General features: G+C 44.2%; 8 protein-coding genes across 21 annotated transcripts; 5 read left to right on the forward strand and 3 right to left on the reverse strand.

Moving 5' to 3' along the window:
• The first annotated feature begins 49,212 nt into the window (after nucleotides 1–49,212).
• On the forward strand, nucleotides 49,213–631,078 carry Frmd4a (FERM domain containing 4A). 7 transcript variants are annotated; one of them, XM_057787201.1, is made up of 24 exons: nucleotides 49,213–49,486; nucleotides 49,911–50,042; nucleotides 450,559–450,624; nucleotides 490,663–490,757; nucleotides 501,176–501,268; nucleotides 515,966–516,050; nucleotides 531,545–531,601; nucleotides 532,666–532,688; nucleotides 547,726–547,809; nucleotides 551,757–551,822; nucleotides 552,451–552,508; nucleotides 554,949–555,035; nucleotides 578,901–578,977; nucleotides 583,711–583,849; nucleotides 590,704–590,845; nucleotides 604,679–604,812; nucleotides 609,035–609,157; nucleotides 613,040–613,268; nucleotides 614,668–614,724; nucleotides 617,841–618,081; nucleotides 618,774–618,938; nucleotides 619,996–620,870; nucleotides 622,543–622,639; nucleotides 628,009–631,078. In XM_057787201.1, the coding sequence occupies exons 2-24, from the start codon at nucleotides 49,998–50,000 to the stop codon at nucleotides 628,109–628,111; spliced, it is 3,141 nt and encodes a 1,046-aa protein (XP_057643184.1). In that variant the 5' UTR covers nucleotides 49,213–49,486; nucleotides 49,911–49,997; the 3' UTR covers nucleotides 628,112–631,078. The 7 variants fall into 7 exon arrangements, with proteins under 7 accessions (XP_057643184.1, XP_057643186.1, XP_057643185.1 ...); XM_057787202.1 differs by lacking the exons at nucleotides 49,213–49,486; nucleotides 49,911–50,042 and adding exons at nucleotides 309,056–309,157; nucleotides 624,700–624,771; XM_057787203.1 differs by lacking the exons at nucleotides 49,213–49,486; nucleotides 49,911–50,042 and adding an exon at nucleotides 190,862–190,907.
• Nucleotides 631,079–637,521: 6,443 nt separating this feature from the next.
• Nucleotides 637,522–667,003, reverse strand: Prpf18 (pre-mRNA processing factor 18). Of its 2 annotated transcripts, XM_057787907.1 has the most exons (11): nucleotides 666,815–667,003; nucleotides 664,097–664,174; nucleotides 663,961–663,987; nucleotides 660,937–661,041; nucleotides 659,980–660,093; nucleotides 656,173–656,319; nucleotides 654,477–654,545; nucleotides 652,157–652,297; nucleotides 651,788–651,859; nucleotides 649,464–649,619; nucleotides 637,522–639,702 (listed from the first exon to the last, which is right to left on the reverse strand). In XM_057787907.1, exons 1-11 carry the CDS (start codon nucleotides 666,878–666,880, stop codon nucleotides 639,622–639,624), a joined length of 1,056 nt encoding a protein of 351 aa, XP_057643890.1. In that variant the 5' UTR covers nucleotides 666,881–667,003; the 3' UTR covers nucleotides 637,522–639,621. The 2 variants fall into 2 exon arrangements, with proteins under 2 accessions (XP_057643890.1, XP_057643891.1); XM_057787908.1 differs by lacking the exon at nucleotides 663,961–663,987.
• A 47,840-nt stretch (nucleotides 667,004–714,843) lies between these two features.
• Nucleotides 714,844–799,429, forward strand: Bend7 (BEN domain containing 7). 3 transcript variants are annotated; one of them, XM_057787455.1, is made up of 9 exons: nucleotides 714,844–715,116; nucleotides 717,332–717,415; nucleotides 740,519–740,821; nucleotides 744,628–744,750; nucleotides 747,870–748,138; nucleotides 759,033–759,258; nucleotides 787,811–787,930; nucleotides 794,206–794,259; nucleotides 797,341–799,429. In XM_057787455.1, exons 3-9 carry the CDS (start codon nucleotides 740,530–740,532, stop codon nucleotides 797,400–797,402), a joined length of 1,146 nt encoding a protein of 381 aa, XP_057643438.1. In that variant the 5' UTR covers nucleotides 714,844–715,116; nucleotides 717,332–717,415; nucleotides 740,519–740,529; the 3' UTR covers nucleotides 797,403–799,429. The 3 variants fall into 3 exon arrangements, with proteins under 3 accessions (XP_057643438.1, XP_057643436.1, XP_057643437.1); XM_057787453.1 differs by having other exon boundaries at nucleotides 714,951–715,126; XM_057787454.1 differs by lacking the exon at nucleotides 717,332–717,415 and having other exon boundaries at nucleotides 714,951–715,126.
• An 82,924-nt stretch (nucleotides 799,430–882,353) lies between these two features.
• Nucleotides 882,354–909,062, forward strand: Sephs1 (selenophosphate synthetase 1). 3 transcript variants are annotated; one of them, XM_057787875.1, is made up of 9 exons: nucleotides 882,354–882,680; nucleotides 885,233–885,506; nucleotides 890,129–890,232; nucleotides 892,399–892,506; nucleotides 893,632–893,786; nucleotides 896,633–896,723; nucleotides 898,568–898,667; nucleotides 902,751–902,963; nucleotides 905,841–909,062. In XM_057787875.1, the coding sequence occupies exons 2-9, from the start codon at nucleotides 885,314–885,316 to the stop codon at nucleotides 906,053–906,055; spliced, it is 1,179 nt and encodes a 392-aa protein (XP_057643858.1). In that variant the 5' UTR covers nucleotides 882,354–882,680; nucleotides 885,233–885,313; the 3' UTR covers nucleotides 906,056–909,062. The 3 variants fall into 3 exon arrangements, with proteins under 3 accessions (XP_057643858.1, XP_057643859.1, XP_057643860.1); XM_057787876.1 differs by lacking the exon at nucleotides 882,354–882,680 and adding an exon at nucleotides 883,022–883,374; XM_057787877.1 differs by lacking the exons at nucleotides 882,354–882,680; nucleotides 890,129–890,232 and having other exon boundaries at nucleotides 885,420–885,506.
• A 7,075-nt stretch (nucleotides 909,063–916,137) lies between these two features.
• On the forward strand, nucleotides 916,138–937,594 carry Phyh (phytanoyl-CoA 2-hydroxylase). The gene is made up of 9 exons (XM_057787592.1): nucleotides 916,138–916,292; nucleotides 920,307–920,365; nucleotides 922,285–922,395; nucleotides 923,827–923,995; nucleotides 924,900–924,981; nucleotides 927,152–927,333; nucleotides 932,415–932,564; nucleotides 934,678–934,812; nucleotides 937,159–937,594. The coding sequence occupies exons 1-9, from the start codon at nucleotides 916,218–916,220 to the stop codon at nucleotides 937,210–937,212; spliced, it is 1,017 nt and encodes a 338-aa protein (XP_057643575.1). The 5' UTR covers nucleotides 916,138–916,217; the 3' UTR covers nucleotides 937,213–937,594.
• Nucleotides 937,595–960,834: 23,240 nt separating this feature from the next.
• On the forward strand, nucleotides 960,835–969,765 carry Ucma (upper zone of growth plate and cartilage matrix associated). The gene is made up of 5 exons (XM_057788036.1): nucleotides 960,835–960,971; nucleotides 961,314–961,379; nucleotides 961,470–961,565; nucleotides 965,376–965,474; nucleotides 969,379–969,765. Exons 1-5 carry the CDS (start codon nucleotides 960,914–960,916, stop codon nucleotides 969,474–969,476), a joined length of 417 nt encoding a protein of 138 aa, XP_057644019.1. The 5' UTR covers nucleotides 960,835–960,913; the 3' UTR covers nucleotides 969,477–969,765.
• A 6,734-nt stretch (nucleotides 969,766–976,499) lies between these two features.
• Mcm10 (minichromosome maintenance 10 replication initiation factor) lies at nucleotides 976,500–1,000,317 on the reverse strand. Its single transcript, XM_057787662.1, has 19 exons — nucleotides 1,000,265–1,000,317; nucleotides 998,453–998,788; nucleotides 996,883–996,987; nucleotides 996,623–996,760; nucleotides 995,959–996,193; nucleotides 994,810–994,975; nucleotides 993,881–994,048; nucleotides 991,008–991,124; nucleotides 990,649–990,845; nucleotides 989,119–989,219; nucleotides 988,209–988,316; nucleotides 988,003–988,120; nucleotides 985,489–985,717; nucleotides 983,505–983,649; nucleotides 982,622–982,737; nucleotides 980,748–980,861; nucleotides 979,630–979,775; nucleotides 978,371–978,413; nucleotides 976,500–978,056 (listed from the first exon to the last, which is right to left on the reverse strand). Exons 1-19 carry the CDS (start codon nucleotides 1,000,269–1,000,271, stop codon nucleotides 977,973–977,975), a joined length of 2,673 nt encoding a protein of 890 aa, XP_057643645.1. The 5' UTR covers nucleotides 1,000,272–1,000,317; the 3' UTR covers nucleotides 976,500–977,972.
• Nucleotides 1,000,318–1,009,232: 8,915 nt separating this feature from the next.
• Optn (optineurin) lies at nucleotides 1,009,233–1,049,359 on the reverse strand. Of its 3 annotated transcripts, XM_057787669.1 has the most exons (15): nucleotides 1,049,178–1,049,359; nucleotides 1,040,834–1,041,023; nucleotides 1,038,534–1,038,710; nucleotides 1,037,326–1,037,528; nucleotides 1,033,135–1,033,317; nucleotides 1,029,553–1,029,626; nucleotides 1,027,410–1,027,544; nucleotides 1,023,033–1,023,132; nucleotides 1,021,225–1,021,340; nucleotides 1,019,765–1,019,914; nucleotides 1,019,544–1,019,637; nucleotides 1,018,288–1,018,446; nucleotides 1,016,426–1,016,556; nucleotides 1,013,680–1,013,762; nucleotides 1,009,233–1,010,604 (listed from the first exon to the last, which is right to left on the reverse strand). In XM_057787669.1, the coding sequence occupies exons 3-15, from the start codon at nucleotides 1,038,697–1,038,699 to the stop codon at nucleotides 1,010,477–1,010,479; spliced, it is 1,722 nt and encodes a 573-aa protein (XP_057643652.1). In that variant the 5' UTR covers nucleotides 1,038,700–1,038,710; nucleotides 1,040,834–1,041,023; nucleotides 1,049,178–1,049,359; the 3' UTR covers nucleotides 1,009,233–1,010,476. The 3 variants fall into 3 exon arrangements, with proteins under 3 accessions (XP_057643652.1, XP_057643653.1, XP_057643651.1); XM_057787670.1 differs by lacking the exon at nucleotides 1,040,834–1,041,023 and having other exon boundaries at nucleotides 1,013,680–1,013,759; XM_057787668.1 differs by lacking the exon at nucleotides 1,040,834–1,041,023.
• Between the last annotated feature and the right edge of the window lie 64,390 nt (nucleotides 1,049,360–1,113,749).

Below are 1,113,749 nucleotides of genomic sequence, written 5' to 3' on the forward strand. Positions count from 1 at the left end.
AATTTGCCAAATGTAAATAGTCTAAATATTGTAACTATAATTGTTGCTTGATAACATTTTATTATATTTAGACAGAAAAGGGAAGATGATGTGAGAAGTCCTTCTATATATGTGTTGCTTTATTGGTTAATGAATAAAACTCCTTTGACCTATGGCAGGGCTGGAAGAGGTACATAAAGAGAGTAGGCAGAGTCAAGGAGATGCCACGTAGCTGCCAAAGGAGAAAGATGTCAGAACTCGGTAAGCCACAACCTTGTGGTGATACATAGAATAGAAATGGGTTAATTTAAGATATGAGTTAGTTAATAAGAAGCCTGAACTAATAGGCCAAACAATGTTGTAATTAGTATAGTTTCTGTGTGATTATTTGGATCTGGGTAAGTGGAAAACAAAAGAACAGTCTCTGGTAACACACCCTATGGCTTACTTAGTCTGCTTTCTTATAGGACCCAGGACTAACAGCCCAAGGATGGCACCACCCTCAATGGGCTGTGCTCTCCCTCATCAGTTCTAATTAAGAAAATGGCCTAAGCCAGATCGTATGGAGGCATTTTCTCAATTGAGGTGCCCTCCTTTCAGATAACTCTAGCTTGTGTCAAGTTGACATAAAGCTAACCAGCACGCTGATGATGGCGGTCCTGGTAGTGGAGAAGGAAGGGTAGTAGAGATGTCAGAAAGTGACCAAGCCGTTTTGATTTCATCCTCTCTCAGCACAGCTAGCTGTTAGCTCCATATTGCTGCTTTCACGGACTGGAGTCCCCATGCATAACCATTGTCCTCTAGGCTGCACATCATGAAGGCTCCATCTCCACACCATCCAGTGGCCATTAAGATTCCAACACGTGATGCTGGGATAGGGAGCGCATTCATAGTAACCCTGAGCATAGTACGGCTCAGCATAGCTCTCATGCTCCTTTACCCATTGGGTGATCACAAGCTTTGCAAATTCAATAATGTCAGAAGCCAGTGAGTTCTACTTTGTTCTCTGTGGCCAGACTCCCATCAGCACTCCACTTGGAGACTCTCGAGTAATGGCCCTTCAAGCTCTGTCAACTCAACAAACAAAACATTAATCAATACCACTGTAGTCAAGGATAAGGAATAGAAAGGAAACTGACATTTGTTTAAGGCTACTGATTGGTGGTGACTGGGCCTAGGCACCTCCCACCAACACCAGCACCAGCACCACCAGTACCACTACCACCACCACCACCACCACCACCATCACCAGCACCAGTACCACCGCCACCACCATCAGCACCACCACCAGCATCACCACCAGCACCAGCACTACCAGCACCACTACCACCACCACTACTATCATCACCACCACTACCACCATCACCAGCACCAGCACCACTGCCACCACCATCAGCACCACCACCAGCATCACCACCAGCACCAGCACCACCACCATCACAAAGATGCATATTCTTCTTTTAGTCTTCATACTCCAAACTTTATGCAAGATGGGTATAATTAGCTCAGGTTCTGCAAAAGAGTAAATGAGTCCAGAGAGGTCAAGAAACCTACCTGAGGTCACACAGATGTAAAACAGTAGGGAAAGGATTTGAACTTAGGTTTGCCGGTGCTGTGACGTTTCTGCTCTGAAATGCTGCAGGGCCCAAGGGAAATAGTTATTGTCACATCAAATCTGTCTGGGTGTGTGGCTTCAGTGGGAGACAATGTACCTTTCATGACTGATTGACCTGGTATAGGTAGTGCCCACCACTAGCTGAATGCCATTTGGTTGGGGGAGATCAGCTGTTGACTATAGATAATAAACCAGGAAATATTTCAATAATAAGGAATGCAAGTTTTGGCAGGGAATGGCTTGATGACTTAATGATGAGCACCAGAGGCTAATTTGAAGGCAGCAGATATCTCCATCTGTACTGAAAATAGGCTGAGCTATTAAAATGAATGGTAGACAACACCGGAGACAGCATTATTTAAATTAGATGGAATGCAGGATGCTCAGAGTCAGGTAATGACTTTTATTCCCCTTTAGGGTTAGTGATGTGCTTCTGAACCTGTTCAGGGCCACAGACTGGTTGTGGGGTGTCTCTTCCTACAGGATCCACAGACTGGTGTGGAGGACAGATAGTACTGCCAGAGTGCCGTGACACCCCTTTTAGTGAGAGCCTGCTCTAGTGAGAGTCTGGTTTTGGCCAACTCTCAGTTACCCGAATTGCCCAATCTGCAGAAAAGTCAGTCTTTGAACCAGCACCACGGATGTATGGAGCTGGCCTTGGTGCCTGGTAAAAGAGAAGCGGGTGCATAGGGAGTATCTTAGTAACCTGGGACTCCTCCCAGGTTGGGCTGTGCACACGACCCTCTTCAAACAATGCGAACTGTTAGCAATGTAGGACTCTCGATGCATAGAACTGAACAAATATCTGATTTCAATAACAGAAACAAGTTAGTCCCCTCTGGAGTCTTTGACAATGCCCCTTTTCTATTCAAACCCATCCTGGAACATGTATGGGGACTGGGACTTGGAATTCTTTCTGTCAGTGATGATATATTATGCAAGATATGTGTGTACAGGACTTGGGGGGTGGTGCTGGGGTCAAACCTAGGGCTTTGTGCTTAGTGCATGCTAAGCAAGCACTCTACCAGTGAGCCACATCCCTAGCATATATAAGGATATTAAGTTTGATAATCTTAACAGTGACCACCTAATGAATACTTATTATGGCTAATAATACAGTGCCCTTAGCAGTTACAGAACTGCTTAGTTTTGCAAAGCGCCTTAGAGTTAGGAATTATTGCCCACCATTGGCAAAGAAGAAAATTAAAAAACCAACAAGTCAGCTCTCTGCAGGGATGCAGCCATGTCTATTTCCCAACCCTGAACACTTAACCTGCTTCTCATGTGACTTCTGGAGTAGTAAGGGTCTTAGACTAAAACCTCTGCTGGCAGTGTGAACGGTGAACTTAAAATGCCCAGACTGGAAGAGTTGACACCTGAGTCTTGTGCTGGGCATAGTGTGGACACAAGAAAGAAGCCTTCAGCTAGTCTCAAGTGTCAAGAAAGTTTGTATGTGTGTGGTATGTGTGTGGGGTGTGCGTGTATGTGTGTCTGGATGTATATAGGGGTGTGTGTATACATGGATGTATATGCATGTGTGTGGTGTGCATGCACACATTTGTGAGTGTGCATGTGTGAACAGATGACATTATCAGGAGTTGGTCTCCTCCTTCTACCTTGGTTTAGACAGGGTCTCTGTTTTTTGCCCCATCCCCAATACATATGTCAGGCTCTCTAGCATACAGGCTTCTGGGAATTCTCCTGTCTCTACTTCTTATCTCCCCATAGAGGCTCTGTGGTTACAGACGCTTGAGCTCTGAGACTTTTTGGAGAGTTCTGGTGATTTGAACTCAATTTCTCATGGTTGTGTAGCAAGTACTTTCACCTACTGAGATATCTCCTCCGTTCATTTGACAGTGAAAACCATTAAGAGGTGACATTGTCAAGCTTTGGCAAGAAGCAGATATGAGAGGCCTTAGTCACAACCAGACGTCTATTCCATCTAAGAGGAGACATGACGCAGGTGTCGGGTACCTGTAGCTGAAGTTGGCAGGAAGGTTGCAGCTCCACTGAGAGACCTGGAGTTGTCAGATGCTCTGTGTGTCCAAGAGAGGACCTTGACAGGAAGGCCAGTGGGAGGGGGTGCCAAGAGCGCTCCAGGGGACACTGGGAAGAGCAGTGCCTCCAGGTTTGCGAGAGAAGGCCTCTGATTGCTGTCATCACAGTGTGTACTCTGTGCTGAGCCCTGCATGGCCTCCGGAGCTTCTGGCCGCCCCCGAGACGCTGGAGGAAGAACAAATATGTACAGAAACATGCGTAACTGATTTCTTCTGTGTCTCGTTGGTAAGGCAAACAAGAATCAATCTGCTGTCTCTAGGGCTCCCTGGGACTCATCTGCCACATCTGAAAGTGGTGTGAATGTATATTTCATAGTCTGAGCATCCTAAGCTTGAAGTGGATACTAACTTGCAGGGAGGGGTGTGGATCTCGGAGTGTAACGTCAGTGCATTCAGCCTGCCCTAGTTCCACTTGCAAGGTGCTAGTCATTTTGGCTTCCACACCGTGGTCTCTAGATAGGATCCCATCACACTTACATTTTCTTGTTTTCGTATTTGTACTACTAGGTGGAGAAAGCGCCGGAAGTGAATGGTCACCTGCATTATGTCTGTGGTTAACACTTGTTTTCAGATCTGATGCGTTAGTGCAATCCCAGCATTCAGAAGGCAGAGGTTTACCCTTCAATGCCCACTGCTAGGCACCTAGCAACATTAGGCCCCGTGTCACTAATGTTCCTTAATTTCTCAAAACAGTATCATCATCTGGCAACCAAACATTCAAACACACGACCTTGGGCATCTCATGTTCAAGTTATTGCATCATTCACAAGAGCCTAGTTCTGATCTAATTACCTCCCAAAGGCAGTCATATCAAGGTTAGGAGTACACATATCTGCAAAGGACACACACACACACACATAGTCCATATGTCTTAATGCCTGGTTCACAGCAGATTTTTAGTACCCATTTACTGATCAAAATAATGAGTAAAGATCTTGAGGTAGAGAAGCGCAGAGTGGTAATGGGTCTGCTGAGCCAGGGCTGCGTGGTACTGGAGCAGAGTTCTCAACTGCTGCAACTATAGCCATAACCACTGCATTTACACTGTCCACTGTCACACTGCAGTCATAACCAATGCATCTACACTATCCACTGCCACACTGTAGTCATAGCCACTGCGTCTACACTGTCCATTGCCACACTGAAGTCATAACCACTGCATCTGCACTGTCCACTGCCACACTGCAGCCATAACCACTGCATCTGCACTGTCCATTGCCACACTAGTCATAACCACTGCATCTGCACTGTCCATTGCCACACTAGTCATAACCACTGCATCTGAACTGTCCATTGCCACACTGCAGTCATAACCACTGCATCTGCACTGTCCACTGCCACACTGCAGCCATAACCACTGCATCTGCACTATCCATTGCCACACTAGTCATAACCACACATCTGTACTGCCTGTCCTCAAGGGATCTTCAGGGTCAAAGCTATTCTGAACAACAATACTAAGGATACGCTGGCCTTTTTCATTTCCATTGTCCCATACGTTTTTGGTGGAATTTTCCAGAGACTACAGAATATGAGAAATTTCAAATAAGTTGAATACAGGAGTAATTGTGAGAATCTAGATGTTTTTAGCAGAGATTTTGCAAAAATGTAAAAGCATTTCATATTTTTTACTTGCTTACCTGTGTTTGGATACTGTTCGGTAGTCTAAGTGTCTTGTTCCATGTTAGATAAATTAGTAACTATTTTAAATTTCATAATTTTGATATTTCTGAGAATTTTCATCTTGAGACTGAAGTGTGTGAAAGGTGGCTTGAGACCGTAAGGTGCAAACACAGCATGTCTGTGCTGTGATCTCCCTTGTGTAAGATGTGATGGTATATGAATGGCCACTCTCCAGCTGTGGAGTGGAGCAAACACCAGCAGCAGCAGCAGCAGTGTGATGGTTACCACGCTAGGGAGACTGCCTTTGTTCAGCCCATATTTTAAACAACCCAAGTCTATGTGGGATTAAATGGAAAACCCACAGAGAACCAGCCAATGGCTGAAAGTGAGACAGTTGTGGCCTTTACTGGTGCCATGCCGGTTTTCATCATTTCACCCCCTACTTGGGACTGTGGGAACAGCAGCATGACAGAAGAAAGAGAAGCCATACTCCCTGACCACAGAAGTTTGGCTAAGCTTCATGATGTTTGGGATTTAAAAAAAAAAAAAGAATTTTTTTTTCTCACATACTCAGACAATGCATGTTCCCTCAACAGCCCAAGCATCTTGACATTGAAGAAGATATTCATGGGACAGGGTTGATGGAATTCTGAGGTATTTTGACATGAATGAAGATTTATGATGTATTGTAGCAAATGCAGACTGGACAGAAAATAGTGAGCTTCTTCAGAAACACACAGCGGATGATATTGACCTCTGCCAGAACTCAGGGTCTACCTGGAGTCGTTAGACTCTGTGCAATCCAGATACTTCAAACCTGTGCCACAGGGGATGGGTGTAGCTGGTGCAGAAGCCCAGTGCTGCTCTTCAAATAGGGCTGACCATCCTTTGAAATAAACAAGTTGTCTGGAAATGTATTGTAGCTAAAGTTGTGGAGGGAAGTCAAATGGCACCTGAGTGATTGTGGTGAACCACACTCTAAGACAAGCAACATTCTTGGGATTTCCAGTCTAATCCCATCTCTTACTATCCTAGTTCACAGCAACTGCATTGTTTTTTTTTTTTATTCTTTTTTAATTAAAATTTCCACCTGCTCCCCGTTTCCCATTTCCCTCCCCTCCTCCCAAATAATGCCCCCTCCCCCCACTTCCCTCCCCCTCCCCCACTCCTCTTCTCCTCCGCCCACACCATTCCCCCTCCCTCTCGATACTGAAGAGCAGTCCAAATTCTCTGCCCTGCAGGAAGACGAAGGTCTTCTATCTACTTCCAGGAAGGTGAGCGTCTAAACAGGCTAAGCTCCCACAAAGCCGGTTCATGTATTAGGATCGAAACCTAGTGCCATTGTCCTTGGCTTCTCATCTGCCTTCATTGTCCGCCATGCTCAGAGAGTCCAGAATCAACCCATGCTTATTCAGTCCCAGACCAGCTGGCCTTGGTGGGCTCCCAATAAATCAGTTCCACTGTCACAGTGGGTGGGTGCATCCCTCGTGGTCCTGATTTTTTGCTCATGTTCTCCCTCCTTCTGCTCCTCATTTGGACCTTAGGAGCTCAGACCGTTGCTCCAAATTGAGACTCTGTCTCTACCTCGATCCATCGCCAGATGAAGGTTCTAAGGTGATATGCAAGATATTCATCAGTATAGGATAGGGTCATTTCAGGTTCCCTCTCCTTAGTTGCCCAAGGTACCAGCTGGGGACATATTCCTGGACACCTGCGAACCCCTCAAGAGTCAAGTCTCTTGCCAACCCTAAGATGGCTCCCTTAGATAGGATATATACTTCGCTGCTCCTGTATCCACCCTTCCTATATCCCAACCATCCCAATCCCCCGAGCTCCTCCCATCCTCCCCTTCTCATGTTTCTCATCCCATTTCCCCTTTGCCCCATGCCACCTCACCCGCAAGTTCCCAGTTTTTGCCCTGCAATCTTGTCTACTTCCCCCTCTCCATGCGGATGACTATATGATTTTCTTTGGGTTCACTTTCATATTTAACTTCTCTAGGATCACAAATTATATGCTTAATGTCTTTTATTTATGGCTAGAAACCGATTATGAGTGAGTACATCCCATGTTCCTCTTTTTGGGTCTGGGATACCTCACTCAGGATAGTGTTTTCTATTTCCATCCATTTGCACGCAAAATTCGAGAAGTCATTGTTTTTTACTGCTGAGTAGTACTCTAATATGTATATATTCCACACTTTCTTCATCCATTCCTCCATTGAAGGGCATCTAGGTTGTTTCCAGGTTCTGGCTATTACAAACAATGCTGCTATGAACATAGTTGAACAGATACTTTTGTCATTTGATGTGGCTTCTCTTGGGTATATTCCCAAGAGTGGTATTACTGGATCTTGGGGTAGGTTGATCCCAAATTTCCTGAGAAATCGCCACACTGATTTCCAAAGTGGTTGCACAAGTTTGCATTCCCACCAGCAATGAATGAGTGTGCCCCTTTCTCCACAACCTCGCCAGCAAAGGCTATCATTGGTGTTTTTGATTTTAGCCATTCTGACAGGTGTAAGATGGTATCTCAAAGTTGTTTTAATTTGCATTTCCCTTATCGCTAAGGAGATTGAGCATGACCTTAAGTGTCTTTTGGCCATTTGAATTTCTTCTGTTGAGAATTCTCTGTTCAGATCAGTGCCCCATTTTTTTATTGGGTTCATTAGCATTTTAGAGTTTAGTTTCTTGAGTTCTTTATATATTTTGGTGATCAGACCTTTGTCTGTTGCAGGGTTGGTGAAGATCTTCTCCCAGTCAGTGGGTTGCCTTTTTGTCTTAGTGACAGTCCTTTGCTTTACAGAAGCTACTCAGTTTCAGGAGGTCCCATTTATTCAATGTTGTCCTTAATGTCTGTGCTGCTGGGGATAAACGTAGGAAGTGATCTCCTGTACCCATATGTTGTAGAGTACTTCCAACTTTTTCTTCTATCAGGTTCAGTGTGTTCAGACTAATATTGAGGTCTTTAATCCATTTGGACTTGAGTTTTGTGCATGGTGATAGATATGGATCTATTTTCATTCTTCTACACGTTGACAACCAGTTCTGCCAGCACCATTTGTTGAAGATGCTCTCTTTTTTCCATTGAATACTTTTAGCTCCTTTATCAAAAATTAGGTGTTCATAAGTTTGTGGGTTAAAATCAGGGTCTTCTACTCGGTTCCATTGATCGACTTCTCTGTTTTTATGCCAATACCAAGCTGTTTTCAATACTGAGGCTCTGTAATAGAGTTTGAGGTCAGGGATGGTAATGCCTCCAGACGATCCTCTATTATATAAGATTGTTTTGGCTATCCTGGGTTTTTTGTTTCTCCATATAAAGTTGATTATTGTCCTCTCAAGATCTGTGAAGAATTTTGATGGGATTTTAATGGGGATTGCATTGAATCTATAAATTGCCCTTGGTAGAATTGCCATTTTTACTATGTTGATCCTCCCTATCCAAGAGCAAGGGAGATCCTTCCATTTTCTGGTATCCTCCTCAATTTCTTTCTTCATTGACTTAAAGTTCTTGTCAAATAGATCCTTTACTTCCTTGGTTAGGGTTACCCCAAGATATTTTATGCTATTTGTGGCTATCGTGAAGGGTGATGCTTCTCTGATTTCCATCTCTGCTTCCTTATCCTTTGTGTATAGGAGGGCAACTGATTTTTTGGAATTGATCTTGTATCCTGCAACGCTACTAAAGGTGTTTATCAGCTGAAGGAGTTTTTTGCTGGAGTTTTTGGGGTTGCTTATGTACACTATCATATCGTCTGCAAATAATGAAAGTTTAACTTCTTCCTTTCCGATTTGAATCCCTTTGATCCCCTTATGTTGTCTTATTGCTATTGCTAGAATTTCAAGCACTATATTAAAGAGGTATGGAGAGAGTGGACAACCTTGTCGTGTTCCTGATTTTAGTGGAATAGCTTTGAGTTTCTCTCCATTTAATTTGATGTTAGCTGACGGCTTGCTATAAATAGCTTTTATTATAGTTAGGAACAACCCTTGTATTCCTAATCTCTCTATGACCTTTATCATAAAGGGATGTTGAATTTTGTCAAATGCTTTTTCAGCATCTAATGAAATGATCATATGGTTTTTGACTTTCAGTTTATTTATATGATGGATTACATTGATAGATTTTCGTATGTTGAACCAGCCCTGCATCTCTGGGATGAAGCCTACTTGATCATAATGGATAATTTTTCTAATGTGTTCTTGGATTCGGTTTGCCAGTATTTTATTGAGTATTTTTGCGTCGATGTTCATGAGTGAGATTGGCCTGTAGTTCTCTTTCTTGGTTGTGTCTTTGTGTGGTTTTGGTATCAGAGTAACTTCAGCTTCATAAAAGGAATTTGGCAATGACTTCTCTGTTTCAATATTGTGAAATACATTAAGGAGTATAGGTATTAGGTCTTCTTGGAAGTTCTGGTAGAATTCTGCATTGAAGCCGTCTGGACCTGGGCTTTTTTTGGTGGGGAGGTTTTTTATAACAACTTCTAATTCTTCGCGACTAACAGGTCTATTTAGATTGTTCACCTGGTCCTGGTTTAACTTTGGTATATGGTACTTATCTAAAAAAGTGTCCATTTCTATAACATTTTCCAATTTTGTGGCATACAGGTTTTTGTAGTAAGATCTAATGATTCTCTGAATTTCCTCTGAGTCTGTGGTTATGTCTCCCTTTTCGTTTCTGATTTTGTTAATTTGCGTATTCTCTCTCCGCCGTTTGATTAGTTTGGATAGGGGTTTATCAATCTTATTGATTTTCTCCATGAACCAGCTTTTTGTTTCATTGATTCTTTGGATTGTTTTCTGTGTTTCTATTTTGTTGATTTCAGCCCTCAATTTGATTATTTCCAGTCTTCTACTTCTCCTAGGTGAGTCTGCTTCTTTTTTTTCTAAAGCTTTCAGGTGGACTATTAAGTCTCCAATGTGTGCTTTCTTTGTTTTCTTTAAGTGGGCACTTAATGCTATGAACTTTCCTCTTAGCACTGCTTTCATAGTGTCCCATAGGTTTGAGTATGTTGAGTCTTCGTTTTCATTGAATTTAAGAAAGACTTTAATTTCTTTCTTTATTTCTTCCTTGATCCAGGTGTGGTTCAGTAGTTGACTGTTCAGTTTCCATGAGTTCATAGGCTTTCTGGGGATAGCATTGTTGTTGAATTCTAACTTTAATCCATGGTGATCTGATAAGACACAGGTGGTTACCGATATTTTTTTGTAACTGTGTAAGTTTGCTTTGTTACCGAGTATGTGGTCTATTTTCGAGAAGGTTCCATGAGCTGCAGAGAAGAAGGTATATTCTTTCCTATTTGGGTGGAATGTTCTATAGATGTCTGTTAAGTCCATTTGATTCATTACCTCCCTTAATCCTCTTATTTCTCTGTTAGGTTTCTGTCTGATTGACCTGTCCATTGGTGAGAGAGGAGTGTTGAAATCTCCTACTATTAGTGTGTGTGGTTTGATGACTGCCTTGAGTTTTAGTAACGTTTCTTTTACATAAGTGGGTGCTTTTATATTAGGGGCATATATATTCAGGATTGAGATTTCATCCTGGTGAATTGTTCCTGTTATGAGTAAAAAATGTCCATCTCGATCTCTTTTGATTGATTTTAGTTTGAAGTCAACTTTCTTAGAAATTAGTATGGCCACACCTGCTTGTTTCTTAGGTCCGTTTGCTTGATAAACCTTTTCCCAGCCCTTTACTCTGAGTAGATGTCTGTCTTTGTGGTTGAGGTGTGTTTCTTGTAAGCAGCAGAATGTTGGATCCTGTTTTCGTATCCAATCTCTTAGCCTGTGCCTCTTTATAGGTGAGTTGAGTCCATTGATATTAAGTGATATTAATGACCAGTGGTTGTTAACTCCGGTCATTTTTCCTTTCTTTCTTTCTTTCTTTCTTTCTTTCCTTTGGTAGTAGAGTTTGTGTGTTTCCCTTCTTCAAGTTGTGCTGGTGAAGGGTCTTTAGATGTCTGAGTTATTGTGGGCATTGTTGGACTCCTTGGTTTGTGATTTTCCTTCAATTACTTTCTGAAGGGCTGGATTTGTGGCTACGTATTGTTTAAATTTGTTTTTATTTTTCTCCATTTATAGTGAACGAAAGCTTGGCTGGGTATAGTAGTCTGGGCTTGCATCCATGGTCTCGTAGTTTCTGCAGTATATCTATCCAGGACCTTCTGGCTTTCATGGTTTCCATAGAGAAATCAGGTGTAAGTCTGATAGGTTTACCTTTATAGGTAACTTGACCTTTTTCCTTTGCAGCTCTTAATATTCTTTCTTTATTCTGTATGTTTTGTGTTTTGATTATTATATGACGAGGAGATGTTTTTTTTTGATCCAGTCGATTTGGTGTTCTGTATGCTACTTGGACCTTGAAAGGAATATCTTTCTTTAGGTTGGGAAAGTTTCGGGGGTTGCTGAGGCCTGCCCGCTAGGCAGGCACTCACTGCTCTGGTTGGGTAGCCTTAGTGTAGGGGCGTTTGTGCTCTCTACCGGGGCCGTCCGCCCCAGGATAGTACACACTCACCCGTCCCAATGAAACTTCTCGGCACCTACACAGGAACTCCTGGATGCCCCAATGAGCCAGGGACTAAGGGAAGTAGGGCGCAGGCAGAGCAGGTCCAGCTGATCACAGCAGAGACTGCAGCCCCAGCAGCGGGGGCCCGCTTTCCCTGGAGGGGACCTTGAGGCCTGCCCTCTAGTCAGGGACTCACTGCTCTGGGTTGGTAGCTTTAGTGAAATGGCAGGAAACTGTTCCACAGCTAAGGACCTTGCAGACAAGGCAGGCTTGGGGGTTGGGGTGGGGGCGGGTGTGTGGGAGAGAAAGCCCTGCAGCAGGAGCTGGGGGAGGGGCGTTTGTGCTCTCTACCGGGACAGTCCGCCCCAGGGTAGCACACACTCACCCGTCCGATGAAACTTCTCGGCACCTACACAGGAACTCCTGGATGCCCCAATCAGCAACTGCATTGTTGAGAAAGAGTTTTTACCTTGCATGTAACTTTAGGACCCCCCTTTTTTTTTTGGTCATTGTTTTTTGTTTTGTTTTGTTTTCAGGGTTACTCTGTGTAATAGCCCTGACTGTCCTGGAACTCACTTGGTAGGTCAGGCTGGCCTCAGACTCACAGAGATCTGATTGCCTGCTGGAATTAAAGGTGTGTGCCACCACCACCTGGTGACACTTTTTTGTTTGTTCATTTTGTTTTTTGATGTTTTTTAAACACATGCTCTAAGCTGCAGGAGAATAAGCCAGTTGGGACCAGCACATTGGAATATGTTGATTTTCTCTGCTTCTGATAACCTGTGGTAATGTGGAGAATGAAGAGAAGTCCAGTTAGCCTGACCTGTTTCCCTGGTGGAGACAGACAGGCTCAGTGTGAGCTCAGACCATTTTCCATGCTCTTGTAACTGCTGGGCAAGGACATTCTCCCAAGAAACCTGCCCAGTGTTCCAGATTCCAGATGACAGTCCTCTGTGGGCCACCCAGTCTCTGTGACACTCCAGGGAAAGTCTATTCCTGCCTTTTGTTGTTGGCTCTGTTTCTAGTTATCCCAGAAAGATGGGAAGAAGAGACAGTTCTGGTCTGTGAATCTCAAACTGGGGCTCCCAGTACTATCGCTATGTGGAAAATTTTCTGTCTTGTGTGCACAGGAGAGGTTAGGTCAGTGATCAAAAGATGTGGATGAAGTTGGAGATCATCTGCTCTGATGGGATAAAAGAAAACATTAGCAGCCAAGAACCCTCTAAAACTGCAATCAAGCTCTCAAATAAATGATTTCTTTCATAAGAGTTTCCTTGGCCCTGATGTCTCTTCACAGCAATAGAACAGTAACTAAGACAGTTCTGTCACTTCCTCTACCCTTCCCCATTCCTCTCTCCTTCCATATTTCCCTCCCTCCATCCATCATTGCTGAAGGAGGCCACTAGCTTTTTCCCAGCTGCTCAGCCCTGAAATAATCACACAGAAACTGTATTATTTAAATCACTGCTCGACCCATTAGCTCTAGCTTCTTATTTGCTAACTCTTACATCTTAATTTAACCCATCTCCATTAATATGTGCATCACTATGAGGTCGTGGCCTACCAGCAAAGTTTCAGCGAGTCTATCTTCGGCAGCAACACCATGGTTTCTCTCTGACTCCACCCTTCTTTCTCCCAGCATTCACTTTAGTTTTCCCCACCTAGCTAAGTTCTGCTCTGCTATAGGTCCAAGCAGTTCCTTTATTCATTAATGGTAATCACAGGACATAGAGGGAAATCCCACACCACCAGTTTAGCAGACAAAGAGATCATGTTCCTTGTAATGATAACTTGCACTGATTATCACACAAAGTTAGGACTGTTATTTCACAATGGGGTAAGGAAGATATCTTGGTCTATGTGTAATCCAGTTATAAAGCACTTGAGTATAGATAATTCATAAACTATGAAAATTTATTCCCCAAGTTTTGAAGTCTGGACAATCAAAGTATTGGCATTTCCTGTCTAGTGAGATCCATCTTGACTGTGTCCTCAATATAGCAAGAGAGCAGAAGAAAGAAAACTTGCTTTGATGAGCTCTTATGTTAAAATTCCTAATCCATTCATCAGTGTCCATGGCTTAATCACACCTTAAAGGGCCTTACTTAATACCCTCACAATAAATATTAAGCTTTAATGTGATTTTTAGAGAATTCAAATTGTCATTTGAACCGTAGTAGAGAAGCATGTCTGGAGCCCTGGGGATCCATCAGGAGCTTATTGGTACTTTCGAACCATTGGCTGCAAAAAACCAACAATGATGGCATTCATAGCTAACAAGGGCTCAGAAGCCCCTAGGGAGACTATCTGGGTTATCCACAATACAAAACTGAAACAAACGGCAAGAAAAATCCTAACCGTTGTCGTTACCAGTTTTAGCAACAAAGCTGTAAAGTGACAATGCTTTGCACTGCTATGTGATGGTTTTCTGGTTATTGTCTCCTGGCAGACGGTTCCAGTGCAGGTACTTTTTTATCACTTTAGGTTGTGATCAGCTCCTACCTGGAAAGACAGGTGATCATAGCAAGCATGGATTTGAGTTGATACCACATTTACATCGTTTGCTATTCCTCTGTCCACCAAAGACTGTTCACCTTGAGTCTGAAGATTTCTCTAGAGCCTGGAGAACATGCTTCACCTGCTTTCTGGGCAAGCTAGAAGTGATGGAGGCTTAAGAGTCCATGAAGTCACTCTGGATACATGATAGAAAATTGATGGGGAAACAGTCTATTTTGCCTCTCACTGTCTCTCAGGGGACCATCACCTTCAGTTGTCCTTAGTGGTACTGCCTTGATCATTGATGTCTGGTTTTGCCTGAGGCAGAATGAGTAAGCATGTATTCAGTGTTCATCCTAGCTATATCACCAACACCATGCCAAAAATACAATTCACCCAAGTCTGGCTTAGTGAACTGGTAGGTTTATTGGAGTTACTTATAGGATCATGGGTGCCTCAAGGACAGCTTCAGCACCCAAAATTCCACCCCAGCATGGGTGGTGACTCACAGATTTGCAGGCAGTTCAGCCGCTAAGAGACTCTCTTCTCCCTTGCAGTTTTGCTTACATCGCATGGAGGAGGGGCTTGTAAGTTTCAGAAGCTTCCTAACGTATGTAAGTTTTATTGACTTCACAGTTGCTGTAAATAATGGTCATAAATAATAATCCTCGTACAGGGGGACACACAGTTCCAGAACAGTGAAGTGAATGCCTGAATAATGGTGTAAAGCATAGCTTCCATTCTAAGAGCATTTTCAGATGTCAGCTTTAGTGAATATTAGAGAAGGGTTTCCCAAAGTCATTAACAATTATTCTCCCCAGCACCATGTAAGTGATTGGCTTGCTCCAAACTCCTACCAATACTTGATAGTTACACCTCTCTCTTTTTCTGTTTTCCCCATTCTAGTGGGTACGCAGTGACGTCAATCTGTAGCTTTAATTTGCATTTCTCTGATGACAGGGATGAGGGGCATATTCTTTGTATTTAATGCCATGTGGAAGTCTTTTGTGAAATGTCAGTTCCAGGTTTGTTTGTCAGTTTTTCTATCAGCTAATTTGCTGTTCACTTTTTGATTAGTCAAATTGCTAATGGAACTGAAGGAGTCATTTGCCAGCTGTCTCTGAGACCACACCTTCTTCCATTCTGTCCGTTGTCCATCCACTCTAAAGAGCAACTTTCAGTGAACAGGGTTTCTTAACTTTAACAATGCAGTTTGTTTATCTTTCCCCTTTTAAGTATTTTTGCATCCTGTTTAAGAGCCTAATACAAATGAGGGGCAGGGAGGGCATTTTGATTCATAAAGTGCTTGCCTTGCAAATAGGGGCCTGAGCTCGACACCAGTATTCACATGAAGAGTCTGACATAGTGGCACCTGAATAGAATCCCAACCCTTGAAAGGTGGAGATGAACAGATTCCAGTGGTTACTAGCCAGCTACTTGAGGCTAAGCTAATCAGTAAGCCCCAGGCCCCAGTGAGAGACCCTGTCTTAGAACATCAAGGGGACTAGTTCCTGAATAGCCCTACCTGAGGTTGACCTCTGACCTCTACCTGCATGTGCATACCTGCACATATGTGCACCCTCTGACCAGAACATGCAGATAAATACAAAGGAAAAAAGAAGAAGAAAAACACCAAAGTAATGAGGGTATTCTCACGTGAATCTCTCTGGACCTTCTTTCTGTTCCATCAGTCAGTTTGGTTGTTCTGTGTCTATGCTGTCCTTATACTGGCAATGCAGAGTGCATGCTACCATGAATTTACAATAAGACTTGATGCCTGGAGATGGAAGTTTCCAACTTTGTCCATTTATGCAAAACAATGGTTATGGTTATGGTGAAAGACTCTAAATGCATTTGTAAGCCCCCTCAACCCTAAGAAAATGTAAAACTTTAAGAAAAATCTAAAGCCATTTCTGATGACTCTCAGTACTTCCCCACCTCCCCTGGGAACCAAGGACATAACAGCTATGCATGCACGTACTGAGATGTTGGAAACTTTCCATCTCCCTGAATAGGCGCATGATAACCCTTAGGTTATGACTCAGTTACTGATGTTTTGACTTAGTCCCTGGGAAGGGGCAAAGTGACCTTCAGAAGTTTCCCTTTACCTCATCTGATCTGGCAATCACTCTCCAGCTAATTATTGGTAATAGCCTTTTTGAATAAGCCAATCCAATAAGTTACAGGTCTTACAGGTCCCCCCCCCCCCCCCCGTCTCTGTGGTTTTTTGCTTTAAAAGATGGGCTGTAAGAGCTGTGGATGTCCTTCATATCCCGAACCTGAGGGACCCTGTCATGACAGAATAAAAAATCCTCTTGCTGTTTGCATCCGCATGAGTGGTCTCGACTGATCCTTGGGTAGGGGGTCTCTCCAGAAGAAAGACATCCTTTGCGGGGGTCTTTCATTTGGTGCGTTGGCCGGGAAACCGAGGCCCCCACTCAGGGACCACCGACCCACCTTCGGGAGGTAAGCTGGCCAGCCGTCTTTGTGTGTTTTGTGTGCTTGTGTGCTTGTGTTCTTGTCTGTTTGTCTGTTTGAATTGTTGCGCTGCGAATCTGTATTCTGTCTGTGCAATTCAGCTGAGTCAGTCTGTATCTGGCAGGTCTTAGAAGGAGCTGACGAGCTCGGACTTCTTCCCCGCAGCCCTGGAAGACGTTCCACGGGTGTCTGGAGCCCGATTTTTCGGGTCTCATCTGTCTGATCCCACGACCAGAGTAGGACTTTTTGGGGCTCCGCCCGTGTCCGAGGGGTACGTGGTTTTTCTGGGAGACGAGGAATCCGGACCCTCCTCATGATCTCCGTCTGAATTTTTGCTTTCGGTTTTGCGCCGAAGCCGCGCAGCGCGTCTGAATGTTCAGTGTCTTGTTTGTTATTGAAAAAAAAAAAAAATCAACATAAAAAAACCATTTTTGTTACAGAGCACAGTGCAGGCACCAAGGCCGGCTTCCCTCTGACTTTGATAACAGCAGTCTGACCTTCCCCCGTCTCTTTTCCCAAACAGAAGGATCCAAGCTGGTGCTAATTCCTCCCCCACAGGACCCAGTAAGCCTGGGAAGCAGCAGTAGGCTGTTTCTCTGGGCTCAGATACCCTATTAGAAAGCACATGTTCCGTAAAGAACCTGGATCTCTTCATTTTGGCAGCCAGGACTGGGTATGACAGCAGATAGAGAGATTGCAAGTAAGTATCCCTGTGGCTTTTGGTAAAAGGCAAATGTGGATTCAGGAGCAACAGGTAGTACCGCAAGCCAACATCAGAAGGGCATCGCAGCCCTGATAGCATCTCTCTCCTAGGGATGCCCTGTTCTAGTCATCACGTGCCGTGTTCAGGGTAAAGCTTCTGGTTTAAAAATGGGGAAAAAGTTAAGCTGAGTCACTTTGAAAGAATGTGCTTATAAAAACCTACAGATTGTTGGTTTCTATATTTCTTACTATGCAGTGTGCCCATAAAAAAATTAAATTCCCAACTCTGTTTAGATGGATACAGGAATACGCTGTCTTCAAGAACTATTGCTGTAAAAGCCCTGTGACCCCGGGCCAGGGCCATGTGAACAGCCCAGCTGAGCTTCTAAGCCAGCCCATGTTTAGATCTAAATTTGATACCTGACTGCTTGCAATGTTTGTGATGAGGTAGGGGCCCTGAGTTGCCCCACATGGTGAAGATCTGCTGAAGCCTCTCACCCCACTACAATGGCAAAGAGGGTGTTACTGAGTGATGAGGTTGAGTTAAAATGGCCCTTTTGACTCTTTATAATGTTTATGGCTATTTAAAAACATGGCAAAGATTCTCATTTATTATTGATATAAAAGAGGTACATTTTGGGTTGTTTTCAGATTCTGTCTATGATGAAATAATTCTGCTATGTAAAGTAGGCCCAAAAGGGATATTGCTAAGTTTTAAGGTAATATGTTACCTAATTCTGAAAATTCATCATACTAATGTTCAAAATAGCTGTATCAGTGTGTATTTGTACCAAAAACGAAGGATTTTTATTTCACATTCTCTTAAGCATAAATTGTCAAACAATATTTTTAATCTTGGTCATTTTTACAGGGATAAGATAAAATCTCAGAGTTGTTTGAATTGCATTTCCTCAATGATTAAGGATGTTATTTTTAAGCAAATTTTAAATATCTTTCAGTCATTTTAAGTTCATCTGTTGGAGTTTACAGTTTAGGTCTGTAACATAATTTCACTAGATGAGGAATAAGTTCCTAAGTTCCTTATATGTTTTTATGTTTTGTTGATTATATCCTTTGCTATACAAAAAGCTTCTCGGTTCTGGAGATCCTGTTTATTGATTGTTTCTCTCAATGTCTATGCCACTGAGGCCATGTTTAAAAATATATTTATGAGGTTCAATATTGTTGGTTTTATGTTAAGGTCTTTGATTTGTTTGGATTTCAGTTTTGTGCATAGAGATAAATATGGATCTATTTTCATTCTTCTATGTCTAATTAATTCTGTAAAGGGAGAAACTGACAGTCAAAATGCCGGGCTCATGGCAAATTTCAGGGGCAAGGCACCCCACTGATTCGGCCAAGGTAAAAGAGGTTCTCCAGGGGCCAGTTAAAATCTGTGTTTCTTAGATGTTTAATGGAGGTTTATAGGCATTTTACACAACCTCTGAAGGTCAGCAGGCAGCAATAGCCATGGCCGTCGTAGGATAATAAGGAGAAAGTTACAGCAAGTAGATAGGCTGCAAGATGATAGCTTGCAGAATAAGGAGAGACAGAGAAAGTGTTAAATGAGAGACAGAGAAAGTGTTAAATGAGAGACAGAGAAAGTGTTAAGAGAAAGAGAGAGAGGCGGGAAGCGAAAGAAAGAGAGAGGCGGGAAGCGAAAGAAAGAGAAAGGCGGGAGGCAGAGGAAAGAAAAAACCAGAGGGATCATAAACAAGGACTCAGACAGATAGGGAACCTGGGCAACAGAAGATCAAAGACAAATGAAGATGGACAGAGGCACTCCTTGGACAAAGGCCAATGTGCTTACAGCAAGACAAAGGACATTAGATATCTCTATAGATTTTCTAAGGGACACAGGAACTGAGTACTCTGTGTTAAAACAACCATTGAACAAACTGGACACCTTACGAACTATAAATTTGGGAAAAGGACAAATAAATGACTTGTTCCTCCCTGGTCACCCCTGAATGTATGATCAAAGCCGTTTGTTGACCAAATGAGGGACTTTGCTTTCCCTGCAGTTCTCAGTTCTGCAGGAGACGCAGGCTGCTTGTCTGCCGATGCCTCTGCCATGCCCTCCTCACTAGGATGACCACCTCCCCCTGCCTTCACCACCAGAGAAATCCTTGCCTCCTAGCAACTGCCTTGGTGCCACGCTTTCTCTAAAGCCTGCATGAGCCCTGGCTGCTCACCCTGCAGTCTCGCTCCCCTCACACATGTCAGACTGTGATAGAGCGCTCATAATGCTACCACAGGTGCCCTCCTGCACTGGGCTGCTGCTCCTGTGCCCTGCTCACGTCGATGGACTACGGATCCTACCAGCATCTGCAAAAAGGACAGGCAGCTGGCAGAATGGCAGGCTGAGCTGTGCCAGGAAGAGCTGGAAATGATGGCGAAGCTTGCCTGGGGCACAAGGCTGGGGGTCCGAGCTGAGCAGGTACACAAGACTGAAGGTAAGCAGAAGGCGGGGGCAACATTGGTGGACAGGAAGCAAATGATCTGGGCCAGTAGCCTCCCTTCAGGGACATCGGCCCTACCAGAAAGCTGAACTTGTGGCTTTGATACAAGCTGTACAGATGGCAGAGGGAACGTCTATACTGACAGCAGGTATGCTTTTACCACCACCCATATACACAGAACAATATACAGACAAAGAGGACTGTTGACATCTGTGAAAATTTTGAGCCTCCAGGAGGCCACACATTTGCCAAAAAAGATAGCCATCATACATCGACCAGGACTGAGACACCCAATGTAATGGCTAAGAAGATCATAAAGGAAATCATCCTAAGGTTTGGGATGCCCAAGATAATTGTGTCTCATAATAGACCTGCCTTTGTTGCCCAGGTAAGTTAGTGCATGGCCAATTAAAGATTAAATTGTGCTTACCAACCCTAAAGCTCAGGTCAGATAGATAGGATAAATAAAATTCTAAAAGAAAATTTTTACAAATTAACAAAATTGGCCCTAGAGACCGGCAAAATGACTGGATAGACCTCCCTCCCTCTGTCCTGTTTTGGGTTCGAAACACCTTGGGGCGATTTAAACTCACTTCTTATAAGATCCTATGTGAGAGCTGCCACTGCTCACTAAGGCAAATGAGGTATATAATCCTGATGCTGTTCTTCCCAGACTGTTATAATCCTGATGACACCCACCGCTCTCAAAGTAGACAACATTGCAGCCTGGATCCATGCATCTCATGTAAAGCCAGCACCTCTACAGGACGACTCAGGACCCTCCAGATAAAAGCTTCAGCACACGGAGAGCTAAACAAAGGACTCTTAAAAAAAATTACCAAACAAACTCTCCGGGACTCTTATCCTGCATGTAGACATTGTGACTGATATATTTGTCTACGGTGTGTGTATGTGTGTATGTAAGCAAACCCGACAAGTTGGGGGGGCGCTGAACTAGCCCCCTCCTGCAGGGGCCTAAGCACCACATTAAACCCTAAGGCCCTGCCATTTTCGAGCTCCCTCCCTAAACTCAGTATTACCCAAGTTTTAGTACTGACACACAAGTATCAGGCTCTCAAGAGAGACATCAGAAAATCCCAAGATTGGGATTTGACAAAACAAGAGGAGGGAATGAAAGACTCTAAATGCATTTGTAAGCCCCCTCAACCCTAAGAAAATGTAAAACTTTAAGAAAAATCTAAAGCCATTTCTGATGACTCTCAGTACTTCCCCACCTCCCCTGGGAACCAAGGACATAACAGCTATGCATGCACGTACTGAGATGTTGGAAACTTTCCATCTCCCTGAATAGGGGCATGATAACCCTTAGGTTATGACTCAGTTACTGATGTTTTGACTTAGTCCCTGGGAAGGGGCAAAGTGACCTTCAGAAGTTTCCCTTTACCTCATCTGATCTGGCAATCACTCTCCAGCTAATTATTGGTAATAGCCTTTTTGAATAAGCCAATCCAATAAGTTACAGGTCTTACAGGTCCCCCCCCCCCGTCTCTGTGGTTTTTTGCTTTAAAAGATGGGCTGTAAGAGCTGTGGATGTCCTTCATATCCCGAACCTGAGGGACCCTGTCATGACAGAATAAAAAATCCTCTTGCTGTTTGCATCCGCACGAGTGGTCTCGACTGATCCTTGGGTAGGGGGTCTCCCCAGAAGAAAGACATCCTTTGCGGGGGTCTTTCAATGGTTGTCTGAAGTACTCTTTACAGGCCCATGCATTGATGCCTGGGTCCCCAGGTGATGGACTTATTTGGGGCCTTTCTGGAGGAAGTGAGACACTGGGGGCATGTCCCTGAGGTGACATGCACAGAGGTGCTTCTCCATGTCCTCTTCACTGTGATGTTCTTCCTCACCTAGAAGTTACAAAGTCAACCAGTATGAGCGAACTGAAACTTCTGAGACCATGAGCCAAAGTAAATCCTTTCTCCTTTAAGTCTTTTACGTCCGGCGTTTGTTAAGTAACACAAGTCTGACCTATGCAACTAGTTTTGTTTTTGTAGACTTTAGATTTCTGTGAGAATTTTATAATTTTCTTAATCTATTTCTAAAGTAAAAATAAGCTGATTCTCCTGAATTTACAGTAAACTTCTAAGTTCACAATGGGTAAAATGGATATGTTTATAAGATTTGTACCTCACCATTGGTGAATATGTTTTTTTTTTTAATCTATCTTGATTCATCTAATTTACCTTTATTTCAGGTGTTCTCAACCTTTGGGGGCTCAGATGACCCTGTCACAGGGGTCACCTATCAGCTATCCCACATATCAGATGTTTACATTATGGTTCATAACAGTAGGAAAATCACAGTTCTGAAGTAGCAATGAAATAATTTTATGGTTGGGGGGTCTTTACAGCATGAGGAACTGTATTACAGGGTCACAGCGCTACAAAGGTTGAGAACCACTGCTTTATTTTCTTACAGTGGTGTGTTTTTCATTATTCAGAATACCCTGTATACCAGGAGACTCCTGGAATTGGTTGTTTCAAAGACAAGAAAAGGATTGGCTATGAGGAGGGTGTAGTCTCTTGAGTGAAGCTGAGCTCATTTTTATTAACTTGTAATGAACTAATAATATATAGAGGCTGAACAACAGAATGACTCTAGAGTGGGTGTCAATCTTTTTCCCCAAAGAGAAAATTATATTCCTTCAAAGATATAGTAAAGTCTGGATCTAATTTCCCACTAGAAGAAGTCCAGGTGGAGTACTAGAGGAGAGTAGGCTCTCCATCACTGTATTTAGTACCTGCTTATGAAGAGAACACAGAGACCCTCCCATAGAGAAAGTGCCAGGTCATAGTGCACCTAGAGACTGGTGTCATGATGCTATAGGCCAGGGAGCACAAAGGCTTCCTGGCCACCATCAGGGATTAGGAGAGAGTCGAGCGTGAAATGATTCCTGTTTCAGTGCCATCAGAGGGTAAACGGGCCAGCCCGTCAACCCCAGACTTCCAAACTCTAAGCTTCAGGTGAATTGATTTCAACTGTCACAAGGTGTGGTATTGGGTTATATAGCCACAAGGAAAAGACACAAGGCACACGCCTGTCCACATGGCACTCAGCTCTTGGGTTTCACCTCATCTCTTCTTTCTCTTTGGCTCCGCACTGCTTCCCACGCCATCCAGTCAGAACACATGGCCTCGTGGCTCAGGCAGATGCCCTCAAATGGAGAAAAGTCTCCATTTCTTTGTTCCTAATTTGCTTGAAGAGTTTTAAAGTATGTAAGTGTTCATCTTCAAGGCTTTTGAATTTCCTGAATATATGAACACGTTTCTTTTTTAGTAAGAAAATGTGGTAAATATAAAAAAAAATGTGCAGAAGTCTTTTCTGGCTCATTCTTCATCTGGCCAGTTTTTTACCTTTCTCTGCCAACACTTTTCATGTGATGAGGGAATGTGAGGATTTCCCTCTTGCTCACCCCAGGCTCTTCACACATCTTAAAGATATTCTCTCTCTCTCTCTCTCTCTCTCTCTCTCTCTCTCTCTCCTCCTTCCCCGTCTGTCTCTGCCTTTATCTCTGTCTGTCTTTCTGTCTCTCTGTCTGTCTCTCAGTCTGTGTGTGTGTGCGCGCGCACACGTGTGCACGCATTGTGTCTTCTCCTTTTTCATAAAAAATGGGGTGAAATGAGGATGGATTGAATAGTGTGTTAGGACTCAGTTACAAAAAAAAAAAAAAAAGCAATCATTCTGATGAGCTAAAGCAGAAAGGGATTTGATCCATGTCTGACCACCACCACCACCAACAACAACAAAATAAAAACCCCACTGGGCAGGGCTTGAGCAGCACCAGGGAAGCCCTGGGAGTCACACTGCCTCTGCAGAGTGTGGGTAGGTGGCTGCTTCTGATGCAGACATTGAAGGCAGGAAGCCTGCTTAGAGAGTCATCCTGTCTGTGTGGTGGTTTGTGCCAGCAAAATGGAAGCTGGCCACCTGCCCGTCTCTCTTCATCATAATTCTCTATATCCTGCAGAAATTGCTTGAACCTAAATCACACCCAAGACCCCAGATGCAGGAAAGTCGCAGAAATAAGGTTGTTTTTTGACATTTGAGCCTCTGCAGCACAGACAGGCACGTGGAAAGGCTGGAATGGATGCAGTAAACTAGACTGCAGTGTCTGCCAGAGATCCAAGGCTGTTTCTTTGCTGCCATGGCCCCTTTCAGGAGGGTGGGTTCAGAAAGCTACCCCGGGTTTGTACAGCTTCTTCACCATTCCTTTCTGGGTGTACTGTAACATTCTGCCTGCTCTCTCCCTGCTGTCTGGCAGCTCTGGATTTGAGATCTAAGTCTGTTCGCTGTGATGGTTATGCTAACACTAGGGACCTGAATGCACCAGGAAATCAGAGCAGCCATTCCCCCGTCCATGGGGAAAGACTACCAGGCTTCCTGGATGGTATGTCTTGCCAATGTGTTTCAGACAAGAGGTAACTCTCTAGCCCTGTAAGCACTGTGTCCCTCTGCCATGGCTTGTGCTCTTGCAGCCCTGTTCCTGGGATGGCTGCAGCTCTCTCTAACAATAGCACCACATGGCGCTCTGCCTCTAAATTACCTCTGATCTGCTTTCTGTCCTTCTCTCCTGTGATGCCGCTGTCGGGTACTTCTGAAATAGGATCAACAACACATGCTGCTAATTGGCACTAGCACATGATCACACATATGTAACGTGTGCCGTAGCCTCCCTGTTCCACTGTGGCTCAAACCTTGAAAGACAGCCATGGACCAGCCCCCGGCAGTCAATGGGATAAAGATGTACTCTGGCAATGGCACCACCTGGTCAGACAGGAAAGAGGGTGAGGCTGTGATGTTTCCCAAACCTGGCAGCCATCTCGTGCCTTCTAGTCAAGTGTGACAGTGACAGGTAAGCCAAACTGACCTGCCTTTGTGAGGCTCTGGTGTGAGGTAAGGATCTGGGGATTTTATGAACCCCTGTGACAGTTGGCTCCAGGCTCTGTTGAAGAAGAAACTGCTCCCTGGCCCTCCTGAGCTCCTAATTCTCGGACTCATTGTAGCAGTAGATTGGCTCACACTGAATCTTAGACGCAATAATGGGCCCAGGGCATAAGCATTAGATAGTAATATGTGAAGAGTCAAAGTGTTCTGGTTTCATTTCCTGAGTCTGCAACCTGAATGTGTTTTTATGCCATGTATTTATCAGCAGCCTGGCAGAGAGCAGTGAGATAGTGAATGAGTTAATTAAAGGAACCTGATTTTTTTTTAAGAAGGTAAGAAAGGCTTTTACTCATCAAAGGACATGTGTGTGTCTGTGTGTGTGTGTGTGTATATTTTATAATGGGCTTTTGTCAGAGAAAAGAAAAGTCTAATTTAACTCCCAAGTACAAGGACAAATGAGGTTGGAAGTCAAAAAGCAAGGGGGGGGCTATGATGAAAAATAATCAAAAGGAAACAGCAAACCTAGGGGTATGTGTTTTAAAATAGATCTACTTTCATCAGGGAAGCATCTTTCAGTGTTAACACACAGACCCACAACTGAACAAAGTGTAGAGGTCGAGAGACTTTGGAGCACCCAGTCCTCAGTGAGATGTCTTCAGCAGAGCCTTCCCTCAGGGCTCAGGGGTCTATGTAGAAGCGTAGAAAGGGTCTGAGAGCCAGAGGTGGTGACGACTCCAAGGAAACAGCATCTTCCAGACAAAATGACAGCAAAAAAATTTAAAAAAGCAAGAAACGTTCACTAAACTATTACAGTGGATTTTTTTTCTTTTCTTTTCTTTTTTTTTTTGCTAAAACTGGGCAAAGGATGCCAAGGACAGAGCCCAAGTTTTGGGACCTCGAGAGCTTCAAAGAGTCAGTCAAGAGGGGTATCTGTGTTAGGTCTCTGTCCTGTTCAGTGGAAACATTATTCTTTCTTTAAAAGAATCTGAAGTCCAATCTTTCACTGGATTACTTGGTTCACATTAAGGATCTCGGGACTCTCAGATAGGTGCTGACCCTTGGATGTTTGAGGAGGGGAATGCTGTACTCCAGCTGAATGCCATCAAGAGCACCGGCTCAGGAGTCAGCCTCAATTCCAGATGTGATGTAGGAAGGTCATCTGTCTATGTATTACTTTCATTGGTTAATAAAGAAACTGCCTTGGCCTTTTCATAGGCCAGTTCTTAGGTGGGTAGAGTAGACAGAACAGAATGCTGGGAGAAAGAAGCAGAGTCAGGCAGACGCCATGAAGCTCCGGCCTGGGACGGGCGTAGGCTAGAATCTTCCCGTTAAGCCACAACCCCGTGGTGATACAGAGATTACTAGATATGAGTTAATCAAGATGTGAGAGTTAGCCAGTAAGAGGCTAGAACTCATGGGCCAGGCAGTGTTTAAATGAATACAGTTTCTGTGTAATTATTCCGGGGCTAAGCTAGCCGTGCGGGAGCTGGGCGGGATGAAAAGCAGGCCTGCTCTCCTCATCACTACTAATGAGTTACTAACTACTGCTGAGTTACATCAGTTACTAACACAAGGACTTCAAAGGTCATACACACTTGTGATTCTGTGGACATGAGGACGAAGCAACCTTATACACATGCAGTGGTTACCCTTTTCTAAAAAAATGTATCACACCTGTTATATAGTCAAGACATCCATATACAAGGGGGGGGCTACTACAGTGGGGTTCCATACAGGAGAAGAGAGATGGGACTTTTTTGGAGAGAGGAAAGGATTACCAAGTGGTGGCTGTGAAGCAGAGCCAGTGGTTGATGCTGTTAACTTCTGTTGGAGGGACACTACCTGCATGTGCATAAACATGTCAATAAAGTGTAGGAAGCAGCTACAGAGACAACATTAGAAAAGTTTAGCATCCAGGGTAGGAATGAATTTATCTTTCTATCCCTGAGCATGAGTACTGCCTTTATTTTTCTGAATTTATTTTCATAGTAGATCACAAAATGAATGACTGTCATTGGGAGACCATAAAAAAAAATCTCTGCCTGCCTCTGCCTCCCAAGTGCTGGGATTAAAGCTGTGTGCCACCACTGCCCAGCTGATTTCTTACTTTCGAAGGCCCAGTTTTCAGTACTCCTTAATTCTATGCAATGCTCCTTCTCCTTTTGTTGGTGGCCAGGGTTGTTTTTCCTGCTTTCAAGTTAAGTGTCCAACAGGTGCTTCATCATCATTGCTGTAGCCCCATCTGCTCAAGCCTATCGTGGCCATGACTTCTAGGTGGCTGCAGTGGTTATAATGAATTCTTCATAGAGAGAGAGTACCATGACCACTGGCTTTGGTCAGATAGGACCCTTCTGTGGCTTTAGTGCCCACCCTTCCTGCAATTCTCTTATCAGGGAGGCTGGGGTGTGGTTGGTCAGATCATGAGTCCTTATCACTTGTGGGGCAATCTCCAATTGTCCCACCCCCATGTGTGTGTATTCGTCTAAGTGTGGGCATGTGTGTGCCACAGCATACGTGTCAGAGAACAACCCTGAGTGTCACTCCTGGCTTTTCCCCTTGTTTGACACCAGGTCTTTTGCTCATTGTTGCATGTCTGAAGGTAGCTGGCCTATGTGTCTCTGGGGATCTCTCATCTTCCCTCCCATCTTGCTTTAGGAGCACGGGGATTAGCGTTCTGGGGATCACAACCCAGGTACTTATGCTTGTACAGCAAGGAGCACCTAGCACTCTTGTGTTGAGGAACTCTATTGTCAAGCTTGTGAACTCTCCTCTTTCTAGGCCAATTGTCTCTTTTCTCTTGGTAGCTTATATTTAACAAACAAAAATCTGCCATTCCCTCTGAGCATGGAAAGTCATGGTGCATAGGGTTTAAAGGACTTATGCTGTTTTCTTAAATGTGCAGCACTGGGAAAACATGCCATCAATTAATAGAAACTTTAATATAAGAAGAAAAGCAAACAAACCCAAATATAGCTAATTTCTTAAATTATCTTTAGCATGGGGCCTGGTGATGGTTCAGGGGTTAAGAGCACTGACTGCTCTTCCAGAAGTCATTAGTTCAATTCCCAGCAACGACATGGTGGCTCACAACCATCTGTAATGGGATCTAATACCCTGTTCTGGCCTGCAGATGTACATGCAGACAGAATACTCATACATAAAAAAATAAATTTAAAAATTTATCTTTAACAATTTTCTGTTCTTTGACTGAAAAGCCAATTCATAAAACACATAGGGTTTTCCTTCCCTCATCTTTCTCTCCCTCTCTCCCTCTCTTGGTATTTTATTTGTGATATTTATGTATCCATATCTATGTCATGAATGTGATTTACTAGGCTGTAGGGATTCCTATGTGTGCAAATATTTTCTATTTGTCCATAATTGAATATATATATACATCAGTGTTTCTCTCGGAAGTGCTGACAAATGAATGAAATCTTGCCTGCAATAAATGAATCCCTAATAACTCACTGACATTGATCTTTAATAGTCGTAATCAACATAATTGAGTCAAAATAATTGGGTTTGTTTGCCTTGCCTTCCCCCATTGTGTCCATCTGCCATCACTGGCTCACCTGGCTATGGCTCTCATCTCTGTCCTTCCTCCATTCTTACTATGAGCTCTCTTTGCCTGGGTGGTCTCCATCTGCTCGGTCTTGTGCCTTTCAATTCTTTTATGTCTCAGTTATATCTCAGCACTTCTAAGACATTTTCCATGATTGGATGGAATTTTGTATTTATATAAATATACACTAAAAATACCAAGACACAATCTACTCATGTGTATTTACATTTCTGTGTATGTATGTATGTGTGCACATATGCATCTTCTATATACCTATTTATATATGATATAATCTTTCATTTCTGTACTTATAAATTTGTTGATGTTCTAAAACCTAATTATGACTAAGGATCCACATATATTTAAGCGTATGAGTCTATTCAACAAAAGAAATTGGAGCTATTGTCTTCATATATCAACTTACATTCATAAATAAATAATTTTTAAAAATTTGCCTTTTGGGAACAAGGGTAGGAAGCCATTTGTGATCATGTAAAGTAGCAGGTTAGTGCTCATATGTTCACAGAGAAATCACTAGGGTACAGAAGGACAGAATGTCAAAGGCAAAGTTGCCTGAAAAAAACTAAGAGTGATTGTAGCAGCTTGGGTGTTTGGGGAAATTCTTAGGCTGCTGACAGTTCCAACTAGCATTAGGAGAAAACAAAGGGGGCTGTATTGTTATCTATGGTTACTGATCAGAGCATGTCAATTTCAGTATGAAAGGTGAGAAGTCAGCTATGGTTATTTTTATGTCCCAGGAAGCCCATAGTGGTTTGTTTTTTTACTTCCCTCAACTTCTTTCCAAAAAGTCTTTATAAATTGGCACAATGTCCAGAAGCTAACAGGACACAGAAGAAAAAAAAACCTTCTAGATCAGTGGTTCTCAGCCTGGGGTCACAATCACTTGGGATCAAATGACCCTTTCACAGGGTTTACCCATAACTATCAGAAAACACAGATATTTACATGATGATGATTCATAACTGTAGCAAAGTTATGTAGGAGCAACAAAAATAACAACATGAAGGACTGTATTAAAAGGTCCTAGCATTAGGAAGGTTAGAACCACTGTTCTGGGTAGAAATATTATATCCTCCTTAGCCATAGAAACTGCAGCCCTCTTAGATATGTGTAAGCAGAGACATATCACCCAGACCCAAATAATCACACAGAAGCTTTATTAATTCCAGTTCTGCTTGGTCTTTTAGTTCAAGCTTCTTATTAACTAACTCTTGCATCTTAACCAGTTTCTATTATTTTATATTTTACCACAAGGTTCGTGGTTTATTATCTCTTGCTTCTTGGGCAGCTACATGGCATCTGCCTCCTTCGGCAGCTATGGGGTGTCTCTCTGACTCTGCCTACTCTCACTCCGTCTCTGTTCTGATTTCCTATCTGACTTGACTCTGCTAAGCCATTGGCCAAAATAGCTTCTTTATTAACCAATGGTAATAAAACATATTCATAGCATACAAAGGGGAATCCCATATCAGATATGGTTCTCTTAGGTTCTGTGTTTCATGCTTATTACATGAGTAGTATTATATTCAGGGTACTTCAGAAGAATATGAAAATGCAAGGCTTAATTCTGTGGAAGGGCCATAGCTACATGAACTGAGCTGGCAGGTAAACAAGTAACTCTGTGTAAAATATTGGGTGTGTTCTTTGGGGGAATACAGCACAGCCCTGAAGGTGGGACCTGGGGGAAGGGTGACTCACTTCCATGGGAAGAACAGCTTGAGTGGTCCTGACGCCTCTTGAAAATTCGTGAGCACCAAGAGTCATTGAGTACACCTTGTTCTGAGTGTAGCTCTAAAGATTAGTGTATTAGTGGAGGTTCTCCAGAGAAACAGAAACTAATGGATGGGTGGACAGACAGACAGAAATAGTGTAAATACAGATAACCCTCAAAGAGCACTGCTTTTGAATACCAAGGTTTTCTTTTTTTTTTTATTGAAAAAAAATTTCCGCCGCCTCCCAGCCTCCCATTTCCCTCCCCCTCCTCTCTCTCCTCTCTCTCTCCCTCCACTCCTCTCCCCCTCCCTCTCCAGTCCGAAGAGCAGTCAGGGTTCCCTGCCCTGTGGAAAGTCCAAGGTCCTCCCCCCTCCATCCAGGTCTAGGAAGGTGAGCATCCAAACTGGCTAGGCTCCCACAAAGCCAGAACATGAAGTAGGATCAAAACCCAGTGCCGTTGTCCTTGGCTTCTCATCAGCCCTCATTGTCTGCCATGTTCAGAGTCCGGTTTTATCCCATTCTTTTTCAGTCACAATCCAGCTGGTCTTGGTGGGCTCCCAATAGATCAGCTCCACTGTCTCAGTGGGTGGGTGCGCCCCTCACGGTCCTGACTTCCTTGCTCATGTTCTCCCTCTTTCTGCTCCTCATTGGGACCTTGGGAGCTCGTTCCGGTGCTCCAATGTGGGACTCTTTCTCTATCTCCATCCATCGCCAGATGAAGGTTCCTGTGATGGCTCTCCTGGTGCCGAGATCAGATCTCCGTGCTGGTTGGGTAGCTCATAAACAAAGCGCCTACCTTGCTTGCTGCAGGCAGGCTATTGAGACAAAGGAACTCCCGCCCGCCCGGTTGCCCCGGTTCCAAGGTTTTCTTAAAGAAGGACCTGTTTTGTGATTTTTTAAGACAACTTGAAATATCATATAGCCTAGACATATTGAAGAAATAAAGAAAATGGCATATTATATTATCAATTTGTGATATGCATAGAAAAGTCTATTCTTAAAATTAGAAAACACAGAAACCTACATAAACTTTATTAAACCTTACACACAACTAACATACATGCTGTCAGTTGTAGTTGGGAGAAATACAGGTAAGTTGTTGTCGCCTCAGTACACCCTGGAGTGCTGTATTGACTTCCCATTGAGCACATTCCTGGTCCTCCTTGAGTTCACCACAGGAAATCTCAGATGGCATTAGCCATCTCCTTGTAAGTAGATTACCTTCCCAGTAACACTGTCTTACAGTAAATAGCAGATTCACTTCTCCCAGTCCCCAAGTCTAATGTATTTTCATCATATTTAATGCATATGGCATAATAATTATACATTAGTTGACTTTAATGTTATTTGAAGGATTTTGGTTAGTAGCAGGGTATTAGCAGTTAAGTTGTTGCGTGAGTCCAAAGTTGTATGTGCCATGTACCTGTGTGTGGCTTTCCATATGTGTGCCTGTGCATGTGGAGGGCAGGGATCAATGTTAGGTGGTTCTCTATTTATTAATTAATGATGGGCATTTCTATGTAGCCTTGACTGACTTGGCATTTGTTATGTGGATCAGGCTGGCCTTTAACTCAGAGATTCACCAGCCTCTGCCTCTTAAGGGCTAAGTTTAAAGGTGTGTGCCATGATGCCTAGCCTTCCACATAATTTTTTGAACCCAGGGTTCTCGATTGGTGAGACTGGCTTGCCTGCAGGCCTCAGGTATCCTCCTGTCTAGGCATTCTCAGTACTACCAGGGGTTCTGGGGTTTGAATTCAGAGCTGCATGCTTACTTGGCAAACACTTAACTGGCTGAGCCACCTCTCTCGCCCTACATGTGAATTTTTGACTATATAGATGTCACATCCCTAAACTACTGCTCCAAAAAGTTATTCATAAACCGGTTGCATAAATATACAAAAAAGGGGGAGATGTCCTCAAAAATGTGTTGCTAGGCAAAATCATTGGTTCTGGGCATATTATAGAGTATATTTACATAACTCTAGACTATGTAGCTCTGAAATAGTAGCTCGTACATATGTGTGGTATAATTTATTGCTCCTGGACCCATGAAGAACCAAAGAGTATGAGCTAAATCAAGTGCTAGAGAGAATATTGCAACCAGGAGACTCAGTAACTATGCCTGGTGTGGAATTGCTGCTGGCAGACATGGCATTCTGCAGTAAATGCTCCACTACAGAAAACAATCCATTACAGAGCACACCCTACATTGCAAATAAGACCTATATATGCTAACCATACCAGAGACACACTCACGCTTTATCAAATGTTGTATGTGCCTTCTACTTTTACATGACCAGCAGTGCAGTAGGTGTGTGTGTTTATATGGCAGTTGCTTAAACGGTAGGTCATTAACCCACATGCGAGAGCTTAATTCAGTGTGGGGGTTGTGGCAAATTCAGCAACAGCAGATAATCTTTGAATGCACAGTAGTCATAACTTGGTTCAAGCTTGAGTGTGTGGCAAATCTGAGGAGTTTCTGGCAGAACTCGTGTTGTATTACATGACACCACACAGACAACATGTGTGTTCATGCTGCCACTCCACACACTGCCAACAAACACTGCCTGACATGCCTCAGCTCAGATTAGAGAATGCTGTGTGTTTATGAGCTGTGTTTGCCTTGTACGTGCAATGGTGTTTGCTCTTCTAGAAAGTTAATGTCTAACATCCTTCAGTATGGATCAAATGCATATCCTTCTACTGTAATGTGTTAGACTGTGATTTTTAAAAAATATCTCCGTGAGTTGCCCACTTAAGTTTCATAAAAGTGGTAAATTTGGGCTTGGGTTTAGGTCAGAATTTCTACTCATTTCTGAAATGGCCCTAAATTTCTGCCACTATGTGTTTATATGAAATGATATTCTCATCATTGACAGTTGTAAAATTAAATAGTCAACTCTGAAAAGCATTGAAGATGTTCCATGTCTGGCAGTATCAAATATTCATTCAGTAGTCTTCATATGACAAGAAGTGAATCCATGGCGTTACTGTGGATATTTGCTTTTGTGTTTAAGAAGTGATGCAATTGTATAGAGACCAAAAACCTGTTTTAATGTTGTTGTATTATCAGTAAATATTTGTTTTGTGTTTCTATTTTATATACTTGTTTTCCTAGGGTTATGAAAAGATTTCTTGAGCAAAAAGGGGTCAGGCGTAGAGAAGTTTTAAGAAGCCCGTCTTACACCAGTGTCACCTGAACATGTGTGCTGCACATGTGTCATGATATTTTAAAGGCTACAAAGTCTCTAGGTGGCAGGATCTTTCAACTCCATTTTACCCGCTCTCGCACCAGGATGTGAGGTCCCTCACTGACTGAGGAACTGTCATGCCGTGCATGGCTGAGGCAGGGCAGGTAGGAAGGGGACGAGGGAGGAAAGGAGGAAGAAAAGAGAGGGGGGAGGTTTATTATGATAATTACCTCAATACATTACAGAGGTTGCAAAATCCCACATCTGCTGCTGGCCAGCTGGAGAAGAAGAAAAGCCAGTCAGAGAAGCTTCTGTTTGCAATGGGAAGTGAGTGGTTAGTGCAGAGACTCATAACTGGTCAAACTATGGGATATAAGTAAGACTAATGCCAAGGTGTGAATGGGTCATCTATATCAGGAAACTGAGGAAAAGTGGGCTGAAAGACTTGAAGAGTGGGCTGATGGGAAGGAGAGCTGTGAAATGCCGGGTCCTGGACATGACATGGCTGTGACTCAGCAACTCACAGGGGTGTGGTTACCGGCCCAACACCAAACCACACCAAACTCCAGCATGAACAGGCAAGAGATCCCAGGTCTTGCCCTTGGTCGAGGCATTATTTGCAGTGGATGAGTGCTGAGGAGTGGAGACTCACTCTCCTTGTGGATATAGCCCTCAGGTTACTCATGCCACTGTGGATGGCCACACACCCATGTGTATATGCAGTACTAATTGGATTCAAGGGGTATTACTAACAAAAGCCTAAAAATAAAAAAGAAGACATAAAGCAAGGAGGGAGATGGGGTGGGAGCGGAGAGCTGGTGTGGAGCAGCAGTAGGTGGGTGTGGTCACTACACACTGTAGAAATGTGTAGGACTTTCAAAGACCAAAAGTATTTTTTTTAAAGAAACAGATTTTACTTGAAATAATTATGACCTTAATACTAATTTCAGGTAACAAGAGATGGCATTGAAATAAAACATTTCAGAAGCAGCTAAAATTGCCACAGAATTTGAATTTCTGTCAATGCTAAAATTTTAATTTTTAAAAATACTAAGTACTAAAAACTGCACCAAAGTTGACTTTCTAAGTGGTAGGAATCTTATACTCTAACGAACCCCATACACTCTCTACTAAAAGACAAAGGCTAAGGTAGTCACTAAAATATGAGAATAATTTTTTCTTGTAGGACCCCTAGATAAATGAGTTAGCATGAAAACCTACATGGTGGCTTTACTTTATTTCTTTATTGTCAGAAAACAGGAAAACTGCCAAATGTTGGTGAAACAGGTTGCTCAAAAAGAGTAAAGGAACACTGGGGGTGTGTGACAGTGTGAAGCATGATTAAATAAAAACTCAGAAATAGATACTGGGGTTCAACCTGAAGACCAGAAAATCAAAGCAGCCAGCCACTGGCTCTTACCTCGACCTCAGTCTGAGAATAGTGATCCTGCCTCCAGGAATCCTTAGAATGGGACTAAGACTGAGAGCTGTCTCCTCCTGTTTTAAAATCCTCTCTAGTTCTTGAATTAAGGGTGTGACTAGATAGTGTGGCTACTGGGATTAAAGGTGTGTGTCATTGCTGCCTGGTCTGTAAGGTTGGCCAGTGTAACTGTTTTACTTTTCTGACTCTCAGGCAAACTGTATTTATTAAAATACAAATGAAATGCCACTACAACAGTGCTATGAAAGAATATCTACAGAAAAGTAACTTTTAGTAGCTGGGGCTCCCATCGACAAATTCATAGTGGCCTGCATATATGAAAGATAAATGAAGTTTGTTCCCATGGGTCATTTTGAAATTTAATAATAATTTTCTTCTCAACATGCTTATTTTTCATGCAAGCTAAATTATTCAAACATCTTCCTCATTCTCTGTTGTACCAGCAATTTGTTTATATCTATGAGAAGTCAATAAGCAAGAGGAACAATTTATCTAATAATATTAAAGGGATATGCCTGGTGATTAACTATACTTAATCATTCCAAGGAGAATTTATTGCAGGAAGCATTTTAACCCTCTAAAGGATGATATAATACCTGACATTACAACTGCTTGATGAAGTGCTATAGCACTTAACCATGACTGTGAGAATTAGGAATAAAAATATTCCTCCTGAATGTGAAAAAACATTCCCTGGCGGAGCTGGCAGAGCACAGAGGACTTTGCAAAGGAATATAAGGATTATAAGGACTATAAGGATTTCAGAGAACATCAAGGTTTGAGATCTGACCAAGTTCTGAAAGGTCGGTAACTCTGATAACCTTCTGGGTTGTGGTTCGGAGGTCATCCTGGTGACCCTGTGAGGGTGGATGGCAACCTTCTGGGTTGTGGTTGGGAGGTCATCCCAGTGACCCTGTGAGGGCAGATGGCAGCAGAGAGCAGGGCAGAGCTGGTACGATTCTGGAGGCATTGTGATGGTGGAACCCTGAAGGGACAAGGGGTGTGAGTCAGAGCGGAGCTGGTATGATTCTAGAGGCACTGTGATGGTGGAACCCTGAAGGGACAAGGGGCGTGAGTCAGCTTCTCATTGTGCAACAAAATACACAAGAAAGGGAACTTAAAGGAAGAAAGATTCATTTGGACCTATGTATGGACAGGTGTCAGTCTGTGGTCAGTAGGTTCAAGTGCTTTGTCCATGCTAATGCAGAGCATCACAGCAGAGAGGACATGGTGAACCAAGGCTGCTCACCTCATGATGCCCAGGGAGAAGAGAAGGAGGAGAGAGAGAAAAGAGGGAAGGGAGGAAAAGAGGAAGATGTGAGAAATAAGAGGAGGGGCAAGATTTAGTCTTCACTGGAACACTCCAAAGGACCTCCTCCTTTCAGCTAAGCCCCACCTCCTAAATTTCCAACGTCTCCCATAATCATCAGATTATGAACTCATGGACCAGTCCGTCTATGCGGTCAGACCCAGTCACTTTCCCAAAGCCCAATCTCTGAACACAGATGCTCTGTGGACCAAAGCTTCAGCATAAAAAGTCTCTGGGCTACATTTCAGATCCAAGTCATAACGTGGGGGAGGGGATTTCACACAACTATTTTATAACTATTTCTATTGCTGTACATGCACAACAATCTACAGAAAATAAACGAGACTTTACAAAGATTGCTGTTGGAAGACTATGAGGATATACTAGAAGAGATCAAGCACGCAGCCTCAAAGCTACTAAGATAATAAACCAGTAAAGAGAAACTGTGGCCAAGAGATACAACAGCAGAAATTAGCCTGATACGCGGTTACATTTATTAGGCAGCTAAAAATGTAGCAAAACACTTCCAATTTACAATAGCCACAAAATTGAATTACATGTTAATTAAACATGTAGAGGTATATAATACATATCCAAAAATTGCACTTTTTTATATTGGATATATACAGAAATATGTCTTACTCTAGGACAGGAAGATAAATTGAGAAAGGCACTTGTGTGTGCGGTTTAATAGGTATTTTTAATATAAGCAGTTAAAATACCTACGGTGGCATTTATGAAATTTACAATATTTAATTCTACAATGTACTTAGAAAGATAGACAAGAATATTTGAGGGCTAATGAAAATAATGGTAATTATTCCACAAAATAGAGTGGTTTTTATAACAACAATAATTGAACTAGTATAACACTGCATTAGGAGAAACATTGACTACTGAAATAAAATGGGCAATGAATTACTTATTTTAAGGATATAAGAAAAGATATATACATATATATAACAAATATAAGCAATACAATTATAAAGAATGTAATTGTTTTCTGCGTGCTGTTGGTAATAACTTAATTTTATTATGATAAAAGGAAAATTTACATGAATAAACTATAATAAAAATTAAATTAAAATTAAATTATAAACACAGAGGTAGTGTGGTTCTTTAACTGAAGATGGAACTGGCTTAGGTTGTTGAAGTTAAAAAGAAAAGGTAGCCCAAGAAAATGTGTTGGATAATCCTGATTGTCCTCGAGACAGGATTTGGAATTGCCTAGGGGACACATTTTTGGGCGTGCCTATGAGAGTGTTTCCAAAGGTTTAACTGAAGAGGGAAACCCCACTCTAAATGTGGCTGGCATCTTCTCACGGGCCAGTGTCCTGGATATAGAGGAAAAAGTGAGCTGAGCACAGCACTCCTCTCTCCTGACTTCTTGGCTGCAGATGCAGTGTGGCTGGCTTCCTCGCACTGCAGCTGCTCCTGATGGGGCTTGCCATGCACCGCCACATGGTTCCTGCCACGGTGGACCATATTCCCCACCCCACCCCACCCCCGTACAGATCTTTCTTCCTCTTCACCTTACTTCTGCAGTGTACTATAAAGTATGCCTTGGACTCTTTCTAACAGCCATTTCCAGAACAAACCCTTCCAGAAGTTGCTTTTATCACTTGCTTTGTAGTAGCAATGAGAAAGGAACTAAAGCAGATTTTCAAACACTTTTGAAATGTCTATGCAATTGTTATAAAGATAAAATAGAAGCAGATAAACAAAACGTGGTAAGCAGAGTTTCCCTGTCCCTGCAGTACTTCCAAATTACCACACAGGCTAAATATTACTTATAAATGCTCAGGCCTGTTACTAGTTAACTCTTACACTTAAGTGAGCCCATATTTCTATTCATGCTTTGCCATGTGGCTGCTACCTTTTCTCAGCATCGTGTGCTCCTCTTGCTCTCTCTGCCTCTGCTGGTGACTCTCTGACTCCACTCTCCTTCTTCCCATCTTTCTCAGTTTGGCTTTTCCATCTAACTTCCCGTCTGGCTACTGGCCTGTCAACTTTTTATTATCCAATGAGAATAATACATATTCACAGAGCATAGAAGGATTATTCCACAGCAAAACACCCTTTTTTTCAGTAATTGCAGAAAGTTCAGGCGTCATACTGACAGTGTTTCTTAGGGTCTCTGATAGTTTTCAAATCTATTACTATAGTAGAAAGAGGTTTATTGTAAAAATGGCATAAAGAACTCATAAAAGCTCTAAAATTACCAAGTTTCCAGTAGACAAATATGCATTCATGCCTATAAATCACACAAAAAAGAAAGAAAATACCTAGCATCATTTATAAAGAAATGTATGAAATTGATTTCTGCAGCAAATAGCATGTCTATAAACAAGTCCCAATGAGAAGTTGACACAGCTTTTAAAAAAGGTGCATCATGGGAGAGAGATGCCACTATGAGAGAATTTAATTCTTTAGTGGGAAAATACTATAGGTACCATTAAAATGTTTTAGCTTCATTCTGGGAGACTGGAAAGGAAAGGAAAGGAAAGGAAAGGAAGAGAAGTCAGGAAAGGTCTAGTTCACACAGCATACTCCAAGGTCTAACCTCCTAAGTGTCCATCACTACAACAGTCTATCAGATTAGGAGCTCATGGACCAGCCCCTTGATGCAGTCAGACCCAGTCAGACCCAAAGCCCAAACTTTAAACATTGATGTAAAATTCACATTTTAATATAAAAATACATGCAGTTTATAAAAAGAAGGAAATACATGCAATTATAGAAAGACAAGTACCTGAAATAGAAAATGACTAAGCCTTATACATAAATGTTCAGCCATTGGAAAATTCTCAATTAGTGTATAGTTTAACAAAATCTTATGTATGTATGAGATCCATATTTTCTATAAACCTGAAGTAGGAAACTCATGTATTTATTACATAAGGATTATGAGGAAAGACTGCAGAACATGAAATTTTCATCTGGACCCAAATATAGAAAATGTCTACCTAGAGTTAAAGATAGATGGTGTCATTAAGAAAAGCAGTTGAGTCTAAGTGGAGGAATCAGAATGTAATTGGTACAGAAGTTCTAGAGATAAAATTAAAAAATTCATGTAGAACCTGGGAAAATGGCTCAATTGGCCAAATGCTTGCTGTTCTGTGCAAACACAAGGGCTCCTCTGGAGGAGGCTTGGCATGTGAGTTTAGGCTCATCTGGAGTAAGACAGGGCCAGATTCAGAGCCAGGACCTCAGAGGCAGTAGTAGAATGTCCAGGAAGACCTGGCCAAAACTCAGGCCTTGTATGAGATACCTGGTCTTCCCTGATCAGCCTCCCTTGGGCCTCCAGGGCTCTGGGTATGTAAGGAAGACTCTGGGCTACTTCTTGGTGGCTGCTTCTACATCCACACTGGAACTCTACATTCCTTCCAGGCAGCAACTCTCGACCAATAGTCTGACATGGTAAAGTTGACAGGAGGGTCTGGGCCATCATTCTGGGTTGTGGTTACCATTCCCATTCTGAAATGTCCCCTACAGCCTTTTTTGAAGCCCAGTTCTCAGCCTATGGTGCTATATTGAAGGCATTCAAGAAAAGTGGCTTTGGGGACATTTCAGAATTACACATAACTAAGCAGAAGAGATGGTACAGAAACTTGCAGAGGACTCTACCAAGATCCAGTCTTTGAAGGAAGGTCCCTCCACGTCGCTCCTTAAAAGATGAGAATACCTTGACTGACAGCCCTCCATATTTGTATTCCCTTGACTGTCATGGGGATGGGCACCCTCTTCCCTAGGAAAAATAACCCTTCTCTTTGGAATTTCTTTCTCTTGGCTTCCTTTGGGACTTACAGTTTTTTTTAAAAAAAAATCACTTAACCATAGATCTCTTCTTCCTCCAACAGCCAGGGCAGTGATGGTACCTCCTCTGGTCTCTACAAATGGAGGCGTCTTCCTTATTCACACAATTACTACTTTTAAAATTAAAACCTAAAGATGTGGTTATTTTGTTACTGATTATGTGTTTCCGAGTTTAAAAAGTTAAATGAAAAAACATTATTGTTTTTTAACATGTGTATATATGTGATTTGCATGTGTCTATATACATGTTCATATGCATATGAGTATTCGTGTGTATATGTGTGTGTGTGAGAGAGAGAGGGAGAGAGGGAGGGAGGGAAGGGGAGAGGAAGAGAGAGAGAGAGAGAGAGAGAGAGAGAGAGAGAGAGAGAGAGAGAGAGAATATGTGTGGAGCAGCGGCCAGAGAGTCACCATCAGGTGTCTTATTCAGTTACTCTCCACTTTATTTACTGAGACAGGATCTCTCCATTAAACCCAGAACTTGACAGTTTGGTTAATGTAGCTAGGCATCTTGCCCAAGGATGTTCTGTCTCCATCTCCTGGGGGATCTGAACTCTAGTCCATGCTTGGAGAGCAAGCACTTTCTCGGCAGCACCATCTCCCCAGACCCTCCCTTGTGTTCTCATCTTCAGGCATTATGGTGTTTAACGATTAGAACTGTAATACACATTGAGCTGAATTTCTGTTTCAAAGTATAGCTTGAAGTTCAGGTCTTTGTCTATGGATATCCTGCTTTTCCAGAACCAGTTGTTAGATTGCCCGTTCTCTACTGCATTGCCTTGGCATTCTAGTTATTAATGGCCTGTTTCCATCTGCACGGGTCTCTGTCTGGACCCAGGTCATGTTTGTTGAGTTGTTTGTCTGTCTCCAGAGTAATATTACTATAATAACTCTTGAAATTAAATATCATTCCCAAGTCTTTCTTATCCAGCTGTTTTGAGTATTCTATGTCCCTTTCTGTTCCGTGTGAACCTAGAATCCATTCGGCAGTGTTTCAAATGACCAGGTGAGAGACTGACTGGCACTCTTGTCAGTTCCAGAGATCAATTTGGTGAATATTGACCAGTGATTCTTAGTGGGTTTTAGTCTTAAGTGTTCATTCGAGTCTTTGCTTTCACTAGGAAGGTGTTTTACCAGAGCTCAAATCCTGCTTTCTTCAACGATCTCTAAGAATGAATGTAAAATTAGCCCTATTGCTTCCTAAGTTGAATTCACCACTGAAGCCATGGAGACTGGAGATTTTTTTTTTCTAATTTGCTTTGCCTTTGGCTAACTACATTTGTCTGAAATAGTAGTCTGCTTTCATTCTTGAATGCATTTTGTAGGGCACAGATGCCCACATTGATAGCCTTTGTTCAGTTTTGTGGATAATATTCCTCCGTGTTCTTACCTCATTTTCAACAAGCAGTCTATAGGAGCGTGCTGTTATCCTTGTCCATGTTCCTCTGTGTGGGGATGTCTGTGACTCTGTGACTGCTCTCACTGGTGCTGATAGGTTTCCTTGTGGTGTACCTTAGTGTAATTTTTTTCATGTTTATTATGCCTAGATTTTGTTTAGCATACATGTAATTTGGAGAAATTTTAGGGCCTTGTTTCATCTATATTTTCTGTGTCTCTCTTTTCTCAGGCATACAAATTATGTATTGATTAGATTTTTTTTATTGTCTTGTGACACACTAATTCTAGTTTTGTGTAGTCTTTAATATTTTTTGGTGTTAGGGCCAAAGAGAATGCCCAGTGCTTAGGAACACTGTTTATTCTTCCGGAGGACCTGGGTTCAGTTCTCAGCACCCATATCCAGCAGCTCACAACTGCCTGTAATTCCAGCTCTGGGGGATCAGGTGTCGTCATCTGGCTCCATGAACAACTGCACACTTGTGGCACACATTCACATAAATATACACATAAAAATAATAATAAATCTGTTTTTTTAAAATGTGCTTGTTGCCGGGTCGTGGTGCTGCACACCTTTAATCACAGCCTTTAGGAAGCAGAGGCATGCAGATCTCTGAGTTTGAGTCCAACTTTGTCTACAAGTCTACAAAGTGAGTTCCAGCACAGCCGGGGCTATGCAGAGAAATCTTGTCTCAACAAACAAACAAACAAACAAACAAACAAACAAATGTACACATGTTTCATATGTCCAAAATGAGTTAGTTATGAGCACTTTGATGCAATTTTCTGTGCTGGCCATTGGTGATCCTGGTTATTTTCTATTTAGGGATCAAGTCTTTCTACTGCTTTTCAATAATAGTGGTTTTGAATAAACGTGAGACATTGTAATTTTTACCTTGTTAGCTTCTGTCCATTTTTTTGTGTTTTTACAGATAGTCTTTTAAGATTGTTTAAGTATGTAGCTTGGTTGTGTGGAGATGGTTTATTCCTTTGAGATCTTGCTTCTCAGAAGTGTTAGGCAGATTCAGGTTAGCGATCAATCTATAGCTAATTATTCCTCACGGTTGAAGTAAACGCCTTCTGAGGATTCTGCTAATGTTCCATGATTTATGAGGGTTTCCAGGCTGACTTCTGTAAGCTCACACTATTCCGGCTCCCTGTGAGCACTGACCACTGTTCTTCTTGTGATTTCACTCAGTTCTTCCCTAGCTGTGTTAGCCGGCTTTCCGTTGTTAGAATAAAACACCTAACACAGGTTCCCTGTGGAGTAAAAAAGAGTCACACTTTTTCCATACTCAAGATTAGGCATGGTATCAAGGTGATGGCTCATCATGGTGGAATCACGGTGTGGAAAATAGTCCCAAACAGAGTTAGAGCAGAAAACAGCAGAGTTCCACAATCCCTTTCGAGAGCACATCTCTAATTTCCTATGGACCTCCAAATAGTCCCCATCTTAAAAAATATTTTTAAGATTATTTTATGTGTGTGTCTGGAGGGATGGGGGTGGTGCATGCATTTTATGAGCATGTGTGGAAATCAGGAGATAACTTGTAGGAGTCAGTTATCCCCTTCCATCTTGTGGGTCCCAGGCCCTGACTTCTGGTCCTCGGGTATGACAATAGATACCTTTACCTGTTAACTCATCTCCCTGGCCCCAGGCCTTACCTTTACAGTTTCTTCTAACTCTGTTACCCTTGTACATACAGATCCTTGGTGGTTAGTGAGTTTCCCAGTCATAGGACTATCCATGAATAAAGGTTTCTTCACATATGTGAGGGTATCATCTTTCAACTGAATGCTTGCTGTGTGATGCTCTCTGAAGGTCCCCAAAGGGTCCTCTTTGTACCTTCTTCCTCTTCAGGGCCCTGTCTTCTGAACTCTGTCATCTATCTGCGTGGGGTAGAGGACCACTTGCTCCTCTTGGTTACCCCATCTCTCTGTGGCCTTGGAACAGTCTTAATTCAAGTCTGTGATAATTATAAGATGTATCTCATTTGCTTCTTATTGCTTGTGAATCACTACCCATTTTTTTCTTGTATCCTTTATCTTGGAACAGCTTTGTGTGTTTTGTACAATTTTTGTCTGTTTCATTTGGGAGAATAAATCTGCCCTGTTACATTTGTCTCAAATGGTGGATGTTCCTTCCCTAATATAATAGAAATATATCCAATAAAATTAGATGCATCGTTTGTTGATTAAATAAACATTATTTTAGAGTCGACTTATTTCTAAATATTATTGTAATTGCTATTATCTGTTATTAGCTGAAAATAATTGCACAGTGTGACAAATTTATGAGTGCAGAGTATAGATCAAGAATGATTTGTGGTCACCTATATCTTTTCATAGAAGAATCTCAGTTGGCTTCTTGACACCAAGACAAGCTAGACATTAGTAAGACAGGGTAAGGATTAAAGGGGAAACTAAGGAAGTAATGATGGTAGCTTAGATATTTGCTGTAATTAAAAGTAAAATTAGGTTTGGGCATTCTGGCCAAGCAATATGCCAACGTTGTTTGGCTTCCCTATTTTCATTATCAAAATGAATAGGGGATCATTAACATTAACAGCTGATGAACGTCCACTATATGTAGGCCAAAGAAAGGCCTGATAGGTAACAACAAGATGATTCAGTGAGGAAGTTCTTACTGAGAAAGCCTGATAGTCACTCTAATCCCTGGAACCCATGAAAGGCAGAAAGAGAGTGCTAACTCTACAAGGTTGTCCTCTGACTGCCACATGCACATCAAGGCACATCTGACAACCCCAAACACACACACACACACACACTTACTTCTATCATGTGGCTTCCTGGAATTGAATTCATCTTGTTAGGATGGGCAGAAAACACATGTACCTGCTGAACCGTCTCATTGGCCCAATGGCTAATTTTTGTAATGGCTTTTGATGAATGTGACATTGATTTATCTTTTTTTATTAAAAGACTTTTTTAATTCATTAATTTTTTTGTGTATGTTTGCCTGTGTGTGTATGTCTGTGTGTATTTTGTATGTGTATGTGTGTGTTCGCATGTGCGTGAATCTGTCTACACGTGTGTCTGTGTATATGTATGCTTTTGTATGTGTTCATATGTGTATCTTGTATGTGTGTGTGCATGTATGTATTTTTGTGAATAGATCTGTATATGTGTAGAGGTCAGAGGACAACTTCTCAGTCAGTTCCTGCCTTCCACTTTGGTGAGTCAAGGACTCTCTTGTTTTCTGCTATTGCTCAGCCTACTTCAGATTAAGTGGCCCTAGAGCTCCAGGGGGATTCTCCGGTCTCAGCCACTGTAAAAGTGCTGAGACTGCTGTTGTACACCACCACATCTGGCTGTTCACATGGGTTCCAGGTTCAAGCCCAATTATCAGGCTTGTGTGGATAGAGCTTTTAACTGCTGATCTATCTCTCCTGTGGTAGAATATTATTTTAAGATTACTTTTGTTTATGCTGGGGAACATTTCTTTAATGCTGTAAAGATGTGCTGCTTTTGTTTATGCTCCATTTGTTTAATGCTGTGAAGCTGTGATTCTTTGCCTGTGATTCTTTGCTGGTCTGATAAAGCACTGAATGGCCAATAGGGAGACAGGAGAAAGGATTGGCGGGACTAGAAGGCAGAGAGAATATATAGAAGGAGAAATCTGGGAAGGAGGAGCAAGATAGAACAAGGAGAGGAGGACATCAGGGGCCACTCAGCCAACCACAGAGTTAAAGAAAGGTAAAAGCCCAGAGGCAAAAGATGGATGGGATAACTTAAGAAAAGCTGGCAAGAAAAAGCCAGGCTAAGGCTGGAGTTTTATAATAAAGAATGAGTTTCTCTGTGTAGATTTATTTGGGGGCTAATGATAGCAACCCCCAAAGAATAAAGAGTAATAACCAACAACACTCTCCAGCTCTACACACATATATATATAAAATGTACTTAGATTGCACTTGCCCCCTCACCTCTTCCCCTCCCCAAATAATCTCCCTTCTATTGCCTTGTCTTTAAAAAAAAAAACCAGATTCTGCATATGAGAGAAATTATAATGCTTGTCTTTTAGAGTGTGTCTTGTTTTACTTAGTGCAGTGATTCCTGTTCCACTAACTACAACCAACAGGGTTTCATCTTCCTTAGCCCAAAAATCACTCCAGTGTGTGTGACATCCCATGTGTTGATTGCTACTTTTATTTTTGTTTGTTTGTTTCTTGTGTAGTCCTGGCTGTTCTGGAACTCAGTCTGTAGACCAGGCTGATCTTGAACTCACAGAGACCCACCTACTTCTGCTGGGATTAAAGGCTCCTGCCACCACTATCTGACTGATCACTGTTGTTTATTGTTTGTTGGTTGGTTGGTTTGGTTGGTTGGTTGGTTTTGAAGACAGGGTTTCTCTGCGTGCACTGACTAGCATGGAACTCACTCTGTGGACCAGGCTGGCCTTGAACTCACAAGAGATCCACCTGCCTCTGGGAATAAATGCCTGCCCTGCCACCACCCCCCCCCCCAGCTGATCACTGCTTTTGTGATAAAGGTCTATTTAATATAAATGAATTCTCCATTCCCTCATCTGCTCCACAGTTGCTTAGATGTTTTATGTCCCCATCTCCACTCACTTGAGGGTACTCTTCCCCAGCCTCTGACGGCTTCTCCACTCTCTTTATTACTTTTATTCACCCACTCTCCTTATTCTACTCTCTTCTAAGTGATGTCCTTACTCCTGACTCTTCTTACTTAATGTTTTGACACCTCTATCATTTCTCAAGTTAATATCACAGGCCACATCTGCTGCTATTCATGCTTGATGTTTTGAGATGTGAGACTACACAAAGATAAAGATTATCTAATTGTGACATTGGATTGTTTCTCTCCAGTTAGGAGATCAGAGTGAGTGACTGGTCACAGTGCATTGTATATATGTATAAAACTGGCAAAAATAAATTTAAAAAGGTAAAAAGAAGTATTAATAACTTAAAGCACCTATAAATGTCCACACGGAGAAGTCAAGAACTATTTTATTACCATGTGTGAAAAATCTGACATTGAAAGCAATATGCAATACATATACTGTTAGCGAATTTGATTTGCTTACTTCTGGGATTTTCTTGGGACCCTGTTCTCTCTAAAATTCAATCACAGTCTAATCATGGGGCCCTAGCTCTGTCAAGGTCATTTCAACTTCTAGTGCTGTTTGCTGTCCCCGCCCCCTTCATGGTGCAGTCAGGCTTTGGGACTGGTTGATCATACACACTGGGCTGGGTAGAGGGAAATTTACCTTTTGACATCTTTCGCTCCTCTCTTGCCTTACCTTCTCTGCTCATCCCCACAGCCCTGAGATTTTCCCTTCCTTTCAGTGGGGTCAACACAAGAGACTTGTTGCATTCCTTCACTTGTTGAGGGACTCTGGGTTTCAAGCGACAGTTTCCTTTCCAAACAAAAGGAAACCATAAACGAAGGCAGATGTGCCAAAGAAGCTCATCCATGACAGAGACTTCATCTCTCAGACCCACCTCCCCAACCTTTCTACCATGACAGAGACTCCATCTCTCAGACCCACCTCCCCAACCTTTCTACCATGACAGAGACTCCATCTCTCAGACCCACCTCCCCAACCTTTCTACCATGACAGAGACTCCATCTCTCAGACCCACCTCCCCAACCTTTCTACCATGACAGAGACTCCATCTCTCAGACCCACCTCCCCAACCTTTCTATCAGCCTGGATTTCTCCACTCCTGAAGCCACCCTGTCTGTCTCTGTGGAATAAGTGCACCCTGCCCACATGTACCACTTGAGGTAGCTTCTACTGTTATACTTTCTACGTTGTACAAGAGCGTGGTCCACACAGAACTCAGCAGGGCAGAAATATTTAAAATGATACCTTGTTATTCCTTGGGACTCATCTCAGAATCTAGCCAGAAAGAATTTGTTGTCTCACCGCTACCTGAAGACTTGTTTTGAGGCCACCTGATAGCATTTTCCATATCTTAACATCTATAAGTAACTCCCGTGCACACCTCACCTCCTCGAAGATGGAAAGTTCTTTGAAGGTGGAAGGGCAAAGCAGGCACTGGACCAGGATGAGCTGAACATTCAGGAGGCTGTGGGTGGGGGTGGGCCAGAGTGAGGGTCCCCAAGCCAATACCCAAGATGTGCTTCTTACGTCATCATTTCTTGACTACTGATACTAAGTTTTAGGCATATTGGAACACTTGAGCATGTCCAGAATGTCCTCACAGTTCTATGCAAGGCTGTGCTCATACACCTTTCCTTTGAACCTTTCAGTCCTTGGTGGCAGGAAGCGATTCATTCATTCTTTTATGACTCCCAACCATAAAATTATTTTCATTGCTACTTCATAACTGTAATTTTGGCACTGTTATCAATTGTAATGTAAATACCTGATGGAGGAGAGTCTTCTGTTTTGTGTTAATTTCATTGGTTAAATAAAGAGACTGCCTTAGCCCTTTAATAGGACAGAAAATTAGGTAGGCGGAGTAGACTGAACAGAATGCTGGGAGAAAGAAGCCCAGTCAGGCAGTCGCTATGATTCTCCCACTCCAGACAGACGCAGCAGGTTAAGATCTTTCCTGGTAAGCCAGCTCGTAGTGCTACACAGAATATTAGAAATGGGTTAGATCAATATGTAAGAGCTAGCCAATAAGAGGCTGGAACTAATGGGCCAGGCAGTGTTTAAAAGAATATAGTTTCCGTGTAATTATTTTGGGTAAAGCTAACCATGTGGGCGTCCGGGTGCTGGGAACGCAGCCCACCACAGCTCCTTACTACAGAGTGGCCCCAATTATTTCGGGGCATAAGCTAGCCAGGCGGTCGGGAGCTGGGGCGGCAGGGAAGCGGCTTGCCGCTCCACACTACAAATACCTGGTAGCAGGATATCTGACATGTAGATATGAAGGGGTTATGACCCACAGTTTGAGAACCACTGCCTTAGCATTTGGAAGGCTGGGAGATGATTCTGTCTCTAACATGTTTGTTGTGCAAGCATGAGGCACGCATGAGGAGCCAAGTTGCACCCCCAGATCTTGCATATACAAGTCTGGGCACGGTGGCACAGACTTAGGATTCCCATCCTGGGAATTGAGACGCCCCACTATCTAGTCTAACTTACTTAGAGAGAAAACCAAAATCCATGAAACAAAACCAAGGTGAACAGAACCTAAGCAATGACATCTGAGGCTATCCTCCAGCTTCCACATGCATGTGCACACATCTGCACGTGTGTTTGTGAACATACACACAAGCACACACATGTAAAGTATACGGGGACAACAGCTGTGCTTATTCACAGGAATAGGTAAGAGCCGCTCCTTCACCCAGGTTCTAATATATAGTATCAGTTTCCTTGACCCAGGATTCCACACCGTCCTGTTAATTTCCGGATATTTTATGGGTCATTATAGTAGGTGAGTAAAAGCAGGGATCAGAAAAGGACATTAAAAACTGCTGCCAGAAGTGTAAGCAATTGACACTTTTAATTGAAAGAGAATCCAGGCTATGAATTTCACCATGCTCCTGTAAAGACACTTTGATTTGTTTCATTTGGAGGAAGACTACAGAGACACTGAACACAGGTCTATATGGTATGTAACAGAACCTGGTGGCAGCCTCCTGCTTTTCTTTTGGCATCTTCGGGAGAAAGTACACCGAGTGATATGACTTTCCAAGGCTCATTTGCCTTTTTTGTCTTATACAGTGTCCTTTCTTATAATTTAGCCTCCTCTGCCCTCCCTCTCCTGCACTAGGGAGGATCCTTCAAAATTCCTAACAGGCAGCCCTGTGGAGAGATGGGAGGGAAAAGAAGGGAGGGAGGGAGGAAGGGAGAGAGAGAGAAGAGAGAGAGAGAGAGAGAGAGAGAGAGAGAGAGAGAGAGAGAGAGAGAGAGAGAGAGAGAGAGAGAAGTAGAGGGTGTCTGGCTGCGTACATGTGGTAGAGGCAGGGATCAGAACGCTCACGGAACAGACTGCATAATTGCATGTTCTCCCTAAGTCTCAGCCCTGCATGGAGCTGTGCCTGCAGTCTGCTCGGAGGGGAAAAGTAGAAGGTGGAAGGGGTCAATTCCTATGTGAGTGGGTCCTCATTTATCATGGGGGCATCTGCTGATCTCCAGTGACTGCCCACTGCCTCCTGGTCACGCTCAGCCCTCTCTCTCCTAGATACTTGCTTTAGCAGAAGAGACACACCTTTCTGCAGCAGGGAGACGCAACTGACCAGATTGCAAGCCGGTAGGTTGTGACATTCAGCATGTTTATGCAGCAGAATTTGCTGAGAGATGCAGGGAGGCGGGGTGTTGGTCGGTCTGACTGATTTATCTGCAATGGGGAAACATTTTTATTTTAATTGTCAGTTCAAAGCAGAATTGTTGCCTAGGCTAAGGTAACAGCTAGAATTGCTGCGTTCCAGGCTCCCGTGTTCCATTTGTATTTGATGCGGTTTCTACATGCAGCTTAGAGAAGCTAGGGAGAGCTCACCTTTAAATAACCTGCAGCTTGCTATGCGCCTTCTGCTCCATATATATTTTTTGCTCTTCCTAAGCACGGTTCCTAACCCCCCACCCCTGCCTTCTTCCCCACTCCATGGGAAATGTGGCCTAGCTTCACCCTGAGCCCTTGGCTCCCTAAGTCTGTATGTCCGGCTGCTTTGCTCTAGGTGCTGGCGGATGCTCTGCAGCTGCCCTGGGCCCAGGCAGACTGATTCAGCAGAAGCATCTGTGCATGGGAATCGCAATCAGGGACCATGGCAGTGCAGCTGGTGCCGGACTCTGCGCTCAGCCTGCTGATGGTGAGTGTGCTGGGGAGGAGGTGGGGCCCAGGAGTGCCCACTCCAGCCTTCCTCCGCCTCAGGGACTGCTGCTAGCTGCTGCGGCTGCTGCCATGGCTGCAGACACGGGCGAGCAAGGCTCTGCTTCAGCCAGCAGGCTCCCGTGAAAGGATTTCTTGGGTCAGAGGATTAGCGTGACTAAGCACTCTCAGGGAAAAAGCAGTCGTAGATTTGCCATTTTAGAAACTTGTTGCTGGATGCTATTTCGAGATCTGGGCTTACGAACAGGTGCCAAGGGCGGCTCCAGATAGATCTCAAGATGCCTCCCCTCCTCTGTGCTCAGCATCCTTCGCTCCGGGTCTTTTGAATATAAATTCAGAGTTGTGCTTGTTTGTTTGATTTCCTTTCATGGCAGCCGTGGGATTTATTAAAAAAAATTATTTTAATTTTTTGTCGCCAGATTGATTGAAGGTTATCTTCCTGGGTTTCTCTAGAGAAGCCAGGGAAGCTCTCAGTGGCCCTTGTGACAGTTCAGCTGCCGAGTTAGTGGACACTCCTCTCCCATCTAAGGTTGGCCGGAAGACACTGGTATTTATATGTCTGTGAACTGCTGCCCTACTTTAGGCCCCAATGATTTTTACGATGTTAAGAAAGCTGTTGCTCTTAGGGCTTTGAAGCAGTCCAGGACAGCAGCAGCACCTTGCAACCCAGCTAGCTTTTGGCTTGTCTCTGGGTTCAGTTCGCTTTGCTGTCTTGGTGCCCCATCCTTCCTCCTCTCAAGCCCAGGCCTTGGCATCGCTGCCTCCGGAAGAAGGCTGCGTCAGCTTGGCGTGGGAAGGTACCTAACATTTACTCAGGAGAGTTTATGAGCAGCGCCTGAGTGCTCTGCTGTGTGTATATTGATCTGTTTCCTGACAGAGATGGGAAAGTGCAGCTTGCTAAGGGCTGATGAGTTTATTACGGTGACTTGGAGGAGTGGCTAGGGCGAGCTTGCTGCCTGGGTGGGGAGCCACATCAAATTAAGAGGAACACGCCTCCCTGTGCTCCATTAGCTGAAAATAAAAGTAAAGGTGGCATTTGGTCCACAGAGTCACTTGAATTGCTAGAAATTGCATGGGCCTCTCCGACTTCTGGTCTACTGGGAATTAGGAAAGAGTGAAAAGACATTGCTATAGCTACTACTCTTTAACATGGCTTCCCTGTTTACTAATGCTACTGTGAGATATTACTACAAGTGTCACTGTCTTCAGTGGGTCAAATAAATGTCTGGCCAAAGTTCTGAGTATTTGCGACGGTTGCAAACCTTGCCCTCCATTATCTGTGAGGAGTCGGATGATTAGAGGAGCACTGGAATAAGAGTGTGTGCAAAAAATGCAACCCCATGTGCTTCTGTGCATACTCGCACATATATGCTGAATAATATTACTTAGTAGATATAAATCCTGCAGTATATTCATAGAGAGGAGGTTTGTCACGCCTGCCTCTCTTTCTCTGCCTCTGTAATGAATGCTCATTGCTGCTTACATATATGTCTATTTTACTGCAAGATGCCAAGAAGTTCTTGGTACTCAAGCAAAAAGAAACTTGGCATTCTACCCCATTGGGCTGTCCCTGGCACACACAACCACTTGGACTTCTAATATTAATATTGTCTTGGCTCTCTTCAGTTCTGAGTTTATCCTCTCCTTGTCGGTGCCCATTGCCTAAGCTCTTCGCCTAGCACTCCCCTCCTGCCTGGATTAAAGGATTGGGATCTCTCTCTCTGGGAAGCTAGGAAAATAGCTCTTGACACAGTGATGGACTCTTAGATTAGAGTCCCCAGGAGCTCCGTATGTAATCCGCGTCACTGCACATTTTCCAGTTCGTGTTTGGTTCAGGGAAAATTTCCCCTGTGGACTTCGGTGCCTTTTGCCTTTTTAAAGGGTAAATTCCAAAGCAATTGCTTCCTTGACATGTTCCATGATGATTCTCAAAATCTCTAAGCAAGCAAGAGGGGAAAGAAATAGGACGAAGAGGCCATTTAATGGAGCTGCCTAGGCTGTGAGTTCAGGAAGGAACTGTGTCCTTTATTATGTATTCGCCCATTAATCAGCCAATCAGCTCTCAGTGTTTATCCAGCTTCTGTTCACTGGGGAGAGTAGCATGGTATAACAGCAAAAGCCAGAGCTGTGAAAGCACTGTTTCAGGGGCGGTCAGTACCGTGTGGGTTGAGTGTAGTTGTGGTTTACGGCTATCAAGTCCTGGGGCTGCGGGAGTGACAGTCAGTTCAAATGTTTATTTGGTTCTGGAAGCAATAGTCTGGAGAGTTACAGAGTTCTGTATTCTGTCTCCAGGCTTTGCCACTTACTGGCTGTGTTCAGTCTGTCCCTTGCTCTGTGTGTGTGCTGGTTATGTCATCTGCCAACTGAGGTCTCTTTCTTTCTGCTGGGTGAATGTAAAGTCTGTAAATATGCCACCTAGGAGGGAGCTCCTGAGTAGGCAGCTTGGCTACTTTATTCAGTGTTGCCACTTTTTTCCAAACAAGTACACAAACTGCACTGTTGTTTGAAAAAGTAGGGATTTGTTCCCACCCATTTGACTCTTCCACCAGAGAAAGTTTGTTTCAGATCACACTCTACTGTAAGATCCCAACCCCACAGAGGTCTGATTAATTCCCCTGGACAAAACCCGCTGACCTCAGGACAGTGACTAAGGTACCTTTATCAGGGGATGTGGGTCATTTGGGAGGACTCCAACACCGTGTGCTTGCGCTGTGGGAGGACGACACTGATTCTCTCAGTAGAGGGTGGGGAGTGACAGATGACGGTGAAAGTTGGAGCAGCCCAAATAAGGAGGGCAGGGTGGAGTCAAAGCAGATGGCTCCAGTGGAGAAGACAGCCTCATGTACACCAGAGGCTCACCTCCCAATCAGCGTAGAAAGCCCAAGAGTAGAAGGGAGGTACCGCTTAGTTCCCCACACTGCCGCATATGACAAACTGTAGAGCAGGCTATTTGTCATTTGTTGAGGTCACATGAGTTCAGGAAAGCTGCAAAGACTGGAGCATGCTGGCATCCAGGGATTTGTAGATTGGTTAATCGATTGATGTATGTTGAGATAGGGTCTTGATAGGTAGCTCAAGCTTTCCTGAAATACTTAATCCTCTTGCCTCTTTCTACTTCTTGGGCGTCAGACTCACAAACATGTGACATCACACCTACCTAGGAGCTCATTCATTATCTTCATCTAGAGCACAGAGGGATGACTAAGAGGCTACCAAGGTCGTGGCGTACCATTTTGTTCCTTAGACTGTGAAGGCTCAAGGCTCAAATATTTAGAATAGGAAGATTAAAATATTTTTAAAACCTGTTTGTTACATTTACTTCTCTCTCTCTCTCCTCTCTCTCTCTCTCTCTCTCTCTCTCTCTCTCTCTGTGCGTGTGTGTGTTTCTGTCTGTCTACATGTGTGCGGAAGGAAGCCTGAGGACAAATTTTAAGAGTCAGTTCTGTCTTTCTACTATGTGGGTCCTATGAATAAACTAAGATCACAAGGTTTGGAGGCGAGAGCATTCCTACTCTGAACCATCATCTCCCAGCCTTACATTAGTTTTTATATTAAGTGGCTAGGCAATAAAGGCCAAGAACACGTTTTTCTATAAACAAATGCCTTTGCATATATTACCTAACTATTTTCAAGACTTTTTAGACAAGAAAACACCTGGTAATCAGGCAGTGAGAAGCCTGTCAGTGTTCCCACACCTGAAACTGACAGCCCAGAGTCTCAAAAGCAAGGTTCTCCGCTGCAGTATTTAAACTAAGGATTTGACACCCAGGAGCACCTAACACTTTAGAAGAGTACCTAATTGACCTAGACTCAACCAGTCTTTTTTTTTTCTTTTAAAATTTATTTATTTATTTATTTATTAAAGATTTCTGCCTTCTCCCCGCCACCACCTCCCATTTCCCTCCCCCTCCCCCATCAAGTCCCCCTCCCTCATCATCCCTAAGAGTAATCTGGGTTCCCTGCCCTGTGGGAAGTCCAAGGACCACCCACCTCCATCCAGGTCTAGTAAGGTGAGCATCCAAACTGCCTAGGCTCCCACAAAGCCAGTACGTGCAGTAGGATCAAAAACCCATTGCCATTGTTCTTGAGTTCTCAGTAGTCCTCATTGTCCGTTATGTTCAGCAAGTCCGGTTTTATCCCATGCTTTTTCAGACCCAGGCCAGCTGGCCTTGGTGAGTTCCTGATAGAACATCCCCATTGTCTCAGTGTGTGGGTGCACCCCTCGCGGTCCTGAGTTCCTTGCTCGTGCTCTGTCTCCTGCTCTTGATTTGGACCTTGAGATTTCAGTCCGGTGCTCCAATGTGGGTCTTTGTCTCTGTCTCCTTTCATCGCCTAAATGTTTTCCTTTGGGTTCACCTTCTTAATTAGCTTCTCTAGGATCACGCATAATAGGCTCAACGTCCCCTATTCATGGCTAGAAACCAAATATGAGTGAGTACATCCCATGTTCCTCTTTTTGGGTCTGGCTCATCTCACTCAGGATAGTGTTTTCTATTTTCGTCCATTTGCCTGCAAAATTCAGGAAGTCATTGTTTTTTACGGCTGAGTAGTACTCTAATATGTATATATTCCATACTTTCTTCATCCATTCTTCCATTGAAGGGCATCTAGAGAATTCTCAACAGAAGAAGTTCGAATGGCCAAAAGACATTTAAGGTCATGCTCAACTTCCCTAGCGATCAGGGAAATGCAAATCAAGACAACTTTAAGATACCATCTTACACCTGTCAGAATGGCTAAAATAAAAAACACCAATGATAGCCTTTGCTGAAGACGTTGTGGCGAAAGGGGTACACTCATCCATTGCTAGTGGGAATGCAAACTTGTGCAACCACTTTGGAAAAACAGTGTGGCAGTTTCTCAGGAATTTCGGGATCCACCTACCCCTGGACCTAGCAATACCACTCTTGGGAATATACCCAAGAAATGCCCTATCATACAACAGAAGTATATGCTCAACTATGTTCATAGCAGCATTGTTTGTAATAGCCAGAACCTGGAAACAACCTAGATGCCCTTCAATCAACCAGTCTTTACTTCTAGTGTTTCTAGTCTGAAAGTCTTGTCCTCTTGTCTCATACTTATTTGAATATTTATCATTTTCTATGCTAATTTACAATATTAAAAAGGTTAATATACAAAATTAAAAAATGTCTCCAAGATGCCTGTGTTAACATTAATAGGCAGAAGAACATTTATATCCATAAGCATCTTATCATGTTGTCAACATTCCATCTCTTGAACTGTATTTTTAAGAATTTACCAAGGTCATATTTAACAGCAGAGAGATTTAATATGTGGAAAAACCCAGTCAGAGAAATCAGTGAGTGATTCTTTATAATGAAGGAAGTGAATTAGATGAGTTAGTTTCAGATGGCTGAGCTTCTTTCGGAATATACTGGCTCCCTTAAATTCTTTTTGTCCACCATTTTTCTCGTTTAGACATCTTCCTTTTTAACTATTAGGTGCCGAGTACATATTCCATACAAGAAACATGGAGCTGTCACTGGCTTTATCAAACTTACAAGTGAGTTAAGAGGCAGGGTAGTTCCGAGGGAATGATAGGACAGTGTATCTAAATGAGAAATGTGAAAGACAACTTGAAAGAATCACGTGAGAACTAGATGAGCTCTCACAGAAGGCATCACCAGGATCAAAGACCTGGGTTGAGGCACTGGGGTACATCCAGAGTGAAGATGTGGGGTTCCTGAAGCTTAGATAAAAGCCTAATGTGGGGTCCAAAAGAGGGAATTTGAGGTGGAGGGAGGGTGTGGATTTTAATGGAGTCTGGATTGTTTTGGTGCCTGAGGAGTTAATGGCTTTGGATGGATTTCTTTGGGGAACAAAGGGCTGCAAGGTCAGGAGGGCAGGTGGGGGTGGTCTTGGAAGAGTCCCAGTCTTCCTTCTATCTTAAGGTAGTTAGCATCCCTCTCCCTCTGACCTGTGACGGGTTTATTCGGGGTTTATAAGGAACTTTCACTACATCCCAAATGGCAAAAAGCAAGTAGAAACTGAATTCTGCCCGAAGAAGTCTTGCTTCTGAGTTACTAGGTTTCAATGTTTTCCAAAGTGCGTTTGTGCCTGTTGTTTTACTAAATGTTCTCCGTGATCCAAGAAAGTCAAGAACTGTATCTCCCCGTGTTGCGATGAAGCCAAGGTCTACAGAAGATAAATGGCTTGCCCAGGGTGCTTCAGCTAGTGTGTGGTGGTGCTGAATTACTGTCCTGACTTCAGTAACCATTGTCAGAAATGTGAAGAATCAATACTGATAAACTGTATAGAAAGTTAGAGACTACTAATGATACACTGATACAGGGCATGCACTTGTAAATGTCTTTTCAAGTCTGATCACCAACCAAATGTCCTGAGTGTTGGGTATACAGTGAAGCCGATGGTTAATGTCCTTTATCGTCCTCTTTTCCTTAAAATAGGGGCTGCTCCCAAATGTCTGTGGGAAATGGTCAGGCCATATCATCGTTACATCTAAGTCAGTAGCTAACAAACTACTTAAGTTCAGTTATTTATCTTCTGAGGTTTGATTTCTCGATGCACACCTACCGTCTTGATGTTAGTGCATGGTAGCTAGTATTTAATGTACAAATGTATCCCTTTCAAAGGGAGAGATTTGAGGTCAAAGACAATAACGCTAACTCAGATTAATTTTTGCTATAATTTGTAAAATTTCATTTATTGGTCTGTTTTATGATGTTTAAATAACAGAAACACTCAAACTTCAGCATTTGTTAAAAAAAAAAAAAACAGGGACTAAAAATGAATTTATTGAACTATGTAGCTAAGGGTTCTTCCCTGAGAAGCAGCTCTGGGATTACCTGTCCCAAGCGTCAGTGAACACAGATAAATATGCAAGCTTTTCCTCGTCTGGTCATGGCTTACACATTCTCACTGGCTCTTTGGATACCAGGCTGTCCCTGGGCCAATAGCAGGGTCTGACAGTGGGGAGTTCTGACCAGGTGGGTTCTGGGATTTAGACCTTAGAGGACATAAGAGGAATATCAACTGGCTGGTAATTCTACCCAGTCATGTGGAGTAGAGAAAACATCTTCCAAATAGAGAACTGCTGTATCCAGAAGGGAGAAGGGGAGTCTGGCAAGGAAGATACAAAAGGTGCCACTGACGGTGGTCTTGGTACCTTAGACTTTGTAATAGAGTTCCAATGAGATTCGCAAGGGAGATGAAGCCTCTATGGATCCTAAACCACAGGTCAACTTTCCTTCAAAACAAATTGTCTGACTTTTCCCCCTAAATTGAAAATGTCTCACCATCTGTAAAATGAGACAGTAATTATCACATAAGACGAGATAATTCACTAAACTACCCAAACAAAACATTTAGCTCTATGCTTGGCCCAAAGAAAACACAGGCTCGGTAGTTGTAAGTTGCTTGCTTTATCTTAAACTAACATAAAATGACTATCTGTCTATCTAAACTTATCTCCTTGGATTCCTGGATGAATGAGCCAAACTCAATAAAAAAAAATAGTTGCTCAATTCTGTCTTAGTACCCGAGTCTCTAGGCAACAAATGACCACTTTTGTATGAGTGGCCAACGCCTTTGGGAGAAAGATGTTCCCAGGATCATGAAAATCATTCCAGCCACACACATATTGAAATTTACATTCCTGTTTTAAATAACCAACTAAACTTTCTTACCCTCTGAAGATAAATGACTGGAGTATGGGCAGCAATATGTTCTCTCTGGCAAATGTCAGATGCATGCCTTTCAGAACTGACACGCATGACGGGGCGGCTGTAAGAGCATCCCTGAGAAAGATTAATTGCATGGCTGCTTTGCAAAAGCTTAATAGCAGTTTGGAGAACATATGTTGCAAATATAGGTAGCAGTTTCTCATTGCATCCCGCACCAGGATGTGTGATGTCTGACGGAACATACGGTGTTTAACCTGGTCATAATCAAAGGTTCTGGAAGCCGGCGTAACTAAGTCCGTGTGGTGAGTATCGAACGAGGAGAACTGAATTTCACTGTCAAGGTGACTTTGGCTGGTCACTCATGCTGTATTAATATGAGGAGTGCTCGGTACAACCCTGGGTATTGAAATCTTGGTCGCACAGTCTAGACCTGGAGGAGTAATTCCTGAGTGGTCGATCCAATTCCTCTCCCCAAGCAATGTCACATATACCCACGATATTAACTATCATCTGTACATTAGTGGTTTCCAAATCATATCTTTGGCACAGACCTGGCTCCCAGACTCTGACAACTACAAATCCAAACTTATCAGATTTATCCCCTAGTTTACCCTACGGGCGCCTCACACTCAGCCCCCCACCCCCTGCGAAGAAGATCCTGGCCTTTCCTCTGGCCTATATACCTTTACTTCGTTAGTGTGAGGCCATCTTGCCCATTGTCCAGGACCCACTTCTGACTCCTGCTGTCTCGCATCCACCTGACCTAGTTAGTCTCAGCGTGAGGTGCTCCAGCTTTCTCGGGCTTTGTCTAATCTGGTTCTTCCCTTCCCCTCCTTACTGCAAGTCCACATCCTGCCTGGGCCACCTGTACCAGCTCTTGTCTGGCACTTGCTTCTAGTCTCTCTGTACTGTTGTCTGTCCTTGAGACTTTTGCCAAAGGGAGATTTAAAAAAATCAAGGCTGTTGTTTTCTGCTGAAAATTTCCACTGATACTTGATTGTACCTGAGATGAGCCTCAAGCTTCTAACAGTCCACATTAGTCATTCAAAGGCCAGGCCTCTGCCCCAGCAATATCACCCCCCCCCCCATTCTGACCTTGACATTGCTTCACAATGGCGATACAGTCTGACACCAGAGTGTCAGGTGACTGTGTGACTTTGAAGTGGGCTTATATAAGATGTGATGGAGTAATGAACTAAATATGAAATCTCTCAGGCTGCTTCCGTGTAACACAGATTGCTGCATTATAGCCAGTTTTCAAATAAGTGGGGAGATACTGGAAAGACTGCAAGTATAATAGAGCAAATGCCCAAGCCAGTAACATCGCTGCAGCTGTTATTGTCAAGTAGAATGCATTGTGCCCAACTGTATGTGCTTTACTTCTATACAGCTGCCAGCACAGGAAGGTATTCATACTGCCATCACCACAAACCTCAGTGATGCGTCACCCTTCCACACCAGGGTGGCTGTATGTCACTCGCAGTAGGAAGTTCCAGCTCTGCTGGAATCTTAAGGGACCACTGGCTTTTGAGCAGTTCTTTGTTAACCAAAATTTTGCACTGTACACAATTGCATTTCTGTTCGCCAATAACGCACTTACTCAAGACTGAGACTTTCAAACAGACGTGTCCCTGTGATTTCTTTTATTGCTGTGGTATTTAGCATGCATATCTGCTTTATTAATAGGTTATGTCTCACATACAGAGTGTCTCATCCACTCACCCAACACCTTCTTATCGAGCAGGTATTCTCTTCCTGACACTGGAGTTTTCTTTCTGGTATCTGGGATTGAACCTAGGGTCTGGAGCATGCTAGTCAAGCACCCCGCCACTCATCTCTGTGTTTTTAACCTTGACATTCTTTAATGCAAAGAAGACAAATGAGGCTTCTGTGATCACCAAGTTTACAGTGTCTTTGGGAAAAGCAAAAATGAAACAAATTGGGTACAAACAGGTGAGCCATCGGGAAAAAGTGCCCTGTATCTAGTTAAAATGGTGAGCTTTAGACAGTGTGCAGGTGCAGCTTAGGATGAGCGGCGGGAGCCTTCTTGTGGAGGGAGGGGGCATGCAGCTGAAGAGGGAGAAGCAAAAGAAAGACCATGGTAAAGCATATTGGCTGGAGCATCCCAACCAGGGCAGAAGCTCGGGAACAGGAAGGTGTTTCACAGGCTCTAGAACCCTACAATATAGGAAATATATTTCAGAAATTCAATAACTGATTTATCATTTCCTTCACCAAACTTTAGGAGGAATTTCAGGTCCCTGCAGAACATGTCTCTTTCCCTAGAGCCTGTGATTCTTCAGACAAATTAGAATCACAGAAAATGTTTGGTAAAAGGGAGCCCCATATCAAAGACGGGGTGCTAGTGATGGATCAGAAGGAATTTAGAGAGGTAAGCTGTAAAAACCTCATCAAAATAGAATTTATGGAAGAGTAAGGTATTCCAGGCCCATTCTGAAGAGTGGGCACAGTTAAGAATGCAGAGGGAAGAGAAAGAATGCCTTCCCAGAGGAAGACCACAGGGCGGTGCTGGTGAAGGGAGATTTGGGCCGTAGGCAGGGAAGATTCTGGCCTAACTGAAGCTGAAGATTCACACCATGGGGAGGAAGAAAACTGGCTGAGAGGGACCATGTTCCAAATCCTCCGGGCTGGACCTGGGTTTGAGCTATCTGCCCTTGGGGGACTCTGGGTTTCCAGAAGAGACCAGCTGAATGTGTGTTGTGAGGCTTCTGACGTTTGCTAGTTAAGGTAGCATACAGTAGGAGGCTGGAGAGAGAAGCCAGTGTCGCGTCAATGGCTGGAATTTGGGGGTGGAGTTGGGATGAGATGAATACCAATAACTGGGCAATCTGGGGAGGGGCTGTTGCGTGATGGACTCCAGTTTAAATTCCAGAATGCCACTGGTGGGGCTGCAGCGAACATCATGACCTCCATGCGCCACACTGGGCTGGGGAATAGAGTCTGAAGAATTATAGATTGCAATTCACTTAGGACCACCAAATTGAACGTGCTGTTTGTAATGGAATTTTCTGGCAGCGAGAGCTGGTGGGCAGGTGGCAGTCCAGGCTACAGCGGGCCAGCGATTAGATTCGGGTTGAGAGCAGGACTGGGGTGACGCTGAAATCCCGAAGAGAGTGAAGAACAAGCCAAGCCGAGAGAGGGCATTGGCACAGCTGGGATTGAAGTGAATTCATATTGGCCCACGATGAAAGGCAGCACCGGAGTGAGCTCAGCGTTACCTTGACTTTTCAATTAGCATTCCTGGTGTGGGGGATCCGGCCTGGCCTGGATGAAGCAGGCTTGGAGATTTTCTGCCAGGTATTCAGTGCTGTTTCATTGTATGATGGCACTTTCCACAGGGCAGCTAAGAATATGCATAAGAAACTAAAATAAACTTCTCAAATCAGTTGTGGCTGTCTCTCTGTGTGTATGTGTGGGAAGACCCTGCATTTCTGCCACCAGCTAGCTATACACTTTGTGACTTCAAATAATCACAGTCGTCTGCTCCCCAATTCAGTGTAAAGAGTTCCTGTGGGGTACAGTGGACTTGCCTGTGCTCTACACTAGAGGCTTGACTGGTAAGACTTAACTACTGGAGTCTGTCATCTGAAAGTTGTCTTCACTCACATGTTGGGCAGTGGGTGCCCCTGTCACCAAAGCTCAGTGGTCTGCTGACAACAGCATCGAGGAGGCTCTCTACACATTGTCTGGATTGCCTATAACATGGCTGCTTCTAAATGATTGGGGTACACACTGTCCCTGGGTCCCAAACTGTGCCTGAGGTGACAACTGCGTAAACCTCTGCTAAGGTCTCTTCAGGAAGTCATGCAGACTTACCCGGGCTGCACTTTCTGGGTCACAGGGGTGTCCTTAAGGTGATATTTAAGTGAAGGGCTGTTGAGAATCTATGAATGAAGGGGGTTGAAGCCCGATTAATAAAAAAGCTCAGGGTCAGAAATTGGGGTTCAACCTGAAGACTCAAAAGCAAAACAGCCAGTCACTGGCTCTTACTCAATCTCAATCTGAAATGGCCATCCTACCTCCAGGAATCTCAGAATGAGATTGTGCCTAAGAGCTGTCTCCCGCCCCACCCCCATTTTATATTCCTCTTTAGGGCTAGGCTTAAAGTCGTGCACCACTGGGATTAAAGGAATGCACCACCCTATTTCTATGGCAACTAGTGTTATGTTACCATAACCGGGTCTGTAAGGCTGACCAGTGGGGCTACTTTACTCTCAGATTTTCAGGCAGGCTTTATTTATTAAAATACAGTTGAAATGCCACTACAGGGGTTTAGAAGGAGTTTTAGCCACTGAAGTGCATGCTCATGACCTGTAACATGATCTCATGTTGCATACAAAGGACAAGTTTTAGCCATTGTAGCACACGCTCACGGCCTGTAACTTGATCTCATGTTTCTTGAAGGTCTTTGACTTTTTGATTGGCCACCTATCCATGTGGCTTTACTCAGAGGACACAGTCCATAACTGATTGGTTGAACAATAGGCTGATCTCTGAAGAAGCCAAGACTATGGGGGTGGGCACAGAGTTGCATGTGCATAGGTCTGTGTGCACATGTGTGCCGGACTCTGCCTGAGTTAATGGTTCATCAAAAGCCGTCCATCCACCTTGATTATGAGGGAGGGTCTCTCACTGGGACATGGAGCTCACTGGGATAGGCTGGTTTGAGAGCAAGCACTAGAGATGTTCTGGTCTCTGCTTCCCAAGACCTGGATTATAAGCCCTCGATGTGAGGGTGAATCGGGATGGCTGCCAGCAGCATCTAATTGAAAAGAGAGTACGTCTTTTATATTTTATAGTTGCACATAAGATTAAACAGGACAAAAGGGGGCATGTGAGCTGGGGTGTGGCATGAGATCAGGGGTTGAAGAATCTAGTATTGATCTCAACAATAGGTGCCAGTCCACAAACCCTCTTTGGGGCCTGAACCCCTCCAAAGCAGGTCTTTGGAGAGTTTAATTTTTTCCTACTGCAAAGACTTTGCCCTTTGAATTTTTAGATTTTGCTCCAAGCTATGTATCTGGGAGTCACATGGTTAGTGCAATGCTGTGCTGCAGAGAACACCCAGGGTGTGAATACGTCACTAGAAAAGTCCCATTTGCTTGCTTGGTGACCTCTAAGGTCACTGAGTTTAGTTCTCATTGATTGTGGAAGCAGATAAAGCAATAGTTGTGCTTCTTTTACATGCTTGGTATTTAGACTAATAACTTGTTTTGTGTCTTTATTGCCCATGTGTCAAGGTAAAAGAGGGATGTAGTTTGGTGCTACGTCTCAAATGTTTTTCTCCTTGTGTGGAGCTTGAGTGTAATTGAGCTGTAATGAACATGGCTAAGGTCATTTCCCAAGAATTAATGAACAGGAGGATGTGTTCTTGGCCAGAGGCTGAGTCTTTGGTCATTAACCTAGTTGGTCATTAATATTGTCCCGGAATGCTTTACGCTAGGTTATTACAGCCCGTGCCATATGCTGCGACCACAGGGAAACAAGAACATTACCTGTGTCAATAACTATTTGTTTTCTTTCTGTTCTCATGGCTACTGATGGAGGCAGCCCTTTTAGTGTTTTTTCCAAAGGCCCAAAGCACCAAGGTCGTGAAGGAGAGAAAGGGAAGGGAAATCAGTAATTTGGGCTTCGCAGAGAGAACTCTCTGGTTATAGACTGTGTGACTGTGTTCGTTCTCCCCAAGCAGCAGGCATGTGGCCTCTTCCTTTCCCTTTCCTGACTTATTCTTTTTCTCTTCCTCTCTCTTTTCCCCTCTTTACATTCCCCTTCTTAAATGATTTGTGGAGAAAGTTAGAGACATTGTGGTCAGTGCTGAGGATATCTGCATAAATCCCACTCGGCCCCTGCTGTCAGGAAGTTTAGAGTTTGGGTAGAAAGGCTAATAAACAACTAATTTCAATGCAGTCAGGTTAATGTTATGGCAGAGAAATATCCATGTATGAGAGAGCAAGGAAACATTATACAAGGAGCTCCACAGTGGCTCCAAAGGGTCTGGTGGGGTTTTGTTTTGTGGCAAGGTCTCGTTATAGCCCAGGCTTGTCTGGGATTCACTATGTAGTTGAAATTGCCCTTAAAGTCACATTATTTCCCTCTCTCTCCCAGTGGAATGAGAGAATTGTGGTGTACACTCCCACATCCAGCTTCTGGGGAGATTTGAAGGTTTTGGTGAGTTTATAGAAGTCATTGGTAATAGTGGGGCAGGATCCAGGTAAAAAGAATAGCAATCACTCATCAATGCAAAGGAAAGAGTCCCAAGTCCCAGCAACTGTGTCAAAGAAAAAGCCAAGATTTCCGGAAGCAGACATCAAATACCCTCTGAATACACGGCGAGGAGTTTGAACAGTATCTGGAGTTCCATAAACAATCGGTCATAATTTAAGTATGTAAAGACGTAAGGGGAGCTGAGCTATAGAAATGTTACTTCTGGGGGCTGGAGAGATGGCTCAGGGGTTAAGAGCACTGACTGCTCCTCCAGAAGACCTGAGTTCAGTTCCCAGCAACCACATGGTGACTCACAACCATCTGTAATGAGATCTGACGCCCTCTTCTGGCCTGTAGGCATACATGCAGGAAGAATACTGTATATATACTAAATAAATAAAGCTTTAAAAAAAAACCTAATTGTTTTTTAAAAAAGAAATTTTACTCCAGAAATTTGACTTGAATGAAAAATGTCTCAAGAGGCAATGTTTGTATACTTGGTACTCCACACAGTGAGGTCTGTGAGATGGACCCCGTCTGGGGAAAGTGGGTGGGCTTGGAGATTTCTTAGCATGGCTCTTCTTCCTCTACTCTCTCTGATTCCTTGATGTAGATGTGGTGTGACCAGTACCTCTTCACACTCTGGCTTTCCCCATCACGACAGACTGTATCTCTTAAAACCGTAAGCCAGAAGAAAATCTCTCCTCCCTTAAGTTGCATCTTGTCAGATGATTGGTCGCAGCAACAAGAGACATACTTAATACAGGGAGGTCACATGGAAACTGGGTTGAAAGAAGAAGTGGGACCCAAGGCCAGGGGCTCTGAGTTAAAGGGCACTGAAGGCACACGATTGAGCAGCAAACTGGGTGCACTTGCAAGGAGACAGGATGCGTTTTCATGAGCTGCATGTCGGAGGGGGCACAGTGGGATGAAGCACAATTAATAAAAGCTCAGAGAGAGAAATTGGGGTTCAACCTGAAGGTCAGGAAAGTGAAACAGTCAGCCACTGGCTCATCTCTACCTCTGTCTGAAATGGCGATCCTGCCTCCAGGAATCGCAGGATGAGACTGAGAGCCGTTTCCTCCTACCTTATAGTTCTCTCTAGGGCTGGAATTAAAGGCATGCACTACAGGGATTAAAGGCGTGTGTTACCACTGCCTGGTCTGTAAGGCCGACTAGTGGGCTGTTTTACTCTCTGATCTTCAAACAAGCTTTATTTATTAAAATACAAATGAAATATCACTACAGTGGGAGGCAGAGAGAGATGGTTCATAGTGGCTCCCATTAATACAAAAGATAAAATGAACACATGTTTTTAAAATTGTGTGTGTGTGTGTGTGTATGTATGTGTGTATACACTCATACACATGTGCCACGGTGCCCATGTAAAGGCCAGAGGACAACTTTTGGGAATCAATTTTCCCCTTCAGCCCTGTTGAAGAAGGTTCTTCTTGTTTCTGTCACTGCACAGGATACTATAAGCCATCTGGCCTGAGAGCCGATAATTTTGTCACTGTCCGCTGTCCCCCTCATAGGAGCGCTAGGATTCCAGATATGTATCCCTACATTTAGCTTTGTTGTGACCTCTAGAGACTTGGGGTCCTCAGGCCTGCACAGTAAGCACTTTACCCATTTAGCCACATCTCTATCCCTAAAATAGGACAGTCCTTTGATTCACATGTTAGGCCACAAGGTGAGACTGTGCCCAGGCTCTGGGTCTGGGTCCATCCTTGTCCATTGGAACAAAGTTTAGAGTTTTGGGAGCAGAATTCCAAGGTAGAGAGAGAGGCCAAGGGAAAGGTTATAGATATGCGGATATAGATATGATGGTGTGCGGAGCCTATAAATGGTATAAAAAATTGAAAAGCTTGAGGAAAAAGAATAAAGCAGTCATATTGTATTTTGTCTAAGTTAGTCTGCCAATGATGTGTAGAAAGCTACTGAAGGAATCAAGTTGGGGAATAAGCAGCCAAGTCAGAAGTGCTTTGTGTTTCATTTTATACATGAGGCAGGGGAATGTTCAGGCTCACATATCATACACACACACACACACACAAACAGATGCATTTGTTTCTTTGTGTTGGATAAGGAAGTAGATCCCAAGAAGAACTGGTTTCAAAGGTCTAATGCTTCCTGTGTTTGGCATGTGTTCTTTTCAGGAATCTTGGGTCCTAGTTGAGATGCTCATTTTTAGGTGGACGTTCCTGTGGGAAGCAGGAGAAGACTTCTGGGCGGGGCAAACAGGGTCTGTTCAGGATCTTCAGTATCCAGGGGATGGTTAGAGGAGCATGAAGAGCTGAAAACAAACTGAAGAGGGTAAAATGGAGCATCTGAGGTCAGGGATGAGGCACAGGAGGGAAGGACACTGAGAGGGGCCGTACAAGAGGGGAAAGAGAAGAACGAGGGAGATCCAGCAGAGTATGCCATATTAAATGAAAGGAGAGTAGAAGAAGTTTAAGAATGAAGACAGACTGATCAGTCCTTAAGTGCAGCAGTCAGATTAAAGAAATTGAAAACAAAAAACTGCTTAGCAGATTTGTCAATCTGGATGGCAGTGAAGACCTTATATTGAGAAGCCATGGGAGTGAGATAGTTTGGGGAGCCATGTTTGAAGTGGCTATTGCAGTGGAATTACAAGGTAAGCAAACACCCAGAGAAGGCCTTTCTAAGAGATGGAAAGGGAAGGTGTTGGATAGTTGCATGAGGACTGGAAGGAAACAAGGGAAGGATTTCCGAGTTGGAGAAGTTGTGAGAATGACTGACTTAAGAAGGGAGACTCAGGGAGATTAAAGATGAAAAATATAAGTGGAAGAATGCTGACAGTTTATGGCTCTCAGCAGACGCGAGTGGCTTCAAATGTCATACCCATTATTCCCGTGCTCGAGAGCAGAAAGAATAGCACTAAGAGCTTTTCCGCGGCCACCTCCTTTTATCACAAAACAAAATGTCTCCCCAAAATTTCTCAGACTACTTCTTACTTTTCTTGGGCCAAACCAGAACACGGTATGTGATGAAAAATAGGTTTCTCATTCACTTATGTTGCCACAATTCTCTCTCCAAAATTATTTGCAAAGTGAGAGAGGCCAGGGATCTAAAAATGCATTTCCTAGATACTCTTGTAGCTAAGGTCCAATACTTGACCTGGTTTCCACTAGGCCAGCTCACTGGTTTCAGACTTAGCAGAAGAAAGTGGGGCAACCTGAAGCAACAGTTACAGGGTAGATTTCTTGAAAACAAGCTGGAAAAAAATAGTTTATTTTGTAGATAAGCTCTTACAGAAGTGTCAGTAACTGGCTTTTAGTGACAAAGGTAGCAATTGCATATCGAGGGTGGTTTATGTTCTCTGAGAGTCTCGAGGTATGTTGGGTATTATTCTTAGTTATCTAATTCCCTAATGTCTTAGTTTATTTTCTTGTTATGATCAAGTGCCTCGACAAAATAAGCTTGAAAGAGAAAGGGTTTGTTTTTGACTGACAATTCTAAGTTAGTGGAGGGTAAATCCAGGCAGCAGTAGCTTAAAGCAACTGGTCACCATGCATTCAAAGTCAAGAAGAAGTGAGAAATACACGCACACATGCTCAGTTTCTTCTCTACTTATACAATGTAGACTTTCTGCCCAGGGAAATAAGCCACCCGCACTTATGATAGATTTTCCCATATCAATTATTATAATCAGATCATCCCTAACACCCATGTTCACAGACCCATCTCCCAGGCAATTCTAGATTCTGTCAAGTTGGCAACACTATCACACCTATATATTCTCTTCCTCCTTGTGTGTGTGTGTGTGTGTGTGTATGCACATGTGTGCATGTGCACCTGTATTGGTATGTTTGTATGCAGGTGTACATAGCAATGATGACACATGTAGAGGACAGAGGTCACCATTAATTTCCTTCTCTATTTCTTCTCCACATTAGATTTTGAGATGGGGGGTGTGTCTCACTAAACCTAAAGCTTGCTTACTTTGGCTAGACTGGCTAGCCAGCCATCCCTGGAATCTATGTGTTTTAAATCCCATTACCATCCCCAGGGTTACAGGTTTGTGCCAGCTATTCCCAGCTTTTTATGTAGGTCCTGGGGATCCAAACTCATGTTCTTGTATTTGTATAGTAATCACTTTACCATTGAGCCACCTCTCCAGCTGACTTGTGTATTCTTATCTTTCTAGAACCTGGTCATAAATGTCTCTCTGCTTAAATGAATTAGAACTGGTTTTGTTGACTTCAGCTAAGAACTCTAAACAAAGGCCTCCACAGTTTTCTTGGAGGTGACAGAAGAGGTGGCTGATAGTTTTAGTCTTTCCTGGTTGCAAATGAGAAAGATACTAAGAGCTACTACATAGGGAACCAAAAGTGTCATCTGTTGGTTAGTGTGGGCATAGCGGAGCTGCAAGGAAATAGGACAGACTAGACAGGTGTTGCCTTTATTTAGGACATGCACTTTTCCAGCAGAAGCCCCAAACACTCAAAATGTAATTTTTATTCTGTGAAAATGGCTTACATAAAGAGTATAGAACCTAGCCTAGTTTAATCTCTTGCCACTTCAGGTTTCACGCCAGTGATGTATCCTGTCTATAACTGAGCATAGGGGTAATGAAATAGTTAGAATTTGATGAAGAAAGAAAGAAAGACACAACACTTTTTAAAACTGAGTACTATTATTTCTATTGTGATCATATAGACATAAAATACTATCATAAAGATTTTGAAACTCCCTAGATCCTCAGCCATATACATCTTCAGTCTAAACCATTTGAAGTGTGAATATCATTATTTAAAAATCCCTTCTGCAATTTTTAAAATAAAAACAATTTTATGGTTCAAATGTTCTTAAATATAAAGGACTATAAAATTAAAGCGAGCTTACATCCCATCCCAGCTCTTAGTTTCTTGTGTATCTTACAGAAATCCCCTGTACACATATGACCTCTTTCCTTGTCGGTCCCTACAACTCAATCACATTCTTTATAAAGGCTGTCCTGCTTTTGTTACATGAATGACTCATAATATATTTAATAGACCCTTATTGATGGGCATTTAAGCTATTCTAATATATTATAATTGCAAACTACCCTACAGTGAACATTCATGTGCAGACATCTTTGTGCAAATGGTTGGAACATGGCATGGGACAAAATTCTAGGTGGCAAATGATAGAGCAAGACTTTACCTACTTAAATTTTTATAAATATTATCCAATTACTATCTTCAAATAGGGCACCATGCCAAATTTTTAAAATTTTCTACTTTGAAAGTTCCAGTTTGGAAAGACCAGCTTGTATGCGCTGGTTGGGAGGAGACAGAGTGAGAGAAGTGAGCTAGTCTCTAAAGGGTATTTATAATCTTACTGTATAAACAATTACAGCATTAAATGTCTGCAAAATTCAAGTGGCAAATGAGCTGAGAATATCAATTGCACATCTGCCGCTTCTCAAAGGCAGATGGCCTTTTAATTTTATATCCCAAGAATTGTACCGAAATTTCATTCCCTTCGTCGGATCACTCCCTCAGTCTTTTTACTTCCACTGAGAAAATGGATTGTCACACTTTTCAAATATCAAGTCGATTTTAACATAAATTGCCAGGAAACTATCGTTCATCTCTTACTAAGCAGATACCAAGAACTGATTGACATTTAACCCATGAACCCATAAAGAAGACACTAAAAGACACTATCCCTGTTGTCAGGGGCCTTGCCATCTAGGTTGAGACATCAACATTTAAAACCAAGTGGTGACATGCCAGATGAAGAGGAATGAGGGCTCTGCTGTATAATTTAGCTACCCACACTTGGACAGACAAAGCAGAGAGAGATTGTTTTTCATAGGAGCGGCTGTCAGAGGCTCTTAGGAGACAGATGGGTGTTGGCTTGGACTGGGACACAAGAAAAAGGCAGAAAAGCAGGGAGAAGGAAGGGTGAGCAAATGGAGTTGTGTGGTGTGTAGGATGGAGGGAGGTGTGTGAGATTATGCAAATACGGGAGGAGAGAGCGGGACCACGGAACAGAAGACCCTGCCTGCTTGGAGTAAGTAAAGGGAGCAGTGTGACACTAACACAGGCGACCGACAAGGGCGTTGATGAAAGAAGGTACGTACCGCGTGCAGGATGTTGCAGCAGAATCAGACAGGCTCAGGTCTGTCTCTCTCACACAGCAACAGGCGTTACAGTTGGCATGTTAGTGTCACATACATGTAATGTGGCCCTTATGTTCAAAGCTTTCTGAATTCATCTAAATGTGTTGAGTTCACAGAGGTTGACATAGCTGTTTCCTGAATATCTGCCCAACAAATGTTGTTTCAAGGAAGACTTGGGTGATGGTAGAGTCAAAGGGATGAATGGGAAGGCCAGTGCAGGATCACAGGTGTGCGGCCACAAAGGGCTGTGTTTGTAGAGACTGGTAGGGAGGGGCACCGCTGGTGACACTCAGGCTTGGAGATGAATAAAGAAGGTAAATCTGCCAAGTAACCCAAGTGGTGCTCGTAGCACCCAGCCTCCCTCCTGAGTACTAAAGAGCCGTGAGACACCATCCAGGACAGCTCCACCAGGGATTTCAGTGTGAACAGGCTGAGAGCATAAAGCAGGGAGCAGCAAGGTCAAATAATGGGGGAGTCAGAGAGGCAGAGAGAGATGCTGCGGAGATTCACAGAAGAGGTCTCAGGTGACTGAGAGGTCAGGGTAACACACAAAGTGTGGGACCTCGAGGAGGTGTTAAAGCCCAGTGTTGGACAAGAGTGGCTGAGAGAGTGATGCCCCAGGATGGAAGCGAGCAAGAACAAAGGAAAGTGCAAGTCCCTTGGATTGCAGCCGGTTTGCTGGGCATTTAGGTGAAGTACAAGGACAGTCAAAGGAAGCTGTTTGAAATCAGAGCGTAAGGGGTTGTCTTTTAGTCCTTTCTTTCATTCTAGTATGAAGCAGGGGATCAGAACTCATACACATCCCCATTCTTGTTTGTACATCTGTGAATATGTGGTGTCGGGGGGATGGTACATGCGGAGGCCCAAGGTTAACAGGATCTTCAATCATTCTTCACTTCAGTGTTTTATACAGTATTTCCCTGGATCTGGAACTCGCTGATTCAAATAGGTTTACTAGGTAATGAGCCACGGAACTCTTCCTATCCCTATTTCCACAGAGCTGAGATTGTGGGCATATACCCAACACCACCCACCCACATGGCGTCCAGGGGGTCTGTCCGGCTTGGGTTCTCATATACGCATGACAAGTAGTTTACTGACCGAGCCGTCTCCCAAGCCCCAGAACAGCTTCTTAGTAAGCAGGCAATGGCCATGGACACACTTCCAATCAATGCCTCCAGGTCTTTGAAGAAGGCATCCGTTGTTAAACCTGAGACTTGAAAGCAGTGCAATAACTACTCTTGAGATGAAAGACATGTACGGAGGGAGAGGCATCTTTGAATTGAAAAAAAAATTAAAGAGTTCACTATTTCATATGAAAGCAGAACTGTCTTTCCCCCTCAATCTGCTTCTGCATAATTTTAGACTATTTTTCTAATTATGGTAACTGAACAAGAAAAGTTCCAACGGGTGTTCGCATTCTCACTACTTCTCAAGGAAAAAAAATAATAACTTGGAAGTCCGTATCTATGCCAGAAAAAAAATGAAACAAAGACAGGGTGTTAATTTTCTTTGTGCAAGTTGTCTTTGGCACATTTCTTTCCTTTCTCTGCCCAAGTAATTTCAAAAGAGTATCATTCAGGACCAATTAAAGGGATCTGAGTTTGTAGTTGGTATCAATCAATTGTGCAATTTGGCCATCAATAACACTTCCAAAATGGCTGCATTTAACTGTAGCTGAAGGATTAGAAAGGAAACTGCAGTGAGAGAGCCCTCCTTTGTCTGAAAAAGTGAGCTTCAAAGTACTAAAAAATTTTGGGGCTTTTATTCACTGTTTGAATCAAAGGTTGTCTATTTGGCGAGGAGAAAATGTGGCTGATGTTCCTTGGATACTTGGCCAGTGAATTTTGGCCACCTACTCTCAACAGCAAAGCCACAATGAATCTAGCGGCGTGGAAGAAAGGACAGTGGGGCGGAAGTAGGGCACTGCAGTCAGGACTGTGGGGGAGGATTGTCAATGAGGACTGCTTCCTTCAGTGTGGATGGAGCACCATCCCTGCGGAGACCAATTCCCTTGTGTTTTCTAGAGCTTGCTGAGAAAGGATGCCGAGGAGCGCAATGAATGCTACCGCACTACACTGCCGATGGAGGCTCCCTAATCCCTGCTCCTTATTTCTGAAAGTCCCACAGTGCAGCTGACCGCCTGTCTTTCACATCATCACTCTTCTCTCCCCTTTTCTTTTGTGGTTAGCAAATAAAAGAGGTGTTCAAGTGAGAGGCAGGGTTCTTCCTCAGGATAGATTTAAAGCATTGTTCAGGGGTGTCTGCAAGGCAAGACAGAGATTATGTTCATGTTTATTCTTTTTCTAGTTTCTTTTTGGAGCATGTGATCCCTGGCTGTGTACATTCATGCTGACTCGCTGATAGACCTTCCTGCAAGGTTCTGCCCCTTTATGAGATGTTCATTTCTTCCCTGAATATTTTCTCTGATTCATCCTTGGGCTCAAATAGGAGCTTTCTGATGTCTATTGTGCTCCTGATGATGGTGGAGTCCCCCCAAAATGCAGTAATATGAGAAGTTAGACATCAAGAATCCAAAGAAAGAAGGAAAGAAAGAAAAAAGGAAGGCAGGAAGGCAGGAAGCAAGGAAGAAAGAGAGAAAGAAAGAAAGGAAGGAAGGAAGGAAGGAAGGAAGGAAGGAAGGAAGGAAGGAAGGAAAGAAGGAAGGAAGGCAGGCTGCCATTGAAGCCCAGTTAAAAGGATTCTGGGCAGGAGGCCCTGAGTTTGCAGTTTGTATTAATCAATAGTGCAATTTGATCATCAATAGATTCTGAAAGGCTCTTCCAAAATGGCTGCATTTAACTATAGCTGAAGGGTGAGAAACGAACCTCTGATGAAAAGTCCTGTTTTGTTTAAAAGACTGAGTTTCAGCAGCTGGGGAGATGGTTTTTCCTTCATTGTTTGAACCAATGATTGCCAACCAGCAGTGTATACTAACATCAGCAAAGAGTAAAAACCTCTGCCTTCGAGCAATATGGCCTGGTTTCAAGTATTTTCCATTTTCTTGGGTCCTGTGTCAGAAGCGGAGCAGACTCTTCCTGGAGCCCAAAATAAATACCTTTCTACAGTTGTGAGTTTCCTAAATTCTCTTCTTAACCGTTCTCCTAGGTTCTCCCTCCCTTCATACTTGAGTCCCTTCCCACCACATATACATTCCTATAGGTTGAGAGTTTCTGATATATAAAATAAACTATAGTTTTTGGTCAATAGATAAATCATGTCACATTTTCAAGAACTAGAGATGCAAGATGAAGAATATAAACCCTTCAGCTCAAGCAAAGCCTCAGCAAGTGTTTACTGAGTCACGATCCTTCTCTTTATCCTTTCTTGTAACAACTACAGTCTCCTCATACCAGCACTGGGTTGACTTGTGGGTTTAAATGTCAGACCAGACCTCTTTAGCACCTTTCCATGTAGAAAATGCTCAGTGTATTAATACAGAAGGCCCCTGTCTGAATTACCTAGTATCCATGGTTGCTTAGGCATTGCTTACTACCTGTTGTTAGAAAGTCTGTAGACCCAGTATTGGACACATCGGCCCAATGTCTTGGTCTGCAGTTTGTGATATTATGAGATTTACCTGATTTCTGTGTTTGGGTCCTGTGCATATCAATCTATGGGTTTCTTCTTAGTAAACACATTTTCTCGCAAGGATAGAGCTGGCAGCCTGTGTATGTTGGAGAAACACATTTTTTACTTCCTTCTCTTCTTTTTCTGTTTGATCTTGATTGATGGTACATGTTCTTGGGTCAATCATTGCTTCAGTGAACACCCAGAATGGCTCAGCTAACAACATGAGAGGATGGAAAACATGGTTGTAGATAATGAGATGAAGGAATGCTACCCATAGATGCCAAGAATTAAATTATACATTTTGTCAATACTATTTCCCCTAAGATCATAATCATTAGGGAAGTGATAACCAGTCAAAGCCAGTGGGTACCACTGATCCTCCAATGGTGGGAGTGCCCATGGAACACAACCCTACAGAGAACAGCCAGGGTCTGGAGACGGTATGGGACAGCTGGGGCTGTTGTGCCCTGATGTAATACCCGTCAATTTGCCTGGAATTGAAAGTGGATCTTAGGAGCTTCTTGTACACCATCTTTTAACAACATTTCAACAACAGTTAAAAGCTGGAAGCCATCCAAGCTTCCACCAGTGGTGAGAGGGTAAGCCTGTGGCATGTACATACAGTGAAATATTGTAGAGCCTAAAAAAGGAAAGAAAGGTGACATATACCATGATATGAGGAGACCCTGAGACATTATACTATGTGAAATGAACCACTCACAAAGTATGCAAATCTTATGTGGTTCTACTTATGCAAGGTACACATGATAGTACAATTTAGAGAGAAGTGGAATGGTGGCTGTAGGGGTTAGAAGTTATTGGGATTAGAAAAGGAAGAAGCTGTTGGAAACCCATCCCTCCACTTCTTATTTGTAAATCTTAAATCACCTTATCTCAGCTACAGTAGATGTCTGTGTCATTCTGTTGAACACAGGAGATAAGGGGCCTTTAGAGGAACCTTCTGAAAATCTTACCAATACCACTTTTGCTACTGAGTGGCCCTGTGGTTGGGCACAGACATTGCCACTTCACAAGGGCTCTTGGAAGGATTCAGTGGTGACTCATTTGGGTAAATTTGGGCACTTTGGATTTGGCTCCATTTGAAGAATAGAATTACTCTTGGAGAGACCTTCATTTACAGCATCTAGTTCCCCTATTTCTTCAAGCTCAAAGCCATTTTTTTCTGAAAGATCTTTTTAAGTGTTACTCTTGAAAGTCCCTATATTTGGATTCAAAGCTTAACTGTAAGGCTTACTGCTGACCCTGTTCTGTTCCATGAAGGTACTTAAAAAGGACTTCCTGATGCTATCTACTATCTGTCTATCTATCTATCTAAATATCTATCGGATGATAGATATTTAGATAGATATAGACAGATCAATAGAGAGAGACAGAGACAGAGAAGAGACAGAGACAGATGAGAGACGGAAGGAAGAAGGAAGTGAGGAAGGGAGGGAGGGAGACACAGAGAGAGAGATCTGAAAAACTTTTTTTTTTAATTGAAAAAAAATTTTCCGCTTCCTCCCCGCCTCCCATTTCCCTCCCCCTCCTCCCGCCCCTCTCCCCCTCCCCCCACTCCTCTTTTCCTCCCTCTCCAGTTCCAAGAGCAGTCAGGGTTCCCTGCCCTGTGGAAAGTCCAAGGTCCTCCCCCCTCCATCCAGGTCTAGGAAGGTGAACATCCAAACTGTCTAGGCTCCCACAAAGCCAGAACATGAAGTAGGATCAAAACCCAGTGCCATTGTCCTTGGCCTCTCATCAGCTCTCATTGTCCGCCATGTTCAGAGAGTCCGGTTTTATCCTATGCTTCTGAAAAACTTTTATATTGTGATTAGATCTCAACACTGTCCTGTTTGGATGTCGACCCAAGCATGGTCAGTTAGGATTTATGTGTTTATATGCAACTTCTTAACTTAGCATATCTTAGCATATTCTATCTTTTTTTTTTGTTTGTTTGTTTTTTTGTTTTGTTTTGTTTTGTTTGTTTTTCGAGACAGGTTTCTCTGTGGCTTTGGAGCCTGTCCTGGAACTAGCTCTTGTAGACCAGGCTGGTCTCGAACTCACAGAGATCCGCCTACCTCTGCCTCCTGAGTGCTGGGATTAAAGGTGTGCGCCACCACTGCCCGGCTAGCATATTCTATCTTATCTGGTCACTGGGATGACTTCAACTTTTAACTTTAGAGACTGAATAGCCAAGAGTACCTTTATCTCAGCACTCTCTGTGGAAGATGATGATGATACTTTGTAAGAAAAGATTATTGCTAGGCATTCTTGGACGTTCATATGTATAAATGAGTTAAAGCTCCTAAAATCTGGTGAAAAATAGGCCCTGTTATTGTCTCATGTTTTGCACTGGAGGAAACTGAAGCTTTGAGAAGTTCAGCAGAAGTAGAATTCAGGGTCTGACTGCAAGAGCCCAGGCTCATAACTTCCATGCTGTGTGGGGACAACGTTCCTTTGGCCCAGAGTGTAAAGACCTCAGTCAGTACGTCATACGGTGACAATAGCCTTTCCTTGTAGCTCTCCTCTGATCCATAGGAATTCTCTAGAATGTATGAGTTTGGACTTCCACTTGTACTTTTCCATAAACCAACTGATTTTAGGATCTGTCAATATTTGCAGTACCATCTAGGGAAGCTCAATGCCAACATTGGTGCGGTTTTATTGGGTGTTTGCCTACTTACTCCATACATGTCTGGCCTTTGGATTCCTGCTTTTCTCCCAGTTTGAGAACTAACAGGACATGGCCCAAAACTCCACTAATAATCACATTCTTGATCCAGTTGCTGGGCAATGCCCTTGGTAAAGAAAGCATTCTAATGAAACCTGTCATGCCTAGAGATCATCTCTCCATCACCCAGAGATGTTACTCTCTCCCACCTACCATGGGCTTTAGCTTTACCGTCTTCTCCTTAAGGAGACCATTCTGCCCCTTGCGTTGAGCTAGCCTTTCGTTTCATAGCATGATTAACACTGCATTCCTCTCCTTCATGGTAATTCACAATAGTTTACATTGATGGCCCCTGTGGACGTCATTGAAATGCCGATCTGCATTACTGGATTACACAGCTCAGTGAGGACAGGGGCTGAGCCTGTCCTGGTCACCACAGCAGGCTGACAATTAGCCTAGTGTCTGGCTTGTAGAACGATCACAGGAAATCAATATGTATAGAGTGGATCTTGGGATTAAAAAGAAAACAAGACTGTGCAGAGTACCTATTCGTGTGTATGGGGCAGGATGTTTGTGTGGTGCATAGAGTAGAACCCAGAAAAGTGTTAGTCCGTCTTAGCTCTCAGCTGGCTCTCTTGTGTAATCGAAAACCGACTGGAATGCTGAAGTCATTCATTCTCACATATGAGTTACCTGGACAAACCTGGCTGTTGAAGAGACCTAGCAATACTTGAGGTTACCTTGAATTCAGTACTTTATGCTAAGGAAATGCAGTCTGCTTGGAAAGGAGAAAATAGAACAACTGGGGTTTTATTCATTCACTTAGTGTGTATAGACAGTGTTCTTCCGTGGGTTCCGGGGCAAGTGTGTTCCTTGGGAAATTATCCTTCAGGTTTGCTTTGGTGTATTCTCTTTTTCATGTCTTTTTGTCATCTGTACCTCTTTGTGCCGCATGTAAAGCCAGCAGAAAGCCCACCTATTCTGTGATGGCTTTGTTCCCTTGCTCCTCAACACCCGCTCCCCACTTCCTCCTCCCTTGTCTTAGCTTAGGCAAAGTACACTTTATTGAATTCTTCTAATCTTTCCTGACAGATCAATTCTTCTGGGCTCTTAATTATTCATGTGGCTCTCCCTTGAATTTCCTTCAGGCTACTGGCTCTTTTGAGGCAGCCGGCTAGCTCGACTGAGGCAGCTCATTTATTTCCCAGGAGGTGGGCATCTGTACTCAGGGCCAGAACCCTAAGAGGGCAGATGGGGAGGGTGGCTGAGGAGGCGGGGAGGTAAGGTCTCCGGCGGGGAGATGAGTTATAAGTCTTGTTTTAAAATTTGGCTCTCCCACTTATTGGTCTTCAGACTGCGGCGAAGTTAGTCAGCTACTTTAGCCATCTCAGTTGTAAAGGGTGTTACTGAAAAGGGGAGGTTCATTCATGCTCAGGCCATCACAAATATTAAATAGTGCAGCGTCACAAGTGGCCACTCCTTGGGAACCTTTAGCAGTGTTGTAAGCAGCAAGCTTTCCTTCTCTAGCATGTAGCCTTCCACACAATAGTTTCTCCATGGCTGTATGCCTGTATTCATGCCACTGAGTCAGCACAGTCCCGTGAGATAAGGGTTTACAGCTAGAACACACTCACAGTGACACAAAGTCTCCATGGAAATTCAGAGAGAAGTCATCCACTGGAAGATAACAGGACGAAGACCTTTCAGAGCAAGAAGCTTGCTGTCTTGTTTCTAAACTGTAAATTCAGCCTCCTAGAAATTCACGTCTCTCATCAAATAATCATTCTCCCAGACTGTCCCAGCCAGAACACTGGATATTTTGTGACCAAGAAAAGGACTCAATCCTGGGTAGTGTGGGACCTTTGATACCTTGCATTGAATTGCCTTTCCCTAGTTCTGTAAGTAACTCCACCATAAAACTAAACCACAGACACCATTTTATTCTGGGATAATGCCATGCTCACCTTTTTTTTTTTAAATCTGGAATCTGAAGCTGTGCCCTAGATGGTTTCACTTCACTGACCCTGCCTCATCTACATGTCCTCTTCCCATATATGTGGCTCCTAACATCAGCTCCCTGTCCTCTGGTATGTTCTTCCACACATAGGCCATTGTTCTACTGCTTCCTACCTTCCACCTCGTCTTCAGGTGTACTGTGACCTATAAAATCTATTAGCACAAATTCAGCTCTCCACCAAATAGCTAGCCAACCATCAGAGTGGAATCCTCAAGGCACAGGTGCCTTGCAGACAGATTTATTGGTTGCTAGGCTGAAAAATTGTGTCTTAATGATACTATGTGAAAATCTACATGTGAAGCTGGGACTACAGCCCTGTGCTGGAGTGTCTGCCTACCATGTATGAGGCTCTGCGTTCTTTCCCTATCACCGAGTGGGGATGAAGCTACATGAAGAGTTGGCAATGGTGCACTTATATTCTCCTGTGGTCAAATGCTGCTTCCAGCACAGAGAGCATTGGGTACCCCATTCAGCAGAGAATTCACCCATACAGATACTGAAGGCCAGTTGCAAGTTTTTTTTCGTGTGTGTGTCTTTCTTTCTGTGGAGAAAATAGCTCTCTTTATCAAAGTCTGTCAAAACTGAGAAGATAAAAGCTGAACCAAGAAGATCCAGTGGCAGTCCTTATGCCTGTGCCCCTAATGTCTGTCACTTGTCTGATTCATTTAGGCTTCTGAACATGGGGGTAGTGGCATATTACGTGAGTTGACAATCTCTTTCTGTAAAGCGTTAGATAGTAAATATGTAGCATATTGGATTTTCTTTGCAACTGCACAAACAACCTCAGATAATGAGTGAGCAGAAGTTCCAATAAAACTTTGTACATATAGTAAGGTGTTAGGCCATTGAGCTGCATTCAGGACATCTCAAATCCCTGTATAGCCCATGCCTTTCATTTTACAGATGCTAAAATGCAGACAGTGCACCAGCTGCTAATTTGTTACAGAAGTGATGCTATGATCTCAACCTGTCAGGGGCACAGAGAAGGCTCAGTGGTTAAGAGGGGCTGCTCTTCTAGGGAACTTGGATTCAATTCATAGCACTCATACGATGGCTCACACCATCTGTAACTTCATTCTGAGAGGACCTAATGCCCTCTTCTGGCCTCTACAGGCACTGCATGAATGTGGTGTACAGACATACATGCAGGTAGAATGCCCATCCCCATAAAATAAATATTACCAATAATGTATTTAAAAGTTTATCAATTCACAAAAGCCCTGTATAAATACCAGTACTTCGTGTTCCTATTCGTCTTCACCTCAGGCTCTACAAGCCCTTTTCCCTCAACTCCCAGGAACTCCACCTTCATCCACGTACCTGGTGCTCACTCAGTTATACATAGAATTGTATATCTTACCTCTACTGCCAGATTTAAAGTCCTTACTTTGTGTGTTTTTTAACAATACCCCGACAACATTTCAAAAAAGTATTTTACATAAAGTAGGTACTTTTAGCCTATGCAAATATTTAGAAATAGATGGGATCTAGTGTGGGGAACACAAGCTGCTTAGATTAAGTACTTTTAGTGGACATGGGATGGATAGAAGGCACTGAGGACAGTCTTTCTCCACCTCCCAACTTAGTTTTTCTGTGCTAACTCTAGGAGTGTGTCAGTCATGACTCCTGGCATGATTATGTCTCTTATTCTTATAACTCAGAGATCATGTCATCATGTTTTGACTTCACTACTAGACCAGACTCCTGCAACTTTTGTTCCTGCCCTACCAAATACAGGGGTGGCATTAAAATGCGAGGAATAAGGAAATGGCAGAGTAGAGAAGATGCTTGCTCCCTCTTTCATTTTAATAGTCATGTGTTTTAGGATTACTTTATCCATCACTTTTGATACAGTTATTATTTTCTAAATTGGAAGGCTGAATTATATAGATGTTCTTCTTTTATGTACTATTGACCTTTTTAAAGAAAAAAAGATTTTTTTAAAAGACAACCGAAAAGATCTTATGGAGATCTGTTATTTTCTGGTTACATCGGAGATGTGGTTGGTGGGAGATTAGAAAACAGGTTTTGTCACAGGGTGGTGGTAACGCACGCCTTTAATCCCAGCACTCATGAGGCAGAGGCAGGTGGATCTCTGTGAGTTCCAGGCCAGCCTGATATACAAGAGCTAGTTCCAGGACAGGCTCCAAAACTACAAACAAACCCGTCTCAAAAAAAAACCACACCTTAGCACCTTATGCTCCTCCTTAGCACCATAATGAAGACAGAGAAGGGAAGAGGGAGGAGCTATGGTGAAGATGTCCAACAGTGGACTGGGAATGGAGTGGAGCTGTGCGTACTTACAATGTGAACGAGGAGGTAGACAGTCACTCGGGGAGGAGTCAGCTTTGGGCATAAACGCTCATTTACCCAGGTACTGCTGCCTTTCACTGGTATGCCTGAGATCTTCTGGGTGTTGTCTATATCATCCTCAATGCACTTGATCTCTGAGTGTTGCCTGTATTGTAAGGAGATAAAGTTGGCTGATACTTGGGGCAATTTAGAATTAGGTAACAAAGATATATTGCTATCACATAATGGCACTGACTGCTAATCCATGAAGAAAAATAATTTATTTCTTCTAGTTCTGGTGAGAAGTTCAAGACTGAGAGGCTACACCTGATGTGTTTTTTTTTCTCTTGCTGCACCCCAGAGTAGGACTAAGCAAGAATGCCAGTACATAAGCACACTGTCAGATGAGCATATTTCCTGTGACCACCTTTGGCCAAGGCAATATATTCATAGCTGACTGAACAAGGCTAATCACAGGTAAGACCCTGTAGACAAAGGCACAAATATGGGCTAGTACTTGGTAGAAGATGACTGTCAGGCAGGCTTCGTGCTCTAGGAGATGAAATGCATGGTCCTCTGGCCACAGAGGGCACTCTCCACTCACTCTTCTGTCTTCTTGGGAAGGCTATTCTATCCTTGCCTCTGCCAGGCTCCCTGGGCTCTGTTTTCCTTCTGGAGGAAGTTGAGTTATGACCAGAGTTGAATCCTCTGCAAGGCCCAGCACTTCTCTCTGTATTTTTTTTTTCTTATAGCCAAGAAGATACTTCTGGAAGAGCTATTATAAAGATCAAAGCAGTGATAGGGAGAAAATGAAAGCAAACATTCTTCTTTTAAAAAATTATTCTTAGGCAAGGAGAGCTCAAAGATGTCCCTACCTTTCCCAGGAGATCCCTTTGTCATCAGCCAGCTTCACACTGCTGAACCCCTCTTCTGCAGGTACATTCAGGAAGATTAGGCTATTTTGGAAGCTTACCATATTCAGTTTCGGCGTGTCTTAGAATATATTTGCAGATCTTTTCTCATTAAGTGTTATCTCTCTCTCTCCTTCCCTCCCTTCTTCATTCTCTCTCCCTCCTCCCTCCCTCCTTCTGTCCCTCCCTCCTCTTCTCCCTCTCTAAACCTGGAGTACATGATTTTTCAGCTCTACCAGAAGCCAGCAATCCATCAACCTTCCTCTCCATAACCCCTCTACCTCAAATGGGTGGGGTGACGGCACACACAGCTAAGTCTGATGCTATGTTAGGTTGAAGATCTGAACTCAGATCCTCAGGCTTACCCAGCCCTCTTACCCACTGACCCATCTCCTCAGCTCTTTACTCTTTTTATTCTGTGGAATGGAAATGAGGAAAAGCTGCATGATGGAACGAACATGCCTAGGATGTGCAAGAATCTGTGTTTGACTTTGCACGTTACACCCCCAAAAGCTGAAAGAAGCAAGAATTCTGTATTTCTCTCTGTCCCTCTCAATGTACTCTTTCCAGAAGAACATTGGCATCCACTGCCCCTGCCATAGCCGGATTTTGTAGACTGTGTCCGTTCCTATCTCCTAGTACCTGACACCACTGGATAAAGGCTAATTCGAGGATTGGACAGTGCCTTTGTGTCTGATGAGGAAACTCCTGCACTGGGAAGTGAGCTAAGTAAAGTGAGTTCCTTAGTATCCTGGAGACTGGAGCACTGAACTGAAGGCAGATGCTGAAATGGAAAGTTCAGAAAATACAAGGACCAGAATGAGCACAATAGGCTTCTTGTTGAATACAAAAGAGCAAAACAAAGCAAAAAAATCAACCTATATCTTCTCTTGATTTTTCTGTTCCTTAATCACTCTTTATTAAATTAGAGTAGATTAGATCTTTACTGTAAGTTAAATATTTTAACTTATAGTTTTAGGGGAAAAATTCCTCCTTATAAATCAGGATTCCACAGTGACATGATGGTAGAATCATGGGAAACTCCCCCACCTTCCTGCATGCCAAAGAAAAATTACAAAGTGCCAACCCCAAGCTGGTGTTGGATTCCCTCATTTTTTCTCCTTTATGAAAACCCACTCAAAGACCAAAGTTTGTAGCACTCCATCTCCTCCTTGGCATCAGTATTTTAGGAAGGGAGGTAATCTCATCACTAAAAACACTAAATCTCTATCAAACTTGTTTTTGCATCTGAAAAAAAAAAAAAAGCCAGGAATCCTAGCTTAGTACCTCAGGGAAGTCACCAGCCTGGATTGCAGATCCTCAGGAAACCTGCTGAGTGATGCAGAGGGAATCATGCAAATGGAGGAGCCAATCATAGCCACCCTCAGCACACCTGAGCCCACTGTAACCTTCCAGTGGCCTTTCTGGGAATCAGATGAGAGCTGTTATTTAATAAAGCTTGTGGCGCTAGAAAGAGCATAGCAGCGAATCTTACTGGGTGGATTGAGGCTGTGGTGACTTTTCTATGCCGTTATGAACAGTGTCAGCAGGCTAAGGAGATGCGAAAATGCACTTGCTCTTGTGGAGAAAAAGCTTCACGTCTTTGTAGAGCTCTTTGTTGTTGTTATAAACAGTACAAACCTCCATTTTCACTGGTTCGCTCCTTTGGATCTGGTTGAATTGGGGTCCGTTTCTGTTGCAATCACGATGCCAATATGAGGGGTCAGTGAACGATGGGTTGTAATACTGTGTAGAAATACTGCACTCAGCGTAAATCCACAGGCCTGGCCTTATTACTTAATCTGCCTCCAGCCATGAGACACGGAGGACATTTAATGTTTGTTAGCTTGTCTATTTTATTAGTCCACGTGAGGCCATGAGGACCTCTGGCCTGAGGAACCCTGACATCCAGCACCACTAATGGCTTCAAGCAAAGATATAACAATTTCTTTTATTAAAAAGTGGAAAATATACACTGGCCACAAAAGAATATATCAAATATATGTGCAGCTTAAGGAAAAAGTACAGTAAATATTGTAGTTTCCAGTCTGCCGAGGACCAGTACTAGTAGCCTACAATGGTTCTCTCTGCTTACACCACCTCCTTTGTCCTACCAGAAGCTAAAACAGCTTCCTAAGGAGTGGGATGTTAGCCTGTGTCTTGTGTTAACTGCACCTTTACTTTTTTCTTATATTTTATAAACTTTATTATAAGAAAACATCACACACCAAAATTAGCTAGACCTAAAGACGTCTCAATGAATGTCTCTACAGTTAGAGACAGCCATTCTGAAGCAATGGAGCTCCACCTTGGATTCCATGCTTTCATTATCAAATATATTTCCACATACTTACTCACCACTAAAAGCAAAAACTCAGTGACAGACTTAGAACTGGGAAATAGTTAGCTTTACATCTCTTTTATTAGCCATGCCCATTTTCTCCATTCAGTCCTTGCTCATTCCCCAGTAGTCTATCTTGCTCTCTCTTCTACATATTAAACTGAACTGGGGTAGTTGTACTATGTGTGTAGCCATCTCCCAATAAAGTACTTGATATTGCCTAGTTGTGGAAGTGTGTGTTTGTGTGTGTGTGTGTGCATGTGCACACCCTTCCTTTTCTTCTGTATCTCTGTGTTTGTGTGCATAACATGTGTACATTTCATGTAAAGGACAGAGGTCAACCTTGGTGTCATTTCTCAGGCACTGTCTACCTTAGTTTTAGTTTCTTTGAGATAGGTTCTCTCATTGACTTGGAACTCACCAAATAGTCTATATCGCTGGGTGTGAGCTTTAGGTAATCACGTCTCTGAATCCCTAGCCTGGAATTACAAGTGTGCACAACCAAACTCAATTCTTTCTAATGCGGGCTTTGGGGATCAAATGCAGGTCCTCCGACTTCCAAGGCAAGCACTTTACTGACTGAAAAATCTCCTTTCTTCTTCACCTTAACTTTGAGTTTCCTTTGTATTGACAGCAATGTTCAGTTATGAATATGCCATAATTTATTCGCTCTGCTGTAAATGCACATCTAGACTATTTCCAGAATTCTATCAGAAGGAACATGATGTTTGAATATTCTTAATGTGTTTCTTGGTAGCTATGAGTTTCTGTAGGGTTCACACTAAGGAGTAGGATTGTCTGACCTTAGTCACTAAGACATGCTACTGTGTTAACAGACATTGTAGTTTAACCAGTAGTGGGCAGGCAGTACTTGTTGTTTTTGTTCGTATTTTAATTTATTTCTTTTATTATTATTATTATTATTATTTTTTTTTTTTTTTTTTTTTTTTTTTTTTTTTTTTTGGTTTTTCGAGACAAGGTTTCTCTGTGGTTTTGGAGCCTGTCCTGGAACTAGCTCTTGTAGACCAGGCTGGTCTCGAACTCACAGAGATCCGCCTGCCTCTGCCTCCCGAGTGCTGGGATTAAAGGCGTGCGCCACCACCGCCTGGCTAATTTATTTCTTATATCTTTATCCAAACTTGGAATTGCCACCCTGATAACGTGGAAGGATTATCTAACTTTAAGGGTAAGATGTTTTTCATCATTTGCCTAATTGTCAGTAGGCGGGGTGTTTGGGTCATAGGATTATTTTCACATAATCCAGTTCTTATCTTGTGCATGGTTTCCTACCTCTTGTCTTTCTTATTAATTTTATTAGTTTCTTGCATACTTGTGATTCTTATAGTTTGTTAATTAAAAATATAACACTTAGTAGCTTGTATTTTGACTCTATTGAACACAAAGTCTTGATCTAGCTAGAGTCAAATTTACACATCTTTTCTTCATGGATTAGATTGCTAAGTGTTATTTAATGTATTCAACATAATGATGAGATTCTTCTTCTTCTAACGGTTTCTTCACTTCCCCTGTTGGATTTGATGAAACCTGCCTGACTTATTTTTACATATGGGTCTGGTAGGGAGGCTACTTAATTTCCTTCCTGTGGAAAATCCACATCATGAGTGAATAGTCTCTCATCCCACTCCCTCTGTCTCCTCTGAGATCAATCAAAACTTTATATATCATGCAAGTACTTTGGAGGACTCTGTTCCACTAGCCCATGTCCTGTACCTGTGCTAATACAGCCTAAATCTGTAAAGTATGATGTCTGCAGGACACTTCTCCCTCCATGTTGCTCCTTAGGAATATTTTAATTGTCACTGGACCTTTATTTTTCCAAATAACTTATTTGGAATCTCTAATTTAAATATATATCAGGTTTGAAAAGATGACATTTTCACTATTGGACTTTCATTTATGAACTATTTAGCTAACTGAAGTCTTCTATTGATGTCCTTCGACTTTCGCCATTAAGTCCCTACATGTATTTTGATTTGTTCCTGTGACCTATGTGTGCGCCAGTGTCTGCCAGTTTAGTGGTATAGGTGATTTTCCTTTATAACAGATTGAATGTTATAAGTTATTTAAATTAATCCTTTAAAATGTCTATTACTAGTTCACAAGTTCTTTTTGGCTCATGTTACTAACCTTGTTCTTTGTCCTTGTTTTTTGGGGAAAACTGTTTATTTTCTTTGACAGTGCATATGGTGTTAACTGTGGACTCTCCTTATATAAACTTTATTATACTGAGACAAGTTCCTTTTTCACCCAGTGTTGTCAAGGGCAGCCCAGAGAACTAGAAGAAAAATTGAAAACTATGTAGATGACAAGTGATTAATATCCAAAATAGGTAAGAAACTCTCCTACAAATAGCAGTCATAAAACTAAGAGTAGTCCAGTTGAAAATGGACAGAGGATATAGAAAGGAACTTCTCTAAGAATAATGTCTTCTGTCCAGTGGGTATTTAAAAAAGATGCTCAGCATCACTTACCACCAGAAATGTAAGCCAGACTGCACCCAGCCATCACTTCATAGCTATGTGGATGATATTTAAGATGCAGAAACAAAACAGATGTGAGGCTGGAGGGATGGCTCAGTAGGTGAAGTGCTTGCTGCCCAGTGAGAGGACCTGAGTTCAGATCTCCAGCACCTACATAAATAACCGTGCCTAGTGGCCCATGCCTGTCACCCCAGCACTGTGTAGGGTAGCAGAGATGGGCAGTTTCTAGGGGCTCCTAGATCAAACAGTTAAGAGCAGGATTAGTGAGAGAATCTGTTTCAAAAAAGAATGTAGGAAACGGTAAAGGATAATGCCTGAAGGTGACCTCTGGCTTCAATAGGCATATGCACAGGTAAGTACGTCCACACAGGTGTGTACATCAACACACACACACATACACACACACACACACACACACACACACCTCCACAAAAGTAAATAAGTAAGTAGAATTTAAAATACCGTGCACCAAGCATAATGGCATATGCCTGTATTCTCAATTCATGGAAGGCTGAGGCAAGAGAATTGTAAGTTCAATGCTAGCCTGGGCATAAAGTAAAAATACGTCTTAACAAAGTAAAACAAAATGGAAACTTCAAATTTTGTTGATAGTGTCAATTTCATGTTGTTTTCTTTTTTTTCTTTTTTCTTTCTTTCTTTTTTTTTTTTTTTGCTTTTTTGAGACAGGGTTTCTCTGTGGTTTTTTGGAACCTGTCCTGGAACTAGCTCTTGTAGACCAGGCTGGCCTCGAACTCACAGAGATCCGCCTGCCTCTGCCTCCCAAGTGCTGGGATTAAAGGCGTGCGCCACCACCGCCCGGCTTCATGTTGTTTTCTTAAATAAATAAATAGATCTGTAATGTAAAAAACTAAGTAGGTGGCCAGATGGAAACTCCTGCGAGAAGCTGTTCCACAGCACGGCTTCTCCGGTCTCTCAGGGGTAGGCTAATACATGAGGTATTGAACTTTGGGAAATCTAACCACTACACAGAGAATATGGCATACTTTCTGTTGTTTGTTAAGTTGTGATTGATTGGAACATATCTGTTTCCCTTTCTCCCTTTGTTTCAGTTTCTTTCAAGACACACCTGTGCACTCAGGGAGGCCTGAGGACTCACACAATATTGGCTCATACGGCTTCCTTATGATGAAGTTGGGCTGCAAGCTTCCTCATGCTAGATTATTATCTACCACTTTCAACAGGCCAGGTCTTTCTCACGTTTCCCAGAAAAGATAATGACAATAACAGTGCTGGTGAGAGGGGATGTGTTTCTCTTCTCAGGCCCAGATCTTTCCATCACCCTGTCTTCAGTGTAGAAAATCATTTCATTTAGAGAATCCATTTCTCCTGAAAATTGATTTGAAAATGAAGGATACATACCTCAGTTCTCCATGGTGGTCTAGGTTGCGGTTAGTTTAGGGGACACTTTGAGCTTCTTGGATAGGTGCTATTTTGTCATTTTTTGACATTACAGAATTATTGTCTTAACACCTGATGTCTCTCAAACTTAGAATTTACCTATTTCCCAGGTCTTTGCAAAAATGAGCCCAGGAATGGGCAGAGGCTGATCTTAAGAAGGTTAAGAATGCTGCTTCAGTCTGGGGAGGCGTCAGTAGCAAGCAGGGACACAAGGCAAGGCAGGAGAGGGACCAATTTGACAAGTATCTTGAGAAGAGGAACAGTAATATAGAGTTGATGGTGGCTACCTCTATTTCTGGGTTTGAGAATCAGGTAGTGCCACTGCTTGAATCCTAAAAGGCTATATGGATCATCATCTTTTAAGATACTGATAGGTCTTTAGAACTAAAAACAGGCTGAAGACACTGTCAACAAATAATCTATCAGACATGCTATTGGTGACTTGTATATGCCAAACAAGGGCTGAGGACCAGGCTATAAACAGGAAGGAAACAGAGAATCTCTCTCATAGTAGGTCAACATCAATGACCTTTGAGAACATGAATGAGTCATAGGGAGTATACAGGGTGTATACAGGACATGAATGAAGACCTTTTTCTCTTTTGAAACGCTGACTTCCCATCAGCCTGTGCCTGTTCAGGTGGCTCATGGCCAGTGGGGCCTGGCTGCCATCTGCTATCTGCACCAATACGTTCTTGTTGGACAAGATCTTCCCCCAATGTATGTCACCACAGATGGAGAGAAGAATAAAGAGGCTTTAGAGGGTGACTCTTTCAGGGTTCAGGTGATTGACCAGCAGGATGGAATCCCCAGCACCAGCCAGACCTAGGATGGCAATTCGGACAGCTGTGGTTTTAGTTGCTGCACATAGAATAGCCAAAGGGGCCAGCTCTCTGTGGATGTTGGGAACAGAAAGGCAGAAGGCCACAACCATGGTTAGGTCCAGGATCCCTAGCCATCTCCAGACAGCAGGCCAGGGTTTTAGTCATTGCCCTTGACCTTGCAGCCGGTGATCTTGGAGAAGCAGCTGTGCATCATGCAGCAGGCTTTGTGGGTGTTCTGGCCATCCGTTGACAGGTCAGCATGCTGCAGCAGCTCCTGGAAGGATCTTAAGGATGGTGCTGAATTTAGAGAAAACCTGGTACAGCGCACCCAGGGTCACTGGGTAGAACAGATTTTCCATGATGACACTGAGCAAAAAGCTCAGGCCTGCACCATGGCTGTTTCCACATCCTCAGCCTCAGCAGAGATAGTCAAGGTCAGGTTTTCCAATGGCATGGAGTTCATGGCCTGCAGACCCTCCTAAGCATCCGCCTGGTTGACTGAGCTGTCAGTTCTGAGCTCTTTGAAATTGGAGACCTGGATATACATGGGCTGTCCACACAGCTTGGAGTCCCGTGGACTGAAGTAGAGAGTGGTGTTGACAACTTCCTCTTTATAAGTCTTGATGAAGGACCAGTTCTTTCCCCCTAGCATGAGGAGGCTGTTGACCTTCCCTGGAGAAGGGCAGCCCTAGAGAGAAGGCCTCTCCCTCAGTGATGTCACATGTGAGTGACTCTGGAAGAGACTCCTGCACAGCTGTCTCCTTCAGCTCCTTGCTATTTCTTCCAATGGCTGTGGCAGCTGAACTGCTGTTCTCGATGGCAGGGCTGTTGCGTGCACACAGAAAGAGCTGTGGTATCCTGGCTTTGGCTTTGTACTTACAGCTACATCTGGGAAGATGTGCACAGAGAAGATGGGGGTGGGGGGTGGTGGAATGGAGCTGCAGTAATCCCAAGTAGAATTTTTAAAAGATGACTTTTAGGTTTGCTTCACATAGAGGATATGAAAGGTTTTCCATGTTCTTCATTCTATGGAAGGTTGAGGCTTTCAAAGGACCCATTTTCAACAATTCTGGACAGCAGTTCTGGGGTGCTTCCAGCCTCATGCTGGAAGACACAGGGGCTGAACTTCTGCATGGCGTGAGCTCCAGAGTTACTAAAGAAAAAAGAGTTACTGGTTCTCTGTCTTTTGTGCTGCTCTTTCACCATTTTTATCATTGTGCTTTTCCAGGTATATTATCTATCTATCTATCTATCTATCTATCTATCTATCTATCTATCTATCTATCTACCTACCTACCTACCTACCTACCTATCTATCTATCTATCTATCTATCTATCTATCTATCTATCTATCTATCTATTTTTTGTTGAAAAAATTTCCGCCTCCTCCTCCCCGCCTCCCATTTCCCTCCCCCTCCTCCCACTCCTCTGCCCCTCTCCCCACTCCTCTCCCCCTCCCCCCACTCCATTCCCCCTCCCTCTTGAGTCTGAAGAGCAGTCCAGATTCCCTGCCCTGTGGGAAGTCCAAGGTCCTCCCCGGGGTATATTATTTTCCATGCCAGTAATTAAGAGAGAGAAACCTGCAAATGAACTAAAGCTAGTTTTAAAAAATTACACTTTTTGATAAGAAATTATGCTTATGATTTTCAAATTTTCAAATGATCAAATTTGAAATTATCAAAAATTCAGTTAATGCTAGCTCAAGAAATTGTAAAGACTGGGGTTAAGCTGCAAGACTCGCTTGGTATAGAGCTTGGTAATATTTTTCAGGAACATGGGAGCACATTATCATTCCTGTGGTTTGAATTTCAGAGAAAATCTGAAAGATTGTGTACTACATCAAAACTGAAATATCCATGTTTCCTCTTTTTGATGGGATTGAGGGTCTGAGCAAACAAAGTTTCGATGAATAGTTGTGTTCTATTTTTCCCCACAAATCCACTTACCAAGTAGAGGAAGAGGGGACACTCCAGTGAGAATTGTAATGCTTTGTGAAAACCACGAGAGTGGGTAATTCCTGGTTTTAAATCAGCCTGGGAGAGTCTTGACAGTCCTCGTACCACGCTGCTCAGTGATCATATTTGAGAACACAGGTGCGGCGAACTCCCTGACCAGCAGGAAAGGACGACCACCAGACGAGGATTCTTCCCAAATCACACTTTATTGGAGCCTCTTGGTTGAAGGGAGAGCGGAAGCAAGGGGCCCCGAGCGCCAAGCGGCTGCTTATATAGGGGGTAAGGGAACGAGTCGTGCCTGGATTGGCTGATGCGCGCCTGCCGATGCTCCTGGCCACGGGATTGGCCCTAAGCACATCATCGTCACTGCACATGCGAGAGGCACGGTTCCACTGCATTGCCTAATATGGAGTTGTTCACAAGCGAGGCCAGGACCAAGTGCCATCTTGTAATGGCGGCCACTCGAATCGGCTCCCAGCACACAGGTTTTCTCATGGTTATGCTATCATATTATTTTTTAAGATTTGTTTTTATTTTTTGTATATAGGTGTCTATGTGAGTGTCTGGCACCTATGTACGGGTGCCCACAGGTGCCAGAAGAGGGCAGCAGAACCCTGGGAGATAGAGTTACATGCTGTTGTAAGCCCCTGTCGTGGGTGCTGGAAACTGAACTCTGGTCCTCTGGAAGAAGAGCTGTGGACATTCTTAACCTTAACTGCTGAGCCATCTCTCCAGCCTCCCCAGTGTTTTTCACTAGATATGGCCTAGTCATGCCTGTTCAGTCCCAAACCACTGAGGCAAATTCAAAATCTAATCCATAGGCTTCTAAGTAGCTGGCTTTGATCTTGAACCCCAAACTAGATGGCTTCAGAAGGAAAGCTGGTTTGGAGGAAAGGCAAGAACAAGGGAATTAATATGTGATAAGTAAGTTCAGTGCTTGGCCCTAGAAACGTTTAACACCCTGTAGTAGGGAGCTGCGGGCCTCTTCCCACAGTCCGGCTCATGGCTGCCTGGCTAGCTTATGCCCCAAAATAACGACACACAAACTCTATTCTTTTAAATACTGCTTGGCCCATTTCTGTTCATGTATGTAGCACCCCAAGGTGCGCTTACCGGGAAGATTCTAGCCTACGTCCATCCTGGGTCAGAGCTTCATCATGTCTGCTCTGGAGAGGAGAGCATGGCGTCTGCTCCAGAGAGCAGAGCTGTCGAGTCTGAGCTCACTTCCTCTTCCTCCCAGCATTCTATTCTGTTTACTCCACCCACCTAAAGGCTGGCCAATCAAATGGGCCAAGGCAGTTTCTTTATTAGCCAATGACCTTCCTCCATCATTTCCCCTTTTTCTGTTTAAACAAAAAAGGAAGACTTTAACCTTAACATAGCAAAATTACATATAGCAAAACAGTTATCAAGTAAGAATTACAGTTACAATATTTACATCTATTTTATATTTATCATAACTAAGGAAAACTATAACTATAACTAACCATTCTTCAACTCCATCAAAGTCTCCAGAAGAATATATTACCTAAGTAAACAAGAAGTAAGAAACTTCCAAAACTCTAGAAGTCACAGAGACATCTTGCTGCCTGGACAGTCACCCAAAGTTCCTCTGTACCGTTGGGGCATCCATCTTTGGCCTACAGGTCCATAGTATCCAAAGACATTTCCACGAAGCAGGAAATTTCAAAGGCAGTTCAGTCACTATCTGCTGTGTCCTGCAGAATGTCTCGCAGACTCCTTCATGAATCAGGAACCCCGAAAGATCATCTCACCTTTAGGCAAGTTCAGTAGTCCTCTCTCTGTGGGTTCTTTGTGTCCAGTTTATACAATAGTCCAGGCAAGAGCAGTTTCTTGCCCAAATGGCTATCAAACTCCATAAGGTGCCTCTTCGATGCCCATCTTCTTTCTTCTTGAAGTAGATTGGTGCTGCCAGGAGCAGACGTGTCTCATTGTCATGAAAAACCTTAAGTTATTAAAACACTTAAAATGCCATATTTTATAATCTTTGAAAGATATGAAGAATGCCTATCTAAAATATATCTATGTACATCTAGAAAATCTAACTAACATGACTACAAGCTTGACTATTATTGATAATTATCCATTAGCAACTTATATACATTACATTTTTAAATGAACTACACAATCACAATACCTTAATCAAGGTCAGAAATACACATAACAAAATTGACCTTAAAATCTATAGCAATGCAAATTATTCATACCTATATCATCTCTCCCTTTAAATGTAAAAGAACATTTATAAACAATATTTGGGAATATGGACGTAGTTATTTCTCTCCAAACTGCTTCCTGCTGAATGGGGGCGCTGTTATTCGGGTCTTTTATGGGATAACCTGTCTGCTAGGTTCATCTCAGTTGGCAGTTGAGCGAAGCAATTTTTTAAGGGTGTTCACAGCAACCCTTCAGGAGGGCGTGGTCTATCATACCATATTGGGATCGAAGAAGCAATCCATAGAGTCTCATTCTCTGTGAAAACAAAAGAAGAATCTCTTTTCCAAAGTATCATATCCTTAGATCCAAATTCTGAAGTCAAGGTATTTTGAAAATATCTATCTTGGATTAGTTCAGCAGCATTTATAAACAAATATCTTTTAGCATCTGTTGCTCTTTCCTCAGCATTCAAACAATTCAAAGAGAGCATAATAGCATACAGTATCAAGATTCTCTGTGTATTTTCCATCTTTGTGCAGCTTTATTTTAACTCTATTTTGTTTACTTTTACTTTTATTTTATATTTTCTGTATATCTTCGTCCTGGAATAACTCTTTAGACCAGGCTGACCTTGAACACACAGAGATCTGTCTGTCTCTGCCTCCCAGGCAGTGGGATTAAAGGCGTGTGCTACCACAGTTTGAAGTCTCAGAGGTCAATCTCCCTCTGCCTTCCAAGTGTTGGGGATTAAAGGTGTGTACTACCACACCCAACTACTCTCTTTCTTCCTTATTTTACTTTTAAGAACTTTAACTTTCAGCCTGCATATATTTTTAAACACACTGTAAATCATTTAAACATTTTCTTTGACTTTGAATCTTTCTTTTACTGTATATCTCTCTTTTTCTGACCACATGAGTCTTTAATTTACCAAGCAATATCAGTAGGATGAAAGCCGTGGCTTTGACGGCTGGATCCAGCCATTCCTTAGCTTTCCAGCTTCATGGCTGAGGTACCGGCTGTAGCCATGTTTATCACAACAACTCTGTGGCGTTTCAAGGTCCTTGCCAGCAAACAAGCTACAACACTCAAATGCTCTCTCTGTAGCTGATCTCCTGCCTCAAAGAGTCAGAGTTTGCCCTGGCAGGATGGCCCACAAAGCCGGCATTTTAAAACAGCACAACTTTTTTCCTGCTACAGCTGAAAACCGAAAAGCATGCCTTCAGCTTTTCACCAACACCGTTTTAAGTGTTTCGTGGCAGGACCTCTTAAATGAGCTGCAAGGTTTCACAGCTGAAGCTGAGTCAGGAAGCCTCTCTTAGATGAGAGCACTTGCTTGTCTCTAGCAAGCAGAGCAGACCCGAGAAATTGTTGCTACCAAGAAAACATGCTTTACTCTATTCTTTCCCAAGCTTTCTCAAGCTTTCTGTAGATTCAGTGCCCCATGTCTGGGCGCCAACACCCAGAACTTTGTATAGTTCCTACCCCAACCTTAATGTGTGTTATACCTATTTTACAGACAGTCTGGTGAGTTGACTTGCTTTCTCAAGGTTTCATAGATAGTGAAATGGGGGAGAAAATGGGATTCTTGAGTGTAACAGAGGCTTTCTAGCCTCCAGTGATCTCAACACACAAGTTAGGATACCCAAACTCACAGTCACACAAAACTTCCACTGAGTCGATGGCACCAGGTTCTTGTGCTGCTAATTAGAATGGGTTTCACGGAGCACAGGGAGGGTGAGGGTTTAGAGAGGGGCTCATTATGGGTGTGTAGATGGAGGCTTATGATAAAGCAAGCACAGCTCCTGTGTGGCAAGAGTGGGGGGACCATTGAGCTGCTAGTCTAATGGCTTTTTTTTTTTACAGGACTTATGACCAAACGTGGGTAGAGGCATGTTGGGGGAGCTGGTCACTCCAGTTGACCCACACTACAGGTGTCTGTGTGCCTCTCTACCACAGCTGTCTTAATTGGAATTTTGGCCATAGCGTCACATAGCTGTGTGGAAGGAGGAGAAAGATAATAAGAAACCAGACTGGGACTAGAGTCTCTTAGTATTTATGGCATTTCTAGTCCGTGGCCTGGATGGAACCAAACCTTTCTGGACAAGGACGAGAAGAGAGGACCCTGTCCCTAAACTGCATAACCAGTTTCTATCCTGCTCTCATCACTAGAACACTGTAGACATGGCAACCATCTAGTATCCCTCTGACTTTGTCTCTGTAATACCAAGGGCTGCAAGTTGTCTTGGATACGAAATCCTGTACAACTCCACTGAGTTAGAGGGAAAGCCCACCCTAAAGCCTACCGTGGTGCAGTGGTATCCCCCTTTGAGATAGCTCTGTTTGCTGGTGTTTCCCATCTGTACCACTTCTTTTGAATAGCACTGACAGCCATTGGCATGTACTGCTTGGAGTCCTAGAGAGATCGAATCCAAGGGAGGGCTTTGTGCAGACAGAGCGGAACCTGGACCCAAGACGAGCAGGCAAGGGAAGACAAGGTCCTGCTGACACATTCATCTTGGAGGATCTGTGATAGTCTCAGCTAGATGTTCTATATCTGACCCCCACTTTAGCTGCAATATTTAGCCTCAAATATTTACCTTATGAGCAATTCAAAATCAACACATCCAAAGCTTTCTTCCATTAAAGAGACAGTTAATTGTTTACCTTCTGTAGTTCAGGCTCTGTGCTGAGTACAGGTATTAGTTTCCTAGAATATGGTTTCCACTCTTGGCTACCACCTAGTGCTATATTGCTGCATTACAGAGGAAGGGTTTCTGTCCCCTTTTCTTCTGGGTATAAGAATGAGTTCCCAGGAAGGGAGCACTGGGGAGGGACGTATAGTAGGATGAATAGGAGTTTTCTAGGAAGGGAGGGGCAAATGATGATGAAGGCTCTATTTCTACCTCATAAGCATATAGTATTACTTCTCCATGAAGGCATTTAGTATCCCACTATTTGTGGGGGCTCATCTTGTGACCCCTGTTCCTGGGAGGCTGAAGTAGGAAGATTGCCATGGGTTCAAGGTCATTTTAGGTTACACAGTGTGTTTCAGACCAGTATGTGTTACAACAAGAGACCCTGTCTCAAAACAACAAAATGACCATCACTACTCATAGATATTTTTGCTGAAAATTCTAACGTATTTAGTCAATAACAAGACTTGGTAATTGGTTTCTTTAGTTGTTGTTGCTACAAATTCAAGTTTAAAGTGTTACTTGGCTTTAAGTTTACACAAGGATGATCCATTTAGTGGTAGTAGTAACTGTCACAGTACTTGTCACCTTAGCAACCTCAAGTGGGTAGCTATTGTGCCCAGCCTCTTTGGTGTTGGTGATGTATGCAACCATTTAAATTTTACAACAGTCCTGTGAGTTGAATCTTCCTGCCCATACTTTTCACTAGAGGAAACTGAGAGGGTAAATACAGTGGCACATTTGGGGCTTGCCTTTACTTCCCAGTTATTCATTTGACCAACAGCAAGTCACTTAACTAGCCCAATGTCAGTCTCCTCTTCAGCAAAGTGGGAAATGATTCTAATACTGTACTTACCCATGATGTGTCGGAAGGTGAAGCAAGGCCTTCTGTGTTCATCCCTTGGCTCAGTGCTTAACTCCTCATGGAGTCCCCATTGAAGGAGAGATATGTTTAATTTTTACCATTATCATAGGGGTTAACTTGCCCAGCATTAGTGTTGTTTTATCTGACTCCAAAATATACTTACTTGGTATAAAAGCAGAATCAGTGCCTGGGCAAATTTACAGAATCAACCAAGTTATTGAAACACTGCAAGTTATAAATAAACAAATGAAGGTCAACATGACACACAATCAAAGGAATTCTTGTCATTATGAGCAGTGAGAAAATAGGGTAGAACATGATGAAATATGTTCATTATGAAAATATTCAAGTGTTGAATACAAATACATGAAGTCAACTTACAAAGTTCCCTTGCTTTGGATTTTTTAATTGTCTATTTCCTCTGGTATTTGCTCCACCACTCCTGTTCAGCTTTATGTGGAATACAATGTTTACATATATGTGGAAAAGAGATTAAAATAAGCTTGTAATTAAATTGTTGTGTAATTTTTTTCTTTTTCCATTTTCATGTATATATACATGCCTTTTTTAGCATGTGTATGCATATGCATGAGAACGTATGTATGAGCCTGGGTTTGACATTGGGAAACATCCATGATCATTCTTATTCAATAAGGCAGAGTCTCACAATCAAACTCAGAGCTTTCCCGTATGACTAGTCTGGTAGACAATTTACTGTTAGAATATCTTGTCTTTGCCTTTCAAGGCTGGAATTAGGAGTGAGTTTGCTCATCTACCCAGCATTTATGTGGTTTTCTCAACTCAGGTCCTGGATAGACTGGTTTTATGTCAACTTGAGACAAGCTAGAATCATCAGAGAGAAAGGTGCTTCATCTGAGAAAATGTCTCCATAAGATCCAGCTGTGGGGCATTTTCTTAATTAGTGATCAATGAGAGAGGGCCCAGTCCACTGTGGGTGGTGTCATCACTAGACTGATGGTCCTGGGTTCTATAAAAAAAAAAGGTGAAGCAAGCCCTGGGAAGCAAGCCAGTAAGCAGTACTCCTCCATGGCCTCTGCGTCAGTTCCTGCCTCCAGGTTCCTGCCCTACTGTCCTGACTTCCTTCAACAGGAATATGGAAGTATAAGCCCCCCAAAACCTTTCCTTCCCAACTTGCTTTTTGGTCATAGTATTCCCAGCGACGAGCTTTGCTATTTACAATGTTGTTTTAACAACTGCAGTGCTTGCTGGATATCGTTTTGATCTGAAGCCATTTGGACCCAATATCTTTGTCAATTAAAGGTAGCTTTTATTACAAATCCAAATCCAAGGATAGAGGTAACTGAGAGTTACGCTTCAAGAAGATGCTGAGTGAATGACATTTTAGCAAGTGCTGCCTCTGCAGATGCTGCTGTGTGATAATCCCTTTGGATTTGATGAATTTGCACTTTTGACTCAAACTGAAAGTCATGAGAGACACCAGTATCCTTTGCAGACAAAGCTCTTATCTCTCCAGCAACAATGTCTGGACTTCAGCTTTTGTAGGCCTCTCTGGAGGATATATGTTAATGCTATTTCAAACTTCAAGACATCACATCTTCTGGTGCCTTAAACAGTGTCCCCAGGATGAGAAATCTGAGCAAAGGGCCATGTCCATTACCATGTGGGTAATAGCCAGTCTGAGAGCAGCCAAACAAGGAAGGTGGCTCCTCTTGTTGATTTTGTCCAGTGGCTCTTCATTTGAATTTTGAATTCTGGTAATGGTGAATGTTCTATCAGAGAGTGAAGAAATTTGTCCCTGCTGTCTCCTGCCTGCTCTCGTCGACCCTGCCGTACCTGCTGCGCTCATCAATCCTGTCTCACATGCTCTTCTCAACCCTATCCAAACTGCACTCATCAACCCTGCCCCACCTGCACTCATCATCAACCCTGTCCCACCTGCACTCATTGACCCTGTCCCACCTGCACTCATCATCAACCCTGTCCCACCTGCACTCATCGACCCTGTCCCACCTGCACTCATCATCAACCCTGTCCCACCTGCACTCATCATCAACCCTGTTCCACCTGCGCTCCTCATCCCTGTCCCACCTGCATTCATCATCAACCCTGTCCCACCTGCATTCCTCATCCCTGTCCCACCTGCACTCCTCATCCCTGTCCCACCTGCACTCATCATCAACCCTGCCCCACCTGCACTCATCATCATCCCTGTCCCACCTGCACTCCTCATCCCTGTCCCACCTGCACTCATCATCAACCCTGTCCCACCTGCATTCCTCACCCCTGTCCCACCTGCACTCATCATCAACCCTGTCCCACCTGCACTCATCGACCCTGTCCCACCTGCATTCCTCATCCCTGTCCCGCCTGCACTCCTCAACCCTGTCCCACCTGCACTCATCATCAACCCTGTCCCACCTGCATTCCTCAACCCTGTCCCACCTGCACTCATCATCAACCCTGTCCCACCTGCCCTCCTCAACCCTGTCCCACCTGCCCTCCTCAACCCTGTCCCACCTGCACTCATCATCAACCCTGTCCCGTCCCACTTCCAACTCTCTTCAATCCGGTCTTTCCAGTTGCAAGGATCCCCTCTGACCTGTGGTCTGAGCTCTGTTGATCTGTCAGTGTGTCATTTGTGCTTTGTTTTTATCTTTTTGTCCTAGAAGTTTCCCAAAATATTTTTGGGGACTCTGGTTTACCAGTTAGCCTTGGGACTAGTAAGCAAAGACATTCTCCTCAGTGCTGGTTCCTGGACTGTTAGAATTCTTCTCTGCTCCTCCCATCTTTGCTTAATCTACAGCTTATCCATGGCTTTAGTGGGACAATTACTCATTTTATTAGAGGACTTGCCTGGAGAGTTTGGGAAGGATGGATTAATCATAACTGCTGGTTAATCTTGGCTGCCAACAAGAGAGTGATCTAAGTAGGCGGTAAGCTTCACCTGAAACAGTCTGCTCAGTGAGTCCAACCTGAACTGCCCTTCCCCAGCCTGTACAGTCCTGTTGAATGCTTCTAGAGTTAGATTACAAAACTGCTCTTTACCACAACTTTCATTCCCCAGCACATCCCTCATTGTATATAGTGGAATAGGAATGAAATCAGAAGTCAGGAGCCCAGGGTAGATAAACTTATTCTACCACTGATTTATTCTGGTGTGGTGAACAGTCTTTATTCTGTGGAATTCAGTGTCCTCCCATTCAAGATGTGACATGGATAAGATAGAAAGGGTATAAGTGGTTACAAACATAGGACTGAGCCAGACTCGAAGACAGTGGCATCTTTAATAAGTTCTTCTGTTTTTGACCTTCGGTTTCTTTAAAGCAGGAAAATTCATAGGCCCTCTCTGAAAGTTGTTTGCGAGGATTGAGATCAGATTGAGAACAGACTGAGCATAAAGTAAGGACTCACCATCGAGAATCTACCCAATGCCTACCTACACTCTAAACTCAGAAATCCTGCCTCTAGGATTCATGGGGGGTGTGGAAAGCAGATATTATGAGCAGTCAGTACAGACTCCGCTTATGTTTCACTAAAGCTGAGAAGCACCATGGCTTTCAGGAAATCATTTGCTTTGTATGTGAGCTTGGACAGTTCCCCTCAATTCCCAGGTGAGGAACAAACCCCAGTGAAGCAGGGTTGAGGGGTGGGATCCATGGAGAATAATGCCGAGGGCAGAAGCCTTTAGGAGCAATGCCGTTGTTGCGGGGATGGATTATAGGTGGCAATAGTGGCCTGTTCTCTCAGCACATTCTCTTGTTTGACTCATGTGCAGCTTTCACTGTCAGCTGTGATACGATGTGATCTGCTGGATGCAGGTGCGTGCTCTTGGGCTTGCCAGCCTCCAGAGGTGTGAGCTACATCAATATATCAATACATTCTCTCTCTCTCTCCCCCCCTCTCTGTGTGTGTACATATGTATACATGTGTGTGGTATATAAAAGTAATGTATGTGTATTGCCCATGCTTGTTTGTGCTCATGTGTGTGTGTGTGTGTAGATCAAAGGTCAACCTCAGCTGTCATTCCTTAAACAATATAGTCATCTTGTTTTCTGAGACAGGTTTTCTCACTGGGACTCATTCATTAGGTTACGCTAAGGTGACATTAGGTGACAAATAAGTCCCAGGTGTCCACCTGTCTGTACCACTCCAGTATGGTGTGCTTCATTATCCCCAGCTTTTTATTTTATTTTATTTTTTACATAAGTCCCAGAGATGCCAGCTCAGATGTTCATGTTGCATATCAGATACTTTACCACCTCAGTTATCTCTCCAGCCCTGAATCTTTTCTTCATAAAGAAGCCAGTCTGTGGGATTCTGTTATAGCAACAGCAAACAGACTAAGACAATGGGCTTAGGTCGAATCTGCCTCACACTCTCTGAATACCCACGGATCAGTGTGAGCAAGGATATTGCAATGGAGGCTAGGCCAGGTGGTGGGCACACCCTAAAATTGCCCGTGGCTCAGCTAGCTATGTTAGAAAACAAATACCCATGTTTTCCTTGAGTGATGAACCAAGGGAACGCAATACTAGAGACAAAAGGAAGAGGGACAGACATGAAGCCACAATTAAGTAGGAGAAAGAAAGCCATATATTTCTTCCTAAGAACACAAGATTAAAAGGCGAAATAGCAAAGGTAAAAAGACCGCACTCCTGCTCTCCCAGCTCTGGTCTCTTTGTAACTTTTGTCAGACAAGAAGAAGCTGATTGCTTCATTAGATCAGGCTGAGCTCTGGGAGGGAAAGGATGTGCTGCCTACTTTACATGATCAACTGCAAAACGTAAGCGTTCATTCAAACTCCAGCCAGGGGCCAGCCAGAGTCTTTCCCAGTGTTAGCTATAGATCCACTGAACCCATGATACTTCTTGGGGCTTTTGCTTTAGTTAAAAAAATAAAATAAAATATTTTTTTTAAAAACCTAGCCTTGTGTATTCCAAGAAAGGATTCTGAAAGACAAGCTTCTAGCAGGGTGGGGTACATGGCTTAGCTGGTAAAATGCCTGCTGAACAACACAAGTTCAGTTTGGTTCCCAAAACCATCACAAAAACGCCAGCTGTGGTAGCATGCACTTGTAATGTGAGTGCTAAGGACTGGACACAGGTGGTCCTGTGGTTTGTGGTTTATGGTTTGGATGTGAAGTATCTCCTATTGGATTATGGTGTTTGGAGTTTTGCTCTTCAGTTGATTGTGCTGTCTGGGGAAGCAGGCAGCAATAAGACTGTAGCGGTGGCTCTTGAGGGTGAAAGATTTGATCCGGCTCTGGTTCCAGCCTGAGCTTTCTGCACCCTGATCTGCCCAGATCTAACCAAGCTTTGTGACACACGCTTCCCCAGTCGCCACGTCTTCCCACCATGATGGACCACATTCCCTTAAGTCTCACACCAGAACAAATCCTTCCTCTCTTAGCTTGCCTCTCTCTGTCTGGAGCTTTGCCACTCCAGTGAGAAAAGTAACCAATAGTTACTGTACTACTGGTCACTTGCTAAATTCCTACAAAGGCAGTTTTAAGTAAAGGCGACTACTCCTTGGATTTAGTTCCCGAGAGACCTAAAAATTAGAACCCCACATGGCCAATGCATACCTTTGGGATGGGGGGAGGGAGGGCTTATTTCAAACTGACTTGAAATGTGGAGCACCAATTTATCATAAGTTCAGTGTCGTAGGTAGCATGCTAGGCCCTTGGCAGCAGAGAGGAAAGGCTAGGAGGGATAGAAGGGCGAGGGTAGAGAAGCTGGGGGGGGGGGGGCTTGCCTCCTTATTGTCATCATTTGCTGAGGGGTTTCTCCTCACTGTCTTTCCTTTCTCTCTCTGTCTCTGCCTCTGTGTATCTCTCTGTCTGTGTATCTGCCTCTGTCTCTCTCCATGTACGTCCCTCTTTCCCTCCCCCCTGCCCCTTCAAACTGACTTCCTTGTGTTAGGGTGCTTAGGCCATGTGTTCACCATGGTTATCTAGAATCCACAATTGGGATGTTTTCAAACTTGGCTCATTCAGCTGGGAGTTAGGAGGGTTTCAATGGGTAGACTCGTGGGTTGGGAGAAGTACACATTCTGTCCAAGCATCCTCCATCTCTCCGAGACAAACATCAATAGCTGTCTGCAGGCTGCAGAGCCAGAGACAGGGATCTGGGACTTAGTCTAAAAAGCTGGATGCCTCAGAGCAAGGGAGCACAACAATACAGCTATCATCCAAAGCGGAAGGCGTGGGGTCCATCTGGATCCACGGGTGTGTGTCAGGTTGAGGGGCTGAAGAAACCGGTAGTGCACTGTAGACAATGGCTGCAACAGCAGTACGTGCGTTTACTTGTGAAGGGTGGGGCTTGTGTGGTTCACCAACTGGCTTCCTCCTTCTACACTTGTATTCAACTCAGCCTACAGCCCAGTGGACCATGTTACTCACAGTCAAGACAGGTTTTTATGTTTTTAATTCCACTCAAACACATCAGTCTTCCTTGCAAATGCCCCCATAGACACACCTAGCAGGTGTCCTATTAATTATAGACATCTCCCCGTTATACAAGTTGACAATCAAGATTAACCATCACAGGCTTTGTAACAAGATGCTGCAAATGGGATGGCTTAAGTAATGTGTTTATTCCTCATAGTTCTCGAAGTTGGTAAGTACAAAAGCAAATCACTGTAAGATTCTGGTTAGAGCTCACTTCCTCACACATGGTGTAAAAGACAAGGAAGCTCTCTGAGGACCCCTCTTTTGGGGGGGGTGTCATAATCCAAAGCCCCATCTTCAAATACAGTACTCTTGGGAGGTAAGATTTCAACATAGAATTGGGAGTTTGGCAAGGAGTGCATGCAGTCCAAAGCATCCTCATTTCTCCCAGACAACCCTGGATGTTGCTTAGCCTTCCTGCCTTTTGCATCCCACAGAGATGGGAACTAGAGGAGGAAAGAGTAGGGCAAGCAGCCTCAGAAAGGTCAAGGATTCGCCCTTCAGAGAAGCAGGTGGTGGCCAAGGACCCCTGTAGTCCCTTTCTGGCCTTTTCCCTCCTGTCTCAAGGATGAGAATGCTCATGACACCAAGGCTAGGCTGTTCCTGCAGTTTTATCCCACTTTGAACTTGCCAGGGCAGGGACAGAAGCCAGAGGCTGAGGGCCAAAGGGATAAGTTTGTACTCCGAAATGAGGGCATTGAGTTTCTGCATTGCATGGCCTCTGGAGTAGGGCCTCTCTCATTACGACACTCTGAAGAGATTCTTCCCTCTGAATAGCTCTTCCCAGAAGCCATCAGAAAGCAAATGCTGGGTGACAGGATTTGCGCCAAGTGGCTTTTGTGGAAGTCTCAGGGAGACTCCCTAGAGGAAGTGTCCATATTGGGTCACAACTCTGCCTGCTTGTCAAACTGGTCACATTAGCTTCTCAGCTGTTTGTATCTCTCATGAGCTGTCAGCGTCCTGGGATGGCCAGTGTGCTAAAGCCGATGGCCATGAAACTTAGCAATTCTGGCATTAATTTTAGAGCCGAGACTTCACAAATTAACTAAAATGGTATATTCTTTCTTAGCAGGAAAGAACAGTCCCTAAAAGTCATGTGATTTGACCAAGGTCAAACACTGCAAAGTCAATGCAAGAGCTAGGTCTCCTCATCTCTGTTCTTTTGGAGTTTTAAAGACCAGGAATGGGCTGGGGAGCTAGCTCAGTGATAGAACATTTACCTGGTATGCACAATGGCCTAGGATAGACTGCCCTGAACCCCCAGATAATAACTACAATAGTAATGATAATGACAATATGACCAGAAGTGGAATCCTGATAGGAAAAAATAATTTTACCTAAATTCATAAATATTTACATTTATCCATCAATTCATTGCATTGCGGTCTGGTTAAACTTCAAAACAAATTGAAGTAACTTCAGCAATGTTAAGTGAAATGCCCCATGGCCTTATTCTCTGCTCTTGGGAACATTTTGTTCCCCTTTCTTCGACTCCCTTTCTTTATAGTGTCTGATGTATTTGCAGAGACTTATTCAAATGGCCACTGTTATGGTATAGTTGCAAAGAGTCCCCCACATGTTTGTGTGTTCCGACACTTGGTCCCCAGCTGGCGGTGCTATTTTAGGAGGTGAAACCTTTAGGAGATGGGATTTAGATTTAGGAAGTGGGTCACTAAGGGGGTGGAGCCGTGACAGGCTTGTCCTAGTGCAGTCTAGCCCCAGTTCTAGCCCTGCTCCAAGCTCTGTTGTTTCTGGTCCACTGCAGCCATAGCCTCTTGTAAGGAGTCAAGCTTACGGCAACACTGAGCCCAAATTAACTGCTCCTCCATTATATCACTTCTTGCCATGTATTCAGTCACAGTGACAAAATATATGATTATCAGGACATCAACCACACGGTTGTTCACAGAGATGCACAGTGTCTGAAGTGTCAGGTTAAAAGCCAGGATTCACATGGAAACACAAAATAGGAGAAGGGAGGGCCTTGGAGAAGTGTCCAGTCGCCCCTGGGAACAGCTCTGTGTACCCTGACCTGCCTGCCTGGCCAATCCAGGGATGCTACAGGTGCATACTGGGCTTGGAGTTGAGCTGGACAAGATCCCACTGATGCAAACGTGTGCTAATTATCAGGTTTCTAAAATGAGATCCTCATTGGCCCTTCCTTTCTCCAACTCCTCCTTGGTTGAGGTTTGGAACTTGTGGTTCCAATCATAGAAAAAGACATTAGGGGGTTCCCAATTCCCAGTCTTGGCTCCATTCCTAAGCTGTGCATTGAAGTCATACCATGCTGGCAACTGTAGCCGCTTTCAAAGGTCATGATTTCCTTTATCCATTCTCCGTGGTTTCAGGTCTTCCACAGCCTCCCCACTTCTCATAGTGAACCATGCCTCATTTAGGGCAAAATAATGTAGTCGAAAAAAAAAAAACCAAGCGTAGATCAACTACAGTGTGACCTGAAGAGAATGACCTTTTTCTCTGTGTTCCAGGGTGTTTAGTTTTGAACTGTAAAATAGATTCATGCATACCACCCTGGAAGCGCATCATTAGTAAACAATAATAATCATAACCATTAACAAGAAAGAAGGACGGACCTCTAAATTCTCCTCCCCAAACCTATAGGTTTTCTTCTGCTCTAGTCAAACTTTCAAAATTAGTAAGAGTTCAAAAGGTTTTTTGTTTGTTTGTTTGTTTGTTTGTTGTTGTTGCTGTTTTTGAGACAAGATCTCACTGTGTAGATCAGGCTGGCTTTGAACTCACAGAGATCCACCTGACTCTACCTCTCACATGCTGGGATTAAAGACATATACCACCACACTCAGCTCAAAGGTATTGTTGAATGTCTGGACCATCACAGTTTCTCTATGACAAGTCATAATCTTGAGAAAGTTTCCTCAATGGCAATTTCATGGCTCTTATTCCAAAGGCATATGCTTAGCAGACAACTGTCTTTAGTAGTCAATTAAAATGTAGTGATATTTTTAACACTCTTGAAATGTGACTATAAACAGAGGCCACCACAGGATAGGTAGAAACTGAAAAACTGCCTCAGCTTCCTTTGGGCCTCTGTATGTATGTACACATGCATGCATTAACACACAAAAAGCATGCGTACACACAGCATAAGCATACATATGCAAAAATCTTTAATAATAAATCACTAAAATAATTTTTAATATGTCAGATTCTTGTACTTCAATTACCTGCCCTTTCTCAGTTCAGCTGTGGATTTTATTTGCAGATTTCCAGTGATGACATCATCTTTGCATTCTTTTGTTCTGCTAACTGCATCTGTCTGCCTGCTCCAGGCACTGAGTCACTCAGATAAGAAGGGTCTTGTCACACGCAGCTATAGCAAGGCTCCAACTCAGATGTGCCCTAGTAATTCCAAAGAAGAAAATTTGCTCTTGATTATTTCACCGACTCAGTGTGAAAATTTGTATTTATGCCACCTTGATGATGTAAATCATTTATTAACTTCAAAATGTATTTTTATACACATTCACTCATCCTCAAATTCCTGGTGTTCCCCAGGGAGTGGTAAAAGGATATAATTTATAATAGTGTAATTAACTTTTTGACTATATTTGCAATTACATTTCTTGAAGTCTCTTCAAGATTAGAAAAAATATTAAGGTTGGTTAAATGAATGTGCACTCTGAAGTATAAAAATATGAATTTTTCCTTCATTTATTTTTCTCTCATGAGTGTACTGGATTTCTATCATTAATCATTGGGAAAACATTTTTCACACAGATTTTTCTGCTCTGTGCTTTTCCAAGTGTTAGTACACATGCAGAACACAGCACCCACCAGGAGTTCTCAGCATCAAATGAAACAGAAATAAAATTCTTTTGTTCGCTGGTTCAATCATATGTTACCCAAAACGACTACTAATAAACTTCAGGCACCTTTCCAAATTCTTCCTGACTTTAACAAAAAGTCCTTTGAGGTATAAACAGTGATTCGTAGTTGAGGACTATTTGATTTACCCCTCTTTCCCATCTGGAGAGATGTGGGGTCGCCAAAAGCGACCTCTAGTCAGTACAGATGAAGCGTATGACTCAACATCCTGCAGCAGGGCAGGGAGGTGGCTCAGCTGAGAAAGGGCTTGCCCTGCAAGCATCAGGACCTGTGTCTGATCCCAGGGCCCACGTAGAGCCAGCTATGGTGATGCTCACCTGTGATCCCGGGATTGGGAGAGTAGACAGGAGACTCGCTGGACTCACTGGCCACCCAGTTGGTGAACTCCAGGCCAGTGAGAGACCTTATCTCAAAGGTAGATGAACAACACAGGCTTTCCCCTACAAGAACACACACACACACACACACACACACACACACACACACACACACACACACACTTGATTTCATTCTGGAAGTAATGGGTTTCCTCGGTATAACATGAATCCTAGGATATTTGCCAAATCTCTGTAGAGACCTACAGGGTAAGAAACCAAATCAACAAATACTTTCTCACTTTTCCCTGATACATGCAGCCCTGCATCACACACTATTCCCCTTAATTAGATATTATCTTACACTAAGGGCACTGAATGAGAGAGTTTAAAATAATCATGATAATGAAAAGAACACCTTTTAAAATACTATGCTGCCATTTGAAACTCTAAGATCCAGGCAGCACTAGGTTCTTTTTTTTTTTCAGTAGTAGTATGGCAAACTTTATTGACAAGTGTACTTGGCTCTAGAAACACCCATAAAGCCATAACTGAATATATTGTGATCAGAACTTTGAAATTTAGAAGCAGCAGCAGTAAGAGCTTTGATCAGGGATATAACATATCTTATGTGGATTATTTCCTCTGGTTTTTGCCATCAGCTCAGGAAAAACTACCGTTTTTTGTTCTCTTTTAGAGATGAAGATATTGGTGGCCTAGAAACATTAAAGGCCTCATCCGAGGACTAAGTAATGGGTGGGGTCTGGAGTCAGACAGCTGATTAAGAGCCCTGGTTGTTCTTCCAGAGGACCTGGGTTCAGTTCCCAGCAATCACAAAACAGTTCAAAACTGTCTGTAGACACCCCCACACAGATATACACGCAGACAAAACAATAATACACACAAAATAAGAATAAATAGATAGTTTAAATGAATCATTTTAACTGTTTTTGAAGAACACTACTGGATATTTTTTATTGATTTTATTGAGCTCTACATTAATTAATTATTTTAACGTTTATCTCCAAAGTCTTTGACAAGAGAGGCACCCTTAGTTGTACTATGGTTCTTTTACCACCAGAGTTCCAAGAGTGACATTCCACTAAGGGATGTCTGCTCTCTTCAGGTACCAAGTGCTGAGAGACTAATTGATTCAACAGTCCCAGAAATGGCCACAGAAAAAGTTTACAGACTGCAATGGGCAAAGGGCTCTCTTCCAGGGCTCGGGATGATTTTGATGGATCACAGCATTAAATGACCAGTTACTTCTGGAGTCTGATGAGGGCAAAGTTGAAGTGAAAAGGAATATAGAATTACAGTGTTTATTTAAATGGTTTCTAGAAAATCCTGATACACAGGTAAAATAACATTATAACCAATTCAAAGTGGTTTCACTTTGAATTGGTTATAATGTATCAACCTACTACTACTAAAAGTAGTAGGTTGACTAGTTCATGATATAATCTTGGAAATATGGAAAGCAGGGGCTAAATATCTGCTGATTGAATTAGTTTATTGTTTTGGATAAGTGTGCCATGCACTTATACCTGGTCCAGGTATACATCATTCATAACACATGCACTTTCCACAGTAATGATTGCTTTAGAGGGAAATAACCAGTAATCACATGGCATCTTCAGCCTACCAATGTCCTGCCCTGCTTCAGGGATGCTGGTTTCCATGTGGATCTGGGATCAAAGGAAAGGCAGAATTACACAGCTCAGCTACCCGTGCTCTGTTCTATGGAGCAGAAAGGGTTGAGATGTGCCCAGGGATCCCGGGCAGTTCCTTCTTCTCTGCTCACTGGCTCCATCTTTGAACTGGGCATAACAATAATTAGCAGCTTCACATGAGGGCCGAGTGGATTAATGAGCTAACCTGGTAAAGCGCTTGGCAGGTGAGACGGTCTTGAGCGATGCTATGATTGTGCTCATTAGTTTTCCTTGACACTCTGGGAGTTAGTCTTCACAAGGAGACATGTAATTAATGTCGCTACTCTCCGTGCTTAGCTCACTGCTTGCTCACAGGGGGGAAGAGCCTGGCACTTCTTCAGCCCATTCCTTTCTTTGATGCTCACTGAATGTGGGTTCCCCAACATCAGCACACCCCAAATGCCTTACTTTCAGTTGTCCTTACTGACAATGAAGCAGGCTACGGGAATCTCTTTAATTAGGTTTGCCATTGGCATACAGAGGACATGCATGGTTCAAAGTGGAATCGAATTGCTTCATAGCTTTTCTGAATTCCTCTTTGAAAATTACCCCCCTCCACTTACACCGTACCTTCACAGCACCAAGAAGCTTGTGGACCCCAAACCTTGAGATTCTGTTATGGGTAGCACCCCATTAGGCATCTTCCTGAGTCAACAAGTAACTGTTCATGAGGGGAAAACAGGTCTGAGGAACCCAGAGGAAATTGTGGGGTCCACTGACTTCCGATGATGGGTGAAGGTGATTTCCAAGGAATAGCCCTAATATTCTAAAACACATATGATGGGTGCACCTGCTTAAATTAAAATAGCAACAACAAAACCAGTTCACACAACAAAGGACAACAATGGCAATTTGGGCTGGTTCTTAGCAGCAAGCCTGCCCGACAGCTTTGTAAGTGATCTAGATGGCCTCCCTCCCACCTCTTGCACTATGCAAATAGGTTGGCCGTATGTACGCCCCGTTTACATGTATGGGCTCTGATTCCACCAAACAGCAGCTTCATCAGGATTCATCAAGAGCAGCACAGGTCATCAGGAGAATGTCATCTCCTGAGAATAGGCATTGGTTTCTTGCTTCCTAGAACCAAGTCAGACCTGAATGTCAGTCTCTGTCTTCTTTAGTGCTGCCATTGAGAAGTATCACACAATATCCCTTCTGCGGTCCTCTTGTTGTGGAAGCATATTTCCACGTTAGGATGGCGAAGGCGCACAGATAGAGGAGCAACTGTGCTGGTCTATTTACACCCCCGTGCCTGCCCTGATGAACAGAATGGGAGCAAAACTGACCGGGATTGCTCTTTGCTGCTTTCCTGCCGTAACCTCCCATGTCCCTGATGAACTGGCGAGCTATTCAGTATGCTTACATGTTTAATTTGCTTGTAAAAGAAATGGTTCTGCTAAGACGGACATGCCTTCTCATTGCAATGCAGGGCTCACCCGAGTTTCTATGCAACCAGCACGCACCATCATCTGAGGCCACCGCTGGCCACCCTGAGGTCTGTGATACTCTATATTTTCTCCCATCACTGAACTCATCCCGAACTCTTCAAATAAAGTCAACAGACTCATTTCAAATTTCTCCTGCTTTTCACCACCCAAGAGCCTTTTGTGTGCCTTTAAATTATAAACTCTGGCAAGAATCGGAGCAGGGAGAGCGTGATGTGGTCCGTGAGGAAGAGCACAGCTCCTGCTTCAGCCTTGCTGCTGTTGACAACAACCCTGAGCATAACATCGAGCTCTGAATGTCTTTTACATAAATTTGTACAAAATTTCATTTGCTTCTTTATTTTGTTTATGAGAACACATGTTCTGTGGTATATGCCTGTGCGGAGGTCAGAGGCCAATGTTGGGAAAGTACCTTTACCCGCTGAGCCATTTTGCTTGCCATCGGCATGGAATTTTTAGTGTTGCACATTAATGACCTCTTAAATATCTGTTGTGCGTATGTGTGTGGTGCATGTGCACATGTGCTCACACACACGAGAAAGCCAGAGGAGATTGTTGGGTGTCCGACTCTACTGCTCTCTCCTGCATTCCTCTGAGATGGGCTCTGCCACCAAATCTGGATGCCCAGGTGACTCTGCTGCCATCTTCTGCCCTTCACAGTACTGTGATTACTGACACTGGGTTTTACCCAGCTTTTCACGTGGCTGGTAGGATCCAAACTTGGATCCTCATGCCTGCACAGCAATTTATCTTATGGATGTTTCAAGGAACTAAGTTTCAGAGAATATGGGTAGCTTAACCCTGTCCCAGAGTTTGCATTTGAGTCTGGGTCAGGCAAAGCTATATGGCAATCCAGGTTACACAGAGAAATCTGAAGAAAGATGCAGACTGGCAGATGCTATTGTCTGCACTTTATGCTGTTGACTGTTAAATGTTAACCTTCTCCCAAGTCTTCATACTTAGGAATCAAGGATTAGTCCTCAAATGTTGGAATTGATTTAAGGAAGAGGAACTGGGTAGAAGGGAGATAAAAAGGGATGGAGGGGATAGAAGTGGTGGCTCAGTTGATAAATGTTTGCCTATAAGCATGAGGATCTCTCGGAATCTGTTGGCGTCCGATGCCCCAACACAAAACTACTTTTCCCGAACTGGACTGGTGCGGAGGCGTGGGAAAAAACTGAGACACAGTTCACACAGCGATATCAGAAGGGAGTCTCAAGCTTCCTCCATTCCTAAAGATCACCGGCGTTTATTATTCAAACACCTTTTATTCCCCCAGGTAAACCAAGGTGGAAGCTCATTAATATTCTCTTTCCAGGGGGTGGGAGTACAGTCACACCTGCAACATGCACACCTCTTCCCAGGTGATCTACACAATAACAAAAGAGAAGGAGCAGCCCCTCCTGAGCCTTTTGTTAGGTAGCCACAGGTTGTCTGTCTGAAATAGCTGCCTTGGAAAATGACCATGGCCTGAGAACTTGGCTGTCTCACCACGTAGAAAATATAGGCCTACAGGAATCCAACTTTTTTAAAAAAAAAAATCCAGGCATAGTGGCATGTGGTGCAATCCTCTGCTGAGAAGAATCCTGGGGGTTCACTGGCCCTGTCTCAAAAAAAAAAAAAAAAAAAAAAAAAAAAAAAAAAAAAAAAAGCTGATGTAGGCAGTACCTGAGGAAGGGCACCCAAGGTCATCTTGTGACTCCCATATGCACATGCACAGACATAAGCACACCACATGTAAGCAAACATTCTCACATGCAGTTAGAGATGAGAGAAGTAGAGAACAGAAAAATGGAAATGGGGAAGAGTAGGAGGCATAGTGTCACTTTCTTCTTTCCAGCAGCCACTTTGGGACCTGTGGCAAGGTGTGTGTGTGTGTGTGTGTGTCGTTGGATAAAAATATGGCCCCAAATTCTAGACTATTAAAAGACCTTTACTTACTATACCTCGACGACATTGGGGAAGCAAATATGTCCCTCCTGTCTGTAACTGGTGGATTATAGATGAAGAGGACACATCCATAAAAGTTGCCCAAGGTCACACAACCAGGTCTTCCAGACTAACTGTTGCCTTTTGTAGGGCACCGAGGGCTGAAGTGTGCCAGGTCACAGTGGGGCAGGGCATCAGTGAGACCGCCTGTTCTTTGGGAGGGTGTTCCTTTGAGCACAGCAACACAAGAGGGGCACTGACGGTTCATTCTCTGACACAGGTGGCAGTTTTGATTTGAATCACTGTGTTGGGACTATAGGTTGGCAGGTCAGTTTCAGTTCAGGGCTACCTGGATGAGGACATAAAGGGACATAGTCTAATAACCATGCTTATGCGAGATTGATTCTGAGAACATACCATAATAGCATCGTCTAATTGCTTTCCAGGCCAGTGATAAGAAAAAAGTAATCACTACAAAAAGATTTGCTATAATGACTGCAGAAATTCAAAATGTCAGGAGTGGACTTCATGGTACCTGAAGACAGCTGCTCAGTTTGAGCTTGAAGCCACTTGTGAGCCTTTTCATTTCCCTTCTTCCTCTAAAAAATGCATAGGGTTTGGTCCCCTGAACCACGAGGGAAGGAAAGAGGGAAATGAGAGAAGGAGAAAGGAAGGGAGGGATGAAAAAAGAAAGATAAAGTGTTGGTGAAATATTTCAATAGTTTTTGGTGCTCTATGCCAAGCCTGACGACCTAGGTTTGATCCCTGGAACCCATGGAGTGGAAGAAAAGAGCCTAATTCTGACATTTATACTGTGGCATGTGCACGTACAAATGCACACATACATACATACATACACATACATACATATATGCATATGTAAATAAATTCAAGGGGGGGGGCTTAGAGAGAAAAACACAAAAAGAAATAAAATCCCACAGAAGTACATGTTGTCATGGTTAAAAAAGAAGGACTTTGAGTCCAGAGTGCTCAGTTGGAATCCCTGCTGTAACTGGTGTAACCTAAATTTAGTCTTGATTTCACTACTTTATCTCACTTTCTTCATTTGTACAATGGGCCTTGTAATGGGACCTGTCTCATTACATCTCATTAATGAAGATGGATTAATATCATACAGTCTTTAAAGCTATACCTGGTACATTGTACCTCTTACAATTGTATTTGCACTTACTAATATATTTTTCATTAAGATTGCAAACTAATTTGAAACACAGCGGTGTTACACACTTCAAATGTGGGTAAGAGAACGCAGTTAGGATTCTTGATTCTCCTAAATTTATTGATCACGCCCTGTGTTTTCGCCAGCAAGCCACACCATGAAGGTGCATTCACTACTTTGCAAGTGTGAATGAGTAATTCAATAGCATAGCCTTAGTTTTCACAGTTCAACTACCAGAACTCCTTAATTCAGTGATTAAGTAGGAATTCCAGTAGGAATCCTCCTCTACTTCCTAATTTGATGTAAGCATTTACTGGGGTGAGTTGAGGCAGAGAACTTAGTTGTCCAACTAGCCAGCAAAGTGATTCATTTTTCGCTGATTTGCATTATGAAAAAAGCACAAAGTGATGATTTAAGTGAGAGCCCCTGTTCCCGGGACCCAGAATCATGTGAACACTGCTTACACATGGTCCCTAAATACCCCACACAAGTTGGGGATCTGGGTGGGTGGATAAAGTGTTTGCTGCATTAGCCTGATGCCCTGAATCCAGACTCCTAGAATCCAGGTAGAAAGTGGGGGGCACAGTGCATGTGTCTGCCACCCCAATGCCTCCTACTGGGAGATAGCAGGGCTAGACAGGAACTGCAGGGAGCTCTGCCCAGGGGCTGGGATATGCAGGAGTCAACAGCAGAGACCTTTTCTCAAAGAAAGTGGAAGCTGAGGACTAGCACCCGAGCTTGTCCTCTGACTTCCACTGATGTTGATGTGGTATATGAGTCTCACACACACCTGCGCGCGCGCGCGCGCACACACACACACACACACACAATCTTGCTATACTCATTCAGTAATGGTGTTGCAATTCAAAACTCTCTCTGCTTCCTGTGTGCAGCTGAGATGTGATCTCTTAGCTTTCTGTTACAGACATTGTTCCTTCTTCACTATCACAGATTCTAACCCTCTGGAACCCTAAGCCAAATAAACCCTTTCGTCCTTAAGCTGCTTTTGGTGATGGTGTTTATCACATCGTGATTTAAATCCCCTTAAATCACGATGCTGTGCAGCCTCTTCCTCTAAGACTTTGGGGAGGGGGACTTTGTCCACATCTTGTCAACAGTTGTTGTCTTTAGTCTTTTTTGATCATAGCCGCTCTAGTTCAAAGGGGGCAATAGTTTATGCGGTTGTAATTTGTAAGAAATAATTTGCTTTTGTAAAAGCCCAAGTCTGTTTCCTAATTTCTGAGTGTTCCTCTTGAAATCAAAGGTGAACATTGTAAGCAGGGCTGGGAATGTTTGCATCACACTGATGAAAGAGGGGGGAGGGGTTGGCGGCCCAAGTATTAAGATCAGAACGTGCCTCGCATGGTCAACACTCTCGCCTAAGTTCTCATCTTAAACATGAGTGCAGAGTCTTTGAGGTGTCTGCCTATGAAAGAAAACACTCTTAACTTGTGACTTAATAGGTATTCGGGACAGCTGGCAGCCATCTGATTGAATCAGCACGTGACCCCTGAGCCCAGGAGGACATATCGGTTTTTCCCGTGTTTTTGCAGCTGTTCCCATGACTTGACCTGTTGACACAGTCACCATTTGGTGTCAATATTTGCGAAATGGATAACCACTCTTTTTCTTGATGGTTTGCTTGGGAGGATGAAAATTTATCAGTGTTGTCTATTCAAAGATAAAGAGGTCCTGGTGTAGAATTCTGATTACCCTGACAGTAAAGGTGTAGTGGGAGCTGCGGGCTGTGTTCCTGCCGCCCCAGCTCCTGGTCGCCTGGCTAACTTATGCCCCGAAATAACAACACACAAATTGTATTCTTTTAAACACTGCTTGGCCCATTAGCTCTAGCCCTTACTGGCTGCTTCTCATATCCCGATCAACCCATCTCTAATAATCTGTGTGGCACCAGTCTTACCGGGAAAGATTCAGCATGTCTGACCTGGCAGCTAGCTGCATCGCGTCTGCTCTGGAGCACAGCGGCATGGCGTCTGGCTCTGAGAGGAGCTGCCCTGCATCTAAGCTCACTTCCTCTTCCTCCCAGCATTCTGTTCTGTTCACTCCACCCACCTATGTTCTAACCTATGAGGGCCAAGCAGTTTCTTTATTATTTAACCAATGACCTTCCTCCATCATAAAGGAGGGTTCACGTGGTAAGGGAGAGAGAAAGAAAGTCTGAGTGGATATTGAATTGTGGTGTATTTGTTCGGGGCCACCCTCAACCCACTGAGGGAAATCCTACACACCGCTCCCCTTCATTATTCTCTGCCCCCATTTGGTTGGTATTAGGCAATGACCTTCTATTTAGGACTGGGAATGAGAGCTTGAATGGGGATCATGTGACTAAGAAGTGCTAATGGCCTAACCTGGTGCTTCTGAGGCCCTATGCATGAAGCAGAGAAGACTCTGTGCCCTGACCCCCTCCAACCGTGGGAAAGCAGTGGGTAATTGGGGGTGGGGGAGGAATGCAACCTAGTGTTCCTTTATGGAATTTTGCAAAATGAAGTCAGTTCAAACTTTTCCTCTCCGAGAATATTTTTCTCTGTTTTAAAAAATAGTATAAATAGAGAAAATTATTAAAGAGAATATTAAAGTGCCTCCGGGACCAAGAAATAAAAAGACTTGAGGTTATCAGGAAATGAATTCCATGGAAGGTTTTCCAATCATGTCATCCTTGCAGAAATGCAAATGCCAGTCTCACTGTGCCCGTACCCGAACTGGCTATGAACAACTGAAAAGAATGGGCCAATTTTATAAGTGCAGATTAACAGACAAATCATTCTTTTATTAATATGGTTGTCAATACATATGATTTAAGCTATAAAGTTGGTTAATACTTTTAACGTTTTTGAAAAGTTTGTGGAGTTTTATTGATTATTAAAAGCATGTTAACTATTTATTGTTCTTGTTGTATAAAGCTTTTGCCTTGTTATCTTTTATATTTTTATGATTGCAGTCTTTTTACAGGTTTATTGGAGTACAATTAAGATAAACAACTGAACATATTTCAAATGCACAGCATTCGATAAGCTTCATATTTGCATACAGTTTTTAAACTATCACCATTAATATGGTGATAATAATAATATGTTTATTAATAAACTTATTCATTACTCCCTCTCACATAACTTACTTCTGCTTCCAGCAATTGCTATTCTCAATTCTGCCAATAGACGTTTATTTGAAATACCTAGAAGTATTTATAAGTGGATTCATACAGTTTTTAATCCTCTAGGGTTTCTTTCACTCAGTATAATTATTATGAAATGCTTGGGATGCATTTCCACTCTCCTAACTGGGCCCCAGCCCCAGCCCACCCCCAGCCTGCCAGAGCACCTCTCAACCCTCATTTTCTTCATAAAGGGTATAAAGTGGCATTTCAGTAGACATGCTCAGTGGGTTAGGGGCCACCTTCACCAGTGCTCAGAGTAAAGGTTCTCAGAGGTGGCCTCATCACCAGCTCAGAGTGAAGACCCTCAGAGGTGGCCTCATCACCAGCTCAGAGTGAAGACCCTCAGAGGTGGCCTCATCACCAGCTCAGAGTGAAGGTCCTGAGAAGTGGCCCCATCACCAGCTCAGAGTGAAGGTCCCCAGAAGTGGCCCCATCTCCAGCATGCAGCTTCTGACTTCATTCTCTGCAGACTCAGGATCACTTCCGCATGGCCCTAACTCCAATGATGATGGGACAAAACGGCAAACCTGAACTGAGGACAAGCTTCACAAATAGTGATATCTGGAACTCTTTAAAAACTACCAGATTAAAAAAAAATAAGAAGAAGCCAGGAATGTTTAGAGATTAAAGAGACTAGAAAGACAGAAAAACTGAGTGCAGCAGGTGATTGAGTTCACATTTGTGAAAGGACATGGTTAGGGCAGGTGACAAAAATCTCAAGATGTGCAGAATACATAATAATTTATTACATTGATTTATTCTATGTGTGTATGTGCATGTATGTGTGTGTGTGTGTGTGTCAGAGAGAGAGAGAGAGAGAGAGAGAGAGAGAGAGAGAGAAATTGGGTCTTTTCTTCCACCATGTAGGGGTGTAGGCCTGGTACTGAACTTAGGTCAGGCTTGGTAGAAAGCACCTTTACCCACCGAGCCATTTTACCAGCCCCGTTTTCATGATTCGTTTTCATTACATAAGAAAACTTTATTTGAGGAAATTTTCTGAACATATTTAGCTTTAAAGTGGTCTGAAAAGGAAACGGGGACAAAGATGGAGAAGCTGAAGCAGCTGTGCCCAAGCACAGTGCTAGAGGGGTCAGGATGAAAGCACCGAGAGCACTTTGGTTCTTGAAACTGTCACAAGTTTGAAGCTCTTCAAAGAAGATTGAGAAGTTAGGGGCTGGGGAGAGGGCTCAGCAGCTAAGCACACTTGCTTCTCTCACAGAGAGCCAGGGTTTAGTTTACAGCACTCATAACCATCTGTAATTCTAGTTCCAGAGGGTCAGGTGTTTTCTTTTGACATTTGAGGGCACCAGGAACAAACATGGTGCACAGACATACATGCAGGCAGGATATTCATACATGTGGTATAAAGCAAACTGAATAATTAGAAAACACAAAGGTCCATGGCACACTCCTTTCCATTATCCTAGTGTAAGCATAATCAGGTGGTTAAGTTTTCACTCCTTGCTAGGCACACAAATAAACATATGTACATATGTGTGCTTGTACACACACACACACACACACACACATTTTGATCTTCATTTTATATGCTTGGATACTTTTCAAACCCAAAACAGCAGTTCGGAGACTGAAAACCTGCCTCTATTGTCACACTAGTCCATTTTGGAGCTGGGATGTGGACTCCCAGAAGCGACCTGGAGCTCCTTTGAGAGAGTTTTAATTCACTGTCTTTCTTATAATACATTATTCACTGTTTCTGTATAACGTGTCACTCCAAACTTAGTATCTTAAGACAAGGAGCCTCTAATACCAATGACTCTGTGTGTCAAAATTCGGATGCAGCTGAGCTCAGGTTCTCTCATGAGGTTGCAGTGAAGCTGGTGGCTGGGGCCAATGTCTCACGTGCAGGGCTTGCTCTAGGATGTTTGCTGACAAATTCATTCACACGATTGCTGACAGATGACCTCGCATGGAGCTGCGTTAAGACCTAGGAATTGGCTTCCCCTAGCAGCCTCTCTGTGAGATGGAAAGATCATGCCTAGATAGAAGCCTCATCTTTTGTAACTGGGGCTCTGAATTGACACCCCATCTCCATAGCTGCTTTCTTCTTGCTAAGACAAAATATCTGTCAGTAACAACTTAAGGAAGAGGGATCTATTTGGCTCATAGTTTAAGGGTACAGTCCGTCATGGCAGAGTCCATGGTGGTAGGAGTGTGAGACTGTTGGCCGCATCGCGTCCACAGCTGGGAAGCAGAGGGAATGAACGCTATTTCTGCTCATTTTCTCCCCAACCGCATGCATCCTAGGATTCCAGCCCTTGGAATATTGCTGCTCACTTTTAGGGAGGCTCTTCCCACCTTAGTTAACCAAATTTAGACACTCCCTCACAGATATGCCTAGATGCTTGTTTCCTTGACGATCCTAAAGCCCATCAAAATGGACCGTCATACCATCCGTTTTGCTCTATTCATTAGAAACAAATCAGCCTCTCCACCCACTCTGGAAGAGGGGGACTGTGTGTGGACCAAATGCAGGACGTTGTGACCATCTTAGAAGCTGCCTGTCAGAGATCTGAAGGCTTACCGGTCCCTGGAATTACTTCCAATTTTCATTTGGACACAACAACCTCTCAAAAAGGCCAGTTCTTAAGTACAATTTAAAATCACCTGATCAGTATATGTAGCTGGGACTTTCTAAGAGGCATCTTTGCTTCTCCTTCGTCATAAATACAAGTAGACTCAGTGTCTTCTAGGGTCCATTATGATGAGCACTGTGGGTGTTGACATTGTTGACAAAGACCTGCAGGTGATCCCTGTGACATCTGGGCCTTTCCTAATGAATGTCATTCCCTTCCTGCTCATTGGGTCATGTCTTTATCAACCAACCTCTGATGGACTTGGGGACACCCAGAGGGTAGAGAATGTGTCATTTTTCTAAGTCCATTACTTCCCACCTAGCACAATCTTGAGGCCAGGGACTAGATTAAAGACACCTGGCAAATGTCTAGGAGAGCTTGCTAGATTTTTTGGCCCTGGCAGTGGTCTGACATATGGCCGAGAGGCTTACACAGTTAGCTGGTTCTACAGGATAAACGGTCATACCCGGGCGGCTGTAATAGAGCACACAAGCAGATTGTGGACTCGATAACTTCCCAGGATTACAACCACAATCTTTCTCCTTAACTGGAAAATACCTTCATAGGATGATGCTTTTGTAGAAAGTAGAAGGGTAACAGTTTAGAAAAGAAGACCCATTTCCTGCCAGGCACTACCTTTTCATTTCTGGTTATTTCTTTGCCCCCGAATTGTTGGAGGACTACTTGAATAGACCACCCCCTCACTCTCAGCTGAAGCAGCAGAAAGGAAAACAATCATATTTAATTCTATGTCCAGAAATTAATCAAATCAATAAGTCGTGGTGTTTCCCACTAGCCTTTTGAATGTATGTATAGAGTTTAAATAAAATTAAAGCCAGGAAGATGTCTCAGTTGGTGAAGTACCAGCTGTACCAGCATAAGGATCTGAGTTTGAATCTTGAACATCTGTGTGAAATCCAGGAACGGTGGTGCATATCTGTAACCCTGGCACTGTTGAGAAAGAGGATACAGGAGGATTTCTAGAGCTCTCCGGCAGTCAGGCCAGCCAAATCATTTAGCTCTAGGTTCAGTGAGAGACCCTGTCTCCAAAGATAAGGTAGAAAGTCATTGTGGAAGATGCCCAGTATTTACTTCTGCCTCCATGAACACACATACACACACACACACACACACACACACACACACCACGTATGCACATAAAAATGCCATACTATACAACATCTTATTTCTCCAGCTTTAGCATCATGAATACTCCGCAGAGTTTCTGAGCATTCTAGTGTATGCAGGTATCTTAGGTTGAGACCAGGCAACCATTATGGTTGCTGAGTGTGTTCTTAAGATTTTAATCCCTGTGAAATGAAGATGTGATTACCTATGTGTTAAATCATTTTGACCATGTTTGGTGACTTCCCTCAGAGACATCCCTGTAAGTGAATTTTCTGGGTCCGATATTGATGTGAACATCATAATCAGTGCTGAGACTAGCCAGAATGTTCTGGAAAAGGATTTGGCTGTACAGTGATTATGAACTGGGGCCACACTGGGAGATATTGGCAGTATGGGTTGTGGTTCATTATTTAAGATGTCCTAGCTGCTAATCCCAATCATTACTCTCTAGCTCTTTTATCTTAGGAGAGTCACCTCAACTGTGAGTGTTGTCTACATGATATGTAAATGACTTGACAGTCTCTCCTAAGTTGGGGCTGTAGATCCACTTAGTCCTGCCAAGATCATGCCTTACAAAAGAAATCTTTAGCAAATGTGGGAGTCCTCACACGTACCTCAAGATGTGTGGAAGCTGTTTCAATTACCTTACTCTGAAAACGTATGGTGTGATGTTTAATCTTAATTGGCAGCCTGAATGGATCTGGAATCAATTAAGAGGCATACTTTAGGGTAGATCTGTAAGGGTATTTCTGGGAAGGATTAGCTGAGCAGGAAAATCCTCCCCCAGAGTGGATGGGACCTCCCGGTGGCAGTCAGATATGAGGAGGCCCATGAGAAAAGCTATTGCCCTCGCCTGCTTGTTTTGACTTTGTTGTTGTTGTTGTTGTTGTAATTGTATTTTTTATTCTTTTTTAATTAAAATTTCCACCTGCTCCCCGTTTCCCATTTCCCTCCCCCTCCCCCCACTCCCCTCCCCCTATCCCCACTCTTCTTCTCCCCCCACTCCATTCCCCCTTCCTCTCGATACTGAAGAGCAGTCCAAATTCCCTGCCCTGCGGGAAGACCAAGGTCCTCTCACTTCTATCTAGTTCCAGGAAGGTGAGCATCCAAACAGGCTAAGTTCCCACAAAGCCAGTTCATGTATTAGTATCGAAACCTAGTGCCATTGTCCTTGGCTTCTCATCAGCCTTCATTGTCCGCCATGTTCAGAGAGTCCAGTTTCAACCCATGCTTATTCAGTCCCAGTCCAGCTGGCCTTGGTGGGCTCCCAATAGATCAGTTCCACTGTCACAGTGGGTGGGTGCACCCCTCGTGGTCCTGACTTCCTTGCTCATGTTCTCCCTCCTTCTGCTCCTCATTTGGACCTTAAGAGCTCAGACCGTTGCTCCAAATTGGGTCTCTGTCTCTATCTCGATCCATCGCCAGATGAAGGTTCTAAGGTGATATGCAAGATATTCATCAGTATAGGATAGGGTCATTTCAGGTTCCCTCTCCTCAGTTGCCCAAGGTACCAGCTGGGGACATCTCCCTGGACACCTGCGAGCCCCTCTAGAGTCAAGTCTCTTGCCAACCCTAAGATGTCTCCCTTAGTTAGGATATATACTTCGCTGCTCCCATATCCACCCTTCCTATATCCCAACCGTCCCATTCCCCCAAGCTCCTCCCATCCTCCCCTTCTCACGTTTCTCACCCCATTTCCCCTTAGCCCCATGCCACCTCACCCGCAAGTTCCCAGTTTTTGCCCGGCAATCTTGTCTACTTCCCCTATCCAGGCGGATGACTATACATTTTTCTTTGGGTTCACTTTCTTTTTTAGCTTCTCTAGGATCACAAATTATATGCTCAATGTTCTTTATTTATGGCTAGAAACCCATTATGAGTGAGTATATCCCATGTTCCTCTTTTTGGGTCTGGGATACCTCACTGAGGATAGTGTTTTCTATTTCCATCCATTTGCATGCAAAATTCGAGAAGTCATTGTTTTTTACCGCTGAGTAGTACTCTAATATGTATATATTCCACACTTTCTTCATCCATTCCTCCATTGAAGGGCATCTAGGTTGTTTCCAGGTTCTGGCTATTACAAACAATGCTGCTATGAACATAGTTGAACAGATACTTTTATCATTTGATAGGGCATCTCTTGGGTATATTCCCAAGAGTGGTATTACTGGATCTTGGGGTAGGTTGATCCCAAACTTCCTGAGAAATTGCCACACTGATTTCCAAAGTGGTTGCACAAGTTTGCATTCCCACCAGCAATGGATGAGTGTGCCCCTTACTCCACAACCTCTCCAGCAAAGGCTATCATTGGTGTTTTTGATTTTAGCCATTCTGACAGGTGTAAGATGGTATCTCAAAACAAACTTTCCCAACCTAGTTTTGACTTCTTACTTGGGAGTGAATCGATTTTGCTGCTACTTCTGCTGCTACTGCTGCTGTCATTTGCTGACCACAGAACTGTAGAACCCATTTCTTTAGCCTATGAACTTGGACCAAGGACTTGTGACTCTTCAGGAATCCTCCAGGCCTTCAGCATTAGACAGGGACTGTGAGGCACTCAGCTTCATGGACAGAGCAGCTACCAGGATCTCAGCCTTTCTGGTGTGAAGACAGCCATTGTTGGAATATCCAGACTGTACCATGAAAGGCAATCTAATGAATTTTCTTTTAAATATTTATTTATTTATTATGTATACAATATTCTGTCTGTGTGTATGCCTGAAGGCCAGAAGATAGCTAGTCATTCTATCAGCTGTGGTCCTTTAGAGAACCTTGACTAATGTCCATGGCATTGCCTAAGGGAAACACATCCACCAAAAGAGGCTTCAATCAATGCATGTTTGGCATTCTTTCCAAGGTTTCCTGAAAGAATCAGTAAATGCATAGGAGAAAAATCAGGCAAACACAGTTTATGGCTGTTATGTCTAGGACTGTGCCTATGTGAGAACATGCATCAGACACTACAGCAAACAAGCCTCCTGGAGATTCCTTTAAAGGGCAGTATGACAGCCAGATGTAGTGGCTTTGGCCTGGAGTCAGAATACCAGGAAGACAGAGGCAGAAGGATTGTAAGTTTGAGGTCAACCTGGTTTAGATAGGAAGACTCTGTTTCAGAATATCAAACCAATCCAAACCAACATCCAAATAAATCAAAGGCAATAAGGTCAATGGTTATATTGACAAGCTCATAAATATACAATATGTCTCAAATAAACCAGACAACTGTCCTGATGCCGTATAAATGAATATTTACTCACCTCTTGGCATACAATTTCCAGTGACAGACTGTCATATCTCCAACAATTGAGATGGAAATGAAGATAATGTGTCCTGGGAAAATGGAACTGAATGACTCAAAAATTGGCCCTAGAGATAATTCACACAATTTATGAATAAAATTATGAAATGATATGTAAGACTGGAAAGGCAATATCTCTACTTGAATGTATTATTTAGAGTATGTGATTTTAAATATGCATGTGCAACTGAACTGATAAAATGAATTTCTAAGTCATATTTATTGTATCTACATCCCTTAGGTATTTATAAATCAGCTAGATAAAAGTTTTATTGAGGGATCTTCTCATTGGGTATGACGGCTCTCCCCATATGGGTAGATTTATGAGTTCCCTAACTCATGATGTGTGAAAATAAAAAGGGCTGTTTACATGGTGCTTTGTACTCTATATAGCACACGGCCGGTACTAGATTAGCATTAAATCCTGTTGTATGGGCAACTGGACAGCAGTTGGAAAATAGCAGATGATAGCCACTAAAGTCCAAAGGGTAGAGACAGTTTGGAGGTGTCAGGAGAGGGGGCAGAAACAAAACAAACTGAGGGTTTGGCTCACTTGGTGAATTCCTTGCCTAGCACACATGAGCCCTTCCTTTAATCCCCAGCCCCATATAAACTGTGCAGGGTGGTGCATGCCTGTGATCTCAGCACTCAAAAGTGGGGACAGAGGACCAGGACTTCAGGGTCATCCTCTGCAACATAGAAATTTTGAGGTCAGCCTGGACTACATGATCTCTTGTCTCAAAAAGAAAGAAAAACAGAACCAAGATATTTTATTTCTTTAGAACGAATATAAGTAAGGAGTGGAAGCTGAGAGCCACCCAAGGCTGAGACTGCCCACATGTGTGCCAGGTCCCGTACCCCAGGAGGGTAAGACTCACTCCTCCTTCCCTGGAACTTAGCTATATGGAGCTAAGGTACCAGGCTGAAGACGTGTGTCTTTCATACCTACTCTCTCCTCCAGGTTGTACCATATGAATCTTTGCTCTACAGTCTATAGAGCTGACTTGGGAGTGAGGGTAAGGGGCAGAGAGAGGAAGGGAGGGAGAGAGGGAAGAAGGGAAGATGGAGGGCCAGAGAGAGACAAATGAGTAGGGAGAGGATAACCCCATATCCTTGTTAGCTACCTACTTCAGCAGAAAAAGGAAATGTCCAGAATTTAACATCATCCTATTTCCTTGGACAGATGCCAGGAGCTGTGTTTTCTATTTGTCACGGTTCTAGAAACTGTGTTAATGCCTGCATCCCAGGGCCTGAGACCTGAGTCCAGTTGTTCAGTTGTGCAGCTTACAAGAGACCATGTGAAACAGAGCTGAGCAGAGTCCAGCTCCCTCCAGCCATGCAAAGGAGTAATTGAATCCTCCAGGAAGAAAGTGGGGTGACTGCATCCCCCCCCCCCGCTTCCCTGGTCTTTGGTTAACCCTCTGTGTGGCCAGTTTATGTATGTGTTCCAAAGTGGGTGGGGTTGATCTGATGCTCAGCCTGGATAGTAAACACACTAGCATAACTGAGCCTATGGATTATATACATGCAGAGTGGAGCAATCCTCCTTGAGGAATCCCTTCTCTTGAAGAAGACCCACCTGGAGTCTGACTGTTCTAAGGGCCACCCAGAGCCTCTAGCAGGGATCTGCCCATTTACCTACACAGCTGTACCTGCACAGCTGTACCCATACAGTTGTACCCACTCTCTGGAAGCTTTACAGACTTACAACAGCCTCCTCTTTCTTCTGCCTCTGTACCTGACACCCTTCTCCTCTTGCTGTCTGCATATTCTAATAACCACTCAGAACAAAACCACTCCTCTCTAAGGTTTTAGTTCTTTAAAGGCAGTCCTTGCTTCCCTCTCTGGTTGACAGTACCATGGTGACTAATAAACATGGTAGCAAACACATTTGTCTAGTGCACTTTGTGTTTGGCCAAGTAATTTAGTTACTTATAGCTCATTGAATCAAGCACATGAAGGGTGTGCGTGTGTTAGCACATGTCGACAGGTATATGTGTACATGGGTATACATAGGTATATTTTCTTAGTTGATTTTAACTGCACATCTTGGTCCCATGATAGCTTTCAAATATTACTCCCATGTGGTTAGAAAATTGGGCTTTGTATTTAGTTATGATGAGAAGTTACACCCTGATGAACTGGTTTGCCCCTAGTTCTGTAACACTCTTGGAAGACCCAGCCCTTTCATTGGGCCTGAGAAGACTTAGGTGATTCAGGAAGTCAGATGTTGATAAGGACTTCCTCTCGAGGTTTATGCTGGCCCTGGAACCACCTGAGACTTCAGGCAGCATCTTCTGATAGCAGATCAAGTAGCCCCGGGTCTACTCTGGTTCTAGGGACAAGATGCTATAACTAAAGTCTGTCAGGGATGTCTCTGGCCTCCTTTAATCTCATGTCAACCATGGGACTGGGTATTAATTTGCTCACGCTGCCATAGCAAAGCACCTCAGACTGGTGGCTTAGAAATGTACTCTCTCATAGTGCTGGACACCAGAAGCCCAAGGCCAGGGGTCATCAGGGTTGTTCCTTCCTCCCTCAGTGGCTCATGGTCGTCCTGTGTTTGTGTCTTGACTTCTTGATTTTATAGACTTCAGTCCTATTGCATTATTGGGCCTCCAGTGGTTTTATTTTATTCAGTTACCCCTTTAGAGACCTCATCTCCTGAGACAGTCGTCCTCTGGAGTACCAGGAGTTGGGACTTTAGCATGTCAGTTCTCGGGATACCGTAGTTCAGGCCATCCTAAGGCTCAAGCTTCTGGGAGGTTCTCATTTATTAATATTTTTGTTTGGTTTTTCTTTTGTTGAAAATAATTTTTTTCCTCACATAATATAAGCTGATCATGGTTTCTCCTGCCTCAAATCCTCCCAATTCCCTCTCACCTCCCTTCCCATGTGAGTCCTTTTCCTTTCTGCCTTTCATTAGAAAACAAATGGGCTTCTATGGGATAATAATAAAATATTATAAGATAAAACAAGAACTAACATATCAGAGTTGAACAAAAATAAATAAACAGAAGAAAAAGAGCCTGAAAGAAGGTGTAATATTAGAGAGCCAGTCATTTCCACACAGAGAATCCTGCAAAAACAAACCTTGCAGCTATAATATATACACGGAGGACTTGGTGCAGACCAGTGCAGGCCCTGTGAATACTGCTTCCATTCTGTGAGCTCATATGAGCTCTGATCGTATTGGTTTAGAGGGTCTTGTTTCTTTGGTGTCTTCAGTCTCCTCTGGCTCTTATGTTCTTTCATCTTTGGGGTTCCCTGATCCCTGAGAGGAGCGATTTCATGGAGACATTCCATTTAGGGCTTAGCGTTCCAACGTCTCTCACTCTCTGCGTAATGTCTGGGCATAGGTCTCCTTTCCATCTGCTTCCGCAGGAAGCTTCTCAGATGGTGGTTGGGTTCTAATTTTTTTAAATGCCAGAATACTGAATATACCAGACATACATCCTGTGTATTATAGGTATAAACTCATTTCTTCCACACAGGCATCCCTTGAGGTAGACATTATCACCACTTCACTTATGAGGAGACTAAAGTATATGGAAGATCTCCTGTTCTGTCTCAGAGGTGTTCCTTTCTGATGAACCCAGGGACCTATCTCCAGCACCCGTGCCTTTTCCCTGTGCTCACCTGCAACTGGGCCTCACCTGACTGAACTGAGATCTACCACTCCAGATACCCCAGATACCACACCGGATTCTCAGTCTGAACAGGAGCTCATAGATGCTCTGTCCTCAGGCTCTCCCTGGGCAGCACTTGTGAGCAATATTGTGTCAAGGATGTGGGTTAGGGTGCCAGGCTCGTACTGCAAGGGTGCCTTCAGGCAGATTCTGTTCTCAAGGGCTGCCTGCACTCTGAAGATCTCTGCACTCAAGAAAAATGTTCTTCTGTAAAGACTGTGTATCTAGAGGTGAATAGAGAGAGATGGAGCCTCCATCTTCTCTTCCCTGGAGAGGAAACTCAGATGCGATAGACAGTGACTCAAAACAGGTGTTCATGCTCAGACTAAACACAAATATTAAAGGGACTTCTGTATCATATGAATGTAGGTTTTGAAATCTGGATTATTGGCATTTTCCCATAAGTGCTGTTCTTCTGAGTGATTATTTTTAACGTTGTCTGGGGTATGAGTGTATGAAGGTATGCCTACCCAGGTTGACGGGTAAGGAGGCAAGAGAGCAGCATCAAATATCTCATTGATCGTTGCCTACCTTCTTCCTTGAGACCCAGTCTCTCACAGAACCTGGAGCTCACAGACTGGCTTGCTGTGAGCCCCTGGGGTCTGCTCATCTTCTGCCCCCCCCCTTAGCTGCTGGGTTTATGTGCATGTGTCATCATGCCTGAATTTGTGTGTGTGTGCTCTAGTTTCATCTCTGTTTCTGTGATGAAAACATCTGAACAAAAAGCCTACTAGGGAAGGGAAAGTTTTATTTGACTTACCATTCCATGCTATGGTTCATTATTGTGGGGAAGTCAAGGCAGGAGTGTAAAATATCACATCCACAGGCAAGGGCAGAAAGCGAATATCTGTATGGAGCTACGTTTGCTCTCAGCTGCCTTTCTCCTCCCATAGAATTCAAGATAGAGCCCTACATATATTCCCACAGGCTAACCTGACCTAGACAATTCTTCTTAAGGACCATCTTCCCAGGTGGTTTTAGGTTGTGTCAAGTTGTCAGCTAAAAATAACCAGCACAATATGGGAGCTGGGTGTCAAAACTCGACCATCGCACTTGCAAGGCAAGTACCCTACCCACTCAGCCATCTCTCTCTCCCCTTGAGTAATTTTTAGGATGTAATTGCTCCACCTTAAGAAAAATGGCATATTCTGTCGCTTTACAGGGTCATGACAAGATTACAGATTAGGTCCATAAGGTGCCTCAGTGTACAGTTTTGTTTTGTTTTATAGTAGAAATAGGCTAGGGTACATTGTAATAACAAGTGACTCTCTCAGTATTGGTGAGATGGTGCAATTATTTACATCTTGTGTCATAAGTCTACTCATGGCTCCTCGCTCTCGTAGAAGAGCCACCATCTCAAGCACAGACTTAATAAATGGAGGGTTTATCTTGCTTCACAGTTCTTAGGGATACATCATAGTGGAGAAGGCATGGTGACCTTATTGTGTTCACAGCCAAGAAGCAGAAAAGGATGAACAATGGCATCTCTCTTCTTTCTACTTTCAATTCAACTTGTTGGATGATACTGCCTACATTAAGGGGGGTTTTTCCTTCTTCAGTTAAACCTTTCTAGAAACATCCTCATATATACCCAGAGGTACGTTTCCATGGTGATTCTCAATCCATGAAAATAAAGGTTAGCCATCTGATAGATCGTGTGGTCATTCTGTCTAATCTTTTGAGGGGCTTCTGTGCTGTTTTCCATAGTGGATGCTTCGCTCTCCAGCTGACCAGCTATATCCCTTAGAGGTTTATCTCCTTGCCTGCATTGTCCAGGAAGAGCTGGGGCACACTTGTGGCTGTTTCACATTATTTGAGCAAAGGACAAAGCCTCTCTTGTGTTTCATTGATCATGACTTAATTTGGCATTTATTGCTTCCTCCTCTGTGTTTTAATTTGTAATTTTCTCCAGAGGTCATGGTTAGAGGCATGGCTTATACTTTAGATCCTTTAAAAGAACATGCAGAAGTTATCCCTTATATACCTTTATTGGGCTTTTGTCATTTTTTATTACCACTAATACATTACCTATGCCTACAGGCTATCTATCATTGAACTTCTCCCAGATCCTTAGCAATGGCAAGTAAGTTATGTCTGCAAGATCTAATACAGAGATGTGATTCCCTAGAGAATTATAAGAATAAAATTAATTTGAGGAAATCTTTTAATTTCAGTTAGCATCTGACTGTGGGTGTGCTAGGTGTTTCTGACTTCATGCTTCTGGGGGACAGAACACAGGGGGGAAGCTTAGAACCTAATGTTTAAAAGCCAACCCACCCCTGTCCACCCTCCAGGGTTACTGGCTGGCAACAAGCATCTTATCCTTGGAATTTGTATCTATTCCCACTGTTGTCTATCTCTTTCACTTTTGAAATGGGAATATTTTCTACCTCTTTTGATTCTCAAGTTTGAGAAGGTTCTGGTCTCCGGTGTTTGTGTACTCAGCCTGTGGCACCAGGTGCAGACACTTCGAGGACTGAGTGTGGCTATAACAGCAGTGATAACCACTAAAGCAGGCAGACTGTCCTTCGTACTCAGTGTTATCTGAGAAAATCACAACAACAACATGCCAGGTCACTCCTACCTGTGTGCTTAGCACTCCAAACTTGGTAGCCCCATGCAATCAATGCTTAGGGAAACAAAAGATGCCCTAAGGATGAAATGGTCTATCACTTCCAAACCCCGGTAACTTTGACTACATTAGTTCCTCTTTGCCGTTATCAAATACCTGATGGGATGGGCTTAAGGGAATGTGTGCTTTATTTGGGCTCAGAAAGTTAGCAAGCATCAAACCAGAGGTAAGCATGGCATAAGGCTTAGAACACCATGGGAATGTATGGCAATTTCTTTTTCAAGGGAGCCCAAAAGGAAGCAGAAAGCTTAGGCAGGAAGTGAAGTCAGTTGACCTATAACCTTAAAATGCTGGTCCTAGGATTCTATATCTGCATTTCAAGATCCATGTCCAAAAGTTTTCACAATGTTGTCAAACAGTCTCACCAGCTGAGGATCATGTGTCCAAACACATGAGCCTATATGGGACACTTGACATCCAAACCATAACACCTCCCAAGTGTGGTCTTGGGTGCTCTGAAGGCCACACTTCTGTCCTTCTGGGAAGAGATGAATGATTAATACCTTTTTGTTTATTTTTGACATTTTTTTCCTTATTATATTGTCACCAGAATTCAAGGAACCTCTTCTTGAGGTTCTTAATCTCATTAATAAAATAATTTAAGAATTAACTCAAATGGAAGCTCTAGGATGTAATTTAAATAAAATTTAAAATTCTATTAAATTACCTCCAGGGCAGACAGCCTGTAAATCTCAGCAGCTACCTAAAAGGAGGGAAAAAGGGGGGAAATTATGCTATTTGAATGCCAACAGGAGGTCCGTCACATGTCAGGGAGGGAGGCTTTGGGGAAAGCACAAGGAAGCCCTAGTACCAGAGAAAGCACACTTAGGTCAGCATATTAAAGAAAGATATGAACAAAAGACAGAAACCAAATATTATACCAACTCAGTTCACATATGAGCTTCTGTCTTTCTTGGGGTTTCCATTGCTGTGAAGAGACACTGTGACCACAGCGATTCTTATAAAGGAAAACATTTCACTGGGGCTGGCTTACAAGTCCAGAGGTTCAAGTCCATTATCATCATGGCGGGAAGCATGGCAGCATGCAGGCAGACAGTGCTGGAGAAGGAGCTGGAGTTCTACATCTGGATTCCTTGGTCGACAGACAGCAGTTGCTGAGAGAGTGGGCCCCTGGGTCTGACTTAATTTTCTGAAACCTCAAAACTCACCCCCAATGACTCACTCCAACAAGGCTACACATACTCCAGCAAGGCCACACCTCCTAATAATGCCATTTCCTATGACCCTATGGGGGCCATTTTCATTCAAACCACCACAGGAACTATGCTGGTGGGTGGGAATTCTGAAAAGAAAAAGTACAGTATCTTGTTAAAGGAATAATTATTCCATCTGCATTTTTAGCACAACTTAAGGTGAGCCTATCTCTCTAGGGATGGTCCCTTGGTCAGGTGATTGACTTGGCCCAGTTGGAGCACTAGTCCTCCGCTACAGCCTTTCTGTTCTGTTCTGTTCTATTCTATTCTATTCTATTCTATTCTATTCTATTCTATTCTATTCTATTCTATTCTATTCTATTCTATTCTATTCTATTCTATTCTATTCTCTTGAGCAGATGTTTTCCCTTAATAGACCTTTATCGTTACTCTTACAATATTTCTGTTCAGTTCTCATTTAGGTTTTTTGTTTTGTTTTTGTTTTTAAGGAAACTAAAACCTTTTCCAAACAGCAGTAGAAGGAGATTAGAATCCCTATGAAATTCTGTATCGGCTAATAAAGCAACTTGAGTGTAAGTTACATACATTTTGAAGACACTGACCTGAATCTTCTGATGTCTTCAAACCATGAATTGACTTCTAAAAACTGAAGATTTGGGACTTTTTGGTTTTGTTCATTTTTGTTGTTATTTTGCTACAAGGATCTCATCCTGACCTTCCCTCAGTTTTGTAGTTCTTTGGTGTCTGTTGAGAGAGTTCCAACATGACACACAGAGAATGCTATAGACAAATACATGGCATTTACCCCAGGGTAACGTGGGGCATCCCCAAGAGTGAGAATGGGTAATGAGCAAAGGGACCAGTGCAGAGAACACTCTCAGGAATGAGAGTGGACAGGAGCCAGGAAGGGTGCTGTATAGAGTCCACTCTTGAGGAGAGGAAGTGGACAAGGTCCAAACAGACCGTCTTGTAGAACACTTTCAAGAGATGACAATGGCCACAGAGACCATTATGTAGAACATACCCTTGAGAAGTGAGCGTGGATGGTGGCCAAAGACAATATGTAGAGCTCATTTTCAAGGGATGAGAGTAGACAATGGCCAAAAAGGGACCATTTCTCAACCTACATTTTAGGTAAGTTTTATAATATTTTGTATGTGTACCTGTGCACATATGTGTGGAGCAGAGGTCATTGTTCCTTTGGAGCAATATGTACACCGTGTTTTTGGCCTGAAACTCACTGATTAGGTTAGGCTGACTGGCCAGTGAGTTCTGCATGTCTCCATTGCTCCAGAGCTGGGATTACAACTATGCACCTCTACACCTGACTCTTACCGAGCTACATCCCCAGCTCCGATACGATTCCAAAGGAGTGTTTTCATGTGTAGGTGATTGACAGGCTCATTTTGGTTGACTCTTGAGAGAGGGCTAATGCTATGTCTTTCCTCCTAGAAAGCCTCTGGCTAGATAGTAATCTTATGATCTTTTGGGCTACTCACGATTATGTGTCTCTACCCTGGGCTAGAAGTACAAGTCAGATTCCATTATTTTACACAGTAATCAAAGTCCTTCTGTTTCGGTCCCTGGTTTTATGAGCTACTGATTGTGAGAACGGAGTACAACCTTGATGACTCTCAAGCCTGGGAGTATTTGACTAGCAGTTCAAGGCAGAGTCTCCCTATGGTGCCCAGGCTGCTCTTGAATTCATGAGCCCCCACCTCAGCTTCTCAGGTAACTGAGACTAAAATATGGTAGAAAACGACTAGATTTTCCACCAAGAGTTGAAGGTAAACTTGTGATGAAATCTATCTTATACCAAAGGGGGGGAATCTTAATTATTGTTGAGTAATTAGCTTTGCCAGAAAATAATATAAGGTTGTCTGAAAAAAAAATGCCGACTTTAGCAGGAAGATTCGAGCAGCTACTTCTCAGATAGTTCTCTAACCAGGTTGAAGTCCTGGCAGGAGAGAAGAAATTCTAGCAAGAGACACTTGTCTCCTTCCTTCAGCTCTCAAGACTTTTCGCACTCGCGTTTAATGGGCTTGCAGGTCTTGAAATTTAAAACTGACTTCCAAAGGAAAAGCAGAGAAGGTTCAGCTCTCCACCTACCAAAGGCGTGAACCTGGGGATCAAGCGCTCTGACAGTGCCCCATCAGGGGGGATCGCACATCCCACAGCCCCATTTTTCTCTAAAGGGCTTGAAAATAAAACAGACATGTCCACTGGCCCATAGGGAGGACAAATTGTCTCACAGGGAAACCTGCGTGTGTTCTGGCTTTGCCTCACAACTTCCTATGAAGTATAAGTGACCATGCTACCATAGGGAAGGAATTAGATTTTTCTCTCCCCATTTGGCAAGACTACATATAAATCTATTTCCGTTTACCGATTTCTATTTCTTTGGCATACAGAGAAACTAAGGCAGTGCATATCAGGACCTAAGTGTCACAGGACAGTTCCAGCCAAGTTGATATTGTGGGTTTTTTGTTTGTTTGTTTTTGTTTTTTTGTTTTTTTGAAAGATCTTGGGTCAAAGCTGCTTTCTGTTTGGCCTTCACTCTATTCCCTTTCTTCTGTTAATGGGGACTGAGTGGCTATTTTATAATTATGGTGACATGAAATGAATTTTCACATTAGCTGGGTTGTTATCTTCTGGGTCATTTTTAATGTGGGTTATTTTATTGAACTGTGATTCCATGTAGCTTGAAAGCACTGGATTTTGGTGGGAGATACTCCGTTCTCATTACACCAATGGGGAGGTATGGAGGCTGAATTAATAGCTAACCCAACAGAGGTAACTGCTGTCTTTGCACAATGTGGAGCCATTAAGAGGATCAATCAGTAGGGGGTGGTGTAATCCGCCAACACAGGCATTTTTCACGCAGCCCTGTTGATGCATCTAATGCAAAATGGTCCAGGATTTTTTTTCAAGTTCATTAAAGAGGAAAGTATCCCAGCAGGGGTTTAATAAGGGATTTTTCCCTTCATGCCTCTCCCCCCCCCACCCCCACCCCCACCCCTGGCCTGTTTGACTTTTTGTTCTTGCAACAAGCTTTATAGTTTATTCATTTTTGAAGTGTTGTGAATATTAAGCAGAGAAGGGAATGAAGCCAAGGTGTTACCTAGTAATAAAAATCAGATGTGAACCCTTTCCCACTGTCTGTGTAGACAGTGGGATCATTTCAGGAGCTGGCATTTTGCTCTTACTCAGGAAGCAGTATTTAATAGTAACAGTTAAACCTTAAGCAGGTTGTAGTCACATTATAACCTCTATGGTTTGTGATGGGGCTCCTGTTCTCTAGGGCATAAACTTGAATCGTCTTCAGGAGACCAAAGATGTTGCCAGTGAATTAAACTAAACACGCTAGTGTTGCCCATAACAACAGTTGCTAGGCGACCTTTGCCAGCATGCGGCGGGATGGGAAACATTGTGGATCATGGCTCTATTTATCATCATACACCAGCAGTCTTATTGAGGGAAGGGCCAGACATAGGCATTGTATTGTCGTGGGACAGAAATGTCATATGCACACTAGACGAGGAACATGTGCCGGGACAGCCTGAGAAATCATGAATAGTAGTCACACCTTTGCCTGTGTAACTTCTGACTGGAACTTTCGTTGTGACTATAGCTGAATGCTGGCACTAGATTTATAGTGTGGCCACCCCACCTCTTCCAGGCGAGGATAGGAGGGGAAGGAAGTGCAGGGGAGACGGCTAATAAAGAAGATGCCATTCCTGTGTCAGTAGTAGGACCATGGCTCTAACAACAAATGACTTAACTCCACTCATGTTCGACACTCACCCCAGACAGGCGCTAGTTTAGAACATTAGTCAGGTATGGTGGCAGGGGACTGAGGCAGAAGAATTGCTGTGAGTCGTGTGCCAGCCTGGGATATGTATAAGAGACTGGCTTTAGTCTATCTTCTGACATTGTCTTTGTTAAATTTCATGGTATGGTTTCCTTTCCGAGATATGAAGGATGCCACTATAGACTGTTTATTGTGCATATGGGGGAGGGTTACATTTGTGTGAGAGGGCATGCATTAGTATGTGTTTGCATGCACACATATGTGGAGGCCAGAGGACCACATCTGGAGTCTTTCTTTAGGTGTCCACCTTGTCCTTTGAGGCATTGTCTCTCATTGATCTGATACCTACCCAGGTGGGCTAGGCTGGCTGACCAGCAAGATCCAGGGCTCTTCTTTCTTGCCTCCTTCCTCCCAGCTCTGGGATTATCAATGCATGCCACCACACCCAGATTTTAGGGCGATTATTGTTAAAAATATGTTATACTTGCTCCTCAATTTTGTGTTCCTGCTGTTGATTGAGCTGATTGGCTGAACATCATTGAAACCTAGACATGTATTTCCAAAAGTCAAACCCCTATTTGAGAAGGGCACATACTCACTGAATCCCCTTTTCCATCTGTTCTCTTTTACTCTAGGTCAGATCATGCAGCCTCAGTAGCCGGCCTGAGATTTGCACAATTTAGGAATTTAGATTGTAGATGGATTGAATCCTACCCTGACTCCGCCAACCTATATTTGCAACACTTAATGGAACAGTTCTCAACAAGCCTTAAAAAAAAGTTATATAAAGCCATCTTTAACTAAAGCAAATTAAGAAGCTATATATGTATTAGTCCCTATAGAATTGCACAATGTAAACTGTCAGTGTTTCAAACCTTCTGGCTTATTGTCACAAAAGAAGAAAAAAAAAGGAAGTCATCTCTAAGACATTTTGAGTGAAGCACCAGATGGTTAAAATGCCAGCATCTTTAGGGTGACGTGTATTCGAGTCACCCATAGATGGTACTTCTCCATGTTACAGGGAAGGAAGAATAGAATGGTTCAACAGGGGAAGAGAGCATCTTTTTGTAAAAAAACAAAAGCGGGGAAGGAAAGAGCTATGTAAATGGGTCTTTAGAGAAACGATGGGGCCAGGTAAGAAGGAAGAAAGGAAATGAGTGATGATCCAATTAGCTGGCAGAACCGCACACAGTGGTAGGTGCCTGGCTCTGGGACCAGGTCTGAGCTCACCTGTTGTTTTCCTGCCTATTGCCGAGCCGCATCAGGACCGATATTTCATCTAGAAAAGCCTCTGCTTCTCCTGTAAATATGGGGCATAATTATTTTTAGCTCCCTGGCAGAGCGAGTGTGAAAATCAGCTGACAGAAAAATAGAAGGGGCTTGCGCTATGCTCGGCACACGGGAGGCGGCAGCAGATGCCGGTGCCCTATGGCTGATGTCTTATTGTTACCATCAAATGGCTGGGGAAGTTCTTGGACACAAGTCCAAGAGGGAGCAACAGGGAGTGGACTTGACCACCAAGAGAGCAGCCATTGCTGCTCCGCCCATTTTGGGAGTGGGGGTGGGCACTATACAGAGAGGTGGGACGAAAGAACTGAGTCAACACAGCAGAGCTGTTCCAGAACCCTGGAAGGTCAGGGATGGAGTGAGTGCAAATGCTACCCAGGCCGGTGTGATTTTGCCACTAGAGGTTGTCAGAGGAAGACCTCAGCCAGCACCATCTGCAGGCTCAGCACTCAATGCTTCAGCCAACCCAGAGAAAATAACAGATTCCCAGAAGGGACATAAAGCGGTCAACATAATGAATAGCACTTGACTCCCTCTTGGGAGCATCTCACATTATCCTATTAGGTCCTGGCCACAGCCAAAGAGCATACACTAGCCTGGGGTCTTTTTTTCTTTTTACTCTTTTGGTTTCTAACAAAGAGGAAATCTGTCACTCATGTAACTTGTCCCTGGTGAAGTGGGTCAGCCAAAGAAGTAAAGGAAGCATGACCTACTATGTGGCAACTGACCCTCAAACCGCGCCTTCTGGAATTGTGACTTACTATGCTGATGCTGACTGTGCATAGGTCTTCACTGAGCTTCAGGACAACTGTGAGACAGCAAGAACCCTGTGTGTGCCCAGAAGCTCGCCTGAGCAGTACCTTGGTGTGCTCTGCATTCCTCACAGCCTGCGAACTCTGTACCAGAACTGATTCTTAGGAACAGTTTCAACCCAGTGGGGTAGGATTAGGGGAAACAAGAGGCAATTTTGAGAAACTTTCTACCAAACTTCTTAGGGATCTCCAGTGAACCCAAATCCACCCTGACCTGTCTCAGTACTAAGCCTGGTCATGACTTTACGTGGCAACTTTCCTTCTTGTTTGCCTGCCTTCTATCAAGTCCTCAGATTTCCTCATGGATCAAATACTCATGCCCTGCCCTGAAGGGATCCAAACTGTCTTAGACAGTTTTGTGACCATTCAGCAAAGATGGTCTTATCTATTCTTTTCGCAGAAGTAGACTAAGATCCAGAGTCCAAGGTCACACATGAGGGTGTTGAATTTTCCTTAAAAACCTTCATTGCCTTCTGCTGAATTACCTCCATTCTCATATTGGCCTGTTGGATTGACCATCCATTTATTTCTTGGCTGACCACCTTCTGAACCTCTTGCTGACTTAGGAGAATCTTCCATGTACTGTGAATTGCAGACTCCTATTTCCAAGGCTGGACTGAATACATGTTTGTGGCTAGGGCCCAGTCAGTTAGATGTTCCTGCCTGGGGCACAGCCTTGGCACAAGGGCAAGCCACATATATAGTAGTTAGAGAGTAGAAGGAGCCATCGCGTTTCAGTGATAGCGTTAGTTATTCAGTGCCATGGGGCCAGCACCCCACTGCCACCTGGACCTCAGCCCTCACTCGTCGCCTGACTCTTGTACTCTAGTGTCCTCCTCATTTCAGTAATCTCCACAGAACTTCCCAGCAGGATTTCTTTCGCTTGTATCAGCCAGAATCACTTGCTTGTTTTACAACCTAAAGCCTTTATCCATGCCGCTACAAGACCAAGCCAGCAGTTCATGAATGGGTGTCATATTTGGGAAGATATGTTCCTCTTAAAGATGTAGGGTAAGACTGGAACGGGCCTTTGCCTTTGTACTCTGTTTGCCATCATATTGAAGACATAGGTACCAAGACCACCATTTCTTGTAGAAAGTCTTCAAAACTAAGAATGAAGGCTCAGGGGAACTCCACCATCATCACGTAGGAGACTGGATGAGGTTCCTCCTGTTTTCATATCCTTCCTGCCAAATGCTTGTTACGGGGTTTGGTAAGAGTCTTTCATCTTGGGAAGTTACATTTCTCTCTCTCTCTCTCTCTCTCTCTCTCTCTCTCTCTCTCTCTCTCTCTCTCTCTCTCTCTCTCTCTCTCTCTCTCCCTCCCTCCCTCCCTCCCTCCCTCCCTCTCTCCCTTCCTTCCTTCCTATCTTTCTTTTCTTACCTTCCTCCCTCTGCTCCCTCTCTCTTTCCCTCCCTCCCTTGCTCCCTCGCTCTCTCTTTCTATTTATGTCACTGCTAAGGGAGGAAGTAGCACTTCATGCACACAGAACATGTGCTCTTCTACTGTACTACATTGTAGCCCTTCAAGAGAGTTTTTGCTTGTTTGTAAAGTGACAAAAACTCAACTCAAAGCTTGTGTGTCTTAGGTAGGTACTCTACCACTGATCTATGGCCCTAATGCTCTTGCATCTTTGTTGTTGTTGTTGTTGGTTTTGTTTTGTTTTGTGTGTGTGTGTGTGTTTTGTTTTCTGAGATAGGGTTTCTCTGTAGCTTTGGAGCCTATCTTGAAACTAGCTCTTGTAGACCACGTTGGTCTCGAACTCAGAGTTCTGCCTGCCTCTACCACCCAAGTCCTGGGATTAAAGGCATGCACCACCACTGCCTGACTGCTCTTGCATCCTTAAACATCAAAGGTTGGATTCTTGTATATAAGTATGTGCATGCTTACATGGGTACTCATGCATATGTGTGCATGTAGAGGTCAGAGGGTAGTCCTAGGTGTTGTTCCTTGATGTCATTCACCTTGGTGTTTTAAGACAGGGTTCTTGCTGACCTGGAATTTGTCGGGTAGTCTAGGCTCATTGGCCAGCAACCCCCAGAGATCTCCCTGTTTCTGCCTTCCATACTCTGGGATTGCACATGTATGCCCATGGATTTGGGGATTTTGAGAACTCGGGTTCTCATGGTAACATGGCAAGCCCTTTTCCTACCGAGCTATCTCTTCAGTCCCCTCACAGATTGGAATCTTAGAAAAATCATGGCAAATATTTGGAATGGGGATTATGGTGTGTATTTATTCCGTGTATTTAGGAACTCATGGCAGCTCAATGCTAATGACTTCCTCTGCCTGCCAGATGGCAATATAAGCAAGTATTCCCAGGGACAGAAGACACTCTGCTGTACTGTGGGACTCTCGGTCCTTCCGTTAATGCTGCAACAGCACAGCTGTCTGGTGCTGATGGAGGGACCGTGGTGGGGGAATCAGCAATGGAACACATGGTTGGGGCTGCTCCTGTAATACTCGTGTTGACAGGTGTAGCAAATGCTCAGTAACAGCACCACTGAAAAACTGGACATGGTTTACACTGGTATGATAGTTGTATTTCAGATAGATAGATGGATCGATATAGATGGATAGATAGATAGATAGATTTATGATGGTTTTTTATTCAAAAATTTTATACATGTATAACCATAAAACTCTTCCTAGAAATTCAGTGGTAAGTGCTGTGGAAAGGAAGAAGGGGTGTGATACCCAAGTGACAGGATAGGCTGCCCCTCCCCTTCCCCAGCAGTGCAGCTCAGACTGAGAAGATATGGATTTCAGTGCAGGTTATAGGTGGACTAATTACAGATTCCAAAGTGAGCTGGTCATACTGTAACCCCAATACACAAGCAGCCTGGATTCTTGTGTTTTGTCTTGAAGGAGCTAGAGGACAGGTGTCTCTTCTACCACCGACATGTATTAATGTCGCAGCAAACTAGAAACGGTCGTTATGAAAATGCAGGGCACATTTATGCCTTAAAATCTGAGCTTTGAGCCATTTTTGTGTGATGTGGTTCTCTGTAATCTGTGGATTGTGAATGATATGACACAGGAGTGACTGGTCTACTGTGCAGCCACAGGGTTGTTATTCGATTTAGGTCTAGGAAGGGTCTGAATGCCCAGGATAGAAACATCCCCAGCTTGCCTCAGAGTTTCAGCCATCTTAATACAAAGGACTTGGCCTTTAGCAGGAAGCTTATGCAGGAATGTCAAGCTCTCTTTCCAGAACAAGACCAGGGCTCTTCCAACTGAATGTGGCCCATATTACAAAATCACAAGATCTGCCTTGTCAATAGATACGCTTTTAGGATCCAATCCGCCACCCCCCATGGCTGCATTTTAGGCCAACCACTCAGAGCACCCCATGTATTTGGTGTGTTGATTGCCAATTGTGAAGGACTCCAAAGTGCCTGATTTCCTATCAGCCTGGGAATCCCTCTGAGGAATCCAGGAGGCAGTAGGGGAGAGCAAGCTGCAGATAAGAGAGTGGCCGATAAGTGCTTTGTGTGATGTTTTTAGTTGTGCTATGGGTTGCCTCAGGCGTTTATAGAGTCACTGTGCACTGACACCATCAGATCCAGAGCACAGGGTGGTAGTGGCTGACCCACACAGCCTGGACGTTTCCCCCATTCCCTGAAGTCCTAGGAAACAGGGAATCAATATCAACAGTTTCAGAAATGTGATGTCAAGCATTCAGACATGAACTGTGTGTTCCATTTATCTGCTTCTCTGGGGCTGAGCACAGCAAGAGCACGCTGCATTCTGGATGAGCTAGGGAGAAAAGAGCCCATTTCTTAAACCATCAACTCAGGAGATATTTATTTCTAAGCTGCCTTATCTCCAGACAGCATCCAAGCAAAGATGTGTGCGTTGTCATCAGTGGCAAAACATTGTGCCTTAGAATCTCTTCCCTAGGCACCTTGATGGATAGTTGAAGAACGACTTTCAAAAACATCTCTGACCTTTTCAATTCTGGGTTAAAACAATCATGAAGAAGTTGGGGAGAGGGCTCAGAGGGACAAGTGTTTGCTGTGCAAGCATGACGGTTGGAGTTTGGAACCCCAGCACCCATGAAATGGCAGGCCTAGCAGAATACATCTTTAAACCAGACCTAGGGATGCAGAGACAGGTGGATTTGTTTGTTTTGTTTTTTGAGACTGGGTTTCTCTGTAGCTTTGGAACCTGTCCTGGAAGTAGCTCTTGTAGACCAGGCTGGCCTCAAACTCACAGGGACAGAAAGAAATATGAGTTTAGAAAACATCTTTGCTTTTCTTCATATCTATCATACTTTTCATTGAATATATCTATCATGCATTTCATTGAATATATATATGTCTATATGATTAATGTTTAAGTTTTTCACAATGAACAATGAGTTTTTCCTGAAGTGACATTTGAAGTTTCCAGGAAGAAGATGGGGCCCCATAACAACAACTCCACCTGGTTGATATGACGTCATGTTACTGATAGCGCTACTACAAGACCTGTTTTGGGTACCATCTGCACAAGACAGTTCCAACTTGGTTAGCTGAAACGGTGCACATCTTATACAACATTCTGGCCAGACCTGCACAAAATACTCAGAGACTATTTGCAATTTTAAAAGACATTGATCTTGAAATTTAACCATCATTTTACTTTCACAGGATCCCCCAGAAAGAACGTCGCCCCCATGACAGCTGGAAGTAACTCTAGAGGACGATGTCCCCTCTCCCAGTAAAGTTTGCCCTTGGGTTTAGGGACATCATTTAGGGGTTGATTATAATTGGTATACGGTTGAGGGTTGGGGAAGGAATTTTATAAGCCCAGGGATCATTTGAAAAAAAAAAAAAGAGGGATAATGGGATGATGGGATAATAGATTGGTACTTGTTGGTACTGGTAAGTTATTGTTTTGAGACAAATATATTGGTACCGATTCTTATATATTGATACAAAGTGATATTATATTGACTATTGTATGCATGCATGTTTCTACCTCTGTTTAAAAACATTTTTTATGTATTGACATATATTGTATTGATATATATATTATATATATTTACCATATTGCAGTGTACATTTCTACCTCTGATTAAGATACTTACATATTGTTTGTGTATTGATATATATTTACCATACTGCAATGTATATTTGTACATTGTTTATATTTGGAGGTCATTGTCCTCATTTGTTTCACAGTCGTTTATTGTCTTAGTCTTTAAGTTAGATAGGTATTGAGAATTATATAGATCAATAGTATTCTAAGTTTGTCATTTATAATTAGACTAATCAGGTTCTTTAGATACACAGAGATTATACTCAGTATAGATAGATAATCTTCAACCTCTTCAAAGAGCTGTAGAAAATGGCCTTTAATCTAACTCAGAGTTTTGTGGTAGTGAGACACAATTGCTCCTGGCAACACCGCTCTATTCCCGAGAGAATGTTGAGCACCAAAGACACTCCACCTGGAGCCTTTCTTGTTGGCTGAACTGGCCTTTGGGCAAAGAAATGCCCATACCTCAACCACTGACAGAGATACAGAGCGTGCATCAATGGATAAAACAGGACTGTCATATCCTGCCAAGACAGGGTAAGATAGTTTTGACAAGTTTCTTGCCTTTGAAAATGGTATGTCAGTTATGTTAGGCCTTAGCCAAAGTTGGTTGCTTCAACGCTGCAAACATGACCTTGGGTGATTGCCCAGGTAGCTAGTTGTCTCTGTGATTTGTTGCATGTTTTGGAAGTTGTTTGATTGCACTTCCTAATTACTCAGGTAACATTATTTCCCTTCTCAGATCTTCGATGGGGTTGAAGACTATATAAATGTAGTTACTTTTCACTCATGACTTGGCCAAGCTATTTATTATACAAGACCTAAGCTAGTTAGAATAGATACTTATTGTATATAATTTCATAGTAGGTTTAGAACTCTCTTACTTAAACAAAAGGGGGAGGTGTTGTGGGAGGTCCTTCCGCTCCTCCAGCCAATAGCCACTGAGATACCAACCCATTGGGGCGTGGTCTCTCTCCCTTTAAAAAAGTGGCTACTTCCCTCCTCGCTCTTTCTTACTTCCTGCTCCACTTCCGGCGACTAGACTCCCTTCCTGATTGTGCAGAGGGCTGTTGTCTGGGACGGTGATCTGTAAGTTTTTTCCCCTTTAAATAAATAACCATTATATTAATCATAATTCCAAACTAGCATGGGATTGTTTGTGACTTACGCCTTCGCCTTCATCTGGCGCCCACCTCTGCCTTTAATCCTGTGCTGGGATTAAAGGTGTGCACCACCACTGCCCAGCTGACAGGTAGATTCTTGAAGCTGATTGGGCAGCCAGTTTATCTGGATTAGCAAGCTCCAGCTTCAGTGAGAGACTGTTTAAAAAAATAAGGTGGAAAGCAGCTGAGGAAGACATCCAAAATCATCCTCGCCCCTACATGCATGTGTACGCACATGCACTTGAACATAGATACACGTGAGCACACACATAAAACCTTGTCTTCTGTCTGTCTAGGGGCACTCTTGTAGAGAAACCAAGATCAATTAGCCTTCTGACCCACCCGCTTCTGTTCTCCTCTAGTCTGTTCCTATTCCTGTGGATTTGCAAAGCTCTTACATCTTACACTGACTCGGGCCACCAGAAAGTCCCAGATGATTGATTTTGTGTGAAGGAGAATCCCGTGGAGTCAGGCGGTTCTCAGGGTATATATTTTTGGTCCTTACTGGAGGTAGTGGAGTGAACACTATTCACAGTTTAGTTATTGCTGACTCTGCCCTAGGTTTCTCTGTGAGCATTGCTTGTGACCAGAATGATCCTGTAGTATAGATAGTATTCCCACTTAGAGACAGGGAAACCGAGTCTTGAATGGGTTTAGAAGGTGCCTGAGAATCATGCAACTGGTGTGTGCCAGGACTGAGCTGGGAAACAGAGCTGTCGACTCATAAATTTGCGTCTGGATGTGAGGAGTTGCCTTAGTGGGTAGAGTGTTTGCCTGGCATGTGAAAGTCCTGGACTCAGTCACCAACAATACAGATGAAAATAATAAAGACTATTTTTTCCTCCTACACAACCTGTCAGTACAATGAAAGTTATTGTACCGGCACTCTGGGTGTTCTATTTTTATAACACTCATAATAACTTTGTGGTTTAGAGACCTTTTGTTCCCATTTGACAGGCGGGGAAGCTGAGGACTACACTAGTTAAGAAAATGGGCTTATGACACACCGCTGATAATGAATAGAGGTGAGCTTTAGACCATTTCTGTGGTGTCCAGACTCAACATCTGAACCATTCCATTAGAGAACACAACAAGTAAAAACTTGCCTAACTTCAGTGCCTTTGACCCATAATGCCTGCGGAACTAGGGCGGTATGTTCTGACGTAGGAAGTCAGCCATACCAGTGAACCCTGTGGTCTGTGAGGAGGTGCAACACCATGGGCTGTGGGGAAAATGCTGTCATTAAAAGGAAGGGCGGGGACTGTATTTACACGAAGTTCTGCACTGTCGAGATTAGAAACCTGACAGTTAAATCAGCTCGCCTCTATAGGCGCGGATAGAATGGAGCAAATTGGATTTTCCACTGATCCTCAGAGGGCACAATCTCAACTTGTAGAGTTCAGAGGTCAATTCAAGTTTTGATGTGGGGTAGAATGACCCCAGAGAGAGAGCGCAGGCTGGCTGATTGAGAAAGCCTTCAGCTGTGTTTCAGTGTTGTGACTCCAGGGAGTCCGTTTCCTTTTTATGCTTTGTATAGAATTTATAGACTTTAAAATGCTTGCTTTTTTTTTTTAAATAAAAATTTCTCTCTCTCCTGCGTGTGTGTGTGTGTGTTCTATTAGGACAGTTTGAAACAAAAATGAAAACCAACAGGAGAGCCAAGGGCATATGTAGTACAGTGGTACAGTGTTCATCTTGTTCATGTGAGTCTCTAGCTTAAGTCCTCAGTGCTGCGAGAGACAGGAGAGAGAGAGATTCAAATGTATTTCATATAAGAGGTGTGTGTGCATGTACGTGTGTGTGTGTGTGTGTTGTGTGTGTGTGTGTGTGTTCCTCTTTGGTTCTATTTCCATACGTGATTTTAGTTTGAAAGGGGCAGCTACCTAAAGAAGTTACAATGGCAAGGGAAATCTGTGTGAAGAGGTAATCCCAGATGTGCTTGTGTTAGACTCGTGGGTGTAGTTTCATGCTTATACCCTGGTTAAAATGGTACTGAGGGAGCATTTAGCATGGAAACCACTGAAGTAGCCTAGAACAGGCTTATAGAGAGAGGCTAGAAGCTAAATTGCCCCCCCACACACACCCACTCACTTTGCTTTTGAACAGTGAATGCGTGGTCATGATTTTTTTTAATTAATTGGGTATATTTTTCAATTACTAAAAAAATAAACAAGAGGAAATTGGTGATTTGTTTTCATCCAGAACTTAATCTGCATTAACTCAATTACTCCAAATACATGAATTTCCCTGTTGGGTTGATTACAAGTTGGCTCAAATTCATTTTTATTGTTTGCTCTGTGTTAAAAAATGAACATCTTGTCTTAAGGGCACTTGCTGCCCTTCTAGAGGAATAAAGTTCAGTCCCCAGCACTTATGTCAGGCCACATACGACTTCTTGTTTCTCTAGCTTCCAGGGATGTGATGTCTTCCTCTGGAGTTTTTGGGTAATGCACTAACATGGACACACACAACCATACACACAATTTAAAATAATCCTTAAAAAATACATCTTTCAAACCTTCACGATTGTCACTTTCTTGGTTCTAAATGGCACTTTCCCAGATGAACTTCATTGTGCACTTCAGACCAGAGCTCTAACTTCCCTTAAGACGTCAAGGCAAACAAAGTGTTATTTTCTTCTGGAAAGTTAAACATTTGCAAACTGGCTTTTGAAAAGGTGTACACACAATTAATGATGCCGAGTACTTGTAAGAGTCGATAGGAGCATCAGTAACGATTACACTCAACAATAGTCTTAAATAAGATGGACCCAGTCAAATAGGCACTATGGTCACTGTGCCCTTGTGAAAATGTTGTCACCGTATACTGTCTGTGAGCAAAAAATATTGAATTCTAGATCAGCAGTTTTGCCACAAAACAATGGTTGTTTCCTAATGTCATTAACAGCTTTAAGTATAAATCAGTTTGACTAAAATGTGATTTTATTAAGATTTTGGTCAGAAAGCATTGTGAGATAAGTGATTATGATGTCACTTTTTTCCACAAATACTTAGCAAGGCTGCCCATTGCCACCTGTGAGTCAGGACCTATGTGAGGTACGAGAGAGGTGAACATACCCTGTCTAACCCAGCGTAAAGTCTCTAGTGAAGAGAGTGTATGTATGGTGGACCAGGTTGGTGTTTTATGGCAAGCACAGAAGAGATACCATGTGACAATTAGAAGAGGCCACGTCCCCCAGTCTTGGTGTCCTGCTCTGTTGAGTGTTTTTACAATGGCTGGAACACGAAGGGGAAAGACCAGAACTGAGGTATTCCAAGCTGAGGAGAAGCATGCTTGAAGTTCTGGGTTTAACAGAAAGCCTGCCTCCTCGGAAGGGATGGGCACAGTAGATCAATCTGTCTGAATGTGTAGCCATACCAGGAGGGCGGTAAAGCAATGAAGTCCAGGAAGTGAGCACCTGTGTCTGCAAGGACTCTGCAAGGGCTCAGAACCTGTGCTCACGAGTTTTTAGTTTGTACCGACCATCTTAGTCACGACTGTGGATCATTAAAGGCAACAAATGCTTCAGAGGGAGCTCTCTGGGTCTGCATTTGAAGAAACAACTGGGGGCTTGGGAAGGGAGAAGAGAGGAGAAGAGGAAAGAAAACTACCAGGAGACAAAAAGAAGAGCCAAGTCATGGGTACTAGCAGTGATAGGGGAATACTTGGGAAATAGAATCAGTGGGGTTATTGAAGGCTTTGATTTAGTGTGTAATGGAGGGCAGGGGTTAACGATAGTACTGGGGGTTGATTTGGATTTCCCCAATATTCCTGTGCTGAGATCCTAGCCCCCAGTGTCTTTATAACAAGATGACATTTGGACACAAACATGGGGGAGAAATGAGAAGACACAGAGAAAATTTGTTCATCTCTAACACCAAGTGGAGAGACATAGAACAGTTCTCCCCTTGTGGCTTAGGAAAATCAACCCTGATGACAACTGGTGCTTGAGTGCCAAGCCTCCAGAAGTATGAAAGGGTGGATTTTTGTGATTTAAGCCTCCAAGTTTAAGGATCTGGAGCAAAGAACACCCTGCTATGGGTGGTAGGAACACAGCTTACAGCTCTGGGGTGGATGGTCAGGCTCAAAAGAGAAAGGTGTCTGTGTGGTTAGTCATTGAGAGAGTCTCTGGTGTGTAAGCAGTAACTAACATAGCAGAGATGACTTTGAAGAGAATATTGTGTGGAAAGTGACATGAAGAGTTGGAGCCCTGCTACAGCTTTGAGACTGGCTTTTTTGCTCACATGGGAAATAAATAAGAAAGGGCTGTGTTATATACTGTCTTGGTATATTTGCCATAGGAACCAGAAATAGAGTAGCATATAGCAAGACCACCCAGAGGCTGTCCTCGGATACCACGTGGGTTAGAAATTGACCCTTAAGATCACACAGTGAAAGATTCTGATCCACACCAGCTTGCAAAAGACAATAGCTAGAAAACCCAGACGCTTACAAATCACTAATTTCTGATGAGAAATAGAAGCAGCAGGTAGGACATATATGTCTATCTGTCTAGCCAGATTCTTTTGCAAATGGCAGAAGAGATATGGAAGAAACACATTGGTAGATATCAGAGAGTTGTTTGGTGTGTGTGAGTGGATAAATGTTATAATTAGAATTTTATCCATGTAGGCTGGCTCACAGGATGCTGGCTTCTGAAAACTCTTCACGGGGAAAATTATTCATAATTTAAACTACTTCTCAGGCAAATATATTTACCTGTCTTTTGGATTTTTAACATTTTTAGACATGGTCTCATATAGCTCAGAATGACCTTATTATCTATCTGTGGATGGTCTTGAATCTTCCTGCCTAACTTCCCAAGTACCGTGATTATTGTTGTGTTCCACCTTTGAGATTCTTTTGCTTGTTTGAGACAAACTAGCCATATCCCAGGCTAGTCTGGAACTCGTTATGGAGCCAACCCTGGTCTCAAACTGGTGGCAGGCCTGCCAAGTGCTGGCAATAGAAGTATATAACATCAGGTCCAGCTATTAATCAGTCTTTTAAATAGCTGGAAACATTCTCTTTCTCTTTAGGAGTGAAGTTGAAGGAAGAAGACAAAAGAAAATAACATTCAGCCAGGGCTCTCCTAGGACCCCTATCTTATGGGAAGATTGGCACAGGGCAAGTAGCATCCACGCAATGTCAGGTGTCCTAAGGAGAGTTGCAGAAGGTCCCAGGAGCCCGCCACGTGCTCAGAAGGGGTCCATCTGGAGGTAGATGCTGCATGCTTAGAAACAAAGAACTTCAATCTGAAGACATTCTTTAGAAACAGGGCTGTTTTTTCTGGAGTTGACTTTCTAATACATCGTATTTTTGTTCTGTTTTTAGGTGAGGGAGGCACAGATTTGGGTCTTTTCCCAGGGAGCAGATAATCCCTAGCCTCTATGTTAATGGTAAACTTCTCATGCCCACAGACCTATGGGCTCTGAGGGTCCCCTGACACCAATTTATCTTATCACACAGGGGGATTTGAGGGAACACTGAGCAAAACCGTTTTCTGCAGATGATTGATTGCAGCTAGCCTTTTAGCAGGGAAGAATTAATAGAAGTGCAGAGGTGTCGAGGGGAAGCCCATGCTCAGGTTATCTGTGCAATCATGGAGGAGAGTTCAAGAGCAGGGAGGAGGAGGGATTGCCAGCCTGTTCCCTCTAGTTACAATTGCTTCTTTCCAGAGGATATATATGACTACTGCAAGCCAAGAACTCTAAAGATTGTGTCTAAGCTCCAACAGTACAGGAATCCATTGCCTTCCATAGAACAACTCTTTCTAGAAATAAGGATCACGTGGACTCAGTATAAGGGAAGAAAGGGTGAAAATTCTTGACTACCATGGAGAGAAAGCTGGTGTTTGGGAAGTACGAGATCCTTTACCAATGGTTCTCAATATTTTATTAATTTCAGAGCACACTGAGTCACCAGCAGCCAGTAGTATCACAAGAAAACGTAAGCAATATTGATCTTTGCAAAGATTTGACTCAGTCATATCTTGTACTCACCTTATTTAAGTTCATGGGAGGAAGGCTGTGGTACCAGCAAATGTCTTAGAGGTATCTTGTGCTTCTTTATGCTGATAATTCATATTGTCTGCTGTCCCTGAGAGTTTAGTTTCTCTCTGTGTCCTCACTGTCCCTTCTTCCCTCTCTTGCTCTCTTTTTCTTATTGTCTTCCAAAGAAGGTCTGAGTATAAGGTCCCAAAGAACCATCATTACCTTTTGTAGGCTTGCTCATTTGAGCTCGTTCTTAGCTATGCTTGCTGTCATCTCTGCTTCCAAGTTCTAAGCTGTGCTCACAAGGAATAATAAAACCTTTTGCTGAGACAGGCTGACTGGAATTTGTTGATGATTATTCTCCACTGCCAATAATGAGCACAAACACACAGGAGTTTCTAATGACTTCACAGTTAATTTATATGCACAAAATAATTAGTATCGGGTAATTTTGCTTACCAGACTGAGTCTTACTTGAATATCAAAAGATATGTCATTTTGAAATAATTTCATAGTTCACTGATGAACTAAAATTGAGACATTGGATGCACATGGCATGTAGGGGCTGGTGAGCAAGTGAAAGATGATCCTTGTAAGAATACAGGGATGCCCAAACCCACCAGAGGCACTTACCTTCCTCCAAGAGAAGCACAGTCATAAGGCTGCTATCTAAAAAAATAGATAAATAGCTAAAGTCCCACTAGTCCATCAACACAGAACTTTGGTAGCACTGATGGGTTCAAACATAAAATTACTGACATGGGAACTCCTTAAATTAGCAAATACAGATATGATTGGAAATTTCTCTAACATTAAGTGATGATAGAGATATAAGACTACCAATCCAGTTTTAAAGAAAAAAGATGTAAATTAGTTTAGTTACAATAGAAAATAGTATAGACTGTCCTCAGAACACTAGACATAGAACTGTTGTATGATTCAGCTGTTCTACTTCTGAGTATGTTTCTGTGAATAATCACACATATGAATGGATACAGAATGCATCTCTCCCTCTCCTCCTCCTCCTCCTCCTCCTCCTCTCTCTCTCTCTCTCTCTCTCTCTCTCTCTCTCTGTCTGTCTGTCTGTCTGTCTGTCTGTCTTTCACACACACACACACACACATGGGGGGGGGGAGTAATATTACTCATCCATAAAGAGGAAGGCTATCCTATCACTGGATGGAACCAGAGAATTTTATGTAAGTAAAATAAGCCAGAAAAGTAAAGGTAAGTGTTGCATAATCACTCTTATCTATGAAGTTACAACAAGCTGGCATGCAAAGAGAATACTGATTACTAAGGACCAGGAAGGGTGCAGAAAAAGGATGGGCGTGATCAATACATATAATATGCATGAATGAAAGTACCACATAACATCCCATTAATATGTATTGGTAAAACATTAATACTTATATTCATGGATCTGCCTAGAAAGAGGGAAAAAGACAAGATCTCCTGAGTAAATTGGGAGCATGGAGGGCAGGGGTGAGGGTGGAAGGATGGAGGGGAAGAGGGAAAGGGAGTGGGAAAAATGTACAGCACATGCCTATCCAAACAATTAAAATGAGAAGGATATAAAATATTAATACACTAATAAAACACAAGAGGAAGCAGTGTGCTCCAGATCACACCATGGAGGGTTAGTGCTAACAAGCTGTGGTAAGAGTGTTTGTCCTTGGTATCTGTTCCAGTCAGGGCCTGCCTTGAGTTATCCCATCTGACCCCCCAGGTCTTCCTTCTCCACTCTCCTTGAAACAATGAAACTAGGTCTCCATTTTCACCAAAACCCAGGTTTGGCTCTGCTCCTCACAACCTCTGGACGCTTATAGATGGAGCTGTCATCCCACACCTATTTAGGACAAGCCTTGAATCTAGCTCTCTCCATGGTCCTGATGTGGTCCAGAAGAGGACCTTCCCCTTCCATCAAAAGGATAGCTCATTTGGTGACATGTCAACCTCACTTCTATGCTTCCTAGCAAGTGACCTACGCATGCACCTGTTTCTTCTGTGCTCAAGCCTTACACCATTTGCTGGGTGGTTCCACACAGAGGGAAGCCTTTTCTGGATCTACCTGCTGGTGGACACTCTGGTAGGCATCAGTCTCACGTGGTGCCCAGTGTCTTAACGAGGGTAATAATGCATTTCCCAGTAGGCTTCGATTGTTCTGTTTCCTGACTGGCTGGTTAATACCTACCTTCATATGTTTGCAGTATTCTTTTAAGCTTTCTCAAGATCTGCAAATAGAAGATCTAAGAAAAGTTTCCCACATGAGTGGGAGACACCTCTGCACACCTTGCCTTTGTACCCTGCGGGGAATTGTGTGATTACTCTTAGCTGTACTGTATGTGCATTTAATCGCCCACCAGCTTCATGCTCTTTCTGTCTCAGAGTCTCCGGACTATAAAATCATGTTCTTACTTATGAAGTTAAAAAAAAAATTCACAAAAGAGAGAGAGAGAGAGAGAGAGAGAGAGAGAGAGAGAGAGAGAGAAAGAGTGAGAGAGAGGGGCTGGAGAGATGGCTCAGTGGTTAAGAGCATTGCCTGCTCTTCCAAAGGTCCTGAGTTCAATTCCCGGCAACCACATGGGCAACCCTCTTCTGGCCTGCAGACGTACACACAGACAGAATATTGTATACATAATAAATAAATAAATAAATTTAAAAAAAAAGAGTGAGAGAGAGAGTCATTCTTCAATGCTTTGGCAAAGATTCAGCAGTCTGTGGTCCTAATAATTATATTCTGGTGTTAGATTAACTTTTTAACAATACCCTGCAATGGTGGCAGACAGCACAGAAATTCTGAGTCCTTTCAACCCTGAACAGTGCATAATGATGATTTTAATTATTGAAGGCCTGGCTTGTTTTCCACTAAAGTGTACACCTGGAATTTAAAGTAACTTTAGAGCCTCTGGGGAAACATTTATTTTCTACGACTTTTCCATTCACGTCAAGAGTTGATGGGATCTACCTTTCTGTTTAACTGGTTATTGTTATAACATTTCAACAGGACAACTTTGTTGTGTGTGTGTGTGTGTGTGTGTGTGTGTGTGTGATGCATGCACATGTGTGCAGGTGCACACACACCTGAAGGAAGTCAGAGGAGGATTCAGGTGTCCTGCTCCATCACTCTTGGCTTCTTCCTTTGAGGCAGGATGTCTCACTGAACCCAGAGCTAGCCTGGCAGCCAGTAAGTCCCAGCTATCCTCCTGTCTTCATGCTCAACAGTGCTGGGGTTACAGGCATAAACAGCCATTCCAAACATTTTATGGGAGTGCTGGGGATTTGAACTTAGATCCTCAGGCTTGCTGGGCAAGCGCTCTTAATTAGTGAGACATCTCCTCAGTTCCCCAGCTTTACTATCTTAAAATTTCACATTTTGTTTGAGATCTAAACTAAGTGGCCCAGTTCATTGTGCTTGCTCTAAGTTTTTGGCACTAATAAGTTAGAAAATGGGATGGTGTGGTTTTTTTTCATATGACTATTATCTTTATTTATATAACTCATTTTTTTTTTTTTTTGGTTTTTCGAGACAGGGTTTCTCTATAGCTTTGGAGCCTGTCCTGGAACTCCCTTTGTAGACCAGGCTGGCCTCAAACTCACAGAGATCCGCCTGCCTCTGCCTCCCGAGTGCTGGGATTAAAAGCGTGCGCCACCACCACCCGACTTATATAACTCATTTTTATATACTATTGTATTCAAGAATATCTTAGCAGAAGTGCTATTACTTGTGTAGGCTTTGTTTATGATTAGGTATAGCACAAAACACATTTTAAAAATCCCAGTTGGTTTCCTTCCTCCTGTTTTCAGAATGTTAACGGTTTTTGTTCTGTATATGTGATACTATGATGGCATGCCACATACGGGTACTGTAGTTCAAATGTGGTTGAAGAGTGGCCCACGATGCTCTGATTTGTAAGCTTGATCATCCATATGGTAAGACTAAAAAGTAGTGGGACCTTCAGGAGATGGCCTAGGGAGAGGCCTCCAGGCCATTGTGGTGATTTCCCCTGAAAAAATGCCTGTACTTCACATAGAATACCCAGCTCTTAGGGAAGAGACTGCTGTAAAAAAGTTCCTGCGTTCTCTGTGGCCCCGTGTTCATGTGTGATTGCTCTCACTCACATTCCCACTGAGATGTCATTGCCATGGTGTGATATACCCAGAGGGCAGCCAAGCTGTTGGACTTCCAGTCTCCAAAAGAGCATGCTAAACAAACGTCATTTTCTTTATAAGTACCTTTGCTTTGGGTATTTTGTTATAGCAACCTTAAAGAAATACAATATACAAGTGAATGGCAGGACTCTGTACATTAAAATAAAGTCAGTAATTATTGATTGGGGATCTTGAACTCTTGTTTGGAAAAGATTCCTGAATTTTTAGAGAAATGTGATAGATATAAATAGAGATATATGAGAATAATATAAAAATAACATAGCATTAAGGAATGGTGGATCCATCCATTCTCTGGGTTCAAATGATTTGCTGTGGAGTCTTAGAGGCTGCAAGTACCTTATGAATAGCCTTGTTCCACTCTTTTATTTTCCAAAGAGAATGCAGAGGCCAGAAATATTAGGTGATTTGTCCGAATTCATTCAATTTGTACACAAAGGAGCCTCAGCCAAGCTGGCACTGTGTGGTCCATTGCTACCTAGATGTGCGATTTGAGAAGGACTTTGGAGGACCACATTCAGGGCCTCCTTGTTGAGCATGCAAGTTGGGCACTGTATGTCTTTAGGAGGTGACACTCCCGTGGACTCTGATGGCCATCACCTAGGGAGGAAGACACGTTAGCCGAGAGGAGGATTTATATAGATGAAACAGTAGGGCACTTCCACTCTCTCTGGCGCTCTTCATCCCAGAGGATGGCTTTGTCTGTAAGGAGCACCTTAGGCCAGAGTATCCCCCCAAGAAGTTATGTCTTTGTATCTTATAGACCTGATATCGCTTTATAAAAAAAAAAAAAAAAAAAAAAAAAAGGATTTGAAAACTGGATCCACAGTTCATCGCTATGAGTGTGATCTTGGCCAAGCTACTTGCCCTCTCTAGGCTCAAAAGTAGTCATAGCACCTGCTCTTCTAGATCATTACACAAAGTAAAATGAGACCAGGGGCTTGAGGGATGACTGTGTCTGTAAAGTATTGTTGTGCAAATATGAGGACCCGAGTTTGAGCACCCAAACCCACATTAACAAATCCGAAGTGATGGCGTGCACTGGTAGTCCTGGTACAGAGGCAAGCAGATTCCCAAAATGTGGGCTGGCCAGCCAGTGCAACCTAACTTGCCACAAAGGTGAGCTCCAAGCCTACAAGAGACCCTTTTCTCAATTTAAAAAGCAAAAATGTGGGTAGTATCTAAGGCCCAGCACCCTTTGGCTTCCATATCGCACACATACGTGTATGTGAGCTCCTGCACACATACTTGTATGTGAGCTCCTGCACACACACACACACACATGCACACACACACTGTAAAAATAAGATTATGAAAATATTTTCAAAGCATCTACTTACTTGTATCTCTGACGTAAATTCACTATAATAACCAAAAATTTTCTGATATATGTTCCTGAACCTAACCCTTGGTTTACCTTGAGTGAATCTTCTGAGAACCTGCTGACTTCAAGCAAGACTTTCTGTGGCAATTTCAATAAGAATGACCCCCCCACACACACACACACACACCACATATATGCTCATATATTTGAGTGCTTTTTCATCAGGAGTGGCACTCCCTGAGAAGGATTAGGCCTGTGGCCTTGTTGGAGGAAGTGTGTCACTGGGGGTGGACTTGGAGGTTTCAAAACCCAAACCAGACCCAGTGCCAGTCAATCTCTGCCTACAGATCAGGTTGTAGCCCTCAGCTATGACTCCAGTGTCGCCTGCACACCTCTGTGTTCGCTGTCATAATGATAATGGACTAAACCTCTGGAACTGTAAGCAAGCTCCAACTAAATGAGTTGCCTTGGTCATGTGTGAGAGCAATAGAGCAGTGACTAAGACCTTTCCTGTCTTCATGGCAGTGGAGTTGAAGCAGAGAAAGAAGACACAATAAACACACACCTGAACTGCAGTGAAAACCACACGCATGAACACAGCCCTCTCGCAGCTACGCCTGGGTGGTGACGAGCCACTCAGTGTTCCCACTCAGTGTTCCAATCAGCAGCTCTAAGGCATGGTTTTGAAATTTCCTCTTTTGAAACAGCACATCATCTTTTCCTTATCAAGTATAGTCTCAGATTCACCTGCAGGGCTTTCTCTCAGCCACCCGTGCAGGCTTTGAGACATCTTTGTATACTTTAAGGGTAATAATACACAAAGAGTCTCTGATACACAATTGTTCCATGCATGGTTTTGCAGCTTCCTGATTGTGGGAAACTGCATTTAGTGAGAATCATACTCTGAATTCTGAATTTCGGTCTCCTTTTGCTTAGCCATATGTGATGTAGCCACATCATTTTCTCCTGCTGCTTGGTGGTGGTGGCATCCGGCTGCCCTTCCTGTGCAATCAAGAGGGAATGCAGCTGGCACCCTCTGTGGTCTCTTGTTAAGCTCTAATGTTGCATAGGTCAGGTGCATTAGATGTATTTTCTGCTTGCATTATTTTTAGTTTTCAATGGGTTATTAAGACATAATGCCATGGTAAGTGAAATTGTGTGTGTGTGTGTGTGTGTGTGTGTGTACATGTGCACGCATGCACCTTCCCTAGCATTCTTTCTGTAGAGTAACAACTGAGCTTATGACCAATGTTTCAGAAGCAAAATGACTTTTACTATCAGGAGCATGGATCTGTTTCCCCACTGAGTGGAAATAAGATCACTAGGTGTCAGGAGCCCAGGGAAAACATTTGATACAGCTGAGTAGGGATGGATGTCATTTACATGAAGTTGGCTGGAGCCATCCTATCTCTTGCTAGACATAAAATGTCCAAAGAGGCAAAAGGATAATGGTGTACCATCTCTAATAATTAATATTCTTCCCAGGCTCTCTCCTGGCACTGGTAATACTACAGCTTTGGTGATGCTGTGGACATTACTGAGTGGCACATTGTTATGGAGGATCCCATAGGGAGGAGGGACTGTGGTGCTCAGAAGCCTCCATTCCTTCTTCCCCTGGGAGAGGAGGGCCAATTTGGAAGTGTCCTGGGGCACATTTTCTTCAGCCCAGACAAAGACACAACTGTTCTTGAATTTCAAAGGCTATGTCTAGTCATACCCCAGGCCTCGTTTTATAGCTTGACACCACCTCATTATGTCATGGTTTCTCAGTAAAGAGACAAGAAGCATCAGCCTTTTCCCTGTGCTAAAGCATCAGTGAGGGGAACTCCAGGCTTTTAAGCCCTTTAGATGTAAATCTCTCTCTGGCAGCCCCTCTCCAACTTCCATTAGGAAATTGGTTTATAATGTGTTATAATGGGTGACAGTTTTCCAAGTCACTTAATTGGAATCCTTCTTGTGATTTTTACTTAACTCTTAGAACCCAGTCCTAAATACTTCCTGATCTTTAGAACTTTACAAAGTCCAGGCTGGGGAGATGGCTCAGCGGGGGTAGGGCAGCTTGTAATGTAAGCTTGTACTTGGGTTTAAATCTCAAGAACCCACGTAAAGCTGGACACAGTAGTGCAAGTGTCTATATTCTCAGCATACCTTTGGAGACGTGGGAGGTGGAGATAGGAGAATTTCCCAAAGTCCTGCCAGCTAGCCTGAAATTTGTCTTTAGGATGAGACTCTGTCTCTAAGATAAGGTAGGAGGTGTTGACCAGCATGGCTCATGTTTTGGCATGTAAACACACATATGATGGGGGTGGTTGACTAATTCAAAAAGAAATGAATTTTGGAATTCCCTAGCTTGCTCCAGGTAGATGGCTGTCATTTGCTATGCTAGAGATAGAGATAAAGCAACCCAAAAGAATGAATTCTAACCTTTACCGCTAAGGCACTGTCAGCAAGGAGGAGAGGAAGGGAGGGACTTAAGAGAAATGGTAATTGGCTCTTTCCAAACATGTACACTTGTGTTTAATTCCAGACATAATGCTGTAGACATGTCTGACCCTTCTGTCTCTTTACTCACTAAAAGAATGATGTTTTCAATGTGAGATGGTCCCTGTAGACTCGTGTCTGTCATCCATGCTTTTGTCCAGACAGAGTGCTTTCAGGTTCTTGGCTGAAGACACAAACACAAATAGAAAATCAGCAAGTCATTTTATTCAAAGGCAAAACAAAAGTATAAGTTAGATATGTGGCAAAAGAGCTGCAGGCTGAATGAGACCTACTCAAGAACATTGGGATATTGTTGTGGCCTCCCCTATGTGTTAGAGTAAGGCAGATTGTTAGTTCCCAGCTGCTCAGCCCCAAAATAATCACACAGAAACTATATTATTTAAATCACTGCTTGGCCCATTAGCTCTAGCTTCTTATTGGCTAACTCTTACATCTTAATTTAACCTGTTTCTAGTAATCTGTGTATTGCCACGTGGTCATGGCTTACTGGCTAAAGTTCCAGTGTCTGTCTCCAGAGGGAATACATGACTTCTCTCTGACTCCGCCCTTCTTTCTCCCAGCATTCAGTTTAGTTTTCCTCACCTAGCTCTGTTCCCCTATAGCTCTGCTATAGGCCCAAAGCAGTTCCTTTATTAACTCATGATATTCACAGCATACAGAGGGGAATCCCACATTACCTATGAGTCCAGTGGAAGAATTGTTTGCTATGGGTGGTTTATGAGTTTGTCCTGTTTTGATTGACAGGCATGCATTATGCAAAGCCTTGTTCACTGAGCACATCCTTTGTCATGTGTCATCTGATTTTAGTCATACGCATACCGAAGCATGCATAGGCATAAGACAGTAAAGAGGATATTCATCCTAAAAATTCTGTTAGAGAAAATGGTTTGCCTTAATGAAAACTTAACACTTAAAACTAGTTTAGGCCGGATCAGCCCACTGCCCCTAGTTTCAGGATGTTTCAGGCTGTGTTTGACTGCAAAGAGGGGGAGTGAGTTCCTAAGGATTGCTAATGAGCAATATAGTAAAGAAGCCCAGTTGCTTTGTTTGTGTGTTTGTATCTGTTTGAGGATTGTGCGTAGCTCCATGTAACTGGGGTCATGGTTGCTAAGTGCTTTGTTGGAAAACAAGGGGACATGGCTGGTGCCATCTGTGGTCCTGGGTTGCCAGGCTATCTGCACTAACCATGCCTCATTTGAACACTTGGTTCCCACTCAGTGCTATTGTTCAGGGAGGTTGTTGAACCTAGCTGGCTGATGAGGTCAGGACTTGTAGATTATAGCATACCCACAGCTGACTCGTATATTTAAATTTGAGCTCTGTGTTTCCTATATCCCTCCATGAAGTAAACAGATATGACAGGTCTCACTGCCATGAACAAGTCAGCCCCAGCCCCCATTCCTTCTCTGCCACGATGGACTGCGAGCCAGAATAAACAATTCATCCCTTCAGGAATAGTCTATCACAGCAATGGATAAAGCACACATCTTTAATGGGCTATGATAAAGCACAGAGATCAAGAGTTTAGTAATCAAAAGCCCACATTGGCCGACTCAGGACAGGTCAGGGTCTGCTCCTTGCTGGCCCTAAGGCCCCGAGCAGGTTGTCTGACTGTCCAAGCTTCAGTTTTCCCACTTGACACTTGGGATTGGGATCTGTTGCTGCCCCTCAGCGTTGGTAGAGGATAGAATGAGCACAAAGTTAGGTGTCCATAAGAATGAGCAACTGATAGTTCTGAAATGTTATCAATTAATCAATTAATCCTGGTGAGAACCTCTCAAAAAGGGAGGGAGAGCATTCAGATGTTGGGAAAAGAATTCCACAGAGACTCTCCCTGCTTTACATTTAAACAGAACAGTCAAACAAGGGCACAAGGAGGAACCCAAGGCTCACCCACAGTCCTAGAAAAATACAATAGCTTCAGAGACATCTGATAGCCACAGGGTCTAGAAGAGGGACTGAGACAGGAACTGAGACCACTCTGGGGAAAACCTTTTCCATCCACCCTGGAAGTGTAAAATTATTTTAATAACTTGAAGTCTCATTCTGCACAAGCAAAAGAGCAACCCCTCTGTGGTACTCAGTTTATCTCCTTATAAATGGAAGACTCTGGAATCAGGAATGACTCAGGAATCATCTCAAGATCAGAGATCATTCTGAATTTGACATCTCAAGTCTATAGGAAGAGGTGACTTGTCCTCATAAGAACACAGAAGGCCAGGGTTGGGATCCCTGGATAGGGAGTTTGCAGGGTTTTCTCTTCCTCTCACAGATGGAGCTGCTGCAATGAGCTTTGGCCCGCCGGGCTCTGGGGACTGCATAGAAAAGATCTTGACCTTCCCCACAGTGTCCACCTGGTACATAAAAGGATGTGTGATTGTGAGGACAACTGAAGAGGGCTGTTGAAATCCTGTTGTGTGGTGGTATGCCTTACCAAGGACCTGAGCTAACACAAACAGTAGGCAGCATGGGCACAGGTTACTCCTTTAGTAGCCATAACCTCAGTCCCAAATTCCGAACTCTGTGAGACAGCATGGGGTGTGTTTTCATTATCTTCAGGTGAACTTACACTGGCTTTTTATAATTTGCAAATGTAGCTCACTGTGCTCACTGTGTAGAATAAGCACCTCTCATCCCAAACCATCACTGTTTCCAATTTTGGAACATTTGTATGCACACATGGTGAGATTCCTGGGGGATGGTGCTCAAGCCTTAACACACTCATCACTTATATTTCATTCATCCTTTATGTTCAGACAGTGCAGTTAATTTTATGCAATATTTAGCACGTCTATTTAATTTATCATGAGATCACTTGGGAAATTGACCATTTGTGACTTCACATTGCAATCAAATGTGGCATATGTTAGCGAATTTTGGACTTTGCATCTGTGGCCTAGGGTGAATCACATTATACAGCAATGAAAATCCAAACAGTATAAAGAAGGAAATTCAGAGCTGGAGAGATGAGCCAATAGTTAAGAGAGCATACTACTCTCACAGAGGACCAAAGATCAGTTCTCAGACCACAAGTGGGGCAGCTCACAACCACCTGCAACTCCAGCTCCAGGGATTCTCCATCTTCTGGCCTCCCTGGGCACCTGCTCACATAGAGTACACATAAACCCAAATGAGCGTATGCGTACACATACATTTAAATGAAAATAACTACCTTCAAAAAGAAGGAAATGCAAGTCACTAGCAATCTCCCTGTTTGGATTCCTTCTGTTACTACCTTGCCTGTATTCTGTGTGTGTTCACATTGGTAAGCTTCCATGTATCTATATGTATGCATGTATCTATATGTATGCATGTATCTGTATGTATCCATGTATCTATATGTGTATTTTATCACATAAGCTGTCACAATAGCTGACATTTATGAGTCTCTTACCTGTGTTCTGCATTGCGTTAAACAATTTATGAAGTCTATTTCATTTAACCTTTACAGAAAACCTAAAGTGGGGAAAGGACAGTGTAGTAAACATTATTTATAGATGGAGAGATTGAGGTCCATGTTGAAGTCACATTTTATATGTCAGGAATGTTTTCTGCTGTTAGCTATTCTCTAGAAGCATGGCTCCTGATGGTTACATCCCTTGTCAGAGAAGAAATACATTGTTTATCAACCATTTCCTTCTTCTGAACATTTTGGGTCTCCTGTCTAGATTTTTATCATTATAAGTAATAGAATAACAAATACTGGGGTGACTTGTGCATAACACTTGATAGAAATACAGGTATTCAGCCTAATATTATGAATTATTTTTTAAAGTCATTGGTTTGATCTGGAAGCAATAACTTCATAGACAAATTAAATCCATTTTGTATTATTACCAATGGCATGTGAATCTGTTGATATCACCCTCCAGTCTGGTTTGTGATTAAAATCAAGCATTGGGGTTGGATTTTGTTTTTAGGTAGAGTGTTTGCCAAGTGAGCAGGAGACCCTGAGTTTGAATGCCAGACCCTAAAATAAAAACAAAGACAGACAAGCAAAACAAAACAAAAAATAGTTCATTTGCTTTCCTTGTTAAAGTTTGAATCTTTAGGTAGGTGATTAACAAGAGGTCTTGCGTATGCTAGTAAGAGATAGGGGAAAGAAAGGAGCAAGCAGCACAACAGAGCAGGAATTAGATGATATGTGTTAGAATTCAAGTCACAGGCTCCTAGTATGAAGTTAGTTGCAGTGGTGAGATTTCTCTTTACCTGCAAGTTCCCACAAGTTAAGTGCTGGCTGCTTGTCAGTTTGTTGGTGGGGTGGAGGGAAGCAATGTGAACTTGTGTGTTGAGAAGTTTATGAGTGCCCTGTGCCTCTTCGCTGTTATGTGAACATCCATTAGATTATCTGGATGTCGAGCTTTCAAAGGAACCTAACAACCAATCAGCTTCTGGGCTTATGTCACTGGTAGCAGGCCACACTGTACATCAAGTGGACAGGAGAACCAGCCTCTGGGAAAGCTAGCAAGGAGCCAGCCTTTCTGTCCGAATCCATTTACCAGAACAGATAGTAAATTGTAAGAAGAATGGGAATCTGGCAGAGTGATAGGTTCTGAGGTTAGCCATTGTGCTTGTGTAATGAGCACACAGCAGATTCAACAAGCCTGTACCAGAGCAGGTAGAGGGCCCTCTTCCTCTCCCACCAAGCTGTTCACCTTCATTCTACTTCTCCTTGGCATGGACCTTGTTGCATTTAAAAGACTGGAATCGTGGGCCCCCACCTGCGTGCAAGGTTTCAAGTGGTCCCTGTGCCAGGAGAAGGCTTTTGCTGGAGTAAGAGTGAGAGGATCCACAAATGCACCATAAGCAGGGAGTTCACAAAATGCAGGAAGGGTCAATCAGATTATGGATGCACTTTCCCTATGCGTTTTCCAGTGAAGTGGGAAAGCAAGAAGGGGTCTTAGGAAATCCCTTCAGGGTCAGGAAAAGAAGTCGTATTTTGCATCATCCAGGAAACAGAGGCTGGTTACTCTGCAAGCCTGAACTTACTTTCCAAATAGCCAGAATCACATGGGTTCTGTGGAATCTTTATTTTCTTAGTCCCCACTTCTAATGATGTCTGCTCATCTAGGAAGGCACGCCATTGGAGCACCAGAAAGCTTCTGGGAATACAAACATACGTATGTACTGCAAGTTGAATTCTAAAACATTTGTGACCTTTCTGTGTATGGGGTGTATTTAGTGTGTGCGTGTGCGTGTGTCTGTCTGTCTGTCTGTCTGTCTGTGTGTCTGTGTGTCTGTGTGTCTTTGTGTGCATGTGTATGGGGAAGGATGAGTGGTATATACTATATGTATATTACGTGTTTATGTGTATGCAGACCAGAGGTTGGTGTAGAATAACTACCTTACTTTCTCTTCACCTTTTTGCTGGGAGAAGGGCTCTCTCATCGAACTTACTGATTTAGCAAGTGGAGCTGGGCAACAAGCTCCAAATATCCTCTTGTCTCTGTCTTCCAAAGTTGAGATTGCAAATACACACTGTGCTACCACTTCCAGCTTTTCACATTGGCGCTGGACCTCAAACTCAGGTCTTCATACTTATAAGGCAAGCATTTACAGACCGCCCCATCTTCCCAGCCCTCTTTTCATGGTCTTGCTGTGGCAAGGGAAATATTCTAAGTCAGCATTGGCCAGTACAATAGCCATAGTCACACGGAGTCCCTGAGTAGCTGACCTATTGCCAGTGTAACAGAGCAACGGAATTTTCAATTTATTTGAATTGATTTTTATTTGAAACGGATTGTGGCATTGCATGGCCCAGAGATGAAAAGAAAAGCTTTCTCATTCCAAAAGCTAATGTTACTTTAAAAATATTTTATATAAAAATTTAATCCTTGTAGGCTGAAGAAGTCAAATATTACATTTACTCCAAAAAGAACAAACAGAATCTTGCTCAGGAAGGTTGCAGCAGAGGTGGCTAATTTAAGGTGGGGCCCAAGGCAAGGGATTTGCTTGAGGGCATCTGCCTTTGTGTGGCTCTCTGCTCTACTGGAGGCTTCTCCTTCCTGGATGAAGCGGTTATTTTAGAACCTCGGCATTTTCATACTCAATAGGCTTGATGTTTCATAAGCTGGGCTATCTTGGGTATGAAAAGCCTCTCCTTCAGCTTCAGGTTCCCCCGTTTCTTCCAGCTGCACAGATGTGAACATGAAGCCTTAGGCGCTCTCTCTCCTAGTGCTGATCCGGCAATGACTGCTGACATACGGAAATAAATAAGTTGCTACTTTATGGAGGGAAGACAAAGTGATACCCCATAAAAGGCACCTGACCATCTCAGATACAGTTCTTTGTCCAGGTGGGTCCTGCTCGCTTTCTTTTGCAGTTAGAAAGAGGACCTGAGCTGTGCTTGGGAGCACGGGCCTGTGGTTCCCAGTGCCAGGAAAGCTGAGGCAGGACGATTGAAAGCTCAGTGCCTGCTTGACTCCAGAGCCCAGCCTGAAAAACTCAATGAGTCCCTGTCCCCAAATAAAAGGTAGGAAGAGGGCTGGGGCTATAATTCCGTGGTAGAGTACTTTCCTATTATATAATTATGTGTGAGGCCCCGGATTCAAACCCCAGGAACACACAATAAAGGAATTAACTCCAGATATGGCAGTTAGCAATTACTTGAGATGATTTAGTACATGATGAACTTCCTTCCACTCTTTCAAAACCCTCCTAACAAATACTTATTTTTGAGTGGGTAGAGTGTCATTGACTCTCTCCTCTCACTTCCAGTATGTTTTTAAAGCAACTGGTACCCACTTCAACAAGAAAGTCAGATAGCTTTCCTAAGGCTCATTAAAGATGGAAGAAGTCTTTAGACGACTTCTGTGACCCTTCAAATGCTGCTGAGCAGCCCCTATGACTGACACGTGTGTGTAGACACTTTAGGAGAGCTATGGCAGGTAAATGGCCCTCCACCTTCCCAACGCTGTGGCCCTTTAATACAGTTTCTCATGCTGTGGTGGTCCCAACCATAAAATTATTTTCATTGTTACTTCATGACTGCAATTTCACTACTGTTATGAACACTAATGTAAATATTTTTTAGAGATAGAGATTTGTCAAGGGGGTTGAAATCCACAAGGTTGAGAACCACTGCAGGAAAATGCCCGTGCAGCACTGCAATCATTTTGAACAAAATCATAAATTCTCCTAAAAGAGGAACATCTTTAAATCAAGGGAAACTTCAACCCAATGACAAGCAAAGGCAGGTTGGGTGTCCCGGCCTGTAACTGGATTCCACTAAATTCAGAAGTAGGAGTGGGGGAGGCAGTTCTGTCCTGATGAAGCATTCAAGTGGCCGGGGGATAAACAAGGTGACTCCAAGACTCAGTGATGGAGACAAGAACATAGAGAACACTCAGCTGAGCTACCCTTGTTCCATATGTGAGAGCAGTGAAACGGAGCGATAGTGTTGATGAAGTTACATCACTCTACCTATTTCCAAATGCCCAAATATGTTCTGAAGTCTAGTATTGTCTTCAGTCTAACAATCCTGGCCACCCCTTCCTGTATCTCCCTACCCGCAAGCCCACATCATCCAGGTCACAATACAGAAGTATCCTGCATGGATTACAGGAAGACAGCCTGGACAACTGTTAGGCCGCCAGAGTTAAATGTCCTGGCAGGTCCTGCCGCTATGTTGTCTTGAAGGGGACAGGAATGGGAGAAACTAGGGGTCACCAGGAACAATAGGCTTCCTGACTCCCCATCTCCCTCCAGTATCTCCATGCCTCAAGGCGGAGAGTAAAAGAGACACGATAGCTAGTCTGGAAGTACATGACTTCAGTTTATGATGGGTTCATGCTATGTTTAATCCATCCTACATTGAAACTATCGGCAGTCAAGAACATACTTAACATACCAAAGATTCTAAATATTCTAACTCGGCCTAGATGACTTTAACTATGCTCAAAACAGTTATTTTAGACTACAGTTGAACAAAATCATCTAACTGTAGTCTTTCCTATAATAATGTTGAATACTTCGTATAATATAAATAAATAAAAATGGAAATAAATAATGAAAATTAGGATATTAGGCAGGTATACTTTTTCGACATCATATGTTGAAAATCTTTGGTTGAAATGGTGATAACAGATGTGCTAGGGAGATAGCTGGGTTGGTAAACTGATTGCTACGCAAGCATGAGGACCCAAATTAGATCCCCAGAACCCAAATAAAATAGTGGGGCGTGAGATGCATGCATCTATAATCCCAGTGCTCTGGAGGTAGAGACAGGAGGATGCTTGCTTGGTGGCCAGCCAGTCCAACCGAATCAGCAAACTCCAGGTGGAGTGAGACACCCTGCCTGTCTCAAAATATAAAGTGGCAAATGATTGAGGAAGACATGCAGTGACATCCGGCCTTCAGGCACATACATGCTCATACACACACATGGGCATACACACAGATGTATACATATACACACAAAGAAGTGATAAAGAACAGCATTATGCATATTCTTAGTCTGTGTGAGCTTAGAGTGGGCGTGGGAACCTCTGACAGTTGATGCAAGGCCAGCGACCTTGTCAATGACCTTCGCTGGACACTCTGCATGGAGGTGTCTCTGATTTGCCTAATCCACTCAGTTACTACTACTTAACTTTATCATAGAATACATCCTCCAAAAAAGAACTAGTGTTGCTCTGGGCGATGTAGTCATGAATATTGCCCCCTTCCCGCTGGCAATCATGTAGGAACTGATTGGACCCAGCGTGGCTTCTCCTGCTACAGTGCACACCTGGAGATCTCGCTGCATGAAGAGTCAGACTGAATGTTCAAAAACGAGCAAGTTTATTTATTATCTGAAGAGAGAGCTGGATAAATGGGGAACCTTGGGGAAATAATTTTTGCAGGTAGTATTCAGCTTCAAACGGCTGTGGAATCCCTCTGCTATTTCCTGATAGCAGCTGATTTTTTTATGCAAAGAAGCACGGGAAAATATTTTATTTTATTTTTTCAAAAAGATTTACTATCTTGTGTCAATGATTCTTTCACAGGTATGGTTTTCTTGTTAAATTTCACTGACATCCTGGGCCAGATTCTTGAAAAGTGATTTCTTGGTTGGGTTTTTTTTTTCTACGTTTCTAATTTACTGAATTATAATAGGCATTGCATTTAACCCCTTCTGGACCTGTCTCCACAAAGGCAAAATTAAAAACAGGGACATCTAGCCTACATTAAAAAGGAATTGTCAAGGGAACAGGGAAGTTTATTTTTGATGATATGGAAGAAGGAAATAGCACGCTGTAGTACTAACAATCTTCATTATTCTCTTTAAGCCTGCCCAGACAATAAGACTCGTGGCCTCCCTTCTAAAGTAAAAGGAAAACGTGAGGAAAGAGGTGATCTCTCCTTCAGTCAGCTGAAGGAGAGCAGGCCCTTCCCCACCGTCCTTGTGCAGGTCATGGTTTTCAGCCCCTGGTATCTGAGCAGTGAGAGGCAGTATTGTACTAAGGGCATCTGAAGCACAGGTAGAATGTCGTTACACCAAAAGGAAGCTTCAGCCTTTCCTTTAGGAAGACACGAGAGAATTCTGACTTGAGATCTCAGAAACTCTATCTCTTGACTTCCCAGATGGTAAAAGTCCCCAAAGTAGGAGTTATTATTTATGACACCTTCTTCTCATAATGTCTTGTGTAGTCTACTGGAAGAAAGGGGTTCGATATATGGCTGATGAATAAGGATATCATGTAACAGTGGATGAGTTAATCAGTAAACAACATGGTGTTGCCCGTTCGGATTTTGCTTGTTGTTGTCAATAGTAGTTCACTGTAAATTTATAAAATAACCATAACCATGAAAATAAGAAATAATTATTTCTCATTGTAAATATTATAACTGATTTATTTCTGTGTGTTCATAAACATAGACACACATGCATGCACACACATATGTGAAGGGTCTGTATATATGTCTAAAAAAAGTTTTGCCACTTAGAAAATAGTTACAATTAGCTACTTCAATTAATATTCTACTGTGGATATTTTTTCAGGTAGCATGGTGACATAATAATATTGTCCAATAGAGTGTGAACATTTAAATATTAATTAAGATATAGCTATGATGATTTCCTTGTTTTTGGCTGTCTCCAGCCTACAGCCCGTGGACTGCATTCAGATGCATGAGGTCAAAGATAGCTCTCAATATAGCCCTACACACAATTATAAGCTTTCTTAAAATATTATGAGAGTTCTCTTTTTTATACAATTATTTTTTTGGAGCTCTTTTTTTATTTATTTTTTTGTGTCACCTATTGAATATTTATTTTTTTATTATTATTTATTTATTTTTATTCTTTTTTAATTAAAATTTCCACCTGCTCCCCGTTTCCCATTTCCCTCCCCCTCCTCCCACATATTGCCCCCTCCCCCCACTCCCCTCCCCCTATCCCCACTCCTCTTCTCCTCCCCCCACTCCATTCCCCCCCCTCTCGATACTGAAGAGCAGTCCAAATTCCCTGCCCTGCGGGAAGACCAAGGTCCTCCCACTTCTATCTAGGTCCAGGAAGGTGAGCATCCAAACAGGCTAAGCTCCCACAAAGCCAGTTCATGTATTAGGATCGAAACCTAGTGCCATTGTCCTTGGCTTCTCATCAGACTTCATTGTCCGCCATGTTCAGAGAGTCCAGTTTCAACCCATGCTTATTTAGTCCCAGTCCAGCTGGCCTTGGTGGGCTCCCAATGGATCGAGATAGAGACAGAGACTCAATTTGGAGCTCACTTTCATCCTTTTAGATGAAGACTTTGTAGATGGCAATGTGGTGTACAATGTCAAAAGACTAGATGTACCTGCATGGGAGAGTTTAGACTGCCTAAGCTGATTTCCCATCCACGACAAGAAAGGGCTGCTCTTGGCTTCTTGGTTCCTTCCCTTTGCCACTTGGTCATCAATCTCTCACATTTTTTTAATTTTATGTATGTATTCCCCTGGTCTGTGAGTGTTTGCTTTATTGTAGGAAAGTAAGTTTACCTGTTCTTTGAAGGAAGTACAAACAGTTCTCTCTCCTACTCATCAGAATGGTAACAGGTAGAGAGAGGAACCTCCAGGAAGTTTTGCATGAGAATTAGAATGTCTCCTGGCCGGGTGGTGGGTCATACCTTTAATCTCAGCACTAGGGAGGCAGAGGCAGAGGAACCTCTGATTTCGGTATCCAGGACTGTTACACAGAGAAACCCTATCAAAAAAAAAAAAAAAAACCAGAGAGAGAGAGAGAGAATGAGAATCAACATATCAACATGTCCCCCCAACAAAGAGAAGAACCCCAGAGTAAGATGGCTTCACTGATGAAATTTTACCCAGCTTTTACAGAACTAAAGAAGTCATTCTCAAAATATTACCCAAAAAAAGAAGGAAGGAAGGAAGGAAGGAAGGAAGGAAGGAAGGAAGGAAGGAAGAGGAGGAGGAAAGAAAGACAAGAACTTTCACCTTGTAAGCTCTCCCTAGGAGACCAGTATTAGCCTTTTACCAAAACCAAATGAGTATATAAACACAGCAACGATAGAAAAAGGACTGTAGAGTAATATTCCTGATGAACAAAGTTTCAAAAGTGTTCAACAAAAGGTCACAAACCAATTCTGACTACACACCAAAAGGACTACACTGTGACCGAATAGGTATTATCCCAAAACTGTGTGAATGGCTTGGCATGCATAAATTATCAAAGGTAATGACTCAAACCAACAGAATTAGGAATAGAAAGCATGCAATTACATAGACAGTTGCACACACACACACACACACACAAATCATTCAATAAAATTCAAGATTAACAATAGTAACAGCAGCAGCATGGTCACCATCACCACCACCACCATCACCACAACCATCATCATTCGCAGCCAGATCTCATGGCACAGTTCTCTAGTCCCGACAATGTGGGAAGATGGGGAAGGAAGGTGGCAATGTCCATGGCTCCTTGGGCTACGAAGTAAGGCCAAGGCCAGGATAGGCAGTGTGGTGAGATCCTGTTTAAATTTTTGTTAGTAGGAAAATGGTTTTGTATATAGGTCACAGTAGAGCATTTGCCTAGCGTGTGATGGGCCCTGTGTCTAATCCCTAGCACAGGGGAAGTTGCTGTATATGACAACCCACAGCCAGCACCGTACTGAATAAGGATATACCGTGATCCCTTATTCAAAAATCAGAAACAAGGTAAAGGATGCCTTCCTCACACTGTCAGTCAACACAGTATTCCAAGTCTGAGCCAGAGCAGCAAGTAAAGAGAGAAAAATAAAGAGCACCTTAATCGGAGGGCAGGAAGTCAAATTATCCCTATTTGCAACAGCATGATCCTGTGTGAAAACAAATCTAGCCTGCACCAAAAACGTTCAAACTGACTGGCCAATTCAGAAAGTTCCCACAATATGGAATCAGTTTTAAGAATTGGTGGTATCTGTATATATCAATAGCAAAATTGCTGGAAAACAACTTTAATGATAGCTGTAACAGCAACAAAAAAGCCATAAAAATAAATTTTAGCTAAGGAAGTGAACTATATTGACAATGAACACCAATGAAACTAAAGATAACATACAAAATGGAAACACATTCCATTTTATAGACTAATTAATATTGTTAAACATGCCCACAGTATCCCAAGTGATCTACAGAGGCAGTGCAGTTCTTATCAAATGCTAATGACATTGTTCACAGAAATAGGAACAGCAAAATAGAAGCTCCTAGAATTTATGTAAAACCACTAAAGGCTCTGAATAGCCAGAGCATTCCTGAACAAAACAAAGAAAGCTGGGGACAGTATAACATCTCAGCCCAAAGCACACCGCAGAGGACATGCACATGGACCAGGGGAGAAGAGTAGTGAATGCAGAATAAAGTCCACATAATTATGACCAATCTGTTTCCAACAACAATGGCAAACCAGCAAGAAGATGCCTCAATAAAGATTACAAGGAAGACCGACTATCAATACGCAGAAGAGAAAAGCTAGAGCCCATTCGCCCGTGTTTTCCAGAAGCACATTTAAGCAAAACACTCTGGGACATTGTCCCTGCAAAGAATTTTCTTTCAGCCACGACCACTGAGAGTACCAGCTTCACATCACTAATCATCAGGGAATACAGTACAAGTATGAGAATGCTCTTCACATCACTAATCATCAGGGAATACAAAGTAAAACCAGGATGAGATACCATACCCCTCTCTATGTGTGTGCACACGCTTGTGTAGGTGCATGTGCATGTGAATGGGTGTACAGGTGTACACATGTGTGCACACAGAGCTAGAGTTCAACCTTAGGTGTCACTCTTCAGGAAATGGTGTCTCTCTGATCTGGGAATTGCTGAGTAAGCTAGCCTGCCTGGTCAGGGAGCCCCAGGGTTCTGACTGTCTCTGTCTCCCGGTTCTGTGATTAGAAATATGTTGTCTTTCCATCACTTTGTATACTGAATAAATAAATAACCAACAAAAGCATGTCACCATGCTCACCTTCTTAAATATGGCTTCTGATGTTGAATTTGGGTCCTTGTGCTTGCATAAGAAGTGCTTTAACCAACTGAGCTATTCCCCCAGGCCTAAGATATCATCTAATTTGATAGCTACTATCAAAAACACAGAAAAAATGTTTCAATACTGGCAAGGATGAAAAGAAAGGGGACTCTCCTAAGTGTAGGAATGTTAATAGGATTGCAAATTAGTCCAACCATTATGGAAAACAGCGTGGAGTTTCCTCAAAACATTAAAAATAGAGCTGCCATATGATCTGGCAATCCCACTCCTGGGTGCATATCCAAAGCAGAGAAACCCAGCATGTCAGAGAAGTATCTGCACTCACGTGTTAATGTAGCGCTGGTCACACTAACCAACCTGTCACAGCAGCCTAGAGCTCTGCAGGTGGAGGTGTCAGTAAAGGAGAGGGATCTTATTCGCCATAAAAAGAATAAAATTCTGCCATCTACTGCAACACGGATGAAACTCAAGGATTTTGTGTTCAGTGACATGTCAGACCTGAAAGACAAACAGTGCGCATTCTCCTCAATGAGGAAGCTAAAAGTTGATCTCAAGTCAAGAATAGTGATGTCTAGTGGAGGGAGCAGGAGGAGGAGAGACAGTGGGAACTGGATTTGGCATGGAAAATGAGAAAAGATAGTTTTTAAAAGAATAAATAAATAAATGAAAAAATAGTGATTTCTAGACTAAGAAAGGAGGTGTAGACAGAGGTGCTGGAGAGGCAGACTATGGATTCGGGGGCATGATTTGATGAGAGGAATGGCATCTGTAGAACAGTAGCTTAACTACGGCTGGAAATAGTTAGCAGGCATGAGACATCCATCAAAATAGCTCATAAATTTAGAATGTTCCCAACACAAAGCCCTGATAGCTCTCTGAGGTTCTTAATGGTGTCAGGGTTTTGTTGGGGTGATGAAAATATTTAGAGCTAGATAAAAGATCTTAGTTGTACTAGTAGTGCATGAAATGGCTAATGTGAGCGACATTATTTTCACTTCAGCTAAAAAGGAGGAAAGTCCAGATGTACATCGGAAACTCAGATTCATCTGATGAGAATCAAGGTACCTTGTTTGGTGTATGGTATGCACCCCTGGCATAGCAGGAGAGCTAAGGTACCCATGTGGTATGGTATCAGCATGAGGAATAAGGTACCAACGTGGCATAGAGTACATACCCAAAGTATCAGTGCAAGGGCGCAGTAGGCTTAGGGCAGCTGAGGGTGGGGTGGAGGTGAAGCCCAGAGAATGGAGAAAGAGACAAGAGAATGCAAAAACTATCAGTACCCTTGTGAACAATGGAGGTGGGTGTTATGCGAAGGTCCATGCCCTGGATTCATTCTCTGGCAGAGTTTTCAAGCCTCCCCTCCCTCCCTCCCCCTCCCTCCCTCCCTCCTTCCGTCCCTCCCTCCCCCTCCCTCCTTCCTTCCGTCCCTCCCTCCCCCTCTTTCTCTCTCTCCTTGTCAGAAATGTTCAGAGTCAGTCCCGAGTATCCATGGCAGCACCTCCAGTAGGCAACTTTACAAAACCACCAGAATCAGAGCAAGTGGGGAACTCCCCAGGATCTTCATCAAAAGGTTTCTGGATTCCCCAACATGTATAGTTAGCTACACACACACACACACACACACACACACACACACACCAAGCCCTGAAATTTCAATATCTTAAAACCCCATCTTTAAGGAACTACAGAGTAGGAGTTGTATCAGCCTTAAATAGCACAAGACACAGGTGGTAAGAAGTCACCACTCACAACAGAATCAAGAAAAAGAAGCATGAAGTCTTAGAAAGGGAATAATGCTTTTCCCTCCTGTTAACCTGGATTGACCCAAAATATCACAGTAAGATCTCTAAGCATATGCTGTTGAAAAAGAAATACCACCCCCCCTCAAAAACAACAACAAAGGCATTGCAAATAAAATATCAGTCTGTGAATATGTGGGGTTCACGGGTCATAATCGTTTCTTGCTAATATGCCTGTTTTCCATAACTGATTAAGAAGGTTTTTATTGCTCATTCAAATGGTGTTTGGTTTCTTTCTTTTGAGTTCTCCATCCTTTATAAAAGCTCAGGTGTGAAGAATCCCATTAGCTATGATAGAAGAGGCAAAGCAGAAGAATAAAGAAGAGGCTACGTGACAGTATGGGACAAGCCACACCTCTCTGTACTGGAGTCTGGGTCTAGCTGCATTATTCTTGCCTGTGTGGCACTAGCATTCAGTGCCATCTTTACCAATCCTTCATTATTCTGTCTACCCCAAGCTACAGGTTCTACCCACTTTCACAAGTGCATATCACATGTTGGAACCCATAAAGTCTTTCTTAGTGATTCCTTTTCTACCCAGCTGTCCACTGCCTGCAGCCTGTGCAATCTTTATCCTGACATCACCTCACCCAACTCCACAAGTCAACTCTTATCAGTTCAGAATGGCTTCTGTCTCTTCTTTACCTACGAAGTCCCAAGCCCCCAGAAACCTGGCCCCTGCCATGATCTAGGTTAGTTACCCCAGTTCTTCATTCATTTCCCAAGCTTTATTGCGCCCTCATGTATGATAAGATGATGTAAGGGTTAAAGAGCAGCATAGTCCAATTGTGGTTTTTGGAGTTATGATTTGCTTGATGTAACGAGGTCTCCAAACATAAAACCACACAGTGCAAGTGTTTGGAGCCTCTGCAGCAGAGTTTCCATGTGAGGCCCATCATTTGGTACATTATTCTTGATTGATGGATAGATTAATTAAGAAGCAGCCTATCAGAGAAAAAGCAAAGTATTGTTTTCATCGGCTTACAGTCTGTATGTGTTGACAAGCACCGCAGTAGGCGCATGCTCTTCATGTTCTTCCCCGGATCTTATTAGAACAACAACAGCAATTTAGTCGTGGTTGGCCCGGAGTGAAATTTTCTGAAAACAGTTTTTAACTGACCTAGATATTGACAAGGATAAGTGTAGTCGTTGATGACGAAGTCAGCAAATACAAGTTTTTCTTCTTTATGTCTTTGTGTGGCCTTCCGGCTGTGCTGACAATTGTGGCCCATTGTGGTGATTATAACTGCAATATGAATAAGTCATCCTTTTCTGACCCTGGAAGAAGAATGCAATGCAGAAAGGCTTCAAATCTTTCGAGTAACTGTGTTTTCAAATTGAGTAACCTGGATGAGAGACACACAGGGCTTCCTGGAAACACGTAAGTAAGATTCACATGTTGGTAATGACAACTTGATCCACTTGAACTTTTTCCTAGTACTGTGGAGAGAGCATGAAGGCTCTTCTCTGGAGAGCTTTATAGGGAAGAGAATAAGTGTGAGGGATTCCAGAGCTCTCTCAAGGAGAGGGGTTCAAAGAAAGCTCTTTGATACACCAGGTTGAAGATTGGTAAATAAAGCAGTGTGGAGGTGTTGATCACGAAGCAGCAGACAAGCTTAACGGGTTTCTTTTAGCAGTAATTTCTTATGTGGATTTTAAGAAGCTAATAAATATCTTTTGAGTAAGTTAGACAATATGTTTGGTATTTGCGAGTATGCATTAAATGTGTAATATGATATATAGTTTCATAGTGTGCAAAGATAGGAATGTAGTTTGATGGTAGAGCCTTTACTTACCCAGCATGGACAGGGCCATGAGTTCTCTCCCCAGCATGGAGGAAAAAAAAAAAAAAAAAACAGTTAACTAGGTGAAGTCACTGTTGAGGCTGCAGCTCAGTGATAGAGTGTTTGCCTTACATGTATAAAGCCTTGGGTTCTAACCCTAACACAGAAAAAAGAAAACAAAATCAGAACCCTCCCTGTGTACGTGTGTGTGTGTGTGTTACACAGAGGTAAAGATGATCCTGTTAGCAGATTTCACAAACATGGAGAATGAAATACCTCTTACTCCAAATCTAGAAGAGTAGTTTTATGCAAAGCTTGGAGAAGTCAGTAAATTGGAATCGTCTTGGTTGACAGAGGACGGCAACTTCCGAGAAATAAAACACAGGAGGGAAGTAACTGCACCATCCACTGAGATGCTGAGCTGGGCGCGAGCACCCGACTACTGAGCTTAAAGTGTGGTCGGTCAACTTAAGAGCATCAGAGACTAAGACCTGGATGCAGTTATAGCCACAGCGGTCAGGGAGAGTCTGGGAGAAGTGGACACAAGACAGCACAGTGAGAAAATGATTTTAATTATGGAATAGGAGGAAACAGGACGCAAGAATGAAGCAGCATGAAGGAAGAAAGGAAAGCATAGAAAAAAGTTATCATCGCTCGTTACCAGCTTTTACCAGAGAGGGAGGGAAAGGGGGATCCACCAGTTGAGCCTAAAAACTCCGTCTAAATGTGAAAGACGAGTGTACTGGAGCTGGGAGTACTCACCAATGTGTTAAATGTCACACCTTCTAAAAATATGAGATAGATTCCAACAGCTTACAAAGACCGATGATGGGAATCTTGCTTCTATGATGCTATAGCAATTCAGATGATTCTTAAGTCTCCCTGGCAACAGCCGACACTACCTTTTGTTCTTCTTTGAAGTCACATGACACCTGATGTAACACTTAGAGAGCAGACAGAAGCAGTCAATTACAGTTCCTAATTGGTGACACAGGCACAAAGGGCTGCTGTGGAAGACTTTCATTGGCCCCTGTGGATTAGCGCTGTCAGAGCCAGTGAGGTGGCTTAGCAGATAAACACACACCTGCCTCCAAACCTGAAGGACTGAGTTCAGTCTCTCAGACCCACATGGTGGAAGGAGAGAACCAGTTCCTGCAAGCTATCCCTCTGACCTCAGCACGCATACTTTGGTGTGTGTGTGTGTGTGTGTGTGTGTAAAATAAATAAAAATGTAAAATGAGTTTCAGAAATGAAGCTACAAGTGGTTGGTATGAACTGGCACTGACTTGGGTGTCAACCTTGGTCTTCATTAGCTACCACTCTATATGAATGGTGGTGGTGTGGTTTATGAATTGCATATTCATTTAAGTAAGATCCCTCAAGCTTCTACTTGTAATGTGTAATTGTCTTAGTTGTACCATCAATATAGTGGGTTAGCCATGTACAGTCTGCCATTTGCACCTCAAGATGAGCAAGAGACTCATCTGCTACTTAAGGACATACTGTTATATCATGATACAAGGGACAAGCCACTGAAATTGCCTGTCTCTTGGTTTTCCATCTATGGAATAGAAACAATCACCAGTACCCCCTTCTCTTTCTTCTCAGGGAGAAAAAGTCTATAAAGCATTAAGACAAGTTTTGTCAAATGCTTTTGGGGAGTGTCTGAAAGAAACAAAAATCTTAGGCTTGCGTGAGGATGTACCAAGATGAAGTCAGGTGAGCATCCAGAAGCTTGCATGCATAAGTCAGAGAGAGATCTGTGGGTGTTTATTACAAAGGATTCAGTTTGCAAAGCTTTTTACCATTATCAGGCTGAGAGAGTTAAGATCTATAAACCCACCATGACTCTGTTTGTTTTTCAGTGGAATCACGAGTTCACAGGCACTTAAATGGTGATGCTGACATATGTCACTGCCTGGACACTTGTTACTGTCCCTCCTTATCTTCTTCTTTAATAAGAGAGAGTTTCTAGAGAAGAGCAAAAGTGGCCAACACATATTTCTCCTCTGCTTTCTTCACCTCACATGCTTGCATTCTGTACTTTGCCTTGGGGTTTAAAAGGTGAGACAGTGATACAGGTGTTCTTGGAGCTAAGAACATTGTAGCGGTGCTATAGCAACAGCATTGATGGAAGTTATTAAGCTCTTATCTTCAGGTCACTGGATAGAGAAACAGAAAATACAGGGCTGAGAGACCTTGTGCTTAAAGGTTGAAATGCAGTTGAAGGTTAAAAGATAATAAGGACACAATGTAACCTGAACTAAATGCCACCTATGCAGGATAGATGAGCAAATGGGAGCTGGTTACTTAGAGAATGTTCCTGGAAGCCAATTGATATGCACTTGGAGGAGACCTACTGTTTACTGAGTGCTTATGAAGTAATGGACATTGGGCCCTTTGCCTGCTGTTTCTCGTGGATCGAAGAGTAGATTCTTGATAAGATAATGCACCTTTAAAGCAATGATCGGGAGCACAGAATCTGGTTGTATAATGCATTGTCAGGAGGGTGGAAATCAGGAAGAAGATGCCAGAGGGCTCTCAAAGCCCAAATAAGGACTTCAGGTGTAAGGAGAAGCCACAATCCATTTTTGGTAGGGAATTCTTTGTCCCTAGCCATGGGATGTAAGAGAGAGGTATCAAAGACTGGGGAAAGCAATGTGATTGCTGAAATAATCCAGGCATTAAGATATGGACTCCAGTCTAGAAGAGGCATCAATCACAGGTCGAGTGCAGGGTGAGCTAGAAGAATAATTGCCTTGGAGAAGCATTTGAACGATATAAAGATGAAGCTCATTAGAACAGTGGATCTCAACTTCTGGGAACTGAACAACATTTTCATGTGTCATAGATCAGATGCCTACATATCAGATATTTACATTATATTTCATAACAGTAACAAAATTACAGTTATGAAGTAGCAACTAAAATAATTTCATGGTTGGGGGTCACCACAACATGAGGAACTGTATTAAAGGGTTGCAGCGCTATGGAAAGGTTGAGAAAGAAAGTTGGATTTGAGTTTTGCTTGTATTATTTGAAAAGACTGTCAGGCAAAGATTTTTCTAAAGAATATTGGCAATCTGAGAATGCCTATTGGGGTCTGCTGGGATGTATCCTCATTGCATTCTTCCCAGGGGAAACTGGCAAACATACAAAGTTAGCAGATATAAGCCAATTACTTTTCTCATCGCTGTGACCAGATAGCTGACAGGAAGGGAGGAAGGTTGATTTGGGTTTGCAGCTTGAAGCAATATAGTCCATCATGGTGGGAAAGTCATGGTGACAGGAAATGAGGTATCTGGTCACACTTTATCTGCAGTCAGAAAGCAGCGAGTGGGCAGGAAGTGAACTGGGCCGTCACTTCAGGACACAGTCCAATTACTCTCTTTATCTAACAAGGTTCCACCTCTTGATAGTTCTACAATCTTCCCAAACAGCTGAGAACCACCTTCAAACACATGAACCTATGGGGGACATCTCACATTTGAATCACGACTACAGGGTTCACTTCCCCCACACATATTGTTTCCACTCCCCTAATGGATCGTGAAAGAAATGTAAACTCAAATGCCCACATCTGCTAACATCCAAATCAATCCTTAAGTATTTGCTGAGTCTCTTCTCTACCTCTTGCAGCCGTGGCATGAGGACAGAAATCCGTTAGCCGTAGGACAATACAATGGTTTGGGGGATAGTTCTCTAAATAATCCCACTATAATAACTTTGTTCTTCTTTTTTCATATACACCAGATAGAATGTTGAGGGAGATGTAGTCTTAACCTTCTGTAATCTTGGAAAAGATAGCAAGATTTCTGGGACTTAAATGTAACATGAGTGAGTGGATTAAACTCTAACACCCTGTGGATTTACATCATGCAGTTAGGCTTAGTGATGTCTTTGGAGTGAGACTGACTATAAGGCTACCAAGGTCCTGGCACTGTGGTGTCTCCTTTACTACACTGGCTCTAGCCTACTTTGCTGATCTTCAGTGTTTTGCTCACTCTGGGCCAGGAGAACTGACCCCACATTTGCTCTTTTTGTTGCCTTTGATGCAAATGGCTCTGCTCTTGCTGCACTCTGGCCAAGCCATCTTCTGTGGAGAGGTACCAAACCTGCCTCTGCCTCATTGTCACCAGCGCTCTGTCCTGCTCTCTGTGGAGCCTGGCCACTGTTTTTCCTGCAGGATCCTATCCACACCTCAAATAGTCTGGACTCTACACCCCTACTGGCTAGGTAGGTGCTAGTCCTCTCTACTCTTGCTATCATGACTCTATAGAACTGCCATAGACGCCCTTCCCAAATGTGGCTCCTGATATCAGCTGTTCTGCCATGGATGCCAACTCATTTCCATTCTGTTCACTTAGCACCCTCTCTTAGAGCGCCTCATTGGTAGACACTAAGCCATCACTGTCACCTGTAACACTAACATTTGTCCCCAGTGCTCTTACTCATGCAGTATACCCCCTCTTCCAAATACTGTGCTTACTTTTCCACCGGGAAACATCTTTGCATTTTTAATGACCTGCTTTTATTCTTCCATGGGTTTAGAGAAATATACAGAAGCTGATGTGCATTAGAAAACACGCATAGTTCGACAGAGTTTGCCAGGGTGCTTGGGGTCTGTCTTTGTCGCAGTATCCTGATCTTAATTCCTTTGATTCTGTTTCCTGAGACCAATCTCCAAGTATAACCCGGGCTGGCCTCAAACTCACAGTGATCTTTCTATTGCTGCCTCCTGAGTGTTGTCTTACATGCATGTGCTATCACCCAACACAGAAGAGTACGTCATGGTTATTGTTCCATGTCTGTATATACGGTGTATGTGTGCATGCGTATGTAAGTTCACATATGTGTAGATGTATGTGGATGTATGGGTCCTTGGGCATGTAGAAGCCCAAGGTTGACATAGGAAAATTTCCCTCAGTTACTCTGTATAAGTAACTTCCTCAGTTACTTATGCATTGAGTCAGGGTCTCTTAACTGAAACCAGAGCTCACTAACATAGGTTAGTCTAGCTAGAAGCTTGCTTCTAGGATCATTTCTCTCAACCTTCTGAGCGCTGGAATTATAGGTGCGCTGCTATGCCTTCTTGGCTTTTCCCTGGGTTTTGGGGGGTCCAAACTCTAGGACTCATGTATGTACAGCAAATGCTTTATCCACTGAGTCATGCCCTAAGCCTGGGAGTGGAGATCTTCATTTCCTAAAGCCATGCTCTAGATGTTGAGATTTGGTGTCTCATCTGTCACTGGCGAATGATGGGGGCTAAAGGAAAGAATAAAAGGCATCCATTGCTAAATCCTTTTTCTGGGGTCCCTCAGGAGCAAAAGTCCTAGGCAAATGGGTCTTCCTGAATTCTTGAAATAAGCGTGCAATTAGACTGTCACAATGGCATTGCACTACACTGTATCGTGCACACAATAGCAAAGCAGGATAAAATGCAAATTCTCAGCTCTGTGCTTAGGAAAAACCTGTCCAGACAAGGGCTTGGGCCAAGGATAATCAACACGTGGAATAGCCTTGAGTTTTAACAAAGAAATAGCTAAGTCAAAGCCCCTGGGAACCAGATCCAAAGCATTCATTTCTTCTGGGCATTGCGTTCTTTTATTCCAAGCTCTCTGGTTGCATAACTGTCTAAACACATTGTGACATGAAAGAGAAATGCCCTGAACTCCCTCAGTGTTAGTGTTTGTTTATGCTCCACTGTTGGCTTGCACCTGCGCAGTTGCTTCCTGGCAGTCCCTGTCTGAGGCACTCTTACAGAACCCAGCACTTCCGTTATAAACAGAAAAAAGACAAGAAGGGCTTTTATTCCCCAAACCTCTTCTCCTTCACTTCTGACATATAGTTCCTGTGTAGTGCACCTGGGCTCCTTGGAAGGGAAGTGTCTGGAGAATTCCTTCACTAAAAGGCGAAAGAAAAGCCGAGCTTGGGCATGCCTTGCTGCCAGCGTACCCCTCACAAGACGGGCACAGTGCCTCGCACAAAATACTTCAGACTTAATTAAGCAAATGAATTATCTTAAGTTTAAAATGTTATCCTTTTCACCTTTAAGTGGTAACTTTCCAAGTTTCAAATTTAATAGAGTCGAAAGTTGGCTAAGAAAATCTTGGCATAATCATAGCCACTTAAAAAAGTCAAATATTTTAAAAAGTAGGTCCAGGCCTTAGAGTTTTGGTTATCTGCCTTTTAAAGGCCCAGTGCCTTTCTCCAAATTATGTCCAGGTAAACTATGCTTGGAAATCATACAAAGTTTTAAAATAGAGGGATTTGCCCCATGGCTACCATCACACTAATAATTTCTCTTGGTTTATGATTAATTACCAACATATTTAAAATCAATACAATTCTCATCTAATGTTTGATTCCTTAGGTTAAGGCTGAGGTTCTGAGAGAGGAAAATCTTTTCCTATTAGAAAGGAGGCATAAACATTTATTTCCCATGGCTGATGAAAATCCATTCGGCTCAGGAGCTCCAGGCACTGGGGCCTTTTCATCTCTTCATAGGAAACGACAGGGTTGTAGTTTCCCTTTTAAGGGACACATTTCAATATCAAGGTAAAGGTGTTTTTCGCTTAAGCAGAATTCATTCCAAGTTCTTGGATAAAAGATGCCGTGATAGTTGATATTCATTGACAACTACAATCGAGTTAGAATCATATCTCCTCATTTGTCTTTGAAGATGTTCTGTGGGGCAGGGTGTAACTAAGACATTCAGGTATAACCCTGTAGTGGTATCATACTATGAGCTGGGATCCTTTTTAAAGAAAAAGGGGGAAAGGAGAAAGCCTTCAAAGCATGAGAATCTCCTGCGTCAGCTTCCCGATCTACATAGATGTGAGCAAGCATCCTTACGCTTCTGTCTCCACTGCCAAGAGCAGCTCAAAATACCCCACCTCCCTCGCTATGACAGACTGCAGCCTGAAACTGCAAGCCCAAATAAGCCTTTACTACTTGAGGTGCAGAAAAGCAGTTCATACCAATACTCACAATTAATTTCATTTCCTTGACTCAGCAAAAAATCCAATTGCACAATTACTTCCTTTTGTGTCTTCAGTTGAAACTGACCAAAATTTTAAGATTCATCAGGAGGGGGCTAAGGAGATGACTCAACACCTGCTGTGCCTGCAGAGGATCTTGGTTCGGTTCCCAGCATCTACCTGGCAGCCCACAACCTTCTGTAGCTCTAGTTCTAGGGAGTCCAGTGCCCTCTCCTGACCAGTGTGCATGTGCTCTACATAAAACTTATGTAGGCCCATATACCTACACTAAGTAAATAAATTCTGCTTTAAAAGATTCAGAATTGGTTTGAAAAATTAATCAGATCTTATTAATAGTCCACAGATAGATATATTTATTGTGTGGAAATATTTAAACCAAATTCCACTAGGTAATCCCCGTAGTATAATTTAAGGCCTTACCAAATATAATACAGGATTTTTATTTTATTTTAACTTCTAAAATTAAATAACTTAAAAAATTAGCTTTTAATAGAAAAGAATTTCCCTCAGATTTTTAATAAATTAGTGCTCAATATTCAAGAGACTTCTAATGATGGCAAGGGAACACTATTATTTCCTTCCTAAATGGCATAAAGTGTTTTCACGTATTCAATGCAAGGCATGAATTGAGTTTTAAATTAAGAAAAGTAGAGTGTGAAACTATATGACCAGGAGGTCTCTCATAAATCAGCACTCCTAAATCTTAACTGCTTTCTATTGTCTTCAAATAAGATACTTTCTGCCAGGGCTGGAGAGCTGGTAGTTAGAAGCACTTGTTGCTCTAACAGACAGCCCAGCTACAATTCTCAGAATGTACATGGCAGTTCACAGCTGCCTGGAACTCCAGGGAATCTGATACCCTCTTCTAGCCATCCTGGACACCAGGTATACACATGGTGGACATACATCCATGCAGAACAAACATCCATAACCAAATGCCCTTGTATAAAAATAAAATAATAATAAAATAAAAATAACTACAGATACTTTCTGCCTCTCAACTTTTTTCATAGAAGTTGCCCTTAAAAATCCTCTCTCAGCACTATGGCTCCATCCCTACATCATGGCAGCCCTACAACCTTTCTGAGTTAAGCCAGCTTCACGGATAGGAGCACAGTGTGGCTGCAGCTTAGTGGAAGAGGGTGTGTGCTAAGCATCCATGGGGACCTGTATTCAATCTTCAGAACTGTGTATCACACAAGACTAGTGCTCTGTGTGAAGCATTCATTTCAGGGGGAATTAATACCCATTCCCACCTTTGGTTCTACGGTCATTGTTGAACTGTCTTGTTAGTTTCTGCCTGGCATAATTTGAATCATTTGTCTAAGCCCCTGGCAGCTCCAATCCTAGGAATTCTTCAAACACTGCAATCCCTATCCTCCACTGTAGTGGCCTCAGAACCTGTGACTGAGGCTGGCAGACAATAGTAGGCTCTCTACTCATGCGTGTGGCTTGAGGTCAGCTTACAACATCTCAGAACCAAACTTAGCTGAGTCTGGTGATTAATGGGTTGTTTTACACATCCCAAGTCAGGATAGGTTCACTGGAGAACAAAACTCTTGTTCTGTTTATACAGCCTGAGGATTTTGAGAAGTCTCAGAAATCCCAAGTGTGTGGATTCTTATCGTCTTCATATCACTACCACTTTTCTGCCATCCTGGGAGTGTTTGGATAAAGATGGGGGCGATTTGGCTGTAGTGTTTGGATTGCCTCTTAGCAGAAAAAGAAACCCAGGTTTTAAAAAAACGGAGCTTCAAAGTGATTTATGTAAGGCCTGGCCATTCCTAAATATTTTGAAAGTTTTATCAAGAAAAAAAATTCTACAGTAATCTTTTAACAATATGTACATGTACTGTTGGAATAGCTCATCTATATCCCTCTCTTAATTAGCCTTTATTGTCACTAGTACAGACTAGTTGAGAATTGAAGGAAAGAAGGAGTTATTTTGGTCTGTAATTGGAGAGGACATGAGAAGAGCAGGGCAATGCAGGCAGTGGGAGTGCATGACAGAGGCCCTTCCCATCTTAGCTGACGAGGAAACAGACTTCAGGCGGGAACACAAAGCAAATGTCACTTTCAAGTACAGTTCCCAGGAACTGCTTTCTGCTAGTGAAGCGAGACTTTCAGTTCATATGCACAAACCTTTGGAGGACGAACTTTGCATTCAAAGCATAACCACCATCCACTGTTCTCTCTCTCTCTCTCTCTCTCTCTCTCTCTCTCTCTCTCTCTCTCTCTAATTATCTATGTACAGATTTTCATTTAGCCAAAAAGAAAATGTTTTCTTACCTAATGTCCTTCAATGCAAATTCTTATTTGGGAATTTTGTGACATCTGCCCCAAAAGAAACAAAAGGACTCAAACAATGCTCTCTCCCATCTTTCTCTGGAGCTGGGTGGAGAAGGCTAAGGAGGCATGCCAGCTTCTGGTATACCAGATGTCTTCTCTCAGTTTCCTCTTCCATCAGTGCTTTCCAAATGTCTTCTGGGGAATCCCCGGAGCAATGTTCTGGGAGGCAACAATTTCTGGGTTTCTCTGTCCTAACAAAGGCACTTAAATGAAAAAAATAAAATAAAAAGGCAAATATCTCTTTTCAAATGCTTCAGAAAAATTACTCTGTCCTTTATGTATTTTCAACAAACACAAGACCTATTTCCAGCTCAAGTTTTTATGATAACAAAAAAAAAGCATTTCTATTTTCTCCACCGCGTGGCACTTTTTCAGAGACAGGAAGCACGGAAGGAAGAAGTCTCCCAGGGCTAGATTCCAATTAACTTCTGTACCAAGTGCTGATAACTGCAGGCAATCACTGTTCTTCAGAAAATGGGGCAGAGAATCCAAAAGATCATAAAGAGAAGATGACTGATCAACCAAGACCCTGCACTGTCTGGCTGTTTTCCCCAGCTGGGCACAGCTATAGAGTATAGCAAACCAACACACCAAGTCCTGTCCCGCAGTCAGTAACGTGAGGAGTGGGATGTGTGTCTAGGAGCACAGACTTGGGTATGGGAATTCAGAATACTTTCATAGTCACATAGTCCATCTTTCTATACTGTGAGCTTTCCCAGATCTGGGAGAATAGAAAGAACTTGAGATCTAAAGTTGAAGACCTACTACATTTAGGGTTTCTATTCTGGATCCACTCTGAATGTGCCCATGTATATATGCAAATTCTTCATCTTAGTGTTTTGATGCAAGCTCTCTTACTGAACCTGGGCTGATTCAGCTAGATTGTCTGGCCAGCAAACCCAGGGAACTTTCTGACTCTGCCCTACCAAAGTTAGAGGTACATAGCAACACACACAGCTTTTTATGTGGGATCTAGGGATCCAAACGCAGGACTTCATACTTACTCAGTGAGCATTTGATCCATTGAGCTGTATCCCGAGGTATACTTTAGAATCTCTGCCGTCTTGAGGTAGCCATTGAGTCTATGAGCTGCATAACAAACACAGTGCCCAGTGCTAGATCATAGAGGCTGGGATCAGCTGCTATGGCTAGCCTTGCTCATTTGTGAGCTGCTGGCTTGCTCACTAGGCTGTGGGTTGACTCTCCCTTCATGTTCCTCATGGGATCAGAAGGCTAGGCTGGCTGTTTCCTCCCCATGGACATTCCTAAGATTTCACCATATCAGTTACGCTACTGTGCATCCCACAGAGTCAAACACACAGAAGTCAAAAGAGTGTGGCAGAGTCACGTGGCAAATATCATGGGTTAAAAAAAATACATGGACAGCCGAGACCACGTGATGTTAACTTAACGCCATCATCTCGGGTCATCATCAGTTAAGTGGGGAGGGACGAGGTATTTGTGAACAGAAAACTAGATGCAACTTAAAGGAACCCAGTGTACGCCCTAGAAAAATAGTTACGATTCAGTAACTACCGCTTTCTTTCACCTCTCCTCTCCACCCTTGTGAAAAAGGGAAATTGATACCTGCCATACTGAATTGGTTTATTTATTGTAGTGTTCTTTAAAGGTAACATGTGAAAGCCCTTCAAAAGAACCTCAAATACTCTATAATTTTCATAGCATAACAACTGACAGAATGTTTATCCTTATTCAGACACAAGTCAATTCAAGTACTTGATTTTAGTCCTGCTTTCACTGGGTCCTTTAGCAGGTGGTCAGTGGCGGCCTCCTCGTGACACAGTGCAGTTTGAATTATAAGCCTAAGCACATGCACGTGGCTTAGGATGAAAGTCGGGGTTCCCAGGAAGGTGATTTGGACCATCTTAGTAAGTAGCTCATTCAGTGTTACCCAAGGTATCTAGAACTCATCTGGGAGCTTTCCTCAATCCTTGATTGCCCTAAAGCCGAAGTGTTGAGGATGTTCGTAAATAAGAAGTAAGGGCAGGGATAAAACCTGAATGGTTGTCAGCTTGCAATCCTCTTCCCTTAATGAATGCAAAACTGTTTATAAAGCAGGGCATTGTAGGCCCCTCATAATGAACCTCAATTGTTCAGTGAGCTGTGATCCCCAGAGACTCCAAGAGACTTAAAGAAATTAACCCCAAAGATGGCATGGATGCTAAGAACAAAGGGTCAGTGTTTTAGTGCGGCAGAGACTGGAGGCCTGATCTTTTGAGCATGACATACCTAATGGCCTTCATGACATTTACAAGTGTTTCTAGTATGAAGAAGTTTACTTTGAAGTTAGTACCCGCCCCTCTGTGTGTGTGTGTGTTCAATATCCAAATGGAAACAAAGATTGACTCAAAAGCCAAGGCTACTGCCTAAAGGCTCCTGCACAGGGAAGTTGCCTCCCCTGCGTGGGTTAACAAGCCCTCATCACACAGTGGAAAGCCCTTTCAGCCAAGTTCTCTTTCAAAGCAGCGCCCATTTAATTCCGATTTTGCCACTTTCCACAGGTTTAGCATGCATTCCCCGTCTCTCCTGAGACTGGATCCACCTCGGGTCACAAATACTCCCCTTCTGGAGGGTAGAGGGTGTTTTGAAATGTGAGGCTGCGAGCAGAGAGCCCTCCCAGCTAAAAAAAGAAAAAAAGAAAAAACTCTGACATGGAACTGGACAAGTTGTTACTCCATAGCTAAATATTTTTGAAACATTGATGATTATCTAGATCATTGGGGTGCCCAAAGATCTTTGGAATATGAGTCATTGACTATGTATACTTATTGCCAGATCGAAGTACTTCATAAGTCTATCACAAACACTTCTACCTCCCTGGGTGTCCTTCCCTCTTCAAAATATTTAGTCACTTAATACATGACACAATGGCCATTGAGATATGAAGGGCTTGGGACTGATAGGCAATAATTTGACATTGCATTTTATCAGTAACTGCCTCTTTCGGAGAGAAGCCAGACCTTTTGCCTGATAAGTTCCCTGGCTTGAGGTAGATTGCTGATGAATATTGGTTTTATGAATAAATAAGTGGCTGAGATACTGAATATTAATGCAGCAGCCTAAAATAAGAGTGTCTCATGTCTACTTTGCAGCCTCCCACTACTAAAGAACAGAAAGTAAATATGCTTTTAACACTTTGGATGTCTTAAATTGGTACAGAAGGTTATTTTTAATGCAATGGAACCAGTGTACCAGGCTTAGCCTCACTGTGCAGAATGTACTTCCACTAGGTGGATGTGTCACCTCGCTAAAGCATCTTCAAAGTGTGGCTAGGAAGAATATCTCCCTTAAGAGGACAAAGTCAGAGATTCAGGTGGATATTCTCATAATGGAAGATACTCAGTGCAGCGTCTGGCACAAAGTTAGTGCTTAGTTGCCACATGGCAGCAACAGACAGCACCAGTGGGCTCTCGAGCACTAAAAAACAGGTTCTGGGATCCTCACATCCCTCGAGTTTGGTGGTCTCTGGCACCTCACAGACTACAAGGAAAACATGATAAATAGAAGCTAAAGGGATCAGCTCAGTGAATAAATGCTTTCTGTGCCAGTATGAAGGACCCAAGTCCCCAACACCTATGTAAAAAATATAAAAAATCTAGATACTAGTGGGTGAGATTCTAAGTCCACTGCTAGAGAGGTAGCCTGGGACTTGCTGGCCACCAACTAGCCAAACAGATGAGCTCAGGTTAAGGGAGAGAACATGTCTCATAAACTAAGGTGGGGAAGGATGGAAAAAGATGGGACATTCCTCAGACCTTCACACACATGTAAACATATACACATGAAAGAGCATAAAGGACAACATGGCGGACAACCCAGCTTCCAGGGATCCAGATGAGAAGTGGAGTAAAGACAACCAGAAGAGTGGTATGCCTCTCAGAGGTGCTATATATGGGATTTTCAAAATTCCTTCCCAGAGTCCCTTCCTCTGGCTCTGGAAGGCTGTTCTGGCTCCAAAATCCATGCTTAGAGTCTGTCAGACACCAAGCAGCCTTAAACAGGATCAGCCTAACTTTTCCTTAAACCTGACACAGTTCCACTATGTCTACCTGTTTAGAACCCTTAGGGAAGTCCAAACAGTAGCAGGAAGCAGTTGTGCCAAAGCTAAAAGATCAATGAGAGAACTTTGTGCATGACTGGAAATGCTGGTGAGGGGGTTCAAAGATTAGGAAGGGAGGTGAAACAAAGCAGAATATTCTAGAACAAATTTTTAGTGCTTAGAGGCAAGTAATAGATGTAGCTTGTTCTCGTCATGGAGAAATCAACCACAGTGGAGGAACAGTATCGCACACTGAGGGAGGGGTGGCATCTCCACAGGAAACTCCAGTAAGGCCATGCCAATGTTCTGGAGAAGCTGGGTGTAGTGGGAGCTGCGGGCCTCTTCCCATAGCCCGGCTAATGGCTGCCTGGCTAGCTTATGCCTCAAAATAATGATACACAAACTGTATTCTTTTAAACACTGCTTGGCCCATTTCTATTCATGTGTGTAGCACCTTGAGGTGCGCTTACCAGGAAGATTCTAGCCTACGTCCATCCTGGGTCTGAGCTTCATCGCATCTGCTCTGGAGAGCATGGCGTCTGTCTCTCAGAGGAGCTGCCCTGCATCTGAGCTCACTTCCTCTTCCTCCCAGCATTCTATTCTGTTTACTCCACCCACCTAAAGGCTGGCCAATCAAATGGGCCAAGGCAGTAGGAGCTGCGGGCCTGCTTTTCATCCTGCCCGGCTCCTGCACGGCTAGCTTTATACCCGAAATAACAACACACAGATTGTATTCATTTAAACACTGCTTGGCCCATTTCTATTCATGTGTGTAGCACCTTGAGGTGCACTTACCAGGAAGATTCTAGCCTACGTCCATCCTGGGTCGGAGCTTCATCGCGTCTGGCAGGGAGAGGGGAGCATGGTGTCTGTCTCTCAGAGGAGCTGCCCTGCATCTGAGCTCACTTCCTCTTCCTCTCAGCATTCTATTCTGTTTACTCCACCCACCTAAAGGCTGGCCAATCAAATGGGCCAAGGCAGTTTCTTTATTAGCCAATGACCTTCCTCCATCAGCTGGGGAAGTGAAGAATGGATCTTCTTGAATAAAGGAGAGTTAGTTTCCCCCGACAGCCACAAAGTAAAGCCTACAAGAATGGAGAAGAGAATGGAAATAGAATTAAGACTGGAGGTAAGGGGGTAAAACTCTTGTGCAGACAACACAGTTTTGTTTCCTTAAAGAATGTTGACTGTGAGTCTCCAGAAAACAGAAATGTACTTTAAATCAGTGGCGATCACGTGAGCACAGTCACATGGGCAGAAGTTTATATACAAAATGAGGTCACAGGTGGGAGGGTTTATTGGATTGTGGAGGTTTGTGTCACATCAGCCACGGGGTTGTGGGGGCTAGGCCATAGGCCACCTTGCTCCCACCTTATATTTAAGAACTAGAAGAGGTCTGACCCAGCGCACAGCCGGTGAATTGCAGCTGTTTGATGAGTGGCTGAAAAGAATCTTTAGGAAACTCCAAATACCGGGATGCGGAATAAGACTTAAGAGACAACTTAGGTAGTCACAAAAGGCAGGACTCTTTTATGGCAGAGCAGGCTCTAATACGTAGTATATATTGATGATTCGTTAGGATGTTGAGAGTCTGGACAAAGAAGTGACGCTTGGCTAAGTGATGATGCGGTTTCATCCTGGTACGTAAAGTTGAATAGCGATGTACCGAGCATAAAGAGCTCCAGTGCAGACAAAGAGGTCAATCAAAACTCAAGAGAGTTGGTATGGATTCTGAAAGTTCTAACATGGCTTTGAGGACTGGTGGAGAAAAGGTGTGTGAATCAAGGGCTAATGGTGTCAATGAAGGGAGAGACAGAGTATCAGGGTTCATCTACGTCTTTCTGCACAGAAATATGTGGATTGGTTCATCTTGAAGATGTATTGGGAGTTGGGTATAAGAGCAGCTGGTAAAGAGAAGGACAAGTTCCATTCTAGGGGCAAGTTACAGGCGACAATAAAAATACCATAGGTGAGTTCACACCTGCTGCATGTATCAAATGTATATATGAACATGCCCTCAAGCTCTGGCAAAGACATAAATGCCCTTGGGTGCAATGAGGCACTCACCCATTGAGAGACAGGTGCTGAACTCTTATCACACAGGTAATTCTTCAAGACAAAGGTATACGTCTTTTCTAGTTCATTACATTCTAGTCTTTGGTATGTTTCTTTCACAGTCTGCTTTTTCTAAGAGACAGACAATGCTAAATGAGGCAGTCTTAGACAGTACATCACACACGCACACACACACACACACACACACATGCACAGCACAGGCATGCACACCAAACCCCCACCATACCATACTGCGATGCACACATGCATACACACACATTTACACATATGTACAAACACAGACATGTACACACAATCCCCACTACAACATACATATTGCACATACATACTATCCATACCATGCACCAAATATCACACACACACAAAGCACCTCATAACAAACACATATACTCATAACTCCTATTACAAAACACACTATATACACACTATGCACACTCTGCACATAAACATACACCACACACACAACTCTTTATAGCACACACCCACACATATATCACTCCCAAACAACACAGAAAACACACACACTATATGTACATGAACATATACATGCATACACACACATACACAGTTTAATGCTCAGTTCTTCTGGAAATACACACACACACACACACACACATTTGATTCTGAAACTTTCCTGGAGAATATGTGTCCAATCATCTTGTCAAACAGCAAAAATTCCAGTTCACTGTCCAGATGTTGTGTCTAACTGGGTTTAACAAATAGTTATTTTGAAATAAGTGACATGATTTCTTTCTTTGTTTTCTGAATATGGACCAGAAAACCATCTGAAAATGGTGTCAGCTGGTTCCATTACTGTCAGGATCCCCCTTCCTAAAAAGAGAGATGGATGGATGGGTGGGTGGGTAGATGGATGGATGAGTACAGCAATACTCTCACTCCCAAAAGAGCACACTGCCTGCGAAGCTGGAAGGCTGACTATCAGGCGCTTGGTTGCATTCGCCTCCTCTGGTTTGGGTGAGCTGCCCTACATGTAGTTTGTTCAGACCACTTTTCTTGGCTCAAATACGATACCTAAGACCGAGATCATTTGTCAAGTGAGCATGGTACACGGAGAGCTGTAGGGAGATTATGGAAAGAGAAAGGGAGGAGAGAGAGGGAGGAGAGAGCACCAGAAAGAAGAAAGAGAGGGGGAAGAGGGCTAGGAGTGGAGCCGACTTCTCCGCGCGCAGCGCTTCTCTGGCACCGGGGATTCAAGTTAGACTGCTCAGGGTGCAGCAGCGACACCCGGGAGAGGGGAGCCACTGGCGGCCCCGGGCATGGCTCTTTTCGTGTGGGATGCTTAAGGACGGCACACAGACAGAGTAACTTGCAGAAGAGAGAGACTGGCATGAGGATTCCGCCAAAATGGAAGGGCTCCTATCTCCAATGAGGACCAAGGTAAGGGGGACCAAACCCCGTTTTCTCTGCATGCTCCTTGGCGCTTCAGAAAAGGCTCAGTGAAAGGGGAGATTGTGCAAGCTTTTGTCTCATGTCAGAACTAGGCTGACGAATTCAACTGGACCTCTCAAGAATAGCTTTGCCTCCAAGGCAGGGAGATTGCGATCGGTAGAAAGGGAAGAGCAGGGGAGAAGAGAGCCATCTGTCAGCGTGGACAATGGGAATCATAGTAAATGAGTTTTGACTCTCGGTTGATTAGACAGCCATATTTTAGCAGGATTTCCAATGATTCTTGGTTTGGGACGGGAGCTGCCCTCTCAGCTGTTAGTGTGCTTGCAGGAAGTGCTAATTTCTCTGGCTGCGCTGGATGTTTCACAGAATGGGTCCTGCATTTAAGGCAAAGAGCATGCCTAGCTCACATTGGAACATCCTCTCAGCTCCTCCTCTGTTTCAGAGCCGGAGGATGGGAAAGGCACGCTATTGAAAGTAGGTTAATGCATTCTGGAAGCCCTTGTATTCTCAGACAACTCTCCGACCTGCACAAGAGATTTCAGAGTAGCACTAATCAAACACACCTTGAACTTGTTCCGGAAGCATGTAGAAAAAAAAGCTCCTGAGACTGATCCCAGCCTGGAGACGCCTAGCGATTTTTCTCCTTGGCTGGAGTTTGCTTTTTACTTGAGAAAGGGCTGCCTTGATCGTGGAATTTCCCACAGAAAGCTCAGATGAAGAAAGGACGGCACGACACCTACTAAATCCATGCATAACTTTGAATGGATGTTAAAAGTTTGAAATAATGCTAGCAATATTACTTTTCTTAATTAATTAACTTAGAATTTTAGCATGCAAATAGTTCTTTAAACATGTAGCAGCGGTGAAACCAATGGGATCCGGGTTTGAGTAAACTTATTTCTTTGGATGTTTGGCTAGCGATTTAAACATAAATAGACCCTATTGTCAACAAAGTATTTTTTGGTTGTTTTTGTTGTTGTTTTTTCTTCTAGTTAATGAGCGTGACTGTTACATTTTGATAGAACACTGGAGTGTTAGAACAGGGGTCTTACTGCCTGAAAGCACGACATCATTGGAGGGGGGGTTATTCTGAATCTCTGCTGGGTTCGTCCATCCGTTGATAATCATCCTTATTAGAAGGACAGCCCCAAGTGACAGTTGGTTACAAAGATTCTAATTCCAGCCCTTTGGCTGACTGGCTGGCAGATCTCCTCAGAGACCCCTGTGGTGGCTGTTGTTCTTCCCTCCCTAGGTGAGGGCAGGTTGCTTGCAGGCAACTCATTCCAAATGCTCACCTCTGGATGAGGCATGCAGAGATCATATAGTTTTCATGGCTACAGAGAAAATGGCAACTGCAGTTGGCTTCTTATTTCTCTTTGCTGACAAGCTGAGATCTGGATAGTTTGTGGAATGACTGTGCAATCTCTTCATTTGACCAGCTTTTTGGAATTACTCCCTCAAACAAACTACTCAGATTGCTGCTCTTGCTGGGGCTGAACACACCTCTGAATCTGAGCATGTATAACCAGCCCCACGGCAGTTCAGCTTTGGCAGACTTCAAGGGGAGATCCCCATGTAAATGAGACAGCACTCAGGCACTCCACAGATCATGCAGTGGGCCCATTAAAAATGGCATGGGGTGAAATGGGGGAGGGGGATGTCTGTGGATCTGACTGTAGCTGAATTCACACTATGACTTCTTCGTTGACAGTCATATTATCTAGTGAGCATTGAAACTAGAGGCTTGGGTCCTTCCAAAGTTCAAACCTAATATTACTACTTACCAAAGTTACTCTAGTTCAGATCATTCAGTTTCCAGGTTACAAGGGCTTTGCATGTGTGCTTCAACGGCTTCTGGAAATTGCCTTTTTATTTCTCTGTTTTCTGACTCTGTAAATTGTTGTCTTCCTATTGAAAATCAACTTACATTTGAATTTGGTAACCTTCAGTAAGACCTGACAACTCAGGGAACAGGTTCTGACTGTGGAAGTCTCAAGAACAAGATCCCACTCCCGAGTCTCAGCTTCCTGGATTACTGAGTCATGTGCTGTCGAACTGACCCAGTAATTTTGTTTTGAATTTACCAAGACTTAGAACATTGACAGTGTGCTGCCCTTCTTAAACTTTGGTCACCTATTCCCCATTAAGTCTATTGTGAAATGTTTGCCCTCACTGATGAGGATTTAGCGGGAAGTTTCTGATTTCCTGGGATCATGGTGGAGCAGACAAAGGATGCCTCCTCAGCAAAATTTTGGTGTGTTGTGGTTGCTTAATAACTTACTGACAATGTGAAGCAAGTGTTGAGATAAACTGGACATCATGCAGTAATTTCATTATGCCATGATTTAGACTTAACCAGTCTAAATCATGGGTGCTTAATGCATTTTTATCATGGGATTTGCATAATTGGCACATAAATATGCATGAGATTCCCTGGAAGTGGCAAAACAGAATGGGCAAAAATGGTCATGTGTGCTGAAATTAAGGCCGTTTCCAAAGGACACCTGAGCTTCCTCTGTCTCCTGGGTGGATGGTTACACTTGACGGACCTAGAAACAGACAGGGTGGCAGCTGTTGTCCCCTAATCACGGTGTATTGCCAGCCACACAGGTCTCAAGTACAGCTCTGGCCTTTGGCTGTGTTCACTGGGGTCCACCACTCAGTCTTCCTTTTGTATCCTGTAAAGCAATCCAGGAGAGTCATTGGACTGTTGGGTGTACTTCTGACAGCTTCCTTGCAGGTGATGGCACAGACATGGGATGCAGGAATGTGGCAAATGATGCTTGCAGAGGCAAAGTGGGGAGGAGGAAGGGAAACAAACTGATTGGATCTGTCCTATGAGGAAAAATGGAAGTAATGTTACATTTTATCACCCTTGTGTACCTTGTAAATGCCTCTCTTCAGTTCCATTCTTAACTTTTCAACCCCCCTTCTCCCCTTCCTCTTCAGCCTTCTGAGCACTGCCTCCAGTGAATGAGGCAGGGAAACAGCCTCGTGTTTTAGTTTCTTGGGGTTCCTCTTTGCCTGCTGCAAAATTTGTGGTTAAGGCAAGGAAATCCAGCCAAGCCTGATGTTTATGAACGCAAGACCACATTGTAGCATGGAAGGGAGATGAAGAAGGGGTGACTGGAGAAGAGGGTAGGCGTGGAGAGGGGAGGGTAAAGGAGGTGAAGCTAGGAGAGGGGAGGGGGAGGGGAAAGAGAAGAATGCAAAAGAGGGTAAGAAAGAGGTGGGAGAGGAAAATGGAAATAGTAAGGGAAGGGACAGGGAAGGACGAAAGGGAGAAATGAAAAGAATAAGGATGTAGGAAGGAAAGGGGGCTGGAGGAGGAAGGGTAGTGAGGGAAAGCAGAATGATTGGCTGAATTCCACTCCAGCTGTGTTTTGTTAAATTCTTATGCAATAAAGAGAAAGTAGGTCCGTGTTAACCCTCCAGAAAAGATGAATATTAACTTTTAAAGCCTCACAACTATTTCAAGTGCTAATTGAAGTTTTTAAGAATACTCACAACACTGCTGCCTTTGATATCTGTTCCGGTTCACAATTCCCTACCTCCCCAGGGACAGTACATTTTGATGTGTCTGGACCTGTCTTCTGCCTCCAAGACATAAAGACATGGCGTCATTTTCTGAATTAAAGTCACTTCTTATATTTTTAAAGGAATGACTTCTGACTTGTGCCGTAAAATAACTTTCTAAATAATAACCTCTGGGAAGGGTGGTCCTTTCGATGAGAAGGATATTTAAAGGGATATGAAAGCTGAGTTTGTAATGGAAACATGTCTAAGGGGCAGACGATATGAAGATATAACTTGGTGGTAGAGAGAGCTTGTGTGGAATGATCAGGAGACTAGGCTCAATCCCTGTACACACACACACACACACACACACACACACACACTGAAACTATTATAAGGATTGTGTCTCGATAGCCCAATACTCATTCTTCCAAGGATAAATGCTGCATGTGAGCTGAAGTTAGCTCCATAAACTGTCCTCCACAACTCATATTGCAATTTTGGAAATGCATTAAGGATATAGATGTAAGATGGTAAGAATCCTAAAATTACAGACAATATAGACATCAAAAAGTGTACAGTCACTCTGTGGCTTTTTAGACTAATTTTCATAGATTGTCTAAAATACTTAAAGTTACTTCAAATTATGCTAAACCAGGCCCCCATGGAGAATAATTCCTTAAATGATCCATTGTATTCCTCACACTTGATGCGACAATTCAGATAAAACATTGGACCCTCTCCTCTGAAGAATCCTATGAATCAGAAAACACAAAGAGCTCGGGCATGGCGTAGCTTGTGCAGAGTACAAGTATGAAGATCCTGACGGGCACTTTCAGGTCTGCTCACCACCAATAAGCATATGATTATGTGCAAGCTAATGACAGCCTGTGTTTCATCTTAATGAGGGCTTGAATTAAAGAGGGCTTGCTGGAGCTAAAGGACGACAGGCTTGGGTGGAGTTTAAGGAAGTGCTTGTTAATAGCAAAATATTACCCTAAGAAAGGTTGAAACATTCTTGGAAATCGAGATCTCTTTGGCCAGTCAGGAATAATCCTACCCAAGAGTGTGTAATCTTGTGTGACAACCCAGGAGGAGCTGATGCAGGTGTTCTGTGCGTCTATGGTGCTTTACATTTTTACCATAAGCCAGAAATGGGTATATATGAAGTGTGCATCAGGCTTCCTCACCCAGGGCTATTGTACATTATACATTGAACTACTGAACTCAATTCAAGTTCAAGAGAAACAACCCTGTTCTTCCCTGGAATGGCCCAGTTAAAGACTCTGTGAGCCGTAGGAAAGAAATTGGGGCCATAGAACTACTCATTTGGTTAAATTTTCCTGTGGTAGTCAGACTTCTGTTACCATGACCAAGACCTGAGATGCTGAACTTGTCAAGCGCAAAGGTTCATGTTGTCTCATAGTTTTGGGGATTCTGGGATCTCCTGAACCTACTTCTCTTGAGACTGGAGCAAGTCAGCTTCTCATGGTATGGGTACCAAAAAGCTGGCCACATCATTGCTAGGATAAAAACAGAAAAAGAACAGGATCCCACAATACCTTTGAGGGCCTCCCCCAAAGTGAACTAAAATCTCCCATTAGACCTGCCTCTTAAAGGTTCTACCACATCCCACTAGAATCAAGCCTGTGACATGGGCCTTTTAGGGATACCCCAGAGCCACACTAATAGAACTTACTACAGAGGTTTTGATCATGGTGCTATATCCTTCCCAGTTAGACTACCTGGGCTCAGATTCTAGCTGTCACCTCCTACAGTATGCCATTTCTGAGTCTCAGTTTCCTTATGTATAAAATAAATACGTTAATAGGATATATTTTTATTTATTTTTGTGCATGCACCTAAGTGAGTTTATGTGTGCCACGTGCATGTAGGTGCCAGCAGAGGCCAGAAGAGGCCACCAGATCCCGTGGAGCTGGAGTTAGAGGTAGTTGGGCAGCACCCGTTGTGCATGCTAGGAATTGAACCTAGATCTCTGTATTGGCAATAAGTTTTCTTAACTACGGAGCCATCTCTCCAGCTCCAGACACTAGGACCGATATCACAGATCATCGTGAGAAGCAAGTCCATTCATAAGCAATAGGTCTCAGCATACTATAATAAATGTAAGTATTAAAAGTAAGAATGCATGAAAAAATAGATAAGTAACTATGCACAGAAGCTGACCGAGTTGTCCTCGTGAGAACAAGTAGGCCAAGCAGGTGATCTGTCTTCTGTATGATGTAACTGAAATGCAGAGGGAAAGCCTCACTACCTGCTCGCTCCCTGCCAGGCGGGATCTTCACTTGGCACCTGTCAAGGCTCAGTCAGTTCCAGGGCCTCAGAGAAAAGCAGTTGCCCTTGCAGCGTAAACCAGAGCTCATTACAATAAACTCTTTCTCAACAAATGATTACGGTGACTGGAATGTTTAAACACTGGCAGCGTCCGCGATCAATTAAAGAATAGCAGGTTTTCCCTTTCAGGGTTTCAGTCTTAAAACGGGAGACATGGGTTATCATGCAATCTCCCCTAGAATAGATACGATCCAGAAGTCTGCACCCTGGAAATGAACTCCCCACCCCCACCCCTGGGCCATCTGTTCAGCATTTACTAGCACTCGGTGGAATCCTCCTGAGAGTCCGTAGCTCTCCTGGATTTCCAGGTTCCCGGGCCCTGAGACCTGCTTTGCTTACTGGGTCCTGTTCTACTTCATTCTCCCCTTGACATCCGACAAGAGCAGTTCAGGCATCACTTAGCCCTACATATCACCCAAGGGTGTTTTACAGTTTCCAGGCCTCACTTCCAGAGGTACTGGTTCAGTAAGTCCGAGGAAGTGGAGCGAAGGAATCTGTATTTGTCCAGAGGTTTGAGGGTCCTGGTGCCCTTTCACAGCACACTGAAAGCTTTTGCCCTCTGGACACTAGAGGTCGCTGTTCTCTCCCTTCCTGTCCAACCAGAAGACTCAAATTCTTCCAGGTGTCGGTCACAAATTACTTCCACCTTGTGTATCCCTGAAGCATGCTCTGTTTGCCTTCTTCCCAGCCTTCCGCTTGCTCTGCCTAAGATCGTGTTCATTTGCTGCCCTCTGCAATGCGTCATGAGCCTCTGGGTTGCCACCTTTGCCGTATATCCTCACTGCCTTATACACAGCACACAGTGTAGTGCACCGGAACTGTAAACCCTTGGTGCATACTTGTTGACAAGTGAGTGATCACAGAGCTTTGTAGGTCCTCTAAGGGCCCCCAGGGTTTCCATAGATTCCTTTGAGCAGATCTTGTGCCTCCAAAATAACAGGTTAGATCAGTCTAGAACAATCTCCTGCTAAGGTGGGCAGATTCCACAGTGTGGGGTCACAGACACAGAATTTGCTGGGACAGGTTATGCATTGTTCCTTTCCTATCCTTTCCTTTCAGGTTAGTAAATTGTTAAGAGGTATTGAGTGGTTTAATAATTGCCTAGGTTATGAGACTGGGTGCTGGAAAAACAGCTAGACACCAATAGTCACCTTAGGGTGGGGGCGGGGTCACCATCTGGACGTACATTCAGAACGTTGCATTCCAAAATGTTGGAAGGTTTTACTTTTGCTTGTTAAAGCTACGGGATATTTTCTTGATAAAGCACAGCTGTACTTACTCTAGGCAAATGGACAAAATTACAGCCTTTCCCCACAGCTTCCAGTGTATCTCTATAAAGTACAGCTAAAAACAGGAAAGCATGTCAATTCATGTCAGTCTCGTGTGTGTGTGTGTGTGTGTGTTATATCTTTGTATAATTAAAATGTTTTTTCACTGCTGAGGCTGAGCCTGGGGCTCATACATACTGAACAAACACTGGTACATTGGCATACATACTCAGCACTCTAAGACAGTATTAACCAAAATTTTAAACATAGAAAAACTGTATATGCATGATATAACAGCATATAAATGATTATTATACTCACACTAATACATTAATATATAATATTATAGTATATTAACAATATAATATATATCAATGTCTCAAAGCCCATGGCTTTGAGAACTGATGGAGAAAAAAATGGATTAACCAAGGGTTCAGGATGTCAATGAAGGAACAGACGAGTTAGACTGGTGTTCCAAATACAGGATGGATGGCCTGGACCACTCCAGAAGAGAGATGAAAAGTCAGGCGGCATGAAAGCTACTGGGCTTTCATAACCACAGTTAGTTGAAAGCTATGACAGGCTAATGAAACTCTGTTGGTTCAAGAAATATCATGGACTCTCTGGGGGATTTCTAGATAGCCGCATGGCCATAGGCTTCCTCAAGAGGGGCTACGAGACCCTGGGGACCACTTCCAGGAACTACCAGACCAAGCAACAAACAACTTGGGAAAAGAAGGCAGGAGAGGTTCCAAGACATGGGCCTCCTACTTACTGTGTAAACTGGAATATGGACATGGCTCAGCATGGAACCCATCAAAATAGAGAGCGGGAGAAAGGAGACTTTGTGATTTACTAAAAGTTGAAGAGCTGATTTATTTGTAGTAGTTGCATTTGTCTTTAGGAAAGCCCTGTTTGCTGTATCCCAAGCAAGGAAAGAGGCAGCAAAGCTGGCGAGTAAGAGAAGGGAAGTGGGCCGTTCTTGCAGCTCACTTACTTATCCATTCAGCAAGGACTTAATAGGTGTTCCTCTTGAGTGACAGGCAATAAAATAAACATGCTTCCTCTGTCAAGATGGCACAAACCACAGGGAACGTGTGAACAAAGAGACCACAGCAAAACAAAGCGATAGCCCCTGGAAAACAAAGGGGGACATATGTTCTAGAAGCTGGAAGCTGGAGACAAGAGCTTGTTTCGGAGAACAAGTTCCTTCTCAGGAAGCGTGACAGCTTTAATACAAGTGGATGATAGCAACTGGGAAAATTCACCCCCACGCTGATAGTCAAGAGGAGTTATGGTAATGGCGGTAACTCTGTGCCTTCAAAGGAACAAATATGGCTTCAAAAAATTCTATTTGTTTCTCAGGGTCTCCTTTATCTTACAAAATGAGCATGAACTCAGATCTAGCTCAAAAACGGGCAAACTGGAATGCGGTCATTTCTCCATTTCTCCAAAGAGTTCAAAGCAGCATACTGTAGGTAATGCTAGCTTAGAGAACACAGGGCAAGGTGCTGTGGGACCTGACCAATATCAAAGTTCTTTCTTGAAAAAAATCCCTTGAGAATAGAATAATGCTCTACTATATTCATAGGCATTCTGCTATTCCTTAGTCTCTGCAGATTTTTAATTGGTGATACTTATTTATAGTGTGTGTGTGTATCTGTACCTCTCTGTATGGTTGTGTATACCTGTGTACCTCTCTGTGTGGTTGTATATACCTGTGTCTCTCTTGCTACCTCTCCCTCTCTCTCCCTGTTTCTCTTTCTCTCTCTCTTTGCATGTGTGTATGTGTGTGTGTGTATGTGTGCACGTGTGCATGTGTGTGTATGTGTGTGTGCGCCTGTGTTAATTTGTTTTTTGAGTCAGGGATCTTGCTATGTTGCCTAAACTGGCCTTGAAGTCATGAACTCAAGTGATTTTCCTGCCTCAGCCTCCTGAGTGATAAGATGACAGGAATGCACCATTAAAACTGGCAAAACCACTTTTAACTTGTGTAAGAGAGTTCCCCACTACCCACAGTTTCACTTTCCAGAATCATTTTTCAAATATTTTTCAAACATGCTCTAAGGACATGAAATAAAAATGATCTATTATTTAAATTAAAATTAAAATAATTAATTTTAAGACATAAGGATAGTTGAATTAGTGCACCATCCTACTCTGTGCCATCCAGGACATGAGTTGTGCCTTTGACCAGAATGTCCACACAGTATATATCACCCACTTACTAGGCATTCCGGTTATCAGAGCGGCTGTAGCTATATTAGAATACCTGTGTGTAGGGCTAGGGATTGTAAAAGTTTCTGGTTCCATCGTGTGTCTTGGAGCACATCCCCACACACATGTACCTTTCAGATTGAGCATGTAGCTCTTTAGTATGGACCTTGGCATATCTCTTGGGTAGATTTTAAAGATTTTCACATTTAGCCTAAGCTAAGCATATTTCTACCTTGTACCCTCATACTTATCGCTACCAGGAAGTGTAGTTCAGCAAAATGAGAAGTTTCAAATCGTCATTTGTAATGGAGTGGGGGAGCACATATATTATACAAAGGTTATGTTCAGTTTTATGAACTGTATCCCAGGAACATCTGAGGGTTCTGGCAAACAGCAAGGTCCTACTAAAATATTTTCTAAGCAGAAATACTTTTCATATAAAGTTTGATTAAATATTTTATTTACCATGTTTCTAGTATGTAAAACCATATAAAGAATATAGGCTTATATAGGTATTCCCAGGATATGAAATAAAACATTGCTGATAGGTAAAGGGACCTCTCCCTTTCCTCCCAGATGGAACTGCTCTCCTTAATCTGATGTTTATCATCTCTTACTTTTATAGATATTTTATTATAAATGTTTGCAATAAAAATAGTATTATATATATTTTAGTGCTTTCAAGAAATGACAGCCTAAGTGTGTATGTGTGCGTGTGTGTCCAGTGCATAAATCTTCTGCAACGTATTCATCTCACTCAATACTCTGTGCAACAGTCACTGGTATAGATATCCATGCAGCTGAAATCTATTTGTTTTCCCTACTGAACAAATTGTTTGAGTACAATATTCCCTCAAATCGTAGATTCATTCCCTACTGGGCAGACGTTTCTATTAAAAACAATCACACACAATACTCCTCTGGCCGTGCTTAGACACATTCCCTGGAGCACATGAACAAGTGTGTGTGTGTGCACTTCGGAGAGGAATTGCTGGGTGGTGAGGCATAGGCACCCTAACACTAAATTGGCTCTCCAAACGTGTCAATGCTTAAGATGTGTTCTTTGGGGGTTGGAGAGATGGCTCAGTAGTTAAGAGCACCGGCTGCTCTTCCAGAGGTCCCGAGTTCAATTCCCAGCAACCACATGGTGGCTCACAACCATCTGTAATGAGTTCTGGTGGGGTGTGCGGGAATACATGGAGGCAGGATGTTGTATATATAATAAATTTATAAATAAATCTTTAAAAAAATGTGTTCTTTGGTCTCCACATTGACCTCTCTGCTCACTATTCTATGGCAGGTCCCTCTGTGCACAACTCGGATGATAGCAAAAAAGGGAAACGTGGGGCTGAGGAGGCAGCTCCACGCCTGCTTCACAAGCATAGAACCGTGAGTTCAGGTTTCCAGGACCCACATAAAAGCTGAGCAAAGCAGCATATGAGTGCAACCCCAGTACTGGGGGTCAAAGATAAAGATGGGTCCAGAGGCTTCACTGGTCAGATAGTCTAGGCAGTTGTCGTACTCCTTGTTCAGTAAGAAACCATGACTCTAAATAAATAAGTAAATAAATGAATAAGGTAGACACTGATAGAGGAAGAGCCTGACATCGGTGTAGACAGCTCACCCTGATACACGCGTGCACACAGAAAGTATAAGTACTTCTGCTTATATACAACATATATGTATATGCAATATACGTGCTTGCTTTATTGGATCCTGAAAACGGAGGGAATGGCATGGATTTGTTACCTCCCTCCACAGCTCCACTCATCTCCACTCCTCTGTAACGGTTGCTGCCTGTCTTCTCTCCCACACCCACTAGTGTGCATGGCATTGTATGCAGCATCACCTAGCAGGACCTGATCAGAGGTCACTCGAGTTCATTTCCTGTATATGAAACTCAGAACTATGTAAAGAAACATGATAGATTCCATAACCCAAACCAAGCCCACATTCCTTCAGGTTGTCAGGAGATACTCCATCCAGGAAGACACCGTGACCTGTTCTCAGCCCTCTGATTCTTTCTTCTTGAGGGTGAGGTCCCCCAAGATTGTTCATTATTTATGGGCACCCCTGCCTGCCTAGGCTCAGGGGTATTACTAAAGTATGATTTCTCAAGGTGCCTTGAAAATATAGGTATTTTATATTTTCAATACAATAGTCTTAAAAATAAAAAGAGAACTGGCAACACAATTTGGTGGGTAAGGGCACTTGCTACCAAGTCTGACAAATTGAGTTCAATTCTTGGCACATACGGTGGAGAGAAAGGACTATCTCCACTCTTGTTCCCTGACATACATGCACACAACAGACCCCAAGTAAAATTTTTAGTTAAAAATTTAAAAATATAAAGACTATGGGAGGATTTTGAATCATCTAAGGGCCATTTCATAGGTCAATATGGTCAATACTAGTCTTCTATTGTCTGATCCGCCATACTTATTTCATGCCAATGAAGAAAGGCCAGAGGTTTATCTAATACAAATGATGTTCTTCTGCCAAATGCAGAGCAAGAGAACCACACTGCATTATTCAAGAATTTTCAAGTTTGGTTAGAGAAAAAAAAATTATGGAAGAATTCGTCCTCTACTGAAACATGATGACGTAGGCATACTACATCCAAATGATTCACCAAATAGAAGCCAGGAACAGATCCACTCAAGTAGTGGTACCATCCCATCGCCGCTGGTCTACATCAGTGCTATTAGCCTGAATTGTATTCATTTTATATATTTTTGTATTTGGACTTCATTGAACTGTATAGTTTTATAAGAACTTTAAGTTATAAGATTATTTTTAAGGGTTATGAACTTTACCCAATTCCAGGAAAGGCAAATGACATTCCTGTTTTGTATCAGTGTGGATTGGCTGTTTTTTCTGCCTGGGGACTGTGTGTGTATAGTTGGAAGATTGACTGACTAACAGTACCTGTCATGAGTTGGAGTTTCCACCCTTATGTTTGATATCTACCACTCCATCTTCTGCTCCACCCGAAGAATCACCTTGAAGGGAACACCTAGAAACTAGCGTCTCTGTGGAACAGACGTAAACTTTACCTATAAACCCGGTGTGTAAGAATGTCCATTTCTTTTTTTTTTTTTTTTTGGTTTTTCGAGACAGGGTTTCTCTGTGGCTTTGGAGCCTGTCCTGGAACTAGCTCTTGTAGACCAGGCTGATCTCGAACTCACAGAGATCCGCCTGCCTCTGCTTCCCGAGTGCTGGGATTAAAGGCGTGCGCCACCATCGCCTGGCTCCATTTCTTTATCATTTTAAAATTAATTAATGTTCATCTTGGTCTTCAACTCAGCCTGAAAAAGTAATTCAGTGAACCCACTCTTCTCATAGGGTGCATGGAAAATAAGAAAAATAATCTTGGTCTTAGGGTTACTATTGCTGTGATGAAACACCATGACCAAAAACAACTTGAGAAGGAAAGGATTTATTTCTTTTATAGTTCCCTGTAACAGTTCATCATCAAAATCTGTGAGGACAGAACTCACACAGGGCAGGAACCTGGAGGCAGAAGCTGATGCAGAGGCCATGAAGCCGTGCTGTTTACTGTCTTGCTTCCCATGGCTTTGCTCAGCCTGCTTTCTTGTAGAATCCAGGACCACCAGCCCAGGGGTGGCACCACCCACCATGGACTGAGCCCTCCCCCAATAATCCACTAAATAAGAAAATGCCCTCCAGGCTTCCCTAGAACACAGTCCTATGGAGGCATTTTCTTAGCTGAGCTTCCTCCTCTCAGATGACTTTAGCTTGTGTCAAGTCGACATAAAACTCTCTGGCACAATCTTATGCCACAGTCCTCCATGGTCACCGGTGATTTTAAAGACTTGTTTATCTGGCTAGCCAGATTTTTCCAAAGATGCAAAGATTCCCTGTCTCTGCCTTCAACATGCTGGAATTGCAGGTGGCCCACCATACACGCACACCATTGAATGGACTGAGAATCCCAAACTTCTGCGGTCTTTACACCTGCATGGCAAGCACATCACCACTAGCACCCCCTCTTCCCTCAGCCTGCTATTTTTTTTTTATTTAATATTCTGCGTGATCCTTAAACTTTTCCAAAGGAAGTATGTGCCTGTGTCCTGGTTTGGCCTCATAGTATCTTGTCCAGTGAATTCTAGCTTCCTGTGAGAAACAGGGCAAGGGTGCTCCACAGCTGTCCCTTCTAACTTCTCTGCGTCCCACATCTGTTTGGTGCTCTGCTCGGGAAGCCAGTTGTTACAAACAACCCCTGCCTTTGGGCAACAGTGAAAACATCCTTCAGTTGCGGAGAACAGGGTCCTGAACTTTTTCTTAAGGCAGAGAAAAGATAAGGAAGAAAAAAGGGAGTAAAGCATCTCCAGAATTGAGGCTTAAGGGCTTCCTAAGAACCATGTCCTGGGGGCTGTGGGTAGAGAGGGAGGGCTGTTCTCAGTCCAGAGCCCTCTTCCCACCTGAACTTTCTTCCTCTGCAGCAAGCAGAGACCCATTTGTGTGAGTCCCTTTTCTATTGTTACCAATTTACCCAACAGAACAAATTAAGGAAGTGTGGGAAGGATTAGAAGGGATTAGTTATGGCTGCCTTGCCAGTTCCCCCAGTAAGGGTCCTGATGGGGTCACATAGTCCTAGGTGAGCAGGAACACAAGACTGAGCAGCTGTTCACCTGGTGCCAGCCAGGAAGCAGAGACAGGGGTGGGGGGTGGGGGTAGGGTGGGGGGGTAGGGTGGGGGGGTTGACCTTCAAAGGATAGTCCAAACAGTCTACTTTCCGCGCTACCAGAATCTTTCTCCTGAAGGCTCCACAGCGTTCAAAATTATACCACAAGCTGGGGCCAAATCGTTCAAATCATGAGCCAGAGAGGACATTTCGGATTCAAACCATAACACCAGGCAGGCTCGAAAGGCACCAGTAAATAGAAATAACCACAACTTCTGTATGACACTTAAAAACTGGGCAGTCAGGAGATTACCCGATCTGGGCCATGTGACAAGTCCGACACGTAGCCTGGCAGCTACAATTCTAAACTGTGATTTCTCTAGATAAAAGCCCGGAGTCTGCAGATTACACGGTCGTTTCGTGAATGAAGACGGAATCGGTAACCTGCCTTTGCGGAGTAATTTCCGAAGGTGCTGATGCGTCTCTACCTTGTTTCATTAGCCAGCGCTTATTGGAAGAGGAGGTGGGGAGGGAGATGGAAATGTGCAGTTTGGGGGTCCTGCCTGTGAGTGGGTTTCCTAGGAAACCACCTGCAATCGAGTGCAGCGGGCTCTCTGAGACACGGAGGAGGGAGAAATATGAAAGTGAAGGTATATGGAGAAAGCAAAAAATAAATCACCGCCTGGACCCCCTGGGTCTTTAATTAATGAAGAACATACACTGTTTTCAGGAAAATCCCTTACAACTGCTGATGAGATCAAGCCAGGGATGGTAGGGGACATACAAAAGGGTGCTTTGACTGCATATGGAAATCATCTAGCACAATTTGGTTCCATCGATATGCAAAAACAAGCGATACATAAGTGAAACAAAAGCATCAGCCCCGTTTCAGCTCGGCACACACCGGTGTGCCTCTGAGAATGGAGACTCGCTGACTCTCGGCAGGCTGTGGTTTGTTTTACCATGGGGGCTGGTTTTACCCAGGGTAGTTTCATCATCACCGTTCAGCATTCAAGAGTGTGAACTTGGGGCCTGGAGGAAAGACAGCTGACTGGGGCCCGGTGTCACTTAAGGATGTGATGAGCATTCCTTTTACTGTCGCCCTGCACCTGTGATCCTCACAGCGCCTCCGCCTCCTTTCTGAGGGTGGGAAATGAAATGCCCATTGAAGTGTGGGTTTAGTTTCATCTGCTATGATAAGATGCCCTGACAAGAGCGGCTTGGAGAAGAAAGGGATCCTTTTCACTAAAGGTCAAGGCCATAATCCACATAGTAGGGATGTCAAGGCAGGAACTTGAAGCAGGTCCTCTGATACATACAATCAAAAGAAGAGAGAAATGACTGCCCCCATTTCTTTATTCTTTCCCAGTTCAGGTTCTAGCCTAGGGGATAGTACTGCTCACAATGGGCTGACTCTCCCTATATCAGTCATGATTAAGACAATCCTCCTCAGGTCAACCTCAACTAGATAACTCTCTTCTTGGGTGATTCTATGTTGTATCAAATCGAGGACTAAAACTAACCAGCAAAGGGAGGCTTTAAAAGATTTATTTCTTTGCTTCTAATATAGCTAATGTATAAATACAGTGCTCAGCACATTACAGGCAATACAGTCACTTGATAGATCTGTAACTTATTTATTTTATTAAAATCCATATGCTTCCATGGCATGAGCACTTGGTGCAAGCAGAAGCCCTTGCAAGTGTATGCTTGGACTATGAATAGGTAAAGCTCAATGAATGTTAAGCATTTAATGTGTAGGGCTTAGGTGTAGCTTAGTGGTATAGCACTTTCCAGGAATGTAAGAGGCTCTGGACTCAATCCCTAGTCCTGCAAATAAACAAATAGAATGTGGCTTTTGATTTCTCATGTTGTTTGTGAGTTCCTGGAAACATCTTCATGAGGATTTGTTGCTTCTGTGCTCTGGTGTGTAAATTAGGTTTGTTTTCACTTGTATGTATATAATCACACATTGTGACTCCTTTGTAGAGCCATCTTACATGTCTGGGTATGTCTGGAGGAAGGAAAATCTTAAGACCAACCTAATAATTTATAAACTGCATTAACACCCTAAGGTCTTATCATTTGTTTCAAAGCTAAGTGTTTCTGGGTCAGGAAGTCTTCATAAGTATTGAAATACAATGAATAAGGTCGGGAAACATAACCCAGTGATGGAGTGTTCACATAGTAGGTACAAGGGATTGTGATTGATCCCCACCATTGCAAAATGGTGATGGTGGTTGTGGTGCTGATGGTGGTGATGGTGGTGGTGGTGCTGGTGCTGATGGTGGTGATGGTGGTGGTGGTGGTGATGGTGGTGGTGGTGATGGTGGTGGTGGTGATGGTGGTGGTGGTGATGGTGGTGGTGGTGCTGGTGCTGATGGTGGTGATGGTGGTGGTGGTGCTGGTGCTGATGGTGGTGGTGGTGGTGGTGATGGTGGTGATGGTGGTGGTGCTGATGGTGCTGGTGGTGGTGGTGATGGTGGTGGTGGTGCTGATGGTGGTGATGGTGGTAGTGGTGGTGATGGTGGTGATGGTGGTGGTGCTGATGGTGCTGGTGGTGGTGGTGCTGGTGGTGGTGGTGGTGCTGATGGTGCTGGTGGTGGTGCTGATGGTGGTGATGGTGGTGGTGCTGATAGTGGTGATGGTGGTGATGGTGGTGGCGCTGATAGTAGTGATGGTGGTGGTGGTGCTGATGGTGGTGATTGTGATGATGGTGATGGTGGCGCTGATGGTGGTGATGGTGGTGGTGATGGTGATGATGATAATGTGAAAACTTCATAATGCTACTAGTTTTAAGAACAAAGTGATCACCCATCTGGCATAGCTTTGGACTGCCTGACCCATACCTGACCTTCAGCATCTTGCTCAACTTAACTCATCTATTATTCTCCACTATAGGTTGGCAGTTCTAGAAGACAGCACTTCCTTGGCCTCCAAATTCTATAAAATCAGATCATATTTCAAAGTACCCCTCTGACCCTGACATTTGTTTATTTCTCATAATACATTTTGTCCTGAAAGGAATTCAAATAACTACAATAAAAGCATGCATATCTATGCTTATTAAAGCAAAATGAAATATCGCAAATGGGAACCGGAAATGAAGCAAATAGATGATTGCATATTTGCTGTAATTAAGCATTACATTTGGTTATTCCTCTGCCATTTGCCTGTATGGATTATGTACAGCCCTGCCTGTTTGTTGTTTTTTTCCCTCACATGCCTGGCACATACTATGTAACTTGGGCAGGACAGAGGTTTTAAGATGAAGCTGTGAATGTGTCTGTCACCAAGGGTAATGCCTTTCCTTAGGGAACAGGCTGACGGGCATGAGTCAGAAACTGATAGCTACACTATCAGAACTGTGTTAGGTTGCTAATGTTGTAAATACAGATCCTGGAAGGTAAAATTCCAGGCAGTTCTGGGAGTACAAATCTCTGTATTGCCAAGATTCTAAAATGCCTTGGTGACATCTTTATTGTCATGGTCAGGAAGGAGGGGTTAGGGAGAGGTCAGAAGAAGGTCATAAGAAGATCAACAGCTGCCAAATGAACAGAAAGTTGGTCAGAAAGCTCAATATTTGGAGCAGGAGAGACGACTCAGTCATTAAAGTGATCACTGTACAAACTTGAAGACTTGAATTCAACCCCAAACATCCATTTCAAAATCAGGCCTTGCAACACTTCCTGTTATCCAGCACTGAGGAGGCAGAGACAGGAAGATCCCTGGGGATCTCTGGCTAGTTAATTTTACCTAGTCAGGGAGCTCTAGGCTGAGTGAGAGACCCTGCTTCAAAATATAAGGTGGAGAGGTAAAGTTTAAACATCTCCAGGGTCATAAGTTGATGACTGACTGGACTTCAATTTGAACCTTCTACTTTGCTTAGCCCTGTGATATTGGGCAAATTATTGTACATCTCTGTACCTCCATTTTCTCATTGCTGTAATGAGGACGGCAACAGGATCCCCCTAGCAGAGTTACTTAGACTCACCTAATAGAAGGAGGAAGACACCGAGTATTAGCTCTAGCCTACCTATTTATGCACACACACACACACCTTCAGCTAGATATTGTTTTATTGGGTATCATATCCTACTGTGGCTGCCACTTTTACTACAGAAGGTGACTGGTGACAGATTCTGAAGCTAATATCCACTGGGTATCAGCTTTCTTCTAGGTTGTTCTCACACATCAGCTCACATATCCTACCTAACGTTCACAGATGCAAGAGCTGAGTTCCATTTGTAATTATTGGGACACACTCTCTCAGATCTGCTTTTGAATGCTGACCTTTAAGAGGGTCCTAGACAATGACCAATGAGAACACATATTCAGAAGGTGGCCCAGGAAGGGTCAGAAAAATGGCACCCCTATTTGCCTAGTCCCATGCTGTATTTCATAGACATGAGCTTTTTACTTTAAGACAGAGTCATATTTTGCACACCTGGTTGATCTTAATACAGAGCAGAGAATGGGTTATTTGATAAAAGGAAGGTTAATGAAGCGACTCTACCTAAGTTACTCTAAGCCAGCAATGGAATGGATATGAATTCTCCTTTCTGTGGCTTTCTTGCTTACGTAGCAGTTTTAACTTTGTGACTGACACCCCCGTGTGAGTGTCATTGATACTTTCTCTCTCTGCCCTTCTATGCCTGTATGTCTATATGTATGTATGTGTATATATGTGTGTGTGTATGTGTGTGTGTGTGTGTGTGTATATATTCAAGACAGGCTTTCTTTGTGTAGCTTTGGTGCCTGTCCTAGAACTAGCTCTTGTAGACCAGGCTAACCTCGAACTCACAGAGATCCACCTCCACCTGTGTCTGCCTCCCAAGTGCTGGGATTAAAGGCGTGTGCCACCACAGCCCAACTTTTTTTCTTAAAGTTATTTCTCTATATTTTATATATGCCCATGACAACCTTTCTCCACATCAGTCAGAAGTAAGCTTTGAAGTGACTTTCATTTATTCCTTTGCTCTGCTGATTGACCACCAACAGTTCCTGAAGGTCTCAGTTAAATGATTGAGGATGTAGCTTAGTGGTACAGCACTTGATTGATGTGCACAGAGCCCTGGGTTCAACCTTCCACTACTGAAATTCAAATATACGTCATCAGTTATTTTTTAGAGAAAAAAAAACAGTTGAGGTTTAGTAATTTTTAATTTGCGGAATGACAACTATCTATGATGAAAAGCAAAGATAATTACCCACGCTGTTTAAAAGACTTGCTTGACCGTAATATAGATTGCAACAGAAACTAAGAGGCGTGAGGGAATTAGGAAGGAGTTCTTTGGGTTAAGTGGACGTTGGATTTCACCTTCATTCTTTTCCCTTCTCTTCTCTCCTCCCTTTTGGAAACAGTTTTCAGAGGAGGCCTCCAAAGACAAGTAACTGGTGGGATTGTGCTGTACTTCCAAGAAGAAATGACTTACATGTTATAAAATTAATTTTTATGTCATTGTTGTTTCGCCTGCATGCATTTTATGCACCTTCTGTGTGCAGTGTCTATAGAGACCAGGAGAGGGTGTTGGGCCCTCTAAGACTGGAATTACAGACCTTGTGACTCACCACATGGGTGCTGGGGATGGAACCTGGATCCTCTGGAAGGGTAGCCAGTAATCTTGACCACCTAACGTCTTTTTTTTTTTTTTTTAAATATTTATTTATTTATTTATTTATTATATATACAATATTCTGTCTGTGTATATGCCTGCTGGCCAGAAGAGAGCACCAGACCCCATTACAGATGGTTATGAGCCACCATGTGGTTGCTGGGAATTGAACTCAGGACCTTTGGAAGAGCAGGCAATGCTCTTAACCTCTGAGCCATCTCTCCAGCCCACCTAACGTCTTTCTAGTCCTTACAATTTGCATTTTAATGCAACTTTGTATCAAAAAATTGAAATCCTAAGGATGAGATTTTGGCTATAGCCAATCTATGATGAGAAAATTGGGGAACCGTGGTTACCCTTAAGAGCAGAGGTAATACCTCCCTCCCCCTAACTTGTATTGCATTGCTCTTCTCTTTAGCAACTCTTTGACCAAGCATTTTATTCCAGATCTTCTAAAGCCCCACCCCTTTGTCCCATGTCACAAAGAAGATGGCAATCTATTAGTAACTTGTCATTATTGTGACAAAAACATACTGCCAAAGGTAATTAAGAAGGAAGACTTTATTTTGTCTCAAGTATAAGGGGACACAGTCAGTATTGTTGAGGATGGGATGGGAGCAGGAGTATAGAGCAACAGGTCACATTGCATCCACAGCCAGGAATCAGAGACAGATGAACACCGGTGCTCAGCTAACTCTCTCTTCTGCTCCTTTTTATTCAGTATGTAGGGCCCAGTCCACATTCAAAACAGGTCCTCCTACTTATCTCAGTTGAATCTCTGGAAACACCTCAGTAGAATTACCTCATAGAATACCTCAATACCCCAATACCTCAATAGAACACGCAGAGATTTGTCTCCTACATGATTATAAATTCACTCAACTTGACAGTCAAGATTAATGGCTATGTCTATACCTGGGTTCTAGTTAATTTTTTTATTTTAATTGGAGTAAAAACTAGTTAGCCTACAATCTCTTATCTTAGTCATTGTAAGTGTGGATGTAGTGGCATTAAGGTCAGTTGCATTGAGTGTGACCATCACCCTCATCCATCTAGTTAGAAAAACTCAAGTCTTTGTACTTTGTACAATATCCCATGCTGAGGCCATCCTCTACTTATGCCTTCCTACTTGCTACATTTCTGAATTTGACTTCTTCGGGCACTTCCTGTAAATGGGATCACACAATATTTGGTATGTGTCAATTTATGTATGGTTTATCTCACTTAATGTCGTGTCTTCAAGAGTTATGGACCTGGTAGTATATGCCAGAATCTCCTCCACTGTCAAGTGTAAATAGCACTCTACATATGTGTATGGTGTCTTGGTTTTGCTTATCCTTCATGGAGGAATAATTTGGCTGCTTCTGTCCTTTGGCCGTAGAAACAATGCTGCTATGAACATACACGTACAAAAATCTCTGTGAACCCCTGTTTTCAGTTTGGGGAGTGCATGCCTAGTAGTAAAATTGCAAAATTGTATGGAAATTCTATTTTAGATTTCTTTGCGGGGAGAACCACCATTTATTCTCTACAACATTTTATATTCCCCCTAACAATGCACACATATTCCAATTTCTCTACATCCTTGTAACATGGTGTTTTATTTTTATTTTTTCATTTTTGGCATAGCCGTCCTAACGACTGTAAGGCTGTATCTCATTGTGTTTTTGGTCTGCATCTCTCCAGTGATTTGTGGTGCTGTGTATCTTTTCATGTTTATTGTCCACTTGCATATCTTCTTTAGCTAAGTGTCTGCTCAAGTTTTGTGTCCCTTTTAAAATGAGCTTTGGCTTTTTAAAACGTGTCTATGTGTGTCTTTGTATGTATGGTATATGTGCCTATATGGCTCTGTGTAAACATGTACACACCCATGTGTGTGCAAATGTGCATATATAGGTGTGTAGTGGCTGGAAGTCCACACTGAGTGTCTTCAATCACTCTCTAACTGGAGCTCACCAGCTTGTCCTGCGTTGATCCATAGTGCAGAGGTTTTAGATGCATGCCACTGTGTGTTTTTTTTTACATGAGAGCTGGGGGTCTGAACTCAGAGCCTCATGATTGTACAGTAAGCACATTACTGACCAACCAATCTCCCCAGGCCTAGGCTCCATTTGTATTGTAGAAATGATGTCCTGGCAGCCAACTGGAGGAAAAGACAGGAGTCTATATATTTTAGAAGGCATGGCTTATAAAAACTAGTTATAAAATCCCACCTGACTATGTTTGTCTTTGCCAACCTGAACTTAATCTGCCTTTGTTGATAAATGAGGACATTAGATTAATGTTCTCGAGATTTCTTCTACAGGCATATGAATTTTAGGGAAATCCTTTAAATCTACACCCCAGGCAGATTTCTAGATATGAACATAGGGCTTGGTGCTTAGATTTCTCTCAATTTTTCTAGGTGTGTGATAGAGTTTTGACAGTTCTCAAACCCTAATGGCAGTCACCAAGAGACTGTACCTTCTGCATGGCCAGCATTTCATGCAGATTTTTACTTAAGTCACTTGGCAGTTTCCCTTAACAGCAGAACAGCCCGCTCTGCTCGGAAAACCTGTGCTCAACAGTTTACAGCCGATCACCAGCCCGTGTACGTAAATGATGCACACGTCTTGAATAACCATTACTGCTGACGGAGAGGAAGCACACTCGAGGGATTTCAAGACAATAAGGCTGGAAAATTCCAGCTTAAAAAAAAAAAAGAAGTTCCTGTTTGTAGCACTTTTGTTTTAAAACAAAGTATTCTTCGTTGCTTGTAAGACTTGCACTTGTAACACAGCCTTTATCATGCAGTACTGATTGTAATAAAAACTGGTCACCCCAGTCTTTTTCATCAACCATCCCTTTTTACAACATGGGGTATTAGAACAAATACAAATTTTGTTACATTTAAGGGGAAATGAGTTTTGTTGTTTGTTTGTTTGGTTGGTTGGTTGGTTGGTTGGATTTTTTTGTCATTCAACCTTTATTGAATTTAGTTTCTATGGCAGGATCCAAAGATATAAGTAACTAGTAGTATATGTAAAACACACACACACATACATACTTTTTAACCTTAACAGACCACATGCTGAAAAGCATTGTAGAGAGGAAAGGGGAAGCAGCTATAATAAATTTTGGAGAGGAAGGAAGCAATTATGGCGACCTGTGGTTACAGTCACCTGTGAGTAGGAGAGTGAAGGAGAAGGACTGGACTGGTCACCAAAGAAGGCTCCACAGGGTAGGTGTCCCAGGAGGCAAGGCATAGCTTCAGGGAGAAGAAGCCTCTCATAAGTGGAGGGACTGGATGGAGGTATGAGGAAGGCAGAGCTGATGAGACTGTTCAGCATGCTTCAAGGGGTGTCTCCTGGGGCCAGACTGTCATTTAATGAGCAGGTAGCAGCAGGGACCCGCAGTGCAGAGGAGCTGCTGGGGCAGGGGTTGCACAGAGCTTCTGCCTCACTTCCTTATGATGTAATGGTACTAGCAGCTCCTGCAGCCCCCTCTCCTTCTCCTCCTGTACTTACTCCTGTTCCTCCTCTCCCTACTTCCTCAGCTGCTGTAGAATCTAGATGCCACATACAGTTTGGGCACATACAGATGACTCGGGACATCTCTCTCCTCTCATCTTCTGGGTGGAGACTTTTCAAGGAATGTTCTCCACCTGTCTTCAGGGCCATGGACACCCAGTAAAATCATCACTGTCTCTTAAGCCCAGAAATCTTGTCTAATCCCTGTCTCCTGGATCCACTTTGAATCTCTTTCTCCTTGGCAGGTGCCTTTATAGCAGGGTTTGTCCTCTCACTCCAAACAGAGTCCTCAGACTGTGCAGTCATCGCCTCTCCCATTGCCCTGGGAGGCTGAATCTGTGCCATCCAGTGGCAAGGACTGGCTACTCACCTGCCACGTGACCTGACTCAGGCTTCTGGCCAGACCTCAGCACTCCTGGGTCCTTTTTGTATCTGAGAAGGATGATGACAAATTCTTTGTTCCTTTAGAAGTCCAGTCTTGATTTTATATCCACATACAGACATACATACATATACATACATATATGCACACACATATATATGCATATACATATGCAAGTATTGAGAGAAGCAAAAGAAAATAAAGTTATGAAAGAGTTAAGAAAGATGATGCAATGGTCTTTCCTTCCCTTGTATGGACAAGGAGAGGGAAACTAAACCTTAGAAGTACAGGTATAAGAAAGATGAAGGAAATCAACTCAGGATAATTAATGCTAGCACCAAGAAGAGAAATGAAGGGAATCTCAAGGAGAAGGGTTGATGCTTAGCATCAGATATTAAGAATAAAAGACATGTAAAATTCGACATATCAGATCTTCAAGAAACTCGCCGGTATTAAGGACACCAATGACATCTCTTTTTTTCTTTTTACATATCAGCCACAGTTTCCCCTCTTTCTTCTCCTCCTGTTCTCTCCCCCCACCTCCCTTCCACTCACTTCTCAATCCATTCCCCTTCTGTCTCCATTCAGAAAGGAGCAGGCTTCTCATGGGTGTCAACAAAACATGGTTTATCAATTTGAGGCAGGACCAAGCTCCTCCCCCTTGCATCAAGGTTGGACAAGGCATCCCACCATAGGGAATAGGTTCCAAAGAGCCAGCTCATATTCAGGGACAGGTCCTGGTCCCACTGCTAGGGTTCCACAAAAGACAAAGCTACACAACTGTCCCCCACATGCAGAAGGACTAGGTTGGTCCCATGCTGACTTCGTAGATGTTGGTCCAGAGTTTGTGAGCTCCCACAAGCTCAGGTCAGCTGTCTCTGTGGGTTTCCCTGGATGACATCCATCTTAGTATGTTGTAATGAGTAACACATAATAATGACATAAATAAGCTGGGCAGTGGCACACGCCTTTAATCCCAGCACTCAGCAGACAGAGGCAGGTGGAGCTCTGTGAGTTCGAGGCCAGCTTGGTCTACAGAGTGAGTTCCAAGACAGCAAGGGTTGTTACACAAAGAAACCATCTAAAGAAAAGCAAAAACAAACAAACAAAAAAACAAACTACTAATACTCCCTGATGGATGGCAGATTCCTCATCTTTGGTTAAAATAGATTCCTCTCATACCGGCTATGTGTTCTGGAGTCTGACATTTAGATATTCTCCAGAATAGACAATTTAACATGAATAATGTGGGAAGCAATTCATTTTGCTTGAAGCTCTCTTCAGAGGACATTATTTCTAGATTGTTTGGTAGAACATGAACACACGTAAGAAGTCAACGCAAAGGATTACAGCATGCGTACAAAAATCACGGAAATGAGCATGTCAGGGCTTTCTAGGAGAGTTGAGCAATCCTGCTGACTAGGAAGCTGAGAGTAACAAACTCCTGTAAGAAACACTATTTGATAGAATTTTTTAGTTTCCATGATCAACTGGGAAAAAACAAACAAACAAACAAAAACACACGACTCAGTCCACAGTTCAGCCATTTTTAACAGAACTGTGTCAGAGGTGGGATGATGTTATTTACTTCACAACAAGCCCATCTCTGACTTCCGACCACAGTCATACCTATGCTTTGACTACCAAATTTTAAATTTCCTTTGGCTTTGTCAGTTTCCTCCTGTTCCTGCTGTTTTTATGTAATAGCAATACCAACAAGGTAGTAACAAAAATGTTAACAGACAAAAAGCTGAAAATCCTCACTACTCAATGGTGAGTAGGTTAAAATTTCTTGATCTTCATTGTTTTATTGGTCCCCTGGCAGCATTAGAAAGAGAATAATGTAGATTGAATTAACTTATTTTGCTAGCCTGGCCATCAGACCTTACTACCTAACTAGAAAAAGATCTTTATATTTGCAGGAAGTTGGATTCAGCTGCCCACCATGCTGTGCAATCCTTTGCTGAACACTTTGTTATTAACTTATGACCATGGACTGGCCACAGTGAAAGTGGCCGATGCTCCTAAATGAATGAACAGGTTTATCTGCTGGGTTGCTGAGGTGGCCTTTGTATCTAACAACTGACTTTCCTCCTTTCTTATCTCTTCTTCTTCCCCTCTTCTTCCTCCTCCTCCCCCGACAGGTGTGTGTGTATTTTCATACGGCAGGTACATGCATATGCATGTGCACATGAAAGCAGAGGTCACCCTCAGCTGTCATTTCACAGGACACTGTCCACCTTGTTTTTTAACACAAGGCCTCTCACTAGCCTGAAGGTCACCAATTCAGCTGGGCTGACTGACCAGCAAGCCCCAGGGACCCACTTGTCTGTCTCCCCAGTGCTAGGATTACCAATGAGGGCCACCGTCCTTCCTTCCTTCCTTCCTTCCTCCCTCCCTCCCTCCCTCCCTCCCTCCCTCCCTCCCTCCCTCCCTCCCTTCCTTTCTTTATGTTGTAGTAGTATGTAAGTTACAGCTCGCCTGGCAAACACTTAGCTTCTGAGGTATCTAGAAAAGCACAAGAGTGCACAGGGTCTCTTATGGAGTAACTCTGACCAGAGTATTTTGGGATGCCCAGCAACAAAATGCTTCCTAGAGAAAAAGACACTTAGGGCTTAAATCCATCTTGTGAAATTGAAAGAAAGACGGAGGGGAAAAGACAAGAATGAGCAAGATATTTTCAGATAGAAATAAAATTAGAGACTCAAGAAGGAAAGAAGCCGGCATCTTTGTGGACTGAGAAGTGGCAATTATACATCTGTGGTTGACGGCTACTGAAGAGAGATCAAGGCGATGACTGGGAGAGGTGTTCACACAGGGAGGAGCTGGGGAGGGAGGCATCTGTGGGGTGTCTCTATTCCACGAGAGCAGGTTTTCCTGGACCTCATAGTGTGGATTTTTATCATACCTCTCTATCCAACTTCAATCACCTTAAAATTCATATTAAGCAAACAATTTCTTGATGTTGAAATCAGTATGTGCTGATAGCTTTTGAGCTGCAAAGTAAATTCAACATGTCGGACTCTCAGTGGGAAAGGAAGAAAGGAAAATAGAAAGGAAGAAAGAGAGAAAGATGCCAAATGAACGCGAAGCCTCAGTGCAGACAAGTGCAACACCATCTTGCCTCTCTTCATGACTAAAAACCACACATGTTCCATGGCAGAATTAAAAATCCAGTTCAAATAGGTTGTGTGCCCATGTGTAGACTGTGTATCTCAGTGCAGAGCTGCACTGCATCCTCCACAGAAAGCAGGGAAGTTACACCTGCAGAGATAATGGTTCTTAAAGGATAAAGATCCAGATACACTCCGTCCTTCCCCGTTGAAGTGAGACAAAGCCAGAAAAGTGTCTTTAAGAAACTGTGTTCTGTTGTGGTGGCTTAGGGCGGTCAGAGCAGCAGATCTTGGTGACCTCACTTAGTGTCTAGCCATTGTTGAGTGGGAACAATCAGTAGGTGACAGTCACTGAAAAGAGACATGTGAATATGCGCCTCTATAAGATGTGTGAGTAATCTTGGTAGCCATTCAAGACTGCTCCACACATTCTCACACATGTGTTCTAATTAATCATGAGCATTTGAAACATACCAGCTTCCAAAGATTATTTTAAAAATTTCAGAAAACTTTGGACAACCAGAGGAATGAGAGGTTCAAGGCCAGCCTTGGTGAAAGTAAGTGGCCAGTATCTACAGTTCATCTCTGCCAACACATCCTTGATAGTTTGAAATGTATCAAAAATCTGAATTTTCAATGCTGATGAAGACAGAATGGTATTTTTTTATTATTTTAAAAATAGTTTTCCGGGGCTGGAGAGATAGCTCAGAGGTTAAGAGCATTGCTTGCTCTTCCAAAGGTCCTGAGTTCAATTCCCAGCAACCACATGGTGGCTCACAACCATCTGTAATGGGGTCTGGTGCCCTCTTCTGGCCTGCAGGCATACAGACAGAATATTGTATACATAATAAATAAATAAATATTTTTAAAAAATAGTTTCCCTTGAAAATTGTATGAAAAGTGAACAGTTGTATATAATATCTGTCTCTGAATTTTTTAATTAGTCTTTTTTTGATTCCCTCTTTTTGAGGTGTATTTATTTCTATGTGTGTGAGAGTTTTACCTGTACATATGTCTATGTACCACAGTGCTCTATGGAGGACAGAAGAAGGTGTTGGACTCTCTTGGAACTAGAGTTCTAGAGGTGTTGTTAGGTGCCATATGGGTATTGGGAGTCAAACCCAGGTCCTCTGGAAGAGCAGTCTATTCTCTTAACTGTTGAGCCATCTCTCCAGCACCTAGAAAGAGGCTAGTAAAAGTCTGAGGTGCCTGTTTCTCTGTGTGAGAGCTAGCATGCCACACCAGACAGCCATGAATAGACAGACAATAGCTGTCCTTCCTCCTCCAGCCAGAGAGAGAGAGCAGTATGTTACCCAGTCAGACCCTTGCAGACATGACGAAAGTGTTGGTATTTTGTTGGCTCAGGCTGCCCTCTAGCAAGGCCATTAGATTCTCTCAAGGTGGGTCAGCTAGATACAACCGTGTTCCTTAGAGAGTCACCCAGTGTTAATAGATATCTGGCCAGGCATAAGGAATCCATGTGTGAGTTTTACCTATTCTCAAACTCCAGTCTCACTATTATATTCTTGGTCGTTGTCTTGGTTGATGCATTCTTTATTCAGTTTTCAGATGGCAGCTTTCTATTTAAAGTCCATGGGTTTAAAAATAAAGTGATGTTTGCTTGGATGCTTCCAGCCCCAAGTAAAATGTCTGAAAGACCCCTTAACAAGATGCCATATTTTCCTGTCACTTCAGCCTCAACCCACCCCACCATCTGCTCCACTGTTGTCAAGCAAGGACATTGTTTCACCTCTATATCTTGAAACAAATCTTCTGAAGTTTGATAAGAACTCACTAACTCAACTGTGCTGATTTTTCTCCTAATCCCAGACTTACTGATGAAGGCCAGAGGGTACAATAGGAGAAAATCTTCATAGAGAACCAGACAGCTTGGGCATCTAATGCTAAAAGAATAGATTGTTCCTGGGTTACCCCCAAACCATGACAGAGCTTGGCTCCTGTTGGTCAGACTGCCGTGGGGCAAGGCAGAACATGACTTAAAGGGCGGGTCTGAGGTTTGGAGGTGAAAGGTCATTGTAGGCTTCCCTAGAGAAGGTCCTCACACAGCTGGTTGTGTGTCTGACACTCACTCCAATCATAATGTACCGGCTTCTAGCTTTCCAGGCATCCACAAGCCTTCTGGCCTATGTTTATATGTAAATGTCCCACCACCTAGAAGCATTCAGAGGAGAGGACTAGGGAACTCTGGGAAAGATGGCAAGCCTGCTGTTTCTATTGTATTCTCTTTTGTTTTCCCTGAAAAGTACCTTGCAAATTTTCCAGCTGTTCAGAGAGCCCACCAAGATGGTACACTCGACTCTTCAGGACCGAAAAAGTATTAAGAAGTGAGCTCAGCCGCCCGTACATCCCTATCTCCGACTTCCAGGTCACTTCCTCTGCTCCCATTTGCCCCCGGCATTTCCAGTCTGCTTGGCGAGTGACATGGAAAGGACTGCGAGGTGCTTGGGGAGCTCCCACGTTGATTGTGTGTTTGAGTTTTGTGCCCCACTAGTCAGGTAAATTGACTGTGTGCCTGCAGGCTAAAGGGTACCCAGCAGCCAAGCAGAGGTCTTCAGCTGGGGCTGTGGAGGAGGGGGTGTTTGGAGCAAGAGTGAATAGATTATTATTACGGTTGAAACAAAAGGCAGAGGTGTGTGATTTCAACAGCCCAGTTCCCAAAAAGGGCAGCATCTTGCAGGGCCTAGTGTCTTAGGTCAGAGGACTGCAGAAATTGGCTTCATGTAGCCAGCGGTGCAGTGTCTTCCTTCTGTCTCCTGAGCAAAGATGTTTAATTGCACATTCCTTCAAGCCCAAATTTCTCAAAGCCAACTGACAGATGGGTCAGGGTTTTGGTCACGAGCCCCAAATATCCATTAGGTGAGGTGGAGCGAGTACAGCCACAACCCTCAACGAAGCTGCATGTGCACCCTTTGGATCTGGGTCATAAAGTTGCTCTTAGCTGAATTTCGTCATTAAGGCTGTATTGAGTATTGAGTCAAGGTGACTCGGGGGAGCCTCTGCATAGAGGAGATGGCAGAGTGGTTGTGTAGTGGTTTAAGCAAAACTGGTAAAAGTCCCCAGAAGGTTCCCTGTCCCACCTTCTGTGGTTATTGCTGTTCTCTCCTTTTCCCATCCTTCTGGGGTTATTGCTCATCTTGGTATTTTAGATGCAATGATCACAGGGAAGTTTGTGAACTCTATAACTAACCATTTCCTTTCTCCTAGCAAAAGTTTAAGTTTAAGGGGATTTTGTGGTTGGACTGTGTAACACATGCCACTGGGAGTGAATGACATATCAGGACCAACTGTAGAGGAACATAGAGAAATAATAGGATGAACACTCCCTGCTCTTGCTCTTTCTGAAAGAAAAGATCCCACCCTCCCCTCTACATGGCCAGGCATATAAACCAAGGGTGATTTGATTTTTTTTTTTTTTATTTTACCTTGGTGCATCAAATTCAGACTGAAGGTGGCATTCTACCTTAGAAAGACTAGATCTCATATTGGAAGATTGGTACCCAGTTTAACAGTTTTCAAAGCCAACGGGAGCCAGTATTAGAGTATTGAGGTGTATGCTGTCTTATTTCTTATGTCACATAAATATAAACATGTTTATGAATTTATGTTTTCAGGTAGGCACCAATGCTTAGTGGTAGATTTAGCTATTACAATATCACTGTTTTATATTACTATGATCAAAGTACCTGGTAGTACCTACTAAAACCAGGAAAGAATTATTTTCACTCACGGTTATATAGGGTTCAGTCTATGATTGACAGGCTGCTTGCACTTGAGCAGGACATCACAGTTGCAGAAATGTGTGGAGGGAACAGCTGTTCACCTCACAGCAGACAAGAAGCAGAAATGTAGCTACAGGAAGCATCTGGGGCAAAGGAACAAGCCACAGTGATCAGCATTCTCCTGCTAAACTCCACCCCTGCCTGCCGGACCTCCCAGATCGTGCCACCAACAGTGTACCAAGAGTTCAAAGCAGGAGCCTTTGGGAATCATTTCAGAGTCAAATAAGCAAAAACAAAACTCTGAAGAAGAAGAAGAAACAATAATAATCCTAGTGATGCAGGCCTGGAATCTCAGCTGTTGCTGAGGCTGAGGCAGAGGCAGGAGGATCACAAGTATAACGCCTGCCTGGACTGAAGACTGAGTTCGAGGTCATCCTGGGCAACTTGGTGAAACCCCGTCTCAAGATCAAGACTGCAAGAAGGGCTGGAGATAGAGCCCAGAGGTAGAGCGTTTGCTTAGCATGCACAAAGCCCTGGGTGCAAGCCTCGGTTCAAAGATCGAATCATAGAAAAGAGTAGGATTGGATATGGTAGGGTATAGTAGGGTAAGATAGGGTAGGATAGGATAGGGTAAGGTAGGGTAGAATCAGAGTACGATTATCTATGGCAATAACAAGAATGGGAGGTTTCTCAGGGCAGGCAGTAGAGAAGAAGTACCAGTCACAACAAAGCAAGTATGTTCCCTCCACCTGTGTGCATGGCCGGGGGTGGGGGGAAAAAGCGGTCTGTAGAGATGGGAATCCAGGAACCAGGTGACTAGATAGCTGGAATCCAGTGGTAAGACCACAGCGTACAGCATGAGAGAGTCAGGACCGCCTGTGAGCAAAGGCAGCCAGGGGGCCATAGCAAGAGAACAAGGCGTAGGCTCTCCCGTGGAAGGAGCTGAAAGAGTGTTTCCACAGCTTCAGCCATGAGAAGCCAGCTGCCAGGTGCCCACAAGATGGAAAATTTGGCAGCATGTAGGCAGTGAGGTTCGCCAACTTCAGATATCAAAGACTGGCTTCTTTCTGTTGAGTGTTAATGGAAGCTATTAATATCCAGAGGCCATAGTTCCTCTTTGAAACTCTGGATACCTCCCAGAATCACTGAAAGGAGAAGAGAACGGAAATGTGTTCACCCAGCTATAGGACACAGAGCCAGTGACCCCAATAGCACCCTTGAGAGTCCGTTGGCATAGACCAGGGTGACTCTTATGCCCAGTAGAGAGCCATCTATCTAATGCTTGTTTCCAGGGGCCACCTCCTGCCCAGGATATAGGCCACCATGGACTTTTCTTTCCTAGTGGAGCATTGCATAAAGTCAAATATCTGCCCTGGGAGTTAATTCTCCTCTGCTATTGTCCCAATTTCAAAATGATCAAGCGTAAGCTGTGCTCTACAGTTTCTGAAATAATAATACTGCTCTTGATATAAATTATTTGTCATTTTAAAGCAGTAAGCGTCTCCTGAGACTCTCAGAGGGCTCCTTGCTTCTATTTTGTTTTACTGATTTAAATCAAGTGATTAGAGGAAAAACAATGCCTGCTTGCTTTGGTTCATGTTGTTAACTAGATTCACAGTAATGAAGCAATTTTCTACAGTTCACACTGGTAGAAAAAGAAAGAAAAGAACACAGGCCATGGGGCTGACCCAATGGGTTGAGTTCTTGTTACACAAGTCCTGGATTCAGGGAAGCCAAGAGAGGGAGAAGAAACATGGCCTTGGTGGGAAGACACCCCCTCTGTGGCTGGATACAGTTGTCAGGAGGCTTTTTCTCAATTAGAAAACAGAACGCAATACACAGCATTAGGTCTCTCCAGGACCAGCTGACTGTCTCTGCCGGCACCCAACAGCTTTTCAAGGTCTTGATCTCATCTGATCTCCTGACCCAGTGGTGAGGAATGAAGCGTACACAAAGTGAAATGAGGGTACAGGAGGACAGTAGACAGTGTCGTCTGTGACAGCAATGGTGGTGACAGTGATGGTGATATGACCAGAATGGAAGTGATTATTATGCTTGCAGTGCTTTGTGTCCCGCAAATCAAAAGCATGCATGTTTCTCTCTTTGTACCAGTAGCAGACATATCTGCAGTAGTTAGTGTACAGGCCACAGTGTTCAAAGACCAAAAACCTTCTATTGTATATTTGCTAGGCAACAATGTGCTGTGCAAAGCCTTGTGCAAACAAGCAAATTTATTTTACTGTCACAAGACAAACACACTGAAATTTGCATTAGATTTGAGAACTCTGGACTCTTAAGATATGAAGCCAAATGAGACTTGCTCTCAGGAACGTCATCTTAAAATAGAAAGAAGAAACCAAGCCTATCTCTAGCCATGCATAATGAAATAGCAAAGTGTAAGACATGATAGGAAAAATGCTCAAAGTACAACAGTTGGAGGTAATTGAAGAAGGCTTTTAAAACATTTTTTAATTTGTTTATTTATATGTGTGTGTGCATGGATGAGTTTATGTGCATCATATGTATGCAGATACTCATGTAGGCCAGAAAGAGGGTGTTGGAGCCCCTAGAACTGAAGCTACACATGGTTATGAGTGACCCAAGTAGGTGCTAAGAACTAAACTCTGGTCTTCTACAAAAGCAATAAGTGCTCTTGACTTCTGGGTCATTCTTCAAGCCCGAAAGAAGACATTTTAGAGAAGAGTTTGAATTGGGTATTGGAGGTTGTGTTTGATTTCAATCAGAGGAGCAGAGTGTTATCTTTAAGAGGAAAATGTCTTAGATAGAAATATGAAGAGAAAACTGGGACCATTGGAATAACAATGATCGGTGCTATCGGATTGTTGCAAGGGTGGGAGAAGAGGGTTCTAAGTAAAAATGCTAAAAGGTAATGGATCCAAGAGTGAAGGACCATGGAGGAAGAGACAGTCACTCTCTCGTGCTGGTTTCCAGATGGGAAAATCGAGGCACATGGAAGCTAAGATCCACAACCAAGAAATAAGTCTGAGTGCTTGGCTTCAGAATTCTCCTCTGCCTTTGTCGGGATGGCACTGCTGGTGCAGAGGCCACGGTGCACCAGGAGAGCTATGAATGGAACAGAACCCAAAATCACAAACTTAAAACACTGTATGTTTGCTGCAGGGTCCTTTATTTGCTTGCTTCCTTCCTTGCTCACTTGCACAGTTTTGAAGCCCCAACTTTGCAGGCGACAGCATTGACTTGCAAGGTTAAAAGTTTGGACATTCCTGTTGGTACTAGAGCCTCTCATACTGACCCTCTACAACCCCTTTTCCATGTAGCTTCCCCAGAGCAGGAAAGAGCTGCTCCGTACTGCAGGGCTTGGAAGGACTTAGAAACAGCCATCCTGCTTTTGGGTGAAACAAGCCCCAACTGTAAGACTGTCTACATAGCTAACGTATGAATGTATAAGAGAATGACAAAAGATGTGTGTGACATGGCAAGACTGGAAACGTGGAGGTCTGTTGAGAGTCAGGGCTGGGTAACTCCACAGCCCAACAGTAACCCCAAAGCAAAGTTCCCTCCATCTCCCCAGTCTGAGGCTCCCCTAGGGCAACTTCCACCTGCAGCTGAAGTCAGTTCCTTGACCTGATCACCTTCCCCATTCAGCTCTAATGGTGCTTCTCAAGAGCAGCCTTCCCTGTCCACCTCACCCACCAAGTCAAATTCACCCTGAGGCTCTTCAGTACTGGAGGCTGGCTGCTGGTGGCATGACACAGGCTCAGCTTCTATAATCAGTGCCATATCCTGAGAGGGACTGAATCCTGCATGTTGCACTCACTATGAGAGCCCAGAAGCTCAAAACTGCATCCAAAAAAAAGTTCTATGAGAGACCCATAAACCCCCAAACCATAACAAATATGCAATATGACAGATTTATGCTGGTGTCTTACTCTCTCTAGAGACTTTCTTCAAGGTAATAGATGTAGCTTTCTTTCCCACCCCTTTGTTGTCCTTCCTGTAATATACACATTTTTACTGGTTTTTATAGTCCCCAATTCCAGGAGATTGTGAAGACTCACCTACCTTGAAGCATTTTTCTGGCAACAGCTGTTCGTCCAAGAATGGCTCATGCATGATCTAACCATGGTTCAGTTAGACTGAAGAGGGACATAGTCTGTGCATTGAAGAGGATTTTCTGGGGCAGGTGGGGCAAATAAGACTAGTGGAGGTCCCTGTGTAGTGAAGACATGGGTGGACAGATGGACAAAGTGGAGAGACTCCCGAGAAAGTAGAAAAAGGCCAACAGGCCTTGGTGATGGTGGGCATTATATGCAGAAGGCAGAAGACAATTGTCTCAAGATGAAGGTTTTCTATCCCAACCACAGGAACATCCATCCGTCTACACGCTTATATAAAGGTTCTACATAAATCTACACATTATGGCGGTTCCTGTGGTTGGGTTAGGAAACACTGGAAGAAACTAGACATTTTGATCAAATCTTTCATGGACTGTTCCACCTTCCCGATTCTATAAATTAAAGTGAGCGAGGGCTCACTCTGCCTCGTGCTAGCCTCTGTGGCACTGTGTCGAACACTGCCTGTTTGTCCTGCTTATCACAGTTCTGCTCACGGCAGACTTATTTACTGCTGTTCTCCCTTCCTCTCCCCGGTCTGCAAGCTCTGAGACAGCTGGAGCTGTGCTGTGCCCTTGCAGGTGTGTATGTGTGTGTGTGTGTGTGTGCCCTGTGGTAAATTGTTGTTTTGCTGCAGCACCTAATGGATAAATATTTGCTTGATTTGTTGGGGCTGTAGCATTGTGAAGGTCAGATAGCCACATTTGGCAGAAAAGATGCATTTGAACCTTGAAGCAGGCAAAATGTTCACTCATCAACTCTCTTTATTCTGATGATGCCTTTGTTCAGTGATTGCATGCTTAAAGAGTTCATCCCATAAGCTTACTATATAATTGTGTTTGAGTGTGTGTGTGTGTTGGTACTCAGGAAGCAAGGACTTTTATATCCTGAGCCATCTTGCTACCTCCCAGTGAGATTCTGGGGATAAGAAATTGGGCCTGTGCAAGCCTCAGACACGTACTTGAACTTCCTAAAGGAGGCTCCTTACCTTTTGTCCTTGGGTGAATACACTGTCCCTTCTTCCTTGTTAAGAGGTAAGCAATTATTCTGGAAAATCTAAAATAGCATTTCCAAAACAGTATAGAAGCAGTGGGTGGGCGCTACTCGTAATTGTTTAATATTGTTATCATATTTGCTTACACGAAAAGAGAGACAACTAGTCATCAATCAGAAAGGAACTACTCATAGATGGAAGGCATGGTGCATGCTTTGCAATGTCATGGCAACCATCCCCTAGCCCCGGGCTTGATTACTTCCATTGCATTCCTGGTCATAGCTGAGCTGCCTCATTAACTGCACTTCCTTCAACCTCATTTGTAAAGGGGAAGCTGGGAAACGGCCCTACAGATGGCTTCATGTTCCTTGCTCTGCAAGATGCACAGGAACAGAAGAAGCTCTGCATCTCCTCTCCCTGTCCTCTTCCAAATTGTAGTGATAGGATTCAGAGTCTCCTGGATCTCACTGTACACAACAAGGAGAATTACACACAACTGAAACAAGGAATCCAGGAAGAAGCAGGTACTCCTGGTAGAGAGAGTGCTGTTGGGAGATCGGGCTCTCTGTATTCACATCCTGGTTCCATTACCTACTACCTATTAAGCCTTAGTTTGCTCTTTTCCAAAGCGGGGATACACAGTGGTTTTGCAGAGCAATTACAGCTCAGGCAGTATTCGTGGTACCTGGCACTAAGAAAAGATATTCAATAACCAGTACTGAAATTATTGTGTCTAAAATCACAAAAGAGGGTCAGTGAGATAGCTAAGTGGGTAAAGGTACTTGCCACCAAATCTAATACGCTGAGCTTTATACCTAGGATACACATTTTGGAAGAATGAAAGGCCATTAGAATCAATCTAAAAGGTTCTAATTGTCACATGGGGTTTCTAGTATAGGTACCACTGAAGAAGGGCTCTGTGTAGAGTGGACTATAAAAGGGCAATCTTCCCAGGCCTTGTCAAGAAACAAATTAGGAAAAGCCCAAAGGAGTGTCTCCAGTGATCTACCAGGAACCTACCCCTACTGATGAAGTTTCCAGGGTCAAGAGAGGTTACGAGTCTCCAGATTCAGGGATTTGGCTTTTCTTTCCTTCATGAAGCCATCCTTCCCAGCTGGTAAGAGAGATGGAACTGGATGATGATGTTCAATCCACAGATGCTGATAGCAGAGAAAACCACGTGGTAGAGCCAAATTTATGGGACAAGTCTGGGCTTGCAGGGGTGTCCTAGAAACACAGCCAGCTTGACCCTCTCTCCCATGAAGACTCAAAATGCCACATCAGGGTATTCCTGCTATCTTCCTGCCTTGGTGACTTCTGAAGGTCTTGCAACCTTGGTGCTGTTTCATAATGGCAAAAACCATAAAGAAATCTGCCTGAAGACAGGTTTGCTGTTACTGTTTTTCAGTTGCTGCCTTTGCAGTTGTGTGGTGTATGGTGCTCTCTGTGGATTTCCTTGTTTAATCTCTGGAGCTAGGACCTTGACTTACATGCAACAGGTAGAGACAACGGAGTTAAAAGACACTAAGTGACTGAGGCAGAGGCAAAGCTGTGTCTTGGGTTCAGTGCTGATCTCTCTCCTAATGCGAACCACACTCACACGCTGCTATAGTACAGTGTTTATGGATGATGCAACAGAACTATTCTATGGCAGCAGTGATAGTATATACATTAGCTTCATCCTTGCAGCCATCCTCTAAGGGGACAGTGCATCCTTCTCCATTTAACTGATGAAGAAACTGAGGACCCGGTGGGTTCAGTGGCTTTTTAAAGATGATACATTTTAAGTGACAAGCTAGACTTGCATGGCTCCCAAGTGCACACCCTGGTTCTCAGCATGTGGCCTCTGCATGGAAGCGTTATTTGAGATCTGTTAGATGTGGGTTCTTGGGACCCAACTAGAACAATAAAACTGAGCCTGTGTTTGAATGAGATCCACGAGTACGTTATACATCTAGTACACAGATAGACATGTAGACAGAACATCCATACCATCAATTTTTAATTTAAAGGAACCCCAGGGGTTCTGTAAAGGCTGAGACCCACTAATCTATATTCTTACAGAGCACAATGATAGCAAGCCAACTGTCCTTTTGTCCCAGATGGACTAGGAAGGAGAAATGCCCAGTGTGTGCACTGTGCCCTATCCTCAGAGAGGAGCTATAGCCCAGAAGCATATGCCTCAGCTAGAAGGGCTGTGCACGAGCCAAACCAATGGCAGTTACTGTAATAAACAAACCCTCTATCGTACTGAGTTCACTAAATTGATTTTCTCTTGTTCATATAAAATCAATCAACAAAGAAAACTCTGTTCCCCATCAAACTAGACATAGTATCCAGGACTCTTTTCATGCTCCACAGCCACCACTAACCAAAGGGAAGGCGGGAAATGCGTGCTCAGGGAGGGTTCCTGTAGAGTCAGCAGTCACTGCTACAGTTGGTGGGAAATCATTAGCACTCAATTTTTCATTTATCCATTCAATGAATTAATAATTTAGTGAATAATGAATAAGATCCACTTATCCAGCTATGCATTCGTGTATTCATTCAACAAATATTTATTAATGGTTGATAGAGGGAGAATCTTAGACTAAGAAAAAGTGCTAATCTGGAGGGATGTACAGAGAGGACGTACAGAGAGGATGTACAGAGAGGACATACAGAGAGGATGTACAGAGAGGACGTACAGAGAGGATGTACAGAGAGGACGTACAGAGAGGACGTACAGAGAGGACGTACAGAGAGGACGTACAGAGAGGATGTACAGAGAGGACGTACAGAGAGAATTACAGAGATGTACAGAGAGGACGTACAGAGAGGATGTACAGAGAGGACGTACAGAGAGGACGTACAGAGAGGACGTACAGAGAGGATGTACAGAGAGGACGTACAGAGAGGATGTTAATATGCATGAGCGCTCTGCAAATAGAAAGAGAGGGAGGGAGGGGGGGATGGATATAAATACATGACTGTATCAGCAGGGAGGGAGAGAGCTCAGGGAAGACTTCCTGGAAGAGATGATAATGAATCAAGCTTCAATATAGGAATGGAACAGTCTACTTCAAAAGAGAGTGGATGTGAAGATTCCAAACTTAAGACAATGCAGAATGTAGAAATCATGGAAGAACTCGGGTCAAGTAGCAGAAATGTCGATAGGCTAGATGGTGGAGAGACAGAAGGATGGGGACATAAAAGAATACAATTTAAACTCTGCTGATTTGCCTGTCTCCTGGGAGGGGAGCCGAATGGAGCCAGGATCTGCTCATCCTGGGGAAAAGATGCAAATGGCTGTGTTCCTGTCACTTTCTTGGTCAGAAAAAAAAATGACACCGTGCTTCCTTTCTTAAATGCCCTTTGTAATCTGTGGGAAAGGAGGCGGACGCTGTTTGAAATTCACTCATATTTTACCATCCCGGAGCAGCTGTCACTGCCGTGCCCTGGGGAACTCATTGCTTACGGAGGGACATGCAGATTCCACACATTCCCTCGGTCATGCTTGGCCCCGGGCATCCCGAAAAACAGAGCCTGTGTCTTCACAAAACTGTCACACAACGCCCCCGCCTCTGAGTGTGTCCTTTGTAGGGTCTGTGGGACAGGATACAAAAATCTGTCCTTCGTAATTATGGAGTGATTAATTATTTAATTAGAGTGGATAACAGCTCAGGCAGTGTCACCTCCTCTCATTTGTTGGGCTCTGAGCCCCCATTCATCACCAGATGCTCTGAACTTGAAAGGGATGGGCCGATGCAAAGCGTGCATCGTGATGATCTTGCCAGTACCCATGATCTGCTTCAAAAACACCACCAATACATCACAGCCAGCATCGCCGTCAGCAGCCTGGGCTTTTATCCCCCTGTGAGCATCTTAGGGAGGAGATTCTGTGTGTGTACATCAAGGAAACGTGCTTCAGTCACTGAAAGAATTCTGTTTTCCTAATAAGTAGTGGCTCTGTTGGCTGCCTACCGGACAGTTTCTTCTACGAGCTTTGTTGGAAAGGATGATGCTCTCTTGTAGCTCTGTCTTCCTCTGTTCATGATGCTCCTGGCAGATACGTTTTCCGCAGTTTTGTTCTCTGACATTTGCAGCCTGGGTATCAGCGGGACATGAGTCACACACGGGTGTCTGGCTCCCTCTGAACTTGGGAGCTCACCTGACCTGACCTGACTGTTGACTGGTAGGTTCTAGATCCCTTCACCCTGCCATGCACACTCAGTTGTGAATGTTTATCCTCCAACAAAGAACTCCTTCTTGTGAAACATCTTGGTACCTCACTGCAGAGACATACCTGGTTCGTTATGGGGAAACAAATTGTGTTGCAAGGGAAATGACTCAGGAGACACTGAATATTTAAGAGAGCTAACATTTATTGGGATTCAGGATTATATGGCCAGAGAATATGTGATTCCAAATCCTAACGCTGAGTGGGGCCCATGAGGATACCAACACTTCTACAGCCAGCCAAGATGCTGAGGCTCATGTCACTGCGCTAACCTTGACCACACCTGTCACCTTCACCATTATGACCCTGCTACTATCCAGAGCCATGTGGTACCCAGTGCCTTATTTGTGCCAGAAAACACTACTATAACCACTTTACCCTTTGGCCAGATTCCCAGCCCTGTTGGTTTTTGATATAGGATTTTAGGATTGAACTAACTCTCAAACTAATGGCCTTCTTGCCTGTGCCTCATGAGTGCTGAGATCATGCCAGACTCCACAGGGCTTCATCTTGGACTCCAGACCTGATACCCACACCAAGAAGGAGGAATGTAGAAAAAGCAAGGGAGAACCTAGTAACACTAGCCTCTGTGATGGGGGCAATTGACCCATCAGGACTCATACAGCAGGGAGTTCTCAGTTGAAAAGGAGGTTGCTGCTGTGTGACTTCTTTGACTTCCCTCTGTGGAATACAGTGGTTTAGATAGATCAGCACTGGATGCCTGGGAGCTTCATCCACATTTATGAGACAGCACTTCTGTCCCTGACAATGGGCAATCTATTCTTCCAGCTGCTGCCTTAGCTTCTAAACATGACTTCCCTAGCACTAGCTGCTGGCGGGAACTAGAGGCTCTGACTCTGAGAACTCAAGGGAAATGACTTTGGGAGTTGTTTCCATTTGGTCACTATTGAAGCCTTTCTGTTGTTTCTGTTGCAGTCTTGTTATTTTACCTTTCATTTTGCTGCCAAGAATGGCCCTATTCTTCCTAAAATTGCCAAGAGCGCTGTTCTGAACCCTCACCACATAAACTGGAGCTAAGATCAAAATCCCTGCAATGCTCCTTAAAAACTAAGATTCCAAGATCTCAGAGCCAGAGCTTCTAGACTGGTATGTATTTGATTTAAAACAAACAAACTACAAGTTTGGAGTGTTAATTATTTGGCAATTTCAGTCTCTCCAAATATTGCCATTTGACAGGTACTGTACAGTGAGTGGGGAGTTGGCTATTTAGGACACCTATTCCTCACTTTAGGCCCCAGGTAGAATCATACTTCCAGAGTCAAAGAAAGACATTCTAGATATACTTGGATTCCAGCTTATCCTGAGTGTTCTCCCACAAGAACAAGGGTGCACTCTGAGTCCAAACCCAGCTGTTTTGGGGTGCCCACATCATTCCTGTTGAGTACAAGCCGGCTCTTTCGTCCCCACTTCCAATCTCTCCTACTACCTGCTCATCACTTGATGTAGGTAGGTCTTCTTTCTATGTGTTACTTTCATTGGTTAATTAATAAAGAAACTGCTTGGCCTGGTAGGTCAGAACATAGGTAGGCAGGGAATACAGAACAGAATGCTGGGAAGAAGGGAAGTGAGGCAGTCGCCATGATTCTCCAACCTGAGACGGATGTAGGCTAGAATCTTTCCCGGTAAGGCACCATCTCATGGTGCTACACACATTAATAGAAATGGGTTAATCAAGATGTGAGAATTAGCCAATAAAAGGCTAGAACTAATGGGCCAAGCAGTGTTTAAAAGAATACAGTTTCCATGTAAGTATTTGGGGTAAAGCTAGCTGTGCAGGAGCCGGGCAGCGGGAAGTGGCCCGCAGCTCCTTCTACAATCACTAAAGTAACAAAGCTCTCTCACTTCTCTAACTTCTGTCTTTCTATGAAAATGGGGCCATCTAGATGGAGCCTTCTTCCTTTGGCTCTACCAGGTAATATGAAGGAAGTAGTTGCCTGATACCCCTGAGCTCGAGGAAGGAGGTAGGCTGCTAAGTTAGAATCACAGAGACAGCAGTGGATAAGAAAAACTTCCAGAAAATAGGACTCCTGTTTGCTCAGGAATAAAGGGAGGATACTGGCTCTAAGGATGAGAAAGCCAGGAGAAGGTTACTCCAGGATTTTATGGAATATTTTTCTCCACAGCTCGGGCTACCTCCTCACTAGCAGCTTAAGGGTCTTGCACTCATTGCCTGGTTTGTTCAGCAGCTGCTACTTGAGTGCCCACTCCCTACTGGACTCTGTTCAGGTTCACCTTATGATAGACCCTCACCTTTACCTGAGTCCTGAGAAAGGAATCCGTGGGAATCTGTGTCCTTCAAAATGTGCAAGGGTTTCCCCAGAAGAACGAGTGCATGGATGAGTGCCGAGTACCTGGGAGATGTGGGCGAGTGCTCAGGAGGCTGTGCCGTTGCGCCTCAGGTGAGGTGGTGGGGAGGTTGAAGGAGGAGTCTTAGAGTACCATGAAGTCACAAGCATGCACCAAACATTGGGGAGTATACGGGTATAACTCAGCCAACAGGATTAAGGCAGCCTCTTTCAGAAAAGGACTACCTTTTGTGTCTCTGTTGTCCTCTGTCACTGTGGGGAATAGTCTACAAAGGAAAGGCCTCGGTGCAAGCACAGGGTGGGTTTTGACCAATAGCATCTGACCCTCAACTGATAATGTTCTGTGTCACAGGAGCTCTGTCCTAGGGCATTCCCTCTTAGCCACAGACCCATGCTTTCATCCCAAGTCAGACCAAGAAAGGGAATTCCAGGAGATTTCCCACAAAGCCAACACCAACATAAGACGATATTACATGCATCTCCCAGGAGCCCTATAGATTGCTTGGTCCCTGACCATTTCCTCTCTTACAAAGGCAAGGAAGGATTGATGGTGGGTGATGGTAAATTATGCCAGGTGCTGGTGCACATCTGCTCTTTTATTTATAGAGGGCCAGTAAGCTGGGCATGTATTTTTATGAGGTGACACGTGTTTACTGTCTGGCTTCAACACAGCTATAAATCGAGTACCTACGTAATCAGGAAGCTGAGTTCCACGGCCCACTGCACCTCTTCTTTCTCACGTGACCCTGGGTCAAAGACCTTCCTTCAGCCCTTTCATGATCTTGGATGCCAGAACGCCATGATGTGTGCAGCCATCTCAGTGCATGCCAGTACAAGCAAGTGCTGGGCTTGTCCTCACTGTCTGCTTGCAGGCCTGGTAGGCAATATAGGAATTCTAACACTGGATTAGGTCTGCTCATCCAGCCCATCTGACAGGTCCAATTTGATTTTAACAAAAGGATGGACTTGCAAACAGCCCCCTTGCCCTGCAAGGTACGCACTTTTCAATTAAATCCGAGGTGCACAATCAGCGATGGTCTCAGTTCTCAGGTGTCCCTAGCATGCTGCACACGTTTTCAGGGTGAAACATGTCTCTTTTTCCTGTCAGCTCTGGTTCTTAATAGAACAGTGCAATGGGGCAGGACATGAAATTTTTATAACCAACTCTTTCATTTACATACACAAAAGCCAAGCTAGCTGGAGGAGAAAAACAACTAAGGCACAGGAGATCTGAAGTGGTTCTGAATATCACTGCTGTTTGTCTGGTGCTTTGAAATTGAGGTGTGTGGATGGCGTGTGCAAACTGTTTCTTCAACCATTCAGTCAAAGCAATTTATCGAGCGCCCATTATAGGCAATGTTTTTCTTAGAGAATGTCGTACATTGAGAGATGCTGAAGGCGAAAGGCGGGGTATATTTCATATATATATATATATATATATATATGAAATTTTAAAATATTAATAGTGGTGAAATGAAAATTGATACCCTACCCAGAATTATTTGAGCTGGACTCTATCTAAAGTATATTCTCTAGTTTGTTGTCTGTTGCTGTGCTAAACACCATGACAGAAAGCAACTCAGGAAGGAAAGGTTCGTTTCACCTTGCATGTTAACGCTTATCATCAAGAGTTCAAGGCAGGAATGTGAGGAAGGAACCGAGGAGGAATGTTGCATGCTGGCTTGTTCTCTAGCTCCCTCAGCTACCCTTCTTATATGGCCCAGGACCACCAGCCTCAAGGATGGCATTGCCCACAGTGGGCTGTGTCCTTGCACCTCATGGGCATGGTCTAGCCTGATCCAGACAGTGCTTCAGATGAGGTTCCCTCTTCTCAGATGACTCTAAGTTTGATTCCAATCGACAGCTGAAGCTAATAATGACAGTATGCCACAGATACATCTGCCGTTAAAAGGGACTGGAGAATCCAGACATGGAACATTTAACTGTAATCCCAGCACAGGGAAAGTGGGAAGGGGGATGACATGTTTAAGGCCCATCTGAGATTTATCACAATGCCCTGCCTCAGAAAGGGCAATGGAATAAATTTCAAATACACACTAGATTTGCTAGCTGCTCCCCGACGGAGCATGGTCACTGGGGGCCACGTTCTCTGTGAGTATTTCACAGTTAGCACATTCTTAGCCAGGATTAGTTTTACAGCCTCTGTCTGTCTCCATAATTATAACAGTTATACTCAGTGAACAAAGAAGAAGATGGAAGCATCAGCAAGCCTTTATTTTGAATTAGGAAAATAATTAGTTCGGAGATTTGCTTCCAATAAGCCAAGGCTAACGTGAATGAAGATGGTGCGGCCTCAGTGGGTCTATTCTCTCTCAAAAGCTCTCTCCTTCCTTTGAAATTATCTTAAAGTGTGGATGTGGCCACACTGAACCACCACATCCTCCACTCCCCCATCTGTGTGCTGACCAATTGCACACACCTGCCAGATTCGCTCTCCTAAAATGCCGCATTAATCACGTTTTCTCCAGCTCGCTGATCCTCATAGCTCCTAATTACTTAGCAGATTTCATTCCAGCAGACTGGACTGCCCCAGGCTCTCCCTGCTGCACTTTCACAGCTGACCTTCCTGTGGGGCCTTCCCTCCAGTCCTGTCCCTCGGACAGGCCAGTCTTCTCACCTGTTCTGCACTTGCTCAGAAACTTCCCAACACCTAGGATCTGTTGTTCCGGGGGCTAGAAATCTCTCTCTGCTTTCTCTGCCCTCCACTATTCCAGAATCACAGAGCACCTGCCATGGCTGATCCGCTTTCCTCTTCCTGCCCCGCAGATGTCTTTCCTCTTCAAAGCTCATACAGTTTAATTTATTGTCGTGTATTTGCCCATTAGTTGTGGATTCCTGTGACCACTGTGCCGTCCACATTGCGTTTTCTTGGGGCTTTCGGAGGCAGGGTCTCACTATGTAATCTAACCTGGCCCAGAACTTTATATGTAGTCCAAGCTGACCGCCAACCCGTGAGCTTCTTGCCCACACCTCGTGAGTGCTGGGTTGCAGAAATGTGCCACTGTGATCAGTCGAAATATTTATCTCAAAGAGATTTAAAATTTCTTAGCACTACGACCAACACAATTGCTTTTTTTCCCCTCCACACTTGACGTATTTTGCCTGCGGTAGATATGCTCAATAAACATGTCTTGTACTGTGAATGTTCCTTGCAAGGATGAATTGATTAATCCATAATTAAATAATGGATTGATTTTTGTTAAAAACTCAGTGTCAAAAACTTCTGTATGCTGCAGAACAGAGCTAGTCAGAATGATACAGACTTAGCTATCCCTCCAGAGTGGCTGGCTGTATAAGGGAGAGGAACCCTATACCCATGGTATCTCATTGCTGAGATGGAACACACAACAGACGCACCATCCAGGAGGGAATGCATATTTCAGTTTCAGGGGGATCTCAGTTCTCTGTGGTGGTTCATGTGGAGGCATGGCAAAAGAAGCATGCCTGTCATCAGTGGTGTTGGTGTGTGGCTCCTTCACACAGTACAGACCAGGAAACGGGGTGGGGATGTGTGTGACTGGACAGGAAGGTGGAGGAAAGAGGACTTTGGTGTCCTTCCCTGTCACCATCACTCTGGGCTCCACTTGACTGTCAACTTGACTCTCCTAGGATAAGGAGCCTCAACAGATGAATTACCTCCATCAGATTGGCCTGGGGTGTGTGTATAGGTCAGTTTTGGTGGCTAATTGATTTAGGAGGGCCCGGCCCACTGTGCTGCTGCTATTGCTGGGCAGACAGTCCTGGCTGTATTAGAATGCAGGCTAAGCAGAAGCTCACCAACAAGCTGGTGAACAACATTCCTCTAAGTTCTCTGCTTGACTTTCTTCTGCCCCCAGGTTCCCTCCTTGAGTTCCTGCTCTGACTTCTGTCAATAGTAGATTGTGACCCGGAAGTGTAACAGAAAATAAACCCTTTCCTGCCCAACTAGCTTTCAGTCAGCATGTTTTATTACAGCAAGAGAGATCAAACTAGATCAACAGGGATCACACTCTCTGCCCTATTTTTTTGAGGCAGGGTCTCTCAGAGAAGCTGGAGCTAGGCCGGTAGCCAGAAAGTCCCAGCAGTCTTCTTATCTCTGCTGCTCCACAGTTCTGGGTTACAAGAGTGTATGGTATGACCATATTTTTCAATGGGTGCTGGGATCTGATTTTGAGTCCCCATGTGTAAATGGAGACTGTGCTCTCATTTCCTGGCCACCCAGACCCCAATAACAACACAAAAACTATATGAACTACAACACTGTTTGGGCAGCAGCTCAGGCGTATTCCTAGTTAGCTCTTATAACTTAAATTAACCCATTTTCTTTATTTTATATTTTACCACAAGGCTCATGGTTTGTTAACTTACATCTTGTTTCTTGGGCAGTTACATGGCGTCTGTCTGACTCTGCCCTCTTTCCCCTGAATTCAGTTTGGTTTTCCCACCTAGCTATATTCTGTCCTGCCATAGACCAAAGCAGATTCTTTATTAACCAATGGTAATAAAACATATTCATAGCATACAGAGGGGAATCCCAAATCACTCATGATTAACAGCAAAAGGTCTGACCTACTGGCACATGTCTCCTGAGTCACAATTTGCCTTTTTGAAAAAATAGCAATACCCTTTCTCAACACACACACACACACACACAAACACACACACTGCTGCTGCCACTGCCAACAAGAACAAAATAGATACACAGTTCCGTTGTCCAAAATCTTTATTTCTACATTCTCACTTTGAGTTGTAAAAAATAAAGAGCTTTGCAAGTCACGTTATGATATTTTAGAGACAGTATCGTGCAGGCATCGCTGGGGATGTCCTTAAATTTCTGAGCATCCTATTTTCAACTTCTCAATCCTAGGATTATGGGTGTCTGGGAATGGATCCTGAGGCTTCCCACTTCCTGGGCAAGCTCTCTACCAACTGAGCTTCATCCCAGCCCTCTTTACAGTCTGCGAAGTCTCAGATTTGCCGTTTTCAAAGACAGGACCATTTTCAACTCTCCATTTTCATGTTTAAGTATAGGCAACAAAGAATTTTTTTTCTTTTTAGTGAATTTTTCCCTTCTTTTTGATGAACCAGTTACTTTTAAATTAAAAGTAGTCTTTTCTTACAGTCCTCCTAAAGTCAATGCTTACGCCTACTTAATGTTTTCCCCACATACATTTCTGATAGTATTTTCAATGGCTCACAAAAAACAAACAAAAGTAACACTTATAGGTAGGAAAAGGATATTAATAAGACAGAAATTGTGAAAAATTTGGGTACTTTACATTGAATAAACTTATGCCAATTATGGATGAATGTTTCTGGCATATAAACTAAAAGAAGCAAATGTACGTGTGAGGTTTTCTAGCAGCAGTACAGGTCATACACATGCTTGAGGACAGTAACTGTAACACATTCAACTTGACTTTCTTTAAAAGAAACAAATAGTTAGTTGGCAATGATGGCCCCGGCTCTTTGCCATCTCTAAACTCAGGAGACTAAGGCAGAAAAATAGTGAACTCAAGGATAAATCTGGATGAGACAGCAAGTTCAGTGCCACCTGAGCAACCGTTTATGATCTCCAAGAAGCAGCTGTATTTCGGTTCTCTTTCTTTGTAACATTAGTATTTTTCCCTTCTTTGCAACACTGTCATTGTCTTTGCAGTTTTCATGATACCACGAAGCACAGCAGAGGTGATGCTAGGCTGGGCAGACGCCAGTGGAAAAGAGCAGACGAATGGTCCCCTCTTGGCTTCTCTAAGATGCGCAATCTCCACATTGCCTCTTGTGGAGCATCTTTGTCTTCTGAAATGCTTTCATCCAATGGCACCTCCTGATTCCATATTTGCTACTCAATGTAGAAATTGTATGCACATTCATAGGCTGAGAACCTCGGTTGTTCAAACATGGAGGAGCCTTCTCATCGCAATGGAGGCAGTGAGCTCGGGGTGCAACTCAATGGTAGAACTGTTGCTGCCATGCACAAAGTTCTTTCTCCCTGAGAGAGGAGGGCACAGGGCAGGGATGAATAGCAGCAGTCTCATACAGGTAAAGCAAGGAGAGAGGGTAGAAGATTGCTTATAAACATAAGCAGTAAGCTGCTAAAGTGGGCACGATGGGCAAAGGGCCAAAGGAGTCCACACTTTCAGAAAGGCAGAATGTGAGCAAATTCGCACGACCCACAAAAGATCCCACGGCAGCTAGGGACTTTGGATGCACAGAGGTCTATAGGAATTTTGCTCTGTCCCTTTTTCTTTGGTGGGAACAGAGGGAGGAAAATGCTGGGGGCAAAACCCAGGGTCATGTATCTGCTCAGCAGATGCTCTGTCCTTTGACCTCAGCCTCCTGCCTTCCTGCTGGGTTTGTTTCCTCACCTCCAGCACTGTCTTCTGTGACCAGGCCATCTTCATTTTCTTACTGCTCTTTAGGAATTTTTTGTATTTAATTTTTCAGTCAACTCAGGGGTCATAATTGTGGTCCTTTGTTTCTCTTCCCCCATTGTTCCCTGTAGGGAGACAGAGACTATGAATGAATGCACTGCTTTTACACCATGCATTTCTCCTCTCTCCTTCTTGCTAAGCAGGGTGCTCTGACTTGACTATGCTTCTTGAGGAAAAGGTTTACGTTGGGACAAATTCTTATTAGAATAGATAATGGGCATCTTCTTGGGTGTATCCAGGCACTGTTCCCATTCAGATGGGTTTCCAGTTTCAGGGGCTATACTCAACTAAATGTCTGAACCTCAGACCACACAGCACCTCTCAAGGGTACTGCCCTAGAAGGTACCTAGGACTTCTGGAAAATTGAACAGATTTTATAGGCAGTATTCACAGATCTCTGGCTCGCCAGCTCAGGGTATACTTCATACTACTAAACACTCTCTAAAAGTTGTTACTGATTTATGATGTATAACCTAACTCTGCAGACCTACTTGAAATCTAAGAAAAATGTTCATTTTCCCCAAATAAGAAAAATATAGAGTTCATCTACACTGGGGAAAAAATGCTTTTCACTACCAGAATCATAAAAATCAGAAGCCTGGCAATGACCTCTGTTGGGAGCATGGAAAGGTTAAATCCTTTACAGTTGCTGGTAGAAATGCAAAAGGATATAGTCCCTAGGAAGGAGCACTTGATAACAGTAATTAATCGCAAATGACATCTGTATTCACTCTTGAGCCCAATTCTAAAAGGTCTGTCTTTAAAATAGACTGGTAGATATATATCCATAAACAACAATAGTAAACATAAAATTAAAATATTTTCCCATTGACAAGTGTCTGAGTAGATAAACTGCAGTCCAGCCATGCAAAGGAATGTATTATGTCTCTAAAAAGGAATGTAGGGGTTAGCTCAGTTAGAGCCTGAGCTCTCCAGGTCTCATATAAAAAGAAATGGGCATGTGCTTATAAACCTAGTACCAGGGGAACCTGAGACGGGAGACGGGCAGAACCCTGGGACTCACAGCAGCCAGTCTCGCCTACTCGGCAAGTTCTAGACCACAGTGAAAGACGTGAAAGACCCTGTCTCAAAAGACAAGGTGGACAGCACCAGAGGAGTTACAGCCAAGGCAGACTCTGGCCTCCATATGCACATGTACACATAAGCATGCCTACCGCGTGTGTGTGCGCGCACATACACACACGGGGTAAACAGTTTCTCTTGGTATATCTGGAAGTAGGATAGTTTTCTGAAAATAGAAGTTATGAGGAACCCCCCACCCCCGAAACAAGTAATAGAATAATAATCACTATTCTTGATCCATAGATTATGGCATCTGCATATCATTTCCAATAAAAGAATCAACTTCCTTAAAGAAATGCTCATGCCAAAATCAAGGAGCCCCTACATAACTTCAAACGGACCCTGAGGCCAGCTGACTGATCACTGCCAGGGTTAGACATAGATCACAATTAGGATAATAAGGAAGTGAATTGTCTAATTCCCACAATTTATAATTGGAGTAAGCTCATAGATCTTCTACAGGTGATGATAAGGAAACTATTTTGCAACGTTTGCAAATATGAGGGAATTCCCTGTGATAACTGCAGTTTCAACAAATAGATGTAGAAAAATTGATGAAATAGTAATGACATTTCCAACTCTTAGAGAGCGAATGGAGCCAGGCAAAATTTACTAACTTAGTGGTATCACCCAAGTGGGAGAATCAGACTTACATAATGCTAAGTAGAAGGGAACACCCCAGTTAGAGAATAGTCTCACCCAGGATGGACAGGGACAGAGGGGCACGTCAAACAAACCCCACCAGGGAGCCCTGAAGTGTGTGAAGTTGTGGTAGCAAGTGACCTAGTCTGTTCAGCAAGCCTGAAGAGAAAAGGGAAGGGCAAAATGGGCTCCCTGGACTAAAAGGGGACTGAGACATACTAGCTGATGATTGTTTATGGACCGTATTTGAATCTTGCTTAAACAAAAAGCTTTTAAAAGAAACACACTCAATTTAGTCAGTTTAAGCTCTATTTGATAGCATTAAGAAAATAGTGTCTAATCTCATGAAAAGTGTTATGGGTGTTCTCTTTAAGATCCTATCTTTTAGAGTTATAAACTCCATTATGATATATGGTAATATATTATTACTTTATATAATACTATTAAATTACCTATTTCTGGTAAGTTACTGTTTAGCCAGATTAACCTACACTAGGAGTTTCAGGTGACTCAATAAACAAGGTGAATCCTATCTGAAAAAACAAGGTGGTCAGTGCCTGTGAGACAGAACAGCAGACAAGGCCGTCAATATTTATATCACTATGGGGATTGAACATAGACCCTTCACACGATAGGCAAGTATTCTTCCTCTAGGCTATATCCCCAGCCTCCATCATATATGATGGAAATGCAATGGAAGATGATGGAAATGCAGGTCTAAGCTGGGCAGTGGTGGCACACACCTTTAATTTTAGCACTTGGAAGGCAGAGGCAGGTGGATCTCTGTGTGTTCAAGGCCAGCCTGGTCTACAAGAGCTAGTTCCAGGACAGGCACCAAAACTACACAGAGAAACCTTGTCTCGAAAAACTAAAGAAAAGAAGGAAGGAAGAAATGTAGATCTAATATTTTATGAACTTTAACATATGGAGCTCCCCATGTGAAGATCTGGGATGATCAAAGCCACTCAACGAATGCCGTGCTGTGTGGAGCCCTGTGAAGTCAGCAGGGGAGGGTCAACAGTGGCTGACTCCTGAGCGATTTCCATGTTCAGTCTCAGCACTCTGAGTAGTTGGCCTGGCCAGGAGGAGCAAGAATACTCAGAGAAGTCTGGACAGTTTGTCTTTCTCATTTTTTCTCCCTGGTAGGCTGGGTTTATAGCAATTGGAATCAAGGGACCCCAAGCACAGTCACTGTGGATCCTCTGAAGGAGGGAAGAATGGAGAGTTCTCTAGGGCTTCGCTGTGTTAAAGAGTTTCCATTCATTATCACAATACCCAAGGTAGTCTACTCCAGAGGAGGAAATGGTTTGCTTTGATTGATGGTTTTGGAGGCTTCAGTCCATGGTCACTTGACTCTGTTGCTTTGGGCCTATTGTGGTAGCACAGCTTCTTGTAGCGGGAACTCATGTCAGCCAGGTGTTTTCTCCAGCTCACAACAAGGGACAGCCAAAAGTCTATGACCCTCCCCTATATTTGCTTGTTGGTAGCTTAACAGGAATTGTTAGCTATCCATAATTCTTATAGGTTTCCTTGGTATTTATTTGAAATTTATCATTTCAATGTAGTCTTATGAAAATTGGAGTGGAAAACAAAAACACCTTCTAGTTATTATTGTAGCAGTGCTGGTGGGGAACAGATGTAGGGACTGGGGAGGGGGGAAACAAGGAGGAGAAGAAACCCTCAAATGGCACAATCCACCTTAGCTTCCCTCTGCTCTATAGCATCAAGAGAAGCTATGAGTCTGAAAAGCTGCTGACCTCAGCAGTTATGTTCTGGTTAGAATCTGATTCTGGAAAGATGCTACACAGGTCAGCTTGGCTTGCATATGACAAGCTAAAGCTTAGTAGCATCATTAATCAGGGCTCGATGAAGACTTCCTTTTGTACAGTGCATAAGCCATGGGTAGGTTACCACGGGTTCCCTTGGATGATCTGTAGTCATCAGAGACTAGACCTCGAAGAAACACTGCTCTACCACCTTTAGTAGATCTCTTCATATCTCCATTGCAACCGGGGATTCAAGCATCACATCTGGATTCCCAGCTGTGGTAAGAAAGACAGGGAAAAACACCTCTTCTGCTGCAAGATACTTCTAGTAGCACAGCAGTGAACCAGGCTTAGTTAGAGAACACATATGAACGAGGCTGAGTGCACACAATCTTTTTGATGAAAATAATACTTGTTGATATGACTCTAACACGTGTTTGGGTACATGTAGATCACAAGGGCATTGGGGTTGATGTGGAAGGGCTCAGTCACGTTAACCTCTGTATATCTGTGTTGACCAACAGAGGTCATGCTATGAAACCAGTCTGGAATGATACCCAGATAAAACAAACAAAACAAAGTGTATTTTCATGTTCCTCCCTCAAGGTATCTTTTTATTTTTTGTGCAGTTGATTTCCTGTGGGCTAGGTTCTGAATTCTAGAAAGTAAAGCTTCAGGAAGTAGCTGTGACAAGTTGCCCCATTTCAATCCTCCTGCGTACATAATCACTGTAGCGGATATAATTGGAGCTAATTTCATATTTCCTGCATATCATATTGGAAAATTGAGCTGTCATATCTATTTAAAGGCTACATGCCCAAATGAGAACACCCAAGCCTTGCTCTTTTCTGCATTAGGATTTCTTTTCTGGTGAACTTCAAGACTAGTACTAGAAGCCAAATTCATCTAATTGGGTAAGCTTTGAAATTCACACATACTGTGGATAAGTTTGAGAGAACTGATGGGGACAGGCTAAGCAAGGGGAAATCACTTGTGAGCTTTCCTTGCCCATTAAAAACCCCTGCACTTCCAGAACATTCTAAATAGTGGGTTATAATAAGGCCAGTGTCTTATGATTGTGGGTTCAACTAGGTTTTGCTCCTCTGCTTTCTGTGTGCCCTCTCATACCTGTGTAATCAAAGCGTGGTTAATAAGAAATTATTGGGGACTTGTCAGTCTGTCCCTGGAGAGAAATCAAGCTACATGCTATGAATGCATATCCCGGAAGATGGGAGTGTTTGCTGTGGCACACATCAATCATCTAACTTTTCAACTTCCACATTTGCCTTCTTTCCCTATGGCTTTATCGGAGCTATTTTGAACCTTGTATGTTTTCACACTGGGAAGAAGCCTCTCCTCCCTCCCCCGCCCCGTGTATGTACATATATACAGGCATGTAGGCTACAGGACAACCTTGGATGTTCCTTTGAAATGCCACTCACCTTATTTTTGATATTATTTTCTATTATTGTATTGATAAACTAGGCTTGACTAGCTGATCAGTCAGCTCCAGGAATCTGCCTGTCTCCATCACCCCGGCCCTGGGATTGCAAGTATTCATCATTATAGAGAGCTTTTTTATGTGAATTGTGGGGTTGAATTCAGAACCCCATGCTTACAAGTCAAGCTTTTAATGAATAGAACCATCTTCCAGGCCTGAGATGTTCACCTTATAGTCCCTCAATGCATGGCAGTCAGTGGTTGAGACTTAATCAAGCCAGCTTGCTTTTCTCACTGAAACTCTACAAATGGCTGAGAGGTTGAGACTCCTCAGACATCAGATGGGAAATTAGTGGAGGCCTCAGTAAGCAATATCACAATGGAAAGGAAGAGAGTAATGACAGATCATACATCTTTGACTTCCCCTAAGAAGGGCATATGGCATTTCTCCTAAGAAGAAATGTTATCATCCCTGGAGTTATTCCTAAGGAGAGGTGTGTTGTGTTGAGAGAGAGACCAGACCTAGGGAAGGCAGAAGTCCTTAAGTTTTGGGATGCTGATTGTAGGAACAGGTGCGTTGGGAACAAAGTGGAGGGAAGGTCCCATGGACCTCCTCTTCATCTTTCCTTACAACTTTACTTTCCCTCCAATGTTCTTTGCTTCTGTTTCCCAGTCCCATTTAAAGCCCTCCTCTTATCTGGAAAGGATTTATTGAAAGTAACCCATCTGTAAGTTGAAATAGAACATAAATGAGTACCATTGGGGTTTCATTTGAAGGTAAGAATTTGAGGAAGGACCTTTGAGGGACAGATTGCATAGGCCTAGTTTACCTTCTCATCCGACTAGGCCTGCAGCAAGTATCTCTACCTTAGCACAGTTAACTGCTGTGGACCCACGAGGCTATTTTCATTGGCTCTGAGGACAGCAGTAGGAACTTCTGGGCGATTCCACAGGCTCTGTGAGAGGGAATAATCACATGTCGCTAATGATGTGTCTTGAGAAACGTCATCATTTTGTGAACATTATAGACTGGATTTATACCAACAAACATAGAAAGTGGAAGTCAATCATCCAATGAGGGCATCTTACTGCAGAACCAGAGACAAAGCTGACATATCCAAGGCTGTTGACAGTATAACACAGTGTTACAGTCATTGTTTATTGGTTAAAAGATATGCTTTAAATCCACGATTCAGCGTAAGCCAACTGCATAGCCATTTCTTATATACTGCACACATTTGGAGGTGCTGTACACAATCCACATGCACACCTGTGGATGATGTGTCACAATAGTAACACCAGACTGACCCAATACCACCATCAATAAGAAATCTTCATCTTCAACAAAATTTTCTGGGCCATGACTGATCTATCCTTACACAGAGCATGGCTGTGTTAACGAATGGAGGTGGATGCCAAGTGAAAAGCTGTCTAGCTATTGCTTAGCCTGGAGGTTTTCATACTCTTTGCTATTATTGGAATATTTTAAAATAGCAAAGGCATGGGGGTTCCTGAAATAATGCACATAGCAGATGAAGCTATTTCTGCAGAAACCTGTTTAAAGGGCTGGAAGGAAGGGTGCAGAGGTCTTACAAGAGCTGCTGAAATTTGGGTTAAAGTATAGGCATTATGATACCAGCCCACCCCCACACACGGATGATTGAGAAACATGGGCTTGAACTGCTAAAACATGTGTGTGAATTTACCCAGTCAGGAAGGGCAGGGAGAAATCACGTCTGACAGTCCTCTAGTTCAGAAGGTTTCCACTAAGTAAACAAATAATCCATATTCCCAAAGACATTTTTTTTCTGACTATTAAAAAATACTAGAAAAGGACGTGCTGATGAGAGGTGGGATAAAATATACCTAAATTCTAATCAATCGAAAATAAATATAGGTTCCATTTCCAGCATCCAGTAGTCTGCAGTAGGCCTACCTTCAACTATCTCAGACTGATTTGGCTTTTCTTATGTTTTCAAATGTCTGGTTTATCCTGAGATCGATACATATAGGAAATCAAGTATCTTAGATGCAATTTTTTTCTGCATTGGTGCAAATCCTCTTTCATTTATGCAATTTAAGAAAAGCTAAATATATGGTTGTCTTCTCTGAAACAAACCTTCCTGAAAGTTCTCTAATCCTAGAACCAACACCTAGCCAGTCCTCATAGACTGTGAGATTGTAATGGACTTTTTCCAGGCATTCCCTCTGGTGTATCCAGATCTTACACTCTGGCTCCAGTTGAATGTCTCTAATGAGTTTTTTTAAACCAACAGCATGGATGCTTTTTCAAATCAAAAAAACGACTGAGAAGGGAGATGCTTCTTTTCTCAATACAGTGACTTTAAATTGCTATCTCTGTGTGAATTGAAAGGACTGTGGGAAATGAACTTGACATAAACAATAGGACGAAATGACTTTACAGGAAAAGTGTAAAGCAGGAAGTGGGCAAGCCACCATGGCTGGGCACGCTAAGGTGAGCCTCGGGCGTGACGCTTTACTTGGAAGTCTGCATAAATGAAAAGAAAAGGAATCCAGGGGACAGTGGGGGAGTAGGTGGAAGTAGAAGGTCTTAGCTTACCAGGTTGCTCTGGTTCCAGTCAAGCTGTCACAATTAAGAATCGTCATATGTACTAGTTACTCTTCTTGTCGCTGTGATCAAGTGTGTGACGGGACCAGCTTAAGGAAGGCTCACAGTTCAAAATCTGAGTTTCCTACACACCAGCGAGTGGAGAGCCTATGCTACCTAGCATAGTGTCTTCCCCAAAATGGCACTTTCTGTTCCTCAGTGTGGGAAGAATGCAGAACTGGGAAAGGAGCTGAGCTGCTAATGCCCTCAGCAGGACACCTGGGGAATAACTGCTGTGTACTGCCAGCTCCCGGTTCCCTCTCCTGCCTCACCCAGTGCTCTCCGAGAAGTCCAGGGCATCCTCACGCTTTGCAGGGCCAAGAGTGCTGCGCTCCATGGAAACTGGTTGCTTCAAACTTACCATAAGTTCCCTTTGATAACTTTGGGGGAAAATCGCTAATATTAAAAGTGCTTATTTGTAGAATTAGAGTAAGAAGTTTGATGCCTGGTAGGATAGCTCGGTGGGCGAAGTGCTTGCAGCATAAGTGTGAGGGCCCCAGGAGCCATGTAAACAATAGAGGCATCGGTGCTGTGCATTTGATATGTGTGTCCTACTAAATCCAATTAGTGTGGCCCTATATATGTGTTTGTAGCTGAGCAGTTAAGACTGGGGCTCCCATCACAGTGGAAACAAATAAACAACAGAAATTGGTTCTTCCTTCTTAGCAGCCTTTGCTGTCTTTAGTTCTTCATCAAGGGGGTGGGGCCCTGTGTTGTCCTGTCAGCTGACGTGGTCTTTACAGGTCCTGTGTAGGTCACAACGTTCTGTCCCGCTCAGAACACACTGTCACACAACAGTTCACAGTCCCCAGGCTCTTACAGTCTTTTGGCCCCCTCTTCCGCAATGTCCCCTGAGCCTTAAGTGCAGGAGTTGTGCTATAGATATTCCATTTGGGGTGAAGCGCCTCACCTATTTTCTACCATTTTGACCATTCGTGGATCAAATATTGCTTTAAAAACCTTTCTCGGTCTAAATCTGAATCATGGTTTTAGTGATTTAGTTTTCCCCTTTAATTCACTGTTCACCATAGAAGCACTATGTAGAAATGAAGCCAGGAAGCCACACTGGCCCACAAAATGGGAAGTACTTAGCTTGAGAGTACATTGAAAAGTGCCATATAAAATAATCCACAATGGTCCTCTGTGGTCTCCTTAGGCACCTGTGTACTACTCTATTAATAGCTCATGTCCCCATGGATAATTCAAGCATTCCAATTCAATTGACAACTATAAATTACAATACAAATGCCATCAAATCGGTGGATGGCCCAGTGCCAAAATAAACCACCCTGTCTGTAATGGGGCAGATCTGTTCCCGGTGTGAAGTAATGTCTAGCAGGAAGTATTCAGTCCGCCCCAGAAGATGCTCTTCAAACTTGAGCTGGCTCCTAGAAAGAGACATACACTCTGGGTCGGAAGCCAGGGGCAGGAGATGTCATGACGAGCTAAATGGCCAGTACCGTCCTGAGTGAAAGAATATATCAGTTTCCTTTTTGAGCTCTCTCTCCTTCTCTCTCTCCTTTTCTCTCTCCCTCTCCCTCTCCTTCTTGCTCTCCCTCACTGAGACAGTGTCTTATAGCCTAGTCTGATCTCAAACTACGCAAGGAAGAAGGAAGTCTTGAACTTCTGGTCCTCCTGGCACCACCTCCCAAGTTTTGGGGTTACAGAGTATAACACCATGGCCCAGTTTATGCTGTACTGTGAATCAAACCCAAATCTACCAAGTGAACTAAATCTCCAGCTCTCATTAAATTATTGAAGTTATGGAATTCTTTGACTGTTTCTTTTTTTTTGAACCAAAGCTGCCTTATCAAACCTTTTAATTTCAAGTCATTAAAACTCACCCATTAAAAGCCATGCACATCAATGAGAGACTGAATGTCATCTCTCTCTTATTGTTCACACACATATTGTACACACATACACACATGTATGCGTATGCATATTTATGGATATTCAGCCATGTGTACACACATACAAGCAAACAAATGTCTGAATGCTAGCATGCACAGCACACTTAAAAACACAGCCAGGCATGCATGAGTGCATGCAACCATGCATGCACACTTCACGACAGCAGTCATTGCATATCTTCGGCTTTTCTTGCTGTGGGGTAAACTGTACGGATGCCGAGCAATTCCTACCAGAGGTGCAGGGTGGGTGTTGACACACAGCCAAGCTGAGCCCTGCAGACAATGGAACTAAGTCTGTCCCCTGCCCACAGAGTGTTTCACAGTTTCATTGGGAAGGGGGCAGTGTTTCCTTGGAGCACCAAGTGGCCCTGGGTGTAGGTTGGCACTCTGTTTAGGAGGAGCTCTGCCTGTTTGTTCACACTGAGGGTGGACTAGCCCAGGACAAACCTGGGGGTGAGGAAGAATTGCAGAAGGTTACATTTCCATTCTAATTAGTACTGTCTTCACTTCAGGAGCTCTTCGCCCCAGGGAGCCTCATTAGCAGCTTCATGTCTCGTGTGTACACAGGAACTTCTACAGTGGTCTCCTCATTCCACACACCCTTACTCTCTAACCCTTAAATCCACAAGGCACACACATTCTACCATAACCCCCTGTGTTTGGTTCAATCTGTGGAGCCTGCATGTCATGCTAGAAGCCCTGGACAGTCTCTCATCAACTGCTCATCATGAGAACTCTCTCCAGAACCCTCCACTGGATTATGGCTTTGTTTACCTGTCTTCCCTGCTTGGGTGGGTCTGCACTGTCTCATTGGGATTCTGTTGCCAAGAGCCCCTACCCACCCTGCTTCGTTACAATTTGACACCGAAGAACATCACTGGTTAAAGCTGTGGCCTGTGAAAAGAATTTCCTTCTGAGCTAGCCTTTCTCTCCCACATAAATTCACTAGGTGGCAGTGAATGGTGAGGGAAAGAGGGCTGCTTGTCAAAGGCAAGGGGAGCTAGGCGTATCTAATCTCGAATTTTAAAGAATCCTTTCAGAGCCACAGGCTCTGACAGACATTGCTAATGGAAGCAGCTAATCTTCATTAAATGATAAAATGCTGAGATATAATGTCAAGTCTCTTCTCAGCTCACTGCCGATCATTTCTAGGCCAGTTGTCTTCACATATTAAAGGTCAAACATATTTATCTATTGCCTATGAACATATTTTATTTACAGAATATGGGGTGTACAAATAGATCCTACTCATTTTGGCTTCTTCCATTATATAGGATTATGCAAGTGTATGAGAGTGTGTGTGTGCGTGTCTGTGGTTATGTGATACTTTCCTCAGAAGACAGAGAAGCCTCGTTATCACATTAGGAATTTTGGTATGATTGTTTCACAGTTAATTCCTCCAGGTGACCATCATTTCAACTAACAGCCCACCTTTCCTCCTGCTGAACTTTGCATCACCGGGTCCTCAGCAGGTAAAGCTTGGCATGGTAAGTGCTTCCTGCATGGAGAAGACTCACCTCCTAAGACACTGACACCTTACTACGTGCATTTTCATACATTTCCTGGGCTTTAACCGGTGGGCACTTTGTTTGGTGGGGAAGGAACTAAATGTAAATCAGGTAAGACCGTTTCCTGATGGTCTAAGTTTCGTCTGTGTTCTGAGAGCTTGCTTGTACCAGGTGCATTCGGGATGCTGCCCCTGTCAACCCACAGCCTCCTCTTTCCTATGGTTTCCCTCCACTAGCTGGTTCCGACCTGAGATTCAGCAGATGTCATGCACGGAATGGTCTTTCCTGCTAGGCATTTCTGCCTATGTGGCATCTTTGTGTGGGTCCTATTGTCACCAGGACCCTGACCTTAGGCAGCAGTTCTCAGCACCATGCTTCTTTCTGCAGCTGGCTCTTTCTCCATACCCAGGCATTGTCTTTGCAATTCCTATGACCCCAGTTCTGTCTTGGTGAGAAACTCTCCCACCCACCCCTATTTTGCTCTTGTCACATAACCTCTGTGACACTTGGTCTTTGTTAACAGCTTGACAGGATTTAGAATTTCATAGGAGATTGAGGAATACCTCCTCCTTGTGGAGGCCTTTCCAGAAATGGTTAACTGAGAGGCTGAGCCAACCCAAATGTAGGCAGCATAGATACACTGGCAGAAGGGGAAGGAGTTCAAACGGGAAAAGGAGAAGATGAGCACTGCCAAGCGCCAGAGTTCCCTTTTCTCTTCCTCATATCTACCAAGCCGTGAAAACAGTCTCTACCCCACGCTGCTATCTCCACAATGCTTTCACCAAGGGCATGGCCTCACATGTAGGTTAGACCCTTTGAGAACGTGAGCCAAAATAACCTTTTCCTTCTGTAAACTGCTTCTGTCACGTAGGTTGTCACAGTGACAAGAGAAAATAACTATGGCATACCCTGTAGGGTCTGAAGTTCTTTTATTGTATACCAGGCTGGCCCTAAAATATCTCTATCTGATGGCAGCCTCCCTCCCCCAGCACCAACCACAATCATGTAGATTGTTGGGTATTATAAATCTCGAAATCCTCAATAGTGTCCAATTCATGTGGACCACACACGAGTCCATGTGGAAGCCATCCAATGAGAATCACCACTGAAAACTCATTTTTCCCGATGTCTGGCTCACTGAGAACTTATAGAGGTATACTGTACACCAAGCTCAGTGGTAGCTGTAGTCACAGGCTTACAGCCTTCTTACAGATCTGAGCTCTGCCTTGGCATCTTTCCAATGCCAGAAGCAGCGCCCTTCACAGTCATGTCACCTCAGATAGGTTGGCCCAGTTCTGTTGTAGCAAAGCCCTTTGCCTAGCTGTGCCAAAGGAATCCAAGTGTCCAGCTCCATCATGACGATTACTCCTCCCAAAGAAATCAGGTATGTGTGACATTTATTCAACAGAGAAAGTGAATCTAAGTGCTGAATGGCCATGGACTCACTTTATTGAGGGTCTACGTGGTCAAGGGTCAACAGCAGAAGAAACACAGGGACCCAGCCTGGCTTGGGGTGTGAGCCACTGAGCCCCTCAAACTCCACCTGGTTTACTCACTAGAACACAAATTAATATATCTGAAACATAGAAGGAAATGGATTCAGCCTAGCTCAGGTGATAGAGGTGACAAGGTAATCTTGAAGTGGGGTTGATGAGAATATAAGCTATGCCTTAATAAGCAGATGAGCTCAGCCAATATCATTTCTCTCTATTGAGTGCAAAGTTGAATTTTCCAGAAAAATCTGTGCTCCAGATGCCATGTTAATTATCTTATAAAGGACGAGCCTGGATTGTTAAAACTGCTGGTGGTTCCTCTTGGGAACTTAATACACACATAATAAATCTTGCTAATGTAGCCAGACAGCAAATGAGAAAGGCCAAACTTCTAAGGATAATGAAGACTCAACAAATCCGCTCAGGAAATACGTGCTAATGTAGACAATGGGATATTACTTATATAGCTACTATTTTTAAGTAGTTGAAGTATTTTGACAGTTATCCTAATGTTGTATGGAAGGTATTTTCTACGGTAAACATACATACATATGTACACACACACACACACGCACACTTTACTCTTTTTCTTTAAATCTTGTTCACACCTGGAAGTTAAAGCAAGTTTGGTGCCATTAGCTACCTTGCTGGTCTATGCATTCAGAGCGTCAGGACTGCCACAATGTTAACTTCAGTGGGTACTTAATTTGGGTACTTCTCTAATGAAATGTGAAACTGGTATGGTTTGCCCGTGAAATGCTCCAGGAGGTTCCTGTGTTTGAACTCATAGCTAACAGTGCTGCTTAAGGAGCCTGTGGAGCCTTTAGGTGGTGTACTTAGTTGGAGAAATCAGCTCGGTGGAGGAGGCAGTAGGTTTTGAAGGGTTATAGACAGTGGACTCACTTCTGAACTAGGCTCTCTGCTTCCTAGTTTGTTGAGATATAACAAACCTTAATGTCTTGAACACAGTCCTGTGGAGACCCACAGAGGTCCAGTTATCTTGCCTTTCCCACAATAATGGACTGTGTCCTCCTTAACTGGGAGCTCAATCAGCCCTCAAGTTCTGTCTTGCCTGCGATTCAGTCCCAGCAAATAGGAAAAGTAATAAGAAATCTTAGGAATTCACACCAACCAAAGAAAGCATCACAAAGACTGTGGGCTATACTAGACACAGTTCATAAAATTAAAAGATACCTTATTGGCAGGGTGGTTCCCATGCGAACAAATAGCCCTTGCTCCCTAGGCCATTGCTGAAGCTTCAGGCGATGCCCTCAACCCTAACCTCATCCCATTTTCCTAGGCCAGGTTCTACAGTTCCTGTCCGAGTCCTTCTCGGGCCCCTGCAAAGCTGCACCTTCACCATGCCACCTGCACATCCCCAATTGCAGACAGTGGTGTCCTCAAGTTCTTAGCCAGCCCCCACTCGGGAGTGTGTGGCCCTTCCTCCTGGGATTCTGCCACAGCAATGACAAATGTATCCGACAAGCTCCTGAACACCTTACTCTGCCATCTTCTTCTCACCGCCTACCTTTTCCATTCGTGCGAGACTGCGCTCTAGGAAGTGGGACTTGCACATGACCTGTGACTCTCACAAATGTCCTTTCTTGGCGAGCCTGCAACTTCCAGGCCTCAGGCAGGGACAAGACCAGCCACCTTGAAGCCACCCCATGACTACTTGGAAGGCTTTTCCTCCATAGTCATCCCTGGGTCTCTGCTATAAATATTCCCCGTAGCCAGCAAAACATTGCTATTTTCTGCTTACTGGCTGTCACATAGTCACCGTACCACGACCCATTCCAGAGACATTTGTACTGTTCCCTCTCTCCCTTGCTCTCTTAGGATAAAACTAGACTTATTTATATGGAAGAGTCTATGTCTTACAAAGCAATTAGGAACTTGTGGGTGCAGGAACTGAATCCATGATCTTAGGAACACAACACAAAACGAGTTCTAGAAAATACCTGGGTATCTAAACTATGCGTCCTGGCTCCCTGAAGTAGGCTGATCCCATCCAATCAATTCACACGGTGACCAATGGCACACCCCAGAGGGCAAAGGAGATATTTTCCCAGGAGTGAAAACATTCCAGTAAAACTATGCCTTTTTTTTTTGTAATGGTTGAAAGGGTGAACTTTTTTTCATCCACAATAAATCAGGTGTCTTGAGGCCAAGGCTGTAGTGAGACAATCACCATAAAAGCTGCCACCGAAACTAGCATGTTTGAAAACACAGAATGAAGCTGGCCCGATTCCCAGCATTCTGGGAAAGAAGAAGAGAGAGGGGGACTTTGTTCTCCTGCAGCAGGTGACAGTACAACCCTGGACTAGCCAGTTCTGTGTGGGAAATGGTGCTGATAAGTGACCTCATCCTGTGCACACATGGGGCTGGCTGCCCGGCCCCATGAGAAACAGTGGACAATGAATGGGAAGCGGGCCAGCAGCGAGCACATTAGACGCCCTTCCCTCTCCCATGGAAATACCCTCCAGAGAGTCAGTATCAGAGCCTATGGGAAATAGGTGACCCTGGAAGCAAACTGTGACAGCAAGATCAGCTGTGAGAGAGAGCAGATTCCAAGTGCTAGGGGTTTTCCAAGAAAGGGGCTTTGATGCAGCGTTGACAAGACTGTGGCCATAGAACGAGCCGCCACTGCCTTCTTCCTCGCTTAGGATTTCCTTCCAGGTCTGTGGTAAGACCACAGGTTCACCTTGCCTTTGATGTCACTGCATAGGGTTAGTGTAACAATGACAGGAGCCCCACCCTCAGCCACCCCTGCTTTGTGTCTTGACCTTGCTATGTGAGCCATGCGAGCTGGGATAGTGATCTTTCCTAGAAGACTCTTCTCCCCACTCCCTTTCCCATGTCAAAATTTGTACCTTTTGGAAACCTCCTAAAAGCAGACCCTGACAACAGAGTAGAAGGATGTGCTCAGAGGAAGGCATCAACAAAGGAGGAGGTCTGGGGCAGCTATGTGAGGTATGAGGTCAGGTGAAGCCCTGGAGAGCCACTGAAGGTGAACTGAAACCCAAAATAAGGGAAACCCAAGACTGCACACTCCAAACAGGAAAGGAACGGTGAGGATGGTGGAATAGAAGGAAGCCCACATATAGCTGGATCCTTGTGAGTCAAATAGCCCTTAGGAGAGATGTGAGCACAGCCAAAGAGAAACTGGAGGTGGGCTTGCTGAACGAGGGGAGCAAGGAGGGGTGCATACTGAGATCTCTGCCATGTGAGGATAGTGCCTACTTCATAGCCCTGTACAGGTGTGGCAAGTCCTTTTGTATATGTGCTGCTTTTATTGATTAAAGAATAAAGAATCTGCATTGGCCTGTGGTAGGGAAGGAAAAAGAGTAGAGCTAGGTGGGGAAAACTAAACTGAATGATGGGAGAAAGAAGGCAGAGTCAGAGACGCCATGAAGCCACCAGAGGGAAAAGACACCAGCTGTCAGGTGGAACCTTGCCGGTAGGCCACGACCCTCATGGCAAGATATAAAATAATAAAAATGGGTTGATTCTAGATGTAAGGGCTAGCTAGAAATACTCTTAGGTGATTGGCCCAGCAGTGATTTCATTAATATAGTTTCTGTGTGGTTATTTTGAGTCTTGACAGTCAGGAATGAACAAGTGGGCTCCTACAACAGCACTGGGAAAATAGAAACCTACAAAATACCTACCTAGGGCCATGCACACAGGGAGTTCAGCAGATTTCCGGGTAAGCCCAATGACCATCATGCTCACTGCCACTATCTTCTCCCCTAGCTGGCCTCCTCCTCCATCTTCAGGGTCCTTTCAAATGTACTAGTTTCAGAAGTAGTGGTCAGAGTGACCATCTCATGGGATCACTTCCCTGTCCGGTGACATTATCACGCAGAGGACACAAATCAGACAGAATAGGTAATCTGCTAGTGACAGAATGAACCTCTAGAAGGAACTACCGCAGGCTGGAGGGCAGAATGAGCACAAGAGATGTGTATGTGGTCAGCAGCTAGGGAGCACGGAAGACTTCACTGACGGTAAGCCATGCGGTGTCCACACACAGCTGAAACCATTAAAAAAAAAAAACAATGCTCTCTAGCTCCCTGCAAGCCATCAGTTTATAAAGATGGCAGAAGAAGGTCTTATCAGAGTCACATGGCTGAGCTGGGAGATGGCTCAGCAAAGTGCTTGCCATGGGAGCATGAGGACCCGAGTTCAGTCCAATGCCCATGGTAAAGACGGAGTGTACATGTGCCTGTAATCCCAGATCTGGGGAGACATATGAGGGGGTCACGGGGGCTTGATAAAAGCCAGTTCAGCCGTTCAGTGAGACCTCTAGATTCTTTGAGAAACCCCAAAAGTATAGGTAGAGAATGATACAGGCGAGCACTCAGAGATAAACTCTGGCTTCCACGTGCCTGTTTACACACGTGCATTTGCATCCACCCAGATGTGTATGTACACAAGTGCACACACAAAGAAATGAGAAAGGGTAACATGCCTCTCGTCACTGTACTCAGGGGTAACATTAGCAACTTGGAACATTGTGTTTAAAGGAGAAAATTTGATTTTTATTAGGATGGAACTGGAGATATTTATCCAGGACAAAAGACAAGAAAGATGGTCACAACAACTATCTTCAGCTATGCAAAGAATTCTCATAAGAGAATGTGGGGAGGCTGATGAGGGAAGGTCTGCAGGGAGGAAACTGCATTCAAGTTTTTGCTGTGCTCTATGATCAAAATGTTCCAAGGATGACTTGTTATCCTCAAAGTCTGGAAGGATGTGACTTTCCCTAACACCCACGGTGCTGATGCAAGATCTGGCAACTGTAGAGGGGACTCAAACATCCATCAGAACACCATTCCTTCCTCTCGGTGCCAAGAGATGTGGTGTACATCACAAGGCAACCTAGGATGGATACATAGATGATAGTCAGGCAGGCAGGTAGGTGGCAGGTAGATGGTGTCTTCATCTGTTTCTTCTTGCTATAGGAGACTACTGGAAGCTGGGTAATTTACAAAGAAAAGAGGTTTGTTTACTAGGGCTCATAGTTCTGGGAGCTTGGAAACCCAAGAGCACAAGACCTGTGTTTGATTCATAGTGGACAGCTGAAAGGAAGTAGGCATGTGTTACAGTAGAGTTACAGAAAGGCAGGCCAGGGAGAGCCCAGGAAACCAAGCTTACATTTGTAACAGCCCATTCCAGAGATAACTGACCCCACCCCAAGAGAAAGACATTCAGCCAATCACAAGGCTCCAGCCCTATAACCCAAACACCTACCATTAGGTCTGCCTCTCAGCCTGCCTTCCTAGCAGGTGTCGGGGCAAGTTTCAGAAGAGAAGAAGGGATGGAGTGATGTGTGGATAAATGGACATGGGGTTTGATAGAAATAAACTTACTAAAGTCGACAAGATGGCTCAGTGGCTAGAAGCACTTGATTGCAGGCCTAAAGACCTGGCCTGGAACCCACGTTCATTCTCTCTCTCTCTCTCTCTCTCTCTCTCTCTCTCTCTCTCTCTCTCTCTCTCTCTTTCTCTCTCTCTCTCTCTTTCTCACACACACACACACACACACACACACACACACACACTGGATAAATAAATGAATTTATTATGATTACTCTATTATGATTACCCTAGGAAGATAAGTGAATGGGTCTTAGCTATAGGTTGCATAGGGTCTAGGGCTAACCAAGGCGCACTTCCTCCTGACAGAATGGACAGAGAGGGGCCCTGAGCAGACTTGTACACTTATGTAATGTGACTTCCCGAACACCCAACTGAGATTGGTTTGCCCAGTCTTTGATTTTCCTTTTCAATCATCTCAGCAAATCTTTTCACAGGGACCAAATTACTTTCCCCTTTTCATAGACGAGGTCATTAGTGTAAGGAAAAGTCAGATGAATTTGCATCCCAGACGGTAGCCTCCATAGCTTCTGTTGTCCTTCCAGACACCAAGGGGACTCTATAAACATAGAGGAATCCTATTTCTCCCTTGTAAATGGCTAACAACCCCCACCTCCCCTTTCACTATCCAACAGAAACTATGGGAGCAGAGGCATTCAAAAGAAATTCTTAGTCTTGGTTTCCTCTTCCACTTTTCTAATGTGGCCTATGGAGTACTGTTGCTTAGATTAGCTATTGTGGGCAAGTGACTGACATCTATGTGGTGTGTAAACAAATTATGGTCATCTCTGAGTGAAAAAGGCTTTCTGATTTTATGCTTATTTCCAGCAGAGGTAAACTGAGGTCAATGAGTCATGGCGGGTGTTTGCCCCAGTCCTTCAGGCCAGCAGACTTACTGAACATTCTGGATCCCATAAAGAACCAGTTTACTGAGTACATCATTTAAGAGTTTCCGTCCACGCAAAATTGCTACCAATACAAAGAAAACCAAGGAAGCTCAAGAGGAAAACAGTAGCAATTAGCTTGCATTGCTTTGCACTGGTGTGCCGGATTGTGTGCAAAATGCTTTACTGGTCTGCAGTATCTTTGCTTTCGTTACACCAACATCTTGAGCCCCATAGGAGTAAAACACATTGTACAGTTCAGAATGTCTCTCACCCCAAAACTGCCTGACCACTCCAAACCAACTGCTCCCAGTTCGCCTTGAATTTCCTCGGGGTTAGCTAAAATTCCCAAGACCCAAGGAGCTGTCTCAATTCCAGGCAAACAGAAATGGTTTATTACCAGCATTCACATATACGCCATAACCATCTGGAGTCATACAGTCACGTCATCCTGAGGCTAGTAGTTGTCAGGGACCTCCAAGACCCACCTAAGAAATCAAGAAACTGAACACAAAATAGAGGAGCCCTTTGTAACATCCTGGCTTCTCTCTGGTGAAGACAGGCCTGTGGCTCTCCCACACTCAGACAGACTAACAGCGACATTTGTTTCTTGGTTTTGTTTTGGTTTTAGAGATGGGGATCTTGCTACATAGCCCAGGCTGGCCTTCAACTCTCTGTTCTCCTGCCTCAGTCTCCTACATGCTGGGATCACAGGAGTGCACCAACACCTCAGGCTATAGGCGCTTGTCTCTCTGGGTGCTCACTCGTGGTTTTAAAGACATATAAATGAGCTCTCAAAGGGGATCCCAGAGTAATGGGTTTTGAAGATATGCTTTCTTTCCTGTGTTACGCCATATCCTGGTTAAGAAAAACTGAAAAACTTTTCTCAAAAAAATATAGACCTGAAAATAAACATCAACCCATTAACTCACTGAAAAAAAATCTCTCTAACTGCAAATTCTGCCAAATGGTATTCATTTGAGATAACCCCTTTTTCCTGTTATGAAGTATAAAATATAAGTCTGTATTACTGTAGTTGAGCCTAGGTCCTTGTGCATGCTGGTACCCACTCTGGCATGTTTGTCTCCATCCCTTTTGGTGGTTGCTATTTTAGAGACAGGATATTGTTCTGTAAGTTGCTTAGGCAGGCAGGTTTTCAATCTGATATCGTCCTCCTCAGCCCCCACGTAGCTTGGATTACAGGCCTTGCAAAGTTGCAAATCACTAAAAACTGATTTCTTTTAAGAAGTTTTTCCATAACGTGTGTTGAAAATGCATAAAAATTTAATCAAATCGTTCATGTCAAAAGACTTGATATTCATATGAACAAATTTTGAGGCACCCTAAGCAACTGAATTATCACAACTGACCACATGTTCTCTCTACTAAGGAAAATGTGAGCCAGTACAGTGCAAAGATACTTTTGTTTCCAGGATTCAAAACCACAATGAGCTTTGTATTTGGCCCTCGGCTAAACAAATAATTAAATTAATCAGCATTCCCATTCCCCTGTTTACCTAATTAGGTTTTCTTTCTTTGCAAATAGATAGAATAGCATGCCATTTTGATTTATTTTCATGTCTACCAATGTAAAATACAAATGTGCTACAACACAGCCCACAGAGGAAGAAGGCTTTTGATTTGAAATAGGACAGAGAGCTTCAGGAAGACCGAGGCACAACGAATTTGCTGCTGATTATATTAAGGTCGAAGGCAATGGATTTGGAAAGAATAAAACAAAATAAAATAAAAGGGGCCGCGCCACTAATGGAAAGGTCTGACACCCTTCATGCAGGCTGTGGTCCAGAAAAAGTACAAAACCTCAGAGCTGTAGAATGAATGAATTCCTCTTGCTGCAATGAACAGTTCATGCAAATTCCTCCAAGTTCATGAATTCCATTTGGGACCAGGCAGATGAACAGTTAATGTAATGAACAGTTCATGCAAATTCCTCCAAGTTCATGAATTCCATTTGGGACCAGGCAGATGGTCCATCCCCAAAATCATGACTCCACCAATTTCACAGAGAGCAGGTTTTCACAGGACAGTGAGCACAAATGAATAGATGGAGAGAGAAAGCGATAGCTACCCACAGCTCACTCTGTCCCACTGGCTGCTATGTTTTCCGTGCCATTGTGTGAGGCAGTCTGTTTTCCCAGCATACCCAGGGGCACTGAGTTGCAAGGCAAGCTCTCAAAGGGTGAGCTTCTGAGCCCTGTTAAATCTCTCTGCCTTTGCCTTTCTAAGGCTTTCTGACGAGGGAGCCTGGTCCCCACAAAGTGTCAGAGCCTCGTGCAGAGGGTGTTGAATGATGGCATGAGGCTTTGGTTGGACAGAAAGCGCAACTGCCCCAAGCTACCCTTGGTGCCCTGCGAAGTGTGTGCTGGGCTCTTTCTACATGCCATCTGCTTTGGGGTATGGTGGCATGAAGAAGGGTCAGCAGCACGCCAGCAAGCACAGCAGGAACAAGCATTCAGCTGCTTCTCTGACACAGCACCAATCTAATTCATCCTATTGTGATAAAAGTGTTCTCTCAGTGAATTTTTTAGAGAATGTTTGGGAAATCCTTGATTTACACACAAGTGGAGGGATGACTAATAAAATTTAGGAGAATCGGGTACTTGGTAAGAAACTCTTTTACAGTGTTCCCGGAAGTTTTTCTGTCATGCAGGTATGGGGAGGACAATAGAGCAGAAATTAAACTGCCTTTGAAAGGATGGGTTGTACCAGACATGGTGACTGTGTCTGTAACTTCAGCACTCTACGACTTAGGGCAGGAAGCACCCAAGTTCCAGGCCAGCCTAGGCTATATAGTGAGATCCTATTAGGACAGAAAAAAAAATGGAAGGAAAAAAGAAAAGGAAAGAAGGGAGTGGGGAGGAAGGGAGGAGATAGCAAAGGAAGGAAAAGATGTTTCGTTAGTTATCAAGAGGAGGCAGCGTGCCACACTGTAGGGTTACCTGGGAACAGTAGGTTAGGAAGAGTAAGGGTAAAGAGGCTGAAGGAAGGAGTATCAAGTGGGAACCAAAGTCTTCATGGTCATTTTCATAGGAAATAATGAAAAGTGGTATAGATGGCTATCCTAGCCCTGCAGGCGACTGCCCTAGCCCAGAACTAGACACTTTCAGAATTTGGTAGGCTCTGGACTACAGGGTGGGTCGTTGTTCTCTGATACTCAGCCCTGAGGTTATTTGCAGTAGAGGTATCTCAGACTACAGGAGCTGATAAAGAAGCCAGGTAGAAGAACTGAGTCTTGATTGATTGGTTGGCACATCAAAGCCGTTCAAGGTCCACTGTCTGCAGTGAGAATCAGTGACCACTGTAGCAGACCATATCTCTCCTAGTTCTCAAGACTGATATTCCGGGTACCTGAAATACAGACAATAACAGATATGATCAGGATAGGAGGATGTAAAATTCCTCTGCAAATAAACCTAGGGTTGGGATGACTGGATAAAGATGTTGACCTCTGTCAAGATCTCTGGAACAACATTTCCCCCAAGTGTGACCTGTGGTCCACCTGCACTAAAATTATTGAAGGTGCTTGACACAAGGGTACTCCAAAATCTGTGTTTCTGGGGAATGTTCCAGAATTCTGAGTCTCTCTCTCTCTCTCTCTCTCTCTCTCTCTCTCTCTCTCTCTCTCTCTCTCTCTCTCTCTCTCTCTCTGTGTGTGTGTGTGCGCGCGTGCATACACACACACACACACGTGCACACTTGTGGAAGAGAGGAATTATTTCCCAGTGCATCCATGGAGGTCAGAGGACATCTCTGGTTTTCAAACCTTCCCCCTGTTTGAAACATGATCTCTCCATGGATTGTTGCTGCCTACAACAGGCTAGCTGGCCTGTGTGCTTCTATGGATGCTCTTATTCCTGGGTCTGTTCTCATTATGATAGGGACACTGGGATTATAGGCAGGCTTCCTTGAATTCTGGGGATCTAAATTTAGATTTTCATACATTTGCAGAAAGTATGTTACCCGCTGAGTCATCTCCCCAAGACCCCAGCTTCTTCTCATACATGATTTGTGAAAGCTTTATATTAGAACATAGGGTTACATCTGATTCTGGTTGGAGGAGGGGCTTTGCAGGCAGGTGAACCTAGCTTCGGACCTCACCTTTACCTCTAGGTGAAATCTGTATGATGGACAAAACTACTGAATTTGGAATCTAGGAATCTTTGTTTCAGTAGATTGAGATACTGTCTGTCTTGTTCAGCATGTTTACTGGTGCATGCTGTGTATAAGGCACTCTGCTAGTTACTGGCTTTGTGCCAGATCACGTTCCTTACTATCTTTGGTGGTATGTGGCTCATGGTCACAGACTGGATACGCTGGCATTTATTTGTTTAGATGGGGCTCTCACTATGTAGCCCAGACTGGCCTTTTGCTTCAGCCTCCTGAGTACTGGGATTGCAATGCTCATTTAGATCTTTCTCAGCCCTTTTCTGGGCACTGGAGCTTCTAATGGATGCCTGTCACCATCGTCAGGAGCTTTGAAAATGTCACGGAGGGGTGGTTGATAGAGTCAACTTCCAGGCTTCCAGGCATTCTCTCTACATTCAGGAGCATCATGAAGTCCCTAGTTCAGATGTACTTTAGTTTCCAAGAATTTCTCCTCAACCGACTTTAGCCCTGAAGTCTCAGTTCCACATTGCTACAGCTGGGATTTCACTGAAACAGAGACAAAGGCCATGGGTTGCGAAATGTAGCCTACATGATGGCATGGAGGAAGTGCTATCAAGCATGCCTCCCAATTATGTACCGCCCATTCTCCACTGTCCAGGGTACGACTCGTAGCTAGTCTCAGGAGAAGAAGGTCAAGTCTCATAAAGCAGCTAATGCTTCAACTGCTGTCTCATATCCTTTGCAGAGCCTCCACCTGGCATAGTAGCAGAAACGTCCTAGGGGCTATCTGTGTTTTTAGCAATTATGGTCTGAATGAAGACAGATATAAACATCACATGTTGACCAGTTTAAGGCAGTGGAAGACTAGAGCTTGAAGCCAATACCAGAAGACTATTTTCTGCCCCAGAAGTGTTGTTGTGTCCCATCAGGCAGGTCCCCATCCTCTCTGAGCCTGTGGAGCCCGAGACTTGCCTTGTAGGAGTACTTGAGTAAGAGAAAGCTGTATTGAATAACTAGTCTTATGTAGTAGGTGCTGTTTGTTAGTTTGTAGTTCCTATCTGTTTTTATTGTTGCTGTATAATTACGCGTTGACATGAAATGTAATTGAACTTGCTGCTGAATTCTCACTTATCCCCAACACCTCCTGTGAAGATGCATAGCTGGCATTTTAGATGCAGTTAAGATCTTCACTGGGTCAGCCATGGTACTACCCAATGCTGTCACTCTCTGTATAGTGTCACCCATCAAAGAATCTCCGTCAGTGGTGGCTCTCCTGCCTGCATTTCTCTGTCTATCCAGAGAGATGTCTGCAAAACCCCAAGACCCCGGACAATGCATTGACTTTAATCCAGACAAGACAAGAAATAAAACGTCTCCTGACCTCATATTTGCTTCTTGTTGTCCTTTTGCCTTCACTGCAGGCCTGGGCTGAAGGAAGACAGCATCAGGAACTGCTTCATCACAGACCCAACTGATACCACACTTTCAAAGGTCACAGAGAGGTTGTTGAAAATAAAATCGATAGCTCAAAGGGTCTCTGACTGGGAGAAGCCCTATAAACTTAATGGCACTTATGAATTTATGTCCCATTGTTACCAGATGAGACATCTTTATGCAGAAGCAGCATGGAGCTGGGTTTTCATTAGGATGATCGTGGCTGTCTCTGTTTACAGAGATGCTGACGGCCTGCAAGATGGAGAGACTTCAGTCCCCAGACATTAGCTTCTTCTACAAAGCCAGGTGTCTTTCTTTTCTCAAAATATCTGTCTCGTTAACTCAGCACCTTTATCTCATTGGGATCAGCTCTGCACTGTGATAGTATGAACCTGGCCTGGCAAACAGGTAGGAAGACAGCTCCGTGGGTTAGGAAGACCCTTGTCCAGCATTGGCCCGCAGTTTCCTCTAGCAATTCACCCTTTCCCAATCACGTGTCTCACACTGAAGCTGAGTACCCTGCCCCCTCAGCTGCAGAATTAAGGGGCTGGGATTAGTGTACAATGCCCTCTGTGGAATTGTCCCTTTGCCCGGGATTTGAAAGTCCATCTGGTCAGTAAATGGTTGGCAAAAAGCTCCTTGCCCAGAAGAGCTAGTCAGCTTAACCCCATGGAGTCACTTGTCCTCAGGAAAGAGCAAAGTGCCAGCAAAAGATGGTTCTCTGGTTGTCAAATTGCTGCTCCCTGGGAAGTGGGTAAAAGAGAGTGTGTAGGTGCTAGAGGGCTTTGGCCATCACAGGTAGGGCTCCTTTTATTAATTAACCTCTAGTTCCCTTTATTGATTAACCTCTAGTTTTGGAGCCTATTTTTATAGTGTGTGTACATGTATGTGTGCGTGTGCATGCGTGCGTGTGTGTGCGTGCGCTTACCTGTGGGACACATAAGAGGGGAAGGAGGTGTGCAGCTCTGGTGTTTTCTCAGATAGGAAGTGAAGTCTCTTGGTGGGTAAGCTATGCCATCATCACAGACAATAACGTCACAGTCATCTCTTCCAGACCCAGGCCAGGCTGGCCCAGAGCCAGGCTCCCTGAGTTCTCCCACAAAGCAGAGGGAGTTACTGATAGGAGGGAATTCGGTCTCTTCCTCCTACTTGAAGCAGCCATGCTGTGTTCTAAACCAAGCCAGAAGGACCTAGGAATGATTGTGTTGCATGCTTCACCTGTTTTGTTTTGTTTTGTTGTTTTTTTTTTGGTTTTTCGAGACAGGGTTTCTCTGTGGTTTTGGAGCCTGTCCTGGAACTAGCTCTTGTAGACCAGGCTGGTCTCGAACTTCACAGAGATCCGTCTGCCTCTGCCTCCCAAGTGCTGGGATTAAAGGCGTGCGCCACCACGAGATATACCCCTCACTCTAGAACCTAGGCCTAGGGCCTCCTTCTTTTTCTTTTTACACAAATAAGTTTCTCTACTCTGTTCCCTTCCCACATCCATGTCTGTTCTCCACATAAAGGGAGCCAAGTATGACAGGTGACATACAGTATGGTACCTGTAGTATGGACTGGTTAGAACTTCTCTTGGACTTTGGCAAACTTACATAACTTCTTATAAAGACGGATTTCTTCATCTGTCTTACAGATGTCACAGCACCACCATGCCTGGTGTGAAAATTGGCAAATGTCCAACTGGCTTTGTGTTTGAGCACTTGTTCTCTGACTAAGGGGCATTGCTTGGAAGGCTTTAGGAGGTAGGAAGAGGCAGGTCACAGGAGACAGGCTCTTAGAGGCACATTATCCCTGGTCCAGTCCTGTCACGTTCTTTGTTGCTTGGTCTGCCACGATGAGACTAGCCTGCTCACACGCCGGCCAACAGTGTCGCTCCACCACCATGCCTTCCCTGTCGCTGTGGACTAAAATCAATTGGAAGCAGGAACCGAAGTCAGTTTTTCCCTCTGAAGTTGTTTGTGTTAGCTATTTTTTCATGACAACAATAAATAGCAAATAAAATATCTTAGCAGGTAAAGTTGTGGGAGCAAATGTAAAAACAGATGTCGTGTGCTCTGTGCAGGAGAGCACCTGTTACACAATAGCTGTCTGATAAGGTGTTATTGAAAGAGATTTTCACCCTGGCAATAGATCATGTGAAACAGGATCCAAGGACCTTCTGGGAGTGATTCCCACCATCTCTTTTATCTCGGAGATAACCATGTCTTTGTTTGGATCCTCGAAACACTGAAGATGAATGTTAGATTTGATACCAGGGTAGACGACTTCAGGATAGCCTTGAGTATGTTCCCTATTGGAAGATTAATATGGTCTCTACCCCTATTCGTCTTACCCTGAAGACCGAACAGTATGACCCTTTAGGTCCTTCTCACTATTAGAATACCACATGAAAGGCTCTGAGAACGTTACAGCCTGAGCTGTACTCAGCTTTCAGCTGAGCAGACAGTAGAAGCTGATTGCATGGCCAGTATCTTGTGTATATTGCAAGTATTATTTATGAAACTGGTCTCTTGAGAAGAGTTGCTGTCTGCCTCAGACACGTCACAGTGGAGTCTTGACTTCTCGATGCCACAATACTCATCACGTGGACTGATGCCGGAATTATTCAGTATGGGTAATATTATTCACAATTGGAGTCATTTCAGAAAGCCTTTCCACCTTCTTTCCCCGCCAGTCCCTGATCACGTGTGAGTGAGTGCCCCAGAGTAGACTCATGCCGTATAACACACGTACCCTCCAATGTGAAGCGGGGACACCATGCAAGAAGGACAGAGACTATTTGAGAATGAGGCTCTTTATCAGTATTTCAGAAGGCTCAGTTTAGCATTTATGGTTCAATTATGTATTCCTCTGGGAAATACACATAAAACCTCAATTCAGTCTGTTTCTCTCTCCTTTTGTCTGCCTCTAAAAACTAATGCATTCATCAAGCCGTAACAAGAGGCTGCTCCACATGAGGCTTGCCTCATAAGATGTAATGTCAAATCACCGTGTGGTGAGATGGACCTCTCTGTACTGACCTGCAGATAGCAGAGTGCAGGGTAACCCACCCAGAGTAACAGGGGGCAGAAATCGGCACTTTGCTGATTGTGATAATTATGGCTGCAAACAGGTGCAGTGCACAGTCAGAATGTATATTATTCTGCATGTATATTATTCTCTATGAGGCTCATGATAACCCTGAGAGGTGAGCGAGGTAGGTGTTTATTGCTGTTCATATTAGTTATTATTTCTTGATTGTTAACTTGACTGAACTTAGAATCGCCTAGATTAATAAAGCTTGCCTCTGGGTGTGTCTATGGACGTGTTTCCAGATTCGATTAACTAAGGATTAACAGCTCGGCTCTACCTGTGGATGGCTTATCCTAGGGGATGGTAATAGAAGGTGTGGGGAGAAAGCCAGGTGGCTCAGCAGTCTATCTGCTTCCTGGCTGTTGCGAGGTGAACTGTTTTGCTCCAGTCATGATGACTTGAAGCCTCTGAAAGTGTGAGTGCAGATGAATCTATCCCTTCCTTAAGTTGATCATGTCAGGTATCTAGTCCCGGTGATGAGACATCAGCCTGGTACAACTGTAATTAACAGTCCTCCCTTGAGAAATGAGAGAGCCACACTTCCCTGTAGCTGATCTCCTCTCAGAGGTTCCATTAGCACTGAGGGAGTCAAAAAGAAGCTGAACTCCAGCTACCTAAACTCGGTGCCAATCACAACCCACCCCTAACCCCACAATCCCAGTGTTAGAACCCTGAAGGGTCAAAACTCTGAAGTTTAAAAGTCCCCCAAATCACAGTCCCCAAAAAGTCAAGTGTTGAAATCTCAGAAGCTGTAACCATGAAGACTGTAGTTTGTGTTGTGTGAGTCGGGCGGGGAGGCAAATCCTGGAGGAGGCACTGGTGTGTTGCACTTTGGGGGGCTGAATTACATCTTGTTAGGGGACACAAATATCCAGAAAGCTGGAAAAACAAGCACTTTCAGAGTACTCATTCATTTCATCCTTTTTTTTCAAATTTGATTCTGACACAAAGTTCATCACACAGTGACTACTGTGTCTTTTTGTGTATAAGCAGTGTCCATGTACAGAAAGACACTGCTCCTCAGTAGAGGAGGAGAAGATGCCATTGGTCCATTTTTTTATGTTTGCGTTTATGAAAGATAAAATTTCTTTAGCTCTGGGGCTTGGGAGATGACTCAGTGATTATGTTCTTCCAGAGAACCCAAGTTCAGTACACAATACCATGTTGAGCAGCTCACAACTTCCTATTTTCTCTGGCTCCAGGGGATCCAGTGGTTTCTGTGCACTCATATGCATACACACACATATATGCACACTCACACACACACACACACATTATTTAAGAAATAAAGCCAACACAGTGGCCCAGACCTTTAATCCCAGCACTAAGGAGGCAGAGGCAGGTTGATCTCTGTGAATCTGAGGCCAGCCTGATGTACAAAGTGAGTTCCAGGGCATTCAGGATTGTTATCCAGAGAAACTGGGTCTCAAAAAAACAAAACCAAAATAAGAAAAATCTATTAAAAAAGAAAAACTACTTAAGATCTCAGCTCTTGGCACCTCTGAATGCTGTAGCCACCCTTAGACAGGAGGAATCCATTCTAGTGATGTGCTGCCTCCTGGAGTGGATACAATGTTAATAATATGTTTTTTTTATTTTTTAAGATTTATTTATTTTATGTATGTGAGTGTTTTTTGGCATGTATGTGTGTGTGCCATATGTGTTCCTGGTACCCTCAGAGGTCAGAAGTGGGTGTCAGATCTCCTGGAACTGAAATTTCAGACAGCTGTGAGCTGTCATGTGGGTGCTGGGAACCAAAACCAGATCCTCTGCAGGAACAGCCAATATCTTCATGGCTGAGCCGTCTCTCCAGCCTCTGTTGTAGTTTCAAATGAATCAAAGAGAGGCTCTTTAATGCTTCACCAGAGAGACACAAGAAATAGATAATCATTGCCTTGAATAGATCATTATATAATAAGACATGTCACAGGGTGCCGCACACATTTATTCAACTATTTTCTACCATTAAAAATAAAATTTTCAATACTTCAAAAAATAATTTAACTTTTAAAAAATAAAATTATGACTCTGAGGACTAGGCTCAATGTTGGAGCATTTGCCTACATGCCTGAGGTTTTGGGTTCTATCCACAGTGCTACATGAAAATTCAATTAAACTTTTAAAAAGGAATAAATAGCATATAATATTGTTTTTATGATTAAATACAGTCTTGGAAGTAAAGTATCTGACATGTTCCAGTACTGAGGTTCTAAGGAACTCTTTCTTCATCAAACAGTAAAATAATCAGGTAAGCAGGATTCTATCAGACACAGAAAGGTTTATAGAAGAGAAAATCAGTTTTAAAGAAGTTGGCTGTTTTCCTATGCTTATGTAATTGCAATTATAATTTGTAACAAGCCTCATCTAGTCTTTGGTGAAGCAAAGCCTTGCCATTCAGTGCTGTGTTAGCATCAGAAACTGACCCAGGTTTTGGAAGATTTGAAATTATGGAGGACATCTTTCTTTCACCCTATCATAGAATTTGTGGACTGTCAACTAGCTTGGGTCAATTTGCTCTCCTTGCCTACAGTATTTGATGTTGTATAAACTTCTGTAATATCCCTCTTAAGCCATGAATAAGAAGGGTTGGGACTTTTCTCCAAATGCAGCATCCCATTACCCAGTCCCTTGTGGTCCATTGTGATGAAATCATTATCTAATTAACTACCACCACATTCCAGCTATCACTTAATTCCTGGAGTCTCTCTAGAGCTATGGACACTCAAAAAAAAAAAAAAAAAAAAAAAAAAAAAAAAAAAAAAAAAAAAAAACCAAGGCAGAGGGCCTTGGGCTAGACATTCCATATTCCTTGCATGCACTGGACATGAACTCTGAATGCATTAATCCCCAAGGGTGATATGTCAGAGCACAGAGATCCTGCTGCTCTGCCCAGCAGTTTACAGAATTCATACCAGCTCAGATGCCTTTCAACTGATGGTTTTGATCAGGGTTGCTTTGATCGCCTGCATAAATCCAACATCCAGCCATTAGCCAGTTGAGAATTCAACCCCAAAGCATGGATAGAATTGCTGGGGACGTGGAGGGCCACAGCTCAGAGCCTGTTCAGGGAAATTTGCTGCATCTTTGTAGCATGTGGTTCTCCACTGCTGTGTAATTCACTCCATCAACAGAATCCCTTTTCTAGAATTTTCACCTTTATAACCTGCCTTGCCCACCCTTGTAATTCCCTTATAAGAACATTATCGGCCCCTCACCCACTTCTCATGGTAGCATCTGTTGAGTGTATCTTGGCCAAGGTACTGTCCACTTCATCAGCCTGATCTTTTTCCTATCAGGCACATCATTTAGGTAATGACTTCATCCCCCAGTTATACTTTGGTTTTAGAGACTTTATCCCAGATCCTTTGTGCCTGGGTCCAACCACAAAGCCAAACACACAAAGACTGTGGTTGGGGCCAAACAGAATTAATCACTGAGGAACTTGAAGACTTACATTTGTTATACAGCCCAACAGCTCTAGGGTTGCATAGGCTAGAATGTCTTCTTTCATACCCAAGAAGCTTCCAAGCATCGATAGATTCAACTGTCCATCAGCTCTCCCTTAGCACCTATAGCATCCTCACTCCCCAAGTCCTTTCCCAGCTAAAGGGACTTCAGGAAGTCAGCTATCAGCAAAAGCCCCAGGAAGGGGTATATGAGTAAAAGCCATTGCTTGGCACCAACGTCTAAGCGAGGCATCCTGAGTTGCTTGGGCAGCTGGGAAGGACGCGGTTTGCAGAGTACCCTCATAGAGCAAGTATTGTTCTTGTTGGTTTTCATTTTTCAGTTCCATGTAATTACTGTTTCTTTTATCTCCTTTCTTTTCCTTTGCATATATTGTAAACATATGTATGCATTTTTTCTAGAAATCTGCAGCCCTCACCATATTTTACTAAGGCTTTCATTGGAGAAACAAACTTCCTGACTGAGGTGCCGGCCTGAGGGTTGGGGGAAGTGAAAGCTCCTTTCCAGAGTATGTTTTATTACTCATGCGACCCATGTGTCTCCATCTCACCTCATTTGCCTTTAAAACTAAATATGAAACAAACTGAGCCATACAGATCCGGAATCTCGGTGGGGAATGAGTGCAGACAAAAAGCTTATTACTTTGGTTTCCTCTTCTCTTTAAAAAAAATCCCTTTCCCAAAATAACTGATAAATGGTCCTTTGTGGGGATGCTGTGCCCCGCTGATGAGCACCCATTTGAGAGTTTAATGAGGGTGAGGGTTGCATCCCAGTTCTAAACTGCAAGCCTGGATGCGCAGGGTCTCAGAAGGTGAGAAGCTGGAGAAGACAAGCTAATCCCAATGGGAAATGTTTCTTTTACAATATTCTAGATTTCCAATCTTCCAAATTAAAATGCTCAGAAGTCAGAGAGTGAAGGGTCTGTGAAAAATGCATTGTACCCTCATTGCATAACCACAGGTGCTGCTTTGGTTGATTTTATTCAAGCTCCCGTTTACTTGGAATTTTGTGGATATTATTCATAGACGTTACAAACTTCTCAGTTCCTGAGACACCCCCTTCCCCCCCTTGTGCCTGAACTCAGCCCTGTGACCCTAAATTGCCTCGTGTCACTAATCGACTTGACTGTCAACCTCTCATTGTTGGGCTGATCTCTACTAGGCATCCAGAAGAAAGCAGCCTTATTATACATTCATCATAAAGGATGAATGGCTGATTGATTGAATTTTCCCAAGAGAAAACAGAGTTGTTCACATAAACCAATGTTCACTGGGTAGAAATTCTGGTACTAACATCAACATTTATTGACAGTTTATTAAAAGTTGTTCATAGTCCTTGGTGCTTTGTAACAAAGTTCATAGAATTGAATGAGTAATTTCTCTTTCCTAGCACGTCATTCTTTCATTGCCCCTCTCATCCCAGCCTCCAGCTCCCACTGCATCCAGGTAGTCACTTACGTATACACATTGCCCAGTCTTCTCTCCAAATCTTGTTCTCATGTGTTCCAAACTTGGAGAAGATGCCAATGAAGTAAAGCATTTTGTACTCAGGTATGGTCTTCTCTGTTCTATTGCCACCATATCCTAAACCAAGGGCACCCGAATCCCACTCTACCACCTCCAAAGAAGCAAGCTCAAGGGCAAGAATTATTTGATGTCTATGGTTTCTTCCTTCTCATCCCCATCTCCTCATTTCCTAATTCAAAAATGTTTTTTAGCCCAGAGTAGACATTCCTTCCACACTCGGGTTTCCCTGTGAAGTGTTCCCATATGGTGGAAATTACCATATTACTTGGAATGTATGGAGAAAAATGTTTCCATTTTCATTTGTTTTAGAATAAATTCATCTTTTTGTTGTGTTTCAAGACAGGGTTTCTCTGTGTAGTCCTGGCTGTCTTGAAACTCACTGTATAGTACAGGCTGACCTTGAATTCAGAGATCCACCTGCCTCTGCTTCCCAAATGCTGGAACTAAAGGTATGTGCCATCATGCCCAGTTAGAATAATCCATCTTATGCTAAAGGTTTTCTTCTATATTCTGTGGATAATCAGGTTTTATGCAGGGCTCCTTTTAAAGTGAACTATGTTCTTGTTTTGTTTAGTTTAATGCTTTATATGTCTTTAACTTGAAATTGTATTGGTTATTTTATCTTCCACTTTCTATGTTTAAGGCAGTGTTCTCTTTCAAGTGGTCTATATCTTTGTAAAAAATGAAGACTTATTATTTGAGAATTCTAACACGTATACTATGTTGTTTGATTATATCCACCACCATTCTTCTACAATCCTTCTCCGACTCCTCACCAAGTCTCTCTCCCAACTTCAGGTCCTTTTTTAAAAATAATTGTCACTGAGTTTAATTGACGCATTGGCGCTTCGCATGTGTGCATATATGCAGAGCATAGGTGGCCTTCTAGGAACCACAATCCTTGAAGCAAACTCACTCTCTCTGAGAAGTCATCAACTACTATTTGCTCCTCAGCTGGAAGTGGGGCTTCACAGGCTCCTCCCCCATCCTGGCTGGAATTCTGTTGGCTTGATCTTGTCCAGATCCTTGGCTGGGAGCTAGAGGTGCTGTAGGTTAATGAGTGCGATGGTCCTGTCACGTCCAGAACTCACTGTTTGGCAGCAATCCCTCCAGAACCTCTGGTTCTTACAGTCCTTTCACCCCCTCCTTGACAATATTCCCGAGTCTGGGAGGAAGAAGATGTGATACTGATGTCCACCTAGGACTGTGCTCTCAGTCGTCACTTATTCTTTGTCCCTTAGCCAGTTATGAGTCTCCGTAGTAACCTCATCCACCACATAAAAAGGCTTCTCTGATGAGGACTTTAAAGTGTACTGATCTTTGGGCATAGAGATAAATATCTAGAAGACAGGTAGATGTTATTATACCCATTTAGCAAAGAATGGTAAAAGGTTCTCCCCAGGGTCCATGACTTTCCCAGCCACAGAGTTCTTGAACAGGTTTATCACACCAGGCATGACTTCCATTTCATTTCTGGTTTATTTGTCTAATTAGCTTAGAAGCTGCATGTTTCCTTGTGGGTTCTCAGACATATTTAACTTGGGTTGATCCTCTCCTGCCTATTTTTCTCATCTCCTTGTCTCTCATACCTCCTTGTGCCCTCTATCCCTTCCGACCATGTAGATTCAGGACAGACTATCCTCCTTGAGTTTGCATGTGACTGACCTTTGAGAAACTGAGCTCTGAAGGCCTTCTTGGCAAATGGCCATGTGTGGGAGTGGCAGGTCAAGCCATAAACATGGGGATGCAAATATACAAGGACATGAGCTCTTTCCCTAGCAGGAGGTATCTATAGTCATCTGTGAGAAAATACCAGAGAGCATCAATGTCATGAAGTAAAGAATTCCTTTGGTTCATGGTTTCAGAGGTTTTTACCATGGTGCTCTCCAGCTGTTGCATCTGGACCTGCAGTGAGACAGGAGGACATCATGGCAGGAAGTATGCAGCAGAGTAAAGCAGCTTACCTCCCAGAGGATGACAGGCAAAGAAAGAGGGCAAGATACAGTCCCTAAGGACACACCCCCTTCAACTAAGCACCACCTCCTGCATTTCTATTACCTCACGGTAGACCATCAGATTAGGATGTGGGGTAATCTATTGGTAAGGCCCCAGCCTTCATGATCTAGTCCCTTCTTTTTTTTCATTTAAAAAAATTTTAATTTTACATACTAGCCCCTGTAGCATGAGGGCCGGGCTTGTTGGGGTTTATGTCCTGCCCAGTTCCCACAGTCGTTAGGCCCCAAAGAAAGTCACACAGAGAGTCTACATTAATGATATACTGTTTGGCCCATAGCTCAGGCTTCTTGTTAACTCTTGTAATATTAACCCATTATTCTTATCTATGTTAGCCATATGGTTCAGTACATTTTTCAGTGGGGCAGGTCACATCCTGTTTTTTTGGTGATCTGGGCAGGACTGGGGAGAGAGCTTCCTTCTTCCCAGAATTCTCCTGTTCTCATTGCTCCACCTCTACTTCCTGTCTGGTTTTCCCGCCTATACTTCCTGCTTGGCTATCGACCAATCAGCATTTATTTAAAACATAATTAACAGAATACAGTCAATTCTCCCGTACCACTTCCCCTCTTTTTTTTTTTTTTTTTTATAAATAAAGGAAAATATCCATAGTCCATTTTTTGGGAATGTAGGCATAGTGTTCCACACACACAGAAGAGTCTACATTAGATATAAACTGATTGGCCCATTAGTTCAGGCTTCTTATTAGCTCTTATCACTTATATTAACCCATTATTCTTATCTATATTAGCCACATGGCCCGGTACCTTTCTCAGCGGGGCAGGTCACATCTTGCTTCTTCCATGATCTGAACAGGACTGGGAGGAATGGGCTTCCTCCTTCCTAGAATCCTCCTGTTCTCATCACCCCACCTCTCCTTCCTGTCTGGTTGACCTACCTATATTTCCTGTCTGGCCAATCAGCATTTATTTAAAACATGATTGACAGAATACAGACAATTATCCTGCACCAAGCCCCAGCTCCCCCTCCGTCCATTTCTCCTTCCCCTTCGCCTCCCCCAAACCTACCCCCCATCCATTCCTCAAGAGGTAAGGGGAGTAAACAAAGTCTGGTGTATCAAGTTGAGGCAGGACCAAGGCCCTCCCTCCTGTATCAAGTTTGCGCAAGGTATCCCACCACAGGGAATGGGCTTTCAAAAGCCAGTTCATATACCAGGATAAGTCCAGGTCTCACTGCCAGGGTCCACCCCACAACAGATCAAGTCACATAACTGTCACCCCCAGCTCTCACTCCGGAGTCTGTGCTTGGGTCAGCAGTTGTTTCTTAAAAGCCCCACTTAGAAATATAACTGAACTGGGGACAAATCCTTTAGCCTTTGGAAGACTTTCTGGATCGAAACCATAACATTAACCTTGGTTAATCAATGACATCAGATTTAGATTTGACTTAAATGACTGAATAATGACTGTCATTTACACCAGCATCAAATTTTGGGGGAAATTTTTTGAAACAGACATAAATTTTGTAAGAGAATGATCTGGGGTGAGGAAGGGAGAATGTCACTGACATTGCTGTCATACCATGTTAGTAAATTTAAACACAGAGAATTAAAATTGTATGTGTGTGTAACCTTTAGAGGGTTACTTTAACTTTGTGTAAAACTCTTTGTAATTGTCTATTTTTCACATGTCAGGGACTAATACAAAACTCCTCCATGGGACCCCAGTGTGGTATGAGAATCACTGTGCCTGAAGTTAGAGAGTTCAGTCTATTCAGGGCTCTGGTATAACCTGAAAACATCTTCCAAAGAAACAGACATTAAGATTCCAGCTGCTGTGAAGACTCTTACGGTATCCCTGGCTAGGGGACATCTGTGTGGCAGATCGGTTGCATTGATGGAGATTGACCAATGAATTTGGTAGACCATGCCATTGAGTTATATCAGCTGTCTATACTCGGTGCAGAACTTATCACCCCTCCTGCCGTGAATTAGTGGTAGAACTCAACTTTCAATTGGTATGACCTAAATTCATCACTTAGTCTAAGTACTGAATGCCCTGAGCGTATCACAGAGTGGCCAGATGATACTTTCCCAGAAGTGCAGAAACACAAATCTCTGTACAGCAGACAGAGGGTGGGGTGGGAGTAGGACTGGGGTGGAAGCCCTGGAGACAGAGAGGCTCTGCAGAGAAAGAACAATGGCAATGCTCTTTGACATTGAGGAGAATAAGCCCACAAATCATTTAAAATGTTTCGAATAGACAGGACTGACTAAATGAGACAATGTCCTCCCCTCTACTACTTAGCCTGGGGTGAGGACAAAACCAATTAACCCTAATAAAGTTAATTCCCTAATATGTGAATGAGCACGATGCTACATAGCATTTCATGATACGAAAGCCTGAGAAGTCTGAGTTAATATACATATAAACAATAGTAAATAGAAGGTATCTTTGTTGCTGTACAGTTTAATTCCTATGAGAAAGGATAAAATAGATTTATCACAACCCCTCAAAACTTTTTCAGATTCCCAAAGGCTAAGAGTTCTGCATACAGTTACTTTTAACCCATTTAACTATGGTTGGGTTAAAATGCAAGTGTAATGAAGAATATAGGGAAAGTGATAACATTTATTGAATACTAAATAATTAAAGCTTTACTGAATTGCAAAATTGTTTTCTACACACTACTTATATGGGGAAGTACATAATTAATAAGGAAAAAAATAAATCTTAGGGATCTGATATGTATGATCTTTCTTTAAAAATGCTTTATTATTTTCAGTTGTGTGTATGTGTGTGTCTGTGTGGAGGGTATGTGCACAAGGATAGGTGTCAGATGGTGCGAGAGGTACTGCATCCCTCTGGAGTTGGAATTACTGGACTTGTGAGCCACCTCACATGGGTGTTGGAGACCAAACTTATATCCTCTGTAAGAATAGTGTTTGCTTTAACCACTGAACCATTTCCCCATCCCCATGTCATCATTTTTGTTCATAACTGGGTTATTCTTTCACACATTCCCCTTAGATAAATGGTATAATCTCTCAGAAAGCCATCAGAGAAATGGCACATAGCCCTGTCTCCTAACAGCAGCCCGAGCCTCTGCTTTTCACTGGGAATCAAATCGGAAAGCTTGATGTCATAACATCATCCTCCTTTCCTGTGAAGGCGTTAGTGCTTACCGGCATCACTCTTCTCTGGCACAGTGATACTCTAAAAGAGGAGCCTAGAAAGCACACCATTGGTTTGATTAAACTAAACTTTGAATGGCAGGGTGACATATGGAAAACATTGTGATAGCAAAGCTGTTTGAAATGGAAGAAAGCCTTTCCTAATGCACAGTGAATGAGACTTGCTGGGATCGTCTGCCTGTTTCTCCACAAATACCGATAGCCTATGTGAGCCTCATTCTGCCAGATCTGTGGTCTTAGGGCTCTGAAACTGATCAGGGCACATCCTCCCAACTCAGGTGCTCCCAGTTGCCGGCTACCCCGGTCCACTGTTAGGAAAGGCAGGCATATAGCTTCCCACCAAAACCTAGAGCAGTCAGTCCCTCCCTGCTAAAGTGAGTCTCCTCCTCCTCAGATGCCCAGAGTCAGGCAAGTCTGATTCGGTTGAAGTTATCTGAAAGCATTCTTGATTCTGTGTTGCCTCCAATGCCTGCTGTTACTGTGCACACGCAAAAGAGGTACCTGCCAGGAGCCATGGGGCTACCATCATTCTCTGCCACACACACGCACGCACATGTGCACACACACACCACTCACACATTCTTCTGGTGATGTCAGAGAGGAGAACTGGGGGCTAGAACTATGGTCACCTCTAAAGCCTCCATGATAAGAAAAGATTATGACTGCCTCCCCTCATGTATTTAGACTCTAGGACTGTCTTTTTTGCTAGTTTAGTTGAAGGACTCAAGTGGATGCCTACCGCTTTCTCCGTCTTGTCAATCTCAGTGGAAAATTTCAAAAGCCTATACTGAGGCCATTGCCCTCCAAGTCCCAACACTGGAGGAAGGCAACTACCTTCCATCTAGAACTCCTGATACTTGGAAAAACAGTCATAAGGACAGGTGTAAGAAAACACAGCACCCAGGAGCCCACTGGGTGCAGGTGGTATTCCCACTCCTACAAACTAGGCAAGACAAATGCAAGTGCTTACAAGCAAGATAGCAGTCCCTGTGTGCGTGTCATTACATTGCCCCCGATGCCTGCTTATGCCAGAGACGATGATGCTAATAAGCACCCATTAACATAGGCGATCCTGACCTCTGCAGCTTTGCATTTGAACTTTCCTTTGCTGTCACTTCACTGAATGAACTATCTCCACAGTGTCCAAAATGAGCACCCAGCACTCTGTGTCCCAAAGTTCACCAGGCACTGGCATCAATAAAGTGCCCTTAAGACTCATGTAAAAAGATTATGCTTGTTGTAATTTTGCTAGAATAAGCTTTTAATGTTTTTCAAAGCCTGTTCAGGTGGATATAGCAGTGTAGGTGGAGGAGTTGGAGGTAGCACTCACAGGACAGTTTCACAGGGAGAAATATTTCAGATAGCACAGGAAGTGGCCAAACAACAAGTCATTTAAACAGCTCCGTAGTCGGGAAAGTGGAGCTGGGGACACACATTCTTTCAGGGAGGCTGTAGTTAGGGAAGATGCCAATATAAAAACAGCCTATTTTTAGGGGCTCAATATCTCATCTGTAAATGCTTGTGAGTCATATTTTACAAGGGCGACACACTCAGCCGCTGTTGTACTGCAGCTCCCAGCCACCTTAGGGGTGGCAAAGTGGAATTCAGTCAATGAGCACTTCCTGGCAAAATTGCTTGTGAGCTTTTGATTGCAAAATCGTTATGCTTGGCACTGAGTTGAGTAGGAGGAAGAACCTGACTTGGTTTTTGCAAATCCCTTGGCTGGTACAATGCTGCTCTTAAGCTTTTAAACCGCTCAGCTGGGTTCCAAAGTCTCAAGGAAGCTGTAAATTTTCTGTTTCAGATTCTTAGTGTTTAGTTTGCTTCGCAGTCCTCAGGCAGGATTTTAATGGCATAGATGTAACCGGAGACTCCATTCTCATATTTGGGCTGCGGTGTCTTCTTCACTGAGGCAGATAATCCTAAAGTCGGGAGAACACATGCCAGATGGGAAAACCACAACCAGGATGGCGCAGTGTAAAGCCAGCCCTGTGTGGCTGGATGATATTCAGAGGGTGACAGCAGAGCGCTGTGACCTGTATTCCGCTGAACCCTGCTGGCTTTCCACAGAACTACAGGGGAGTGTCGTTAAATGAAGTTTATGTGATTCAAGTATCAGACATAATATTTCTGTTTTAGCTGTCATTGTTTTATTACTTTTTTTTCTCTTAGGTTGGGAAGCAAAATAATGGACTTCAATACAAGCCCCTTCCTTATCCTTACTTTTTTTCGTTGATTCTCTTTCACCATTTCCCTTCTTCCAGGCCCTGCCTACTGCTTCTTTTCTCAAACTACATAAACGGTGTTACACTTTTTTCCCACCTCCCCAACTCTCCCTAAAAACATCCAGTTCCCCTCCAGCTTCACGACACTGTCCCCCTCCACAATATGCAATCTATATAGGAAAGAAAGCATACGGCATTCTTTTTAGGTCTGAGATATTTTGCTCAAGATAATGGTTTCTAGTTTCATCCATTTTCCTACAGATGTTATCATCTCATTTTTTCCAATGCCTTAACAAAATCCCGTTGTGTCTATGTAGTTTATGCTCTTTTACCCCTCCACCTGTTGGTTGGCATTCCTTGACCACAGTGCAGCAGTGAGCGAGGCTGTGCAGGTGTCGCTGTGGTAAAACATAGCAGCCTGTGGCTAACGCCCAGCAGCAGCACAGCCGTGTCACTGTGGGGTTGCATGGTTAGGTTTTTGGGAGTTCTATGCTGATCTTTGTAGTAGTTCAATTAGTTTGCAATTCTACCGGTGGTCAGTCAGAGGTCCGCTCTCCCGACATCCTCTCCAGCCTTTGTGGTCTTTTGTGGTGCCGTAGAAAAAACATTAGCATCGCTAGTGTTGAGAACTCTTGGATTCGAGGTATGTTCTTTATACTTCCTAAGCTTTGATTTCCATATCTGTGAAATATTCAGAGATAATAAGATCAACCCAATATCATCCCCGAGACACTGATAACCTAATAAACATAAACGGCATGGAAAACCTCTGCCTTCTCTTGATGAGGCAAGCCAGGGCTGTTTAGATTCGGGATCTTGGTTTGTAGCCCAGGTTCACCTCGAACCCACAATCCTCCTGCCACAGCCTCACCAGTGCTGAGATTACAGGCTAGAGCCACAACTCCTGACTCTTGACTCTGTGTGAGAAATTGACTCTCATCAATGTCTAGGAGTCACTGAAGCACAACACGTACTCAGCATAGCACCCAGGAGACAGCTAGGAACAACGTGCTGCTAATATTAAAATGAAAAGAACAGGTTTATTTAGAGGAATGGAAATACTCATTGACTGCAAAATGCATCTCCCTTTCCTATGCACAAAGCATCCTCTCTGCCTGTGCTACCGCAAAGAATACTGTCAGAGGAAACAGGAAACACGCCTCTCCTCTCTCTGCAGCGTCTGGGTACATCAGCCACCTAGCTTCTGCAGGCTTCTTACCACTAACCTGAGGATACAGCCCACACTGAGGAGGCCACTGTGGAAACATGAGTCTTTGGTGATGAGCTCAGTCAACCAACCCTGAGTCAGCCATAGTTGAGCCCCAACTCTGGACTGTAGTTTTGTGAGATGATGGTTTACTCATTGTTTGATGTTAGGGATTCCGAAGCTGGCATCTAAAAGCATCCAGTAGTATCAAATGACACCTGTTTACATGCACTTAGTTGCTCTTGCAGAGCTGTGGCAAAATACTTAACAGAACCACGCTAAAGGAGGGATGATTTGTTTTTCCTCAAGGATCAGCGAGTTCAGTTCATGATCTCTGGCTCCATGTTTTTGGAGCTCAGCCTTGCAGTCCTTTAATTTTTCACTATGCCACTTTAGAGCATAATAGTAGTCTAAACCTGCCTACTTCATGAGTTTTATGTGCTAAGTAGTTTAACTTAGGAAAAAATGCTCAGAGTCTAGCCACAAAGGGATAGTGTCATCGGCGTCAGCTAGTGATCAAGCCTGGAGGTAGGTTATACAATGGTTAAAGGCACAGATTCTGGGGCCAATCCTCAAGGGTTAGAGTCCTTCCCTACACTTCTACTAATGAGTAATCTCAAGTCACTTTGTAATCTACCACATCTTTATCTCCTCATCTCCAAAATAGAGTCAGCAATAGTAGCACCTGCTTCACTGAGCTATAATTATTAAGTCAATTGACAGAGAAGAGTGTCTGATGTGGTAACACATAAAAATAAATATATTCACTATTTTTTTGTTAGCCAAGATATAACATCATTTGATTTCAGACAATCTCCAAGTTCAGCTACAGGATATGGTGGAGGATGGGGAGAACAATGATGAGGCGTTCTTGGGAACTTCCCATGAGTGAACTGCTTGGTTGAATAGGCAGAGCCATGGTGTCTTAGCCTGCTCAAGATACCGCCCCAAACCACCATTAACTGACTGAATAAACCGAAATGTATGTGGTTCATTTCTAGAGACTGGAGGGGGGCGGTTCAAGTCAAGTCAACCTGACTTCTGCTTAGGTTTCCCATTTTAGCTTAAAGATAGTAAGTGGCTTGCTCTGTGCTTATATGATCTGGCTACATGGGGGAGGAGAAAGAGAAAAGAACACCCAATAATTCCCCCTTCTGTAGAGCATGTCTGAGTTAGGGTTTCTGTTCTGCACTTCAAATACCATGAGCAAAAACAATGTCAAGGGTGATGTTTCACTTGTATTTTCGTATCACAGTCTAGCATGAAAGGAAATCATTGTTGTGACTCAAGCACGAGTGGAGACCTGAAAGCAGGAACTGAAGCAGAAGTTATGGAGGGGTGCTACTTACTGGCTTGCTCCTTGTGGCTTGCCCAGCTTACTTTCTCACAGCACCCAAGACCACCAGCCCAGGGTGGCATCAATCACAGTGGTATGGGCCCTCCCGCATCAGTCACTAGTTAAGAAAATGCACCACAGACTGGCTCGCGGTCAAATCTGGTTGAAGCAATTCTCTTAACTGTGGTTCCTTCTTCCTGGCTGACTCTAGCTCATATTAACTTGACTTAAAACTAACCAGCGCAGGGCACTCATCCCATTAGGGCAGAATCCCACTCTTCGAGCTGTTTAACTTTCACTGTTTTCTTAGAAGTTCTGTCTCCAAATGCAACCACCCCGGGGGATTGGAATTTCAAAATATGAGTCTTAGGAGGAGTGTTCAGTCTATACCAGATGCTTTCCGAGGCATTCTGCCACTAGTCTTTGTGCCCTGTATTGTTTACGGGGTAACTGGTGAAGAGAGGAGCAGGATGTCTACCTAGTCCCTAGAGAGAGGACCATGAGAACCTCATTTTCTTCTCTAGCTCTCACCATACTATACAAAGTGCAAAGTTACACAAACAGGAACAGATTTCTTTGGAAAAGATAAACTTTTAAAAAAACATTATTGAGGCCATGCAGTGGTGGCACACACTTTTAATCCTAGCACTTGGGAGACAAAGGCAGACAGGCTACGTGAGTTTAAGGCCAACCTGGTCTACAGAGCGAGCTATAGGAAAGCCAGAGCTGTTACATAGAGAAATCCTGTCTCGATCAACAAAAACAAAGAAACAGAAAAATATTATTGAGATACAATTCGCTTATACAATTCATTTGTTTACAGGGTTGAACACCAGCCCTTGTTGGTGTGCTCAGAGTTGTGCGGACATCACTACAATTTTAGAACACCTTCATTACAGAAAACAGAAATTTCACATCTTTGGATGGTCACTCCCCACTTCTCCATCACTGACTGATACCCTTCCCCCTCTGGGCCCTCATACATGACTTTTTCTCTTTCTCCCTTTATATATTTACCTATTTTAGACATGTAATAAGTAAAAAAAAAATGTCATGTTTCTTTTAAAATACCTCTTATTAATGCTTTAGATTCTCAATTTTTACCAATAATTTATTAACCTTGGCCATGTACCTCAAAAATAAGTATAGAAGAGAGTCTATAATAATAATAACATCTTGAATTTTGCAGGAAAATGGATGGAGCTAGAAAACATTATTTTGAGTGAGGTAACCCAGACACAGAAAGCTAATTATCACATGTACTCACTCATAGGTGGTTTTTAAACATAAAGCAAAGAAAACCAGCCCACAAACCACAATTCCAGAGAACTTAGACAACAATGAGAACACTAAGAGAAACTTCCATAGATCTAATCTACATGGGAAATAGAAAGTAGAAAAGACAAGATCTCCTGAGTAAATTGGGAGCATGGGGACCTTGCGGGAGGATTGAAGTGGGGAGGGGAGAGACAGGGAGGTGAGCAGAGAAAAATGTAGAGCTCAATTAAAAAACTAAGAACAGATCATAAAGAAAAGAAATAAAGATTTTGAAATGAAAAGTGTACTCTTAAGCTAGATGACAAAGGATGGTTTATCCTTCAAAAAAGCAAAGGGTGGGTAGGCTCACACATCAAACGAACCCTGCACAGTGAATTCTGTGTAAAAATGAAATAACGAAAGTCCCCTCAGTTGCTCATCCATATGGATTTGGAAGGGTAACGATCACAGAAACCAGCACTTGAGGAGTTATTATCTTTGAGAAGAAGAATTCCTTCCTAGCATTGTGCTACTACTTCCTTCTAACAATCCTGGACTTTTCTAATCACCCACCCCATAAGTCCTACCCCTGGGAAGAACCAGAAAATGTACATATTGATGCCAGACTCCGCACACGGCCAGATGGGAGTGAACAGAGGGTTTGATTCATGTGTAAGTATTCATTATATCCCTGACCAAAGCTAGTCTGTTATTTCTGGGTGAAATTAATTGATTGATTGACTGAAATCAAATCTACCATTTATTCAAGCAAACTGAATTTGGCTGCAAAAGAAATTGAAATCTCATATGAGAGTCAAGTGTATAGACGCACAGTCCCTGGAAGGAAGGCTTTGTCTTCAATGGTCACACCACCCCTTGACTTTAACATTTTATTATCTCTTATTTTATTATGGATTAATTTATTTGTATGTGTATGTGCATCCCTATGTAGAGGTCAGAGAGCAACTTTTGGGAGTCAGTTCTTTCCTATCCCGTAGGTCTTGAGGTGATACTCAGGTAGTCAGGTTCGGTGTCACATTCATTAACCACTGAGCCATCCCATAAGCCTCTACTCATTGACTTTTGTATTTCTAGATTCCTGTCTTCTTTGCCTTAAAAATTCTTGAGTTATTACAACAGTGCAAGCTAGCTATAGAGCATGGTGTTTGTTATTATTTTTATTTGTTGATATGGCATATTCTCATAAATCTAGCTCTAGGGCAAAGAAACTGAGAAGCAACCAAATTCAGATGGGCTAAGGAAAGGAAAATAAAAATCTTTGTCTGCTGCTCTCATTTAATTAAGAATGTCTCTGTGTTTGTTGGCATTTGAAAGTCAAGTAGCTGTCTGTTATCTATTTATGTTGCCACAACAACCAAGACACAAATAATTGCAAGTCTAGGAATACATCGTGATAATATGCATTCCATAACTTCGTCTGACCCAGAAGCAAATACCTTAATTGCAAGGCTCTTTGAGGTGCCGTCTCCTGAGCCTGACTGAAGACAGCTTGCAGTTTCTATCTGATTCTAGCTATGACAAGCGAAAGGAGATGTAGAACATGTCAATCTCTTGACTAGGCTTCAAGGTTTAGTAAACAGCATAGTCTGCCAGATAGTAATGTCAAATAGAACCATAAAAATGAACTTGCTATTTGGGGAGATGCCTGCAACAACAGTCCTCAAAATATCCCATCAGCAATATCTTTTTAAAAATGTATTCCTTTCTTGTGTGTGTGTATCTCTATATATGTGTGTGTGTGTGCGCGCGTGCATGCATGTGTAAGAGAGAGAGATGTGAATCTTTATGCAGGTGTATGCTCATGTGGTCAATACTAAGTATCTTCTTGATCACTCTCTACCTTATTTTTTGAGACAGAGTCTCTCATCGAGCCTAGAGCTCAATGATCCAGCTATGCTGACAAGCCAACACGTTCCAGGAATCTGCTGGTGCCCATCTTCCCCAGCACAAACGTACAGCTCTGCCCTGCTGTGCTTGGTTTTTTACGTGGGTACTAGGGATCCAAACTCAGTTCTGATGCTTGCATAGCCGACCCTTTGCTGTCTAAATCCAGCTCTCCCTTCAGCATCTTTTAATTTTTTAATAGGCAGATAGCAAAGTGTCTATTGAGATTTTTTTTCACTTGAAGACATGGAGAACCAGTGAAGAGCTTAGTGATGCCTTTAAAATATCTGCTTATTTGTAAATGAACCATAGCACATGGCCAGAAGGTTCCCCTGGTTCCATGGGCTTTGGGTTTGGGCAGAGTGAAAATGAATTAATACTTTAGAACTTGATATTTAGAACTGAATAAGACAAAAATGTCTTTAAATATAAGCAGTTTCTCATTGCTGCAACAAATACCTCTGAAAAATAACCTTTTAAAAAGGAAGAATTGGACTTGGAGAAATGGCTCAGTGGGCGGGGGTGGTTATGGTCCAAGCATTAGGGTGTGATTTTGGATCTCAGCACCTATATACAATGTCAGGTGTGGCTCTACAAGTGTAACCACTACAGTGTGGGGGCCCAAAAAGATCTCTGGGGTTTGCTCGTCATCAACACAGTTCCAGGCTCAGTGAGAGCCCCTGTTTTAAAGGAGTAGGACAGAAAGTGATCGACCACCTGAAATCCTCCTCTGCCATCACGTCTGAACCTGCAGAGGGATCAGCACCTTGCTCATTTTCAGTGTAGACAATGTCGGGACAAAGTGGGGTGCAGGATCTGTAGCAGAATAGATTGCTACTTAAAGAGAAAGTTTAGCTTATCTTTGCACAAAGGAGGAATCTTCAGAAAGGGTTTGCTAAATGCTTCAGCTTGGTGGTTTAAGAAACTAGAGTATCTGCGTCCATTCTTAGAAGAGAATTAGAGGAAGGATAATTAATATCTTCCTGAATCCAGAGCTGAGTCAGAGCAATGACTATTAACAGGAGAGATGATCTCGCCAGGGCTGCCAGCAACAGAGGAGAGGCAGCAAAGCCAGGGAAATGAAGAAACACAGTAAGGGCCCAAGGACCTGGGTGTTCTGCTGCAGACAGAGATTTGTGATGCTTTAACCACCTGGCTATTCAAAACAAGTGTCCCCTTGCTCTCAAGACCCTGATAGGTGACTCCTAGGCCATGGGGGTAGTAAGATAACTAAAAACAAGCCCTCCAAGAAAGTAGAAAGAAAAAAAGAAAGGATTTGTCTAAATTAAAAGAAGATAGGGAGGCAAAGGATTATGGGAAGTGTTCTAAAGAAATAGTGGCATGAAAACGAAGATCATTCTGACTTCGAGTTGGGGAAAATGTTCAGCACTCAGCTCTGCTAACACAACCGTATGACTGGCGTGGCTATGGCTGTACATGGCACTTTCAACACATCTCTGCCTCCTGAGCTCACATTTGAAAGGATCTGACTCAGGCGGAAGTAATTGCTCACTGGGATGTGACCTCCCTTTGGCACAGCTAATCAGCCGTGCTCTGCCATTATGGGTCAGCAGCTTTGGCTCTCAGCTAATACGGTGCTGTGCATATACACTCCGCTCTCTGACCTCTTCCCTCATAACTGCTACTAGCCTGAGAGAAAACAGCGAGGACAAACTACAGGGCAGCATTTACCCTGGCCCCACACTCTCTACAGGAACCCTTCAAGAAAATGGACCCACAAAGTCTGCAAACTCTTAGGAAGATGTTCTGACTGGGTAGAAGGCATTGGTTCTTACACCCACACCTGTTTTGTTGATTGGCCAGCATGGACCAGAGACTCTAGAAAAACACTGACTACATTTAACAGTTTGCTGTAAATATCCCAACAGAGAAGATACCCAAGGCAGACAGAGAAATAGGGCAACAACATCCATGGCTTTTCTGCATGGTATGCCCCGCCCTGCCCCATCCCACTTCTTGGGGTTTTGAAAATGATTCACCAACCCAAAAGTTCAGAGAACGCTGCTCTGTAGAGGTTTTGTCAAGGCTACATTAAATATCAGGTTTGAGTAAACCACTGGCCATAGTAATGGACCTGATACCCTGTCTTCTCCCTGACTCTAATGACCTGCTCTTTCTAGTGGCCAGTCCCCATCCTGATGATACCTGGATCCCTCTTTTGTCTCCTAGGAGACAATTTTGTCAGCATATGACCAAAAGTAAATCCCAAAGGTATTTAGAAGCTCTATATCAGGAACAGAATTCAGGAACAAGCATGTGGCACATGAGTGTACCAACAGTGCCATACAGGCCATAGAGGTCTCATCAGACCCTAATGGTTCTGGCCCTGCCTTCTATAAAGTATATTTCAAGTATGTACTGGTCTGGTATGGTGATGTATAGTTGTAATCCCAGCATTCAGGAGGCTGAGGCAGGAATGTCCCACGATCCATTTTTAGCATGTATCATACACTGGTAAACAATAACGTAAACATTTTTATACCTTATTTTTATTGAACCATTTCTATGTTTAGATGTAGTTTGGGTTTTAATGCAGGATCCATTGTAGTAAAGGCTGACCTCAGACTTGCTTTACAGATAAGAATGCCCTTGAACTTCTGGTCCTCTGCTTCTACCTTCAGGATACTGGCATTATAGATGTGTACCCCAGCATATGATTTATCCAGTGCTGGAATCAAATGAGGGACTTCACACATTAGGCAAGCACTCCACCAACCTAGCTACACCCCAGCCCTTGATATGTTCAGTTGCACCAGTACCTATGTGTTATAGTAACCATTGGTACTCAGTACAGCAATGTACCATACAGACTTGTAGCCAAGAGCCATAGGCTTATCCCATACACAAACACACATACACACACACATCAATATAACCTCAATATGCAGTAGGCTCAATGCCTAGATTTGTCTAAGTACATGGTATCATAGTCACAGTGTTATCTCCTAACATGACCTTTTCAGAAAGGACAGGTAATTTATGTCATATTACATCCCAATGCTAATTGGCATTTTCTTATGTTATCAGTTACTCTTTTCTCACCTTTCCGAACCTTTATATTATAAACCACAGCATCCCTTCATTTCTCTAAGCCTCAGGCTGACCATCTGTAAAGTGGCCGTGATATCTAGGGCTTACCTCCCAACCCCTGTGGGAGCTAAGAGAGTCTGCAAAGCTCTCTGGGGACAGGAGCTCCCATGGCAGGACAGTGGTTCACTGAGTGGTAGCGGTCATTGCTGAAAGTGAACTCTGTGCTGTGTCGGGCACTGTTTTTTTGTTTTTTTTTTTTTGGTTTTTTGAGACAGAGTTTCTCTGTGGTTTTGGAGCCTGTCCTGGAACTAGCTCTTGTAGACCAGGCTGGTCTCGAACTCACAGAGATCCGCCTGCCTCTGCCTCCCAAGTGCTGGGATTAAAGGCATGCGCCACCACCGCCCGGCTCGGGCACTGTTTTAAGTGATGTGTGTGTTATCAATTTATTTAATCTTAGCAACTCTATTAGACAAATGCTATTAGATCAACTTAGTGAGTGGAAAAAAAAGGCCTAGAGAACTTAGAGCACCACCTGACATTGTGCGATTAGAATTAGTAAGTAAACAAGCCAAGCCAAGGCTCCAAAACCTCCTTCTTTGCCTCCACATCATTGGAATTCAGTAAAAACTTGTTACTGGGAAGATTTCCTAGATAAAAGTGTCAGCTCTGCTGGATAAGAAAACAGTGGAAAGTTAATCAGTGCATAAAAACAGAAACTCCCTGGAGTTCTAGTAATATATTTCTACAGCTTAGCTCAACTGAGAGAAAAGATAGATGGGGAAAGCCCCAAAGGATATTAGGAAGGAAGGAAAGATTTCCTTCAAAATGTTCTAACTTGTTAGGCACCGGAGGACAGTCCCCCCTGCGCTGTAAAAAGCACCGATAACTCTCCTGGGGGTGGGGGGATTCCAGTTTTAGGTTGGAGCCCACTTTTGGTCCCTAAGCTTCTTGAATGCTTGCCAACTCATTGCTCCAACTTCCTGCTCTCCTTTTGGGAAGATACCAGCCGTGTGAAACCCTGCACCCCATCCCCCCATCACCTCTGCTTGCTAGAGCCCCTCACCCCCAAGCCCCACTGCACATGCATTATTTTGCTCTAATTGCTCTCTCTACCATCTTTTAACTTCTTTAATATGAGGAAAATAAGCTTCAGAAAGACTATCATCTCTTTTTTCCTTACAGATAACCAAACAAAGCTATCTGTTATGTGTTGAATGACTAGATGCTCAGGTTTGTAACACATGCCTTAAACATTTTCATCAGATAATGAAAACAGCTCTATGAGGTAGGTTCCATTGTCCACCCTGAGTAGGGAAGGAAGCTGAGAACTCACTTCAAAACTCTGTTCCAGGCGTCTGGGTAGATGGTGCAGAGGAAATGGCTCAGTCGGTAAAGTACATATGCTCAAGCAGTAGGATCTGAGTTCAGTCCCTAGTACCCATGTTTTTAAAAAACCAGCCCATCAGTGCATGCCTGTAATCCAAACACTGGCAAACAGAGGCAGGGGATTCCCTGGGGCTTGCTAGCTGCCCAGTCTAGTTGAGTTAAGTGAGTTCTAGGTTCAGTGACTCTGTCTAAAACTGGAAGATGAAAAGTAATTGAAGAAGATAATTAATGTCAATCCTTAGCCTTCATAGGTACAGGCATACACCCATACCTACCACATCTCCCAATGTACACACACTCTGCCCGAGGCTTTTCATGTCAAGGCAACGAACGATGCAAAATCCCAGCTCGCTTTTGCCAAACCCAGAGCCCCTCTCTTCCCTTACACTCACTGTTTTGATGCCAGTGAATGTTGGCCAGAGGATAGAATAGGTAGGTAGTGGGGAGCCAGGGATAAACCAGCTTAAAGGAAATAGAGAAATTAACACCAGCATGAATAAGTCCTAGGGTGAGAGGATGGGAGAGGTAAGAGACTGAGTCATGGGAAACAGGTTAATCATATGTCAGGTAGATGAGAAGGGCAGAGGAAACACTCAGCAGGAAGCCAGTGGACAGGAAATAAAAGTGCTGGGTGGAAGAAAGATGAGTTCTACAGATAAATGATACAATGTGATCCTCTTACTAAATATGAACATATGCTCAGATATTTTCAAGTGCCACCTTTATATCTGCACAACACACATCAAATTTTATAATTTCTTTAAAAATAATATGGAGCATAAGACTAACATTTTCATTTTAAAAAGTCCTTCAAAAATGTGTTTACATTCAGTCCTCGAGCAAGTTCACTGGCAGGCTGTTGTAATTTTGGTGAAGAAAAGTTTTTTATTTCTATCTAAGCAGGCAACATAGTTGGATGCCATGTATAAAAACATGATTTCATATTTTTCCACATCTAACCTACCTCTGTATCTGGAAGACTTCAACAGTTCTCAAGGGTCTGATGAGCATCCAATTGTTCTTCCATACAGCTGGGGGAATGAGTTCTATGATCCTCTTGGATGGCTATCATCTGCCTGGATTTACATCATGGCTAGTCGGCACAGAAAACTTGATCCAATGTGTGTGGACAGTTGCTCTCCCACTGTCTTATTTAAGTGAGACAAGGTGGGAACGTTGGCACATATTTGATACAGATACAACCATTGTAGATGAACTAGTTTGTTTGGTCTGTGATTGGATAAATCCATGGCTGTATAATCCACAGATATGAAGGCAAACTATATATAGATTATATTATGGGATTCTAGAGTCTGATTTCTTCACTACACAAGAGAGCATTCTGGGTTTTATCTGGTTTTCCAGTGAATTCATTATAAAACTATCTAGTTTGTGTTCAGGAAAGAGCACCAAACCCACACAATAAATCTCTACCAAGTGAACAATGAAAGTGGTATCCAATGTCGAAAGAATTCAGGACACTCAAAAAAAAATCCCCTGTCACCATCTCCCTCCCTCTGTAAATACAGACCTGTTCTTCTTTCCAACTGAATACCAATTGCTGGTTTTGGACTTTATGTAAATATGAACATATAACGCATACTTTTTATGGCTGGCCTCTCTCACTCAGAAGTACACTTCTAGGGGGGTCTGATACTGAGTTCCACTGAGAATCATTCACTTTCCTTGTTGGAGTTTGTCCCAGTAATGACCATATAACTGGAGTATGCAGGCATGCATATCTATATATAGACGTCTGTATCTATCCACTCTCTGGTGGGTATTTGGGTGGTTTGTGGAAAACGCTGCTCTGAAATACTAGTTTGCTACCCACATGGACTTGTTTCCTTTGGACGTGCGCCCAGAACTGAATTAGTGTTTCCTAACACTCCCTCTCCCTCTCTCTGTATGTGTGTGTGGCACCCATGAATGTGTGTGTATGTGCATTTCATATGTAAGGTCACACATGTATGTGAACATGCATGTTAGCAACTATATACGTGTGCATGAGGAGGCCTGAAGTTGATATCAGGTGTCTCTATCTTTACTTATTGAAGGGGTTCTCTAGATGAATCCAGAGCTAACCAGCTCTGACTAGTCTAGCTAGTCAGCTTGCCTCTACCTTCTGCTCACTGGGATCACAGGCGGCAGCCATGCCTGCCTGACTTTTTACATGGGCTCCGGGGATCCAAACTGATCCTCACATTTGCAGAGCAAGTGCTTTACCCACTGAGATGCCCGTCCCCCAGCCATATTGTTAACTCCTGTTAAAAAGTGCAGAGCAGTGCAGGTAGAAAGAGCAGACTGGGTTTCCATTTTGCTGCAGAAAACAAGTGAGTTTATAAGTGACGTAAGATAGTCAGCCAGGACTTTCACAACGAAGTTGATGCGTGAAGGGAAATGAGGAAAAACTGGAATGGGCAACAAAGCCAGGTTTTTGGAGACCGTCCTAAGTAATGCTTTGTGGGAAAAAGTGAGAAGGAGGCGGGGTAGGCAGCCTCAGAAGCTGCTGGGGGGCGGGGAGGGAAGGACAGATGGAGCTCTGCTTCACTGGAGAAAGCACAAGAGGCCTGAGTGCCCAGTTTCAGCACAAAGATGGAACGAAAAAAGGAAGCAGAAGAAAACCTGATGTGAGTTGGTCTATCCTGGGCCTTTTCAGTGAGCACCATGTCACTGTTTTCAGAGTTTCCTTACGCTGGATCTACTCATCCAGCCTTCCTAAGATGGGCCCAGACAGTTCTTCCAATGAAGAAGTGGAACCTTCTCCAACTACAAAGACCTGGCACCTGCTACTTTACAAGCCAGAGAAATCCATTCTGTCTGCGAGTAACAGACCCCTTCCTTCTCCTGTGTGCTGTATCTTTCTCCATCAACACCTCGTTAGTAGGAACACCTATGCACCTGAAGCTGCAACCCCCACATCCACTGTGGGACTAAGCTCAGGCTCCATGGGACCTTGTTGGCTCTGAGGAATCATTTGCAGCCTTGGGAAACACAACCTGAGCTAGTCTGGGTATCCCAGGAATTTAGTCATATTACCAGGGAGTGACTATGAGTGAACCCTCCACCTGGGCATCCAAGTCTTTATTCTTGTCACCAGCCTCATGTGTGGCCTTTTGCCAACAGACCAAATGCAGCCAAATTTCCGCCAGGGCCCTGTTCCCTGTCAACAAAATACAGCCAGTCTCTTATCCCTGTTGCCCTCCTCCCAGCTTTAAGCATTGCATCACGCTGTGTTCTTGTTCTCCAACATTCACTTCAGCTAAATTCCTCTTGTCCCATTCTCGAAGCTCTCCATTGCACAATGGGCATGCTATTAAGATTATCGAAGAGATGAATACCACATATTTTCCAGCGCTCCTCCCTCTTGGCCCTGCCACACACTCTTTTCAAGCAGCTTTGCCACCCCACAAGAACTCTCTGTTTCGTTCTATGGAAGAATGGTCTCCCCTCAGTGGCAGGGAGCAAGTGACAGCTCACAACACTACAGTGAGTATCACGTGAGCCCAGTGTAGTGGATGTACCGCAGATTTCAGGATTGCTTGAGTTCCTACTCAGACTGCACAGATTTGATTGACTGGGTGACTATAAGAAAGTTCACCTGTTTGCATCTGAGTTTATCCCTCTGGGGCAGGAATGGTAACCTAAACCAGATGGTGGCAGTACAGGCCTTTAATCCCAGCACTTGGGAAGCAGAGGCGGGTGGATCTCTGTGAGTTGGAGCAAGTTTCAGAGCAACCAGGGCTACAGAGAGAGCCTGTCTCAAAAAATAAATAAATAAAAGATAGATAGATAGATAGATAGATAGATAGATAGATAGATAGATAGATAGATAGATAGATAGATAGATAGTAGATAAAAAGAAATGGTAAGCTTTGAGGGCTACGGTGAGTCCAGTGAGGGTTAACTAAATTCATATTTTGGGAGGCTGGGCAGGATGAAGACCTGAATTCAATCCCCAGAACTCATTAAAAAAAAAAAAAAAAGGAATGAGCTGGGGCTACAGTCCAGTGGTTCGAGCAGTTACCTCTCACTCATGAGGGCCTAGGTTCAATCCCCAGTACCAGGAAAAGAAGCTGCAGGTGTGATGATGTTGCTTGGAATAGTACTGGAAAAACAGAAGCAGGCGGGCAGCAGCCTAGCCTGCATGACAAGTTCCAGGCCAGTGAGAGACTGTCTCAAAAACAGGTGGACGGTGTCTGTGAAATGACAACCAACTTGTTTTCTAGGATTTTGTGCATATTAGGTAAGCACTCCACCAACTGCTTCCAAATGTATGTGCACACACATACACACACACACATCCACTTCCCACACACATTATATATTATATATAATATATATAATGTGTAAATTTATAAACAATGGCTAAAGATTAGATAGAAGTTAGGTAGGTGGATGGATAGATGGACGGACAGAGAGAGAGACGTACATTTATACATAGATGATAGCTGGTACCCGAATAGATACAGGTCATGGATAGAACAACATATAAGATTTAATTAGAAATTAGAAATACAAACTTAAAGATGTGAAAGTCCTACTTTCCCTCTAGCCTATTCGACACTATATGGCATACAAACTATATAACACCTTCCTCATGTGAGCAAAAAGAATATTATGAAACAATATGAATAAGCAATCTAAATACAGCTTGCTTTTCTCAGAAGAGTCTTCCAGAAATCCATGACCCTAAACATTTGCAGCTGCAGGATTAATATCCTGGTGCTTGCAGAACATGGTAAAAATCACTAAAACCTCAACGCAAATTCAAATCACTAAAACCTCACTGCAAATTCAATAGAAAACAGCAAGTTGTGTAAATATTTAATATGTTTAATTATATTACATTAATTAAATCAATTATTTAGTGTCCTGGCTGCAGTTCTGTAATGATTTTTTGCATGTCCAGAAAATTAATGATGACCATACTGTCCCTTGTAAAAAAAAAAAGTTCCAGTAATGTCCTGCTGGTTGGTGCTATTGTTTGTCCAAACACTACTGTGACCTTGAGGATAAAAGGAAGCGGACACAATTTACAGGAGAAATAAAAAGACTCTGATAATAAATTTAATGAGGCTCCAGGGTCAGCCTGACTGATAATATTCATTAGTGGTTTAGAGTTTCCATTCAACCTGGTCCTAGAGAAATCTGCAGACTTCGGAGTCGTGGGATTTCTCACATATCTCAGTAGACTGTGCAAAGTCTGAGGATCTTCGTTAGCTACAGTCCTACCACTTATTAGACAGGTTTCCAGTTTGGTGAGTTAAGCTTGGATAACTGACGAAAGTTATCAATTCCAGACAGTCCACATCTGATCAGGCGTAATGGTCCCAAGTCACCCAGGATTCAACCCTTCCACGTGTTGGTTATGTCTCCTCCAGCCTAAGGGGAAATTTTACTAAGGGGGTGAGATATTTGAATGACTCACCCTTTGGGCTTGCTTAGTGTGGTTCTAGTTTTTCATTCACCCTACCAGGTGTGCATTGAGTAGATAACACAGAAAAGCATACGGGGACTATTAATGTGGGTTTTATTAAGTTGCTTTTAAACGTGCACTTTGCTGTGTAGAAGGCTTTAGCATCCTTGTGTTAACCACTCACTTATGCCCATTATTGCCATATTTATGGGGCACAGCTGGATCTATTTGACTCATGGAAATTTTGGTTTAGAAAAGAGAATTTGTGGGCTGGGATGTAGCCCACTTGGTAGCGCATTTGCCTGGCTTACACAGAGTGCTGAGTTTACTCTCCAGTACAGCCTACAGCCAGTCATGGTGATACACTACCATAATCCCAACGCTCAGCGGATGGAGCAGGGAGACTGAGGTTTTCATAGCCAGTCTGGGAGTTTACATCCAACCTCTGCCACCTTTGTATAAGGGAAAGTTATTTAAGAACCAGCATTTTAATTAATGAAAGGATAATTTTTTTTATTGAAAAAAAAATTTTCCACCTCCTCCCCGCCTCCCATTTCCCTCCCCCTCCTCCCGCCCCTCTCCCCCTCCCCCCACTCCTCTTCTCCTCCCTCTCCAGTCCCAGGAGCAGTCAGGGTTCCCTGCCCTGTGGAAAGTCCAAGGTCCTCCCCCCTCCATCCAGATCTAGGAAGTTGAACATCCAAACTGTCTAGGCTCCCACAAAGCCAGAACCTGAAGTATGATCAAAACCCCGTGCCATTGTCCTTGGCCTCTTGTCAGCTCTCATTGTCTGCCATGTTCAGAGAGTCCGGTTTTATCCCATGCTTTTTCAGTCACAGTCCAGCTGGCCTTGGTGAGCTCCCAATAGATCGGCCCCACTGTCTCAGTGGGTGGGTACACCCCTCGTGGTCCTGACTTCGTTGTACATGTTCTCCCTCCTTCTGCTCCTCATTAGGACCTTGGGAGCTCAGTCCGGTGCTCCAGTGTGGGTCTCTGTCTCTATCTCCATCTATCGCTAGATGAAGGTTCTATGGTGATATGCAAGATATTCATCAGTATGGCTATAGGATAGGTTCATTTCAGGTTCCCTATCCTCAGGTGCCCAAGGAACTAACCGGGGACATTGCCCTGGGCATCTGGTAGCCACCCCAAGTTCAAGTCTCTTGCCAACCCTTAGGTGGTTTCCTTAACTAAGATATGAGTTTCTCTGCTCCCCTATCCAACATTCCTATATCCCCAATCATCCCGTTTCCCCAAGTTCCCCTCATCCTCTCCTTCACACTTTTCTCTCTCCATCTCCCCTTACCCCCATCCCACCCTACCCCCAAGATTCCAATTTTTTGCCCGGCAATCTTGTCTATTTCCCATAGCCAGGAGGATAACTATATGTTTTTCCTTGGGTTTGCCCTCTCGTTTAGCTTCTTTAGGACCACAAATTATAGACTCAGTGGCCCCCTATCCATGGCTAGAAACCAATTATAGTGAGTACATCCCATGATCTTCTTTTTGGGTCTGGGTTACCTCACTCAGGATAGTATTTTCTATTTCCATCCATTTGCATGCAAAATTTGAGAAGTCATTGTTTTTTACTGCAGAGTAGTACTCTAATGTGTATATATTCCACACTTTCTTCATCCATTCTTCCATTGAAGGACACCTAGGATGCTTCCAGGTTCTGGCTATTACAAATAATGCTGCTATGAACATAGTTGAACAAATGCTTTTGTCATGTGATAAGGAATCTCTTGGGTATATTCCCAAGAGTGGTATTGCTGGGTCCAGGGGTAGGTTGATCCCAATTTTTCTGAGAAACCGCCACACTGATTTCCAAAGTGGTTTTAGTGATTTGAATTTGCGTTGAGGTTTTAGTGATTTTTACCATGTTCTGCAAGCACCAGGATATTAATCCTGCAGCTGCAAATGTTTAGGGTCATGGATTTCTGGAAGACTCTTCTGAGAAAGGCAAGCTGTATTTAGATTGCTTATTCATATTGTTTCATAATATTCTTTTTGCTCACATGAGGAAGGTGTTATATAGTTTGTATGCCATATAGTGTCGAATAGGCTAGAGGGAAAGTAGGACTTTCACATCTTTAAGTTTGTATTTCTAATTTCTAATTAAATCTTATAGGTTGTTCTATCCACGACCTGTATCTATTCGGGTACCAGCTATCATCTATGTATAAATGTACGTCTCTCTCTCTCTGTCCGTCCATCTATCCATCCACCTACCTAACTTCTATCTAATCTTTAGCCATTGTTTAGATTCAATGCAATCCCCATCAAGGTCCCATCAAAATTCTTCACAGATCTTGAGAGGACAATAATCAACTTTATATGGAAAAACAAAAAAACCCAGGATAGCCAAAACAATCTTATACAATAAAGGAACTTCTGGAGGCATTACCATCCCTGACTTCAAACTCTATTACAGAGCTACAGTAATGAAAACAGCGTGGTACTGGCATAAAAACCGAGAAGTCGACCAATGGAATCGTATAGAAGACCCGGATTTTAACCCACAAACCTATGAACACCTCATTTTCGATAAAGGAGCTAAAAGTGTACAATGGAAGAAAGAAAGCATCTTCAACAAATGGTGCTGGCACAACTGGATGTCAACCTGTAGAAGAATGAAAATAGACCCATATCTATCACCATGCACAAAACTCAAGACCAAATGGATCAAAGACCTCAATATCAATCTGAACACACTCAACCTGATAGAAGAGAAAATGGGAAGTACCCTACAACATATGGGCACAGGAGATCGCTTCCTATGTATAACCCCAGCAGCACAGACATTAAGGGCAACATTGAATAAATGGGACCTCCTGAAACTGAGAAGCTTCTGTAAAGCAAAGGACACTGTCACTAAGACAGAAAGGCACCCTACTGACTGGGAGAAGATCTTCACCAACCCCGCAACAGACAAAGGTCTGATCTCCAAAATATATAAAGAACTCAAGAATCTAGACGTTAAAATGATAATTAACCCAATTAAAAAATGGGGCACTGAACTGAACAGAGAATTCTCAACAGAAGAAGTTCAAATGGCCAAAAGATACTTAAGGTCATGCTCAACCTCCTTAGCGATCAGAGAAATGCAAATCAAAACAACTTTGAGATGTCATCTTACACCTGTCAGAATGGCTAAAATCAAAAACACCAAGGATAGCCTTTGCTGGAGAGGTTGTGGAGAAAGGAGGTTGTGCTGGTGGGAATGCAAACTTGTGAAAGGATAATTTTTATCCATACTGCCCAAGATTGAAAAGTTGCCATTAGGCTGAGAGACTGGCTTGAGAGTATTAAGAGCCAATACTGTGAGTGTGTACATTGGCATGATCTCCAGAGGGAGCCAGGTTGAAATTTATTTCTTTTTAACATGCCCATGACTTTGGAGTTGGTAGTTCCATTTTGAGACAACCACCTCAAAGATACATTTGTGCATATGCAAATTTCATTTTCTTTATTATTTTTGAATAAATGCACATGCTTCTATATCCACATATGTAATTTTTTTTCATTTTTATTTATCGTTGTGTCTTTCATACCATGCCTCCCAATTCCACTCATCTCCCCCCCCAAAATAAAATAAAATTTAAGAGAAAAAGAGGAGGAGAAAGGAGAAAATCTCATCATGGCGGCTGCAGTGAGACACAATGAGTCATGCACTAAACCCTTTTATTCACATGTTTTTCCAGGCAGTCCTGGCTCTACAGGACTAGACACCCCACCCTCATGTCCCCGTGCTCCAGCAGATCACAAATGGGGTGGATGTGGGGACACCGGTTCTGGGCCCGGGTACTTGCAGATTTCGTTAGCCTCCCAGCTGTCCCCTATCTTTGCCACCAGGTTGAGCTCTCCAGCGTTGCCCTGGCTACTTCTCCCTTGCAGCAATGTCAAGGGGTGAGACCATTACTCCTCAGGGTCCAGCTCCACCGTGCTGCCCAGGCGAGGTGTGAGGGCCACTCTCCGGAGTGCTGCAGCCAGTAGAAGGCAAGGCCATTTCTCCCGCCTGCCCCAGGCACCGATGGGGAGGCATGTCTCTTCTACCCATGCTGCCCCAAGACAGATGGGTAATGGGGACAGCTCTCCCCACATATGTAATTTTAGAAAACATGCATTGTTTGTCTTTCTATAGCTGGTTTATTTTATGTAATACAATGATTTCCATTTCTGTTCATTTCCTTGCAAAGGTCACCAGTTTATTTTCTTTTATGATTGCACAGTCAAGCATCCCCTTGCTTTCTGATCTCAGACACCTGTCCCTCACCTGCCTGTTATCAGAGTCCTCACCATCATGTTTGTTGCCGAAGACAAAAATATTAACAACCGTTTCCATGGAGATGAATTTACCCCCACTTTTCTAATCCTGAGCTCGGTGTTTTCGTTAGACTGGCTTGCCAATCAGCCCTTGGTACCTACCTGTTTCTACCATCTACCCACCTGCTTGTGCTAAGACATGTGCCGCCATGCCTGGTCTTTGTGTAGGTTCTGGTGATCCAAACTCACGCCCTCATTCTTTTGCAACAAGCACTTTATCTACTGAGCCATCTACCCAACTCTCTTAACAACTATTTTTAAATACCTTCTCCTGTCCTCAATTAAAATTAATGAATAATAGGCACTGAAGTTATAGGTCAGTGGCAGAACACGTGTCTAGCATATTGGCCTGTCCAAGACCCTAGGCAGGATCACTAACATTTAAAAATCATGGCTATTCTAGCATGTTCACAACATATTGTTAAGCTATTGACACAATTCTGCCATGTAAACACAAAGAAAAATGGCGTTAACCTGTCCCCAAATAACATTTATTATAATGTGTAGACATGTAACCAGCAGTACTAGAGGTCATGGAGAGCGGTGAATCGGTTAATCACCATGAAAACCAGAACAACAAAAGTTAGCAGGGACTCGGCTCATGCTGGAACATTGTCGTTGGTATACTGCTCTTCCTACAACATAACTCACCCCTAGGGATATCTCAGTAGAGCACAGTGTGGCCACTCCTTGATCTTCAGGCCAGCTGCCTTCCCGGGAAAGTCAGGAAGTAGTGAAAAACTGCAGGGACCACAGTCCACACCCTCCCTCTTGCTGCCAGGGAACCCTGCCCATCATTTTCCCTCAGATGCCTGTCTGCTATCAGCCTCACCTCATCTCATGTTGGGAGGGTAGCATTCTTGGACAGGTCTAGTGATGAAATGTGAGGAAGGATTCAGGATGGGAAGAAGTATGGCTTGGGGTGTGTGTGTGTGTGTGTGTGCACGTGCGTGTGTGCGCATATGCACATTTGCCATGGAGAAGGGGTGGTGGGAATCTCACTTGTTCTTTTCAGCCCTTGGAACGTTGCCTCTTATTTCAGGACAAACCTTGCATGCGGGAGGCCTTAATAACAAGCATGTGCATCTGTAATAGAGATGCGTATCCGCCCTTTTCCACTGTGTTTCTGGGAAGCCTTGGCCTTCCATGGCAAGAGCTCCCTGTTATCATTTGAGCGTTCTTTTCATTTGGCCCCTAGGATCTCGCACTGAAGACAGTCTGGGAAGCCATATACTGTGTACCTTTCTTTGCCAGATATGGCAGAACATCTCTGTCATACTGTGTGCATTCTGGTCCCACTACCCTTGCTAAGAGACCCTGACTGGGCACAGCAGTCACCTAGGCAGGTTGGCCACACATGGATTCAGAATGCAGGTGGGCTCTCGCTGCTTCTGCATTTCTGAGCTGGTCAGGCCCCTTGCTTCTCACACCTGATCTTCACAATTGGGAGAGTGTATGGCCAGCTAAAGAATAGCTGTGGGGGCTGTGGAGATGACTTAGGAAGAAAGGGCTTGATGATCCAATGTTCAGATCTCCAGAGCACACATAAAGTCCAGGAAGACACACAGGCTACCGACAATCCCAGAATTTGGGATGCAGAGACGGGATTCCTGAGGCAAGCTGGCTAGATAGAATTCTTCAGCAGGTGCACTCAAGGTTTAGTGAGAGGTCCTGCCTTGTTAAATAAAGTGGAGAGTGATTGAGGAAGACACTGACGTCTACCCTTGGTCTCTCCTTAGACAGGCAAGAGCATCTGAACAAACATATGCACACACATACAGCGTACACACACACACTACCCACCCACACTGTCAAACAATGCAATGGCTGCGGAAGCATTAAGAAAAGTTGCTCATTGTATGTAAATCACCACATAAAATAGATACATAATAGAAAGACACATGTCTAAGTCTAGATCATTCGAAATGGATGGTGGTTATTTGGGGGTGCTCCCTTACCACCAGAAGGTTAAGGTTAGGATTTGGATTGGGTTGGGGTTAGGGTTACAGGTTCATTTTGGCAAGAACCTAGCAAGCCACCCAGGTCACTCAGACATATGCAAAGCCGAGAACATGTAGCCAGAGAAGCCACTCCATACCTCCGGCACCCACAGCTTCTCACTTGAGATTAGCAAGGAGTTCTCTACCCAGAATACCACATTCAGTCTGAAACCACCCAGAAGGCATGGAAACCTTAACTCCCCGTGTCTGTAGAAGAGTCAGAATGTGTCCATAGAAGAATCTATGTTGCCATCATGGCATTTGAATTCCAGAAAGCAAGTGCCTTCCTTTAGAAAGTCCACGCAAATCTGTAACAATTGTTCTTCGTGCCTTCCAAAGGAGCCTTTCTTGCAGTGAACTCAGAAGCAATCCAGGCATCTGCCAGCCTAGTGATGGGCACGTGATAGGTGACAAGCCCAAAAGAAGACCAGATGGGTTATTGTACATTCCTCTCCATCAGCACCCAGGGTACCAGAGCCAGTGCCTGATACTAATATCACTGCTGGTTTTCAGAGTCTTGACATTCATACTTGTGAGGGAACAGAGACTTGTGGGTACAGAAGATGAGGCAGCAAGCAGAGTCAGGGGACATGTAGAGGAATGGCCCCTTTGTGCTTGTTAGAGAAGCCATCGAAATCAAAACTACAGTGTGAATGGGGAAGACAGGGTTGACTGTGTAAGTCAGCTGATAGCCACAGTTGGGGCACAAGGACAGGCACCAAGAGATCCCTACAGCCTGGTGTCCAGCCAGTGCCAGCCTGCAGAGTCCTATGGACACAAGCCTTTAAATTGACATGCTTGTCCTCACAGAAAAGGCCAGAGCAGACAGGCTAGCCTTTATAACCCTATTCGGACAGGCAGCTGTGTGTATGACTATGAGAACAGAGCTGTTTTGCTAGTACATAACACATAGAATTCTAGATAGAAGGTGAGAGGGAAGTTGGGCTGCCAAGCCATTAACAGGCCTTTAAATTAGTCACCTTTACATGTGTCATGGAGGGCTTTCCCATCCTACCACAATTATAGAGGGATAAATATAGATATTTAAAATATGAGATTTGCCAGGGGCTTTGTGTGTATGTGTGTATATATTATCACACAAGGTAGTTAATCAACTATCGTTTCATTTTGTGAATCATTTTATTTTATTTTATTTAGATAGGATTGTGTAGTCCCAGACTTCCAACTTGTCATGTAATCAAGGTTGGCCTTCAGCTCTTGATTCTTCTGTCTTCTTCCAAAGTATTGGGGATTGCAATATGCTACCATGCTGAGCTTGCTCTCTCAAGGTCTCTCTCTCTCAAGGTCTCTCTCTCTCTCAAGGTCTCTCTCTCTCTCTCTCTCTCTCTCTCTCCTCTCTGTTGTGGAATATTAATTTAAGATTTGTTGTATGTATTTATGCTGCGGAACATTTGTTTGTTTTTTGTTTTTTGTTTTTTTTTTTGGTTTTTCGAGACAGGGTTTCTCTGTGGCTTTGGAGCCTGTCCTGGAACTAGCTCTTGTAGACAAGGCTGGTCTCGAACTCACAGAGATCCGCCTACCTCTGCCTCCCAAGTGCTGGGATTAAAGGCGTGCGCCACCACCGCCCGGCTTGGAACATTTGTTTGATAATGCAAAGATCTGCTGCATCCTTTTATGATGCCTTTGTTTAACTCTGTAAAACTCTGTCGCTTTGCCTGTGTAAACACATGACTGGTCTAATAAAGGGCTGAACAGCCAGTAGATAGGCAGGAGAAAGGATGGAGCTGTCAGGCAGAGAAATTTAAAAAATAGGAGATATCTGGGAAGAGAAAAAGGAAAAACAAGAAAAAGAGGAGAGGGGGACAGTCGGGGCCAGCCACCCAGCCATGGAGTAAGAGTGGAAGTAAGAAAGGGGAAAAGTCCAGGGGCAAAGGTAGATGGGATAATTTAAATTAGAAAGCTGGCTAGAAACAAGCCAAGCTAGGCTGGGCATTTATAAGTAAGAATGAGCCTCTATGTGGTATGTGTGCTTATTTGGTAGCTGGGTAGCGGGTCCCCCAAAAGAGTAAAAATACAACTCTCTCTCTCTCTCTCTCTCTCTCTCTCTCTCTCTCTCTCTCTCTCTCTCTCTCGTGTGTGTGTGTGTGTGCGCGTGTGCATGCAAGTGTGTACACACACGCACGCTCGTGCTCTTCAAAGAGAGAGAAGGAGACTTTATGTTGATCCTCTCAGCCCGCTTCAAGCACACAGTACTGCATTGTTAATTGTGGTCACACTGCTGACTTTAGGTCCTCGGAACTGCATCTCACATGGTCAATACTTTATCCCTCTGACCATCACCTCTCCACAACCCCCTCCCCAATCCCCAAAATCCACCATTCTACTCTCCCCTTCTATGAGTTTGACTGTTTGAGATTCCTCATATAAATGAGCCCATACTGGGCTTGTCTTTATGCATCTGTTTTGTTTCAGTCAGCCTAATGTCCTCCAGATTTGGGGAAAGGATGGTTTCTTCTATAAATAGTGCTGGGAATTGGGTGTCCTCGTGCAAAAAGAATGAAATCTCACACCATATGCAAAAATCTGCTCAAACTGGATTAAAGGCTCCACTGTTGAGGGTTACTACTGCGGTATATTCCAGGTGTACGAGTCAAATTTGAGTGATAGAGATAAAAAAAAAAAGTTTACTTTTTAAACATCTTAGGCTTTGCTCAACAATTGAATTTAGTGACTACTTACATTCACTGGTACAAGCAAAAAGTGGTTTACTAGATTGCTTTTGGACCAGTTTTGCTCAGTCCTACAGGAATCTGACCCACTGTTTTCTACTTGGTCTTCAAATAAGTGAGCTTGAATAGAAAATTACTGCTCTTGAGTGGACGGAAAGATGTTTCCAGTTAAATACATTTTTCTATTCTGCTGACAGGTGTCTAGAACATGCACACAGCTGTCCTTAATGGAGATGACTTGCTAGGAGTTTAACTGTGGGCTGATGTTGAGTGAGAGAACTTCCTCCTCATAGAACAGTTAAAGTGGGTGCTTGTTTCCAGGAGTAAAAACAAACAAACAAAAACCAGAGCTTTGTAGAAGAGAAATTGTCTTTCAGTCCTAGGAAGAAGGACCGAGAGCAGCATTATGTCTAAATAGAGAAGGTAGCTGATTCTGCACTCCCAAGATTGACATTTTGTTTGTCCAAGCAGCAAAATATTAAGCCTTGGGGAGGAGTTTCATAACACAGACAGAACTATGTGTTTGAAAGTCAAACAGAATCAAAATTTTCAGGGTCAGAGAAATAACTCATCCACTGATATACTTTGTTGGAAGGAGGGTACTTGTTGGTTCCTGGCCACCCAGCTAGTTTTGACCAGAAATAATCACACAGAAACTGTATTCATTAAATCACTGCTTGGCCCATTAGCTCTAGCTTCTTACTGGCTAACTCTTATATTAATTTAACCCATTTCTATTCATCTGTATATCACCACGTGGTAGTGGCTTACCGGCAAAGATTCGACATGTCTGACTCTTTCAGTCCCGTGGCGTCTCTCTGACTCTGCCCTTCTTTCTCCCAGCATTTAGTCCAGTCCTCCTCACCTACCTAAGTTCTGCCCTATCAACAGGCCAAGGCAGTTTCTTTATTCATTAATAGTAATCACAGCACAGAGGAGACTCTCATATCAATACTTTGCCACCACAGAAACATAAGGCCCTCTGCTCAGCCCTCAGCATCTGCCTGAGAAGTCAGGCATGGTGGTGTGTGCTTGTGATCCCAGAACTGCAGAGGTGGACAGAGGTAGCCAACTAGGGTGGTCAACCACCTGCCTTGGTATCCAGTGACTACTTTTTGTCTACAACATTCCCTTGAGTAATATCTATAACCCATTACCTACTTCCTATCTGCACACCAGGCTAACTCGCTTCTGACCAATTTCTCCCTTCTAGAAATTATTGCAGAGACAGCCTCACTAGAATCAGAGGCATGGATCAGAGGGTGAAGTCACCTGCTTCCAAGCGTGATAACCTAAATTCAATCCCAGAAATCCACACGGTAGAAGGAAAGAACCAAGTCTGGCCGGGCGGTGGTGGCGCACGCCTTTAATCCCAGCACTCGGGAGGCAGAGGCAGGCGGATCTCTGTGAGTTCGAGACCAGCCTGGTCTACAAGAGCTAGTTCCAGGACAGGCTCCAAAACCACAGAGAAACCCTGTCTCGAAAAACCAAAAAAAAAAAAAAAAAAAAAAAAAAAAAAAAAAGAACCAAGTCTGGCAAGTTGTCCTCTGACCTTCATGCATGTATGTGTGCCATGTGCCATGGCCTGGATGCACCTACTCACATAACATATATGCCCTTGAGACATGGTCCTTAGGTCCTGCTCTAGAATACTTGCCACTTGCATGCCTAGACTGTACAGAGTTGCTTACCACTGATGTCTGCTGCTTCTTCCAAGTTCAAACAATTGTAGAAAATGGCCATGAAAAGCCATTTGCTAAGATGGGAAGCTGACTCCTTAAATGAGGAATATTAAAGATAATTGGTTCCCTTTAACCAATCATTCTCCATCAGGTAACCACTGCTCTACCCCAGAAAGAGGACAGATGAAATAAACTAGGATGTCTTTTGTGAATAAAAAAATACTTTGGCGGGGCAGAGGGATGGTTCATTTAACAAAGGGTTTGCCGTGCAACATGAGAGCCTGAATTCCATCTCTAGAACCCACATAAAAGTGCTGGGCATGGAGGCAAGTGCTTGTAATCACAGAATTGAAGAGAGGCAGGAGCCCCGTGGCTGGCTAGCCGCCCAGGTAGCCTGGTTGGTGATTTCAAGTCCACTGAGAAATCCTGCCTTAAAAAGTAGACAAGAAGAGTGAATAACTTCTGAGGAATAATACTTGAGATTCAAGATTGACTCCTGGCTTCTATACACACATCTGAGTACATATGTTACCACAGCACTCCAGTCATGGATACATGGACACACAAAACTAGGTAAATACCTCTTTGTAATTTAATTCACAGAAGAACGGGCAGATGTAGACTTGATTTGAACACTCCTGAGATTTCTGGGAGACGAGAATAATATTGCATTGGCATACATGCCTGTCTTCCCTAACAGTCTTTTCGTGGCATGGCCGGCGCTACCCACATCATTGCCTTGCTTGGTGAGAGACGCCTGGCTCCTTGAGTGCCTTCCAGGCAGCCTTTTTAACAAAAGCCTTGGGAACTCTATGAGGAGGGGTAGAGCTAGAGTCAACAAAAGATGGCCGCAAGGCATGCGACTATAGTTTAAACACAAGATGGCAGCTGTGTGGCAGGAAGTCGTCTGTATGGAGTCTTGGTTGCTGAAGTGGCTCTAGTACAGAATCAGTGTCAGAGGCTGCCAGCACACTAGCCGGTAGGAAGGCCTGGGAAGTCGCTCCCCTGTCAGGGAAATATGTTTTCTGTACAGTCTCAGCTATTGAAGCTGTCCATCACGGCATCGCCCCCACTCCTCCTCTGACGCCACCGCTTAACAAGACACACCTGTTGTGGCACTCACTCTCCCCCCCCCCCCCGCCCACTAGGGGCTCAAAAACAGATTCCAAACTGTAACACGCCAGACCATTGAGTGTAACTGATGACAGACTGTCAAACTAAGCAAGTTTGACAGCCCTTCAAACTGCTTTTAAAACAATGTTAAGCTTTTTATCAAGGTTTTCTCTCTAGTGGGGGAGTGACTTTATTTCATGGTGGCTCTGTTTAAATTACACATACTGAATCTGTCTTCCTTGATCTTTGAGAAAATGAGCATTTGTGTGGGAACTAAACCGAGAACTTCTGCTACCCTCCTTTTAGAGAACTGGGGTAGATGTGAAAGTACTCGTGGAATGTGAGCCTCTCAGACTTCTGTTCCCTCCTTGACTTCACATGGGTTACCTTCTCTGACGTGGGTATTAACTAGTAAGGGCTTCCCCTGTTTGGAATCAAGAGATTGGACATTTGAGTTAGGACTAGTGTGGGAACTAGGAGGCTGCCTGGTCTTTCTACACCGGGGCTGTGTTTGCTAGTACACCACCCCACAAATGTCTATTGTGGTCTTGACAACCAAGTGTTCCTGGAGGTTTTCTCAGTTCTGAAAACTTTCCCAAAGTGATGTTATTTCTTTGGATATATGATTTCAGCCTTAAAAAAGAAAAGAAATTCTGGGCTGGGGAGATGACCTTCCTCCATCAGCTCAGTGTCTAAAGCACTTGCTCCACAAGGGTGACAACCAGAGTTCAGATCCCCAAAAGCCACATAAAAGTGTGTGTGGTCTGCCCACAATCCTGGTGCAGAGGAAACAAAAGCAAGGACTTCCCAGAGCAAGTTAGCTTGTTAGAGTAGCCAGAACAGCAAACAGTGAAAGGCCCTACCTCAATAAAAAAATGAACAGCAATCAAGAAAAACACCCAACATCAGCATTGGGCCTTCACATACATGTGCAACTATACACACACATACAGACACACATCATATGTGCACACCACAAATGCATGCATAGGCAAAAGAAAAGAAAATTCGAACACATGCTTGGGGATGTTATGGTAAATGAATAAGCCAGTCATCAGAAGTCAAATACAGTATGTCCCTTATAGAGCATCCCTAGACAAGTAAGATGCAAAACAATAAACAAACAGAAAAAAAAAAAGAATGTAGGATTGTGGATGAGAAGGCTGGGAGAAAAAGGTGGAGAGACATGAAGAGTTAGTGTTTCATGGTATTGGGGTTCAGTTTTACAAAATCCAAGTTTCCAGAGTTGCATGATAGCAACACGTCAACACACAACTGTACAACACGTAACTAGACAGTGATGTGAACAGCATGATAAAACATCACTGATTCCACACTTGATGCGGCTGAGGTGAAACGGGAGCCATGGTTCAGAGAGTAAGAGAGCTTCCTGAGAAAGCATGAGGACCTGAATTCAGCTCCCCAGCAACCTCAAGAAAAAAAGAAAAAAGAAAAAGAAATGCTTGAACCCAGCAAGTGAGTGGGGGTGGGGGCAGAGACGGAAAGATCACTGGGATTTGCTAATCATCAACCCAGCAGGAAAAAAAAAAAGTAACAATCTTCAGGTTCAGTTTTATCTCAAGAGTTTAACATGGGACATGACCAATAGGGGAAGATACCCAACATAGCCCTCTAGCCTCCACACACAAGCATACCAGTGCGTGTGCATGCACGTGCGTGCGCGCACACACACACCACTACAAAAAGAAGTTGAAGCAGCACATTTTGTGCCGTGTGTATTTTGCTGCAATTGTTTAAAATGCTTGCACGAATAGAAGGAAGTCAAACTGTAGAAGCAGAAAAGGATTTCAAAGGTTTCATGAATATTCTACCTGGCAGGTGCTGGAAGAGCTGACACAGAGATGAAGTCTATTTCCGAGATGTTTATCTATCATTGCATGGTGTGGGTGTGGAAGGAGTGGGGGGGCGATCGTATGGGATCTAATAATATTCTGGGGAAAAATTTAGTACCCTCCAACTTTCATTTCCTTGTTTTCCACAAGACTGTGTTTCTCTGTCGTGGTGCACAGAACAAGGCTTGATGCGTCCTTCACAAAGAAGCATTGATGGCGTGTCTGTGTGAATTGCCCTGGCATTGGTCACAGCCAAGTTCTGCAGGACCCACTGCCCCCATTCGACAATACACTCCACTGTGTGTAGCCATTTATGAAAGGTCAGAAATGAACTGAGAAATGGCTGGAGTCAAAAACATGTGGCCCTATAAATATCAGAGTCAGACGGCTCATGCATTTTCCCAGTCTCGTTTCTGCCCCCATCTAGCTGTCCTCGTCTTCATCCGCCGCTGAGATTCCTTGCATTTAGTGGGCACTCCACGTTGTGAAGTTCCACAAGCGAGGCTGCCTTCTTCACCTGGTGACCTTTGTGCCCAGTCTGGCAGCACAGAATCATTAATGGAGTCTGGGTTTTTCTAAACCCTCTATGAGTTCTTCTAGCGAGCCCGGGCAGCCCGTTCTGCAATGCTCTGTTTTATTTTAAGAATTTCCACTTCTCACTAGTGGCAACTTTGCCTGGTAACTGATTGCGACACCAAGGGTGTTCTGTGAGTGGAAGGGTTGGCAGCTTGCTTGTGGAGCCGTAGAGCGAAGTGGGACATTGACCATGACTTTAGCTGCCAGACTGGATGGCTTTGAGACGACCCTGGAGCACCTGTTCATGGATGTATTTGTAAGTAAAAGTTTTTTATTCCCATGTGCAAAGATTGTCCCTGCCATTCTGAATAACCTAGGAATCATGTCCCCATAGTAGCCGAGGCTTCTAGCTTGTAATTGTCCCATTTCCAGGCAACGTCGTTATGTCTTACTAATGTGCTATGGGAGAGCTGGGGGGTGGAGTATTGTTCCTAGTGACACAGAACTGTCCATATGGATTAACTGACGGAGGTGTGGCATTTTGAATCAAGTGAGTTGCACAAGTCTGAATGAATGGCCTGAAGAAACAGGAGAGATCAAAACCCCGTTGGTATGGTATGCATTCCCTGGGAGAGCCAGATTTATTTGTGAAAAGATCATTCCAGGGGCCTGTGTGTGTGTTGGGGCAAAGGGAAGGTGGGGAGAGGGGAGTTGAGGAATTTATAGTGTTCCAAACACTGATCATTCCCTGTAGAGAAATGCAGATGGCTGGATAGCGTCGCTGATCCCACTGTCTACGGGCGGTTTTCAGGATTGATTTGATAAGATGAAGCTGGTTTGGTTTGATTTATTTTCCTTTAAGGCAGCTGACAGGTCACCCCCTCCCCCCTTCCTGCAATGATTTTAGCAATGCAATTCTGAAAAGCCCCTTCAACGGAGTCGCCACCCCAGACCAACCACGGGGGGCTCCTTACACTTGGTTTGGGCTTGTGCTCTCTGAGTTACTGCTGGTGTGCAGGGGACTGCAGAAGCAGACTTCCAGGTGGCAATGCAGCTGGAAGGGGTTGGTGGTGTGGTCTTTCCAAGAGCAACACTTGTTCTGCCAGGGAAGGCGGCTGCAGCGCCTGCTGTGAGGGCACACTAGTCTGTGTTTAGAATGAGGAAAAGGTTGGCACTTTTTGGCTATACATCACTAGGGCCCTTTCGCGGACTTTACAATGAATGGTGTATTTTGGCAGGCAGGAGAGTCTGGAGCATTTTTCTTATTATTAATTTATAATTTATCTTCAGATGGAGGCAACTTTATGTTGGCAGAATTCCCAGAGGGGGCTTTCTCTTTTAGGAGGGTGTGGGGAGCTGAATGGCTGGAGTTCATCTGAACATAGTCATGCATTAGGAAGGAGGCCTGAAGGGAGAGTGTGTATGTGGTAGACAGTGGACAGAGTCTCCTGCATGTCTAGTCCAGGGTCATCAGTTCATAGACTGTACAGTAGAGAAGAGAATGAGACGGAAACTAGCTTTGATGGCCAACCCTCTCTGCAGAGTCGAGGTATCGGGTGGTCTCCGACATAGTCAAGAGCTTGAGTATCTCAGAGGGAAAAAAATTAATCAGAAAATTGCTTTTCTTTAAGGACCCCAAGGACGTTACTGCATCCCCCTTGTTGCCTTGACTCCCTAATTTCATTTCTATTCCCTCTGCATTCCCACGGTCTTGTTTCCAAGCCTGGCAATGTTCTTCCTCTTCGGGGGGGGGGGGACTCTCATACGCCTCATCCCTTTTAATAATAATCATTTTAATTCAATAACTACTTCTCGCTTAATTATTCTACTTTCCTGGGTCCCAGTTAGAGGGTTTGTTCACCCATTCTCCCAGGAAGGCCAGAGGAGAACAATGGATATCCTGCTCTCTCTGCCTCTGTCCCTTGGCACAGGGTTTCCTACTGAACCTGGAGCTAGGCTGCTGGTCAACAGACCCCATTAGAGCAACCTTCTTCCCTACCCCTACAGCTCCAGGGTTGCATGAGTGCAGTGACCAAATATGGCTTTTTACATGGGTGCAGGGAATCAAGACTCATGTTTTCAAAGGTGTGTACAGCCTTCTTAGCATAGAATATGCTGTGTTGACACCATTGGATAGACATTAATTACTTGTTTTTAAATGCATATTATTCATTTTCATTGACAAATTGATTTGGGTGAGAACATCAACATGCAAAAGAGAATTCTATGCTCTCTGTACTTTTCTCCACTTTCATTTTAAAATGTATTCATTTATCAGAGCATGCACATGCCACAGTACATGTGTGGAGGTATGAGGACTACATGTGGGAGTCAGTTCTCTCCATCTGCCATGTGGGTTCTAGCTATCAACCTGAGATTGCCAGGATTAGCAGCAAGCACCCATACCTACAGAGCCATCTTGCCTGTCCTCTGTATTTCTTACCAAATTATAAAACCTCTTCTTGACACATTCATGACAGAGGCCATCTTAGTTATCAAAACTAAAGAAGTCGGTGGATGGGGTGTGAGGAGTAGGAGCTCTTTGCTCTAACTTTATTATAAGAAAGGTGAGTCACACCTGGTGGTGCAGGCCTATAGTCCTAACTACGTGGTTGGCTAAAGTAGGAGGTTTGCAAGTTCGAGGTGAACCTGGCCTAGAGTAAGTTAAAGGCAAGCCCGAGCAACTTAGTGAGATCCTGTCCCAAAATGAAAACTACAAAAAAAAATCAAGGATGAGCTTACAGTAGAAGGGTCCTTGCTTAGTGTGTACGCAACTTGGAGCTCAATCCCTAATACCATAAAAAAGCTAACAGCAACAAAACACACCACCACAGTATATGGTATGTAGTGTGTGTGTGTGTGTGTGTGTGTGTGTGTGTGTGTGTGTGTGAAATGCAGAAGATGTCCTAAAGCAAAGACTTATTTGCAGAGCAGACTCCCCGTGTGGCCTGCACCTGGATGACAAAGGATGCAACTGGTACTGTAGGTGCTTCATGTGCCTCTTCCAGATAATTCTCCCATTCCCCTGCTAGGTCTCCCTAACCCGAACTTTGGTGACAAGCATTTCCTTGATATTTGGTATAGCTTTTCCCATCAGCATGTAACAATCCTAGAGAGGATTAGCTGTGGACTTTGAAGCCACAGATGCAGCTGAGTCCCCACCCTTGCCGTAAAAGTATTGTCTCAAATGTTTCATCTTTCAGAGAATCTCTGTTCTCATCAGTAAACGTGCAGCTCAGACTATTCAGCGTCCACCACTACAGCAAAGATTTAAAGCCAGTGATGCAACCCAGGGCTGCTGGGTGCAGAGAGGCAGCTAGGGTTAGGGGTGCAGAGAAGGCACTGGGCATGCTCATTTTCTTCTTTTCTCTCTTCTTCCTTGCTTGGACCCCTAGAATGGAAACCCATTTTAGGTATTTTACTGTAAAATCATCTCTCCTCCTTCCACTCCTAGCTCTCCAGTTGTTACCACCTTAAAGTGAACACACATGCGTGCATGCACACACACATTATAATTACACGGCATTTGAGTGCTTTCCAAGCACAGCAGCCACTCTCTGTATGAACTTGTCAACCTGTGGCTGAATCTAAATCTATCCTTAGTTCTGTTGCTGATGGGGATTCAACCCCCAGAAACACTCCACTGCCATCCCCTTAGGGAGAGTGCTCTGAGCCAGATGACCTGTGGCTCAGAAAAAAAAGAATATATATATATATATATATATATATATATATATATATATATATATATATATTATATTTCATTATATGTGCATGGGTATTTCGCCTACATGTATGTCTGTATACCACATGTGTGCCTGTTGCATAAGGAGGCCAGAAGAGGGCATCAGATCCCCTAAAACTGGAGTTATAGATGGTTGATAGCTACTAAGAGGGTGCTAGGAATTGAATCCAGTTCCTCTGAAAGAGCAAAATGTTCTTAGCTGCTCCAGCTCCTGGTTGCCCTTTCAGATCCATTTCCCAGGAAGAACGGGGAAGAATGTCTGCAACCCGTAGGGATTGATATTGATATCCTAAAAAAACAAAGAGGTGACTTGAAATCTATAAGCTGGCATTTTCTCTTCCAACCTTGCTAGGAACCGCAGGCTTTCCCAAGCGAATCAAAAAAAAAAAAAAAAAAAAAAACGGGCATTTGCACCAGTGTCCTGTTACTCTCGCCTTTCCTGTATAGCTTTGAGCATGCTCACTGGGATGTCATCCACTACCTCCAGAGCAGCTGTTTCTATGTCGACTGCTGCTGTCCAGGATTACCAAGGGACATTTGGGGTGGGTGTGTGTGCTCTGTAGAAATGCAAGGTTTCTATAAGATTCAATAAGGGGACCTGGCACATCTTTTGTTTCACTATACCTTGTCGCACTTGGGGCTTCTGTAGCTGCAGCTGTGCGGCTGGGTTCCAGAGAGAAAATGGCCCTCATATGCATGGGTTCAAGCTTCCTCACACAAATACATTACAACCAGCTATACGTCCAGTTCCATGGGCTCTGATGCCCTCCTCTGGCCTCCAAGGGTAACTGCACCCCCATATGCATACATGTAATTTTTTTCTTAAAAATCAATATTTTAAAAGAATGGTTAGTAAAGCATTGTTGTGTTGTCCTGCTTCCAACTGTCAGCCTCTGTACCTCTTGTCTCAGAAAATGAGAGTCATATCACTCAGCTCTTACTTCTCTAGACATATAGTTAAGAGGCTCTGCCTTCCACGGACATTCCAAGACTTCCCTATAAGCCAAGGGCACCCAATACAAATTGAAGAAATGGATAACTGGAAACCAAGCAGATGTCTTGAAACATTCTTTGTTGTATTACGTAGCCTGATTATCTACACTTGACTCTCCTTTCAAAAGGAGGCAGAGCCTCCGGCTCTCCCCTCTTGGGTCTGGCTTCTGCCACCAGCATTTCATGTGCGCCTTCTCATGGCCATCCAGGACCTTCTGATTATTATCCTATTGTGCTGAATCCTTATTTGGCTCAAGCTTCCTATAACATCGCTCCTTCTGCTTGCAATTTCATTTTGGTTTTTATCAACATATGTGCATGGCAATGTTCATGAACATAAACATTAAAGAACACTAGAAGGCTCATAAAGAAATACTCCAGGTTCCAGTCCCTTCCTTCCAATCTCTGAGTCCCTCTCCCGAGGGGAAACTGTGTTCTTCTAAATGTTGCATGTAATCTACTGGTTAGCTGTAGTTTTTTGAATAATATGCTGTCTTAGTTCCTGTTCTATTTCTGTGAAGAGACACCATGACCAAAGCAACTCTTAGAAAGAAAACATTTAACCGAAGGCTTGCCCACAGTTCCAAAGGTTGGCCCATCACCATCATGGCAGGGAACATGGCAGCACACGTAGTGCTGGGGAAGTACTTATGTCTCGGTCTGCAGGCAGGCAGGCAGGCAAAGAGAGAGTTTGGACCTGGCATGGGCTTTCGAAACCTCAAATTCAACTCCCAGTGAGATACTCCTCCAACAAGACCACACCTACTCCATCAAGGCCACACCTCCTAATCCTTCTAATCCTTTTAAGCAATTCCACTTCCCAGTAACTAATCACTCAAATATATATGAACCTGTGGGGAGGCACACTTATTCAACCCACCTTATGTGTTTACATAGTAACTTTTTAAATACTTAATTTTGAGATTTTATGTTGCTACCCTGAGATATGATGGTTTAATTATTTGTGTATGTGTATGTTCATGTGTATGGAGGTGCTCACATATGTGTGAATGCACATTTAGGAGAATATGCATGTACAGGCTAGAGGATAGGTATTAGTCTCTCACTGGTCTAGAGTTCATGGAATAGGTTAGGCTGGCTGACCAGTGAGTCCTAATATTGAACCTGTATCCATATCCCCAGTTCTTTTAAAAACAAAATGTAACATGGGTTGTTTCCTGAGACTGAACTCAGATCCTCATGCTGACAAGATAAACAATTATTTTACTTACTGAGGCCATCTCCTCAAGCTGAGGTTTCTTTTTTAAAGATTTATTTATTTTATGTATGTGAGTGCTCTATTTGCATATATGATTTTATGCCAGAAGAGGGCATCAGATTCCACTATAGATGGTTGTGAGCCACCATGTGATTGCTGGGAATTGAACTCAGGACCTCTGGAAGAACAGTCAGTGCTCTGTAATGTTCCAATTTTAATATATGTGCTGCTGAAGCATGCAAAACCTGAGGGTTTTAGCTCTTGTTATATTTCTACACACACAGACATATTTCTCTCTTCCCCTATGTCTTCTTGACATATTGATGTTGTAGTCTAATGTAAAAACTAATTTTATTAATTTTACAAAATATTGTTTATACCTGAGTGTAACATGAGGACCTGCTTTTCACTCCAGCCGCCCTGCTAGCTTAGCCCTGAAATAATCACACAGAAACTGTATTCATCAAAACACTGCTTGGCCCATTAGCTCAGGTTTTGTATTAGCTCTTATAACTTGTATTAGCCCATAATTCTAGTATATGTTAGTCACATGGCTCGGTACCTTTTTCAGCGGAGCAGGTCACATCTTCCTTCTTCGGTGTCTGGACAGGACTGTGGAGGGAGTGTCCCTCTTCCCAGAATTCTCCTGTTCTCATTGACCCACCTCTACTTCCTGTCTGGTTGTCCCGCCTATACTCCTGCCTGGCTACTGGCCAATTCGCATTTATTTAAAACATAATTGACAGAATACAGAATTGTCCCGCACCATCTGAGAAATAGTGTATATTATAGTTATATATCCTGGTGACCTTTACAAGTTTGTTTTTCCTGGAGTTAATTGCTTTTTTTCTAATGTTTGTTTAATATCCTATTCCTCTCAGATCTTCATGCTCGAGTTATATGCTTCTTTTCAGAACTCTCCATTCTTCATCAATTAGATGAGTTTAGATGAGCTCCTTTCTTTCTGTAGACCAGACTGGCCTCCAACTCACAGAGATCCTCCTGCCTCTGCTTCCCGAGTACTGGGATTAAAGGTGTGCACCACCACCGCCCAGCTAGATAAGCTCCTTTCTTGGTCTCCTGCATAGCTGCCCTCTTGCTATTTCTCTTGCCCATCATCTTACAAGCCCCTTTATAATCTCTCCTGCAAGCAGTTCTTTTCTGGGAACTTGTGTTGTCCTCTTTCTAGGCTCAGTGTTCAATGGACATGTTGAAGAGCATCATTTCCAATGTTCACATGAAGTACTGCTGTCCATTACTAAATGGCCATCCCATGGTTCTAATGATAGAACTTGTCTGGTGGTTGCTTGAATGTCGTGGAAAACCAGAGCTACATTTTAAGGCTTGACTCTTCTCTTAAATGCCATCTCAAAACATGCAGACACCAGAAACTCAGCATTCCCAGCCGTTCCCCTCCTCCCACGCATCTATCATGAAGGTTAGGACCATCCTTCCCCTGGTCTCTTCAGATAGAAGCTATAGAGGAATAAATAATATTAAGATTCTAGACTTCACCTTTTCCCATTTGAACTATGCAATAACCCTGTCACTATCTGGTTGACCTCCATTCTACCATTCACCCTTTGTCAATTAGCCCCTCAGAACTAATTATTGCTTCCTTGCTAAAGGTAAGTCGGAATGACTTCCCTTTGGTCACAAAATGAGGTTGCTTAATTGCTGTTTCTATTGCTATGATAAAACACTATGACTAAAAGCAACTTGGGGACAAGAAGGTCATTTCACCTAACAACTTATAAGAGAAGCCAGCATAAGAACTCAGGGCAGGAACTGAAGCAGAAGGCATGCAGGAATGTTGCTTACTGACTTGCTCCTTGGGGTATGCACAGCCTGATTTCTTATTCAACTCAAAACCACCTGCCCAGAGCTGGCACCACCCACTGTGAGCTGGGCCTTCTCATATCATTCATCAATCAAGAAAATACCCTACAGGGTTGCTCAGAGGCCAATCTGGTATAGGTGATTTCTCAGTCAAGGTTCCGTCTTTCCAAACAACTCTAACTGGTGTTCAGTTGACATAAAACTAGCCAGCACAGAAGGCCAATATATACTGTTCTATAGTATGCAGGTGATAATCTTGTCTTAGGGGCGTGTGTGTGTGTGTGTGTGTGTGTGTGTGTGTGTGTGTGTGTGTGTGTTATGTATGCGAATACAGTACCACACATGCCATAGCAAATACATAGAAGTCAGAGGTCGACAACACCTCTGACAATAAGTGTCGATACTTACCTTCCACATTGTTTTAAAACAGATCTCTTTGTTGGTTTTTACTGTGTGTTCCAGGCTATCTGTCTAGAGAGCCCCAAGAGATTCTCTCCTGTCCCCACTTCTTTACATGGGTTCTGGAGATATGAACTCATCTCCTCACACTTGTACACCAAGTGCTTTTCCCACTAAGCCATCTGTCCATCCCCTTGCTATCATTGTTTACCACCCTTGTATTCACACATGTTACTCATATCTCATACAGTTTTCACAACTTGTCTTTATGTTATAGAGACTTCAAATGCAAACATAGTGGCATAGGCCAAAGAGTTACAGAGTCCTCCATTCATCCTCATTTGCCTCTAAGAATTGCTCCATTGAAAGCATTTCACCCATTCTGGCCATGAACTTGTACTGAGAAGCCCTTTGACATTTTGACATCTGGGTTAGTGGGTGTACGGGGCACACTCAAGATAAACCATATTCCCACGGCGTGAGGTTCAGAGATGCCAGTCTTTCTAACAAGCCCATGTTGCTCTCTCCCCTTAGACTCATAGGGAAGTGGGCAATAATCACCCTTGGCAGTAATGTATTTCCTGGACATGGGAGAGAGAGGAATCACACACCATCAAGAAAAGATCCCACTCTCCTTTGCAACCCTGGGAGGTTTATTTCAACTATGGGGATCTATTCTGTGGATGAAAATTACATGTTTGGGGGCTGGTGAGATGGCTCAATGGTTTAGAGTTCAGACTGCTATCATAGGAGACCCAGGTTCAATTCCCAGCCCCCATATGGCAGCTCACAACTGTCTATAACTCCAGTTCCAGGGGATCCGACAGCCTCACACAGACATACATTCAGGCAAAACACCAATGCACATCAAATAAATAAATAAATAAATCGTTTTTTAAAAAAGAAAGATTACATGTTCAAGTTCTCTGCCTGGAAAAAGGAAGCATACAAATGAGAAACAGGTTTAAAAGTTGACCATTTGCCACCTAGCACTTAGCTAAGTATCTTATATGCCTGACACAAGGGAGTCAAGACTATTGAAAATCAAAAATCCACATGTACCGGCTCAGCTCAGAAGTGCCCCATATATATCCAGCTAATTCTGTGAAGTCAATACCATAGATAAGGGCATTATTTATTTTGCCATTCCAGGTGTAATTACACAGTTTACCCTGTGCAAAGTGCACTTCATAAACACAGCAGATCAATGCTAGTTATCAAAATCCATCCATAGCTGACAGAACATGAAAAAGGGCTTTGCAAAGTGATCTGGAAAGCCCATCTGCAGAGCCAGCCCCACAGGTCAGCTTATTACCTGCTTAATCACACAGGCGTCCTGGCAATAGTATCGATTCCCCAGGACTAGGACATGACATCACTCTTAACGGCATGTGCAATAAGCTAGTCCCGAACCATGCAGAAGAGCCATCAGCTCAGGCTGCTGCCTCTGAGTGGCGTATAGCCGGCAAGGGAAAGTAGGGTGCTGGTGGGGACCAATCAAATCAAGGCAAGGTGTGAAGAGCGTCCATATAGAAGAATGAAATCCTCCTGCCTGGGCTAGAGACAGCTCAGTCGATAAAGTATTTGCTTTGCACGCATGAAGACCTGAGTTCCATCCTGAGAACTCGTGTAAACAAAAGCCAAGTGTGGTGATGTGCACTTGTAATCCAAGCACTAGGGATAGTGGGAGAGGGTGAAAACAGAAAATTGCCTGGAGCACACTTGCCTGCCAGCCTAACTCATTGCAATTTCCAGGTTAATGAAAGACAATAAACAAACAAACAAACAAACAAAAAGCAAGGTGGATGGCATCTGAGAAGTGATAGGTGAGCTTGTCTCCTGGCCTCTTCATGCATGCACACACATGTGCTGACATACACACACATGCACTTTCATATAACACACATATACCTTCGCATAAACATAAACAAGTCACACACAGAGAGATACACACACACACACTTTGCTGCTTGTGAGCAAGGCCTCTGTTTGTTCTTTGTCCTTGAGCAAAAACTTAAACCATGCTGCCAGCAGACCAACAGCCTTATGCTTGTATTCAAGGCACTCAGACAGAATATTGGTGACTGTCCTATAATAGGCATTAAGATTTTCCACAATCTATACAGCTTAACTATTGCTTCAAAGCTCTCAGGAGACTCCAGGTCACCTGATTATCTGGAGGTCTCTTTGTGACACAGACCACATCTTCCCCTGTGGTCTGGAAGAAGGTGAGGTCTGTTTCCACTGTGATAGGAGGGACGTCTTGAGTTGATGGAATCAGGGGCCTTGTTATGGGTGAACTCACTCTCTTCTCCCATCACTGAACTGAAACCCACCAAACACCAAGTTTTCGAAAGGCTAAGAAGGCAGGTAGCTCAGTGGTGCAGCCTTTGAGGACCTCCCATGAATGAAGCTTGAATCTAGAGCCAACCACACACAGGGAAACAGAAAGATTGAAGTGAGGTTCACAAAGGCTATTATGGTTCCTGGGGCCACAGGACGATGTAGCCAGCTGTGATACATTGCAGTGACACGGGGAGTAAGGTGGCTAATCATTTACAGTGTGACCATGGGCAAGGGACTGCCCTTCTCTGTGCCTTCATGGCTCCATCTTCACGCAGGGAAAGAAGAGCCCCTATTACAATGATAAGACATTGTAATCAAGTACAACATTTAAAGTGGTCCCTGCAGGAGAGCGTGCCACTAAGGGGGCTGTGTCATCTCATCAGACACTCAGTAGGTGCCTGAGGACTGGATAAAGAAATATAGGCAATGAAAGGAAAGAATAAGTTCAGTTTGGTCAGGGCCAAGGCCCATGTCAGAGAGTGTGGTATGGTATGCAAGATGATCACAGAGCCATCTCAGATGCAAGTTCACCCTTGACCTTGAGCACCACACTTTGTCCCAGCTGTGACAGAGGAGCCAATCTGGGCAGGCCTACCCCAGATCCTTTATCTTCTTTGTCTCAACGAAGGGTTAAATGCCAACTAGTGAAAGAGAAGGCAGGAGGGTGAGAGGGGAGGGGAAGACAGAGAGAGAAAGGAGAAAGAGAGAGAAGAGTGAAGGGGAGGAGAAGGGAGGTGGGAAAGAGGAAAATTTATCTCCTCACCCAAACCCACTACATTTCTTCCTGCAGCATCGTAGGATGCTCCCTTTTCAACCCTGGCAGCCCCTCCAGGGAAATAAACAAGAAGGTGGTAATAGTGGCTAGTTATTGTCCTAAGAGCTCAAAACACTGAGAAACGCTCTTTTTAATATTGTACAAAATGTCCCAAGGAATAGCCACAGCTGAGGATGTAAGTCTCTACTCTCAGCTTGGTCTCCCATCAGCTTTGTCATGACCTCGTCCCTCAGGTTAGGATCTTTCCACTTTGTAGAAGAGCAAGCAGCATTAGGGCTTGTGTGAGAAAGCAGGCTTATGCTTGAGAACACTTGCTCCCCAGCTGGGGGTGCTGTCCTGGGAGGCATTGAACCTTTAAGGGGTGGGACCTCGCTGGAGAAAGTGGCTTGCTGGCAGCAGACCTTGAGGATTATGACCAGGCTCCACTTCCTGTCCTGTCTGTTTCCTAAGTGGTGGGGGAGAAGGGGTGATCCCAGCCACCATGCTTTCCCACAGTGAAGGACTGGATTCCCAGACCCATGAGCCAAAGTCAGTTTCTCTCCCTTGTCTCTTGTAATATAGTAAGAAACACAAACCTAAGAAGGATCCCATATTCCGATTGTGAAATTGTCACTCAGAAGGGCCCTTCAACTCACCTCTCCAGCTCCTTCCTCAGCTCAGGGCCCTTTGTCCCTCCTCTCAGCACGCCCTCAACCTCCAGAGCTTCCATTTGGCATCCCATCTGCACAGTGTCCTCCAGCGCCTTCCTCCCACAGGAAGCCACCCTGCCTGTTGACCTGCTTCCTCACTGTTCCATCAGGGGCACGAAACATAGAAGGGACAGTTCACCGAGAGCCAGCCACTTAATGCTCTAAGTGAGAGTGAGGATGTGTAGACCGGCAGGGAACTGCCAGTGTCTCATTGGCTCCAGTGTAGCTTGTAACATGTACCAGTATGCTCATTGCTCTGGTTTGGGGGCTGTTTTTATGCAACTGTGGGTGTGTGACAAGCACACACAAACATAGACAAATACATACACTATCATACACACAGAGACATGTACTTACTCAAACAGACACATACAATACAAACTCCTAAATTCATACTTATACACAAACACATGCATACAGTCATACACAGAGAGAGAGAGAGAGAGAGAGAGAGAGAGAGAGAGAGAGAGAGATATTCACAGACATACATCAGATGATCTCTTCCTTCCTGTCTCTTCCCACCAAAGGTGGTGTCATAAACTGCTTTCGGTCCCCCAAGCCGTTACCCCCCATCTCCTCTTTTACACCCAACTGTCAGTGACCTGGAACTTTGATTTGATGTGCCTTGCTTTGGAGCATGGAGAACATTGATTTTCTTACAATGCAGTTCACTTCATCCCCGAACGGCTTCAGTCCAGACTTTCATGTAAATGTTCTCCTCGAGACTGGAAGGAAATGTTCCAAGTAAACAAACAAAACCCTCCATCAGCCGGATGCATTGGCTCCTTGAGCTGTCAAGGGCAGCAGCGTGGGGGAACTGAATGGCTGAGCATGGCTGCCCCAGCACTCCAGCCCCACACCACTCATTCTTGACACCTAGCCCACGGCATCCTGCCTAGCTTGCCAGGAGCCCTCTAGACTGTTGCCGATACACATGGCCTGGGACCATCCTCTCCTAATGAAGACATGCGCTCTCCAAGATAAAGTTGTTCCAACCCCTTTCACACCATCCTGTTCATTCTCTTTCCTAATGTCAGTTCTTTGGGCCATTGTATCTGGACCCATTGATTCATAGAGCCTCATCCTTGCCTGTGTGACTGTTGTCTTCTTCCTGTCACTTGGCAGGCAGAGGACAGTGAAAACCTGGAGGCTGCCACTCCTCTTCCTCTTCCCCCTTGGCTCCATGGGGACCCAAGTGACCTTGGCATCCATGAAGTCCAGTCCTACCATAGGTGACCCCATCTCTGAGCTCTTCTTACTCAGCTCCATTTCGAGCCACTGAGGCGGGGCCCTACTGTCCCTTCCTTAGCATTTTGGGGGTTGTCTATGACCTGGACTCAAGCCTGGATGTCGTGATGGCAGCAGATCGAGAGACTTTGAAGCTGCTCATGTCACTAGTCCTCTGAGCTTGAAGCTCCAGCGCTCCTGCAAGCCCATTAGGAGGCTTTATTTTCTAGGTTGTGAAACTGCCACAAGCTAAGAAAGTGACCTATGGCAGTTGGCAGTAGAATAAGCCAAGTTAGACCCTGCAGTTACACAAAGTTACTTCGGTCTACATCTGACTTCTTACCTGTCCATCAGTGTACTCTGCTGGTCACCTTATATGTATGTCTCCGTTCCTTCACCTGTGAAACACAAACAATGGAAATCACTTCCTTCATTGAGAATGGAACCCTCCCGGATGGTTGTCTGGCAACTCAGCAAGCATCCATCCCTCTCCTTCCCAAAAGTGGTCACATCAGGTAGAGTATGTGTGCCTGTCTCCTCCTGAGAAACATACTTGTGTTCTAATAGTGAAAATGAATAACGAATATAAATGTTGCAAATTCAGCAAGGAGACTGAAATGTGCAGATCTCAAATTCTATGGACAGACCAACAGATATTTCTGGGCAAGCTGACTACTCAGCCTTGAGGTCAAAGGAGGAGGCGGGCATTTGCTCCACAGGGACTGGGGAAGGGGGGCTCCGTTGGTGGGAAGAGACACTTCTCCTTATAGAAAGCATGACCGTGTCCCCGCCACATTGGGGAGGGGGTGGAATGTGCTGGGCTGCAGTGTATAGGGGGCGGGGGAGTCTGGCCCAGAGTTATTTTGATTTCCATTAACATTCTCTTCTATACGGATTTAACCATAATTGAACACATGTGCTTCTGTTTTATTTGCACTTAGTTCATCAAAGTGTCCCTTACTGTCTGAACTGCACCGCCAAAGCCTTGAGTTCTTCAGTGAATCCTCCATTAATACCCCTGGGAAACAGGAAGTTGCATTTACTGAAATATAAATAAATTCAGCTCTCAGGGGCTTTGCTGGGGCCGGGGTCACAGGAGAGGCAACCATCCACTGTGTCCTCTCAGAATAAGCTGGAAGGACACAATCTCCTAGCTCTGGACAGATGACTGTTTGGAAAACACATCCGTCCTTTGTTCAAACCTGTGACACCTTCAAGTGCCATTTTGGAAAAGCCTGCAGGTTCGGGTGGATAACTGAGTATCGGTGCAGATTTATTCTCTGCTCCTGTCTACTTTGAATCTGGGCAGTGCAGGCAGGAATAGAGGAGGAGGACAAATGACATGTAACCTAAAACCCCTCTCCAAAGATATCCCTGGGACTCCTTTTCTCCCTCCTCTCCCCTCTCGCTCACCCTCTTGCTCACTACAACCGCACACATGGAGCCAATTACAGACAAAGCCTGATTGTTGTACGGTTGGACTTTCCCACGTGGGCTCGCTGCTTTAACTGCCTCTCACTGTGTGTCTGCGTGGGAGGACCCTGCCCACGGGTCCAGCCCAGCTCCCTGCATCCCCGTGCCCCTCTCCTCCGAGGCTCTCTGCTCTAATTCATTCTCTAGCAGCAGAAAACCCTTCTTCCCTTCACACCCCCCCCCCCATTTCCTATTAGGTTTGTCTGAATAAACAGAACTTTCTTTTTCATCACTCTCAATAAACCGAGCTCTGGTGTGTGGGGAACAGAGAAAAGCTGGTTCCCAACGTGCCAGTGGCGTCAGGCTAAGCCCGAGGTCTCCACAGAGGGAGCGAGCATTGCTTTCATGAGAACGAGGGCAGAGAATGTGTGTTCGTCTGTGGAACTGTGTTCGAGAGAAGCAAACAGAATTCCTTACATCCTGGAAAGCTGTTACTTGTGATTTTTCTCTGCTGTGGAAGGGAGCTGGTTCCAGGGGATGAAGTGATGAGGAGTGGGGGCGGGTAAGCTGGTGCCACAGAAAGTTAAAACATTAGCCCACTTGGACCATTTGTTGGAATTACACCTCATTTGGAAAAGAATCGGCAGATGTGGATGAAGCAGAGCTTGAATCGTTTTAACACTTTGTAAAACCACACATGACTTAGTCGTGCTCACTGCAGACGTAAACCTGACCGTCCTAGGGTCTGTGAGGTGTCTTGGTGGGTAAAGGCACTCTCCACGAAGCCTGAAGACGTGAGTTTGATCCTTGGGACCAAAAGGTGGAAGGAGAAAACGATTCCTGAATGTTGTCCTCTGACCCCTACTGTGGCATTCCTCAAACCAACATGACCTCTCCCCTGCCCCCGGTATACAGTGGCACACAAAATAAACAAATAATGTTGAAGTTTTAAACAAAACAATGTTCTAGGCACATTTGCACAAGGCGGTGGCACAGGTAACTCCTTTGGCTTTGGTCTGATTCATCTGAACCACGGATGCAAGGATCGCAGAGATTTCTACCACCCCTCCTACCCCTCCCCCACCTTGTGTTCCTGCGGCCTGTATTCACATAATTAATTTGATGCATACATTTTCTGTTGGAAGCAGCGGTGGGAAAAACATATTCCTGTCTTATGTTCAGTTTCATAGAGGTAATTTATGAATCCAAAGAGACCCCCAACTCCCACATGCACTGTTGCTAGTCTTCAAATATTTCTCTAATGTTAGGAAGAGAATGAAATCAGAATGCAGGATTTTGAATTAATCTCTGCTCCAGATGTGGGGGAGATTCCTCTTAGTCCTTTTAAGGTAAGCATGTGACCCACTGTACAGCCAGGGGGCTTGGGCGTCACGTGGCAGCACAGATAACGTGTCTGATACAGCCTTGATGAGACAACTGACCTGGTTGCCATCCGCTGCCCAGAGAAGCAAAGTTGACATTTCTGGATCGCTCTCCCTACAAGCACCCACTCCTGGGACAGCAGGTCTCTGAGCCAGCCAGCGCTGCGCTGCGGGGACAGCCAGAAAGAAGCTGAAGGTGCCGCTCTACACAGCTGAAGTTGGAGAACTTGGGCTGTTTTCCTGTCTCCCCATCCCCCACCTCTTAACCAGCCACATCTTGACTCACAGGGTCTAAAGGAAAACTCTTTCAGCTTTTTGATATTTGGGAAACCTCCCGAAGACCACAGCTTAGCACGAATCTAGCTCATCTCCCTCTTTGCTAGCGACACACCACACACACACACACACATTTGCTCACTCCCAGTTCCACACCATGGTAGTTCAGACAGCAGTGACTCCAAACAGACCTCAGAGTCTTCTGAAAATACCGTATGGATCTCTGAGAAGGCGCAGCGTGGAGAGGGTAAGCAATGTGGCCACGGCCAGCCGGCTGTTTGCTTTCATTGAGCAGTTGTTACAGACATGGAGATGTTGACTTCATTGTTCTCGGAATTACTGCTGCTACTGATGTTTTCCTGAGCAATTCGAGTTTCCTGGGGCTGCAGATTGTGATTCTCTCTGTGTCTCTGTCTCTCTCTCCGTGTCTCTGTCTCTCTCTCTGTGTCTCTGTCTCTCTCTGTCTCTCTCTGTCTCTCTCTCTGTCTCTCTCTGTCTCTCTCTCTCTGTCTCTCTCTCTGTTTCTCTCTCTGTGTCTCTGTCTCTCTCTCTGTTTCTCTCTCTGTGTCTCTGTCTCTCTCTCTGTCTCTCTCTCTCTCTGTCTCTCTCTCTGTTTCTCTCTCTGTGTCTCTGTCTCTCTCTCTGTCTCTCTCTGTCTCTGTCTCTCTCTGTCTCTCTCTCTGTCTCTGTCTCTCTCTCTCTCTCTCTCCTGAACAGATAGGGATGAGAATTCTGACTGAAATGGTAATGTCTGTCAGTTGCAGATGCCAGAGGGGAGATGAAATGTGACGGGGGACCTGTGCCCCTCCCACCGGAGCTGGTTGAGAAGTGTCAGGGCTCGGAGCCGGACTGCTCCAGGGCTCGCTGAACTATTCAGTGCAGTAGCGTCTCAGATTCCCTCTGCTGAGGGAAAAGGGGGTGAAGGTGTTGTCAAGGGGCTTTGGAGCCTTGCTGATGTCAGTTATGAAGCTGGTTGGCTAAAAGCCCCTACTCATCCTTATCCGTGTTGTTATTTTATTGTTGCTTTTTCAAACCTAATGCTGTCCTGTGGGTCTGTTTGTTCAAAATACCACTGATTTTGGCTGGAGTGATTGATAATTTCCTGAAAGCATGTGCTCTTCATGGTAGTCCCTGGCAGAGAAGAACCTATAAAACTAATAAGGGTTTGTCTTTCTTTATAATAAGAAATACGGTTTTGAGGGTGGCTGTCGTGAATGCAAAACAAGCTGGTTGTCTGAAAGAGGTCATCTCAACGTGTGGGGATTAGGACCTACACCACCATGGGGAAGGGTTATGCTGTGTGGCTTAGAAGCCCCCAGACTCCCCTGTTGGGACCCTGACAAGCCGTTCCATGAACTGGATGTCTACATCCATGTGTTAGGTTAAATATAAGCCAAAACCAACTCAAAAAGTGAGGTAGATAAGCTATCTGGCCCCGCTCATGAAAGGGAGCAGACCTTAATTCAAATGGCTTTTTCTGGCTGGACTGCTTAGTAGTTAAGGGTTTTTTTTTTTTTTTTTAATTTAAAGAAAACCTAATTAAAGGTTCAGCATATGGGGGACTGTCTAGAATATCCAGGCAGGATTGCGTTTCTGGCTCTGGTAAGTTATAATTTTTTTTCTATTTAATTTTTTGAAAGGGTATTACCCATTTTGGTTGTGTGTGTGTCTTCAGTTCAGTTTGAAATACATTTCTGTGCTCAGTATCAGTTCCACCAATGAATGTGTAGTAAGCACCTACTATATGCTTCATTTTATAGCTCTGGAGCATGGGAATAAAAACACACGAATTTATCCATCGTCTTTGTTGGCTTGTTGGCCTGTTTCTTTGTTTTGAAATGCTGCATTACTCTGTAGAACTCACTGTGTCATCCAAGCTTCCTTCCAACTCATAGCAATCCTCCTGTGTCAGCCTCCCAAGTGCTGGGATCACATGTGAAGCCAGACATCCCAGCCCCCATGCATGGGGAATGTGGTTTTCAGTTACAATGAAAACCCTTGCCTCTGTGATAACTAAGCCTGTGTAACATGTTTTATTATTGAAATATTTATTCATAACTTCCCAAATATAAATCATGTTTCTCAGGGCTGGGCAATATGGCAATATAAAAGAGAGTATTATGCTGCTTCTTAAAGAAACAAACAAACAAAAAAATCTAGTTACAGGGCTGGAGAGATGGCTCAGCAGTTAAGAGCACTGGCTACTCTTCCAGGTTCAATCCCCAGAACCACAGGGCAGCTCACAACTGTCTGTCTGTAGCCCAAGTTCTGGGGAATATGACACCTCACATCAATGCACATAAAATAAAATTATTATTTTTTAAAAAAATTTAGTTACCTTGAAGCCTCTCTTTGTATCATTGAAACTTCCAGATGGGCACTTAATATTTAATATAAATTTGCATAAATGCAGGGGTGTGCACTTACCACTTAGTTTTTCACTGTTCACCATTTAAAACAAATCACCAATACAGGAATCCAAATATGACCCATCACATACCTGTTGACATGTGTGTTTACAAGTAAGGAATTACATTTGAATTACACACAACTTATTTCTTCCCTTGAGTAGCCACCAAGTTCATGGCCTTAAGAGATGGGTCAAAGGGCTCTGGACCCTTTAAAGCAGCCTGTACTTCTTTGAAGCTTGGGTGCTGCAGATGGTCCTACCCACCCACTTCCTGGACAGTGGGATAGAAGCTAATCAGAATGTATGGTAGCTTGTCAGGTCCAATTGGGCATTTAACACTTCAGGGCTTCTGTGACACTTCTCAAAATGGAAGCCATATAGTTTTACAAAAGGAGGGCAGTTAGGTGATTAACAGCTCTAGACCATGAAGGCTGGCCTGCTTTCCCTGGGAGTCTAGCACCTAGTCCTTGAAACAGTGGAGAGATCACCAGACATTTGGGCAACTATTATTGTCTGGTAAGGCTCAAAGACTTCAAATTTTCAGAAGGCCTTTACTGCAGGCCCTCGGGACCTATTTCCTGTCTTTACCGTCCTGAGCTGCTAATGAAGCATGGACCATGGGGCCTCTTCCCCTCATGCTGTGTGAACAGGCAAACTAGGTACAACAGGCATTGGCTTCCATTCAGACACATCAGTCTGTGACAGAAGAAGACCTCAGTCCTGGAAACTAGTGTTGTCTGTCCTTGCCATTACAGAATGCCTTGTGACCTTTGCTCTCTGGTGGCCATGTGGTATGGCAGCCTGGCTCTGAAAAGAATTATCAACAATGCATCATCAGAACCTTACACAAAAGACACTCTTAAAACCGAGACTTGAGGACCAGACACATTGCATGATTTCAAAGCAATGAGAATACACACGTGTACATGTCTCTCTCCATGTGTGTATGACATGGAAGTCAGAGACCAACTTCATATGCCATTTCTCATGTTCTGTCTCCTTGTTTTTATTGTTTGGTATTGTTTGGTATTGCTGCTTGGAGCTTGTCTATGAAGTTGACCTCAGGGATTACCTGTACCCTCCTATCTAGCACTAGGCTTATAAGTGTATGCTGCCAGGCTTGACTTTTTTTCATGGATTCCGGGGATCAAACTTGGACCCTTGTGCTTTCACAGTGCGTTACTGCCTCAGACCCTTTGCTCATACTTTTTCTCAGAATCCCGTCAATACATTAGGGAGTTAAACAGAATGAGGAAAAAAGCAGGAGAAACCTAAGGTAATGTAATTGGCATACTGGGTGAGATTAGGCCTGCAAGATGGAATCCTCTCCCCAGTCCACCCCGGTGCTAGGCTTTCAGACTTGTGCTGCAGCATCCAGCTCTTACTCAGATGCTGGGCTCTAAACTCAGTTCCTTATACTCAAGTAGTGACCACTGAGTAATGCCCCCAGCCCCTTAGCTTGCTGGCATCTAATACCGTTAACTTCACCTCATAATTGCCGAGAGATCCTGAGAAAGACAAAACAAGTTTGTTTTTTCTTTCTGGTGATAACTTCCCTTGGATTCCTAACTTCCTGTATCATTCATGGAAAACAAGGTGTTCTAGGTTTCAGGAACACAGATGCCAAGTCGCTCATCCTCCCTGAGCCAGGAGCACCTTCATGCTCTCTTCCTCCTAAAGCAGGTGTTTTACTGCAGTGGCCAAGGAAAAATGAAGTAAGAAAACCTTTTATGTAGCACAATTCGGGTGGCTGAAGTTTGTGATTTGAAACTGAGGTGGAGATAGGTCCTGTAGCTATTACCACCTCAATTCTCTGCTTTTGTGACAGAAACTGAGTAACGTGTATGTCTCCCACCCTGAGATTTGATCTTTGATGCCTCTGAACTCTTCCTTTCAAGGATTTCTTAAGTTATAGCCTGTCAGATTTCATGCTCTGATTTCCCAACTGAGAGGGACCCAGTGCTTGATCCTCTAGTGGTTTACCCTCTAACACATAGACCCATAGACCCAGAATGCCCTGGGTATCTCCGTTCTCTTGACAGCCTTCACACCTTGAATCTAATGCGTCCAAAGTGGAACTCAGGACACCCCAGCACCACAAGCCTGCGCCTAAGCCATCAGGAGCTAACGAAGTATAATCAAAAATCGGTGACCATGGATACAATACACAGCCAAGTCCTTCATTGTTGTGCCAACATCATGGAGTGTACTCACACAAGCCTAGATAGGATGGCCCACTGTGTGCCTGAATTATGTACATACAAGCATACACACTGCAGCCTCTTACAGCGAAAATCCTAATGTTAATATTCCTAATAATGCAATATTAAATCAAACACAATACAGTACAATGAACTGGAGGAAAGAGATGAACATGAGTCATAGGAGGCTGCTGCTGGCCTATCACGAGACCTCATTTTCTGTCAATGATGGTGCTTTAATAACTAGAATGGCTCTAAGATAGTGATAAAGGGTAGTGATAAGCCAGTAGGGTAGTCATCCATGGTCGCTTTCAAGTGCCACATAATGTGTAATTGTCAGTGCTATACTTTGATATGATTGGCCGTGAGCTAGGATTTTTGCAGGAGGAGCAAATGAATAGGGCAATTCAATCAATATGATATTTGAGACATGGTTTCTCTGTGTAGCCCTGGCTGTCCTGTAACTCACTCTGTAAAATAGACTGGCCTCGAACTCAGAGATCCACCTGCCTCTGCCTCTTGAGTGCTGAGATTAAAGGTGTGTGTCACCACCGCCTGGCAAGATCCCTCATAATCTTATGGAATATTTTGTAATAGACAGAAATGATGGTATGGGGCATGTACCCAAACTACAACCCAGGTATCTTCCTGTCCTTTCCATTTCCTCTGTCTCCCTCGAACAGCTACTGTGTGTGCTGTCATTTCTGATTTTGATCTCTCTCTCATCTCGCAACTCCTCCCAACAGCCAGATTAAGACCGCCGTCATCTTTTGGCCGCATGCTGTCTTCTCATGGTTGCTAGCCTTGCACCTCCTTCTGTAGTCTTTTCAATTAGATTAGGGACAGTTATACCACTATGTACATACAGCGTTTCAGTGGTTCTGTGCCTCAGGCCAGGTACCAATGCCAGATTATAATCGGACCCTGCTAAGATTGTTGTCTCCCTTCTTCCCCTCCTTACTCTTGGGCTATACTCCAACCACACGTGCACGACTTTTAGAGTAACATTCTCTCTGTTGCATCAAGGCCTTTGAACATATTTCATTAACCTGGACTTGCTGCTTCCTCCTCCCACTCCTTAGCTTCCTATTCCCATCCTTTTGTATGAAGTTCATATTTTATTGGAAGCCTTCCCAGGTGCCCCATCTCTAACCCAAGTCTACAAAAGTGCACTTCCTGCAAGATGCCATAATGTTCTATGCTTCTCCCGCAGTAACACAGATCACCTGCATTGAAGCTGCCATGGATAATAAACTACTTGAGAATAAGTCACTTGAGAATAAGTTACTATTCATAACAAGAATAGTAGCAATATCTGATCTCAGACTTTCCATCCATTTTTTACATCAGTAGGGGGACTCTAGATGAAATCAGTCAAGGCAGCCAGCCATGCCCAACACAGATCTAAGAGACCATCCTATTCTTCCTGAAATAGGGAGTCATGAATGACCTAATCTAGCTCAGTCTGTTATAAGACATAAAATTAGGGCAGGGGAGACTGCTCAGTGGTCAAAGTGCTTGCTTATCTTGCAAGCAAAGGACCCGAGTTCAATCCTCAGAACCCATGTTTTTGCTTTGTTCTGTTATTTACAAAAGAGCTAGCATGTGCAGGGGACACTTGCAATCTCGGTGTTGGGGATTAAACAAATAGAGAGGATATAATAGAGGAATAAACTATTCTGTGGATATGAGAGTCAGTGAAATCTGGAAGTCCCTCATTCTTCTGCCTTAGAGATAAGACATAAATAGAAATAGCCTCAGTTCCCAAGCTGACTTCCTGGAAGTCTCATTGTTGCTGGTGGCAATCGTGTTCACTCTCACGTGTTAACACAAACCAAGGAAATGAAATGTTCTTTCTTATTCATTCTGGACTCTAAGATCACACACCTCTAAGTGGAACAAGGGGGAAGCTACTAGACTAACTCAAGCTAAACATCTTCCACAAAGTCGTATAAATTTGATCATTTAATTGAGAGGAGGGAATTCTCTTTCCCTACAATTATTTGACTAGTTTAGGTGAAAAGGTCTTTGTTTTTTTTTTCCTCTTGGAAACACTGAGATGGTGTGATATTTCTGGAGTGGTATTTTTAACACAGCATAAATTAAACCTCGTGCCACCCGCAACATTCATTACTCGATGTGTTATTCCAGGTTGACATATTGCCAGTCTATTATTTTGCAAACCATTACATTATCCCAGCTGCTAAGCTGCATAACTTAAGGATCCAGAATACAACAGCATCTCTGTGCTCGTGTGTGTGGTGCTTACATTTTGAATGTATTCATGCAGGGAAGTGTGAGACACTACCCAAAACACATCCAGCAGACAGCTCTTAGTGGGTATTTATTACCATTGAAAGCAGACAGCCAAGAACTATTCAGACAGACCAGCGTATTCACATGTATTATTATCCAGCCCCCTCATCCAAGAACACTCTGATTCTTTCCATAAATATATGCCTTTCTGTAGAAAAAGATCGTGGACTCTCAGGGACTCCAATTCTCTGGTTCACAGAAGGCATGAAAGGTCATTTTCCCCTTGTTGTTAGTGATTAGGTTTAAATGGAAAATAAAAGTCGTGTGTGTGTGTGTGTGTGTGTGTGTGTGTGTGTGTGTGTGTTTGTATATGGGGGTGTCTGAGAAGGCCACAACAGGGCATTGAATCCTTAATTCTGGAGGTATAGGTAGTTATAAGCTGCCCTACATGAATGCTAGGAACTGAGCTCCAGGCCTTTGCAAGGGAAGTACACACTTAACCACTGAACAATCTCTTTAGGCAGGGTCTATTACTGGCTGGGAACTTATCAAGTAGACTAGATTGGCAGGGAGGCTTAGGGGAGCCCCAGGAATGCATCCGTCTCTAGCTCATCAGCTTTACATTGGAAAGCTCTAAGAAGTTTTGCAGGTTCCCCATGCCTACACTGTGCCCAGACCAGAGTGCATCTCAGTGAAAGGAATCCAGGCATCGGTATTTAAATCTTCCAAGTGATGCCACTGAGCAGCCAACTTAAGAACACTGCTTCAAAGTATATGGTGACAAAGATGTATCACCTGTGCCAGCTTAAGGAACTGAGATGGTTCTTGTGTTTTATGGTGCTTCCACCTGAAAGAGGACTGGATGGGTGGATTGGGGTGGGTTTTTTGCTTTGTTGTGGTAAGATGGTCCAATGCATGGTTCTTGATAATAGAAAATTCAATTTGATCTTCTTGGGAGTTGAGTCTTTATTCCTGGGCCATCCTTGGCTATCCTAGGCTATCCTCAGCAGTGCAGTTTCTTACCAGTTAGACCACGCCTTTTGTAGTCAGGGAGTGTGGAACAAGCAGGGTTTCTTTCTAGACAAGTCAAGATCCCAAACATCGATCTGGTTATTCCTACCTGCTGGTCTTCTCCAGTGAAGAGCTGTCTGTGCTTATTTCAGTCCTCTGTAATGAAGACATATTCACAGAATCAGCCAGCTATTCTTAGAGCCTATCTTGTAAGTGCTTTGAAACAGAGCTCTTAGGTCGTAAGAGCTCAGGACATGTTCAAGCAGCATGAGTTTCTTAGATCATACAGTTGAAATAAGTCCATTGTGTATATGTTTGTGTGTGATGAATGCAAACATATGTATGCAGATGTGTGCACACATGTGGAGGAGAGAAGAGGCCACTGGATTTCCTGTTGTATCACTTTTTATTTAGTCCATTGAGGCATGACATCTCACTAAACCTAGAGTTAGTTTGGAAGCCAATTAGCCTCAGTGATCCTCCTGTTTCCACCTCCATGGCACTGGGGTTACAGACACATGTGTAATCACGCCAAGCTTTTTACATAGAAACTGATGACTCAAACCCAGGTCCTCATGTTAGGCCAGAAAATCCTCTTGCCTACTGAGCCATCTACCTGGGCCCAGAAATCCACTTTTATTTGTATTGATTCATCAATAGGCTTCAGAGAACAATGTTGTTTTGTGTATATAAAACAGTATGGAAGAATCTATGCCATGAACATTTGTTCTCAAATCTAGGAGTAGATGAGCCACATCTGTGGAATACTTCTCCACTGCCTTCCATCTCTTCCACTTCCTCTCCCTTCTGGTCTACCTTTACTGGTCAATTTTAACTGTATTAGCTATTTTTCTCTCTGCTGTGACAAAATAAGTGACTAAGTTAAGGAAGAAGGACTTCTATTGCATCACAAAAGAAGGGCTTCTATTGGATCACATAAGAAGGGCTGCTATTGGGTCACATAAGAAGGGCTTCTATTGGATCACAGTTCAGAGGAACTGAATGTCATCATGATGAGGAAGGCATGGTGGTGAGTGCATGAGACAGCTGGTCAGACTACATCAGCACAGGAGTAGAGAGAGATTAAAGCTATCAGCTTGCATGTCTAGAGGTGTGTCTCCCAAATGATTCTCTTTCCCATCAGGCTGATGATCAAGATTCATCTTTGAAGTCCTGATACATGGGCATCTTGAAATGGTCCATGGAGAGAGAATTTATAACAGTGAATCGGCAAACATAAAAGTTAGAGCTTTTGCTCTCTCGGAAAGTCCCTACCTAAACATTTACTGGCACACCCTTGGCAGATGGTTATAAGACATTGAGAAACTGCCTGAAGAATGTGTGTGGACAGATACAAAGGCATATCAGAGGACTTGGCCTTCCAAAGTTTAGAGGCCAATACAATAATGATAAACTAGAAGAAAAGGGGAAAACAAACAGCAGGGATCAGCCAATGAGATAGAAGGGAATTAAAGAGGAAGTCTGTCCTGTCCATATGGACCGATAGGATTCTTTCTCAGAGCCGTGGGATGCAGCCTACCACCTGAGAGGTAGGACAGCAATAGACAGTTATCAGGAAAAGCTGTCAGGGGGATGCTGGGAAGAGGGAGTAGAGCAGGTAAAAGAGGGAGACTCACAAAACAAGCTTTATTTTCCCCAAGGGCAGTCCTGGACAGAGTAACTGGAGACCATGGCGGGGTCTGAAGGGGTCAAGGTATGACAACTAAGATAGTCAAGAACCTTTTCCCTGTGGCACAACAGAAGCGCAGCACAGTAGCTGATATTTTTATTTGGAGAGGAAGTATATATATACATATATATATATATATATATATATATATATATGTTCAATGTGGCGCACGTGTCTGAGCGTGAAGGCCAGAGGTCAGCAGCAGGTGTCTCCCTCAATTAGTCTGCAATTTGGAGACAGGGTCTCTCACTGAACTAATGACTCACTGATGCAGCTAGACTGGCTGTGCAGAAGCTCCAGGGATTCTCCCGTCTCCTCCTTCCCAGTGCTGTGATTAGAGGCACATGTTGCTGCTCCTTATTTATTTATTTATTTATTTATTTATTTATTCATTCATTCATTCATTCATTCATTCATTCATTTGTTCATTTATTCACTTTTCTTTTTTGGGGGGGGGGTTTGAGACAGGGTTTCTCTGTGTAACAGTCCTGGCTGTCCTAGAACTCACTTTGTATACCAGCCTGACCTTGAACTTATAGAATTTACAGAACTTACCTGCCTCTGCCTCACAAGAGCTGAGCGCCACCACTGCCTGGCTATTCTTCTTTCTTTCTTTCTTTCTTTTTTTTTTTTTTTTTTTTTTTTTGTTAAGGTGGGTTCTGGAGAACAGGAGTCTTCATGCTTGTGGAGCAAGAATTTTCCAACTAAGCTGTTGCCCCAGCCCACAGAGGTCAGCTAATAGCACCTCCCCCACCTTAAGTCACTGCATCCAAGCTTGTCCGCCTTTGCCTGTGTTACTTTCAGAGAGTAGTCAAAGAAAGGATGGATGAAAGATTTCAATATCTTATGGGGTCACCTGTACCAAGCCACTGTTCCTCTGTCTTGTCTCAGCATACTTGACCTATATCCTAAGGAAAAGCTCTTTCATTTGGTTTTGGTTTTGCCTATAAGAAAATAGGTTTTAAAATGTCTTGATATAATCATGTGTCAGGGCTTCAAAAGCCAGCTGAATCCCAGAATATATTTAGAAAGTATAATTTAGGGCCAAACCAGCTATACAATGTCCAAAACGAGTGAGTCCTAGTTTGAACTCTGAATTTGGGCATTTAGACACAGTCTGTAAAAGAAAATAAATTTGAATCAAATGGGAACAGAATCCAGTCTTTGACATGAGAATCTGTGTTACTGGACATTCATGGACCTTGTAGAAGAAAATGTTCTTCTTCTCTGTCCCCTGAGCTGAGAGAAAGCCAGCATCCATGTGTAGATCCCACCCATAAGAAGTTTCTCTCGGAGCCGGGCGGTGGTGGCACATGCCTTTAATCCCAGCACTTGGGAGGTAGAGGCAGGAGGATCTCTGTGAGTTCGAGACCAGCCTGGTCTACAAGAGCTAGTTCCAGGACAGGCTCCAAAACCACAGAGAAACCCTGTCTCGAAAAACCAAAAAAAAGAAAAAAAAAGAAGTTTCTCTCGGGGATGACGGAGGCCTCTAATGACAACACACGTATTCAAGACAGTTAAGATAAGTTTAAAGACAGACAGAGAAGTGAGCCCCACCCCCATCTGGGGTTGGTTTTGTGAATTGGTCTATTGCACACCCATTGCACACCCGTTGCACATCCATTGCATATCCTAGATCTCAGTGCAGCTGAGTCACCAGAGCTGTTTTCACACTGCTGCCTTGCAGGGACAGGATCATTTACATGGGCAGCTATGTGGGCGCTGGGTTCTGACTCATTGCTAACCCAATATGCTATGATTTAGGTGTTTACATCTCTTCCCCTTTGTGTATGTTAAAATCCCAACCCCCATGATGCTGGTATCAGGGGCAGAATGCTTGCCCTCAAGACTGAAATTAGTACCTTATTAAATAAAAGAACTTAGAGGAGGGGGATGTAGCTCAGTTCTTCTGAGTGTTTGTCAAAACTCTTCTGAGTGTTTGTCTAATAAGTGTGAAGTCAATCCCCAGGACCACATAAACCAGGTGTGGTCTAGAACTCCAGGAGAATTAGGATAAAACAGCATCAGAAATGTAAGGCCACCCTTGTCTGCGTAGGGAATCTGAGAGCAGCTTGGGATGCCCAAGACTCGACCTCAAAAAATAAAATAAGATAAACAAACTAAAGGGGGTGTGGAAACAACAATATAAACTCATGTATAAAATCTCAAAAACAAAGATATTCAAATTTTAAAAAATTAGGGCCCCAGGGAGCTAGTCATTTTCTTCCACATCATGGAGTCACAATGAAATGTGCTGTCTATGAACAATGAGTAACGCCTTTCCAGATGCCAAATCTGCTCCGAAGCAATGGGGCCTTACTTATTTTTCCCACCTTCTCTCTGGAGACGAGGTCTCTCACTGAACCTGGACCTTGGTTCTCTAGCCTGGCTGACTGTCAGCCCCCCAGGAATCTCTGCCCCCCATCCCAGTACTGGAGCTCTAGATGTATGTTCTAGATGTATGCTCTAGATGTATGGGTGCTGGGAACCCAGGTCTCCTGCTTACACTGGAGCACTTTACCCACTTAGCCATTTCCAGGCCTTACCCTTCACTCTGTGACGGTCTCTCAACTTGTACTCTGGATTTTTTACTATACAGTATTGGACCAGCATTCCCCAAAACTAATGTAGCCTTTTTCTTCCCATCGCATGGCTGTAAGATGAATGAAGAACACAGTTACTGTCTCTTAGCAAAGGACCCTGCAGAATAAGAAAGCTCTATCTGTGGAGTTCCAGTCATGAGAAACGGGCCATCAGCGAGTTTATTTCACCTTGTATTGTATCCATGGGGCCCAATTCTTCATCATAACCCTGTCCATGCCACTCATTCTATAAACTAGGGTCCCATACAGGAATTATAGAATCAGACTGCCATTGCTGCTCATGTAGAGCAGTAAGGAGGGACACAGGAATTGAGGCATCTTCCGTTCAACGTTGCCACAGGGCGCTGAGCCTGGTGTTCCTGTTTTCAAGCTTTTCAAAGGGAAATCTTGTGGGGCTTTTAATATATATATATGGGAGCAGTATAGGAACATGCTTCACGAGTCTGAGCACACGGGCATGTAGACACATGTGTGTGCACGGGCATGTAGAGGCCAGAGGTCAACACCAGGTGTCTTTCTTCATGGCTGCCACCTAATTCTTCTGAGACAAGGCCTCTCACTTAACTTACAACTCACTCATTCAGCTAAGCTGGCTGGCTAGTGAGTTCCAAGAATCTGCCTGTCTCTGCCTCCCCCGAGCTGGGATTGCAGATGCTTGCCAGCACACCTGGCTTTTCCTATGGGATCCAAACTCAGAACCTCTTGTTTGCATGGCAAGGGATTTGCCAACTGATGGATGGCCTCAGATCCTGTAATTCATTTATTTATTTTACATTTTATGTATGTGGGTGCTTTGCTTCCAGGAATATCTGTGTACTGTGAATCTGCAATGACCACAAAGTCCAGAAGAAAGTGTCAGATCCTCTGGAACTGGAGTTGTAGATGGTTGTTACCAACACTGTGGATGCTGGGAACTGGATGTGCGTCGTCTTGAGGAGCAGCCAATGCTCTAAACCACTAATCTATTTCACCAACCTAGACCCACTTTCTAAAGGCTCTATCGTGCCTTATAGTCTAGGCTGGCCTGGATTATTCACCTTTTCTTTCTTTGTTCAAGCACTAGGGTTGGAATCCAGGGCTTTGCAAATACCAGGCAAGTGCTCTACCTCTGAGCTATCTCCAGCCTGAATTTTCTTGATTTAGGAAACATGTATGTACATGTGCATGACGATGAAACAAGAGAGAACTGCTATATACCATCTTTTGTTGCATGCAAAACATAACCATGGCCCACAAGATGCCCACTCTCTCCACAAGAAAATAAATACCAACTCACCTTCAGTGGCTTGCCCTCTCTCCATCCCCATAGCTTTGGGGATCTCAGTACAAGTAAACTAGCCTGGGAATAGATCTTTGGGCCTTCCACTGGAATTATATCATCTTACTGTTAAACTGGAATATTATTAGCTGTATGAAAATTCTTTTGACAAGTCAAATGCAAATTTCTAAACACATTTGCATAAATTGAATCATGCCCTTCAGTTCTAGGGAGTGGGAAGGCTGCAGAGAGCAGCATTATAACCAGCAGGAGGATGAGGAGGATGAAAACTTGAGCAGCTGAACATGAACACCAGGTCTGATTATCGTCTGATGGGACCGGGTTGGTACCAGCCACATCCTTCTTTTGTTTGAGCCAGGTGTTTCCCCAGTATCTCAGACACTAGTCCAAAACAAACCATCCTGTCCAATAAAGCAGTCATTTTGCAGCTAAAATGATCCGGTCAAGAGTATGCAGGGCCAGCAGCCCAGAGGCCACACCACAACCAAGCTGACGTTTGTTTACGGTCCATGTGGTTGACTGATAACAACCATATGGAAACCTCTCTAAGTCGTCTGCTTTCTGCTAGATGGAGCGGAATTCTGGGGGTCAGCCAAGTCCTTGAGCGAGGACTTGAGCAATTTACACCTCCTTTGGCCGATGACAACATTGGCTCTAGCCTCTGGAGCTCTTCATCCTTCCATGGTGTTGAAGAGGAACACTCTGAGGGAGAGGAGAAGTCAGGCTGCTCAAACGGGCCTTTTGAGTGTCCGCTCTTGTTTGTCATACCCAGAGCCGAGATTGATCCCTTTCATTTTAATCCCAGAACATCCCCCCTTCTGCCTGCTGCCAGATAAAGCGATGGGTGATTAAGTACCTTGCAACAGTAGACCCGTAGCTTCCTGGGGACACCTGATACCCGACAGAAGCCCAGCAAGGACAGTGCCAGCCATTTATTACTTTAACGCCTTCACACTGTATCCTTATTAAATTAAACAATAAATATCAGTAGACCTGAGCCATATTTTCTCAGTTCGCTGTTGAAAACTTTTTTGGTGTTAAGATTTAATTCATCTTTATTGGGGGAGGCTGGTAGGTGATCTCTTCTTGAAGATATGAGACAACAAATCCTGGGCCACCGAGTAACCCGGGACAGCACACAGATATGAGTGGGCATCATGGAGAGGCTATAATAAAAAAAAAAATAAAAAAAAAAATAAAAAAAAAAAAAAGGAAAGCTCCAGAAATGGCTGCTGGTCTTGATCTCTTGAGCAAACCCCACAGACAGGCTAAGTCGCAAGTCTTACAGTTGCTGCTGAAGAAATTGAAGCTAAAACAGGCAGGTAGCGGTCAGAGGATTTGAGGAGAAAGAGGCAGGTTCAGAGGAAGAGGAGGAGGAGAGTCTGGAGTGTGGGCACACACTGGAAAAGTTGCAGGAATTCTGGGAACAGCCTAAAGGTACGTATGGATAAGGAAGGGATGGACCAGATGCCCCCTGTTCAGAAAGGGGGCTGGGAACACAGCTAAGGCAAAAAGGCGCTCACACAGAAGCATGAAGACCTGAGGTAGACCCCTGGCACCCACTTAGAAAGCTGGGCAGGGTGGCACGCAGTCGCCATCACAGAACTAGGAGGGTAGACAGGCAGATCCCTGGGACTCCCTGGCCAAAGAGTCTAACCTAATCAGTGAGCCCCAGGTCCCGGTGAGAGACTCAGTCTCAAAAACCAAAATGACCAGTTTCTGAGGAACAATACCCAAGGATAATTTCTGGACTCTACACAATGTACATACACACACACACATGTGCAAACATGCACACACATGCACAGACACATGCACATATACACACACTTGAAATCTTTTCAACTGACCGTTAAAGATAGTTCTCTTCATGCCACTTGGAGTTCATTCACTCCATCTTATCATTTCCTTGCAGAAAGTGTGTGACTCTGTATGTTCATCCTTTTTACCTTCGCTGACAGAAACGTTGAGGCTTAAGTCAAGGCCGAGCTCTATAACGCCTTTTCATATTCATGTCATACATTTAAATCGCTCGTCCCTCTGCCTTACGTTATCCTTACTTTCTGTTTAACACTTAGTTTTGTATGCACGGTTATATGAATCTGTTGACACTCCTTTCCATGTGTCATGGGATCCACTACTTTTCCTTTTCTGTGTGTGTGTTTCTATTGAAAAAATTGACACAAAGAAAACCCAGTCCATTGAGAAGAGGGAAAAGTAGAACAAAGTCTGCAACTTCCTTTCTCTTGGCAGAAGGAATTGTCTCAGCAGGTGTATCGAAAACGCTCCTGGGTAAGCTGAGACATGGGAACACCATGGTCCAAACAAGGCTGTTCTTCTTCCCAGGGTGGGATGAATTCATCTGGAATGCTAAGCCCATTGTGTGCCGGAGGGACCTGGAGTCTCAGCATACCCTGAGTTGAAAGGGTTCTCTAGGGATCACACGGTAGACGAGGTCCCCATTGCACAGTGACATGCTCTCATAAAGCGTCTCCCAGCGCCCTGCTCCCAGGACAAGCTACTGTTCTTGCACCATGTCTTCTCTTCATACCCTTGCTGGCCTGAAGGCTGGAAAGTCAGAGGATTTTGGCTTTTCCTTTCCCCTCAGGATGCAGGCAGCCTCCTGCGGGTCCTTTTCACTCGACACCTCTGTTCTTTTCTTTTGGAATTTTAGCTGTCCTTGTAATCTGCTGCCCCCAACTATCAGATGCACAAACAACAGCACTTCCCTGGGAAAAACTTACTGCCTTGCCATGTGAGCTGGGGCCGAGAACTAGGAGGAAGTCACATTTACCGTTCCAGGAGAATTGCTGTGTGCATTTCTGTTTGGGTGAAATCTGTTCATTCCATTATGGGTGCTCGGTCTTAACCCTTCCCCACCAGAGAAGCTACCTCACTGTCCAGAGGAGCAAGGAGTCGTTAGCCTTGTACCCCTTCCAGACAGATACTTGGCTTTCATTTTGCTTACCATCCATGAACCACCCATTCCCGGAACCTAGCATCTCATGTTGGTTTTCATGGGGAAATATAAGAGGGGGACGAAGGGTAAAAAGCTAAGAGACTTCAGTCACAAGACAGGATTACTCAGAAAGGAAGAAAGAGCTCAACCCTGAGGGTGGATTCTATTACCCGCAAGTGTCTAAAAGTCCCTGACTTTAAGATGTGAGCTGTGACCATTTCTCCATCTTGCCTAGCTATTGGGACACTCCCAGTCCACTGCTCAGTAGAATATACAGGAAGCTCCCTGTACAAGGCTCCCTGATGACTGCCACGTGGCCAAGACACTCTGACCAAGGATGAAGACAGAGAAGACTCTCTGACTTCTACCCTGGAGGGGCGTCACAGGGTGAACAAGGGTCAAGGACCAAATATCCAGTTATGCATTTTCTGCCCTGCTTCTCTAGGCCACCCCCCAGATTGTACCACAGGGGCGGGTGAATGAGCAGGGAAATGCATTCACTGGGTAGCGGCCCTTCAGGGTAGGAGCAGTCTGACCCTGGCGGCTTTCACTCACAGTTTCTCAGTCTCACACCTCCTTCTGCCCCAGGTTCCCCTCTAGACTGATCAGTCCCATGCCTTCAGGAACATGGCCAGCAGTAAATTCATACACACCTAAAGTTATGAAGGCTCCAGAGACCTTGTCTAGATAGGAAAAACTAGAAAGAACATGCTCTAATTGACCTGTTACTGTGGGGATAGGGGCATTGTGTGTCCTGTATGGGTGTATCTGATCCCCACACAGCCCCTGGAAGGTTAGCTGTGTTGACACCCCCCACTTTTAGAAGAAGACACAGAGTACAGAGAGATGAAATCATTTTCCAGGATTACTCTGGCCAGATTCTAGGTTCAAGTTCAGGCAATCTGAACCCCAAGAGCTTTTCGGGAGGGAACTGGGAGTAGCTGACACTGGAATGAGATCGTTGGTGCTGAAACTACCAAGAAAGTGTCCTTTAGGGTGGAGTGGTGGGTACAAGTAAACAGATCGTTAGCTGGGCAGTGGTGGCAAACACCTTTAATCCCAGCACTCGCAAGGCAGAGGCAGGCAGATTTCTGTGAGTTTGAGGCCAGCCTGGTTTATAAGGACTAGTTCCAGGACAAGCTCCAAAGCTACAGAGAAACCCTGTCTCAAAAAAGAAAAAAAAAAGTAACTAAATCTTTAAATGACAGTGGTGACGCAGTCTAAAGATGCAGGCTTATGATCTATCTACTCTAGAGGCTGAGGCAGGAGAATCACCTGGGTTACATTCAGTTCAAGATTAGCCTGGGAAACTTAATGAGACCCTGTTTCCAAATTTAAAAGGCAGAAGAGGATTGGGGAAGCAGTTGAGCACTCAGTCCCAGTACCATGTACACACAGAGTCTGAATTATGCTGAACGAGGAGTGTTGGCATGTATCTGGTGGTGGCTAGCTAAAATTCCCGTGGTACTGCTGTCCTTGTCTTCTCTGTGATGCTATGGGGCCACTTCCATCTCTCCCTTTGTCTTATATTTCCTATATGTTAAATACCCCACATCCCTGTCTGTCTTCTTACCCAGTCCCATGTCCATTCCTGGAATCTGAGCTTGAACTCTTTGTTTTGTTTGCCTGATTGGTCGGCTCTATTTATTTATATATTTATGTGCTCATATTTTTTATCTTTTAAGTACGGGGATGGAAATCTATATTTTAATACCGGGATGTGGGTCATTGATAGAGTGCTTGCCTAGAATACTTGAGTCCATGTGTTCTATCCCCTACATGACAAGAAGGGGGGATGGAGAATGGGAGGGAGGGAGGGAAGGACTCACAGTGGTGACCTCTGTCCACTGGGTGTTGGGGTCCCTGACACTCTCATGGAAACCTAGGCCACTGTAACCAAGTGGTAGAGGTAGGGTGTGCCACTAGGGGGCAGGAAAGACTCAGACCCCTGGCCTCTGTGTTTGTAAGATCTGTCTCTACTGGAGATACTTTCCTGAGGGCAGAGACCCGGGAGATTGTCATAGCTAAAAGCAAAGTCACTGAAGATCTTTACACTAGGCTGCTATGGTGAGCAGTGTTTCCATGTGCAAAGGAGTCACTCGGGATCTTGTCAAAAGCAGGTTTCTCATAGGTTCCCAAGTATCAGCTGATGCTAGGGACCAGGGAGGATACTTCTAAGTAGTGGTCAAGGTCGTCCATGTCTGCATCTATTCACAGATTATTGTTCTCTGTCTGTCTGTCTGTCTGTCTGTCTGTCTGTCTGTCTGTCTCACACATACACAAACAGCCTATGCACAGACCCACATGCATGTGTGTACCTATACATGTGAAGGCCAGAAGACAATCTCAGGTGTCAGTCTCAAGATCTACCTTTTTGTCTTTTTCCTTTTTTGGAACAGGTACCATCATGGGCCTGGAAGCCACCACTTAGGCTAGGTTGACAACAAACCCCAGGGATCTATTTGTTCCCCAGTTCTGGGATTACAAGCATTTTAAGTACATGCCACCACTCCTGGCTATTTCACTTGGATTTGGGGGCTCAGACTTGGATCATCAGCTTGCAGAGCAAGCATTTGCTTGACTGAGCTAGCTCCCCAGCCTGATTAGTGTGCTTTTCCACTTTGTTCCAGAGCGGGGAGAAGATGGGTATTGCCCTGTGACCTCTCTGTCATTTACCTGTAGCAGTCTGCCTACTCTCTCTCTCCCTTTTCCCTCTTTATCATCTATCAATTTACTGTCTTTACCATGGTCATCTTCTCTGAACATTCAGGCAAGGTTAGCGGTGACTGTGTGACCCACTCCATGAAGAGTGACATCCATGATGCTGGTGGTCATAGGTGAGAAAGAAAGGGACTCAGCACACTAAGAGAGCCCTTTCTGGAATGCATTCCTCCTTGGATGCTGTGGGTACTTAAGACTATTCTTCCCTTTGCAAAGCTCTCTTCTCCCCTGGTGCCTATCAAGGTCTAGGAGGTGTTTGCATGTGCCAGGGCAGGAAATCATACAGACCTAAACCATCCGAAGCCCTGAAAACTCTGGAGCCCTTGACAGCAAACCTAGATCTTTCTGGATTCTGTCTAATCCTGCAGAAGTTCTCTGCACAGACTGGAAGCAAACTGTGCCTGTATGTCCAAAGATTATCTTCATTTCCTCTATATTTTGAACAAATATTAAATAAATAGGCTTGAGACTATACATTAGCAGGCTGTTAGTTAACCTCCTCCACCGCCCCCACCGTGTGTGTGTGTGTGTAATGTCTATGTGTGTGTGCAGGCCTATTTCTTAGCAAGTGCATACAGAACTCAAAGAAGGACTTAGGTGTCCTGCTCTGTGATGTTCTACCCAGTCCCTTGAGATGGTCTCTACCTGAACTGAAGCTCTTTACTGCAGCTGGGCTGGCTGGCCAGAGATCTCCTGGCCTTTGTCCTCCAGTGCTGAGGTTATAGACACGCACATCCCAGCTCTTATGTGGACGCTGGGGATTTGTTCGAACTCAGGTTCCCCTGCTTACACAGCTAGCACTCTTACATTCCCATTTCCACAGCCTTTCTACGATATTTTCTCTCCCATCTCCAATATACTTGTTTTTGTTGCACTGAGAGCAGAGAAGGGGAGGGCTCGCACAAAGTGTTTGTTTTTCAACCACAGAGGAGGGTAAGTCCTCCTGCCTTAGGGTGTAATTCTTTTCTCTTCCCTTACAGCTGTGACCTAGTTAATGGTAGGTGGGAAGCAAAGTCTGAAATCATCAGACTTTTGGCTTGGCTTAGGAGCCTGCTCTGTTAAGTGGTAGGATGTCCTACTTAATGACAGGAAGTTGGGTCCCATGATCAGCAGCAATCATGTTCTTTTTGTTCAGAGATAAAGAACTGAGGGTCTAAGGCTGCGGTTTCCTTGTGGTCAGGGAGGAGAGGCAAGAGATAGCTGAGTCCATGACCCGTGGATGAATCACTTCTGTCTAAACAGTTGAAACACTTCTCTGCGTTCTCTGGCTTGGCCTTCTCAAGTCCATGGGGACAAAGAAGAGAGTGATTCAGGGGTTTTGTTTTGTTTTTTATGGCTTCATTCCTAAGGTTGAGGAGCCTATGGACCAAATATCGTATCATTAAGAAGCACGTTCAGGGCTAGGGATGTTGTTCAGTCAGCTCTGGGTTCAGTCCTAGCATTGCATAAGCTACATGAAGAGTTTGAGGTCAGCCCTGGGCAACATGAGAGCCTGTCTCAAACAAAACAAAAGCAAACAAATAAACAAAGGAGGAACTAGGAAATAGCTCAGTTGGTAAGCATTTGTCATGCAAACATGAAGATCTGAATTTGGTCCCCAGAGCCCATGTAAAAACAATTAAGCATCGTGGTATTCTCTTATAATCCAATCACTGGTTAGGTGGTAACAGGCAGATCCCGAGGGCTTATAGGCTAGCCAGCCTACCTACTTGCTGAGCTTTATCTAAAAAAAATAAAAAAACCAGGGTGAGCAGCTCTGGAGGAGGGCAGCTCCTCTAGAACACTTCCTGAGATTTTCCTCTACCCTACACACACACACACACACACACACACACACACAGGATCACACATATACACACAAATGAGAGAGAAATGAGATTCCTAGCCGGAATCTATTGAGTCTCAAACAAGAAGGCTCAGAGTTGTTTTACCGCAGCTTCCAGGTAATTCTGATTCTGGCCATGTCTGGCAAAGAACTTCAGCAACACCAGAGTAAGAGGAAAAGAGGAACTCACGTGCCATACAGTGACCTTGAGGCCTATCAGGGAGTGATTCTCTTCCTCAGCTCTGCGACAGAAACCCTAGGGTGCTGCCTATAAGCAATTCCAAGTTCTTCCCCCAAGACACTAAGATCAGACTCCCTAGGGAAAGGGCCCAAGTAGAAGGCTTCCAGGTGGTTCTTATGTAGAGCTGACCACCAAGAGGCTATTGGAAAGGCATTATGGGGTAGGGTGGGGTTGCTGACTCTGCTGAACTGCTGGTCCCTGAAGAAGGCAGCTGTGGTTCAGTGAGGGTCTGCCATCTTGTTCATTCAGGCAGTGGAGATTTCCAGAGCTGTTGGGACTTTGGCTGAATTGACAATCTCCCACAACAGCCGTGCCAGCACCGGATGTGAAAACCAAGACATTAGCAGACTGTCAGTCACTCATGAGTGACTTAAGCGGGCAGCAATGGCCTACTCCACAGCTTTGTAGTCGCTAGCTTGGGGTGTGCCGGAGACCCTCATGAATTCAGGTAACTCTGGTTACTTTGCTTCCTGCTTTCCAACAGAAATGAAGTCTGCCAGGGTCACAGACTCTGTTCCCCTGTCCACCCCAAATAAAACTCAGCTCTACTTCCTGAAGTCCACCTATGTTTAAGGCCATTTTGATGGAGTTACAACCTAAATCAGCCTGTAATCTGACTCTCAGGCCGCTGTGATGCGCTCTGTGGGTCTTGTACATTGAACTTGCCCTTGAGGAACAGAACCCACACTAACACGGCCTTGGTCACAATGAACAGAATGGGCAGATCTGAAACTTCAGACCTCCCCGTCCTTGGTGATTAATATATGGGAAGCACAGTCCCAAGGCACAGTGAGGTCACTGATTCTGCCGTATTAAGAGACATTTACTGAAGGTACTTAGTTCCTGCATACCTCTGGGGTCTCTGAATCTGAAACCATTGCTTTTAGTTCTTCACTGAGGGAAAATAATACCACCTCCAACTCCTTTCTGCTTCTGTGGAAGTTCGCCTCCATTGTTCACACAAAGACTTTTTTTTTTTTTAAGGAAAACATGTCATTCTTTTATATATGCTATATACATACAGCTAATCAAGCAAGGCGGTTTACAGTGTTCCTTATAGATATTCACATATTTTCGTGGACTGGGAGGCTGTAATTACATTTCCCCTCGAATCAAAGACCATTCCATTTCCATTTCTTTCCATCCTTATATACCTGACCCTTAGTTCCCTACTTGTGGAGGTGCCTCAGCTGGGGCAGAAGACGAGCTTTGCTTTATTTATTCCACGTGGGGGGAAAGGGCCTCTTGGAAATTCAAGGATATATCAGGCCTTAGGTTAAGTAAATATACCACTTATAGAAATTGGCAAGACATAGGAGAGACACAGAAATAGGAAGTTGTAGACAGCCAATAGAAGACAGAGGCAGGGGACGAGACTTTACTTCCCTCTCACCTGCCACTCACCCACTTCCATCTGTAGGTCCTGGATGTCACACAAAGAACTTGACCACTATCCTAATCCAGAGGGTGGGAAGTCCCCTGGTGTCAGCAGAAACAACAAGGTCCGATCTGTTTGAATGCATGCTCACATAGAAGCGAGTCAACGGCTGCTAGTGGCGTTCCTCAGGTGATGTCCACTTTTAATTCTGAGACATGGTCTCTTCACCAGCTGTTTGCACCCTCTGCCCCCAGTACTGGGATTATCAGCGTGTGCTCCACACCTGGCTTCTTAAGTGGGCGGGAAAGAGCACACCCAAGACTTCATTTTTGCAAGGCAGATACTTTACCAAGCCCCGAATGGTGTATCCCAGCCTGGCCCCATCTGTGGTGTTCCTGCCTGTCCTCTTCAGTATGTGCACCACCGTGACCCACTGCATCCATTTTTAAAAGTATATTTGCTATTGATTCATCTAATTTTTGTTCTTCTGCATTCATTATTCAAGATACTTTGCTTGACTGCTTTGAACTCACTAACCTTGACCTTTGAGTTATGAATGATGTCTATGCCACTGTCCCAATATCTTTAGTTTGCCTAGATGTCCAGCCCCTAGATAATTGGTTCTTCATTTGCAGTCTCTGTTACTAACTCCCAGCCCATAGGTGTCATCCTCAATTAGCCATGGATTCCAAATATATCATATCATCTATGGCTAGCTAATTTAAATGGTCCCAAAAGGCAGAAACCTAAATAAATATTTTAATCTGTAAGAATTCTTAATGAGGAAATTCAACTTGAATTCTTCAACAGAAGTCTAAACAGCTATTACAGTAATAACTCCAGTCTAAAACAGACCTGATTCTATACACAGCAAAGAATTCTGGTCCTGTCTCACTTGAATGTACCATACAAAGTTTTCATTCATTGATAATCCAGATCCCGGACTCAGTACAGATAATTCATGGTTGTTGCTTGGGTTGTTTTGTTGTAGTGATTGTCATTGTTATAGTGAGAGAAAATTTGTTAAAATGATTAGCAATGCAATCTAGTATCTATAAATTTCCATCCTGAGATTTTCCTATCAAGAACAATGATCTCTCTATAGCCATGGGGGATTTGTTCCTAGACCCCTGCAGAAGCCAACATCTATTGATGCTCAAGTCCACTGATATATAACAGAATGCTCTTTGCATAGAGCCTATGTATATCTCTCTACGCACTTTAAGAACATCTCTGAATCACTTACGCCACGCCATCAGGGCACACATGCAAATCCTGTGTAAATAGCTATCGTACTACATTAGCAAGGAATAATGATGAGGAAAGTCAATACATATTCAGGACCAGTAAAATCTTTTAAAATATTTTGATTCTACAATTGGTTACAATATGTAAAGCCCATTAGTGGAGGGGGGCAGCTGAACAGACAGTGTAGTGAACAAGAACAAAGATGTTTGGCACAGCCATGTTAGAATGTAGCCCTTGAGAACCAGACATGTCTCAGAGCTTCTAGGAGTCGAGAGTTGAGCACTCAATGACACTTTGACACAATGCCTGGGCTTGAGACCGCTTCACAATGCATATTCTGAACTGAGGATGTATAGCACAGTACATTGCCTGATACACTCAAGGCCCTTGGTGCCATACAACAGACACACACACACACAAACACACACACATACACACACAAAATCATCCAGTGATAATTACATTCCTGTTAAGTTCAAGATACTAAATATAGAAAACTTCACTGCTTTCAGTTTTAAAGACAAAAGAGACTACTAGAAAACTTCATTATTTAAAAACAAAAACACCCTCCTAACTGTCTCACTATAAATGACAGACTACCCCCAGTCTGGCCAACGATTCAAAAGAATTGAAACTATAGGGAAGAACTAAGTGGGTGTTTTTTGTTTTGTTTTTTGAGACAGGGTTTCTCTGTGTTGCTTTGTTGCCTGCCCTGGAACCAGTTCTTGTAGACCAGGCTGGCCTCGAACTCACAGAGATCCTCCTGCCTCTGTCTCCTGAGTGCTGGGATTACAGGCGTGCGCCACCACTGCCCGGCTAGAACTAAGTATTTTTATCTCTTCTAGCATCTACCTGCTTCTCACTAACAGAACTTTCCCTCACTGCTGTCCCTGACCCTCTTCCCAGCATCCAGACAAATCTCGAAGTCTCTCTGGCTCCTTTCCAGAGGGAGAGTGTTTGATGACCCTCTAGGTGACTCTCCCATGAGCTCAGTGCTTCTTTGTGGAAAGGAAGTGGATCTGGGGCCGTCAAGACAGTCTCTGGAGCCAACAACCCATCTCTCTGTCAATGAGGAGCCTCCCCTTAGAACTTTACTATTGACAAACCCCAGACCCGTTGCTCCTGTGAGTGTTTGTAGCTCCTAAACAAAACAAGGCCTGTGGGGTTTGTTTGGCTTTGTTTTTTGTTTTGCTTCAATTTAAGGCTGTGATTACATAAACATATGCTTGGAAAATATATTATACTCAAAAGCCATCTTTATTCACTGAGTTCCATGGAAACTAACCAAGAAGAGATTAAAGCATTTAATTTCTGGTTCAGGCCTGAACTGATTTAATCTAGGGAGCCCTGATGGCTGTTTCTGTGGAGGCCTGGGGTGGCTGCTTTCCTAACAGGGGGTAATGGGTACATGACATCATTTTTTCAGCTATAGGATCGCTCTCCAATGATGGTTCTGAGAGCTTGGGGGAAATATTTCTAAAGATAGCTCTTGGCTCACTGCTCCTGATTACTTAAGCCAGAGGGCAGCTCCTGCATCTCTCATATTTTCCCAGAGACCCGAAATATTTTTATAGACATGTCCAAGCATTTTTGAAAGTTATTCTCCTACGTCTCACCCTGAGGACATATAAGTTTGTAACATTGACCTAAGTGGGTCTTTGGGGTTCTGAGGATCAGAAACAGTGACGCCATGGTGAGTCCTTGTCAAAGCTGGGACATTTTCCAGACCCAAATATGGGATTACATGTGCTAATGAGCAAGCCTGAGATTCCTCTGGGTTCCCAAAGCTTGTTTGGGTTTGGGTTTTGCAGTTCGCCCACTCACTTAACCAGGCAAGTGCTACTTCTAAATATCCCTTTCCCAGAGAATTACAGCAAGGTTTATAAAGTGATGAACAGTAACTTTCATAAGTGTTTGGATTCTGTCCTCAGACGGTGGGTGTGAGACTCTCAGAAGCAGAAGTGAGTGGCAGGGAGCTGTTGAGGCAGGAGAGGAAGGCTGGCCTCCTCTGTTTTAGCCTCACCTCCCCATCATGCCAGACACTGAGTCAGGAGCGAGAACAGCAGCCCTCCCTGCCTCCACCAACCCCCAATCATAAAATTTACTTAGGAAAGAGAGAAGCCGTGTCGTGAACTCTATTTAGGAAAGCCGGAATCCTACCACTTCACGTGTGCCAGGGTGCCTAGAACCAACAAGAAGAACAAACAAGACGGATGAGATGTGGAGAGAATAGAAGCATTGGTGAGCATGCGTCATGATGCCACTGCTTTGGAGCACCGCAGTCTGGCAGGTCCTTGGAAGGAGATGGTCCCCGCATGGCCAGTGGATATAAACCTTCTAGGTCCGTATCACCCCAGAGAAAGGCAAGGTGTGCACCCACACAAAAACATGTGCACAGGTGCTCCGAGCAGCATCATTCGGCATAGCCAAGAACAACCTAACAGTCCATGAACGGAAAAGTAAACATGGTGAAATCACACAAGCAACATCATTTAGCAAGGAAAAGCAATTTTGGTAGGGCTCGAGAGATGGCTCAGTAGCTAAGCGTGCTTACTCCTTTGGGTCAAGCACTGGGGAGACAGAGGCAGTGAATTTCTATGAGTTTGAGGGCAACCTGGTCTATCTACATAGAAAGATTCAGGTCAACCAGGGTTACACAATGAGATCCTCTCTCAAAAGCGAAGGTCCTCTTGCAGAAGAGTGGCAAGCACCTGTAACTCCGACTGGATTATCTGACAACTTCCTTTGGCTCCAAGGATGACCCCACACACGCATGCATACACACATAAATAAAAAAAGATAAATCTTTTTTTTGAAAAGATTTGTGAGTGCTACAACACAGGTGTACCCGGGAAATCATCACGCCCAGTAAATCAAGGCAGACACAGACATTCCATTGTAGATGTCCAAGATAGGTGAGTGCATAGAAACAGAAAGTGTCTTACTGGTTGCCAGTGACATAAGGAGAGAACGAGAAAGGGTGAATGTGACAATTAATGGGTATGGGGATTAGGGATGGGAGAGATGAAAATGTCCTAAAATATGTTATGGTGCTGTATATACAGATCCTATGTGTATACTGAGAAGCGCTGAGTATGCTTGGTTTTCCAAGACAGATTTTTTCTGTGTAGCCTTGGCTGTCCTGGAATTGCTTTGTAACCCAGGCTAGCCTCCAACTCAAGGATTTCCCTACCACTACATCCCAAGCGCTGGGATTAAAGGTGTGTGCCACCATGCCCAGCAACTAGCAGCACATTTTTAACAGATTAACTGTCTTGTGTGTGAATTACGGTTCAACAAAGTGTGTGTGCATGCATGCGTGTGTGTGTCTGTGTGTGCGTGAGTGTGTGTGTGTGTGTGGAACACCATCAAATAATTATAGCCCACCTTCATTTCTAATACAAAGCAAAACTGCACTTGCCCAGTATGTACAAGTCCTGCCCTGGGCTCAACCCCAACAGGAAAGAAGGAAGGAAGGGAGAGAGAGAGGAGGAGGAGGAACTTCTAACTTTGTCCTATCCAGCATTTTATTGCATTTAGAGAGTTCATAGCAAAAATACTTGATGGATATACAAAAGGAGTTGTGCAATAATTTCTACCTCAGTGTCCAGAAGATGCCCTGTAGCCTGTAGACCTAAGTATGATTCCCAGAACTCATGTAAAAAAAAGTCAAGTGTGGTGATACATATATGTAATCCCAGCATGGGGCATGTGGAGGCAAAAGGATCCCTGAGGGCTGCTGAGCAGCTAAACTAGCCAAATCAGCTAGTTCTAAGTCATTAAAGACGCTGTCTCAGAAAAAGGGTTGATGGCATAATGAGAAATGACATAGAAGGTTGCCCTCTGGCCTCCATACACACATGTACACACACGCACACAAGTACACATGCACATATGTGCACATGCACACACACATACTACAAGAACGCACAAAAAATCAATAAGTAAATTTAAATTTCAATCTGAGTCCTTTGTCAGGAAGTAGAAAGAAAATACAGAATTATTTTCCGTATTTCAGTAGCTCAGAACCGTGGCACATAAGCAACACACAAATGGGATATATCTGTCAAGTGCACACAAACCCAAAGGGAACCTGCTTTCTGCAGCACAGGCTTCTGGAAGCTTTGCGGGTGGGCGTGTCTGCAGTCTTTTGTGGAGTCGCTGGCTTTCTGTGGCTGTCTCAGCCTCTATTGGGACGACAGAGTGCCAACCCCTTCAGTCCTAAGAGGATGTATCTGACAAGTACTTGGATTCCTGATGAAAGTCTCTAGGAGTAGCAGCTGGAGTGGGCTTTGATGTCCAGCCCACCCTTTGCCTCCAGGTCTTATCACTGCAAAGATAACAGCAGGCAGCCCGTCTTTGAACACTGCCATTTGTGCCTCCTGGTGACCCTCTTGACATCGAGGAGTTCTCCAGTCAATCTTGTGACTGACATTTTCTTTGATAAAGTGGCAGTCATCATCACTAAATGACTTAGATGGGTTATATTAGATTGATTTGGGGAATATGTTTCTTTGGTTGCTATAAATACACTTCTCCCTGCCGGCGCTGTTTCCTGTATATTTATATATCTACATATTTATATATCTGCAAGTTTTGCTCCTAATCATCCTCCACATGACTTTCAACATATTTTTTTTCTGAGTTTTTTTTTTTCTTCAAAACAGCAATGATATCGTAGAGTATCCACAGCATCAGGAAAAGACACTTAATTAGTTTTAAATTTTTTAAAGTTAATGCTAATGGGGAAGCCGTGTTAAACAGAAGCTGTAAGGGCCAGAAGGAATGCTGGGAAATGCTATGAGAGGGGGTAAGAGGAACTAGAGAGTTGGGCCCATCTGTGTGCAACTGTGAGGACTTGAGTTCGAATTCCTGGTACTCTCTAAATGTCTGGTGAATCCCACAACTCAGAGGGCAAAGACAGGGGTATCCCCAAGCCAGGCTGGCTGGGTAGACTAGCTAGACTGGTAAACTCTGCATTCAAGTAAGAGATCCTGCCTCCGCCTCTGAGGTGGCAAGCAATCAGGGAAGACACCAGCAGCAACCTCTGGCTTTGGCATATCCAAACAGATGTGCACACACAGGTACACCCTCATGTGAATGTGCACACCTACAAATGGCATGTTACACAACATACAGAGGGAGGGCAGAGTGGCTAGTTTAACAGGACAACTGGATAGAGGGTCTGGGCTGTGGCATATTCCGGCTGGTCACCACCCTGTGCGCCATCTAGGTGCCCCCTGCTTTGTCCCCAGGTGGGAGGTTTAGCATTTCTCCATGCATCAGGTAGCCATGGATTTAGGGTCTCCAGCCATGGAGTCTCCCCAAATGTAGAACCTGAGGGTCAATATTCATCTCTTTCTTATTCTGTTCCCCAAGGTGTACAACAGGCCATCATTTGGCACCTAGCCCAGGAGGGCTCTTAAAAGTGCAGAGGAGTAGGGTGGGGGACGTAGCTCAGTCGGAGACCAGTTGTCTAGCATGTGCAAAGCCCCAGGTTCCATCCCTAGAACCTCCAATAAAAGGGACCCCACAGGCATGGTTGGTGACAGCTGTGGTGTTTGCTTGTGCATCGGTTAGATGGCAGGTAGGAAGCTTCCCTCTGGTGTTTTGATTGTGCAACCTAAAGACCAAAACAAACTCAGGAAGGCCATCTGAGCCTGGGTAGGGAATCCAGCGAGACCTAGCAGCATTAGACACAGCAAGCAGCCTGCCACCCTGAGCTCCAGTGAGCTCAGAGACAAGCACTGTGACCAACTGCAAGCCTCCATGGAGATGTCCACTCATCCTCACAGGGCTGAAATCTTCAGACCCATTTGAGTGCACCTTGTTTCTCTCAGAAATTCATGTTTATGTTCAGGCATTTAAAAAATATTATGACACCTTTACATTCTAAAAATTCCCAGACCATATGCTAAATATATATTTAAGTTTTCTTGTGTGGTTTTTTTTTTCTTTTAAAGGCAATTATTTAGCAATAGTATAAAACAGTGCCTTTGGAACTTCCCTCTCTGTTCCATAATTATATGCTTGGGATAAGCACCTGGTTCGTGGCCAAATTCCCCAGAGGATAGAGAGCATCAGGGCACACATGCAGAAGTAACCATCAGATAGCGAGCACCTGTTTTCTCTGGGAGATGCCGAAGCAGTTAGCTAACATGTGTTATGGAGACACTTCCTGCCCACCACGTCCCAACTCATTCCTTTCTCCTTCTCCCATCTTTTCCTTCTCTCTATCCTTTCTTCTTGAATCCCTTCTCTTGCCCCTCCCCTTTTCTTTTCTTTCCCCAGTTAGGTAAAACAATGTCTACTGACGGAGTATAGCAAAGCATGCTTCTCTAGCACGCCCCACCTTTTACTACAAAAAATGTCAGACGATGAATTGTACGTAAGCTAAAATCAAGCATGATGACTTACCCGAGAGCCATTATTCATGGGGAGATGCTAAGACTCACTGGGAAGGAGTATGTGTGAAAGTCATCTTCTTATGCTAATTAAACTAACGCATGGACCGTAACAAAAGGAGAAAAGTGATCAGGCAAACGTGACTTGAGAACCACAAATATTGAAATAATCTTGAGTTTGTCAATAACAAAAATTCCCCGAGGACCAGACCACAGTGAGGGCTGAACCCACCTCCTATGCCCCTTGTTATTGGTTGTAAGCCTGTCACTCTTTTAGTCCTTGTGCTAGCCCAGTGAGGCACATAGTGTTTCCATTCAGCAGTTGAATAAGTCCGTGAAGACATTCACTTTATCCTGATTCCTGCAGGAAACAGTAGGGCGAGCTTCAACCTTATCTAACCCCAGGATACTCCAGTAGGTTAGCAAGCGATAATAAAGGAGAGTTGAGGAAATAAATAATAATGAATAACATGTGCAGAAGAAAAATGCACCTAAATATCAACCAAGGGATATATTTGATTGCTTGCTTGCTTGCTTTACGGAGTTTTTTGTGTTTGTTGGGGTTTGGGGTGGGTTTCAAGACAGGGTTTCTCTGTGTAACAGCCCTGGTTATCCTGTCCTGGAACTCGCTCTGTAGACCAAACTGGTCTCAAGCTCACAAGATCCACCTGTCTCTGGTCTCTCAAGTGGTGGGATGAAAGGCGTACACCACTGCCATCTGGCTTTGTCCCATCTCTTAATCATAAAGATTATATGGTAACTATACTCCCATGTCCCTTTCAGCTTTGGAATCTCATCTTTTGGCATAGAGTCTATTGAATTTAAAAACAGGAATATTTCTGAAACCTGGTTAAATATAATTACCCATCAGCCAGATATGGTGTTGTCTACTTGTAATAACAGTATTCGGGAGGTAGAGGCATAAGGATCACAAAGTCAAGGTTAGCCTGGAACATATAGCAAGTTTTAAGCCAGCCTGAGCTAAAAGCAAGCCACGTATTCAAAGAAACAAAACAGCAATAAAAATAGCCAGGGAAATTAACAGACAGTTGCAACACATTTACGTGGTTGCCTTTCCTTGAGTTAAATTTTATGTATGGTTTATCCATAAAACAGCCAGCATTTTTATAGATCTTGAGGGAGAAAAAAAAAATGGTACAAGCTGCCTTGACCTCTTTCCTCCATTTTCCTCTATAATTGTGGATGTAGCTATTAAATCCATCAGATAATCTTTCTGGCTTCTTATCCCAACCTAAATTTAGCAAGATTCCAAGGAAAACGCCTGGTGCCTTACAAGTAGCCCAGAAAAATAGCTCCAGTGTTGATTGAACTCTTGGCTTCACCATGCAGAAACTCTTCGGTTCTCCAAGTTTTAAAGTTGAGAAGAATAGATGGAATGCCATGGGAATGCTGGCAGGGGAGGCTGGAGTTCTCTCCCTCCACTTTCTCACCCTGGAATGTCTCTGCCTTGTACTCCTCTCTCAACTTTTGTCTGGACCTGCCAAAAGAGCAGCAACAGTGTGCAGGGCGGTGGAAGGAAAGGAAAGGATGTGCAGTTAACTGCAGGCTGGCTTTTATTCTTCCCTGGTGCCTGCAGGGGCCCCAGAGACAGGGAGCCTTGTGCTAACCCTTGAGGGAAAACAGTCTCTCAAGCTTAGTGAGGGTATTGCAGAGTAGGTAGGGAAAGAGGAGAGGGCAAGAGGAAGCGGAATTATTTTGACTGCTTTATTTTTGACTTGTCTGATTAAATCTCAGTGACTTTGGGACTTTGCATTACTAAAAGAACATAGCTCTGTATGTAGGCCTGGGAACAGAGGGGCCAGGTCAGGACGCGGAGCGGACATGGCTGCAGGGCTGCTGGACTCCGAGGACGCGCCATGTAGCTGGGACTTTGCTTGCCGGGTACTAAGGACTTGCCGAGAGGGAAACCTGCAACTTTTGCAGCTGATGTTAAAACCATGGTGCATCCCCAGGACTGTCTACCAGGTAGGACCAAACCTCACCACTCTCTGCTTTGCTGTGTGAGGTAGCGGTGGGGAGTAGTGGAGAAGGATCATAAATGATCAGTATTTATGCTTGAGACCAGTAGCATCTTGAAATCATCTAGGGTCTGGGTAACTTTAACGGAACATCTTTTCTAAGGTGCCTGGACCCACGGGAGGTACTTTAAGTTCAGTGTGTAAGGTGACCCTATGAAAGAGGTATGTGTAACCAGTTGAAGGATGGGGTTATCGAAAGTTGTAGGTTACTTAAAAATCTTCTGTCAAGCAAATGACAGAGGCCAGTATTTAAACTGCAAGTGTTTCTGGCTACATAAACTAAGAATGTTCTTTGTATGGGTTTCAGATTCCAAAGCAAGGTCTGATGTTTTCTGAGTATGTGTGCACAAGTTAGGTGTGATGACAGGCTTGGGTAAAGGACAGGATGTGGCTGTAAGGACCGAAGGCATGGAGGCAAGAGCATCGAGCAGGAACACTGGGTCCTTCCTCGGCTACTTCTCCTTTCTTTGGCTAACACTGAAGTCTCATCCAAACCCGAGAGAAGAAAACGCTTTGCTATGGGGTTTTGGTGTGGTATATTTTTGTCGGGTGGATGGGACGCATGTTTGTTTGGGTGCACTTGTGTGTGTGGATGCATGTGAGCGTAGAGGCCAGAGGGACAGCCTTGGGTGTCCTTCCTCAAGAGTTTGTCACCTGCTTTTCAAAAGAGGTTCTTTTATCCTGAGGCTAATAGATTCAGACAGGATGCATGGCCAGAGAGCCCCAGAGATCTATCTTTACCACCACCACCTCCAGACTTGGGGTTACAAGCATGCTATCACACCTGACCTTTTACCTTGATTCTGAGGCTCAAACTCGGGTCTCAGCAAGCCCCTTACTGACAGAGCTATCTCCTCAATCCTTTGGTTTCCTCTTTTCAACAATGGGGATGAAACACAAGGTCTCACACAGGCTAGGCAAGCATTCTGTCATGGAGAACACCCCTCCCCACAGAGGACACTAAGCATGATGGTCAGCTGTTTGAAAATGCAGAACACTTCCCAGAGAGAGCTGAGAGGATCTGTTTCCTCTGGCCACCAACAGTCCAGATTGGTGCCATTAATTCACATTCCCGCTTGCCAGAGAGGTGTCAGTCCTGAGATCTCCAGCCCACCCTGAAAGGGACCAACCTGCTGGAGCTGAGGGAGGGAGACAAAAGAACACACAAAAGAGTAGAGTTCCTCTGGCTTCCTCTTCAAAGGGCAGTTCCTGGCTTCTCTTTGGCTGACAGTTTTTTGTAACCCAGTTTATTTCATTAAGTCAACTCAGGCAGGCTTGGCCCTCTCTCCGTGTTCGCTGGCTCACCACGCGATTTGGCATGGGGCAGGCACAGCTGGACTTGTATTTTCTAGGTGTGATTTGGCGGGGTATAATCCTCTAACGAACCATGACGTTTAAACAACTCTGGGCTTCGTGCTCCTAGCCCCATATACAATGTCTGAGAGAGCTTGCATCAAAGGTCTGTTCCTTAGAAGCCAGGCCCCAAGTGCTGGGTTACTTTCAAATGTACGCCACTTCCACCATTCTGGTTCCTTCTCTGCGTGTAGGCAGATAGTTTCTGGAGATGGCGTTCTCTAGAATTCTTGTCCTTGAGAGGGTCATTCCTGCAACGTTACTAGAAACAGCACTAGCAAATCACATATAAAATAAACCTGAGGGAAATCCCCCCCCCCCCAATTAGCAACCATCAGAAGAAAACTTACTTAATATTTCCAATGATGAGTTTTGAATCTGAAAGAGATCAGGGGGAGGGCCGGGGGAAAGCACAGAACTTGCTGGGAGATTCAAGAGGAAGAAGGAGCATGGGCAGTTTGAAGCTTTTCTGAAATGTTCCTTTGCAGGCCAGTGTTTCCCCTCCCCCACCCTGGTATTTGGAGTGATTGCTTGGTCTAGTAATTCTGTCTCTGCAGACATTGCTGAGTTTGGGGACCTGGCTCCTACCCACCCCAACCCCCCAACCCCCACCACCATCTTCTTTCACCCTCTCTCTGCTCCTCTTTCTCCTCAGGTTATATAATCCTGAACTTGAAAGGACTGGGGGGATAACTCATCTGGTGAAGTATTTGTCCCATGAGTGTGAGGACCTGGGTTCAGTTCCAGGAACCCAAATACAAAGCCTATTGGAGTAGCATGAGATTTTAACCTCAATGTTGGGGAAGCAGAGGCAGGTCTCAGTGTTGGGGAAGTAGAGACAGGCTGCGTATGCCTGGGCTCACAGGCCAGCTAGCCTCAGCTACTCTGGGAGTTCCAGGTCCTAGCAAGAATCTCGGTCTCAAACTCTAACATGGGGAGCTCTTGAGGAACAACCTAATGTTGACTTCTGGCCTCCACATGTGGATGCATACATGTGCACACGCAGCCACACACATGTACTCTCGCATACCCAAACACAATTAAAAATAAAGGCAAAATCGAACTTCAAAATCAAGGGAGCTGGGTAGCCAATCCCTTCCCTCCCAAGAGGCTTTTTCAGGACTCTCATTAAAAGCTGAAGTATGCTGAAGAGAATATTGACTTCTTAGCCACCAGTCCCAGGAAAACGTTCCTATGCAACCACAATTCAATCCCATCCAATTCAGTCCAGCAGCACTGGCTGAGCAGCAGTTATGTATGTGGGCTACTTGGACTGGAGGGCTGGCTTTCTTCTTTGCCCCGGTCCCTCCCTGTCCAAGCTGAGCTGGGTGGCGCAAGGAGAGGAGTTGTTTTTGATGCACGCAGCCTTGTTTACAGCCTGCAGGTGATTCCCAGGAGTGGGTCTGGAAAGCAGTTGCTAGGAGAAAGGTTGGGAGGGCAAGCCTAAACTAGTTCACCAAACCCCAGGTTAGGATAACAAGGGCCTGGTTAGTGCGCTCCAGAGCCAAGCTGAGGGGGCTGAAAGAAGGAAGGGAAGCCAGAAAACTTAAAGCCTGCTCTGGACCATGGGTGGTCCAAATGCCTTCTAGACAAGACTTATCAAGTCCTGGCAACTTCTACCTGCCCCAAGACCTTCATGTCCACTGGCCAGCCGAGCTGGCTTAAAGAGATACAGAAACTATATAGTGATCATCTTCAGTGACTCAAAAACCTCTTGGGGAACTGTCAAGAACACGGTAATTTCATTTCAACAAAAAGCATTGAGAGACTTTCAAAGAATTACTAACTTTACTCAAAGAAAACACTGCCAAAAATAGTCTTTTTATCTCTCCTGGTCTTTGTTTTCTCCATTACAGAACCAGGACAATAGCTTCATGGTGTTGCAATGATGAAATAAAGGAATATATGTGTATGTATATATAAAGTGTGTAACAAATAATGAAAACTATAACAAAGTGACGTATTGTTGATTTTTAATATACTGTGTTGGTAGTGTTATTTACCTTGGGAAAATTTATCGTGAGTGCATTCATTTATTTGAGTGTTGTAGTATTTCATGGGCCATTTTGTGTGATGGTCTCTCCCTAGGCTAACGTGATACATTCCAGATTCACTGGCCTGTCCCTAAAGCACCCATACAGGCTTGGAGGAGAGCTCAATAAAGTGTCTACATAGCAGGCACCTGAGTCTGAGCTCGAGAACCCACATAAAAGAAACGGGGTGTGGTGGCGCTACTTAGATCCCACTGCTGAGGAGGCTGGGACAGACGGACAGGGGCTTGCTGGCCTAGCCTACTGGGCAAGCCCCAGGCCAGCAAAGGGCCTGTCTCAAGACAAGGGTAGACAGTATCTGAGGAATGCTATTTGAGATTGCCCCCTAAACTCATAAGCGCAGACACACACATTTATGCCCACGTAAACTCACACAACTCCTATCTGTTCTGACTCCCAGGGGTTCTGGCTTAATTGGTAGGGGCCTAGGTGTTGAGATGTTTGAAAGGCTCTCCAGAAGATTCTGTTGTACAGTCAGTCCGAACAGCCAGGGCTCAGGAGCCTCGTCCCACCGCCAGGCGGCAAGAAGATGCTTACAAAACACAAATGGTTAGAGTAGCACCAGCAGCAGGGCTGCACCTCAGATGTCCTTGGCTTGTTTAGTAAACACTGTATAGGTGATTATACTGAAACTTGTAAAAATTTATTATTAAAATTGTAATTTTTAAAAATTAATATAAACTTTGATGCTTATATCTATATAAATAATTAATCAGAGAAATAATTAAAATTATGCAGATTAAAAAGGAAAATTACAAATACAAGAAAGCTGGCAAATGTCAGAAATATTTACTTCAAATTATACAGTCATGTATGTACATGTGTGTAGGTGCACATGGATACAAGCATTATATATACATATGCACGTTATATGTGTGTATCTATACATATTACATATATATGCAAGTGTATATATATTGCTATGTTCATGAATAGCTGTGTGAGGGTTAGGGCTGGCAATGTGGCATTTTTAACTATTGATGGGTTAGTCTTTATCGTGGAGTCCATAAATAAGACGATAAGTGACAGCTGAAAAATGAAGGCTAGGTGCTAGGGTGTGGCTCAGTGCTAGAGCGCTTGCCTACCATGTCTAAGGCCCTGGGTTCCAGCCCCGGTACACACACACGCATACAAACATACGAGAGAGAGAGAGAGAGAGAGAGAGAGAGAGAGAGAGAGAGAGAGAGAGAGAGAGAGCGCAGCACACAAATCTCTAAACAGAGAGGATTAACTCAGATCATTCCAATGAAGCCCAGGCCCTGGCATATGGGAAGCGCTCAAGGGGCACTGGCTGCCTTTATTACCACGAGAATAAATGGGAACACCTGTGGTCACATCCAGGAAGAGGGCAAACCTGGTTTGTTCTTTGCCATAACAGTGATTGCTTCCAAAGTGGGCTCTCTCACCTCTACAATGTCAGCCTTGCTCCCCAAACTGGGGCGATGTCACAGCTGTGGAGATGAGAAGTTTCATTTCTCTCAAGTGTCTCTTGCACAATCCTTCATCACGTTGCCCTCGAGCAGGGGTTAGTTATGGGGATTGCAATGGAGTGTGGAACTTTGGAAGGAAAATGATTATGAATTATAGGTTTACAGGCATGTCACAAAATCTAGAAAAAAATAATGTAAATTTATCAATTAACTGACTTACACAACCCTTTATACGCCATCTTTTAATAAAAGATTTCCTTATTTTTAATTTATGTGTCTGAGTATTTATCTGCCTTCACATGACATGTACCCCCAGAGACCAGAAGAGGGTGTCAGGTCACCTGGAACTGGAGCCATCGACGGCTGCGGACTGGTATACTATTGTTGAGGAATGAACCCAGGACCTCTGCAAGAGCAGCCACTACTCTCAACCACTGAGCCATCTCTCCAGCCCCTACACATATGCCCACATATTTTGCCTGTCTGCTCTTTGATCTCTTTTCATAAGATCGTGATTCGGTAGTGTATCCACCTAGAAAAGAGAAGGATAAGTCAGTTCTTCCTTCAGCAAGGCAGATCAGCATTTGTCCTTTCATTCCCGTGGGTTTAGGTGAGCATCTTCCAGACTCACGGTTTCTTACTGGAAAGCTGTGCACAGTTTGAAATTACAGGATTTGAGAATCTCCCTCTGGACTTTTTATATGCTAGTTGTCTAGAATCAGGTTGAGAGGTATGCGGCCTCTAGACACGGGCTTTGTGGAAAAATCCAATTAGATTCTACTGCCTTTGGTTAAAAAAAATTCAATGATACTTTATAATTGCAGGTGTTGTCTGTTACAGACGGTTCTGGTGGGAGAAACTGGGCTGGGGGTCGTGAGTTTTGAACTCTGTAGTTTTGAAGCAATTGCTCCACAGACTGGCTTCTGACTTTCAGCATTTGAAACATTATTTCTCTTCCACAGCCAGGGCGATAAGATGGAAGAATTACGACCCTCCATGGGCATTGCAGAGACTTGGCACTGGGGACCCAGCTCTGTTGCTGGCAGTCACTCCTCTGCTGGTGCAATTCTCGGTGTCTTGGGTGGGTGTGGAATTTCCTGTGAACCTTAGGCATCCAGCCTCCCAAACCAAACCCAATGCGTCCTGGTTCAGGTTCCTCACTGCATTCCAGAAATACCCATGGACATTCCTTAGCTGCTTGATCCAGGGAGGGCATCTCAGAGAGGGAAGTCAGAGTAGAGTCAAAAATAGAAAGGGAAATTAGTCATAACCCATGACGATTAAAATGTTTCACTCTTGAAATAATGACTTTATGAACACATGGCTAGAGACCGGTCTAAAGATGCCAAGTAATGAGGATTTATAAAACTTAAGCTTCCAGGTGGATTTTCCTCTGCCCCCTCCACTTCCCTCTCTCTCTTCCTGTGTAGTTCAAACTCTTTTTAAAAAATTAAATAAATGAGATGAACAGTCTGAATTATTGGACCACCATAAATTGCTTCTAGCCTCAAAGACATGGAACACACATGTATGGCATATGTATATCTGTTTTAGATTATTACTAAGGACTAATTTTTAGATGGATGTCATTGGATTGGGTTATTTCTCCCCCAACCCTCTATTTGGAGAAACTGCTCCCTACATAAGGCTTTTAAAAAGTGATGCATTTTTTTCTAGTTCCTGCTGAAAAAACACCCCAGAGGCTAAATGCCTAGTCCTCTTGTCTCTGTAGTCCTAGGGCATAGATCTATTGGCAGTCACAGGGCCCATCTCCCCATATGGACGTATTATTTGAAAGCATACTTTGGTATATGAAGGTTGTACTTCTAGAAGGAACTTTCGGCTAGTAGCTGTAGTAACCATCCCACTGTTCGGATTTGGGAGAGTCCTTAGTCTTTTTTTAAAAGTCTGGACAGTCGTTTTTACCCAAGGCTAACATTGGCTCTTTCTGGACTTCATAGCCAATCTGACAATTACCTACAAATCTGTAGTCCCACAGATTTTAAGAAAAGTCGGCTAAGACGAACTTGTGTTAGCCACCTGAGTTGGGGTTTGTTGTCACAGAGACCAGCTTTGTGTTCTTGGAAGAGGAAACAAGTTTCTGGAGCACAGAGTTCCTAGAAACTGGAGTTTGTAAATTCAGGCCTCACAGCTACTGCGTGATTAGTTCGGATGCAGTCATTCTCCTAATGACAGACAGTTTCTCTCCAGTATGATGGGATTTCAGCCCCCATCTGTATCTTCTGAAAGGACTAACATAAGCAATCTGGACCGAGGGAGCAGGCTGTGCTTCACCCAAACGTTTCCACATGTGCAAAGTTCAGCTTTGATTCTCAATTTGCTATTTTTGCTGTTTCCCCTTTCATCATTTGGTTCTGGCAATGTTGGCTTTCAGAAGGCGCTGTCTTGTGTGTTATTTAATGCCTACATTTGGCTTGAACCTACCCTTCTCGCCACTGATCTATAACAGCTGCTGTTCATGAAGGGAGTAGGGGGGCAAAAGGCTTGCACCAAGGAAAAACTATCCGCAAGTTGATTTGGTTTCTTGGTCAAATCTGCACGTTGTGCCTTTTCAGCTACTCCTTATGCCTGTTGGAAGCTGTGGGTACTGTGGGTGTGCTCAGACATCACACCCCCTTGTCCTATCTCTTGAAACAGTATTTTATAATGTCAGTACGCATTCATGACCATATGGGGACTAAAAGCAGAACTGTCATCCTTTGATTTTAGAATCGATCTTCCTTCATGTCAACGATATACACTCTAATAGCTTCATTTTTACTTTTAGCATAAATGTATTTTTTAATATAACAGGAGAGTGTTTTCATCTCCTTGCATGCACTTTTCTTTGTTCTCCGTGAGAAAATTACACTTCTTTTGGAGGTTTAATATTGGCTTCCAGTCATGATATCAGCCACTCCTCATTTGGGGGCCCATTCCTCCAACAGTCCCCAATCTGCTGCCAAAGCCTGTGGGAACAAACTCAGAACCTTAGCTTTTGGTCAGCCTCTACCTACCTCTGCAGGGGTGGTGGTGGGTGTCTAAGGTGGCTAGTCACCTGTAGGGAAGGAACCTGGCAACTGCTTGTAGACACTTGTTCCAGGGCCTCTGTCAGTCATATAAGCTCTCATTATTTGGCGTATTCTTTCAATAAAGTAATTTTGGAGAAGATGGCTAGCCGCCAGATGAAGTCAAGTACCCTACATTCTATTTCTAGCTTTTCACTGAACCCAAGAATGGCGTATTCAGCTTTCTCTGCTGGGCTTCCCACTCATTAGATTTATTTATTGGCTTGCTCATTCATTTATTCATTATGAGTTTGTTCATTCATCTGACAAATAAGGAACACCTGTCATGTACCAGGCATCGTGCTAGGTTCTGGAGATACAGTGGTGAACAAATATGATTACGTGTTCCTGCAGAGTTTACATCAGTGGAGAAAAGACAGTCACTGATCACAACAGTATCATCTTGTAGACTCATGTAAAAGTAGCATTGGGGGCCAGCACTTTAGGGACAAAGAGCCTGATAGCCTGAGGTGGGGGGAATAACAGGGAGCAGAGGTCTTCAAAGTAGGTCTTAACTAGGCAGGCGAGGCAGACAGAGAAGAGTAACACTACATACCAGCCCAAAGCCTCTATGACAGGCTATAAGACAAGCCTAAACTTGGTGGCCTGTACTGGGTTTTAATCATTTGTGTCACTATTGACTTAGTATTCGACACTGGTCACTCTCCTAAATGCTGTCCTAACCTGATGCTTTACCTTCAGGAAGCCAGCTGGCCAGGTTTGGAAGCCACCCTCCAGCCTCGGATGGAAATTTCCTTCATTCTCAAGGGTATGAGCTCATTGCCATGCCAGATGGGTTTCCAGTGAATGATTATTGTGCAGTCTGATTATTTTTATGTCAGGTTAATTCCCTTTGAAAAATGGAAACAGGATATGTAAGATAGGAGAGAATTTTCTAGTGACAGCCCCCCAAGAGACTGAGAGAAGGCATACAGTTTAGACTGGAGCAACTACTGTGGCATAAGGAATAAATTGCTAGTAATAACTTTTTACTACGCACAATTGATTTTTATTATTTGGTACAACTTTTTTCGTATAAGTTAACATTGTGTGTCTCTAGTTGGCCTGGAATTTGATATGTAGACTAGGCTGGCCTGGAGCTCACAGAGATCCACTTAGCTCTGCCTCAAAGTGCTAGGTTAAAAGTGTGCACCACCACACCCAGCTTAGAGTAACTTCAGATCTGCAGCAGACAACATAGAATCAGTGGTCATACAACAGAAACTGGTGCTCTGTTGGCACCATCATCATCAGGGTCCTCTGGTGACTATGTCCTCTTCTGGAATCTTAGGCGTCTTCTTCCTTCTGCTGACAAAGGAGGACAAAACACAAAAGCACCCCAAGGAGAGATTTTAAGGGGTCAGCCCTCCACATGGGGCTCATACCTTCTTCTCACATCTTATTGGCCAGAACTCAGCCACATGACCACACCCAACACTATACAGGCTGGGAAAATAGGTGGGTGACCAACTACTCAAATCACCCCAAAAGTCAATTAACACTGTGGCTGAGAGGAAGGGATTAAAGGTAGTGAGTAGGGTACACACTAATATCCTCACATTGCAGGAAGCGTGTTCCAGGATCTCCAGTTGACGAAGTATGGGATTCTTCAAATCACAGATAGTACCAAGCTTTGTTTGCTATGTTTATCTTATACATTCGTACATGCATGCATACATACATACATACATACATACATACCTGTGATAAGTCTTGATTTATAACTAGGCAAAGTAAAAGATGAGTAACAACAGCTAATATTTTTATTAATCTCTGAGAATTTTGTACATGCAGACAATGTATTTTACTGTATTTCTCCCCTCCCCTCCCCCTAACTTCTCCCAGATTTACCCCCCCTCCTTCTCAGCTTCATGCCCTGTCTCTAGGTTTGGTGCTAACCCACTAAGTCCATTTTGCACTATCCATATACTGATGAGTGTGGGACCATCCACATGAGCATGGTGGCCCTTCCAGGGCCACAGCCTTACAGAAAATGGATTCTTCATCTGCTAGAAGCTATCAACTGTCAATAGTTCTTTATCCAAGGGTAGGGACTTGTGAGTCGCCCTCTGATGTGGGAGGTTCTTCTGTCTATGTGTTGCTTTTATTGGTTAATGAATAAATAAACTGGCCTGACCTGATAAAGCAGAGTAGAGCTGGGAGGGGAACTGAACTGATTGTGGGGAGAGAAAAGGCAGAGTCAGGGAGAAGCCATGTAGCCCCGCCAGAGACAGAAACTGCGACTTTACCCAGTAAGCCACAGCCTCATGGCGACACACACAGATTAATGGAGATGGGTTAATTTAAGATATGAGTTACACAGAAATACTGTTAAGCAATTGACTAAACAGTATTGCAAATAATATGGTTTCTATGTGATGATTTTGGGGCTGAGCAGCCGGGAACTAACTAGTGACCTCCTACTACACCCCTCCTCAGGCTGGAATGCTGACTGGCTTGATCCTCTGCAGATCTCGTGTGGGCAACCAGGGCTGCTCTGAGGCCTTCAACAACCCTAGCGCGTCCAGAGACATTGTTTCTCTCAGGGTTCCCACCTCATCTTTCTCAATGATCCCTGAGTCTTAGGGGAGGAGACATGATATTGATGTCCAATTTGTGACTGGAGCTCGCTCTTAATCCTCTATGTTCAGCAAGTGTAGAAAACATTGATTTGTACAGTGTGGCATTAAGCATTTCCAATCAGGACTTACTTCTGTTTCCCCAGCCAGTGAACAAAAGCTCTCCCTGCCTCAACCTGGCAAGTTTCTGATCTGTGGGGGCAGTGATATATTTAGTAATCCTTAAAATATAATCAGCTGTTACTCTCCTCTGTCTTGGACAACTATCTACACTTTTCTTGTTTCTTTGCTTCGTGAAATACCAAAGGGCATGAGCAGTGTCCTTCCTACTAAAATGAGTGAAAACTTGAGCTTTTCAGTCAAGTTTCTAGTGCTCTGCTCTAGATTAGACCCCTCCCCCTCTGTGTGTGTGTGTGTGTGTGTGTGTGTGGCGTGGTGTGTTCTACTTCTGTGTATCTTTGGTTGATGTCAGATATCTTCCTCAATTGGTCTTTGCCTTATTTTTTAAGAGAGTCTCTCCCTGAATCTGGAGATCACCAATTCAGCTAGATTGGCTAGCCAGCAAACCCCAGGGAACCTCTACTTCTCCAACCCTGGGGTTACAGACATGGGTTGCCATGCCTGGCTTTGTATATAGGTGCTGGGAGCTGAATTTAGGTCCTTATACTTGTGCAGCAAGCTCTCTACTGAGAGCATCAACCCTGTTAGCCCTAAGCTAGACACACTTGGTAACCACAGGTGACATTTATTTAATGTTTAATCTATGTGTTTCACAAGTACCAAGGTGACCTAATGAAGGGGATATCTCACTGCTCCAATTTTATGCTTGAGACAATCAAGTCCTAGAGTGCTTTGAATCACAGGGCCAACGTCACAATGATCTGTGAGTGTTAGAGCTGGTCTAAAAGCCAGTAAACTCAGTAGAGGTCAGGCCCAAAGTCTTAGATAAAGGCCTGGTCATAGGCAGTTTGCACCAAAAGTTTGCTGACTGTAACCTTAGACCCCTGCAGCCAATGCCCTATTTCCTTCCTCTTCCAGCATTGTCTGCCAGTCTGTGTCCACGGTCGTGTTCATCCCAACTCCACACATCCTTGCTTCCTTTTGCTGTCCCTTAGCTCTCCTATGAAATCTGCCAGTGTACTCAGATTGCAGCAGAGGGTGTGGTAGTGAGAGCCAAATCTCTGGGACAAAGCTCAGTTTCAGTACTTAGTTAAGTAACCATTGTCCTGTAACTTTACCTCACTTTCTTCCATTGTGACACGGGGTGAGGGGGGATATTTTGGTTTTTTGTTTGCTTGCTTGTTATAGCATCTTATAGTAATGAGATCTCGTATGCAAAGTTCTTCCCCTTGTCCTGATAAGTCTTCCAGAGCAAGTAGCCATTCCTGTAAAGGTCAACGCTCTACAGTCAACATTTTCTGTTTTACCTGCTAGTGTGGTGCTGAGAGAGACAGGGGAGAGTAAGTTGTGCCTTCGCTACAACTTTCAAAGTAGCTGGGTAGAGTAACTAGCAAGTCGGGGAAACATAGAGCCTAGCACATGGCACCAGCTGATAGAGGCCCAGAGGAAAGATGGCAATGACTACAGCTGGATTTCAGAGGAAGGAGGAACCAGTGCTCAGCTGGGGTTCAGAGAGGAAGTTGGAGGAAGACAAGATGTATATAGGCTATGGGGGAGGGGAGGATTTCTAAACAGGAAACGTGGTGAATGCAAGGGAAAGCGGGGATTAAAATCAGTGTTCTTGGTTACACTGTACAACCAAACTTCTAAAGGGCTTACAGAGAGATGGGGGAATATTTGGGGTGCAAAGAAGATGCAAAGGCACAAAAGAAAATGAAGACAATGAGGAGAGAAGGGTGCTAAGGCTATGGTTCACTGGAGAAACAATGCTTAGCCTGCGTGAGCCTCCGGACTGCAACCCCAGCACAATAAAGAAAAATAAACCAAAGCAACAGCAAGTGTAACTGCGAAATGAAGGCAGAAAAGGGCGGAATTCTCCCAACTCTATGAATTACTATTGCAAGCAGACATAACACCAAGCGTTCTCAGTTCCCAGCTAGGTTCTCAATCCGAGACACTGCTTTCCCCAGGGAACCAGTGTTTGCTCTTTACTCGTTTTTCTTGGACGCTGTGTATGGTGACATTTTAGTCAAAACGAGAGGGCTGATTCACAAGATACCGGCAGGGAAGAAGCATGGCCTCTTAAAGGTGTCTGCCTACTTGTTTAATTTTTTGGCTTGAAGACAGACATCCTCACCCAACACACACACACCTGTATTGTCCTAAAAGTCATCTGCTAGGGTAAGAAAGGGCTGTTCTTGCCCTTAACCAACTTTTGCATGACCCAGTGTTTCAGAGGCCAGTGATGCCTCTCAAGACTCCCTAAGCAAGTAGTTTAACAAGAATGTTCTAGACAAGCAAGGACTCAGGAAATACCCATATAGGGAACCGGGGGAGGACTAGAATTGAATGTAGAACACATTGTGAATGAATCTCAGTTTCTGGAAGTGTTCAAACCTCATTTCCAACCCCTCCCAGGCACTTAGTGTTTTGTTTCTCATCCCACCTCCTGCTGTTCCACAAACTCTTAATCCTGCTCAAAAATTCAAGCCTGTTCTTTGGATCTTAAACCTCACCAGGAGAACCTTCTAGTCAGTTAATGATGTGTTATACCGCTGGGGTAAATAGACAACCATGGAACACAGTTATGTTCTTTTCCTATCATGAAGTCCTGGAAACAATCTCTGGTGACTTTAATGTCAGGTTCATGACTATAAGGGGACTTGTAGGGCAAAAGCCTGAGCTTCTATAGCCCTTATAGGCCAAGTTTAGCCACTATCCCAATTCAAAGAGACATAATAATGAAAAGCAGAAGCGGGAAATTTTATCAGTTTTCAGAATAGGAACAGATAAAGATGGCTCCAGTGACTCCAAGTTCATTTTTAAGTTACTGATGTGAGATTTAGGTTTAACTGCAAGAATTGGGGCAAAGAGCAAAGGAATACATAATTTAACAGCCCTGGTCAAGGGGTGAGCAAAGACCATTGTCTCAGCTCTGCTCTAGTTAAGAAGTTACTATAGCTATCAGTGGGAGAGGGGACCACCCTGGTTCCTGCAAGGCGACCTGCTCCCAGTACAGCCTCGCCACTGTAGATAATTATCAGCAGAACTGGGCTCTGTCCTTGGAGGTTTTGCTGTTCCTGGAAACTGAGATTACTGCAGGTTTAGGACAATGACTTATCTCTGCCTCCTCCTTTGGAGGAGGATAAGCTAGGTTAGCTAGATAGACACTGATTAGATAATGCAGAGTCAAGCAAGGGTCTGTGACAGAGACAGATGCACGCTAAAGGCAGGGATGTCAGACCTCCACCTTGTTTCTTGGTACCTTGTGTGCCCTCACAAGGATTCAGAGGTGGCTTCTAAATAATATGGGTTCAAATCCCAACCCCACCATTTACCCAGCAAGCTGATTGGTTGTGTTGAGCTTTGGTTATACTCCGTAAAATGGGGTTACAATCAAATTCATATAGGATTGTTCTGAGTACAATTCTGAAGAGTAAATGTACTTTACATGCGCTACCTATGCAAAGTGCTCGGTGCATCGTGTAACTCTCCCAGTCTGCTCAATAAAGGCAGTTGTTTCCTTACTGACCCTGTATCCACCATGGAAGCACCCCCGGGAATCCTGCCTTCTTCCCAAGGCTCTTTGGCAGCAGGCTTCAAGATGAATTTGAAAGGGTTTAAAATAAAAAGCACCTGGACACTTTTTACTTGCAACACCAACTTTGAAGCATGTGTACAAAAACAGGAAGACAGGCACGCTCGTCAAGAGTACTGCTTTGTGTAGAACCCTGACATCCTCCTCCCAGCACAGACTGCTCCACTTTCTTACACTGTGTCTTTCTGGGAGGGTGGGTATCTCTACATATGGAAAACAGTTTCTCTGTGGAGCTTGCAATAAGCTAGAAATTCCAAAACAGAAAGCACCCCAGCAGGACACTGACTCCACACTGCCAAATAAGCCTACCATCCGGCGCCATGCATGGTACTGCAGTGTGCTTTTAATTATGGAGTCCGGACTTCAAGGAATAGCTTCTCGCCCTCTGCAGAAGGCCTGCAGGGCATGTCATGGTTCATCTGCTGAATGAAGGTGCCTGTAGTCAAAGGGAACCGTCTCTGTCTGGGTGACATGGTCAACCCCAGCAACCACCAGTTCCCCCTTGGTACATCTATACTTTAGTAACTTGGGTCAGGAGGACAGTGGGTCACCTAGCCAACAAGCACTCAAGGGTAGAATTAGGAAAGTCAAGTCAGCTGATAACCTTCCTTTATGCAATTGAGAATGATGCATGAATTGCTAAGTTCTTGTGACATTTGAGAAATGGCACCTGTCCGGGAAAGAAAATTGCACCCGTGGCTAAAAGAATTGAAATAAGAGTCCTTTATTAGAAGGGAATGTACATTGCTTTTAAAGATGATGTCCTTCGCTTTTAGCCTGTCCATGATCTAAAGCATCAGCAGCTAAAGGCATAAGAAGAGCTTTAATTGGGTTGAGATGAAGACCCAGACACCAACACGGACATTCAGAAAAGACTGAGGTATTCCTCTAGCCAGGGTGTCTGTGGCAATATTCCAGGGGCTCCATCGGTTGAGCTTTGCTGATGATCCCAAAAGTCGCAAATACGGCCAATACAGGGGACTTAAAATATTTGATCACTGGGGCTGGGCAAATGGCTCATCCACACAGTACTGAACATTCACAGGGGCCTGAATTTGGGTGTCTTGCATCTGTGTAAAAGCTAGATGCATTTCTGTAATCTTTGTGCTAGAGAAATAAAAACAGGATGAACCATGGGGCTTGCTAGTGAGTCAGTCTAGTCAATCAGTGAGTCCTAGGTTCCAGAAGAGACCCTGCCTCCAAAAAATAAAGTGGAGAGCATTTGAGAAAGATGCTTGACATCAACTTCTGTCCTATACACGCACGCACACAGACACATATAAATACACAAATTAAATAAATATATTGCTGTAGACTGTGGAATGGGCTGCACTGGTTTGATTGTCCTGGAGGCTTCTTGTCTTGTGTCTCTCTCTTACCCAGCACTTTGACAAAAGGAGTCTCTGGGCATGATGGGAAATGGTTTAATTTCTGGTCTGTGCCTTCTCTGTCTAACATCATGAAACAGTGCTGTATCGTTCACATCTGCTTCTGATCTGTGTGTTATGGAGAGACTAAGGACTGGTGTGTGTGTGTCTGTGTCTCTCTGTGTGTATACGTGTGTATGTCTATGTGTGTCTATATGTATCTGTGTGTGTCTATGTTTCCATTTTATTTATTTATGTTTGATCATGGGACTTGCAAACTTAAAAAAATGACATAAAAGGGAGATTGAAAACACATTGTCATAGGAAAAAAAGTCACACTTGCCTCATCTTGGAGATGTTAAATTATACCAGATTTATGTAGCTCTAAAACAAGTCACGTCTTAATTTAAGACACATTTCTTTCTTTAAAAAAAATTATTTCTATACTTATTTGTGAATCCCACTTCATTCATTTATCCATTCATTTGCTCACTTATTGAACAAATTTATTCAAACTTACTATTTGAATCTCAGAGCTTTATGTAGGTGAAGTGATCATTCTGGCACTGAGCTATGCCTTTAAGATAAATATATTAGTATTTTAAAAACTTTAGAACTCAGAGAAGCAAAGAGAACTGATGCTCCCAGCTGCCAATAAACTTTTGGGCCACAAATCCTGATCACTCTTAGCATTTTCCTCATTGATTAGGATGCCCCCCGACCTAGAAAACTTGGCTGGACGACCTCATTCATGTGTACCCCCAGCCCCCAGTCTCCCCCTGTTTCAGGAGCTTTCTCTGTTATCCTGTCCTTTCATCTTCAGAGCCTCTGAGTCTGTATTCAAACTCACATCTTTTCACGGGGTCTGAATCAAGCATCCTCTTAAAATTGCTGCGTTCTCCAAGATGAGACGCTGTTCAGGTTTGGATATGAGATGTCCCTGGCCAGCTCCTATGGTTCCCCAGCTGGGGGTGCTATTCTGGGAGGTTATGGAGCCTTTAGGAGGTGGCACCTAGTTGGAAGATGTGGGTTACTGCTCTCTCTGTGTGTGTGTGTGCTCGTGCACGCGCACACACACGTAACAGTTAGTAAGGTTCCAGCACCACCCACCAGGTTCCAGCTTCACTTCTGAGCCTCCTGATCCTATGACATGTGACAGTTCCCAAAACCATAAACAGAGGGGGCTCAGCTGCCGCAACCCACCCAAGCCATGAAACAGTGAGCTAAGATAAATTATAATTTCCCATAAATTGTTTACGTCCGGTGTTTCGTAGCAGGGATGAGAAATGCAAGTGTAATATGCACACTCCTTCTCTTCCTGTTAGACATCAGTGGTTTCCTTGCCAGGGCCCCACATGCTCACCACCCGCTCCTCACACCCTCATACACTTGGCCTCTGTCCCTGCTTCCCTCGGTTCACCAAGATCCATTCAGTTATCACAGTCAGGCTGATTTGCCCACATCAGTGTTTCTGAGCTTCGAGCACCTTGAGTAAGTAGAAGCTCCCCCCACCCACCACACCACACCACACCCCCAGTGCCCAGCCTCCTGTGTCATTCCTCCTCCTCCTTCTCTGAGCCCCTTTGAGTTCCAGTCTCGGTTGGTCCCTTTGGCTCTCCACTCCACCCAAGATTAAATGCAGAGATCGCTTCTCATCTTATTCTCTCCTCTCTCTGCTTTCTTGGATTCTCAGTGTTTGAGTACCATGATATTTTGGGTCTAGTTTGTCCATGATTGACAGATACAAGGAAGGCTTACATTCTGTTTGGCAAACAGGATGCGAAGTAAACAAATCAGCATGGTAAAGCTGTCAGGAAGGGACTTTTCTGACATAGCGACATCATTGCTGAAAACCAGAGGCTGAAAAATATAACAACCCATGTTCTGTGTATATGGGTATGCATGTATGTGTTTGCACATGTGTGTAGCAGCCAGAAGACAACTTTGACTGTTCTCCTCAGGTGCCATTGATCTTTCTGTGAAAGTTCACAAGAACTCTAGGCTGACTTGGCAGTGAATCCCAGGGATTTGCCTGTCTCTGTCTCCTCAAGAGTAGGATTCCAAGGCTGTGCCGCCATGTCCACCTCTTCTAAACATGGATTTCAGGATCAGATTCAGACCGCCACGCCTGCTACTTTACTGACGAAGCTCTTTCCCCAGCCCCCAAGAAAAGTTCTAAGGGTAAAAAAAGGCATGGCACAAAGAAAGGGTGGGGGTAAAATAAAAGAAAAAGAAAAGAAAAACAAGTACAGAAGCCCTAAGGCAAAAACAAATGAGGCCTGCTACAAGGAGAAAGAGAAGACCCTTGGCTGGAGTGCTCGAAGCAAAGGGGAAAGGAAGGGTCAGAAAGACAGACCCTCCAGGATGGGGTGAGCCCCTGACCCCATCGCCTGACACCTTCTGCCTATGGTAGCATTATTCTTATTACATCTTACTCCTCCTCTACTACAGATTCCCTGAATGAGAACGACTCAGGCCTGCTTTGTTTTCTAGCCTGTGATGCACCGAATCAACACCACAGTCAATGTGTTACACATTTCAGTGAAAGGGACAGAATCAAGCAGAAACACTGTGTGTGAAGATGGAAATTTTCCCAAGTTAAAGCCAGCCTTGGAGTCACTTAAACAATGCCAGAAACAACAGCACAAAGAATGATCAGTAACATTTGGTCACAATAACTAAGGCAAGTGTCCCATATTTTCCTGCCCCCACATCAGTCTGGGAGTTTGGTATCTTCTAAAGCCAGTCATCTGGGACAGGATTTTAGGGTGTGTGCATGCTTGTTATCTCCCCGGGGCCAGCTGTGACTGGAGGAGAATTCTTAACATCAACTAAGGTCAGACTGAATTAACTTGAAGACTTTCTTGGGGACATAGTCTCCATGTTGCAAGTCAGTAACACCACTAATTAAAGAAATGTTTCTCTGAGCTGCTGTGATCTGTCACAAGAAGCGTTGAGTCTTGATGATATCCACATGACTAGCATCTTATTTCGTGCATTCCAAAGAGGGAAATTCACAGATGTGAGGGGCTGCTTCTCATACCCGTCGCTTCTAAGACAAGATGCTGAGAGTTCCCTGCAGGTTAGGGTGCAGTCTGGAGCTAGAGAGCCTGGGCTCAGGCATCAGCTTGGTAGCTTTTGCAGCCTCGATGGCATGGGATGCCACCTACACACACTGAGCCTTGGCAGCTATGCTAGTCATAGCCTTGGCACTATAGCAAATGCTGGAGATAATTCAACTTACAAAGCAGAAAGGTTTATTTGTGATCACAGTTTGGGATAGTCTGTCCATGATGGCTGACCCTATTGCTTCAGGGTGGCAGCAAAGCAAAGCATCATGGGGAAATCTTCTGATAAAGCAGTAGTAGTCATATCATGACCAGGAAGCCAAAGAGCAAAAGGACTATTAGGGCATCACAGTCCCCTTCAAGGGCATCTCCTTCCCACTGTGACCTAAAGATTTCCCAGGAGGCTTTATCTTTTGAAAGTTCTGCCATTCCCCCAGCAGCACCGTGCTGGTTACCGTGTCTTTATCACGTAGGCCTTGAGGGTACTCCTCAGATCCAAACAGAATGGGATCCTTATCACATAAGATTGATTTATAAGACCCGGTGCAGGCCTTTAAACCTAGCACGTAGGAAGCACGTAGAGGCAGGCAGATCGCTGTGAATTCGAGGCCAGCCTGATCTCCAAGAGCTAGTTCCAGGACAGGCTCCAAAACTACAGAGAAACCCTGTCTTTAAAAACTAAAAAAAAGTAAAATAAAATAAAAAAAGATTGATTTATAAGCAATAATGTTGGTGTCGAATTGTTTTGTAAGCCACTAAGTCTGACAAACTTACTTACTTAGTAAGTACAAAGCTTTGAAAAAATCTCAATATTAGTTTGAACTGCAAAAGCAAAATATTCCCAGAGTTTCTTTTGATTAAATCTGGCTCTAGACATGAGCTCCTGGGGCTTGTGCCATATTTCTCAACAGGGTGGGTGGGAGGGGCATGAAAACACAGTGGGAGACTCAACTTGACGTCACGGACTAATTCCCATGTGAACTCAATTGCTGGGTAGTAAGCCACACTTACAAAGTGAGGTTTGAACAAATGCAAGCAGAAAAATCTCCCATTTTTCCTGTCTCATTTTCTCCCTAGAACATGGCAATAGTTTCTCAAATTTTCCCAGGCCAAGGTCAGTGTCTGGGCATCCACAGCAGACCTTGCTTTATTGTGTTCATCAATTGGAAAAGCCAAATTAGATTTGAAAAGTGATTGTATCTGCATCCAAGACTATTCTGTGGCGTGTTTTGAATGGTATTCATTTTATAAAGAAACGTCAACAAGTGCTGAGCATGAAGACATTTCCATTCCTACGAGTCAACAACCGGCCACGCTTCAGGGGAGTGTGAATATCTATTGCAAATGTCATCCTGACATTTCAATAATCATATCCATCGTTTATCTTCTCACTCTCTTTCCTTGCCCTCTTCAGCCTGGCTGGCACCTTCCCCGTGGCTCCACCGTCTGCTCTCTTCACATCCCTTTTGCCCATCTCAGAACTTTGAGCAGCCTGACCTCTGGTCTTTATGCCTCCTAGCTTCATCTCCTTCTTCTCATCTTCAGTCTTTTGCCACGCTAGATATGTCCTTTGTCTTCTAAGATACAGAAACCTTCAGTGACTGCTGATGACCCGTGTCAGGACCAAATGCCTGAACAGAAAAACCTTTATTAATAGGATCATATGCTCAAAGAAGTTGGAAAATAGATTTGAAAATTATGCTTTTTAAATTTGCATGTCTTCGTTTACTATGGATATGCCTGTGTATTTGCATACAAACATCCCTCTGCACATAACACAGCACCCGTATGGAGGTCAGAGGATAACTTAGAGGAGCTAGTTCTCCCCTTCCACTATATGGGTCTCAGGGACTGAACTCAAGTCCCTCATGATGGAGAGCAAGTCTCTTTACCCTTTCAGCCATCTCACCTGTCTGAGAGTAGGATTTCAACAGCATAAGTGTACACATTTATCTATTGCAAGGTCATGATGTGGGAACAATATTTGGTTACACAGTAGCAAGAAAATCCTGGAACTCTTTTCTGACATTGCTGCCATTCTGTGAGGATGGACAGGAAAAGGCCTGAATATTTCCAAAGGCCAATGTAGTTTTTCATGTTGCTGTAGATAACAAATTACCAAAGAGATGTGTACAAAAACCTCTCAGGGACCCAGGAGATAACAGAAGGAACTCTGTATCAAGATACGCCAAGATCAGCAATGCAGGATTCAACACTGAGTGCTGCTACCGCCCTGTGGCGTGTGTCTGTGTGGAGATGAAACATACAGCATCCTCCATGGTTTTAACCCTCCCTCACGGTGTGCTGGGAGAGAGGTTAATGAAGGCTAAATCCATTCTTTCCAGAATCCCCTAGGCCTACCATAAACCACAGGTATTAATCTGCTCCAATCTTCCCAACTCATTCTGGTACACTGGTTTCTAGTAGGTAGACGCTGGAATCCACCTCCCCCAGTTTAGACTCAGGCTGACAAGTTCAGGCATGTGATATGTGGGCCCTTAGGAGACCTCTGCATCCTCTGTTTAGTTGGGGACAGTGACAGTATGGAGCAGGTACACAGAAGAGCACAAGGCCAGTGCCGTTATTTCCAGAATCATCACTTCCTTCTGGCACAAACAAGACTTCACTTCCATCCTCTGTTCATTGTTCTCCAAGCCCTTGGCACACTCTCACATCTGCTTTTTAGCCTGAAGTTGCCAAAGCCTGGCACGCTAGGGGCTAATGCAATCCTTCCTTTCCAATGACTGGCGATTTCCTATCTATCCTTAGAGACTTAATCGTGATTTAAGGGCAGTTAGTGAGGTCTTCCACAGCCCAGAGTGATCTCTGAGGTCCTGAGGCTCATAGGCGTTTCTGAAACCAAGAACACATACAGTATAGAGAAACAGGATGAGCGAGCGAGCGAGTAAATGAATGGGTGAATGAATGAATGACTGTCTGGATAACTTGGTTGACTGTCTCCCCTCATTTAGCACAAGCCCTACTTTGTCAGCTCTCCTCATAGGGACAAATGCAGGGGTCCACACTGATTTTTAATTAATAACAGTTTACTGCCTGGTGAGATAGCAGTACAGGGACAGAGTTAGAGAAATAATAAGTGAAAGAAGAGACACAGCCAAATCAGAACTGGATTGTGTCCCCATGGTAAAATACCACTGTAAAGTCATCGGGAGTCACCAGAGCTTGCAGGGGACTGGCCTAAGAGGAAGGAACTTCTCCAATGACTGAAAGTTATATCACATGACTTGGGGAACCAAATTAAGTAAATAAAGCTGAGGCAATTGCACAGGAGAACCCGAAATGCTTTCTAGGGTAAGAAAACTTTCTTCTCTCCCAGGACTTTCCAACAGCCCCTGCCTCGCTGACAAGATGGTGGAGGTAGAGATAAGGATTCTGGGAAAATATCAAATCTCAGCTCACTGGTCGCAACTCAGCTTTCTGCCCATCAGCAAGGATCCTTGGACTCAGAGTGGGGCCTAGAAAGTCCCACTGAGTGTGTTCTTCCGGTTCTTGAGTCTCAGAGATGTGTGCTTCTTAATTTGCTTACTTTTCTGCTTGTCCCCAGGCATACTGAGTCAGGGCCAAGTTGCAAGCAAGCAGGCTCACATTCTTTATTCTTTTTGACCGCGTCATAGTTATGAGGTAGGTCCCAAAGTTACTATTCATCCACCATTCATCCACCTCATCGTTTGGTGTGTGCCCATGGCTCAGACAGAGAAGGCAAGTGCTAAGGGTTGTGTGTGTATATAACGCTCGGGCTGTTTTATGGCCTTGTTTTCAGCCAGATGAAGGTAGGAAGTGACTTCTGACCCTGGCCAGGCCTGGCTTCTTCCTGGAAGTCTGGAATAATAAATAAGGAAATGAAGAATCAGTTGCTGACTTTAACCGGATAAGAAGAAAGCAACAACCAAATACACCACCCCCCCAGGGGAGGTGGCAAGATTTCCTGCAATGACCCATGCTGCATAATCAAGTGAGCTGCACTGGCTGCTTTGTCTGAGAGAACATGTGAAATCTCCCAGCCCAACTCATAGAACAAACTGTGCTAAGGCAGGAAGCAGTTCAAATGCAAACCTCTGCAGAACCCTGCCTGGCCTGGCAGATCTGTAGACAGTGGTGCCCAGGAGACACCTTAAACTTTATAACTACATATTTAAGCATTTATGAGACTTGAACTGTGTTGCATTAAAATGGAGAAAAAGGGGGCACATCCCAAGACTTGCAGCAAGAGTCATTAGCCCCCAAAGTTTCATAAAGGGTTTGATAGCATTCTGGTTGATGCTCCTTTCCTGGGGCCATTAGAGAGAATGAGAAGGAAGGAATGCATTCAAACGTCACTCTAGCTTTTTGAAAAATTACAGGACCAAACCAAGCAGCTGGACTCAGTTTATAAGGAGACTCAGTCTCAGTGTAAGGTAACAGATAAAAATTTTACTGGAGAGAAAATATTCAAGACATGAGCTTGACTGTTTTCATCATACCCATCAAAGACATTCCTTTCCTCTCTCCTGGTGTTCGTTATCCTGGTGCTAGGGTTGGCATTACTCTGATTGGCTTAGTACCTCCCTAGCCTCCCTCCAGGCACCAGTCTGTTTCCTAGTTACACCTCAGGTACCCTTGGTGGTACAAGCCATGGCGCCAACGTAACAGACAAGATGTCGGGGTCAAACCCGTGTTAATTCTGCTCTATGTAAGCCTGGTTCAGTTTAACCATATGAACCTCTCCAGGACAAAGGCCAGACCAACAGCATCGCCAGTATTTGACTTCTGATGAAAACTATTTGCTCTAAAGTTACAAATAGAACATATTTGATTTGGGCTTATTTTTTTCAGCAAAAGTTATATCTGTATTTTATGTTGTGTCCTAATCCTTTGCTATATGAGACAGCACAAAGATAATACGCACAAGTCCTGCTTTTAGATGATGAAATAACAGTTTAACTCACTATGCATATGTATATGTATACATATATGTATATATATTCATTCCATGCATTCTTACAGAATCAGAAATTTTATTATATAAACAGCCACACATCTTGTTTCTCTTAAAGAAAAAGAAAACAAAAATATGCCTTTTTAAAGTTTTGGGGGGTTCACATGTGTGCAGAAGCCAGAGGAGGATGCCAAGTGTCTTTCTCTATCACCTGCCATATTCTTTTGAGACAGGGTTTCACTGAACCTGGAACTCACTGGTTTCTCCTGAGGCTGGTGATCCAACACACCCCAGTAATCCCCTTGACTCCACATCACCTCAACTCTGGGGATACAGAGACTTTGCAACCATGCCCTGCTGTTTATATGGGTGCTGGAGATCCAAATCTAGGTCCTTATGCTGTGTGGTGAATGTTCCTATTCACAGAACTGTCGCCGCAGCTACCGCATGTCCTTGCCACCCAGGAGGAAGACTTTCTGAGTTTCCATGACATTTAGATTATTAAGAAGTGTTAAATGGCTAGTTTATAGTTTATGCCTTTCCCGGGCATCGTGATCAAAGAACACACAAGCCACAATGTGCTGTCCCTGTTCTGATCCAGGCAGCCTCTGAGCCACTGAGGCTTCTTCCCTGATGAAGCTGTAGTTGGTGGTCCCTGGTAGGTACCTTCAAGGTGAACTCTCAGGAGAAGGCTTCCTTTGCTCCTCATGTTCATCTTCAGTGGTGCCACTTCCGGCTCCCCCTGAAAAGCACAGGAGCCTCCACGGCGGGAGGTGGACTAGAGAAGCCAAGACATTTCAGGCATGAAGGGACAGCTCCTTATGGCCTCTAATGAGCTTTCCCCGGTTTCATTTGCAGCTGGATCAGAAACTTTCTGACTCATTTACCCTGTCACATGGCCATCCTCAGAGTGAGTGGCGGACAGCAGGACAGGCTTCTCTGTGACAGAAAGGCTGCCAGGAACACACACTGCCTGGAGGAGCAGTCGTGGGGTGCCTGCTGGGGTCTGGGCACCAACCTGTGCCTCTGCAAGCTCCTCAGATTCACCTAGACAAAGAGTCCATGGTACTCCCATCCTTCCCTCTCTGATGAGCCTCTGGTCTGTTCTGTCAGGCACATTTAGACCTTCAGCTGCCCATGATCCCTACAGAGGTCACCCAAGCCAGAGAGCAGATCTACCCCAAGTGTCGCTGCCATGGTCTTGTGTGCACCACGTGTGCCATTCAAACAGGCACCTTCTGGAGACAGAGCTATTTCAGGACTGGGGAAACTGATCCTGTTATACAGCAAAAGAGGGTGTCCACTCCTCCCCAGAGATTCTTAGGAGACTCTGGCCACCTTCTTCCTAAGCACCACAAATCTTAATTATGATTCTAGATACTTGAGCTCGTGAAGAGCAGAAGAGCTCCGCTGGTGAGCCTGCCCAGTATCTTCCACCTGCCATGCCTCCCCCACCTTTTTTTCAGTTTGCTTATCTTCCTTCCCATCTGTCTCAGGAGTCTCTTAGGATCCTCCCGCCTTGCTTCCTTTCTTTATCATGGAGTAGATGATTGATCCCCACCTGGCCTTTGAGCAGCTGTGCATTGACTGGCATGCTCAGCTACCTTGGTCTGAGAACACTTACAGGAGAAAACTATAAAAGGCACTGGCAAGCTGTAAGCCTCCAAAGATTGAGGACAATGCAGTAGGTTGGTGTGGTGGTCAGATTCTTCGTGCTGTGACGAATGTCTGTGAGAAACCATTTCAAAAGAGGAGAGGTTTCTTCACGCTCATGCCTTCAGAGATATCAGTGCGTAGTTGGCTGGCTTCGTTATTTCTGGAGCACAGGTGAAGCAGAACATCATGGTGGAGGGTGTGAGAGCGGAACTTCTCTCTTCACAGTGACCAGGAAACAGGGAGAGTGAGGGGGCATGATTCTTGAGTCCTCCTTCCTCCAAGGCAGTGCCACCCACTTCCAGGGAAAATGTTCCCGTCTTCGTTATTGGTGTCTGGAAATGCCAAGGATGCATACTGTGGCGCTACCTCTCCTCTCTCTCCACCCAGCCAAGCTAACGGTGAAGAACATCCATCACAATTATCTGGTAAAGGATCCAGATGAGTAAGACCAACCACATGACACTGCTGTTCTCTTGAGGTACCAACCAGATCCCTCCCCTCCTCAGCATCTTTGCCTCATCATGACCTAGGTCATCCTCTCTCTCACCCCCAGCTGTTTTAAAATCCCCCAGGTAGAGTGTGAAGAATCAAAGATGGGGCTGTTACTGTTCTGGACTCACATCATGTATGTTGGCAAAGGAAAATACTTCCAAGCCAACAAGTGGACAAGATGCAGAAATCGAATTTTAACACAAGCTCATTCATTTCTTCGAATACAACAAAAACGGTGACTTACATGGTATCAAATTAAATTCAAGGATTCCTAGGTTTTGAATATGAAATCAATACCTCTCATGGAAGTGAGGGAAGAGCCCACATTCTTGCCCATTCCCACCACAGCACAGGTCATGTTCTCAAATAAAAGGAGAGAGGGCTGGAGAGGTGGCTCAGCAGCCAACAGTGCTTGTTGCTTTCACCGAGACTTAAGTTGATTCCCAGCATACATTTCAGGTAGTTCATGACCTCCTATAAAGTCAGCTGTGGGGAATCTGACACCATACCCTTTTCTGACTTCTCCAGACACCTGCACAGATGTGACAGACAGACCAACACACACACACACACACACACACACACACACACTTAGTCAAAAAAGAAAGAAAAAAATGAAAGGAAGACATGGAGGAGGGAGGAAGGGAAGGAGAGAAGAAGGGAAGGGTGGAAGACAAAGAGGGCAGTCTGAGAGGAGTCAGCCCATGACCCTGGCCTCATTTGACACTATTCTGAGTCCCCCAGGGAAGAAAGGACACAAGATGAACTTCGCTTCCTCCAAACACACATGGACCGGTGTAGCAGTCCTCACTCGCTAACTCATAAGCCCAAACGGCTCTAAGCGGACAGGATCTCAAGGCATGTTTATTCATCTTCTCGTTTCTTTTCCTCCAAGAACTGTGCTATTTGAAACTAGTACTTTGACAAGTTTCCCAAGTGTGTATATCGCCTCACCATTTACAGAATCTTTAACTGTCAGGGTGTAGAACCCTGTTTGTTAACTGAAGTGATGATCTGGGAAAACCTTTTGGCTGCCAGAAATCAAATTTAACTCGAACTGTATATTGACTGTCTTTACGGCAAGTTTCAGAGTTGTTAGGGAGGAGGGTCTCGGGACAGAGGCATCGATAGCTCTTGTTGTTGTTGGCTCCACAGTGCGATTCCAGGGTTTTCTTCCATTCTATATTTAGTCATGCTTGCTGTTAAGAATACTTTCATAGCCTTGACCCTTGACATGTGGACTTTTTTTTTTCTGGGGTGGGTGGCAGAAATAAAACATTTCAAACTTTCACATTAACGTTGGGAAAGTACAACCCTCAAAAATGTGGCAGTTTCTAAAGTCCGAGCCAGGAACTAACCAGCCAGAAGTTTATATTACAAATAAAGCCCGCTCGTTATGCCAGGGAAGTATGTCAAAGGTCGATAGTTAGGCTGGCCAAGTGAGAATGTTTCCTGGAGAATTAGAATTCTCAGCTAATGCACTCCAGCTGTTACCTTCCTTCGGCAACATGGAGGCAAACCGGGTTGGTTAATCTCAGGAGGAAATAAGGCAGAGCTCCAAAATATAACTGAAATCATGTGGTGAACGGTGTTCCAAGCCTCAAATGATCTCCAGACTGGTTCCTCTCCTAATCTCCCCCTACATTGATTAATCCCACGAGACTCTGAACTATTCGAACCGCACGATTTGTACCCAGGTCGAATTCTCTACAGATGTTTCACCAGCTCGCCTTTCCACGTAGCGGCCACTTCCTCCTAACCTGGAGTTTCTCAGTTTTGGTCTTGTTGACACTTGAGGACACCCAGTTCATTGCTGGTGGGGAGAGAGGCTGTTTGCTGTACTCTGGAATGTTCCACAGCCTCCCTAACCTCTGCCCATGACTTGCCAGGCGTACCCTTCAGTTGGTGGCAGACAAAAACATCTCCAGATGTGTTCTCATGTCCCCCTTATCTCCCATTTTAGCACCTCTGTTAACCTCCCCATGCCCAATTCAAATCTTCACCAGGACTCAAAAGAGCATTTGCTGGGTATATTGATGCTGATGTGACCTGTGCTGGATGTCTGGTCTGTGTGTGTGGACAACACAAAAAGTAACAAGTTAGAGCCAGCAGAGTTTTCTGAACACCTCTATCATTGAGGTGTCTTAATAACAGCATATACTCAGTACCATTCACCGAAGCTTGAAAGTTAGGAGCCTATCTGTAGTGGGTGGTTTTAGTGGCAAGTACGTAATGTAGCATCCTCCCCAAGTCCCCCTTTTCAGAGTTTGATTTTCTGACTTGACAGGAAGGATGAACAGAAAGGCATGTGAATACCCATGAATACAAAGGAGCGTAAATCATTTCATTATCACAGAAAAAGTGTTTCTCCCTTTTATGACGAGCTAGGCATAGAGGGGGAAATGCAAGAATATGCTTAAACAAGAAACAGTAAGGGATGGAGAGATTAGCGGCTCACTCACCCCGTATTGTGACAGTTACGATGAAGTCATTTGCCTCCTGATAAATGCTTCTGAAAGCACGTGGTGCTAACTGCTCTCCCATCCTTTAGCTGGAAATGGAATTACACATTGAAGGTCTTTTTAAATTTTAATTTTAAGTCCTTTTATAAATTTCAATTTTATTAATCTCCACTATAAATCATAATTTATGAGCTCCGATGCTCCGAGGGCCTCAGGGTTCTCACTCACACAGGATAATGAATGTCACCCGGTACTTCACTAGAGGCAGCGTGAGTGTAGAAGGGCCTGATGCCATGTCACTCAACTGGATGGGAGTCTAAGCCTACGAGACAACCCTTTCTCTGTTCCCACATTATAAGGAATAACACAGGGCCTAGGAGAACTCAGTCAGTAACGTGCATTGCAAGGAAAACCTGAGTTTGGTCCTTAGAACCCACATAAAAGACAGCTTGGTGTAATGGCACACATTTAAGATCCCAGGGATGGAAAGATGGAGGTGGGGGAGAGCAGAGACAGCCAGATCCCTGGAAAGCTAACTGACCTATTAACCTAGCCTGCTTGGTGAAGCTTCCGGCCAATGAGAAACTCTGTCTCTAACAAAAGGCTGACACTGCCTGACAACTAACACCTGAGGCTGTCCTCTGACCTCCACATACATGCACACATCATCCAAGTGCACATGCACACACATATTGGTGTGTACCTCACACAATTGGGAACAGCACAGACCGAGAGACAGATGTCAGTAGTAAAGTCCTTGCCAAGCGTTTGTCAGGACCTGGGGTCCACCCCTAGCACTATAAAAATCAATAGTAAAATGACACCTTAACTAGAAGTAGAATTTCCAAAGGTGGGACATTGGGTTGGAGAGAGGAACTGTAGATTTGACCTTGTCAACATAGAAACTCTTAGCTGTCTCCACACAAGCCTAGACATCCCCCCATCCCACCTCACCCCTACTCCTGTACCTCCATTTGTCTCTTGTTTTCCACCTTCCCTTTCTGCTCCCTGGGGCAGTGATTGCAAGTCCCTTGGGTGACTCTGCAATCACCTGGGAAGCTGCCTGGCTTCCCATGTTTGTGTTGCCCTTCCTCTTCACCACAGATGTGCAGCCTCTGAAACCACAAGTGTTTGGTGCTTTCCAGAGATAAAGAAGCCACCCTCCAGAAGGTTGACAGAAATGTGACCCCCAAATGATGTTCTGTTCCTACCGCTTGCCACCATGAGTCTTTCTGTCACACTGAAGACCCACTGTTCCTTTGACAAATCGCTCTCAAAAGCACCACGGGTTCCTACCTAACTGTTCACAGCAAAGACCTCCATGGTATGTGTTCAGTGGACCAGCACAAAGAGATGCCAGAAACAATTCCATGGATGGAAAAGGCTTGGTTAATATGAGTGCGCTCCTGAAAACAAGAGAAAATGTAAAAGGTTCCTTTGTCAACACAGACCCAGAATCTTAGGTCTTCGGGACATGGAGCAAACTCAAGCATCCTTGTCTCCTGTTTCATTCATGTTAAACAGTGTCTCAGCCCATGCTTCCTACTGCAGCAGAAAGAACGTCATAGACCAGGAAGCTAAGAAAAAGCTGAAATAATTGTTCTTATTCTGAAAGGAGGGGTTCAAGGTGAAGGTACCTCAGAGTCTATGAAGACAGCTTCCTGGTTTACAGATGGTCAGCTGTGTCATCGCATGGCAGAATTGATAAGAGCTTTCCCCAGAGTCTCTTCTATGAGGGCATTAATCTCATAATTGGTCCACTGCCATGGCCCATCTCCCAAATGCTTTACCTTCTAATACCTTTGGGGGTTAGAATTCCAACAGGAATTTGAAGAGGATGCAAGTGTTCAGTCTAGAGCAAAGAACCGTTCCTCTTCCTCCTCCTCCTCCTCCTCCTCCTCCTCCTGCTCCTCCTCCTCCTCCTCTTCTTCTTCGTCGTCTTCTTCTTCTTCTTCTTCTTCTTCTTCTTCTTCTTCTTCTTCTTCTTCTTCTTCTTCTTCTTCTTCTTCTTCTCCTTCTCCTCCTCCTCCTCCTCCTCCTCCTTCTCCTTCTCCTTCTCCTTCTCCTTCTTCTTGATTTTATTGAGCTCTACATTTTTTCTATGCTCCCCTCCCTTTCTCTCCCCTTCCCTTCTACCCTCTCCCATGGTCCCCATGCTCCCAATTTACTCAGGAGTTTTTGTCTTTTTCCACTTCCCATGTAGATTAGATCCATGTATGTCTCCCCTGGGGGTCCTCATTGTTGTCTAGGTTCTCTGGTATTGTGATTTATAGGCTGGTTTTCTTTGCTTTATGTCTAAAAGCCACTTATGAGTGAGTACATATTATATTTGTCTTTCTGGGTCTGGGTTACCTCACTCAATATGATGTTTTCTAGATCTATCCATTTGCCTGCAGATTTCAAAATGTCATTTTTTTCTGCTATGTAGTACTCCATTGTGTAAATGTACCACATTTTCCTTATCCATTCTTCAGTCGAGGGGCATTTAGATTGTTTCCAGGTTCTGGCTATGACAAGCAATGCTGTTATGAACATGGTTGAGCACATATCCTTGTGATACAATTGAGCATTCTTTGGATATATACCCAAAAGTGATATTGCTGGGTCTTGAGGAAGGTTGTTTCCTAATTATCTGAGAAATTGCCATACTGTTATCCAAAGGGGCTGTACCAGCTTGCACTCCCACCAGCAATGCAAAAGTGTTCCCTTTACCCCACATCCTCTCCAGCATAAGTTGTCATCAGTTTTGTTTTTGTTTTTTGTTTTTTGTTTGTTTTGTTTTGTTTTGATTTTGGCCATTCTTTCAGGTGTAAGATGGAATCTCAAAGTTGTTTTGATTTGTGTTTCTCTGCTGACTAAGGTTGTTGAGCATTTCCTTCAGTATCCTTCAGTCACTTTAGATTCCTCTGTTGAGAGTTCTCTGTTTAGGTCTGTGCTCCATATTTTTTATTGGATTATTTGTTCTTTTGATGACCGATTTCTTGAGTTCTTCATATATTTTGGAGATCAGCCCTCTGTCTGATGTGGAGTTGGTGAAGATCTTTTCCCATTCTGTAGGCTGTCGTTTTGTCTTGTTGATCATGTTCTTTGCTTTACAGAAGCTTTTCAGTTTCAGGAGGTCCCATTTATTAATTGTTTCTCTCAGTGTCTGTGCTACTGGAGTTATATTTAGTAAGTGCTCTCCTGTACCAATGTGTTCAAGTGTACTTCCCAACTTTCTCTTCTATGAGGAGCCATTCTTCTTGACCCATCCCAAGTAAGAAGTGAATTAACAGACCGATCAAGGACCCCAACTGGCTGGTAGAACTGCATCCCCAGACAATGGCACTGAGACATTTGTCTCTCCGCTACCTCTTGGTGACCTAAAAGAATGATTACTTTCCTTGCATAGAACAGGAGACTCAAGTGGAAGATCTCCTAAGCTCATATACTGTCTGTCCATAGTTTTTCTGGATCGTACACAATTTTTCAAGGGTTGCTTCTAGGCCAACACCTTCTGAGAAGAAATCATATTCATTCCCTGATCCATGTTCAATATAAGACCTAACGTGTTGTTTGACACAACCTGCTCCATGTGCTACATGCTGGTTTGAGTAAAGGGGGACCTGAGAAATAGTTCTTCTGTCAAAGCCATGTAGGAGCAGAGAGACAGAGGGGGTGAGAAACCTACATGGACCACAAAGAGACAGTCCTTGGGGATGCCAGATCCTTTCCCTCCATGTTAGGGCCATTAGAGAAAATGCTGTGAGCAAGAGGCAGCCATTTTGACTATGATTAACCAAATGTCAACAAAGAATATTAAAATTTGTCCTTATAGCCAACCTTCAAGAAAAATGTTAATGTAGGAATATCCAACTGAAAAAAAAATCTAATCACCCCCCTCCTCCACCTCTCATTGAGATGGTGTGTGTTAGTGATGTGCCATCATAGAGAGGCTCCTGGCATCCACATTGCTTTGAAACCCTCTTAAATACAGTAGGAATAGGTTTGAAGTACAATGCATCAAATCAATTACTTCCTTGAACATTCACTTGCGCGGCATGGGGAGTAGCTGCTGCTGCTTTGTATATAATGCCCTTATTTGCCTCTGATAGACTGTAAGTCACTTGAGAGTCTTCCTTCCTAAGAACACATGGTAGGGACTTGAGTGTGACTCAATGGCAGAGCACTAGGCATGAAGCCTTGGGTTCCATCCTCAACACTCTAAATACGTGTGTATACATATATAAGTGCACATAAATTAAACCTGCATGGTGAATCATGGCAGCGCATGCCTGTGATCCCAGGCTTTGGGAGAGTTGAGGCAAGAGGCTTATGAATTTGGGACTGGTAGAAAGAGAGAGAGAAATAGAGAAAGATAATGAAAGGGAGAGAGAGAGGAAAAAGAAAAGGGGAAGAAGAAGAACAAAGAGAAAACAGAAAAGGCAACCATGATAGAAGCTCATCAGCAGCCAAGAAAGTGGCGCAGCTGCCACAGGTACAGAGCCAATGGGATCCTGAGGGATGCTTGGGGAAATGGGGGCCCTGCTCCCAGGAGACATGAAGTCAGGCTGCCTGGCCTTTTCCAAGTGTCGCCCAGTATAGCGTCTGCAGAGTCACTGGCTAAGTAGAATGTTCAGGACCTATAGACTGTCCTTAGAAGAGGTCATCGGGAAATGGAGTCAGTAGGGGTTTTGTGTCATATGGTAAGGGGCTGAAAGGAAAAACTAGAGACATTTAGTTTGAAAAAGAAACAGCGACAGGACATGAACAGCTCTGTATTCGGCAGTGACAGATACTTCCGAGCGTCATGTGCTGTACTAAGTGCCAGGGGAACGGGAGCAAAGGTGAGGACCAAGCTGCCACAGAATTTAGATAGTCTGTGGATCCCAAGAAAAGGATTCCCTAAACTGTAATGGAACTCACAGTAGAAGCTAACTTTTTCTCAATTGTAGCAATAAAAAGAGGCTATTTGCCTGGCTGTTTCCTAGTTCTTCATCTCCATGCTACTCTGTCACTGGCTTTTATTCTTACTCCCCCAGGAAGAAGCCGTCACACTCCCATTGGGGACAGGCAGTGATCTAAGACAGGAAGGCAGAGGTGCAGGGAAGAATTGGGAATGGTTGACGGTTCAATACTAGGCACAGCCATGCAGAAGGCGTCACCAGATCAGGAGACCAGGGATATTGGTATAGAGCAAGGCCCTTTGGGAATGTTCAAGTGAGAATGGATAGTAATTCCGGCTCACACTGGCTAGAGCTAGCTGCCCAACACAACATGGGAAATGGCATGGAGCCAGAGGTCAGGTGACCTAGATTCGATTCCTACCTTAGCCACCATCTGTCTCTGGGTCCCGAACAACTCATTAATCTCTGGAGAACCAACTTCTTGTGCTGGCGATGTATTTTCAGACTGAATCACCTCCAGGCTTCCTCTTCTCCAGCAACTACCTGGTTCCAATACAACTTGAGTCTTAAGTTAACATTTCAGAAGAGTTCTACAGTATAGTATAACTTAGGTTGAGATCGTGCATGGGATCTGTGCCCACTGAAGCCCCATTTGCTGTCCTGCTTGTAATTCTGCATCGTGATATTGCTGTTCAAGTGTTTGTTCCCTGTAAGGACATCTCCTGAAACTGGGATCCATTTTCCCGGTCTCTTTGGAATTTTCTAGTGTGGTCCTCTTTGCATGGGACTGGTATAGATTAGTGCAAACCATCTTCTACTAGACAAATCATGCCTGGGAGAAAAACAATCCCAGGGCCTTGCTGCCAAGCCTCGTAGGTATTGCTGGGTGTGTGGAGGTGACATCCTCCTCCTGGTTCTTTAGAAGGCTCACACAGAAAAAAAAATCATTAATGTGGTTATCTAGGGTAGACCAGAATTATCAAACACTTAGCAGAGGAGAGAGATTGTGGCGGGAGTCTGCTCTGTCACTCAGCACTCTTCCTAGTGCTGAGCCAGAACCACAGAAGCCGCCAAGGCCCAGAACTGCCTGTGATTGAGCAGGGAGTGGGTGATAAGCGAGCTGCTGAGGTCAGCGCAGGCTCGGCTTGGCTTTGCCGAGGGGTTTAAGCTGGAAGCACTCCACAAGCACAGCAGAATCCCCTCTGCCTCCTCAGTAACTCCCAATACTGCGCAGACTTTGCATTGCTCTTCTTTCCAGAAACGCCCAGCATTTGGGGAAAGACAATGCACATTATATATCCTGATGCCAACCAGTTAGAATCATCACAGCTAACACCTGCCTCCTGCTTGTTATGGGCTGGTCTCGGGGACTAGCCCAATGAGAGAGACATTGTGACCATTTCATAGATGAGAAAGCTGAGGCGCTGAGAATTTAACTTCCTTTCCCCAAACATTGAGCTAGTGAGCAGGATTCAGACCTACAGAGAGGCTGAGCCCAGCCCCATCCCTGTGTGTGTGTGGTGTGTTAGAGTAGGAGTGTACACGTGTGTGTGCATGCGGGGACATGGTGTTGACATCGGCTGTCTTTGTTATACACCACCTTAGGGTTTGACAGTGTCTCTCTCTGAACCCAGAGCTCACCAGCTGGCTAGTGAATCCTGGGGGTTCATCTTTCGTCACCCACCCCTGCCTTAGCATTGGGACGCATGTGAGCGCGCCTAGCTTTTATGTGGGGGCTGGGGAATCTGAAGTCAGTGCATGTACGCACAGTAGGCGCCTTATTGACTGTACTGTCTCCACAGCACACTTCCTCTGTACCTCCATCTGCCTACTGAGCATTAAATGTGAACAGTTATTAAATATCTACCTATGATCTCAACTGAAAACAGCTTAGAGCCAGTATTGGAAATAAGGCTGTTGTCCTTGGGAGGTTGGTCACTTCACCCATATTTTTTTTCATGTAGGTCAGTGAGGGTAAGTCCCAGGGAGACTGGATTGTTCCAATGCCCCCAGCAAAGGAGGGGAGGGGCTTCAATTTTCTTCTTTGTGCACTCGTTCATCCTGGAGGTGACAAATACTATTCCATACCAGACTCCACTGTTGAAAACCTTAAAGGTACATCACTCCTGGAGCAGGGCAGCCATGGTGCAGGCAGCCTTAATATCAAGGCAACATGAAAGGTCTGCATTGGCAAGCTGTACATGTACTTCAGGGTACTTGTCATTGAGAACTCAACCTGGAGAACAAGTAGGACCCTTCCAGACTGCCTGCCAATTATTTTGCAGAGAAAGAGGAGGAAATGGACAAATGGAAATGAGTGAGACTGTCACTCGGGTGATATGATTATGGAAATTTTACATTCTGTATGTCAAATGGTAACTTAATTCAAAAATAGAAAATTGCCATAGGCTGCCATCCGTCCCCCAGTCATCTGAAGCATGCTGGGCAGACCAGCACGCCTACAAATAATAGTGAAGTAAAATGTGAGACTTGCAGAATGGCTTGGCATAGGAAGGGAAGGGTCCCAAGCATGTCCCTAGACTTTCAGGTCAGTTTCTGATATGCCATCAAATGCTCGATTTAGTTTAGAGGAGACGAGGGGCTCAACTAAATTAAAAATTTCCTAAGACATTACTGCAAGTAAGAGTTCCGTTTCCTGTTATCTTGTTACACATCTATGAACTGCAGGAAGAGAGTCCTTTGTTTTGTTATTTTTATTTACTCTCTCTCTCTCTCTCTCTCTCTCTCTCTCTCTCTCTCTCTCTCTGTGTGTGTGTGTGTGTGTGGTGCAGGTTTGCATGCAAGTGCACATGTATGTGGCCACCAGAGGTGATTATCTCTCACTAATCCTGAAGCTCACCAATTCAACTACCCTGGCTGGCCAGCAAGCCCCGGATCCTGTCTCTACCTCCTCGATGCTGAGGTTGCAGGCATGTACTACCTTGCCCAGCTTTTCACATGGGTGAAATGGAGATAGAACCTGGGTTCTCTTGCTTATACTTCAAGCACTTGACTGAACAAGCCGTCCCCTCCCCCAAGCCCAAGTGCACTTTTTGCTGGGCAAAGTCCCCTATAAGTTGTACCCACCAGACCATCTGCACTGGCTGGGTGGTCCTGTTGGCCCATAACATTGAAACAGATGGGAGAGTGGTTAAAGCATAGTCCCCAGGAGTGTCCTGTCTGGTACCCAACTATAGCTCCCTTTTCCTCACAGCTGCCACCAGCCAGAACTGTAAAATGGGGAAGGGCGTGCTTGGAGACCATATAGTCCTTACTCAACTCGGTGTGCTGAAGGAAATGAGGAAGAGCCACTAAAATAAAAAGGCAACTGCGCATCTCCTAAAACAGCCTTTATATTTTAATTCCTTGATTTAAAAGAGAGAGAGAGAGAGCATTAGGTTCATTTGCCAGGATGTAAATGCCAACCCAAATACTCAACGGAAATTTTGATTTTCCTTGATTAGAGTACAGAGTTCAAGATTATTTTGAAGTGGAAGAGAAAGAAAAACAGTTGTGAAATCAGCTAATGATATGTCAAGTGTAATCACCCGTCTCCTTCCAGCTAAACTTCTACTTTTTAAAATAGATTACTGAGTTATAACTTTAAAGTCTGAATGCAATCCGGTAGGATTGTAGAGATGGACTCCACACACGATACCAGGAGAAAATCAGTTATGGCTCAGCAACACCTCCAGCTTAATCTAAATGTTCCAAAGGAATTTAAATCTCTTGACCTTTCAACACTGCCAACCCCTTTAGAATCTAAAGAGCAAATTGCGCTCACTTTCATCGGTCGCTATGAAGTGACATCTTCCTGCTCTGTATGAGCAGCCTCTGCAAGGTCTATGGAGGCTTGGCGTTGTTCATGCGAGCTTCACTTGTAAAAGAAGACAGCCGTGTGGGTTCGAGAGAGGGCGCAGTCACTAAAGTGCTTGCTGCACAAATAAGGACCTGAGTTCAGATCCCCAGCACCCTTATAAAGGCTGGACACCGTGGTTCTGGGCTACATGGTGAAAGCCTGTCTTAAAAATTAATTTAAAAGAAATTAAATTGAAAAGGAATATAGGGATTCACTTACTGGCTTAGAAAAGTAGGAAATACATACCTCTTGCTCCTTTGCTCTCTAGGCCTGAGACCATGGCATCGATTTTACAGAAGGAACTTGGTATCTTGACTTCCAGCCATAGTCCAACACACTTTCCCCTCCTCGCTCAATAAAATAGGAAATGGCTTCAACAATTGTTTGTTTGTTTGTTTGTTTGTTTAAAGTAAATATATGCATCAATATGGAACATGCAAAGTTTTCCCCACTTTTCTTCAAGCAATACAGTGTTAAGTGCTTAGATGTTGTCAGTAGCCCACAGTGATTTAAACCCAGGCTCTGAAACTGTGAGTTGTAAGCCTGTGGTCACAGCTATCAGAGATCACCAGGGTAGTAGCAAGCACCACTCAGCCATATCCTATTGTTGGTTTTTAACTCTTTGGGGGCCCATCAACCAGCTCCCAAATAAATACACAGAGACTTACTTATGAACCCCCAGCCTTAGCTTGACTTGTTTCTAGCCAGCTTTTCTAAATTCAATTAACCTGTTTTCCTTTACTCTGGGCTTTTTACCTTTCTTTAGTCTATATGTCCTTTTCTTCCTCTTACTCCATGGCTAGCCGGGGTGGCTGAGGGGCTGGATTTCTCTTCCAGTTTATTCTCTTTGCCTGGCAGCCCTGCCTATCCCTCTCTCCTGCCTAGCTGTTGGCCATTCAGCTCTTTATGAGACCAATCTGGTGTTTTAGACAGGCAAAGTCACACAGCTTCACAGAGTTTTAAAAATGCAACGCTAAGCCGGGCGGTGGTGGCGCACGCCTTTAATCCCAGCACTTGGGAGGCAGAGGCAGGCGGATCTCTGTGAGTTCAAGACCAGCCTGGTCTACAAGAGCTAGTTCCAGGACAGGCTCCAAAACCACAGAGAAACCCTGTCTCGAAAAACCAAAAAAAAAAAAAAAAAAAAAAAAAAAAAGCAACGCTAAAGAATGCAACACATCTTTGCATCATTAAACTAACATTCTCCGACAATATCCTTGACTCCTTTAAAAGGTTTTGGGGTTGTTGTTTGATACGTAGCCTCAGGTAATCTAAACTGGGCTCCAAACTCGATATTTGCTGACGAGTATAATCTTGAACACTTGATCCTCCTGCCTCTACCTCACACATGCTTGAACTATGGTCATGTGACAACAAACCCAACTAATCCACACGATTTGTGCCAGCACTCACCTGCATTACGTTGCTGTGAACACCATATGAACAGGCTGTGTTGCACACCATCATCACACCACACAACACCTGCTGCATTGTGAATTGCTATCACACCACAGGACACCAACAAACCCTCCTTGAAACTCCTTGGCTCAGATTTGAGACCATTGCTTATTATATGTTGTCACATTTTACAGTACAAAGGTTTTGCTCTTTCAGAAACATGATGGTTTAATATGTGCCTAACATATCACTCTTCAGCATGTGACTATCTAAGTAGCACATCTTTCTTCTGGGTGATGTTAGTATATTTGATTTTTAAAATTGTTGTTTTAATGGCCAACTTGAGTTTTATAGAAGAGGATTATTAAAGAAACTAGACTTGAACTTAGTAAAGAATCTTCAACCATTCCCAAGATGCCCTTACATACAGTTCTGCCATTTTTGTACCACATATTTTTATGAAGTGGCATTATCAACATAGATGATTATAAAATCCAAATATTGATCAGCTCTGAAAATTATAGATGTTCTGCATCCTGCAGTATCGAACACCCCATCAAGATGTCAGTATTTATATAAAAATAAACATGCATACATATCTCATTAATATTCATATTTGCTTTATAGTTCATAAGTGACAAAATTAAAATATATATCCAAGAATTATCTTAAAATAAGTTTCTTGCCAGTAAATGTTTCATTTAGATACCTGTTTTGTGTGCCTACAGATCTAGGGTTATGTAGAAGTTTATCCAGGTGAAGTGAAAGAAAGAGCCCTAATTGAAACTGTATGTGAAGGGTTGAGAGAAGTCTCAGAAGGTAAAGTTAGATGACCTGGGTTCAATCTCCTCGGGCCTCATATGGTAGAAGGGGAGAACCAACTTCCAAAATTTGTGTCCTTAACTCCACACATATGCCTCGACACATGCAAACCTACATACACAAAAGAAATACAAAGTGTATACAAAACACATTTTAAACTCTGTATAAGTGGGTGTTCATGCTGTGTACAAACACAGCACCGACTACCACAAGGAGCTTCAGCATTCACAGGTTCTGGACGGGGAGATGATTCCTGCCATGGTTACTAAGGAAAACCTGTAAGTGTGGTGAACGGTCCCAGTGAAGACGTTTCTCTGAAGCTTGAGGAATCCGTGTTCAGGGCCTGCCATAGCCAGCCCAGGGGCATCTCCTGGTTCCCAGCTTCCCTCGCTCCTCTGAACTGATTCTTCATGTCACTTCTGGTTGACATGTAACATGTGAAAGCAGACGTGGGACATATTTGGGGTGAACGTATCTCCCTTCACTGTAGTTTTCAAATCTTTGAAGTCAAAAATTTCTTCTCAGAACCCCACATAATGAGCAGACATGTGGAAGCAGTAACTAAAAGTAGATTTCCTTGAGCGTCGCGTTTAAACTCATAACATTTACATAATTATTTGTGTGTTATGTACATGTGCGTGCTTGTGGATGTCAGAGGACAACTCATGGGAACCAGCTTCCTCCCTCTGCCATGTGGGTTCCAGGGATTGAACTTAGAGTCTCTGGTTTGGCAGCAACACCTTTGCCCACTGAGCCATCTCACAAGCCCGAGCAGCATAAATTTAACCACGCATCCTATTCATTCAGTCAGGTAAATGTACTTATTGGTCATGTAAGACCACACGCGGTAAAGGGAATCTTTATTTAAAACCAACAAAAATCCAACCTTTGGCTATGACACAGTCAGTGCTTCAGTAGGCATATCATCCTTCACTGAAAATGGGGTTTAATGGAGAGAGAGGAGCTGAAACCAAAGGGCATTAGCATTCTGCATCTTACCTCGAAAAGACGTTGCTGGTTTATGATTTATTAAATGTTTAGACTGATTAACTCTTTACATAATCATAACCAACAACAGAATGTGGGAAGTAGCCAGACTAGTAAGGTGGGATTTTTGTACACGCAAGTGAACTTTTGATTGATGGTAAACTTTGGCATTGGGGGAATTCTGCACAAGCTGACTGTGTTCTCTTCTGACTGAGTGGTCAAAGTTCAAGTCATCATGAGCTCTTGCTTTCCAGAAAAGATGATGGGATCCAGTGGAAGACACTGAGTGCAGAACCAAAAACAAACTCAGGCAAGACATTTTTAAAAATTGGAGAAATTTTTATTATCTTCAGCAGCTAAAGAGGGCTTTTCTCCTGAAAACCTACACATGTTCTGGCAGACACATTAGGTGTGTGTGCATTCCTGAGCATGCTCGTTCCAAGATCATAGTTCAAGAAGAAAAGGTAGAGACATTTGATGGCGTGCTTAGCTCAAGGTCATGGGGTGCATATTTGGAATAATAAAATGGTGGACATGAACATCTCTGGGCATGCTCAGCTTTCTCCAAAAAGCTTTACCTGAACAAAAGGAAAGGCCCCTGAAAATGTGCCTTGATCTAGGAATCAGCCAGTAATGCTGCCTGCCTCACTTCACGGTTAAAGGAAGAACCTGTGCAGTCTTGCCAGCCGTACCCTTGGGCAGACATGCAGGCTGTGCTAACGCAGAGACGGCCTGCCTGCACAAATTGTTAAACCATCTTTCAAAATGTCTGCCAAGCTCCTGCACTATGCCAGGCTCCTCCTCTAACCTGGAGCAGAAGATAAAACATGTCCATGTCCAGTCTCCCGGAAACCTCATTTTGAAGGGACACAAATACGCAGAGACAAAAACAGAAATCCATACCGTGGGAGCTGATGGGCAATGCAGCAAAGAAAGGAAAACAATCATGGAGACTGGACAGACTTGGCATGAGAAAGGACACTGTTTATAGTGGGTAGCCAGGGAGGACTTTCTTTTGAGAAGTATCTTAATACACCAGGAGATGCTATCGGGGAAGAATTCCAGGGAGAAGTACAGTCTGTGCAGTAACCTGGAAGTGGGACCATCGCTCGTCTAGTGACTTCAGTAACGGAAAAGAAAGAGGGAAAAAGTGGGAGGGGATGAGTTGGAGTAAGGAGGAACGTATGGGATAGTGGTGTTTTCAGGCTGCTGTGTGTACTTTCAATCTTAATCTCATTTTTCTGTAGGTGCTTCCCCCCCACTGTGTGTGTATGTGTTTGTGTATGAGTGTGTGTGTGTACATGTGTGCATTTACATGCACATATGTGCACTTACATATGGAGGCCAGAGGATAACTTCTTGTATCACTCTTTGAACCATCCTAGAAGACTAGCTGTTAACTTACAAATAATGACTAATATCCAAGATAGAGCAAGACTACCTTTATTTTAGAATCTAAGTAAAAAAAAAAATCTAATGTTTATCATACTTGAGCTCAAGCGTGTGCCAACCCACACACATATAAAATGAGATTAATTCTAAAGTACACACAGCAGTGTGTGGCATAGCTATTTTTTTGTTTGAGAGGTGCTGTGTGTGTGTGTGTGTGTGGTGTACGAATATATATGTGGGTGTATGCGACTGCCTTTCTCTTCACTCTCCATATTCTTTTTTGAGACAGGACCTCTTGCTGAACCTAGAGTTCTATTTCAGCTAGACTGCCTGACCCAGGAAGCTTTAGGGGTCCTCCTACTTCTGTCCCTCAAAACTGGGATCCTTGATATGTTCTGCTGAGTCAGCTTTTACATGAATCCTGGGCATTGAAACTCAGGTCTTCCTGTTTGCTTTGCTAACTGAGCCATCATCCCATCCCCTGTTTTGTTTTTTTTAACTGCTTGTTTGAGACAGGATCGTGTATAGCTAAAGATAGCTTTAAATTCCTGATCCTTCTGTCTCCACGTTTCACGTCCTGAGATTATAGCCATGTACCACCAAGCCTGGATGACATAGCTATTAATATTAATATTATGGTCTGCCCAGCTTTGGGCAATTTGCTGGTTAGAACAAGGAGTGTATGATAAACATGAGGTTATACTGACGTAGACATTGAACTCACCCCTGGTTTGGAGATGTGAGTGTATGTGTGCGTGCTCTTGTATGTACACATGTGTGCATGTGTGTGCACATGTGTGTGTGCGTGTGTGAACAGAAATGTCACCTTCCATTCATGAGAAGGAAGACTGGCCAGTAGAGCTCAAATATGAAGTGTGACATCAGCAGTTGGAAAAGCAAGTGTCACCATCAGGAGCCCCTGAATGGAGGCTGAGCTATGTCCTTTAGCGGCGTGTCTGAGCCTTGGGTTTTGTTGACATCAGAAAAACTGAGCCATTTATCTACACATTACCTGGCTGTTCTCTTGAGTTAAGACTTAGCTAAATATCTTCAAGGAAGCATATATGTATGGCCTTTAAAATTCACACATGCAGAGAAGCCAAGGAAATAAACTTATCCCTGGGAAGTCTCAGTTGATGTAAGCCCTCCATGCCATACTCCCCCTACCATGCTGTTTACTGTGTGTCCAGGAGTTGTGGTCCTTATCATTCTCTTTCAGAGAATGTGCGTGCTGACCCAGGGTTATCTGTGTGGATCAAGTGCATTTTTACATCCCATCTTTCTCACTTTTTATGATCCCAGTTTCAATAAAGAATGAGCTACTCATGGTGGATTATAATGTTGACAAATCAATCCTGCTGTTTGAATACAGTCTACTTATTACTGATGATTACTGCAGGCTGAAGAAGTCATTAATAGGCCAGGCATGGCAGAAAGAGATGAGGTTTCTGTCATGTGCCTCATCGTAATGATTCCATTCTCTTAGCTGTGTCCTAGCGAGAGGAGAAAAATTACAGACTGCTGAAATTGTTGCTTCCTAAATAATTTTTAACTGGTGCCGTACAGTGCTGATTTTATGTCCTACTTGGGCTTTTACTAGTTGGAAGCGGTATGATCTAGTTATTAAAGTGGTAAATCTGGCACTTTACCCTCGGCTTCTGGTGCTGACGTGAGGCCGACGAGGAATTTTGCTCTTAAAGCAGAGTTCGCTTGGCTGATGGATGGAAACCACTTTCTCTAGTTCCATAAAATAAGCGACCATCTGCCTGTGGCCGGCGCTCAATTTGGGGCACCCTTGAACAGTAATTGGCTTTCTTAAAGAATGAAGGGATTGCACTAGAGATGTGTCCTGACTCTATAAAACGTTGTGGTCCTTGTCGAGGTCCGTGCAGCCTTTGGGCTGACAGAACGCAACTGCTCTGTTGCCATCAGACCTTCCCTCTTTCTGTCCACTCCATCCTCACTGGGGAGGGCAGCTAAGGTATCCCTATCTTGTTTAGCCTGAGTTGTTAAAATAAAGGCCTGAGTAACTTGAACAGCACTTGAGGGTCCAAAATCAAGGTGCCAGCAGATCTGATTCCTAACAAGGGTTTTCTCCTGGTTTATAGATGGCTGGTTTTGCCTAGTCCTCATTTAGTGCAGCGAGTGAGCTCTGTTCTCCTTATTTTAATCCCCCCATATACTCTCTCTGTATATGGTGTATGTTTGTCTGTCCGTGCGTATTTATGTATAGTCATGTCTATGCATATACATGTATATATGGACCTACCTGAATGTATGGGTGGCTGTATGTTTTCATGTGTGCACACTCATAACAGTGTGTAGTTATGTGGAGACCAGAAGACAATCTTGGCTCATTCATCAAGTCAACAAATCATGTACCTTGTTTATTGAGCACAGGTCTCTCACTGGCCTGGGACTCCCTAAGGATAAGAATACAAGCACATACCACCAAGTCAGCAGGTTCTTTTCACATGGGTTCTAGGCATGGGACTCAGGTCTCATGCTCCCAAAACAAGCACTCTACCAACTGAACCCAAGCACCAGGATCTGTTCTCTGAAAAAGGCACAAATCACACCTTAGGGGTTCCATCCTTATGAACCAAATATAAATGTAACCACTTCCCAAGTACCTATCCCTCATTGCCACCACACAGAGGGTGATATTTCAGCATACGAATTTGGGGTGACATCAACATCCAGGACATAGCAACAGACCAGGGACAGAGAGACAGAGCCAACCATCTATGGAGTGTGCTGTAGAGTGCTTATTCTTTCTGTTGTGTTGCTTATGGCCTCCTTAGGTGTTAAAAATGTAGCGACTTTTACATGATGACTGCTATGTACTAAATATGCCCCCTCCAAAGTCAAGTCAAGGCTCTACTCCCTCATCAATAGGCTCAGAACCCTTATAAAAGACCCCGTCCCTCCAAAGGTCCCTTTTCTCTACTTCCATGTTTTTCTCTTCCTCCACAGCAGGAAGGCAGCTGCCTACAAGTGGAGGGGCCTTATTAGAACCTGGGCGAGCTGGCACCCTAAGCTCAAATTTTCACCCTCTATAACTATTATAAGAAAAGACAGTTATTTAAAAATTTTTATTGTATCTTATTTTTCTACTTGTGGGGTATGTGTGCCTTGTGCACATTCAGAAGTCAGAGGACAACTTGTAGGAATTGACTTCCTTCTCCCCCCCCACCCCGTGTGGGTCCTGGGGACTGAATACAGGTGACTGGGCTTGGCAGAAAGCACCTGTATTCGCTGAGTCACCTTGCCAGCCCTAAATGGCTTTTACGAACTACCCAGCCAATGGCATCTTATTATTGTAGCCCAAAGAGCCTAGCTCTGTAAAATGGGACATGTCACCAGACACGCTCTTGAGCATTTGTTAGGTACCAGGTGCCCCTCTAATACTGACACAGCTATGCAGAACTGGTCATTTTAGGCCTGCAGCAGAGTTCAGAAGACAAAAATAATAGTAACACTCTGAACAGAGAAGGTGACTCCTGGACCCAAACAAACATGATATGTCTGAGAGAGATGAACGCGTTTCTATTATACAAGCTAGATTGAACCTGCTGGGGCATAGATTCAATATAATTGTTTTAGTGGTTAAGATTTTGAAAGAGATTTTTTTTCTTAATTGCTACATTATATTGAAACAGTATGTAGAATGCATAAAATTGGTCATTTTAGGTATTTATTTTCTAAGCTCTAAGTCTAGTGATATGCTCTCCGACATAGCTGTGTTCTAGCTGCCCTTCTGAAGGTCCTGAGACGTTCCTCTGTGTTTTCCTCTCCTGGACCCTTCCTTTCTGTTACTACCCAGAGATAAAGTGGGGCACATAGCTGGAAAATGCGGGCGTCTAGTTACTCATTAACTCATTAGCGGGGTGATGGGTGAGCAGCTCTCCACGCGGAACAATGCCCAACTGGAGTGTAAACAAAGTCACAGACAGCTGGCTCGTGGATAGCCCGCCACGCTGTGACAGGGCTGTTCTTTCTGTCTATTCTGCTAAGGGAACTCGCCCATCCCTTGAATACCATACTGGATGCCATCTTTGAAACTCAGTCTATGGAAATCATAACTGGTTGAGAAACACATGGGGGGAGGGTGGTGGTGACGTAGTGGCTTGCCCTCGGTAGACGTCAGTTTGGAAGTCAAGAACCACTCTGAAGCAGTGGTTCTCAACCTTCCTAATGCTGTGACCCTTTACTACAGCTCCTCATGTTGTGGTGGCTCCCAGCCATAAAATTATTTTATTGCTACTTCATAACTAAGTTTTTCTACTGTTATGAATTGTAATGTAAATATCTGATAGGAAGCCTCATGGGGGTCCTGACCCACAGGTTGAGAACCACTGCTCTAAAGCCTCTAAAAGCAAAGACATCTAGAATGGACTATATGCTGTCATAGAAAATGATCTAGGGATAAAAGAAGAATTAGGAAATATTTAAATATTTGAAATTCTATCCAGTCTATGGTCCCTCTGCTTCCTGGCTGTTCCCCAACCTCTGCTTTCCCCATTATTCCTTTCCTGTCATGGTGGATTTTATCTCCTGAAACTCTGAGCCCACAAACCTGTCTCCCGTGAGTTCTTCTTTACAGGTATTTGATCACAACAATAAGAAAAGTAACCACTACAGTGCCCTAGCTAGCCTTGAATTCTGCTTTCCAATCTCAGCCCCCCAAGTTCTGAGACTATGCACCGTGCCTGGATCATTTTCTACTATTTGACTGATATTCGTGACATATTGACAGTCCATGGCTTTGAGCATACATAATAAACATCATATATAAATGGGAGAAATCTCAAATCTTGTTTCCAAAGCTCAGGCTTCAGAATTTCTCAATGCTGTGTTAGTGTTGGAGGCCAGGGTGGGCTGTATAGACCATGGATGCCAGGTGCCATTCTTTCCTGCACCAAGGATTGACTGACCTCAGTCTGTGCCTGGTACTAGTATTGTTCACAGATCTGGGGATGAGCAGGGGACAAAACAGATGAAAGCCATCCCTCTGTGGACATCAGTGTCTGTTACAGAGAAAGTACAATATGGAGATAAGTAAAACTGAGTGTTGGGGGACAAAAATGAAGCCAAAAATACAGCTAGGGTTAGAGAGCTTTGTAACTCACAGTGTATCTGCACTCTCTGCCCTGTTTAGCTGCAGCATCAGTGGCAAAAATGAATTGGATTCAACAGCCCAGCTAAGGCCACCTACCCAACAACCACCGCTGCCTGCTTATGGCCCAGATTTTCCATTTTCTCTGTCAAGCCGTGTGGAGAGACTTTGTCTGTATCAACCCTGCCAGCAGCAGAGTAACTGTCTCAGAGTTTGATGTTTATGGGCAGTGGTTGGTGACTCTGGTTCCTCCCAAGGGATGTATAAACGTATCGTTAGTAAACAGAATCTGTAGCTAGCATACAATGCGAGAAAGAACTGTGCTGCTGGTGAGTCTCCACCACGCCAGCGTCTTCACCCTGTCTTAACAACTAACAAACACACACAAAGAAGCAATCAACAACCATCTACTGAAAATCTGGTATTATTTCTGGAGTCAGACACACTACCATTGTGCTCTGAGGTCACCTGGCATTATTTCTGTATGGTGCTAGGCAACAAAAACAAGGGTAGATCAACAATGAGCAACATTGAGCAAGGGACCAAGCCTCGGGTTCCCATTCTCTAAAGAGGGCATAAGACATACTCTGAAAGGTAGGGATTGTATAAAATTTAGAATAAGTGTTTATATGTTTGGAATGGGCATGTTCCTGAGGCAATGAATAGCAGTTAATTTACCCAATGGATTCCCTTTAGAGCAATACAGGCAATGATCCCCAAAATCTAGATAGGAAATAGGCAAGGCTGGGACCCACCAGCAAAGGAAGAGTAAAACCTAGGATCCCAGGAGCCTCTGGCAGAAAGGCCTGACCAATACAGATTAGGGAGACAGAAAGTATGCCCAATGTACACGGTCTAAAGTGGGTACCAAACAGACTGGGGTAAGTGATCCCCGTGACAGAGCTAAAGGACTTGAGACACAGCCACCGGGGAGGAGACATAGAAGATCTTCCAACACCCTTCATACCAAACCCACGGGTGACCGCACTGAGTCATGAAATCATAGAACACACAGGCTGACTTCCATTTTAGAGAGAATTTCTCATCTCCAGTTGACCTGAAGTCCACGCCTCAGAAGTGGTGAGATTCAGACAATGCTGGGTTTGTTCTCGGAGTACAAATTACTAGTGTTGGGAAACCACAGTGCCCAACTGGAACTTTTTGTTTACAGCATCTGCTCTCTGACCTGAGGATCAGAAGGGACCTCTGAGGCCAGGGGGGCAGGGGCCTACAAGAAATCAGGGTTCTCACTGCAGCAGGATCACAGGTGACAAGGGGTTTGGATGGGAACTTTCCAGAAATGAAGGTAGTTTCCCATAGGAAGATATTCACCTGTGGCACCTCAGAACTGTAAAGAACCCTCCCTCTCTAAATTCCACTCCCAGGTACCTGTTCACCTACCTGGGCTGGTACTCCAGTCTCCGTCCAATAGTGAAGAACAGCTTTATAGGTAGCTTGTGTTGATTTTATCTCTGTTGGGTCCAGGCTTTGGGAGACTAAACACTCCAGTCCCACCAACCATCAGAGTTGGACCTGAGTATACCCTAACCCTAACTGCTGCCACCTTGATATAACTGGATTTACAACCCCCTTCCCCCTACACACACACCAAATGTAATCCAGGAAACTCAGCTCAGTGTAGTGCCTTGGATGCATTATGAATATCAACATATTATTAACAGATGAAATTATTATCTCATTAACATAATGTGGCTTATTCCATATTCTAACAGTGTATTTGGGTGTTGATCATATCACATTTTAGGCTCCTAGATTTTGAGCAATAAAATTCAAGTTATTTAAAAAGTAATAACTGCTTTTTCATCCTACATATGTGTGGTTGATATCGTCAAACTTTCATATCATGTTGTCAGAAATAATCCTTTTCTCTCTCTTAGTTGCCTGGCTCTTTTCCTAGCGCTCTTCTTTTTTGCCACATGAACAATTTGATTTGTAAATTTGGCCAATGACTTAAAGCAAATATTTGTCAGTATGTAAATAGGCACAGTCCTGTGGCACATAGTTAGAGACTGGTGAGCCTCTCTTTAAATGAGAGCTGTTGCTATGGTTAATATTATCAAACTCCACAGATTGGCCTTGATAATCAATAGTATTAAATCACTACGCTGTTGCTCTTGGGAACATTATTCACCAGTTATTTTACACTATTTTGTTGATTTACTCTTTTGGCCATTTTTGAGACACTATCTCACTACATAGCTCAGGCTAGCCTAAACTCATTATATAGCCCAGGTTAACCTCAAAATTACAATCCTCTTGAGTACTAGAAATATTGGAGTGTGCCACCATGCCCATCTTAGTGAGCATTCTTTAGGTGTGGCTGTACTGCCAGATACAACTCCCTTTTTGGTAAGGACATAGTTACGTTTGGTTCTCAAATACTTCATGAGAAATTTTATAAAACTCTCTTACTGAAACTAAAATATTTTTTCTACATAGTCCTACAAAGAGAAAGAGAGGTCAGTGTGTACTCCAGCTTCAAACAACAGAGTTTGGGATATTTACCATCATGAAAAAACAAAAAAAAAATGAGGGCACGCACTTGCGTCCATGCCTTTTTTAAAAAATAAAAACAACTGCATTGATTTCCGTTAGCCCCTGCAGCTATCGGTTTCATGCCCAGAGAGTTGCACTCTGTCCCGCAGTAATTTGGAGACCCTTGAGCTGACTTCATCGACACAGATTCCCTGGGACGCTGTCACATGGCGACTCACCTCTATTTAGATTTCTGCAGGTGAGAATATCAAAATGTGGGTTTGACTTTTAATGCCACATAAAGTTGTGTAGCTGAGGGTTTTTTTTTTTTTAAGGCAACATTAAAAGGTTTCTGAAGGTACAGTCACCAAAACTCAATTAAAAGTGAAGAGCCTAATGAATGTGCTGTGCGCGTTAGTCTGCCTAGACTCAGTCATGTAATACTCTGTGACTTCACTGAAGGCTTGGTTCTGCTTGTTGTTCTTGTTCTTGCTGCTAAGGTTTGATTGGACAGATCTTGTGTAGTGCAGGATAGCCTTAAACTTGCTATTGTAGCCAAGATAACCTTAAACTCCTAACCCTCCTGCATCTAACTCTAATCCCTGGGTTTACAGACAGGGGCCACCACACCCAGTCACGGCCTTGGTTCTGCACACCTTGCCTTGCGTACACACTTACTGCTGTGCTCGCTGCCTCTGGACAACACCAAAAACGCTGCCTGAGCTACCTCAGCTCATTCAAGACGGCTGCACCTTAGGAACCATGGTGTTTTCGCTGTGTACACAAAGGTGTCTGCTCTTATAGAAATAAAGTTGTTTGAGACCAGGTGTGGTGGCAGACGCCTTTAATCCATGCATGGGAGGGGGGTAGAAGCAGGCAGATCTCTGTGAGTTCAAGACCAGCCTGGTCTCTATAGTAGGTTTTCCAAAAAAGGAAAGAAGAAAGGAAAGGAGAGAGGGAGGGAGGGAGGGAGGGAGGGAGGGAGGGAGGGAGGGAGGGAGGGAGGGAGGGAGGGAGGGAATAACAGAACAGAAAAGAAAGTAGTTTATTATGGGAAAGGAAGATTTTTATTATTTTCTTACCATCATTCCTCACGTGACAGAGAAAGCATCTATAGCTTTGTTTTGTACTGGTGCACGGAGAAGGTTTGACAATACTTCTGAGACACTTTGTATTTTTATCTATGTTTTTCCAGATTTTGTATGGGTTCTTGGGTTTTTGCACTTATTCGACCTGAAGGAAATTAACAGTTCGTCTCTGCATTTACAAACTCCAGCTGGAAAAAGATGTGCTCAGAATGGTAATTTTCTTTAGGTCACATTTCAGAAGACGTTTTTGTTTTCTTACATATTTCCTGAAAAAAGATAAGGGCAACATCCTTGCACATAAAGGATTGGTAAATGGTTGATAAGATGAAGACAATAGAAGAAAAGAACAGCAAACGGCAGAAAGGAGGTTAAAACTTTACATAGGGCATCTCAGGCAGACTCACTGAAACATGCTTGAAATTATAGACTTAGGGTGGAATAGTTGGCCCCACAGATAAGAATGCATGCTATTCTAACACAAGACCCAGGTTCTGTTCCCAGCACCCATGTTGGGCGCCTCACAACAGCCTCCAGCTCCGCAGGCACCTGCACTTGTGTGCACATACCCACATACGGATATGATAGCATGTGAGGGTAGATCATTGAATCTACCTTGGAAAGAAAAGGGATATAGAAATGGATTTAGAAGAATATGAGCAACACCCACACACATTACACACAATTAAAAATGGTAGAGTTGCAGATTTAGCAAAGGAACATATTAAACTCAAATTCTGAACATGAAGTGAACCTGTGTGAGTAAGTTCCATATGATATGTGGGGCATACTTATGCAAGTCATTTTATTTCTGCTTTCCTGAAATCCAATCCAGAGGTACCGTCAATTTCAGTGTCAAACGAATGGAAAGTCAGAGAAGTAACGGAAAAGATTAAATCCATGCTGAGAAGGTTGCTGGACAAATGACTAAGTGGCAGGCAAGGCAGGCAAGTGTGCCAGGCAGAGGAGACACTCAACACAAGGCAGCTTACAAGAACTTGACCATCTATTTTTTAAAAAGCAACATAAAGAACCATGTTCCACTCATTTGCTGACATCTGTATATGCCAGTATTGATGACTCTCAAGAATACTGTGTTAAATTAAAACAGTTACTGAGGAGGACAGTATATGCTGGCAGATGTTTTTGAAAGGTTTATAAACACGAAAGATTGTGTACTATTTATGGCTGTACATTTATATGGCCAAAGGATAAAAAATAAATATGATATTCACCACGTTAGAGGATAATCAGCTTCTGGGAAGGGAGATAGAAAGGATGAGGGGTGTGGAGTTAATCTTCTTCCTCCTCCTCTTCCTCCTGCTCTTCCTGCTCTTCCTCCTCTTCCTCCTCCTCTTCCTCCTGCTCTTCCTGCTCTTCCTCCTCTTCCTCTAAAGCCTGAAGCAAATAAGGGCAGATGTCGAGCCATAACAGTGGTTTCATAGGCATCCAATAAATCTTCTGTGCTTATCTGAATGCTTGTAATATCATTTAAAAGATGTTTTTGATATAAAGAGTGACATGGAAATTAAAGAAAAGACAAAGCATGGTGGTATACACCTGGAATCCCAGCACTTGGGAGAGGCTGAGTGAGGTAGGAAGACCCTGAGTTTGAATACAACTTGGGCTATAAAATGAGATACCCTTCTTAAAGGAGAAAGGGAGGGAGGAAAGGAGAGAGAGAGTTTCAGAACTTTGGGTGCTTTTTGTATTATAAGGAACTTGGCCCAGCAGGAAGTAGCCTCTGAGTGTACTTGTGCTATCTGTAAGAATCCCGTGCAGTCTGAGCAGGTGACAGCTGTGGAGGACCAGGGCGCGTGGCTTCAACAGGCAAGATGTCTGTTCTCATTCTGAGCGTCCCACGGGTTTACCAGGAGGCAAGCCAGTCTCGGCACTCCTCTCTGCCTGTTTCCTCCTCTGGCAGGTGGGAAGAAATGGCATGTGCCTACAACTGTCAGAATGCTTCTGGGCAGGGAAGAGGGAACAGTCCCTCAATCCTGAGAGTGTCCGTTGGGTTTCATTTTGTATGATCTGGTTGTATGATCTGGAATCTACCAGAAATGAAGACTGAAAAGTTAAAGAGTAAGGCCACTTTCTGTTCTTCTCTGTGGGCTTTTCCGATGGTAACCTGAGCTTAGTTCCAGCACCACTAACACACTGGGGGTCCCTGGGACTTTCAGTTCGCTTGCTTGTTTGTTTAGTGACTTTGGACTGCAGGAGTCTTAGCCGGTAGACGAAACCAGCAGGTCACGTGTGGGGATGTATATGCTACTGCACAACACACCTCCCCCGAGAAGCAGTGACACTTTTGGGGTGGATGGCATTCAAAGCAAGTGTCCTTACGTGTGTGACCCCCACTTCTTGGGCATTCTTAGAAAGACAGCCTTGTTCCCTGACTGTTGGACGCTCAGAGGTCACTTAAGGGGACCTGAATTCTCTCACAAGCTAGTGACAGACAGTCTCACAGAACATTCTAGACCAGGAGAGAGCACAGCATACTCTGAGGAAAGAAGGGAATATAGGACATAATTATTTAAGCCTCCTTTGATTTATTTACAGGCCTGAACTCACCTGGGGTCTCGTTAAAGCTCACAGCACTTGCATATAGGGACGAAATGAAGCATTAATAGCTACTTGGTAGACGTCAGGGCACTGGATAAGGACAAGACGCCGGATTCCTTGCCCCCAAGTTGACACACAAATGTAAATAAGAATACTAATAGCAGGTCTTTTACACAGTACACGCTTTGTTCCAAGCTCTCTATGTACTTTATGCGATATAATACCTACAGCCTACTCAGGAAGCTGAGACTAAGAGCTCTAGCACTCTTAGCATAAAGGTACCTGATTAATAGGGCATCAGTTTCCGGCTCAAACTCCAGCTTCCATTACCACAGTCTGCTCTCCACAACCTTGGTCTAGAAGGTCCTCAACCTTCCTGATGTTGCAACTGTTTAATATAGTTCCTCCTGCTGTGGTGATCTCTAACCATGAAATTATTTTTGTTGCAATCTCGTAACTGTAATTTTCCGACTGTTACAAATTCATAACCCAAATATCTGCATTTTTCTGATGGTCTTCAGCAACGCCTGCGAAAGGGTCATTTGACCCCAAAGGGACTGTGACTCACAGGTCGAGAACAGCTGGCCGGGTGGTGGTGGCGCACGCCTTTAATCCCAGCACTTGGGAGGCAGAGGCAGGCAGATCTCTGTGAGTTTGAAACCAGCCTGGTCTACAAGAGCTAGTTCCAGGATAGGCTCCAAAACCATAGAGAAACCCTGTCTCGAAAAACCAAAAAAAACAAAAACAAAAACAAAAAAAAACCAGCTGGTCTAAAAAACAGCTGATGACACCAGTTTCAGTCTGCTCTGTAGACTGGTGAGGGGAGCCAGCAGGAAGAGTTCAGTGGACCTGTCCAAATCCTCCGAGGGAAGGGGCACAGAATCGGGATGACAGATGTTAAAGTTGGGTCAAAAATCAAAACAAGCTGTAAGCAGCTGTATTTAAAACCTCTGACTGTATAGACAGAGCTCATTGAGGTGTACAGACTTTGAGTCTGGTTAATTTGGGTGTGTGATGTTTATATTATTTGCGAGTTCCTTTATAACAACTTTTTTTAAAAAATTAATATACACCCAAAATGATGCTGTGCCACGATTAACTCACAAGGTGCGGGCTCAGCCCGTCCACGTGTTAGTCATCTTTTTATTACTATCACCAAATACTGGGTAGAAACAGCTGGAAGGAAACTGGTCTCACAGGAAGCCTCTCACAGTCTGAGAGGCTTCAGCCACATAAGCTGGCGTCATCAGCCTTAAACTGGTGGTAAGGCAGACATTGTGGAGGAAAAGGAGCAGCAAAACAAAGCTGATCAGCTCCTGGCAGCCAGGAAAAGAGACACAGACAAGATAGATCTTTCTAGGACACTCCCTCTAGCCACCCACCTCCTCTAGCTGGGCCTCGCCTCCTAATTTCTGCCATGTCCCAATAAGACCATCAGTTTGTGAATCCATCAGTGAATGAAGGGCCCGACCTCTGATCCAGTCTCCCCTCATTTTTTTACAACTAAATCCTAACACCTGAGCCTTCGGGGGACAACCATAACACTGTCACTGACCTTGTCACTGTCTGTCCATGTCACTGTGACGGAGTGACTCCAGGCTTAAAGGGAGAAAGGACTTCTTTGGCTCATGCTTTCCGGAGGTCTCAGGCCATCATGGTTGGGAAGATGGCTGTAGAAACACTTCCGCAGCTGGAGGAAGGAGCCTGCAACAATGGCTTGTTCTCATTGGTGCAGTTCAGAAGCACAGAAAGTGGGCAGAAACCAGAAGGAGTTATGTTCTTCAAATGTCCACCTCTAGTAACCTGGATCTGTTGGCCAGACTCCACCTTCTAAGGTCCCACAGCCTTCAAGATAGCACCACAAGCTAGAAACCAGGTGTTCAAATCAGGAACCTCCAAGGGAAATTTCAAGTTCAAGCCATAACACTCTAGGACACTTCCCGGACTCTGCAGTGCTTCCCTGGGGTGCGAGTGATTCTGAATCCTAGGCTGGCTGTCATCCAGCCCTATGCTCAGGCTTCTAGGTTCCCATCCTTTCCCAAGGCTCCACTTCCACACACCAGGGAGGGTCCCCGCTGCATCCTCTTGGCTGGCCCACGTCTCTTATAGACATGACATACAATACATACAATACTAAGAGCATGCTTGGAGAAGGGGTTCCAAGAGACACTCGTAGGTCAAACCCACCTTCTTGTAGGTATAGAATTTTGGCCCATTGCTTAGTCTTGTTGTTGTTGCTGTTGTTGTTTTGTTTTGTGTTTGTTTGTTTTTCAAGACATGGTTTTTCTGTGTTGCTTTGGAGCCTGTCCTGGAACTAGCTCTTGTAGACCAGGCTGGCCTCAAACTCACAGAGATCCGCCTGCCTCTGCCTCCTAAGTGCTGGGATTAAAGGTGTGCACTACTACCACCTGGCTTATTGCTTAGTCTTTTAGGTCTTCTGTTCCTGGTTCTATGCAATAGAAAGTGGTAACCCCGCATGGGGCTGAAGTTAAGACTATAAATATTGTGTAGAGTGTGCCTTGGGTCACTTGGCACATAATAGATATCATCACACCAGTATTGAAAGTTGCTCTCAGTTCAAGCTTCACCATCTCCAAGTAAGTTTTTTTCTTTCTTTCTTTCCTTTTTTCTTTCTTTCTTTCTTTCTTTCTTTCTTTCTTTCTTTCTTTCCTCCCTTCCTTTCTTCCTTCCTTCCTTCCTTCCTTTCTTCCTTCCTTTCTTTCCTCTCTCCTTCCTCCCATTTGTTTCTTTCTTTCCTTTAGAAATTTTCACCACAATTTAAAAATGTTTACATTTACACAAACACATATCAAACACCGGGTAAACCCACCCCCATGCCCTACCTTCTCTTTTCTCACTCAGTCCCTGCTGTCCCCTCAGATGGTTTCTCTCCCATCTTCGTGTCACATCTACCATATAAAAATCTAAGAACCATAAATGACAGGAAACATGAAATAGTTGTCTTTCTGAGATGAGGTTAATCCATCTCAGAAATTTAGTATGATTATCTCCAGTTGTATCCATTTTCCTTAAAAAGAAAAAAAACAGAATTTTATTCTTCTTAATGGCTGGAAAGAATCCCAGTGTATATATACACCACATTTTCTTTATCCGCCCCCTGTTCATGGACACCAAGGCTGTTTCCATAACTTAGCTATTGTGAACAGGGCTACACAAATGCTGACGGGCAGGTGTGTCTGTGGCATGTTTATTTTAAAGGCCTTTACGTAGATACCCAAGAGTAGCATAGCTGAGCCATATGGTAGATTTTTGTTTTTAATGTTTCGAGTCTAATTGTGTATTTACTGTAGTATGGCCATGGGCGTGCACCACGGTGCACATGTGGAGGCCAGAGAACAACTTCAGGAAGAGGTTCTGTTCTTCTACCATGTGGGTCCCAGGGACTAAACTCAGACATTCAAGCTTGGATGTGAGTGCCTTTACCTCTGGGACATTTCATCACCCCACTCCTCTGGGACATCTCATCACCCCACTCCTCCACCATAACGTCCATAGTACCTGGACCAATTTATATTCCAGAAGCAATCTGTGAGTGTTCCCTTTGCCCACACCCCTGCCAGCATAATGACTGTTCATGCCCACTGTGAAGAGGTGGGATCTCAGCATACTTTGACTTTGCATTTCCCTGATGACTAGTGAGGCTGAGCATTTCTTCATGGCTTTTGTCATTTGTATTTCGTCTGCAGAGAAGTAGCTGTTCCCTTCATTGTCCCATTCACTGGTTGAGCTATTAGATTTCTTGTTGCTGGACTTATTTTAGTTCTTTATATATTCTCGATAGTAATCCTCTTATATATTCTAGATAGTATAGCTAGCAATCTCTTTTCCTCCAAGGGAATTTTTTTTTGTAAAGAGCACAGAAGTTCTTCTTTGATGACCCATCTCCAAGGGACTCCCCTTTCCTCACTGTCTATTTCCTCCTCCACTGAGAACCCAACCTCCTTTCTTTTTTGAGAAATGTCCTGTAAAGACTTCCAAAAACACCAATAAGTAAATAAGCACATGCAAGAAAAACTTAGTCTTCCAAAAACAGATACTAAATAATTTAGAGTGCTCAGGGGAGATGGGAGGATGTGTTTCAAAACAGAAGCAGGCATTCTCCATTAGGAAGGCTGTTGGACAGATTTGTTTTTATTTTTAATTGTTCATATGTATGTGTGTTTCTCTGTGCAGTTGTGTTCATGTGCTCACAGTGGTCACAGATGCAGGAAGAGGGTGCAGAGACTCTGGAGCTGGAGTCACCAGTGGTTGCCAGCAACGTGACATGGGTGCTGGGAACTGAACTCTGCCCTGTGCAACAGCAGTCTGCACTCTTAACCACTGAGCCCCAGAAAGAGTTTTTGTTGAGCCCATACAAACTGCACTGCAGGGATCCCAGAGAAAGATAACCTCTGGGATCAGCCTGTAGCTGTCCCAGTTCACATATGGAAGTGGGACTACAGTTTCTTACAACAGTTATATGGAATTTCATGTAAACACTGGTCAAGATTATTTCCTGCCACCCAGACAGTCCTCTTTATTGTTGTTGTTGTTATTAATACTATTATCATTATTATTATCTGGATGGATTTAATTATAAAAATCTATTGGGTCTAATTATTAAAAATGATTACAACTTTTGGCCTAAAGAAAGCAATAAAAAATTAAACATACCATGTACAAAGCTACATATTTTAATGTCTGTGGATATAATAAAATTGCTAAAACAAAAACAGTGTTATGGAGGTTCCTACCCATAAGGAATCCCCAACAGGGTGCAGAACTCAGATGCCTAAGGAGATGTTTATGTTAGAGGAGAGGGGGTGGGGAGCACCCAAAGGAGGCTTCCTGGAGCAAGGAGAATTTGGTTAAGTCTGAGCAATGAGTGGGATTCCACACAGTATGGAGAGAAAGAGAAGAGCTCCAGCCACATGCCCACACACAGAATGTGGCATAGAAAAGGAAGAAGTAAGGGGGACCTCAACAGAGTCTCATTTCCTCAGAGGGAAGACAGAGTGTGATGTGTGTGTACTCATATATTTGTGAATGCCTGTGAGGTATATGGCTGTGCCCATATGTATGTGTTGGCCAGAAGGCAACATTAAATGTCTTCTTTAATTACTCTCAACTTTTTGTTTAACTTATTCTTTGCCAGTTTAATACATGTATTTACTGTATCTTGGTCATATTCAACATAATCGCCCCACCTCCCCCAGTACCCTCAATATTTCCACCTTCACCTCTCTCTCTCCCTGCCTTCCTCCCTCCTTCCAAGTTGAGTTAGTGTTGAACATTGTACATGAAGTCATACCTCAAAAAGAACATGACTCTCCTTTCCCCAGCAGTGCTCAGCTGGGACACAGGGTCTCTCTCACACTGAAGCCTAGCCTATCCACTTATCTAAAGTAGCTGAGTAGCAAGTCCTGGGAGTTCTGTCTCTATTCCCAGGGCCTTGATTACAGGCAGGCACCTCCACTCCCAACTTTTTTGGTGGGTACAAGGGATCCAAGCTCAGATTAGATGCTCACACTGTGGGACAAGTGTACTTGATTGACTGAGTCATCTCCCAAGCATCTCAATACAATGTCATTGCTTGCTTAAGATTTGGTTTGATTAGTCCATCATCTCTGCAGTGTTAGAAACTGCAGCTGAATAAGGAATATTTGCTGACAATCTTTTCCACTTAGTTCCACGAATATCTCTACCTCCATTGCCTGTTGTAATAAGGTAATCAATAACAATAGTAATTTCTATTCGGTGGTCACTAGGCCAGACACTAGAAAGGAGACAACGCTTCCAAATATGTAGTCATGGAAAGGGGACATAGCTGAGGGATAGGAGCTCTGGCAGCAGATTGCCTTAGTGTATTGTCACGAAGTAGCTGACCAAACCTCTACATATGACTCAGCCCTATCACCTGTAAGTGGTGGTAATAATGGTTTCCCATCCCAAAGGGCTATTGAGACTATTAAATGAGTTATTATATGTAATGAGTTGGTATACTGAAAGCACATAATCAGTACCTGGTACTGGGCAAGCATTAACTATGCACGTTAATATATATTTCAGAGTAAGTAAACAGAGAGATTGTCCTAAAAGCCAAGCTTAGCTACTTGAATACACTTCTCGTAGGAGCTAATTTCATACTGTGGTACTCACTGTAATACAGTTGTTCCCTGGGGGCTCAACCTTACATTAATTAGCTTGTGATATTTTGATTGATTCTTGTGTTTCTGAAAGACTTGCCTTGGATTTATGCTGTCTTGGATGGAGACTGTCGAAATCATGATTCCCACCCAGGAAAATGCTAAGTAACTGTCTATTGTCCTGTGTAGTGGGGAGCTGCAGGCTGTGTTCCTGCCGCCCCAGCTCTTGGTCACCTGGCTAGCTTATGCCCCGAAATAACAACACACAAACTGTATTCTTTTAAACACTGCTTGGCCCATTATATCTAACCTCTTCTCGGCTAACTCTCGCACCTGGACTAGCCCATTTCTAATAATGTGTGTAGCACCCCAAGGTGCGCTTACCGGGAAGATTCTAGCCTACGTCCATCCTGGGTTGGAGCTTCATGGCATCTGCCCCAGAGAGGAGAGCTATCGAGTCTGAGCTCACTTCCTCTTCCTCCCAGCATTCTGTTCTGTTTACTCCACCCACCTATGTTCTAACCTATGAGGGCCAAGCAGTTTCTTTATTTTTTAACCAATGACCTTCCTCCATCAGTCCTGAGAATGGGGTTTATAAAAACATCACAGTTGGGATGAAGAGAGGAGAGTGGATAAAGTGCTTGCCACACAGGCATGAGGACCTGAATTCAGATACCCAACACCCACATTAAAAGCTGGGTGTGGTGGTAATGCACATATGTAGTCTTAGCACAGTGAATGGCTAAAGAGAGGCTTGGAGACCAGCCTATCTAGCCAATCGCTTAGCCCCAAATTCAGTGATACCCCGTCTCAAAACACACAAACAAACAAAACAAAAACAACAAAAAACAACAAAAAAGTGGGTTTGTGGCAGCCACCTAACATTATTCAAACCCTGCATTCCACACAAACATGCTCTCTTGCTCATGCTCATTCTGTCTCTCTCTCTCTCTCTCTCTCTCTCTCTCTCTCTCTCTCTCTCTCTCTCTCACACACACACACACACACACACATACACACACACACACATACATACAAACATGTACATACACCATACATGCATACATATAAAACATAATTATGACAAAATTACATAGTCATTTTATAATCTAATGGGATAAAATACAGCTGTATGATTACATCATATGTACACCAGGGACCAGGGTTTTAAGGGCTTTATCCCAGGGTATGAAAGAAGATGGAATTATTTTTTAATGATTTATTTATTTTTTAATTTTATGTGCACTGGTGTTTGACTTGCATGTATATCTGTGTGAGGGTGTCAGATTCCCTGGAACGGGAGTTATAGAGAGTTGTAAGATGCCATGTAGTTGCTAAGAATTGAACCCAGGTCCTCTGGAAGAGCAGCTAGTGTTTTTAACTACAGAGCCATCTCTCCAGCCCTGAGATGAAATTCTTAATGTTTTATACCAATGACTCATAATTGTCCTTTAGTTGGTTTTGAAATGAGGAAAAGCAAGGACTGGGTATAAAAATAATAATAAAGTTAATTCAAAATCTGCCCCTCACTTTAATCTGCTCCTGGGAAGACTCTCTCCTTCCTTACAACCTGGTTGAAATATACTGATGTTTTGGTACCCGAGCAAACCTGGGAGGAGGATTTGCCAATAGGACAGTCCATGGCATTGGAAACTCCAGATGCCAATGGGACAAAGTGGCAGGGTCTCCTCTAAGAATGGCAACAAAGTGTGTAAGAGAAATGCTACAGGCTTGAACATCAGCTCGGTTTTGCAGTCAAAACATGTTGGAATTGGAAATAAACTGCTTGCTTACAACTCAGTATTCACCCTAGCATGGGTCTTGAGTTCAGTTCCCAGCACAAAAAAAAAAAAAAATGGGGCACGGGGCAAAGAAGAAAAAAAATTAAAATTGCCTCTAACAGTCCCAGGAAGAGAGGAGATGGTGTCAGGCACTTGTAAAAGAGTTGGACCTTGTGTTAGGACAATCCCTGAGGTCACCAAAAGTCCTGAAACAAAATATGATTCAAATCCAGTTTCCCATTCCTTAGATTTAGATTCTCATGGCAAGACCCCTGGGCTCTTGATCCTATCAGCCTGAAACGAGACTGCTGGCCCTTAATGTGGATCCCCCACTCCCCCGCCTGCCAACAGTACTTGAAAAGGGTTCTCTTCCGTTGAGTGCGAGACCTCCTGAACTGTCAGAAATTCTCGCCAGTGATCCTAAAAGGAGACCGTGGATGTAGTGTGGGAGAGACAACAGGATGTGAGCTGGGTGTGGGACCCAGTGGTGGAGCTTTTGCCTCGCGTGGACATGCCTAGGTTCCACCCTCCACATAGATGCAAGGATTTGTTCTCTTGGTAAAGTTTATGAGTCTTCAGTGCCTGGGGCAGCCTGACAATAATGGTGCAGGCGATGGAACAGTGTCCTTGCACTGGGGTGGGATGAAATCTCACCTCTGGCCTGGAGGGTAAATGGACGTATCCTGAGAACCAAAGAAGTGGGTAGGTTCTGAACAAAGATTGAAACAAGCAGTGTTTTGCTAAGTGGGTGCTTGTGCCCGGTTCTTTTATTTTATAAACTGTGTTGTGACAATTAGTGGGGGGGAAATGTGTCTCAAGCAATTTGAGCTCGTCAGGCAGTAAACATTTAGACAGACAATGTGAATTGAGTTATTGTTCTTGTGAGTTTCTTTTCTTTCCTTTTTTTGAAAGGGAGCCGAGCAGGCTCCTTTGCCTCCCCCAGGTCTCTGGAAATGGAAGTCTCCCTCTCCTAGGGACAGAGCGAATCCTTAACAATAGCCCTATGACTAGGTTATCTTATAGCCACCTCCATTCCCAAAGAGTTAAGGAGAGATTAACATTCAAGACAATTGGACTAGATCGAGGGGGGAGAGCTACGCCTCCAGCCATCGGATCTGTGTTCTCTGGCTCGCAGGGTAGGAGACGGTCTCGCGTTATGGGGTGGGTCTGGGTGGGTTTGGGTGTCTTGTAAAGAAGTGGGGGTCCTCCAGCTCACAATCACCCTCCTCAGCATCTCCGCGCGCGCTTCTGATGCGCGCAACCTCTCTGGTCTGCGAGCTAACTTTGCATCGCTTGCGGGTGCGGCTAGGAGCAGTGGGAAAGAAACCAGAGGCAGTTCAGCGGGTGACTTGGGGTGTCCTTGGCTGGCCCGAGCCCCGGGGAAGCAGAAGATCTCATTGTCCTGGGATCCGGTGGCGAAAGGAGGCCCCGCCAGCGGGCGCGCGCTCAGTCCCTGCTTTGCCAAGGATTGAACGGCCACCCCAGCAGACTCCAGTGCCGGGCACCATGCGGCGGACTGGTCGCCGCGGGCCGCGGGTTCCCGCGCGGGAGAGGGGCGGGCTGGTGGCCGTGCGCCCTGGCGCTGGGCCAGGCTCGGCGTGAGCTGCGGCGCGAGCGGGCGATGGGCTGACGGAGCCCCGTGGCGGGCGCGGCGGGGACTGGGGTGGCGGCGGGGGCGGGGACGGGGACGGGCGCGCCAGCACCGGCAAGGCGGCTACGGGCGCCGCGGAGGAGGCGGAGGCGGCGCCGGGCTCCCAGGCCGCCTGGTAGGCCAAGGGCCTGCGCCCGGGACGAATGGGAAGCTGGTTTCCGTGGACTAGCCTCTTACAACCCGAAGTTCCTGGGCTCCCTTAGAAGAGCAAAAAAATAAAAGGTAACGTGTCTTTGTTTCCCGGTCGCGGTGGCAGGGGGGCGATTGATGATGCTGTACTTTTGAACCCATTTTCCAGTACTGTACTGGGCAGCAGGGACCTGCCACTTCTTTTCTAGGGCCTTAGAGGCTTTTATTTCGCGTCTGTTACATTTTTAAAATGCAAACCCCACGTGGGGCAAATACGATGCTATCTTTTACCAGCCCTTCCCCCTACACACGCGCGCGCACACACTACACACACACACGCACACACACGTTCCTTTGGCATCACAACCCACACTCTGAATTTCCCATGGAGAAAGGAAAAGAGGTTTCTATAATAGATGGGGGGCTAAGCCTTTTTTTTTTCTGGAAGTGACAGGGGTGTCTGGTCCTTTGGAGAAGGTGGCAGGAGGCCAGGTAACCTCAGCTGCTGAAGCCTGATGAGATGAACCGGCCTTTCCTTCCCAGATGGCTGCAGAGATTAATGCAGAGAAAATGGGAGCCGAGGAAGGGAGGACAGGAAGGAACCCCCATTAGTACCTGCTTCTTTAAAAATAGCTAAATGCACAGCGTTTGTACTGCAGGCAGCTGCCCAGATGTTGGTGCACATTTGATTTAGAAAGGTCTCCCCAGCGCGCTGCTCTTTGAGACGTGTGGGGGCTGCCTGTGTGTAACCAGCAACGCACTATCTTTCTCTGGTCCCTTGCTTGTTAGCAGAGTAACAGCTCAGTCAATTCAGACAAATTTTGCTGAATTTCCAAGGGACGGCTGTTCTAATAATAGCTGTAACCGGGGCTCCTTAATAGACATCCTCATTTTGAACGATGCAGCCGTGCCAGCTCTCTGGAAAGCGCAGCTTGCTGGGAGCTGAGATCCAATGCCGGGAAAGAACTCCCTGACCCCACCATGAATGGACCAGGCGCTGTCTCCCCTATGAATGGAACATCCCAACAGAGGCTGCCACTGCTGCTCCTGGCTCATTTCAGTTGGATTCCTCCCCGAATCTGATGAGAGAGATGCTCAGAAAACCTAGACAGGCACATTTCTAAATATAGGATGGTCCCTATTCAATTTTGGATTGATGGGTGCACTTAACTGCAGGATGGTTGGGCTGCCTCTACCCCCACCTCGGCACCGGTTAAGCTAACTCATCTTTCCCCAAACGTTTTTGATGAAGGTGTGGGAAAGCACCGGTCAGAAAACCCAGGACAAACTGCTGAGTTCATGCAAGGCAGCCACCACTGACTCTGAGGAAAGTACCTTTGGAGCTGGCTACAAACCTGTGTCCTTTAGACTTTGTGAACCGGCATAAAGCATGCAACAGCGTACAGGGGCCCAGACTTGTGTGAAGGAGAACACATTTCATTGTTTCGTTTCTGGTCTTTAAATGGCATCAAGCTCATTCATAAGCTCTGGGTCCCTGAAAATCAGAGCCTCAGATCAGCAGAAATCTGGTTTTAATTCTCTTAAGTGTTCCTTGTCTCTTACAAACTCGAGGATCAGGATGTGGGCCAACTTGTACGTAGTCTTCTGCCAGCTGCGTGGTCCATTCTGGTGCCTGTGAAGTTTCTTCGTAGCACAAAAGGAATGATCATCCTATTGTAATTAGACTAGACTGAATCTAATTCCTAGAAGTCACATAGCTTCCATGTACTTTAATTGGCGGTCATATTTGAACATGGCTTGAATTCAACAGTGTATGGGTGTATGCAGCCGAGGACTATAAAGTTGCCTCCAGAGCAGTGGCAAAGAAGTGAGAAGCTGTGTGTGGAGGTGATATTCTATTTACTTATTTTTAAGTTCAGTTCTTCTTGTACTAAAGGTGAATGGTGTTAGTAGACATGAGGATCAGCAAGATTCACCCCCTTTTGTGTTAACCAACTACAAGCTGCCACTGATGATGCTGTATTCTTTTTAGTATTTGTCTTAAACTAATTTGATTAATAAGACTCCTTTTTATGGCCCTGGGCCTCTTTGTAATTTTAGACATTGTTGACAAGTCCCCTGGTAGCCCAGCAGGTGGCTAGTGCCATTAGTATAATTTTGCCATTGGGGAAACTGAGTCCCCTTGAGGTTCAGCAAGTTTCTGGTTTCTTAATCCATGAGATTTATATGCCAGCTGTGTATAGTAGTGATTTAATTGTCCCAGCAAAGTTAGAGCCCAAGGCCAAAGAAAAGATAGGAGAGGAGGCCTTGTCTGGGTCCTGGAGCTTAGGGAAAGGCTTTCTAGAATAGTAGGTAGGTAAATGTCAGGGAAAGTCTCTTGAGTCAGTCTTGGCTTGTGGGTGAAAGCATTGTCATTGTTTTGTGATGGGAAAGAGAAGAACAGGAAATTTCAAGAAATCTGAGGGACTTGGCCAGGTGGCTTTTGTCTTTAAGTAGCTGTGGGCTGGAGGTGAGTCCTCCCCAAAGACCATGACTAACTTTGCTTCCTAAATACCGAACTTGTGCCCACATTGTTTATGCGGGCACCTTTGTTAATGCAGGGAGGGACATCTTTTCCCAGGGATCCTGAAAGCCATATTCTCCTCATTTCCAAGTGGCCTCAGACCCTTTCTGCATTTAAGCTAATGCACACAGGGTGACGGAGACCAGAAATTTCCACTTCAGACATTACAGTGCACCAGCTTTGCTCTTAGATTGGTTTTGTTTTGCTTTGCTTTACCCTTTACAAATAAAGGAACAATACAACTTCAGGAGAAAATTCTAGTTCTGTAAGTGGGACTGAGAAATAGGCCTCCTAACAGTTAACTAGTTTAGGAAGTTCTCTTAAAACATGCTATACACAGCATCAAAAAGTCAAAGTCTGGGTTCATCGCAACTTTTAAAGTGTCTCTGTCTCTCTGTCCATCTGTCTGCTTGTCTGTCTCTCTTCTTAACTTGTTCCCTCCGTCCTCCTCTCCTTCCTTCACTTCTACTCCATCCCTTCTCTCCCTTTAATATCAGGGATTAAATCCAGGACCTCTTGCATGCTAGGCAACACCACAGAGTCTTAGGGATCCTGGGGAAATAGCTCCTAAAATCCAGCTCCTTTCAGCTTTTTGTTTCAAAGTAAGGTCTCACCAAGTTACCGGAGTTACTTTGAACTCACTCTGTTTAAGGCAAACAGGCCTTGAACTAGTGATCCTCCTGCCTCAGCTGCCAGAGTAGCTGGGATTGTAGGCCTTCACTGCTAGTCTGGACAATCCTTTTCTTTTCTCATTCTTCTTTCCTTTCTTTTTTTTTCTTCATCTTCATTTTCTCCTCCTCCTCCTCCTCCTCCTCCTCCTCCTCCTCCTCCTCCTCCTCCTCCTCCTCCTCCTCCTCCTCCTCCTCTTCTTCTTCTTCTTCTTCTTCTTCTTCTTCTTCTTCTTCTTCTTCATCAGATTATTAGTCAAACCTGTGCTAGAAACTCGAAACTCTCACTTTGGGTTTCCTTGGGAACTCTCCCAGAATCTCAATTGGAGATGATTTCTGGTACCCCATGGAAGGACAGAAGATGATGCTCTCCCAGCACCTGTTCATCCTATATCCCAGAAGTTCTGTTCTACTTGTAGTAAAGGAAAAAGAGGAACTAGCTTCCCTAACTTGCCAGGCTCATAGATAACTCAGGCCTACATTTCAAGGGGCATCCTTGGGATTCAGTTCATCCATCTCTCTCCCTTGCCCATGGCTGATTCTATGCTGTGCACTGTTCTCAGAAGATACAGCTCTGTAAGGGGAGTACTGCAGCAAGAAAGCAAGAGGAGGAATCAATTGTAAAGCACTCTATAAACTTCTCTACTCTGGGTGACATCATAGAGTCCTAGAGAACCTGAAGAAAGTGGCTATTAAAAACCCAGCTTGCTGAGGAAGGAAGAGATTGAGCAGTTTTTGTTCTGTTTGTTTTGTTTTGTTTGTTTTTCGAGACAAAGTTTCTCTGTAGCTTTGGAGCCTGTCCTGGAACTAGCTCTTGGAGACCAGGCTGGCCTCGAACTCACAGAGATCCACCGGCCTCTGCCTCCCAAGTGCTAGGATTAAAGACATGTGCCGCCACTGCCCAATTTATTTGAGTGTTTTTCTCTCTAGTGCTCATTATAATCACAATTAGAATGAAGCACATTGAGAATGTTATCCATTTCTGTCTTGATTTTCCCAAGATCAGTTTACTTTAAGAGCCTGTACGGTGTCTCTGGGAGCTGTGGGCTGCAGCGTCACTATTGCCCAGAAAGGCCAGGTGGCTCCATTGCTCTCTTGGACAAGAAGTTTTCTTAATCAGCATAAATCAGATTGTCGAAACGCCTTTGAGTTCCTTAATTCATCCACCACCACCCCTTTCTCTGTCCCCAGACTTAGTGTGTCTGTCTTTGACAAGGACTAATTCAGATGTTCCCTGATCTTGAAGGAAGCCAGCTCCACTCCCAGAAGCATTGTTCTAGAACTACTGATAATAGGGCCTCTTTTGCAGAAAATAAGCCGAGCTGTTCGTTAACTGTTTATCAAAGGACATGATTCTGGGTGCCCATGTCTGTCTTTTTAATTCTATTTATTTATTTATTTATTTATTTATTTATTTATTTATTTTGTATACAATATTCTGTCTACCTGTATGCCTGCAGGCCAGAAGAGGGCACTAGACCTCATTACAGACGGTTGTGAGCCACCATGTGGTTGCTGGGAATTGGACTCAGGACCAGTTGATAATAAGTCGTAGGGGGGTGTGGGGACCTGCTTCAGTCAGTGGCCTTATCAGCACCAAATAATCAAATAAAAAAGATGAGCTAGTGGTCACAGTTCGAACTAAGTGAGAAATCTCCCCATGGGAGCTGATTGTGCCTCAGAGACGTCTGGCACAGGAGCTACCTGTAAGGAAGTGCCATTTCCCTCCTAGGTAGTATTTTCTGGATTTTTGCTGAACATAGTACCCCAGGTAGGTGTTCATGATGCAGCAGGAATAGAAATTTGTTAGCCATGGTCGAGAGCACCGGCAGGTTTACACTCTATGCTCTGGGTTTAGCTCGAACACAGCTGCGTGCTCCTTGTTTTGGTTCCTATGCTTTAGTATGTATTGGCTGATGCATGGCTCTCGCATACTCTGTGAGGCAGAGGGTGTAGGTGCAGGTGCCTGTGTAGGTCATTCCTCTGGTGTCATTCACTTTCTTTTTGATACAAGATATTTCTGTGCTCTGGAACTCACTAAGCAGGCTAAGTTAGGGCTGGTTAGTGAGCCTCAGAACTCTGTGTTTCTGTCTTCCCAGCCCTGGAACTATACGTGCATGCCATCATCTTGCGATTGGATTTTGAAACATAGAATTGGGGGGATTAAACTCACGTCTGTTATCAAACAGGGATAACCCCTCCTGCATACCTTTTGTTCATGTAACATTGGGTCCTGGTTGAATAAGCAGAGCACGAAACCATGATTTGTTGAGGACTTCATTTGAGATGAACCATTCAGTGGGTGAAGTAAAATACAGCTTGTCAGGCCATCCTGGGTCTAATCTCCTCTTAGTCTACGCTGTGGGATGGACCTTCTTTCTCAATTAGTAATATATCACCCATCTCAGATTCAGGGAGTCATTATTATGATGCAAGATACTAAGCCTTCAAACAATATGTTTTTGTTTGGGGAACAGGGTCTCATTCTGTAGCCCAGATTGGCCTTGGACCTGCTGTGTGGCCTGGAGTGACCTCAAACTTGTAACGCACTGCCTGCCACAGCTTCCTAAGCGCTAAGGTTTCAGGCGTGGGCCACTGCATGTTTTTGTTTGTTTTGTTGTTTTGTTTTTACCTCCCAATCATCGTCTCCCCTCCCTCCTCTCTTCTCAGTTCCTCCCCCACCCCATCCTCTCCACTCCTCCCCCGCTGTTTCTCTTTAGACACAGGCAGGCCTCCCATGCATATTGTGTCTCGTGCACTTTTTCGAACACTGTTTCCCCCTTTGAATCAGGTAGTTTTCCCCTGTAACCTCCTGTTACTCCACTATTTCCTTCAGAATTTGTCTGTTCTTTGATGCCCTTGCCTCTCTTTGTCCTTTCTGAATGAGACATGCATGAAAAAATGGTGTGTAATGGGGAGTTGGATTGATGTCGTCTGGTGGCACATGGGAATAAGAGTGGGAGCATCTCCAGGCTGTGCCATTCATGGCCATAAAATGCGCAATTACGCCCCCCCCCCCACCCCGCACGCCTGTAAAGTGACGAACCCAAACTGGGAACCCAAATAGTGCTGAGCCATCTGGATCTGCGTGACACACCTACAAATCGCTGGGGAACATGGGCTTGCCTTGCCCACTTCCTGGCTCCCTCTGACGACCCCCAGTAAATATCCAATATTTATTTCTGTGTTGCTCAGAGAGAGAAAGCAGAAAGGGGGGAGGTGGCAAGGACATGAAGCAGACTCCAAGCCGAGCACAATGTGAGGCAGTGTTCCCCTTCTCAATCCCCTTTTATTGGATCTGTTGAGTGTTTGGTAACAGAAGAACTATAGAGTGACCAGTGGCACAGATGTAGCCTGCAAGGCTTGGCAAGAGGGAGGAGACGTGCAGAAGGTGGCATAAGTGAGAGCTCAGGGTGGGGGGTGAGGGCTGCTGGGTGCACCCAGGGCTCAGTGCACCCTGTGAAGAGGCTCTGCACGTGATATGGAGAATTATTAAACATTCTCTCAAGGGGGCATTTTAGCCATGAAACAAGTATAGAGATCATTTTTACCCGTGAGAAGAATTTCACAGCTGTCGAGGGGCCTCCCTAGGGTCTCGTCCGCTGCACCAAGGCATCCCTGCCTTGTGACAGGTATTCACATGACGCGACATGGTGTCACAAACACGCCGTGCGCTGTGACATCCTCTTCTCTGGGTTTGGCTACCCAGCCACTCTTCCACCTTTTAGCAGTGAGACCCGTGATGAGTTACTCACTCAATCTCTCTGAGCTTCAGTAAGTGAAGTCGTTCAGAGAATCACGTGAGCTAATGTCCTTGAGGCACCAAAGATGCAAAAGGAATGCAAGACTTCTAGAACAAGAAATGTAGGGGCTGGTGAGATGGGTAGCGGGTAGAGGTGCTTGCCATCAATCCCGATAGCTGAGTTCCATTCCTGGGACTCCAACTGACAAGAGAACAGTAACTCCCATGAGTCTGCTGACCCTCACATGTGTGCTGTGGCAGAGTGTGTGCCCTTCCCCGCATGCTTAAAACAAAAAGATAAAGAAAGAAAGAAAGAAAGAAAGAAAGAAAGAAAGAAAACATTCAATTTTTAAATAAAATATTTTGTCTATGATCTACCTTCTTAACCTTGGAAGGCTCAAAAACACTAACTTTGGGGAAATTTAGAACACACTGGGGTCAAAGAAGAAATATAGACAGAAATAAGTCATCCATTTTCTCTTATGGTGCTGAAATGTCATAGAAAGTAGTGTAGTAAGAACAAGCATTAGCTGAGATATTTGTAAAGTCGCCCCCACCTTCCAGAAAGAGTCCCTACAGGAAGACACAAGACCCTAGCCATCAATGTTACTGGGAACAGGGAAAGGTTTATAAAGAGAGGTAGTTAGTGGGACCCAGTGACGTGGTGGGGCATGAGGGTGAATAACCAGAAGATAATGAGGGAGCCTGAGGCGGTGTCTGGCTCTCAGTGCTTTAGGAAGCATTACCATGAAGGAGGAAGGGAGAGAAGAATGACCGGGGCTTTGGGTTAGCGCGTTGATGCTCCTCACCTTTATAAAATTCTTCAGTTCTCAAAAATGGTCAGAAAGCTCACAGACCTTTTATCTTGGAAAAAAATGTAGAGTAAAATTGAAAATGCTGAAGATTATATCAGCTAGTAGTGTTGCCTATTACGTAGCATTAAAAGTGAAAACTCCAATTACTGACCTGCAGGATGAATCAGTGGGTGAGGGCGCTTGCAGCCAAGACTGGAGGACTGAGTTTGATCCACTGAGCCCAGACGTTGTAAAGGACAAGAACAAACTCTGATCTCCACATGTGTGATTGGCACATGTGCACCCACACTCAAAATAAATAGATAAACAAAATACTTCGACATTTAATAAGTAAACAGTTAATGTGTTGAGTTAATGGCAAAAACCACCTTTCAGCCTGAGAACCCTGGATGCTTTTTGGAGCCCCAACCCCCGAATTGCCAAAAGCACTCAATCACACTGAAGATCCTAGGATAGTATCTCTGCAGTGAAAGAATTCAGTGAGCCAATTTACCTAATATTTAACAAGGTCATCTGCGCACTTAGCCTTCTGGGTAAAGTTGAAGTAAAATGAGTCAGAGTGAGCAGTGCCCCGCTTTCTGGTGACCAGTTAGCTAGATACACACGGACAGCAGGCTGAATGTGCTAAATACTGTACAAATTGGAAGTATTTATAGAACATTCTATCTGCTGGCTTCCGAGACTAGGCTATATTTGAGGGACAACTTATGGCTATCTTTTAGCGTTGACAGGGTGGAACATGTCTGTTATTTCATGGAGAAATTATAAGCTGGCATTTATGTGTAGTTCCTTTCTTTATTGTGGAAAATACGGTTTTTGTAGTACACAACAATTTGGTTTGTCTCTCTTCCTGTTCCCAAGGCTGTAGCTTAGTCAATAGAGATCCCAAACTATTTTAATGCCAAGTTCTACAACTCCCAGCTTGGAAAGATGGCCAGATATTCAGACAATAATACCCCAAACACAGTGCTTTGTTTCTCGTGTAGCTGGAGTCTTTTCTTCCTGCCAATAGGAGTGACCACACTCCAAGAGGAGGAACAAAATCTCGGCTGGAAAATTCTGAGTTGTAGATTTTAGGCTGTGATGGCTTTGGGTTTTATATTTAATCATAGGGGGAAAATGGCTACATGTGAGCTGCTTATTTGTAGGAAAAGTAGGATGGGTGTGCCAAAGGCACTGTGATCTGCAGGGATAGCTGGGCGGTGAAGATGCCACCAGCCAGGCCTTCTCTGCTGATCCTCATATATGGGGTCGTTTGTCTGTTGTGCCAGCTCTCTTCTGGCCGCTTCTGGGTGTTGCAGCTTGTCGATTTCCCCCATGTTCTCTTCCCCCACCTCCCTTGGATGGTGAGCCAGAGTTCAACAGATCTCAGCTGCTGTTCTCTTTGTTACTGGAGCCCCACCTGTGGTTTTCTGATTACTCGTCTTCCTCTTCCTCCTGAGGCTTTCAAATCATTGTCCTGTGATGGCTGACTCACCGGTCTGCCTCCCCACTTCCTCCTGGTTGCAGGGTCTGGACTCAGCTGCTCTCCACTGAGCCTCTGACATTTATTGTTCCCAACACCCTGGTCCACTATTGGTCAGCCCGACCTCTTCAAACAGGGTGTCTGCTCCCCCAGTCTTGTCCCAGGACCCCCTCTCTCCTGAGTCATTATAAAACCGTCACTGTCTGTCCAGTCACCATTTCCCATTCCAGTCCCACTCACTCACACTCACACACACACACACACACACAAACACGCACGCGCGCACACGCACTCTCCTCTGCTCCTTGACCCCCCCTTCCCATCTGCAGTCCCTGTTGACCCAGCCCCTTAGCACAGAACAAAAGGCCCTTCACACAGTCTAGCAGCTTCTTATTTCTTAAACTTCCTTCCTCTCATTGTCTTACACACACACACACACACACACACACACACACAGCCTTGCTTCTGACCTTGTACCTAACCCAGTACCTGAAACATACCTCTCACTCTTTGGCTGGAGTTTCCCGTAGTACCTCTTCCTGGTCCTCTAAGTCACAGCTTCTTTTGTGTGTACAGGTGTGATGTATATGTGTGTGTGCGTGTGTGCATGTGTGTGTATGGGTACATGCACACATGCACATGTAAACATTGTGTGTGTGAAGACCAGAGTGTCACTCTCAGAAGCCATCCATCTTATTTTCTGAGACAGCCGGGCTGGCTGGGAAGCACAGGGACCCTCCTCTTTCCATCCCTTCTTCCCAGTCCTGGAATTGCAAGCCTGCACCACCATGCCCAGCTTTTTACATGGGTGCTGTGGCTCCATCTCAGGTCTCCACGCTTGTATGCCACAGGCTTTAGCTACTGTGCTGTCTCCTCAGCTCCCACAGTTTCTTGAAGGCATGTGTCAATGTAGTGTTGCATAAATTCTGACGACAATGATAAGAGGTTTCAGAACGCTGTACAACCAAAGATGAAATGGGAATCGAATGCCTGGTGAGGAGGTGTTTGTGGTAGTGCACATCATGTTACATCATTCAGTTTCCCACAGCTTTGGCCCCAGACTCACAGGAGCACTCTGAACTGTGTGTGCCGTTACACTCCACACTACCAACCAAGGCTGCCAAAATACCTTAGCTCCGCTGCAAGACTGTTACAGGAATAGGGGGTGGGGATAAGAATAGAGTGTCCAACAGCTTCTGAAATGACCCTAAACATGCCCTCTGATATTTTGTGTAGGGGTATTCTCTGCATTGACAGTTGTAAGTTCAAAATATCTACCAACTCTAGGAACTCCAAGGATGCTCTGTCCGTACAGCATCAAATAGTCAGCTGGAATTTAACTGTTTCCATATGGATTTAACTAATACATGAAAATAAACAAGCACATCCCTCTCATTAGTATGCAAATGCTGTTATGTGTGATAAATGGTAAAATTATACGTATACCACAGAATTGTTTAAAAATAAATTTTAAATTTAATATCAGTAAATACTTGTGTATGTTTGTGTATGTGCATGCATGTGTGTGCGAATGTCCAGGACCATGTAAAATTTTCTCAGGCAAAAAATGAGTCCTGAGTGGAAAGGGTTTAAGATGCCCTGCTCTAAACAGTCATGTCCCCTCCCTTTCTCTACTACAACATTGCCCTGGAACATGGTGGCTCCAGCAGAATCTAAGTTTCAATGGCCAGGTTGCCTGTGTCACCCACCTATGGCTTTTGCTTTTCTACACCTTAATTTGTTTTGTTGGCAGAGGGTGGTACCCATATGCCACTGCACTTCGGTGAGGGTCAGCTTGCCTGAGTCTGTCCTCTCCTTCCACCACGTGGGTTCTGAGGACCCCATTCATGCTGGCAAGTGCCTTCACCCTCTGAGCCATATTGCCAGTGCTTCGCCATGGGTTCTTAAGGCAGGAATCGTGTCTGTCTTATTGTTGATTCTTCAGCACCCACTGCTATTCTTGGCATTTGCTAAGTGCTCGAGGGTAAATAAGACTTCACGATAGGAATTCCCATTTCTTTACTTATTTGTTTTAAATCTTCATTTACTTTTCCCTCCCCAGGCTCAGTGTCTGACATGACGGTCAGCTCCCCCCCACATGTCACACCCTTCTCGTGCCGCTCTGTCAGAGGGTTGTGCCTTGGGTTGCTGTGGTAGCTGTAACTCTTTCAGTGAAAGGAGTAGCCTGGTACTCGTGGAAAAATGTCAGAAAGCCACTGAGCCCCACAAAGGCATGCACCCTTGGAATCAGCCAGCCACCCATTATAGACCTGGTACACTTCAGTAGGGTGTTGAGAAGAACACATTTACCCTGGGGGAGCTTGTGACTAAAGAGGAGGAAGAGGCAGGCAGTAGACATAATAAATGAACAAATTCTATAGAATGCTGAGGGTAGCAAGCACCATAGATATGGATAAAGATATTGAAATGTGACTAGAGTATCCTTTTTTATCTTTTTTTTTAAATATTTATTTATTTATTTATTTATTATGTATACAATATTCTGTCTGTGTGTATGTCTGCAGGCCAGAAGAGGGCACCAGACCTCATTACAGATGATTGTGAGCCACCATATGGTTGCTGGGAATTGAACTCAGGACCTTTGGAAGAGCAAGCAATGCTCTTAACCACTAAGCCATCTCTCCAGACCCCCTTTTTTTATCTTATATGTGTAGTGTACACATGTGGATATGTGGATATGCACACTTTGGCGGGGGTGAGCTGTACTGTAAATGAAGACTGCTTGTTCATTTCCAGGCCGCCCAGAACCGAATAATCACACAGAAACTATAGTAATTTCAACATTGTTTGGCCAATAGTTTATGCATATTTCTAGCTAGCTCTTACATCTTAAATTAATCCATCTCTATTAATCGTGTATCACCACAAGTCTGTGGCCTACTAGTGAGATTCCAGTATCTGTCTCATTTGGCAGTTACATGGTATCTCCCTGACTCCACCTACTCTCTCTATAGATCTCTTCCAGCCTGTCTATATTCTGCCCTGCCGTAGGTCAAAGTAGCTTCTTTATTAACCAGTGGTAATAAAACATATTCATAGCATACAGAGGGGAATCCCACATCACTGTAAACTGTACATGTATGCATGTTTCTGTGGAAGCCTGAGGTCATCATCAGATCAACACAATTGATCTATCTTCCAAATCTTTACATTGCAATTAACAAAAGGATTGGGACTGGGAGGTGGTAGAGCTCTTTCCTAGTGTGGGGAGGCCCTGGGTTTAATGGGAGCAGAAGTGTGACCTCAGAGAACTGCAGGGGTCTGAGTGTGGCAGGGGAGAGCAAATGAAGGGCAGTGGAAGTCACACAGGCGTGGAAAGCTTCTGCAGTAGAAGACAGTGCAGAGCTAGGGAACTCCTTGTCCCACAGGGATGGGAGGCTGCACAGGGATGGTTTGTGTATTCCTAGACTGAGACTGCAGCAGAAGACTAGAAACGAGCAAGCATGCAGCCGGACAGCTATTACAAAAACCCAGGTGACTGATAGATGGCCAATAGCGCCCAGGTCCTGACTGGGAGAAACAAGTGAGTCCAAGACTTGGGAGCTGAAGAACAGAAAACAGATGTGGAAGACGGAGTTGTTACCTGTGAGGAAAAGCGTGGGTTAGGGAGGCCCTAGACCCAGGTTTCCACTTGGAACCTGCAAAGCTAACACCATTTAACAAGCTGAGAAAGTGGTTTTATGTGTGTTTCTATGATGCCTGGGTCAAGGGACGACCCAGTGAGACATGCTAAGCTGGGATCTGTCCATGTTTAGATAATGTTAAAGCATGGTAGTGATCACACACACACACACACACACACACACAAAATCACCAACCAGCATTTGGGAAATGGAGGGAGGCAGGGGCTCGTGAGTCCAGCCTGGGCTACATTAAAGAGTTATAAGCTGTTCTGGCCTACATAGCAAAATCTTATCTAAAGAAGGGGGTGCGCACTACTTAACCTAACAGCTCAGTTCTCCTGAATATGACAGTGTTTGGGAGGAAAGTATATTGTTTGAAAAACAAGTTAATTTTCCAAAGGGCATGGCACCCTGTTGAAATGTGCTATTGTGTAAATTAAACCCACTTTCCTGTAGGTCTCTTTGATATGCAGAAGAGCTGTCTCTAACTCTCAAGACTTCTGGATTTGTTGCCATAGCATTGATTTATATACTGTGTAAATTTAAAGTATACTGTTGGAAGTTAGGCACATACTTTTTTTTTTTCAGACCAGGTGTCACTGTGTAGTGCGGGTTGCACTTGAACTCACTATGGTATGCTTTGGCATGTGCCCATGAAACCATTATCACCACCAAGAACTGCAGCTTCAGGACCACAGAGATTGCTTAGTGGGTAAAGGTGCTTGCTGCCAAGCCTGACAAAGCTAAGTTAAATCCCTGGGAGAAAACTGACTCACACCAGAAGTTCTCTGACATCCACAAATGCACCATGGCAGGTGCATGTATAAGACACACACACACACACACACACACACACAAAGAAAACCTTAGCTTCATACTTCTAATCAGCTTGAATTTTCCTCTTTTTATCCATTGTTTTTTATTAGCATACAAACTAATGGGTTTCCCTCTGGCATCTTGATCCATATGTATTATTGCGCCATTGATATTATATCCATCCATCCATTACCTTCTCTTGTCTCGTCTCCCCCTTCCTGCTGTCCCTTTAACCAGTCATCTTAGCTGAGGATCTTTTGTGTTTTAAGCTCCATGGGAGGCACTAGGAAATATGTAAGACTGGTTACTATCCTGCCACCTATGTTTGCCCTGGCCGAAAATTCCGGCCCTCCTGATATCACTGTCAAATTCCAGCCTCTCATCCAGGGCTTTTCCAAGAACACAGTGTGTTTGGGTATCCAATGGCTCTAAGTGATATACATGGTAAACTAATTAAAGTCAAAAGGCAGCAAAGAAACCCTGTCATGTTTTAAAGAGCTCTGATCTGGGGGAAAACTCTATCTCTTGTGTCTCCTTGCACAGAAAGGGTCCAAACAGTAGGTAACTCTCAGGCTCTTTTTCTGCATGTCATCAACATCATAATTACCTCCTGCCGGGAGCTTTGAAAAACCATTCAGTGTCCAATTAGAATCTTTGATTTGAGCAACAGATACAATGTAATGTCTTTATTTCTGTAACTGCACCCTGATGCTATATGCCCTGCATAGTTTTAGCATGTTTGGTGTGGCAATTGCTGTTGAAGGCCCTGAATTAATTCCAGCAATATCAGGTCCACTTGGAGCCGGTGGACCTTGGAGTGAGAACTAATGGGCCCCTTTCCTCTCCCCTCTCCATTTCTCTCTCTTTCTCTCTCTCTCTCTCTCTCTCTCTCTCTCTCTCTCTCTCTCTCTCTCTCTCTCTCTCTCATCACTCCCACTGCTAAATGATGATCACTGACCGTGGGGCATCTCTGCAACTTTCTTCTCCTTAGAGCTGTTGAGACTCAATCAGAAGCCCAGAAACAGGTCTAGGGTAGGGTGCTACACAGGGCAAGCAGCCAGTGTGGAAACCTCCCTGAAGATGAATGAAGGGGGCAATCTGCCAACACAGCTCAGTGAAAGCAAGAAGCCCCTGCCAATGGCTTTCTGGTGGAATCTGTTCCAAAGAACTCAGTTATGTAAACACCCAGGCAGCGGGCCCCAGTCCAGATGGACTGCCCCGCACAGATGTCAGAGTAGCTGTTAAAACTTCTCTTGATGTAAGCACCGTGCCTTCCCAAATACTCCTTGGACTTTTTACTGATGTCTGGGGGCTAACTTTCTAACTTCTGGAGCTGGAGCCCTGGGACCACCCTACAGGAGGGGTACTTTGGGGTTCTGGAACACTGGAAATATAATCCTGTCAAGTGTTGCTGAGGCTACACATGAGGGTAGCATGTCTCATGCCATGTACAGTAGGACTTGGCACCTAAGTTCTCAGAGCCCCTGAATCAAGCCTCCTGAGATATATGGCTGTAGTGCCATATGCTTCCAGAGTGGGTTCTGCCAAAGCAGGTGGCCTGGTGACTCATGGCAAGTCTTTGGTATTTTTCCTGTGTGCTTTAAGAGCCACTGAGGCCCCAAGTAAAATTTACAGAGCGTACAGAGAGTCCAGAGTACTATTACCTGCCCCACACATTGAGGTGGGCAATGAAGGATATAATGTATAAAGAAAACCATTCTTAAAACCTTGCCCATTTGGCAAGCTGTACCAACAGCCACAAATGGCAGTCAATACTGATTCTGGTTGATGTTCAGTGTTAGGTTCTTCCTCATTGGTGTCATGGATACCTGGCATGGACAACTGAAGGGACTGTCACCTAGGAGATACAGTCCATCATGGCAGATGGAGGTACAGCCATGGCACAGATGGCTTGTTCTTCTTAGTATGTGTTGTGAGAGTTCATTTGTATTTTAATAAATAAATCTTGCCTGAAGTTCAGAGAGTGAGACAGCTGCACTGATCAGCCTTGGAGACCAGGCAGTGGTGACACACACCTTTAATCCCAGTAGCCACACTAGTTTGCCATCGAAACCAGGTGATAATGGTACACACATTTAATCCCAGCACTAGAGAGAACTATAAAATGGGAGGAGACAGCTCTCACACACAGTCTCATTCTGAGATTGCTGGAGGCAGGATCACCATTTTGGATTGAGGTAGAGGTAAGAGCCAGTACCTGACTGTTTTGCTTCTCTAACCTTCAGTTTGAATCCCAATGTCTGTCTCTGGGTTTGTTTTTTTTTTTGGGGGGGGGGTTCATTAATCGTGCTACAAGTGTGGACCAGGAAACAGAAGTAGGAAAGCTATAGCCACTTCACCTTCCCCCCCATCCATACGCATCAGTGGCTTGCTTCCTCTAGCTAGGTCCTACTTCCTAAAGGCTCCGCAATCCCCCTAAATGAGCACCATGAGCTGGGATCAATTAGTCCAAGACAGAAGCTTGTGAGAGGTATTTTCATTGCAGACCTTAATGTGAAATCATGTGGGCATAGGGACTACAGAGAATATACATGTTCCCAAACCTGAGTTCAGGGACGTTTCCTCAGAAAAGAGAAATGCAAACCTCTCAACAAATGCAGATTCCAACCTATAAATCCTCTTCTGCAAAAATATGTACTGAGTGCCTATAATGGCAGTTAAATTTTTATTTCAGGCACACACATATTGTCATCTTAATGTCAATAAAATATTTGGAATACAACTGTGAAAACTTGTTGTTTTATGAGACCCACATTGCAAATAGTGCAGTGTGGTTTCCATAGATCGCAATACAGCCAAAAATAAGCGTAAATGCAAACAAGATGGAAGATTGACTTAAGTATTGGATAAAGTCTTATGACCAAGAAGATGTCCTTAGTTTCTGAGCACACAACTGCTCCACCCAAACAGCAGCAATACATGTAAATGTTTAACACATAATAAAACAATGGCTTTTCTTTTTCTTTTTTACTTTTGGCGCTGGGCACTCTAACTGGGCTCTTTGCGTGTTAGCAGGTGTACTACTATCTAGCTACACTCCCAGTCACAGCATGATTTTTCATTTGGTGAGATAAGGTCTTAGGTAGCCTAGATGAGCCCTATCTTCTGTTTGGTCTGTCCCCAGTCCTCACAGGCCCGGATTGTGGGCATTGTGGGCATGCACCAGCATGGCCAGCGTGTGCACAGTGCTGCAGTTGTGTATGTTAGGCCAGCACTTCGCTCAGACCCGTCAACGTTACATTTTAAATAGAGGATATTTGATTACACACGTGTACACAGGAAACTGGAAATTTTTTTTAAAAAATGGATGAGGTATTGCCTATTAGTCTGGTGTGTCACGTTCTTAAAAAAAAATTCATGTGTAGTAAATAAATGTTATGTCTCACCCAACTGGGTGTACTATTAGAGGAAACAACAGGTTCAGATATCACCTATTAAAATGAATACATTTTCTAGAAAAACCTTGCTTACACCTGTGCACAAGTGTTCACGTCTTGTCCATCACGGCTTATAAAGAGGAGGGAGGGTGATCTTAGAGATCTTGTGCGGCACCTTCCCTGAGCTCAGCAATCCATTCTACAACCTCCTGCCTTCTGTCCCTCCTCGTCTCTGTGACCACAGGATAACCCACTCCATTTTGAACAGTGATGTCTGTTTAGCAAATGTCCTTTTATTGAAACTGTCTTCTGGGGCTTCTACCCACTGACTACATTTCTTGGCCACCAGAGAAACAGTTTTTCTCCTCTCTCCTGCATATCAAAGTAGGAAAATCTCTCCTTCGTGCTCAGGACATCTCTGTTTCATATCTGTTGTCTCCCTGCAATGGACAGAGCCTCCCTGTGAACACAGGAATGCAGACAGGAAGATGACCCGTGCTGGTCATCCTACACTATAGTTTTTGATACAGAGGCTGTGAGTATATTTTCCCTGCCAGTCCTGGGAAGGTTAAGTTTCTGGACTCGTTACTCTTTCTTGGACTAACCCCAGTTTATTTTCTGTTTCTATCTCTTTTTTTTTCTTGCATAAAATATTGTACCTGTAATTAGACAGAGAGTTGAGAAATGTTTTGACTCTACTGGAGTGTGAAAATGCTTCCTAATTCCCTTTTCCCAGATGTACTGGTTTTGACCCCCAAACAGAAAAAAAAAGTAGCTCCCAACTTCTACACGCTAAAGCTGCATTGAGCCCTCTTTGCTATTTGCAGATTTGATGAGCCCGCCTTCTGTGCTTCTTTACAAATGGCCGAGGAGAGACAGCCAGATGAAGAAAGATGGCCTATGTTTTAGTACCGCTTTCTCATTTATTTTCAAGTGTGTTTGTGGTTAGATCCTGACCTCAAGCGTTTCCCATCCCCCTTCCAGGCTGTGCTAATTTCTACATCGGTTAGGATAAAACTGATCCGGAAACAGTGTTCTGTGGCTCCGTGCAGTTCTGCAGGACTTTCGCCACCCTTCCGTTCTCCAGCTCCTGGCTGTCGCTCTTTCTGCTCATCCCGAGCTGCCCTCTTCCTCCGGCGCATTGCGCGGCAGATGTTTCTGGAGTATGTCGTGTTCGTTCCCATTCTGGGCTTCTTAACATCCTGCCGCCTCTGCCAGAGTTCTAGCTCTGTGGATATTACTTACTCACCAGGGGTCGGTCAGCTCACCAGGTGTGAGTTAGGGTCTCTGCAAAGGTCATAGTCTGCTCGACTGAATTTGGGTGTGTTTCCAGAGAGGTAGGGCTGGGAAGTCAAACTCACTCTGACCACACGGCCACCATCCCATGGCTGGGGTCCTGGACTGAATAAAAAGGGGGGAGACAGCTGAGTGTCGGAATTCTTCCTTCTGCCATCTGACCTGTCAAGCTGTGAGCGAGCAAGCTCCCGCAGCCACAGCCGCCCGCGAGTCACCCTGCCACTGTGCTTTCCTTGTGATGGAGGGCACCCTCACATCGTGAGCCCGGAGAAGCCCTTCTTAGGTTCCTTTTGTCCCGCACCTTGTCACAGAAGGACAGACACTAGCGCAGTCCCCTCTCCTCACCCCCAAAGCATCTTCCCACCCTTGCTGTCGCCGTGACTGCCTGTTTATGTGGGCTTTCCTCTACCCATAGAAACATGGGATTTTTCGAGACCAGCCTGGTCTACAGAGCTAGTTCCAGGACAGGCTCCAAAACCACAGAGAAACCCTGTCTCGAAAAACCAAAAAAAAAAAAAAAAAAAAAAAAAGAAACATGGGATTTTTTTAGGTATAGTGACAAAATTGGGTTTGTCGTTATGTAGTAATGACATGCCTGAACCATGATAAAGCTACCACAAGCACTTGAGTGAACACGTAGCGTGGTAAACATTATTGCGTGTGATCCTTCAACTCCTTTTCTCTTATTACAATAAATTCCTCAAGAAGAAATGAATTAGTCCAAGGAGACAAACCTCTTTTAGCCATTGGTGTTATAGTTTTATTTCATGTAGACTGTTAGTGGTCTTTTAATTAAACTGTAATTATGTGCTAATTAAAGAATTTTATCTTGAAAATATTAACCCTTGCCGGGCGGTGGTGGCACACACCTTTAATCCCAGCACTTGGGAGGCAGAGGCAGGCAGATCTCTGTGAGTTCGAGACCAGCCTGGTCTACAAGAGCTAGTTCCAGGACAGGCTCCAAAACCACAGAGAAACCCTGTCTCGAAAAACCAAAAAAAAAAAAAAAAAAAAAAAAAATTAACCCTTCATTATTACCTTCGATTGCTTTTATTTCGTTTTTCTCTTTTAGATGTATTTTATGTTTTATGTGTATGAGTGTTTTGCTCACATGTATGTATGTGTTCCATATACATGCCTCCTGCCCATGGGGATCAGAAGAGGGCATCACATCCCCTGACACTGGACTCTATGGATGGTGTTGTGAGCCACCTTTGGTCACAAACCCTGGTCCTCTGCAAGAGCAATAAGTGCTCTTAAACCACTGAGCCATCTGTCCGGCTGCACATTTATCTTATCTTTTTGTGGAATGAAATTGGTTTTTAAGATTATTTTTAATGTATTCAAATCATAACTTGGCTCATTACTTTTGTGCTTAGAGAAACTTAAATAATCTGATATGTAAGTTTTGATTTCATTACGTAGTGTCTTACTTTTTTTGTTTATAATAGGGTTAGGGTTTCACATTGTAGCAATACTGTCCTGGAATTCACAGAAATTCTCCTACCTTAGCCTCCCAAATGCTGGGATTATAGGCACGAGCCAAGATGCCTGGCTTTTTAAATTTTTAACGTAACCATCTGGGACTTCCCCTCGGGGACAGTGGCGTGGTCTGCTTATTATGTTCTTTTCACACTCCCCTTTCTTGATGAGAAGACAGAAACAAATCAGAAACTGAACTGTTCTGAGTTCCTCTGTGAGCCAATGTCTGCTCGTTGCAGATGGGAACAGTGGGGACTCCATCCATATTCCGCCTTGCCTTGCTTTGATCACGCCTTGAGGAGCTCCCACTGTCCTTTGAGTCCTCGTTTTAAATATCTCCATCCCCATAAAAATGTGTGCTGAGCTGTAACTCTTCCCCAGAGACTGTGTGCTGCTGTTGCTCGTCCAAGTCATACCCCACCTTTGGGAGTTCTCCATGCAGATTCCCTGTGTTTTGAGTGCAGAGGTCTCTGCTTTCTCATTGAATTCTCTTCCTCCTGTCACCCGCCACCTTTTGACTTTTGAAATCTGCATCCTTTGTAAATGATGTCTTTTTAGATCCATAGACTCAGCCTTATCTCCTTTTATTCAACCTTATCTTTCTCCTGGCTAGTTAAGACTGTCTTTCTGAAGCCTGGGGTCCTGGACTGATTCCCCTTTCAACTCTAAACAGTCGTCTAAACAAAAGCTAGACACTTCTGTTTTCCTTTGGGGGGGACCCCTTTTTCTAAACAGTCGTCTAAACAAAAGGAAAAGTAGATACTTGTGCTTTCCTTTGGAAAGATGGGGAACTCCCTCTTCATCCTGAAAGAAAGAAAAACCAAAAATAAATAAATAAAATAAAACAACAACAACACACTCCTCTGCTAAGATCTTGAAGCCAAGATTGAACTTGTATGTCAATGGTGAGGTATTAATTTCTCCCTTCTTGTTTTAAGGCAAGCAGGGGGCATTAGGAGCATATAAACATTCTTTGTGTGTTCTGTATTTTTAAGGTTTATACCCCATTGAGGCACCCTTGCACATCTATAAAGGCTTGTGTACTGTAAGATGCGCATGTATGCACATGTATGTGGATGCTATCATTAGTAACTATGTGGGTTTGTTTGCATGTGTGTAAGAGTAGCACTTGAGCATTTCCAGCACCCTCGGTCTTAGTGTCCCTAAGCAGCTTGTCTTCAGCCAACTCTAATATTACTTTTCCTTGTGTGAGTATTTTGTGTGTATGTGTGTGTGTGTTCACGTATATGCAGGTATATATGCATGCACGGGTTGCTCCTGAAAATAGACACACATGCACGCGGAGGTCAGAGAACCACAGTCCTGATTGCAGAAGGTACAGGAGCCATGTCAGAACCCAAACGGGACAGCCTAGTTGGGATCCTGGGGGTGTCCAGCTGGTCAGAGTGGAAGGTTAAAAAAAATACTGCTCCCCACTAGGAGCTTGGAGACCTTCCTTGTGTCTGTCCACCACTCTGCAGATGACACCTTTGCTCTAAAATCGAAGTCAGGATCCAGGTGCTTAGCATCACTCCCAGCTCATGCATCTGGATCTTCCGGCGTCTGCTTCTTCCTGACATTCATAGGGTGTTGGGATGACAGATGTAAGGATTGCACTCTCCACCTTGGTCCTTGGCTTGATATGGACTGTGCAGACGTGACCTTCCACACCTGAGGTACACCTTCACGACATCCATGCTACCAGCCTGGCCTCCCTCACTGTGCTCTTTGGTTAGGAAGTGAAGCATGCCCTTTCTTCCCCACATCCTAAAATGTCAGGTCAGAGAATCTTGTAGAATGTTGTCCTCCAAGCTTTATAGCCATTATCGTCTTAGTCAGAACCACCTTGACCACCTGGAAGATACCTTCAAGGTTGGGCTTGTTGACTTCTGTTAGAAGCGGGTGAGGAGGGTCTAATTAGACCCTAATCTGAGACCTCAGAGGTTCCCTCCTGCACTGCCATGCCAACAGTGTGATTCTACCCAGCTGCAAGTGCTCTAGTGATCTCCTAGACTCAGGGAGTACCAGAGGATGTGTGGGAGCTTAACCGAGTAGGCAATGCTGTCTCCACATCTCTGAAGAAGTCGTCATCCATGCTGAAGAAAGACTTATCAGCGGGGCAGTTGTTTGGGGGTCACTCATACTCCTGCAAGTAACCCTCACTCGTGCCGTGTAAGTAGGCTGAATAAACTCATTGATTCGCCGAGGTGACTTTTGGGAGAATCATATTTTTGCTCCATCCTGGTTTAGTATTTGTATCTTGGTTGAGTAGGCATTTGGTCCACCTGCCCAGAAAACATCACACAACAGGTATACTTATCTGTAAGATCCCTGCAGAACCATTTTTAGGTTGGTTGTACTCACCTCTTCCTTGTCTGGATCCATGTGTCATCTTCTAAACATTAGGCCTAGACACTGAGTTTACGTGTTTCTAATCCGACTCTGATGCAAAGCTTAAGATGCCTGGGTTCTTAGGCCTAAAAGGAGCATGTCTTTAAGTGTTTGCACTTTGGGCACCACGGTGGGTTAAAGTACAGACTGGCTATTAGTAGTTCAGATCCCAGCAGGATCATGTGCACAGGATTACATGTCAGGAGTTGAGGCTTCAACTCACACAGGCCTCTAAAAAATTGTTCTCACCTCAAACATAGCAACCCCAAGCTGTCCCATGGCATGAATGTGGCCCAAGACCCTAGGTCTCCTTTCTGCATTATCAGGAAAAAGAAAAAATAAAACCTCAATTTCTCTTTTTGCTTTAGACAAATAAAAACCCAGGGGCAGGGATGTCCTTAGAATATGCTTGCTGCCCGGGCGGTGGTGGCGCACGCCTTTAATCCCAGCACTTGGGAGGCAGAGGCAGGCGGATCTCTGTGAGTTCGAGACCAGCCTGGTCTACAAGAGCTAGTTCCAGGACAGGCTCCAAAACCACAGAGAAACCCTGTCTCAAAAAACCAAAAAAAAAAAAAAAAAAAAAAAAAAAAGAATATGTTTGCTGGAGAGCCTCAGGGACACCCCATCCATACCTATAATCGTCCCCCCATGCGAGTGTGCAGAAGATTTGCGATCGCTGATTCAACTTGGACATCACACTGCTTTGTCATGTGAATTCCCTTCTAATAGAGCCCCTCGGGAACTTCCCTCTGTCCTGGATGAACTGCAGCTGTGTTCTTCTGCCAAGGGCCTCCATGGCACGCCTGTGTGTGCTCTTCTTGATCCAGAAGCATTACATAAAGACAGAGACAGCGCAGCCTGAGAGAGGCCAGAGCAAACGAGGGACAATGTCAGTCTCTCCAAATGAGTCTTCTGGTGGGCAGCACTTGTGTTATCTGTCTTTCCTCTGTCTCCCTTTAATATGCTAATTATTTTATTATGCGTGTGCATGTGTGTGTACCTGTGCATGCAGGTACACATGTCATGGATAGGTGTATACGCCCCTTTCTGATGTCCTTTAAAACCCCACCTTACGCCCTCCCACTCCCCATTGCATGCTGTTTGGCTCTAAGGCTGCTGTCCTTCAGCTAGCAGTAAGAATAAATTCATTTAATCTCAATCTGAGTTGGGACTAGGTCTTTAGTCTTTCCCAGTGGATTTGAACACCCCAACACATTAATGCTAGAGGTCGGTATTGGACATTTTTGTCTATCACTTCATCTCTAACATCTCTAGTTTACTGATTCCGATAGGCTAGCTGGTCAATGAGCTGCAGGGGTCCATCCGTCTCTACTCCCATAGCACTTGGGTGACAGGAGCTCACCACTTGCTGGGCTTTGGACATAGGCTCTGTGGATCTGAACTCAGCATCCTGGTGCTTATACAATAGATGCTTTATCAACTATGCTGACTCCTCAGATCCAGTATGCTAATGCTTTTTAAAAGTGGGCTTAAACTTAGATAAGGGACAGTCCTAATCAAAATGGACATTGTTTCTTCTTTTACCTTTAGACACTGAGCAAAGGGGGCTTTCTGCCCACTGCTGTTAGGTCAGTTATGTCTGTGTGCATGCTTAACAGTGGGAGGACTATTCTTTCTTTCTTTTTTTTTGATAGAATATTATTCATGTTGTAATTATAAGCAGAAAGCTTTTGGAGTTGAGACAGGATAGTACCAAGTCAGACTCAGTCATTGGGGACTTGCTCCTTGGTGGTTAAATCACATTATTTCCCAGCAGTTCAACATCCATGTTTAGAGCAATGAATGCTGGGAAAGGCAGCCCCTAGGAATAGTCCCTCGGTTTGCTGAATTGGTAACTGGAGCATAGTGATTGCTTAATCTTCACCAAATGAGGCCAGGGTCAAATTTTCTTTCTTCTCCCCCCACCTCTCGGAGACAGAGTTTCTCTGTAGCTTTGGAGTCTGTCCTGAAACTCGCTTTGTAGACCAGGCTGGCCTCGAACTCAGAGATCCACCTGCCTCTGCCTTCCAAGAGCTGGGATTAAAGGCGTGTGCTACCACTGCCTGGCCCTTCAGCTTAATGTTACTTTTGTGTAAATTAATGATTTCCAAGTACGCTCACTGGTCTGTATGACCTCAGTTATGAATTCATTCCTTCAGCCATGTCCTCGTCTCTCAGGTCGGCCACGTCCTCGTCCCTCAGGTCGGCCACGTCCTCGTCCCTCGGGTCGGCCATGTCCTCGTCCTTCAGGTCGGCTGTGTCCTCGTCCTTCAGGTTGGCTGTGTCCTCGTCCTTCAGGTCGGCCGTGTCCTCATCCCTTGGGTCGGCCGTGTCCTCGTCCCTCGGGTTGGCCGTGTCCTTGTCCCTCGGGTCTGCACAGCAAGTCTGCAGCACCTCACTCCAGCTGTTTCTTCTGTTCTTCTGCTTCGCCATCTCTTCCTTGTATTTCTTCTTCTTTTCACGAAACCAAAGGTAGACCTGCTTGTCTGTCAAGCTAAATTCAAATGACAGAGAAAAATAGTCTTGCACTGTGGGACTTTTTCTTAATTTAAATTTTACCCACAGAGTGTCCAGGAGCTGCTTGCTGACTGGCTTCTTGGGACCCATGCCTTCGTTTTCCTGCTGGGCTTGTTTTTTTGGTCTCACTTTCAGCTTCTTTCTCTGTTCTCTGTCCCACTTTGTTCTCCTCTGTCCTTTCGCTTTGCTCCCGCAGAATCCTTCCCATTGCTGTCGCAGGAGGTGTGTGATTTGTTGGCTTCTTTTCACGAGATTCCAACTTTTCGGTTTTGTGATCTTGATGGCCAGACTTTTGCTCATGATGTGAGTACGCTTTCAGATCAGATCCTCTAGGCTCTGAATGGTTCTGGAAGGAAAGATCAGAAGGCTCCCAAAGGACGTCCTTGTCTCTGGAGAGTACCGAAGCCTTGTGTGACTGGACTGTCACGGTCGGGAGGACTATTCTTAACCCGTTAAACTGCCCAAGTCCCTTGTCATCTGGGTGTTTGCTGTCAGCTGACCCTGCAGGAGTTACTCTGTTGCAGGCGTTGATCTCCTCGTGCCTGGGAGATGCTCTACGGTTATCGAGACTTTTGTAGCCTTGCAACCTTTGCATTTCCATTTCAGTCTTTGGTCCTTTCGTTCTCCAAGGAGGACACTGGAGTAGAGAGAGTGACGTGAGGTGATGCTTTGAGATGACTCAGAAGGTTGGAATTCCAACAGAGACTCATGTTGGGAAGTTGTAGTCATGTCCTTGGAATTTCCTTCAGAGCCAGCACACAGCCTGGGTCAAAGGTCAGATTGTGAGATGCTGCTGGAATGCATCCGGCATCCTTACAGCTAGTGGTTTGAGGGACCCTGTGAGCAGGAAAGATGTACATTTTTATTTCTAGTCTCAGCCTCACGCTGTTGGGACTCCAACTTCCCCATTTGGTGGTAGAGGTCTCAGGGACCGTGTTTAAGGTTAACTGATTCTTATTTTATGCAATTCTCACAAGTCATTAATATTTCTCATATTAGTGTCCCATCAACTGATCTCAAATATGCAAATGAATCAAACCGTGGTACCTCTCTTTGGTTTTAGTAGACTTAGACAGACAGTAATGTAGTCACTAGGTTAACATGATTTGCAGGCCTGTGCCTGTACCCTGAGCACCTGGCCTCTCCTCGCACATCCTCTTCCTCTCCCCCCAGACTCCATAATTCTTTCAGTGTAAGCTAGTTTCAGAAAACTGAGAAACTATAATGACATGTATTATTAGTTGAATTTTTCTTAAGAGAAAGAGAAATAGAAGGTATAAGCCGGGCTGACCTCAAACTTGCTATGTAGCCAAGGATGACAATAACATCCGATCTTCTGCCTCTGCTTCCCACATATTGGGATTAGAAGTAGTGTTCACAACCGTGCCCATCCCCTTTTAGTGCTGGAACTTGAACCCAGGGCTGCTGCGTATTGGGCAGGAGGCACTCTATCAGCTGAGCTAAATCTGCAGCCCCTGGTTGACTGGTTTTTTAGTTTTTGTTTTAAACCAGAGACCTTTCTTCCTAAGTTCAGGATGTGCTGAGTTCTCCAGGTTGAGTTACTGTAGGCAAAAGTGCATCGCACATAGCATGGAAGGAACCGTGAGATGGCACCATTTCCTTAGAGCTGTCCTGGACGCGTGCATCCAGTACCATAGGGGTCATTAGTTGGAAGACAAGAAAGTGGGAAAAGAGGGCAGTAGATAGGGTGACTAAAGCAAAAGGGAGGGGATGGTGAGATGATGGCTCAGCAGGTAAAGGTACCTGCCTCGAAGCTTGACACCCCGAGTTCAATCCCTGGAAGGTTTGTTCTTCCCCGTTGGTTAATTTTGTTATCTGCCCATTTCATACATGCCTAGAATGAATTCTGATGACTTTTCACCCCTTTATCTCCTCCCATCCCTATCAACCCACCCACCATCCTCCCAATCCCTTTCCCAGATTTATAACCTTGGGTTTTGTTTTGTGACCCATTTAATCGGGGTCATCTGTGTGACTATTGGGTGAGAACTATCCCCTAGGTCCTGGAAGGTCATCGGAAGGGCTTTTTAATGGCATCTTTCCCATGGGTTCTGGGGATGAAACTCAGTCTCTTATATTTGCAAGGCAAGCACTTTATAAACAGCCATCTCCCCAGCCCTCTAAAGTACTTGGTTTTGTGTTAAAATAGGCACTATTAAACTGATTGGCTGAGGAGCAGTCTTGTCTGCCCTATTCGGTGTGGCTAATCTCTAACAACACCTTCACCTTTTTGAGCCACCTTTTAACTGTTTTTTTTTTTTTTTTTATTGATACTTTCAGGTTAGCATACAAAGTAATGAGTTTCATTGTGTCATTGTTTTGCTGTTGTTTTTTTTTTTAAACAATTTGTTAAATGTGTACAGTACACAGCTCAGGCAGGTAGAGAGAACCCACCCCTAAGCCAGAAGCTTTCCACCTCCTATGTCCTCATATATCATCCGCTATTCTCCTGATCCCTGTCCCTGTACAGGATGGTTTTATTGGCAACTTTATCATACACAAATCATTTCATATCTGACTATATTACCTTTTCCTGTTCATGAGTCTTGTCTTCATGAGTTCACGTGTGTCCTAACAGCAACGTCAGACACCTCACTTTCAAAATAACAGTTCTTCAAGTATGCCTAAAAATGACAGAGTACTTGGCATGCCCACGTTACTATAGAAGGTGTAGGCAGCAAAGTGATTTATGGTTAGAACCAGAGCCAGCTGACGTCTATGCTCAGCCTCGCTCTCTGGAGGGTTTCCTTGAGGGTGATTGCCAGGGCTCCCATTGTGCCTGTGCAGCTGTAAGCAGGGTTGGGGGGGGGGGCAGTATTATTTTACAATTGTGAGGGCTGAGAAAAAATTCTGGGTGCCTAGCAAGCCAAACAATACTACATATGTCTGCTCTTTGTGTGCACCCACAAGGGTGAGCCTGCTTTGAACTGATGATGAAAACTGGGTGCTCCGATCTTACTGAGAAGGAGACAATGAACAGGTGTCCTTTTGAGACATGAACCACAGTGGTGCTCTCAGAGGAGAGCTGTGCCTTCCATCGTGACTCAAAGGGCTCTTTTCCGACTCCTCTCCACGCCAACTTTGGTGGGGTTATGTTGCTTTTTGCAAGGGAGGCGTGGAGCACACTTGCAATAAATAATACATCAACATCTCAATACATAGTTACTCAACATAGCAAGAAGATAAAACAATGTTATTTAATTTTAGTGGTAATTTTATTTTTCAGATGAAGACATCTGAGAGGTAAACTTTTAAGTCTGAAACTTATGTACAATGGTATATTTTGATAAAGTGAGAGCCTTCTTCCTTTTTATAACTGGGTGGCACATGCCTTTAATCCAAATTCTGCAGAGGCAGAGGCAGACTCTCTTTGAGTTATAGGCCAGCCTGATCTATGTAACGAGTTTCATGCCAGCTTGGGCTACACAGTGAGACTCTTTCTCAAAATAAAAGCCAACCATATTTGCTACAGCGATGTCTGTCAGGTATCAATTTGTTTTCATAAAAATTATTAGGATGTGATTAAATACCCGAAATCTTGTGTATATGTCTAGACTTTTACCATGGAATAAAGCTAAACTTAATGTTGGAGAGTTGGAAAGGCCAAACAGCATTTCCTCTGCAAAGCTTCTCTTGCCCTCTTCACTCTTGAGATAGGCTGTTATATACTACAGGCTGGCCAAGAACTTGATAGAGGGCCAAAGATGACTTTAAACTTCCTGATCTATTGATTTTTATTTGTTCTGTTTTGCTTCTTTATTTTTGTTTGAGAGTGGGTCTCATGTACCCTAGGCTGGCCTCGGTATCATTACGTATCACTATGTAGCACAGAATGGCCTTAAACTCCTGATTTACTTCCCTCCACCATTGAACTGCTGGAATTATGGGCATAGGTCACCTTCTCAGGCCTGTGATGAATGTTTTCTTTGTTTTGAACGAACTTCAAAATAGCATGCATGATGGTTGTACCACATTCCTTCCTAGGACACACTTATACACAATGATGCTAATGAGAGCTGGATGGCTATAGTTCTAAAATCATATCCAAAGTCACTATGTCGTGACTTAAGGTCCTGTTATTACTAGAAGTTAGCATTTCTGATGTGACTTTTTTGGATGAAAGAATCAATTCTAAATGTTGGCATAACAGCATAGATTTCAATCTAATTTAAAGTTGTAATGACTTTCATTCAACTCAAAAAGGGAGTGATTGAAATAAAGATAGGGTTTTTGTTGTTTTAAATAACTTCAGCCTAGGATGTCTCTATGATCAAGGCTAATGGGGTTGCTGGAGTCGTATAGGACTCAAAGGTCAGAAGAAGACCTCATAGAGTCATATTATGCCTGAGGCCACCTCACTGAGCTTGTATTTGCAAAATAGCAAGCCCAGAGGCTGAAGTTTCCCCCCTACTTTAAATCTGTTTTAATCCCTTTGTTGGTATCTGGGTTATGTAAAACTTGTCTGCTGAGTCATTGATAGCACTCAGAATGAAGAGCCCTTTGGGATTAGGCATCCGAACAGCAGTCTGACTTAGCGTCTCAACTGGAGAGCTCTGAATGATGGAAGGAAGAAAGAGAAAAAGAGGGTATTTTCTCATGGGATTCCAGGACACCTTTGGACTTGTTGATGGAATAATTCACGGGAATAAGATGTGGTGTCTTTTCTGTCTTCCCTGAACAAGGACTTTGATGAAGAGTGATGGGGCTAGGGTCTACTTGAGTGCATCCTTCCACGTGTTTAACGTAACTGTAGCTGGTCACTGGGGTAAAGAGCGGTCCTTAGAGAGTCTGGAGAGCAGTGGTTCTCCACCCTCCTGATCTACAGCTCCTGATTTCATACCCTCCTCATGCTGTGCTGAGCCCGAACCATAAAGTTGTTTTTGATATCATTTCATAACTGTAATATTGCTACTGTTATGAATCATATCATAAATATCTGATATGTATTATATCTTATATGTGACATGTGTGAAAGGGTTATTCTATCCCCCAAAGGGGTCATAACCCACAGGTTTAGAACCGCTGCTGTAGAGTCGTGTAAGATACCGAGCTGGAAGGGGCCTACAGATCACTGAACCTCAGCAGCGGTACTGGATCCAGCTAGTAAAATCCAACTGCCTTTTTTTTTTTTTTTTTTTTTTTTGTACAGAATTTTGGGATACTATGTGCAAAATCTAGCCATTATCAAAATTAAAATTTGGCAGTTAAATTAAACTGATTATTATCTTAAAAATAAAGGTAATAATCAAAGTCTACAAATCCTAACTCTTACTCTACCTTACCATTATCCATGCTTTGTGTGTGTATGTGGATATGGATGTATTTGTGTTATACAAGTGTGTGCAAGTACAATCTATACATATATACACATGTGGAGGCCAAAGGTCGACCTCAGGTGGTATTCCTTAACATCTTGTTTCTTGAGACAGTCTCTCTGGCCTAGGGTTTGCCAGTTAGGCTAGGCCTCAAGGAAGACGATGAATTGAAGACAGGATCCTGAGCTTTGCCTTTTGTTCATGGTGACAGATGTTAAGGAGTGGATGGAGGCTGAGTCACACCACCATCCAGCAGTATGTTACAGATGTGCTGCTGATTCATTTCACATTCTGCTCCATGGGTTAGAAACACCTGAAGGCCCAGATACCACCTGTGTGCCATTGTCTAACAAGTTCCATCAAACCAGTTGGTACACAGAAAGGGCTCCATAAATGTTTTCTGGAATGACCGACAGTTCAGCCAGGTCTTGGCTTTACATGGCCAATTCCCAGTGAGGGAAGCCTCAGCCACGGGATGGTGCCGGGTGGAATTCAGCCCACAGACCTTCGAGAACGTCATCTGACTCCTAGATTCCCCATGACCACTGTTTGTCTTCTCCCACAGATGACGGAGGGCCGTCGATGTCAAGTACATCTCCTTGATGACAGGAAGCTGGAGCTCCTGGTACAGGTACGTCCCTCTGGGCCCACTTTCCTGTTTCTTCTGTGATTATTGAACGTGCTGCAGAGGCAGATTTGGTAATGGACAAAAGGGGTTGTCTGCTGTTTTATGTCTCTGTCTAGCCAGACCTGTGTAACAATGGCTGGGACATGCCAAGGCATTTTGTGTGTATGCTATTTTTGCTCGTTCTATTTCTATGTACATCATGCCTCTGGTGTTCAAGGCCAGATGTATATATAACCTATTGTTAAGAACTTATAGAAAAGGCACTTCCGCAGCTACCATTAACTATTCTCTCTGCTTGGAAGGAGCTAACAGCATTGTAACCTAAATAACTCCTGTGTCACTAAAACCCATGCAGTCTCCCTCAGAGAGGAAAGAGTTCCTTCTTTACAAATTAAGCTTTTGTTGTGCCTAAAGAAAGGAAAAACAGCTCTGTTCTTTGGCTGTCCCCTGAGGGCTAACAGCCTCCCTTTCACCCCGTGGCTTGGGTTGCTGTCTCCATCAATGGCAAACATTTTGAGAAACTGAGATGAGAAATGTATATATATACACACACACAATCAGAAGGTCACAAAAGCTTTCAGAATCCCGGGTCCCAGCTGTGCTCACCTGGCTCTTGAGAAGGTCATTGCTTTACCCAGAACCTCAAGAATGATGGGATAATTCCATGGCTTAAATACTGTTGAAATCTGGTTCAAGTTCAACTTTAATGACTCTTTTGATTTTATATTCTCTGTTATCGTTCTCAGGCTAGTCTACTTTTTTCTCTCTCTCTCTCTCTCTCTCTCTCTCTCTCACACACACACACACACACACACACACACACTTACATTTTCACGTGTGTATTGGGATTACAAACAAAACACCAAGTCCAGAGGCTGCCGGACATCTTGCCATGAAGATGGTTCAGTTCATCATAGGGATGGAATGCTGCCTGTGTGTTCATTGTCAGGGCACACAGGACACAAATGATTCATATGCAGACTTGTCTCTGTAGCCTTGGACTTGCTGCTTGCACTTGAAAAATGACCCAATTACCAACTTTAAGAGTTCATGCTTTCAACAGGATTCCAATAACAAAGCTGTTATAAATGTGTTACAGAAAATTGGGAACTCATAATCGCATCACACACACAGCAGTTATTGTTCTTGTGCTGATGGGATTTCTCTCCGGCACTGTCTTATTTATATATGTTAAAGAGTTGCAATTTTAATATACACACAATGCTATGTACTTTACTTTCCCACGATCTGTGTCCTTCCTCATGTTTCCTATGTCATGGTGAATTGTTATCTTTGCTAAGAGCTGAATAAATTCCAGAAACGGATATATCACTGTTATCTAATCACTCACCCATTTAGGTGCATTTAAGGTTGCTGTTTTTCTGCCTTACAATTTTCCCACTATTACAAATAAGTGCTACGATTACCTTATCGTCATGTGTAGCTTGCCCGCGTTTTAGATTGTGCCCTTATTAGGCTGGACTCCATGGCCTACAGCCTGTGAGCTGATTTGGCTGAGTGAGACATTACAGGGGAAATGTACCTTGAACTGCAATTTTTCAAGTCGAGGAGCCTTCCACTTGCTGACATTTGGCCCTTGAGGTTGCTAGGAATCTGTGGAGGAGTTTATAGCGAAGTGGTCTGTGGGGTGTGTTTCGCATGCCTTTCTGAAATCCAAGCTTGGGGGCTTAGAAGCCACCCTTCTGGAACAGGAAATGAGATCACGAATAGCAGCTCGGTTACTGCTCACTGGCAAGCCGCTCTTGGGAGAGTATGAATGGAGACAGCTGAGATGACTTGTCCAAGAAAATTTAATTACTGATACATAATTTGAGAACAATTAGTTTGAACCCTCTAAAGTCAAAAGAGTATTGCATTCGGCAATCAGAAAGCTCATGCTCCCCCCACCCTGTGTGGGAAACGCTTTCCCATTTTGTAGTCTGTCTTCCTAGAACTCCCGCCTTCCTGTATCTTGTCCCATGAGCATGGCTAATTTCTGTTCTGTCTACAAACAGTTCACAGCGTGGACGGCCTTCCCCATGCTCCCCCCCACACCCAGTGGCTTTCATAGACCCTCCCTCTGTTCCTCGGGAGACTACACTTAGCTGCTCCTGATTGGAGATCCTCCCTTACAACCCAAGTCACACCTCATTAGCATGGCTTGTGTGGTAACCACTGTGTCCTTGGTACCCAGGCTGATGTCCGGCATGTGGTGTCACCAGAGGCATCTTCTTGCTTCCTTGAGGGACGTCTTGTCATAGTACCAACTTAGGATACACTTCAATACTGACAGTGTACACACGTGTACATGTGTGCACACACACATATAGAAAGATTCGAAACGCCATGGCAGAGTGCGCCTCAGTGTAACGGGGAGAAACTAGACTAAAACTATTGGACAAAAGCCAAATTTAACATTAGCATTTTTCTTCCTTCTCGCAAAGTTCTTTTGTTCAGCATTACAGTCCTGTTCTCCACCCCATGCGGAACAAGCTCTGGGCTTTAAATGGCACAGACATCTCAACTCCATACCTTTGTGTGGTCATTTTATCAATATTTCAGTTAGTTTACAAATACTGGGTGTCATTATGGAAATGTTGTATATATTCATTGCACTTGGCTTATATTTGTGCCCCACTGCCCCCTTTTACTCTCTTCCTCACTCATGCTGGTCTCCTTGCTCCCCCAAGCATTCTGCCTTGCGTGTGCCTGCAAGCTTGTGCACACAGACTTCGTCCTTAAATTCATATTCTACATATGAAATAAAATGTACAATTTTTCCTGTCTGTCTCTATTACCCTTTTACCCTCCCTCTTTAGACTGTTTCCTCCCCCATCCCATAGTCTCCATTCTACTTTTTTGTCGTATATATTCAAATCTAGATTCTACATATGAGAGAAAACCTAGTATTTGCCTTTCAGGCTAATAAGGATTGTTTTACTTAACATCTGCATAGCCTTAGATGCAACATCTGCTTTCTGGCAAAGGACGTAGCATGGTGAACTCTACATCAGCATGAGCCTTAGATGCAACATATGCTTTCCGGCAAAGGACGTAGCATGGTGAACTCTACATCTGCATAGCCTTAGATGCAACATCTACTTACCTGCAAAGGGTGTAGTTTTGTTTTTTCTTTTATGGCTGACTAAGACCACATTTTACATATTTACCACATTTTCCTTATCCATTCCTCTGTTGTGGCATCTCCTGGGCTCCAAACCCTGGCCATTGTGAGTCGTGCTGAAACAAACACCGATGTGCAGGTGTGGTACTTTGGTCTGGACTCCCCTGTCATACTCTTGGTTTTGAGATTTTATGTTCACAGAATAATAAGGTTAGACACTAAAATATAGAAATATTGAAAGTGTTTTCGTCACTTTTGTTAAGAATAATTCTGGAATATTTGTCATAATTCTTGGACTAAGTACTTTTTAGAACATTTTGCCCGGAGTCCCAGATCTGAAGCGGGAAGGATAAGAGCATTTTCCAGGCCACATTTACCTGGCAAAGTTTGTAAGCACAGGAATCAAGTTTGGAGGGATCATTTGTTTCTCGCAGAGAAGCAAACAGGTTGGTGCAAGTTGGCCAACCGAGAGACATTCTTGAGAAGTGGCCGAGGGGCCACTGCAAGTCGGCAGCTATTTGAGATGATTTCAGGAGCCTTCCCCTCAGACTCCCAGAAGCACGCAAAGCTGTAGCACAAATGTCACAGAAGTTAGCTGAATTGACTTCAGTTGCTCACTGCCTCTTGCTGAGCGATGCCTCAGGGTGCTGGGAACAAGACAGGCACATAAATAATTTCATGTAGTCACGTAAACTTGAGCACTATTAGCATAGCACTTCTAGAAAAGAAGGATGTGGCCACAGTTCTGTCATCAGACACTTAACCTGTAAAGTAGCTTGGTATCACTGAAGGAAATCTGCTTCCAGATCCCAGTTGCCCTAGTAAATGAGCCTGACCCCTATGAGGGAGGACAGGAATCAACAGAGCACCTGGACCACCTGCCGGGAGGCTAGCCTAAATCCCCAGGCAACTTTTTTGATACTGTAGAGCTCCTTATGTCCTTAAGTTTCCCTCGGGACAGCCGGAGAGGTGACATGAGTGTTCACCCCACATCCTAAATGTGTCCAGGTCACCCTCCAACCCATAGTGCCTTGCTCTGTCATCCAAAACTTCCTAATACTGACATATTGACTTAAAAAAAAAATCAAAGCAAAAGAGAAACCTTCGTCAGAGTAAGAGGCCACCCTCATCTGTTTCTGAGTCAGTGTCTTCCTGAGGCCTTGGTAGCCAAAGCTGGGACATCGGGAATGTTTGTGTTCAGCTCAACTTCTCAAGTCTTGTCTTCCTATGGTTGCGCCTTTAAAATCAGCTTTTTCTGATTGGAATGTGTATTTGCAGGAGCATATAGAAAGAGACAGAAAGGGTAAAGGGTGGGGCAGGGGAGCTGGGGAAAGCGGTGCATGCCTATAATCTCCACATTCATAAGGAAGATACGGGAACATGGCTCCTATAATCTCCGCGTTCAGAAGGCTTGAGACCAGCCTAGTTTACAGTGGCCAGACAGGCTCCTTAGCCAGATCGTAACTCAAAACAAAGCAATGTGTTTAGTGCTGCTGAGAAGAACTTAAGAAGGACTTAGAAGGATTTCCGTACACTGCAGGCCTATCGGCAAAGCCCTAGAAGCTGTTCCCAGGGAAGGCTCTGGACCTCTCCTCCTGGGTGTCAAAAATAGACTGCCTTCGTTTTCAGTAGAACCGAATGGTGGAGGGGCGGCTCCTCCTACCATCGGTCTCTGGAGGCCTGGGATACTGGACCATTTCCCGCCTGACAGGAAGACAAGCTAGTGCAAGAAAGCAGACGCTCGCCTTCTTAGCCCAGACCGCCCTGCGCGTCCCTGCTGTTCTCATCACTTTTCATGATTAGAGATTTTTCTCTGCCAATTCTCTCACCTCACATAATAAAGCTTTGCACACTTGAGGCCTATCTGCCTGCGTAGAGGGCCACCGCGGCCTTTGATTCCCGCTGTGTCTGGAAAGATGCGATGGGACGTGAGACAGCATTCTGAGTTTCATTTGCCTGAAGACGGCCATGCCTGTCCCCTCCAACCCAGTCTCTTGGTGGCTGGTGGCAGAAAATTCCAAACTGTCCATTTCTTGTAATAAGGGAACCAAGAACACCCACAATTCTGAGAAGTGGGGGAGACTCTAAGGAGTGGGTGTTTTGGAGCAGATGTTAGGAAGATAAACTAGACGGCGCCACCATTTCTTGTGCCTCTAATCCTGGAAAGGTTTGTAGGGCAGAAGCTTCTAGTGTCCCTATGCTTGTAAGGCAAGCACGTTAGTTACTGACTAACCTCTCTATCCCCTCAGCCCTTTCGTTTCCCTTGAACTCAGTTTCTAATGAAGGCATGCCCAACCTTTTGACATCACAACATATAGTGTCATCCATAATGTTCACATCTGAGAACCTCAGAGCAGGGTCCCAGAAAAGAAAAACCACAAACTCGTCAAGTCTCACAGCTATCCAGAGATGCATTTGATGGCAGTGGACCAAGGGCTTTCGTCCTGTGAGCCGTCTGGTGTAGACACAGGACAGTAGGTGAGGGGATGGTTCCCATCCATGCTTCTCTCCAACAGAGACCCTGGTCTTTATTAGTCTTTTTTTTTTTTTTTTTTTTGGTTTTTCGAGTCAGGGTTTCTCTGTGGTTTTGGAGCCTGTCCTGGAACTAGCTCTTGTGGACCAGGCTGGACTTGAACTCACAGAGATTCGCCTGCCTCTGCCTCCCGAGTGCTGGGATTAAAGGCGTGAGCCACCAACGCCCAGCGTCTTTATTAGTCTTAAAGGTTAAAGAAGTTAGTGTGGGCTTTAAAGAAAGTAGTATTTGGAGACAACATTGACACACTGCCTACTATGAACTAGAAAAACAGGCGTGTACTTATTTTTTAAAAAAATGTCTAGACTCCAGGGGCTGGAGAAGTGGCTCAGCAGTTAAGAACAGTGCCTGTTCTTCCAGGGGACCTGGATTTGATTCTCATCTCCTGCATGGCAGCTCACATCTGTCTGTAACCTCAGTTTCAGGGGACCCGATACCCTCATAAGGACATACATGCAGGCCAAACGCCAATGTTCATAAAAAATAATTGATTAATAAAAAATGTCTAGACTCTAATAGTGCCACATAGAGTAAATGATCAGACTTCGTGGGTGCGTGCCTACATGCTCACTGTCACAATCTCTCCTTCATACCCACGCTTAACCTCATGGTCCCCACTACATACGCATGCTTACCCTCACAGTCCCTGTACATACACACGCTTATCCTCACAGTCCCTGCTACATACGCATGCTAACCCTCACAGTCCCTGCTACATACGCATGCTAACCCTCACAGTCCCTGCTACATACACACACGCTTAACCTCACAGTCCCTGTACATACATATACACGCTTACCCTCACAGTCCCTCCTACATACACACGCTTACCCTCACAGTCCCTCCAACATACACACGCTTACCCTCACAGTCCCTCCAACATACACACGCTTATCCTCACAGTCCCTGCTACATACACACGCTTACCCTCACAGTCCCCGCTACATACACATAGACGCTTACTCTCACAGTCCCTGTACATACGCACGCTTATCCTCACAGTCCCTCCTACATACACATGCTTACCCACAGAGTCCCTGTACATACACACGCTTACCCTCACAGTCCCCGCTACATATATACACGCTTACCCTCACAGTCCCTCCTACATACACACGCTAACCCTCACAGTCCCTGCTACATGCACACACGCTTATCCTCACAGTCCCTGCTACATACACACACACTTAACCTCACAGTCCCTGTACATACACAGGCTTATCCTCACAGTCCCTGCTACATGCACATACGCTAACCCTCACAGTCCCTGCTACATACACACGCTTATCCTCACAGTCCCTGCTACATGCACACACGCTAACCCTCACAGTCCCTGCTACATACACACGCTTATCCTCACAGTCCCTGCTACATACACACACGCTTACCCTCACAGTCCCTGTACATATACATGCTTACCCTCACAGTCCCTGTACATACACACGCTAACCCTCACAGTCCTTCCCCTGCCACTTCATGTTTAACATTCTCAAAAATACGGTGAAAGGATTGGTTTCTCCTAAACAAACCAGGAATTCCCCGAAAGCACATGTTGCCAAGAAAAAAGAAAAAAAGCTGATTCCATGTCTTCTCAGCTGAGCAGTGTGGGCAGATGGTGTCTTCCGATTGGCTGGCTGGTCCGTCTGCTGAAGCCTGGTCCATATCTGCCATCTGCTTCCGTCTGTGCTCCATTCACCAGGAGTTCCTGCCTCAGCCAAGGGCTAGAGATGCATGCAGAGGCCAGGAGCAGACAAAAGGACTGAGCATCATACACCTTCTGTCCTGGACCTCCCAGGCCACCTCATCAAGAAGAGCCAGAGGGGTGTGGGACAGCACCGCAGTGAGCTGACCTCTGCCTTCCGTGGGATTGCCAGCTTCATTTATTAGGGTCTGTTCTGTGAAACAGGCACACTACCAAATGAGCAAAACAGATGTCTCTCCAGTCCCTGGGGGTGGCCAATAATATTTAACATCTTAAAGGCACATGGGAAAGCAAACAAATGTGACGATAGCGTATAGACAGATGACGTGATGGTAATTCCATATGCCATCAAAAGTTCATTTACCAGCGTGGAAGGATAAGAAACAGTTCATGAAGTATGCACGTGTGGATGAGTAGTGTCCCCTTTGGGGAGTAGCAGGGCGATGTCAAACCTTCTTCTCTCCAGCAAGGACTTTAAACATAATTTAGGGGGTGGTGGTAGTTAGCGAGCACCTCTTTCTGTGCTGGATGAAAACAAAGGCAAAGGCCAGTCCTCCCTGGGGGTTGTGAGAGGGAGCAGAGTAGCAGGGCAAATCAGATTGATGCTACCAGCTCAGCCAAGCACAAGAAAGGGCGAGGGTGGAGAGCAGGCCATTTCAGCACCTCCAACCCCAGGGCTAACTAGTCCAGGATTTTGGTTGCCTAGCAACACCTCTACCGAGCTCCCATTCCCCCAAGCCCTCCTGCTTCCCCTCGTACTGCTCCTCTGTGCCCCGTTTCTCCCTTGACGTCAATTTTCGTGTGGTTTACAAATGTACTCATTGAAAATTGCCAATATTTGGCTCAAAGCAGAAACTGAAAGGAGACTTAGCAAAGCAAAGGAAGATATAGTAAAGTTCCCTTCCTTGGGAGCGCCCTCAAGTTGCTTTCTATCATTTGATTTTGGCTTGGGTTTTCCTGCGGGGTCCTTTGCAGAACCATTTCCACATGTCCTCTTGGATAGTGCTATAAGAGGAGACAAAAGGACCCTCGCGAGAGGCCTGTGAACTGTGTTCCTGGGTAAGGAGAAAGGAAAAGGAAGTTGATGAGCGAGACAAGCTAAGCCCACAGCCCCACAGCACAGGTCAGTAGAATGTGAATAACCTTGCTGATAGAAGAAACAAATGAAACACACACACACACCTGTGCACACCTTCAAGGAAGGTTTGGAAATGGAGAGGAGAAGCCGGTCTTCATGGAGAGAATGAGTGACAGAAAGGAACCCAGAGGTTAGCACAACCAGCGTTGGTGCTGGCTGGTATCTTAACTCTCAGACTGGTTTTGGTGCATTGCCCCATTGAGATACTAGCTCACCAGGTTGGTGTCTGTCCTGCATGTTATGTTATGGCGATCCAGCTTCCCTTCCCTTTGGGGTAAGAGTCCATGTCTAGGCTTGAAAAATGATTGTTTAGACCATGTCTTGCCATCTTAGTTGCTGCTCTATTGCTCTGAAGAAACACCATGACCAAGGCAACTTTTATAAAGCATTTAATTGAGGGGTTGTTTATCATCTTAGGGGGTTAGTCCATGATCATCATGACAGGAAGCAGACAGGCATGGCACTGGAATAGTAGCTGATAGCCTTATTTCCTGACCCACAGGCAGCAAACAGAGGAGGGGGCACACCTGGTATGGATTTTTGGAACTTCAAAGCCCAGCCCCAGTGACACAACTCCTCCAACAAGGTCACACCCACTACAACAGGCCTTGCCTACTAATCCTTCACAAACAGCTTCACCAGCTGGGGACTAAGCATTCAAATATATGAGCCTGTGGGGCCATTCTCATTCAGAATTACAAGTCTAGGCACTGCTTCTTGTTCCACAAATGGGCTGATTCGTCTCTGCATACTCCAGGGTGGTGGGGACAGCTCTCCTTTTTCCTGCATTTCTCCCCATGAATCCTATCCTCTCTGGTAAGGAAGGACCTGGAGCATGTGGAGGCAGATGTGCTCACTTCACTGGGGCTCATCACGTACACCCAGCACAAGGTGAGATGGAAGTCTGATGAGGGGGCAGCATCCTCACCTGTGAGAGGTGACAGAGGACAGGACAGGAAGTGGATCTCAGCACTCTCTTTTGTGCAATAACTCCTCAACCCTTAACCCACTGCTTTCCCACTTCACACTCAGCACAGAGCTGAGGACTAAACCATCCCAGCTGTATGGATGGACTTCACATCCTACCTAGCCCCCATCACACACCTCTAGACACTTGCAGATCTCCATGACAGCTCGTATGTGTGGTGTGTCCAACGGCACACTCAATCCCAGTACCTACACCCTCCTCGTCAGATCTAGGTGGCATCTCCTACATCTGCTCTGAGTATGAGCTTCTGAGTCTGTAGTCAACCACGTGCCTACACCCATGGTTCACTGATTAAATACATCCCTCATCCCTACACCTTACAGTATATCCCCTTCATAAAGGCTCGGCCTTCCTGCTCCTCAGCAGAGAACACCCCATTGTAGACACAGTGCTTCTCACAGGCTTACTGTGACAAGCATGCATGGAGTTCTGAAGTAGCACTTGCGTCCCACCCTGTGTTGCCACCAGTGTGTCTTACACAGCATTTTCCAGAAGCTCTGTGACCCGTCTCTGCTCCAAAGCTACTCAATAGCTCATCTTATTTGAATTTCTCTTTTGCTTCTCAAGTCCCTCCAAAATCTAGCCCATTCCATGTTGACAAGAGGTGGGACATCAAGCAGGTGAAACGAGGGCTGTGCTGTGGTATCACAGTTGTTGCTGAAGATTTCTAACTGCAATGAATTGAGTCTGTAATTATGAGCAAAGATAACCACAGGCCTTTTCCAGAGTCTTAGGCCAGTGCTTCTAAAATTTCTTTCAGCTACAAAGTCCTTTGCCAAATATTCCATAGAGGTTTTACCCCACAAATTTGTCTGTTGTCACTAGTAGACTCCTAACAGAGACTAACCCATGAATTAGAAATTATTATTCTACATAGATACAAGGTAATAGAAAATTCAAGTGTCCTTTATGCAAATATATGCATTCATACTTAGTTAATGCAAATTGATTTTTAATTGCATAAGAAATTTTTCAAATGTTTTGGGAAATGGTATGTCATTGACTTATCATTATATTGGCTAATTTAGTTAGCTAACATTTATTTCTGTACCTGGTTCTAGTCTATGAGCTCAGTATTTTGCTGGAGCATCCAATCAGCCCCTTCACTCTACAACACAGGTGATTGTTAGTGTTCCCATGTATCAGTTAAGAAAATCAGGACACAGAGAGCTCGTATAACTTATCCAGAGTTTCACATCTGGCAATGGTGGAGAGCCAACTTAAAGCCATGCCTTCTGGCTGCAGAGTTAGAAAAAGGCTCCAGAACGCTGAGACCGTGAGTGTTTAAACCCCAGTCTGGCACTTAGTAACTCAATGACATTGACCAGTTGAGTGGCCTCTTTGAGCTTCAGTATCTTCCTTTGTAAACTGGAACAATAGCTTCTAGCTCCTTTAGTTCTATTAGTAACTCAGTGCTAATTTGTGTTTCGTACACTTCTGACTATGTGTGAATGAATCTGAGCATGTGCCATGCCCCGGAGAACCCCTGGCACCTGGCAAACATCTCTCAGCTGGAACCCAAAGCTTATATTGAGCCACCTGGTAGCTATGACAACCTTGGCAATCATTTGCCTTTGCTGCCTCATCTGTAAAATGGGAATATTAGCCTTGGCTTGGGGGAAGGGTATGTAGAAGACAATGGACTGTTACATCGTTTGTAGGAGTGTTATTTCTAATTAATTTGTCTTCCATGTGACTGTGCTCAAAACTTCAAGCCATATTTGTAGCATTCAGCTATGGTCACTGAACAAGTAACGGACTAACGGTCCATCAAAATACACTTTAATTGCCTGACATCATCACCTGATCTGTTTACAGGCACTGGTCACTACTGCTCGTCTTCCCAATGTCACATATAACTCACACAACAAGGTCATAAGATGGTGAGGGAAATGTATGTGCATGTGTTTGTGCAGGATCTAGATAACCATCTAGAGGACTGGATTAGGTTTTGTGTTCCAATGATGTCAAACCTGATCGCTCATTCTTCTCGAGGATAAAACAGGGGGAAATAAGCTTGACAGTTGCCATGACATGCTTTATAAATGACCCATCCTTAGTACTTCATGTTAACTGATGGTGAAGAACAAGCCTATATGCCTGGATCATACTGGCTAGGATCTGTGGGAAAGTTAAAAACGGAAGGCACATTCTCTTCCTTATAAGCAAGGCCGTGATTGAATTTCTCGGCCTGTGACTCAGACTCAGGTTACCACAAGTTCAAGGCCCTGTATTAAGTGCTATTTCCCAGGAGGCCTGTGTACCTTTCATAAAGGTTGCAGTCCCCTGACCCACATTTTACAGTGCACAGTGGGACTGGTGTGGGACTGGTGTCTTGGGGCATTCAAGCACATTCTGCTCCGCTGCAAGGCTCAGAGTCCTGTGTGACAGAGAAGGCTGCTGGAATGATAGCAACCTCCCAGAATTCCCTGGAGAACTCTATTCCCCTAAAGAATGCTTCGGGGCCAGTACACACTGATTAGGGATTTTTTTTTTTTCCTTTTAGGGAAAGCAGTTTTAAAATTCCATGTGGAGTCCTTTGAGCGTGGTAATAGACCAGTATCGTGATCGTTCACTTTTAAATTGCTGATGGATTGTAAGATATATTGCTGTAATAAACAGGGCCATATGTTGGGTTTATCAAAAATCTGTATAAGCATTCCTCCACTCTGACCTTCCTTCTGCTCAACAGTGTCAGTGGTTTAGAGAATGGCCAAAAGACTAATATCTCCATATTTCATGCTGGGGCCATTGAGAACTGCAGTGACCCTCGAGAACACCTGGGAACCTCATTCCATTGCACCACATGTTACCACACGTGACTTGCAGAGTCACACAGCATGGGGGAAACTGCTGCTCTTCACTCCCCTCTAGATATGAATCGATTGACCCATAAATTAACGCATATCTTGATACTGAAATGCCTTCAGTATTATTGATTGGGTCTATCAAATGCACACACTCATCTAAACACTTATGCAGACCAATAACACACATACACACATGTACTCACATCCATGTGTTCTTATACCCACATAAACACATTGATACTATCACAGTACTCACATGTATACACAAGTACACATGCATAGAGCACACATATATATATATATATATATACCTAGACATAAATACACATACATATATACATACATGAAGTAAAGCAGTGATAGCCTATGTACCCTTAGTTCACCAACACTTATCTCTCTAAACTATACTCTTCTTAAAACTTTTATTTGTATTTTAGCTGCATGTGTGTCTGTATCTGTGCAACTGTGTGTGGGTATGTGCACAGGGCACGGGGAAGTGAGAGGTTTCAGATGCCCCTGGGGTGAGAGTTATGGGAGGTTGTGAGCTACTTGCTGTGGATGCTGGGAACCAAACGCAGGTCCTCTAGAGGAACAACAAATATTCTTAGCCACAGAGTCATCCCTCCAGATCCCAAACTGCACTCTTGAATAAGATAAAAATGGTTGTTCTCCTCCTCAGTTTGACTTTTGACTCAGTGATAGTGGGTGAAGTTGATTCTAGGTACACCCTGTGGTCCTTAGCCTATGTCCTTGCCAACAGGAATGAGTATATTGTCACAAGGTGGCCAGCCCCAGCTATCCCACATATCATCTCTTGCAACGGCAAGAAAAGGACTCTTCATCGATGGAGAAGCTTCCCAGATGGTCCCCAAGCCTGTTCCATCTTCCTACCCAGACCATAGTGGCTCATGTCTTCATGTCCACAGGGAAGTGGAATGAATGCATTTGTTTGAAACAAGCAGTTCTCAAAGTATGTTTCTAAAGGAACAACACTAGCATTGCTCAGTCAACGTGGGAATTGGCTCAAGCCAACCAGAACCTAACCCACGAAGGCCCAGAGCGTCAGGATTAGAGGCGTACTTGGCCTGTAAGAGTCCCATACAGGAGACTGCAAGCTGACTGCTTTTCTGGAACTTGTTTGCATGACTTAGAGGTAGAGGCAATGCAGGGGAGTGGGTCACAGACTGTTGGGTTAAAAGGATTAAAAATTGTAAAGCTACATGGTTGGCAAGTTCTGTTCCAGCAAGCACCCCTGATGTCTCCTCCCCATCATTTTATTATCTTCCTCTTCTTCCTTCCTCTTCCTCCTCCTTCCTTCTTCCTCTTCTTCCTTTTTCCTCTTCCTTCTTTCTCCCTCTTCTTTCTTCTTCCTCTTCCTTCTCCCTTCTTCCTCTTCCTTCTTCCTCTTCCTTCTTCCTCTTCTTCCTTCTTCCTCTTCCTCCTCCTTCCTTCTTCCTTCTCCCTTCTTCTTTCTCCTTCCTTCTTCTCCCTTCTTCTACTTTTTCCTTTTTCTTCCTTCTCCTCCTTCTTTCTTTTGGACACTGATCCTATTGGATGAGGACTCCACCCCTATAATCTCATTTAAGTACCTCTTAAAGGTAATTTCAAAATTTAGTTACTTTCTAAGGAACCATGATTGGGATGTTAACTGTGAATTTGAGATGACTCAAATTAAGAGCACATAGAAGAGGATCCAAGTTCAGTTCCCAGCACCCATATGGGGCACTTACAATCACCTGTGACTGCAGCTCCAAGGGGTACCGTGACATCTTATGGCCTCCTTAGGTCCCTGCACTTGCATGTACATACTCACACAGAGATACACACACGTAATTTTAAAATGAAAGTATTTTTAAGAGACAGTAAGTCTTAGGATCTATTTTATTTTTTAACATGTAAGGAAAAGAATAAACAATAATCTCATATTGGAAAACAGCTGGGAGCCCAGAGCACAGCAGTCCTGAAGATACCTACCAGCATGTCCTTGGCAGAGCTACAGCTCCTTCCCATCGTTTTTATAAGGACACAGTGGTTTGCTCTCTGGAATGAGCCATCGACTTCTCTGTGTGGAAGCAGCATTTCCCAGGGATGGGTTTCTCCATTCTGGCGCGGAAGGCTGCAGTTGCCTTCACACCCCATGTATCCAGAGCAAGCAAAACCTCAGCTGGGTTCAGCCCTTGCCTACTCAGACCTGAGTCATCAACCCCTCCAGCATTCTGTCACACCCACTGTAAGAGGCAGCTGATGACTCTCAAGTCTCTCTCCTCCTCTGTGGCCACACACAGCAAGCCTGTATGCCTGGGACTCAAAGAACCTTGAGTTAGTGTGGACTGGCTTTCTTTGACATAACCACGTGGAAATCCAGAAACCCCATATGCCTAAGCCATCAGGCTCTGAGAGCTCACAAAGCACAGGGACCAGACTGCTAACTTCATCCAAGGCCAAATTGACTGTGCCACCACCAAAACCCAAGAACTTTACAGCTACACCAGGAATTCCTTTTGGCAGCACTCTGTGTGTGGCAGGAATCCCGTTGGCTGAGCTTTGACACAGAAGAGGCTCATTCAAAAGTTATTTCCTTACAAACAGCTTAGTCTTACATCCACATGAGTTACTAAATAAGTGGTAGCCTCCCCAAAATGCCTCCGGAAATGGCGATTCTTCCCGCCCAGCCCAGCCCAGCCCTAAAGCTATGTTAATCATCAGATGCCTTTTCTTCAATGTCATGGTTATGGTCAGTGCTCAGTGTGTTAGACCCTGTACTAAAGGGAAACAGTCATTGTCCCCATGTCCCGGGAGCCTGCAGTCTAGAGAGTGAAATGTCAGTCAAGTCATATATAGAGAGAACCATTTAGAATGGAAACAGCACTGTGAACCAAGAGGTGGAATAGCAAAGATAAGATTATTAAATCGGTCACCCATACACGGTGTGTGATAGCTCGGAGCCTTTCCCAAGTGAGAGTAGAAAAGGGCTGCCCTGTGTTTCCCAGAATCTCTCGGCCTGCTGTATCTCTCCATCATTTTTAAAACGTTCCCTGAGCAGGTTTCCATGGAGACCCCCAGATTTTCAATAGCCATGATGTTCTAAGAACAGGAAATAGAAAGAAGAACATGAGGAGTGGGGTAGAAGGCACAGAGGACCCTCTGTGGTCCTGTAAAGGGAGGAATGTATGTTTCTCAAGAGGAGCACAATTCAGATTGTGAGATAGGATTTTACCATGTAGTTCAAGATGGTCACAAACTCAGAATTCTCCTGTTTTGTCCTCCTTAAGGCTGGAATTACAGGTGTGTAAAACTATCTGTCCTCTCTCTGTCAATCTGTCTCCCCTTCTCCGTGTGTGTGTGTGTGTGTGTGTGTGTGTGTGTGTGTGTGTGTGCATGCGCACATCGGAAAACCTTAAATATCATTGCTCGGTTGCTGTCCATCTTGTATTTTTGAGACAGGGTCTCTGGCTGGCCTAGGATTCACCAAGTAAGCTAGACTGGCTGCTCAGTAAGAGCCAGAGATCCTCTTGTCTCTGCTTTCCCGGGACCAGGATTGCAATGATATACCACCTTCCCTTTCCTTATTGAGATTCAAGATTGACTGTCAGAGGTGGAGCATCTGGGGACCTCTTGGTGAGAGTGGAGAGGTGAGTTGGACCTTGGGTGAAGCATTGTTCCAGTGGATAAGAACCTGGAAGGTTCCCATTCAGACTGACAGGTTATCCTACATAAGGTGGCTAAAAACTTGGCCCTGTGACTCTTTGTACCTGTTACACACTGTCACCTGCTGACTCCGGGTACTGGAAAGTTAGAATCAGGGTCAGTAAACATGGTCAGAGGCTTGGTTGAAATCCTTGACTTCTTGGTCACAGAGGAAACTGTGACTCTGAGCTTAGCCGGTGTTGTGCATTGTGAGAAATTTCCTTCCAGATTTGTGACCATATCAAAGAAGGGAGAAGGGGGGCAATTAATTGGTTTTAACTTGCGCTTGTGATTTTGGGTGGTCCTCTCAAATATAAACTCCCTGTGGAAGCATTTTCCCTAAACTTTCATTCCCCTCCTCCCAAAAAAATGCCCTGCAGTGATGATCTGCATCAAGATGTGAAATACGCTTTATACTTTTTTCCCATCTAAGACGTGGTACCTTTACCCTGTAAGACGCTACCAGGGAGACCTACAGTAAAAATCTCCAGGTGCCTGCATGCCTCCACATACTCTGAACCATTTAAAACCCTCCTTACTGCAGACCCAGAATTCCTTCGGGGACCCACAACTTCTTAAGGCCCCTAGGAATAGGACTTGATGTACTAACACTCCAGGAAATGGCAGTCTGGCTCCAGGGAGACATATATCCTCCCTCAGTTCTCGTAAGAGTCACCTGGGTGGCTCTGAGCAGGCCACTTTGCTTTTTTGTGTTTTGCCACCCCAAAATGCTGTTTTTACCAGGTATAATTTCAGCACTCAGGAGGTGGAGGCAGGAAGATCGCAAGTTCAAAGCCAGCCTACTCTAAATAGTAATGCCTTGTCTCAAATGGAGGAGATAGGAGGGAAGGGGTGCAGGGAGAAAGGGGTATTATATACCTCTGGCCTCCACATGTATGCACAAGCATGTAGACATGTGCATCTATACCCTCACACACATATGTTTGTGTGCATGTGTGTATGTGTGAGTGGTGTGTGTGTGTGTGTATGTGTGTGTGTGATCTAAATGATTCCTTTCCAGCACTTCCTGATGGTCTCCATCTTGGGCTCTGATGATACCCTAGTGACTGTGTGCATGCCATCACAGGGAAGTACTGACTGTCTGCAGGTCCGTCAATTTCCAGAGGGAAAGTCAGAGAAAAAGAAAACAGGGAAGAGCTAAGAGCGGATCTTAAACAGTTCAGAGAGGGATGAGGGGTTGTCAACTTCTTCGTTTGAAATGTCAGTTCACTGTGTCTCCCATGCATTTAAATCACTCACTTTTAATGGTCTTCCTGGACACAGTCCTGCATCCACATGGCCTGTCTGGGTGCCCATCCCTTTTCTCGGGATGCCTTTCGTGATCCTCAAGACTGCCCACTGGACCGGAAATTTCAGGCTCATCAATCTAGCTTTCCTAGTGCCCCGGGAGATGAAATTAGTCTCTTAAAACTTTCCTTTCCGTGCAGGCTCTCGAGCTCTGATGCCCTTTGACTATTCAGAAATGATCACTCAGAGGAGCTCAAAGGAGCCCCAGGGGTAAGGGGTCTGATTTCACCCATTCTTCTTCCTCTTGGAGTAGGGGACCTGAAGCTGAGCTCATGTCTGAAAGCAGGGCTATATTTTAGGAAAGACTGAACTAATTTGTGTCCAGAGATTGGCTGCAAGCTCTTTTTTTTTCCCCCCGCCTTTCTCTCTTACATTAGCAGTGCTGTGGATAAAACCCAGGGTCTCCTGGTTGACAAGCATCCTCCTGCTCAGCCACATCCTGCAGCCTCCAGAGACCAACTGGCCAGCTTTGCTACCTAGATATTTGGTCTTTTTAGAACTAACTCACATATTCTCAGCAATGAGAACCTCTTTCTGTAGGTCCAGTTAGACACTGGCACTATATGTGATAGAGAACATCTAACTTAAAGTCCCCGTAAGTGATAACAAGGGCTGACAGGCTTACTATAGATTCCTTTCAAAAACTCTTAATCTGGGGAGAGGGGAGACAGACATCGCGTGTACCTTAGGCCGGACTCAAACTCCCTATGTAACTGAGGATGACTTTGAACTGTGATCCTCCTGCCTGTACTGGGATTTCATGTGTGTACCACCACAACCGGTTCTATAAGATACAGGAGATGGAGCCCAGGTTTTCATGCATCCTAGGCAAATAACCAAATGAGCTACTTATGTAGCCCTTTGTTTGGCCTTTGAATTTTTAACACAATCACATACCACCTTTTTGTTTCAAAACATCTTTTAACAGTCGTTTTGAGATGTAATTGAGCTTTATAAAATTATTTGTGCTTTGCTTTATTTTGTTTAAAATATGGCTTTGTGATACAGCCCAGGTTGTCTGTGGTACTCAGTTTGCAGTCCACTGTGACCTGAGATTCACAGTTCTCCTTTCTCAACCTTCTGAGGTCAGGGGGTATAGATGTTCACCACCACAGATGACCTGAACTGCAAGCATTTAAGGCTTACAATATGCATGTCTGGACATGTGTGTTTACCTGTCAGCACAGAAAGGCCTCTAGCGAGTTCTGCAATTACAGCAACCACAAATTCCACCCCCCACACGAGCCCACAAGACCCTGCCCTCCCCAAGACACCGTGTCTTTGAGTGGAAGCCACTAGTTTTTGCCACAAGGTAACCCCATATAGCTGAGCAAGCAGTTTGAGTGTTTGAAGGATCCAGGGAAGTTTGGGGGAGCATTTGGAGAAAAGTCAGGTGATTTTGTTTCCTTGTTTAGCTTTCCATGCCTTTACTCACATTACAAGTCTGAGTGTATTGAGCCAGGAATGCACCATGGGACATTGTACAGCCCTGAAGGGCTCTTAGGAATAGTGAGAAGCCAGACCCAGCTCACTGTTCCTGGAAAGTTGTGCTTCTTCTTGGCACTGATCCAGAAGACTGAATAGGAAGAACCTTGGGACCTGGTTTTTTTCTTGTTGTTGTTTTGTTTTGTTTTCTCCAAAGCTAAACCTCAACACAATACTGAAGAAGGGCAATGACTATGAGGGATGGGAGGCAGGTTCATGGGTAGCAACAGGGCAGGTGCCCATGCAGGAGTGGGAGCTGCTGACCTTCCAGGAGAACCTGTGGATCCTCCATGATCTCTCTTTGTCTTGGGTTTTTGGCAAAGACTTCACAATCAGGCTTTGAACCCCTGAGAAAGTTCCTTGTTGATCTCCCAGGTGTGTAGACAAGAAAACCAGAATAAGCAGAAGTTACCAGGGGTCTGTTCTTTCTCAGATGCCGAGTTATAAAAGTTTCCTTTCAAATACATCTACCTTGTTGACTTTTATGCAGAGGCAATTATCTGAAATCAAAGAACAAAAGATAGCGCCACACACGGAAAAGACCAGACATCTCTCTTGTGGCTCCAACCCAGTAATGAACAGTCCATGTGTCTTTCTTTATGTGGACAGCTATGTAAACACATAGAACCCACATCATGTCTCTCTTGTAAGTGCCATTGCACCAGGTGCCCACTCTGCATTGCATCCAGGGAAACAGTCACTCCATGACTGTGATCTGTGGCTTACTGTTCAATATCATGGAGTGACTTACTCAGAATGACACCGGTAAAGGCAAATCTAAGAGTCAGATATTTTGCAATGTTCTGTGCCCCTTAAAACAGAAGAAAAAAAGAATTAGTGTCTTATATTCATGAAAATCGAGACATGACATTGACTCCCAATTTAAGCCAAGAAGAAATGATCCACATCTCAAATCACTGAGATGTTCTTCCTCAACTGATTTTGAAGGGAAGAATAAAGATTAATTTAAAAATTAAAAAAACCCTGAAGTTCTAAGTTGCATAAAATGTGTGGATTTATCTTCCCTGATGGGGATATTTCCCAAATGCCAAAGGTTCATATTGCACGTGAATGACTGTGTTTTTGTTACATCGCTAGATATTTGTTTTTATTCCTTATGTTTTAATATGTTCTATTCATGAGACATTAGAGTGAAGGACTGGGCAATAAAAGTGAGAAAAAATTGTAGTATTATCAATTAATAGTATTGGGAAAGGCCTGCACAATAGACATGTTTAAATCCCTTGCTCAAACATGTTTTCATGTTTCAAAAGTTTGAAAACATCACTGATTTTAATTTTTTTTCTTCTATCATATTTAATGGGATCAAGTGTCACTTTTATGTAAAAAAAACTATTTCTGAATATTGGCTTCTCAGTCATGAAACATGTCCTGGGTCACCTACTTGAAAACAAGACTATAAATTTAGGTTATATGTTAGAAGGCAGTTGTTTTTTTTTTTAATACAACTTGTGTAAAATACACCTAGTGTCTTGAGTCTGCCTCGAAAGCCTTTGGGTATCCAACACCTCATTAGTAAGGAAATTGGGTTGGTTTGGTTTTGGCATTGCTGAGAATGGAACATGGGACCTGGTCCTGGTAGACCAGCCTTCTACCACTGAGATGCCCCCCTGACTATATTAATAATTCTACTCAAGAATTTCATATTATTTTTCCCTCTTTAGAGGGAAAAGTAAAGAAGTACTTCATGTGCCCATAGACTCTGCGTTCACAAAGAGACTTGAACAGTAATTCACTTAGCGTGTTTCTGACTTCATTATCCAGAAGAGAACAGGAATGAAGTGTTGCCTCAAGGTACTGAAAACCCAGTCTTTCTTCTAGGCCAGCCCCTACCTTAAGGTACTCCCTCAGCAGCAGAAACCCAGATCTGAGACCCAGATGTAAACACCACCCTCCTGTGCTTGGCTAGTTACCAGGGCTGAAGCAGAGCCAAGCAGGATCTCCCACAGAGAGGAGTTAACAAACCCTGGGACAGAAGCTACTGCTTGATCTACCCCTTCTCTCCCACATTCATTCTTCCCCGAGAAAGCAGGGAAGATTTCTGGTATACCTAAGACTGTATACTGGCTTTCTGGAATGTTCTGTTCCTTCTGAAAACTCATACACTGGTGGTGAGATTCCAGGTCGGAACATGATAGCTATTTTTGACCTCTCTCTGAGATAGGAAGTGCTATCACACAGTGGTTAAATCAGACTCTGAAAACAGTCGGCCTGGATTTGTCTTTGAAATCCTCTACATCTCCACCTGCAGTCACTTCAGCTTCCCAAACATTGGGATTACAGGCATGCATCACAGGGTCCAGATTTGAAAAACTCAAAATTTAGACAGGTGTGGTGGTGCACGCCTTTAATCCCAGTACTGAGAAGGCAGAGGCAGGCAGATCTCTGAGTTTGAGGTCAACCAGGTCTACAAAGCAAGTTCCAGGACAGCCAGGGCTATTACACAGAGAAACCCTTGAAAAAAACAAAACAAAACCCCTCAAAACTTGTGATACTGACTGTAAACATATACATATGCACAAACACACACAGTATGATATTAGACTTGAATGTACATGGTAAAGCTTACGTTTCTTTCATCATCTTGCTTTGGTTTCTCTGGGAAGCAGGCAAAGGCCCCTCAGATTAGATGACTGTGCTGGGATTGCAATGACCGAGGGCAAAAGCTGGTTCTGCTGGGGTGATACTGGGTTAAATGAAGTTCATGGTGGTAGCTGTAGATCCCAACTGTGCTGTACTTAGAAATGAAAAATTCTGAAGTTAGTTGTCTTAGTTAGGGTTTTTATCGCTGTGAAGAGACACCATGACCACAGAAGCTCTTATAAAGAAAAGATTTAACTGGGGTGGCTCACTTACAGTTTCATAGATTCAGTCTATTATCGTCATGACAGGGAGTATGGTGGCTGCAGGCAGATGCGGTGCTGGAATGGTACCTGAAAGTCCTACATCTTGCAGGCAACAGGAAGTCGACTGAGATACTGGGCAGTATCCTGAGCATGGGAACCTCAAAGCCTGCCCCACAGTGACACACTTCCTCCAACAAGACCACACCCACCCCAGCCTTGCCACACCTCCTAATAGTATCACTCCCTATGAGATTTTAGGGGCCAATTACATTCAAACATCCACATTAGTAAAGTTGGGATAAGAATCTTGATCGCTGCTCCTGTATGAGGACTCTTTGTTGATGTAGGGGATAAAACCCAGAACCTTGCACATGGTAGGCAGATGCACTACCACTGAGCTACATCCCCCATGTCCTTATGGCTTTGGAGGAACATGCGCCTTCATTGTTTTTTCATCTTTTCCTTTGAACCCATCCTTGACTTCTTGGACTGTCGAGAGAGGCTGTGAGGCTGGGACAGACAGCTGTACAGATAACGACATCCCCTTTGTGCCTGTGGCTTGGGCCATAGTCTGACCTTTCCTCCTTCAGATGAAGAGAAGGGGTGAGAGGTGACAGCTCTATGCCCAGTGGACACTCAGCCTGGCAGCTGATGACACTGGCTGCCCCAGGGTCATAGCCTGTGATGATTTCCCTCTTACAGGCTGACACACTATTATGAATGTGAAGCCTATTAACTCTGTTCCAGAAAGGAGAATGTGAGGCCTCAAGAGAGCAAATAAGGCCAGCTGAGGAAACTCACAATGCAACTGCAGATGAGGTCATGGCTAGGCTCCAGTGCTGGTGACAAGGAGGGGTCAGAGGGTCTGAGGCATTGCATGGGAACCATCTCATTAAGAGTCCTCCAGTTAAATGAAATGCTTGGGACAAGAAGAAACGGGGAGGAGGAGAAAAAGGCAGAATGGAATGCCTGTCTTTATCCTGCACAGTGGTGCAGCTTCCTCGGTTTCACTAATGCATGGAATGCTGAGGGAATCATATGTGGACAAGATGGTGTTGGTTCTCAGTGCCAGATTCATAACTAAGGAATCTCAATTAGCAAGCGGAAATTCCCAATGGTTGAAGAGACTTCTGTGAATCAGCTATGGGACACAGCCCCGTAACCTCAGGACTTAATAGTCTGAGTCAGAGGACTGTGATTCCAAGGCTAACCTGGGCTACATAGCAGGATTATATCTATTAAAAAGAAGTCAGTGAGTGGAAATATAAGATGCAGCTGAGTATAAGATAATAATATAAGATGCTTGCCTAGGATGTGCAAGGCCCTCGGTTCCATCCCAAGCACTAGAGAAAGGAAAGAAAGAACTGGCTGAAGTAAGGGAAGAAGGGAGGGGAGGGAAGGTTGGAAGTGAGAGGGGAGAATAAAGAAAAAGATGCTTCCCTGGGCCATGCTAAGTAAGAGATCATCAAGAGGCTTTGGGAGATTCTGGACTTGTCAGGAGTTGGAACTGAAAGGTGAATTGGCCAATGGCTTACAAGAGGGCTGGGGAAAGAGAGCCCAGGCTAATGTGAGATTTTAACAGTCTGAAATCTCTCGTCTCTGTTTCACCGTCCATCCGATCATCATGTAGTCTTTCATTAGTCCACCCCTGCAGTCAGCCTGCACTGCCCAGCCAGCTTTGTGAGAATGAGGAGCTGGGTTTGGCACTTATCTAATGGCTGTAACAAAAACAGAGGGGTCTATTGGGCTTACTCTCAAAGGTACAGTTTAGTATAGGAGAGCATTTGTGGAGGAAGGAGCTTGAGGTAGCAAGCCACTATGTATCTACAGTCAGGAAGCAAGGAGAGCTGAAGGCAGGTCTCAGATCACTCCTTTTCCTTTTTGTGCAATCCTCTGGGACCTTATCCCCTGGAATGGTGCCACCCATATTTAGAGTGGGTCTTTCCACCTCTATTAGCCTAGAATTCCCTCGCAGAACTTCCCAGAGGCTAGTCTCCCTTATTCTAGATCATATCAAGTTGACACACAACATTAACCATCACAGGTATACACAAATCAACTCAAGAATAAAGTCAAAAACATGTTGGGGCAGATGCCCCTGGCTGACTTAAGTAACTCTCTGAAGGCTCTGTGAGCCCAGCCGTATAGCTGCTGGGTCAGTTGGACCAGGTACCCAACAGTTGTGTGCAAACCAGCATTACTCTCCCTGGCATGGCTGCCAAGCAAGGTCAAGAGTTAAGTAGATGTTCGGAATAGAGAAAGGAAGGGACAGTGTATTAAAAGAAAGAGCTCTAGAGAGGCTGAGAGCCTTGTGTAAGAGCAGGGCCATCAGAAGCAGAGAGCAGAGAGACTCCTTTGCCCTCTACCCCCACCCCTACCCTCACCGTGTGCTTCTCTTTCCCACACCGCTGGTATGCTTGCCGAACTGCCAAAGAAGAAAGAGTGCAAAGCCATCCCCGTTTTCCTGCCAACCACACAAGCTCTTCCAATCCATCTTCAGGTCCAAGAATGCAGGGCTCCATTCATCTGCTTTTGCTTTTCTGAACATGACTTTTTGCAAATTCCACCTCTCTTCTTATTAGACTGCAGGGGCTGGTTCACGTTGCCCAAATTGGGACTGACTTCATGTTTCTTGTGTAGTTTGGTTTCAGGATCAAGACAAAATCCCAGTGCCAAACAGCTTAATAGTGACTGACAGAAGCACATGTTTGACCCCTGACTAAACTCTGCCTTCAGATCTGCCCCAGGTTGCGAGGACTGTACACAGAGAGCATGCGTGCTGGACTGTCTATACAATTAGACTAGACATCATTTGATTCAGCTGCAGTTCTGTTTATCCCATAAACCATGCTGAAGACATACTCTCTAGAGACCCTGGTGTGCACTTCTTGGGTCTACTTGCGGGAAGAGGCTTGCCTGGCTTTGCCAGCAAGCCTGAGAGGTCCGCCTGTCTCTGTCTCCTCGGGACTGGAATTACTGGTACACACACCATGCCTGGCATTTTTATGTGGATTCTGGGAATCAAGCACAGGTCCTCACACTAAGAGGGCAAGCACTTTACTGATTTGCTATCTGCCCAGATTTCTTCCATTTGCTCTTGAAGCCCATCTTTCTCTCTACACATTCGAACTCAGTGTCCAGCAGTCAGAATTACAGTATTATAACATGAACACCTTACAAAAACTCCGGGATATTCTTAAAGCTATCAACGGTACCAGACTCTGTATACACCATGTTTTGTCCTATGCATGCACATCTATATTGTTGTATTGATAAATTAGACACAGTCAGAGATTAACATCAAATAATGAAATAGAAGACTAATAACAATGTACTGCTATGAAAATGATGGGATATCTTGAAAGGGTTGCGGCAATCAGGTATGGTAGCACACACCTGCCATTCCAGCACTTGGGTTTCTAAGGCAAGAGGATTATGAATTCAAGGCCAGTATATGATACCTGTCCTCCCAAAAAGAAAAGAAAATTTGAGGGAAAATGCTAATATTCTATTATTATTGACAGTAGTATTTATCAATGTAATTCATACTTACATTAGTGTCATAAACGTTAATATTTTATCAACATAATTTGCATTGGTATCAATGTTTTTAGCCCATTGTCGGCAGTATAATTGGAGACACAGCAAACAGAACTACGGAAAATGAGAAACGACAGTAATTTGTCTGACGTTAACCATGTTGGTCTCAATCTCCCTGTTTTAAAATTCTGTAAGTCTCTTGTAAATTTCTAGCGTATAGGAAAGTAACTATTTTTTGCATATTTATGTGTGAATGTGTGTCCACATGTGTGGGGACAGACATATGCAGAGGTATACAAGCACATCCGAAGGCCCAGTACTGACATCTGTTTTTGTTCTGTTGTTTTTCTCTGTTGCACTCTACCTTGTACATGGAAGCAAATTCTCCCACTCAAGAAAAAAATGTTCGGATTAGTCTGGCTAGCCAGTTTGCTCCTGGCCATTCCATCTTGGCCTCTTGCACTCTGGGATTATAGGTATGATGGCACACCTACCCAGCTTTTAAGTAGGTTCTAGGCATCCAAACTGTGGTCCTCACACTTGCAAAGCAAGTGCTTGACCCACTGAATCCTAAAATAATAGATTTTATTCAAGCACAAGATCACCAAAATCTGGCCAAAGCCACGAATGTAAACATCTGACACCAGGTCTCACCCTGAAAACCATCAGTGTTGAGCTGACTGTTTATAAACCTGCTTCAGAATATGGCATACAGTCTTCCAGCGTCTTCTAGTGTCCCTTTAATTAGCATATCAGAAGGCAGTGGGAAGGCCGTGTTATCTTTGCATAGTTGCCCAGCCCATTCTCGTGAAACTGTTCTTTTTTTTTTTTTTTAAATATTTATTTTATTTTATTTATTATGTATACAATATTCTGTCTGCGTGTATGTCTGCAGGCCAGAAGAGGGCACCAGACCTCATTACAGATGGTTGTGAGCCACCATGTGGTTGCCGGGAATTGAACTCAGGACCTTTGGAAGAGCAGGCAATGCTCTTAACCACTGAGCCATCTCTCCAGCCCCCTCGTGAAACTGTTCTTGAGGAATAAATGTTGTTCAGCCTTAAATTGGTCTTCCCAGCCAAGCCTCCTGGGGATCCAGTACTTGTGCACTTTTTCATTATTCTCCTGCCCTGGTGAGAGTGCATTCATAATTGTATTGAAAATGACATCAGCAGCAGAGCAAAACGCATCTCTCCAGCGCATGCAGCATGTACCTGCCAGCAAGCTGCAAGAGCTATCAACGGGGAAGATCCATGGGGAGAGCACTTGGGGATCTTTCAAATTAAAATGCTGATAAACATTGAAAAGCCATGCAAAGTCTCCAGGCATATTGCTGGAGTCTCTCTCTCTCTCTCTCTCTCTCTCTCTCTCTCTCTCTCTCTCTCTCTCCCTCTCTCTCTCTCTCTCTCTCTCTCTCTCTCTCTCTCTCTCTCTGTCCCTCTCTCTCTCTGTCTCCCAGCCTACAAAACTTTACAGAGGCATAGGCTGGGCATATGTGATAGGTGTTTCCAGTGGAAGGGGCGGGTATTCTGCAGATAATGATAGTCAAGGGTGCTATTTAGAGCCAGGCTACAGGAGGAAGCTCAAGTCCAAGGGAAGTTGTCTGCTTTCTGTTCTCCTTACTGTCAGGACTTATTCATGGTTTCCAAGACAGAGGATAACAGTTCATGAAAAAAAAGGACTTAGATTTTAACAGCTAAGTTTCTTGTTAAAGCAGTAAGGGACTGAGTGATTCTTGTGAGGACTCAGTCTGGTTGAAGAAGAAAGATGAGCCACTTTTACTGAGCTCCTGCTGGACACCAGGAACTTTGTAAGTTATCATTTGCTGAATCAACAGCAAAACTTTAAGAGGTGGGTATCACTGTTCCAGCTTTAGTGGCTTATCAGCGTAGACTTCACGATTGAGTTTCAGAGCCCCCTAGTCTGGATCACAGATTCATAGCCCAGGTTTGGTAAAAGGGGTGGTTTTTTAAGAGGACCCACTCCTATATTGTTTTTAGCCGCCTCCAAACTTCCACTTCTCCCCAGCAGCATCCTACAAGGCAGGTGTCTCTTATCACAATGGCAACAGTGATGCCACATTCTCCGAGTACTCGCCATACCCTAGGAGAAAGACACTAGGCGCACAGAGACCCTTCCGTTTGTTGCTAGAACCTTTATTCTTCATCTCACCCGTTTGCTGTACTCCTGGGCACCCTTAGCCACCATTAAGTATGACCAGGACCATAAAAATACCTTGACCTTGTCTAAGACATCATGACCTCCACACATGCCATGGAGAGCCAATTTCGAGGCTCCAATTTCAGTGGCTGTTCCCCAGTGCCAGGACAATGCCTTCTTCTGCATTTCCCTGAGAATACAGCAGATGGAATAATCTTCAGAGCTTCGGGGTAAAAACCCCAGGCTGGACAGCCCCAAGAGACTAGACGTGGCCTCCCAGCCCCAATATGCCAATTAAAAAGATTAGTGATGGTAAAAATCAGAGAAAAGAGGTTTGATCGATCCCATACTGTCTCTCTTTAAAGACGGCAGAAAGGAACAGACAAAAGGGTTCAATGACCCTGCGTCTATCTTTGGGGTACTGACATGAGCTTTAGGTTCAAACAGAGGGAGAAATGGGGTAGGGGCAAGGGAAATGCATAATGAAGCAGTCCTGGTCAAGGTGTGGCTTAGGTAATCACAGCCTTGGTTCTGGTCTCACAAGGTGGCCTCATGCTGCTTCTCAGGAGTTGTACACTCACGCTCCCTGGCACAGGGAGCCTTGTCAACATGAACAATTACCCTCATTGCTGTGGTGGGTCGCTCCTGAGAGGCCTGGATGTTCCTAGAACCTAAGGTGACTGCAGATATTTAAGTCCTTCATAGAGATCGTGAACAGACCGTCCTAAAATTCTGACAGTAAGATTTCTTTTATACTGTGATATTTGTCATCAGCCTCGGTGAGAAAAAGATAGGCTAGGGATGCTCAGTGGTTAGCAAACCCATGTGCAGAGGTATGCAGGTGGCCCAAAGTAAAGGAGACCCGCAAAACGAAGGGGAAGAGTCCAGGCTTTCATCCTCCTTTTTAGTTCTTTTGTGGCAAGGAAGGAGTGAGCTTGTAGCAAATGCCCTAGTGCCCGTTACTCGTAATTCAGCGTGCAACATCATAAAGGTCTGAATGGACGCTAGAGCCCGATGTTTGGGGACAGTGCAACAATCCTTTAATGTGTTCTTTGATCTTAGACGACTTAATGTTATTTCTCAGGGAATGCATGGATGTTTACATCCAAAGAAATCTTTTATACTCCCCATAGCACAGAATAAGAGTCACATCAAGTATGCGGGTAGTGTGTGTGTGAGTGTGTGTGTGTTCACACCTGGTGTATGTGCACATGTGTAAATTCCACGGATCTTTTTTTTTTTATCCAGTACTAGGATCAACAGATACATACCATCATGCCCTTTTGTGTGGGTGCTAAGAACCCAAACTAATGTTTTCATACTTGTTTAACCAACATTTTACCAATGGAGCCATCTCCCAAGCCCAAGCATCTTTTTTTAAGCTACTTATTGTATGTGTTCATTGCAGTGCCCACAGAGGCTAGGGAGTAACAGATCTCCTGGAATTGGAGTTACAGGCCATTGAGAGTCACCTGATATGGATGCTGGGAACCAAATCAGGTCTTCAGCAGAAGCAGTGGGGTCTCCTCACCACTGAGCCATCTTTCTAGCCCCCGGGAATCTTTTTAAAAAGAAAAATTGGAAAGAGTAGATAAAGTAATGGCAAAAGCTGAAGCTTGTAATCCCAGGATTCCACTCAGTTCAGCATCTCCATATTCACTAGAAATAGCCCCATAATTTAGGCCGTGACTTGAGAGCCGTTTCTGGCATAGGCAAGCTGAGGACTGTGAATGCGGAGGCAGGAAGGACACCCTAAAGAACACCCGCAGGCCTTCCTGAGTCCCTGGAGGGTTCCTGTGGAAAGCAGGCTCCTCAGCCAGTCAGGGAAGCTCTCTGCATTATAGAGGAGTAATTATCATATCTGCCTGTCAAAACCTTCATAGGGTATCATTCAAGTCCAGGAGTAAGAAAGACCCCCTCCCAAACTCTGATCAGCCCCCAGCTTCCCTGATGCCTGACTCAGACCACCCTGTATTTGAGAACAACATGGATAAAACTGTACGGGAATAAAAGGAAAGGATCAAGGGAGCAAACCATGAAAGGCACGGGGCGGGGCAGCTGAGAGCTTTAAAGGCTTCCCAGAGAGACCTTCTCATCCCCAAGGTGAGTCTCTCGGAAGATTTGCAGAGAAATGTTGAAAGGAACCTGCCACGATTGTAGCTGACTTGCAGAGAAGTGGTGGGGAGGGTCCATACTCTGCTATGAGGTTAGGAAAAGGGACCCAGCACATCCTTCCTTGGGCACGCAAGCGACATTGCAGTGTGTCTCTGGAGGTGCACGATCTGTCTGAAAACCAGCAATGTTCATTCATTAACTTATTTATTGGAAATGTGGCTTGTACCACAGCATGCATGGGAGGTCAGATGACAACTCAGGGCAGTCTGGCTTCTCCTTCCAGCACGTGAATCCCAGGGTTCCGACTCAGGTCGGCAGGTTTGATGCAAGCATCTTTACCCACTCAGCTACCTTAGTAGCCCCCCTGGAAACTCTTTTCTGGCACTGCATCTGGCCCTGTGTAGCTGTGGGGGAGGGGGACACCACTGCCTAGCAGCTCTCTGCTTCCTGGCTGCCTCTAAAGCGTGTCTGCACAACCTTCTATGCCTGTGGTCTGCTGGGCTGACACTAAATACTCCACCCTTTCATCCGTCTCACTCTGCCAATAAAAACCTTTATTAAATGGACGAGGGAGATAGCTCAATTTGTGAAGTGCTTGCCTACAAACATGAGGGCCTCCCTCATGTTGGATCTCCCCTCATCCCCATGGTTTTGTTTTATTGTTGTTGGCAGTGGGGTGTGTGTGTGTGTGTGTGTGTGTGTGTGTGTGTGTGTGTGTGTGTTAATTGGAGCATGGTAGCACACACATGTGTCTCATGGCTGGGGAGACAGAGATGGTTAGGTATCCCCCATGGAAAAAGACCTCTCCTACATATTGGAGAAGGGGCCTGGCCCTATTGTTCTCAGCAGTCTGCATGAAGCAAGGGACTTTTGGCGAGTCCCCTGCCACAGAATACAGGGCTGGCTCAGTTAGAGAGGTTAATAATCAGAGCCCCTAGGGTAGCAGGGGAGGGGCTGCTGCCATAACCTTCTGTGCAGAATCCACAAAAGATGATGTCATGCACTACCCCTCCCCTCCCCCAGGAATCCGAACAGCCAATGAGCCTCTGTTGGCCTTAGTGAGGGACAAGGACAAGCCCTTGCTCACCCACCCACTCAAAGTTGCCTTCCTTTCAGGCTCCCCAGGGCGAGAATCCCAGTCCCTCCTGGCCATAAAGAAGGTGCTGATATGACATGACTTCTACCCACTCCTGGAAATGACTTTTTCTGCCACCTCACTGCTGTGACCACCCCTGGAGAGCAGGAATGACCCACTCACTAGGTTTTGGAATCCCCAGTCCCCCGGCAGGCAGGGTAGGTAGGCAGGTTAGCAGGCAAAGTTGGACACTGTGCCTGTAGCTGTGCCATGAGGGTGGGCAAGTTCCCCATCAGCTCAACAGATAATGTGCACCTTGTAGTAATGAGACAAGAAAAACAAGAAGCCCCTGGCAATCAGGCATGTTGGCATATATCTATAATCCTAGTGTTTCTTGGGGAGACCCCTAGTATCCTTCTGGTGGGGGAGGGCTCTTAGTCTCATTAATAAAAGATTTTCAAAACAGACTCTCGAGGAAGTTCAGGAATGGTTTTATGGAAATGTGAGAGAGAAACAACAGAGCAGGTATGCTGGAAGCCTCAGCAGCTGCTGGGATATGGGACATGGGGTAGGGGGAGGCAGTCATGCCTTTTAAGTCAGACATGGAAATTAGAGAGTCGGTGAGGAAGTCCAGCGTCAGGGAAAGCATCTCAGGCTGAGGGCCAGTGTTTGGAAGGAAAGGGATAGACAGGCTTAGTGTGAGACTGTGGGTCTGTGTGGCAGGGGCTCCTGCTTCCAGGTTGTTGTGTCCCAGACTGCTCCTGGGATACATGGCTAGGAATAGAAAGACAGCTTATTAAGAAAGGAAAAGCACTCCCAAGAGCAGGAGCAGCTTATGCACTAGGGAGGAGCCAGAGCCACTGGGCCTGGGGGCGCTGAGTCTTCACAGCGCATCTACATAGCGCCCACTTCTCCGTGTGTTTTGTACATGGCTCTGTTAGTGGCATGACCCCCGGTGGGAAAGGGTTTCCAGTGTTCCTCTTCGAACTGGCTTTTTTCTTATGCTAATCTCAATATCTCTGCTCTCCAGTTACCCAGAGTTTGGAGGGAGTAAAATAAGGGGATTCCAAGTTCAGGGTCATTCTGGCTGGGGTGGGGGCTACAAAGTGAGAACCCTGTCTCAAAAAGACATAAATAAGTAAAAATAAATAAAATACCCTAGACAGAGAATGGCTGACTTGACGCCAGGCTGAAGACGCCAGGCTGATTTCTCCTAAAACACAAGGAAGAGCCTGGTTACTGTTTGATAATTTTGTTAATACAATTAACTCAGACATGACAATTCCTTTGCTTTTTAATGGTGCCCCGTGGGGATAATGGCTTGAAGAGAAGAGTCCATTGCTGGGTTGAAGCCACTTTGCTGCTAACAACTAACCCAGGCTTGGCTCACCTGCCCTATCCAGTGTGACATCAGAACCGGTTTCCAGAGGGGCTCAGGCCCCAGATTATCCCTAAAGCAGATAGCCTCCAGATCCTGTACTTCCTACACGCATGTATTCCAGGATCCGAAGTGCATAGCGGATCTCTGGGATCCCTGTCAGGGGAGAGGTGCTTCCTGTGCTGCCAAAACAAATAACAGCAAAGCTGGGAACCTGAAAGTGACTGGCAGGACCATGTCTCTTAAAATTTCAGCGGCGGGGGGTGTTGGTTGTGGCCCCTCCCAGCTTGTGGTGGCTGTTAGCATTGCTTGACCTCTGTGTCTCCAGCCTGCCGGCCTCAGCTTCTGTGTTCATGCCTTGATCTGTGTGGTTAAAGTCCAGCAGGGAGATACATGATGGAACTCAAGCTCCTCTCTCTCTCTCTCTCTCTCTCTCTCTCTCTCTCTCTCTCTCTCTCTCTCTCTCTCTCTCTCCTCCCCCTGTAGGTCTGGAGAGATGACTTTGGGTGGATAAAGTACTTCCCTCCAAGCCATTACAGGATACAATAAGTTATGTCACCTATAATCCCCACATAGAGAAGCATCCATGCAAAGGGAGAAGGAGACACATGTAGAAAGTTCCACAGGAACTGGTGAGATGGTCAGGCGGTCAGGGAAGGCTTCCTTGAGTACGTGGATTTTGGGCAGGAATGAAGATTTTGAAAGGGAACTAGACAAAGGTGAGGTGAATATGAAAACCGGGATTACTGTCAAAGTATGGTCTCAGTTATCGAGACAGCATATAAGCCTGGGTTCTATATACATATGCACATATGAATAGAAATATATAGTATGGTGTGTGCATTTTATAGGTACAGTCATGAAGAACTGAAAGAACAATGGACGTGTGATATTCACTTTATGCCACATCAGTCATTATTCATTAACCCTCTGACAGCCGTATGACATGGGTCTAGTCGTTGTTACCACCTGGCAGATGAGGAAAACAAGGTGCGGTGAGGTTAAGCAACTTGCTCCAGATTGTATAAGGAAATGAGGTGTGTTCATAGATAAGATTTACTAACCAGGGAGGGTGCCAGGGCTGTGATTGCTTTGAGTGAGCGTGCACAACCTTTGGGGAGCAGGGAGGGAGGGCTGAGTAGCTTATAGGGGAGGAACCATAAGATTTGCTAAGAGCGTGAAGAATATTCTAGAATCTTTCATGTCATTAAATCCAGCTCATCATTTGACAGAGGAGAAGACAGGGGGCAGAGGTTTTCTTTTTTTTTTTAAGATTTATTTATTATGTATACAACATTCTGCCTCCATGTATGCCAACACGCCATAAGAGGGTGCCAGATATCATTACAGACGGTTGTGAGCCACCATGTGGTTGCTGGGAATTGAACTCAGGACCTCTGGAAGATAAGCTAGTGCTCTTAACCTCTGAGCCATCTCTCCAGCCCTAGACAGAGGTTTTCTCACTTGTTCAAGGTCATCCGTCCGGAGTTAGTGCCTGTCAAGTCCAAAGTGGGTGCCGCCAACAACGGTAGCATTTCCAGAAGGACCATGGTTACGTGAACAGTGTCTAGAGCTCCTTACAGCTTACAGATGTGCTGTGCATGCATGCGTGTGTGTGTGTGTGTGTCTCTGTGTGTGTGTGTGCATGCTCACATGTGCACATGTGGAGATGCCCATACATATGTGTAGGCATACATGCAGAGCCAGAAGTTGACACTGAGTGTAGTAGGAGCTGCGGGCTGTGTTCCTGCCACCCCAGCTCCTGGTCGCCTGGCTAGTTTATGCCCCGAAATAACAACACACAAACTGTATTCTTTTAAACACTGCTTGGCCCATTATATCTAGCCTCTCCTCGGCTAACTCTCGCACCTGGACTAGCCCATTTCTAATAATGTGTGTAGCACCCCAAGGTGCGCTTACCGGGAAGATTCTAGCCTACATCCATCCTGGGTCGAAGCTTCATCGCATCTTCCCCACAGAGGAGAGCTATCGAGTCTGAGCTCACTTCCTCTTCCTCCCAGCATTCTGTTCTGTTTACTCCACCCACCTATGTTCTAACCTATGAGGGCCAAGCAGTTTCTTTATTTTTTAACCAATGACCTTCCTCCATCAACTGAGTATCTTCCTCAGTTGCTTTCCACCATAATTTTGGCCCAGGGCTTCTCGCTGAATCTGGAGCTCCCCAGTCAGGCTGAACTGACTGAAGACAAGCCTGGGTGTATCCACCTCCCCACCACTGGGGTTAGAGGTACCTGCTGCCATCTCCCGTTTTACACAGGTGCCAGGGATCCAGACTCAGGTTCTCATGCTTCTGTGGTAAGCTCTGTACGTACTAAGCCATCTTTCCCTCTCCGAGTGCAGCTCTGAGCAAGGCATCACTCACATGACCTGGAAGAAGTAGGGACGTGCTGAAATTACACGGGACATAAACTGATACTTTAGACTAAATATGTCAAATGTGCCCATGGGCGGCAGCCCCTGCAGGACCTCACCTTAGTTTTGGAAGGTGGTGTTCTTAGCCTCAAGGTGGCCCCACGGTGGCTCCAGTGTGCAGAGCATGCTGTGGGGGAGGGCATTCGCAAGGAAAGTTGTTATCCAGGTATAAGGAGGGATTCAATCTTACAATAAAGGCAGGAAAATAATTTGAGTTAAAATGGGAAAGAGAGAAGACAGTGAATGAAGACAATTACAGGCTGAGAGGAAACCCATCTTAAGTGCATTGACTTCCCCACCATCATGGCCAGTGACCCTAAGAAATTGGCGTAGCTCACCAGGGACACCCGGGGCTTGCTTTGCCCATGATGCCTTCAGGTCCCTACCCTCTTTATCCCATCAAACTCCATGGGGCTACAGAGCTCTTTGCTGGCCTCTCTCCCAGCCAGATCCCTACAAGGAGCCACAAATGTTTACAGCATCAGGGACTGGCAAATTATAATCAGCAGGATTCTGTAAACATCCCTTCCAAGGACATAACAGCCAAGAGCTCTCTGCTTTACCAGACAGCTCACACCAAAGGAGTTTAAGGAACTTTCAGAATGCTGTAGTTTCTCAATCGTCAAGGTAAACTATCATCTTCCTCTGCAAGACTGGGGGAATCCAGACATTGATTCCATCTGTGGCCCAAACCGTATGGAGACACAGTGCTGGAGTCAAGCAGGATGCACCTCTGCTGTGCTAACAGACGACCCCACCGTCTCAGCACTATAGACAGGGAGGGGTACCGGACTTCAGCTCAGCTGCTGGGTTCTGCTCTGACTCTTAAGGATGAACACGGTCAGAAGCTGGGCTGTTGCTGGGTGCTTTGACAATTGAAAGAGATGTGTGTGGTTTTATGAGGTTTTAAAATAAGAGTTGCAACCTCCATGTCTTCTAGAATCTCCTGGCATCTCCCCCATCACTGACTTGATTCCTCTATTTGTATTTTTTATTGTAGTCTGTATATGTGCTTGTGTGCATAGATGCTTGTGTATGCACATAGGTGCGTGTGCGAGAAGCCTGGAGTCAACTTCCCATGTCATTTCTTGGGCGCCTTTCACTTTTTTTTGTTTGTTTGTTTGTTTGTTTTGTTTTTTTTTTGTTTTTTTTTTTGAGACATAGTATCTCACAGGGAATTAGAGTAGTCTGGCCTGGAGCCCCAGAGGTCCGCCTCACTCTGCATCCTCAGTCCTGGATTACAAGCATGCACTGCCAACCCTACTTTTCCCCTCCACTCTCTAATGTCTGTTTTCTATTCTAACAGGAGAGAAATCAGCTCATTATACATAGTGTAATCTCAAGGTGCCAGGGTCTGTTTTCCTTGCTGGACTCCCATTGGTTAGTGTGTTTTTGCCTTTTATTAAGTTAGTTATATGACAGTTTCCTACGTGTATAGAATACATTCTGGTTACTCTCCACACACTTCTTAACTTGCCTTCTGGAGACTGAGCTCAGAGCCTCTCTGTGTGAGTCTCCCCCAGCCATAGTTCCTCTGCTTTTAAATTGTGGGTGCCCTGAGGTAGATTTTCTTCCCTTTGGTCTATCATATTGTTCATGAAAAGGGGTTGATGTTTCTCCGTGTTTCAGCAATCATTTGTCAACAAGGATATGAACAGAGTTCACCAGAAAGGGTTAGGTTTGTCGCCTCCCCCCCCTACCCCCCCCCCCCCCCCGCCAAGCTGTGGCTGCCTGAGCTGTTTAGTTATTCGGTGTAAATTTTCCAATATAAAAAGGGTTTGGGGAGGGGGCTGGAGAGATGGCTCAGAGGTTAAGATCACTGACTGTTCTTCCCAAGGTCCTGAGTTCAGTTCCCAGCAACCACATGGTGGCTCACAACCATCTGTAATGAGATGTGATGCCCTCTTCTGGCCTGCAGGAGTGCATGCAGACAAAATACTGTATACATAATAAATAATAAAGAAAACATTTTAAAAAATAAAATACAAGAAATAAAAAAGGGTTTGGGGAGACAGGTGAAATTACAGGAGTGTGTCATCTTAGAGGGGCCAAAAGTCAGCCCCTACACATGTCTCAAAGAGCAGCCATTGTTCAGTGCATCAAGTCATCTCCAAAGCCTTGAGACTTGAAAATCAGTGGAAGACTCACATTAACTAAGTGCACAGCGCTGCTGTGTAAGTCTGTGATGCCAGTGTACGGGTTTAGCCGCAGCACTATAGCCCTAAGCAGGTCCTTCGAGACAAACGATACTGGACCTCTTACCCAGGAAGTGGTAAACTCGGGCAGAGTGCGGAGGAAGAACACCACTTTGAGACAAGCCAGGACTTGTATTCTGTTTCTTTTTATTTTTAAACTGGGCTAAATATGCACAACATTAATTTACCATTTTAAACATTTTGTATACATACAACTCAGGGGCACTAACTACATGCACCGTGTTGTCGAAGATTCACTACCATTTCCAAAGTTTTATCAGAATCTGAAGCAGAAATTCTGCAACCATTAAGCCATAACTCCTGGTCCTCTCCCCACACACACACCCCCTGTGAAATCACATGATCTTGGTCTTCACAAGTGAGAGGACAAAAGGCTTCTTTCAGTTAGCTGTCTTCAGGGTTCACTCATGTAGCCTGTATCTGCATTTTGTTCCTCTTTGAGTCTGAAGAATGTTCCATTGTGTGTGTCCAGACTTTGTTTCCAATTCTGGCTTTGCTGAGACCGAGCAGAGCCTATCTGCTGACTCTAAGTCTTGACTGGCAGGGGGATGGTCCTCTGTTGTTTAGATAATGATGTCTTATGCGGAAGCTCTCAGAATTGTGTCTGGGACAGAGGAGAATGCCTCAGAGAATCCTTTGTAAGACATGGCTGTATAAAGTAGATGTGAATGTTACGTGGTCAGTTGAAGTTGCTCCATGTGTCCCTTTCTGTCGTTTCAAAGGGCTTCACTGGCGAAGGGCACAAGTGCCCAACACCTGTTAATCATGTCCCTTGCCCTCCACACATCCCTGACGACTTGCATTTTCTCCCAACCATTTCTGTGACTAGTAAGCGCCCTCCTCCTCCCGGGTAAATGTCTGCCTCTCCAACTGTATTTGTTACTTTCCATTGCTGTGATAAAATGCTCTGACCAAAAACAATAACAACAACAACAACAAAAAACCAAAAAGCCAATTTAGAGAAGAAAGAGTTAATTTGGGATCACAGGAGGTACAGTACATCGTGATGGAGAAGACGTGGTGGTGGGAGCATGAGGCTGGCCTGGCAGTCATGAAGCAGAGACATCACATTTTATACACACACAGGAAGTGGCTACAAAACCTCAAAGTCTACTTCCAATGATGTGTGCCCCCAGCAAGATTCCATTTTCTCAAAGTACTATAACCTTCCCAACAGTGCTGCCAACCAGTCTCTGGGCAACATCCCCCATTCAAATTGCCACACCAAGCAAGGGTGTTCAAATAGCCTTAATACGTCATTCCCAAAGAGAGAGAAATCTCAGTGCTGTCCTTTTTAAGAATGGGTTAGTCACCTCACCATAGTTCACAAGAACCCACAGCAACTGCTTTTTAGTTACACTTCATTTTCTAATGCCAGACTGACCCAGTGAGCCCACCCACTCCTAGTCTCTTTCCACTCACCAGACTTGACCTCAAGTGACTTTCTACCCACTAGACTTGACCTCAAGTGACTTTTGAAAAATTCTAAATCCATTTCGAGTGCTGGAAGAGTTCTTGCTGGCAAGGATGCTGAATCTAAAACATACTTCTAGGGCAAGTCAAAAAGATAATCCTAAATTGAAGAAAAAAATGATATTAAGATATGGTCTTGTTGTGTAGCACAGGCTAGCCTCAAATCCCCATTCCTCCTACCCTAGCCTTCCAAGTATTGGAGTTACAGGTATGTACTACAGTGCCCAGCTCAAAATACTTGCAGAAACAGCAAACATCTCAAATAGACCATGGATACTTTGAAAGAGATGGCAGTCATTCTGATGGACAAATTATGATCCGCTACATTTTAAAAGCAGTTGGCCCACTGCCTCATTACAACTCATAAATTTCATGCAGCCCAGCATCTTCTGGGACAAACAGTAGCATGGGCAGCAGAGCCCGCAGCATCCCCCAGCATGTGTTCAAGCTCAGAACTCAATCTTGCAGCATCTTTCCTAATTCATTTGCAAAATTCTGAGACATGCCACGTGCATCCCTCTGCATTCCCAGGGAAGATTTCTTCCTATTAATGAAGGAAGGTTTGACTTCCAATCTTGAATATCCTGCTAGTTTAGCCTCAGCTTGTACAGTGTGATGGAAATGGAATTGGGGAGCATTAGATACCATTGGTTCATCCAGGTTGGCTTTCCCACTGATCTCTAATTAGCAGGGGAGGGAGTGCTATATCACTTCAAAACCATGTGCATCTAGGAGATTTTCACTGTGGAACTGTTGGTCCTAGAGTCTGGAGGAGGCAGAAACAGCTGCCTGATCTCTGGGCTGGTTTGTTTCTGCCTTGTACGATAGACAACTTCATGGTTAGGGTAAAAGATGTATTAAAAATGCTTACAACAGTGCCTACCACACAGCAAATAGACATAGTTCTGACTCACTATGGTTCAGCCTACGGATGTTAGACTTGACGATGGTACAAAAGCGATGTGCGTTCAGTACTGTGAATGTTGCATCTGGACCTTTTCCTGGATCAGGCTATGTGCTACCTTCTCCTCTAATGATGCTGAAGGCGGAAGCTGCCCAGTTATCCCTGTGATCACTGTGGCAGGTGTGTTCAGCCTTTCCCTGCAGAAAGGCAAGGTCATCCTCTACCAAGCCCATACTTAGAAACTTGCAACTTAGTTGTAAAATAAATCTCATGGCGTTAAGTTTACCTTTTCCTCTTGAGTTCACACCTGTAGCACTGTGTTGCTAAACTCTGGTACTCACATTAAATACATTTGGATGTAACAGCATCTTCAGATTGCAATGGGTGTATCAGAGAATAACCTTATCCTAAGAATAGGAGGGTCTGCCTGCCTGTGTTTGCTAAACACGTCCATTAAAAAAGGACATCTTCCTGTCCAGCATGAGGTGGGGAAGGAAAGCCCCAGGCTAGACAGCCCCACTAAAGACCAAGAGTGCTGTTTGTTGACAGAATCAACCTTACAGAGCTGCCATCTGTGACCTGGGACTATTGGCTTGGCTGTTTTATACAGCAGTACCTTAGTGTCTCTCAGTCGTTTTCTTTCTCTATTCTCTTGTTCTCCCCCCCTCACTCCCTCTGTCTCTCTCCTTTCCCTTTCCCCTTTCTCTGTCTGTCTGTCTGTCTGTCTGTCTGTCTGTCTATGTATATGTGTGTCTGTGTGTGTGTCATGTAGTCCAGGCTAGCCTCAAGCTTGCTATGTAGCTGAAGATGATCTTGAACTCCTGATCCTCCTACCTCCACTTCCTGTGGGATTGCAGCCGTTCCCTGTCAAACCAATTTTACCCTGCACCAAGAGTCAAACAGGGCTTTACTCGTGCCAGGCAAGAACTCTACCAACCGAACTACATCCAAGCCCCTCTTTGGATTTCACAATAGGCATTTGTGTTTATGGAGTGTGCCTACGTGTTCAGATATTACACTGGGAACCTTGCTAGGAGCCCAAGTTGAGGGCGTGCTTTAGTGAACTTCTCTCGTGACTTAATTTTTTCCCTTTGTCTTCTTCCAGCCCAAGCTTTTGGCCAAGGAGCTTCTTGACCTCGTGGCATCTCATTTTAACCTGAAGGAAAAGGAATACTTTGGAATAGCATTCACGGACGAGACGTAAGTGCTGTCCAGAGCCCACACAAAAGAGCATGATGGGAAACTGCCCTCCCTCAGCTGTGACAGCAAAATCAGATGCAGGTCACTCGGGTCCCGTGGGGGCTAGGGGTTAGTCCAAGTTCACCATCTGAGTTTCAAAAGCCGGTGATCATGCCTGGAGCAGCCAAAGGATATAATTAGACAGATGCTAATATTATGAAATTATTAGGTCAGCGTTCTTATAATCAAGTAGATTCGTGTTCAGACTGAAATGTTTATTTTTTTTAAGTAGATCTATGTGGGTTTGGTTTTCATTAAGGCTAAATGAAAACTTCTGGAAAGTAAATGTTTCTCTCCAATATTGGAGAAACAATAACAGGAAGTGGAGTTGATGATAAATTCAGGGTGAAAAATGATAGCTGGGCAGTTTCACATTCTAAGCTGAAATAGAGAATACAAAATCAAAGTTCATATCCCCCATCTGATGTAAAGTTTGCTTTCAGCAGTTTGGGTCATGTTTTATAATAAAAGAAGGGATAGGCTCGTTGAATTATTTTCTTTCCTCTTAGTATATTGTTTCCAAAAGACTTCGGTGAAGATCAGCTCCTGCTTAGATAAGAATAAGCTAAGGCCTGGGGATGAAATCGAGAGGAGAAGCACTTTCCTGGACGTGCACGGCCCTTGGTTCTGCTGTCATAGGGGTGTCTGTGATGGCCTATGGATGCCGACAGTTCCGTGACACAAACAGTTGAAATGAGTGGGGCCAGGAAAGACAGAAGACCAAACCACAGGGAAAGGGAAAGCAACAGCTGTGTACATTCAGGTCGGGAGAAGCCCAAGGATGGAGGCCTATTAAACAGAGGCCACTTCCTGGGCCCTCCCTTCCCCCACCATTGGACCTGTCTAGGTACCCACCCCTATGTCTTCTCACAAGTTTCTCCTCTGAATGTTCTCTGGGAACAAGAAGTAGCTGTCTCAGAGAGCCTGCCCTCACTTTCCCTGTCCGCCCATGTTCTTCAAACTCTGCTTCTGTATCCCCTGCACCAGGAAACAAAACAAAACAAAATAATGACCTACTTTTAACAAATGTTCCCCAAGAAGTCTCCTCTGTGTGTGTATTCATGTCCACACACCCCTCCAGGTCTTTGGAATATAGATATGTTTTCCTAAAATGCTCAAAAGTCAGGGTGAGGTCAGTGGCTGGGTAGGACAGTAGAGTTCAACCCAGACCCCAGGAGTGAGGTGGGACCGTCAAGGTAAGATGGGTTCTAAAACAAGACTAGACAACTTCTGTGCTGGTCAGTGGGAGAGTGAACATATGTATCTATATGGCTGGACAAGGTGTCCACACACAAGCATGAGGGCCTAACTTCAATCCACAGAACTTGGGTTTAGGGGACACAACTGTAACCCCAGCATGGTGAAGGTGCAGATGTTACGGATGCTCTCGGCCAAGAATCAGCTGTGCACTCAGAGAGACAAGTGAACTCTTCTTTGTTTGGGAGGAGGCAGGATTCCAGGCTAATGCTTTGGAACAGCCTAGCAGCCTCCACAGTTTCTTGCAGCTTTTGTAGGAATGGCATGGCCACCTGAGGATGGTCTCCAGTCTCATACCCACCAAAAGGAACTTCTGTCACAGTTAGCAAGCCCACAGCAATAGAAATGGCAGGCGTGAACATTTTACAGATAGAAGTTTTGCACACAAACATTTGAAATGGCAATTTAAAAATGGCCTTTCTTGCTAGGTATACTGGCACATGCCTTTAATCCCAGCACTTGGGAGGCAGAGACAGGCGGATCTCTGAGTTCCAGGACAGTCAGTGCTACCTAGAGAGACCCTGTCTCAAAAACAAAAAACCTAACAACCAACATCTGCTTTAGCAAACAGGAGCCACAGCATTACCTTTGGCCAGATAACTGTGCCAGTTACTCCTTAAGGTCTTCTAGCAGGTGTTTGCCTTCCTATGATAAAGAATATGGACAGTTGGCAGAAACCAACACACTTTAATCAAATTTTAACTCATTTTATTTTACTTCTGCACAACCCTATAGTTTTTAAGCAAAGACTTCTATTAGGCTGTCATAAAATAAAGTAATAATTTGATTTTGTTAGCTGTATATACAAGCACACAAAATATATATTCATATCATCTCTTCTTCAGAGACAGACTGGCCCTTACTGTCAGGTAGATTCACTGTCTTACCAGCCTACATATCCTGTGCAGCAGCGAGAGATGTGGTCTCAAGAGCTATGGGGGGGGGGGGGGGGACTGGAGAGATAGCTCAGCGGTTAAGAGTACACGTTGTTCTTCCAGAGGACCCGAGTTTGGCTCCCAGTATACACAGGGGGTGGCTGACAGTCACCTGTAACTCCAGCTCCGGGCATTCTGACCAATACAGACATCCACAGACACATGCACATGAAAATAATAAATCAATAAACTTTCCGAAAGAAAGGGAAAAGTGAACAGTAACTGAGTAGGAAAACACCATGTTATTCTCTGATCTCACACACGCACACACGCAGCACACCTGTGCACACACACACATGCACCCCACACACAAGTGACATCGGGGCGGGGGTGTACAGAAGCAGTGGAAAGGGCAAAGCGTCGGCTTCCTTGTATGGGAATGAGGTCAGCTCTGGGAATGGAGCCCACAGGGCACTGAGGTGTGAGGTAGGCGGGCGGCCTTCTCTGATCTAGAATCACCTCCACTAGCAGGTTGGGAGGTGCAGGCAAGAAAGCCTCTGGCGGGTAATAAAGGAGAATCGCTTCAACAACTGCACATCTAGACAAACTGACTCTCACAAGCACCGACGTTCTCTACCCTCTCTGTTGAGAAGCCCCATTCACCCCCTAATTACTCTCCATGCTGTCCCCACTGATTAGAAGGAAACCGTAAGCCTCAATTAATCATAGGCTCATTGTTCCCATTTCCCAAGTAAGTTTACTCAATTCAAAGAGTCCGTGAACTCTGGACGGTCCCAATTAGACCTCCCTTCAGAGTCAACAAGAGTCAAAGAATGAACATTTTATCTTAGACCAGAGAGGAAGAAGTTGTCTGTGTGCTGAGGGTTACAGACCACAGCCCTGATGGCCCTAGCCAAGAGCAATGATTGGAAGGATGAAAGGATAGAAAGCCAGTCTTTCCCCGAGGGAAGAGGAGGATGCGAAAGCCACACATCAAAGGCAGGAGGTGCACACCCTTAAGTCTAATGGGCAGTCTTATAGGCCTATGCAGTTGGGAGCTGAGCTCTCCTGTTTCTCTGGATTATCTGATTATCTGGGCCTCTGTGATAATCAGAACATTTCTCCTTTTCCTTTTGAGAAAGGGAAGAACAAAGGTTGCCCTTTGAACCTTGTGCCTGGAGGTTTGACCTGCTCTGGGGTTGGTGATTCCTATGTCCGAAAGCATGAAACAGCTTTTCCTCTGCCTCTGCATGCCGAGTAACACTAACATGGCATCTCCCACCGTGTGTGTGTGTGTGTGTGTGTGTGTGTGTGCGCGCGCGTGGGTGCGTGGGTGTGTGTGTTGCTGGAAATCAAACTCAGCACCTTGTGCACAAGTACTGTAACAGCTGAGCTACATCCTCATCTCAACATGAAATTTTTTAATAACTATATTCACATCGAACATATGTGCCCCCAGGGTGTTTGTACATATGTGAGTGTGCACATACTATACTTTGTTTTACACACACACATACACAAAGCTACAGTAGTATTGTCATTGGTCTGTAACAGCTTGTGGTAAAATATGTGAATCTACCTATTACCTAACTCAATTCCAGCAAGATTCAGACCTGCAAAGTGGGTGCAAGCTGCAAGCCACTCTGTGTTAGGTGTCACTTGGTGTGGAGAGACAGGAGAAGCTGAGTTAGTGCTTCAGGGCAAAGGAATCACCAGCCCAGAGCAGATCATATCCCCATGCATAAGTTCAAGGGGCAGCACTGACCCTCCCTGGAGCAGCGGGGGTGTCTAGTAGAATATATGATTCCTAGGGAGAAGTTGTCTGCCATCCTTCAGTGTTAATTCTGACATCTTGTGGGGCCTAGATGGAACCCTGAGGAAAGGCAGGGAGGGAGGGAGGAAGGGAGGGAGGGAGGAAGGGAGGGAGGGAGGAAGGGAGGGAGGGAGGGAGGGAGGGAGGGAGGGAGGGAGGGAGAAAGAAAATAAGTAAGTAAATAAATAAATGCAGGCAGGAAATGGGAAGTTTCCCTAGCCTTCTGTCCCCACATCATTGGTATTTATTGACAAAGTCTGAGTCAACAATATAAAACTTATGCCCACGAACACTGAATGTTGCTGGCAACCAGTTTTTACAGCGTTGATACTTTGTTTGAAGCTTTTTATTTGGAAATAATTATAAAGAGTCACGAAGATAGAACAGACCACCTTCACCTTCCATGCAGCTTTGCCCCAAGTCAGCGTCCTGTGAATCGATGATGCCACACCACTGCTAGATGAACTAAGCCATGGGGGCTCCTCGAATATCACTGGCTTGCCTAGGAGGTATTTGCCCTACTCTAGAATTCAATTGCACTTAGTAACTTTTGATTTGCACCAACTCTGTCCAAATAAAGAGAGCTGCAGGTGGTGTTCAGCTTTCAGTGTTCCCGGTTGTGATGAACTTGGCAAGTGAGGGCAGTTTGGACAGCTTTAGATTTTCTGAAGCAAAAGCCCTGGGAGAAATTTGATCTTTAAATAGTGCTGTAAAAATTAGACATATTTGTGTCTGTGTGTGAGTGTTCATGTGTGTGCGTGTGTGTGTGTGTGAATGAATATTTTCCTGCATTTGTGTATGTGTGCCACATGCCTCAAAGAACTGGAGTTACAAATAATTATGAGCAAACGTGTGTGTGTGTGCTGAAAACGAAACCTGGGCCTCTGGAAGAGCGACACGTGTTCTTAGCCACTTTCCCACCTCTCCAGCCTAGAAAACTTACTGACGCGTGGCTGGAGCCAGGACTCCTTTCCACATGGGGGATATTGTGGAAGGACTCAGGCACTTTAAATTGAGTTGTTCTTTTCTTCAAAGATCTCCAGTCTGTTCTGATGTACACAGCCAAGTTCAAAAGTCCTGTTCCAGGACCTCGAATATCAGAATTTTTCATCCTGTCCCCTTGACCCAGATCCAAGAATGACCAGTTCCACTTGGTCTTAGACTATCAGGTACCAGTATCGACTGACATATGCCAGGGGTCTAAGACCTTGAAGAAGGGCTACCTTCCAGGAACTGTTTCGAACAGTTTGAGAATCAACTCCTGAGTTCAGATTTAGTATTCCCGTATGTATAGAGACTGTAAATTGAAGACATGAAGGCCAGCGGTTTAGCGTGAGTACTTTCCCCGCATGTTGAAGGCTGTGGGCTTATAGAGCACCACAAAGAAGAAACTAGACAGACAAGCAGCATGACTGAGATTTGCATTCATCCAACATGGCCTCCGCTTAGAGAGAGTAGTTTTTACATTTTATTTTTGAAATACTTGCATTACTATTTTAATTCCCAAATTTTAATATTTTTTAAATTGTTTTGATTGAGCAATATATTTTTCTCCATTCCCTTCCTTTCCTCTCCCTTCTCCTTCTACCCTCTTCCATGATCCCCATGCTCCCAATATACTCAGGAGATCTTGTCTTTTTCTGTTTCCCATGTAAATTAGATCCACGTATGTCTCCCTTTGTTGTCTAGATTCTCTGGGATTATGAACTGTAGGCTGGTTTTTCTTTACTTTATGTCTAAAAGCCACTTATGAATGAGTACATATGATATTTGTCTTTCTGGGTCTGGGTTACCTCACTCAATATGATGTTTTCTAGATCCACCCATTTGCCTGCAAATTTTAAGATGTCATTTTTCTTTTCCACTCTGCAGTACTCCATTGTGTAAAGGTACCACATTTTCCTTATCCATTCTTCATCGAGGGGCATTTAGGTTGTTTCCAGGTTCTGGCTATTACAAATAATGCTGCTATGAAGACAGTTGAACACATGTCCTTGTGGTATGATTGAGCATACTTTGGTTATATACCCAAAAGTGGTATTGCTGGGTCTTGAAGTAGGTTGTTTCCTAATTTTCTAAAAAATCGCCATAATGAAATCCAAAGCTACTGTACAAGTTCGCACTCCCACCAGCAATGCAGAAGTGTCCCCTTTACCCCACAACCTCTCCAGCATAAGTTTTCATCAGTATTTTTGATCTTGGCCATTCGTACAGGTGTAAAATGGAATCTCAGAGCTGTTTTGATTTGCATTTCTCTGATGACTAAGGATGCTGAGCATTTCTTTAAGCGTCTTTCAGCCATTTTAGATTCTTCTGTTGAGAGTTCTCTGTTTAGGTCTGTACCCTATTTTTTACTGGATTATTTGTTCTTTTGATGAGCAGTTTCTTGAGTTCTTTGTATATTCTGGAGATGAGCCCTCTGTCTGATGTGGGGTTGGTGAAGTCCCATTTTGTAGGCTGCTGTTTTGTCTTGGTGACTGTGTTCTTTGCTTTATGGAAGCTTCTCAGTTAGTTTCAGAAGGTCCCATTTATTAATTTATTTCTCTCGGTGTCTGTGATACTGGGGCTATATTTTGGAAGTGGTTTCCTGTGCCAATGCGTTCAAGCGTCCTTCCAACTTTCTCTTCTATGAAGTTCAGTGTGGTTGGTTTTAAGTTAATAACTGAGAGAAGACAAAGGATCCCCCCCCAAAAGCCAAACACTAAATAACTTCAGTCAAAATAAGCAGTTAAACATACCTCAAATTGAAGTGATGATTGTCACTGCAATTAAGTTTCTGTCTCCTGTCCCCAATCTTGTGACTCGCTCATCAAATGGTATAATTGAATATCCATGTATTCAGGAAAAGAAAAACTTTTAAGGAGTGTTTAGACATTTGAGGGACAAAGCAGGTTATCCATTATTGTGCAAGCACAATTAGAATGTCCTTTCCCATGCCTGTTAAGAAAATGAGGGGCTCTCGTCCTGTTTTCATCGGAGACTTACATTTCTTCTCTTCCACAAATGCTTGCGTAGAAAAGTTTGCTTACGCTTTAGAGGGGCCGCGGGCACCACGAGGCTACAGTCCTAGTTTGAGAACATAAAAGGTCAACTAAGGAGTATCACTTTCCACTTCCTGTATCAGAGTTTCTTCTGTATGTGTGTGCACAGGTGTATCTGTGTGTGCATATGTGTGTCTGTGTAAGCCAGGAGACGATCTCAGGAACATTATCCCCCTGCTTTGAGGCAAGTGTCATTGGCCTGAAGCTTACCAATTAGGCAAGAATAAATATCCAGCAATCCTCAGGGACCCTGCAGTCTCTGCCTCCCCACAAAAGTTGGGGTTCCAAGAGCACCCCATCACACCCGCCTTTTTCTGAGGGTGCTATGGGTCAGACTTGGCCCTCATGTGTGTGTAGCAAGCATTTTATCAACTAAGCCGTGTCCGAGTGCCTGTGCCACATTTAACTGAACTGCTTCATTGGTGCAGGTCCAGGAGTCAGATTTAGCTCAACAATGAATGTCTTGTTGGCAGCACACCTGTGACCCATTGCCAGGCATGCTGGGTCCTAAAGTGTTCCCTAGTCTGCAGTGCTCTGTGTCATGTCCCTCCTCACACAGGACGCATGGCATTGGCTGAGGCATCTGCAGAGAACCTAGCAGAAGTCACATGTATATCTACTACTATTTAAAAACAAAGTTCCAAAGCAGTTTCTTATCTTGGGAACAAGAAGCAGCAGGAGCAGCTCTGGGAACATAATTTACTTAGAACTGGGCTTGGGGTTTCCACTTATGAACTACCAGGCGGCAGGACAGCTAAAGTCAGTGGCTCCAGCCTGCCGTGCCTGGGCTGTCATAGCTGCTTCTGGGAGCTTGACATTTAGTGCTCACGACAGCCTCTGAGATGAGCACACCACTGTCACACATCACAGCAGACAACAGCACCTTATGTCAAGGGACCAGAGAAGCACTGGAGCGTGACTTTCTATGTGTGGTGCTAAGATAAATAGAAAAGAACGGTGCTGTTCCAGAAGGGGCTAGGCACTTCGGTCATCCTTGCTGCACCCCTGCCCCCACCCCACCACAGTACAAATGATACTGCAGAGCCTGGGTCTCAGACTGGGTAAGCAGAAGGAATTCCTCATACCTGGGGCAGAAGCATTGGCTGTACCTAGTGATAGTCACTGAATCTTTAAGAAAATGGATTTCGGGGCTGAGGAGACAGTTCAGTGGATAAAGTGCTCATTCCACAAGCATGAGGACCAAAACTGAAATCCCTCAGAGCCCAAGTAAAAATTGGGCAAGCAAGGAGACTTTCTTTATGCTCAGCCCTTGGGAGGCAGGGATAGGGAAACCCTGGGGCAAGGTGGCTCACTAGACTAGCTGGAATCAGCAAGCTCTGAGTTCAGCTGGAAATCCTGTCTCAATAAAGTGGGAGGTCTTAAGGAAGACATCTGACATCAGCTTTGGACATGCATATGCACACATCCATGCATGTGTACACACACACAAGTGAGCTCACATATATGCATGAGAACACATATGCATAGAGAATATGGCTCTCTGGGACACATTTGTAAAATTGATGCATTTGTCTTCTTTTCTAAAAAAGATGTATGTGTTATGTATGTAGTGTTCTGCCTGCATGTATGCCTGCACACCAGAAGAGGGCACCAGATCTCATTATAGATGGTTGTGAGCCATCATGTTGTTGCCTGTAATTGAACTCAGGACCTCTGAACAAAGCAGCCATTGCTCTTAACCTCTGAGCCATCTCTCCAGCCCTGCATTTGTTTCCTTAACAGCAACAAGGAAATTATTTAGCATCTACTATTGGCACTGGGAGATGCAGAGACAACTGGCCTTTGGCTCCTGTCAGTCCCTCACTTGTATTTAGGAGCTATCATAAACTGTGGCTGCGTAAATGAATGCAGACAGATTATATAGATATATACAGCTTTAATAAGGAAATAGACTTACAGGACCACAGGTTCCCGCGGAGAACAGGAAAAGCGGAGCAAAAGAAAAGGCTGCTGGGATCACGCCCGGCAGATTTATCCGTAAACATTAGCCCGAGGCAAACACGCCCCCAATGGGTGGGGCTATATCCCTACATCAAACCAAATCTAAGAGGCTGCAGAGGTGGCTCATGGGAATGCAAATATGAAGGCCAGAGTTCAGCTGTGAATGCTGGGCAGCCATCAAGGTTCACCGATAATCCAAGGGCTCAAGAAGAGAAGCTAGGATCCTTGAAGCAAGCTAACTAGCTAAACTAGGCCAAGTATTGAGCTCTGGATGCAAGTGAGAGACCCTGTTGCAATATAAAAAGGGGATTTAAGGAAGACACCTAACATCACCCACACATGAGCATGCATTTGTACTGCACACGTGTGTAGTACACACACACACACACTCTTGTACATACACCCTACACACATACATACACAAAAGGAGAAATTTTGGAAGAATCTTAAAACAACATATTGGAGCAAACAATTTTGTACTTTTTTAAACCTTTCATTTAAAAGTTCCTCCGTTCAGCTTCATTATGCTAAGACTCATCTACATCACTGCTTACAGCGGCAGCATTTTCTCTTCATCGCTGTATAGTATTCCATTTGGGCGCTATACCGTCATTCACTCATTCTTCTGTTGGTAAAACCCTGGGATGGGTTTGGGCCATGCTAGAGTCTTTTCATATACAGTACCTGTGAACTCACAGGGAAGAGACGTGTCGACAAATGCCTCCTCTTGTAGAGAGGAAGGGTGAACCCTAGAAATGGAATAATGGCTTGATCCTGTGTAGGTTACGTTTAAGAAAGTGTGGTTCAGGGGCTGGAGAGATGGCTCAGAGGTTAAGAGCATTGCCTACTCTTCCAAAGGTCCTGAGTTCCCAGCAACCACATGGTGGCTCACAACCACCTGTAATGGGGTCTGGTGCCCTCTTTTGACCTGCAGACATACACACCGACAGAATATTGTATACATAATAAACAAACAAACAAATAAATAAATAAATAAATAAATAGAAGTTTATATAAAAAAAGTTTGTTATAAAAAAAAAGTGTGGTTCATATGGCATCCCAACTGCTTCCAGTAGGACGATGTGAGGATTGTTAGCATGTTATTAAGGCATGTTCTGAATTCTATAGAAAAAGTACATACCCCAAGGAGTGGGGAGGGAACTGAGGCCAAGAGGGAGAGAGAGCTGTGGTTATAGGAAACAGGCATCACCTCTCATCTTGGCTTCATGGTTTACATCCCCACCATACAGCAGTTCTCTCAAGCACTCTTTCCCCCTGAGAATCCCTGAGTGTTCATCCATTACTGAAATACCAGGAAGGACTCAGGATCCCCTGCATGCCTACAGCCCAATGGGTTCTGCTCTGCAGAGACCTCATCTCCGAAGACCTGCCCAGTCCAACAACCTAACCAGCTGCCTCTCTTTTCTCCAGGGGACACTTGAACTGGCTTCAACTAGATCGAAGAGTCCTGGAGCATGACTTCCCCAAAAAGTCTGGACCCGTTGTTCTGTACTTCTGTGTCAGGTAGGCACTCCTGGAACCTCTGCTTTGACGTCTTGGTTCTTTATCAGAAAAGTCTGGAAGGATGAAGAGACTCAAAGGAAAAGGGAGATCAAGTATCTCTTGGTCTGTGGTTAGGGACAAAAGCCATAGCACATCTACATTCCGAGATGAAGACTCAGGTATGACTTCGCTGGGCCATCAGTGTGTGCAGTGGTTACAGGTTTGCATGTTTGTGTAAGGATACATGTGGAGTGAAGATAAACTTTATTTGGGGGGAGCAGAGAGAGAGAGTCACACGTATCAAAGTAAACTGAGTCTCGTATCGTGTCACAAGTCTTGGGATTTGTTCTGGTGCCACGTGAAGCTCCATAAGAAGTTTCTGTGACTGTTGCTTCGGTCCTAAGTGCCACTGTGGTCCCTTGAAATGTATGGATTTACCTCAGATAGGACTGATTGAAATGTCCTTCTGGCAAGGATGGGTAAAGTGATCAAAAAATGTCAGAGGGCTGAGGAGAGAGATCAGTGGATGAAGCACTTGCAGCTTAAGCTTGAGGACCAGAGTTCAAATCCCCAGTGTGTGTGTGTGTGTGTGACTTGCCTATAGTACAAGTGCTCAAGAGGCCAAGGCAGGGAGTCCCTGAGCCAAGCTGGCTAGTTAGACTTGTTGAAGTAGTGAATTCTGAGATCAACACAGTAAATAAAGAGGAGAGCAATCAAGGAAGATACCCAAGGTCAACCTCTGGCCTCCACCTTCTCATGGAAACATGCAAACATGCATGCACATACGCAAAAGGAAAAATACAGTGTGCACTTCCCTATTTGAACAGATTTTACTTAACGTAACGTGGGAATTGTATTTGTGATGTAGTGACGTGATTTGTGTGTGTGTGTTTACATGTATGCATGTGCACGTAGAAACCAGAAAACAACCTCATGCATCATTCCTTGGGCACTATTAAGCTTACAATCTCTCAGTGGCTGGGATTTGCAAAGCAGGCCAGGCTGACTAGCCGGCAAGCCCCAGGGAACCACCTGTCTCTGCTTCCCAGTGTTGAGTTACAAAAATGTGCCACTATGCCTGGATTTTTTAAAATGTGAGTTTTGGAATTCACACTTAGGTCTTCCTGCTTACAAAGCCAGCACCTTGCTGATTGCATTCTCTTCCCAGCCCCATGTAACACTTTTTTTTTTTTTTACTTTATCATTGTTGCTGTATGTGTGATCTTGATGTGTATGTGTGGACACATACACGCCACCGCGTGCATGTGGAGGTTAGAGGACAACTTTTTGGAATTGATTCTCTTCTTCCACCTTTATGTTGTTTCCAGGGAGCAAGCTTGACAAGTGTTTTGAACAGGCTCCTCCCTGCCCCTAATAAAGGGCTTTTTAAGTTTAACCATTGCCCTGTCCTCTGAAGACCCTAGGACTGGTCACATCGGTTAGCAAAGGGGTGTGGCAGGCCACAGGAGAGTTAAAACGCAAAGGAGCAGCACAGTCAGGAGCTAGAGCTCCCAGGCACACGACCCTGAGAACCCAACTTAGAGCCACTAGGATCATGCTTTCTCAAGCAATCGACATTCCTGCAGAGGTAGGAAGGGCTGGGTTTGTTTTAATTTCTTCTTATGGTACTGCAGGTTGAACCCAGGACCTTGAGCTTGCTAACACAACTACACTACATTCTCAGTTTTCACATGCAAAATAGCCACTCTGTGAAGTCTCCAGGCCCTGCTCCTCTTAAACACACTCACGGAAATCAGGAGTGGGATGCAAGGGGCTTGAACTCATCTCTCCCTGAAGAGTGCAGGGCTACAGTTCTAGACTTGGCGGTCCTGACTCACAACCAGCATTCAGCAAGTCTCAAGCAAAAGCACTAAAGGGTCCATTTAACAGGCTGGAGTGTGTGTCTTTACCTCAGCTGGTGGAGTAAATTTCAACTTGCGGTTAATGCCTTTTTGATTTGCTTAACAGCTGCAGGGATATCAGAGCTAATCTCAGCTATTTCCATTACTGATGGGAATGATTTCAATGCCATATTCTCTCTAATGGTGTCTCAGATGAATGGGAAATGACCTTATAAAACAAAGACTAACAATTCCAGTGAGGGGGAAGATAGGCGTAGGCAAGAGTTGGTTCATTAACCTATAATCGTAGGTAGAGGCATATTCTTAGCCACATGTTGGGCGCCCCCTCCTTCCCACAGTTTTGTTTTTTTTTTTTGCCATAATTGAGATTTTATCATTTGTGCTGAGAGTTGGTACAAAGACATTTCAATTTATACACCGCTTATTATTTTGTTGTTATTATCAATATGCATGTGTGTGTGTGTGTGTGTGTGTTTGCATGTCACAGTGCATATATGGTCAGAGGACAGCTTTGTGGAGTCACTTCTCCCAGGGCTCAGTCTCAGGTTGCCTTACGTGTTCAGCATAGCACTTTCTTTGTCAAGCCATTTGGCCAGCCCAATCTGTGTACAATTGCTAACATATGTCCTAGAAATTTGTGTATTGTGATTCATTTTGAAATAATTATTCCAGCTCCCAATCTGGAGGAAAAATTTCCCAAAGCAGCTCTTCTAGTAAAAAAGGTCTTCAGACATTGATAAGTTGTATGTAAGTCTGACCAACCTACAGCTTAATGCTACACAATATGTATTTAAATTGTCAGTCTTTCAAGAACCTTACCAGTATTAAAAGCCTAACTGACATATGGGGAGCCCAAGGTCTTCATAGAAGCCGCACAGTTCTGACATGGCAACAATCACAGACCACTGTAGAAAAAGGATTTAAAGTGTTCAAGCCCTATCGGATGCACAACCAGGACTCCAAATTGCCATTTGATATGCTTGAGATTACACGCTTTGAAACTGGGCCCCATCCCTAGAATGATAAACTCACCCCAATATAGCATTATTTCTATTGTACCAAGATATAAGCAGTTAGTAAATTACTTCATTTCTTAAAAAAAAAAAAAAAAGAAAAGAAAATATTTATGATGGGTCATGCATTTAATCCCAGTACTAGGAGTGCAGAGGGCAGAGGCAAGTAAGTCTCTTTGGATTCAAGGCCAACCTGGTCTACACAAGTTTCTAGGCTAGCCAAGGTTACATATGCTCTGTCTCAAAGGGAGAGAAATGTGTATGGTTAAGGAGATAGCTCAGTCAATAAAGCTTATAGGACCTACCCAAGTTAGATTCCCAGACTCTTCTAAAAAAAAAAAGGCATGATAGCACATGCCTGTAAGCCTAGCACTACAGAGGAAGACACGGGGAACCCCTGGGATCTCCAACCAGTCAGACAGCCTACTTGATGATTTCCAGACCAGTTTCAAAAAATCAGGTGGGCAGCTCCCGAGGAATGACACTGGAAGGTGACCTCTGGCCCCCAAACACACATGCATGTGCACCCACACATATGAACAGTCACACTAACATACACAACAAGTCATGTACACTTTAAAACTGGGGTGAGGTGAGGCTTCCTTGTTCTTTAAGCAGTCTTTCTTTTCCTGGTTCTTTTTGTCAACATTATTAAGGAGGAAAAAGCATCATGCAATGGCATTTTCCAAGTCCCCAGTCGTCTGTAGGCTTGGGGACTCAAACCCCGGTAGCAAAGCATTGAGTTTTGAGGTCCCTTAGGGTGTCCTACATTTTCAGGTTACCCCCAAGCTGTTTTCTCTGCCTAAACCCAGTGACAAGAAAGCTCGAAACATTGAGTAGGTGCTAGCAGCAGAAAGAACTGGAAATCAGACTGGCGAAAGGCTCCCCCGTATCCACTCGGGATCTACAGCTGGAAATGACGCTCCTGCCAACGGTACTTTCAGTTGGCCTTGGCAAGAATCTCAGGGAATACTTCTTAGACAGAAAATCCCAAAGAGAGTTTGGTGGTTCATACCTGTAATCCTAGCACTTGGGAAGCTAAGGCAGGAGGATTGTTTTGAGATCAAGGCCGTCCTGAGCTACAATGTGAGACTGGGTCTCAGAAAAATAATTCAGACTGGTTCGGGTGGTTCAGTGGGTAAACAGCTCTCTGGGCAAACATGGAAACTGAGTTCAGACCCCAGCATCCATTGACAAGGCCTGTATGACTTAGCTCCGGGAGAGGGGCAGACACAGGTGTCTCCGGGACTCAGGTGAAATGGTAAGTATCAGGTTCAGTGAGAGACTCTGTCCAAAAATAAAATAGAAAAAGTGATTGAGGAAGATACTTGGAGGTGACTGCTGGCCTGCATGAGTGCTCACATGGGTAAACACACACATGTGGGCTTCACATATGTGCACATATGAACCCACATGCAAAGAATTATTTTCATCTCCAAATTCCACTTAGGATCAACCCTTCTCTCTCTCTCTCTCTCTCTCTCTCTCTCTCTCTCTCTCTCTCTCTCTGTAGTGTGTGTATGTGTGTGTGGTGGGAGGGGGAGGGGGTGTCTGTCCACATTCAGGCAGTGCTCCCAGGGGCAGGAAGAAGGCTTTGGATCCCTTGGATCTGGAGTCACAGGCAGTTGTGAGCTACCTGGTATTGGTACTAAGAACCAAAGCTGGGTTCTCTGTAAAAGCAAATGCTCTCAACCACAGAGCCATCCTGTCAATCCTTCACCACTAGTCCTGTATACGGGCCAGACAGCAGAAGATTCCTTTCCTTCCAGTTCCTATGGAAATGAATTTCTGAAAGATTCCATGTTTTTTTTTTTTTTTTTTGGTTTTTCGAGACAGGGTTTCTCTGTGGCTTTGGAGCCTGTCCTGGAACTAGTTCTGTAGACCAGGCTGGTCTCGAACTCACAGAGATCCGCCTGCCTCTGCCTCCCAAGTGCTGGGATTAAAGGCGTGCGCCACCATCGCCCGGCAAGATTCCATGTTTCTATATTTAGTTTCCTCCTAGTGCTTTGAACTCATCAGGTCCAAAGAATATATAATTCTCCCACTCCTCCTCTTTTCTCCCCTAAGCTCCAGTGGTCCCACGGAGTCTGTGATGCCATTATTCATCCTCTTGCATGGACTGTAAGTCCTGAGCTCCCCCACTCCCCTCCTGGCTTTACGTACATGGGTTATCTACTGCGAAACCTCTTGACACCCTTCCCTCTCCTCCGTCCTCCCTGAACTCAGGCCCTGTCTACTGTCACATCAGCTCTTGCATCAGTGTCTCCAAGTGGCTGTCACCTTGGCACTGGCCATAGGAGTCCACACACATGCTGTGATCTGAGCTCCCACTTTTCAGCCCTGCCCACACAGCACCCTAACAAATCCAGCCATTTATGCTCCCTGAGAGAGAAGGCAGATTCTCCCCGAAGTGAGCTGCACGTAAGAACTTCTTTGTGCTTTAGTGCTTTCCTAACGATGTCCCCTTCGCTGGAAGAAGACGCTGTCACTTAGGATTTGTCAGAGAAAACAAAAGCTAACGTGAGTGCACTCCATCAGTCTACTTCTTTTTCACAGACTCGATTATATCAGCTTCAACTTTGTAGATTCCTCTAGCCTCTGCTGTACACACATAAACGTGCACATGTACAATGGATACACAAAAACAAAAACATACACACATGCAAAACACACATATAGATAGACAGACAGATGCATATACCCACATTTACACCTACATATCTACAGACATACAAATACATATGCATACAGATACATTATATATATACATATATGTGTGTGTGCGGACACATGCATTACATAGATGTACACACACATACACACATCCCTCAGAAGAAGATTGACTCTTACTTCATCATCCAGTAATACAGAAGCCATGCGTGCTTAGGTCCCAGCCCTTCCCCCACCTCAGAGATCTTTACCTCTCAGCTACTTCTCCCCAGCTTCTTCCTCTTCAAGACCACATGCTACCTCAGTACCTGAGGAAATACTCTCGTGTGGTGCACCCACCTTTGCTCACTCTCTACTTGGCTCATATGACTGCTCAGCAAGATGGGTCTCTGCTTTCTCCCCTTCCCGTTTGTAGCCATCCATCCCTGCTTCCAGTACACCCCGAGGTCCCTGGAGGACTCTACCTACATATTCGAGATGCTCACTCTTTGGTGTCCCTCTGGAGTGGCACTCTGTGGCACTGGCTGCCAGTGACGATTCCCTTGCTGAGTGTTCAGGTCCGCGGTGCTCTGAGGCTCTGACCCCGATCTGTCCCTCTGTGCCTGGCTCTACTGTCATAATTTCATGCTGGTGTTTGCCTCGCTTGTCTTCTCCCCCTCTGCTCTGCCAGCATGTGGGTTCATGCTCACTCATGGCTGCCGATCCCCTCCCTTCACTGACAGCTCCGATCTCTGTCACCAGGCCTGAACTCTATTCCCACGTCCTTTCTGCGACTACAGATATGCACCCAAATGCAGCCTGAACCCACTGACGTCATGTTTCTGCCCCTAACACACATGTCATTTAATGGCAACTCGTTATCCCTGTAAATGACCAACACTCAGGTACCTCCCCAACTCTCAAGCCGGATCCCTAAGAGTCAACCAACAACACCTCCCCTTTCCCACCTGTGCCTTTCTTTCTCTTTGCTACTTGTACGTTTTCTGCATCTCAGATTTACTCCTTACCTACCAAGCACACTCCACTGGCTGAATTCAGGCCTCCACAAGCTCCTCCCAGACCTTCAGTCTCTCTAAGCTCTGCCTTTGATCTTCGCCCTTCTCTTTTCTCCCCTGTGTGTTGCCATGAGCGCCTCTCTAGCGTGCTCAATGCTAATGGTCCCCCATTTTCAGTAGTGTGTTTCTCATGGTCTGCCCGCCTCTGCCTACCTGTTTGGCTTCACTTCTGCCTGCTCCCCTGACTACATGCTAATCACTATGTGACCAGCCATTGTTGACTGTTGTAAGCCAAGTTCAAGCAGCTTGAGACTGAACCTAATAAGTGGGTCAAGAAAAAAAAATTGGAGGAAAATATAGTTATATGCCCAAGGAAGTCTATGCATTTTGCTGGCCCAGGTTTGTGCTTGGAATAATTCCTGCAGCACTGTTCCTTGAATGGTATATTCAGCTAAATAACCCCACTTAGCCACTGTGTTTGTAAGAAAATAAATAGATTAGATCCACTGTGTTTGTAAGAGAATAAATAGATTAGATTCTTCTCTTGAAACCTCCAGTTCTATAAACAACAAGCTGAAATAAATGAATAATAGAAAAAAAAAACCAAGGGCCCACAGGAAACTATTATCTAGACAATGATCCTTTGGCCCTCAGGATGTCTCTTTACCTGATTGAAACAATGGTTGCTGCTTCCTTGTCCCTCAAGAGAACAATGGTGGCATGGATCTTAAATGAGGCGCCCAGCTACCCAGACCTTGCCTTAATTCAGCTGGGTTCCCAGTTAAGACTTAAAGCCTCTGAAATTGTAAGCATCGGAGGTGCTTGGCTGTGGAAATCCACCGCATATTCTCGTTATTATCGCCCCCGTTTTCCCATAAAAGTCAGTGTCCAAATGTGACGTTTGTGTTCATTACGGAATGAAACCACTGGCCCGTTTAATTAACACTTGCTGTAAATCTTCAGTGAGTCCCAAGTGCCAAGAGGTGGCTGCGAGAGAGGCAGAGGAGCAGGGACCTGGCAGAGACCCGACTCATGTCGTCTGACCAAACAGCCCATGTGTTGCCCTCAGAAGCTTGCATGAGCTATAAAGAAGGGGTGTGACTCCCCAAGGCTGCAGGTCCTGATGCACAGTCTTCCAACCGATGAACATGGGGCCCAGACCCCTACCTAGACTGAGATAAAATACTCCGAGCAGGGGCTCCTTTGAGCAACTGTGAGTGTGGCATGGCTCTTACAGACATCTTGGCTGGCTTTGACCTCAGCCTGGAGAACTGTTGCTTCCAGCTGAGAAAGAAGCACTGAGATTTATTTCAGTTAAATGTGGCAGGTAACTTATTTGAAGATATACACTTAGTGGGCTGAAGAGATGGCTTGGGGGTGAGGCTGCTGTATAAACTGATGAGACAGCCACTCCAAGGTGTGGTTGGTTGAGGAGGAGGTGTTAGGGAGAAAAGAGCCAGAGGCATCTGGGAGAGTCCAGAGCAGAGAGCAAAAGTGAGTGGTATGTTGAACATGGCCAGCAGACTGGACTTGACCATGAGGGATGGGGAAGAGTAAACAATAAAGAGAAAAAGAAGGGAGAGAGAGAGGGAGAGAGAGAGGGAGAGAGAGAGAGAGAGAGAGAGAGAGAGAGAGAGAGAGAGAGAGAGAGAGGGAGGGAGGCTGAAATAAGAGGAATATAAGGAGAGATGAGTAGCCATGGGAAGGAAGGCAATGAGTTGAAGTATTTTTGTTTTGTTGTGTATTTTGGGTTTTTTGGTAGGTTTTTGTTGGGGGAGGGTGGGGAGCTGAGAAGAGTCAGGATGCCAGCAAGGACTCTGAACTGTGTAACAGGTACTTGTGATACTGAGAGAGCCTGGAGGCCAGCATGTGCTTTGGAATGCTAATGGGTACCACTGATGGCCACTTGTCCCTTCTAGAGCCAGTGATAAGGGAGTTGCTCCTTTGGTAGAGGGAACCAGCTTCTCAAGCCCCTGAGGAATGCTGGCTTTTGTCTGACCACCAGAATTTGGGGAAATGGGGTTTCCTTTGGACCTGAAGATGTGAGTTCTAGCCCTGCAGCCCACGTGACAGAAGGAGAGAAACAACTGCATCAAGTTTCCCTCTGGCTCCACACATGTGGCACACATATGCATTTACACACAGCTGTTCATTTTGTTATCCAAGTATGATAAAGCCAACAGATCAAGCACTGAAAAATAATGTGTGACAGCCCCCAAGAGAAGGTGTGATGCCACTTGGAGCTATGTAGGCAGGGACACCTAGGAGGGTAAGGGGGCAAAGTGGGGAGGGAAAATATACGCAATATCCTCTATTATGGTTTCTAGGGAATGCAACTGATGAGCTGGGTAAGCAGGCTTGGGATTGACTAATTTGAATGATTCTGATTCTGATGGATTTTCAAACCAATGGACTTTCTCATGTCATCTTGAATATATCTCTGGGCAGAAGAGCAGGGGACGTGAGAGGAGAGATGGTGGCAGCCTGTCTGTGAGAGTCAACAGAGGTGGTGGAGGCGTGGCTTTGGGCCTGTCAGTCACGATTGCCATGAATCACTAGCTCTGACTAACTATGAATTGGCTGTCTTTGGAGCCAGACACTTATGCATTGTAAAGATGCGGTTAGAACAGAACAGATTTCGGGTTTGACTCACAGACCCTTGCAATGGAGGATCCATCTTTCATTTCCCTGGGATCCCCTAGGAACCCAGAATGTTCTTTGTAAACTGTTTGGGGAAGTGGTCCCTTCCTTATAAGGGCAGTTAAAAAGAAGCAACAGCGCCACCTACTGCCACAGAGGACCACAAACCAGATGCTCATAAAAGCAAGGAACCAAACCAATTTTTTTTTTAGAAGAAAAAGAAAATAATCTCAACTTTTCAAGCAAACCATCAACTGTTCCCATTTCCCCAGGAATCTCCTCGGCCTGCTGCCTGCCCAGGGTGTGGATGGAGATGTCTCAGGTCTGTTTTTATCCAAGCATGTCACTTTAGCACAGATAGAAAGTTCAGGATGAATTAAATGTCCAAGGTTATGAACAAAAGCATGACAGGCCCAGAGCTTCCAGGATCTTCCGGGCTGTTGTCTTGGTGATAAAGGTCAACAGGAGACTGCTTTCCAATTTCTGTCAAAAGGAGGATTTTTCCCCCTTCCATCCCAGAATATGCTTGTTATTTCTGCAGCCTCCTCGGACTCTCCTGCCAGATAGTAGGATCTATAAAAACGATGTAGGTGCCAGATTCAGCAATGTTGCCGCCTCATTTACTACAGCACGGGAGGCAGAAGTAGGGTGTTGGAGTCTCGTACAATATTCTTCTGGAGAAAACGGGGGGGCTGAGGGTGAGGAGCATAAAGAGCACCCCAGAAGAGCGGCTGGGGGGGGTGTAAGCAGGAGCTATGGAAATGGTCTCTGTAGGGTACTCTGAAGCTGAGTGATGAAGGAACAGGTGTCTTGAGGGGGCGGGGGGACTCTCTGTGGAATGGCTCGAACAGAGTCACAGAAGCAGGCTGACCCAAAAGGCCACATGTACACCTTGCCAAGGGGTTTCTCAGCTAACATAAACTTTCAGGAGTGGAGTCTTATATTTGCAAATCCAGTCATTACCCCACTGTCATCATGTGTCATGTTAAAACAGGACACAGTTAGTCACTGTCTAGTTTGGACCCTAAGGATCCGAAAAACAACAGAACCCTCCAAACAGTGACCTTTCCACTAACCCTCCTAAGGCTAACAGTGACCTTTCCACTATGGAATAATTTGGAGTCTAAATGTGTAGAGTCTGAGATAGCTTACTTCTCCAAGCATCTCCGTATCTTTAGCATGTTTATTCTCCTCCTTACCCCCCAGTTTCCCTCTTCCCTTCTTCCCACTCACTGTTATTCTCACTGCCTTTGCCAAGGAGTCTTTGGAAATGATGAGACTTTGGTGACCACCTCCCATGGGTGTCCTCCGACTTCCAAGTGTGCACCATGTCAGGTGTGCATGCACAAACACACACACACATCAGACAGAATGGTTTTTGGAGGGAAGGGAGGGTTTCGAGACAGGGTTTCTTGGTCTAACAGTTCTGACTGTCCTGGAACTCACTCTTTAGACCAGGCTGGCCTCAAACTCACTGAGATCCACCTGTCTCTGCGTCCCAAGTGCTGGGATTAAAAGCATGCACCACCACCACCTGGCTCACATATAATTTTTAATTAAAAAGTAATAAGCTCGAAGAGATGGCTCAGTGGGCCATCTGCTGCCAAGCATGGAGACCTGAGTTCAATCTCAGGACCTACACAGTAGGAGAAAATCAACTGTGGAAGTACTTTGAGTTCCACATGCATGCCCCTAAGCACGCGCACACACACACACAAAGCATGAATATTCAGACTTTAAAATTAAATCATTTAACATAATTTCAAGATGTAAAATCTGCCACTGTGTTTCAGGTTTCTATTCCTGAAGTACTACACATTCTCCTAAGACCATTGCACAACCTACAACCTCAGGGCCCCACTATCTAAAACACCTGCTCCCAAAGCTGCAGGCAGGTGCTATGGGGACAGGGCAGCTAGAGATCCACCACCCCCCTCTCATATGCTTTGCAAGTGAGGACCAGTTTTTAATCCTTTGGAATTTCGCAGCTCTGACTTGTGGCAAACTGTCGTTGTCTATTGACAGAGGCAACCTGCACATCTCTGCGTGACACGTGACACCAGGGTCACTAGCACATGTCCCTGAATCTGCACCGCAGTCACCACAGCAGGCTCTTCATGCATTTGATGACATCATTCACTTAGTGTCTGGGCAAGAAGGCTATGAGCCTGGCCTGCCTAGCCTGGGTTCATCGCTCGTGAGGAGGGATTTTTGCTGTTTTGTTTCTTGAGACAATGTTTTGCATAGCCTCAAACTCTTGCTATGTAGCTAAGGATGGCTGTGAACTCCCATTCCTTCTGCTTGGACCTCCCATAGCTGGGGTTACAGGTGTGTATACTAAATCCAGTTTGGGATTGCTGCTGCTGCTGCTGCTGCTGCTGTTGCTGCTGCTGCTGTTGCTGCTGCTGCTGCTGCTTCTGTTGCTGCTGCTGCTGCTGTTGCTGCAGTGGAGGAGGCAGTGGTAGGGGGTGGTGCATGTTTTAAAATTTAATCCCAGTATCTAAACATAAAAAGACTTCTTACATGGAGAACCATTGAGTCCTACTCTGCTCCTCCTCTTTCTCCTCCTTCTGTTCCTTCCCCTCCTCTCAGTCCCACCCCCATCTTTATAATTGAAGAAAGAGAATCTCAGTACAGTTATGTGACATGTCCTAAGTCACACAGAGCTGAGATTAAATCCCTGGTCCTTGACTTCCTCCCCAGAGTCCCTATCAGAGTGAGTCATGGTGCTGAATGGCCATAGCACTTACTTCTTCTTTTGTCCACTTCACCCTCTGCATCCTCCTGTCTGCTTATTTCCTAAGATCCACACAGCCCGTGCCTTCCTAGTCTAGTCTGGGTTTTACTCCAACACCCTGCATTTCAGTCATTTGTCATCCAAAATTCCTCTACCCTCAATGCACTGGTCCTTAGACTGAATAGGCACATCATCTGATTAAAGAATTTAATAAACTCTGAGTTGATGTGTAAAGGCATGTTTAATGTAAACTTAAATACTGTCAGTAGGCTTCATCTTGAGAGAAATCCCTTCGCTTCGTCTGATAGGAATTCAGTTCTCATTTGGCTGAATGTCACAGCCTTAAGATCCCCAGCCATGGGATGTGCTGAAATGAGGTCACACTTCATGACCCTCAGGGAAGCACCATAGGAAGTGCTTGGAAGAGCCACGTGACCACCGCCTGCTGCTCCCTTGAGCAGAACAACGTCTCTGTTAAAAGTCTAGCTCAAGAGTGGTGAGGATTAAAAAGTAACATGAAGAAAGTAGCAGAATCAAAAATTGGAAACTGGGTAAGGGAAAAGAAAGTAGATGGTCAGAGGAGTCTGAGAATCCGTCTGCCGTACCCACGTCTGCGGTACCCACATCTGCGGTACCCAGGTCTGCGGTACCCACGTCTGCGGTACCCACGTTTGCCGTACCCACGTCTGCGGTACCCACATCTGCGGTACCCATGTCTGAGGTACCCACGTCTGCGGTACCCACGTCTGCCGTACCCAAGTCTGCGGTACCCTCATCTGCGGTACCCACGTCTGCCGTACCCATGTCTGAGGTACCTACGTCTGCAGTACCCACGTCTGCGGTACCCATGTCTGCAGTACCCACATCTGCCGTACCCACGTCTGCAGTACCCACGTCTGCCGTACCCATGTCTGAGGTACCTACGTCTGCGGTACCCAGGTCTGCGGTACCAAAGTCTGTGGTACCCACGTCTGCAGTACCCATGTCTGTGGTACCCAGGTCTTCGGTACCCATGTATGCAGTACCCATGTCTGTGGTACCCAGGTCATCAGTACCCATGTATGTGTACCCATGTCTGCGGACCCACGTCTGTGGTACTCACGTCTGCGGTACCCATGTCTGCAGTACCCACGTCTTCAGTACCCAGGTCTGCGGTACTCACGTCTGCGGTACCCAGGTCTGCGGTACCCAGGTCTGTGGTACCCACGTCTGCAGTACCCAGGTCATCGGTACCCATGTATGCGGTACCCATGTCTGTGGTACCCACGTCTGCCGTACCCACGTCTGCCGTGCCCACGTCTGCGGACCCACATCTGCGGTACTCACGTCTGCGGTACACACGTCTGCAGTACCCATGCTCCAGGTGTCTGTGGAGACTTGGTTCCAGAAAGCTTGGAGAGAAGAATGGGATGGAAGGACCTGAAGTCCTTCTGCATAGGTTTTCCTTTTATAGCTGGAGAGATCTGGTCTGGCCCAGCTCTAAGGCTGTCTATTGACCCATCCTCATTTTCATATGCCTATGGATCATTCTTTTTTGCCACGATGATTTGGGGTTTATTTCCATGAAAACTTTCTGTAGGTGTTCCATGTGCCATTATTAGAAAAACCGAAACCATGAAAACCCAAAATCTATAGTACTTGTTTGTTAGTACTTGTTAGGCTCACACACACACACACACACACACACACACTTTTTTCTCTTGGGTGTGTATTTTAAAGATTTTTGCTTTGAGTTTTAAATCAATGCTCAGAGTTGGTGACACAGTACAGTCAACGAAGTGCTGCCACCCAAAACACGAGGATCTGAGTTTGATCCCCAGAACCCACGTGAAGCAAGGCACAGGTGCACATGCTCGTAAGCCCATCACTGGGGCTGGAGGGGCAGAAGGAGATTCTTGGGGCTCACTGTCTGGCCACCATAGCCTATGTGGTGAGCTCCAGGCCAGTGAGAGACCTTGTTTTTAAATGTAGACAGTTCCTAAGAAACTACACTCTTTTCTCCTTTGACCTCCATATGCATGTAGACACATGTGTACATGTATGTACACTGTGAATATATGTAGTAATACATAGGCTACAGTCAATGATAAAAAGGGCATTGTAATTTATGAATTCAATATGCTCTGTATCTTATTATTATAATAACTTAATCGTTAGAATTGCTTTGTTCTTTGAGGTAGAACTGTCGTTACACTGCAGTAGCTCCTATATGTGTTATAAGACTATGTTCTCAGATTGATTATGTGTATGCATGTGCATCTCCATGAATTTGTGTGCACCGCATATATCCAGGTGCCCACAGAGACCAGAGGGCACTGGGCTTTCTGGAAATGGAGTAAGAGGCAGCTGTGAGCCATCTGATATGGGTGCTGGGAACTGAACCCAGGACGTCTAGCAAGAAGAGTAAACACTCTTCACTTGTGAGCTCTCTCTCCAATCCCAATTCTATATCTGTAATATAATGAAGATGACTTCACTATATAGCAAAACAGGAATCATAGAATCTTAGAATTGTGTATGTTCTATCCCATTTGGCTTTTGATTTGCGTTTTCCAAGTGCCTAGTGATAGCTAGAATGTACTCTCATATGCTTGTTGGCCTTGAATGTATGTTCAGAAAAATGCCTGTACACATGGGTATAAAAATGGCACACCCTCAAAGAAGGTAGCAGCGGAAAGACTGGCAGCCCCTTTGTCTCTTCTTCATTCAGCATGGGAACTGCAATCCTCTGAAACTACGCAGCTCAAAGCAGTGGTTCTTCTCCTCTCCCCTGCGCCTCACACATGGTGTTTCTCTTGCAGATTCTATATAGAAAGCATCTCCTACCTGAAGGACAACGCCACCATCGAGCTCTTCTTCCTAAACGCCAAGTCCTGCATCTACAAGGTAGGAATGTGCTCTTCCTGTCCAGTTTCCTGATGGAATCAAAAATATCAAAATGTTGCCCATAAGGCAGTTCTGTTGATTGGGGAAAGTCATTTGTAAATTCATTGCTATAATAACTAAGAAATCGCACGTAAGGAAAACCACCAGCTAAACAGCGTGACTTCCTCCATCCTGCCACTGTTTGGCTTTACAGAACTGTTCCTCCTGGGAGACAGGTCAAAGCAGCAGAAAAGCAAGCAACTAGTCACATCATAGCCACAGTCTAGAGCAGAGAGGAGGGAATGTGTGCTTGCTTGCTTGTGCTTGGCTCCGTATCTGCACTCTGATACAGTTCAGTCCTCCCTGCCTAGGGAATGACACCACCAGCAGCGAGTGAGCCTTCCCATGTCAGTCAGCTTAACTAAGACAATCATCCAGAGACCAACCTGACCTAGACAGTCTGTCCCTCACTGAGACCCTTCCCAGGTGACTCTGGGTGGGTCAAGTTGTCAACGCTAACCATCATACAGTTATCCTCTGCAGCTCACATGAAGCACAGGCTTGGAGTTTAGTGGGACTTGCCTGGATCCCCCGCCCCCCATCTCTCTTCTGTGGGGAAGAGGAGTCAAGGGGAGACTGACATATCTACTGAACAGCAGAGTCACTCTTTGGGTTCAGGGGAACCTCATACCAGTCACAGAGTTCAGCCGTGGCCATGCTATGTTCATGAAGGGCACACTCTTTGTACAGTGTATCCAGAGAACTTCAAATGTGAGTCCCCTGGTTAAGGGGCCCCTGGATGCTTTCTGAAGATTCCAAGGAGAACTCGTGGCATGTGGCTTTCTGGTTTAGATCTCTGGTTTGGAGCACAGTAGTAACTTACCACAGTTGAAAGCAGCAGGGCAGATATCGAGTAGTCGCTGTGGTTTTCCCTCGGGGGAACTCTTTACCTGAACTGCCAGAGATAATGCCATCATTCATAAGGGTGCAGGGCCTAGCGGAAACCAGGTTCAGCTCGCAGAGAGACCTCATTGGGCGGTAGCTGATGAACTAGGACATATACCGGGCTGAAACCCAGAGCCTGCAGATGAGAAAACTTTGATTTTGTTGACTGCTGGGGAAAAAAAGAAAGCGTTAATTTAATTCCAGGTGCTTTCAAATTCCTTCCTCCCTCTAATCCCTAATTTTCTCATTATGAGGTGGAAAGAATAATACTATCCAGATACCTTACAAACCAAAGGGGTTTCTTAAGTGAATGGGCAAGCGCTATTTTTAAAAAGTTGAGAAATAATAATTTTTTAAAAAAATCTGAGCACTGTCCACAAGGGGGCAGACTCGAGCTAAAATAAACGGTATCACTGAGCTTTTTGAAAGGACGCTCAGACCAATTAAATTAGTGCTTGGTGCACACGTGCGTAAAGGGGAAGGCAGCTGTTTCCTGGAGTTTGTTCCATTTGGTCCCACGTACGTGCTGAGCCAGCGGTAATCAAGGAGATTAAGTCCTCAGAAGTAAATATTACAAATTTCCCAAGAGGAGGTGTAGGTGGCTGTGCCTCCAGTACTGGCCACATTAAAGTCCAGGTGACCCCAGCATCAGCTTGCTTGCCAAACAGAAAGTGGGACACATTTCAGAGGCCAAGCTCTCTCTTCTTAAAATCCTTTCTGGAACATGGTCACAAAAGTGACCACAAAGGATCAAGGATGAGTCCTCTAAAGCTCGGGTAGACAGAATCTATCTCTACCCTGTTTAGCTCAGTCATCTAAATATTTTCTTTTGCAAACACTGACAGGGTTTTACTGTCAGGTTTGTTTGGATTCATTCTGAGTCTTGTAAACTTCTGAGGACGGTGAAACTTTGCCAAGGAGGAAGCTGTTCTTCAGAAGAACCGGAAGTGACCAGGCAGCAGTGTGCCCCAGTAGCCATTCAACCGCATGTAACAGTAACAGAAGTCCAAATGGTTGTAGATATTTAGGTTCTGCTGCAACAGACTTGGTTCCTACCAGAAAAATCTGAGTGTCTTCCACAAAATATCTCCAAGCTTTATCTTCCTTTTTGACTAAACAAAGATATTGCAAGAGCCGACCCACACCTTCTGAGAAATACTCCCCAGAGAGGCATGGAAAGGACTTAGCACTGTGCCATACACTAGATCAAGCCACTTGGATTCTGATACATTTTTCTTGGCTACAATTTTCTGGGCCACCTGCATGGCCCCAGGTGTATACTGAGACAGAAGGCAGGGTGACTTAGTAACTTGTCACATTGTTGCTGCCCCAAACATTGATCCACCCAGCAGTTTGATATCAGACCCCTTGCTATTTCTTGGAGGCGACTCTTCCAGGGTTTTCTTTCCCCTTGCTTGCTTGCATTTTGTAGACTCCAGGTTGAGCACAGGACTTTACATATGTTAGGCACGCACTCTGCCACTGGGCTGTATCCAGGCTCTTTCTACTTTTCATTGTGACAAAATGTCTCACTCCCTTATCCAGGCTAGCTCTAAATGCACTGTGTAGTTCAAGCTATCCTTGAACTTCAATTCTGCTGTCTTGGCCCCCTGAATAGCCGGAATTACAGGCCTGCACCACCAAACTCAACTCCTACCTTGTTTTAGAGCTAAGCTGTCCAGGTGAAGTGAGCTACTTACCCCTGCTTTTTTACAGACCTATTTCCATTCACATTTCAAAATATTAAGATCTGTTTTTGACAAGGAGCAGAGAGCTGGCTTAGCAATTAAGAGTTTGATTCCCAGCACCCACATAGTGACTCACAACTGTTTGTAACTTCAGTTTCAGAAGATCTCATGCCCTCTTCTGACCACCCTGGGCACCACGTATGCACATGGTACACATACATACCATGTGTGTGAGGCAAAACACTCATGCATACAAAATTTAAAAACAACAATATTTTAAAACATTTTTTTAAAAATCAGGCCTTGATTTAATCGGAGTGTAACTCAGTCAGGAATGTCTGAGAGACCCTGGGCTCAATCCCCAACCCAGCACAGAGTGGAGGGGGGTGTATTATTACTATTTTAGTAACAAGAGACAACTTAAAAGGGAAATGGGGGTGAGGGCAGTGAGATGGCTCAGTCAAGGTGTTTGTGGCCAAGACTGGTGGCCTGAGTTTGACCCTCAGGACACGGATTGGAAGCAGAAAGCCCGTGAGTTGTCCTCCGACCTCCACACCTGCTCACACGTGTACACATACCGTAATCAGACAGCTGAAGTTAAACGGTTCTCAGAGGCTTATCATGCAAACACACCCATCTCTTCTGCTATGCAAGCCCTACCCTTCGGGGTCACTTTGTTCTTCTTTCTACTGCTTGCCTTTTTAATTCTAAATACATGGTCCAGTTCTTCCTTGGTTTGACACCTCTCAGTTTATTAAACTCTCCATAAGATAGATGGAATCGGGGTGTCCTCTGTAGCACCCACACACTCCCTTCCCTAGTTTTCTCAGGGTAATATCGTACTTCTGGGTGGAAGCCATAATAGTCATCGGCATGACAGGACTAATCCGGGCATTGTCCCATGGCTCTGATTCCTTTTTTTAAACAATGGGTTGTTTTACCTAAAGGGACTTGTTACCTTGTTTTCCTTTGTTTAGTTTCTATGTATCCTTGTTTTTTTACTCAGAGCTTCCACTGATTCCCAGATATATTCTAGTATTGGGTTCCAATGTGATAGCAATTAGTCAGCTCTCTGTGGTTTGAGTTGGTGGCTGCTGCTGCTATTGGTTTTCCTGAGACTCCCCCCCTTGGAACTCTCTGTCCCCCTGGTCCATGAACTTGGCCAGCTTTGCCACTCTCTTCCTAGGAGGCTGCTCTCTTGTCTGGCTCTTTCCCCACCTCCGCCCTGTATTGGATCATCTGTCTTCTGGGTCCTGTTTTGTTTGTTTGGTTGGTTGGTTTTACACCATTGGGAGGGGATTTTTTTTCTTGTGGGGAGTGCTGTTTTCCTGGACAACATCCCCAAGTAAATCTAGAGAAAGGACACCCTAGAGTAAAATGTTTGGAACCTTGTGTGTCTGAAATGTCATTATCCCCCCGTCATATCTTCTTAGAAGCTGGATTAGATATAGGCATGCAGAATGACAGCTTCTTTATCCGGTGCTGTTCTAGAAATGCCCACTGTTCTGTCCGTTGTTTGTGCAACCCCTGTGCCATCTCCCAGCAGCTGGGTCTTTGGGGCTTTCCTCTGCGTCCTCTTGAGCTAACATTTCAGGAGTGCTGATCTCTGTAGATCCGCTCTGCTGAGGACATCTAGGTGGATGCTTCTGTTCTGGAGACTCATAAATAAATTCTTTCTGAATTATTTCTGTGTTATCTTCTCCTCTTTTATCTCCATCCTCTCTTCTTGGGAGTACTGGAAATTGGAAGCGAAGGCAGGTTTGTGTCCCTTTTCCATTTCTGGCTTCTTATTCTACTTTCTGGGAAGTTTTTGTCAGCATTGCCTTTCATCACTTCTTTTGATTTTTAACCTTAACACACACACACATACATACACACACACATACATACACACACATGCACACACATTGCTTCCAAGAATACCTTTGCATTTCTGAACTATTTCTTTTAAAATATCATATTTTAGGGTTTGGAAAGATGGCTCAGCAGTTAAAAGTGCTTTTTGTTCATGGAAAGGACTCCGTTTGGTTCCCATCAACCATATCAGGCAGCTCATAACTGCCTGTAACCCCAGCTCCAGGGGATTCAGTGACTTCTACTGACCTCCATGGGCACATAAACATGCATGGGATACACACATATACATAAATAGAAACAAATATTTGATATTGAAAGACTCCTAGTGTCCACATTTACACTCGTAATTTTTAATTAAAAGATTGTGCCTTAGGAATATACTATCTCTTATAATTTTGATTACAATAATTATAGTGCATACTCAACCTCCTTCCTGCTCCTTCTTGGTTCATCCTTTTTCTACCTCTGCCTTTTTTGTAGGATACAACCCCACCTCCACCCCCAGCCTCTCAACCAACCCCCACCCTGGTCTCTCTTGCTGTGTGTGTATGTGTGTATTGTGCATGTGTGCATGTGTGTACGTCTGTGGGGGGCCAAGGGTGGAGGCCAGAGGTCAGCTCCCATTGTCATCCTCAGCTGCCTTGCCTGTTGCAGGGGATCCTGGTCTGTCCATTCCCGAGTACAGGGAGCCAGGAAAAGCGAATGGGATGTTCTGAATACATGGGTCAAAATAGTGTCTCAGTGGCACTGAGGAAGGGCCCAACAACAAGCCACTATGTGTCCATGGGGACCTGAATGTCCACGTTTGGGTGAGGGACATAAATTCCCATTTCTACCTGGGACATTCCAATTTCTAGGGCTTAGGAGAAAAAGTGGCCTCGTTTGGAGTACAAACTTGTTTTTGTTGCAACTTCCGTCCATCCAGAGAAAGCTGCTTCTCAGCTCTCCTTCAGCAGACAAGCTTCAGACACAGTTTTCTTTCCTCCCTCCCTCCCTTCCTCCCTCCCTCTCTCCCTCTCTCCCTCCCTCCCTCTCTTCCTTCCTCCCTCCCTTTCTTCCTCCCTCCCTCCCTTTCTTCCTTCTTTCCCCAGGAGTGAGAAGGCACAAGTACAGTAAATTTCTCCCTACACCCTTGTAATTTCAGGGGAAAACAGTCACAGTCTCCCCCGACGTGCAGAAGGTTAGCTGTATGCGAGCGAGCAGGGCTGTGAGTGCACACTTGCAGTGAGACAGGAAGAACTGTGGTATGAACTTGCTGACAGCCCATGTGGTCCAACAGCACTTACGTTTTAGCTGCCTCAGGTGACAGGGGGACAGTGGGGGGAAATTATGTGCAGGAGATGAAGAAACATGTTTTAGGATTGTATGTCCAGTTCCAAGGCAGTTCCATTGAGATGCTATGTCCCCTGAGTGAAGACTTGCAAGCCAGCAGACTTGTCCTGCCAACCCTTGCCCCTGTGCTCTCCTCCCGCTTTGAATGACAGCTGGAGAGGTCACCCAGTCACCCTGCTGGGGGCAGCCCACCTGTTACACACTACAGACAGGAGAGATTTGATAAACATGGACTCTTGCGATCTTCCACATCCAGGCTGTGAGGTGAATCCTGCCTTCCTCTGAGTTCTGCATTGACAACTGAAATCACTGTCAAAAATAAGTTTGAACCACCAGACATGGTGGCACATGCATTTAATCCCAGCACTCAAAGGCAGAGGCATGTGGATCTCTGTGAGTTCGAGGCTAGCCTGGTCTACAAAGTGAGTTCCAGGAAGCTAGGGCTGTTAAACAGATGAAACCTGTCTCAAAACTTACACACACACAGACACACACAGACACACACACAATAGTTGGCACAGCAACCAGTATAGTGATACATGCTTAGAATTTCAGCACTAGGGAGGCTGAGGTAGGAGGATCATTCTGACTATATAATGATTCTCTATCTGGAAAGAGTACAGGCATCTAGGGTACAGTGTTGACTTAGTATGACTAAAATCTGAGGGTCACATTCCCAGTGTCACATAAACCAATACAGTGCTATACACCTGCAGTTTCAGTATTCAGGAGTTAGAGACTGGAGGATCAGAAGAAGCTCGAGGGGCCATCCTCTGCTACTAGCAAATCTGAAGCCAGAAAGAGGAGAGAAGGGGAAGGGAGAGAGGGATGGAGGGAGAAAAGGAGGGAGGGAGGGGGGAGGGAGGGAGGGAGGGAGGGAGGGAGGGAAGGAAGGAAGGAAGGAAGGAAGGAAGGAAGGAAGGAAGGAAGGAAGGAAGGAAGGAGAGAGAGAGACAGGGAGAGAGAATAAAAGTTTAAAAACTAGTCATGGAGAGCTGGCTTAGCAGTTAAGAGCCCTAACTGCTCTTGCAGAGGAGCTGGTTTTGGTTCCAGCACCCACTTGGCAATTGACCACTGCCTATAACTCCAGTTCCAGGTGAGCCAGTGCCCTTTGCTGACCTCTATGGGCTCCTGAACACATGTGGTGCACATTCAGGCAAACACATACACATCAAATACATAATATTTTTTCTTGTGTAGCCTTGAACCTTGGTTGTCTTGGAACTAGCTCTGTTACCACTCTGGCTTCAAACTCACAGAGATCCACCTGTGTCTGCCTCCCGAGTGCTGGGATTAAAGGCGTGCACCACCACTGCCTGGCAAAATAAATGATTTTTAAGAAAGAGTCATCTCATTAACCTCCCTACAAAAGTTAGATTATAAATTGATGTCTTTTTAAGTTTTATTTTTAATTTAGGTATCCAATGCTATATTTATCTAGTATATTTAATGTTATTTTAAATTTCAGTGTTTGGAAAGAATGATTCCCACAAATTTACAGATCCTAAAGGTACAAAGAAAATTAGAAAGTTTTTATTTAACTTTACTTTTAATGAGCTCCTAAGGAACTTCTGTTTCACTACTCAGAAGAGTTGCTGGTATTTATTTGCTGTGGGTGGGAGAACCTAAGTGTTACCGCTCAGAAGGGCTGCTGTGTCGTTGTAAATCTCACAATCAAAGCGTATAACTTTCCACCCTTTGTAATCCCACAATTAAATTGTACTTAGCCCCAGTGTTTATCACACACTATCTCACTGAGCCCCCAGCCCCAAGGTCTCCATCTACAGATGAAGTGAACTATGCTTCCTTGGACAAGAGGGAAGTGGCAAGCCCATTTCTCAGAGGGGATTCTATGATGACTTTCCATTAGCGACTGACTGGACCCATGACTGAGGAACGGAAAATTGCCTTTTGTTGGTGGCTTTCCGATCCCACCGAGTCTGATGCTTGTGTGTGTGTGGCCAGAGCTGATGGTGACAGAAAAGGACAGCTGGAGCCAGGTGTGCTGGTGCACTCCTGTAGTCTCAGAACTGACAGCTGAAGGCTGGAGGATCAGGAGTTCAAGGTCACCCTCAGCTCAGTAGTAAGTTGAGGCCATTGTGGACTACAGGAGATCTTGTTTCAAAAGCCGAAGAAGAAAGGAGGGGAAAGGTGAGAGAGGGGGAAGATTGGAAATAGAAAACCCCCTGTTGTATGTGTGTTGAAAGGTCTCGTCTAGCTTTCTTTCTGGGACATCTGCCTTGATCCAGGGCTTCACATAGCATAGTTTAATTATTCTTGGACCTCATTGGCCTCGTAGGTCCAAATGCTATCACTCTTGTTGATACTGAAATAAATTGTCTATATTAATGAGCTTCAAGGAGCTTTGTTAATGAACCTGTGATGTCATTTTATCTGTAGGTGGGAGGAACAAAAGGCAGAATCCAGTGCCACAAGATGAGAACCCAACATAAATATTAGCCTCAGACTCACGGAATTCCCTTCCTTATCTCTCATTTTGGTTGCTGAAGATGTAATGCGTGTGCTCGCATGACCAAGAGCATTAAAATAGGGACAAGGGAGGACTATCTCTCTCAACCTTTCAGAAACATGCATAGACTTATCATCTGGCAGTGTGTAGCAGACTTTGGCAAGAACGGTTCCGTAGGACTGTGATGTATGCCGTCGATGGTGCATACATAGCACGAGGAACCCCAGTGCCGCAAAGCCACAGTGAGAGTACCATGGGAACGGCAATGTACTTGTGTGGATCATGAGGCTGGCATGACTTGACTTGACTGCTGAAGACCTGGCAAAGGGCTGGCAGAGAGGAGCTCTCCAAGTCTTCAGGTCTTACCGTGCCCAGACACAACTCCTTATAGTCATTATGAGTTGTGCAATGGAGCCTGGCAGCCATGCAACCACAAGAAGGTAGGCAGGGAGGTCACCTACACACGACCTCGTGCCCCAGTTTGGTGCTATGCGCCGTATCAGTCAGGGTTCTCCGCAGAGAAACATAACCGGACGCTTCTCTGTGTCGGGCTGGCCTGTGTGACTGAAGGCTGAGAAGTCTGTGATATGTCTCCTCCAAGCTAGAGCCCAGAAAAGTTGGGTTGTGGCTCGGTCTAGAGGCCTGAGGGCCAGGGAGGCTAGTATTGGAAATCTCATCCCGAGGGAAGGAGAAAGGGAGATGGAACATGCTAACTCAGACAGTGAGTCCTGAAGCTGGGTGTGGTGGTGCGCCCCTAGTCTCAGGACATGTGCGGCTGAGGCGGAAGAATCATGAGTTCAAAGCTGCTCTGAGCTACGTAATAAATGCTAGGCGAGCCTCAGCGACCCTATCTGGGCATCCTTCTCCAAAAGTGCGGGAGGAGAAATAGCGGGAAATTTGCTTTTCCTCCACTTCTGATTTTCTTCATGCTCTTAAGGAATTAGGTGACAGCCACTGTTTTTTAGGAGGGCTAAGTCCAGTGAAGACACCCCTGAAGACATGTCTGTACATAGTATTTAAGCTGGACACTGAGACAAAGCCAAGTAAGAGGTCTAAATTCCTATTACAATGGTAATAAATGACAACCATTATCTGCCTGTGACAATAGACACAGTACTGCTCTTCAAGAAAGCTCACTCAATACTAAAATACTAATGCCATCAATACTAAAATACACCAAAGAACAGAGGCAAAACCCTGTGGTTGGGACTGTCTCTAGATACCAGTGAGGAGAAATAAAGAATACCGAGATAGCATTGCCAGTGTGTTTGCAGGTGCTGAATCGCCTCTCCATTTGTGTATCACCAAATTCGGCAAGAGAATCAGAAAGCTTGTTCTTCATGTTCAGCGATGAAGTAATTGAAACACAAAGAGAACGATGATGTTGGGTGTTTCTGGGCTGTTGGGAGCCAGGGACAAGACTAGAACTCACTTGCAGGTGAGATTAGTGGTGACGTCAGGAAGACCGCCAGACATGATCTTCCCGTGTGTGTGGTAACAGTAAAGTTGGTGACTGGGTAAGGGTCGTTAGGAAATCCCTTGGGTGACCAGCTGAGGGATTCTGACTGGAGTTTGCCCATGTCATCCTCCCTTGTCTATAGTTGTCCTTGTGGTTTCTGTCCTGATTGTCTTAACTTCTGCTCCTGTTGATGTGATAACATAATCCATCTGACAAAGATGACTTTAGGGTTTATTCTGGCTTATGGTTCAAAGGTTTGGTCCATCATTGGGAAGTCTAACTGGCCAAACCTTGATAGAGTTGATCATATCACATCCATAGTCAAGAAACAGAGGGATGGATGCTGCCCCTTGGCTCCCTTTCTCTGTGCATCCAGCCCAGGATCCCAGCCATGGAAAGGTGCCACCAACAGAGCTGACCTTCCAGTCTTAGTTAATGTAGTCAAGCTAATCCCCCACAGACATGCCTAGAGGAGGCCTGTCTCCAGGGCTGGTGTGCACTCCGTCAAGAGGACACTCAACATTAGCTATTGCAATCATCTCATTTGTTATATGGAAAAGTTGGACTTTCTCATCCCAACCACAGAGGAATGCTTTCCGTTGAGATTCTCAGTATGACGTGAAAAGTACCAGCAAACCCTTCTGAACCACGGGTCAGGAAGAACCAACTAAGCATTATGGGAAAGTACCCATAAGCCCCCTTGCATGGGGGTATTTGTTTTGAACGTGCCACGATCCTCTGTTGGAAATCTTCCCTAGATAGTTGATAGCCACCATGAAGCTGCTCATGAATGCCATCAATCCTCATCACTTCAGATAAAGCAGAACAATGGGAAATGCTCCATCTCCATCTACACTCTGAGAATACGCACATGCATGCCTGCACACTGCAGCAGACAACCACATTCTGTCATTCAATACCATTTCCCAAGGAGCCAAAAAAAGGACACCAATCATTCAGTAGTAAGGGAAACAGGGGCTCAAAATACATATGTCATGGCCCAGTAGCCAAAAGAGGCAGCATTCCCCCTTGATGTAAAATCACCCACGTGTCCTCCACCACCCTAGGTTTCCAGGCAGTATTCTAGCTCAAAAAATGACCCAGCAGAACCCCCTCCTCAGATGGCTCTGGAGACCATGGGGCTCCAGCACAGAGCTATGGATGGAATAAGTCTGCAGGAATGTCACAGAACCAGCCTTTGCAGATGACCTGGTGGAAGCCATTCAGATCTTTCTTTTCTTTTCTTTTCTTTTCTTTTCTTTTTTTTTTTTATTTTCCGAGACAGGTTATCTCCGTAGCTTTTGGTTCTTGTCCTGGAACTAGCTCTTCTAGACCAGGCTGGCCTCGAACTCACAGAGATCCGCCTGCCTCTGCCTCCCGAGTGCTGGGATTAAGGGCGTGCACCACCACCGCCAGGCTCAGATCTTTCTTGAAGAGCCTCCTGCCTCCCCTCACACATCCCCATTTTGTCTTCTGTCAAGAGCAAGCCCGGAGCTCCAGGAAAGCCTGGGGTTGTACACTGTTTGTTCTCCCGGTCCGTCTGTTTCCTCTGCTGGAAAAGCACATGAAGCGGGCCACCTCTGGCTCACCGGGGAAGCCAGCCGAGGGAAAGCTAGAGTCATATTTGATGTCACGTGGCAGCAGGGACCTGAGGGTAAGATCTCTGGGACCCCTGCTAACTCCTCTATAGCAAACTCAGTTTTCATGGAAAACTCGGGGAGTGAACAGAAAATCAAAGGTTTTGTTTATACAGGAAAATCTTAGAGATGCAATCCCCTAGGAGAAAGAAATGCAAAGGAGATTGTTAATTGTGATAAAGAAATAACAAGGATATTAAAACAAAAGGTAGAGAAAGTGCTTTGTAGAGAGGGGGCTGAGGGAATGGGCAAAGCTTTTCTCAACAATCGAGAACTTGTGTTCCCACTGTTCAAGTTTGGTTCTCATATACGCTGTCTAGATTGACTCCTCTGGGGACATCCAGGGATTGTTAAATTCAATAATTTATTAACTAGGAATCCTAAGAAGTAACAACACAGCCTTCCAAATCACGCACAGCTTTGGAGTGTGTGCAGGCTCTGAGGCATCTCCTCCTGCCTCCCTTTCCTCGATTGCTGGATACATTCTAACTCTGGGTGTTTTATCGTCTCTTCACCTGGAGGGAATAGGAGAATTTGCCCTAGTTAAAGACATTTGTTTCCATTCACCGCAAGGACAGCTACAGTGAAGAACTTGCCTAAACCAAGCCAGGCTTTTAAGACCGTGTTGTTGGAGGCTTCACTGTCGCCAGTTGGCACTGTGGTTAAAATTCTTCTACAGGACCTCCTGGGACCGCATAATGGGCTGTGCGAAAGAAAAGGCCTTCCTTCCTTTCCCAGACCTCGGCTTCCCAACACAGACACTTCGATCTCGCAAAGGACTCAGATTATCAGTCACACTGTATGCTCCTGCGCAGGGCTGTCTGCCAGCGGTTGATTTTGAGTTACACATGAGATAAGCCTCCCAGATGGTGTTAACCATTAGCCCAGTGTTGACCATTCGCGGCTTCGTAGGTGTAAATGTTTAACAGAAGGGCTCACACATGCAGACACACACACACACACACAGCAATATGGTCTCAAGTACTGTGCACTCTTTAGCGAGCTGATTGGTGGGAAGAGAAATGAATAAAGAGAGAGCAGAAATGATCTATGGTGGAGACGGGACAGTTTCTGTGGAAGCGTCTGTTGCGCACTGTTGTATAACTTACATTTTGATGGGAGCTAGTAATCCCACAACTGCCATTGCAAACATTCTCCCACATCCCAGCTCTGACAGTGCCGATGAATTATGGAGGCCCTTAAGCTCCCGTGGCTAGTGGAGCATAAAGAACGACTGTCCCCCATTCTTCCATATGGTGGTTCGATGTTGTCGCGTCTCTTGAGCTACACTTCTGAGAAGGCTCAGTAGCAACTATCTTGATCTATTTTTGGAATTCCTTGGCCTGAGAGACCATGAGTAAATCCCTTCTTCAAAAGGTTCAATACTGCTCGAATATATTGTCATGAATTACGGTGGATAATTTTGGACGCCCCCCCAACTAATTTTTTTTTTTTTAAATCCATATATTTCAGAGTTTGGCTGGTAGTTCAAATAGCTCTTAATTTAAATCACTTTTTCGTGCTAACTTCAGTCATAAATATTGTTCCAAGAGTGTGCTGGCTGGAACTAAGACCTTCTTAACTTGGGAGGGGGCGTGTCCTAAGTGAGGTCATATATTAGAGAAGTTGTGGTTCCCAGTACAATGACAGACAGCCATTGTAGTCCTCGTGACTTGAGGCAAGCCACATTATATTTTTGGATTCCCGTCCTCAGTCAAAAGCATGGTGCTGAGCTAACTGGTCTCTAGGTCTCTCCTAGCTTGTCCTCTTGTCTAGACCCTCACTCTCAGATCTGGTGATGATTTGGAATGAAAAATGAAGATGTGCTAGGCATGGTGGCTCATGCCTTAATCACAGGACTTGGAAGGCTGAGGCAGGAGGATGACCATCAGTTTAAAGTGAGCCGGAGCTATTGAGTGAGACCCTATTTGAAATAAGAAAAGGAGAAAGAAGTGGTGAGAGAGGAAAGAGGAAGACAGGAATTTCTCATCGATCTTAACAATAGAAACATGACATCGGTTAGCCTCTTGTTGCATGCTAACAGACCTGAGCTTGTCTCTAACAGGTTACATATAATATGGCATCCTTCACTTAAAAGTTCATTAAGAGGGAGGACCATGTCAAGTGTTTATCACAAAAATAGATCTTTTGGGGGCTAATGGGCAGATGTATTGTGGTGATGGTGTCTCAGTGGGTGGGCCTGCCTCCAAAGCTGTCAAGTTGATATGATAAACGCACAGACTTTTGCACATGTTTGAATTAGTACCTCAGTGGTGCTGTTCTTACAGACATAGGAACCCAGGTCCGTGCTGCTTTGTGGCAGGGAGGACTCTGATAGATGTGGGACCATGTCACTTCGTGGCAGGGAGGACTCTGATAGAGGTGGGAAGTTACAGACATAGGAACCCAGGCCCATGCTGCTTCATGGCAGGGAGGACTCTGATAGATGTGGGACCATGTCACTTCGTGGCAGGGAGGACTCTGATAGAGGTGGGAAGTTACACACATAGGAACCCAGGCCCATGCTGCTTCATGGCAGGGAGGACTCTGATAGATGTGCACTTTGTGGCAGGGAGGACTCTGATAGATGTGGGACCATGTCGCTTCGTGGCAGGGAGGACTCTGATAGATGTGGGAAGTAGTTTTATTGTTGTGCGGGCATCAAGTACATTTATACAAACTACAGTGACTGTGACATCACTAGATGATGTCATCTTGGACCACTGGAGTGAACACAGCTGGCATTGATGGAAATGCTCCTACGTAGAGTCTAATTATGTCTGTGTTTTGATAAAAACATACTTGGATTTTGTTTTTCAAAAACAAAGAAGTTTTTGTTTTTTTAAGGCCACACTCCTAGATTGCAACTATTTGATGAAGACCTCAAAGAACAGAAGAATATTCAAATTAAACACTGGACTAGCAATGACTGATAGAACCTTCATTAAGATAGAAACGTTATAGGTCGGGCTGGAGAGATGGCTCAGTGGTTAAGAGCACCGCTTGTTCTTCCAGAGGTCCTGAGTTCAATTCCCAGCCACCACATGGTGGCTCACAACCATCTGTAGTGAGATCTGGCGCCCTCTCCTGACCTGTAGGCATACATGGAGACAAAACACTATATGCACAATAAATAAATCTTTAAAAAAAAAAAAAAGAAAAAAAGATATGTTATAGATCTATATTAACGTGACAGCCACTAACCACTCTGAGCTCTGAGCACCTGAGAGAGCATGCTGGGTGCCCCTGAAGAGCTGCACTTTTAGTCTTGCCTTGTTTGACTCCCAGCCGAGTTATGATCCCTTTGTAACGTTTCTTTCAGTGAAGCCTCACTACCAGTGCTAAGGCAGAAACTGCAAAGAAACTGTAATGGGGCTGGACATGGTTGTGAACCCTTGAGTCACAGCGCTTGGGAGGCAGAGGCAGGTCTGAGCTCTGGGCCACCCAGGGCTACATGTGAGACCCTATCTCAGAGAGAAGTTAAAAATGTAATTTTGGCTACTGAGCAGCTGTATTCCTGTGATGAATAAGATGAGCAGGTTTGTGACTGGAGAGATGGTACGGTGGCTAGGAGTACTGGCTACTCTCTCACTATCCTCCCCTTCTCCCTTCCGCCCTCTCTCCCTACACACACACACTCTCCTTCTGCATGCATGTGATACACATGCAGGTAAAACACCCATATGTATACATGAAGTAAAAATAAAATAAAGATGAGCAGGTGTCTGCAAAGCTGGGCATGGTCCATCGCTACTGCCTCATCGAGATTTGAAGATGATGCATAGGCTTCCTTGAAAAGATTTTGGGGAGTGTTCAGGATGGAGTCACTTGGAGGAATTGTCTAAAGCACCAAAGACACTCTAAAAGTTTTCAGATTCTGGAGAACTCCCAAAAAGACCAGGTCCCCTCCATGGGAGCTGCTGTAAGGAAGCTGTTTAGTGCCAAATTACAGAGTTCAATGGCACGTGTCTAGAACCTGCGCACTGGGGAGGCAGACACGGCAAGGTTGTGAGTTTGAGGCCAGCCTGGACTGTACTGCAAGATCTGTATTTTTTAAAGATATTAATTAATTGTTCAAAACTAAGTAGATAAAACAAAAGACTCACCGTGATTTTTTTCCCTTTCAGGAGCTTATTGATGTTGATAGTGAAGTGGTGTTTGAACTGGCTTCCTATATTTTACAGGTGAGTTGCTTCACATACACCCAAAGGCAGTGCGGCTGCTGGGCCCACACAGCAGCCACGTCCCCTGTTTGGCTTTCTGACATTTTCTAGGCACAGGTGACGGAGGTATTAGGAAGGCTGATGCCATGACCATAATTAGAGGTTTGCACTATCTCAGAATTTCAAGACTATATCATGCGACCTTAGGGACAGTTACGTGTTTAATCTGCAATCATTTGATTCTCCAGTCCCTACTTTAAGTTTGGTACCCTCTTTTGCCTTGAGAAAAACCAAATGTTCACATGGCCTCTGACTCCCAATCTTTTGGTGCAGTTAGGAAAGAACTCACACTCAAAGGGGACAGGAGAAGTAGACTGTCCTAGCCCGGCACAGTGGCGTAAACCTGTAATCCTGGCTGCTCTGGAGGTTGGGCCAGGAAGGCAGACTGCAGCTGTCTCAAGGAAAAGGAAGGGAGGATGGAAGAGACTGGAGGAAAAAGGGGAGGAAAGAGATGGGACGTTTTAAAAGAGGAAGGGGGAACTGAAGAGAGGGTGAGGGAGGAGGGAAAGAAAGGGGGAGAGAGATAATTGTGTATGTATGAGGGAAGGAGAGAGAGGGAGGGATAGAGGGAGGGAAAGGGAAAGAGGGAAGGAGAGAGAAAGAAAAAGTTTTATTCAGATATATGCTCAGTTTAGAACTCTTAATCCTAATTTAGTTAGAGCAGGGCCATGAAATATAAACTTACAAATAACTTTGTAGAGTTTGCATTGTGTCTCTCAGTCAGGGGATGCATGTACATATTCTCCCTGGCTCTGGCCCATCAGACAGAGTCTCACTATGCAACCAAGGCTAATTTCAAACTCAGGATCCTCCTGCCTGAGCATCCCAAGTGCTGGGAATTACAGTTATGAGAATGTTCTCCCACTGCTGGCTTAGCATCCCTCGTCGTTGAATTCCAGAGGGAGCAGGGTGGCCACAGTAGGAAGCTGTTCTTACTCAGCAGGGAAGTAGCCCTGATCACAGGACGTAAGTTTTCACTCTTAACGATCTATCTATGTTTCATTCCTTTTTTTTTTCTTCCACAGGAAGCAAAAGGTGATTTCTCTAGGTGAGTCCCCAGGGGTTGTTCTCTTATTGGCTTAAAAATATATTTGTTGCTTTTTTATTTAAAGAAACTTCCTTGCGTGTACCTTGTAGGAGGATGGTGTATTAATTAGTGAGATCCGGCTGTGGTACTGCCAACAGGCAGCCTGGCAGGGGACACACAGTGGTAGTGAGGACAGTATTCTTACCAAATGAACCTCCTTTGAGTTACTGAAAAGCTGAACTTAGAGCCCAGTGTCTCTGGGGAGCCGGAAATCACTCCTTGGGGGTAAACTTGGGTGCCTATAACCTGGCAGTTCTAATATAGACTCACATCTTTTTTCCTCCCAGTTTAGTCTCTGACTTTCAAGGGAGAAATTCCAATCATACGGGGAGATGTGTTTGAGCGAACTATTAGCATAGAAATACCACTCTTGTCTGCCTTCCATGGAAAGATGCTATCTATGTTGAGGGGGAAAAAACGGGCTTAACCGCTGAGGGCAGCTCGAGCAGTCCTGCGGAGCTGTTAGCGTGAATCCCGCCATTCGTTCATTAAGCTGTACACAGGCAGAACGGCTGAAATTGTCCCTGGTCTCTCATGATCTACATGGAGCCCTCACAGCACAGGGGATTGTAGCTAGCTCTCAGCAGAACTAACTGTTCACAGACAGACATTTTCCAGGATTTTGTTTTATCAATATCTACTTGGAAAAGTTCAGGATAGCCCATTCTTCAGGATCAAGGTTTGTCTGTAAAAGAAATGACTATGTGGCCAAGAAGGCAAATCATCAAGTTGTGTGGATCCAAGATCTGGTGCTTATAGCTTAGTGACGAGACATCTTTCCGACATGCATGAGGACAGTTACAGCCCCTACCCGCCCACCCCCAGCCAGTGGAAAAAGAAAGAAGAAAAGAAAAAGGCACAATGTTCTGACCTAACAGGATAAAGGTAGAAAGTTAACATCCACAAGAAATAGACATCCGATCTGGGGAAATGGGGCAAGTGATAAAAGCATTTACTGTGTAAGCGTGGGACTTGAGTTCAAAGTCCCAGCATCTGTTTAAAAAGCACAGTACCAACTGCGTGTCCGTACAGCCAGAGTTGGGGCAGAAACGGGCAGAGACAAGAGGATCCCTAGGACTTGCCTGTCAGCCAGCCTGGTGAGCTCCAGGTTCAGTGAGAGTCCCTGTCTCAAAAAGAAGTAAAGGCAGTGGATAAAGAAGGCACCCGAGTCAGCTTCTGCTTCCTACACTCTTCTGTGCAGGAGGGTGTTTCTACTCACACACAAACACACCATATTTCTTCCCAGTGCAGTGCATGCATCTTGCTATGTTTAAAGGTTTTTAAATCTATAAATGTGCCCTAACCAAACCTGAGGTGTGTGTTCTCAGTCAACTATCTCAGCTGAACAGAAAGAAATACTTTAAAATCTAAAATGATAGTTGGCACACTTTTTCTGTAAAGGTCACATATCTGGCTCCCCCAGGTCACACGGTCTCCACTACAGGAACTGCACCTTTTCCAGATATCAAGGGAGCCTCATGTGGAAAAAACAAAACAAAAAAAAAAAAAAAAACTAAGAAACATGGCTGTTTTTCAGTAAAACTTGGTTGAGGAAAACAAACGACGTTTGAATATTACATAAATCTTCATGTATTATGAAATGTTCTTCCTTTCCTTCCTTTTCTTTTGTTCCTCCTTCCCTCTCCTCTTCTTCACCTTCCTTATTTAAAAATGTTAACTTCTCTCCATTCACGGGCCATACAAAAGCAAGAGCGATGTATAATTTGAGCCTATGAGCTAGAGTCAGCTGACTCCTTGTTGGTCTAAATCGTAGCCTCTTTTCTCAGTTTGACTGTTTCTGTAAAGAGAGCAACATGTTTCCTTTATTTAGGTTTCCACGTCTTTGGCAGGAAGCAGAGAGTCGGATTTTCTCACTGTGTGACAGGTGTGAGAGGACCTAGCTGGAGACCTTGAACTTGGCATATGACCAGTCCTCGTTTGTGTGTTGTTGAATGCGATTCATTTGTTGAATGAAGCTTGTTCAGTTTGTAGACACTATAGCTTGTAATCTGTTCTTTGCTCCTTTCTTAGGATCTGAGTTTGAGATAAGAGTTAAGGGTTTCAGCAAGTGTATGTCAGAAATCTTAAAAGATTTCTGCAGATCTGTGAAAACGGGCTGAAAGGCCATCGATCCAATGGAGTCCAGTGTCTGCTGTACTTACTCTGAAGACACTTTTCCATTGGCTAGCTCAGAACCCACAAATAGTATTTCTTTTCTTTTTTAGAGCACCCTAACTGGAGTGTGTGTGTGTGTGTGTGTATATACTGGAAACAACCTCTTCTGTCCCACCTAAGGCAGCCACACAGGCTAACTACCAAGGAGGAAGAAAAAAGCAGGCTTGGCCCGGTAGTTCTTCATGGCCCCTTTGTCAGTTCCAGCGTGCCAGTGTGTTAGCTGAAAAGCAGATATGCAAAGGCTGTTCCATTGGTCAGAGCTGTCTAGTGGCTTGTTTGTCACTACAGCTGTCTAGAGGAGAAGGGAAGGTCAGACAGTTCATGCGAGGTCAGTTTTCCCCATCCCATAAAATTCACCCCACCGGATGCAGAGGTGAGCTGTGGCATGCACGTCCCTGATAACACACCGTTTTCTAAAGCCGGCTCAAGATCGATAACTCTGCAGAATTCTCAGGGTCACTGTGTAAACACAAGGATCGTAGTTCAGCAGACAAGAAGCTGAAAGCAGCATTGTATGTGCGTAGCCCCAGCACTGTGCGTCAGTGTGCGGACAAAGGCAACAGGACTCCCCAGTGCTCAATGACCAGCCAGCCAGGCAGAAATGAGCTACAGGCTCAGAGACTGTCTCATAGAGCAATCAGGGAAGACCCCGGATGCCAACCTCTGGTTTCCAAATACCTGCAAGTACATGTATTTCCACCCATGGGAACACATCAGTTAACTACACATATAAAAAAGAAATAAATAGGGGCTGGAGAGATGGCTCAGCGGTTAAGAGCATTGCGTGCTCTTCCAAAGGACCCGAGTTCGATTCCCAGCAACCACATGGTGGCTCACAACCATCTGTAAAGAGGTCTGGTGTCCTCTTCTAGCAGGCATATATGCAAACAGAATATTGTATCCATAATAAATAAATAAATATTTTTAAAAAAGAAATAAATAATAAAATATTAAGAAAAATAGTCCTAAGAAAGTAGTATATGCTTGAATTTGGGACTAAGACATACCATTTCTTTCTTCCTCTATCTATCTATCTATCTATCTATCTATCTATCTATCTATCTATCTACCTATCTATCTATTTATTTTGGTTTTTCAAGACAGTTTCTCTGTGTAGCTCTGGCATCCTGGAACTGCCTGGCTGGCCTTGAACTCACAGAGATCCACCCGCCTCTGCTTCCCAAGTGCTGGGATTAAAGGTGTGTGCCACCTCTGCCCATTTTTGATGCTTCATTTCTTATGTGTGCCTCTTAAGGGTCACTTCCTAGAAGATTCTCCAAACCAGGAGTTGGCCTTATTAGTTTGGTAGCTGAACAACAGGCATCTTAGGTTTGCCGTTTGCATATTTTTGTTTTATAGAAACTAGATTTTGTTACCAGTCATTAATGCATAGTTCTTTTGCCTTAGTTCTGTGGGAACTGAATAATTTTAATTTGTAAACATTACCTGTCATAAATATATTTTCCTCAACAACATCAATAAAAATAAGCTTAGAAATACAGACTTTAGAGAAAGCTTTTATAAAATGTGTAACATGGATTCCAAGGCTTAATTCTAAGATACCATTGAGACTAGAGGGTCATATAGCCCTTTAAATTAATGACGTCACACAAGTCAAAGTAATTCTGGGGCTGGAGAAATGCCTCAGTGGTTAAGATTGCTGGTTTCTCTTCCAGAGGACCTAGGTTGGATTCCCACCATCCACATAGCAGCAACTCACAACCATTTATAGCCCCAGTCGCAGGGGTTTAGTCGCCCCCTCCTGGCTCCCAGGGGCACTGCATTAACGTGGTTTACAGACATGCAGGCAAAACACCCATGCTTATTAAAATAAACCTTTAAAAAGACACAGTAAGTCTTCCGACAGTCTGAGGGTCTGGAATCGGTGCCTCTCTAAAAGCCTGTCTTGCCCTAGTGGTGCATTTCTCCAATAACGGTTCATCAAGTGTGGTCTGACCGTAAGAACATCCTTGCTGAGGCACAAGGGAAAAGAGGTTATGTTGGCAACTGAGAGAGGTTGGCAATGCTGACCCAGCGTTCCTAGGAAGAGGCTGATAGGGAGACAGCCCTGAACAAGAGCCGCTCTGCTGTGCCACTCACGAGAATCATTCTGATTCTTCTTTGAGCATCTGTTCTTGCTTAGCACATTCCTAAAGGATTTTCTTACCTATTTCTTCTCCTAGTCAATAGAAATGCTCACAACCTCTCCTTGTAGTTTTTTGAGGCAGGACCTCTCTACATAGCCCTGGCTATTCTGAAACTCACTATGTACACCAAGCTGGCCTTGAACTCAAAGAGATAGGCTTGCTCTGCCTCCCAAATGCTGGGACTAAAGGTATATCCTACACAACCAGCATTTTTGTTTTGTTTATTTGTTTTGTTTTGTTTTCGAGACAGGGTTTGGAGCCTGTCCTGGAACTAACACTTTTAGACCAGGCTGGCCTCGAACTCACAGAGATCCACCTGCCTCTGCCTCCTGAGTTCAGGGATTAAAGGCGTGCGCCACCACCGCCCAGCTCACAACCAGCATGTTTAATGTGATGATGAGATATTGGGTTAGCAATGCTGAAAGCCAATGGCTGAGCTATAGACAGTCAAGTGAATAGTGCCCGTGATAGTGAGGAATATGAACCATGCGTGTTGATATTCTGACACAGGGCAGACAGATTTGTATGTTCTCATTAAAGACTTAGGAAACAGTCTTATCTAAAAATAATGTTTTCTCACTTGTATGATTTTCCGCAGCACAGCCCAAATAATCTTGTTTCGTTTCCTGATGTGCATTCGCGTTTAAAAACAAATCGCATGTGTCACTAGTCAGGAAGTGAGCGGAGTTGGCATTTCTGTCTGAAACAACTGAATAGCCTCCGAGCTATCAATCAAGGCAGCTATAGGGGCTAATGTCAGGGGGAGCAAGCCCAATACAAAGTAAAACCAGGAAGTCCTCGTGTAATCCTCACGGATCAACATTGGTCAACCAGCAGCTATAGCCTGCTATATAGACAAGCCTTATCCATTCCGATGTCCCAGCTTCTTGGCTGCTCAGCCCTTTTGTATCTGGAGTGTGTGTGTGTGTGTGTGTGTGTGTGTGTGTTTGTGTGTGTGTGTGTGAAGGCACATGTGTACATGTGCATATACGCCAGGGATCTATGTCAAGTGTTACCTTTTATGTTCTGCTCCTTAGCTTTTGAGACAGTCTCTCCCTGATTAGCTAGAGGGACTGACCCCTGAACCCCTGCCTAGACACAGACCACCATGCCTGACTCTGCGTGGGTGGTGGGGATCTGAACTCAGGTCTTACTCATGCACAGCAAGTGGTTTAATTACTGAGTCATCTCCTAAGCCCCACCTAGGATGTTTTCATTTAATACCTTTTTTTAAAAGATTTATTTATTTATTGTGTATACTGTACTCTGCCTACATGCGTGCCTGCAGGCCAGAAGAGGGCACTAGGTCTCATTACAGATGGTTGTAAACCACTATGTGGTTGCTGGGAATTGAACTCAGGACCTTTAGACAAGCAGGCAGTGCTCTTAACCACTGAGCTATCTCTCCAGCCCTCATTTAATGCCTTTTTAAAAAAATTCTTGAACTACTGTAGAAAAGTAATATCCATTTCTTGCTAAATCATTGAAAAAAGAAAAAAAAAACACCCATTGAATCAACCTACTGGAAATCTAAACTTTCAAGTGAGGGTCTGATTTGACTTAACAGAAGATATCACAGTACTTCCCTAAACAAGCTGTTAGAGACAATAACTCATTTTTAGTTTTGTTTGAGGACATTTTTTCATTAGGAAAAATTATTTAACATCCCCCCCACTGACTCATCTCTTCATACTAATCTTGAGAATTACCACATCATTACCTTTGATTAACTCTTTGGAACTTTCTGGAAATGTGATAGAAACATTTAAATAATTATTGTCTTACTGCTCATGGAAGCTCATGTGTGTAACCCTAGCATCAGGGAAGGCTGGAGATGAAGGACTACACTGGAGCTTGCCTGGACTATACACAGTGCTCCAGGCCAGCCTGGGCTCCAGAGTGTAGTACTCTGTCTCAGAACAAAAATTATGATAATAATTAGAAACACTTTCGAAGTTGAATTAATCATTAATGTCAAAAACCACACCCCCTCTGACATATAGACTCGTCAGTACAACACAGGAAGAAAGGGCCCATGACTCACGAAAGAGGCTTCAAGGTTAAAACTTCCTGTTCTTCTCTAATTTCAATTCTGTTCTAGTTTTTTTTTTCTTTTCTTTTTCATGATAGATAAGTGAATAAAATGTAGTTGATTGTGAAATTGAAAAGCATGACGCTGGGCGCCATCGCTTCAGAATGGCCGTTAGAACGGTATGGAGTGAAATGTTCTGAGATCCACCCAAATAGATAGCTGCTTGAGTGGTTTCCTTACTAGCTGTAGGGTGTTTTGTTTGTCATCTAATTAGAGTGAACTGGTTTTATTTGGGGCCCAGGGAAGAGTCATCTGGGACAAGTGAAAACATCTGTTCTATAGAATTTTTTGGTAACAAGCTTTATTAAAATGGAACCACTGGCACTGCTGCCCTGGGCTGTCTGCTGGGACCTGGAAATCCTGTTACAGAAGTAGAAGCACTGATGTTAGTCATTAAAGCAGGTTTCTGCAACACTTAGGGCCCGTAAGTCAACCGAAAGAGACTCACAATAAAGAAACCCCATCTAAAGGTCCGTGGGCCTCACTGTGTCTATCTGGTGGACTCTCATTTACCACACTGCAGAGGTAGAGAAATGTGGGAAGCACTAACAGGTTCAGCAGTCCAGAAAGACACAGTCCAGCAAGGAAAAGAAGGGAGATTTTGATTGACTCTCTGGGAGTTAGTTTATATGACGCTGGTTCTTGTGCTGCTGGACCCCAAATACCTGGAAGAAAGAACTGAACAGGGGAAGGACTCATTTGGATTCACACCTTCAGAAGGCCCCATCCACAACTGTTTGGCCTTATGTACAGGTACAAAACATCATGGTAGTGGATGCGTGTGGTGGGAGGAAGTATCCACATATGACTTAAAGGAAGCAGAACATAAGAAGTAGCCTGAGTAACTTACCTCCTAGAACCCTCCCCCAATAGACAACCTACTTCCTTCAGCCAGACCCCACTTCCCAAAGTTTCCAGACATCCAAAATAGCACCACCACCACCCCCCCCCCAACTAGAGACCCAGCATTCAAAACAAGAGCCTGTAGGGGACATTTCAAAGTCAAACCTTAATAACATCTGTACACAATTAAATGCTGGTCTGCGTGAGAGAGTCTGAGCTTACAGGGGCGGGGATTAGTGGTCGGGAAGAAATCTTGCTGTATCCCTGAGATAGCATCTGTAGGGTTCTACTTGTATTTCTTTTAAAAAAGGAAAGTCTGCTTTTGGAGCTAGAGCAATGCATTGCTCAGTCGGTAGAGACAGCCGCCCTCATTAACAGAAGTGGCCGACTTTCAAATGAGGAGCTGCAGTATTTATTTATGCTGAAACATTCCCATTAACTCCAGAAGCCACGTGTTCTTAGGTCCCTGGGAGAGCAATTAAAAGCAAAGAGCATAATGACCTTTTAATATTTTATCTTCCATAAACCATGGTTTCTAGAACTGTACGGTCACTAGTCTAGAGAGAAAGAAACTTTGGTGGGAAAAAAAAGTGTTCTCTTGATTTTTTTTTTTCTTTCCACTTTTGAAATCTGGTCTGCCCCCTTGGAAAGAGTATTATAGTTAATATAAACTGAAATGGACTTACTAATCTCTAAAAATTCTAGGTTTTAAAGTCTTTCTAGTCAAGCCAGAAAATGTAAGTCATAAGCTTGAGCAAGAATTTTAGAAATTACTAAAAAAAGCAAGAAAGATCTCATTTTCTTATACACATCCTTAAAGCATGTTGTGTGCATTCGTATCGACGGCTGTCTTTACAAAGATGAGAGCATTATCCTCTGTCCGGTTTGCAGGCTGGAGTGCTGGGAACTCTAAAACAACACTAATACATTGCTTCCTCTTCATTGCTGTGGTAAAATGCCATGACCAAAACCGACTTAAATAGTAGTTTGTTTTTGGTTTATGGTTCCAGAGAGGTAGAGTCTGTCATGGCAGGAAGGTGTGGCCTGGTGACAGGATCAGGAAGCTGCTGTTCCCACTTTCATCCACAGGCGGGAAGCAGAAAAAGAGAACAGGAAGTGGATCCATCAAGGCTAGAAACCCTTAAAGCCCGCCCCACAGTGATGAATTTCTCCCAGCAAAGCTGTGCCTCCCCCAAACAGGGCCACCAACTGAAAACCAATCATACAACGTGAGCCTATAGGAGGCATTTCTCATTCAAACCACAACTGCGAATCAAAGACTGTAGATTGCTTGAGCCATACATAGCTTTCCTTTTACACAAACGATTCACTTCTAACTCAGCAAGTTCACTTATTATAAGCCATTCTTAGACCTCCCGATCATCTGGTGTCTATTTTCACACAAATGGATATTTGGGGGAGGGCCGGAGGAAATGTTTATGTGGCCTCACTCTGTAGCCCAGGCTAGCCTAGAATTCAGGATTCTCCTGCCTCAGCCTCCTGAGGGCTAGTATTACAAACAGGCATTATCATACCTAACTCCTTCAATTTCTGAATTGCCGTTGAAAAGAAAACAGATGTCACTGTCCTCTGGAGAAAGATTTGCTGGGACTTTGGAGGCGAGACGTGAAAACAAAAACACAGGCATTTGTGTTAGTAATGGCTCACATTTAGGATGTAGCCTCCATAACCCAACCAGCTCTGTCACACTTAAACATGTCAGTTCTGAGTACAGTTTCCGTGGGGCAGGGGGGGGGGGATATTAAACTTGAAGCACACTTCTCATCTCAATGAATTGAAATTAATATGAGTCTCATATATCCGCTTGTGTTAAAAGAAGGAGGGTGGAGTGTGGAGTTTTCCATGACTTGAAAATGACCTGGAGAGCCTGGGTAATGGGGAAGCAGCCAGACTCTGTCAGGCCAGCGGCGGCTCTCAAGGGGAACAGAATCTGAGTGTTTGGAGGGAAATGCTGACACAGAAAAGTTATGCACATTTCCAGAAAGCTTTGTTTTGTGTGCGGAAGTTCATGTGAGCTTTTGGGTGTGTGATTTACATGTCAAAGTGTAAAACCACATTTATTTGTTTGTTTGTTTGTTTGCAAGTTGATGCCATTCAAATCCTATGGAAATTGTTCAGCTATAAAGTAAGGAGGAAACTTCATGTTGGTGCTCGTTTGTTAAATATAAACTTAATCTCAGTATCACATTTTGAGTGAACTCTGAACTGCACGGAGGTCATGGTCATGACCCTGTGTCAATTTTTCAGAGCTGAGATCCCCAAGTTAAAAGCTGACATTGTGGGGGGTAATCGGTTGTTTTTTCCTCTCCGCTTGAGTAGATTGTGTTTGCCTGAAATCACAGGCTAAGGAAAGAAATCTCAACTTGTTTTACATTTTATGCCTTTACAACTAAATGAGGAGTTCACAGGAATTTCCTTGAAGCCTAGGAAAATTAGATTCGCTAAGAAGTAAACACTCATATAATTGAGCGGTTAGCATCAGAAATGAAGGATAAATTATTCATGAAGGTATTACTGTTAGTGTTAGTCCATGGGACATGTCCAAAATCCAGAATCCCTTGGAGGAAAATAATCTCTGAGTCCCCAGATGTTTTCCTTGGTCTGCAGATGTTCAAAGTAACGACAAAACTTTCACATATACATGAGCCCCGAGTGGAAGATGTCTGTCACATCTTCCAAACCCTCAGCGTCCCTGAGCCTCCACACCTGGGCAAAGCATGCACTGGGAAGGAAATGAGCTGCTGCTGTCCTGTTCTTTCTTTCATTTATTATGATCTCAGCGTTGCCTTGTCTTCACCACCAGAAAGCAAAGGGGGTTGAAGAGAGGAAAAAGAAAGAACTAACGATAAGCGTTGTTTCTTGCACACTTCTGGGCCATCAGCAGAGACTCCATCTGTAATTTCACTTCCTAGCATAATGGAGTTCACTGGGTGTGTTGTGCTAATGAAGAAAGGAATGCTGACTAGCAGGGTATATCTGAAACTTGAGGGTCCCAGGGCTTCCAGGCTCAAAACCTCTCAATTCAGGATTTCTCAGATTTCAGACACGTGATTAAGTACTGGTCCCAGGTGGGAATTAACACCCTGACCAGGCAGGGCTGGCATCAAAGAGATCACTCTCTCTGAGCAAAACCACAGATGTTGCCTGAAGTGGTGGTGTGTGTCTGTAATGTCAGCTTTGGGGTGGGGGGATATGGGGAAGAAGATCAAGAATTCAAGGTCAGGGACTGGAGAGATGGCCCAGCAGTTAAGAACAGTTGCTCTTGCAGAGGACCCAGATTCAGTTTCCAGGACCCACATGGCAGTTACAGATGGTGGTCGCCATGGTAACTCCAGTTCTAGAAGTTCCGGTGCCTTCTTTGTCCTCCATGGGCACCAGGCACACATGTGGTACACAGACATACATGCAGACAAAGTCTCTATACATATAAAATAAAAGATTTATTTTTTAAATCAAGATCAACGTTGGCAACATAGGGCATTTGAGGCCAACCTCAGCTAGATGAGACTGACCCTGTCAGTTGGGAGAAAGAAGAGTGAGGAAGGGGAAGAAGGAAAAGGAGGGGGAGGAGGAGGAAGGAGGAGAAGAAAGAAAAAGGAAGATAAATGTTCTTTCCGGGTGGAAGAAGTAGTAAAACATACCCTTGAGTTAAAAGACTGGCTTGCCACCAAATAGGTTAAGAACAGTTTGTTTGCTGGAGCTTTGTGGGTTTTAGAAGTGTGAGCAAAGGATTGTATACTCCTACTTTACTCAAGGATATTCTTGGGCTGGAGAGATGGCTCAGAGGTTAAGAGCGCTGACTACTCTTTCAGAGGTCCTGAGTTCAATTCCCAGCATCCACATGGTGACTTACAACCATCTGTTGCCATGAGATCTGGTGCCCTCTTCTAGATGGCAAATATACATGTAGACAGAATACTGTATACATAATTTTTAAAAATATCCCCCCCCCCAAAAAAGAATATTCTTTCCCTGGAGAACCATAGCTTCATGATATGCCCATCTAATATGGAGGGTTTAGCTGGTGCACACAGAGCATTCTAATCTCACTGCTTCTGAGTTTCTGATTATTCTCTTAGGCTACACTAGTTTTGCTTTTGAAACAGTGGGTTCAGGACGGGTTCTTCTGCCCTAAGTACACCCTGGAGACCCCAGGCTTCTCCGCCAATGTGTGGACATCTCATTTGACCCAACGGAAATTTCCTGAAAATGTTATTTCCCAGATTTGGGGGAAGAAAAAGATTTTGTTTTATTTACAATGTGTGTGCACTTGAGAGCAGTGCCCATGAAGGCCAGAAAAGGGCATCAGATTTGCCGCAGCTGGAGTTGCAGGTGATTCTGAGCTGCCTGGTGTAAGTGCTTAGGAGCCAAACTCTGGTCCTCCGTAAAAGCAGTGTTCACTCTTAGCTCTGAACCTCTGAGCCATCTCTCCAGCCCCTCTAAGACCTCTTTTTTTCTCTAAGGAAAGCACAGGGTAGATTTTATCAACCCTTTTCTGGTGCTTAACTTTGTCCTTGTTCATTTTATGGTGTCTTGGCTAAACATGTTGTTCTTTGATGTGGCAAATTCTCTACTGGTCATGTGGTTAGAAATCTTTGTTTCTCCTGTAGATCACCCTCAGTTCCAGTGTTTTAGGTAGTCAGATGTAATCACATCATCTTAACCCATCACCCCAAGAAAAACCAGCACATCACTGAAATACCATTTCTATCCTGGCAACAGTAACAGCTACTTAAACTTTGTAAATATAACCTAGTTGATATTAGAAATAAGACTGGGGATTTAAAAAACAAAAACAATCGTTGTCTAAGATTTTATAAAAATTTGTTTTCTAAAAATAGAGTATGACCGTGAGCTGTTTTACAGTGTGTTTTAAGCTAGTGTTCACCAGTCATGAATTCTGGAATAACGAAAATGTGGCAGTCCCTGGACAAGAAAGCTGGAACTTTTAGCTCATTCATTAGGCTACAGCCTTGTGGAGTAGCAGCCTCTCCCCTTGGGGTGACTTTCTCCCACCCCAGTACTTAACCAGGCCCATCCTTCTTGCCTGCTACGGTCAGAGGCACAACCTGACTCTAGAGCATTAGAGCGATTTTCTTATTTCTAGTTGTGCATGTTGGCCATTTCTAAGTGACTGCAGGTGTTTATAAACAGAAAAAAGGCAAACAGAGCATGTCTGCAGACTCATCCTCTGGGGAGGCCTGGGAGTCCTGGATCCCTTCCAGAGTATAATGGATTTGGACAGGCTTCATGCCCTGGTGACTTCCCTGCATGCTTTTTGTGTAACCCTGCCCTGGAGGAGAGTAAGAGAATCCATGCAAGCCTCAGCAAGGAAGTGAAGCCTGTGGCTGTCATCAGGGATGTTTGTTTACCAACAGACCCGTGGTTGGTAGGGAAAAGGAGCTCTTCCTCCTTCGGTCCCTTCCCCAAATATACTTTAGACACAATGAGAGGAAGGAGCTGGAGCTCGGGTTTCAGCTCCATGAACACAGCTCACTGCTTTTCACAGTTCCAACAGAGAAAACCTTAGCAGCAAAAGTGCCTTGTCGTGTTTAAGGAGTCACCCTGGGCACTGACGAGCACTGAGTCAAATCTCCATGTTCAAGTGTCCATAGTTAAGGAGACAGGAAAGACCCTCTGTCCACCACTGTGGCTTCTCAAGTGTTTGGTCAACTGAATGTTGGCTTAAATTGTGCCTCCCTGGCATGTAATTCTAAGTCATAGTTGGTAATCTCATTTTCCTAAACTCCAGGGGTTTCCTCTGTGAAAGTCTCCCGTGGCTTTGCCATTGTCTGCTGGAGCACCTTGGCCCTTTCTCGGCCATCTTTTAAGGTCCTCAGAATGCTGTTCCCAAACTCTTTTCAGCCACATTGTCCTTTAATATGAATCTCTCTAATTGATCTCTCCCAACCAAGTTACGTGACTGCTTTGACAGTAAATATGAGCTCTGTACCGTTTTCACACAAGGTCATCCCCAAAGCCCACTTTTACACCACACCCAAAAACGGCCTGCATTTCCTCGGAACTCTCGTATTGCTTGCTTAAGTTATTGTGTCCTATCCCACATACATCTCCCCCAGTGCTTTCTTTATAACACTGAGGGCTCCAGCTTACTGGCCAGTAGGCGGCAAACCCTTTTTTGACTAAGCACTTGGATACGTTGAACCAAACAATTCAAAGTTGAGCATGTCCTTCTGATTGGCTGCTTGAAGATGACTATGTGAACATTCCTGTTTTTATTCTTAGTAAATCTGGAAAAATGCCAGCAATTCTAATGTTACTAAATATCTAGATGCTCGGAGATGCCACTGAAATGAACTTGAATGACCGGCGTGGTTTTCCCCAATCTCATTTGATGATGGAGCTGCCAAGGCCATTGCTGTTGGTGTTGTTGTCCACTTGGAGACAAAGATCCTTAAGTTGACAGCATAGGTTTAAGGGTGACTGCTTTCCAGTCACCCCAGAATGTTTCCACCTGTGCCTGCACCCTTCCCATCCCATGTCCCTTGCCTCCTCCTAACTTTTTCCTTTTTTCCTATTTACTTATTGATCTCCTGGTCGTTGCTTTTATGTGGTAAAGTCCAAGCTCCTGGTGGCCAGTGTTTACCTAGCTTTATATGAACAACACAAAAAGCTGCCAACATCTTAGGTTAGTGCTATGGATCTAATGCAAGTCTCCACAAGAGGAGTCCTGGCAAGCCCAGCTGATAAACTCAAGGCTTGGGGGTGGGCCAGTTTAAGGAAACACTATTCAGATACCAGAACCATGGCCACGTTTACACTGTTAACAACTCTAGAAACTGGGTGTAGATATAGACAGCAGGAACCCCTAGCATAAAGGGGGTGCAGAACTGCCAAGTGACTGGACATGTGTATGACCCTTCGACTACAGGTCACACAGCAGTAAGACTAGCCCAGCACAGAAGAGTAAACTCAGAACAGTAAGGGATTTGTCGGGACTTTATTTCTGTAACTCTGGTTGTGTGGGTCGAGTGTGAACTTGTAGACGATAAAGTCATTGTTCCTCAGTGCCAAGGTTGATCTTGCCAGGACTCTACAGGATAGTCAGGCATCTGAAGAAGGTCGGTTGATCTGGGGCAGTTTAAACTGTCTTCAGTCCCGAGCATGTGGGAGTTTATGGGAGATGACGCTCGGACTCCGGCACCAGCTCCATCAGCCCTCCCGATAGTACCGGCTAATCCGCCTCACGCTTGCTAAGTAGTCTCCAAGCTTGTCCCAAGGAGAGGCTGGTTCTGTAGCGCACCGATAAAACAGTTTCCAACAGGAGGTGAACCTAGAGAAGCAAAAGCTACTTCAGGAATGGGAGACAGTCTGCCCTTCTTGGAATCTGTGCGCCCAACTGCAGGGTCCCGGAAGCTTCTCCTGGGATCCCCGCCCCCGCCCCCGCCCTGAGATCCTTTTCTTCCCACATTCATGCCCAGTGCTGCTCGGGACCCAGAACACAATCGGTATCTCTGTGAGGGCCGAGTTCGTGAGGCTGTCCGCGTGTGTATCCCTGGCCCTGCGCTGGAAAAGGAGACCCCTCACCTTATGTGTCCTGTATTCTTTCCCTTCTAGATCACATAAATGAAAACAACCCCCTCCTGTCACTTGCGGTTATAAGGGAGCAGATGTGGGGCTCTCAGTCAGTTAGGTCGTATGAAGCAGGGTGGTTATTTTCTCAGAAGGTGATGTGATGTTTTTTGACTTTCTCTTTCAGCAATGAGGTGGTGAGGAGTGACCTAAAAAAGCTGCCAGCCCTTCCTACCCAAGCCCTGAAGGAGCACCCTTCCCTGGCCTACTGGTAAGACCCTCTGTCCCAGAACCTTCTCACAGACAGGTCTCCTGACTTCAAGAAGGGCACAAACTTCAGACCACTGAGCCTGACTCTATCAGCTCCCACATCCCTCCTCCTCTTCCCTCTGTGTCAGGCAACTTAGATTTTCAGAACTGTTTTCAGAGTTAGATGTAGTGGTTTATGCCTATAATACCAGAACTGGGGGAGAATGAGACAGAAGGATTGTAGGTTCGAGGCCAGCATAAGCTACACAGCAAGTTCCAAGATAACTTGGGCTAGGGTAAACCCTGTCTAAAAAAAGAGAAAAAAGAAAAAAAAAGAAAGAAAGAAAGGAAAAGAGAAAGTCAGAGACCATAATCTACATTTATATACAGTATGTTAACTCTCTCCCTTAATAATAATATTTTTATGATTTCATCTTTGAAATGGCACCTCCTTAAGAAGGCTTTCCTGTGCTGGTCCAGTTTCATGTTGGTCTATGGATGGATGGACAGGATGTGGGATGCCAAGAGGGGTGGGAGAAGCAGGGACATCGTTTCCTTGGCAACAAAAGAAGCAGGTTGTTTGCTTTGTCCTTGGTGTTCCCTATATCCCGATTTAGCCAGTTGTAACATTATGTTGTAGTTCATTCCACGTGATTTAGTCATTTGCAGTTGGGTCACGGTGAAGCAGGGCTCACATTCCTGAGGAGTGTGTTGGACTCCTGCTGGGTACGTATACACTGACCACTGCCCTCTGACAAGGACAGGACTGTGTCCTTGGTGTCCCTCCGGACCTTTCTCAGAAAGTAGTGTGGCTACTCATCATCTAAGACACAGTCATGGCAGGAAACCTGGTGTTATAGGCCTGATACCCCAACTTCTCAGAGGGCTGAGGCAGGAGGATTGCAAATTGAAGACCTCCCTGAGCTACAGAATAAACTCAAAGTCTGAAACTTAATGAGACCTTGTCTCAAAAGAAAATTATTTAGGGGTTGGAGTATAATTTAGTGGTGTGATGTTTGCTTAGCATGTGTGAGACCCTCGGTACAAGAAAAAGAGAGGGGAGGGGAGAGTAGAGGAAGGAGGCCGGGGAGGGGAGAGGGAAGGGGGAATGGGAGGGGAGAGGAGACAGGGAGGGGGGAAAGGAGAAAAAGAGAGAAGAGAGAAGAAGTGGGGAGTGGAGGAGAGAGAGAAAGAGGGTGGGGGAGGGGACAGGAAGGGGGAAAGGGAGGGGAGAGGAGAGGGAAGGAAAACAAAAAGCACTGAACAAGTTGGTCCTAGTAACTACAACACACAGCTCCCCAAGCCCTTGTAGATACAGCCTAAAATTTTTGAACTAATATTCTACCTGTTTAGACACTAAGCGTTCAGTTATTCAAGTAGTCTTCAGGATGCCGTCAGATTGGGTGGCTCATAATGCAGAGTTCTTTAGTGAGATGAAACCCACACTCCGAACTCACTTTTCTCAGAGAAGCCCCACTCCTGAAGAGCTGGACTCAAAACTGTGAGCGCCTGACAGCAGATTCCCATCTCTCACTCCACCTCAGACCTGACCTACTATCCTTCTTCCTTTGGCAGTGTATCTATAAATAAAGAACAGGTTCATGCCAAGGACGCCAAATTCAAACCCTGTCTGGGTGATATTTGTGAGACGAAGGCCAGCCTGGGCTATGTGGGGAGACATTGCCTCATTAAAGAAGATTGATGATAATAACTCGAGAGGCCAACAGTTCTCACATGCAGGGATGAATTACACTTGAGACCTGTAATGTGGTAGACAGTCTGGAGTCAGGCTTGCCTTTGACCTAATTCATCCCTCAATCATGTCTTTATTTATTGTCGAACGTGGTTAAACCAACCCCCAATGCCAATTGCGGAGCTCCCGTTCTTTCCCTCTCTCCCATTCTGGATCTGTCTTGCACTGTCCCCACCAGATCCTCTGTGTTTGTTATTAGTAATATAGAAAGCCTTCTTTTTGGCCCTGCTCTCTGCCTTTTATCAGCGTCAATATCTCTCTCCTGGATAGCTTACCCTCGGCCATCTTAACAGTGTATCCTTTAGGCACATGACCAGGTCAGTCCTTTCCTCAGGCCTCAGCCAGACCCATGAGTGTACAGTCAGCTGTCTAATGGACTGGGAGAGTGGCAGGATAGGGAAGCCAGTGTCACACCCAACTGTGAATGAATCAGCAGCCGGACCATCCCAATGCTAAAGAACCCATGGCCCTTTCCCTGCCTTGTTGCTTTGTACTCAGTTGCTTGTGGCTGGCTCTGATTTTTCAGCCTATTTACACAGATTTCCAAAAAGCAAAGAGTGTTCAATTCTCTGTAGCTTGTGAGTTTCTCATTGTTATTCTGTCCAGTTCTTAAACCAATCTGAGGTGTTATGGCCACAGTCTGCAGAGCTGGGAGCACCTAACCTTTCTGTAGGTTCCAGAGACAGGTGGAGTGGAGTGGGACAGGCTAGAGAGTCCCCAGCTGGCACTGAGTATGTCATCACATGTCGGGCCCCTGTTGACTTAATGGGAAGAAAGAACTGGGAAAAGCGGAGGCGCAAGGAGGTCACCACTGTGGCTTGCCAGGTGGCTTTAGATAGCAGGCAGCCAGACAAGATTGGAGGGGGCAGCAATTTTTGCAGCTATCAGGTCCCATGAGACCTTGTAGTCAGGCCAGTAGAACAGCTGCCTGTCAGCATTTGGGACTTTGGGCTGTTGATGTTTCTTAAACCTTGCTTTATGTTCGTGGCATCAGAGTGACTTTCAGTCCCCACCCCTACTTTAAGTATGCTTTCTCCCAGAGCTAGAAAAAGAAAATAGGTGTGAGTCTCCACTGGTTAGCTTGACCACAGATCTAGAAGTTGACCTCACCAAATCACAGTTATGTGGTAGAGAACATGCCATCAAGGGTCACGAACTTATAAAACAGAGGCCCTCGAAAAGAGGGAGAACAGAAAAAAAGAAGAGAAGGTTCCACTAAATTCTGGGGTGATGAATTAATAATGGGTGGTCAAGATCTTGAGGGTACAACCCTTGTATCACACATACTCCCCATCATGACATTCTTATACAAAGCTAAAGGCGTCCCCTTGTCGAAGAAATGGCAGATGAGTCAGTGGGAATCTAAGTCAAGGCTATAGGGCAGGGTATGGAGGATGGAGCTTTAAGGGCTGTCCTTAGTAGATGGGCTGGCATTGTAACCCCTGCACCTATAGTGGGAGCTGCCATTGTTCCCACCTTTCTTGGTAGCAGTTACTTTCCCCAGGAAAGCTGTGCCATTACCTCAACCACACTCCATTCTGTCAAAGAAAATTTTGGCTAGCCATCGTCACCAAGGAGCCATTTAACTTCCTGTTCATTTTAGAAGGAAAACCTCAAAAAGATAAATAAGCCGTAATCTCATTCTGTTAGCTAGTCTGTTGTTTTCCCAGAGTGGCCCTGGAACTTTTATTAACCAGGCCCAAATTCCAGAATTTTCTCTCTTCCTTGGAAGTTCTGAGACCTTAACTACTCAGAACGGTTTGGCCTAGAGTCCTGGATAAGAACAATATTACCCACTGCCCCAGATCCCATGTGGACTGGACCTGGAAAGGAGAAGGATCAGAGGGGAAAGCTGAGCAAGTTCAGCCGCAGCACCCTCTGTGACTGGTGCCCACTGCTTCTTCTTGCTTTCCTATTCCATGGTATCTTGCAAAGAACAGCCCCCCAAACCTGCATGCTAATCTTATCCAATTGATTAGCAGTCAGAGGTAATGGTAATGTAAGTCCTCTGAGGAGAAAACAGGCTTTTCTATCCCCACCATTGCTAAGAGACTTAGCTCGAGAGCAGCGTTGAGACATGTCATTTCAGGACACGGTTATTTTCCAGCTGCAGCTTCCTCAGAGGTTCTCAGGAGGATGGAGGGTGACGTCTTAGTGCTTTCGGGGTGGCAGGATGCTCAATCTCTAATGCCAGAATCCTTTCCTTCTGATTCTAGCGAAGACAGAGTCATTGAGTACTACAAGAAGCTGAATGGCCAGACGAGGGGTCAAGCAATTGTGAAGTAAGTGGTCCTTCTGAGTATGCACTAAGATTGTGTTTAGGAGCTGGAAAGACAGCTCAGTTAATAAGGTGCTTGCCCTGTAGCAGAGGGACCCCAATTTAGAACTCCAGAACCCACATTAAAACAAACAAACAAACAAACAATAAATAAATAAATAAATAGGCATGGCGGTGCGTATATAATGCCAGCACTGGGAAGACAGAGGCAAGCAGATTCCTAGACTTCACTGACCAGCCAGCCTAGATGAATCAGTGAGCTCCATGCCACTGAGGCCAAGTTTCAAAATAATATGGAGAGTAGTAGAGGAAGGCATGCAACATCAACTTACACATACTCACAATTGTATTTGCAGATATGCACACACATGAGTACATACACACATACACATATACACAACACACATGCGCAAAGGCTGTGTGTTAATAGGCCAGCTATCAAGGTAGTTGATTTCTCCTTGGAAAGATATGTAGGGGTAGGGGTGTTTCTACTAATTTCCAAGTTAATAAGCACTCCAGAACTTCATTACGCACATCAAAAGAACGTGTGTGTGTGTGTGTGTGTGTGTATGACACCACTTCTGACTAATAACCCTTATTGTGTTGCCGTGTGTTGTGTGTTATCTTCACAGCTACATGAGTATCGTGGAGTCTCTACCAACCTACGGTGTCCACTATTATGCAGTGAAGGTAAGTGAACTCTTTGGCTGAAGTCTTCCCACACTGTCCTGGAAAAGCAAGCAAGCAAACAGAAAATTTTCTTGTCTTTTAGTCTGAAGATTTGGAGGGGAATGGGAGTTGATGGAGGTTGGCTTGGTCAAAAGATTGCTTGCCAGGGGAAATTGAGCAACTGAATTTTATCCCTAGGGTATTAACACTTGATAGAGTAACTCTCCAATACTCTTTTTTTTTTCTTTTGTGAAGTAATGTAATAAAACTCTACTTCCTTTTGGTCTCAGAGGAATCCTGGGAAATTGGGGTTTTGGAGCCTCTCACTAGAAAGGCTCCATCAAATACAAGGAACTAGAAAAACCAAAAACTTGTGGCAGAATGTCGTATTATCTCTTGGGGTCTGATGCCACATGGTCTACTTTCCAAGGAGAACTGGGCCCATTAAAAGGATCTGAGACTGTCTTCTTGAATGTGGCATTGTCAAATCCAATGTGGCACTAGCTTCCGTCTAAACTTATTAAGCTCCACCCACTCTGTGCCACACTGCGATCTCTTTCTGACAGGATAGATAAAGATGCCCCTTTTCTCAAGCCCAAGTTACAGTGTCGAGAGCAGGGCGGCCCGGCCTCTGGGCACTTCTTCTGTTCCAGATGAAGAAGGTGAATCTCCTCAGAGGTCCAGCCCCCTTGGTAATGTTGTGTAGGAGGATGTGGCCACTGACCCCCAAATAAAGTACAAGTGTTCACGGAAAGTGGTTCAGAATCCCTCTGTGCCGGGGTTTAACACTCTGACTCCACAGTGTCACGGAATTTCCTCGTTTTATTCAGCAAAATCAGTGCCATGCATGGGCATCTCCCAGAGACAGTAGCAAATGATAAATATATGGTCTTATACAACATGTACATGTCTGTCTGTCTGTCCATCTGTCCACCCATATATCATATATCTTCCTAACATGCACAAGACTCTGAGTGCAACCCTCCATGCTGTAAATAAACAAATAAACAAACAAACAAATAAATAAATGATTTTTTTAAGTGGAGTGGGGTAGTTCAGTGGTAGAGTCTACATTTAACACCCATGAGGCCATGAGTTCAATCCCCAACACCAACAGAAAAACTTGTAAAGAAATCATATACTCCTGGAGCTTTACATGATCCTTTTCCCCCCACGTTCATTTCTTTGGTCTTTAATATGTTTGCTTACCTTGAAATAATTCATTCCTGCAAACGTTTACAGACCACCATACTGATTTTGAGTCTCCAGGACTCTTGTGATGAAAACATCAATTAGGTCATTCACACACGTGGACATTAGTACAAATCCTGTGGAAAGACTGCTTGCTGCGCCCAGCATAAAGTCCTAGCCTTTGAGAGCTTGTGGGAACTCCTCAGAATTGTCCTCAAAGGAGCCCCACTTTCACTCAGGTGATAAGGAGTCTTATAAACAGAGGGGCCCAGGGTTTGTAATCCAGTCCTAATGATGTTCTGGGTTCAGTTTTACTACACGAGTCCTAAAAGTCCTCATCTAGCTGCCCTCCTGGGCGAGTAGGGTATCACGGTGGCACCTCTTAGTCTGTGCTGCCATCGGCTCCGTGTGGCTGAGAAGGTTTAACTTCTGTTAAAGTTTGAGCCCTTGGATTCAATATCTTTGCCCTTCAAAGGAAAGAAGTCCCTCCATGATCTCCTGGGTTCTCTCTGGGTCTGACAGTCAGTGGCATTTCTTTGATCAGAAAGTCGTTCATTTTCTTTAAAATACTATATATTTCTCATGTTTTTCTGTAGCCTGGCTTTGGGGGTCAGGGGGCAGGGGACTTACACTTGTTCATTAAGGGTTAAAGATTGAGGCTGGGGAGATGCTCGGTTTGCAAAGTGTTACGTAAGCCTTACGACCTGAGTTCAGATCCCCAGCACTCAACTAAAATTTCCAGTGCTAGTAAGGCAGAAATGGGGGGCCAGGGGGGTGCTAGAGCTCTCAGAGCAAGCAGTGCAAGCTACTCAGTAAGCTCCAGATTCAGTGAAAGAACTTATATCAAAAAAAAAAAAAAAAAAAGGCAAGGTGGAAAGAGAGTGGGGGTGGGGATGGGAGAGATAACTGATGTCAGCCTATGGTCTTCCCACGTAAGCCCATGTATGTGTATGCACACCTGCGCACACAGGAACAGGTATGCATGCTTACACAAGCAAGTAAATAAGTAAGACAGGGAGCAATACAGGTGTCCTGGTTGTGGTTCTGCTTGGAAACAGAGCCAATTGCCCAACTCAGGCATGGTCCCCAGCGCTGTTCACATAACTGAGCAGACATCCACGATGGGCACATCTGGTAAGATATAAAGTAGAGAGGGGTTCCTTCCACTCCAGAGACACTGCCTTCTCCCTTGTCGTCAGCTGAGAAATCTCCTGGTCTGTTTTTATCTTCTCCAGCCCCTTGTTGACCTCTCTTCCCTTTGACATCCTAGGATAAGCAGGGGATACCGTGGTGGCTGGGACTAAGCTATAAAGGAATCTTCCAGTATGACTACCATGATAAAGTAAAGCCAAGGAAGGTAAGGGTGCCCTCTTCTGTGGGCTTGAGGACTTTCTTTTGAGAGAGGAGTGGGGTGGATGCGAAGGAACATTGCAGAGCCTGAGGGTTCACCAATCCCATGCTCGTGTGTGTGTGTGTGTGTGTGTGCGTGTGTGTGTGTGTGTGACTTGTCTTGAGTGATCTTGTCTGAGTTTCCTGGGTAAATATTTCCTCTCCCAGTCTCTAAGAAAACAAAGTGCTATAATTACTTAAGGTAGGATGTTTGGCTCCATCCTCCGAAAGCAGATGGGCAAACAGGCTCTGAAGAACAGTCATGTATGTTCCTTTTCTTGGGGGCGGGGCTACATGTTTTGACAAAATGAAGGAACATTGTCTCCTGAGACCAATCTGAGTTCTCCATGATGTTCTTTTAGAATAAGGCCGTAGGTCAAGGAGAGCCAAAAAATATAAAGAGTTAGAAAAAGTTCTGAAAGTCTGGCAAATACCTTTATGGCATCATAGGAGTGAACAGAGACTAGAGTCATCTGTCCCAGAGAAAGGGAGTCCAGTCACTGAAAACACAAATGTGTTTGTTTTCGCTTGCAAAATGTTTTTCGAACAAGAACAAATTGAAAAGTTAAATGGAAAAATACTTTTAGGGTGAGAATGTACTGTTGGCCCATTATGCCCTCACAGACTGCTGTGCAAGCTGTTATATCCATGACTAGGATAGAAACCCACCAATTACATCTGAACTGGCCATACTCTGTGCACATCTGGGTTGACCACACTCTATGCACATCTGGGTTGACCACACTTTATGCACATCTGGACTGGTCACACTCTAAGCACACCTGGCCTGACCATACTCTATTCACACCTGGGCTGACCATACTCTATGCACACCTGGTGTGATCATACTCAATGAACACCTGGTGTGATCATACTCAATGAACACCTGGTCTGATCATACTCAATGAACACCTGGTGTGATCATACTCAATGAACACCTGGTCTGATCATACTCTATGTACACCTGGGCTGACTACACTTTATGCATATCTGGACTGACCACACTCTATGCATATCTGGACTGACCATACTCTATGCACACCTGGGCTGACCACACTCTATGTACACTTGGGCTGACCACACTCTGTGCACACCTGGCCTGACCACACTCTATGTACACCTGGGCTGACCACACTGTGCACACCTGGGCTGACCACTCTCTATGTACACCTGGGCTGAAAATCTATGAAGTAAACACCTGTTCTCTTAGTCCCCTTCTTCATTAAGTTGGTAGTGGGAAAATGGCCCTGTGGTAGGAAGAATTTTCACTCAATTGATCAGGAAATCACCTCATTTCTAAATAAATATCATAAACAAATGATGGAGGCGTAGTCCTCTGGGAACGATGCAGCAAGAACCTGGGGGAGTGTGTTGCTTTGTGTGGCAAGCTTCAAAATTTCCCTGTTTCCCATTTGCACAGAAGAAGTGAACAATGCCCCCCATGCTTTAACCCTCTTAATTGTATGGCTGCAGACCTACACATCCTTTCCTGGCTGTGTCTGTTTCCCCTAGTACTTTTCTCCATCTGGCCTTTCTATTTCTTTAGTTCCCTCTTCACTTCCTTCATCTCTTTTACATCACCACTTGTCTCTTCCCAACCAGCCCAACTGAGTTTTTGTCCTTGCAAATGGCAAACACACTCCTATCACCTTTCACAAAGTCCTGGTCGCAATGTGTGCAGCTCTACCTTGCCCTCCTCGGAAGGGGAAAGCTGGGGGGCAACATAGCTTAGGACACCAGGGAGCTGTAGGGAGAGCAGGTACTTAGGTATTCAGTTGGAGCTTCAGAGTGTCAAGAATTTCCAAAGCAAAAATGAACCAAGGTCAGTGTGGCTAACTGGGGCCACAGCAGGGTTCAGTCTTTCCTTCTAAGCTTTGTGAAAGGCTTTCCAACAGTATTGAAACTTCTGTCCACTGTATTCCTATGTAGGTGTTTTTTTCTTGATTTCTCTTAATGAAATTTCTCTAATGAAAGTATATTTGTTTTCGCTTGCAAAATGTTTTTTGAACAAGAACAAATGGAAAAATACTTTTGGGGTGAGAATGTACTGTTAGTCCATTATGCCCTCACAGACTGCTGCCCAAGCTGTTATATCTGAAAACAATAATATAGCACTTGATATATGTAAAACACAAGAGAGCCACATAACATAAATTAATCACTCTTAGTTAGACCTGAGTTTGGCTTCTAGTGCTCACAGAAAGACCATTTAAAAAAAGAAAAGGAAATAGTATCAACAGAGAAGGACGGACAGCAGTTGGATCCCCAGTAAAGTCACCAGCATTCATGAGTGAAATTTTTCAGTTCTTGGTCATAGAAATCCCTGGGAGACAGCCAGATGCTGCCTGTATGGGCTCGTGTAGAGTTTGAGGGTCCTTGGGAAATGAATGCACCAGCTGAATATAAAGTTAGGAACAATCCTTCTAAACCCCCATCAGGCCAAGTGATGCTTCTGCTTCATTAGCTTTGAGGGGTCTATGTGTCAATCAAGATGCTAATGGGGTTTTAGGGCAAAACTGAAGAGTGAAAGGAAGCTACAGTTATGAAGTCCCGGCTGCTGGAAGACTTGGGGAGGAGTCCTTTATCTCATATCATTAGCATCACAAACCCCTGTTTTGTCGCGTGTTGGAGCCAGGAGAGGCTCTGGGCAGCTTAAGTACAGGAACATGTGTGAAGGAGGCACACACTCCTGACTGCGAGTTATCCCCGCAGGTTTGCATATGAGGCACCCCAAGTCCCTCCTTGGTACCTCCAGACCAAGATCTTAACCTCCTCTGTGTGTCAGAAACTCCCAGGAAGAGGTTGGAACCCACAGCTTTTTTCTAGGGTCCATCATGTCTCTCTGACTCGCTGCTATGCATGTAGGAAGTATCACAAGGCTATCCACATGGGTCTGGAGATTGGCATTGTCCCTCATGCACTCAGACTTGGGAAAAGTTGGCCAGGTAGAGCGGGCATGGCTGCATGGTCCTGGGTACTGAGAGCCGGAGGGTTCCCAAGCACAGAGGATGAGCGAGTTGCACGCGAGGGATGTCCTCCAGGTGGTAGCATGCCCTCCTGGCACTGAGACCGGGTACATCTCCAGCAACTTAAGCCTCTACGGATGCTCAGGAGATGATCCATGCCCAGATCTAAGTCCCTGGAGGCATCTGTGGCAACAGCTGCCTCTCGTGCCCAGGCAGCTCTTCCCACCAGCAGCAAGCAGAGGCCTTCCCTGACACTCTGACCCACTTACAGCAGCTCTGGCACATGGCACCATAGTCCTAAGAACCAACCTTCAGGCTGAGGCTGTGGCAAGGCTGAGCGTTCCCCCTTCCTCTGAAGGACTAAGGCTTGTCCTCTGTTATGCCACCAAGTGTTCCCATCGGGCTTGTCAAAAATGTCTCCCCAGGTCCCTAAGTGTCCAGAGCTGGTGACTATCTCAAACCAGAAAAGACAGTAGCTTGGTCCTAGCTCTCTGGATGAGATGCCACTTGCTACTCTAGTTTTGGGATCTTCCGTCTATCACCGAGTCCCGCTCTGAATGGCTCTGGAAAGGTGGAGTGTAAAGTGAGGTGCCTCTGAGCTTGAGTAGGAGGAAGAATAACGCTTCCTGCTAATAACACCACATAGTGCACTACCTGGGTCTCTCCAGCAAGTGCAGCTCTCCATACAAGCTATGAACTTCATTTCAAACTTCATTTCTGAAAAGTCCCGTGCTAGGAAGAAGCCTGTAACTCCAGGTTGCTGTGCTATAGACAATTACAGGTCATCCGGGGCCATATAGTAAGATCCTGTCTCAAAAAGACATGGAAAACAGACCAAAGGAGAGGCAGGTGTATCTTTGTGAGTATGAGGCCAGTCTGGTCTACAGGGAAAGTTCCAGGACAGTCAAGGCTGTTACACAAAGAAACCTTGTCTAGGAAAAAAAAAAAAAAAAAAAAGGATAAATAGTAAATTTAAAGCAAACCAAAAACTTAGGTTTCTTTTCTTGCTTTTTTCCTCCCCTCAGAGCTTGTTTTGTCAGAGAGAATAAGACATGTGGGGACTTTTTTAAAACTTTGTTTCTATCTTTTGAGTGTGTTCAAAAGAATTCAGACTTTCTAAGTGAAAAGACCCAGGGGCTGGAGCCTGGAGGCAGGAACGGAAGAGGAGGCCATGGGTGAACATTGCTGACTTGCTCTCCACAGCTTGCTCACCCTGCTTTCTTACACAGCCCAGGACCACCCACCCAAGACGGCACGGCCCGCCATGTGCTGGGGCCTCCTATATGCTCATTTATCAACAAGATGCCCTACAATCTTGCCTATAGGCAGTCTGATGGAGGCCTTTTCTCCTTGGAACTCCCATCTTCCCAAATAAGCCTAGTTTAACCAGCACAGATGCCAGGACAGAAGGCTATTCCTCCAAATGCCCCAAAGTAGCAACAACCAGGGTTTGTAAATGAATGAGATCTGTCATGGGTGTATATTCCCACTGCAATGCTCCTTATTTGTATTCACGATAGCTTCTGAGAGTTTATCATAACATGTTGTATGAGCCGTTATAGAACCCTCCATCCACTCTCAGGAAATAAATGCTTGCATCCTTCATCCAGTGAAGTTTTCCCTCTTACCCCCAGCCTACCTCCCAGATTCTCAGCTCCTGTGAATTCTCACAGACCACACACCGCTTAGAATCATCCCTTTGGCTATTGTTACACTCTTCTTTTCTTGCCAATGGGCAGTAATTCTGTTAATCTTTATGTATCTTAATATAGAATCAGAGGAGGGAATCTCTCTCTCTCTCCCTCTCTCTCTCTCTCTCTCTCTCTCTCTCTCTCTCTCTCTCTCTCTCTCACACACACACACACACACACACACATTCACATACTTTTGTCTTGGTTTAGCAATGAATAATGAATGAGAAGATCATGGTGGCCAAGGAAGAAAACTTCTGCCTCTCCATAGGTTATTGTCTCCTGCTTCATACCAGTTGTCAGCCTTTAACATGTGTGCACACATGTGTGTAGAAATAACTCACTGCCTAGATGCTCGTTTCCTAAATTAGAGTCTTCTTGGACTCTGGGATTAATGATGGGTGTTTGGGTCCTTGGAGTCAACCTCAGGTTACCTCTTAGTTTGCATTTGTGATCTGCCACTGAGACTTAGGACAAAACCCAAAAACTGCCCCGCAGCAGTGACATTGGCTGTCCTAACCATTGATTCAGCCTGACAGAACCAGGGTCTCGCGGCGCATAAGGAGGGCTCCCTCTACAGGGAGGTCCTCACATTCCTTAGATCAAAGCCTGAGGAAATAACAGCTGCTTTAATCTCTGTGACCATCAGCCCTTTCTCATCACCCCAGTCATGGGAGTGTGGGTGGCCACACTAATGGCTCAACTTCATGACCCATCCCAGGATTCTGTGTGAAATTCTTCTGGTCTTCAACCTTCATTCAGACCTGTGGGCAGAGTGACCAGTCTCACTTCTGGTCATCAGAAGGCACGATAAAGAAAACAGGAAATGCTGACTCAGTGGGCCTTTGAGAAAGTTAGACCAGCTTGAAACCTGTGACTCACAAGGACCTCCCTACAGAAGTAGTGTAGTGTAGTATTCAATATCCATAAATCGGCACTCATTCTCCTCCCAAACTAGTCTGTATTGAAGGAAAGCTATCCTTTGGGAAGCACTGTCCTGTCGGGCCTGGTTACATATGCAGCAGGCAGCATTTACTTATTTATTTGATGTGCACTTAGGGGGGCTTTTATGTGTGCTTAGATACACAATTAGGAGCACTTCAGGGTCCCTTCTGAGGCATTAGGAAAAAGAACCACAGTAATTGGCCGGCCTGTGAGCAGCGAGTGTGGCTTCCTGATTCCTGAGAGGATTTCAGAGACAGGGGCAGTGGCTCCAGAATTTGATGCATTCCTGTCACATCCCCCAGATGAGTAAAGACTTTTTTTTTAATTCTATGAGATGAGGAGACAGGAAGGGAAAATAATATTTACAGGAACTATTCCATTAACTATGAGCTAACTCCCAGCGGCATGGCCCCGCTCAATTACTCAGTGCGATAAGAACGCTATGCCTTGCTGACTTGGTCCAGCTTCTGTTTGGGCACCTTTGACTCATTTGCTGGAGAGCCCTCTGACTTGCCTGCCTCTGGCTGGGTGCCTTGCTTCTTCCAGCTTGTCTGTTCTGCTTGGAAACCACGCCCTCTGTACATGCCAGAGGAAAGGCTACTTAATGTGCTTAGCATTCTTAGCATTTTGCAGTCTTTGTTCCTTCGCTGTACAGGATCAAAGAGCCACCTCTTAGCAGTCCTTCAGAGCAGTGTGGGATGAGTGGACCTGCAGAGGTTCAGGGCCTGAGGGTGACAGGGCCTTGCAGTGGGTCAGCAAAGAGACCTAGCCTTAAAGCTGGGGAACAGATCCTTAAGGGGGGATATTGGGAAGAAACATAAGAAGTTACCAGGATGACTCCCCAATCCAAGCATGATGGATTATGCCTGTAACCCCAGCATTTGGGAAGCTGAAACCTGGAGTTCCAGGCCAGCCTTAGCTGTATAGCAAGACCATGCCTCAATCAAGGACTGAAATATAGCTCAGCAGTTGTGTGCTTGGCTGGCATGGCCCCCATACACACACACACACACAAGTACTTTGTAAACCAGTGACTTTCATATCCACTCAGAGCTCCAAAGTAAACGGTGGGAATTTGGATGCTGCTTGTTCACTTCTGGTATGGGGCTGCAGGACTATAACACTTCTAGCCCCTCTGCATCTCTTTCTGTCTGCGAGGAGACCGAGAGGCACAGACAGAATGGCTGTAACTTAGTTTTCTCCCCTTTGAGTAAGTTCACTCCTCCAGGAGTTTCGCTCTGTCAGGATGAGAGAGCATCTGCCCTGATGTAGCAAATATCATTACCGTCTCTTTTATACTGGGCGAGAGAGGCAGACCGAAGTGCAAACAATGTCCCTTTGTTAGGAGGAGCTTTCTTCCTTGGTTATTGAGTCTGGGAACCCAGGGTCCCTCTGTTCCCACAAGTTCCTGGGGAGACCATTCTGAGCATGCCAGACTTCCAAGGGCACCAGTTCATATTCCAGTCTTTTCTGGGAATCTCATATTCCTATCAGACAGCCACCTTTGATGAAAAGCTCATTTGTCTTTGAATAGGGGGAAAAATTAACATTGTGTCACATAGGTGGATGGTTCTGTTTTGTGTTTGTTTGTTTGTTTGTAGATAACATCTCACTAGATATCCCAGGCTGGACTTCAACTCACTATGTAGATCAGGTTAGCCTCAAATTCTGAATCATCCAGTCTCACCCTCCCAATTAGCTGTGATTACATGCTTATGCCTCCACATCTAGATGTGTGTGTGTGAGTGCGTGTGTACGTGCATGTATCTGTGTGTGTGCTCTGTGTGCACACATGTCAGAGGACATGCCTTGGTGTCACTCCTTAGGTTCTTATTCTTTTGAGACAGAGTCCCCTACTGGCCCAGAATTCCCCACACAAGCTAAAGCCTGACTGCTTTGACTCCACAGTGCCGACATAAGTGTGCACTACACTGCCACACCTTGATGTTTTTCCCCACATGGGTTTTGGGGACCAGACTCAGGCCCTCATGTTTGCAAGGCAAGCACTTTGGCAACTGAGCTATCTCCCCAAACTGAGAACGCCAGCTTCTAGACAGAACGATCCCATGTCTATCTTTAACTCTTCTCCACGTGAACCAGTGCCCAAGCCAGATCTGATCAGACAGCCAGGGCAGTTTCTCTCCTGGGCTTCATTATCTTCCAAGTCCAATGTCTAGTCTCCTGGACATCTTTTCCTCCCTGACCCTATACAGTGCATGCACCAACCCTGAGAAAGGCCACATAAATAGCCACATTGGTGGTGTGGACAGTAGCAGTCAAATGGGACATCGGGTATTTATAACATTCAAATAAACACCCAGCCAGACAGCATAGCAACGCCCTTGAGACTGACGGGCTTCTGAGGAACTCTGCAGACAGATCCCCACTACTCTCGGAGCTCCATTGACCCTGGATGCAATTTGAAGGAGCAAATCAAAGCCAAATGTTGTAGTCGGATCCCAGATCGTTGCAGGGGAGCATTCAGTAGCCCCACTCATGCCAAAAGAACCACAAACCAGTAGTAGCTTCTGAACTGACTTTGTCTTTCTGGCTTCAAAACCAGTGACTTTTCATGGAGCAACAAGGACATCACACCCACAAGGGCACAGCTCTTTTATCTCACACCTTTGCTTTGTGTGTCTTTCCTTGCCCCTTGACAAAGCCACAGGCCATCTCAGGCTCTTCTGACCATCCCCACACAGTCAAAGTCTCTTGGCCCCTTTAAACAGCAAAGCAAGCTTCTATTAAGACAGTGGGACTGGAGAGATGGCCCTGTGGTTAAGAGTGCTTGCTGCTCTTGCCGAGGACCAAAGTTCAGTTCCCAGAACCTATGTCAGGTGCCTCACAACCACCTGTAACTTTAGTACCGGGGAATCTGACACCCTTTTCTGACTTCCCCAAGTACCCACACACATTTGCACACACACACAAATACAAGTAAAATTGGTATTTTTTTAAAGAAATTATCATGTTCAGTCCTATGAGACAATAAAAAAATTCTGTGTTTATTAGTTTGGGGGAATTGAACTCAGGTCCTTGTGCTTTCAAGGCGAGCACTTTATCAACTGGGCCATCATTCTAGCCCCTACGGTTTTAAAAATTCTAACAAAATTTGTATAACACAAGTGACTGTGTTAGAGCTTTCACTGCACGGCTCAGTGCGAGCCATCTCCAGAACTCTTTCTGTATTCCAGACTTAGAACTCTAGACCGTTTCACCGCAGTGCCCTGTTTCCTCTCCCGTGGCCTCTAGCTGCCATCTAACTGCTTCCAGTAGTTTGGCTCCAAGTTGGCTGCCTGTATTTGTCTTTGGGCGAGCATACCCAACTCCATAACACATTTCAGAGTGAGAAGGGGCTCTGGGTAGGTAATAATTATACCATGTCAGAACCAAGGCCCATGCCACTCTATTGAGCCCACTGGTGAACTTCCTGCCCTGCTTGTGGCCTCTCCTGCCTGATGATCAAATCACACGTCTCCTATGTAGGACTGCTCACCCTGAAGTCTCACTAGGGATTTTCATTTTACTTATCCTTAGCTCTAGGGTCCAGTGGCCAAGGCAACTAAAATCTATTACAAGCCTATGTGGACTTTTTTTAAAAAAAATATTTATTTATTTATTATGTATACAATGTTCTGTTTGTGTTGTATGCCTGCAGGCCAGAAGAGGGCACCAGATCTCATTACAGATGGTTGTGAGCCACCATGTGGTTGCTGGGAATTGAACTCAGGACCTCTGGAAGAGCAGGCAATGCTCTTAACCGCTGAGCCATCTCTCCAGCCCAAGCCTATGTGGACTTAATGACTGTAGATTTCTAAGGGTTCTGTCAAGTGAAACGGACCAGTTAACAGCCTGAGAATTTTCTCCAGCATTGCTGGCAGGTGTTTCTGCTACCTAAACCTCTCTACCAGTCCTCTTGATCATTCAGGAAGGTTTATACTGGCATCTTACTAGCCCATGTGTGCCTATGCCCGCTGGCATGTACCCAGCCTGGTTGCGATGACTTTTTATGATCTGGCCTTTTAATGAGAGGGCAAAGCACCATGAGGGATCAGGGCTCCAGGCTCCATGGTCCTCCCTCTTGTTGGACTGGAAAACGAACACCAGCCCTACCTTAGAAGGCTCTCTGGGTCACAGCTGAGTGAGTTTCCTGTGCGCCTGTGTGTTTCTAATCACATAACTGACTTTATGTTTGACATTTGGAAACCCATTTAAAAACAAAAAACAAAACAAAAACTGGTCGCTGGCCAGATTTCTTGCTGGCAGAGTAACAGTCTTGAGCTGCAGAAAACTGCAAGCACCCAGGGGTGCTACTGCCCTGGTTTTTCATGTGTTCAAGGGCTTGGGAAGGTGAGTCTTCCATAAATTCCCCCAGCAATTGAGAGAAAGGGTCCCCACCACAGAAAGGGAAGATTGTATTGGAAAAGGGGTGCTGCTGAGAGTAAGGGGGCTTCTAGTTTATCCTGAGCTGCTAGATCCTTTTATGCAATTAGCCTTATTGAGGTTCCCCCCCCACCCCCAATTACAGAGCATTAGACCCAGGGCTTCCTCCATGCTAGACAAGTACTCTACTCTGACTGAGCCTATGAGCTACATTTCCAACTTTCTCTCTCTCTTTCCTCTCTGTCCCTCTTTCTTTCTCCCTCCCTTCCTCCTTCTCTTTCTTCCAGCTTTTAATATTGGCGCTGGTTCTCTGCTTTCCCAGGAAACACTCTACATTACCAAATGAACCATCTCTCCACCCAGGAGTCTATTCCTTTTTATGTTACAGATGTTAGTATCTGCTCAGTCCCTCATAGAGCTCAGAGCTGGTCACTTTTGTAACAATGTCAACCCTTCTCCTGCCCAGCCTGCTTGGGTTACATTTGTCCTTGGGACCTGTTCTCCTTTGACTGACTGTGCCCCGTGGTTTATGTGTTGATTTCTTATTTACCTCTTGCCTCGTAAAAATGCACAGGTCACTTAATACAAGGAAATAAATTTCAAAATCGCTTCTATCTGGATTTGCCTTTGATTTAAGTACCCGATGGACAACAGATACTCAACAAATAAAAGATATTGAGCACCGGGCTGGAGAGATGGCTCAGTGGTTAAGAGCATTGCCTGCTCTTCCAAAGGTCCTGACTTCAATTCCCAGCATCCACATGGTGGCTCACAACCATCTGTAATGAGGTCTGGTGCCCTCTACTGGCCTACAGGCATACAAACAGACAGCATATTGTATGCATAATAAATAAATATTAAAAAAAAAAAAGATATTGAGCACCATGCTTGATAGCACATCTATAATACCAGAACTTAGGAGGCTGATGCAGGAGGATTGCTGTGGCTTTAAAAGTCAACTTGAGTGACATGGTACCAGGCCAGCCAGTGCTGAATAACAAGACCCTATCTAGGCAACAACAACAAAAAGAAGTACTTGCTGGGTGGTGGTGGCACACGCCTTTAATCCCAGCACTGGGGAGGCAGAGGCAGTGGATCTCTGGGAGTTCGAGGGCAGCCTGGTCTACAAGAGCTAGTTCCAGGACGGGCACCCTGTCTCGAAAAACCAGAAAAAAAAAAAAAAAAAAAAAAAAAGTACTTGAAGTAAAGTATCTAATAGTGTGTTGCAATCCACTGCTAATTTTGAAGACATCCTAGCATGCATGTGTACAATAGCGTGATGGAGTTAAGTATAAATAGGGTAACTCTCAAGGAACAGTTCAAGTACTCATTCCACGTAAGCAGTAGGACATTTACAAGGGACAGGAGTGAGCCTGTGGCTTTTCACCACTTCTATTTGTAGGTAGAAGAAAGAAGGAAATAAATTTAAAAATTGCTTCTATCTGGATTTGCCTTTGATTTAATTGTTGTCTGTTGGACCAAAAAGAAATTTAGAGGTGGTAGCAGTTGGCTCTCAAGATTGCACTGCTGGGCTCATTCTGACCGTCAGACCCTTCGGTTCCTCGAACTCTTTCTTTTTCACAGAAGTGGATGTGTTAGACTGAGGAACCCCAGTGTTGAGTCCTGGTGACCTTGTCATAATGGGGGAATGCAGCAGGTTCCTTTTGCTAACCTGTGCACTACCAGGAAGATTTTCCCTAATCAGCGTGGTTCACAGGGGAAATCCTGGGTGCTCTGATCTTTCTAAAAACTGCTAAACCCGTTTAACACCCAACTCCAGCACAGACAGATCCTGATAGGCACAATTCTGCCCACCAGACAGGGAAAGAGCAATGGCACCTGCTGATGGGCCAGTGAACTCTACTGCAGGGTCCATCCTGCTAGGCTGTACTGACAAAGAACCTTGAGTAGACAGAGGCAGTTTCCACAGAGGATGAGCTGTTCAGTCCAGGAGGGGATTAGAACTGCAGGCTTCCTGGGTTGATAGATGCCCCTAGTTCTTTTTGGAATCATGCTGAGTTTAAATAGAGCTGCTCAGGAATCTGAGTTCTTGATTGGGTTCCACCATTCTCCTTCCTTCATCTTGCTCTCACGGCTACTTCCTTATGGTCACGAATAGTTTAGCAATGCACTCGGGTTGGGAGAGGGATGGTCATGTGAGTGCATTTGTGTGCATATGGTACATGTGCTTGTGGAGGCTGGAATCCAGAAGTCAACCTCGAAGGGTGTTCCTCAGGTCTCTTCCTCCTTGTTTTTGGAAAACAATGGCCCGAGGCTAGCACATTCAGCTAGACTGGCTGGCTAGCAAGTCCCAGAGCCTTCCCAACTCTAGAATGCTACATTCATGCCACCAAATAGAGGTTCTACAGATCAAGCTTGGTCCTCATTCTTTCTCGTCACTTTCCTCACTGTTTATCTTCCTACCTTTAAAGAAGCAGCCACCATAACCAGTGCAGGCTCTTTACTCTGTGGAGGTAGCCGAATTCGAGCTCAAATGCATGCCCCTGTAGGACCAGGTGTGTCTCATTTCTTCACATTCTTCCTTCCTTCGCTCACTCGGTCCACAGCTACTGAGCAACAGGTAAGTAATGCCTCAGGCCTTGTGCTCCAGGATAGAAAGAAAAGAATGCAGGACATTCCAGAAGCTTGAATGTGGTGAGGTCATCTGAGTAAAAAGATGGCTACAGCACAGGCTTTGGTAGAGGGATGGCTTTGGTAGAGGGATGGGCAGAGACGCCTGGGAGAGCTACCCAGGTTGACACTGGGAAGCCTGTGGCACTGGGAACAGAGCTGAGGAGAGGATGTGGCTTGGGCAGGAAGTAGGATGCTGTGCAATCTCAGTTGTTTTCCTGTCTCCCTCCTCCTCCTGTAAGCTCAGGAATCTTCAAACTGACCTGAACACTTTAGAATTCCTCCAGGCGAAAAGTAGAAACCAGAGCTTGAAAAGTAGGACCAGCCTTTCTGGAAAGACGGGGTTATGGGAGTTGAAGTCTTCACCTCTAGAACTCATTCCCCTTCTATCTGGAGAAGGCATCGCTCCAGCAGGGAGATTCATAAGGGAGGAGCAGCCAGGACCTCTACTGTAGAGAGGGTGGCTCAGCCCGGCCCATTGCATGCTTCGGAAAAGCTGGGCAGTCAGATCTCCTAGCAAAACAAAACAAACAAACAAACAAAAACCAGGCCAAGCTATGGCAACAGCTTGCATGGCACAAAGGCTTCAGCCATGGCTAGCTTGAAAGAAAGCTGGAGCTCTTCTGTCCTGCCACCTGCAAACCAGCCTCCAACCAGGCTCCCTGGCCAAGTAGAGAGGTCTAGGGCTCTCTCCTGAATTCTCAGCAGCACGCAAAGCGCAAGGCGTCTCCCTCCCAGGCCCAGCCCACCTCAACCAGGTCTGCAAGAGCTGTGGATGTAGCTCTCAGTTGGTACAGTCACAGTTGGTAGAGAACTCACCTAGCGCTGCGTAAAGCTGGGCATGGTAGTGCACCTGTAATCCCAGTGCTTGGAAGGAAGAGGCAAGAGGATCAGCAGGTCAAACCCATCCTGGACTACACGAGATCCAGTCTCAAAACAATAAAATAAAATCGTGCTCACTAGAGTAGTGCAGGCCTTTAATCCCAGCACTTGAGAAGGAAGCAGAGACAGGTGGGTCTCTGAGTTCAAGGCCAGCCTGGTCTAGAGAGTAAATTCCAGAGCAACCAGGGTTAGGAGGAGAAACCCTGTCTCCAAAGACAGACAGACACAAAAGGAAGGAAGGAAGGAAGGAAGGAAGGAAGGAAGGAAGGAAGGAAGGAAGGAAGGAAGGAAGGAAGGAAGGAAGGAAGGAGAGTCAACTAAACCAGTTTTATGAAGGACCAGTTCCTCATCAGCAGAAGGGCCCATTACAAGTTTCTCTGTACATGTGCTACATACTTACTCTCCTACTATATACTGTATCCTCCTTATACATACCCATTCCCACTCTTTTCTTATCCGAGCATTAGTTACTTTACTCATTGTGTGACAGGGGCAGCTTGAAGAAGGAAGGGTTGGTTTTGGCTCACGGTTTGAGCCTGTCAGCAGAAGCATGTGGAAATAATCACATTGTGATTAACTTCTCTTCTTTCCCATGTTATTGATGTGACCCCAGCCCAGGGAATGATGGTGCCCACAGTCAGGGTGGGTCAGCTCAGTTAAACTCCCCTAGAAACATCCTAGCTGGCATGCAGGGAGGTGTGTCTCCTAGGTGACTCACAGTAGTGATTAACCATCATACCTACCAAAAGAAGTCTTTTTTTAAAATATTTTTGATTTTTTTTGTAGGTTTCACATCACACATTCCAATCCTACTTATTTCTGTGTCCCCTCGCATCTGCCTCTACCTTTGCAACTTCCCCCAAAACAAAACCAAATTTAATAAAAAATAGAAAAAAACAAAACAAAGAACTGAAACAAAGAAACAAGAATCTTGTGGAAGCTGTAGTGTGGTCCGGTGAGTCACATAGTTTACCCTTTAGTAGATACATCTGTACTTGTAAGTGTGCAGTGCTATGAGTCATTGGTCTGCTTCAAGGGTAATGGGCTCTCCCTGGACTCCCCTTGGATATCCTGTTGTTTTCCTGTGTCCTGGAGATCCTGCTGTTTCATCCCCTTCACCTTCTCCAGCAGTTCGTAGATGCTGTGGATGTTGGGCTGGGCCGACTCAAAGCCCTGGTTCTGGACCTGGGTGGTAGCTGGGTTGACCAGCTCTCTAGCTTTCTCTTGTGGTCATTACCCAGATGAGCTCTCCAGAACTACCCTGGCCAGCTCATCCAACGCAGCCTACAGCAAGGAGCAGAGCCAGTTCTACGGCTCTGGGGCCCTCAGATCTGGGTTCCCCCTACACACTCATATTATCAGGGTCAGTTCTACTGTTTCGCCCAGGCGAGGGGCAGGACCCTCTCTCCCAACTGCTGTAGGGGGCGTACAAGGAGGGGGGAGGCAGGGTCAGCGCTCTTGCTCTCACACCCTCAGGGCTAACTCATATGCAATCCCAACAACAGGGTCAGCTCTACTGTGCTGCCCAGAAGGGAAGCATAAGCTGTTTTCTTGGAGATTGCAGCTGGTGAGGTCGGGCCTAGCTCTCCTATTCCTGTGACCCCAGGGCCAGCTCTCTCACCTGCTACAGGTGGTGTGGAGGAAGTCTTTGTAAAAAACTGGTGTGCAGAGAGGTTAAGCCACGCAGCAGTGGGGCAAAGTGCTCACTGCAGGAAAATCCAGTTAGACCCGGATGTTTCGCATCCCCAGGCGATGACACCCCACCACCACCACTACCACCCCCACCCCCACCACTACCCCCCCACCCCCCCCACCCCCGCTCATCACTCACTCCCCTTGATTCACAGAGGCTCACTCTGTTGGGGAGGGGGATTATGTCTGGAAGAGAAAGGAAAGGACTGCCATTGCCTCCTTAAAGTGCTCATATTTGCCAAAGGTCCATGATAAACCTTTCTGCAAGAAAAAGCTGAAGCAGAGAGGAGAAAATCATAGAGACAGGTCCTCGGCGAAAAGGGATAAAAGGAAATCAAATCCAGTGGGAGGAGGGGGAATCAAATGGCCTGTTTCTCTCTCCGGGCTCTGTTAAGGACTCATTAACCTCCTTCTCTCTTTTCCTAATGATTCTTAAGCCAAATGAAACTAAAAGGTTTTTGATGGGTTAAGAAGAGGCCATCCATTAAAGGGTCAGTGCTTGGTTCTCTGGGCATCTATTACTGGATTAACCATATTAGTTTGGAGTTCCTGATGTCTGACAGTGAGAGGGGGCAACCAAGCCAGAGAAACATGTTGAGCCCATTAGATTTGGCCGTGGAGAAAAATTAGCCATTGTGTTAGTTGCTGGGCATGCAAGCATTCCCAAGAGGAAAGAGCCTGTGCATGCTCAACAAACTGTGGAGGACATGTGCCCTCTCCTCGCTGCCTAAGGGCATGGTGTTTACAATTTGAAGGGCCCAATTTGGTACCTATGGTGTCTGAATTAACTGATTAATACTAAGTCCTGTTATAGGAGGACATTGATTTTTTTTTTTAGGATCAATGTTCTGACATTAGAAGTCATAGCAGGGAAACAGACTCTGGTCAAACTGGACTCTGGTCAAATGGACTCTGGTCAAACTGCAGTGGGATTGGAGATGTAGCTCAATAGAATGCTTGCCTCACATGCTCAAAGCCTGGGCTGCATCCCTGACATCGCATGTTAGGTGTAAATGGTGAGTGACATACGTGGTAGAGATGATGCAGAGATGCGGTTAGACATCAGCAGGTGAGGGGCTTGGCTAGAAATGACCAGGCACAAACAAGCCCACAGAGAACAGCTTGAACTCTGCCCAAATAGAATGAAGGTTAGGCTCATGCTCACAGTCTGAAAAAGTCAGTTAAAGAGATAACATTTGGGCAATGGTAAGATGTCTTAGTGGGGAAAGACACTTGTCACCAAGTCCCGTAACCTGAGTTCAGTCTCTGGAACCCACATGGAGAAGAGGAGAACCAACTCCTGCAAGTTGTCCTCTGACCCCTATGCATGCATTGTGGTGTGCACACGTGCACGCTAGCGTGCCCGCGCATACGCATGCACACACATGCACACACATGCACAAATAACCATAAAACATGTAAGGAAAATATTTTTAGTGCCCTTGGTACCATATTCATCATCTCTCAAAGAAAATGGTGCAAGCCTGAACTGAGACTAATATATGATCAAACCCTCAAGACTTTTATGTTTTACATTAAGAAGAATAGTAGCATGAAATCAGTGGAGAGTAATGGACATGAGAGTAGCTAGCGCTTACTGAATGCTGACTGGGTAGCAGGCAGCAAGCTAAAGCACTCTGTGTGTGCTGATACATTAATTCAGTAGCCCAATAGGAAAATGTTGTCTTTATAGCATTATTTCTAAAATGAATAAACTACACAAAGAAATTAGATCACGAAAGATACGTAGCTATTAAATATGTGGTAGATGGTATGACTTTGGAACCATGCTTTAATGAGTATTGTTTAATCAATCTTAACCATTAGTAGGAAATATTTAGAACAAGATACTTGATTTTAAAGTTCAAGGGAATGGCATTGGATTTCTTTGGAGCTGAATGCCAGCTCTGACCTATGTTGGGACAGGGTATATACATATCTCATCTTGGAGACTCAGATTTAGAAGGCCAGAGGGAGATCCCCTGACCTCCAAGCCAGAATTATCATTCCTTTGTTGGTTGGTTTTTTGTCAACTTGAAAGAAGCTAGAGTCTTCTGAGAATAAGGAACCTCATTCAAGTAAATGCCTCTATACCTGTGGGCATTTTCTTGATGTTTGATGCAGTGAGGGTCCAGCCCAATGTGGGTGGTGCCAGTCCTGGCAACAAGTGGTCCTGGTTGTATAAGAGCGCAAACTGAGCAAGCACAAGGGAGAGGGGCAGTAGGCAGCATTCTTCTATGGCATCTGCTTCAGTTCCTGCCTCAAGATTCTCGCTTTGAGTTCCTGCCTTGATTTCCCTTGGTGATGGAGTTTGGTCTGAGTGTTGAAATGAGAGCCGGCCCTCATTGTCCACGGGAAATTAGTTAGCTCCAGAACCTTGGGTTGGTAAACCCCATACATTTCTTAATGCCTCAATTTCTTAAGTACTAGGGTCATGCCCAACTTCTCATGTACTTTAACTCATGCCTGTGAGATCCGCAGTACCTAGCACAGTGGAAAGGCTATGGGAGTAGTTAGGACATTGTGTAGATTTGGGAATCATGACAAGATAAAAACAATCTGTATGCTTGTGTGCAGGACAGACTTCTTTTTTTTTTTTCAAGTGTTTTCAACTCCTGAGTGGAGGGATAAGTAGACGCACATTCTGTGGGGTGGAGGATAGTTGTAGAAAAACACGGGAGACATCACACTCTTCCTCCTGCCTATTAGCATGGCCATCCATATATCATAGACATCCACTAACGTGATTGGATGAAAGAGACTGCATTAGATGGGGATTAGAGCTCAACCTAAAACACAATACATTTGCTTCTCTTTTCTTTATAAATAAAGTAAAATGTATTGAATGTCTACAGAACTGTTTAAAGTGGACACATGGCCCCAACTGTTTCTTCTCCATTTGTGTACCTCCTTCTGTTGTCCCCTAGACTCTCCCTAGGATGCCCTGGACCAATCCCCCAAATGCACAGCGCTGGGCATCTTCTGTTGTACCTCCATTTGCCATCTCATCTTTATGTGCTGATGTGAAGATAAACCCAGGGAGTTCTGAGTGGTAGTGTTTCAGGAAAGGGGAAAGAGCAGAAGTGAAATTAGGAAGTGGATTTTTTTTTTTTTTTTGTCTGTTTTATTCTGGGCTTGAAGAGTCTTCCTCTCTGTGAGTGTCATTCTCCTCGAGAACTCCTCGCCAGTGTCTGGGACATGCACAGCACAATTCAGGTTGCCAAAGCTAGTCTGAAGCATCACTGTTCTGGCTCTTCACTGTGGCTTTGAGGCAGAATAGAAAGAGCACAGGACAAGAAGTCACAAGGCCGGAGTCCCAACATCAATCACGTACTTGACCTCTGGCAGCTCTTAGTCTCTGTCCACCGGAGCAGCTTTGTCTGTGTAAAGAGGAGGAGGACCAGATGGCTGATGGGATTCTGTATAATGGTCCCTCTGGATGAAGCAGGAAGTTACTCATAAGGAGGTCATTCAGGGGCTCTATGACTCAGCCTCAGGGACAAGAGGAAGACAAGGCTCCCAAAAGTCCTTGTCAAGAATCAGAGCCACAAAGCCTAGCTTCCTCTCAAGTCTTTATTCTTACACCATCCTGACAGCCTGCTTGTTACTCTATTTGGCTATCCCACAGTGCTTCAGAAATGCTGGCTGGAGAGGAAGTGGAGCCGAGGTCCCTTCCTCTGCCACAGCCTCAGCCACGCACAGGATATAGGGATCTAGTAGACCGGCTAATAGGAGCCAAGGGCCCCCCTGCTCATTAAGGATTTACAGAACACCCTGTCACATTCAGGGCTCAAGAACAATAGTTATTGGCCACTTTTGTTTGGTCCCTGTGGATAAATGATTCCCATCTCGGTTTTATACATGAGGACGCTTGGGTCGAGAATGGGAAAGTAGCAAACCTATGGCCATAGGAAGGCTGAGTCAAAGACTGAGAACTCATATTGGGACTATTGGGGTTCAGTGGATGGTGACAAACACCATACCTTCCTGATGGTTTCTCTAAGTTTTTTTTGGGGGGGGGTGGTCTCTTAACTCATTACTATTACTATGATTCTTACTATCAGAGGATACACACACACACACACATGATCCTCCTGCCTCAGCCTTCTGAGTGATGGGCTCACAAGCAAGAGCCACCATGCCAGTCCTCTTAAGCTTCTATTTCCTATCCCATGCAAACCCAGTCATCGGGCTGTTCTTAATCATAGTCATTGTTGTCTCTGAGTCTTTGACTAAAGCTGCTGATTATTGAGGCATTTACTTTGGAGAAGGCTGGACGAAGCTAGGTCTCCAAGAAGAAAAAAGGAACACATGTTGTCATTTGCATTGTGAACGAAAAGCAAAGCGATCGTGTAGGGGAGAGAAACCCCTGGTCTGATGCTGCCCTTCTCACAGCCACGCGGTCGCTCATTTGTGAGAAAGTGCTCCACTCGTAAAGTTAACCACCATTAGTGAGCGAGAGCTCTTGGCACTAATTGGTGGACTCCTGGGGAAAGCTGCATAGTTAGTGGTTGGAGTAATGAACCAGGTGCCCTTGACTCCTATTTCTGGTTCCTTCAGAAACTTGTTGTGTGGCCCTAGGCAGTTTCCCCTCATTTCTTTTTTTTTTTTTTTTTTTTTTTTTGGTTTTTTTTTTTTTGAGACAGGGTTTCTCTGTGGCTTTGGAGCCTGTCCTGGAACTAGCTCTGTAGACCAGGCTGGTCTCGAACTCACAGAGATCGCCTGCCTCTGCCTCCCGAGTGCTGGGATTAAAGGCGTGCGCCACCACTTGTTTCTTCTCCTCCACCCTCCAAAAAACTTCCACTTTTTTTCCTTGGGGGAGGGGCTGCAAAATGAGCAAAGAAACTGTGGAACTGTGGAGATGCCTAGTTGCAGTCCCTTGAGGGTATTAATCAGTAGAACCCCTGATTATTGATAGAACTGCATAGCTATGCTTATAATTAGCTCCTTTGGCATATAATGGCCATCGGAAGTAGCTGGAGTCCATGGGCGCTAGCCCAGTGTTCGCCACAATTGCCAACTGTCTGGTGAGTCTCTGTGTGGAGTCTCAAATCACACTGATGACCTTGCAGGGATAGTTTGGATCTCTGAGAACCAGGTCATGGAGGCTCTTCTGGAGTGGCCCCAAGGATAGTAATAGCTCATCCCTCCCATTTACAGGGGACCATGAAACCAGTCATCTTCCCTTTGCTTATTTCCTTATTGCTCTCTCGCTCTGCCAGCCTGAGAGCTGAGTGTTGAGCAGCCAGGGGCTCTAAGTGGGGTGCAGCAACACATGAACAGAAATGCCCTAGACCCCCATGAAGAGCCTTCAGATTAAATGACATCCAGCCCTGCTGCCAGCAACAGCTGTCCCTGCCCTCCCCACCCCTGTAGCCTTCCAACTCCTCCCACTGCAACCACCAGCAGCTTGGCTCCCTAGCTCCAGCCTCTCTCAAGTGAGGAGAAGGAGCAGCAGCCGGTGTAGCTGCAGGTCCTCATCCATTCCTTTGGGATTCTTCTTATGGCCCCAAGCCGCTATCAGATCTAGAAAAAATATCCACTCATTTTTTTCTACTCCCAACCTTTCCTTCCCAGTATTTAATTTGCAAAATAAAGTTGTGCTAAAACAGCTATCAGGGAATCCACTGTTCTGCCCCTGCTACAAAAATTTCTACAGATAATACATCATCCCAGGGGCACACCCTGGGGATCAGGACTCCAGGGTTCACCCTCTAGAGCAGCAGCAAGGCAGAAGCCCTTCCCCTTTCCCTGGGCAGCCACCCTGGCTAAGATGAGGGGCGGCAGTAAGCCCAGATGGTTTTGTTTGGGCCCTTTGGCAGCCACACAGATCTCCACACAGCTCAGCATCAGGGACCACTTAGAGGAGAGGCATGGTGTGGGTTTTATATTTTTGCAAAGAGCTGGGGAAGAAGAAGTTGCCAGGAAACCGACCCTCCAAGCATTGTGCTCCGGGATTCTTTATCAGGCCTGAAGGCACTGCCAAAAGAAGGCACAAGTGGGGTTTACTCCCGAGCGCTCACACCAGGTGTGGCTTCTTCCTGGGAAGGGGTCTACCTTCTGTGGTCTATACATCCAACGAAGATGTGACTCCCAACTCCCACCCCCACTCCACGCTGCTGAGACAAGGACCAACTATATCGCTGGTAGGATCCAGGCAAATAGAGGAAAACACATTGGGAATGTCACCATGGCAACAGCAGGTGCATGAGCCTCTTAAGTCACACATCCAGGAAGTCTGTCCTGTGCAAGGATCCACTGTGCTTGGTTAGGGTGGATACAGGCAGGGTCTGAGAAGCACATCTTTAGAGGGAGGGGGAGGGAGGAGAGGAAGGAAGAGAGAGAGAGAGAGAGAGAGAGAGAGAGGCCTTTATACTTATTATAAGATTTCCAGCACACGCATAATCTAATTTAATTCTTTAGCTCCAAGTCAAGACGAGAAATTTATGGAAAGCATTCTGGTGGCTCTGCAGTTACTCCCTCTCATTTGGTAGAATCTGGGAGTACAAAGAGCACAAGGAAAACACAGTGAGCTCCATGTTTGTTGACTACTTATTTATACCACTGCCGAGTTCAGGATCTGCTGCTGTTAAGATCCATCTTACGGGGGCTATTCTTAACATTTTACAAATGGGGAAACCTATGCTAAGATAATTGCTGCAAGTTAAAGGCCAGTGAGTTGAAAGGTGGGGAATCCGGATGTAAACAAAGGCTCAGACTCTAAAGCCATGCATGACATTCTATAGTACGGCAGGTTAGAGTTCTTGTTTTTTTTAGACAGGGTTTCTCTGTATAACAGACCTGACTGTCCTAGAACTCGCTTTGTAGACCATGTTGACCCTGAACTCACTGAGAACCCTTGCCTCTGCCTCCCAAGTACTGAGATGAAAGGCATGTGCCACCACCGCCTAGCAAGTTTGGCAGGTTCTGTGTAAGGCCAAGGTCATAGAGTGAGCAGCTCTAGTGTTTCCAATAGGCAAGATGTCTAAACCCAACCAGTGGGTATCAGAGACTGGAAGTGTCTCCATTGAGAGATTCGTGGAGGCAGAGCACCCACCGCCTGTGACTGAGTTCTGTGTATTTAAGTGACTAAGGCGGGATGGACACAGAGCATCTGAGCCAGGACAGGACTTTGGATCATTTGCTTTCCTTGCAATGTCTCTACACTCACTTGAAACTGGTTCCAGGGAGACAGAAAAGTCTCCGCTCTCTGGCTTCAGAGTCAAATGCCCTGTGGGTGAAGAGGTGGCTCCTTGGTAAGCACCAATATTTGCCCCTCGCCCCTCCAGTTACCCATGCAGACAAAATCATTTTAGAACTCCGCCCCGCCCAGGAGAGTGTGAGATGAGAGAGAATGCAGCCACTCTAGAAACCGGTTTTAACTGCAGCCCAGTTTGACTTGGGTGGTAAATTCACTGGCCAAGTATTGACTAACTGCGTTCTGGGCCTGGGGAAAACAGGGCTTATGGAACACAGGGAAATGACCTTCCTCTCTGAAAGGTGCATGTCTGTAATGAGCTGGGGACTCAGTGTGGAACTAAACCTAAAATGCTATGCCCCCATATGGAGTAGACAAACAGGCCTGCCGGGAAGAACCAGCCATTCTCTCCGGGAAAGACAAGATCAGGCACCCTGGTTTATTCTTGATCAAAACAAACTCACTTCTAAGTATATAGAAGGAAACGGAAGCTCCGTGGACATAATGAATGCAAACCCGCTTGCACAAAGCTTTAGCCTCTGGTGACATCCCTAGATGGCTCAGTAACTTTCACTTTCATCCAGAAAAAGTCACCTCACTCCTAAAGCAATCCAAAGCGCCCTAATTGCCTCCCAACCTCAAGAACAGCTTTTTTTCACTCCTGGAGTTCCATGAACCTTCTGTTGCTGGCAAGGCAAGACAGCAGTATCCCTATAGCGGCAGAACTCTTGTCCGTCGCCCCCGCACCCTCCCCCGCTCCCCCCCCCCCCCCCCGCTTTGTGCTGAGGGGGAAAAAAGCAGCATGACAAGCACACACTGTGATCCTGAGTCGCCTGCCCCCAACTATGGTCGCAACAGCCTCCGCCCTCCAGCCAGTGAGGATGTCTGAGGCTCTTGCACATTAGCGGCAGGAAGTGGAGTCCCGAAGGGAGGCTGGGAATTTGAACGCCTTCCCATTTCAGCACTCGAGGGGAGGAAGCGCGGCTCAGCCCTCAGCGTGCGCAGATGGCTACCGCTCCCTCCTGAGCGCCGCCGTGTTCCCGGGCTCCGGTCCTCTCCTCCCTCCTCTCATCTCCCCGCCCCCACCCCCCTCTCCCTCTCCTTGGAGGGAAAAGTCTGCGAGCTGGGAACTGTCTTGGAGAATTCAACAAAGGCAGGAGCCAAAGGAGAACAAACTTGAAAAAGAACTTGTTTTGTTCCTGTTAAGGAACCTGCAGGAAAAATCCACACCCACCGGTGTGTGTGTGTGTGGTGTGGTGTGTGTGTGTGTGTGTTTGTTTCAAGGACTAGTAGTAGGCAGGCTACCCGGAGGAGGCACCAACAACTGTAAGGTCTCTGCTTTGATAAGAAAACTCTCAGCTGTTGAAAAAGTTACTCAGCGAAGAAGGGAAGGAGACCAGGGAACTCACTACTTCTGAATTTAAACTCCGTTGTTTTCCGTCCAGATATTCCAATGGAGACAGTTGGAGAATCTGTATTTCAGGGAAAAGAAGTTTTCCGTGGAAGTTCATGACCCCCGCAGGTAAGTCTAAAAGCCCCCCCCTTTTTTTTGAGTGTGGCATGCTATTTGTCTATCAGTTCTGTGTTGTCATCACGGTCATCATGGTTAGTGTTCATGGCCAGTTTGGGGTGAGGATGGTGAATGTGGAGAGCAGAGTTCACATCAGACAGTAAAGCTTGTGTTGATAAATGCAGTGTGTGTGTGTGTAGCAATTTTGTGATAGTTCATCTGGCTACATGTTGTTCTTGTGTGTGTGTGGTTTGCAATTCTGTAATATTTCATCTGGCTACATATTGTTGTTCGTGTGTGTGTGTGTGTGTGTGTGTGTGTGTGTGTGTGTGTGTGATGCTGGAGGAAGCACTGTGGCCCTTTGGGACAACACTGAGTTACATGGGGGTAGTGCCCTTGTCACAGACAGGAGACCAAAGGTGTGCTTGCTACAGGTGCTGAGCCTACGTGAGACAGGACGGTGACCACTGAAAGGCATCTGTCACCAGAGTAGTTCTGCTCTTTATTTCCATCTGGGTGCTGTGATTTTTGGATGTTAGCATTGTGGGTGGACGTGAAATAACCGCGAATCTTTTTCCTTCCTCCCACATTGTGCCCCTGAGAACACCAGCCTTATAAACCTGTGTTCCAAGTTGGATGCCAAACAATAGGGTCCCAATCTGGAATGTAGAGACCCCTGCAGGGAGGGAGGCTGGGCACCATCTCCTGTCTGCTGGCAGTCTTCTTTGTCTCTGGCAGTCCTGGATAGCCAGCAGTAGCATTCCCTACACCATGCCTGACCCCAAAGAACAAATTGCTGTCTGTAGGTCCAGATGCATACTGACAAGAAGGCACGCCTGGGAAGACACTAAATAGATCAGATGCGTTCAAGAAGCCACAGTGGGTTTCAGGTGCTGTTGATACTTAGCCCTGGACTTAGGAGGAAGTGCTGGCAAGCACCCGCCTCGCACAAGGAATTGAGCATACAGACATCTGCACATACAGACAAGCAGCTGGGCCCTCCAGGGAGCCGGGGACTCAGGATAAGATATTGCCTCCAAGGAGAAGGCCGAGGTTTGTGCAGAAGCCTTCGTGCCTGCTGCTGCCGCCGATAACCCGCCTGTGTTGTGTACCTCCTTGTAATCTATGTGGAACAGCCTCCCTCCTTTAGGCAAGGGTTTATCCCGGCCCCTCTGTCACTATTACACTAGCAACTAGAGGACAGAAGGTTCTAGAGTTTCGGAGTCTCTGCATTCGGGTGCAGAGGTCACTGTTAAACAGAAGGATGGCTTGTTTGGTGGTTCTCGGGACCTTGGGATGCATTTCATGGTCTACGCACCCTCCTCCACAGAATACAGTCCATCTGCACAGGCCAAGAAGGGGCGGGCAGGTGGATGCCAAAAATAATAATCTAGACAAGGAGAAACTCGCTGCTATTTTTCCAGGTGAACTTATGTCAGCCTAAGATTAATAGACATATAAGAGAAAAGGAAACTTGAGTGCAGAAAGGGTGAAATGAATTCTAAACCGTGGTCATCTACAGAAAAGGGGATGCTTGGCAGAGCAGAAGTTAAATAAAAAGATGGGCCACCTGTGGGCATGGGCACAGGGAATAGACATTCTCCATGCCGTGGCTCTGCTTGTACATGGGGTAAATCCTTCCACGGTGTGTGTGTGTGTGTGTGTGTGTGTGTGTGTGTGTGTGTGTGTGTGTGATATACACATATGTATGTCCCTTCTGTGTCTGCAATCTCATTAGTGATATAATTACTCTAGGGATATGGGAAACGGATCTAACATCACGTATTACCATGCAGTGGGCTGTTGGCTTATTTAGCAAAAGTGATCCATCTCATACACATTTCGAGAACTTCTGTGTTCTTCTATGTTAGATGTGGTGGTTACAAAAGAGAAGCTGAGTCAGTATCCTCTTCCATTAGGAGCTATTAGCAGATCTGGAGACACCGGCAAAAGAAGTAATTGATGGGACTTGCAAGTATAGGCGCTGTTTTGATACTGACACACATTTGATCCCCGGGTCCTCACTATGACCTGAGATATAAGTCGAGGTACAGATATGGACTGTGGATAACTAGTATGTGGTACAGGCTAGGTTTGAACCCTAGAAGTCCAAGACCAGAGCTCATGAACCTCAGTGCTATCCACTGTATGCCAGGCAAGCTGTGCTGTGCCAAGAAGTACAAACCAAACTACTGAATGATGTGGACACCAAAGGCCCAGCTGGTCAAGTGCAGCTTCAGGAGGAGATCTGAGCTGATTCCCATTGGGGTTACTAGGAGGTGGGCCCTCGGGGTAAACTGAGGTAATGAGAGGAGGGAGGGTTTGTGTGTACATAATAGCCCAAAGATGGCAGTCTGAGCTCAGAGTTTGACCATCTTCCCTGGGGAAAAGCAGCCTTGAGTCCACCATGACAGGGACATTTCTTGGAGCCAAGACTGTTTTCTGGGTGGAATGGGACAGCTATAACCCCCACCTTTCTTTCCCTGGTGCACCTTTTCCAGGGGACACAGCGTCTGTGGTGGCCTCTGCTCCCCTCTGTCCCCAGCTGTTACCTTTTCTTCTGTCATTCTCTGGGTTTAGCAAACACTGCTAAGGTTTAGGTGAGGCAGAAGGTGAGGCGCGGAGAGCTGAGGAGAAAGATGAGCAGAGGAGATAAGTTCCTAATGGAGCAGGAGAAAACCCCAAGAGTATCTGATGTAGATGTTCCCATGAAACTGACTTCCCAGACCCGATGAACCACTTATGCCTTCCTTGCTTATGTTACCTGGAAAGTTCGAGCGCCTGGAATTTTACAACTCCCCCTACCTTTACAAACGTACATTTCAAGTTACTTTTTCTACCTACTTTATCTTTTCTGGGGCAAAAAAATTACTCCAAGTCAAACTAGGAGTTCAGATAACAGCTACTGTGTCTCCCCAGAGGCCTGGGGGGAGGGGGAGCGCCTCACTCTCTTGCTGCCCCTGGCTCCCTAGAAGCCTGGGGGTCTCCTTACTCTCTTGCTGCCCCTGGCTCCCCAGAGACCTTGGGGGGGTCTCCTCACTCTCTTGCTGACCCCTTTTCAGTTTCTCCCCACAGAGATGTTTTACACACTGATTTTCTTTTTTATCCCTTAACTTTTGTTTGAACCAAATGGGGGGGGGCACCCAACCTGCCTAGCATCGGGTTTCTAACCACCAGATTTGAATTTCCTCTTAAATGTGGGCATGAAGAAGCCTCCTGTTAAATCTTTAGCTTAAAGAGTAAGACATTAAAACCAGCTTTAAATTTTAAAGGAAAACGGGGTTTGGAAAAAATGCTATTATTCATAAGTCCAGATGACTCTACAGTTCTTTGAAATTAGATATTTTCTTTTTAAAATTATTGATATTTCTTCTGACACTCAGATCAAGTGCCCTAGTTACACCCCAACCTGCCATCACCGCCCCCCTTACCAAAAATTCTTCTTTGGCATGTCTGATGTGTTTGTGCATGGGGACCACAGCACACATGTGGAGGTCGGAGGCCCCCATCTTCCCCCTTGCTTGAGACAGGTCTTGTGTTCTTTGCTTCTCATGCTAGGCTAGCTGCACGGAAGCTTTCAGGGGTCATTGTCCTGTCTCTCTGCTTCCCACCTCACCCCAAGAGCACTGGGGTGCACATGTACATGCCAGGCATCCAACTCAGTGGGGCTTCTGGGGAGCCATACTCAAGTCCCCAGATTTTGTAGGTTCAGTGCTTTGTCCACTGAGTCATCTTCCCAGCCCCACTCATCTCTCCCCTCCCTCCCTCCATCCCTTCTTCCATTCCTCTCTCCCTGCTCCCACACAAATACTTCCATTTACTCTCAGATTCTAAACCATTTTAAAATATCTAATTACATTTATTTGTGTATCTGTGCACATGTGTTGCCTTTGTGCACATGTGTATATATACATGTGCGTGTGTGTATGTGTGTGGGGGGCAGAAGTCAGAGGACAACTTGTAGGAGTCGTTTCTCTCCTAATATCACGTGGTTCCAAAGGATCAAACTCAGGTTGTCAGGTTCGGCCTGTTCTCAAATTTAATCTGTGTATCCTGTAGAATATACTTTACTGAGACTGTGGCCCTATAAATCTTTTATTCCCCAACCCAGACACCATGAACATGTTGAGACTGATGCTTCCCATTTTTATTTTTAATCTCCACTTGCCTCTCTCTACTCCATGTATATTCTAATTAGAATTGCACACACAAAGTTTAGGGAAGTGCCTGGCTCCGCTTTCTCTGCCTTCCCTCTCTTGATTCTTAAGTACCTTTGCGCTTTGGGAATGCATCTGTACTGAATAATCAGACCTTTCGGGGAACATCTTTCTAGTTAGCGCAATGCAGAAAGTTCTATGATGTAGGACGCATTCCGGCCTGTGAAGAGGAGGAAAGAATATGCCCATCTTCACCATAGGCAGCATTGCCTGGTTAGCGAAGAGCATTGTCAAAGGCTTTTCCTGGCTCTGAGATTTGTCTTGACTCCATGCAAGGAGCTGAAGACCAAAAAGGACCATCAAGTGACCTAGAGTGACCCAGCTTGTCCTGGAGCGAAAGCTTGAAGACTCAGTTCCTATACAGGGCATGGCCATGTGACTCCGTCGGTGTGTGCGGACCTGTATGCTTGTTTCTGTGTAAGCTCCTCTGTCCCCTTCATGCCGCTGGACTCTCGCTTACAGCTGTTTGATGAATGGCCTCTCCCCATTGCAGAGACTAAATGAAGCTTGTGATTCTTCTTCTTCCAGGGCTTCGGTGACCAGGAGGACTTTTGGACACAGTGGCATTGCTGTGCACACGTGGTACGCATGTCCGGCATTGATCAAGTCCATTTGGGCGATGGCGATTAGCCAACATCAGTTCTACCTGGACAGAAAGCAAAGTAAGGTAGGTGACCTCCCACCAGGCAGCAGTTTAGGGATGGGAATTAGATGGGTGTCCTTGGCCTGAGACCTACCTAGGTAAGGACTTGCGCTCTGAGGGCTGCAGGTAGGAGGAAGGCCATCAAATCATTAAGAGGCCATACTGGGTGCTACTTGTCAGGGGCTCTGGCCCAGCCACCAGCAGAGGTGCTCAAGCCTCGGGTACAGCCATGTAGGGTCCTTAGGAATTCTGAACATACTTTTCGAGGCTCTCAGGCTCTCTTAGGAGTGAGCTCTCTCTCAAACTCTTGCTGATGTTTAAACTGCAGTATATTGTTTTCTTGGGGGGGGGGGGACGCAGAGATAACCGTCCTCAGCCAACACACAAGACTAACCCAACCGTCTAGGGAGACTGCTGTGAAAAGCCCTTCAGGCTTTTCCAACTGCCAACTCTGTTTTTAAAATGTAAAACTGGAAAAGTGAAAAGGAAAACAAAACAAAGGCAGCAGCAGCCCTGGTTCCCTCAGGTAGACCTGGAGCCTGGGGCGTTGGGAAATTGCCACGTCCGGGCCTAAGAGGTGCATCCACCCCCAGCCCAGACAGCCAGCTGGGCCTTCTGGTGGGCGGGAGAGTGACGTCCTCTTGGTTCACACACAGCTCAGAGCAACACTCCGGCCTCTCCTCCCTCCACCTGTCTTCCTTCCTCCTCTTCCGGGGACTGCACAGGCCACTCCCTTCAGTGTAGCACAGAAGGGCCCCTGCGGGGTGGAGGGGGGGAGATGACTCTAAGTTTGTGTTGGGACTCTCAGGTGATGCCCTCCTGGTCCTTCCAGTGGGTTCCCCCATCCACAGGAAGTTGTCTCCCCTTGTATATGTATTCTTAGGAGCTAGTGGCATTTAAATGAATGGAGGTCATTGGATTGGTACCCTCTTGGTTTTTCCCTTTATTGTGGGTTTTTCCTCACCTCTGGAGGAGAAAGTGGGAGCTGGCAGTGAGCTAAGCACAAGATGGCGAAAGGAAACTGTCAGGGATGAAGCCACTCCCCTGCTCCAGTTCAGTCCCAAATCAGGGCCTGCCTCATGTCACAGCCACTGCCAGCTTTGGAAAGCACTGATTCTTTTTCTGAGTCTTCCTAGCCTCTTTATTTAGTCACTTTTGGGGTGACAGAGTCTGGGGGGCAGGGTGGTGCTCTTGTGGCTGGAAATCATGAGAGTGTTCCATACTCCTTTAGTGATGATGGGTCTTGGCACAGGCCTTTGAAGCTTGATTAGATCAAAAGAAGCAGGGCCACAGGGGTGTGACTCACATTAGATGCTGAGACCCGTGGGTGGGGGCTGGTGCCCTGCTCTGCAGTGGAGGAGCTGGAGGTCAACACCCACAGACATTAACTCCATCCTGTGTTGCTTGCTGGTGGGTAGTAATGGTCAAAAGGCTGGAGAGGGCAGAACCCTCCCCTCCCCCATACTCTAATACCATAGTCTGCAGTGGGGAGAGGAAGTAGCCTTTGCACCCCAGGACCATGCAGTGTCAGCGGCTTGAGGCCCTCCTCCCCATGCTGGTTTTTTCTTTTTCTTTTTTGCAGTTTCCTGGTATGTCAAGTAGCCTATTCTTGGGGTTCTTTGAAAAAAAAAATGCCCACATTGCCTGTGAGAAGCCTTTTTCAACAGACTTCCAACGGGTCAAGGATACATTAAATGAAGCTTAGGAAAAAAAAATGATCACCAATCACTTTTTAGCAGGAAGCACTATTTAAGAAACAAACTCAGGGCTAGAAAGATGGCTCAGTGGTGAAGTGCACTGGCTGCTCCCCAGAAGACCCAGGTTCAATTCCCAGCAACCACATGCTTATAACTGTCTCTAACTCTATTTCCAGGGGAATCTGATACCCTCACACAGACATACATGCAGGCAACACACCAATGCATATAACAATAAATATTTTTTTAAAAAAGGAGAGAGACAAACCCAGCTATAGGTAGCTCACACCTGTAATTCTAGTTCTCGAAGGGCAAAGACAGGGAGATTGCTGCTTTAGGGCTAGCATAATCTATAGAGTGTTCTAGGCTAGCCAAGACAGCTTATGTAGTGAGACTCTGCCTCAAAAAAAGGAAAGGAAGGAAGGAAGGAAGGAAGGAAGGAAGGAAGGAAGGAAGGAAGGAAGGAAGGAAGGAAGGAAGGAAAATAGAAAGAGACAAATCCAAACGGCCATAAGTATGAGGAAGCTCTTAACTGTCTGTCCTTCTTAGTTACTTTGAAGGACAAAAGAAAATAACCAAATTCCCAAGGGGAATAGAATTTTACCCAGGAGTCTTTACATGACTGCAAATGTCCCAGAGGCCTAGACATGTGTCGAACAAAAAAAATTAAAAAATTAAATTTAATTTTAAAAAAATAAAAAAAGGGTTTGCTTTCTTGCAGTAGTGGGAATTAAATATAGGACCCTATTTCTAAGCAGGTGTCCTACTACTGAACTTGTCCTCAGACCCACATGTATCCTAAGAGTCAGTTCGTGAACCTTACAGGCAGTGAAGACCAAGTTCCTCTGTCTGGCTGTTAGACAACTATTTCGCAGCTCTGTGACCTTGGGAAGACCTCTTATCACACGCCTTTTGCTTTCCCCAGTTAGAGAACAGAAAAGGAACTTCCTGACCCAGATTTGTAGCTGGTGAGATGACATGGTATTTGTGAATCTGCTTTAGGAAATAAGTGCTTTATTTCAGGGAATTTGTGTTTTACTAATGTCATAGCTAAGCTGACACGTTCCCTTGTCCAGTGCTGCATCAAGTTTAAACTATCTGAGAAGACCCCACATTAAGTCCGAGATGGTAAAACACTCAGGAGAAGTTACATTACAACACAGTTCGCTTCTGGGATGTCATGTGACCCATCTTTGGTGGGCAGCATGGATTCTGTGAGTGATTGTCAACAGGCCTGGGATAGAAAGCTTCACATATTTCTGGACAGCTAGTGTGGGCTGGCATCCTGGCAGAGCTTCACATTCTGCTGTACGGGGCCATGCCAGCCGTTCCTTTCTCTGAAGGGCTCCCAGCACAGTTCAGGCCTCCCAAGTGATGTTTATCAAGCTCGAGAAACAAGTACAGTCTAGTGGTTTGAGTCAGTGAGAGCACTAGCCAAGACAGATCACATACCTCCTCTCTGACACCCAGAGTACCTCCGGGTCATTGTGTGAGCCATTTAAGAAAGCCTCCCAGTGTTGGTACACACCTTTGGTACCAGCACTTGAGAGGCAGAGACAGGTGGATCTCTGAGTTCAAGGCCAACCTGATTTTTGAGTGAGTTCTGGGATAGCTAGGGCTACACAGAGAAACCTTGTGAGGAAGAAAGAAAGGAAGGAAGGAGGAGAGGTAGGGAGGGAAGAAGTAAGGAAGGAATGGAAGGAAGGAAAGGAGAAAGAAGGAAAGAGAGAAAGAGGAAGGAAGGAAGGAAGGAAGGAAGGAAGGAAGGAAGGAAGGAAGGAAAGAGCAAGCATCCCCTGTTCTCTCTCTCCCCATTTGCCCATCTCCCTTCTTCCCACTTCCTCTTCCTCCATCAACTCCTCAAACATGTACATGAAGGAAACCCTCCACCATCAAAAACAGAGTGGAGGGAAGTTGATTCCCTGCAGTTTATTGAATATGTGAGGCTCTGCGGACATCTATTATAACTGATAATTTATATCTGCTGTTACTAAAGTTCAGAAGTGCTGTCAAAAGTATCCAGCGGCCACTGCATTCAGGAGCCAAAGGACTGACTTTCAGACTTCAGGGCAAAACTCACATTGTCTAGAGGAACTAATGGTTGCTTTTCCTCTGACCTTAGAGTGGTGCTTGCTGGACTTGGGCCCCAGTGCAGACATATTCCTTTTTTCTCCCTTCCTCATTCAATCTATTTATTCCTCCTAAAATCAACAGCCTGATAGAGCAAGTTAAGGCTTGCTTGCTCACAGAACATCTGTGCCGACACTGAGCGGTCACTGAGGGTGTGTAGGGACTCTGGGGCTGGACCAGAGACCTCACATAGCAAGAAGGGAATCAATCTCCTGGGACTGTTCATTATATTTCTTCTTAGTTACAAGCAATCTGTTGGGCCATTGTGATAGGCCCATTCCAGAAAAGTCTTAAAGTCACCAGAATCTAGACCCCATTAGAAAAAGGCTAGCTGCTACTCCTGCTCTTGTATTTGGTTTTTTGCCTCTGGGGTTAATGTCTAAGCAGGAGAGGAGAGGGCTTATTTGAAAACAGGTTTTCCCATGTGATTAATGAGATCTTTAAAATGTCAAGTAGAGCCATCAATCTAACCTTATTCACAAATTACATCCAGGTCCTAATTTATATCCCACTCTTATGGCCGTGACCTTGACATACAGTATCCACTGTGGTCCTTATCCCAATTCTGTGACGTGGGCTTTAAGATCCCGATGTTATAAACAGGCATCTGAGGATCAGAGGGGTCAAGGATCAAAGTCTGACAGTGACCGAGCAGGAGAAGCTCTGGTCCCTCGCCACTGTGCTATATGGATTCAATGAGTTGCTGTTCTGAAGCCATTTAAGTGTGAGCTTCTTCTGTGAGCACACCACTCTTGGTAAAGCGCAGTGCAGAAAGAGGGGAAGTCATGGATTGTGTGTGCACTCCGCTTGCCTGAAGGATAAAGCACAGCCAGATGGGTGCTGAAGATATGCGGAGTCCCCATGAAATAGAAAGCCCATCCTGCTTCCTCCTGCAGCCAAGGGCTGCCAGGCCTGGCAGCTGGGCTTGTTTATGTACCAGAGAGCCCTCACCTGAGGAAGTTGGCCTGGTTCTGTTCGTAAGGAAGAAAGTGGAGGTGGGGAAGGGGATCCAAGTCAAAGTACCAGTGGTGGGGAAGGAGGAGAGAAGGAGGATGGTTCACATCAGGTGAACAAAACAAAAACAAAAGTCTCGGTGTTTCTTCTGGCCAAAGACGCTCATTTGTTAAGAGGAAGAAAGCACACTGGGGCCGGAAGTCACTGTCATTCATCAGCAGAGGCAACAACGTCTGAGGCCAGAGGAAGGGCAAGGCCTTAAGGGCCCACATAGCCTTTGTGGGACAAATAACAGCCCCTGGGCAAAGGAGGAAGCCTGTAAATCAGGAAGAGGGGACTGTGTACGCAGGCCTCGCCAAAGCTTTCAGATGTGTCTGGAGCCTGGTGGGTGCGGAAAGCCTTGCTGTCCTGCAGCAGCTACACTTTCGACTCACCCAACTCCACCACAGAGCCAGTGTGTGCTTTGACTGTCAGCTGCAGTGGTTTGCATGATGTTGATGCTATCATTAAAAAAATGATTTATAAAATAATAGCAACATATTGCAAAATGCCAAATCGGGATGTCAATAGGCAGAAAATCCAGCACATTTCCACTTTACCAACAGTGTGGCAAAGTAAAGCAGACAGAAGAAACGATCACTTTTAGGGATGTAAACACAGAACAAAACCGGTCTGAGATTCTCCTCGCCTCTGTGGCTGTATGTCCAGTGGGGTCAGCTGATCTGCATTCAAAGTGGAGTGAAGTTTGAACCCCAATATGAAGACTTTGGAACCTTCACAGATTTAATCAATGAGAATTAAAGTGAATCTCGACATAGATGCTGTTGGAGGGACCTGAATATTCCAGAGGTTTCTGTCTGTGTATAGTCTTTACAGATACCAGTAATCTAGCACCTAAACTTTCCCTGTTCACATGGGTAATAACTGAAGATATTTAATAGCTTCTAAATTTATTGATATTTCATGACTTTGCTTTGCAAATCTCATCTGTCATTTATAAAGCTAAAAAGTTATTTTCTCCTCATTTAAGCATAAAATAAGTATAGTCACAACTGTGTGTGTACCTGTGCATATATGTACATGTGTGAGTGCATGTGTGCATGTGTGTGTGTGTATGTGTGTGTGTGTGCTGTTAAGGCTTGAACCTAGGATCTTGTACATATTAGAGAAGTTCTCTACCATTGAGCTGTAACATGAGGGCCTGCTTGTTGGGGTTTCTGTCCCACCCGGTACCCACAACCAGCAAGCCCCAAAGAAAATCACACAGAGATCTCCCTAAGATTATAAACTGATTGGCCCATTAGCTCAGTCTTCTTATTAGCTCTTGTAGCTTATATTAACCCATTATTCTTAACTATGTTAGCCACATGGCTCTTGGTACCTTTCAGCAGGGCAGGTTACATCTTGTTTCTCAGTGGTCTGGGCTGGAATTGGAGGAATGGGCTTCCTCCTTCGTAGCATTCTCCTGTTCTCATCGCCCCGCCTCTACTTCCTGTCTGGCTGACCCGCCTATATTTCCTGCCTGGCCAATCAGCATTTTATTAAAATACATGATTGATAGAATACAGACAATTCTTCCGCACAATTGAGCTATGCCTACTTATTTTATTTTTTATCTTAAGAATGGGTCCCCCAGTAAATTGTCCAATCAGACTTTAAACTTGCTCTTTGGCCCAGGAAGTCTATGAATTTATAATCCCCCTGCCTCAACCCTCCACCCCCACTCCCAGTAGCTAAGATTACTGACCTGGTACAATTTTCTATTTGTTTCTCTGTCAAGGAGAAAGGAGAAGCGGGGAGGACTAGAGGGAGGGAAGAGAGTGTCCCACACAGCTTGTCCCTTTGACTCCAGCTCACCCCTCTGTGGTCGGTGGTAACTCCCCTGGTTTATATTTGGGAATAATAAGACTCAAGGAGATTAAATACTTTCCCCAGAATATAGACTGCAAAGACCACACTCTTCACACTGTGCTCTGACGCCTGGGGAATCCTGCGCTGTGAATTCCGGTTTGTAGCTTATGAGCCACCTGACTTCAGGACTCCAAGTGAGTGAGTGTTCTCTGCCCCTTTCATAACCATTTCACCTTTCCTTTCCAGTCCAAGATCCATGCAGCACGGAGTCTGAGTGAGATCGCCATTGACCTAACAGAAACAGGGACGCTGAAGACCTCGAAGTTGGCCAACATGGGCAGCAAAGGGAAGATCATCAGCGGCAGCAGTGGGAGCCTGCTGTCCTCAGGTAGAGCCTGCGCCCGCGACACCTTCCACCCGATGGCTTCTCTCCAGGGAGGTAGGGGACACCGTGCACAGCAGACCACTGGGCAGGCCGGCCAGACGCAGGCTTTAATTCCAAGACTAAACTCTGGAGTCACATGTGGGTCTAAGAAGTTTCCCCAGGTATCCAAAGGGACAGAGGGAGATTAGAGTAACTTCACAGTGTGGGGCAAACTGTAGACGTCTCTTCAGGTACCTCACGGGGCTCTGTAGAATGCCGACTGGCGTAATCGGTAACTATCATCCGGAGTATCGACTCCAAAGGCAGAGAGTGGGGTTTAATTGTGTGCTCTTAAGTGATGGGCCTATACTGGGTAAGGACAGAGGTCAGGATCAAACTGCTACATTCTGCTTCCAATGATACATCTGAGGCTTTAAACGTTCAGTGTGAAAAGGGAGCCTTGCTGTCACAAGAGGGTGGCTAAATGACATTGAGTCGCTACCTGGTTCTACTGTCTGTTTATGTGAGCATCAGGCAGGCCATTTTACCTTTAAAGATTAGGGGAGCCAGATCAAAATTATCTTGGCTTCAAGAGTGGAGATAAAGGAATTGGTTCATTGGCAGAGTGCTTCCTTAGCTCACCCAAGGCTCAGGGTTCAACCCCTGGTTCCTAAATTAATTACAGACGAAGAATGCTGTTTGCTTAAAAGACAAGAAGAGGCACGGGTTTTCAGAGGGCCGAGGGAGAAAAGGACAACAGTTGCTTGGAAATGTGAGCTCAGTGTGACGAGTCAACGCCTCTTTCAAAGCTGCCTGTTTAAAGTCTGATTAATTTAGGCGGCTGTGTTCGTTTGCTTTCTGTTGCTGTGATCAACACCATGACCTAAAGCAACCTAGGGGGACAGGGTTTATTTCATCTCACATCTCCAGCTGACAGTCCATTACTGAGGGAAGTCAGAAGAAGAACTCAAGGCAGGAATCGAAACAGAAACCACAGAGAAACACTGCTTCCTGGTTTGCTCTCCCAGGCTCTTATTCAGCCAGCTTTCTTCTGCAACCCAGGCTAGGGATGAGAGCATCCACAGTGCACTGAGCTCTCCTGCACCCATCATCAGTCAGGACAGTCCTGCACCAACCTGACCACAGGCCAGTCGGACCTGGGCGATCCTGTACTTGAGACTCAGACAGATGACTCTGGGTTGTGTCAAGCTGATAGATAAAGCTAGGACAGTAGCCACATCACCTGGCCCCTGAGATAGGAAAATAAAAGAAGTCTCTACCTCCTGTCATTGTCGAGGACCAGTTCTAAGCCTGTGCATGGTGACTGCAAATGACAGTAACCACCAAAAAGGGAAAGGCGGACAAAGATGAGCTGATACATGCTAGCTTCTGGACTGGTATTGTCTGTTCACAGTCAGAGAAGTTCACACTGAAATAGCTGAGGATAAGAGCGTGTACCTGGGCCTGGAGTGAGAAGTGGGTTTGCCATGGGGCTGACGGAGTGTGAACTCAGGTCTCCATGTCGAACAGGCTATGACGCTGCTTCTCAGAGACCTAGTAATACGTTCGTCACATGCTTGTGAGCTCTATACAATATGCTGTATATTGTTTGTCCTAAATGAACTGTCAAAATTATGTAAGTTTTGGGCTCCTAAAAACTGGATCCATCTCTGCCAGACCTCCATGGGGCTGACTGTAACTCTAGCTCTGCCCCTGCCTGGAGTTCTTCGAAGCTGTTTCATACAAAAGGTGTGCCAACTGGGTACTACTTCTGAGGCTTAGAAGTTTGGGAGGAAGACTGTGAAAATGTTGTCTTCTTGTATCAAGGCAAGACCATTCAAAACCTGCGGTTCTCTGTGGAGTTACAGCCTCTCCCAGCCTCCCACTGAATGTTTGTCTTTTAGATACAACATGCACTGATTGTTAAATAGTTTCAGATAAGAGTCTGGATCTGTCCAACCCACCTCCTTATCTATTTACTGAGAATCAGGTCTTGCTCCACTCTGGACTCTTCCAGCTCAGGGTTGTAGGAGTGAAATATGACCACTGGTTCTCCCCTCGTCCCACAAGATTCTGCAAGTCTGTGTGAGCCTGGGAATGAGTTTATATTTCTACCAAGTTCCCGGATCCCTCTGTGGCTGTTGGTCCAGGGATTATGCTTTGAAGGGCACCTCTTCTTGCTCAAGATAAACCCAGGCTTCTGCACTGTCAGTCTATGACCTGGTCCATCTTCCTGGGCCCCTCATATTCTGGGCAACCTCTAAAGGGCACCAAGACAGAGCAGGTGTAGATGAAGTTCCTAAGGGGAGACTGACCCCACATAACCATCAGGAATGGCATTTAAGCATCTTGAAAGCCAGAATGTAATACATTTCTATACCACCATCAGATTGACGTTAGCCACCAATCTAGTGGGTAAAAGATAAATCACAAGAAGATCTTCCTGCTGAACGCATGCCTACATATAATGTGCAAGCATTGTCCTCTCAAGATGTTGAAGTGACTTTAAACGGTTATAGTGGCACAGGGTGAGATGTCAACTTCTCTCAGGCCATGCAAGTTTGAGCCTGAAAAATGTTTGTGAATGCCAGTTGAAGCTCGTTGGGGATCCCTCACACCCACCATCATGACTAGGAAAAACAGCTGGGACAATGGAGGGAGGGACCAGAACAGGATGCATGCCATCAGCACACAAAGGGAATTTCTAGGATATATAAATCTGGTCATCCCTCCCACGGAGGCTACTGCCTACTGCCCCTCGTGAGTGCTTGCTGTGGGAGGAGGCAGTCCTCACTTGGGGAAAGCCATCGGTAGCCCTACCTATGACAGACCAGGTTAGTATCCCACTGTAAAGAAATTTAGCCCCTAGTCTAAAAATTGGGGCATCTAGCTAGTCTCCTTCTGTCCTCTTGCTAGTAACGTGTTCTTGCATGCTTGCTGTTACAGGACAGCTCTGTCTTTTTGTTAACACTTGCCAGACCTTCCCAGCTAGTGTTCACTCACAAATGAGACAACGCAGCATCCAATTGCACAAACTGTCTCCCCCTCCCCCCTTTTCATGTGGTATCTAATAGATGTTTCTTAAAAGCATATTGAAAGCCTCGTTAGCACAAGAAAATCCCACGTCCATTGTCCAGCACCCGGTAGCTACTCAGTAAAGTTGTTGGTAAGGAATGTTAGAGAATTGCAGTGAGACCCATGGTGCATGGTAAGAGCCTCCATGTTTCTGAAATGTGTGGTGTTTCTGGCCTCACACAGAGTTCTCCTGGGACTTCCCACCAATGTTCTTCCTCACAGAAGCCCCAAGCCTCTAAGGTAGAAGTGATACCACACTGATGACTAGGACTGACATCCAAGCGTCTTTCAAACCAGACAGAACATCTCTACCCTGCTGTCAGGTTGACATTCTTGGTCATACTGGTATTAGACCTTTTGAGGTCACCTGTATGGGTCCCTCAGCCCTTTCCAATACTGCCCCTGGGGCAATGGCGGCCAACCCTTATTGTTTCCATTTGTTTCCTTCTCCCTGTACCGCAACATCATGCATAAGCGAACCATATAACAATGCTGTCACGTTGCCCTGGTAGAAACATTCATCTTAACTCCTAAGAGATGCTAGATCATGCTTTGATTTTGATCACAGCTTTGGGTCTGCTGTTGGACACAGCCCTCCCCCAGACCTCAGGCATTACCAAAGGAGTCGGTCGGTGCTGCCAGGGTTTGTTTATACTGGACTGTAGAACCTTGAGTGCTGCAAGGACCGCCTTCTGCTGAATGGATGTTTCTGAACTCAATTGTGCAGGACTGGCCTGAGTCACAACTAGGAAAGGAGGTAAAATACACAGCATTTAAAGACACATGGGCGTCTCTGAAAAGAGCTTGAGTATTGTCTGTGGATACAAAATAAAATAGTTCCAGGTCTTAGTAACCTTAAAGGCCGTTTTCCTACGTAAGGATGTGCAAGTGCCTTCGAAATTGCTAGGAAGTCCAGCTCTTGGTATCTGAGGCCTCTAATGCTAAATAAATAAAGGAATGCCATTGTTAGCCATTACAAAAGTCATAAAATTCATGCCCACCAATGCCCTGAGTCATTAATGTGAGTGGGGCAGGAGGGGTGGTGACTAGCATTTCCAAATGAAGAGGACACGTGGTTCTGTGAGTAATTAAGTTTGGGGTCAAGACATTTTACATAGGAGCTGCCATGAGGAAACCGTAGGCTCATATCCTGGTGGAGACCCACAAGGTGGTGCCCTCCATCCAGGTCAGAGCTACAGGTTTGTGTTGTATAAACTCTACGTGTGTAGGGGTTCAGGAAATCTGCTGATGATCACCAGACCAGGAGAGAATGGGGGGCACTTAGTCACAATGACCTGTAAGAGCCTAGCTCTTTCCTCCAAATTTGGAGATGGCTCTGGCTATGGCATTTTGTTCACATGGGGCTTCAAGTAACAAACTGTTAAGATGTTCAAATACAGTTTGAGGGAACAGCTATAAATTCAAACCATCCATTAAGTTGAGCTGTTTTTAGAGCTTGTTCTTTCCCTCTCCCCAGCCCGCCTTCTCTCATTCGATATGAGCTAGGGGATAGCTCAGTGGGTGGAACCCTTGCCTAACGCCCTCATTCTAATCCCCAGCCCTGAACAAGAAAGAAAAACAAAAGGCCCATCCCAAATCTTTTGCAGGCTCTTCAAAGGGGTCTTTTCCCCCTTCCCTTCCCCTATTACTTGAAATGTTAGTGGGAAGGGGATGAGGAGGAGGCAAACAAAACGAAAACAACTGTATTTGTGTCATTGTCGCTGGAGACACATGGCCTTTTCATAGCTTGTGTGGAAGTGAGAGTCTAAGGTTTGTGTTAGCATTGTTTTAGGGATCTGTCTTTCCAGAATAGTCAGGACTTCAGTGGAAGTGTAGGGATTGTTGGAGAGTATTTTGCTCTCGGGCTATTTAAAATGAATGACACAGACCCACTTAGGAAATAGCCAGTGTTGTGCAGGGCCCTGTGACTTGCTGTATTAGCCACCAATAGTCCACTCTGTGTATGTGTGTGTGTGTTGGGAGGGCAGAGGAAGAGAAAGAGACTTGGCATTCCTTCTTAAATGAAAATACAGGACACTGATTTTGTTTTAATAAAATAAAGAGGCCTGAAGTATCCCTTTACCACCAAACGAAATTGTATAATGAGTTAATGGGTAAGAATTTGGCTGTGTGGTTAATTCGGTGGCAGCTGAGTCTTCTTCTGTTTGATCAAACAAGAACATGACAACTATGATGATGGAACCGAGGTTTTAAAGCCCCACCCAACCCCACATTCTGCTATCATGCCTCAGCTCAGACACTTTTTATTCTAGGAAAAACATGTTGTGTTCAATCCTGACCCTTGCCTTGCCAGGAACCAGTCCACCTTCATAATTAAACAATTCCCACATTCTCCTTCTCTGAATGCAACCACTTCCTTCCATTGTAAGAAGGTTTATTAATAACTAGTATAAAATGACAATGCCAGCTATTTGACATCTCTCTCCACAGAGAGACAATCTAGGCGCCTGCCGGCTGTGTGCTTGTAGCTGTATCCAGCTCACACTGCATGTGCCGGTATAAATCAAGCAGTGCATTTTGTCGAGTATTTTTCTTTTGGTCTCCATCATTTCTTTTTTGTCTGTCTCCTTCCTGGATCTTTCTCTGGCCTTTTAGAGTTTTCTATTAGCTGCGTGGTGCCTCTCCTTTTAGGTCCAAGATGAACTGCATTCCAGAGGCCTTAAATTTGGTCATAACCTCGGCTCTGCTGTTGGGTACAAAACCCAGGCACTGCCAAAGAAGTTGTTTATGCTGGACTGTGAAACTGGGCAGGCTTCAAGAGTACTGTCTTTAGAATGGATGTTTCTGGGCTCAGCCGAGCAGGTCTGGCCCGAGAGGAAAATGGAGTGGTGGCCCCTTTCACTTCTATTTGGTGGAGGGTGGGGGTAACAAAATCACTTTTGTGGTCATGTTTCTTGCCTTTGAGTGTTACTAGTAATGGAATACTTGCCTGATAGAGAGAACTCAGGTTGACACAGTCTTAGTGCACGGTTTTCAAGTGGTAAGGTTTTTAAACGTTGGAAGAGCGATCTCCCCGCAACATCTCAGACACAGCACTCTGTTTCTGCTTAGCCAAACTCCGTGCTCAACTTCCCCATCTCTGGTGAGAGCCCAGAATAAGGGTCATTGAGATTTGCAATTAATCTCCAAACCTCCATGTTACAATAGACAACAGCCCTAGAGCCAGCAAGATCAGTTCCCTGGGGTCTTGAGCTGGCAATGGAAGTCATATGCATTACTCCCAAGTTATGCTTTCAATTAGATATTTTACCAGATGCATTAACTATTTATTATTTTTTATTTATTTTGGTTTTTTTGAGACAAGGTTTCTCTGTAGCTTTGGAGACTGTCCTAGAACTAGCTCTTGTAGACAAGGCTGGCTTTGAACTCTCAGAGATCTGCCTGCCTCTGCCTCCCGAGTGCTGGGATTAAAGGCGTGCGCCACCACCGCCCAATTTGCATTAACTTTTAAAAACTGACTGTCTCTCTGTTTACCTCCTTCCCTTCCTACCCCAGAACACACCCCCCTTTTAAATGGCATTTATATTCTTCCCTTTTGGCAAAAAGTGCCTCTGAATCTGCACAGAGAGCAAAATCATCCCAAAGCCCAGCCTCCATCAAAAGATGCTTGCTTTGTAAAGAGCTCTGGTCTCACCACTGAACTGTAAACTCTGAACTAAGCTATGCCATTTGTAAAATATCCAAGACTGATGAAAAGTTCTCCCAGCATACATTGTTCATGTTGGGAAAGACGCTGAATTCACAGAGCTGGTCTGTCGAGAAAACACGTTGTTCCTGCCATCTGCCGTGTGGCATTATATCACAGGGTCTCCTAGGACATCTTTGATGCAAGGAATTCATCCCTGAGGATTTGTCTGGGAAATAAATATCTCTTCATCATAAAGGGGAGCCTAACCCCTTTCCCCATATTTATTCCTGGGTACCTGCCAAAACTTTTCCTCACAGCTTCTACAGATCTGCTGGGACTTGGCTGGCTTCATTCTTTTTTTTTTTTTTTTTAACTTTTCATTTTCTCCCAAAAGTCCAAAACAGGCAGTCATTTCCTTCCCTTGCTTTTACGACAACAGATTTCTTGGGAGGGGGTAGGTACTATTTGTGTTAAATGTCCCCCTCCTTTCAAAGAGGAAAGCACCCCTTCCGCCTTCTGGATTCAGGGAGGCCGGTCATCAGCATTTGTGTGTGAAAACAGATGCACAGTTCCCTGTGTCTCCTCAGCAGGATGCGAACTCATATCCGGTGCCGACTGGCTGGGGATCTTTGGAATGACTGCCACAAAGTCTCCATCACAGTTTAGTGGGGTGATCCTTCCATATGTTCACCAAGAAAGAGCCGCTGCTTGCTCTGCTGCCCCTCCCCCTGTGGTCTTCCCATACACAGATGCCACCATTCTGAAGTCTAGATTCCCCAGCTGAAAAGTGGAAAATCAGTCCCATGTCTGCAGTAATGTCTATGATGTCAGCTGGCTTCCTCTGAAGATCCCCAAATGCCCACTGAAAATGACTTTCTTTGAACAACAGTTTTTGTCTTGCCCTGTCTGTACAAGAGTTATCTTCCTGGGGTTGGGGAATGCAGCTCACTGGCTAGAGCTCTTATCTAGCGGGCATAAAGCCCACAATCCTGTCCAGCACCTTATAAACCAAGTGTGTTAAAGTTCATCTCTCTCATGTCAGAAATCAGGAGGCAGAGGCGGGAGGATCAAGGTCATAGTTGCAAACTCAGAGTTCAAGGCCAGCTTGAGCGAGAGACCCAGTCTTTAAATGTATTCATATAAATAATTGTCTTCTTGGTGATGATCAGCTCTTTGTCCCACCAGTGACCTATCTCAGTCAAATCTGTCGTGTTAGGGGATCGTGATCATAAATATGATCATCAAAGTGCCAAATTTCACTCTTCTCTCATCCAAGTAGAGACTTGCTGAGCTCTGACTCAGGAAAGAATTGCTAGGGAACTTACCTGACAGTTGGTTTCCTCAGCAGTCAATCAGACGGAGGCTGAACCTCCTCAGAGAAGTGATCATCTGGTAGTGACTAGGGGTGCCTCCCAGCACTAGGGAGGCAGGTGGATCTCTCTGAGTTCGAGGCCAGCCTGGTCTACAAAGAGCATTCCAGAGCAGCCAGGGCCACACAGAGAAACCCTGTCTCAAAAATTCAAACCGGGGGAGGGTGGTCATCAAGAAACCAAGTCAGTCCCCTAGCTCCCTGTGCTGTGGGTGCCTTCTCTGGCTACCACAGTATCTCCCATCCTTGTTGATTTGATTGTCTCCAACTCCTCTAGTGGGCAGCACTGAGGACTGTTCTTGAACTGGGAGACCTGAAGACCCCCATTGGCTTCCTTTCCTTCTACCTTCTCTTCCATTCCGAGACCAGAGTGTACAGGACAGCGGAAGGAGCTTGCTGGGGAGATGGATGGAAGCTCGGGGTGGTACCTCCCACCCTCACAGAGTTTTCCAGTCAAGCAACCAAAGAGGCCACACAGAGCAAAGCTTGAATCCAGCCTCTGCTTCCCTAGGCCACCATGGGGAGATGCTTCTCTGAAGAGACAATGAAATGTAGCTGTAAGAAATCCCCACTTTCCCTCCCTTTTGCCCCAAGCTTCCTGAACTAAGAAGGCTGCATCTGCCGTCGTTCTTCATTTCTTTGTTGGTCTGCTCCGTGCTCTCTCTTTCTTACAGTATGGAACATTCTGAAATGGAGATGCCAACCCATAATAAAAGCCAGAAAGCCTTTTTAATAAAAGAAAATAACTAATATTCATGTGACTCTTAGTATATTCTGGATTTCCTTCTAGAATCTTCCAGGCATCATCTCTTTTCATCTTCACAATATTTGAAGAGCTTGTTTTCATGGCCCAGTTCATAGGGGAGGAAACTGAGACTCAGAGAAGTTCTAGAACCTGCTCCCCATCATCCCAGAGCCAGTGAGTAGCTGAAACACACAGTTCTGGGAAGCCCCTAGACACGCAGACTGTAGGCTCTTGCTCTGTTGTCCAAAGACTATTCTGAATACCCTTTCCTGTAAGTCAGAGTGTTGCTTGGTACCCTCCACCCCGAAAATGGTATTCATGCATTATCCTTATCTTTCAGAAATGCTCATCTCACCTCTGTTCTCATTGGCCTTCAACGCCAACTCACTATTTCCCTTCATCCCTTCCCAGGCAGCCCTTGGCTACTGGGTTGTTGGTTTTTTCAGTGTATAAATTCTGACATTTTACTCTTCTGGGTACAGTAGAGATGCTTCGCCCATCTTGTTCATCTTACAAACAGCTCCATTTAAGTCTATTTAGCACCCACAGTCACAGACACTTGCTTTGGCCCATTTGGCCCTTTAGGCATGCCTGGTAATTAAGCATGCCCCCTCCAACAAAGAGGCAGCAGCAGCAACAGCAGCCAGGAAATGATCAGAGACGGCGGAGTGTTCGTCCTTGGTGGTAAAGGAAGGAAGAAGAAGGCTGTACTGGATATAAAGTATCGTTGAGAAAATTTGCAGAAGGGAAGGCTAATGGCTGAGAAGGAATCACGTGAATTAGTTGTTTATTAGATAATCGGTGCTTCAGGTTTGGAGGCATTTTCGAAGATTGGTGAAGTGGTCACTTTACAGAGAGGCCCATGATGGCTCTCAGAAGGTTGAAACTCCAAAGCTTTATATTGTTTAATAGTGACTATGGGATGACAATTTCGATGTCTCTCTCGGTCACTGTCCTTTTCAAAGACAGATTTATGTGTTTTTGTCAGTTTTGTGGGCTTAACATAATAACCTTGAAGAGGTCTTGAATGTATAATATGTATGGGTTCAAATAATTGATAATGGACAAATCGTAGTGTCAGACTTCCCCAAGGCCAAAAACAGACTTGAAATTATTTTTGTCAGCTGGGTGTGGTAGTACACGTCTTTAATCCCAGCACCCTTGAAGCAGAGGCAGGTGATCACTGTGAGTGCAAGGCCAGCCTGGTCTACATAGTGAGACCTTGTCTACAAACAAACAAAACTAGATGGACAGGGTAAAGCATCGTTGGTGTGTCTTTAACTTTTAGTTTGAGAAACTCCCATTGGCCTGAGCTCCAAGATTTTTCTGATTCTGTTTCTACTGTTGTGGTGGCCAAGCCAAAGAGCATCTCTGCTTCTTGTTTCTGCCTGGTTTGCTGGCTTCCTTTCTTTATCCCTTTTAAGAGGCAAGAGCCTAATTCAGGGGATACCTAAAGGTCATTTGTGGAGGCTGCTCAGCATCACAGAGAACTATGGGCCCCTTCTCCCAGTGCTCTTTGAGAGGCTTTCAGTGGGCTTATTCCAAGGCACTTGGCCAGTTGTCCTCTTGGTGGCCATATATCCTAGCTACTGGTCCCAGCCACAGGCTTAGATCGTGTAAGCTCTTACACAGAGAAGCCGTCAGGTCTCCTGCCTCCAGTTAGTAGATTTCCCTCCAAGGCAGGACAGCAGTGGAGTCTTTTCAGATGCGACAGGCTCACATGGAGCCACCCTAAGCTTGCGGAATATGGGATGGAGGCCAACGGAGACCACCAAGTGTCCTCAGCCACATTCCCACATCACCTGCAGCAGCCCCAGAGGCAGACCTGCAGACCTGGTGCTTAGAAACATGGTTTTAGATACATCCTCCATCTGCCATTGCATTTTTCTATAGGTGGAGCATTGGAGTCCTTGCCCTATGCCAAACTGTCGAGAGACGTTCTTACCTTTGATGGGTACTTGATGGAAGGGGGGGATAATTTCAATGATTTCTCTAACTCCACACCACTGTGGTAGATCGACCCCTATGCGAGGAATTTACCTAATTCAGGCACAGTGCTAAGTATTTTTGAGCATTATCTTATTCATTCTTGACCTCAGAGATAGAAGAGCAAGTGACTTATTCAAGAGCTACCCATCTAACAAATGGCTTAGACTTTATCAAATCCAGATGTTTTCCATCTACCTGGTTGTCCAGTTACCATGAAAATGGAAACCCGTGTGTCCAAAATTGCCTGGTTCAGTTACTGACAGAGGGGGTAGCCTGGTTTCCAGGCACTGTATTCCTCCTGAAGGAATTTCCAGACTCAAGGTGTGCAGCGGAGCCAGTCAGCATTTGGGGTGCCAGCTACACTCAGAAAGACTTAGGAGCCACCAAGCCTGCCAAGGCTCTCTAGTGCATCTTATGTGGGTTGAGATTTAAGTTAATTATTAGAAATAATAATTTGGGCAGCAGTAATGAATCCTGCTACTCAAAGCCAGATCTTTACTAATCCTATAACAGCAGACCAGTCATCCACAAATTATATGCTTGCTTCCCCAAATTTAACGTTGTGGTGTGTTCTGCCGTTCCTGAACATCACGGGCTCTTCGATTTGACTCAATAAATCACCATTTCCTACCGAAAGGTTAGGCAGGGGTGAAGGGAAAATGATGAATTTTTCACTCGTGCTAGAAATTCTTTAATCTTTTTGGACCCAAGTTTTCCCCAGGCCTGTTTTTAAAGCCTGACTTCCTTCCAGTATCATTTTACATTCTTATTAATTTTTTAGAGGATGGAGCAGAGAATGCCTCATTAAATTTTCCTGTCTTCAAATGGGATTGGTGGCGAGTACTAAGAGGCCCAATTAAGATTCATAATGATTTTTCCAGGTTGCATTAGATGTACACAGCCTGGGGAGGGTTTAGCGTTGATAAGCACCAAGTAGTGGGCCCAGGGATATGAGAAATCTGAACCACTGGCGAAAGCGGGGAGCCTGCAATAAGATCCAGTGATGCGATACCTGAGAAAGGCACATCTGGATTTAGTCTGTGAGAACCATGAGGTAATGGCGTCTCAGCAAGGACCAAGCGTTTGCTGTAGCTTGCTCTTGAATTTGGACACCTGCAACGAAAGCATGTCAAAAACTCGGGAAAGAGTTACAGCATGACTCAAAGCTTGGAAGGTAGCGTCTGTAACGGAATAATATATAGGCCGTGGATTTTTTTTTTTTTTTTTACTAAAATGAGATACAATTTAATTATAGTACCCAAGTACACAGCTGACAGTATTTCTTTGCTCCTGGGGATGCTCAAAGATGATTTGTTCCTACGGTGATAGATGTCTTCAATTTCAAGCTCAAATGGGTCAGAAAAGGAAGAGAGCAAAGGCTGAGCCAGAGTCGCATTGTGCTTAGATGCTGATAATTCTTCATTATTCGGATTATAGGGATCATTTGAAAGAATGGGGATTAAGAGAATATGGGCTCCCTGCTCGGAGATCTCAAAGAATAGGACAGCATGTTTATAGCTGCTCAGTGCAAAGGCATAGAAGTCTTCTAATGTCTTGGGATTCTGAGACGTCTTTACCAATCGAGCCAGCCTCCAGTACCTGGTCACTGAACCATCCAAGGTTGCCTGTCATGGGAAGGCAGTTCCTAACCCCACTCCACCGCCACAAAGTCCTGCTGGGATTTTTATTAGGATTGCGTTTCTTATATTGCTTAATTTATGGTAAATTGGCATCTTCAAAACTTTAACGTCTGGATCCAGGTCCACAGTAGTCATCTCCATCTGTTTACCGCTCTGCTTGTTCCAGGCAAGGCGTCACACCTTTCGCTGGAGAGATGTTCACGTTTAACTGTGTTAATGGAAGTCTCTGAGCTGACTTTCTGTAGCCCAGGCTGGTCTTGAACTTGTGTTCCCCCTGCCTCAGCATCCTGAGACACCGAGGTCACAGGCATACACCCAGCTTTTTAGGCGTGTGAGATGATTGGATGCTGCTGGTGGTGTATGCTGAGCCCCTCGATGCATGTTCAGTAATACCTCTTCGTATCTAACAGTTCTGGTGTGGTGTGAGAAGGCTGTTTCTGGGACATCATGCTTTCCATACCCCCAACCAGGTAGGAAGGGTCACTAGCCTCACTACAAGAAACCTGTGCCAGGAGCCAGACAATGCAGCCCAGAAACTATTCTTCTGATCTAAGCTAAATTCCTCCAGTTGGCATTTTCGGTTCACTTTTCCTTTGTTTGGTTCACGATGTTGCCCTTCTAAAAGTTTTCCTACCTAGCAGCCTGCTGTTTGAATGAATCGTCATGCAAATATTCTAGACAGGAGAGCATGGAAAATGTGTATGTCTTTTGAAGTGTATGCATCCCTCTATACTATATTCCATCCGTTAGGAGAGAATTTTCTCAGGATACAACACTGAGATAAAATAGTGGACAGAATTCTAATTCTAATGTGCGTGTGTGTGTCCCTTTTGGCAGAAAGACCAAAAGAAATACATAACCTGATAGTTATCTCTGGGTGCCTAGTTTATCGGTTATTTATCCACCGAGCCGTCCACACAGCATAATGAATTTATACCTGTCTATGTTTTCAGATATTTTACTGTAAACAGATATTATCTTTGCACTAAGCAAAAATCAGCATCTTCCAGTAGACAAAAGGAAATTTAAACCTGTATTGAGATTGCTAACATCTACTTGAACTTAACTTTCCCCCTTTCTCGTGTAAATTGTATTAAAATTGGCTGGTGTGAGCAAAACAGGTACGCGGTGTGTCTTGAGATAATCCAAATTGACAGCATTCTTGTTCAGGAGTGTCAGCTTTCCCGCCAGCCCTCCAAGTAGCTATATATTCCATGTGGTATTGGAATTCACCCCTCATGCTTGGAACACTGCACACCTGTCTCACTTCACGCTCCTTGATTCCCGGGGTAAATCCCATATCCGCAGTGTGAGCGCCAGTGAAACTCATTAGTGGTCCAGATGTATGTCCCCTGTCAGTTGGCCTAGTAACCCTGCTGTTTATTGACAGGTTCTCAGGAATCAGATAGCTCACAGTCGGCCAAGAAAGACATGCTGGCTGCCTTGAAATCCAGGCAGGAAGCTCTGGAGGAGACGCTGCGCCAGAGGCTGGAGGAACTGAAGAGATTGTGTCTCCGGGAAGCTGTAAGCAATTAAGTCTGTGTTGTTTATCATGTCATACATCTTCGGGAGGGACAAAGACAGGGTGGAGACAATACAGACTGTCTTTCAGGAAAACAAGCACTCTCCCTCCCCAGTGTTGGGAACACAGGCACCTACAGTGATATACTTTGTTAGAAGCAAGGTACTGAGGGAACACCAGTGTCAGTGAAAACAGTCACCAGCTGAATCTTATGAATGATACACACACACCCCGAGGCTAAATGACAAGTTACTTTAACAGTCCCCAAACCATGCATGGCATACCACAGTGCACAGGACATGTCCTCACAGGACACTGCCTACCACGGTCTTCCTTCACAGGAGCTTATGCCTCCGTTTATTGCTGGGATAGCTTTGCTTCTTCAGAGTTTGTCTTTTTGGATGTGATGTAACATCACTGGAGATCAATAAAGGCAAGAGATACACAGTAATCACTTTAAACATGGTGATCTACTGTTTCTGTAGCTCTTTCTTGATGAAAAATGACTCTTTTCCTAGTTTGGTGGGGGGGAGGTGGCTTGTTGGTTTTTTCGGTTTTTGTTTTTTTGTTTTTATTTTTGTTTTTGTGCTACTGGAATTGAGTTTATGGCCTCACGCATGCTAGGCTAGTGTCCTTCCACTGAACCATAGACCTAACATAGTGATTCATTTAACTTTTATGTAAAGCAATATTGCGTTGGGCTAGAGAGATGGTTTAATGGATACAGCACTTGCTTTGCAACTATGAGGACATCAGTTCAATCCCAAGAACCTAGATAAAAGCCTGGCAGAGGGGCTGGAGAGATGGCTCAGTGGTTAAGAGCATTGCCTGCTCTTCCAAAGGTCCTGAGTTCAATTCCCAGCAACCACATGGTGGCTCACAACCATCTGTAAAGAGGTCTGGTGCCCTCTTCTGGCCTGCAGACATGCACACAGACAGAATATTGTATACATAATAAATAAATAAATATTAAAAAAAAAAAAAAGCCTGGCAGAGTAGAACACGCCTGTAATCTCTATGGCGAAAGGGGAGGCAGTTGGCCCAGCATACTCAGTAACGAGCCACAAAAGAGACCTTGTCTCAAATAAGCTGGAAGAGGAGAGCTGACACCTAAGGGTTGTCTTGTGACCGTCACATGTGACCTATGGCAAGTGTATGCACCCCATTCCCCACACAAAATGTCTCCTTCAGCCTTATGTGGGGCAGGTCCCAATTTCAATCAGCTTGTAGAGGCTCCCACAATTCATTTCGACATTTATTGAAATGTCCATCCCTCCCCTCTAATGTTTATTCCATAACGCTTTGTTAGCAGTGCTTGTAGGCTTCATTCTTAGCGTAACACATACGGTCATGCATGTGTGTGTTGTGTGTGTGCGCACACACATGTACATGTGCCTCATGTGAGCACAGCGTGGGGCTTCTCTCCTGGGAGTGGTTGTGCTCCACAGACCGTGACCGAAAGCTCCGTGGGTAAACAGTTCTGAATGGCAAGTCTAAAGAGGGTCCCTAACTAAATCCAGGAGGCGGATTCTCCTCCCCCCAGATAATAATGCTTTGCAGCAGGAAGAACGAAACAGTGGGCCGGAGAGTGAGATCACATTACATTTCAACTTGGCTTAATTATGTCTAGATTGATTTAAACCGGAGCTCGCTCAAGGCAGGACCACATTAGCACGAATCCATTGCAAATCAGGAAAGCCGTGGGCCTGGCTGGGGGAATGAGCCATGTGATACTGTGAATATTAGCAACATTTTTACAAAGACTATACTTGAAGGAGAGAGAAAAAAAAAGTCTGGGCTTTGGTGTCTGCCTTTCATAATTTGTAAAGCCTTGTTTTGTGTTTAATAAAAGAAGTCCCTAAAGCAAGGAAGGAATATACATTACAGCATGTAAGAAACATGTCAAGGCAAGACCAGCACGTACAATAAAATTTGCACAAATGCATTATAAGGATAACAAAAGCTCCCACTTCCTATAGCTTTGAGAACAGAAAATATAACTTAGGTAGCAGTAACCCAAAGCCTTGTGCACGTATGCTTATTTTCACTCTTGACCCATGTGAGATAAAGGGGCCTCGTGCCCTCCCCCCCACACCCCCACGACCATCACCTCTCTGCTTGAAGATCCTCCAGGCTCAGGGAACAGGAAATGCTGTTTGGCCCCTTGGGAAAAGAGCAGCCAGAATGAGGCTGTGTGGGAGCCCCGGGTGTCCTACAGCAAGAGGGCCCACTGCCATGCATTAAATTACTCCCCCACCATGCGGCTCTCATTACCTATGAAATCAGATTAAATATCTGGAGAATTGAGACCTTGACCTGGGTCCTGCCAAGCAGATGGTGGAAAATCAGTAGCCCCATTTTAAAAATATAGACAAAAACCACAAACACTTTAGAGTTACAACTCCACGGCAGTGTTAACAACCTCTCTTTCCTTTTCCTAAGTTTCCGAACAGGAAGTCCTGACAGTTTGTTATTTATATATATTAAAACAACAATATTAACGGGTTCTTATTTGTAGACGGTCTAAGCAGGGAGCAGGTAAGAAGTCACAGAATAAACATATGATTATCTGAGAAACACTTGAACCTTTTTAAATTTTTTTCAAGGCCGAATATTGCAGAGGCAGTCATCCAAACAGGGAACCATCCTGCTGTAAGATTCTAAAATGCCTCCATAAGGAAAGAAGGTGCAAGGAGCCATATTCAGTGCTGTGAACACAGGAGAGGCCCAGGAAGGGGGTGCTTGGGCACACACATACCACATAGACATGTGTAGCCGTGTAGTCAGCCTGCCATATCATGAGAAGGGCTTCGGGGCGCCTCCTGCGATTTGACTTTTCCTGTTGTGGGCACTCAGGCCTGGGCTGCCAAACACAGCCGCTCTCTGTGGATGACGAGTTGCAGAAGGACACTTCTGAGCTCTTCCTCATCACAGCCACGCGCTGTGGCATCCTGTAGCATTTGATTTGGGGTCAGAGAGCCAGAGCTGGTGCTTGCCCAGATGTGCCTGGTGAATGCACAAAGTGGCATCTCCATCCTCTCCCGGTGCTGGAGAGTGACTTCTCGCCTTCCTATCTGGCTTCCACAGTGTGGTTTAGCTGCAGACTGAACCCAATCTGTATGGGACTCAGATGTAGTATACTAATGCTCAGCCTTCTAATTCCGAGTTATTCTTCAAGCAGCCTATGCTGGCCCAGGGTCACTGTTGAAACTGTCACCTACTCACTATCATTGTGCCCACAACAGTTAGAGTTCCAGAATTTCTTGGATATGTATATATAATAAATCGTCTGTTCATGTTTAGTTTTTACTAAAACTCTCACACAAAAGTTAGGGGTTTTGTTTTGCTTTTGTTTGAGACAAGGTCTTGCTGTGTAGCCAAGACTGGCCTTGAACTTGTAGTCCTGCTTGGACTATTGGGGGATATTGGAGTATTGGGGGATATAGGTTTGCAACATCACACTTGGACAGGTCACTGTCTTTAAGTTCAGCCTGCTGCTGTATATGGGGCCAGTGTCAAACGGTAGTCAGCATATTCAGTCTTGATAATGCAGTTTCCTGGCATCTGCCAAACAGTACTCTCCATAAGAAAACCCATTTGGGGAGAGAGAAAAACAAAAAACAAAGCAAAACAACAATGAAAGAAAACGTTATATGCAAAGCACAAGTGTTGATTGCTGCTCACCGGCTGTGTGGCCGTTGTCACATGTGGTAGGTTTACAGGAGACACTCACTAGATCAGCAAATGAATGACAATGGACTACTATAAAGTCCAAGTGAAGTTTGTTTTGGGGAGAAGGGGAGCCCAAAGCATATCTGTTCTGAGAGAGAGGAGTGTCATTTGCCCTCATTTGCTCATTCATTTTTTGCAGAGGTTACATTTCGTAACGTGAACTCTTCCTCCTGCCCCTCCCCAGCACTGGGGATTGAACTCAGGGCTTCAGGCATATTGGACAAGGTCGATTCCACTGAACTATATCTGCAAATCTTTTTTAGTGGGGCTGTTTTGTTTTGGAGGGGTTTCAGGAGTTGGCCAGCTTGGTCTTGAGTTTGTGATCCTCCTGCCTCAGACTCCTGAGTAACTGATCTCTACTGCCAGGTCCAGCTACATCATGAATTCTTATTTAGGCTTAGTGCTCAATGCTAAGGGGCCTTACCTGTGCATCAGATTGGTGATGGATGTGTGTCCTAGCCAAGCTCTCTGAATGCTCTTCTGCACGCGCAGGAGCTCACAGGCAAACTGCCTGTCGAATATCCCCTGGATCCAGGAGAGGAACCACCTATTGTTCGGAGAAGAATTGGAACAGCCTTCAAGCTTGACGAACAGAAAATTCTGCCTAAAGGAGAGGTAGGTTCCTCTGGCATTCCATCACCCCTTTTGCGTTACCCTTATTCGCCCCAGTTGTTGCAGCTACTAGGTTCTGTGTAATCTCTTCATTGTTTCCAAATGCCTGTGTTTTCCCTTTCACCCTTTCTTGGGTGAACTTGCTAGTTGCTATATGGCTTCTCTTTATAAATGACTTTGATTGCCTTAGTGTTACACAGTGGATCTCTGTTGACGTTGTTTATCTAATACTGAAGATCAGGTGCAAGTTGTCCGTTAAGATTGGGGAGAATATTTCAATAACACACAAATAGACCTGTCTTTGTAATGACCTCCCAGTCCTTTGTTACACTTGGTCTTGCCTGATGCCTGACCTGTGGAAGAAAACACAGAAGAAGCGAATCTCCAGGCACAGTTCTCATTGTCTGGGGAAAGGCAAAAGGGTCTGCCCTCCATCTTAAGTCACGTGGCTGCTAGAATCACTGCCTGGACGCTGCATCCTGTGTTTGCTCTGCCAGGGCTTGTCATCTGTAACTGGAAAAGCCCTATTTCAACATGATTTTTATTGTCTTTGGGTGGTACACTGGTGAGGGCTGGGACTAGAGAATTCAGATTTGGGGGTAATCAAAGCTCAGCTGGGTGTGGTGGCTCACGCCTTTAATCCCAGCATTCGGGAGTCAAAGGCAGGCGGATCTTTGTGACTTCCCTGGCAAGCCTGGTCTAGAGAGTGAGTTCCAGGATGGTCAGAACTACACAGTAAGACACTATCTTGAAAAAAATAAATAAACACACGAAGTATCCGGCCCTTGTTGAAGAGAAACAAAAAGCCAGGTTTACATTCAGGTCTTGGGTCTTCCCAAATTTCTTCCGACTAGAGTTACTGATTAATGAGCTAGCAAACGGAAGACTCAAGACAACTTACCGACGCAAAGCCTGGCTAGCACATTAGCTACATTTCTTGTTGCTGGGATAAAATGGCCTGAGGAAAGCGGGGGGCGGGGGGGGGGGGGCAGATCAGCTTACTTTGGCTCACAGTTGAGGATACAGTCATAACTGGGAAGGCTTGGGCAGAGTGAGAGGCAGCTGGTCGCACAGTTAGGAAGCAGAGAGCCTTAAGCACCCATGCTCCGCTCACTTCCTCCGTCTCATGGAATGGTGTCACCTACATTGAGGGAGCTTCTTCCCACTCCAGTTAACTTAGTCTAGGAAGTCGCTCATAGATACTCAACAACTAAAGTAGCCGTCATGAAGGGAAAGAAAAGTAAAGAAGTACTTTTAGTTTTTTGAGGAACTTGGAGAAGGACATACTCCTAAAATAAGGTCAGCGTGCAGGTGGAGGGCCTGCTGGGCACACCAGAGTGTTTCATACAAAGTGACGCCTAGTCAGGCCGCTTCCTCTTCCCTACTGTCAAGTTCCTGGTGCTGATGTCTCTGGGTTATCACTCGGATTAAATGGGCTAGAAGAACATTTCTCTGGATACTTAACACATGCCTGAAGCTCAGCAAACAGCTGCTGCAAAGAGAGATGAGATGCCAAAGAGGGGAGTGACTTCGAGCGCCATGTGGTGGGACGTCTCCCAAAGCTGGATCGTCATCTCAGCTTGAGCTTTAAAAAAAAAGCACCCCGTGTTTGACGAGTGTCCTTCTGCGCCTGAATTTCCCATTGCTGTGTTGTAGTATTTTCTACTTTTCAAGAAAGCTGGCTCCAGGGCTCTGAGAACTCCTTGCTGGCCCTTGTGCATCTTTCTGAAATTCCGCAGAGGAAGCAGGCAGAGTTCTGCAGAGCTTCCTCCCTACGGGAAGGGGCTCGCTCTCACTCTGCGCTGTAGCTTTTCTGCATCCCCTTGGCTTTCCTTGCCGTATGACCCCTTCCTCAGACAAGGCTTTCAGTCCTGTCCTTGACTCAGTTGGAATCTCAAGACTTGTTTGGCCTACAAATCTCAGGGTCAGTGTCTTGGACCAGAGCTATCATAACCGCCCAGAAACAGCTGCTTCAGGGAGCCCAACTCATAGGCTGGGTTTGTCCCTGTCCCAAGGCTCTGGGCCGGAGCCCATGTTGATATCCTGCTTCCTCTGAGAGAACAAGTGTGTCCAGCACTGGAAGGATTTGGAAGGAGTTTATTGTCTCTCTAAGTGGTTCCGTTCAGCCCTTACTTTCCCTCCCACTCCTGGTTCCTGCCTCTTCTAGACTTGAAGTGCTCAAAAGTCATTGAAATCAGGCAAAGAGTATTTTCCTTAGTAGACCCTCCCGCACACCCAGCCTGGTCGGTTGTGCTCAGAGGCACATTGTCGGGCCGCCACCATAGAAGACGTGGGGTCCAGGAGACATGGCAGACTCCTCTCCCTTAGTCTGGTCGGTCCCTGCCAGACGTCAGTGTCACCCCAAATCGCCCAGGACAAGACATGTACTCTTCAGTGGTCATGTGTGGTCCCGGGAAAAGGGAAGCCACTGCGTGCTCATCACAGGTTTGTGCAGTATGGCTTTATTGGAGCCCATATCTCCTAGGAGTTTCCAGAACACGCCCAGGCTGCTAGTACCCTTGCACCCACCGGACACTCCAAACTCCAGAGTAACTCTTGCTCCTTAGAGCCAGCTTTGATGAAACCGGTCCACGAGTCAGTCAGTTAACTTCCTCGTTACCTTGACACAATGTCTGACAGAGGCAACATAAAAGAGGAAGAAGGTTCTATTCTGGCTTGTGCTTTCAAGGACTAGCCTTTCAGTGTGAAGGAGAGCCTGGAGGCTGGAGCCTGTGGTGTGAGCCTTGCTGTATCTTCACGTCAGACCGGAAACCAGGCCCTAGAGCAGGAGGCGGAGTTATCAGCCCCAACCCCTCCTGGCCTGCCACATTCCTAGCCCTCTACCTCTTCCAGCTGGAAGTCGCCACTAAAGGCTACGAAACTCTCTAGAGCAGTGCCAACAGCTGGTAGCCAAGCTCAAGGGAGAGTTTACGTGCAAAGCCCCAAAACCAGGGAAGAGAAGAAATAGAGAACTGAACTGTGCGGTACTTAAGGGGCTTCTGCATCCACCCACAGATGCTAACAACAGGCAGATTCTGCCTTCGTCTCTAGCATCGCCTGGTGTGCATCCATCTGCAGAGGACACACCCAAACAGTAGGCCAGCTGCACATGCTCCATGTGGGGTACCATCTTTTGGGTCTCCCAGCCATATCTGGCATCCATAGCCTCGTTTCTCCTAGGCCCAGAAACAAGGGAGACTCGTCTTGATAAAAGGGCCAGGGCGGGGTTGGGGATTTAGCTCAGTGGTAGAGCGCTTGCCTAGCAAGCGCAAGGCCCTGGGTTCGGTCCTCAGCTTCAGAAAAAAAAAAAAAAGCCAGGGAGAGAGAGAGAGAGAGAGAAAGAGAGAGAGAGAGAGAGAGGAGGGAGTTGCACAAGAAGGCAGGAAGGGAGAGAGTCCAAAACCTACCCAAGGAGCAGGGGGAAAACTGGTTCCACTACCCACCCCCACATCACTTACCCTCCTAGAGGGCCCGGAAGGGCTTTTATGAACACACAAGTGTGAAAAGAAGGGTTAGGGCTTACAGAAGGAGCGTCCAGAAGTCATCCAGGTGAGTGGGGATGCGTCCTAACGTGAGACACACAAAGATGCATGACAGGGCATACGTGGGAGGATCAGATGTCCACGCATGAACAAACCCCAGAGGACAGTAGCAGAAGGCTGTTCCAGAAGTCATGCTGCATCTTATGCTCCAAGGAGAAAGAAAATGGTAGCAATGGATTCTGAATTTTCTCTAAGGCTGGGTCTTCAGCAGTCACTGGTAGAGGTGGGAGAAAGGAAGATCAGAAAAAAGGGGGCAGAGGTCTGGCCCAGAGGCGGGCAAGGTAGGGTCTCCTTGAGCAGCAGGATCTATGGAAGCTGTAAGCATTGGTTTTCCCTCCCACAGGAAGCTGAGCTGGAACGCCTGGAACGAGAGTTTGCAATTCAGTCCCAGATCACCGAGGCTGCCCGCCGCCTTGCCAGTGACCCCAATGTCAGCAAAAAACTGAAGAAGCAAAGAAAAACCTCTTATCTGAATGCACTGAAGAAGCTGCAGGAGATTGAAAATGCAATCAACGAGAACCGTATCAAGTCAGGGAAGAAACCCACCCAGAGGGCGTCACTGGTCATAGACGGTCAGTGCCACCCACAAGCTCCTGCCCTGCTCCCCGACAACCAGGTCCTGTTAGGTCCTAATCCAGATCCTGGCAGGATCTAAATAGTCTCTTCCCCGAGTACCTGATCGTCCATCCATAAAAGGGAATGGGTAATCCTGATGCTCCATCCTAATAATCAGTTGCATGTGGAGGCACAGATGAAAGAGACCATACATAGAACCTCAGTATCACTTTTGACACTTGTCTGGGCCCTGAAGGGATGAGCCATTTGCTCTAGGAACTCAGAAGTGCCCATCTTTTATATCTTATTCTGTCATCCTTTGCCATGAAAATGGAACTTTCCCCCACTTTGTAACAGGGCCACAGTGAGTCAGCTCTTCTTTGTCATTGCCTTCTTTGGGGCCTCCTCAAAGGCATTTGAACTTCCCTGCTCTGTAGAAACATCTAGAAGACCCATCGGAGCTATGTCTGGGAAGAGCACCTGTGGGAGCCTGTCTTACCAGGTGGCCTCGGGAGCCCATTGAAGGCTATTCTCTTGGGTCTGCGGCAGCACTGGCTCCTGATTCCTTCCGTGTGAGCCTCCAGCCATTTCTTGTTAAGCTCAAGAATCTGCCTTCCCTGCATTGCTGCCACCATGGAGTAATGTTTTCATTACAGAGGCAGGCCCATCTGTTTGGGAATGTGCAATCTCCTTAGATCCCTGGCAAATGTTTCATCTTAAGAGCAGAACGCTAAGCCCAGAATCCAAAGACTTTGGATGGACCTTTGCTGACATTTCCCAGAGAGTAGTCACTTCAGACAAACCTGCTTTCCTGAGGGTACCTCAGTTTCCCCAGTGGGAGGGAGATCATTTTACTGTTTCCCTCTCAGGCGCGTTCCTAATTGAATGGTGACTGTGAAAATAATCGAGAGAGATGGAGTCTGTATTTAGCAAGCTTGTTTTCTCTGCTAATGACTTAAGTTCATTGAGAAACCATTTATTGCCATGTGAGCAAAACTAAGTGTCCTCCCCTAGTTTCGTGTCTGTTGAATAACAGCTGCTGGTTTCTTTGGTTCAGCTGGTACTTGCCCCGAGTTTGTTCTAGGACAATGATGTGGCTTCACCAGGCCCCACCACTTTTCTATGACATGTTTAGCCACAGTATCTGATGAACAAGGGCATAAGTACACAAAGACTAGGGCCATTGCGTAGCTGGGTGGGAAGGGTGTGCTCATGACCCACCATATGGACTGTCAAGGGAAACACCCAACAACATCTTTGTTTCATGGCTTCTTTCCTTGCTGATGCAAAAAAAAAAAAAAAAAAGATGGGTGAGTGTTGCCAGGGTGGGGGAGGGCAGACTGCTCTTTCCTACACACAGGCTTGGTTTCCAGAGTGTATTAACAACCCTGTGGACGTCCACTTTTTGTCTTCTAGATGGAAATATCGCCAGTGAAGACAGCTCCCTCTCCGATGCCCTTGTTCTTGAAGATGGTAGGTTTGTCCGTTCGCTGCTCTTAAAAGTGAAATCCAGGTTAAACCCAGATTTTTCTGTATGCAGCCTGGGAATGGCCTGATAGACAAGAAGAGGCAGGCAGAGACAATGACTGAAGTCTTTACAGGCTCTTCCCTTCCCCAGGAGTCACTGCTGGGCTCAGAGTGAGTGCTACCTTGACACTTGTCTTCTAGGTTTATCCAGTCTGCAGTCTGTGGACCACATGCAGCCCCTGTGTTCCAATAGCATAGAAAATACACGTATTGTATACTGATAACCTGTGGGCCATGGGCTGGACACTTCTGCAATGTATGGCCTAAGAGAATTACTCTTGGTCCAATATGGCCCAGATAAGCCAGAAGGTTGGACACCCCAAGTGATATTCATGAAATGGTATTTTGTTTTTGTAATAACCAAAGAATTTTTTTTTTTTTTGACTGGCATGGTACCTTTAATCCTGTAACCCCGGCACACGAGGGATGGAAACAGAGGCAGGAGGATCAAAAGTTCAAGGCCAACCTGAGCAATATAGCAAGTTGACCTTGAGTCAAAAACAAACAAGGGTTTGGGAGTATAGTTCACAGTTAGAGTACTTACCTATATGCAAGGACCTGAGTTCTATCCTCAGGACAAAAAAAAAAAAAAAAAAAAAAAAAAAAAAAAAACATGCACAAGAGCCTTCATCGTGTGTATCTTCCTTTGGGCAGTGCTGACATACAAGGAAAGAGAGAGACATTGATTTGGGCTGCGTAACAAAGATTGGGACCGACTGGGAGTCTGAGCTCCAGGAAGGAGTTGGCCTATCTGCTCTCTTCTCTGAGACAGAAATGGGAATGTCCCTTTTGTGACATGGACAACCTTGGAAACTGTTGTTTTATTTCCTGCTGAATTCTCAAATCTGGCAACTGCCAGGATATTTTCTTGGTCAGGTCTTAGGAAATCAGAGTTGAAAACCCCTCCTGCCCCCACAGCAGAAACAAGCCTTCCAGACTTAGAACCATTTCCAAGCTATTCCTGTGGTTGTTAAACCAAAACATTGGGCAGTGAGGGCACGAATTATATGGAAATCTATTAACTGGTAGTTCATTTTTTTGCCCGCTAGGAAAACCTCAGGCAGCCAGTGGCGAGTGGCTATTGAGTCAAGAAACACAAAAGACCTACCCAAGTCACAGTAATAATGAAACATTGGTCTGGATGTGGGGAAAGCCTGGGGGTTTTGCCCAGTTGTCTTGGCCTTGCTGTTAGAAACTGATGGTTAAATTTTACTGTCTGCTGCATTAGTGGATGGAGAAGACATGGTTTCCATGAGAACACAGAAGCCTGTTTGGAACATGAGACCCCCTGGTCCTACCACTGCTCCCTGCCACCCTAGTCTGCCGAGGAAGAAGCGAGCTGAAGTTCCATTTTGCTAATAGTTTGCAGGGCTGTACTTGGTCATTAGCTGAGACATCATGATTACAGCTTTGCCCCCATGTCCTAGGCCCCTGACCTCCTGAGAATGGTAATCGCCTCCTCTTGTGTCCTGTGTTCCCAGTTCAGGCTCTCGCTCACTCGCTAGGGACTCCTCCTGTCTGACTTGAGGGGCAAAGCCAGAGCCTTTGAATTATGGGGACTGAGGATTAGACCATGAAAGAATCAAGAGTTGCAAATGGATATAGGCTCCTGTGAATGATTGGTGGAGTCCCCTCCCCCTTCCCTGTACGCATTCCCTTCTACTCCTGAAGCCACTGCACCTCGGGTTCTCATCATCGTCTCTTCATAAACCCTCCCTTGTCTCTCCTGTTGCTTTTCCCAGGGTGAAAATTGCCAGAACGATGGTTCTTAAACAGGATTTCCACCCTGACACAGCTATGTTTAAGTTATCAAAGTTTTCTTGTAGCTTTTGGGTCAACCAACTCCTTGTCTGGAATTCAAGGTCTCTTGCTATCTGGGCTCACTCAGAATTCCTCCCTCCTGGGCTCTGCCCTCTCTGCCAGCTGAGTGGCTCCTCCTGCTTATATCCCCTCCCCTCCCCTCCTTTCCCCCCTCCCCTCCCCTCCCCCACTCCTCCCCTCCACATTCCTACCCAGTTTCCTTCCTTCTCTGCCTGCCCAGAGCTCATTTCCTTCCAGACCGGCACTTTTGGTTGGGGATTATTGTTTGGTTTCTAATGGGACCAGGTCCTAGATAGCTCCGAATGACATTGAACTACTCACTGTGTAACTGAGGCTGGCCTTGAACTGCTGATCTGCCTACCTCTATCTACCAAGGGCTGGAATTACAGGCCAGAGTCACCATGCTTGGTGAAACACCTCTTTCTTTGACTAAATGGCTTTGCTTCCTTTGGAAGTCATCCAGCATACAGATGTGCTGGGTTGCACCCCAGAGATGGCAGGGCTAGGGTGCTGTTGGGACTGAGACCTTTTTTCCCCAAAACAACTTGATCAGCGCTGAGCATATAGCTCAGTGGAGAGCACTTGCCTAGCACGGATGAGGCCCTGGGCTCCATCCCGACATCACACAACCAAATATGCCAGAAAAGACTGTAAAGAATTTAAGTAGCTTGTGGGGCCCGACCATGGCTTGGAGAGAACCAGTTTTGCCTGCACTAAATTACACTTGACAGATACACTTTCGATTCATTTTGTTTCCTCCAACAAATATTTATTGAGTACCTACTGGGTGCCAGCTGTCATTCAAACCCTGAGGACACGCTGATTAACAGAGTAGATAAAATCTTCAGGAAGGTTAACTCCCCCCCCCAAAGCAAACAAGATATGTCTAGTGTCTCTTCAAACATGTATCATGGCACAGCTCCATGCTGGGGCATTTGCTTAGCACATCTGAGGCCCTGGGTTCATTCCTTAGCACCAATTAAAAAAAATTAGGCCATTAAATACTACATTTGCCTGTTTAGTATGAAGTGATCACTTCTTGGGGGCACTGAATCCAATTCAGACTTTCTTCATACTCAACTAAAAGTGATACTTACTGCCCTGTATTGACCAGTAGTCGAGGCAGGGTCAGCAGGGTCCTTGGGCATATTTTGATGTGTAGCTCCCAAGGCACAGATGTGGTGGGTTGGATTTGTGGGACCAGTGACACTGATCCTTCCCTCCTCTTCCTGTCTTGACAGAAGACTCTCAGGTTACCAGCACACTATCCCCCCTACAGTCTCCGCACAAGGGACTTCCTCCTCGGCCACCATCATCGCACAACAGGCCTCCTCCCCCGCAGTCCCTGGAGGGGCTCAGGCAGATGCACTATCACCGCACCGACTATGACAAGTCACCCTTAAAGCCCAAAATGTGGAGCGAGTCCTCCTTAGACGAGCCTTATGAGAAGGTGAAGAAACGCTCCTCCCACAGTCATTCCAGGTGAGCTGGGTCGGAGCACCCAAGTGGGGTGTCTGGCAGAGTTCGAGGGTGGCCCTACACAACACCCACAGCGTCTATTCCCAGAGGATACTCTTTTCCTTCCTTTGCTCACAAAGTCCTCTGCTGTCGGCCTCAGAGAAGTACAGATTTCTCATCCAAAGGGGAAAAACCAAAGGTTTGGCTCACAATCAACCTGTTGGCAGATGGCTTTAATGCCGTTAAATTCCACAGGAATTAATTAGGAAATTGTAGCCAGCAGTATTCCAGAATGGCAAAGGAGAGTCCCCTTTGCCAAAATCAGAGGATCCCCAAGGTGGTGCAGAACCTAAACCATCTACCAGCCGGTGTCGGGAGCCAAGCTGCTGTAATGAAAGGCACACATTAGCAGCTCATTGCTAGGTTGATACCAACACCGTAGAGATGACTACTTGGAAGTTGTTTTAGGTCTGCTTCTGCCGTCCTCATTTTCTTTAATTACACAGCCCCAAGAGGGTGCCCGAACAGGAACAATGCCCTGGACTGATTGCAGGGGCGGAGGGGACAAAGCCCCCTCCAGTGGGACAGTGAGAGCTGGCATCCTGGGCAAGCTCTCCCTCCAGTTAGACCCACTGTCCCACGCTGGTCAGCCCCTGCCACTGGGGACAGTGCCACATTATATTACCGTGACCAGCTTGGCTTTTCTCTGCTTGCAGCAGCCACAAGCGCTTCCCCAGCACAGGAAGCTGTACTGAGGCAGGAGTAAGCAGCTCCTTGCAGAACAGTCCCATCCGAGGCCTCCCGCACTGGAATTCCCAGTCTAGCATGCCGTCCACTCCAGACCTGCGCGTTCGGAGTCCTCACTACGTCCATTCCACAAGGTGAGTCTGCAGGGCCTTCAGACTACCCGCCTTTCTGGTTCAGACCTTTCAGCTCCAGTAACAGGTAATCTAATCAGACTGGATTCTGCCCACTTTACCCTGGACACTCAATACAGATGCTGTTCCTATCTGGGGACTTGTGAAACCAGAGAATCCCAGTCTCCTGGAGAGAACCAAACAAGGATCCTAGTAGGAGTGGAAGCAGAAAAACTAGCCCAGTTAATGTGGGAAGTACAGCGGCCTTATACACCCCTGGCTAACCTTTGCTCCCCATTCCTCATAGACCGTTCTCATAAGGCCTATGTCTATTCTGGACTCTACATTCATAACACTCAAAAGAATGAACAGAAAATGGGCTTCACTGAATCACATTCCTTTTCAAAGTAGTTGTAAAGCCAGATCATGGACGGCCACTGGTTAGGGCTTTGTACTTCTGTGTGTAGAGCCTAGAGTCCCTGTGAATTTGTATATGTAGTTCTAGCATTCAGTACCATTGGTGGATAGGCAGAGCGGATCAGAGGCAAGGTCTTGGTACTACCAGCAGGCATTTGTATCCTTCCTGTTTAGAGTTCCATGTTCCACCAACCCTCCGTCTTAGAATCCTTATAGGAAACAGCCATTGGCATTCATTCCAGAGCAGTATTTGGTTCAGAGAGTGACTCTGTTAGAGGTTTTATTGTTACTGATTTGGGTTTTGGTTTGGGGGGGATGATGGGGGGGTTGTTTGCTTTACCTACAATCAGCATTTTAAAGGAGTTAACATATTACTTAGAACGTAGTAATTCTTAGGTTCCCTAAAAAGCAAAAGCCCTATTTTGGATTTTGGTCAACACCTTTTAGCAGAAACCCTGTGTAAATCCTAGATGTAAATCTACTTCCCTGGCTCCGGCCTCCAGGGACCCTTTCTCACCTGGGACCTAGGGAAGTACCTGGCTTTCCAGGACAACCCATTGGCTAGAAGCCCCGAGTCCCCTTAGGCTTTTACACTCCAGCCCTGTGGCTTTCATGGGACCTTTTGATCCAGAACCCCAAGACCAACCCTGAGGTCTCCCCACAGGTCGGTAGACATCAGTCCCACGAGACTGCACAGCCTGGCACTGCACTTTAGGCATCGGAGCTCCAGCTTGGAGTCCCAGGGCAAGCTCCTGGGCTCAGAGAATGACACCGGGAGCCCCGACTTCTACACTCCGAGGACTCGTAGCAGCAATGGCTCGGACCCCATGGATGACTGCTCGTCGTGCACCAGTCACTCGAGCTCAGAGCACTACTACCCGGCGCAGATGAACGCCAACTACTCAACGCTGGCTGAGGACTCGCCATCCAAGGCGCGCCAGCGCCAGCGGCAGAGGCAGCGGGCAGCAGGCGCCCTGGGCTCAGCGAGCTCCGGCAGCATGCCCAACCTGGCAGCGCGCAGCGGGCCTGCAGGTGCCGGTGGCGGCGTGTACCTGCACAGCCAGAGCCAGCCAAGCTCGCAGTATCGCATCAAGGAGTACCCGTTGTATATTGAGGGCAGTGCCACACCCGTGGTAGTGCGCAGCCTGGAGAGTGACCAGGAGGGCCACTACAGCGTCAAGGCACAGTTCAAGACCTCTAACTCCTACACGGCTGGCGGCCTGTTCAAAGAGAGCTGGCGTGGGGGTGGCGATGAGGGTGATGCAGGCCGCCTTACACCATCGCGCTCCCAGATCCTGCGGACTCCTTCGTTGGGGCGGGAGGGCGCCCATGACAAAGGCTCTGGCCGTGCTGCAGTGTCAGATGAGCTGCGCCAGTGGTACCAGCGTTCCACAGCCTCGCACAAGGAGCACAGCCGCTTGTCGCATACCAGCTCCACCTCCTCAGACAGCGGCTCTCAGTACAGCACCTCTTCCCAGAGCACCTTCGTGGCGCACAGCAGGGTCACCAGGATGCCCCAGATGTGCAAGGCCACATCAGGTGAGCAGAGTGGAGGGGCTGCGATGACCTGGGTAGCCGTAGCAGCCAAGAAAGGGAGACATTTATTACGGAAGCCTTGCTGAGGAACGTGGGAAGCCCGTGGCTCTTACCCCAACACTACTGTCTCCTCCTTCCTTATCTGGAGCACAAAAGGAGCTTTCCATTAGCCCTACTAGTTAAGGACAGAAAGCCATGTGATGTCAGGTCTCAGGGTTTATCCTGCTAAAGGTGCACCTTTTTCCTGGTGAAGAAAAATTCTAGTAGGTTAGAAACCCAAGTTATAACCTTGCCAAGAACGGTTGGGATCTTGAAGCCCTGGGGAAAGAAGTGATTACTCTCTGAGCCTGACAGCTGCCCTGAATAAGTAGCCTGGCTGCTCCTGGCTTTGCTATTCCAATGAGGTTATGATACAATCACAAAGTAACTTCATTTTCACAGAAATCACAACAGCGCTTTCAGTATCCTTGATACTGTGTCACCGAGGTTTGAACCCACTGCACAGTACCAAGTCGAGTAAAAGATGGGAGGACTGTCCTTTCCGTTAAGAAGTTTCTCTGTGAAATAATCTAATAACCCGCCTTAGCTGAGCGCTTGCCTTTGCTACACAGGTGATGCTCATCTGTATACTCTTACCACTCACACTGTGGTTAAAAAAAAAAAATACTCCAACCCTTGACTCTAGTAGGCAGAAAACGAGGGAGGACTCCCAGACAAATAGTAAGCAGTACAAGAATAAAACCAAGGACTGGGGACGAGTGTCACCTGGAAGGAAGAAGTGCATTCTGCTTCCATATCCCCACCGTCCTTTGCCTTAGGGCACACACACCACAAGCTCCAGAGACTAGACCACAAATGAGCTAGCGGCCCTGGGACACCGTGGACAACACCGACACCTTCTTCCTCTGCTTCTTTACCTTCCCAGAAAGATTCTGAGAATGGATACACTCAGTGTGCCACCTGAAGGTCATGATCACGTCTGGTCCTCTTAGATCCCACGGCCAAAGGACAGGAGGGTTTCATTCTTTCAAAACTGCTGTGCTTGTGTGGCTAGGCTTTACTAAATGATAGCGGGCAGATATTATTACTAAGATTTTAGTAAGTTGTATCTGAGGTTGACAGACAGAAGAAGAGGATTCCAACCCCCTACCCCAACCAATGCAAAGGATGCATTTAAGTAGGATTTACTTGGTGCTGAATTCTCCTAATGAGATTTCTGTGTTCCACCATCAGTAAACTCCTATGTTTAGGTGAGCTGTTAAAAGCTCTGTTCATTTGAAGGGTTACTAAAGTAGCAACTGGTAAGTCTGAGACAGCAGAGGACTTTGCAGAGGCCCTTCCTACAGTAAAGCATGACCCTCGCTTAGGGGCCACATCTAAAATGCCACGAGGCAGCCCTCCAAGCTCAGGTCTCCACCACAGAAATACAGGGGCTTCCCATTCTGGGCAGTTGAAGAAGCCATCCTGTGGCCTCAGTCAGAATGGAGAAACGTAGTTAGGAGGAGAAAATGTAATTGGGGGTACAAAGGTATTTCCCCACTGTGACTATGGCATGAGGTCACTGAGACCCTGCCTACAAGGTCATGTCTGGCAATGGTTGAAGGTCTGCCATTGTGTTATAAGCTCCTTTGTCTTACCTGTCTCTCCCTGCCTTTCCCACACCAACTACATATAGCTGCCTTACCTCAAAGCCAGAGAAGCTCAACGCCGTCAAGTGAAATTGGAGCCACCCCACCAAGCAGTCCCCACCACATCCTGACCTGGCAGACTGGGTGAGTTGTCCCTTGAAGCTGGTGACTTGGTTCTTCTGGGCTCTGAACTATATTAGCTAGGAAGAACACTGTCAGCATTGAGCTCATAGTGCTGGAAGGCTGCACCAGTGAGTGCCGCGGCGGCTCACACGACCTTCTAAAAGAATCTCCCTGTATGGCTGTCACCTTCTCTCCAGCTGGCCTACTGTCTTTGATGGGGATGAATTCTACGTGTTTCTATTTAAAATTCTATGTGGTTTTCTACTTAAAAGTAGGTTGTGATTCCTGGGATGTAGGAAGGCAAACAAAGAAGTGGATCCAATTCCAGAAAGCATTTGATTTGACTTGAAATGCCAAGCAAAACTGTCAGGGGTGGGAGAGAGTACCCTGAGCCAGATATTCCACATGCTTCTCAGTGCGGTCACTGTCTTACTACCGGGATGCACCCCGAGAAAAAGGCTTCTGTCTAGGCTAAGCAGTGTTCTTCATCAGCAAAGGGGATACTGTACCCTGAGACCTCTCAGTAGAGGCTGCGCACAGGGACTGAAGATTCAGCCTATGACTATAAGTCAGCTCTCATTTGTAGCTTTAAGTGTGGACTTATGGCCGAAGGAGCTGCGGCCAGTGAGTACACTCTGCTGTCAGAAGGTCAAGCAGACACGAGTTTCCTGCCTTGTTCTTATCACACGCTGTCACTTTCTACCCCACTCCTCTCTTCTGTTGCGGCCTCTTAGAAGTTAGTCTGTCAACACCTGTTGGTTACCGGAAATGGGCCCCTTCTCCGGCCCAATCCACAGCTTTTGCTTTGTTGGGCACTTGTCTGGGAAAATCTGACAGCCGTGAGCTGAATTAGAAGAAAGCAAAGACTCCGCAGTTGGTTCCACTGAGCGCCCAGGCTTCCCATGCTGGGCACCTTTACTCCCCACATTTATCTGCAGTGAGCTGACACCAGGCCTCTTCTGCAGCCTTCACTGTTGGTGAGGACAGGACAGCTAACACTGAGTACTTACACGAACACAGAGGCTACAGCTTCTTCGAACATAGATGAGTTTCATGGAATCCTTCTGCTCTCCTGGCAAGGGGAAGTATCTAGATCTTTTGGGTTCATCAGTGAGACAGAGAAAAATGGCATACACCTTATGTTTCTCTGGTAGGTCCTCAAATGTGGACTGTAGACCAGCAGTTTGGGCTTCACCTGGGATCTTCTTGGGTCGACCCAAAACTCTAGGGTGGGCCCCCTGGGTGTATTTAAATGAGCCCTCAGGTCATTTGGGGTTCAATGACTGGACACCTACTGAACCATTTCATGTGGCCTCTTTACCCTTTTCAAATTAAGAAAACATATAGTCTACAACTACCCATCGTGTCTCTCATGTCCACTCCTCAGTGTGGCTTCTGCCAGTAGCTACCTCCGTTTTTATTACAAATCGCTGATACTTGTTCATACCGTCCTCTACAACCGTAGCCTCTGAATCCAGACAGCTTCTTGGCACAGGGTGGAAGAGTCCCCCAGGACTGATTCATACAAGAGTGACGCATCTGTGTACCGTTAGTGGCTAAACCACACCATCCAAATAGGACCCTTGGAATCCTCTGGGGACCCTCTCAAGTTCCTGGGTCATGCCCAGTTTTATCTGATTCAACTATATGACTGCATCACCTGACTAATAATAGGTTCTGAGTTACAAGCATCCGTCCCACGCCCACTCACTCAAGTGAGCCCTTGGACTTGCCTTCTTTGTCACATGTAGCCAGTAAGGGCACAAGACAAACTGGAAACAAAAAGATACTGTTCTTGAAGTCCGGTGTTTTGCCAGATTGTGAATTATTCAAGAATAATGTGATAAGAAAACGAGACGATGGGTAAAAATTGCCACCGCTTGCCTTCCTAACATAACTAATGAGGTCTTGTCACTAAGCGATGGAGACTCAAGGTTCTGTGTGACTCTTCCTGTGTCGGACTCATGGGCATATGGGCATTGGGTCTCTCCAGTGTGTTAATAAGCTACTAATCATGTGTGCCAGTTCTTCTGTGTAACATGAACTCTCTTCTCTTCCTCCTTTCGCTTTCCTTTGTTCAGAGAAGCAACAGAAAACTCTCCCATCATGGATGGGTCTGAGTCTCCAACTCACCAAAGTACTGATGAATAGAGGTATTGTAAGGGAACGTTTTGTTCTTACTGCCCACGAGTGTGTGATCCAGATGTCCTGCATATGTGTGGCTTCTGCCCATGTCAGAGTTTCCAGTAGGAAATGTCTGGATGGTGTGGAAGCTATTATTTTTATGTTTTATTTCTAGATACATGTGGAGCTATATGTTTGGATGTGTGTTTTTACATCAGATGTAGGATGGTCCCCATTCTTCCCACAAGAACTCCCCCATAGTATATTTAGACTTTCTAGGCTTTAAATACTAGGTTTGTTGTTTACCAGGTTTGTAAGTCGTAGCCATAAAAACAGCACCACTGTCGTTTAAAATACCCAAACTACTGTAACTGCATCCTACCATTTTTCAGTGACTGTTGTATGCTGCAACAAATGTCATAGAGTCCTGTTTTTCAAAATGTGGTTTGTAAGTCACCACTACCAGCTGGGAGATCAGAAGGACTCCCAGACACCACCGCGGCTGCTGAACCAACCACTGAAATCCGTAAGGCTCTATTATCACAAGCACAATGCAGTGGTCCTGAAAGTCTAAGTAACTAACCGTGTAGCACTGAAATTAAAAAGCACACCGCGGACACCAAAATGATAAGGGTGCCAGGCAGAAGTAGGGGAAAAGTCCCAGCAAAACAAAACAGACAAAATTGAGCCCTGAGAAGGAAATGCCACATAAAAGTACTGAGTGCTCTACAAATTAAAATCAAAATGCTGAAAAGATTCAGCCAAGAGATGCCTTTTCGTTCTCATACACGCTTCGTGAGCCTGGCTTTAAAGAACTGCAGCGGAGCGGGGAGGTAGAGAGAAGCCAAGATAAAAAGCCACGGTGTGGATTCAGGCAGGGCTCTTGGGGGTGGGGGGATTGATGTCGTACAGGAGTGAAGAGCAGGGATTTGGCTTGGAATGTAGGCTAGGACAAGACCAGGAACAATTTCTACAGTTGGCCAACTGTGGATGAGGAAAGCAGAGGAGGAAGAGGGACAGCTCATGCTCTGGTGACAGTGAAGGGACTGAGAGTGATGTCACCAGAACACTTGAATTCGAGTCACTCTTCCCCTCCAATAAGAAGGGACCAAGATGTGCAGAGTGATGCGTGGCAGCGGCAGCAGCGGAGTCCTGAGACGCGCACTTCAAGAGCTCCCATGAGAGTGTGGTCGTCAGTTCAAAATGGGTAGCAGCTCACACCCTGGCCAGCAGAGCCATGCTGACAGAGGTCTTATCACCCTGGCTTTATGGCCACCGATCTGCAGCGCTATTCACCAACCCCACAGTGTCCAGTTGGCTCGGTGACTTAAATCCCACTTCTCAAGTCTCAGTGGGTATGGAGATAAGGCATCATTCAGTATTTAGTGATTACTCACTTTTTAAAAAAGTGATTTAACCCCAGACTATTCAGAATCCAAGATACAAGAGACTCAAACATTGAGCTGTGTGGGAGAGAAATGGTGTTGTTTCCAGCGTGTGTTCTGTAGGCGTGACTAGGTGGTACCCCGTGTGAGATATCCCACAAAGCAATGCATGACTTTGCAGAGCCTGTGGCGTGTGCTCAGTGTTCGCTGTGGTGTTCCAAAAGGCCGGGTCCTTTCGCTTCCTCAGAGCCCGTCCCAGGTGTCCCTTCAGAAACGCTGGTTAGCATGACTCCTGTATCCAGTGCTGCAGTCAGCAAAATGACGTCCCTAGTAGGCCCACATCGCGACTTTAGCAGAAACAAACTTCTAGAAGAATCTAAGAAGCTGTGCCAGTATTCGCTGCATAGGAAAGGGGGACCAACTCGATAAGCTTAAGCAGATGAGCACGTGCAAGCGGCTAAGCTGAGTAGAGCTCACTAGTGCTTCCAGCCGCGGGGAGGAAATAAATCCCCTCCTGCTCTCAAAGCTACTTAGCCCTCTCTGAGCCAGTGAGTGTGGCTGGAAATCGGCAAACCTAGGTCGCATGTCCCCTCTGGCAGGTGCAAAGGTACGATGAAGAGACTGTTTCCCCGGAGCACTGTGTGCTTCCAACCGCCTTTTCCCATTACAAATTCTTGGTTCCTTTGACACAGTTTACAAAAAGCCAGTGTTTGCAGCACGGGTATAAAGGCATCCACTCGTTTACCCCCAAATACAGACACACACAAAGACCCCCATGACCAGTGTCGTAACTAAGGCCTTGCCTTTGCTTCTAACGCTGCATTTAATCAGAATTAACCTCATGCACGTCCAGGGCTCTGAGCACAGGGCTGTCACAGATGCCTTGGGGTTTTTCTAGCTTTTGTGGACTTTGCTGGGTCAGATGAGGGATATTTACCAAGTATTAAATCCTCAGTGTATCCCTGGAGAAGTGAGCAAATGAGACAGTAGTGAGGGTGGCTGGTGATCTTCAGATTAGCTGACTTGGGAGGTTTTGAGATACTCTTTAGAGTGGCTCAGCATCTGCCCCTGGTACCAGGCATGGGAACTAAAGGGCAGTTTAGAAGGAGCTGGAATCTCTTTGAGTGAGTAGGGCTTCAGCCACTCATCTGTGTGAGCTACTGTTGATACCTAGGAATCGCTCCCATTTAATCTACTAACAATACTTACCAAAGAACTTTCTCTTTTCTCCTATGTACATTTTTCTATGTAGAGGGAAGTTTATTTTGATTTTATACCATTTTTGGGGCTGAGCATCAAGGGCAGGACTGTTACATGCTAAGCACGCTGTCTACCACTGAGCTACAGGCCCAGTCCCTGTATGATTTTAAAAATCCATTCATAAAATCACAACATTATTGATTTAAAAAGCATAGCTGGGTGGTGGGGACATACACCTTTAATCCTAGCACTGAGGAGGCAGAGGCAGGCGGATCTCTGTGAATTCAAGGCCAGGCTGGTCTATCTACAAGAGCTAGTTCCAGTACAGCCAGGACTACACAGAGAAACCCTGTGTCAAAGAACCAAAAAAAAAAAAAAAAAAAAAAAAGGCACATTTTGAATGTTGTTCCAGGACAGAAAGTGCAGACCCTTGGGTCCGATGTAAGGCAAGTCACTAACTGTCATGTAAGAAGTTGTCCTGAGGAATAATATAGTCCCGGGGCTCCTCAGCCCTGGCTGCACCTGAGAATCATGTACGGAACTCTGAAAGGTCCCCACAGTTGTACGCTCCCCAGGCCAGCAGCAGCACAGCCAGACTCAGGCCTGCCCCTCGGCCAGCACCCTGAACGCGGCCCGTCTGTGCTCTCTCCTCTAACTCATCATGTCTTCTTGGGCCCACAGGAGCTACAGTGATAGCTGCTTCCTGGATTCCTCCCTCTATCCAGAGCTAGCTGATGTCCAATGGTACGGGCAGGAAAAAGCCAAGCCCGGGACCCTCGTGTGAGCCAGCCCGGCCTGTTCTGACCGCCGCACGCCATTCTGAGTCACCTCACTGCCTCTCAGTTGCCTTACCCAGACACACTGTCACCTGCACCAGCTTTGGCCCTTGGCACTTTTTTTCTCCTGTCTCCACATCCCCTTTACCCTCAAAAACCTGACTGAGGAGACATTCTGGAAGGTTCCGATCCCACTGTGTGTCCCCTGGCTCTCTTACCCAGACAGCCAGACAACAATCCTCAATGGCACCTTGGTGGTTTCCCCCTGCCATGACAGCCCAGGCCAGGAACTGTCAGGGAAGCCAACATATGCAATTCCTGTGGAAGAGAAGCGTTGGTAGAGAAGAGAAAAAAAGAAAGACCTATCTGTGCAGAGACTGTGAAGCTGCATCAGCTGCCACCACAGGCCACTGCTTCCAGAGAGGCTGCCTCGTGGGGACATTCAGTTTACACCTGAGATAGTCTCTGTTCTGTAGTGAGACAGCCTGCAAGAGAACCTAAGGAGGACCAGCGCTTCAGAGAAGCATTGGAGGATCACGAGCGGTTCTATGCTGCCAAAGATTAGACACATTCAACAATAAACAGATAGGAGGGGCCAAGAGGAACACACCTTCTCTGCAGTGAAACTCCTTCTCAGTTCCAAACTGCTTCTATGCAGCACAAGTGAAAGTCAACCATTTGTAAATCGTGTCCTGTCGTGAGCCATCTGCTGTCCCGTCCACTTCTCCCGACCCGAGAGCCTGGAAATGCACCCAATGGGACAGTGAAGATGGAGGAGGCTTGGCTGGCCTGGCAGACGCAGAATCTGTCTGTCTGGGCGTGAAGCGTTTGCAGGACCTCAGCCTGCACCTCCCAAGCTGCTTTCCTTTTCGGATTGGTCGGAAGCTAAAGGTGATCATTGCCAAAAGCAGGTCTCACTCGTTAAAACAGCCAGTAAAAATGTAACCTTTCTTTTTTGTACAAGGCGTTTCATTTTCTTTTTTATGGGAAACCAAGGGAAAAAGCACATTGCGGTCTATTCAAGTGTTTTACTGTTGTGGCTCATTTTGTTTGTTAGCACTTGTGTGACAAAGAACTCAGATGGACCTCTCCTGTGTGTCACTTAGTAAGAACCCAAGTATGCCCTTAGGTAGGAAGATTTTTATGTGTCTACCAGCCGGCAGGCAGAGCAGAGTTGAAGCAACTCAGCTCCTAATGGGCCCATTCACCTCCAGCAGTATCCATGACTTTGATTTACCACCTCTGTCCACAGATACCAAGAGGATAAAAGAAGGCAAAAAAAAAAAAAAAAAAAAAGCATGCGTGCAAGCTGCTCGTTTACATGTGTTTTGAGCTATGCTTAACACACAACCAAAAGCCATCAATCTTCAAAGGCCTCGAAATTTTATAATGACTAACCAGTGAACAGTCTTAGATGGCACCAGAGTTTTCATAGAGGTAGTACATGTGAATGTAAGCGGGGCTTGCGGGGTCGCCTTTGTGATGACTTCCTGTGGGAAAGGCATCCAGGAACAGGAGCCAGGGTGGGAGTACTTTTGTGGGAAAGCAGCTCTAAAGTTAGCTGTGGCATCAAAAGAAAGACCTGTTGTTCATGTATGTGAATACAAGAGCAACAGTAGACTCCACCAGCCCAGGAGGGGAAGGACCAACCCTGTGGCTCACTCTGCCGTGGCTTGGAAAGTTCTGGAAGTCAAGTGGGAGTGTTTCCACAGTCAAAGGCATTCATACCATGCGGTCTGAGGCCCACTCAAGGCCAGATACCCCAGCGCTGGGCATGGCTGGCTTGATGATCCCAGCTTTCAGAAGCAGTACTCTTCTGGACACTTGTAGGCATAACCCTGTAGGATTGGTAGGAACTGATAATGGTACAAATGAACCCAGGGCTCGACGGAGATGGGGGCTACCTTTTTTGTTCCTAGTATGATGATCAGAGCTACAAAAGGCAGATTTATTTGGGGATTTTTTTCCCCCTTCCTTCCCTAATAGGAAATGTGATACATTGGGTCAATTTTTTTACTTCCAAAAAGAGATGCCTGAATAATTAGATTGAACTATGGTGCAGCAGGAAAAGTCCAAAGGGAAACAAAGAATAAGACAAGGTTACATGGTTACAGGTTATAACATAGACAGCAGTTTAAAAATCAGTTCTGAATTCAGTTGGATCAACGAGAGAGGCAGAAAGAATCTAAAATATAATACATTTGGGGAGCAGAGAGGAATGGTATGGGAGCTGTGAACACCATCAGGAGAGTCTGGTAGTAAGGACCGAGATTAAGTAAAACAGGTTTTACTGTTTAGCTGTGTTCAGTTAATACAATGTACATAATAAGCCTAAGTCCTTTGAGACGGACATACATGGTCAGTGTGGTGGGGAACTCTGGGTGTTGTACTCAAGCACCTGCAAACTTTACAGATCCTATTTCTTTAAAGGAAGATGAGATATGAAGCCCCCAGTCTAGTCTAACGCCCCTACTGGATTCTTTGGGTACATGTAAGAAATTGCCTGTTTCAGCCAGAAGACTCTGTTGTGAGCCAGGTTGGTTTATTTTGTTATATGCAGGTGAGTGTTGAAACTGTTAAAAGCCCAATTTGTTTTCATTCAGTATTAGTTTAGTTCTAAATATAGCAAACCTCATCCAGGTGCTATCAGATGACCAATTACTGCTTAGTTAACTAGGTGTAAAGTTTTACATATCCATTCATGTCAATAGTTTATTACAAGTTGTGTAAAATGGACTCTAGTTTAATAATGGGGAAAGATTAGGTTGCTCCTGAAACTGACTGTAGAGCATGTAAAATGATTTTACTGGATTCTGTTCAACGGTAATCAATGAAAAAGATGTATGTTGTAGACAAAGTTGCAGAATTAAAAGAGAAATCTGCTTTTAATTTATTCTTTTTGTATTAAGAATTTGTATAGTACCTTTACATTTTGCAGAACAGTGTTGTCAACACTTATTAAAGCATTTTCAAAATGAAAACACCCCAGCTGCCTCTTGGACACTGTTTGTTTCTAAATGACAAATGCATAGCCATGCTCCAGAATCTGTGTCAGGTGCACTGGGCTCTTTTTTAAAAACAAATATCATCAGTCTACCCATGGTATTTCCCAAATATATGTGTAAGAGATGTGTGTGACACCCATCCCCCACCCCAACACACAGACTCACTCTGCAGTCCCTGCCAGCCTGGAACTTACTGTATAGCCCAGGGTGGCTTTAAATTCACACTCATTTTGCCTGCAGCTTGAGTGCTGTTATGCACCACACCCAGTTATGCAGGGTATTGTTGGCTTCCAGAAAGAAAGACAAGCTTGCTGACTTGGTAGAGGCTAGTTTTCTGTTAAATTATCTACCTCTAAATCATACCACTGAAGCAACAGCCCACTGCATTTACAGAAGTCCCCCAATTAAGGCATACGGCTACTGTCTTGCTTTAGCAGACAGATACAACTGTATCCCTGACCCCTAACCTGACAGACACCTCTTTCCTAGCAGGAAACTAGAAGTCTAGCCTCCAGGAACACCCTGGATGGAAAGCCCTTCCTGATCACCAGAGTAAGGCTAAAGCTTGCCAGCAAGAATAACAATGCACTAGATGCTGGCCCTGTCTGAAAGCGAGTTAAAGGGACAGTGTTGACAACTTCCTCAACTCTGGCAACTGCCTCGGAGGCTTCTTAGGAAAGTATCAGAGCATCCCAAAATAATCTACACTTGAAAAGAAAAAGCTCTCTTGTAAACATGTTATGCATAAAGATGTCAGAAATGAGCCTATGCCCTAAGCTCCATCACATGAAAACAACTGAAACCCAGGAAGATGGCACCGTCTCATGTTTCCTGTTCCTTTACGTGTGTGTGCGCGCGTGCACACAATCCCTCTTCCTCTCTCCTTACATAATGTCAACAAGATAATTCAGGTTTCTATTTTGATTCCTAGAGAACACAAACACCCTAATCCTGTAGAAATACTAAAAATATCCAGCCCTTGCCATCCCAGAATATATATTTAAAAAAACACGTACACAAAACTATCCAAAGAGGAGTATGCAAGACCCACTTGAGGACTGGTGAGTGACAGTGGCCTCCATCAAGGCATTGCACACTGGCACTGAACCCGTGTCCTCTAAAGCTTGGGTGCTTGTGGATAAGGCCAAGTAGCATGCGATTGGTATCTCAAGAGCAAGGGACCTCTACTAGCATGAAGCCAGGAGGAGTCTAAGGCAATTCCCAAAGACACTAGACAGGAGCTCTCATTCAGACCCTGTTCAAGGAGTTGGCCTCTGTGAGGGCAGGAAAAGGTAGAAGAGGTATATAACCTGCCTGGTTTACACAAAGCCAAGCTCCCAGCAGAGTCACTTCTACTCAGGCAAGATCAGAAAGGTCTATGCTGTAATACTGTCGACAGGTTCAATAAGGACTAGAGGTGCACAAACACACACACACACACACACACACACACACACACACACACACCCGAGATGACTCGTCATGATGCCAAATGCATAGTTAATTCTCTTTTGTCATCGTATGCAACTTACCAGCAGGCGCTAAATGTAGACAGTGTCCCTTGCTTGACTTGCTTGGTCCCCATGCTGACCATACTCTCCCTATCTTCATCCCCCTGACCCTGAAGTGTCCTACAGCTCTGTTCTTGGACTCCCTTCCTCCTGACAATTACTTTTTGGGGGGCTTCCTGTATTTTCTCATCATTATTATAAAATATCTGAGAGAAACAACCTGAGGGAAGAAGGCTTTATTTGCCTCAGTTTTCGAGACTTCAGTCCCTCATCGCAGGTTAGGTATGGTGGCAAGTCCTTGCGAGTAAAAGCATCTCGCTTCTTGGCTGACCAGGACATAAAAGGCAATACTGGAACAAGAGGCAGATCTAAACGTCAAAGACCACCTCTAGTGAGCTACTTACACCACCAAGGCCCCACATCCCACAAGCTGCACAACCTCCCAACAGAGCACAACTATCTGGGGACCAAGCATTCAGACACAAGCCTGCTGGGAACACTTCAGATTCAAACCGTTAACACTCACATCTGACCTCATGGTTGCTATGCCGACGACACTAGTCTTCTCCACCCATCCTGGACCTCTTCCCTCAATCTGTGCCTCCTACTGCCGCCTCAGCAGCTAGGTGTTTAATGTGATCATGTACAGAACTGGACTCTTGCCCGTCCCCTCCAAATGTGCTCCACCAACGGCCTTCCTTCTCGACTTAGAGCAGATCCATCCTCCTAGCAGTCATCCCTGACTGCTCTTTTTCTTCCCACATCTGCAGTAAAGAAAACAGATATGAATGCTCATCCTGGGAGATTTATATTTCATTGTGGGAGACGGGGAGAAAATACAAACTCATTCATTTACCAAAGAGTGACAGGAAAACAGGGACAAAGATTCAGCCAGGACAGAAAGGGCAGCACCATTTCCTCCAGGTCTGGTGAGAAGAAATTCCAGGAAGCTTGCAGATGCTGTTCTTAAGACTGCTTCCAAATTCAACTGGTGTGAGAAAAAGGTGAGGCCACACCGGCAAGAGGGAGTCAGGATACAGTGATCTCAAAAGCACTTGAGGAAACCTGTGAGCCCCAGAATCAGAGAGATTTGGCTCAAAGGGATAGGAGACCCTCTTCTGCCTCCACAAACAAGGGTGTGCATTTTCCCACACACGTGCGCTTATACTCAGACACATACAAATAAACCAATAACAAAACACTAGAATTTTACAGCAAGTACAAACATTCCCAGTTCCCTCTTCTCTCAAATTCTATGCTCTTAGGAATGCCACTATAATGATTCTATTAAATAAGAGAAAAAAGTGACATTCAAACTGATGTACCAGGCTGGAGATGGCTCAGTGGCTAAGAGCACTTGCTGCTCTTGCACAGGGCCCAGATTCAGTTCCCAGCACCATCTGTAACTCCACTTCTGTGGGAGCAGACACTGTTCTGACTTCCAGAGGCGCAACCCAAATGTGGCATGCCTGTATATGTGCTGGCAAAATAGGAACATAAAACCAAATCTTTTATAAATTTTTTTTTTAAAAAAATGATATGTGACTTGATTTTTATGGGATCTATCACATAAAGATAGCTGAAAAGGTTATAGCAATATCCAAGCTGGTCAGTCACAAGATTAGGTCTCTTCCATTAACCATTATTTAGCATAACAATCAGTCTGGGAGACATACAATACCCATGTTTAAGAGGATGTATACAGAAAAAAATGCAAGAAAATGGACAGAGCTCAACAGTAAACAACAGACATGAAGTCCGTCTTGATTAGGGTTGTCATAAAGGGCTTTGAAGGCAGGAGAGGTAGGTACTCAGCTGGGTTGGTCATCAAGCAAACACGAGTTAAATTCACAGTGGAACACTAAGTTAAAATGAAGGTGACAGAAGACACTTGAGATGTGATCAGATGTAGAGAAACCAAACTCTCAAATCCCCAAAGCAGGTATGTGCACTAGTATGAGCTCCATGGGACTCCTGAATGTTTAAGTATCTTACACTTACCTTGGTATAGTCTCTACAGAAATTTATATTCAACTAGAAATGCATACAAATCATACAACTCCCACAAATCACAACTACATCAAAGAGTAAATACTAGAAACCTAAACTTGCACTGAACAAGTCAAACATAGGAAGTCAAGCAAAGGATATGATCTCCAAATTGGGAAAACACATAAACACAGAACCAAGCAAATCTAGCTTATCTGGACTGACTTAACAAAGTACTCAACACTTTATAGCTGTTAAGTTTCATACCAACCGTAAGAGTCAGGTGTTATCTGTGCATTAAAGAGGACTAAACTCTTGTTCTACATCACCAAACAAGCGGTCTCCCTCCTTAGTCAGCGGGTGATTCCTTGTATCAGTAGCTTTCACAATCAATGTATTAGTAAGCCGTCAACTGAGAGCCCACAACCAGAACGTGTTTTTAAAGAAACACAAGGACTGGAGATGCTCAGTTGGTAAAAGCACCTGATGTACAATCATGAGGACCAGGGTCTGAATTCCTAAAATCCACACAGAAGCTGGACACACACACCGTAATGAACCTGTAACTACAGCGCTCCTACAAAAGGATGGGAGGTGGAGAAGAACCCCAGAGCCTGTGTGCCAGCTAGCCCGGAGCACGGAGAGGCAAACATGAGATCCTACTGTTTCAAACAAAGTGGAAGATGAGGACTGCCTGAGGTTGTCTTCTGAGATCTTCACGTGTTGCACATGCGTGCACACACCCACCCACCACCAACCACCACTACCACCACCCAAACACCAAAAAAAAAAAAAATCAACAAAATCCAGACTAGAAACACATCCAACATGGCCAGGCAGTGCTTGTTCCTGTCCTATGCATGTGTGTCTATATGATACTGGGCCTTGAAGCATTCATTGTTTGCTGTGAGTGTCAGAAACACTCTGATCTACAACTTCAACTCCTTCACAGGACAAAAAGTCTCCGCCAAGCCTAGGCAGCAACACCCGTAGGTCATAACGTTTTCTGAGTCTTCAAAGGAGAGCACTCCCAGGGCAAAGGCAATTTGGTTTGGACAGATTGTAAAACTGCAGCTGCAAGCCTGTGGGAATGACTTAGCTGCCATGCAGAAAGCCTAGTGAATGAAGCTGAGATCACTAAGTAACACCCAAAAAGAAAATGGAAACTCTGGAGCCAGAGCCGCCGCTCTCCTTTGCGTGAAGGTATGCACTAAGCCTGGCCAATGAGGCGGGACAGGGGTGGCTGACAGTGATTTCAGAGCAGGGCTTAGGGACAGGAAAGAAGCTAAACAAAGAGAAGTGGCCTAGTTAAAATACAGCCATAATCGGTGGGGCACGGATTAGTTCAAGCATGCTGGGTAAAGTACCCCAGTTTAAAATGTGGAAAATACACAAATAGTCAATGTTTTAATAGTAAACTATGTTGGCCATTGTCTAAACCCTTTTTTGTAACGAGCACAACTCCAGAATCTTGGCTGGGTTGGCTCCCACACAGCTGTCGCTGCTAGCCAGCCACACAGCCCCCCTAGCTATTCCACACCGCCAGAACTTGTTTGTAAAATTTCAAAAGACTTTGGGTTATTGTTAACCATTAAAGTTCCAGTGGTTAAAATTGAGTCAGTGCAACTACAGAGCCTGGGATGAAAACCAGTTGCCACAGCAGCTTCCCAAAGGGACCCTCTGGAGACTGTGCTGGCCTCGGCTCTCCGGACAGCTGGAAACTCTTCCATCAACACACCGTGAGAAAGTGCTTCTCGGCTCAAGATTCCCAATACGATGCCATACCATAAATTTCCAGAGGATAAAGTTATGCTTTCAGGGGCTTCGTGGGAGAAGACTGCAGCAGGGAGGCGGTACAATCCATTAAATTATCCGCTCAAGATGCCCAGACAGAAGAAACTTAAAGCTTAACTCGAGATTCCCTTTCACTCAGGCCTCCCTTCTGTGGTGAGAGGCATTAGTGGGGCTGTGGGCCAGGAAAGGAACTAGTCATGAATGTCCAAGTCTAAGCCCCACAAAGACTGAGGAAACCTATCTCATCTTTTCCAGGCTGTTGATTTCCAGAATTCCTTTTCAACAGCAATAACAAAGGTTTGCATCCCGAAATGATTTACTGAGGTCAAACTCCAGAGTGGTTCAAGTACTGAACTAGGTTAAAAAGTGCCAGAAGGAAGGGCTCCAAACTACAAGGCCCACCACTATCGGGCTACTTCCCAGTCCCTGCAGGCGCCATGACAGATTCCCCAGTTCTGTTAGTGACCACTGCCTGCCTCCTTCTGCTCTCCCAGGACCTCACTCTCCCTCCTACAGTATCTCGACAAGGCCCCTGCTTTATTTCCTTAGTCCCCACCCCCAAACACTAAAATCACTGCTATTCTAGACTGCCCCCTACAGGCTGTTACAAGGACAGAAAAATCTGTCAACTGAGAGTCTCCAATTACACTTTCTCACCTTCCACCAGTGACAGCACAAAGCACTGTATAACTACTCTGGACACTAACTTGTGGGTCTCTTCCCCAGCCAGTCACACACAGGACAATCTTCTCTTGATGCTGGGTAGTGGTTCCTCCACAAGGATCCCTCAAACATGATCTTCAGAGAAAACAACAGACACTAATCTATAGCAGCATACAACATACAAAATAGTACATGAACTTTAATGCTTAAGTATAAAAATGGGCTCTGCGTTGGATGGCTTTACCTAGCCACAGGCCACGTGTTCTGAACACATTTAAAACAGTCTAGATCAAGCTGACTAAGTTACAGACATGAAATGCATTTTCAATGGACTGTATGTTCACCTATGATCAGGACTAATCCTGCATTGAGTCAAGGAGCACCTGCACTCATTTCTAAAGGTAAAAAGTGTTTTTATTAAATTTGAATACAGAAAATCCCAGTTCTTGGGAATGGAAGGATGGGGAGGCAGGAATTAATATAGTTAATTAGAACTGTGACTGTTTTAAAGGAAAAGTATATCTTTATTGTTTAAAAAAATCTGAAACAAAATATAGAGTACATGCAGAAGTAAAATTCCCATGATTTGAATAAAATATCATTTTCTACATATTCCAGGAGTATCTATATAGCTTCTTTAATTTCAGACATAAAAAACTTTTCTGAAAGCCATGTATTTAAACATGCTTCCTTCCACCCAAACTCAGAAAGAGTAAAGTCACATCATAGTCCTGTAGAATATATACCCTCCTCTTAAAACAAAACAAAACAATAAAACCAAAACCAGCCCACACTGATCAAGTTTACGAAGTACTGAAGTCACATGATACAGTTTCTTCTTCATGTGGAACATTAATAACAGAAAGGAAGACAACATAAAATCACTTACCATGCTGTGACCTGACAGCGATAATAAATAAGTTATTATCCAGTAATATTTATAATAAGGCATTATCCTGTAATATTCATAAAGACCTTCATAACAAAACCACATGTCACAGGTAGGGACTTGTCGCACATCTCATCAAGGTTTCTCATTTGTCAAATAAATCCCCCAAAGTTCTACCCAATTAATCATAAGAAAAGACTTGTACAGTGTGGGGGAGGGACAACGATGACACTGACTCAAACCAAGACAGACACCTACCTCCCTGCAAGTAACTGGCAGAGACTGTCCTATCTATGCACAGCCTTGGACCTCAAGAAGCCGAAAGTAGCTTTCACTCTTTCTAAAGAGGAACCAGAATAAGCAACTGTGACTCTAAGCCACCTCCAGCAGCCTCAGGCTCCCATTCTCTGCAACTCTAAACCTGGACCTAGATGCAAGTAAAGACAGGAAAAACTTAACGATTCCACATTTACTACTTGCTGCTAATACAATCATTATTGTTGTTACCGCACAAGTACATACTATTCCATCGTAGCCACAGGGCAGGGCCATATTGGCCTTTGGTCTACACTGATATAGGAATATATGCCAGGCAAAAATGATGTCTTGTCCTCCCCCAGGCAGCGGGCTCAGCATTTTACTTACATAATAACAACGTGAGGTGTGTACCCTTATCAGTGTCAGAAAAGGAAGCCAAAGCCAGGCAAGATGAAAGCACTTGTCCACCGCTGCTCTGTTAGCGCATCGAGCTGAGAAGCTGCCAGTCCTCGTGTGGCCCACCAACCTGTCACCTAACAACCCAGTCCTGCCAGCGCTGCAGCAGGGCGTGGGCACAATGACCAAAGGTCGACACTGTAATACCCAGAGCAAGTCCTCACTTGGTGAGATCGGACTGAGGATCGAGTGTGGCATGGCGAAGCCAGGACCTCCACCCTCTTCGGCTTTCCCATCTCAGCTGACCCCAATGTCCATCTCCTCACCCTCACCTGGATGCGCTGGTGTTCTGACGTATGCTGGTGTAATTTACCGTCTTTGCTTTCCAACCTTCTATCTATTAATCCTATCTGTCCAGAAAGATGACAAATACTAAAATGTACTCTGCTTAGAAACAAAAGCAAGGCTGAAACACAATAAAAAATAACACTTAACAGTAGCATTTACATTCTATTGCAAGATGACAAAAGTCCACAAAATATTTAAGAACTGTAAAGGCAACATTTCAATGGTACCACACTTTTGTTGAAATACAAAAAAAATATTTTCTATAAATACTACATAAGAGGAATATGTGCAAATGACGATAATTTACAGAAAGCTTAAACCTGACCTCAAATATTTCTAATTATCTAATGACATATTTTGGGTCCCGGGGAGAAAGGTCATTTCGAACCCCTGCTGGTTGTTGTTGTCTACACATCTACACGATGGATAACAGCTTTAGGACTTAAGTTTTCAACTGATTAAAATGAAAACAACACACATAAATGTGTTAGAAGTCTAATACCATATGAAAGCCAACACAGTTCTTAAAACCAACAAGACTTGCATCCGATGGCACTCTCCTGTGGAACTCTTCCTTTGCTGCTGTGGTAAGGCCAGAAGTCCACATGCTGCTTGCCTAGGCTTCTTGCTACGCGCACATGTTATGTGCACAGCGTACATACATCTCATAGCGCATTATACTCCACACATTTTGATGGATCCGTAGGAAAGTGCTTTTGGCAAATTGTCATTAACCTCTTCAGTCCCTAAGAACATAAAATAAAGGTTCATTATTACACAACTGAACTAATTCTACCTGCCTTTCTCTGTAGTACTTAGTCAGTGTCCCTACCAAAATAAAGCATCACCATCAATTCGACTCAGAAGGATTCCTAGATCAATGTTTATTCATGGGCACTGCTTATCACAACTCTGTCAATGAAAAAATATGCACTCTAAAAGCTGTGATGTTAGGCACTGAGTCTGGGTGGAGAGAAGCATGTTCAAGGATGTGGTTCTCTCAGAAAAGTTTTCCCCATCTCCAGAGTTAAAGAAGCTATAGAAACTACTGGGATAAATAAAAAATGACCTCGTCCATTCAAGTGATGGAAATTTTACATCTATATAACTAAAATTTTTTGTTTGAAACTTTTTAAAGCAAATAAATTAGGAGCAAAGAAACTGGAAATAATACATTTTCCATCTATATTTGAATATATGAACACTCAGACAAATGGAGTATTTACAGCAGTAAAAATGCACTAACTCTACCACCTAACAATTCAGCCCTCCTCAAACAGGCTCCAAGAATTAAGCCCTAAGTGCCCAGGACAACCACTGCAGGTGATGTTTCTCTTTCAACTTATCCTTTGATCTGACCTTTTAAAATTCTTAGTTGGCCATCATTTTAGTAATTTTTCTTGGTTTTCTCATCCACTACTAGGTTAAAAAATATTTTCCCAACCTGTATACAAATTCTTTGACTCCCTTACAAACAGGCCAAGGACAACGGCAGAAGCTTACAGCAAGCCACCATAGATCTCTCTATGAGAATAACTAGAGAAGAATTTACAATCAGAAAATAATCTTACGAACTGTTTAATCAATTTCCAAATTTCGCTGTTTGCAAAAAATGTTTGTTAAATGCCTTACTAAAATCTTTATAACATTATTGTCTAGTTATTAAAACAAGGACAGATAACAGCAGTGTTTAATTTTAATGATTTGTACTTACCCATACCAATTTTTTAACCAAATTATTTTAAGGCTTCTCACTTAAGTTCACAAAAATTAAAATCACACAGTTCCCATCACAGTAAGAAAAATAATAAAACTTAGGTCTAAAATAGTGGCACTGGCTATAAATGAACGGGTAGCATATTGCCTGGTATTTTAGGTTGTATTCTTCTCAAATCCACCTTCTCCTCTCTAACTGACATGAAAGGACAGCTGTAAACAAGAGATTCATGACCCAGTGGGAGGAAACTACCGGGCACAGTTATATGGAATAGTAACAGAAGAAAACAGCTGGAAATTTAGGAAGAAAGCATTAAAGTAGCATTGGATACCTAAAATTCCATTATTTAGAAATCTTAAACTCTAAATATTCAAACAACTTTATTTTTGCTTTTGTTTTTTTGTTTGTTTGTTTGTTTTTTGTCTATAATTTTAGACAGGGTCAAACAAGCAGCAGGCTGGTCTGGAGCTCACATGTTTACTGTTGTGCCCACACCAAGTAACTCTCATAAACTCAATTATCAAAAACAAACTAAATCAGTTTGTTCCTAGTAGAAACTGCTAACACAGATACCAACTACTGTGAACTGAGCTATGATCTAATAGACTCAACATCTGGAACATGATGTTGAGGCATTCTGAGTCTTCCCAGATCCAAACACTGGCCATGTCGAGCTCGCTAAGAATCAAGATGTGGAGAGGTTCTTTTCCCACTGATTTCTGTGATAGAGAGGCTTCCCAGCAGTGGGAAGGAGAGCACGTAATTTACTTTGCTCCTCATATTTCTCCCACTAGCCAGATATCTGCTTTAGGATAAAGAACTTCAGTTCCATATGATGTGGGATTCCCCTCTGTATGCTATGACTATGCTTTACCATTGGTTAAAAAAGAAGTTGCTTTGGCCTATGGCAGGGCAGAATATAGTTAGGCAGGAAAACTAAACAGAATGCAAAGAGAAAGAAGGCAGAGTCAGGCAGACACCATGTGCTGCCCAAGAAGCAGGATGTGAGGTAACAAACCACAAGTCTCGTGGTAAAATATAAAATAACAGAAATGGATTAATTTAAGATGCAAGAGCTAGCTAGGAATACACCTGAGCTGTTGGCCAGACGGTGTTGTAATTAATGTTGTTTGTGTGATTATTCGGGTCTGGATGGCCAGGATGGCCAGAAAACAAAAGCACTGTCTCCTTTTAAATCCATACTCCCAACTTCCCCTACTGTTGAGCTCTAATCATGTGTGCAAAATTTGAACTGTAGCTATGGAAACACACATGACATCACTGATTTGGCATCTCTAAGTGTCCTGACGGAATAGATGGAAGAAATGTGCAGTGAGGACAGATGAGACACAAGGGCTTCAGTGTGCAGCCAGGCATGTCATGAACTGTCCTGAACAGGAGTCAGGGAACGCTCCCTAACTAGAGCTTCAGGCAAGCTGTTCCACGGAGACACATTTATGAGGTGCCTTTACACTCAAGAGTCTAAGAACAGGCACAGTCAGGAGCCCTAACCAGGGACACTACTATAAATCCTTGTAAAAGGATTGATAGGCTAGCATGGATTTTTAACAACATGTCATTCTTAGAACATGGTTTGGGTTTTTTGTTTTTCCCAAATGGAAACAAGTCTTTTCGGCTAGAGTCCCTTAGCTTCCCGTTTCACATTGCTGTGGGTGGATAGGCAGGACAACAGTGTAACTCATCATACAAGCAAACAGCTAAGAACCATTGATATTTTAACCAACTTCTAAAAACACAGGGTGGGTCTCATTCGACAGCCCTGGGCACACACTTGTAATCCTTCTGCCTCAGCCTCCTATGAACTGATATCTCTACAGTCATATGTGCCACCTGACTTTATATTCTTATAAAAACATATTTATCTGGAACAGCCGTTTTAAGTATTCTTTACTGTATAATCAAGCACTATGCTAAACTCTGGAAAAACAAAAACAAATAACAAGCCAGGAGAAAAACAAGAAAACCTCACCCCGAGTAATAAGGCAAGACAGACAAGATCCATCCAACAGTGGTAAGAGCTGTGGACACAGTGAGACTCTGACATTAAGAGAGCTAACATCATACTGAGCAACATAAGCTGTGTTCTAACTGCAACAGTGTAGGTGCTGAAGAGAATCAAAGGCAACAAGGACAAACTCGGAGGAGACACCGCAAACATTCACAGAAGAGGTTAGTGGCTGTCCCAAATGGCACCTAGAAGAGGACACTGAGATCTGAAAGTGGGAGTTATGAACTGTGACAGAAAAAGAAAAGGGCGATCCTGGGGTCTGAGTCCCTGCTGTGTAAAATAGCACAGACGGGCCATAAAATTAAAGCGTTTGTCAGCCTTACTCCTTCCTACCCCCAAGCCCAGGGCACAGAGGCAAACACTTCCATACTACTTTCTCCTTGAGGATCACCTACTGACTCTTGACTGTGAAATTAGGAGGACTTAATGGGCTTATGTCATGCCCACTGGCCCCATGCATGTATGCACACTACATATTTTCTTACCCCTCCTCCCTAAATCACAGTTATCAGAAATGTCACACATGCGTCCTTTATGCAAGCTACAAGGTATTATGATGACCACTCCTTTTGTAGGTCTGCTCCCCTTTCAAGTTTATCGCTTCCATTTTGTGCTGGGATTGTTCAGTCCCTCTGTTCCACTCTGTTCCTTGTCACGTACTGCGACCGCCAGGACATCCCTCACCTTCAGCCTTGGAATTCCTCTCACCTTGCTCTACGCTTGATTGCAATTCCTGGATTGTGTGGTTTGCTTCCCTCATTTTAGTGGAGGCTATACTCAGACAGAAGTAGCACATTACCTATCCTCAGGCAGAAGTAGCACACTACCAACAGAGGGAAGACAGTCCAGCTCAAACCTAACCCCATGTCTTACTAGCATGGGATTGAGAACATGCCTTTCTGTCTCAGGGCCACATGTGTCAAAGAGAAATGGCAGTATCCTCCTTGTTCTGTTGCCTTCTGGAACACTGTGAAAAATGTGATTAAGACTCCAGGGCTCTAGGTCAAAGGTCACATTTGTGAATCCTTGCCTGCCAGAAATGTCATTACCCTGACTCCACCTGACTGAGAATTCAGGAAACCGAGCTGGAATTCACTTCCTTTATAATTGAAGGGACTTCACTCCACCCTAGTTTAGGCACTCCTCATGGAAAGAGGCACGGTGAGACTAACTCCTGAGATGCTGTGAGTGATCTGCTTTGCTCTCATCTGGGGGAGATTTCATTCACATGGCCATCAGGTATTTATTGTGGAGGTTGATCTGGCCTATTTCCTCTCAAGCCTGTGGCTGAAGCTGGGATCTGGCGGGGTAAAACATCTACTGTTTCCTATCGTCTGAGCTGCTGAAAGCAGCCCTGCACACACTGCAGTTTGTATCAGCATGCCACTGTTCCATGGTATTAAAGGGCAGCAGCACTGTGTAAAATGCCAGCGTGTGTTTTCTTCTGAAAATGCAGTGTAAAATACACCACCAGAAAGTACCACATGGGGAGGAGGTTCTTACCGTGCAACAACCTGCCACTTAAAAATTACCTCAGCCAAGACTTGGAAGCTTCAGCATGAAGACACCTGACCTGTAAATGTGTCATGTATAATCTGAGTACTAACATATGAAAAATACTCACCAATAACTATACTGTGGTGTATACAATGTGTGAGTCAAGCTGTGATCACCTACCGGAGGAATGAAAGTTCATATTATACTAATTTTGGCACAAGATGAGTATATTGGAAATATATAAATAATATAAATATATAAAATGTTCCACAAGGCTGGGCAATGCTATTACAGATAAAATAGCCAAAACCTGAGATAAAATGTTGGGATACCAAAAAATTCATGAATTTAAGATTACTGAAAACTTTCCAGAGGGTCTTTAGGACATGTGTGATGGCAAGAGCTTTCTAGGATGGCCATCTGTGTGACGAGTGCAGGAAGGATACCAACAGGAAGCAGAGCAAACCTTGAACTGATAATCCAACGGGCAGGTCCAAGGACTTCACAAAGGGCTGGCAGAGCTCAGGGCCAACAAGGGGATAGTACAAGACCCTACAGTTGGCAATCTTGAGACTGTGGCCAGGTCATACTCTAAAAAGGCAAGAGAAGAGACACAGCAAATGGAGACAGCCACTTGGGGGAAGAAAAGGCCTGAGGCAGAGAGATGCAGCAGGAGCTCTGTAGAGAAAACACATCTGAAACTTGTCCCACTACAAAATAACCTCAGTTCCTTCATACCTGCCCCATGGAAGCCACAGGGAGAAGGAACCGGCCAGTGCTCACAGAGTAACGTGGGGGCCGTCTGGGGGAAGCACTGCAGAGCAGGTGCTGTTACTTTTCTTCTCGGCCTCCTTCCGACTGTCTTTTATACAACACTGCCAGAAGGCCTCTAGAAATGGCCAAATTATAGTCTCTAAATAATCAAGTTTCTGTCATTTGTGTAAAAGAAGCTTTTCCAAAATCTGGTCCCAAGGTTTCCTCTGTATTTGGAGGAATGAGCCATTCTTGAAGTTACCACCAGCAATCTAAACCTAACAAGCAGACTTAGGTGAGCTAATAAGCTACACAGCTTTCGTTTGATCTGCCTGGTGAGAAAATGCCCCGTGGTGTATTTAATCTTGTGAAGAACAGAGCACTTCAAACAGCATCACAGTTTACAGAGGATGGAGTCAGACTCAGCAAAAGCCTCCTGGATTGCTCTCCACCACATTTCCTAAAACATGTTATGCTAGTATTTCAAATAAAAATAAGAATCATTTCACACATTCTAAGTTTCCATTTATATGACGTTCAGTCACAGGCGAAACTAGGAAAGACTTCTAAATCAAGAGAAGCACTAACAGGGGTTGGGGAGATGGTGCAGTGGTTAAGAGGACCCATGGGTCTGCTCTTGCAGAGGACCCATTTTTGGATCCTAGTACCCACATGACAGCTCACACACATAAATTATAAATGAATACATCTTTGAAAAAGAAGAGTAGTACTGACTGATGGGAAGAGGGGACCAGGTACAAGGCAAGCATGAAGGCATGTGCTGAATGTACTAGGAACATTCTGGAACCAATTGTAATTTTTTGTTTGTCTGGGTGTTTTGTTTTGTTTTTCGAGAAAAAGTTTCTCTATTTAACAACTCTGGCTGTCCTGGAACTCACTCTGTAGACAAGGCTGGCCTTGAGCTGCCAATCTTAATTTTTTTTTTTTTCGAGACAGGGTTTCTCCGTAGCTTTTGGTTCCTGTCCTGGAACTACCTCTTGTAGACCAGGCTGGCCTCGAACTCACAGAGATCCGCCTGCCTCTGCCTCCCGAGTGCTGGGATTAAAGGCATGCGCCACCACCGCCCGGCCCAATCTTAATTTTTAATAAGGTACATTATCCAGAATCACTGGGCTGTAGAATTAAGGTTATATATTTTAAACAATGCAGCATTTCTTGAGGTGTATTTTATTTTCTTAAAAAAATATTTATTTATTTATTTATTTATTTATTTATTTATTTATTTATTTATTATGTATGCAATATTCTGTCTGTGTCTATGCCTGCAGGCCAGAAGAGGGCACCAGACCCCATTACAGATGGTTGTGAGCCACCATGTGGTTGCTGAGAATTGAACTCAGGACCTTTGGTAGAGCAGGCAATGCTCTTAACCTCTGAGCCATCTCTCGAGCCCCTTGAGGTGTATTTTAAAAGAAGTAATTATCAAATGATTTCGCATGGTTTCCTTATCAATATCTTCATGCAGAAAAAACTGGATTATACATTTGCCAGGGGTCACAAACTGATCTATAAAGCCACCTTATTCTTAACACTGTTTCTGGAATGCAGCCTTTGGCTGCTGGTGAAGTTCACAGGAAGCACAAAGATACTTAGTAACTGACCGTGAAAAAATAAAATAAAATAAAGGTTTGTCACACCCTGATTTGAACTTCAAGCAACACGCTGATTTTTTTTTTGGTTTTTCGAGACAGGATTTCTCTGTAGCTTTGGGGCAAGTCCTGGAACTAGCTCTTGTAGACCAGGCTGGCCTTGAACTCACAGAGATCAGCCTGCTTCAGCCTCCCTAGTGCTGGGATTAAAAGTGTGTTTATGAGTGCTTTGTCTGCACATACGCCTGTACGCCAGAAGAGGGCATCAGATCCCATTATAGATGGTAGGGAGCCAGCATGTGGTTGCTGGGAATTGGAATCAGGACCTTAGGAAGAACAGTCAGTGTTTTTTAACCACTGAGCAATCGCTCCAGCCCACATCTCTTTTTAAATTTTATTTGCATAGTAGTTTTAAGTGCCAAGACAACAAACCTAAAAGTTTTCCCAGAGGAACTATCTTAAACAACGAAAAAAATCAAAGAATATTGTTACAAAGAAAGGTTGGAAGAAGAACAGGTCATTACATAGCTTCAAAAGAAACCAGAAATCTTCTTAAATAAATAACATATACACATAGATATAGATATAGAAAGATGTATATAGAGATAGATGTGTGTGTGTATATATATATATTTAAAAAGAAAGGGAGTCTAGGAGGAAGCAGAAACCACACCATTGTCTACAACAAGAAATGCTGTCTTTAAAATTATTTAACTGTATGAACTTTTAAGCATTATAATGCAGCCATGGTATAAATGAGCATGATTAGCAAATTTAATCCTTAGAAATTATATTTAATTGTCAAAGGAAAAAAACCACTCTTTTTTAACTCAAAGCTTTTGCCTTTACTACAGTCATCGGTGGTTATTAAGAAATGAAAATGAAGCCAGGCAAAGACACTTGCAGCCAAGTCTAATGACCTGAGTTAGACCCCTGGAACCCACATAAAGGCAGAAGGAGAGAATACTCTGACCTCTAAAGGGCACCATTGCACATGCCACCCGCCCCACATACATACACAGAATAAAAGCATAATGTCATTCTAAAACTTAAAGAATGAAAATGTCTTTGAATTTACCCAAGTGTATTTGAACTCTATAAACTACACAATTCACAGTGGGGAGTCAGGTTGAAATGTCTTTAAATGCTAATGTACGTGAATAAGGCATAAAGTACGCCACAAAATTAACATTCAGCACTTGGAACTAAAATACAAACAAAGATAATTCATGAATATGGTAATAACTGTGCTCTGGTACCTCATCTGAATACACTTTATGCTTTTAAGCAAATTTTAAGTAAACTTCCAAAGCTCATCTTCAAGTTTAAGAACCGCTACCCGGCAAGTTGTTACACACAATCTGGGATTTGTGACAGTTTGCCAAAGCTAGATATAGTTGATTTTGTTTTTTATTCACATAGAGTTTTCAGAAAAGTTTAGCTCAGTGCAAACAAGTTTGTATGAGGCATGCATAACTTCAAGAAAACTATAAATACTTCAGACTTGATAAAACATAATTAAAAAATATTTTCATATGCCACTTAAAAATAATGATATAGACTGAAACAAGACTTCACTTTCCATATTTTTTTAGATGAGCATACACTAAATCCACATTGCAAGTCCCATTATTATAAAACACTCTAAATTCTTTGTCTTCACTAAACTCCCAGATTTCTCTTATGAACTCATTTGATGTATTTTTTTTAAAAAAGCAAGCTGGATATGGTTCATATCAATAACTCAAGCACTCAGGAAGTGGAGGCAGTGTGTTTGAAGCTGGCCTGGACTACACAAAGCAAAGCAAATTCCAACAGTTTTATTTCAGTGTTAAAAAAGCTAAAAGCATAATGATTTCCCTTCTTTCCATCATGTATGAAAGTCACTGGTGTCCTTCACCATGAAGCTGTCATAAATGCAAGTGCTCATCAGCACCGAACTTCCCTCTATCCTCCTGTGTACACCCTACTCACTGTGCGCACGTCCCCTTGTGTGGGGCTTTAGTCTCACACTTCCGGCTACCTTCAGTCAACGGTTATCATCATGGCTTCTTTCATAGATCAGCAGAAGCTCAACAGTAGCCTCCACCATTTACTCACCATGACATCGAATAAATCACCAACCTCACCTCATCTTCTTATGCAGAAACGATACTTCACACTATCCCAGAGGGCAGAGTACCACACTGTTTCCAGGGAGGCCATAATCACACAACTTTCAGTACAGAATATGGTTACAATTGTTCCTTTTATAATCAGTTACTAACAACCTTCCTCTTCTGCTCCTCCTCCAATTATAAACTATCTCCCCTACCTCCTCCTATGTATTATGTTTCTCTGAGACATGATCTCCCTCCTGTTCTTTATTCCAAGCTGGCTCAGAACAAGACTATCCTAACTCAACCTACTGAGTGCTGCGATTACAGGTGTATGTCACCATGTCTAGCTTGTGTTGTTAATTTTTTACTCAGCCTAATTAATAAACTGAATTTTATCATAGCTGAAATATGTATGTGGGCTGTGCGGTAGTATATATAGGGTTCAGTATTATCCAAAGTTTCAAGTATCCACAGGAGGCTGCTGAACACACTCCACACAGATAAGGGAAACAGCATAATCCTTTTCTTACATTTTAGATTTTAGGTTTGGAGAATTAATGTTAGAGCAGGGTCTTCAAGATGGCTTGATAAAAGCAATTGCTGTGCAAGTTCGATGACCTGAGTTCTGTTCTCAGAACCCACATAAATGCAGAGAGAACTAACTCCACAAAGTTGTCCTCTGACCTCTATAGGCATGCACGGCACGTGTGATCACATGCACTCACACTCACACCCACACTCACAAATAACTTTAAAAAAAAAAAAATTGTCAGAGCAAATCTTGTCCCTTAAAGCTGCTTACCTGAATGTATTTCCGCTGGGTTTCATCATTTAAAACATGTGCAACATGCTTGGAAAAAATCTTTTCCCTGCCAGTTCTGGCATGGATACCAACCATAGTGACACCAATAGGCCAAGGAGCGTTTCCAATGGCCATCTGCAGGTACGCATCATTCGCCTGAAACAAAGTTTAAGAAATCAGAAAGACAAAAAACATATTGGCTCAAATCTTTATTTCAAGTATTGCATAGCCCTTCCTGGCATACTTTTTATCTACCTCTTGATAAAAATACTGTGTTCCATTACTCAAATCAAGACACTCAAGCATGGGGTGACTTACTGCCCTGCCCAGAAATACAAAACGCCTGTGGAAAGAGAAGTCAATGCTAAGCATGCAAGAAAAACAAACAACCTTTTCAAGCCTTTGTGCACTGGAAAGTAATGCATTTCAGACTGGAATAGCAGGTAGCTGACTTGACAAGCTAACAGAAACTCTATTTTAGATCCAGTCTTCACCGATGTGGCTGGAAGGTAGACAGAAGCTAGCTAGCCTTTCACCATCCCACCTGCAGTCACACAGCACATCACATAGCACTACGGGGCTCTGGAAGCAGTGTGTATTGGATGGGGGTGCTCTATCTGCTGGGATGGATAAACAGACAGGACACTGGTTTACAAGTCAAACGGCTGAAGCATGGTAAGCATGAGAACAGCATATTTTTCACTTTGATCCCCAAATTCCCCACCCCAAGTCTCCCACCTGCCAAGAGCCTTAAAACAAAAGCTATGAAAAGTCAAGACAGAAACCAGTAAGACAAATGGCTTGATTTTACAGTCAGGTCTGGCTAGCTGTGAGAAAAAAGGGGAAAACAGAACAAAGAGCAAGTAACTTCTAAAAGATCTCCAAGCACTTCAGGAAGGCTTCAGATATCCTATCAAACTTCCAACTGTGTGGTGTGTACAGTGGGTAAAAACACAGCACCACGGTGAACTGGGAGATCACCGCGCACCCTAGAGAGAGCAGCAACCTGTTCTGCAACACATTTTAGAGTTTAATTTTATAGAGAATTCTGCTTTTTTTTAAATCACTGGCTCTCATGTGTAACTTCAAAACAGGACTTTTAACTAATAAATCTTCCAATTTTCAGTTTCTCTGGAATTTCAAAGAGAATTTTCCAGCACATTATTAAAACTGGTTCTTTCTGTCATTTATACAAAACAAGGTCTCACCTGGTTTTGATATACACCATGAGAATAAAATAATGGAAAATGTATCGACCAGGGCAAGCAGGGATTACAATGCTTTCTGCCATCATGGAGGCCTTGGCCACGTGTTACCATGAAGTCATCCTTATTAAATATCATGGAACTGGGAGGGGCAATATGATCAAAATATGTATGAAACTCTCAAAGAACTAAAATTTTAAAAAGACATGCAATTAACAGGAACTAAGAATGAAATTAAAATGTTTTCACTGAAACAACTGGCTTTACTAAGAGTAAAATCACTTCAGTAAGCCAATGCTCTCATCCAGAAAACAGCAGCCCCCCGAGAACGCCAGCAGCCCCTTCTCCCCTTCTCTAGCGCTCCAGGATCACTGCGATTCAAAGAAACCTTCGCTCTAGGCTTCTTGGGAGGCTCAGCCATTAGAAGCCTGTCCTCACTGTTGTTTCATCGGTAGCCAGAGCCCTTCTCTCCCTTCTACCAACTGACGTCCCTCCAGCGTCCCCTTCCAAACTCTTTTCAATAGTCCTGGACTCTAGGGTGCTTTCCCCAGCACCTACCCCAGAAGCAATCACAAGTGAAAACCCTGGAGTGAATGAGAGCAGCCCCCCGCCCCCCGCAGCGGGCCTCTGCACTACCACAGTGTTGTAAAGGTGGAGACGAGTCCGGGCAGCCTTCCAGGCACATTTTCCCACAGAAACGACTACAAAGCACAGGTGAAATCCAGACTCAGCAGTACGGTAGTCCAGCTATATTACAGATTAAGTGGGCTTCTGTAGCGGTCTGAAGAGCCTTGTTCCTATGGGAGGATTTGTTCCATGCCATAATCAACTATTTATACACTGAAACTCAATCCCACCATAAAAGAACACTGCCTATGTACAGCACATGCTCTGAGGAACCTTTTAACCCAGTTTTGCAATGACTAAGAAAATACAGTTGTGGTTTGAAGTTTGCTACTCAATGCCAAGAGAAGAAAAAGGCTTTTTTCCTACTAGCTTGCTTCACGTCCATTCTTAAATGTACTATGCACGATCCTTCCCATTCCAAATAACCATTACATTATGAACATAACTTAGATAATGGTCACAACAGCTGCAACACACAGTATAAGAATTTACCTTTACATACTCTCTCTGCAACATGAACTTTATAATATCTGTTATTGATTCTTTAATATCAGCAGGAAGATTCTGAAAAAGAAAAAACATAACCAGTTTTGGAAGCTACTATATGTACTGAAAACTACTTACTCTAAATCTATATACTGATTAAGTAAAGAGAAACCAAGCTGGGTGGTGGCACTGCATGCCTTCAATCCCAGTACCCAGAAGCAGAAAAAGTGGATCTCTATAAATTTGAGGCCGGCCTGGTCTACAAGAACTAGTTCCAGGACAGCTAGGACTGTTACACAGAGAAACCCTGTCTTGAAAAACCAAAAAAGAAAAAAGACAATCATGTGCTAATGAAGTACTTTCCAAAAGCCTTACCCTTTTCCGGAGCTTCCTGAAGAGCGGCCTGAGGTAGGACTCGGTCTGCTTCTGGGTAGCACTGTTCAGTTTGCCCTGCACGCTGCGTTTCACATAATCCTCTCTGGCATTCAATTCTTTAGCCCAAACGCCAAGAAGAAACTGTTGACAGAAAAAGTTAAGGCTGCAATGCCACCCAGTGGTTCGGGTAGAATAGCTCCCTAACAGAGCGAAGGTATACAATCATTCTTAGAAGACAATTTCACTGATTAAATTGTCATCAAGTAAGATTTAATTAACAGCTGTTTGACGTGTTTCAAAGTATAAAACACCCCTAGTTCATATAGCACAACATGTGAAGATGGTCCGTTTCTTCAAAAAAGAGCCATCGAATTCCTTAACACTGTATGTTTACTTGTACTCGTTACACAGAGTTCAACTAATCTAGATTAATCATCTATACCTGCGTTTCTCAACCAGGGGGTCTTGACCCCTTTGGGGGGGTTGAATGACCCTTTCACAGGGGTCACGTATCAGATATCCTGTTTATCAGATATTTATGATTCATAATAGCAGCAAAATTAAAGTTATGAAGTAGTGACAAAAATAATTTTACAGTTGGGGTCAACACAACATGAGGTTATATCATTAGGAAGGCTGAGAACCATAGATCTATATTATACACATTTTGATATTTGATCAATGTTTGAAGTATGTTATATATTACTTGGACTTTCTACCTACAGAGAACAGAAAATTCAACTAAAAAATCCCACCAACACACCCAACTAATGGTGAAGGAAGAAAAAAGGAACAAACATAAAACTATGATCTACACTTCTCACCCTGGAAAGCTGCCCCAGGGCCCCTTGGGCTTAGCTGCATTCTCTTTGCAGAGCAGGTGACAGTGAAGGTGACGCATTCAGACATGAGGACAGACCATCAAAGAGGAAAGCTCCGCGCTGCTGCCCACACTGTCTAGTTCTATACTGTGTCCTAAATATATTCTAGAACCTTGACAACTAAAATGTTGTATTCAAAACATAAGTACCTTAACTGGGTAGTTACGGCACACACCTTTAATCAACCACTTGGGAGGCAGAAGCAGTAGGATTCCCTTGAATTCTAGGCCAGCTTGGTCTACAGAACAAGTTCCAGAACTGTTGTGGAATAATCCTCTTATATACTATAAAGATTTGTCACTCAAATTGGTTTAATAAAACGCAGACTGGCCAGTAGTCAGGCAGGAAGCATAGGCAGGGCACCAAATTAAAGATGACAGGAGGGGCTGGAGAGATGGCTCAGAGGTTAAGAGCATTGCCTGCTCTTCCAAAGGTCCTGAGTTCAATTCCCAACAACCACATGGTGGCTCACAACCATCTGTAATGAGGTCGGGTGCCCTCTTCCGGCCTGCGGGCATACACGCAGACAGAATATTGTATACATAATAAGTAAATAAATATTTAAAAACAGGAAGGAGAAGGGCAGAGTCAGGAGACACAGGCTGGACGCAGAGGGAGCAAGATGGGAACGCCATAATGAGAAAGGGTACTGCCACATGGCAGAGCAAAAATAATGAATACGGGTTAACTTAAAATGTAAGAGCTAGTTAATAATAAGTCTGAGCTAGTGGTCAAGCATTTATAAATAATATTAAGCCTCTGTGCGGTAATTTGGGAAGCGGCTGCCTATCACTTGGGACCGAGCTGTTGAGACAGAAAACTTGCGCCAACAAAGAACAGTCAGGACTACACAGAGAAACCTTGTCTTGAAAAAAAACAAATACTTTAATAACAAACTAAGTAAAACAAAAATGTAAATACAAATAAAAACACTCTTTGCATTAAATCTCCCAGTACATGAACAAATATTTAAATGGATTTAGGATTTGACCACACTCTACCTAGATAACTACAAAGAAATGCTGACAGCAAGTACAGAACTAGTAAGTCAGCAAAAATAAGCAACTAGACACAGAACTCAAGAAACGAACCTTGCTGAAACATTAAATCTGTTTACTTTTGCATTGTCGATGCCCTTCCCCCACCCTCCCATAATAGCCACCGGGTCACCTGGGTGGCACTTCTCTCTAGGGTATTTACAGGGGACAGGAGACCTCACTCTACTGCAGAGATCATTTTGCGGCTTTTAAGGGAAGTACCATAAAGAAGGTAAACACTCATTAACCACTGTATAGATAGCGAGAGAGGCTCCAGCGGCACAGTGCAGTGCCAGGTACTTACACAAGTACAAATGTTGACAGTTACCCTGCCTGAAATATATCCTCAAAGTAAGACTGCTTCTTACATGTCCACAGTGTTCTACTTTCCTAAGTACATACCTTTAGGAACTTAGTGATGATGTCCATGTCCTTATGATCGTCACCTTTCCCTAAGGACTCCCCCAGGGCCTGAAGAGAAAGAACAATAGTTCTGTTCACTACCACAGAGCAGTTTTTCAAAAGGTGTATGAGAGTGTGTGCATGACCAACAACAGATTAAAAGAGGCTCATCACACATATTGGTCAATTTTTATTTTAGAATTTGTTGAAACTTCTAGACAAGTCATGCCCAAAAAAACCTGCTGCATGTTTCTATTTGGAGACTGTGCTGCCTTTTATGAATTGGAAAGATAAGAAGAGTCAGCAAGAAGGCTCAGCGAGTAAAGGCAACAGGTGTCTGATGAGGCAAGCCTGACAACCTGAGTTCAAGTCTCAGAACCCAATAAAGGTGGACAGAGAGAATCTAGTGCACTCCACGCAGTGGCAGGTGGCCCCTGCCAAACATGCACACACTATATATGCCCACAATGATAGTTCAAAACATCGTAAAGGCTTTCATTATTTTCAGCTATGTATCTCTGTTTGGATATGTGCATGAGAGTGCAGGTGTTCACAGAGACCAGAGCTCAACATGGGTGCTGGGAACCACACTTGCAAGAGCAGTACACGGTATTCTTAACAGCTGAGCCACCTTGCTGGCCCCAATTTTGTAAATTTAATATAAAATATCAGTGACTGTTAACAGATCTGGGCATTTCTCCCAGGTAGGTAAAAATGGCCTAACGTCGGATTGTGCTGGTGGCGACAACACCCTGTGGATGTGGGCTATAAGCCACTCAATTATATACTTTATTTGGGTAAACTGTATAGGTTGCAAATATCTTAAGATTGGGAAGGAGGGAAGGAGCCTGACTGAGTAATTGCTCAGTCCAGTCATTTAGGCAAAAGTTACAAACCACCTTAAGCAAGTGATGGGAGGGGAAGGACAGTCAAAGGACAACCTTCTCAACCATGATCTCTAGTGAGATCACTACATGTCCCGGAGCCAGAAACTAAGAAAACAGAAATAACAGCTTATGTTATATTCAAGAAAAAAACCCTGTAAGCTGTATTTGTTACAGCTAGTCACTTACATGAGGCAATATTGTTTCTTCATAAAGACTACACATATTCTACATGCAACACGGTGACAAAATCAGTGCTGGGTATTGGCAGCAACACAAGGCACAGCCCCTCATGTGCTGCTAGTAGGGTTATACACTGGGACACCATGCCAGAGAGCAGCTTGGCTATACACAGACAAATTAAATATGTGTGTTTAAGCTCCATGATTCTGCTTCAGTTCTTGTCTGTGGCTAAGAAGGAGCTGAGAACAGCCAAGCTGTCCACTATAACAAGGACACAAAAATACAGGAATGCCATAATATTTAGCCAATTCAAAGAGAGAAAAAAAAAAAAACAAAACACGCATGGATCTTAACAGTATGAAAGGGTGGAAACGCAATAAAATAAAGATTACACAACACAGTTATTACTTTATCCGTGCATAAAGACTGCAATCTTTAAAGAGCACCAGAGCAAGTGAAAGGATGCACCTCAAACATTACAATGATTATTTCTAACGGCAGGAAATACAGAAATGTAAGTGAATGAGAAAAAGAAAAGCAGAGACCTAAACCAATAAAGCTGTGCGGGAACACTGCTCCTGAGGAGGAAGAGACGCGGGGGTAACGGCCTGGGCTGGGGTAGACATTACCTCTAATTCTTCAATGGTGGTGTTTTCTTCATGAACTTTCAAGTCATTCTGTGTGTCCTCCTCTCCGGGTTCCTGACCACCCACAATCTCATTCAAGTACTGCTGGTCAATCTTGTCCAAAGCTGCTTTCAGATCATTCCTTAAGCCCTACGGAAGGCGAGAACCAGAAGGGCACCTGTCAGGAAAGCTCACTGGGTTTGATCTGTGATCTTCCACTGATATTAAGTACACTCCAAGATGAGACGCGGCTCAGTCAGCAGAGTGCTGGCCTAGCATGCACAAAGCTCCCCAGTACCCTAGAGATGAGTCATGGGAGGTAGAGGCAAGAGGACCAGATGATTCAGTTCAAGACCAACCTGGGCTACATGAGAACTTGTCTCAACTTCCCCTCCCAAATCTCACCCTGAAAAGTACATTGCATGTTAAGAGCTTGTCAAAACTAGGTACTCAAACAAATCAATGCAATATACTGACACTAGTATCACTCAAAAGTTAATTATTATAAACATATATATTATTCTAAGAAAAGACAGACAGACAGACCCCGGGTCTCATTAGAAGTCCCCAATTCATTTTACCGTGTCCTATACGAGTCAAACCTCATTTCAACTATTCTTGAACTCCTTTACATCAATGGAATAAACCTGGTGTCTCTTTAAGCTAGGCTCTAAACTTGTTTCTACCAAAGTATCAAGTTCCACATCCGGCGTGTTTCCTGGCTTGAGTATTTAATTAAAAAGAGAAAAGGGGTAGGCTCCTTGAGCACCGGCTGTGAGGTGAAAATGGAAGATGCCATGCGGTAGTGGTTGAGAGCAAAAGCAATTTGGTTCAGGCCTATGCTGTGTGAGAGGTCTTCAGAACCTTCTTCTATGCCTTAGCTGCAACATTTGTAAACTAGGAATAATTCCTCCCACTATATAGACTCCTTACAAGAAGTAGTTGTTGCTTTTTTATTTAACTTTACTGTAGGCTAGGACTGTTCCCAAAGCCTTGCAAAATACAAAGTTCCTTCAATGAGTTAATAAATGCACAGTGTAATTTCATCAGTTACTGTAGCATGGTAAGAACCTGAAAGATGTCAGACTCTTAAGGTTGTTATACTAGACGCATCGGAACATTTCCTACCACCACACAGAGAAATACTCAATGCTATGACTTTTAATTTAGCAAACACTGACTACTTGCTCTATGTAAAGTACAGGACCAGGTTCCAAATGGTTACCTCATTTAATTCTCAAAACACCCCAGTGAGCAGGACTATTTCACAAGTAGGACTGGAAAAGGTTAGAAGACTTGCCGCTGGTCCACAGCTAACCATTCCACTCCAAGAATAGAATTCAGACCCTTATCGCTACCTGCTGTCCTCAGCCTTCACAAGTGAGGCCTCAGCCACAAACACAAAAACAGAACAGCCCCTGACCTCCAGGATGGCTACGCATGCACAGAACTCTGGCATCAGTGAAATACACTAAGTGCGCCAGCGGAGATTTATTGTAGGAACATAGAGAAGGAAGCAAGTAATTCTGATGGGGACTGCGGATAAGTTAAAAAAAGGAGGGAATTCTTGCATTGTGTCTAGAAGAACAGAGGACTATCTCCAGACACATTTTGGAGAGAGTCTCAGCAAGCACATCATTATAGACACAGAAGTCCACAAACATCCCAGGCACTGAGTACCACAGGGCTGACTGGCATTGCTAGGATGCAATGCAGAAAGTGGTGTGGAAAGGAGGAAAGCAGACAGGAAGCACAAACTAGCAAACAAAACACGTGGAACAAGACCACCAACTGGCCCCCAGCTACCCCACTGCTCTGACTGAGACTCCAAGCCAGCAACCACTTCTGTCTGATTGCAATCACATGAAGACCTTAGGCAAGGGACCGTCTAGCTTATCCCATGAACTATCAGAACTGAGTTTCTCTAGTGTCGTTATAGTTATAAATAGCCAGGAAAGACTTGATATTAATAAATCGCTTCACAGCACCAAGTTGTGGGACAGTCTATTACACAGCCACAAACAACCACACATACCTTTCAGTAATTAACAGTTAGCGGATAAAACATTAACGAAGCCCCAGAAGAGCTGAACAAACACAACCCTAAATGACACGGTAGACCCAGACAGCCAAAGCAAAGCACATCCTTCCAGGAGCCCACAGAAGAGAGCAGATGCTGAGCACAAGCATGACCACAGCCTCCATGTAAAATCTAGAAGAAGACACAGAGCATCTCTTCAAGTCCTTGGCATAAACAAAGAATTCTCAAACAGAACACAAAACCAACAACCATAAGAAAAATTAAAAAATTACATTTCAAAAAACAGTCATCTGTGACTTCATCAAAATCTAAAACTTCTGCTCAGCAACACTTCATTAAAAACATAAGTAATCCACAGGCTAGGAAGAAATAACTCCAAAATCCTATCTGTGTACTAAAAAAGGGCTTATATACAGCACATATAAGCAACTCCTAATTAATAAAAAGACATTAGTCAGGCGGTGGCTCCTGCCTTGAAACCCAGCACTCATCTACAAGCTAGTTCCAGGACAATCAGGGCTATCTTACAGAGAAACCCTGTCCCAAAAACCAAAAGACATGGATGGATGGATGGATGGATGGATGGATGGATGGATGGATGGATGGATGGATAATAAACAAATGAATAAATAAATAAATGTTGATAAAAGACAAACAATTCAATTAAAAACTGAACAAGGGGATTAATAAACCTGTGATGGTTAATCTTGTTGATGGACTTTATGGAAACAAATTTCTGGGTATAGCTATGATTATCTAGAGTGGGTTAAGTGAGGCTGGACACCCACACTAAGTGTGGGTGGTATCATCCCATAGCCTGTGGTCCCAAACAGAACAAAGAAGAAAAAGAGGCAAACACCAGCACAGCATACATCCCTCTGTTCCTGACTATGTGTGCAATGTGACTCCTGCCCAACTGAACTGTATCCCTCGAAAGTGTCACCAAAATAACCTTAAACTGCTTGTGTTAGGTGCTATGTCACAGTAATGACACAACACAGACACTGTACAAAGGAAGGTAAGTACGAAAAGACATCTTCAGTCACTTAGGGACATGAGATTCTACACACACGAGAGAACGGTTTAAACTCAAAAGTCTAACAATACCATACGCTGATCTTCAGAAATGCCTGGCACTTCTTATAAAGCACACGTTCACTCTTACCATTGGTAACGCTGCTTGTAGCTAGGACTAGTACTGAGAGTGGGGAGACCTCTCACCCCTCCCCCACGAATCACTGCATGTGCGTATTCAGGGTAGTTCTATTCACAGCGGCCCAAAGCTAGAAATGAGCATTCATAACTAAACATAACTGTCCTCCATAGCATAGATAGCACTTTTTAAAATGTCATGCTGAGCAAAAGAAACTAAACAATCACTCTTGGGTCTCTCCATCTGAAATACTAAAAATGAAAATACCAAACCAGGAAGCAAAACTCAATTCACGGTGTCTTAATTCAGAAAGGTGCTGCCTGTGAGCAGAGACGGGACACAGGCATTGGGTGATAAATATATTCTTTATCCTTATATGCTCGCGTGTATTTGTTAAAATAACCAAAAGTAATGCTCAAGATACTCCCTTAAAAACAGTTATTTCAGCAGCACTATTCACTTCTAATAATGCGGTCAAATCTCACTTTGCCACAGCTCCCGCAGTATCGTCCTATACCGACACTGTTCCCGTACTCGCCTACAATAACACAATCCGTTAAAGCCCATCTACTCCAGCTTACATGGTGCCGTTCTGTCTTTAGCTTTGACTTCTTACCTTGTTAACTTCAGGTGTAAGAATCTCTATCTTTCTTAAACGTTGGAAAGCATCATAATCAGTTTCTCCAAACAGTCTAATTGGTTCTCCTCTTTCTCTCAGTCGTCTGATGACCTATGAAAATATACAAAGGAGACTTCAAAGAGGGAAAAAAATTAAACATCTCAAAACAATTTGCATATACGTATCTTAAAATGAAACCTAAGTTTATAAGTATAATATAATTACCCAAATAAATGTTTCTAAGTGAAATATAAAGTCCTTCAATTTTTTAAAATGTATTTCCGAGGGCGGTCAACCATGAAGCATGTGCAGAGGACTCAGTTTTCTCTGTCCACCACGTGGGTCCCAGGGAACCAACTGAGACTGTGAGGATCCACAAGCAAGCACGCTCAGAGTCAGTATGACAGTCCCAAGATCCTTCAAGCAAATTTTAATCATCTATCTCATAATAGATATTTGTGAATGAAAGGGGAAAATACTTTAAATAAAACACTATTTTGACTCAAATATCCCATATATTATTTTACAAAAAAATTCCTATCAAGTCGTCTGAATCTATAATGCAAATCTAAAGCAAGCCCTTAATATAAGCATCCAGTTTATACAGACACACAGATGCCCATACACTTGTCAGAACATAGCATAAAGGACACACTGTTGGCCCTCATCTCATGTGATTATGACTGCTTAGGCCGTTCTAAAAGCATGTGTGGATACATACTTTAGTGTTCAAACACTATTTTGAAATATAGATTGTTTTAAAAAGCAAAAACCTGGTCAGGTGGTGGCAGCACATGTCTCTAATCCCAGCACTTGGGAGGCAGAGGCAGGCAGAGCTCCTGGCTACACAAGATCTTTAAGTCGAATCATCTCATTTTGAAAATACCAAAAGTTATGCAAGTACAATACAAATGTTTTTCTTTCTAACTATAAAATACTCAAATATAACCTTACCTCTTGCCTAGAAAGAGTCATGGGTAGTTTTTCCTCTGCTAGTTCAAGTTCCAACACTGGATTTGATGATGTCAGCGGTTTCTGGTCTTCCTCTTTTGGCTGTATCTAGGTTAAGAGCCCAAAGAAATGAAGTTTAAACTTACAAAGCATGTCTACTCTCCAGCTATCGCCTTAGCCACCCACATGGAGGAAGAGTGTTTAGACTGAGGTCTAACTTCCTGTTGCTCTGCGCAGGCTGCGGAGCAACCCAGCATGCTTTCGGAGCTGCTCAGACACCGGTTCAGGAACATGACAAGTGGAAGGCATGCAAATGGGCGAGCGCATTCTTGCTAGAAAGGAGCGGATAACTACAACCGCTTCTGAGACAAAAACCTAAGAGCGCTTAAATCTAAACTCAATTTCTCCCCAGACGCTAGAACAGCCCACCTTCCTCTTGAAAACAATCACTTTGCCTCTCCTCTGTGAGAAATTCCCCTCCAGGGTTAGCCATTGCTGCTTGCCTGTACAATGGAGGCTAAGGAACTGCTTCCCAGCAGCCTGTGGGGCACCAAGCCTCAGCACGTCCTGTTTTGCTTCTTCAGACATATTACTCCAAACTTGGGTAAACCACACCCTAGGCATGCTGAAGAATACTGAGGGCTGTGCACACTGGACCACAGAATGAGCTGCCAACCTCAAAGAAAAGGAAGGAAGCCTGCAATGCCACCCAGGGAGCACAGACACTTTTGCTCACAGGAACCGACAGGGGGTGATGTTTTCATCTATTTTCCATATTCGGGCAGCAGTCTCAGTCACAAACTGAGAAAACTGAGTTCAGCAACTATAAACCTCACTGTGTAGCCTGGAAACATCCTGAAGTGTGGTTTCCAATCAACCACAAAATAAGTTTAAAATTCAGAAGTAGAACTAAGATTCAAAACATAAAGATCAGCTTTAAGAAACTACTATTCCGGGGCTGGAGAGATGGCTCAGTGGTTAAGAGCATTGCCTGCTCTTCCAAAGGTTCTGAGTTCAATTCCCAGCAACCACATGGTGGCTCACAACCATCTGTAAGAGGTCTGGTGCCCCCTTCTGGCCTGCAGACATACACACAGACAGAATATTGTATACATAATAAATAAATAAATGAATAAATAAATATTTAAAAAAAAAAAAAAAGAAACTACTATTCCGTTAAGAAAGTCTGTACAATAAAAATCATGCAATTCATAACACGATAGCTTCTGGTTAAAGGTAAAGAAAAAGAGAGATAAAAACTAACTTTTTGAATACTTACACAGGTCAGTCTAGCACCAGCCTTAACATGGTGTCTGGCCTCTACAAGGGAACACATACTTTACTGCCACTACTGCAGGAGGGGGCGGTCGTTAAAGAGCAAAGCCACCCCTCTCTTTAATCACATAATCAGATGTCTTCACTTTAGGAGCTGATGGCCGCTGACAGTTCTGTGACAGAGACCTAAGACATTCTGCAGTTGGATTCAAGGCTACAGCACTGTCGCCAAAAAAAAAATTATTTTGCTTCACCCCCTTCTCTTTTATATAAGAAACAGAAAAACAAAAACAAAAAAAACCCTGCTCACATCACCAAAAAGACGTACACAAAGCAAAAGTCACACTAATTAGATTATTACCCTACCTTCTCCAAAGGTAGCAAAGGTTCACACTTAGAGATCAAGTCAGCAGAGAAACATATAATAAAGGATTCTCATTCCAGGCCATGCCTGGGCATGATACTGGGCAAGCAAAATGTGAGACCCTTCTTTCTACATTTCTGCTCAGGGTTATTCATAGAAAATGTCTTTTACTTTCCTGAACTAGAAGCAAATAAAGTATCTTTACAGAAAACTAACAAAATACAAATAGAAACTTTTAAACATCTATCTTTAAAAATATTCCTTTGTATTCCAACAGTAAAAAATAAAGCCAAATGCATATGGAAAGCATCTACATTCTTCATGCTTTCCTCTAGAAATGCTATACAAATTCATTTCCAGAACTTCCTCCATTCCATGCATTCCACCAACAAATGGATGACTGCGTGTATTTCGGTCGGCCCGTTACCTGTGAGCTAAGCGTCAGCTAGTCTGTCTGTTACCTGTGAGCTAAGAGTCAGCTAGTCTGTTACCTGTGAGCTAAGCATCAGCTAGGCTGCTGATACCTGTGAGCTAAGCGTCAGCTAGTCTGCTGATACCTGTGAGCTAAGAGTCAGCTAGTCTGCTGGAAGACGACTGAAAGGTCTTCTCGGCCTTACAAGTTTTCCCCTCCCAATGAGCGCCCCAGTCAGCTAGGCAGTATGAAAGACTGTTTCAGTCATGCATCTAAAGGTCACTAAGGAGGCCTTTCTTTTTTTTTTAATTATTTTTTAAATATTTATTTATTATGTATACAATATTCTGTCTGCGTGTATGCCTGCAGGCCAGAAGAGGGTCCCAGACCCCATTACAGATGGTTGTGAGCCACCATGTGGTTGCTGGGAATTGAACTCAGGACCTTTGGAAGAGCAGACAATGCTCTTAACCTCTGAGCCATCTCTCCAGCCCCTAAGGAGGCCTTTCTGAGAGCTCATTTATTTCAAAATTCTTCTTCTGACTAAGAGACTATACAGCATCACAAATGTTTCCTCATGTTTAAAAGAAACAAAAGCATACAGAGGGTAAGTACTCCATCAGACAAGAGTACTAGCTGGGCCTAAGAGGAATTAACAATAATGCTAACATAAACCAACCGCTTAAAGTACTCAGGAGGAAGCTGCTAATACAATCAAGGCTGAATGAATAAAGTGTTTTGAGTTTTTCAAAACACATTATTTTATTGGGAGAGGTAGAGGAGAGTGGTGGCGGAGATGAAGATACAGCAGTATCAGAACCAGGGCTTAATTAAAAAAAAAAAAATTCAAGCTTCGATCTCAAGCCAGTTCATGCTGTCCACAGAAAGCCAAACCATTCCAAGCCAAAAGTCATGCACGTATTTTCCTGAATTCAAGATCTGTTTTTTAAGCCAAACCAAAACCAAAAACTCATACCTCTCCAGATGGCTTCTCATTTATAGGCTAATGTGTAACATTGATAAATTGAACAGAGATCAATAATTTTGTTATTTAGCAACAGCTGTATAAATTTAAGAAATGTTAGATTCAGCATAAAACCTTGAACTTATACCTTATAGCCACATCTTTCAAAATATGCTTCTTCTTCTTTTTTTGCAAGTTCACTCCGCTTGAAATATTTTTTATTTTCCTATCAAAGTTAAAAAACAAAAACAAAAAACAGTAAGTTAATAACGTATCCTTGGCAGAAATGCATGCCCCATAGATAGCAACACTCTTAGAAAGCTTTGAAAAGACTTTCAGTTTCCAAGAATTTGGTCATGTTTTTAGTCTGGAGATCATCACATTGAGTCCCTGTGCTCTGATGTGTGATAAATTTTCAGCTATTTCTCTTGAACTGTAATAGGAGTTCTCACAGCAAAGAGAATATACCAAGTGTATTTTCAAAATGTTTTTCCTTTTCATTCCCTTTCCTAATATCTGAGTTCAGCGACAATTTCTACAGATTTACGATGAACAGCACAGAGCTTTCCCTTTCCTATTTTCTCCTGACGAAAACAGAAATTACGGCGTAGAGTGCTAGCTCAGGAGCTCTCATCAAGATGGGCGCTGAAAAGAAAGTGTAAGGTCTCCTCCCCTGGAACCAGTCTCATCCTATCAATTCCGGGTTTCGCTTGTGATAACTCCTCCTTGGCATCACATGAAAATCTGACTCAAAATGTTCTGAAATAAGCAGCATTCCATAAAAGACTATGAACTTCCAGAAGATGCCACCTTTACAGTTTACTAAACATCTCAAGTAAGCAGAAGGGCTGGCTCATGGGCCAAAGGTTCATCTAACTTTTAAGAAACTGCTCGTCTATTTTCCACCTGGTTACACTGTTTTAATCTCCCAACAAGACACAGAAAATAATCATTAAATAAATGACAAACTGAAGACAGGTACAAGACTGCAGCCCTTGGGAGGCTGAGGCATCAATTCAAAGTCAACCTGGATGATAAAGCAAGACTGCATAGCAAGAACTGACAGAGAGGAAGAGGGTGAGGACAGAAACAAACTGTGCTCTACCAAAGTCAACCGGCAGTGATTCCACACGGCTAAAACAAGCAATGCTAGTCCGTCAGTGGCTGTGGAGAAGGTCTACCGGATCACATTCTTAACCGGTGCCTGGTGCTGCCACTTCAAGGTTCACCCTGGACACCATGGTGGATATGCTTCACCAGAAGCTGCCATGAGTAGCTACAAGATTCACGAACGGTTTCAAATACTTCTACCGGTGCAGCCAGAAATGCTGCAGAGGATTTAAGGCAAGTTCATCACCCAAGGCAAGTCAGAAATCCAAGAGGAAGGGTACCTGGAAGCTGTCATGAACTGCTTGGATAAGACTACAGAGAAACACCTTGGAGACCCAGGGGAATCCCATGGTCACTACTTCCTGGAGCTCTGAGCACCCAGCAGTACCTTGTACAGAACAGGAGGAGACCAGGCACCAGTAGCTGGCTGATGTCACCCTGGCTGGGTGCAGTCAAGTCCACACCCACCAGCACCTGACAGGCTATAGAGAGAGAGCAAGGAAATAGCTGGCTGACGCCATCCTGCCCTGGCACACGCAGGTCCGGGTATACTAGCATCTGTCAGCTCTGAGGCCACCAGAGTGAGGAAATTGCTGGGATCCAGAGCAGAGGGCGGTCAGGAGTCGAAGCCGGTGGTCCTGTGCCGTGAGTGTTTCCTGGTATGGCTGAAATAGTGTAGGGTGCCTATGCCTAAGCATTAGTGAAGGCCTCACCACTGTGCTGCTAGGGACACGGACACACAGTGACAGGGACATGAACAAGAACACACACACACACACACACACCTACTCAGATTCCTGGTGTTACCTTCCATCTGGAGGATTGGTGATCTGCTCCCAATTTTTTCTCCTGGAATTTTAGGTCGCATCTACGTTCATCTCTCTGGTTCCTGAACATCCCCCTACACACCCTACCAGGCTATTTCCAATCTATCCTGATTGCCTTGTTGTTGATGAGCCCAAGGGCCCCTGCCATGCTCCCTCATCCATAAATATAAATGTCCTGTCTCTGTCTCTCTAAAACACACACAACTTTTATTCATCAAAAGGGACTATTGATGAAATAACAGATAGCCCAATCTATTAACCCACTCTATATCCTAGCAGTTCTAAAGAGATGAAAACAAAGCTTCCCGAAGGTTCGGAATTTGCTCAATCTAATCTTAGAAACAGCTCAAATACTCATCACTAGGAAGATGGCTAACTGGGTCTAGTCAGACAACAGAATGCAACTTCAGAAATAAATTTAAAAATATACATGTAGAAGAATGAGAAATACTCAAAACACTCTGATCAAATGAGGCTCCATATAAAAATATACATCCTATTTATGTGAAATTCTATAGCAGGCGAAACCAAGGTGGGAAGACACCGGAGCCGCACATAAAAACTTTTGCACACAAACAAAAAAAAGAGGAACAGATAAGCAGTGAACTCTATGACGTGTGCCAGACTGCTTAGTAAAGCGTACCGACTCTCCGCAACGTGATCTGGAACGTCTTATAGCCCGAAGTTGTTTTTATTACTCTACCTGCAGCTGGTGTCGGTGAGGAGAGCAAGCGCTGAAGTGACCCAGACTAGGGTTCAAACTCACTCTTCCTAGCTATTGGTCGACAACCTGCCCCAGGATGGTGTGGCAAATCTGTCAACCCCACGCCGGGACCAACTCCTCTCAGTCCATCACCCTCACCCCGACACCCATCCACGCACAAGAACACGAGCCTCGAGTCCAAACTGCACAGCCAAAGGACCCTCACCACTAGCAGGTTCCGGTCCTCCACCAGCTGCCGCTTCCGCAGAATCTCCGACTTGAGGATGTCCATCTCGCCGCCACTGACGGCTCCACTTTGCTGTCACGGCTCCTCGGCGGTAACTTCACCCCCGCAGGCGGGACGAACCACCGTACAACCGGACCCCAAATATCAGAGGACAACAACTACCGGAGCCGTTTCCGGCGGAAGTCAAGATGAACGAGAAGACAGAAGGGAGCGGCCTCACGCCCATCCCCGCCAACGACAGTGAAGTCGCTGGGTATTGGTGCCCCCTAGCGCCACCCTCCGGTTACTCTCTTGTGATTTTGGTAGACAGGTAGAAAAGAACAAAAGCCAGGCGTCCATGTCGGTTTGTCTCCTTTTTAATTGTTATTGTGCTCGTTTGAATCTGCTTGCTTGAAGGCTCCTTGTAGAACCGCCATCTCTCCAGCCCCCTTGTAGAACTTCTCAATTGTGCAAGGCAAGATCTTATTAGAAGTTCGCTTCAAACTTTCTCACGTTACTGGCCTGCCAAGAAGTTGAACATCCTAGAGAATGAGAAAAACATGAATAATACTTGTTTCAAAATGGCAGTATTCGTTATCTGTTCAATGTTCTGTAATTTTATTCTGATTTCTGATTATGTATTCAGCAATCAAGATTTTCAATGATATATTGGTGATATATCATTCTTTCTTAAAACCCAATCTAAGAAAAAAGTATATTGAAATTTTATTCTGGTTTGTTTTTACTTTTTTGATGGGACTCGCTATATTGCCTGGGCTGGTCTCAGACTCTTGATTATCAAAGGACTCTTCCTTCTCCAACTTCAGAGAGCATCACCATACTTGGTAGAGATTTTTTTTTATTAATCCTAGAATGATTTATAATATATTTATTTTTGGTTCCAAGCCATGAAAGCATTTTTATGTTTAGTTGTCATAATTCAACAATATTTTGTGTTACTTTTTCCTATTCCAAATGGAAAGAAATATCATTCAAACTTGACTATAGGGAAGATGCTTTATCAAAATAGAAACCGAAAGGATTGCTCGTTTTCAGTTTAGGGAAAGTTTTATAGTGTGTGCGTGCATGCATGTGTGTTAGAGAGAGAGAGAGAGAGAGAGAGAGAGAGAGAGAGAGAGAGAGAGAGAGAGTTATATTTCATCTAAAAGACAGCCAGCAAGATGGCTGAGCAGCTAAAGGCACTTGCTGCAAAGCCTGATGACCTGAGCTCAGTCTCTGGAACCTACATGGTGTAAGGAAAGATCAACTCCTGAAGTTGTCCTTGTCCTCTGACCACATCCATATCACAGCACACACGTGTGATACACACAGGTGCATATATGCGCAAATGTGCAGTAAACGTGATATTTTTTTTTAAAAAAAAAAAAGCTAAAAGATGCCTGACTTCTGCCAGGATCAAGCCAACATAGGAAGATGATTCACACTCTAATCTAAAATGCCTTGTTGATTTTTAGAGTTTTTAAAAACTCAAGGGACTTCACAAAAGAAATGTCCGTGGCTCAAACCATCAATCAGCACTCTTCCTATTTAGGAACTAGAGACTGTAACGCCCAAACCTGAAGTGTAGGCACGGCTGATACTAAAAGTGAGGGTTCACAGAGAACACAAAGGCTTCGCTGGCCGGATGGGACACTATTGGCGTACAAGTATCCAAAGTACTAATATCAAAAGGTACCAGTTCCTTTTCAATTTCTAACTTTGATTTTTCTGTTTATGCAAATGTGTTAAATCGTGATGAGGGGCTGTGATCCAAGAATGAAAAAGGTGAATACTTGAAGGAGCAAACCCATGAGCAATTTAAACTGCAATACGGAGGAGGGAGGGGAAGATGGTCAGGAGCGCTTAGAAGCCGTTCAAGGAATATGTCCCTTCTGCTAGCTAGAAAATATGCACAAATTCCACCACAAATGCTACGTTAAAAGTGAGACATTAGCTATAAACCAAAGTTCCTACATTGGGGGATGGCTAAATTACAGGGCATAGACACAATGAATAATATGAAACTACATTTCAAAAAATACTCAGTGAAAGCTATGCTCATAATAGGCTTTCTTCTGAAAGTAGAATAACAAATATGTCAGTATAGCCTGTAGGAACAGCAAGATGACGCAGCAGATGGATGGGCTTGTGCGTGGGCCTTCCAAGATGACTTTGATCCCTGAATCCTACAGGAGAATCAACTCTCAAGAGCCATGATTCAACCTCAAAACATACACACACATACACATACACACACGCACACACACATACACATGCACACACACACACACATGCATGCATGTGCTTGCCCTTTCATAAACACACAAATAAATGGATACTTTAAAATATAAGTAAATATAGCATTAACTCTCCAGTGAGTAACAAAAACACAGAAATAAAGTTATTAGAAGGAAATAAGCCAAGATGAAGTTGTTACATAGGCAGTAGATCCACTGGTGAGTTATAAGCACCTTCTTTTTGCCAGAATTTGGTACAAATTTCATAACTTGGAAAAAATTCAGTTGTCAGTCATCTCCTGCTTTATTTATTACTGAAATTTTAAAATAGTTTCCCCCTACCTATTTACTTTGAAATTAAACATGATCAGTTTTAAGTAATTCCTATACAAGACATCAGGGGGGTTAGGAAAATAATATTTCAAAGTACTTATGATTGATTTCTCCAGGGTCTGACATGACCTCTTCACTCCTTTAAGTGCTATAGCCCAAACCCAGTGCCAAAGCATAGCTCCTACCTGTGAAGAAGGTACCAGTGACTTGCAGGGCACAGATAGACCCTGAAAGCTTAGATGTTGGCAAAGTATAGCTCCTACCTATGAAGAAGGTACCAGTTAACTTGCAGAGTACAGACTAGGCTCTGGAAGCCTAGATGCTGTCAGTCTTTATGGTTTGGTGATGCATATGGGCCATAGTATTCACAGAAGTTAAAAACAATTCTCTTCTGAAAGATGAAGTATATAAATCAATGCATGGTTGATGAGATGATTCCTTGGGAGGAGTCATACATTCTAAGAAATTATCTGTCAGTTCTGGAGACTGGAGGGAAATACCGAATGTTATCAGGATGACCTATGTTTGTTTTGTTGTAATTCTAATGGATAAAACATAACTTATTAAAAAGAAGGGATAAATTGAGAGTGGGTCTCAATCTTTAGCGTGCCCCATAATTACCCGTTGGATGTTTTAAATCATAAACTGCTGGTTTCCACACTCTAGAATTTCCAAGTGAGGCAGCTGCTGCTGACCAATGGGCCACACATCGCGAACTGGTGGTCTATTGTTTCATAATCTCACTACAGGAAAAGGGTAAGTCAGAAACACAGTCTGAGTCCTATCTTGAGGGAGACAGGACAGGAGGAGTCGTGCGTCTGTGTGTCTGTGTACTGCAGCATTGCCATAGGTGCCATGTTAGGGTCCTGTCTCCTCTCCAGTGAGATTTCTAACAATCTAATAGAAAGTGGTCAGGCTCCTTTTGGGTCCAGCCACATTTACATGGATGTTTTGTTAAATCCAATCCAGAGCAGAGGGCTTTCTTCCGTCTTTAGGAAACAGAAATCAGTCTCCCTGAGGCTCTGGTAATAAACTGTGAATTTAAGAATGAGAGAGGCCATTCCAGTGCAAGCTGGAACCAGACTGGTCGGTATTAATGCACAAGAGACTGTTAAGGAATTTTGTGAATTGGTTGTTAAGCATAGCTCTTATTAAAATTTAAATAATCTTATCTCCAATTAAGCATTACAAGTGAAGGTAACAAGTACACAGAACCTATTGTCTACTCATGATTTTACTACTTGTGCTCTTGGGTGTATGACATCTGTATCTTTGAGGCAGGGATCTCTCACCAACTTCTTGCTTGACGATGTCACATTAGTAGTTTGAAATCAATCATCGGCTGGACAATGACTCTCCAGAAGAACAGAACCACCGGCATACACATAGATATTATCAATTTTCTTCTTATTACAAGGAGGCTGTATCCCAATAAACCCGCTGTGTTACTTGTTGTTCTTGTTCCTGCAACCAATGACCTGACAAGAAGCCATTTCTGGAAGGAAGATTTTATTTTGGCCTACAGTTTGAGGGGCTACAACTCACTGCACACAGAAAGCGTGGCAGTAAAAGCGCGAAGCAGCGGGTCACATGGTATCTGCAGTTAGGAAGTAGAGAGAGGTGAGCATGGGTGCCCAGCTCATTTTCTCCTTGCAGCCCCTGGGATGGCACTGCCCATAGCCAGCCTACATCTTACCGTTCACTTAACCCTTTGTGGAAACAAGCTGATGAATACACCCAGAGATGGGTTTCCATGGTGATTGTAAATCCAGTAAAGTTGACGATGCACCACAGTCATCAAGAATAACATAATTTGAAAATACGTTTTCAATGCCTACCCTCACAAACACCTGCTGAGCAGCACACACACACACACACACACACAGTAAGCACACTGTAGAAAACTGGTTACCACCAAAATCTCAAGATAATACCTTACCAGGTGTCACTAACCTGGGGAGAAGATCAAAATCCCGAGTATGATCTCCAAGGCGTGTGTATTGCTTTCACATAATTGTCAAAAGTGGTTTAGTCTAACTATTGATACTGTAAGAAGAGATTCATATAGAAATTGGTTCACAAGGTTATGGCAACCTAAAAATTTCCTCTCCAACTGCAAGCTGGAGAGCTAGGAAAGCTAGCAGTGTAATCCAGTCTGAAGTTTTGAGAATTTGGGCAGGGCAATAGATCCGTATGTTGGGTAAGCCCTGAAGGCCAAGAACTGAAGAGCCAGGAACTCCAGTGACCAAGGGCATGAGACGCTTGTGAAGAAACCATAGACATATACACAAACGTTTTAGAGGCTGTTTGGGCATCTCGTAGGTCAGGCAAGTAGACACATAACACTAACCACAGTGGGAGTACATTGTGCCACAGAAATTGGGAAATATTACAAGTCAATGCTTAATCTAACATTTTGTTGCTGGTGTAAACTTTTAAAAACTGTGGATACGTCTCAAAAAATAAGGTAGAGTGTGAGAGAGAAATACCCGACACTGACCTCTTGTCTCCACACACAGGATGCCCCTTCACAACCATATATACAAAAGTATGGATATAATATTAGTGATACAGTTTAAGATTCCTCAACCTTGGCAGCTCCTCATCGTGGGAGGGAAGTCTCTGGCCTTTGCTCAGTAGATCGATCAGTAGCATCCCTTTCTCTAGCTGTGACAGACATGTCCTGGCCATCGCTGAGCGTTGCCTGAGGAGCTGATCACATCTCTCTACAGTGGAGAACCATCAATACAAAATAAGTTAAAAGCCATGGTGTCTGAAGTCATCCCTTATAAACAAGACCAAAACCTTGAAGAAATATTCTTCAGAGTATGTCAAGACCATCGTCTGATGCAATAGTCTCTCACATCACTGACAAATAAGTCTCGTTCTGCACTTAAAAGGCTTTAATAAAGCAGTAAGATTTATCATTTTGTTAAATCTTGACACTGGAGTAGGCATCGTTTTCAATATTCTGAACGAACAAACAGCGTGATGAATGCCCTTAGGGAAAGCATCACGAGATTCAGTTGCCGGCTGAGCAGCCTCTGTTCTCGCGGAAAGAAGAACCAATAGAGAACTCTAGCTCTCAAGCTTGGATGTCTGGCAAATGGTTCCTTTGCAAAAGGAACAAATGGGCCTGTCACTTCGGCATCTGCTAATACTTGTGACTGGTCGCAAAATGAGAGTCGTGTGTGACGTGAACATTTTGGAGAATTTTATCTGAGCTTGATGTCTTCCCAGTCATTAAAGAGGTTTTCTGGGTCTAGGGATGCGGCTCAGTTGGTAGAGGGCTTGTCTAGCATGCACAAAGCCTTGGCGTCCATCTCCAGCAGCGTGTGAACCTGGGCATGGTAGTGCTCACCTATAACCCCAGCACTTGGGAGGTGGAAGCCGGAAGCTCAGAAGTTCCTGCTCATCCTTCTGTACATAATGAGTTCACAGCCAGCCTGGGCCACATGATACTGTGTCTGGGGGGAGGGGAGTTTTTGATGAGAAACGGTGATGTTAATGAATTGCTCTTTAATTTGGAGAATGTTATCAGAGAGAGTAGCCACAAGGACCTACTTAAGATACTCTTCCTTTTTCTAACTATATCTTTCTGTGAGGTTGGATTTTCTTGAGACACTTAGCCAAAATAAGATATTATACTCAGTTGAATGCAGAAGTAGAAATGAAATTCTATTTTTTTCTATTACACATTAAACAGGTTTTAAACAATATGAAACAGGGTCGTTATGCTTATTGAGTTTTTGAAAATGTAGTTATTTCTCAAATAATATGCTTATACTTTATATGTATACTTTGTATAGTTTATACTCTAGTATGTAATATGTTTTTTTTTTTTTTTTTTTTTTTTTGGGTTTTTGAGACAGGGTTTCTCTGTGGTTTTGGAGCCTGTCCTGGAACTAGCTCTTGTAGACCAGGCTGGTCTCGAACTCACAGAGATCCGCCTGTCTCTGCCTCCCGAGTGCTGGGATTAAAGGCGTGCGCCACCACCGCCCGGCAATATGTTTGTTATATTCCCAAATGAAATAATTTTTAAATTTCTCTTTGGATTCCTAGTATGGTAACATTGATACCTCTACACTCTTTGACTTTCTACATAGACGAATTAACAAAAAAAAAATTGTGATAAGCTAGCCATACTCGTGGCAAGTTTAAAATGAATTTCTCTATATATGAAATAATGAAATGAAGATGGAGGTAGAAAAAGGCTTCTTTCAAATTACAAAAATCTTAGAAATAACTTAATTAAAAGTATTCAGAAAGTATGGTAAAGAATTATAGGAGGCTGATGAAGGACAAGACTCGGGAAAAGAAAGAGCAAGAGTCATTTTCGGTGAAGAAAGCAAAGGGACACTAAATCAGTTTCAGAGAAGATAATAAAGCCCGTGCTTCGTTATCATCTATGGAATAATGATTTATAACAGAAAAAAATGATATTCAAAATCATACCGAAGGGGGCTGGAGAGATGGCTTAGCAATTAAGAGCACATGTTGCTCTCACCAGATGACACAGGTTCAGTACCCAGCACCCACAGAGTGACTTGCAGCTATCTGTAACTCCAGGTCCAGGGGACTTGATGCCTCCTTCTGACCTTCACAGACACCAGGCACTCACGTGGTATGCATACTACATGCAGGCAAAAATCGAGAAAGCACGGTTCTTCTTTTAAATACTGGGGATTGAGCCCAGGGCCCTGAATGTGTAATGATATTTTGTTTATGTTTTAATAAATAAAGCTTGCCTGAAGATCAGAGTGCAAAACTAGCCACACTGGTCAGCCACACCGGCCAGGCAGTGGTCACGCACACCTTTAATTCCAGCAGCGACACTAATTAGCCACAGAGGCCGGGTGATGGTGGTGCACACTTTTAATCTCAGCACTGGAGAGGAATATAACACAAGAGGAGACAGGAGCTCAGGGCTCAGTCTGCAGTCACAATGAGGACAGGATCTCCCAGCCTTAGTAGAAGTAATAACTCTGGTGATTGGCTGCTTGGCTTTTCTGATCTTCAGTTTGAACCCCAATATCTGTCTCTGGGTTTTTGTTATTCGTGCTACATGAATGTGTTAGACGAGAGCTCCATTACTGAGCTATGTTCCCAGCCCCTGTTTTATATTTTATTTTGAGACAGGGTCTTACTGAGTTATCCAAGTTGACCCTAAAATTTTTACCTTCCTTCCTCAGCTTCCCAAATAACTGGGCCATTAGGCTTGGCAGCATAGTGGATTCTTTCTTGCTTTCTTTTTTCTTTTCTTCTTTTGGTTTTTTGAGACAGGTTATCTTTGTGTTGCCTTGGCTGTCCTGGAATTCACTCTGTAGACCAGGCCGGTCTCCAACTCAGAGATCTGCAGACAGAGGCAGACGGATCTTTGTTAGTTCAAGGCCATCCTGGGCTCCACGAAACTGATCCAGTCTATAAGAGAAACAGAGATCGCATAAGGGTGATATGGCTGGGCAGAGAGAATAATATAAAGCCAAAGGAGACAGGAGCTCATTGAAGTCTGAGGAGGCAGTCTGAGGTGCAGTCTGATGCAGTCTGAGGTGCAGTCTGAGGACAGGATCACCCCTTTGGTCTGGGGATTTGGAAGAGGTGAAAGATCTCTCTAGTGGCTGGCTGCACTGCTTCTCTGATTCTCAGCTTTCTCTGACTCCCTCTGGTTCTCTCAGCTTTCACCCCCTAATAGCTGATTCTGGAATTTTACTAAGAACAATTAAATTAGAATTAGGAACAATTAGAATTCATACTGCATAAAACAACTATTTTCATACACTGAGTGACAAGTAACAAGACTACGGTCCCTGAAAGGAGAGCTGTGAACCGGATGAGCCCTCACCCTGGATTGCCACCAAGGAAATTTTCAGGACACAATACACGTAGGGGGGAACTCAAACAGAGTCCAGCTGTAAAGAAGCACTTTGAGGAAAGGAGAGGGTGAGATCTTCATAATTATTTAAACAATTGGCTGAATTTTGATCTGTGTATTTAGAGAAAAAAAAATGTCCCCATATAGCTATAAGCCAAACAGAACCCAGAACTTCTACGTGGCTGGAAAACACCAGGTGTAGGATAGAGTCCTCTAATGGGAATTACCAGCAGTGGAGATTAATTATCTTTAAACTACAGGCAGCTCTCACTCACCCTACTCAAGCTGAAAAGCAGGCTTCGAGATAATCAAACTGATTGTATGTGACGTGTTAGATAAGAGGCGTGTCTTTTCTATTATTGTTATTATATGTGTATGAGAGTTTTGCCTACATGCGTGTTTGTACACCACATGCATGTCTGCTGCCTGTGGAGTCCAGGAGAGGCCAGAGCCCCTGAGACAGGGCTTACTGTTGTCAGCCACCATTTGACTGCTCTGGAAAAGGGGCCAGTACTCTTAAGTGCTGAGCCATCTCTCCAGCCCTAAAGGTCAATGTTTTTAAAGGAATACAACAGAATCCAGTATTCAACAATGTAAAAATCTGTAATGTCCTGAGGTACAAACAAAATTATCAGGCATTCAAGGAAATGCAGCCCATAAGGAGAAAGAAAAAAAATCAAACAATAGGAATGAAATGGAAATGACAAAGATAATAAAAAAGCTCGTAAGTTTGTGTTTCTGGCACTCTAGAGCAGCGGTTCTCAACCTTCCTAATGCTGTAACCCTTTAATTCAGTTCTCATGTTGTGGTGACCCCAACCAGAAAATTATTTCATTGCTACTTCATAACTAATTTTGCTCATGTTATGATTCATAATGTAAATATCTGTATTTTCCAGTGGTCTTAGGCGAACCCTGTAACAGGGTCACTTGTTCCTTGTAAGTGAATTTATCGCCAGGACCATCAGCTCCCCAATAATGACACAAAGATTTCTTATTAATTATGAAAGCTCAGCTAGGGTTTAGGCTAGTTCCTAACCAGTTCCTACAACTCAAATTAACCCATTTCTAACCATCTATGAGCTGCCACATGGCTTGTGGCTATTACCTCTCTTCCTGCCTTCTTATTTATTCTCCATCTCTCAATGTCCCCACCTTCTTCCCTGCATCCTTTCTGCCCCGAAAATCCTGCCTAGCTATTGGCCATTTAGCTTTTCATTAAACCAATCTGAGTGAAACATCTTCACAGTGTACAAAAAAGATTATTCTGGAGATTATTAAATAGCTCAGTGGTTAAGAATACTGGCTGTTCTTCCAAAGGTTATGAGTTCATTTCTCAGCAAGCACATGGTGGCTCACAATCATTTGTAATGAGATATGGTGCCCTCTTCTGGCCTGCAGGCATACATGCAGGCAGAACACTGTATACAGAATAAATAAATAAATCTTTGGAAAAAAGATTATTCTACATTTCCCCCTTTTTGTTTAAGTAAAAAAAAAGTTTTAACTAACATAATAAAACTATATATGATAAGAACAATTATCAGGTATTGTCTATATAGAAAGGAAAGATATCCTTCAGAGACCCAAGAAGGATAAAATATTAATTGACTAAACAGGAAGTGCAGAGAAAGGAGCTGCTGGAACTATGAAGTGACAGACATTTGATTGCCTGGACAGTCACCCCAGGGTTCCTCTGTAACATTGGAGCATCCACTATGGAGCTCAACTATGTTCATGGCAGCATTGTTTGTCATAGCCAGAACCTGGAAACAACCTAAACGCCCCTCGACCGAAGAAAGGATAAGGAAATGTGGTACATTTATACAATGGAGTAGTACACAGCAGAAAAAAATAATGACATCTTGAAGTTTGCAGGCAAATGGATTCGACTTACAGGCCTAGAATATCTGACAGACTTTTCTGTGAAGCAGGAATTTTTTAAGACCTGTCTTACACTGTCTTGGCAAAGTTCAGCAGTTGTTTTCTTTTGTTTACTACCTTGTCCAGGACTAGGAATCCATGTTTGGCTCTGTTTTTGTGTCTTTGGAACATTCTTTTAAGCTTTCTCAGGTCAAAGCTTCTGTAAAGCAAAGGGCAGGGTCAACAAGACAAAACTGCAGAAAGGGGAAAGATCTTCACCAACTCCACATCGGACAGAGGGCTGATCTCCAAAATATACAAAGAACTCAAGAAATTGGTCATCGAAAGAATAATCCAATAAAAACTGGGGTACTGACCTAAACAGAGATCTCTCAACAGAGGAATCTAAAATGGTTAAGAGACACTTAAGGAAATGCTCAACATCCTTAGTCATTAGAGACATGCAAATCAAAACAACTCTGAGATTTCATCTTACACCTGTAAGAATGGCCAAAATCAAAAACACTGATGACAACTTTTACTGGAAAAGATGTGAGGTAAAAGGAACACTTCTGCATTGCTGCAGGGAGTCCAAGCTGGTACAGTTGCTTTGGATTTCAGTGTGATGATATCTCAGAAAATTAAGAAACAACTTACCTCAAGACCCAGCAATACCACATTTGTGTATATACCCAAAGGATGCTCAATTGTGCCACAAGGACATGTGCTCAACTATGTTCATAGCAGCATTGTTTGTCATAGCCAGAACCTGGAAACAACCTAAACGCCCCTCGACCGAAGAAAGGATAAGAAAATGTGGTACATTTACACAATGGAGTAGTACACAGCAGAAAAAAAATAATGACATCTTGAAATTTGCAGGCAAATGGATAGATCTAGAAAACATATTGAGTCATAAAACTCATAAAAACAAATATTATAGGTACTCACTCATAAGTGGCTTTTAGACATAAAGCAAAACCAAAAACAAACAAACAAACAAAAAACAGCCACAATCCCAGAGAACCTAGACCACCAAGAGGACCCTAAGAGAGACAGACATGGATCTGGTAGCAACCCACAGGTTAGGAATGACCCACAGCTCTAGAATGCAGAGGATGCCTCTCTCTGCGTGATGAGCACTGAACGGAAACGTCATGTATGCTTAATGTGAACAGACACAGGCATAATGGAGAAAGACTCAAAAAACAGGTCCAATTATTATATTTCAATTAAAATGTTAAAAATAAAACTTTGAAACCATAGAAAGGTGAGATTTAGAAATAGCATATATGAGGTGAAAATGATCCTGAATGTGCTATTAACAATATTAGAATTATAGCAGGAGAAAATACTATTCAATTTTAAGACAGAGTGGCACAAACGATCCTAAACTAGAATTTTTGTTTTCATTTATATTCTTCTATTTACCAATAAAGACTTGGGAGTCAGATGTTGGGGTGAAAACCAGCTAGATCAGAGAAGCTGAGAAGCAACCAGCTGGCCTTTCTTTTCTACTAGAGACCCAGCAAGAGAGTGTCTCTCCATTCATCCCAAACTAAAAAGGCTCTAGTCCCTCCCTACTCCTTCCTGTGAGTCTCTGTCTCTTTCTTCCCAGGTCCTCTGTACTCTCTCTGGCTAATTCTTGTCAACTAGTTGCTGGCTTCACCCCTGATCCAAGGTTAATCTTATTAACACAGTCTCGGAGTTGCACAGTGCAATCAAATATCCCACAGTAAATACGAGAGCATCACTGAGCAGTTAGACAAGACCAAGTATCTAACTTACCTGTAATAGGAGCCCCATTAGGGGCATAGGTAGTGGGAGATTTTAAGTAATATGTCCAGTTTTTTCCAGATGTGATGAAAATGGGAAGAAACACGGACCCAAGAAACTTAGGAACGCCAGTAGGAAACTCCATGAAGGCACATCATAATTAACTTTGTGAGAAGTAGCGGTGAGGAGAACATTCAATGACGCCTTCCAAAAGTCTTCGTATAAACAAAGAAGGAACAAAGAATGACAGCGGACTTCCTCTCAGTATGCAAGACACACGACAAAGGGGTGACATTGTCAGAGTGTTAAAGGAAAGACCCTGTCTTCCTAGAGTTCTATTCACAGCAAAGCACCTATCAAAAGGAAGGTGAAGCAAGGAGCTCCTTTTGCAGAGGGAAGTTGAAGGAATTCATTACCATCAAGCCTGCGCTGTGCGGAATGCTGAGGACTGTCCTTTGAACAAAAGAGAAATCATGAAAAAGTAAGAGCACAAAAAAATTGCCAAAGATACAGATAAACAGAAATAAAGCTTTACATTTTTTATTTCATTAACAGTTAATTTGCTACTTACATCAACGATTGTGCCGGGTGAGCATTTCCAGCAAGCACTGGGGTGAAATCCTATAAACTCTGCATGCAGAAGCGACGAGGATCTTGAGTTCAGCCTGGAAGAGAGAGAGAGAGAGAGAGAGAGAGAGAGAGAGAGAGAGAGAGAGAGCGCTCAAACATGCAAATTGCCTAAACAGAGCACTAAACTGAACTTACAAAAGGAAAGCTGATACAGTCGGCAAGAACTCCGTCTAGAACACAAAGAAACGATCAAAGATTAAGGGTATAAAGATACGTAAATAAGGTCAAAGTTGAGGGCAAAATACACCTCGTGAAACCATTAATGCAAATTTAGAATGGCTATATTAACCTCAGAAGAGTGGCCAGTGCCTCTGTCCCCTGAAACACATGCTCTCAGTCGGTCAGCCGTACTGTTATCTCTAACAGCACTATTGATCAGCCCTGGAGCTGCATCTGCTGCTAGCTGTTTGCAGACACACTGCCAAACACAATGGAAAATTTTTGTGCTGTAAGTACCAGAGAGAGAAGATTTGGCTACAAGGATTTCTACTTTCCTAGACTTTTCCCAGGACTCATGTGCCAGGTGCTGACGTCACGTGCCTTCACAGCACTGGTGTCAAGTCCGTCTAAGGGAGACTCTGATGAGAACTTTGTCCTGCAGCAGCTACAGGCCTTGGCATCTTGTCCGTGGCAAGCATAGGACCAAACGGAAATTGTTCCCAGTTTTCATCTCATTGCCAAGACTGAGTGGTTGGGGGACAAGTCTGTTTTCTCTGGGAGAGTAAAAGATGGCATGTGTACCCTGAAAGCCAGCAAGCGCAAAGCCAGCAGGACAATCAGCATTGCCAATGGTGAGCAACACGGATACTTTTATCTGCATTTCACTACCAGAACGTCCGGTCCATAGCTCAGGAACATGCGTTAAGGGATGCTTTGTTTTTGTTTTTTCAGGAACATTAAAAATTTTAATTAATCTGAGGAATTAAAATCATACCATGTCTGTTCTCTAACAACATGTCTCTAACAACAACGAAATTAGCATAAAAGTCACAAAAAATATCTGTAAAAATACCCAAGTATTTGGAAATTTAAGCAATAACCCTCTAAAAATCCCAGAGGGTCAAAAAAGAGATCACAATGTGAGCAGTTACACACTTACAGTCCCCGCATGCGAAGGTGAGGCTGACGCAGGAGGATCTCAAGTTCAGGAGACATCTGAGTGGCTCAGCCAACTTCTGTATTCAAAAGTAGAAAAAAATGGAAGGGGGGGTAGGGAAGGAGAGAGAGAAAAAAAGGAGGGGGAGAAGGAGAGGTCATTTCAAACTGGTTAGATCTGGAAACAAAGCTCAAACTCTGCAGGAGGAAGAGAGAAATTTCCAGGCCCTGAAAATCTCACTGACAAACTACCAAACGTTCACGAGAGTACGGATACTGCTTTTGCATGGTTCCTTCCAGGAAGCTGAAGAGGAGGCACTTCCAGACTCGCTTTCTGAGGTGAATATTCCCCTGACACAAACCAAACAAAGGCGGTCCAGGAAAAGAAAACCACGGCTCAACGTCTCATGAGCTCTGTCAGCTGCACACTGGGGTCTTTTTTTTTTTTTTTTTTTTTGGTTTTTCGAGACAGGGTTTCTCTGTGGTTTTGGAGCCTGTCCTGGAACTAGCTCTTGTAGACCAGGCTGGTCTCGAACTCACAGAGATCCACCTGCCTCTGCCTCCCAAGTGCTGGGATTAAAGGCGTGCGCCACCACCGCCTGGCTCAGCTGCACACTGGGTAGGGGACACTCAGGATCCGCTTTGGCTTGTAAGTCAGCAGAAATGAGTTGAGACTGAGTCTACAGAGCTCAGACCCAAGTGCTGGGCCGAAGCCCGGATGTTCTGTTTGAAACAAATAGGCAGGAGCCACCTGTTACCATTTGTTGAGTCTGAGGAAGCGCAGTTATGAACAGGAAGAGCTAGAAAAGTGGTAGGGTGAAAAGCAGGTCCCATGACCAGCAGGTGGCACCAAAACCAGAGCCAACAATTAGGTGACCTTGCCCTTGGCTGGTACAGGAAGTGTGGCTAACTAGGGCTTGAAATTAGGTGATCGGCCATGGTGCTATTATGAAATCCAGAACTGTCACCAGCGGGCAGGGCCTTACACTGAAATGACTTCATTTCCCTGCATTTCAGTTTCTTCATCTGTAGTATAGGGAACCATAGACAGAATTACTGTGCTGATTTAAAAGAGATACTGTGAGCCAGGCAAGGTGGTGCAAGCCTTTAATCCCAACACTTGAGGTAGAGGCAGGCAGAGCTTTGTGAGTTTGAGGCCACCCTGGCCTACCTAAAGAGTTCCAGGACAGCCAGAGCTACATAGTGAGACTCTGTCTTGAAAAACAAAAACAAACCAAAACAACAACAAAATTCTACATATAAAAGGATAAAACAGGATTGGGCAGATAGTAACCACCCTGTGATTTTGCATACCAGGGCAGCCATTTTCCTGCTTACAGTTCAACTCTGCATTCTTGTATTCTTCCAACAAACATTTATTTAGTAGTTTTGCCAGAGGCTGAATTTGTTTGCGTTTTGTTACCGTGGTCTGTCTTTTTAACTCTCTTAGAAAAGGCCAATGTCAACCCCTCACTCACTCTTAACTTACCTTCTTCCCTCTATTTTATTTTTGCTCCAAAGCATTCCAGTTAAGCAACAAGTTCAAAGACGGGCCAGAGATGTATCATTTATATCAAAGAAATAACATTGACTTATATACTACACCAAATTTTGGCAACAGTGATCTAGGAAAACACAGAAGAGTGAATGAAGGAGAAGTGGCTTTTTCATTGACGAAGGTACAAGTCTCAAAATTTGCAGACGATATACTTATGATAGCAATTCTGAAAGAAACGTAGGAGACAAAACCATGGCAAAATGCATAAATGCTCTCTAAACACTAAATCATAGTATGTTACTAAAAGTAGTGCACTTTTTATTTTGATTGCTGATAATTTCAAATTAAACATATTTACAGGGTTGGTAAGGAGGCTCAGCAAATGAAAATGCTGATAATGTGACTTCATTCTGTAGTTCCCCACAAAAAGTCATGTGTGATAGCTTGCCTCCCTAACTTCTATAGTCAGATAGGAGGTAGAGGCAGGAGAATAAACAAGAAGCTGGAAGGTCACCTAGCCCAGAATTCAGAGTGGCAGGAACAATAAAATTCCTGTCCCAATAAAGTGGAAGGAGAACTGACCCCCAAAGTTGTCTTCTGACCTCCACGTGTGCATACACACACGTGGAGACACATACACATGCATACACCACAAATAAGAAATAAAAATAATTTTACTTGTCTTTACATAATAATTTCCTACTAATGAATTCCTAAATTTCAGTCTCGAGATTCTTGAACAATCTAAGGAGCAGAAATTATGTATTATTTCATGTTTAAATTCCATTTTAGTCCATTGGGTTACGGAATTATCCAAGATTTACTAATAGGTATAGTGGCTGATAGGTTTAGATTTGCATTTCTAAGTGCTTCATCTTCCACAGGGGAAAATATTCATGATGACCAGAGGTTCTCAGGCCTGGCTGTTCACTAAAGTTAACTCGGAATATCTGAAAACTACATAATCCTGGGCCTAACCCCCACCCTCTGCATGGAAAGCCCAGCCATCAGTGTTTCAAAAGCTACCCTGGGGGTGTCTGTGGGGCGCATCCAAGGGTTGAGAATCACTCGTAGAGAATTAAAGGTTGGTTGTGTTGAATGTCACACAGGTACTCGGTGTACTGCAGAAGCTCAGCCTCTGTCCCGCGGTAGCTGGGTGTATGCCTGCTCTGTGTAACCCGCAGCACTAAATGTCAAATGTCACGCTGTCCTTTTAGTGAGGCATTCGTATTTGTACTTTCCTGGCTGTGGATAATAGAGTAGCTTGTTTTATAGCTATGTTTGTTTGTTTGGGTTTTTCATATTTGAGATTTGGTCTTGCTATGTAGCTAGTTTCAGCTTTGAAATTCTCCTTTCTCCTTCTTAGTCCAGGTGTTACAGGCTTGCGACACCATGGCTTCTGACTTGCAGTATTCTGTGCTTATTTAAGCTCTCTTAAAGAATGTACCCTTCTGGGGGCTGGAGAGATGGTTCAGCAGTTGACAGCACTTGCTGTTCGATTGTGAGGAGCAGAGTTCAGCCCTCAGCATCCACGGTCAGACTGCTCGTGAGTGCTTCTAACTCCAGCTCCAAGGGATCGTGCGTCCTCTTCTAGCCTCTGTGGGACACACATGTCAATGCATGCACACAGATATATACACATGTATAAAGTAGTATTTTTTTAAGAATATTTCTTTCTTGGATGCAAAAACATCTCTTTGGGAAGCCTCTAGTGACTCATTTGCTACTGCTTTAACTGCGACCGTACAATTTGACCTTGGGATGACCCTGTCCCTCAGCTTTCCCACCTTCTCACCTGCTGTACCTCTCTCTTGTGAATACCACATCTATTCTTTCTCCTTTTCCTCATACCTCACATGAGCCCTTTCTTTGTGGCACTCCATTTACCATTTGTCCTCATTGTTTCTAGGGTTCTGTCAACCCAACTAATACTTGAGCAACTTTCCAGTTCTTCCTCATGGTTCACCCCTGAACTTTCACCCCTTTCCACTTTCTGCTCCTCGTCCCTTCATCTCATCATCCCTTCTCTTCTTCATTTCCTAGATGGGAGTGGCTTTGCTGAGAAGATGCTGCAGTCCTTTGTACAAGTTTGTTGTGGCTGTTATAAAACACCATTACCAAAAGGAACTTACGGAAAATGAGTTTAGTTTCTCTTACAGTTCCAGAAGGAGGGTGTCACGGCAGCAGGCAGCTGGAGCAGAAACCAAAAGATCACATCTTCAACCACAAACAGAAAGCAGAAAGCACAAATTGGACATGGGGTGAGGCTATTATCCTCATAAAGCCTGAGCCCAGGGATGTACTGCCTCCAGCAAAAATGCACCACCTCCCCCAAACAGTGCCACCAGCTGGGTACCAAGTTTTCAAATACCCGACCCTATGGGGACATTTCTCATTCAAAGTACTAAACCCACAAAAGACAGATAGGGTGCTGAGGGGCATAGTTTCTGGTCTGTGTTGAGTAGCATGGCTGAGGGAGACCTGGATCACTTGTGGGTAGAAGATTAATTGTCCCACAATAGCAAACAGAGTAGCAGATTAATATACTAGATATAATAAGAGCCATTGTCAAAATATCAAGTAAAAGAGTTAAGCCAAGAAGATTAACCGCAAGTTCCTGGATCCATTCAAAAAATAGGTTAGAGTCAAGGAAAGATAAGGAGAAACACAGGTAACAAAACACAGCAATCAAGTCTACAAATAACACAGACATAAGTATTATAGCTACCTAGTTTTATCAGCATGGCATAATGCTTTCGGTAGGTTGATTTATTTATTTGCTTGTTTGTTTTTTATTTGATTTGGTTTGTTTTTTGTGTGTACGTTTCTTCAGTTGGTTTGTTGGTGTTTTTGTTTTTGTCTTGTTTTCTGGAGGCTGCATATGTTTTTCAGGTACTGAGGAATTAAACCCAGGGTCTTACACATGCTAGGCAAACATGTACGACTGAACCATAAAGTCAAGTCCTGTTTATCTTAAATATTCATATCTACTTGCTTATTCTGCTTCTCAAGAGACCTTTTTCATGAATGTCACTGAGTCAGGAAACTTGCAATGGTGCTACGGTCCTTACAGCACAGTAGACTTACAAATTACTGTTTTACATGTGGTGTTTATTAATATGGCTAGGGTGAAAGCGCCCGTTGTTATAGAGGGTAATGCCAGGTTTTGCAAAGGGTAGAATGCACCAGAAAGAAGTATTGACTCAGAAAGGTAAAGCAAGAGGTAGGTAGATCAAGGACAAGTATAAAAGGCTGTGAGCGGAAGGCAGAGCCTGTGCCTACAGGATGGCAACTGGAAGGATGAAGTGAGCACAGAGCCATAGGAAAGAGGTCACCGATCGAAGCCAGTAGGACCAGAAAGCCTTTCATAAGACAAGGGGAAATCATGAAACAAACATTTTATATTGCAGTCTGCACACAAAATATCAGAGGAAGAGTCCGTTTACAATGAGCTTGGAACTAGGAGTAAATGGCCAGGTTAGAGCTAGAGGTCAGGTAATCTTCAATATGCCACTCCGGTCAGACAGGATAAATCCAGCTGCCCATCTGGATTTTCATATCAGAAGGCAGATAAGTTAATTCTCCAAGGAGTATGTGAGTTACCCTAAGAGTATCTCCCATTTATGCTCCTCCTACAGGACTACACTTGGCCTTGTGAGCAATATCAACTTGACTCATTATTTACTTGAAGACACACTTGAGATTGTTGGAGTGAGCCCTTAACCATGTGACAGAAGACAGGTGCTAAAATTTGGGGGGTGGAATAGCATATATAGGAAGCAACCCCTGAGAAGTAAGAACTATGAACTTTGTATCTTAGACTCTGACACAGACAGCCACAAAACAGGAGAAGGGGAGTAGGGGACCTGCAAAGAGATCCTGCTCACCTCGGCTATGGCCTGCGTTACAATGTCTCTTATGTTGCTAGAGAGAATCCTGGAGATGATCCTGGGAAACCTGGCCTCCTACATATTCTTGAACAGTAGCTGTGCTCACAGAAGTTCTGGGTGTTGTCAGGAAGATGTGATAGAAAAGCCATCAATACCACCACAAAAGGGAACAGTCTGGAGAGATGGATGCAGAGAGCTGATATCTGTAAATACAGTGGTCGTTGGTGCATTTCTTACCTTCTCATCTGGGTCATCATGAAGGTATCCAAAAGCACACCATTTGCCTGGTCTCGCGAGACATTGTCCCGCCTTCCTCTAGGAGAACTGTGTTGCAGAATATCTGCATTCTGGGTGACAGTAACTTCAAACTGTTCTAGAAAAGCCAGTCATGAAGACAGCATTTCAGATCAGGCTGAGTTGTATTTTTTTAAATTTTTACATATTTATTTATTATGTATACAATATTCTGTCTGTATGTCTGCAGGCCAGAAGAGGGCACCAGATCTCATTACAGATGGTTGTGAGCCACCATGTGGTTGCTGGGAATTGAACTCAGGACCTTTGGAAGAGCAGGCAATGCTCTTAACCGCTGAGCCATCTCTCTAGCCCTATTTTTTTTTTAAAGCACAACCTTGCTCTGTCCTTTTTGAAGGAAGGGTGCAGAATCCACTCAGAGGCTGACATCTTTCTCTATACTTCTTGGCTTCCCTTTGAAGTCACTGAAGAAAACAATCTATCAGCATGTCTTCCTTGGCCTTGTTACAACCAGCTGATAATACCACAAAGTAGTAACTTCACCCCCTGAACCTGCAGAGACATGGTAATTAAGTAACCTGCCCAGTGACACAGGCAAGGGCAGAGGCCCAGAATTTGAACTCTGGTCAATCTTTTTCCACAGCTATAATTTTATTAACTAAGTTAATAGCTCCTCAAAGCAGAGATAAAGAACAGCGTTAGGGGACAAAAGCAGTCCTGGCCACTGGATAACAGTTGAGCCTTGTTGATTTTAAGATTAACTCCAATTATAGCCACTGAGAAAGGAGAATATAAGTACAAATTAGGAGCACACGGTGGTCTGGAAGGGGCAGGAGCCCAGGCCAGGCTCCAAAGCTACAGAGAAACCCTGTCTCGAAAAACCAAAAAAAAAAAAAAAAAAAAAAAAAAAAAAAAAAAAAAAAAAAAAAAAAAAAAAATCTATATAAGGAGCTGGTCGGTGGTGGTGCACACCTTTAATCCCAGCACTCGGGAGGCAGAGGCAGGCGGATCTCTGTGAGTTCGAGGCCAGCCTGGTCTACAAGAGCTAGTTCCAGGACAGGAACCAAAAGCTACGGAGAAACCGTCTTGAAAAATCCAAAAAAAAAAAAAAAAAAAAAAAAAAAAGGAAAAAAAAAATATAAGGCCAGGGTGTGGTTTGAGTACTCAGATCCCCTTTAGGGCATGTGGAGATTTGAATGAGAAATGTCCCTACAGACACAAGCATTTAAACACTTGATCCCCAGTGGAAGGCACTAATTAGGGAGGCTTAGAAAGTACGGATTTGCCGGGCGGTGATGGTGCACCCCTTTAATCCCAGCACTTGGGAGGCAGAGGCAGGCGGATCTCTGGGAGTCTGAGGCCAGCCTGGTCTACAAAAGCTAGTTCCGGGACGGGCACCAAAGCTACAGAGAAATCCTGTCTCGAAAAACCGAAAAAAAAAAGAAAGAAAGAAAGTACGGATTTGCTGGAGGAAGTGTGTCACAGTTTTGAGAGGATGTAGCCTTGCTCTGCTTCCAGTTTGCTTGTGGTTGAGATGTGAACTCCCAGCTCCCGGCTCCTGCTGCCACACCTCCTAGACTCTTGCCCCTCTGGAACCATAAGAGAGAATAAACCCTGCCGTAAGTCACTGTGGTCACGGGGTTTTATCATCGCAGCAGAAACGTGATTAATGGGGGATCCTCAAAACAAGATCTGTTTGCTATTGCTTTAAAATTCCCCCCCCCCAAAGGCTTTTGATGATTAAATGATGATTTCTCAAAATGTCTTAAGTCTGAGCTCCTTCAGGAAAGTGAGCTGTATAGATTTACCAAAATGATGGCTTAAATCGGAGGTAAACAGCAAGAGTTTGAATATAAAATGTCTCCTGTGGGCTCATGTGTCGGGGGCTTGGTTCCCAAAATTAGGGGTACTAATTGAGGAAGTTGTAGAAACTAGTAACCGGAGACTAGTTGGAGGAAGGTGGTCACTACTCCTTGGGGATTTGTTGTCCCTGGCTCCTGTATGTGATTCCTGACCTTCATAAGGTCCTGCCCAGACACATTGGGTCAAGAGGAATTGGAATGTGCCCTGTGAAACGGTGAGGCAAAATAAATCCCCCTTCCTCTTGGTTGTCTCCTCAGGAATTTTGGTCATGACTTTGTAGAGCAAACTACTGCAACTGCACTGCAGGGAGTTACAAAAGAAACCAAACCACACAGAGTTCAATCTCTGTGAGGCAAGCACTTTCACCATCTGAAACAATTTAGACACACTTTTCTAATACATTTACAGACTTTGTAACAACTGCACATATAGTCTGTATCTTGCTTTAAAGAATAATACCACATTCGTTAGTATACACTCTCTTGTTTGGATTCATTACGTGGACTTTATTTAAATTATTCCCCTCACTTTTGGATATTTAGGTAACTGAAAGCCTTTGCTATTATAAATTATTTTGCAGTGAACATTTTTATACAAATAGTATCTTATTTACATAAAGTGTTTTAGATTCATCACTTCTTACGGTCACTACCGTGGCTAGGCCTTAAGTATCGTGTATCTCACTTCATGGTTTGACATGCTAGCCAGTCTCTTCTGCTTTTATACATCCCGTCCAATGCTGGGAGATGGCTCGTCCCATAGGCCGTTTTCATCATGGCATCTTACGATGACCCTGTGCTTATCTGCCCATCTTCCACAGGGTACGACAACTGTGCTAAAACTCTCAGGCCTAAATGTGGAGCAATCTGGGCCCTCAGTGAAAACGGGACAAACTAGACCCCAGGAGGCTGAGTTTAGAACACCCCATCCCAGACCTAGATACACCCCATCCCAGACCTAGATACACCCAATCCCAGACCTAGGTACACCCCATCCCAGACCTAGATACACCCCATCCCAGACCTAGGTACACCCCATCCCAGACCTAGGTACACCCCATCCCAGACCTAGGTACACCCCATCCCAGACCTAGATACACCCCATCCCAGACCTAGGTACACCCCATCCCAGACCTAGGTACACCCCATCCCAGACCGAGGTACACCCCATCCCAGACCTAGGTACACCCCATCCCAGATCTAGATACACCCCATCTCAGACCTAGGTACACCCCATCCCAGACCAAGGTACACCCCATCCCAGATCTAGATACACCCCATCCCAGACCTAGATACACCCCATCCCAGACCTAGGTACACCCCATCCCAGACCTAGGTACACCCCATCCCAGACCTAGGTACACCCCATCCCAGACCTAGGTACACCCCATCCCAGACCTAGGTACACCCCATCCCAGACCTAGGTACACCCCATCCCAGACCTAGGTACACCCCATCCCAGACCTAGGTACACCCCATCCCAGACCTAGATACACCCCATCTCAGACCTAGGTACACCCCATCCCAGACCAAGGTACACCCCATCCCAGATCTAGATACACCCCATCCCAGACCTAGATACACCCCATCCCAGACCTAGGTACACCCCATCCCAGACCTAGGTACACCCCATCCTAGACCTAGATACACCCCATCCCAGACCTAGGTACACTCCATCCCAGACCTAGGTACACCCCATCCCAGACCTAGGTACACTCCATCCCAGACCTAGGTACACCCCATCCCAGACCTAGGTACACCCCATCCCAGACTGAGGTACACCCCATCCCAGACCTAGATACACCCCATCCCAGACGTAGATACTGGGGCTCAAGATGCTTACGATGCTTCAGTTAGAACAACAAAAAGACAAAATAAAACGAAACCATTAGATTCTAGTTGTAGCTACCTGGATCTCATCCAGGAAATGACAGCAGCACAGCAATAGTCTCTGGGGAGCGATGGCAAGTGTAGGCAAGCAGGACCAGAGAAGGTTATCCCGATGGAAAAGAATGTGCAGTGTCAGCCACTGTGGGGGCTCAGAGCCAGCAAGAACTAGACAGGATCACAGTCCAAACAATCTTGGCTGAGTGTGCGGCATGGTCTGGGTCAAGAGGCCAGAGCAGAAGCCCAGCTGTACCAGCTAGCTCTTCGTGTAAACAGTGGGCAATCTTCTAAGAAGTCACTAAGGGAATTACCACACTAAGTTTCTGGTTTAAAGTAAGAAGCTGGATCTGGAATTAGTGGACCTGGTTTCTTAACTTACCACCCACATAGGGAGAAAATCCATCAAGTAGGACCTGGAGAAACAGCCTGCTGGACACGCCTCCTATGTGTAGCTAGCAGAGACTGACTTCTAAAATGACCCCCAAACTGAAAACAAAATGAGTAAAAATCAAAACAAAACATGCATACGTACATTGAATCAAATGCACATATATAGTAGCCAAACTCCTTGAATTCAACCCCATTTTCAGCAGTCTTTGCTTTTGACTTGAAGTCATCATCATTGCAGAAAGGCACATAAAGTTCATCAGCTTTAAAGACTTGGGTTGTAGGCCGGAAGGAGACAAAGGGGTTTCAGAGGTGGTAGTGAGCAATTTGTCAGATTTGCCAGAGAAACAGGATGAGTGTGTGTGTTTGTGTGTGTGTGTGTGTCTGTGTGTGTGTTACACCCCATCCCAGACCTTGATACACCCCATTCCAGACCTAGGTACACCCCATCCTAGACCTAGGTACACCCCATCCCAGACCTACTTCTTTGGGATTCCAACATATAACGGAGATCAGCTGAGACATCCAGCCATGTGAACTGAGCAACTATTGAATTCTTGAACTTTCCACCCACAGACAGTCATTGTCAGATTGGCTGTACTGCAGTCTGTAAGTCATTCTAATGAATTCCCTTTCTCTCTGTCTCTCTGTCTCTGTCTCTGTCTCTCTCCACACACACACACAAACACACACACACACCTCAATCACAAAACAAGTCAAGGTCCCAACCTCTGAACATGGAGGAAAGATAGGGACAAATATCTTTTGTCCAGACATTTCCCAAATTGTATAACTAAATCCAAATTTCTCCTTATATTCAAGGACTTACATCTCACAAGTCCTGAAGACAAACAGCCACTAAAGGAACATGGAAGCTTTTCAGCCTGTTTGCTACTATTCACCAGCCAACCATGGCAGACTCCCGTTCTCATGAATCCTGGCCCTAGTGCAGTCTGGACAAACCTCTTCGTTCAAGAAAAAGCTCACAGTGGTGATTCTTAACCAAGTGATGTCAGACCGCTTCACTTATGACTAGCTGAAGAAAAAAGATACACTGAGACCTCAACAGAAGGCTCACCGAAGGAAACGAAACCTGGAGCCTTCCCTCTGCATGCTGGTTAACCTGAGAGAAGCCTGGCTGGGCTAAAGAACACATTCAAGAGAGCTATTCCCCATCTACATGAAATGCTCAAGAATGGGGCAGGGACAATTTCTTCTCAAGGTTACAACATTGATTCTATCTGCTCTTGCTTCCTTTTAGGTTTTCAGTGTTGCGTCAAGTATTGACTATAACTAAATTAGGCAACCCAGGATAATTAAGAGTTGGTTTTTATTATTGAAGTAAAATTTACATATAAGAAAATGTAAATGTGAAGGTTTACATGAGAAATGGTCTCCACGCTCGGGTATTTTGAAAACTTGATTTCCAGTTGGTGGCACTGTTTAGGGACACTTGGGGGTGTGGCCTTGATGAAGGAAGTACATCACGTGAAGTGGGCTTTGGGACTGTACAGCCTTACCCTGTTTTCAGCTCTCTTTTCTTGCTTCATGTTTGCGGTAAAAAGTGAGACCTCTGAGCTTACTGCTCCAGCTGCCTACCTCCCCGTTGACTCTGCCATCATGGGCTCTAAGTCTCTGGAAACATAAGCCAAAATAAACTTTTTTAAATAAGTCACCCTGATCATGATTATCAGAGCAACAGAAAAGTGACTAACGAGTTTATATATGAAGAAATGCACTGAGTGTCCAGGTGAATTTGGGTGAATATGTGAACATATATAACCACCAACGACTGTTAGTTCCTTATAGAATTTATTTTTATATTCTTTTTAATTAAAATGTTAGCTTAACAGTTTGTTTTGAGAGCAACTTTGCGTTCCATTTATCCCCTTCACTCTCTCTTCATCTCCCCTTTAAGTTACATATGACATTAGTGTAATTAATTTATTGCAATGATTAGCTAATGTGGTGGTTTGAAAGAAAATGGCCTCCACAGCGAGTGACATGATCAGGAGGTGTGGTTTGTTGAAGTCAGTGTGGCCTTGTTGGAGGAAGAGTGTCACCGAGGGGATGGGCTTTGAGATCGTATATGCTCAAGCTAAGTGCGGTGTGATACACAGCTCACTTCCTGTTGCCTGCACATCAAGATGCAGAACTGTCGGCTCCTTCCCCAGCACCACATCTGCTGCATGATGATAATAGACTAAACCTCTGAAACTCCAAGACAGCCTCCATGCTTTCCTTTATAAGAGCAGCTGTGGTCATGGTGTCTCTTCACAATAGAAGACCTAAGACGATGATATACATAACAACTAGACTAATTCTTTTTTTTTTTTTTTTTTTTTTTTGATTTTCGAGACAGGGTTTCTCTGTAGCTTTTTTGGTTCCTGTCCTGGAACTAGCTCTTCTAGACCAGGCTGAACTAGACTAATTCTTTACATTAGACTGATACTTAGTGACTTTTGGCAAATGTATCACATACCCAATGCTACCGTTTCATACAAACTATTTTCACTGCCCTAAAATTCCCCAGTCTCCACCTTTTCATCCACTTTCTCTTTTCCCTGGCCATTGATCTTTTTTACTGTGCTCATATTTTACCTTTTGAAGTGTGCCACATAATTATAATTATACCGTATGTGGCCTTTTCAGATTTCACTTGACAATACGTAAGGTTATTTCATGTCCTTTTTATAGCTTGAAAGAAAATTTCTTTTGATCACTAAAAATCCCATTGTGTGGCTACACCCACAGTGAGTGTATCCATGCATCAGTTGAAGGATATCTTGTTGCTTCCAGGTTTGGACAATTATTAAGAAAGCTACCAAAATCATTGTGTGCAGATTTTTATGTTTTTTTTTTCTTGCTTATTTTGCAATACTGAGGATTGACTCTAGAGCCTCCTGGCTGTTAGGTAAGTAAGTACTCTACCACTAAATCACTTCCCCAGGCCTAAGTGCAGGTGTCCGCGTGGACTAAGTTTTCAACTCACTAGAGCATGTCATGAATCTATGGATTAAGACAGAGAGAATGGCCTCTTGACAGGATTGAGTCTTCCTACTTATGTGCACAGAAATTTCACTTTAGGATACTTTTAGTTATATGTAAAGGGTTTTCCGTATTTGAAATTTCACTTGTTCATTGGATAATTGCGTGATCTGTACATAGACCCAGTTGCAATTTTTTTCTTATCTGTTTCTGTTTAATTGTCATTCATGTTGTGAGAGACTTCAACTTGAATAAGAAGGAATGATAAAGTCAGATATTTTTGTCTTCTTGATACTTGTGGGAAAACACTTCATGTTTCATTAAGAACTATAGATATTTTCTTTTTTTAGTTTTCAAGACAGGATTTTTCTGCTTAGCCTTGGCAGTCCTGGAACTCACTCTGTAGACCAGGTTGACTTTGAATTTACAGAGATTCACCTGCCTCTGCCTCTGGCCAGAGTGCTGGAATCAAAGGCATGCTCCACTACCGCCCAGGTGATATACTTTATCAAGTGGAAGAAATGCTTTTTTCATTCCTACTTTGCTAAGACTTTATTTTAAACTAGGTTTTATTTTATGTGTATGAGTGCTTTGGCTCTTTGCCTGATGCCCAGAACAGGGCATCAAATCCTGTGACACTGGAGTCATACATAGATGGCTGTGAACCACTGTATGGGTGTGGGGACCTGAACCTGGGTCCTCTGCAAGAACAACCTGAGCCTTAGTTCCAGATTCTGTTAAGATATTTTTATTCATGAAACTTTCTCAAATGCTGTCTCAGCATCTTTTGATATGATCATGTTTTTCAAATTAATGTTACTTACATTGATTTTACAATTGCATTTCTAGGAGACACCTCATTTGTCATGATCCCCACTACATTTGATATGTTTACTAATAATTTTTACACTTACTTTATGAGGATAGTGGCTTTTTGTTATCATTTCTTTGGTATTGGCATTAAGGTAATATTGGTCCCATTAAACAAATGTCCCATTCTCCTCTAATTTCTGGAAGATTCAGTGTATATTTGTTATTATTCCTCCCTTAAATATTTGTTAAGAAATTCACTATCAAATTTTCTGAGTCTAGGATTTCCCTTCTAAGAAGATTTTCAATAGCAAATTCGGCTTATTTAATATAGGGTTGTTTAGGTATTTTTCTTATTTTTTTCAGCTTTGGAAAATTCTGTCTTTTAGAGAACTTACGTAGTTTATCCAAGTAGTCAATATAATGACCTAAAATAGCTCTTTTTAAATTTTTTATGAGATTTACTTATTTTTTGTGTGTTTTGACTGTATGTCTATATTTGTACCACATGAATGCTTGGTGCCCACAGAGGTCAGAAGGTGGTATTAGATCCCTTGGAACTGGAGTTATGGATGGTTGTAACCACCATGTGGGGCTGGGAATCAAACCTGGGTCCTCTGCAAGAGCAACAAATGCTCTTAACCACTGAACCTTCTCGCCAGCCCTAAAGTGGTTCTTTATATTCTCTTATTTGTTTGATGTCTGTCAGATCTACAGCGATACCTCTTCTTTCACCCCATGTTGGTAATTATATGTTCTCCCCTTTAATCTTAGTAAATGGGGCTAGACTTTATTAATCTCTTCTACCTTTCTCTTAGTCGTAACTTTCTCTTCTGCTGCTTTAAAAAATAATTTTAGACAAAAGCTCACTATGTAGCCCAGGCTCAACCCGAAGCACTGTACCCCCAAGTGGTGGGATTATAGATATATACCTTCACACCCTACTTAATATCCCCTTCGTAAGCAATTTCTTCCTACTTTGAGTTTGTCTTTTGTAGATTATTAAACTAGACTGTTGGATAACTTATTTTAAGCATTGCTTTCTCCCTTAAAATAAACATCTTGATATAAATTTTCATTAAGATTACGATGTTTTCTAATTTCATCATGCTTTCTCTTTTGTGTCATGTGTTTTTTTTAGTGAGTCTTGATTGATTCCAAATATTTGGGATTTGGTCCCAAACCAAACATATTTCTTATCAAATTTTTACCCAAAATTTACTGACATATATTTGATAATATAATATTAAGCCCTAATATGTAGATATTCTACTTGTCCTTGAAAAGAATGAATTTTCTAGTTATTAAAGTGTTCCAGGAATACCACTTAGGCTAATTTGATTTATGATATCCTTAAGAATTTATACATCAGGTCTGGAGAGATGGCTCATAGGTTTAGATCACTGGCTGCTCTTCCAGAGGACCCAGGTTCAATTCCCGGCACCCGTGTGGCAGCTCACAACCATCTGTAACTCCAGTTCCAGGGAACCAGACACCCATGGTAAAACACCAATGCACATAGAAATTAAAAAAAGAATTTATATATCTTTGAATCTATTAGTTACTGAGAGACATGTTAAAGTCTCCAACTACTCTGAATTTATTTCGTGTGGCTGTCTGATAGCACTCCTACTTCTACCAGTCTTACAATTTCTACCTTTTAGTTGGAGTTTTCAGTTCACATTCTTTTAATGTAACTATCTATAGGGTTGATGAGCACACACTTTGCTATTTGTTTTTATTTACCCAACTCATTCTGTTCCTTCTTTCTTCCTTTCTTGCTTCATTTTGGATTTTTAAAGTATTTTTTAAATACATTTATGCATTTAATTCTTTAGTGACTTTTTAGTGTACTTTATGGTTTTATGAAATTTTGTGACAGTATGTGATATATACACATATGCAAGTGTGTGTGTGTTTGTGTGTGTGTGTGTGTGTGTGTGTAAAGGCCAGAGTTCAATATCAGGTGCTTTCCTCAATTTTTTTTTCTTTGAGACAAGGTCTCTTACTGAACTGCAAGTTCACTGATCGGCTTGACTGGCTGGCCGGCAAGCCTCAGAGATACTTCTGTCTCTACTCCCAGTGCTGGAGTTACAAATATTTTATATGGATCCAAAATTAGCAAGCACTTTACTCACTGAACTATCTCCCCCATCACTTCATCTTATTTTTTTAATTGTTGCTTTAAGGATCTCAATACATATCATATAGCTATCCATGAATTTACACTGTACTAGTTCACATAAAACACAGAACTCTTATCCACCTTATTATCCCCTCTAAATTTTATGAACTTTCTTACATATTTATAACTTTTTTATAGACCCACAATAAAGAGTTATGAGTTGTTATATAATACTGTTTTTTTCGAGATATTAAAAAGGAAAAACATAGTCTTACATTTACCCACTATTTACTTCTTTTGCTTTGTATTCTTCCATTGGATCCAAGTTACCTTGTAGTGCAATTTCCCTTGAACTTCTTGAATTCCATTTAACACTTCAAAAAGTACAGATCTGCTGGGGACACGTGTGCTCAGCTTTTGTTCATCTGAAAAGACCTATTTTACTTTCTTTTATGAGAGATAATTTTGCTGCACATACAATTAGGCATTAAAACTTATCACAGTAGCTAAAGATGTCATGCAATTGTGTCATGAGTTGGGTCCTGTGGAAGACAGACTCTGAGATGGAAGTTCATCCAGCACAGTGTTTACAAACAAGTGTCCTTGAAGGTAAAATTGTGGGAAGGAGAAGGAACCAAGAATAGTCACAGGAAAATAAGTTTTCTCCTTTCTTTTCACTCTTCTCTCATACGGTACAACCCAACTGCTGTTTCCCTTCCCTCCACTCCTCCCAGTTTCCTGCCCGCTTCCCTTCCTTCTCAGATCCTTTCTTCTTCCTGTTCCCTTCAGAAAAGAACAGGCCTCCAGGGATATCAACCCCCCTAATGGCATAACAAGATACAATATGATGAGGCACAAACCCTCTGTAGTGGTTTGAACTGGTCCCCATAATCTCATAGGGAGTGGCACTATTAGGAGCTTGGCTTTGTTGGAGTGGGCATGGCCTTGTTGGAGGAAGTGTGTCACTGTGGAGGGTGGACTTTGAGGTTTCCTATGCTCAGGATACTGCCTAGTGTCTCAGTCGACTTCCTGTTGCATGCAAGCCAAGATGTAGCCAGCACCACATCTGCCTGCCCTCTGCCATGCTCCCCTCCATGATGATAATGGACTGAACCTCTGAAATTGTAAGCAAGCCACCACAGTTAAATGTTTCCTTTGTAAGAGTTGCCGTGGTCATGGTGTCTCTTCACAGCAATAAAAACCATAAGACACCCTCTTATTAAGGCTGAGCGAGGTAACCCAGTAGGAGGAAAAGGGTTCCAAGAGCAGGCGGAAGTGCCAGAGACACCCCCACTCCCGCTGTTATCAGTCCCACAAAAGACACTAAGCTAACAAACATAACATATATGCGGAGGACTTAGCGCAGAAACGTGAGGCTCCATGATTTCCCCGTCTGTGCCCCTATGGTCCTGTTTAGTTGATTCTGTGGACCAGTGGTCTCCTGGTGATCTCAACACCCCCGGCTGCTGCAATTCTTCCTCCTCCTTTTCCGCAGGGTAACAGAGCTCCAAGGGGAGGGACCCAGGGGAGATCTCTAATTGTGGCTCTTTCTCTTTTTCTGCCTAATGTTTGGCTGTGGGTCTTTCTCTGTGTGCTCCCATCAGCTGTCAGATAAAGCCTCTCTGACGATGATGGAGCTAGGTACTTATCTATGAGTATAGCAGAATGTCATTGGGAATCGTTTTATTTTTTTAATAATGCTTGTTCTATAAAGCTGATCCCAGAGGAGATACGGCACAAGAATGGGCCTTTGGATCAAGGGGTATCAGATCAAGCGGTCAGGTCTTCCCAACACTGACTGATCACTGACGGCAGTTACCTCGGGAGGATGCATGGCTGGAATGAGGTAGCTCTTCACAGCTGAGGCCATCTCTGAAGGAACTGACAACTGAAGGCTCTCAGCTAACAGCGCTTTTCACTGCTGGAGGATTTTTACCGGGCGTGAATCACAAGTCTGTTGATGAGAATCCTATCGTCATCTGTATAGGTTTTTTTTTTGTGTGTGTGTGTAGTGTATTGTGTTTATTATGCTATCCCCTGCCTCACACACCTTCTTAGCTTTGCTTCAGATATCACTGTGCGCTTCAGAGGACATTTCTTAGCATTTGTTCTTTGTCGTTTATTAACCTGTGACCTATAAGTTTGTTTGGGGGAATATAAACCTATTATTTGAATATTTTTCTTTTCCCATTCATTTATCTCCTCCAAGCAGTCCAATTACATACTTGGTATTTTGTGTTACATATTACAATTTTCTGAGGATTTATCCATATCTAATTTTTCTCTTTTCTTGAATGTAAATAATTCCCACTTGATCTATTTTAAAATCATGTTCATGTGCTCTACAATCAGCAATTATCAATAAGCTTTACATTTTGGTTACAGTATTTTTCATTTAACATTTGGATCTTTTATTTCACTTCAACTGATTTCCACATATTGTTTTCCAATATACTTAAAAAAGAAACCTCACTGTTTCCACTGAAGTCTCTGTTGCTAAGGGTTACCTAAGGTTCGGTGTCCACTATTTTGTTGCAGTTGTTACATGAGTCATTTTGCTGTTTCTTCCCATGGTTGACCATGTTTTATTATAGACTGTATAAATGGCATATTAGAGAGTTTGGATCCATCATATTGGCTAGCTTTAACAAGGTTGGACTCAAACTCCTGAGGTCGCCCCCAACCCCACCATTTTTGAACTGTAGCTGAAATCTTTGATTAAATCTTTCACTTTCTTAGTTTTTCTGATGTTGCTTCTTCCAAATGGAGACACAAACGTGAATGTTTATATGTGTAATTTAAATCTCATTACCCCTAATCTGCCCTTGCTTTTAGGGTTCATTTCCTCCCAGCTGCCCCTTGGTCCTCAACACTGCACCCAGACACTGCAATCTACCGTGACCAGGACACACCCTGAGCCGCTAGTAGGTATCTGTGGTCAAAAAGTAAAACTCAGAAGCCACATCGATGGAGCACAAATCTTTTTTTTTTTATTTTAAAAACAATCTTTTCTCATTTTATAAATCAATCCCAGACTCCTCCCCCTCCCCTCCTCCCATTCCTCCCACCTACCCCACCTCTCATCCACCCCACTTCCCATCCACTCCTCAGAGAGGGTAAGGCTTCCCATAGTGAGGCAACAAAGTCTGGCACATCACTCTGAGGCAGGACCAAGGCCATCACCCCTATATCTAGGCTGAACAAGGTATCCCTCCAAAGAGAATGGGCTCCAAAAAGCCAGTTGAAGCAATAGGGATAAATTTTGATCCTACTGCCTGTGGCCCCACAGACTGCCCCAGCCACACAACTGTCACCCACATTCAATGGGCCTAGTTTGGTCCTATGCAGGTTCCCCTGATATCATTCGAGTCAGTGAGCTCCCACAAGCTCAGGACAGCTGTTTCTGTGTGTATACCCATCATGGTCTTGACCCTTTTGCTCATATTATCACTCCTCCCCCTTTTCGACTGGACACTGGGAGCTCTGCCCAGTGATAGCTGTGGATTTCTGCATCTGCTTCCATCAGTTGCTGGATGAAGGTTCTATGATGACAATTAGTGTAGTTATCAGTCTGACTACAAGGGAAGGCCAGTTTGTACCCTTTCCTCTACTGCTTAGGGTATTTGCTGAGGTCATCCTTGTGGATTCCTGGGAATTTCCCTAGGAATACGAATCTTTTAAGAGCGTGTTTACTTATAGGCTTTGCTCCTTATAGTTTCCTTCTGGTGTCGTCTAATTGTTTATTTTTTATATTTTAATTGAGATGTTATCATTGTTATCGTTAGAAGCATTAGGTCAACTAATTTATCCCACATTTACCAGAAGCCAAATTTCCTAATATCACTATGTTGCTCCACTTGATTCACACCTCTAGCCCCAAACTTTTCAGTGTTAGTTAATAGCAAGAGCATTCTTGTATTCCTACATCTAAGTGCTAATTAGTCTATAAGTTACAACTCATCATCTCAATCGGAGATGTGAGCAGGGAGAGCCATCTATCAGGAAGACAGAAATTACTTTGTGTCGTCTAAATATAAAGGATAAGAATATGAGGAAGTAGGGATCACCCCACCCCCGAGGAAAAAGAGGCATCAAAATATCATTTACAAATCTATCACCTATCCTCAGCCTGAAGCACTCAAGGAGGTGGTTCTCAAAACATATCTAGACATTTCCAGGAGTCTCACTTCCATTCATAATTCTGATTCCAGATGACTGAAGAATAAGTCCTCTATCACAGATGAGTTCAAGTGTTCCTTTTGTGGACAGACTGTTTAGCATATATAGGACAGGCTGTATAGCATACTATGAGGGTAACAAAGGATACTTCAGTAAGTGGCCGTGGATGTTCCTCTTTAGAGCAGAGGAGACCTTAGATGAGACTGTGGTCATGCTACAGAGATATAAGGTGACTGGTGTGGGAAGTCCTTCTGTATCTTTCCATGTGGACCCTCTCATGGATAGTATCTAACATTTGATAGGTCCTAAAGACATGTTTGTTAGTATTCGATGAATGGGAAAACAAGTAAGAGTCTAAGAAAGTCATTATTTAGGAAGATTTTTAGAGATGACTATACTTTATTTTTTTATTTTTTTTAAATATTTATTTATTTATTATGTATACAATATTCTGTCTGTGTGTATGCCTGAAGGCCAGAAGAGGGCACCAGACCCCATTACAAATGGTTGTGAGCCACCATGTGGTTGCTGGGAATTGAACTCAGGACCTTTGGAAGAGCAGGCAATGCTCTTAACCACTGAGCCATCTCTCCAGCCCCGAGATGACTATACTTTAACGCAACAAATTCACCACCTAGAAATAATTTGGGATGTCTTGTTATAATTAGTTTCAGTTTATGAACTACAAAACCTATTAATCTTCTTCTCTTGTTCTTATAAAAAAGAACATATATTACATATCAAACTATGCCCCAAATCATCCTTGACTAATTTCAAAAGTCAATGTATCTTAAAGGATGAAGAGTTGCCATTACTGAGGATAGCCAAAGTAATTTAACAGAAAGTTTTTTTTAAAAAAGAGATTCCTGTGTTTTCAAACAAAGCAGTGTACAAAGGCAATGCAATGCAATGATGCAGACTTAAAAAAATTAGCATCCATGGTAACATCTTTGAACAAGGAAAATTTCTCACCAGATTTGAAGTCTAAGTTCTATTTTGCAAGACAAAAATGTAAGTTTGTTTTTCCCATTATCATACATCATGCCACACAGATATTTAACTATATGAAGACAAAGGAAAAAAAGAGGTAAAGAGACGATCCATAATGTCATAAGGATATAAACAGATAATATCCATTTATTTTCGAATGTTTCTATTGGAACTAAATTGCTGTGGGAACTCCTTCAGCCAATAGCCTTTAAGATACTGGCCCACTTTGGGTGTGGTCAAATGTACTATATATGCAAATGTAAAAACATATGCGGCCCCTTGGCTGCTGGATTCGATTCCTGTTCCCCGCTAACACAGAGGACTGCTGATCTGTGAGTCTACCCCTGGATAAAGAAACATTTATTATACTCCGTTCTGAACTACAACACTAATTCTTTTCATTCTGCACAGGGAATGTTATAATGATGAAATACAAAAGACAATAGCTTTACAGCTTCAAAGCCTAACATTTGTCTGATCAGAATTTAATAGATCCTGACTGCCCCGCTCTCCTCCAGCCCCGCTTCACGTCAACCACGTAAAGGTGAGCTGCACACAGAACAATTTCAGCATAACTCACACTCAGAAGAAACATCAGTATGACAGCAAAAACTCCTTGGGATATTACAGCAAATGCCAAATGGGGACAAATCCTACAACCCTCAGCAAAACCTTACTTCTCATCCCATGTGTGTCACAGAGCCCAGTGGGAGCCTTCCTGTTGCTCCATGGTTGTGCTCCCTACCACCTCTGTACCTCTTCCATACATACATGTCCTCCATGCATACATGTCCTACCTCGCTTCATCTACAGAATCTATTCTTTCCTCATGAGGGCACAATTTTGCTGTCTTTTCTTGATCCTCTAGACTGACAGTTGAAAATTGTTAGAAATAGATTGCCTCTAGAAACACACACACGCACACACACATATCTTAAGAATGTTAATTCTTAAGTATAGACTTCCTCTAGAACCACATACACACACACAGAGAGAGAGAGAGAGAGAGAGAGAGAGAGAGAGAGAGAGAGAGAAAGAGAGAGCACACATAAGCTGAAAATGTTTTATTGGTCCAGTACAGAGACCAACTGAACTTGTCCTTAAAAGAGTATATGAGGTTGTAGCCATGCAAAAAAAAAAAAAAAAAAATTGTCAGCAAATGTGTACAAATAAGCTTAATTTCAAAGCAAAGCACTTGTTAAAAATAAAAATTGGAGGAAAATCTACATTGCCAAATTTGGAAAAAAAAATATGTAGATTAAAGATAGAATCGAAAATACACTAGTCAGGAAAACAAAGAGAGTTGGGCAGGACTCCAGAGATAAAGGGAACACTCTTTTAAGTTGAAAAATACTAGTAGAGACTGGACAGGAAAGTAGCGGCAGAGGTGAAAAGCAGAGTTAACTGCTGTTGCTTTTTAATTCTCAGTCTTGATGACTCTCATGAAAGAGAAAAAGGATCTTACCTTAATTCGTTTCAAAGATTGAAGCTATGACAGGGTTGCTTCATGTGACTCATCATTTTATATGCCATTATGGAATATATTTTTATTTTACTTGTTCTATAACCATAAATAGAAATTAAATGAGTAAGATTACAGGAGGTATATGTTCATATAGATCATTACTCTCAGAAAATCAAATTACAAAACCAGAAAAATCGCCACCGAAATTCATGCCATATTTCCTATTAATGTTGCTTCCCTGTTTTTAAAAACTAAATTACTGCATAAGATTTAGATCTCATCAGTGTTTCTGAGCATGGATTCAACTGTAAGTGGTTCTGCAGATGAAGAGGCATCCCTGGTGTCCGTGGCAAGGATGTCACAAGGGAAACTCCCACTGCAGAGACCAGCTCCGTACCGCTTTAGCCACGGTAGGTACTGAGTGGTTAAATTTTATTCTGTGCCTACAGGAGAATTTCCTAGAACTTTGCCCGGTTCATTTCTAATGACTTTCTCTGGATGTTTGAAAGTCTTTTGTGAGGAGCTTACTCCATTAAGGCAAACCTTGAATACCGGATCGTTTGCCTGAAACTCTAGTCTCAGTCGCTCATCCAAATCTTGTCCCATTTCTCTTACAACGCGCTGCGCTGGGGATGTATGGGATGCTGTGGAAGTGTGAATCAATGGTAAGAGCTGGGCTAGCAAAAGCAGCCTGCCTAAGGACAGAGCAGGAGCGGGGGAGACCCTCAGAATATGGAAGGCAATGGAAAAGGCAGCAGCCTCCACGGTTTGGAGCAAGGGCTCAAGTGGGAGCAAATGAGTTCGCCCTGCTTTATCACCGCGCTGAAGAACCCCATAACTCTTTCACATCTTCAGCTCTCCTCTTCAAAGGAATGCTCTCCTGCTGACATCAAGTTCACAAAGAGGAAATTAACCTATACTTACCTGACCTCTCCTCCTCAGCAACCTCCTCTGCCACGGTCCCTGTGCACCCTCCGTGGCTGACCTGTGTGGATGCCACTCCCACCTTATTTCTAGCGTTTCAGAAGGGACAGCCTATTACAGACACAGCAGATCTTTCTCGCTTTATTTTATTGTGGGGCTGGAAATGGAGCACACGGCCTCACGCATGCTAGGCTCTACCACTGAGACACATCCCCAGCCTCTCTTTGGTTAGCTTGCAAAGTACCTACTCCCAGTGGGCAACCGTCCTTTTAGCTCAGCTCTGTGTATTTCCTGTAAGCCTCGAGACCCAGAACAACAATTAAAGATTAAGAGATTAAGTGAGTTAATAAATACACCCTCCAAATTGCTAGCATTTAAAAAACACTAACAAGCCCCTGCACTGCTAGTCTCAAAAAAACAAAGCAAAATCAAACAATAACACAGAGAGTACCATGCCTGACAGGTCTCATGAAGATACCATTAGAATGAAATTGGCCTGCAAGATCAGGGGAAAGTGTAACAGCCTCCACAGTTAGCAGTTTGGGGCCCTTACCCCAGTATTAAATTCATATAAGAAAAAGAGAAAGTCCTGTCAAAACATTGTACTTATTGAGGAAAAGAACAAAACGAAATCACATTGACAAAATATGACTTGATTTTCTATAAAACTATTCACTTAGTCTTTATGAGAAACCTTCATTGATATGATTAACCAAAGACTGAAAATTGAAGATACGAAGCACGAAAGTCTATTTGATTGTCTTACCCAATTTTTAGACCACCTGTACAAGTGCACATTCCTGACAGATTTTTTTTTTCTAGAATTTTGTCTAATCTCTTTCCAATAGACTCTAAATGTAATCTTTTTTGGAGGGGTTTATTCCAATTAGGCACTTCTTATATACTTAATAGTTTTCCTGAAACGTTGATTCCAATTTCTTTCAGTTAAATTTTGTGCCACTATGCTTAGTTAGAGCCTCTTCCCCAGACCATCTCATAGAAGGCTTTTCATATTCTCTTTTGGGAATAATTTAACCACACTTCATACATAGTAGCTGGAACTACAGAGTATATGGTATAAATTGCAGAAAACAGCGATGTGTGAAGATATTCTGTAGTGAATAAATTAAGGCAATAATTTCATATGTATCAAACTAACACTTTTTAAATTTATGGTTCCTGTCGTTTTCAGGCCTGGTTCTGAAGTCTCTGGTGTGGGGGAATTAAATGGAAGAGATTAGTCTCAGACTATATTTCAAGGCTGGAGACCGGCCAGCCACTCCTAAGAATGTTTGCACGCAAGTAGAACTTTTAAAAGTAAGTTTAACATGGAGGCCTGGAAGAGATTTACGGAGATGTTGGAATGCAGACAGGTAAAGAAGATTGAGTTTAGCACCTCCTCAGATACAATCAGCACTGGTCTAGCAGTTAAGGGAGAATAGAGCTACCAGTTGGGAGAGGATGTTAGCACCCTCTATATATGTGCAAACAGATGCCCTGAGTGGAAGCCGCTGGAGCACCCAAAAACTTCTCATAATATTAAGGAAGGTTTTATCATTACAAGAGAAATTCAAATTTAATGATGTTCAAAGGGAACAGTTTCTGATTTCCATAACTGATGCAGAATGGCAGAATAAAGACACTGCCAAAATGTAAACACACACACACACATTCATGCCTGTTTGTTTGAGACCAAGTCTCTATAGACTAGACTAGTCCTGAATTTACAGTGATCCTCATGAGTGCTGGAATTAAAGGTGTATACACCATGCCTTTCTAATTAGTGGGATTGATGAATCAAGTTTTAAGTCTCTGTTACCAATTTCATTTTTCAAAAATATTTTTCATGTTTTCTTCTCACTATATTTATCACTGAACCTACATTTAACCATTTTACTTATTCCCTATCTCATTCAGCCTATTGTCTAAAATTTCAGGCCTTGGAGGATGAAAAGTCCATTCAATTTTCTAATTCGCTTTTGTAGACAGGCTTTGGAACACTGTCTCACCCAAGGCAGGTGTGCTGGCTAGTTCTATGTCAACTAGTGACAAGCTGGAATCATCTGGGGAGAGAGAATCTTAACTGAGAAACTGCTCCCATCAGACTGTCCCATGGGCAAGCCTGTGCCAATTTTCTTGGTTAAAATTATTGGTGTGGGAGGACCCAGCTCACTGTGGGTGGTGCCATCCTGAGCTGGTGGTGCAGGATGCTGTAAGAAAGCAGGCTGAGCAAGCCATGAGGAACAACCTAGCAAGCAGCACCCCTCAATGGCTTCTGCAACAGCTCCCGCCTCCAGGTACCTGCCTTGAGTTCTTGCCTTGACTTCCCTGCACAAGGAACTACAAGATGTAAGGTAAAATAAACCCTTTCCTTCCCAAGTTGCTTTTGGTGATGGTGTTTTATCACAGCAATAGAGACCCTAACTAAAGTAGTAGGGAATCAATAAATATTTACAAGGGACAAATCCATTTATTCGATACTTATTTCTCTATAAGAAATAAAGCTTAAAGATATAATACACATTTTCTCCAGAAATAGCTAGAGAATTTAAAAAGTATATACCATTACTACAAAAAGAAGTTCCTTATATTTAGAAATGTAGTATTTGAGATGGTGTTAATTCTTTTTTCTTTCTTCCTTTTTTGTTGCAGATATTTTCTGGGCCTTTGAGCTGGGAATCTTCTCTGTTTTCTACCCCTATTAATCTTAGGTTTGATCTTTACAGAGTGTCCCAGATTTCCTGGATGTTTTGTGTCAGTAGCTTTTAAGATTTAACATTTTCTTTGACCAAGGCATCCATTTCTTCTCCATATCTTCAACACCTGAGATTCTCTCTTCTATCTCTTCTATTCTGTTGATGAAGTTTGTCTTTGTAGTTCCTGTTCAAATTCCTAATTTTTTCATTTCCAGAATTCCCTCAGTTTGGTTTTCGTTATTGATTGTATTCCCATTTTCAGGTCTTGAACAGTTTTATTTGTTTTCTTCCTCTGTTTGTGTTTTCCTGGATTTCGTTAAGGGATTTATTAATTTCCTCTTTAATGACTTCTATCATATTCATAAAGGCTGTGGGGATTGTTTGTTTTTTTGTTTCTCGAGACAGTGTTTCTCTGTAGTTTTGGAGCCTGTTTTAGAACTAGCTCTTGTAGACCGGGCTGGCCTCGAACTCACAGAGATCCACAGAGATCCGCCTGCCTCTGCCTTCTGAGTGCTGGGATTAAAGGCATGCACCATCACCACCCAGCAAGATGGTATAAATTCTTAAAATACAAACTGGGAAGCACATCAATAGGAATCTTATTAAAGGTACCAAAGATGAGGCTCCACAAAATGGGCTGGGTTTATCACTTCTTCTTTTATGCAAGCTTGTAACATCAGGCTGGGATACGGTATTCGGAACCAAACGAAAGAGCAGACAGAGACAAGCCAGCCAGCAGACTAAGCTGTTGCATTTATTAATTCTTCACACACTAATTCTGTGTGGGAAATACAATTATTATCTCCAATAGCCAGCGGATGAGATTATGCAATAAGAGCATGTGTTACTTACTACCAACCAATAATGGTCTTCCAGCTCTAAATTAGCTCTGTCAACAGAGGGCGCTAGAGAGATATTTGCAAGGCCACCACTTCAGGAAGATCCTTCTTAAACAGACACTCTGCTACTATTCGGCTTCTAAGTTCAGGGGCCATCTTGGAAGAGTTCCAAATATAGGCTCAGACCACTGTGTCCTTACAGGTAGTTGTCAGTAACACCTAGCAAAGTCTTTTGCTACCAGCACTCTGGGTGTTCTTCAAAACAAGCAAACAAACACAGATCCTAGTGTGGGAGTGGGATACGGGGCCTATTTCTACTCCTTAGTTCCTTTATTGTCTACTTTTCTTCAGCCAAAAAGCAATGGTTTTTTGTTTGTTTGTTTGTTTGTTTTAAATCTGCTATTGGAACCAGATACCACTTTATTTATCCAGTTTTATTTTTAATTTATTTCAGACTGGGCCTCACTAGAAACCCAGGCTGCCTCTGAACTCAGGATCTCTGTGCCTCCACCTCCCAGTCACCATGCCTTTTTTTTTTTTTTTTTTTTTGCTGTTGTTTGTTGTATCCTGCTTAGTAACTAAATGTCATCTATGAGTTGTCAATCTCTTTACATTAATTTTCCCAAGATATAGTACTGTTAGGGTATCATATCACATTAGACCCTTATCTGCCCATGATTGCACAATAAATCTGAGTTTCAAATCCAGGTAGTCTGATAAACAGCAAATACTCCCCAAAGTATTTTGCACGTTGCCTGGCCTCTAGCATTTGGGATAACACTCAGATTGACATTCACTACCATTTGAACATCTGAAATGTGGTGAGACTCCGGCTTTTGTTCAATGACAAACATGAGAACTCTAATGTGGTAGATAAATTACTTCATCTGCTTCTCATATATGGCATGAACTTACACTATCCACTATTCCATTTTTACTTTTCAAATTACTTTTACATGCAGAATTTATCGCAAAGAAGTCTGTGGCGTTGATATGGTATAAGTGATTGTCTCTACAGTAAAATCGGGGCCCACAAACATCAAAATATCCCACAAAGCTGTTATATGCAGGTTGCCTAAGTCCTGTTGAGAATTCTGGGAGTCCCATCAATCCTTTGCCTTAGAGTTTGTTCCAGAGACAACAAGCTTGGGAAGATGGAAAGTCAGATCATCGACGGATCTTCCCATCCCACTCTTCAGAACCAATGTATGTTGCCTTACATAGGAAAGGAAGGTCAGGCGTAACCAAGCTGGTGATACTGTAAACGGAGATTACTGAGTTGTAACCCAAATGTGATCCTTATAACAGACAGGCAAAAGTATACGGGGAACACAAACTGAATCTGATGGGTTTCTAAAAAGAGAGTTGGGATGGGACATGCGGTTGGAAGGGGGTGGGTGGATCCAGGAGAGGCTAGGGATGCTTAGGATGAAAATAAATTGTATGCACGTACAAAATTCTTACTTACTAAAAAAATATATTTTAGGAACTTGGCAGAGGGAGAGTTACATAAAAAGTGGTGTGAAGACAGAGGCAGGGAGATCAGAGTTCATCCTACCAAAACCCAAGGAAAGCCAGCGGCTCCAAAAGCTGGGAGGGGAAAAAACAGATATTCCTCTGGAAACTCTTAAGGAAGCTCACCCTTGCATGAACCTTGATTTCAGTCTAGTAGTACTGATTTTAGATTTCTAGCCTCTGGGAAATTTGAAAGAAAAAAAGTTATTGCCAGGTTATGCAAAGTTATGGTAGCCACAGGAAACCAATATACTGAGAAATTAAAGCTTAAATGGTAAGTCTATGTGGTAGAAGATAATACCTTAATAAGCCATAAGATTTAAAAACTCATCTTCATCAAAGTTAAGACCATTAAGAATAAAAATATATGATACAGATTTGGTGAGGCCATTTGTGAATCACCATGTGGTTGCTGGGAATTTAACTCAGGTCCTCTAGAAGAGCAGCTAGGGCTCTTAACCTCTGAACCATCTCTCCAGCCACTTTGGTGAGGACATTTGTAATACAAAGATTCTACAAGATTTTTTATTCAGAGTATAGAAAGAACTCTTTACTCCCCCCCCCCTCTCACACACACACACAGATGCCTGCATAACCAATAAGCATATGAAACTATGCTCAGCATCACTGGTTAATTCTTGGGGAAAGTAAATTAACATTGCATCAAGACAATATACTACTACCTCCCTGCAACTAAAGAGTCCTGATAATACTAAGTGTTGGCAAAGATTCAGAATAACTAGAACTTTCTTTTTTTTTAACATTTATTTATTATGTATACAATATTCTGTCTGTGTGTCTGCCTGCAGGCCAGAAGAGAGCATCAGACCTCATTACAGATGGTTGTGAGCCACCATGTAGTTGCTGGGAATTGGAACTCAGGGCCTTTGGAAGAACAGGCAGTGCTCTTAACTGCTGAGCCATCTCTCCAGCCCTAACTAGAACTTTCATACATTTTTAGTGGAAACACAAACTGAAAAAACTACTTAGAAGAACTGCAACTTACTAAATCTAAAAATATGTACCTACTATGGTTCAGCAGTTCTATTCATACAAACGTAAGCTAAAGTTTGTATGTACCAAAATGCATGGCAAAAATGAATAACATCCATCAACAGTGTTTTCTAAAGTGCTATAGTCCTCTAACAAAACAATGTACAGCAAAGCAAGGAAATGAACTACGAAACTCTGCCAACAAGATGAATAAATCTCTGGGACATGTTAAGCAGAAGCAGCAAGAACAAAGCAGTATGTAACACATGACTTCACAAACATGAGGTTCATCAGTAGGCATATCCAAGACAAGGCGGCAAAAGTCAGAATTGTGGTTTCCTAGGGTGGAGGTGAACGTACTGAGGAGGGTCTCAGGGGAGCTTGTTTGTATGTCTAAGAAGTTCCATGTCTTCATTAGGGTGTGGGGTACATGAATATTTATATTAGTAAAATAAACTGAAGTGTCCACATGAGATTTGTGTTCTTTATATACTTAGATTTAAAGAAAAAAGAAGAACAGAAAACCTTACTTTTAAAGAAATGGGTCAATGATAGACTAGCCATCACTTGTTAAGATTTTGGAAACTGGACTATCATCCTATTAAGAAAAAATGATGTTATGAAAACAGATTTTCTTCATTTGCAAAACTGGGACATTAATATACACCAAACTTAGAGAATGATTAAGAATTACATCCTATATAAATATATTGAGTTCCAAAAGGAACGTGAACATCAGGTAACACATTTAAACAAAATTCCCCAATCCCATTTCACTGATATAATCTCTTATAAATACTTTCTCCATTCTTTTAAATTACCATTACTAAAAGTAAACTAGAATGTGAACTGAGTGAGGCCAAGAGTAAGCTAAGAAGGACAGGGCACAGTGGTGGTATCTATTCTGTCTGTAACCCTGGGGATGAGTGACTGTCAGAAAGCGAAGATCAATGCTAAGGATTCCCAGAACCTATTTTGGAACTATACACCTTCCTTTAGTTCCAGAGAACCCAACGATACGAATAACGCAAGCTTGATGATGCTGTCTCACGCATCTCTTTATGTTTGAGGGCTGATGTAACAGTTGAAAGGTTAACCATCACGCAGTTATTTTATATACACAGCCGGTTCAAATCTTGCCGTTCTTCTCATTACAGCCTGTCCAGTATGGCAGCCACCGAAGACCTGAGGCTGTCAAGCATTGGGAGTTTAGTTTGAATTAATTTGTTCTCCAAGTATTAAATATGCCTCACATACCAGTTTCACAACTTTGTACAAAAGAATATAGAATATCTCAAGAATATTCTACTGATTACGTGTCAGAATAATAACAGCTTAATGTTTTCAGTTAAGCAAAATGTATTAAAGAAACGAATTTAACTTGATTGTCCTTTAATGTAGTTAATAAAAAGTCCAAATTACACATATGGCTTGTGGTATATATCTTTTGGACAAGAGAACTCTAAATAAAGATTGAAATTTTTATAATGCTATTTATTTTTCTTAGGACAGAGTTTTCAGAGAATTTTAAGAATTTATGTTATGGTTAATTAATGTTATCTGACCAAATTATCTGTCTTTGTCCAAGATTAAACCCTATGCTCAATCTTTATAATCAACTGGTTTTTGGAATGGTCATATAATAAGATGTTTGGCCTGCATGATGTCATGGAATATTTGTACAGTCTTCCCCAAGCTCCAGGAACATGTAAACCTGTAGTTCTAAAGTTTCTGGGAACCTAAAAGTGCTAAGCACAGCAATGACCTTACTAGATCCAAAGGGTTTGCCAGGACACCTCAGCCCAGACACTATATTCAAACAAAATCAACACGACTGACACTCAGAATCCGTATGTTGAAGCTCCGACCTCTAATATGACTGGATATGGAAATGGGGCCTTTTGTTGATAGTAATTTAGGTTAAAAGAAGTCAAAAGGGCAGGACTCTAATTCTTTGTGGCCTCCTAAGAGGAAAGAGAGGGCTGGAGAACTGGCTCAGCAAGGAAGAGTACTTGTTGCTCTTGCTGAAGACCAAAGTTTGATTTCTAGCACCCACATGGACGCTCACAGCCATCTGTAACCCTGCTTCTGGGTGATCTAGGGATCTCTTCTGACCTCTGTGGGCACCAAGCACACACATACACACAAAAATGATAAATTTAAAACATATTTTTAAATAAAAGAGAGACCTGTCTACCCGTTGAGAACACACAGCAAGAAATCAGTGCCCTCCCCAGAAACACTCTGTTGGAGTGGGATATTTATACACTGTGGGAAGATGTATTGCTGTGATTGGTGTAATAGAAAGCTGCATGGCCAGTAGCTAGGCAAGATGTAGAGGTGGGGTTTCTGGAGAGAAAGGAAGAGAAGAAGGAATACAGGCTCGGAGGAGACGCCAGGAGACAGGGAGAGGAAACAGGAGGTGCAAGATGAAAGAGCCGTAACGCCACGTGACAGAATATAGGTTAATACAAATGGGTTGAGTAGTAAGAGCTTGTTAGGAATAAGCCTAAGCTATAGGCCGAGCTTTCATAATTAACAGGAAGTCTCCATGTCATTATTTTCGGGCTGGTTCTCCAAAGATAGTCTGACAAGAAAGTTTGTTAGACTTTTAGACTTGAACATACTGATCATGGACCCCTTGGCAATATGAAAGTAAATTTCTTGTTTAAGTCAAGCCATCTGTGGTATTTTATTAAGTTAACTGAAGCAGACTATGACAGATACCTACCCACTCGAGGCAATCACAGTTTAGTATTACTTACTATTAACTGCAGATCTATAAATTTGTTAGATAAAGCCACAGTGGTTTGTGCCAAGTAGAAAGTAAATAAAAATGTGTTGATTTTCTCTAAATTTTAATATGACAAGCTGCTTCATGTGCCTTACACATTGACCATCTTTGGAGAGTTCAGTCAAAAGGGCCAAGAAATAGTTACTATTATTTTAGATATTCTCTGAAAAATATTGACTTAACTTTATAAAGAATATTCTCTTTAGTAGGTAGAGTTCACATTCCTACCTGTACTTAAGGTTGATAATTTGTTGATATCTTCCTTAGGGATTTGCTTCCTGGGATGATACCTTCAGTGATTTTTAACACAATAAAATCTTATACTCCAAGAAATGAGTAATATTCAGCAATACTCAGCATAGTACTCAGCCTTGTGGCTACTGGAATAAAATTTGACAAGGGAAGACACACACACACAGACAGAGACACACACACCCGAATGGGTCCTGGAATGAGGCATAGAATGTTTTCTTACTTTGAAAACATCCGTACATCTTCAGGCTTTTTAAATCCTGATTTAAAGGGAGAGGCTGGGGAAAGAACCAAGTGATATAATTGGCTAAGTCGTTATTATATTATTATCTTTACCACCTCTTAGAATTCTAAAGGGATCTAAGAACTTCACCAAATACAATTTTATTTCTCCCATACACGTTTCAGCCTCTATAATCTCAAAGGATGTAGGGGAAAAAGCAAGCATCTCTTAGAGGGATTTGTTTTATTGAACTGAATGGAAGTCCTGGGTCTCCACACCTGGCCAGCGAGGTGCGACCCATTTTCCCATCTTTCGCTCCACACCTCTGTCTCCACATCCAGTTGGGCTGCTGATCACCCGTTCTTTGGTTTTATCTCCCAGGTATGTCTGCACTGGTTGTTTCCCACATTACCGTTCCCTGGCAGTTGTGCTGCTCTTAATGTCACTGCTGTATCAGTGGCTTTTGAACGGCTGTCTCCTTCGAGAGAGACTCACCTCATTCATGAAGACTACGCCCCCCCCCCCTTTCCTCTCTACTCTTTAGAGCAACCTGACCTTACCGGGCTAGAGAGGCAGCCAATCCCTTTATCCCCTTTGTACTTTGGTCTAGAAACCGTATATTTGCAGGCAGTACTTTTTCAGCATGTCAGATCATGTTCCCGTACTACCTTTCCCAGGTGATGTAAAAATCTTTTCTATTCCCGCTTAAAACATGTTTAAGAAATGGCGCCTACAGTGAGTGCACTCTTAGCTTCTCTAAGAATATTACATAAAACTACTAACGGCCATCTGTGAATGTCAATTACATTGGTATTTCTGCGGCAAGTGACAGAGTCCCCTGCACCTGCTATGATCGCTGTTTCCCTCAAAGCCTGCACCCCCTTGTATTCCTCACCCCTGGTACTCCACTCCCCTCCCCTAAACCCCATTCCAAGCAGATCCCTTACATAGAACTTCCTCCTACAGCCCCCAGGATGGGGGGTAAAGAATTGAACTTCACTCTTTCCCATAGTCTTCTCAGCAGCACATTCTCAAATCTCTTCCCGCTTGCTGAACACGGATGGGTAAGTTCTTCACCCCCTGCTAAAAGTTGCCTAAAATCCGTGTCTGGCCCTGGCACAGCCCGGCTCTCAGACAGAGCGAGGGCTGGCCACCGAGGAGCCGCGATCCCTGGCTTATTTCTAAAAGCAAGCTCGCCTCCCGGAGCGGCGGAGGGAGGCCCCGCAGAGAGCAGTGTCCACCCGGGGGCAGCTCCGTGGGCCCTGGCCGCCACGGACGCTGCGCCGCGGCCTCCGTTCCTCGTTGGGGCGCGGCGCGGCCGAGGCCAGCGGTGGCGGCGGCCCCCGGGGGATGGCGGCGGCCGGGCTCCGCCAGCAGGTGGCCCCGGGGTCCCGGCGGCGCCGCCCCCTCCGCCAGCGCGGCCCCTCCTCCCGCGGGGGCGGTCAGCGCCCCGGCCGCCGCTCCGCAACCGCCGCCGCCGCCCTCCTTCGGCTCGCCGCGTCCCCCGGGCAGCGTCCGCAGGCTGAGCCCAGGCGGGCCGCGGCGAGCACCCCGCAGCTCCGCGCCCCCGCCCGGCCCCGCTCCCGGCGGAAAGTTGGGCTGCGGCGGGCGGCGTTCGGGAAAGAGCCAGGCGGCATGAGGGGGAACCGAGGGGGCGCCTAAGACACCGGGAAGGCGGCGCCGCGCGAGGGGACAACTTCGCCCCGGAGCCCGCGCCCGCTGCCCCCGGCCGGGCTCGCGGTGGTTCCTCCCGTCCCTCGGCCTCCCCCGCCGATCGAGACGCGGACCTTGGTCCCGGCGGCTCCGCGGCGGTGACACGAGCCCGCCTCAGCCGCCGCCTCAGTCTCCTGCCGCGCCGCCACCTTGCCCGCACCATGGAGTTCTCCGAGAGGAAAAGAAGCAGGAAATCCCAGAGCTTCAAACTGGTGAGCCGAGGTAAGCGGCCGGCCCGGGGACAGCGGCGGGAAGCCGGCGCCGCGCTCTCCGCGCTCTCGGCCCCGCGCGCCCCGGCCGCCCGCGGGCTTCACGCCGGGGGCGCGCCCGCCACGACCCCCTCGTCGCCGCCCGAACCCGGGGCCCGGCGGGCCGCACACGCCCCGCCGCGGGGAAAGTTGTGCCTGAGGGGACCCATGGGGTGTTATTGTAGGTAAACAAATCGGAGGGCACATCAGGAAATTAGCAAACAATGACACCGGGGAGCCGAGCCCGCTCGGGGGTGCCGCCGCCGCTGGGTTGGGGTGGCTGACGGTTTGCCTGGCCAGCAGGCCGAGCTTATACCGGGATTTGTTTTTGTTTTCCTTTTTTTCCCACCCACCCCGCAAAGGGAAGGAGGGGGAGAGAAAGATGATCATTGTTCTTTTTAAGAAGAATCAACTCATTAGGGATCCAAGCTCAAAACAGAAATCGTTGTCATACAGCATCTTTTCTAGGTGTTTTAAGACTAGATAGTACACCAGTCAGACAAGTGTCATTACAAGAAAGAAAGAAAGAAAAAATCCAGCTAGGTCCTGCCGACGAACAGGTGTACAGCACACTCTTTATGCTTTTATTTTGTCTAGGGAAGAGAAAGTTGAAGAGTGTCTCCACCGGGTTCTGTTACTTACTCTAACCTTCTTCCTGATTTGAGTCTTTTAAAAAAAAATAAATAATGGCAACTCCAAGATAAGGAATACACCTGTCAAAATGTCGTGTGTTGCCTCAATGTATGAAAGGGGTGACCCCGGTCCCCACGGTAATGGCACAGGTCCTGATACTTAGTTTCAACCCACCCTCTGTAGGTATCTTGGAGGTCAAAGCCAAATCACTGAACCTGTCCACTTTCCCTGGGTGGTTTTTATCTAGCATTGGCATCAGAGTAGAGAGGCACGTGATTATTCCAAGGGCCTGCAGAAGTCACGTGCAAGCAGATGGACATTGGAGGGTGATTTCAAGCCGGCAAGTTTTCCAGACTCAGCTAAGCTGAAAGGAGGACTCTGTAGAACCCACTTTTCGTCAGTCTGGAAATGGTTTAATTATAGACATTTTGAGGATCTGCTCATCTGTGTTTCCCCTAATTTAGTTTTGTGCTGTTTAATGATCGAGGCCTGAAATTAGTGTGTGTATTCAAAATATTTGGCTCCTCTTTCTTGGTACCCCCCCCCCAACAAGGCCGTTGATTACTCCGGTTTTTTGTACTTTGTAAATCTTTGGCGGGTTTGATACAATCAATGCGGCTCCATTCAGGACTGGAGGCTGCTTTCTTATTTATGAACTCAGGCGACTTACTACTTACTCGATCTTAAAAGAGAGGGTAGTTTTGCCATATTGTCCCGTGCCATCTAAGGCAAACAACAAACAAACCCACCCAAAGCTTGGATTGTTGATGAAAAGAGACATCTATTTTCACACCCAAGTGGTCCTGCTTTGTAAAGAACTTCATCGCCAAAGTGCTGTAGCTTCCACAGGAGGTCCTAAGATGTATTTGAAAATTGGATGGACATAGTTCTTCCTTTTTTCATTTTCTTCTTTCTTTTTAATGACGTCTAATTCTGCTGTGCAGGTGCTTTTCAATTTTTTTTTTTTTGCAAGATAAACTATTGCATGTTCAATAAAGAGCAGTGGTTGAATGCAAAAGATTCATTTATGTGAAAGGGAAGAATCTTGCTTCTCAAAGTGTACTTTTTTTTGAAATAACACATTAGTATCTTTTTTTTTAATGTGCTTACTTTTAAGCTGAGATTGTTTGACTAACCTGAGTCAAGAGAGGCGCACTACTATTGATATGCTCATGAAAATGGGTTGTGGAAATACATTTGGGAAACTCCCCTGACCTGAGGTTCGGCAAGATTGTTCATTTTCTTACAAATATATTTGCTCTCTCAAAGAAAAGAAACCTGGTAATTGCTATCTGAGGGCAAACTTGACCGTGAAAACTCTAGCCACGCATAGCCGTTGTGTAAAGTCAGAGTGATATTTCAAGTTTGTGTACTTCACAGTGAGCAAAGTTTGAGTGGTTCCCATTGAAGAACCCGTTGAATCTCTGCGAGAGTTTTTGAAATTGTACCTATAAATTATACATATAGAGAACGGGAGTCTTTAACTGCTTATTCTTACTTCTTGAAGCCATTAGAATTCTAATTTTTGGTTGTTTTCTTGTGCCAGATTATCACCATGAGGTGTATAAGATCTCAGAATTCAGCCACGATGTTAATGGGGAGACCAAAGAGACACAACCCATTTTTTTAGGTAGGTTCCTATGTCAATTAATTTCCCAGCAAAACAGCGTGGCATGGTCATTTGCAGCTTCAGGGGCAGGGTAAGGGGGGAGAGATGGTGTAAGAACGGGAAATGTCTGCCGCTGCTTAACGTATGACATTCTTTTCAAGACCTTTTATTTTATAGATTGCCAATATATCCCTTATTAACATTGCTAAAAGTTGTAATTTCAGACATAAATGTTTATTAGTGTCTACACACAGTGCTAATTATCACTCAGTCACAGAGCCAGATGCTGACTGCGCAGTTTTGTCGCCCGTGCTCACCCCATTTCCATTGCATATTCGCTGGCATGCTTCACTGGCAAGAGTTTGTGTAATTGGGGTATTACATCTTTGACATCTGGATAACAGAAATTCAATTTCCAGGAAGCTGCTATTTGTTTGGTTTTGCTTCTGCCTTGGGTGGGATAGAGGATTAATGTGCTGTCTTATTATAATGTCCCTTCACCTCTATGGCCTGGTTGCTAATCCTGGCATGACAAAATTAAATTAAATCTTTAGTCAGAAAGCGTAAGGAGGATAAAAGTGTGATTGTCCGCCTAACCACCTCCTCATAGTGCCAGTTGCTACCGAACAGTGTTTTGTTTCCTGGCTGTGTCCTCACTGACATCTGTGGTCAGAGAGAAGAGGCTTTTCACCTGTGCCATCCTTCCTGGTTTGCCTACCTCAGGGGCAGACAGAACAAAGGCAGCATCCTCCAACCCTTCTGACAAGTGCCGGAGCCTGTTTGCCAGGTGTGGTGTGGGCATAAAGTACATACATGAAGACTCTTGCCTGTCAGTTGGTACCTGCAGCCTTTGAGCCCCAAATCAAAATGTCTAGGATGCTCCTCCCAAAGTGCTAACCAGGCAAAGTATGGGGTAAACAGTGACATTTGGCTTCAACTTTGCCCTTCCTGGACTCTACAACCCCAGGTAGTAGTAGGTCGAGAGCCAGGTGCTGCATAGTTAGGAAGCAGACAATGTGAGGAAGCCAGCGTGCGAGGGCTTGACAGCAAGGACCAGAACTACCCAGTGACTGGGGATGGGTATACCTGTGGCTGAATTGCTGCGTAGACCCAGATTGGCACTTTTTTTTCTGACAGAAACATTTTAACGTCTGGAAAGTGTAGTGTGTTTTCTCTCTGTTTTGGTCTAAGGAAGAGAAAGGGAGCAGAGGTGCAAAGGGCCAGGCAGAAGTCAGACGTAGAAAGGTGAAATCGGGGAACATGAGCAGTTCCTACCATAAGGATCATCATAGTAAGGCAGAATATTCCCAAGGCCAGCACCACCCGTTGACTGTTATGAGCACTGAACACCAAAATCAAGAGAGACGCTGTAGCCCAGAAAGAGACGTGTCTCCTTTTGGGCTCTCTTCAGAGCACTAACCTGGGTCAGATGAGTCCTTTAAGGACCACTCGAGAAAATGAATTTGCCTTCTGCTAGAAATTTTACATTTCTCATGTAAGTGGAACACCATGTTCTGGATTTAGTTCTTGCGTGGCAAAGGCCTCCGGTAAACTCATTCCTGTTAGTGGCTTGAAGAATAGTGGTGATGTTAGGTAGTAATCCAATTGTGTGGCTGGAAGAACAATGAAGAGTGGGGTGAGATCCAGTAAGATGCAAGCTCTTGGATAGGGCAAATGTTCTTTCTTCCTTATCTGAACTGAAGCTAAAAGAATACTGTTAAAGAAGCAGGCATGGAGTGGGGCTCATCTTGAAGATGGTTTGTAGAAGGCCTTTGACAGCAAGAGCTTAGAGATGAGTAAGTACCTCTTCTGGGGAAGATCAGATATGGTTCCCAAAGGCCCCCCAGGTCAGTTAAGAAGTGCAGATGATTTGAAAACATGATTTCTAGAGCAAGAAAAGGCTCCAGATAGCATCTGAAATTCAGGATTTTGTTGTTCACTGGGTTACAGTTTATGCTACTCTTCTTGAAACATAGATTTATACGGCTTATCTCATACACTGCTGTAACCTGTTCCCAATATCACCTAGGGTGTGGATCTAGGAGAGTCTGATACTTAAGTACTTGAGAACTAACTGTGTACCTGTAGAGAGAACTAGTGCACAGCTCCCAGTTGACATATGACTTTCTGTATTTGGACACGTGCGTTCTCTGTAACACTCTACATCTATAAGATTTAGATATGTCTCTCATTAGGCAGCTAACTAATGTAATATGTTCAACGTGGTAAAGGAGCTCCCTAGAATGATGGCTGTGTGAGTGCTTTGGGAATTACTCACGTGTTTTTGATTTGATTAAGGGTTATAAGAAGTAACTTTACCCTGTGGACTTTGACTTTCTGAAACTACAGTGAAGATTTGAGCACTGTTTGAGGAAAACAACTTATTTAACCAACTCAACAAGTATTTCTGTGAGGAAATACTGTGAGCTGAGCCCCTTTCCTGGAATGTGAGTGGGATCAGGGCCCCTGTCCCTGCTCTGTGGACTAATGTCCTTTAGGGGATGTAGGGATAAGACCATTCTGGCAGCAATGAGGTTCACTATGCAGCCATCACAACAGTGGATGTTTGAGTGGAGCGTGCAAGGCTCTTCATACGAATGTTCTCATCTACCCCTGACAGCACGTCACCATCCTCATTTTTGGCTTGGGGCAAACACTCCACTGCCAGTCTCTCTCTTCCCTAAAAGTAATCAAATGACAGTTAGAAAGGAACAGAGAAAAGGAGCTAGAGGTAGGTGGAAGGGTAGGGTGGGGAGCTAGACCTTGAACTACAGAGATTTGCATAAGCAGAAGATTCCTGGTGGGAAGGGTGGTACTGGCCAGCCAGCACAGAGTGATAAGCAGATTAAGGCATCTTTACGGTTGGACCTTAAGTGAGTGTTGCGCTTTAGTTTGGAGAGTGTTTTCTGTTATCTGAGAATGATCAGGGCAGTTGTTCATCCCACAATAATGGGAGTAAAGCTCAGAGTGACAGGAAGGCCACTAGTGGCAGAACCTAACTTCCTCTCTGCCAAACCAAGTCAGGGATTATTGAGGCTTCTGCTCACAAGAAGACACTTTTTAATGAGACAATTTATTCTTTGTAACAGTGATACATAAATTAAGCGAAGTCCCTTTTTATACTTTAGATTTTCATTTACTCTTGTGGTATGGAAATCTAAGGCATATTTTTTCAGGTGTTCAAGTCCCATTACTTCATTCATTTAGTAAATATTTCTTGAGCTCTAAATACATTTGTGCCAACCCCTGTTTCTGTTGTTCTTTTTCATATTTCATTCAATAACCTAGGTTTCAGCAGATGAAGTACATGGTTCAGTAGTGATGCTGGTTGATTGGTGTCCAGATCTCTGAATTTATAATCTCTTTCTTAATGAGAACTGCTGCTACCCCCTCAGAGAACACAGAAGAATTCCACACACCTCTTCAAGCTAGGAATTTAGTCCTTGACCACAGCCAAGTGCTCCTCCCTGGGATAGCCACTTGAGTAGCCTGGGTCCCACCTCAAAAAGTACTACCTGGGGCCACCCCAAAAGGAAAGAATCTTTGATGGTTCATCATATAGCATGCCAAGAATGGATGTAACTGTTGTGTCAGAGGAATCAAGAAAACAGAAAAAGGCAGAACCCTTAAATACTAGCATTTGGAATCTAAAATGCTTTGCTTCTCCCTCTCAGTCTCTGAAGCTGCCCCCTTTTTCACATGAGTGCTTCTCTTCCTTGACAGTACAGTGAGGGAGCATCTCTGTCTGCTAGGAATATGGCAGATGTAGGTACCACTTAGCAAAAGCCAGATGCGATATAATGCTAAGAACTTCATATGTTATTCCATTCATTGTCCTGATAAAAGTACTGTCATTCCTATTCCTAGGAGAATCTGAGAGTTTACAGAGTTACTCAGTGGGAGGACTAGGGTGTAAACCAGTGTGTCTCTCCTCAAATCCTGCCCTTGACCACATGGTATGCTTATTCAGATGCGCTCCCCTGCAGGGGCCCCCAGCTTGTACTGCTGACAGAAGGAAAGCAGAGCTGCTCCAAGAAGGGTGACGGAGACCCAGAGAACCTCACATGCTCCATAATCCTACGTCTCTAGCTTGGAATGCTGCGGTCATTGTTAAGTAAACCTGGAACCCCATGTTTCCTAAGATTGCAATCAGTAGCAAAATGTGATTATACTCTAGGCTCCCCAAAAGACTTAAGAAGCACTTGCAACCTGCTTCATTGTTAGAAAGTCACCTGTGTATATTAGCTATATTGTAGCTATGGATGCAGACTTGGTCATTCGTAAGCTGCTGCTGGCTTCCTAGAGCTGGGGGGCATTTGTAGTTAGTCTTATCTCACTGCTTTCACTAATCGTGTAATTACTACCACTGCTGGACTAGGAAATAGACCTTGGTCTTCCTCCTGTTTTTTACAAATGAGAGGCTTATCTCATAGATAAAAGTGACTTGCACAAAGCTGTACATAGTTAGCAGTTGATCGTATTTAAAATCGGGGCTCTTAAGCCGGGCGATGGTGGCGCAGGCCTTTAATTCCAGCACTCGGGAGGCAGAGGCAGGCGGATCTCTGTGAGTTCGAGACCAGCCTGGTCTACAGAGCTAGTCCCAGGACAGACTCCAAAGCCACAGAGAAACCCTGTCTCGAAAAACCAAAAAAAATAGAAGAAAAAAAATCGGGGCTCTTGACACCTGCTCTGAGGTCTTTTTTGCCTCTACTCCTTTCTTCACTCCCCCATTCTGCTCATGTGAGCTGTTCTGACAGAGTAACTCTTCTTTGCAGGGACTGTAGACTCCAGTTTGTTTCTTATAACTGAGCATTCAGCATCCATAGTCCAGTCCTACCAGCACCTCCCTGCCTCAAAATTCCTGCTCCCCAGCAAGTGGGACTTCTGCAGATGAAGATGGGCACCCCAAAATATGAAGTCATTTGTTGCTAAGAGTTGGAGGAGCTCAGGTACCACTGAGGAAGAGAGGGTTGTTGTCTCCTGTGTGCTCGGCACTTCCAGGCTTTCCTGTTTGAACTCACACTGCTTCTGAGAAGACGTTTCCATTTGCAGATGAGAGAAGTGGGTCTGTAGAAGTGTTTACTCACCCCCACGAGCTGCCTTTGACTGTGGCCTGGCCAGATTCTTTCTGCTTCTGCTTCGTGGAGAGAACACCATCCTCCTCATCTTCCTGCTCATTGTCTTCCTAGCTTACCTTTCCATTCTTCTCTTCTGTCTTACTCTCACTGAAAAAAATGTTCTATGTCGAACTGGCCTCTTCTCATAGCCCCTGAAACTCCTTAAATTCTTGTCTCTGCCTTATCACCATGGCTGCTTCTGCAGTCTCCACTCTCCTCTACCATGCCTTGTCCCCTGTCCAGGCTCCTAACGACATCCTCTCTGTCCTGCTGGTATTTAAAGTTCAGTTCCAATATTGCCTTGGCTACAAGCCTTTTCAGTTTATAGTACAGCAGAGAAAAAGACCTAGGTTCAGAAAACTTCAGTTCGATCTCTGGTTAGCAGTCAGTGGCACCTTGAGGGGCAGAAGAGATGGCTCAGGGTTTAAGAGCATGGGCTGCTCTTGTAGAGGACCCAGCACCCACGACTCTCATGGCCGTCTGTAACTCCAGTTCCAGGGATCTGACCTCCTCTTCTGGCTCCCACAGATGCTGCATTGCTGTGGTACACAGATATACATGCAGGCAAAACACCCACACACATTTTAAAAATAAAATTAAAACAATTAATGGCATCTTGAATAAAGCTTTTGAGGAAGTTTCTTTATCTCCTGTGATGGAGTAATAGTGCCTGCCAAGCTACTTCATCAGATTCTTCTTTAGCATATGGAGTCCTAAGTCACATCTTTTCAAACTGGAAGGCACTGTGCTCTTAATTCATATTATTCCTTTTCCCTAGCTCCTTCCAAATTCAAAGTGTTTTTCTTTTGAATGGTTTACTACTGAAGATCAACATCAGTCAGTCCTTCCCAGTACTTTCTTGGCAGTAGTGGCGTGCGGCAGAGCAGGTGGATCTTTGAGTTCAAGGCTAGTCTGGTCTACAAAGGGAGTTCCAGGACAGTCAGCGCTGCCACACGGAGAAACCCTGTCTTGACAAAACAAAACAAAACAAATAAACAAACAGAAAAACCCAGTACTTTCCATGTACTGCCTCATCTTTATTTTTGTGCCTGGCTGTATTGTGATCGAAGAAACCGGGCAGACTCTTCCCCAGTTCTGTTTGTGACAGTTGTCACATCAAACTGTTTGTCTGTTTCCACCTCTCCTAGTCTGTCCTGATGTCGCTTGTCTAGTCCTAGAGGCAAGCGGGCCTGGATTCCTCTTCGGATCCTCAGAAGCACTCAGTATAGTGCTGTGTTTATAATGGTGCTTACCTGGGAAGTCTTGGGACTCTCATTTAATATGTGGATGTTTCAGACACTGCTACATCATACTGAAGAAGAATGATCTTAAAATGCACTACTCTGTTGCAGCTTTTGCATTAGCTGATAAACCAAACTTCAGTGTTTCACAGAACCTCTTTGAAGACGTTCTTGTATTCTAGCAGGCTGTCTTAGTTACTCTCTGCTGCTGTGATAAACTCCATAACCAAGGCAACTCATAAAAAAGAAAATATTTAGCTGGGAGATGGTGACACACGCCTTTAATCTAAACACTTGGGAGGCATAGGCAGGCAGATCTCTACATTCGAGGCTATTCTGGTCTACGCAGAGAAACCCTGTCTTGAAAAACAAACAAACAAAAAGAGAAAGTACTTAAATGGGGACTTGTTATGGTTTCAGAGGGTTGGTCCATGGTCGTCATGGTGGGAAGCATAGTGGCAAGCAGGTATGGCACTAGAGCGGTAACTGAGAGCTTACATCCTGACCCTCAGTCAGCTCTTCCTGGCTTGAAAACTCCAGAGTGGCACCTCCTCCAACAAGGCCACAGCCCTAATGCTTCCTACACAGTCCACCAATCGGGAACCAAACATCCAAACATATGAGCTTATGGGTGACCATTACCATTCAAACCACCACACAGCCGTTGTTGAAAGACACCGAGTCTACACGAGAACTGCAACCTTCTTCAGGACAGACACTGCCCTGTGTGGGTCCTCAAGAGTGGGTGCAGGCTTTAGCTAAAATTTGGGTTTTCTGGTGGTCTGTGAGATACAGTTTGTAATATCTTCCTTTTAAAAGTCCAGAAAAGTTCAAACAGGAGAGAAGCTTGCAAGTAAAAGTCAGTATCATATTGAAAACTGAAATTGAAAGGCCATGTGATCTGCTTGTGTTGACCTTTGCCATGACACTGGAATCATTTTATAGAGGCAAAGTGCCCTAGACAATACTTACCCATTAATACCGGGTCTAACTCGGTCTAATTCTCAGAATCTACACTAAGCAGGTTTTTACTTAAAGAAAATAAAGCCGTACATTGTACAATCCCAACAATAAGCCTGTCATCCGTTACCTTTCTGGGGGAAGACAGGCCATGAGCACAGCTACTCAAGTCACACCTTCCCAGGGGTGCCCTACAAGGGACAGGTGAGACTGACATCACCTGCACCCAGACTTGAGACCACACGGGGCAGGGTCTGTCCTGAGGAAGGTTGCAGTTCTCGTGTAGACTCGGTGTCTAGGTGAGAAGTGGAGATGTCACATTTACTTCTCCTACCCCGGTTGTGAATCAGTCATTATAAAATGTCCTTGAAGGGGAGAGTCCAAGACACATTGATAGTTTCCCTTCCCACTTCCCATGGCAATATGCTTAGCCTAAAAAAAAAAAAAAAGTATTATGAGCTTCTGTAAGAAAAGTAAAGATTCTGGAGCATTGTATTTTGCATCTTAAAGTTAAAAATAGACCTAGGACGTTGATACAGGAAACCTGTTATTCTTGTAAGTAACAGATTATTGGAGAGAAAACAACCTAGAAAGGGATCCAGCAGCAGCAGCAGCAGCAGCACCGGGGAGACAGCCTGGGCATGCCAGCAGCCCAGCCATGGAGTAGCTGATCCAGGAGACACCTTTAGTTTTCTTCTAGTCTCCCACACGCCTTGGCTTGCTACCCTGCCTGACATTGCCCTTCATTTAATGCCTTCTTGTGAAGGCCCACCCTCCTTTGCATGGCACGGCCGCCCTCACAAACTGTGTCTCCTTCCCGTTTATTCTCAGCCCTACACCCAGCAGGACCAGCCACTTTTCACTCTTACAAGGGGCCTGCTTCCTCAGACTGTAGGCCGTGCACCTTGTCACCGTTCCTTGCCACCCATCTTCCTCTCTCACTGGTTCTCTGCCATTCCTGAAGCTTCCTCTATACACACTCTCCAGCCTCTGCCCTGCAACATTCCTGAGACTCCTATTAAAGTAGAAACATAAGTAGTTTATCCATGGACCTCTCCTGCTACATTGTAGACTAAGGGTCAGCTCTGCCCAGAACATCAATGGCTGTTTGGTGAATGAAGGAAAAAAAAAAAAGAGTCTGATTTTAAACTTGGCTTGAAGTGAAACCTCCAATTTAAAACTTTGTTACTCAACTCTTTGACCTCTTAAAAGTTCTTATCCTGGTGATATATTTAGTAACTAACTGGACCTCTCATTTCACAAGTAAAATATGTCAACCCCAACAATAGAATGTTTAGTTTTAATTGTGTATATTTCCTATTTCACTAGGTTAATAAGAGCCCCCCATTCTTGTCCTGTCTCTCTGAAACAGGATGCCATTTGTGACCCTGTGTGTTAGCTGCCTTCTATCTACCTCCATGGCTTTAGATACTCACACCACTTGGGGAGGTGCCCCTGAAATATTACAGTGCATATTCCTGAGCTATCCATTGCTGGTCTCAGTCTGGAGTGACCTCTTCCACCCTCTGTGTGGTCCTCCTTTATTGATCATTCCAGGTTCATCTTAAGTCTCTTTAAGGGCAAGACTTCTGATTTTAAATGCTTACTGTTTTCCTATTGCAATATTTGGTACTGGACGACTCTTAATGAGCCATTGTTGTTGGTTTGTTTGTTTGTTTTTCAAGATAGGGTTTGTCTGTGTAGCCTTGACTGTCCTGGAACTCGCTCTGTAGACCAGGCTAGCCTTAAACTCATCAAGATTTGTCTGCCTTTGCCTCCCTTTGCTGGGATTAAAGGCGTATGCCACCACCACCAGCTTTAATAACCATTCTTGAGGCCGGGCGGTGGTGGCGCACGCCTTTAATCCCAGCACTCGGGAGGCAGAGGCAGGCGGATCTCTGTGAGTTCGAGACCAGCCTGGTCTACAGAGCTAGTTCCAGGACAGGCTCCAAAGCCACAGAGAAACCCTGTCTCGAAAAACCAAACAAAAAAAAATAAATAACCATTCTTGAGTGAAGGAGTACCACATTGAAGCATGCTAACTGTAATTTCCTACCAATTGTCAGCTAATCTGCGTGAGACAACACATTGAGCAGAGACAGTTTCTTGCATAGGAATGTCCCCTGCAGTAGTGCAGGTGGTCTTCATTCTATCCGTAACATGTTGGCAGCCTAAATACACATACATGTCAGTATAGCCTATCCACATGTTATAACAGTCAAATGTGCCTCCTACATATGTGACCTACAGTGTAGTCCTTAGCAGGCCATGGTGTGGACTAGTCTTTTGTGCGCAATTTAGCTTTGAACCGAAAAAAAATAAGAAAGAAGAAAACCCTACAGTTGTGCAGCAGTAGGCAGGTCTGTCGCTGTGTGGCAGTCACAGGACTTGGTTACAAAGCTAGGATGCTCCAGCTCTGGTCTGATGCGGTCTCGTTGCCCACCGGCTCATATGCGCTGTCTTGGTGGAAACCTTGTTGTGGGGCACAGCACTACCCCGTTCCCATCAGCCGACTGAGCACTCTTGCCTTGGATGTTTGGCTGTTGTCTTATCCTTCTCTGTCTGTCTGTCTCACAAATGAGAGACTGTGATGGACAGAGAAAGACGGAGGGCACATTCTGTTGATGGTCAGGTTACTGTGCCTCCTTTCTGTACAAAGGACGGCTTATTACATGTGTACTTGACAATGTACTTAAAATCATTGCAAAGTTGAGACATTTTCTTCCCTATTCCAGACAATCAGTATCCTTGTAAATAAGAATCTATAAAATTGTTCTCTGAGTATTACATTTTTTTCCAAGCATGCACAAGTATGCTGTGTTATTTGAGTTCCAAGGGTTTTATAATGTTTTTTACTTGGAAATCAAATTTTATATCTGAAAGGTTAATGGAGAAAACTAATTATGCTATCTGGTAACCAAATGTGTGATGAGACATTTGTCTCTGTAATTAACAGCAAGGAACTTTTATGGTTTCATAAAATCGAGTGCTACACGGAGTATGCTGTGAGCATTTGTTTGGACGAGGTGTCCAAAACAGAGATGTTTATGGATGATATAAAGTTGAACTGAAATGGAATGCAGGTGTCTGTGCATCTTACAGCATTTCTCATTGTTGAAGTGGAAGCCAGAAGATTAATAACTTTACTTTGTCATGATAAAATAAGTAATGTGTTCTTGGAACAGTGGTACGGTACATAAGTTACTCAGTAATTCCAAGAATTTATTCTGTTCCAGGAATAATATCCTTAACAATTTATTTTTACAGAAAAAGTGGATGCAACATAATAGACTATGAAGTTGCGTATGTGGTTAATGGAATTATATCTCAAACATGACTTCACGCCTACATATAAAATGTACAGAATCCCACAAAAATGCAAGGTTAAGATACAACTAAAAAGTACAAAGTCAGAGGAGGCAGAACTTAAGGTTCTTCCATTAACACTAACTCATTCTCATCGCACATATATAATTTTTTCGATTACAGCAAGACTTTAATAGGCACCTTAGTATGCACTGCATGAACCGTGGCTGGGGAGCTGCTGCCACGGAACACAGCTTTAGGATTTCTCCACAGAATGCTCCTCTGGAAGGAAGAGCCTGGTGCTGGAACACAGCAGCCATGTGTGCCCTCTCTTGACCCCACTCTCCCTGGGTTACTTTGGCCATTCTTCATTTGTCAAGTAGAGAGATCTTTTTCTGACATCTTCCACCTTGGATGGATATGTAAGACAAGATTGGGCAGAGGTACCTGGTGGTCCTGCTTGTCATCCGTGTTTGCTCGATAGGAAGGAGACGTTCTTTCGAAGATGACACACTTGCCAGCTTACTTCTTTTTTTTTTCAATTTAAAAAAAAATTTTTTTATCTATTTTCTGTGCATTGATATTTTGCCCTGGGTGTTGGGTCCCCTAGAACTGGAATTACAGACAGTTGTGAGCTACCGTGTGAGTGCTGGGAATTGAACCTGGGTCCTCTGGAAGAGCAGTCAGTGTTAATTCTTAACCGCTGAGCCATCTGTCCAGCCCCTGGCAGTTTACTTCTTATAGATCAGTTTTTAAAAGCTTTCCTTAACTGAATCTTCCTAACATATCTGTTAATATAATTTATTTTGAACTGCCACTAATGCCAGGCTAAGAGATGTTTCACCCACTGGGTTGAGATGAGGGAAGTAAGGGCACTGTGGGTACTCGGAGCAGCAGAGACCCCCGGGTACTCAGAAACATGGCCTTTTAGAAAGGGCCTTTTCTTTCTGTTTAGCTGTTTAAGTGATTCCAGCATGTGCAAACCAGTGGGTCTCTGCGTCTGTGTTTGTTTCTTGTGTCTTTCCTTGTACTCTTGTCCTTCTGTGTGTTTATTTTGTTCTACTCTGATGTGTTAGTTATGTTTTATCTTATATTATATCCGAGGGGCTGAGCGTTCAGAGAGATCATGGCATCGTAGGAACAGAAACATGGAGGAGCTTCAGAACTGCTGTAAGACCTACATTTTATACATAAAGTGGTGGGCCTGCTGGCTGGGTGTGACAGTTACTAACTAATTAGATTCTGATTGAATTGTTCTGAAGGGAGGCAGACATTACCTATGTGATCCTAGTGTTCAGCCAGACCTGAATGCCACTGCCAGAGATATTGGGGGGCAGGTGGCAGGAACCAAGACTGTAGACTGAATGCCACTGCCGTAGACACTTGGGGAGAGGTGGCAAGAACCAAGTCTGCAGACTGAATGCCACTTCCGTAGATATCAGGAGAGAGGTGGCAGGAACCAAGACTCCAGAAAGGAGCAAGGAGGTCAGACAGGGAAGCCAGTGAGCCATGTTGAGGAGCTGGGACTTCATTCTAATGGTTTTGGCATTTCATAGGAGTACATGGAATAATTAGATTTGCATTTTTGAAAGAGCCCACTAAAGTCAGGGTGGAATAACTGGAGAAGGGTGGCGCGGAGGCTTTTGGGTAGAAGCCTCGAGTAATAATAGGAATGAAGTTGTAGTAGTGACGGGGAAGCATCCTAAAGTAACTGAGAAATGACAAGAAACGGAGCTTAATGATTCAGTGGCTGGAGGAGGACAAGAGAAGAGGAATAGTTCCCCGGTTTCTGGCTACAACAGCTAAGTTTGCTAAGACTTGGAGATAGGCTCAGTCATAGCAAAATAAAGCTGGAGCTATGATATTAAGATTGATTTTGCAATGTCTAAGAGAGGTTGTCTAATACACAATTGAATAAATGGGTCTGGGACCCTGAAGTGAAATGTGCACTGGAGTTCTGTATACACATGGTTATTGGAGACCAGAGAGAATCACTCACTCCAGAAAGAATGTGGAGGGCAGGAAGACACCTGGACAGGTGCCCTGAAAAACTAAGGCATCAAAGGCAGTGCTTTGCATACCAGTGGTTTTGACAAAGAAATGGGTTGTGATATCAATTTAGTGGATTATCGTTAGCACTGAGAACAGTAACTAGCAGCAGCAGCTAGTTATAAACAAACAAAAAAATAAATAGAAAATGTCAGAGTGCATTGCATGCAAGCATAACGAATTAGTGAAATTCATGAAACTGTCATCACGTTTGTGTGCATGCTGTCCATGTTCTAGGTTGTCATGGAAATGTTTCTTACTTGAACCCTGTCATAAAGTTGGGAAGCTACTCACTTAAGCTGCCATTGCTTAACTCTAGGAACTTCCACTAGTCTCACTCATAGGCTGCCACTCTAGGTGCCTCTGGCTGCAAGGTTACCCGAATTCATGAGATCTTTAAAGGAAAAGGCTGCACGTGTGACCTGTTCTCATCATCATCTCTATTATTTACATTGAAAACAAAACTGTGTAACAGCATGTGTATTTAACTTGCAATATTTTAATTTTTTTAATTACTGAAGAAATGTAATTCAGCCAATATTCAGTCATGTTCACATTTAGCTGATCCATGATGTTGATATGGAAATTAACATCTTGGGAAACACAGATTTGCACTGTGTATTAGAGCTTTGTCAGAAGAGTTCTGTACAGTAGATTAGAGGATCAGCATTTCAAATTATATTGAAAAGACTGTCTCTTTCCAAACAGTAAGTTATGAATATTTCATCTCACTGACTGAAGGCAAGGTTTTTATTTACATTACTATAGGTATTCAGAAGCATCTCATTTTGCTTCTGTGTGTGAGTTTATTGTTGTTTTTGGTGTGTTTTGCCTTTGCAGTGCTGTGAATTGGAGACAATCTTGTTATTTTTTTGTCCTATTGTATTATCAGTGTTTTTCTATACAGGTCATAGAATAACTAACATAAATACATTCAGATTCATTCTGCTTTTAACAATAAAACATTTGTCTTTCATAAAACTAACAGGTTTATATGAATCAAGTTTCTAATTTAAAAGGAAATGTATGAGCCTCACTGTTCTTAGTCTGGAGTAGCACAGCCAATCAGACTCATAAAGATGCTCCTCTAAGGAGTCCATTGCTACCACCATGTATGCTGACATAAAAGTGGTCAAGGTGCTAAACTGCATCCAGATTATGTGACAGAAACTTCCCGGATACCACACAGCATGACCTCGACAGAGAAGCCCTCTGCCTCTCACTGTCTACTTGAGTGAAGCACATGGACCTCGACCCCGGCTCCATCCAGCTCAGTTCTCTAACGCATCCGCTAGCTTCTCCCGAGGAAAGTCAGATACCAGAGTTGGAAACTCTCAGCTTATTCTCGGCTGAGCAGGTGTGCCTGGTTCTGCTGTCACTGTATATCTCAGGGTAGCCATGAATGCTCTCCAGCACATTCTAGATGGTAATATTATGTTGTAACGCCAGGATCTTGGACACTCCTGAAGATCATACTTGCTAGAGGGCCTAGGACAGTGGTTTTCAACCTTCCTAGTTCTGTGGCCCTTTAATACAGTTCCTCTTGTTGTGGTGGCTCCCAGCCATAAAATCATTCTCATTGCAACTCCATAACTAATTATGCTACTGTTATGGATCGTAATATTTGATATGCAGGATATCTGATAGGAAACCCCCAAAGGAGTTGTGACCACAGGTTGAGAACTCCTGTCCTAGGACATAGTAAAAGTTATATAGAAAGTAGCTTAAGCATTATTTCCCCTATATGCATATAAATTCCTTTATAAATCACACAATTTTTTTTAATTAATTAATTAATTTATTAAAGATTTCTGCCTCCTCCCCACCACCGCCTCCCATTTCCCTCCCCCTCCCCCAATGAAGTCCCCCTCCCTCGTCAGCCCTAAGAGCAATCAGTGTTCCCTGCCCTGTGGGAAGTCCAAGAACCACCCACCTCCGTCCAGGTCTAGTAAGGTGAGCATCCAAACTGCCTAGGCTCCCACAAAGCCAGTATGTGCAGTAGGATCAAAAACCCATTGCCATGGTTCTTGAGTTCTCAGTAGTCCTCATTGTCTGCTATGTTCAGCGAGTCCGGTTTTATCCCATGCTTTTTCAGACCCAGGCCAGCTGACCTTGGTGAGTTCCCGATAGATCATCCCCATTGTCTCAGTGTGTGGGTGCACCCCTCGTGGTCCTGAGTTCCTTGCTCGTGCTCTCTCTCCTTCTGCTCCTGATTTGGACCTTGAGATTTCTGTCTGGTGCTCCAAAGAAATCACACAATTTTTGTGGGATTTCAGTGGAAGGTGATCTCAAGCACATATTCCACCCAAACTACGGCACTCCCCAGAACCGTTCTTTCCCAGCTCCCTTTGCTGTGCTCCCTAGCCACGTCAGCCTTTTCTGCCTAACTCCATTGTCATGTTTTCATTCCCAGAGCTAGTCTACATACTGGTTGCCTTATACCAAAAGTACCAAGGGTGTGTGTGTGTGTGTGTGTGTGTGTAATTTTTCTTCAAAAAAAAGTAATGCATATTTGAACATTCTTTTGAAAGTTAAAGTTTGTCAAGCTGGAAATGGGGGTAAAACATAAAGGATCCAATTGCCCATTGCACCCTCAGTGTTAATAAAAATGTTTGTGGAAATACGTGTCTGTAAATGCGTGTGCATTACCAGGAGAGAAAATGGAATCACATCATATCATGTTTTGCGATTTTTTTTTCGCTTAACTAAATCTGCATTTGTTTCACTCATAATTATTACCTACCTTAAACCAGCCAGGCAGTTGTAGGTCCTGGTTATCCAGTAAGAATGTGGTTGTGATGAACATAGCCTTCATGGAGTTTATACATACTTTCAAATTCTTACGCAATGGTCTGTTTCACTCCCTACTTACCTGTTATGAAGTTCTGTAAATGCTCCATCAATAACTTGGGTTGTCCCCAGTATTTATTACTTCAGTGAATGTACTTGCACTGTGTTATAGATGGTTGTTGAACTGTTTCTGCAGGATTAATTCCTACAAGGGGGCTTGCCAAATTTCACTCCAAAAAGGTATTTTGTTTTGTTTTACCAAATTATACACCTACCAGGAAAATATGAAGATAGGTATTCCGCTATTCAAAAATGGGCTTAATGAATCTTTAATATTTGCCAAATTAAAGGATAATGAATTTCACAATAATTTTCATTACATTAATCATCAGGGACATAAAAATTAAAATATTTATCAAGTCATTTATTCCTCTCATGAATTATATTTTGTCACTTGTCTAGTTTCCAGCTTAGCAGAGTCCTCGAACGTGAGACCGTATTTACTGTCTAGACGTCCTTACCAGAGTGCCTGACTCACTACCTTAATAATCTGTGGCCCCTTTTTTGCCTCTTTCCTGTTCCATGGCATCCAGACTATGCTGTGTGGAGCCCTTGGAGTTCTTGAATGCCCTCCAAGGCCTTACAGGAAGCTGGGACCTGGCACAGCCTCTTCAGCAGAGCTTGCTGTTCTTTATTTATTGGGGTTTCGCTAAAGATTGTAGTTTACAAAAGGGTTCACTTAGAAAACCGTTGCTCTCTTCTGCCAACTGTCCCTTCTCAGGTCATGTTTTGCTGATTGGAATCCTGGTCTTGCACGTTCCTGGTAAGCACGCCCCACCCCCGCTGAGGGGTACCTGCTGGGAGCCTTGAGAGTCTCTGGAGTTAATGAGTCTGGAATGAGGTGCTAATCTCAAGTCCTCTCAGAGCAGAGCCTGCTTCAAATTCCTTTTCTTCTACTTCACAGGCTGAGATCCGTGGTGAGACCGACGCTATAGACGTGAGGAGCCTGTCTCCCTCTCTGCTAGCATCTGACAGCAGTTAGCTTAGTCTCCCTAAGACACGGCCCCACACCAGCCTGCACAGGTGTCTGAGAGGACATGTTTTAGGTCGTTTGTATTGTCTTGGTCGGCATATGCTTCCCACTGCCAAGATCAACCTTTTTGTATTTACTTTAGCATGCCGTTACCTGAAGAACATGAGGGTTGTGAGCATGCTTTTCAGAAGTACCCTCGGTGTTGTGCAGCCATCGTCACTGTCTGGTTCCAGAATGTTTTCAGCATCCCCAACTGGAAAGGGTTCTCACTGTCATCTCACTCTGAGACCAGCCAGCCCTTTAGGACCAGCCCTGCCTGCCCTCCAGCCTGTCAGCTACTTCTTCAGCTGCTTTTTCCCTTATTGATAAAGAACAGGGTCCTATTCATAATACCCTTAGTGTATTTGAAGATATTGAATTATTCACTATTATTTCTTAATAAAATGGCACAACTTCTTTAACCTCTTTTCTGCTTTTTTTTTTTTAAAATAGATATTATTTATTTATTTATTTATTTATTTATTATGTATACAATATTCTGTCTGTGTGCATGCCTGAAGGCCAGAAGAGGGCACCAGACCTCATTACAGATGGTTGTGAGCCACCATGTGGTTGCTGGGAATTGAACTCAGGACCTTTGGAAGAGCAGGCAATGTTCTTAACCTCTGAGCCATCTCTCCAGCCCTTTTCTGCTTCTTTTAATCGTTGGATTTTTCATTATTTCAGCCTCTTTAAGACAAAACTGGACACAATCGTGTAGTAAAAAGCTAACCAACAGTGAACATTCCAGCTTCCCTGAGTCTATCCTTTTGTTCTGCTAGGCAAGTGACTGCTATGTTTCATACTGTAAGGGGGAGGAGTGGAGTTTGTTCACTGCCTGGAGGATTCAGAAGGACTGGGTTTCACTTACCTCCCAGCTTAGAAACAAGTGTACTCATACCTCCATTAATGTTTAAATGAGTACTTTGAGCTGTCTGCATCCCGTTATACATTCAGAGAAGATCCAGTTCTCTGTACGGTGTCCAGCAATCCCTGGAATTGTTAGTGGTCCTCAGGAATAGTCTGTCCAGAGAGGGCAGCCTTGGTCAAGTTTACATGGCGACATTTCCAAGTACCTACTTATCTGACTTTATCAAAACAAGGTTCTTTGGGCTGTGATATAGCTCAGAGATACAGCAAGCACTAGGTAGGGCTGGGGCTTCAGTTCCCAGCCTGAATAAAAAAGTACCCAAGGCTCGGTATATTCTCACATCTTTGTAGCCTTCTTTTTGTAATTCTCTGGCTGCTGTTAATACCCATTCGGGTACATGAGCTAGAAATCTTAGAGTTATCTGTCATGGATCTCTCTTTGACATTCTTCTGCCTCATTCTCCCAGGAGCTAATCACTAAGTCCTTTTGATTAAACTCTTTTAATGTCTTCTTTCCCTTTCCCATGCCTAATGGTGTCAAAAACTCATCCCTGTGTAATCTTTAGCAATACTCACCTGGATTTCCCTCCACACATGAATTTCACCATCACCTTCCCAGATTGTTTTTCTGAAGGACTTATCTGATCATTTCTTATCTTTCTACTAAAAAGATAGTGAATTTAAGTCACCTAGTACAGTAACTCATTGTCTTCAGAGTAAAATTCTCCCTCGACCTGGCATGCAAGGCCATTGGTGTGATGGTGGCCTTACTGTGCCTTTCCTCACCTGCCATATCTTTAGAACTATGAAGCTTCTGGCACACAGAGCTGCTCTGAACCAAGAGTGGATGGTGGCGTGTCTCTGTGGGCATCTTTCTGAGGCTGGAATTGGGCAGTGTCGGGAACCAGTGGAAAGCCATTTCACCCTCCCCGCATGAAGAGAATGAATTAATCCAGGGGGCTGTAAGGAAAGCAGCATCTTTGTGGAAGAATCGTGTCCTAGCTCAGGAAGGAAACTGAAAATGTGCTCTGCCAATAGTCAGGCAGTTTGCTAACTGAAGTTCTGGGACACTGAAGAGAAGGGGTCACTGGGCCTGGAAGAACTGGGTACATTTTTCAGAGCAACAAATCAATACCAAAGGATTTGGGGGAAGATGTTGAGAAGTTTGGAGGGGAATGTCTTTCAGTTTGCGCCTGGTGTTCTTTGTATCTCAGAGGCCCTGATAAATGTCTGTTGAATAATTTAGTCAAGTGCCTTTTCACTCTGTCCTATTGATATGTTACCTGTTTACTCCCTCTGTGTTGGCATCTGCTTCCGCTAGGCCTCTTTCTGTCTTATAATTCCGTTCCTTCAATTTCTTAAGAAAGACCTAGAGACTGTTTACTGTATACCAGCACTTGGCGATCTGAGTGCACATGCATGGCGACTCATGGAGGTGACATACTATCTTTTTCTTGTACCCAGACTGAATAATTATGTCCTGTCAGGTATAACCTGATCGAATGAGAGAGCTTCTCTGTGGAGGCTGCTGTGTTGGCCTCTTCCTTCTCACACCATGCATCACATGAATGTTTTATGTGAAGGAAAGTGATCTAATAGAGTCTCGACATTGAAGAGTAGAATTCAGCCTATAGTAGTTTCTGGACCTTGTCTCCTTCAGTTATTCTCCGTCTTATTTTGTTCAGACAGAATCATTCTTACTGAAGCTCGGGCCTACTGATTCAGCTAGACTGGCTCACTAGTAAGTTCTAGGACCCACCTGTCTCCCCCTCCCAACTCCAGCACTGGAGTTACAGGCGCATACTGCCATGCTCAGCTTCTGTATGGGTCCTGGGGATTTGAACTCAGGTCCTCAGACTTGCACAGCAAGTGCTTTTCTGACTGAGCTGTCTCATGAGCTCCAGTTACTATATACTCTAGAAAGGAACAAGACAGCCGCATGGCACAGATCAACTAGAATGTGATTTCTTTTGTTTGTCTTTCCTAAGTAGATTAGTCTCTTGAAGCTGAATATAAGTGAAGATATATGTGGTCTTGGAAAGACATCAGGAGTTCACAGGTTTCCTTAGAGACTCTTGTTTCTCTAAACCATACCTTGTTCTTAAGACTGTTTCCTGAGACCTGTGCACAGAAAAGACACTGGCACTTCAGACCCAGAAAGATGAAGAATCTTCATCTCGGCCTCTTACATACTTTCTACCATATTTTTTAATCACAGCACTTGGAATCTCCTATGATATGTTATCTTTATCTGAAGATGCAGTCACCTTCAGAGTATTAGGTGTTATTAACATCTTGAAAACTATGAACTGCCTGAACACTTTCTGGACTATTACCCCTTAGGTTATCGTAGCTCAGCCCTGAGTCAAACCTTTATGATTCCAGAAACTCAAATAACTTGTTTATAGTCAGTGGCAAGTCAGTGCAGTTGAGAAGTGAACCTAGCTCTTCAGAAGACCACCCTAATCCACCCATTTTACCGGCTAACATGCGTTGTCTGGGCACACGTGTCTTGGCCCATCTGCCCCCACTTTCTGTAAGTTGACTCAGCTTTTTATGGCGCCTACTTCAGTCATCAGGTCTCATTTCTGACTTTCTGCCCCGTCTGCCCTAATGGACAGTCAAAACTCTTTGCCTCTCTCTGCCAGAACTGCCCGTTCAGGGGTCCAGGGTTTCCTTCACCCTGGGAACACTGTCAGAGGCAACAGACTCAGCTTCTCCTCGCTTTTCTAGATGCAGGGAGTCTCCAGACAAGAAGTAGACAGAGTTCATCCCTGAATGCCGAGTTGTCCACCAAGGAGCTCATCCTGCTTCTTCAAAGACACTTCCCTCAACCAGTTCTTTTCCAATCCTCCCTCTGGTCTCTCAGCTTGTTTCAGAAGAGAGTTCTGTGGTATGTGCAGTTTTCTGTATCCTGTCCTTTACAGTGCCCTGCAGTCGATAGCCCTTGAGCCGGTTCTTCACAGCTCCACTGCTCTCACCATTCCCCTCCGGTCCAGCTTATTCTGCTCGGTTTGCCCTTCCTTTAGAAGATGTTGTGACCTTTGTAGGGGCTGCCACCACCAGGTTCTTCTGTGTGCTTACCACCGTCTTTCTTTCTTTACCGTGGGCTGCTTAGGATTCTGGGCATCTACATAGCCAAGGTTGTATTTTGTTCCTATGCAAAACTCCAGTTGTATTTTCAGTCTTAATCTGTACAGGCTCAAGTTCTGAAACTGTGAAACTAAGTAATGACAAAGCATCTTTGCCCTTAGATTGTTCCAGAGTTCTTCTGAGTCCCCACCCCCTTTCCCATGGTAGCACTTCATCATAAAAATCTGTCCTTCAGACACAGGCGGACCTTGGTCAAGAAGCATCTCTCTTCCTGTTATGTACAGTGTTAGTGCAGAGAGGTGACCTGGCACCGGGTCAAGAGCCTGTTAGCCTGGCCTCCTTTCCAGGGGCCACAGTGAGTAAGGCAGAAGGAAACTTGTGCCAGTCAAGACCAGCCTGCACACAGCTTTCCGTACTTCACGGCCAGTCCCAGCAAAGGGCCAAGAGTGGATACATGGGAAAGATGCTTCCTCCTGCTGAGTGTGTGCTCTTAGGTGGCTAAGATTCACACTCCATTTACCAGTAGGCTGTTTCCAGAATTCCTCTGGGAGCTCTTCCAGACACACCCTGCTCCAGACACAGTGAGAACGGTGTAAATTTTGTTGTCTCTGCATTATTTAAATCGTGCTTGGTCATTCATTCTCATAAAATCTGAATGTGATTTATTGTTTCTGTGTTATAACTTTGCTGATGTTTGAAAAAGAAAAAAAAACGTATAATCAATTAAGATAGTTCTCCTCTCAATCATGTGTTAGCGCATAATATTATAAATTTAGGAATGTGTTTTTCCTGCATTATGTTCAATATGAAAGGTAGAATTAATATTTTTATTATCATTTTAATATTGGAGGGGCTAGGATGCTGCTCAGCAGTAGAGCACATTTTTAGCATGAATTGATTCCCAGATTCCACCCCCTGAATTTTGAAGTTACTTATTTCAAAATTTCCTCACACAATACTTGGTAATAAAATACATTAATGAACTGAATATCTAGCTAGATACTACCAGAGTATGCATCTTTTTTGTGAAACTACCAGGTTCTACCTGAACAATGTGATTTATATGATGCCAAGTGCACTAGGACATCATTATGTGTTTATTTATAATGCTACACTGTTCCTAATAGTTTCTTCTGTCTTTTTCTTCTCAAATTTTAAACTTTAAGCATTTATTAGGGTGACCACATGGCCATGTATATGTATTATGGAATAAGGTTTTCAATGCTTAGGTTGGAAAAAAGCACACTTCATCTCTGAGATGATGCTTATCACTGCATAGTTTAAGATCACATACGGCCGGGGAGGTAAGATGGTGGTGAGCACACATCCAGCGTGGAGCAGGCCCTGGGCTTTCCTTCAGCACCATAGGAAAGAAGAGAAGACAGTGTCATGTGTCTGGAGTAGCCTGCAATATCTGTACAATTTTGTAATTATGTTTATTAGTATATATTTTTAAAGTACAGCATAGAGATAGCTTAACTTTTTGTTTTGTTTTGTTTTGTTTAGGGTGGAGGGGGAGGGTCTAATGTAACTCTGGCTGGGCTGGAACTGGCTATGTAGACCAGGATGGCCTCCAACTCACAGATCTGCACACCTCTGCCTTTGGAATGCTGGTATAAGGGGTGCACCACCACACCCAGCTGGAGTGCCTTGGTTTAAAAAAAAAAATAAATATTCCCTAAGGGGTAAAGAATCTTAATAAAGAAATTGAAATTCAAAAAACAAAACAAAAAACAGATCTGGAGACTGGTTGCACAATAATGCATATATATGTTCCTGAACTGTAATCTTGGAAGTAGTTAAGATTTGAGAACATACACATATTTTCATCATCACAAAAAAAGTCAGTGTAAGTGACATGAAGTTTAGAAACAGTGGTTACTTTTGCACAAAGTTCCAAGTTGGCACTGCAGAGAATGTGCAATGGATTGGGGTTGGAGAGTCCAGCACGGTGAATTTGGTTTCTAGCAGACAGCAGAGCAGAGGGGCTGCTCATACAACCAGTATCTGGAACTGGGAGTCCAGTCACCAGCCTCACCCAGGACGCTGGAAACGGCCTCCCTGCTTGCTGGGCTGGGCCTCAGTATTTTTGTCTCCCATTACCTCCTAAGAAGGCAATGTTGCCGCCCACAGTGTGCCATCCTGGAGAATAAATACCTGCTTTGCTTCCAGCCCTCTTTGTTCTGGCCTCTGCTCACTGAGGCTGGCAGATAAGGGGGCAGAGAAATTGCTGGTTACCTACCTGCCGTCAATTTCAGTTACCCACAGATGGCTGTGGTTGAGCAGATGGCTAACCTACTGGCCTCATCTTTGTCTTCTCTTTTGGCTTTTTTTCTTATGAACCCTTACTCATAAAATACTTCCAAAGAGGAAATTGAAAGTTGGTTTCTGATCATACTCTAAAGAAAGCTTTTTTCCCAGAGAGAACCGGGCCAGGAAACTGTCTTTAGGCCATAGCCAGTTTTCCTTCCCTTACACGTTGTGAATTATTTAAGAGTATGGAATCAGTATTCTTTCCCATTTCCAGAGAAGTACTGTTTGCTTTGCAAGGCTGTGGCAGTGGGATATTTGTGGTGTGTTTTCTTTTGTTAAGTTACAGTGCTAACTTTGACCCTGTTTCCATTAGGAGATGAAAACATGGAAATTAAAAAACAAATTACAGGGATGAGAAGATTACTGAATGACAGCACTGGGAGGATATATCAGCGTGTTGGCAAAGAAGGAGAAAAACTAAAAGAAGAGCCCCAGGATTTGGAGTTAGTCTGGCCTCAGCGTTTGAACTCCTCTGCCGAGGCCGCACAGGGCCTCCATCCTGCTTCACGTGGGGCATGGAATGAACTACCAGCCCAAAGCGGGCAGTTCTCAGGGCAGTATGGTACACGTTCTAGAACCTTCCAGAGTCAGCCCCACACCTCTGCAAGTTCTAATGGTACGATTGTCCAACGTTCAGAGTATCCTTGTGGCAGGTATCCTGGCTTGTTTTAGTCCTGAGTATTGACTTGTTTTGAGATCAGTTTATGAAAATCTTCCTTAGTCACCCACCGCACTGGGTTCTTTTCAGTTCTTATGTATGGGACTAAGGACCTCAGACAGGATCTCACAGGGCTAGGCAAATAGTCTTCTACTCAACAGCGGCTCCACTCCTGTGCTGGGTTATTTTAGAAGGCAGAAGGGGAAGGCATAAGAGAAAATCTCGAGTGTATAAAAACTCCAGACTTGACAGGAAAATCAGTGGGTCTGCGCTAAATAAAAGCAGGCTCCTAGTAGAGTTTTAATGAAGTAAGAATTCTTATCCACCAGTACACAGACGTTGTGGTCACCAGAGCCTGGACATTAAAGCGGCAGCAGCTGCCATTAGCTTCCTGGTCTTGTTTTGTGTTAGTAACGCATGCTCCTGCTTACCCTTCACTTCACTTCATCGTCAGGAGAGTTCTACTTAGAGAGCACCTCACAGCTTTTTCTCTTGTAGAAGCCCTTTCCCTTACCTGCACTCCAGTGCTGGAACTCATGCTGAGAAGTATGCCTTTAAATAGTGTTTCCCAGCCTGTGGGTCGGGACCCCTGTGGGGGAGGTCGATGACCCTTTCACAGGGGCACCTAAGACCATTGGAAAACATATGATACTTACATTATGATTCATAACAGTAGCAAAATTACAGTTATAAAGTAGCAACAAAATAATTTTATGGTTGGGGTCAGCATGAGGAACTGTATTAAAGGGTTGCAGCATTAGGAAGGGTGAGAACCACTGCTTTAAAGTTAGATTTCTTTAAAATCCCTGACTGTTAAGTGGAGAGTTCCAAATTTTTTCAAAGCTTAAGAAAACAATTGATGCTTTTCTTGGTAATATTAATTTCCCATCCAGTGACATTGGATATTTCTTGGTTTATAAATTATGTATGCATGTGCAGATCTATAGTTTACACAAAGAACAAAGGAAAAATAAGGCATTTCAGCTTCCTTGAAAAGTTCAGGATTTTCTTCCTTCATGTTCATTTTATGATATCTTTTGGTAAAAAGAAAAAGTTTTGATTATTTTTTTTCTTAAACACAATTGACAGTAACCAGCTCAGGGGACTGAGAAGCCATCTGAGACACTGATCAGACAGTAAGGGGCCCTAGAGATGTAGGGTATCTTCTCTCCTCAGTGTTCCATAGGCAAGTATCCAGTTCACGTGCTGGCAGGCTTCCAGGCTAGAGGACGGTGCTCTTTAAAGGCTCCTCCATAAAAATGAAAAGTCTGTTCTCTTTAAAATTGGAAAATGATTTATAATGAGCTGAGAAGGGCTAGTTTTGCCCTCTAAAAAAAATCATAAAGATAGTGCTTAGATTAGTGCCTAGGAATATTCCATAGCACCCTCTTAACTCTACTACCAGTAAGAGAAAAAGGGACCATGTGGGTGTAGAGTAAATGTGACCCTTCCATGGCAGTGATTTTAGGGTAATATATTCTACTCGCCAATATACAAGAATGTTGGGTTTATTTTAGAAACTGTTACTAATATTAAAAGCTACAAAAATTCCTCCAAATCATAGTCAAAATAGATCATTTTTGTCTCTTGCTTGCACCATTTCAGTAAAAATATATTATACAAGGGGCTGAAGAGAGAGCTCAAGTTGTTAAAGTGTCTGTTACATAGTGTAGAGACCTGAGTTCAAATCCCCAGAACCCACATAAAATCCAGGTGCAGCTTCTGTAATCCCACACTAGCATGGTAAAGTCAGAAAGAACATATTGGTCAATCAGTCTAAGCAGATCAGTGTGCTCCAAGTTCATTGAGAGACCCTGTCTCAAAAACTGGTGGAGAGAGTTCAAGGAAGACAACTGATACCAATCTGTGCCCTCCATACATCCACATGCATGCGCATATGATTTAGTTATATGTATGTGTATAGACATGTATACTCACACACGCACACCGTGCACACATAGACATATAAAATATACAGTTAACTCTTGAGTAAAGTATGTTAGAATTATGCACATCTGCCTATAGGAAGCTGTTTTGTGGAGATTTGCAACAGTTTGTGCACACTCTCAGATGGACTTCACAGTCTAGAAATAGTGAAAAAATTATGGGAAAGTTGGATATGTCATCAGTGTATAAAATAGGTAGATAATATCATTTATTATTTACCATTATTATTTGCTACCAAAATACATACACTTCTTATTAAAAAAAGAAAACAACAACCTATAACTTAGGTACACAAACACTATAGACTATTCATGATGTCATTTGCAGTCAGGAGAAATTTAAACCAATGTGCGTTTTTAGCTACCTCCTGTTACCGTTGTGGGGAGTTAAAAGTGAAGTGGGATCTTCAGCTTCACTTGAGGCTATGCCCTGCACACCTCTCAGAGCTGCCCAAGGATCCCTAGGATACAGCTGTGCCAGCCGTGTGTTTCTTTGGGGTAGCTGGCAATTCTAAAGCTGAGTCGCCTCTCTTTGCTACCATTTGAATGCTAATCCTTGGCGCTGCTCCAGAAGTAACCTCGTTCTTCTGTGGTTTTGCTGTGGTAAACTTCAGTATCTCAAGTAATAATTATTAGGAGTTAGATTATATTCAATATATGATAAAAGACATCATTGGAACAACTCACCGCAGAACTTCAACTCACCTGCCTGTCAGGAACTTAAGACGTAGCTGCCTCTTAGACTGCCCTTGTTCATGGCAGCTAACCTGGAGCTGGAGAGGTCCAGCTGCCAAAGTTTCTTTTCCAAATGTGCTGTTTTAGTTCATGGATGATGGGGAAATACTTGTGCATGTATAGGGGAAACAGGAGAGTCGCTCTGTTAAGAAAAAAGGAGACTGGGGATGGGGGATGATAAGAAGCAAAGTGAAGAAAAGCAACCTATAGATACCTCTGAACCTTCAGGTCAAGTGCTGCCCCTCCCACCCTGCCTCCTGCTTCTCCCCACCCCAGCCAGAGAGTACTGCAGAAGTCCATGTGTATCCACAGCTCTTCCTTGTTGAAATAGCATGCTTACCAGTAAAACTAGTCTTTGTTAGGCTGGTTTGGTTCTTATTTATTTATTTATTTATTTATTTATTATGTATACAATATTCTGTCTGTGTGTATGCCTGCAGGCCAGAAGAGGGCACCAGACCCCATTACAGATGGTTGTGAGCCACCATGTGGTTGCTGGGAATTGAACTCAGGACCTTTGGAAGAGCAGGCAATGCTCTTAACCTCTGAGCCATTTCTCCAGCCCCTGGTTTGGTTCTTAATATGAACTTTGTAGCTTGCATTCTAGTGGTGGTTTTCTAAGACTGATGCAGAGCTGGGACTCTGGTTCCGTGACTGCTGTTTGAGAAAGTAGTGTGAGGGCTGGAGAGGTGGCTCAGCCACTGAAGGCTAGGCTCACAACCAAAAATATAAGCGAAAGTAGCATGAGTATTTATCATGACTTGTCAGAGTCTTGTTATCCAAGATGACCCGGCCTCACAGTAGACAGGCCTGCCTTGGCAGTGCACTGTGTGCCTGCGTTCACACAGACCTGGCTACCTGGGACACAGCATGCACCTTACAAACAGAAGTTTGGATAATTAGATAAAGTCAGACCCCCAAATTCAGGACGTGAAAATTACTGGGTACATTTTCTTCTGGCACAGTTTGATGATAATTGTGCATACTTCAAAATGCTGTCAAGGTACTTTTTTTTTTTTCGTTTTCTTTATAATTATTTTTTGCATGCTTTGGGAGTATATCATTCTTTTCTTTCATGCTTAGGAGAACTTCCAGGGGTGAATTCATCAGCTGGATCTAACTGTTGTACTTGTAACTGCCAGTCAACATTGCAGGCCATTCTCCAAGAACTCAAGACCATGAGGAAATTAATGCAGTTTCAAGCAGGTACAAAAAATCAGCCCTCCAAATGCGTCCTTTGATTGTGACTGTGTATCTGACATCTTCGGTTGTGTGCGTTGTCCTTTTGTCTCACACTCCTTCCCACCCCGCTGTCTTGCTGTGCTTTTCAAGTATTCATTTTCTCGACTTTTCAACAACCTGTGTTTTTTGTCTTATTTTATTTTTTTAGCAAATCAAACAAATTTTGTTATTGCCCCTAATACTGCTGTGAGGCTTATGCACATGAACTCAGCACACTTCATCCCATGATCTCCTGGTACTTCACAAATGCCAGTTAATTAAATTTTGGAATATCTTACGTGAGAGAGCCCTTCAGGAAATACAAGCTTCACTGTTGAAGATGCTCAAGGACGTGAGCAAATGGAGAGTGGTGAGCCCAGGCCCTGCTCATCACTCTCGGCTCGCGTCAGGATGCCGATGATCAGACAAACCTCGTATCTGTCTGCTTCCCTCACGTGACTCTGTTCTCTCTGTCATTGGGCAAGGTTAACAGTAAAACAGGGCATGTATAGTTGGAGATTGAGCTCCCGGTTTTTCACTCACTAGCTGGACTACTTCTGGGCCCCTCCGTTCTCACTTGTGAGTGGACTATTAATATCTAATTCACTCATGAGGTTGTTTTTAAATGTGAAGGACATAGCAACAGTAAATGAGATTTTGTAAGGTAGGATGCACAACTCAGTATTCTCTTAAAGACCCCCCGGCACTTTGTAGAAGTTTGGAAGTCAAGGTGTAGTGCCTTATTTTCCAGTCTTCACAATTAGTAAGGAAATTAGAAGTTTTCTTTTGTTACATATGTAAAAGATAACAAATCCCTCTTGACGGGGACACTGCTGGTTGATGCTACTGTGGGAAAGCAGGGGAGCAGCCCAGCCCTGTGGTCACAGCGCTTCTGACTCTCCTCACCATCCTGCTCATGACGTCATCGCTCAGAAAATGACTTGGTACCAGCCGGTGCATTCTAGGAAAATGCTCACATTCCGTGATGTGGTCAGTACTTAGACATGTCAGTCACCCACAATCACATTTCTAGAGAAGCCAAAGGGATTTCTGGGAAACATATTTTTAAGGACCAAATTGGGTCTTATCCCAAGGCAGAAATAAGCATTTTATCAAGTCAATAAGCACTTGACTCACTGCGTTCCACCTGATACTCTGGGTTCTTACCAGCCTGGCAGAGGCTGCCGTGTTCTACGTAAGAGCCTCAGAAAGAAAGGTTACTCTGTTCTGTAGATGCTGTGCACAGAGAGGGAATTTGTTAGTCCTTAAGAAAATATGCATACGAAATTATAATGATTTATTTTGTTACTTAAGCTCCTTACTACTGAAATGGCAAACTACAAATTGCACCCCTGTAAATCCTTGGCTGGAGCCTTTTTAGAATCTATTAAGTAAATGCCATTTTGTCACCATGTTTTCTCTTCTGAACCTTTGCAGATTAGCGAGGCAAATGATTCCAGAGCTGTAGAGAACAAAAAGGATAAACTGGATAAATGACTCTCATTTAATTTTCTTAAACTTAAAAATTCATGTTGTGCGGGCAGATTTACTTAAGGTTTATTGCCCATGAGACTTAGATTTAAATTCTATTTTGAAAGCTTCACCTTTATTTTACAGGAAGATGAGGACTTAGATCAAGCAGTTAAGATCTGAGTGCAGGAAGACTGGGCTCTTCCAAGACTTGCAAGAGAAGCAAGACTCAGTAACCCTGTCTGAACAACAAAAGCATTTCAGTGACTGAGCTTAGAAAGAGCTTGGGCCTGGGGGCTGCAGCCTAGCTGCTCCTTCTCAAGGTGCCTGGAGGCCATTTGACCCTGGGACAAGACAGACTAACCTGGAGTGAAAATGCAGTCTTCTGCATGCTGAAATCTCTGGAGAATCCTTGCAGTGATATTGACACCCTGGCCCCACCGCTGGACATTCTGACCCACCGAGTCCAGGACAGATTCTTAAGGCCTGGAAGTACTTTTAAAAGTGCCACACTAATTCTAGTGTGTAGTTGAGATCTAGAACCACTGTCACTAATCATCATATGCATAGCTAAACAAGGCCACTGTCCAGCTCGTTGCTCCCTAAACTTGGAAATTACCTTCTAATACAAAGATAAAGATATCTGGATCGGTATAAATATTCTTGATTTCCAGACTTATAGGAAATAAGTAAAAGGAAGTAAGCTGTGTTGCTGCCCATTTAAAGGCCTGGTTTTTCATGTGGCTTATGTTTATATGTTTCTTTCTGTTCAAAAGAAAAACAGCAGGCACTCCTATAGTTTTACTTAGGAAACCATGTTGATAGAGGAAGATTTGATACAAATTGAAGCTGTATTTTCCTATTTTACTTTCCATCAGAGTGGTTGATAAATTCTCCTTCTCAGAGTATCCCTGTGAAAAGTAAACTTGCTGTCTCGGATTCCTGAAGTATGTGTTGATTGTGAACACTTGTCATTGTACTGTTTGTAGGTTTGTTAATGTACTTGACTCTCTCACAACTATGTCTTTCCTACTTTCTGTTTAACACAGTGCACTGGAGATAGTTAACATGCAGAGGATACTTGATGAGGAAAGAAAGACCTGGCAGGATTAAGTGACTAACACTACTTTCCCATGTGCTTACCCAGCCCTGTTCTAGATAGATTCCTTCCACACTGTTTCTTTCAACCAGTCTTACCCAAATGATCATCATTTCAACCCTTGTAGACTGTAACTGTTCAGCTGAACTCCCAGAGACATCAGAGGTTTTGCTGGAATGAGCTTACCAGAGAGCATGAGGATCCATACCTAAATTTAAGTTCTGGAGTTCTTATTCCAACATGTCAACCATGATTCCTGAAGCCATATTTTCCCATCGCTCCTAACCCTTTCCTTCCATCGAAGCCAGGATGCTGTAATGGTCTGATGGTTCACAGTGTTCAGAGCTCTGCTGTTAGGACTGTAAGGTGTCCCTCGCTGCCTCTGCAGCCCAGCGGTGCAGAGTGAGATCTGTCTATCCGTGCTTCACCCTGAGGGAGCCTCCCTTCCCTGTCCGTTTGTAAGTCACAGAGACAGAGCCGGGTAGGTTTGCCTCAGACACAGTGCCTGTACCATATTTGTGTTTATTGTCCACAGTTGGAACACAAAACAGACAACAACCCCCAATTTCCCTTATGTGCTCCCAGCGAACCGCTGTCTCACGCAAGAGAAATAAGAAGAAAAAAGTGCTCCCAAAGACCGTGGAACCTGTGAGTGTGAAACCAAAGCCCGGTCCATTGGAAGCTGAGAAGAAGCCAGCAGCCGTGGCCACAAGGCCATCTGGTCTCCAAGCCACAGAGCACACCTCCAGAGAGGAGAGCCACGTCCTGGGATTTGGCATTGTTCTCGAATCGCCTTCCTCAGATGTAAGTTGATATATTTTCTGGCTGCTGACCTAGTTGATAGAAGTCTCAGGAAGCTTATAGTATTAAGACACCTTCCATCTCGCTAGTTCTGCCCCAAACAGGTAGAGACACTTGGGGTTATGCAGAAGGGAAGAGGAGAGAAGACTAGTCCGAAGCCCCTTGCCCGGGCCGTCCTCCTCTGAGAAGTGTAGATGTCCTCCCTTACTCAGAGGCATTCTGTCCGTTATCTCTGAAAGAAGGCCGTGCTGTAAATAATCTGCTCGCTAATTTCTTTAAGATTTTTAATTTCCACGTGGCAGTTTTCAATTTCCTCAGTGTGGAAAACGAAAAGAACATAATTAAATCCTTTGTGGATGGGCATAAATGAACACAGAAGCACATAGATAAGGTCATACCAAAAGGAAACACAAACTAAGAATAAAAAGGAGCAGTGGTGCTAATTCTGTTTCATAGATGCAAGCCACACCGCTAATTAGGTGGTGGTGTCGTGCCATTTACCCCGTGTAATGACAGGTTAACGCTCTGCAGAGGTTTGCTATTTTAATATCACAGCTACAGTGTTGTTGCGGTCTAGGACGGTAGATTGCATCTCAGCTATCCGTCTGACTTGCTGTTTTATATTCATAGGACCATAAACGAATTTATGTCATAATGTGCTGAATTTGCAGCTGCAGTCTCTACTTACAATGTCTTTATCTAAAGTACATTTATGTTGAGAACCCCAACTTGTTGGCAGAGTTCTTAAACAAGAAAAAGTGATTCATTATTAGCAGATTGCATAGGATGAGGCTCCTGCTGAGACCTCCCACAGAGTCCTATAGGATTGGAATTTGGCCTTGCCTTCTAAACTTTAACTAAGAAATAAATTGCTAATTTTTTTAAAAGTAGTCTATTTGAATTATAGGAAGACAGTTTGCTACCATAGATCCACATTTGGGTCTTTAATGAAGAGATGCAATGAAAATAATTATCTCGCTATGTTTTCATATTAGAAAATCCATAGCACTTCCATGCAATTCTCAGTGTTAAAAGAGGCATTTTGTTTTCTTCAAAAGTATATGCTACAACCATTAAGCTCTTCTAAATTAATATTTAATTTACAAAATCCTTTGTGGTAATGAGGTTCTGTATGGGGCCAGTTCCCTCATTTGATGGTATCATGTCATCACTGCTGCTAAGGCCTGATTCATGTCCTGGTAAATCACATATTTAAAAACAGGAATATTATTCCACAAATTACAGTGAAGCTGTTTTTGACACGCTCTCATATTTCCCTTAAATTTTTTTCCTGATAGGCATTGATATAGTAAGAGCAGTAATTGAGACGGGGCCATCTCCTATGTAGATGTGTCTAGTGCCATTGAAAACAGAACTCTCCCTTTTTGTTATTGTTAGGTTCCAAGTGTATTTTAGCTATAAATGGAGGTCTGGTAAAGACCCTGTGTGTATTTACAAAATATAATAGAGTATTTATTATTTTTCCCAACATGAGTATTTTTTACATAATACATAAACACAATTTACATTTTATTCCTAGCCATTTTTAGTAACAAGAGCTACTAAATTTGATTAAGCACATGTAGCACTGTTCATGAAAACTCAGGTACTAATTGTCTTTGGACGGTAGCGGGATTCTGAAACTAAGCGGGTAGCTATGAGGATGTCATCCCCACAGGACCCATCTGATAGCACCATTTGATTGATCTCTCCAGTGGAAACTGAACCTGCACCAGGAGAACTTGGCAGTGAGTCCCAGTACTGGCTGCGAAAATGCTGTCCATGGAGCGTGCTCACAGGCATTCATGAGGCTGGCCTGCGCAGTTCCTGGGATGAGTGGTGGGGGCTGGAATCCCCCCCAAGCAAACCCTCAAATGGACGCTATGTGCTAAAGTAACCAACACATGTCCCTTCCTAATCTTTTACTATTTTTTAGCTATGAGACTATAAAGTTTTTAATAGAAGTATAGAGAAAATAAATCTTCTAATTTTTATAGCAATTATTCTAAAAAACAAGTTGGAAAAAATATAAGAAGATAGGAATTTATTTGAAATGGTCTCAGAAAAGTCCTCAGTGTTCAGAGGACCAAGGCCAAAGTCATGGCAGAGGGCATTTAGTCCCTTGTTTCTGGATGACTGGAAAAGTAGAATGCTTCCAGGAGCGAAACCTTGATGTAGCACATGAAGTACCTTCCATTTCCCCTTGGGGGCAGTAGGAAGCCAGTGCGAGTTCCATGTAGAGCAACCGTCCGCCCATTGGCCCATTGGAGCGGGGTGGCTGGAGTCACATTATGGATGGCAGACAGCTGAAGAAAGGAGATACTAGAGCAGTGATTCTCAGCTTGTGGCTCATGACCCCTTGGGAGGTTGAACGACCCTTCCACAGGGGTCAACTAAGACTATCAGAAAACACAGATATTTGCGTTATGATTCATAACAGTAGCAAAATTACAGTTATGAAGTAGCAACAAAAATAATTTTATGGTTGGGGTGACCACAGCACACTGAACTGTATTGAAGGGTCGTAGATTAGGAAGGTTCAGAACCACTGGGCTAGAGTCTGGGCAAACAGGAAGAAGATCCCTATAGTTAGTTAGCCAGGCAGGAGTAATAAGCCTGAAAGTGAAGTGAGGGCCATGGCAGAAAGACTTGGTTGCTGAAGGCAAAAGCAAACCCCTGATCTTTGTCTTGGGAAGTGGGGGAGGGGGCTGTTTTATCAGCAGCTTTACCCAATGTAGGAAGAACAAGCACAAAGCTGGCTTTCTGTTCTGGGTAGGAAGGGAAAGACAGTTCAGTATTCTCGAATATCTAGACCCTGTAGCACAGGAGAAAGATTAGCACTAAGCATCACACCTCTGCTAATTGCTAGATTTAAAAGAAACTGAATTACTTTTGAAGATTTGCAGTGTAATAAGTTACTCTTTTCACATTTACTTGTCCTGTATCTGACTTTGTGTACTCATAGCAGAACCCAGATGTAAGAGTCCGTGTGGGTCGTGGATCACTAGGGACTCACGTCTTCTGAGTGATGACTGTCCCTTCTCAAATCCAAGACTGCACGAAGTTCCAAACAAGACCCTCTGAAATATCAGTGCATTTAATGATATGTCATATACGGGAAAATCCTATTGCAATGCCTTGCATGTAAAAGGTACTTAATAAATGCAAGTTACTTAATCTACAGATGATGAAATATTTACTCATGCATGAAACACCTTGTACAAAATAAACTTAAAAAACGTTGGGGTCCAGATTTTGGCTTCAGTGAGAGCCCACTCCCCAGTATAACTGCCATTTACTTGCTCTTGTTTCTGCCTCAAACATGTCAGGGCTCCAGTCCAATTTGAGAAATTCTTTACGGAAGCTTCTGTGTTGTCGTTGTTGTTTTTCTTCATTATTTTCATGATTTTATGTCTTTCCCCAGATCCTCAAGAGCAGGTCCTGTGTTGTGAGTAATAATACTCCTGTGACATCCTGTGTGAAATAAGTCATCCCATTTAGTCCTTACTCTTGGAGGGCTTCTTACTTACTGTTATCTTCTGTAAGGGAACCTGCGCAAGAGGGCAGGTCAGAGGTCAAACTAAGGCTCCACTCCAGGTGTCCTCTCCCCTTGTTCACTGTGGAAAAGGCTTTGGGTGCCCATTCAAATACTTCCTTCTTTCGATTTTTAATTTTTTAATGAGTATTTTGACTTTGTTTATCTGTGTGCACCCTGTACGTGCCTGGTGCCCATGGAGGCCAGAAGAAACTGTTGGGCTCCCTGAATTGGAGTTACAGATGGTTGTGAACCTCCTTGTTGAGCCCCAGTCCTCTGGAAAAGCATCCAGTGTTCTTCTTAACCACCGAGCCATCTCTCCAGCCCTTAAGCACATTTCCTGGACATTGCAAGCACTCGTAACTCTATGACTGATTATTATATGAAAGAGAACCAAGTGGTTAGACTGAGTTTTTTAAAATTCTGTTTACTTGGCACTTTCTTAGGGGAAAGTAAGTGGTTAATGAGCAGGCTGCTGACTTAGGGTCTCAGCTGTGTGACCCTGAGCAAGTGAACCCTGGTCCTCACTCATCCTCCTCCCTATAGTGGGGATAATGATGCTTTCCTCACAGAGTTGGCCTCCTGGAAGAATTAATGAAGCCTTCTATGTAAAGCACTTAGAACAGTGCCTGGCACATTTTAAGCACTCAATAAATAATGGTTCTTTTTTTAACCTTACTGTTCCTACCTAAGTACCTTTGGAGGAACAAATGTAAATACAGTTAAGTAAATTTAGCTGTCTGTAAATGATCAGATGCACATGAACAAATAACGCTCTGGAGGAGGAAACAGCCAAGGGTGGGAGCTTCACGTGTGCGGCGTGGTTATTTGACCCTTTTAAAATTAGCACTTAAATAGAATTCAGACCTAAATTACACAGAGGCAAAGCCCAAAACCAATTCTGAGGTTCAAATACATTATCTAATTCTTTTTTCCTGAATTCACAGCACAATGCACTATTAGTACCGAGACAAACAGTTGCTCGTTTCTTATAGCTGTTGCTTTTCAATGCTGGGTCTGTTGATGTGTTGTCTCTTAGGGCAGGTATACCTGAACCACCTTAGCATTCTTTCTGTTGATGCTGACTTCTGTTTTGTTTTGTCTGCTTTGCTTTACTGAACCACTAAGGCAAGCTTTAAAACGATTTCATAAATTTTAAACATATAGAAAATGTTTTTATTTGATGGAGTTATTATAAATACTCTCCAGCTTTCTCCCTCCTTCTGCTCCTGCTCTTGCCCAGAGACCGCCTCTGCACCTCCCCACAATAAACCTCCCACATGAAAGTAAATAAATAGTAAATACTCTCCAGTAACTCTAGATTGCAAAAATTCTAAGTTAACAGAAGACAAATGATGAATATTCATCAGTTTAAGATAATTTGGTCAATCCTGATTTTGTATGCTTCTTAAATAATTTTAAGTGCATTGGTGCCTTCAACAAAAATAGCTCCTTAATTCAGAGTGCTTTCTTGATACCATATTATCTCACTAGATAGAATGTTCTGCTGGGATCAATTAAGGGAAATCATTATTCCATTTCCTCATTGACACAAAAGCATATGTGTGTGAGAGTCTGAGTTTCTAAGGCAGGCTACCTGGGCTCAAATCCTTGCCTCATCATGGTAGTTGGATGGTCTTTTAACAAGTTACTCAGTTTCCCCGAGCCTTGGAATAATGATGGTAGCCACTTCATAGAAGAAGAAAATTTAGAAAATTGATGTATTCTTTGTTGTTCTAGGACAGTTGTACTCAAGGTTGTTGACCCGGCTGTCGCACAGCCCTTTCGCAGGGGTCACACATCAGATATCCTGCCTATCAGATATTTACATTACAATTCATAACAGTCACAAAATTATAGTTGTGGAGTAGCAATGAAATAATTTTGTGGTGGGTGGCTCACCCCATGAGGAACTGATTAAAGGGTCGCAGCCTTATGAAGGTTGAGAACCACTCACTGCCCTAGGGCCTAGGATATAGTAAGTAACAAACAAATATCAATTATATCACCATTTACAGGGTGCTTAAAGAGAACATAATAGTCTTTGCTTTTTAAGGATCAGAGGGAGAAATCACAAGCAGCCCTTGCAGTATCGTAGCCTCCTGAAAACTGGGAAGTGGGACTTGTCTACCTGGAAGGTCAAAGACAAGAGTTTCAACATGACCTCTTCTCAGAGGAGCAATTTCAGTGGCGTTGGGGGAGAAGAAACGACACTGTGCTGTTAAAATCTTACATATTGTCCATTTAGTTCAATCATCTTTAACATAAATCAGAACTTAATGTTCAGAATCGTGAATTTATTGCCTGAGAAGGAAAGGCTCAGCACGTCTCTGAAAGGCTAGAAACTCTCATTATGCAAATGCATGAAGAAACCAAATTGTATTATCTTTTCTAAAATTCTTAATTCTACCAGAATTCTATCAAAGAAACTTAAGAGAATTAGAACGTTAATGATTTCTTTTCATCCTAGTCAGTATTAAATGTAAAATGTCTGCTGTGATTATTGCACTTGCTTTTTTATAGGAATTTGGCTAAGCACTTTTTAATATCTCTCTTGCAGTATTGGTCGTTGATGGAGAACAGCCAGTGAGTTCTGTTCCATTAACACTGGGGAATCTGCACTAGCCACACCTTAGGCCACATCCGCGCTAGACTGCTTAACAGTAGCAGACACACTTGCTGAGCCAACCACAGCAGACCTGACCCCAGTCTCAGCTCTTCATTGGTCAAGGGGCTTTGAGGTAGCATTTTTTAAATGGTAGTAGTAAGTCTACCCAGAACAGACTTGATTTGTGGGATAGCATGTTAATTTTTCTTTTAAAAAAATGTAACAGTTATGAACAAAATAAAAACAAATGTTAGGCGTTTTGTTTTAACTTTTTTCTTTCATATGCTGAAATTCATTTTTTTAGAAATGCATCAAATACACTGCTAAATAAATAGGACAAAGGTTCATTATGTATTACGAACAGACAAACTAACTGCTCTTAAGCGTCATTGTCAATCCTGTGTTACATCCTCAGCAGAATTTACCTCTTCTTTTGTAGTTTTCTTTAAGGTTCCATCCTGAGCCATTCAGAGACTTCCCAGCTGGCCTGACTGCCTGGTCCGCACCTTACATAACCCTTCACACAGTGTGTGTGCCTGTAGATGTGGGCCTTGCACAACATAGAACTTGAAAATCTTTGTGTACCATTTATTAATTTACAGTTGAAAATCTGGAGCTAATACCCAACATAAGCATCTGTGCACTTCTTTTTCCTCTTAACCAATGACCATATGTAACTTGTTAAATGTCTTACTATAATTTTTGTACTATTCATATCTCATAGAAAATAGCCTGTATCCAATATATTCTAAGTGATTCACTTATATGCTCTCTTTAACTATCTTATGATATGCTCACAGGGACTTGTGGGTGGCAGTGACAGGGGAGGTACCTTTCCAGTTACCTGGCTGGAAAACCTATCACCTAAACTAGATCTTAACCCCAACTAAATCTAACCAAAAGGAGCACCACACCAGAAATGCAGAGAAACAGCATAGTCAATGTAGCTGCCCTTAGTCCAGGGGCATTTTCAAGAGCCGTTAGGACGGAGCTGTTTCTGCTTCCAGAACATCTCCAGTGTAAGATGAAATTGTGTTGGATAAGGAATTTCCAATACTGATATATTGAACTCGGTGGCGGAGGCATGTAAAGTAAGTAAAACACTGCATAGTAGGAATTCGTAGTGAACCCTAAAAATAATTTCTGTAAACATTGTAAGTGGTGCCCATAATTTGGATGTCATCATTTAAACATGATCTTATTTCTATAACACTAGACTCTGCAAATTAGTATATTAGCTATCTGTCTTGGCCTGAGCATCAAATAATAAATCTGTCAAGGAAAGTCTAGAGTTTTTTAATGATGCTTATTTAGAACAGTGTTTTTATAACTATTATCAGGAAATAGATCTCATTTAAACCGAAGCCAATAAACAAAAACGGATAATGATTCTACAGCTACAGAAAGTGTTTTAACCTGCTTTTAAATATATACGCAGAGTTGTGGTTTATTACATGGTAATAATGTACTATGATTATGCTTATAAAGTAGAATAAATAGCAAAGTTTCATAGTGAAAACAAGATAATTAGTGTCATGTTTTCTTCATGTTTTGCAGCATTAAGCTAGTCTCCCTTTCTTTTTTCTGTAAAGGAATTGGTGCTTTGTGGCAACGTTAAACATGTGTTAGTGTTCTGTTGTTACCTGCTAAGAAGTCTGAGGGGAGGCAGGGAAGAGCAGGGAGGAGCTAGCTCAGCCACCCTTGCCCTTATGGGGCTGTCTGTAGCAGTTAACCAGACTGCTTACTCCTCCATAAGGTCCTTACTTGCAAGTGGATGAGTTCCTGTTCCTTGGATTGGAAAGATCAGCTCAAAACAACAGTGTTGGCCTGGCAGTGGGAGAACAGAAAGCAATGGCAGTTTTTTTCCTCGATGGCCCCTCTGCAGTCACACACCATAGGATTGCAATGGCACAGAAGTCTTGCCTCCACAGAAACCTCCAGATAATCTGCTTTTAGGCATCATAGAAGGTGCCACAAATAATAACTATATTGCCGCCTACTAAATCTTGTCTTCCAGGCCCTATTAAAGTACTCTCCCCTCCTTTCTCAGCCTCTGGCATCCCCTTTTCCTCCACAGCTCCAGGAGCCCGTCCTGCCTTCGCTCAGAACCTCTTGGGCTCTTCTTACCATGCAGTGTGTGTGATGTGTTTACCTGACTCTCAGCTGCAGAGCCAACCTTGATCCTTTCCCACAGAAGGGTCTTAGGAAGAAGGTTCTGAACCAGGTGCTCAGTTTTCTCCAAGTCTTCTCCTCCAGGAGCCAGCACAATCATTCTAAGACACTGGTGTGAGCCTAGTCACAGCATGAAGCTTGTAGATCACTTCCTCTATAGTGGGAATAGCAAACTCTGACCTAGTAACTTTACTGAATTCCTATGTAGCATTTTGTTTATTCTCGTACACATCTGTTGGATGCCAACTGGATTCTTGGCACAGTGAATGTTAAGAACTGTGCATCCCAACTAAATCAAACACATTTCATAGACATATTCTGCATGTCTTAGAAGGGAGTACCTGTTCTGACTGGTGTTTGATTCAGGTCAGTGTTTCTGAAGCTAGGGTCCCAGTCCTCCAGAGGAAATTCTGAGTCTCAGAAGTCAGGTGACTTGAATTTTAAGCACCAGATTAGTGGTAACCCAGAGTTACATTAATAAGTTTCAGGCCTTTCCCTCTCGTCTCTCACAGCTGAAGAACTCCTGTTCACGCAAGGTGGTCAAATAGCTGCAGGATGCACTTGGAAGGGGTGTGTGCAGTGTATTCTACATGATCCTGGACACTTGGAAGGGGTGTGTGTGCAATGCAATCTACATGATTCTGGAATTCTATTAAAACTCTGAGGTTAGCTCATTTAGAATTAAAGTTCATAGGATATACAAAATAAAATTTTAATTCTGAATAAAAGCCTTTTGATGGTAAAAGTCTCTCCATCCTAACAATTCCACATTGGATCACTTGACAAGTGTTTGCTGAGTGCTTGCTATGTGTGTGCCCGTCCTGTTGCAGGAATAAGGTATTCAGCCTCTTGCTCCTGTCAAGCTCCTCTAGACCTTTGACCAGTAAGCAGCAAGACGCAAAAGTCAAGGGGAAATCTGACAGCACTGTTCTTGCGGTGATATTTACCAGGCATTCAGAAACCAAACATTAAATGGCAAAGTGGAGCAGAAGAATGAGATAACTTTCTGGATAATTCAGTCCAGAATTTCTTTTACAAGGGCCGACGCCCAAGCACCTTCCTTAGTTGTCTGAATGATATAGGCCGTGTTCTGAACACTCCTCATTCTGTAATGTGTGGAACATTGGAACACAGTAGGACAAGCAAAAAGAGTAACTTCAGTTTGTCAGGAGAGAAACTGACCCCAAATCCTCACGTCTAAGGGGACTGCTCTTCAGAATTGCAAATATGACAGTTAGGGATGAGCTGTGATTGTATATACAACTTGGGTACATTCATTTTGTTTAGATCTACCAAGTGCAGTTTTCATATTGAAATTACATAGATATAATGTAAATGTTAAAATAATTTAGATTATGGTTAATGAAATTTCAAAGTTTACTAAGTGCCTACCATGTACTAGACACCACAGATATAAAGCATAATATAATAAATACTAACATGTGCTCATGTTAAACAAGAAGCAATAACAGTGCATGGCTGCCCCTGTGGGCAGAACAGAGCTAGGAAAAGCTCTGAAAAGGAACTGCTATGAGCAGAAGTGCAAGGTGAAAAGGCAGGTTGCAGATATCCAGGATGTTCTCTGAAGGCATCCTGTAGGACTTCAGAAGTTCTTGATAAGCACTGAAGCCCATGCAGCAGTTTTCCAACGTGTGCTGGGACATTGCTCCCTCAAGTAAGTGTGGGGATAGATTGAAACTCTGGAACCAGCTGCCGTTTTTATTTTGCATTATCACTGATGTGGGATGTCCTTCTGTATATGTGTTGTTTTTATTGGTTAACGAATAAACTGCTTTGGCCTATGGCAGGGCAGAATATAGCCAGGCTGGAAGGGATATAGAGAGAGGGTGGGCGTAGTCAAGGAGATGCCATGTAGCAGCTCAGGAAGCAAGAGGTAACAAACCATGAGCCTCATGGTAAAATATAAAAGAATACAAATGGGTTAACTTAAGATGTAAGAGTTAGTTAATAAGAAACCTGAGCTAATAGGCCAGTGTTTTAATTATTGTAACTTCTGTGTGAATATTCAAGTCAGAGTGGCCAGGAAACGAAAAAGCAGTCTCGGGTTACGTATCACTTTATGTAAGTTTTCATTGTGGTAAAATGAAATTTATAGCTAATAGAAGGAGCAGAGGACCTGTAGGGGTGGTCCTGTATTTGTCCCCTTAAGTAAAAGAAATTATTTGGCATTTGAATTATTTTGAAGTCATTTTTGGTACAGTCTCTTTAGGTCTTGGTTTCTTCATTTGCAAAATGCAGGATTTGCATATAGGTGATTCACGTCTCCTTAGTTAAAGAACTGTATTACTGTGTGTTATCCAGCCTCTTGAAATGTTTGTATGACTAGAGACGTGTTTTCAGTGTGTACTTGGATAAGACTTACTATTGGAATTGCAGCACCCCATTTTGTAAATTATAAGTGATCATTGATTTTATAAATTGTAATTCAGCACACATAACTGAGACTGTATAATTTACCAGATACAGACATGTAGCAGCCACTGGTGTTCTTGCCGTACTTGTGCCCAAAGTAAAATGTTTCACGTCTCACTTTTGATGAAATATTTCTCTTCTTTTGGTAGCCAGAAGTGCAACTTGCTGAAGGCTTCGATGTGTTTATGCCTAAATCTCAGCTGGACTCTATATTGTCAAACTACACTCGCTCAGGAAGCCTTCTGTTTAGAAAACTGGTGTGTGCGTTTTTTGATGACAAGACTTTGGCTAACTCCTTACCCAATGGGAAGAGGAAAAGAGGACTCAATGACAACCGGAAAGGACTAGACCAAAACATTGTGGGTGCAATAAAAGGTTGGTCTGCGTCATTTCATTTTATGGGTGCTTTATTGAATTTTGCCTTCAGTCCATTGAGGCACGGGTAAAATGATGCTGAGCTGACTAGAGGTTAATTTGATTTGCTGTTAACACACATGGGTGTGACTCTTGTGTGTAAGCTCTGTAAGTTCCTACCCCAGATACGACTAGAATACTACTCATGGTAATAGTAATTGCTGAACTCATAACTTAAGAGCCAATTTTATCTGCTGCAGAGCCAGAAAGACATGGGAAGTGAAAGTATTTTTTCTAATAATTTCCAAGAACTTCATTAAAATATGATTTTTGGCAAAATTTAAACTTAATTTTTTTTTCTTCTAGACAGGGTTTCTCTGTGTATCTCCGACTGTCTTGAATCTCACTCTGTAGATCAGGCTGGCCTCGAATTCACAGAGATCCGCCTCCCTCTGCCTCTGAGTGCTGGGATTAAAGGCATGCACCATCACTGCCTGGATAAAATTAAAATGTTAAGTGTAAATAAAACTGTGGCATTGGTTTTATAAATAAAGGAGTACGTTTCTTGGAAAGTTCAGAAACTGTTATCAGGACATTGCATTTGGAGGTATTTTAAATATAAAGTCACTTGCTGTCCCTCCCCACACATTCCTTGCCGGCTTAGCTCCTTTAGTTTTGTGATGTGCAGTTCTGTTTGTCACATGGTTGCCAGTTGTGGTCCTTCCGCTTTCCTGCCTTTGAACATGTGTCTGTATTCTACCCTGGTTTAGGAGACATATGGATATGTAGGTCTTCGTCCTTGGCCACTTCCGTATCTTACACCTAGCTCTTCACTATTCAGTATGTGTGTTCAGACCTCTGATGACTGTTACTTTTGGAAGAGAAGTCTTTAGGAAGAGTATTGATATCCGAATATTCTTCACTGACTCGGCTCTGCTTTGCCATGATCGTGAATGAGACGGACTTAGAGCTTTCCCTGCCTCATTTGGTCATTATCTTGCAGAATGAGTAAATGAATTCAATAATGTTTAAGTGATACTTGGAAATTCACAATTAACTTTACAAAATAATCCAATTTTTAAATAGAGCTAGCAAGTCCCAGACACCCTATGTTCATGGCCAGAAGGCCACCACCTTCATTAACAGGAACTTCTCATAGTCTGTCAAAATTTCTTTCCCTTAAAGTGACAGTTGAGTTCTATTGAATAAAAAGTGCCACAGAGCATTCTAGTCTCTGCCACTTATGAAAAGAATGATTCAGCCTGCAGTGACACTGTAAACAAGATTGTAGAATTTGGAAACAAATCAGTGATGTAACTAGAACTCACTGGCAGTAGAGAAGGGGCTGGGGCCTCTCAAACATGAGGGTCAAGGATGCATTTCTGGAATACATGTAGGAATTGGTTTGATTTTTCTGTCTTTTTTTTTTTTTTTTCCGGAACAGCAGATTAACATTATAAAGGCACTTTGAAATTGGGGAACTGCAAGTGACCACATTTCATGTTAGTGACATTAGAAGAGCCAGCTTAATAATAGATGGTAATGAAGTACATCATTACAGGTAGACTGATACATCAGACAAGGCTTTAAGAATCTGTTACAAAGTAGACCAGACATCAGACAAGAATTTCAAAATACACTACAAATGCTAAAAGAAGGTATGCCTTAATTTTTCCAAGCTCTACATTTAACTAAATATGGCAATAAAGCCCCTACTCCTAGTACAAAATAAGCAAATTATTTTAATCAAATAGCTCAAAATTCCCATATACTACTTTTATTATTTAAAACTGTGTTCTGACTTTGTTCTGTTGCTGTGACAAAATGCCTATCTAATTATAGACATATTCTGACTTCTTTTCCTAATTAAAAAAAATAACTTATCCTGATAAAAATCGGATTCATAATAACTTTCAGAAAACTGGAAAGCTTCCTTCTCACTTCAGAGACTACCCCGTGTCTTCCTGTAGTCTTTGTTAGGCTGTGAAAGTGGCATCTGCTTGCTTTGTAAGACATTTTATTTCCTTATTTCCTGATTTCTTATAAGGTCCATAGAAACAAGCTTTGTCTTCAGTGTCCGTATCGCCTGTGTCTCTCTTAGGGACTCAGGGCAAACCTCTGCCGAATGCCCTGATCTTCCGGTGACTCCAGCTAAGGGCAGTTGAACCACAGCACCCGAGCAGCTTTGCCGCAGCTTCCCTCAGGTGCCTTAAGACAGGCTGCCAAGAGAAGTCATTGTCACCATGTCCACGTCATTCCATCCTAGTTTTACGTCAGGTCATAGAAGAGGACCAGAGAGTGACTTTACACCTGAACAGTAACACGCTAGCACTTGTTCTTTCAGCCCGCTGAGCTCACCCCCAAGTCATCTTCTCTCCTACGAAGAATGGGTAGAAGCTTCCGGGTCCCACTGGGTGGGGGTATTTGCTCTTCCTTCTGTGCACACCTGTCCTCTCTACCTGCCTGTATCCGCTTATTTTATAGACTCAGTCGTTGACTTTGAATGTGATAGAGGCAGCGGTTCCTTCCTCTGCACTCTTGGCTTCCGTAAATACGGAAGTGAGGGAGTAGACAGGCTTTTGCTTTTCATCTTGACTTGTGCTTGAGTTCATTAGCGTAATAGGTTTGGTGCTAAGTATTTTTCTGCCTTCTCATAACCAGCTTGGAATGAACGCATCAAAATATACTTGCAAATGTCTAATAAATTTATCTAATAAATTACTAATGAATTGCCAGTGAAAGTAAGAAAGTGGAAACCAAAATTGATTGTAAATTTTAATATAGATCTCTTAAGCACCCCTATACATCTTTCTTTGCCATGTTTTTCTCTAAATGGTTTTAGTATATTTGTTACAAATGATTTTTGGAAGTAGATGTTATTGAAGGGCCTACAGGATAACTATTTCTAGTTTTTCTTACTGTCAGTAGAGATAGAGAAACGTGCGCCTCACTAGGATCTTTGAGACTGAGCTATCTGGAGAAATGCTTTCTGCTTTCTTCTTACACAGCAGTCCCGAAACTATTTGGATTGCTGTTGTCGCTGTCTGCCGCATATTTGAGAATGATTTTTATGTACACTTAGTATGCATTATTCCTTAATATTTCCCTTATGAGATTGTGAATCAGCTATATATTATTTTGAAAAGTCCTATAAACTTGGAAGAGATAAATGGTTAATTTTATATTTATATAGCAGTGAAGTAGCAAAAGTGATTAGATTAATTAAAATACCCATTTTAAAATGACAACAATCTGTAAAATGCCTATCAGTAGAAACAGAAATGTTGTGGGAATTACATATATTGATTTACATAGGTTGAGCCATCCTTGCATCTCTGGGATGAAGCCAACTTAATCATGGTAGATGATCTTTTTTATGTGTTCTTAGATTCACTTTGCAATTTGTCTTAGTTAAGGTTTTTATTGTTGTAAAGAGACACCATGACCACAACAACTCTTATAAAGAAAGACATTTAATGGGGACAGTTTCAGAGGTTCAGTCCATTATTATCACGGTGGGACATGGTAGCATGCAGACAGGCATGGTGCTGGAGAAGGAACTGAGAGACCTACATCTTACAGGCAACAGGGAAGTGGTCTGAGACACTGGGCAGTATCTTGAGAATATGCGAGACCTCAAAGCCCATCCCCACAGTGACAGACTTTCTCCAACAACGTCATTGCTACGTCAACAAAACCACACCTCCTACTAGTACCACTTCCTACAAGCTTTATGGGGGTCAGTTACATTCAGACTACCACATTCTACTCCCTGGCCCCCGTAAGCTTGTAACAGTATCATAATGCGTTCAGTCCAACTTCAGAAGTCCCTATAGTCTATCACAGCCTCAACAATGTTTAAAAATCCAAAGTTCAAAGTCTCTTCTGAGATTCATGTAATTTCTTAACTTTAATCCCCTATAAAATCAAAAAACATATCACATACTTCCAACATACAGTGTCAAAGAAAATACATTACCATTCCGAAATGTGGGGAAGGGAGCATAGTGAGGAAATACTGGACCAAAGCAGGACTGAAAACCAGCTGGGCAAACTCAAAACTTCTCACCTCCCTGTCTGATGTCAAAGTGCTCCTCCGAGCTCCAACTCATTTCAGCTTTGTTGACTGCAACCTAACTTCTTTCTCTTGGGCTGGTTCCATGCCATGTTAGCAGCTCTCCTCGGCGGGTATCCCACAGCTCTGATATTTTCAGCATCTTGGGGTCTCCAAGGTAATCCAGGATTCAACTTCACAGCTTTAGGAAATGACCTCTAAGCCTCTGCTCAGGGACACCCCTGACACATGCCTGGCCTCAGAGGCGTTCCTTAGTTGTGGAGGCAAATCCCATAGCCCCTTTCTTCTACCCTTAATTCCAGAACCATGTGGCCAAAACTGCCAAGTTCTGCTGCTTGCTAGGGTTGAACACAGCCCCTCTTTAATCACATCTTCACTGACTTTCTGTTTTCAGTGCTTTCCTTCACTGCCTAAGCTTGGCCGTCATGAAACTGTAGACCAGGCTGGCCTCAGACCCAGAGATCTGCCAGCCTCTGCCTTCCCAGTGCAGGGATTAAATGTGTGTCCCACCACACCTGGCTCTAAACTTTTCTTTAGTTTCTTTCCACAAATTGGAATCTTAGGATCTTGCCCTGAGGTCACTACTCCCTTTCTTCCACTTCCTAATCTCTTGATCTCCTTGAACACAGAACTTAGTTCCATTCCACTTTCTAGTGCTCCTTTTTTCCTCAAAACTTACTTTTTGTAATTGTTACCACTAATATCCACATGACAGTCTGTACTAGACTGTTTGAGAGTTCCTCTGCCGATAGAATTAATCCAAAAACTCTTTGCTTTAGCCTCAGGCAGACTCTTTGGACAAGGACAAAAAGTAGCCACATTTTTTTTTTCTTACCAAACTATCATAAGAATGATCTGTAGGCCACATACTAATATTCTTCTCTGGAACCCCTTCACTCAGGCCCCACAGTTCATCAGATCACACTCAACATAATTGTCTCCCATGCTCCTACTAGTATAACCCACTAAGCAGCCCTTAAAGCATTAAACTGCTTTTCTAATCCACAATCCAAAAGTCCATATTTCTTCAAAGGAAAACATGGCCAGGCCTATCAGCAATACTCCAGTCCCTGGTACCAACTTCTGTCTTGGGTAGGGTTTCTCTTGCTGTGAATAGACACCATGGACCTCAACAACTCTTATGAAGAAAAATATTTAATTGGGTGTCTTACAGTTTCACAGGTGTAGTCCATTATCATCATGGGGGGACATGGTGGCAGACATGGTGCTGGTTCAGAAGGAGCTGAGAGCGGAGGAGGAGTTACATCTTGATCCTGCAGGCAACAGGAGGTAAACAGAAACATGGGCATGTCTTGAACATAGATGAGACCCCAAAGCGCATTCCCACAGTGACACGCTTCTCCAACAAGACCACCTAATAGTGCCACTCCCTGTGAGCTTATGGGGGCCAATTACATTCGAACTACCACACAAGTGTTTTTTAAAGTTAGATTTATTTTCTTCTGAGTGTCTTGCCTGTGTGAGTGTATATATATGCACCACATGTGTGCAGTGCTTGTGAAAGCCAGGAGAGGGCCTCAGGACCCCTGGAACTGGAGTTTCAGCTGGTGCTGGGAGGCAGGAAGAGCTCTTGACTGCCGAGCTTTCTCTCCAGCTCCAGTTTGCAGGTATTTTATTGATTTTATTTTCATCTCTGTTCGTCAGTGAGATTGATTTATAGCTTTGTTTTTTTGCTTGTGTGTCTATCTGGTTTCACAGTTGGTATTATGCACCCTTCATAAAAGAAATCCAGGCTCTGAGAGGAATTATACAAGGTGATACTTATTTTTTTAAATAAACTAGCTTTGACTGTTGTTCATTTTTTTAAAATGCACGGGGGAAATGAGGTTATTAGGGGATGATTAACAAAGCTTTTTGTGTGATAATTCTCCCCATGACAATATCTCAAAAGTAAAACATAAGCCTCTCTGTAGAGATGGTACTTTTTACATAATTTTATGTGTTAATAGGGACTTATACTTAATGATAGTCTTTTAAAAGTTAATGGATAAGTGTGAACTAGGGTATGAACTAATGAAAGGATCCTTAATTAGGAAAAACTCACCTGAGGGCTAGGAAGGTAGAGCTCTTGTTCAGCATATGTGACACGCTGGGTTTGATCCCCAGAATGATAAACAAAACAAAACAAATGAATAAAAACTACACTTTATATTTTGAGCTGCAGGAAACAACTTATCTCATTAGCTAGAGGCTTAGGGGCAGTGCTGGATAAAGCCGAGAAGCTTAGATGGGAATCATTTTGATTGTGTAACCAAAACCTAGCACTCCATCCTCTTGCTCACAGCAGAATGTCCCTGCAAAGGTGTCATTGACACCCCCCCCTTAGTTTTTTCTGTGATGTGCTCAGCAGACCAGGCATGTGGCGCTGATTGTCTAGATGATCTTCAGAAACAGTTACAACAAAGCAATTTTTAGAACCCTAGTTTTGACTTTTAATTAATAGTAATCAGGTAAGAAAGTTTTTGCTAGGTAACTGGGCTGGAGTTTTGAATCTCCTTGCATTCAATTGATATCACTTATGTATGTCAAATGGAAGAGACGTTGGTGCCCATCACACTACCCCCTTCAACAACCCTGGCCATTCTCCTGAGAGAGCAGCCCTGGTCTGTCTAGAGAGCCTCAAGGACTTAGAACTATGGAGGGATAGCTTATAGATAGTGGTATTCCAAACAGTTCAAAGTTAAATGCCCCAAATCTTTAGTGCCACTGTGTCACATGCTTTTCAGAAATGACCATCTAAACTCCACTTTAGTCCATGACTCTAGACACATGCAGTTCAATCTGTTATTCAATAGGCTCTTTTATTTTCCACAGTTTCTGCAAATAATTCACTTTATGGTGAAATTAATTTAAAAAAAACTTTTGGAGTATAGACTGGATACAATTCTCTTAACTTTGTCATATTTCTCTAGCTAATATACTGTTTTCAAATTTATTATTTGTTATTATATTTGACCTCAAAAGACTTGAATTAGTATGGACATGGAGTTTGTATCTGATTTATTCTTAATTTTTTGATGGTAACTTTCCTTTGTTCTCAGAACTCCATAAAATACTGGCTTCAGTTTGTGTGGGCGGAGTTTTCTTATCCCACTGCCACTCTCAAATTACCACTCAGAGGCTTAATATCGATTACAGGTGCCCGGTCCATAGCTCAGGCTTATTACTAACTAGCTCGTACAAATGATTATGCTCTGTCACATGGTGGTACCTTTATTAGTATGGCACGTTCATTTCCTGCTCCCTCTGCATCTGGCTAGTGACTCCTCTGACTCTTCCCTTCTTTTTCCCATCATTCTCCTAGTTTGGTTGTCCTGCCAGTAATTCCTGCCTAATTACTGGCCAATCAACTTTTTATTAAACCAGTCCAACTGGAAATTCTTCACAGTGTACAAAAGGATTACTCCACAGCAAATTCGCATATTCCTAGGGTGATGATTTCTCTTTGTACAAGAGGACAGAGACTATAATACTTTTAAGTAAACTTAACCTTCCACACCAGAGTGTCTGCTCTCATTCCATAGTCCTTTTCTAGTTTATGTTCTTCATAGAGAAATATTTGGAAATCAAGTATCTCATCCTTACAATTATCTCTTAAAATTTAGCATTTTAAATTCTTTGTAAAACCTCTAGTGGTGTTTTAAGAGAATCCGTCAAGTATTACTGATGCAAAGCATATTCAAAGTGAATTTCTAGTTAGACAATAGCGCTCCTTCCATTTATTTCCTGGATTCCAGGGCAGGCCTGTTCCTGAAAATATTGAGAACGAATTCTCTGATGCTAGGAAAGAAAACAGAAGGTTGTTCCCTTCTCTAGTAAAAGAAACACTTCTAATACTTGCCAGTGCATAGGACTAAATTTAACAAAAGCTTGAAAGCAAATACTGCATAGAGCTTATCTCCCCAAGTTGTATATAAATTAAATTCTTGATTAGATGTTAGGCAACAAGAGCCAGTTAATGAATGCTTTGCTTCAAGAATCCTTTTGGAAGATGAGTGACCAGCTGCTAATTTGCCTGTTTGTGTTTTTATATACAAATCTGCATAAAAAAAGATATAACTATATAGCAGCCACAATATCACATTAGAAGTTTGGCTCTTGTCTGAATCATTGAGATGTTTTCCTGCATTTTTTTTGGTTTGGCTGGTTTTATTTTGGTGAGATTTGGTTGTTACTGGGCTTTAAAACTGGAACTTTGTGGTTTCATGCATACTAGGCAAGCATTCTACCCCGAAGCTTCATCTGCAGCCTTCACTAATTTTTGTATTTTCCTTTTATGAGACTCAGTGACAAATGGGTCATACTGAACCCCAGCAGTCCTGCATGGGCAGCCCTAAATTTCCAGTTCCTTTCAGAGTGGTTGTCATATTTTGATGTGCATCAACATCTTCTAGGGGGCTGGCTAAAAATCTAGGTCCTGGGGCTCGTTCTTTACGATCAATTCAGCAGATGTGGGACATCCCCAGGTCTTGATTTTGAGCAGGTGACCAAGGGGATTCTGATTCTGGTTGTTTACAGCACACCAACCTCCCCTGGAGCAGCTACACCCATGGTCAGGATTCTGATAGTCATTTTAGATGTCAGCAGCACATATCCCAAGAAACATAGTTCCTCAGCTGTCTTTTAGGATGCCCAGTTTCCTGAAGCTTTCTTTCCCGTCTGGAGTAAATGATAACGTTATGTTCACAGCACTACTTCTTCCTTCTCTAAGCTCAAGGATTCTCTTTTTTGTTGTTTTGTTTTGTTTGAGACAAAGTTTTATGCTATAGCCCTGACTGGCCTGGCACTACCTATGTAGACCAGGCAGGTCTCCAGTTTACAGAGATCTGGATGCTTCTGTCTGCCTAGTACTGTGGCTTAAAGAGGATTTTTTAAATCCTGTATTATACAAAGGCCCTGGCTTCAACACACTTGAAGTGACTCTCCAGGAGTGGACTAAACAACACTGTCGTCAGCTTCATTGCTTCACCAGGAAGAAAGGAAAGCACTCCAGATCAGATGAAGGAATCAGTGAATACATACATTAGTAGTCTTCCTGGTCTGAACATTACAGTCTTCATCCTTGGCAGTCTGGTGACCGAGTTCCCTTGATTACATGTGAAGCACTTGTTCTGCCATCTTCTTCACCAAGCAGAGTGGTAGATTCTGTTGCTGTTCACACTTTGTAGAAGTTATGAGAGAAGCTTTCATAAACCTTATGACACCATCCACATGCATGAGAATTCCTTTAAAATACAAGCCTTTAATACTAAGCTCTGTGAGCCAGGAGGGGCGACTTAAAGATGAGTAAGATCCTAGCGCCTGACCGTAGGGAGCATTGCATTTGGTAGAGCTGTAGACAGGTCAGCAATAACCAATAGCATGGACCCGTACTCCAAGCCAGAATGAAGTAAATGCCACATGCCCATTGCCCAAAGGGGAGGAAGCACAAAGGGCACAAACCTCACTAGGTGACCTCACCAAGTAGGTGACTCTAAAACAGACCTTGAGTGGTGAGCAACCTTTCAAATGCAAAGAAATTGGGCAAAGTTAGCTATGGAGTGTGTTTAATAAAGCTTAAATTCAATAACATGAAATGAAAGCCTTTTGCCTCCAGAACTAGTTAATGCTTATTCTAGTTATTGAACTAGAGTCCTCAGAAATCAGTTTACTGTAAATTATTTAGCTTCAGAAACATAAGACCAATGGGATGAACTCAGACATAGTTTACCCACAAAAGTTTTCGTTGAGTGGGCCTTTTGAATTTTGCAGCTTAAAGTTACTCAGGCACCATCTCATGCCTAGTGAATAGGTTCCGTGAGACTGGGGCCGCAGTGAGTCTCAGGGTGTGTCCTGCTCCATCCCTGGCCGTAGCTACAATACTCTCCATTCTGCTCATCCCCTGGACAGGTTTCTCTCCACCTCCCTGGTCCTTCTCACTAGCTCCTGTAGCTGCTCATGAAGTAAGCACTCTGAGACTTAACAGTAATTACATACATTTTAGCCTATTAGCTCAGGCTTCTTATTAACTAACTCTAACATCTCAACCCATTTCTGTTATTTTCTATTTTACTATGAGGCTCATGGTTTTTTAAATCACGTCTTTCTTCTTGGGTGGCTACATGGTGTCTGCCTGACTCTGCCTTCTTTCTCCCTGTATTCAGTTTAGTTTAGAATTCTAGCTAAATTCTGCCCTGTTATAGGCCAAAGTAGCTTCTTTATTAACTAATGGTAATAAAACATATTCATCGCATACAGAGGGGAATCCCACATCAACCGGTCTTCTGTAAGCCCAAAGGGACTCTCATCTTCCTTAGAACTATTGGTCCATCTGTTTCCCATGTACGGAGCAACTGGGGATGTGGAGCAACTTAACAAGCTGGTAGCATTTCTTGATTTTTCTTCAGCCTTTCATGCAGGGGTAGAAACCATTTTGGGGTTAATATCCAAAAATCTCAATTGTAATTCCCAGTTGCTGAATTCTTACCAAGCTTGCATTTTAACAGTACTGTTAGGTTCACAGAGACAACCTCCTGTCAAGAGAAGTTTCTGTCAACTAAACAGGGTCACTGAGACGTGGCTGCATTTCATAGCATGATAGGCACTGTTGGTCTTGTTGGCATTGCCAGTCTATGTATTTATCATGAAGGCTTCCCAGCAAGTGAGAGCAGTGTTTTGAAGAAGGACGCTTTTCTTATCTGCATAGGGATACCATATGGGTTATCTTTGGTCCCACACACTGAACAGCAGGTATCCCCCACACAGCCAACCTTCTTCTCAGCTTGCTGAATTGTCTGCGTATCTGAGATGTTGCCAGCAGAATTGTATAGTAAGTCCTGAATTGGTCAGTCACATTCCTTGTAGCTTTTTCTGGGACCTGCCAAAAAAAAAAAGACAACATTTTCAGTTCCATAAGAAGCTAGTGTTGACAGGGTCATACAATATATGCATCAAAAATATATCCATTAGAAAATTGGTATTTGCTAATTTTTCTGTCCTAAAAGTCTCTATAGAAATGATCATGGGACATGTGTTGTCTTTATAGCACTACAGACTAATGGTAAATCCACAGAAAAACTACAGTTATATGTAAGCTTTGAATAAGAAAACCTTTTAAAATACAATTATTTAAAATGGAACCAAAATTGTCATTGACTTGGGGGCCGCCCCTAAAACACATCTTTCTGTAAGAGGAAGCTTGGCTGTGTCCATCTTGCTAAATGCCACTGTAGAAGAGAAGGCTGCTTCCTTTTGCAATGACTCTGGGTGTCGCATCTCACCACCGCTCCCTACGGTTTTCTGCAAACACAGCTTCCAGACTGTGCTTGCTGGAACATGCTGCATGCTTGCATGCTGCTCTGCCTTCGCTCATAGTAGTTCTCAGAAACCTTTTCATACTCAGTCTTAACAGCTTCCTATCTACCCATTCCTTGAATGGGAGCAAATCCAATATTTAAGTGCCTCCCTCCCCTGTCCTTCTGTAGCCTAATGTGATATGGGAGACCCTTCTGTCTATGTGTTTGCTTTTATTGATTAATGAATAAGGAAACTGCCTTGGCCTATTGATAGGGCAGAGCTTAGATAGGCAGGGAAAGCTAGGCTGAATGCTGGGATAAAGAAGGCAAAGTCAGGGAGCCACCATGGAGCTGCAGGAGATAGATGTGCTGAAACTTTGCTGGTAGGCCACGACCTCGTGGGGATATTCAGATTAATAGAAATGGGTTAAATTAATATAAGGGTTAGCCAATAAGATGCTAGAGCTAATGGGCCAAGCAGTATTTTAATTAATATAGTTTCTGTGTGGTTATTTTGGTTCTGGGCGGCCTTCGACGAACAAGCGGGCCCTGTTCTTACACTAATGTCCCATGTTGAATTAGTTTAGTTAGGTACATCTTAAATAGGACCACACCCCAGTGAGACCTGTGGACAGAGGCAAGTTAGCCAGCTGACAGCCCAGCACAAGACACACAGGACATTGTGACCTAACCATAGTGTTTAGGGCCTGCCTCAACCTCTGACATAGCCATCCTCTTCAGTGTGGCCCAAGTCCTCTAGTTGTAGCATTGGCTTCAGCCACGCACTGACACGTTCTCCCCTGCAGGGTTGAGAACTCAGAATCACGTTTAGTGCCTCTGTCTGTTTGCAGCTTATCCTGCTTCCCAACCCAGCCCTGCTCTCTCTTTTTGTCCATCGACTCATATTCACTTTTATTTTTCAGTTTTGCTGGCCCCCTCTCTCTGTGCATCACTGTGTTCTCAAACGTCCCCCTCAAAATCTCAGCATATGCCCTTACTCTCTTTTATACTGCATACTAACAGTCAAGGAATACTTGTAAAAGCAAATTTTGTGGTGTCATTTTTCCGTACTTAGCTTTCATTTACTGACTAAATCAAGTCCAGTCCAGTCTGTCGTCTTTTCTAGCCTGCCCAAAACTTGATTTCTCTCGTCTTGTAACGGTATTTCCCAGTACTTCCTACAGAGAGAGCCACCTGAGCTCGGGCACCAGCCCACAGACACTGTGCACTCTTGGACTTTTACTCTCTAAGGGTCTCTCAGTTCTTTCTGGACAGATCCATTGTTCCTGGCCAGACCCCTCCATCATCATGTCACCGGTGAGACTTTCCCGAGATGCCCGTCTCCGCTGTTTGCTTCTTTCTCTAGATCCTCACAGTAGTCATTGCCTTTACGTGGGGCAACCGTAGGTCTTAACCCTTGGTTTGTGTGGAAGATGGCCTACATTGGAGGAGTTTAGGAATGAAATCTGTGCTGTTATAATTTCAGTGGGAAAACAGATAAATGAGGACCTGTGGCCATCCTTTTAATGTTTGGCTTATAATCTTCCCAATAAGACTGTAAGTTCCTATGTGCAGAGAGTATGTTTTATATTACTTTTAAAATTCTTTGATGCTTGAAACTATGCCACTTGTATAGCAAATGCCCAGTAAACTCAGAAAGGAAGGAAAGAACCAAGCTGTCAATTTATCTTCACTCAAAGAGTAGGTTTTTTAAAAATATTTATTTATTTATTTATTATGTATACAATATTCTGTCAGTGTGTATGCCTGCAGGCCAGAAGAGGGCACCAGACCCCATTGCAGGTGGTTGTGAGCCACCATGTGGCTGCTGGGAATTGAACTCAGGACCTTTGGAAGAGCAGCCAGTGCCCTTAACCTCTGAGCCATCTGTCCAGCCCAAAGAGTAGTTTTTAAACACAGGCTGGAGAGGTGGCTCAGTTGATAGCCTTTGTTCTGAGAGAATAGGTGGAAGATAAGTGTAGAGGCTAAAAGAAATAACAGCAACAGATCAAATGATGTATGTTGATCAAGTATGTTGTAAATCTTATTGATAAAAACATCAAGGTGATCCAAATACAAAACCAAATTTGTTTGCAGTAAGGGCTCTGAAAACACGTGTTACTCTCTGAGAGCGAAGAACGAGCTTCATCATATGCAAGAGGGAGTCTGTTCTTCTCATTTTCACTGCAAAAGTCATCTTGAAAAGGTAAAATACAGTAAATTTACTGCAGGGTTTAAGTTTGAGTAAAGCCAATAGTGGAATCCATAGTCAGGTTTAACTTGTTACTTCCTGTCTTTTCTATGGCAGAACCTCTTATTATGTCGTTATACATATCCAGCCGTGTGTTTCCCTTAGCACTCGTCATCATAGCAAACCAGTGCCTCAGATGGAAAAGGGTGGGAACTTGATTGTAAGGCTCAAAATATGAACCCAAAATTTTCCTAAAGCCAATCTCAATTAGAAAAAAAAAACAAAAAGGAAAAAAAATCCCACCAATGAGACCCAGCATCTTTGCTTTAACATCCACTGTGCAGAGATGGGGTGCTGATGTGTGTGCACATTCGTCTGTCCCGAGGGAACAGTGTTTTATTCTTCCAGCCCGGTCACCTCTACTGCAAAGAGAGAGAGAGAGTGTGTGTGTGTTATTGGCATGTGTATATGTATACCACATGTGTGCCTGGTGCCCTGGCGGTCAGAAGGGTCATTGGATCCACTAGAAATGGAGTTATGGACAGTTGTAAGCTGCTGTGTGGGTAAAGAGACGCTAACCCGGGTCCTCTGCAAGAGCAGCAAGTGCTCAGTTGTACCCCCCCCCCCCCCGCAGCCCACATTTGCATTCCGATGGCTGTGAGAACCAAATGGTGATCAGATTTCTTACTGGGTCATACTGGCAGTTGCGGGTGCCTTCTCCAGACTTACTAGCTATGATATAAACTCTGTAACCATGGACTGACTTCGTAAGTTCATTTACCCAGAAACACAAGCTTTAAGAATTAGGAAAAACTCATTACATTCTCATCCAGACATTTGTCTCAAGAGCAGACAAGCATAGGCGAGTTCCATGGTGCAGAGCTCGGGCAGAAAGAGATGGTGGGATGCATCCCATTTTATGCCGCTTGCCTGCCTTTTTGATGATTCTCAATCTTCAAGTTTTTGTTGTACTTGATATGTAACTTCCTGGTCTATAAAATAAATGAGTTATACTAAAGATTTCCAAGGTGCTTTTCAAGTAGAGTTCCTATAAATATGTCATTTTGAAACATTTTCTTTGCTAAAAAAAATGGATTAAACAGTAAATTACCATTACATCAAAGCTTGTTGTTATTCTAGGTATTAATATTTTGCAAATATTATTCCCTTGAATTCTACCAGATGTATTAAACAAAGGTATGTTGTATCACAGCCTGCCAACAGAAAGTGTTAATCATATTTCCCAATCATTGAGTTATAAATGAGCTCTGCTGTGGGCTTTCTTAACTGGATATAAATTTAAATTAACTTTGTTTAATTTGAGAGCTCACTGTGGGCACTTTTCAACCCTTCCTTCCAGACAGAGATGCCACAGTAGCAAAACAGAGCAGAGGCAGGCAAAGGATATGTTGTTTCCTCCAGACTCTGTTGGTCAGGTCTTTGAGAATCACTGTGATGAAACAATGTTGTCTAAACCTCACATTTCCCACCAGGTTGGGGGTAATGAAAGGGGCATTATAAGCATGCAGGTTTGTTCCTGAATTCCATTTAAGCTTCAGAAACATTACCTTTTCTATGAAAGAGTGTGCCCTGACTGGTCTTTAAAGTCTCCAAGTCAGTAATTCTATGGTTCAGAGGTTTTTGTTCAATTCTCAGTAGTAAGCCTATAGAATTAACTCAACATGGCTGGGGATCAATGTTATACATGTCTAAGACTCTTCATACTGGCCACCAACTTAAATAATAGCCCCATATAGTAGCAGTCAGCTCTGAGTGGTAGGTGGTCTTTGGGACCAACTTTACCATACTTACCTGCTGACCTTGTACAGCTCACTACATGACTAGTTCCTGCAGCAATCTCAAATATATAATGCAGAGAACACTCTTTTATCATTAAATTCATGATTGCTTACAATGCTGAGTCTCAGTAAAGCCTTAATTTTAGTTAGTGTGTGAAGTATACTAAATCATTGCTACCAAATCAAATCTGAAATGAGCTTCTGGACACTGTGATTTGAGACCTATGGCATTTAGGAAAGAAATCCTTCCTTATGGCTGGGAGGTGGCTTAGTGACTTAGCAGGTAAGAGCACTTACTGCTCAAGCATGAGGACTTGAGTTTTTATTCTAGCACCTGCATAAAAAGCTGAGCATGGCTACGTGTGCCATAGCCCTATCGCTGTAGGAGGCAGAGTCAAGTGAATGGCTGGAGCTTGCTGGCCACCAGCCTAGCCCCAGGTTCAACTCCTTTATTTAAATAAGGAATAAGGCTGAGAGCAATCGAGCAGGGTACCTGCTGTCCTCCACTGGCCTGTGTGTGGTTGCACACAGGCACCTACACCTGCACACACATGAGCACAGACACAAAGCCCACAGTACAGATATAAAAGTGAAAATTAATAAAAGGAAACCCCTCTTTTACTACTTTCAGGATAAGTAATACACCAGAGTCAAGGTTTTCATACATAGTCTTGATGAGTGGTATGTCCATGTTTGCCTCGTGGGTGTCAACAGTGAATGAGAGACATGAGTTCTACCCTTGTTGAGTTTGCAGTCTAGATGAACAAGAGACATTGTTCCTGGGGGAAAACCCCTCTGACCCAGGAACTCTGGGAGGCCTTATCTGGGAACGCCAGAGCTCTGAAGGGCAAGATCGACACTGTATCTCCTGGTAGTCCCTTTAGAGAGAGGCCAAGCCGCCTCCTAGCTCCCTCTTAAGGATAGCTTTCGGTGCTCCCTCCAGACCAGTGTGTATGAGGTGTGTGACTACGGGGTGGTCAAATTAACTTTTCTATGGCAAATCCTAGGAGACATATTGATTGTCTGGAGTGTGGCATTTGTCTCCACTAGCACAGTATTGAGACTGTGAGGTAGGACTAATTAAGTCTTCACCTTGAGCGTAGAGAAGGCATTTGCCAAAGTTGGTGTTTCTCCCTGCCTTACCTCCCAGGTGTGGAACGGATGTTAACTTTACTGTAGAGCCTCTCTTTACATTTTAAGAATCAGAATGCTGCTGTATCTTTCATTCTTTTTCTTTACTGTTTCAAAGTAACTTGAAGTTCATGAGTATCTTTTTCATTCCCTTTTTAATTTTACTATGTAACAATGTATCCACACATGGTATTTACTATTCTTAACAAACTGATGGAAACAGATGCATACTTTTGCCACTAAGTTTTATTTCATAAGTCCTGTTTTTAAAATTATATGTTCACAATATTGTCACAATATATAATATAGAATAATAATGTTACTTTAGATTGTTCATTTCAACTTCAGCCACAGCACAAGAAGCCCTTCCTTTCTACAGTCTTTGAGACTGTGAGGTTGTCTCCCGCTCTCCTCCCCTGCAATGTCCTTGGTCATCTTTTGTCTCCTGGAATTTATAGCTGAGTTTTCCTAAGGGACACACTGGGTAGTGGAATGGCTAACAGGGAACAAGGTTGCCAGCCTCATTGGGCATTATCAAATGGCTCTCACAAGCAGTGTATAAGAAATCCTGCTTGCCCTCGCTTTTACCAATATCTAGTGTTGCCAGACTTTAATTTTCACCTGCCATCCAAAGTTCAGCTGACACTTGAGAGGGAGAGTCCCTGATCCCTAAGGCGTGGAGCAGCATTCCACTTTCTCATTGCTGCTTTTTCTCCTGTGAATGTCTGTGGTTTTCCTGTTCTATCAAGTCACTGTTCTCTCACTGTCTTATCTGAGTTCTTTTGTAAGCCACCTGTGTTGCAAACACTGCCACTCATCTTCCAGCTTGTGAAAGCACTGCGCATGCTACCCTTTGTCATATAGAATTTGGGATCGACAGCCAGGTTTCTTTTTCTTTATGCTTTATGTTTCCTAATGACCACTTTTGAAAAATCTCCTTTGCTCATACAATCTAATAGCATTCTCTTATTTTTCCCCAAGTAAGCTTTTAGAGATTTTTTTAGATGTTTGTGTGTATGTGTGTGTGTATGTCCATGTGTGTGTTCACATGTATCTCAGTTAGTACAGTGCTTGCATAGTGTGCACACATGCTGGGGTTGATCTCTATTGCCAAACAAAACTGCACGTAACGGTGCATGCTTGGAACCTCAGCACTTGAGGAGGGAGAAGAGGAGTGTAGGTCTGCTGTCATCCTTGACCACACGGTGGGTTTAAGGCTATATTGGGATATGAGTGCTCTTTGCACAGAATTTACACGTACTTTTCTTCTGTCTTTGTTCTGAGAATCTATTTCGTCCTCACTATCAATCAGTGTTCCAGTTAGCTTTCTTTTAGATGAAGGATGACTTTTCTCAAAGTGACTAGAAGGTGTTTCAGTATCTTCTAGGATCAGTTGCTGGGAGTCTGCTCTCAGCCTGTCTGTGACTTTTTTGTAGACAGTTTCTGTCCAATCTAGCTGCTTTTAAGGTGTCCCTGTTGTTGATGTTGTTTAGTTTCTTTACTCCAGGTACAGGTATATATTTGTTTTTATTATTAATCTGCTTGGTAGTTATGTGTCTTGAAACCCAGAGTTTATGATTCATCAAATATGGATGTTTTAATTTATTTTTTCTTTCCTTTGTTCTCTCATTTCCCTCCTTCTGAATCATCTGGTTTTGTTGGACCTTTTTGTTCTTTTCTGTATCTTAATTTGTCTGTTGTCTATCTCTTCAATGCTGTGTTACAATCAGCGCTTGCCTGCTCTGTGCTGTCTCAGTAATATTAATTTTTTGATTAACCTAATCTTTGATTTTTTTTAAGTTTATATTTATTTATTAGAGAGAGAAAGTGTGTGAGAGAGAGACAGAGACAGAGGACAGTTTGTGAAGTTGATTCTCTTTTGTTCCAGAGAACAGACTCAGGTCATCAGGCTTGTACAGCAAGTCCTTTAACTGACTGATCCATCTTGTTGGCCCCATTCTGAAATCTTTTTTAATTTTAACTACCTTTTTAAATTTTAATTTAAGTTATATTTTATTATTTTCATAATTGCCCCCCCGTCTCTCTCTCTCTCTCTCTCTCTCTCTCTCTCTCTCTCTCTCTCTCTCTGTGTGTGTGTGTGTGTGTGTATAAAACCAATGCATGTGTGCAGATCAGAGGACAACATACAGAAGTCAGGGACTCTCTTTCTACCATAAGGAGTCTAACTCAGGTTATCAGACCTGTCAGCAAGCTCCTTTACTCTCTGAGCCACTTCACTGGCCAGGCCTTGCTCTTTTCTTGGTGAATAAAGTCCTTTCTTCAACATCTTAAACAAATTTCCTTACTATTCCTTGTCTTAAGTTAGTGGGAGTCTAATTCTGATTTCTTGCATCTGGCTTCAGCCAAAGTGTTTCCTGTATGCTTCATTGTTTAAGAATAATTTATGTGTAGTGGGTGCTTCCCCTCCCCCTCTCCCCTTTCTCCGTGACACGGATTGCAAAAGTTCTTTTCAAAGTGACTCTTCTCTTCCCTTCTCTTCCTTTTGTCTGGACCCAGGGATACCAACAGCCATGCTTATACACATCCATAATGTCAGTATAACCTCAAACCCCAGACTTCTTCAAGGTGCAATCCAAGCATTTAAAATTCACAAAAGAAGATTCTTTCTTCAAAGGCTAGCTGGAGCTCACCTTTTACTTCCCATGCTGTGTTGTTGGTCGATCACTACTGTCTTCACAGCTTCATGCAAAGGTTGGGTTCTTGCTCTTGCTCCCAGGACCTCGTTTTCTTCTCCCTCATCAGTGTGAAACCTGAGTTTCCATGGTTATTGAGACTGCAGCCACCTGGGAGAACTTAAGGGTGTGTCTTCACCTCTGTGCATAACGTTCCCAGTGTCTGAAATATCCATCCATCCATCCATCCATCCATCCATCTATCTATCCATCCACCCATCCATCTATTCATCTGTCCATCCATCCATCCATCCATCCATCCATCCATCCATCCATCTGTCCACCCATCCAAACTTTTCCAAACATTTGTTTTATTCTTTGTCAATTTCATACATGTATATAATGTATCTTGATAATGTCCAACCCAAATCCCCTCTCCTACCTTCATCCCACCCCCACCCTATCCCACACGGTGCCTGCATGCTCATGGGTATCGGGTCATCTACTGGAGCTTTGGCAACCTACGCGGCTCCATCAGCCACCCTCAGCTAGGGGTGGGGCCTCCCAAGCCTTTCCCCACATCCATGATGGAATGTTTACTGTCTAGATCTTAACGGTAGCCAAAGCTGTTGTGGGCCCACAAGTGGACTGGTCATGTCATGTCCAAAGGACAGCATTTCCTAGCACTTCTCATGCCCCAGCTTTTATGTCCTTTTTATCTTTCCTGTGGTTCTCCTTGAGCCTTGCGGGGTTGGATATATATGTCCCATCTCGGGCCAAGCACTCAGCTGTCACTTACTGTTACACTATGATCGGTTATTCGTCTCTGCATCGACTGCTTTTGTCTTTCTTGAGCATCTACTTTTCCCCTAAGGAAAAGCTTAGCCATCACTTCATACAAAAGCTTTCCCCAGATGCTTACCCTACAGCCTGAGCATGGTAAGATGCCCCCTTCTCTCTGATCTTGTGTAGGTTTTGTTGTATTAGTTTGATCTCTGCTGTGTTATTTCGCTTGTTGTTGGACACTGAGTCTCACTCTGTAGTTCAGCCTGGCTTTGAACTTTCCCTCCCTCTGTCTAACTCTTAGAGTGCTAGGATTAGACATGCACCACCATGCCCAGCCTCTACTGTTCTTGACCTCTTATCTGCCTTAATCTTCCACTTCACTGCAGACCCTTTGAGAACAAGAGGCCACTTACTCATTAGCACCCAGTATATCCTGGTACATTGTGGGTATTGGATAATTATTTCCTGAATGAGCCCTTGTTATTTTTATATAAGGCCACATGGTGTCAAGATGCAAGATAAAAAGCATCACCCTGTTTGTGCACAGGGTCAGACAGCATCATTCACTTTTTAATGGCCTTAACAAGTAACAAACAGGTGAGAGAAACTGTAGCTAAAGCTGTCACATCTCAAAAGCTTTTTAGTGACTTCGTGTCTCATGCTGTGCTTCTAAACTGTGTGATTGCACAGAGACCAGTGATGAGTAAGATAGTTGGGGCATCTGGCGGTCTGGTGGCATTAGAGTATGTGCTCTGACGTAATTGGTGGCACATGAAGACCTGGGCTTTCCTCCAGCCTATGGGAAACAGTCTTCACGGAGGCACTTGGTTTGGAGTGGGTATTACTCAGGTACCCTTGGGGACAAGCCACCTAGGCCTGGCCTGCAAGCTTGCATCTTATGTCCTGTATTCCCTGCATAACTTCGCTTCTCTCTGCACATCTCTTTTCTTCTTTTCTCTCTTTGTCAGCTGGGTTCTTCCTCTTGCCTCCCCTATCCCCACCCCAGCTCTGGTTTTATATCTGATATAGCAGGGCTTTTCAGCTCTGCATGCCATGATTTCATTAGCCCTAACCACTATTGTGAGGGTCCAGCTCTCACCCTCTGAGATAGTGTTGGGCTTTTGCTTTCCTGGACATTTCAGCACATCATCAGGTCTCAGAGTTCAAAACTCGATACATCTGCCCCCTACAGGACAGTTCCCTGTGTGCGTATTCTCATTTACTCAGCTGGTCTCGTTGGTCTGGGGATTACAGGGCATAGGCACAGGAGGTCTGCCAGTTTTCTCCCCAGATGTCACCACACTTCCGTCTTGTGTGGTTGAAAATAACATCAACATTCATCTTCAACATGGAAATATTACTTAATCATTGCTCTATTCCTGTTTAGGATTTGACCATTTTTCTCTTACAGTACCTCTATACTCACCTACAAAATCAAAGATTAAAAACCCAATAATTTCTATGGGGAACAATCCTTTCTGGCTGTGCCATCTCTAATCAGTCGTTTAACTTGCCCACACTTGGATCTTGTCATCTGTAATTAAGATCACGATACCCGCCCTACTGGCTATTGTGAAGAGTAAATGAGCTACATAAACTGCTTAGCACGTGGGATGCTAAAGTAATAGCTTTAAGAGAACAGAGAGGATGTGAGAAGGATATAGGGGTCTTTAACATCAATGCCCAAGAGTCACTCTGCTTTTGAACACCCTTCTCTACAAGTGGTCCCCAGTTGGGATCCTACTACAAAGGCTGTGGTCCCTAGCCCCTCAAAGGCTTAGGGAATTTGACATCTAATGAAGACCCACTTTCCACATCTCCTCCATGCAAACCTTAGTTCCCACTTGAGTTATAACTGAGTCATTGTAGCTGAAAGTGTGTTGTCATTGCTGGTTAGGATTCTTAAATAAACCAATTGTAGCTGAAAGTGTGTTGTCATTGCTGGCTAGGATTCTTAAATAAACCACCAAGAGATTGAATCTCTACAAATCCCCACTCCTTAGGGTGTCTGCATGGCACAGTGGTGTCCTTTAAAAGACCATGCTCTGTTCTTCCAGTACAGAAAAGATCCAGGAAAGAAGCCCCTTGAACCTGGTTTGGGGGGCATGGCCAGTCTGCCCTGTTGGTGTGTCAGACACGCTCATTGTACCAAGTACCGAGCTCACTGACGATTATATTAAAAGCTGCATTCCTGGGGAAGGACTGCTCAGCCACTGCAAGCTTATTCATTATTTATAAACAATTAAAGGGCATGGTTCAAATGAATGCAAGCATCTGGAAAAGTCATTATTCATGTACAGATCTACTCAAGCATTTGTCATTCCCCTGGTGACTTAACATACTCTCTGTGCCTTGGGACCTCAAATTATATTAAGCAAAGTAGATGCTTAAACTCTTTTATTTAGTTTAATCGTTGGTCTCATTCCACTTGTTCGGATTATTTGGGCTCGTTTAAAATTAGCCCTCCTGTCTCCCCGATGCATTAAAATAGGAAGGAGGGAAATTTCATTTTAGAACCTATTGCATTCTGAGGATGAATGCAAATTATCCTACTATGATTCTTAATGACCCACTATTAACGTAGTGGGAAACCCAGTGCATTAATGCAATGCCACTTTTCACATCATTACTCCTAATGGAACTGTTACCGGGATAATAGCTTGACCTTTAGCTATGGATTCTGATAGCAAAATATATTCTGCTTACTCCATACCTCTGTTCACACAGCATATCAGCTGTTTTCACATCAGTGCAATGGCATCTTTCGGCCTTGTTCTAAGGTCTCGTCTGCGATTGTAATGGAGAGAATAGAATTTCATCTTCAATAGGTAAATTCTAGTTAAAAGTCCCTTTGAAGTTTGGATGTAATCCATGAATCAAAATGTCAATAATGTGCCTGGTGGAAGTATTTGTTTGTGTAGGCATTTTTTTGAGAAGCCTGTGCTGTGCCTTCAAAGGTCTTAGTCACGGGCCCAGGGGATGGTGATTTTTTTTTCTATTAAAAGCAGAAAAGTTTTAACTGAAAGAAGAAAAAATATAAGCAGAAGCTGCTGCCTTTTGAAGCAACTGAAGGGATGCTGTGCTCAAGGGTGGATTGTAAAGGTCTGAACTGCAGCCCCTCACGGCGTGAGAGTGAGCACTCTTCAGCCCTCCCTGTGGTTCTTCTAAACGCCACTGCTGGCACACATGGAGCCGCTTGGGCATTGGCATAGCCTGGGACTACTTAGTTATTTTGGAACTACAACTTGCTAATGTGTGATAATTTGAGCACAAGCATTTCACAATCTAAGAAAAGAGGTTGCTATGGAAATTAATTGTATACATAGCATTATAAGTGGAAAGATGTTTATCTCATAAGAGTCTATTCAGTAGTCCTCATTGTCCGCTATGTTCAGCGAGTCCGGTTTTATCCCATGCTTTTTCTGACCCAGGCCAGCTGGCCTTGGTGAGTTCCCGATAGAACATCCCCATTGTCTCAGTATGTGGGTGCCCCCCTCGCGGTCCTGAGTTCCTTGCTCGTGCTCTCTCTCCTTCTGCTCCTGATTTGGACCTTGAGATTTCAGTCCGGTGCTCCAATGTGGGTCTTTGAATCTGTCTCCTTTCATCGCCTGATGAAGGTTACTGTTCAGGAGGATGCCTATATGTTTTTCTTTGGGTTCACCTTATTTAGCTTCTCTAGGATCACGAATTCTAGGCTCAATGTCCTTTATTTATGGCTAGAAACCAAATATGAGTGAGTACATCCCATGTTCCTCTTTTTGGGTCTGGCTTACCTCACTCAGGATAGTGTTTTTTATTTCTGTCCATTTGCATGCAAAATTCAAGAAGTCATTTTTTTTTTACTGCTGAGTAGTACTCTAATATGTATATATTCCATACTTTCTTCATCCATTCTTCCATTGAAGGGCATCTAGGTTGTTTCCAGGTTCTGGATATTACAAACAATGCTGCTATGAACATAGTTGAGCATATACTTTTGTTGTATAGTGGACAATGAGGACTACTGAGAACTCAAGAACAATGGCAATGATCCTACTGCACGTACTGGCTTTGTGGGAGCCTAGGCAGTTTGGATACTCCTCTTACTAGACCGGGATGGAGGTGGATGGTCTTTGGACTTCCCACAGGACAGGGAACCCTGATTGCTCTTAGGGCTGATGAGGGAGGGGGACTTGATTGGGGGAAGGAAATGGGAGGTGGTGGGGAGGAGGCAGAAATCTTTAATAAATAAATAAATAAAAAGAAAACACAAATATTTACATTATGATTCATAACAGTAGGAAAATTATAGTTTTGAAGTAGCAATGAAGTAGTTTTATGGTGTGGGGGTCTCATACATGGGAACTGTATGACAAGGGTCCAGCATTAGGACTGTAGAGACATTTCACTGTAGAGAAAGAGTGCAGAATTCTGTATGACATGCTTCAGAGGACAATAAAGACAGGTCTTCATAAAAAAAAAAAGAGTCTATTCAGTCATTTTTGTAGTATGTTTTTTCATATAAGTGAATAGCACGCTAGATACAAATACATTGTTCTTTAAATTTTCTTTATTAAAACAAACTTCAAACACCTTTTGACGGTTTGCAGTCAGTAAATGTTATTGTGAGCATTTGGTGTGATAAAATCTTTTTTATTTAAATGTTTGACTGATTAAGACTTCCTGCTCATTCAGATAGGCCATTTTCTAATTAGTCTGTATTTTAGAGCTCCTGTTGTTTGCTAACATTAGAAACTAGACTAGAAACTCCAATGATTTGTTCACCACATGTTTCTTGAGTTTCTTCACTGTACTGGGTGCTCTGAGGGAGACAAAGAAATGTAGGACCTGGCCAGGTGGTGGTGGCGCACGCCTTTAATCCCAGCACTTGGGAAGCAGAGGCAGGTGGATCCCTGTGAGTTCGAGACCAGTCTGGTATACAAGAGCTAGTGCACCAGGACAGGCTCCAAAACTGCAAGAGAAACCCTGTCTCGAAAACCAGGAAGGAAGGGAAGGAGGGAGGGAGAAGGAGGGAGGGAGGGAGGGAGGGAGGGAGGGAGGGAGGGAGGGAGGGAGGGAGAGAGAGAGAGAGAGAGAGAGAGAGAGAGAGAAAGGAAAGAAAGAAAGAAAGAAAGAAAGAAAGAAAGAAAGAAAGAAAGAAAGAAAGAAAGAAAGAAAGAAAGAAAGAAAGAAAGAAAGAAATGAAGGACCTGGTGCAGGAAGTTGAGAAGCCCTCGGAATGTGACCTGTTTCCTCCGCTGCGGCTGCTCTCCTTTGCCCTACAGAACCTACAGCAGGCCTCCTGATTCATGCTGCCCTGCTCCTTGATTCTGCTTCCTGACTCCCCACTCATGTAAGACTGCCATAGATCTTTCCATTGAGACTCTTAGGAGATCTGTACATCTCCATTCAATAACTTGCTGTTGCCCGGTGTGACTCGCTCCCCTGTGCACATGAAAATCTACCTGATCCCTGGCCACATGGTGTCAGGACCTCAGCAGTCCTGCCTTCCTCTGCTGCTTGCTAGCCCACCTCACTTGACATACCCTAGCATCCTTTCACACTGTTCTGCTGTTTTATACCCCAGCATCCCAGAGTCTGTCTGTCAGCCCCCCTCTCTGGTGTCATTTTCCTAACATCTTCAAGTGCTTTAAGTCCCCGTTCTGCTGCTGAAACTGTTCCCCTAATCTTAACCCCAGGCCATCCCTTCAACCTGATACCCCCAGTAGACTGTGCCCCATTTGCTGCTTAGCACCTTACCGCTTGTCCTCAGTTGTCAACAATTCCAAACCTCCCCACACTCTCCTCTCCATGGCACCTCAGCACTGAACTCGCGGAGTCTCTGGAGCCTAGAGCCTTGCATCTGGAGCCGCCTCTTAACAACACATCTCTTCCTCTGGTTTTCCATCTTGTTTGAAGGTGGCCCCTCTGCCTCAGTTCTCTATTCCATCACCCCTGGTTCCTCCGAGATGACTACTTGAATCGTCCCCTCTGTCCCACGTCCTGTTTCCACCTACCATGCTGCCTGCTCATGCAGCCTACAACATCGTACCTCCTTCCTTTCCTCCCCGACCCTTTGAGCCCAGGTGTTGGTGGCTACTCCCTCCATGGCTCTCAGCAGACACTTGCCCAGCCACTGGCTCCCTAATGCTCTGGAGCCACTTGGCTGTTCTTCCTGAGCCCCTTAGCTTTGCAGTCGTCTGGCCTTCTGTGTGGGCTTCTCTGCCTCCATCATCTGTCCCCAGGCCCTGCGTTCTCTACCACTGTGCTCAGCCAGGTGCCCTCCCTTCTGCATGTTCTCTCTTCTTAGCAGTTTTTCTGCTCATATTCAGTGGCTCTTCGTGTTCAGTGAGTTCAGCATTCACAGATTTAAACAATCGGGGATTGAACATATGCAAGGGAAAAAAAAACCCAACATGTCATACACACACACACACACACACATACACACCACCTTTGATGTTGGCAGCATAGCCCAGTGGTAAAGTACATGCTTTAAACATGTAGGCTTTTGCCAGGCAGTGGTGGTGCACGCCTTTAATCCCAGCCCTGGGGAGGGAGAGAAAGATGGATCTCTGAGTTCAAGGCCAGCCTGGTTTTCAGAGAGAGCTGTGTAGACTTTTTCTTGTGGTTATCCCTAAATAACACAACAATACAACTTACTTAGTATTGACATTGTATTATCATCATCGAGTAAATCTAAATTGATTTGAAGTGTGTGATGATAGCATAGGTGATGCATCATTCATGAGGTTATCTCAGGGAACGGATCCCTACAGACTCAGAGGCAGCAGTGTCCCAGCCTTTTTCCCTATACCTAGCCTTCTGCCGGCCACATCATGTGGGTGCTACACAAACGTTCACCCAACGTCTGTGATGTTTCGCCTTTACCTCTCCTTCCTTTCTGTGGCGACTGTATCATCTGTTTTGCCACAGGTGTCAGCCGCCTGCCCTGGACGCTTGGTTAACTGGGACAAGTATTAGTTTCCTAAAGGGAATCCCTCTCCCCGTGGCCTGTAGACCCACCCATGACAGTCATCTTTCCTGCTCAACCGGACTGCTTGCATCTGAGTCCACACACAGGGTTTTTCCCTCTTTCTGCTATTTCCTTAGGACTTGATTTTAGAAGTAACATTACTGATCAGGAGTGTAACCATTTTATGAATCTCATTATGTTTTATTCTTATTTCCCAAGGAAAAAATTCCCAGTTTTATACGAATAGTAAAGTTTGACTGGGCCAGGTCACCACAATTTTGCTACTATCAAATACAGCCTTCTTGACCTTGTTTTTCTAACTCAGGATAGGTATACAATGTGAACTTTTCAGTTTTTTTGATTTTCATATTAGTTAAACGTTTTCCCTAGTATTTTATACTTCAAATACACTATTGATCTACGGGACTATTGAACTTGCTCTTTTATTTGAGTGTAGTCTTTCAAGATATTGAACATTCTCAGGCATATATAATGTGGCCAGGTTTTGTGGCTCTTTTAAAATGTTTGTTTTTCATTGAATGGGAATTTCAATTTTGTATAGTTAAATCTGTCAATATTTTACTGTGTCTTTTCTCTTTGAAAGAGACCTTTAGCACACTGAAATTAGCAACATTTTAAATATCACAAAGGCAGTGTGCTGGGACGGATTACTGACCTCACAGGCAGCCAGTGAAAAGGCAGGGGTGGACTGGGGCTCAGGAACAGTGCCAGGCAGAAATGTGAACTCCACACCTCACGTGTGGTGTTTCCTGGACCCCATGTCCTGCCTCTCTTTTGTCCTGTGCTGTGACTCTCTATTGTATGTTAGCACTTAGTAGGGTCTTTGCTCACATCTGCTGCAGTGTGCAGGGTGTTGATTCTTACCTAGACTGAGTCTTACAGTGTCAGATGCACAGCAGAATTATTTACATTGAATGCTGAGTTCTTTCTTTCTTTCTTTCTTTCCTTCCTTCCTTCCTTCCTTCCTTCCTTCCTTCTTTCTTTCTTTCTTTCTTTCTTTCTTTCTTTCTTTTTCAATTTTTTTCAAGACAGGGTTTCTCTGTAGCTTTGGAGCTTGTCCTGTAACTAGCTCTTGTAGACCAGGCTAGCCTCAAACTCAGAGATCCTCCCGCCTGCCTCTGCCTCCCAAGTGCTGGGATTAAAGGCGTGCGCCACCCCCTGGCAAGTGCTGAGTTCTTAAGGATCAGAGTGAGAACATCTCTGTAATGTCGCATTTGATTATGAATTGACAACACAGACGAAGTCATTTAACACATTTGCTCGATTCTGTTATAAATGGACCTGGCAGAGCCGTATGAAGCATTTTCCTTTCTACCCATCAGACACAAGCACACACAGAGAGCGGTTTCCCCACAGCCTGCTCAGTGTGTCCAGCCAGTTTCATGTTGAAGCACAAGCCGTCATTTGTAGCCAGCGCTCAGCTGCTTGCCACCTTTACCCAAAGAGCACAGTGCCGCTGCAGATATGCCATGGGGCTGTCATCCTTAGAAGTTTACTTCAGGACTGAGAGGAGGCTTGTGGTTGAGCGCATGCTTGCCATGTGCGTGTTCCTAGGTTAGATTCCCAGCACTAGAAAAGGAACAACAAGAGACATGGACGTGTTTTCTCCGTGGGCCACCTTCCTGCTTTGTTCTGCATCCGTTTGTTGTTGTTAAGGTATGTAGTACAATCTCATGTTTTTTTTCAGTCTTTACAGAGAAGTACTGTACTGCGAACCATGTGGATAAACTTCCTGGCCCAAGAGACTGGGTACAGATTCTACAGGATCAAATCAAACTGGCCAGAAGAAGATTAAAAAGAGGCTCAGGTATGAATACGCTGTAGAAGTCATCGTGAAAGTGCTTTGTTGAGCTCTCTGCCTTTTGAAGCATAGCGCCTTCTCTCTAGGGCGTTGCGGTAGCCTTTGTCTCTGCAAGGACATGTTCTATGGAACTGCTCTGGTTTTGAAAGTTGTCTTAAGATTGAATAGTAGAAATTATGTCATCCATTTGCTTTTAATAGTACAAGAGGAAAGGATTGCTACTCACACCTGCAGTCTAATGTGTCTCACGTGTAGTTAGTCTTCTGTGGTTCGCTTTTATCTGACTATTGATTTCTGTTTGTTTATACCTACATGAGTTTTTTAAAGGCCTAGTTGCTCAAAGTCTAAAGGGGGCAGGAGCAGCAGGCTGGTGCATGCCTTTAATTCCAGCACTTGAGATAGAGACAGATCTCAGTGAGTTTGAGGCTAGCCTGGTCTACAAAGTAGGTTCCAGGACAACCTGTTCTACACAGTGAGTTCCAGGACAGCCAGGGTGATGTGGAGAGACCCTGTTTCAAAAATCAAAAAAAAAAAAAAAAAAAGCAAAAGTCATCTGGTCAGAAACACCACATCAAGTTGGAAGGAATTTAAGGTGTGAGTTTATGTGTTTCTTTGTATGCATGCATGCGTGCATGTGGGCATGTTTAAAAGTTGAGAGTTAGCAGCTTGGAAGCTATTTTTCTAGGCAAAGATAATACCAGTTAAATTGTAACTATATAGATTTGGTCGTCAAAGTCTCAACCTCCAGAATCTACCATCTTGCCAGTTAGAAATCCCTTTGGGGTCAATTTTCTCCTATCATCCGAGAATAGTTATCTCTACTAGATCACAAATCTCTAGGTCTTATTTCTAAATTTCATGTAAATTAGTATATCTGTTATAAAAAAAAACAATATGGAGATTACTCAAAAACAATAAAAAAAAATAGGGCCTCAGGGAGACAGCTCTGCTGGTAATGCGTTTACCTTGAAAGCACTAGGAGTTAAATTCCCAGAATCCATGTAAGAAAATAAATAAATATAAAGCATGTCCTTGTAATCTCAGCGCTGTATCTGCAGGGCAGGCTGGGAAGCCATCTTAGCACACTTGATGAGTTCCAAGCCAGTGAGAGACTGTTTTTTCTAGTCAAAATATGAAATCCTGAAGAATACTGCCATTTTCTGTCTGAAGGTACCAATATTTATGCCGTTCCCTCCAGACCCATGGGGCAGCAGTGTCCCTGGATTCTGCCCTCAGGACTCCTCATGTCGCTGTATGGCCACCCTCTGACAATCCCCCTAATTCTGCTCTATCGGCACCTCTCTCATTCCCTTCTCCATTCCGGCTGTTATACTCCCTCCCCGGTCTCCTTTCTTCTCTCATCTGCCCCCCAAGATTCAGTCTCCTAATCCGCAAACTACCTGGAAAATGGGAGATTACTCCTACTAACATGACTTCTGCTCGCTCAAGTACTTCAGGGTCCTCTGCGCCTTCCCGAAGTTACATCACAGAAGCCCCCTCTGCTGTATGACTTCTCCCTGGAAGGGTTAAAATAGGAATAAAGAGGAAAAAGCAAACTCAGAGTTGAAAGATCCATGTGTGGCCCATTAGGCTTACCCAGTATTAGTCCTGACTGAGAGCAGTGATGTGTCAATTCAGTGTTTTAGGCAAGGCAGGTTTCAAGCCTTGGACCTGAGTGGTACCTGTGCCAGGTTGGTTTGTGTTTCCTAGATGCTGCCTTGAATGGCTCAGCTGTTGGATATGTAAGGACTTCCTTCTATATACTTGTTAATCTGAAAGGAGGAGTTGTTGGCCCAAAATACAAAAACTCCAGATAGTCAGAATTGAAAGAGATATAAACACGTCATGAGGAAGAGATATAAATCTAGCATCAACAAGGTAAAGCAAAGACAGAGGTCCGGTGACCCACGAGTCAGCCCCCTTACTATTTCTCCCAGATGTGCACCGACTTTGAACTACCCCAGGCAGCCAACATGTCGGTATCCAACATGTATGGTACCTACACATGTGGCTGCCGCCTTCCCATTTCCTTGGGACCGGTGGATCTGACAAGAAACTGTGAGAATTGTGTCAGTCCTTGAGGTCTTAGGGAGAAGGAACTGTGGACCCAGACTAGTGATGCTTCTAGTTATAACGCTACAGGGGCAGGCCTGGAAAAGGACAGGGCTTCCGTGTATCAGGGCCTGCTCCTCTGGAGGAAAGAGAGTCCTGTAGGACCTAAACTTTTAAGTTTCTAAGAGACTCTCTCAAGGTAGGAGTCATAGAAAGTCAGGCTATGGAGGAGATCCTCATAATGGAAAAGAGAGACACAGCCTTGCAAAGCCACAAGACGAAAATAGTTTAAATATCACTCTTGTAAGCTTCCACCATGTTACCTGTGCGGGCTTTGCCATCCCTGCCACAGAATGCATGGCAAAGGCAGTGGTTCATGATTTGATGAGATGTAGATCATCTTGATGAAAACGGCGACTCTGATGGCAGGAACATGGAACTGGGACTCCTCATCTCAGATCGCTGCGAAACCAGGTCCAGGCTCTAGCCCATCACTACCGCCAGTCACCTACTTCTCCAGCCAGGCCTCCTAAAGATTCCACAGCCTCTCAAAAGCCCTACCAGCTAGGATCAAGTATTCAAATACAGGAGGCCAGTCCAGGGCAGGGGGCTGCAGACCTTGATCCTTCTGTTAATGTTGAGTCTGGGGTCAAGGGTCCTGGTCTCTCTTACCTTTCCCTCTTCACTCCATCACACACATTTGCACACAGAAGGGACGTGCCTCTGCCTTCCCCTCCATCCTTACTCCAAGCTGGACAGTGACTATTTCTTAAGCACCCCAGCATTTCTGTTGACAATTTGCATTCACACCCACACCTCTTTCTCCACAAAGAGACGCCCCTAAGTGCCCCTTTCCTGGAGAAGCCCTTCACTGCTTAACCCAGGAGACTGACGTGACAGCAGACATTAGGGTGTGACTTTTGATCAGCAGGTTTGCGCACATTCTCCATTGGACAACTGTAATGTGTTGAATAGGCTATTGTAACCACCAAGAAGGAGGGTGCCCTAAAAAAGAACATACAGGTCAAGCTAGAGCAAGAGGATGGCACCCAGCCATGGCAGACAGAGTTTGTCTCTGTGTGTGAAACGCCGGTACACTGCCTTCTCAGTAGCTCAAAGCTGAGACTCCAGCAAACAGAAATGAGAGCCATTTGCCTTTCCCGAATGAGGCCAGGATCTATAATGTCACAGGCTCTGGGGTTTTTCATCTTGATTATTTTCCATCAAAATGATAATGCAGTGTGTTAAAGGTATTCCACCACCTACCTCCACAGTCTTGTTTATTATCCTTGGCTCCGTTCCTAGAACTGGGTCCAGACTCTGACTGGACACAGCTAATCAGCTCACCACTTAGGGAAACCTGCCCTGACTGTAGGAGAAAGTGGTGTCCCACACATTGGAAAGGTCGTTATGCAAATCCAAACAAATTCATTTGGGGCTCTCATCACATGTAATAATTTTTTTCTATAACTAGAATTCCGTTCCTGATGTGGATTTTTATCACTTTTATTAGATTACTTCTTCAGAAGTGAAATCACAATTTATTGTTTGCGTTAGATCCAGAAGTAAAGCTGTCACTGCTACTAAATTTTTATTGGACTTGCTCAGTGTTTTCCAAATTTTACAACTTGATCATCGCCAGAGAAGAGAGGCTGAGAGCTTGTTGTTACTGACAAGTGTTATAATTAACATCCTGATGATCTTCACCATGACACTTGCCCTACACACGCAACCAGCATATACGAACTCATATAGTTTACGTATATTTGGGTTATATGTTCTGACAAAATATATAGTTTACATATGTCAGAATATATAACCTAAATATATGTAAACTATATTTGTTCTATCCTGACAAAAGCACATGACCATGTAGGTCCACATATAAAAAGTATGTGTTGGGCTGGAGAGATGGCTCAGTGGTTAAGAGCACCAGCTGCTCTTCCAGAGGTCCTGAGTTCAGTTCCCAGCAACTACATCATGGCTCACAAAAAATATGGGTAGGAGCTGCAGAGATGACTCAGCAATTAAGACCATGGCTGTTCTTCCAGAGCACCAGCGCCTACCTAGAGTCTCACAACAGGCCATAACTCCAATTCCAGGAGATCCAGTCCCCTCTTCTGACCTTCACAGGCCCCAGTAAGGGTAGCTGAGTTACAAAGGGAAGGGTCACCTCAGACCCAAACTAGTTTTTGTTAACACTAAATGAAAAGCAGACATGTGTAAGGTAGAAGAAATTACTAAAATATAAAATGAACTAGAATTTGAAGATTTTTAAAAATTAGCATATAAGATCACATGGGATATATGTGTATTATTAATAGCAAGAGCTTGAGAGTCCAGACTCAAAGCCCGTTCTTATCTTGGCACTGTGACTTACTAGCCGTAATTTCATTTCTCCAGCTCTGATTCCTAGTGTATTAAACCAAGCATAGCATCAGACATACCCACAAGACTTTCTATCAGCCAGATGACAAATTGCACACAAAGTTCTCAATAAAAAGTATTTAGTGAGTGGTGGTGGCCATTTATTATTACTGGAGAATTTCAGCCCTGGTAATAAGACAATTGCAATGTAAACCATCTGCCTTTCAGATTCATTGAAACCAGTCAGAAGGAAATGGTGACTTCTAAATATAAAAGCCATGCATTCATTGTTTTTTAATATATAAAGTTCTTTTCAAAGCCATAAGAACCAAGCTAAAGAAGTAGATCTGTGGGGAAAGCATTTGCCACACATGCAGGAAACGGGATTCGGATCCCCAGCACCTTATAACGCAGCCAGGTGTGCTGGTGTGCATCTGTAACCCCAGCACTCGGATGCTGGTAGAGAAGGGCAGATCCCCGGGCTCACAGACTGGCCAGTCTAGCTGAAACTGCAGGTTCAGTGGGAGGACATATCCCAGAATAATGTAGAGAATGATAGGTGAAGACCCCCGACAAGGACCTGCTACCTCTGTGTGTGCATACATGTGGGCGTGTGCAAGGGTGTGTATGCACATGTGTGCACAGAGTCCAACCAGAGCACCTAATGCCTTTTATCTAAAGAATTTTAGTACATCTTACAGGTTTCCTGTAAATCACCTTCCCCGGCTCTGTCCTGCCATTTATCTTTTTGTCGTGCTGTTAACGCTTATCAACGACATTTATAATAGTCTCTGTTCCAATCAAAATTGGCTGGGACTTTTCCATCTCTTTTGTTTTCTTTCTGTGCTCAGTCACATGGGCCAGCAGACACTGATGCCAGATCTACCCACCTAAGGACAAGTTATTCGAGGGTAAACTAGAGGCAGAAAGCTTGAATATTTCTGATTGTGTCTGCCCCTGGTCGTGTTTAAAGCACCAACGGTGAAAATGAGAATATAGCATTGTGTTGGCTTTTCCACTATCTCCACACTGCAAGGTAGAGCAAAGGCTACCCTCAAGGCACACAAGTGCCGGCAGCAGGAACTTCGGGGTGGGGAAAGGATGCCACCAGGATTATCCCTGTAGCCATATGTGAATGTTTCCTCTGTCCCTAGCATGTTAGGGGAGGCTCACTCCCTTGAGTTACCAGGAGACTTATGAGCAGCCTCTCTTTACATTAGTAGGTGTGTGTGTGTCTGTGTCTGAAGGATCAGGCTTTGCACAACCATTAAGGAGACTGAAACACAAGAGCAAGGTTTGCATTTAAAATCACAAAAGAGAGGAATCTTTTGAAAAAAAAAAAAAGTATGTATTTTCTGTCCGTGGTTTCCTTCCTGACTAAATGGATCCGGGAGTTAGACTGAGCTCCAGAGCCAGGCCTCTGCAAAGGAAAGTTCATTCTGAGGATTCCCACTATGAGTGGCTCCAGGTGCGGATGGGGCACGGTGTGAGAAGTACAGTTCTGCAGCCAGAAGCAGTGACTTAAGTGCGTCAGGGTGTGGCTGAGCAGTCCATCCCACTGCTGGGAGAGGTTTAAGCTCATGAAAATAAGACAAAATGAAATCACCTATGATTGACAAAATGAGGTCAAGAGAGTTTTCAAGTTTTAATACAGGAAGGTTGACTTCCTGTCATAATCATCCAAACGAAATCGTGTTTAAATAATGATGCTAAACCGGAAATGTGAACCAAGTGAAGGGAACAGGGAAAGAAAGATGAAAGCCACTGTATACACTGGAGTCTCTTTAATTGTGTTCCTGTATCCAGCAAAATGAATGTGCTCCCCACAACTAATGAGATTTGTGTTTTATGTTTGTAACCAGCAGAGGCAGCTGACGGTGATGAAAAACTGGACGGCATTTCTCTACCACCTACAGGTAAGACACATTTACATTTCATCACCCGCTGCAAGGAAACATTTGCATTGAAAATGCTTTCACCATTAGGGATGCAGGTGCTTGAGCAAGCTGCTTCTGTAATAGACCCAGGCCCTCACAGTTCCCGGTTTCCTGGGGGGCCTGGGTTCAGAACTGTTTTCACATTGGCTATGAAAAGAAACTCTTTTTCTCACACCCTATTTCATATTCATAAAATCTCAGAAGTGCAAATCCTTAGAAGTTAGAATCGCAACATGCTGCTTCACCGAGCCTTTAGACATTAAAAGACACGTTTAATATAAACGACATTTAGCTTTAACCCAGGATTGTCAACTTTGTGTGACCAAATTCAGGCCCATCTTGTCTTATTCCATCAAAAGGCCTTTGAGAGGCATGCACCAGCACTCTTAGTGATCGTGTGTTTTTAAGTGTGATTGAATAAGCCAGCCCATCAGTGTGAAGCACACTCCTGGTGTCAGGTCAGCAAATGCAGTGGAATACTGCACAACTGTTCAGGTGTGGGCTTGATTGTGACCTCATCTCAAGACTCGGTGTCATGCCTCTGATCCTGACCTCTGCCTGTGGATGAGCTCACACCCGAGAGGAGAGGAACAGGTGGCTGCTCAGTGAGCCATGTGTCAAACAACTTACCCCTCACTTGGTCTCAGGACTCCCTATTGGCTGCCCTTCAAAGATTCTCTGAAGATTCCATCCATAAAATCCAGACAGTCCAAAGAAACCTTGAACTACGAAAGCTCAAATCAGTGGAGCTTTGGGATTTTTTTGTTTTGTTTCGTTTCTTGTTTTTTCCCTGATCTGGGGCAGTGAGGCTTGAATTAAATTGAGAAAATATGAATGGAGTGTACAGTATGTTTGCAGAAGCTCTTGGTAGAGTCCCTAGTGGTCACATGGCCTAGGTAACACTTATCTCGGGGTGGTGATCAAAGAGAAGCTCCTTAGAGTCATGTAAATTATACCTCACTTCTCTGCCTTGAGCAGCCAAGTAACAGATCAATGGACAAGTGAAGGAAAGGAGCCACAGTAGTATACAAAGCATCTGCACAGATCCAGTTCTTGTCATCTACAGTCGTTATGTTGTTTGTCTGTTTCCATACTTGTGAGTCAAGAGAGCTGAATGTGGGCTCTCTAGTGTCTGTTACCATCCTCTGAATAGCAGGACAACTCATAATGACAATACCTTTACCATCTTTGACCCATTCCCAGCAGATGAAGGAAATACTGATCAGAATGATGACATATGGTTCGGGGCCTTGGGGAGGAATGTCATACTTTTCTAGTTGTCCCCTGGGCGTCGGCAACAGCCATCTTCTGCTTCATGTCGTCTTCGGATGACGTGGTGGACTTTTGCTGTATTATCTGAAGACTGTGCCTCTTGCAGATGCAACTTTACATTTAACTGTCTAAAGACTGAGCAGAGACATTTCAAGGGAAACAGGTGCCCAGGGATGCTGGAAGAGTTTTCCAGGACTGACAAACTGCAAAGGAATCTGAACATGAAAAGAACTTGGGAACTCATCTCGACCTATCCCTCCTTTGTATCCATCCCTTGTATTTTCCAGGGGGGAAAGCCTGAAACCCAAAAAAAACATTAAATGACATTCCCAAGATATCACAGCTGGTGATGGCATGGCTGGTCCAGTCATTATAGCATAGGGCTTTCTTATACCTAAGCCAAAGACAGCTTTTCTCTGTTTCTAAAGATCCTAAGAGACGATGGACGTGCAGTCCCCTTAGGATTCCATGTCAGTGGGCTCTCTTCACATTTACCATGTTTGGCATCCATCCACCCAAAGTTCACTCCAGTTTAAGCTCATTTCTTCAATTCCTTTCTTAATGCTGCCTGCTTTGGGGTAATAAAGAAGAAAGTAGACTGTTGCTAGCTGTAGACACAAACTTCTCAACAGCATGGTCTATCAATTTTAAAGTATTTCATTTTGGAAAAGGGGGAAAGAGGTCACAGATTGGTTCTCAATTTTTGATTATCAAATAATCTTGATAGCATGCTTCATGGTTGCCTTCTAAAGTAAAATCCCTGACCGGCTCTTTGGTTTCCGTGTTGCTGCATATCACCCTTCCACATTGCTCTGACCCGGCCACGTAAAGCAGTGAACCCCATGTCTTGTGCACATAGTTGCAGTGACTCAGCCTCACTCGGCAGAATTGTGCAAAGAGCATGATTCGAACCACATCTCCAGCTTCTCGTTTGTCTGAACTGACAAAAGTTGATCCTTTGTAAAGATTCAATAGTGCTTTTATTACTTTAAATGTCTTTTTGTTCCTTTAAATTTTGCATCAAGGAGAGACGAGGGAAGATCCCTGTGCTGCTGTGAACCTGAAAAAATCAGGGTAGAATTGCAGACAGTCAGATGGCATTTGTTTCCCCCTACTACAGTTAAGCCTCAAAACGGGTCTCATGTAGCCTAGGCTGGCCTCTGGCTTTGGCAACATCCTCTTTCCCCACCTCCTGAGTTTTGGAACCATAGGTGTGGACCACCAGACCCTGCTGAGGTGTGCGACCTGTTCAGTGAGCCGTGTGAGCAGCATTCAGCACCATCCCTGGTCTGCTGCACAGGTCCGGCCCTCAGACAGGGGTGAGGGACAGAAGCATCTATTGCACACTATGGCATAGGTGTGGAGGGAGCATTCGATCAGGAACTGCTCTCAGAATCTGGGAACAGTTGACATTTAAAGAAAAAATGTGTACAATCAAATCAAAGTAGTTCCTTTTTGCAGTTTGAAGATGGAGCCTCTGGAGTTAATAATGTTTTCAGGTAAATCATATTTAGCTGTTTTTCTATTGCTGGACAATACATCACTAATGGTAATATATATTCATGGGCTTTCTCATTTTAAAAAAATCACCAGAAATTCCTAATTCTTGGAATTATTCATTTAGCAAAACTAAGACTGATGCTTAGTGACTTAAAGAACAGCACAGGTGTGTACCCCACCCACAAACCCTTCAGTTGACTTTGTCCTTACCTGACCCTGGCCATGTGATAAAATGTACAACTATGCTTTGGAGAAACAGCCTCCCTCATTGTCTTGTCTCTGTTGTAGGTAATATATTTGTCACCAGGAGAGAGACCGCGGAGGACCCGGATTTAGGCTCCATTGCCTAGACCTGCATTTTAGCATACTCTTCTTCTGTTTCCTCAAAGGTTCCCGGAGCAGTTGAGGTTCCTGCAGTGTGGGTGTTCTGTGGTGGCTTGTCCTGTCTGAGTCATTTCTTTGTAACATGTAGTATCACAACTCCAATCTGGCATCATATTTTCTTCAAAGAAATCAAGCTTAGAGTTGTTACTGTTCAAAAGTCCAGCGTGTGTGACCCATCATAAAAAAGCAGTTCTCGTCCTGGTTTTATTCATTCATAATCTCTGTGTGAATACACAGTCTTCTTAAACGTATTTATTTTATTGTAAATTGCTTAGCTGCATGCAGAGGAGACCTCTCTCTAGGCCTGACGGAAGTTACAAAGTAGCAGCGCTAACTAACCCTTCAGCCTAGAGAAGGGAAGGTAGTTCTGGGAGATGGGATGGCTCTGACCTGGTCTGTGAAGTCATTTATGACCTCAGTCATAGTGACCTGAAACAGTCGTTCTGAACTGGAGTACAAATGATGTATGAATTCTTAGGAAATAAAACACTTTTACGTAATTTATGATGATGCAGTAACAAAAAACTTAACTCAGCACAACCAGACATCTGCTTAGGAGCCATCAAGCTTTTAAATATGGTTTAAACTGAGTAGCTTTGACCCTGTTTTCATGTTCCTCCTATAGTTTATCTGGTCCCTCATACACTTGCCTTCTACTTTATGTAAAACTAGATATGAGAAAAATCTGGGTTTATTTTAAAGAAATCTTTGCAGTACGGATATTGCTTTACCTCCACATGTTTCACTAATGAAATAATGCGTTGAAATCAACGTACTTAGAGAACCTTGCGGCAAACCTTATTTATCATGTAAAGCAAATTGCCTTGAATCTTGGGCACTTGACACAGAAGGCCAAAAATTGTCATAAAAAAGACAGTAAGAGTCAATGCACCAAACCCCAGGGATTAAAAACTGCCATGACAATAGCTTAGCCTTTTGCCTAGTGTTAGAGCCAACAGTTAGTGCTGCTGGGACCGCCTCGCCCTCTGCTCTGCCTGAGAGAACTGAGAAGTAGGTAAGGGGTTGCCTGGGATCGGGTTTCTCTTCATGGCCAGCTGGACGTAGAACCTGGACATCCAGTGTACCGTGTCACTTCCTACTGAACATGTAGTGCTAAGGACAGGAGGACTAGGGCAGTACTCCACTGAGACCAGCCGCTCAGTGAGGCGATCTGTGACATCCCTGGAATGTGACACATGTGCTCTTAGGTGTTGCTCGTGGAGTCGTCTAGCAACTAGACAGCAACATCTCACATGTGAACCTTTCTGACTCTTCCTTTGGAGACTACGGATGGCTTAGAAATTATCCCCATCGACCCTTTCAGTTGCCGGTTCTGTTGCCAGCCAGCCCTGATCCTTTTGTTTTACTGAGTGTTCTGGTGAGCTGCAGACAAGCCAGGGCTTTTGTTTAATTGCAGCAGATCCTGGAGAAAAAAAAAAGTCTTCTGCCTCCTAGGATGAAGTCCTCCTCAAGGGAACAGAAAGGCTGAATTAGTGCCCTTCACTGTATTAAATGGTGACGGATTTGTTTTTAGTACAGGGGGACCATATACTTACACTGCAGGCCTGTTCAGTACACACTATAAACCTTCCAAAAGCGCTTCCTTCCAAGCCTCGGCGGCAGCTTGGAGTCTTCAATACTTGAGGAGGGTGGGGATCTTTCAGCTCGCAGACAGGCACCGTGGATTCACAAAGTGGAAAGGCGGATCAGAACTGCAACAGTGAAATCATATTTTGTAAGTTTAAATTGTATTTGTGTTAACTTACTGTGACTACTGTTTGGCTTTGTTCAGAAACCCTTTTTATAGGCTTTCTTAGCAAAAAAAAAAAAGGTCCATATCTATGGATGTGTCTCAATCTCTTGTGTACATATGTTTTATTAATATGTAAATATTCAGATTTTTTAAATTACTATGTTCTTTTAAAAAGAATTCAATGTAAAGCTAGTTGTGAAAATGGTGTGTAACACTGTGTTGTGATATCAACTCCCAAGATGCCCTTTATGTCCATTCTGGAAAAATACAATAAATTACTTTAATTGAATGCATACGTGTCTTGCTTGCATCCCAGCCTTCTGTGTTCATGAAGTCTGTGCTGTTCATTAATTAAGGGGTATTTATGAATATTCTGATGCTTTTTCTCAGGAGTTATGCCTCTGTGGAAAATTATGTTTACAAATAAAGCAAAGGGATTTCTAGCAGAGTGAGAGTCTGGTGGACGCTGGAGTCGCAGCTCTGTCTAGCAGTGGATCAATGGCTACAACAGGTCCCACAGAAACACGCGGGCATTAAGTGCTGAGATGCTCAAAGCCTAATTTTAAATGAATTAGGGAGCCTTATAATCTTTACTTAAAAGGTTAAGCCCTGCTTCTATGGAAACAACACACCAGAAGGCCAAATCAATCTTTTCTGATGTAAAGTGGCCGCTGAGGCCTACAGTGCTGTTCTCTCCTTTCAACACAGTGGGGCGCTGTGCCTCACTTGGTGCCAGCCCCCTGTGGTCCCAAGTGCATATTCAATCCCCTGCTCAGAGCCTGTGACACTCCCAGGCTGGAGTCTGCCTCCACTGGGGATTTACTTCAGGATCTGTTCAAACATGAGGGGTTTGAGCTTTCAGGACTGTAGTGGTAGCCTTGTGGCTCAAGGAGTAGCTGTTGCTTAAGAATGCTGCTGGACCAGACAAAAGGAGGCCGCAGAAGGAGCTGTTTGCAAAAGGAAATCTGCAGTCAACATAAATCTTCACACTCTTTTTCTTCCTATTTGAAGCCGGGAACCTGCCACAAGCCATCCCATCCTGTCATACACCGTCTCCTTTGTGAGCTCCTTGCATCCCTGAAAGTGTTTGTTGAAGGATCCATATGATGCCTTAGTACCCAGGGCCACTGGGATGCTCTGCTCTCCTAGGCTGGCAAGGCCTGGATGGCCTTTCTCATCTGATGTGACCAGGGAGTGTCCACAGTAGGAGGATCTACCAGAGGGGGAAGCCCAACAAGGGGTTCAGTTGTCTTCATCCCTTGTCCCAGCCTTAGCAAATGATTGACTGGTTCCAGGAGCTTATTTCCCAGGTGCACCTGCATTCTGCTCCACCGTGTGCCCAACACACTGAGGTCAGCCCCTGTGATGGCTTCCAGCTAACCAGGTTGAGGTGCACCAAACTGTACCTGTTTCCTTCCCTCTCAGGACATTAAGACATCAGGTCAGCCACTGGGACCGTTTATATAAAGGTCCTGCTTACTAACTTACTTTGATCCATTTGAGTGAAGTAGGAATCAGTCCACTGTGGGGAGAGCTATGGAGAGAGAAAAGGAACACAAGACAAACCCAGTCACATGAGGCACAAGGAGAAAACAAAACGTGGCAAGCTTGGGTTGGAGGATGGAGGGGGTGCTGGCTGGGATTGGAGGATGGAGGGGGGTGCTGGCTGGGTTTGGAGGATGGAGGGGGGTGCTGGCTGGGTTTGGAGGATGGAGGGGGTGCTGGCTGGGTTTGGAGGATGGAGGGGGTGCTGGCTGGGATGGGAGGATGGAGGGGATGCTGGCTGGGCTTGGAGGATGGAGGGGGTGCTGGCTTGGCTTGGATGGAGGGGGTGCTGGCTGGGCTTGGAGGATGGAGGGGGTGCTGGCTTGGAGGATTAAGGGGGTGCTGGCTTGGCTTGGAGGATGGAGGGGGTGCTGGCTGGGATTGGAGGATGGAGGGGGTGCTGGCTGGGTTTGGAGGATGGAGGGGGTGCTGGCTGGGTTTGGAGGATGGAGGGGGTGCTGGCTGGGTTTGGAGGATGGAGGGGGTGCTGGCTGGGATGGGAGGATGGAGGGGGTGCTGGCTGGGCTTGGAGGATGGAAGGGGTGCTGGCTTGGCTTGGAGGATGGAGGGGGTGCTGGCTGGGCTTGGAGGATGGAGGGGGTGCTGGCTTGGCTTGGAGGATGGAGGGGGTGCTGGCTGGGCTTGGAGGATGGAGGGGGTGCTGGCTTGGAGGATTAAGGGGGTGCTGGCTTGGCTTGGAGGATGGAGGGGGTGCTGGCTGGGATTGGAGGATGGAGGGGGTGCTGGCTGGGCTTGGAGGATGGAGGGGGTACTGGCTGAGGTGTCTTTTGTACAAACCACAGGGTCGCAGTGGTTCAGAGGACGGTGAGTATGGGCTAGATTCTAGACAAATGGACTCAGTGTGTTATCTAAAAGGGGGCAGGGGGTTGGGAGGGGATGGGAAGGTAGGGACAAATCTGAGGGGGTGGGTGAATATAGTCAAACAACACTGTACAAAATTCTCAGAATTAATAAAAAGTAGTTTTTAAAGATGCCCTTATTCAGTACTCACTCAAAATGTCCCACGTTACCAGATGGGACAAACGGCAGATCCCTATGGGGAACAGCTACATTCCAGGCCTGTTTGTCTTCGTAAACAGTTTTACCAGAAAGGATGGACTTTAAACCTGAAAGCTTTGTCCCAAAGTAGAAGCAATTACAATCTGTAGCACCATTCATTTCTCTCAGCTCATCTCATAGCTAATCGTGTCAAGGGCTATCTACTCACAAGTAGCCACCAAGCTCCACCTAATCAGATTTTACCCAGGATGCTTAATGCTCTCTGCAATCATTTGTGTGCACGTGGTTATTAATGTTCTGCTGGAATCTGGGCTTCATGATGTCAGGGAGCTCAACTTTGGGACCATTAAGATGTCTGGCCCTCTGAAAACATTTGTAGTCAACTTTCCCAGGAAGAGTGACCTGGCTAAGAACCTCCCTTGCAACTCTGTCATCGTGCCCACAGCAGACTGTGTCTCCTGGTGCGTTGCTCATCTTTTCCTTGCTTTGACAAAATACTTGCGATAAATCAACTTGGAAATTATTTTAGCTCATGGTTTCAGACACTTAACAAAGTCCACATTGTTGTGGCTTGTGTTGATGCAGAAGATCGAGGGAGAGAATGTAGCAGAACATGGCTGCTCACCTCCTAGTAGCCAGGAAGCAGGAAAGGGAGGGGAACTTTTAGAAGGCATCCATACTCTCAGTGACCTTTGTCTTCTACCTAGGCCCGCCTCTGACTAGCAGCACATCCATCTGTAAACTCATCAGTGGAGATATAATCAGCTCTCAGTGACCCCCACCTCTGAAAACTGCCCTGAGGTCCAAGCCTAGATTCTCGATCCCAGCTCTACCCCAGTTCTGCCCATTATGAAAGCAGTTCCCCTCTCATCAAACCAAGTGCTGAACTTTTAATCTGACTTCCAGCCTCCTCAGGTACCAGGTGTACAAGCAGTACACAGACATGCATGCAGGCAAGACACCCATACAGACAGATAAAATTAAAGTTTACAGCCTACATTTAAGAGTAATACACTTCAGGTCATTTCTTTTAACTGCCCCTCCAGAGGTGCAGCTGATGGCTGGTGTGGAACGGCTTCTGACCAGCTCTCCTCCTTCCTGCTAGGTGAACTCTCCTACTCAGGGTTGAGACAGATTCAAAACGGTGGAGGGCCCTTGGTGTGAATATGAAGTGAAAATCAATTTTACGGGGGAAATGGAGCATCCTAAATTGTTACAACTAAGTGACTGATGCCAATTGCATATTTTGTTAGGAAAACTGCTTTCTGCTCTAGCCTAGCACGAGAGGGAAAGAGGCTGTTATAATAGAGGGCACTCACCCGGTGTCAGAGCAAATTAAATATCATCCCAAGGCAGTGTATTCTAACCACCTGGTAAGGAAAATCAGAAGTCATGCAATTAAGGAGCGCTGGACTGGCCCCGCCCCACCCTGGTTGTGAACAGTCACACCACATCATCCTGATGGGGAAGCTCTTCGCCTCATGTGACCACACCCACTCCCTCCTTTCCTGCCCTTCCCCATGCCCCCTGTGAAATGGACCAGCAATTGTGAAAGCTTTGGCTCTGCTTCATAGAGAAGTAGAGTAGTGGTCAAGAGGTATGTGTGCACTGTCCAGGTTTGTCCCCCTACCCCGTTAATGTCAGTTTCTGAGGCAGGTCCTGTGCCTTCCTCCAGGGGAACCGGCTGGCCAGTCTTGAGTGTGACCATACTATAAATGTCGGACTGACTCCTGTATATGGGCTGCGGACTGTAACACACGGACTGACTCCTGTATATGGGCTGCGGACTGTAACACACGGACTGACTCCTGTATATGGGCTGCGGACTGTAACACATGGACTGACTCCTGTATATGGGCTGCAGACTGTAACACACACCATGGTTGTGCCATTACAGCTACCTCTTGTGATAATACAGAGTTTTAGACAATGAAATCTGAAAAACTCTGGGAACAGAAAGCAGAGGATTGTAGAGTAGACAAAATTAGTCTGAAAAACTATTGACTTATGCAGGCGAAGAGCCAAATGAATTTTAAGACTGTGAGAGATTTCCACTACCTTCAGTTAGCCAGTTTGTAAACCTACTGAAACAGAAACTTCGGTTGCCGTATAAAAATAGACAGACATTGACTGGGAAGGTGACTCAGTCATTACAGTGTTCCTATAAAAGCAGGAAGGCCTGGGTTTTACCCCCAGGACTCATGTTTAACAACAACAACAAAAATTAATTTAACAAACTGAGCAGGATGATGTGTGCTTGTAATCCTAGCCCTGGGAGGCAGAGACAGGATGAGGATGATCCTTAGCCTCACCCATGTGACGAGCCCCAGGCCAGTGCAAAACCTTGTCTCAAACAAGGTAAGACAGCATCTGAGAAAACATCTGTCCTCAGGCTTAAACGTGTGCAAGCGCACACACACACACACAGACAAAAGACCAAACCTATTCCATATAAACACACACTAAAGGGGCCACAACAATCGGCACGACGTGTAAGCTGCTATCACGAAGCCCCAACCCTAGAAAAATGTAGCATTACTGAGACAGGTTTTCCTCTCTGACTTGTAACAGCCCAATGCTGGATGTGGTAGTCAGTACCTTTCTGGTCCCCGACGGTCATCCAGAAACACAGTTTGGCCCATTTTGTTTCTCTGTCACCCTTTTAGAGATACCTATGTGCGCATCCTCGAGGCCACCTCCCATGCCTTTGAGAAGAGAGAAAGGTTTGCAAAGAGGAAGCGACTGCTTTGTGAAAATCTCTCTCTAAAGCTCGTAGGTTTCACCTGGGCTTACAACTCCTGGGCCAGAATTTGATCAGAGGGCTACACCAAGCACCAAAGGCACACTGCCTCAAACTGGGTGGTTCTGGTAACACAAGAAGAGTTACTACCTGGAATATTATTTATGTCACCAATGTCATTTTAACTGGTGGGAAGAGAATAGTGTTGAGTTTAACTGACAAAGTCATTTGTGAAAAATAAGGTTAAACACATAAAAGACAAACTCAAAATAAAAAAGTTAAAACTATAAAGCCCTTGGAGAAAAATATAGACATATATATTCATGCTTTGGGGGTCAAGTAACAGTTGCTTACATATGATGCCAAAATCACAAATGGCAAAGAACAAATAAGTAAGTCGGACATCATAGGAACAAATGCTATGGAGAATATCAAGAACCTGAAAGAAAACTCACAGGATGGGGTGGGGAGAGGGCTCGGTGGGTTAAAGCACTTGTGTAGGTGTGAGGGTTGAAGTTCCTCAGAAGTCACCTGAAAGCCAGGCATGTGTGGTGGCCTGACCATAACCTCAGCCAGCCACTGGGAGGCTGCCATTGTTGAGTTCTGGGGCAAGCTGGCTGGTGAGAGGTAACCAAATTGGCAAACTGCAGGTTCTGCAAGAGTCCTGCCTCAATAAGTAAGTCCCTTGGGGCCCAACTGAAGTAGATATTTGATGTCAGCTTATCATCTCTATGAGTATAAACACAACAAATACATGTGAGCATACATAAACAGACATTTATGGGGCTGGAGAGATGGCTCAGAGGTTAAGAGCACTGACTGCTCTTCCAGAGGTCCTGAGTTCAATTCCCAGCAACCACATGGTGGCTCACAGCCTTCTATAATGAGATCTGGTGCCCTCTTCTGGTATACAAGCATACATGGAAGGAATGTTGTATACATAATAAATAAATAAATCTTTTTTAAAAAAAAAACAGACATTTATATCATACTTGTGCAGATATGCAAAAAAAAAAGGGAAAAATGCAGCAAGCTTTTTTGTCTGACTATCTGTGGACCACCAGTCTGCAAGCAATGGCCTGCAGACTTAGTATTAATTATGAAAGCTTGACCTTTAGCTTAGGCTTGCCTCAACTAGCTCTCATAACTTAAATTAACCCATGTTTTTAATCTATGTTTTGCTACAGGGTGTTACCTCTTTTCCATCTTGCACCTCCTGTCTCCTCTCAGTATCTGGCTGGCAACTCTGCCTTTCTTCTTTCCAGAGTCCTCTCCATCTCCGGAAGTCCCACCTACCCTCTTCCTGCCTAGCTATTGCTCATTCAGATCTTTATTAAACCTATCAGAGGGCGCCTTGGCAAAGACACATCTTCAGAGTATAAATAAATACTCTGCAACAGAAAAAACTCACAAAATGGAGGAATATATTTGCAAATCATGTCATAGAAAAGCCTTGTATTCAGACTATGCAAATAACTTTTGCAACTCAAAAATTAAAAAAAAAAACAACTAATTTAAAATGGGCGAGATTTTTGAATAGTCTTCCCCAGAAGAGCTGTACAGGGGGAAAGCTGGCCAATAAATATGTGAAGAGATGCTCACCATTATAGGTCATCAGAGAAATGGAAGCCAAAATCACAATGAGCTCCTTCTTCACAATGATTGGGTTGTTTATAATCAGCAAGATGAAATTAACAAGCATTAGTAAGACTGGAGAAACTGGACCCCTCCTCTGAAACTGCTGTGGAGTAGGTTAAAGAGGTAAAAGCATTGGGAAACATTTTCAAGTTTCTCAAACACTTAGTAACCATATAATCCAACATTAGTTATCTATGCAAGAGAATGTAAACATATGGCCACACAGAGACCTGAGCCCAGATGTGTTTGGCAACATTATTCACTGTACTGGCTACTTTTATGTCAACTTGACACAAGCCAGAGTCCTCAGAGAGAAAGGAGCCTCAGCTGAGGAAATGCCTCCACGAGATCCCGCTGTTCCCAAGCCTGTAGGGCATTTTTCTTAATTAGTGCTTGATTAGGAGAATCCAGCCCATAGTAGGTGATGCTACCTCTAGTCAAGTAGTCCTGAGTTCTATAAGAAAGAAGAAGGCTGAGCAAATCATGAGGAGCAAGCCAATAAGCAGCACCCCTCCATGGCCTCTGGATCAGCTCCTGCCCCCAGGTTTCTGCCCTGCTTGAGTTCCTGTCCTGACTTCTTTTGATGATGAACAGTGATGTTGAAGCATAAGTTGAATAAACCCTTCTCTCCCCAAGTTGCTTTGGTCAAGGTGTTCATCACAGCAATAGGAATCCTAACTGAGATGTTCCACAAAAGCTGAAAACTGGAAACAATTCAAATGCCTGTCCTTTGGTGAAAATGACACCAAGTGTATATCCCTGCCTTTGAACATTAATTTGATGATGAAAAGCAATGAAGTGATGATCATGCTAACACAGATGAACCCTGAGAACACAATGTTAAGTTTAAACAACCAGACACGTAAAACCACACACTGTGTAAGCGCAAATATCTAAAGTCACCAGGACAGACGAGTCCAGAGAGGCACATAGCATCTGAGGTTGCCTAGAGCTGAAAGAAGAAGCAACTCTGGGTACTGCTACTGGTGGCCACAGGATTGCCTTTGGGGAGGACGAAGATGTCTGAAATTAAATAACAGTGATCATTGCACTGGAAGTATCTCTAGAACACTAAATTGAAGCTGTAAGAGCCTAAGTCTCATGATGTCTTAATTATCTCTCTAAAAGACTATTGGAAATATAATAACGTCAAGTTCTTCTCCCATTGTGTCAGTTTATCCCAAATGTTTCAAGAATTTAAGTAAAAGCCATAAGATTATGTTTAAAATGTCAGAATGAATATTTCTACAAGTGAAGGGGAGGATTTGAAAACATGACATAATAGAAATTACCAAGTAAAAGTTAATTCATTTTTTCAGTACTAGTTTTAAGTCATGTATTAAAAAGTTTGCCAAATTAAATAGTAAATTATAAAATGAGAAAAATATTTGCAAGATAAAATTTGTAATGAAAACTTAAATATACATATATATATATATATTCAACTCATAAATCAAATGGTTAATAAGCCAAAAAAAAGTATAATTAGCTAGACAGACTGGCACACACCTGTAATCCTACGGCATGGGAAGCTGAGACAGGAGGGTCACTTTCAATACCAACCTGAGCAATATAATAAAACCACGTCTCAAAAATAAAATAATTAAATGGTAATGTCAAGGATGGAGAATGGCTCCGTGGTTAAGGGCACTTGCTGCCCTTGCAGAGGACCCAAGTTCAATTCCAGGTACCCACATGACAGCTCATAACAGTCTGTAACTACAATTCCAAGAGATCTGATGCCCTCTTCTGACTTCCATGGGCACCAGACGTGCACATGGCACACAAAGATACATATGAGCAAACACAAAAAGAGGAATACAAATTTTAATGATAAAATTAACTCAAATTTTAAAGATTTATTTTATTTTTAATCATGTGTATATGTGTCTCTGTATAGGGATATGCACATGTAAGTGCAGGTACCTGTAGGGGTGTGTGTGTGTGTGTGTGCAGATCTGGCAGCTAGAGGAGGTCAGTGGGTGTCTTCTTCTAATGCTCTCTGTAGTGAAGAGGCGAGCAGGCCTGCTTTTTGTCTCATCCGGTTCCCGCACAGCTAGCTTTATACCCGAAACAACAACACACAAATAAATTGTATTCTTTTAAACACTGCCTCGCCCATTAGTTCTAGCCTCTTATTGGCTAATTCTCACATCTTGATTAACCCATTTCTAATAAACTGTATAGCACCATGAGGTGGTGGCTTACCGGGAAAGATTCTAGCCTACATCCGTCTAGGATTGAAGAATCATGGTATCTGCCTCATTGCCTTCTTCCCAGCATTCTGTTCTGTCTACTCCACCCACCTATGTTCTGACCTATCAGACCAAGCAGTTTCTTTATTAATTAGCCAATGAAAGCAACACATAGAAAGAAGACCCACCTACATCAGCTCTCCACCTTATTTTTGAGACAGGGTCCCTCACTCAACTCAAAACTTGCAGTTTCTGGTAGTCTGACTGTCCAGCGAGCTCCCAGGATCTGCCTGTCTCCATACCTCAATGAGGTACAGGCATGCTTAGACATCCCAGCTTTTACATGTGTCCCAGGGATTTGAACTTGAGTCCCCCTGCTTTTACAGCAAGCATCTGACCCATGCAATCATTTCCCCAGCCCCTATATGCTTTATATTTTTAAAGAAATGCGTGTGTGCTTCTTTAAAATGAAAAATAGAATAATAGACTATCGGGTGGTGCACAGATCTGGGAAAAGGTATTCTTGGTGCTTGGATACTGTTATGAAGCCCCCCAAATACCTTGAAACTCTCACAGTCCAGGCTTCTCAGACATCAGACAAGCTCAAGTGAAAACTCTGTCTTTCAGGTCCTTGTTGCTCCAATGATATGCACATTTAAGCCATTCTTGGGACTCTGGAAGCTAATGTTCTACCTTGAAGGAAGAGCAAGCAGCCTGCGGTGCAGCAGGAAGAGGAGATCCTCTGCAGCTTGAAAGGGAAGTGGAGACCAGGCCTTATAAAAAAATGTGCTAGCGGCAAAGTGAGAAGAAAGCCATGGGAACCGCGAAGGCATCTGACACATCGGTCAGAAAGCAATGGCACAAGGGCCTTTGGGGTTTGGAGAGCAATGCAAGAAAAAGAAAAAGCATGAGGTGCATGATTGTAGCACCTGAGACCAGGGACCTGCTCTGTTCTCACCAGGGGTAGTTCCCTTCTGACCGCTTCTCTGTGCAGTTCTGCACTGCCCTCACAAGTACTGAGATTCTGATGAGCCTTGCCTCAGGTCCCGCCTTCCTGTGGCTTTCTCTGAGTGTCCTCCTTTCCAGCCGACTCTGTTGTTGTGAGCTATATTCCATTTTCCTCCATATTATCCCTTTATATCTAAGATAGCCAGAGTAGGTCTCCATGACTCTCAGGAACCCTGACTTGAGTGAGACAGCCTCAATTAGGACATAAACTCCTGTGTCAGCATCCAAAAGCCATCCTGTCTCCCTGCACTGGGATGTGGCGTTGCTATAATGGCTTGGTGCTCACCATGCAATGCAAGTGGTTAAGCCAAGAGGGAGGGAGGTGCCAGGAGGCACTGGATACAGGGATAGTATCTGGAGTGGAGGGGAAGACAGAAACACAGACATGGGGGTCACCTCCATTTAAATTGCAGGTGCTGGGGCAGGGGAGATGGCTGTGATGGTGAAGTGCCTGCCTCATAATCACGAAGACCTAAGCTCAGGGCTCCAGCCCCTACTCCATAAGCCAGGTGTCCTACTGCACATCCAAAGTGCTAGGGGAGTGGGGAAGACAGACAGATTCCTGGAGCTCATTGGCTAGCCAGCCAGCCTAGATGAACCAATGAGCTCCAGGTTCAGAGAGAAGCCTTGACTCAAAAAATAAAGTGATGAGCAACCAATGAAGACATCTGAAGTCAACCTCTGGTTTGCACACGTGTGTGTGTGCGCGCGCACACACACACAGAGTTACAGGTGTTCATGAAATAGCATGTAACATCACACAGGGTATATAGCACGGGCACCGAAAGTGCTCTGTTAGACTAAAGGAGTGGATTAGTTTGGCCAATCACAAAGAAAACCACTGGGAAGGGAAGGAACACGGCCCAGCCTAGAGGGTAGTGGAATGTGACGACCTCTCCCCTGGCATTCCAGCTTCTGCATATCAGCTTGCCTGGCTTGCCCATTTGCTGAGCACTGTGTCAAATGTGGAGTCCTCATCTATGGAGACAACAGGAGTGGGAATGCCCCCCTCCTCATTCAAGATCACTTAGATGTAAATATCACAGCACGTAAGCGCCTGATCAGAAGGACTCGGAGTCTCCCTGTTTTTAAACAACCACTGTCTTGGTCTCTTCACCAAGTTGGGTGAAGTTAAGTTGGGTGGCTTAACCAATGTTGATTGCTCAGAGTCCTAGAGTGGAACTCCAGGGTCAGGGTACCAACCATGTTGAGCGCGGGAAGGAACCTCCTCACGGTTTTCCAGATGGCCATTTTCTAGTCTGTCCTCAGCAGTGATCAGAGAAAGACAGGCAGGTCCACCTGTCTCTTAAGGGGACACTGGTCCCATTCCAGACCTCTCCTAGGAGCCTCACCTCCTGTTATCATCTGGGGCCAATATTCAACATATGAACTGTGAGACGGGGACACGCACCAGGATGCAGTCCACCGCAATTGCCACCCTCAGAAATTCCTTCCTCTCGAGAAATGGTCAGTGGTATAACCTCCATTTTCTCTGCTATACTGTTTCAGCAATGTAGATAAAATGATAACTGTGATGCTGACAATTATCATTGCTGAGTTTGGGAAGAAATGGGCACTAGTAATTTGTTTCAGATAGGTCAATTGGCTCATCTTGGAATTCATACAACATTGAGCCAGATACTCAAGTCTTACAGGGAGACAGAAAATGCTAAAACCACTACAAGTTTTCCTATCCATCCCTGCTCCTCCCCTTCAGTCAGCCCTGCTTAGAACAAAGCACACACTCAGGAGGTCTGACCTTTTTGTTTTCTGTAAAACGAATTTATAGATAAGATATAAATAGACGAAGATCCTCTTGAAACGATGTTGGTATCGAAGCTGCCGATTGATGGACTCTCAGCTCTGGGAGGGCTCGTACAGAGCTTCTAGCATTAGCGCCATCTCAAATTCATAAAGGCCCCTGAGTCTGGGACCCGTGAAGAAAATGAGGAGCAGAGAATGACTTGGCAAGTGTTATAAAACTGTCCCAAGGCTTAAATGCCAATTTTCCTTTTAATTTCGTGTGTGTGTGTGTGTGTGTGTGTGTGTGTGTGTGAGAGAGAGAGAGAGAGAGAGAGAGAGAGAGAGAGAGAGAGAGAGAGAGAGAGAGAGAGATGCTGCAGGGGTGCATGCCACAGCATGTGTGTGGAGGTCAGGGAGGTTCACGCTTTCCATTTCTCAAGGCTTCGGGGGATCGAACTTAGGTTGTCAGGTTTACACGACAAGCGCCTTTACCTGCTGAGTCAACTTACAAGTATAAGGCTGAAATCCTTAACCATCCGCTCCAGCACAGAAAATCCAGGCCCTCCTTTCTGTCACACACCTGAAGAACAGTTTCGGCGAGGCTCATTGACGTCCTCCGCACAGCCCCACTGACGGAGAGGAGTGGAAATCTTAAGATGGTTTCTCACAACTAAGACAGGTGCAATTTATCATGGTCTAATGCTAACAGATTCCGTGGGCGCAAAATTCATAGCGTGTGTATAAATAAATTAACTCAGCAGCGTGGAACTTGATTCAATGCTTTTTTTTAAAAAAAAATGAACACCCTGTTTCTTTGAGCTGTGATATTTATTTTCTCTCCTGGATTTTTTTTTTTTATTGGCTCATAGCTGCCAATGGAAGCCAGTTCTGATTCTGATTAGCCACAGACAGATCAATCAAATAAATATGAAGTAAGATGTGCTTGCAATTGTTTAGATAGGTTTTTTTCTCCTCAAATAGTCCTTTTTCCCCAGAGAAAACATGAAGTGTTTCTATTGCCACCGTTGTCTGCTCTTGTTGCCATAAACATGATATCACATGTGTTTTAGAACACGCCTGCTTCGGTGATTTCAAAGGACAGTGATCCACTTCTGCTGGTGGCTGGTCAGTCCTAGCTCCTGTGGAGGAGCCGTGGGGAAAGGGTGAAGAGGGGGAGGAGTGAGATCTGAATCGAGCCTTTCGTTAGTCCTCGAAGAGAATTAATGGTGTACTTTTCCTCGCGCTGGGTCCACCCGGTAGCATGGTGATAAAGGAGTGGCAGCTGGCCCTCTTGATCTGAAACCTTGTTTTGCTGTTATTGCTATTTGCTGACCTCAGTTGTCCGCCCTCAGGGCTAATTTGTTTGGTTTTGTGAGGCGTCAGGCTACAGCCATCACTCAACGCTTGGAGCACTCTGGGAGACAAATCGGAGTTATTTTTATTAGCTGTGGTTTGTATGTAAGCTTTCACCTGGAAAGGCTGCATGGCACGCCTCAAGCCCCATAGCCAACAGTACTGGAAAGGCCGACCCATATCTAGGATGAACCTTCACTTGCTTTGGCGGGGGGGGGGGGTGCATGATAGGTGTATGTGAGTATGTCTATGATGTTTCTCTGAGTGCAGGTGTACCTGTGACCCAGCAGGCACACAGAAGTCAAGGCAACCTTCGGGGACTGGCCCACCTTGTTCTTTAGGCGGTCTCTCTTGTTGGTATGAGTACAGCTCATGGACATCCCATCCGCTCTTCTGTCTCCAGCTCACCTTTCCTGAGATGGTGCTGGTGTTAGGGATGTCTGCCACCACATCCAAGGATTTAACTCGAGGCGTCAGGCCTGCACAGCAAGCACCTTTGCCCAGCCAAATTCCCAGTGTGGGCTTATGTTTAAGAAGAGGGAGCAGGAGCTGCCCCTAAAGCTTTGACTAGCTTCTAGGATCCTATTTCTCATACTGGGTTACCTTACACATTCTTAATACAAGGAGAGGTGCTTAGTCTTACTGCAACTTGATATGCCAGGCTTTGTTGATACCCATGCGAGTCCTGCCCCTTTCTGAACAGAAACAGAAGGTGTGGACGAGGGGAGGGGTGGAGGGAATGGGAAAAGAGGAGGGAGGAGAAGCTGCAGTCAGAACGTGAAAGAAATAAATTAATTTAATTTTTTTAAAAAAAAGTATAAGGGAATCTAAAACAGCACAGGGTATCTCCTAATTTTATGCTGAAAAAACTGAGACAAGATAAGTTATTCCCTTCCCGGCCTCAAGAATGTATACGGTTACATTTCCATCCACCCAGGACCTCAAAACATAAATTTTGGAGTTAGGATGCTTGAGAGTAATTAAATTAAATGAGGTTATTAGGAGAGACACTAATCTAATTCTAATCCCAAAGATATGTCCAGTTGAGAAGATTTTAAAATATATCATTTTTATTCATTTTTTGAGAGTTTCATATATACATACACTGTATTTTTTTGCAATATCCACCCTCTTTCCCCTCCAGCTCCCCTTGAGCCTACCCAACACCCCTCTAACAACATCATGTCCTTTTATTTTATCTCTTTATAAGCCACTGGGCACAATCACTGCTACCCATTTGCATATGGGTGTAGGACATCCCTGGAGCATGGGCAACCTGCCAGTGGCCACGTACCGAAGAAGAGTGACTCCCCTTCCACCAGCAGCTATCCACTGCCAATAACTGCTCAGAAAGGGATAGGGCTCCTCCCCCATCCAAGCTAGCCTTTGACTGGCTTGGTCTTGCTGCAGGGCTTATGCAGGTAACCAGGGCTTCTGCAGTGGGCATGGGAGTGTAATGGCCATGTGCTGCCCAGAAGTTCACCCTTCACAATACTTGCCCTCATCCTCCACATCTTACATTCTCTCTGGTTCCTGTTCTGAAATCTTCCCTGGGCTCTGAGGGTAGGGGGTGAGGACTTGATACAGATGTCTCATTTAGGACCAAGTGCTCACTGTCGCTTGTTCTTAGCACTTTAACCAGTTGTGAGTCTCTGCATGAACTGCTGCCCCCTGTAAAAGGAAGCTTCTCTTACCAATATTGAGAGCAGAACAAATACATTGATTGGGACACACAAAATTATTTAGAAGCTGGTTTGATAACGTGGTCATTTAGCAAAGCAATGGTTGTAAGTTCCTCCTCAGGCCTATGACCTTCCCAGCATGGACGTTTGACCAGGTTTACAGTGCGAGGCATGAGCTCCTTCCTGTGCAGCAGGACTCAAATCCAATCAGAAAGTAGCTGGTTACCCCCATAACAACCATGCCACTATTGTACTCATGGGTATATCTCGTCTGGCAGATCAGTTACTGTAGCAGGTTCCAGTTCTGGGTAAGACCACTGAGGCTTCTTCTTGCCAATAACGCCTTCCAGCACTATGAAAGATGTCCGGGCCGTGGCATTCTGTTAAATCAGTGTAAATCACTTGCTGACATTGGCTCTGCTTCTAAACCATAGACTAGGCTATGGCAGAGCCTCCTTAGCTACTGTGGTCTCCCCTGGCAGTTATTTCTTCCCTCAAATCCTGGTCAAAACTGGCCTGAGTTTATGGTAGGATGAAGCCAATTCTCAGAAAACAGGCTGCCTACACATGGCACTGAGCCTACACATACCCCAGAGCACAGCATAGCTTCAGGGCCACCATGCTATGGCCTTGCTTATACGTCAGCCACTCCAACAGGTTTTTACATCAGGAAGAAGGAAGGAGGGGCTAAGGATTCAGAGTCCCTTCCCTCTGACATCTTTGTTCCCATCATGAGGCCAAGATTCCTTCTAGAAACATTTCAACTCTGTTTTTAGCAATCTCAATAGTTCCTATAGCAGTAGTGGCAGGACGATAGGGACTGGGGACAGGGACATCAAGATATAAAGGAAATCAGTTGGCAGAGAAAGCCTGGAAGGCCTTCCCTTCCCCACCCTGGGCTTCATATAACAAACTGCCTGCTCAAGCAAAGTCCACACTTTACAAACAAGGGAGACACAGGCTCCCTTTCTCCAACCTTTTTGGTCATTGGGATTACAGGGTGCCCCTGGGGATGCTTTATGGATGGAATTACAGTCTGATTTAAAAAAAAAAAAAGCCAGGAACCACTGGGGTTGTACAAGAGGGTTAGGGTATATATTTTTACTGTAAATGGGGTTTCTGATAAGATTCCTAGAGAAGCACAGGTATTCATTTGGGGAGAGAGTAAGGCCATAAATAAAGGTTCATTGTGTTAGAATCCTTGATCCCTGGATGGTGAGAAGCTGATTAGGGTCCTGGGTTCCTCTCTCTTTCCACATCCTCATCATTATCCCCATCTTTCTATCCTGCCTCAGAATGTCTGTTTCCTCAGATCCCTATGTTGAAAACCCAGTTCCAAAGGTAATGTTCTTAGGAGGTGAGGCCTCTGGGAGGTGACTAGGTCTTTAGAGTGCAACTTTCAGGAATACACTTGGTTGTCTATTAGAACATGGCCCAGAGACCTTCCACCAAGTGAGGGCACACCCAAAAGAAGTCATCAATGAAAATAAAATGAATGAAATGTATGCCCTGGCAATGCTAACGCACACATGGGCAGCCTGTATATGGCGGCTCTGTTGAACTTATCCATATTGGGATTCATGGTCTAAGCTGATGAAGACGACTGACCAGGTCTCTTCCTCAAGAGCATACCAGGTCTCATTACAGAACCCTTACCAGAAACCAAATCTGCTTTAACATTGGCTCCCAGCTATGGAAAGGACTGAGCTGTGGGTGCTGCTAGCTCCTGTCTAAGGGCCAGGAGAATCTTCCTGTGAGGATTCGGTCTACACCTCGGTAACTGTGACTACATGTGGCTGACGTGTGAGTGGCTGGACAGGAACGGAGTCAAAGAGACTGGAGGAGCAGGGACTGAGTCAGCCTTGAAGCCAGGTCTCCTTGGGCCCGAAGGACAGGAAGGAGGAAGTGCCTTTGGAGAAGAGAGAGCCACAGGAAGCAGGGAAGTTCAGGAACTGGGATGTAAGCAGATGCCGTGAGATTTGCTGACCGGAGGGACCAAGGACAAGCACTGGCTTTCTAGACGAAGGACAGGCTCAAGCCATGATTTGCCTCTTCTCTTCCGGAACCCGCTTTCCCAATGGGGCTCTAAATTCTCTCTGCTGCTTATCTATTGGTTGCTTTCCTATCGACAGGATATCCTGGAGAAGGAAGGGAATGGGGGTGACACTCTTTGGGGACATTTGGTAACTGAGGGCATGAGCACTGGGGTGTGGGTCAGGGACACGTGCAGCATCCTGGGAGGACTCTTCAGAGACCTCCACTCAGGGGAAGGTAGGAGTCTTGACTTCACAGCAAAGTCACAGTTAGGGTTCAGTAGGAAGAGTGGTTGTTGTTGTTTTAAACTTGTGGGGTTAGTAGGAAAGCACTTAGGGAAAAATGTGGATGTGGGCTTCGCAAAGGAGAGTGATGCCCTATGGTTTCGGTGACCCTCAAGTCACATCTCAAAGAGTTCTCTCTGAGAAATTTGTCTCCCTTCTTCTCTGCCCTCCTTGTCAATAAATGAGATTGTAGAGCCGCTGCAGGGGTGCCTTGGATTTATATTGGGATCTGATGAGATAATTCAGGGTCATAAGGTTTGCACAACTGGGTTAAGCGATGTCTTTCACTGTAAATGAGGTTTCTTGTGAGATTCTTAGTGAATCACAGGTTAGTGCTGGGAAGGAAGGCCATATCCGAAGGCCATACACACTTAGGTCTTAATCACAATTAATTGCTATTTTACTATTCTTACTAGTGATCTATCTGTGTAAAAGAGATACTGGCTCTAGATGGGCAACCTTCACATCAAAAAATTAGTTGTGAGGAATTCTTTTATATTTTTATTATTATTCTTTCATATATTACATCCCAACTAATTAACTTCCCTCCTCCCCTCCTTCCACCTCTCCTCTTTCCCAGATCCACTCCCCATTCATGTCCCTTCAGAAAAGGGCAGGTCTCTCAGGGATATCAACCAAACGTGGCCTATCAAGTTGAAATGAGATTAGGCACATTGCCTCATAGTAAGACTGGATGAGGCAACCCAGTAGGGGGAAAAGGGTCCCAAAAGCAAACAAGAGTCAGACAGCTCTCACTGTTAGGAGTCCCACAAGAACACCAAGCTACAACCATGACATATATGCAGAGGGCCTACGTCAGTACCATGTAGCCTGTCAGTTCAGACCATGGTTAACTGGTTCTGTGAACTACAATCCTTCCTCCCTCTTCTTCTGTGGATTCTCTGACTAATGTTTGACTGTGTGTCTCTGCATCTGCTCCCACCGGTTGCTAGATGAAGCTTCTCTGATGATCATGTCAGGCTGTGGTCTACAAGTACAACGGAGGATCATTAGGAATCATTTCAGTGACTATCCTGTGCCTCCCACCAGTCATGTCTGGGTCTACCCTAGGTCTCTGGGATGTCCAGTCTCTGGTTCCTGGCCCTTCAGACAGTGTCAGGAAAGGGGCTCCCTCTTATGGGATGTGTCTCAAGTTGGACCAGTCATTGGTTGGCCACTCCCATAAATTCTTTAAAAAAAAAAAAAAAAAAAAAAAAAAAAAAAGGAAGAACAGATCTTAGCCCCAGGCCCTGCTGAAGTATTCGGTCCAGGTTCTTGTGTCCCACGGCAAAGAATTGGACTAGGGACACAGAGTTAGAAATAGGAATGTAGACAGCTTATTAAGAAAAAGAAAGTAGGAGTGAGAGTGGGAGTGGCCTAGAGAACTGAGCCATGAGCCCCGAAAGTGTTAGGCTATGAGCCACATGGCCCTTAGAGACCCATTGCACCAGGAAATTCAAGAAATTACCAAAATCTTAAATGCAGTCGCCACTAGGGCACTTGAGCACAACTCTCCTTTGAGCACACATACACACACACAAACATACACGCACACATGTACACACATGCACGCATGCATGCACACACATACACGCAGGTGCTCACATGCACGCACACACATAAGCACACACGCATGCACGCATGCACACACTCATACACATGCATGCATACACACATACACACGTACACACACACATGCATGCACGTGCGCGCGGGCACACACACACACAAACACACTGTGGGGTGCTCGGGCTTAAATGGGACATCTCTATTGCACCTCCTCTACCCAAGGCTCTGGGATATGAAGGACGAAGGAACAGAAAGACTGTGGAGCCAGAGGTCAGGTAGTGCTGGAGACAGTGTCTTCTGAACGTGACGAGACTATTGCACTCTGCACGCATGGCAGCTGAGACTGCCTGCGCAGGACCTGTACAAGTTCAAGCCAGCCCATATGGACGCAGGGACACAAGCTCCCTCCCCAGCCGAGGAGCTATTGACAGCTGATGGCGGCTGGGGCAGAGCGAGTTGGTTTTCTTTAGGGATGCGGTCTCTGGTGGGCTGACTATGCCCCAGTGCCTGCTCCTGTCCTCATGTGTGTATAGGCAGCACTGATTAGACTGATTATTTTAAAAGAGAGAGATAGTACATAAAGTTGAGGGAAACTGGGGGGGTCTGGGAGGAGCTGGAGGGGAACAGTGGGGGTAAATATGATTGAAATACATTGCATGCATGCATAAAATCCTCAAGGAATAAATTTAAAATATATGTGAAAGAGAGTGGAGGAAGTGAAGGGGGAGGAGGAATGTTAACTACATCCTGCCATAGGGCCAGTGCAGGGCCTGTAAGACTCAGAGACCAGAGACAGAAATAGGTTCAATCTATGATGACAAAGTCCCTCTCCTCTACCTGGATTTTATCTCTCCCTGGCTCCCTGCCTGTCCCTCCCAGTAATCCTTGCCCTGCCCTTACCCTATTACAGTCTACACATCAAGAAAGCCCAGGCAGTTAGAGAACAGAGACCTAGAACCCAGTTTGTAGCGCTTCTGCCATGCCCAGGATAGGGAGGGTCCAACCAGGAGACTTGCTTCTCCCAGGAAGCACAGTGGTCTCCTTGCCCTCCAGAGAGCCCCTCAGGGGCAAGACTGTGCAGACCTAGTGTAGGTCTATCCACTAGTACCTACATAGACGTTGGTCTTGTTTGGATTGGATTTGGGTTGGCTGGCATGGTAGCTTAGGTCTGCAGTCACTCTCAGTGATGTTTACTGTACTATATATTGAGCAGCTCACCCGGTACAAAGTAAAGATCCTGCCCCAAACTGCCAGTAAGTCCCCCTGGACAAACAGCCATTTTTCCTTTTGTGTTCTTTCCTGACAGCCTCCTGGACATTGACCCAAAAGACAAAGCTCACTGCTTCTGGAGTCCACTGCCTGCTTCAGGATGCTGAAGGCCAGGGCATTCAGAAACACGTGGCCAGCTTTCTGTGTGCTCAAGACTTTTAATCTCCTTAATTGAAATTGATTGGCCTGTTGGGGCCCAGCTCCTCACTGAGCTCCACTTTTGAGCTTCGGCATGTGGGCAGTGGCAGCTTACTTCTTTTAAAGACCAATTGACCCGACATGGTGGTGTCCAGCCTCTCCTTGAATATCAACCCCTTTCCCAGCTTGGAGCCAAATCAGAAAATACACACAGTTACAAAACAGCTTGGGAACAACAAAAGCACCTGATAAAATAAGGAGAGAGTATTCTTGTCTCTCTGTGGCTTAGCGCTGTATAAAAGGCAAGTCAAAGTACCATTAGCAAGAAAAGATGCCATCAAACTGGAGTTGGGGGTGAGGAAGGTGGTGGAAAGCAATGGCAGGGGAGGGGAGGGAGGGTGCCTTCTAAAGCTTGCAAGATAAACAGGCTGGCCCGAGTATATCTAAGAGCCAGCTGCAAAAAAAAGATAAAAGGAGAAAAAAAGTGAAAGCCTGTCTCAAGTTAAAAGAAAACCAAACAAAGAGAATTGTTTGAGCGAAGGGATAGGTATTTGCCCACAATCCCACCGAAGCGGTTGCAGTTGGAATACAAACCGGTTTGGCAGGTTTATATTCTATCTTCTGGCAAATTCTTGCTTACCAGACTGATCCTATATCCTGGAAAGCCCCCTTGAAAAGCAGTCCTGTGTCATGCTGCTGGGTCATTGTAACAAGTGGACCTGGGCTTGAAATGGCTGTGCCAGGGTAGCCAGCTTACTTTTCAACTCCTAGTCCCAGTCTGTGCCCCTGCTAGCCACACAGCAGGGGCACCAGCATGCAAGGAATAAGGAAGGGACTCTTGGAGGTAGTTCAGCAGAGAGCTGACAAGTCAAATAATCACTAATAACAAACCCATTCTCATGACTAGAGATCAAGTCCAGATTTTCATTTATCTATTTGTGTGTGTGTGTGTGTGTGTGTGTGTGTGTGTGTGTGTAGATCAAAGGGCAATTTGAGGGAGTCAGTTCCCCCCCCTTTTTTTTTTTACCATGTTGATCAGGAGATAGAATTCAGAACATTGAGCTTAGCAGCAAGCACCCTTACTGCCCGAGCCATCTCACCAGCCCCAGCTTTTTAATAGGAGAGAGGAAACCCCTTATTTGCTGTTGGAAAGTTCAGTTTTCAAAGCCATTCAAGGAGAAGATAGGCATTAGTTTCCGCGCTGTCTGTAGTGAAAGCAAAGCATTTCTCCTTTCCTGTATTCAGCCAACAGAACCTGTGAATTAAATAGACTAATTCAAGGAGAAAACACATGATCTTAAGATGCTCACTTGTAGTGAGAAGAGCCTCACAAAAAGTGAGTGTGTGAGGAAAGGCACAGGAGATAGGTGGATCCCTAGTGCTCTGGCCAGCCAGCCCAACCTGAGCTAAAAGCCTCTGGCGCCGGTGACAGACCTGTCTCAAAGAAACACAGCAGAAGGCTCTGGAGAATAACACCTGATGTTGACCTCCGGCTTCCACAAGAATGCCCACACATACATATGCACACATGCACACACATACACGTGCACACACATATACATGCACACATATATACATGCACATGCACACACATACACGTGCACACACATATACACATGCACACATATACACGCACACATATACACATGGACACACATACACATGCACACATATACACATGCACACACATACACATGCACACATATACACACGCACACATATACACATGCACACACATACACATGCACACATATACACACGCACACACATACATATGCACACCTATACACATGCACACAGAGACACATGTACACACATATACATGCACACATATACACATGCACATGCATGCAGAGACACATGCGCACACATATACATACACACATATACACACGCATACAGAGACACATGCGCACACATATTCATGACACATATACACATGCACACACATACACATGCACATGCATACAGAGACACATGCACACACATATACATGCACACATATACACATGCACACACATACACATGCACACACATGCATGTACACACACACAGAAATGTGCAAAGAAGTTGTCAGACATGGGGACTGGAGAGATGGCTTTGCAGTTAAGAGTGCCCACAGCTCTTGCAAAGGACCAAAGTTTGATTCCCAGCACCCTTGTTGGGAAGCTCACAATCGCCTATAACTTCAGATCCAGGGGATCTGATGCCCTCTTCTGGTCTCCACAGGCACCTGCAGGCACCTGCACAATTGTGTGTCTATACACACACACACACACACACACGCACGCACACACCTTTAAAAGAAGCCATACTTCTGCTTGCAGAGAGCAGTAACCTGAAGTGACTGGACAAAAAGGGACGGTTCGGCTGCTGGGGACTGCATTTGCGAGGAGGTGACAAGGAAACATATGGTGGCTACAAGTCGCTGATTAAGGTTTGTTGTATACTTGGTGTCAGGACCAGAATCTGCCCCCAGGTACCTTCTGATCAAACCCAGATGAGGCCTGAATCCTGGGGTGAGGTCTACAGCTCCTGAAGAGTGGGTGGCCTAGGGGTTGGCCACCCAGAAATATAGATGTATTTTAAGTCCTGTCCCCCAACACACACACCATTGGTGGCTGTCAGTGTCAGAGGAATAACCTGCTTTGGGAGACTGGAGTGTGATGTTGCAGCTCAGGTCAGAGCACTCCTCTACTGTGAGGTTTTTAAATGTCTTGCTTTTTCACATAGGGATCAAAACCAAGTGAGCAATATTTATGGTCCTATCTGTATCAAAGCACATGGGGGGGGGGAGGGGACTGAGAGAAGGCTCAGAGGTTAAGAGTACAGGTTGCTCTTCCAGAGGTCCTGAGTTCAATTCCTAGCAACCACATGGTGGCTCATAGTCATTCATAATAGATCTGGTGCCCTCTTCTGGCCTGCAGACATATGTGCAGGCAGAACACTGTATACATAATAATAAATAAATCTTTTTTTAAAAAAAAGCACATGGGGGCAGATACAGTGATAGTGACTGAATTGTGGTTTCACATGTGCTAGTCAAGTACTCTACCACTAGGCTTCAGCCAAGGTCGAAGACTTTGGATAGCATGGACGAATTCTTAGAGGCTGCACATTGCTACATGGCCATTGTCAAACCCTTGAGCCCCCGTAGGGTACTACATGCTGTGCGGGTGTATTAGTCCATCCTCAGTTGCTATAACGAAACATCTAAGTCGAGTACTTACAAAGACACAGCTATCTAACTCACAGTTTTGGAATCTGGGGGTCCAAGATCACACAGCCCCATCTGCTTGGCTCTGGTCAGGGCCCTCTGATTATGTTACAATGTTGCCTCACAGTGTGAGCTCACAGAAAAGGAGGAGATCAAGTGGTAGGCAGGATGATGCCGGAGAGAATTCAAAAGGGAGCTTGCTTGTTTTAGAGGAACTTCCTCTTGCAGAAACCCACCCCCAGAAACCACTATCCATCCCTTCTAAGAACAACTGCCCTGGGGTGGAATCTCTGCTCGCTGGACTTCATCTCTGGCAGGCTCTACCACAGCTGAACTTCACCACACCAAGCGCCAGGCCGTAGCATATGAGAGACACACCCAAATTGTAAAGGACAGCAGTAAACCCAAGCCTTGGGATTATACTGTCACCCAAGCCTGCAGCCAGCACAAGTACCAAAAAGCCACAGAGCTGTTCTTTTTTCATTAAGAATTTTTTAATACAATCTTTTCTCATTTTACATAGCTATCCCCATTCCTACTTTCTACCCCTAAACTATCCCCATTTACTCCTCAGAAAGGGTAAGGCTTCCCATGGGGGAGGCAACAAAGTCTGAATAGACTTTTTTGTTGGGGCAAGACCAAGGCCTTCCCCCCTATATCTAGGCTGAACATGGTACCCCTCCAAAGAGAATGTGCTCCTAGATGCCAATTCAAATACTAGGAATAAATCCTGGTCTCACTGCCAGAAACCTGGTCCCACTGCCAGTGACCCCACAGACTGCCCCAGTCACACAACTGCCCCCCACATTCAGTGGGCCTGGTTTGGTCCTATGCAGGTTCCCCCGCTATCAGTGAGCTCTCACTAGCTCAGTCAGTTGCTTTCGTGGGTAATACCATCATGGTCTTGACCCTAGGAAAAAAACTATCCTGGGTGAGGTAACCCAGACCCAGACAGACAAACATGGTATGTGCTCACACATAAGTGGATATTAGACATAAAGCAAAGGATAATCAGCCTTTAGTCCACAATCCCAGAGAAACTAGGTAGCAAAGAGAACTCCAAGAGAGACATACATGGATCACTCTGGGAAGGGGAAACAGACAAGATCTCCTGAGAAAATTGGGAAGTTGGGGGAAGGAGAGTGGAAAGGAAGGAGGAGGGGAGAAGGGGAGGGAGGAGGAGAATATGAGGGAACAGGATGCCCAAGAAGGGTGAAGAACAGAGAGGAAGAGAAAGGAAAGGGGTTCCTTGATTGCTTCCTTGATTAAAAGGCTAGCAAGAAACCTGGTGCTAGGGAAAATCCCAGGCATCCACAAGGATGACCCCAGCTAAGACCCTAAGCAGCAGTGGAGAGGTTGCCTGAACTGGCCTTGCCCTGTAATCAGACTGATGACTGCCTTAATTGTCATCATAGAACCTTCATCCAGCAACTGACGGAAGCAGATGCAGAGATCCACAGTGAAGCACTGGACCGAGCTACTGGAGACCAGTGCAGGAGAGGGAGGAGCACAGAGCTGTTCTGAAAACAGCAGATGATGGGGGACAGCAAGATGCTACTGTGGGTAAAAGTCTGCCACCAAGTCTGAACCCCAGCTTCAATCCTGAGAACCAACATGGTGGAAGGAGAGAACCGACCCCATGAACTGTCCTCTGGCCTCTCCTCATTTGTTCTGTGGTGCAAACTCCCCTCCACTAAACAAACTAATTAATTGGATGATAACCGTTTTCAGACCAGAGTCTAACCACACAGGGTCTGTTCCCAGCTTTTCGAGGGCACTAGCTTTTCTTGTTTTATTTTCCCAGTCCCCCACCATTGTCCTAACTGAATTTCTACATGGAACCCCTCCCTCTCTGTTTGAAATATGTAAAGTTCATCTGTTATTTTTTTTTAAACAAACATTTTCTGAAAACTGACCCAATATTTCCCCCTCTATCTATTCATATAAATGTGTACATATTCACGTATGGGTCCCTTACTTTTGTCTTTGTAGCTGAGTTCTTGAGTTGACCTTTCTGCCTTTATTTATTTATTCGTGTTTGTTTGCTTATTGGTGGTGTTTCTTTCTGTCGCCCTCTCAACACTGGCAGGCAAAGTGCGTTCCTGTCCTCACTGTGCTCATCTGTCTTTTAGCCATTCTACTAAACTGGGGGAAAAAAGACCTTGAAAGGACTGGCCAGGTCCAACCCTTTCCCCTGGGGACATCTCTACCTCCGGGTATTATGACCATTTTGTTCTATTAGAGGGGTTGGGGAGGTGTGGGGAGAGGTCTGCCACAGCAGGACTCTGGCTCTGTGGATGGGAGCTATGCATAACTAATGAACAGGAAAATTGGTATCAAAACAGCCCGATGGGTCTCAACATGTTTCTAATAATTTTTGAATCTCCCCGTCTTCTTCCCGACACATCGTCTTTCCTTCCTAAATGAATACTCCAAATCCTCACGGGCCCACAAACGTTTTTTTTTTGAGTCTACGCATTCTCTTCTTTCATCTCCAGGTTCTCTGTCAAACTGTCCACATTCTCAATATCTGGTTTGGATTCAAACTGTGGGTACAGCAATGCCATAGACATCCAATAGCCCAAGAGACTAGAGAGTAGACTGTATCTTGTGCTGCGAATATCACATGGAATGAACACCAGATGACTGTGTCAGATATGATGTAATAATGCTCAAGACGGTTGTCCACTTGTCCAATGCCACATGGATGGAAGGAGACACAGATCAGCATAGGAACCCGAGTCCTTCTGATTGTATAGCTCCTGCCAGCTACTGAAGGAATGAATGAAAAGTAAAGCATTGGGTTTTCAATTCTAGTAAAGTGCTCTCAGCACTAAAGCCTAGAGTTCTTCTCAGATGAACATTTCATTCAGCTATTTCTTGGTAAATCTAGAAGCATTATCAGAAAGACCCCCAATTGAACAGGTTTTCAGAGGCTAGTTCTCCTGACCCGTGCATGCACTTGGAATCCAGTTGTGCCAGCAAGGATGGGGAGGCACACTAGATAGTATTTATGTCAGCTTAACAGAATCTACAGTTATCTGGGGAAAAGCACTCTTTTTTTCTTGCTTTTTTATTAATTTTACTGAGCTCTACATTTTTTTCTGCTCCCCTCCCTGCCTCTCCTCTCCTCTTCAACCCTCTCCCATGGTCCCCATGCTCCCAGTTTACTCAGGAGATCTTGTCTTTTTCTTCTTCCCATGTAGATTAGATCCATGTACATCTCTATTAGGGTCCTCATTGTTGTCTAGGTTCTCTGGTATTGTAAATTACAGGCTGGTTTTCTTTGCTTTATGTTTTAAAACCACTTATGAGTGAGTACATGTGATAATGGTCTTTCTGGGTCTGGGTTACCTCACTCAGTATGATGTTTTCTAGCTCCATCCATTTGCCTGCAAATTTCAAGATTTTTTTTTCTGCTGTGTAGTACTCTATTGTGTAAATGTACCACATGGAAAAAGTACTCTTAACTGAGAAAATATCCTCACGAGAACAGCCTGTATTGCAGTCTGTGATGCACTTTCTGGATTGGTGATTGATGTCAGAAGGCCCAGCTGACTGTGACCCTGGGCTGGTGTTCCTGGGTCCTATAGGAAAGGACCATGAGGAACAAGCCAGTAAACAGCACTCTTCATGGTCTCTGCATCAGCTCCTGCCTCATTTCTGCCCTGCTTGAGTTCTGTCCTGACTTCCTCTGGTGTGGAAGTGTGAGCAAAATAAACCCTTTCATCCCTAAGTTGTTATGGTCATGGTGGTTTATCACAGCAGTCGTCACCCTACCTAAGAGAGGGGACACAAAAAAGTAAGTACAAAGATAGATAGAGGGGAGCCATGCAGTGGGGAGATGTATCATTCCCTTTACACTGGTCACAGTTGTGAATTAGTTTACGACTTATAATGCATTCAATAAAACAGGAGCTAGGGAGATGACTTAGTAAACTCAGATAAAAGTTCTTCCTGCACAAGCATGAGGAACTGAGTTCAAATCCCTAGCACCCTTGTGAAAAACCAGATATAGTCACATTCGCAACGGTAACCCCTGTGCTATGCGTGGGGGGGGGGAGAGACAAGAGAAATACTGCTTGCTGCTAGCCTAGCTCCAAGTTCAAGAGACCTTGTCTCAAGGGAATAAGATGGAAAGTGATAGAACAAGACATCCAACATCCTCCTCTGGCCTCCACTCACCCCCACCCCTACCACATGCACATACGCCATACACACATAATATATACACACTCACACACACCAAGAAGGAAGAAAGGGAAGGAGGGAGAGAGAGGAGAGAGAAATTATAACATCTGTATATAGTGGTATGCACCTGTAATATTTGGGAGACAAGAGGTTCATAATTTCCATGCAGATGCATCTACAAAGGGAGTTCCAGAACATATCAGCTACATGGTGAGAACCTATCAAAATAAGAGCTAGCAACAAAGGTGATGTCATATTTTCATCACAGTGTATATTCCTCTTCCTATATACACAAGATACTACATAGCCAGCATTCTTTGCCTCAGATTAAGCCATTATGGCTGGGTTCTGACCTAAGGGATGTGGGCAGAAGTAATACATACCACTGCCAGACTCGGTCATAAATTCCCAGGTCATCGCCTCTATACTCTGCTTCTTCTCTGGCAAACTTTTGACGTCATGTGATGAAGATGACCCCCATCCCAAGGTTGCTGGAACCCGAGCCAGTTATTGGAGAAGCGATGTCAAGCAGTACCATGGAACTTACATCAATGACCTGTTTTAGGGAGCCCCAAACAATGTGTCTTTGTTACTGCTCCATGGCCTTACTTTTCCTCCACACATTTCCTGATATTCAGTGAGACACATATCCTGACTAATACAGCCTTCATATACACCAGGGATTCTCAGTGTTCTGAAGGAGTCTCTCTGATATTTCAGTGTTTCCCTGACTAGATTTCTTTTCATATTCTAAATTTGTCTGACATGGTTCTGGTTCCTCCCTGCGGTCCAACCTATGAATTATCTCTGTGTTAGTTTCTTATGCATTGATCTGACCATTCTCTAACAGAAGTGGGAGAGGTTCACATTTTCCTGGGGGATTCAGGCCCACTGTGGTGAAGAAAGCCTGGTGGCATTCACATTGGCAGGAGTGAGTAGCAGAGTCTCCTCACATCGTGACAGACCAGGAAACAGACTGTGGCCAGCACAGGAGACAGGTACAATCATTAAAACCACCTCTAGTGACCTGCCAGCCTGAGCCCAAATGGCTCTGCAGCCTTGGAAACACCGGCCAACCAGATGTTGCAAATGTGAGTTTGTGGCGCTGTTTCAGGTTCGAACCATAACATCGTTGCATTTCCGATCTCTGTGGTGTGTTTGTCCCAGGGGAAGTAAACGGAAGAATTCATCAGAGAGTACAGGTACTTTACCTTCTCACTGAAACAAGACCTGCCAAAGACGGAGACTCTGTAACAACTTAATTCCCTCAGGGGCAAGTCTGCCTTTTACTATCCTAATATTTACTTGCTATTATTGTGAAACTTTGGGTAAGCCATCAAGGGCTGAGTTGTTCTAGGCAAGTGTTTCGCCTAACTGGAGTTTCTCCATTTAAGTATTAAAATGTTATTTGCTTTAAGTGCTTTGGAAAACATTAAATATTAAAAACGAAGCATAATAAATGGAGTACAGTGACAAATCAGACCTTCTCCTGGTGATTCAGAATTAATCTATGTCCCTTGAATGTGCTGTGCTCCCTGCAGGGGCTCCGACTGTCCCTGCTGCCTGCAACAGTCTTTGCTTAGTTAAATCATTATCATCTTTTGGATGTCAACTCAAAGCCGTTTTCCCTCGGGCTCAGCATTATACATTTCCTAAAACTCACCAAACTGTTCACATCAAGCAAGTGGAATTTTGTGGCGAATACATTAGACCTCAATCATGCTGATGAAATAAGAGGTCCTGGCAGACTGGGGGATACTCGGAGGGAGAGCATTTGTGTAGCATGTATGAGATCATAGTTCCATCCCCCAACGCTAAGAGATAAATAATAAAATTCTGCCAAAGAGATAACTCCTTCCTAAATATAAAGTGTACATAGCAACTTCATAAGACTGGGGGAGATGGGGTGGAGGTACCATCACTATGAAGAAAACTCTACATTGTCTGAGTGACAGAGGTGAACTATAGTGGTCATAAGTCATGCTGCTGGTGCCTACCCTCAATATGATTGGCTGAAAATGATATCTGATGCCTGTGGTCTTTCTCCTAAACATCCTCCCCTCAGTCTGTCTGTGAGGAAAAACTGCAGTAGAGGGGTATCCTACAATAAAAGAGAAGAGACACCGATTCCCCCACTCCTTAAATGTGGGTTTTAATAATGATTTCCTCCTGAATGTATAGTAAAGAAAAAAAAAGCAAGGGTCAGAATTTGCAAGAGAGAAAGGTAGTGAACAATAAATATCTAACACATGAGTTCAAGGCCAACATACTCAGTACCAAGTCACTCTGGAATCCTTGCCATCTGTGAAGAGAAAGACACTTCCTTGACTTCTGTGGTCTTCCCTCTAACACCCAGTGTTTTAGTTTAGGGTTTCTATTGCTAGGAAGAGAAACCATGACCACAGCAACTCTTATAAAGGAAAACAATTCATTAGAATTGGCTTACAGTTCAGAGGTTTAGTCCATTATCATCATAGCAGGAAGCTGGAGAGGTAGGTAAGAGTTCTATCTATCTTGATCTGCAGGAAGTGAATATCCCACTAGACCAGGCTAGAGTAATTAAGACTTCAAAGCCCTCCCCCAGTCACACTTCCTCCAACACCACCACACCTACACCAACAAGGCCACACCTCCTAATAGTGCCACTCCTTATGGACCTCTGGGGGCCTTTTATTCAAACCACCACACCCAAAATACTCATCTAATTGTGAAGAATCCCAAGGGATTCCTGTTGTGGCTTGATTGGTAAAGTGCTTGCCAAGCAGTATTAGGGCCTGGGTCCAGTCCCTGGCACTCCATAAAACTGAATGTAGTGATAGGTGTCAGTGATCTCAGCACCTGGGAGGTGTAGGCAGGAAGCTCAGGAGGTCAGGTAACCCAGCTAAGAACCTATCTCTAAAAGAAAAAGGAGACAGAGTCACTCTTTATGGTAGCACAGAAAAAATTTCCCTGCCTTGATTTACTCAGTGTCTTTCATAATAGAAACACAGACTAAGTAGGTAGGATATGGATGAAATATTCAAGTTGATTCTGAAATAGTAAGGCCAGCATCATGGGATTGTGGTCAGCTCACACACACTGCCTCTACCAGTATTCACATTGCTGATGACGTGTGTGTGTGTGTGTTACTTTTCCTGCTGTATTTATCATATTTTTTTTAGACAGTCTATTAGCGCTGGCTATCCTGAAACTTGTTATGTAGACCAAATTTGAACTTAAAGTCGCAAAGACCCACTTCAGAGCCCTGGGATTAAAGGTGTGCACCACCATGCCTGGCCATAATTAGTTCCCAACTTTATTAAAAGCCACTCATCTACATATTGAATGGCTGCACAATGGTGCGTGATGGCCCATGTCATAATTTACTCAGCCGTTCTCCGATTGTCAGACATCTGGGTTGTTGCTAGTTTTTGACAATTACAAAGAATGTTAAGAAACATCATTGATGGCTCCCTTAGCCCAAATCTCTAGATGTGATATTATTATGTGAAATGTACACACACTGATTTTTATAGGCTTTGGGGTATGTAGGAAGTGTCTATTCTTCTCAGAGTCAGGTTCTGCGACTCTGGCAGTCAGGAAATAATTGATCAGGCCCTTCCTGATCCAGCTTTTGGTCCTATCTTCACATATAAGCATTCTCCTGCTATCCCAAGCTCCATTTAAAGTGCAATCATTAGCTCCATAGGGTGCTATGATACCTCCTGGGGGGACAGGCACCCAGCCTATAGTAAAGAAAGGTGAGAGCCAGAGTTTGGTTGACAGCGTGCATCCAAGGTGGCTCTGAACCACCTGTCACTCCAGCTTTAAAGAATCTAATGACCTCTTCTTGCCTCCATTAGCACCCACATGCACATGCACACATGTACATGGATACATACGTAAGTGCATAAATACATAATAAAAATGTTTTTAAAGGGAGAGAAAAATACATGCATGTGTGTCTTTGTTACTTTCTTATTGCTGTGAAGAGACACCATGACCAAGGCAACTTACAAAAGAAATAATTTAGTTGGGCTTGCTTACAGTTTCAGATGGTGAAAGACAGGCGAGACCATGTCCCCAAAACCTTTGAGCTCTTTATCAGTTCTTCACGCACATGTAGAGACTGGAGTGACAAAGTGGCCATGGCATGGCAGCAGGCAGGCTTGGCACGGAGCAGTAGCTGAGAGGAGTGAGAAAGTGGCCATCATGGGAAGCATGGCAGCAGGCAGGCTTGGCACGGAGCAGTAGCTGAGGGCTTACATCTGATCCACAGGCAGCAGGCAGGTAGAGACAGGAAGATTGGGCCTGTGGTCTCTGGAAACCTCAAAATCTATTCCCAGTGACACACCTCCTCCAACAAGGTCACACCTCTGAATCCTCCCTAAAACTTCCACCAGCTAGGGACTAAGCATTCAAATATCTGAACCCAAGTGTCCCTTCTCGTTCAGGTCACCACGCTGCCTGAAGCGCTTCTCTAAAGAGCTCGAAGGTTCTCACCCATCTTGTCAGACGCAGACCCAGTCATAACTCTTTTGCCCTTGGTTTGTATGATATATCCACTAAGCTACGGTTCTCTTGAAATTCCCTAAAATGGCTTTTGCGCTTGAGACCTCTGATCCTATAGATAACAGAAGCCCTAACCCGAGTCTGATATTTTCTTATCCTTTCCATAGAAGGAAGCGAGAAAAAACAGACAATCCAACTGTAAAATTTTATAGAGAAGTAACCCAACACTGTTTAAAGTGGGCTGAGCAAAAATGGGGCTGAAGGCTGGGCTCTGGGACAAAGTTGTACAGGCGGGTCTGTCTTTCCAACAGGCCTGCCTATGTAAACTGATTCATCGTTTCTGAACTGGTAGCCATTGTTTTTCATGTTGATTGTGGTAGACAGAATAATGACTCTCTCACAGTGCTGAATGAACTAGGCAAACACGAGAAGACAGATATTTTACCTTTCTATTTAGCAGAAGGTACTAGAACAGGTAGGTTTGTAGACATTCAAAGTGTAATAAAGGTCATGGGGTTGGGGAAGAGGAAGGAGGAAGAGATTAATGGGCTCAGACCTTCTGTTGGAGGTGATGGAAAGGTTTGGAAACAGAGTGATGATTACGGCAGCACATTGCAAAGGTAGTGACGTCACTGAGTTATGTGAGTTTCAATGAAAGTTTTGTATTATTTTTGTTGCATATTATTTTACAGCAGTAGAAAAGGGGGAAGGAAGAGAGGTGACGCATGGGAGAGCTTTATGCTTGGATTTGATCCCCAGTATCACAAAAAGAGACGGTCAGGGAGAGGTGAAAAGTCAGAATCTGGAAAGGCCTGTGAACAGGCACAGAGGCTGGAGTTGGGCCACATACTCTGAAGGCAGAGCAAATAGATACAAGTCAAGAAGTGTGGGCATGTGTGGCTTCCAGGAGCGGAGAACACAAGCAAACAAACACCCGACACCCACCCCAGGCCTGCTGAGACCTTGATCCTGGCCCACAAAGACTCACTGTAGGCTTCAGACTTCCAAAACTGTAATGAATGTGTGAGCGGATTTGGAGAGATGGCTCAGCAGTTAGGAGTGCTTACTGCTCTTCCAGAGGACCTGAGTCCTAGCACCCACCCAGGGTAGCTCACAGACACCTCTAACTCCAGTTCCAGGGTATCTGAACCCTCTTCTGGCCTCTTTAGACGTCTTCACACACACACACACACACACACACACACACACACACACACATTTTAGAAATAAATTTGTGTGGGTTATTTTTAAATGTTCACTTACTGTATGTGTGTATGTATGTATACATGAAGGTCAGAAGACAATACGCATAAGTTCTTTCCTTCCACCAACTAGGGGAACTGAATTCAGGTCCTCAGGTTTGGCACCAAACGCTTTTCCTTACTGAGTCATTTCACCAGTCCAAGGTGGCTTTTTTTTTTTTTTCTGTTAACTATTATGTTAGTTGTATTCTGTTACAGCAGCAAAAGGGAATTGCTACATAGAAACGATTAAACCTTGTTATTTCAGAATAAACCTCTAGCCAAGATTTACTATCACAATTTGCAAATGATCTAAGAAATCTAATAAGCCTATGGTTTAGTTACAATAGCTAATACTTGGTAGAAAGCGCCCTATGTGGTTTGAATGTGTCCTGGCGAAGTTCACGTGTTGGATCTTTAATCCCCAGTGGGATGGGACAGGGTGAAGCTTTCAAGTTGTGACTGCGGCAAGATGGGGAAGAGCGGCTTCCCTGGGATTCTAGGTTAACTCCTGTGGGTGTGATTTCTTACTCTCTGGGAATCAGATAAATCCTCCTGAGAGTAGGTGATGAGAAAGTCAGTACTACGTGGGTTCTTCCACTCACTTTTCCGCTGCTATCTAGGGCAGGGGTACTTGCCCAATGAAACCATTAATTTTGGACTTCCAGCCTCTAGTCGCTGGTATCTGTTATAGCAACAGCAAGTGGACTAAGACAGGCCCTAGAAGCAATCAGCCTAGAATTTGCTGAACGTCTGAGCTTGTCAGACAATGATGCCCAACTATGAAAAGGTAAGGTCTAGAATAGATTCAGCTAATGGCATCCTTAAAAAAAAAAAACTCATCTTAAAGAAGAAACCTTGCAGGGGGCTGGAGAGATGGCTCAACAATTAAGAACACTGGCTGTTCTTTAGATGGACCTGGGTTCGATTCCCAGCACCCACATGGCAGCTCAGCTGTCTGTAACTCCAGGATCTGACATCTTCACACAGATATAGAGGCAGGCAAAACACCAATACATACAAAATTAAAAATAAATTTTAAAAAAGAGAAACCCTGAAAATTCATGTATATGTGATTGCTAATGAAAACGATACCAGTGTAACACAAGTGGTACCATAGAATTGGGACCCCCCTCATGTTTCCTGCCTCCCAAGTCTAAGTCCTTCTAAACATGCCCACAGCTTGTGGTCCAACCTGTTGTGTGCTCTGAACCTCTGACAGGCACTGGGTCCGGGCCTGGTCGAGCTTGGCCTGCATAGGTCAGAGTTTACATTTTGATCCTTGTAGTAGTATCTTGAATTGGAGATGTACCCCGTAGTCTCCTTTGAACACTTGATTCTAAGCCACCAGTGCTATTTGGGACAGGTGTGGAACCTTTAGGAAGTAGAGCCTGACAGGAGGAAGTATGTCACTGGGGGTGGGCTTTGAGGCTTTCTAGTCTGGCCCTACTTCCTGTCTGCTGCCTGCCTGGTACCTTGTGTCTTTACCAGCATGCCTTCCTAGCTGTGAGGGATTGTACCTCCAACTATGAGTGAACCCGAATAAACTCACTCTCCTCCCCATAACTTGCCTCTTATCGAGTATTTGATCACAATGATGGGGGAAAAAATCTAATCCTTAGATTGAATTAAGGAATGAAAGGCTTGTTGTTGGGTAGTGGACTAGGTGGGGTGATAACATTCTCCAGAGGATTCACCTCCACGGCCCCTCACCGATCAGGTCATCCCTGTCCCAAAGGTTCCATAGCTTCCAAACGCACCAGCAGCGAGGGGCTAAGTGTGTGCGAGCCGTTTCATACTCTAGAGGAGTAGAGCAGTATCGGCCCCAAAGGACCTCGGAACTTCCTTTCTGACTGCGACATCCCTGCTAACATCAAGATCTTCTGTCCTAGGTAGATCAGGGTGGTGTTTCCCTCTCACCACAGGCCTATAGGTGACTAAAAGCCCCACGAGTCTCTGGGCTGCATTCCAAAGCAGCATTTTGTCGGTTTACCCATCAAGTTGCTGTCAATCAAGTCACATAGGTTGAGGGCTGTTCCCGGAGCTCCACATGGCTCCTCCATGCTGAGACACTGAGCAGGTGCGACAATTCCACCAGCAGCGTCACAGCCGCAGACACTACTTCTGTTTTCTCAGAGTCCCGAGCAGGTGTCCCAACGATCTCAGGTGTGTCCTCTGTCAAGTAGAAACGGACCCAGAACAGGAAATGGAAATTAGGTGGGAGTGGCCAGTCCCCGGGTGTGATTCAGTTTCTACCAATCACTTCTTCCTACATGGGGACAACACCACCCCCCCCTTTGTTAGATCCTGTGTTTTGCTTCGTGGCTAAGGTAAATAAAGAAAAGAAAAGGAAAAAAAAAAACACTGGCCGGGCGGTGGCTGCTCACGCCTTTAATCCCAGCCCTCAGGAAGCAGAGGCAGGCGGATCTCTGTGAGTTTATGGCCAGCCTGGTCTGCAAGAGATAGTTCCAGAACAGGCTCCAAAGTTACACAGAGAAACCCTGTCTTGAAAAACGGGGGGAGGGGGAGAGGGAGAAAGAAAGAAAGAAAGAGAGAGAGAGAGAGAGAGAGAGAGAGAGAGAGAGAGAGAGAGAGAGAGAGAGAGAGAGAGAGAGAGAGAGAGAAAGGGCAAATTCACCTGTCCTTTCCTTCTCCCCAGAAACATCACCCCTCTCATACAATGGATCAGTAAACCAAGCCAAAGAGACCTTTGTCAAAACAGAACCAGGTAAGAAATGAAAGTAAGTAGAATAGCCAATCATTGTTACTTAGGACAATGCTGCTTCCGTGTCTTGTTTCTAGTGCTAGGAGTGTGCCTTTGCTGTCAGTAACGGGGATATAGAGAAAAGTACAGAGGGAGCAACAAAAGCCACCTGCTGTCCTGCTCCCCCCCCCCTCTCTCGAATCCATTGTTTGCTCCTCCAGCCCTCCACACCTTCACAGCCTCTTTCTGGTGGCACGTCTGTCCTACGATGTTATTCTGTGTATCTGCTTATTGTCTGACTACTCCACAGAATGTAAAATCTAGGAAGGCAGTAAATTTCTCTCCCTGACCCCATAACAAGATCAATAAATAGCTGTTAACTGTGTATTTTGGTATATCATCCTCTTTTTTTTCTAGTAAGTACACAAATAAATGTTTATAAATCACTACTTTTGTTAACTTTAGTAGAAATGTCTTAATATTTATTTTTTTAATTTTACTTATGTGTATTAGTACAGGCATGTGTGTGCTGGTGCCCATGGAATCCAGAAGAGGGTGTTTCCAGTGGCTGTGAGTTACATGATGTGGGGTGCTGGGAGCCACACTCTGGTCCTCTGGAAGAGCAGCAAGTGCTCTTAACTGCTAAGTCATCATTCCAAGCCCTACTTTTGTTAATTCTGGAAACGATTTTGTTACTAAGAGCCCCCAAAGGGTAGATAAAATACAAATGACTTGAACAAATAGATCCCAAAGGAACTCAACATCAGTTCTATTTTCTCACTGAGTTACTGGCTCTGGCAGCCTGGCCCTGGAGATCCATAGAGCAATAGGGATGTTCTAGCCAGGCCCTTAAAGGCCCTGTTGCTGTGACTGCAGTTTTAGCGTAATGAAACTGCTAGTAGTTGTGTGGATAATCATTGGTGGGGGGAGGGGATGAACAGGCCAGATGAAAGGAAAGACCCAGGGGGTAAGGGCACCAAAGGAACATGGGAGAAACTGAGGGCTCCGTTGAGTGATGGTTGACTGTCACTGTCACCCAGTCACCTTAGGTACTCAGATCTGAATTTATATGGAAAAAAAAAAAAACCTCAAAAGGTCCAAAGCTGCCATTTCAACACATATCTCCAACACCAGCCTTGTTCTGACGCCCACTGACACTGCCCCATTTTCTTTTAAAAAAAATGTTTTTGTGTGTGCATGTGTATATTTGTGTTGGGGGGGGTGGGATCGGAGGACAGCGTTGATGTCAGTCCCAGCTTGTTTGAGGCAGGAGCTCTTCTTCACTGCTGCCCATACCTAGCGAGATGGACCATGAGCCTCTGGTAATTCTCATGCCACTGTTTCCCATCTCACCACGGTCACGCTGGGATTCCTGATGACTGTTGGGACCGACTTTACCTGGGTCCCAGGGATCTGAACTCAGGGCCTCATGCTTGCATAGTAAGTTCTTAGCCCATTGAGTCATCTCCCCAGCCCCTTGCCATTTACTTCAGCGATGGGTTTCTAATTGCCATTACCGAAATTCTATTTATTTTCCCAAGGAAGGCTGCAGAGAAAACCAGCCCTTCCCAAGAAGTAATCAAGAATGCCTTGTTGGTGGGTTGCCCACACACTTCACATCTGTGTCTAGAACCACTAGGAGAGGTGACAGCATTCTGCCCACCCATGGAACAAGCACCCTAGAGTCGTGGTCATCTTAGTTTTTGGAAATAATTTGAGGAAAATATTGAGGAGCCTCCACTTCGCTAACTTACCTTCATCCCTGGTAGCTTTAGCTATCCTGATGACCACCTTCAAGCAGGCTGCCACATGGGCACCTGCCCCTATCCACTGATAAAGGTGCTGTAAGTTAGGAAAATGGAATCATCTTCCCAAGGTCACAGAGCTAGCGAGTGGCCCAGCCGGGATTCAAACTCCAGCCTGTCTGACTTGGCCTCTGTGCCCTTCACCAGTCGCAAAGAACCTTCCTGTGTTATGCTGAGATTATGAGGCGGCTCGGGTGTTTCTGTTATGTGCTTCCTTTATCCAGATTGTCAAGATAGAATATCGATAGGTCAGGCTAACTTTTTCAGTCATTCAGATTTGATCATGACAGCACGCTAACCTTCTCATAACCATATTACACGCATTCTCTTTGTAAACAGTTTTTGTCAAAAATACCCATTAAGTCAAATATGCTGGCACATGTCTGCAGTTGGAGCAATGGGGAGCTACAGGAAGGAGAATTAGAAACTCAAGGTCATCCTTGGCTACCTAGGGAGATGAATGAGACCCTGCTTTAAAGATAAAAACAAAACAAAACAAAACTTTGATCCGGGCATGGTGGCTCATGCCTGTAGTCCCTGCATTCAAGAGTCAGGTAGGGCTGAGGATGCAGCTCAGTCAGTAGAGAACTTGCCTAGCATTCACGAAGCCTCAGGTTCAATCCCCAGCATCCACGTGGTGGCTCCCAAACATCTAAAACTCCAGCTCCAGTTAATTCAATGCCCACTGGCCTCCAAGAGTACCAGGCATGCAAGCGGTGCACAGACACACAGGCAAAACCCCATACACATAAAGAAATAGAAGGAGGAGGAGGAGGAGGAGAAAATCAGAGGCTTGGGGATCCCTGAAAGTTCAAGGACAGCCAAATCTACATTGCCCAGGACCATGGAAAAATTTTGTCGCAAAACTATCAATAAGAATAGTAATAGCCGGGCGGTGGTGGCGCACACCTTTAATCCCAGCACTTGGGAGGCAGAGGCAGGTGGATCTCTGTGAGTTCGAGACCAGCCTGGTCTACAAGAGCTAGTTCCAGGACAGGCTCCAAAAGCACAGAGAAACCTTGTCTCGAAAAACCAAAAAAAAAAAAAGAATAGTAATAATAATGGTTATTATACTTTTCCTGGTTCACACTGTGGCCATATATACCCACTAACAATACAGAACTAAGGATCAAAGCGGGAGAGATGGCTCAGTGGTTAAGAGTGCTTGCTGTTCTTGCAGAGAACCAGAGTTCGCTTCCCAGCACCCAAGTTAAGCTGACCATGCCCATGGCCTTCTACATAGGTGCTGGGAATCCACGCTCAAGTTCTCACACTTTCATGGCAAAGCTCCTTACTGACAAAGCCATCTCTCCAGCCTGATGTGGGAGTGTCATATATCAATCTGTTGATTTCATTGGTTAAATAATAAAGAAACTGCTTGGCCTGATAGGTTAGAACATAGGTGGGTAGAGTAAACAGAACAGAATGCTGGGAAGAGAGGAAGTTAGGCAGACGCCATGCTGCTCCTCTCCAGGGCAGATGCAATGAAGCTCCGACCCAAGATGGACATAGGCTAGAATCTTCCCGGTAAGTCACCACCTCATGGTGCTACACACATTAATAGAGATGGGCCAAGCAGTGTTTAAATGAATACAGTTTGTGTGTTGTTATTTCGGAGCATAAGCTAGCCAGGCGGCTGGGAGCTCGGCAGCAGGAACGCAGCCCACAGTTCCCTTCAACATCCAGCCCAGTGTTTTTATTAATAAAACAGATCAATAGGGGACTGGAGAGATTGCCCAGTGGTTAGCACTTGGTGTTCTTGCAGTGGACTGAAGTTTGACTCCCAGCACCCACATTACACCAACTACCTGTAATTTTAGCTCCAGGGGAGTTGATGCCCTCTTCTGGACTTTGCACACACATGCACATGCATGCACACACTAATAACAGTAACAATAACAGCAACAACAATGATAAATATTTTTTTAAAAAAAACAGTATTTGAGTTGGAGAAACGGCTCAGTAGTTAAGTGCACGTGTTATTCTTTAAGAGAACCCACAGCCGGGCGGTGGTGGCGCACGCCTTTAATCCCAGCACTCGGGAGGCAGAGACAGGCGGATCTTTGTGAGTTCGAGGCCAGCCTGGTCTACAAGAGCTAGTTCCAGGACAGGCTCCGTAGCTACAGAGAAACCTTGTCTCGAAAAACCAAAAAAAAAAAAAAAAAAAAAAAGAACCCACAGAGTTCAGTTCCCAGCACCCATACTAGGTGTAACTCAATCTCCAGGGGGAATCTGATACATCTAGCCTCTGTGGGAACCTGTACTCGTGTGCATATATCCATACACAAATGCTCACACACACTTTAACAAAAGGAAATATTTTAAAACCTCAATTGATGATTCAGAAGACACAGCCACTGGGCTTCCTGTATGTGAGCTGCAGTTGTCCTCACTTTCTCTCAGTCCATAGTCTTGCTGCCATTTTACACTTCAAACCAGAAAGAAATTTGTAAACAGTTTACTCCCCCTGTGACTTGACCCATTCAGTTCAGCAAACACGGAGTTGGTTTCTGCTTAAGCAACACTTCTTCTTGGAAGCCTTTCTGCTCCCTCATGCCCGGGTCAGATGACCCTCTCGCATATCCTGAGGATCCTATGTAGTAACTCCATGGTCCATGATACTGATAGAGCAGAGAAGAAATCAACCTTTTGATCTTTCTTTGATACTTGGGATGAGCACGGTATCTAGCAAGTAAAAAAAAAAAATGCTGAATTTATGTACACTTTCTGAATAGCTACATGTTGTGGTTTAAATCTAATGCACATTCCCAGACTTGGGGGCACAGGTGTAAGTTTCTGATGTATTTTGAGGGCTGTGAGGCCTTCGGGGCTGGGGCTAGGCTAGTGGGAGAAAGTCACCAGGGGAGGTGACTGTAACTAGCAGGTTAATAGTCCAGTCCCTTCTCTAGCAACTCTCTGCTCCTTGTCCTCCACAAAGTGAGGATCTCACCACTGCAGACAGAGCCTTGCCCATACCTTTCTTACCCTCTACAGAAACCATGAACCAAAATGAATCCCCTGGCCATAAGCTGATTCTGCCAGGTGTTTGGTCACAGCAATGAGAAAAGGAATGAATAAGGGAACCGGTGCCAAGTTATGCACTAGATCCTGAGAACACGCCGCTAAACCCAGCGCTATCTTGGCCCCTCCCTCCAGTCTTCTAGCACCTTCACAGAGCTCACTAAAGCCATAAATGGGACAGAAAAAGAAGGCTGGGGAAGCTCTGAAAGGTCTCGCGTGCCTTTGGTCCAATCCCAGCACCATAAACAGATATACAGTATAAGAATTTTTACCCATAGGGGGAGGGAAATGGGAAACGGGGAGCAGTTGGAAATTTTAATTAAAAAAGAATAATAAAAAAAAAAAAGAATTTTTACCCATGGCCATGATGTCTCACTCCTGTAATAGGAGCGCTCAGAAGGCTAAGACAGGAGCGTCACTGTGAGTTCCAGTTCACCTGGGACTACAAAGACAGTTTCTGTCTCAGACAACAACTCAGAAGAGGGAACCACTTCTGTTGACTCAATGCAGGTTCACTTGATAATCAGTATTTCTTATCTGGCTGCCTTGGTCTTTCTCATCCTGTTACTGATTTTTTCAGCCTCCATTTACTGCCAACTGAGGCCAATGATTCCTATTAAGCCACGTTTGCCAAAGGGCCAAAAGCTGATGGTATTTTCCAACTTGTCTTTTCTCTGGAGTGGTGTGGTGTACAACTCACCAACGCCAGTGACTGAGAATATACCGGCACGACCTTAGCTGGTGAGGCTGGGGAGATGGCTCTGTGGGGAAAAGTGCTTGCCACACAAGTGCGGAAACCTGAGTTTGGATTTCCAGACCCCACGTAAAAAGCTGGGCATGGTCTCGTGCGCCTGTAACCCCAGTTTGTAGGGGCCTCGCTGGCCTCTAGTGCATAGCTCCAGGTTCACGGAAGACAGCGTCTGAAAGGAAGGCAGCACAGAGTGGCAGAGCCAGACTCCTGACATCTCACTCTAATGCCCTTGTGTGGATAGGTGGGCACACCTTAGCATGCACATACAGACATACAGACAGAGACTCTGCGTGAACGTAGAAAAATTAACTGTTGAAAGCATTCTATCTATTCTTTTTTTGTTTGCTTGTTTGTTTTGTTTTGTTTTTTGGTTTTTCGAGACAGGGTTTCTCTGTGGCTTTGGAGCCTGTCCTGGAACTAGCTCTTGTAGACCAGGCTGGTCTGAAACTCACAGAGATCCGCCTGCCTCTGCCTCCCGAGTGCTGGGATTAAAGGCGTGCGCCACCACCGCCCGGCTCATCCTATCTATTCTTAAAACTTCCAAAAAGTTAAGCCAGGTGTAGTGGTGCACACCTTTAGTCCCAGCACTTGGGAGGCAGAGGCAGGCAGATCTCTGTGAGTTCGAAGCCAGCCTGGTCTACAGAGTGAGTTCCTGGACAGCCAGGACTATGGAGATACTGTCTGTGGGGTAGGACTGGGCAAACCACTTTCAAAACGCTATGTTCAGTTTACAAAGAAAATATCTCCAGTTTTATTCAGAGATAGAGAGGGTTTGAGATGCCAGAGCAGTTCGTGATGAAGGCGGAGGACTCAGGAGTCAGCTGAAATCCAACTAGACCTTCTTGGGGAAGCTGGGGAACTCTGAGGCACTGCCATGCCAGGCCCTCTGCCTCTCGGCTACGAGGCAGATGAATGCCCATGTCTGCTGCACTGGCAGATGAACACGACTATCACTGCACTGTCCAACACATCCTCAGAGCTTGGGGTTACTGGTGTTATATCACCCTTTCTGTACAAATTATCTTCAAACTTGAAAATATCGTAACTATAACAGTAAAATACTTAAGTAAAACAGCACCTCTGAAGATCACAATGGCTCTGGAAAAGTCAGCTCATCAGAATACAATTTTTCTTATACAATAAACAAATCAGTGGACAAGAGATATGGTTCACTGGAAGATCTCTTGCCTGCCTAGAACACCAGCATCCTATGCCCAGCACTTCAGGAAAAAAAAATATATTTTTCAAAGATGAAATTGAGCTTAAAAGTCTATACACTTTCAATAACTGAAACAAAATAATCAAATACAATAAGTGAACCATAATTGAATTCTTATTTAAAGAGGAAAAAGTAAAATTAAAAATATGCCTGGTGTGACTGATATTTAAATAGGATGACCTCTTGAATACTACCTAAATATTAACTTTCTCAGAGGTGATACTGGTCCTCAGGACACAGAAGAAGGTCCTTATTTACAGAGGATTATACTGAAGTCTCACAATGTTCACAAGTATTTAGGGGAAAACTTTGCCAGGGACAGAGAAAAAGAAAGGTAGGGAGAGTTTGTGGGGTGTGTATGAGTTTGGTATGTTGTGTGTATGAGTTTGGTGTGTGTGTATATATATGAGTTTGTAGTGAGGAGCTGCAGCAGCTTCCCGCCGCCCGGCTCCCAAAATAACGGACAATCCTGGGAGAGCTAGCTGTATGTATCATTTGTTGTCCAGTCTCTGAGTAACGGGAAAGTATCTGAAGTCCTGTCTGGAGTAGAGCTAGCCACCTTGGAATTATCCTGGGCAATTTGTAGTCCAAAACCTGGGCTTAGTGGCAGTATCACAATTCAGGTAGAATCATCATTGTGGGCCCCATCATCCTTTTGGAGATCACTGTTTGGAATGTTTATCATTCACTGTAGAAAACTTAAACATATTAAATGTCATATGCTGTAAATCTTTGGGAGGTTAAAGGACCATAATATATTAAATATATCCAGAATATCCAGGCTTAATTCCTAAATATCTGTTTAAGCTCAAGCCTAAAATCACGTAAAGGAAGCTACATGAAGCCTAAGATTAGAATTAGTTAGTACTTTATAATATCATTAATATCAAAATAGAAAGTTTAAATTTTGAGATAGCACTTATACCTTTAAAAAAAAAATTTTTGAGTCAGGGTTTCCCTGTGTAACAGCCCTAGTGGTCCTGGAACTAGCTCTGTAGACCAAGCTGGCCTTAAACTCACAGAGATCCCCCTGCCTCTTCCTCCCAAGTGCTGGGAATAAAGGCATGTGCCAGCACTGCCTGGACTTAAAAAAAGTTTTAAAGAGTCAAAATAAATTCAAGGGGAATGAAGTTAGTGACAATATAATAGTCCCTAGATTTTGGCTTCCTTCTGCCCTTACCAGGTGGCTTTTCTGATATGAGATAGAGACTTTGAATTTTCTTTTAACAAACATGTTTGGGTTTAGAGAAGGAGAGACCCACACTCCAACCTCCAAAGCCAGTTTTAGCTTTTAATTGAGTCAGAACTACATAAAGACCACCCGTTTAACATGTCAGTAGAGACCAGCAGAAACAGATGTTTTGAAAGGTTTATGAAATTTATCCTGCAGAATGTATTCTATACCATTAAGCCAGATTACTCCTTTTCTTGGTAATTTTTTCAGATGGTTTTCCCTTCTTTTTTCAATGCTTCATTTGTTCCTCAGTTGGATGTTCTTATTTTCTTAGAAAGACAAAAACAAAACCCTGCCCGGACCCTAATTTGGTGAGTTTTCCCTTTTGTCAGGTTGAATCGCCACGTTTGTTGATGAATTATCACCTCTCCTAATCAAGAGGCCTCTCCTGTTAGAGTCGAATCTTTATCAACTTTGATGATATTCATAGCTTTTCTTCTCCTGAGGAAAGAAAAGCAAAATCTCTTTGCCAATGTAATACATATTCTGGTTTCCATACTGAGGTCAACACATCTTTAAAGTTTACTGGCTGGTTTAGTTCAGTGCAATTTTTTTCTTTTATCTAATGTCTTTCTGCAACTGTTCTTCATTAGCATTTAAAAATTTAAAGTCAACAAAGCCTTGTACAACCTGCCTTTTTGTTTATTAGGCATTTTTAAATGTGTGATCAGATCTTTTTATAGCTGCTTATCCTGTAGAATTGTGTGGTAGATTTGTAATTGTAATACGCAACAAACTGTTCTATTTTACTAGAGACATATGCTGGAGCATTGTCAGTCTTGATTTGTACAGGTATTCCCATGATGGTCATAACTTATAATAGACGTGTAATTGCAGAATTAGTCTTGTCAGAACTCATAGCAGCTGACCATTGAAATCCTGAATATTTATCTATGGTATAGTGTGCATATTTTAACTTTCCAAACTCTGAAAAACAAAACATATTCATTTGTCAAATTTCATTTCTTTGAGTACCCTTTGGGTTATGTTCTCCAGGTAGTGGAGTTTGGTTATACAAAGAACAAGTAGTACATTTCTTTAAAATTTCCTTGGATTGTTGCCAAGTGATTGAAAATTCCCTTTTCAAACCCTTGCTATTAACATGGTGTTTCTTATGAAATTCTGAGACTTCCAACACATTTTTTACTTTGTAGTCAATGAACAATTTCATCATTACCTTGTGGAAGAGAGTCTGGTAGACCTGTATGGGATCTGATGTGATATATATATATATATATATATATATATATATATGAAATTGTGAAAATATATATATATGATGGTTCCTATTCCTGACTATTTCCTATAATTGTATAAATAATGAAGTTAATTCTGAATCATCAAGAATAAGTTCAGTGGTTTAATATGAAAAACAACTCTTTCTGCATATTGAGAGTCAGTAACTATATTAAGAGGTTCTGAAAAATCTAATAATACCAGGAGAATAACATATAATTCTGACGTTTAAACCAAATCATAATGGCTTTGAGCCACTTCACTTAAATTTCTGATTTATAACCTGCCTTTCCTGATTTATTTGCAACAGTATAGAACATAGAGGCTCCAGATATTGGTGTTTCCCATACAATGTGAGGAAGGACCCAATCAGGTTTTCTTATAAATTGAAGTCTCTTGCTTTGGGGATATTTGTTGTTAATTTCTCCCAAAAAATTACTTCAATCTCTTTGCCAATGTTCATTTTCTGTCCATAAAGAGGAAATGTCAGCATTAGTAAAAGGCACTACAGTTTCTGCTGGGTTCATTTCTGTTAAATTAACGAAGTCTCAATTTTCCTTTTAGAATCAATTCAGAAATCTTTACTACATAGGTCTTTACTTTTTTCTGTTCTGCTTATGTGGCAAATATATCTATTTCAGAATATTATCTTTTCTCTGCCTAAGAATCCCAGTAGGAGAATGGCAGAAAGCAGAATAACTAGGATGCTATCAAGCCCTGGATCCAAGCGATCCACATGTGCATTCTGTAATTCTTTTCTCTACCAGAGCCAACTCTCTTGTGTGCTCAGCTGACAATTTTCTTGGACTATTTAAGTCCTTGTCCCCTTGTTGGGTTTAAAATGAATTACTTAGTTCTTAAGTTGTTAATCTGATTGTGGGCTGTACCCAGTTAACATCTCCCAATAATTTTTGAAAGTCATTAAGAATCCACAAATGCTCTCTCCTGACTTTTACTTTTTGTGGTTGAACTTTTTGTAAACCTATTTTTATATCCTAGGTAATTAATAGAATCTCCTCTTTGTATTTTTTCAGGAGCAATTTGTAATCCCCAGTAAGGCAAAATTTTCTTTACTTCCTTAATCATTTCTTCTAAGGTATCTACATTTGAATAAGAAAGTAATCATCCATATAATGATAAACTGTGGCTTGAGGAAACTGTACAGATTATTTCCAATGGCACAAAATACTGCCACATGGTGGGGCTGTTTAACATCCCTTGTGGGAGAATTTTCCACTGATATCTTTTAGCAGACTGTGAATTATTATAAGTAGGCACCATGAAGGCAAAATCTTCTTTATCCTGTTCTTGAATAGGTATAGTAAAGAAACAGTTTTTTAAATCAATAACTATAATAGACCATCCTTTAAGTATAGAGAAAGCAGGGGAATTCCAGGTTGTAGAGAGCCCATCCATTAAATTACTTTATTTATGGCTCTCAAATTTATTAACAGTCTCCATTTTTCAGATTCCTTTTTAATGACAAATATAGGACTGGTCGATTCCAAGGACTGTTCGATTCTTTAATATGTTGAGCCTTTAGCTGTGCCTGTACCAGCTGTTCTCATGTTTATAATTTTTCTGATGTCAAAGGCTATTGTTTCACCCAGACAGGTTTACCAGTTAGCCGTTTTAATGATAGGGCTCTTGGCACCTGCGAGAGGCCAGCAGCTGTGTGGTCTGCTTATACACAACTTGAACAGTCTGTGACTAAAACTCTCTTCGTGATTGGCTAGCAGACCGGTGACAGATTTCCCACAACATTAAGGCCCTGGAATGATAGTTGGGCATGGTGGCACTTGCTGTGACTTAAGGAAGGGGCCTTTGAGAGCCCCAGACCCTTGCTTTCCTGTTTCAGGTGAATATAACTCAGGGGCCTAGGGTTCTGGACAAATAAGGTCCAGGAAAGGAGTTTTATTATAGGATTAGAGTTGGCAGTTTGAGGGAACGAAGACAGAGCTGCCAACATCAGAAACCAACCTCAGAAAGTGGGGTGCCCCTGAGCTGGAACTGTTAAAGGCAGGAACCAAGGAATAGTGAGGGCTGGCTCATGCAGCTGGCACCTTCCAGTTTCCTGTAGCGCAACGGTACAGGCAAGAGGCTGGAGATTGAAACACATACACAGAGACAGGTAAGGCCAAGGATGCCCCGAATGCCCTTTACTGTGTTCCAGGGCAGCTAATATAGGGTCTCCTTTCACATCCTAACTCCCAGCTGCAAGCCCACCAGAAACCACTCCCCTGACATCAGTAACTCGTGAGGGTCTTGTGCTCAGAGCAGCTGCAAAACAAGTTGTTTGTTCAGAGCAGTTGTAAGCATAGGAAAACAAGTTGTATACTCCGGCAGGCAGAGGGTCACAGGAAATTCAGGGTCTGGGGGTCCACAGTCCCCAACAGTTTCCAGGCAGGCATGCTCATTTAAGAGAAGACGGAGAACAACCCAGACCTTCCTCCTAGTGTCCACTGCCTCCAGCAAGGTCAGAGTCACAGAGCAGACCCAGTGCATTTCCACCTTCGGGCTACGGACAAGAGTCAAAACTGCTCATGTTTGCAGACTCTGCCTCAAAACTGCTTGGTCAATGTCTACCCCCTGCTTTCATCACCAGCACTCAAGAGCTGAAACAGGAGGATTGCTGTGAGTTTGGGGCCAACATGGGTGATCCAGTGAGTGCTAAGCCAACTTCAACTACACTGTCTCCAATAAAAATCAAACGAACCAACAACAAAAACCCCTAAGGCACTGCCTGGGATACCCAAGGAATGAAGCTGCATTCCTAGCACTGGAAACAAACAAAAACCCTAAGCAAATACCAGAAAAAAAAAATTTAAAGTTGAGTGAATATATCTAAAGGGAAAACAGTCTTCTTAGCATGTAAGGCTTGGTTCACTTGACTACAAAGGTTCTTGACTTTTTCTCTAGCTGGAAATTTGACACTTAAACTCACTTATTCATCATCTTATGAAGAAATTCTAAAAGCATGTGGGTATATTAAAAATTATAACATGTCAACATTCCTTTTCTGAGTTTTTCATCAATGTTTTGCCTCTTAGCCTTCCCTCGGGGTCTCTCACTGGAGTGTTTCACCATTGGCTCCTGCTCTGATCTTAGTCTTAACTTCTGTTTGTCTTCATTTCTTCCTTCATATCCATCATGTATATAGAGCCCTTCTGTCTTCCTTGCTGTCGTTATTTTCATGAAGATTTGTCTCCTTTTCCATGTAGTAATTTAGTTCTCTAATTTGCCTTGCCTTCACTGACTTATTATCTCCACATCTTTGTCATTATCTCTATCCCATCCTCTGCCTGGAAGGGAAGAAAATACACATATAAAGTCAGACCTGGTGGCCACATGCTCCAGCACTCCAGAAGCAAAGACAGGAGGATCGAGAGTTCGAGACCAGTCAAGACTAAAACAGAAAGTTCCAAATCAAGCTGAGTCACCTGGTATATAAAATGTTCTGGATTTGATTCTCAGAACTTCAAAATAAATAAAAAATATAGTCTTGCTATACAGTCCTGATTGACCTAGAGCTAGCTATAGATACTAGCTAGTCTTGAACTCACAGAGATTCACGTGCCTCTGAGAATGAAGGCGTGTGACTTTATGTGTACATATGTGGGTATTAGTATATGAGAACAGTTGCTCTTGGGGACCCGAATAGGAAGTAAACTACCCTAGACCTGCAGTTATGGGTAGTTATGAGTTTCCAGACTTGGATGCAGACTAATGCCTTCTGCAAGGGAAATAAGTGCTCTTACTACTTCCCGTCCTATCTGTCCTCAGTCCTCCAAAACTTCTGTGGTTAATTTTGGTTGATTAGTGGCTAGATCCACCCTCTGACTCCAAGCAAGCTTTATTTGTCAGAACATGATCAAAATATCACACAACATTTCCCCCTTTTTGTCTTAAAAAAGGAAGATTTTAACTAACATAGTAAAACTATACATATACATAAATATGCATATGTAGTAAAACTTATATTGAAATAAGTACAATAACTATATATGCGGCGCACAACTCTGCCAGCAGAGAAGACGACCACAACAGGATTCTTCTTGGAACGTACTTTATTGGAGCGCAGAAGACTGAAGATAAGATGGAGGCGAAAAGACCCCGAGCCCGACCGCGCGGGGAATATATACAGTGCCTGGTCCGCCTATGATGTGTCATTGTTTGATTGGCTCGGCCCACACTGATGCAATTGCGTGAGCAAGACGTGTGAGCAATTGATAGGTGGATTCAAACCACTCTTGGGCCGGTAGCGAGCGTGCGCAGAAGTTGTTTTCTACTAGGGACACTAGCAAATGGCAGCAACGGGCTTAGTGCCTGACCCTGAGAACATGACAGCTGACAGCGCCGAGGTGCGCAAAGCGCCTGGCGCGCAGAGCGCCGTGGTGCGCTACATCGGAACATGACAGCTGACAGCTCCGTGGTGCGCAGAGCGCTGTGGCGCGCTACATATATATACATATACAGATAAGAATTACACTAACAATGTCCAGTCCATTTGCATTTGACAAATTCAGAGAAAATACTCCATTGCCTATCCTATTTTTGTGAGTTCAAAGTGTTGTACCTAATTCACTTTCTATTCTAACTTGTATTAGGCTCCAAGCAAGCTTTATTTGTCAGAACACGATCAAAATATCACACACTACTTAACCACTAAGCCTTTTCTCCAGTCCTTTATTCCATTTAAACATTTTTGAAACAGATGACACAGAGAGAATACAGACTTTTCTCCCAGAATACAATAGTGAGGATGTGGTTCAGTGATGGAGTGCTCTTTAGGTTCCATTCCCAGCAGGGTCAAACAACAGTGTGTGTCCACCTCTGTCTGGCCATGTTCAGGAACTTCTGTTGTGGTCTAGAACTCTGCAAGCAGATCTGTATACACAATCTGGGCGTGAGGGTTTCTCACCTTCTCTCCAGCGACCCCTGCTGGTGCAGCTGACGTAGGAATGATTGCTTTTCTTCTGTCCCATCTATCTTCCTTGTCCCTTCCTCACCCATACCCAGCCATTTCCAGGTCCCCTGTCATTTCACCTTTTGTCTGGTTCAAAAGCTCTTCAGTGATAATCCCCAAACTTTTGACGTCTTCCAGCGCCCCTTTACCTCTGGTCTTTGGCGCTCTTCCCTTAGTCACACTGAAATCTCTGCTTAGGGACAAGTAAAGTGACTAGTTTCTGTTTGGTTGGAAGCGTCACCCCAGCCCCTGGCATCCATTTTGGAATGTTGGGTGGAAAGTTCCATTTCAAGCCCCCTCCCCTGGGAGTTGCTTCAGTCCAAACTCCAGCTCCAAGAAAGCCTGCCAAATGGTGACCCCTCTCCAGAGAGGGTCAGGACGACTCCCACGGGCTATTTAAACTGTCCCCCCTCCCCCAGCGCACAAACACCGCGTGGTGCCCCTGGTTCTACTTCCCCACCCTCCGTGTTCTGGAGGGCCATCCGGGAGCGCTGGCATCCATCAAACCTGGGGTTTTTTTCTAATTCAGTTTGATTTGGGACTATGGCGTAGGCAGAGAGATTTGTCCGGCTGAAAAACTTTAGAGTTTCCACTGATTCTTGGCTCACTCTCACTTTGGATCATGCCATAGCCGGGTTACTGTTTTCCTTTGTTTTCAAATCTCCCTCTAGGGCCAGTGAGATGCCTCAACCAGTAAGGGCGCTTGCAGCACTCACGCAAAGGTGAATGGAGAGAGATGGCTCTGTTACAGTGTTCCTCCACCCCACACACTCACTCATTCCCTTGGCTGATACTGCAGCGCCTTCAGTACTGAGTCACACAGAGATCGCATCTTCCATGGCCGCTTGCTTTCGCGTTTAAGACATAAATTGGTCATTTCCTGATCAACTCAATGGGGTACAATTATGAAATTAAATAAGAGATCCCCATTTTTATCCTCCATCTTGAAGGTATGTCAGAAATTCTCCATTTCTGCATCTAGCAATGAACTTTTCTAAATTTCACAGTGTGTCTTTTGGGATAGGAGTCAAGATTTTGTCATTTAAATTCTCCTCACAAAATCCCCGTTGTAGAATATATCTTAGATAACAAAATATCCTTTCTAAGTGGCCCATGACCTGCTTTCTTCAGGTCAGCCAACAACTTGTCTTTCATTTAGTAAGTTTCTTTTTTTATCTTTGGGAAAATTAGTAATAATAATAACAATAACAACAAGAGTACCGCTCCGAAGCTCTGGCGTTTCTCAATAAGTATCATTTTTCCTTCTTTTCTACCCTCTCATGTCAAACTAACTATTTTCTGCATTTTATTGTTTTATTTTATAGTTTGTTTTATTATTTTGTTTCTAGTCTGTGACTAGAACTCATTAGAACACCCTTCTCCTTTCTGAAAACATACAAATCTGTCACCTACCCATCAGCAGGCACCCAGAGCAGGCCCTGGGAGGAGATGAAAGAATTGGTGTGTCCAACAGAATGGAAAAACACAAATTTATTGAGTACACTACAAGAGCACATGGACAAGGTCAGTGACAGAGGATCCATCTGGCCGTGGGCAGTGATTTTTTGTGGGGAGTGGGGGATACTTGACCTTTTGGTTGGGGTCCCCACCATGCAAATGAAAAAACGCAGCCGTGCAAATGAAGGCAGCGCTGATTGGTTGATGTTTGACTCTGGGCAGGAATGTTTATAAGGCCGAAGCTCTAAGGTTCCAAGATGGTGGTTTCCTACAGGGAAAATGTTCTAATAGCACTGAATTATGTACTTTGGAATGGCTAATTTTATCTTTCAAGTGAAAGAAAACGTGGAAAGAGACAAAAGGGAAGAAAATGCACAAGCAAATCAAACAGATCACACGGGAGCTGTAGGTGCCAAGTGCACACTCCTTCCTCCCTACTGATGAGACCGGAAATCAGATACTTCAGGCAAGGCCTCAGAGTCAGAGGGAAACCTGGCTTCCTGCCTTCAGAGTTAGGCCCCTTTCCACCACACTAACCGAAAGAGCAATCGCTCTGATCCTTAAGATCGTATCTTCAATATCAACTTACTGAGTGCCTGAAGCAGGCCAGAGGCTGTACGCTATTTCCCCTCCCGCTAAGCAGCTATTGCAATACATGGTTGAGTTGGTCCTTCAGAAGCAAGCAATTCTGATTTTTATTACTTTTAACTCATTTCTAAGGGACTCCAGCTGTTGCCATGGGACTTAAAAGGGGTTGTTCGAGTTTTGTTTTGACTTTGAAACAAGCAAGAGACAATTACGATTAAAGGATATGTATGGAAGGCTTCTAAGATCCCTAGAATGTTAGAGAGCCTTTAAGCTCCAGGCAAGTCAGCAGATGGCATTCAGGCCAAATCCACTATCACCAGTGGAATGCTGACAGCTTGCTGTCCAACACAACAACGGGGAAGACTGAGCAGCCCTGGCTCCTTAAATTTGACATTGCCACATATATATGTGAAGGAAGTTATGAGATAGAGAATAGTAAGGACTGGTGTAGACCGCCTTGACGGGTTACTCTGTCTAGGGTCTGTAACCTGCCTGGCTGGTCAGTTATTCCAGGGTCACAGAGAGGTACCACCTGAAAGACATGGTCTGATAAGAGGAAGAAGGCCAAGCATAATTTTTGTCAAAGCCTCCGTTTATTAGAGTCATGGTTACACCTTTTTGTTTTGTTTTGTTTTTTGTTTTTTGTTTTTCGAGACAGGGTTTCTCTGTGGTTTTGGAGCCTGTCCTGGAACTAGCTCTGTAGACCAGGCTGGTCTCGAACTCACAGAGATCCGCCTGCCTCTGCCTCCCAAGTGCTAGGATTAAAGGCGTGCGCCACCACCGCCCAGCTGGTTACAGCTTATATAGCCCCTGGATGAGGAGCTTGGGGGGCTGAGGCACGGGATCTTGCCACGTCACATAGGTCGACGCTCGTCACATAGGCCAAGAGGTTACGATTGGTCAGGTCACGATTCCTTGGTCAGGAAGTCACAAGTTGACACACCTAGTTCTCTAGATAGTTTGGAATGTGAGGCGGGTTCCGTTAACAGATAGCTCTCTATTAACAGTTAATTTGGGTGTGGGATAGGCTCTGTCAATAAGACTATTCTCAATACAATTGGGAAGTGGAGCCCTCTACAAAACTCCTCACAGCGGTGATTCCTATAATAATTTTGGGGGGACATGACTCCTGACATATCCCCCTTCCTTTTATAAAGGCAGGCATCTATCAAGTGGAGGGCACCAGGTCAGAGTCTAACCCTGGTGTCAGATCTAAAGGAGAAGGGACTGGGACAAGGAGAAACCATAAATTATATCTCCCGAATTGAGAAACTTTTGTATAACAAGACTATAGAATGGTAAAAAAATCTTTATTTATCATAAACCCATTTTAAAAATATATGAGGAACTCAGAAAATTAGTTATTAAAAATTTAATCCAATAAAAATATTTGTTACAAACCTAAACTGAAAACTCTCAACAGACGAACTTAAAAATAACTGAGAGACACTTAAAAAAATGTTCAAACATAACATCCTTTAGCCGTCAGTTCAATGGTAAAGTGCTTACCTAGCACATCAAACCCTGGGTTTGATTCTTAGCACTGCAGAATAGATAAAGAAATTAAAATGTGATTAGCATAGTCATAGTCAATCTAGGATTCCAGACTTCACTTCTCTGCCAGGAGCCGGCTTGAGCCTGGTCTACAAAATGAGTAGCCAGGGCTACTCAAAGAAATCCAGTCTCAAAAACCAAAGGAAAAAAGAAACAGGAAGAGGCCTCTGATGAAGAGTGTAGCTAAAGCAGGGAACCAGGAAGAGGGGGTAACAAAAACATGTGTGGAGCGTAGAGGAACCCCAACAGCTCCTCTCCCATTTTGAATGGGAGAAATTTGAGCTGAGGTGAATCTTAAACACTGCCCCAAAATTAGTAATAATTATAATAATAATAGACAAATAGGACATTGAGCAAACCCAAATCTTGTATACTTCAAAGGAAGCTTCCCGAAAAATGTAAAGATGGCTCATAGAAGGGGAAAAAAATCATTGAAAATCATATATCCCTTGTAAGTCCAGTGTCTGGGATACAGGAAAGAACTCTAACAATGATGCATAATGTACAAAAAAGATAGGCAGTTAAAGCAACAGTTAAAACCCTTGGCTGCTCTTCCTGAAGACCAGAGATCAAGTCCCAGCTCCCATGTGGCTGCTAACAACTGTCTGTAACTCTAGTTCCAGTAGGTTTGACACCCTCTTCTGGCCTCCATGGGTACATATTCATGTGGCACAGACATACATGCAGGCAAAACACTAATACACATAAAATAAAACTTCAAAAAAATTTAAATGGCATTTCTCCAAAGAAGATGAACAAATGGCCGATAGGGACGTGACAGAGCTTAACATCATTATGTTACACCCAAATCCGCAAAGTCCCCACAAAAGCCAGCAAGGAAACTGAGTTACATACCTAAAAGCAAAAAAAAAAAAAAAAAAAAAAAAACAACTTAATTTTAATCGTTTGCAAATTCGGTCTCTCCACATGTCCAACGTATTGGAATAACCGGAGAGCTCTGAGCTCAATTAGAATAGGGTTTTATAATAGTAAAGGTGGGGGTGAGGGGCCTCTGAGGTTTTAAGACCCCTAATTGGTTGACATTTGTCTAGGGTGTCCTGTTGAAGTGCTGGCAGGTGTTCCCATCTACAGTGCTTAGAATGCCAGGCATTTTCTTTGGATGGTCTGTTCTTGGGTGGGGGTCAGGTAATCTCAGCTTGTGGTTCCTCCTGCAGCCAGGCATTGTCTCAGGGTGAACTACTGAGACTCCGGCCTCCATTTAAATTCATCAATGGCCAGAGTCCCAGGAGATAATGGTTGGAAGTAAAGAACTTCCTTTGGGTGGCCTGTCCAGACTTAGCTTATCATGGCTGGCTCCCACGCATTAGTTAGCAGAAAATGCAAATTAAAGTCACAGGGAGGCCCACTTCACTCCTACGAAAGGGTAGAATTAAAAACCACAGATCATAACAAACACTGACAAGGTATTAAAGAATTTAGAGCCCTTTATAGGTGTTGGTGGAAATGGACCACACTGCAGCCTCTTTAGAAAACAGTTTGGCAGCTGCCTAGAAACTCAGCCACAGAGCTGATTGGCTTGGGGGGCGGGGTCAAGGCACCTGCTGCCAAGCCTTAGTTGGGTCCCTGAGCTCTGCATAGTGGAAAGAGAGAAAGGACTCCGACAAGGTATCTCTGACTCCAGTTGCATACTGTGACATACACACACTAAAATATAATTTTAAATTATTTTTCTTTTTTTTTTGAACAAATGGGGAAAAATTCAGAATTTATTACACTTACCCTATTTTTATTCTAATAAATTATTAATGATAAAAAGAGCAAGACATTATGACTAGTACTTTTTACAACTATTTAAAAATAAAACAATTTTGAATGCATTTTCACTCTGGAAGCAAAGAGATACTTTTTGGATAACAAGAGATATCACAAAATGACACTATATTGACATCACTAGTATTTAGTAAATTACATTTATAATCGGTGTTGATTTAAGGAAATGTTAAAACACATTAAAAGGACATGATCCAAATTTTTAGAGCCCACACAATTCTACTTATAAAATGGGGCTTCACACAGCCCAGGCTGGCCTTCAATTCACTTTGTTCTTAAAGCTTTAATTTTCCTCTTCCTCCTGAGTGCTGGGGTTACCGGCAAGTGTGTTACTATGCCCGCTAGAGCCCATACAATTCTTTAAAGGGCTACCCCCAAAGTTCAAGTTCCTTAAGAGGAAAAAAATGCTCAAACACAAAACAAATAGAGCCTTGCCAAATATGATCCAAGGTCTCCCAGGATACAGATGGTTTGAACATAATGCAGTGTTTAGGTTCTGAGAAAAAAAAAATCAATGACAAAAACATTGGTACTACAATTGGCAACATTTAAGTAAACATTTTATTTTTTTATTTTTTTTAAATATTTATTTATTTATTATGTATACAATATTCTGTCTGTGTGTATGCCTGCAGGCCAGAAGAGGGCACCAGACCCCTCTACAGATGGTTGTGAGCCACCATGTGGTTGCTGGGAATTGAACTCAGGACCTTTGGAAGAACAGGCAATGCTCTTAACCTCTGAGCCATCTCTCCAGCCCCTAAGTAAACATTTTAAATACTGTAAATTGTGAGGGCCAGCTATGATAATCTAGTTCTTTACTTCCTCCAACCATTATCGCCTGGGACTCTGGCCATCAATGAATTTAAATGGAGGCCAGAGTCTCAGTGGTTTATCCTGAGATGAAGCTGGGCTGCAGGAGAAACCACAAGCTGAGATCGCCCGACCCCCACCCAAGAGCAGACCATTCCAAGGAAATTCCTGGCTTTCCAAGCACTGTAGATAGAAACACAGTCACCAGGAAACCCTAGACAAATGTCAGCCAATCAGGGGTCTTAAAACCTCAGAGGGGCTGGAGAGATGGCTCAGGGGTTAAGAGCATTGCCTGCTCTTTTAAAGGTCCTGAGTTCAATTCCCGGCAACCACATGGTGGCTCACAACCATCTGTAATGAGGTTTGGTGCCCTCTTCTGGCCTGTAGACATACACACAGAATATTGTATACATAATAAATAAATAAATACACACAGAATATTGTATACATAATAAATAAATAAATAAATAAATCAAACAAACAAACAAACAAACAAAAAACCTCAGAAATCCCTCACCCTCACCTATTCTAATTGAGCTAGGGCTCTCCGGTTAATCCAATACATTGGACATGCGGAGAGACTAAGTTTACAAGCTTGATTGAAATAAAGGCTCTTTGCTTTTACATACGGGACTCTTGGTTTCCTTTTCGGCTTGTCGGGGATTGTGGATTTGGGCATAACATAAATATCCAACAAGATACAACAATTTGGCTTTAAGTTCCTTTGGCTATGAAGATATGACTGTGTTTTAAATAATATAGTGAAACATCACATTTGGGGAACGTGTTTCATTGTGGTATGCAATTAACTATCAAGAATGAAGAATGGGTGGCTTCTCTTGGGAATGTGGTCTTCATAAACCCCTTAACCCAGTGGTTGTTACATTTACTAATGCCGCGACCCACGGGTTGAGAACCACTGCCGTGTTGTATTTACCTCTACACAGTGTCAGTAAAACTAAAGAATGTCAGTTTCAAAGTCTTCATTTATCTGCTCTAATGATTGAATTCACTTCGCATTTTAAAGTATAACAAGTCCACAGGACATTTTTAAGTATACTCATTGTTTAAAATCATAGTTTAAGTATAACTGAAGATTTAAAAAGTCCAACTAGTAACTCAAACAACTTAAATGTGAAAATGTAACTATGCCCAATAAGGACACCTGGCAGACATAAATAGTGCCTGGTCACTGCTAGTTACCAAATAAGGAAACCTGGAAGACATAAATAGTGCCTGGTCACTGCTAGTTACCAAATAAGGAAACCTGGCAGACATAAATAGTGCCTGGTCACTGCTAATTACCAACAGCCAGCTTTTCTGTCTCTTTGCCATTGAAATCAGGATTAGGCATTCATATCCATCCTTATAGCACAACTCAAGGCTACTCTGTGATTCAGGCTAATTGTGATGGGGTTTTAGAATTTTAAAATTTTTAATTAAACATAGCATTGCTATATAGACATGACTGTCTAATCTTAGAGATATACCCAAAGCACATGGGAACGAAACCTACACCCCACAAAAACTAAGGAACAAGAGCTCATAGTGACGGTGTTCCCAACGCCAGAACGTGGAAATAGCACAAATGCTTCTCAACTGACGGGTGAACAAAACATTACCCCGGGTATAAAAAAAAGAGTAAAGTCGTGACCCCCCTGGAAAAAGGTATGCCCAGGGAGAGAAACAGCCACACGAGGTCTCATGTGATTGCCTCTATAGGACTGGGCACATGTCAGAGACGGAAAGTAGGTGAGTGTTGCCAGGGGCTGAAGGGGAATAAATGAGGAGTGACTAGTGATGGGCATGGTTTCTCTCAGGGGTGACAAAAATGTCCTGGAATCAGACAGTGGTGACAGTCGTACAACCTTGTAAACTTACTAAAAACACTGAATTATAAACCTTAGAAGGATAGATTCTCCAATCTATGCAGTGTGTTGAAAACAAAAATCCTAAAGTATAAACTAGTTTGACCAACCTCTCTCACCTGCCCTCTGTGTATGTGTGTGTGTGTGTGTGTGTGTGTGTGTGTGTGTGGTGCATGCATGTATATACACATGTGTTTGTTTATACATGCACATATGAAGGTCAGAGGTCCTCTTTGGGTGACAGGGTCTCTCATCAAACCTGCCACTCACCTATTTGACTAGGCTGGTGGTCAGTGAGCGCCCACTGTCTGCCTATCTCCACATTCCCCTCAGCGCTGGGGTTACAGACACTTGCTGTCTTGCCCAGCTTTTCCATGGGTGCTAGGAAACCAAATTTAGGTCCTCTTGCTTGCACAACAAGCAGTATGAGGAGCACCGAGCTGTCTCACCAGCCCCAGGAACCAGCTGCTTTTCTGAGAGCAAATACCAGGTGGAGCAGAGCTGAGGAAGAAAGAGCAGGAGGTCAGGAGGTCAGAGGAAGCCAAGTTCATGATACAGACAGGCCTAGACAGGAAGGACGAGGCCACAGGGCCTGCACTAATCTCCATCCCTGCCGACCTCACTACTCCTCCTGTCAAATCAACATAACCTCAACCTCGGGACAGAAAGCAACCAAAGGTAACACTCTTGGCCTTAAAAGTTGCTGCAGCCACTGCAAGCCAGACAGGGACCTTTCAAAAATGTCAACCAGTGAAAGCACATATGTACTTTTTTTTTTTATAGCTAAGAACAGAAGATAAGAGAAATGCCGGCTTTAGGAAGTATACGCTGGCCAAAACATGGCTGAGTGCTTGCAGTTCCCACTGGACTGCCCGGATCTACACAGCGGTCTCAAGACGCCTGCTGTCATGCATGTTGACATAAAGTGGGTTGCCACTCTCCAAGAGCAGCAATCGGATGGATAGCAGCTGAGTTGCACGCACCAGTCTTTGGAGAGGCAACCTGGGAACTCCATGCTCTGAGAGCATCCTCGGGAGATCGACTGTCTTGGATCAGGTGTCTCTGAACCTGGCGGCAATCATAACAATAAGGGATGGCTGATCAGTAACCTTAGAGGCAGATTGGATTTTGAATTGTTAACAGATTTTTTAATCAAGAGGAGTATTTGGCAGGGGAAAAGCAAAGACACTTTTGAGTTAATTCTGCGGCAGCTTGGGCATTCTGGAAAAACACTGAGCTGACTACACTATATTCCAAGGGCTTCCTTCCTCCACAGCAGTGGAGAGCATCAGTCAGCACCGCTGAGAGAGCCGTCTTCTGACTGAGGTGACATTACTCAGTGCCGGTTATGGGCCATATTGATTAATACGCAGGATGGTGAAACAATTTTACAGAGCGTAAGAAAGAATGTCAGAGCTAGTCATGGGGAAAAGAATGCCTCAAGTTTGTCCCAAGCATAACATCTGCATGTGCAGTCTGGGGGAAGAAAACTGGTCCAGAGATGAGACACAGGTAGGGGAAACCTGGGGGAGGGGGGTGGGGAGATTAGATGCAGACACAGTGGAAATCTGGATACCAGAACTGATGAGACTGAGACCTAAAATTGTCTCCTGCTGTAAATAAGAGTGTGGGCTTTTTAGAATGAGCTCAAGGGCCAAGATGGCTCGGCAGGTAAAGGCACTCTGCACCAAGCCTGATGATCTGAGTTCGGTCCTCAAGACCCACTTGGTAAAAGGAAAGTACCAACTCCCCCAGTTATCCTTTGACCCCCACATGTGAAGTGTGACATTAGTGTGCAAACACGTGTGCAAGAGCACACACACAAATGTAGAAACAAATTCAAAATCCGGCCCAGCACCCTAGCAGAGGTGGCCAATCCTTGGCCCTCGGGCCACATGTGGCCCAGGAAAGTTCATCAGGTCACAGTGTCATACAAAATAAATGTATGCTGTCACAGTCCACAGGTGTAGCACCCGATTCTGTGTTATCCCCTGGATACAGTTCGCGCACCACTGTACCGTTTGTGAGTCAGGCAAGGGCCTGGAGATCGAAAGAACACACAAAGAGACCTGAGTCATTCGAAAGGAGATCAGCCGAATGCCATTTATTCAACCTTGGGGAAATCCTTAAATACCTCGCTGCAGCACAAGGATTTCTGCCAGTGCAGGTGGGAAATTACCACACCAAAGATGGAGTAAACAATGCCTTACAGCTAATCACCAGGCGGGGCAGAAGGGAGCACAGGAACAAACAGAATGTTTAGGCTGGCTGACCAGAAACTGTCCTCAAGATGAACCCCAGCAACAAGGGTAGACCGGGGCCCTACACACGGGCTGCAGGTTGGACACCCCTGGATTTAATGCATGGCCCAGTACAACTCTTCTTAGTCTCATGTGGCCAAAAAGCTGGACACCTCTGCCCCACCCTCCAGACATCTAGAAGCAACAACTGAGCTAGAATTCAAAGCAACTGATAGACACAATATAGTACCACCTCCTGGCACTCCACGCATGCCTCTCCTCTAAGCCTGACTCCCACCATCCAGGCCTTCCATGCTGTTGGGCCTGTTGTAAAAGATCATTACAGCTGGGCCTGAGAACTACTTAACCCTTCCCTCACAGGAGGGAGTCAAGAGAGAATTGGGACTGAATTCAGTGCCACCCCTCCCAACTAGCTGTATATAGTTCTGCCCTAATTAACATGGTCTTGGTGGAGGGGCCTGAGACTGTGGTATTTGGAGGATATAGAAGTGTGTGTATGTGTGTGTGTGTGTGTTGGGGGGGTACCATCTATGCAGCCATGGGAAGCCATTATCTGTGGTACAGACCTTTCAGTGTGGCTGTTTTAAGGTCACCTATGCTCCTGTTCATAACCCCTCACTCATTGCCCTATAAGGAAGCCTAATGAACTCCTGGGTTCCCCATGAGCTGTGGTAGAACTGAACCTCGGTTTGCTACTGGGACCTTAGGAGAAGTAGACAGCACCCTTGATGCCTCTCCCAAGGAAAGGATTTTAGCAGCAGTGGTCATTAGCTTTCAGCTAATTTTTTTAAATAGGTATCACTTTTTAAATTTTTTAATTCTTTTAAAAAGCTGTGTGTTGGGAGAGGGGTCTGTGCATATATGTGTGTGTACGGGGAATATGTGTAGGCCGCAGGAGGGGCCAGTCTCTTCCTCCACCTTATTCCTTCTGAGGCAGGCTCCTCCCTCAACCTAGAGCTGCCATTTCAGATAGGCCGGCAGTCAGCAAGCCCCAGTGACCTGCCTATCTCCATCCCCAACAACAACAACATTGGAGTTACAGGCACACACAGGACCACACCCATTTATCACGTGGGATCTCAAATCTGAGCTCAGTTCCTCCTGCTAGAGCAGCAAATTCTCTTACCCACAATCCTCTCTCCCGCCCACTGAGCTCATTCTTAACGTTTTTTGTATAACAGTCTATTGAACACTAACTTAACCTTGTCGTCATCTAAGCCCTTTCCAGACAGACTCTCTGAGAACGTTTCGTCTGGGTTGGCTTCTTATTGTCACTGTGACAAAGTAGCTGACAAGCGACGTCAGGGGAGGAAAGATTTCCTCTGTAGTTTCCAAGGCTTCCATCCATCACGGTGTAAAGGGCATGACTGAGCTCACATCATGGCGGACCAGAAGCAGAGGGGAGCAACAACAGGAAGGAGCTGGGAACTGGGGTAAGATAAACCCCTGAAAGGACACACCCCCAGAGACCCATTTCCTCTAGCCAGGTCCTACCTTGCTCAGAGCCACTACTTCCCAAGAGGAAATTCAAAACTTGAATCTATCCATTGATGAAGTCAGACCCCTGCTGACCTAGGCATTTCTGGAAACACCTTCACAGATATACTCAGTGGTGTGTGTTACTAACCTCCTATGGACTCTTTGGTCCCATCAGATTGCCTGTTGGCTTAGTCAGGCTTTCTATTGCTGTGATGAAACAGGCCCCAAAAGCAAGGGGGAAGGAAAGGGTTTATTGGGCTTACATTTTACCCTGTAGTCCATCACTAAACAAAGCCAGGACAGGGACTCAAAGACGGCAGGAACCCGGAGGCAGGTGCTGTTGCAGAGGCCAGTACTGCCTCCTGGCTTGCTCATCATGGCTTGCTCAGCCTGCTTGCTTGCTTGCTTGCTTGCTTGTTTGCTTGCTTGCTTGCTTGCTTTAAAAACAAAACCAACAACAACAACAAAAAGAAGTTACCAAAGAAACATGGAAAATAATAGAAAGTACAGTGTTGTTAAAGGGCAGTAAAGTGGTTCATTTTTTTTTTTAATTTTAGAATTATTCTATTTTATGTATATGACTGTCTTTTTTTTTTTTAATTTTATTTTCGAGACAGGGTTTCTCCGTAGCTTTTGGAGATTTTCCGGCCAGGTCAGAGCACAGCTGTACAATAGCATTGAATGCAGCTGCAGTTCCACAGCGATGCCTGCAACACCCACTGCATTTAATGTCTTGAAGGCAGTCAGCAATTAACAGCTCGCTCGTCCCCCACCCTCTCTCTCCCTCCCTCCTTCTCTCCTCTCCCTCTCCCCACCTTCCCTTCCCCGCATTGCAGGTTATAGAAGGCGGCGGGGTGGGGGGTGGGGGTACGCACAGAACCGAGAAGCACTACTCTGTCCACGCCAGACTCCAGCAACGCGTATCCTGACTCAGACCACTGGGTTATGCTGCCGCCTGCTGGCCAGAGTGAGACATTGAGCCAAACACGCTGGGAGGGAAATTGTAATTCAGAGCTCAGTTTGATTAATGTTAATGAATAAATACACAGACTCTTTAAGGAAATGGGGGCAAATCCCTTTGAAATACAGCAGCAATCCCCAGAGTGAAAATCGCCACTCTAAATGTCACAAATGACGAGGAAGTGCGTGTAACAACCAAGTCTCGATTTCCACGCGGAGTTATGGAGTTATCGGTAGGAGACCCTGAAAGGCGGGCGTTGCCTTAGTTCTCAGACTCACACACTTTGAGTCATCTCTCAAATAACCTTGGAGTAGTGATGCCCCCGGCCAAGGCTCCATTGCTGTCAGTCAGAGCTGCTTATAACCCCACTCTTCGAGCCTGGCTTCTGCAAATTTGTCCCTGAGTCTTGTCAACTTTAGGTGTAGACATACATACGTGGGTGCCCTGGCATTTGTGTGCCTGCATGGAGAGGCCGGAGGTCAACCTCAGTACCGTTCCACACTGCCCACCTGGTTAGGTTTGTTTGTTTTGTTTGTTCATTTTTTATTTGTTGGTTGGTTGGTTTGTTTTGCTTTGTTTCTAGACAGAGTTTCTTTGCCTAAGAGCCCTGCCTGTCCTGGAACTTGCTTTGTAGTCCAGGCTGACTTCTAATGCACAGATATCGACCTGACTCGCCCTCCTGAGTGCCCAGCCCCCACCTTGGTTTTTTTGTTTGTTTTGTTTTTGAGATGGGCTCTCTCATTTTTCACCCAGAGCTTGCCAGATTCTGCTAGGCTGGCTGGCCAGTGAGGTCCAGGGATCCTGGCCTACCTAGTACTGGGATTTCAAGCTCCTGCCACCATGCCTGACTTTCTTATATAGATTTTGGGGACCCAACTCAATTCCTATGCTTGCAATGCAGACATTTACTAAGTCACCTCCCCCCCCCCCCCCCGTTTCTGTCATTACCACCTACACGAGAGGAAGACACTGACTGGTCTCCACACTGTGTCTTTCATGGCATTCTCAGTAGCTCCTGGAGTGACTCCTTCCTATAGACTTGTCCCACCTCTCCTTCCTGCATTTCTTCACTAACAGAACTGTTTCCAGACCACAGTGATTCTAAGCTGCGACAGCAACTGTCACCTCGTATATAGCTACGTGTCTTGCTCATTCCAGCCACTGAAGGACAAACACTGCATCATCACACTTCCGAATAATACATTTTTATAGCCTTGCATTAGAAGATATGCTTTGCGTTATTAGAGGAAATCATCTTGTCTGCAATGTTTGAATAAAAGCTCTCCAGCCTCAGAAGACATGGATAAACAACTGGAACAAGGCAGAGTGCGACAGACAGGTGGCAGTTTCCAGAAGCAGATCGGGCTCTGCAGTGGTTTCTGGCTCAAGAGGGAGGAAATGGCATTTGAGGCCAATTTGAAGCGGTAAACTCTAGATATGGATGGGGCAGTGGAATTGTGGTACTGAGAGGCTGTTCCAGACAGAAAAGACGCATAGCCCAAGAGATGGGATGTATAGAAGTGCTGTATGAATTTCCTGATCCTTACATAAACAGAGGGGCAGGAAGAAAGGAAAGCCCTGTCTTTGGATGTAAAAGTCAAGCTAAGGAGACTAGGGAGATGGCTCAGTAAACAGCTTACTGGGCAAGCATGTAAGGTGTAGGTTTGCTCCCCAAACCCACATCAATTGATGAGCATGGTGGCACACACTAGTTCTCCCAGCACTGGCAAGGCAGAAACAGGCAGATTCTAACTTTTTTTTTTTTTTTTTTTGCTTTTTCGAGACAGGGTTTCTCTGTGGCTTTGGAGCCTGTCCTGGAACTAGCTCTTGTAGACCAGGCTGGTCTCGAACTCACAGAGATTCACCTGCCTCTCCCTCCCAAGTGCTGGGATTAAAGGCGTGCGCCACCACCGCCCGGCTCAGATTCTAAAGTTTGATGGACAGTCCATCTAGTTCAATTAGTGAACTCCAGACCAGTGAGAGACCCTGCCTCAAATGAGAAAGATGGCATTCCTGAGGATGACACTCATGGTTGTCATCCTCCAAGTACATCTAAGGAAGACTGATCTCTATCACTAGGGTGATGTAATGATATTTTGTTTGTGTTTTAACAAATAAAGCTTGCCTGAAGATCAGAGTACAGAGCTAAGCCACTAGAGGCCAGGTGGCCGTGGCTCACACCTTTAATCTCAGTACTTGGGAGTCCCAAACTTTAATCCCAGCACTAGGGAGGTGGAGACAGGGAGGGATATGGCTGGGTGAAGAGAGGAATATAAAGTGGGAGGAGACAGGAACTCAGATGCAGTCTGAGGTTTGATGGAGACAGATGCAATCTGGAGATGTAGTATGAACTAGTCAGTCTAAGCATGCAGTCTGCAGACAGGATTGCCCTTTTGTCTGAGGATTTGGTAGAGGTAAAAGGTCTCTGCAGTGACTGTCTGCACTGCTTCTCTGAGCTCTCAGTTCACCCCTAATATCTAACTCCGGGTTTTTATTAAGAACAATTAGAATCCATGCTATATAGAATGCTGCCCAACGTAGGCAGTTTTAGGAGTGCCCACAGAAGCTGTCAAAGAGACCAGGGCTGCCCCGAGGTGGCATCTATGGTCCTGATGAAAGAGCAGCATGTAAGAATCTGAAGAGAATGTCCTTTGGTGGGACACCCAGCTCCTCATGTTGGGTGCCTGAAGGTGGCAGTGTTTCTTTGATCACACCAGAGCAGAGGTTCCTAGACTAGAGTGTGCACCAGAATGCCCCTAGAAGGGTCGCCAAAGTACAGATTGTTCCTCCCCAGCGTCAGTCAACAGGTCAGGTGCAGTAGGCCCCCAAATGTGTGTCCTCATCAGGTTCTGGGGATAGGAGTGAGGAGCAGATACATATCTCTAGGAACTGGCCTTTTTGTCTTTGTTGTTCAATACTGTGTTTCTCTGTGTATCCTTGACTCACTCTGTAGACCAGGCTAGCCCCAAATTCAGAGATCCACCTGCCTCTGCTTCCCAAGTGATGGAATTAAAGGCATGCACTGCTGCCACTACTGATGTGGGAAGCCCTTCTGTATATGTGTTGCTTTTATTGGTTAAGGAATAAAGAAACTGCTTTGAGCCTGTAGCAGGGCAGAACAGAGCTAGGCGGGGGGGGGGGGGGGGGGAGCAGCATGGGACTAAACTGAATGCTGGGAGAAAGAAAGTGGAGTCAGGAAGACGCTATGTAGCCACCACTGGGAACAGACAAGCACCCACAGATGGAAACCTCAGAAACTGATCCCAAATCACTCTCCTCTCCTTTAGGGTAAATATTCCAGGTAGCTTTTCACGAGGACAGAAAGATGAAGCAAGGGTCCTAGACAATTTTCTTTACTACAGTACCCAGCATCTAGCCAGGCATTCGCAACACACACACACACACACACACCCTCCAGAGATATCTAGGTAAAATTTGCTCAGAAACACCGCGCTAGCAGGATTAGGAAGATAGCTCAGCCCATGAAATTCTTGCTTCAAAACCCACAAGGAGAAACTGGAGAGTTGGCTCAGCAGTTAAGAGCACTGACTGCTCTTCCAGAGGTCCTGAGTTCAATTTCCCGGCAACCACATGGTGGCTCACAGCCATCTGCAATGATATGGGTGCCACCTTCTGGCCTGCAGGCATACATGCAGGCAGAATGTTGTATATACAATAAATAAATCTACAAAAAAAAAAAATCCACAAGGAACTGAGTTCTGTCCCAAGAACCCACATTAAAAACAACAGCTGGGTGATGGTGGCACACTCCTTTAATCCCAGCACTTGGGAGGCAGAGGCAGGTGGATCTCTGTGAGTTTAAGGCCAACTTGGTCTACAGAATGTGTTCCAGGACAACCAGGACTACACAGAGAAATCCTGTCTCAACACCCACCCCCAAGAAACAAACAACAAAAACTAAGGATGGTGGCCCTCAACTGTAATCCCAGCTCTGGCAGGATAGGAACAGGTAGACCCCTGTGTTGAGGGAGCTGTGGGCCGCGTTCTGCCTCCCAGCTCCCAGCCACTGGCTAGCTTTACACCCGAAATAACAACACACAAACTGTATTCTTTTAACACTGCTTGGCCCATTAGTTCTTGTCAGGAGCCATGTCCCCCCCAAAATTATTATAGGGATCACCGCCCTGAGGAGTTTTGCAGAGGGCTCTACTTCCCAATTGTATTGAGAATTGTTTTATTGACAAAGCCTATCACACACCCAAATTAACTGTTAATAGAGAGCTATCTGTTAGCGGAACCCGCCTCACACTCTAACTATCTAGAGAACTAGGTGTGTCAACTTGTGAACTCCTAACCAAGGAATCGTGACCTCTTGGCCTACGTGACCGTCATGGACCACGTGGCAAGATCCTGTGCCCCAGCCCCCCAAGCTCCTCATCCAGGGGCTATATAAGCTGTAACAATGACTCTAATAAACGGAGGCTTCGACAAATCTGCCTAGCCTCCTTCCTCTCATCAGCCCATGTCTTTTAGGTGGTACCTCTCGGTGACCCTGGAATAACTGACCAGCCAGGCGGTCTACAAGTTCTAGCCTCTTAATGGCTAATTCTCACATCTTGCCTAACCCATATTTAGTAATCTGTGTAGCACCAGTCTTACCGGGAAAAATTCAGCATGTCTGACCTGGTGGCTTGCTTCATCACATCTGCCCTGGAGAGGAGAGGCATGGCGTCTGCCTCACGTCCTCTTCCTCCCAGCATTCTGTTTTGTTTACTCCACCCACCTATGTTCTAACCTATCAGGCCAAGCAGTTTCTTTATTAATTATCCAATGAAAGCAACAGATTGATATATGACACTCCCACATCACCCTTGGGCCAGGCAGCATAGCCCAATTGGCAACTGGAGTCCAGGCCAACAAGAAACCTTGTCTAACAAACAAGGTGGACAATTCCTGAAGAATGATGGCTGAGATTCATCTCTGCCCCCCCATGCATGCACACCTACACACACATGCGTTTACAGGAACGCTCTCTCTGTGTGTGCACACACACAGACACACACTATAGTAACAGATAACATGCGACAGAGACAGGGTTTACTGAAGGCCCCAGGGAAGAATGCATGTCTCCTTGGCCTCCAGAAACCTTGTCCTTACTGCCATAAGAGGCCAGCAACTGTGAACCCCCACACTCCATCTCTTTCTCTTTCTTTCTTTCCTTTTTGTTTTTTAAGACAAGGCCTCCCTGTCTCAGCCTACCGAGTGCAGGAATTATAGGCATACACCCTTCTCGATGGAATTGTATTTCTCATTTTTTATATATTGCACACACCCTTTGTGCCTGCATCCACCCAGAAGAGGCACTGATGGGTGAGAGGGTGTGTATAGCTTCACCTTTACCAGACAACATCCAACTACACGACATCAAGGTGAAATGAGTGTGGGTGAGAGAGCACCAAGCTCCTTGCCTGCTTGGCTCCAGGTTCAAGGAGAGACTCTGTCTCAAAGGAATAAGGTTGAGAGTGACAGAGCAAGACCCGGTGTCCTGTTCTGGCCTCCACAGGTGCAGGCATAAGCACACATGCAGATACACACGTGCAGATACACTCATACCCACATGATACACAGAAGTAATAAAGCAGCTAAGAGGGAGAGAACCAAGCTCCCCCATGCTTCCAGCAAAAGTACTCAGCACTAAATATGATGACCCAAGTTCAGTCACTGGAGTCCATGTCACGCCTGAAAGCTGGAACCCAAATCACCACAAGACCAACCCCGATGCTAAAACAAAGAGTCTTTATCGCACGCTAGCTCGGATCCCTCTGTCCATCCAAAGTGGTAGCAGCAACAGGAGAGGGGCCCTAAGCTGTGAACAGAGGGTGTGGGGATGATACAGGGAAAGAGACTTGGTGAATTTCAAGCCCCTGGGCTTGGGATTGGCTGCCCCCTAGTGGGAGGTGAGGGGAATTCCAGACTTCCACGCTTGGGATTGGCTGCCCCGATGAGGTAAGGCGCTATCCGGGCCTGAGGGGAATGCCAAGCCTCTAGGGAGCTCAGTTATTGGTTAGTTTTCCTTGCTCAGGGATTGACTGGTTGTGGGGGGGGGGGGGACGGGGGGGGGCCGGAGATAGCTCTGATTCTGGGGCCAAGTTGTGCTTCTTTCTTTGGTTCTTTTTACCTTTTGATCCTAATTTTCGGACTAGGGCGAATATTTTTGGCATACTCCGAATCTAAGAATTAGTATTCTTTTGGTCCTAGGGGCTGGGGACTCTTCTCCGGCTCTTGGTTCAGGGACAAATTGTCTCTTCCCAACTCTGGTCCCATTTTTAGGGTGTGTTCTTTCACTGGGTTGGGGCTTGGAGCCTAGCCACTCAGGGTCTGCGTAGGGGCTACGAATCAGGGATTTTCTGCGGCTTGGGTCTCTCATTCAGATGTTGGAAGGAGAAGGCAGACGCCTGCAAGTTGTTCTTTGGCCTCAACAGGCTTGCCATGGCACACATACTAATAAACAAATAAATAAGTCTCACTAAACCTTTTATGTTTGCCAATGCGCTAAATATAAAACGGGCATCGTATTTTAAATTGCATTCCCTGGATTATGGTGAGATTGAACATCTTTTCAAGCATGCAGTTCAGCTGTCCTCTTCTATAAACTTCCTACTTATATTTTCCATTTTTTCTAATATTTTTTACTTGTAGAGTTCTTTACATATTCTGGAGTGTTGCTTTGTTCATTAGTGATTCAACAGCACAGCAACAGTACAAATAATGACTTCTAGTCTGTGTTTGTCTTTTTATGTGGGTTGAATACTTTTTAAGTCGGTATTGTCAAAATTATTAGTATTAGTATTTTCCTTTCTGGTTTGGGAGATATATATATATTGTTGTTGTTGTTGTTGGGTTTTTTTTCTTTTTTTTTTCTTTTTTTTTGGTTTTTCGAGACAGGGTTTCTCTGTGGCTTTGGAGCCTGTCCTGGAACTAGCTCTTGTAGACCAGGCTGGTCTCAAACTCACAGAGATCCACCTACCTCTGCCTCCCAAGTGCTGGGATTAAAGGCGTGCGCCACCACCGCCCGGCGGGTTTTTTTTTTTCTTTTGATTTTTTTGAGACAGGGTTTCTGTTTAGCTTTGGAGCCTGTCTTGGAACTAGCTCTTGTAGACCAGGCTGGCCTCAAACTCACAGAGATCCGCCTGCCTCTGCCTCCTGAGTGCTGGGATTAAAGGCATGCGCCACCACCGCCCAGCAAGCTTTATATATATTTTTTAACAAGGCACAGAGACATGTATTTTTGGTCCCAGCTGAAGAGAGGCTGGGGCAGTGGAGGGTGAACTTTAGGCTGAACAGTCACTCTGCTGTATCCTGAAGGAAAACAAGGAGAAGAGGGAGAAGAAGGAAAGGAGGGAGGGAAGGGGGAGAGAAAAAGGGGAGGGGAGAGGAGGAGGGAGGATGGAAGGGGGAGAGAGAAGGGGAGGGGAGAGAAGGAGGAAAGGAGGGAAGATGGAAGGGGAGAGAGAAGGGGGAGGGGAGAGAAGGAGGGAGGATGGGAAGGGGAGAGAGAAAGGGGAGGGGAGAGAAGGAGGAAGGAGGGAGGGTGGGAAGGGGGAGAGAGAAGGGGAGGGGAGAGAAGGAGGAAGGAGGGAGGGTGGGAAGGGGGAGAGAGAAGGGGAGGGGAAAGAAGGAAAGGAGGGAGGATGGGAAGGGGGAGGGGAAAGAAGGAAGGAAGGGGAGAGAAAATAAGGACAGACCTAAGCCTTCTTTGAGATCACAGCTTTCCTTTTAAAAGCATAAAGACAAACTTCTCTTATGGCGTCACTAACTTACCAGTAACTAGCAGAGTTGTATTACATTGTTTGGGCAGTGTTCATGCCCAGTATCACATTATTCAATGTATACATTTGACTGTACAGCCTTACTGTTAGTGACACATAATTACATACATTTAAAGTGGATGGGTGGTAACTAGATACATGTATTCATGGTGTAATCATCAAATTGGGGTAATTAGTATTGCTTTGTGCTGGGGACTTTCACAGTCTTCTGCTTCTTTTGAGACAGTGCAGGAGAGAACTCTTTTGAAGCTATTCCTCCCACCTCGCTCACTTTGCTATTTGTCATTCAACTTCTCGCTGCCTTCGTAGCCTCTGGTAACCCTATTCTCTCCTCTGTGGGATCAGTGGTTTAGACTCTATATGAATAAGAACAGATGGCACTTGTCTTTCTGCGCCTGACTCATTTCACTTAACAACCTTTGTTCCATCCATGTTGAAACAAATGACAACTCTGGACTCAGGGGTTGGGGGCGGTGCACACAATTTCACTGTGTGTCTGAATGCTGCTATCCTTTATCCACTCAGCTGAAAACAAATGCACCAGCACCACTGTTGGCATTTCCATTTTTAAAGCTAAAGCTCAGCCAAGTGTGGGGGTGCACACCTGTAATGCCACCCGGAGAGGTCAAGGTCAGCCGTGGCTGCAGGGTGAGCGCTAGGCCACCTTGAACTACTTCAAACTCTATCTCATAAAACTAAACGAGAGGCAGATGGAATAGCTCAGTGGGGAACAGTGCTTGCTGTACTTAAGCGCTTAAGTTCGGATCCCCAGCACCCACGGAAGAGCTGGCATGGCTTCATAAGCACCTGCAACCTTAGCCCTGTGAGGGGCGGAGATGGGAAGAGGGATAGCGCTTGCAGTCCCTCAGCCTAGCTCCCAGGTTAGTGAGAGACCCTGGTTTAAAGGGATAAGAGGGAGTGCCAAACCCTAACACTCAAGACCCTCCTTTGGCATTTGTACATGAGCACCCCACACATGCATGTACATGAGACACACATGCATATACAAGGTACACACCCCATTGTTGTGTAACAGTCTCCTCTGACATCAAAACATTCCATCCTGCAAGGGAGCTCCTTCAGCAGGAAGGTAAATAACACAAAACAGCTTCGGAAGTCCTTGAAAATGACCAGATTCATTAGGCCCCTTCCTGCAGGGGTAAGCAGAGCCCAGCTGCAAAGACTCTCAGAACTGCCTGGAAGAGATTCAGACCAACTGAAAGGATTCTCTCAAAACTATTGTGCTGCCTGTGGCTCCAGGTTTTCCAACTTTTGTGAGCTGTCACCCATGGTGGGCGGGCCTTGGTGATTTAGTTCCCTTTAAGTCATTTCTGCTCCCGGGCATACTGCTGTAAATAACCCCAATAAGTTCATCAAGTTGGACTTTGGTGGCACTGTACTTTCGTCTGTCCTGAGTTCCCTTTCTGGGGTGAGAAGATGAGTGTATTTGTGTCTTCAGGAAAAGTTTTGTCACCCCCACAACACACACACACACACTAAATTAATTAAAGACCAAAACAAGAAGAGACACTGGCTGTTCTTGAGTTCCATAAATTCTGATGTTTCTCATGTGCATTTCAAGGATAAGGACAAGTCTCTGGTGCTGGGGTGACTGTGGGATGACCTTTAATGTAAGGCAGCAATGGCCTTAAGTTGGGGAAGTGTGAACACTTTAAGGTTTTCCGGGAACTTCAAAGGGTTGGCCTTTCCTCAGCAGTCGCTGGGGTCTTAGACTCTTGCATTGGGCATGAATGCAGCGGACTGAAGGGTCCTTCACCACTAGCTTCTTCCTGGGTTCAAGAGTGAGAACCTCAGCCGGGCGGGGATGTGGTGCACGCCTTTAATCCCAGCACTCAGGCGGGCTGTGTCGCACACCTTTAATTCCGGCACTCAGCACTCAGGAGGCAGAGGCAGGTGGATCTCTGAGTTTGAGGCCAGCCTGGTCTACAAGAGCTAGCTCCCAAATAGACTCCAAAGCTACAGAGAAACGCTGTCTCGGGAAAAAAAGGAAGAAAAAAAGAAAGAGAGAGCCTTGTTTCTATAAACAGAGGCTCCTCCCCGGGTATTCAGGATGGGGTGCAGCATCATCTGTGCTGTGCCTGAGATAAATAACATTGGAGGAAACCTATAAACAGGCTGAGATGGAAGACGGAGGCAAAGACTTATGTTAGGAGACCACAGCAAGTCGTTTGGGTGAGTGGAGTGCGGATTAAGGAGAATCCTTAGGCAAGGACATGAATAGATGCATTGAAGAAAAATTTCAAGCCGGGCGGTGGTGGCACGCACCTTTAATCCCAGCACTCGGGAGGCAGAGGCAGGTGGATCTCTGTGAGTTTGAGGCCAGCCTGGTCTACAAGAGCTAGTTCCAGGACAGGAACCACAAGCTACGGAGAAACCCTGTCTCGAAAATCCAAAAGAAAAAAAAGAAAGAAAGAAAAAAAAGAAAAATTTCAGAAAAGCCGAATCATCTAGATGCCAGGCCTGGAACTAAGAAATTGCCAGGTGTCAAGAGTCAGGCGGTACCTCTGCCTCACGTGAATCGGACACTCATGAATTCGACACTCTCCGGGTGAAAAGACTCGTGAATGCAACCACCCATCCGTCACTTGGATCTCCCTGTCAAGCAATGGGGTTGAAACCTCACTGTCCTAGGGGGAAACAGAACTACAGACTTCTACGGGTGCTGAAGAACAGGAAGGCACAGTCAGTGCTCAGAGAACTCCAGCCAAGGTCAAAGCTGAATGGCACCTGGGAAAGGAAATGCTGTGTGCTGCCTCTATCCTACATCTGAGTGCCGGGGAGTTTAGATGAACCATCCTTATTCTTCTCCTGCCACTATTTACTCCATTACCCTCAGCTTGCATTCTTGTTTGCTCTAGGTGCTTTTCTTGTTTTTTTTTTTTTAATATTTATTTGTTTATTATGTATACAGTATTCTTCCTGCAGGCCTCATTCCAGATGGTTGTGAGCCACCATGTGGTTGCTGGGAATTGAACTCAGGACGTTTGGAAGAGCAGGCAATGCTCTTAACCACTGAGCCATCTCTCCAGCTCTTTGTTTTGTGTTTCATTCTGTTTTGATACACTATCTTCCCACGTATGCAGGCTACTCTGAACTCACTGTACAGCCCATCTGGACTCAAACTCATGACCCTACTGCCTCAGCCTCCTGCGTAACTTAGATTACAAGCCTGTGCCACCTTCACCTTGCCCAGTCCCCATCTTATGTCTTATCTGTTAAGGTTCAGTTCTGGAGCTGCAGAAGCCAGGTCCAACTCCAGAGCTGTGCACCAATCGGCTAGCACACTGCTGACCCAGAGTGAATGCCAAGGACAATGGGTGAGCAGCAGGCTGAAGAGTCTATGAGTCTTATCTCTAGTGGCCTCTGACCAAAGATTAGCAAGGAAGATAGCCCATCTTAGGGCAAAGGTAAGGGTGCTGTGGGTTCCAAGTAGGAAACCAAGAGGATGAATACACAGCTAGGCCTTTGCTTGGAGAACAGTGAGCTAATGTTAGTTACGTTAATGCTGGAACATTTTGGAGCCAATTTTTTTTTTTGTTGTTGTTTTTTTTATTTTTCGAGACAGGGTTTCTCTGTGGTTTTTGGTTCCTGTCCTGGAACTAGCTCTTGTAGACCAGGCTGGTCTCGAACTCACAGAGATCCGCCTGCCTCTGCCTCCCAAGTGCTGGGATTAAAGGCGTGCGCCACCACCACCCGGCTTTGGAGCCAATTTTTATGTAATGAATTCTTAGGGTAGGCAATAGCCAGTCTGAAACAAGCACCCACACATTTGTATCTTTCCATCTAACCTCTCTCCCTCTCTCCTTCTCTCTCTCTCCTCCCTTCCTCCCCTTCCCTCACTTTCCATTTTTTCTTCCTACTCTGGGGATGTCTGGCTTCTCGTAGTCATCATCTGTTGCAGTATGAGCAGAACATATGTGTAAGTCCCAAACACTAGAGAACGTAGGAGAGGCGATCATATTTAAACCCCTCAGGGCTCAAAGAGCTATGCAGAAGGGAGGGAGAGGAGGCAGAAAGAACCCATGGAGACTGGCAGTGTGTACAGGGTCTGTAGAGGTCCAAGCCAGATGGGGCTCCAGCACTGATGGCATGAGCTCCCATCCCTAACCAAGAAGCTCTCTCCAACTGAAAACTGCTTGCAAAAGAAAAATGTGTTTTCTCCAGTGGAGTCTCATGGAGTGGGGTATACAAACCATACCTCTGAATATGGCCCATGCCCAGCAGTAGATGGCCAATACAAAATGAACTCAATACAATTTTTTTTTTTTTTTTTTTGGTTTTCCGAGACAGGGTTTCTCTGTGGCTTTGGAGCCTGTCCTGGAACTAGCTCTGTAGACCAGGCTGGTCTCGAACTCACAGAGATCCGCCTGCCTCTGCCTCCTGAGTGCTGGGATTAAAGGCGTGCGCCACCATCGCCCAGCCTCAATGCAATTTTTATATTGCTTTGTTTGGGTATTTTCTCCCTTACTGATCTTTTGCTTATATATCATGGTTTCTCTCTCTTTTTTTTTTTATGGTGTGTGTGTGTGCCTGTGTTGTGTGCATGTGCTTTTTTCATTGTTTTTCCTCCCTTGGGCTGTTTGTTTTAATTCTGGTTTATTTGCCTGTTTGTTTTCTCAAGGGAGAGAGAAAGAAGGCATTGAGTTGGATGCATTTGGAAGTGGGGAAGATCAGGGAGAGGAAACTATGATCAGAATGTATTGTATAAAAATATTTTCAGTGAAGAAGGGGGAAGGGGGACAAATTGAGCAAGAGCAGAGGAGCGAGCCAGTAAGAGTCGCTCCTCCATGGTGTCTGTGTCATTTCTTGTCTCCAGGTTCCTGCCTTGACCTCCTCCACAATGGACCATAACATGAAACCCTTTCCTCTCCAAGTTGCTTTTGGTCATGCAATTCTCCTGCCTCAACCTTCTGAGTAGTTGGGATTCCAGGCCTGGGCCACATCTCTTACATTCTTAAGGAAATCTGCAATTATCCTCGTAATCTGGTTCACCCCAATAATTCAAGATAATTGCCCCGTTTTAAACTCAACTGATTAGTACATTTCACTCCATCTGGAACATAAACTTTTCTTTCCTTACGACTTACCATATGCACTTTTCTGGAGACGGGGACATAGATGTCCCTGAGTGAGCACTATTTCAACATAGTCAACATTTGCTTAATGCCTTTCTCCCTAGTGCATCCCTCCCTGGTCAGGAGAATGCACCCTGTGGTTTCTTTCTTTTTTTAAAAAAAATATTTATTTATTATTTATACAATATTCTGTCTGTGCATATGTCTGCAGGCCAGAAGAGGGCACCAAACCTCATTACAGATGGTTGTGAGCCACCATGTGGTTGCCAGGAATTGAACTCAGGACCTTTGGAAGAGCAGGCAATGCTCTTAACCACTGAGCCATCTCTCCGGCCCCCACCCTGTGGTTTCTTAAGTTCAATATGGCTGAGTCTCGGTCAACCCTTGATTGGCATCCCTTATAGTTTTCCTCCCTTTCCAGCTCCTTTTTGCTCACTTTAAAGTTTCTGGGTTTAGTCCCCAAGTACCCCCTTATCCTTGATCCTTTTGTGAGATTCACCTTTTGGAACTATTAACTAAGATGGTAACCAAGAAAATGACTGACTCAGTCTAAGCCCCTCCAGCCAAGGACAAGTGTCTAATGTGTCCTCTTCGGGGTCTGTGGAGGGGCAGCCCCTAAAAGCTTTATATAGGGACACATCTTATATGGTGGTAGGTTCTTAGCAAAGATGGGCTACTGCCAGAGGGCCAGATGTGTCTGTGTGCAGGTATGTGTGCCCGAGTGGAGGTGCCTGATGTTAAGGCTCAAACCCTCGGACAAATGGCTGAGGTGTCTATTTAACATGGCAAAGTGGACCTGGCCCTCAGGTTTTCCCAGATTTCTCAATCCCTACCTGTCACAGAGTAAGGCTATGATGCCCTGCCCCCTACCTCCAACAGCTCTCCAGCCTGGAGGGGAAGGGCTGCCCTTCCCCCAGAGGCTCTCCCCATATATTCTAGCTGTTTTGGTTATCGGCTCACCTCTTTATTTTTTTACCTTTTGCGCTCTGGGCTGCTGCACCTGGTTCCCACACCCCTTCTGTTGCCCTCCCCCCTCTCCTCACATGGCTGGGGTCATGTCCCTACCTCTGCCTCTGTTCTCCCTTTTATCTGCAGTAAACCTCCTCCTCCACACCTAGGAGCAGTCTTTTCTTTTCCCTTTCTTTTTATTTTATTATTTTTTTCATTCACCAGGGAGGCCAGAGGTCTCGGACCCCTTTGGAATTTGAGTTACAGATGACTGTGAGCTGCCTGAGGTAGCTGCTGCTGCTGCTAAAGCAGAATGCATTTTTAAGCCATGAGCTACCAACAGCTCCATGACTGGTTACTTTAAAAGTGATATAAATTGGGTTGGGCAATGCTGGCACACACCTTTAATCCCAGCACCTGGGAGGCAGAGGCAGGCAGATCTCTGTGAGTTTGAGATCAGCATGGTCTACATGAGTTCCAGGCCAGTCAGAACTGCATAGTGAGACCCTATCTCAGATAAAAAGGAAATGGGTCTGGTGTTGAGACTGTGCACCGCTCCAGCAGTGAGACTGTGCATCGCTCAGCAGCCGAGACTGTGTACTGCTCCTGAAGAGGACCCAAGTTCAGTTCCAGCACCCCTGCTGGGTGTCTCTCAACTGCCTGTAACCCCAAGTTCATGAGATTTGACTGCCTCCTTTCTTCAGATACCAGCACCCACATGCACATACCCACATACACATAAACATAATCTAAATTAAATCTTTAGAAAGAATTTCAACATAGTCAACAACATTTACTTAATGCCCTTCTCCCTTCCAGCTGTAAAGCTGTAATTTTCTTAGAATCGTATCAGAAAAGTCCTTTACAGTATAGGGGCATGTCCTGATCCCCTTCTGCAATCCTACTAACATCTAGATTGACCTAATCAGATTATAATCTCACGGAGGCACCACTGAAGCAAATTATCAGGCATCCAAGAAAGAAAAGTGACCCTCTGAGATGTTTCTTTTTTTTTTTTTTTTTTTTTTTTTTTTTTTTTGGTTTTTCGAGACAGGGTTTCTCTGTGGTTTTTTTGGAGCCTGTCCTGGAACTAGCTCTTGTAGACCAGGCTGGTCTCGAACTCACAGAGATCCACCTGCCTCTGCCTCCCAAGTGCTGGGATTAAAGGCGTGCGCCACAACCGCCCGGCTGAGATGTTTCTTGAAAGTAACAAAAAGATACACAAGTCTACTGCTAAGACACTTAGTTGCTACTCTCCCTTGAGGAGCCCACACGCACTACACTGCGTGTGCCTTCATTCCCAGAGCACCTCTCTCTTAACCGCCCATCCCCATTTAAGATGTGTTAGGGGCTGGAGAGATGGATCAGCAGTTAAGAGCACTGACTGTCCTTCCAAAGGACCTGGACTTAATCTCCAGCACCTACGTGGCAGTTCACAACCATCTGTAACTCCAGTTCCAGGGAATCTGGCATCTTCACACATACATACAGGCAAAACCCCAGTGCACATAATAAATAAATAAATAAATAAATAAATAAATAAATAAACAAACAAATAAATAAATAGATAAATAAATATCTTTTAAAAATGCATTTAAAATGCCATTTAATATACCATAACTCTTGAGAAGCTCACATTCATGCTCTGGGCGGCTTTTTTTCTTTCTCTGTCTGTTTTTAACACTCTCCAATTCTGAGCAGTTCTGAGATTGTTTTGTGTGGAAGTCCAGGATCTGGTTTTACCTGGGTCACATTCCCTAACCAATCATGGGACATTCCTCAGGTTGCAGAGGGTGACAGTGCAGAACTGTGTCTGTCCCTGTGGTGGAGCTTGTTCCTTCTGTCCTAGGGAAGACACCTTCCTCGTCTCAGGCAGAAGCTAGTGTTGGCTGGCTACCCTTGGGCTATTATTTCCTTGTGGCCATTGTCTTCATATAGCGCTTGTATGTGCCCATTCTTCAAATCTACACATGCACCACATCCGTGCCTAGTTGTTGTGGAATATTTAACCATGCAAAGATGTAAAGCGTCAGGAGCCATTTCCGCCCCCCAAAATTATTATAGAGAGCATTGCCCTGAGAAGTTTGCAGAGGGCTCTACTTCCCAATTGTATTGAGAATTGTTTTATTGACAAAGCCTATCCCACACCCAAATTGTCTGTTAATAGAGAGCTATGTTAGCGGAACCCGCCTCACACTCTATCTAGAGAACTAGGTGTGTCAACTCGTGACTTCCTGACCAAGGAATCATGACCTGACCGATCGTAACCTCCTGGCCAACGACCTCGTGACCGGCTTGGACCACGCAGCAAGATCCCGTGCCCCAGCCCCCCAAGCTCCTCATCCAGGGGCTATATAAGCTGCAACCATGACTCTAATAAACGGAGGCTTCGACAAATTTGCCTAGCCTCCTTCCTCTCATCAACCCATGTCTTTCAGGTGGTACCTCTCCGTGACCCTGGAATAACTGACCAGCCAGGCGGGTTACAGACCCCAGACAGAGTGACTCGCCGAGGCGGTCGACGACAGTAAAGATGTGTTGTTGCCGTTTTACCTTGCCCGCCTAAGGCACCTGACTGTTCTAATAAAAAGCTGAAGAGTCGATAGCTAGGGAGGAAGTAAAAGCAGGGCTTCAGGCAGAGAGAGTAGGAAGGAGGAGTAATTTAGGCTCAGGAGAGAAAAAAGAGAAGACAAGCAGACTCCAGGGGCCATCCAGATGTGGAGGAAGCCGGAAACAGTCACAAGGCAAAACACAGATGAGTAGAAACAGGTTAAACTGAGTTAAAAGAGCTAGTGGGACAATCCTAAGCTAAAGCCAAGCATTCATTCTTAATAAATTTCCCTGTCTTTATTTGGGAGCTGGTTGGCTACCCAAAGAAAATGCCAACTACACCTGGTGCCCAAGGAGGTCAGAAGAGAGCACTGGATCCCCTGGAACTGGAGTTAGAGATAATGAACCTTGTGGTGCTAGAAATCAAATTCATGTCCTTTCCAAGAGCATCAAGTGCTCTTAACCAGAGACCTCTCTCCAATACCCTTCCTTCTTTTTTTTTCGTTTTGAGACAGGCCTCGCTTCATAGCACAGGCTGGGCTCAAACTCAAACCCATGATCTGCTTCTTCTTCACAAGTGCTGGGATTATAGGTTTGTACGAACATGTCTGGCTCTCTTTTTTTCTTTTGGTATGTTTGTGTAACTGCCTGAGTATCATGCATGATGCACACATGTAGAAGGCTAGAAGATAAACTTAGGTGCCAGCCTTTGCTTTTCTACTTTATCTCTGAGATAAGAGCTCTTTGTTATTGTGAAAGCCAGGCTGGCTGCCTCCCACCTCACTGTAAACACACTGGTATTACAGACACCTGCTTTTAAGTGTGTTAAGTGGACTTTTACATGGATCGGGGGATTCGAACCCAGGTTATCAGGCTTGTACAGCAAACATTCCCATGGAACCATCTTCCCATCCTGATTCTTTTTTTTTTTAATTTATTTATTTATTATGTATATAATATTCTGTCTGTGTGTATGCCTGCAGGCCAGAAGAGGGCACCAGACCTCATTACAGATGGTTGTGAGCCACCATGTGGTTGCTGGGAATTGAACTCAGGACCTTTGGAAGAGCAGGCAGTGCTCTTAACCTCTGAGCCATCTCTCCAGCCCCCTGATTCTTTTTTCATAGAACACTACCAGCCACTAGATTTAAGACCCATCTGAATTTATCCTGATTGATTTTAACTTGATTTCATTTGCAAAGACCCCATACAAGAGTTCTTTTGTACCACTGTTTTTGACAATGCTAGAGCTGGAATCCAGAGCCTCACATGTGCCCGGAAGTTAAACTCTGGCTAGCCCTATTACTAAATGCGGCCACATTCATATGTACTGTGCCAGTGTGGTGTGACTTAACATGTTTCTGAGGATGGGAGGATACAACCCAACTCATTGCACCTGCCAGATGTAACTTTTTGGGGTTAGCTGGTAAATGCTTATTTTTCATAAAGCTTAGCTTATTAAATCAGAGGAACTCCATTTTCAGAAGGAGCCAGTAGAATCTGGGGATATTAGGGAGGTGGCTCCCTGGAATGGGCTTCTGAGGAGCTCTTCAGGTGAGCCTTCAGGACAGGGTGACAGGAAAAAGGCTTGGAGAGAAGGCGGGAGTAAAGAAATGCATGTGGGAAAGGCATCATGAGGCACAGGAGGGCGGGACAGCGGTCACACAAGTCTGGAGCTGCTCCAGATGAGTCAAGGCATCTGTGGATCCATCCAGAGAACTGTTTTGGAGTTAGAGTGTAGAGCTCAGAGGTAGAACTCTGGCCTAGCATGCCTGAGGTCCTGGGTTCCATCCCCAGGACTGTGAGAGGCAGAGAATTGTTTTGTAGCTACTGAAGGTCTCCAGCCTGTGGTCAGGAGGAGAAAGGGATGCATCCGGAGGTACTTGCTTACCTACCGGCAGGGATGAGCCTTTGGCTCACCCAGGTCTTGCACTTCCAACTGTGCTCCCTCTGCATTAATCCTACCTCTCTTTGAGGCTTAAGGTCTCATTTACTTGCTGATGACACAGAGATTTGCCTCTCAAATGCCAAACTGGCTTCTCCATTATCTGGAGTATTCAGCAAGTATAGAACCCAGCACCTGGAAGGCTGCACTTAGTCCCAAGACTTGTTTGCTTCCCAGTGGCTTCTGCTCAGAAGCATCACTCACTCATGAGTCATCCAGTTCCCCAAATTAAAAACTGGGGGATTTGATGCTTCCTTCTCTCTTCCGTATACATTAAGTCACATCAAATCCTGTCCTTTGGTGGCTCCCCCTCGCTCTCAGTTCAAATACATGTGCAGACTTAGCACAGTTTTATTAGCACAATAACCCCCTAACTAGAGCATGGCTTCTTCATCTCCGCTGGGAAGGAGCACCCTTTAACATAATCACAGAGCTGAAGCTCTTCGTAGTGGCACACAAGTCTCTACTGACCTCTGCTGTGTCAGGAATCTTCCACATCCCAAAGCTTTTCTTTTTCTCTCTTTCATCGTGAGACCTTTTCCAAAATAAATAAATAGAATCACTTTTTTAAAACTGAGGATCAAAAAAAAGTCACATCGTTCAAAGCGCAAACTCAAATTTAAAAGGCAGAAAGGGACAAAGGTATCCTTATAACTCTTTTCCTCTGGTTCCGGAGTCCCACAGTGGTACCTGGTGATTGTGTTTGCGCCCTCTCTCCTGACCATTCACACAAAACTCCATGTTCGATGTTCAGAAATCTAACGCAACCGAGCCCAGGTGCTGCTGTATTCTCCCAAATGCATTGTGGAGAAAAGACACAAAGACAGGAGGCGCCTGCGTCCATCTGGCCACACTTGGCATCCTAGATTCCAGCCCTAAGAAAGTGGCAACTTCGGGGATGAAAAGGACATCTGTGTGGCGTGCAAACCTAAAGTAGCCATAAAAGCCCCTTTCGGTTACCCCCAACGATTCTGCTCTCAAATAACTTGGAACACGAGAACATATCCCAAACCAAGTTCGCGCTGCTCAGCTTTCCAGGGAAGTCTTTCGAATGAAGGCACTTTGCATCCGCAACGCGTTACAAAGTCAGAAATCTGAAGTTACTTCGTGAAATGAAACCGCATCACCAATGTCAATTCAAGCACACGGGATTAGTCTGCCATGTTTACTAGGACACGGGAAGAACAAATGATGCAACTGGGCAACATAACCCCCACCAAAATGCGCATCAAATATTTAAGAAACTTTACAGGGCAACTGCACATTCCACGGGGACTCCCATGAACTGCGGAGCTACACTTAAACAATAGAATGAGGAAAAGATGGGAGTCGCTGAGAATGAAGCGCGGGTTTAAGTTGATTTTTCAAATGTCTCACTGGAGCTAAGGCGTTTGTCCTTGGCTCCTGCACGCCTCTGCAAATTGTTCCCACGGTCACTGTCTCGAAGCAGCAGAGATCCGGGAGCAGGTACTGCGTCCCGTGGGTGTTGCAGAGGTTGCACCCGGCCAGGTTGTGCAAAAAACACACTGGTCCTTTCCCGCGGATCGCTGGGGTGGGAAAGTAGGTGACCCCATCACTCAAGGTTGCTACAAATGCAACTCGCAACTTTTGAAATCAATCTACCCCCCTCTTTTTTTTTTTTTTTTTTTTTTTGGATCATGCAACGGATGCCACCGTTCTTTGGGTTTGCAACCCCCCACCCCTCCCCCGAGACCAATCATTGCCGCGCTCAGGCCTCTGCACAGCGCCCCCGCCCCCTTCCCGGGCCGCACGCAGCCACCACCACCACCACCGCCACCGCCACCAGCAACACGGAGTCGCTCAGGCCACCGGCCCGCCGCCTCTTAAAGGGAGGTGGCTGCTCTTAAAGGGACCCTCGCGCGCCCGGCCGGCGGGAGCGCGGCGGCCCGGTTCCCGGAGGGCCGCGCCCAGCCTAGGCCGAGCTCCACGCGGCGTCCAAGCGCGGGGCCGTGCCGCCGCCACCGGGAGCAGCATTTTTATTCAGGCGACGCTTAAGGGAGCCCGGCGCGCCCGGTGCATTGTGGGAACGCCGCGGCCCGTTTTCGGGAGGAGGCGGAGGGCGCAAAGCGAGCCGGTAAGCGGCGGGCCTGGCGAGGGGGGGCGAGACAGCAGGCTTAAAGGGGAATATCGGGCCGCAGGCCCGGCGCGGCCGTTGCAAATCCCCCTCCGGGCCGCCCGGGACGGCCGGGGAGCCGTGCACCGGGGCCCTTCGCGCGCCCTGCCTGGAGAGGGGCCGAGCCCAGGGTTTGGTGGGGCCGCTTTAAAAAGAAGCGCCGCCCGCGCCGCTGCCTCCTCCGCCGTCGCCGCCGCGGCACGCGGGGCCGGGAAAGGAGGGAGGAGCGGAGGGGGAGGGCGGCGGCGGCCACGCAGGGGTTAATCTTTTCGCCCGCCGACATTTTTGTGTGGCGGCGCGGCCGGGGAGCCCGCGCGCGCGCGCGTAGCGCCGTGGCCTCCGGTGTCCTGGCGCTGCGCCTCGGGCCTCCCCGCCCCCACTCGGCCCTTGTGTCCCTCCGGTCCCCGCCGGCGACGGTCACCGCGGCTGCGGCGATGCCGGGCCTGTGGCGTGGCATGGTCCTGCCTGCGGCACCGCACCGTACAAAGGAGAAGGCCCGCGCCCGCCGTGCCTTTAAAGGCGGCAGCCCGCGATTTAAGGTGTCCCCTGGGTGGCATCCTCCGCGTCCGGCCGCATGGAGGGCGCGGGGCCTCGGCAGGCACGACCCGGCTCCCGGGCCTGTGTGCATGCTCGGGGCCGGGGGCCTGGCGGTGAGGTAGGTCTGCTGCCCCGCTGCGCCCCGTTGCCTGCGCCCGCCCCGCGTGCGGGAGCGAAGGGGTTAAACGCGATCTTTAAATATTCATGTCATTGTTTTAAAGGTGTAAACTTGTGGCTTCCAGGTCGGACTTACTCTCCTCCTTCCCCCACCCCCAAAGCACGTCCCAATTTCCTCCTCCTCCAAATAGCTCGAGTTTTCTTTGAGGTTAAGCCCGTGTGATTTAGTTCTCCTTAGACTTGAGTTTTAGAACTGAGTTTCCTTGATGTAAGGTGTTTTGTTTTGTTTTGTTTTGTTTAAACTTTCCTAACCAGAAAGTGTAGAGAAATAACGTGTAAAAGGGGCTCTTCAAGAATCCCATTTCTTCCTTTGCCTTGAGGCATAGGATTGGAGGTAGGAAGAAAAGATTCCTTATGAAATGCAGTTTTCCGGTTTTGTACCTGGTAGAGTTGACGTAGGGTTAAATGCAAGACTTTTTTCCTCCCTCGTTCCAAACTTTTCTTCGAAGTTGAATTGTAATTTGCATTTTTTCCAAACTAGCCTCAACATTCCCATCTCGGTAACGTGCTCGGTTCACCCTGTCCGGAAGAGAAGTTTGGCTTCTTTGAATGATGTGCGAAGTCTGTGTAGTTTCCCGCTGAAATCATTGCTCACGTTATGTTTGTAACGACCGTTTGGATTACTGCCCAAATTTGGGCTTTGTGAAATTTATTTTAAATGAGTGATATGCTTCCCGGGGGATGGAAAACTCTGTAAATGGGAATTATGTTCTCAATCACAAATTTTATAGGAGAAACCGGCCCTAAAACTTAGGGTGTATGTAATCCTATGCCCAATAAAGCATCAGTCAGAAAGTTTGTAAACCCCGGGAGCACTTAGGAATTTTGATTTGGATGGAAGGCTGCAAACGGAAGAGCATGTGCCAGAAATGCAGTGAGCGGTACCCAGAACCCTTAATACTAGTGATTTCGTGTGATACTGTTTCATTTTGTAATGAGCTAGGAATGAGGAGAAGTGTGTTTAGTTAATGGTATGTGTGCTGGATTGTTGGGCGGGATGTTTGCTTTCTAGGAATGCTAAAAGCATCAGAACATCAGAGAACTTTACACGCACCCTCCTGAACACAGACTTTACTGTGTTTACAGCTGTTGGAAGTGTTTGGGTGTTTTCTTTTTTTTTTTTTTTTTTTTTGCTTTTAAGTAGTGTTCTTCAGTGACTTCTCAAGACCATTAATTTGGCACAGTGTTGTCTGGTTGGGAGGAAACTTGTTTTTAAAATTAGGATTTAGGATCTTGAGGAATTTTGCCAGGTGTAATGGTGGATCCCTTAATCCCAGCATTTGGGAAGCAAAGGCAGGCTCATCCCTGTGAGGCCAGTCTGGTCTACATAGTGAATTCCAGGACAGTCACAACTATGTAGAGGGCTCTGTCTCAATTGAAAAAAAAATCCATGGGCTGCATCTGTGTCGCACTTTCTGCAGCTTCTGATGGCGAGGGAAAGACAGCTAGAAGTTTTCCAGAAAAGTCACTGTAGCTAGCACCGCCGGTTTCTAAAGCATAGACTTTCAGGCTGACATAGTGAGTATTAGTTCTTAGCCCTGGACCCAGAAGAACTTTAGTTAATTGCCCAAGTGGCAGGGGGAGCCACCGTTATAACCACACTCCCGCCTCAGGGCTTCAGTAGGTATCCATGATGGTACCCATCATCGGGTACTCCAGCTTGACCAACAAGTATTTCCCTGTGGTCTAGGCAGTTCCAGTCCTCGTACTTTCCCTAATGTGTGTTCATTCACTTGATTCCTGAGAGATACAGTTCAGAGTCTCTTAACAGTGTCTTTTTGTGTTTTGCTGGTGCCTAGGTGGATCCCAAGTAGAAAGCCCAGTGGATCAAAAGAGAGGGAGGGGAGGGGCTGAACTGTGAAGAGTGTGGCCCCAGAACCATGTCTACTCGGGAGTCCTTTAACCCGGAAAGTTATGAACTCGACAAGAGCTTCCGCCTAACCAGGTTTACTGAACTGAAAGGCACAGGCTGCAAAGTGCCCCAAGATGTCTTGCAGAAATTGCTGGAATCTTTACAAGAGAACCACTTCCAAGAAGATGAGCAGTTTCTGGGAGCTGTTATGCCACGGCTTGGTATGTATACTGTCTCTTTGATACAGTGCCACCCAGAAGTGTGGTCAGCTGTCAATACCAGATTTCCCCGTGTTGCTTTGTTCGGTGTAATTAGTAATGTCTCTTATTGAAAGGAAGAATTTGAAGGCATCAGGGCATATGGTTGGCAGCTGTTAAATTATAGAGTATAGCCGGGCGGTGGTGGCGCACGCCTTTAATCCCAGCACTTGGGAGGCAGAGGCAGGCGGATCTCTGTGAGTTCGAGACCAGCCTGGTCTACAAGAGCTAGTTCCAGGACAGGCTCCAAAACCACAGAGAAACCCTGTCTCAAAAAAAAAAACCAAAAAAAAAAAATTATAGAGTATATGTGTGACATCATTTTACCTTTAAATTATAGAGTATATGTGTGACATCATTTTACCGTTGACTGAGGATAAGCAGAAACTCCTTTCTGTTTTCTCAAATGGCCTCTACAATGCCATGTTGCTTCATTGACCTATTGAAGGTGTTGCTTTAAGGACAGTGCCATCCTTTGCAGGATGTTTGGCTTGAAAACTTGAGGGTGGACCACACAAGACTACTGACTACTGCAGGCTCAGGAGAGAAGACTGGGGAAATAGTTGAGTTGGTAAAGTTTGAGGACCTCAGTGAGTTTGAGCTTCTGCATCCATTTCTTTAAAAATCTCTCTCTCTTTCTCTCTCAATCTCTCTCTGTGTGTGTGTGTATGTGTGTGTGTGTGTGTGAGAGAGAGAGAGAGAGTGTGTGTGCTTGTAATCCCAGGGATAGATGGGGAGAGAGAAAGTATTGGAGCGCACTGGTAATCCCAGGGCAGGGACGGAAAAGGCAAGTGTGTTCCTGGGGACTTGTAGCCAGCCTAGCCAACTTGCTGGTTCCCAGTCCAATGACTTGGTCTCAAAAAAAGGTGAACCATGTCTTAGAGCTGACACCTGAGGTTGTGCCCTTACCTGCACATGCATGTACACATGTGCGTCTGTATCCATACACGTCATCTGCACACATACACACAAAGGCAAGAAGACAGTATGAATTTGAAACTGACCCCAGAGTGCCAAGTGGAGCCAAGGGCAAGGATGTTTTCTTTTCTAAATTCTCTCTATCATTAGTGGTTTCCCTTTCTCAAACACAGAGCTCAGAAGAAATTCTAGGCTCTGAAATACAGTTCTTTGGGTGTATTTTATTATATGTATGATGTAAAACAGGCTGGAGCTGATGCAGAGGCTCTTTTTCTCTTTTAACGTAATTTTAAAATTTTGATTCTTTGGGAAGTTCACATCATACACCCAATTCCACTCATTTCCCAGTCCTTCTATGTTCTCTTCACCCTGTAGCCGCCCCCCCAAAAAAGAAACAAAATAACAGCAAAAAAATTTTGCTCCTCTGTCTTTTCCCACCTCTCCATGATAATATAGTCATTTGTCATAGTGGCATTGAGAGCTGTGGTGTGTCACACAGTATACCTTTTGCTTGCAGTTGTTCACTGCGAGAGTTGTTGGTCTGGTTCAAAGCCTCTGGCTTCTGCTACACCACCAGTGCTGAACCCTTCCTTATTGAAACTTCAGATACCCTACTGTTGCCCAGACGTGGAGACCTTCCAGCTGTGGTTCTGCAGGACCCGTCCCTTCACACGCTTCAGCAGGTCATAGATGGGGTAGATGTTGGGATGGGCCAAACCATGGCCCTGGGTTTGGGCCTCCACCAGGACTTCCTACCTCAGGCAAGGGTCGGGGCTAGCTCTCCAGCATGCATGTGGAGCCAACTTTCCCATTGCGGAGGCATTTTCTTAGTTGAGGTTCCCTTCTCTCAGATGACTTTAGCTTGTGTAAAGTTCACATAAAATTAGCCAGCACACTAAATAAAAGAATGTTAAGAACTGGAGAGACGGCTGTCAAGCATGTGTTACTGGTATACATTATGATGAGTATATTCCGTTTCTTGATACAGGGTTTCAGTTTTTTGAGAGGACCTTGAATTTCCCATAGCTTGTTCTGAACTTCTCGGTCTTGCATTTAACCTGCCCAGGACCAGGACCCCTGTTCCCCTGTTCCTCTACCTGAACTATCCCTGGCTCTCAATTTGAAGCTTTAGTTTTTCAAGACCCATCTCAGACTTATCCATTCTTTACAGTTTCAGTGAGGGGTGTGTGTGTGTGTGCGTGCGTGCACGCGATCAAACCCAGGCTGTGAGAATGCTAGACGGGCCTATTCTACTTCTCAGCTATAGCCCCAGCCTCCCCCAGATACTTTCCTAACTCCCTTTCTGTGATGAAGCCCTATTGGTAATATGCCTGGAAGCCTGCATCCTCTCCGTAGAGGTTCATCTGCTCTTGTCAGTCATGTATGTCCTGACCCTACATGTATTGCCAACTTAACTACCGTCCACAGTCCAGGATGGCACCTTGAGCTCTAGCTGTCCATACTCAAGTTTCAAGGCAGTTTCCTCCTCCACGTGCTTCTCTCGGCTTGTCCAGTCTGAACTCCATGCAGTGGTTCTGGCCTCTGATCCAGCTTACCCAGGTCTCTCCTTTATATTAGTGTTCACACATGTGGTCCCAGGTGCAAATCTGACCTGTCATAATAAAACACCCTGCAATGCAGCCTCCCTCACGTGTGACCATACTGTCTATGGCTGCGTTGGTGGCATAACAGTAGAGTAGAAGCCTAAACTACTTACTGTTTGTTCCTTATAGAAAAAGGATGTGGCCCTAGTGTGCTTTCCTGTTGCCATGTTGAACACCATGTCCAACTTGGTGGCAGCTTGGGGAAGAAAGGGTGTTTGGGAGACCAGCCTGGTCTACAAGAGCTAGTTCCAGGACAGGCTCCAAAGCCACAGAGAAACCCTGTCTCGAAAAACCAAAAAAAAAAAAAAAAAAAAAAGAAAGGGTGTTTGGCTTTCATGTTACAGTTCTTCACCACGGGATGCCAAGCGGAGGAGTACTGTGTGCTGGCTTGTACAGCTCACCTTTTTAAGCACCCCTGGGCCACTGGCTCAGGGATGGCACTACCCACAGTGGGCTGGGCCCTCCTATATTAATCAGTGAGCAATCAAGAAAATGCCCCTCAGACATGCCTACTAGGCCAGTCCAATGAAGGTAATTCCTTAACTGAATTTCTCTCTTCCCAGGGATGCCTAGATTGTGTCATGTTGACAAAAAATAACCAGCACATTGTCAGTCATAACCTAGGGCTGGCTGTCTTTAATAAGATCCTGAGTTTCCGAAAGATTTTTCCAGCTCTACTAAGTCCCCAGCTTGTCACCCCGGAGGGCATCTGGAGTGATTTCTAAGCCAAGTGCATTATAGTACCATGTTATCTAAAAGAGATAGGGCAGGCTCACTGGCCAGCCGTCCTAGCTGAAGGTGAATTGGTTATATTTAGGTCCAGTGAGAGGTCTTGTCTCAAGAAGCAAGGTAGAGAGTAAGATTAGGGAAGAAACCAGATGTTGTCCTCTGCCCCTGGGTGCATACAAAAATATGCTGTAGAGAGAAAGTTCTTTGGAGACACTAAAATACTTGAATTATACAGGTATGGTATTTATAACACACTTGGTTGGAAACTTTGAATTCCTGCTTTGTCCTTTACCATTTCATTTAGGTTAAATGTATTATATACTAACTGACGTTTTCTATATGGAAATACAGTATACATACTTTTGGGAAAATAGAACAATATCTAGTATGTTATAACAACATCTAGGTAATTAATATTTCAAAATAACTATCAGTAAAATAACAACAGCTCCATTTGTATTGTTGTCATCTTAAAAGAAGTTCTTATAAGCCAGGTGTGGTGGCATATGCCTTTATTCCCAGCATTTGGGAGACAGAGGCAGTCTGATCTCTGACAGTTTGAGGCTAGCCTGGTCTACATGAATCTAGGCTAGCCGGAGCTACATAAAGAGACTCTTATCTTGAATAACAACAAAGAAAAAGGGGGAAAAAGCATCAATCAAATGATTTAGGAATATAAAATAATACAAGAAAACAAAATGTCCAAGGCCTTAGTAAGGTTCAAATTTTATGTCATATTACATCTTGGTTACTTATTCATGTTTTCTATCCTATGCTGGTTATGTTTTACATTTATTTCAGTTATGCTTCTTGATGGCACATACATAGTTTATAGTTTATTTGTTTGTTTGGGTTTTTTTTTTTTTTTTTTTTTTTTTTTTTTTTTTTTTTTTTTGGTTTTTCGCGACAGGGTTTCTCTGTGGTTTTGGAGCCTGACCTGGAACTAGCTCTTGTAGACCAGGCTGGTCTCGAACTCACAGAGATCCACCTGCCTCTGCCTCCCAAGTGTTGGGATTAAAGGCGTGCGCCACCACCGCCCGGCTTTTTTTTTGGTTTTTCGAGACAGGGTTTCTCTGTGGTTTTGGAGCCTGTCCTGGAACTAGCTCTTGTAGACCAGGCTGGTCTTGAACTCACAGAGATCCGCCTGCCTCTGCCTCCCAAGTGCTGGGATTAAAGGCGTGCGCCACCACCACCCGGCACATACATAGTTTAGTTGGCAGTGTGAAGTTTGCTGTCTTATTGTAGAAATCTTCCTGCAAAATGTTGCTCATACAAGATTAAATGCTTTTCTTTTCTCCTTATTTTTTTGGTTGCTGGCAACGTCCATCTTCCCAGGCATTGGGATGGATACTTGTGTCATTCCTTTGAGGCATGGTGGGCTTTCCTTGGTTCAAACCACAGATTACATTTATCCAATTGTCGACGACCCCTACATGATGGTAAGTTTGGTCTTGTGCATTTTTGTAATTGGAACTATTTTATGCATTTGGTTTTGATTTTGGCTGGGTTTTGTATGTACTTTTGGGTTTGAGTTTTCTGTTTGTTGTGTTTTTCCACTTTTGCTGTGTATCAATTATTACCCTCTCCTCTGTCCTGCAGTCACGGCAGGCTGACGTGTCTCCTCTCACACTTGACACTGCATGCATCAGGTAGAGCAGGGACGTCTCTGCTGCTTTTATGCCTGAAAGTGCATTCAGCAGCTGTGGTCTCTGAGCTCTTTCCTTGTACCTGGCTTTCTGACATTTATAAAGTTTACTGTTCCTGGGTTTCTGGCTAGAAATGTTGCTATACTTTGTAATAACACTGATTTTTAATGTTTCCTCCCACAAAAAAGAACTTGTAAATTTCATCACAATTGGACTTTCATCTCCCCCCAACACACACGCACACACCAGCATTTCTCTGTGTAGCCCTGACTGTCTTAGAATTCTCTGTAGAGCCTCAGACTCCCCACCATACCTGGCTTACTAACAATTGGATTTCTTGAACTTTTATTCTTGTAAATGTTAGGGTAAATGTATTGCTACCTGCATGCCTACTTAGTACTGTATTATATGCCACACTGTGATCTAGCAGACCACTGAATTAAAGTTCTAACTACTGGGCAGGGGAGATGGCTCAGTGGGAAAAGCACTTCCCATGTAAGTGTGAAGACCCCAGCACCTATTTAAGAAACTGTTTAGACAACACATACATCTAGTCCTTATGCCAAGAAGCAGACAGGCGGGCTTTGGGTCTTGCTGGCCGGCCAGGCCAGCTGATTTGTTGAGATCCAGGTTCAATAAGAGACTCTGTCTTGAAAAATAAGGTAGCGAGTGATTAAGGAAGACATGCATGTGCACACACACGAAGCTCTAGCTACTGTGTAGACACATTTTCCAGTCATTAGTTATATGCTTACAGCCAGCAAGCGGCCCTTTATTCTGCTTATTCTTTAGCCCCACTTCTCTATCACCCAAGAGAAGCCAGTGAATAAATGGGAATATCCCACCTGTTTAAAATGCCAGGTGTCCTTCCTGGGTGGCAAGGACACAGGGATCAAGCTTTACATGTAGGAATTCAGGCAATGGGTTAAGAAAATGGGGACATTTCCCTCTTGGGTACAGTGTGAGTGAACAGGTTTGTTAGGAAGTATATTCCCTGCAAAGCAGCACACCTATGTGTCCTTCCAGTGGCAAAGCTACCAGAATCCATCCTTCCTAGCATCTCTTAAAAGCAAGTAAGGGCAGCCAGTACATGTCTGCCCCATGGCCCATGATGCCACCTCTCGGCTCCTTGTTGACAAGGCTTGCTGAGGTTGACAGTGGGTCTGCAGAGGCTGCAGGTGTGCCTGGAATCCATGAGAACATAAGCAGCCTCCGCAGAGGATGTGCCCCTTTCCTGTTGGTTATCCTTATGTCAGAAGGAAACCTTGTTATTTTTCTCTTTATTGCCTGTTTAAAAAAAAGTTAGAGAATGGCAATTTAATGTTTAAGAAGTCTTCTAGAGCAATAGAGCCCTCATTGCCACATCCCTATTGGATATTGTTATTCCTCATAAAGCAGTAGAATTTACTGGGAAATGGTTTTTTTCAATCTGACTTTAAACCTGAATGTTTCTTATTTCTCTTATTTTTGTTTCTCATACAAGATTGTTTTCTTCTTTATTTCTTACAATTTGAAAAGGAAGCTGCAAAAGTTTCTTAATCTAATAACACAAAACCCATCTCCTATATTATAGTAGCCAAGGCAGCCCTTCCTTGTGGTCTACTAAGTGTGGGTTTCCAAATTCACCTTTTGGTGACTGAATCAGTCCTCTTGCTCTCTGGTCTCTCAGAAGGACCATCGGTGCTACTGCGTCTCTTCCTGACCCTCACCCCATCATCAGCCAGGGCTCTGAAACGTAATATGAGGAAGAATGTGAATTCTGTGTTCTGCTCGAGTGAGAGGAGCTGGGTGAGTGGGTGGCTGGGCAGTTAAGTGAAGGGTAACCAACTGAGAGTCTTGTCCTGGGAGCTGCCCTTCCTGGAAAGCCCCAAGTTCTTGGAGGCCACTGTGTTGTAGACTCCATCTTTCTACAGATGGGAAATCCCTGACTGCTTTCTCACGTCTCTGCTCTCTCCCTAGGGCAGGATAGCATGTGCTAATGTCCTCAGTGACCTCTATGCAATGGGCGTCACGGAGTGTGACAATATGCTGATGCTCCTTGGAGTCAGCAATAAGATGACTGACAGGGTAAGTCAGAGGCTCACTCACTGGTATTGGTTTGATTTCATTTTACATTTACAAACATGGCCTCGAATATTGCAGTTCTTTACTTTGGGGCATTTATCTGTAAATTAAAATAAGAGTATCTAGCCTCTTTTTCTTCCACTTCCTCCTTTCCTCTCTTGGCAGAAAGCTAAATATTTTTTTGTGGAGGGGGAGACTTAATAAAGCTTGGCTATACTAATAGTACCAGGCCTGTGAATAGGCCTTGCCCTGCTGGCTCAGAGCTGAGAGCACTTCGATAGCAAGTAGTCTCTGTTGCGGGCCAAGGCCCCCACGTACCACCCAGTAGCCTGTCCTTTTTACCTGTTCTTTGAACCAGGGTTAGATTCCTGTTTGGGTTATTTTTACTTATTTTTATTTTATGTGCATGAGTATTTGCCAGCATGTATGTAAGTATACCATGTATGTGTCTGGAATTGTAGTTAGACAGTTGTGAAGTGAGCTGCCATGTGGGTGCTGGGAACCAGACTCGGGTCCTCTGCAAGAGCAGTTTGCTCCTAACTATTGAGCCATTTCCCCAGCCCCATTATTAAGGTTGTTTTGGCAAGGTGTTTTTGTTGCCATTATTTTTTCATATGCCCCCCCCCCAACCAGTTTGTCATGATAACCCAGTTTTCTGGTTCTTTTTGTTTTGTTTTGTTTTTTGCCTGGCGGAGTGTGCTTTGACCAGCAGTAGCTAGTTGTCCTGACAAGAGTTTTGCTGAGGATGTTACTTCACAGTTCCTCACCAAACAAGAGCCTCTTTGAAAACAGGGCTGTGTGTGTGTAGTTAGCTTGTCTGGTGTTCTTCAGGACTAGCTGAGAGCTGACTTCTAATGTCATCAGTCTGTGGGCCAGGCCTGTGGATAAATGGCTTTATGCTCCCTCCTCTTACCTGCTCTGTTTGCTTTGTACCCATAACACCTTCCAGCATCTGCAGCATCTGATAACATGCTGATTGCTAGAAACACTCCCTACCCTGTCTATCAGCTTTTGGTTCTCTGAGGGTTTTTTATTTAATCTTTCTTGATAACTACAGATGTAGAACCATCTTTTCTGGGTTTTGAACAGAATTGCATGACTTTTCATCTGTGTCCTTTTAAACCCTAGGAAAGGGATAAAGTGATACCGCTAATTATACAGGGTTTTAAAGATGCGGCAGAGGAAGCGGGAACCTCTGTAACGGGCGGTCAAACGGTGTTAAACCCCTGGATTGTTCTGGGAGGAGTCGCCACAACTGTCTGCCAGCCCAATGAATTTATCATGTAAGTTGGCCTTTATGTTGGAACCTGTCTTTGTCTTGTTCTCTCTCAGGATACAGTAAGGTGTCATTCACTTGCTGCACAAGTCCACGTTCAAAGTGTGCAGTTTAGTGAATTTTGGCCTGCCCAGAGACTAGAATCACCAGGGTCCCTTAAACAGCTGGTCCTTCATATACATTTTGGTTGGGTTCATTTAGTATATTAACATAGAATACTTTTATATTTATAGATTATGTAGCATATATTGGAACTTTGATCCTATTTTTATGCAATTTTAGACCTTGTAAATTTCACTTAACAAAAATATATACCACATTATTCAGCATTTTGTCTATTTTTTTGATTTGGCTTTTTGAGACAAGGTGTCATTCTGTATCTCATACTGGCCTCAAACTCATGATCCTCCTGCCTCAGCCTCCTCAGTACAGGAATTGCAGGTAAGTGCTGCCTTGACATCTTTTCTGATTTGGTTTTGTTTGTTGTACTTGGGATTAAACACAGCTTCTTGTGTCTGCTAAGCAAGTACTCTACCACTGAGCTCTATCTCCATGTCAGCATTTAAAATTGGCTTTGTGAGTACAGGCTTGAGCAGCCATCATCCTCTCGGCACCCAGCACGTTCTAGTCCCTCACAGCAAGCCTGTCTGTAAGGATTCGCCTACTCTGAGCACCTTTATATATGGAACCATACTCTGTAGAACACTTTTTATATATATAGTTTTTTTGTTGATTTGTTTTGTTTTCCCAGACGGTTTTTCTCCATGTAGCCTTGGCTGTCCTGGAACTTGCTTTGTAGACCAGGCTGGGCTTGAACTCAGAGATCCACCTGCCTCTGCTTCCCAAGTACTGGGATTAAAGGTGTGCTCCACCACCACCTGACTCCATAGTGCGTTTTGATGGCCAAATAAGCTTTTGTTTGTATATGATAAGCACAGTTCTGTTCATTGATTGGAGTTTCAGGGTGTTTTCTCCTACTAGGAACGCACTTCAGGTGCAGTTTGTTACTTTGTGTATGCACGCACACACCCCACATCCCCTCTGGAAGTTGTTCTGCGACGTCACTCTGCTCATGGCCAGCATAGGGAGTGTAGGTGGCATCCCACTGTGGTTTTGATTTGTGTTTCTTTGATGACTGATGTCAGACATCTTGTAGCTTTCTTTGGGGTGGGGAGAGCATTTCTCTGCATTCTTTGAGATGGCTCTCAACACAGATGGTCACTTTCTATCTTTGTTATTAAGAAAGGCACCTCAGCCTGGAGAGGTGGCTTAGCTGTTAAAAACTAGACTCACAACCAAAACATGTAAGAAAAGGCACCCTGTCCTAATTTTGAAGTTAGTACAAATTCCATTTATTTTACTATTTGTTTATTTATTTATTTTGGGGGGGGTGGGACACAACTTGCTGGAGTTGATTGCCTCCTGTCACATGAGTCCTACAGACTGAACCCAGGTCCTGCGAGTTGGTGGCAAGTCCCCACTGAGCCATCTTGCTGGCTCTTATTTCAGTTTCTGATGAGTCAATAGTATGTTTATGTTAACCTGAGTCAGAATTTAAAAGATGTAAGAATTGTTGTCTAAGTTCTCTGTGGTTTGTAGACTGGTTTTCTTTGCTTTATTTTTAAAAACCGACTATGAGTGAGTACATGTGATAATTGTCTTTCTGTGTCTGGGTTGCCTCATTCAAAATAATGTTTTCTAGTTCCATCCATTTTCCTACTAAATTCAATCTGTCATTTTTTTTTTTTTTGCTGTGTAGTACTCCATTGTATAAATGTACCACATTTTTCTTATCCATTCTTCCATCGAGGGGCATTTAGGTTGTTTCTAGGTTCTGGCTATGACAAACAAAGCTGCTATGAACATAGTTGAGCACATGTCCTTGTGGCACGATTGAGCATCCTTTGGGTATATACCCAAAAGTGGTATTATTGGGTCTTGAGGAAGGTTGTTTCCTAATTTTCTGAGAAATTGCCACACTGACATCCAAAGGAGCTGTACCAGATTGCACTCCCACCATCAATGCAGAAATGTTCCTTTTTCTCCACAACCTCTCCAGCATAAGTTGTCATCAGTGTTTTTGATCTTGGCCATTCTTACAGGTGTAAAATGGAATCTCAGAGTTGTTTTGATTTGCATTTCTCTGATGACTAAGGATGTCAAGCATTTCCTTAAGTGTCTTTTAGCCATTTTAGATTCCTCTGTTGAGAGTTCTCTGTTTAGGTCTGTACTCTTTTTTTTTTTTTTTTATTGGATTATGTGATCTTTTGGTGTCCAATTTCTTGAGTTCTTTGTGTCTTTTAGAGATCAGACCTCTGTTTGATGTGGGGTTAGTGAAGATCTTTTCCCATTCTGTAGACTGTTGCTTTGTCTGTTTGTTTGGTTTATAAGGCAGGATTTTTCTATGTAATAGTCCTAGCTGTCCTGAAACTCACTTTGTAGACCAGGCTGGCCTCAAACTCACTGAGATCCGCTTGCCTCTGTGTAGAAGGAGAGAGGACCTCTTTTTGTCCTGGGCGCCCGGCTAGCTTAACCCCTGAAATAATCACACAGAAGTTGTATTAATTAAATTACTGCCTGCATTAGCTCTAATTTCCCATTGGCCAACTCTTACATCTTAATTCAACCCATTTCTACCAAAAACATAAGGTGATGAAAGATTGAAGATAACACCCAGTATTGACTTCTGGCTTCTCCCCAATTCATAGACATATGCATTCATACATATACATACACACATCAAAAAATAAAGTACAAAAATGCTCTTTAGCAAAATTTCCCATTTTGCTTTAAAATTGAATTTGTTTCCTTGGTTAGTTTGACTAGAACATGCTCTTTTTTTCTTTTTTTCAGGCCAGACAATGCAGTACCAGGGGATGTGCTGGTACTGACAAAACCCCTGGGGACACAAGTCGCAGTTGCTGTGCACCAGTGGCTGGACATTGTAAGTAAAGAGCTGTCCAGGAGTGAGGGTGGAGGTGAGCTGAACAGTTAGCTCTCGGAGTTGCTTTTCAGTTTCAAAGTGTTGTTTTAAGTTGGTGGAAGGTTTGGGAAGTGAAAAACTTTAATTTTTACCCCTGTAAAGTTAATCAGTAAAGTCCTTAGATGGATTATCCATATTCTTGTAAATGAAAATTTAATAATGTAGTGTTTGAAGGAGTTAAGGCCCAGCTTGAGGCATCAGATTATGTGGACGAGAATTCTGGGACATGAATTCAAATTCATTAATTTTTTATATTTTGTGGTATGGGTGTTTTGCTTAAGTCTGCGTCACACACATGAAGTGCCCTCGGAAACCAGCAGAGGGCGCTGGGTCCCTCTAGAACAGTTGTTAGTCACCAAGTGCGTGCTGAGAAGAGAACCCAGGATTGAAATGATATAAATAGGGTTAGTGTTGACATGTCAGTCATGGGGTCTGGGTTGTTGTGATATGTTAGTGTTGCCTTTCCATTGATTAGTAATTGAAAACATTTAGATGTGTGGCTCTTTCCTGGAGAATGAAGAGGGCTGGTTCTCCTGAGCGTCGTCCCACAGAGCTGTCGTTCTGGGGTTTTGTTGTTGACAGCTCCAGTCACTAAGGTTTGCTCTCCCTCACATATCATGGTGGGTTTAATTTCTGTAACCACCATCTTGAGAAGTAGTTGGGAAAGAGTAATAAAAACTTATCATTTATCAGCCATTTATCAGCTTGATATAGTCACTAAGAAATCTCAGAGCTTCTGGTTCACACACCACTGCTTTATTATTATTTATTTTTGGTGAGTACTCAGAATTTTAAAAAGCAAGTTCCACATACTGTGTAGCAACATAATGTTTGGGGTTGGTTTTGTTTTGGGTTTTGTTGTTGTTATTTAATAAAGGTCAGATGTAATTGTCAAATAATTTTAGAATCTATAGTCTGAGGATATTGGTTTTTGACAGTCAAGGAGTGACAGGTACAGATATCAGAGTGACTTCTGGGAGAGGTGGGAGTAATGGGGTTAAGGGTATGCTAGGCGAGCTCTACCGCTAAGTCCTCATCCCAGCACCCAAAACCCTGGGTATTGTCTATGGTGTAGTTCAAGGCAGATGAATGAATGCATGAATTACATGATTGATCAGTGGTCCATGCTATCTTTGTGCCATGAACCTTACATCATGGTGCTGTAAGTTCTTTGAAAATCAGACAAGGCCTTTTTGTCCCTTTGATGATACGTTGTTTGCTCACCCAAGGCTGTTATCAGCATGGGCAGTTGAAAATTTCACATCTATTTGCATCAAGGTAGCTTCACTGCAGGAGTCGGTTAAAATAAAAAGTATAACAAAAAATGAAAGTCATTTACCTAATAGAGGAGTTAGGGAAGTGAGCCAAGGACATAGGAAGAACTCTGTTTTTGTTACAGCACTCAAGGTTGTGAGTACTAGTCGAGTGCTTGCCTGAACTGCACCTCAGCTTGAACAGTGTTAATGCAGATGAGAGGTCACAGGTCCAGCACACTCTGATAGTTCACTGTGCAAGTGTGGACTAAGCAGACAGTGGCATGGTGGTCGTTCCCGTGGAAAACACTGATCACAGAAGAGCAGTGTTAGAGCATTTCTGTGTCTTCACACACCAGATAAATAAGATTCCCAGTACTCGGGTGTAGCTCAGGGTGCTGAGCATCTGTGAGGCCCTGGGTTTGATCACTAGCATCTGCACATATATTACACATACCCCAGTCCCAGAAGATGACTAAGAAAACAAGTGTTTAGAAATAAAGATGAATCACATTTTCCTTTTCTCTTTCTCACCTGTGTTCCTATGGCTAGCCTGAAAAATGGAATAAAATTAAGCTAGTGGTCACCCAAGAAGATGTAGAATTGGCATACCAAGAAGCGATGATGAACATGGCACGACTCAACAGGACAGGTAAGGTTTAGTTGCCCACATCCAGTCTTAACTCACAGTGGTCTTTTTTCTAGCTCTTCAGTCATACGAAAAGTAAGGAAACCAAGGCTGGAGGAGAGAATGGCTGGTGACTAAACATCTTCTCTTGGTGCCTGCTTTGGTTCTGTAGATTACTACTGGGAATCTAGAGGCAGGTGGTGTTTGATTTATAGTTTCATTTATGACAGCTCCCTAATACTTGGCAACTTTTTAATGTGAAAGTAACATCACATTGAACCCTGTTGTTAGTGGAGGAGAGCCTGAACACAGCATGTTCTCAGTACGAAAGTGTTAGATGTAACTGTTAGATAATTTCTCACTATGTGTCCACATGTGCCTTCCTCCTCTTTCAAGCCAGTTGTCAGGGTATAGGAATTCCAATAGGGCTGGGCGCACCTTTAATCCCAGCACTCAGTAGGCAGAAGGAAGATGAATATTTTGAGTTTGAGGCCAGCCTGGTCTACAGAATGAGTTCTAGGACAGCCAGGACTACACACAGAAACCCTGTCTCTGAAAAACAAACAAAAAACACCACCAACAAAACAGTAGGTAGGCTGGAGAGGGGGCTCAGTGGGTTAAGGGAGTCAGCTGCTCTTGCAGAAGATCAGAGTTCAATTGCTATTCTATTGGGGGATTGACCTCTAAGAACACTTCTCATCATATGCACATACACGTAGTTATTTTTTTTAATATTTATTTATTTATTATGCATACAATATTCTGTCTGTGTGTATGTCTGCAGGCCAGAAGAGGGCACCCACCAGACCTCATTACAGATGGTTGTGAGCCACCATGTGGTTGCCGGGAATTGAACTCAGGACCTTTGGAAGAGCAGGCAATGCTCTTAACCACTGAGCCATCTCTCCAGCCCCCAGAAAAATTAAGAGTTCTTTTCACAACTGAAAGGGCAAACTGTTTCTTCTGCAGTTTTAAATTAAAAAATAACTACGTGTGGGGGCTATATAGATAGATAGTGTGTGTGTGGGTTTTTTTTTCTTTTTTCTTTTTTTTTTTTGAGACGGGTTCTCTGTGTAGCCCTAGCTGTCCTAGAACTGGAACTCACTCTGTAAACCAGGCTGGCTTTGAACTCACAGAGATCTACTTGCCTCTGCTTCCTGAGTATTGTGATTAAAGGCTTAAGCTACTACCACCACCTGGCCAATATAATATATTTTGATCATGTTCTTTCCCCTCCCTAGAAAAAATTTTAAAAATTAATAGAAATCAGTAGAGAAATAACCAACGCCTAAGTTGTAGCCTCTTCTCTCTGATCCCTGTTTGGAACGTGTTCACTATGTGTCTTTGCTTTGGGAGATTTCTACCTGTTGTCCTGTAATAAATCTCTCACTAGTGCAGGTTGTTCTAGGAAGTATGTTACAATTCTGCAGAATATTTGATTTGGCCCTTCACTTATGAGGGAGACAGTTTGCCATGTAAAGGGAAAGAAAACTTTCCAATCATGACGGTTCTGATACCTGATTGATATTGAGTCCCCCAGACAGCACTACTAAAGGACTACTTGAATAGCACTCGAGAGTTGGAATTGCGTGTTACTTGAAAGGTCTAATTAAACTAGCAATTGTATGTGATTTCATGTTTATGTATCAAAATGCTTTGAAATGTACTGGCATTGAAATGAAAATGTAAGGATCGTTATGGAATGTGTCTGTTATATTTTCCTTATGTGCTTCATTTGTTTAGAGCATAAATTATCTTTTTATAAAAAAACTTGTTCTAAGTGATAAGGCTGAATGAATACTGTAATTGAAAATATCTTTTAAGTCTTTGTCATGTTTTTCTTTTTTAAAAAAACTATAAAAAACAGCCATTGCAAATTATGTCATTTCTGATTACCAAGAACTTATTATTAAGTCAATTTTAGACTTTCTTAAAAACAACAGCAAAAAAAGTACAGAAGAGCCGGGTGGTGGTGGCGCACGCCTTTAATCCCAGCACTTGGGAGGCAGAGGCAGGCGGATCTCTGTGAGTTCGAGACCAGCCTGGTCTACAGAGCTAGTTCCAGGACAGGAACCAAAAGGAGAAACCCTGTCCCGAAAAACCAAAAAAAAAAAAAAAAAAAAAAAAAAAAGTACAGAAGAAAATTATACATAGTTATAGTTGTCCACCCCAAAACAGCTTCAGTTTGCATTTTTTTAAGTATTCCCTGATGACTTATTTCCCTTCAGCTTACTGTTGTTGCCTTAAACTAGTGGTCATTACAAGCGCAGATGTACTTGGTGGCCGCCCTTACTCCTTTAGTATTTCTAAATTACTGTTCATGTCATTTTATACACCAGAACAAAGAATTTTGAATGACCAAATCATGTTCTACTACAAAGACAGTCTATTTTTTAAAAATCCATTTTAAAATGAAACTTCTCGTGATTTTTACCAAAAAAAAAAAAAAAAAAAAAAAAAGCTGTACGATTTTAGTCGGAGCCAGGCGAGGAAAGGGGAGTGGGCTTTTTGGCAGATGGTGCTGGAACAAGTGTACATCCATATGCAGAACGAAAAGATTGCTGTCTTTCACAAAAAGTAACTCAAAATAGCTATAGATCTAAATATGCCAAAGAACTGTAGCCCTCCAAGAGTGTGACACAGAACATTTAGGTGATAGTAGGCATGGAGGTGACTTTTTAGATGCAACAGTTAGATGAGAAGTTTTGTACTCCTTAAAGGAGAATGATGGGTGTTTAAAAATCAGAAAGCAAGATGGACGGCACCTGAGGAACACCTGCAGTTGCTTCTGGTCCCCACATGCATGTACACACACACAGAAGAGAAGGCAAGGCACACATGGGAGAAAATCTTCACCAAACACATTGCTGATAGTGGTCTGATGGCCAACATTCATGAAAAAAATCTTAAAACTCAAAAATACAAAAACAACAAAATGGAAGATCTGAACTGACAGCTAATCAGGAAAGTTGTACTAGCCATAAGACATCCAGAGATGCTCAGGGCCATAAGTCCTGGAGAGTCGCATTAAAACAGCGGGTGCTCCTCACATCTCTCAGATGCTAACCAGAACAGGAAGCAGCAGGAACTCTTGCTGTTGGGAGTCAAAATGTGCATCCACTATCCAGCAGAGTTGGGCCTCCTGTTATGGAACTAATGTTACTGCTAACCATGTGATCTAACTGGTGTGCCTGTTTATCACAAAGGAATTGTCAAACAGAAATGTGCACGCCCTGTTTATAGTGCCTTTGCCCTTAACTGCCAAGCTTAGAAACAGCCAAGATAACTGATCAGTGGATGAACAGATAAAATGGCATGTCCAGGTAATGAGATATTACTGAACAGTTTGGGCTGTTCAGTGAAAGCCTGGGAAAGCCTACTGTATACTGCTAAATGAAAGAAGCCAGTCTGAAAAGATCCTGACCTTCCTGAAAAGGCAAACCATGGAGACAGTAAAGAGATGAGTGGCTGCCAAGGCTGAGAAGGGAGGAAGGGGCAGAGCAGGGAAGCTACTTCTCATGATGCATATTGTTACACATTTATAAACACACGAGGAGTCCTCATATAAACCTTGGGTCGTAGTTGACGGTAAAATACGAGTTTGACTCATCAGATGCACTAATGCAAAGTGTCCCCATAGGCCATGTGGGAATCCTGAATGACATTTTGTTCAGTTTTTGTTTAAACACGCTCAGTTGCTTCTTTTTTCCTAATGCTGTTCTGAATAAGCAAACCTTTAGGCCTGGTATGGCACATGCCTGTAATCCCAACACTTGGAAGGTGAGGCCAGCCTGCATCACATACTGACCTTGTCACAAAAAAAGCTCCCTAGTAAGAATGTTTATGTCAGACATTCTTTAAACATGTTAGTAGGTTGTGGGTTGTTTTGACAGGTTTCCTCTACAGTTCTTTGATGACTAGGACGTTAGCTGATGGAACTGCTCCTAGGTTCCATGTGGCTGAGTGGTTTACGCTGCAGGAAGAACTCAGCCTCCAGCATTTGACCCTGGTCTCTGTTGACTTTCTGACTGCTGTGTGCCATCTCTCCATAAGGAGACTGAGTGGGGCAAGGTGAATTTTTCTCACTCACTCCTCTGCTTCTCTCAGCTGCAGGCCTTATGCACACATTCAATGCTCATGCAGCCACTGACATCACAGGCTTCGGGATTCTGGGCCACGCACAGAACCTGGCCAAGCAGCAGAGGAACGAGGTGTCATTTGTGATTCACAACCTTCCGGTGCTGGCAAAGATGGCAGCTGTGAGCAAAGCCTGCGGGAACATGTTCGGCCTCATGCACGGGACCTGCCCGGAGACGTCAGGTACAGGCTCCTGTTCCCTACTTAAGCTAGGAAAGCCTGGGGCACCTGTGAGTCCCCACTTTGTATGAAGTCAGGCATGATAGCCACACCGCTCCCTGCTGTGGGTTTGCAGTGCTTTCCAGTGTGACTGAGATGCTGTTTTGAGTCCAGTGTAAGTGTGTTCCCCTTTTTGATACATGATTGGTGTGGAAGATGGGAGCTCAGGAAAGATAGGTCATATCTGATTCACTGGAAACTTAATCCTTGAACTCCTAACAACCATAGATAAATTTAAGCAGTCTACTTTTGTTTCTTCTTGAAAAGCATTTTAACTTGATGTCTTAGCAGAACATCATGGTGTTGCCTATTACTTGGAAACCAGAGTCAGGGTGGTTACAAGTCTGAGGCGAATCTATACAACCTAGCAAAGCCCTGTCTGTGTCCAAAAACGTATCCAGGTGTGTCTTTTTTTTTTTTTTTTTTTTTTTTTTTTTGGTTTTTTGAGACAGGGTTTCTCTGTGGTTTTGGAGCCTGTCCTGGAACTAGCTCTTGTAGACCAGGCTAATCTCGAACTCACAGAGATCCGCCTGCCTCTGCCTCCCAAGTGCTGGGATTAAAGGCGTGCGCCACCACCGCCCGGCTTCCAGGTGTGTCTTGCACATGATTGTAAACCTTGTGCTCAGGGGACAGAGGCAGGAGGATAACCACCCCAAGCTGTGAACTGAGATCAAGTTTTAAACATACACAGTTGAAGAGTGGAATAGTATGGGGCTGGAGAGATGGCCCAAAAGCCAACAGCATGTATTGCTCTTGCAGAGAAAGTTTGCAGTACTCACATCTGGCAGTTCACAACTGTCTGTAATTCCAGCTCTGGGGGAGCTAATGGACACCCTCACTCATGAGCGTAGGCATAATTAAAAATAATAATAATATCTCTTAAAAAGTGTGGCATAGCCGGGCGATGGTGGCGCACGCCTTTAATCCCATCACTCGGGAGGCAGAGGCTGGTGGATCTCTGTGAGTTCGAGACCAGCCTAGTCTACAGAGCTAGTTCCAGGACAGGCGCCAAAGCCACAGAGAAACCCTGTCTTGAAAAACAAACAAACAAAAAAAAAAGTGTGGCGTAGTGTTCCAGGGTGTGGACCGCCCTTCAGGGTGTGTGGACTGTCTTCTGGGTGTGTGGACTGTCTTCTGGGTGTGTGGACTGTCTTCTGGGTGTGTGGACTGTCTTCAGGGTGTGTGGACTGTCTTCTGGGTGTATGGACTGTCTTCAGGGTGTGTGGACTGTCTTCTGGGTGTATGGACTGTCTTCAGGGTGTGTGGACTGTCTTCTGGGTGTATGGACTGTCTTCAGGGTGTGTGGACTGTCTTCTGGGTGTTTGGACTGTCTTCAGGGTGTGTGGACTGTCCTTCAGGGTGTGTGAACCGCCCTTCAGGGTGTGTGGACCGCCCTTCAGGGTGTGTGGACTGTCTTCTGGGTGTATGGACTGTCTTCTGGGTGTATGGACTGTCTTCAGGGTGTGTGGACTGTCCTTCAGGGTGTGTGAACCGCCCTTCAGGGTGTGTGGACCGCCCTTCAGGGTGTGTGGACTGTCTTCTGGGTGTATGGGCTGTCCTTCAGGGTATGTGGACTGTCTTCTGGGTGTGTGGACTGTCTTCTGGGTGTATGGACTGTCTTCAGGGTGTGTGGACTGTCTTCTGGGTGTGTGGACTGTCTTCTGGGTGTGTGGACTGTCTTCAGGGTGTGTGGACTGTCCTTCAGGGTGTGTGGACTGTCTTCTGGGTGTGTGGACTGTCTTCTGGGTGTGTGGACTGTCTTCAGGGTGTGTGGACTGTCCTTCAGGGTGTGTGGACTGTCTTCAGGGTGTGTGGACTGTCCTTCAGGGTGTATGGACTGTCTTCAGGGTGTGTGAACCGTCCTTCAAGGTGTGTGGACTGTCTTCTGGGTGTATGGGCTGTCCTTCAGGGTGTGTGGATTGTTTTCAGGGTGTGTGGACTGCCCTTCCGGGTGTATGTAGCACTTGAGAGTGTTATTTCCTTTTTGCCCTAAGTTTCTTTCTTTTCCCTCTATGTTTTCTTTACCTCCTTTTTTTTCTTCTTCAGTTTTTCTCATTTCCACTTCATTTTCTCTATAACCTACTTTTACACATGTTCCTAGACCCAGCTCCCAGGAAACAGGAGCCTGGGTCCGTAACAGAATTTGGTATCAGGCCAGGGGTGGAGACCATGGAGCCATCTACCAGAACTTCACATTCTCAGCTTGCTGCTCAAAACAGTGTTTCTAGAAGTAGAACCGCTTTAGCTGCTCTCTGGTTGGAGCAGTTTCTGCCACCTCGTGGGCACCAAGTGAGCATTGTGAGTTAGCGACCACAATCATTGAATTTGGTTCCTCGTTTTCTGAAAGTTTTTCCCTGGACACTTAGAAACTCAAACTTTCCGGCCTGGCTGTTAGAAACAGGAAGGAAAATTGGTATCTTTATGTTTTGCAGAAAGTTAAGAGTCAAAACTAGCGCCTTCCAGAAAGACTTCTCATGAATTTTAAGTTTAAAAGCACCATTCCCAGTGAGATGAGGAGTCCATGCCGGGTAAAGGAGCCCTTGTTGTTTATCTCCTAGTGTGGAGTAGGTCACTGCCCTGTGTGCTTCTGGCCCCGCACCCACACCTTTCTCTTTCGCTTGTGTTTCCATGCTGTGGTGTAGAGGGTTGCTGTCTGTGATCAGATAGGTCATTTTCAGTTTGATGTTAGTGTTTGAATGTGGTAGGAGTTTACCAACAGATCACTTCCCTTATCTCCAGAGTGGAGCATGACCTCAGTGTAAGTCAGCTCTGGTGGAAACACAGAGAGCCCTCCCCTTCCCAGCACCGTACAGATAGTAACCTCTGCTCTTTCTTTGCCAGGAGGCCTGCTCATCTGTTTACCACGTGAGCAAGCAGCTCGGTTCTGTGCAGAAATAAAGTCCCCCAAATATGGCGAAGGCCACCAAGCATGGATTATTGGGATTGTAGAGAAGGGCAACCGCACAGCCAGAATCATCGACAAACCTCGGATTATCGAAGTCGCACCTCAAATAGCCACGCAAAACGTGAATCCCACACCTGGTGCCACCTCCTAATCTAGACAGATAGCTATTGGATTTTGTTTTTAAATAGATCTATTTCCTTTATCATCACTTTGATTAAAGACTCGATAAGAACAACAAAAATCTCATTGTGTCTACACATCTGGTGACCCTAGGTCGGTTTGTGAGTGGATGCAATTAATAAAAAGAAATCCATGGCCTTCTTTTCCTATTACATTAACTGAAGATGCACCCAACCTTGAGGCAGCTTCTGAGTTGAGAATGATATTGTTATCCAATACTGTTGATTCATTTTGAATCTTTAGATGCGTATCTCTTGCCGCATAGGCGCTTTCTAAAGGTGCTTCCCACCCCAGACATTACTGAGGGCAGTGTCACCTGGCAGTCTGTGTCTTCTCGTCTATAAATGTCTCAGTTGACATTCTAGAAAGGCAGAATTGGTAAGTGACGTGGAGCCTCCCAGTCGTCAGAGGGTTGCATGAGTCCTTTGAGTCTTTGGTTTGTAAAGAGCTGAGTCTAACAACTCGAGGGCATTTCTTCTACCCGGGACATTCTCCAGTCGCTCACTCAGACTCAGTTCAGTAAGGTTTACTCTGCATGGAAAGCACTTAGAATTAAAAAAAGAATTTTTTTTTAAAAGCTTTCCTGATACTTGCAGTAATACCATTAATGGTTCTTTACCAATAGGAAAAAGGATACTTTTTGAAATGTAATTAGATGTTCTATAGTGTGACAAGGAATTGCCTTCCGATAGGGGATTCATGTATAATACTCATTTATAATTCAATATCTAATTTACTTCGCAAATAATTTTTAAATATAATCAATAATGACTGTTCTGTGGATGGTAGCATTTAATACATTTTATATTTTGTATAGTGATTTCAGGCCTCTTGTTTAAAATCAGCAGCTCTTTAGCCTAATTCTTAGCATCATTTTGTCTCTGCGCCCATACTTTTTTGTGCACGCATTTTGTGATCTGTGTTTAAAACCTGCATTGCCAACATTGCAGCTCAAATTTAAAAGTTGTTATTCAAATAAATATTTAATTTTTTTAATTGCTCTTGTATAATCAGATGCCCTTTTTAGTATTATTTTAGAAGCGTTTGGGAGGGTTTTGCCTAAAGTACAATTTATTGGGGAAAACTAGATTTTAGTTTTATAAAACTTTTAAGTCTTTCATGGGACCTATATTTTCTTGGATTAAATTTTGTAGTTCTAGAACAAATAGGCAGTCTACAAAGGTGTTATCTGTGTTTCTTAAAAACAACAGGGGCTTCCTCACCTTTTAACCTATGAAAACAGCTGGGGTTCCCATCGTTAAGCACAAGGGCACTGGGTCCTCTCGCTCCTGTCTCCAGTAGAGAAAAGCACCACTTCTCCAGGTTCACAGTGCTTCCTGCTAACGGGCCCCAAAGCTGCACTTTGTAAACTCCCATCCTCACTCCTCAGCACAGAAAACCAGGAACCTGCCACTGGGCAAATGGGATTCCCTGAACGGAAGGGAGCGGCTGCAGCGTGGCTGTCTCCTTCAGGAGCCGCAGGACCTCCTGTATCCACCTGGAGCTGGAACTGGAGCCGCCAGAGTGTGGCCCCGAGCAGAGGACGCTGTCACAGAAGGACACTAATTGGACACTATATAGGAATCTATACGATGTTTGTCCTCGAAAGTACACACCAGTGGTCTGCAAAATAAAATGTGTTGGAATCCTGAGTGCAGAAAATACACTGTGGGGCTTGGCTCTGTTTTGTTTTTAAGTAGGTGAAATGGAGCTGATCCATGTACGTCTGTTCCGGGAGCTGGCACTTGTCTTGGTGGCAAGCCTGTTGAGAGGAAGCTAGAGGGTTAATGCCCTGAGCAAATCGTCTTTGAAGATTCATTTGGAAAGGAAATGCCAGAGACTTGAGGTCCATGATTCATGATCCAGAGCTCTTGTTTTCAAAGTGCTCAGAAACCTGTGTTGGAATCATCTGGGCATTTGTCAAGAGACATTCCTGCCCTTAGCCCAGACCCAGAATCAGTGTTTCTTGCTGCAAAGACAGGTAATCTCTCTTCAAAGCGAACCCCTTAGGGCTTTGTACATTAAAGCTTGAGAACCACTAATCTCAAAAGGAGTGTGGGAGTTCCCTAGTCTTAGCCATTCTGTTTATTTCATGTGTGTAGTTCCTTGACTCCAGTGTCTGTCATAGGGCTCAGTTCTCGAGTTGGGCAGTCTCTGTGGAACTCGTAAGTTTATCCCACAGTAACTATTATCTGATTTCTGGACCAGACTAAAACTCTGCCCTGGGCAGTGTTCATCTTGGAAATCTGTACAAGTTCTGTGATGGAGTTGCACCCAGAATGGTTGAGTAGGGTGAATAGCATTGCCTGGAGAAGCTGGGCCCACTAGAGCCAATTCCCCTCATGTTGAGAGATTTTACAAAGGAATGTCAAAGTTTAGTTGGTTATTTCCACAGGCTGGGTTGAAACCAATTGTTTCTAAGAAAAAAGTTTGGACAATAACATACTTGTTCTTTTTGGTTCAGTATTTTAAAATATCTTAGTCTTAGAAATTCTGCATGATTTATAACGAATAAGTGGTAGTATTTTGATCTGATTATATAAGTGCATGAGTGACACTTGCAGTCTGAATTCAGCATTGCCCTTAAAAGTCTGGCGCTGCTAAGATGACTCACTGGGTTCAAGGTGCTTGCCTCACAGTCCTGATGACATGTGGAAGGCAAGCTGACCTCCACATGTACACATGGCATGTGCTCACACTTGATACATTCTAAAGTATTTTAGACTGCAGAGCTAGGTCTTTGTCTTATTCTGTAGCTACAGAAACAGTAGCTACACACTTTTATTTTCAGAGGTGATTAGCACAGACATAGATGCTCAAAAGACCTGATGGTAAATCTGCACGTGCACAAACCCCATTTGAGCTGCTCACTTCCACATCTGATCAGCCAATCGTGGCAATCTCTGTCCTTTTGTCATTGGGAACCCACAATCATGAAACACCAGGGGCCACAGTGAGACTCCAGAATCCTCTCAGAGTGGTGTATATGCACTGCTTTGCCTTTGATTACTTCCTGTCATGAATGAGAGCAGGGGTGGGTGGGCTAAACCGGCCCTGATTCAGTTAAGCTGGGCAGCACTTCTGGGCGTCTAGGCATGGTCAAGAAGCACTGAAGCCAAGCTGGCTGTATGAGGGTGAGATTGTGGTTTGCTCAGTGAGTAGGGGCACACAGGTCTTGACTCCTCTCAGGTTTCCTGTACTTGACAGTCCTCAGATGTCAACACGGCTTATATTGATTGTCCCTGCTAGGTCATGCCGCCTATAAAGGGAGTTTGATGCCCAGGAGAAAGGCAATTAATGAAGCCCATCAAACTCAGTGCAACTGGGCCTGCTTTACAGGACTGTAATCCCGTATACTCAGGCTGACACGAGGACCTCAAGTTCAAAGTCAGTCTGGGCAACCTAACGAGGCCCTGCCAAGAAAAAAAACCTTGAGAGTGTAGTTCAGTGGTAGAGTACTTGCCTGGTATGCACAGGCCCCAGGTTTAGTCCATAGTACTAGCAAAAACCAAACTTCCAAGAAAGAAAACAAAAATTAAAAAATTCACTATGGTTCCTGTAATCATGAAGTGATTATGGAAAAGGCTGATGTAGCTTCCATTATTGTGTTTCAGGAATAAAATAGTGTGTACATGGAAATAGATAGGATGTAATGTTTATCATCCAGGTGCGTTTTGCATAGTTTGAAAGTCAAATTATGTAAAATTTGATGTCTAGGATATGTCCCTGGGTTTGGGTCCATCTTGAGAAATAAAACTACAATCGTTTGAACCTTCATGTTTCTGTTTACTAAATGCTAGTTTCTGTTTGTCATAAAGTCAGCAATATAAAAAATCAGGAATGGATATTTCTTAGATGTTAGGTTAATACGGCTTTCTGAGCACTTCAGACAGTTGTGAAATTTGTTGTCCCTCATCCATCTGCAGCTCCCAGGAGCGATGTGTGAAGCGGTGAGACAAGCTGAAGCTCCGGTGGAGACACCAAGCAACACTGCAAGCAGGGAGTAGAGCCAACCTGGGAAAGGGCATGCGGGCTACTGCCAGCAAGGCTGTAGGGTTGGGGCTGCTCAGGCCTTTGGGAGCATCCATCATAACTGCACAGGCTCCAGCGCTGGAGCACAGAGCTACTGGGTGTAATGCTTGTCTGCTGAAGTTTGGTCCGGACTTGGTCTGACCATTCGTTGCTATTTTCCTAGTCCTTTTAGAGTGGACATACACATAATTAAAAATCATCTAATATTTAAAAAAATTTTTTGAAGATTTTCTTTAAAAAGTAGTACTTAGTCTCCCGAGGGCAGAATGCTAAGTGACATTTAGGCAAAGTGTTCATTGAACGTGGTTGGTGACCAGGCACTCTGCAGCTTCCTGGGGCCTGCTAGCAGCTGGAGACCAGGTGTTCAAACAAGCGAGCCTCTGGGGGCCACTGCACATTCCGACCACAAGCTCCACCGCATCTGCATTTAGGCTGTGGAACTTGCTGCTGCTGCTGCTGCACGGTCTGCAGTTTCATGCAGCAGAAGTACTGTGTGTGAGTCCAGCCTTGTATCTGGAAGTCTAAATCCGTGGCTCCTAGCTAACTGGAACCAAGACCCAGATGACAACGTGACACGGTGGCTGGTGTCAGGTGCCTACTGCTAGTCAAGGCAACACGGCCCTCACACCTTCCAAACCTGTCTATCTGCTGATTGGCCTGCAGAGTTAAGTCCATCAGAGTCCATCCTCAACCAGCTCATACTTGGAGAGACCACACTTGAGTATAGAGTGCAGCTTAAGTAAGCTGGTTTGCTAGAGACTGCCATACGAGATGATCCCTATAGGACCAAGCTACAGAGAGTATGTCCATTAGAATTCTTGGTGAAGATGTTTTCAACATAAGAAGATAACGTGTCCATTTCTGCTCCTACCCCCCCTTTTTTAGATTCATTCATTCATTTATTATGTATACAATATTCTGTATATATAGAATACAGTAGCTCAGTCATTCAGTGTGTGGGTTGGGGCTGGAGAGATGGCTCCGTGGTTAAGAACCTGTACTGCTCTTGTAGAGGACCTGAGTTCAGTTGCCAGCATCCCCTTTAGATGGCTCGCAGCCGCCTGTAACTCGAGTTCTAGGAACTCTGACACCGGTGAGCACCAGTTCTCTCACACACATGCCATCACAGATACACACATGTATCAGAAAATAATAAAAAATAAAAATAAAAAAAATAATCTGTTGGGGGCTGGAGAGATGGCTCAGCGGTTAAGAGCATTGCCTGCTCTTCCAAAAGTCCTGAGTTCAATTCCCAGCAACCGCATGGTGGCTCACAACCATCTGTGATGAGATCCGGTGCTCTCTTCTGGCCTGCAGGCAAACATGCAGACAATACTGAGAATACTGTATACATAATAAGTAAATAAATCTTAAAAAAATAAATAAATCTGTTTTAAAAGAAAAGATGGGAGGCCAGAGAGATTGTTCAGTGGTTAAGAGCACACTGGTTGTTCTTCTAGGGGACCCCGGTTCAATTCCCAGCACCCACTTGGCAGCTCACAATTGTCTGTAATTCCAGTGCCAGAGGATCTGATACTTTCACACCAATGCTCATAAAATAGATTTAAGGGCAGTGGTGATGCACGCCTTTAATCCCAGCACTCGGGAGGCAAAGATAGGTGAATCTCTGAGTTCGAGGACAGCCTGGTCTACAGAGCAAGTTCTAGGACAGTCTCCAAAGCTACAGAGAAACCCTGTCTTGAATGACATTAGATGGATAGATGGATAGTAGATAGATAGATAGTAGATAGAGAGTAGATAGATAGATAGTAGATAGATAGAAGATAGATAGATAGTAGATAGATAGATAGATAGCAGATAGATAGCAGATAGATAGTAGATAGATAGATAGTAGATAGATAGTAGATAGATAGATAGTAGATAGATAGTAGATAGAGTTAAAGAAAAGATGGGAATGGAACAAAGGATGTGTCAGGGGTGTCAGGGTCACTTTGGGGAGATTTTTCATTGACTTTAGAGCCCATGCAGTAACCTAAATGCAAAGGCCCCAGGGTAAATGTGTTCCTTATTTTTACATCGCTGGAACCAAATACTAGAGCAAAGTAACTTCAAGGTGAACAGATTAATTTTGGCTCCTGTGGTTGTTTGGTCTCATGCACTTACACAGAGTACTGTGGCAGTAGCAGCCTGTGGTGGAGGATGTTCTTCACTTCTTGGCAGACCGGAAGTAGATAGCAGGACAGGAAGGGAGCAGGGATAGTAACCTCCAAGGGCTCAGCCCCCATGACCTTCTTTCCCACAGCAAGGCCCCACCATCTGTTTCTACAGCCTCACAATATAGTGCCTTCTCTGGGTATGAAGCGCTAAAAACATGAGCCTGGAGCTGTATATGATGGTGGATATGATGGTACACGCCTTTAATCCCAGGATTTAGGAGGTAAAAACAGGAAAATCAGGAGGTCAAGGTCATCTTCAGCTTCATAGTGAGTTCAAGACCAGCCTGAGCTACAAGAAGATCTTGTCTCAGAAGGGTTGAAGGTAGAGAGATGGGTCAGTGGTTAAGAGCACTGGCTGCTCTTTTAGAGGACCCAGGTTCAATTCCCAGCACCTACATGGCAGCTCACAAGTGTAACTTCGGTTTCCAAGGATCCCACACCCTCCTCTGGCCTCTGAGTGTACAGACCATAAGGTGTGCTGCTGTGGGATATTTGATCACAATGCTGAGACCGCATTAATTAATAAAATCAACCTAAGGACAAGAGGTGGAGTCAGCAAGTAATTGACGGAGTAGCCATAGAGAGTAAGAGGAACTCAGGAAAACGGATAGAGAGGCACAGGAAGTAGTGAGGAGGGACTTTGAGTCTAGCAACCTTTTTGTGGAATAGAAGCTCTCTTACTGAGACACCGGCTAAGGAGGAAGGTCAGCTAGTTACACCTTGGCCTCTGAGCTGGCAGGTTTTCACCCCAGCATCTGACTGCTGAGTCTTTATTAGTAAAATTGTAAGATTAGATTTAGTTTACAAGCAACATTGCACAGACGCACACACAGGCAAAATACTCATACACGTAAAAAGTATAGAAAATTAAAAAAATCAACCAAACAAAATACCACAAATCTGTGATGTTTATCAAAACTCTACAGCTCACCCCAAGCTCCAGATCACTTCCGTAAAGACCCGCTTTTCCAAAGCCGCTCAGCTTTGCCCTTTGCTGGGGTCTGTGAGGTAAACACACCTTACAGGAGGGGTGGCATCTCTTGTAGAGCAAGGTTAGAGCTCAAGCCCAGCCTGGTCTACATAGAAATTTCTGAAGGAGAGAGAATGTCTCCCTTTGACGTGTTAGAAATCTCAGTGGTGAAGAAGGCTGTGGTGGCACATGCCTTTGATCCCAATACTTGGGAGGCAGAGGCAGATAGATGTGAGTTCTAGGCCAGCCTGGTCTGCAGAGTGAATTCCAGGACAGCCAGGACTGCACAGAGAAACCCTGTCTCAAAGAAAAAGGGAGAAGACTTCTCAGTGTTGGTGTGAAGTAGGCCTTCAGACATATACAGTCTGGCTAGGACCCCACTTTGCTGATTTGAAAACAACCTTTATACTCGTTTTTACCAAATGCCTGGGAAGTGACATAGGCAACTTTTAAAATACACCTTTCAAATTTTATCAGTTTCCCCCAAATGTCTAAAGAAAACAACTTTTTTTATTTTACTTTATTTTTTTTGGTTTTTCGAGACAGGGTTTCTCTGTGGTTTTGGAGCCTGTCCTGTAACTAGCTCTTGTAGACCAGGCTGGTCTCGAACTCACAGAGATCCACCTGCCTCTGCCTCCCAAGTGTTGGGATTAAAGGCGTGCGCCACCACCGCCCGGCCTGAGAACAACTTTTTGAATAGCTAAATTTAAGCAGTTAAAACCAGTAGAAACTGAAAACACCCCAGATCAAATTGTTCAAGAGTTGTGCACATTGCCTGCTCTTCCAAAGGTCCTGAGTTCAATTCCCAGCAACCACATGGTGGCTCACAACCATCGGTAATGAGGTCTGGTGCCCTCTTCTGGTCTGCAGACATACACACAGACAGAATATTGTGTACATAATAAATAAATAAATAAATAATTAAAAAAAAACAAAAAAACAAAACCAAACCACAGAGAAACCCTGTCTCGAAAAACCAAAAAAAAAAAAAGAGTTGTGCACACCTAAGAGAATTTCATTTCACCGCTCTGGGGATGCATTTCAGTGGGTGGAGCGCTTGCCCAGTGTGCGTGAGGTTCTGGGTTCGATTTCCAGTGGAAGAAACTTGGTGTGTTGGGCATACCTCTAACCCCAGTGCTCGGGAGAGAGAAGCAGGAGGGTCAGCAGTTCAAAGTCAGTCTTAGCTGCAAGTGAATTTGAGGCTAGCCTAGGTGGCCTACGTCCCTGTTTGAAAAGGAAAAAAGAAAAGATGCTCATTACATGAATAAGAAGCTACCTGTAATCAACTCGAAATTGAAGGATTCTGAGAATAGATATGAATGCAGGCCAGGTGATCTGGTGGCAAGTTTCCCTTCTGTTGTTCGTTTTTTTTAAAATTTATTTTTATTCTTTTTTAATTAAAATTTCCACCTGCTCCCCATTTCCCATTTCCCTCCCCCTCCTCCCAAATATTGCCCCCTCCCCCCCTGTTCGTTTTTTTTTTTTTTTTGAAACAGGGTCTGGTTATATAGCTCAGGTTGGCCTGGAACCCCCTATGGTTAGGGAATTCACCCATCCTCAGAATAACTTCCGCTAAAGGTGGCATAAACTGCAGTTTTTTAATTCCTTCTCCTTGCAGTTCCCACTTTACACCAGGTGAGGGCAGTAAGAACCCTATTTCCCAAGTGAAAAAACACAGCCATTCCCACGTAAGTTTGTTTTCCAGGACGCGGGGTCAGGTTCCCGCCAGGAGCTCAGGCTGGAGGGGGGGAAGTTCGGAATTAACAAAGGAATCAACTAGCCCTGGGAACTTTAGCAAACAAGAGTCTTGTCCCAAAGGTCAAGGCCGAAGAGCAGGCTAATGAACTAATCTCTGCAACCCGAAAACCGGAAGTAGCTATGTGGTTACTTGTTTTTCTTTCTTGGACTATGAACTGTCACCAAATTATAAAATGAAAGCATTTAAGAAGTAATAACATGCTTATGAAGAAGCAATCTATAAGGAACGCTCTACACTAAAGAAATCAGACAGATTGAGATTATGAGTAGTGGGTGAATTTCAAAGAGATTTTAGAAAAAGAGTTTTTAGCTATGTAAGATATTTTATGTAATAGTGGGGCTGTGGTGGCAGAGGCAGGCGGATCTCAGTGAGATTGAGGCCAGCCTGGTCTACAAAGTGCCAGGACGGCTAGGAATGTTACACAGAGAAACCCTGTCTCAAAAAAAAAAAAAATCAAAACAAAAAACATTAAGTATTATTCTGTACTAGTAGGAGCTGGTGAAATAACACAGCGGTTTAAGGGAGCTTGCCGAATAAACCCGACCATCGAAGTTTTATCTCCTTCCACACGATGGAAGGAAGAGAATCAAGTTCCGCGCAGATTGTTCTCGGATCTCCGCAGACAAGGATGCAAATACACGCACATAAATAAATGTAACAATAGTAAGTTATACTAGACTGTGTGGATCGGACTTCTGGGAGTTATTTATTCCACACACTCTTGAAAATTAGCGGCCAAACTTTCTAATATTTGAGTATGAATTCACACTAAGTTAAATGTCTCTTTTGAATAGCACAGATTGTTTTTTAATTTTTATTGGTTCGTTGTGGGAGGAATAGTCACATTAAGTGGTTGTTCATAGATTAAAACTACGAATCTTGAAGTGTGGTTTAGAACTGCCTCGGGTCGTCGGGAGACCTCGCCCCAATCGCTAGAATCTCCGTGTTTCGGTACCACAGTGAGAATCCTTGAAGATTAAAACAAAACCGCGGTGGCCCCGAGTGTGGACTCCCAGATCGTCTCGGGAATCTCCTTTGACCCCAGCACCCTCCCTTCCAGGAGGGCGCGGGAGGTGGGAGGTGTCGCTGCATCCAGCCCTAGCCGGGCCACCCCTCCCCCCGCCCCCAGGAGGCGGGGCCTTGCGACCAGATAAGTGAGGCCCAGGCCCAGCAGCTTCTTCGGGTGACCTCCACCATGGACTTTCAGCGAGCTGGAGTCCGGCTGCAAGTTGTTCTGGGACACCTCAACCGACCCTCGGCCCCGGCGATTGTATCCTTTGGGCTGCACGGTGGAGCGGGAGAGGGTGTCAGGCTGGGAAGAGCGTCTCCATCCTGGTGGTGGCTCCAAGGACGCCGGAGAACCACTGCGCTGGCGGCTCTTCTCGGTTCCCACTGGGGAAGCGGGGAGGAGGTTGCATTCCCGTGTTCGGTGACATCCTCCCCTCTTCCCCCCATCCCCAGAGGACCCTTGTCCTGGCGGCGGGTGTGTGTGTGTGTGAGACTTTACCGGGCCTGGGTGACTGGTGCGCGTCCTCACACCATTCTTTGCCTGCTTAGCGCCGTGGTGGTTTCTTGCTTTGTGTAAAGCGAGAGGTGTAAAACTAGAGGTGGCGACGTCATCACAAAGAGGACTTTGCCATTTTCAGCTGCCTTGGCATTTTTCTGCCCTGTATTTCCCCACACCTAGAAATGCCGAGGACAGTTGCACTGTAAACGGAGTTGCTGAGCTGCTTGGCTGACGAAGGCAGACAGAGGCAGAGACCCTCAGCGGTCACGAGGGGGCACCCGTCGTCCAAAAGAGAAGGAGAGGGCGTGCAGGACTCTGCCCCGTTTCCACAGAGCTCTGAGCTCCTGCAGGGTCCTAGCGCTGCAGGTCTCCTGAGTTCTGCACTGGTCCCCAGAGTCCTCTCAACTTGCCTGGTTCCTTGGTTTTAAGAAATGAGGGCTTGCCGGGCGGTGGTGGCGCACGCCTTTAATCCCAGCACTCGGGAGGCAGAGGCAGGCGGATCTCTGTGAGTTCGAGGCCAGCCTGGTCTACAAGAGCTAGTTTCAGGACAGGCTCCAAAGCCACAGAGAAACCCTGTCTTGAAAAACCAAAAAAAAAAAAAAAAAAAAAAATGAGATGAGGGCTTAAGGGGATGTGTGAGGAAGGCAGAGAGATGCAGAAAGAGACCAAGAGGTGGCTGGAGAGATGGCTCAGAGGAATAGAGCACTGGCTGCTCTTCCAGAGGTCCTGAGTTCAATTCCCAGCAACTACATGGTGGCTCACAACCATCTGTAATAAGATCTGGTGTCCTCTTCTGTACTGCAGGATACATGAAAGAAGAAACCTATATACATAATAAATAAAAATCTTTAAAAAAGAAAAAGAGACCAAGAGTTCAGTCAATAAAGTGCTAGCTCAGCCACCATTTAATAAGTGAGTTGAGGTGCCGAGTTTCATCCCAAAACCCACTTAAAAAATCCCAAACCTGGTGGTAAAATGCTTGTGATCTGGGAGGTGCAGACCTGAGAATCGTTGCGGTTTGATGGGCAGCCAGACTACCCAATGGGTAAAAGTGAGAGACAATGTCTCAAAAGCAAAATAAAATAAACAAAACACTAAACCACACTAAACACACACACACACATACATACACACACACAAACTGTTGGCTGCTCAATTCAGGGTTCTCGCCCTGGAAATTGCTAAAATTAACTGCCTGGGATTTCCCCACAGGCTGGTCTCAGACTCAGAGATCCTCCTGCCTCCGCCTCCGGAGTGCACCGCCACTGCCGAGATCACAGTCTATTTCTTTTTTTTTTTTTTTGGTTTTTCGAGACAGGGTTTCTCTGTGGCTTTGGAGCCTGTCCTGGAACTAGCTCTGTAGACCAGGCTGGTCTCGAACTCACAGAGATCCGCTTGCCTCTGCCTCCCGAGTGCTGGGATTAAAGGCCTGCGCCACCACCGCCCGGCTCACAGTCTATTTCTTGTTGGCAATTGGTTGTAGGCTAAAATTTGAGAACTTCAGATATACTGGCACTAGATATATTTGAACTAAAATTGGTGCAGTCTCTTGCTACTCTTTGGAGTTTTTTGGTTGTTTGTTTTGAGACAGGATTTTACTATGTAGCTTTGGCTGGCTGGAACTTGCTGTATAGACTACATTGGCCTAGAACTCACAGAGACCCACCTGCCTATGCCTCTCAAGGGCTGGGATTAAAGGTGTGACCCACCAAGCTCAGCTGGGTACTGAACTTTTTTTTTTTTTTTTTTTTTTTTTTTTTGGTTTTTCGAGACAGGGTTTCTCTATGGCTTTGGAGCCTGTCCTGGAACTAGCTCTGTAGACCAGGCTGGTCTCGAACTCACAGAGATCCGCCTGCCTCTGCCTCCCGAGTGCTGGGATTAAAGGCGTGCGCCACCATGGGTACTGAACTTTTAACTTGAGTCGGTTTTCAATTTAATTAGCCAGATGTGGCTAGCAGCTGGTGTTAGATATTGGACAGTGCTGGCCAAGAGCCATAGTCAATATATTACTTACATGGACTTCTGGAAATTGTGGCACTTTCTCCCCAGCCTTAATTTGCTTCTAAGAAGTGTGGATTAGGGAAAATGGGATGTTCTGTATTTAAATAATCGGAATTAAACTGTAGTCACAGCTTTTTGCATCCACCTTTCACTTACTGTTCCATTATACAGTGCAGCATCATTAAACATTTCTCCAAGAACAAGAACCAAACTGCAGAAACAGTAGCGAGGGGCCAAGAGACTGGGCTGGAGAGATGACGCAGTGGTTAAGAACACTGACTACTCTTCCCGATGGACCTGGGATCAGTTCCCAGCACCCACAGTGGCAGCTCACAGTGGTCTGTAAATTTGGTTCCAGGGGACCTGACACCCTCACACAGACACACTTGCAGGCAAAACACCAATGCACATAAAATAAAGATAATTTTTAAAAAGAAAAAAATTAGACCTTTAATCCTGACAGAAGCCAGCACCTGTTAACTCTATCTCAAAAAGTCCTAAAGTCAAAGGGGGAAATAAAAAAGGCTAACAAGCAATCCAGCACGGTAATGCACACCTATAATCCCAGTGTCTGTGAGGTTAAGGCAGGAAGGAGGCTGAGGCCAGCTGACTGTAAATAAAGTTCCTGCTTCAATAAATGAACAAAACTAAATGATTAACATGTTTATGTGAAGTGACACTGTGGGGGTTGGTTGTTGGCTTGAGACAGGGTCTCACTACGTACCCTTGACCGACCTAAAACTCACCATGTAGACCAAACTGGTGTCAAACTCCTAAAAGCCCACCTGCCCCTGCCTCTGCCTCCGCCTCCCAGGTGCTGGGATTGAAGATAGGTGCCCTCCTGTCTGGGTAGAAGTGACATTCTGAGAGCAGCCTTAAATGCTAAAGGAGAAAAAAGGCTGTCACTGATCTGTAGACCCTGAGTGAAGTTAGATCTTACAAACGAAATTGTAGCCTTTTGTATTTAAATTTTACTCGACTGTTCAGTGTAGTTGGTTGTTTTTGCTCTTTTCCTCTTTTGGCTTTTTGGGGGGTCCCACTACCCAGCTCCCAAATAAATCACACACAGAGGCTTATTATTGATGAATGCCTGGCCTTAGCCTGGTTTGTTTCTAATCAGCTTTTCTTAAATTATCCCGTCCATCTTTGGCCTCAGGACTTTTATCTTTCTCTGTTCCTGTGTATCTTTACTTTCCTTCTTACTCCGCGTCTGGCTGTATGGTTGTGCCTGGGTGTCTGGCCCCTGAATCTTTCTCCTTCCTCTCCCCTTCTCAGAACCTTTTTTCCAGATTTTCTCCTCATATTTATCTCCTCTGCCTGCCAGCCCCGCCTATTCCTCTCTCCTGCCTCGCTATTGGCCGTTCAGCTCTTTATTAGACCAGCAGGTGTTTTAGACAGGCTCAGTAACACAGCTCCACAGAGTTAAACAAATGCAACATAAACAAAAGTAACACACCTTAAGATAATAATATTCTACAACAGTTTAGCTCATACTTTTTGTGCTCTAATGACCACCGAACTCTTAACAGTTTAGACTAAAGTCACAATAGGCAAGTACCTAAACCCACACCTCTCTCCTGACTCCTACAGTGTGACCTTGGAGGTTTATTTGCTCAGTAGTTAGCAGAAGGAAATCCTGGGAATGGCTGGAGGCTGTGGTGACAGGGGGCAGCATGAGGACCGGTATTGCCTGTCCAGGGTTTCCCTGGGAACACAGCAAGCGGCTAGGGTTAGGCACCGAGCTTAGCTCCATTCTTTTCCTTAATCCTTACCTAGGTAGCTCACACTGTATCAGCGGCAGCCTCCCCTGCCAGTTGCTATCCTCAACAGTTCCGGTAAGGAGATCTCATCTTGACCTGTAACTATGCTATGTACTCATTCTGTCTAGTTTTATGATAACTTGACATAAGATACTCATCTAAGAATCTCAGTTGAGTAATGGCTCCGTAAGCTGGGCTGTTAGCAAGCCTGTAGGGTGTTGTGTTACTTAGTGATTGATGGGGGTAGTGCCACCCCTGGTTTCTGTAAGTGAGAAACCAGGTTTCTGCTGAGTGAGCCATGCTGAGCAAGCCATCACAAGCAGCACCCCTCCGTGGTCTCTGCTTCTGCCTCCAGGTTCCTGTCCTGTTTGGCTTTCACCCTGAGTTCCTTCCATGATGAACAGTGATGTGGAAGTGTAAACCAAATAAACCCTTTCCTCCCCAAGTTGCTTTTGGTCATGGTGTTTCAGCTCAGCAGTAGTAACCCTGACTAGGACAGTGGTAGCTGGGATAGAACGTCCTCCTTACAACCAGGAAACAGGCAGCACCTGCCTCATTAGAACTCACTATAGAAACACGTGGCTTTCAAGAAGAATTCTAAATGGTACAGCTTCAGGGAACTTTGGAGAGCCCAACTTAAATTTTCTTTGTGTATTCTAAAAAAATAGAAAATACATAATCTAACCCCTGAAAAATACAAGCACTGTATGTCACATTTAATTTAGCTTCTATTTTGGTTTTATTGACACATTGGCTGGCATTTTGAGTGTGTGTGTGTGTGTAAGGTTATTTATTTAATTTCTTTCTTTTGGGTTTTCAAGACAGAGTTTCTCTGTGTAACAGCCCTGGCTATCCTGGAACTCACTTTTTAGACCAGGTTGGCCTTGAACTTGCAAAGATCTGTCTGCCTCTGCCTCCCAAGTGCTGGGATTAAAGACGTACACCACCACTGCCTGGCCATAGGTTATTTATTTTTTTGAAGCAAGGTCTCACCAGGTAGGTCTTGAGCTTAAGATCCTCCTGCCTCAGCCTCTTGAGTAGCTGAGATTACTATAACCAGAATCTGGCATGTGTAGTGCCTTGTTTTAAAAGGGGAAGTCCAGCCCTCGTAGACATCATACATATAGCCGCAGTGCCAACCTTGATGGGTGGTGGGCTGTTTGATCTGGGTTTGTAAACTTGTGATCTGCATATGGGAGTTTTGTTACTTTTGTTGCTTCTGAGACTGTGCTGACTAGACAGTTTAAAATGTGTGGCCTGGGTGTGGCGGTACATGCGTGAATCCCAGACTTTACAAAAGCCAGCCTGTGCTGCAAAGTGAGCCCCTGTCCTAAGATATATGTACTTTATTGTATCGATCCTCCGTTTGAAAGACAATTCTTATTAGCTTAGGAAAAACTTAATATTCAGAATTTTGAACTATTACTGAAAGGCAACCATTATTTGAAAACAAAATTTCTTTCAGTTGCTCTGCACTGAGTGACATCTCCATGGCCCCTCATCTTCTCTCTCCCACTTTCTTTTTCTGTGTGTTTTGTTTTATATGGCTTTAATCATATTCTATTATGACAAGTGTGTCCATATCATTCTGCCATTCATTTTTAACATCTATTGCATGGATATAATTCCTTGGTTAATATTTTTTCCAGTAATACTCATTTTTTGGTGACCATATGTAATGTTTTGGACTAACACTCTAACCTTTTCTAGGTTACTTTGTTAAAGCCACATAAACAGAAATATTGAATTTAAAAGTATGACTGTAGGCTGGGTGCGGTGGCACACACCCTTGGTCCCAGTACTCAGGAGGCAGAGGCAGGCAGATCTCTGTGAGTTCAAGGGTAACCTGATGTACCTAGCAAGTTTCAGGCTAGTCAGAGCTAGTGAGACCCTGTCTCCCCCTCACCCTGTGAATGTTTTTCAGGTCATTGGTATACCATTAGCATGTAATTTAAAGTGGGAGCTTATTTGGATATGTTTTTCTTCTTTCTTAGGTATACTTTGGATAATAATGTCCTAAGCCTGGAGCAGAGACAATTTTATGAAGAAAATGGATTTCTTGTCATTAAAAAACTGGTATCTGATGAGGATATTGAACGTTTTCGGTATAATGCTGTTATTTATGATTTTACCAAAAAAAAAACCCAAAACAAAACCATGTATTACATGAATGTGATGGTAACACAAGTTAGATTAGTTCAGAGTTTCCTTCCGCCTCGTTGGAGACAAGTCCTCCTTTTTTGTCTGCCATTGCATAGTCACTGGCCTGTGAGCTTCCATAATTCTCTTGCCTCTGAGCACAGAAGCAACCAGGGAATACAGCTCTACACTACACATCTACCTTCATGTGCTTTTGGGAGGGTCAAACTCACATTTATGCAGGTGTTTCACTCACCGAGCCCCCTCCCCAGCCACGCGCAGATACTTTTTAAAGATGTGATTTGTTTGAGAGACTTTAGAAGTGTGAGACCCGGAGCTAGGCTCTCTGACTTGAGTCTTAGTCCTACCCCTAATGTGATAACGTTCTGCGGCAGCATGCGTATGCCTTGGTATCCCCATTTTAAAAATATTTTTAAAGTATTTTGATCCTACTGGTGTTTAAGTGCTGTTGGTGGAACCAAATGAGGTAACGTAGACAGATGGAGGGCACTGGGACCAGGGTTTGGCACTCCAGAGTCGCTACAGGGTGTTTGTTTTTCAGATATGTTTTCCGTTAGGGATGTTCAACCTGTAGCAGCAAATAGATTTCATCACCAAATCTGAAACCCCCTGGGTGATGACGTGGTGCAGTAGCTGCCAGATCCCACATGGCCTCATGTGAAAGGTCAAAGTTAAAACGCAGGTACACGAGAAATAGGACACAAAATGCCCGTAGGCCTGGGTGTGAGTTGTGGTGGGAACACAAGTGAATTGTGTACATAGACCCGGATTCCAGCTCCAGGATATCACATTGTGCATATGTAAATATCCAAGTAGTTTTTAAAAATCTGAAATCCAAAACACTTTGTTCCCAAGCATTTCAGGTAAGGAAGGGATGCGTAACCCCTGTTACTACAATGTCACTGTATCAAGAAACACTCCCCAGGCTAGGGAGATGGCCCAGTAGGTAAAGACGCCAGGAATGGCAGCACTGTAGGGGAGCATTCAATGGCCAGGCAACGTGCGCACGCGTACACACACACACACATACACACACACACACACACACACTCACACTCACGTAGTTTTCCTGCTGTCTGCTGTGGGTGGGGTATTTTGAGGTAACGGTTCCAGGTAGAAGGCCAGGCAGCCCGCGTATACGCGCGCGCTCACACATACACACACACACACACACACACACACACACACGAGTTTCCCTGCTGTCTGCTGTGGGTGAGGTATTTTGAGGTAACGGTTCCAGGTAGAAGGCATTATCAATGAGCATTATTCTGCTAGACCAGAGAAGTTGTCCCAGAGTCTGCAAACCTCTCAGCAGGGCGGGGTAGGCAGGTGCTTGGAGTTCACATAATGACATTCTTTTTAAATCTCATTTCTAGAGCGGAGTTTGAACGGATCTGCAGGAAGGAGGTGGACGCACCAGGGATGATAGTAATGCGAGATGTGGCCATTGCAAAACTGAACTGTGAGCTAAGTGAGAAAGTGGTTTCAAAAGTCCAGGATTTCCAAGAAAACAAGGAGCTCTTTAGATACTGCTCCCTCCCCGAGGTGAGAGCCCAGCCTGCTTTCCCGCCTCGTGGCCAGTCTACAAGTCTGCCTCTTCTCGGTTTACTCCATCAAGCACTGACCCCTTACCTGTCGGCCTCATACCTGGTCTACCTCTACCCAGCCCCTGTCTACAGAGGGTGCTGGAGCTGTGCTCTTCAGTGAAGGTGATTCTGCCCCACACTGGCGACTGACAACATCTGGAGACATGGACACTTGTCGTGATTGGGGTGGGGCGAGCTAATGGCTTCTACTGAGTAGAGGTCACTGATGCTGCTAATGGGACCCAGAGATTCGATAAAGCACAGAGGAGTCCCCGTTCAAATAAGGAACTATCTCACCCCAACTGCTCATGGCATCATGGTTGAGAGACTTTCCTGTGGACTGTGTTGTGTTTTGTTGTGAAAAACAAAAGACCTCATCTAAGACCCCATAACCAGAATATCAACAGTTACAGAGTTATTATTAATTAATTAATTAATTGTTATGACTCTGGTCAGTAGAGGTATGAGATTAGGGTGTGTGTGTGTGCGTGCGTGCGTGCGTGTGTGTGTGTGTGTTGCTGATCCAGCTCAGGGCCTTGTATACCCTAGTCAAGTTGTTGCCCCCCTTTCGGGTTCTAGAATATCTAGAGGGCTTCACTGGACCCTATATGTGGCCCACGCACACGATGCTGATAGACCCCTGAGCTGCCAGCCCAGCATTTCTGTTGGCAATTTTGTTGTTGTTGTTGTTTAGACGGGGTCTTGCTCTCTCTAAAACTGACTCTGAAACTCAGGATCTCCCTGCCTCAACCTTCTCTGCCATCTTGGTTCTTCTGTAGATCATTGTATGCTGTATCATTTGCTTGAACTTAAGATTTCCTATGAAGTTATTATTTTTTTTTTTTACTGCTTTTTTCCTTTAGGTTCTGAAATATGTGGAGTGTTTCACTGGACCCAATATCATGGCAATGCACACAATGCTGATAAACAAGCCTTCAGATACTGGTAAAGCACTCTTCTTTGTCAGGGGCACACAAAAGTACTGCTAGATAAAGTGTGTAAAGTTGATGTTCAAAGCCAGGTAATGTGTATACCTATCAAACTTTAGATGAGGGAATGTGTAACCTTTTATTAACTCTTAAAACAGTTTCTATTAAACAACACTGAAGAGTGATGGTGATTTCAGATAGTGACTCAACAGAGCTGCACTCAACAAGCAATGATTTGTATGTCATCAACTCCTCCTAGTCAATGTGTCTGAGCCTTTTCCTTCTTCTAGACAGGGCTTCCCTGTGTAGCCCTGACTATCCTGGAACTCACTCTTTAGACCAGGCTAGCCTAGAACTCCAAGATCTACCTGCCTGCTGATCCTCTTAAGCGCTGGGATTAAAGGCATGTGCCACTACTGCCCAGCATGCCTAACTGTATGCATAGGTATGCTCATGTGTGTGCAGGTGCTCGCACATGTGCATGTGCTTATGTGCACGCGGCTGTTTGCATGTTGACAGTCTCAGTGTCCTCGTGAATCCTGTCCATCTCCCTTCAGTGTCTTTCACTAGCCTGTGGCTCCCCAATTAGGCTAGGCTAGATGGTCAGCACTCACTGGAGAGCCTCCTGTTTCTGCCTCCCAAGTGCTGGGATTACGAGTATGCATGCTCATGCCTGGCACTTTTACAGGGGTTCTGTCTTAGTAAGGGTTCCTATTGCTGTGATTGAAACACCATGACCAAAGAAACATGGGGAGGAAAGGGTTTGTTTGGCTTCCACATCACAGTTCATTATCAGAGGATATCAGGACAGGAGCTCAAGCAGAGCAGGGACTGCAAGAGCTGATGCAGAGGCCATGGAGGGGGTGCTGCTTACTGGCTTGCTCCTCATGACTTGCTCAGCCTGCATTTTAATAGAACCAAGGACCACCAGCCTGGAGACTGCACCACTCACAATGGGCTGGGCTCTCTCCCATCAACTACTAATTTAAAAAAGACCCTCTAGTCAGCTCTTATGGAGGCATTTTCTCAATCGAGGTTCCCTCCTTTCAGATGACTCTAGCTTGTGTCAAGTTGACCTAAAACTAGGCCAGCGCAGTGTTGAGGATTGAACTCGGGTCTTCATGCTTACAAGGTGAATACTCTACCAACTAAGCTATCAATAGCTCTCAGCCGCTCTTAGCTGTGACAGCATGGACTCTGTATTCCTGACCTGAAAACATGATTATGAATACCAAAATTGAAACTATTATTTTTAAATCGCTCTTGAGTCCTTAAGACATCTTGTGCTTGCCCACATGTATATTCAAACAATTCACTATGCCAGAAATAGTATCCAGGTGTCTGCATACTAATAACTAGTCCCAGAGAGTTTACTGCAGCCGGCTCTTCAGCCATACTGAGAAATCCTTCTGCAGCAGCAGAAATCAGCCATGAGAGCTGCTTGCCCTTCCCACTCTTCCTGCGTGGCATGACCAAAGCATAACATCACCGTGTTTTTCCCTCCAAGAGTCTTGGTTAGGGAACCAAGACCCAAGGGCAAAGCCATGGAAAGTGGCCATGTATTCTGTGGCAATAACTGGATACATGTCTGGCTCCCCGACAACGACAGCTTCTGAGAGAGCCTTAGAGCCTCTTCAAGGGGAACCGGAGCTTGGCTCCACGGAATTCTCCCTAATTGCAGTAATCCAACTGTAGTAAGCTCCTTATTGAATGCCGCTGCCCCTGTGAAAACCCCGAGCAACGGGTGAAGTGCAGCAGAGATAATGAGGTGTGCATGCTGGAAGGATTGCTAACCACCCCTCTAGAGGAACCCGGGACTAGAGATGGGGGGCCCTCACCAATGCTTCAGTTGGTTGCTTATCTCTTAAGACTGACTTCCTATGGCATTGTTTCATTTGTTTGGGTTTGGTTTTTTGAGACAGGGTTTCTCTGTGTAGTCCTGGCTGTCCTGGAACTTGGTCTGTAGACCAGGCTGGAACTCATAAAGATCCATCTGTCTCTGCCTCCTGAATGCTGGGATTAAAGGTGTGCACCACCACTGCCCAGGCATTTATTTGGTTCTGGTAGGTAGGTCAGTGTTTTCAGGCAAATGACAAAATTCCAAGACTTCAGAGGGTTTTTTTGGGGGATTTTTGTTTGTTGTTCTTGTTTTTTTGTTTTGTTCTTGACAATGGGTTCTGTCGCAGGCAAGAAGACGTCCCGGCACCCCTTGCATCAGGATCTACACTATTTCCCCTTCCGCCCCAGCGATCGCATTGTTTGTGCCTGGACCGCCATGGAGCACATTGACAGAAACAACGGTTGTCTGGTAGTGCTTCCCGGCACACACAAAGGCTCTCTGAAGCCACATGGTTACCCCAAGTGGGAGGTAGGGCTGCATAACTGCTGCTTCTGTGTATGTGTGTGTGTGTACATGTGGTGTGTGTGTATGCAAGATGTGTGTGCACACGCTGGCCAGAAGGCAGCCTTGGGTGTCATTTTTCAGGCACTTTTTATCTGCTGCTGATTTTATTTGAGACAGGGTTTCTCGGTAGCTTTGGAGCCTGTCCTGGAACTAGACCAGGCTGGCCTCGAACTCACAGAGATCCACCTCCCTCTGCCTTCTGAGTGCTGGGGTTAAAGGCATGTGCCACCACCGCCTGGTGTTCTCTCTGTTTTTTAAAGCAGGTCTCTCACCAGGTAGGCTAGCCTGGTTGGCCAGTGAGCCCCAGGATCCACCAATCTCTCCCTCCGCAACGCTGGGATTAAGCAAACACGCACACAGCCAGGCTTCCCTTTCTTTTTATCATGTGTTCTGAGGACCAAGCGTGGGTCCTCATGCTGGACCAGCCATGTCCTCAGCCCAGTGGCTGAGTCTTTCCAGAACCTTTTTGCTGTTTCTGTTTCCATCTGTGCACACTAGGATCCTGGGAAGGAGACTGTGTTTACTGTCATAGCAAATATTGTGTTGAGCTATATATACAGTTAGAACCAGGGCAAAATTGAGGATGTCAGGTAAAAGAGCCAATGACAACTATCCTTTCAACACGTGTTTGAAAGCCAAGCCAATGTGGGGGACTTGGGTCCCTGGTACATAAATTCTGTGACAAAGGCCAGTCATAAACATTTCAGCCCCAGACACTTGATAAATGACAAATTAGTATAATGGATCTCAGAGTGAAGAAGAGGGCCAGACTGTTACCTGCAAAGACCAGCAGAGACTAGAGCAGTGGTTCTCGACCTGTGGGTTGCGACCACTTAGGGGGGTCAGATACCCTACACAGACATTTGCATTATGATTCATAACAGTAACAAAATAATAGTTATGAAGTAACAGTGAAAATAATTTTATGGTGGGGGCGCCACAACATGAGGAGCTGTGTTAAAGGTTGCAGCATTAGCAAGGTTGAGAAAACTGGTGACTGAGTTGAGTATTGAAGGGCATGGTAGAGAAATTCCTTCTAGAAAAGAGGCATGGAGGTCAAGGGCAAGCACAGGTATGCTAAGGAGCAAGAAGAGCTGGGCACTCATGATGAAGATGGGTTGGGGCTTCAGGGACATTGAAAAGATTAGCAGAGGGAAAACAGTCTGGAAGGACCAGGTTAGAGAAGACATTCACTCTGGCTCTAGTTTGCTTGGGGCGCCTGGACTTTCCCTTTTGTAGGCAGTTGACAAAGCTTTCATGTAAAGAAAGTTTATTATATGCTGTTTAGAGTATAATTGTCATACAATAAGCTGTACGTATTTTTAGTATATAATGTGATCATCTTTGGCATGCACACACATTGGTTACCATACTCAAGAGAATCAAAGTCCCTTTAGCTTGGCGTGGTGACATAAGCCTATAATCCTAGCATTTAGGAAACTGAGGTGGGAGGATGGGAAGTTCCAGGATGGTCTAGGCAGGATTGTAAGAGCCTCTCTCAAAAAAAAAAAATAAAAATAAAAATAAAAAAATAAAAAAATAAAAAAAAGAAGGAAGGAAAAGAAAGCTCCTCAAAAACAATCACTGAGCTGTTTTCCATTTTTACAGATTTGTCTGCATTTTGTTGTAGTATTCACTCTTTTGTGTGGCTTCTTTTGCTTAGCGTACTCGAGATTCGTTGATGTGGTGTATGTCTTGATAGCTCAGTTCTTTGCATTGCCAGGTTTTATTTTGTTGCTTGGTTACACCCTGTCTTCTTACCCATTCAGCTCTTGCTGCGGGAGCTGTTCTGCATTTATGAACGAGGAGCTCGAACCAGTTCTTCAGGAACAGTTACTTTGGGATATGGTACAAGAGGCATTGAGATTTAGGAAGCCAGAGGCAGAGAACCAGGGGAGAAGTGCTCATTGCTTCAAATTTAAGGCCCAGAGATCCCCTGCGCTCTCAGATGAGGGTCAGGGTAGATAGCATATCAATGGTAGAAACAGGGAACTGAGCCTTGGGAGGAAATGGAGAATTTGTCTTAGGACAAAAAGCTTGGAGACTCCAAAACCACAGAGAAACCCTGTCTCGAAAAACCAAAAAAAAAAAAAAAGCTTGGAGAGCTTGTCTTCGGAAGTCAGTTTCTGGTTTTAAGTTTTGGTGTGTGTGTGTATACACACAGCATGCTTGTGTGCACCATAGCACACATGAGGAGGCCAGAGGGCACCTTGCATGAATGTTCTCTTCTTCCACTTTGTAGGTCCTGGAGGTCAATCTTGGCAGCAACTACTTTTACCCACTAAGCCATCAAGCTAGCCTAGGATGGTAGCTTTCTTAAAACAATACTATACTGTGGGACATATTGTTATCATGTAAAAGCATTTCAGTCTGTTCATGATGGTAAACCTGAAATTGTGAAATTCATCAATTTAGGGTTAGGTGGAGGCAGAGAGATGGATAAGTAGGTGAAAGTACTTGATGTACCCGATTAATCCCTGAATTTCACATGGTAGAGGAAGAGAAATAAATCCCATAAGTTGTCTGTGGCTTCCACACATGCTGTGACATGAACATCACCTCCTTACACAGTGAATATATGTATATGTAAATATATATATTCTTTTAAGATTAGGTAAGGGTGAGCCTGTACCAGACATTTTTTTTTTTTTTTTTTTTTTTTTGGTTTTTCGAGACAGGGTTTCTCTGTGGCTTTGGAGCCTGTCCTGGAACTAGCTCTTGTAGACCAGGCTGGTCTCGAACTCACAGAGATCCGCCTGCCTCTGCCTCCCGAGTGCTGGGATTAAAGGCGTGCGCCACCACCGCCCGGCTGTACCAGACATTTTCTTTCAGGTCACCAACCAGCTCCCAAATCATGATACAGAGATTTATTATTAGTTTTGACTGTTCAGCCTAACTTAGCTTGTTTCTGGCTAGCTCTTTTTAACTTGACCTGTTTCTTTTGCCTCAGTGCTTATTACCTTTCTTACTTCTATATATTTTACTTTCACTGCTTCCCTATGTCTGGTTTCTTGCCCAAGGCATGTCTCTCATTCTCTCCTCCTTCTCTCTCATTCCTCCTGTTCTTTTTTCTTCTCGTCTAGATTTCTCCTATTTATTCTCTCTGCCTCCCAACCCCACCTATCTTTTCTCCTGCCTAGCTATTGGTCATTCAGCTCTTTATTAGGCCAATCAGGTGCCTTAGGCAGGCACGTTGAAATGAATACAACACATCTTTTCACCATTAAACAAATGCAGCATAAACAAGAGTAACACATCTGTACACACTTCAAGTAAGATTCTGCAGCATAAACAAATGTAAAACATCTTTGCCTAGTTAAGGTAATATTCTCCAATATTGGTCCAAGGCACAGGGCTGGACTCTGACTGACTTAACAAAGGGAATGATCTGAAGGCTTTCCGAGCAGCAGCGTTTCCCGGCCAGCTTAGCTTAGATAAGGCCATGCAGCTACCTTGCTGGGAGAAAAGGGCCTGGGTTCAAATTGCAATAGTAGCCCATAGGAAAATGTTTATTTCCCAAAAGGAATTTGGGATAGTCTTAGCAAGAATAGGGTGCTGGGGCTGGGAAGACAGCCCAGTCACTAAAATGCTTGCCTTGCAAGCATGATTCCCAGAACTAAAAAAAAAAAAAAAAAGCTGAGCATGGTGGGCATGCTTGAAATCTCTGCTGAGGTGGAGACAGGCTGAGCTCCAGGCCAGTGAGAGAGATTGTCTCCAAAAACCGGGCATAAGTTTTTTTTATTCCTCCTCCCGGATACTTTGAGGTAGAGATTTATGCAAGCAACTCCAATTAAACTCAGCAAGTCACACACAAAAAAAAGACTCAGTAAGTGCCCGAGTGCACTCTGGTGTGACATTGTCAAAGAACAAAAAAAATGAAACAAAATGTATAAGGGAGAACTGGTAGGCGGTAGCTGAGGGGCGACACCTTAGGCTGATCCCCACCTTTGTGCCTGCGCCTCCCAAGTGCCGGGATTTTTCACTATTCTTGGCTTACTCTGGTTGTGACATAAATGTTTTTGCACTACCCCCCCCACACACACACCAATTTGGGGAGAAGAATTAGCTTCCCCCAAGCTACTCCAGACAAGGGGAAGGAGGCCGAAACAGGAAAATCTGGATTAGGAGAATGCCATGCTGGGAAAGAACATTACTGATTCAGGCCGGACAAGCCTAAGACAAGTGTGTTTGTCTGTTATATCAGCCAGGGCTCTGTAGCGGAACTGAAGCCATAGACTGGATGGATATTTTATATATACATGTAATTTATCATATCAACTTACATTAAAATAGCAGCAACAGTTGTCCTTTGAGGCTGGGTGCTTTGGTGGTCAAAACAGTCCCACAATGCCTGTCTCATGCTGGAGAGGCCAACAGTAGTTGCTGCATCGTTGACCAGACTGAATGTCTTGGCAGTCAGAGTCTGGTGTCCAAAACTTAGCTGTTTTCTGGAGAGTAGCTGGTCCTTCGTCCATGACAGAAGCCTGGAAACACTGGTTTTAATGTCAGCAAAGGAACAGCAGCAGCAGGGCAAGGGAAGATAAAGCACAAAACACAGCTTGTCTGTTGGTCACCCCCGTATCAACTGCTCCCCTACTCTGGGCAGGTTTCCTATATCAGTTAAGACAATCAGGGCAATTCTCCAGCGAGGCTCCCTACCGCGGAGATTCTGAAAGGTGGCAAATTAACATTAAGACAAGCCTCCACTCACGTTAACCACAAGAGGCAAAGCCGGGCTGAAGCAGTTATAATTAATTAGCTGTAATTGCATGTGTGTGGAGGTCAGAGGTCAATTCTCATCTTCCTCCATGGATTGTGGGTGTCTGGGTGTCAGGCGCTTGTGGCAAGTACTTTTAACCAGCAAGCCATCTCACGGGCCTAACGTGGGACTTGTGAAATACAGATGTCTGGGAAGATTCTGTCTATTTAAAAAAAAAAGACATTGGGAGTCTAATTTGGACGTGCTGTTGTCTTGGAGGAAGTTCAAGGACTCTTGTTTCCCCTGATAGACTGATGATGAAGTCTTGGTGTCTTATGTGTTCTAGGGAGGGGTTAACAAAATGTACCACGGCATCCTGGACTACAAGCAGGACAACAACAGGGTGCACCTGGTGATGGAGAAGGGAGACACTGTGTTTTTTCATCCTCTGCTCATCCATGGATCTGGTCGGAACAAGACTCAAGGATTCCGCAAAGTACGTACTCAGATTGCTACATCTCCAAGATGAGCGGACCAGAGCAAAGATCTCAAGCTACAGTGAGATAGCAAAGAAGGCAGGACTTTTCACTAGGGGGCCAGCTCCTTTACCAGGATATACATACATATTCACTCTGTAAGGCTGCTAACTCTGTGGACACTGAACCACAACTGTTCATGGAATTACTTAAGAACAAAAGTGGCCTTTTCAGCATCCAGAGGCTGCTGAGGGTAAAAGCCGTGGCTGAATTCCTGCAATAGTATCATTTGGAATTCATTTTACTCATTCTAAGCACAACAGGAGGGAAGCTTATAATACCTTTACTACTGAGGAAACACAGTATTGATCCAAAACAATAATTGAGTTCTGAATGGCACACTCAGAAAACAGACTCAGTAGGCACACGTTTTTTCACTCCTGAGCTTCAGACTGTTTATAACTTAATATTTTTTTGCTGAAGTTTAAAACTTCCCCACAAATGCTGCCACTTCTCACTTCCACAAGTTCAGTAGATCAGATAGCCCCGTGAGAGCACACTTCCTCATGGGAACATCAGCGCTCCTTTGGGACTAAATGGTACTTTCTGTCTCATCACATGGTTCCCACCCATCGTTCCTGGTTCTTTGAACCCCAACATAAGGCACCAAACGTATCTTCCACTCACTTATATTCCCACAAGGTTCTCTGGAGTTTGGGATTAGACTGAGGTGGAGGCGCTGCCTCGGGACAAAATTTAAGGGACTGCCAAAAATTCAGGGGTCAAGCTAAATAATATTTTAATACATTAAAATTAAATAGCCATGCTTCTTATTATGTCAAAATTTAAAGTGAGGCTGGTATGACCCACAGAGTTGTGCAAGTGTGGGGTATAGACATTGCAATACAAATAATATGTTTTGCTATATACTGAACTTGCCCTTTTCTATATTTTTCTGGTGTCTCGAATAATCTAGAAAATACCCACCATTGTTTCGTAATAAAATACGTATGGAAAAGTACATTTTCCTTTTTGTCTTGGTCTCTGATGCTGCTTGGTCTAGCACACAGGTTTACATAGGTGGTGGAATTTGAGACACCACCGTAGAATTCAGTATTTTGAGCAAAGTAGACAGTCCTAATGATGGATGTGGTCACCTTTAGAAACGAAGTAGTGACAGAAAGGAGGCATTTTAGTGACTGCTTTGCAAGCTGGATTTGTTACAATTTTTCTTGAATGGGTAGAAGAAAGTAGTTTCAGACTTCCTTCAGGAGGAAGCAAGGTGGGTTCCCGGAGCTGATGTTCAATGCCCCTTCGGATTCGAGAGGGTGTGTATTCTTCTGGAGGTATTTTCAGTTGCCGTGTCTATTTCCACTGAAATAACGACCCAGCTCCAATTCGACTGGGTAACAAAGTTGGCTGAGAAGAGGGTGAAGTCTGGTGTGTGCCGCACACTTGTGATCGCAGCACTCGGGAGCTGATGCAGAGGGATCACATGTTCTGAGAACTGGGGGACAGTTTATGCAACATGGCAAATTCCAGGCCAGCCTTAGCTACACAGTGAACCATACCCCAAAAGAAAAAAAAAAGAGAGAAATAACAGCAGAATAGCATCTATTTAAGGACTCTAGGATATGGGAAATTTTAATTACCCAAAAATATTGAAGATCTCTTAAGGGACTGGACTTCTTAAACACACCTTTAAAAAACAAGTATCACAGCTAATTAAAAATAAAATCTTTTGTGGGCCAGTGAGATGGTTCAGCAAATCAAGGCACTCCCAAGCTTCATGAGCAGAGTTCAGAAGTCCCTGGGAGTCACGGGATAGCAGAGAACCAGTCCCCAAAGCCTATCCTCTAACCTCCATATAGACATACACACACACACACACACACACACACACACACACACACACTTTCAATTTTTTAAAAATCCTTTGGAATTTCTCAATTAGCCCTCAGCTGTGGAGGAGGGGCTAAGCTATGCATGAGGAGACTGGTTTAGGATATGATAGGCCATCCTTCCAATTGAGAAATCAAATCCCAAGTGAAATATACCTAGGAGGACTCTGCTTGTTTTGGGGGCGTCCTGGGATTAATAGGTCTCCATTATCAGACTGTCCTTTCTGCACAGGCCATTTCCTGCCACTATGCCAGTTCTGACTGCCACTATATCGACGTGAAGGGCACCAGTCAAGAAAACATCGAGGATGAAGTTAAAGAGTTCGCAGAGAGACACCACGGAGTCGATAGCGGCATTGAACTTAAGGTATGTGCATGACACCCCAAAGCAAACACTGGGGTTCTCTCTCTTCGGATTAACTGAAAGCATGCAGCTTCTGTTTGGTGCGCTCTTCAGAGCTGTCGCTGGGCCCACCCAGAATGACAGGGATATGGATAGTCAGTGTTGATGCTGATCAGCCGAGCCCAGCGAGTAGGCACATTCCCTTTGGAAAGCTGGTTTGATTTTGTCATCGCAAATGCAGGCTGGGGGCTCAAGGATACTGAGTTAGTGATAGTGCGCCATAAGTCACACAAATGCCACGCCCCCATGCTGTCTCCAGTCATCTAGAGTATCGTGACCCTGCTTTAGAACTTGCAAAGGTGAGGATGTGCAATCTGTAATTACTAAATCTCAATAAGGAAATCACATTGAGCTGGGCGTTGATAGCACACACCTTTGATGCCAGCACTCGGGAGGCAGAGGCAGGCGGATCTCTGTGAGTCCAAAGCCCAACCTGGTCTACAAAGTGAGTTCCAGGACAGCCAGGGCAAGCAAAAAAGGAAAGAAGAAGAAAGACAGACAGACAGAAAGACAGAAAGAAATAACTTTGGATAATTAAAGCAAAAGTAGCCATGAATGTGTCCCACATCTGAAAATGCTCTGATTTCACACTTGCAAGCCCTAAATTCTTCCCTTCCAGCTCCCTCTGCCTCCCATGGATCACTCAGACTTGGATCTGACAAGAATGTCATCAACCTTCCCGGTGTGAGGCTCCACATTTGTAGATTTGGTCAACTGAAATACTGGAAAATATTGAAAGTATTTAGGGTCTGGAGAAAGGCTCAGCAGTTAAGGGTGAGAACTGCTTTTGCAGAGGACCTAAGTTCAGCCCATTACGGGCTTCTAATGACCTCTGCCTGCAGTTTCAGGGGATCCAATCTCTCTGACCTTTGTAGGCACTGCACTCACATGCACAGACTCATGCCCAGACACCTACATCCTTAAAATAAATCAAACCTTTAAAAACAGTATTTGAAAAGGATTGCATGTATACAGAACATAATGAATATTTTTATCACTCCCTTCTTAAGCAATAACACATCGATTTACATGACATTTCATTCTGTCAGGTAGTATGGGTAATCCAGAGATGGTATACGCTAGATGGTAGGATGGATATGGGCTCTATTCAAATACTGTACCATTTCATACAAGGGACTTAGAGTCCCATGGGTTACAGTATCCAAGGTGAGTTCTGGATGGTACATCAGGCTTCAGGTTGGCCAAGGTTATGCTAAATGAGGCCTCAGATGTTGATGTTCATTACCTGGAAAGTTATAGTTTATCAGGTTTGTTTAGAAGAATAAAGCCAGCTCCTACCACGTAATTTTTTTCTAAGAGACGAAAACACTTGCATGTCACTTATGTCCCTAACTAAACTTCAACAGTCAGAATAGCTTCATGTCATTTCCTAAATATGCTGAAGGTTGATCTAGTGGCAGAACTAGGTTTAGAGCTGGACTAATTCATTCTTTCTTTATACCTTATGACTTGCTCAAAAAATAAACAATAAATCAGAAAATATAAATTGTGTTATTAGAGGCTAGCTCTTATAATTGCAGTACTCAGGAGGCTAAGGCAGGAAGACTTTGGCAAGTTCAGAGCCAGCCTGTGCTACATGGTGGGTTCTAGGCCGACTTGGGCTACAGGGTGAGACTCTGTGTCAAAAATAAAAACTGCGCCAGCAAGATGACTCAGAAAGTAAAGGTGATTCCCCCAAGCCTGAGGGCCTGAGTTCACCTCCTGCCACCCACACGGTAGAAGGCAAGAACCAGTTCCCACCAGTTGTCGTCTGCCCCCCACCTGTACTCTATCTCACACTCTCGCGTGCACATGCGCACACACACACATGCACACACACAAGTGCAAATACGTAAGTAAAATGTAATAAAAAACAAACAACAATAAAAACAAAGGGGGTGGAACAAAGTTTAAAACAAACTAGTAATCCATGGCATCTTTTCCACTATTATAATCTAATCTTGAGTAAAATTTTCAATACTTCAGGCAGATAATGTCAAGGACCAGCAGAAAGACAGTGAACAGTTTTTTCTTTTACCGTGGCCAAGTCTTGCATGGACCTGGTTGCAGCATCTGCCATTAGCACCTGTGTCAAATTAGTCTGGGCGGGTAGCTGGGAACCTATGGACCTAGTGTAGTTAGCACTATTTCAGATACTGGTAGGTAGGGTCCCATAATATGTTCTGTTTACTAATCAGTATAACTATTAATATTTTCCCTGTTTAGTCATTTGTAGAGAGTTGAACCCTTTTCTTCACGGAGAGAAGGCCAATGGAAGTGTTTCACACACTTTATTTGATATTGTTTCAGGATATTTGGATGTTTCGAAGCCGATCTGTGAAAGGAGAAAGAATAAACCTTTGAAATAGCGCTTCGAGAGTGAGGTATGGAGATGCACACCCATGATTCCAACATTCAAGAGAGAAGACAGGAGCATCGTGAGTTCGAGTACAGCCTGGACTACATAGCAAGATACTGTCTCCTCCCCTTACCCCCATAAAAAAGAAGAATTAGCACTTCATTGTAATTCTTTTAAAGGAAACATCAAAGCAAGACCTCTAAGGAAAATGTTTTCTTATTGAGATGATGTTATCTTTTCTACCACCTGTTTACAGAATCAAGACACACATCCTGGGGACTTCACTGCCCAGATTTAATTATGTGATGCTGTTGCTTAATTGAGTGAAATTACTGTTTTAAGAAAAAACTAACTTGGGGTATAACTAATAAAGGTGACCGAGTATAACTGAAGCGGTTTCAGTCAATTTCTTTCATTCCACAGACACTTTACCCAAACAGAAACGATTTCTTGGGAGTTCAGGCTACATCCGGTTGTACATTCCTCCCCTCAGGAACCCACCCCTACCAGTTTCATGTCATGAGAGGCTTGTGTTCTATCTAGAACACATAGTGAACATTCACAGTGACTGGTGGGCAAAGGAGGGCAGCATGGAGTCTACAAAGGTTGAGCCTGGTTTTCTGACACATGCTTCCTTGCAAGGCTTCAACCCAACACCTTCCATGAAACACAGACTAGTCATCTCCCGTGGTTTCCTTTGGTGCTGAGCAGTGAAGAAAAGAGTGCCCTGTGTTTGCTGTTGGGCAGGGCAGCTGAAACCCTTCAACTATATGAGGGAACCCTCCCTCTCACACACAGGCCTTTTGATTCTATTAGCATTGGTGTACCGACTATTAGCAGGGGAGACCTCCTGCAATCTATTTCCACACCAGCTGGAGGCAGCAGGGAGGTGTGTGCCTTAGTTTTCAAAATTATGGTTAGGGCTTTGGTGAGGAAAAAATAACAGGTTCCTTTCTGGATATTATGTCGAGCACCAGTTTTCCTGAATTGGCTGTTTGGTGCTTATCAGTTTCTTTATCAAGACAAGGCACTCCCTTGTAAGCCCACCTTCAGTGAACCCAGAACTTTGGGTGTGCTAGGCAAGTGCCCTTCATTTTTATTTATTTTAGACAGGCCTTGCTGAGTTTCCCAGAAGACTTGGAACTGCGTAACCCAGGCTGGCCTTGAACCTGAAATCCTCACAGGGTGCAGGGCAGCTTTACCCAGCAAGCCGCCTCCCAGCCCCACATTTGCTTTGCTTCTTATTTATTATTTATTATGCCTTACTTTCTGGCACCATGAGTGCCTCCTGCTACTGCTCTGGGCTCTACTGTCTAATCAGCCACTTCTACAAAGAGCCTCGGCTCCTTCTTCTGGCCAATGGTATTAGAACCAAGAATCTAGGTGCAGGGTCTAGGTGCTGGGTGCCCAATCTGGGTGCAGGTGCCCGATCTGGGGGTGTGGGTGCCCAATCTGGGTGTGGGTGTGCTCCTAGTCCTCTGTGCTCACACTCTTCTGTGACAAGTGTGCACTTCAATGCTTTGACTCCCCTGCCGCAGCACCAATGGAGGGTGACAGACACCCGCTCTCAGAGTGCCAGATCTAAACGTTTCTGTCTGTTCTTAAGAGACCCCCCAGTACCATCTGGTCCCCAAGATTGTCAGACTTTTATCTGTTCTCCTTGAAAGTGGTCATTTTCTGGAACATGCAGTGCAGGATGGAGATGAAGGAACAGGACCTTTGCATTTGCTTGATTCGAATTGAACTACATGAATGTGTGACCTATTTGGAAAGTAGAATGCATTGTAAACTGAAGCAGAAAAAGACAGTGACCAGCTCTCAAGAAATGTAAGCAAAAGTCGCAGCCCAGTAGGTCCTTCTGCCTTAGGTAAAACATCTGTAGCTCTCAAGAGCCGTAGAGTCGGGATTCTCAGCTTTGCTGCCCAGGCGCCTCTGCTTCGGTTGACTCAGCCCCACCATTGGAACAGGTAGGCGTCCAGAGACAACAGGACTAAAGGAGTGTGGTCGGGAACCAAAGGGCACTATTTGCAAAAACAGTCAGCCTGCCAGATTTGTCCACAGGCCATAGCTTGCCCATTCAGTTCTAATGAAAGTACAAATTCAGTAAGCAAATGAAGACTCTGTGTCCTGGCAAGCTTCACCCAACCACCGGTGGTACTTCCAGGGGCTACACAGCCACTTCTTCAGGGGCTGCGGGAAGAATGGACTGGCACCATCTTCCCTTTTCCCGAAAACAGTCTATCTACCTGTGTGTGGCACACTGTGGCTCTTTTCCCCACTAATGTGGCCGATTTTTACTCTAGGTAAACTTGGCATAACATTTAAAGTTCACACACTGGAAGGGACAGAGGGGAGACAAGAGAGGACAATGAGGTAGTGCAAATATGATCAAAGTACATTATATACACCTGAAAATGTAACATGATCAAAGTACATTATACATATGCCTGCAAATGCATAATCAAGTCTACTCTTTTTATTTGTTTATGTGTTTATTTATTTATTTTTGGTTTTTCAAGATAGGGTTTATCTGTGTAACAGAGCCCTGGCTGTTCTGGAATTTTTTTTTTTTTTTTTTTTTTTTTTTTGGTTTTTCGAGACAGGGTTTCTCTGTGATTTTGGAGCCTGTCCTGGAACTAGCTCTTGTAGACCAGGCTGGTCTCGAACTCACAGAGATCCGCCTGCCTCTGCCTCCCAAGTGCTGGGATTAAAGGCGTGCGTTGATTTGTAGACCAGGCTGGCTTTGAACTCACAGAAATCTGCCTGCCTCTGCCTCCCAAGTGCTGGGATTAAAGGGCATGGCCACTACACCTGGCCAAACCTACTATTTTGTACAATTAATACATACCAATATAAAAAGGCTCATCCCTGGGGGTTCTGAAGTGTAACCCATAAAGGACCTTCTCTGAGGCGTGCTGGGAGATGACCAGACACCCCTCACTTCCAACGGGATCCAACAGTCAGAGCAGAAACTGACTGACCAGGAGAAAACTGTGAGAGCAGGATGTCAGAGGTACAAGGATGCCATACAGTGCCAAACAGGGATGGGTCGGTGGCCGGAGGGATGGATGTGATAGCCACTCCCTATCCCACACCTGGGATCCTGGCTTTGGCGTCAAAGTCCTAGGGATAAGTTCTACTGGGAGGATGTGAGCCACATGCTGCCTACGGGTCGCTGAAGTGTAGGCGTAGTGGTGAGGGGATCTTTTTCTTTCTTTCTTTTAAGACAAGTTCTCATATACTCCAGGACGGCTTCGAACTTGTTATCACCTTGAACCTGTGATCCTTGAGTCTCCCCTCTCTGGTGCTGCGAATGCAGCTGTGTGGTGCTGGGGGTAAAACCCAGGGCTTCCTGAATGCTAGATAAGCCCTCTACCAACCGACTTACAGCCGAGCTCAGTTCTTCCTTTTCTGTGATCCAAGATGCCACCATCTCTCTCAAGAACATACATGGCAGAACCAAGACTGACCCAGAACAAGGTCACATTAAAAAGAAGAGGACTACCAAGCATGGCACCTGCCATTGCAATACTCACGTTCAGCCCCACAGCTGAGCTTCACAGCTGGTCTGCATGGAACCCCATCCTGAGCATGCTGAAGGCAAGCACACAGGTCCGTCTGAGAGCCAGTGAGTCTCCCTGAGCACAGACCTCTCTCTGTCCACCTTCTCTCAGATACTGTGTCTTCCTAGTGGCACGGTCCAGTCACCTGGCATTAGGTTGGCCTCTGGGACCCAGTTTGTGGCAACACAGTCTGGAACAGACCACAACTTTGTGAATAAAAGTTTAAAACTGGGAAAGAAAAGGCCAGAGAGTCCTGCACAGATAAGGGCCAGTTGTTTTGTTTTAAACGTGTGCGCATATTTTAGACCTTGATACAGAGTGGATTTCTTACTGTTGTGTGCTGCAATTTAAAAAAGCAGCGCAAGAGAGAAAGACTCCATGCGACAGAGTTCACGTGGAGAGCTAAAAAGAGAGAGGAGGAGGGGGGAGACTGGCTTCTGGGGACAGGAGCTGCAGAAGAGAAGAGAGAGACACAGAAGCTAAGGAGGAGGGCTGGAGGACAGAGAAAGAGAGAGGTGGGCAGGGCCCTTTTAAAAGGGAACGCAGTGAATGTGCGCAGAAGGTGCCCTTAGTGGCCTCAGCTGAGGATGTATCCTGTCAGGACCCCAAGGGCAGGCCAGTACAGGTGCCTGAAAACTAACATTCCCCCCCCCTCCCCCTTTTATTTACTATAAGAAGGTGAGGAGTTAGACAGGGGTAGTAGGTGAGGCGGGGATGAGGACACGTGTTCTCCAAACTACTTCCTGCTGACCTGGGGGCGCATCGTTCATCTTTGGGAGACCTGAGAATGCTGGGGTGCTAGCCACATCCTGGAGTATCTGGCTCTTTCATTTCACTGTCCAGGCCCTGTGGAACCGTCAGGCGCCGCTGGAATCTGGCAAAATGATGTCTGAGGTGGATCCATGTCAGCTCCCTAGAGCACCTGATCTTTTCCATTACCACGGCATCACCAGGACACTCTTCTATCCTGTTTACCAGAAACACAGGTGGTTGATTACTGAGGGCAGTCATTTTAGAGTTGGAACATTTTAAATAAAGGAACAGTAAAGAGTTACATTAGAAATTGTTCTGTGAGTCTCTTTTCTGAATCTGGGGAACGTGGATACCTCTGGGGTGCTGTTGGTTCTCACCACCTGGACGTATTTAGTAGTCTTGTGCCTCCAGTTCTGCAGCTGACAGTTGGTAGTCCTGTAACAGCTGATTAGGAATGGTCAGAGATGTTTGAAGTACTGTTGGGGATACATAGAAAAGAAATTGAAGCAGAGGGTGGTTGCTAAAGATGGAGAACGAGAAGAATCAGGAAGAAAAGCGTCCTCTTCCATAGTGGTTCTCAACCCAGTAGAAAGCAGATTTTGAAGCAATGAAATAGAAAGTGGAGAATTCTTTCTCTGTTTCCTGACTGGTCCAAGGAATACCGAGGCAAGATTTGATTTGAAAGGAGTGGTCAGTGAGTCTCCAAAAGACACCCCAAGAGGAGCGAGGAGGTGTAGGACACAGTTCCCAAGGATGAGGCAGAGGAAGAGAGAGAAAGAAGATCCAAGGCCTGAATACACTGGCATTCCAGGGATCCAGGGAGAATCAGGCTGAGTGGGCATAAGCTGTTTCAGTACATCCTCACTCAAGAACAGGAGCCAAGGGCTCGGAGTCCAAGAGAAACAGCCATCTGGTACCAGGACTTTGGGAAAAGCCAGAAGGCGAGGAGAAGACTGTGCTTGAGAAAGGAAGCCTCACATCTGGGGGAATGTTTCAGAGGCAGGTAGCTCTGCCAGAGATCCAGTTGCCAATACTGAATAAAAGGCGAAGCTGCCAGTGAACGAGAAAGCAGATTTATTGCAGGTGGAAGAGAGCCGATCAGAAAGCAGTAGCTAAGAGATATTTGGGCCAGATCTGACTGCGAAGACAAGTTTAGAAGCCCTTAAATGGAGCATTGAGTGCAAAAGTTCCCATGAGTGAGGCAGACAAGTGAGACCCAAGGGTCTGTAATTTTTAACGTCCCAGGAATTCAGAGAGGGTCAATGTCGAGAAGACACAGGTGGCTCAGTGACTCATCAAACACAGAGCAGGGGTCAAGGGCTCTGAGCCGAGAGTGTCATGATTGCCTGGTACCAGGACTTGTCGAGACGCACGCCCCAGTGACACACTTCCTCAAACAAGACCACACCTACTCCAACAGAGTCACACCTCCTAATAGTGAGTGCCACTCTCTGGGGACCAATGCCTGTGTGTTTGTGTCAACATTTCCTCTTCTTATGAGGGCACAGTCAAGTCCAGTTGGGGCTTAATTTACCTTAACAGGTTCTTTGTTGTTGTTATTATTATTTTTATTATTATCATCATTTTCATTGAGACAGGGTCTCTTTGTATAACCCTGACTGACCCAGACTTGCTATTAGATCAAGATGGCCTCAAACTCTCAGAGATTCCCTCTGCTCTGTCTCCCAGTTGGTGGGAGGTGTGTGCCATAATGCATGCACTACAAACTCTTTGAAGTTCTACCTCTGAATGCAGTGCTGGTCTAGGGACACGGTGTGAGTAATTGAAAGGGCAATCAGGACTTGGCATAACCTCGTGGAGCTTTGAAGCAGCCACGGGAGCCTCTGATCTTCCTGGAATTGTTAACTTCTGGGCTGTCATGCATATCAGCCCACTGGGAATAAATCTCGCCAACTAGGAAAAGGAGAATTAAGGCTCCCAACAATGTTCATTTAAAAATGTCCGTGTTGGTTCCTTTTTTTCATCACTGCATCTAAAATGTCAGAGGGAATAACTTCAAGGGAGACATGATCTACTTTGGTTCTTCTGTTTCAGAAAAACACTCTCATTATTAGTAACACGTCTCTCTAAAATCATACTGACCCAGGCCTCGGGAGAAGGCTCCATTGGTCAAGAGCTTGCTGTGCAATCAAAACCTAACTTCAATTCCCTAGCACTCACATGTAAAAAGAGAAACACAGCCGGGTGTTGGTGGCACACGCCTGTAATTCCATGTAATCCCAACCTGATTTACTATGGAGAGCATACAATTCTTCCTTGGTAGGTGAGTGGATATGCAAAAAAATGTCATCTGTACACATAATAAAATATTATTCAACCTAAAATGGAAGGAAATGCTGACTCATGCTGCTACATGAATGAAGCTACAGGCTGCTGTGTTAAGTGAAGTAAGCCAGGCCCAAAGACATAGGGTACGAATCAATGATATGAGGTCTTTGCAGCAAATTCATACTGCAGGATGATAGCCGAGTGTGGTGTCCAGGGTTATAGAAGCAGAAATAGGAGCTGAGGGTTAGTGGGTGCTGAGTTTCTGTTTTAAAATAAGGAAAGTGGCCAGGCGGTGGTGGCGCACGCCTTTAATCCCAGCACTCGGGAGGCAGAGGCAGGCGGATCTCTGTGAGTTCGAGATCAGCCTGGTCTACAGTTCCAGGACAGGCTCCAAAACCACAGAGAAACCCTGTCTCGAAAAACAAACAAAAAAAAAAAAAAAAAGGAAAGTGTCCTGGAGATGAGTAGTGGGTGTGAACACATTGTAAAGTGAATGTGATCAGTTCCATGGAGTTTTCCACTTACATATGGGTAAAACGGCCCATTTTATGCTCTATGTATTTTGTCACATATTTGTGTTTTTAAATTTTTATCATAAAATTTAAATTATATGCTATTTACTCTGTGTGTGTGTGTGTGTGTGTGTGTGATGGTATACATGTTGAAGTTAGAAGATGATTTTTCAATAATCTGTTCTCTCCATCAAGTGGCTTCTAGGGACTGAACTCAGGTCTTTAGGCTTGGCAGCAGGAACTTTGACCTGCTGAGCCTCCTTGTATGTCCCTTACCATGCACATACTTTTAGAAACACAGGCTTGGCGTGGTAGTACATGGCTGTAGTATAGGCTATTCAGAAGGAAGAAGCAGAAGAATGGTGAGTTCAAGGCCAACCTAAGCTACAAAGCAAGATCCTATTTCAAAATTAAAAAAAAAATAACTAAAAGAGATTGGAGGGAAGAAAGATTGTAGGAGCCAGAGGGGTCAAAAACAACACAAGAAAACCCAAGGAAACTAACGTGGGTTCACAGGGGCTCACAGAGACTGAACCAACAGACAGGGAGCCTGGATGGGACTGACCTAGGCCTTGTGCATACATGGTACAGTTGTGTAGTTAGTGATTAATGTTGTGTGTCACCATTGCCCAGCTAAATCCTGTGTTCAAGGAGATGAAAGGATTTGAAAGTGGAATAAAGGAAGTGGTAACCTCAGAGCAAGGTCCCCCACAACTGAATTTCCATTTGTGAAAAGGAACCAAGGGAAAGTTTAGAGCCGGGTATGGTGGTGCATGCCATTAATTCCAGCACTCTTGGAGGTAGAGCTGGGGGATCTCTGAGTTTGAAGCCAGCCTGATCTATAGAGCAAGTTCCAGAATAGCAGTTTAGGCAGTGAAGGTGACCATGGGAAACAGAAAGGTGGTGAAGATGTAATTGAACTACAGGGTCGTGTTACAGCTCTGGCAAGCAGGAGAACGTAGCAGTTTTGGTCACGTGATTCTGGATTTAGACTCAAGGAACAAATAAGGAAAACCACTGAGGCCAGGCATGTGTGTGTGTGTGTGTGTGTATGGGTGGGGGGGGGGTGTGGGAGGCGGTGTCCCTGAATAGAGGCCTAGAGAGGCCATTGTGTGAAGTAATGAAGTAGAAGCCTGGATTACTCTGGAGACACCAAGATGTTAGAGATGCCGTGGGATACCTGCCGAGCAAGGCTGCTAACAGGGAGTGGAACCAGCCTAAGAGAAAGAAGTGTGTTGCCGTCAACAAAGCTGAAAGGTCTTGGAGATCTGAGGAGTTCTTTGATATCAGACATAGAGGTGCAAAGTTTGGAGTTTGCCCAGCTGGTTTCAGTCTTGCTTTGGTCTAGTATTTCCTCATTATTCTTCCTTCCCTACACTTTGGAATGATAATATGTATTCTATGTCATTATGTTAGAAGTATGTGTTCTGGTTTTTTATTTTGATTTTTCCGGTGATTACAGTTAAGAGATTGCATGAATCTCAGAAGAGACTTTGAACTTTAGACTTTTAAATAAGTTTGAAACTGTGATAGATTACTGTTGGGACCTAATGGAATCCTGGCCTTCCTACTCACCCCCCCCCCGTTGGTGACCTTTCTTGCCCTTGTTCTGGGTTTCTAAGAAACTAGCAAGTTCTGTGCTCTCAAAGTTGTTTACCAACCCTGCTTCCTGAGTAGGCATTGCCTTGGCCCTAACCCAAGGATTCGGCGATGAGGTCTCCATCCTGTTGACCTACCTGTCTGGGTTAAGTATAAAACCCCCTTGGTGATGTACAATAAAGGGGCTTCTGATTCTGCAACATCCAGAGTGTGTGTTTCATTAATCCTGACGTCCTTCGCTTGGACTCAGCATCCAGGCTGCTCTGGCACGGCAGACTATGGGGATTTTTAAAGTTGGACTGAATGCAGTTTGCGTTATGATATCCTTACAAGCTTATGAGGGTCATGGAGTAGAATGTGGTGGTTTGAAAGAAAATGACTCCCAAAGGGAGTGGCACTATTAGAAAGTTTGGTTTTGTTGGCGTAGGTATGGCCTTGTTGGGGGAAGTGTGTCACTGTGGAGGCGGGCTTTAAGGTCTCATATATGCTCAAGCCATGCCCAGTGTCTCAGTTCACTTCCTGTTGACTTTCAGCTCTAGCGCCACGTCTGCCTGTGTGCCGCCATGCTTCCTGCCATGATTATAATGGACTAAACCTCCGAACTGTAAGCCAGCCCCAGTTAAATGTTTTCCTTTGTATTTTCACAGTCATGGTGTTTCTTCACAACAGTAGAAACTCTAAGATAGTTTTCCCCTTTTTATCTTCTGTTGAGCAGCCCATTCAAAGGTCTTTTGGTAAATATCTTAAAAATGGAGGTCGTGCCAGGTATGATAGTTTACATCTGTAATGTCCGCATCTGGGAAGCAGAAACCAGAGGAGCACCACGCTCAAGACTAGACTATGCCGCATGACCAGACCCTATATCTAAAATTAAATTAAAATTAAAAAAGGGGGCTGGAAAGATGGCTCAGGAGCCGGGCGGTGGTGGCGCACGCCTTTAATCCCAGCATTCTGGAGGTAGAGGCAGGCGGATCTCTGTGAGTTCGAGACCAGTCTAGTCTACAAGAGCTAGTTCCAGGACAGGTTCCAAAACCACAGAGAAACCCTGTCTCGAAAAACCAAAAAAAAAAAAAAAGAAAAAAGAAAGATGGCTCAGGGGCTAAGAGCACTGCCTGCTCTTCCAGAGGTCCTGAGTTCAAGTCCCTGTAACTACAAGGTAGCTCACAAGCATCTGTATCAGGATCTGATGCCATCTCTGGCATGCAGAACCCTCGTACACAAAATGTAAATAAATAAAATTTAAAAATAAAAAACAAAACTTTTACAAATCTGAAGCTGGGACTAGGAATATAGTGGGGAGAGCATTTACCTAGCATGCATAAAGTCCAGTGTTCTGAGTACTTGGCAGTCAGAAGCAGGAGGAACAGAAATTCAAGGCCATCCTCAGCACACAGTGTATTGGAGGCCAGCCTGGGGTGCATGGGGCCCTGATGAAGCACCATGCCTGGCTCACGTTGAAACTGTATAAATCTGTGTCACATCTATAACAACTCCATTTAAAAATTTGCTTGAACCCTTGAGAGAAACCCCGTATTGCTATAACAGAGCCTTCAAAGCCACAAGCCCTCAAGTTCCAGGAATGTGTACAAAACCAAATTTTCAGCAGGACCACAGAGGGTTAACAGGAATGAGTACAATAGACATGCATTAGGAGCCAGGTGGTGGTGGCACACTCCTCTGATCCCAGCTCTGAAGAGGTAGAGGCAGGCAAATCTCTGAGTTCGAGGCCAGCCTTGACTGCAGAGAGAGTTCCAGGACAGCCAGGTCCAGAGAAACCCTGTTTTGAAAAAAAAAAAAAGAAAAAAAATAAATGCACTAAGTAGATGTATGAAAATAGCATATTAATATATATTACTGTGTATAATTAATATATGCTAATAAAATAGCTTTTAAAACTGCAAAACAGAAAGTCATAATTTGTTTTCAAGAACACCTGGGCCACATACATAGTGTGGTGACCTGCTTGTTATTGGGACTGTTTACCTTGTTAAATTCTCGTTCCTTGAAAGGGATGTGGAAAGCTCAGTCCCCTGAGTGGGAAGAAAAATAATGAAAGGTTTTGAAACAAGGATTTCATAAAGGGCAAAGCCAGCCTGAGGAAATGGCCCTAGACTGTTCAAATGTTGAGAGGCCAGAAACATGTTTATACATTCCTGGCGTGCCTCTGACCAGTCTCAGAGCCTTGGTGCCAACCATTTCAAAGATGTCCCCAGTCCCCCGAACAAGCTCCCTTTCACACCTCCTCTCACGGGAGACTCGCCTTGCACAGGCTCTCACTCACTCACCTAGTTAACACTCGAGCTGTTCACAGTGGCCCATTCATGCATTCCCTCGTTTGTGGGTGCATACACCACACACCAGCTGCCTGTCTGCTTTTCTCTGCTTTGCCTGGCCACAGACCACCGCCATCCCCCTTCTCCAACTTCCACCCAACGTCTCCACATTAATCTCCACTAGCACTGTTGGGACCTCTGGGAGAAACAGAACTGAAGAAGGCCTGGCCTGTGCTTGGGGAGCTGAGTCTTTTGGAGAATGGGTTGGGGCAACCCCATAAAGTCTGCACACAGAAAGACAGGCTGTAGAAGTGAGGAGAAGCACAAAGAAAAACATGAACAAAGGGAAAGAAGGAGAAGGAGGCACGGGGAAAGGAAGATGGGTTGAGGAAAGAGGCACCGAAAAGTAGGAGCTTTGGAAAAAAACCATCAAAACTGTTAAAGATTTTTCTAGAGAAGTTTACTCACCAAAGCTTGTGGAGAAGGGGAATTCATGGGCATGGCCAGAGTATGATGAGCAAGAAAGCAGAGGACAGGATAGCCATGAGGTTGGAGAGCACACGTAAAGAAAATACGTCCAGCTGGGTGTGGTGGCACAATGCTTTAATCACAGCACAAAGGAGGCAGGGGTAGGCAGATCTTCATGAGTTGGAGGTCAACCTGGTCTGCATAACAAGTTTTAGACTGTCAGGGTTACACAGTGAGACATTGTGGTGGTAGAAAAGCCAGGTTGTGGACTGAAGAGATGGCTCAGAAAAGAACTGGCTGTTGATAGAGATTTCTGTCTCCCTCCCCTCCCGCCCCATCCCACAGCCATTCAGTCCCAAAGAAACACACAGAGGTCTACATTAATTATAAACTGGTTGGCCTATTAGCTCAGGCTTCTTACATTAACCCATAATTCTTGTCTGTTAGCCATGTGGCTTGGTACCTTTTATCAGTGAAGCATTCTCTTCTTGTTTCCTCTGCTTCTAGGTGATGACTGCAGACTGAGCCTTTCCTCTTCCCATAATTCACCTGTTCTGGTCTCCCTGCCTATACTTCCTGCCTGGCTACTGGCCAATGAGCATTTTATCAAACCAAATACAAATAACAAATCTTTACAGGATACAAGACCATTGTCCCACAGCAACTGGCTATACTTCTGTTCTTCCAGAGGTCCTGCATTTGCTTCCCAGGAACTGCATGGTGGCTCACAACCACTGATGAGATCTGGTGCCCTGTTCTGGTGTGCAGACAGAATATGGTATACATAATTAATAATCTTTTTTTTTTTAAAAAAAGAAAAAAACAGGTTGATTTTACTTTTTACTGGATCTCTAATCCATCCTGGTAAATTTATGTTATGTTCATTTTGCTATAATTAAAAATAGGGAAAAAAGAGATAACATAGTTCCTTTAAATTTCTGAATCTTTAAAAAAATGATTTATTCATGTTTTTATTTGTTATTATTTATTCAGAATTTTACGTGCATGTTTTGACATGTACCATGTGTGTACAGTGCACATGGAGGCCAGAAGTGGGCAGGGGATCCTCTGGAACTGGAGCTGTAAGTGATTATGAGCTGCCACATAGGCAATGGGAACTGAACTCAGATCTTCTATAAGAACAGGGAGTGTTGAGTCCCGTGCATCAAGGAAGTAAAACCCTCCAGGCATATCGGGGTATGTGCGTATGAAGAATCTGAACAGAAAGACCCTAGGGCCTTGGCACTTGCAGTTTTATGCAGTAGACTTGGAGTAAGAATTAAGGATTGAGAGGGAACTGTGTCTAATGTCTAACTGCTAAAAAATATCCTGTCCTTGTATGTTAAGAAATGGTAGTAGTGGCTTTAAATTCACTACTGTATTTGGAATTCAGCACTAGTTTCACAGCATAGCCATTATACTTAAAATGTTAATACCTATTGTAGGTGGACTTTCCTTTCCTACCACCAGTTCCTAAATAACTGACTTGGAGACTCAATTATAAATGCTCAGCCAATAGCTCAGGCTTATTACTAACTAGCTCTTACAACTTAAAGCAACCCATATTTCTTATCTAAGTTCTACCACGTGGGTCATGGCTTGTTACCTCATTTTGTACATGTCCTGCTTCCTCTGTGTCTGGCTGGCGACTCCTCTGACTCTGTTCTTCCCAGATTCTCCTAATCTGGCTCTCCCACTCAATTTCCCCTGCCTAGCTATTAACCAGACAGTTCTTTATTAATTGGTGAGAGTAATATATATTTACAGTGTACAAAGATTATTCCACAGTAACCTATGATATGGCTTAAGGTATTTATAATAATTTAAGCTCAAAACAAAACCGTGGATGTCAATCCATATTGTGGAATCAGAGAATGGGTTCCCAAAAGTTATCTTCTGACCTTCCCACACCTGAGTCACGGCATATACATGCCATCCACACACCTGTGTGTATGCACATACCAAATAATAAATAAATAAATATAATAAAAAATTTTAAAGACCTTCATTTTAGAGTCTGTTTTGTCTTGGCTTCATTTCTGTATTCACTTACGTATATCAGGGAAGTGGCTGTCTAAGGTTCCAAGGAATCTGAATACTGCGAGTCATGGGATCTGATGAATTATCATATTTTGAAAAGTTTTAAAAGCCCTAAAATTCTTGCCACTTGATCTCTTGAGCCAGACTGGAAAGGAAAAGGGCAGTGAGTGATGGGTAGGGCAGAGAAGCAGCCATGGCCAGGCCAGGCAGCGATAGGGATGCTTCCTGAGGCTCTGGGCTTGCTGAGGGAAGCTGGGGAGGAAAGAAGCAAAAAGCAGTTGAGGGTACAACTGGGAAGTTACAGAGCACATTCTTTCTAAGTAAGATGCCCTTTGGCCTCTGACAGGAGAAAAGAATCAGAAGTCATCAGGGGTCAGGGTCATTATTTCCCGGTCTCCTTGGTTCTCTAGGTCCACTGTGACTTCACCAAACAGAGCTCTACACAAGGCTGGCCTTCAAAGCCGTGCCCAGGAGGAGAAGAGTGGATTCTGTGTTTCTTCCTTCCCGTGGCATGGCTCAGGCAGGTCCCTGCTTCCTTCTTGCTGGATCCAGCTGAAGCCCAGTTTTAGCTCAGAGCACAAGCTATGCATTCACGGATTCCTGGAAGGCTGGGAGCCAGTCAGTTAGACAGATGTTTCTTACCCAAGACCTGATTTATGTGCTCCTTTGTGGCTCTGCCAACAGTAGTCCTTCGCTGTCTAGGCCCTGTAAATTCTATCATGAGATCAGAAAGCAGCCTGTGTCCGAGGGAGGGATAGAGAGATGGAGGAAGAGGGAGAGAGAGGGGGGGATGTTTCTAATAAATGCATGTTCTGCTCAAGTGGGTATAGCCCAGTGTCCCCCCTTGGGTCTTTATTTTGTTTCCAATTTTGCATTTTCATAGATAAAGATGCTCTCGACTTGCTTGCGTGTGAATCTTTGTAAAGAGGTGAGATGTTAGTGGGACTGGGAGCAGAATTTCAGGATGGAGAGCAAGAAGATATAGGAATCGTAGAAGACAAGTTCAGGAGACTTGGGAGCAATAAGGCAAGTGAGGGATCGTCCTGGGCATTGGACACACATTTATCATCTCCAATCGAGTCTCTCTGTGGGCATACACAGTTTTCTGGAAGACTGGGCCAAGCATCACCCTTCAGGTACTGGACTATGTGAAGTGAGGCCTGAGAGACCGCGGTTGAGGGCACCAGCGGGGCTCAGACAAGTAGCTGTTGATTGACTGATAAGGATGGAGGTGGAGGTATATGGTATGCATTGACCAGAGGGTCTTCTGCGTGCTAATGGATACACTGCTGCAGGCCTATGTCCTCAGCCAGTTTGCAAAAAATATTATTTTGAGACAGTCTTGTTAATTTGCCCAGCTGGCCCTGATTTAGGCTCCTCCTACCTCAGCCTCCCATGAGTAGCTGGAATAACAGGTGTGTGCTATCCTGCCAGGCAAGGAAGTCTCTTGATGTTTAAACAACTTGTGTAGCCATAATAGTGCTTCTGTCCTGTGATGGTCAGTTTGACTGTCACCTTGACACAAGCTAGAGTCACCTGGAAGACTTTATGGCCTGCGACAGGTTATCCTGTGGGCATGTTCGTGGGTGATCATCTTTGTTTGTTTGGAGGGAGAGAGGGAGGGAGCTTTGAGATAGGATTTCTCTGTGTAGTCTTGGTTATCCTGGAACTCACTCTAGACCAGGCTGTCCCTGAACTCACAGAGATTCTTTTGCCTCTGCCTTCTAAGTGCTGAGATTAAAGGTGTGTACCACCAACACCTGGCATGTGGGTGATTATCTTGGTCAGGTAGTCCTGAGGGCATGTTTGTGGGTAAATATCTTGTTTGCCTTAACTGGTGAGAAAGACCTCCTCTGAATAAAAGCAGCACTATTACCAGGTTTGGGGCCCGGCCGTATAAGAGTAGGGAGAGCAAACTGAGCAATAGCCTGTGTCTATTCCTCTGCATTCTTGTTTTTTGTTTTGTTTTTTCAAGACAGGGTTTCTCTGTAGCTTTGGAGCCTGTCTTGGAACTAGCTCTTGTTGACCAGGCTGACCTCGAACTCACAGAGATCACCTGCCTCTGCTTCCCGAGTGCTGGGATTAAAGGCGTGCGCCACCACCGCCAGGCTTTCCTCTGCACTCTTGACTGTGGATGTGGGTAGCTATTTCAGGCTCTTGCCACTGTGATGTTCCTAAAAAGTATGGATTATAAACTGGAATCATAGACAAAAATAAACCCTTTCTCCCCTAAATTTCTTTCTGTTAGGCCATTTTAATACAATAATAGAAGTGGACAGAGGACCTTCTGTGAGGCAAGGTCTATACAGATGCCCCATGATGCTGTGGGCTTCCACAGAAAAAAGCACCAGGCGGGATTTAGAAACGTCTTGACTCACGGAGCTCTCAGTTTCCACACCCACCTGTGTCAACAGAGAAACTCCAGGAGGGCTTCAAATAAACTGATTTTAAGAAGTTACAGCCTGTCCTTATTACATTTTGATTCTAATTAGCAGGCCTTCACATTTGTATTGACAATGCTTCTTTTCCATAGCCCCTACGGCTGGAGAATGGAGGAAAGATGGTCATGTCTTCCCAGACAGGGCTCAGTTCTGGAAACTTCACTTTTTTAAAATGGAGGTCATAATTAGTCCATTAAGAACGAAGAAAAGCCGGGCGATGGTGGCGCACGCCTTTAATCCCAGCACTCGGGAGGCAGAGGCAGGCGGATCTCTGTGAGTTCGAGACCAGCCTGATCTACAGAGCTAGTTCCAGGACAGGCTCCAAAGCCACAGAGAAACCCTGTCTCGAAAAACCAAAAAAAAAAAAAAAAAAAAAAAAAGAACGAAGGAAAATGAGGCCGGGTGTGGTGGTGCACACCTTTAATCCCAGCACTCGGGAGGCAGAGGCAGGCGGATCTCTGTGAGTCTGAGGCCCGCCTGGTCTACAGAGTGAGTTCCAGAATGGCCAGGACTACATAGTGAGGCCTGTCTAAAGAAAAAGGAGTGAGGGAAAATGAAAGTACCACGAATTGCTAACATTAAGAACAGACAAGACTTATATGTTTATACAGGCAACACTATAGGTGGGCCAGGGCATATAGGCAGCTCTTGCATGGATACAGTCCCCAAGACCATTTCTACATGGCATATGAGTTATGCCCAATGTCCTCGGAGGATTAGATGGAATATTGAGTCAATGCTATCGTCAAAGCTAAAATGCATCCAACCGTTTTAGTCTTTGTTCCAGACTATGATAACATGTGAGTGGGCCTGAGCCAGCTGTTCCAAAACCACAAGAGCCTCATGGGAGAAGCCTTCATAACTCTAAGTTAGACACTTACCATTTCACCGAGACTGGGGACAGGAGTGTTGGGTCTTTCCAAGTTTATGTTGCAGAAAGATGGATCTCAGAGACTCCTAAGTGACATTCCTGGGTGAAACCGGAAGTCAGACACATAGCCTTCTGAATCCAGAATCTGTAATTTTTTAAAAAATATATTTTCTTTTCAGAATTTTTATTTTATGTGTATTAGTCAAAATTTTTATTTTATGTGTATTAGTGTTTTTCCTGCATGCATGCCTGCGCACCACCATATTTGTGCTTGGTTCCTGAGGAACCCAGAATAGCTCATCAAATCCCCTGGAACTAGAGTTACAGACATTTGTGGGCCACTATACAGGTCTATGTTGGTGCTAGGATCAAACCCAGGTACTGTGGAAGGGCAGTAAGTGCTCTAACCACTGAGCTATCACTCCAGTCTCTCCAAAATCTATTTTAAACTTTTCAGGTGAGCTGAGTGTGATGGTACCCTCAATCAATCCCAGCACTGGGAGGCAGAGGAAGGCAGAGCTTTATGAGTTCAAGACTAGCCTGGTCTACATAGTGTGTTCCAAGCCAGCCAGAAATAGAGAATGAGACCCTGTCTCAGAAAAGTGTATGTGTACATGTGGTATGGGACTGGAGAAATTGGTTTTCAGTTAAGAGCCCCGACTGCTCTTTCGGAGGACCTTGGTCAACGTCTAGCATCTGCATGTCTGCTTACAACTGTCAGTAACTCCAGTTCCTGGGGCTCTGATGCCCTTTTCTGGCCTCTCTGAATGCTATACACATGGGATGTACAGACCCATGCAAAACACTCATATACATAAAAGAACAAATTACAGGTGAATGAGCCAATCATTCCCTAGCCAATATAGTATGGCTTACATACCACTTACATTGTATTGTAAATTATAAGTAATCTAGAGATGACCTGAAGTGTAGGGGAGCCAGGCATCATAGTACAGTGATGTGGGAAGGTCATTGTTTAATTAATAAAGAAACGGTTTGGCCCGATAGGTCAGAACATAGGTGGGTGGAGTAGACAGAACAGAATGCTGGGAGGAAGAAGAAGTGAGGCAGAAGCCATGCTACTCCTCTCCAGGGCAGACAAGAGGAGGCTCCAGCCCAAGATGGATGTAGGCTAGAATCTTTCCCAGTAAGATTATTAAATATGGGTTAAAGCAAGATGTGAGAATTAGCCAAGAAGAGGCTGAAAATAATGGGCCAGGCAGTGTTTAAAAGAATACAATTTGTGTGTTGTTATTTTGGGGCATAAGCTAGCCAGGCGTCCGGGAGCTGGGTGGCAGGAACGCAGCCCGCAGCTCCTACTACAGTGCAGGCCCATCATCCCAGCATTTGGGAAGCTTAGACTATGGGGTTATGAGTTCAAGGTCAGCCTGGACTACTGAGTGAGTTCAAGGTCAATTTGATCTACATAGCAAGACAATGTTTTAAAAAACAAGCAAAATGAAGTGCATCAAAAATATGCATAGGTTGTATGCGTGCATGGTGCCACTTTCATTTAAAAGCCTGAGCCTTTGGCTATCCACACGGCCTGGAATTCACTCCCCTGAGCTGGGGAGAATTGATCTTCTAAAGCGAATGTTCCATGAAAAGGTAAGTTGGGGACCTCGAGGCAGAAAGAGATCTGACCAAGTTTGGCTTAACTCGGGGAATTTTAAGGGTGTCTTGCTGACCCTTTTGCACAGCCTGTCTTAAGTGCACCCCCAAACTCACTCTTGCTGCTTGAGAAGGACCTTATCCGCAGAAACACGTGGCTACAGAACTCTCAGGCTCCTGTATGAGTTCTTTCTCATGAACAGCCCATTGAGATGAACACATGAATGTTCCCTTTTACTGCGCTTAGGCAAGGGTATTTTCACTGATCCAATAAACATTTACGGGGCAGCTAGGCTGTGCCAGGTGGTATGTAGGCACGAACCAGGTGGAAATTCCGCTCAAAGAGACCTCAAAGCCACAAAGGAGACAGATAAATAAATGAAAACTTTAGATATGAGAGTCCTTCAAAATATTAAACATAAAGTTGTCCTGGGATCCAGACAGCCCCAAGAGAAAAGAAAGCACGGGCCGGTACAAACACCACTGGCCACTGTAGCGCTCTCCAGAGTGAGCGAAAGGTAGGAGGAATGTAGCGAACGCATGGACAAACATACCCTACCCTCGTCAGTGTTAGTCATCAATGAAAAGAAACGAAGTTCTAATTCATGACACACCATGAGCAAACCTGGAAAACAGTTTGCCAAGAGCAAAAAGCCAGACACAGAAGGTCAGGTGTTGTGAGAGTCTATTCAGTGGAATGTCTAGACTGGGAAGATCCATAGTCATAGAGCATGCAGGAGAGGTTGCCTTGGGGTTGAGGAAAATGGGGAAATGGCCACTAGTGATCTAGGGGTTCCTCTTAGAGAACCAAAGTGAAGTTGATTGTGGTGAAGGTTGCCACATTTTGTGATTAGGCTCCAAAGTGTTGGGTTGCAATTGTGCACTTTAAATGAGTGAATTCTATGTTCTGCAAAGTCCCTCTCAAAAAGCTTGTCACAGTGGGTGCTGCAGAGATGGCTCAGTGGTTAAGAACACTTGCTGCTCATTCATGAGGACTGGAGTTCAGATCCTAGCACCAACATTGGGCCGCTCATAAATGCTTGTAACCTATAGGCATGGGGGCACACACCTTTAATTCCATCGCTAAGGAGTCAGAGGCAGATGGATTGCTATCTCTATGAATTTGAGGCCTGCTTGGTCTACATAGCGAGTTCCAGGTTAGTCAAGGTTACATAGTGAGACCCTGCTTCAACAAAACTAAAAAAAAACAGGGCTGGAGAGATGGCTTAGTGGTTAAGAGCATTGCCTGCTCTTCCAAAGGTCCTGAGTTCAATTCCTGGCAACCACATGGTGGCTCACAACTATCTGTAATGATGTCTGGTGCCCTCTTCTGGCCTGCAGACATACACACAGACAGAATATTGTATACAAAATAAATAAATAAATAAATAAATAAATAAATATTTTTTAAAAAACTAAAAAAAACAAATAAAAACTCTAAATGTCTATAAGGTCAGCTCTAAGGAAACTGATCCCCTATTCTGAACTCCACAGGCACCACACATACCTGCGCATATGATCACACAGACACATGCACATACACAGAAATAAAATCCTCCCGTGTGGAGTCAGAGATAGGTGTGGTATGAGACACTCAGAAGGAAGTGAAGTCTGAGCAGGGGAAACTTGAAAGTCCGTGTTTCCACAGCCTTGTAGAGCAGATGACACACATTAGAAATGAGTTTGTGGATGTCTTCTGTTTTCTTTTTTGTTTTTCAAGACAGGATTTCTCTGTGCAACAGCCCTGGCTGTCTGGAACTCTCTTTGTAGAGCAGGCTGGCCTTGAACTCACAGAGATCTGCCTGCCTCTGCCTCCTGAGTGCTGGAATTAAATGTATGTGCCACCATGCTCAGGTGAATGCTCTATTTTCATATTCTCATGCAAGAACATTTTCCTTGATTAACTCAATAAGCATTTATGAAGCATCTAGTTTGAGCTACTTATCATATTAGGGGAGAATGTGATCTACATCTTCCTTCAAAAAGACCTCATGGCTCTATCGGAGATACATGGAGCCCTATCAGAATGGAAAGCATTGCCAGAGACCCAGAACCAGCCACTCCTGAGGATAAGCAGGTATCCCAGTGGTCCCAGAACATAGGAGACTAGAGACAGACTTTGCTTGGACATGGAGGGAAGTCTGACTTACACACACACACACACACACACACACACACACACACCCTGAAACAGGAGAGGCTGACAACTGGGCACACAGACCTCAGGGCCAGGCGACTTGGGCTTAATTCTAGCTCTGGATTTACTGAACTTTGTGGTTGAGCAATCACTTTACCTCCCTATTCCTTAATCCTCTCCTCTGTGATACAGATTGACAGGAGAATCAGCGTCGAGGCATCCAAAGTCCTTGCAATGAGGTCTGTCAGGCTCTGAGCGCGTTCTGTGTGTTGACCTCAGATGGTAATGAGTCATTGCCTAACAACCCAAGGGCTACTTAAGGTCATCCTTCAAGGTTGTGCAGGATGAAGAGATGAGACTAAAGCGATGGTGAGACGGAGGAGGAGGATGCAGTCAGACGTGGCAGGTGGTCTTTGAAGAGGTCAGAAGCAGCAGGGATGACAAGGAGAGAGAGAATAAACACCAGGGTGTGCTAAAAAGCTAAGGGCAGGAGGGGTTGAGGTGTGCCCGCTCACAGGCAGGTGGCTGCTGAGTTTCTGATTTGGATAACTGGGTGGATGGATGGTGGGATCCTTTATGGAGATGGAGAAGACAGAACAAAGAGAAAGTGTACAAGTCATGTCACTGGCCACATCTTGTATATGGTACTTATGGAATCCAAACCAGGCCTTTATCATGATCATCATCACTACTACTATGACTATTATTATTTATATTATTTGTACACAATAATTTCATGTTAAATACATATATATATATATTCTTTTGATCATATTCACCCTGCTTTTCTTCTTTTGTCCCCTCCTGCCTCCCAATAGTTGTCCTTACCTCCAATGTAAGCTATATGTTACATGAAATATGCATGTCATATAGTATTGTATATTCAATCTATGTTCCACCTGTGAGACTCAGACTCACAGAGATCCACCTGCCCCTGCCTCACAAGTGCTGGGACTAAAGGCGTGCGCCATTGCTCCCAGGCTGTGTCTGCCTGCCTTGTCTTAACGTAACGCGATGATCTTCATTCAGTTTCATGTTTTCCTGCAGATGACATAATGTCTATTTTCCTTATAGTTGAAATAAAACCCCATTGTGGGTATCTTCCTCCCTGCCTCTTCCTCTGTGTGTGTGGGAAGTACTTGTTAGTGTGTACATACGTGCAGAGATGTGCGGTTGCTCCCAGGAATCTTTTCTTGATTACTTTTTTTTTTTTTTTTTGAGACTGAGTGTCTCCCTGAGCTCATTGGCTCCGCTGGGCGGGATGGCCAGTGAGCTTCTGTGATCTGACTGTCTCTGCATGCCTCAATCACTCCCTCCCCTGCCTTTTTACATCGGCTCTAGGGAGCCAGACCCAGGTCCTCCTGCTTGCATGGTGGAGATTTTACGAACTGAGTCATCTCCCCACGCCATCTTCTTTATCTATTTTATCTGTCACCTAGTTGAAAGACAACTAGGCTGATTTCATAACGTGGCTATTGCGAATAGTGTCACAGGTGTGTGGCTGTCTCTTTTGTACAGTGATGGTGATACCTTCGGGAATATACACAAGAGTCAAACTGAGTCTTCAGATTCCAGACCTAGAACTTTTCTTATTTGTGACCCTTCCAGTTGCTAGAGTTGTGACCTTTTCTTGCCTTGTTATACTACAGGGTGGACATCATGAATCGGCCAGTTCTGCTGTGCATCCAGCCTGGTGGGCAGCCCTGATACAGAATGAATGAAGACTGAAGATATGACCAGCTGGGTACCAATGGTTTGGGACAGAAAGTTCCGAGGGAACTGGGAGATCATGGGAAGCAGCTAAGGGCCATTTCTGGGACTGGCTCAGCATACTTAACACAAACCTAAGGCCAACAGCTTAGAAATGTGAGATTCACACTTAATTCTCCTCAGAGGACTCTAGTACTCTGCTCAGAGACTCCTGACTCTGGCCATTTTCTTCCAGGCTGCTCTAGGAGGGCAGCATGGGGGTTACTCTCTAAGCCTTTTGGCACAGACAACGTATATACAAAGCCCCAAAGTGGGAATAAGTGATTTTGGTGAAGTGGTAAAGTTTACCCCAAACGGACTGGTTGTTGACTGATAAAGGGGTGTGGGAGAAAGTCAGCACTCAATAAGTCTGTGGTTGAATGGGAGGATCTTTCCATGGTCATGGGTAGACAGGGATGTCAAGGTTGCCACAGGTATTTCCCACATCTACTGTTTCACCTAGGATTCCTGTCAAAATGGCTCTGCCCTACGGCCCATTCCTCTTCCGGGACTGTGTGCTCATATACTCATCCACCACTTCCAGTCCTCTGCAGGTGCAGCAAGCACTCTTTAGCTAAGTCATCTCCCCAGCGCAGCAATAAAGATGCGTAACTATTTTGCTAGTGTTGTCTACTGAAACCTCAGCAAACCTAGAGTTCCATGTTTTAAAGCTGTTATAACTAATTCATGAAGTTTGCAGTTCTGGGAATTGAACCTAGAGCCTCTCACATACCAGGGAAAACTCCGTGCTACTGGGCTATACTCCCAGGCCAAAGGCTTCATGTTTTTCTTGACAAACATCACCCCAGAGAACAATGGACCAAGTGAGGAAATCCTGTAGGTATCATCAGAATGGCCCCCACGTCTCAGTGAGCATCACCAGACATTAGAGTATACTCCAGGCGTTAGGGGCCATCCTTGTCTGATATTTGGATGTAATGATCTATGAGAACTCCGTATGTTTCAGCCACGGTTACCAGGGTCCTACCCTCCCTTGAGCAAAGGCAAAGAACTCATTCAAACATGCCACTGGTCTCCCCCACCCTGACTCAGGCTAAGTATTCTTCAGAGAACCTCCTCGGGCATGGTTGTTGGAAAGGACACTTCAAATCTGTCCCTGCCAGGGCCCCCACCAACTACAAGCTCTGCTTCTTAGCAGGTTTTGCCAGGCGCCAAAAACATCTCCAGTGCTCTGGCCAGGAGCGGCCAATGGAAACCACAGCCAGGACCCCTCCCACTCCCCCTCAGTGGCACCCCAGCTTCCTGCCTCCTGTCTCTCTTTCCTGCCTGTCTGCCGGACTCAGAAGTGAAGATTCACTGGGCAGCAGCTTCAGCAGTACTGGAGGCTCCAAGACACTGCATCTCATCTGCCCTGTGGTCTCTGGAGGCGCACTCCAAAGATGTCCTGGAGACAAGCCATCCTCCTGTCGTCTCTCTTGGCCATGGTGCTCCTGTGTAGTAAGTAGGGAGGGCTGAAGGGTGGGCTGTGTCAGCTACATAGTAAGATCTTCTCTGTATAGAACAGCTTGCTCAGGTGGCATGGGTAGGAAGAGATATTAAGGTAGCTATTCTTGGTGTGTGTGTGTACAAGATAATATAACACTGAGAAAAATAGCAAAGATAACAAATAGGAAACAAGTCAGCTCACACGGTAGATTCCATAAAGATTGGCTATGGGGCTGGTATATTGAGGGGCAGAGGGTACCAAATGTAGTCTAAACAAATCACTGCACCCAGAATCATTGAAGCCCCACCGGGGCCTCTGGTGCTGCAGCCTTTCCCTGTACCCTACCCCCACAGTGCTTCAAGAGGGGACCTGTGCCTCTGTGGGCAGCAGCCAGGCAGTCGGAGAAGAGGCGCAGGAGGGTGAGTCTATGGGCTATCCCTACACACGGGACAGGTGGATCCTCCTCCTCCACCCTGTGCTGGTTGTGAAGAACGCTTTTCTGGTTTCAGGTATGAAACAGAAGATTTTCATGCCAGAGTCTGATGCCTCGAATTTCCTCAAGAGGCGTGGCAAGCGGTCTCCCAAGTCCCAAGATGAAGTCAATGGTAAGTATGCCAGATGATCTCCCTCCCACAATGGAATACCAAAGCTCTTGGATGTTAGGTTCACTAGAGCTCCAAATGATCAACAGTGTCATATTTGGGGTCAGTGATATAGCCAAATGGGTGAAGGGGCCCCGAATTCAATCCCTGGAACCCACACAGTAGAAGGAGACAACTGACTCCTACAAGTTGGCCTCTGACCTCCGTGTGCACACTGTGTCCCGTGTCCCTAACAGGTGAAATAAAAATGTAGGAACTGGTTGTCGGTCACAGGTTGGATCAATGTGGCATTAAGGTAAGGAACAATAAAAACGGGCTACCTCAAGAGCACCAAGATGATGTATTTAGACGGTGATAAAAACTCAGGGTACCGGTACTAGGGCTCCAAGTGCTAAGAAGAGGGGGCTTGGTGACAGTTCTGCTGCAGAGTGGCCTCAGCCATTCCTTCCCTCTGATTCCAATTCCCTTATCTATAGACCCAGGAAAGACGCCTCAAATTTAGGGCAATGTAGCAAAAGAGGGGGCCGGTGTTTGTTTGTTTTTCTGCAGTTTAATTGTCTGTGAATTTCAGAGTCTCCAGGACTCTGAAGTCTGGTTCTTGACCTTCCAACCCAGCAGGGACTGAACTTTCCTCCCCCTTAATTGATTCTTCCAAAGCTCTGAGCTCAGACCATCCTGGCTGAGTCTGTGGCTTGATTCTTTCCTTGTGCATGTGGATGAATGAACTCTTTGTGTCCCTTACCACGGTCTGCAAGGTGACTTCTTGCTCAGTAAAAACTGGAGGATTATTTTCAAACGACGGGGAAAGAATGGAGATGGAAGTGCTTGCAGATCCTTCTTTTTTTAAGATTGGAGAAGTCTAAGCAACCACAGTAGGCATATTGCCAGACCTCACACAGGTTGAAATTTGAAGTAGGTCAATGTCAAGCAATACTGAAAGCCTGTGCTAGAGGTTCAGACTTTGCAGCCACAGAAGCAACCTCTGGCAGATACTGGGGAAGGAAACAGGTGTGGACAGGCAATTATCTTCTGTCCTGTGAAACTGAGTCAGAATAATGAGGTGTGCAATTAAGCCTGAGCTCTCTCACCTTGGAAGGCAGCTCAGGCAGGCAGGTAGTCGGGGAGGTCCAACATATCCAAGTGAATACCCAGGTCTTCACAGAACGGTATCAGCCGTCACTGGGACAACTTCTGTGGATAGGTGGAGAAGCATCACCTTTGAATTAATCTGAACTTGGAACTGCTTTAGAAAAAGAATTGGATGTGTGTGTGTGTGTGTGTGTGTGTGTGTGTATACATGTGGGGACCAGAAGACAATTTCAGGAGTTATCTCTAAGCCGCTGTTCACTTTTTTAAGGCAGAGTCTCTCAGTGGCCTGGAACTTGCCAGATAGTCTAATCTGGTTGACCAGCAAGCCCCTTGGATGTTTCCCCCATCCAAGCTCTGGGATTACAACTGTATGGCACCATGCCCAGTTACTTTTTGAAAATGCATACAATAGGTATGCTACATCCCATGAAACATCATTTTGGCAGAGCATGGCATCATTCTTTGGTGCTGTTATGTCAGATGGCCAATTGTTGGATGGTTTATGAAGATGCTTCTTTAGAAACGGGTAGTCACTCATGATGTCCTTCCTAAACCTGAGTGCTCCTGCTGCAGCTTCCTGACATCTGGAGCCACATCAGAGTCTCCAGGGGGTCAGAAGGAGACACTGCCATGTGAGGTGCTGCCTCCATTACATCACCGCACCTCTCTGAGCCCGAGGAATCTGTAGGATGTGGAGATGGGCTGAACCATGCATGAACCATTTCTGCCAGGATAAAGTTTTCTGCCACTGTAAATAAAGACAGAACTTTGGGAAGAAACATAGACTTCCCTCAGAAGTCTGTACTAAGGCAAATTCACAGGTAACCTGGCTTTAATGAGTCAATTAGCACTCATATTTACTTATGAATATAAGCTTCTTGCTTCCAGGAGAAATTTGAGGTTTTCTTTTTTTTCTTTTTTTCTCTACACCCTTATTTTTCTCTTCTTTCCTCCCTCAACATAGCAAAACAAAAATCCCACTCACCGGTTCACTCTGTGTTGTGTGTATGTGTGCATGTGCACGCCACAGTGTGTGCAGGGGTCAGAGGACAGTTTGTGGTTGCTGATTCTCTCCTTCCACCATTTAGATTCTGGGGCTCACACTCAGGTTGTCAGGCTTAGTGGTAAGCACCTTGCTGCTGAACCATCTTCCTGCCCCCCTTTTTCTCTCTTCTCTTCTCTCCACCTCCTTCTCCCCAGTACTAGGCATTGACTTCAAGGCCTTGTGCCTTGTCCAACACTCCATACCATGGAGTGGTGATGGGGACTGTGGTTGCCTTAGCTTTTCTGCTTCTCGTTTTCCTCTTGCATATCTGTGTTGGAGGGCAACAAGCGCCATAGTCCAAACCATGACGTGAGGGGACCCTTGAGAATGTGAGGCAATCTCAGGGGCCCACTCTTCCTGAAGTGCATAACCCACAGGCCTCCAGTGTGTTTTCCAGCTGAAGGACACATTATAAGAACCTTTAAAGTAAAGAGCTTTAAATAGCACCTTCCAGAACATCACAGCTCTCAGACTTTTATTATAGACGCTATCATGTTTGGTACAAACTAATTTGAATATTACTGTTATTTTGCAATGTTGGGAATTGAACCTTAGGACTTGAACATTCTAGGCAAGCGCTCTACCATGGCGTCACACATGATTCTACACCCTTCTTAACTGCGACGCGGTTGTTCCTCTTAAGAAGTGGAAGGATAGCATCTTCCTATATCTGCTTTACTTTTTCAGTGACATTTATGTATTTGTTTTGTGTGTGTGTATTTTGTGTGCAGCAGGGGCTCATCTGCGATGGTGCACAAGCGGAGGTCAGAGGGCAGCTAGTGGGGTTGGTTCTCTCCTACCATATGGGTCCTAGGGACTGAATCACATTGTCAGGCTTGGTGACAGGCACTTTCAGCCACTGAGGCGTCTGGCCAGCCCCTCTTATCTACCCTTTTCATCTCAGTGCTAATCTCTAATCTCACATCCTTGCTGCCACAGGGGCTCAGAATGGACTAGAAGGTATTCATCAATGTGAGATTAACTTTCTTTCTTTCTTTTTTTTTTTTTGGTTTTTTGAGACAGGGTTTCTCTGTGGTTTTAGAGCCTGTCTTGGAACTAGCTCTTGTAGACCAGGCTGGTCTCGAACTCACAGAGATCCGCCTGCCTCTGCCTCCCAAGTGCTGGGATTAAAGGCATGCGCCACCACCGCCCGGCCTGAGATTAACTTTCACAAATCTTTATTTTTACTTTATATGTATGACCAGAATAAGGACACTGGATTTCCTGGAATTGGAGTTGCCAATGGTTGGGAGCTGCTACATGGGTGCTTAGAATCCAACCTAGGTCCTCTGGTAGAGCAGCCAGTGCTCTTAACTGCTGAGCCATCTCTCCAGCCCCAAAATTAATTTTAAGTCTGATTAATCTTTGGAGAGTTCATTTTCCATCATGGGAGTTAAAGTTTCTAAGTGGTCTGGTACTAGGGTCGCACAACTCACTTTGGGACCAGAGCCAAGGCACTTGCCCCGTTTGGGCCTCCATCTTCCCCTCTGCAAAATGGGGCAGCTGGATAGAGTCTCCCAGGCCCTTCACTGTTTAAAGTCCAGCTGAGGCATAAACCATTTCAGCAAAGCCCTTGGTCGCCCCTCTTCACATCAGATCCAGTCTCTCAGGCACACTGGGGGGTCCCTCACACACGTGCCCCCCTTGCTCCTTTCTCAAGAGCAACTCTGTCTTCACAGTGGAAAACAGACAGAAGCTGAGGAATGACGAGCTGCGGAGAGAGTACTATGAGGAACAAAGGAACGAGTTTGAGAACTTCGTGGAGGAACAAAGAGATGGTAAGAGCTCTCGGGCAGCATCGTTACGGGAGGAGAGCATGGTGAGCAAGGCCAGGCTTGCCCCCATGTTCCCCTGATGTCTCCACCTTCTGAGGCTGGGGCCACTGTGTCTGCCCAGTAGTCTACATGGATTTTGATCCTCTCGTCTTCACACTTGTATGTGGCAAGATCTCTCCAGCCTATAACAATACTCTGGTCAAAAGAACTGGCCACACAAAAGCACTTGTTCTTTTTTAATATTTATTTATTTATTTATTTATTTATTTATTTATTTATTTATTTACCATGCCTCATACCTGACTCGTAATAGCTATAGTCCAATAGCAACATGGATCCTAAAGGTTCCCCACCCCCATGGGTCTCTGTGCCTCTCTTTACTCATCTGTTGGAGGTACCCTTTTTACTAAGCCTTCGCTCTCATTGATAGAGTAGAAAAAATGTAGAGAGTTCGAGGGCTCTTTTGAGGCAATGGGAATCTTCTTCCTACGTACGGGACTCCGATCTGCCCCCAGGACATGTTCACACCAGGCCTCATAGGAGGAGGTGCTGGTGGGAGACAGGAGTTCAGGAAGGTTCTGTCTGCACTACAGCTGACTAGTGGTCTCAAGTGTCACCCACAGCAAACATCCATAGAGACTCTTAATGGAGAGAAAGGGAGAGAAAGAAGGAAGAGAGATGGAAGAAGGGGGAGATGAGAGGCCTGGTGGTGGTGGTGCATGTCTTTAATCCCAGCATTCTGGAGACAGAGGCAGGCAGAGCTCTGTGAGTTCAAGGCTATCCTGGTCTACAGAGCAAGTGCCAGGACAGGCTCCAAAGCTACACAGATAAACCCTGCCTCGAAAAACAAAACAAAACTAACAAAAGTGGAAGGGGAGCCTGGAGAGATGGAGAAGAATGAAAATATAAACATTTCTCTTTGAGTCTTTTCCAATTTCAAGCCTGATGTGTCCCCACACAGTCTCTCGGAACTTCCTGGTGCATGAGCTTGGGTACAAAGCTTTTGTTCGGGTCTTGTCGGCTTCTGTTCTCCTGGCTTATGGGCTCTGATGGGTCAGGAGGTCCTTCCTCTAAGGGCACAGAGAAAAGGCTACTGCTAGAGACTGAGGGATGAAGCTGTGCCCAGTGCCCTGCAGTCGGCACCCAGCTAAGCCCTGCAAGCAGGTGTTGGGCTCTAATCCTAGGAAATCAAACTTTCTTGGGAACATAGTGTAAGGAACTCAGATTGTCACCTCAGGAGTAAATGCCTCAGTTAGAGATTTGTGGACCTTGGCGAGCAGCTGAGGAGAGCTGGCTTGTTTTTAAAACCTGGGGATTTAGAATCCAAGTTTGCTTCAGTGTGACTTACTCTCACTGTTCCTAATAACACTTGACACAGTGCCATATTAAACGCTTCAGGCCTTTTCCAGGCCTGGTGGTGCTGGCATGGAATCCCAGCACTTACTTGGTGGATTGAAGCAGGGGAATCTTAGCCTTGAAGCCAGCCTGGGCTACATATTGGAACTGTCTCAAAGAAACAAAATGAAAACAAAACCAAAAAAGCAACCCTCCCCCCAAAAAAAACCCCAAATCAAACAAAATGTATTATTTTCAAATTTCTAGCATATGGATGGACAAAACCTCACGGTTTTCTCTTTCATGATGAGTTGGGATGTGGTGTTCAGAGGATACCAAAACTGTGGTCCTTGAGCCCCACCCACACAGCAAGGCAGAGGCTGCTTGGGGACTGCCACTCGAGTGCTGTTGGCTTCGAGCATTTGTAGGATAATCTCTGCATCATCTTCATTTCACAGTCTGAAAGAGTGAGCTTAGGGAAGGTCCACAGTCACGCATGGCGATGTACAGGAGACGCCCTAGGATGGTGTGCAGGGTGTGCGGGCAAGTTGCAGTTCTTCATTGTGAGAAATCACACTCATGGAGGCTTTGGGGGATCTTCCCATGGGTCCGCAAGGGTGAAGGAATGGGCAGTGAGAAAGAGAGCGACCTGAAGGGTCTCTCCAGAGCTTGATAAAGGAAGGGGAAAGAGAGCCAGCCTAGCTCACCATAGAATCAATTTTTGAAAAAAGTCAAACTCATTGCCACCTCACCCCACGCAGCCATTCTGCCCTGAGTACTGTCACAGTGATCCAGCTGCCCAAACTTGTTATCTTGCAGACACCTGCAGCCTTTTTCCTGTAAAATACTTTTATTTATATGATTTTTAAGGACTTTGGGCAGTGAATAATAACAATTATTGAAAGCTATAAACTAGGGCTGGAGAGATGGCTCAGAGGTTAAGAGCACTGACTGTTCTTCCAGAGGTCCTGAGTTCAATTCCCAGGAACCACATGGTGGCTCACAGCCATCTATAATGAGATCTGGCGCCCTCTTCTGGCATGCAAGCATCCGTGGAAGGAATGTTGTATACATAATAAATAAATCTTTAAAAAAAAAGCTATAAACTAGATGTAACAATTTTCAGTTAGATGCCCTTTTAAAATTATTATTAATTAAATATCTTCATTTATTTTATAGCCTGACTGTAGTTTCTCCTCCCTCCTCTTCTTCCATCCCCCACCCCATACCCCAATCCATTCCTCCTCCTGTTTCTGTTCAGAAAGGGATAGGCCTCCCATGGGTGTCAACAAAGCATGGCATATCAAGTTGAGGTAGGACTGAGCTCCTCTCCTTGTATTAAGGCTGGGCAAGGCAACCCAGTACAAGAAGTAGGTTCCCGAAATCAGCCAAAGCATTGGGGACAGGTTCTGTTCCTACCATTAGTAGCTCCACAAGTAGATCACACTACATCATTGTCACACATAAGTAGAGGGTGCGGGTTGGTCCCATGCCCCCAGCAGCTTGTTTTCTGAGCCCCATGACAACCTTTCAGTTCACAGCTTCATGCTAAGCCAATGAATGTCTGAGCTCTGCCAGTGAGCTGCTTCCTAAAAGGCACACCTTAACCAGCATCTATGTCAAAATCACAGCTCAGAGAAGAGTTGCTCCACTGAGAAATGTCTGGAAGGCTAACACCTCCACCAGGGCTGGGCTCTGTGTGTACCTGGTTGTTCCAAATACAGAAGGGGATTTCAGGGCAAAGGGGAGTACACAGAAATGAGACATTCTCAGTAGCCATGGTGCCTGACATGTGTGTTGCCTGCTCCTTTTCCGGTTAGTTTTGACAACAAAATTTTATTGTTGAAGCTTAGAAAACATAGAACACGCCAGGTATGGTGGCATGTACCCATAATTCCAGCACTCAGGAAGTTGATGCGGGACGATCATGAGTTCCAGGTCAGCCTTAAATGCATAAGATTTTTATCTCAAAAAAAGCAAAGCAAAACAGTTTATAGGGAAAATACATGAGACACCATTCCATGCTGTCAATAATTTCCATGTTTGCCTTTAAACTATTGTTATTGTGTGTGTGTGCGTGCACGTGCATGCTGTAGAAGTGAGAACAACTTGTGGGAGTTGAGTCTCTCCTTTCGTGTGGGTTTGAGGTGTAGAACTCAGATTGTTAGGCTTAACACCAAGCACTACCCCCAGACAACCCATCTCACTGGCCCTCGTACATGAGTTTTTCAAGGTGTGGCTTGTATCCCCATGTGGCCATGACATTACTTGCTAGTTTGATGTCTAGTTGTCTGTTTCAGCCTTTCCCCTCATTGCTGGGTAGTCTAGGTAAGACAGCTTGGATATCTTTGTCTCAGTTCTGCTGGCAACCAGCCATGATCTTTATCCCCTTGCCTGATCCAAAACCTGTGTACACATGCTCACCAGCCCCCATCAGCTCTGATCTCAGAAGTCTTCAGGGCACACAGGAATCTTGGCTTAATGTCCCTTTAGCAGATGCTGTGGGATGATTGACAACTAAAGCAGGGTTGGGTCCTCTCTATGCACAGTGACCTTTGTCTTTCCTCTTCAGAGCAGGAAGAGAGGACCAGGGAGGCGGTGGAGCAGTGGCGGCAGTGGCATTATGACGGCCTATACCCTCCCTACCTCTACAACCGCCATCACATCTGACCTCGATCTGAAGCAACTGAGGAAGACAGGCATGGCACCCGCCACCCATCTCCCCCCCACCTCCCGCCCACCTGCCTCTCTCCCACAGACAGGCCCACAAGGTGAAGTTCAGGGGTTGCCCAGGCCAACAGCTCCGGGGATGCACACCCTTTATTCTGATGTCTTACAATACCTGGCTTTTGTTTCTTTGTGGATTTTTTTTTTTTTGAGGTGAACAACCACCTATGTTTTCTCCCATCATCACATCGACGTGCTGTCCCCTTGTTTAGCCACTGGAAACAGGATTAGAATGCCCGTCTGATAGCACTGTTAAAAGGATTGCAGCAAAAGGTTTGCTTATGGCCTACTAATAAAGTTGCTGACTTAACCTTGTGTAGCGTTGGAACAAACCTCCAAGAGAGCCGTGTGTCCGTGTGTCGTGCTGAGCACATGCTCTAGACTGAGCTACACCTCTTCCCCTATCCCCCGCCCTAACTTTAAATACTGAAACACTGCACAGGCAGAATGGAGGACCCGCCCTCCTTCCAGGGCCTGGTACTCGCCTTTCAAAACTAGGAGAATCCAGCTTGGAGTACAAGGCCCATCACAGTTCACAGTGGGGTGATAAACTTCTGTAGTGCCACAGATACACAGCCATCTCTCTTCCCCCATTTCTCTTTCCTACGGGGATTTGTGGGGGCCTCTTTACCAGTAGCCTCAGTACAGTGGTCATGGTTCAGGTTGGTTCAGTTTCCACACGAGGAAGTAAGTCTCTGTCAGGTAGCAGGTACTCAGAGAATTTTCAGAGCTTCTAAGTTTTCCCTCCATAACTGTTTTGTATCAAAGCCAATGGTGTTCTCGGGGTGTGTGGCTAGTGTTGGTGTCCCTAATTCCTTACTCAAAAAAGGGGTGAAATGCAGGCCCTAATTTCTGTATTGTCAATCTAGAGATAGCAGCAATTTGAAACATTCACAGGTGAGTCTTGGAGAAGGGGCCCTTGAAACACACTCGGCTGCTGGTGCCATCACACCTCACCAGGCTCCAGTGCACACCCGCCTGCAGGATTTGTCTGTCCCTACCCCCAGTGCTTCTGCGTCAGGCCCAGCCCCAGAAAGGCTGTTCAGGAGCCCATTTATCTGCCACCATTTGTGTCGAGACTGCCACAAAAGCCCGAAGTTAAAAGGTTGGCATTTGATTTTGTGCTACTGGGAGGTGGTGGAAAGTTCTACAGGTGGGCCCAGAAGGAGGAGTTCTGGGACCTCACGGGGACCTGTGCACCTTGATGCCTTCCCATTCTCTCTCGCTGCTGACCATGAAATGAGTGCCACATGTTCCTGCCATGACAGGCCTCATGCAGAGCCACGAGACGGGTCAGCCGTGGACTGAAGCTTCAAAAACCAAGAAGGACCCTAACTCCTCTCTCTTTAGATACTGCTGGTCCCCAGGTATTTGTTGCAGGAGTGGAAGGCCAGCAGCTGTTGCTCCACGTTGCCCTCTGGATACGCTATGAAGCTGTACGTTAGCATGTACTAACACTGGGGAAAACTGGTATCAACGAAAAGCTTGGCAGGTACCTCGATATTTGATAGCTATTTTTATTACATTACCGGAGGGTGCTGAGGTTACCAGCACTCCCAAGGAATGGGCATCTCAATGTTGAGATAGATCTCAACAGAAAGGATCTGGCTTCTCGTGGAAACTGGATGAGAACGCATTCGGGTTTGAGCAGACCAAAATTCGGAGATGTTCCTCTCTAATTTACTAGAGACTCACACAGATTCCACCTGATTCCTGCCCCATCCCCAAATGACAGAATAAGAGCCCAAAAACCGTTATTAATTCCCAAGTTTGTTTTCTTGGGGGTGGCTCCTGTAGGTATCTGATCCACTTACAATGGAAATCCTAGACTGATCCACCTTCATTCATACCTTCTGGGCCACCAAACATGAAGGGTGGTGAACCTTTCTAATGGGCCTAACCTTTCTAATAATGGCTTAGGCTGCTGTGAGTTTAGGTGGCTGGATTATATGTTGTTGGGCTAATGATCCAAGGGAGGTTGGACTGTGGTCACTTTTGGTTAGCCAGGAGCTAGATGACAAGACAGGCCTTGAGAACTTTCCTCTTTGACGGGTAATTAGGAAGAAAGGTGCTTTCTAAATTGACTACAGTTGTCTCTCGGTATCCGAGAAGACTGGGTCTCAGACTAACCAGTGTCTAAAGATGCTCATTTCCTGTCATAAGCCACATGTTGGGGTGACAGCTGTAGGGGGTCCAACCTCGATAGAATTAGCACGTTCCAGGGTAGGAGCGTGATGATTAGAATTATTTAGCAAAAGGAACAAATATATGGGAGAAATAAACACAGAGCAGCACTGGGAGAGAAATTCAGTGAATACTGAATTCGCCCATGTTTATTTTCCACAGGCTTATATACTCCACTCTGAAAGGGGAGGGGAGACTTCGTTAACATGATATAAGGAATAGACCAAGTATCCTGCAAGCAGCCACTCCTGGAACTTCCTGCCAATCTCCTTGAAGGAGCAGGAATAGCCTTGAATTCTCTGACCTTTGGTCAAGTAGAGTGGACGCACCTCTACACTCAAATTAACCACCCCCTAGGTCAGGATTTCTTATTTGTTGTCACAACTGTTGTCAACGACTCTGAGAGAGCAAGAATAAACTTCAAACTCTGACCTTTAATTTCTCTGTAGCTTTTTGGTTCCTATCCTGGAACTTGCTCTTGTAGACCAGGCTGGCCTCGAACTCACAGAGATCCGCCTGCCTCTGCCTCCCAAGTGCTGAGATTAAAGGCGTGCGCCACCACCGCCTGGACCCTGATGAGTTCTTATGTAAACCACGTGTGCACAACCCCTTCCCCCAACATCTTGTATGTTCCAGTTCATCTCTAGATTATGTAAAGGTAATACAATGTAAATGGTTTTATTCTCGAACTATTATTTTTAGAACAATGACAAAAATGTCTTAAGTTAGTGCAGAAGCAATCTTTATCTCAAATGCTTTTAATCTGTGGTTGTTGAGCTGGTAAACACAAAACCCACACGCATCTGGGTTACACACCCAGCTGGGCAACAGAAGAAAGGTAAAGTATCACTCTCTCTATTTTCTAGGGAAACAGGGGTCCTAATCTGGTTGACCCTGTCCACTTGACCTACTTTCACCTGACCTCCTGCTTGGCATCTCCTCCCACAGGCTAGCAGACAGGTAGATGCCAACAGCTGGGTGCATTCTGCTCCAAGGCCACACCACACATGCACCAGCCTGTGGTGTAGCACCAGCCTGTGGTGACCGATGGAAGGGATGTTGACACCAAGCAGACGTCAGAAAGTAAGATTTGGGAGAACAGCCAGTTAAAAAAACAAGTAAAAAAACAAAACCCTAAAGTCTGCCCTTGCCTCTTCAATGGCTGCACTTGGCATACTGGCCCTCGATAAAGAATTCTGGCGGCAGAGGCCGGGGAGGAATTCTTTCACCTCACTCACCCCTGTTCCCAACAAGGGGTCCATTATATTTAGTTTTCAAATTCAGTCTAGAACGCCTTCACTAAAAGGCCAGCACTGTCACTCCCTGGTGAGAACGATGCCAAAGGTAACAGGACCAGGAATCCGAGCGACCAGATTCCATGGGGCACTGGCCAAAAGAGCAATTTGTACTTCCCTGGCCTTGTCAAGAGCAGCTACTGGGACAGGTTTCTACCCTGTCCTTCCATCGCTGTCCTCTCTTTCTGAAGAGGCTGAGAACGAAGGTGTCAAAATTGTCTCACTAATTTCTATTCACAGGTTTTATTTTACAAGTACTGGGAGGTGGGGGCTCAAGTTGGAGGTAGATTGGCAAAGCAGTGCTTACCAAGTTCAAGGTCCTGGGCTCAATTCCCAGCACCACCCAAAACAAGGACAGTGACCAAAGAAACTGCTTTAGGGGTGATTCTATTTACTCAGACTTCCTGGGAAGTGGCGTGGGGATTTTCCGAAGCCCCACAATGAGTCTTGTATTTTCTCTATACTTGTTACATGTGTCCCCATTTGGTTGAGTTATTTAATTTTTAATTAATTTTCAAACAGTAGTGTTCTAATGCCTTGGTAAGATCTTAATTTAGGCTGGTGAGATGGCTCAAAGAGTAAAAGTGCCCGGTGGCAAGCCTGATGACGTAGGAGTTCTATCCCCGGGACTCAGGTGGTCGGAGAGAACCAACTACTGCCAAGCTGTCCTCTGACCTCAAGCACATTAGCTCTACCACTTGCTATAGCATAGTCCTTAACTGTTTTTATAAACTTAATGAACTCACTCACTCAAAATCAAAAATATGGCTACTGCAGATCACTCTCTAGACCAGAGGTTCTCAATTTGCAGGTCGTCTTCAAAACTATTTACATTATGATTCATAACAGTAGCAAAATCACAGTTATGAAGTAGCAATGAAATAATTTTATGGCTGGGGGTCACCACAGTTGCAGCATTAGGAAAGTTGAGAACCACTGACTTAGGTCATACACAACCATCTTTTTTTTTTTTTTTTAAAATATTTATTTATTATGTATACAATATTCTGTCTGCAGGCCAGAAGAGGGCACCAGATCTCATTACAGATGGTTGTGAGCCACCATGTGGATGCTGGGAATTGAACTCAAGACCTTTGGAAGAGCAGGCAATACTCTTAACCGCTGAGCCATCTCTCCAGCCCATACACAACCATCTTTAGACTCCTTCATGATTAAAGCAAGCATTTGTATTCAGACTAGAGACCGAATTTTGATAACTCATCCCAATGCTACACACAAACAGTTGGCTGGTGAAAGCAGCCCGATGCTGAAGGGTGGTGACAAGGATGAAAACTGTAATGAGATGCCACTACACACCAATCAGAATAGCTAAACTTAAAAACGATTAACAAGGGGCTGGGGAGAGGGCGCAACAGTTAAGAGCACTTGCGGCTCTTCCAGGAGGAAAGCTTGGCTCCCAGCATCCATATAGGCAAGTTTAGGACAGCCTGTGACTTCAGCACCAGGGGATCTGATGCCCTTTTCTGGCCTCTGTGGATACTTGCATATACACAGAATGCACACACACACACACACACACACACCTTAAAAAGACTGACAGTATCAGGTGTTGGTAATGCTGTGGAGCAAACGGAAAACTGAATTTTCACACGTTTACTAGATGGTGTGAAAGAGAATACAACCACTTTCCAGTAAGGCTGGCAGTGTCTTATAAAGCTAACACACACACACACACACATATATATTTATGACATATATATATTTATGATACAACCTAGATATTCCATTTTTAGATTTTATCTAAAAGACCCAAGATATAAACTCAGAAATACTTCTGAATGGATATTTGTAGTAGCTTTAGTCACAGTCCCAAAGTGAAAAGGATCCAATCAAAATGCCCAGTAATAGGTGATTAAATAGACAGGCACACCTATACTGTGGAACACTTAGTAATAACCATGGATACATGCAGTGACATGGATGAGTCTCACAATACCATGCCAAGTCAAAGATGGCAGGCACATTTTTCTTAAACTCTAGGAAAAGATAAATAGAAAATGATAGAAAATGGATTCTTGTCTTAAGGACAAGTTCCTAGTGACTGTTCTTTTAATTTTAAAGTTTTTAAGTTTTTCTACAAATTCTTCCAATTTTAGCCAACTGGCCTTTCATTTCTTTTTCATATATTGGCAAATGTAGAATTTCCTTTTTTTCTTGTTTGTTTTTTGAGACAGGGTTTCTCTGTGTAGCTTTGGAGCTGGAACTCACTCTGTAGACCAAGCAGGCCTCGACCTCACAGAGATCCGCCTGCCTCTGCCTCCCAAGTGCTGGTATTAAAGGCGTGTGCCACCACCGCCTGGCCGAATTTCACCTTTGAACTCTCCACAGTTCTGAGGAGACTCTGTGTACCCAAGCTCTATCACAGATAGTAATGATGATTTTCATGGCTATCAGTGACATACTTAGGCAAACAGATTTGTGCTTTAATAATAATAAAAAAAAGATTCTATTTGGAGGTCAGAAAGTGGGGTAAAGGGGAATTGGATTCCTTGGAACTAGAGTTAACACGTGAGAGCTGGGAGTGAAGCCAGCTCCTCGGGAAGAGCACTGACTGTTCCTAACTGTGACCCATTGCTCCACATCTGTGCCCTTTAACAAAATTATTTAAAAAAATAATGACTAGGCATTATTTACCCAACTCCTGTTTACTCTGCTAAACATCAGCCACTCTGAAGCTTCTGTTGGGAAATATTCATCGCTCATTTGGAAGGGCCCTATTTGTTATTCTGCAGGACTGTTAGCTAAACGACTTCAACTTCCGTTGTTGGGAAACAAGATTTTGTTTTTAAAAAAGTTATTATGGTATAAACAGAAACAGAGAAAATACAAAACAAACAAACAGCAACAAAAAAACCCATCATTGGTGGGCGGTAGTGGTGCACACCTAATCCCAGCACTTGGGAAGTAGAGACAGGTAGATCTCTGTGAGTTCAAGGCCAATTTGGTTTACAGTGTGAGTTCCAGGACAGCTACACAGAAAAACCCTGTCTCAGAAAACCAAAACCAAACAACAAAACCAAACCAAACAAAGCATCATGAAGATGCATTCAGATCAGCCAGTTTCTGAATGTTGCTGGAATAGAGTGAATAGCTTGCCCTAGTCTAACTGCCTGATGATACAAAACAGCACCAACAATAGATCAAGAAGGGGCTGGAGAGATAGCTCAGTGGTTAAGAGCACTGGCAGCTCTTCCAAAGGTCCTGAGTTCAATTCCCAGCAACCACATGGTGGCTCACAACCATCTGTAATGAGGTCTGGTGCCCTCTTCTGGCATGTGGGCATACATGGAGGGAGAATATTGTATACATAATAAATAAAAAAAATCTTAAAAAAAAACAAAACAAAAAAAACAATAGATCAAGAACAAAGAGAAACGCGGGGTGAGTTTGTATGAAAGTATTTAATAGTTGGTAAAAACACTAAAAAGCAGGATTATAAGACTAATTTCATTAATGAGTATTTAAGGCTCATGAGCAGTTCTCGCTACTCATTTTTACACCTGAATATTCTGGGAAACCACACACAACGCACACAAATCCAAGCCTTCCAATACTCAGTGTAAGTGGGAAGTGGCTCCACTGTGTTTCCAATTACTTAGAAGTTTAAAATTAAAGTTTAAAAATAAAGGCATCCAGACTCAGGTCACCATGAAGCCTTGTAAATACAGACACATTTTAAAGACAGCATGTAAGTGAGGATTCCAGTCACGTCCTATTCGGATGAGAACACATGTCCCAGATAGTAAAGGTGGCTCAAAGAACAATCTACCGTTCACGTTCTAGGCAGACTTCAGATACACCCCCATTCCAATTATCAGTTTCAAGTGCCTTTTGGTTTTAATTAATAAACACTTTATTTTTTCTTTGTTAAATTAGAAGCCAAAGTCTAAAGCATCCTGTAAGCACAGCACTCCTAAGAGGATGGTGGTTAGATCTGCGATGGTTAGCATCTTCTGCCCAGAGCAGAAACAATGCTGTATGAAACCCGGAGCATGCCATGTCTCCTTGGTGCTTGAAAACCTCGTAACTACTTTCCACGGGATTACACTCTTGACATTGTCCAGTCAGAGTTCAGATTCCAGGGTAACGACCCTCCCAGTTTCCTCTAGCATTAGACAGCACCAGCACTCATCCGGGTCAAATACTATTTGAAAAGTAGGTTGTCCAGCCAGTCTGATCTCAAAAACTACAGTTCCTGGGGAAAAGTAGAGGCTTTGATCTTTAAGATTCTTGACACACATAATCAAGTATAGCCGCCACCCGCAAAGTCCATGAGATTCTGTCTGCACAGCTGGTTTCTGAGTCATGCTTTGCAACTTCTCAGGTTGTATATCTGCTTTATTTTAAATAAAGCCACCTTTAGGTATTTCTACTTCAGAGTCCCACAGCACTGTGAGCATCAAAGAGCTGAGTCACAATTGGCTCAGTGACTTGAAATAACAGTGGAACAAAAGGAAAGGGGGTGGCTTCCAATGTCACACATTCAGACCGCATGAGCAGCAAGGAAATTCTTCACCCAGAACCTGAGTGCTGGGGTACTACAGACAAGGGAACCAAGCACCGACGGTCATCCGAAATTTGTTCTTTGTATCTCGGTGCCCATATTAACACTTGAACTTGACTGTGATTTAAATTAAAATATTCATTCTCTGTCTCCAACCAGGAGATCCAGAAGCACAGTTCCATAGTCACCTTTCAGTTTGGGGGCAAACATCTGTGTGGCTGTTGTAAGGCAGGCACTGGAGTGTGAACAGCAAAGACTATGGCAGGCTGACTTCCCAGTGCCTGTCAGTGTTAACGATGGTGTCAAACCTGCACACAATGGGAAAGGAGGAGGCAGGGTGCTTACCAAGCACTTCTTCCTCACAGTGCCAATCAGGAAGAAGGACAACACAGCCACAAGAAGTAAGGGTGGCTGTGAGAAACCATCTGCAGAGGGTTATTTAAGGCTGTTCAGAAACTTGGCGTGCTCTTCACCTCTTGGCATCAGCGTTTCTCCTCCTATCTTTGGACCAGTCTTCTCCTAGGAAAGGGGAGTGCAAGAATAAGAAACGGGTCAGCAACTTAATCACAGATTAGAATGCAAGTAGCACACAGGTACAGATAACATCTAGAATGCCCCAAGGCCAGGTGCTATAGCTTTGGCACAGCTTGTGCGCTCCTGGTAAGCAAGCCTCCTTTGTCTTCTCCTCTCACCATAGGTCCAAAACCAACAAGGCCACAGACTAACCAGGCAGAAACTGAAGAACTGTGAACTAAGTGAACCTTTTCTCCTTTGAAGCTCATTATTTCAGGTAATGTTTGCTACAGTGATGAAAAGCAGATTATCATACACACCTTTAGCATTCCATCCCGTTCCCACTTGTAGAGGCCACAATTACTGAAATAGAAAAAAAAAAAGGCTTTAATCAGTAGTAAGGTATTAACAGACTCTCAACCCCATAGACATAAAGGCAGTGGGGGTGAGGCTGGCACTCAGGGGAAAAGTTGTCCCTTCGTTAGCTGTTCAAGGAAGTGCTCATTATATTCTCATCTATGGCTAAGTTCTGAAACTACTGATAAGCCTTCAACGACTCGAGAAATGGCCTTCAGCTACTTTGTAATCTGGAGACTTCAGAGATGAAACTTCAGATGACGGTACAACAGGGCAATACATATCCCAGTGAGGAGCACAATCTAGGCAGGAATTTTTGTTTCCTAGAGGAGAATGCTCTGGGTCTAGGGAGAGCATCATTCTCATCATAAGTGCTGTCTGCTGGAAAAGCTCCTGTTCTTCCAGCCACGGGCTATACACACTGCTCACCCTAGTGAACATCCATCAGTCCACCACCATGCACGCCCTAGTGAACATCCATCAGTCCACCACCATGCACGCCCCAGTGAACACCCATCAGTCCACCACACTGCTCACCCTAGTGAACACCCATCAGTCCACCACCATGCACGCCCCAGTGAACACCCATCAGTCCACCACCATGCACGCCCTAGTGAATACCCATCAGTCCACTTCACTGCTCACCCTAGAGAACATGAACACCCATCAGTTCACCACACTGCTCACCCTAGAGAACATGAACACCCATCAGTCCACCACATTGCTCACCCTAGTGAACACGAACACCCATCAGTTCACCACACTGCTCACCCTAGAGAACATGAACACCCATCAGTCCACCACATTGCTCACCCTAGTGAACACGAACACCCATCAGTCCACCACACTGCTCACCCTAGTGAACATGAACACCCATCAGTCCACCACCATGCACGCCCTAGTGAACATGAACACCCATCAGTCCACCACACTGCTCACCCTAGAGAACATGAACACCCATCAGTCCACCACCATGCACGCCCCAGTGAACAAAAACACCCATCAGTCCACCACACTGCTCACCCTAGTGAACACCCATCAGTCCACCACCACCGTGCACACCCTTCACCTGGGGGAGTGGGGCTACTTCTCAGGGGTCCCAGGTAACAGTCTCAGCCTGCGTGTCATCAGGAGCTACAGGAAGGCATGGGGCGATGATCTCAGGCTCCAGGGACCATAAAGGAGGTGCCACAGACACAGAGAACCCGGGCAATCCTCCTACCTGCAGTGCTTGTTTGGGAGCCTGTCAAGGGAGATGGTCCTGTTTCCACAAGGACATTTGAAGAACCTCTTCACGCCATCGTGCCAATGGAGGTTATGCTGTTCACTGGTGCAGGTCTCCAGTGGCTTGAAGTGGGTGTAGGCACACTGCACAGACAACACAAACCGCATGTGCGGTGAGAGGCTTTGAAGGAGGGACTAGGAGCTGCTGAGAGTCTTCCCGCCACAGTCTGTCCCTGCTGGGACTTGATCAACTCATCGTTTTTATGAGACAGGGTTCTGGAGCCCACACTGGTCTCAAATTCATGTTCACGTCGAGTCTCCTATTTCTATCTCTCAAATCCTGGGATTGGAGGCACAGAGTCACCACACCAGGTTCAAGTGGATTTCTTTTTTTTTTTTCTATTATTTTAAATATTTATTTATTTATTATGTATACAATATTCTGCCTGTGTGTATGCCTGCAGGCCAGAAGAGGGCACCAGACTCCATTACAAATGGTTGTAAGCCACCATGTGGTTGCTGGGAATTGAACTCAGGACCTTTGGAAGAGCAGGCAATGCTCTTAACCTCTGAGCCATCTCTCCAGCCCTCAAGTGGATTTCTTGACTCTTTCTTACACTGTTTTTCCTAATGCCTGCCCCATTTCCAGCTAAGCAGACACATAGAATAACATTACTCTGAGATGTCAGGAAGGTTGAGCTTGGAGGTGCCTGTCTCTATAGCCAGCATTTGGGAAGTTGCAGCAGAAGGGGAGCAAGCTCAAGGACAGCCTGGGACACAGTAAGTTTCAGCTCAGTCAGAGTTACATAGAACCCTCCCAAAATAAATAAATAATTAAAAAAAATTTTTAAATGTTTGGCCAAGTTCCCAGAGATGGCAAACTTTGAACCATCAATACACAGGGTGTGTTGGAACTTAACAGCAGGAGGAACAACTTGGTCGTAGCGGCCATATGGCCGAACCTCCTTACAAATGCTCCATGGCATCACTATCCCATCAGGCAGGGAGCCTGAACTTTGTCTATTTTCCAGTCTAATTAAATGACATTACAAGACGGCCCCACATCCCCACATTCCTAATACCCTGCCAACTTGCCCCACACAGCCTTGCACGCACCGTCCTGCACGTCACTACTCGGCACTTCACTTCTCTGATGTTCCTCATCTTTTCTTCCATTTGTTCTTTTTTCACTAGTGGCTCAAAATAGGATTTCTGTAGTTCAGCCTCGGCCTGATGAGAAAACCCACAGGAGTAACTCCACCAAATCCAGTAATGCTCACAACAGTTCGAGAATCATCAAAACAGAACTGAAGAGACAGGCAAAATGTCAGAACCCTTCACAGAGTAAACCAACTGCAAACCAACGATCATAAGAGGCAGAAAAAAAGAGTCCTTAAAATAGGGAATAAAAAAAATCTAAAGGCATTTGGTTTTTAAAACAAATTCAAATAAATCCAGTGACATTATTAGCAATGTCAGTAAACAGACTGATCCAACAGATTCCACAGAGTGCACTTGGCCCCACGGGTGGCCACCCCATCTGCTAGGTACTGGCCTCTGCAAGTGCTCAGGGCACAAGAGCATCCCAAGCAATTGGAGCAGCAGGGATGAGGGCAGGGGGCTGTATCTAAAAAGTGACGACACAAGGTGAGCGTGCAGGTCACCTTTGGGGAACACACAGGAGTTCAGTCTGGAGTCTTTGAGGCTGGCTTTGTTATCCTTTCTGAGTTTCAGTCCAATGGAAAGACTTATAACCCTGTTGTTAGGTATTAATCAATAGAAGAACGGATAATTGGGAACAGTGGCACTCCCCAGGGGACAGTCTGGGAATCTGCTACCTCCAGCCCAGCAGGGTCACTCCCCGTATGACAGCAGCATTTACTGTCCTACACAGATATGCTGTGCTTTAGGGGACACGTGGATAGGAACCTGACTATAACATACAGAACAGAACTGTTTTCTGCACAGCGTGATGCTCTTGTGCATGGTTGATAAACACTTGACTATTCTAAGAACACAACTAAGCAGCTCCTGTGTGCACCGACGAAATGCTTTAGTTCCCAGGATAACTCACGCCTGCTCTGCTGAAGCATCATTTCTAGTCTGTCTCATTTACACTTACGGATTCAAGCCTCTGACTATATTATTTCTCCTAGGGTAAGCTATCTCCAAGCATTTAAAGGATGAAATAAATATTGTCAAAAATATTTTCCTGTCTCTCTCATATTAGTTTGTATATCATAATGATATCTCAGAAACTGTAAGTACAGGCAATTTATACTATCCATGAATTTTAATATGGATGCTTGTTATTAAAGGGGATTGGGAGTGATGGGGCTAATTGTTGACTGGATGTACCTGAAATGTCAATATAAAAATGTCTGAATGGAAAAAAATTCCTCTCATATTGCAGAGAAGAAAACAACAAGTAGTAAACATTATTCCCACATAACACAGCCAAGCCAAATGCAAACTTCATGATGTGGCAGTCTATTTAATTATTATCAGTTGTTATTCTTCACGGTAAGAACAATGCAAATTTAAAATGTTACTTGAGAGTACCAAGCAGATGGCTCAGTGGGTAAGAACACTTGCTTTGTAAGTCGAACCACATAAGCTGTATCCTTAGAATCCACATAAAAATTAACATGCATCTGTAACCCTAGCACAACTAAGGCAGAACCAAGAGAAATGCCCAGAAGCTTGTAGGTCAGCAGGCACACAGCCCAAGAGCTGAGCTGTCTTCTGATGTCCACACACATACACACACGCACATACACACCCCTCAGGTCAGCAGGCACACAGCACAGCAGCTGAGCTGTCTTCTGATGCTCACACACATACACACACGCACGTACACATCCCCCATCTGAAACATTCCTGCTTCTCAAAGCGAACCACATAGGTCCTTCTTCACCTGTGCAGAGAAGCAGATAGTCCAACAAGCACTTTGATTTGAACGACACTGATCTGATTGCTTAGGTGCTTACCTCTTTCAGGATGTCTGTGTGCTTAGACTTTGCTTTTAGAATTCTCTGGAATTCGTCTGATTCTAAGTAGGCAAGTTGCTCTCTCCTTTTCTTCCTGGCAGGCTCCAGCTCATCTTCTGCAGAACATAGTGATTACTGAGAACACCGAGGGAACCAGTGTGTTTCACCCACCCGCTCCCTTCCCTTTCTGTTCCTTCCAGGCTCTTCAACCCTGACATTGGGACCCCACTTGTAACTGACAGGGGTGACTTCAAGAGTGGACAGAAAGCTGAGCACAAGGGGCTGTGATCCCATTATTGGCAAAGTAAGGCAGGAGAATTACCAAGTTTGAAGACAACCTTGGCTACATAATGAGGCTTTGTTAAAAACAAACAAACAAAAAACAAGTAACCAAAAACTAAGCAGAGAGGTAGAGCCTAGAACAAGAACATGAGGTGGAGCATGCCTGACATGAAGACTGTCCTTCACTTCTGAGTACGATGATAGAAAAGAACACAAATTTGACTTACGAGCCCACTTAAAAGGACATTAGCAGCTCCCGTGTTTTTAAAAATAGAAACAGCAAATTAAAACAAAGGAATTCCATTCCTTTCAAAAATCTTTATGTAAATATAAAATGCATAGATTCAGTGAACAATCCTTTCCTCACGTGCTCAAAGTGTACATGGTTCCATTCCAAGTCAGTGTGTTATACAAGAATAACTGGAGGAGCCAGGCAGGTGCTATGTGACTGCAAACCCAGACGTCGGCACTGGAGCAAGAGGAGAGTTGGACGACTTTGAGACCAACTCAAAACCAACACAATGCCAGGGCTGGCGATACTTAGTACTTCTCTCTCTAACAGGATCTGTCTATCCCACTACTGACTGTGAAGCTGCAATACCTTCAGGAGAAACCATGTTGCTCTTCTCTGCACGCTCCTTCACTTCCAGTACATCTTGGGGACACATCTGCTTCCTTACAATACTGTTTGGATCCGTTTTTGTAAGAATCTGGCTTTTTGCCCTTAATTTTGCAATAGCAGCTAACTAGAAAAAGAAAAAAAGAGTTGAGATGAGACAGGTGCCTGTAGCCTCAGCCCCTTTGTTCTCTAGAGAAACTGGGCTGCTAAGATGGTCCTGTGGGGAAAGCTTAATCATCTGAGTTCCATCCTGGGAACCCATGTGGGTGGGCAGAGAGAAGCTCTTCCTGCAAGTTGTCCTCTGACCACCACAAGCATGACATGTGCACTATACACACACTAAAAAGAGCACACACAATTACTAAAATTTGACAGAACAGAAATAGGTCTACAAACAGATAGCAAAGAGCTAGGCCTATGAATGGTATTTCACAGAAATAAGCACTATGAAGTAGCAGAAGTGTGCTTAGGGAAGTTGTTGGAAAGCCAAATGTTCTAACATAAAACAGTTCAGAGATATACTGATTTGATACTTACAGGCTGATGAATGATAGGAGGAAAATACTAAGTTATGTTTAATTTCTGTAACTAAACCATTATGTTTCTCTAAGAGTAGAAAGTTGTGCATATAGCAAAACCACTGCAAATTATAATATAAAACAGTATGGAACCTGAGCCAAGATGTTTCACAGTATTCATTGGTGCTGTGTATTGGGATGGCATGTGGCGTGATAAAAAGCAAGTCTGTAGCCGGGCGGTGGTGGCGCACGCCTTTAATCCCAGCACTCGGGAGGCAGAGGCAGGCGGATCTTTGTGAGTTCGAGACCAGCCTGGTCTACAAGCAAGAGCTAGTTCCAGGACAGGCTCCAAAACCACAGAGGAACCCTGTCTCGAAAAACCAAAAAAAAAAAAAAAGCAAGCCTGTAGAAGTCTCTCCATCAACACAGGCAAGGATTACCAGGAGCAGCCTGGATTCATCACGTGTTTGACTCTTAATTAATTTTCTGACATAGTGTGCTCATACTTTTATTAGTAATAAAATTTTCATGACTCATAAATTTAGTCACAAAGGGCCCCTAAACATAGTTGCAGCCATGGTTAAAAAGCTAGATTTTCCACCATTATTTTGCAGTTTTATGTCAACAATTACAGGATTTGTTTTGGTCTAAAGCTACTGTCTCAGCTGTAGACACTATCTTCCTGAAGGCTGTTTCTTCTAGACTGACAAGAAAGTGCACTGAGATAATGGCTCTCACTTTCTTGGATTAGATTAATGGAATTATGCTGACACCATCATCAGTGCAAATTACTTTGAATCTATTTAGGATGATTGGTAAACAGCTGCTAAGCGACCATCTTTCCTGGATAGTAGCACAGGGATTCAAATGCAATCTCTAGTCACAGAATACAAAGTCAAGCAATGAAAACAGAAGCCAGCAAAACCAAACAGACACAAAACACCTTGGTGTTTATAGCACATATGAGTGCTTGCGTGCACATGCAAGAGCTTGTGGAGGCCGCAAATGGACGCCAGAGTTTTCTTCCTTGATTGTTCTCACCTTATTTATTTGAAATTCATTTGTATGTCCGAGTACCTGCTTATCTGTGTGTGCACCTGTGTGGACAGGTGCCCTGGAGGGCAGAGGAGGGTGTCAGGCAGTTGGAGGCTGTGTGAGCCGTCTGGTGTAGGTCTAGGATCCTCTAAGAGCACCCAAGTTCTCCAACCAGTGTGACCCACCTCTCCAGCCCCAGCCTCCTCATCTTTTGAGATAAGATTTTCCCCCAGCCCAGAAGGGCTGGTCAGCATGGATCCATTTGTGTGCACTCCCCTCCTCCACTAGTGCTGCAGGCAGTCGTGAAGCGTTGCTTTTTACACGAGTGCAACATGGGCACTAGGGATCCGAACTCAGGTCCTCACGCACAGCAAGCACTTCATCACTGAGCCGTATCCCCGCACCCCAGCTACCTTTTTAGCTTCTGCTGCTGCACCCAGCTTTGGTCTTGGTGGCGGAGATTCGTCAAAAAAGAGAACATCATCCCCTTCTGAGATGCCTCTTCCAAGCTTAGGCATCCGTGTGGCTGTGGTTCTTTCCAACCTGGGGAACTCGGCCCCAATTCGAGGAGACTGGGCAGCAGACTGTTGAGATGAACATGGCACTGCTGGGCTCTGGACTTCACTTGAGCTCTGAAGGAATCTTGAAAGGAATATGAAGTAACTAAATATGGGGCTGCGCATGTGGCTAGACAAATCATTTGTCTAGCCTGGGCTCCACCCCACAACCAAAACCCAAAGTAAATAAATGCAAGTAAATATACTCCCAAGGCTCAAAAACCTTGAAGTCTAGAACTCTCAGTGGACTGGGAGACCCTAGACAATCAAGAGAGGACAACTAGTTGTAGGTAAACAACTTCCTTTCTTTGGTTAAGAATTCAAATTAGCAATCAAGAACAACAGCAGCTTTGCTCACTCTTGGCCAACTGAATGCCATAGCTGTTCTATCACTGCCTAACTGATGACTGTTTACTGATGGAGGAGTTACTTTCATTTAATAAAGAAACTGCCTTGGCCCATTTATAGGCCAGCCCTTAGGTGGGTGGAGTAAACAGAACAGAATGCTGGGAGAAAGAAGCCGAGTCAGTGAGTCGCCATGATTCTCTCACTCCAGACAGACACAGGTTAAGATCTTTCCTGGTAAGCCAGCTCATGGTGCTACACAGAATATTAGAAATGGGTTAGATCAATATGTAAGAGCTAGCCAATAAGAGGCTGGAGCTAATGGGCCAGGCAGTGATTAAAAGAATACAGTTTCCGTGTAATTATTTCGGGGCATAAGCTAGCCATGTGGGCGGCTGGGTGCCGGGGACGCAGCCCTGCCGCTCTTATTACAACAGTTTACCAGCTGGCTCTGCAGGAGTCGCTGTCTACAGCACACACCTACAATTGTGATGTGGGTATCCCTGTGTGTGGTTAGCTGTAAGACCCCCAGGGCCTCACGGAATCTCCCTGCTTTTCAGTTTATCCTACAGGAAGGGAATATCCTTCACAAGGGAGGGGTGAGATGGTGTGATGGCAGGGGGTGAAATGACTAAAATTCCTTATAGACATGCATGAAACCGTCAAAGAAAAGGAGATCCTTACCAAGAATGGCACTGCAACCTACCCAGTGATTCTTTTGTATAGATTTAACATATTAGGAAAAAGATTCAAGCCAGGTGTGGTGGCACATTCCTACACTTGGGAGGCAAAGCCAGGAGGAGGATGAGTTCAGAGCTAACCCAGGCATGAGCCAGGGTCTTACAATGCAGCACAGGACCTAGGTCTCATCGGTGTCAGGGTTACAGGCACGCGCCACACTGTCCGACTGAGAACCATCCTTCCAGTAATTACCTACTTATACTTTACTTAAGACAACTTCAGTGTGAAAACATTCTACACACATGAAACATCTATTCAGCGATGATGGGGAAGCTCAACCAATCACATCTGGTTAGGGTTTGGCCGCCAGGAGCCCAGGTAGAAAAACTGGGAGATGCAAGTGCGCGCCCTCTCTGCGCGGTTCTTATAGTGTAAGTTTCCCCTCTCTAACTATTAAAGCATTCCTGTTACTCTTGAGCTAGCCTGGTTACTTATCATAACGACCTAATTCGCCAATACCAGCTCTGATCAATTATAGCACAGACACAAAAGTTAGATGGTAAGTTTCAGGAGATGCGAAAAGCACAAGAAAAAAACTCAGGAAAGCAAAAGAATTTTATATTTTATAGTTGTTTGCAACACCCACAAGATAGTGCCCTACAGTCTCAAGAAGGATGTGTAAATGTTTTCCTACAGGGTCACACAGTTGCTCGAACTTGTAGCCCTCCCGCCTCTCTACCTTCAACGGTTGGGATTATAGGCATGTGCTACCACGCCTGACACTTTCAAAACAATTGCTTTGTATGTATGTGTGTATGTGTGTATGTATGTATGTATGTATGTATGTATGTATGTATGTATGTCTGCGTGCATGCACGCAAGCCCAACACAGAGTACATACAGGAGATCAGAGGTTCTATACTTTTACCATGTTGGCCTGGGGATGGAACTCAGCTTGTCTGGCTTGGTGGCAATCATGTTTACCTGCTGGGCCATTTTGTCAGCCCTCTCTTGACACCTTTAAAATAACAAAGTCTGGGGCTTTACTTCAGAACCACCTCACTCAAACTTCTCATTTTGTAGATAAAATACTGAGGTCAAGACCATTGTTCAAAAAGCCTCTTCTCACCTTCCTTCTTCCTCCTTCCCAGGGTCACACTACCTGTTCCCTGTACCAGCAGGCTCTGAGAACAGCAGCCTAAGCTAGAGGCAGACAGCTCAATGTCATTTAAGTTATAACAAAAACAGCCAACCCACATTGGCAGCCACATTCAAAAACCAATTAGAGTGTTCTGAGGAGTCCTGGGTGAGCTATCCAAATACGAAGCTGAACTACTCCTTTACCGTTTCTGTATCTCTTCCGACTTCCTCTTCCGCATTTCTAGCATCTGTTGCTTTTGCTGTTTCAAGAGGGCTGATGCGGAGATTGACTGGATGGCAGGTTTTGGGCTCCCCATTATGCCTAAAACACAAGCCACATACTAGGGTTGGGAGGAGGGAGGTCTGGGGAACATGGGCACACACACCATAATCACATATGCTGACTGTACCTGAAGACTTGGCTTTGGCTAAATGCTTTAAGTTTCTGGCTCCAAATGTGGGCAGGGCCATCAATTCCCTGAACTCCTCGGAGCAAGACAAGCTCTTCTGGGGAATTCCTGAAATATGTAAACATTAATTCTAGAGGATTCAGAATTTAAATGGTTTCATATCATGTGATATCACTTTTTTTTTTAAAAAAAATTATTTATTTATTATGTATACAATATTCTGTCTGTATGTCTGTAGGCCAGAAGAGGGCACCAGATCTCATTACAGATGGTTGTGAGCCACCATGTGGTTGCTGGGAATTGAACTCAGGACCTTTGGAAGAGCAGGCAATGCTCTTAACCGCTGAGCCATCTCTCCAGCCCGTGACATCACTTTTTAAACACTATATTCATAACTTAGTAACTAGTTAGAGAACAAGATGGATCACTCAAAGAAAATGCAGAACTTTTAACTTAAAGGCCAGACTACTAGGACAGCAAGGGGATCGTGAATACCAAATGCTAAGCCCCCACGGTCTGTGGGGCCCACGGATATGCCATTTCTGGAACAGCATGAGTAAGAGGCCATGCAAGTAAGTTACTGGTCACCCTTAGGACCACAGGTCCCAGTAGACTCTGGCTGTCACAACTAGGCCTATTTTAACAGATGGTAACTGATAAAATCAGCCAGGGACCTGACACTAATCCTTGATGCTGAGAGCCTGACTAGCTAAGACTTGGCTAAGATCAAGTTGCAGATTTTCCTTACTGCCCGTCACCAAGCTTCTCTTCCTTTAGCCTACGCCACACTGGCCACTAACCATGTGAAAATTGGTTATTCATCACTAGAGAACATAAGCAAGTCATAACCATTCTTAACACCAAATAGTGCATCTACTGGAGACAGAGAATGGGTGCAGAAAAAAATTACCGAGTTTTTGTTTTGTTTCCTGGATGATGGAGTTTGTGCCCCTCACAACCAGATTAGTCAAAGTGGTTTGAACCTTCTTCTTAGGAGCAACAGCTGCTGCCCTGAAAAGACAAGAGCCACCAAGGCAAAAATTACTGAGCTGCAATGCCTTCAGAAACAAACCATGAAGATTTTTTTTTGTATTTTTGTTTTTCAAGACAGGGTTTCTCTGTAGCTTTGAAGCCTATCCTGGAACTAGCTCTTGTAGACCAGGCTGGCCTTGAACTCACAGAGATCTGCCCGCCTCTGCCTCCTGAGTGCTGGGATTAAAGGCATGCGCCACCAGCGCCCAGCACAAGCCATGAAGATTTGCATGCGTTTGTTACCAACTGTCCAAGTTTCTCAAGCCTCACACAAGCAGGCTCTGAGTAGCCATAGTTCTGGTTTATACACTAAACACAGATGGAGAACAGGCAACCTACAGATTTGCTTGATGTCTTGCCAAAGGGTTGGAAAAAAAATGTCAGTACTGTGATACAGAAGCCTAAGAATTTGTCTTAAAATAATTAATGTCTATTAAAGTTTAGTATTTTACAATTATAGGTCAGTTTAAAATGTTATTAGAAGCTGGGCAGCGTGGCACAAACATGTCATCCCGGCACTAGGGAGATGGAGACAGGTCAGGAAGTCAAGGCCAGGCTTCATCACACAATGTACCCATGAAGTTAATGGTTTCAAAGAGGTCTGCAACCTCACTCTATAATAACGACAACAGAAATAGTAACAACGAATAATAATAATAAAGGGAATGCCTCAAGGGATGTTGGCACTTTTCTGTTTTGATACAAGAATTCACACTGCCTAAGCTGGCCTGAAATTCTGCCACAGCTGGGCATGGAGTGCTGATCCTGCTGCCTCTCCCTCTTGATTGTTTTCTCTTTTCTTCTCCCCGCCCCCGAGACAGGATTCCTTTACGTAGTCCTTGCTGTCCTGGACCAACTAGCTCTGTAGACCAGGTTAGCCCCGAACCCACGGAGATCTGCCTGCCTCTGCCTCCCAAGTGCTGGGGAAAAAGGTGTGCGCCACCACTGCTTGGCAATTGTTTTTCACTTTAGAAAAATGTTTATTTATTTTTTATGTGTATATGTGTGTGTAGGTTTGCACAGTGAGTGCAGTGCCCAGAGAGGTCAAAAAAGAGCAGGGTATCTCCTGAGGCTGGAGTTACAGTGGCTGTGAGCCACCTTGCCTGAGTACTGGGAAGCAAACTCAGGTCCTCTGCCGAACAGTACGCCCACCTCTCCAAACTGCTTCCTCCATTTGGGAGGCTTAGGCTGGCCTTGGGCTCATGTTCTTTCTGTCTCTGTCTCCCAAGAGCTGGGTCTGCAAATGTGGGCCACCCCACCCAGCTCAACATGAAAGCATGGGCTCTATGTTCAGATCACATGACTCTCCATTCATTCTGAGTGTACTCCTCTCTCCCTAGGAACGAAAGATGCTCTTAACCACTTTGGCGAAATCCTTTCCCAAATGCAGCCCTGAGAAGTGTCTCACATGGACGCCGCAAAGGATTCAGAAGAAACCCCGCCATAGTAGAAACCATCTTGGCATAGCCGCTCTTTCAGGCTGGTGCCTTTGCGGAACTTCTTTGGAATCCGTCCCCCGGAGAAGGTCGACTGCAGATCGGACCGCTTTGCACTAAGCTTCTTGTACTGGGCCTGGATGTGATACTGGCAGTATTCGCAGTCATGCTGTTGGGGAAAAGCACCCGGTGAGGACGTGGTCAGCAGGCTGGAGGCGGTGCAGTCCACTCTCCCAGAGCTCCCCTTGGCTCACTACAGCACCCAAAGTCTATCCCTCATGACGGAGTCAAAACCATAGGCAAAACCCAGACTGACAGATTTGAGACCCACCAAATTAACAATCTGTGTACACGGCTCTCCATTCTTCTTCGTGGCTTTACAGGTTCCCAGATCCATAGCTTCTCCCATAATTAAGACTTTTTGAGGATGATCAATAGATAAGCACACCTGTGAGAGAAAGGTTGCACAAGCGCTAAAGGCCTTAATCGTAAGAATGGGTGAAGATTTCTGCAGCTGATTTTGGAAGGCATTTTTTTTTTCTTTTCTTTTTTTTTTTTTGAAACAGGGTTTCTCTATAGCTTTGGAGCCTGTCCTGGAACTAGCTCTTGTAGATCCTCTGCCTCCTGAGCGCTGGGATTAACCCTCCCCCCCCCCTCGCTTTTGCTAGGCATTTCTGAAGCCAGAGCTCTATACAGATACAAACTGAGGAAAGCAGAAGACTCATTCCGCTCCCTTCTGTCTAAACCAACTTTTCCTTCCTCTTGGTTATTGGAATCCTGACTGTCCTGGCTGGCCAAGTGCTTTGCTTAGCCTCAGACAAAGAATGTAGTAGCCCTGCTTTCCCAGCATTCCTTACAGCCAACAGTGGTCATATAATAAGGCCTGACAAATTATACTGAAACAGGAATTGACAGAAAAATCTTGATTTCCCACTAAAAAGAGCCAGGCTGGCTCACCCTCCTTCATCTTGCCGCCAATGGTGGTAAGAGGCCAGAAGGACAGTCTCTGAGTGACCTTGGCTGACTCAACTCTCCCATCCCCAGCTGCCAATTTTCAGGCAGACCTACCAAAAATACAGGCTGAGATAAGAAGGAATGTTCTCAACTGCCTGGGCTCTGTCCTTGTTTCCAGAAGGGGATATCTTGTCACTTGAGATCAGAAGGGCTAGTGGTTACTAGGTAACAAAATCCAGATCAGAAAGCTTTTAAAATCCCCAGCTAGCCATGGAGCAAAGTTGGCCACAGGTAAGACTCGATCTACACTGGAGAGCTCTCCTGAGTCTAGAGAGATGAGCCCAAGAGCATAGACTTCTATTAATTCTTGCAGCCTGTCTGTAATGGAATAGATTTGCCTATCTGGATTCACACTCTGGTAGCAGAGTCTGCGCAAAACTTAACGCCAGATCTAGCAATTTTAGCAGAGAACATCAAGCTAATCAGAGCTAATCCCAATCCAGGATCAGTAACCAATGAATACTATTCCCCTTCCAGGGTGGGGAGACACAGTACTCTGCTTGACAGAGAGTCAGTGAAGGCAGAAACTCACTGTGGTGGTTAGAGAAAAAATTGCCTCCACAGGTTCAAATATTTTAATGTTAGGCCCCAAGTTGGTTGAAATATTTTGAGAAGGATTAGAAGTTGCAGCCTTGTTGGAGGTGCTATATCACTGGGGGTGGGCTTTGAGGGTTCAAAAGCCCACCAGGCTCGTCTCTCTTTCTGCTTCCAATTTCTGGATCAGGATGTAAGTAAGCTCTTAGCTACTGCTATAGTGCCATGTCTGCCTGCTGCCATGTTCCCCACAATGATGATCATGGACTCACCCTCTGAAACTGGAAACAAGGCCCCAGTTAAAGACTTTCTTATATAAGTTGTCTTGGAGATGGTATCTCTTCAGTGATAAAAAAGTAAATTAAGATACTCATAGAGATATGACATCACTAAATTACCTATTTCTAGATGTTTGTTTGTTTGAGGGAGGAGAGGATAGGGTCCACCACGTAGCTTAGATTGGCCCAAAACTATGACCTTCCTCATACCACAATGGACTTGCAAGAAAAGTTTGGCTGGCTACATGGTTCAGTAGTAAGTTCAATGTTTGGAATCCACATGGTAGAAGGTAAGAACCAATTCTGCAAGTCGTCTTCTGACCTTGCCATGTATGCTGTGACACCCATTGCACCCCCTTCTAGTCCACAATAAATCAAAGGTAGTAAATTTAAAAAGCAAAACAAAATAAAGAGTCGGGCGGTAGTGACACATGCCTTTAATCCTAGCACTCGGGAGGCAGAGGCAGGCGGATCTCTGTGAGTTTGAGGTCTACAGAGTGAGTTCCAGGATAGGCTCCAAAACAAAGAAATAAAGAAAAACAGTAGTTTGGCACTGTAAATTACATCTGTATTCCTAGGACTTGGGAGGCAGAGACAAGAAGTCTGCTGCTAGTTCCAGGCCAGTACTGGCGATGAGAAACACACAAAGGAAAAAGAAAAACTCATTGTTGGACTTTGTTGTTTTGGTTTTATGTAACTGGATCTTACCTTGTAGCCCAAACTGGCCTTGAACCATTGGCAATCCTCTGGCTTTGGCCTCTGAACTAATTTGATTATAGGTGTGCAGTTCCCACTGGCTAGCAATTCACCAGGGAGGCAAAGTAACCCAGAACGCAAATGGCGATGGGGAGGCTAAAGATTTGCTTTGACTCTAAGCTCCAGCTAGGACTGTAAAATTAATGAAGCAAAATTCATTCAACTGCAACACACTGGTCTCTTGATACAGCCCTAGAAATTTATGCAAAGCTAAGGAAACCTGAGTGGGAGAGCTCAATCAACTCGAGCTGGTGAAACGGCTCGGCAGGGAAAAGTGCTTACTGTGCAAGCCTGGAGTGCAGGTCCCAGAAGGGTGGGAGGGAAGTGACTCGTAAAGCTGTGCTTGCATCTCCACACTGAGCTGTGTCACACACATGCACTCTCTTTTCCTTTGATAATAAATAACATAGTGATAATAATAAGAGTTAATTCTGGGAACTGTGGCACTAATTCAAAAGATTTAGAATAAGTAGATTCACAGAATATTGGTTGGCAATGAGCCAACAAATGAAGAACCAGAACAATGGGGACAGGGTCAGTACAGCTCAGAGGTAGATGAACACAGATGTCTCTGATAAAACACTAAATGTATAAACCACACAGTCAGAGCTGATAGTCTTACCTCCTCGGAGCCTTCTTTGGGCTTCATGGGATTTGCATTGAGCAGTCCTATGACAGTCCCTTGCTCTGTCTTCCAGAGATCTTTGTGGACTTCTCCAAACAAGAACAAGGACACACACCGTGTCAGGTCACGAAGGTCATTTAGTTTCCAGATGCTAAATGTTTTCCCCTAGAGTGAACAGAGCTACTTTTAATCACTTTTGAATCCTATTTGATAGTGCCTCCATTTAGGGTTCAAGTGTCTTATTGTGGGAAAATATTTGAATATAATTCACCTGAAAGAAACGGCTGTCAGAGTGCTTTCAAATTCTATGCGAATTCTTTCTTTAGGCTTTAGTATTTATTACCTGCCTCGTTTGGGATGAAAGAGAAGCAAGGCAGGCCACAAGCGAACTCAGCAGAGGCTCTAACTGGTCTGAGGCCAGCACTTCTGCCCAGTGTCACAGGATGTGGCTGTGTCACAAGTTCTCACACCCACCCGAGCGACAAGCAGCAGCCATGGCGTCATCATTCCTAGCCTGATCACAGACTAGATACCAGGCAGCCAACTGTCACCAACTGCGCTGCTAATGGTTATCTGAGCACACACCTCACTGGAATGGGCCACAGCACCTCTGGATTGTCATCTTACAACCATGGAGATCTCTGGGATTTGTGGACTCAGCTCCTCTAATCACTTGGCTTTCTCCACAGAGAGATCAGTGTTTTAGGGACCAACACAAGTGTCCCTTAAAAAGTGACAACCGAAATGCAGTCAAAATGACTGGACAATAAGAAGTCCAGCTGGCTCTCAGTCAAGAGTTCTCTGCTAACAGTACCCTTGGACACCAACCCAAAGACTTGCGCTGACTAGAGGTTACTTCAAGAGGACCGACAGGCAGCAGCTGAAGGCTGGGAGACCCGCCGTTAGCCTGGGCAGGAGCAGCTTACACTGTTAGTGCTCTGTGGAGTGACTTTTCTCAGTATCACCCCAAATGTCACCCAGTCCATTTCTTCCAGGTTCTCAGTTGCCATCTTCTCCTTGATCTGAGACAGTCTGATCAGTTTCCGACCTGTCATTTTCCTGTCCATTTCTGTGGAGGACACTCGAGGTCGCCTGCGTCAAGAAGCCAGTAATTAATGGGTTATTTTTCTGGCAGTAAACTAGCTGGCACCTTACCAGGTGGTAAGGGGGAAAACAGGGGCAGCAACCTCTTCAGTGCTCAGGGAACCTTTGTATAATATGGATTTAGCATACATTTATTTTTATTTAGTTAGTTTTGGTTTCTTGGGACAGGAACTCAGTATGTAGCTCAGGTTGGCCTAGAACTCATAATCTTCCTGCCTCAATCTGGCTAAAGTAAGCTTTTTTTTTTCCCTTAAAGTAAATTAAAAAATAATTTTCAAAGTGAAGATTACTTTTCCCTGGACATAGATTTGCCTATAAAGTTTACTTTATAATCCTTTGTAATTACAAGAAATTATAAGAAGGTACTGCTATTCTGGTTAAACTATCTTTTTTTGCTTTGAGTCTGTGTTTCACTTTAATAGCCCAGGCTGGCCACGTAATCATGCAGGCTAGCCTTAAACTCTCAATCCTCTTTCCTTAGCTTTCTGAGAGTGGGTATTAAAAGTATGAACCATCACACCTAAATTACATATATTTATAAATTTAAAAAATAGTCTAGGATTCTAAACCTGCACACAAGAGTCTAAAGTGCACCTATACAAAGATAGGAAGTTTTACAATAAAATCTCTATCACTGTTTTGATATGACAATGTCTGATTAAATAGCTATTATTTGTCCATTTTCTTTTAACAGGCAAACATTCTTTTTTGATTTTGGAAATAGGGTCTCTTACACAGCCTTGGCTACCAAGGACTCACTCTGTAGACCAGGCTGGCCTTGAACTCACAGAGATCCTCCTGCCTCCTAAGAGCTGAGGTTAAAGGTGTGCACCACCATTCCTCACTGTACCGCCGTCCTTAGACAGCCACATCACACTGCACTGGGCTAAAGACAGCATGGCCGGCTGTGCTGCGGAGTTCCCAGTCTGACAGGACACAGAGCCGGCTAGTGGGATGTTAAAGCTACTGACCTGAGACGCAGGCCTGAGAAGGCTTCCACGGAGACCTGGGGAACCTGTGGGGCCCGTTCTTCAGAATTCCCAGGGGTTCTTGCACTCTGATTTCTAGTCATACCACTGGGTTTGTTTCCAGGAACGGTTTGTGGTGAGGGTGCACTTTTTGGTCTTGGAGAGGAGCTTTTGGGCTCTAGAAAATTGGAAATAACCTGTAGCGGTTGTGAGGGTGTGCTTGTCCTTGAAGATGACTCTAGAAAATTAGCATAACAAGTGGAAAGAGAATGACTGAGAGGCATAAACCTGCTTATGGAGTTCTTTTTTAATCAACATATGGGATAATTTTTGTTGCTGTTTTGAGACTGGGTCTCAATATGTTGCCCAGGCTGGCCTAGAATGGAGGTTCCTCCAAATACTGGATGTATAGGCACGCACTAAGATGCCTCAGGCAAACAAATCTTGAGAGAGAAGACCAAATCTCTGCAGTGCTGCCCAACAGAACTTTGGGTGGAAATGGTTGGGCAGCTCACAAATGCTTTTAACTCCAGCTCCATGGGACCCAACACCTTTGCAGGTACACACACACCTGTACACACACACACACACACACACACCAGCAACCAGCAGACGATGTATTTTCAACAGGGGGAGCAGTGAGACCAGTGAGGCCTTGAGACCATACCTGCAGGAGTCTTTGGCATCCTAGCTACCCGCTTGGCTCTGGGTAAAGCAGGGACATCAAGCTCTGCAGAAAAGCATGCTGACTCCTGAATTCTCCGAACTTTCTTTTCCTTAAGAGGGGGCTGAAGAGATGTACCTCCTTGATTGAAAATAAAAGGAATTAGGAATGCTACGGTTTTAGCAGGAGCTGAATAAAAACAGTAATGTTAGTGTTTCTTAGTAACAAACATGCATATTATTGCTAGAATTAAGTCACATTACCAGGTGATTTGTGCAGAAGGGCTACACTTGGAGGCTGTTTAATTGATGCTGCCTTTAGCTGCTCCTGTAAGGATTTCATTTGCTCTTGCAACTTCTTCAATTCATCTATCAGAGAAAAATATACTAAGAATCAGGGGATATAGTACTGTACCTGACACAAACACTGGCTGTATTTCTGCTGTCCTTGTCCCAACCTCGAGATTCACAACACAATCCTGTCTCAGTCAGGGTTTCTATTGCTGTGATGAAACACCATGACCAACAGCAAGTTGGGGAGGAAAAGGTTTATTTGGCTTACTCTACCACAGCACTGTTCATCAGCAAAGGAAGTCAGGAAAGGAGCACAACCAGGGCAGGATCCTTGAGGCAGGAGCTGATGCAGAGGCCATGGAGGATGCTGCTTACTAACTTGCTCCCTATGGCTTGCTCAGTCTTCTTTCTTATAGAACCCAGGACCACCAGCCCAGGAATGGCACTACCTACAGTGAGCTGGCCCTTCCCTGTGATCACTAATTAAGCAAATGCCTTACAGTCCAATCTTATAGAGGCATTTTCTCAATTAAAGTTCCCTCCTTTCAGATGATTCCGGCTTATGCCAAGTTGACAGAAAACTATCTAGAACAAATCCCATACTTCAAACTCAGGAATGACTGTTATATTTTCAAGAAGTTCCATAGAGAAACAAATGTTTTATCCCTAGTAATCAAGCCTTCGACGCTTGGGCTAGCTATGAGCTTATCCTACTAGCTGAGCATGGCGGTGCATCCCTGTAATTCCAGCACTCAGGTGGCTGACATGACAGCCAGGATAAGACCCTTCCTCAGGAAAACAGAAACCCAAACCAAAAAAACAAAAGCGGAATTTGTACAGACACCTACCACAGAAGTCAAACAATAATTTGCTTCACAAATTAAAGCTCACATGACAAACACTGGGTTATGTATTGGGAGAAACAGCCGACTACGGAGTCTTGTTCTAACTGTATGAAAAGAAAGGTGCACGCCTCAAAGTGGCAGTCCAGGAATGGTCTCTTGTTCAAACAAACTGTGTGGCAGCTTTGTAGCCTTGCCCCTGGCTCCCATGAACACAAATTCTAAAGTAGCAGGAACAGCGTTAGAGCCGTTTTGGGGAAGATCAGTTAGAGCTGGCTGACAAGGATGTAGGGAGGACCTTGAATGCTGAAGTGCTGACTTTAAAAGCCTCATTTATCAGCTCATTAAAGTTCAGTCGCGTGTGTGCACCCAGTCTTCTTTCATTGCTCCTACTTTTTTGAGGCAGGGTCTCTCACTGAGCTCACAGATTGTGCCCCAGGATCCCATCTGTCCCCAGCTGCTCACACTGGAGTTACAGATACACACCAGACCACTCAGCTCTGGAGTGGGAATTGTGGATCTGGACTCAAGTCCCCATGCATTTTACTGACTGAAGTCATTCTTCTAGCCTTTTATTTATTTTAAATAAAGCCAATGGCCACCACCCTTATACCTGCAGCTATATTAGAGAGAACTATCAAACTTGTGGTCATTTACTTTCTCATAAATAAAATAGTGACAACAAGCAATCGGGGTACCTTGCAACTCCTGATTGGTTTTTTCTTGGCTGGGAGCAGGAACAGGGAGGACCTTGTTCTCAACTTGCGAAGTAGGAAGTTCATCATCTGTTAAGTCCCCCACATCGCCAAAGAGAGTGGCCAAATTTTCCTCCTGGCTTTCTTTCTTTCCCTCTTCTCCACTGTCGGCCTCCTCTGTGTAAGATTCACCATCGCCATCAGCATCAAAAAGCTCATCAAATTCATCAGGCTCACCGTCCTCGGGAGACAAGGAGTTATTCTCTTCTGAATGACAAGGCAAGGCTGCCTCGTTCTCCTCCAGCAGGGACGCCAGTAGAGACAGGTCGTCTTCCTCCACTAGGGGAAACGGGAAAGTAAGTCTATGCCAGGAAGAACGAGAGTGACAAGCACGCCTTATTCAGTCAGCAACAGAAACAAGCCTCCAGATCTGTCACTCGGCTGGCGGTTGTTGGCCTTTTATATTCTTTCCTGACCCTGAGAGCTTCTTAGAAGACACTGAGCTAAGGGAGATCAGGGACCAGGCACCGAACAAGAACTTCTTGCTGGCACTACTCTAAAGAGCCGTCCTCCTGCAATACCGACTTTCATGGAATTTGACCAAGGAATAACTGAAGAACACTCAGACATAGATGTAGACCAGACTTTACCTACTCTCTCACTTTTTAATTGTTACTTTTAAATGGGGAAAGATACATAAAGTCATCACCTAGAATTAGTTATCATTAACATTTTTGTCATATTTGCTTTTATTTGACCTTTAAAGACAAATAATACTTGGGTTGGAGAGATGGTTCAGTGATTGAGAGCACTGACTGCTCTTCCAGAGGACCCAGGTTCAATTCCCAGCACCCATATGGCAACTAACAACTGCCTATAACCCAAGATCTGACATCCTCACACAGACATATATGCAGGCAAAACACCAATGCAAATAAAATAAAAATAATTAAAAAAAAAGATAAATAACACTTTATTCCATTGGTGATTTCATGTGAATGATAAAATTAACCCAATTTAGAACATAGAGTGAAACAAGATCTTGTCCAGGATTATCTCAACTTTTGCTTTTACTTTGCTTGAAGAAGGCAAAGTATAATAAGCCTGAGTCAAAGAGAAGTGCAGTTTCAGCTGGGCAGTGGTGACACACACCTTTAATCCTAGCACTTGGAAGCAGAGGCATAAGGATTGCTGAGTTTGAGGCTAGCCTGGTGTATGAAGTGAATTCTAGGACCGTCATGGATACACAGAAAAACTCTGTCTCAAAAAAGAAAAAAAAATGCAGTTTCTGGCAATGAGCTCAATTATTTAGGTGACAAACAACAATAAAAACCCCATTCTATCTGTTCAGATCCCATTAGAACCAGCACAAACTTTCTGAGTAGCTCCAAGTTGAACTTGGCTGATTAGAGCAATATTTCTTTATTGGGATTTTTCTTTGCACAAATCCCTAAAAAAACAAGCAAAATTAGAAGGACTATAAGAATTAAAACTACTAGACTAGGCAGTGGTGGTGCACGCCTTTAATCCCCGCAGCTGGGAGACAGAGGCAGGATCTCCGTGAGTTCAAGGTCAGCCTGGTCTACAAAAGCTATTTCCAGGGCACCCAGGGCTGTTACACAGAGAAACCTTGTCTTGAAAAACCAAAAAACTATTAGACTCAAACCATTTCAAAAGATTTTCGCATCCAGAGTGACCTCTGAAGTCAGACCGCCCAGCTTGATTCCCTGATCTAACAGTTTGGCGCGACAAGTCACTAAACATGACTATTTTGGAGTGAACCAAAAAGGAATCAATAAAAGTGGAAGGCCTTACCATTCATGCTGTCGAGAGAATAGTTGAGATGATCAAGTGTGACGGCAGATCGGGTGGGCAGCCCAGGAGATGATAGAAGAATCTCGGCTGTGTAAAAACCAAGAGATGGTCACGTCACCCTTGAGTAGCCTCACACCCAACAGAACCCAAATCCCCGATTCTGTGAACTCTAACCTTGGAATGCATCCAGTACTTGGCATTTCTCACCCCACCCCCTTATCAACACTCAGTAGCATCCTCCTCCTTGTATATAAGAAGTGCTCTTACACTTGGCTTCAAATTGTGGCTATGGAGTCCCAGGTAAAGCGCAGTGTCGGGTGTGAGACTACAGAGCCAACAAAGTGTGAACAGAAACTATTCAGGCTGGGAAAAGTTTTAGGCTGTTATCCCTTTTTTTTTTTTATTATTATAAAGCATTTGAGGTCTACTATATCATTGCAGCTGCATATGAGATTCTACATAGTTCTACTTTTTTTTTTTTGGTTTTTTGAGACAGGGTTTCTCTATAGTTTTGGAGCCTGTCCTCTTGTAGACCAGGCTGGCCTCAAACTCATAGCAATCTGCCTGCCTCTGCCTCCCGAGTGCTAGGATTAAAGACATGCACCACCACCGCTTGGCTATGCCATACGAGGTAGCAAAGCACAGAGGAGAAGAGCAATTAAGACAAAAGGATAACATTACAGCTGGGCATGGTATCAAACACCTTTCATCCTAGTAAGATGAAGTGGGAGCAGGCTGTCAGAACACGGCCAACAGAATGCTGAATGATGAACAACGCCTTGGGGAACTGTCCGGAAAACTCCAGGAATAAAGGCAGAGGGCCTTTTACCTCAGATGCATTTGTTCCCTGGACTGTTCTTGGAAGTGATTTTATGCCTCCTTTGACAAACACTTGCATTCAGTTTGTAAGGCGTGTTCATTCTTGTAAGGCACGCTGGATGTTGGAACACAGAACCTGAATCTGGATATGGTCTTCTGTCTTGCTTTCAAGACAGATATAATCTACAGTACGTGTCAGACAACCGGTCTGTTCTGAGAAAGTTCTGGGAAAGAGCTGCTCTGTTAATATTTAGTATGTGTTTACTGGCACTTATCTGCATGGTTTTCCAAACTCAAACACCCCTCCTTGGACCATCTTTCTTTGTTACATTCATGTCCGAAAGTACACGGACACTGAAGTACAACTGTCTGCAGCGTCAGACTGCAGTCCAGCCTGTCACTTTTTAAGGTCCTCAAAGTCCAGGTCTCCCAGACAGATCTGCAAAGGTCCACGGCAGGTGGACTTCTGAATCTGAGGCTGGTCTGGTGTGCGAAGTGAGTTCCAGGACAGCCAGAGCTACACAGAGACGTCCTGTCTTGAAGCAAAGCAAAACAAAGCAATGGATAACACTGCACAACTCTCCCCGGTGTTTTGAGAAACTCTCACTACTTAGACAAGGTCAAACTTGAACACAGCTCAGTGTGGCCTCCTACTCATGAGACTGTCGTGATAACTAAAATGAAAACTCCCTTCCCCACTCGCTACCCTGCTTTCCGTTTCATGTGTGCAGCTGAGCCCAGGACCTTATAATGTTCTACAGTCACCTTGCCCTTTCGTCCAGAACTATGCAGACGAGGTTGCTTTGAAGTCATAGTCTGCCTGTGTGTCACCATCCCTGGCTGGACTTTAGTGCTTCTTAGAACTGCATCCTATTCCTTAGCTTCTGCTTGTGCTATGGCATGCAGTTTTAGCAAGTCAAGGTTTTAACTATGGAACATTCTCGTCACTCACTCCACAGACATTTGTATGGACCCTATGAGCTAACGTTATCTTATGGGATATCACGATTGTAAGCTTCTTGAGGGTTAGACACGCAAACTGTCTTGGCTTTTTCCTACCAGTCTCCTGCCCTGCTTCCCCAAATCAAATCAGTATACCCTTCTGCTCCTGACAACCAGGGCATCCTAACAATACTATGGCTCCTACCTACAAATGCTTAGTCTTTCACTTTTCTCCAACTTCACAGCTAGCACCCTAATCTAGGTCACCCTGAATAACTAACTATATCACCTTCCTGTCCTGGTTATTTTGTTCCCCTACAACTGATTTATTCCTCACACCCCAGAGTCAATTCACTCTCTCTCTCTCCAGGGTCTCTCAATATGGCCTCAAATTCACAGAGCTCAACTTGTATCTGCCTCTCAAGTGCAGCAACCACCCCCAACTACTCACCCCTTTTGTCAGTGATACTTTAGGAAAATAAACCAGGCCATGAAATTCTACATTCTGATGATTTCTCATTATCCTTCGAACAAAATTCGCAAAGCCCATGAAGCAAGCAATGGGTACTTTTTTTCTTGTTTTTATTTCCTCATCTTTTCTGTGTTTACTCCATTCTAACTCTCCATTAGCTTGCTTTCGGCTTCCTGAACCATATACACTGCTTTTAGGCTTCAAGTACTCCTCTAGAAAGCTCTCCTGCACTTCTTTCTCATCTTCACTTAGCTAAGTTCTAGCCTTTCTAGTCGGCCACATCTGTAGGCCCCTTCTAGCCCTCGTCACTACACATCTGTCCACTGTGGGTGCCTGTTGTCTGGATCCTCATGCAAGCCTAGGAAGGGTAGGGCAGAGTCTACGTGTCTCTTTCTGTAGGAGCCCCGTACAAAGTATGCACACTCAATGGGGGTTAGCAAGACAGGATCAGTGGGGCGGCGAGCATTTTAAAATGGTGCTCTTTAGGCAAGCAAACGTACCGGCATTCCGTGGGTTATTTTAAAAAGACTTGAAAGCAGGGCACGTCCGGTGAAGACGGGGTTCAGAGAAAGAGGAGGAGGATAAGAGGGGAGGTTAAATGTGACCAAATCTGCATGTGTATACATTAAACTGTCAAAGATACATTTTTAAAAAATAGAAATAAAGGGGCGCTCTTCAAAAGAATACAAACTAAAAGAGGCTCCTTAAGCACACGAGCCCTCAATCTTCCAGCCCCGGCCGAAGCTCTCCAGTTCGCCCGATCCGGATCTCGCCGCCTCTCACCCTCAGAGTTTCGCGCCTCTCTCCCTTGGACCCCAAGCCCTTCGCGGACGCCCTGAACCCCTCACACGCCCTAGGCCCGGCATTACTCACCCAACACCCCGTCCTCTTCCCGGTCCGCACAGGAACGCGCCAAAAATTACAACTGGACTCCGCCCCGCCTCTGACGTCACGCGCTCGCCTGGCGAGGACGCCTCTGATTGGCTACATCGGAACTGTGCGCAGCCACTGATTCTGGGCGGGGTAAACACCGCCTCTCAGTAGAGAAAGCTGATTTGGTGTAGGTCCCTCGGCGCCATCTTTGTTATGGGCAAAGAATTTCCGGTTAGTGAATCCGCCTGTTCCTGTAACTAAAGCCCCGAGCGCGTCCGAGCTCCGGTGTTTACTCCTCTCCGTTAAATGGAGTTTCTCTAAGTACTAACTACACAAGCCTAGACGTCTATCAAACGACGCTCACTGCTGCCCTCACAGGTCTCCCTGGTGTAAGTGAACGTACCGAGGTCTGAGCCAGTTTTGCTGATCTTGTGTCCAGTTTAGATATTAAGATTTAAATACAGAGAGAGCCAAGTTTCTACTTTTCACTGTCAGACATACAGGAACTAACAATCTCTTCAGATTTTGTTTCATCACCTGTAAAATGAGGGAAGGCTAGATGATATTTTTGGGCTCAGAAACCAATATTCCTAGGATAGTGCAGAGTTGGGAAACTAGAATTTAGGTCAGAGTTGAGAATAATTTATTAGATCATTCTTTAGTAAAATTCAAACTTCATGTATTTGCATCCTAAACAGTGTTTATACTTAGTACTAAAAGCAGTTTCCAAGCTGGGCAGTGGTGATGCACGCCTTTAATCCCAGCACTCACGAAGCTGAGTAGGCAGATCTTTGTGAGTTCGAGGCCAGCCTGGTCTACAAGAGCTAGTTCCAGGACAGGCTCCAACGTCTACAGAGAAACCCTGTCTTGTTCTGTAGACCAGGCTGGCTTCAAACTCACAGAGATCTGCCTGTCTCTGCCTCTCCAGCACTGGGATTAAAGGCGTGCACCGCCACCACCACCCAGCTCTGTCTTGTAAACTCACTTTGTAGATCAGGCAGGCTTTGAATTTAGATAATATCTACCTGTCTCTGCCTCCCGGGTGCTGGGAGTAAAGGCGTGGCCCACCACAGCTATTAATCAATCCAAGCACTCAAGCACAAATGAATGCAGAGAACCAAGCAATCTGTATTGAAATTGGTTTGGTGGCAATTTTGAGGAAAGGGGAGGAAGTGATTTTGAAAAAAAAAAAAAAGATTCAGAATCCATTTAGTGTGGGGTATCAGGAAGAGGGAAAGGAGGGAGAGGAAAGGTAGACAGAAGCGGGCTGGCTAACTGGGTGTCTCTCGAGGTAATGCTCTTCAGTGGGGAATATGGGAAGCACATGTCTAAGGGAGATGATGGGGAACATTTGGGCTTCAGACTGGCCTATGAGTATGTCAGTCACTTCTGTGACAAAATACCCAAGACAGCCTAAGGCAGGAGCGACTCCGATTGCTGTTTACAGACTTTGGTAGGGCACAAGGGTATGGTTAACAAGGCAGAGCATGGCGGGAGGGTGTGGTGTGGCTGAGCAGAGCTGCTCCCCTCGCGGCAGCCAGGAATAACAGGAAGGCCAAGAACAAAGTTTATCATTCCTGCCCTCAGGGATCTGCTTTCTCCAGCTAGGCCTTCCCTTCCAAAATTCCACCACATCCCTATTCAAACCTGGAATCCATCAGTGAATGAATCATCGTTTTCTCAAAGATCCTCTTCTAAACATTGATTCTCCTGGGGGCCAGGACTTCAATCGTTTGGGGAGTGGTGTAGGAGGTTTTTCTATGTGTTGCTTTCATTGGTTGAATAAAGAAACTGCCTTGGCCTTTTGATAGGGCAACACTTAGGCAGAGTAGACAGAACGAAATGCTGGGAGGAAGAAGGGCAGAGTCGAGAAGTCAGGGTTCTCCTGTTCGGGATGGACGCTGGTTAGACTCATGCCTGTGAGCCACAGTCAAGTGGCGATACACATTAATGGAGATGGGTTAATCTAATATGTGAGAGTTAGCCAATAAGAGGCTAGAACTAATGGGCCAGGCAGTGTTTAAATGAATACAGTTTGTGTGCGTGTGTGTGTGTGTGTGTGTGTGTGTGATTATTTTGGGTGTAAGCTAGCTGGGCGGCCGGGACAAAAAGCAGGCCCTCTCTCCTCCTGTTACAGGGGAGGACACTTCATAGCTAAACCACAACACTAAGAAAGAGAATGAAGAGAGGACCATGAGCAGCTTGCTTCTTTTTAACTGAGGAACTCAAGACAGGCTTCACTCTCTTAGAAGAAAAACTGGGGCCCACACACTAGCTTTAAAATATTGCAAGATCAGATCACAATTCTTTCTGTGAGTTTATCCCCAGATAAATAAACTTTTGTTATACTCCAAAAAAAATATTGCAAGATTGTTTTTGGTTTTTCTTTTTTAAAGATAGAGTCTTGTTGTGTAGCCCAAGCGGCTTTGAACTCCTGGTAATTCTCCTGCTTCAGCCTCCCAAGTGGTGGTATTACAAACAGGGATGTACCATGTAGTGATTCTTAATTTGGGGGGTGGGCGGTGCTGGGGGTGCTCACAGACCTCTTTGAGAAAATAATAAAAGTTTTTCTTCTTTCTAGGAAAATATATACTCTCAAGAGTTTGCATACGACGGGCGGTGGTGGCGCACGCCTTTAATCCCAGCACTAGGGAGGCAGAGGCAGGCGGATCTCTGTGAGTTCGAGACCAGCCTGGTCTACAAGAGCTAGTTCCAGGACAGGCTCCAAAGTCACAGAGAAACCCTGTCTCCAAAAACCAAAAAAAAAAAAAAAAAAAAAAAAAAAAAAAAAAGTTTGCATGTTTCTCTGTTGTTCATACACGTTTTGGAAGCTAGTCCTGATTTCTCTAAGATTAAGAGTTTGCTGCCAGCCTGGTCTACAGAGGGAGTTCCAGGAGCCTCTGGCGCAGTAGGCAAGAAACTGAGAGGAAGAGGAACCAATGATCAGAGCAGCCAGGTTGGGTAGGGCAGAGTTGGTGGAGCACCCTTCCTCTGCTCCTCACCCATCCTCACGTATTAGTTGGTCGCATTTGTGTGGGTTTGCTTCTTTCTAGGTATGCCCTCCTGTACTGTTTGTCTGTTTCACGTCAACACTCTAGTCTTGATTGCAGTTTTCAATGTACTGAGGTTGTTAGAAAAATCATATTTGCGTGTGGATACATATGTGTGTATGTACACACACACACACACACACACACACACACACGGTGGTTAATGTCCCAAAATAAATAATGAACACAACTGCAAACAATAGCAAAACTGTAGTAACAACCAACAACTTAACAAAGTCTTTGATTTCATTATTCAATACTGTTTTGGCTATTTCAGGTTTTTAATAATTCCACCTTCCCATTTAAAATTTAGATGTCATGATGTTGATATCACCAAATAGCCTTCTAGGGTTCTGACCGGAATTACATTGAACTTATAGATTAAGTTAGGACATCTTGAAATTTTTATATGTATACATTTTTGAAACTTTCATACATAAATACGATGTTTTGATCAGATTATCCTCCATGACGTTCTCTTACTCCTACCATTTCCTGCTGCACTACTTTCCGACAACCCTCCTGCTATAGGCATGTCCTATTGCCAGCACTGTGTTTCGTCAGGGTTGCTTCCATGAGCACAGAGGGGAGTTATTTACTAATGTGTGGGCAACTTAGCCGTGATTACACTTCTAAGGAAAACGACTCCCCTTCCTCTGGCAACCCATTAACTGTCAATAGCTCTTCAAGGATGGTAGGACATGGTGAGCATTTTCCTCATGCATGAAGGCATGCTGACGGGAATCCCATCTTGTGTAGGTACTGTGCAGGTATCCACACTTGCTGTGAGTTCAGGCAATGTCCAGAATATCGTAGCACCCCTCCCCATCTTCTGGCGTCCCCTTGTGATATTCCCTGGCCTTGGATGGCGTAGTACAGATGTTCTGTTTTGTCTGTTCTCAACAGTCACTCACTAGTAGTCATTTATTAAAAGCAGAAGGAAAAAAATGAAGATAAGTAGAACTCAACTACATCAGAATAAAAGAAGTGTGTTTGGCCAAAGGAATAATAAGTCAAGTTGAAAGCTTCAACTACAGAATGATAGGAAATCAAACTGTGCGTGTTGTATGCAAAGTGGTTAATGTCCAAAATACCAACAACCAGAAATGGAAGAAAACCAAATAATGCAATTTAAAAATGGACAAAGGACTGGAGGAGACATGTCTCTTTAGACTTACAAGTGGCCAACAGGTATAAAGAAGCTTAAAATAACTGATCACTGGATAAACACAAAGCCAAATGACAGTGATATATTATCTCATCTGTTAAGATGACCATATCAGAAAAAAGAAAGAAGAAAGCAAGAAAACAATAAATATTAGTAAGGATATGTGGCTGGGGAGATGGCTAAGTGGGTAATGTGCTTGTCGTGCAAGCCTGGCAGCCGGGGGGGGAGGGGGGGCGAGGTTTGCTAGGAGAGTAATATGATAGTCAGTAATTTTGATTACCAGCTTGACTGGATTGCTAAGTACCGTGGAGATTAGCAGCTTTCCCCTGAGTTTCCAGAGAGGGATAGACTGGCACTCAACATAAGCAGCACTACCTTGCCTGTGAGGACCCCAGTGGGATCAGGCATCTCTCTCTGCTCCCTGGCCTCCCATGGCGTGAGCTGCCCAGTTCTACCACACCTTCTCTTGCAGGAAAGGCCAAAACCTCTGGAACACTGAGCCAAAAGAAAACTTTCTTCCTTTTCAGTTTTCTGTCAGACATTTTGTCACAGCCATGCGAGTCTGATTAACACATGCAGACAGTCATGCTATTAACACATGTGAATAACTCTTCAGGCATAAAGATACCATGCATAAGCCAGGCATGGTGCTTTAATTCCAGCACTCAGGAGGGAGGCAAGTGACTCTGTGAATTTGAAGCCAGTCTGGTCTACATAGTGAGTTCCAGGACAACCAGGGCTACATGGTGAGAGCTGGTCTCAAAAACAAACAAACAAACAAACAAACAAACAAAAAAACCAAAAAACAAAACTAAAACAAGAAAAGAAAGAAAATAACATGTACAAAGCTCCTAACTGGTAACATGGAACAAGGTCTTAGAACGCACAGTAGATTAAATAAATAAGATAACACATGCAGCATTTACAAGTTGTTTACTAAACCGGCGATTCCCTTAAAACCACACAGCCTTCATATACAAATTACTGCAGTCACTATTCTGTACAGAGATTACTACGGCTCATCCCTCCTGAGATGTTGTGCCCTTAGATCAGCCTCTGTTTTCCCTTCCCACACCTTCCCTCATGTGCTGCTGGCCACCATTCAGCTCTCAACATCTATGAGCTCGATTTTTTTCAGAGTTCACATACAAGTAAGGTCATGTGGTATTTATGACTGGCTTATTTCACTTGACATGATGTCTTCCAGACTTATCCCTGTTAAAGTTATAAGAGTCCCTTCTTTTTAAAGGCTGACTGCTACTTCAGTATATATGTGTATCGCATTTTCTTTGTCTGGGTGAATGGCACCTAGGTTGCGCTGTATTCTAGCTACTGCAGAAAATGCTGCTATGAAGATGGTATACAGACAGCTCTCGAATTGTCTGAATTTGAACTTGCCTTCATTTGTAATCCTCTTCATGATCAAACAAATGTAACGGCCATAGTCTTATTAAGACCATTGAGTTCTCATTCACAGTTTGGATTTATCAGATAACGATACTTGAACAAAATGAAAGGGTTTTCCCAGTAACTTCATTGAGAAAGATTTCCTCCTCTGTCTGGGATACTATGGAAATCTACTTTATCCAGTATAAAATAGGAAAGAAATTTGTACCAGAAAATATAAGAAGAGAAAAAATGTCATAGTCATTTTAGAAATGTCATTAACAAACATTGTCCCTTAGGGTGCAAATGGGGGAATCAAACCTACCTACTGCTGAACCAGAATAGTGTTGTATTGTCTTGGAGTACAGGTAGCCGCTCAGGCATGGAGGTAACTGTAACTTGGACGGCAAGTTGCCTTGCAATGAATCAACTGTTTTGATTCTATTTAAATACACACACATGTGTATTTAACTAGCGGTCTTATGGTGAACAGCAACAAAGCAGACCTTCTCATTTTCTCTTAAATGTTTTAGGAGTTGATACTGTTCACTTTTGTGACTTGTTTAGCTCATGATGAATCCCTGTTTATTCTGTGTAGTCCTGGCTGGCCATGAGCTGGTGATCGCCAGGCTCAGTTTCCCATGTGCTGGAATTGCAGGTGTGCTCTGCACCACATGCCTGACTCTGTTCACCAGCTTAGCAGGGATCTCGTCTGAACATGTGCTGACCCTCTATGAAAGGACCTGCTCCTGTTTACATGAATAAAGCATCTCAGTGTTGAGGTTATATTAAGTTAAATGAGCTTAATACAGAACATACATACTACAATGTCACTGGCCATATATGAGCCATGGGGCAGACTTGTAGTGAAATTTTATTTTGTAATAACTGATGTTTGTAAGCTTCTACTTCATCTGGGAAGGAAATAGCTGTTCTGTTTAAAATTATACTGTGTGCTGTACTAGCCCATATACCTCCAGCACAAAAAAGACCGACAGTATCCTCACACTGTCCAGCTGTAGGAAGGCACTCCACTCCTGAGCCACACTCCCAGCCCCCATCTGGCCCGATAGCAATAGAAAGCTCACAGTGCTCAGGCAGAGAGCCAAATAATTACACATAAGACAACAAAACACCTGCAGGTGAAGACTTGCCTAGAAAAACACTCCAGACATGTTTCCTTACCATTTCATCCTCTTGCCTCATAAAGATCCTTAACATATGTCATTCGAAACACACGGCATTCTGGCTGACTGCTCTCAGTAAGTCTTAGGAGTAAACATAAAAACACTGATCTCCTACTGGAAGGGCGGTAACTAGAATCCACTACTAGACTCCTGTCAGTCCAGAAGATGCTCTCCTTAGGATGGGCACACTTTCCTTCTCCTGAAATAAGGACAATGTGGCAAAAAGGTTTGTGTGACAACAAATACGACAGAAGTCCACGTCTCGGAGGAGAAAACGGGGTGTTTACCAACAGTTTTGGGGAGCTGCAACAACACTCAAATGATGCAGTCCATGACATGGATCTGTAGTGTGTCGATGTCCGGCAGAACTTCTCCACATTTGGGGCAAGAGTGAATCGGAAGACTCTGTGGCTGCTGCTGTCTCCAGCTCATGTCCTCGGCTCCTGAGAATAAACAAGAAGCCATGTGCCATCAGTTCCATCCAAGACCACTGTGGGCTGAATTTAGTAACAGACGGTTAATGTGAGCATCTGTCAAACTTAGCAGTCAGTATCTGTTGGATACAAATGTATACTTTTTGGCCATCAGAGGAAATTATGACTACAAATACAGAGAATTCTAGAGATGGCTCAGAGGTTAAGAGCACTGGCTGCTCTTCCAGAGGGCCTGAGTTCAATTCCCAGTAACCACATGGTGGCTCACAGCCATCTATGATGAAATCTGGTGCCCTCTTCTGGCATGCAGGCATACACGGAAGAAATGTTATATACATAATAAATAAATAAATCTTTTAAAGTAAGAGATGGATGAGACTAGAAAGAAAAAGTTTCTTGGAAGGACACGCCTATTCTCAGAAGCAGACAACAGTCTCCTTTATTCAGTAGATGGTGAACCCTCCAGGATGTGTGAAAGTACCACTCTGCTGGGATATCAGTGAGGTGGGGAAGCCAGGTGGAAAGCAGTAGGCGCAGCCTCAGGCACAGAGGTTCGGCAGGGTTGAGAGGAGGCCCCCTGGCTTTCAGCAAGGCCTTGTTGTATGGGGATGAAGCGCCTCTCCAGAGGCTCTTGGACTGGTCCTCGGATGGCAGCACTCTGGCAGGTGGGAAAGCTGTGGGGCCTTTAGAAGGTGTAGCTTATCTGAAGGAAATAGGTCACTGCGTGGTGTTGGGGCTCTCAGGTACCCTGCCCCTGCCCTCCTGTCTCTACTTCCTGTCCACCACCTCTCCACATGTTCTCACTGCCACGATGTTCTTCACAAAACGTATTCGAAATATATCCCAACTCTAAGTAGATCATGGATCAAAAAATTTGCCGTTAATGTTGAAAAGTGTTTCTGCTTCCAGGGCATTTCTCTGACCCGACTTCTATGGATCACATTTTTGGCTCTTTAGACTCTAGGCTAGTAATCGGTTCAGTGTGCAAAATTTTTGGAGTAGGACAAAGAAAATGACCTTTAATATATGTCTGCTTCAAAGCACATTACTTGAATTTCTGATGTAAAAGGTTATTAGATGGCTTGTGGTAAGCAAATTTAGAACATTTTTATTGATTTATTTTATTGACTTATTATTTATTTTATTGCTTTATTTGCAATACTGAGGGTCAAACTAGGGCCTCAGGCATGTTAAGCTAACTCGTTATCACTGTGGGTTGTGGGGGGTATAGATGTTTGTACGCATATATGTGTGTGGGAATGCTAACGTTTGTGTAAATGCGTGGAGGTCACAGGTTGACTTCTAGTGTCTTTCTTTGCCATACTCCAACCTAACTTTTTGAGAAGGTGAGCCTTTCTCCCCAATGCTGAAAGTTCCCGAGGCTAACATTTAAGTCAGGCTGTGTGCTATTTAGTTCCTCTGTGCCTGCTCCATGGATGCATATGTTTATTGTTTGGACTTATTTTGTGATTTAGGATTTTTATTTTTAATTACTATATACACAGATATGTAAAATACTCATTCTATTATTTTTTTTATTCATGTGTGTTTGTATGTGTGCTGTGTGTGTTCAGGTGCTTGCAGAGACTAGAAGAGGGAGTCAGACCGCCTAACGCTGTAGTAACAGGCAGTTTTGATGTCCTGAAGTGGGTGCTGGGAACTGAACTTGGGTCCTCTGAAAGACCAACAAGTCTTCTTAGCTGCTGAGCCATCTCTCTAGCTCCTTTATCAATTCATATTAATTATTCAGAACAGTGGGCTTCACTGTGATCTTTTCATATATGTTTATTAATCTTAGTTTTATTTTGTTTTTTTGAGAAAGAATAGCCCAGGCTGGCCTGAAGTTCTCAATCTTCCTGTCTCTGTCTCCCAAGAACTAGGATTTCAGGCATAAATCACAACACTTGGCTACTAAACTTATTTTTAACTTATTTTCCTATAAACAGGCTTTGTTGAGGGCATGGGGAAGGAGGGAGGGACAGACAGAGAGGAAATACGAAATGATGTCCAGAGAGATTGCCCCAGATTCACTATCCGGGTTGCTATGTATGCCAATGTTTTGCTGCTGGTGAAGACACTGCTGTACTACGTAAGTGATTGGTTGTGTGTGATGGCTAGTTTTCACTGTCATCCTGCCATAATCAAGAGTCACCTGGGAAGAGCGAGGGACTGTCTAGATCAGCGGCCCGCGGGCGTGTCTGTGGGCCTGTCCTGAGTCTGTTGATTAGCAGGGAAACCCACCGTGTGGAGCACCATTCCTGGGGTTTGGGTCCTGAGTTAGGTAAGCATGAGAGAGCTAGCGGAGTTCTAGGCATGCGTGCTTGAACTCTTCTCTGCTCCTGACTGTGGTTGCAGTGTGACTGCTTCAAGTTCCTGTGGCCTCACTCTGCAGTGGTGGGTGATAGATAGCCTACCTGGAAAGGCGAGTTGAAATAAACTCTCCCCTAAGTAGCTTCTTGTCAGGGATATGTTATCACAGCAACAGCAACAAAAGCTGGACAGAGTGTGAAAGGTACTTGGGATGGCCTAGTGCTTAATCATTTTTATGTCTGTGACATTTAAGATGACATCTTATTGGTAGAGCATTGCCATTAACTTTTTTTCCTAGTTATGCTATGTCTTTGAATTTTTTTCCTATGTAGAATCAAGGATAACACTTCCCTTTTGATAATTTACTATAAACTACAGAACATTGTTACCTGCATAGTAAATCTAGCACCATGCATTTTTGACCTTGCCTTGTCTTGCATTTCATGAGCATCTGGGTTCAAGTTCTAAGTAAATACACATAGAGGCTCGGATCGAGTGAAGAGGGTAACACAGGTTAGTGAACAGTGCACTGGAGTGCGCTGTTGGTGAAGAGGGTGACGCAGATCAGTGAACAGTGCACTGGGGTGCGCTGTTGGTGAAGAGGGTGACGCAGATCAGTGAACAGTGCGCTGTTGGTGAAGAGGCTGGGCTGGAATTGGAGACTGGAATTCTGGGGAAATAAGAGGTGCTGTATTTTGATTAGTTTAATTTGGGATCCATTCTATACAATGTAATGGGGTTTTCCCTTGAAAATCTAGCTCATGGGTGACTCACCTCTTTGAAGCAGGTAAGCTTGCTGGTCAGAGTCACTGGTTCTTGCCCCATGCCGGCTCTGCATTTCCATCAAGGACTGCCTACTGGGATCAAAAGCCACACTACTGTAACCTTGCAACAGGACACCATTAACAGCCAATAGAATTGTGAGGGTGGGAAAGGAGTCAAAAAACAAAGTTGAAGTTCATAAGAACCAGAGTCTCGACTTGAGGGTGACTTTAGTGGCAGAGTGCTTGCCTAGCATACACAAGGCCCTGGGTTATCCACCAGTGCTATAGAACAAAATTGCACCACCCTGAACTCAGGACTAAGCTGATTCTCTCTCTCTCTCTCTGTCTCTGTCTCTGTCTCTCTGTCTCTCATTCATTCATTCATTCATTCATTCATTCATTCATTCATTCATTCATTTATGAGACAGGTTTTGTCTGTATAGTCCCGGCTGTCTTGGAACTCAGAGATCTGCCTGACTCTAGGTTGGTGCCATCACTACCTGGCTCTAACTTGATTCTTTTTTTTTTTTTTTAAATATTTTAATTTTATGACCATTTGTATTTTGCCTGCCTGTATGTCCTTGTGAGGCTTTTGGGTCCCCTGAAACTGAGGCTACAGACAGGTGTGAGCTGCCATGTGGGTGCTGAGAATTGAACCTGGGTCCTCTGGAAGAGCAGTCAGTGCTCTTAATCACTGAGCCATCTCTCCAGCTTGATTTTTTTTTTTTTTTTTTTTTTTTTTTTGGATTTTTCAAGACAGGGTTTCTCAGTAGCTTTTGGTTCCTGTCCTGGAACTAGCTCTTGTAGACCAGGCTGGCCTCGAACTCACAGAGATCCGCCTGCCTCTGCCTCCCAAGTGCTGGGATTAAAGGCGTGCGCCACCACCGCCCGGCTCTAACTTGATTCTTAACTGCCACTAATACCAGGACAGAATATGATAAAAATACTAGGCAGGCCTTTGTAAAATCAGGAAATAGACTAACTCTTTATTGATTAAAAAAATGAATGAGAGAAAAGCATACTTCTGGATCAAAATATTACATGGCAATTAAATATAAGAAATTATTTCACTTGCTAAGAGAAAAAAACAAACAACTCCCCCCCAAAAAATCTCACAGGGCAGTGGTGGTGCACAACTTTAATCCCAGCAGTGGGGACAGGTGGGGGGGGGCAGAGGCAGGCAGATCTCTGTGAGTTCGAGACCAGCCTCATCTAGAGAACAAGTTCCAGGACAGCCAGGGATACACACAGAGAAATCCTGTCTTGAAAAACCAAAACAAACAAAACCCACATTTTCAAAATAAAATAAAATAAAATAAAATTGCAGAACAATAGCTATAATGATCATTTTGTAACTTAAACACAGACAGAATCAATATTGTCTTCCTTAAAGAACACCATATTGGGAGCTGGAAAGATGGCTGGGTAGTTAGGAGCACTTATACTCTATCAGAGGACCTGAGTTTGATTCCTAGCACCCGCACTGCGGCTCACAACTATCTATAATGCCAACTCGGGGGATTGGATATCCTCTTTTGACTTCTGTTAGCATAAGGCATCTGTGTGGGGCACATACAAATATGCAGGCTAAACACTTATACGCATAAATAAATCTTAAAACTTTGGCTAAAAATACCATGCTGCACCTCCCTTTGTTCCTGGGGCTGGTGAGACGGCTGAGCTGGCAGAGGCGCTGCTGACAGCCTGAGTCCAGTTCTTGGGACCCCATGGAGGAAGAAGAGAACTAACTGCCTCCTGCAAGCTGCCCTCTGACCTCTGTATACAAACTGTGGGAAGCATTCATAGCCCACGCAAAAATGAATGTAATAAAAGTTGTTTAAAGAGAATTTTAAAAAATACTTGAAGCAAATGAAATAAACAGTTCATTTAGAATGGTACACATACCACTTGTATTATTTTATTTCTATGTAAACATATTTTAAAAACTCAGTAAGCCAGACATTTGGTGTATGCCTGATCTTCAGTAGCACTCTAGAAAGTGAGGCAGGAGGACAAGTCTGAGGTCAGCACATAGTGCAGAGCAAGTTCTACGCCGATCTGGGTTACAGGGTATGACCTGCCCCAAAACAAACAAACAAACAAACAAAGTAAAAAATAAGTTTTTGCTGGGCGGTGGTGGTGCACACCTTTAATCTCAGCACTTGGAAGGCAGAGGCAGGTGGATCTGAGTTCGAGGCCAGCCTGGTCTACAGAGCGAGTTTCAGGACAGGCTCCAAAACTACAACAGAGGGGCTGGAGAGATGGCTCAGTGGTTAAGAGCATTGCCTGCTCTTCCAAAGGTCCTGAGTTCAATTCCCAGCAACCACATGGTGGCTCACAACCATCTGAAATGAGGTCTGGTGCTCTCTTCTGGCCTATAGGCATACACACAGACAGAATATTGTATACATAATAATAATAAAAAAAAACTACAACAAGAGACCCTGTCTCACACAACCAAAAAGAAAAAGGCTTTAAAGTCAGAATTTGGTAAGTATTTTTTTTAAAAAAACAGATAATTTAAGGCTGGGTAAGACACTGGGATGCAGAATGTTATTTTTACAGCTTATTTCAAAGCAAGGGAGTGGGCCAGGTTCCTACAGGCTTCTGTAAGCTTTGCTCTGAGCTGAACTGTGGGAAACACGAACATATGAGGTGTAGGGAGAGCTTTTCTGATGCGAATGAGGACATGGGTTCTACAGCGGACCTCTGTGAGCGCCGACCTGTCTGCCACGTCGCCTCTTGCTTTATCTTACCTGCCTCCATCCTCAAAGTCGTTGTTCTCTTTCAGCAAAATCGCCAGCTGCAGGGCCAGCTGCTCCTTTTCTTCATGAATCTTTTCTCTTGCTGCTCTCTCAGCATGAAAATCTGAACAGTACACCTCCATCTGTTAGAGGAAAAGGTAAGTAAGTTACTATGGAGATGAACGTGGATTCAGCGATGACCCTGTCTGAGGTCAGGGTCAGTGCGCACGGGTGGACATGATTTGGGAATGACACAGAGCCTTCTGCTGCCACCTGCTGTACTAAGCCGTGGTTTTCCAATGCCATTAAACAGTAGATATAAGTTGTGTGCATGTGGGTGCTTTACACCCTGAGAGCCACCAAACTGAATTGAAACAAATGACTTAAGGAATGCATGCATCATTAATTCAGTAAAATAGTATTCAGGAAAAACAGATAGTAAATGGTTTATCAGAATGTTAGTTTTAAGCTAAATTTAAAATAAATAAATAAATAGTATTTGTTGAATTCCGGACGTGTGAGGTCTTATGTTGGCTGCTTATTTCACCTCATCAAAAAAGTCCTCAGAATAGCACTTGGGAGACGGAGGCAGGAGAATCATGTGTCTATTCAGGTCTATGTTACAACTCCTGGGCTATACAGCAAAACCCTGACTTTAAAAAGTCCTGGAAATACGAATTCGCCATAATTTTTCAAATGAATGAACTTAATAGTCCCCAGTCTTAGCCTGTGATCTCAGTGTTGCAGAGGTCGAGGCAAGAGGACGTTGAGTTCTATCTAGCCTAGCCTGGGCTACACGGCAAGACTGTCTGAAAAAGACATTTGTTTAGTTACGTCAGTGTTTGAACCTAGACAGAAGTCTTATTTCCCCTGAACTCTCCATAATTAAGCCCTTTTCTCTGTACCTGTGGCCACCAGCCTCCACTGTGGCTCCAGTGATCTTTATGTCCTGGTACTGAAATTCTTCTGTGCTCTCCTCCCACAAGGGGGCCAGACTGTGTAACTCAGCATGCCACAGAAGGGTGGTTAGTGGATTCTGAACCCAGCTCATAAGGGTACTGTGGCTCATGCCTTGCTCTCCTCTGGATCATGTGCTTTGAGGTCAGCTGTCATGCAATGAGCAGGCCTCTGGGGAGGTCCACACAGGGAGGGCTCCTGACAGCCATGTGACTGTCATCTTGGAAATGGCCTGCCAAGTCCATTTTTAGTGCAGCCTCATGAGAGACTGAGCCAAAGCGCCTCCCTCCCTTGCTGGGCTGCTCCTGGATTTTCACCTATAGAATCTGTACGTGAGACAACAAATGTTTGGTTCTTTTTGAGCTGCTATGCTCTGGGGATAATTTGCTATATAGCAAAGTAGATAGATAACTGATACATTATGACAATGATTTCATTGTTCTCAAATTATAATATGGAACAACCCATTTCATAGTGAATGAAAGTGATCTGAACATTGTTTTAACAGCAGTTTTAAATCTTTTGCATTCTTTTGTCTTGTTGTATTTTGAGACAATATCTCCTTATGTAGCCCTGGGTGGCTTGGAACTCCATATGTAGACCAGGTTCACTTCAAACTTGTAGTCATGGGTTTGTGCCATATGTCCTGCCCTCTGGGTGCTAAGATTGCAGAATGCACCATTGCACCTGGTGCCAAGGTTTCTTCTCTTTTTTAAAAAAAAATATTATTTTTGTGTGTGTGTGCTCATATGTTCAAGTGCAGGCATGCACACGTGTGTGCAGTACCTATAGAAGTCAGAAAAAGGTGTTGTGTTCTCTGCACTGGAGTTACAAGGGGTTTGAGCTGCTGCCTGACATGGGTTCTGGGAGCTAAAACTGGGTGTTCTGATCAGCTCATGTTCTAGACCATGTCTCACCTGAGTCCTGAGGACAGCCATGGTCTCCAGGTCCTCCTCCTGCTTAGCAATGGTCTGTTTCATCTCATCCATCTGAAGCTGCTTGGATGCCAAAGCCCGCTCTGCCAGCTCCAGCTTTTCATGAAGTTCTTGCAGCATCATCTTGTCCACCTTTTCTGCCTGAAAAAAAAAAAACACAACTTCATTCTAGAAATGGCTCTGAGACGATACAGCCTACTTTAGGAAAAGAGAAAGGTTTACACTTAAAAACCGTCAGCTCTAGTGTTACCTAGCAATGACAATTCATTCAGGAAGTTGTGGTCACTTGTGATTTGTAAGTAATCACTTCCTTGTTTAAAACAATTTCTTAAAAGGTAATCCTGAATGTAGCATTGTTCACAGTATATGAATTCAGATCTTTAGCACACATCAAACATCAGATAACTGTCAAATACACAATAACAACAAGCCCTACTCTGATGAGCTTCTCAGGCATGAATACTGCTATTTATCTTGTTACTTTAACTTTGTAAACACGTTCATATTTAAAAGGGATTAGTTCCTTGCTGGGCATTATGGTTCATACCTTTAATCCCAGCCCTCAGGAGGCAAGGATAGGCAGAACACTGTATTCAAGGCCAGCCTTGTCTACATAGTGAGTTCCAGACTAGTCAAGGCTATATAGAGACTCATTCTCTAGATAAATAAATGCTTTTTAAAAGCTATTAGGTTACAATAGTCTTTTCTTTGTTGTTTTGTTTTGTTTTTGTTTCGAGAGAGGGTTTCTCTGTGTTAACAGCCCTGGCTGTCCTGAAACTTGCCTTGTAGATCAGGTTGGCCTCAAACTTACAGAGATCTACCTGCCTCTGCCTTACAAGTACTGGGATTAAAGGTGTGCCCACCATGCCTAGCTATTTTTTTTAATGAAATAGAAAGGGCTGGACGATTATCCAGTTCGTAGAGTGCCTGCTGTGTGCGTGAGGTCCTGAGTCCAGAGCCTCGGCCAGACGTGATGGTGACTCTTGTCTGCAGCCTTAGTACTGGGATCCAGAGACAGGAGGGTCCCCGAGAAACAGGAAAAGCCAGGCCCTGCCTGGTGAACATCAGCACCGTGTCCATACACAAGCAGGAAAAGCTACTGATAACTGCAAAGCGCTTTCTGAAAACAGACTGAGTTGAGGGGTTATGCATTTATTTACTTATTTATTTTTGAAGATAAAATGTTCAATGGTTTCCATCCACCGGACTATGGAAGTCTATTTTTTCTCTATAAATACCTGTTTTCTGGTTAGCTCCTCAATTGTTTTCAGTGCATTATTATGTTCTTGAAGAAGCTTGTTGTGTGTTGACTGCAGAGTGGCTAACCTGGATCTATTAAAACATGATATTAAAAAATGGAATCATGAGAGAAATGTCACAGGTACGCTTGCTCTTGTTTCCCCAACAGCCTTGAAAGCTCAAGCAGAGGAATCTCTGCTTCCCCGTGCCCAGCACTGACTTTTCATCCTCTGTCTTGGCTTGCTCCATCTTGATTTCAGCACGCATGCTCTCCACCTGCAGCTCTAACTTCTTGTTGTTATACACGAGCTCTTGCTTCTCCGTCAGCTCTGATGGGGTGGCTGAGTTTTTCCTCTCCAGAGCCTGGCACCTGAAAAGACGAATATTTCATGAGGAGAAACCAAGCTTTGCCAGTCCCGTGGCTTCTGCGCAAATCCCCAAAGGACTTAAAATACAGAGTGTGTTAGGGGTACAAAATTCATGGAGGCAAATAAAATACTTTGTTCTTTGCTTCCTACTTGCTTTTTGTTCTGTTTCCTTCTTCCTTACTTCTTGCTTACGAGCAGCTCATACTGAAATCCCTGGGTGCCTTTCAGAGTTTAGAAAGTGTGTCTGTCACAAAGACTTGGATTTCTGACAAGGATTCAGTAAGAGGGAAGGAAAGCTCCTGAGCTTCTCTTAGAGATGAGAAAGAGAACTTGAACAGAATAATAGGAAAACCAAATAAATGATAGCCATGTGCAGGTGTTAATGCCAAGCAATTCAATATCTCACAATACATCGAATATCACAATATATGCATATCATATGAACTTTGACAAAACTGAGGTTCGGGGAGGTTAAATTGCTTGACCAGTGTGACATCAACTTGGTTTAATTTGGTTTGCTAGCTTTGGCTAACACCTCTTTAACATTTTTATTTACTTGTCTGCTTTGTGTGTATGTGTCGGGGTGTGCAAATGGAAATCAAAGAACAATTTGGGGGAATCAATTCTGTCCTTCCATCTTGTGGGTCCTTGGGGATGGAGCTAAAGAACTCAGGTTGTCAGGTCTGGTGTCTGCTCACCGAGCGCCCCACCCCGCTTTACACTATTTAGTTCAGGCTGGCCTCAAACTACCAACCTTCCGGCCTCGGCCTCTCCAGTGCTGAGACTGAAGTATTGTGCCACCACTCCTGGCTGGGGCGGCTTTCCTACTCCTAGGCCTACCTCAGTATTGGGTGTTAGACAGGGCCTTGGCTATGCTAGGCAAGCACTCCAATCCATCAGCTAAATGCTCAGCTGTCAGTTCCTTAAATCAAGAAAAACGAGCAAGGGCCGAATCATCACTAACTATGCCAGTTTTAATGACTCAAATGATTGATTGGGATGGGCCTGTTCTAAATGACCCCACCCGATTCTATGCTCATTCCAGACATCTTTTGCTTGCTTATCAATCCACAGCTCTGTACAACGGTCACGTAGGCTGGTGCTCTTCACAGCACAACCCGAGCCCTCCTGTGTCCTCGTGACCCAGGTGACAATGGCTTCAGGCTTAAACACCAACATCAAAACTCTTTTTTTTCTGAACCATATTTCAGATAGGTCCCTGCTTTTCTTCAGTCAGGAATACAGTAACAAAATCATTTTGATATAGTAACACACTTCATAAATCATGCAATAAAATGAACTGAGTTGTTACTTTTCTTGAAGTCTCTTCTTCATTAGCTCAGCCTCACTGAGTTTCGTGTGTGCCTCTTGAAGCTCCTTAAACAGAGATGTCACCCGTACGTTCAGTATTTCCACTTCGCTTCCAACCTATCACATAGACAATGCCGTACATTCACATAAGAAACATCAGAGCAGACATGAACCGTGTGTGAGAAACAGCCCGCACCACTAGCATCCGGCTAACACTGATTGATACCCCAAATAGATTTAATCTGGGCAAAACCTCAAGTGCCTTGTGGGAAGAGCAGTCTTCTGGGTATGCTTCTATTTCCGTGTAGAGCAACTATCAGTCTGAGCATGCATGATAATGGATTTACTGTTAAACCCCACCCTAATCATGCTTCAGGAATCACAGGTCCAGAGATAACAAAGTGCAATCTTATTTATCTGGGGACAGACTCAGACCCTACTGCCTTGCCTACTTCTGCTTCTAGTTCATGTTATTATTTCTGTTATACAGCTCTTTTCCTGGAAGTCTGCCTATTATTTCAGGACAGCTTAGAAACGTCAATACTTTCCCATAACTGTTGGTTCATTTCAGTTAATGGTGTGCTGTTCCGCAGAAGAACTCTCTTCACCTATGTTCACTGTGTTCAGCCCTCTGCCCCACTGCCTTCCTCCTTTGTTTCCCTTTTGTAACCACGCTGGTCTGGAACCTGCTCTGGAGCATAACCTGCCCTCAAACTTGAAATCCACCTGCCTCAGCCTGCCAGGCACTGGGATTATAAGGGTGTGCACCATTGTGTCAGACTTCGAAATGTTCTCCATTGCCTTAAAGTAGGGACTCAGAGTCAGACAAGGGGGTGCACATCTGTAATCCTAGCACGCCCGAGTCAGGAGCATCAAGAGTTCCTCTCCAGGGCTACATAGTTCACCAGAGCTTAGCTACGGCTGCACAGTAAGATGCTGTCGTTCCCTGACTCACCCCCTGGGAAAAAAGGGAAGGAAGTAGCAAACAGTGTATGTATGTGTGTGAGTGTGTATGTGTCATGTGTATGTGTATTGATGAATACAGTGAACAAAAGGATCCCTTTATGTCTCTCTCTTAAGGACTTCTGTGAGTACCATAACTTCCTAGCTTTGGGAACTATTCCTAAGCTTTAGACTCTTCAGGCTCAAAGGCATATCCCGGAGTCACCATACAACGCTGAATATATATATTCAGGAACATTTTTTTTTCATGCCAACTTCCTTGTTCCTACTAGTGCTGAGACAGAAGCAAGATCTTCCAATCCTAAAAGTTTTAGAGCCCTGTCCACAAATGAGCTCATCAAAACATAGTCAAAATGTCTTTTCCATGTGGTGGACTTTGTTGGCTTAAGGATTTAGGGGGTAACATCAGTCAAGAAGAGATATGCATGTTTCATGTAGTACAGATTGGAATACATCTTACTGTGATTGACATGGAGTTCAAACCTAGGATTAGGAAATGAAAAAAAAATAGAAAATATCCAGTAACAAACAAAAAGTTTCCATTTCTAAAGTAAACAGCACAACATAAGGCTTGAACTCAAAGCTACATCACCAAAGGGGGTGTGATAGTTTCTTTTTTCTCTTTCTTTTTTTTTTAATATTTATTTATTATGTATACAATATTCTGTCTGTGTGTATGCCTGCAGGTCAGAAGAGGGCACCAGACCTCATTACAGATGGTTGTGAGCCACCATGGGGTTGCTGGGAATTGAACTCAGGACCTTTGGAAGAGCAGGCAATGCTCTTAACCTCTGAGCCATCTCTCCAGCCCTATGTATGATAGTTTCATAGTAGTGTTATACCCACACTTTCTGGGTCTTTGTCCTCTTCACCCTCTTCTCTGCTCCCCTCTGTCTGGGTCTCAATCTCAGAACGATTATTTGCTTTCTTTTCAAACTCTGAAATTCTGAAAAACAACAACAACAGAATGTAGAAAAGGTTTGACTTTATGCAAGAGGGTAAGCATTGTTGAGGCACTCCAGTGAGCGCTCTCAAAGCCTGGAGAAGAGAGGGGTTTTCAGTCTCTTTATATTAGCCTCATTAGCAGTGGCCTTGTTCTCTATCCTAACGCTGGGAGAAGTGCTGTGACTAAGGATGAGAACACACAGAACACAGCTGTCCCAGCACAGGTGAAGCCAAGAGACTGCGGGTGAAGGTGGCAGACTGGCTGCCATGGCAGGACATGTCTGTAATCTCAGCTCCTGGGGAATCTGAGGTGAGAAAGCAGAAGTTCAGACGCTGCCTGGGTGATCTAACAATTGCTGTCCAAGCCTAGCCCTGGCAACTTCAGAGGACCCCGAATCAAAACAAAAAGTAAAAAGAGAGTGAGGGATATGGACCAGTGGTAGATTGCCTAGCATGCCTATGTCCCTGGCTTCAGTCTCCTGTGCTTAAGTACACACACATAGTAGGTTCGGTATATACATGTAATTCTTCTCACTACAAATCCTACAAATGTAACTTTCAAATGGACACAAGCCTACAGGAACAAAAAGACAACAGCAGCAACAATAAATGTTCCTGTACAGAATGAGTAGGGCAGGGTTAGCGGTCTAAGAAAGCTGGACCCTAAACCAAGAATAGGGAGGGCCAAGGAGTTACCTGTGTCGTACTGCTGAAACTCTTTATGGTTTGGGAATTGGGGACATTGTGTGTATCCATAGGATGGGGGGAGGTAAATAAAGGCAACTGGAAATGATAAAATAAGGGGGCTGAGGATGCAGAGATGTTTAGCACAGTTGAGGGACTAGGTTTCCTACCTAAAGGAAAGGAATTTACATTAGACAAATGAAGCCCTGGCCCTCTCCTTTTCATGTCAAGAACCCCGCCATCTAGAAAGATATTATCTAAGCAGGAGATGGGAGGCATTCTCTGGAGAATTGGACTAGGGACAGGCAAAACATTTTAAGGTTTCAGACACAGCCTCACCAAGGAAATCCCCATACTGAGTCTTTCCAAAGCTTCAAGTAGCTTTGAACTCTCCTCCTTGCTAAATCTAAGGAGCCAAGATCACTAGACATTTGAGGAAAACCTTGAAATAAAACATATTCTGCTCTGAAAATAGAAGAAATCACTGTAAAGGAGAGATTATCATTAATATCCCTAGAGACCCAAAATATTATTTATATCCACTAAAAATTAAACAAATCTACCCTAAAATGACGGACAACAGTGAGCAAGAGAACACAGATAACACAGAGGAACACAGGTTAAGAAAACCACATGATTAGTCCTATGTAAAAATGAGAGATGATAGCAGGTTTTTTTATAAGTGAAAAAGGACCAAGTTAGGACAAAATCCCCACATTAATCAAGATTGCTTTGTAAGGACAGAAGAGCAGGAGTTAGGAGAATGAAGCTGAGTGAAAAACAGCTTCCAACTAAAACAGGCGTCAAATTTCAGACCCTGCAGGGGTGAGGAAAAACAGCACCAAAAAGTTCTACACAAAAAGAGTCAGAATCAGAAAGGCAATGGGTTTCTCAGCAGTAAAAATAGAAGTACAATAAAGGAATGATTTCAAACTTCACATGGAAAACAATCAGCCCAGAGTTCCCTATTTAGCCAAACCATTGGTTGAGTATAAAGATGGAAGGATAGGCAGATCTCAGAAAAGAGTCTTCTCTAATATTCTTTCTCAGTAAGTCAGTAGAGATGTAATTAAGAGATTGGGAAAACTTGGAGCTACAGTTAGAACACCACCTCTAAAACTCAAGATGAATTTATTTTGGGGTAGAAGATTTCTTTAAAAAATTGAATAAAAACATAATTTATGAGGAAATATGTAATATGATCCCATTTAAGTTTATACCACAGTGGATTGGGATAGGTACATAGGAAAATCTGTCAGAAAAAGGAAGCAACAATTAACATAAGATTCAGAGGAATTGTGTGTGTGTTTGTGTGTGTGTGTGCGCGTGTGTGTGCATATGAATACAGAGGTTAGGAGAGGGCATCAGATAGATCCTCTGGAGTTACAAGCAGTTGTGGGTGCTGGGGACCAAACTTAGGTCCTCTGTAAGAGCAGTATATTCTCTTGACTGCTGAGCCTTGTCTCCAGCCCTTTATGTTGACACTCAGTTGCCTTGGCACTGTAGCAGCCCTGCCCTCAGGAGAGCCGTCATCTCAGGAGTGGATTCCTAATAAAAAGGCTCGGATAAAAACTTGACTGTTTTCTGTTGAAAGCTTCCGGAACTGCAGCTGAATACACTTCCACAGTTTATAACCCAGTCTGTTAAAGGAGCAGAAAACAGACCAAGACATTAAGCAAACGTGTAAATGACTGATTTTGCACTGAGATATAAAAGATATAAGAGGGAAAAGTGATTGTTGCACAGTGCATGGCTCGACTGTGAGCACTCACGTACATACACGCACACATGTATGCCTAAATGCTCAGCAACAAGAACACTGGCTAGTCATGTGACTAATACTTCAAATTATTGATTTCAGCTGCGAACAGGGGTAGTGAAAGTCCAGAAATGCATGTACTGTGTTGATGATAGTTGTGCAAGACAGCTAAATCTTCCTCATCCACACTTGGAGGTCAATATGTTATTTTTAAAATCTTCAAAGAAAATAACAATTTAAACTTTATCCATGAAGGCAGCTACCAAAAGGACCAAGCAGATGGGCTGACAGTGACCGAGAAGCAGGAATAGTGTGGGTGGAGGGGCTGGTCAAAGCACTGCTTCTCCACGGGAGTCTGTAGAACCACTCTCTGTCATTTTTGGGTTACAAGCTGTGCACCTTAATTGGTATGCAGTGCTGTCTCTCCGGCTAGGCCTATTTGGTCTGTTCCATGGAAGAGGTGCCAGATGGCACAGGCAGGAGGGTGGGCTTATTAACACCGCAGTACCGTTCATATGTGACACAGGTTTTAATCTATGTTTGGATTACAAGTTATCTTAATTTTCTGGGGCAAATACTCACTTTGAGTCATCTTTCCCTTACTATTTAAACAGGAGCTACATTTCCTAAGAACTTCTTTCTCCATACTGACTTATTTAGAGAAGTCAGCTGTGGCGGTGCACACTTTAACCTCAGCACTCAGGAGCCAGGGCAGGTCGATCTGTGTGTGTGCTCAGCAGGGTTTATTACAGCATCCAGGCTAGCCAGGGCTACATAGTGAGGTCTTGTCTCAAAACCAAACAAACAAACAAACAAACAACCCCAAAAAACACCGAAACAACAACATAACCCCAAATAACAAATAAACAAAACCAAAATGACAGAGAAAACACAAAAATAAAAATCCCTACAAATGACATGAACCACGAAAGCCGTACACACCCCAAAGAAGACAGAAAGGCAAACCTACTACCATTCCTTTCCCCCATATATCACCTAAAACTGTGTTTTCCTTAAACTTAAATGTAGAACACCTGTATCCCTGTTTCCAGTGACTGGGGAGAAGGCTAAAAGCTGGCTTGCTTATTTCAGAAAAACACAGGGTTGGTGTTGTAATGTGTTTGTGCCATAATCAGTTTCAGTGTGTGCAAACCAGGCTGGGTGGCCACGTGTCCATGATGTGTGTTGGCTTTAGTCCTGCTGTGTCTGAGAAGCACCCACTATCCTGGCACCACGCAGAGAATATGAATCTTTGCAACTACTTACTGGTTTGCCCTGTTAAATACTGAGAGTCATCTGGGTCACAAGAGAGAAGTTCAATGTCATCAAAAAAGGAACCTTTCCAGGGTACTCGGGGTTGGGTGTGCCCCTCTAAAGAGCTATCTATATCTTCCAGTGTCTAGGGAGAAAGCTGTGTTTTTGTTTGTTTCGTTTGAAAGCAGGAAGAAGATTAGGAATATATGATTAGCCAGCTGCCAGGCTTACGCATCTTCTATTTGTTATTCATCAGCATTAAGGACAGAGTCCTGGCATACACAGATGAAGCTCAACACTATGCTGAGTGGAAGAAGGCAGTCACAGAAGACCAGTGCTGTATTTGTCCAGGGCACAGAGATCTCCAAAGACAGAGAGTTGGTTACTGGGGGAAGCAGGTAGTGAATGCTGAGGGGAACTGACTCTTTATATGGGGGGAAATGATCTAAGATTACATTGTGGCAATGGGCATACGGTCATGTGACTAAAAGCCTTGGAATGTATATTTTAAAGGGTGATCTGCATGTTATCTTATTTGTGTTTTACTAAAGCCATTAATCTTTCATATTAATAGCTCATACCTTTCTTTGGCTTCTCTGAGGGCAAATTCAAGTCTCTCCACCTTTTGGTTTCCTTCCCTTAGGCAGAGCAGGAGTTGGCTCACAGTTAATTCCTCAAACTCCACACATGTCCTGGAATCTTCTGTAGATTTGGTCCTAATAAGACATCACCAGCACATTCAGTATGGAAGTTAAAAAGGTTAAATCTCAACAAAAATATCAAGGACAAGAACAGAGAAGTCCAACACAGCTGAAACCAACATCCTCCAATTAATTCTTAACTGCCCCAAGCACAGCTGATCCTGTGAATACTGTTTAATTCTTCTTTGCACGCTGGGAAGGCTGTAGAAACTAACACAATGCTTCACGGAAGCTAAACTCATAAAGCGAGCACTCACTCCAGAGTTACTGTGTCCACAGTGGCTGGAGGTACAATGATCCCCAGAGATTCTGTTTCAGAGTGGGCTGCAGATTAACTATTCAGGTCCATTCAGAACACTGCCCACTCCATCTTGGCAGAGACTATCATCTCTGTGAGTCAAGAAAAGCCTTTCTGGTTTTGGTTTCACACAAAGCAGAGGCATGGAGACACTAATGTCAAATGTTACCTGATCAAGAGACACAGTCACAACAAACAAGCATCTGTTACCACCACCCAGATGTTCAGAGTGATGACGAAGACGGCAGGGATGGCAGCTAGTCTTTCAGCCATCTGCTAGGCTCACATAGCTAACAGCCAGGATTAAAGACTCCAAAGCTGGAACTCCGAGCCTAGAAACCAATACCGGATCCCTTACCAGACTCATAAAAGGTAAGAGCCATTGGTCTGAAAGAGGAAGAAGTCTTTGCATATGGAAATAAATGAAGAGGAAGTGGCTTAAAAATTACAAACACAGTTTTCTTTCTTCCCTCTACTTCTAGGAAAGTCTTGATATTAAAATTAGCAATTTGGGGAAAGTTGCATTTTAAACCAAAAAAAAAAAAAAAAAGCCAGTAATAACATTCACCAGCAATTACTCTGGTGGAAAACTGTTGTGTTATTACATTCTCCGTCACATGAGAACATAGGGACAGACAAAAAAATGTTGCTACTTTTTTGTGTCATTCTCTACGCACATTTACCAAGTGATAGAAAAAATGGTTTTAAAAGTCCGTGAGGTAAGAAACGCAGAGGAATTCTGAGCAAACTGACAAGCAGATGGACTGATGTTGCCTGTACATGCACAGAGGATCAGTGGACCACCAGGTTTGGGGAAGACTGCCTTTAAGAACCAAGTTCAGTGCCTAGATCTGCTGCTGCCTCTGCTCGAAGGCTGGCCCTCCCAGTATGCATCTGTTCCCTAGAACCTGCTTGGGAAAGGCAGATTTGAGATTGCCTAGGTAAGTTCCCAGACGTTTTTGAGGGTGACGAGATGGCTCAGTAGGTAAAGATGTTGCCGTCAAGTCTGATGGCCTGAGCTTGATTCTCAGAACCCACACAGTGGAGAGAACGTATTTCCATAATCTGTGTGCACATGTGTGCCTCCACATGTGTACTGTATCATGTTCCCTCCTCATCATGTACATACACACTAATAACAAGTTCAGGGAAAAGATTGGGGCACTTTCAAAAAAATGTCCCAGTGACTGACAGCTATCACAGCCTTTGCCTCAGTAACCAGTATTGGTTACTGTGGCTTATTACAATCAGGGAAGAAAAGGAAGAGAAAGGGTACATCCCATTTAAGAAAGCTGGGCAGCCTGTTTACTTTGAGTAGCTCTGACAAACAGATGAGCAAACACAGGACTGCTGACTAGGAATTCAACTTTTTGATTGAGGAGAAATTTGTTTACATTTAGGATAGAGAGGAATTTGCTTACATTTCTAATACAGAGGAAACAGCTCTGCAACAGAGGGTCAGATTTGTTAGCCTTAAAAAGGCACCAGACATTGTTTTCATTCCCTGCTAGTTTGGGCTGCAACATTAAATGCCATTGAAAATGAGCATTAGCTTGTGGTAAGCTGAGGCAGAGTGGTTGCAGGTTCAAATTAAACCCAGGAAAGACCCTGCCTCAGAAAACGTTACTTTTTTTCAGCTCATGACGCCTGACCTCCAATGACAGGTTCAAAGTGATGTGGCTGCCCCTTCTGTGCCCCTAACAACTCTAGAGTTCCATCACCTACATGCTGATGGAGTCTGGTCTTGTAGGTACAGGACTGTTCTTTAGTTCCTTCACTGCCCCTTCAGCTTCTCCTTCCTGTAAAAGCAGACGAAAGGAATTAAATACAACAGACGTGCAAGACAATTCCCTTTGCAGAAAAAAAAAAAAAGACAAGAGTCCACCCAAGGTAAATACTCGGCTTTTGTATGAGAGATGACCTAAACTGGGTCACTCAAATGAAACAGAAAACACTCTCCCCTGAGCCTGCATGCCCTGTCAGGATTACATATACTTAAGCTAAGGCATAACGGTTAGTCTCCTGTCACACTCAAACCAACTCCATAAACACGTGCACGAGGCTTACAAAGCAATGGTTTCACCAAGGCAGCTGCCGTTATGAATTTGCCTGCACCACTGCCTGTTAGGGAACTCAGACTGACAGGATTTGTGAGCTGGTCATGTCTCAACAAGCTAATGGAGTAAATCTTCACACGGGCACACAGATGGCTCGGGAGGCTCTGGCTGTGCTCTTCCTAAGCCACAGACAGAGTTTCCCAGCTCACAGCAGCAGAGTGAAGCACATCCACACTCACAATGACGTCACTCGTCAGGGAGGAGAGGCCGCGTTTGGAAACGTGACAAAATGTCTGCGTTTCCTGACGTTCACAGGGAGAAAGCTCCAACTTTGCGTTTCAGCCACTTGCAGAGAAGTATGCTTTTCAAGTCATCATTCTGGGCACCTGAATGCACCTCAAATTTAGGGGTCATTTTCCAACTGGACTGATCTGTAGGACAATTGGTGAGTAAGGAGTCCCACGCTAACTGCTCCAGATCTGTCTTGTCCCTTAGGGGTCTTGCAAGCTGCTCTCTGGCCTTATCTACGAAGTGCACGTCTCTCCTTAATCGCTTTTCCTACATCGGATATGAACTCTGACACAGGGAATGTCACTTCTATTACAAAGGATTTTGTCTGGTGTAGTTTTTACCCTCAGTTTATGCATCTCTCAGCAGCACTGAAGGAGAGATCCCTCTGATGCTGATCCACCTGCTTTCTTCCTGTTATGGGGCTTGGCACACCCAGATACCATCAAAAGCGACACCCCACACGAGCTCAGTGCACACTGCCTCAGTTGGCCAATTCACTTGGGTTGCACAGAATTTAAGTGTGATAGCTCTGGCTTCAAACTCTGTCCTCAGAAGCCAAGTCATGGCTTCTAGCAAGGAGGTAAAGAGCAGATCCTCCTCCGTCTGCACCCAGAGTAACTGTTCTTCTTGCCTCTGCCCCAGTATTTTCGTACTGTTGATTATATGTATGTATGCACTGGTGTGTAAGTAGGTGAAGGTGAGTGCAGGCACCATCTGAGGACAGAAGAGGGTGTCAGTGCTCTGGGGCGGGAGCTAAAGGCAGTTGTGAGCCACCCAATGCGGATGCTTGGGATGCAACTCAGGTCTGCAGGAGGGGCAGCTGTATTCTAACTGCTGGGTCTATCTCCAGCCACCACCCCGCTTTTTGAGTTCCACGGGCTGGCCATGAACTGGCTATCTAGTTGAACTGGCTATCTAGTTTAGAATAACCTTGACTTCTGCTCCTCCTGCTTCTACCTACTGAGTCCCAGGACTACAGGTATTTGCTGCTACACTTAGTTTATGTGGCACTGGGGATGGAACCCAGGGTTTCATACATGAAACATGAATGGCCAGACTTATATGGCTAGTCCAAAGGAAACTACAATTCCCCAAACTACAAAAGGTACTGCGTGGTCTAGAAATGACAGTTGGCCCAGTTCAGGCTGGACTGTAGAAGGATTTCTGGTGGTTAGATAAAAGCCAACACTCCTTAGGAACTTGTGGACTGGGGTTTCTGGCTGCCGCTGGCAGACATGCCCTCCATCGACATAAACCTATAGCTGCACACCAAAGCCCACGCCGGCCTCCAGGTTCCTACAGCCCGTACTCTCACTGCCTCATGCTTCCCTCTCCCCCTAAACTCCCAGGCCTGTCCCAGATCACTGGCTCCCTTCCCCCAGCTCCTGGTCCTTCTTATAACCCAAATGATTCTTCCACGCTGCTCCCCCTCCCACCCCAGCTTCTCTTGTAGATATCCAAGCCCAGTTTGTTTCTTTTCTCTTTAAGACAGACTCTTCTAGATGCCTCTGGATATTTTCTCTCTCTTATTCACAATACAAATATCCCTCCTAATAGCAGAGTGGCCATTTTAATGGTTTCTTTCCTGTGCCCCTCACCTGCATCCAGGACAACCCTTGCTCGGGGCTATACACTTAAACAAGTTTCCAAATGCGGCCTCTCCTCCCTGGCGAGTGACATCACTCTGAATATGGATGTGCTTCACTCTGCTGCTGTGAGCTGGGAAACTCTGTCTGTGGCTTAGGAAGAGCACAGCCAGAGCCTCCCGAGCCATCTGTGTGCTCGTGTGAAGATTTACTCCATTAGCTTGTTGAGATATGACCAGCTCACAAATCCTGTCAGTCTGGGTCCTTAGGCTTTGGTTCCCTAACAGGCAGTGGTGTAGACAAATTTATAACGGCAGCAGCCTTGGCAAAATTTAATAGCCAATTTATCTCTGTTACTCTGTTACTCCTCATTTGGCTGAGCTGTGTTGACAGCAAATTGTGGGTAATTCTTTCACGTCTCCCCAGGAGGCCTGCTTAGCATGTTTAATTTGCAAGCAAGCACTCTCACCAATTAAGCTACACAACCAGTAGATTTTATCATTAAAAAAGTATTCTTCTTATTATTTGTGTGTGGGTGCTTGTGCCATGGAGGTACACAGGTCAGGTGGCAACTCTGCGAAGCCAGTGCTTTCCTTCTGCCTTTATGTGGGCTGCAGAGACCAAACACAGGTCGCCAGGCTTATGTGGCCAATATCTTTTCCTTCTGAGCCATCCTTTCAGGCCCTCTTCTTTTTAATCATCAGGGTTCCTCCCTAGACTTTGCAAAAGAGTCTATTAAACACTATTGAAAGGAGTTTAAGGGTTAGTAAGATGGCTCAGCAGGTTAAGACAGTTGTCACCAAGGCTGATGACCTGAGTTCGATTCCCTGGACCCACAACGTGGGAGAGAACCAATTCCTGGAAGTTATCCTCTGACTGCCTCTGACCTCCAGGCAGTGTTATGGCTCTTGTATAAAAAATAATTTAAACTGTTTAAAAATCATCCAAACATTTGATCACAATTTTGCTCACCTAAGACTTCTGAGACTTGGCTTGGGCGTGGGGAGAGAGACAAAATTCATGCTTATGGTTTTCATTTGGGACATTTGCTTGTTTGTTTTCAGATCAGTCAGAGAAATGTCCAACCTGGGAGGACAGATGTGGGGTGGGGACTTTTGTCCAAATAGCTGAGGGTTTTTTGTTTTTGTTTTTTTTTTTTTTAAATTTAACCTAGTGCTGGATCCCAATATAAACAGAACCTTGTTAGGCATCATCTTACACTTAAAAAATGGAAGCAAATTTGTCTCCGCTATACTGCAGATTTCCTCATTATTTGGATAATTTGTGTTGACAATACTTTGACGTGTTATTTTTCACATGACGGGGGGGGGGGTTGGACGTTTGCTTCCTATAAAAATGACCATAATTCTTACAGCCATCCTGATCTCAACAAAGGAGTCTTCCGAGGAGCCACTGGCGTTGAGCTTGAGCTGTAGTTCCGAGACGATGCCCAGCAGGTCTGCCTTTTCAGCTTGAAGGCGCATCACCTGGGCCTTCAGCTGCTCTACTTCCTGCTCCAGGTTTGCCCTGGGAAGCCCGGAGACACCTATGGAACCCTGGGAAAACCAAGAATGAGGCAAATACACAAATCAAACCAAGGGTCTGGCCAGCAAACTTGATGGCCAAATATCACAGACAATGCTCCTCTCTCTCTCTCTCTCTCTCTCAAAGCAGGATATCATGGAGCCCAGGTTGAGTTTGAACTCAGAGCTGAGGATAATCTTGAACTTTGGAACCTCCTACCACTACCTTCCAAGTAGTATTATAGACATGCACCACGACGCCCAACTTAATTTTTGTGTGTTGGGCGTGCCCGTGTGTGGATACGCTCATGGTATGCATGTGTATGTAGAGGAAAACAACCTTAGGTGCCAACCATCTTGTCCACCTTCCCTGTTTTTGTCTTATTTTGGAGAAAGGTTCTCTTACTGGCCTAGGACTTGACGAGTAGGCTAGGCTGGCTAGCCAGTGAGCCCCAAGAATCTGCTTGTCTTTGCATCCCCAGCACTGGGATTATATACACACACCACCATGCCTGGCTTTTCCACGTGTGTTCTGCCGATTAAACTCAGGTCCTTAGCACTTCCTTAACTGAGCTCGTTAAGGAAGAGGCACTTTTCTAACATTTTCGTCTGCTATGCTTTAAGCAGAAGAGTCTCCCTCCTATTTAACAACTTATTTTGACACACCATATAAAACAAGAATTTGGGGGCTAGAGGTAAAGCCGAATAGTAGCTTGTCTCAAATGTGAGAGACCCTAGGTTCAAACCACAGAGCCACACATGTGAAAAAGAAACAAGGAATTTAAAATAACTTAATGACAAGAAAAAAGGGCTTCCACAGCATGCAAGAAGCATGGGTTAAAATCCTGAAAATAACCAACCAGACTCGGACAGTGATAGATTCAAACACTGTGGTAAACACTCAGGAAACAAGGACCAAGAGCTGTTAAAACTCAACCTTCTACCTTCACTCTTCCCCGCAAACACCCACATCTCCACTCCCTGTCCCCCAGGTGCAGTCAGAAACCGGAGCACCAAGAATGTGATCTGGTTCAGGGACAGCAAGGTAAGAAGAGGTTTCAGTTCTCCCGGCATGCTAACTGCTGGGGATGTTACTTTACGCTGGTGTTGGAAGAGGGAAAAACCTGGGAGAAAAAAGACAGAAACTCAAGGATTAAGAAAAAGTTAAATTTCCGCCCATATAGAATCAATAATACATATTAATTAGTATTGCACAGATGTGAACTATATATGTCATGTGTGTTGAGTTCACCCTGATGTAATGACCACATATGACAGCAATGGGAGAACCAGCCTGTTCAGAAGCGGTGCTTGTTTCTGGGGAGAACAGACTCATCTGTATTCCCTGATCACTAGGGATGTGGTCCTCAGCAGACTCTCTGAAGTCCCGGCCTCAGTTTTCTTGGACACCACATAGTCCATAGTCTCTTCTATGACCTCCCAGGCCTCCTTGGTTCCCTCCGCAGAAAACCTCTACAGCTCGATGTACAAGACACCGTGCTTCACTCTCCTTTCCTAACTTGAAATAATTACAGTTCATGGAATTCTTTTTTGTTGTCATTTGTTCATTACTGGGGATTGAGCCCAGGATCTTGTGCATACTAGGCAAGCGCTCTACCACTAAGCTACACCCCAGCCCTAGTATGAATTTTTTGTTTTTGTATATGTGTGTGGTATATGCATGTGTACACACGTGTGCAAGTGCACTTGCCCATGCATGTGGGTGTGGGTCAGAGGCTGTGTCAGGATATCTTGCTTAATTTATTCCTCACTTTATTTTTATTTTCACCTTATTGTTTTGAGAAACTGTGTTTCACTGAACCTGGCCCTCCCAACTGCAGCTAGATTGACGAGCCAGAGAGCAGCCCCCATCTGCCCCCATCCAGGGCTGGGTTACAAACTCACATTGCCACACCTGTCATTGTTTTGTTTTTATTGTTGTTTATTTAGGACAGAGCCTTGCTATGTAGCCCAAGAAGGACAGGAACTCATTATATAGTCCATGCTGTACTCCAACTCGTGGCAATTCTCCTGAGTGCTGGGATAAGAGATATGTACCAGTCCACTACACATGGCCCTAGAATGCTTCATTCTTGGAATGGTTAAGTATGAGATTTGGAAGGAATAGATGGCAGGGTCACCCAGATGTCACCTGGGGCCTTGGAGGACCAGCTGGGATCAAGTGTGCTCTGGTTTGTCCTTTGTTAGTGTATCTGACACATGTTCTCAGGGGTGATGGAGTTCACAGGACCATGGCAGCCCTGCAGTTAGTGTTCCATATCACAACACACCACTCCTAAGTCATTTCTCAAAAGCCAGTTGTAAAGGGAATCATCACTACGTAAAAGGATATAAAAGCCAAAACGTAAGCATTCCAAGGTACATTTGTAAAGTCTAATTTTATATCAAGGATATGAATTAAGAACAATTGGATGCCCTCTGGGCAGAGGTCCACCTACTATTTTTTAAAAAGATTTATTCATTTATTATATATACAATGTTCTGCTTTCATGTCAGAAGAGGGCACCAGATCTCATTATAGATGGTTGTGAGCCACCATGTGGTTGCTGGGAATTGAACTCAGGACCTCTGGAAATGCAGTTAGTGCTCCTAACCTCTGAGCCATCTCTCCAGCCCCCCTGCCCTACCTACCATTTTAATGGATGTGAAACACTGATTTATAACCTGAATATACTTTTAGTTTTTTGTTGTTTTTTTTTGACAGAGAGTCTCACAGTCCTGGGACTCGCTATGTAGTTCAGGTTGGCTTTGGGCTCTCCATCCACCTGCCTCAGTCTCTACAGTGCTGAGATTACACTGTAAACTACCATGCCTAACTCCTAATTATCTTTTGACTATACTGCATGAGATCTTATAAATTTCTGGTTTGTGATATATGTATATATATATATATACACACATACACACATATATATCATATATGTAAGTATGTATGTTCATGCAGGTATGTGCATGAAGGTGTGAGGGTGAACATGCATGTGGGTGTGTATTATGAAGGTGAGGAATTGTGGGGTGTTCCCACATCGCTAGGCCACCCTCCATCCTATTTTTTGAGACAAGGTCTCTCACTGCACATGGAGTTCATTGATTCAGCTATGTGGCCAATGAGTTTGAGGGGTCTGACGGTCTTGGCCCCTGGTGCTGAATTAACGGATGCCAGATTTTACATGGGTGTTGGAAAGCAGGGCATGGCAGGCAGTCACAGACTGAGTCATCTCCTCAGTTCTGCCCTTATAAAAATCCCTTCCCAACAGAGGTTATATACGACCCAGCCAGTGTTTCTAGCAAAACCACATTGCTTCCAAAATCATGTAAAACACCAGTCCAGCCTGAACCACACAGAATGGTTGATCTAACAGTCCAGACCAGGAAGATTCTACTGCTGCTGTGTAAATTTCTCCCAGGCAGAAACATTGCTTCCTGCAGGCAAGTTCTTTTAAACAGGAAGGTGGACTCTCAGCTTTTACTGCTTTCTCTGGCAGGGAGGGACCTAGTAAGATCTGGTTGGTTCCAGGGACTTCCTGAAGCTATTTTGAGTTGTCCCCTCTGACAGAAGGAAGCTGAGCTGTAAAGACAATGAGAGGAGAGGAATACAAAGAAGACTCTTGAGACCAGACCAGCTGTCTGGAAAAAGCAGAAAGCAGCTGAGCTGCCTGGAAGATGTTCAGACTGGAGTCACTTGGAGAGGACACTCTCCAACTGGTTGAGCTGCCTGCAGGCTGTGCAGTGTGCTCCAGGTTTCTTAGCTTTTGTGCTGCCCATGCTAGGGTGGGGTTGCTGATGCAGCTGCCTTTGAGTTATTTCTGCACCTGTAAGTAGCCACTCACCCATACTCCTGTAAGTAACCCTAATAAAACTCATTGGTTCACCACGTTGGGCATTGGTGGTATCCATACTTTGGTCTGTCACGGGATTCCTGTCTGGAGTAGGTAGACGTGTATATCGTATCTCCCCAGGAAAAGCTTTGTCACACAACTGTACATATGAAGAAAGTAAGACCACAGTGGATCATGTACTCACTTCAAACAGCCTTTCTGATTTCTCTCTTAGTTTCTCAAGCTCTTCCTTCAGTTTCTCATTTTCTTGACTCAAGGCCATCAGGTGCTCCTTAGCTTCTTTGCTCTGTGTCTCAAACATCTGGCGTTCTTCCTTCTGCTTCTCTGTCCAGGCAGAAAGCTCCTCAAATCGTCCTTTCATGACCTGATTATTTAGCTTTATGGCTTCTGTTTGGGGTTTAGAGAGAGGGAGTCACCCACCAGGGAATGGATGGAATTTCATGAATCAGCTCTTCCTCTGGCCATTTCAATACTCTGGGCTCTGGATCTAAACATGCCCCAGTGACCTAAAATGGGTACATCAGCAGGAAAAAGACGACAGCAATGGCAGTAGAGTTTGCTTACAGACAAACTATAACACCACTGTTGGTCCTTAAAGGTCACAAGAAAGGCCAGGCACGGTGACTCATAATTGTACTCCCAGTATTTTGGAGGCAAGAGGTGGGATGATGTGGAGTTCAAGGTTCAGGTTTAGCTATGTGGTGAGCAGGAGGCCATCCTGGTCTACACAAGACACTCTCAAAACAACAAAATTCCCCAAATAAAACTGATTTGGGGATATAAATTCCTCTTAATGACCAAAAGTCTGGAAGACTCTTTGATTACGATATTTAATTCGCCATGGCTTGAGATATTAGAATATAATCCTCCTTTGAAACAAAGTTTCACTGCGTATATAGCTCAGGATGTCCTTGAATTTGCTACGTAGCATATGACAGCTCTGCACTTGGAATCCCCCTGCATCTGTTCTGGAACCAGGACACAGCCATGCACCACCATGCTTAGTTTGGAATGCTTTCTCTTGACAAAATGTTTCCACCTAACTGTAGCTAGAGGTGCCTCTCGTTTTCCTTTTAAATGGGCTAAATGTCATTAGACTGTTTTCTGAGCTAGAATATGTGTTTTGTTTTGTTTTGTACAGTGGTAAGGATCCACCAGAGAGCCTTGCACATGCTGGGCAAGCTCTCTCTTACTGATCTACACTCTCAGCCCCTAAATAGAGAAGTTTTTAGTCTGACCTGTAAAATATGTAAACAGAAAGCCTTGTAGCACTGCTCAAAGTCTTGCTGTGCTGTTTCTAGGGAAACAGGCTGAGAAAGGGCCTCACTTACAGCCCTCTTCAGAAGGGATTGTGTTTCCTGCGTGGCGAATCCAGATGACAGGCCTGCTCACCTTTCAGCTGGTGGTTCTCAACCAGGAGTTCCTTCATTTGCTGCACCAGCTCCTCAGGAGTGAATGTGTCCAGGCTGGGGTGAACCATATTGGGGGGTCCATTTCCTGGGGTCTCACAGGGGCTGTCCCCCTTCTCAGTCAGGCAGCTCAGAGGTTGATGGGACATGGCAATGGGTCCTATGGAAAAGCCACAAGCTAAAAATATAGCTGTCGCCAGTCTGTCACAGGCCTCGGAAAGACCTGCAAATCTGTTAGTAGTTATTCCCAAGGTTGCTGGCCTTCCCTCTGGGTGCACTATGAGAGCTTTCCCTTTAACCATCAGCTGCACTGCCCACCTTCACAGGACCATGTGTAGAAAGGGGCAGAACAGAAATGGGATGCGCACTGTAGAATGTGGTAACGATTAGGGTACTATCTGTGGCCTTGGCGAAGATCACTACATAAATCCCTTCAAGTCTTTCAGTTCAAATCTCCTTATTTTGAGTGATTTGTATTGTTTGGGAATTAGATTTCAATAAAGTTATTAAAATCTTCATTTATATATTTATTGAAAGCCATTAAAATCTCTATATTTTATATTTATTGAAAGCTATTAGATCTCCATATTTTATCTTTGATAAAAGGAATGGAAGGTAATGTTTATTTTTGGCAATTCTTAGGCTTGGTATGTGCTGAAACACTCTACCATACATACCCTACTCTCTCTCTCTCTCTCCCTTCCTTTCTTTCTTTCTTTGGTTTTTCGAGTCAGAGTTTCTCTATGTAACAGCTTTGGCTGTCCTGGACCTCCTCACTCTGTAGACCAGGATGGCCTTGAACTCACAGAGGTCCGCCAGCTTCTGCCTCCTGAGTGCTGGAATTAAAGGCGTGTGCCCTCGCTGCCTGGTGACACTCCCTACTCTTGATCATCCAGGTGAGGTTTAACAGGTGTAACAGCTCGCCTAAGGTCAGAAGTGGCACATAGCAAGGCTGATGTGAAGATGCCATCTTATACTACAAAAAAAGGTGCAAGTAAAGTCTTATTTTTTATTGAGGCTTTGATATGATATTTATCAGTGAATACACACAAAACACTAATGCAGTTTGATGCCTACTGCACATCCTGCAAACACTCCTATGTGTATATATATATATATATATATATATATATATATATACATACATATATGGTTTTATTTCATAGATGTGTCGATGAGAACACATAAATGCCAATTCTACATCTTTATTACCTACCACTCAGGCAAAAGGACCTCTTTCCAATGACTGGCTACATACACATTCCAGGCAAAAAAAAATTTCATCTTCATGTTCATGAAAATGATAGATATTCCCATGATGAACTGATGTGGATAGACCATAAGACAATATAAAGTAAAGGTAAAATACATACCTTCACGCATGCACACGCGCACACATACACACACAATTGCCCTATTTTACAAAGGAAAAATGACTGACATCCAGAGAGATGGTTAAAAAAATATTATTTCTGGCTGGAAAGATGGTTCAACGGTTAAGAGCACCAACTGCCCTTCCAGAGGACCAGGGTTCAATTCTCAGCACCCACATGGAAGTTCACAACTGTCTGTAACTCCAGTTCTAAAGAATTTGATACCCTCGTACAGTATAGGGAAAACAACAGTGTACGTTAAATAAATATGTCTTTAAAAAATTATTATTTCTTGGGCCTGCAGAGATGGCTCAGTATTTAAAAGCACTTGTTCCTCTTTGACTCCCAGCACACATGTTAGATGGCTCAAAACTGCCTGTAACTCCAGCTCTAGAGGATCTGATGTCCTCTTCTGGTCTCCGCAGACACATACAGATATATGGTATATACTCACACAGACACAATGACACATAAATTTTAAAAAACTTAAAATTTACCTCAATTAATTGTAAGATAAATTGAAATTAATCTATGCAACAAAAGGCGTCAAATGGTGATGCTTGCCCTATGACTATGATAGAGCAGAGAGCCACTGGCGCCACAGAAAGCCCTGGGATGAAGAAGGCACATGGGCACATACTGGTGGGCACTCCCTCCCCCACCTCAGTAGGAACTGAATCTAGAGCCTCCGGCATATTACACAAGTGCTCTACCACAGAGTTACAGTCCTAGTACCCAACCTTATTTCTAACTAGGGGAGAAGCCATTGCTCTCAGACTGCCAGCTCCTCATGATTAGGGTGCCTGAATGGCTCCGGGAGTTGTATTCCATTATATATGAAATCAGTCCCTCTTCTGACAGGCAGAAGAATCACCCTCTCTGCCAGGTAGCATGCAGGTTTAATACTCACATATGAAAATAAGACCAGATGCACAGAATGAGTGGCTCTTGCTATGCCCGTAGGAGGCAGAATCCTGGGCTCTCTTCAGGTTCTCTACAATCAAGAGTCTGGTGCACTGCTTCTAGTCTGGAGACTGTGTTAGGTAAACTGTAGTGCTAGTGTTGATGGGTGAGCAGGCTGGCTGTGCTACTTAAAGTATCTGCTAAGAAGAAATGCATCCTATGAAGTACACAAGGAGGATAGCAATTTCACAGAGGAAAAACACTGAGCAAGCATTACTCTCTTGCCTCTTGAATGGAAATGGGTTTTACTTAATTTAAGATGCCTTCCCTGTACCTTTGCTGGGTAACGCCCATGTTTCTGACTTTCCACAAAATTCATTTTTGCAACTGAGTAGTGTGGGAGGTCCTTCTGTCTATGTGTTACTTTCATTGGTTAATGAATAAAGAAACTGCCTTGGGCTGTTGATAGGGCAGAACTTAGGTAGGCAGGGAAAACTAAATGGCATGCTGGGAGAAGGAAAGAGGAGAGAGACACCATGGATCTGCCAGAGACAGATGCTGAGAATTTTACCTGGTAAGCCACTGCTACGTGGCAATACACAGATTAATGGAGATGGGTTAAATTAATATGTAAGAGTTATCCAATAACAAGTTAGAGCTAATGGGCCAAGCAGTGATTTAATTAATACAGTTTCTGTGTGGTTATTTTAGGGCTAAGTTAGCCAGGTGGCTGGGCCAAACAAGCAGCCCTCTCCTTGCAACAATTGTCACCCAATGTGGGACAACTGCATCCACATAAAGCCTGACAGGGCTCGGGAAGTAATTCTAGACAGAAAAGAATAGAGTTAAGCACAGCTTATTGATAGCAGCATTTTCTCAGGTGGGCTCTGTTTGCTAGAGGCAAATGCAACTCATATAAGAGAGGCTTCCTGACTCAGCTTTAGCTGCAAAACCTTGCAGCTCTTTTAAGAAATCCTGCCACGAAACACTTAAATGGTGTTGATGAAAAGCTGACTGCATGCTTTTTGGCTTTTAGCTACAGCAGGACAAAAGCTGCACCATTTTCAAAATGCCAGCTTTCTGGGCCGTCCTGCCAGCGTAAACTCTGACTCTTCCATGGGGTCTGGCTGCAGAGCATTTGAGTGTGGTTTGTGAGCAGACTGTTGCAGCTTACTTTCTGGCAGGGACCTTGAAGCGCCATAGAGTTGTGGCAATAAACATGGCTACAGCCAGTACCTCTGCCATGAGGCTGGAATCTCAGACAGCTAAGAAACGGGCTGGATCCAACTGCCAAAGCCATGGCTTTAATTCTTTTGCTTTAATTTCTATGGCTAGAAAGCCATATCACTTAGCAAATTAAAGACTCATGTGGTCAGAAAAAGAGAGATATACAGTAAAGAGAGATTAAAAGACAAAGAAAACATCTAAATGGTTTCCAGTGTATTAAAAATAAAAACAGGCGTGGGAAAGAAAAGAAAAAGGTTAAAGTCCTTAAAATAAAAAAGAGATTTAACAACTGCGGGAACCAGGCAGCACAGAAAACTAAGTTAACAACTGAGTATAATGGTGCACACTTATTCACTGCCTTAGGGGCTGAGGTAAGAGGATCATACATTTCAAACCATTGTGGGCTACATAGTAAAAACCTATCCCTGCAAAATCAATGAAAGGTTCTGAGGAGATGGTCCAGGGGATCAAATGCTCATTGTGCAAACACAAGGACTGGAGTTTGGATCCCCAGAACCCATATAAAGCCAGAAGGGTATAGTGGCTTTCTGTAATGTCAGCATTTGGGAGGAAGAGATCGTTTCCCGGGGGGGGGAGGGGGGGGAGGAGGCAAGCTGGACAGCTAGACTAGCTGGAATTTGTGAGTTCCAGGTTCAGTGAAAAGATCCTGCCTCAATAAATAAATTGGAAAGCAATATGTACATATATATTAGGAGAGAAACAACAAACTAAAATTTTTATTTCTGCACATAATGATGTTGGTGATAACATTTCATAAAAATGGAATTTTCTGGAACAGCAGTAAATTTTTCTGAGGTATTTAATCTTCCAAACTACAGAACATTTAACAGGCTTTTGTGTGTGTTGGGAAGTGGGTGCCGGGGACAGAACCCAGGGTCTCATGGATGCTAACAAGCACTCCAGTAAGCTACACCTATACCCAACACATTCTTTTAATTTTGTTTTTATCTTTGCCTTTTGAGATGATGTCTTATTTTACAGTTCAGGTTTGCCTGGAACTCACTACATAGAGTTCCAGGTGATCCTCCTGCCTCCATATGTTGAGTGTTAAGATTACAAAGATGAGCCACTATGCCCATCTCAACAGATTTTTAAAAAAGTAATAAACAGACAAATAGAAGATGTATTTAGTTCCATCTTATTATATGTATAAATCAACATCTCTCAATCTATTTTTTTTGAGACAGAGGCTAGCAATGCAGCCCAGGCTAGCCTCAAAGTGGAAAAATTCCTGCCTTAACCTCCACAGGGCTCGGATAACAGGCATGCCACCACACTTACACCCAGCAACAAGCTATCTCTTCATGGTTTATCAGAAGAAAAGGAAAAAAGGGAAGGGGAGGAACAGAGCCAAGAAGGAGGAAGGGGCAGAGGGAGGAAGGGAACGGGAAGGAGAGGACTGTTCTGAAGACTGCTGAGCTGGCTCTCCTCCTTGACCTCCATGTGCACCTCCACTGGGCCTATAGATGCAACCACAGCAGAGACAGCCTTGGTCCCAACAACACTTCTAACTGGTGCAGGCTGCCCAGATTTTACAAGGACACTCGAAAAAAGCAGGGCTGTGCTAGGTGAGACAGTAGAAGAGCCAGCTGTACTGATTCATCAGAGTGTGTGGCCTTGGGAGAGCCACCTGATCTCCACAGGCTGTTTACTGACTCATCAGTGGATAATGCTCCTCATGGGTCTCAGCTCAGCAACTCTAAAAGGTATGCTTAATTTTCTAGAAAGATCACAGCCCCACCTCTACCCTTCAACACAGGCATGCCAGTATTCCTCGCCCCACTATCCCCTGCCAGCCCACCACACTGACCATTCTCACAAGCACACAGGTGTTAGGAAAATTAATCCCATAATTCAAATGTCACAGTGAATAAGAAGCTAGCATATCCTGCAAATGCGAGCATTCAGATCCTACTATTTTAATAAAAGTGGTTTGAAGGGACAGTGGAAGACCCAAAGGACACTCAGGATTTTTGAGTACTTAAGAGGTGTCAGTATGGATTACCACTATACTGAGGTATATGTGAAATACTTTCTGGTAGAATGTAGGGAGAGAATACTTAAATCTTAAAATCGCTGAACATTTTTATCCTATCTATCTATCTATCTATCTATCTATCTATCTATCTATCTATCCATCCATCCATCCATCCATCCATCCATCCATCCGTCTGTCTATCATCTGTGCATGTATGACACACACACACACACACACAGGGAGGGAAGGTGGGAAGGAGGGAGGGAGGGAGGAGAGAGAGCATCCCAGAACATGGGTGAGCACAAGCACCATGCCATCTATGTGGAGGTCAGACGACAGCTTGTTTCTGTCCTTCTGTTCCACCATCTGGGTCCCAAGGGTGGAAATCAGACCACCAAGCTTAGCAGCAAGAATCTTTATTTGCTGAACCAACACACTAGTGCCTGAATGTTTAAGTCTTTAACTTCCTCTTGAATGACATTCAACCGAGCAAATACAGAGACACATGCATATCTTTTTATGTATCTTCAGAGATTACAAAAACTGGAAAGAAGTATTTACTAAAAGGTTTCCTCTAACGGGATTCCTTATAGAAATCCAGCTGATATGGGTTGATCAGTGCCATTTCTGGGCAAAGACATTTAGGAAGAAAGGGGAGGTGGGGCATACCTGTAACCCAGTTCTTGGGAAGCTGAAGCAGGAGGAAAGTCATGAGTCTGAGGGTAACCTGGGATACACAGTGAGTTCCAGACCAGCATAGTCTACAGTATGAGACCAAAAAAGAAAGAAAAAAATTTAGTACAAGACAACACAAAAAATGTTAGACATGCATGATGGTGAAAGCTTATACTCCCATCACCAGGGAAGCTGAGTCAAGAGGGCTGTTAGAAGTTCTATGCCAGCCTGGGTTACACAGCAAGCCCAGCTTCCTGTGGGAGGATAGAGTTAGGAACACAGGATTCGTCACGATTTCACTAACAAGAAAGACTGGGAATTAGCAAGGTAGAAAGTCAGAAGCAAAGCCCCAGCTTTATTCCCTCGACGTGCCCCTTGAGTCCCTAGTCAGGTGCAATCTTATTCTTTATTCTGAGGCCAAGTAATTATAGTAATGACCTGACCCTGAGACATGGGCATAAATCTCATTCCTGAGTTGGCCTTAGAGATAATCTACTCTGACTTCTTATTCAATACAAGAATGTCTGTGTGGTTCCCATGGTGCATGGCTACACAGAGCTGGCTTAGAACACATGAGCCATGCCCACCACCCCTGCTGCCCCCAGCAGGTAATGTCTCTTCCATTACAGATGGTTCTGACAGCCAGGAGGCCATGTGCCCAGTGTTATCTGCCTTATGCCAACTTCCACTCACTGGACACTGGATGCAAAACAAGCCCAGTCCTTTTCCCTGGTGGAGATGAGCCTTCAGATCTATGGATGAAGTATTAACTGGTTCAATACCTCTATAAGTAAATGAAGTCTTTGTGTGTGGATGTGTAGGTGTGTGCTCATATGTGGTATGTGCATGTGAATGCAGGTGCCATAGGCACTGGGTTCCCCAGAGCTGGGGGAGTCTGAAGTGGATATTGGGAACAGGACACAGGTCCTCTGGAAGAGCAGAGAGTGTTCTTATTGTTGAGCCACCCTTGCAGCCTGGTAAATTAGTTTTAAACAATGAAGACCTGTTTCCTGAAGAGAGTCAATAGTTTCCATTCACAAAAGGGAATGAAGGGGCTAGCAAGATGGCTCGGCAGGTAAAGGCACTTGTTGTCAAACCAGATCACTCCAATTTGATCCCCAGGATCCACACATCAGAAGGAAAAAGTGACTTTTATAAGTTATCCTGAGTCCTTCTCACGTATGTCGCGGCAAGTGTGTACTCACGCCCATACGGACAGAATAAGTAGAAAAAGGCAATTATCTTTGTGGAAAAGGAAGGTGGGACACACACATCTTCTTTCTGGAGTAAAAAAAGTCTTGCTGTTGCTTGCTAGGAATACTATTAGTAAGGCTATTCCATGACTTAGGGATACACAGAAAACAGAAACAAACTTAAATTCACTTCCGAAGGCAGGGACATGGCAGTAGGCTTCCTTCTTTCCACTCCCCCTCCTCTCAAAACTAAAGGGGTCGTCAAGTCCCGTCACTTGTACCTCCAAAATGCTTCTAAACCTCTCATGTCTCCAACCCTAAAGGCTTAGGCTTGGACTTTTGCCTGTGAATAGCCATGTTCAACTCCCGCCTATTTTGTTTGTTGCTGTGTCCCCAGTACTGTGGTGCACACAAGAAAAAAATTATCAGGGTTTAGATGAATGAATTCTAATAGCATTCTTCTCTTTCCATTTCAATCCTGCTGCAATTGAAGTTCATGAGAGTTATTTATTTTTATTTATTTCCAGGCTTAATTATCCATATGCATCAATGCTACCTCCTGTCACCAAGCCACAAAGACCACATTAAAGGGCTCACGGCTCCATGCATTCTTGGCCTCTATGTCCTTGCCTCTGCGGTGTCCTCTGCCTGGGAAATGTCTGGTTCCCATTTGCTTTGGCACACATCCATGGGGCAATTCGAATGTCCAACATTTGACATTTTGTGGAGAAGCAGCTCTTCTGAGCATCTAAGAGCCATTTGTATTCCCAGCTCCTTAGTCCCCTCACCAATTACTGCCGTTTTTAGACTATTTACTTTCTCTCCATCTTTTTCTTACTAGAGACAGGCACACGGCAGCCTCTGTGTGTTTGTTGAAACAAGATGAAAACATAGCCTAGTGAGGGTTATTCAAGTCCAGCACCGGTAAAGTGCTTCCTGCTGTGTGAGCACAAACCACACGTTAGGACTGTTATGTAAATGTTAGCACATGTTAGGACTGTTACGTACATGTTAGCACATGTTAGGACTGTTACATACATGTTAGCACATGTTAGGACTGTTACGTACATGTTAGCACGTGTTAGGACTGTTACGTACATGTTAGCACGTGTTAGGACTGTTACGTACATGTTAGCACGTGTTAGGACTGTTACGTACATGTTAGCACGTGTTAGGACTGTTATGTACATGTTAGCACATGTTAGGACTGTTATGAGTTTCCTGCGACTCTAGGGTGCTCGTATCCAGATTCTTGAAGTCAACTTTTCAAACTCATTTTTAAAGTCAGAACTGGTTTTCTCTACCACCTCAAAGGATGCGGATATTATTATATAACGTACATTCTAGTAACTTGTTATCACACACAAGCCAAAGCAGAATCAAGGAAAGCCTTAACACATTTAACTTAAACAAAGGATTTGGGGAGGGTGGTGGTGCATGCCTTTGATCTCAGCACTTGAGAGGGAAAAACAAAGCGGATCCCTCTGAGTTCAAGGCTAGCTTGGTCTACAAAGTGAGGTTCAGGCCAGCTAGGTAGACATAGGGAGACCCTCTCTCAAAACCAAACCAAAACAAAAGATTTTTAGGTTCAGAAAGATGATTCAGTGGGTAAAGGCATGTCCTGCCAAGCCTAACAACCGAAATTGAATCCACGGATCTCTCATAGACTGTCCCCTGGTGTCCACTTGAACACCACGGCAAGCACATGCATACACACATCTGTGAACATACATGCACACAAACATGCACACACAGATAATTAATAAATATAATAAAATTTAAAAATTTAATTTCTTTTGCCTTTGGATTTTGATTTTCCGGGAAATCCAAAAAAAATAAAATAAAACAAAAACATTAACTTGCTAAGTCTCTATAATAAAAAATCAGGAAAACTGATTTGGGGACCAGTAGGTATATTTCATGTATTTCATGGCCAAAACAACTAACTATGTGCTACTTAAATGAGGGAGTTCAGGGGGAAGATATAACTAATTCCTTTCAAGTTTATTTCATTAAGTCTCACAAAATATAGATTCTGTCCCTTTCTCCCGCCTCCCTTCCTTCTCTTCTCTCTCCCTCCCTCCCTGCCCCCCCCCCCCCCCGCCACTATGTAATTTACAGGACAATTGTAAAAACTAGTTACTTTCATGGTGTTGCACACAAAACATAAAGTACTGCTCAGACCGGCTCACTGTAAACAGATCAAACACGCACAGTTCACAACGAAACTTCACTTGTCCAATCAAATCCAAGGCAATCTCCGGCAGTGGCCTCTGCTCTGTCCAGCTCTACCCTATTATCAACCGGCCAGCGGACGGACTCCACCTCTCCCGAGGCCAAAAGAGTGAGGCTGCTTTGGGTAAAAGGGTACTTTCGGAGATAGTTGTGAAAGCGCCAAGAAAGCTCCAAGTGGCCCCACGCTGCCTTACATTCTCTTCTTGAGGCTCTCCCTAAGGTTTTCCGGTTCAATGTTAAACACCTCAGGCGTACATTCCTCCTTAGAGGAGTCCTGATAGTGGAGGCCAGGTGAGGGACTGAGTTTCATTTTCCTCTGAGGCTTGTTTATTGCCTCCAATTTAAACATTGACCGTGGTCCAAAACATTCCTCTAAAGTTCTCAGCTCCATTAAATTCATTCTCATGTATTCTCTCCCCCCTTCCCTCCCCACACACATACAAACATACTTTGAGTTTATACATGAGTATATATACATGCACGGATATAGCACACTCTTCCCAGACAGACACAACAGTTTATGTACTCTTCTGTAAGCCTGCCACTTTGGCAAGGGGTCTCGATTCTTTACTGTTCCTGGGCCACATCATTCAGAGTGCCTTGCGACAATACCTTTAACCACTTCCTTCTTAGAATGAACGACTTCTTGCTTAATCACTATCAACACGGGACGTCACCTTCAAACCACCTTAGTGACCTGAACTGGAAGTCACCTGCGGCCATTCAAGTCTGTGTTTTACCACCCTGGGGAAAGGGGGGAGGGGCCTTTGTAGCAGCCGCCACCCCCAACCCCCTACTAACATCCCCGCTGCCCTTTCACACCAGGTCAGGATCGGCCTGGGCCTTGGAAGCCTTCCCAGGGAAGCCATCCTACAAGAGGACCGCCCCAGCTTCGTCACCCTCCCCGCGGCAAGCTCCCGGAGACGGCTACAGCGAGAGTCGCTGCTAGGATGGATTGGAGCCTGCCGGGGAGAGTCGCCGCGCTCGGCCAGCGCCCGCCACCCCCTGCCCGGCTCACCGACCTCCGGGATCCGCTCCTCTCAGGTCACTGCTTCGTTGGCATCTTGTCCCAGTACCAGAGCTCTGGATGCCGACGCCCGCCAAGGACCGGCCGGGGGGCGGCGACCGGGCAGCCGGACGGTGACGCGCGCCCTCGCGACCCGCCGGGCGCCGCTCAGCTGACCGCAGCGCCTGCTCCCGCCCGAGCCCGGAATTTCCCAGACCACGCCCACTCCGACACGCCCCTGGAAAACCACGCCCAACGCCCCGCCTCGGCTTCTCTTCCTGAGCCCCGCGATCTGGCGCGAGTGAAGTGGGAGGAAGCTGAAGTGTCAGACACCTGGCGTTAACTACAATAAACTATTAATCTGACCAAATGGACTGAGTCAGACTTCCCTGTGTCTTATAGAGAAAGATCAAATCACATTGGATCTCTGAGCCCTTCAGAAGGGTCTTAGGTGTCCTCATTGCAAGGCCTTCATCTTTCCATCTCTCAGCTTCTCTGCCCACTTCCACCTGAGTGTTTGTTTAAACCTTACAAGTAGGCAGCACACCCTCCCACTGATCCCCTATTTTCTTTTGGAGGCCTTAATTAAAAGCCAAAATAGAAAATAAATAAATAAGGAAGGAAGGAAGGGAAAAGAAGAAAGTAAAAAGAAAAGAAGGAAGAAAGAAAAGAAAAAAATAGAAAGTTTGTAAAATGCTCTTGAGCTCTTGTTCGTCCAGATCAGTTAACACTGGCTGCATCAGATGATCAGAGAGGTGAGACTGATAGGTTGTTTTGGATGACATTCAGGAAGCAGTCTTACTGCGATGGTGCTATACCATACTGGATGATGCCTCTGCAGAGACTGGAGAATAAAAAGCTGAAAAAAGAGCTGCCCTGGTTTGCATTCCTAGTCCTGAGAAGGCACCAGTAAGGTGGCATCGCAAGATACAGATGGCATTTGCTTAGAAGGGTGAGCTCCTGACAGAGTGTTGCCTTGACAACCAGAACCCCAGCGAAAGGTAAGTAGTTAGAAACTGGGGCAGGATCTCCCCTGTGGCTCAGAAGAGAGCCTGAGATCAGGTTTTGTGCTCAAGGTCAAAGGAATGTCACAACCAGGGAAGAATTTCATTTACTGACAAAGGAGCTTCTGTGGCGACAAGGAACAGGCGGTTGGGATTGCAGCTGCACCTGCTCACAGCTTAGAAGGAAAAGTAGGGATCCTCATCAACACAAGGAAGAGACAGCCCAGGCCTGCCCAGTCTGTTGCACAGACAAGATCACCAACTGTCCTTTCCAAGACCTGGCCCCAAATTAACCCTACAACCAGGCAGAGAAGGTCGGAGAAGTTGTGTCAGGGGGCACCTGTCATTTTCTGATACTCTCTACGATCCACACCGAAAACTTCTATGACCCTTGGTCATGACTCTCCACCACCGACCAATAATATCAGCTGAGTGTCTTTCATTCCACTGAGTTCTGACACCATATTCCTGCATGTGGTGGTAGATCCCATAGGTGAGAATGACACCCTACAGATCTGCTCTGTCTTCCAATGCCAAGTAGAAGCCCCAGGTTGTTTTACCTGAGTTGCTGTTCCACTAACCTGCTGTAAATTGGTTTTCCTCTTTGGATACTGGTCACATCCTGTGGTAGCTGGGCTCTTTACTCCTGTCTGGTGTTTGTGGTATGGAAATGTCTGGTGTCTCTTATACCTGTTTAAGGTATTGGCAAAACAGAGGATAAAGTTAAGTTTAGGAAAAAATAATCAAGGACCAGGAAATTGAGAGGGGTGTATCTAACCTGTTTAAACCTTCAATTCAGCTCCCTGGAACTCACAAGATAAACAGTAGCATATTTGTGTTAGAATGGCTGTAACAGATGTCTAACTTTTATTTGTCTTCATACCTTTACACAGCTTAATAACTTGCATTTGTGTTTTACTGAAATTTGTTTGGTGAGGCTGTCCTTTTAAGGGACAAAACCTCTCAGCTGTCAAACTTCATCAGAGATCTTTGAGAAGGATAAAATTTTATTTGAGTTATTGATTAAAAAACGATGGGTAACTTACTTGGATGGCACCCAGAGCTACTCTTCAGGGTCATCCATAGTTGCTGAGGGTCGTATTTGCCTTTTGCTGTTTAGTGCAGGGCCTGCCAGGCTCCAGAAGATCCTGTGGGCTAAGAAATCTGTAGGAAGACAAGGCTACCTTGACCTGAACAGCTAGGCAGTCGATTCTGGTGATTCAGTCCACTGTCTGGATATCTTCAGTTTGGATGAAAGACAGTTTTGTCCAGTGGTGAGCACTTGGCAGTTGCAGCGAATTGCAGATGGATGTTGTTCTATGCCCATTTGTCTTCTGTCTACTTGGGAAGAAGTAGGGGGCTGCTGCTAGGAGCCAACCTGTCTCTTTTTGTTATAAAAAGTCTTTTTTTTTAAAAAAATAATTAAACATTTAAATGCCATATTCACTAGATCTCTGAGCAGTTGAGGGCTGTTTATCAGGTATAGATGAGTTATAACTACAGTATAGAATCTGTTTTGAGAGCTGAGTCTGAGCTTGACTGTACTGGTAACAGGTAAAGCAGGGTTGGATTAAGAAACAAAAAGTACAAATCAATTTAAAACATAAGACTTACTGCTTTATAGTCTGAAATGAGATACAATGAACAGAGAATTATAACATTTAACAGTAAAAATAAGTGTATTTAAGTTACATGTATACACACACACACACACAGAGTAAACAGGAATTGAGCAAAGTGGATGCTCTTGGTGGGCCCTACCAAAGGCATGCCACTGTGAAAAACACACACACATGTAACAGAGTTAACACCAGGAAACCAGGCAGGAGATTCCTCAGTAAAGATGGTGGGACTTGGTCACCTGACCTGGCTCTCAGTTAAGATGGAGGTGAAGTCACCTGACCTCAGTTAAGATGTTGGTAAGGTCACCTGTTCTCAGTCGAAATGGCAGTGGCCACATGTTGTATGCAAGAGAGACCTAGAGGCCTGATCTGTCCTGTTGCCCAGCCGCCATGCCACAAGCCATGACAGGGAGCAAAAGGCTGGAACTGAAACAGCTGCCTTGTGGATCGGACCAATCTTGTTGGTAGCGGTGGCAGGGACAGTTTGAGGAAAAGTGGAGCCAATGGAACACTGGCGGAGCATAGCTTGAGGGTTTATATCATAGCTGAAAACATGAAAACCCTCCAAAAACACCATAGGGCCTGTGGAAGAGCATCCTCTCTCTGCAGGTGGGGTTTAAGACTGATTGACTCTGGTCTGGTCGACTCAAAAACCAGAGAAGCTAGAGGTCTTTCTGAGCAGTCTCTCACAGTAGGGACCATTTATGAGTGGTCCTAAAGAAAAGAAAAGAAAAAGAAAGGAGAAAGAAAAATTCAGGGGACCCTGGGTTCCCAGTAGAATGCACCGCACAGTGTGTGCTGTGCTAGCGTGGGAGGACTGACCCTGGTTCGTCCGGTCACGTTTTTTAGCTATGGAAAGCAACCAGATATGAATGTGAGCCAAGGGCTCAACCGTAGCCATGAAGGCTGCAGTTGGCTGACTGGAAGGGAAAACCTCACCACTGAAGCTGCTGGTGTGTGTAGAGGTCGGCGTTCAGGCAGATACAATGCAGAGCTGTTGTAAGGAAACCTGGTTCCTGAGCCCAGGGTTCCACATGTCCTTAGCTGGCCCGCCGATGGGCAGGAGGGGACATGGAGAACTTGGTTGAGTCATAAGCACCAATGTTATGGTGAAAATAAAATGCTGCAGATCCCCAAGTGGCAGCAGTGGGCAGCTGGTCCCGAGACCATGGTGGGCCGTGAAGGCAGCCAGTCCCAGGCAGGGAGCCCCCGAGTGGCCCACTGGCCAAAAGGGGCCAGTGGGTCCTAGGCAGGGAGCCATTTGGTGGGTGAGAGACAGAGATAAGCATGCCATGCAGAGTGAGGTTGGATATTTATTTAGTGGGTATTTATTTAGTGGGATATTTATTTAGAAGGGAAGGGGAAAGGGAGGGAGGGAGAAGAGGGACAAGGAAAGAGAGAGCAGGGAGAGGAGAGGAGCCACCGCGACAGCTATCTCTTTGGGAGAGAGATGGAAAAGGAAGGAGGGCTCAGACTGGAAGCAGAAGGAAGATCTGCCTGCCTCGATGGTGGAGGGGAGGAGGGGGGTGGGGCTTGTCTCTTAAAGGGCCAGGACAGACCATTACACTCACAGTCACACACTCCTAACTAAGTGATCTCCACGTTGTTTATCTTTTTGTGTGTCAATTCTTGGGCAGTTATCCAAGATAACCACAGTGCCACACCCTGGCCCAGAAGTTATCTATTCTTCAGACCCAGCTTGGTTCTACAAGTGAGAGACAGGACTTTGGACCACTTCGCAGAACCAGACCTGAGAGTAATAAACTACACTACACACCCTGACCAGGACTATTTAATTACATATACTATTTTTTCCAATGTCTCACTTCATAGTTTAGAACGGCTTGGAATGCACTAGGAAGTTCAATGATCTGGAACTTGTAGCAATCCTCCTGTGTCGGCCTTCGAGATGCTTACTTAGCTTGTTACTTTCCCAGCATGTTGGGGCTGCTGGAACTGGGGTGGTGGTGGCTGCTGCTGCTTCTGTTTCGGTTTCCTCCTCTTCTCCTTTCCCTCCTTCTCCTCCACCTTTCTTTTTCTTCTTCTTCAGCAGGGTCTCATTGTACTGCCCTGACTGGCTAACTTGCTATGTAGACTAGGCTGACTTAGAACTCACAAAGACTTGGTTGCCTCTTCTACCCTCCTACTCCTAGTGCTGAGATTAAAGGCATTTGACACCGTGTCCTCCTTTGCATTAGTTAATTGTGTGAGCTGCTTCAGAACCTCTGGAGGTGCAATGTTCTATAAACTACATGCATATTACCCTTTTACAGTCCCCAAAATTCACAGTTCTGAAACCACCTACTACCTCAGGATGGTTATGAGTGCTTGGAGTGAGTCACACTTTACTTGTTAAAAATTGCAGGTCACCATTTTTTCTGGACTAAACTGAACTAGGTCCTAACACATCATGCTGAAAATAAAATGGAGTCATGCGTAGTCTTCATTACTTTTCTATTGCTGTGATAAAACAAAGTGCCTAAGACCATACCATCTGTTCCAACTCCATATTGTATTTGCTTAGACAAACCCTTTACCCTCCTCTGAACAGTAGTCACCTCTGCCTTGGCAACACATTTGAGATTTCCACAGCCTTGACCATGGTCCAGATGCATTAACCAAAATAACTAAGGTAAACTAAAACAACCAAAGATTATTTAAATCAAATGTAATTGTCCTGCTGTGTCTAAAATAATCTCTATCCTCTGCCAGCAATGAACATTTTAAGGTTATTCTGATCCTCATCCAATTTTGATGTAAATTATGGTCTTTGTGATTTTTGCCTTTAAAAAAATGCTTTACTCCTCAGCTTGGGCACCAAGAGGCTTTTTAGAGGCAGGAACTGCTTTTAGTCTGGCCATTAGTAAGACTGAAACTTTTAATTGGCTTAATCAGCATGGTTGTCAGTAACTATATCATACGGGTAATTTAAAAAATAACATGACTAAGGCAATTTGTAGAAGGAAGATGTAAGAGTCTGTCATCCAGGAAAGCATGGCAGGAACAGCATTGTGTTAGCTGAAGCAGGAGCAGAGTGCTCATGTCTCAATACACACGTCCTCAAAGCCTCCCACAGTGACATACTTCCTCTAGCAAGGTCACTCCTCCTAAGCCTCCCCATCAGCCACCAGCTGGGGATCAAGTACTCAAATGCATGAGAATATGGGGGACATTTCACTCAAATCACAGTCATGCTCAGGTTCCATTCAGCTTGCTTAAACTTGTGTGTAACATGCATAAAACACGTAGAGCAATGCCTGGCACTTAGTATCAGCCTAGGGAATAGGGAGGAAGGTTCCTACTCCCTTTTACCCTTCTGCCTTCCTACTTCTCTTCTTGCTAAGATGTTTACTGCTAAAGGATCTTTCTTTAGAGACTCAGAACTCAGAACCTCTGACGGCCTCAGTAATGCCCCTCCTTAGTCATCAGCTTTGTAAATCACTGTGAGGTATAAACTGAAGCATTATGTTCATGAAAATACTGGAGCCCGTCCCAGGAGGTTAAAGTCCATCACAGTGTCTTGGCTAGAGTGGAAAGGAGATAACCAGCCCTGCGCTGCAAGACAGAGTTCTGTTCAGCCTCTACCTTTCCCATTCTACTCCTCTCTCTCTCTTTCTCTCTCTCCCTTTCTCCCCCCCCCATCCTCCCTCTCTCTCTAAAAACCTTTTGTACCCCTGAGTCCTCCAGCAGAGGCTCTGTGACAAGAGTTCCCCTTTCCTCTCTGTCAAATCAGCTTTTTGAATTTCAAATGAAACGAAACAGAAAGCCAATGTTTCTAAAATTAATTGGCCCAAGATAGGGTGATCAAGCCAGTTTGGCCAGTAACATCATAATGATAGAGCCAGTTTTAGTTAGTCATCGTCAACCTCCTGTCCCTTCCTTTGTCTCCAAAATTTTGTATTACAAACATGTGTGACCAGGCTCAGCCAAATAATTCTGCTTTAAAGGAAATAGAATCATTTATTCTGAGATAAATATGAGTGGGAATACAGGTTTGAATAACAGGTTAGTCTGAATAACACTTCACAGTACAAAATGTTGTACAAACTTATTGCTACAGTAGCATTAAAGGCCAGGGTTCTATTGAGGTCCTTGAAGGAAAGCTATTTCCTCCTAGGTGAAGGAATGAAATCTACCTTTGGTTGGAGATGGCTTTGTCTCCTCCATTAAGTGTTACTCTAGACAATCACCTAGTCAAGTATGCTGGCTAGTTTTATATCAACTTGACACAAACTAGAGTCACTGGAGAGGAATGAGCCTCAACTGAGAAAATGTCTTCGTAAGATCCAGCTGCAAGGTTTAAAATTAGTGATTGATGGGAGGGCCCAGTCACTGTGGATGGTGCTATCCCTGGGCTGACAATCCTGGGTTCTATAAGAAAGCAGACTGGTCAAGCCATGAGGAGCAAGCCAGTAAGCAGCACTCCTCAATGGCCTCTGTATCAGCTCCTGCCCTGCTTGAGTTCCTGCCCTGACTTCCTTCAATGATGAACAGTGATTTGGAAGTGTAAGCCAAATAAACCCTTTCCTCCCTAACTTGATTTTCAGTTGTGGTGTTTCATTGCAGCAATAGAAGCCCAAAGACTGAAGGCTGTTTCCCTTTAAGCTGCACTAAATAGATGGTAAGAATAATTAATCTATTAATGAGATTAATCTATTAATGTGCTTTTCTTTCCCAGATTCCCTGCTCTCTTTTGGTTACTTATGGAACTGTATAAAGGTGTAATGTTAGAATCCAGCTGCTGCTCAGGCCACAATGTCTGCCTAGTCCTTGTCTTTCAGATACCAGCACATACCCTACAGAGAGTCTGTTACTCTAGTTAACAAATGTGTTAGAATCTCCCACCTGAGGAAGTATATTTACTTCCACAGGGATATTGGTGGTTACATATCCTATCCCCACCTTGTTTCCTGCCTCCTGCTTGCCATCAGACAGCCTGGCTGCAGGCTTGTGCTATGAAAGAACCTTCCTCTTCAGGAAGGTATAAAAAAGACCCCCCCACTTCTGCCACATGGGCCCTACTCTGCTGGAATGAGTGCCTGACTTTTCTCGGAGCCCTGCCATGTTGTTGTACATCTGTCTGTCTATCCATGTAGCAATAACTTTTCTAATAACTCCTTGTGGTGGTTTGAATGAAAATGGCTCCCCATAGATCATAGGGAGTGACATTATTGGACCTTTGGCCTTGCTGGAGGAAGTGTAGTCTTGGAGGAAGTATGTTACAGCAGGTGGGCTTTAAGGTTTCAGAAGCTCAAGCCAGGCCCAGCGGCACTCTCTCTTCCTACTGCCTGCTGGTCCAGATGTAGAATTCTCAGCTACTTCTCCAGCACATGTCTGCCTGCATATCACCATGCTTCTCACCATGACAATAATGGACTAAGCCTATGAACCTGTAAGCCAGCCCCAATTAAATATTTCCCTTTACAAGAACTGCAGTGGTCATGGCATTGATTCACAACAATAAAACCCTAAGACACTCTTACCCCCAGCAGTCTCTCCCAGTCCATTTGTTCCCTGCACCTGACACCTTTCAAGCTATACTTGTTCAGATATGACAAACATGCCTACTTCTTGTAAGTTTTTCTTCTATTTATTTCCTAAGCATGCTTTTCCTGACGCTTTGGGCTTCCTTACTCTTTCTCTGAAGCACCCACCACCGCCTTTTGCCACGCAGTTGCTTGTTGGCCACATTCCTGACCTTTATTGCTGACCATGCTGGCTTAACTTCTTTCTTCCTTTGCTCCATCATCTCTAATGGGCAGGGCAGAGATTTACAGCTTATTTGCCCTAGAGTTTTTCTTTTAAACTCTAATAAAGATTGTTCTCAAGCTTTCTTTTGAGTCCATTCTTAAATTATTTTAATAGCAAGACTAAGAACACCAAAAGGGGAATCCCAATTTTCCCAGTGTCATGTAGCATACAAGGTGGGGCTCCAACCAATTTCCTATAGCATTGTTCAGAGAACAAAAGAAAATCATGAATCAAATAATTTACAGGTTCTGTTAGTGTTATCAGACAGATAAGCTAGATAAATCAAGATGGGAAAAAAAATCTCTTTCATGAGTTTCAGATAGAATAATATTCTTTACTTTAGGGTTAGTGAAGCCTAGAGGCATGCTAAACTTTACCATGTTATTAAAAAAATTCCTATAATAGGAGACTATTAGGCCAGATGCAAAAGTTAAGGCAAATATCGGAGGTCTGATAGCCCAAGGTCATTTAGTCCTTGCTATACAACATTCCATCTCTCTGTCATCAGATTCTTGCTCTGGCATCTACTTGGTCTTGTGATCTTCCTTGAAGAATTTAGATGGGATACATAGAGCATAGTGTATAAGTTAGGCATTTTATTGCAGAACACAGGAGAACACACGATCAAGAAGTAAGAGTGAACAGTAGCCAAAGAAACCATTGTACCCACTTGTGTTTTGAGTAGGGTTTATACTATTTGAGTCTCTAGAACAGACTGGCTGCATTTCCCTCCCCCAGATGATTGTCTGGCTTATTAGGATTAAGTCCTTTTTTTAAATGTACATGTGAGGTTTTGCCTGTGTGTATGTAAGTACACCATGTATGTGCTAGTACTGGAGGCATCCAGGAGAGGGTGGTGGGTCCCCTGGAATGTTGTGTTGAGCGGCGGGCTGGGCTGCGTCCCGCCACCCCGGCTCCCACATTGGCTAGCTTATGCCCCGAAATAATTACATGGAAACTGTATTCTTTTAAACACTGGTTGGCCCATTAGCTCCAGCCTCTTATCAGCTAGCTCTTACATATTGATCTAACCCATTTCTAATATTCTGTGTAGCACCCACGACCTGGCTTACCAGGAAAGATCTTAACCTGCATCTGTCTGGAGTGGGAGAATCATGGCGACTGCCTGACTGGGCTTCTTTCTCCCAGCATTCTGTTCTGTTTACTCAGCCTACCTAATTTTCTGTCCTATCAGAGGCCAAGCGGTTTCTTTATTACTTAACCAATGAAACAACAGATAGAAAGATGACCCTTCTCCATCACTGGAACTGGAGTTACAGATGGTTCTTAGTCACAATATAGGTGCTGGGAACTGAAGCTTGATTCTCTGGAGGAGCACCAAGTACTCTTAGTTCGTAAGCCGTCTTCAACTCCAAGTTTGGATTAACTCTTGAGGGAGGGAGTGATGTTTTTGTTTTCTATCAAAAAAATGCTGGCTAGATGGTTTCAATTCCTGGTTTTATTAGCTGCTGACTACGTGAAAGGAGTTTATCCCTAATGAACTTTAAGCCTGCTAACATCTAACTGTCAGGCCCAACTGAAACCCATGACAAATGACTGACAGTGGTGCCTAGCACTACAGAGTCTGGCATCCTGGCTCCTCTCAACTCTTCTCACCCCCACCCCTTATCATAAACTTCTCCAGCTTGTGGGCTTTACTTCCTCCAGCTTCTCATTCCTATATAACCCGGTCTGCCATTTTGGACATGTGCTCTCTTGGTCCACTTGCCCTTCCCCCACAAAGCCCCCTCCCATTCTCTCACGGCCTGATCCAGTCTGTTGGTCATGTGTAACCTATCACATTGTTTTCCTGCTCTGGATTCTTCTAGATGCTTCTGGCTGTTCTCTCCCTCATCTCTATAATAAAAACCTTTTCCTCAACCACACCTTGGAGCAGTTAGGTCCTTTTTTGTATACTTACTAGCTAGCTAGCATCTATACCATCAACGTTATAGGTATCCATGGTCAAGCTGTCTGCAAGATATTTAACTTAATTCCCCGGAGATGCTCAGGCCAGATTCTTAGTGTGAGTGGGGCTTCCATTCCCCCTTACCCTTCCCTGAGTAGCTAGAACCTCAGTTATCTAAGACTGAAATTGAAAAATGCTTTTTGCTGTTTCACTGATGCGGTTTTGTGTAGGCAAGTGAATAGCCATGTGTGGGCTTTTTATGAGATGTTAATTTGTGTGACATGCCTCTTGTTTTCCTCCTTAACTGTGACTTGCTGTTCTGAGTTGGTGACTGGTCCCTCTGTATTTCTTACCTTAGTGGTATCTGCATGACTCTAATCCACAGTTCTTACAAGAATAACCATTATTTTCTTCTTGTCTTTTGGAAAAGCTGATCTAAAGAGCTCTTTTATCTACCCCAGGTGTGGTGACTTGAAAGAAAATGGCCCCGGAATGGAGTGGCACTATCAGAAGGTGGAGCCTTGTTGGAGGAAGTGTGTCACTCTGAGGTTGGACTTTGAAGTCTCTTTTGTTCAAGCTTTCCTCAGTATGACTTTCCTGCTGTTTTTTGATCAACATATAACACTCTCAACTCCATCACCAAGTTTGCCTGCGTGCTGCCATGCTTCCTATCATGATGATAATGGACTGAACCTCTGAAACTATAAGCAAGTCACACCAATTAAATGTTTTCTTGGTGGCGCATGCCTTTAATCCCAACACTCAGGAGGCAGAAGCAGGCTGTGAGTTCCAGGCCAGCCTGGTCTACAAAGTGAGTTCCAGGATAGCTAGGGCTGTTTCACAGAGAACCCTTTCTCAAAAAACCAAATGAGGGAGTCAAGGGGTGTGATGTGGAAGGCTTAGGTGCCAGCCTACCTAAGCTCCTGGGATCCAGGAAGAAGAGAAGTCCTTGGACTTTGGCCTCTGTAATTGGAAGCTTTTCTGTCCTACCTGGTCCCATAGCCACTTTTAAAATAATTACTTAGAGGCTTAATATTGATTATAAATGCTTGTCTGATGGCTCAGGTTTATTACTAACTAGCTCTTACAGCTTAAACGAACCCATTTCTATTAATCTATGTATTGTCACATGACCATGGTGTTACCTCATTTTCTGCATGTCTTACTTCCTTGGTGGCTGGCTGGCATCTCCCAGACTCTGCCCTTCTTCTGTACCTCTGCTTGGTTTTCCCATCTGGTTTTATCCTGCCTTGCCGTAGATCAAAGTAGTTTTATTTATCAACCAATGAGAGCAACACATATTCACAGCGTACAGGATCCCACAGCAGGCCCCTTCAACACTGATGCATCAGGTGAGCTCTTTGTCTCTCAGGTCTTCAGGACTAGATGGATGTCTCCTTCTTCCAAGTTCTACTGTTGCATGGTGTAGTTCAACTCTGCCTTATTGTTAAAGTTCACTCCTGAATTCTATGGAGTCTTAGGGCTATGGCCTCCAGCTAGGCTTGGTTACCATTCCAAGATGCCAATTAAAGAGATGACTGGAGCTATAGAGGTGGCTCGGTGGGTTCCGACATGAGTTTTAGGTTTAAATAGAGGAATGACTCGGGCAGGGCACAAGAGGTGTGTGTAGCTAAACAGTCCTGAGCAGGTGTGTTCTTGTGATCATTGTCTCCATTCTGGCTCTGCAAGGTGGCCTGAAGATGTTGTTTGTGTTGTTGGTTTTTTTTTTTTTTTTTTTTTTTTTTGAGACAGGGTCTCATCTGTGTAGCCCCTCACTGTCCAGGAACTCATTCTGTAGACCAGACTGAATTACCTGCCTCTGTCTCGCAAGCACTGGGATTAAAGGTGTGTACCACCACCAGGCTACGAAGATGTTCTTATTGCTTGAGGGAACAAGGGGATTCTTCTGGAGGTGAGTGTGCACGCTCCCAGGGGCAGCTGCAGCAGAATGGATGATTGTCCTCACCTGGGGGTGCTCCAGCCTGTGGGGTGCTTTCATGCTGTTTCTGAAATCCAAGGTTGCTGTAGGTTTAGGACAGCAATTTATCTTTGTGCCTTTAGCTTGAAAGAAAAATGAGATAGGCCAGGTGGATACTCTTCTACATTTTAAAATTAGATATATTTATCTTATTTTGTGTGTGAGTGTTTTGCTTGCACGAATGCACAACATTCATGTTTGGTGCCTGAGAAGGTCAGAAAGGCATTAGATTTCCTGGAACTGGAGCTACAGATGGATGAGAACCACCATATGGGGGCTGGGAACTGGACCTGGGCCCTCAACAAGAGCAACAAGTGCTCTTGACCGCCGAGCCACCTCTCCAGCCCCGGAAGATACTTCTTGAGTGATGACCATGCCTCTGCAGAGTTAAGTGTCTGGAAGAAAGCAGAGGAGAGAACACACTTAAATGCACAGTAGCGAATTAATGCACAGGAGGTTTGGGTAGCTTACCCATCATACATGAAAAAATAAGGTAACATTTTGGAAAAAGTGTGAAAAAGAAAGTGCTTACATGCTACTACAGAGACAATGATTGTAGTTGAACTGCGTCAACTACTGTCATAAATGTAAGAATGGGTGTTAGAGGACAGCACTGTTAAATGCCCTGTGTATCAGCTGCAAAGAGCACATGTGTCCACGTCAGGTGAATTGCATGACAAGCAGGAAACATAGCATGAAGGCAGAGGGTCTGGCTTCCTCCTGTGTTTAGTTATCTTATTGGCTCACAACAGGAGTTAATAATTTAACAAAAGCAACTTCTCTATGCCCATCAGAGCATCCCAACCGTCTATTCTTTCTTCCCTGCTCCTGCCTTCCCCATTTCCCACATCCCTCTCTCCTTTCCTTTCACCTTCCTTACTGGATGATAAAACATAGCATTGCTATCTTGGGAGTGCCCTCAGTTTAGGCGGCCATCTTTTGTAAGAGTTAAAGTTACAGTTTAAGTTTTAATTACTGTACCTAAGAGATCCATAAAACAAAAATGCCTATAACCTGAAAGCCAAGGATAGATACTGTGGGAATCCAAAAATGTGGGCCTGTTCCACCTTTTCTGAAGGTCAGAGAGTTTGAGCTGATCTTTGCTCTTTCAAAGTTGTTGACAACACACATGACTACAGAACAAGATATCCTGACCTAGGATGTGGTTACTCGGCATTTTGGACATTAAGATGGCCATAGAGATGGATCCACTCCACCATGATTAAAGGTCAAAAAATTCAAGCATACATATGCTCCCTCTTTTGAAATACGTTTGACTTAGGGAGGGGCTGCCTGCAGGACACTTGGTCTAGGATGTGTTCACTGCCCCAAACATCAAATCTGTGCTCAGGAATTAATGGCTTGATGTCTCAAGTATTAGAGCTAGTAACTGTTCTGGTTGTCCTTTGTATCATGTTAAAATAGTCTTTTGTCTTCCTCTCCCTTTTGTAGTAGAGTATAAAAGTGTATGGAAAATAAGCATGGGCAGAATTCAGCATTCAGTGTCTGCTGAGCTGCCCTTCTGTTATTAGCCCCGTCTCTGTTTTTTTCTTACCTCTGTTCATCATAGCTAATGTTTCTAATCCTCTCACCCTTACCCTCAAACATATTAACTTGCTGCAGCTAGGACTGCACAGAAGTCACCCCAAAAAGGTGGCCCCCGACAAGGTACTTCTTAAAGTTCTGGAGGCTATTTATGTAAGGTAACACGGCACACGTTCTCACTCCCCTAAACAAGTTTGTTTTACACAGCTGCACTGGATGTACTGACCACATGTAGGTGGGAGGTGCACAGGCAGGAAATACATCAGGATGTATGCTTGTCTCTGAATGGACCTGATGGAAACTACGGAAGCTTTATGGGTTTGCCTTTATAAGCCTCCGCAAAATGTGTCTTGTTGATATTTTCTGGGAACCCAGGAACAGACCTGGCCAGAGTCCATCATCTTGGCCATTATTTAATTAAAGCTTGCTTCAAATTGGTAGTAGTCTTGTTCTTTCCCGGTGGGATTGGCACTTTCTAGAATTTTTGCTATTTAGGATGATTTTTTTGTTTTGTTTTGTTTTTGGAGACAAGGTTTCTCTGTGTAGCTTTGGAGCCTGTCCTAGAACTTGCTCTGTAGTCCAGGCTGGCCTCAAACTCACAGAGATCTGCCTGCCTTTGCCTCCCAAGTGCTGGGATGAAAGACATGCACTATCACCACCCAGCTAGGATGAATTTTTATCAAAACCAAATACCGTGAGAGGGCAGTGAATGAGAAAAGTGAATTAGGACAAAGTATACTGTTCTGTGAGTATGAAGATGCCATGATAAAACCTGTTACTCGGTAAGCTGAGATAAAAATTAATAATAAAAAACCATGAAAACCACTTGTCTGTTTTTCAAGGGACTTTCAAGGACTTTCAAGGGATTTGACAGAAAAGGGAAAATGTATGTGTGTGTGTGATCAAATCTAGGACCTTATGCCAGCTAAGTACACCCTCTGGGCCTGTACTTGAACCCACTGCAGACTAGTTTTCATTCCTAGTTCTTGTGTTTCTTTTCAGGAAAAAAGACCTGTCAGTCATATAATTCACCCAGCATGGAGACATATGCTAATCACAGTTGATGCAACCTCCTCTGGACTTTGGGGAGTTTCATCTTATAACACTCCCTTCTTATGTTTCCTTTTTATTCACCTTTCCTTTTTATTTTTCCCAACATATTTTTATTGATTATTTGGGAATTTCACATACTACACCCCAATTATACTCACTTTACAGTCCTCCCAGGTCTGCCCCCCAATATCTGTCACCCACCCCAGACAAAGGAAGGAAGAAAGAAAAAGTCCAATTTGTGCTTCCCATATACTCACTGGAGCACGGTCAAGCTCCCAGTGGCCAGCCCCTTAAAGAAAACCGAGTCCTTCCCCGTCTACATTCTTAGAAGTCATCAGTTATGGAGAGCCAAACTTCAGCATCCTTTAAGAGTTCTCTTCAATGGGTTCCTGTCTAGGCTACTACTTTTGGGGGGTGTTGGGGTGTTTGGGGTGGTGGTTGTCACAGAAGCCTTCTATGTCTTTCTTTGTCAACTGAGTCTGCAGTCATTGTCACCACTGCAAAAGCAGCTTCCTTGGTCAGTGGGAACATGGATCATGGACATTAACATGGTTTTTCATGATATCACAGACTACAGACATCCACATGGCCTTTGGTGGTACCTCAGATGATGGACATCAACACAGCCTTCTGCGGGAGCACAGATTTTGAACATCTATACAGCCCCTGTTGGGAGCATGGAAACCTCACGGCCCTCAGTGGCAGCACAGGCCATGGACATCCACAAGGACTCAGGTGGCAGCAAAGACCGCTCACATCAACATGGACCTCAGTGACAGCATGGCCCACAGACAGTAACATGGGTTCAGGTGGCAGCACAAACCACAGATATCTGCATGGCCTTTTGGTAACACAGGGTGTGAACATCAACATGGCCCCTGGCGCAGAAGAACCATGGGCTCCAATATGGTCCATGGACATCACACAGTCTTAGACAGCAACGCATGCCAAGCACATCAACATGACCTCTGGAGGCCACCCAGACCATGAACACTAACATGGCTTCCTGTGGTCACACAGGTTATGGACGTCCACCTGGCCTCAGCAGTAGCATGGGCCTTGAACATTGACACGGCCTCTGACATTGACGTGGCCTCTGACATTGATGGCCTCCAGCAGTAGCCCAGATCACAGACCTCGGCATGAATGCCCAGTTTCAACACTGCCTGGGGCAGCAACATGGACCATGGCTACAAGCATGGCCTCTGGGGGCTGCACAAACCATGGATCTGTGGAGGAGGTTCAAGCCAGAAAACGAACCACATTCTTCATCTCTGACATCTTGTCATTGCTCAGAGCCAGGGTGATCTTGTGGCTGGGCAGTGTGTTCAGGGGCTGAATCTGCGCAAGCTCCAGGCTTCTGCAAACCACCCTGCTGACCCTACTCGGCAATGACACGTTCCCCTGTCCACGCAGCCTTTTCTCATACCTGTGACAGCCATTGCATCTCTCCGTTGCGTCTCTCCGTTGTTTCACCTGTCTTCACTGAGCACACAGTAACCCATCTTCCCCACATCTCGTGGAATATTTGTTTGTCATAACGGCACTGGAAACTACAATGTGTCTCTTGCTAAATTTTTTTCCCCAAACAACTTTACATGCAAGTATCCACTGCAATCAGTCATTGGTCTGGCTCAAGGTTTCTGTTTTTTTACTTACCATAAATACGAGACCACCACCAAGATTCATCTTGAGTACCCTGCTGTAGAGCAGAGTTGGGCTGATCTTGCAGCTAGGCAAGGCATCCAAACTCCAAGTTGCAGCACCACCTCCCTGCGCTGATACTGATGTTGGCTGCCCCAAGGCTGGCAGTCTCAGTCTTTGTGCTTGTAACCTGGGGTTAGCACCACTGCCCCACACTCTTGTTTTCTAGAAGGGCAAGCAGCATGGACCACAGCTGCATTGGCCCCATGGTGGTAGGGATGGCCGGCAGGCCTAGGGCTGGCCCTATTTAGTAGTAGAATCTGGTTCTGCAGGACTGGCTCCTTCCCTCCCTCCAGTAGCTCACAGATGGAGTAGATTTTAGTTTGGACTGACTCAAAGCCCTGGGGTGAGGGGATTTCTAAGGTTCAGGACCCCTGGTTGGCTGACATTTGTCTAGGGCTGTCTTAGTGATAGGGATGGGTGTGTGCTGGGCTGAGGGTTGTCCTGTGATCCTATCTATAATGGTTGGAATGTTAGGTATTTCCCCTTGGGTGGTCTGTTCCTGGGTGCTTGGTTGGTCTCTATCCCACCTACAATTATCTCTCATAACTTCTGCTCTCTTGGAGCTCAGCTGCCACATCATGAAAATGCCTGTTTAGTTTGTGGAGGATAGAGGTCATGGTGGGGAGAACTCAGAGGCCCAAGCAAAGGCTGTTTGTTTTCTGAGTGAGTCTCCATGGGTGTTCTGCCCAGCTGAACTCCATTCAGCAGCATTTGTGACCATGATCCAGAACAATCAACTGGAGAGCAAGGCCGCTTAACCCGTAGAATCATAGGAAGTGGAAACAGGGCTGTGCATGTGGCTCAGTTGGTAGAGTCCTTGCCTTGCATGCATGAGGCCCTGGGTTTGATCTGCAGCACTGTATAAGCATGCATGCATGTGTCATACGCATGTAAGCCCAGCATGGGGAGGTAGAGGAGTCAGGAGTTCAGGTTCACCCTCAGTTGCATATCGTCTCTTTTATCGTCTCCCATTTTCCATATTGATCACCATGCCATTCAGAAGTCACAAGAACAAAAGAAGCTCATCTCAACTTTGACTGTGTCCCGGACACAGCTGGATGCTGGGGAAGCAATGATGGCAATGATGGTCTACACAGTGAACTGACTTGACCGAGGCTATCAAGAGAAGGTGTTTTGTGAAACTCAGAGGAGGTGGGAAGAGGTAACTTCGAGACGTGCAGAGGAAATTGAAGATTGGCGCTTCAGTTCTGATTTGCTCAGACTGCCTCTGTCCAGCAGATGGCGCCAAATGACTGGCTACAGCCTAATGGCCTTCCTCTGGAAAAATCTGCAGTGCAAGGTCAGCATTTTAAGGAAAGTGCTCTTATTGTCAGTTTAAGACCTTCTGATTTGCTTCATTTTAATAGAATATATGTATCAAAATAAAAATAAAACACAAGGAAATGGCCTCCCTCCCTGGGATGTGGCAATTTTGTGGGATCATGGGAACAGAGGTCAGAAAACACTCAGTAAAACAGCACCCCAATACAGACTGGCACAGGGAACCCCATGAGTGTACATATATGTGTGTAGTCATGTGTTTTGAGTCTACACATGTATATATGTGTATGTGTGCACATGTGTTTGTATATATGTGAGTGTATGTGTTTGTGTGAATTTATGTGAATGTATGTTGGTAGGTGTGTATAAGTGTGGATATATGTACAGTGTCTCTTTGTGTATGAGTGTATGTGAGTAGGTGCATTGGTTGTATACATGAGTGTACTCATGTTGTGTGTGTGAGTGTATGTATGTATGTATGTATGAGTGCATGTATGTATAAATACATCTATCCATGTGTGAGTGTATGCATGTATAACTTTACTTTTGAGAAAAATTAGATGGTAAGGAATGGAAGTGATGATATTTTTAAAGGGCAAAGCACAATTGTTTACCACTTTAAGGCTGTGGAACATGGGCAAATGGAGCCAAAAACGAGGCAGACTAAAGTCTCATGCCATAGCCACTTTGTTGAGAGCATCAGATGATTTACACTCTGGGGGCTAAAAAGAATCACGTGAGTAAAGCGTCCAATCACAAGGTCAAGCCACACACGGCAAAAGCGTGCTTTTTCTATAGAAGCATAGAAACAAATAACAACAGCCAGTCATAATGGATGATCAGAAGTGAACTCACTCCCATCTGCTACACCTGTGAGGGGCATGGAAGCACATCCCAAGAACGATTCTGTGTTTGGAAGAAACAGGTCCCAAGACTCTTGTCTTGTTTCCTTGGAGTTTTCTCACAAGCACTCAGAATTCTCCTCACAGGACTCCATTCTTAGGCTGTATTGTGACATACAGCAATGTAGAAGAACTTGTGTAGAAAATTAAAACATTAGAGGTATGTATGTGCATGTGCGTGTGCATGTGTGTGTACATGTGCGTGTATGTGTGCATTGTGTGAGCATGTGCATGTGTGTACGTGCATGCATGTGTGCATGCGTGTGTGTGTATGTGTGTGTGCATGCATATGTTTAAGTGAATTTGAAAGCCAGGGCTTGATATAAATGTGTTAATTAGAAGTACCAAAGAAATGATTCAAATCTGTTTCTTCCAAGCTTTTGAAATGACTATTGTGTAAATGGAAGATTGGAGGGTGGAGGACCAGCTCATCAGGGACCATTCTGTGGAGTTATTCATTTCAAGAGACTCAGATCTAGTGTTCCCAGAGCCTGGAACTGGCCCCACTGCACAGGGGACCTGCTAGAGAAGGTGGGCTGGGAAGGGAAACGCATCGGCCAACACGTGACTCGTTCTCTCAGTCAAGCTTTTAGATACTCTCATTAAAATAAAGTCTGTGAGTCACAAACTCAGAAGGGAGGTAGAAGGTTAGGAGTTCAAGGTCAGTCTAGGCTGCATAGTGAGAACTTGCCTCAGAAGAGAAAAAATGTGGCTATCTGATAAAGTGGAGAATAGGGTGTCACCCAGTGCCATCTGCTGTGGTTGAGGAACCCAAAGCCTAGTTTAGATGCCACTTCTGGGGTCTGGGCTTGAGGGATAGCTCAGTGGTAGAGTGAGTGCTTACGCTTCATTAAGCTCTGGATTCCCTCCTTAGCATGCACACACACACACACACACACACACACACACACACACTTCAATGTACTATGCCACTACTCTGAGACAGTTCAGAAAGAAGATAAAAAGAGCCCCTAGGAGGCGGTGTCTTTAGAGCATTGGTAGAAAACACAATGGCCTTCACACTTGATCATCCCACCACTCTAGTTACTCCAAAACTGAGCACGCCTTTCTTCCAGGGATGCTGATTTCTTACACAGAGAGCATCGCTCATTGTTACCAGGATGGGTGTAGTTTTAAAATTTTTGTAAGAGGGAAGCAGTGTTTACCTGGTTTCTTCTAGTTCATAATTTTAAAAAATCCCCAAACTAAAAGAGATTCCCTGGTAAATCAGCAACTCAGATTTGTGTCCTACACACTCACCTGGGCTGCTTGCTCAGATGCAGATTCCAAGCATCCAGGCGTGGTGGCGCACGCCTTTAATTCCAGCATCCAGGAGGCAGAGGCAGGTGGATCTCTGTGAGTTCAAGGCCAGCCTGGTCTTCTAGAGCAAGTTCCAGGACAGTCAGGACTGTTAACACAGAGGAACCCTGTCTCAAAACACCAAAAAAAAAAAAAAAAAAAAAAGCAGATTCCAAGTTGAGCACTGTGGCAACCTGGAATCCTGACACTCAAGAAACTGAGACAGGAGGATAGCTTTATCTCAGCAGTTCGGGACCAGCCAAGGTAATATTTTGAGACCTCCATCTCAAAAAAGAAGTAAAGGGATCTAATTCTAGACGTGGTGATTAGAGTAGACATTAACTTCAGGGGACTAAGATGCATAATCCAGAGAGACCCGATTTTCCTTTGTTTGTGCAGCCTGGCCTGGAACTCTTGATCTTCCTGTCTCAGCCTCCCCAGTGCTCGGATAACAGAGTGTGCGCTATGCTAAGCCAGAGACCTCACGGAGAAATATTACCCCAAGTAAAGGCAGAATTGACCCAGTGGAGAGGCCTCCAAACTCAATGTTCATTCATTCCTTCTTTTATGAACTCATTAATTTAACACCATTTCCATGCCCTGTTAGTATACTTAATGACACCAGACATGATAAATATAAGGAAGACTCAGTTCTTGCCTGGCAGGACACACATACACATACACACTCACACACTATGGAATATATATTGACCATTTATATGTACATAGAGTATATATTGATCATATAAAATGTGAATAATTGTATATATAATTACAAAGTTAGTGGAAAGTACTGAATGTATATAATACAGATATACATATGTACATACATATATGTGTGTGTCATATATACACACGTACAGACCCCCCCCCCACATATATATATAATGCCAAAGAGAGAGAGTACTGCATGTTTACTTATTTTGGTAGACTTGTGTTATTTTGTCTTTTAGGTAGGATCCCATGCAGTGTAGGCCAGCCTTAAGACTTGTTCTGCAGCTAAGAGGATGACTTTGAACTCTTCTTGATCCTCCTGCTTCCACTTCTCAAGTGCTGGGTTTCAGAATGTGCGGCCATGCCCAGATGCTGCAGAGACTTGAAGGAAGTCATGTGAACACCGGCTGAGTGGTTGAGGGAGGAGTGGCTGGTCTGCGGCAGCAGTGGAGTGCTGTCTGGGATACTGATGAGCAGTGAGCAGCAAATTACTGGAGACCACGGAGAAGAATTAGCTTCACATTTTACTGCCAATGCCGGAGCGCGGTCAATATCTTTGAGCCTACACTAAAGATAACCGAGCAGCGAAGCCGGGCTGGGGATTACAGCGCTAATCTCATTAAGCACCTTCAGAGGGGAAATGAAGGATGAGAAGCCTGACAACAAAATCAACTTTTCTTTGCTTCAGAAAAATAGTTCTTTTTGTATGTGTAAGTATTTTGCCTTCGTGTATGCACAATGTGTGTACCCTCTGCCCATAGAGGTCAAAAGAGAGCATGCGATTCCTTGGAACTAGAACTACAGATGGTGGTGAGCTCCCATGTGGGTTCTGGGAACCGAGCCTGAGTCCTCGGCAAGAGCGGTAATAATTGCTGAACCATGTCTTCGGCTCCCTACTGTTTTTTTAAGTTAAGAGTCTGGGGCCAGTACTGAAAAGCAAAGTTGGGGGCTCAGTAGATGGTTGTGCGGTTAATTTCCATCACCCACATGGTGGCTCACAGCCACCTGCACTCTAGTTTCGGAGGAGGTTCTTACACTCCCTTCTCATTACCAGGCGCCCAGGTGGTACACAGACATACATGGCGCACAGACATACACGGTGCACAGACATACATGCAGACAAAAGACGCACATACACAAAACAAAACACACGGCTTTTAATTAGGAGGGGACTTTGATGGGGTGAACTTAGATGTTCTATCTTTATCATAGAATCACATCTGTTTTATCCAGTGACTTCCAAAAGCTAAAATTTTGACAGTAAGACAAAGAGTTTAAACAGATAAACAGAACTAGGACTGCTTGAGATCAAGGGAGGTGGATTAGAGTAATTAAGAATCACTTCCTGCCGGGTGGGTGGTGGCGCACGCCTTTAATCCCAGTACTCGGGAGGCAGAGGCAGGCGGATCTCTGTGAGTTCGAGACCAACCTGGTCTACAAGAGCTGGTTCCAGGACAGGCTCCAAAGCTACAGAGAAACCCTGTCTCGAAAAACCAAAAAGACAAAAAAAAAAAAAAAAAAAAAAAAAAAAAAATCACTTCCTATTTTAATAGAGATTTAAATTTATAAATATGTTTGTAGTCTTCCATTTAGACATGATGTTTATCTTGCCTGTATTTTGCCGGCTTTCTTCAATGTATATTAGTTATTGTTGTAGCTCCTGCAACCACACATCAGAAAGAAACAACTTAAAAGGGAGAGGATTAATTTTGGTTCTCAGTTTCAGAGCTGTCAGCCTACCAAGGCAGAGAAGGCGGGGCAAACAGGTCACAGGGTAGCAACAGGAAGCAGAGGAGAAGGGATGCCCGCAGGGGCAATTAGGGCAAAATCAGCCTCCAAGGATGCCACACCTGCAGGGACCTATTTCCTCCACAAGGTCTCGCCTCTACTTCTCACTACTTTCCATGGTTAGGTCAGAACCCTGAGAACCTGACTGTCTGTGGAAATGTCCTCACAAACTCACCCAGAGGCAGACATGCCCAGAGATAGACTTCACTGACCTCTTATGGATTTATTAGTCCAATCAAGCTGGCAACCAGGACATTTAGCATCACATTATGTAAAAGAAATTGAGTCTTGTCCTCCTTCCCTGGAATCCACACTATCACCGTCACTATTCTACAAAGCACCCACACTAGAATATCCAACAGAATGTGTCCTGGAGTCCCCACCATGCATCACAAAGGTGGTGTAGTCCAGGGGGTAAAGCAGCTCTGGAGTCTGGCAATTGAGGTTGTAATTTCAGGTCCATCTTATTTATTGCTTTTGTGTCCTTCTACAGCTACTAAAACTTTAGTGGCTCAGATTCCTTGTCTGTAGCCATGAAAGGACGACTGAAACAATTTATGTACATTCATATGATAAGCTGTTAAGATTGGCCTGGACTAAGATCAATGGCACACAAGGACATGACTATTTCATTTTAATAGAATATACAGGTTGACTGGAATTCGTTAACTATACCGAAAATCAAATATAAAACAGGGCTGAAAAGAATCCTCTTTTCTTCCTACCTACCTTCCTTCCTTTCTTCCTTTGTAACAAAAAATATTTAAGACTTTTTATAAGATTGTGTAACATAAAACACTATTGTGCACATTTAAGACACAAGACTAGCAAGAGAAAGGACTTAGAAAAGAGGTGGTGAAGTTGATAACAATGCTGGGACTGGGGAGATGACCCCTCCAGTAAAATGTTTACTTTGCAAGCACAAGGTCCTGAATTTGGCACATGAAAAGCACACAGATGAGAGGCAAGTGTGGTAGCATATCTATAACCCCAGTATTAGGTGGGTGTTGGGGGAGGGCAGAGAGAGGGAGACTCCTTGGGGCTCCCTGGTCAACCAGCTAAGCAGAATCTATCTATGAGATACAATCTATCAACGAGAGAACCTGTCTTAATAAGCAAGATAGAGAGCAACTGAGAAAGGCACTGTTGACCTCTGATCTTCTTATACATGTACACACATGCTCAAACATGTGTACATACATATACCACACATACACACGCCAAGTGTGCTGGCTAGTCTTATGTCAACTTGATACACAACTAGAGTTATCTGAAAGAAGGGAACCTCAACTGAGAAAATGCCTCATAGATCTGAGTGTTAGGCATTTTCTTAATTAGGGACTGATGGGGGAGGGCTCAGTCCATGGTGAGTGGGCTAGTGGTTTGGGTTCTATAAGAAAGCAGGCTGAGCAATCCAGGAGGAGCAAGCCAGTAAGTAACACTCCTTCATGGCCTCTTCATCAGCTCCTGCCTTCAGGTTCTTGCCCTGCTTCAGTTTCTGTCCTGACTTTCTCCAATGATGGATCTGCAAGTGTAAATCAAAAAACATTTTCCTCCCCAGCTCACTTTTGGTCATGGTGTTTCATTACAGCAATGGTAACCCTAACGAAGACACAGCACATATGTCTTATGTATCATATGTGCATGTAATGGGTAGACCACACAGTTGGCTTTCAGCTTCTTAGCAACCACTGCAAACACAGAAACCGGACTGGGTGCTCACCAGATTAAAAAAAAGGCCAATTGCTCAAGAGAAGTACTATTTATTAGTTGTTTCTCAGTGTCAGTGCTACTGGGGTTATATTTAGGAAGTGATCTCCTGTGTCCATGCATTCAAGGCTACGTCCTACTTTCTTTTCTATGAGGTTCAGTGTGGCTAGATTTGTATTGAGGTCTTTGATCCATTTGGACTTGAGTTTTGTGCTTGGGGATAGATATGGATCTATTTGCATTCTTTTACATGCTGGCATACAGTTATGCCTGCAACATTTGTTGAAGATTCTTTCTTTCTTCCATTATATAATTTTAGATTCTTTGTCAAAAAACAGGTGTTCATAGGTGTGTGGATTAATATCTGTATCTTCAATTCAATTCCGTTGGTCTACCTGTCTGTTTGTATGCCAATACCAAGCTGTTTTCATTATTGTAGTTCTATAATAGAACTTGATGTCAGGGATGGTGATGCCTATGGAAGTTCCTTTATTGTACAGGATTGTTTTGGCTATCCTGGGACTTTTGTTTTTACATATGAAGTTGAGTATTGTTTTTTCGAGGTCTGTGAAGAATTGTGTTGGGATTTTGATGGGAATTGCATTGAATCTTTAGATTACTTTTGGTAGGATTGCTATTTTTATTAGGATGATCCCATCTGTCTAAGAGCATGGGAGATCTTTCCACTTTCTGATATCTTCTTCAATTTTTCTCTTCAAAGATGAAAGTTCTTGTCGTATAGGTCTTTTGCTTCTTTGGTTAGTGTGACCCCAAGATATTTTATGTTATTTGTGGCTATTATAAATGGTAATGTTCCTCTGATTTCTTTCTCAGCCCCTTTATCTTTTGATATAGGAGGACTACCAATTTTTTTTATTTTATCAGTGAATATTTATTACGTATAATAAATGATTTCATGATGGCTTTCCCTGATATGCATAAGAGCCATGATTGTATTCACCCTTTATTTATTTATTAAAGATTTCTGCCTCCTTCCCGCTACCGCCTCCCATTTCCCTCCCCCTCCCCCAAAAGACTCCCCCTCCCTCAGCAGCCCGAAGAGCAGTCAGGGTTCCCTGCCTTGTGGGAAGTCCAAGGATCTCCCACCTCCTTCCATGTCTAGTAAGGTGAGCATCCAAACAGTCTAGGCTCCCACAAAGCCAGTACGTGCAGTAGGATCAAAACCCAATGCCATTGTTCTTGACTTCTCAGCAGTCCTCATTGTCCGCTATGTTCAGCGAGTCCGGTTTTATCCCATGCTTTTTTTAGACCCAGTCCAGCTGGCCTTGGTGAGTTCCCGATAGAACATCCCCATTGTCTCAGTGTGTGGGTGCACCCCTCGCGGTCCTGAGTTCCTTGCTCATGCTCTCTCTCCTTCTGCTCCTCATTTGGGCCTTGGGATTTCAGTCTGGTGCTCCAATATGGGTCTCTGTCTCTGTCAACTTTCATCGCCTGATGAAGGTTAATATCCAGGAGGATAACTATATGTTTTTCTTTGGGTTCACCTTCTTATTTAGCTTCTCTAGGATCACAAATTATAGACTCATTCCCATCTCTTTTTTATAATAAAAAGGTAGGAGTTTAGGCACAACAGGATAAAGGAATTGGGACAGAGGATTCTCAAGACTGTAGGCTGGAAGAGGAATGGAAGAGGAAGGAAGGTCCACTTGCCTCAGTGGAAGTGGTGGGGGGAGTTGGGGGGCTTGTCTCTTAAAGAGACAGAACAGACTATTACACCAGCTATACCTCCTGCCTAACTATTGACCATTTGCCTTTTATTAAACCCATCTCTGAAATATATCTTTATACAGTGTAATCAAATACCTCACAGCACATTAGACTAAAGAAAACTTTTTCCTAGAGTTAATTACATTAGTGCTTAGCATAACTACAAATACAGTTCTGAACATATTAAGAAATTTAATCATTTATAAGGTGACTGACCATTAACCTGTATTTCTTAATTATTCTTAACAGTTTACAACAGAACGAGACTATGACTCACCAGGAGGCCTCTGTAGATGCTTGCTACATTTCTCAGCATGGTAGTTTACCTGAGAGTCTGAGAACTGAAGGAAGCCTCAGAGCCTTGGAAAGTCTCAAGGCATGCGCCTCCTGATGCCACCCCTCAGTCCTGGGGTTCCGGAGTGAACATCCAGTTTTAGAATTTAAGTGGGAGGTCTGGATCTCACTGGGGCTTCCAGAAAATGTTAATCCCATTGTTTAAGAATAAGACCATGACCTACCACAATTTAAAGTCAAATTTGAAGCAAGTTTTAATTAAATACTGACCAGGTGACTGGGCTCTGGCCAGGTCTATATCCAGTCCCAGAAAAATGGCCCCAAATCAAGTTTTGCAAGGGCTTAAGAAGGAAAACCCATAATTCACTACATTTCCTGTCAGGTCCAATCAGAGGCAGGCATACATCCTGGCTTATTTTCTGCCTGTGAACCTCCTGCTCACATGTGATCAAGCGCATCAGTGTAGATGGGTCATACAAACTTTTTTAGGGGAGTGAAAACATGTGGCTTGTTGTCGCCTATAAACAACAGCCTCCTGCATTTCAGGAATTGTCTGTTCTTGGGCAAGGGACTTGTAGATCAAAGGCATTTTGTTTCGTTGATCCTTAAGGTATAGTAACTAAAACTTGGAATGTAGCTTTGGCTCTCACAGTAGGTGCTCGGAGGTAAGGGGGTAAATTGAGGTACAGATCTATTTTAAAAGTCAAAGGTTGGGCTAGTGAGATGGCTGCCTGGATAAAATACACTTGCCACCCAGCCAGACAAATTGAATTTGATGCCAGGACCTCCATGATGGAAGGAAGGATCTACTCCTACAAGTTGGCTCATGTATATGTAAAAACACATACGCACACACCAAAAATGTATTTACATTTTTTTAAGTTAAAGGCCATCACTAAAGAAGGCCCTGTCACCTTTAATATTTGGCTTCCAAAGCTAACTTGATGCCAATGCCCAGATGGCAGGAGAAATGAGCAGAGGAAAGAATAGAGAAAAGCTCAGCTAAGGTTGTCAGCACACACTGGGAAATGTTATGTTCCAGCCGTATGCCCGCTCACTAGGACCAGAGCGTAGCACCCAGCTTTGACGGTCGGTTACTTGCTTGACACACTTTCCCTTCCTTCCCACTTCTAATTGCTTCCCATGTCTCGGTTCTCTTCAGAGAGGGTGTGAAAATGGATGTGTTTCTTTGGGAATCTGTAACAAAATGCTATAGACCGGATGGCTTATAAATAACAATAACTTATTTCTCTCAATTCTGGAGACTGAGGAGCTCAAGATCAAGCCATTGGCACCTTGATGAGTTGATGGTGCCTTCTTACTCTGCCTTCACATGGTGAAGAGCCAAGAGCGCCTCTGAGCCTCTCTCACTGAGACACTAATCCCATTCAGGAGGACTCTGCACTGACCCCCTTCTCATCTTTAAAGCCAGAGGCTCTGTCTCCTAATAGTATCACAATAATGAATGTTTTTTTGTCAGAGCATAAATGTTTAGCACATATAAATTGATATAATACATATACAGAAATTAGCATTCTCTTGACTCACAGCTGATACTCAATAGTTGATTGACTACTGATTATGATTAATTATAGGACGTTATTACCTATGCCAGTAACTCTCTCCCCTCACCACCAACTTGCAATTAGTTAGCAAGTCCTAGCTCTCTAATTTATGCATGCATGCATATGCAGAACCTTTTAAGTGGCAGATGTTTTAGATATGGAAGTCATGGGGATTTGGACTTAAAAAAGAATATAAACCAAATAAAAATCAACAAAGCACATTGCCAGAGGGATTCAGAAAGTGCATTTGACTTCAACCTGCTATGTTGAAATGTGTTATATACAATTTGTTTACAATTTGCAGCTGGAAAAATCTGGAAAAGTCATCCTGTCCCCTCACCCTAAAACTGAGGTGAACTAGGGCTAGTCAAGCATCCCAGTATCTAATGAAATAATGTATATTCATATATACATATTATATATTCATATATATATGAATCTTTACATAGTCTTCTTGATTCTCATTCCCATGTTTGCTTTCTAGTTTAATTTCACAGAAAGATAAACAAAAACAAAACAACTCCTGTCTGCTATACTTGTGGCATTTTTTGGTGTCTTAGAGTTTCTATTGCTATGATAAGCATTTACTTTACCTCATACATCCAGGGAACAGTCCATTATTTAGAGAAATCAGGGCAGGAACTCAAGTGTGCAGGAACCTGAAGGCAGACCCTGCAGTAACTGAAGTAGAAGCCATGGAGGACTGTCGCTTACTGGCTTGCTCCCTCTGGCTTGTTCAGCCTGCTTTCTTTTACTGTCCAGGATCACCTGCCCAGGGATGGCACCACTTCTGTGCCTGGGCCTGTCTGCATCAATCAATTAATGAAGGAAATGCTCCCACAGAGTAGTCTACAGGCAATCTGATGGAGACATTTTCTCAATTGAGGTTCTTCTTTCTAAATAACTCTAGCTTGAGATTGACAAAAACTAATCAGAACAGCTGTGCCTGTCAAAAGAGCATCATCATCATCATCATCATCATCATCATCATCATCATCATCATCATCATCAACAACAACAACAACAACAACAACAACATCAAATAGCTGTATGCTGTATGCATGTCTGTGGTTACCACATCAGTAAGATTTGAGAGTACCAACCACACCACCTTCTGATTGTTTTAATCCCCAGGCCCAGTGCAACCCTCAGCCTGTTCCTTTCTCTGAGCAGCAGATGGCGCTGTGCACAAACCTAAACAGCCTCAGTCACCTACACCCTCACTGTGCTCTTCCCGGGGCTGTTTCTGGAGAATCTGAGCTGTCTGCATCAGGCACAGTGTACAGTTTATGGTGGCACAGGCTGCTGGGTCATCATGGAACTTCCTCTGTTTCCTAGATCCACAGATAGAGCATATTTCAGGTATTTCAGCATTAGAGTTGGTCACATGAACAAGCTGTGGCCATGAAATGAGTAAAGAAGTGACATGCAACTTCTAGAGTTGGCCTTGAAACAACAACCCCTCAAAAACAACAACAAATTCCCAGTTTATTTCTCCTCTATAAGCCATGGAGATCAAAGACTGAGGAGAGTGGAGATGCCTCTACTCTGAGTTCTAGAGCCACCTGGAGCCTAGCGCCCTCATTGACTTGGATATTTACTCTGTTGTTAGAGGTGTAAGAATTAAAGTCCAACATGTTAGGCTGAAAAATGTAAGGGTTGTTACAGCAATTACTCAACCCTAAAAGATACAAACCTTAGCTGATAAAATCCCCATAGCTTCCCCCAGGGTGAACCTGTTGGAGACATTCTTAGGAAACACCTATGTTTTACACAACAGGGAATTCTTCTACATTAGACTCCACACAGGAAGAGGCCATTCTGTCAAGGGATTTTTAAAGGTTTTGTTTGTTTTCCAAGACAGCAATTTTCTGCATAGTCCAGGTTGGCCTTAACTCCAGACCCCTTGCCTCTGAGCAGATTACAGGTGTGTGTCACTACCTTTCTTTCTTTCTTTCTTTCTTTCTTTCTTTCTTTCTTTCTTTCTTTCTTTCTTTCTTTCTTCCTTCCTTCCTTCCTTCCTTCCTTCCTTCCTTCCTTCCTTCTCCTCCTCCTCCTCCTCTTCCTCCTCCTCCTCTTCTTCTCCTCCTTCCTTTCTTCCTTCCTTCCTTCCTTCCTTCCTTCCTTCCTTCCTTCCTTCCTTCCTTCCTTCCTCCCCCCTCTCTTTCTGTCCTCTCTCTCTCTCTCTCTCTCTCTCTCTCTCTCTCTCTCTCTCTTTCTCTCTCTCTCAAAGGGGCCTATGTAGCCCTGAATGGCCTTGAACTTGTTATCTAGGGAGTCATATATGCTAGACAAGTGCCTACCAATTGAGCTATATAATACAAGTCATTTCCTTTTTCAGAGAAGTTTAATTTTTATTTATTTATTTTGTAGTTCTGGAACCAGGCCTGGTGCATGCTGGGAAAGTGTTCTTCTGCTTAGTTGCCTAACCCCCCCCTCCAATCAGTGCAGATTTTAAAGTTGCTTAGCAGGGCTGGATCTACAGACCCATCTGAAAATTAGAAGGCAGGAGGCAAGGCTAGCAAGGAGAATGCAAGTTAGCCCAGGATAAAGACACACACACACACACACACACACACACACACAGAGGGGCGGGGAGAGTCACATAGTCAAGTTTATTTATTAGGAAAGTCAATAAGCTGGCAAGCATTTTGGAACAGAGTAAATCCTTCAACAAAAACAGAAATGCAGTAACTATCTCAATGGGAAATTACCTTTTTGTTTGTTAGTTTGAGAAAGGTCTCACTCTGGCACCCGTGTTGGCCTGTAACTCACTATAGAGCCATTGGCCTCAAGCTCTGTCAATCCTTGTGTCTCAGTCTCCCGATGCTGGATTATGGGTATAAACTACCACACATGGCTCAACTATTTCTGCCTTCTCTCTACAGGTCTCTCCACTGACAGGTGGGTTCCATTTCCCTCCCTTGGAGCTGGGGTGTTCTCACAACTTGCATTGATCGACAGAATGGGACAGAGGCAGCATTACCAGAATCCCATGTCTACCAGCGTTTGCTCTCTTGGAGCCCAGCTGCCACATCATGAAAAAGCCCAGTTTGTGGAGGAGGGAGGTCATGGTGGGGAGAACTCAGAGGCCCACGCGAAGGCTAGCACCAGCTGTTTGTCGTCTGAGTGATGTCTCCATGGGTGTTCTGCCCAGCCGAACTCTCAGTAGAATTTAGCAATGTTTGTGACCACGATCCTGAAGAAATTGTGAGATAAAGCCAATTAACCCATAGGATCACAGGAAGTGATGAAACAGGGCTGTGCATGCGGCTCGGTTGGTGAGAACTTGCCTTGTATGCAAGAGACCCTGGGTTTGATCTCCGGAACTGTATAAGCCAGATGGCACATGCACGTAACTTCAAAACGGGGAGGCAGAAGGATCAGGAGTTCAGGTTCACCCTCAGCTGCATATTAAATTCAAGGCCAGTTGGGCGACATTGAAGCCTGTCTCAAAAAGCCTCTGAATGTTTTTATGTGGTTATCTTGTGATAATAGATTGCTGAAACAGGATAGTCAGTGAGTACTTTAAACAAGATGTAAATGGCTCAAGGGTGAAGCAGGGGATCTGGACAGTAGGGCAGAGAGGAGGATCATCCAATGGGAGACTCCTGAATTCCCTTATGACCGAGGCAGCTAGGCCAGGAAGATCATCAAGGTAGTCATGGAAATCAAAGCAAGGCTGAGGAAGGTGGACGGCAAAGGGCTTCCTGCTCTTCCCGAGGACCTGAATTCAGTGCCCAGAACCCATCACAGGTGATTCTCAAGCTTCTGTAACTCCAGCTCCAGGTATCTAACACCCTCCTCTGGTCTCCGCAGGCACGTGTACCCACACGCACATATCACCCCTTCAGACACAGACACATATATGAAATTAAAAATAAAATGAATCTTAAAAAGAAAGGAAAATGGGCAGGAGAGATGGTTCAGTGGTTTAGAGTGACTGTTCTTTCAGAGGACCTGGGTTCAATTCCCAGCATCCACATGGCAGCCTGCAACTGCCTGTAACTATCTCCAGGGGATACCACACCTTCACAAAGATACGTGCAGGCAAAACACCAATGCACATAAAATAAATAAGTCATTTTTTTAAAAGAAGGAAAACAATTCCTGGAATTGTCAGTGGCAGACACAGAGGACAGAAGAAGGCTTTCTGAGCAGGGGACTGGGGAGATGGCCCAGTGAGTCAAAATGCAGACCCAGATAAAAAGCTGAGCATGAAGTGTGTACACCTTCAATTCTTGCTCTGAGACAGGAGGATCCCTGAGGCTTGCTGACCAGCTCGTCTTGCCCACGGAATGAGCTCCAGGCTCAAAGAGATTCTGTTTCAAAATAAAAAAAAAAAGGAAAAAAAAAAAAGGTGGTTGTTAGTGATTGAGGAAGATGCCAGATGTTGAACGCTGGCCACTAAAAGCATGTGCACACGTGTGAACATATCATATGCATGCTCACACAACACACCCAAGATGAATATTGCTTGATTCAAAGCCTGAGGGGTTACAGAGAAGGAAGAGAACCCTTTCCAGGGTGCTAGAGAGCATGAAGGAAGGCAGGCAGGAGAGAAGGAAGGGGTAAGTGGAGCATCCAAGGTCATGCAGAGAAGTCTGCAGCCCTCTCCAGTACAGCTCTGTCTCACCTGCAAGTGCTCTGGACCGCCTGATGCAAACAACACCGTGAGCCCTGTGATCTTCATGTCCGCCCATGTTGCACTTGGACCAAGAGAGGCAGCTCTCATTTTAGGTTTGCAAGTGACAAATGAGTCCCAAGTGTTCTTCAGGCTAATCAACATCTCTCACTTGGAGAAGTGGCAAGCATCGCATTTTTATAGCTTCTGACTTTCGCAAAGAGCTGTAATTTGAGTTATTCATATATTATCCTGTAAACCAATGCTTACCAACAGTTTCCATTTCCAAATTTTAATTGTCCTACCCATACAGCCACCAACTCCTCTCTATTGAGCAGATCCTGGGGACGACCAACAAGGATATTTAAGCGAGATGACTGTTCTCCCTTTGGGGGTGTGATTATGTCCCTTGTTCATGAAGTATTCAGTGACCGAAGAAAACAAAAGAGTCTTAGTTTTCTCCTACTGTGGCAAAATACCAAAACCAAAGAAACTTATAGAAGAAAGTGTTTAGGGGGTTGGAGAGATGGCTCAGAGGTTAAGAGCACTGGCTGCTCTTCCAGAGAGCCTGAGTTCAATTTCCAGCAACCACATGGTGGCTCACAACCATCTGTAATGAGATCTGGTGCCCTCTTCTGACCTGTAGGCACACATGCAGGCAGAACACTGTATACATAATAAATAAATCTTTTTTAAAAAGTGTTTAATTGTTTAATTGGGCTTATGGTTTTAGAGGGTTAGAGTCTGATGGTAGAGCACAGGCACGGGAGAAGGAACAGCTGAGAGCTCACAATCTGATGAGAAAGTAAAAGGCAGAGAGACAGGAAGGAGAACACACAGAAGGGATGGTAAGAGGATTCGGAATCCTCAAAGCTCACTCTCAGAGACACACCTCCTCCAACAAGGCCCCACCTCTTAATCCTTTCTAAACAGTTCTATCAAGTAGGGACCAAGTATTCAAACATAGGAGCCTATGGAGGCTGTTTTCATCCAAGCCACCACAGAGAACAGGTTTTACATTCTCTACAGGCAGAGGTGAGTTTACTGGGATTTTGAAAACACACACACACACAGTACTTCTGGGGCAATGCACAGTGGGAGCTGGCAGTGAGATGGAGAAGGACAACATTGGTTTGCTAATCAGCTCCAACAGCCCTCAGGCACTCCCCCTGCGTCTGAACAACCCCAGCCAATGACAGAGTGACTGTTGAAGTTGTAGTTTGTAATACACGAATGTTAACAATCTGGCTATTTTCTTTCTGGCTTCGCAGATGACTTAGCCCTTAACCAAGCATATGCAATTTTGTTTTCTTTTTCTTTTCAGGGCAGGGGAATGAGTACAGCTGTAAGCCATTTGAATACATGAAATGTTATTCTTGTAGCCTTGATATTCAGGGCAAATTGTAAAATAGAAAATTTTTTTTGTGAGATTTCAAAGACTGTGCTTATTTTGATAACATTATTTACTGGTTTAAAAGATGTGGTTGGCCCAGCTTTATTGAGGGAAAAACAACTGCATAAAACAACTAGCTTGGGGAAAATTGTTGACATCAGATTAAAAAATATAACGGCAAAACCGTGACGAGACTTGTGCTGTTTTCAGATGTCTCGTGTTAGAGAAAGAGAATGGGTTTGCTTGCCCTCTATTCCCCCATCCCAGCACACACAGTGGGAACTGAACCCGGGGCCTCCAGCTTGCGAGGTAAGTGCTCTATCATGAACTTGAATATGCTAATAAAATCTCAAGTTTTGTTATCCCTTTGAGGCCTGAGGAAAAAGTCTTTTCTCCAGCCCCATATCTTATTTAGAAAATCAGGAATACCTGAACTTGAGGCTAAAGGGAAAAAAAAAATCAACTTTCATTTGTGTTTCATTTACTTTCAGTAAGAAGCTGTAACTATTCATATTCTTAACACACACACTCTCTCTTTCTTTCAGCAGTGTCTGACTGGCTTCAAATTTGTAATCCTCCTGCTTCAGTATCTCAAGTGCTGAGATTTCAGGCATGGTCAATCATGTCCAGCAAATTCTCAAGAAATTTCTAAGTACAGAATACACTGTTAACTATAGGCACAATGCCATGCACTAGATCTCGTGTGTTTTTAAATCCAAGCTGCACTTAGCATATTATCAGTACATACAAGCAAGTCATAAATAAACACACAGTGCTAAGGGTGTAGTTCAGAGGTACAGGGCACACTCGGGTCCTTGGGATTCATCCCTAGGACCACCACCAGAACAAAGAAAGGCACATCTTGTTGTGATGGGAGCGGTGGGCTGCTTGTTGTCCCGGCCACCCCGCTAGCTTATGCCTGAAATAATCACACGGAGAGCTGTATTAATTAAATTGCTGCCTGGCCCATTAGTTCTAGCCTCTTATTGGCTAACTCTCACATATTAGATTAACTCATCTCCATTAATGTGTATCGCCACTTGACTGTGGCTTACCGGCATGAGTCTAACCAGCGACCGTCTTGGAGAGGAGAGCCAGGCCATGGCGTCTGCCTGACTCTGCTTTCTTTCTCCCAGCATTCTGTTCGGTCTACTCCACCTATCTAAATTCTGCCCTATCAAAAAATCAAGGCAGTTTCTTTATTTAACCAATGAAAGTACCACATAGACAGATGACCCTCCCACACCAACATCTAGACAGGGAAGCAATAGATGAGAATTGAGGACTATTTGCTCCAGCTGTCTGCAGGCTCAGGCTCTCTCTGAGGTCCTCTCTCATGCTTAGGTGAACAGCTCCGTATACATGCTTGGCAGGAGGCATCCATAGACGAGAGTCCCATCCCATTCCAATCACAGATGATTGATTCCAGAACATTCTACTTTAGTTGGTCTAGGAAAAAATGTTTAACCCCGAGGCCAGTTCCCTTTCCCATTGAGAAGTGGCCCTTTCAGATTCAAGGTTAATCTGCTATCCTCCTTGCCTTTCCATTCCCTTCTAAGTCTGGGGCACTCACGCCATGCCTCCCTGTTGGCTCACTCTGCCCAACAACCTCCCTCTTGTCATTATCTCAGCCTCGCCCCACAAAGAGGCTTCAAGACCAGTGTCCCCAGCCACAAAATGACTGTTTCTCTGTTTTGAAGAAAGAATAACACAGTGAAGGCCAGGCAGTGGTGGCGCACGCCTTTAATCCCAGCACTTGGGAGGCAGAGGCAGGCGGATCTCTGTGAGTTCGAGACCAGCCTGGTCTACAGAGCTAGTTCCAGGACAGGCTCCAAAGCCACAGAGAAACCCTGTCTCGAAAAACCAAAAAAAAAAAAAAAAAAAAAAAAAAAGAATAACACAGTGAGAGCTGCTATGGAGATATCAGGGGCCCTGTACTTTACAACATTATGTCAGAGGTGCTCAATGGTTTTTAAGGTGAGCATATGATTTTAGAGACAAGATAATTGAGACTGATTGCTATAGATATGAATACTTTGCATTGGTATGAATCTTGGTTTATTGATACAAATTTAAAGTCAATTTTGTTATACATACATATATATATCTGCTCTTGATTAAGGTATTGTATTTGTGCAGCTTATTTAAAAATGTAATGTATAATTAAGAAATATAGGTTAATAGAGAGTCATCTATAATAATCAATGTGTAGACATGTTAGGTTTTCTAGTTGTACAGAGATATATTTCAGATAGATAGGCATTCTTCTATCTTTCAGAAACTGTCAGAATATGGCATTTAAAATGTTTTAATAACTTAGGACTTTTTATGACTATGAGACACATTTGCTCCTGGCAGCACAAATTACTTCAAGAGGAAGAGGGGTATCGAAAAGGCTCCTTATGGAGTTTGTTAGCCATTTGGGCAAGAAACTGCTGTTGCCTGTACTGCTTGATGGTATGCTGTATAAACTGGACATGGACCCAGAGAAAAATGACTGCTGAAGTTACCTAAAGATGGTCCTTCAGGGTTTCTGCTTCATGAATGAGTGTACAAGACATTCTACGGGACACAGAAGAAAGTGACTGACAAACTGCCAATATAGGCAGAACTGTCTTTGAAATTTCCTGCTTCATGGGAAAGTCTGCTGGATACTATGGGCCTGTAGGCTGAAGATGGATTCCCAATGTTACAAAAGACCTTTGGGTAACTGTCCAGGCAGTGAGAGGTCTCTGTCAATTCTAGAGTTTTGGAAGTTGCTTATGATGAATTTCCTGTTTACTTAGGTAATATTTTAACCTTCTGGAGTCTTTGATGGAATTGAAGAATAGATAGTTATAATTATAGTTTTCATTAGTTATGAAAAAAGAAAAGTAGATAAAAATATTGTAACTGCAATTCTTGCTTGATACCTGTTTTATTGTATGTCTTGTTATTAGTTTTAATTTTACTATGTTAAAGTTAAATCCTTCCTTTTTATTTAAATAGAAAAGAGGAGGCTATATGGGGATCCCCTCTGTATGCTGTGAATATCATTGATTAATAAAGAAACTGCATCCAGTCTATAGCAGGGCAGAACAGAGCTAGGTGGGGAAAACTAAACTGAATGTTAAGAGAAAGAAGGTGGAGTCAAAGGGTCGCCGTGTAGCCACAAGAGGGAAAAGATGTGAGCTGCCAGTTGGAACCTCGCCAGTAGGCCATGAGCCTCATGGTAAAATATAAAATAATAGAAATGGGTTAATTTAATATGTAAGAGCTTGATAGGAATATGCTATAGTGTTAGACCAAGCAGTGATTTAAATAATATAGTTTCTGTGTGGTTATTTTGGGAGTCTAGGCGGCCCGGAAATGAACACGCAGCCTTTTACTAAACTGAGGGTTGACCTGGGAACTGCGCACAATGGCCCACCAGCCACAAGTGCTTGGATCTTTCTGTCGCAGCCAGCTGTTCCCCCTGCCTGCTTTTTATTTGATTTTAGGCAGGATCTCATGTAAGCTAGTCTGACCTTGAACTTACCGTGTAGACAAGGATGATCTTAAATTATTGATCCTCCTACCTTTACGTCCCCAGTGCTGGCATTACAGGAATGCACCATCACAGCTGACCTGTGTGGTGCTGTGTAATAAACTCGAGGCTTCAAGTATGCTAGACAAGCATTCTACCAGCTGAGCAACATCCTTGACCTCCCCTCCAGCCACTTTGAACACCACACAGGGCCCAAGGGTACACCGATGTCAAATAGTCCCTGAAAAGCCTTTGCTGGGTGAGATGTGTTCCTTTTTCTTTATAGCAAGCCACTTAAAGTGCAGGATGTGGCCAGAATAAACAGAAAAAGGAAAACAGGAGAAAGACTTGGATCTCATTTAGGGCAGAATCGGAATGGTAACTCGAAGAAACCCTAACATCTTCTAGTACTGTCTAACCTTTTCACATTGCAATACAATACTGTTATCTACAAATGTGCTGGACCACATTTGTAGCATCTGGGACGCACGTGGCCCATGGACCACAGGCTGAACATGTCTGAATTTGACTCTAGTGTGGTCAGATTTATTGGTTATTGTGGTCATTGTTCTTTTGCTTTGTTTTTATTGAGTTATATATTTTTCTCCACTCCCCTCCCTTCCTCTCCTTTCCCCTTCTACCCTCTCCCATGGTTCCCATGATCCCAGTTTACTCAGGAGATCTTGTCTTTTTGTATTTCCCATGTAGTTTAGATCCATGTATGTCTCTCTTAGGATTCTCATTGTTGTCTAGGTTCTCTGGGGTTGTGAATTGTAAGCTGGTTTTCTTTGCTTTATGTCTAATAGCCACTTATAAGTGAGTACATATTACACTTGTCTTTCTGGATCTGGGTTATCTCACTCAATATGATGTTTTCTAGATCCATCCATTTGCCTGCAAATTTCAAGATGCTGTTATTTTTTTCTGCCATATAGTACTCCATTGTGTAAATGTGCCACATTTTCCTTATCCATCCTTTGGTCGAGGGGCATTTAGGATGGAATGTTTTATAGATGTCTGTTAAGTTCATTTGAGTCATAACATCTGTTAGTTCCCTTATTTCTCTGTTAATTTTCTTTCTGATAGACCTGTCCAGTGGTGAGAGTGGAGTGTTGAAGTGATTTAAGCTTTAGAAGTGTTTCTTTTATATATATGGGTGCTTTTGTATTTGGGACATAGATGTTCAGCATTGAGATTTCCTCTTGATGGATTTTCCCTGGTCGTCACTGTTCTTAAAGCCCAGTCACGATCCCAGTCCTTCCACATATGTAGCCCATCTAAACATGTAAAAACAGCACCCTTCCCCTACAGCAGTGGGTTCTCAACCTGTGGGTCGCAACCATCAGAAAATATATGGTGTTAGGTCTGAGACACCATGCAGTAGCAAAATTACAGTTATGAAGTAGCGACGAAAATAAAGTTATGGTTGGGGGTTCCTAAGACTATCAGAAACATGTCTTTCAGTGGTTGTAACCCAGGTTGAGAACCACTGGCCCATAGCTTGATCCCCTGCAGTCTGACAGCTTCACAGATTAACAGGGGTGGGAGTCAGGGAGTCCTTCCCTCTGCTGTGCATCCTTAAGACTTCCGTCATCCCAGCCACATTCACAAGCTGGAGAATAGAAATCTGCAGATCTGTACCTATGGCCATGACAAAGGAGACGCCCTGCACCTCCAACCCAGGTGAACACCACACATTTTCCTTACTCAGGCTTGCAGAGGCTTCCCCAGGGAATCACCAGGACAGATTTATGCAATACTTTGTGTTTGGATCAGAAATACCCACGAGCCATGCTTGCCTTGCCTGCTACTTTTCCCAACTCCTACTTCCTCAGAGAGCAAGGGGGAGAAAAGTGTAGCTTCTTTCTCCCAGGGAATCAATCAGTAGAGGCATGCTGGGAAATCAGCTGCAGCTAGCTGCTCTTCACACCTGGGATCGCTTCTAATCAGGGCTTTAATGCATCTGCTCTCCCAACAGATGCTCTGCTGTGTCTGTGGGATAGCGTTCAGGCTGCCACTCTGCCATGTCTGTGGGATAGCATTCAGGCTGAGGCTCTGCCGTGTCTGTGGGATAGTGTTCAGGCTGACGCTCTGCCGAGTCTGTGGAACAGACTTGGGGCTGCTTTCTACATGATCTGGTGCTAAGGGCTTGGCCCTGTCCCATTTCAGTGGCCAAATTCCCTCTTCAACTGTAAGGACGGCGTTCATCCTCTTTCCCCTACAAAAGTGTTTACAAAACATTCTCCAAGGCATCTCAACTGTTTTATTTTTTTTTAAGCTATATTTGATTCTTTATCATAATTCTTTCAACTGCTCTCATTTGCCTGCCTTGGCTCAGGGAGGTTTATAAATATTCATTAGTTATTTCCTAGCTTTACAGGTGAGGATAGAAGTTCCCACAGAGGGGCCTTTGGCTCTGTCAATTCCATAGCTCTGAATAGGGGGAAAGAGAGGCACAGGCAGCAATGCTTCGAGCTTCCTGTATGCAAAGAAAAAAAAAAGACCCCTGTAGACTCTCCCACCAACTTTTCCACAGCAGGACCAACGGATTTGTGTGAATTCTAAATATCAGCCATGGATAGAGATTCTAATTTCATTTCTTTGGTAACTGGCTAACTTCTAACTTATAGTCTTACTGATGACTAACGGGAAAGGAAAATGGGAGCATACGTGCATGCGTGTATGTGTGTGTGGCACTGATATGTGGCATGTGTTATACGTGTAGGTGTGTGTGTGTGTATATATATGGGTGTGGAGACTATGGGTTAATCTTGGGTGTTGTTCTTCAGATGCCGTTCACCTTGTTTACTTGGGACAGGGTCTCTCCACCGACCTGGAGCTGGCCCAGTAGGATAGCCCTGCTGGCCAGCAAGCCCCTAGGACTCAACTCTGGGATTACAGATGTTAACACCCCATGACGATGGTTTCTTGAATGTGAGATTTGATGATCCAACTCAAGTCCACACACTTGTACAGCAAGCACATTACCTACTGAACTATAAGCCCCTGCTGGGGCTTATTTTTGCATATCTCTTGAGGATTAGAGAAATCATAGAATGCCTAAGATGTCTGTGATCAGATCACAGCTCAGGAGATTTGCCCCTCATTCCCATGCAGTAAACAACTTAGGGGGCCTTGTTCCCCAACTGTGGCATTTGAAATTTGTATGCCCATCTTCATTATTATGCAGCCAACTCTTTGAGTTTTGCAATGAAAAATGGAAAATTCAAACCACATGGTTTTAAAAAAAACTCATGCAGCTCTGGGTATAATGAAAGACAGGCATATACCCTTAGATGCAATTTCTCTCTTCCTCTCTCTCTCTCTCTCTCTCTCTCTCTCTCTCTCTCTCTCTCACACACACACACACACACACACAGACACACATACATCTCTCATATGCACACTTCGCTCATATATATTTCAAATTTTATTAAGCTGGTGAATGGCAAGGGAACTCTCAAGGACAGCTAGGGAAGCACCATGTTGACCCTGCACTCACGAATTAATAGAAACACATAGGGAGCATCTTTATGTTCATGGTTGTTCAGGGACTCTCCTTATGTATTAGCGCTTCCAACAGGGCATGGGAGCAGGAAAGCCAAAGTAGAAACAAGTGCTCTCCGGGAATGTAACAGTCCTCAGAGCGAAGACCGGGGGACCAACTCACTCAGGTCTTAGTCCCTCTGGGAACTGAGAGACAACCACACTTGCCACGAATAGCCCTATATGCAAGCACAAGGGACTTGGCTTGGAACATCACAGCAGATTACCCTGTCACTCTGAGTGGAACTAGGTATTCTTCATGGGACGTAGAGGAAGGGATTGAGGTCATTTGACATTTGCACAAAGCAAAGCTAAGCTGTATGTTCAGCTTTCAACATGTAGACTTATTGTGACCCTTTAAAAGAAAGGAAAATAATAGAGTGTATTCCTAATCCCTTGGGTTTGAGAGTTTCTCATACTGAGATTCTCTGGCATTTGGGAGGGAGCTGTGATGGCCATAGTGTGGCCTGGAGAATGCCCTTTGGAGATGTCAGAGCTCCGGCTGTCCAGTTAATCTCTCCACGGAGACTCAGCTCTAAGCATAGATTCCAAGGCAAGGGCCTTCCAGTTTGGGTTCTTGGTTCCTTGGGGATGTTCGGTGACCTTCTAAGTTTTTAAAATTTTACTCTTTCCTCAAATAGTTCTCCTGAGCACTGTGTGGCAGGAGCTATTAGGCTGAGCTCAGAGCTCTCCTTTCCGGTCTCCTCTTTTAATAACCATTTCATAGACACAATGCCTTAGCTACAGACATCCCTCTCCCTCCCTCAAATCACAAGCCAGCATCACCTCATGGGATTAGCCCTCTGGGAAGCTAGACCCAAACCATTTTTTTTTAAATAAAGAAAATGAATGATCTACTGATGGAGTAATAAATCTTTTTGTAACCCAAGAGATTTCTGATTCTTTACTTTCATGAAAATTGAGAAAAGGCTTAATTGAGTTGCTAGCGAATTCAGTCATTAAGTAATTTTGATGATAGATCACCTCATCAGAAGTGGCTTGAGTAATTAGTGCTTCGGTGCCGGGATCCTTGCCGTTATAATTTGTTTGTTCCATGAAGAGGGTCTCATAGTACTTGTGGCAGTGATGACAACAATAATTGCAAAGTAGGGATAAGGTCATCAAAGAGCAGTCTATTTGGGGACGAGGTCTAAGGGAGAGTGTTTTTCTCTAGTAAGAGTCTACATTTTATGTTTAATAATTACTTATAAAATTATGTATTTATGTTGTCTTGAGAAATTGCTTATTAATAGTAACTCATAACAATTCAGTCCAGAAATATTTCTTCACCACCTTCAACCCCAAAGATCATAGGAAATTAAAAATTAATTCAATTTATGTTCATATTTTTATTGCTACTTATAGGAGACCAATAAAAGTATTTTAGAGTGGCGCACACCTTTCATCCCAACACCTTGGAGTGAAAGGCAGGCAGAGCTCTGTGAGTCTGACACCAGCCTAGTTTACATAATGAATTCCAGGGCAGCAAGCAGCAAGGGCTACACAGAGAAACCCCATCTCAAAAAACAAAACAAAGCCTAACAACAGCAATAAAAAGGAAGGGAAAAGTCAAGTAAATAAAATAATTTTTGGTCTATTAAAGATGAGCTTGTGTCTCTATATAAATGACTTTTGTCTAACATCAAGTTGATATGGCATTTAATGCCCACAGGAGATCGTTATTTATTTACTTAATTTGAGACAGTATATCATGATATAGCTTAGGCTGCCTTTGAACTGCATATGAGGGTGACCTTGAACTCGTGAGCCTCCTGCTTCTATCTCCCAATCATGCACCATCACACCTGACTTTTACAGGAAACATTTGAGAAATTATATTTGCATTAGTTAATTCTTTTTTTTTTTTTTAAGATCTTGTGCATGTAGTGAATGAGTGTGTGCAAGCATGTAGGGGTCAGAGGTCAAAGCAGGTGTCTTCCTCCATTGCTCTTCACCGTAGCTTTTGAGGGAGGATCTTTCCAGGATCTCAAAGCTTACCAACTGCAAAACATTAGCTGGCTGCCATGGCCCAGGGATCCTCTTTTCTTTGCGCTCCCAGCTGGAGGATCCAAGGCGACCACTCTTGGCATTTTATGTGGTTCTGGGGAGATCTGAACTCAAGTCCTCATGCTTATGTGGCTATCATCCCAGACTAGAGAATTTTATTTTTAAATATTATGTGTTTCCAGCTCACCAGAAGCTATCTCCTTGGTAACCATGTAAAGTTATGGAGAAATATTTTAGTTATTAACATAAAAGAATGTGCAAAGCCATATAATTTTAAAACGCTGTTTTGAGAGGAAACCAAACAAAAAGTTGAAGGTGTATGCCTCTAACAGCACACAAGGAGAATCAAAATGTAAAGGCATAACACAGTAGAGGGCTGTCAGGTTTGCAAGGTTTGATCCAAATTGGGCATTGGGCTTTTTTTTTTTTTAATATGTCTTTCATATTTGATAATCAGCCTTTTGGACTGAGGCTTGGAGCAATTTTCTGGTTTGACTGTGCCCCCCCAAAAAACATGTGTTAGAAACTTCAGGCCCCCAGTGCAATAATACATGGAGGTGAGACTTAATGAGAAATATCAGGCTGTAAATGTACCTAAGAAAGCGCAAACTCCCTTCTCACTCCCACCCACTCTTTGCCTTTCTGTCATAGGATGATTTAACAAGCAAGTGAGTCATCCCCTTGACCTGGGACTTTGTACTCTCTAGAACTACAAACCAACACATCTCTATGCATTATAAGGTACTCAGTCTCAGGCATTTTGTTATAGCAGTGTATTATTGATTTGAACATACTACATCCTGGAAACTATTCTGAGGATAGGCTACTGGGTTCCACACTTCCTGCATCAAACCTTAGAAAGCTTTAGTATTAAACTCCAAGTCAGTCCTGGTTCCCAAGCATTAATCTATGTACCACCTTTAGCAATGAGTTGTACACTGTAGTTTTTACTGGGTGCGTTTATCACCTCAACCTGCTGTGACAGATGAAAAAAAGTTGGAGCTCAGGGATTGCATGTGATTTGCCAAGAGATGACCGAGCTAATGTTCAGATCCAGGTCACTAGTGTTCAAACTCCACTGCAACCACAGCATCGCCTTGCTTCCAAGGAATCTACTATAGTCCAAAGCCTAAGGAAACTAACTAGTGTCTCCTAGTCTGGGTGGCCCACTCAACACCTGGTCCAGCCTCTGGGATGGTGATGGGTGTTCCTAGTCTCTTCGTTTGATAGCCAGACCACTCTCTGCAATCCTCTATCAAGGTTTTCTGCCAGACACTTGGAATAGACGCCCAGACAGCAAAGGGGAAATAAGCATACACGGATACTTAATGTGGAACAAGATATCATTCTGTGGAGCCAAGAGAGGGAAAGATAAATAAACAGTCACATAAAAATGTGAAGGATCTGCTGTGAGTGGCGTTTTAGTCTGTGTAGTCGGTAGTAGGATTAAGACTTGTTCAGATGTCAAAATACCATTCATCTTGCATTAATTTTTAGTATTAATATTTAAATAGACAAGGCCTTTGTGCCAGGCTGGGGAGATGGCTCAGTGGGTAAGAGTGCTTGCTGCACAAGTGTGAGGACCCAAGTTTAGATCCTCGCTACCCATTTAAAAACAGTGTGGTCATGTGCGTCCATAACCCTATTGCTGCGGGATGGAGAGGGCAGATCTTTGAAGGTAATTTGCTAGCCAGCTCAGTGAAACCAGTGAGCTTCAAGTTCAGTGAGGGAGCCTGTCTCCAGAATGGGTGTGCCCATGTGTGTGTGTCTGTGTGTGTGTGTACCCATGTGTATGTGTTTATGTACCCATGTGTGTGTTTGTGTACCCATGTGTGTACCCATGTGTGTGTGCCCATGTGTGTGCCCTTGTATATGTGTGTGTATGTGACTGAGGATGGAACCCAGGGTCTCATGCATTCTGAACAAGCCTTAATCTAAGAACAACTTTTGAAAACTGTGTTTTAACTCAGTTTAAAGTGTTCAGATGAATAAGTATTCATGGCCAAGCAACTTGACTGTACGATTTGTGTGTTACATTTTGAAAATTTTTACATTTTTAAAGACTTCAAAGAACACAAGTTGGAAAAATAATTCCTCAGTCTGGGTTTTGATTTTTGTTCTCAAGTGTGAGGTGAGTATATCATTTGAGAGCAGGTCCTTGAGATCATTGTAAAGTCAATTGGGATTTCTAAAGAAGATGTAGCTTATAAGCTTTAGGGGAATAAATCCACAGATAAGGTTCATAGTAAGTAAGTTCCATACAGTTAGTACTTACAGGAAATAACATGATAGAAACGACAGCAGCAGTGTATGCAATGCCAAGTCACCCTTAGAGACCTCCTGTTTTATATGGGAAGTCCTTCTGTGCATGAGTTGCTTTTATTAGTTAATGAATAAAGAAGCTACTTTTGCCTGTGATAAGGCAGAACAGAGCTAGGCAGGAAAGCTAAACAATGCTGGAAGAAAGTGGGTGGAGTCAGGGAGACACCATGTAGCTGCTGGAGGAGACAGATCCCAGAACTTTGCCTGGTAAGCCACGACCTCATGGCAATACACATATTAGTAGAAATGGGTTAAGATATAAGAGCTATATAACAATACATTGAAGTGATTGGCCAAACAGTGATTTAATTAATATTGTTCTGAGTGATTATTTCTGGTCTGGGTGGCCGGGAAACGAACAAGCAGCCTCCACCTACACCTGATGTTTGGGTTTGAAGATGGCCAGAAGCTTAGTGGCCCGGAATTTACCTCATGTGCCCTCAATGGCTGGAATAACCTCTTGTTATTTACTTCCAATCTTAAGTATATAGCTGGGCCAGCCTCTGTTTATAGCTGAGACCCACTTACATGTACCAGAATCTATTTTGGGGTGATGAACATGTTATCCTAAGTAGAGAGTGTTATAAAGATATGTGATCCTTGTGTCATGATGGTCTAATGTCCGAAGGAACCCATCATTGGTGGGTAGTGTCCTAAGCTAAAGTTGTGTTTACTATGCCCGAAGTGTCTTCATTTCTCATGCTGTGTTAAATCACTCTGACTATCTGTATGGCAGCACACGCCTGTACTCCCAGCACTCAGGAGGCAGAGGCAGATGGAGCGCTGTGAGTTTGAGGCCAGCCTGGTCAAAAAGTGAGTTCCAGGCTAGCCAAGACTATTGTTATACAGAGAAATCCTGTCTCATAAAACATGAAACAGAACAAAACAACAACACAACCTGACTAAAGCGACTTAAGGGAGACAGAATTTATTTTGGTTCACAGTTCCAGAGAAGTACCGTTCATGGCGGTGGGGAAGGTATGGCCGCAGGCAAGGGAAGTCATAGCAAAAGCAGAAGGGCTGGGCTGATTGGTCACATTGCATCCACACTCAGGAACAGACAGTGAACAGGAAGCAGGCCAGGCTTTTAAACCTTAAGGCCCACAGCCAGTGACTCACTATCTCCGCTAGGGACTGAGTGTTCAGATCATAATACAACTTACTAGACAGCATGGCTTAGCAATACATTAGGTGGCATCAGCTGATCCCACTGATGTCTCTATGAAGCCTTGGCTCTGGTGTGCTACTGCTGCCCTGCACAGTAAGAGTATTGGGGTGCAAAATGTAGCCTGGGAAAAGATAAAAATGCCAGTTTTCCACCACTGCAAAGTTATGGCACTGCAAACCAAAATGGAGCCATAGTAAATCCTACATGGCATTTAAAAACAAATCTAAGTTGAAATGGTGGACGGGAGGAAACTAAGCAATATCTGGTCATCCTGAAAAGCTGGCAGATGGTTCATCATGTCCTGTTTCTCTCTGTTCATCTGGTTCTGAAATGTCCTCATTGTGTCCGTCACCCATAGGCCAGACAGCCTGAACTTTGAACTTCATCTTGCTTTGCGTGGACTTGAAGACAATGACATCCCTAGACTGTCAAGCAGGGAAGCTGCTATGGGGCTTTATGCCAATGTCAACAATCGCTGAGGCTACTGGCACTCAGTCAGTGAGAAGCTTTTCTGTGCATGACAAATAGCGTACTCATTCTTGCTACCATTTATCAGCAATCTGTTTGCTACAGTTACCTTGACAACTGAAATCCACCTGTCTAAAAGATACTTATGGGAGGGGGAGGATGGTCCTAAAACTTGTGGCTGACGGTTGTGTACACACAGTGGGGAAACAGAGCCAGGGAGGAGGAGTCACTTGCCCAAAGACATCAAGAAAATTGGCAATGAAGTCGGAATTTCACCCCGAAGTCTGACTGCTCCTATCCGTCTGGAAAGCAGAAAATTTAATTGTACATAGCCAATATCTCTGAAATGCCTTAATGTTCTAGACAAAAGATACTAAAAAAGCATCTTGAATTATTTATATTTGCTGACAACTCAAGGCACTATCAATATAAATGTAGATGATCAATTCTTAAAGTACAACCCACCTGAAAGTATTATTTTTTCTTTGTTTTGGAGAAAATCTCACTCTGTAGTTTAAGCTGGCCTTGAACTCATAGTAAACCTCCTGCCTCATCTTCTCAAGTGTTAGGATAATAGGTAAGCTACCATGCCAAATTTGAGATGTCCTGCCTTCTCTTCCTCTTCTTCTTCCTCATCCTCCTTTTGTTTTTGTTGTTTTTGGTTTGTTTTTCCAAAACAGGGTTCCTTTGTGTAGCCCTAACTGTCCTGGAACTCGCTCTGTAGACCAGGTTGGCCTCGAACTCACAGAGATCTGCTTGCCTCTGCCTCCTGAGTGCTGACATTAAAGGTGTGTGTAACAACTGCCAGGCTCGTTCCTTCGTTTGTTTCTTCACTCTCTTCCCCCACTCTTCCCTAAGCCCCTCCTTCCCTCCCTCTAACCCATCCTCCTTTTCTTCCTTCTTTCTTTTGGACAGGTCTCATGAACTCTAAGATGACCTTGAACTTAGTATGGATGTAGTAATGACATCTTGAAGTTCAATCCTTCTGCCTCTGCTACCCAAGTGCTGGCCTTAAAGTGTACCCTCCCAAGTACACCCTACTATGCAATTCTGAAAATAGAACCAAAGGGTTCATGCACGCTAGGCAAGTATTCTGCTACTTGAGCTGCATCTCCAATCCTGGATACACAGTTTTTTAAATAGGTGGATTAGGGATGGCTGGAACAATACAGTTGTGCTCCTTCTGGAAGCTTCTGGGCATGGGTATTCTCTTTGTGTGCCAAGCAGACGTTCGCTTTTCAGAACTGCAGCAGGTACCCGCTGGTTTTGAGCAGTAATCTCACGTATTTCTCCAAGTGTTCTTCCTTGGAGTTTCACTTGCAACGGCTCCAGTGACTGCCTCGTGTTTGGGTTTGTCTTGCATACTCAGCTTCCTGTCAGCCTGGCACAACCTAGAGTCATCTTGGAAGAGGGAACCTCAGTTGAGAGAACGCTTTCATCAGATTGCCTATAAACAAGTCTATGGGGGCATTTTCTTCATTGATAATAGATATGGAAGGGCCCAGACCACTGCTGCTGGTACTACCCCGGGGCGGGAGGTCCTGGGTCTATAAGAAAGCAGGGTGAGCAAGTTATGGAGAAGAAGCCAGTAAGAAGCATCCCTCTGTGGTCTCTGCTTCAGTTCCTGCCAGGAGTTCCCTTCTTGCTGGACTGTAAGTTGTAAGATGAAAGAAACCCTTTCCTCCCCAGGTTGGTTTTGGTTTTGATGTTACCATGACAATGGAAACCAAACTAGGACAGGGGTCATCTGAATTGAGGTAGAAAGCTGGATTTCCAAAAGTAGTCCAAAGTGATGGATGGTGTGTGCCTGGTATTCCCAGCTTTCCAGGCAGAGGGGAATAGACAGGAAGATCATGAGGCCAACCTGGGTCACGTAGGAGACCTCGCAAGAGAAACGAAGGGAGGTGAAGGAAGGGAAGGGAAGAAATCTAGAAGGTAGCAGGAGTTAAAGTAATGGCCTGGATCAGGTGTGCCGTTCAGCAGTGTAGGTGTAGATAGGGGCACTGGACTCATTGGAATAGACTGAGACTCCTGCCCGTCACGGTCTCTCCCTCTAAGAGTACAGGCCGTGCCAGTAGAACTGCCTGCCAAGACTCTGAGCTGCCTGGAACAAGGTACTGCGTAAACACCATCCTCATTATTGCTTCTAATCTACAGATCCCGGGCTCTCTGTCTGTAAACAGAGAAAGGAATGGGGCTGGGGACCAAGGAGCCAGGGCCTGGGAGCACCTCAGGCTGTTTCTTGCTTCATGCCTTTCCGAGGAGAAGGTGTAAACCTCTGCAGTTAAGCCTCGACAAGTCCGATGTGTCTCTGATAGGAGTTTCCTCTTCTGGAACCGTAAATCGATTTTGATTTTTTTCCCCCTTCAACAATCAGCTTTTGTTCTTTCCCAGAGGAGCTCTGCTGCAGCCCTGGCCCTCTCCTCTTTGCTGAGCATTCTATCTGGCCTCTCCAGAGCTTCTTGGACCTCTGCCTGCAACTCCCCTGCAGAGAAGCTTCTTAGGGCTGTGGATCCAGAGAAGAACCAGGGCAGTGTGCACACTTGGACTGTCTACTGTCTGCCTTCTCAGTTGAGACCAGAGTTCTATGAGTTCGAGGGCACTGCTCTGAAAATCTGGTTGGTGAGGGTGTCAGCTTCAGGTGGGCTTTGCAGTGTGACTGTGCTCTTTTTGTTGTTGTTTGTTGTTGTGTTTCCAATTTGATACAAACTGGAGTCATTGGGAAAAGGGAGCCTCCATTGAGAAACTGGCTCCCTCGGACTGGCCTGGGGTCATGTGTCTGAACATTTTTCTTGATTGATGTGGGGACCCAGACCATGTAGGTGGTGGCATCCCTAGGCAGGTGGTCCTGTGGTGTCTAAGGAAATAGCTGAGCAAGCCAGTAAGTAGCGTTCTTTCCTGCCTTGGCCGTAACTTGTAAGCCAAATAAACCCTTTCCTCCCCAAGTAGCTTTTGCTCCTGGTGTTTATCACAGCAATAGAAAACAACTGGATTATAATATAATAAAATGACTACACATTTAAAAAATATTGTCCACATCACTACCCAAACAAATAACAAAAACCAAGCAACCTATGGCAGACAAGTTCTTCAAGATCAGCAGACCCAGAATTAGCTGGGGTGGCACATATCTCTAATCCTAACACTTGGGTGGCTGAGGCGGGAGGATCATGAGTTCGAGGGAAGCCAGAGTTTCATAGTGAGCTTCAAGGTAGTCTGGCCTATAGGGTGAAATCTTGTTCCCTAAACAATAAATGCAAAAATCCAAACAACAACAAACAATAAACAGATTCAGTATCTTTACCTGGTAACAAGGAAAGGAAGGGGGAATGGAATGTTCCAGTAATTCTAGACTGAAAGAAAAATAAAGAAGATGTGAGAGACATACTAATGGCATATAATGTTTCCAATAAACCTATGGCAAAATATTATTTTAGGTATCTGGAGAACTTTCCAGAAGCATTGGCTATCAGATGATTTAATCCGTTGGTGTTTTGATGTCATTGTGGTTAAATAATAAGGTAGTTCCTTCTTTTGAGATGCCTGATGAAGTATTTCATGGTAAAATGACTCGAGACCCCATTGCTTTAAAACATCCCAACATGGGAAGTGTGAGTGTCAACGGAACAGGTGGGGAAAAGGGTGGTGGTTTTGGAGCCGGATAGTTGGCCTCTTAAGGTTTGCTGTACTCTGTATTTGGGAATTTGGAAATTTTTTATTTAAAAAATTATCATCAAAGACAGCTAAATGCTTAAAGCATAGGAAATAGATTGTAATAAATGTACTCAGAGCACATTAGGTCTTTGCTTTCTGTAGACTACACCACATACACACACACACATACACACACATACACACACACACATACACACACACATACACCACACACACACACACCATACACACACACAGGCACACATGGGGGGAAGGGGAGATTTACAATATCTTTTATTGCCAAAGCAATTATTTGTTCCATGTTCTCCCCCCTTTATTATACTGGTGGTGAACAACTACTTTTTTCTGTTATTAGACACCCCAGCTCTTCCCAGCTTTTTCCAGTATTCAGGGCCTTCTTCCCACCACCTCAGACAGGATCTCACTGTGCAATCCATCCTGGCCTCAAACATGTCTTTCTGAGTCTGACATATTTTGCTTAGCATGAAGGTCTCCAACCCAATCCATCTTCCTGCGAACAAGCAACATGCTTGTTTGTTCTTCTAAATGTTGGTACAGGTCAGTTTTCTGCAATGTCCTTCTGAGTGGCACCAACCCCAGGACCCTTTAGGTCAAGGAACCATGAATTGTTTATGAATGGTGCCCATAAATCCTGGATCTTCTTGACATTAGAAAAAAATAACTTGAGACAATATATATATATATATATATATATATATATATATATATATATATATATATATATATATTTTTTTTTTTTTCTCTAACACAAATCAACCAAGCAGAACAGGTTGGTTCTGTGGAGCATGTATAAGCATGGTGTGGTTCCTGACTTTAATTGGCTCATGGATTTTGCTAAAAGGGCTAGGTGGAGCCACAGAAAGCCGTGAGGGGTTCACAGAGGGGGGAGGAATGGTAGAGTGTTTCTGAAGGATGTTAGAGTTCAGAATCAAGTTGAGACTTAGTTCTTTCTTTAGGTTTGTGACCTGATACTTGTTATATAAATGCTGAGCTTTAAGACCTGTCATCATAATGACACCAAAGCACAGAGTTCCTTTGTGTTGCTTTCAGGAAGTTAAAAAAAAAATAATGTAAGACATATGAGAGCAAAGACAGCAGAAAATTACAGCAGACTCCGAAGAGGTCACTTCTGCCCAAGGTTCTGGAACACTGCCACCTGCGTTCCAGAGACAACAGCGCCCTCTAGCCAGGCACCCTGAAATTACAACTCTTGTTTTTAGTCTTTCTTTGACAGCCTCAGGTGTCATCCTTAGGTGCATTTCCCTTTTGTTATTACACAGTTAGATTACCAGTTTTCTAATTTATGTTTAGTGTGTTTGTGTGTGGGGGGAGGGGCACATGTAGAAGTGTGCACATGCCACAGCACACATGTATAGAGGTCAGGGGAGCCTGGAGATTGAATCTAGGTCATTTATGTCATCAGGGTTGGAAGCAAGTGCCTTTCCCCATCTTACTGGCCCCATCTTCTTTTTGAGACAATGTCTCTCATTAAACTAGAACTTGCTGCTTGGCAAGTGAGTTCCAGGGATCCTCTGGTCTTGCTCCCCCAGTTCAGGATTACAAGTATGTGCCACCATACCTGTCTCTGGCTTATAAAGCAGCAAAACTCTTGGGTTCAATGCAGTTCTCCGTGCTCGCAAGGCAAGCTCTTTACCAATTAAGCTCTCTCCTGAGACTTCAGGCTGAATTTATAGATCTCCTCTGGGTTGTTTCCCTAACTGATCTGGGTGAAAGGAAACATTCCCAGAGCACCGTGGAAACAGCCTTCCTTGGGATTGGAGCGTTTGGGAAGTGGGTAAGAGAATTGCAACCTGCAGTGAGATTGCTCAACCCCCAAATGCTCAGACTAGACTCTGTCCCTAATTATCCCTGACCTGCTGGCACAGGGATACTTAGCTCCTTATCAATAAAGTGTGACCAACAACAGCTCCTTTGGTGACTGTGGTGAGTACCTGAGCTCAGGTGGGGAAACTACCTATCAGGCTGATGCTGTATAAATGATGCTGGCGAATGCCGGGGATGCTCACTATCCATGAATGAATGATTAGTGTCTTACTGACTTAAGGCATCGAGAGGATACAGAGAAAGGGGCACAATGGAAGATACCACAGGTTAAAGGTTGTGTAGAAAATCCTGATAAACCGTGACAAATGAAATCTCTTCCTGATGGCCGAGTCCAGCTCTGATTAGCCTCTTCAGAATGTGACAGCGTCTGCTTGTTGGAAGAGTTTGCTGCAGAGGGATGGCCTCCGGAAGTGTATGTCGGCTTCTGGGAACTGTCTACTGGCAGAGGAGTAGATGAGCATAGACACTGAGCCTTCTCCTAAGGTCGTCCCTGGTCGGCCCCCGTCCCCGTCCCTGTCTCTGCTACTGCTGCCCTCCAGCTCCACGCTGCACTAGTCATTGGTCACTGTCTTCCAGCGGTGTCTGGACATCGAGTCTGCCAGAAGTACAGCTAACACCAAAGTAGCCGTTGTCACTTCCTTATAAATTGACCAGATCGCCATGGAAACCGAAGGGAAACGGTAGACCCCAAGGAGGAGGAATCCTTTGCTTAATTGCTGATGGAGATTTGTGAGTGGGAAGGAAATTTCAGGTCTGGGAAAATGAGAGATCTGTTCACAAAGAGGAAATGGAAGAGGAGGGAACGACACCCTGGAGGGGGACCCCAAACAGCACTACTGTAAACCGTGGCTCTTTGGATGCATTTCGATGATAGAGTTTAATGAACAAGACTGTTAGATTCCTGCTAGAGTGGGGGAAAAGCTCAGGTTACAGTGAGTATTAAGAGATTAAACGGAGCCTCCGGGCGGGGCACAGGGTACACAGAATGGTCAGTGCACAGCTTCTTGGCTCCATTTTAAATCTCCTCAAATGTATTACCTGCAGTTTCATCAAGGATTAGACCAGAATGTAAAGTGTTCCCTCGATTTTAGAGATCTTAGTCAGTTCATATTTATTTCTCCCCCTTGCTATTGAGAAAACACACATCCCAGGTATCCAACTATGGCACAAACTGCATGGTGTTCTAATACTTGTGCAGAGAACAAAATTAAACTCTATCTGAAAACCATACTTTTGTTCAAAATGTTCTGGGTAAAGACTACAGGCCTTCGGAATTAATTTCTGAAGAAACTTTGGCAAAAAACAATTTGTAAAAGCTGTAGGTTATTAAGGCTTGACAAGAAAAGTGCTATTGTATATAACTTCAAGATACACCTAATTGTCCCTGTCTAGTTACAGAGCTAGTCAGAGAGTGACCTTAATTCTTCTTGATGATTAAGAGAAGACAAAAACAAAATGCAGTCGTCATCAAGATGGGTTGGGGCTCGGTGTTATTATGATGGTGTTATTTCCAGTTACAAACCGAGCCCAAACTGTTTCATGACTCATTCCTCCACGGCAGAAAGCTCTTGACCTGACAGCAAGACTTAAGAGTGGAAAGAGAGCTCCGGATCTCCTCAGGCCTCAAGATAATTGGTACTAGGAAAAGACCACTCACTCGAGATCTGCTCAAAGTGGGATCCACATGTCATGGCAAACAAAACAAGACACAGTTGATAGGTATAGTTTCTGGAAGTCAAAATGAAAAAAAAAATGAATTTATTACTTGTCTTAACTGTGAACAAAGTCTTTCATTTATTTCTATTTTTGTGTACATATGTGTTTGTGTATAGATCCTCTGGCATGTGGATGCCTACAGAAACCAGAAGACCACGGTGGATCCTCTAGCCCTGGAGTGACAGGTGGCTCTAAGCTGCTGAGAACTGGGCAACAAGCAACTCTGGGAACTGGTCAGCTGCTGAGAACTGAAGCTGGGAACTGGTCAGCTGCTGAGCCATCTCTCCAGCCCCATGACAGTTGTATTCTAGATCATTTATCCAATCAAAACAATCAGGCTTTATCGGAAGGGCATGAAAACCTCTGGGTCCATACTCCTTGGGATTTGCGCCTGGGGGCCCTTTCACATTCTCACCCTGGCCCTAGCCCTGCGGTGACACAGACAGGAGAACATGAACTTGAATGAGGCGTGCACAGGCTTGCTGAGTCCTTGCACACTGAGACTTCTCTTCTGGAAATGCGTGCACAGGCTTGCTGAGTCCTTGCACACTGAGACTTCTCTTCTGGAAATGCGTGCACAGGCTTGCTGAGTCCTTGCACACTGAGACTTTTCTTCTAGAAATGCTTTTCTCTGTCTCCTCTTCCCCCTTCCCCCTCACATTCAGCCTTCTCCTCCTCCTCATTGTCTTTTTGCTGTTGTTGATATTGTTCGAGATAGGTGACTTTGTTCACAGTTAAGACAAGTAATAAATACAGATAGTCTGACTGTATAGTCCTGACTGACCTGGAACTCACTATGTGGACTAGGCTGGCTTTGATCCTAGAGATGTTCTACCTGTTTTCTGGTGCTGGGATCAAAGGAGTGTGCTACCACACCCAGGTTCCTCCTCTTCATTTTGTCTTTAACTTCTCCCTTTTCCTCCTTTCGTTCACCTTCAATATAGTCTCACTATGTGTTCCAGGCTGGCTTTGAATTCAAGATCCCTTTTCCCTAGCTTCCCAAGTGCCGTGATTACAGATGCATGCCTCCATGTCTGACTCAGAATGATTCATTAGAGAGTCTGTCTTCCATGTTATGAGAAAGCTCAGTAAACCATGTAGAGAATCCTACTTGGAGAACCGAGAACTGCTTTATCAGCATACCTTAATGTCTAGTCATGCGTGTGAGCCCATTTGGGACAGCCTAGGTATCCCAGCTTTAAGTCAGCAATATGACAACCTATTGACCAACCCACAGGGATGTAGGAAGCAATTAATTGTTATGAGCTATCAAACAAGGCTCCTGCAGCAGTAGAAATGGAACTAAGGGTAGCATCCTCCCATAGGACAGCATTGGCTTTGTATGTGGTAGAGAAATACGTTAGGGAAACAGGAAGCTGTTTTAGGAAGCAATGAGGAGATTCCCATGGCAGCTAGAGAAAAAACCAAAGCTATGCATTAGCACAGTGTGCACAACTGTCTCTTAGCTAACACGAGAAAGGAAGTTCAATGAATGTGATGCTGGTGCAGGAGATCTCCCAGAAGGATGGGGAATGTGTTAGAAAAATACAGAAGAAACAGGTAAGCTGAAGTCAGAACTGTTTACATTTCAAAGAGAATTTAGAATTAAGAAGGAGCTAAAGTGCCCGGGCTTTAAGAAAATATTTGCAAAATAAGAAATGACTTTGAGATCTTTGTAGTGGCATGCTCTTTTAATCCCAGCACTTGGATGGCAGAGGCAGGCAGGTCTCTGTGAGTTGGAGGGCAGCCTGATTTACATATAAAGTTCCAGGCCAACTAGAGCTACACAGTAGGACCCTTTCTCAATAACAACAACAACAACAACAACCACACAAAATACAAGCAAACAAACAAAAAATAAACAAATAAAAAAAACCAACAACAAAAAAGGTAAATGACTCCGTTCAGAGTACTTCTGGGCTGGGCCGTGTCTCAGTGGCAGAGCACTTGGCAAGCATTCACAAGGTCTGGAATCAGTCACCAGCACCACAAATAGTAGATTGATTAATTGATTGACCTATCATTAGATAGGTCAGGAGGCTGTAAGCAAAATATAGCTCCAGTGTCAAAATCTCTGTTAAGATATAACGAAGACTTAAGGACTGTATCAAAGATCCTCTTGGACAAAGTCTTGTAAGGACCTTAAGGGCATTTACCCCAATTTCTACCTCTTCTAAACAGGATGGGTCTTAAATATTGTAAAACGATTATATATTTATTTTTGTCTGTATGTGTGTGAGAAAGAGAAAGTGCATATGTGTGGGTGGGTATGTGCCATCAGGATAAAATGTTTTATGTCGACTCTAAATGTTCAGATATAGACACAAAAGGCTATTTAAAAGTTTTACTACATTTTATTCATCCATCGTGTGTGTATGTGTGTGCTAAGTGGGGCCCATGCGGAGGCTGGAAGACAGCTTGCTGGTGGTTGCTCTGTTCTAATACTGTGTGTGACAAACTTACATTGTCAGACTTAGTAGCGAACTCCTTGACTTGCTGAAATCATCTTGATGGCCCAGGCTAGTCTTTTTCTTTTTTAAATTTATTTTATGTGTATGAGTGTTCACCTGTGTGCATGTATGTACATCATGATCATGCAGTGATCAGAGGCCAGAAGAGGGAATCAGATACCCCAAACTGGGATTCTATAAGATGATGAGCTGTTATGTGGGTACTGGGAATCAAATCTAGGTCCTCTGGCAGAACAGTAAGTGCTCTTAACTGCTAGGCCCTCTCTCCAGTTCTAACAAGGCTGTCTTTTTTTTTTTTTTTTTTAAAAAAAAACAAAAAGTATTTAAGGATTTTATTAAATTTTTCCTCTGTGCTTTGTGAACCCTAAGATACTGGAACTGCTTTCTGTTTAAGTGTGCTTCATGCTGTATTCTTGTTGCTCTTCTCGTCAATTATCCAGCCAAGTGTGTCCTTACTTCTTCAGGTTTTGGTATATATTCCACACACTTCTATGGTATCACCTGTGTCAACATCACAAACCCTTGCGTCTTTCCACGTACCTGAAGTCTCTTGCCGCATCAGGCTTCTCTGCAGGTGACTTTATTATCTGCTGCAGCATCGTTGAGATGCCTCTGAGAGGGCGAGTAGTGGATTAATTTAGAAGTGGTCCGTTTCTGAACAGACAGACCTGAATTGCACTACTTGGTTTCTGCTGAGCAGGTTCAGCATCAGCTGGTGCCAGGCTTTCCAGCAAGAGCTGGATTGGAGCAAGCGACTTAGGGTCTTAGTCTAAGAGAGACAGACTTCCTGTTTTTCATCCTGAATTTAAATCTTGGTACCAACTCCTTCAGCTATAAATTTGAAGGAAGGAGCGCGAGAGATGTCTGAATTCTTAGATCTGGTCCTGGCCTGTTTCAGCATGTCACTGTAGGTGTGTCAAGGGTGAAAAGAGAGAGAAGAGGGCTCTGAGACAGTCTGTAGGAGGGGGGATGTCCCACCTGCATTTTCCTGGCACAGTGAGCCTGTCTGTTGGTGATGTCTTGGGTAGGCACCAAGGAGTCAGTCTCATGTCTTGCGGGAGGAGGGGAAGAGCAGTAAGAAGGGTGGGGGCCATAGTTGGTAGAGCACTTGCCTAGTGTGCACGAAGCCCTGGTTTCAATCCCCAGTCCTACATAAAACTGGGCCTGGAAGTGCGCCCCTGTAATCTCAGCACATGGAAAAGTGGAGACAGGAGGATAGAAAGTTCAAGGTTACCTTCAACTACACAGCGAATTTGAAGACAACTGGGCACATGAGACACCGTTCCAAAGCAAAAACAACTCTCAGAAACAAAACAACGGAAATCACCCCAAACCAAACCTAGGACAGATAGATAACAGCAAGCCCCACAGCTACTTCCATGCCTCTGTCACACCAGTCTTACAGCAAAGAAGGTACCCTGTGCAGGTGGAAGGGTGGGAGACCCCTGCTCCCAGAGAGAGCCCAGGGCAGGAGCCCCAAGGGCAGACTATTGGACTTTCTTCTCTTCCACCCTCTGAAAAGGAAGAAACCAAGCATAAAATAACCAAGCCCTTGACACAACTGCTTCAGCCTCAAGTGAAGAAAAGCAGCTGAGAGGAGTGAGCTTGGGTCAGAGCTAAGACTCTTAGCTCAGTCATTGATGGTTGAGGGTCTCATGGGGCCCAGGCCTGCCCAGGGGAGCTAATGGCAATCCAGGTCTGCTGGGGGAGGGGAAGCACTCTCTTTAGTGATGTAGCCACTGGTGAGTTTCTATGAGGGAGGTCTTGGTGGAGCCCAGTGGGTAACAAAATCAAAACAAACAAAAAAAAAGCTGTAAGATTCTACTAAACCAAGCACCTTTCAAGTCTGATACTGTAAGGAAGAGGGGGTTAACTTCCAGAGCCCTTGAGAAAAGCCTTAGTGTGAAGATGGGGAGCTCAGGGCAAAGTGGGGGTGAAGCTCAGTAGCATGCTTAACCAGGCTGGCCTTGAATTTACAGAGATCTGCCTGCATCTGCGTTTGGTGTTGGGATTAAAGGCACGTGTCACTATGCCTAGCTGTATTTGTAAACAAGTCAATCTAAGTAATAACATTTTTGCAAAAATTAGTCTTCTACAATTGAATTTCCTGTAAGCACAGAAATTGCAGGAATTCTTGTCACATGATGCCATTACCATTTAAGTATGGACCCAGAGGCCAGTAAATGCAGAATAAAAAAGAAAAGTCACTTAGAAAAAAGCAGCACTTTAATTATGACCCCATTGGGACTTTGTGATGAATGAACTAGCTGGACTTTTTCTCTATTAAAAAAAAAAAAGGAAAAGCACTGTTTAGTTTTATTTATGTTCCAGCGAAATCTTTATTAACCCCTTTGAATGCATTAAACATAGGAACACCCAATGTTCTTACTCACTTTCTATTCATTTCATTGTTAAATTTACTTTTTACAGTGTGTGTGTGTGTGTGTGTGTGTGTGTGTGTGTGTAGGGGGTATTGGTGGTGTACATGTGCCACAGCATATATATAGAAGTCAGTAGAAAACTTTCAGAGTTAGTTCTCTCCTTTTACCATGTGGGTTTGAGGGACTGAACTCAGGGAGTCAGGCTTAGTGGCAAGCCCCTTTACCAGCTGAGCCATCTCAGCAGCCCATTTTTACTGTTTTTATTGAGCTATATATTTTTCTCTGCTCCCCTTCCTTCCTCCCCTCTCTCCTTCTACCCTTGTACATGATCCCTATGCTCCCAATTTACTCAGGAGATCTTGTCTTTTTCTACTTCCCATGTAGATTAGATCCATGTATGTCCCTCTTAGGGTCCTCTTTGTTGTCTAGGGTCTATGGGGTTGTGAACCGTAGGCTGGTTTTTCTTTGCTTTAACTCACTTATGAGTGAGTACATATTATATTTGTCTTTCTGGGTCTGGGTTATCTCACTCAATATGACGTTTTCTAGATTCATCCATTTGCCCGCAAATTTTAAGATGTCATTATTTTTTTCCACTGTGTAGTACTCCATTGTGTAAATGTACCACATTTTCCTTACCCATTCTTCAGTTGAGGGGCATTTAGGTTGTTTCCACGTTCTGGCTATTACAAATAATGCTGCTATGAACATAGTTGAGCATATGTCCTTGTGGTACGATTGAGTGTCCTTTGGGTATATACCCAAAAGTGGTATTACTGGGTCTTGAGGTATGATGTTTCTTAATTTTCTGAGAAACAGCCATACTGATATCCAAAGCAGCTATACATGTTTGTACCAGCAATGGAAGGGTGTTCCCTTTACCACACATCCTCTCCAGCATAATCTGTCATCAGTGGTTTTGATCTTGGCCATTCTTACAGGTGTAAGATGGAATCTCAGAGTTGTTTTGATTTGCATTTCTCTTATGGCTGAGGATGTTGAACATTTCCTTAAGTGTCTTTCAGCCAGTTTAGATTCCTCTGTTGAGAGTTTTCTGTTTAGGTCTGTACACCATATTTTTTATTGGATTATTTGTTCTTTTGGTGACCAATTTCTTGAGTTCTTTGTATATTTTGGAGATCAGCTCTCTGTCTGATGTGGGATTGGTGAAAATCTTTTTCCATTCTGTAGTTTGCTGTTTTGTCTTGTTGAACGTGTCTTTTCAGCAGCCCTTTTAATTAATTAATTAATTAATAGATTTCCTAGTCATTTCTTTGAATTTCTTATATCCTACTAAACTGATAATTTTGGGTGACCCTTCCTATGGCATGAGCTACTTCCTCCATTAAGCTTTTCCTCAGTTCTCTGTGCAGCTGGCAAGACAAAACGAAACAAAACAAAAACCCTAAAACAAATAAACAAAAACCCCCAAAACCAGGGAAGCAGTTGGTGGAGGCTTTGCCACTTTGCTCAGTCTTTGGAAAGTTTCTGCGCGCTACTCAATGCTGCCAGCGTTACCCACTCCCTGAGCAGAGAGACGCCGATGCTGAGATGTCGGGTGGCTGTCAGGGTGCACACTGTCTCTCATAGTTTGTGTATCTACAGTCAGATGAGTGGGCCCAGCTGGTGGAATCTTCCCTCAAGAAGGAAGACTGTCCCCCTTTGAGAATGTCACCTCTCTCTTCCTCTGGCCTTGGCCTCTGTCAGCTCCCCCAGGAGACTCTACTTCCTATGGGAAAGAGACCTTGTTGACAACATGTCTGGCTAGGGCAGAGCGGCTCTGTGATAAGCACGTGCTCCTCTCTCCAGCCCTTTGGAACTTTAACTTCCTTTTTCATTCCATTGCAAGAACCAGGATGTGGAAAGGTTAATGAGACCTACCTTCCTCTGGGCTTGAGGCTTTGTTTATGCTCTAATATACTAGGGAAGTCCCCTTCCCAGAGACCCAGTTGCAGCCCTTGCCTGCTTGCCCTTAGCTTTGTCAGTTACGTGGGCATTGTTTTTTTTCAAAGGCAGCATCTCATTATGTCCACTATGTAGACAAGGCTGGCCTCGAACTCAGAGAGCTACTTCTTGCTTCTGCTTCCTGAGAGCTGGATAAAGGCTTGTGCCACTGCAACTGGCTTTCTTCCCCTTTCCCCTGCCTTGTTCTGTTACCCCACTGGTGCTGCCGGCTGGAACCTTGACTAGTCTGACTGACTTTGTCATGCGCAGGTAGCTATAACTGCACTGAGTTCATGACTGTGTTGGCTCCGCCATGTGCGGAAGACAGCGCTTCATGGCACTTCTCGCCAACTTCTTACAGCTTTTTTTTCTGCCTCCTTTTTCATAATAGTCCCTAAGTCTAGGGAGGGGTTGATATAAATGTCCCGTTTAGGGTTGAGCACCCAAAAGCCACATATTCTCAACATTTGACTACTTATGACTCTCTGCGTTAACTGCTGCCTGCTTTAGAGAAGATTTTCTGATTAAGATTGAGATAGCAGTAATCAATTATCTTTTAAACTATTATTTCCTCTGAAATTCTTTTTATTGGCATATACTCATTGTATATGATACTGGGTTATAGAAGGACATTTTAATACAAGTATACCATTTACTTCAAACCTCTTTCCCCATCTTCCCCTTATTAGTCCTAGACTGTTTTGCTTCTCTTCTACTTTCATGTCATATAGACATATGGTTACATGTGTCGGCACAAAATCTAGTAACCGCAAATGGGAGAAAACATGTGATATTTGCCTATTTGATAATAACTTAATTTACTTAACATGATGGTCTCCAGTTATAACCATTTTCCTAAAAATGATACGACTTTGTTCTTCTTTGAGGTTGAAAAAGTCTACCCTATCTATCTATCTATCTATCTATCTATCTATCTATCTATCTATCTATCTATCATCTGTCTGTCTGTCTGTCTGTCTTCCATATCTGTCTGTCTGTCTATCTCTCTCTCTTCTCTATCTATCTATCTATCTATCTATCTATCTATCTATCTATCTATCTATCTATCATCTATCTATCTATCTATCTATCTATCTATCTATCTATCTATCTATCATATGTCTTCCATATCTGTCTGTCTATCTCTCTCATCTATCTATCTATCTATCTATCTATCTATCTATCATCTATATCTTTCATATCTGTCTGTCTGTCTGTCTATATCTATCTATCTATCTATCTATCTATCTATCTATCTATCTATCATCAATGTATCTACTACCTACCTATCTATCTATGGATCCCACGTTTTTGTTATCCAGATCTCTGTTGATGGGTACCTAGGCTGGTTCCATAACTTAGCTACTTTGAACAGTACTGTAGTAAGCACTGATGTGCAAGCGTCTCTGTGATATATTGATTTGGAGACCCTCACGTTAAGTACCCAAGAGTAGTAACCTGGTTCATATGGGTAGATTTATTTTAGTTTTTCCCCCCAGGAAACTCTGTATTGGTTTCCACAGTGGTGACTGGGTTACCTTCCCATTAGCAGTGCCCATGGGTTCTCTTTGTCCAGCTGTGCAAGCCTTTCAATGACTGCATTATCAGAGGCTGTTGGCCAGTTTTTCAAGACATTCCCTACCAAGTGAAGGCTGTGGTTTCACAGCCTATTTTTAGCCATACCAGTTTGACTAATGAGGAAAGTATCTCTACGTTATTCTTAATTGTATCTCCAGGGCCTGGAACCAAACCCCGCATCTACAAGTTGAGATATAAAAACTAAAAGTTATTTGTTTGAAATAGAAATGTTGAATGATGAACGGGAGGGTCAAAGTGCTCAGCCTGTGCCGTCTATTTCCATTTGATATTTAAAAAAATTGAACAAGGAGATGTTAGCACTTTGGTTTGATGGGCTTAAAATGATAGCAGGCGTTCTCAGAACTTCATCTTGCCTCCTGGAAAGCCCAGCCATTCTTGTTTCCATTTGCCAATGTGAAAAGGCTTTGACGATATTGTTGTCCTGACTGGTGAGTGCAAGCTTCAAAGTGCTGACAGTGGCCGACAGAACAGTAAACAGGTACTTGTCAAGCCCAAACCTTGATCATTTTCTTTTTTTTTGTATCAAATGCAAATGCTTAAATAGCAAAGATTTTTTTTTTTTGGTGGTTTTAGCTGGAGCTTAATTCATGGGTACAGTGCTTGTCTGGCATGTGTAAGTTTAGTCCCCTAAAAAAAGAAAAAGAAAAAAAAAGAAAAAAGAAAAGATTATGTTATCTGGATACTTTTGTTGTTGTTGTGATCCTCTCTTGAAAGACTTGTGGACTCAGCAGTGGACAGTCACTTAGCCATTAGATGAATTTGTAATGACAACAGACAATCATTATATGCACGGAACTGTCTCCTGAAGATGTATTAATAATATGCAGGGGAAGAAATATGCATGAGTTGCTCTGCATTCCCATAACATTCCTTTTGGAGAACAAGACTCCATTGGAAGATTCACATATGAAGTTACCTCTTAGGAAGGAGGCCCCATTTGGGAGCTGGGAGACCTCAGGCAGGGAGTCCTAACCTCAAGCCCCATTCCCAGCAACCCCACTGCCTATAGTTATGTGACCCAGGCAGGCATTGGCCCTCTGGGGATTTCAGCTTCTTTATCTGTGAAATAACTCTGACTTCCTGCCTCTGAAGGATACCAGAAGGAAGAATGAGTCGAGGTTTACACTGTGTACAGGGACCCTTCCAGAAAGGCTCTGCAGGGCTAGGAAATATGATACAATGAAATAGGAAGAATGGCCCCCTTTTTGCTTGTTTTTCTCTGTTTAGGCTCTGAGCCACCAGTCTGTACACAGATTAAGACATCAGAAAAACAAAAAAGAAGGTTCTGAACTTAGGTCAAGTAAGATAATTCTTACACATAACTGCTGGATTTTACTTATGTGTTCTCTTGTTCTCTCTCTCTCTCTCTCTCTCTCTCTCTCTCTCTCTCTCTCTCTCTCGGGAGGGGATTTGGAAAGTAGACAGCTTGGTTGCTACCAAGGAAAGTATATGGCTCTGCCCTGTATTTAGATAGTAGCAGAGGTTCAGGATGGGTCATTATGTCATCATTGTCTCTCTAAAGCCTGGCATACAGTGCTGCTGAGTTTGCTCTATGGACAAAGACCACAATTGCAGCTATGGGACTGGAGAGAGAGGCAGTTGGTAAAGCCTCACCTCCCAAGCATGAGGACCTGAGTTCTCATGTCAAAATACAAAAGGCTGGATGTGGCAGCACACACTTGGAATCCCAGGGCCAACGTTGGGGCAGGTAGATACCAGCTCATAAGCCTAGGCTACTAGGTGAGTTCCAAGCCAGGAACTCCTAACACACACACACGGCGAGAAATCCTAACAAACATACATATACACACACATACACACAAAGGGCAAGAAATCCTAGCACACCACACACACACACACACACACACACAAAGGGCGAGAAATCCTAACACACACACACACACACACACACACACACACACACACACACAGGGTGACTGACAGTTGAGACTGTCCTCTGGCATCCACACACATCCACACAAGCTCACATGCATGTATAACCATACATACATGCATATACACATATACACATACACAGAGAACAAAACAAATT

The sequence above is a fragment of the Chionomys nivalis genome, chromosome 13, assembly GCF_950005125.1.
Source record: "Chionomys nivalis chromosome 13, mChiNiv1.1, whole genome shotgun sequence".
Classification (NCBI taxonomy): Eukaryota; Metazoa; Chordata; class Mammalia; order Rodentia; family Cricetidae; genus Chionomys; species Chionomys nivalis.

Excerpts from the sequence above, each read along its gene's own strand:
- Sephs1 (XM_057787875.1), top strand. The coding sequence starts at position 885,314 with ATGTCTACTCGGGAGTCCTTTAACCCGGAAAGTTATGAACTCGACAAG. Across the intron at positions 890,233-892,398 it reads TCGACGACCCCTACATGATG|GGCAGGATAGCATGTGCTAA; the intron begins GTAAGTTTGGTC and ends CTCTCTCCCTAG. Across the intron at positions 892,507-893,631 it reads GCAATAAGATGACTGACAGG|GAAAGGGATAAAGTGATACC; the intron begins GTAAGTCAGAGG and ends TTTAAACCCTAG.
- Ucma (XM_057788036.1), top strand. The coding sequence starts at position 960,914 with ATGTCCTGGAGACAAGCCATCCTCCTGTCGTCTCTCTTGGCCATGGTG. Across the intron at positions 960,972-961,313 it reads GGCCATGGTGCTCCTGTGTA|TGCTTCAAGAGGGGACCTGT; the intron begins GTAAGTAGGGAG and ends CTACCCCCACAG. Across the intron at positions 961,566-965,375 it reads GTCCCAAGATGAAGTCAATG|TGGAAAACAGACAGAAGCTG; the intron begins GTAAGTATGCCA and ends CTGTCTTCACAG.
- Frmd4a (XM_057787200.1), top strand. The coding sequence starts at position 309,092 with ATGACTTTAGCTGCCAGACTGGATGGCTTTGAGACGACCCTGGAGCAC. Across the intron at positions 450,625-490,662 it reads AGCTGGAGCTCCTGGTACAG|CCCAAGCTTTTGGCCAAGGA; the intron begins GTACGTCCCTCT and ends GTCTTCTTCCAG. Across the intron at positions 614,725-617,840 it reads TGCCCTTGTTCTTGAAGATG|AAGACTCTCAGGTTACCAGC; the intron begins GTAGGTTTGTCC and ends CTGTCTTGACAG.
- Bend7 (XM_057787453.1), top strand. The coding sequence starts at position 715,066 with ATGGAGTTCTCCGAGAGGAAAAGAAGCAGGAAATCCCAGAGCTTCAAA. Across the intron at positions 715,127-717,331 it reads CTTCAAACTGGTGAGCCGAG|ATTATCACCATGAGGTGTAT; the intron begins GTAAGCGGCCGG and ends TTCTTGTGCCAG. Across the intron at positions 748,139-759,032 it reads TCGAATCGCCTTCCTCAGAT|CCAGAAGTGCAACTTGCTGA; the intron begins GTAAGTTGATAT and ends TTCTTTTGGTAG.
- Phyh (XM_057787592.1), top strand. The coding sequence starts at position 916,218 with ATGGACTTTCAGCGAGCTGGAGTCCGGCTGCAAGTTGTTCTGGGACAC. Across the intron at positions 924,982-927,151 it reads AAACAAGCCTTCAGATACTG|GCAAGAAGACGTCCCGGCAC; the intron begins GTAAAGCACTCT and ends GTTCTGTCGCAG. Across the intron at positions 932,565-934,677 it reads AGACTCAAGGATTCCGCAAA|GCCATTTCCTGCCACTATGC; the intron begins GTACGTACTCAG and ends CTTTCTGCACAG.
- Optn (XM_057787668.1), bottom strand. The coding sequence starts at position 1,038,699 with ATGTCCCATCAACCTCTGAGCTGCCTGACTGAGAAGGGGGACAGCCCC. Across the intron at positions 1,029,627-1,033,134 it reads TTGTTGAGATCAGGATGGCT|GAAGGAGAAGCTGAAGGGGC; the intron begins GTAAGAATTATG and ends CTGCTTTTACAG. Across the intron at positions 1,023,133-1,027,409 it reads CTCAGAGAAGCCAAAGAAAG|AATTTCAGAGTTTGAAAAGA; the intron begins GTATGAGCTATT and ends GTTGTTTTTCAG.
- Mcm10 (XM_057787662.1), bottom strand. Across the intron at positions 991,125-993,880 it reads CCAAAGAAGGCTCCGAGGAG|GTGTGCTTATCTATTGATCA; the intron begins GTAAGACTATCA and ends TTTCTCTCACAG. Across the intron at positions 983,650-985,488 it reads CAGCAGCAGAAGCTAAAAAG|TTAGCTGCTATTGCAAAATT; the intron begins GTAGCTGGGGTG and ends TTCTTTTTCTAG.
- Prpf18 (XM_057787907.1), bottom strand. The coding sequence starts at position 666,880 with ATGGACATCCTCAAGTCGGAGATTCTGCGGAAGCGGCAGCTGGTGGAG. Across the intron at positions 660,094-660,936 it reads TGACTCTTTCTAGGCAAGAG|GTCATCAGACGACTGAGAGA; the intron begins GTAAGGTTATAT and ends ATATTTTCATAG. Across the intron at positions 654,546-656,172 it reads CCACCATTGAAGAATTAGAG|GCCCTGGGGGAGTCCTTAGG; the intron begins GTAATGTCTACC and ends CTTTCTCTTCAG.